At 39.9% G+C, this 1,104,384-nt stretch overlaps 3 protein-coding genes, 1 long non-coding RNA gene, 1 other non-coding gene and 2 pseudogenes across 7 annotated transcripts in view; 5 read left to right on the top strand and 2 right to left on the bottom strand.

Moving 5' to 3' along the window:
• Positions 1 to 54,770, top strand: part of Tafa4 (TAFA chemokine like family member 4) — a 210,925-nt gene extending 156,155 nt beyond the window's left edge. The window contains exons 4-6 of the mRNA XM_041641324.1: positions 19,544 to 19,699; positions 38,914 to 39,038; positions 53,425 to 54,770. Coding sequence (XP_041497258.1) covers positions 19,544 to 19,699; positions 38,914 to 39,038; positions 53,425 to 53,436 — 293 coding nt within the window. The 3' untranslated portion in view covers positions 53,437 to 54,770. The remainder of the gene's footprint in view (positions 1 to 19,543; positions 19,700 to 38,913; positions 39,039 to 53,424) is intronic.
• Positions 54,771 to 170,113: 115,343 nt separating this feature from the next.
• LOC121432343 lies at positions 170,114 to 171,638 on the top strand (annotated as a pseudogene).
• A 20,290-nt stretch (positions 171,639 to 191,928) lies between these two features.
• Positions 191,929 to 707,431, bottom strand: Tafa1 (TAFA chemokine like family member 1). The gene is made up of 5 exons (XM_041638018.1): positions 706,980 to 707,431; positions 704,943 to 705,063; positions 305,355 to 305,495; positions 201,742 to 201,866; positions 191,929 to 194,941 (listed from the first exon to the last, which is right to left on the bottom strand). Exons 2-5 carry the CDS (start codon positions 705,058 to 705,060, stop codon positions 194,924 to 194,926), a joined length of 402 nt encoding a protein of 133 aa, XP_041493952.1. The 5' UTR covers positions 705,061 to 705,063; positions 706,980 to 707,431; the 3' UTR covers positions 191,929 to 194,923.
• LOC121443863 lies at positions 263,468 to 263,569 on the top strand. Its single transcript, XR_005973716.1, has one exon. It is a non-coding gene; the product is annotated as a U6 spliceosomal RNA (small nuclear RNA).
• Positions 434,835 to 435,608, bottom strand: LOC121437884 (nucleophosmin-like). Of its 2 annotated transcripts, XM_041638010.1 has the most exons (2): positions 435,027 to 435,608; positions 434,835 to 434,945 (listed from the first exon to the last, which is right to left on the bottom strand). In XM_041638010.1, the coding sequence occupies exons 1-2, from the start codon at positions 435,606 to 435,608 to the stop codon at positions 434,835 to 434,837; spliced, it is 693 nt and encodes a 230-aa protein (XP_041493944.1). The 2 variants fall into 2 exon arrangements, with proteins under 2 accessions (XP_041493944.1, XP_041493937.1); XM_041638003.1 differs by having other exon boundaries at positions 434,835 to 435,608.
• Positions 703,599 to 854,354, top strand: LOC121437906. 2 transcript variants are annotated; one of them, XR_005973015.1, is made up of 8 exons: positions 703,599 to 704,442; positions 715,957 to 716,015; positions 720,330 to 720,455; positions 770,430 to 770,543; positions 833,151 to 833,256; positions 833,590 to 833,655; positions 852,176 to 852,265; positions 854,308 to 854,354. It is a non-coding gene; the product is annotated as an uncharacterized LOC121437906 (long non-coding RNA). The 2 variants fall into 2 exon arrangements; XR_005973016.1 differs by having other exon boundaries at positions 854,325 to 854,338.
• A 153,422-nt stretch (positions 854,355 to 1,007,776) lies between these two features.
• LOC121466627 lies at positions 1,007,777 to 1,008,403 on the top strand (annotated as a pseudogene).
• The last annotated feature ends 95,981 nt before the right edge of the window (positions 1,008,404 to 1,104,384 follow it).

The following is a 1,104,384-nucleotide window of genomic DNA, read 5'->3' as shown; positions in this document are numbered from 1 at the left end:
AAAACTCAGAAACTGGGGTTCAACCTGAAGATTCAAACAGCCAAACAGCTAACCACTGACTCTTACCTTTACCTTAGTCAGAAATGGTGATCCTGCCTCCAAGGAATCTCATAATGAGACTGTGTCTGACAGCTGTCTCCTCCCATCTTATATTCCTTTCTAGGGTTGGGATTAAAGGTGCGCACTACGGGGATTAAATACATGCACTGTCTGGTTTCTATAGCAACTAGTGTGGCTACTGGGATTAAAGGTGTATGCCATTGTGGCTACTGGGATTAATGTGTGTGTGTTACCATCACCTGGTCTGTAAGACTAATCAGTGGAGCAGTTTTACTCTCAGATCTTCAGGCAAGCTTTATTTATTAAAAACAGTTGCAATGCCACTACAAATATATATATATATATATATATATATATATATATATATATATATATATATATATTTGGTTTTTCGAGACAGGGTTTCTCTGTAGCTTTGGTGCCTGTCCCGGAACTAGCTCTTATAGACCAGGCTGGCCTCAAACTCCCAGAGATCCGCCTGCCTCTGCCTCCCCACTACAAATATTTATTGTAATGATTTTTGCCCTTTTGGTTAAACTAATTCCTACTTATTTTGTCACTATTTGGGATTTAATGATTTCTTTCTTATTAGTCTGTAACTTGTTCATATCATGCTGCTGTTTTTGTTTTGTCGATTTTATATTCTGAAAGTTTAATGAATTCATTTATCAGTTTAAGTATATTCTAGTGGATTCTTAAGATTTTTTTTTGTGTGGAGAATCATAACTTGTGCAAAAAAGGGCATTTTGATTTTGATTTTTTCTTTCTTGTATGTATACATTGCCTTTTTTTTTCTTGCCTTATTGTCCTGGCTAAACCTTCTATTATTAGATTCAGTAACAGCAGTGAGCCCATTTTTACAACCTATTCTTGTTTCAGATACTAGAGGAATCATTTTCAGCTTTTCCTACACAGTGTTATGTTGGTTATGGTTTTTTCAGATATAGCCTAAAATAGGCTAGAACATGATATTTACATCTTTAATTTGCTTAAATATTTTTTCTTATTGTGTAGTGGCTTTGATCAAATAATTTTCCTTCATCTTCTGAGACAGATGTTGATGTGATACATTTGTGAGGTCATATGTTGACCAATCCTTGTATTCCTGAAATAAAGTTCCACTTGATTATAGTGAATTATATTTTTGATATACCATTGTTGAATTTGATTGATAGCCATTTGTTGAGTATTTTTGTACATATATTCATCAGCAATAATAATTTATATTTTATAATTTTTATTGTGTTTTTATTTTTTGTGTGTTCAATTCTGACCGTAGAGGATGTAGTTGGAAGAATTCTTTCTTTTTAAATTCTTCAGAATAATTTGAAAAAAAAATTAGTGTAAGTTTCTCTTTTAAAATCTTGGTAGAACTCATCAGTGAATGATACCTACCTTTTCTTTGTTACAAGGTTTCCTTTTTTAAAATTACTAATTCTCTTTTGCCACTACTTATCAGTCTGTTTGGGTTTCTATATCTCCATGGTTTCGTTTTACCAAGGTATAGGTGTGTGTATGTGTGTTCAGATATGAGGGAATGTAAATTGAACACATGTGATCTATAGTGTAACTTGAGTCTGATGCTCTTTGGTTGACCTTTTAGGTTTTTTAAACTTACTTTTTGCTATGGAGGATATATACACTGGTGAGAGTCAGATATCCCAGTGACCAACTATTACTTTATTATCTCTGACCTCTGTCTTTAAGGCTAATTGTATTTGGTTTTTAAAAATTCATTGATGTTAGTTGACTATATATTTAAATTGCTTTACCTTGTTGAAATGATCCCTTTCCTGTGAGAAATGTACACAACACATTTTGGGATATTGTTGCTCATACTTCAGACATGCTTAGTCTTTCTCACTTATACTATTTTATCATTATTTTAAAACTGTTACCCAGGCTTTAAGACCTTCTAGAAACCCACAGCAATTGGTTTCTGCTTTTTCCTTAAATCTGTGACTCAATACAAATCTTGACATTTTGCTTTTGAGTGGTTTGGTGTCTTAGCCACTATTCTATTGCTGTGAAGAGAAACCAGGACTATGGCAACTCTTAGAAAAGAAATCATTTCATTGGGGGATTCGTTACAGTTTCAGAGATTTAGTTCATTGCTATTATGGAGGAGAGGATGTTGCGGGAGGTCCTCCCACTCCTCCAGCCTATAGCTGCTGAGATACCAGCCCATTGGGGCGTGGTTTCTCTCCCTTTAAAAAAGCGGCCACTTCCCTCTCCTCTCTCTCTTCACTTCCTGCTCCGCCGGTGACTAGACTCCCTTCCTGGTTGCGCAGAGGGCTGACAGTGATCTGTAAGTTTTTTCCCCTTTAAATAAATACCACCCTATTAATCATAATTCCAAACTGGTGTGGCATTGTTTATGACTCATGCCTTCAGTTGGCACCCAACGTTTGGTGTTAGGACCTCTCCTTACCCCGCTCGGCTGCTGGCTGCGAGTTCGGCTTGGTGCAAGCCTCCCTTCCTCAGCTGCCGCGGCTGGCAGGCGGCCTTGTGGCCTGTGTCTTGTGACTGGAGCCAGTAGCTTAATATAAATCATCATGCACTGGCTTTTATTGCTGCAGTTCTTTATATTTTCTCTATAGACACCTCAGATTGACTTCCAGTCCCCACGCACCCTATCGTCTGCCTCTCCACGTGTATTTAAACTCCACAGGCCTGTGTAGTCTCTGCCCGCGTGGTTTGCTCTTTTCTGAGTCATTTTTAAATCTCCCTTGCAAGCACAGCTCTTAAGTGGCACGAACCAGAGCACGTGGTTGCTGAAAGCTGCAACCCCTCAGGGTGACTCTGTCACATGGAGGCATAAGCGGCTTCCAGGTTGCTCTTCTCTACCCCCTGGATTCTGGGTTTCTGGTTCCGTCTCTGGAATTGATTTAATTACATTTACTTTGTTGAGCAACTTACATTTTCCAGTTTTTAACAAATACTAGGCGGACTCTGAAACAGGACCCTGTTTTTGTTGCGACTTGCCAACAGCGCCACCTGCTGTATAATAGGTAATATGGCAGTTTTCGTTTCCAACGCCAATTTTACTGTTCTGGTTACCAATACAATGGGTTATATCATGCAAGGCTTATATGACTACGGGGATAACTTAATTTACTGGTTACTAGGTTTCAGTATTCTTTTGCATATTCTATCATTTAGGAAGATCATGACACTGCTAAGAACCATACAATCTTTACTAGAAACTCATGCAGGTCAGGAGATTCAGGATTCAAAAGAGACAATAATAAAGACAATAATAAAAAGACTTGAAATGATTGAAGAAATGATTGGAGCTGGTGAACAGAGTAATAAGGCACAAGGACAGGATACAATGTCAACACCAGGTATTAGAACTGGCTTACCCAAGGTTTTAGCGGCATACCCTATACTTAATTCTGACAAAACATCAACTTCTAAAGGCTCAGAGGGAGTCAGAGAAGCTAGATGGATGCCAATAGCAATGAATGATCTAAAAGAAATTAAGCAAGCTATTGTTAATTTTGGCTTGAACTCTGCATATGTAAAGGAAATGATAAGGACTTGGGCTTCTAATGCTAGAGCTACTCCCCATGATTTCCATCAGTTAGTGTCTTCAGTTTTAGATAATGGACCTTCCTTGATGTTTCGAATTTATTTCAGAGAAGAATCCAAACATATGGAACAGCAAGGAAGAGCAAAAGGTGTCAAGGTTTCCCAAGATCAAATTCTTGGTGCAGGAGAATATGCTGATCCACAGGTCCAAGCTCTTTATGACGATGAAGTACTGTGCCTATGTCACCAAGCAGCTTTAAATGCTTGGAATAGGATACAAGATCCAGCAAAAAGGGTTGCATCAACTATCAGAATTAGGCAGGGACAGAGAGAACCCTTTATTGAGTTTTTGCAAAGATTAATTAAGGCTCTGGACATAGGGGTAACAGACCAAGAAGCTAGACGAATACTTCTTGAATCTCTAGCTTTTGAGAATGCAAACATAGAATGCAAAAAGATAATTGGGCCTTTAAAGTCTAGATCAGCACCTATGGATGAATGGATTCAGCATATGATGAATGTTGAGACGTTTAGCTATAACGATGAATGTTGGGTAGGAGAAGCGATTTCCACAGCAATGAGGAGACATCAAACTGCCAGGTGTTTTAATTGTGGTAAATTAGGACATCTGAAAAGGGATTGCAGGCACAGAATTTCTAGGAATAATATCTCCTCTGGGAATGACAAAAATAGGACACGTAGGCCTTCAGGTATATGTAGGAGATGCAGTAAAGGCCGACATTGGTCCAACGAATGCAGGTCAACAACAGACAAACAAGGCAACCCGATACCATCGGGAAACTCCTTGAGGGGCCTCTTGCAGGCCCCCAAGCCAACAGTGGCCCAGTCATTCCCAGTCACAGTGGAGGACGTGCCTCACCAAGAAAATTAAAAGCTCCAATTTCTGCTGTAAAAAGTAATACTGGTCTAAATGATGAATTATGTGTGGAGGATGAGTCAAAAAACCCTGTAGGACAGAGTAAACATATATATTGGCATACTTCTATTAACGATCAAAGACCAAACCCATGTCTACTCATCCCAGACTGGACACTGACAGACTAAATGACAGTTCTCATCAGCTCCAGTTCCATGATCCTGTGATTTTATTGGAGCTCCTTATTGTATTTGGGTTACTTCTAGAGTGGCTGACTCAAAGGCTGCCTGCATCCTTGAAAACTGTAGCCCAGGAAGGGAGACAACTCAAGTCCCTGGAGTCTCCTGAATAGATGTCAAACAGCATGACCACTTGGGGTGTACCCTCCCCAGGGGTCGCTTACTGCTTTTGTGACTTTGGGGATGGGGTTTGTAACTCTTGTTTTATTTATGTTTCTCCATGCAGGGGGGTGATGATTTAATTTGGAGGAAATGGCCATACAACAGAGGGTAACTGTGAGGGAATATGCGGGAATCTGGCCTCTAGAGGATATGAATTTGGGCTGTAGATTTCATCATATATGACACCTAGACTGGAGTTCACAGGAAGACCCCGTGAGATTCTTCTTCAAAGCAAAACTACTCTGCAGGTTCTAGGTTGTTCCATCAACTGGGCTACAAGACGGTGATGACTGGGAAAACTTCCCAAAACTCAGAGGCCAGGGTCTGTACTAACAGAGTGGGTTGGGATTTTCTCATGCTCACTTTCCTTTGGTGTTCAGCTGTGGATGTTAGGTAACAGTTTTGGGGGAACTTAAATTCCTTTCTTGAGCCCTCTCCCTGATACTCTGAGTCTTACAAAGATCTAGTCTCTCCATTGCTGATTGCCAGCATCTTCTATGGCTGTCTACCTCAAGATGAGCTATGAACCTGTTGTTGTATGTCTTTGTGGTAGATGAAGCAAGCACTCCACACTTCTACTCAACCATTTTGGATTTTAAAATGAACAAGGCGAATCCCATTATTTTATTCATCTCAAAATCTGCCCAAGTCCGTGGTGACTTCAGCTGGTTTATGGGTGTAGTAATAACACTACTTATGAGCATTCTGTTATTAAGCTCTGTCCTTCCTTCATGTCATGTACCACTGTCAGCCTTTTATCCATGTCACCATGGATTCTCACATCAACTCCCTGGCTTAGTATTTTTCAGACAAGAAAAGCAAGGTGAAAAAAATTGAAATCATTTGCTGAAAGCCTCACAGGAGCTAGGAGGTGGCCAAGCAGTGAAAACAGGAGCATGAGGGCATGGGAGTACTGGGGACTTTACCCTCATAGTGGGTTCTAGTTAATTCTGTTTGGTTAACACCCTCTGCCATACACATTTGTATTGGGAAGGCTTTTAGATTTCAATAAATCAAAAACAGATATCTTTATATCATGTTCTAGATTTATAACCCTTTGGCAGGCTACCATATTAGAAGTATGAGTTTACTGAGTATTTCCCTAACCATCTATCTATTCTTTTTTTCTGAGGTTGAAAGTGAGGGACAGAGTACATGTGTTTCCCAAATATAAGCCATTCTCTAATACAGTTCGGTATTGTAGTAATCTATATTGATATAAGGTCAGTGGCAGACAGTGGCTGAACTACCAACAGTTTAGGACAAAGATCTTAACTCAGAATCAGTATTTCCCAGTGTACTGCATAGCATCTAAAAAGCCAATTTGCCATGCATAGGAACAAGTGTGAAAGATTTCTCAGGAACCTTAGTGATCCCAAGAGATTTGATTTGCTCAATTGTGTGTCTAGCGTGATAACCTTTTAACAGGAAGAATTTTGTCTCTTTTCAGCCTGTAAAGTGATAATGGCTAAGTGACAGGTATCTGAGATTGCCTTAACAAAATGTCCTCAACTGCTTGGCACAAAGAATAGGAACTTACTTCATCGCGTTTCAGCAGAACTAGAGTCGTCTTGTCACTTTTATTGACAACTTTTGACCTTGGATCTTGGACTTGTAACAGTTTGATTTCTAGCGAGGGCTCTGTTCTCACTTGTTGGCAATCATCATTTTTTTTTTCTGAAAGCTCATATGACCTTAAGTTTCTGTGAACATAGTGTGAGTTCTTCAGTGGGTCATATGACAAGAACACAAGGATGCTGAGTTGGGACCTTACCCTTAGGGCCTCAACATTAACCACATTCATTTTACAAAGTCCTTTAAGCATGGCCACATCGGAGTTTTTGACACATAGATTTTAGGGTGACACAGTTCACTGTATGTGGGTAGTGTAGGGTACTTGTCAAATGCAGGAAGACTCAGTACAAAGTCCGCTTATGTGTATACAACCATCCCTGCCATGCATCCTAAAGTCTAGTGTTCCTTGATAGGCACTGAGCATCTAGTCATCTCGTTAGCTTTATTATCTTAAAAATAATCCACTTTTTTTGGTTTCTCTGTAGCTTTGGAGCCTGCCCTGGAACTCACTTTGGAAACCAGGTTGGCCTTGAACTCACAGAGATCCATCTGTCTCTGCCTTCCAAGTGCTGGGATTAAAGGTGTGTGCCACCACTACCTGGCTAGTAATCAGTCTTTTAAGTGATGGCATTCTGGGCAAAATATAGTAGAAACAATAGACTTCTGCTTAAGAAAAATGATGGGAGGAAAGCCTTTAAAATTAGGTAGTATTTTGAATTATGGAAGAAGAAAAAAATAACTTATTAAAAATAGTAAACTTTGAGAAATGCTTAGTTAACTTATAAAACTAAGGCAACAAACAGATATATGATAGAAAATACTTATTACAATTTTCTTGAAAGTAATGAAAAACATTTACTTGCCAATCTATGAGAGAACAGTAATAGTTATTCTTGCAGAGTGCTCCAGGCAAATGGCATCATTTTCTTTGAGAAAGGTTGGGAAGTAGAGTGTACTTTTTGAAGAGAGGATGGAGGTTCTCAGTGGAAATGGAACACAGGTGTCTAATTCATTAACTAAATTTTGCTGCATGTCTTCTCAGGGAGAGACATGTAATAAAACCAATATGCCTTTCCTTTTACATTAATTTTGTTATGATCATAGATGTCTGTAATGCTCAACATCCTTCATTTTCCCCAGGGCAGCCCCTTTCCACCTAAACAAATCTCTATCAACTATTTAGTTGATGTTCTTTCCAATTCTTGACTTATATCTTCCACACAATCCATAGTTCTGCACGATATTCAAATAATTCTTCAATATAACTTTCATTGCCTTTATACATTCCTCACCTTATGTAATCTTTGCATCATAGAATATCTTAGATAGTCAGTGTGGTACTGACAGTTTTATCTGGATAGTCTCTGTTGTTGGTTGGGTTTTTTTTCCTTGGTATACATATTTCTCTTTTAATGATCTTTAGTAAATACACAGCAAGAGTGACTCATCCCATATAGATTATTCTCCAGAAGGACAATATCTAGAAAATTGGGGAGGGGGAGCTGCCTATCTTCATATCACAGGTGTGCTTCTGCTTTGACGGCTTGTTCATTCTAGCTACTCGAGCATCTCTGTACGGGCCCCCTCCTTCTGCAGACACACAGCTGCCACTCCCAGTTGGTAGTATCTCTGTACACTATCAGATGAATTCCATCCTCCTTTCTTTTATTATACCATTTCTCAAATTGCCATGACTGCACACAGTTTTCCACTTCCTGCTTGCTCTCAAACCCATTCTAATCAAGACCTATCTCTGCTTTCTTGCCACTTCTCCCAAGGTCATCAATGACCTTTACCTGGTAATCTTTGTCTCTTTTGGATTCCCAAAAACTTTGACATGATTACCCTCTCATCCTTACAGCCCTGTTCTTAGGGCTTCCTTCCTGCACATCAAGCACTCGGTCTTGCTTCTTTTTCTAGGCAATGCTTCCATAGAGCCTCTTCACATAGAAATGATTCTTTTCTTTATTTACTAACTGTAATTTTCCCTTTGGAAATTATACCTCGTTTCATGTTTTCAACACCCCATAGGAGTACATGTTTGTCTTAATAACAGACCTTCCCTCGCCCCTGCGCCACACACAAATATCCAAAGTATATTTGATATTCCTCAATAGTGTGTATCTGTGTGAGTGTGCATGTGTGTGTGTATAAGCTCACATGTGCTTACACATGTATGTGATCTTAGGTGATTCTCAGCTCAAAATTTCAAGTGGTGGCCTATCCCTCTTAAAGAAAAATGAGCCACGAGGCCCCATGTAATCTTCCCATTCTGCCTTCATTACTGTCCACTTACTTCCCCTTCTCATGCAGCTTCTGTCACAAGGGAGAAGCTTTTCTCACTGCCTTGATTTCTCACATAACACTCTGGTGTTAACTTGTTATGCCCTTCCTAGTTTAAATTGGCTCTCTTCTGGTTTTTGTTTCTTTCATCATTAAAACATAAAAGGTCCACAGGAAGTTAACCTTTTTTTTGTGGTCTGCTTTGACACTGTATTTTCATGTGCTAGCACACAGGAAATTCTAAAATTATTTATTAGGTAAATATAGCTAAAAAGATAAATGACGGTGACTGAAGTATCTCATGATATTCATCAAATAGTTTAAGTTACTTATGTATCACTTACTACATAAGTAACTGCATATGATGAACGTGACTTGTGAGAGGCCCAGTTACTACTTCTGGAGCTAGCCTGTGTAGCTGAGCTTTTCCGATTCTGTAAGTCCTCCTCTGTTTCTTTTTGTATGTGAGATGTTATGCCTACCCCCACCATTTGTAAGGTATTTCCATTTGCTACTACCACATGAAGTCACTTCCTTCTTTATTTCTCTGCCCTGGAGGGCTAGCAGAGAATCTGGAGGGACTGGGGGAGATACTTGTCTCCCTAAGTATTGACCAGACAGACCCAGCTAATGACTACTGGAGTCTTTGCTTCTGTGCTGTGATCTTTCTTTCCTTTCTTGAATAAACACTTCACTTTAGGATGGGGTTAGGGTAAACAATTTAAGACTAAGGAAGCTACATTGGAATGCTGGCCATGGTTTTGCAGCGAGCCCTGGTGAAGCACTGCTTGCTTCTGCTTTCATGTCCTGAATCTTGTATTCACTGTCTCTCTCCTCTGTTCTGCTTCCATGGAGAGAAATGCCAGCGACCAGGACTGCATCAAATCGGTATCTTCTGAGGAAATGGCTGGGGCATGAGACTTCTCTTTGAGGGTATATTTTCTAGTGGTGTGCAGGAGGAAGAGGAGAAGGAAATATCCTGGGGAAACACTAGCATGAGGAAGCCTTTCCAGTCCATGGCCTCTCTCTGTCCTGACTTTCTAGAATGCTCCCCAAGAAGTTCTTCTGTTGTGCACATGGCTTTGTAGTCTAGCCATTTCACAACAGAAGAGCCTTTTTGGACTGGCACAAATGAATATTTTCCCTGTTTGAAATTTTTCTAAAAGGCTTATTAATAATAAAAAGTCCTGATATGTATTTAAGCTATTTATTCTTCAGATAAAGTTAATCCACCCTCCCTAGCAATCCTGAAACAATCAATTTTTATTGCAAGGATTACCAAAACCCCTTTAATAGTGCTGTACACATTAACTATTCTGGAAAGTGAGAGAAAAGGCTTCTTGCAGTTTACAGCCTTGTCAATATTTTAAGTCTTCCTGTTTGAAAAGAAAATATGCAACCCTTGAATGCACGTTCAGAGGTGTGGAAAAGAATGACTTAACAGTTTCAAGCATCCTCATTTCAATAAGATGTCTTACAGAGCATCAAGAGCCACCTATTCCATAAAAACAGAGAAGCTGACCAATGGAATCGAAAAGAAGACCCTGACATTAACCCACAAATCTATGAACACCTGATTTTCGATAAAGGAGCTAAAAGTATACAATGGAAAAAAGAGAGCATCTTCAACAAATTGTGCTGGCAAAACTGGATGTCAACCTGTAGAAGAATGAAAATAGATCCATATCTATCACCATGCACAAAAACTCAAGTCCAAATGGATTAAAGACCTCGATATCAGTCCGAACACACTGAACCTGATAGGAGAGAAAGTGGGAAGTACTCTACAACACATGAGCACAGGAGACTACTTCCTATGTATAAGCCCAGCAGCACAGACATTAAGGGCATCATTGAATAAATGGGAAATGGGACCTTCTGAGACTGAGAAGCTTCTGTAAAGCAAAGGACACTGTCACTAAGACAGAAAGGCAACCCACTGACTGGGAGAAGATCTTCACCAACCCCGCAACTGACAAAGGTCTGATCTCCAAAATATATAAAGAACTCAAGAAACTAGACCGTAAAAGGCTAATCAACCCAATTATAAAATGGGGCACTGAGCTGAACAGAGAATTCTCAACAGAAGAAGTTCAAATGGCCAAAAGACACTTAAGGTCATGCTCAACTTCCTTAGCGATCAGGGAAATGCAAATCAAGACAACTTTAAGATACCATCTTACACCTGTCAGAATGGCTAAAATCAAAAACACCAATGATAGCCTTTGCTGGAGAGGTTGTGGAGAAAGGGGTACACTCATCTATTGCTGGTGGGAAAGCAAACTTGTGCAACCACTCTGGAAAGCAGTGTGGCGGTTTCTCAGGAAATTCGGAATCAGCCTACCCCTGGATCCAGCAATACTACTCTTGGGAATATACCCAAGAGAGGCCCTATCATACAACAAAAGTATATGTTCAACTACATTCATAGCAGCATTGTTTGTAATAGCCAGAACCTGGAAATAACCTAGATGCCCTTCAATGGAAGAATGGATGAAGAAACTATGGAATATATACTTATTAGAGTACTACTCAGTAGTAAAAAACAAGGGCTTCTTGAATTTTGCATGTAAATGGATGGAAGTAGAAAACACTATCCTGAGTGAGGTAAGCCAGACCCAAAAAGAGGAACATGGGATGTACTCACTCATATTTGTTTTCTAGTCATAAACAAAGGACATTGAGCCTATAATTCGCGATCCTAGAGAAGCTAAATAAGGAGAACCCAAAGACAAACATATAGGCATCCTCCTGAATATTAACCTTCATCAGGCGATGAAAGGAGACAGAGACAGAGACCCACATTGGAGCACCGGACAGAAATCTCATGGTCCAAATCAGGAGCAGAAGGAGAGAGAGCACGAGCAAGGAACTCAGGACCGCGAGGGGTGCACCCACACACTGAGACAATGGGGATGTTCTATCGGGAATTCACCAAGGCCAGCTGGCCTGGGTCTGAAAAAGCCTGGGATAAAACCGGAATCGCTGAACATAGCGGACAATGAGGACTACTGAGAACTCAAGATCAATGGCAATGGGTTTTTGGTTTTTTTTTTTTTTGTTTGTTTGTTTTTGTTTTTGTTTGTTTTTCGAGACAGGGTTTTTGATCCCACTGCACGTACTGGCTTTGTGGGAGCCTAGGCAGTTTGGATGCTCACCTTACTAGACCTGGATGGAGATGGATGGTCCTTGGACTTCCCACAGGGCAGGGAACCCTGATTGCTCTTTGGGCTGATGAGGGAGGGAGACTTGATTGGGGGAGGGGGAGGGAAATGGGAGGAGGTGGCCGGGAAGAGAAATCTTTAATAAATAAACAAATAAACAAATAAAAAGAGCCACCTATTCTACAGTCAGGCAGATCACTGTATATAGTACATAGGTGTGGGTGAAATGAAAAGCACTAAAAATTCCTATATCTACCCATTCCTCTGCCCACGCAGACAAAGCATGAAGGGAAACTATCTAGCAATTGACATGGTTTTATGTGCAGGGTCAAGGGGGTGGGCTTTACTTTCTTTTTGTCCAGTGTCCCTCGAGAAAAATCCCCACTTCTGAATTAGTTTTCTCTTTCCCTAACGCATGCTCAAACTCTTCAGTCCCCTAAGAGAAATTTTATGGACAGCCTGTCACTCATTATTACATTATTAACACTGGCTGCAATTTTCAGGTGGGCTCCACCCATGAGAATATTCCCCTTTTATTGGAAGAGGAAACTTCACTGTGTGGGAAGTGAGTTTGCTTGATAGAGTCTTCCTAGTGGGGTTACATATCAGGCATTGGTCCTGTGCATTTTTAGAGGTAATTTACTACAAAAGACACTAGTTTGTATCAACCTTCATGCTTTTCTTCATCTTACAATACCATATATCACACATAGTTGTCTTACGTCCATGGCGATGAGTTTTCTGTGGTAGCTCGACTTCCCCAGGGGCTGTTTAGATACTTGGCTCAGGATTGTTCCAGGTGATGAGCATGTTCCTGGATGAGGTTAGCATTTGAGTTTGTAGTCTAACTAGTTTGTCTTTCCCGGTGTGTGCAGGCCTCAGCCCACCCACTAAAGTCCCAAATAGAATAAAATGGCAGATACTCTCCTAGGGGAAAAATAACCATTTCCTTACTGATTTACTTTTGAGCCTACAAGTCTTTTTCTGCCCTTGGTCTTGAACTGAAGAATTTCTCTGGCTGAGTATCAAGATGGTCAACTTCACACAGTTTTCCTTTGTGTATGTCCTTTCTGTAATGGTCTGTCCTGTCCCTTTAAGAGACAAGCCCTGCCCATTCCCTCCCCTGTTCGCTAAGGCAAGCAGATCTTCCATCTGCTTCAATCCTGCGAGTCTTTCAATTTTGTCTTTGTTTCTCGAAGAGGCAGCTTCTGCCTCTCTCACTTATCCCTCTTCTCCCCTTCCCCCATTTCCCTTTCCCTTCTATAACCCACTAAATAAATACCTAATTTCTTTGCATGGTGTGCCTAACAGGTCTCTGTCTCTCACCTGCCGTGTGGCTCCCCACCTGGGACCCGGCTGCTTTTGTGGCCCACTGTGGTCTCATGCCCTCTGCCCACTGCCACCACTCGGGGACCCGAGGCATTTTATTTTTATCATTACATTGGTGCTTGTGACTCGGCCAGGCTCTTCATGTTCCCTCCTACCTGCTGGTGGGCTGGCTGATGACACATGGAACCCTGGGCTCAAAAACCAGGTTTCTTTACAATACCTCTGAATTCTATCTGCCTGAACGTCAAACTCCATGCACACCAACAGCTTTGGTGGTGAGTTTTCCCCTTTCAGCCCCCGACCACAGCCTTCATGGCTATGGTTGAGCCCTTTGCTAACATTCATCTCTGGTTGCTTTCTGTAGTTAAAAACATGACTGGACAACCCTGGGTTGGTTCTCCTGCACTAGCACTGCACGAGCTGTGCAGTGCATTCAATTTGGGGCCCAGGGTCCCTCAGATTTTTCTTTCTTGTTTTTTCTTTTCTTTTCTTTTGGACCACTCATAAGTGGTCCCTGCCATGAGAGACCACTTGGAGCAGCCTCATGCCTCTCTGGCTTCCGAGTTGCCCAGACTAGAGCTGGTCAGGCTTTAACACCCCACCTATAGAGAGAGGACGCTCTTCTCTAGGCCCTGTGGTTTTTTTTTTTTTTGCAGGTTTTCACATTTTTAGCTATGGTATAAACCTTAAAGTATGCTCTGCTTGTGTCCCACCAGCTCTGCTTTTCCTCAAACTGTTCCTGCTTCTATTCCCGACAAGATTGGTCAGATCCATGAGGCAGCTGTTTTCAGTTCCAGCCTTTGCTCCCTGCTGCAGCTTGAGGCATGGTGGCTTGGCAACAGAGGGGATCATGACTCTAGGTCTCTCTTGTTATTATGTTTAAATCTCCCCCGGCTAAAAAAAAGTGGTTTCTCTATACAACATGTGACTGCTGCCACTTTGACTGAGGTCAGGTGACCTTACTACCATCTTAACTGAGGTCAGGTGACTTTATCACCATCTTAAGTGAAAGTCAGGTCAGGTGACCAAGTCCCGACATCTTTACAAAGGTATAACCTGCCTGGTCCCCTGGTTTACTTATGATTTTGTCTCTGATTTCCTCTTACTGACTTTGTTGCATGTGTGTTTTGTGCAGTGGCATACCTTTGGTAGGGCCCACCAAAGCATCTACTTCACCCAATTCCTGTTTACTGTGTGTGTGTGTACATACATGTAACTTAAATACAACTATGTTTACTGTTAAATGTTATAATTTTCTGTTCATTGTATCTCATTCCAGACTACAAAATAATAAGTCTCATATTTTAATTTGCTATGTACTTTTAAGTCTCTTACAAAACTATAGTATATTTAATCCAACTCTGATTTAAATCATATTAAGCTTCTCTCTACTATTGTCAGTTCTGCCATTAACCTTCTATTGCATGCAGCTTTTGAATTCTTTTTGTCTTTTTATGAGTGTAAATATCATCTGTTAATTTGAGAGCCAGTACAGTCAAGCTTGGACTTTCCAAGCAGATTTTATAACTTATCTATACCAAGTAAACAGTCCTCAACTGCTCAGAGATCTAGGGAATATGGCATTTAAATATTTGATTATTAAAAGACTTTTCATAACAAAAAGAGACTGGTTGGCTCCTAGCAGTAGCACTCTACTTCCTCTAAAGAAGACAGAAGACAGATGGGCACAGAACAACGTTCTTCCACAATTCATTTCAACTGCCAAGCACTGGCCACTGGGCAAAACTGCCTTTCATCTAAACTGAAGATTTCCAGGCAATGAACAGATTCATTGGAATCGACAGCCTAGCTGCTCAGGTCAAGGTAGGCTTCTCTTCCTACAGATTTCTTAGCCCACATGATCTTTTGGAGCCTGGAAGGCCCTGGGCTAAAGATCAAAAGAAAAACATGACCCTCAGCGACCATGGAGAATCTTGAGGAGTAGCTCTAGGTGCCAACCAAGTAAATTCTCTGTTGTTTTTTTAATCAATAACTCAAATAAAATTTTATCCTTCTCAAAGATTTCTTATGCAGTTTGACAGCTGAGAGGTTTTGCTGGTTTAAAAGGACAACCTCACCAATCAAATATTTGTAAAATACAAATACAAGTTATAAAGGTGTGAGGACAAGTGCACACTATCAAATATCTCTCTCATGCAGCCTTTCATAGTCTTAAAGATACTTTTCATTATGCAAAAATATCTGTCACAGTCATTCTGATATAAATATGCTACTGTTTATACAATGTATATTTCTAAAACTTATGTTTTCACAAACCCAAAGAATTCTCATGAGTTCCAGGGAGCTGAATTCAAGGATCCACTTTAAACAGGTCAGATATACTTTTCTCAATTCCTTGGTTCTAAAAATTTTCCCCCCTAAACTTAACTTTGTCCTCTATTTTGGCAATACTTAAACAGGTGTGAGAGACACCAGGCATTTTCATACCACAAACACCAGACAGGAGCATAGAGACCAGCTACTTTAGGATATGACCAGCACCCAGCTTTCTCAGGTTCTCCCCCAAGATAATGCCCACAAATAAGCAGGAAGCAGTCTTGAGAATCAACTGCCCCAATTCCTTTAACCTGTTGTGCCTAACCTCCCACGTTTTTATTATAAAAAAGAGATGAGAATATAATGGTCTGTCCTGTCCCTTTAAGAAACATCCCCCCCCACTCCCTCCCCCATCTGCTGAGGCAACCAGGTCTTCCTTCTGCTTCCAGACTGCAAGTCTTTCCTTTTCATTTCTCTATCCAGAAAACGCAGCCTCTTTCTCTCTCTCTTCTCCCCACTTCTCCCCTTCTCCCTCCTCTCTCTCTCTCTTTCTCTGCTTCTCTCCATTCTCCCCTTCCCTGCTTTCCCTTTCCCCTCCATAACCCACTAAATAAATACTCACTTTCTCCGCATGGTGGGCTTAATAGGTTTGTCTCTCTCTCTCTCACCTGCCACTTGGATTCCTGCCTGGGACCCAGCTGCCTTTGTGGCCCTCCATGTTCTCTTGCCTGCTGCCCACTGCCACCACACAGGGACTTGTGGCATGTTATTTTTACAATAAAACTTTCTTTCTTCTCCAGAGACCTTGCCCAATGTAGTGTGCTGACATGAGGAGGGCAAACAACTGTAATTAGTGATTTTGCGTGCAATGCATGTTGTGTGCAGTTCTCATGTTGACCCTTGCTCTGGAGTGTTTATCTTCTATACTGGGAGACCACAGAGGAATGGAACAGATTTTACCACAGATTAAGGTCTAGTCTCACCAGTACACACATTCCCAAAAACCATGTGTATCTAGAGCCATAAAAACACTGTCATTGAGAGTGAAAGTAAGTTTCAGCAGGATGCTGACATGTGCTGTGCGGATGGTTGTGGCAGAAGCACCATTTTCTCCCATCCTACACAGATTGATGAGATTCAAATGCAGTCGTGTATTTATGTGACCTTTAGGTGAAACAATTTTTGTATAGTTTGTTAAGAAGTAAAACTGGGCTAAAAATAATTCCTATCTCACAGCATTTTTATTAGCTCACACAGGATATTTGTAAAATGCTCCCAACAGTGCCTGCCATATTTAATCAAGTCTGAGATGTTATCACTTCTCTGACTTACCACAGTGTAGGTACTCCTAAGGATTTTAAGCAATATCAATGTTGTACTATTTTCTCTTAGGTTAGAAGACGAAAAAAATAAGTCTTTAAACCAAGGAAGTACAATGGATTGGTTCATATAAGTAAAGGCAATCTAGAGTCAGGCAAAATGATCATTCAGGGAGGCCTGAAACAATTCTAAGATTGAACAGAAGATAATCCACTTGTGTTTGTGCATAGTAATCCAAACAGCAACAGAGCACCAAGCCAACCATATTATTAGTGGAGGTCCAAATTACTTGTTAACTTTTCTAAGAAGTTATTAAGGCATATTTCTTCCATTTTCTAAATGAAGCATAGAGCTGCCTTCATTATGGCCTCTCTAGGATCATTTAATAATCTAGTAGGACTTTCTGCTTGTTGTGGCTGGAATGCTGATGCCCTTGTCCAGTGTATGTGTTGAATCCCTAACCTTGAGTGTGGTTGCATTTGGAGGTAGGGCTATAATATCTCCAATCTCATTTGCATTTTTATGTTACAGAGAAAATGGCTATCTTTAGTTCAGTGTGGTATACCGTAGTCACACAGATCAGCTCTGGTGTCTTCTTGGGAGGGGTCACTAGAACGGCTTTGCTTGCAAGCTCATGTATGAATCTTGGCAATGGAATTTAGGAGCTCATATCACAGTCATCCCCAAGTAAGGGATGTGACCACCAGGGATGGAAGTTTCCTGAACTTTGACCTGCCAGGCCATTGTTTCTGCTGCATATTCTTGGTGATGAAGACAAGCATGGTATCCATTCTACTCCAGTGTCTATGGACTGTGAAAGTCATGTTTGTTAACTGTTCGTAATGGAACAGTATAGGAGGGGGTAGTATGAACTTGTGACACGTGACTAGTACTTGATGATGTCTGTGTAAATGCAGTCCATGGATGTGTATATATGTACACCAACAGAGTCCAAATCACTCAATCGGAGTAGTGACTAAGCCTATGTATGAAGGACATAGTTTCTACATCTGACTATTTCCTAAAAGTCATCAAGGATAGAGGAATGAGGAGAGCTGGGAAAATATGGGATATGCCTAGAATGTTCTTGTGGGCCAGAAGCTTAGTAAATTGTTTAAAATAAGATCCATGGCTGGGTGGTGGTGGCGCACGCCTTTAATCCCAGCACTCGGGAGGCAGAGGCAGGTGGATCTCTGTGAGTTCGAGGCCAGCCTGGTCTACAATAGCTAGTCCCAGGACAGGAACCAAAGCCACAGAGAAACCCTGTCTCGAAAAAACAAAAAAAAAATAAGATCCATGTCAAAATAATACAGCAGTCGTGTGAAGGTTGTCCTCCTGTGTGGATCTGGACAACTTGAATACTAATAGAGAATCATTCTTATAACCATCAAATTAATGATTGATTCAGGTATAAATTATCAATGGGTTCTAAAATCAGAGGATTGGAGACTGGCAAATAAATGTATATAGTTTCACTGTTTCTCTTGTTAGAATTCATAAATTAATATATAAATAATAATATATAGAATAATGATATAGAAATGAGAGAAAATAGAATTTCACAACAAAGAAGCCTGACAGTTACCTGGTGATTAAAGCTAATATTGTAAGAATGGGATAATAGGGCATCATGTATCCCCTGGTATGAGGAGAACATGGAGCCGCTGTCAGGGTACTTGGCTAAAAGCGAATGACTTGAGACTAAGAAGAAGGCTTATTAAAAAAAAAATCAAAGAGGAAAAAATGTAAAGTGACTGCCATGTGTTCCTTAAGGATGCCAAGGTCAAGGAAGATTTGTCAGTTTGAGGAATAGATTCTGATTAAAGGAAGCGAATGGCATGTAACAGCTGGATGTGAGGTGTGCTACTTCAGCAGCGTCTGGGCAGGGGAGACGAGGACATTGTTGGGACAACCTGCATGTATAGAAATTGCACAACAGCACACCCCAGAAAATGTTCTGACTAATTGTATGAGGAGTCATTTTTAGAAGACATTCACTGATGTCCTGAAGCCTGTAACTGTGCATGTCTAGCAGGTGACACAGATCATGAATGATACATCAGGTGTGGTCCCAAGCACACTGGTAAATCTGGGTGACCGGTTATTTCCTATTGCTGTTCTAACAAGTTGTCATCAAGGCAGCCTCATCCCAGAAGAGGAGAAGTCTGGGTTTGGCTGATTGTCCCCTAGACTCTTGTGTCTGAGATGTCAACAGTCGTGATATCAACAGAGCTGCAGTCCGTTACGGATGCTGTGGCGATGAATCAACTTCAGCCTCATTCAGGCTATTTGAGGAATTCGTGTCTAATGAGACAGAAGTCTCAAGTTCATCCACACATGGCTTCCTCCATCTGCAAGCTCACAACAGTTGTTAAGCCCATGCATGCTTTCAGTCTTTCCACTTTTAAGGGCTGAAGGGATTATATTGTGTCTATCTGGATAATCCGGGATCTGCTTCTTTAAAATCAACCAATCAGCAGTCTTAATTACTTCAACAACATCTCTCAGGCCATATCATGAATGTAAAATAACCACAAGAGTTCTGAAGTATTCTGCATCTTTCTTATTAATTTTATGTTAATTTGAGATGTCATCAAATGGAAAGACTACCAAGATAATAGCATAGCCCGGGGGTGGGGGGACAGGTAGTCAAAGCATCTCTAAGTTCTGACTGATCTTGTCCCACTCTAAGAGCTGGTCTCTATTCTCTCATTCCTTCCCAGGCCACCATGTCATCAAGCAGGGTACCTGTGAGGTAGTCGCTGTGCACCGCTGCTGCAATAAGAACCGCATAGAGGAACGCTCTCAAACCGTCAAATGTTCCTGCTTCCCAGGCCAGGTGGCCGGCACAACTCGAGCGCAGCCTTCTTGTGTTGAAGGTGAGGGCCTTTCTGGTCAGTCTCTCTAGGACTTCAAAAGGACTGAAAATCCTTTTGAAATCCATGGTGCTTTGAGGGAAGCATCTGTCCAAAAGTTAACAGAAGTCTGAGCTTCAAGAATCTCTTGATGAATAAGGCAAGCCTTATTTTCTCTCTCTCTGTCTCTCTCTCTCTCTCTCTCTCTCTCTCTCTCTCTCTCTCTCTCTGTCTCTCTGTGTGTGTGTGTGTTTCATTATGGGATAGTTGGGTAGTAGTTTAAAGCTACTTTGCTCACCTATCTCCAAATGCCACTTAGACCAAGCACTTCTTTCTTCCGTCTCCCTTTGTATATATGTCCCCTACTGTTTTCATGGAACCGGTTCTGGGATTCTCTATAAATACCCAAATATCCATGGAGGCTCAAGAGCATCATTTAAAAGAGATGGATGGTGTTTACCAGCTGTGTGCATCCTCTTGTATACTTGCAGTCATCTAACCTATAATGTCTAAAACAATGTAAATGCTATGTGATTATTTTATATTTTATGGAGACAAAATTCTGTACGTTTTCAGTACACATATACTTCAAACAAAGTAATTTCTATCTGTGATCACTTAAGCCTGAAGATGTTTGATCAATGTACATGGAGAGGTGACTATACTTAGAACTGGTAGTGTGGCCTTTTACTTCCTGCTTAGTGGTGCACAGCAATGTCCACCTTGTTACTAATATCCTTTCATCACGTCTAGATTTTCATGTTTTAAAATTTATTTTTTAAAAATTTTATCTGTGTGAATGTTTTGCTGGCATGTGTGCATGTGCACCGTGTGCATGCAGTGGCAGTGGATGCCAGAAGAGCGTGTCAGAGCCACCACAATTGGAGCTTTATGTGGGTGATGGGAACTGAACCTGGGTCCTCTGCAAGATCAGCAAGTGCTTTTAACCATGGAGCCACCTTTGCAGGACCTACTATATTGTGTTAACACACATTTATAAAACATCACTGGAGCAATTTTCCTGATAAAAGTTTGGGATTATGCATTATTCATTAATAGTCTCCAAGTCCCCTAGCAGAGTATTATACCAATAGCTTGTGTGTGAGAAAGAATACATATAAAATAAATGACCAGGCCTGGGATTGATTCTGAGTCCCATGGCTCTTATAGCAGACACCTTGTTGGAAACACATTTCTGTCCTCACGAGAAGACAACTTGATCTGCAGTTGACTGGAGGCTTTTTGAATCTGGCATCACAAGCCCAGGAGTCTTTGAGATACCTGTTGGAAGATCAACTGCAAAGACACAAACAACCAGATTCTTAATGCTGCATCTTATTGCACAGTCAGTGATAATAACTGACTCCACGCTCCCAAACACAGAGCCACGCCCACATTTGTGCACTGGGTGGTTACAGTTTTACAATGAACCTCTCAACTACCTTTCAAGGGGAAAGTGCAAAGGGAAACTTTGCACTTCCTATCAGAAGCCTTGGGCTTGATTGTCTTGCTGTATTCAGACCTTCTAAGGATAACATGGAGCATACTCCATCTGTCTTAGTTAGGAGACACCATGACCATGGTGGCTCTTATAAAGGAAAACGTCAGTGGCATACTTCTTCCTACAAGACCATATCTAAGCCAACAAAGCCAAACCTCCCGCTAATGCCACTCCCTATTAGTTTATGGGGTCCAATAGCATTCAAACTACCATACCATCTATAACTTAACAGACACACTTTAATCTACATGTGAAAACCATAGACAGTATAATTTCTGCAGTGAAAATTGTGAATCTTCATGTAATATGACATATGTCAAGGTGAATAACCTTATGTTAAGGCAAGGAGCTTTCACTATCATCTACAGAAACCTTTGCCTCTTCAGAACTCTGTAGATTATTGACAAAAGGATTATAGGCCTGTAAAAGGGCTAAGGAGCTTTAACATTTAAAAAACAAAACAACCTGACCCTTCAGAGTAGACATTTAACACGGACACTCAGTCACTGCCCTTTGTGTGTCTGGGGAGTGTGCCACCAGTGGAACATTTATATCAACCCTCCTCAAACCCCAAGACTCAGTGACATCACAAAAGAGGGGATGGGAAGATTGTAAGAGTCGGAGGTCAGGGAGGACAGGAGCCAAAGAGTGTCTTCTGGATATGACAGGACCACTGCACTCAAACCCATAAGATCAAGTCAGTCGGCATTCTGGCATGGACTCAGGAGGGACTCAGGAACCCCCACCTCTACCTGAGAAGGAACATTTAACAGTTGATTGATGTGGAATGTCCCCCTGTGTGCTGTGAATGTGTTTTATTACCATTGGTTAATATGGAAGCTGCATTGGCCTATGGCAGGGCAGAATATAGCTAGGTAGGAAATCCAAGGAGAAATAGAGAGAGAAAGAAGGAGGAGTCAGGAGAGATGCCAGCAGTCACTGAAGGCATAAGATGACAGAGCATTTCTGGTAAGCCACAGGGCATGTGACAATATGCAGATTATTAGAAATGGGCTAATTTATACGTAGAGCTAGCTAGTAAAAAGCCCGAGACATTGGTTAAACAGTTTGTAATTAATTAATACTAAGCCTCTGAGTGGTTCTTGGTGAACTGGTGGATGGGAGAAAAACCTCCAGTTACATTTGATGGTTTCTGGGGGTGGGAGCATCAGTGTTTGTAAGAAGAGTGTCCCTGGTCTACCATGTTCCAGTGGATGACCTCAAAATGATGACTGTATGGGTAATACAATTAGAAACCAGTGAAGTTTAAAAAACAGCAACAAGAGTATAAACAGTTGGGAGAGGTAAGAAGGTTGGGCATGGACCCAGAATGAGTGAGGGCGAGGAGTATTGGTGAATAAAATCAATATGACATTTTCAAAGCATGAACAAAAAATATTAAAAATGATACTTAAACTCCCCAAGTTACTCTATCCTCAGGTAGGACCACAGGGATTATTAATTTTTTCCATCTACTATTCCAAGTCCTATGTTCTGTCTCTTCTGTCTCTCATATCAGCTCACTTTTCCCATCCCCACACCTGCTAACTCCTTACTCCAAAGGCCAACGTACATTTTGCTCTCATGAGTCCTCGCCTTCTGGTTTCCATCCCACATCTAGAATGATCTGTAAAAACAGACTGGACCTGTTACTCTTGCGCTAAAACACACGTAGGCAACCAGTCTGTAAGATGAGCTTCAGATTCTGTTCCACACTCAAGAACATTTCCAAGCTCTTACTGCATCTCCATTTCCACTCTCAATTCCTCTGCCTCGGCTACCCCAGAGCATATTACTTTCCACCACCTCTGCTCCAGGACATACATGTGGTTTACTGAATGCCTCTGTACTTTCAAATCTCCTGTATTGTTTTGTTTCTTTCCATACCATTTTTCTGCAAAACCCTGCTGTGTGGATACCCTGCTGTGTGTACTCCCTGCTGTGTGCACACCCTCCTGATAGTCTGCAAGCAGTCTTTTCACCTTCCAGCACAGGCTGGAAGGGGAATAGTTTTAGCCTGACAGAGAACTGACTCATCCTAACTAATCGTTGATGGTAACAGCTACCGTTTTCTCTGTGGGCTTGAAACCTCTTCTAAGGAAGTGATGAATCATAATGTAGACTATTTTTATATCCTGTCTAGCCTAGCATCTTCGGAGAAAAAGTTTTACATGTAGTATTTTGCAGTAGTCAGCACTTGTAGTGGAACTCGCAAACTACTGACATGATGATGATTTCTGTTGCCACCTTCATCTTAGTGAAGGAAATATTTAAACACCCCAAGTCTCCCCCACAAAGAAAAAATGTGAATACTCTAGATCTCTCCCCACCTGTAAAAATAATAAAAATACCCAAACCCCATCTTTGTCTTTCACCCTGGGAATAGCTATAATATTTAGTATATTTTTGGTGTATCTATACATTTTAGAGATAGGGTCTAGATTGCAATTATCAATGTATGTTTTGTATGGTTTCTTATGTCCACCCAATTTCTTCTATCAGTATTGGATCATAGGTATATGTATTGATCTGACTTGTTTTTTTTTTTAAATCAACCCCCACAGAATTCTATTGAAGGGATTGACTGTAACTAAGCTATTCCTCTATTGATGGGTATTTTGGCTTTGTCTATGGTAAATCCAACACATTCACGGACTAGCTATGACTGATCTTTCAAGCATTTAGGATCAGTAAGTGATGACTGACAATCATTTATTTGGTACTTGATAGCCCTCTATGCAGTTCTGTTGGGCAGGAATTTCTTTCTTTCTTTCTTTCTTTCTTTCTTTCTTTCTTTCTTTCTTTCTTTTTATTTTTTTTTAGTTGTTGCAAAAAATATTTTTGCCTCCTCCCCGTTTCCCATTTCCCTCCCCCTCCTCGCACACATCGCCCCTTCCCCCCACTCCCCTACCCCTATCCCCCTCTCCCCCACTCCATTCCCCCTCCCTCTCGGGAATGAAGAGCAGTCCAGATTCCCTGCCCTGCGGGAAGTCCAAGGTCCTCTCACTTTTATCTAGGACCAGGAAGGTGAGCATCCAAACAGGCTAGGCTCCCACAAAGCCAGTTCATGTATTAGGATCGAAACATGGTGCCATTGTACTTGGCTTCTCATCAGCCTTCATTGTCCGCCATGTTCAGAAAGTCCAGTTTCATCCCATGCTTATTCAGTCCCAGTCCCACTGGCCTTGGTGAGCTCCCAATAGATCAGTTCCACTGTCACAGTGGGTGGGTGTACCCCTCGTGGTCCTGACTTCCTTGCTCATGTTCTCCCTCCTTCTGCTCCTCATGTGGATCTTAAGAGCACAGTCTGGTGCTCCAGTGTGGGTCTCTGTCTCTATCTCGATCCATCACCAGATGAAGGTTCTAAGGTGATATGCAAGATATTCATCAGTATGGCTATAGGATAGGGTCATTTCAGGTTCCCTCTCCTCAGTTGCTCAAGATACTAGCTGGGGACATCTCCCTGGACACCTGCGAGCCCCTCTAGAGTCAAGTCTTTTGCCAACCCTTAGATGGCTCCCTTAATTAGGATATATATTTCTCTGCTCCCGTGTCCACCCTTCCATTATCCCAACCATCCCATTCCCCCAAGCTCCCCCCATTCTCCCCTTCTCACATTTCTCACCCCATTTCCCCTTAGCCCCATGCCACCTCACCCCAAGTTCCCAGGTTTTGCCCTGCAATCTTGTCTACTTCCCATAGCCAGGTGGATGACTATATGTTTTTCTTATTTAGCTTCTCTAGGATCACAAGTTATATGCTCAATGTCCTTTATTTATGGCTAGAAACCAATTATGAGTGAGTACATCCCATGTTCATCTTTTTGGGTCTGCAATACTTCACTCAGGAGAGTGTTTTCTATTTCCATCCATGTGCATGCAAAATTCGAGAAGTCATTGTTTTTTACCGCTGAGTAGTACTCTAATATGTATATATTCCACACTTTCTTCATCCATTCTTCCATTGAAGGACATCTAGGTTGTTTCCAGGTTCTGGCTATTACAAACAATGCTGCTATGAACATAATTGAACAAATGCTTTTGTCATATGTTAGGGCATCTCTTGGGTATATTCCCAAGAGTGGTATTACTGGATCTTGGGGTAGGTTGATCCTGAATTTCCTGGGAAGTACTCTACAACATATGGGCACAGGAGATCACTTCCTACACATATCCCCAGTAGCACAAACATTAAGGACAACATTGAATAAATGGGACCTCCTGAAACTGAGAAGTTTCTATAAAGCAAAGGACACTGTCACTAAGACAAAAAGGCAACCCACTGACTGGGAGAAGATCTTCACCAACCCTACAACAGACAAAGGTCTGATTTCCAAAATATATAAAGAACTCAAGAAACTAGACTTTAAAATGCTAATTAACCCAATTAAAAAATGGGGCACTGAACTGAACAGAGAATTCTCAACAGAAGAAATTCAAATGGCCAAAAGACACTTAAGGTCATGCTCATCCTCCTTGGTGATCAGGGAAATGCAAATTAAAACAACTTTGAGATACCATCTTACACCTGTCAGAATGGCTAAAATCAAAAACACCAATGATAGCCTTTGCTGGAGAGGTTGTGGAGTAAGGGGCACACTCATCCATTGCTGGTGGGAATGCAAACTTGTGCAACTACTTTGGTAATCAGTGTGGCGATTTCTCAGGACTTTCTTTTTTGATACAAATGTTAAAGAGAAACGGTGATCCGCATGTGACTAGTATGAATTGAAATGGGTATGTCTGGCATAAAGCTTCATATTGGATAGGACACCATTTTGTTTATGTAATATGTAACTTCCATATAACATTTATGGCTAGAGACTACCAAGCAGTATCCCAAAGAGAACTGTCTATGTCTTCTTGTTTCTTCCCTCATACCTAGCTTTCTTTGGTAAGCAGCCATGGTCAAGGAATGTTTATTGGCTTGAAGTCACTGAGGGAGCACAGACATTTTAAGCTTTAGTTAGGATGTACATCTGTTTCCTTTCTACCCTGCCATCTATTCCTTATCTGAATGTTTTCATTAGGGCTTTTTTAGCTTTACCTGCTTGATCTTTATCCCGTAATCATTATGCAGTATCATGTTAATTGGCGTGTGGTTAGACCCATTCTCTGCTGATACGTCCTTCTTATCTTATTTGTAAATAAGAATAGAGAGGATATAAAACATAAAATTCACTAGAATTTACATTTAAATTAAAACAAAGGCATGGAGATGTTGGAGCAGGGTACTAATTAATGTTGACATAGAAATTGGAATATCCTTTTGCATTATTGTTAATCCACACCACAGACACTTATCTGGCGCTTTCATTGCTTTTCTGTAAAAGCCTAGACTTCGTTAGTTAAATACAAAACTGATATTTTTATCCAATCACCCTGGTTTTAAAATTACAATTAGCTCTGGATTATTTAAATTCATCTTCAACACACATTGGGGATATTGAAGGAGGAAGGGGGCTCATTTTGAGCCGTGGTTCTTTGTGTCCTGAAGCAGACAGTTGTTCTGTGGGTAAGAGCTCTTAATTTAAAACCCTGTACTGGCATATACAAGGCCATTCTCTGATGGGAGCAATGCTCATACATTTATCAAAACGCAGCCCTATGGCGGTAATGCTGACTGGCTTTATAATAACACGAGATAAATACGTACTACAAGAAACCTTAATTTATTTTGTCAAAACGAATGCTTTGTAAATATCGGAATTAAAACAGATTAATAAGACAAAAGCCTTGGGATGAAAGATAGTTACTTTTAAAGGTATTTTAAAGTATTTTGATAAAATTTTTCTGCCTTTCTCATCTGTGAGGACTGGTTTAGTTATGGAAGAGTGTACTCTTTGGATCAACAGTTCCATGGCAATGGCGGCTGTATGATGAGACAGGATCTCTCTTTATGATGTGTTCTTGCTGGGTTTAGTGTTTTGGTTGGGTTTATTCTCCTTGCCATTGAGTTGCTGTCAAGGGCAGTCAGGACAATAGCAGTGAAGCTTACTTCACACGAGTATCTTGGGGGTTGGCAGGATCTACATCTTGAGTCTCTTGGATCATTTATCAACTTTTAATTGAGCTCCTTGATGTTGACCTATATATGTACCCTATATGCTGGGGATAGGGTAATAGTGAACTCTAATACCACTTCCAAGAAGCCCATAGTATACAAGGAAAGAGGGACAGATAAACTCTCATAAATGCAGAATTGTATGGCAAACAGAGAAGGCCACCTGAGGACCCCATGAGAAACAGTGGCTCTTAACTGCCTAGCAGGGAGTTGACAAAGGAGGAGAAGGGAAAGAGGAAGCACAAAGAGTCAGTGAGTGACTGGGCAAGCACGTTCCTCCAAAGACTGGAGGAACACCGAGCCCTGGACATTGGGGTGGGAGTTCACATTTCAGGAGAGTAGAGGAAGCAGATTGTGTGCCAGTAGAGAAACGGGAATTGCTGCGGACCAAGTTCCTACAGAGCTCCCTGGGACTGCTGAAAGGGAAGGTGTGGACCCCACATTCGATAGGCCTCTTCCTCAGCTCAGGCTACATGGAGAGCCCTGAATTTGTGTCTCTATGAGTGAGAACATACACATTTCAGAAGGGCTGCATTGTCCATGGTTGAGGCAGGTAGGGAGACATGGGATAGAGTTGCTGTGCCCTTTACTGTGGATTAGGATTTCTTCCACCAACCAAAAGTCTTCCTTTTTTTTTTTTTGAGTTTGCCTACAAAGTATTAAATATCTATGACTGAGAAACATGGATTTTGTGCCCCCTGCAGGGAATTAGGCAAACTGGGAAAGCGTTGATTGGTACCTGTTATGGTACTTGTTATGTAGAGGCTACAGAGATACAGCTGTAGCCAAACAGTTCACAGTGCATAGGGTAGGAGACTGTACAGGAAAGAATTACCAGGTCTCAAATGGCAAGGTTGAGAAACCCTGACTTTGAAGTTCCATTGTCTCACATATATTGGTGAGTCTGTGTTTGACAAGGAGGAATCACTCATATCACTAAAAACAAAAATACCAAGAATTACACAAACTGAAGGCAAACAAAATTCCAACATGGAGGAATGGAGGCAGGTATGATGCCTGAGCCTAGCTGAGGAGCCATTGGTATTTGGTGGCTGTTGAGAGAAAGTCAGTTTTCATTAATGATTTGACACCTGGTGTCTTTACCACACTCCAGGGCAGGTCTTGTGCCCAGAGTATTTTGACAACATAAACTGAACATGATAGGAGAGAGAGAGAGAGAGAGAGAGAGAGAGAGAGAGAGAGAGAGAGAAAGAATGATCTGGGCAGAGGTGGATGAACTTAATGTATCTGGTATAAAATTTTTAAAGAATACATAAAACATTATTTCAACGGCCAAACAAACATAATGGCCTTAACTCTGTAAATACAACTAAACTAAGTCAACAAATGAGAGACCAACTCTTGAGAAGGCTGTCCCTTCTTTGTGTCAAGCAAAATCTCTAGTTATTTGACACTTAGATCTAGAAAACGCCATAAAAAAACCAGGGGGTGCCACTATCATGATTTTTCCTTTCTGTTAAAACTGGAAGTCCTTTACAACTTAAAGATGAGGGCATTTATTATGTGTTTTCCTTAGCCAGGAAGGCATGAATGAGGCTTTTGAAGGAATTTTACTTTGAAAATAGAAAATAGACATAATGGGGCATTTTCTTGTTTAGAGTAGATTGTGATGTTCTCTAGCAGGAGTGGCAGGCATACCTCCCACAAGGCATTCTCCTGTGGAGAAATGGCCCAGGAAAGTGGGAAGATATCATTGACAGTTGTTTTAATAGAATCCAACTCCTGGTCTTTCTTCAGTTCAGAGCAAGGCTCCAACTGTTTGAGCGGCTTTTCTTTCTCCATGCTCCTTCTGAGGCCTGGCCCCAGTCAGTTCTCAACTTGTGTTTGTTTTGTTTTGTTTGTTTTTTGAGACAGGGTTTCTCTGTAGTTTTGGAGCCTGTCCTGGAACCAGCTCTGTAGACCAGACTGGCCTTGAACTCACAGAGATTCGCCTGCCTTTGCCTCTCTAGTGCTGGAATTAAAGATGTGCACCACCACCGCCCGGCCAGTTCTCATCTTTGCTGCAGGAATCATAGGCAATCCTCAGTGTGGATGGGCTTCCAAAACTGCCGCTTCCTTTTCTGCACTTGCCCCTTTCTCTTTCCTCTCTTCAGGAACATTTGCTGTTAGCCCTTTCATCGAGAATCTCCATAGAGATAATCTGTCACTACGACCCCTTACTGTGTGTTAGATATAAACAGGATTTTGTTTTTGCGAATGTGGCAATTTAAAACTTAAGAGTAGCTTGTTATTTTAACGAGCAACACTTTTTAAGCAAACAAAAAAAACTGGTATAAAAAATTTCTAAAACTTGATATTGTATTTTTTTATCTAAACCTTTAAAGCACATATTTTTAAAAATTAGAATAATGTAATAGATATATACATGCAGAATATTCAAATGCATCACTTTTATTAATTTTTTTCTATTAGAACAAACAAACAGCTCAGTTCAATGAGATGTCTCTGTGTAAGGAGATTTGTCCCACAAACCCAACAGTCAATTCAATCCCATATAAAGGGGAAAGGAGAGAACCAAGGCCACAGAGTTGGCCTCTGAAATCTACACACATGCCAAAACACACCCTCCATCATACACATAATAATAAATCAATATTTTAAAAGGTCAACTCTAATGGATCAAATAATTTATCGTAACACACAAATTTTAGAAACTACTGGAAGAAACACAGAGGCAACACTTGAGGACATTGGTTCAGGCCATGGTTTTCTGGATAATATTCTCAAAGCACAGGAAGTAGAGACAAAAACTAACAGTGGCAAAGGGAACTATCAACAGAGTAGAGACAGCATACAGAACATCAGGGAACCATTGCCAGCTGTATGTCTGATTGGGCCAATATACAGAAACTGTGAAGAACTGAAAAAGAAAGTCCTCAAGAAGCAGCAGCCTAATTAAAACATGTTAAATGGTTTGAATATACAGTACTCAGTGAAGAAAACAGATGACCAACAAATCATCCAGGGATTGAACTCAAGTTGCCTGTCTCATGTAGAAAGCACTTTTACCTGATGATATGTCATGCCAACTCAGTTCTTACTAATCTACCATACTATTTTACCACAACAGAAGAGTTTGAAGGCTTCTAGGCCCAAGTAATGAAAAAGGCAGGGAATATGAAGGACTTGGATTTGGTCACTGTAGTACACATTCACTGAACTACTCTCTATGTTGAAACATTTATCTTTCCCCACTTTTTTCTTTTTACTGAAAAGATTCTTTTTGCATATGATATATCCTGATTATAGTTTTCTCTTTTTCTACTCCTCCCTGTTCCTTCCCCTCTTCTCTGAACCCACTACTTTCCTGTCTCTCATTAGAAAAGAACAGGTTTCTAAGAGACAGCAACCAAAGATGACAAAATAAAATAAGATAAAGCAAAAACTATCATATCAAGGTTGGAATGACAATCCAACAGGAAGACAAGAGTTCTAAGAGCAGGCATAAGAGTCAGACGCCCACTTTTTCTAACAGCCAGGAGTCCCATAAAAATACTACACTAATAGCTAGAATACATATGTAGAGGCTTTGACATAGAACCATGAAAACTGTAGACCCATATTTCTACATGATATGACAGCCAGACTCTTAAGCTATAGTTTGTACCTGAAATAGTCACATAACCCTCCAGACAGGCTGTTGTTACCCTAACATAGGGTCAAGATGTTGTTTTGTTTCTTCTCTGTAATTTGGAGGATGCCTGAATAGAGATGCTAATTCAAGCCTACGTGACAGAGCTAGCATACAGACTAGGAAGATGCGACAGAACAGGCATAGGTAGATGTGGGTGTGACTAGAGACTCTCACCTGGTTACCTAGGAAACAGAATGCTAATGTATTTTTCCCTCAGCTTATATTATGGTATAAAGGCTGTTTGGAGAATAAACGAGATGAATTTTTCAGGATATGAACTTGGGATTTCATGAGGGATCACTGAGACCCTCCCGATAAAATCATGTGAGTTGTGTTTTTATTCCCATGCCTCCTTGCTAGTCCAGAGAGATAGTTTATGTTGGGGTTTGGAACCAGACACTGACATAAAACCTTTAAAATATATAAGGAGAGAATGGATGAAGAAAGTATGGAATGTATACACATTAGAGTATTACTCAGCAGTAAAAAACAAGGACTTCTTGGAGTTTGCGTACAAATGGATTGAAATAGAAAACACAATCCTGAGTGAGGTAAGCCAGACCCAAAAAGAGGAACATGGGATGTACTCACTCATATTTGGTTTCTAGCCATAAATAAAGGACATTGAGCTTATAATTCGCGATCCTAGAGAAGCTAAATAAGAAGGTGAATCCAAAGACAAACATATAGGCATCCTCCTGAATATTAACCTTCATCAGGCAATGAAAGGAGACAGAGACAGAGACCCACATTGGAGCACCGGACAGAAATCTCAAGGTCCAAATCAGGAGCAGAAGGAGAGGGAGCTCGAGCAAGGAACTCAGGACCGCGAGGGGTACACCCACACACTGAGACAATGGGGATGTTCTATCGGGAATTCACCAAGGCCAGCTGGCCTGGGTCTGAAAAAGCATGGGATAAAACTGGACTTGCTGAACATAGCGGACAATGAGGACTACTGAGAACTCAAGAACAATGGCAATGGGTTTTTGATCCTACTGCACGTACTGGCTTTGTGGGAGCCTAGGCAGTTTGGATGCTCACCTTACTAAACCTGGATGGAGGTGGGCGGTCCTTGGACTTCCCACAGGTCAGGGAACCCTGATTGCTCTTCTAGCTGATGAGGGAGAGGGACTTGATCGGGGGAGGGGGAGGGAAATGGGAGGCGGTGGTGGGGAGGAGGCAGAAATCCTTAATAAATAACTAAATTTAAAAAAAAATAAATAAAATATATAAGGAGATGCAAATGTCACCCTCTTTGCTTGACTATTGTATGCATGTATCAAGTCATCACCCGCCCCCAATGGCTACAATTAAAATTATAAACATATTAATGTACATTCTGGGAGACTGCTAGGTACAGACTTTGCCACACAGCTTCAAGTTTGGTACCCTCACCATTAATTTACTGACTTAGAAATAAACCTGGTTTTTATTTTTGGTTCCATCTACCCTTCGCTGCTTCTGACAGTGCCCCTGACAATCAAAAGAGAATAAGTGGGTAAAGGTGAAGAAGTTCCCTGCATCTGCAGGGTGAGATCATTATGATATTTGGAGCTAGAAAGTATTTTTTTTTTGAACTTCATGTCCATCCACCTAGTTCAGTAGCAGTCTCTCTGACATCATGAACTCATGTGGGAAGTTCTATAGTATTGTGTTATTTTTATTGGTTAATAAATAATGCTGTGTTGGCCAGTGGCTCAGCAAAATAGAGCAAGGCAAAAATTTTAAACAGAAAGAAAGGAAAAAAGGCAGAGTCAGGAAAAAAAACCATATAGCTACTGCAGGAGACAGATGGTGGATACCGGGACAGTGGATGAAACCTTGTCAGTAGACCACAACCACATGGCAATGCACAGTTTAATAAAAATGGGTTAATTTAAGTTGTGAACACTAGCTAAAAATACACTTACGCTATTGGCAGAACAGTATTGCAGTTAATATAGTTTTTGAGTGTTTATTTTGGGTTTGGGCAGTCGGGAAACAAACTAGTGGTCTCTACCTACAAATTGGCACCCAATGTGGTTAACTACATGCATGTAAAATCTATATATGCTATAGAGATTTTCATTGGTATGGATCTTGTTTCATTGATACAAATTTAAGATCTGTCTTGATTAAGGTATTTTGTTTGTACATCTCATTTAAAATGTAATGTATAATTTTAAAATATAGGTTAATAGATAGTCATCTATAATAGTCAAGTTTACAGTCATGTTAGTTAGGTTTTCTATATTTCAGAGGGATATATATTCTTCAAACCTTTCAAAGACTAACAAAATATAGCATTTAAAATGTTTAAGAACTTAGAACTTTTCATGACAATGAGACTCATCTGCCTCTGGCAGCACCAATCTACTTCAGGAGAATGATGGGCATTGAAGAGGTTCCTTATGGAGTTTGCTAGCCATTTGGGCAAAAAACTGCTCTTGTCTGGACTGCTTGATATTATGCTATATAAACTAGACACGCAGGATCCACAGAAAAATGACTGCTAAACTTGCCTAAAGGTAAGACAGTCTTCCAGGGTTCCTGCTTCATAAAAGAGTCTGCAAAACATTCTACAGGTCACACAAAAAAGGTGACTAACAAACTGCCAATATATGTGGAACTGTCTTTAAAATTTCTTGCTTCATGGAAAAGTCTGCCAGATACTATGGGCCTGTAGGCTAAAGATGGATGCTCCAACAATACAAAAGAGCTTCAGGAAAGTGTCCAGGCAGGGAGATATCTCTGTCAATTCTAAAGTTTTAAAAGTTACTTACAATGCACTTCCTGTTTACTTATGACACTGCATGAAACCTTGTTGGTAGGCCACAACCACATGGCAATACACAGATTGATAAAAAATGGGTTAATTTAAGTTGTAAAAGCTAGCTAAAAATACACTTAAACTATTGGCCAAACAGTATTGCAATTAATATACTTTCTGTGTGTTTATTTAGGGTCTGGACAGCTGGGAAACAAACGAGCAGTCTCCGCCTACAATAAACAACCTGTACGACAACATACTACTTTCTGTCTTGGCACACACTAATTTAAACATGGAATGATTAATCTAGATGACAAATCTATATGACTCAGGTGTAATTGCTATTAATTGGGGCCATCAGCTGGTAGCCCAGAAGCAGTGGCTACATAAGGAAAGGAGAAAATCTGACTCTTTTAGAAAGTTGTGAAATAATTCCATGTTCTCATCCCGTTGTATTGCCATAGCCCAACTGGACAGTGTTTTAATACATTGATGTTCTGTATATTGCTACTTTTTTTTTTTAAAAAAATAAGGTTTTATTTCTGGTGGACATCTCTTGCATCAAGGAAGAGGTATATATTTATTTAAAGGTCAGCATGTGGGCTCTGATGTTAGACTGTTGCCCCAGTCTTTCTTCTTCTGGACACTAGAGTTTTCAAGCTAGGAGGAAAAAACAAAACAAAACAGCAACCTCAGCTTTGGAGGAAAATTTAAACGAGATAATACAGGATAAGCAATTAGCAAGGAACCTGAAACTCAATGAGAAAAGTTACCGTTAACATTTATGGAGCCGGAACTTTATATTTTTATTTACTTGCCATTGATTGTCTTTCTTATAACACTGAGTCTGTCCTGTTTTCGCTATAAAATGTCATGTAATCTAGATGGACAGTTGACTGCCCCCTGTCATCTTGCATGCTTTTTTTTTTTCCTTTTTATACCTAACTGCTCTCCTTTGCTGTGCTAAGAAATGACGAGAGTGAAACATCCTTCTTCTGGACCTTTAAGAGGCATGCAGCCTTGCACTCTGGTGTGACACCAGCTGCGGTTTGGCATTTCTGGCCCTCTTTCTGTCGAGATACATTCCTTCTTTACCTAATTTGTCGATGGTTATTATCATTGAAGGGTGTGGAATTTTCAAAATGCTTTTATACATCTATCAAAGTGATATGATTTTTATCATTTATTCTCAGAATGTAGTGGATCACATTGATTAATACTTGATCCTCTTTGCACTTGAGAGGTAACTCTTACCTGGTCATGTTGAGTAATTTATTCAAAATCCTGCTAAATTTGGTTTTTTAGTGTTTTTGAGGGTTTTTTTGCATCCATTTTTATGAAATATGTTGGCCTGTAATTTTCTTTTCTTGTAGATGTCTGACCTGACATTGGTAAGAGGCTAATGCTGGCTTTACAAAATGTGTTTGTAATGTTGTTTCTGCTTCACTTCTTTTAAGAGGCTAAAAAACCATTGACATTGAATTCAGTAAAGTCGGCAGATGGAAAATTTTTAAAAGAATGAATTGTAAAAAAATGACTTGCATTTTCATAGAGTGATAAAGAATTTTGAAAAGATCCTGTTTATGATCATGTGATAAAAACAAAATGCTTAGAAAAAATAATTTAACCAGGGAGGCAAAAGATCCATGTGCTGAAAGCTCTCTGATGCTGCAGAAGGAAATCACACAACATAAAAATGAATATTGTTGTTAAGTGTCCCAAATGACCTGCAGATTCCTATCAAAAACTAAGTAGCATTTTCACAGATACGGAAAATAGCCCTAAAAGTTATGTGAAGTCACAAAGAGCACAAATAGATCAAGAGTTTGTCAGAAGAAGGGAAGGCTAGAGACATCATACATCCTAATTCACGTACTCAGAGCTACAGTAATCGCACGATAGCATAGGTGTGCTATAAAAGCAGACAAACAGAACAATGGAACAAGGTAGAAAGCCAGCGATAAACTTACATATGTGTGATCAAGGCTCTGGATATACTCACTATAGATTATGTCAAAAGTGGCTGGCTGCAAGTAAAAGATGGCTTTATTCCATACACAAGAATAACTCACAGTGTACCACAGACTACCATGACACCAGAAACTATGAAGCTGAGAAGTCAATGCAGGAAACCCTTGACACTAGCAATGGACTTTTAGGTATGGATACTAAAAACACAGGCAACAAAAGCAATTCAAACACGTGAACACCCGTCAAACCAAAATCCCTTAAAGGCAACAAAGAACAGAAGGAAAGGACAGCCCAGAGAATGTGAGAACTTGTTTCAGAACATATTTCTCTTTTTCTAAGATCTCCACCACCCCAGCCCCCATGGGTATGTGTGCACGTTAGCACAGGTGCCCCTGGAGGCTAGAAGCAGTCATCAATCTTCTGGAACTGGAGTTTCCTGTAGTTGCGAGCTGCCCTACGTGGGTGATGGGAACTGAGCAGCAGTCCTCTGAAAGAACAGTATGTGTGCTTTAACCGAGGAATCTCACCAGTCCCATGAATCACATTTCTGTAAAGGGGTTCACATCCAACCCATAAAGGGCTTGAAGAACTTGAAATCCCCAAACCAAAACCAGTGAGCGAAGGACCTGATATCTATTTTCTCAGAGAGAACAGAAATATCAAGCAGGCATCCAAGGGAGTGATTTACATCACTGTATTATCTTGCTCTTATTAGAATGACTGTTATCTAAACCACAGGGGGATATGAGGACACAGAGAAAGGGGAACACTCATGTATTGTTGACAGGAAAGTGAATTGGTACAGACAACCATGGAAAGCAATATAGAAGTTCCTCAGAAAATAAGATTACATATGCAGTAAACCTCCTGTTAGACATAATACACAGGACATAAAATTGGCCCTTCCTTTGTGTGTGGTGCCAGAGCTCCAACCCAGAGTGTTACACAGGTAAGCAGATGCTTTAAGCCACATTCTCATCCTCGAACTCACTACCTATAAGGCATATGTACCACCATTTTCACTGACGTAGCTGGGTGAGAACAACCCAGTAACTTCATTGCTGGGGAGAGAAGGAAAATGTGGGCTATGTTCACAGTAGACCAGTATTTGTTCACACAAAGAGATCCTGATATCTGTGAAAACATGCATGAACCAGGAGGGCTTTATGCTAAAGGAATAAGCTAGGAAACAAAGGGTTAAAGTTCCCATGGTCTCTTGTATATATAATTTTTTAGAAAGTAGAATTCCTGTTAGTACAGAGAAAAATTGTCATTTCCAGAGCTGGAGGGTTTGGTAGGATGGGAGATGAAACAGGTTGATCAAAGGGTGTGGATCTTCCGTTATAAGGTGCACAGGATTTGGGGATTAATGATCAATGATGAGTAACTATGGATGAGTTAATTTATTTGATTCTGGTAATCATCACACACTGGTGTAGGATGTGTTGCTTTCATTGGTTGAATAAAGAGATTGCCTTGGCCTTTTGATAGGGCAGAAACTTAGGTGGGCGAAGTAGACAGAACAGAATGCTGGGAAGAAGGGAAGTGTGGCAGATGCCATGAATCTCCAGCGTGAGACCGACATAGGTTAGAATCTCTCCTGGCAAGCCATGACCTTGTGGTGACATACAGATTATTAGAAATGGGTTGAATCAAGATGTGAGAGTTAGCCAATAAGAGGCTAGAGCTAATGGCCAGGCAGTAATTTAATTAATACAATTTCTGTGTGGTTATTTTAGGGCTTAAGCTAGCTGGACGGCGGAATGCAACAAAGGGCCCACACTTCTTACAACAACACACTGTTCACACATAGCAAACTGACATGTTTACCCTGTTTCCATTTATTAAAGTCTTTATTTAAAAACACAAAAGTAATCTATGGGTCCCACATCTCTGCAGCTCAGAAACTGTGGAAAACAATGATCATCCCAAGGGGGAGAATTGTAACATCTACTTGGAGGTGTTTTCTATGTAAATATTGCTGTTTCAACAAGAAAACAGGTCAGGCTTTCTTGACTCACCAATGCCTCAACTTCAGCTCAGTTCTGTAACAGCTAATTGGCTGAATTAACCTCTGCAATTCAGCCACCCTGTGAACCATCCTATAGAACAGAGATTTCCCTACTTCTGTTGGTGTTCAATTCCAGAATCTAGTATGCTACTTGTTATGGTTTTTGTCTCTTTAAGAGACAAGCCACACTCACTCCCGGCGACCCCTGCCCTCCTCCCACCATCTTAGATTCTCTCTGTCTCCTCTAGGTCCGCATGCATGTCTCTCTCTCAGGCCCTTCTTTGTGTCTCTCCTCCTCTTTTCTCTCTTCCCTTTCTCTCTCTCTTTCTCTTTTTTCTCACCTCTCCTTTAAGTAATAAATATTCAATTCTATTCTGTACGATGTGTCTGCCCATGTCCCTTCTTACTGTTGCCTACCCAGCCGCTTGCCTCTCTGGGACCAGCAACTGCTCTGGGGATCCGGCGTCTGTTTCTGCCTGGGACAAGCTGCTCTGAAGGACCGCCGGGGGATCTTGCAGCATTTTTAAAACTACTTATTTTCTGTTTTATTAACATAAAACACAGTATTATGGGCAAACTTCTGTGTGTGTGTGCAGATGGCAGGAGTTGGGGAATAGTGAGTTCACAGGTGAGATGAACATCCCGAAATAATCTCACATGGACTGTGAGGCAAGGCTGGGTCCTGACACTGTAGCTGATTTTCACTACATGACAAATTGTGACTCACCATTCATCTAGTTGCTGCAGTGGACTACAGGGATGGTATCCATGCAGGATGAAGTGTTTAAGTTTTAGTGTTCATAGCCTTGAATAACATTGAACAACACCTGCCTGCCACTGGAACCTGCAACCAAAGAGACTGTCTGTTACAGTATCTAGCCTTTCCTGGACCAAAGGACTGGCTCAAAGTTTCCCCTGAAGTTACTATATCCTTTTGCATCTTTGGCCAATTTTTTTATGCCTGCCTTTTTGGCAAAACCGAGGCTAAGAGAAATTATATGACAAATTTAAGGCCACAAAGCAAAGGAGAAAAGAACACATTGAGATTCAAATCAAGACAGGTGCCCACAAGGCATTGGCTCTTACCAATTCTATTACGTTTGGTAGCCAACTCCAAAACTGCATTTTCCAGAGTACATGGAGGTCCAACTGAACTCTTTAAACACACTTATGCAATGGTCCCAGAGCAGCGTTTGCGTGAGTGTGCTAACCTGTGTTCCGCTTTGCCACCCACACGTGGAGGAAGAAGGCATGTCACAAATACAATGCATCCTTTGTTTTCCAGCTTCCCTTGTGATTGAGAAGTGGTGGTGCCACATGAATCCCTGCTTGGAAGGAGAGGACTGCCGAGTCCTTCCGGACTCCTCGGGTTGGTCCTGTAGCAGTGGCAATAAAGTCAAAACCACTAAGGCAAGTACGAACAAAAGGTAACTGTAATTTATAGCTGTGGGAGCTGCTAACTCGGGGTTCCTGCTGTGCCTGGATCTTGCCAGCAAGAGAACAACATTGTTTTGTGTGGATAAACCTGCCAGGGCTGTGCTACACTGTGGCTTTTGCCTTTCAGGAAAGTCCATTTGCCAGTGTTGCTGCTGTGTGTTGGGGCAGTGATTTGGTGGGTGAACTCTTACTTTCAGCAGGGCCCCTAAATTCCCTTCTGCTCCTTCAGGGGCTCAATTTAAAGTAAAGGTTTCCGAGTTGACAGAGCGGTGTATCAAAGCGACATGGCAAGAATCCACGTCCAGATGATTTACTCAGATGGGAAAATATGCTGCCACTGAGATTGGAGACAGGCCAGGTGAGATTCTCACTCAAGTCTTCCACAGCTTCTCCCTAGTGGTTCCCCATTCTGAATTTCTTGCTCCTGAAGGAAAACACAAGTGCTTCAGTTCTTCAGCGAGAAAGCAAACTTCTTTGTCTTGTGCCCTCTCAATTACTTGGGTTTTAGAAATTTTTACTGCCAAATCCTTTCATGACTGCTTTCCTGTCTCCCACCTAATCCACCATCACGTCCAGTGACTAATGACTTCCTTCTGGCAGAAACTCCATTTATTGACTACAGCAAACAGTGTTTGTGAGATGTCAGCTCTCAACCAGGCCATCCTAAAACCTCTGAGCAGCTTCAGTCATCCCTTTGGTCCTTCAGAGACAATCATGCAAGACAGGTTCCCTTCTTTCTGCCCCAAACCTCCTGGCCTTCTGTTGGTCTCTGCCATGATGCCTTTGAGGTGGTCCTTCCTTCTCATATGATGTGATGTCTTCCCTTCCTTTCTAGTCAACTATTCTTCCGCTTCAGTGAATCTATCCTTGGTTGCATATGAGTTTGGTGACTGAGTGTCCACTAGGGTTACATTTTCCATGGATAGCTGTATTCCTTTGTTCCCTACATCACTTCCTATCTAGTGTGGGATCTGTGAAGTCAGGTCCTTGTCTGTGTTTGCCTATCTTGGTAGGCCCAGATCCAGCTGATGTCACCATAGCTGTTTCTTGAATACCAGTTAACGACAAGTCTTTCTGAGGTTACTGGAGTTAGACGGGTTGCAATGATGTCCATTTAAAGTTGTCTCCCATTAGAACATAACTTGTGCTTACTGGTAATGTGTGATTTCAGCAACATTTGTGTTGACAGGTGATGGAGGAAGGTCATTGGCTAATAAAGGCACTGCCCTGGCCCATTTTATTGGTTAGAGGATAGGTGGGAGGAGTAAACAGAACAGGACGCTGGGAGGAAGAGGAAGTGAGCTCAGTCTCGACAGCTCTCCTCTCTGGAGCAGACGCCTGGGAGAGACGCGATGCCCCGCTCACGGCATGAAGCTCCAACCCAGGATGGACTAGGCTAGAATCTTCCCGGTAAGACCGGTTCTCACAGATTATTAGAGATGGGTTGATCGGGATGTGAGAATTAGCCTGTAAGTGCTAGAGCTAAAGGGCCAAGCAGTGCTTAAAAGAATACAGTGTCTGTGTAATTATTTTGGGGCATAAGCTAGCTGGGCAGGCGGCTGGGGTGTGGGGGACGCAGCCCCGCCGCCGCCCCCACTACTTCAGTTGGCGCCCCATGTGATGGACTAAACCCACTTAAAAAACCTGAGAAGGCTTAAAAATAAGGGAGAGAGAGTTTAACACAGATTTTTGCTGTTTGTTGGTGGCGTGCTGTAGAGAGATTTCCTGATTCGGCAACAGTAGCAGAAAAAACGCTGTGTCATTTTAAAGCGCGACTTCCTGGGGCTATGCCGCCATTGCGATCTCTGTCTGGCTCCTGTGGGAGACAGAGCTTTTGAATAGAGCATAAATGGAGTAAAGTGCTAAGATTAGTTTGATGGCAACTAGACTCACTGTGTTCTCGGGTCTGCTCTGCTTGCTAGAGGCAAGCAAGCACCTCATCTAAGAGAGGCTTCCTGACTCAGCTTCAGCTGCAAAACCCTGCAGCTCATTAAGAGGTCCTGCCACGAAACACTTAAACGGTGTTGATGAAAAGCTGAACGCATGCTTTTCGGTTTTCAGCCGTAGCAGGAAAAAAGCTGCACCGTTTAAAAATGCCGGCTTTCTGGGCCATCCTGCCAGGGCAAACTCTGACTGTTTGAGGCAGGAGGGCCGACTACCGAGAGAGGACTTGAGTGTTGTCTGTTGTAGCTCACTTGCTGGCAGGGACCTTGAAATGCCGTACAGTTGTTGCAGTAAATATGGCTACAGCCAGTACCTCAGCCATGAGGCTGGAATGCTAAGGAATGGGCTGGATCCAGCCGGCAAAGCCACGCCTTTAATCCTACTGAGATTGCTTGGTAAATTAAAGGCTCTTGTGGTCAGAAAAAGAGAGATATACAGTAAAGAGAGATTCAAAGACAAAGAAAATTTTTAAATGGTTTACAGTGTGTTAAAAATATATGCAGACTAAAAGTTGAAGTTCTTAAAGTAAAAAATAAAAAAAGGAAGAGAGTTGTTGTGTGTGATAGCACACGCCTTTAATCCCAGTGCCTAGAAGGCAGAGACTAACAGATCTCTGTGAGTTCAAGGTGTAGTAGCAAACACCTTTAATCCTGAATGCCTGGGAGGCAGAGACAGGCGGATCTCTGAGAGTTCAAAGACAGCCTGGTCTACAGAGTTACTTCAGGTCAAAGATACAGAGAACCTGTCTCAAAAAGCAAAAAGTTAAAAGTAAAAATAAACGAAATAGAGGTTAAAACAAAGCTGTACAAAGATGGAAAATACACAGAGAATTTTGATACTGTATGCTATTATGCTCTCTTTGAATTGTTTGAATGCTGAGAAAGGAGCAACAGCTGCTAAAAGATATTTGTTTATAAATGCTGCTGAACTAATCCAACATAGATATTATGAATTTGGATCTAAGGATATGATACTTTGGAAAGGAGTTTCTTATTTTGTTTTCACAGAGGATGAGACACTGTTCATTTCTTATATTCCGATTTGGTATGATGGACCACGCCCTCCTGAAGGGTTGGTGTGAACGCCTTCAAAAAATTGCTTCGCTCAACTGCCAACTGAGATGAAACTAGCACACAGGTTATACCATGAAAGACCTAATTAACGACGCCCCCATTCAGCAGGAAGCAGTTTGGAGAGAAATAACTGCGCCCATATTCCCAAAAAATGTTTATAAATGTTCTTTTACATTTAAAGGGGGATATGATATAGATATGAATAATTTACATTAGTATAGATTTTGCTTTATTGATAGAGATTTAAGGTCGATTTTGTTATATGTATAAGTGTTTCTGATTTTGATTAAGGTATTGTGATTGTGTAGTTCATTTAAATATGTACTATATAATTAAGAAATATAGGTTGTTAATGGAGAATCATCGATAATAGTAAAGCTTGTAGTCATGTTAGTTAGATTTTCTAGATATATAGAGATATATTTTAGATAGACATTCTTCATGTCTTTCAAAGATTACAGAATAGGACATTTGATGTTTTAATAACTGAGGACTTTTCATGACAATGAGACACTCTGCTCCTGGCAGCACCAATCTACTTCAAGAGGAAGATGGGCATCGAAGAGGCACCTGATGGAGTTTGATAGCCATTTGGGCAAGAAACTGCTCTTGCCTGGACTATTGCATAAACTGGACACAGAGAACCCGCAGAGAGAGGACTACTGAACTTGCATAAGGTGAGATGATCTTTCGGGGTTCCTGATTCATTTTGAAAGAGTCTGCGAGACATTCTGCAGGACACAACAGATAGTGACTGAACTGACTTTGAATTTTCCTGCTTTATGGAAATGTCTGCTGGATACCATGGGCCTGAAGGCTGAAGATGGATGCCCCAACGGTACAAAAGAACTTTGGGTGACTGTCCAGGCAGCGAGATGTCTTTGTCATTTCTAGAGTTTGAAGTTTCTTAGTTCTTGTTTACTTAGGTAATATTATATCTTTCTGGAGTCTTTGATGGAGTTAAGAATAGTTAGTTATAGTTATAGTTTTCCTTAGTTATGATAAAGATTATTGTAACTTTTACTTGATAACTGTTTTGTTATATGTAATTTTGCTATGTTAAAGTTAAAGCCTTTTTTTGTTTAAACCGAAAAAGGGGAAATGATGGAGGAAGGTCATTGGCTAATAAAGGCACTGCCCTGGCCCATTTTATTGGTTAGAGGATAGGTGGGAGGAGTAAACAGAACAGGACGCTGGGAGGAAGAGGAAGTGAGCTCAGTCTCGACAGCTCTCCTCTCTGGAGCAGACGCCTGGGAGAGACGCGATGCCCCGCTCACGGCATGAAGCTCCAACCCAGGATGGACTAGGCTAGAATCTTCCCGGTAAGACCGGTTCTCACAGATTATTAGAGATGGGTTGATCGGGATGTGAGAATTAGCCTGTAAGTGCTAGAGCTAAAGGGCCAAGCAGTGCTTAAAAGAATACAGTGTCTGTGTAATTATTTTGGGGCATAAGCTAACCAAGCAGGCAGCCGGGGTGCTGGGGACGCAGCCCCGCTGCCCTTATTACTTCAGACAGGACCTGTGTAGATTCCACCAGTCACAGACTAAAACATTAGAAGGTAATCGCATCTCAACTAAACCAGTACAGTTTTCTTTTTTGTCATTATTCCCTAAATAATAGAGTATAAAAACCATTTCTGGCTGAAGAGATGTCTTGACAGTTAAGAGCACCTTCTGGTTTTGAAGAGGACTTGGGTCCAGTTCCCAGCACCTACATGGCAGCTCACAACCATTTGTAACTCCATTTCCAGGGGATCAAGTGCTTCTTCAGGCCTTTATAGACACTTCACCCATGTGATGCTTAGATATACATGTAGACAAGTAAAAAAAGCAATATATATATATATATATATATATATATATATATATATATTTACATTTGTGTTGTAGTTGTTATAAGCAATCTAGAAATTATTTAAAATATCAAAAAGTCTGTATACACTACACGTAAGTGGCATACCATTCTAGGTAGGTTTTCTGCATGTACAGATTTTGGTATCTCTGGGTGCTCTTTGAGGCAATCCTCCATAGACCTCAAGTCACAACTCTATTTTTACATCCATGTTAGAGGAAATCCATGGAGGTATTTGTTGAAGCAGCAAGGAGGTTAACTGTCCCACTGCCCAACTAATCCCTCTAGGCCATGCCCAGTAAACTCCCAGCCACCTCAGGCCATTGCACTTGCTAAGCAACTTCTGTTTCCTGCTCCCGACTCCTTTCAGCTGTTTCCATAAGTACTCTCTAAATAAAAAGTATTGAAGTCTCCTATGAGGTTAAAAAATAATCTTCTATCTATCAGTGATTAAAATAAACTTTCATTGCATTTCTTGTAGACTAAGAAATAACATTTTGGAAGATTAAATTTGTATTGATTTTTAGATATAAATGTAAAACAAGATTGAATGGAAGCCAAGTGAATTCTGGAAAAAGAATGTGTGTAAGTAGTTCACTTGGTAGAGTGACTCTCTCTCTTTATGTGCAGTTTGTGAGAGCATTAGCAGGAAGTAAACCTTTAGGGGCATTTTGCCTCTGTGTGTGGGGAATATGAGTTTGCTCTAGCTCAATTCTCAATGGTAGTGACATTTCATTTATCTCCTGGAAAGATGTAGAGACATAATACAGTTCCCAAAGCAACTGTAATACTTGGGCTGCCTTTTTCCCAGTGATATGCCATTTGAGAATAATCTGGAAGGTATAAAACTTTGTTTCCTTTATTAATCCAAGTCAGCATGCCTTGAACTTCTTAAAACACTTTATGTCTGTTATGGCTTGCATGCACACAGAAGTTCATTTGGGGAGCTCTGACTGCCTCCCATGCTGAACTTGGCATTCTAGAAACTGTAGCTCTTGCTTGCAATGGTACTGACCTTATATCTCTGGAGGGACAGCCATCCTGTGATGGCGAAGCAGTTGCCACCCTGGAAGGGGTATTAAGTAAACAACAGAACAGTTTCCATTTTCCTTGAAGAATCTGTGCACAGCAGCATGGGAACACACAGCTCAGAGTGTCAGGTCTTGAGTAGTAAGCCACTATGCTAGGATTCTATTTCTCATTTAAATGCAAATACAGAAAGAGTTAGCAGTTGGTTTGAGATACTAATGGGCTCTGTCTCAGAGATGAAAGTAAGAGAGGCAGACATGTCCTTGTTCTTACTTAGCCATCAGCCCCACATAGGAAAGACTGACATCCTCTTCATTCTCCTGAGGAACTACTTCCTGTGGGAAAAGAAGTCATGTTGTTCTCATGCCTCAAGGCTCCTTTTCCTCTCTTCAGAGTTTTTGATTTGCACTTCCCTCTTTCAAACTGTCAGTGCTAAAGTTTCTTCCAAGGACCCAGTGACTTTGTAGCATCAACAGTAAGGGTGTGTCAGGGCATTTGAATAATTTGTCAATAGATAAAGACAACTTTGATCTTGTGAAAGTCTGTGGTATTTAAGCTTCTTATTTTGAAACTGTAAATAAGGAAGAGCTTTACTGGGTGCTTTCTTCCCCTTTGGGGACACTGGACAATATGTGAGGATATGTTTGGGTTGCCCGATGCTGAGGTAGAGATGCTACAGGCATCTGTGAGTCAACACCATGGACAATGGTAGGCATTCTACAAAGGATGGTGTAGTCCCCACAGTCAATGGTGCTTAGGCCCAGGCACTGTTCTAGAGAATGATACATTTTCTCAGGAGCTTTTTGTAACCTCCCTACTCAATTCTTGAAATTCACTTTGTTATTTCTCTACCCCAAAAAACTTGATATTGAATTAAGGGACCTACACATTCTTGGCAACTTCAACTGAGTTACATCCCTAGCCTTACCTCTACTTTTAAAAATTTGAGATAAACTTTCATGTCTTGAATGTCCAATCTAGAAGGTGTGGATGTTATTCAATTTTTTTTTCAAATTTTCTATTAAGTGTCTAAAAGTTTCCAGGGTTTCATTGGAAATGCAAAGAGGAATGAGTCAAGAAGAAAAGTGTCTCATGGATATTTGTTTAAACCCCAAGAGACTTCAGTCTTTAGGATGATCATGTCTATGAAACTGACATTTGTAGGATCAGGAATAAAAATAAAATTTTAATCATCTGAAATATGCAGAAATTTATTAAATAACAGAAATGGCAGCGTTGGCTTCAGAAGCTTCCTTCATATTAGTGTTTCCCATGCTCTAGTCCTTGCCCAGTACCTTCCTCAAGTGACACCTTAGTTGTGGCCTTCCTCTGTCTCTTGGGTATCACCATGGGTCACCTCCATAATTATTTCATTGTTTCATGACTGTAGAATTATTCACCCAGAAGACATTACAATCCCAAGCATAAATGTGTTAAACTCTAGCATACCCCATTTCATAAAGAGCATACTACTACACCTCAAGATATAATTTAAGCACAATTCAATAATAGTTGGTGATTTCAATATCTCCTCTCCCCAGGAGATAGGTCATTTGGACAAAAATAAACAGAGATACGTTAGAATTAAGTAATTATACATCAAATAGACTTAGGAGATATCTATAGAATATTCCAACCAAACACCAAAGAATATACATTCTACTTAGCCACCCATAGAAGTTTCTCCAAAACAGACCACATACGAGGCATGAAACAAATTCCTACAAACACAAAAGAATTGACATAAGTAACTCCAAGTATGCTACCTAACTGTTGTTCAGTAAAACTTATAGTCATAAAATAATCTATAAAAACCATAATAACTAATAGGTATTAACACTTTACTGAATGATGAATGGGTCAAAAATCAAGACATACATAAAAAAAAATCTTAGAATGAAATATGACAAGACAATGCAACAAAACCTATAGGACACATTCACAATAGTCTCAAAAAGAAAATGTATAGCTCTAAGTATCTATATTTAAAAACCAGAAATTACATAAATTAACAACTTAAAGATGCAACTCAATAATTTGCAGAAACAAGAACAAACTGAAATCCAGAAGAGGGTAAGAAGTAGTAAAAATCAGAACAAGATACAAGACGTTTCTAAACAGAACTCCATTTGCTCAGAAATTGAGGGCAACAATTGACAAAGGGGGCCTCATAAAACTAAAATGCTTCTCCTGCAAAGGAAATAATTGAGAAGAGAGTGAGAAAAATTTTTTGATAGCTATACATATGATAAGAGGATTAAATATTCAGAATATACAAGGAATGTAAAAACCAGAGTCAATAAATGACTCCATTAACAATATGGGCTATGAGTCTGAACAAAGTTTTCAAAAGAAGAAATAAAAGTGGCTACTACCCGAGTATTCAAAATTTTCAGCAGTAAGAGAAATGCAAACTAAAACTGCACTCAGATTTTCTCTTCCCAATCAGGATGGCTAAGATCATGAAAACATTTGACAGCAAATATTGACAAGATTATGGGGTAAAAGGATCCCACATTCACTTTGGGCTTACAAAATGGTCTAGTCACTCTGGAAATTAGTGTGGAGATTGTTTAAAAAGTAGGAACTGAATCTACCATATGACCCAGCTATACCATTCTTTGATATATACTCAAAGGACTCAGTAACCTACTCTAAATATGTGCTCAGCCATGTTCATTCCTGCTCTAATCACAGTAGCTAGGAAACAGCATCAACATAAATGTCTTTCAGCTGATGAGTGGACAATGAAAATGTGGTATATATACATATTGAAATTCTATTCAGCTGGTAAAAAAATAAAAGCATGAAACTTGAAGGTAAATGGAGCTGGAAATTGTGCTGAGTAAAGTAACCCAGATCCAGATACATAAATGCTGTTATCATCCTTCTTATTTGTGGTCTCTAGCTCTGTTTCTTTAGGTTTGAGTAGCTAGCCCATAGTTTCTGAAGAAGCCAGGAAAATAGGGAGGGACCTATAGCAGGGCAGAACTTATGTAGGTAGGGAAGACAGAACCTAATGCTGGGAGAAAGGAAGCAGATTCATGGAGAAGCCATGTAGCCCCGCTGGAGACAGATGCCAGAACTTTAGCTGGTGGGTGTTAACATGAAGGCCTGCTGCTCGTTGGGGTCTCTGTCCTGCCCAGTTCCCACAGCCGGCAAGTCCCAAAGAAAATCACATAGAGGTCTCCATTAGTTATAAATTGATTGGCCCATTAGTTCAGGCTTTTTATTAGCTCTTATGACTTATATTAACCCATTATTCTTATTTATGTTAGTCACGTGGCTCAGTACCTTTTTTCAGTGGGGCAGGTCATATCTTGCTTCTTCTGTGGTCTGGGCAGGACTGCCTATACATCCTGGAAATTTCTGGTAGGCACAGATAGCCCAGATGTCTGAGCTCTACATCCAGACAGATTCAAGATGCTGCCTGAGATGATCAAGCCTCACAGGATACTCTAGTCAGGATTTGATCATAACTCTAAATTTTCTTTAGGTCTCCATAAGATTATCAGTGCCCCCAACAAGCTGGAAGTTGTCTGGAATACTACTCCCACATATGCCCCAAAATGGACTATGGCTATTTTCTTTTGTTTAAAAAAAAGAGGGAAAAGTGGTGCAGGAGAACAGTTCTATATTCTGTCAATTATATTTTAAATAAATGTTGATTGGCTGATAGCCAGACAGGAAGTATAGGTGGGAGAACCAGACAGGAAGTAGAGGTGGGACAATAAGAACAGGAGTACTCTAGGAAGAAGGAAGCTTCCTCCACAGTCCTGCTCAGATTACGGAAGAAGCAAGATATGACCTGCCCGGCTGAGAAAGGTACCAAGCCATGAGGTTAACATAGACTAGAATAATGGGCTAACTTAAGTTATAAGAGCTAATATGAAGCCTGAGCTAGTGAGCCAATCAGTTTATATCTAATGTAGATTTCTGTGTCATTCTTTGGGGGCTAAACAGCTGTAGAACTTGGTAGGACAGAAACCACAATAAGTAGGCCCTCATGTTACAGGTAGGCCATGACCTCATGCTGATACACAGATTAATGGAGATGGGTTAAATTAAGATATAAGAGTTACCCAATAAGAAGCTAGAGCTAATGGGCCACACAGTATTTTAATTAATACAGTTTCTGTATGATTATTTTGGGGCTGAGCAGCTGGGAGCCAACATGCAACCTCCTTTCAACAAGGGACCATGGTGGAAAAGTGAGAGATGGAGCTCCGGGGAGTGGAACAGTAGGAAACAGGTGCTATGGGTGGGGGTAGTGGGAAAATGGGGGGTGGGTCAGACTTCAACTGGAGAAGGGGAGGGAGGGCAATAGAGGAGGAGCAGAGAGGAGAGAGCACTAGGATGTTGGATAAGACCATATGGCAGCATATTATTTTAGTACTTAAAGTGTATATGTGAATTTTTTTTAAAAGATTTATTTATTAAGTATACAACATTCTGCCTCCGTGTATGCCCACACATCAGAAGAGGGTGCCAGATCTCATTACAGATGGCTGTGAGCCACCATGTGGTTGCTGGGAATTGAACTCAGGACCTCTGGAAGAGCAGTCAGTGCTCTTAACCACTGAGCCATCTCTCCAGCCCCCATATGTGAGTTTTAAATGGAGATTTGGGGTAGTGCTATCCCCGAAGAATCATGTACTATCTAACAAAAGCTAGTTCCAAAAATGGGAAGCTTCTCAATCGAGTCTTCCAAAATCACATTGGCTATTGGCAATTGCCATTACTCTTGGTTGCCTTCCAGAACTTGTTACTGTTACTGAAGGTACCACACACTCAGTCAGAGCACATGTAGTACTTGAGCTGGAATTGACCTGGATGCCTCTTTCCAGAGGGCTGGCTCTATAGTATCCAAAGGTGCCGGGGAGCAATCTGTAGTACTCTAACCCAGCTGGAAAGCCTACAAACCCCAACAATGATCAGCCTAGTAAAATATCTGGCATAGTGTGATCGTCACACATTTATCTCGGAATGACCAATAGCTGTCTAATTTGACTTCAGATCCACTCATTAGGAAGAAATCCATGCCTTGTACTACAAACCTAGCCAAGTGCCTATAGCTGGTAGTATAGACCTGAGAAGAGAATCTACTACTTGCATTTTTCTAAACTAATAGAATTTATAACTATATTCAAAATCTTATCTTGATACCCACAGATAAGTGTGGCTCTCACCCCTCATCAAATAAACTTTTTCTTTTTTTCAACAGATAGTGACCACTACAAAGATTCACAGTTGGTCAAAATGCAAGGGATAATGGGAAATGGGATGTGGGTTGCCCATCCCAAATTTTTACATCAGCAATGCAATCCCTATAACCTAATGTTCAGAGAAAATTGTGGAAGGTGGTAAAAACTAGAATATTTGAATGTCTCTTGCTACATAATGACCTCTAACATTCAAGGAATAATGCATCCATGAAATCTCAACAATGTGATTGCTTGAACAAGAATAACATAATGACAATTCCAGTTGACATGCCATTGTGGACAGGGGAATTCCATATGATCTGACTTCCAGAGGAACTCCAGAGATGGTCAATGGCTGCTGAGAGAGGAGATTTAGTTTCTTGTAGAGATAAGTGCTCACATATACTCTCCAATCCTGGACATATGTACTTGAGATCAATGGACTTGGGCTGTAGATGTGTGTGTGTGTGTGTGTGTGTGTGTGTGTGTGTGTGTGTGTGTTTATACACATTTATATACATGTAACAATACTAAAGAGACCATGAATTATGGGATTGGAAGGGGTTTTAAGGAGATAATGCAGACAGAGTGGTCATGTAGAAAGGTCTCAATTATAGAACAACAGCAAAAATAAAACCATTGTCCTAGGGCTGCAGAGATGGCTCAGCAGTTAAGAACACTTGTTGCTTGTGCAGAAGCTCTGGTTTGGTTCCCATCTCCCATACATAAAGGCTCATAAACGTCTATTAACTTCAGTTTCAGTGAATCTAGTGCCCTCTCCTGACCTCTGATCACACCAAGGAGTCACACAGTATATATACAAACACTAGGCATAAGCTAGAGTCATTTGGAAGAGGGAACCTCAACTGAGAAAATGTCCATAACAGATTTTTATGTAGGCAAGTCTGTAGTGCATTTACTTTATTAATGGTGATGGGCCTAGACCATTGGTGCCACCCCTGACCTGGTGGTCCTGGGTGCTGTAGGAAAACAGGTTGATGAAATCATGAGAAACAGGCCAGTAAGCAACATTCCAACAAGATTTCTGTTTCAGCTTCTCCCCTGCTTGAGTTCTTGTCCTGGCTTCCCTCAGTGACGGACTGTTACCTGGGAGTGTAAGATAAATGAAGCCCTTTCCTCTCCAAGTTGCTTTTGATCATGGTGTTTTATCACAGCAATAGAAACCATAAAGCACCTCCTAAGGGGCTAGCTACCTGAACTGAGGAGTTGTCTCTCTCGCCTTGAAGTCTGATATCCCTTTACCTCTATAGTGACGGCTTCAGATGTGTGGGTTTTGGGGGCTGATACATGGAAGTGAAGCCAGTATTAGCATGTTAGTAACTTCACATCCATTGAAATTTAAAATCAGTAATAAAAATTCTATATGTAGTAAGTATAATAGCGATTTAAGAAGAAAATAAATCAGAATATTCCTGATTTAATTGAGTCACCTCAAGTAAGAAACTTTAGAAGATTACTTTCTAGGTCAGGTTGATATTTGCCTGTGCATGCCTTTAGCTTGCAAAGAGAAGGCAGGGTACATATAGAAGTGTCAACAACTGTGACCCAAATCTAGTCCTTTGATTGTTTTTCTATTACACGCGCATTAAGAGTGGATTTTATTAGGCTGAGTGTAGTGGTGTCCCGTGGCTTTAATCCCATTACTTCTCAAGTGCTATGTGATAAGCATTGAGCAAGGCAGTTCACATATTTCCTTCAGGCACCTTTAACCTCACCTACAACCAGGTCTGAAGTTGGCACCCATTGGCTCCACCAACGACCTTGGGATTATCTTGATTTTCCTTATCACACTTTTATCCTTATCTTAAATTCTTGTGTTTTCCTTTTCACTGCTTGGTTCAAAGTGACCCCTGTAAGTTCGTAGTCTGGCCACGCTTTTCTTTACCTCATCAAAGAAAGGCTAGGGTGCTTGAATGACTTGTGCTGTCTTGTGTTTCCCTCTTTCTGGAAAGTTCTTCCTTCTAATGGGCCCCCACTTTCATCAAGTGCCGTCTGTGTTTCCCCTTTGCTGAAAATCCTTCACACTCCTGTCCCTGCACCTCTTTTCTCGAGTACCCCACTTTCTCTTTCCTTTTTGCACACTGCCCTTCACATGTGTTCCTGGGGTTGTCGGGCCTCTTCCCCAGATTCCTCCCCTTGATTCAGTCACTTGTGACCCAAATCCAGTCCTTTGCTTGCTTTTTATATTACTTTAATTATGGATTAAGAATGGGCTTCAGCAGCCTACGTGTAGTGGTGCATGACTTTAATCGCAGCACTCAATATGCAGAGGCAGGAGGATGGTAAGGCCAACCTGTCTTTATATAGGGAGTTTGAAGTCAGCCAGGGTTACATAGTGAAACCCTGTTTTTTTTTTTTGTGCATCAAAAAACTATTTTATAACAGGAGAATTGGGGATTACGTGAAATCCCCATTCAGTGTCCATCGATACTTTGTTGGAAATAATCAATGCCTGTGAGTTTACCTGTAGTCTCTGACTGTAGCTGTGAGTTACATTTGAATGTAGCCAATGTCCAGCACACAGAGTTCAAAGTATGACCCAGACTTAATTCTTTGCAGAGAAAGCTTTCCAGTTCCAGTTTAAGAATATAAGGTCTGTTAGGTCCAGGCATGATGACTGTGTTACCAAATAACTCAGCCTCTTCTGAAAATATTTGCACAGTATAAATGTATTAAAGTGTTATGCGACTTTCCCCCCGAACTGGTGTGTTGACTGTGTAACTTACAAACTTTCTGAAAGGTCTTAAATAATGAGTCCATGTGTTTAAAAATGAAGAACATAATAATGTTTCTTAATAGTTATATGTTTCCATTAAACCGATCATTACTGTCAAACAATTTTTTAAAGACAGGTTAACTGCATTTAAAAAGGTAACAGAGGTTAAATTTTGATTTTGACAAGCAGTGATTTTAATCAGCATTCATTTGAAAAGCTATTCAGTGCCATTAACAAAGCATGCTTAATTAACATGCAGGAATTCGTGGGCAGTGGGTGTACCTAATCTCATGGCATTTTATAACCTCGGAAAATAAAAAAGCAAGCCTTCTTCAATGCTTTCTTTGCATACTGAAAGTGAGAGCAGGGAAGCCGAGCTGGATGTAAAGCGTCTGTTGGGTTCAGGTCGGTTACAGACACAGGTTCCAACTGATAAACCAGTCTCTCTGGTTCTCTGGCAGCAAGGATTCTCTTTGGTGGTGTAAGGTCAAAGGCTCACCTAGTTTCATTTGTTTTAGGTGACGCGGTAGCAGACACAGTGTTTTGACCCTGAGGCGCATCAGGACACAGAGCTGTGCTGTGTGGATTGCCAGTCTAGTGAGAACTCACCTCTGATCTCAGATCTCCACAATTACAATTCATGCATCATGAAAAGTGGCATTTACCCGGCTGCCCCTGCTTCTCTGCTCTGCGATCTTATCACATGGAACCATATCTACAGACGGCCACTCAACTGACATGTTCCGATCCCAAAAGGAGTACAACACGAGAAATGCCGGAGGGGAACATCGGAGGTGATCGGAAGTGTCAGGGCCGAGCAGCACTGGGGAACCTGCCTCTTAGCTTTCTGACTTCCCCAAGGAACAGGAACTACAACTGGACCCCGTCTGCCCTTCTTTCAAATGTGTCCTTTAGCCATTATGGGGAAGGTGTAAAGAAAGTCTAAATGACAGAAGATTTGGCTAACGTATATGTGTTCTAGATTAAAGAACTCAAATTATCTCGTGCAGAAAATTTATTTTATGAACCTTGGAGAATGGAAGGACTCGTTGGGTTACTGTGTGAGCATTTGTATTTTTTACTTTTGATAATTTAACATGTTTACCCTTTTAGTTCCATTCTTAGTAGCAGAGACACAGCAGAAGCATCTTAACCTTGATGCACCATTGGCTGAGTTCGAAGGGAAACAAACTAATACCAGAGTTTTATAACCAAAGCTTTATCATGATATTCATAAAGGAACATAAACATGGGGTTTTTATGACTTGGGTATAATCAAATAGGAAAACCATTTAAAATATAGGACAATTTCTGTTTAGGGTAAGGGTGATTTCTTAGATCCACTATATGCCAATTCTATGGAAATATTTTTGTTATCTCCTAGGCGTCTTTAAAGGCTAAATATTTACATTACAGGTGATGCTAGCCTAACACGAGTCTTTCTATACCCATTTGCCAGCTTTCTTACTTCTTTAAATGTAAATAAAATCTCAGCCATCTTTCCTCTTGTTTCAATGATTTTGTAAATGCTATCATTCAGAAATGTAAGAAACAAAGAGAAATTGGCCCAAGTTTGGACAGCGATGTTATTTGTGTATGTGCTTCTGTAATGTGGGACTGATTGTATATATTATGAAATGTCAAAAAGATACTTGCTGTGCTGTCCCTGTCCTTTCATAATTACAAGGAGAAATCGATTTTATTATGTTGTCTATAGTACTATCAATTATTTGATTTTGTTTTTGCAGAAGAAATGGGTGCTACCTATTTATTGGTTAAATTTTGGTTTGAATTTGACTGTCTGGGTGCCTACCAGAATAGTAAATCTCATATGAATAAGTAAACTATCACTCTGTTGATGGCATATAAGATGTTGTGATTATTTGGTGCCTTAAGATTTTGTGTTCATGACAGAAGCTTACAAGTGTTCCTTTTCACATAAACATGAAATTGGGTTCCTTTAAATTTAACTTTGGGGATATGACTAATTTAGGTGACTACTTTATTTTGTCTCTAGTGTATACAGCTTAGAAAAGGAGCTTGGAAAATCCAGTGAATATCAGTAAGGCTAGGGCACATTCATGACGTCCTGTGTGTCCTCTCTTGGCTCTTCTATTGTTAAAGGGTTTTAAAAATGTAAGGAGATTTTTGCAGTGCATGAAGTACCATGTTAGTTTGTAACCCTCACATTTGATCTTGAATCAGAAAGCAGAACAGTTTACTTTGGGGAATTCTTTTAGGAACTAAACTATTTCCAGGGAGTAAATGTTCTATTAGGGGAAATGAAAAGACCAGAAAGTGCTATACTGTCCATTATTACTTCAATATGTGCTTTTTATGTAGTTCCAAAGTAAGCCCTGGGCTGGGGCTCTGAGGCTCATCCTATGTTATCATTCCCTCTCTGTAGGAAAGTAGGTAGGGGACATTTCTGTACTTTCAAAGAAGTGAAAATCAGGTTCCTAGGGAGTAGTGCAGCTTTCTATCAAGTACCCTTCAGGTAGATCTTAAGTGTTTTCTTTCTTTCTTTCTTTCTTCCTTCCTTCCTTCCTTCCTTCCTTCTTCCTTTCTTTTTTTTCTTTTTTAGAATCTTAAAGCACACTGCTGCCCATCTAGTGATATAGCTGTAGCCTCAGTCTAACACAACCAGCGACCAGGTGAATTTACAGCTTGCCCTCATGGGCAGATGCACTGTTTCACGAGAATAGACCAGCACTTGGAAAAGAAAGAACATTAAGTTCGAGAAACCTAACCTTTCTGTGATTGCCCTGATTTACTGTGACATTATTTTTATCCACATAGAAATGATTCCTGGGAGATCTTTACGAATATCTCCATTCCATTGAGGAGGATTTTGGAATTGGCAATATTGAACTTGCTCAAAGTCACACAGCTAGCTCGTATCAAAAGTGAGTGGTCGTGATAAAAATACAGCAAACTGTAGACTTAGTTTTCTTTGAGTTCTTTGAAATTATCACATGGTGTGGTGTTTCTCACGGCAACTGTCACAGGAATGGGCTAGCCTTAGCCTCTGGCTGTCATGTTTGTACCTGGGTTAGATATGCTTACAATCGATTTCTGCATGCTTTGCTACCGTTAATAAGCGCCAATAAGCTGACAGTGAGCAAACTGCTAAGATTTAACAAGTGGGACAAGTATGTATAACTGGTTTTCTACGTGAGTTGAAGTCACTGTTCCTTGTTATTTAAAGGAGAGTGTTAGTTTGGGAGAGTGTTACATACTGAACTATCATGTGGTTGGGCTTGGCCGATAAGCTGCCTATAAGATTACACAGCCTGCTGTGTCCGCTGTCTGGTCGCAAGGAGCTTTGGAGAGAAGCTTGCATATAGTGGTGGCATAAACGTTACATGTCCTCCCCCACCTGCTTTCAACATCCCACAACTTCATCATCACACAGTTCCGTTATCACACAGCTCTGTCATCACACAGCTTCAGCATCACATAGCTTCAGCATCACACGGCTCCATCATAACACAGCTCCGTCATCGCACAGCTTCGCCATCACATAGCTAGTGCTCCCCAGTTGCAGTTTTTGCTAATCCTCTTTCATTTATTTCCAGAAGAAACTGCTGCTATGCAAGACTGAGGCCCGAGCCCTGGAAATGGCAGTAGGAAAAAGCTTAGCACCCGTGACTAATTCCCACATGGCCTCTCCAGTACTGGGAGCTAATTCTGCATGTAAATGTGGGCTATGGGGGGCTTGTGAACAAGGACAAAGTCAATGCCATGTTCATGACTACTTCCAAGATGTAGCACCTCGCTGAAATTAGCAAAGCACTTTTCAGAGCTATAGGTCAAGGATTTGGACTCTTAGACACTAAGAGCCAGCAAGCTAAGTCTCGTCGGTCAAGTCTGACTGGCTTATTTGTGTAAATACAAAATTATCAGAACCAATCATATCAATCTTTTATATATTATCCCTGGCTACTGCTGCCCTACAAAATGAGAATTAACTGGCTGTGGCAAATATTTTATGACATGCAAGGCCTAAAATATTCACTCTCCGGCTCATTGCAGAAGGAGTTTTCCAATCCTTGTTTTATGTAATAGGAAGGCATGACCCTTCAAATCGAGTTCCCTGAAGCAGTGCAGGAGAATAGCAAAGGCTGTGGGCAAACAAGATGTCGTGAACAATGTTTCTACTCTTTATTCCTAAGGCTTTATACTTCCTAAGTTTCAATATTTTGAAACAGGAACTACTTTTCATCTACCTATCACCTCTCTGTCTTAGTGAATGATTGAGATGGGAAAGAAATATCTGGGGGGGGGGGAGGGTCCGAGGCCACGGTGGTGGTATCTGCAAGAGCTTCAACACAGTGTTGGGTGTAAGAAGCTCAGGTGCTTGAAAACCAGGCCGCCAAGATGCGACAGCTCCTACTTTTAGATAACATACTCTTAAAATAACTATTTTAGCCTGTGAGAGCAAGGCCCGGCTCTCATAGAAAAGCCCTGGATCCCTGATTTGTGCGGAGGTATTAGATATTACGTCTAAAGCCCTCATGTGTCAGGAAAGCAATCCACTATTCCTGCTAACAACCTAGTTGCCTCCCAAAGACCCCCCCCCATCTGACAACAAAATGGCAAACAAATCTCAAGATGCATTTCTACTTGATTTTTAGCCAAAAGTTTGAGGATCAATCAACATGGGTTAGAAGGGGACAAACCATATTTAAACCATAGCAACTTATAGTTATTTTTAAAAAATGGTACCATAACCCAACATGGTAGTTTAAAAAAAATTACCCTTACATTATTAACTTCCTACAAACACCAAACCAAACAGCCCTTCCTTTAAACTGAGGCCACCAATCTAAAGGCTCACAGCTCACAGAAGCCTGGGCATGGACTAGATGAGACACTTTAGCATTTTCTCCTTCTGCCAAAGACAGTCCAAACTTTGAGACAGTGAAGAAGGGCAAGCTAGAGCATTAGTTCTTAAACTGTGGTTTGCAACCCCTTGGTGGCTTGAAAGGCCTTTCCATAGAGGTCCCCTAAGACCATAGGAAAACACAGATACTTGTATTATTATTCATAATAGCAGAAAATTACAGTTATGAAGTAGCACTGAAAATAATTTTATAGTTGGGGGTCACCACAACCTGAAGAACTGTATTAAAGAGTTGCAGTACTGGGAAGGCTGAGAACCACTGAGTTAGAGAGACTGAGCTTAGATAGTAAAGCTTCCTGTGATCTTGGCTACCAATCCAGCAGGAAGGTAGGAGAGACACAAATTATCCTGACTTGAGTCTGGACTGGGGATGTGAGGAATAAAATAAGGACCCACTCCTTCTTTCAAATTCACCCTCTAAAACCTCCACTTGGGTCCTGCTTCCCTGGGAAAAGAAACAGTCATTTCAAGTTACCAAGTAATCTAGTAAACAGAAACTTTGAACAAAGAGCCCTGTAAATAATGGATGAGCACTTACTGAAGTGTGTTGGGCAGTCCTCACAGTATCGATTCCGGGCTGTGAACAAAACAGGCTCCTCAAGCTTGTCCTACAGTCTCTTCCTTCTGTGCTCTGGCCCATCAATATTCAAAGCCCACTCACGTGCTAGGAATAAACAAGGCCGTCTCTGCCTGGTGCGTAGGGGCCTTTGCGCTCTGCAGATCAGGCCTCTGACCCATCCTCTAATGATCACCCTTGATTCTCTTAATGAGGAGTTATCAAAATAGTTCAAGACACTAAATTATTGATTTAATAACTGTAATTAGTCACCAGCAAATGGAAGTGAGCAAATGAACTTCACTGGTCTGAAATCCTTTCAATCATACAGTTTGATTTTTAAAATCCGCCTTCTTCAAATTTTATGATATATATATGTATCCACACACACACCACACAGGCCACACCACACACTAATGACTGAAAAGAAAGTATTTAAAAAGATTGCCCATAGATGACAGCTACATAACTTCATCGTGGGGTCACTATCAGTGAGACCAAGACCTGTCCCCGATGCTTGAGCTGGCTATTTGGAACCTAGTCCCTGTGGTGGGATGCCTTGTTCAGCCTTGATGCAGTGGGGAGGTCTGTTTCAACTTAAAATGTCAAGCTTTGTTGATCCCCCTGGGAGACCTTACCCCATCTGAATGGAGACAGAGGAGGGGATGTGGGGTGGGTAGGTGAGTAGAAGGCAGGTATATGGAGGGAACAGGAAGAGAGGAGGAAGGGGAAACTGTGATTGGTATGTAAAATAAAGAAAAGAGATAATTTTAAAATAAAAAAACTGACCTACAGAGTTAGGTCAGTTGGTCAGCTAGGTTAGCTTTTCTTCTAAGCCTGAGGAACTGAGTTTGAATTCCCAGAACACATGTGAAAAGCAGCACTGTGCATATGCACATGTGTGTGCATACATATACACACGCATGTGCATGCATATGGACACCGAGATCACTTCTTGTTTCTCACACAATAAAGGGCAGTGCCCAGGTTGGCTTAGTGGGCCCAGGATTGAAACAAGAATCAGGACCATGATTTGCTGTATTAAATATTTATGAATGTCATGTGTCTGACAGAAGACAGAAACTCATCTTTATGTCACAGTAAAGTAAACTGGGACAAAGCCACCAAGTCACCAAGTCTCAGCTTGTGAAAAACTTACCGTCAACGATCAAAACTGTCAAAGTTAGGAAAGTCAGCATCTGATACTGGCATGTACTGTTTCTATCACTGTCTCTCCTGATTGAGTGCTGAAGCACAGACGAGGGGAACCAGCAGTGAGGGTGCTAAACTGCTGTGCCCAGATTTCCCAAGGGAAGTAAGTTTCCCCGTAGAAAGCCAGTTCAAGTGTGCAGGTGGCTTTGCTGAAGTCAGTGGTGGTGGCATCTTGGCCGTGGTCAGACAGACTGAAGAAGACAGGGATTGCATAGGTTTAGGGAGGGCATTCCTTCCTCCTTAGGTACAGACTCGTCAGAGAACCCCCTCCCCCATCTGTAACTCCATTCATCTTTCTGTGGCTCAGAGAGACAGTGACCATGATGGTTCCTCTGCTCATCTCTGATACAGCAGATGTATACAGGCAACCAGTGTAGAAGAGGACTGTTCAAACCCAGAGTGGGACTTAGAAGACAGAGATTTCCAAGGAAAAAGTATGTATAAAATTGCTATGACCACTTAAAACACACACACACACACACACACGTTCCATAAATTTCATATGGAGTGGGATAGGGATCTAGCTCATCCTGTAAAGTACCTAAAGGCATAAAGACTTGAGTTTGATCCCCAGGACCCACATTTAAAAAGCAGTATGCAATGGTGTGCACTTGTAATCCCAGTACTAGGGAGGTGGAAACAGACAGACAGATCCCTGGGTCTCACTGGTCAGTCAGTATAGCCTATTCAGTGAGCCTCAGCTAAAAATAGACACATCTGCCTCAAAGAAATTAAATGAAACCAAAAACAAACAAACAAAAACGTGGACAGGAGAGATGGATCAGTGGTAAAGTGCTGTCCTGATAAGCATAAGAATATGAGTTTGGACCTCAGCACCTACATGAAAACCAGGCCCTAGGACAGGTACTTATAACCACTGAGCTGGGGAGGTGTTTGGAGACAGTGGATCCTGAATCTCACTACCTAACCAGTCTAGCCTAATTGTGAGATCTAGGTTCAGTGATAGATCCTGCCTCAAAAAACAAGGCAGAGAAAATAACATCTGATGTCAGTCTCTGGCTTCTTCACACATATGCAGGGCCACGTGGACCACACACAGATATGTGCACACAGACATACAACCCAAAACTGGGTGGTTCCTAAACAGACAGCCAAGACTGTTTTCTGGACCACATATGCTCTTCATATATAGCAAACCGCACAGACCCAAATGAAGGCCAAGTAAGGAATAGTTTTGTACACCTATTAGCAAGCTATTAGAATCCACATCCATAAGGTTGTCTATAAAGCAGCAGCTGAGCCCTCCTCCCAGCCCTTTCTGAAACTTGGTGTTTGGAACTTGGCGGTCCTTCTTCCTAACAGGTACCCCAAAGCTTTCACATATGGCATTGGCCCAGGAAAGCTACTGCGCTCTCCCTTATCTCCATTCTAGTCTCCCTAAATGAGCCCTAGTCCAAAAGACACTGACAGCTTCATCCCCATTCTTAGTCCATCTCCACTCCTTTGGGACTCACCCCAGACCCACTTCCTACCATCACCACTGCAGGGGGTACACCGAGACAGGATAATTTGGCTCTCCCTTCCTCCTATTCTGCTTGTCACTTGTGTCATAGGCAAGCCCTAGGTTTTGCCTAGATAGATCTCATGTCCTATGGCCAGGTCCAGTCAATTCCCTGAACTAGAGTCCCTTGTTCTCCCTTCTAATCTCTAAACATAGCCCAATTCTCTCTCTCTCTCTCTCTCTCTCTCTCTCTCTCTCTCTCTCTCTCTCTCTCACACACACACACACACACACACACACATCCCTCTTAGCAGGTCCAATAAAATCAATCTTGGCTACATGATCTCTTCCCCCTACCCCCCAGGCTGTTCCCACACTACACCCCATATGTTCACTGAATATAATCAGCAACTTCTTCCTCCATCTAACCTTCAGGCCTATTTCTGGTGGCACGGACTGTATCCAGGTTTCATCTGGTAGTTCCTTCAACTTGACCCTCCTTGAACCCTTCCCCGATCTCCAGACCTAACCCTGGTTACATATCCCGTCAAAGGTCAAGTTTGATGAGTCTTTCTTCCTGATTCCTTAGCCATCCAGAATCACACACCACCTCTGGGTCTAGCCCACGTCACACATCTGTACAAGCATCCATTCTGGTGAATCCTTAGAACATGTGTGACTTCAAGGCCTTCCATATGGCTTGTACATTGGCCTAAAATCTTACATCAGATGCATAGCCCATAAAGTCCACTTGCTCAGGTCTCATTGTGAAAACAAAAACAATATGAAAGGCCAAGACAGTACATCTGCCCCAAAATCCACCAGTCCTGTAAAAATGTTCTCCAGTGAGATATACCCAGATGACCCATCGGACATGATACAATTATATTTTAATTAAATGAAAAAGGCAGTGAGTGAAATATAAACAGTGCAATAGAAAGTGGAAAATATATACTCATAATACATAGAAGTTGCATTAAAACCCCCAACACTCAAAGATTTGAGAAGTAGCTCAGATTAGTCTATAGTGTATCTATCTGTCTAATAGTAAAAAGAACGACAATGTTGAATAAGAATTGACAAGATGGCCGGCTGGTGGTGGCACACACCTTTAATCCCAGTACGTGGGATTCAGAGGCAGGTGGATCTCTGTGAGTTTGAGGCCAGCCTGCTCTACAAGAGCTAATTCTAGGACAGGCTCCAAAGCTACAGAGAAATCCTGTCTTGAAAAAACAAAAACCAAACGAACAAAAAGAATTGACAAGATATATGTAGGGTTAGATGGTATGTATTGTATAGTAAGAGTTTTAAGGTAGTAACTCTTACTATTTCAATTTGTAGGAATTTATTTATTTATTTATGAAAGAGACAGGGCTTACTGAACAGGAAAGTAACGCCCTGCAGCAGGGAGCAGGCTTGAGAAGAAGTTGCTTTATTTGTAGAAATTTATTTCAAGGCATTAAGGAGCCAGTTGCTTAGATAAGAAAGGGAACCACATAAGAGCAGAAGGAAATGTTCAGAAGAGCAAAAGTTAAAATAATCCTATATCATAGCCCTCAAAAGGGTAGTGGTACCATTCAAATTCTGGGTAAGTTTATTACACACACACACACACACACACACACACACACACCATCAAATAATAGCTAGAAAAATCCCACATAAATATCTTAGCAGAGAAACCTGATAGGTTGAGGAAAGGGAGCCTGGTTAAGCACTGTAGGAGTCTGGGAGTCTCTGGGATTTCTGGGACTGAGTGGTAGACCCATGTTGGCTCTTCTACCTGCATTAGAATGGGCTCTTGAGAAATTATCGACTGAGCCACATTGAAAAACCAGAGAAAACAGTAACCCGGAGACAAATGGCTTCTCTGGCTAAAAAAACATGAAAGTCACAATTCAACAGTATAGAAACCTTGAACGAGCATTGTATGTTCTTTTAAAATTAGTGAATTAGTTTGACTATGTGTGTGTGTGAGTACAGGTACATCTTGGGGGCCGCAGTGCATGTGTGGAGTGTTGCAGGGAGGGGGCCCGCTTGTTCATCCCAGCCACCTGGCTAGCTTAGCCCTGAAATAACCACACAGAAATTGTATTAATTAAATCACTGCTCGGCCCAGTAGTTTTAGTCTCTTATTCACTAACTTTTACATCTTGATTTAACCCATTTCTATTAATATTAATATCGCCACATGGCAGTGGTTTACTGAGAAAGATTTAGCATGTCTGTCTCTGGCGGCTCCATGGCATTTCTCTTACTCTGCCCTTCTACCAGCATTCAGTTCCATCTCCCTACCTACCTAAATTTTGCCCTATCAATAGGCCCAAATCAGTTTCTTTATTAACCAATAAAAGCAAAACAAAGACAAAATGACCTCCTATACCAGTGGAGCTCAGAGGAGAATTCTTGCTTGTCTGTTCTCACCTATCAACTTCTGGGCTCTGGGGACTGAACTCAGGTAGTCAGGCCTGCACAGAAGGCCCTCTACCCCCTGAGCCATCTCCCCAATCCTGTTTATTCTTGAGATAAACACCATGAAGAGACTACTCTAGTAGAGTTTGGGCTTGAAATACTCTCTCCTATATCCCTCTCCCCCAGTGTCTCCCCCAGTGCTCACAGTCCTTTGGTGGAGCTTGTAATTAGAATCATTTCTTCCGTATCCCTCTCCCTCAGTGCACAGGCTCTGTTCTAACCTCCCACTGTGCAGTCCTGCATGGCCTGGGATGAACTGATTTTTACCACAATCCAATAGCAATGAGGGAGTATGCCTCTCCTTTCCAGGAAGAACTGATTTCTATCCTCTGCCTTCAGTCAAGAGGGCCCTTTTGTTGTGTGGAGCTTGGGAGCAAAGTTGTGACATTATCTTCTTTTAAGGGAGACAAGAACACCTTCTCTTCTCTAGCTATGTCAGCACACAAAAGTCTGTCTTCTGCTTTGACCCTGTAGCACACAACACAGGATTCCCCAATGAGGTTGTGAGGGTGGACTCCTATCTTCTATTGTATAGACTACACAAGTGAAGAAGATAAGAATAGCCCATCATGCTTTATAAGCCAAACTAACATTTGAACTATGACCCTCATGGATAGGTCAGACATGTCTAAATGGGTTACTATTTGCCTACGCAGTTGATTTAAATAGAAATAAATCTTATAAAACAATCCATAGAATTTCTAGGATACAATCTAAACATCATTATCATCAGAAGATGATGACAATGAAGAGAAGGAGGAGAAAGAAGAAGAGGAAGAAGAAGAGGAGGAGAAGGAGGAGGAGGAGAAGGAAGAAACAACCCCAGTTCAAATGAGGAAATGGGATGGGCATAAGTCAGCATGGAGAGGACCAGGTGCTAAAGTTTATGGATAAGCATGTTAGAGAACAGTACTCTAATATGTAAGCATGTTAGAGAACAGTACCATAATGTGTAAGCATGTTAGAGAACAATATCCTAATGTATAAGCATGTATAAACATAAAAGTAGACTACCCTAGCAACAATCAGGAGGGTATAAAGAGGAATGGAATTAGATTCCAAAACTACTCAAAGTTTAGAACCTCCCTGGATAGGTGGAGTGGAGTGAAATGAGGAGGGAAAGGATGAGCGAGTTGAGTGGAACTGTAGAAACCACCCGTTTTGAGCGATGAACAGAAAATGGGCTGGAATAGAAAGAGCAGAGTCTCCAAAAGTGTGAGAAAATAGTGAACAACTCACATGCAGGTTCTTTGGGAGACAGAAGAGAATAGAGAATGCCCCACACATAAAACAAAACCTTCTTAACATGTGGCCGAAAACATGGCAAATTTAGCAAAATGACTCGTATTCACCCTTTCAGGAGGGCACATATAGCTAAGTTCTTGCTAATGTGGGAAAAACCACTCAAGGACAACACTCAGGGAACAGCGTGTGCACATTTAACTTTGCAAGAATATCTGCAATCATTTCTAGAGTTTCTGTGCTCTTCACATTACCACATGCCATTTTTGAGACACCTGGTTTGTCTGCACCCCCTCCAGAACCAATAATTGAGTTTTATTATTCACAGTAGATGTGTCCTACATTGTAGCCACAAACAATGAATTGATGAAAACTTAACCCAGGTTCCTAGGAGAAAATGGAAGTCTTGGTACACAGCCTCTGGTCACAACTCTTTCATCAACCAGTAAGTGTGTAACCTTGTTTTGTCCGTGTTTCTAGCCGAAGACGCCTCATTCAGTGTAATGTTATCTCATGACCAACAGCACTATGACTTGTGTCTGCTCAAAGTCTGTGCAACACACAAGTTTTACTCTAATTCCAGTGTTAATTAGTTAAATGAACTAATTCTATCTTGTCTCCCTCCTGACAGCATCCCAGTGCAGTCTGTAGGGTGGGATTTTCCACACCCCTGCTCCTACCTTCTGACTAAGGTGTGAGGCCCTCTCTCCACCCCTGGCTCTGTGAAGTGTGCCACAACCCTTTCAAGAACTGAAGTAATAAATTCTTCTCTCAATGTTCTGTCCTCCATATATCATCATTCAGTCCCTCCATGAGTGACAGTCTCTCTGATACTTGTGACACAGGAAAAGTTGTTTCTTTAGAGACACACTTATCAGAATATATATCTTCTTTTGGTATATCACTGAAAACACCCTAAATCTATCTGGCCATTCCAATCTCAGAGCAAGGAAGACGATCATAATCATTAGATATTATATCATATTTAACTATTGAAACTCTTTGAGATCATATTTAGGTCTGGTGAGTAGAGAATTCATGTATCAGAATATTGATTGGACAAGACTTCTGCAGCTGTGCAGAGTTTATCTGTTACCTTCTGCTGTGCGACAATGGTTTGTATCTGTCAATTGTATTTTAATAAAATGCTGATTGGCCAGTAGCTAGGCAGGAATCATAAGTGGGACAACTAGAACAGGAAGTAGAGGTGGGTCAAGGAAAACAGGAGAATTCTGGGAAGAAGGAAGTCCTAGTCTGCAGTCATGACCCAGCCACAGAAGAAGCAAGATGTGACTGCCTTGCCAAATAAGGTTCCAAGCCATGTGGCTAACATAGACAAGAATAACGGGCTAATATAAATTATAAGAGTTAATAAGAAGTCTGAACTACTATGCCAATCAGTTTATAACTAATGTAGACCTCTGTGTGATTTCTTTGGGACTTAACGACTGCAGGAACCAGGCAGGACAGAAAATCTCAGTCAACAACCTTCCTCTAATCTCCCAGGAAGCAGGCCTGATGCAGTCCTGACAATCTTTACCTTCACTATTCAGAACCCTGAGGAGGGAGGGAGGTTTAGCATTTACTGCTCAATCACTGTGTGCAGATGTAAGGGACTCTTACACCAGTATTTCTAGAAAAAGATTACAGAGTGATCTGGAAGACTTGCAGAGACTTCCAGAGCTGACATTCATCCTTTTCCTCATGTCCCTACCATTATTCTTTATAATCTGCAACTGGAGAGGAAATATTAGCTAATAGTATTACAAATTACTAGCCACTATCTTAGACTTCCAATTTCAAAAAATAAGAAATCTAGAGAAAATGAAAGCCTCATTCAAATGATGAGAAGGGAAACTGAGAGAAGATGATCATGTGACATTCTCATAAACTACTACAGTAGCAGTAGAGAGTTCAGAACTGGGAACGTGCATTCTTGGAGTAAAAAGATTTAAAAAGGAATTACTTAACTAAGAATTGGTAAGACATTAGCTGAATTTCAGCAATATGAGGTTATGTGAAGTGCAGTCAACAAGACTGCTAGGATGGGACAAAATACATCTTGAAACTTAGTGGAGCATCATCTCACTTGCCAAGCTGCTGATTCAGCAGAAAATAGGAGTATTAGATGCCCAGTTAGAGCCACTTGTCCTTCACGGCCCTAAGCAAGGGAAAGCAGGATTTGGGTAAAATTGTATTCCATGTGAAATTTTGCAGCTAGGTGGATGAAGATGAGCTGTTTTCTTTTTGTTGCCAAATAGGGCTTCCTTGACTGAGCTGAAGGTAAAGGGAGGATTAGAGAAAGGGATTCCTTAAACCTGGACCAATACTCCATGTAACTGTCTGGGGAACCAATGAGAACATCCAGGTCTCATTGAAAACTGGACCATCTTCACTGTGATTTCCATAGAAGACATGAAGTCTTAATTAGTTTCACAACATTTCTCTACCAAGAGGCATACTCCCTTTAAGTTTCTACCTTCAGCAGTCTCCTTGGAGTGTAAGCAGACTGTGCTTTTGTTTCCCAGCCATCTAGACCCAAAATAATCACAGAGGAACTATAACAATTACAGAACTGTTTGGCCAATCGGTTAGGTATATTCCTGGCTAACTCTTATATCTTAAATTAACCCATTTTTATTAATTTGTGTATTGCTACAGGGCTGTGGCCTACTGACAAGGTTCCACTATTCTGGCATCTTTCTCCTTTGACAGCCACATGGCATCTCTCTAACTCTACCTACTCTCTCTTGATATTTATTCTAGCCTGGCTATATTCTTCCCTTCTATAGGCCAAAGCAACACATATATAGAAGGACATCCCACATTATTGGAGAAAAGTGCTAAATATTGTGCTAGCTTGAACAATATCAAATTAATTTTTGTGTGCTTATTATATGTGTATACACATGTGTGTATAGGTGTTTGTGTGTATTGGAGCCAGAGATCAATGTCTGGCATCCTCCCCAAGTTACCTTCTGCACTAAATTTTAAGACAGAATTTCTCATTGAGCCTGGAGCTCATAGACTTGTTATGTTGGTTAGAAGGTCAGTTGGTCAGTGAGTCTTTGGGATACTCCATTCCCTGACCTAAAGAGCTGGGGCTATGCATGCATCCTGCTTGGCCTGGCCTTTTATAGTTGGTACTAGAAGTCTAAACTTAGGCCCTCAAGCTTGTGAGACTAGCAGTTTACTGACGGAGTTTTCTCCCTAGCCCTCTCAAATCAAATTCAAAGACTGTGTTTAAAATTAAATACAGATATGAAAAGGACAAATTTTAACACCAAGAATGTGGCATCCCAGTGTGGGGAACATATCGGGTGTTGATTTACTCAATCAAAGGAAAGCCTTTGTTGGGGAAAACGCCTAATGACATAATTAGGCATTTGATCCTATGCAGTGTTTGAGTCCCCTTTTCATCTTTCGATGAACATGTGAAAGCAATACCAGCCAGCCTCTTGCCTCATAGATTAAAAATAGCCAGGACCATGAAACAGGAAGAGCTGCATCCCCCTTTAATTTCCCTGTGATCCCTGGTACAGCTGTTCAGAGCAGCAGGGGGTGGGGGGGGGAGATGTGTCATAAATCAGAGGCACTAAGCAAGATCAAACACCATGCATCCAGAGCAGCAGTCTCAGCCTTCCTGATGCTGCCACTTTCTAATACAGTTCCTCATGTGTGGGACCCCAACCATAACATTAATTCATTGCTACTTCGTAACTGTAATTCGCTTCTGTTATGAATCTTAATGTAAATATCTGGTATTCAGGATATCTAAAATGCAACCCCCGAGTGGGTCGGGGCCCCGCAGGTTGACCTTAATGGAGGTTAAGTCTCTTCAACTTGTCTGCTTCAATTGTCTCTCAGTGTTTGTCCTCCAATCATATCTGAAACTCCTTTGCTCAGAGAGCCCCCAAATATTAAGGACATGCACCCATTATCTGCCGGGTCTCAGTACTGAAGAACGGGCAGATGTTTAAATAATAGCGAGACTTGTTTATCAAAAGGAATGTTTAGTATGTTTTAAATCCTTCCCTGAAGGAATAGATGGCTTTTGCTTGGATTTATTTTTATTTTTAAATTTTGAAATAACTATAGAAAGTTGAAAAGTATTGACAGATGCTTTGGGGCTCGGTCCCGGGTTGCTCAGTGGCTACATGTTATGTAAATATAGCACAGTATCAAAATCAGAAATTTATATTTATGAACATAGTTATGTGAATTATAGGGTTATTTTTTTAAGTCAAGTACTTAACAGTATGATTTCTTGTACTTTTTCAGATATCCTTAGACTTATTTTACCCGGCTCCCCTCACCTTCCTTAATGACCTTCCCTTTACCCTTTTCCCTGGCCATATCTTTTGTGCCCAGCGACTCCCTTCTCTATTGCTCCTTAATCTCCACATCCTGGCAATGGTCCCATTTTTACTTCCTGGTTTCTGTAGTTACTATAGGCTACATACTCACACCTGAAAATTTGAGACTAGGACCCTCCAATAAGAGAGAACGTGTGACATTTCTCTTCCTGGGTCTGGGTTACTTCAGTCAAGATGACATCTTCTAGTTCCATCCATTTACCTGGAAAGTTTATGATTTCATTTTTGCGTAGTTTAAGATATATAACTTTTCTGACACCACAAAGATCTGCCCACATTGAACTTTGAGTACTCATATGCTCCAGATTTGAATCTTGAACATGTCTGGCCATTTTATTTGCTAAACAGCTGCTTTTGTCTTATGTGGCTGATTCTGAGCCTTATATTTTGGTGAGGTCTCATTTACCCTCTGGCACATCATGTCTCATGTGATGTCTAATGTTGTCAAAGTCTTCTGTACTGAATATTTTACCACTCGTGCACATTTTATAGATTTACATTTAACATCCATCTGTATAACATATAGGGTATGCTGGGCTTTGGCCTAAGAATATTCAATAACTTTGGTGCCATCTGTTAAGACCTGGATGGAGTTGCTTTTGCATTACTGCCAAGCATCAGCTTGTCCAATTTGTATGCATCTGCCTGTCAATTCTGTGTTCTTTTTTATTTATTTATGTGTATGTAATAAATATGATATCATTATTCTTATATAGAAAATCCTGACATTGATAATGATTCCTTGTACTTCATTCTTGTTTTCTGAATTAAAGCTAGGTATTTTGGCAATTTTCTTTCAATATTTGAATAATTTTGTGTTATTTATAAAACTACTACTAGAATTTTTTTTTTTAGGAATTGTTTAAACTTATTTTGGTGGTTTGAATGAAAATTGCCCCCGTAGGCTCATAGGGGGCGATACTATTGGGAGATATGGCCTTGTTGGAGTAGGTATGGCCTTGTTGGAGGATATGTGTCACTAGAGGTAGGCTATGAGGTTTCTGAAGCTCAAGCCTGACTCAGTGGCTCAATCTCTCTTCCTGCTGTCTTTGGTTCCAGGTGTAGAGTCTCAGCTCTTTTCCAGAACAATGTCTGCCTGCATGCTACCATGCTCCCTGCTACAATGACAATAGACTAAACCTCTGAACTTCAAGCTAGCCCCAAGGAAATGGCTCTCTTTATTAGAGTTGCCATTGCCACAGAAACAGGATACTGACTAAGACACCTATCTTCATTTTGAACTCAGTATTTACCTTATTATTTGCTTTCTGTTAATGGAATGAATTGTTTTTAACATTTGACAATTGTAACAGCTTGGCACCTTTGGCAGAAAGTCTTCTTGGTCAAGACATATATTTCTATGTATTACTGAATTCGATGAATATGTGTTTATTAAGGATTTCTGAGTGTATATTTGTAAGGAATATTGTTTTATTGTTTTCCCTTTATTATATTTGATTTGATGCCATTAATTTTATAATTAGTGGGTATTGTAAATATTTTCTCCCATTTTGTAGCAGTCTCTGAACTTTGACAGGGTCCTTTGTGGTATCATGTTGATTTTCATAAGGGTCAATTATATCCTTTTTCTTTTCTTTTATGGCTTTAAGTGACATGTCTACACAGCCATGGCCCAGTTGAGGATCAGTAACATTGATACCCATATTTCCTTTCACCCTTATTTTGTGTCTTTGATTGTTGAATTGGTTCTTGTATATTGGATGAGATACATATAGTGTTTACTACAAACCTGGGGACTTCAATCAACAAAAATGTATTCCTTCACAGTTCTTGAGGTAATATGTCTGAAACCAGTTTAACAGGATTGTTTCTTCTGATGGTCTTCGGGCATAATGTAGTCTCTGCTTTCTTCAGTTCCTGGGGGCTGCTGACATTGCTTTTTTTGAGATTGCACCATTGCAATCTATACCTAAGTGGCCCCGGCCTCTGTCCTTCTGATTGTGTCCTGTATGTCCCCCTTACACCCAAGGTCTGCTTTAGGGCCAAAACAAAAGCTCCATACTCCGTAAGCACTCAGTTATTCATATCCACAAAGTCTTTTTGAATATGTTGTAAAATATTTAGGTGGAGAAAGCCTACCACAGAAGAGAGACCCCACTATCTGTATGTGTGGGTAAGCTGCCTTGGCAACATGGTATAAGAAAAGTCTATTCTTATTCCCTTTGAGCTGTCACGTACAATTGTCAAAAATCAGTTGGCTATAAATATGTAAGTCTATCTTTCTTCCCTTGGCTTTTAGTAATTTGAATCCTTTCATCTTAGTTGACCCGAGGGAGATTTCTCAATATTGATTTTTCCCAAGAGTCCAGTAAGCTGGTTTCTCATTGTTGATCTTTCAACTTTGTTGCTTTCCTGTATTTTCTACTTTTGTTTATTTCAGTTCTAATCGCTATTATCCCTCTTTCTATGCGTTGGTATGGGTTAGCCTTTTTTTTTTTTTTTTTTTTTTTTTTTGCTGTTGGCAGCATAAGGGCTGAGATGACTCATTTGTGATTTCTATCTAACACTTATTTACAGGTAGACACTCTCAAATTTCCCAGTAAGCCCTGCAGTGGTTGAAACCCTTGAGTTTTTGTAGCTGTGTGGGTGTGTGTGCTTTACCTCACTTACCTTAAAATATTTTTCTAATTTTCCTGTGATTTTTTCTTTGACTTTTTGGTTATTTCAGCATACATTATTCAAGGTTCACATCTCTGTGAATGCTCCTGTTGTCAACAATTTCTAATTTCTTTTTGTTATATTTAGGAAATCTACTGTCAAAGATTGCAGTTTTCTGAAATTTATTTTGTCTACCCACACATGGTCTTTTCTGGGTAACGGCCCCTGAAAACTTCAGAAGGATGTGTGTTTTACTTTTGTGAGATGGGGAGTTCTACTGATGCCTGCTAGGCTAGCTGGCTCACAGTGCTGTCCAGGACTCCCGTCATCTTATTTGTCTTATGTCTAGCTGTTCTATTGTTAGCAGTGGGGTACTGATACCTTTAATCAATAAGGTTGAATAACTCAGTTCTTTTGAGTTTATCAGTTTTAAATTGCATGTGCCTCCACATTTCACTGATGTGTATTCTCCCTGCTTAGAATGCTTCAATCTTAATTAATTCCATTGTCTTAAACAAATACAGCAACATTCCAAGTGTATTTTGTGCCCAGTTGGATTTGAAAAGGCAATTTAACAACTAATGTTCTATATAGGGTTTAGAAATAGAGTCTAGGTAAAGGGCCAGGAAATTAATATTTAGGCTCTGTGAACCATGTGGTCTCTGTCAAAATATTTAACTCCGTTACTGTTCTGAGTAAACAGACAGATAAGCTGTAAATGAACAGGGTGGAGTACAACCCAGTGAACCCTTATTTACAACAGCAGACAACAGGCAGGGCTGCATTTGCCAACCCCTGATCCACAGGAACGCTTTCCAGAAAGTTACTCATTCCCAGGATGGTTTTAATCAATATCACCCCTCGTGATTTTTCAGGACATTTCCTCTGTGTAATTTCAGCAAGTAATTTGACATTATGAAGTTTGCACATATTTAAAACTTCATCTACCAACTCAGGATGAATTTATTCCCAAGGGGGAAAAACTTTCCTTCTTTAATGTCTATTTCTGAAACAGATATGAAAAATATTCCCGCATTATCTTTACAGTCTCTGTGTCACTGGGAACTTGAATATTGACATTTGACATTTAATAAACTTAAGACAGCATAATTTTCTTATCCTAAACCCAAACGGACTTGATGCATGTATTCTAATGAGCCACATCTGTGTTCAGAGTACAACTTTGCAAGTCAACTATAAAAGAACATGCTAACATCTACTGTGCTTGTCTAGAATGCACGAGACTCTTGTGTTGGGAGGGTTGTGGCAAGTACTGAGTTGTCAAGGTGCCAAGTGTACTCCTGAGACTTCAGAGGTGCAGGGCAGGGGAATGGTGCCATACCAGTCTAGAAGTGTGACAACCAGAAGGTGGAGCTAATTGGTGACTGTTCGTTGGTATGCAGTCTGCAGCAGAGACTAAGTGGGTGAAGTAATAGAATGACAGCTTGTGGAGAGAGTTCTGTAATGGGGATGAGGTAGAGCTGCACTGATACCTTCATGCCCTGGGAGGAAACGAGACATGGATGTGAGGTATTTATCACAATGTTATTATCCCATGACACATTCCTTCCACGGGCCTCGAATCCTGCCACACATTTCCTCAGGGAGGAAGAAGTGGAGGGTGAGGTTATCTGAGTTTAACAGACTCAGAAATGATGGCCGGCCGTCACTTAGTGACAACCATGCTAAGCTTGTTTGCTTCGGCTCTGGCGCCTCTTTTGGGACGAAACCTGGACATCTTTCCAAGCTGTCTGCCTTCAACTACGTTATGGCAACAAGTATTTATTGAACTTTGGCTGTGTCTGGGGAGAAGGATAAGAAGATAAAGCAGTTACTGGTTGTGGCAAGCTTATCAATTACCAGGCGCTGTGCTGAGGGCTTGACAAATGTTAGTTCATTTGTTGCTCACAAGTGATGCTGGTGGCCAGGACTCAAATGATCCCCATTTTGATGATGAAGAAACTGAGGTCATGAAGGATTAAGGACCTGAACCCTCTTTTTTCTGATTCTAAGATTCTTTAAACAGTGTCTGCAGGCCCTCAGCTAGCACTGTTTTGTCTGTCTGGGAGCTACATTTTATACTAATTCATAGTGGTGTCATTCTGGTTTACTGACTAGTGTCTTGTGACTCCTAGGGGCCTAATTTAGGTTCAAGGCTGAATAGGTGAACGAATTTAATTGTCTTCGAATGATAAGTAGCTTGCCATGACTCACACCGATGACCTGCTTTTTTATGGACAATGGCAACTCACATCTTTCTCCTTCCTTCTCCTAAATATAGTTAACAATGCCATGAGAAAGTTTATGAGCCTAAATGCTATGTGAGCTGGAAGGGCCAAAAAAGTGTGATAGGCAGAATTCTAAATCCCCCTTCAACAATTCCTGTTTCCTGATGGAACTGCTTTGCATAATTCTCTACACACACACACACACACACACACACACACACACACACACACACTTGTTCAAACACATTATATGCATATATGAATATGTATCTATACACATATGATTTTCTAAAAGAAAGCTGGAGAGATAGGATTTATTGTGGATGCTGAGTGGGATCTGATTTCTTGATATTTTGGTTGTGATCCTTAGTATTTAACCTCTGAGCTATTGCTCCAGCCTGAATTACATATTGGATGTATATGGGAATATATGGCTCAGTATGTGTGTGTGTGTGTGTGTGTGTGTGTGTGTGTGTGCGTGCATGCACAGAGGTCAGAGAACTACTTGCAAAAGTTGGTGTGTTTCTTTCAAGGTATGGGTTCTAGGGATGGAACTCAAGATGACTTTCACCTCCAGAGACATCTTGCTGGCCCTTCCTGTTTATCTGGGTGGGGTTTGTCATTATGATGGTCTCTCAGTCTCATGGTTAGATCACACTGTTGGGAAAGTATGAAAGGATTCCTCAGGTGTAATCAATGACTCAGTTCCCAGTTTAGTTGTTTGAAAATTAACCAGAAGGAAGATATCCTAGAAGGGTCTGAACTAAGGTGAAAGGCTTCCCAATAGGGCTTGTCCATTTTGGAAAGACTTAATCCCTTGTTCTTGAAAGGCTGCCATGCGGTGAGATGCCACACAGCAAGGAACAGACACACTGAAGAGGACATCTAGTTTATACCTACTAAGAAAATGAAACTCAACCTTGCTTTCACAAGGATCTGGGACTAACAGCAACCACATGAACTCCAGGAAGACATTCAGCTCAGTCAATAGTTGCATTTAGCGGGGGAAAGATGCTGAGAGGACAAGCGCTTTACATTAAATTTGCATTTCTGACCCCTGGGAACTGTGAGCCTGGTGGTGGGTGTTATTTTACACCATTAAGGTTGTGATGAATTGTGTCCAGCTAACACAAAAGGACATATAGAGAGAGGATCTACTATTCTCTTGTGCTTTCCCAAACCCATCATCCAAGCAGCATTCAGAGTTCCCTTTCATTACCACACACAAGAAAGTGGCTCTCCTGCATAAGGCGCCCTGTGGCTTCCCCTTGACTGACATTGTCTCTCAGCAGACTTTCAGCACTGTAGAGAACATGGCTTCTGCTTTGCCTGCCCTTCCTCCCACATTCTCCCACCCCATGCCTGGGTCTCCCTTTGCTTTCCAGATGACACTGCCAAGCACATCACCAATATAGAACCTTCGCAGTGCTCCTCCTGAGTCTGCATGTTCTCTAGGCTGGATGATATTAGACTTGCCATTCAGGGCTGCATCTTCTGATTTAGAAGTCACCCTTAATTCCCCATTTCAGTTGGAATCTTTGATTTATAGATTTGCTCTGGTGTCTCAGAGATCTGTGGTTGTGCATTTGCATGTATTTCCAATGATTCCCTCCATCTTCCTTTCTCCCATTAGAATCTCAGCTCTTCCAGGTTAAAGGGTGTGTGCATCGCACTTACTGCTGAATATCCAGAATCTTTAGTGGAGCTGTTGTGGAGCTCATTCGTGCTGGTGACTGATAATTTTTGTTTCCTACTAGGACGTCAGGGATTGCTCTTAGTGTCTCCTGGCAGGATATGAGCATGTGGCTCATCTGGGTACTTGAAATTTGGCGGGACATAACAATTATTACTTCTGGGCAGAAACGTTTAGGAGTAGGTGTGTAAGTGTCCATGCCTCTCTCTCCCTGACATAACACCAGTAATGGCTCTATCCAATTCAGAATCAGGGGCCAAATTTTGGTTATGGAAATCTGAACTGATTTAGGTTAGCATTAAATAAAAATTAAGTGTCATTGTTACACCAGTAGCATTTTAAGTGCTTAGTTGCCTCCCGTGGCTAGGTACTGTTTTCTACTATCAAAAGTAGACTTTTTCTTTTATTACAATTAGACTTTTTGGGCAGAGTTGCTGGAAACTCTTTGTGAATGAGGAAACTATGAAACCCCCTTTTTTGCCACCTATAACATTAGCTTATCCTGACTGATCAATGAAGTCATTGAATAGCTTCTGAATAATTTCATGATTGAATTCCAAGAAGAGATTGGATAAAGAGGGGGCAAGGAGGATATACTAAGAAAGGGGAGCTACATAAGAAGCAACATGGATCTGGGAAGTTGACAAGAATGCCAAAGTTTATATGGGGAGCCTTTGATGTGGAAGAGACCTGTAAAAGTAAGGATTAAACCTTGGTAGAGAGGGTGAGTCAAGGGTAACTAGTAGACTCTATTCTCATTGGACTCCTGGAGTTTTTAAGCCATTATGGCTTGTAGAGGACATAGCTTGAATTCAGTTAAACACCTTTACATGCTAAATCTGTGATCCACATCATCTGTCAAATGGGCATAGGAAACCTACTTCAGAGGTTAGAGCCCAGATGGTCCTTAGTAACTAGGCTCCTGTCTTCATTGTCCCAAAAGCTACAATATACTCTTTGCTAAAACCAGAGTGAAGACAGTTGCCACTTCCAGTGCACTTCCCCAAGGGAATCATTGCAAGAGAAAATAGTCCCTTCACTCCGAGAGGGCCACAGTACCACACTGATGAGAAAAATACAAGAACAACTATTGCCTCTACTTCTCAGGTACACATAGTGGGAGATAACCTGGACCCAGACACAGAGTTCCAGGTATGTCCCCTTCAAAATGCATGGGTGACATGACCACTCCTTCATTTCCATCCTGTGTGGGGAAGTTAATGAAATTCAGGACTGAATGTTCATGGAACGAAGAGAGAGAAAAGATAAGAGCAGTATTTAATATCCAAAGAATCTGAATCTCAGAGTCTAAAGCAGACTCATGGAATAAACAATAAATACTTGAAACTCATGGAACTGTTGAGGTAGAAGGGGCTGTTACCAAACTGGAAAGAGTTGGAGAGGTTTTGCATTGGCTTCCTGAGGGTTCTTACTTAGGAAAAAGATTTTTTTCTAGTTAAATAGTATTGGATTCTTCAATGAGCCTGTTACCCTAGGACTATGGATGGAACATGGCCATCCCTTGATGATCTTCACAAGTGTTACAGGTTAAAAGATCCTTTAAGAATTCACTCTCGAATACTCTCCAGTTTCATCCTTTAAGCTCCAAGTTGATGAAACATAAGTAACCTTAAAACAAAGCATGGGGAGACAATGTGATATTCTTAAAGCATTTCTAGCTTTATAATTATTTCATGGATGAGAGAGTCATTTTCTGGTACTATCCAGAAATGTGAAAATTATTTGTTTCAGACAAGCAGACCTGGTTTTGTTATAGGTTTTGATTAAAATAAAAACTTACTACATTTCACTCCTCAAAATATGATAGCTTCACGGGCAATTGATGTCAGCTAGTTCCACTGCTGCATCTCTAATTCCAGAGCTTATGATAATATTTTTTTTGGAGTCAAACATGACACAATGCTAGAACTCCTGGAGCTGGCAAAGATGATAAAGCGTTTTAGCCACAGCAGGTGCTCTGCAAAATCTTTTATTAGAAGAGCTGCCATGCACATGCTCAGAGTGTGATGGATTGCACAGAAATTAAGAGTGACACACTGTGCATTTACAGCATGAAAATTTCTTCCACTAATTGAAGCAATGGGAATGATCTCCAAACAGAATCTGGCTGGAGCTGGACAGGAATGGCTGCTTTCCCCAGCACTCCAGAGCATGGATTTTTGACCCCTAGTTTTTACAAGAATGCTTGACCGAAACTATGAGTTGATGGTAAAACATTACTGACATGATTTAATCAAAAGTCTAACTCTTCTGTTATACCTCAACTTCCATTTCCAACATGATACATGGATATTTTCTTTTTCTACTTAATGTATAATGTGTAATGTAACTTCCAGCAACAGATTTCATAGTGAATGTCTTCCAAATATCACAGGTGTTCAAAGCATGGCACCAATGGTGATGGTTGTGGTGTGTGTATTATATTTGTTATTTATGCATGTTGTGTCTCTATGGTGTGTGTATTCATGTATGTTGTGTGTATGGTAGATATATGGTGTGCATGTGTGTATTGTGTGGTGTTTGTGTCTGGAAGTCTTTTTGTACACTGTAAAGATGCCTTATTTTCATTGGTTTAATAAAGAGCCAATGGCCAATAGTTAGGAAGGAAGAAGTTAGGTGAGATTTGCAGACCTAAAAAAAGAGTGTGTGGAGAGGCGCAGCAGCGGCGTGCTCCGCCAGACGCACAGAGGCGCAGCAGCGGTGGCTCCAGACGCACAGAGGCACAGCGGCGGCTGCGCGCCAGACGTGGCCCAGCGGCGGCGGCGGCGCAGCCGAGGCAGCATGGCGGCGGCGCCAGACGCAGCGCAGCAGCGGCCAGACCCAAGCAACTGGGACAGGCGTGCAATAAGGAGAGCAGATCGCCCTACTACAATTGAATCAAAGAGGTAGGCCTTTGGTTGGCCAGGTCACTGGCACAAGGGGAGCCTGGTCCTGTCCTGAAGATCCTTCGGAGGGGTGAGAGGGTTCTTGGCCTGCAGCAGGAACCACGAAAGAGAGTGAGGGCATTTTGTAAGCGGAGCCCTTGGCCAGCAGGGAAACCTGATCCGGTTTCTAAAGGATCCATTGGATAGGATCAATAGGAGGAGATGGGCAGGCGCCAAGGCAAGAACTCACCCAATAATCCGAAAAACAACATGAAAACATCAGAACCCAATGATCTTACAACAGAAGTATTTGAACAACCTAACACAGAAGAAGTGGAAAAAATCGACTTTATGAAGATAATAGAGTCCCTTAAACAACATGTAAAAAATGCCCTTATAGAAATGGATGAGAAGTATAACAAAAAGTTTGAAGAAATGAGTAAATACGTACATGATACCCTGGGAAACCAAGAAAAAACCATCAAACAGGTAATGGAAACAGTTCAAGAATTGAAAACTGAAATGAAGGCAAAGAAGAAAATACAAACTGAGGACCAGCTGGATATGGAAAATCTAGGCCAACGAGCAGAGTCTACAGAAACAAGCATAATCAATAGAATACAAGAGCTAGAAGAAAGACTCTCAGATGCTGAGGACACCATAGAGAAAATAAACGAACAGATCAAAGAAAACAGCAAAGCCAACAAATTCTCAACACAAAACATTCAGGAACTATGGGACACAATAAAAAAACCAAACCTAAGAATAATAGGAATAGAAGAAGGAGAAGAGTCACAGCTCAAAGGCTCAGAAAATATTTTCAACAAAATTATGGAAGAAAACTTTCCCAACTTAAAGAAAGATATTCATTTAAATATTCAAGAAGCATACAGAACACCAAACAGACTGGATCAAAGAAAAACATCTCCTCGCCATATAATAATCAAAACACAAAATATACAGGTTAAAGAAAGAATATTAAGAGCTGCAAAAGAAAAAGGGCAAGTAACTTATAAAGGTAAACCGATCAGACTTACACCTGACTTCTCGATGGAAACTATGAAAGCCAGAAGGTCCTGGATAGAGGTTCTGCAGAAGCTAAGAGACCATGGATGCAAACCCAAACTACTATACCCAGCCAAGCTATCGTTCACTATCAACGGAGAAAACAAGACATTCCAGGATAAGAACAAATTTAAACAATACGTAGCCACAAATCCAGCCCTACAGAAAGTAATAGAAGGAAAATCGCAACCCAAGGAATCCAACACTGCCAACACTGCCTACAATAACCCAGGCATCTAATGACCCTTCACGAGCACATCTCAAAGAAAGGAGACACACAATCTCTACTACCAAAAGCAATAAGAATAACCGGAGTAAACAACCACTGGTCATTAATATCACTTAATATTAATGGGCTCAATTCACCTATAAAAAGGCACAGGCTAAAAGATTGGATACGAAAACAGGATCCAACATTCTGCTGTTTGCAAGAAACACATCTCAACCACAAAGACAGGCACCTACTCAGAGTAAAGGGTTGGGAAAAGGTGTTTCAAGCAAATGGTCCTAAGAAAAAAGCAGGTGTGGCCATACTAATTTCTAACAAAACTGACTTCAAACTAAAATCAATCAGAAGAGACCGAGACGGTCACTTTATACTCATAACAGGAACAATTCATCAGGAGGACGTCTCAATCCTGAATATATACGCCCCCAATATAAAAGCACCTACTTATGTAAAAGAAATATTACTAGAACTCAAGGCAGACATCAAACCACACACACTAGTAGTAGGAGACTTCAACACACCTCTCTCTCCAAGGGACAGGTCAATCAGACAGAAACCTAATAGAGAATTAAGAGAATTATTGGAGGTAATGAAGCAAATGGACTTAACAGACACCTATAGAACATTCCACCCAAATAGGAAAGAATATACCTTCTTCTCTGCAGCTCATGGAACCTTCTCAAAAATTGACCACATACTCGGAAACAAAGGAAACCTCCACAGATACAAAAAAATATCAGTGTCCACCTGTGTCTTATCAGATCATCACGGATTAAAGTTAGAAGGCAACAACCACGCTGCCCCCAAAAAACCGACAAACTCATGGAAACTGAACAGTCAACTACTGAACCACACCTGGGTCAAGGAAGAAATCAAGAAAGAAATTAAAGTCTTCCTTGAATTTAATGAAAATAAAGGGACAACATACTCAAACCTATGGGACACAATGAAAGCAGTGCTAAGAGGAAAGTTCATAGCACTAAGTGCCCACTTAAAGAAAACGGAGAATGCATACATTGGGGACTTAAAAACACACCTGAAAGCTCTAGAAAAAAAAGAAGCAGACGCGCCCAGGAGAAGTAGAAGACTGGAAATAATAAAACTGAGGGCTGAAATCAACAAAATAGAAACACAGAAAACAGTCCAAAGAATCAATGAAACAAAAAGCTGGTTCTTGAAGAAAATCAACAAGATCAACAAACCCCTATCCAAACTAATTAAACGACAGAGAGAGAACACGCAAATAAATAAGATCAGAAATGAAAAGGGGGACATAACCACAGACACAGAGGAAATTCCGAGAATCATTAGATCTTACTACAAAAGCCTGTATGCCACAAAACTGGAAAATACAAAAGAAATGGACATTTTTTTTAAATAAGTATCATATACCAAAGCTAAACCAAGACCAGGTGAATGATCTAAATAGACCGGTTTCTCGCGAAGAATTAGAAATGGTTATCAAAAATCTCCCTTCGAAAAAAAGCCCAGGACCAGATGGTTTCAATGCAGAATTCTACCAGAACTTCCAAGAAGAATTAATACCTATACTCCTTAAGGTATTTCACAATATAGAATCAGAAGAGTCATTGCCAAATTCCTTTTATGAAGCTACAGTTACCCTGATACCAAAACCACAAAAAGACCCAACCAAGAAAGAGAATTACAGACCGATCTCACTCATGAACATCGACGCAAAAATCTTCAATAAAATACTGGCAAACCGAATCCAAGAACACATAAGAAAAATTATCCATTATGATCAAGTAGGCTTCATCCCAGAGATGCAGGGCTGGTTCAACATACGCAAATCTATCAATGTAATCCACCATATAAATAAACTGAAAGAAAAAAACCATATGATCATTTCACTAGATGCGGAAAAAGCATTCGACAAAATTCAACACCCCTTTATGATAAAGGTCTTGGAGAGAATAGGGATACAAGGGTCCTACCTAAATATAATAAAAGCTATTTACAGCAAGCCAACAGCTAACATTAAATTAAACGGAGAAAAACTCAAAGCCATCCCACTAAAATCAGGAACACGACAAGGATGTCCACTCTCGCCATACCTCTTCAATATAGTGCTTGAAATTCTAGCAATAGCAATAAGACAACATAAGGAGATCAAGGGGATTCGTATTGGAAAGGAAGAAGTTAAGCTTTCGTTATTTGCAGATGATATGATAGTGTACATAAGCGACCCCAAAAATTCTACCAAAGAACTCCTACAGCTGATAAACAGCTTTAGTAACGTGGCAGGATACAAGATCAACTCCAAAAAATCAGTTGCCTTCCTATACACCAAGGATAAGGAAGCAGAGAGGGAAATCAGAGAAGCATCACCTTTCACGATAGCCACAAATAGCATAAAATACCTTGGGGTAACCCTGACCAAGGAAGTGAAAGATCTACTTGACAAGAACAATAAGTCTTTGAAGAAAGAAATTGAAGAAGACACCAGAAAATGGAAAGACCTCCCTTGCTCTTGGATTGGGAGGACCAACATAGTAAAAATGGCAATTCTACCAAAAGCAATCTATAGATTCAATGCAATCCCCATCAAAATCCCATCAAAATTCTTCACAGATCTGGAGAAGACAATAATCAACTTTATATGGAAAAACAAAAAACCCAGGATAGCCAAAACAATCTTATACAATAAAGGTTTGTCTGGAGGCATTACCATCCCTGACTTCAAACTCTATTACAGAGCTACAGTATTGAAAACAGCTTGGTATTGGCATAAAAACAGAGAAGTCGACCAATGGAATCGAATAGAAGACCCTGACATTAACCCACAAACCTATGAACACCTGATCTTCGATAAAGGAGCTAAAAGTATACAATGGAAAAAAGAGAGCATCTTCAACAAATGGTGCTGGCAAAACTGGATGTCAATCTGTAGAAGAATGAAAATTGATCCATGTCTATCACCATGCACAAAACTCAAATCCAAATGGATTAAAGACCTCAATATCAGTCCGAACACACTGAACCTGATAGAAGAGAAAGTGGGAAGTACTCTACAGCACATGGGCACAGGAGACCACTTCCTATGTATAACCCCAGCAGCACAGACACTAAGGGCATCATTGAATAAATGGGACTTCCTGAGGCTGAGAAGCTTCTGTAAAGCAAAGGACACTGTCACTAAGACAAAAAGACAACCCACTGACTGGGAGAAGATCTTCACCAACCCTGCAACTGACAAAGGTTTGATCTCCAAAATATATAAAGAACTCAAGAAACTAGACCGTAAAAGGCTAATCAACCCAATTATAAAATGGGGCACTGATCTGAACAGAGAATTCTCAACAGAAGAACTTCAAATGGCCAAAAGACACTTAAGGTCATGCTCAACTTCCTTAGTGATCAGGGAAATGCAAATCAAGACAACTTTAAGATACCACCTTACACCTGTCAGAATGGCTAAAATAAAAAACACCAATGATAGCCTTTGCTGGAGAGGTTGTGGAGAAAGGGGTACACTCACCCATTGCTGGTGGGAATGCAAACTTGTGCAACCACTCTGGAAAGCAGTGTTTCGGTTTCTCAGGAAATTCGGGATCAACCTACCCCTGGATCCAGCAATACCACTCTTGGGAATATACCCAAGAGAGGCCCTATCATACAACAAAAGTATATGCTCAACTATGTTCATGGCAGCATTGTTTGTAATAGCCAGAACCTGGAAACAACCTAGATGCCCTTCAACGGAAGAATGGATGAAGAAAGTATGGAATATATACATATTAGAGTATTACTCAGCAGTAAAAAACAAGGACTTCTTGAATTTTGCATACAAATGGATGGAAATAGAAAACACTATCCTGAGTGAGGTAAGCCAGACCCAAAAAGAGGAACATGGGATGTACTCACTCATATTTGGTTTCTAGCCATAAATAAAGGACATTGAGCCTATAATTCATGTTCCTAGAGAAGCTAAATAAGGTGAATCCAAAGACAAACACATAGGCATCCTCAGGAATATTAACCTTCATCAGGCGATGAAAGGAGACAGAGACAGAGACCCACACGGGGGCACCGGACAGAAATCTCAAGGTCCAAATCAGGAGCAGAAGGAGACGGAGCACGAGCAAGGAACTCAGGACCACGAGGGGTGCACCCACACACTAAGACAATGGGGATGTTCTATTGGGATCTCACCAAGGCCAGCTGGCCTAGGTCTGAAAAAGCATGGGATAAATCCGGACTAGCTGAACATAGCGGACAATGAGGAATACTGAGAATTCAAGAACAATTGCAGTGGGTTTTTGATCCTACTGCACGTACTGGCTTTGTGGGAGCCTAGGCAGTTTGAATGCTCACCTTACGAGACCTGGATAGAGGTGGGCAGTCCTTGGGCTTCCCACAGGTCAGGGAACCCTGATTGCTCTTCGAGCAGATGAGGGGGGGGGACTTGATCGGGGGAGGGGGAGGGAAATGGGAAGCGGTTGTGGGGACGAGCTAGCCTGGTTATTACGCCACCTACAACCTTCATATGTAAATTCATATTTTTATTTATTAGCTAAAAATAAAAGGGAAAATTATCTTATAAATCAGGGTCTAAAATAACCAGACTCTAGGTTTTCATGGAGTACATTGGTTAATTAGAGGTGTGAGTAATCAAATATCATAGGAAACAAAAACACATGTAAGCCATATAGGGGATTATGTCACTTACCTAAATGAATTGAGATGCTCAGTGGCAAAACTAGTATATGATTCAGGCAGTCTGGCCCTGGGGCAGGCGTTTTCAATCATCACACTATAGTTTACAGCCTATCCAGGCTCCAACAGTATATGGAAATTAATAAGGCGAGAAGGAAGAAAAAGAACAAATGACAAAAAAGATGATGTTTATTGAGCTCTAGTCAGAGAAGCAAGGAAATAGAATCAGCCTAGGTGTCCGTCAATAGATGAATGGATAAAGCAAGTGAGGTACATATACACAAAGGAATTTTATTCAGTCATGAAGAAAAATGGAATTATGTAACTTTCAGAAAAGTAAATGAAACTTGAAATTATTATATTAATTGAAGCAACCAAGACCTAGTAACACAAACATCACATTCTCTCTTACACATGGATCTTAGCTTATAGTTTTTTCATATATAGAAATCAACATGGCAGTGAGTGAAAATAGATGGCCAGAAAAATTCACTTTCAATAGAACATCACCCTATAATTAAATTTCAGTAAATGTTAATGATGCCATATTTAAAACTTAAAAAGCCATGATAGATTGCATTAACATCTGGCTACTTCAGAGATTTAAAATTGCTGGTTATATTCTGCCAGGAATTGCTGCTCAGATTTTCTTCCAGAGGAATTTTCTCTTCTAATTAGTAAAGATACTGAAAATATGGTATCTGCTTGTGCACATTCCTCTATGCCTTACTGTCTCCATGGGCATTGTTTTTATTTGATCTCGATTCCTTTTAATGTTCATTAGTTCTCATTATGTACACTTAAATCTGCTAAAAGAAAGGAACATAATAATAGGAATATATAGCCCTGGTAGACCAGGCTGGCCTTGAATTCAAATGGCTGAAAGACACTTAAGGAAATGCTCAACATCCTTAGCTGTGAGGGAAATGCAAATCAAATTGACTCCAAGATATCATCTTACACCAGTCAGAATGGCTAAAATTCAAAACACCAATGATAGCTTATGTTGGAGAGGATGTTGAGTAAGGGCAACACTCTTCTGATGTGGAAGTCCCCTCTGTGTGCTGTGATTACCATTAATGAATAAAGTAACTGCTTTGGACCTATAGCAGGGCAGAACTTAGGTAGGCAGAGAAAAATAAGCTGAATGCTGGGAGGAAGAAAGGTGGAGTCAGAGAGAAGCCATGGAGCTGCTGGATATAGATGTGTTAAAACTTTGCTGGTAGACCATCACCTCTTGGTAATGCACAGACTAATAGAAATGGGTTAAATTAAGATGTAAGAGTTAGCAAATAAAAAGCTAGAGCCAATGGGCCAGGCAGTGATTTAATTAATACAGTTTCTGCGTGATTATTTTGGTTCTGGGTGACCAGGACAAACAAACTGCTCCTCCTCCTATACTCTTCCATTGCTGGTGGGAATGCAAACTTGTACAACCACTCTGGAAATAAGTATGGCGGTTTCTCAGAAAATTGGGAATCAACCTACCTCTGGACCCAACAATACCACTCTTGGGCATATACCCAAAGAATGCTCAATTATACTACAAGGACCTTTGTTCAGCTATGTTCATAGCAGCATTATTTGTAATAGCCAGATCCTGGAAACAACCTAGATGCCCCTCAACCAAAGAATGGATAAAGAAAATGTGATAATGTGATATATTTACACAATGGAGTACTACTCAGTGGTAAAAACCAATGATATCTTGAAATTTGCATGCAAATAGATGGAACTAGTTAAAAACCATCCTGAGCGAGGTAACCCATACCCAGAAAGATGAGCATGGTATATACTCACTCGTAAGTGAATACTAGCTGTAGAGAAAAGGATAAATGAGCCTAAAGACCATGATCCTAGTGAAGCTAAGTAAAAAGGTGAACCCTAAGAAAAATATATATAGATACACCTGGGAAGGGGAAATATATAAGATCTCCTGACAAAATTGGGATCATAGGGGTGGGGGGAAAGGGGAGGGTGGAAGGGGAGGAAGAGGAAAGAAGGGGAGGGTAGAAGAGAACTTGGGGGCACAGGATAGTCAAAATGGGGGAAGGACAGAGATGGAGAGCAAAGAAACAGATATTTTGATTGAGGGAGCCATGATGGGACTAGCAAGAAACCTGGCACTAGAGAAATTCCCAGGAATCCCCAAGGATGACCCCAGTTAAGACCCTAGGCTATAGTGGAGAGGGTATCTGAACTAGCCTTGCCCTGTGGTCCGATTGATGACTATCTTAAATGTCACCATAGAATTTTCATCCAGAAACTGATGGAAACAGAGGCAGTGACCCACAGTTGAACACTGGATTGAGCTCTGAAAGTCTGGAGGAGTGAGAATATGAGCAAAGAGGTCAAGACCATTATGGGAACACCTGCTGAAACAGTTTATGTGAGCTAATGGGAGCTCACCAACTCCGGTTGGACAGGAAAGGAATCAGCATAGGACCAAACTAGTACCTCTGAAAATGGGTGACAGTTGTATGACTGAAGCAGACTGGGGCATTACTGACAATGGCACCAAAATTTATCTCTATTGCTTGTATTGGCTTTTTGGAACCCATTGTCTTTGGATGCATACCTTGCTCAGCCTAGATATAGTAGCGAGAGCCTTGATCCTTCCACAAAGCAATGTGCCTTACCCTCTCTAAGGATGAGGATGGGGGTGGGGTGGGGGAGAAGGTAGAGGAGATAAGAGGAGGAGAGAGAGTGGGAACTGGGTTTGGTATGTAAAATGAAAAAAGATAGTTTGTTTTCTTTTGAAAAAAATAAATAGAAAAAAAAAAGGAATGTATAGCCATTGAACATTAAAGACCAATTTAGTGGAATCTAGTAGTTACAGCAGGGACAACCTTCTCTCACACAGGAAGTTTCTTCCTGCCAAGGCACATAATATTTGATTAAATGCAAAATGGCTATTAAATGGTAATCTTATTTACTAATTGGTTTATGAAAATGTTAGCTAGCATACCAAGCAACAGGATCCCTCCTCACACTTTCATGTCCCATTAGGCTCCACTCTTACTTGTTCTAAAACAGCAATGCTGGAGAACTCTGTGTGTCGTGAAGTTAGAGCATTTGAGCAGCAAGGGCGCTTGTGTTATAAAGTTTAGTGAAGAAAAAAAATGAACCCCAAACAGCACAGAGCAGAGCTGTTGAAAGGAATAGCTAAGGGAAATACTACAGGTAGCATTCATAAGTTTAATCTTAAACAAATTGTGAAGTTAATTTTAATAGTAATAACTAATCCTATCTCAACACATATCAAAGTTGAATTTTTAAATAAGTTATTTCAATTTTTCATAGTCAATCTTCCAAATATAAAGTACATATCCTTATAACACATCGTCCAAACATGCTATTTAAATCTCAAATGGTTCATAGCTATGTAGCTGGTGGCTACTGTCTTAGCAGTGTTGGTTTAGGATTCTATTATAGTTAAAAGTGGTTTACATTTATTTATTTATAATTATTATTTATACCTGGGTGCAAGTCACTTTCTTTTAAAATTACATTGATTTATTTGTATATATGTACTTTTGCATGTATGTCATAGCACATGTGTGGAAGTCAGAGGACAGCTGTGAGAGTCGGTTCTCTCCCTCCATTGCATGGTTTTGGGGTTCGAACTTCGGTCATTAGGTTTGTTTACTAGCACCTTTAACCTCTGTGCAATCTGACCAGGGACGACTCTCTTGTTACCACAGTCAGCTGGTGAGTCTTTCTACCTGTCTCCATTTATTCGTATGAGGAAGTGGTTGGTAGAGAATACACTATAACATGTGTTAGCTGTTACTATCTTCTAGTTGAGGGAATACAGGTACCTTTTCTTCGCTCTTAAAAAGAGTTCACTGGTTACTGATTTTATAATTACCAAAGTATTTAAACCGTCACACTTATGCTCTCTTAGGAAATGAAAACATTATGAAAATGAGTAAAACAGCCTGTGAAGTCAAGAGAGAAAAGAACACACTGTATCCCTAAGTGTTGTGGGTGAAAATAGCAGCCAAGATTCTGGGGAATTTGCAAAGGGAACCCGAAGACATACCTCCCAAGTCAGCAAGACTACTAGGGCTTCCCGTTTCTGATCATAGAAAATGAGCCTTCTCAGAGAAATGTCTCATGAAGAACAATAGAAACTGCTGGATAATTATCAAATAAATTAACAAAGAGAGATACTATACATAGTAGGAAATTACCAGGCCAAATGGGATCATGAACTCATAATACAAAGAAGTTAGCAGGCTATAGAAGATATAGGGAATATGGTGTAAAATACAAAAAACAAGCAGACCAGGAAACTATAGGGGGGTGTATCTTAGAATACAGAGAAACAAGCAGACTATGGAAGTTGTAATGGGCACAGCATAGAATACAGAGAATCAGACTAGGGAAACTGTGGGAAGGCAGTTTAGAATTCAGAGAACAAAGACAGTGGAAACTGTAGGAAATACAGTTTAGAATACAAAGAACTAAGCAGACTCTGGAAGCTATAGGGGGTGCAGCTTAGAGCACAGTGGACTAAAGAGACAATGAAAGCTTTGGGAAAGAAGCTTAGAATATAGGAAACTAAGTAGAAAATGGAAGTTATGCCCTGAGAACAAACACACACACACACACACACACACACACACACACACACACACACACACACACACACTTTTCCAAGTCCACAGTAAGGCTTGAGGGAAAAGTCAGAGTCTATGGAAACATTCATATTGATAACCTTATCACTGTTTTGGAACTGTTAAGTGCTACGCTATCAAAGGCGGTGTTGATTGTTAACTTGGCAGAATCTGGACAAAGCAGGGAGACAGGCTCTGGGCATGCCTTTGAGGAACTATCTTGAGGGCCTTCTCTGTGACTGTGTCTTTCCTTGATTGGATCCTGGACTGTGTAAGTGGAGGAAGGGCAGTGAGTGGCAGAAAGCATTGCTTGCTATTTCCTGGCTGTGGACATGATGTGATCAGCTGCCTCCAGCTTTTACCTCCTCAACTTCCTCACCATGATGGGCTGCACCTTGAAACAGGAGCCAGAATACATTCTTTTTATAATGCTTCCAGGAGACCTCATCACAGCGACAGGGAGAGAAACTAGGACAGGCTCCCAGGCTGCCCTTCTTCAGACACAGGATGTAATTACAGTGAAAGGAGACACTTGGCAGAGGAAAAAAACAGAGAAAATTACTGAAACCAGCTGAATTTTACAATCAAAACAATAAACTTAACCCTCTCATCAGGCTGAATGTGAAGACAGGCAGCCCAAGTTACTCACAGCAGGAATAAAGAGGAGACGTCACTCTAGAATGATGAAATAATCTTCAATAATTTTATTTCTGTAAGTTTAATAGCAGAATGGACAAAATTTTTACAGATATAAATTACCAAAGCTAACTGGAAAAGAAATTAAAATATTCTCTCTCTATTTCTCTGTACTAAAGAATTTTATAAAGATGTTTCAGGTCCACTTTGATCGTTCTGTGTTACCAACCATATAATGAAGAAATTAACAACTCTACCTAGACACCATCAGAAGACAAAGAAATGATGGATATTTCCCACCTTGTTTATCTCACCATTACTCAAATACTAAATCCTATAAATCAAAAGAAATTTTCATTTGAGTATCACTTAAGACAAAAGATTCTCAAATAAATGGGAAATATTATTAAACCAAATCCAGACATATATAAAATATTAATGTATAATAGCCAAGTGATATTTGTCTCAGGTTTCACAATTGGATTAACATTTAAAAATTAATGTAATTTTCTAGACAAATAGAATTAAAGAAAAGGACAAGTGGCTATCTAAATAAATGCAGAAGTATTTTTGAACTTAACCGAAGGCCCACTCATTACAGGAATTCAATGCTCATTCGTTACAAACCATTTGTAATGGACGAGAATTCTTTTAACTTGTGAAAGGGTATCATTAAAAAAATATCTAGCCTTTAATCAATTAGTTGAAGAACTAAGAGGAGAAATTTAAAAATGCCCAGTGATGAATTAAAATAAAAACAACTCACTATGATATGATGTTGCAAAAGCAGTATCAAAATGAATTGTGTAAGCATAAATGCATATTTTCTTGAAGAAGCTATCACACTAATAATTGCTAGCTGCACCCCTTAAGGGACTAGAACAAAAATTGAAAGCTAAATCTGAAGCTGATAGAAAAAGGGGAGTGAAAGGCAGAAGTTGGGATGAATGATGGAAGATAAAACCAGAGAGAAAAATCAAGAAAAAGAGCTGTTCTCAGAAAGGACTAGGAAGACTGAAAAAACTAGCCAGATTGCCCTACCCATCCCTGAGGTCCACACTCTAGCCCTGTCACAAAGTAGGACCCCTGACTGTCACCAACTTCTCTGACTTTGGTTTACCTAAGGACCATGGGTCTTGTGACTGGTCCCCGTCACAGAATTCTAGAGAGGAACACAGGTCTTCAAACATACCAGTTGCCTGCAGAGACCTGTGTCAAGTTCTTCCCCATGGATTTTGACATTTCATAACTTTGGATGGAAACTTAGGAGTTTGATGAAGTTCCGCTGTTTTCAATTCTTTTTTGTTTTGTTTTGTTTTTTTTTGTTTTTTTTGTTTTTTTTTTTGTTTTTTTGAGACAGGGTTTCTCTGTGGTTCTGGAGCCTGTCCTGGAACTAGCTCTTGTAGAACAGACTGGTCTCGAACTCACAAAGATCCGCCTGCCTCTGCCTCCCGAGTGCTGGGATTAAAGGCGTGCGCCACCACCGCCCGGCTTGTTTTCAATTCTTTATTTATTTTTACTTTGGTCAGTTGTGCTTTTAGTAGCATATCCTGGAAAACCCCCTATTCTACCCGGAATCCAATATCAGGGAACATTTTCCTTATGTTTCCCCCCTTAGGCATTTTATGGTGTTAGCACTTTCCACCGAAGAAACTATTCTGTACCCACTGAGTATTCTTCATGTGTTTATCACAGATGAGCTGACCACATAAATGTGGGTTCCTGTCTAGGCTCTTCCTCCGTCTTATTGATCTTCTTTCATACTAGTGGTACCCTATTACAAACAGTTACTACAGCTCTGTAACACAGTTGGAGATCAGGTAATACAGTGTCCCCTACTTATTTGATTTTATCAAAATTGCTTTAGGTTTTTGGGGTCTATTATAGCTTAGTTTCATGAAAAGTTTAGAATATTTCCCCCTGCTGCTGTGAAAAACATCAATGGAATCTGATAGAGACTGCATTGAATGTCTGGATTGATTGAACAGTATGGATATTTTGATAATACTAATTATCTTGTTCCATAAACATGAGACAGTTTTCAGTTATGTGTTATTTTCCATTTCATTAAATAACATTCATAATTCAGAGTGTATAGGTTTTTTTACCTCTTTGATTAAACTTATTCAAAACTATTTTATTCTTTTTGACTCATTATGTGTTTATTTTCTTAATTTCTTTTAAAGATAATTTGTGAATGTTGATTTTATGCCCTGTAACTTTATTGATTCATTCCTTAAACTGAGTATTGAAAGAAGAATTAACACCACACTTCTCCAAACAGTTGAAGAGGAGAGAACTTGTGTAACGTTAATTTTCCAGGAATGTAAATCCCTACAAAGAAACCAGAAGGCTCTATACAGGAAAAGAAAATTATAGGCCAATATCTATGGTGAGCACATTAATAGATGCAGAAGTTCTCAACGAAATAGAAGAGGATGAATTTAGCAGCACATTAAATGGCTCGTGCAAGGATAGTTCAGTATACACCATCAACCAATGTGATATGCAAGTTTGTGTCTCCATGTTCAATGGGGCAATATTAATATTAGTTAAAATGTGGAACGACCCAAATATCTATTGATTAAAAGAAAATATGTTATATTTAACTACACACACACACACACACACACACACACACACAGAATGGAACATTTTTCAGCTAAAAAGGAAAAATATTCTGTCAAGTCATAATATAGGTGAAACTGAAAGTCATTATAGTAAATGAAATAAATAAGAAAAATGAACACAAATAATGTTCTTGCCTATCTGCAGAACCCAAAAAGTCATAACTTCAGAAGCAGAAAGAAAAGCAGTGATAATCAGGACCTATCACTGGGAAAAGGAAAGACATGTGCCTTTAATTACTAAATGAGTAAGTCTCAGGTCTAATTAGGAGTATGTTTTCTATAGTATATGTGGAAAGCCACTCTTGGAAGACAAATGCATGATCACTAATGATGAAAAAATGGAAATTAAGCGGTGAGCATGTTGTCCTGTCAAATGTGCAAGAGTTAAGTGTGACAATCATGCTCAGAAGAGAGGCAGAAAATGTGCACTTTCACAAATGGGCAAGCTGGTAGTGTATAAATTGAAACACTATTCCCTGAGATCATGGTTGTGACAATACGAAGATTCTAGACAGAGCTGACCTAGTAATGTGTACACATTGTGCACTTGTTAAGGAACATGCCTTTACTAACACACATGCATATGGGTGCTTATGTGTGAGTGCACATGTACTTATACACACATACACACGCTGTAGCACTGTAACTGAAGTAGGGATATCAGAAAAACTTACAACAGTTTTGGTCATATTGGATTATGGAATAGTAATTGCTAATATTTGGAGCTGTCCTCTACTTATATTAATTTAAAGATATAAAAATAACAAATTAATTATGTAGATATAAACAGAAAAGTCTCCTTCCCGTGCTAACTGAGGAAATCTGGTAACCAAGTACTATGTCCCTAGTGAGTACAGCATTACAGTAACTTATAGGGACTGTGAGATGACTCAGTAGGTAAAGCACTTGCTGGGAAAGCCTGAGAACCCAAATTCAAATCCTCAGAACCCATCAAAGGCTGTGTGTAGTAGCACATGTCTATAATCTCAGTGCTCTATGGTGAGATTGGAGGTGGAGAATATCTTGGAGTTTGTGGGTCAACTAGCTTTGGGTATACGGTGACGAACAAAAGACCCTTTCATAGAAGATCAAAGGAGAGTACTAACATTTGAGGTTGTCTTTTTATTTCCATACTGTTACTGAGGCATGTACATGCATGCAGAGAACCCAACACACATACAGATTAAAAACTGAAACATAGAAATACAACTGAAGAAATGATGTGAACACCATACAGTCACTCACACTTGTACACAAAGCCTAGGAGACATTCTCCAAAAGAACAAAAACTTGAAGCTGAGGAAAGTATATGACACTAATGTCTCATTTTCTTGTCTTGGGTTTTCTGACAGTTCATCAGTGGGAAATGTAGCATTTACAGCAGTCATTTTGTATAATAATATTTGATATCAAGGATGTTTGTGGCCTGGTAAGAAACATACAGGGGAGTTATCGTTCCTGTTAGAGCAAATTGGCTAACTATGCCTACAAAATTATATACACAAAAGTAAAGGCAAAATATTCATTACAAGTAACAGGAAAAGGATAAATAATACACTCTAGGGATTTCTGAGACAACAGAATTTCTGGGGCAAACTGTGTAACAAAGGAAACAAGGAGGACCATTCTCTTCTCCTAAGTAAGTCCCAAAGAGAAGTTACTGAAGAGAGTTAAGCATCTCATAGTGGAGCTGCTTTCAAATTGAATGTTTTCCCCTTTAATTTTGCTTTCCCTCAATTATATAATTTCCCTCTTCTCTTCATCCTTCCAAACTCTCTCATACATGCCCTCTCCCCTGTTCTTTTTTAAATTTGTGGCCTCTCTTTTCATTAATGTTGTTGTAGATATGCATATGTATTGCACATATATTTATGTAATAGCACATAGATGCACACACATACATGCACATTCATCCATATTCATGTATACACACACAAATGCATCATTTATTTGCATATATCTACATGAAAGTAAAATCATCTAATTTATGGATTAAGAAGAATTAGCATGGAAATAAATAATAATTCCAAACAATTATTAATGTGATCATGTAGGAGGAGGGCCTGCTTGTTTGTCCTAGCTGCCTGGCAAGCTTAACCCTGAAATAACCACACAGAAACTGTATTATTAAATCACTGCTTGGCCCATTAGCTCCAGCTTCTTATTGGCTAACTCTTACATCTTAATTTAACCCATTTCTATTAATCTGTATGTCACCACGAGGTTGTGGCCTGCCAGTAAAGCTCCTGCATGTCTGACTCTGGTGGAGGCTCCATCGTGTTTCCTTCTGACTCCACCCTTCTTTCTCCCAGCATTCAGTTCCATCTTCCCCGCCTCCCTAAGTTCTGCCCTATCAACAGGCCAAGGCAGTTTCTTTATTCATTAATGGTAATTACAGTACACAGAGGAGACTCCTACATCATGATCATATAAGGATACTAAAATAATATCTGAAGAAAAGACTTATATTTTATGTGTATGCCTGTTTTGGCTTAGTGTGTTTGCTACCTGCAGAGGCCTGAAGGGAGCATCAGTTCCTCTGGAGCTGGCGTTAAAGGTGGCTCTGAGCTCCCACATAGATGCTAGGAATGGAACCCTGGTCATCTGCAACAGCAGTCACTGCTCCTCTTAAAGCCTGTGCCACTTCTCCAGCTCTGAATATATAATATTGGAAAATATTGGTGTGGTTTCCAGCCTAAGTAGGTAAGTCAGACTGGGTAAAGTGAAGGGGTGATGACTTGACTATGTACAAACACGGTTGAGTTTTCAAGGATGAAAAACCCTAAGAGATTATTTTTATACTAATATTAACCCTTAGAAGGCAGAGTAGAAAAGCATAGGGGCTCAGAGTAAGTATATGTTAGAAATCACTTTTTTGTCTTTTCTAGAAGTTTGATTTATAACAGTTTTAATCTAATCCAATGGCTAGGTATCTTCTCTTCTCACAGGTAATTATAGTAGGTTATATGTCATATAGTCAGTACCTTTTTTCCGTAGAAGATTTACTGATTCAGATAAATAATTAAGATTTTTTTTAGATAAAAAATAATCTATATGTAATTATGTTTTTTTTTTTCTCAGTGAAAAAGTTGACTGGAAAAAGAGAACTAGAATTTCGGGCTGTGGAATTTGGTTAGCCATTACTTCTCTATTATTGCTAGATCAACTCCTATCAAAGTTGTGTCTAACACCTGCACACTAGACTAGAAGAGAAATAGACCTTCAAAACATCCATAAAACTGTGATAAGCACTCAGGCCTTATGGATGAGGCTTGCTTTTTCAGACTCATGGGGCCAAAGAGCAGATGTTTATGATTAGGGGTAGAGTCAGGGATGGGTTTTTAGAAAAGCCTCATGGCTTCTACTGCTTTCCCAGGAGACGGCTCTCTTGGGAAAGACAGTTCTGTTCTCCACAGATGCAAACTCCTGGCAGTGTTCTCAAACAAAATGGAGAGCTGTTATGTGGAGTTTGTTTAGAAGGCAGTATCACCTAGAGACATGCCATTCACAGTGAGCTGCTGGTATCCAAAGTTCCAGGACCCGCTAGATGCTAAAATCCTAAAATCTCTTTTACAAAACAGCATGGAATTTGCATATAAAAAGACCTCTTATGGTTTTTGAGCAATCTCTAGATGACTTACAGTTCCTGTGAATGTTACTTGTGTAGTATGTAATTGTTATACTCTATTGTTGAGGGAACTATGACAATAAAATAAGTCCCTATAGTTGATACAAATGCACTTCCCCTACAGGTATTTTGTGTATGTACTTTTGTATGTGTGCATCTGCATGAGGATGTGGAGGTACATGTTTATATGTTATCTACATGAAGTGCAGAGTGTGACATTGGATGTTTTCTTCAATCACTCTACACTATAGTGTTTGACAGGGTCTCTCACTGACCTGGCAGCTCGCTGATATAGCTTGGCTGGCTTGACAGAAAATGCCCACGGCTCCTCCATTTCTCCCCACCTTTGTGCTCCCAATGCTGGGGTTACAGACATACCATGCCAGCTTTTCTGTGAGTGCTTGGGATTCAAGCACCACTCCCCTTGCTCACACAGCAGACACTTCACCCACTGAGCCATTTTGAAGTAGTAACCCACAAATACTTTTGATCTGTGGTTGAGCTGGTTAGTTTAGAAACTGTCAGTTTGGATGCGGGCCAGCTATATTTTAAAGCAAAGAGACCATTCCTTGATCCCATGGATGACAAATGACTCAGTTACATGAGAAAAGTCAGTCATTTGCAAGATGGCTAGATATGAAAAAATCCTGCATTATGAGACTCACATGTGGAGAAGGCTCTCCCCCAGCAGGAGTCAGAAGTTTGGCCTTAGTCCTGAGCTTCTCAGTACCTTGTCAAAGTTGCAGAACCTCCCGGGCTTCCTCGATTCCTGTCACTGTCTACTCTTTTAACACTCTAAAGAGCACCACTGAGTTCATACTAAAGAGTGGTGGTGAGGGGCATGCATATGTGGGTATTTGTATGCATGTGCATGTGTGCACATACATGTATTCATGGGTACTGGGGGATCTAAACAACTCACATCCTGATTTGACCAGAGCGAGGCTGTGTGATGAATGCTCACAGGCATTCATGAAATCTCTAAGTTCGTCACTGTGCATATCTGCAAAAGGGCAGTGGCCCAGAGGGTGTGTGTGTGTGATATGTGTTCATATGCTTCAGTGTGAGCATGTGTGTGCCACACCCCACATGTGGAGGTTATAAGGCCACAGGTGTTGGTTCTCACTTTCCACCTTGTTCGAGATAGTCTCTGCTGTTCACTGCTCCATGCACTGGGCTACTTAGCATGGAAGTTTCTGGTGATTTAACCGCTTTTTCTTCCTATTGTCACCTCGAAGCACAGGGATTACAGGTCCCTGAGTCACTTCCTCTGGCTTTCCCACGAGCTCTGGAGATTTAGGTCACCTGGCTACCAAGGAAAGCACTTGGCTCACTGAGCCATCTTTCTAGTCCTCATGTCACAGGCTGAATAAACAAATGTATGTTGCATATTTTATGTTCTGATACTTAGATGTCCAGCTATCTAGTCCTCTTTGCCATCTTTGCCAGAAGAAAAACATGTTAAAAAATAATGGTAGTAGTAAAAGCTTGCTTGTTTGCATGCCAAGCATTTCTGTACTCTTGACGATGTCCCATGCGGTAGATGCTCTTTCTTCCCATAGTACTGGTCATAAAAGTGAGTCCAGAAGACCTTAAAGTCTTTCTCTGGTTTAACACAGAAGCACAAAGTTCCTATTAGATTCTGTGCTTAACTCATCCCAGCACTCAGTTTTTAGTCGCTATCATTTAATGTCTTTCTACTTATCCACAAATGCAAGACATTTTGCATACATTACATATTTAAGCTAAAAAAACATCTCCAGGAAGACAAAGCTTTAATTTTCCTTTCCTCATCTTAATTGAGGTGACTGGTTTGGTGGCACATAAAGCTGGCTGCTCAGAGAGTTAGGACAATTATAAGCCTCCAAGGCACTGGTAAATGCTGAAGTTTGTCAAAAAGTGAAATATTATAAAGGAGGATGCTATTAATTTTTAAAATAATTGCTAGGTCCCCAAGCTGCCAGCACAATGCTACATATATATTCTGCCTAATTTGATGGGGATGAACTTCAAAAACAGATTAAGTCTTTTTAGTTTTTCACCTCAAACAAAGATAATTAGCTTGAAATATGGGGAAAGAGAATCAATCACAAATACTGTTATTTCAAAGACATTCCTATGATTCACTTAATTCTCATTCACCTGATGTCTCAATTCATAAAGAGCAATGTCCCATCTGTATTCAGGGTTTGCACATTTTGTGTAGAAATACTGTTCTTATGGTTTAGCTCCTACATGGCAATTTCTAAGGCTTCATGGGTTCTGAATTGACAGCTATTCAGGGATGGGTCAGTCTCGTGTGTATACGCAGCAAAGGGAAGAAATAACACCAGCACAAAGATGAAGGGTACTTTTTCTGTCTAAGATCGAGAAAAGGAGCCAGTTGAATTCCATGCTGCAGCTGAAGAGCAGGAACCCCTTGAGGTCTTTCCTTGTGTCTTGGATATGTTAGGAACTTAGGCTATATAAGAACTTGAGGCATCAACAAGACATGCCTATCTGACAGCTTCAGCCCACGGTTTACCCACCATTAGCAACATAAATAGTTGGGTAATGTATGTGTAAGTGAAATAAACAATGGTCACTGACATTCAAAATTCATAAAGAACTACCATTTTTAATTATCAATTATTCCTAAAAAACCACCTATCTTGGCCCACATCTAGAAGACACTGAACATGGGCCAGTGTATATCTGTCTTATGATTTTGTCCAATCTGTCACACATCATATCCTTCTTAATTTTTCACTCTAAGTTAACATTTATTTTGGTCATTAAAGAATTAGTCCTGCTGGGCAGTGGTGGCACATGCCTTTAACCCCAGTACTCGGGGTGTAGAGGCAGGTGGATCTCTGTGAGTTCGAGGCCAGCCTGGTCTACAAGAGCTAGTTCCAGGACAGAGTTCAAAGACAGAGAAATCCTGTCTCAAAAAAACCAAAACCAAACCAAAACAAAACAAAGAATTAGTCCTAACACCATTCAGATATTTCAGTTCACCTATGAACATCAGTCACAAGATGCTGAAAGGGGAAATATTCTTTTTTACATGTTCGATTAGATTCCTGAGACATCTACTGACATAGTGTTGGCACTGTGTACGGTGTTGGGTACGGTAGTGGACAGGAAAGGGAGAGAGATTGTATATGCTTTGGAGACTTACCCACCTTTTCCAAATCATAGACTTTCACTGCATGTCTTTTAATAAAACATTTCTAATCCTGGCCAAACTGCCGGAAAGAAATTTGTAATGAAAGGTTGCTTTTGTATCGCTTCCCACTTTTTTTTTTTAAACCTCATTACTATGACAAAAAGCATATTAGTGTCTGAACATTTCATCAGTTCTGAGAACTGTAGCTGTAGGCAGTTCATAAAATGGAAATTGGTGACTGGCTGGGCTCCTCATTTGCATGTGTACCACGCCCACAATTGTTTAATTTGCATTGCGATTGCCTACTTCCTACTCACATCTTCCTGAGGTCTACAGGCTGGGGTGAGGTAGCTTGGTTGTTGGTGAAGGGATCATCCTAGGGTCTTTGAGAGTTCATTGGGAGCTTCTTCTGCAATAGGTAAAATGAAACACTGAAAAATATTGAATTATTCTAAAATAATATGTTACATATCCTCTTCTAATGTTATTCATATTCCACCTTCAGGAATTATTTTAGGGCTGCACTGAATACATTATCTCCCTGTACTGAGCAGATGTAGGAATCATGCCTAATATCTTTTTGGATATTTGGTGTTGAAAATACATACTCAATGGTGAAACTGATCTGGGCACAATGTGGTGACAACTCAGAACAATACAGTTTTTTTCCCTTCTTCCTGCTCCATAGATCTCATGAAGTAAGGAGGGACCACAGGGATCTAGCATTGCAGTTTAACCTGTGGATAGCCTAAACAGCTAGTAAAACACTGGTGGCACATAGAAGATGTTTAATAAGTGGGGCACTGGTTGAAAAGACAAATCCTATTAGGCTCTTTCAGTCTTAGTGCTGTGAACATTGTGGGTCACGTGATTCTGTGGTATGAATGTGGCCAGGGCAAGGATAGTATGTAGAAATACTTCTTCCCTCCACCTAGTAGATGCCAGCACCACCTTTTTGCAATCAGAACACCCTCCAAAGTCACTAGACACAAACAAGTGGCACTTGTGGCCACAGCATTCACAGTTTGCAGGGCTGCCATGGATACCTGCATAAGAGAAGACTCCTAGGACAATGGCTGGCTCAGAGTCTACATAAAAAACATTTATGCCCAGCTCAAAGCACTGCCATTGCTGAAAACCGTATTGGAAGCTGAATTTTAAAGATGACCTTCAGATGAATTGGAGAAAGCTCACACTAGGGATTTCTCAGTAAAAGGACAGTTTGATGGTCTGTAGGCCTCGTGAGGTTAGGTAATTATTTTCTCCTTCAGAATGGTTATCTGAAGATGGTCATACAAATATTTGATTTTAAGTATCTTTAGTGAAAAATCAGGCCCTTAATTTTTTAAAAAAATGTTACATCTTATAATTTATCAGCATGATTCCTATTAAATCAGTGAGGAGTCAATGAATAAATCCATACACAAGACTTGGAAACATAACCTTGACTGTGATCCACTTGTTATATTCATGAGGATTATAATGACTGCCTGCACTCAGACACATTCCTCTTTCTTTTCCTTTAAAAATTTAAAGACATGCACGCTTTGCCAAAGGAGCTCACTTTGTCAAGAAAGCAAATAGAAAAATGAGATTACAAAGTTACTGTTGTGAATGTCACCTTTACTTTATCACGCAGTAGCAGCCATGCCTGCAGCATCCACCAGACAATGGACTTTGTCCAGAGGCAGTGGGCAGAGGGTGGGAGACTGAGAGCAGAGGGGAGAAAACCTTGTGTTTCCTCCAATCAGCTGAATGTACGAGAATGCCCTCAGAGAAGTCCATATGTACTACCTTAGACTGATGCCTGTATTGTGCCTTGACTTCAAAACACTTGAGAACTTTAGTAAAACAGATCAACACCATGAACACTCAACAGAAAACCCAACCCTGTATCTTGCCCTTACATTCTATCATGACAGATATGGCTCTACGGGACATAGCAACAGCAGCAGCAGCAGATGCTGCAATTATTTCTTACCACTAAACAAAGCTGGCTCCCCCTTCAAGCTCAGTCCCTGCATTACCCACAGCTCTACAGCAGTGAATGATGCAGTCTGCAGCCACCAATGCGTCCAAGCTGCCGTGGCAGCCGTGGTCACCACCACCACAATAAATCTACCATTACTGCTCTGTCATGTCCACCACAACCTCTGGAAAATGAAATGATTGTGTTCAAAATCTACATCATTTTCTAGACTTCACACCAGTATAAACTGGGCGTTATAAAGTCAAGCAAGTTTGATAAAGGTACTTACCAAATACAAATTTTGATTGACAGATTCAGTGTCGGTGGGATTCTGGGTCCCAGGTTCAGTAAAGTATGTTCACAGACTAACTACCATGAGTTCACCGGTGACTATGATCTTCATTTTTTCAGACTCCAGTCTTCCTCCTTATTGCATACCAAGAACAAGTGAAAAAAATGTATAGATAGGTCTCTCTATAACTGTTCAGGTAAACTTCAATACTACATTCTGTGAACATAAGCCAGCAAGACATTGTACTATCATCTAGAACTCCATGTTCAAATGGATCATCTCCTGGTTTCCACGGGATGATGGGTCAAAAAGCAATAATTGAGTTTGTCCTCTCCTGGCCAATAGGAGAATGCTGTGATTAAGAGTCCCAGTGTCAATACCAAAGTTGGTCATGAAGCATGGTATTTTAATTTGTACTTTGCCTCTTTTTTTTGTGAGGTTTAAAAAATGAGGATTATAAAAAGCCTAAGTTAGCCATGTTTTCAAAAACATTCTAACTCAAGATAAAAAGACGGAGGAAGGATTTGGCTACAGGAAGAGCAAGCTTGGGCTTGTGCGTGAGCAGCAGAAGTGTGGAGAACACCAGCCTGCAATAATAGTGTTGTTTATTACAGCAAAAGTTTGGATTCCACTTATATACCACAAGAGAGGACTGACTGAAAAAAGCTGAAGAGTTCTCTACAATGTACAGATGTTAAAATGATGTATGCAGCCCTAGGTTTGATAAAGGATGATTGTTTTATAGTTAATGGCATATATTTCTAAATTGCACACTGTGTTAAAAATATCAATATCTCAAACTCCCTGTACTCAAAGTACAAGGGAAATTATTTAAAATGCAGACAAAAGTATAAATCCAAGCTACCTCTTGGTAGTGGGATTAAACCAATTGTAATTTTATCTATCCAAAAGTTAAATAATAAGTAAAAAAAAATAAAGCTTAGATGGAGGGGCTGTTTCCAGTGTAGTGATGTAGGCTTTCTTCGAAGTTCTTTTCCAGAGCGTGTCAAATCTGCAAATCATCTGTCCAATTCATTTACATGCCCCCGGCCTCTTCCCAGAGCTCCCAGTCTCCTATCTCTTCAGCCACATTACATGTTAGCTTTGATTCAGAACAACTGGTGGTGTCTCATTAAAATCAAATCCTCCCAGAAGGAGATGGGCTTCGCTGGCAGGTGCAAAAGCCCCATGAGCCGTGAGAGCATCTTAGGTGAACATCATGGGAACAATTGCCAAGCCCCAGAGACAACTATTCTGCAGGAAACAATGCTTCTCTGGACATAGACATGATAAAGTCTGGGCTAAGAAAGGCACTTCTCTAAGGCACGTAAGTGAATACATGAAAGGAGGCTGCCGTACATGCTTTCTTTCTCCCTTCTTCAGCATATTTTGTATGATTTCCAAAATAAGGCTCTCCAACCTCCAGGATTGTCTCTCAGACTCAATTTGGTTTGCTGATCTATTTTCTCCATCGGTTCTCTCTTTGAGCCCAGTGCATTCTGGGCTCTTTTTTTTTTCTAGAGGCCTAGAGGCATCTGAATAGGATAAGTCAATGAATAAGCTTAATGGATCCTGTTGGACTTTCATTTCTGAAAGGGGAGTCAGGGGCTGCTGACTCTGGTATCTTCTGACAATTATAATTTTGGAAAAGCTCATTTCCACCTGATTATTTTTTGCTGAAGGAATATTTACCTTTGCATTATTCAGTGTATATTGACTGTGTGATTACGAGCATCCTCCATTGCAGATATAGGTTTCTCCAACCTGCTGTCTTTTTGCGAGAACTTCTCTTGGTGTGAACAGTAGCAGTTCTCCAAAGAGAATCAGTCGTACTCAAATATCTTCTTACGGACTCCCATGTCAATATCAGAAAAATTCTGGTAGTGTGAGAGTGAGAAGGAAAAGACCCAGTCCTAAGAGAGTCAAGCTCTGGCCTTGTATGGTCCAGTTCTTCACCCAAGCAACCACCATCTTCGTAAGTTCAGCTGTGCCTGCCTGCAAGAGACCATCACATTTGGCCTTGTTGACTGTGGGAATTTTCTCCTAAAGTATGTAGAGAGGGTCATAGGACCCTCCCCTGGGTATCCAACCACCTCCTTCCAGCCACTTGTGTGCAGTTCTGCTCTCATTGCATGTGGTCTTTGGGTCTCTAGAGTGGATAGAGCAGTAGGCTAGGGAAGACTAAGAGAACGTGGCTCCATCACCACAGCAATGCGAGAGTCATCATCAATGCTGTGTATCGTCCTCCTAAGGTGTCGCTTCGGGGTACCCCATGCTTTTGTTTATAATCCCTCACCCACTGCTCTGTATGTAAGCCTAATGAACTCACTGGCTTTCAGTGGGATTGTTTTTGTTGGAACCATTGAAGGAGCAGTGGAGTAGGTCCTGCCTTATGCTCCAACCCAGAGCAAAAAATCTTCTCAATAGATTGATATCAAATATAGGGCAAGCTGTGTGAAAAAAAAAATACCCCCACTCAGGTGTCTTGAAATGCTTCCTGCCCAAGCCTGTCCCTTGTCATTTTCTTAGGCTGCCCAACTCAATGGCTGAACATCTTTCTCCACCTAACCTTAAATATATCCCTCAAAACAGGATTAAAGGCCAGAGACACTGGCTTGCTGTCCTCCATCCTAACACAAACAGGGAGAAGGAAGAGCAGTCATCCTCTTCTTACCTGACATTGGTATCCAGCCACACAACTCAGCACTGTTTGCTCAGCGTGCTTGCCCTGATGCCTCTTGAAATCTCTATCCCATCCTAAGAACATTATCATCTTGGGGTCGTCAGCTTAGAGCACAACATTCTTAGTTGGCTCATTTCTGTTTTCTTCTCTGAAAGGATACATGCAGGAGTAAGAACTTCCATAAAGTTCCATCTCCTGGCTTACCATTCAGCTCTCCAGTCTAGATGTGCTGTCTCATTCTTGTTGCTGTAGGGGTTCTGTACTGGTGCCTTCCTAAAGATAATGCCCCTCTTCGAAGACAAAAGTTAACCCTGTCTCTGTCACTCTAAAGCACGACCCTACACCTATACCTTATTCCTCTACATCATCACACATCCTTTCCACACTAATCTGTTCTTGGATGTAGGAAAACATGACAGTCTGTCACTGTAAAACAATCTTCCTTGATGGCCTCTCTCCAATTAGAGCTCCATTTCTCCCTGCTCTCCTTTAGTGATTTCACCCGAAGATACTGAAGTCGAGGGCATTGATCTCCACATTCCCAAAACTTATTCAGGGAGATTTTCTTAATTTTTATCCATACCTTTTTACTGATGCTAGACTCTCATCAATGGCCCCAATGAATTTTGTTGCTAGCAAAAAGAACCGTCTAACAAGTTCCCCCCCCTTCTACCCTTCCCACCCAAGTAATAATCTAAATCCAGTAGCAGATACCAATTCTAACATGTTGCACCTCCGTTAAAAGCTCATTCATGGAGGCCATGCTTCCTATAGGCCATCCTTATATGGTATGGGAAGTCCAACTGTATATGTGTTGCTTTTATTGGTTAATGAATAAAGAAGCTGTTTTGATCAACGGCTTAGCAGAATAGAGCTAGGTTTGAAAAACTAAACTGAATGCTGAGAGAAAGAATGTGAAGTCAGTGAGAAGCCATGTAGTTCCGCCAGAGACAGACACTCATCTTTCTGGGTCTGGGTTATGTCGCTAAGTATAGTTTATAACTAGTTACATCCATTTGCATGCAAATTTCAAGATATCATTTTTTTTTACCGCTGAATAGTGCTCTATTGTGTAAATGTATCACATTTTCTTTATCCATTCTTCAGTTGAGGGGCATCTAGGTTTTTTAAAGAGGTTATTAAGGTTAAATGAGGTCATAAGGGCAGGGTTCTACTTGATTGGATTGACAGTCTTTTCTATGAAGATGATTGATTTTATTTTGATTTAAGTGTAATCTTGAAAGGAATAGATTTGCAAGGTATTGTTGTCCTGTCATTGGGGCTAATTATGGCTTAGTGGACAAGATAGAAAAAAAAATACTACTGTATGATGGTTTGAATGAGAAATGTCCCCCACAGGCTCACGTATTTGAATAATTCATCACTAGTTGGTGGTGCTGTTTTGGGGGGTTTGGTGGAGGAAGTAGGTTTAAAGCCTAATGCCACTTCCAGTTCACCCTTTCTGTTTTCTGCTTGTGGTTGAGGAGATAAGCTCTCAGATCCCTGGCCTAGACACCATGCCTCCTGCCTGTCTTCTCATCATGATGGACTCTTAGCCATCTAGAACCATAAGTTCAAGTAAACTCTTCCTTCTATATGTTGTTTCTGGTCATGGTATTTATTTGTAGTTATTAAGAAGTAATTAATACAGACCATAATGTTTGATGTGTGGGGTCAATTGACTCTGGTAGTGAGGAAACAGGTATTATATAGATTTCCTTATACATTCAATATAAAACCAAGAGTTATGGGGTCTTGGTGCAAGACAATTATAATTCAGGGCCACCAACAAAAATATCAGGGCTGGCTCCCCAAGTAGCTTTTATCTGAATGCCTACACACATTCTACTAATCCAATTTAAGCAATGTCATCAGTCAGAACAGATCCCTATCAGCTCTGGCATGCTTGTCATAACACACTATTTGAATAAAAGACATCTCTTCCCAAGAGAAATCCCTGAGAAGGAACTGTGCTATTTAATGGGGCTTAAAGATCACTTTAAGTTTTGGAGCCTGTTTGTCCAAACTTTACCTTGGCAAAAGGAACTATTGGCCAGGATCAATCTTACTGTAGACATGCTTTATCAAAGCAAGGAGCTATCAGCCCCACTACTGTAGTTAACTAATGTTGGTGACCCTGGAGTTTATCACGAAAATGAGGGAGCTCGTGTTTAAATATGGAATCATGAGGTTTTCTAGAAGCTACTGTCAGGGATTTGGAGTTATCTCCAAGTGACTACAACGTGTTTGACACTCATGGTGCCATTTCTCTGGCGGAGATGACAGGTCGATTTCTGCCCAATATTGGTCATCAGTTTCTCTTAGTATCTGGAAATGGGACAAGTAGGGATATGTATGTTTTCTCCTTGAACTTGTGGTGTGTATATTTCTTTTTATTAATTAAAAATTTAAGAATTTTTTATATAATATATTATGATCATGGTTTCCCCTCCCACATGTCCTCCCAAATCCTCCCCAGTTCTCCACCCATCCAACTCTTTGCCTTATTTCTCTTCCTCCTATCTTTCAAGAAACATATGCTGATGGTGTTTACAATCTTACATTTGTGTTGAGATAAGAGAGTCCAGTCTACTGGAAACTGAAGCCTATGGTTTCTGTAGAAGTCACAGAGAAAATTCAGAGAAAGAAGTACGATATTCTTAAACAACTTAGTGATTTCACATCTATCCTGTTTTAAGGAGAGAAATATCTCTAAATACCTCTTCACTCCCAAAAGAAGCAATTTATCAGGTGTGGTGTTGCAGGCCTGTTTTCTTGGCATTTGAGAGGTGGAGGCAGAAGGATCAAGAGTTCAAGACCTTGCTCAGCTACATAAAGGAATTTGAGGGCACTCTGGCTTACTTGAGATACTGTCTCAAAACAAAAAACAAAAAACAAAAAAAACAAAAACAGCAAATTGCAAACTTTTTCTTTCGGTTCCTACTGTTATTTTAATAGTGTCAAATCCACAATTTTCCCGGAGGTCTTTAAGCAGAGAGTTCTTGAGGTCTTTTTTTTTTCTCATTTTTAAATTCTTTATTTCAATTAGTCTTGGTTTTCCAGAGAGCAATCACTAGCTTAGAAAACAACGTTTTAAGGATTTATTTTATTTTTGAGTATGTGTATGTGCATATATACTCGTGCATGCCTGCACTCATATACGAATACCCTTGAGCTAGTGCAGGAGTCTGCAGAGGCCAGAGACATCAGATGAGAGCTGGAGGTGGTTGTGAGCCACAGTGTGGGTGCTGGAAACTAAACCTGGGTTCTCTGCAAGAGCAGTATGCCTTCTTACCTAATGAGCCATCTTTTCAACTCAGGAAACATTATTTAATGGAACTGTTGAAGAATTAACAAAAGACATACTCAAGTCAAGAGTACTAGGAACTGTCATAGTAAGAGTTATCCTATTAAATCCACAGAGGAAGATAGATGATCACAGAAATGTAGAAACCGATTGTAAGTATCCTCAGGATACTCTGCCTGTATCCTATAGCATTTTCCCCAAATGTTGCTGGCTACTAAGTCTCTGCATTCCTCTTCATGTCTTGAACTGGCACAGTATCCAAGTGTCTTATGGCCTTGGACACTTTCACAAGGGCTAAGTAATAAGAAAAAGTTTCCTTTTTCATGTCAGGAAAACTGTGAATTGAATGAAGGCTCTTGTTAGTGATTTAGTTTTTCTAAATGCCTTTTCGCTATGAGTCATGACAGTAGGTCAGCTGTAAATCATCCAGATGTTGCCTTTCATCCACAGCTTCCCTTGCCTTCTTCACTTGTTGCTTTTTCTTTTATTTCCTGATTTGAAAAGCTAAACAAACAAAACAAAAAAGCCTGAATCCAAAACAAAGCAAACCAACCAAGCAAACAAAAAAACCACCACCATCACCAAAAGCTTCTCAAACACTATTGTAGGAAAAGTCCTGGGGTTGGCCATATGAATGAAAACATGAATTGGGTAGGAGAGAGAGAAATAGCTCTGAATATTTTATGTTTGTGGTAAAATGAGGTTACCTTCTATGTGACACTGGAGAAAGAATTCTCTCTGTCTATTAGAAAGGTATGTCTTGGATGTGAGGCTTTCAGCAGATAGGCTGTTCTTTCAGGAGGGTAGGATACTCTGGTTGCCAGTGGCCGTGGTTTTTAAGCAAAGGCTATGGTCAGCTTCTTAGGTCTACACAATGATAGCATCTTGGTTGCCCATGCACATATCCAACCAGATGCTCTCCAGTGTTTCCAGTGGTCTTTGAATATCAGCCCCAGAATCTTTGGGCAGAAATTATTCATCGACACAAGTAATTTAGCCATAAGGTTATTTTCAGAAATCTTTATGACGAGTAAATTAATTAGAAGTCTTATTTTTTGCTGTTGTTGTTCTTGGGGGTAGGGGCTACTCAGTTTATTCTGTCTTAGACACGACATAAATCCCGAGAAACAGGACCAAGAGGTTCTACAAACACGCAAGCCCAGAGACTCAACCTCCTTTGTCTCTTTTCATTGTTTTTCCCCTCAGTGACTCAATTGTCCCATCTTTCTATCATGGTGGATCCTGAGAGGGCCAGGATTAGGCTGCACATAGAGTTCTTGCTCAATGTCAATTTCCTGGTTTGTAGACCTTATTACCATGCCTTCTGCTGATCTTTGGCTACTTCCTCCTAGCACAATTAGTTACATTAGTCTCCTTATGGGTGCTCCACTGTCATGACTTCTTCAAAACCCACTCCCCATTGGCCTCATCTCCAAATGTCACATACTGGGGACTAGATCGTCAAAAATATGAATTTGTGTGGAACCAACAAACTTTAATTCCAAAGCCTTTCCCTTCTTTTATAGCCTGGCTACTCCTGACCATTGATGATTTATTCTCTTTCCCTGTTTTCTAGTTCTGCCTTCTTATCTCTCTTTCCTAACCCACAGCAGGAATTATCTTTTGGAAAATTAATTGATAGCTGTCTCTCCCTCTAAGTTCAGGCCTCTCTAGGCAGTCATGTTAATACAGAGAATGGATAACTTGGCTTCTTGAGACTGGTTCTGCTTTCATTTCCAGAAACGTGCACATCTTGGAGCCAGTAAAAGCCCAGAGCCCCCACCCCTTATCCGAGCTTTATGAAGTTTCATCCTAATACATTCTTGGATTTTGAAGCGGTAGTAGTTATGAGTAGGATCCACAATTAACTTCCACAAATAAGGAAGAGGAGCACAAAGCCACCTGACTCAATTTGATATAAGGCTTTATTTGGCATCTACTGAGAGTAACAGGCTTAAGGTGTTAGCGGGCTAGGCCAAGCAGATTAATAACTTGCCTTGGGTTATCAGCCAAGCTTCATCCAGAAATAAATCCTGTCTGATCTCTTGGTACAAGCCAGAGATTATTCCATCTAGTCTAGAGGCAAGGATTTTTTTTTGCCTTGTAATTGAGCAGCAAAATGTCTCTGGCAAAAGCATATGTTGTGTGTTTTGTGGTTTGGATCATTTATGAATTAGGACCATGGGGAAAAGATGAGTTGCTTGCTGTCACCAGAAATTTCACATCTGAGGAGCAGATGATGAAGCTGGAGCAGTGGCCATAAGCCTGGGAGCAATTCTGCTGTCCCTTCTCTCCACAGGGGACATTTGGCACTGTCCACAGACAGTCTTTGTCAAAGTACCAAGAGCAGAGAGTGATGCCGGCACACAGTGGGAACAGGCTAGAGCGGCCTCTGAATGTTCTCCAATGCACAGGGCGACCCCAAAGCAGAGAATTACCTGGCCTGCAATGTTGATAGTGCTGATATTAAAAAGCCCTCAGGTAAATGCTAAGCAGCCAACGATGATTCCCAGGCTACCAATCACGTCAAGTTTTTTCTCAGGAGCTGTTTCAAGAGAACTTAGCTCTTAAGTTAATTTTCTGCTGCTACTGTAACAAATGGCCGTGACCTACTTGGCTGAAATGATACAGATTTCATTATCTTGTACCTTTGAAGGTCAGAAGTCTCCCTTCTCTGGGTGATGATAAAGAGTCTGTTGCTTGTCATTCTCAGCTCCTGCAAGCTTCTCATTGTCTCTGATTTGTGACTCTGACATCCTAAGATGAGACGTCCCATTGCTCATCTATGCCAGGTCACATGTTTCTCAGACTATACTATTTCTGTCTCTGTTCTATAAGAAGGCTTATGATGACATTCAGCACCCCGTGAGTAACCCAGGACAGGACCACCACCTTGAGATCCTCCTATTCCCACTTGCACTGTCTCCTTTGCCAACCAAAGGGCACACACTCACCCATGTGAAGGCTGGGGATGCCAGCGTCTTTAAAGGGTTACATTTTGGCTCTCATCCAACCCTTTTCTTCAGGAGGAAGAATTACAAACACATCCCCGTTCCCAGAAACACCCCATTCTCCAACCTTTCCGACACCACATGACTCTTGTGTACAAAGGGAAACAAAAAATGGTTTAAGAAAAAGCGAACGAGACAAGTACAAGAGCCTCATGAAAAGATGGTTCTGTGGGAGAAGTTCCTGGCCAAGTGCTAAAGCTAGTCTGCTAGACTTCCACAACTGTAACTGTCATGTTCAAGATTATAAAAAGACTGGAGGGTTGAGCCACTACTTGGGGCTTCTGCTGTTTCTTTTTCTTCATATAGACCAGTGCTAAATGGAGTCCTTTAAAAACATCATTCTCTCCTCCTCATGGTCAAATGTTTCAGGGTCCTTTCTACCAGTTTCTGCTAGTTTCAGGCCAGTCTCCAACTTGGTCTTACATTAATCCCAAAAATTCAGATTCTGAGCCTGACCCTTAAAATATATCAAAGTTTCCCCTGAACTTGCTTTTATGGTACTGTTTGGACAGCCCTGTGCTTTTCACAGTGACTCAAAGCAGAAAAGTGGACACAAGCATCTCTCTCCCCGCACAGGGCTCAAGGCGTTTGACTCTACCTAAAGAGATAGGGAACCAAACCAGGAGAACATTCAAGCCGGCTGAGCAAACACTTCTGGAGTGTACACCCTGTATCAGCTTGGGACAAAATGTGAAGCTATAAAGATTAAGTAAGCAAGCTCCTTTTGGCCTGAGGAGCGAGAAGAGAGTCGCCATGATCTTCTCTACTAGGCTGACTTCACACAAGTCTTCCTTAACAGCATTCCCTAAAGGCTTCAATTTTTCCTCACCTTTAAGAAGAAACATTACATTTATACCTCATATTGCGCAAAGCAAATAAAAGTCTTGTTTCCTATGGCTGCAACTTGGCATCCATCCTTTCCCATTTGATCTCGGGAGAAACAATGCGACAGAGGGAAAGAGCACCATCTCCCCAGTTTCTAGAGCATAGCGGGACCCCATTTCAAGCCTTTTCTAGACAATGGGGCTCTGCAATGCTCTTATTGCCTTCTGCATTCCATTTCCACTTTTGTTAAATGGTGCTCCTAATGCTCTGACTACAGGAGACACACCAGGAAGGGCTTTACCTGGTAGCAGGCGCATAACAGGTGGCAAGTGAGTGATGGCTAAAATAACTTCCCCTCTGTGTATTCCTGATTGCCAGACATGATACTTTCAGGCCGATGTACCTACTTTCTGTCAGAATGCAGGAACTTCTTATGCAGGCCAGTTACAGACAGGTGAAAACTCTCCAGTCAAGTTTGGAATGACTTTATCCATACCTGTGAAAGTACCTCATTTTTCATAACACCCAATTAACACCTGATGCCGCAAAACCATCCACCATTTATTTTTAATACAACAGCCTATCTTGTAGAAAGTCCTGGTTCTGACTCTCCAGCTTCTAAATTCTATTGCTTAATGAAGTTATTTTTCACGTTGGGAACACCTCATCTTCATGGTACATGCAGCCTGTTGGAAGCTTTTAAAACTCATTGTACTGTTCACCTCTGTCCTTTTTGGAATCCTTCCTCCAAGAGAACAAATTGCTATTAATGGTTTTGGTCAGCCTTGTGTATCTAGAGAATGTGAGCCTTGGCAGCTTCATTTCACAAAGCCGTCTTTCAAATTGGTAGACAGCCGAGAATTCAAAGTATGAAGTCATGAAGAACTCGGAGCATGAAGTCATTTGAGTCTTAGCTCTATACCTTTCCTGCTGTGTGGCTTTCGGCAGGATGCAGAAAGCATCCTTTCAGTTTTCTCAGCTGGCTCATCTGCAATGTGAGGATTCTGAGAATTCCCTCAGTAAGATTGTTATGAGATATATCATAATTCTTAGTACAGTGCCAAGAGTGTGTGCCATCATTAATGTTATCATCTTTATTGCATTTCTTTTTGTGAGTATATAGGCATCACATATGTGTGTGCATATTCACATGTTTATAGGCTCATGTGTGTTCTGTCTCCTTTGCCAGCTAAAGGGGACACCTTCACCCGCGTGAAGGATGCCAGCCTCTTTAAAGGGTTATATTTTGCATGTGTGTAGGGGCAAAAGGTTGATGTTGGGTGTCTTCTCCAATTGATTTCTATTTTACTACGAGTCAAGTGTATCCAACCAAGCTTACAGTTTCAGCTAATCTAGCTAGCCAGCTTGCTCTACCATTCCTATGCGTGTCTTCTGAGTGCTCGGATTAGACGTGGGCCATCATACCTTCTTGACTTTTCCTGTGGGAGCTGAGGATAGAAACCCAGTCCTTACACTTACATAGCAAGTCATTTATCCACAGTATTCATTGACTTAGGGTTGGGATAATTTTAGATAGTAAATATTAGATGATTAACATTGAGTCTAGCAAAAGGTAAGTTGTTAGTAAATGGTATGTATTATCACTCATTACTTTTAACAACCCTGTCTATGCTTCTATTTTCCTCATTTTATAGATGGACACATTGAAGCATTAAATGGTTAATACCTCCCTCAAAGGCAAATAGGCATTAATTGACAAAACCAGGACCTGAACCCATGCAAGTATTAAGCTGAGAGACATTTTTATCCCTTAGCTACAAAATTCTCTTCCATCTAGGTGTTACAGTCATGGCCATGATGAAAATCTAGTTCAGTTTTCCAAAGCAAGGCCATATGAACAAAAATAAAAAAAAAACACTACTGGCTTCATATGGCTACTTCCCCCACAGGACAATATTCCAACCAGAGTAAACAGGAAGGCGAGATCTTCCACAAGCTGACCTCTTCATGTGGAGCAGCCACAGTCGAAGGGGGATGACTGTGGGTGAGCCAGCTGTAGATTCTAGCAGACCTGTTCTTCAGTAAGAATGCCCAAGCCGACCCATTTTCCTGACAGCAATTTAAACAGCTTGAGGTCAGGAGGCTCTCTACCACCTTCAGAGGGAAGAAGGCCTTGCTGTGGGACAGACTTCTCATGGAAACCTGAAGCCCGAGCAAATCGTAGTGCTGCCTGAAGCCATAGTGAGGGGGTGGGTGGGGGGATGATGCTGAGAGCAGTCATGTGGTGGCCACAAGTCAATGGATCTGACCGAATGATTAGCTGCCTGAGCAGGATACTGTTTCCCTTGAAGATGACCCTCAGCTAGACGCAATCCTCCATGTGACAGCCATGAATATTATTATTATGATTTATTGATTTTTCCTTTATGTGTATGAGTGTAGGTATGCATGTGCATATACCATAAGTGTCTGGGACTCCTGTAGTTTAGAAGAAGGTATTGGATTCCCTGGAACTGGAGGTAAAGGGGATCCATTGTGAGCCATTATGTGGATGCTGAGAACTCAGCCTGGGCTCTCTGCAGGAGCAAGTGCTAGTACGTACTGAGCCATCATTCCAGCTCCCTGATGGTATTATTCTTATTAGTATCATGTTAAATATTTACCAGACATTTGCACTGAACTCTCATCCCACAATTTCACTGTATTACACACGAGGAAAGGGATGTATAAAAGCTCAACTTCCGTGCTCAGGTGTTTAAAGGTAGCTTCATTTTCCCCAGTGACTATTTTTGCTATTAAATTTGTGTCATGATATTAATGGGTGAGGTAAATTTGATGTTTTAATTAATGTATATATTAGTTAATCACTATTCTACCTTAAAATTCTGTGAAATTAGCTTTTCATGTTTTATAGGTCGGACATAGTAAAGTCAGAATTCAAACCCAAGGCTGCCTGTCTCTGTCAATTGTTAAAGCAATTGCTCAACCACACAAGCATCACCAGATCGGAAACCTGTGAACTACCTAAAAGAATTACAGAGAAGCGTTTTGGTTTCCTCATCTCTTTGTGGAGGAGGGTACATACAGTAGGCATCATTGGATCAAAGACAAATTCTGTTTCCACTTACCTAGCTCAATAGACTTCAGAAAAAAATGGTACCATAGAAACAATGAAAACAGTGATGTGACCACTCTTTATGTGAGTCTTGCTGCAGAGGCTATAATCCTACTGGTAACTGAGTGTGAAGGGAACTCCTTGCCTTGCCACTTCCAAGGCTCTGCCAACTTCTGGTGCAAGAAGAGAAAAGCTTCCCTTTGGCAGTGGGTAAAGGGAAGGACTGTGTCTCTTCTGTATTCACTGCATTGCTGGTCAGCTTCGCTGTGACTAGTATCAAGCGGCAATGTTGATTGTTTCCCCAGCTACAACATACGTAAGGTAGGCAGGGCAAAAAGCCTGCAATGGCTAATATTTTCTTGACAACATCTGGAATTACTTGGGAGACAAACCAATAAACTGAGTTAATCAGAATGGGGAGACCTACCCTAAATATGAAGGTCACTGTTCCCTAGGATGGATTCCTCTACTACATACAAAGGATAAAGAGTTGAGCAACAGCATTCATCAGTCTCTGCTTCCCGACTTTTAGTACAATGTGGCTGGATGCTTCACCTTCTTGATGCCATGGCTTATCAAACTGTATCCTTCAAACTACAGGCAGAAGCAAGCCCTTTCTCCCTTAAGTTGGTTTCGCCAGGTGTTTGTCACAACAATTGAACAATAACTAATACCAGGCCTTCACTCTGAAAGACCACAGGTCCAGGAAACCACCAGTTAAGACTCAATACCATGAATGCAGATGAAGTGAGAGCACACACGGTACTCTAAGTGTATGTGTGCCTGCACAGACACATTCTAGTGCTGAATAGCCAGCACCAGAGCATGAGCGCTTTTATGTTCCCTGACTTGTCCTGTCTCTTGGTGTCTTAGGCTAACCCTTGGTGGTGCTGAGAACTCTTGCTATATGCTCAATTCCCTAGCCTCTAGAACACTATTTGAGACCACTGAGAACATAAAATAAAATACCCTTTGGAAGGGTTGGTCATTTTTGTGAGACTGGGTTTGTGGTGAAGGAGTCCTTTTGGGGGCTCCTCTCTTATTCCTCTGAGAAGGTATTCATCAGTCTCATTTCACTGCTGCTGATTCTGACAAGGCTTAGGGAAATATTCTAAAGACCTTGGCATGATGATGGGGCCAACCATGTCAGGCAGGAAGGAAGCGATTCTTTGAGTACTATGTCTCTGTCATTCAACTGTATAGTGAAAGACATGACTTCGTTTTGGAGGCAAAGTGGTGAAACTACACCACGGTATTAGAAGATAATAGCAGTAATTGTCTCTAGGCTTTGGTTTCCAAATGTCAACCTATGCCAGCTACTATATAATGTGGTTTATTTTAGCTCTTTCAGTGCCCATCAAACACCGATACTATTATTCTCCATATATCCTGAACAGAGAAACTCAAGCAAAGCTACCAAGGTTACAAGCTAGAAATTAGCATACGTTGTTTTTAGGTTGTAGGTTATTAGTCCCCAAACTTTGTTAAGCAATAAATTCCCATGCACTGTTTTTAAATATAGGTGGCTACAACCTAGGACTCTGACTATATATGGGGTCTAAGCATATACATTTTAAGTTCCTAGTTGACAATGGTGGTGTTGGTTCAAAAGCTGTACTTTGAGAATTTTAACTGTCAACAAAAAGTCTTTGAAATTTATAGTCCAGTTAATAAAATTGGCTTGAAAAGAATATTTACTGAAAGATCCTGTAACATGGCATTTGAATGACATTCTTGACCCTTGTGGGATAATTTTCTTTCATTAACTAACCAATGACAATTCAAATGATGTATTATCTGAAGTTTGTATAGCTTTACTGCAGTTATTATAATGACATTACCTTTTTTCCTCATTTGCTCATTTTCAGGGTAATTTGCTACAAAGGCTTAAACTAAAATTTAAAAAATTAAAAATTAAAATTAAAGTAAAATTAAAAAGTACATACCCCTACAAAGAAATACTGCAATGCTGTTGCAAATAGAGATCTTCCAATCTTATTTCCACTTTATATTGGGTATGTGGTGACCAGGTAGATGGATAATGTCATAGCTGTCTTTGCAGCCAGGAGTGAGTCGTGTGGTTTCTTTTTTTCCCAAGATAGATTTTAGTTTGCTTCATTTGCAAGAAAATTGCATGCCTTAGCCTTCTTCATTTTTCTCTTTCCGTAAGCAAGCATACAGACCAGATCACAGGCCACCTTTACTCTTGCAGGTGATGACATTATGTTTGAGATAGAAAATAAACCAACAGGGACAGAGGTCCCCAGAAGGTAGTAAGGGGTAGACTTCAATTTGTGCTTCATGTCATTGAACTGTACTTGAGAGACAGACAGTTTTAATCCAGTAGGTATAGTTTAGAATTTTGTTTCTTCTTTGTTTTAAGCATCTTGGTCTTTTTAAGAGTCAATATCAAATCACATATGTGATTACCTAAAATTATCCAAGGTCTATAGATTTAGCTAAGTTGGAATAACAGTTGCAAGGCTATGGGTTGGGTCCTTTAGCCCTGTGCAAACAGCAACTGAGTCAAAACCACAACCACCCACATCTACTACCTCAGATTTAGAGGTTGAGGAACTGGGAGCAGTCCTCTTGAGCTTGGTGGTCAAGGTCTCTTGTGAACTTGTAGATAAGGTGTTACCTGAGAGCACAGTGGTTGGAAATCCTTTATTAATGCTGGAAGATGAACTGAACTACAAACCTTTATCTTCAATGACCAGAGAGCGCAGTTATTGCCTCTCCACAGGGCTACTTGAATCTCCCATCATCATACGCCAGGTGCTTTACCTTAGAGTCGTGTTAGTCTGACGAAGAGGAAGATGGAACCCACAATCCTTTTGTGACCTGGTATTGGAAATCACCCCCTGTTGAATTACAGTCAGCTCTATCTTCATGAAAAGGACAGCACAGGGGCACAAGAAGATCAACAGGATCACTGGAGGACATCATGGTATGAACCTCCATCAGAGTTAAACTTTTATCAAGGCCAGCATGGTACATACAGTTCGCTTCTAATGGTTCTGGTTTTAGGGAAATGCATACATATCTGTGCACAAATATGTGCACGCATGTTCTTTCTGAAAGGCCACCTAATAGAGGGGTGACCAGATGGCCTGCAAAATGTGAGTTCATGGGACTAGGGGTTTTAGGCCAAAAGGTACCTTCTATGTTCCATTTTGAAAACTTTAATGCATGTTGATTTTTACCTAGTAATTTAGTTGAAATGCTACTTGGCTAAAAGTTAAAAAAAAACATCCAAACTTAAATCAAACAAAACAACAAGAAGAAGCAGGAAACAATTGAAATTTAGTATAACACAAACTATTCCTTTAAAAAAAGTAAGTTAGTATTGTTAGAGTTTGCTATTACTTATTTCTCCCTTAGACTAAACACATATTATAAGTAAAACAGTATATATTTTAAAGGATTTTTTTTTTTTGGTTTTTTGAGACAGGGTTTCTCTGTGGTTTTGGAGCCTGTCCTGGAACTAACTCTTGTAGACCAGGCTGGTCTCGAACTCCCAGAGATCCGCCTGCCTCTGCCTCCCAAGTGCTGGGATTAAAGGCGTGCGCCACCACCGCCCGGCTTAAAGGATTTTTTGTTTTATGTATGTATGTCTGTGTATATACTATGTGCTTTCACTATCTACCGAGAGCTGAAGAGGGTTGGATCTCAGAACTGGAGTTATAGGTAGTTCTGAGTTATCATGTATGTGCCTGGAATCAAGGTCCTCAGCAGGAGTATTCAGTGCTCTTAACCCTTAGCCATCTGTGTTGCCTCTAAACAGTGTAATATAATAATATAACAAAGTATAAAATACACATATATGTATACATACCCTATGAATAATGTGTTTTAAAGCCATGGTTCATTTGAAGAGTTAGTATCTTTTTGATAATGCACAATATTTTAAAGTTGAATGAAAGGAAAACAGCAGTGTCATCAAGAGCCAATGTGTTCTCTACATACAAATAACCAAGACACACAATGAACTTCATGTCTAATTCTTATAAGAACAACTCCTTTTATGCCACTAAAGGCATTTAAAAGACTCTTAATCGAGACCTTTTTATTTTGGTCTTGAGACAAAGCAGACAGCGGTTATAGAACAGAGCAGTTTGCAGACAGTGAGCACACTCCACTTTCTGAACAGCTTCACTGAAACTTTAGACTGAGCTCTTTAAAAGGAAAAGTGATTTTTTTTTAGATAAACTAGCTAAGACAATTTTCTAGCAGAAATAATAACAGCTCATTATTTAGGACTCAAGGCTGAGTGTTGAATGGGAAATATCTAAATAACTAGGGGAAAATGAAAGCTAACACTTCCCTCCACATGACCCTTCCCAGGAGAACAGCATCAATGCCTCTCAAATGATCCGTGAGTGGAGTTTTTGAAACTTTACAACCCATGGTTTCCAGACTCACTGAGGACAACTCCAAACCAATCTATTCCCTTTCAACAAAGTTCATTGTATACATTCTTTGTTTTCCCAGCAATCAAACAACTTTGCAAGTCTCTAAAACTTATTTTATGTGCCTCAAATTATCATATCTCAGATACACATAGAAGATTTAAAAAGGCATCTGTCATCAGGCTAGATGTCACTACTAAACCAGATCATAGTGGGAGAAAGATGATTTGGGTAAAAGAACAAAAGAATGGTTAGAGGTATATGTTCCATAAATGCATAGATTGAAATGTGTTTTTTCTCAAATGGCTAAATCTGAATCTTTGGTGCCTGGAAATGTTATCTTATAGTGAAAATAGTTTTTCTCAGATGCCATATGGTTGAAATGAGATCACAGTGGGACAGGATGGGGCCTAAATTCAATAGCTGGTGTTTTTATAAAGATATGTGTGGAGATGAGAGGAGATGCAGGGAGGAAGACCATCTGAAGACAGAGGCAGGGACTGGATGATGCAACTGCAAGCAGAGAAGCACCAGATAGCCAGAAACTGCTAGAAGGTTAGGAGAGCCAAGGCAGGATCTTTTCCTTATACAGACTGGAAATCCTGATGACATTGTAATTTTAGAGTTTTCAGTTGCTAGAACCAAAATTCTGTTATCTTGGTACTCAATCTGTAACTTGTTGATGGTAGCCATTGCAAATGAATCCATCAACCAAGAATGGATTTTATCTATCTTCTATCTATCTATCTATCTATCTATCTATCTATCTATCTATCTTCTATCTATCTATCTATCTATCTATCTATCTATCTATCTATCTAATTTGGCAAGATCTTGTATAGCCTGGATCTTGTGTAGGTCAGGCTGGCATGTAGCTCAAGGGACCAAACCCAGTTACTTGTGCTTACAAACAAGCACTCTACCAACTGAGCCATATGCACTTTCCCAACACACACACACAGGCACAGACACACATACAAGCACTCAGAGATCCAACTGCCTCTGTCTCCAAAATGCTGGTATTAAAGGAGTATGCCACTAAACCCAGCCAGAGTAGATCCTATGCAGTGGCATTTTAAAGGGTTGTTATGAAACAGGAAACCAGAGGTTTTCACATCTTAATACATTTCCTAGAAGAAAGCGAAAGACTCTAATTTTAAATTGTTTTCTGAATGCATGAACTGGAGTGATGGCTCAGTTTAGGTAGTGCTTATTTTGCAAGCACGGGTACTTGGATTTGATTCCTTGAATCCACATGAAACCACTGGGTTGGGTAGTGTGCTCTGAGAAACCAAGCACTGGCGAGGTGGAGACAGGTGATTCCTTGGGGCCTTATGGCCAGCACGTCCCACTCCAGGTCAATGAGAACCTCCACTCAGAGAAGGTGGATGGCATTCCTGAAGATGACACTGGAAGTTGCCCTCTAGGGTATACACACACATGTACACACACATGTACACACACACACACACACACACACACACACACACTGTTTTTCTTGAGGGATTTTGACATATTAGCTGCTGCTGTTGTCTGAGCATTTAACATTCTTCCCAGAAGGTATGTGACAGAGAAACCCTGTTAATTCATTTGATCATTATATCAACTCTATGAAGTCGGGAATTTCTATACTACCCATTTTTATTTATTGTTCTTTTTCACATATATGGTTGTTATGTCTGCTTATATATCTATATACCATATGTGTGTGTAGTGTCTGAAATGAAGATGTAAGATTTTATGGGACTAGAATTTCAGACAGTTACGAATTGATATGTGGGTGCTGGGAATTGAACCTGGGTCTTTTGGAATTGCAGTCGGTGCTCTTAACTGCTGAGCCATGTCTCCAGCCACACTCTGTTCATTTTTGAAATGAAACAGAAACATAGAATCATTGAAAACTTGCATCTTAGTAAAGACCGAGAGCCAGAAACTTGTGTCCAGAACCTGGGCTATCCTTGGAACAAAAGGCCACTGGAGATCTGAAAGGACTCCAACAGCAACATCAGGGTGATTCCTTGTACAGAGAACTTATAAAATTAATATTCTTTGGAGAGCGACTCCTAACCTGTCACTGAACACTACTACTGACAGACTCCAGCACCTTCCATGTCACAGGAAAATTAACTGGCATCATTATCCACGGCCTCCAGTGCTGGCAGACACACTTAAAGAGCTAACCAAATTATGTTTATAATGAAACATTCCCTCTCAGAACCAACTTTCTATTTTCCTTCAGGACTTGGGATTAGAACAGAGAGGCGCACACTGGTTAGTAATAAATACAGCCTGACAGAAGTCCCAGAAAATCTTCCCCAGCAAATGGAAAACAGCTAAAATGAGCCGAGGGCACAGGACAGCTGACTCAGGTGGGAAGAAATGACTTGCCTGTGAGTCAAGCCTTGTTATAGAGGATGTGAGCTTGTTTTTACAAAAGTCAACAGCAAGAGAAGAGTCAGGGGAGCCTTGACATTGAACCGCGGGGGATTCACCCACGGAAAAGCAAAAGAAAATAAGTGGTGATCCTAAGTATTTCATGCTTTAAATGCCCAGAGGCTGAAGGATGGGTGACTGCAAGGGAGTTAGAGACTTTTGGTGGTAGAGGGCAAAGATCCACGTCTCTTTCTTACATGATGGCCTTGCTATTCCACTGAGAATGTCAGAGCAAACAGAAAACAGCCCCTTTGTATAAACACCAGCAATGCCTTCTCCTCCCTGGACCTGCCTCTATTTGTTTCCTGCTCTCTTGGTAGTGGAATAAAGGTTTCCTTTGGTCTTCTCACTACACCCTTGTGTGATCTTCCCACTTTCCCCTTTTGTGTCATTAACTTTAACCCTGTAGGATCACTTAGAGCCATGCCCAAAACCACATCCTCCTTTTAACTGATGCTCCTGAGATGCAATGCCCTTCCACTGGCCTTCCACTCTCCTTTCCCTTTAGAGAGAAGCTGGAGAATTCTTTTCTTTTTCTCCTCACTTCTTCCCCTCTCATCTGTCTTGAAAACATGCCCATCACATGATTATCCAGACAGCTCCACCAAATCATTCTTATCAAGCTGGCAACAACTCTGTCTTGCCAAATCTGATTGCTTCTCTGTCCTCATCTTGTTCAACCTCTCAACACATTGACACGACCAGTCACTCTTTAAAACTTTCAGTGCTGCCTGTCCAGGTCACTGACCTCATCTGGATTTTCTCCTGTTTTCCTGGTTGTTCCTTCAGTCTCCTTTCTGGGATTTCTTTATCCTGACCCTAACATTTGTTATTTGTATGTGTATTTGTCCCTCAAAAGACTTCATCTCAGCTGGGCCTGGTAGTGCAGGCCTGCAACTTAGGAGGCTGGCCACAGGCAGATCAGGGATTCAAGGCTAGCCTGGGATATTTTAGAGACCATTTCTCAAATTGGAAAATCAAAGAGACCTGGGAATATAACTCAATGATAAGGAGCTTTCCTAGGACGAGCAAGGTCCTGGGTTTAACCTCAGTACTAGAAAAGATCTCATTACATCTCTTAGCTGTAGGCACCCCTGTAAGGTCTGCCTCTCACATTGTACCTCCAGTCCTATCCTCACCCTTAGTATTATTTTTAGGCACTGGTCTTCCCTCAGCTGTCTAAACGTGAATTTGCACACCTCTTTTCTACAGCAGAACTATCATTTTTATTGCCTCTCTGCCCAATCCTGCCTATGCAAGTTGGGTTCTCTAAAAGTAGATGTTGAGACAGACTTTGGTGTGCAGAATATTCACAAAGTATCTGCATCCCTAGTGAGGAAAATGGATAGATGAGTGGGAGATGCTTCTTGCGATCCAGGCCCCTCAAAGTCTTGGTCACAGAGCTCATGAAATTTGTCCATGTGGAGTTCAAGTGAATGGGCCTTTATGATAAGTCCCATTTCATGGGTCAGTGTATATAGAATTTCTGAGGAAGAGGTGACTCCAGGGTGCGGCAGCAATCTGTAACCAAGTCCAACCTTGGCTACAAATCAAGCAGAATTGGTGGCATAGTGTGAAGCTGCCTCTCTGAGTCAGTTCCTCTGCCACCACTAAAACACATTGGGTCACCTACCAATTTTCTAGGGCTCAGCAGCACCTTTGCATGCCAGTGTAACCTGCAGTATGCTTTGAGAAGCTGGGTATTTTGCTAGTTTTGGTATCTTAGCTCAACCTCAAAGTATTCCTTATGTAACACTGGGATATTTTCTCCCACTCATTCTTCTTGGATTATGCTTGTGACCTTTATAAAGACACTGCCTACTCTATTTAGTTTCAAGCACATCTTTAAGACCTACTTATGACACCAAATCTTGGCCATCACGATAGTCATATTTCTGGAAATAAATATTCAGTGCTTGTATAAAGACAAGCAGAAAAAAACTGTTAGAAACCAGTATTGTACAGGGATCTCTATAAATACCTCTTTTCCATGTATACCCATAATTTGTGTTCATGCATGCATGCATATTTGTGTGTGTGTGTGTGTGTGTGTGTGTGTGTGTGTGTGTGTGTGTGTGCATGTATCCAGAGATTGTTGTTGAATATCTTCCTTGGTCAGTCTCCATCTCATATATTGATGCATGAGTGCTCATTAAACCCAGATCTTGCCAATAAGCTAATCTAGCTAGCTAGCTTGTTCCTGAGAATCCCTTGAATCTGCCTCCCACATGTCATACCTACCCAACATTTACAAGACTGCTGGGAAGTTCAATGCCTGTCTTCATGGTTGCACAGCAAGCTGCTTGCTCATGGGGCCATTTCCCCAGCTCCACCTAAAACTATCATCTCTAATTGACTTAGCATCTTTCAAGCTAGGTTTTCCCTAAATCGTGTGTTTTCCTACCAAAGTTAAGAAACTGAAAAAGTTTGAAAAGTGGTACACAAGATGACTCCATACTTTCTTAATGGTGAGTTTTAGAAAAACAAAATAAAACAAAACAGTATCTTGTATTCAGTCACATATCTTATTTAAGTCTATATAAAAACTAGACAGATAGAGCTGTCTCAATGGGTAAAGTAAATCTTGCTTTCTATACTGAAGTTAATTCCTCCTAGGCCCAAACAACAAAACCAATGCTCTTCAAAGCATTGCATCTGGAGAGAACTCTGCATTCCGAGGCTTTCCTGCATTTCATTTTCTCTATATGATTTCTTTTGAAAACCCAAGCCCCTCACCTCAAAGTGACAGACCTTTAATGCAAAGTGCCAGCTTTGTATTTCATTATACACAAGCTCAAGAATCCAATGTTAGGTCTTTATAACCTGCATTGAGAAACTCTGGTCTGTCCTCTCTCCTGGACTTTTTTCCCACTCATTGTGGATAAGCAGATTCTCTTCCCAAATCAAAAACCAATAGTGAAAGTACCCAAGGGGGCTCCTCCTGTCAGAACAGGTCCCTGTGGCCCACATGTGGCACATCTGGGTTCCACTGGAGTCTGTGTGTATTTCTGTCCCCTCACGCTGCTGAGCCCTCAGGGATGTACAAGTACAAATTTGACAGATGAAATGGTAGAGGAGGTATATCCTGATCAGGAAACTCAACAAGTGGAAAGCATTGAAGTGGCTCTTGAAAGCCTTATATCATGGTAGATAATATTGTCTTTTAGGCTTGAGTTTTGCTGTTTCCTCAATTACCATCATTTTGCTCTTAAGCATAAGTTTAAATTGTTAACTTAAAGAGTAGTCCCCTGAAGAGGGGCTGCCTACATGGTATGATATTTTCAGTTGGTATAGATGGGCCTGTGTTATATGAAGCACTACCCAGCTTGACCCAGGCACATACTACATATTCCTTTTCTCTATGATTTTTCTCCCATCTAATTTTTCTTCATAGCATTTTCTAGTCTTTTAATTTTTAAATCCCATTCCTTATTAGAATACAACAATAAAACAAAGAACACCAAATATTTATTGGCCATCTAGAATTGTAACATGAATGGGGCCTGCTTGTTGGATTTTTTGTCCCACCCAGTTCCCCACAGCCAGCAAGCCCCAAAGAAAATCACACAGAGATCTCCATAAGTTATAAAACTGATTGGCCCATTAGCTCAGGCTACATATTTGCTCTTGTAGCTTATATTAACCCATTGTTCTTATCTATGCTAGCCACATGGTTCGGTACCTTTCTCAGCAGGGCAGCTCACATCTTGCTTCTCAGAGTCTGCGCAGGACTTGGAGCAATCAACTTCCTCCTTCCCAGAATTTTCCTGTTCTCATTGCATCATTTCATGTTACATAGAATGGCATAATGTATATGTAGGTGTTTAACATGAATTATCACTGTGTTCTGTAAATTCAATTATCTAGTCTATTTTACAGATGAGAAAAGAGACGTTAAAGGAGCTAAGGGGTCTCAGGACATAGCCCAGTTGGTGGGGTGTTGAAATAAGAGTGGCGGGGCTGTGTCCCGCCACCCGGCTAGCTTTACCCGAAATAATTACACAGAAACTGTATTCTTTTAAACACTGCCTGGCCCATTAGTTCCAGCCTCTTATTGGCTAGCTCTTACATATTGATCTAACCCATTTCTAATAATCTGTGTAGCCCACGAGGTGGCTTACCAGGAAAGATCTTAACCTGCCTCTGTCTGGAGAATCATGGCAACTCACTGACTCAGCTTTTTTTCTCCCAGCATTCTGTTCTGTTTACTCCACCCACCTATGGGTTGGCCTATCAAATGGGCCTAGGCAGTTTCTTTATTAATTAACCAATGAAAGCAACAGATTAGAAAAAATATCACTCCCACATCAGTGGGGAATTTATTTATTATGTACAATACCCTATCTATGATTCTCAGAATTGAATAAAACTGGACATTGTAGTGAATTTGTAATTCTAGCACTTGGGAGGTAGAAAGTGGAGGATCATAAACCAAAGGTCATTCTTTGCTACAAAGAAAGTTCAAAGCCAACTTCAACTACATGAGACCATGTCTTAAAAAAGAAACAATGTATCAGGCTTTCTATTTGGTCACTGCCCAGTTCCCAAATCATGACACAGAGACTTCTTTTTTTTTTTTATTGCGAAAAGAAGAAAAAAAAACATAAACAAAAAACAAGTTTCCACCTCCTCCCAGCCTCCCATTTCCCTTCCCCTCCTCCCACCCTTCTCCCCCTCCTCCCACCCTTCTCCCCCTCCTCCCACCCTTCTCCCCCTCCCCCCACTCCTCTCCCCCTCCCTCTCCAGTCCACAGAGCAGTCCGGGTTCCCTGCCCTGTGTTAAGTCCTAGGTCCTCTCCCTCCATATCTAGGAAGGTGAACATCCAAACTGGCTAGGCTCCCACAAAGCCAGCACATTAAGTAGGATCAAAACCCCCTGCCATTGTCCTTGGTGTCTCATCAGCCCTCATTATTCGCCATGTTCAGAGAGTCCGGTTTTATCCCATGCTTTTTCGGTCACAGTCCAGCTGGCCTTGGTGAGCTCCCCGTAGATCAGCTCCTCTGTCTCAGTGGGTGGATGCACGCCTCGTGGTCCCGAATTCTTTGCTCATGTTCTCCCTCCTTCTGCTCCTCCTTGGGACCTTGGGAGCTCAGTCCAGTGCTCCTGTGTGGGTCTCTGTCTCGATCTCTATCCATCACCAGATGAAGATTCTATGATGATATGCAAGATATTCGTCAGTATTGCTCTAGGATAGGGTCATTTCAGGTTCCCAATCCTCAGCTGCCCAAGGAACTAACTGGGAACCTCATCTTGGGCACTAGGGAGCCCCTCTAGGGTCAAGTCGCTTGCCCACCCTAAAGTGGCTCCCTTAACTAAGAATTGTGGTTCCGTGCTCCCCTCTCCACCTTTCCTTTATCCCAATTCTCCCGTTTCCCAGGTCCCCCCTCCTTCCCTTCTACCTTTTCTCTCCCCATCTCCCCTTACCCCCATCCCACCCCCCCCCAAGATCCCATTTTCTCCCCGGAAATTTGGTCTACTTCCCTTAGCGAAGAGGACAGAGACTTCTTATTAGTTATGAATGCTTTACCTAGTTTAGGCTTGCTTCTGACTAGCTCTTTAACTTAAATTAACCTATTTCTCTTTAATCTACCTTTTGACTCAGTACTATTTACCTGCTGTTTACCTTCTTTCTTTCTATATATCTTACTTTCATTAGTTCTTGAGCTGTCTGTCTGATGGCTGCCTGGTTCTTGCCTTGAGTGTGTCCATCTTCTTTCTCTCTCATTCTCCTCTCCTTCCTCTTAGATTTCTCCTATTTCTTCTCTCTGCCTACCAGCCCCACCCATCCCTCTCCTGCTTAGCTATTGGCCATTCAACTTTTTAATTAGACCAATCAAGTGCCTTAGGCAGGCAAAGCAAAACAAATGCAACACAACTTTTCATAATTAAACAAATGCAGCATAAACAATTGTAACACATCTTTACATCATTAACAAAGCCAGAAGAAACAAATGTAACACATCTTTGTCCAGTTAAAATAGTATTCCACAACAAGGCATCTGAGAGATGACATGGACAAAGATTGTATTAATGCAGTAGATTAATAACTGTTTAGAATATAGAACCAATGCCTGGAGGCCTAGCAACTCATTTGTAAGCCTACAAAGCTGGGACAGACTAAAATCTGGATCCTCCTATTTACATCTAATGGGATAAAGCCTGATATTATAAATATGATACTGTTCTCAACATAACTAGTATTCTGGAATATCGGGGTCTCAGCAGTCTCATTGCCTTTGACTCAAAGTAAACTTATGTGAAATTGTAGTGACCACAATTTTTAGAAGAAAGTGTTGTGGGGGTGAAGTACTGGATTACCTCCCAGCTTCTTATCCTTCATTCTTGTCATGCTAAACAGGCTGAAGTTCACATAGAGTACTGACATTTGCTTAATTTATAACTGTGGGGCTATTTGGGCAAGACCCAGGAGTTAATCTTTTCTGTTCATCTTGTCTTTTTTTTTTTTTTTTTTTGGTTTTTCGAGACAGGGTTTCTCTGTGGTTTTGGAGCCTGTCCTGGAACTAGCTCTGTAGACCAGGCTGGTCTTGAACTCACAGAGATCCACCTGCCTCTGCCTCCCAAGTGCTGGGATTAAAGGTGTGCGCCACCACGGCCCGGCTGGCCATCTTGTCTTTTAAAGCTCTGTTCTAACCCCATTCTACATGCTTTTTTTTGGAAAGTGAGAACAATAGGGCCATCAACATGCAGTTTTGACACATTTTTATGTGACACTTTAATGATAAATATTCATTGGCACATAGAACGTTTTATGAATCAGACTTTGTATATCTTTTCACGCATCCATCATCCATCCATCCATCCATCCTTCCTTCCTTCCATCCAATCATAAATCATTTCTTATTTTTGTAATGAGTAGATGAAATGAGGTTCATACACCCAGTCAAATACCTGCTCATCTCACAGAACCAAAAGCAAACTTCCTGTATACCCTGACCCAACTATATTTTTTGTTAAAGCATTGTACTGAGCTTGACATGAAATTACAGGACTGCTTCTAAGGTTGACAGCCAAACACACAAATTAGTCAAATAATGGGAAGAGTGACTGCGTGCAGTGATGGCAAGAGAGAGGCAATTACATAGGGCATACTGCTGCTTTTGATGTGCAAAACTCTCCTAACACATTGCCTCACTGGAATTTCAATTCTTATTTTTTTATGGTATTAATGCATACTATTTTTTTCATGGGCAAAAACAAACGATTTTGTTGAGGAATAATTTGCCACCTCTTCTAGCAGAGTTTGACAGAACTGTTCAAAGCCAAGCGATTGATGAATTATTTATAAACTCTAGCACTAACATCTCATTGCACACCGATTGCTAAGGGTCTGTTTGGCTCTCCAATAGATCCTGCCTTTTTCTTTTTCTTCCCTGGGCATAGATCACTTGCCCATTTTAAATGGTAACAAGTTGAAATTTGTTGGAGAAAATGACATTTTATTTCAAAAATCGCCAATGGCTCAATAGATAGAGAAGAAAATTGCCCTTGCCCTAGTCACTGAAATTTCCAGGGACACAAAATCAGGAGGTGATGGAGTTGAATAAGCAAACATCTCAGAATAAAGCAAAGATGATTTGCGATCAACGAGAATGATATCCTATGTTTTATGTAAGAGTTCAGATTAAATGAAAGTGGGAATAAAATGCTAACCAGGCTCAGGGTTTATCATTTCATTCTCACACTGTCTTGTACACATTCATTGTTATTGTTGCTTCATCAGAACACCAAATAACACTGCCTACCAGCTCCCTTTTTAGTTACCTAAACTGCCCAGCTCAGGAGTCATCAATATGGGACTGTTGTAGCCCTCTTTGTTTCTGAACTTTGCTTGACCAAAGCATACTTCAGTCTTACTACTTATCTATTTTGTGGTTTCACAGATAATGTACTCCATCATCCCCATTTTACAAGAAAAGCAACAAAAATATAGAAGTAAATATCAGGTATGGAGATAGCCTGCAAATCTTATTTTAAATTAGTTTAAAATCATTATGTGTCAGAACTATTGGGACAGTGAGTGAGAAACATATTACTCCAGTTTATTAAATCACTACACAACCACTACATGCATACATACATATGTGTGTAATATACATAATAGATACAATGAAATGTACAAAAATATTATATGCATGATATAGCTATTTAATGTTATATATTATAGTTGTATATAACTATATAATTCATATTACATATAAGATTATATATGTACTAAAATGTACATGTTGATAGCAAAATTAGTGAATCTAGTTCAGGATATTAATATCACTAATGTTCAATAAAAACTGGATTATAATACAAGGGCCATATCTTACAAATCAGATTTAAAGAATAGCCAATGTGCATTAAAATATACTGTATGTTCTTCACTGCTCCCCAATCTCAAGAAACTTACCATAATTTAGGCCATCTACTTGGACTACAGAAATAACAACATCCTAACTCATGAATTCTTAATGTGGTCCCAGGTATAAAATTCAGGGGGAATGTTTGAACTTGTATGAAATTAGAAATTCTTCATTTTCACTAGAGTCTGAATAGGAAGTTGGACATTTCATTAAAAATTGGCTCTATTTTTATACTATAAGACTTTAAGCAGAATCAATGACATATTAACTAAAAACATTATAGAAAATTCCATGCATTCCAGCGGTTCACAATATGTTAAATATTGATATACATCATGCCTTTGGCATTTTGAAAGATTCAGAGTTAAGATCCTACTATTTGGTGGACTTATAAAGAGATTCATATTTTACTGAGTGGCAGACTTCATTTAATATTTCACTAACTGCATTTTGTGTGACTCTTCTTGTAATTAATCTAACTTTTGTTAGGCAATTGAAAGTTGTTTTTAGAAGTCAGATTCCATAGAACCACGAAGTTTTAATGTTATTGTTTTCATTTCACGGGTTTCAGGCAACCTCTCTTCTTCATGCAATGGCCTCATTGGTTCCTGTCACAGATTAAATGTACCATATATCTCCCCCATTCATTCCCTCAAGGACTTTCTAACACCAAGTGAAAGCTAAACCTCAATGCTTGAGCCATATAAAACACAACATAAAGCCAGCGTCTACCTTTCCTATCTTCACATCTGCAGACGTCTGCCTCAGAGATGACTGCACTTGGGACCTTGTACCAATTTCTTTGTGGATGATCTTCCCATAGACTGGAATAGGTTATCCCCAGAGATGCAGTGTCCTCTTGCTAAAGAGACTTTACCCATCGTACTTAAAATAGTTCCCACAATCACATCACTCTCATGTCCTCATAGACTGTTCTCTCTCTGTCTGAGCATTAGGGACTACTTATACCCAAAATACAAATAAGTAAACTGCATTTAGGGAAATTGAAAGATGAGCAATAGGTCAGTATGACACAAAACAAGGCACCAAAGGACCAATCAAAGGAGATCCAAGGTTACTTTCTATTTTGCCAAAGTCTCGGTAGGCCACATGGAATAGTAAAGTGATCTACATGACTTGACAAGAGGCCAGGTGATTCTGCATCATTTCTTAGCCAAGGGAATACTGGGATATATGCGAAAAACCAGTGTGTGGTCTCCTGTGGCTTGGGAGAATGACTTCTTAGCTTATTGAGCTGGGGATTGCTATATAAACTCTTGAAGGTCCATGTTTCTCAAGTGTAAAATGGAGATACTATCACTATCTAATCCTTAGGGAAGTATAAGAGTGGAATGAAATAAGGACAGCATTTAGCTTCAAGCCTCATCCATGGTAAGTGCTCAGTAATGCTTGGTTATTGTCACCTTTATTGTTTCCATTATAGAAATGAATCATCAATCAGCAGCGCTATAAAATTTCAACCAGAGTTTCTTTACCTGAAAACTCACAAGGGGCTTCAGGAGATTGTGGGCCCTTGAATGTAAATTCCTGTATATTGGAACTAGGAATAAATATGAAATTCTGAAATGAAAACGGGATGCACTCCTATCATACTCCTCTCCTTGCCACCAGAGAGGTGCAGAAAAATGTCAATATTTAGATGGGTTGTAGAATAGTGTGGAATGAGGAACAGGAAGCTGCTGGCTATAAAAGAAGGGGGACCCTCTACCTAACTCAGAGATGAAGGAAACATCCTTGTTATGGAAGGAAATATATTGGGGAATAGAAACCCACATATTAGTGGACTTTAGAGAAGAACATAGACATACACAAGAAATTAACTGCCAAGCGACAAGAAATTTCAAATCCCAGGAGAATAGAGGATCTCTCACACCAGACAGCGAGTGGTAGTGATGGATGTAAGTTAGTATAAAAGTCTGAGAAGCAACAGAGGTACTTAAATTTTAGTATGCATCTAAATTCTCTGTGAGGTGTGTTAAAATGTCCAGAGGTTCTGATTTAGTCTTTGAGCTGAGACCCATAAATCTGTCCTAGTAATAAACGTCCTAAGGAATTCTGATAGAGGTGGTCCAAGGCTTACTCTAAAAGAAATGGGACCAAGAGAAAAACATTGAAAACAGGCCTCTTAGTTTATTCCAGCCAAACTGACCAAGAGACAGAGCCTAAGTATTTAGACTCAAGTCTCTAGGAAGAATAGAGATGTGTTTACCCTGAATGCTTTCTTAGTCTAATGTGTTGGAGACCCATGTACTGATGGTAGCTGGCTGAGGCTTAGAGATTTTAACCATTTCCTTCTTGGGGACCTAGCTCATATCTACTGTGTTTTCTATCATTTATTCATTGTCTTTTTAATCCTAGGCCATCTTTTCCCCTGTTATAGAACCTCAGATAGGTTCTGAATTGTTCCTATGCTCATATATTTGGAAAAAAGACCTCCTATGCAAATGCTATTAAATAAGCAGAACAAAGCATGGTTAAATGTTATTGGTGGAAACTCCTTGACTCCATTCCCTCTGTCCTCTGGAGAACTAACTCATTTCCAGCCTCACTGATACCTGGGATGGCCCTCTATTGGCTTGGCATTTTGCAAATTCCATGCTTAGTTTGGAAAAGCGTTCCATGTTTCTATGCATCCTTGCATGTATGTGTATTAATTTAATTTTTGGTAGCTGCTGTAACAAATGGCCAAAACTGTGGTCATTTGAAAAGTAGACTTTTTTTATTGTTTTAGAAACCATAAACCTGAAATCCTGATGTCAGGAAGTTGGATACCTTCCAAACTCTTTTAAAAACAGTTCCTTTCTCTGTGTCTACCCTCTGTGGCCCCAGGGTTTCTTCACTTGTGTTTGTCCAACTACAACATCAGTCTTCATAGTCAAGTGACCTTGTACTGTGCCGTCGTTTCTGTTGATCACTAGATTTAGAGTTCAGTTGGATCACAAATGATAATCTCATTTTGAAGTTCTGCATTTAATTGCAATAACACAATACTGTAGTCTGGGAGGCTTAGATATTTATGTCTCACATTTCTAGAGAAGGCTGAAGATCTAAGTCCCCACTGAACAGTGTCTGCTAAAGTCCTGTTCTTGGTTTCTAGGTGGCCACCTTCTTGGTGCTCACCGGGATGGTAGAGGGAGAGAAAGCTCTAGTCTCTCCTTCTTCTCTGGACACTAATACCATCATTGGGGGCTGCAGTGATTTGAATGAGAAATCTTCACACAGACACAGGCCTTTGAACACTCAGACCCCAGGTGGTGGAATTGTTTGCGGATGTTTAGGAGGTGTGTCTTGCTGGAGGAAATATGTCTCTGGGGTGGGTTTTGAATATTCATTCAGCCACACTGTACTTCCAGTTTGGTCTTTGTGCTTTCTGCTTGTGCTTGAGATGTGGTCTCCAAGTTTCCTACTCTGGCTGCCTAGCCTCGCCAGCATGGTGGCCTCTTATTTCTCAGTAACTGTGTGCCCAAATACATTCTTCCTTCTATAAGTTGCTTTTGCTTGTGGCATTTTATCACAGCAACAAAAAGGTAACCAACACAGGGCCCCGAGCTCATCTTACTTGGTTACTCCCCAAAGGCTCCAGTTTTAAATACAACCGCTTTGAAAATTAGGTCTTCAACATATACATTTGACGAGGACACCAATATTCAATACACAGCAAGCCCCCTCTGAATTTCTACACTCAGAAATTCCAGGAGTTAGGAATGCACATGGAATTTTATCCCCCTAGCCAGATTCAACTCAGTATATACTATGAGCTTTTGGTTCCTATAGAAAGTACTTTACCCCATTCTTCAGTCTGTGCCTGCCTGTGCATGCTTAAACACAAGCCTCAGTCCCTATACTGACTGCGCACCAGTTGATCTTCCAAATTTTAACACAACTGTTGACTACCGAGTACTACTGGAACTAGGTTATAGCTTCTTGCAAAACAACAGCCTACTAATCCATTGAGATAAATAATACACACAGTTACTTTCCTGTTGTGGGATATTTCTACACTGTGTGAAGATATATTGTTGTGATTGGTTTAATAAAAAGCTGAACGGCTAATAACTAGACAGGAGGTATAGGTGAGACTTCTAGGCAGAGAAAGGAAATAGGAGGAAATAATCGAGACACAGAGGAGACACCAACAAGACAAGCAATGAGTTGGACATACAGAATAGAAGGAAGGTAAAAAGCCACATAGTAAAACATAGATGAATAGAAATGGGTTAATCTAAGTTATAAGGGTTGGTTAGGAACAAGCCTCAGCTATAAGCCAAGCTTTCATAATTAATAAGATGTCTCTGTGTTATTTTTGGGAGCTGGCTGGTGAGACAGAGGAAGAGCCATTAAACTCGCCTTCCAGCAAAAGGGAATATACAGACTATGCAGCAGATACAGCAGTGAGCGGCTGTGAGCGGCTGTGTACTGGAAGTTCTTAGGGAGGCTGGTTTCAGGTTCTAGCACCAGGTCATTTACCCCCAAATTGGCCCAAGACCATTCATCCTGCCTTAGTTCTGAACCCTGGTGACAGAACTGCTGGAGTGGAGATGGTTTTATGAGAGAGGAATAGATTTTTAACACTCTTTACCTGCTTGCTCATTACTAAAGCAATTCATAGTTGCGAATGATGATAAGACTCCTTCAGATAATTTGCATTTTCTTTACAGCGAAAAATTGACTGTTAGGAACCTGATAAAATACATCTTGCTGTGGAACATTTTTAGCTGCCTCTACATCAGCTCTGGATCAGCCGGGAGAAAGGGGCTATTAGTCAGATTAGTGAAGGTAATGGATGAGCCTGTGGAAGATGGGTGTTCCCACCAAGCAGAAGAAAGGCATTATATGGAGGAATTGTGGAGACACTCAGTGGTGGAATCAAATCACAGCTTCGCTCCCTCATAACCCATGGGCTCTGCTCATAGACTGAATTAAATCAGACTTTTATTCATTTCACAGAACCCTCTATAAATAACTCCTGCAGAATCTCTGAGTCGAAGAAGAGTCCAGAGAACTTTGTGAACCCCCAACACCTTGTGCCAAGCATGATGCTAAGTATATGGCCAACAAATATTGGCTACGTGAGCACATACATAGAAGCCATAGTACTTCTCTTAAAATTTAAGGCAGAGTGACTGCTCTTATTTTGCTCAGAGATTATGCTCAAAGTCCTTTGGATGCCGTTCAAAGCATTTTATGGTCTGACTGCCAGTTTCCACATTCACCTCACCTGCTCACGATTGCCGTACACTCTTATTCATCACCAGCTGCTCCATCTTCCTGATGTTGTTCTTGCCTCAGGACCACCATCCTTTCCAACTGCTCTGCCCATTCTCTGCTTCTAAATATCTGCATGGCTTACTCCCCTAATCATTTTACTCCTCTCTTAGGACTTCAATGAATGTCATACCTAAGTCTGCAATGTCAAGCCTCACCTACTCTTCCTGCTTCTCACTCATTGTTTTGCTTCATTTGCTCTAATAATGAATATATATGTGAAAGAATATATTATTTATATATACATTAATATATTATATATTAACTATATTACGTGTGTGTGTGTGTGTGTGTGTGTGTGTGACAGAAAATGGCCCCCATAGGCTTAGAGGGAATGGTACTATTAAGAAGTGTGACCATAATGGAATAGGTGTGGCATTGTTGGAGGAAGTGTGTCTCAATTCACTTCCTGCTGTTTGCTGAACCAGATGTAGAACTCCCAGCTCTTTCTCCAGTCCAGTGACTGTCTGCCATCTTGACAATGGACTAAACCTCTGAAACTGTAAACCAATCCCAATTAAATGCTTTCTTTTATAAGAGTTGCTGTGGTCATGGCATTTTCTACAGAAATAGAAACCCTAACTAAAACAGATATATTTATTGGCCTTTTATCCCAATAAGCTGTAAACTCCCCTGAAGTAGGACACTCATGGTTTTTGTTTATTGTTATACATTAAAATAGTGCCTAGATCAGAGTCCTTGCATAATAAGGATTCATGAAGAGGGGAAGAGTGGCAATTTGTGTCATCCAATTAGTGATTGCATGAATAAAAAGGTGAGTTGGCACTGAACGCAGTTGCTATAACTTAGGACCAGGATTTTGTACAAAACTCAACCTAGAAGTGATGTAAATATTGAACCAGTTGGGAGGTGTGCAGGGAAGAATTCTGGAATTTATTTGTGATTATCTAACCTTGACAGCTAGGAGGCTTTGTGCTTATATACAGGTTGAAGTAGCAAGTGCGCTTAGCTCAATATTACAGATCAGTCTACGACTTTGTACTGGTCAATAGGAAACAGCCAGATGCATGTTCTGATTTATTAAACATGTCCTCATAATTAAGATGAAATAGCTGCTGCAGGAGTATTTCCCTGCCTGCTGCCTGGGCCTCAGAGAAAGTTCAGTGAGAAATAAGCTCTTAAAGCTTGGATGAACTGCCGTGGGAAGGGCCATGTGGAGAGGAGTAGAAAAATATTTTAAAATTCTAAACTCCAGGATGAACTGTAGATGGTTATTTATAAATTTAGTAAGACAGATAAAATTCTCTGAAAACAACACTGTGCTATTCCTCTGGCTCTGTCAGCATGGGAAACACGGGGACACCTGTCCATGGTCAGGAAAGCGTCATGAAGGCCTGGAGAGATGAGTCAGCTCGGGAGAGTGCTCACTACTCCGGCAGGGGACCTGAGTTTAGTTTCCAGCACCCATGTGGTAGCTCACATCTTAGTGTGTCTGGTTACAGGGGTCTGGTGTTGTCTTCTGACTCTGGTCTATTACACACACATGGCTTACACAAAATCACACAGTGTCATACACATGCACATAAAAAAGCTTCATTAATGTAATGTCCTCCATAGAGGAAAACAAGGCTTAGGGAAAGAGACCCAGTCCACGTCACATCTCCTGAATATGTTCTGTTCTGGGGTCAGGGATGGGAGATGATGGGGGGGCGGATATTGCTAAATCCAGACATCCATTGAACAAGAGTTCTTGGATAATGCTATTGAAGAATATTGACACCTGGTAAATCCAATGCCAGGAACAGAGGGAACTCAGATACATTCTAAACCAAAGTAAGTTTTGAATGATACAAGTGAGAGTAAATAAAATGCATAAGGGAATGTGTGAAGAAGGAAACCCTCAATTTATCACATTTTTGGAGCATAGAATTTAGAGTTCCCTGCAACCAAGACACTTGAATGCAGTGACTATCAACAATAGATTGACAATTATATTAATTATGCATGCTATTTAGTGCAGTCCTCACCATAATCTTACTAAGCAGGCATCCTGATTTATCCACAAACATTCATCTGCACGACAGTGTTAAGTTAGGGCACGTTTTTAGATTATTAAGAAATCTTTTCAGAAAATCCAGGCAACTTTTCAAGTCAGAGCATTGGTGTGGACAGAAACATGATGTGAACCTGGTCTCTCTTCCTAAGCTATTCCTGGTCACACCAATGTTTCACAGGAGAACTGAATGGGATTACACCTTCAAGAAATAAAAAAAAAATTGTTTAGAAAATGGCCTACTTCAAAACTCTGTCACCAGGTATGGCTTTACAGGAAATGCAAGGTTTCAGTCATGCAATCCTGATTATGGATACCTTCAGTTTTCCCCCTCAGCTTCAACTGCGTATTTCAGTCTACTTGGTTTTCCTTACAAATATTCCAAGCTATACTCCTCATTCCAAGGTTTTTCAATGTGCGCTCATGCGAAATTCCTTAACTGCCACAGACAGACACTATGTAGTTTCCAAAACCTAGTGTTTCTGCTCTTTGTAACATCGTGCGTTTACTCAGGAATGTTAGAAACCCCAATTGACAAAAGGTCCGTTTCTGATCCCCTTCCCTCATCTCATCTCTTTGTCTCCCCTCCCCTCCCCTCCACACACTCCCCTTCCACTTTCATATCACATGTATCTTTCTGCTCCCCCTTCCTCAACACTTCTGCTTACTTATCCCTTTGTAGAACATCTGTGTATGCCTTTACAAATCTCCCTCCCTTGTTATTAAGTAGGTGCAAATAAAGCCTAGAGTGTGATTTGCAATGCTGGATTCATTAGTTTTGTAAATCCTCGTGCACATCAAGCCAGTCATTGATGGTCATGTTTCACACCAGCACACGATACAGAATTCAGAGAAAAGCTTTTTCTTGGAAGCCTAACTGACAGTTTTGTAAGATGGAGTGTTACAAAGTGGGATGGAGTAAAAATGGGGAGGCATGGCTACAGTTCCAGACACACCTTTCTAGGAAAGTCAGTTTCACCAGACTCCAATTTCCAATTCCCTCATCTCTAAAATATCAATGTATATATCTATGTTCTATTTATTATCTATCTATCATCTATCTATCTATCTATCTATCTATCTATCTATCTATCTATCTATCTAATCTGTCTATCTATCATCTATCTATTCATCATTTATTTATCTATCATCTATCTATCTATACTCTATTATCTATCCATCATCTATCTATCTATCTATCTATCTATCTATCTATCTTCTATCATTTGTCTATTTATCATCAATCAATCAATCTTTATATATATTTATATATATATATATCACCTATTTAATGTAAGTGTGCAATCTTGAGTGCATGCATGTGAATATGTGCAGCATGTGCATGCAGGAGCCCATGGGAATCAGAAGGACACAAGTCCCTGGAAGTGGAATTACAAGCACTGTGAGCTACCTTATGGGTGCTGGGAAGCAAATCTGGGTCCTCTGCTAGAGCAGAAAACACTCTTACTGATGCGCCATCTCTCTAGCTAGGGAGCTCATTTTTATACTCATGGAGCGTACGTGCCAACATACATGCCTGATCACTCCACTGGCACATTAAAGCAGGTGTTGGTGTTCTAAGTAACAAAACCCCATAGCTTTTTAAAGGGCAGTCTCATACATCTTGTTACAGAAACAACCAACCAGACAGCTGGATATGTCAGATGTCAAAGAATGTTGGAGCCTACCAAAACATCAGAATTCTTTTAAATGAGTTATTGCCTTGTTTATGAAGTTGCCCATGTGCTACAGTACCACGTGATTAAAATCCACAAAATATGTTGGTTTTTTTTAATATATATAAAATTTCAGCTGAGTTGAAAGAAAAAGCCAGTTCATGTTGAATGTGGGGATTGCTCCTTAGGGCTCCAGTTCAGCATTTAAGACCCTGTCTTATGAATTTTGACAGAAGACAGAATAACAATAATTAGAATATTGTGGATTCATACATATAGGTGAAAGAATTCCAGTGTGTATGGGGGAGGGTGTGTTTCATTCATAAGCAGCTTCTTCACTTTGGAAGGAAAATACACTGGGAAAGCTAAAGGTTTATGATCTGTGAGAAGTATTTAAATGGTACTATTTTCTTCTCGGCTTTGGAAGAGAGAGCTGTCCTAAGGATTGGGAAAGATTTCTCAAAGGTTTGAAATTAACAGATGTTACTCATCCTCTCAGGCTCATACACAGGTCTTCACCTCTCTCCCAATACCCCCTGCACTGCTCTGTGGGACTTACTCTCCCTTTTAAGCCTGCCTGCAAGAGGATTGCTGAGTCCCACACAGAATTATCACTCCTCTTTATCATTCTCTTTGTTGCTTTCCTAAGAAAAGGGAAATTTAATGTAATTGCTCAGATTCTAGGATACATTTGGGCTGATTTACTAATGGATTAGTTACTGCAAATTTAGGCTTTCCATTTGATCTTGAAATAGAGTATCACACCTAAAAAAACCAAGCTTTTGTGCATCTATTTGTGTGTGGTCATGTATTTGTGCATGCATGTGTGTGTGTGTTCATATATATGATTACAGGAACCTGCATGTTACAGCCCACATGTACGAGTCAGAAATCACAGCAGCCTTGATTCCTGGTGTTGGCTCTTGCTTTCCACCTTGTTTGAGAGAGGGTCTCTTGTCCACCGCTGCACTGGCCAGATTCCTGTCAGTCCCTCCCATTCTGCCCTAGGATTACAGGTGAGTGCAACCTTGTCTATCTTTACAAGCATTCTGAGACCCGAACTTAGTTCTTCACACGTGTGTCAACACTTAACACACTGATCTATCTCCCCAGCCCTACAGTGTCAAAACTTTTACGTTCAAATATTAAAATAGATTGATTGAACTGAAATGAAGTTTAAACCTGCAACATTTCTCTGATTATTCCTTTTTTTCTCTATACAAATGGACCCTGATTCACAGTAAGATAATAATACAGTGGTTTTTTTTGTTCCTTTCTAGATAGCAGGCTTTGATCCTCTTTCTTATCTATTCTTCCACCTCAGAGACCAAGTTACAGCTCCTTGTAAACAAGGCTATTAGGTATGAACAGGGGATTTGTTTTCCTGTCTGGGAATTTGTTTTTGGGCTGTCACTGTTGGGTGCTGACTAGTTTATTATATCTTTGCAATACCAAAAGATAGGTTTTCACTGTCATCCACCTTACCCCATCCTGCCACTGAAATGTGGGCAGAAAGTCTTAGTAGAAGCAGCTGGTGACTTGTTTTGGAATTCACAAAATCTTTGTGAAAGTCTTCCTCTCAGAGTCACCCTGGGATTTGGCCCTGCTTGGCCACAAGGAGAACCATGGGGGAAGATAACGTCGGATGGATTTTGATGACTTAATGGTCTCATGGTTGTGTTCTTTGTGGTACTGACTCTGGTAAGAGAGTGCCACTCCACCTCTCATCCTTCCCCCCATTTCTTCTTCTCTTGATGTAACTTTCAGCATAAGTGTGCATCCTGTCCCTGAAAGGGTTGTGACAGGATCTTGTTAAGGTGTCCATTGGACCAGGGGGGTTGTGGCTAGAGACTCTGCATTTCTAAGCATCTCTCAGGTGATGCAGAGCTGCTCTGGGAACCACACATGGGGTAGGCAGTGAGAACTTAACACACTGAAGTCCTCCCTGAGCACCAAGGCTTCATCAGCCTGGCTTGCTGGAGTACAAGGTCCTCCAGTAGAGCAAGGCAGCCTCTCCCTCCATAGTCTCCTCAGCTTCTATGCCTTGCAGGTGCCGCTACCTCCAGCTTTCTTTGTGGAGGGATGAGGACAAGCACAATAGTGGTTCATTGTGCAAATACCACACTAGTTTCCTTAGCTATGTTACTACCCTGCCTACCAAAACCTCATTTATATCTCTGCATTTAAAACTGCATTAGCAAAGCAAATGCTCTCTAGGGGATGTTGGCTTATGGCCAGAAGGCGGTCACTGTCACTATTAGTCTTCATTCTCTTTTGATTTATATTTAAGTGTCTTAGAAGATCTGGTCTCCATGGAAGTGACTATCAGTTAGGCTGCTGATATCTCCATGCAGGGGATAATGAGATTTTCTGAACTAATGATATCTGAATTAAAGTAATATTCACCAACATCAAAGGAAAGTAAACAAAGCCACAGGGGCACATTAGCCTGTTTAAGAAGTCAGAGAGGCAGGCAGGACAATAGAGGAGTATGCTCCTCTGGTCGTGGAATCTAGCCCTAGTCTGTCAGATGTATGTTCCATTCCCTGGCATCAGTTCATTTTCTGGGTTGTATTCCTGCATGAAATGTTTTGTGCATACATACTATTTAACATCTGTTTTGTGTTAGGAACCACAAAAGTTATTATGGGAATAACAAAGTTATTATGGGAATAACAAAGGTATTATGGGAATAACAAAGGTATTATGGGAATAACAGAGATGAATAAGAGAAGTGCCAGCTTTACAGATTTCTAATGCAGGCCAGAACTGACACATTAATTACTGGATTTTTAAAGAATTTACTGGAGGCCACTGATGTATGCATCCAATAATAGTTAGTAAGCCATGATCATAAGCCAGGAAAAGCTGTCAAAATAGTAGATATAGTGCCACCTTTCATGGAGCATATTAAGTATCCAATTGCACAAATAAATAATGCATGAACAATAAATATGTTTTGTGAATGGTAGATAGGCTACGAGGATGCAGGAAAAGGCTCTTGTTTGTGAACTACCCGAGAGAATCTTCTGCAAAAACTTTGAAGGATATAAAAAGGGTTACTGAGTGAAGAGACAAGAACACTTTAAGAACAGAGACTAGCATAGGCTGTGGTTCAGAGGTAAGAAAGAACTCGATGAGATATAGAACTCAAGTCAGACTTTCATGGCCAATGGGCTATGAGGGGTAAGGGAAGGAACACAGTGTTTGGATGAGTGGAGGGGCTCACACTGAAGCATGTCACAGGATGTCTGATGGAGTCTGCCTTTTCTTGTAAATACAGTGGTCCAGTTTGCATTTTGAGTAGTGACTGTCAGTGCAGCATTGACAGATGTTGACTGACAGGGTCAGAGGAAGCTGTCTGTGAGCTGCAACTATAATGATCATGAAGCACTTTCAACACAGGCTAAAACTAGGTTGGTGACTGGCTTGGTAAGAGTGTTTCACTCACTCACCTGGCCGTCATCTCTCGCTCACTGGGCAAGGCAGGTGTAAAAGAAAACAGACCCCAAATTTCTTCATTCCATCTTCATTTCTACCCCACACATCCAAAAATTGTGGTCCCACTCCACAGAAACCTTGTGGATATTTATTTATTTGCAAACAATGCTCTTAAATGCCGGTAGTGTTGGGTAGACTCAAGCCATTTGTCATTAGTATATGTGTGTGTGGGTGTCCTAAGATGATTCCTCCTGTGAGTGTTACTACTATTGACAATCAGCAATTCTTTTGTCTCCCTCCATATTATAAGCTTAACTTTCCAGAGAGGGTTCAGTTAGACAAAAAAATTTATTAGGATGTTCTTTAGTGGTGCAGGAGAATTGTCTGTATTCTGTCAATCATATTTTAAATAAATGCTGATTGGCCAGGCAGGAAGTATAGGTGGGTCAACCAGATAGGAAGTAGAGGTGGGGCAATGAGAACAGGAGTATTCTGGGAAGCAGGAAGCTCCCTCCACAGTTCTGCCCAGACCACTGAAGAAGCAACATGTGAGCTGCCCCTCTGAGAAAAGTACTGAGCCGTGTGGCTAACATAGATAAAAATAATGGGCTAACATAAGTTATAAGAACTAATAAGTAGCCTGAGCTAATGGGCCAATCAGTTTCATAACTTATGGAGATCTCTGTGTGATTTTCTTTGGGGCTTGCTGGCTGTGGGGAACTGGGTGGGACAAAAACACCAACAAGCTGGCCGTCATGTTACACTTTGGGGAAGCGTGCGGGATTCAGAGATGACCTAAAATACATGATAAATCTAGTTTTCCTTTTGGATAAGAATAGTATAATACCAGGCAATGGGAGAGTCAAGTACCCATCCCAATGACATTATTTATAAATTGTATTCTTTGGACAAATGCTTATTCTTCTATTTATAAAGTACAATTATTAAATAAGATGATCCCTTGAGTCCAACTCAAGTACAGATTTATCTTGTGGAAATGCACATGGGATCTGGAATCAGAAAAGTACATACTGCTTCTCATGCTGTGACTGCAGCAAAGTCATTCAAGGCCCTGAAGGTCCCTCATCTGAAGAGGAAGACAGAAAAATGATGGTTCATAGAATTCCAAACCCAGCACTAAACACAGTGCCTGGCATATAGTAGGAACCAAAAATCTACTGCTGATAAAAAAAATAGTTGTTTCCTCTGTGGATGATTAAGTGATATTAATCATTTGAAAGAAGTTTAGGGAAGCTGGAGAGATGGCTCAGTCTCTGGCAAGTCAGAGGACAGAAATTTAGATTAATAGCACCCACAGAAAGATGGGCATAGCCACAGCATGCCTGCAACCTCAGTGTTATGTTAAGTCGAGACAGGAGGATTACTGGAACTGACGATCAGCCTAGCTTCAGGTTCAGTGAAAGATCTTGCATCAAGGGAACAAGAGAGTAGGTGATAGAGCAGGACACCTGATAACCCCTGACTTCAGTGTACCTAGGAATCTTCACACATATATGACTCTACATCACATACACACATACAAAAAACGCTCTTACAAACACATTTTTAAAAGAAAGCCTATAGCTCAGTTTCAGTACTATTTCCCACACTCACCGGCAACCCAATTCATGTAAAAAGAGCCTCTTCTGTGCTATTACTTATTCAGCATTACTTGTGGACATGAGGGCAATCTCCAGATTCCTCAGCATACACGGAAATAGTAGAAAGTGAGGCTGTGAAAGAAATTGTGTGTGTGTGTGAGTGCCATCTAATAAGCTATCAAAATTTCCATCAGAAAGATAGAAACTCAGAGGGAGTCCAAAACAGCAACTTCTACACAACCAGTCAAATAATGAGCTACTTTTAAGAGCCGAGATTTATTTTTAACATGCCTACAAGATAAGGTGAACAGAGAGGAAAAATAAAAACAGGCATTGCCATGCACTTCCTAGTGTGGTAATGGAATTCTTCATCTCCAACAATGCACTTTCTAGATTCCTAAGCCACAGTTTCACCAAGACTCGCAGGCTTTGTGTGAGAACGCTCAGTGGTGTTAGGTATGAAAAGCTGCCTTGGCTGGAGAGCACCCATCTAAGGCTGAAATTTTCTTAATGTGATGGCTTGATTTCAACCTGCCAACATCATTTCAATGCCAGGGTGATTGTTCCCTCTCAACCCCAAGCCTCTGCCATTCTGTCATTCTCATTTTCTGATGGCTGCTTTCCCATTCTTCTGAGAGTTGCCAGGGGAACTAACTGTGGTTTAGCCTGCCTTTGAATTCAGGAAGACATCCCAGGCTTCCCATGAATGATTTCTCTCATTGAGGGTTATGTTGAGCTTCAGATAGGATTCACAGTTCTCAGAAAACAAAACAAAACAAAACAAAAATCCCTCTAGGTGTGTGAGATGAAGAAATAAGACTCTTTTTATTTCTGCCCCAGCTCATCTATCCATCTAAAGTCTGCCCAGTGGGAAGGCTGGACAAAGGTTAGGCTAAAGTAGCACTCTGGATACATTATTCACTATTTATAACTGTACTAGGAAACCTGTTGGCAATCCCATGGATAGGGCCAGAGAGAACACAAAGATGATTGGAAGAAGAAAAAAGTCATGGTAGACAAAGCCTTTTCCTCAGAGGTTGGTATTTTACTAATAAGAATACCAGCAAAGGTAGCAGTAACACCAGTAATAACAACAACAACACAAACCAAGTGGCACTGAACTGAGAGCCTACTATGTGCTGTGTAAGCAAGGTCAACTGGGTGCCTACTAAGTACTGGGCATGCAAGGTTCATTCACTGAAGGCGTAAGTCACAAACAATCCCACACCAGTTTGGAATTATGATTAATAGAATGGTTATTTATTTAAAGGGGAAAACTTACAGATCACCATCCCAGACAACAGCCAGGAAAGGAGCCTAGCTGCTGGAAGCAGAGCCAGAAGCCAGAGAGAGAAGAGAGGGAAGTGGCCACTTTTTTAAAGGGAGAGAGACCACACCCCAATGGGCTGGTATCTCAGTGGCTATTGGCTGAAGGAGCGGAAGGAGCTCCCACAACAATACACTATTTGAAAATTTACGTGAGTTTTTTTTTTTTAAATTAGGAGATAGAGGGAAACAGGACTGCTGTGATTTGTCCAAAGCCACTTAGCTAGAATAATAGAGAATTGTATTTGAATCTGTGTTCATCTTAGTCTGTAGTCTTTCCATTAATCATACTATTGGGTACCAGAAGGACCTTAAAACCTTTTTCACTGGCACTTGTACTTTTCTATCTCTCCTAATATCCAGGGCATGCTTTAAGGAAGATGGAGCTGGCTAAATGTTAACAAAGTGGTCCTTTTCTGCTAAGACAGTGAGGAAGCTTGATTTTTTATTCTTGTTTAAAGCCAAACTCAAATGAATTGTGATGTGTTGGTAAGAGGGAAGAGAAGCAGTAAAAAGGGGCTGGTATAACCTAATAGCAGGTACACAGACATGCACTACACATTTTCTAGAAGTGCGAAGCTCTGTGGGTATTTAAGATGAAGTAAATTTTAATACGATTGAGTGAGAGAGATGGGCCCTGTAAGGACTTCATGATAGAGGAGGATTTTATATGTGCATTGAAAAAATGCAGACCTATAGAGGACATGGTTGTGTCCTAAAATGTTTAATAATAGATTTAATTAGCTTCATTTCAGTCAGTAGGTTGCTGTCATAACAAGGAGACATCTTCATGGCTAACAAAATTGTTGGCTCCAGCAGTATGCTACAGTGGCGGCCACTGTACTCTTGTGGAAGAACCTTGAACTTTGAATAAAAAGACTGACTTCAAGTTTTATTACAGCACTGAGTGGGACTGAAATTAATTTAGTTACTTTTTCATTGCTTTCACAAAATATCTGATAGTAAGACCTTTAGGTAAGAAAGACTCATTTTGGCTCATGGTTCTAAATGTTCCTGTCACTTGGTCTCAAGTAGGATGTCATGGCAGGAGGCAGGAGGAAGTGGAAGCTCGTTGTATCACAACAGTTTGGGAGTAGAGAGAAAGGAAAGTGTCATGGACCAGGCAGGATCTGTAAATGAACACCCTCCAGTGATCTCCTTCTTCTAGAGAGGGTCCACCTCCTAAAGCCTCTCCCACCTTCCAAAGCAGTTCGGTGAATCGTGAATTGGTGATCAAGTGTTCAACATATGAGCCTTCTAGGAAAACTTCCTGTATGAGCCGTAAGTGACACAGAAATCCCCCAGCTGTGAAGCTGTATAACAAGTTATGTTGTCTTTCCCAGCCTGCAAAAGGGTCAAATGAGAGACTGTGCATGCAAGGTTATAAACTGAGGAATGATTATTTTCTTTAAAAGATTTTTTTTCCCATGGAGATCACTCTGACACTTGGGTTAGTGATTTCTACTGGAAATTTCCTTTAAATTCCAGTGGTTACTTGCCTTGCCTTTAGATGCTGGAGTTCCTAAAGCAAGAAATAAATAAAAATAAATTTGGATATTTAACTTTCTGCATATCAATGGGTAATAAAAACTGTCAAGTTCAGGTATGAGGCATGCAGTTGTACACAAACACACACCACAATCTGCCTTTACCAATCTTGTTTTGAAGGTAAAGGTTTGGACCCTTTAAAAGTATTAAAATCATAATCTCCATAATAAGTCAGTCTTTGAAATGGAGTAAGTAAAGTTTTATGGAAAATTTACTGCTTTGCCCGTCTGCCATGGAAGGTGAAATTGTCAAACCATGATGGCATCAAATTGAGGCCTGTTTTCAGACGTTCTATAAAGGCTTCCCGGGGACAGGCAATTTTGTTTATGCATTAGTTTATTTTTATTGTCCCACTTTATGCTTCAGGAGATAAAAAGAACTGAGATAGTATAGGACCCTCAAAGCATCTTTTGCCCATGGCTAGATTGTGAACTTGTTCTGGAGCACCAGAGGACTGTTGGGGGGAGGGGATAAAAAAGTGACTCCCCGTATTCATCAGAAAAACTGCTGAGTTTGGCAGTTGAAAGAGAAATTGCGAGATGAAGCAATGCATGTGGGCGTTTAGTGCACAAGCTGAAGATAGATGGATGTTTTCTTAACCTCCCCTGTAGACCCAGACTCCAGCCCAGCATCTCCTCAAACAGTCTGGATTTATTTGCTATGCTAAATAATGAATTTGAATACTTACATATCCACATATAGATTTCTTTGGTTTCATCTTTTAGAATTTCTCAAATTTTGATGGATGTACAATTACAGCATTGTGCATGTAAAGACATTGATCTGAATGATTTTTATATTAATTTATAGTCTTTAATTTCTCCTTACTATACTTATCATATCCTGTACAATATTTTCTTCCCAACGAAATAATAAATTTACTGATCATTGGGAATAACAGCATAGGTCATGGATATTTCCTGGCAAGTAGATGAACTGTTGATGGTTAATGCAGAAAATTGAGGAAGAAAATTGAGAGACTCAGAAAGAAATAAAGGAGCCCCTAGTCTGTGCTTCTTAATGTATTTATTAGTTCTTTTCTCAGTGAAGCTATGTAACAGATGGCTCCCAAATTCAGGTGATTAAAGCCGCAATGACTTCTAATAAACGTGGATCAGTAGCTTAGATTTTGTAAATTGAGGCTACTTGGGCAGATTTGATTCCACTTATGAGTCTGCAGGGCTTGACCTTACCTTGCTTTATGGTGCAAAAAGGGCATTTTGTTCCTGAACATTGTTTTTTCATGGAATAGAACAAATCCACACTTGAAGGCACAATTCTAGTTTATATTAGTATCATGTTTGCTAACTAATTATCCATTGGCAGTGCTGATCATGTTTCCAAAAAGCCAAGGGTTGTAAAATACATTCCAACAGGGTCATGGCAGAGGTCACTGCAGAAGGCTAAAAAATGAAGGTCAATAATTATACTATGACCGAGAGGAAGTACAGATATATCATGGAAAAAATTTTCTGAAGTATAAATGGGGAGGACTTTGGCAAGTAAGGTTCTCATTGCTTCCCCAAGAAAGTGACTTGATATTTTTCTTTTTATCTATTTTCTCTAGATAGCTTTACCTATTTTTTGCAAACTTTCCTTTTGTTGAATAAATATGAAATAAAAATATAACATCAAGTGTTTGCCATGCAAGCATGAGAACCTGAGTTCCATGCCCAGAACCCACACTGGAAACAACTGGCCATAGTGATATGTATTGTGATCCTTGAAGGTTATCCTGTTGGGGAGGTGGAGACACTGGAATCACCGGGGTCTCATGGCTAGCCAGCCTAGCCTACTTGGCTCACTTCAGGCCAATGGGGACTATCTCAAACAAACACAAGAAAAATGGACTGTGCCTAAGGAATGATACACAAGGCTGTCCTCAGGCTTCTACACATATTTTCATACATCTCTGTACCTGCAGGTACATGAACATAAACAACAAGCAATCATATGTACACATACACATATATACAGACACAGAGTTCACCATCTAAAAATTTAAACCTTTCTAACTTTTACAGTTTAACTTAGAAAGGAAACAGTGAGATCTTGAGTCAACTATCTTTGTTCCTACAGACAGAGCATTTCTCTCAATGGGGTCACAGAATAGTTGAGGAATTGATGTAGGAGTGTCTTTTATCTATCTGTCACTTTCATTGGTTAATTAATAAAGAAAACTGCTTGGCCTGATAGGTCAGAACATAGGTAGGCGGGGAAGACAGAACAGAATGCTGGGAAGAAGGCAATGAGGCAGACGCCATAGCTCTCCTCTTCAAGATGGAGACAGGTTAGAATCTTCCCAGTAAGCCATCACCTCATGGTGCTACACAGATTACTAAATATGGGTTAAAGCAAGATGTGAAAATTAGCCAATAAGAGGCTGAAACTAATGGGCCAGGCAGTGTTTAAATGAATACAGTTTCTGTGTAATTATTCTGGGGCTAAGCTAGCTGTGTGGGAGCCGAGGGGGAGTGGGAATGAAAAGCAGGCCCCTGTCTGCAGCTCCTTCTACAAGGAATAAAATTCTAAGGGCCTACAGGTAAAACAGCTGCTTTAAAAAAAATGCTTTCTTCTGGTATTGTTTGAAAAGCACCCAGGAAGCAATCCAGTAGACAAACCATGGGAGGGATTTGAAACACATCATCACAAAGTCCTCTCAAGATGCCTAAGGAAGGGAGAGAATACAGAACAATCTTTTAGGTGATACTGTGTGAGAAGGGAGCAGAGGTAGCCATCCAAACACAGGGAATCGTCTCAGTATGGCTGCTCGGTCTTCACAGTTCCCGTTTCTGACATGCACCATTACTTTACCTGTGGTTCTCATAGGCATCAAGGAATGTGGGCTGAACATGCTGTCAGAGATTTTACCAGGAGAGCAAAGCAGCATCTAGGCACACAGTTCCACAGGTTTGTTAGCCTCAAATTGGATTTTGCCACGCTCTGAGTGGTCATCAGATCTTTGAGTACATGGGACTGGATTTACGAGAAGTATCATTCTGAGAAATCTTTAATGAATGTCAGACACCTGTCTGGACACAGTGACCTGCCTGAGACATCAACAGTTCTATGGAAAACTCAAAGCCTGAGAAAGTTTTGATCAGATGTAGGGCTGAGAGTTTTATACAGGGAGAATATCATTGTCTGTGTGGTACTACCTCAGGAACAATTATTGTCACTGGAAATAAAAATCAAGGGTTCAGCGACTCTCCTTATTTTAGTAGCTCTCAATGGGAATGCCACAATATTATATACTAAGAATCACTTGCTTCTGCCTTCGGGTTTAAATCAATGTGGACAATGAGTTTTTGTTACAGTTTAGAGTACGTATTATTGTAATGCCTTGTAAAATAGAAGTCTGTGCTGAGTGGGACTTAGCTCTGTAGAGAAAACCAATAAAAACAGATTAACCACAGTTCCAAGTCACTTTAGAGAAGGAAGCCTGGGTTTCTTGGAGAGCTGAAGAAGTTTTCCTGGTGGATATTTTAGGGAGCTCAGTCAGAGAACTAAACTAGTCTTCTGAGAGGGGCTGTTTTGGGGTGAAAGATAATCAAAAGGTATAAAAGCATGAACCATCACTCTCTGTAATGTATTATACTACTATAAAGAGTGGTTCTAGAATCACATTGTTTATTACTACTGTCAATCTTACAACTGAATTAATACCAGGTCACAATTCCTAGTGTCTTAAAGCTTGAGAATTGCTGGCCTAGCACCATACCATCGCATCCTTCAAATGCTTTGGGGCCAGAAGCTCAGGGTTTTCTGAGTGAGTAGGGATCTGCCATTTATGTGCTCCTCACAGGTTCTTAGGGAAGGATTTTGGATTTGAGAAAGAGCTGAGAAATGGAAACCTTAAAAATTCTTCACATTAAAAACATAGGAGGCAGTAATGATACAAAGTCAAATGGGCTAAAAATAGTATGGACTAATCATCAAGTACCGAAAGAATCAGCATATGAAGAAGCAGAGCAGCAGTGGTTGTATAAGGTTAGTAGCATTAATGAATGAATGCTTGAATGAGTGAATGAATGAATGAAAGGAAATAATGTTTGCTCTATGTTACAGACTTGATATACTTCTTTGACTATTTAAATAGGCAGATATTATGAGCCCTTCCCAACCCTCAGCTTGAGTTTTAGAGTTAGGGATTGGCATCTCTAAAGTAAGATTGTAATTGACAGAGCTGGGACTTGAACTCAGATCCAGCAATCGTCAAGTAAAAGTCCCCTAGGCTATACTTTGGGCAGAAAGCTCGAACATTCAGGTAGAACAGATAAGGCAGTTATGGCCTTCACATAATAAAACTCAGTGATAGGTTCTCATCAGTCAGGTAAGAAAACGCAAACTATTGACCTGGGCCGAGGATGTAGCATAAAAACTCATCTCTGCCTGTTTACAGCTACTTACCTTTTGCCTAGGACTCTTTCTCTAAACTTGTTTCTTTGCCTCCAAGAGGCTTGTGTTGTCTGTCTGGTCAGAGATATTCTTTCATTCAACCTTTTCAGGTATCTTTATAAATCCTCTCTCTTCATGACATATTCATAAGGCATGTATAAGAAGATGTTCAATTTCCTAACACCATCGCCTTATTCACCTTCTGAAATTAAATGTTTGCCTTACTTGTTTATTGTCTCTTACCTCCAATCTTCTATGACTTCCAATGACCCTGCTAAAGTCCTCCTGTAACAACAGCAGACACATAGTAGGTACACAGAACTCAAACAGTATTGTCAGCTGAATGAAATATTCATTAATTGAATGAACAAATTTATCCTTTGAGGAAAAAAGGCAGTGTGTCATTGCAAAGACATTTCCTTCTTCTGAAAGACGGATGATATCTACAGCAGGGCAGGGAGGTGAAAAACAGTGTCGGAGTGAATATTGTCATTTCAAGAAAGCACAAGATTGATCAAGGAACATAAACCCTTAGCCTGTAAGAACGGGGCAGCAAAAAGATGAAGCTGAAACACAGAACTGAAAGGGTTGGAAATGTGTGGTCATATTCTCACTGGTCACGTTAAACTTCTTGACCTGAACATGGTACATGTAAAAATGAATTCTGGCTAAAGTTAACTGATGGCAGATTGGGCCATGGGGTCACAAGGCAGGCACATTCTTAATGTAAACAATCTTCCACGCCCAGAGCAGCATCCCAAATGTGAGTGTGACTTCAAGGTAATGCCTCAGTGGACATCAGCAATTTGGAGCAGACACAAAGTGGTCGGAGTCACCAGCTGAGCTGAAATCACTACGGAATTCAGAATATGTTGTCTGAGGTTCATTTTGTGAGTTCTCAGCTTCAACAAGTTTTAGGAGACTAATCAGTGCTCACTTCGCTCCCCACTCCAAGGTTAAAGTACCTCAGAGGGATGCTCTCTGGGCCTCAGATGCGGTTTGGAACTTAGTAGTTATTGTTTCAGGTTAGGAGTATAATCTAATGAAGTGTGCAGTAATGTCCTGAGGTGGGCACCTGAGCGCTGATCTGCTTGGCATATGGCAGTGGAGCTCAGCTGACCTTGTCATCTATATTGAATTTAACACTCCCAGTGAACGCATTTCAAGCAGCACACCCTCAAATGGATGCCATCTATTTTGATTTTCATTTTTCCTCCTAATAGTTTAATACAGCTGAGTAACTCCAGGGGCCTTGGTAAAATCAGCGGCCCTGTTCCCCACTGTCACTTAATGGAAGGTTCATACATAGCTTGGAATTGACCTTCATACAACACCTCACACTACCCCTACCCCACATCCTAATTCCAGAAGGAATCCACAAACTCAGCAGCAATTCTTCCCCCAGTGAAGGTCCCCACAGAGAGCCATGACAGATGTAGGGATTGTGTGAGGTGGAAACTGACAACATCTGTTTCTGTTCATACTTAGAGCTTAATTGACAAGAAATAGATGCTCTGAAGTAACAATGAGCAGTACCTTCTGGATTCTGTATTTTGCAGAGTATAGTAAGTGAAACACATATTAACAGTGACCCCCAACCCATTTGTTTAGAGGAGGTGGTGACTACCAGTGGGTAAGAAAAGACATTTCTGGACTGGAAGGATGCTGGGGAGATGCTGGAGGGATGCTGGATGGTTGCTGGAAGGATGTTGGAGGGATGCTGGGGGGATACTGGGGGGATGCTGGAGGGATGTTGGAGGGATGCTGGAGGAATGCTGGAGGGATGCTGGAGGAATGCTGGAGGGATCCTGGATGGATTCTGGAGGGATGCCTCACTGATTAAGAGCTTGTGTTGTTCTTCCAGAGAGCTGGGTTCAGTTCCCAGCACCACTATGGTGGCTCACAATTGTCTATAACTCCAGTTCCAAAGGAGCTCATATCCTCTGCTGACCTCCACAAGTACCAGATATATACACACGGTGCACCCATAAACATGTAGGTGAAACAATCATGCACAGAAAATAAAAAAATACATCAAATTTAATTTAGAGAAAGAGAAGTGATATTTCTTTCTTTTGTAAATTTCATTTTACATTCCAACCAGTTTTCTCCCCACCTCTCCTCCTGTCCACACTTGCCTCTCTGCAGCCCACTCCTCATCTATTCCTTCCAATGGGTAAGGGCTCCTATGGGGAATCAACAAAGTGTGGCACATTAAGGTGGGGCAGGACCGTACTTCCCTACTGCATCAAGGCTGAACATGACATTCCACCATAGGGAATGGGCTCCAACAAGCTAGCTCATGCCTCAAGGATAGATCCTTGTCCTACTGCTGGTGCCCCGCAGATAGTCCAAGCTTCACCACTCTCTCCCAAATATGGAGGGCCTAGTTCAGTCCCATGGAGGATATTTCTTTTGTAAAGATATTGACAGGAATTCTAGCCAAACTGTCCTTTTAGTGACCCATCCAGAGTGCAGGGTGAGAGCCTTTTCTTAAACTTCACTGCAGTGAATATTAGATAATTATCTACCTAAATGTCACCACAGAGGCAACAAGAGAGTTCAGGCTTTCGGACAGCTGCTGCACAGCATCTCTGTTGACAATGAGTGCACAGTAGAACTCCTGTATCTGTGGGCACATGTGCAATTTTAATTTCTGAAAATGTGTGTGTGCATATACATACATGTGCACATGAATGTTTGTGTATATATGTTTATAAAGATGTGTGGTGGATAGAGGACAACTTGGGGGGTGCCATCCCGATGAGTATGATCTATTTCTTTGAAACACAGTATCTCACTGACCTAAAGTTCATTTATTGACTAAGCTAGCAGGTCAGTAAACATCAGGGATCTTCCTTCCTCTGCCTCCTTAGCGCTGGGTTTATAACTGTGTGCTTTCACATCTGATTTTAAACAAACAAACAATAACAAATAAACAATCAAAAGTTCTGAGCTATCTCCCATTCGTGTGAGAGATACATTCTAAGATACTGAGTGGATGGTAAAATCCATATATAGAACCAAGTTCTATAATTATATAATGCTTTTTGTTATACATACACACCCGAGGATACCTTTTTAACTCTTTACATGAAGTCATCTCTTTGGCACACATGACTGACTAGTATTGCTGCTCTTCACATTGAGAATGTTATTAAGATACACAAAAGTCATCTAAGCATAAGAATTATGATACAGTAAGTCTTAAAACTAAGAGGGACTCCAGTGGCTATCAGGCATGTAGCATATACAATTTAAATGTGCTCGACAAAGGGGTGACTCACGTCCTAGGTGGTATGGAGCAGGAGGACATGGAATTTTGTCTTGGTCAGAGTGACACACAATTTAAAACTTAAGGATTATTTATTTCTGAAATTTTACACTGGTTATTTTTTTCACTGCTGTTGATTCTGGGTAACTGAAACCATGGACAGTGAAGCCATGCCTAAGAGAAGGACTATATATGGCATTACTCTAGAAAGCAGAATGGGTAACTTATAAGAAATATGTTATTTGAATTTAAAAATAGAATATATTTTAAATCTGATAAATTAATAATAAAAACTGAAAATAAATTTTCCTGATGTAGTCTACGTAATTTTACTTTCTCAGTGAAACAACTTCAAAAGAACACAAAAATTGGAGCAAAAATATTACTTTAATCATTTAAGTGGGAGTGATATGCCCCGAGCCCTAGGCTGGGGATTATGGCTAGCTCTCATAAATAAGCATTTTATAGATGAAAAGATTGAAGTTCAGGGAGTGTAAGTGACTTTTCCAAGGTCCTACACAATGTCAAAACCAAATTTTGAAACCAAGTTCATTCTGACTGTCAAGTCTCAGCTCTTTCCCTAAGTTCCACCTGCATTTAGACAGTGATGTCCAACTCTCTATCAATCTGTGAACTCTCTAAATGGGTATTCCACGGCCAGGGTAGGATCTGAAGAACTTCTAAGATGTGACCATTTAAACCAAGGGTTTTTGGAGGACTGTCTCATGGATCTTAAAGAGCCATGAGAATGCAACACATATCCGTTTCATATATTACTGTTTGTTAAAACCATTTATGGCTCAAAGAATTGAAGTGCCTTATAAAATGCTGTATAAATGAATGAACAGATAAACGCATGGTCCAAATATATAAGATTCTACATACCTTTCTAAGTAGGAAGAACTTGGGTGATCAGATCTGGGTAAGGCATGCAGAAGTCAACAAGAACAGGAGAAAGCAATCAGGAATGTCCCCAGCTCACAGCTTTCACCTTAGCTGTCTGAATTGCTTGGTGAATTCTGTCCAGGAATCTTTGCATACTTGGCTCCTATTTTGCCTTTAGATATTATTATCTTCAATGCCAACTCCTCAGAGATGTTGTCTTTGTACCCACCTAGGGTTGATCTCAATTCTAGTCACCACTCTTAATGCTGACTTTGATAGACCTTCCATCACCAGGCACGCCTTCAATACTCATTTGTGTGTGTTTCATTCTTGTACAGGGTTTGCTCCCCACATTTGGAACATCACTTAGCATCCTACTTATTTCCACTACTGTATCCCTATACCCAGGTATTCAGCGAACAATTATTTCATGAATGAATGAAGGAAACCAAGAAAAATTGGCTCATGACAGAATTCCAGAGGCCACAGTGCATAGAAAGGGCTCAAATCTAAGGAGCCAGAGAATAACTAGCACAGAACTGATGCCATGGAACCTTATGTATTTGTCTCTCTGTCGTACTCCATGGATTTTGACTTAGCCTAGTCACTAGCACTCTCCCCATAATGCCTGCTTGGGCTGCATAATACTCATTTTCGGTCTCTGATTGTTCTTGGGTAAGTGCACACACAGTTGTGAGATAACAAATCCTATTCCTCTTTTCCCTCAGTTCCAAGAGGGTAAGATGGACAATGTATCTTTGGTTGGTGGGAAACAGAATTTTGTCTTAGGATATACAGTGCTTCTTGCATCCACAAATGTCAAGAAGTATTTGTGCCAAGATCTATCCATCCAAGACCACCATCTTCTCTCTAGCTATTGTTACAAGGCTGGGTACCTTTGTTCTGTTTGGCTGTCCATCATCACCATCTTTGTGCTATAGAGGAAGGAACAGAGGGCTGGGAAGCAGAAGATTCCCACCCTCTGTCAGAGAGCTGGGAATTGACACTGGGACAGTTTGAATGCATGTTAGCCTGACCTCAGGACGCATACTTCTTTATCTTAGTATGTGGTGCATAGCTGCACAGGTGGCCAAAAATGACCTTTGTGTATCAGCACCGGTTACAATAAAGTCTGAGAATGGTCACCCGATTGTTTTAATCTGTGTCCTTCTAAAAATCCAACCGTATGGTGTTTTATGCTATTTTTTTTTTACTACACTTAAAGTCCTTAACAGCAAAGAGTTTTCTACCTGAACAACAAAGCCACTGTTCTGTAAAATGGAAGGTTTAAATGGTTTACACTCCAACTGTGAATAGTTAAAGGGCAGTTTGGAAGCCTTCTGCAGGTATGATCATCCTCAGATTAATCTCATGTCAGGGGCTGCCATCTCCTGGAATGAAGTCGCTCACATCATTTCTCCATTCATGTTCTTCACCCAGATGGATAACTGCATCTTCTACTTCTGCCGCCACACTGCCTACCTCACCGCGGGATTCAATAAAGAGTCTGGCCAAAGTAAATCAGACACAGGCAGGTCAGGCTGTCTCATATCCATGCAGGAAATGCCACTGCTGATCATGGGTTGGACGTTTCCTGAGAAAGGCTGCAGGTGCAGGGGAAAGTCGATCATTTTCTAGCAGGCATTGTCTCTTTTGCAAAAAAGAAAGTTCATCTGTCTAAATCCAGACGGCTTTTGCAGTAATTTTTCTGGAACCTTACTTGTTGGAAACAAGTAGAAAGATGTCAACAGCATATCACTCACTCAAAATGAATTGGTAATGATAAATGCCATAGATGGAACCATCATATCTGTCATTCATCAACTGATTATTAACCAATACCCCATCCTTCCCACCACCTCACTTAATAATCATACTGACAACTCCAAAGTAGGTCTTCATTGCTTCAATGTCTCTGAAATATTAAAGATTTTATCTGAGGACACAATTAGAAGGTAGGTGGCAGATTACCACTTGAACCCAAATATACTACAGAAGTAACTCCTAAATTATATACTTCTTTGGTAACATACACAGCACCATTGACATATGTTTTAAAAATTAGCTTTTCTGCTTTTTTATTTTTGATTAGTGTAAAATTATTTAATATATTTATATGATACAGTGTGATATTTCCATACACATGTGAGGCATGAGCTGATCAACAGTACCAGATTAGCACGTCAAATTCTTATAATTTCCATGTGTTTAATAGCTTCAAGCTCCTCTATTCTAGTTCTTCATGAAAGGTGTGGTGGGGTATTGTGAACTGAAGTCTACTCACTCTGCTATAAACACTAGTACCAATGAGCTATCTGTGTTTTGTTTCCCATTACTAAACCTGTTCAATCTGCCCTTGGCAACCTCTAGAAACCCTTTCTCTACCTTTAGCATATGATCCCACATGCACAGAGAAAAATCCTTCATTTTATCTTTCAGTATCTGGCTTATTTCAGTTCACACAGTGCCATGTATTTCCATCCATTTTGCAGCAAATGACATGGTTTCATTCTTTTTATGGCTGAGGATTTTGTCTTTGTGCTTTTGTGTGAGCACACTTGTGTGCACTCACACACACGCGTGCGCACACACACACACACACACACACACACACACACACCACATTTTTAAAAGGCACAATCTGTTCTTCAAGTAAGAAAGTACACCTCTCTAAGCCCAAGCTGCTTTTGTAGTTCTTATTTGGAGTCCTTGTTTATCATCCATCCATGGCCATGGGGATTGTCTTTATACCACGGTAACTGTCAGTAATGTTGTAATAATAGTGCAGGTGTCTTTTTGATTTACTGGTTTAATTTATTTTAGATATCTACCCAGAAGCAGGGTAGCTGGATTACATGGTAGGTCGAATTCTAGCTTTCTGATCAACGTCTATACTGCTCTCCTCAATAACTGTGTTTGTACCCATGGTCACGATGTCTCTCCATGGCCTGCTAGCATTTTTCATTTTTGCCTTTTTGATGATACCACTCTAACTTCAGAGCAATGACACCTCATTGTGCTACTGATTTGGATCCCTCCCCCAAGAATACTATCATGATTGTCCATTATTAAATTGGTTTTTTTTTGGTTGTTGTTGATGGTGGTGAGTTTGAGTTCTTTATGTACTGTGAGTATTGATCCTGTGTGAAATAACAAATTATAAATGTTGTCCTGAATTTCTTCAGGCTCTTCTGGATGTTTGAATGTCCCCTTTGCTGTTGAGCAACACCTTCTCAGCTGGTACATTTGTGGGTTTTATTTCTCCAGTGGTTTGGATTATTATTAAGACACACCATTACCTGGAATAACAACTTGAAGACTTTCCAGTTTCAAAGCTTGACTTTGATTTTCATTTCAACTTGGCTTACTGTGAAGAGAGAAATAGGAGTTTTAATCTTTTGCTAGTCCTTGAGCATGGGAGGTCTTTCCATGCCCTAGTGTCTTCAGGCATTCCTCAATGCAGTAAAGTTTTTATTGGCCCTTTACCTCCCTGGTCATTTACTCACCCCTAGGTCTTCCTTTTTTGAAGCTATTGTGAACGGAATTTGTTTCTTCGATTTATTTCTTGGCAGGTTCTTTATTGCTATATAGAAAAGCTACTAATTTTGTATATTGATTGTGTAGACTGCTGCTTTGCTCAAGCCGTTGATTATGTTTGAAAGGTTTCTAGTAGAGTCTTTAGGATCTTTTAATATAGGATTTTATCAGATTCCATTTATGTAAACATATATATATATTCTTTTATTTCTTTTATTATGTAATTTCTCTGTTACTTCAAGCACTGTATTGGGCAAAAGTGGAGAAAGTGAGGACCTTTGTCTTGTTTCAGATTTTATAGGAAAAGCTCTCAATTCCCCTCCATCTAGCAGAATGTTGGCTATAGGTTATGTCACATATAGCCTTTACTATATTAAAGAATGTTCCTTCTAGCCCAATTTTCACAAGGTGTTTTAACATGATGAGACTCTAAAATCTGTTGAAGGCCTTTAATGTATTAATTGACGTAATAATGTGATTTCTGTTCTTAAGTTGGTTTATCTGCTATATTACAGTAGGTGATCTGTATCAATCAACTTTTCATCCTGGATTAAAAGTAACTTGATCATTGTGTATGATAGTAATATTCCTGACTTTGGTTTGCTAGATTTTTTTTTTGAGACTTTCCTAGCATCTATACTCATCAGGAAAATTGACCTGTGGTTTTTTTGTGTTGTGTGCTCATTCCCTGTTAGGATAATTTTGGTTTGGAGACAAGTTAGATAGTGTTCCTTCTCTATTTTATAGAACAGTTTGAGAAACATTAGGGATTAGCTCTTTTTTAATGATACGGCATAATTCAACTGTAAATTTTATGGCCTTTCTATTTTGAAAATATTTTATTACTACTTCAGTTGTGTTAATTATTATGTATCTGATTAAGTTGTTTATATCTTCTTGATATCAATTTATTATGTTACATTTATTTATGCATTTACACATTTATCTTAGATTTTTTATTTTTTGGGAAAACCAGTTTAGTGCAAATGGCTATATTAGCTAAAGTGATCTAGAAATTCAACATAATACCTATAAAAATCCCAATGGTATTCTTCATAGAACTAGAAAAAAATTCTAACATTCATATGAAAACATAAAAGACCCCCTAATACCCAGTATGATCCTTTTAAGAAAGAGCAATTCTGGAAGTATTATAATCTCTAGCTTAAATTATATTACAGAGTCATAGTAAGAAAAACAGCATGGTACTGGCACAAAGGTAGACCAATGAGAACCATCTAGAAATTAGCCTACACTACTACAATCATTCAATTTTTGGGAAAGATGTCAAAAACATATAAGAGAGAAAAAGAAGTCTTTTAAAGAAATGGTGTTTAAAAAATATTTTCACTCCAGGCAGTGGTGGCTCATGCCTTCCACCACTCAGGGGGCAGAGGCAGATGGATCTCTGTGAGTTTGAGGCCAGCCTGGTCTACAAGAGCTAGTTTCAGGACAGGCTCCAAAGCTACAGATAAACCCTGTCTCGAACAAAACAAAAAACAAAAGAAAAATCACATGTAAGAGCATAAAACTACATCCATATCTTCTACCTTGCAAAAAAAAATTGACTCAAGAATTTAGCATAAGACCTGAAAATTTGAAATAGTTAACTTTAGAAGAAAATAGGTAAAACATTTCAGAATATAGGCAGAGGCAAAGATTGAAAACACTGCCATGTTCACAGGCATCAGCCATGTTACCTTTAACATTACTGTCTATTTTTTAATCTAAAGTTTCTGGGTGGAAATGTAAGACAGGTGGACGTTCAGCTCTTGGATAACAGACCATTTCTCATCCAAAGCATATCAACTAGTTAATAGATCAAAGATGTACTTTTATTTGTGGAAATAAATCATGTGTGTTTCTTGCTTGCCTTGGAAAAGAAGATACATTTGACCAAAAGTGCTTTTCTTTTCTTTCTTTCTTTCTTTCTTTCTTTCTTTCTTTCTTTCTTTCTTTCTTTCCTTTTAAAGCAGAGCACAAAAGACAGAAGGAACAGCAGGCAAAAATGTGAATTTAGCAATCCTTACTTTAAAAACAGAAATTTGTATACCTGATATATGAGTTATACAATTTATTTATACAGATCTGACAAAATACAAAGAATTAGAGACCCAGGGGGGGGGCAAAGAGAGTGGGAGGGTTTTAGAGAAATTTATTTAACTTGAGAAATGCAGTTGTAGCTTGGGCTTGCCGAGTGCGGCTTGAAGCAGCAGTCAGAGGGAAGTGCACTCTCTTGGACATATTATATATGTGAAGAGAAGAGAAAGTTGGGGTATGATAATATTAAAAATGTTTTTATTGCTTCTGCTGAATTTGCTTATGGAGTTAGGCCCAGGATGGATCTTCAACTTTGAAACAAGACTACACATCTGGCTGCTACATGTTGCTTCTTGGATTGCCTAGTGAGTATCTAAGAATCCATAAAAGTCCAAATTCCAACCCTTTCCTCCCCTTGAGTCAATTTGATCCTTTCTCACAACTAAGTCTTACAGTCATTTTACTGTAAATTTTCTCTCATACTCATAGCCATATAATATAAAATATTGTTAAAATGCCCAAGTAGAATCTGACCATTTCTAATCATCTTAATTAATAACCTTGTTATTCAAATCATCCTCCCTTCATGCATGTAACATTGCAATGGTTTCCAGATGTCTTCCCCGTTTCTGCCCTAGCTCATGAGCCAGAGTAAGATGTTTAACATATACATTAGGAAATATCTCAACATGGATCATAATTCGCCAGTTGTCTCCATTCCATGCAAAGTGAGATGCTTGCTATTATCTGTCAAAATAGACATGTGGAATTTTTTCAAACGGAAAAGCTTCAATACAGTAAAGAAAATGGTTTAGAGGGAAGACAGAGATTGTCAGGACTGGGAGAATATATTTACAAGTCAACATTTGATAAGGAATTACTATCCCAAAATATAATGAATACAAATAGTCCAACAGTAAGTAAACAAATAGCCTGTTTAAGAATTGATAAAAGACCTGAGTAGACACATCAAAAGAAGTAATACAAATGGCTAACGGGGATGCAAAAAACATGCTCTGCATCGCTCATCTACAGGCAAATGCAAATTCAAACTATAAAGGGCTCTCACTTCATACCTGGGAGAATGGCTATTATCGAAAAGATGGAAGAGAGTATTAGCAAGGATGTGATGGGAGTGCAGATTGGCTCGGTCACTTTGGAAAACACTATGCGGGTGCCTAAAAATTAAATCAGAACCACCCTTTGATCTAGCAGGTCTACCACTCAGCATTTATCCAAAGGAAATGAGATCAATATCTCAAAGATACAACATCCCCCACATTCATTGCAGCATTATTCACAATAGCCACAATGTGGACTCATTCTAAGTGTCTATCAGCATATTAACCAATAACGAAAATGTATTATGTACTTAATGGAATAGTATTCTGTCTTCCAAAGGCATGAATGCCTGCCATTAAAATGTTTTTGGTTTCAATTGATGCATAGTAATTATACATATTTATGAGGTACTGTGAAATTTCAATAAATACATATAACATGTAATGATCGGATTAGGGTAATCAGCGTGTCTATCACCCCAGACATCTGCCATTTCTTTGTGCTGGAAACATTTAAAATCCTCTCTACTAACCGGGAAATCCTCTCATTTGTGGCAGCATGGATAGACTCGAAGGGTATTATGGTAAATGAAATAAGCTAGACACAGTAAAGGAAATTCTGTATGTCATGCTTTGTGAACTCTACAAAAGTGTTAGGCATAGAAGCAGAATAAAATGTTGGGGACCAAAAGTATGGAGAATGGGGGAACTATGGGTGAGAGGTAAAGGATACAGACTTTAAGCTGGATAAAAAGAGCAAGTGTGTACCACAGTGAAAACAGTAAGTAACAACATCCTGGCGACTAGAAAATTGCTGACAGGGAAGATTATCATCATCATTTTTATTGTATATTTTATGTCACTGATGATGGGCTTTCACTACGACATCCAGATTGGATCTGAAGTCCTGAACTCAAGCAGTCTCTTTCTTCCAGCCTCCCAGTTGGTGGGATTGCAAGAGTATGTCAAGTTTGTGAGGAACGCTAGATACTTTGACCTCATGAAAAGACAATATTCTGTGCTTGCCCAAACTACCATGACTGGCACAGTAAAGGCTTATATTCTTGTGGATCCACTGTCACACATTGCTGGCCAAAGTGGCACTGTATGCCATGTGGGTGCCCCATAACCTAGTTAGGGTGACACACAATTATTTAATTGGCATATAAAAATTGTATATGTGTTTATGATATACAATGTAATGTTTTAGTATATTTGTGCAAGGCAAAACAGCTGAAGAGAGCTATTTATCATATTCACTGTCTCACATACTTACCTGCTCTTATGGTGAGAATATTTAGTGCCTACTCTCAAATGTGATGCATCCCTGTCATTCCACCAACTGGGAGGTTGAAGGCTGAAGGAAAGGGATTGCTTAAACTCAGGATTTCAAATCCAGCCTGCATGCCACAGTGACTCAGTCTACACACTCTTCAGAATATATATCCAAGATCATGTGACCCATGACTTGTCAGACATGACTCTGGGTGTGGTTGTAAGGGCAGTTTCTAATACTTCAATATAAACAGATATTTAAGCAGGTAGACTGACCAAACCAGATTGTCTTTAAATGTAGGTGAACTTTATTCATTGTCAAATCCCTGAGTAGACCACAAAGGCTTACCCATCAAAGGAAGAGCACATTCTTTCCATCTGACTGTCTTTGGGTTAGCCCATTAGCTTTTCCTACTTACCCCAGGGCCTGAATTAAAATTGCGAGCTTGGGGGGTGGGGGTGGGTTGGGGGTAAGGGGAGATGGCGAGAGAGAAGGGAGAAGGGGAGGATGGGGAGAGCTTGGGGGAATGGGATGGTTGGAATGGAGGAAGAGTGGATATGGGAGCAGGGAAGTATATATTTTAATTAAGGGAGACATTTTAGGGTTGGCAAGAGACTGGACTCTAGAAGGGTTACCAGGTGTCCAAGGAGATGACCCCAGCTTGTTCTTTGAGCAGCTGAGAAGATGCGCTTGAACTGGCCCTATCCTATAGCCACACTGATGAATATCTTGCATATCACCATAGAACCTTCATCTGGCGATGGATGGAGATGGAGACAGAGACCCACAGTGGAGCACTGGACTGAGCTTCCAAGGTCCAAATGAGGAACAGAAGGGGAAAGAACATGAGCAAAGAAGTCAGGATCGTGAGGGGTGTGTCCACTCCCTGTAACGGTGGGGCTGATCTATTGGGAACTCACCAAGGCCAGCTGGACTGGGACTGATGAAGCATGTGGTCAAACCAGACTCTCTGAACGTGGCTGACAATGAGTGATGATTGAGAAGCCAAGGACAATGGCACTGGTTTTTGATTCTACGCCATGTACTGGCTTTGTGGGAACCTAGTCTGTTTGGATGCTCACCTTCCTAGACCTGGATGGAGGGGGGAGGACCTTGGACTTCCCACAGGGCAGGGAACCCTAACTACTCTTTGGACTGGAGAGGGAGGGGAAGGGGAAAGTGGGGGAGGGGGAGGGAAGTAGGAGGAGTGGAGTAGGTGGAAATTTGTAATAATAATATTAATATTAATAAATAAAAAACTTCAGACTTCCTTGACCTTTGAATCTACCAACTTTTAGGCTTGACTAATGTTCCATCAGCTTTCCTGATTCTTAGATTGTGCTCCCTACACCATTTGGTCCTTAAATGGGCTCTCCTGTTCTCCAGGTTGTTGTATGTATGTTTATACTTAGCTTTGTTATGTCTCCATAGTCATATGGACAAATTCTTATCTCTTTCTCTCTCTCTCTCTCTCTCTATCTCTCTCTCTCTCTCTCTCTCTCTCTCTCACACACACACACACACACACACACACACACTCACAAATATTTGGATCTGTTTCTCTAGATAACTGTAAGTAAAGATGGATTGAGTCTGAAATATGTCTCACAGGCCCACATAAGTGTGCATTAACACATTGAGTTCAACATTACCAAACCAGAAACACAATAGAAATATATTCAGCTTCTCCCACAAGAACAGAGAGAGGCTGTTTGCTTGAGAAGTTCCAAACTTTTCTTCTAATCTCTTTTGATGTGTCTCTCAATCTCCTAAACACGTTGAATCATTGCTCCCTCCCACGACGCCTCAACTTTTGTCGAAATCACATTTGTTCCTCCTGTTCCTATTATCTTCTGAACCCTCTCTATTTGTCCAGACTACCTCAGCTCTTATCCTCTAACTCCGCTTAGCAAACAAGAGTGGAGAGAATAAACAAGACGGATAAGCCTCACACCGATGCTGTAGACAGAAACAAGCCTACCCGAGGAATAGACACTTAACACCATGCCATTGTTAGAGAGCTTTGGAGAGCAGGCTGGGAAATTTTCACTCTCTTTCATTGAAGTTCTTATTTATGGCTTTGCATGTTTTTGGATGAATGAAAGGATTGTGGGGATTTGTGACCATTCTCTGAGGCCCTCCATTACATTTTTATTTAACTCTGTGTGCAATGAGAATCAATGCATTTTATACACTTCTTTTATATATAAGTTGTTATTTCTAGAAGATGATGCAAGGCTGCCGACGCCCGTTTCTAACACAAAAGTCAGTGCCGTGTTTACGTGCAACCTGTGCAAATCCCTCCGTATATTTTACATCACTTAAAATACCTTATGCAATGTAAATGCTGCCTAAATAGTTGTCACACTTTTAAGGAAATAAAAAAAATTGTCCGTGTTTGATGAAGACATATATTTTAAGCATTGTCAGTTCATAGCTAACATGTTTGCATGTGCTTCAGACACAGTACAATTCAATACTCGGACTGACTCAAATAAGCTGCTGGTTTCTTTAGAACCCAAAGAGGATGACAAACTCAATTCCATATAGCAAATCCTGTGGGTGTTCCTGTCATTGCTTCTTCAGAAGGTCCTGGCATCAGTGTCTATCCCAGGCCACCCTTGGTGGCTGGAAGTTCTATTCTACTGGAGCAGCTGTCTACTGATGACTGGCAGGATGATTTCATACTCCCCCACTGGGTTGAATGCATCATTTCCCAGAGTACCCCAGCAGGGTGAAGCTCCATCCCTCTCTAGAGTACCTTGATGGTAACACACACTTTCCTGGGGGTTTTCCTCTCTCCTCTCTTTTCTACTTCTTAGGTAATCACTGACACTCAAACTTTGTCTGGGTCTTAGTGGAGATTCATTCTGATAGAAAATGTTGAAATCAAACAAATCAGACCAATTCTCCATCTTTACAAGACTCACTATAGTTCCGTCTCTCCATCCTCCCACCCCTTTCCTTCCCCTCCTCTCTGTTTTGCAGAATTTGGATAGTTTCCTGAAATACCCCACAAAAGGTCTCCCTGATATGAGAACACTTGCTGCTGATCCTTTGCTGAATTTGAAGCAGGAAAGAGTAGAGATGCCAGGAAAGCTTAGCCACTGGGGCCGCCCCTCCGCCTAAACTAAACACATATCTCACTCTCAACACTGTACTGAGACAGTTGGGCCACAGTGACACTGAGATGCACCACATAATAACACAAACAAAGTCATCTGTGCTTCCTTTAGCAAACTTTAGTAACTCTCCTTTTGTAGTCAAACACCTGCTGAAATATATCCTGAAAATAGGGGCAGTCAGCCAATTCATTCTGGACTGGTTTTAGTTGTATATGTAGTTAAGCAAACTGTGTCTTCTGAGTGGTTTTAGGCGGGTTCTCTGTGTAACATAGTAAAGCCTGTGCATTATTGGAGGCATGTGTATCGTTAAAGTCAGCTGTACCACGAGTAAGGACATGTGCAGAGGACAAAGACGTCATATCAAAGACTGTCATTCAAAACACAAAGTCTCCCTCACTCCACCTCTAGCAAGCCACTTCTGGATCCAGAAAAGATAGCTCTAGGCTGTAACCCGGGTCTCTTGTGTAAGTCATGCTAACAGCCTACTGTTTTCTTGCAGCGTACTTGGCCTGTATGTTCGCTTTGCTTCTGATTAAAATCCCTTGCTCTTCTGACTTTGGAATGTGCTTCTTCAATTCTGTCAACAAGAGGTCAAGAACCTGCAATAACTGGTACGGACAGCGACGACTGATAACGAATTCCTATATATGCGCTTTAAAAAACGATAGTTTATTCTGTGGTGGTAATGTGACCTATTTCTGTTTTTTGGTTAGGCATTTTTTAAGAAGAATGTTTACTATGCTGGCTAGGCTAGGAGCTGTCTTTAGGCAGGTGAAGCCATGATGAACTTGACTTTTCGTTTTTTTTATCTTTTATTTATTCATTGACTTTTATTATTTTATTGAAATTTTACATACCAATCCCACCCACCCTATCCAAACACTCCTCAGAGAGGTTAAGGCTTCCTATGGGGAGTCAGCAAAGTCTAGCACATTGCTTTGAGGCAGGACCAAGGCCCTCCTCACTTTATCTAGTCTGAGCAAAGTATCTTCCAAAGAAAACGGGCTTTCAAAACACAGTTCAAGCAGCAGGGATAAATCCTGGCTGCACTGCCAGTGACCCCACTGTCTCAGTCACACAACTGCCACCCACATTCAGAGGACCTGGATGGTTCCATGCTGGTTCCCCTGCTGTCAGTCCAGAGTCAGTGAGCTCCCATTAGATCAGGTGAATTCACTGGGTATCCCCATCATTATTTTGATCCCTTTGTTCTTATTATTGCTCCTTTCTCTCTTCAACTGGATCTCAGCCCAGTGCTTAGCTGTGGATCTCTGTATCTGCTTCCATCAGTTGCTGGATGAAGGTTCTGTGATGACAATTAATGTAGTCATCAAGCTGATTGCAGGGGAAAGCCAGTTCATACACCCTCTTCACTATTGCTTATGGTCTCAACTGGAGTCATCCTTTGGATTTCTGGGAATTTCCCTATTTCTAGGTTATCTTGCTAGCCCCATAATGGATCCCTCTATCAAGATACCTCTTTCCTAGCTCTCCCTCTCTGTCCTCCCCGCATCTTGAACATCCTATTTCCTCATGTCCTCCTTATGGCTCTCCTTTTCCCCTCATCCTCTCTTTCTCCCTCCCTTCTCCCCCCACCCCAATGCTCCCAGTTTTCTCAGGAGATCTTGTCTATTACCCATTCCCAGGGGCATCCATGTATGTTTCTGTTAGGGTTCTCCTTGTTACCTTGCTTCTCTGGGGACAGGGGATATAATTTGGTTATCCTTTGCTTTGCATCTAATATCCGCTTAAGAATGTGTATATACTATGTTCGTCTTTCTGAGTCTGAGTTACCTTAGTCAGGATGTTTTTTTCTAGTTCCATTCATTTGCATTCAAATTTCAAAATGTAATTTTTTTTACCACTGAATAATACTCCATTGTATAAATGTCTCACACTTTCTTTAGCGATTCTTCAGTTGAAGGGCATCTAATTTGTTTCAAGATTCTGGCTATTACAAATAATGCTGCTATAAACATAGTTAAGCAAATGTCCTAGTAGTATGATTGAACATCCTTTGGGTATATGCCCAAGAGTTGTACTGCTACATCTTGAAGTAGATGGATTCCCAGTTTTCTGAGAAACCACCATACTGATGTCCAAAGTGGCTATACACGTTTGCACACCCACTAGCAATGGAGGAATGTTCCCTTTACTCTGCAACCTATCCAGCACTAGCTATCACTGGTGTTTTTTATCTTAACCATCTGACAGGTGTAAGCAATACCACTCTTGGTAATATACCCAAAAGATGCTCAATCGTACTACAAAAGCATTGTTCAACTATCTTCATAGCAGCATTATTTGTAATAGTCAGAATCTGAAAAAAAAAACTAGATGCCCCTCAACTGAAGAATGGATAAAGAAAGTTTGGCACATTTACACATAAGAGTACTACTCAGTGGGGGAAATAAAAACCAATGACATCTTGAATTTTGCGTGAAAATGGATGGAATTAGAAAATACTATCCTGAGTGAGGTAACCCAGACACAAAAAAATGAATATGGTATATACTCACTTATAAGTGGATGAACACTAGCTATAAATGAGGGACATTGAGCCTATAGTTTATGATCTTAGAGAAGCTAAGTAATAAGGTGAACCCAAAGAAAAACATATATAAACCCACCTGGAAATTGAAAACAGACAAGATTGCCTGATAAATTGGGAGCATTGGGGCAGGGGCTAAAAGAAAGGGGAGAAGGGGAAGAAGAGGAAAGAAGGAAAGGCTTGAGGAGAACTTGAGGGAATGGGATAGTAGAGATGGAGGAAGGACAGAGATGAGAGCAAGGAAAGGGATATCTTGAATGAGGGAGCCATTATAGGGTTAGCAGAAACCTGGCTCCAGAGAAATTCCCAAGAATCCACAAAGATGACCCCAGGTAAGACGCTAAGCAATAGAAGAGAGGGGGGCTGATCTTGACTTGCCCTGTAATCAGACTGATGATTTCTTAAATATCATCATAGAATCTTCATCCAGCAACTGATGGAAACAGAGGTAGAGACTCACATCAGAGCACTAGATTAAGCTACAAAATCCAGTTGAAGAGTGGGAGGAACAAGAATATGAGCAAAGGGGTCAAGACTATGATGGGTTCACCCACTGAAACAGTTTACCTAAGCTAATAGGAGCTCATCAACTCTAGCCAGACTGGGAAGGAACAAGCATATGACCAAACTAATACCTCTGAATGTCGTTGACAGTTGCATGGCTGGGGCAGACTGTAGGGCCACTGGCCGTGGCACCAGGATTTATCCCTACTGCATGTACTGGCTCTTTGGGATTCTATTCTCTTTGGATGTATACCTTGCTCAGTCTAGATATAGAAGGGAGGGCCTTTGACCTTCCACAAAGCAAAATGCCTTACCCTCTCTGAGGATTAGATTGGGATGGGGTGGGAGGGGCATGTGGAGGGAATGGGAGGAGAGCGGGTGGGAAACTGGATTGTTTTTGTTTTTTTAAAAAAAGTCAAATAAATCAAAAAATAAATGGTATCTCAAGAGTCTGTTTAAATTGCATTTCCCTCATGACTAAGAATGTTGAGCCATTCCCTAAGTGTCTTTCAGTCATTTGAGATTCTTTTGTTGAGAATTTTCTGTTTAGATATGTACCTCATTTTTAAATTGGATTATTTGGTATTTTGATGTCTAGTTTCTTGGGTTCTTTATGTATTTTAGATATCAGTCCTCTGTCCAATGTGAAGTTGGTAAAGATTTTTTTTTATTAAGTAGGTTGCCATTTTATCTTATTGACTATGTCTGTTGCCTTGCAGAAGTTTCTCGGTTTCAGAAGGTCTCACTTATTTATTGTTTCTCTTAGTGTCTGTGCTATTGGTGTTATGTTTAGGAAGTGGTCTCTTGTGCCCATGTGTTCAAAACTACTTCCCACTTTCTCTTCTATGAGGTTAATTATGGCTGGATTTATGTTGAGGTCTTTGGTCCATTTGGACTTGAGTTTTGTGCATGGAGATAGATATGAATCTATTTGCATTCTTCTACATGTTGACATTCAGTTATGCCAACACCATTTGTTGAAAATGCTTTCTTTTGGCCTCATTGCGTTACTTACCTCGACTCTTAGCTGTCGGGAACGGTAACCGGGACCCGGTGTCCGCTCTGTCACCCTCGCCTTCTAACCCGTAGCTACCATGCGTGAGTGCATCTCCATCCACGTCGGCCAGGCTGGTGTCCAGATCGGCAATGCCTGCTGGGAACTCTACTGCCTGGAACATGGCATCCAGCCTGACGGCCAGATGCCAAGTGACAAGACCATTGGGGGGGGGGGGAGACGACTCCTTCAACACCTTCTTCAGTGAGACAGGCGCTGGCAAGCACGTGCCCCGGGCAGTGTTCGTAGACCTGGAGCCCACGGTTATTGATGAGGTTTGCACTGGTACCTACCGCCAGCTCTTCCACCCTGAGCAGCTCATCACAGGCAAGGAAGATGCTGCCAATAACTATGCCCGTGGCCACTACACCATTGGCAAGGAGATCATCGACCTCGTCTTGGACAGAATTCGCAAGCTGGCCGACTAGTGCACAGGTCTTCAGGGCTTCTTGGTCTTCCACAGCTTTGGCGAGGGAACTGGCTCTGGGTTCGCCTCCCTGCTGATGGAGAGGCTCTCTGTTGATTACGGAAAGAAGTCCAAGCTGGAGTTCTCCATCTACCCTGCCCCCCAGGTTTCCACTGCTGTGGTTGAGCCCTACAACTCCATCCTCACCACCCACACCACCCTGGAGCACTCTGATTGTGCCTTCATGGTGGACAATGAGGCCATCTATGACATCTGTCGTAGGAACCTCGACATTGAGCTCCCCACCTACACTAACCTTAACCGCCTCATTAGCCAGATTGTGTCCTCCATCACTGCTTCCCTCAGATTTGATGGAGCCCTGAATGTTGACCTGACAGAATTCCAGACCAACCTGGTGCCCTACCCTCTGGCCACATATGCCCCTGTCATCTCTGCTGAGAAAGCCTACCATGAGCAGCTTTCTGTAGCAGAGATCACCAATGCCTGCTTTGAGCCAGCCAACCAGATGGTGAAATGTGACCCTCGCCATGGTAAATACATGGCTTGCTGCCTGCTGTACCGTGGTGATGTGGTTCCCAAAGATGTCAATGCCGCCATCAAGACCAAGTGCAGCATCCAGTTTGTGGACTGGTGCCCCACTGGCTTCAAGGTTGGCATTAATTACCAGCCTCCCACTGTGGTACCTGGTGGAGACCTGGCCAAGGTCCAGAGAGCTGTGTGCATGCTGAGCAACACCACAGCCATCGCTGAGGCCTGGGCTCGCCTAGATCACAAGTTTGATCTGAGGTATGCCAAGCATGCCTTTGTGCACTGGTATTTGGGTGAGAGTATGGAGGAGGGGGTTTCTTTGAGGCCCGTGAAGACATGGCTGCCCTGGAGAAGGATTATGAGGAGGTTGGTGTGGATTCTGTTGAAGGAGAGGGTGAGGAAGAAGGAGAGGAATACTAATCTGTTCTTTCAGCCCCTGAATCATGTCCAACTCCCAGAACTTCAGCTTCAACGCCAGCTGACAGTCATTGATGCTTTCGTGTTACCATTGTTTTGTGATCATGTCTTTTCCATGTGTCCCTGTATGGTTTCCATGATGTCTCAAAGTAAAAGCTTTAAAGAAAAAAAAAAGAAAATGCTTTCTTTTTTCTATTGTATAATTTTAGTTTCTTTGTCAAAAATCTGGTGTTCATAGGTGTGTGGATTAATATGGTCTTTTTTCTATTCCATTGGTCTGTCTGTCTGTTTTTATACCAATACCAAACTGTTTTAATTGCTGTAGCTCCATAATAGAGCTTGATATCAGGGATGGTGATGCCTCCAGAAGTTCTTTTGTTGTACAGGATTGTTTTGGCTCTACTGGGTTTTTTGATTTTCTGCATTAAGTTGAGTATTGTTCTTTTGAATCTGTGAAGAATTGTGTTGGGATTTTGATGGTGATTGTATTGAATCTGTAGATTATTTTGGGAAGGACTGTCATTTTCACTATGTTGATCCTACCTATCCAAGATCATGGGAGATCTTTCATTTTCTGATATCTTTCTCAATTTCTTTCTTCAAAAACTTAAAATTCTTGTTGTATAAGACTTTCACTTCTTTGGATACAGTTACCTCAAGATATTTTATGTTATTTGTGGACTATTATAAATAGTGCTGTTTCTCTGCTTTCTTTCTCAGCCTCTTCATCACTTGTATATAGGAGGGCTATTGATTTTTTTTGAGATTATCTTTTATCTTGCCACATTACCGAAGGTGTTTATCAGCAATAGGAGTTCCCTTGTAAAATTTTTGGAATCACTTATGTATACTACCACATCATCTGCAAACAGTGAAAGTTTCCCTTCTTCCTTTCTAATTTGTACATACTTGATCTCCTTTGTTGTCTTATTGCTCTAGCTAGAACTTTGAGTACTATATTAAATAGATATTCAAAGAGTGGACAATTGTCTTGTTCCTCATTTTAGTGGAATCACTTTGAGTTTCTCTCCATTTAATTTGATGTTGGCTGTCAGTTTGTTGTATATTGCTTTTATTATATTAAGATCTGTTCCTTATATTTATGATCTCTCCAAGACCTTTAATCTATGAAGGGGTGTTGGATTTTGTCTAATGCTTTTTCAGGATCTAATGAGATGATTATATAGTTTTTTTCTTTCAGTTTATTTATATGGTGAATTTCATTGATAGATTTTTATATATTGCACCTTCCATGTATTTCTGAAATGAAGCCTACTTGATCATGATGGATGATTTTTTGATGTATCTTTGGATTCAGTTTGCCAGTATTTTATTGAGTACTTTTGCATTAATGTTCATGACAGAGATTACTTTGCAATTCTCTTTCTTGGTTGAATCTGTGAGGCTTGGGTATCAGGGTGACTGTAGCCTTGTAGAAAGAGTTCAGCAATATTCCTTCTGTTTCTGTTGTGTGGAACAATTTGAGGAGTATAGGTATTATTTCTTCTTTGAAGATCTGGAAGAATTCTGCACTGAAACCATTGGGTCCTGGGCTTCTTTTGGTAGGGAAATTTTTGATGACTGCCTTTATTTCCTCAGAGGTTCTATTTAAATTGATCATCTGGTCTTGACTTAATTTTGTTATGTTGTATCTATCCAAACAATGCCCATTTCTTTTAGATTTTCCAATTTTGTGGAGTGCAGATTTTTAAAGTATGACCTAGGGATTCTCTGAATTTCCTCAGTGTCTGTTGTTATGTCCCCTTTTTCATTTCTGTTTTTGTTAATCTGGATATTCTCTCTCTGCACTTTTATTAACTTGGATAAGGTTTTTTTTTTATCTTGTTGATTTTCTCAAAGAACCAACTATTTGTTTCATTGACTCTCCATATTTTTGTTTCTATATTATTGATTTCTCCCCTCAATTTGATTATTTTCTGTTGTCTACTCCTTCTGGGTGAGTTTACTTCCTTTTGTTCTAGAGCTTTCAGGTGTGCTGTTAAGTCATTAGTGTGCAATTTCTCCACTTTCTTTTTATAAGCTCTGAATGCTGTGAACTTTCCTCTTAGCCCTGCTTTCATAGTGTCCTGTAGGTTTGGGTATGTTGTTCACTCGTTTTCATTGAGTTCTAGAAAGTCTTTAATTTCTTTATTTCTTCCTTAACTCAGGGGCGATTAATTTGAACACTGTTCAATTTCTATGAGTTTATAGGCTTTCTGCAATTAGTGTTGCCATTAATTTTTAACTTTAAGTCATGGTGATCCGATAAGACACAGAGGGCTAATTTCCATTTTTTTTAAATATCTGTTGAGGTTTGCTGTTTTACAGAATATGTGGTCAATTTTAGAGAAGGTTCCATGAGATGCTGAGAACAAGGTATATTCCTTTGTGTTTGGGTGAAATGAAATAGTCTATAGATATTTGCTATGTCTAGTTGACTCATAGCCTCTGTTAGTTCTCTTATTTCTCTCTTAAGTTTCTGTCTGGCTAACCTGTCTATTGGTGAGAGAGGGGTATTGAAGTCTCCCACTATTAGTGAGTGGGGTTTGATGTGTGATTTAAGCTTTAGTAATGTTTCTTTTACAAATATGGGTGCCCTTGCATTTGGGGCATAGCTGTTCAGAATTGAGACTTCATCTTGATAGATTTTCCCTGTTGTGAATATGAAATGTCCTTCTCCATCCCTTTTGATTAACTTTAGTTTGAAGTCTATTTTGTTGGATATTAGCATAGCTACACTTGCTTGTTTCTTAGATACATTTGATTAGAAAATCTTTTCCCAACTCTGAGATAATGTCTGTCTTTGATGTTGAGGTGCACATCTTGTATGCAACAGCAGGATGGATCTTGCTTTTGTATCCATTCTGTTAACTGGTGTCTTTTTATAGGAGAATTGAGTCCATTGATAATAGGAGACATTAACGACTGTGATTGTTAATTCCTGCTATATTTGGTTGGATAAAGATGTGTAGTGACTCTGGAATCCTTTCTACTTTCTGACACAGGGATTAAGAGAAGTCTCTTGTGCTGTAAAACCACCACACAATTCTTCCTTTATTAGAACTCATGGAAGAGTCCTTACTCACCTTCCATCCCATAACACTAAGCATGAAATATATTCAAATCCAAGATAAGAGATCAAGATGCTTTGGAGTCCCAGGTTGAAAACTTGAGCCCAAATGAAAATGAAGAGAGATTTCAAAGATGAGGGTTGTTGGAGGCTGTTTGTTTGTTCCCAGCTGCCCAGACCTGAAGCAGTCACGCAGAAACCATATTATTTGCAATATTGTTTGGCCAATAGCTTATGCATATTCTTAGCTCACTCTTATATCTGATATTAACCCATTTCTATTATTTTGTATTTTACCACAAGGCTCGTGGTCTACCAGCAAGGTTCCAGCTGGCAACTTATGTTTTTCTCCTCAAGCAGTTCCATGGCTTCTCCCTGATTCTGCCTTCTTTCTTCCAGCATTCAGTTTAGTTTACATTCTGCCCTATCACAGGCCAAGGTAGTTTCTTTATTAATAATAACCAATAAAAGCAAAACATATACAGAAGGACTTCCCACACAATTTCCCCTCCTCTGTTTAAATGAAAAGGAAGGTTTTAACTTTAACATAGTAAAATTACATATAACAAAGTAGGTATAAAGCAAGTATCATAGTTACAACTTTTATATATTCTTTATCTTTTATCGTAACTAAGGAAAACCATAATTATAACTATCTATCCCACACCAGAGGGTGACCTCTTGTGTTTCCTGTGATTGAAATTGGTAGGAAACACTGAACATAGATAGGAGAGAGAAGTATGGAATTATAGATCGTGGGAGCTCGGGAGTGTTATCTTCTCTTGTCCAGAGACAGCAGGTCAGCTTTGTATATTGTTCTATAGCAGTTCAATAGGGAGAAACTTGGGGAATTAACATCATGACTGTATTGTCTCTTCATTTTACTCTCCCAGACCTGGTCTCTGTTGGCTGAGCACAAATGACAGTCAGGAACCAAGGAGATCTGCTGATGTACTACATATGCATCAATCTTAAGCCAGAGATAAGGAGTAGATGCAAAGAGGTACAAGTGACTTAACCATATCACTATGGTTAGAGGTGAATTTCTAGATTAAGATTTAGAAAGGGCTCCTGAGTCTGCAACTATAGTAAAACAGCAGGTGTATCATACATAAAACGTGGTCACAGCAGACAGAACCCTGTGCCATCATCCCTCCTCCACCCTGCCCAGTACCAATGCAGAGATTAAGACAGCAGGCATCTCCTCTTCCAAGCTCATGGATCATCTCAAACATGGAAGCACAAGTTTACCATTATTCAGGAGTTATAAAGAAAGCTAGAGTAACCTGAAAAATAGCAGCTGAAGAAAACCATGCTTGGTAAGTCATACAATCTGCTTGCCTTTAAGACAGAGTAGTCTAAGTGCTGCAGACATTTAATCTCCATTTACTTGCACACTCAAGCCTAGCATCTCACAGAATTTCTGAACAGAGTTTTATTATCTACTTTAGTCTAAACCATAGTCCTGTTTTTAAATATCGAAAACATTTGTAAACAGCTTAAGGATGTGTGTGTGTGTGTTTGTGTGTAGTTCTTAAATATCTACTTTGTATGTATGCACACTACTTTTCACTAGAAAGTTAAAATGTCAGTCTGAAAAAGTGATGCTATTACATAAAATATATATAATGTGGGAGTCCCTTCTGTGTGCTGTGATTACCATTAATGAATAAAGAAACTTCCTTGGCCTTCTAATAATGCAGAACTTAAGTAGGCAGAGAGGACTGGACTGAATGCTGGGAGAAAGAAAGGCAGAGTCAGGGGATGCCATGGATCCACTGCCAGAGATAGACATGCTGAAGCTTTGCTGGTAGCCACAACCTCACAGTGATATACATATTAATAGAAATGGGTTAAATTAAGATGTGAGATTTAGCCAATAAGAAACAAGAACTAAGGCCAAGTGGTTATTCAATTAATACAGTTCCTATGTGATTATTTTGGGGGTCTGGGTGGTCAGGAAATAAACAAGTGGCCAAGTGGCCTGCTCCAACATATATACATTATTTTGCAACTGGAAACTATAGAATGTGGGTATCCTAAGAAGGTTTGTTTCTCTTATAACCTACTCTTATGGTAGATACATATTTTCCTCAATTAATTTTTTCCTATTCTTCATATGATTTTGTGTGCGACTGTCCCTGTTCCCTGAGCTCAAGGATGAATCCAGTTCTGCTGAATATGAGCATCCCCCTAGCTGCAGCAGCTAGTTTTGGGCCAGCTGACTCACCAACATAGGCTGGTCAGCATGCTCATTGGGCACATGGGCTGCAGTTTTGAACAAGAAGCATGTTCAGATGTTTGGATCAGAGACTGTGAGAAGGCTTGATGTATGCATGACATTCTTAGTAATTATCTCCCAATTATACAATTATATGGCAGGAAAATGAAGACAAGAAAGATCAATGCATACCAGAAGCAGAACTCAGAGACCAAAAATAAGCATTCAAAATCGTCTGAGGCCCTGGACCTTGCTGTGCCTAGCATCTAAATGTCTTCTATGGTCACAGAAGATAAGCAAAACAGACCCAATATGCAAGTGTGTGTGTATAAGTTCTTGTGCTTGCTGTGGGAAAATGCTCTTGTACACTGTGAAGATTTGTCACTGGTATATTGATTTAATAAAACGCTGATTGGCCAGGCAGGAAGTATAGGCAGAGTGATGAGACAAGGAGAATTTTGGGAAGAGAAAAGGTGGGGAGTCAGTTGTAAGCAAGACACAGAGGAAGCAAGATTGGAATGCCTTACTGAGAAAAGATACCAAGCCACGTGGTTAAACATCGATAAGAATTATAGGTTAATATAAGTTGTAAGAGCTAGTTAGTAATAAGCCTGAGCAATATGCCTATCGAGACTGAAATGCTGTAGGACTAACTAGGTGGGGCAGAAACTTCTTTCTACAGGTACTCATGTATGTAACTACATGTATGGAGGAATGGAGGAGAGGGAATAAATTTGGATGTCATTCCTCCAGTGTTGTCCATCTTGCTTTTAAAACAGTTTCACTCACTGACATGGAGCTTGTCAAGTATATAGGATAGCTGTGATGGAGGAAGGTCACTGGCTAATTAATAAAGAAACTGCTTGGCCCTGATAGGTTAGAACCTAGGTGGGTGGAATAAACAGAACAGAATGCTGGGAGGAAGAGGAGGTGAGGTAAGACGCATCAGACAGACGCGATGCAGCCAGCCACCTGGTCAGACATGCTGAATCTTTCCCCGTAAGTGGCACCTCGTGGTGCTACACAGATTATTAGAGATGGGTTAAGGCAGGATGTGAGAATTAGCCATTAAGAGGCTAGAACTAATGGGCCAAGCAGTATTTAAGAGAATACAGTTTCTGTGTAATTATTTTGGGGCATAAGCTAGCCAGGAGGCTGGGAGCCGGGTGGCAGGAACGACAGTCCACAGCCCCTTTATTTATTAGCTGAATAGTCTTTGTTTTCAATATTGAATCCATGGGATGTATAAGTTTGCCTGATGGTAGAATGTGCCAAAAATATCTTTAGAATGTATAGAACATATGTTTAAAATGGTTAACATGAAAGCATGGTCAATAGGTAAGATATAACTCTCTCTCTCTCTCTCTCTCTCTCTGTGTGTGTGTGTGTGTGTGTGTGTGTGTGTATGATTTTTTTGAGGAGGTGTTATGCTAGATTGGGGAGGGAAAATGGCTTTACAAAGGCAATAAGCATATACAGAAAATACTTGGGAGTTAAAAAGAGAATTTGACAGCAGGTGATATTAATGTATTTGTGCATGTGTATGCACATAACAATAATCAAGGAAAAGATTTGAGAATTTCTTTTGATTTAAGAATGGAATGACATGGAGAGAGTAGAAAAAGGAAAGAGGGAAGTGATGTAATTATATTTTAATTAAATGTATAGAATAATAAAATAAATGTTGATATAAATGTACTAACATAGGACAATGTAAAAGATATACTACTAATGAAACAGACAAGTTATTAAAAGTAAGGTTAGCATTTTGTATATGTATTTGTACACACACACACACACACACACACACACACACCCCAAACACACAAACACCAAGCTCCAGCCTCTGTCCTGACTCAGGGTCCCCTTAGCACTGCTGAGTCCAGTGGCCCTGCAAAGCCTGTGTGAGTGGTTGCTCATTGAGTTTTGTCATTCAGATGTCTTAATTACTTAGCTCTTTCCCCAGGAGAATATAGACAATAAATTCATAGATAAAGATGTAGAAAACATAAATAAATTGGGAAAACCAAGAGAATAATAAACATTCAAAGAATATATATATATAAAATAATTGATTTTAAATAAATAAAAGGATGTGTAGCTTCATGTATTTATAGTCTTTCCCCATGTTTTTTATGAAGGTAAATAATAATTTTGATAGCTCCTGGGCTTTTAAGGATAGGCATAAGGCATATTCTGTGAGGCTTACAACTTAAGATGCAACCTCTATGTTTTTCATGATTATCTATTTTCCTAGTTTTAACGCTTAAAATTTCATCTAGAAATCCAACCCTTCGAATAAAAGCAATTTTTACCAAGTACACTGATCTTTTTTTTTTTTTTTTAAAAAAAAAGCAGATTTGGGTACAATATAAAATAGGAAAGCTTCAAGTAGAAATCAGTTATGTCCACATTTTGTTTCAAGCTTAGGTGAGCATACTGGGTAATGAATATTTATTCATATTAAGCATGCTTGTCAAGGTATGAACTGCTTCGTGGGCTCGGTATGTCAAGACTTTGTAGAATAAGCATTTGAAATGTTTCTTTTCTTTTTTCTTTTTGCAAAACCCATTATTTGATGGTTTCTTTACAAAGAAGCAAAACAAAGCCCACGTACATGTGTGTTTCTTTGTGTGGAAGACAAGAATGACTTCACCAAGTTTTGCAATACTTTTGTTTAGTAGCAGGAGAAGTTTATGGTGGCCTTCAACATTAGTGTCTAAACTGCTAAAAAATTGTTTAAAACACCTCCCTTGCCACAGGTTAGTACTATCTCATGTGGCGTCACAAAATAGCCTATTTATTATCATCAGTGTAAGTCTCATTAAAACAACAGGCCACCATCTGTACATTCCAATTGCTGCTATTCTAAATGTTTTGGGAGAAAGGAAAGCAAATCTATGTCTGAGAAATTCTTTAAAATCCCCTATTGAGAATTCATCTAAAGTGCAAGATTTTAGTTTTAAAAATATTGATGATTTCCCCCATGTTTACAGAAAATTTTACTCTCAGTTTCATTTTATGATTTGATTTTTTTCAAAGTGTTAGAAGCCCACATTTCTCCATTCTGGGCTACAGCAACCATTGTCACAAGTCTTTGACATGAACTGACATCAGCTTGGCATTGAACACTATTTGGAATGCATGTGGAAATGCAGTCTTAACTATCCATGAACAAACATCCTACTTGATATGCAAATGCCTCCATGTTTTCTTATCATCCTAAAAGGTGTGAATTAAATTATAAAAAATGAGAAACTTGCAGTTTGAAGTCAGGCTAAATATGATGAGTCTCCACGAGCACACGCAACCTCAGAAGTGGTGAAGCTTGTGCCTTGAAGCTTTCTTCTAACAATCCAAACCTTGTCCGTGTAAAGCAAGCATAGCCAAGCATTCCATCCTTGAAGCAGCTTATTGAATTAATAAGTCAAGACAATTAATGTGGTGCTCTGTCGCTTTGGGATAATAAAGGAAACATGACCATACAGAGCTATTTGCTATCTGAGGGTCAAGCAGAGGGGAATAAGGAACAAAATGTTCTACTTTCTCTGAGTCCTAAAAAGCTCAGTAAAGTTCCTACTGCTCCATGAGTTGAACCTTACCAGTGCTTCTCAACCTTTCTGATGCTGAGACCCTTTAATACAGCTCCTCATGTTGTGGTGACGACCAACTGTACAATTATTTTTGGTTCTTCTTTACAACTGCAATTCTGCTATTGTTATGAACTGTAATGTCAACATTTGATATGCAGGATATCTGATATGTGACCCCAATGAAGGGATTGTTAGATCCTCCAAGGAGTTGAGATCTATAGGTGAGAAACACTGCCTTAAGTCCTCTTGTTTCCTCTTTTTCTCTTCTTCCCACCTCCACTGCTTTCACACATCTTATATACCACAGGAGTTGAGCAGGCTAGCAATTTTTGTTTGTGTGGTGTGGGTATATATGTGTGTATGCATATGTGGGTGTGCATGCCTGTGTAAATGAGGCCAAGGTTGATGTTGGGTGTCTTTTCTATTGAGTTCTACTTTATTCGTTGAGACAGGGTCTCTCTCTGAACTTAAAGCCAAGCAAGACAAGCTGTGTGATCATCTGCAAGTATCCTCCTGGTTTGACTCCTCCTTCCCAGGCTTGAGGTCACAGCTATGTGTTGCTATATTCCACGTTTTACTTTATATGGGTGCTGGGGATCTGAACTTGCATTCTTCAGCTTTCATGGAACACCTCAGCAACTGAGCCAAATTCCTAGTGCCACTCCCAATCCCACATCTTACTTTGGACTGCCCACATTCCAAATGGTATAAGAATAAAATTTTATTGTTTAAGCTACCCAGGGAAGGTATCATGCCATGGCAGCTGGCTGAAGTTGCCTAATACAGGTTCCTTCACTGCTTCGTTCAGATTAATGGAAAGAGTTCTGTGGTAGACAAGGGCTGAGTATTTAATCAGGCAGTCTTTTGTCTAGACTCTCTCACCAGGCTTCCTTACAGTTAGTGGGGACAGAAGCCGAAGATCTGGTCAAAACAGCCCTTGATCAGCTAAGTCCCTTCAGGTCTCTGAACCGGTCTCTGGGATTACTGTATCTGCTTGATGTTGGGAAACAGAAGCTCAGTAGAAGAGTCCATGACCCACAAATGTGTGTGTGTGTGTGTGTGTGTGTGTGTGTGTGTGTGTGTGTGTGGTCTTTATAGACTGGTGTCGATGGAATTTTTGGTATATAGATGGAGTTCTAGTATCTTCAGTTTGGATATAAAAAGTGAGTATCTGTATTTTCAGAAAAGGTAAGTTAAGGAAGTTCATCTATCACGAAAGTGGGTAAAAAGACCACCATGATACTAGTACAACCTGTTATTGTGCTGTGTAGAGATATCAGTGATTTCATAAAATTGTACAGCTGTAGATGTTCCAAAAGTTTGGTGATATGCTACGCAAGCACTGTACTACTGGGCCACACTACCATCCTCTCTACATGTTTTTACACTCACAACTGCTGTAAATTGTGAACATTATTAAAACTGCTACTGGATTTTGTTAACATTTTGATAAAGGAGCAAGTTAGCTATTACATCTCAAATTTGTTTTCAGATATGTGACTAGATATTAGTGAGTTTTAATATAATTTAAAAACCCTATGTATTCTATTTTATGAATTTTAAGACTATTATCCTGAAAGGGGTGGCAGACTTCTGTAGACTCCCAAAGGAGTCCAAGGCAGAAAGAAGACCCCCTTGGCAATTATTCATCTCAGTTCTTGCAGTGTGAAGCAACCATAGGTAATGTGTAAATGAATACAGTGTGCTAGAGAAGTAATACTTGTGGACATTTCAATGCAAATTCTGTAGAATTTTTAACATATTAGCAGTATTTTCATTTTTTGTTTCAACTGTTAAAAAATGTAAAAGAAATTCTTCAATCACAGGCTACACACAAGCAAGCAGAGCGTCATGGTTCTAATATAGAGAAAGAGACAGTACATAGCCCACCATGACATCTACATAATGCAACATCAGTATTCTTTCAATCTTACTTGTTTTCCAGGTAAATAGAAGATACCTAAGGAGGTTCTCAATAAGCACTCAGTGGTAGTGTGTGCTTACTTGTGTGATGTCCTGAGTTCAGTTCTGGAGTGGAGAGAGAGAGAGAGAAAGGGGCGGGAAATAATAGTCTGAAGAGGGGCACTGTGGTACAGTTGCCTACTGTCCTCAAGAGCCTTTGAACCAGAAACCCTGACATCTCACCATAGTTTGCCAAGAAGTTCTTGTGACCCTGGCAGACTGGCTACCTTGATCTGGGTCATGAAGCCTCTTCCTGCAGAGTGAACAACAGCATCTGCCCTGTGAGTGTTCACCTCCTGTGCTGAGATGTTGGAAGAGCCTGAATGAGATGAAAGAGGAATGTTCCTCTTCAAGGACTCTGCTAAGCAGGAAGCCCCTGGAATTGCTATTGGAGTTCCTTTTAGAAGTCTCTGGCCAGACCTCAATAAGTTTCAGGTGGTTAAAAATGGGGAAAATCTAAGTATCATTAAGAAGATTAGGTACAAACGACTTAAAGGCATCAAACATATTTACTTCCATAAAGTCACAATAACATTGAAAATCCATTAGTCAATTTGGAGGTCTCAGGGGAAATATATCAATAGTTTGAAGGTTGATAAATCAAGATAATCAAGTGTGTAGCCTGTCTTCTTATAAAATTTACTTCTGTATAGTGTAAAGGATAGCCTAAAGATGCAATGAAAGACTGTCCCCAAGACAGGCTTATCTTCAGTTTTCTTTCTTTCTTTCTTCCTTTCTTCCTTTCTTCCTTTCTTTCCTTCCTCCTTTCTTCCATCCATTTATTTATTTATTTTGGTTCTAGAGACAGGGTTTCTCTGTACAGCGTTGGTGTCTGTCCTGGAACTAGCTTTTGTAGACCAGGCTGACCACAGAGCTCCACCTGCCTCTGCCTCCCAAGTGCTAGGACTAGAGGCATGAGCCATCACTGCCCGGCTTTAGAATTTTTTTTTTTGATCTTCAGTTTTCTTAATAGTTTGATCAATGTTTTTTTCTTTTATGTACAGTTTTGAGTAAGCATGAAACACAGAATGGTCAGTTTGAATACTAGAGTCCTCTTTTTAAAAGAGAGACCATTGACCATTAACTACTTGCTAAAATTAAAATAGTTCATAAAAGAAATTTTAATTTCCAGTTGTGGACTCTTTGGTGCTTCAGGTCTCATGAAATGACCAAAGGAAAAAAAAAAACTTAGAGACATGTTCCTCACCCCAGCAATGGAACGATGTACATGGTATCTAGAAAGAGGATGATTGTACTGACTAGTTTTATATCAATGGCTCACAAACTAGAGTCATCTGAAAAGCAGGAGCATCAGTTGAGGAGATACCCCCTCGAGATTAGCTTGTGTGCAACTCTGTGGGGCATTTTCTTCTTTGACGATCGATGTGGGAGGACACATTTCCCTCTGGGTGATGCCATCCCTGAGTTGGTAGTACCAGTTGCCATAAGAAAGCCGACTGAGCAAGTCATGGGGAGTACGCCAGTAAGCAGCACTCCTCCATGGGCTCTGCATCAACCAGTTCCTGCCTTTAGGTCCCTGCCCTGACTTCCCTGTATGATGGATCACAAGCCATAAAATGAAATACACCTACTCTTCCCAAGCTGCTTTTGGTCATGGTGTTTTATCATAGCAATATAAGCCCTAAGATAATGACATTCTTAAATAAATCATGTTCCTTTGGAACACTTTAAATAAAACCTTTCTCTCTTTGAGACAACGATCATTGCTTTAACTCCATCCTCCTTGTGGAAATGACCATAGGAGCTTTAGAGAGCAGTCATCTGGTCCTGTCAACAGTGGCCAGTCCTGGGACGTTTTTTTGTGAATGACTGGGTAATACTTCCCATATCTTTTAGATTACTCTAGGGGTATTTTTTTTTCCAAAAGGAAAATTAATGCAAATGAAGTGTTTGGAGGGTGTTAGTCTCTCTAAACAAGAGGAAAAAGAGGCAAACTTGGTGTTGTCTGTCTTGATTCAGGAAGCACTGACTGGAGTTCAGCCCTGAGCACTGAGCAGAGCCAATAAAGCCAAAGAAGGAAGTGCCTTTTGGCCTTTTCCCAGAAGACCTCAGCTTTTCAGGCAGACAGGAAGATAGGTAGGCAGGCAGGCAGACAGACAGAAAGACTCTGAGCACAGCCTCTCACTTCCAGTCCGAAGCCCCCTTTTCCCTTGAGGGCCTCTTAACTGCTGTTATAATAAAAAAACAAAACAAAACAAAAAAACCCAGAGAAACAGGAAAACCTCCAGTAGCAGCAACAACCCATTTTTATATAACACAAAAACTTTAAAAGTTTTATGTTTTGTGGAGAAAGAAAGAGATGGTTCAGATGTTAAGAGCACTGACTGCTCTCCCGGAGGTCCTGAGTCCAATTCCCAGCAACCACATGATGGCTCTCAACCATCTGTAATGAGATCTGGTGCCCTCTTCTGTCTGCAGCATACATGCAGATAGAACACTGTAAATATAATTAATAAATAAATATCACACACACACATACACACACACACACACACACACACACACACACACACACATATATATATACCAAATTTTAAGTTTTATATGTCTTTTCATGGTAGTATTCGTACTTCACTCCCCACTTTGAGACATGGGTACAACAATGAGAGCAGCTGAGAACTCAAAGTGCTGCATGTTCAGGCATAGATACCCAGGAGCAAACTCTAGAAAACTGCCAGTGCCTTCCTGGACCCCTGAAGAACAGTACATACTGCTGTCTTCCATGAGATGGACAGGTAAGGAAGTACAGACAAGACCAAAGTGCAGCATGGGAAAAGCTTGTGAAAAGGTCTCGGCACTTGGACTGCTGCTCAGTTTGGAAACTCTGGGAGTTGCTGCATGGTGCAAAGTATTGTTTAGATTCTGTCCTCTGATAATAGGGGGGCAGTTCTTCACACAGTGATGCCTGACCTTGAGGGATCTGTGGGTTGTCACAATGGTTGTGGGGTAGTATTATTAAAAGAAGAGGATGCTGCATGGCCTGAAATAGATGACCAATTCTGTACAATATAGAACTAATTGCTGTTCTAATGACAAGATCCTTAATAATGACATTGTATTGTGTGTGCTTGTTCCTGATGAATGTGTTTCCCAAGAAAAGAAAAACAGTGGGACAAAGAAGTAATTGATGGCTGCCTTTTTCTACTACTAAAATTGCAATTAGTATGCTAAGACTACCAGGTGAGGTAGAATTTGGAGGTTTTCACTTAGATGAGTTTCACTCAGTGCCCCGCAATTCATTTTTTGTTACTGCATTTTGTGGGAGTGATAAAAGTTCAGGCTCAGAGCCCTGCATGGCCTGGAACTCATTATTTGACTCAGGCTGGTTTTGAACTTGCAGCCATCTTTTTGCCTCAGCATTCTGAGTGTCTGGATTACAGACCTTCATCACCACACTATGCTGGCACTGCTTTTGAAAATCTGGTGTAGACTTGATGTTTTCTGTAATCTGGCGAAGGGTCATTTTATAGGGTTTAAGTATCTCTGGCTAAAATATTCACTGGCTAGCTTGTTTTGATACTTTTGAAAGAACTTATGTCTTTAATCATATTGTAATTTGGGCCAATTTGTCTTCTGTCAATTTGTGTTTGGTCTATTTCCTGCTAGCAAATGTTTGTTTCTTCATCTGTAGCTGATGAAATGCCTGCCTGAGTCTTTTTGCTCTTCTCTATATAAAGAGATGCGAATGTATTGAATTCCTGCAGGTAATCACCATTAGCAGCCCACTGCTCTCTATAATGGACTAACCAGAGGTGAAGAGGGCTTCCATCAGGCATGGTCTCCTCACATTGAAGAAACAGATGCCCCTGATCCCAGGAGAAAGAAACTGTCATTGTTGGCAAGTCACACTTTTAGGTCAGACAAGAGGTATTTGCATATCTGAACCAATCCACCCAGCTTTCTGCTGTCTGAGTTCTTCTTCAGTTTCTTGAGTTATAAAAACCTGATAATAGTGAGTGGGTCTAATTTTCTTGCTATTCCCCCAGCAACGAAGCCATCTCAGAGAAGGACCTGGTCTGAGAAGGACGAGACTACTTAGTCACAAGTCCTGACCCAGCCCCCCTAACAGTTCTTCTGAGTGAAGTTTCAATACCAGGCATGACAAGATGCTCATGACCACTGAAAGAAGCCTGCCAGTACTTCATTGTTACCGTGAATAAAGCATGTTTGACTGAAAATTTACATGTACTTTTCAGAACCGAATATAATTCCTTTTTTAAATTATAGAATTTTAAATGCTTGCACGTGACTCTCATTCCTAAGCCACTTATCCACTTTCTGAGAATCTAAACACATGCCCTTCCACTGTACACACTTGTCACAACCAATTTGGAGCATCTGTCTATTTGCTTGAGTCCCTTTAACCATGGAAGGTGGGCAATGGCTGCCTACACTGTCAATCATACACAAGGGCAGTCTTCATATAGAATCCAGCCTCTCCTATGTGCCTGATGATAAACACTGTGCAGAATGAAAACTCTTCTCCAGGATACTGTTGTCCATTAATTAGAAACATTAGAATATGGCCGCAGCCACGGCTGTGAGCCCACATGTTTGTTTGTCTCTATCATTCAGCCCTCTCCACGTAAACCAGTTGTCTAAAATCTTTCCTTATGCTGGATCATACAGTAAGTGTTCTAGGCTCTCAGAGCTGTCACAACTGTTCAGTTGCTGTTGTAATACAAAAGCTGATTTGTTAACAAGAGACTATGTCCAAATAAAACTTTATTTTTTTTTAAAAGGCAAGATCTAGTGTAAGAGCCATACAGAATTTTGAAATCCTGGATCTAGGGTTATGTCTCGCTAAGTCTAGAATTGGGTTCTTCATTTTCTTTTAATACTTTAGACTAGTTTCAAGCAAGACCAGTGAAAATAGTATCAGATGTGATTTTCTTTTAATGGAACCAAATTATAGATTGCTATCTCCCTAATTACTCACAATCCACTCTAGACTTTTGATCTCCAAGTCTCTGTATTTTAGGTTTTAGGACCTATGTCTTTTGACAACAATAGCTCTAGTAATTAATTTTAATTTTTGGCACCTCTCCCAGCCAGCTCAGAATTTTCCATACACTGGTGTGATAATATTTTGGTAAATTCTTTTCTTTGGCATAAAGAATAAAGAGTATAATTTCCCCCCTACAAGCAGTTATGCACAGGATACTCTCTCTCCCTGGCTGTGGAAGCGGGCTACATGTACCACGCCTCAACTCCACATTTCCAGCTTGGGTTCAGCTCTGGTGGAAATCTTTGCACACAGATAAGAACAGAGCACGCCTGACCCCTTCCCTCAGCACCGTACCCGGGTGGGGTGGTTGAGTGACAGAGGAGGACAGGTTTCAGTCTTACAACTCTCCTTCCCTATCCTATCCTGGGTGTATTTCTTTCTTTCCAATATTCCTTCCAGGTGTTTTTGCCTGAAGATAATTTTTATTGACACAAAAGACAGGAAGAGTAGTCACTTGAGAGAAACCTAAGTTCTCTGTTGCCCACACAAGACCAGATTCTGGCAGATGTTTGCCCTTTCTTTGTTTTTCTTGTTTTGAGCTGAGATACAGAATGCTTTTGGGGGTTTGCTCTTTGTATTTCTGAAAAGAATGCCACTGGGAGAAAAGAACCTCCTGATTGGATTCTTAGAGGTACTCTCTGTCACTCACACAGTCTTTCTTGATGACTCGAGGAAGAGTTTGTCCACGTCTTTAAAAATTCTAAACCAGCACTTAAGCTAACTCGCCGTAACCCCATTGTTAAACCCTGGCTGTTGCTGCCTAGGACACCAATCTGTGAACTAATCCCAGGGTTTTAGGTAACTCTGAGGTCAGGACCCAAATGAACTTACACAGATGCCATGTTTACTTTTTATTTTTCCCAAGGTAGGGTCTTGATATTTTCCCAGGCTGAAACTGAACTCAGGTCCTAATGCATGTAAAACAAGCAGTTTACAGCCAGAGTGTTCACTACAGTCCCACATAAACTTCTTTGTTACCTACATAGCCTTAGCAATTGATTGTGGTGACTGAGACCAGAATCAAAGGTTTCATCTCCTCCTCAAAAGGAGCAGTGATATTCACTGCTCTGGCCTCAGCTTCGGATGAGGTGAATCTTCCTGTACATAACTAAACACTGGTTACCTCTGTTCCATTTGTGTGCTCTTCAATCTCATCTCCATTTGGCTTTCTTTTTTTTTTTTTTTTTTTTTTTTTTTTTTTTTTAAATTTATTTATTTATTAAGGATTTCTGCCTCGTCCCCACAACCGCTTCCCATTTCCCTCCCCCTCCCCCGATCAATTCCCCCTCCCTCATCTGCTCGAAGAGCAATCAGGGTTCCCTGACCTGTGGGAAGCCCAAGGACTGCCCATTTGGCTTTCTTAAAACAACTTTTGGGGCTCTTCATACAAATATCTTGACACAAAGATTTTGGGGTAACGAGTTTGAATGATAAACTTGAGACATTGGTAAGCAAACAAAGAAATAGGTCAAGAATCAAAGGCAAACCAGTTAAGCTTGTTATGAGCAGACTAAGGGTCTGGTCACTTGTGATCTTGGGATTCAGGATGGATGGATAGACCTCTGTTGCTCAATGCGGTAGCAGCTGGTCAGGTCAACATGACACTCAATTTTAAGTCAATGACTATTCTAAGCTTAAGTATGTTACACTGTGGTTACCTCATTCAACAACTTGAGAGCCACGCGTGCCAACAATTTCCCAACTAGACAGCTCAAATGGAGGCCATCTTCAAATTTTAGGGTCTTTTCACAGAGCTTGAACACTGAATATGCTTCAGTTTCTCCCACTTGGAAGGGAGGAGGTTGGGGGTTTTATTCTCTAGTCTCATGTGTTAGTGATCAATGATTGCTAGTTTTGATTTTTCTGTATCAACAAGGATGTAAGGGGAGAGTATGAGTGCACGGCAATGATGCCTATTACAGGTATAAATCAGATTGGGTGACTTCCCTTTATAATGACTTCCTGCTACAATTCAGAAACAATGTCACATCTTAATTGTGTGTACGTGCTACATGATGTTACTTCAAACTCCTTTCCCAATGTCATATAGCTCCAGAGGTGCTTTCATTTTTGCAGACACATCCAGTTCTTCCTTGACTATGGCATTTGCACAGACCATGGCCCCTTGGAATCTGCATATATCCTCTTCATTATCCCTCCTTTCAACTCTCTCATTTCCTGCTATGCTTCTATTCTCAAACTAAACGCCACCCCCTTAAGACCTTCTGTGAGTATTCTACTGAAAGCTAGCATACTGTCCCATCATTTACTTTCTCGGTGCCTTTGGAACTTCTTGAGTTATGTGTGATTCTTGGTTATTAGATTGCTTTTTTTCATTTATAGAACATATAATGTCATTCTCAATATCTACTACTGTGGTCACTTAGTGTCAAAACCCAATAAGTGCTTGTTTCTTGACTGAATATGTGATTGAATGAATAAACATGATTTTTAACAGTAAGGTACATATAAAAAAACTTGAGGTCCTACTTCTGGAGTAATAATGAGTGTTATATAAATCTTCTTGGCCAGTTAGCCTGAATGAGTTGATACCTATATGTGGAGAAGGTGTCTGGTCATGGCTTTCACGGTTGTTGGCCATCCTCTTGCATACCAAATGGTTCGTGCCATCATTGAATTACATTCAAGTTTATTCTGGACACTTGCCATGCCTTTACCATCAAGTGCTTACTTGTATTATTGACATGGTTCAAGAGTAGCGTACACTGGCATTTTCCAGCAGCTGAAAAATACTGGTAGTGGTACTAGTGAATGGAAAATTCCAGACAATGGATCTATCCAGTCTTTGAACATCGTAGAAAGAGAGTGTGAAATAACACTGTGACTTTGTTTTCAGTGTTTATCTTGAGTGGGGAGCAGTGACACAGAGCTTCTAGGATGATGACATCATAGATTACCACTGGTATTACTCACTGGCAGTCATATTCATGAAAGGCTAATTACTCAAATCACTTTGTGTAAAATGTGTCTGCTTCTTTCTCCCTTAGTCCTCCTATAATCTTCCTACTTTGTGTAGTAATAGCCATCTTACACTGTGAAAGCAAATAGAAAGTGTACATGCTTTTCCAGGTTGTGGGTGAAAGCAAGGAAAGAAATATGTGTAAGTGACATGCATAGGACGGGAGAGTGGACTTCAGTGACATGTATAGGACAGGGGAGAGAGAGAGAGAGAGAGAGAGAGAGAGAGAGAGAGAGAGAGAACATGTGTAGGACAGGAAAGAGAGAGAGAGAGAGAGAGAGAGAGAGAGAGAGAGAGAGAGAGAGGACATGCTCACTGCCATGGAGTGTGTGTAGCAGCCAGAGGGCAACTTGTCAGAGTTTATTTTCTACCACATGGGTTCTGAACTTTGCTCATCAGGCCTGGAAGCTAACACCTTTGTTTTCTGAGAGGCTTATCAATGGCTCAATATATTTTTAAAATGAAGCAAACTCACTGAAATAAACATAATAAACAAATGGGAGCCAGCTATAAGCCAATAATGTAAGGATTCCATAACAGTCAATGATGGAAGCCCCAGACTAATAAATTTAAAATCACAGAATCTGTTATAGGTTATTTAGCGTGTGAGAGAGGGGAGGAAGAGAGAGGGAGAAAGAGGGAGAATGAGAGGGGGAGTCAGGGAAAGGGAGAGAGGGGGAAAGAGAGAGAGCCAGAGAGAGAGAGAAAGAGAGAGAGAGACAGAAACAGAGAGAGAGACAGATAGAGAGATTGATTCTTGGCCTCTTTAATTTACTTTGGAGTTTAAACTTTATTTCTTTACATCATTTTGACACAAAGCCTGTGAGTTATAGGAAATTAGCTTCCATCCTCCATGCCACTTGTCCCAAATCCTCTTGTTCCTAATTCTGCCTTTCATCATGTCTTCTTGTATTTATAAAATATGTGAAGATGGCTTCAGTCTTAACTTTTACTAAACACTAACCCTGCTGTTTAGAAGGTAATAACTCACTCAAAAAGACATGACACGTCCCTGTGTCACATAGACCCTAAAGGCTTTTGAAATGTAACTGCCAAGCTTAGTTAGTAGAGGAATTCCATGTATGTGAGGAATGGGTGATTCTCCTCCTATAAACAATATTTACACCCTTTATAACTTACTGTATCTGTGACAATAGCAAGGTGGCATAATATACCACACCATAAAATCATGACATTGCTTTGTGAAAGCTACATGATTTAATCAAAAAGAGATATTGGCTGTGTGTTGGTGAAACCATTTGTTACGTGGTGCTAGACAATGCTGAGTAGTCAACTTCCCAATGTGCTTGTGGAGCCAATGAATAGGTAAATCCAAGCACCCAAAGCGTCAACAAATGAACTGGGCTCACTTCAAAAATCTTTGAACAAGCTTCATTTTTTTCTTTTATTAAGAACAGAAGTCTGATTGAAACGTCGTGTGTGTGTGTGTGTGTGTGTGTGTGTGTATATATATATATATATATATACACACACACACATATATATATATATATACATAAATATACCAACTGTGTTACTGATTATTCATGGTATGCGGGGCACAAGCTTAAAATTGATATTAGTCATACACACTAATCCCTTTATTATCATATGCATGTGATAAAATTTTGTGCACCATAAATGTGCAGGCTCAGTAGGCAGATGGTAGCGACTGAATTCCCCAAATTTGAACAAGTTAAATTTAAACACAATTTGATGGTTCACACATTTGTGTAAGGGGCTTGGATGAATCTAAATTGCATTTGACATTTACAAATATTTGCTCTGTCTTATTGGATAGCTGCCTGATTCTGATGTGATTTATTTCTCTAGGTCTCTTCAAGGGATGTTGCTGCCTGAATTTATGGGTGTCAGTGAGCTAACAGATGTAACTCTCCAGGCTAGGTCTAACATTGGGTTGGGTTAGAGCTTCTGGTGCCTCACATACTGGTGTTTTTCTCTCTCTCTCTCTCTCTCTCTCTCTCTCTCTCTCTCTCTCTCTCTCTTGTGTGTGTTCCAGAATTGTCTTACAATGAGAGGTTTTGCATAATAGAGGAGTCTGCTTCTTTCTCATTGGTCTTTCATCTGGGATCAAAGTTAGTAGAAGACTCTAGGGGACACTAATATCATAGCTCAGTCCACCCTTCAGAGAACGTGACACAAAAACAACATTTGCTGCCATTTAAGTGAAGTTGGCTCATTTAGTTTTAGGAATGTTAGGGATTTTATGTAAAACTCGAGACTTCTGTGTTTCCTGAAAAACTGAAGATGTGACAATATGGTGACAGTAAATTCATCTAGACGTGAATTTTCATAGGCTCCCATTTCAATCCTATTTAGCAAAGTGATATCTCACACTGTCTTTAGGTGTGTTTGAGGCACTGTTAAATTCTCTGTCAAACATTTCTATTTTAACTTTAAGTTTTTTTCTTAACTATATAATTATTAGGGTTTATGGTTTTAATATAATTTATTTTTTTCTTTATGGTTTTTAATCTGAAAATGACAGATAAGAAGTAATCTCTCTCTAAAAGATATTGCTTGCCACTTGAATCTTCAATGTAAAACCCAGAAAGGACTGCTGGAATGAAGGTTTTTGTTGTTTTGGGGCAGGGGTCTCGCTCTGTATCCCAGGCAGACTTGGAACTCCTCATAGCCCTACCCTTTCCATTTCTTAAGTGCTGGGGTCTCAAGTAATGGGTAGCTATCACTTGCAAACACACCTGGGTACTGGAATGAATTTTATATTCCCTTTTTAGCAAGAATCCACACTGTTTGGAAGTCTCAATTTTACAGTCAAGATTTCTATTTCTTTCTCTAGATATTTTTTACAGGACTTCAAGATACAGAATCAAATTTTATGGTTAGAAGTTCACACATTCAATCAAACTTCAGGCTGTTTAGGTAGAGTTAAAGGGGCGTCTTGAGTTTTACTTAAGGCTTGATACTAGAGAGTCCAGAGTCAGGGGCCGCAGTGCTGTTGATTTAGGAAGAGTCTCCAACAACACAGAGGCCAGAGATTAAGTTTGGGAGAAAACAGAACACAACACTTGTACTTCTGGGATGACACGGTAACAGGAGTGTAAAGTTCCATTAAAACTTCCCCCAGGAAAAGCAGGTCTTAAGCAGGAAGATGTTTACTCTTAGCTCAGCAACTCCAAAAAGACAGGGGAAATGACTTTGTGGTGGGGGTGAGCCCCATGTAATTATCAGCGTGACCCACATGGAAGTGACCCAGTTGTCATTGGATTTATCGCTACAATCATGTTCATCAATTTCTAGGTTTCAAAATATTTTATTGTTGGCAATAGTAGCCTCCGTAGTTTCAAAGACCTTCTAGCTAACTACAAATATGAACAGGGTCTTCTTGTGATTTGGTCGAAGCAGAGTCTGTAAAACTAAATGGCAGACACAGAGGACAAGTGGGTTAAGAAAGAAGTTATTTACCACTTTAATAGGGCTGTCCAACATTTGGTCACATAGATCACTGGGAAACCTAATTGCTTTCATAGCCTTTCTATCTCACCGGAGGAGATGCGAATACTCTAGGAAAAAGCAAATCAAACATAGAAAGAGGTGCCTTGATAAGACGCGTCACTACAGCACGATGTGGTTAACAATGCCAGACTTTGGATTTAATCAGAGGACACTTCTGCAGTCTAGGACAGCTATACAAAGCCCTAAGACATTGTATTTACAGGACTTATTAATATAGGGATCTATATCCTGCCACCCTGCCAGAGTCTTAAAAGCATGGTGGAGCAGCTTCCTCAAGAATCCTCATTTGCCTATCTGTGGAAAAGCTAGTAGTTCTAAAAATATTTTCCTGGAAGAGGTTAGAACGGTTATTATATATCAATCCAATATAAAGTATGGTTATGTAAGTCAAGCTTGCATGCTAATATTGCACAGGTAGAAAGCAATAAAACAAGACGAAGAGCTTCCTTGGGTCACCAGGGAGAAGCAGAGGGAAGCTCTTGACTCAGAGTTGTCAGGATGACTCAGATTCCAGGAGTCCGTCTGCAGCTTGCTTTCCAGGGAGAGCGCCATGTTGGATTCTCACACGGGCATGTATCCTCCTCACCAAGAGAAAAAGAAATGGCAAACAAAACAAAACCGACCAAACATCCAAACCAAAAGGGATACACCAGCCACCTCTCACTGTGGTACTGTTCATTTCTTGAAGAGAATATATAATATTTCAAAATATTATATATACATATATTTCAAATGGTACAAAGTAATGGTAGTTCTAAGAAGACGATTGATCGTTCTTCGTGATCCTCCAAACTTCACTGAGAAAACTCGTTTGTTTTGATTTTTTTAAAAGTCTTTTTCCCTTGATGCTGCCAGAAAAATCCCGAGTCTTCTTATGGGGTACTCTGTTTCACAAAGCAAATGCACTCTGAGTAACCAGTCAAAGTGCAAATAAGAGAGATCCATTTGGCTTGCAAGTATGTAAGCTATTTTAAATCCTCGCAATGTATTTTCCACAGGTTGTTTTTCCTATTTGTATAATGAATGCTTCTGTTAGGTTCTTGGGTGAATCTGAAATAAAAGAAAGAAAGATATTTCAGTAATAAAAGTAAGAAATGAAGACAAAAGAAATGTGCACACGCAGAACATGAGGATGTCTTTAATTTCAGTGTGTTCATTCAGGTGGTTTCCATTGATACCTAAAATATGTGAACAGATGCTCCATATTTCCATAAATTCATTCAGCTCCTTTGTGTCAAAACCAAGAAAAAAGATTCTTTGAGAAATGACTACCCAGAGCTGGCTTCATGGTTATACAACCGCTATCCAATTCCATGGGTTCTGGACTAATAAGGGTCCCACAGGTGGTTTATTTCATTGCTACTGCTGTGTGGAATTCACCAATAAATTTTCAATCAGGACCTAGCATTTTCTTGTTGCATTGGGCCACGTAAATAACGTAATCAACCTCTGCTCCTATGATGAGCATTTGAACTCGTCACCCCATGGCCTTGTGTAGCTGTTCTGTTATAAGCCATTGAGGAGTGGCCGTTGCTAGTCATTTCCTAGATTAGTCCCTGCATGTGGAGGAACAGAAGAAGACATTTATAAGATGAGGAACTGTAGCAACCAATGGTGAGTGTTAACTGGGAATCAAGAACATGCTTATACATCTATACATGCCACTTAGCCCATCTCAGTATGGACCCAAAGATTCAAATGTTGAAGACATATGCATGCTCAAGGTACCAATGGCTGAGAACATGAACAAGGACTCTAACACGGAGAAGCCAGCTTAAGGAAATATTGTTATTGTTCTTTATCATCTCAATTTCTTGTGATATTCGGACCAAACCTATGGTCTTGTGCACACCAGGGTACCACAGAGGTACATTCCAAGCCCTCCTAATTCGTGATAGCTTTGGAAAATGATTTTCCTGAATCCAGGAGTACAAACGAATTCAAGTCTTTCAGAGTTAGGTAGAGCAATAGTAAAAATTTGCACTCAAACATTGCTTGGTCCCGCTACAGAATTGCATGGGAATTTTTCATAAATTTATTTTGAGTTCTCTCCTTACAGTGATGGAGATTTTTTAAAACCACTATTTCCTTTATTCCAATGGTGGACATAACTTTTGATTGACAGTGTCTTCTTGTCCACCACATAAAGAATATAAAGTAACATTAAAAATAAGATAAAGTAACATTCACCAAACTGAATTGAAACTGCCTTTCTTCCAAACTTTCTTTCTTTCCTCCATAACCCAACACAGAAGACTGGGAGACTCTGTCATGTTGCCATCAAATCCTGGGGACATTAACACATTAGAATTAGACACCAGAGGCTTACCTGTACTTCCTGACTAAACTAATGATTGTGTTGATCATTTCAGGTGGTGAAATGGCACTGTGTGAAGTAGTTTATCTTCCCTTTGCACATTTTTCTGACCCTTTCAGCCAACTCCATATTTAAAGCCCCTCTTTTCCCTCCCAATTGCTTTCTAATTTTGACAGCAATTTGATATTACTTCCTTGGAGGTTGGTATTCTCCTCTCCCTCCCTTTCTGTATTTCAACTGGAAATTGAACAGAAATCAGAAGTGTAATGTCACAGTCTCTCAAAACATTTTAGACCTGGTAGAATTTTAGTGAAGAAGCTAGAAGGTGTCAAAACTGATATTCCTCTCTTTCTTAAATATAAAAGAATTTTTGGGGTAGTTAGGATGGACTGTGAAATTGGAAGTCATCATCTGAGGGAGACCAAGAAACCATCAACAGAGGACCATGGATTGTGTTGGCCACTCACAAAAGCAGTGACTTTACAAGATGACTGTTATTCTCTGTCGTGTAATTTAAGGTTCAATATCTCCTTGCTTAAGTGGAAAAAAAAAACCCTTGAGTTTACAAGACACACTAATTATTGTTTTTCCCCACTAGTTTGAAGCAAATCCACAGATGATCGATTCTTCCCAAGGAAATCAATCTGTCTACGTTCTACAATCTTCATCCTTTTGTTTTTCTTTCCAATTGACTACAATTGTCTCTGAATTTCATCCCTTTATCTTAAGTATCTTCAAAGCACTTGACATTCCATTTTCAGGTGTGTATGTATGTACACACACACACACACACACACACACACACACACACACACGCTCCAAACAGCTCATTTCCTCTGTGGGAAATTCTGCTGCTCTAAATCAAGCCATTGTGCCTCCTATATAAGGTTTCTGTGACACTGAGCTTGAGTACAGCCTCACCGAAATTCCAACTCTTTATTTGATACGTTATTTTAAATAAAAGAAGTGCTAAGAAATATCTGGAAACACAAAAAAAAATTTAAGCAACATTTAGTTTAGTTTTGCTATTATATAACAATAAAACAATTTAATCAAGTAATTCAAGTAATGCTCAAGGTGAGGAAGGTTAATGTGTGGGCATGACACTTTGCTTCTCCCTAAAGGAGTGTGATGTCAATGTTATTCTACTGCACTGAATCTTTGAAAAATTCCCAAACATGACTATTTCATTCTTATATGGTGACTCCCAGGGGTCTTCTGTTTTTCTGAGGTTTATCTCTCCAAATCCCTTGGTAGAAAATGATTTGCCTTGTTCCATCTATCTTTTCTACCTCCTTAGTTTATGCTGTCTAAGACTCACTATTACCATGAGTCGTTTGCACTGTGGCTTGCTACCTTAGCCTGTTCATTCTGGTTTAGGCGATACATGTGATTTCTACTCTCCAGCCCTCCTTTAAAAATGAACACTGGAAATCTTTAAAGTATATCACACAGCGAAACATCTTGTCAGTATTACAGAGATTTTCTGAGTTCCCCCTCCCCTGAAAGGTTTTTGGTGGTTTTTGATTTCCCAGGGAAAAGAATCCAGTCCCTAGGAACTTTCTGGCAAAGTCCTTTACCATAGAATTTGTTTTATTTATTTATCTTTGGTTATGTGTGCATACATATTCTCTCTCTCTCTCTCTCTCTCTCTCTCTCTCTCTCTCTCTCTGTGTGTGTGTGTATACACATATACATGGAGCTCACCAGAGGTTCATGTCTTCATCTAGGCCCCTGCACTGTGTTTTCTGAGACAGGGTCATTCATTTAACCCAGAGCTTATAGATTTGGCAAGAATAACTGGCCAGCAGGATATAAACATGTGTTATCACAGCTTTTAATGTGGGGCATGGCAGTCTGGTTTTAGTTCTTTATACTTGCCCAGAAATTGTTTTAGCAATTGCACCATCTCCCTGGGCCTAGAGTTAGTATTTAAATTAACAGCTCGAAAGAAATGCTCACTTCCCTTAGAGTTGTTATGTATGGGATCATTAAGGGTTTATTCTTATAGTTTATTTTTTTTAATTTATTAAATTAAATTTTTTTTAATTTATTAAATTAAATTTTTTTAATTTATTAAATTAAAAAAATACCAATCAAAATTTCCACTCCCTCCCCTCCTCCCATTCCCTACACAATCCATCTCACCCCCATCCAATCCCAAGAGAGGGCAAGGCACCTTGTCCTGTGGATGGTCCAAGGCCCTCCCTACTACATCTAGGCTGAGCAAGGTATACATCCGAAGAGAATAGGATCCCAAAAGCCAGTACATGCAATAGAGATAAATCCCAGTGCCACTGCCAGTGGCCCCTCAGCCTGCCCCAACCATGCAACTGTTAACCACATTCAGAGGGACCATTATGGACCTATGCTTGTTCCTTCCCAGTCCAGCTGGAGTTGGTGAGCTCCCATTGGTTCAGGTAAACTGTTCCAGTGGATGAACCCTCCATGGTCTTGACCTCTTTGCTCATATTCTTATTCTTTTTATTCTTCAACTGGACCATGGAAGCTCAGTTCAGTGCTCCCTGAAGCTTGGTTCAGCCTCCTTACAGTTGTTTTGGAAAGGCAAGTTGCATTTTCAGGTTCCTGAGCTGCTTACAGGGACTAATGGTGAGGCCATCAACTGTGGTTCTTTCAAATTAGTGAACACATTGTTGCTATCTAGAGAAACACAATTTCTCTGTGTTCAGTTCTCAAATAGTATTTGAGAATTTATTGAGTGCTAAGAAGAATAGTCAACTAAAAAGCAAGGCTTTTTTTTCCCCATTAAATACTTCTTCTTGTGTAGAGAGATGTGTTCAATTAACCTCAAGAAAAGAACATTTAAAACCCGTACCTGGGGATGGAGAGATGGCTCAGAAGTTAAGAGTATTGGCTGCATTTACAGAGAATCCGAGTTCTGTCCCCAGCACTCACATTGTGGTCTACCACCATCTGTAACTCCAGTTTCAGGGGACCTAATAACCTCTTCTGGCCTCCGTGGGCACCAGGCACACACACGGTGCACAGAGATACATGCAGGCAAATTACTCATACACATACAAATAAATAAATCTAAATAAGTTTAAACTACAAAAAAAAAAAGAGAAAAGAAATGTTCGCTTGTCATTTTAACAGTTAGGAGTTTAGAATATCTTTTACCTTTTTCATTTATAAAATAGTGGGCAGTGTTCGTTTTAAACCAATCTTACATATAAGAAGAAAATGAGTAGGTTCTTTTATGTTTCTTACCTCTTAGATAACAATAAAAATTGAACTCGTAACGATTGAAGTCCCTCTGTGAATTAAACTACTTTAAAAATCAAATTGCTAGAGTCAGTATTTGAAATGGGTAGGCCTACATGTAATCTCATGGGAAAAATACACAGTAGTGTGTGAAAATTAGCATAGACCTTGTTTGGGGGATATCTTATCTAAGAGGTGGTGTTAGTCTGCTCTGAATGTGGGCTCCTGGATGAACGAATGTCTGAGTTCAATGGCTATGTTTACTGCTTAAACGAGTCTTTTTTCCCAATCTGGGAGTTCTTAGGAATCTAGCAGAGAAAAGGTGAGAGTAATGTCTGCTTCTCTCAGTGTTTATAAAGCACAGCCTTATTCAGTGTCCGCTTTGCCCACTCTGAAAGTAGCCTTGAGAATTCTTAGATGTGTGAGAACACATACACCCTTAACTCTCAAAGCAGTATCAGCCATGGTTTATTTCTCTAGTACCTTCATTTGCCTGGTTCAATCTCTGTGCACCAAGGGTGGAGCAAACAGCCACTACAACCTCAATTACAATGATCAGGTTCTGCACAAGCCTCCTTCAAAGTGGAAAGTGTTTGTAGGTGTATTACAACATGCTGGATGGTTAAAATAGAGGTACAATTTGGATGAATGTTGGACAGTGCACAAAAAAGTATCACGGACTATTTCTGGATATTTTCATTTTTTAGTTTGTTTCATTCTCATTTTTAGTATAAAGTCTATCTTCCAAAGAGTCTCTGAATTGGTATTCATGGAATTTTCTATACTTAAATACTGAAATAATTGAGTTGGGTTAATTTTTATTAATGAGTTTTGGATTCTTAGCCAGTGTGAGAGCAATGGAGTGCCTTCTATAAAGGACATTAGTCATCAGTTGAAGAAGGACTGAGCCTTGGCGTATGACACCTAAATGATTTGTTCTGACCAAATTTGATTGGACTCTAACTAAAATTCGGAGTAGCTTCAAGTGTTCTAGTTTGTCCAGGTATGTTTCAGAGAAAACATAACCAGAGCCAAAATTGGCCTCCTCCATCAGCTAATTAAAACAATTTCTTTGAGTATAAACAACCTGAGCCAGCCTCATTTCTTGATGCTTCCTTATGTAAGTGTTTAATTGAAATGTGAGGCAAAGACCTGTGCTGAATTATTCAGAGACACGAGAATTCATATTAATAAGCTGAGGTTGTTCAGAAATCCCTCTTGACCATAAGTCAAGGAATTATGGCCATTTGTTGGTCACTATAGTGGACTATAGTGATAATCCTTTGTTTTGTATGTGAGAATTGAATGTTTTATATAGCGTTATGTAACTTTATTACTGATTTCTGTACCACATAGCTGTAAAGATCACTTTTACTAATTGACAGTAGGATATTGAGAAGAAGGATCAAATGAAGGTTCATTGTGTTGTAGCTAAAATTAAAAAATTGAATAACCTTTTGTTAGAGTAAAGTTTATCATGTGGACTTCAAACTGGTAAAGATCACTTTTAAATGACAAGAAATGAAAGCACACGAACCCAGTTACAGGTACTCACACACACACATACAGGCACACACAAACTCTCCAGGGCTGATATGCTGACAGTTGGGAATACATAGCATAGGATCATACCAGCTGTTAAATTATTTTCATGCATTTGTACTGTGAATACATAATCTCTCTTAAGCATCCAGAACTCCACTCACCTTCCCCTCTTAGGTGTCTTACATTCCAGACACATTTCAGTCCTTACATGATTAATGGTTGGCCTAGCCACATCACCTCACCCTGGTATAGCAGTATAACACTGATTCTAAAGGATGAGGCAATGTTACCTACAGAGTTCAAACATTTTAGGAAGCTCCTGGTTTAACCAGAGAAACAAGGAATAATTACTGATTTTACAAATCTCTTTGTATTTCTCTAAAATGTCATTAAAATTCCTTTAAACATGATTGTACTTAAACACAGTCTTTTTTAGTATACCACCTGGATGAATGAAGCAAGCCATGTGCTTATCACTCTGAGCACTGTGGTTGGAAGATACATTCCCCAAGTAACCACCCTACTGATGACTCCTCCCTTGCTTTATTTGTGATTCTGTAACGTAAAGAACTACACCATGCAAAAAGGTCAGGTTGTAACTTTCAATTCATTGATGGAAACTGACACACCCAATCCAGAATATGTCCTGATAAAGGAAATCTCTCCTCTTGTCCTACTCAAAGCCCTTCAGACTGCTGCCAATGCAAGAGCAAAGCAAATGGTACAATCTGAGACATGAATGCAGTATTTGAAGTGGACTTACTCTTGTGGTCTTAATTTTGTTGCCTGTGGCACACATCCATCCAGAATTGTCAGGGAGTGTCTTACATTCTTCTCCTTCTAGGCAGGGCTCCATCTCACACCACCATTTCCCAATCACTATGGAGGCTGCGGGAAAACAGGAAACAACTGTATTTGGTACTTTGCCTTACAACCCTGCTCTGATGATGTATCCTTCTGCAGGTTTTTATATTCTCTGAAGCACAGTAGGTATACTTCCACCTTCTAAGACTGACTAGGAGAGACACATCAAGAAAACAGTTTAATATATTATAATGTCATCATCCTGTCCAAATTCACCTCATTTGGTTAAAAAAAAAAGTGGGGAATGAAACACTTTTGTGTCATTCTGTTGGTGACAAGGTCGTGCTATGTAGCTCTTTCTGGCCTGAAGCTTGCTATGTGGGAGACTTACTCTCAGAGTTCGAGGGATTTCGACTCACTACTTTTCGTAGATGAGGCACCTTGTGTTATTTCTTGTCAGTTAACGGGGCAAAGAGTTGAGTATTCTTCAGAATAACTAACGATTCTTTCCAGAAAGGCCAGTTTATCCACCCAGTATTAGGTTTATCCATTAGCCTGCGTCCTTTGAGAATTTCAAAGCCCTAGCAAAAGAAAAAAAAGCAGAACTGAAAGCGTAGAAGCAGAGCTGTAAAGTACAAATCAAGAGTAATGATAAAGACAAGCCCGTTCCTTTGCAGCCAAAGGTGCAGTTGGTATGGCCAGTGGTTTCCCTTTCATGTGTTTGAAAAGCTGTGGAAGAGCTATACAAGCCCAACCTCAGAAGAAACTGTCTTTTGGGGGTTATATCAAGGATGATCATATGAAGACACTGGCAATGAATACACATGTGTGTATATATATATATATATATATATATATATATATATATATATATATGAATACACACATATATAACATTTTTTGATAATGATACTTAATAAAACAATGAAAAACAAATATCTGTTATGCTATGGTTTTCACTGTGTTAGTTCCTCACAAATCCACCTGGGTTTGTTCCATTTGAAGAACTCAAAAGAAGGGCCTGGAGAGAGGGCTCAAGGGCTAAGAGCACTTCCTACTCTTGCAGAAAAACTGGGGTTCAGCTCCCAACATCCACACAGTGGCTCACACCCGGAATCTGTAACTCCAGCTCTAGGGGATGCAAGGTTCTCTTCTAGCTTCAAGGGCATCAGTCATGCGCATAGTGCACATACGTACAAACAGGTCAACACTCATATGCATGAAATAAAAATAAATAAATCCCCCAAATAATAGCAACAATAAACACACATGCTCAAAATGGCAACTGGCAGCCATTTTTTTTTGGTTTGGCTGGTTATTCAAATTCTATACTGGGCTTCCAGCTACTCAGCCATCTTGCCTCTCATCCCCAAAGGGAATCAGCTACCATGATTTTAAATCATAGTGGTAAAGGAGACAAGCAATACTTATGTCTCAGAAGATGAATATTAAAATTCAGGGAAGTAGGAACACATTAAAATTCTCCATGCTTCCTGTGTTAACTATAGGGATTAGATTTCTATCTTAAAAATATGTGGTATACACCCCCAAACAGCCACTTGAATTTCGACTTTCCTTCTTCCACACTTTTTAAATTAAAAGATTTATTTATTTATTTTTATTTAGTGTGTGTGGATATTTTGCTTGTATGCTTCTCTGTAACACCACATGCATGCAGTACACGAAGAGGGCCATAAGAGGGCATCAGATCCCCTGGAACTAGAGTTACAGATGGTTGTGAGTTGCCTGCGGGGTATAGGAAGCCAACCCAGTCCTCTGGAAGAGTAGCCAGTGCTCCTAACTGCTGAGTCATCTCTTCAACCCCATTTCACACTTCCTTTAGCTCATTTCCCTTAGATTTCAACATTGCTTCGGCATTGCATTGAGTCACTGGACAGGGTTATGTAGACAAAAATCATACCTGTTCCTTTATATCATGAATTTGAGAACATTTTTGGGGGCGATTTTGTCACATTCATGTGGAACAGACCAATGCAAATATGATGCCTCTATCAGGTTTGCTAAGAAGGTGTCAGAGGTCAAAGTTCACTAAGCCTTCTATCCATGTACAGGACAGCATGAGATGATGAGACAGACAAAATTCTTCCCATGGTTCAGCCTTACGACGCGACTGTCTAATTATTTTTCTTGCTAGTACCAGTACTCACTCTACAACAGGCATACAGAAGGGCGGGGTTTTTATGACATGTGTAAAAGGACTTATCCATGCTGATGAATAGGTGAGAGTATTAAATAAGACAGTCTAAATTTTCCGCAGCAAAGAAAACCAATGTCACATTGGGAGGGAACAAAAAATAAATGGTAAAACTTCAAGAACGTGAAAGAAAAGTAAGGATTTGCTGGTATTTATTGAAATCCTGTAACATATGGTTCCCTTCAGCTGGTGTGTAGCCAGAAACAGTTCATGCACACTTATCGCCAAAGCCAATGTTCTCTTGTAAAGCCTGTCCCATATTTCCATACCGTGGCCCTGAATTGAACAGATGCCATCTGATCTCCTCTCTGAGGGGAAAATGCTCTCCTAACAATTCTTTCATTGAGCATGTTGCCATATATTTTTCTTCTCACGGAGGCATAGTGATAACCAACACGTGACAATGGGTCAGCCTGTAGTATTTAAGCCTGCTTCTACAGCCCTGTGCTCCCTCCCTTCCCTCAGGCAGCTCTCTGCCCTCTTTGTGCTGCCCTATTTTTCTATAAGCTACTACCAAAGCCGTTTCCCTTTCTCTTGGGCACTAATGTCTCCTAGGTAAATGTATGGACAGACAGAAGAGAGTTCCCAAACTCAAGAAGTACCTTTAAGTCAAAGCTTTAAAGAGCCACAGACTGCTGTGGGAAAGGCTCCATGTAAATGGAAATATCCCCAGATACATTTATAATAGCAAAACATTTGGACCATGGCGTTCTTTACAGAGTGAAGTCGCTGATCTGCCTTTCCTCTGTGAGTCTGGTTCATCATCCAGCATGGCCTTGTTTGATGAACCACCCCATCCATCATACGGGCATCTTCAGAAATACTTCTTCTCATCCTAGGTCAAACCACAGTCCCTAATTCTGACTTTTTTCCATAAACTTGTATTTCTTTAATATCTTTTATATGATTGACAGAGACCATTTCAAACTACCCCCTTTCTTTGGTCAAATTGGAAGTTATTTTAAACCTTCAAACTTGGGAACAGTTAAACTCTGTTAAACTTCATAAAATGAGCTTTATCAGTGCAATTTAGCTGTTCTATGATATTTTTTTAAATGGAGATAAAATTAAAAGAAGAAAAACATGAATATAAAAATTCCTTTTTCCTGCTCAGCACATATTTTTGAAATAATATAAAAATTGATCCGTGCATTTAGTAGTATTCTCCAAACTTTGGTTAGTTTCCTGAAATGTATTCAAATTTCATTTCTTAATTGTCCCTTAATTTTACATATGGATGAAACACACTATTTGGTTCTTTTCTTTACTACATTTCTGTTCTCCCCATTCCTTCTCTTTAGACCCCTTTTTTGTCCAACATAGTCTACTTTTGTTCCTTGTACTAATATATATATTAAAAATATACATTTAAAATCTAGAGTCTACATCTGAATAATTCTTAATTGTCTCAAATTATAGTAGTTAGTAATACCTATAACTGTCATTTACTGAACATCAGTCATGTGTTTCTATATTGGAAATTCTATATTTTTTTTATCTTGAGGATCTTCATTATGTAGCCCAGGTTGGCCCACACTTAATGATATGTCTGCTTCCACCCCTGAGGATTAGCATTGCAGTGGTGTGTCACCCCACCCGCCCCCTGTACTAAGAACTGAAAATGTATTATATCCTCCTCCGAGGTGTTACTATGGAGCCCTAGTGGTTAGTTTTTCCAGGTTTACAGAGGTAAGAGGGCCTCCTGGCCATCTTAAACACAATCCTTGCAGAGCTCACATTTTTATAGCTTTGTGTTCAGAATTCGGAGAACTTAAAACAATTATTGATTGCTGAGTGAATGAATTCTCCCTGCCATATTACTGCTGAAAATAATTTCATGTCAAACAAACACATACAGAAAATAAAAACCATTCAGTGTCTGATGAAATTAGTTTCAGCACGCTTGCTGCTTCTCCGGTCTGAGATGCGCTCTGCTCGGTTCCATTAGTTACAACATTGTAACAGAAATCCCCACCAGGGAACAATTTTGGCAGTGAGGGATGCTGTGTGGCAGATCTGTAACTGTGACAAGGGCTTTTTCATCCCTTAGAAAAACCGAGTTAATTAAACACCATCTACAAAAACGACTTCCTCTTTTCCGTAGTGATTATGAAAGGGGGCCTTTAAGGTCCCTTTTAACCCCGGGGTTCAGGGATTTGCTCTGAGAATGTGTCACGTGAAGGAAATATCTGATCTTCAGCCCCTTTAAAAATGTTCATGTCTCCTGGAGAGATTCTTAAAAAATCACTAAAGCCCCTTTAATCATGAGTCCTGGATTTCTCCCGTATACCAGATCATATTGCTGCTGGGCTAAAAAGATACTGTAAGGAGAATCAACCCGCCTGTCAGTGAGACTCTAGATGGGCGGGCATCCTTGTTGGGTACCGCTTCTGTTTTTACTACTGCCGTTGATGAGGGGATGCAGTGAGATACTAATCGGCGCTAAGTTTAATAAATATAGCACAGAAGCGTCATATTGAACAAGAGTAGAAATCCGTCTTTTATCATCTCAGCAAACAGAGGTTGACTCCCAGGCCAGGAACTGTTTGTCGTCGCACTATTAGTATACCTAGAGTGATTAAGACCACGACAGAGGCCGGCCCTCCAGCTTCAGTCTAGATCTGGATTCTTGCCAGAGGCCCAGGCACTATTTGGCATGAATAAATGGGCACAGTTATCTTCTGCGAGCATTACCATACTGAAAGAACTGGCCTTGGGCGTGGGGTGAGAGGGTGGCGAGTGGAAATAGGAAAACTTTATTATACTCTGGAAGTTCTTCAGAGCAGGAAGCTAGGCTTCTGTTTACTACTTTTGTTGAATAGGGTAAGTCACTGAAGATTTTAGAACCTAAACTCCACGAGCAAAAGTGAGATATGAGTGAAGGGTGCTTGAAGAAGATGAATTGGGCAGTGGTGTGTAAGACACGGAAAGACCAAGGAGGAGCCGATGTGTCTGTGAGGCTCACTACACTCAAGACAGATCTTAAAGTTTTTTGCTGTTGCCATTGTTTGGTTTTTCAAACGTTTGTATAAAAGACATTTTTTTTTTAAATTTTTGAGATTATGATATAGTTACACTTCTACCTTCCTTTTCTCACCTTCAAACCCTCCTACATCCTGCTCCCCACTCTCTTCCAAACTCATGACTTATCTATGGAGAAACCCTGTCTTGAAAAAGAAAAGAAAAGAAAAGAAAAAATTCACTACTTTTTTTTTTGCTAGTTGTTATTGCCTGCATATGTATAGTCCTAAATATTTCCTGTCTAGTATGTATAATGTTATTTACATTAATATTAATTAATGTTTGTTTTCAGGGCAGACCATTTGGCACTGGACAACCAATTGGTGTGCCATTGCCTGGGGAGACCACCTCTCCTGCTCCCAGATTTCCTCAGTTGTCTGCAGTTCTTTGTGTTGGCTTGTGGTCTCCTGGGCTTTTCCCGTCTACTTTAGCATGTCCATTGGTACTGTCTTTGTTCAGCTCCTGTTTGCACATCCGTTTTGTGAGACTTTATGGGTGTTCCTTCTGGTGTTACCAGGAGCCAAGATCTCAAACCAATTCCTTGATTCTCTGATCCTTGCAAATCTTTCTGTACCCTGTTCTGCAATGTTCCCCAAACCTTAGGCATGGAAGAGTTTATAGATATATCCATTTTGACTGGGTTCTCCAACTCTGCATTCTGTTTGGTTGTGGTTTTCTGTGGTGGTCTCTGTCTGACAGAGCCTTCTTGTGTTTTTTAGGCTAGCCTTTAAGTTGCTGCCTCCCTACCTCAGCCTTTCAAGTATCCCTAAAGCAGACACTGCCATTATGCCTAATTAACAGAAAGGCTTGATTTGGGGTTCCTGCAGTAGAACACCTAAGAAGTGCAGAGCTGGTAGCAGCGTCAGAAGCACTGGAGGAAAGAATGTGGCCACTAAGTCCAACACCGAAGTTGTCCCTCTCACGGCAGTGGACAGTGGAATAATGTACCCACCTGTTAGTACTAAGTGCCAAACCTCAGAAACAGATAATTTGATGTATATGTTTTCAGGGCTAACCATTTGGTATTACACACACACACACACACACACAACATTATATGGATTGGGCAGGCTGCATTTACTTATGTAGGAACAATACAATGTGTGTGTGTTTGTGCATGTGTGTGTGTGTGTGTGAAAGCGAGACTATATTTTGTAAGAAAGGTGTTACATGGGAGGGCTTGGATGATGGAGAGAAATGAGAAAATGATGTAATTATATTATAATCTTTAAAAAAGCCCAGGAGAAATCTTACATTTCATTATTTGAGGGGTAGTAATATCTGACTGTAAGTTATCAACTTGCAAATGAATGGATATAATCTGAAACAGAAAGAGAAAACAGAAATGCCTGAAACAGTGGTTGTGAGGATTACATGGCGAAAAACATGTGAAGCACAAGGCAGACGATGGCATTTAGTAAACACTCCATACATTCTGGCTGTCATTTCCTCTGGTGTCATCATTTTTTTCTCAGAATAAAGTCACTCTAGGCAGAACAGCAGTTCGTCACAAGCTAGAGAGTACACCACTGTTCTTCAATGCTATGCCAAAGTCCCAGCTTGTTTTTATGGTTTATGAGAGTCTGAGCATAAATAAGTGGTTGAATATATGATCATGTTCATGTTCCTAGAAGATTATAAGCACATCAATCAAGACGGGTTTCCACCCTCATTTTTATCCAGCCTGTCATGCAATGGAAGAGACGGTGTCAGCTCCATAGGGGTGGGAGGGCTCTCCAGCCTCTTTTTTTTGCAGTTGTGGGAACACAGTTGCAGTAGTTTTTTTCCCAAGGGATGTAATAATTCTGTGTGTATCATTGTCTTTATCAAAGCAAATAGAAAATCAAAACATTGAATGCCCATTCCTGCAATTTATCCAGACACCCTCTTCTTATGATCAGACATTTAAGGAAGTGGTCTAGCCTGAGGCATTATGCATTGTCAAGCTCCATGGCACATGCTGAACGACATGCCCATGATTCTGGGTCTCAAGTTCCTGTCTTAACTCTACCACTCATTAGTGACATGAATGTCAAACATGGCTTGGCTCAAGACTCAGGTTCCTCACTTACAAAAACCACACTGGTTATTGTGAATTTCACATGACATAACAGATTTAGCGTAACTCATAATAAAGGTTGTGTTTGCCACATGGTAGTTATTCTTTATATGTGTGTTCATTATGTACTGTGCATGAATTTACCCATGAGCTAATGCTTGATTTTCAGTGGAAGTTTGTTTGAGTTCTAATACACATACATTACTAATATAGTATAACATTTAAACATTTTAACACATACGCTATATAACACATATATTAATATTACACATTCCATAACATCCATGGAATGAATAGGCATGGATAGGTTTGACTATCATTAATTCTTTCTACAATTGTTTTCTAGTACTTTCCAGACATTTCCAGAGGTAATTTTCTTTCATAAAGGTGTTGGTGAAGGGGGGGGGGGATGTAAAATAAGTAGGACAAAACCACAAAGATTGGTAGAATGTCTCTGGGTGCTATTGCTCCTTGAAAGCATTTGGAGAAAAGTATTATATCTATGCATTCAAAAGTTCTGTGTTGACTTTTATTCTATACATAAAACAAAGAGGCACAGTTCCCACCTTTCAGCCACTGCTAGGTTCTTACAGGAGAGACATGGATACTATCGAGAGCCAAACTGTGCTGCCTAAAGGCACAATATACCCTTCAGGGATATGAGAAGTGGGTCTAATTCAGATATGGAGGGTGGGAGTGGCAAGAGGATTTTCCACTGTTGAGATTATTAAGAAACTTTCATAGTAGAACACACAGGCATATTTTTTTTATAAGAGAGAGGAGCAGTTTTGCATCAGTGATAAGGTGGAAGGAAACCACCAAATCCTCTCTTGTCATCACTGGTTGTCCTGAGCTATCTTACCACCTGCTAGGGCACATATCCTGCTTTATAAAGAATGATCTATTCTGGTGACAGAAACTTCCAGCTTGTGCTACTCAAGGGAGAACCCCAAGCTCTTGTCACCAGTAAGCTTTTCCTTCTTCAGCTGTACACTGACACTTGAGCCCAGGCTCACTCTGCAATTTCGCTCAGGATATCTCTAACTGTGAGTCCAGTAAAGATTCTAACACTCTGTCCAGCTTTCTTTTAGAAGTTAGTTTAGCTAAATGTACTTTTACACCAGTGTAGGTTCAATTATTTGTGTATGTGTGTGTGTGTGTGTGTATGCACATGTGTTTACATGTGTATGAGCATACATGTGTGTGCTGTCCTGTGGAAGTCAGAGGTTGACATTGGGTGTCTTCCTTCATCTTTTTCCACTTCGTTTACCGAGGCAAGGTCCCTTTCTCTGAACTTGTGGCTCACTGATTTCATTAGCCGAGCAAGGCAGATGGCTCTGGGCATCACCCATTTCTGCCTCCAGAGTTCTAGGATTACAGCTGGGCTGAGGCATAAATGTTTCCAAAAGTTCTTCCATTGTCCACAAAAACGTACTTGGAATTCTTCTCCTTTGATTCTGTAGTCATTATTTAACCATTTTCTAGCATTCTGAACATAGAGATAAATGTCAATAGAGAGGAACATTGCCCATAATCGTGTGTGGTGGAGACATACTGTTCCATTTGACTGTTTTCTTACAACTTCAGAAATGTCTCCTTGGAGGACTACATTGGTATACAAGTATTTTTTTTCAATTTGAAAAGAATATTTTGCAAAAGTATTAGGCTCTCTAATATGGTTTTTGCTAGAATTGCTACAGATTTACTATAATCAAATAATGTCGGTTAAGTATGCTTTCTTCTTTTCATATGCAAAGTAATCACTTTTATGGTTATTGATATATTAAAATATCACTTTTGCTTTACTTCACTTTGCAACTGATCTGGAATACTAAATCATGCCCGGAAAATTCCTGGCATCACGTTCATTTGCAAAGCCAGCACTCACAGCGTTGGCAGTAATGGGAAAGTGGCACACTGATTGGAAGGTCTTTCATTTTAATCTCACTCCCACTAGAGAAGATGGATATAAATAAAATTTAAATAGAAAACACATTTCAGATGCCAGCAGTGAAAAAGACTTTGTCAGCCTAATGAAAAGGTATCAATTTTCTCCACTTTATTCAATAAATTGTAAGTCATTTTCTAAATGGATTAGATTAAAGGGAAGTTCAGACTCCCAGGGAGATGCTCCTGACACTGACAAGACTTTAGACAAGGGAGAAAGAACAGGGCACACAAACTTCTCAGGCCACTTCAGATCTATAAAAATTGATAGCAACGAGGGCAGCTGTGTCTCTAACCCTGAGCTCACCTACTGCCTGCGCAGCCAAATCCTGGAGAATTGAACAAGACACACAGTTTCTCTGATTTCATTACGATGTCATGGGTGGCTGAGTGAAATCCAGCTGAAGATGGAAGTTGAATCAGAGGAGGCTGGGCTCAGTGTCGTACTCGTCTTTCTCATAGACACTTGTAAATTCATTAATTGAGGTGTTTTTATAAAACAAGACAGCAATATGCTTTAACACTGCTCCGGTCCTGCTGTCTCTGGGGAGACCAATGCCTTTGGATTTGTGGTAATGGATTTAACTTCAAAATAAATAATTTGACTTTCTTGTGAGAATGAAATGCTTAACCTGGAATCATAGAGCAGTGACACCTAATTCAATTTGTCTGAAATATCAACATAATTCTTTTATTACTTATTTCTGCCATTTTCAATAAGTTCCCATCATCTCCTCAGAATCAAACATCTTCTGCCATCAATCCCTTACGAAGCAGAAAACAACAAATGATGATTTCATTTCCCCTACACAATTTGATTCAACTAGCACAAATATTTATTTTTAATAATCTGTTTTATTTGTTTAAAATGATCTTATGTGTATGGGTGTTTTACCTGCATGTATGTCTGTGCACTATGTGCTCAGTAGTGGGCAGAAGAAGGCTACAAGAATCCCTGGGACAGGAGTTAACAGATGGTTGTGAGTTGTCATGAAGGTGTTGGGACTGGAACTAGAGTCCTTTGGAAAAGCAGCCAGTGCTCAAGTATAAGTTAGTTAAGTTGAAAGGCAGGCATGATGTTTTATCAGAGTTCCACAATAAAGCCTAGAAATTAGAATGGCATTTCCAAATTTAAGGGCAAATACCCAGGGAGGCAGGAGAGCTGCAGGGCTTCTATTATTTTTGCCTTTTAAACTTAATTTACTAACAACAGTAATTTTGTAATGCTGATAGATTTCTGCCGTACTCTGAAAAATCACTATCTTCTTATGTCATATGACATAAATTTTCCATTTTTAGATGATGAAAATGTCCAAAATCTTCTCCGCCATCTGTGCTCACTTCTTCACAAAGTAACTTCAAGAAGTGGTCTGTTTCATCAGTGCTTCTAGTTGACTTTGATCATGTGACTTGCAGGGTCAATAACAAATATCACATGGGAAGAGGATTAAAAGTGATTGGGCTATCAAAGGGGCACATGAGCATAGAGTGGCTAGCCCAGGTTTGGCCCTCCTAGATGATCACAACCATCAGATGTGTAGCTGGAAAATGGAATATATTACAGCCTGAGATGGACTAGGTAGTCAGAAGATACACTTCTAAAATGAGCATGTTTAAGTAAACATAAAAAACCAAGTCAAGCAAAGAATAATAAGGAGAGTGTGGGGTTATATGCAAAAATATGAAGATGGTATAAAAGGGACAAAGTTGAAAAGAATTGCTATAGAAATGTCAAGAATCCCCTATGCAAATCTCAAAGAAGGGTCCTGACAAGCTATAATTTGATTTTCTTGGTGCATTTTGGAGGGATCAGGGCTTGTTTCAAGCTAAGGAAGAAGCCCGTGTAAATTTAAGTCTTTAAAAGGAAAATAAAACAAACCCCAAATATTTTTTATTGATTTTTATTGAGCTCTACCTTTTTCTCTGCTCCTCTCCCTGCTTTCCCCCTCCCCTTCAGCCCTCTCCCATGGTCTCCATGCTCCAAATTTACTCAGGAGATCTTGTCTTTTTCTATTTTCCATGTAGATTAGATCCATGTATGTCTCTCTTAGGGTCCTCATTGTTGTCTAGGTTCTTTGGGATTGTGATTTGTAGGCTGATTTTCTTTGCTTTCCTCAAAAATCTTAACAACCACAAATAGCATGAAACAGGGAGGGTGAACACATTGGGTCATGATCAGGAGTGTTATTTGGATAGGATATTTTCTTTCCATCCAGTGCTGACATTACAGTTACAGAATTTTGTCTCTGAAGGCACTGGTGCAGAAATTAATCAACTTCATCCTCTATTTAACATTTTACACATACTCTGGAAGCAATCCCAAGCATATTATTTGGGTTATTAACAACAACACCCCTACAAACAACACCCAAACCATAAACCAAAACAAAACACCGAAGGAAAACTAACTGACCTGAGAAGGAAAGGGACAAATGAGGTGACATGTATGTGTGTGTGATCAAAATACATTGCATAAATGTTTGAAAAATCTCACAATGAAACACCTTATGATGTGTAATTAACATATGTTGGTGAAAAACTTTAAAGACTGAAGCAGCTTATGACAGGGCATGTTGTAATGGCACCCCACTCACTGGCCGGTCCCTTTACTGGCACATGAGGCTGTTCTTGATTTGAAATCATGGTGGTTCTAAGAAATTACAAAACCAATTTGACTCAAAGGTCAAAAATTTGCAACTTGTGCACTAAACCCATCTGAAGAGTCCGCTGTTTTTAAAAAACAGTGGTTTTTAATAGCTGAATTTAATGGCCAATGTTGAGCTTGTACACTAAGTTTCAAATTTCATGTTCTGAATAAAATGAAGAAATCGAGCCACACACTGAAGTGGCAAGTTCATGATACCAAGTAGTGCTTGTTTATGCTGTCTACTTTGCTAGTTGTTGCTCCTTTGTTACAGCCTCAATCCTCACATTGTACACACACACACACACACACACACCACAAGTTATGCCGTAACACCCACATCCCGGTTTAAATGCTGTCTCTTAAACACTGTTCCAACTGACTAGAATGAAGAACACCTTTTCAGACTAGCAACTATGAATGGCATCGTGTTTCCCAGACCCTTGCCATTCGTCTGCTTTTCTTCACACATTTTCTCACTGCTTGCATGGATTTCTGGTCATTGACTTCCTCTCTCAAGTGAGATCCTTCTTTCTTTTCAGTGATGATGTAGGAAGGGACAAGAGTTGGAGGTGAGCAAGTGAGATGGAAGAATATTGGCAGACATCACAGGAGATCTATCCGTCTTCACTTACCACAGCTAGTGCTTTAGATTTCTAGAAAAATTTACTAATACCTATGAAAACTTTCAGACTTCTAGTTAGCAGACTTGAGAAGACAAATCCCAGAATCACATAATATCTGTCTGAACACAAAAGATTTAAAAAAAAAACAAATTTCTTGGGGCCGAGAACCTCTAGAGTCCCTTTCCCCATGTGAGACTGACTGATGGCAAGTTGGTTACTTGACTCATTCCACCACTGACTGTGCACAAGAGAGAAATAACTAATTGTCCCATGCTCCCTAACACTGTAAAAATTTTCTTGACCTGCCTTGACCAAACTTCAGTCTTCTTTTAGGTTGTGTTTTTCCTACGGCTTCGAAAGCTGAAGTGTTTCTTTCCCCATATATCTCTGCACTAGGCCGTACATCTCTGAAGGCCAGGGACTACATGTCTCCATCTGTGTGTTTAAGGCTCCGCACAGAGCAGATGACACACTGAAATTGTGGCCAGAACTGTAAATTGGCTACAGAAAAGCCATTTCCCAGCCCTTTCTCCCATTATAATTCCTACCCCAGAATCTTGACACAAAAATAATTTCCTTGTGACTGAAGCTGGGCAGTTCTGCTCTATAAAAGCAACTAAGGTCTTTTAGGGAGAGTGTTCTGGAAAAGTCCTCATTTCCTGTCAGCAAAAAGCATTTGCTCCTGGCCTGGTTTTCCGTCTTCTGACTCCTGGCTTTGTAGGTGTGTCTACTGAATGTAGAGATGATAGCTGTAACTACAGGCACCTTCAAGGTGAATTCATAAAATTGCCTAATACTGGCACTTAGCTTACTAAATGTCTGCTGCAGGCTGATACCTAAGAAATATCAGTTCCTATTGTTTAAGGTACTATTGTTCAAGCATCCTAGTACTTACTGCTGAACAGACTCCTATGGGACACCAATGTACTCCGGGAGCACTTATGGACTGACTGCAAAAAATGAATGGATCTAAGCATACAAAAAACAAAGCCAGAACACCGCCATCACCCCTCATTTAGCACTGAATATGCACAAAGAATATGATTGAGGACAGAATATTTTAATATTACAATTCAAACACTCAGCTGACTGACTGGCAACCCTGAGAGTGGCTCTCCGTCCTGATTATTCTGTGTGCCTCCACTTTGCATACATCATTGCAATGTCCTTCTCAACACAGCAGATGCAGAAGATGCAGGATGGGCACAGCTGTATGTAAATCAGGCATTTTCCTGGTTCGCTTGAGTGTCAGTGGTGACAGGTTTTCTTAATTACAATCTAGTATGCTTGCCATGGAGTAATTCTAATTGTTATGATCTAGAGAAGCTAAATTCAATTTTAGTAAGCAATTAAGATCTGTTTTCTATTCTCTACCATGATTCAGCAGAAAAGGGCACCATATAAAAACTGGTGCCAGGGAAGCACTTCCCGAGGCTGGCTGCGTGAAGAAACTGGGAGAAAGCATCAGCTATCAAAATATATAAAAAAAAATCTACATGGAAAATAGAAAAAGATAAGATCTCCTGAGTAAATTGGGAACATGAAGACTATGGGAGAGGGTTGAAGGGGAGGGAAGAGGCAAGTAGGGAAGCAGAGAAAAATGTAGAGCTCAATAAAACCAATAAAAAAATGAAAAAGGAAAAAATAGCAGCCAGAGAAGGGAAGAAAGTCTGGTAAAATTTCTCGGCTGTTTGTTTAAGGTTATTTTCCCTTCTACCCATGTCCGGCTGAAACATGCCCTACACAGTGCATGAGACTGAAGAGCTTTGGGAACTGACAGGATTTGCTGGGAAGAAAGGTGTGCACCAACTTCACTTTGCCCTTGTGCTCTGAGTTTTCAAGCTGGCTTCAGACCAAGCACTAAAAGCAAAAGCCATTTTCATGTCACGCTTTGAGATGACAACTTTTCTCCAGGAAAGAAATGCTTGGTGGAGAAACATGGCTTATGGTGAAATTCTGAGGAAGGCAAACGCTGTGATGGCCGTGAGCCCTTCTTTCAGGAATCACGAACCTCACTGCAGTACCCTTGCTGAATAGTGTCCCCCTTGATCCTCCAGAATAGAGACGTCCATGCCATAACTGAATGTTTGTGCTCCCCCACTTCCACCCTGGAAACCCTGATTTACAACGTGATGGTGAGGTGGAGCCTCTGAGAAGAGGACTTGAGAACCGGTCTCTCAAGGATGGAATCATTGCTCTTATAAAACAAACCCCAAAGAGCTTTCTCTGTTCTCTTTCACAAGAAGATAGTAATAAGTTGGCAGCTTATAACCTAGAAAAGGCTCTTTACCTGAGGTTGCCCATACTGGCATTCCAGTCTGTTCAGCACATTCAAATATGAGATATGGATTTCTGATGTGTGTCAGGTCTCCAGGTTATCATGCTTTACTAGAACCACCCTGACTAATGAAGGAAGTCCACAGCACAATAAAATTACTCATTTTTGAATGTATCCTTCTAGAGAAACTAGTTATGACAAGACTATGAGGTAGCGGTGAGCAATTATCTTAGTCCATTTGGATGCTAAAACAAAATACCACGATCTTATAGCTTGAAATGCAGAATTTATAGGTCAATTTTAGGAAAGAGAAGAGTGAGTCACCGGCATGTTCACGGTTTGATGCTGAGCCACTTCCGGTTCATAGATAGTGTCTTCTTGTCACATCTTCACAGGAAAGAAAGAGACAGAAGGTTCTGGAGGCCTCTGTTATGGGAATACTGTTTCACTGAGGATATGATTTCCATTAAAGCTCACATCTCCTAATATCATGCCAGTGATTAGAAGTCAATAGAAAGTCTTCAGATGGATACTCAGTGGTAACCTTCTAGGCTTCATATACTGTGTTTTAGATCAAGATGATGAACATCTGGTTTCATGTAGACACAATAGTACCTATTATTTGAGAGTAAAAGAATTTTTGATATCTAGAATGGACTTTAGTTTTATCACTGATGTTAACTACAGAATTAGTTGCTACATAAAACTCAAGAACATCACAGACAAATGAAAGTGAACCCGAAACCAGCTTTGTGGTCAGGTGACAGCTGCTATCTTTCTGCCGAGCAATAACTCCACATTCCCAACTCTAACGGAAATAGTTGGCCAACCCTTAGGGACACCTTGTCTCACCCTCTCAAATCAGGGTGACATAGCACTGGCCTAATTACATATTCCTCCCTGAGTATCTCCATGCTCCCTAAGGATGAGAATGGAGCAGTTAAGCTTCTATTCTTTTCTCATAATTATACCCTCACAGTAGATTCCCCTCCCTCCACTCTTCCTAGTCTGTGCCCCCACCTCCCTTCTATCCCAGTTCAACTCCTCTTCTGTTTCCCTTTAAAACAAAACAAAACAGTGAACATAGCCGAATGAGATATAATAAGACTGGGCACAAATCATCATACCATGGCTGGAGGTGGCAACCCAGGAGGAGGAAAAGGATCCCAAAAGCAGTCAAAAGAGTCAGAGACACTCCCTGACTCCCACTTTTGGAATTTCATAAGAAAGACCAACCTACACCACCATAAGGCATATGCAAAGGACGGACCTCCCTCAGACCCATACAGGGCCTGTGTTTGTCACTTGGGACTCTGTGACCCCCCATCAGCTGCTTAGTTGATTCTGTGACCTGTGTTTTTTGTGGTGTTCTCCATCCCTCTGGCTCCTACAATCTTTCCTCTCCCTCTTCTGTGGTTTCTCCTGGCTCCACCTAGCATTTTTCTGTGGGCCTCTACATCTGTTCCCATCAGTTGCTGGATGACACCCCCGTAATGACAACTGGGCTAGGCATTGATTGGCGAGTAACCAAAATATCATTAGAAATAATTTCTTTGACTCCCCCTCCCCCCAGTTGTGTTTAGTTCTATTCTGGATCTCTGGGCTGTCTTACCTCTGGTTCCTGGTCATCTAGGCAGTGCCAGGTATGGGCTCCCTCTTTTGGCATGGGAAACAAGTTGGACCAGTCATGAGTTGGTCACTCCCACTGACTCTGTGCCACCATTGTCCCATTGCTATCTTGCAGGCAGGGCAGATTATAGGTCGAAGGTTTTGTAACTGGGCTGATATTCTAGTCCCACAGGTAAGAGCACTAAGCATGTGGTGCAAGGGGGACACTCCTCCATTGTTGGTAGGAGTGTAAACTAACAGTCACTTTGGGAATTATTATGGTGGTTCCTCAGAAAATTGCAAATTAATCTACCTCAGAACCCACTTATACCACTTTTGGGCGTATATTCAAAGGACTCCCCATCACACCATAAGGACAGTTGATTAGCTATGTTTATTGCAGTTTTATTCATAATATCCAGGAACTGGAAACAACCTAGATGTCTAGCAACTTAAGAATGGGGATAAAGAAAATGTGGTATATTTACATGATGGAGTTTTGCTCAGCTGGTAAAAACAAGTACATCATAAAATTTGCAAGCAAATGGATGAAACTAGAAAAGATCATTCTGAGTGAAGTAAGCCAGACACAGAAAGACAAACATGGTATATAATCACTTTTAAGTGGGCACTAGCTATTAAATAAAGGACAATCCACAGACCTAGAGAGGCTAAATAACAAGGAAGTTCAAGGGGGAAAACTTGGATCTATCTCCATGGGAAGGGGAAAGAATAGATTTATATGGTGAACTGGTGGCTGGTAGGGCTGGGAACAGAAGGGACCAGGTAGGGTACTGGGGGAGGAGACTGGAGTTAGGGTTGGCTTTTTATGGGCGATGTAGAAACCGCTTGCAGTGGGAACTCCCTGGAGTATATGAGAGTGGCCCTAGCAAAGTCTAGTAATGGGGGACACGGAGCCAGAACTGCCCTCTTTTATTTCAGGACTGACAGCATTACTACTTATAAAACTCCATATCAAACCCTGGTGCAAAGCGAATGCTCACTGACCAAGTGCTATTGTTGCTATTGATTAAGTATCACCAGTAATCAGCAAATGTCATCAGGGGATCTCATCTAGACAGGTTTTCATGCAGTTCAGTGAAACACATTCCTGGGGCTACGTTAGGGCTGAGGATAAGCTGATTAATTTTAGTAAATGCCACTGAGAAGCTCTCAGCTTAATGCAAAATATAATTTAATTGCCATTAATGTGCTCAGTAAGAGAGTAAAATGAATAGTAGTTTGAAGTCACAATAGTTATGTAGCTCTTACTGTGAGCCAGGTATTGCGGTAACTAAACTGCATGGGTTCGAGGGGTCAAACGTCCCATTAATCCTGGGTTGCAGATATGACTACTGTTCAGAGAGGTGGAGATTGAGCAGAGGAAGAGGCCATGACTGGCCCGTGTTTACACAGTCGATAAGGGAGGGCTAGAACTGGGGACCAATCAACACACACTGTGTTCAAATATGATTACAGAGCAAAAAGGTAATGCCCCAGATAAGTACTGAAGGAGGAATTAATTACAGGCCAGGCACTGGTGTGTGTGTGTGTGTGTGTGTGTGTGTGTGTGTGTGTTCATTGTTCATGTATGGGTGCACATGTGTGTAGATGTCAGAGGTCAGATGTCATTCCTCTGAATGCCATCCAGCTTGTTTTATGAGACAGGATTTCTCATTGGCCTAGAGCCTACCAAGAAGACTTGGCTGGCTGGCAGGGAAGCTACAAGAACCTGCTTGTCTTCACCTCTCCCAGTGCTTAGATTACAAGCATATGCCACCATGCCAGGCTTCGGTATGTGAGTGCTATGGATTGAACTCTGGTACTCAGGTTGCCATGGCGAACATTTTACTAATCACTCCCTCCCCAGGCTGAGATGCATATTCTCATTGGAGGTAAAGTTTGTATATAACCCAGAGGTGTGATCAAGCATGTCACATTCCAGCCAGTATTGGTTGCTAGATATTTTTGAAGCAAGAGGAGGTATGTGTTTGTGAATGGGTGGCAATAGTAGGGATGAATCTATTTGGGTGTAAGTAGACTTGGATCACAACCTTCCTCATAAAGTAGACCACGCACTACACAATTGTTTTGGAAAAATCAAAAATGTGAAGAAGCTGATGGAAATGATCACTCTAAAAAGTTTGAACTAACAACATTTAGATTTTAATGTTATGTGTATGGGTGTTTGCCTTCATGTATGTATTGCGCTACATGTATGTCTCGTGGCTACAAAGTCAGAAAAGAACAGCAGATCCCCTGGAAATGGAATTACCTATGATTTTGAGCCACAATGTGGTACTGGGGACAGAACCCAAGTCATCTGTCAGAACCAAAGTGCTTTTGACCCCTGAGTCATCTTCCCAATGGTGACATGATCTCCTTTAGAGCCAGAACAGCTCTCTCTCTTCTCAGGCTATAGCTTTCCTTTGTTTGGTGAACTTTTCCTCCCTGGCCGCTGTTGTATGTTTGAAGAATACAACTTCATTCTAACTAGTGACATGAATGCATTGGTTAATTTAAGAAGAACATGCATGCAGTCTGCTCTTCTCAGTACTTCCTGCAGTCTAAATTTCCACCAGGAGCTGCCTGGAGGAGGCTTGCTCAGCATTGATTGTTTGCCTTGCTGCAGGTTGCTTGGCTGTGCTTTGCACAGATTTCCCTGCACTGATATCGAAAAGAGAACTAAAAGCTGTATGGATTTCTGGTTGATTAACAGGAAGCCCCACAAGGAAACTGTATAGGGGCTCAAGAGAAACAAAGATCTCCATTTGAGTTTTAAACATAGTAAGACTAGACATCTGTATGTATCAGTGGTAGATCATCTGCTTAGCATGAGAAAGACCATGGCTTTGACAACAGCACACACACACACACACACACACACACACACACACACACACACACAGAGAGAGAGAGAGAGAGAGAGAGAGAGAGAGAGAGAGAGAGAGAGAGATATCAGAATACAGTTTGTCACTTTTAGGAATTGTGACAAACTTTTCATATCATGTATCATTGTATCATAGTGTCATATAAACAAATAAAAACAAATATAACAAATAGTTACTTTCTCTAGGTAGATATGGTCATTTCCCTAAGGAGCAGTTTTTACTTTGTATCGAACACTGGAGGCAAATGCTTTGAGAGCTGTTACATATATGACAGTATTCACCCAGATTCTGTCTTCTTAAAAACATCAGAAATATTGAAGACAAAAGAGAGAGATGATAGAGAAAGAGAAGCAAATGTGTTGTAGGAGGCTCCTTGTTTGTTTCCCAGCCACCCAGACTCCTGAAATAACCACACAGAAGCTGTAATATTTAAATCACTGTTTGGCCAACCACTTAAGCATATTGCAAGTTAGCTCTTACATCTAGAATTAACTCATTTCCAGTATTTTATCTTTAACTGGCATGTTTCTGACATGTCTGTCTCCAGTGGAGGCTCCATGGCTTCTCTTTGCTCTGCCTTCTTTCTCCCAGCATTCAGTTTAGTTTTCCCCGCCTAGTTCTACTCTACCCTATCAAGCCAAGCCAGTTTTCTTTATTCATTAACCAATAAAAGCAACACATGGACAGAAGGACCTCCCACACCACAAATGTTTAGTTTACTCTATTCTTCCCTGTTATTTAGCACCACCTCAATTATTACCACAAACAATCTCATCTATTATCAGTCCATGACTCCTACACACTGAGCCCACAGAAATATTTCTGATCTCCTGTACTCTTTTTTATTGCCTTTTCCAGGAACAGGATAAAGAATTGTAGCTATCCTTAGATGGCACATAAAATTCCAGTTGCTTTTAATCCAAGATCACTGTTTTTTTTTTAGATCAAATTCAAGAGCTAGATATATTAATTGAAAATATATACAAAGGAAAGCTTAAAATATGAAAGAGTGCACTATCCCTATCTTAAATGTTCCATCTGGCATTCACATTTAAAGATGTAGAACCCCAGGATAACATTTCCTGAAGAACATTTCCCTTTCAGAACTGTCTCCATGATGAAAAGCCTCAGACCGAGAAGTCATGGGTCTAGTATTTGAAGGCAAATTTAAACACAGGATTTTGGTGGCAGCTTCCAGCCACTGAATATCCAGGAAAAAAATATTAAGCAATCAAGTTTTATCAGCAATGACTAATAAGGAAAAAAAAAAAACTAGCTGCAGCCTCTGATCCCATTATGAAGATGGGTTCAGAGGCTTCCAGTGCTGCAGAAAGACCACTGGCCCTGAATGCTTTGCTTCTGAGGGGAGGCAGCTTTCAAAGGTTGAGAAGGAAGTGTCACCTCAGATATGCATAAGAGCACTCTACTCTGTGAATGAAGACAGGTCTCTCTCTACTTTTACAGATCAAAGGAAAGCACAAACTCCATCTGGGAAGTAGAGCCCACTGATGCTTGCAGATAATATTTGGGTTCTCTACATTTAAAGCCCTTGGAAACTCCTTAGCTCACCACATTTTATGCTGCCCTCAAAGCGGGTGCTGTGCTTTAACATCAGCTCATGTCCACTGCCTCACACATCAGGAGAGAGACTGGGACAAGGGCCCCTGTGAAAACTCAGGGGCTTCATCCAGCCCTTTCTGCATCCCTAGACAGCAGTTACTATTATCCACAGTTTATAGAAAAGGAAAGGAAGACTAAGAGCACAAAAACCAGCCCAAGTTAGTGGATGGTAGAGCCTGAGGTTCAGCTCATCACTGTTTTATTTTGTGTTTTATAATGTCTACTAGAACCACAAGGCTGTGTGATGTAGGCAACTCCTTACTACAGAGCTGTTGCTTATATGTCCACATGCTCCAGTTTCTTTTCTTTCTTTCTCTTTCCCTGGGAACATGTCTGATTTTCCTTTAGGAAATATTGGTCATATACTTCAGGTAGAGCTGACCTTAGTCCTTGGAAACAGGAGTAGTCACAGACCCAGGCTTGTCATATTAGATAAATCTATCTCTTTGTAAGGTTAAAGACTGTTGTAGGAAAAAAAAAGTTAGCTTCAGGTACCGCTTGGAGGTAGAGCTTCACTCCCCAGTGACCACTTTTTCCAGATGAAAACATTTAGAAGGACCCTTCAGGATGTTCTAAACTACAGCATAAAAAGTCTCTCTAATCTTCTCTTTGGTAATCAAGCCTGTTTCTTCTGGAACAATCTTACTACCCTCCCCATACCATTCTAGAAAACACAGCACATGTGGATATCACATTGGAAAATCTTAGCTGAGATCTGCTTTCCAGTCCTTTTTAGGCCAATGTGCTTTATTCTATAGTGTTTCCAGACTGAGATTTCCAGAGAACAGGGAGCACCATTAAATGACCTCTGTCAATATGGTGTGGGGCAGAAAAAAATATTCCTCTGAACTTCATCCAAATTACTGACAAATAAAATCACGGGCTGAAATAAAATGCCAGTTTTGAGCCCCAAGTGTTAGGGGTGTTATGTAGCAATTAAAAATTGGGACAATCAATCTCTCTGGCCACAGTGGCTGATTTGGAGACAGGCTTGGAGCGTGAGCCAACCAATTACCTTCAATTCCAGGGTTATACTAACACTAATGAGGAGAGGATGCTTTCTGCTTATTGCCAAGGGTGACTTCACAAGATGATAGAAGACTGGGTTATTGTTGGTGTTTGGGGACAGATTGAGAAAGACATCAATAGAGAATAAACCACAGCAGAGATACCAAGGGATAGTGGTATCTGGAGATAGTCATTGCCTTCATTTTTAACATTATGTTTAAATCAGTTGAATTTTGATCTTTGCCACTGTAGTTTTTTCATCCAAGGAAAACTGTACCTCGGAGAAAAGGCAACACCTCAAGGACAAGGTTGTGGGCAATGAAATGAAAGCTCTCTACTTCTGCACATCTGTTACCATGAACTTGAAATATTAATAGTAACCAATGCTGTTTCACTGTTATATCATACAAAAAAAGACAAACTTGAGGATACTAAGAAAATACTTTGCCAAACTTATATGGAATGGTCTTAATTCAAAGGCCATTTTGTATTTTCTAAATGTACTTCTGGAAATGGAATAAAATTTAGTCACTAAATGTTTACATCCTTCCATACTTTATTTATCAATATTATTAATAGTTAGGGTGTTGAATGTTTCACAAGGTGGGAGATTGGAAGATAATTAATCCATAGAGATGTCACACTCTTGACTAGGATCAGTGCTTTTAAGAGGAGAACCCAGAGGCTGCATACCTCTGGAGAACCCAGTATGTCCTGCATACTCTGCCATTAGAGGGCGACAACAACGTTGATTCCAATGCAGACTCACATGAGGCTCAACTAGCTGGACACTTGATCGTTCATCTTTGGTCTCTATCATGGTGAATACATTTCTGTTATTTGTGGACGTCCCAGCTTATGTTATTTTCTTGGAGCATTCCACAAAGGTATAAATAACTTCTATATGTAAAAATGAAGGCACATTGTTTGATCAAAAGATATTTTGAAAAATAAGCAGAATAATTCAATGGTCATAATCACTAGTTTATGCATTCATTATTTCATCACTAATATACTGATTTTTATGTGTAAAACAAAAATTATATTTGTCTTACTTCCTTAATAGGTTTGTTTTGAGACGGGATCTTGCCCAGATTGACTTTGAACTCTTGGACTCAAGCGATCGATCCATCTTTGGGGTAGCTGAAGGTATAGGCATGCCACTATACTTGGATTTATTTTTTAATTAAATGAGTTAGAGTTTGGGTAGTCATATGGGAAAAGACAATTAAAGCTGTATCAGGGCTCACAACTGTGCAGTGTTGATTTGGCTGCACAAGTAGATAGTGGGTCTGTCTCAACAGAAAGAATGAAAGTAAATCTAAATAACATCAAAAACTGGTTGTTAGCCATTTGAACTTAGTTTTATACTAGTTAAGATTTGGTAAAAATAAAATTTAGTTCATCTATATAAGTCACATTGGAAAGACATAACCACCAGCCAGGGTCACCATGCTGAATAGTGCAGAACAGAACATTTTCACACTGCGGAAAATGGTGTTGCATTGGGTGAGCATTCTTGGCATTCCCTCTACTAGAAGCTATGATTCACGAACTGGTACACATCCATACCTACCCATGTGACCTCGCTCTACTGGCTTTACGGCGTTCTTTAATCTGACCCTCAAATTCTTGTCATTTCTACATTCACTGCTCTGGAGGCATGCAGGTGAAGGACAGATGGAATGGTTTGTCTTCACACATGAAGTTCAGGTTAGTAACATCTTCAAAAGATCAAGTATAATCAAGATAAGGAACTCTAATAAGAAAGAGCCATTTTAAAATATATTTACTTTTCTATCTCGCATTATAATTTACTACTTATAAGAACCTAGATAATTTTAAAACTCTTTTCAACCTATTTTTTTTTTCTAAAATGAAGGAGCAAGAACCATCTAATCAAATAATAATGTTAGGAATATTGTACCTAGAATGGACTAAAAATTTCTCACTTCCCTTCCACATCTTCAGGCCATTGCAGTCTTCAATCAACACAGACTTGAGATGGTTAGAGAAATAAATCTGTACTTCTGAGGATGGGTAGAGAAAAGCTGATAGCGGTATCACTGTTGTAATACCACTTTATCAAACCAATTGTATATAATTCTTTGTGCCGATAAGATTAAGAGTTAACGAATGTTTTGAGAGTAGAGTTTATCATGTCTTTAGGTGGGGTACCTCTGTTGACTTTTAAGAAATAATCAAGTTCCAAAATGATGAGTGAAACAGAATGAAGCTTGTAAATGATCCAACCATGGATGTGTACATCACATGAAAAGATTACACCAAGGGATGGTCGACTGCGGTCAGGTGGTCTTTAAAGACTTCGACTCAGGTACTTAACCTCTGTAAGCCTCAGTGTCGTTTTACATTAGTGATGGTTACAACACTCCTACCACCTTACTAAGGTGTATATGCAACAAGCTAATATAGAAAGATCTGAGGACACTACTTGTCATACATGAGTGCTGTATACATGATCCATGGTGCTGATGCTGGCCACCAGCACCACCCTCTTCACTAAGAACAATTCCTGCTGTATCTCAAGGGTCTAATTAGATGTTGCACATCACTCCTCATTCCCTACTGTAATTCTAAAATATATATTTGGTTTTAATTTGAATAAGTGATATTAAGAGTCGTAATAAAAATAGATAAGTCATTTCAGTAGATTAAATTGATCTAGGGTTACAAAGAGTACTAGGAAACACTGAAAGAGCATAAGCCTAGTGAATATCAATCTGTTTTTAATTAACATTTTAAAATTGAAAGCTGTGTGGGTTTATTTTTGTTCTCAGATCACTTTGAATATTTACTGATCTAGAGCAAAGAATTCCTTAGCATCATTTTAAGCAGGAAAACATCAGGTTACCTATCCATCTCATCTTTGATTACCTCTATTTACAATCATATTCGTGTTTTTATTGTTTGATAAAAGAAAAATGGTTACCTTTGCTACTGTATTTCTAGTTGAGGTCTAAAGGGAATAAGTTATTTCAACTTGTTTGCTTCTGGAAATACATGATTAGGAACCTATTGAAGCACTGCAGATAATTAAACTAATAGGGTTTATTACAACCACACATGCTAATGGTATTGTTTTTACACCTATTACTTCATATATAAAATTTATCATAGTGAGAAGTTGAGCCTTATTTCCATATTTATTGCCACTCTGATATTTGTACTATATGCCTTTTAAAAAAATAAAAGGAAACAGCAATGGATGTAGTTTTGAACAAGCAAAATGAGTGAAATGTGACCACAAAAGATCTAATGAGATTTTTCTCCTTCCAAGGCCAAGGAAAGAGCCAGTATAGCATGGAGAAACATTTGCTTCCAAGCCTTTTAGTATGCACTCTGGAAAATCAATGCAGCAAATACCTGACCTTTTTGTGTTTTTCTGAACAAGCAAGAAAAGACTTGGCAATCAAAAGGTATAAAACCATAGGATTGGAATGAACGCGTTCATATCAGAGGGAAAATTTCCAACTTACATTTACCTGAGAGCCAAAGAAGAATAATAACCTCCCATTCCCCTTTCGTAGAGCCCAGTAAATCTGTCACCTTCCTGCATTTTTATTTTTCTTGTCTTCACTTTTTCCTTTACTGTGTGAAATGATACAATGAGAAATGTGCTGAACTGGCCCTCAAAGCTCCACTGAGTAGTAGTGCTCTGACATTAACTACTGTGTCACCTCACTTGACATTTTCAAATTTCCAAGTCTCAGTTTCCTTATCCTAATGAAGTGTGCAGAATCTAAATTTTAGATGTGGTATAAAACTTAATAGCTATGGGTGGATGGCTGGGAACAGAGGTGACTTAGGTTGTTACCCTAAGACACACAACTGGGAAATGGACGTTGCAGTTAGTCACCAATGAGTAACAACCCTGTAAGCTATTCCCCTGGAGATAGGCACACAAAACAGAGCTTCCTGGAGTACAAGGTGGCATGTCTCAGCGCCAGTGATTTCCTCTATGAATTAGCCCTGGGAATGGGGTGATGGGTGAAGTGCTTTCTATTTTCTTCCCATGACTTGCTCAGTGTGTAGTGGGGAAGGTCAAGTCCACAGGCAATTACAGTTCAATATAATACATACTGAAGAGGAGAAAGATAACAGATACTAACCTAGCGCAGCAGAGGACCAGCCAAGAAGACAGATGAGGGAAGACTGAGGTTTATGGATATAGGAAAGTCCTCTGCTTCTTTGTAAACGCAACACCAGAGGGAAAATGGGGTGAGGAGACAGGGAATCAACAGAATAGCCTTGTAGGTCACCAGAATGACACTGGATTCTATCATGGGACAACTGGCACCTGAATAAGGTTACATATAATATTTATGAGGCCTTTCGGTGAGCCCAGAGATACCACACAATGTTATAACAGCTATTTTGAGCCTTCGTGCAGGATGCCCATTTGTACCCACTACCATTTTACCCCATCATTCCTGCCCTCTGCCTCCCAGGAAGCATCTACGTTCGGGAGCTCTTTCTGTAGCTTTCCTTTCTGCTGTAGTTTGAATGTAGAATTCCCCTACAGGCCCATGTGTTAAGCATTTTGTTCTTAATTTGATGTTATTAGAAGATGTTGGAATATTTAAGAGTTGGGGTCCAGTGGGAGTTTTTACATCCCAAAGGGTTATCCTCTACAAGAACTATGAGAAGTGGCTCTTCCCCTCTGTGTCCTCATCCTCCTCCCTTTCTTCTTACCAGATGCCCTGAGGTGCACTCAAGCCATTAGGCAATGCTTCATCACAGACCCAAAAGTGCTAAGCCCGATGACCACAGACTAGAACCTCTGAGACTGCGATCAGGGCAAAGCTTGCCTCTTTAAAAGCTCAGTAGCTGCTTTGTCAGAAAAAGAATTTTACCGACACAGTTGTTAATTTTCTACCATTCTCTGGAAAGAATCAAACTAATAAATTACCTTCCAATTACTAATTACTACTAATTACCCAGAGTAATGGCTGATGAGTAGATATGCTATTTTCTCAAGGATTGTGAGTTTTAAAAACAATTGGGATTTGATATTGGTGCTTTTATTTTTTTAAATCCACTTTCATTGTATCTTCTTACACTTGGCAAACCTCATTTTTAATTGATTTAAATCAAAATGACATTTTAAATCTTTTAAAAATTTATATAAAATTAGAAATGTATTACTTTTAACCCCTTGAAAATGCCCAAGTTGGTAGAAGGATGGAGTGAATACTTTCAGGTTATGAGTCTTCAGAGGACATATATTCACACAGGACCATGAGGGAAGGTTGTCTGGTATCCTTCAACATTAAGCCACTGTCTTCCTCTATCATCCTGAAAATGGGATAGATATGCAAACTGCTTCAATAGGCTAAGTGCTGATGTTACCTCATAGATTAATTTGGTGCATTTTCAAGAGACAATACAACAATGACTTTCCTTCAGACCCCTTTGGCAATTTATTTGAGATAAAAATACAGCTGAAGCACCTTGAACTGAGCCCAATATGTACCAGGTGATCAGTAAGTACCCTTCTTCCTTCTATAGAAAGAGTTTTTCTGAGGTACTTAGGTGCTGGATGCCTTGGTGACTTCCAGGTTAGACTTTGCCTTAGCATTTGCACCGTGATCCTGTCATTAGGTCTCTGTTCTTCCTCCTGCGCCAATTCCTTTCCCCTCATTTCTTGAGTTGGTCAGCCCTCTTGTCTCTCTCTCTTCAGTGTCTCCTCCATAAACTGTAGACCTAGAATTCGGGCAGTATTACTTCCTCACTTTGTTTCATTAACAAAGTTTCATTTTTTTTCCCTCACTCCCAAGGGTCACCTTAAACCACACAGTTTTCTCATATATTTACGCATTCCTAACTTGAGTGTAATTATCTGTACTGGTATTGTGTGCATCTGATTTCATTTCTCAATGCATAAGCTTTCCAAGGAGAGAGGTCTCTTCTGTTTCATTCATGGACAGACTTCACATACTGTGCATTGTTTTGGCACAGAAGAAAAAGCTCCTGAATATTTTTGGTTTTTAGACAAAGAAATAGCTAGTTCATTGTGATTTTGGGATAGTATACATGACATTTCTAAGAATCTACAATATGTTAATTTCATAACATCAACTATTCACCAACACAGAGTTTCTATGGAGACTAAATGAGATAATGTAGGAGCAAAAAACATGATATCCAGTTGTCTTGGTTAGTTATTTTGTTTGTTTTTCCAAATTGACACCAGCTAGATTCCTTTGAAAAGAGGAAACCAATTGAGAAAATTTTTCAACTACTAGTTTGGCTTATGGGGCCTTTTTTTGATTAGCGCCCTGCCCACTGTGGGTAGTCCATTTCCAGGTTAGGTGGTCCATTCACCAAAATGAACACCATTCCTGCCCAGAGAAAAAGTAATTCAAAATGTTTTACTGCTCTAAAAACATATGTTCTGGGGTATCCTGTGTTCACCACCTTTGTGAATGCTTCATGTGAAATAAATGAAGATTTTTTGGTCAATTCAAATAGAAATATATTTTCATGAACATTTTATATGGCAACTTTTCTGGTCATTATGAGGAATGAGTCACCTGAAAACCATTTTCTATTAAAGTATTAAAATGTGAACAATCTTATCAGTTCAAGATGGTTGTCTTGGATTAGAGGTCATCCTTGACTAATATCTGAACAGCAGCGACAGAGTATCACAATGTCCTGCTTATGTCCACAGAACTGACACTGGTAGTGGCTCTTAATTGTGAATTGGTGTAGCATCCGTACTGTGTGTATGAAAAACATACCACCCTCCGATGGAATCCTGATCATCTACATTCTTGTATAATCTCCTCTCCTTGGCAGGGCCTATAAGTTGTATGTTGTTATTGTTGTTGTTGCTTTTAAGAATATGGTAGAGATGTTACAGGCACTGCTCTCATAATTCTGTTCATTTTCAAGATTCAGTCTTGGCAGCCTAAAGAAAGTAATTCTCTTTCTTCTCTTAAGGAAGCAAGCTGCATGAGTTGCTGGTCTATGCTGGGCTTAGGTGGGAAGGTAGCGTCCAACACCTGAAAGCAGCATCCATCAGATATCAAATGACAGGGGGTTCTTATGCCAGGAAGTAAGTGCTGCTAACACCCTAAGGAGCTTTGAGATGGACTCCTGTAGTCAAGGCTCCCGATAAAGATCAGCCTGCTTAGCATTCTCCCAGTAGCTTAGAAACACATTAGGAAGTATCATAATGGCACAAAAACAGACCCGTTGATTGATAGATTCAAGTTAAAGGCCCAGACATAAATCCACATGCTTATGAATACCTGATTTTTGATAAAGAAGCCAGAAACACCCACTGGACAAAGACTGCATCTTCAATAAATCAAGTTGGATGGCTCCATGTAGAAGAATCCAAATAGATCCATACTTATCACCCTGCACAAAACTCAAAGACCTCAACAGAAATTAGATACATGGAACCTTATAGAAGAGAAAGTGGGGAATAGCCTTGAATTCACTGGCCCAGGAAAAGAACTTCTGAACAGAACACTGTTAGCATAAGCACTAAGTTATTAATTAATAAATGGGACCTTAAGAAACTGAGAACCTTCTGAATGGCAAAGGACATTGCCATTTGGATAAAGATGAAGACAACAGAACAAGAATAGATTTTTACCAACTACCATCAAATAGAGGTCCAATATTGAAATATATAAAGAACTCAAAAAACTGGATATCAAGAAAACAAATAGCCTAATTAAAATGAGGTACGATTTAAACAGAGAACTCAAAAGAGGAAACTCAAATGTCTGAGAAGCACTTAAATGTTCAGCATCCTTATGCACCAGGGAAATGCAAATCAAAACTATTTCAAGGCTGCATGTTACACATGTCAAAATGGCTAAGATCAATGAAACACATGCTGGTGGGGGTGTGGAATAAGGGAAACACTCATACATTGCTGGTAGGAATCCAAACTTGTACAATAACCATGGAAATCAGTGTGGCAGTTCCTCAGGAAGATGGGTATCAATCTACCCTATGATTCAGCTATACCTCTCTTGGTCATAAACTCCCAAAACACTTTATCTTACCAGTGAGATATTTGTTCAACCATGCTCAATGCTTTTCTTATACCCCAAAATTTGAAACAACCTAGCTATTCCACAAAAGAAGAATGGATAAGGAAAATATAGTACATTTACACAATGGAGTATTGCTCAGGCATTAAATCTGAAATAATGAAATTCACAGGTAAATGGGAGGAACTAGGAAAAATCATCTTGGAGGAGGTAACTCAAATTCAGGAAGACAAATATGGTATATATTCACTTATATGTGGATATTAACTTATGTTAATAACTTAATAGTAAAGAACTAGGGCATACAGATAGATCTCATTAGGAAAGGGGACTAGAATAGACAATTATGGACAGGCAGGGGGCTGGACCAGAAGGATCAAGTGGGAGTCGGATAGGAGAGGGAGACAAGCAATGAAATACAGGGAAAGGCAGCTAAAATTAAGGGTCATTATAGTGGTAGTATTGAAACCTAATACAGTAGAAGTGTCCTAAAATACATACATATATGAATACAATCTAAATGAAATAGTCAAATAATAGGGATGACAGAGTCTCAACTGGTCAACTCTTGTAACCAAATGAAATCTCTTATACTGAGATTGAGTTTTACATCTAATTGAGTTGCTGACCTAAAAGGTTACATGGGATTCCCCGAAGAATCCAAGCTGCTATCAACTATATATGGCTGTAACTGTATGTAACATGAGGGCTAGCTTGTTTGTTGGGGTTCCTGTCCTGCCCTTTACCCCACAACTGTTTTGCCCCAAAGAAAGTCACACATAGGTCTCCATAAATTATAAGCTGATTGGCCCATTAGCTCTAGCCTCTCACTGGCTAACTCTCACATCTTCATTAACCCATTTTTCTGATCTATGTTAGCCATGTGGCTCAGAACCTTTTTCAGTGGGGTAGATCACATCCTGTTGCTTTGGTGGTCTAGGTGGGAGTGGGGGAATCAACTCTCTCCTTCCCAGAATTCTCCTCTTCTCTTTGTATGGTTTCTACTTTCTGTCTGGTTTTCCTGCCTTTACTTCCCACCTGGCCAATCAGCGTTTATTTAAAACATGATTGACAGAATACAGACAATTCTTCCACACCAACTGTATACAGCTACAGCTGCCAACAATTATAGTTCTCCGACAAGTGATGGCAAGACCTCATTGCTGAAGACAACTCCTACACAACTCATTGAACATGGAGAAGTCAAGCTCGTGCCCACATAGAGCCCTCACCCCTAGTTCTAGTGTAGTGATTCTCAACCTGTGATGGTCAAAGGGCCCTTTTACAGGGGTCACTTAAAACTATCAAAAAACACAGATATTCCCATTACAATTCATAATAGTAGAAAAGTTAGAATTATGAAGCAGCAAAGAAAATAATTTCATAGTTGGGGGGTCACCATAACATTAGGAATTGGATTAAAATGTTGCAGCAGTAGGGAGGTTTAGAATCATTGTTCTAACATCTTTAGTACAGAGAAGAACTCTGCAGGCTACCAAAAGAGAAATGTAAATGCCAAGCTAGCCATAAAACCTTTATGTACAATAGTGTCCTGACTTCAAGATGCACTAGGGAAATGGTGGCACAAATCTTGTGGGACTAACCAACCAATAGACTTAAGAATCTCTCCATGAGATAGAAACCATTCCTGGCACTGCTTGGGTGACAATGAACCAGAGAACTAGATAGCCCAAGGATGTAGGGTAAAACCAAATACTGCCATTCTAGACAACAACAAAAACATAGCAACAAAATGACTCCTTCTGATTTTCTGCTATACTTATAGATCAATGCTTTGCTCAGCCATCGCCAGAGGAGTTTCTTCCTGAAGTAGATGGGAACAACTACAGAGATCCACAGCTTAGAACACTCAGCTCCTTTCAGAGCTCAGGCTACCCCTAAAGAAGAGGCAGAAAGAGTTAGAGCCAGAGGGGAAATAGAGAACACTGAGAAAATAAGGCTTTTTAAATCAATATGATCAAAGCTTATATGAACTCACAGAGACTGAGGCAGCATGTACAAGGCCAGAAAGGCTCTGCACCACATCGTCTGTGTATGTATTATGGTTTCTAGCTTATTGTTTTATGGGATTTCTGAATGTGCAAATGAGTGGCTTCCTGATTCTTCTACCTTCTCTTGGCCACTTTTCCTTCTTTTTGTTTTTCTTGTCCAACTTTGATGTGTCAGGTTTTGTTTTATATATTACATCATGTATGTATATTATATATTAAAATATGATATTTTATTATTATCAATTAAAAGCATGTTTGCTTTCTAATGAGAGACAGAAAGGATGTGGATCCAGATGGGAGAGGAGGTAGGGAAGAGGGAGTAGAGGGAGAGGGAAATCATAATTGGAATATATTTTGTGAGAAAAAAATCTCAATAAATGGGAAAAAGAAGAGGAGCAAGTTGAGGCATGCTTAAACTCTTGTGGGACACATTTTGAGTTGATAATATTGTTATCTTTGTTTATATTGTTATATTTGCATAACTTGTTATGAATATATGGAAAGTAACCTTAGGGGTCAGTGATGAGCCTAAAATGAAATCCTTGAACTTGAAGGATATGAATATAAAAATATGAAAAAATGGATAAGGATGAAAAATAGTGACTAGAAGACAGCTCAGATGGCAAAGTGTCTGACATATAAGCACAAGGACCTTAGCTGGAATCCACATAAAAAATACTAGTGTTGCAGTGCACATTTCTAATCCTAGTGTGGTAGGTAGAGGCATAAATTCCTGAGAATTGTTGGCCAGCAAGTACAGATGAATTAGTAAGTTCCAGGCCAATAAGAGACCATGTCTTAAGAAACAATATGGCTGACTTCTAAGGAACAATAGCCAAGGCTGACCTTTGGTCTCCACATACATGGGCACACAGGTGAACATACTCCCTGCAAAGGTACACATAGACACATGATAACATGAAAAGACTCTTATACACATGTGAAAAGTAATATAGCTCAAGGAAACATCATCATATATGACTGTCCTCTGGGGAGTAAATTTTTTGTTTTAATTATTTTTGCTAAATACTTCTAAGCACTCCGTCTCTCTAGTTTCCTCACTATGTACCTGGGCATCCTCCAAACACACACTGCCAAGTGAGGCCTGCAGTGCCTGGATTCTGCTTTGTCACATGCTTGGGAACTATCTGTGGATCTTCTGTGGCCTTGGGTGTCTGCTCAATGTAATTTAAAATTTCCCATCTTTTCCATACAGGAAGATACTCTATGCTCCTTTCATTTCACAGTCTAGTCTTTTCATAGACTTGATTTTTGAGGCCACTTCATCATCTCTCACAGGAGTCACCAGTATTCCTTGGTCAAAACTGAATCCACTTGAGTCATCATTATATACCTGTAAGGCAGAAACCACTATTGTTTGGGTTTCCTAGGCTCTGGTAGACTTTTTACTGGCCATTGATAATTCTTGGAGATTGAAATGGGAGAAAATTCAAGCACATGAAAAGTGGATGATACTTTTGTAGTGATAAGTACATGATTGAGAATCATAGTTTATATTTATTCCAGGGTTTCCTATTTCATTTCAAGAAACACGGTTAATGTGGGAACCCAATATGGGCTGTGATAGATACAAATTTCTGGTGGTTGTATTTTTGTTTGGGTTAGGTATTACCGAAGTTACGAGCTTCAGGTTCAGGGAGGAGAGTCAGACTAGAAAGAAAGGGAAAAGGAGAGGGTGGCAGAGGAAGACACCTCAGTATCAGTCTTTGAGCTCATAGGCATGCTCGCATGCACACACACACATACACACACACACACACACACACACACACACACTACATGTACTCATAAACCAACTCCATACATTCTATTTCATATTCTATGCTTCTAGAATCTGCATTATCATACGTGGTATTTCTACTGGAGAAATGAAAACATTCCATGAGAAATATTTTCATAAAAAGGTGTCCTTAAGACAAATACTCTTGGAGTGACATTTTTAAACTGTTGAGAGAAACTTACCTAACTAGAACTTGGCATCATAATCAACTCAAAGTAGACAACCCAGGGTCTTTTAGCATATTCACAGTGCATAGCCACCTCCACTAAGCTATTTCTAGGACATTTTCAGATCTCCAAAGGAAACTGTAAACAATAAGCATTTTTCCTCTTTTCATGATTCTGATAACCATTAACACATCTTCTGGGATCTTTCTCATTTGGGGCTAGTATGCATGATGCTTCTGCAGATATCTGAGTAAAGTGTAAGCTTGAATACATGTGTACAATTCCTTGGCATCTTGTAATGATTTTAAGGCTTGATTTTTATATTAGTTTTTAAATTACCATACAGAAGTTCCGCTGTGGCATTACCACAGTGCTCTGTTGTTTTTGATCCTTCTCTCTCTTCATCATTCTCCTGTCCTTCTCCTGCTGGTCTCACTGTCCCCCATCATCCCCTGTTACCTGCATGTGTCATGTAGTCTTTCATTTTCTTCTCGCATTCATGTAAGGTCTCATTTCCCCCTCTTATTGTTCCTTTCTTGTTCCTGACTCATAATCTTCAATATCACACATATATGAAATTAAAATTTAGGATCCACATGTGAGGGAAACACTTAGTACTGGTCCTTCTGAGTCTGGCTTATTTTGCTTAACATACTGTTTCCTAGTCCCACTCATTCTTTTGCAATTGGCACAATTTTAATTTTCTTTCTGGTTGATTGTGTATGTGTATTCCATTCCTTTTTTACATCTATTGATGAACATTTATGCTGGTTTTGTTTCTTATCTGTTATGAATACCACAGAAATAAACATAGATGTGCAAATATCTCTGTGCTAAGACTTAGGTAGATCATGACAAGGAAAGATGCCCTCACACCAGTTTCTGGCTTCATATGGCATGCATAGTCCTTTGGTCCTTGGGGTGCATGCTTAGGAACAATGCAGTGCATATTACTTGTTGAGGGAGCTTAAGTCTAATCCAGAATGACCAAGACCACATAGAGCATGTTGTGTTTCAGAGTATCAAGGAGAGCTGTCTGATTTGGCTGGGAGACAGAACACAGCAGGTGAGAAGACCTGGGAACTGGCAAGTGTAAGAGTGATATGGGAAGATGGGAAACAGCATCTGGGATGTAGGCCCAAGTTCTCATCACTGATCATCTGTGCAGTTCTCTGTTGTAGGGGGCCACATGTTTGTTTCCTGTCCTTCCAGACTACCAAAATAATCACACAGAAACTATATTATTTAAATCACTGCTTGACCCATTAGCTCTAGCTTCTTATTAGCTAACTCTTCCATTTTAATTTAACCCATCTCCATCAATGTGTTTTATTGCCACAAAATTGTGGCTTATTGGGTAAAGTTCTGTCTTTGGCAGGGGCTACATGACTTCTCTGTCTCTGCCTCCTTTCTTCCAGCATTCAGTTTAGTTTTCCCTGCCTACATAAGTTCTACCCTATCAGGCCATGGCAGTTTCTTTATTCATTAATGATATTCACAACATACAGAGGGGAATCCCACATCAGTGCTCATCACGGTGTCTACTCAGTGGTTGTTTTCCATCAGCTGTGTGCCCAGAGCACACTCATTACCCACCCAGTCACTCAGTGTTTCGTGACCCATGAATGTCTCCTGTATGGAATGGCAAAGATGTCAGTGTCCAACTCAAAACACTTGTTTACAGTATCCCAAGGTTTGCTGACTGACTTTGTTTCACTTTGTGTGTTCTGAAGCACAAGAAGAGATGAATTTTTCTATTGTAAAACAAAGAGTAATTATAATCTTTATGTGTAAAAAATTGAAATTAATATCAAGGTTGTCATAGGAAATGAATTTACTTAATGCATTTAAATTACTCAGAACATTGTTATTAATTCTAGCCAATCAGTATGTCACCATCATTACCCACTCAATGTGTAAAACCAAGGGTGATATTTTCAAATGTAACCTAACATGTTATTCATTTGCTTAAAGCTCTTCTCCCTCCATTTTTATAAATCAAGAAAGACTGTGTGTGCCTTGGCTCTGCTCCAAAATTCAGATTCTAACCACTCAAGTTATTTGAGACTATTGTTGGTTTAGCTCACTCTTTAAACTGCTCCTTTTCTCTCCTACAAACTGACAAAATTTTGCTATGACAAGGGATCAAGAGATTTCTCTTCCTCTGCCCATCTATACAGCAATTCTCTATGATGTGCCTACACAGCAATTTTCTCGGCTAGTTGGTCCTTCCGCTATGGAAATTTGCTTCAAACCACTCTTATAAAAGAACTTTGGTAAAGAAATTTCTCTATTATTAACTTTTATTTCTAATCTCTAATAATTATTTCTTCTCTTTTTTTTGCTGTAGTCCAAATGTAGCCTAATTACAATTTAAAGGTGTTTTATGTAATGACTATAGTTTTGGCTCTCTGGCCTTCAAGTTTCTTACAGGGATTCATTTATCCACTCATTCTTAAGATTTTCATATTTCACAATGCTTAGATATTTGTACTATATAATCATGAAATATTGTATAAATAAATACAGTAAATAGTATGGCTTTCACTTCCATTTCTGGGAAATAGAACAAAAGGCATATACTATAATGTTTTCATTTTACATACTGTTGTGATATGAGCGGCAGGCTGCGTCCCGCCATCTGGCTCCTGCTCCTGCATGGTTAGCTTTATATCCGAAATAATTATATAGAAATTGTATTTTTTAAACATTGCTTGGCCCATTAGTTTCAGCCTCTTATTGGCTAGTTCTTACATATTGATCTAACCCATTTCTAATAATCTGTGTAGCCCATGAGGTGATTTATCAGGGAAGATCTTAACCTGCATCTGTCTGGAGTGGGAGAATCATGGCAACTCCTTGACTCAGCTTCTTTCTCCCAAATTGTAACGGGCGTAATAAGCAGGCTAGCTTAATATGAAACAGCAAATTTTAATGAAGGGATAGCTTACAACATCAGGGATCCAGTGATGAGCAAGAAATATTAAAAAAGAGAGCGGCGAGGCTCACGTCGCCAGATTTATATGTAAACATTAGCCCGAGGCGAATATGCCCTTATTGGGCAGAGTTTCCCCCATAATATACTACTCTGTTAGGTGTTAATAATTCTCTTATTTTCATTGAAATTATTAATTTATTCTTTTGTATAGTTTAACCCTTCATCTTAGTCAGTGTTCTTTTGCTATGAAAAGGTACCAGGACCACAACCACTCTCATAAAGGAAAGCATATAACTGGGATTATCTTACAGTGTCAGAAGTTTAGTCTATTGTCATTATGTCTGAAAGCACGATGGATGCAGGCAGACATGAGGCTTGAGAAGTAGATGAGATTCCTATATCCAGATCTGCAGGTGGAAGGAAGAGAGAGAGAGCCTTTGGGCTTCTTCTGGGCCCTTGAACCTTCAAAGGCCACCCCTAGTGACATACTTCATCCAACAAGGTCCACACCTACTCCAGCAATGCCACGCATCCCATTCTTTTCAAGTGGTGCACTTCCTGGTCACCAAGCATTCAAATATATGAGCCTATGGGGGCCATTCTTCTTCAAACCACCATGCCATACTTATTCTGCAGAGGATGTACCATGGTAAATTCTTGTAAGCCCTGGTCATCATTTGAAATCACAGCATGCTTTTACCTTACTCATTTAAAACTAGTAATTCAATTTTCAGTATGTAAGACACAATGAAAACCTTAAGAAGGGTAAAAAGATCTGGATTCTGGGCTACACACTTGTAGAGTTTGGCTTTCCTGGATAAAGCTTCTCTTCCTTTGACAGGTGATGCAATCACCTGCTCCTCCTCCTTTCCACATGTGCTTCTGGGGTGTGTTCCTTTGTCTTTACCTATTACAAATCGTACCATTTCAACCATAATGAGTGCTTACAGAAGGCATTAGAAAATTACTTTCCTTTGCAACAAGATAGCAAATATTTTGTACCTGTAGGTGACATACTCTGCAACCACCCCTGAACTGTACTATCATGTCCTGCAAGCAGCAGAGATAACTAGGCATAGGCAAACTTCCCTGACTATGTTCCAATAAGACTGTTTAGTGTGGTAGGGGCCAGACTTGGTCTATGGGTTGTTGTTTACTGATCCCGAGCTTAGAGTTCTTCTCAAAGCATGGCTGGGTCTGCAGCAAATACAGACATTTGGAACATGTCACTTAAATCTCACAGGAATTTTACATCTGTAAAACCCAATAATAAAAACTTCAGACATATGCCATGTCAGTATTTTCATTTCCATTTCATGCTAATTCACTTTTTCTTTTACTGTGTTTGAAGAAAGGAGGGTTCCATGAAAAATCAGATGTTCTGTGATGATGATAAAAGATCGATCACAACATAGCACTGAACACTACTGATTCAGATCACCACATGGTTTAAGATCAGCTCAGGAAACCGAGTTGATCTGCCATCAATCTAAAGAAACATGCTATCTCCTGTTGTACTTAAACACGCACAAATTTGAGCTTGTTGATGTCTGAGGTCATCCCACAGAACCTGGGGAGAGAGTTGCAGTAGCGGACACTACAACCGACAGATGAGAACGGATCTGAGCACCGAGGACACAGTTTGAGACTATGTCTTAATAAATATGCGGTTCACAAGCTACCTCTCCCCTGTTATCACTTTCTTTGCCTATGAAATTTTCCCTCTCCTTTTACTGAGAATTTAGCTAACAATTCCCTCTCACCCCTTTCTGTCCCTTTTAACCAAATCAATCCTAAAAGCATCAATCTTCCTGCATTCTTCCTCCATGAGTTGCCTATTACTTACTACAAACACCGCTTCTCTTATTCATTCATGGGTTTCTGCTGCTATAAAATACATGAGTTTTATCAAACAATATTTCGATTTTGTTAGAATTTAAATTTATTTTTATTTCTGATTTATGGCTAAATTGTAGATATTTATGCTTCAATTTATAATATGATTATGATATTCAGGAATTTTTGTTTACAATGCCTATTGAAGTGAAAAAAATGGGAATGAAAGGATAAGAAACTCTGAATTAAAAACAAAAAAAACACAATGTTACAATACCCTTTATGTGAAGATATCTAATATGATTAAGTAATACAACTACCAGAATATATTAAGGGTGATTGGAATGTACCAATAAGAGTATACTTTACAACATTTTTCTATAAAATTTTTTCTTTTAAAAAGCTTTTATTTTCAGCTTTATACATAAAATATGATCATTTATACCCAGTTATCTAATTTCACTCCATGTTTCACCAACTTTCCCTATTATTAACTTCATATTTGTGTGTGTGTGTGTGTGTGTGTGTGTGTGTGTGTGTGTGAGAGAGAGAGAGAGAGAGAGAGAGAGAGAGAGAGAGAGCCCATTAAATCTGGTTAGTGGTTAGTGTTTCACACTGTGGAACCATCTATGGAAAAGATATTTGTTATTAATATCAGTTTTGCGCCCTACAAAATAGGATGAATTTCTTAGTATAAATACAATTCTGCATGTATCTCAAAAGAGGATTTCAATGCCCAGGCTGCTCTATCAGAGTCAGGAAAATGTATCTCTTTGATGAGGTTTACAGTTTCATTTCAGTAATGCAAGGCTGACCACTTGAGTCTCTAGCAGCATAAAGGGAAAAGATTATTACAAAGGTAGGAGAGAAGAAATTTACTTCTAGGCTCCAGCCAATACATTCCCCCAAATCCCTTTAGCTGAAGACAAGCTTTCAGGGCTTCATTTCCCAAGAAGTGTTAAAAAATAAATCTTGTCTTCAGAAAAGTCCCTGAAGATCATTTTGGTCAGTTACCTGGCAACTGACCCCCTATACAGAGGCACTACTTCAAATGCTTCCTTCTGCATGGTGGGCCATTAAAATATATTTTTTCCTTCACAGGGAAAAGAAAGCTGCCCAAAAACTTTTGGAAGAATTTTTATGTTCTAAAATAGACTTCTTCTAATCTGCCATTGGAATCAGGAGAAGTATTTTGTGTCCTCAAGCTGTCTTGCATTCCCATTGACATCTTGGGTTCTATAACTATCATATTCTGTCCTGACTAGACTTAGGAAAAGAAAACCTTTGCTGTTTTAGAGAGAGGCGGCTATCTGTGCACATCAACACAGCACCCTTTCCCACTGCTCACAATGATAGAAGGACTGTTGTTTTCACCTACAGCCCCATTTACCCCTGTGTTGTATAACCTGGTGCTGCTAGCATTACATAATCCATCTAATTGATTCATCTTTGCAGCCCCAACTCCTCACTCTTCTATGGAGATAGAAACATTACAAAGCCATAAGGATTATTAAGGAGTCTCACCACTCCTGTTGCCTCTCAACAATACTTGATATATAAACTATGCTTGTGAAATCCCACGAAATAAGCTCTCCCCTTATGCTACATTACAGATGAGGAAACAGGCCATAACAGCAACAAACTGTAAAGACCAGATCAAACTCTTATCTGGACTCTCTTAACTAACAGTGCTGTGTTGTGAACATCAAGCTGCTGTTGTTGAAAAGTATATTTACTACTATCAGGCATGAGATTTGCATCTCAGTAAGGATAACATCTAAACAGATTTGTTGAAAAATTCAAAAATATATGTTGTTGCACATAGGGGACAACTTTCCACTAGCAGTGACTCTTTTTTTTTATTGAAAAAATTTCTGCCTCCTCCCAGCCTCCCACTCCTCTCCCCTCCCCCCTCTCTTCTCCCCCTCCTCCCACTTCTTTCCCCCTCCCCACTCCTTTCCCCCTCCCCACTCTTTCCCCCCTCCCCCCACTCCTCTCCCCTTCCCCCTCCCCCACTCCCTCTTCCCACTCCTCTCCCCCTCCCTCTCCAGTCTGAAGAGCAGTCCGGATTTCCTGCCCTGTGGGAAGTCCAAGGTTCTCCCCACTCCATCCAGGTCCAGGAAGGTGAGCATCCAAACAGGCTAGGCTCCCACAAAGCCAGTTCATGCAATAGAATCAAAACCCAGTGCCATTGTCCTTGGCTTCTCATCAGCCCTCATTTTCTGCCATGTTTAGAGAGTCTGGTTTTATCCCACGCTTATTCAGTCCCAGTCCTGCTGGCCTTGGTGAGCCCCCAATAGATCAACCCCACTGTCACAGTGGGTGGGTGCACCCCTTGCGGTCCTGACTTCCTTGCTCATGTTCTCCCTCCTTCTGCTCCTCATTTGGACCTTGGGAGCTCAGTCCGGTGCTCCAGTGTGAGTCTCTGTCTCTATCTCCATCCAGATGAAGGTTCTATGGTGATATGCAAAATATTCATCAGTATGGCTATAGGATAGGGTCATTTCAGGTTCCCTCTCCTCAGTTGCCCAAGGAACTAGCTGGGACATCTCCCTGGACACCTGTGAGCCCCACTAGAGTCAAGTCTCTTATGTGTATTATGATTCTGAGCAGAACAATTCTTCTTTTAATACACATGCACACACACAACAAACCCCCCCACACAGAAAGAGAGAGAGAGAAAGAGAGAGAGAGAGAGAGAGAGAGAGAGAGAGAGAGAGAGAGAGAAGGAAGGAGAGAGCTTTTAAAAACCAAATAGGACAGATTAGATGGCTCAGCAGGTAAAAGTTGGCAAGAAACACACTATCAACTGTAGACACAGTGTTGTTGGTAATGGTTTAGATGGTGATGGTATTATGGTAATAAGATTTTTTTGTAGGTTTTATTTCTTATTTGTACCATAATCATGTGGTCTTCAAAGCTCCTAGATGAGGTGGTTAATGTAATAACTACTACCGGAGTGATACAGAAAGGAGGGATGAATAACTATTTACATGAATAATAAGTGAGGAGTGAGGATACATTTTAAACCAGTCTTAGAATTCTGAGCCTTCACTGTTAAGTACTAGCTGGGCAGCAAATCTTCTAGTTACCCACTGCTCAAAATATACTGGCCCCAAAAAACAACATGCTACCTCAGTTTTGTGTTTGACTTTGTTGAGCTGGAGGTTTTTGGATTCGTTTAATCTCTTATGAGCAAATAGACACTGGTCACTGGGGCTTTAGGCATCTGGGGAGGGACATCCAAGATAACTTACTTGCCAGGTTGGCAACTGATGCTGCTGTGGTTTGGGAGACCATTAGCACACTTATATATGACCCTTCCAGACAGTTTGGAATCCTCACAGCACTGAGACTGGAATTTGATGAGGAGCATCCCAGTAGGAAAATCCAACACCCTGGAGGCAGGGCAAGAGTACATGTTGATCCAGCCTTGGCAAGACTGAACGCGACTCCTCATATCTCTTTGCTTAGGGAAGAACTCAGCACTCAGGGCAGTCCAGGTCAAGGGTGATTATATCCAACAACTCAGTAGGGACAACAGCTGTGTACGAACACCAAGAGAAAGAGTGAAAATCATTATTTTAAAAACTATCTACAACATCCCATTTCCTCCCCTAATTTAGGCAAATTTGGAACTGGTTCTCTGGAATACAGAGGATGCTGGGTAAGGAAGCCTGCCTTGCTACTCTCCTTGAATGTCCCACAGGGCAATGGCTTCAGATATCTGTTTTGAACCACAGTTTCAGTGATAGTGGATTGAGCAGGCCCATTATTCATCTTTATTTGCTTGAGGGAATGAAGGTTAGCTGGCATTGTATTTCAAGAGGTGGGTAGGAAAATCCTGCAGAATAAACAGCAGCACTTCAAAGGATGCTTCTTAAACCTCTGCCCACAGAGATCGCTTCCCCTTCCAGCCTGTGAGGGAAGTTTGCTTGGCATTGCCTCACTTGCTTTGATGTAAATTCTTCCTCGGTTTCCTTTCTTTCTTGATCTGTGTGTGAGCCTGGGGAGCTCATGTCTTTCTGCACCCTCACAATCAAACCCAAGTTGCTTTAGATATCTGTCCTTGGGCTATGCCTGTAGCAACACCGACTTCGGGTGGGATTTCAAATGTGCCCCCTAATCCAAAATGAAGTGAGCTGAATACTCTGGAATAGCCATTAAGCAGGTAGGAAGTATCTCTTATAGATTTTACTCTAACTTAAAACAACTAAATGCATATTTATTTGTCAAGTTTTTAAACGCAAGGTGAGGGGGTTTCGGGGACTCAGGATTCCCTTATTGAGGTCTCACAAACTCAGTGATTCTTGCCTAAGACACATTTGTTGAGTATTACCTGCAATGACTAGTTTTGTTTTCTTTAAAATCAAAATGAACAAAATGAAAATTGGGGAAGATCGCAGATAGAAACCCCAGTAATGAGCATCTCCATGTCAGTCTCATAGACAGAATGGAGGATATCAGTCAGCACAGCAGTTGGTGGCAATGCTGAAGAGCTTCATAGCATTCTGGTTTTCACTCTGGCAAGCAACATCTTAGTGAAAACTACACTATCCAAAGTCCATAGGAAAAGCCAGATTTTAGCATAAAACTTTTGGTAATCTAATATGGAAGCTAGGTTTAACTTGAACAATAATTATTTTGAAAGCATATTTGTAGTAGGAGGCCACTTGATTGTAGCCACACAGAAACTGTATTAATTAAATCACTGCTTAGCCTATTAGCTCTAGTTTCTTATTGGCTAGCTCTTACGTCCTAAACTACCCCATATTCATTAGTCTGTGTATCGCCACGTGGCTGTGGCTTACAGGCAAGTTTCCATCTGGTGTCTGTCTCTGATGGGGCTACATGGCGTCTCCTGACTCTGTCTTCTTTCTCCCAGCATTCAGTTTAGTTTTTTTCATGTAGCTCTATTCCGCCCTATGCAGGCCCAACTCAGCTTCTTTATCAATTAACCAATAAAAGCAGCACATATACAGAAGGACCTCCCACACCACATAGTCTATGTGCCAGACACAACTCTAAGTGCTTTTTTATTTAACATGGGGTTATAGCAGGCTGTGAATATAAGAAAAGAAGATTTTGTCAGGGGAAAGACTTAATGATCATGTTAAGACTTGGGCTCGGGGTCATTTGGAATTCACTGACTGTGTGTGACCTTCTGTTTTCAAGATCACGACATAACCTAAGAGGAACCTGGGAAACTCAATTCTCTAGGACTTACCATAGATCCATGACTTGCAGGCTTTACCTTGTGTGCTTATTTAGCTGTGCAAATTGACACTCAGTGTCACATCTGCTTTCTTCTACAGTAGAGATAGGGGAGGGAATAGTAGGGAATCACTAGCAAACTAATACATTTGGTTTTACTATCTGTTTTCTAAGGGAGGGAACTGAGGCTTGATTTCTAAGTAATAAGCAAAAGTCTAGACATTAGTGCCAAGGGCAGTGTTAACTCTTAAGGCCAAACTGAGAAATTGCTATTTCCCACCACAGTGTTGAGGAAAATCAAACTTAGATTAACCACAAGAACACAAAGCAAATAAGATCAGAGTCTGAAACAGAATCCTAGCTCATCAGATTCCAAAGCAGAAGCTGCCAGGCAGCATATTACATTGTCTCATTGATGTTTGGGGTGGAGTCCATCCACATACTCCACAGGCTGCTCCATTCTTGGTGTATGAAGCACAGGAGAACTGTGCTCAGCTCAAGAAAACCATCCAGGCTTGTAGAAGCAATGTGTAAACTGCCTCAGATCAATAGAAACACGGGAGTCATTCAGCAAAAACCACCTTGGCTATGTATTAACCAGAGAAAGCATCTGATCTGTTGAGATGACTACTACTAATGAAGAAAAGCAGGGAAGCAAACATGTTGGTGTAGACATGGGGAAAGAAGAGTCCTTCAGTGCTTCTGGTGGGAAAACGCAGTGGCAGAGCTGCTGGGGAAAACAGAATGGAAGGCCCTCCAGACATTAAGAGCATTAAGAGCAGAACTATCATATGATGTAGCAATTCCATTCTGGGAATACATCCAGGAAAATTTAGAGCTAGCATTTGAAGAGGAATTTGTTCACACATGATTGTATGATCGATGCAAACCAAACCCCTTCACTAGATGAACAAATAAAATATAGAAGGAAAGAGGAAAGGAAAGGGGAAAGAGAGAGGTGGAATATGATTTAGTCCTTAAAATGGAAGAAAATCTGACACAAAGCATAACATAATATCTAATTCCTTTTCCTTTTAGATAATATTTGGTGGGTCTGGTATAAAGCCAAGGAATCCATGGATTCAGAAACTACACCAGCTTGGATTTGTGTCCACCGTGGTGTGGGAACACATAATGTATAGAGTTTAATCAGAACCTTAACTTATTTAAATGAGTCCACAGGGATTTTTCCAGGTAAAAATGTCTTCAGGGTAGTTTACCCCATGTCTTTCCTTTCAACAGGAGGAAAAGAAAATAAAAAACAACACAGAAAATGTTGTTCATCCTTGGTCTTTGTTTTCCCCCTGCAAACCAAATATGGGAACATCACAAAGAAACTACCTCTCAAACTCCAAAGTGACTTATGTTGAACCTCCAGGATTAAAAACTCATCCATAAGTAAAGTCAAGAATGAAAGGCTCCTGTAAACAACAGAGAACTTGAGCAAACACTTGTACTGATTCATTTATTGGCTTCTTTTTTCATTCACAGAGAGGAGAGATCAGAGGGATTTCCAGAGGAACTTGGGCAGTCGGACTGCCAGGGAGGGAGTTCACTCAGAAATTCCCTCTGTAGTCTAGTTGCTCTGGGTTCTCCCTTTACTCCTAAGGGGAAAAAAAGCCTCTGTGTGGGAACCTCCACAGAGAATTTTGGCAAAAAGCTTAATGGAATAACCAAACCAAACAAACAAACAGACAAAGAAAAGCCATTGGTTTAAACAGAAAGGGGGAGAAAGAACTGTCTTAAAATATTAAGGTTCCATTATAGGGAAAAGGGGAAGTATTGAGAAATTCTTGCCTTTTTATGGCACAATTCTATGAGCCTAATGGGTTAATCTCTATGCATAGTTACACAGACAGAAGAACAAACACCTCATCCTCTCATTTCTATTTTTTTGAACATATGTCACTTTTTCATGAGATATTTATGACACATGAGTGTAACATGGTCTATATACAGACTAAGCTAAGAAGTGTGCATGAACAGAAAGTACGTTCCCTAGTTCTTACCAGTAAAGATGGAGTGTGTTAATGTAGTTTGAGGGAGACCAGCGTTGCTGTCTTTAGGGAATTTTGGAGTCACCTCACCTGTTTGTCAATCACCCATTGCTGATTCCCCAGCGAGATTTGGATCTGGCAGGTTTGGAATGGAACACTCCAAATTGTATTTTTAATTATTTCCCCAAACCTGCACAGATCAGTACTATTCTGAAGGGTAGGAACCATTCAATTTTAACTTCAGGATCCTGTTCCACTCTGAAACAAAGAGTCCTCAGTAACTTTGGTGGTATATAGAGATGTTTACTGAATTAAAAATGTAAAAAGGAGAAGTTTTACAAATGTTTCAAGTTACCTAATTTAATAATAACATCGCAGATTAACATAAATAACTTATTTCAAAGGAAAATAACTATATTTTCTAAAAGAAATTAGCAACAATAATGACTTATTTTCTAATTTTTGATAGCTTTAATGCATATATTAATGTGAGAAAACAGGAGTTTCATATATGCTTCTTCATTTAATCTTTTGTGATATGTGGTTTTACTTAAAATATGTGAAGAGTGTCTCTTCTTGTGCAGATATATGATAAGACAGAGAAAGTACTATATTATAAGATGCTAACATGGCATTATTGCAGCTACCGCCAGATATAATGTCTTACACATGCAATCCCAGCACTAAGGAAGCTGAGGCAGGAGAGTTGCTATGAATCTCATACCAGATTGGGCTACCTAGTAAATCCAAGGTGAGCCTGGGCTATAGTAGAGTGAGATGTTATCTCAAAACCCAAACAAACAAATAGAACAGCAACCAAGGAAGAAATGATACCCATTGTACATCTTCAAAATACAAAGGAAAATAGTTTCCATGCTGTTACTGATCAGCCTTTGTTCTCTTTGTACTGTGAGAGAACTTATATCCAGGCAAGAATTTGTCATATTGGTAATTGTTCATTTGGAAATGTAGGTTCACTGAGTTAAGCAGATTTTGAAATGTTGGCACATTTCATCATATAATATCAAAACCAGAATCTTAATATGCCACTGCCAATCATGCCAGGAAAGTGTGCATGTATTGGGAACCTGTCAAGTTAAAGTTTTCCTAAATTGGAATTTTTCCCTTGAAAGCTTGAACTTTCTCATAGTCGTCAAATACTATGAATCATTGTCCTGAGAAACGACAATCTCATGTTTATGGGTGTGGGGAGGGTGTGCTGACAAATATTGAATCTGCATGACTATACCCATCAGTTTGAAAGGAATTAATAGTGGTATAAACAGGTTGGCTAATCAAGTTAGCAATGGGAACAAAGACAATATAAGTCTTTGAAGTTTTGTCACATGGAATACTTGTGTGTTCAAGTGTTTAGATTAGATGAAATTAACATGTTCACATAATTGCTAGTTCAATCTTGAGTGAATGTAATTACTTTAATTTACTGTAATCAGGTGCCAGTGAATGCTATAATAACTACTGGTGTGTTCTGGTTTCTAGAAACACTGATCTGACTGTTATGTGAACTCTTATCATCACTGACTTCAAATCAGGATTTTTGAAAATAATTTTGAACACTTGGACCCTTATGAGTGTCAGAGAATCACTAGTTAACAGTGAATATCTAATCCAGAGAAAACATAGAAAATGAAAACTCACAGGCCCTCACAAGACTGAAGATTTAATTGAATTTGCTACAAGCATTTATTAATCAGGAGTTTTCTTTAGAAATATGAATTCCACAATATGGTAGTTTCTCAAAAAATTGGAACTAGATCTTCCTCAAGACCCAGATAAACCACTCCTGGACATATATTCAAAGAATGCTCCATCCTACCTCAAGGGCACTTGCTCAACTATCGTCATGGTGGCCTTATAAAAGCCAGAAACTGGAAGCAACCTATATGTCCCTCAACCAAAGAATTAATAAAGAAAAAGTGGTACATTTACACAGCAGAGTATTATTCAGCTATTAAAAACAATGACATCATGAAATTTGCTGGCAGATGCTTGGAACTAGGAAAGATCATCCAGAGTGAGGTAACCTAGACCTGGATAATAAACTTGGTATATAGTCACTTATAAATGGATATTAGCCATAAAGAAAATGATAACCATGCTACAATCCACAGACCCAGAGAGGTTTAGTAGGAAGGAGAACCCAAAGGGGGACACATGACTTTCTGTGAAGGGGAAATAGAATAGGCATTGCCAATGAATGGGGATGGACACAGGAGAAATCAGGTATGGGGAGAATGTAGGGAGAGTACTGGGAGAGACAACTGGAGTCAGGGGACATCACTGGGATAAGATAGAAACCTAGTGTGATGGAAACTCACTGGAATCTATGAGAATGACTCCAGCTAAGACTCCTAGCAATGGGGGATACAGAGCCTGAACTGGCTATCTCCTTTATTCAGGCAAAACTTTCAGTAGTGGGATTGGGACACCAACCCAGTCATAAAACTTTCAATCTACAATTTGTCCTGTCTACAAGATGTGCTCTGTTAAAGGTGGAAAAGAAGTTGTGGGAGTGGCCAGCCATTGACTGGTCCAGCTTGAGACCCAGACCATGAGAGGAAGCCCACTCTTGACACTGCCTGGAGTGCCAGGACCAGAGGTAGTATAGCCCAGAGACCTAGGGAAGAACCAAACATGACTGACAAAAAAGTCAATGAAATGATTCCTAAAGGTATTCTGCTGTACTCATAGATTGGCGCCTAGCCCAGTGGTCATCACAAAGGCTTCACCCAGCAACCAGTGGTAAATAGATGCTGAAACCCACAGTCAAACATTAGGCAGAATTGAGGGAATCCTGAAAAAAGAGGAGGAAGGATTATAGGATCCAGGAGAGTCAAGGATACAAGAAAACCAAGGAATCAACTATCCTGGGCTCATAGGGGCTCACAGAGTCTGAACTGACACCCAGGGAGCCTGCATGGGACTGACCTAGGCCCTCTGCATACATGTTACAGGTGTATAGCTTCGTCTTCTTGTGGGGCTCCTAATAGTGGGAGCAGAGACTGTCTTTAATTCTGTCATCTGCTTTGGGACCCTTTCCTCTTACTGGATTGCCTCCTCCCACCTTACAAGGCAAAGAGGTGCCTAGTCTCACTGCAATTTGATATACCATGACTGGTTGATATCAATGGGAGACTTGTTCTTCTCTGGAAGAGGAGGCATATATGGGATGGAGGTCTGTGGGGGATCTAGAAGGAGAGGAGGGAGAGGAAACTATGGTTGACATATAAAAACAAAAATATATCAATAAATTTTTTAAAAAGTAAAAAAAAACCCTGAATTCCAGACATGTCTTAAGATGTTACAGGATGTGCAGACTCTTTCTTTCCCCTTCGCTGAAAATCCCAGCTTGTTTAGTTCATTTATCGCAGTTACTTCCTGCAGCACATGTGAGCTTGAATCCCCCAGTCTGTCCATTACAACAAAAGGTGGCAAGCATTTGCTTGCATTAAATGTACCAGATTAACATCCTCTTTTGTGTCTACTCACAGTGACTGGTGAAGTGCATCCTATCTCCTATAACTTCAGCTCTTTATCTTCCAGATGGAGACACAACTTTATTCTCTAGCACAGTGGTTGTATCAATGGTGCAATGGATAGGTTCTTGCCATACCACAGAGCATGGCCAATCTTCACTGTCAATTAACTGGATCTAGAATCACCACCCACACATCTGGGTGTCGTCAATCAGGGTGTTTCCGGAAAGGTTTAACTGAAGTGGGATGCTGGACTGAATAGAAAAGAAGTGACTTGAGCATCAGCATTAGTCACTCTCTGGTTACTGACTGAAGTCTCAGACTCCTGATAATACACCTAACCCACCATGATGGACTTTATCCTCAAACACTGTGCCAAAATAAACCCTTCCTTCTCAAATCCTGTTGTATTTCTCACAGCAGTGAGAAAAATACATGATATAAAGATGTGGTGTGATTCTGTCATGATCATCACCTTCACTGGGTATTTATAATACCCCGTAACTGATATGTTTTATCGACAAACACACATGGAACAATAGAGGCCCAAGAAATTTGTTCCAAATCAACAGAGGAACTTGGATTTCATCATAGAGAGGGCTGCAAATTTTTGTCCTTGGTGCCAAGAAGTGCATTCTAAACAGGTCCTGAAATATAGTTCTAAGCAGCCCTCACAGTTGGCATCGTTGCTGACAGTTTGAGGAGTGGCATATTTTCAGGGAGGAGAACCCTCCTAATGCTGCTGTGCTGTCTGATCATACAGATGTGTCTGTCTGAGGAAGCCCTCCCATAAAGATCAATCAAAAGAACATGGGAAACAGGCACAATACTCAGTATTTCAGTAAGATTGATACATAATTTATCACCTCAGCATTTTTTTTTTGGTAGAGAGAACTGTTCAACACTGACACAACTTGCAACATTTATAGGAATAAAAATACACTTCCACCTGTGGAAAAATTAAATACCACAAACATGGGTATTTTCTCCTTTAGTTGAATCCAGACAATTTAAATAGTAAAATTTATAGTTTAGATAAATGAAATATCTTGGGGCATTTTGACTCTAGTTAAAGACACCCAGACTTTGTCACAGAATTCTATTAGGTTTCTTCAAAACTTTTCCTAACAGCATAATCTTTGGGATTTAGTTGAAGGCAATTGACATTCGCTCTTATTTGCAATTAAACTGTGAGGGTTTTCAAACACTCAGGGACCCATCATAATATCTCCAACTTTTCATAATTTTGAGAATGACCTTCTTTGGGTTAATTGGATCCCAAAGGTCTCCTCATTTCTTATATTTTTAATTTGTTTCATTTTTGGTTTACTGTCAAAACTTTGTGGAAATGAAACATTGCAATAAACTCCTATCTAATTTAGAAGAGTGTTTAAAATAAGCAACCAACACATAAGTAATCTCAATGTGACTAATAAATTCTTGAAAAACTTTAATTCTGATATAAAAATACCAAGTGGTACAAAGGGAACTCCTTTTCCTAAATGGTCACACGCTATCCAGCTAATCAACTCAGTGCTCACCTTGTACAGACAACTGCTACAGACAACATCCTTCAAAGGGTTGCTTCAGACTTAGTGCATCCTTGCTCAGGTAGCTTTTCTAGGTGACATGTACTGGACGGGTAGAGCACATTAACTCTTACATCTACTTTACGAGTTCCATACAGCAGAGTGAGCTAGTAGTCCCATCCCAGAGAACAGGAAAATGGAAGCATAGAGAGATCAAGAAATTTTTTTCCAAATTATAAAGCTAACAAATGATGAGACTGAGATTTGAACCCATGTCTCACCGATCTCAAGGGCCAGGCTTTGCTGATATTCAAGGCATTGCACAGATCATGGACTGGTCAGATGGTTTGAACAACATGGGCTTGTTTCAGACTAGAAAGAGTGGCATTCTCTGTGAAGAACTAAAGATTGCACATCCTACGTGAAACGCATGTTACAGGCATATAAACCATAAACACCCTGTTTTTCAGTTTGCTTCTCTCATGCTGACAAAAATCAATCAATAACAATAGCATTCACACACACTTCTTTCATTAACAACTAGTTACCGAGGCTGCTAAAGTTTCTTTTAATAAGAACCTACCAAAGAAGGATAAGTCTACATTTTACCAAATTTAGGTGAAATGTAGGTAAAATATTTTTAAAAAGCACTGAGTTGAATGAAGTTGGAGATTCCTCGCTCAAGGCATATTTGCACTAGCATTTCATTACAATAATAACTGGTCTATAGCATTTCATCTCCCTAGAAATTATAGTTCAAGGTGCCAGTAACTGAGCTACTGCAGGAAAATGACTGGTAAGAAGGTCAGAATAATTGACAAATGTCGATAACCAACATCCAAATTCAATAGAATTGATATAGGTTTTTTTTTCTTTCAAATCAAGGATACACAAAGCTCTATAAAGTAATAACAAGTTACTTACATTTACTGGGTTACCTAGAGAAGAATTAAACAATTTTAAGACAAGTCTCATAAAATACACTAACTGGTTTTCACAATTGCCGAATGTGTTATGGTTTTGATTTGATATCTTCCCCTCAGACTAACATGCATGAAGCCTTCTTTCCCGAGCTGGCGGCACTGTTTTGAGAAGTGGTAAAATCTTTTAAACACGGGATACAGCCGGCAGACGTGGGTACATAGGTATAGAATTTAAAGACTCTAGGTGCCTCCAGTATAGTCTCAGCTCTTTGCTTCCTGATCTGCTGAGATGTAACATGTACTATAAATTACCACCACTGTGGACCAAACACTACTGCCATTCTTTGCTACCATGATAGACTACATACCCTTAAAAGTGTAGGCGGACACAACGCTTCTCATGAGTCACTTCTGTCTGTTATCTGTAGAAGTGATGTGACTGATAAAGATAACTGGTACCATAAGTGGCATCCTTGGGCTGTAAATCTGACCATGTAGTTCATACATTTATCACCAGTTCATGAGAAGAACGTGAAAGAGTTTGAAGCTACAAGAGTTATAGAGTTCTATAAATAGGGCTCATTCTGGTGAGAGTTTGAAAGACTATAATCTGGAAAGGAATGTTTATAGAAAGGAGTAGACACAAAGTTTCAGATGAGAGTAAGTTTTCTATTGGTAATTGGTATAAAGGCCACTTTTATTACAACTTGGCAAAGAATCTACCTGTGTTCTGCCTAGGTCCTGGTAATTTAAATGAGGCAAAGTTGAAAAAAAATGGACTATTTTGTTTGGTGGAGTAAATTTTAAGACCATATAATACCCTTCTGTGGCAGAGTTATTGCCACCGCAGATAAAACAAGACCAGAACACATCTCAAGGGAGCAGCAGAATGAACTGTCTTCCTGTGGTGCTGAGTTTACAGGAAGCAGAAGTAAATATTACAGTCACAGAGAATTGTGCTAAGGGCCTAGAGAAATCCTATGAAGCCTGAGAATATGAAACTCCTGGGGAGTCATCTGAGATGCTATTATGTGAGGCTGTGAAGGGTAAGATGTCATGGAGATCCCATGATGTTGGAGACAAGGCACGGTGTGGAGCTGTCACATTCAAAATTCCATGTGTTCTACAGGTGACAGAGTTCTAGGTTAGGGCTTTCCAAGCTGCTCAACTCTTGACACAGACACAGAGCAACAACACTTGGGTGCTTTACTATAATTGTTCGTTACCAACCTTTCATTCTTCCCTTTGGAATGGTAAGGGTTTCTTTGTGTCAGTCTTTTATTGAAAGTATGTAAGCTGTGTTTTGATTTTTACATGGACTTATAGTTAAGAAACTTACTTGAGTATCAGAACACACTGAACTTACCTATGCCAATACTTACGATAACTGGGCCAGTAAAAAGACATCTTTTAAAGTTGAACTCCTTGCCTATTGTATTATGAGATGACCACAAACCTATGGGGCCAGAGCGAGATGCTATGATTTGGATGTAAGACATCTCCAGCAAGCACATGCATTTGATTGCTTGTTCTCCTGACACTGTGTACTAATTTGGGAGGTTGTGGAATCTTGCAGGGCCTTAGCTGGCATATATAGGGCATTAGAGGTAATTAAGGAGTAAAGGCTAGCTTGCTGAGTGCCTCAGCTGTCTGCTTCTGGCTTATTCTCTCTGCTTCTTAATCCACAACTATGTAAGCTCCAGTCCTAGGCATCCCTTCCACACTACAATCGGCTGTATCTGCTTAAATCCTGAACCAAATGAATCGTTCTTTCTTTAAGTCACCTCTGCCAGGTACTCTACTGCAGTGATATAAAAGTAATGAAAACAGAATGGTTTAGTGGGGTGTCATCTGAGACATCACTCTTATCTAAATCATGACTTTATCAGTAGGCACAAGACAAATTGCTTCCCTTTCCTAATTCTCTACGAGAGCCAAGAGGATATAGGAAAAACAAGTAGATTCATTTAAACCAGTATTAGATAGGCAGTGGGGGTGGGGTAGAGTAATTTAAAACAAACAAATGGTTATTTTGAAAACTGCTGACTGGAATCAGTTGCACATTAGGCAAAGTCTGCTGGGGAGTTGATGGCTGCAGTTCTTTTCCCCCAGCTGGCTTAAGTGTGATAAGGTGTTGCAGCTGGCCACCAAAAGAGATGATGCAACTTGTGGCCTTACTTGCAGAAAGCATTAGGGACAGACAGTTGCTTGTGCTGGGTGGATTTGAGGCATAGGATACTGGGGACAGTCATAACTTGGACCTCTGATAGTGGCTTTGTGCCTGTGTAGATATGGCCACCTCCACTTTCTTGAAATTCCGGTAACCCCCCTTTGTATGCAAGAGCACATGTCACATGGAAAGCAATCGAGGCCAGGTTTAAAACAGCCCTGGTTATGATTCTTGCCTTGAAATTAAACCTCAGCAAGCAAATTGTTTCCTTTTTCCCTGAGAAGATTTTTAAATCCAATTTATTTGAGATTTCTATTTAAATTGAAAATACTGTAGCATCTCATGCAAAGTGAAATCAATCTCTTCAAAAACAGGAGGAGGGGAAGGAGGAAGGGAGGATGTGGGCCAAGCGTATGTAGATTAAAACTTGCTTCTTCAAAGCCTCTGCAATATGAGCATCCACTTCTGCCTGTAAGATTAATGGTGGATCCCTGGGACAGAACCACTCTGTTTAACTGCTTTTCTGGTTGCTTAATAAGCATCTCCAACTTAATATATTTAAGCCCAGGCTTCTTGGAATGCTTCTGCCAGCAACTTTCATGGGCTTTGACTATTCAGAAAAGAGTCAACACATTAGTCTCTGAAGCCAGTCTCCAATTCTCCTCCTTACTGCACTCTCCACACCCAATTAGCAGCTGCTTAGCTGCACAATAGGCCCTAATATTTGCTGAAGGAATCAGTGAAAACATTGTTAATATATTTTGGACCTCATGAAGCATTATGCAGATTTGGGTATATGGGGCTTATGAGTTACTTCCTGCTGTAGGGGAGAGCCTACATGTTTTAACAAAGACCAGGTGAGTTCTATGGCTTACAAAGCCAGAATATCTGCTTCATTGCAGAGAACATAAATATTTTAATATTTATATAGCATATTATTTTGTTTGTGTGGTGTGTATGATATATGTATGCATGTTTGAATGTATATAAATAGCATGTGTGCACACATATGTGCATATATACATATATATATATACATATACATATATCTATTAGGTGGTCTGAGATTGACATGTGGAGTTTTCTTCAGCCCCCTCAACCCTCATACATACCTGTTTAAAAAGCTATACAATTTTCTTCATAAACTGACCCCTGTCCAGTGTCTTTTAAGATGCTTTCTCCCTCTCTCCCATATATAGCAGCTATGAAACACTGTGGCATCTTGAGGACTGGATGCCACCTTTTTTCTATGGCACATAGTTTTCCACTTGCTGAGTTTGGAGCTGAGAATGCCTTTCTTCTTTGTTTTGGCAAAAAAAAAAAAAAACAAACCAACAGTTTGCTGTCAAGAGTCAGTAGAATTGAAAAACTGCCAATATTGGTGGACCTGTCTTTGAATTTCCTGCTTCATGGAAAAGTCTTTTGGATAGTAGGGGCCTATAGGCTGAAGATTGGATGCCCCAATGATACAGAAGAACTTTGGGTAACTGTTCAGGCAGTGAGATGTTTCTGTCAATTCTAGAGATTTGGAAGTTTTTTACAATGCACTTCCTGTTTACCTAGGTAATATTATATTCTTCTAGAGTCTTTGATGGAGTTGATGAATATATAGTTATAATTATAGTTTTCCTTAGTTATGATAAAAGATAAAGTAGATATAAATCTTGTAACTGTAATTCTTGCTTGATACCTATTTTGTTATATGTAATTTTTCTATGTTAAAGTTAAAATTTACCTTTTTATTTAGACAGAAAAGGGGTGGTGATGTGGGATTTACTTTTGTATACTGTGAATATGTTTTATTGCCATTGGTTAATAAAGAAGCTGCTTATGGCCTATGGTTTAACAGTGTAAAGCCAGGCTGAGAGAGATATAGAAACAATAGGCAGAGTCAAAGAGAAGCCATGTAGCCACCCATAGGAGACAGACTCCTTCACTCTGATTCTTGTGGTAAAATACAAAATAATGAAAATGGGTTAATTTAAGATATAAGAGTTAGCCAGAAATAGGCTTGAGCTATTCGCCAAACAGTATTGCAATTAATACTGATTTCTGTTTGATTATTTGGGTCTGAGCTTCCAGGTATGAACAAGCAGCAGCCTCCTGCTGATAGAGGTGTGTGTGTGTGTGTGTGTGTGTGTGTGTGTGTGATGCAGGTGTGTGTGTGATGCAGGTATGTGTGTGTGATGTAGATATGTGTGTGATGCAGGTGCATGTGTGTGATGCAGGTGCGTGTGTATATGATGCAGGTTTGTGTGTGTGCGCGTGCGTGTGATGCTGATGTGTGTATGTGTTTGATGAAGGTGTATGTGTGTGATGCAGGTGTGTGTGTATGTGTGTGTGTGTGTGAGTGAATAAATAACCATTGAGAGAGTTTTCTGTTTCACAGACCCAAAGCCTTACAGAGAATAATTTTCATTTGAAAAACTTCCCTTTTATGTTATAGAAGTTGCTCAATGTTATCTCAAACATTGCTAAAAAACTCTTCCTGATTTCTCCTTTAGGAGGGGCCACTGACTTGCTGGAAGTATGAAGAAACCAACTAGATGTGCACAGGTGTTCTGAGCCCATTATAAGCATCACTGAGAATTCTCCTCAACTCTTCTGTCAACTTGCCACACCATGTTCTGATTTGTTAAACAAAGAGAGTGGCAAAGTTGAGAATACCTAATGAGACAGAAAATGCAGCTGCCACCACCCAGGAGAGCGCAAGAGTCACAGCAATGGATCTGCTCGGACTTCCAAAGACCAACTTCAATGCTGGGCTCCAGCAGCCCTCTTTGTTCCCAAATCTCATTGGATGATTTTAAAACTCTGTCCCTTTTCTGGGAAAGGCTCAAGACTCAAGTATTCCATAAATAGGGAAATAATCCCTTAGTAGAACTATTTCTATGTGATTTATGTTTCCTGCTCCTAAATTTAAACTCAAAATAAAATGGTAACACTATCCATCCAGCAATGTGATCTTTTAAACAATGCCTAAACCTGATAATACTAAACACTAGGGCTAGGGAGATGGCTCAGTAGGTAAGGGCATTTGCTGTGCAAGCAGGAGAAATGAGTGTAAATTGTAAGCAAACTTGTAAAATCTTGGCCAGGCCATACTGTCTATAACTCCATTATTGGGGTGTGGAGATAGGAAAGTCTAGGGAGCTTGCTGGCCAGCCAGCCCAGCCAAAGCAGTAAGGTTCAGGTTCAGTGACTCTATCTCAAAAATAAAGTGGAACATTAAGAGGAAAACAGCCAATGTTTCCCTCTAGCCTCTATACACTTGTGCATCGAGTGCACATACTCCACCCCACATGCACACACACACACACACACACACACACACACACACAGAGAGAGAGAGAGAGAGAGAGAGAGAGAGAGAGAGAGAGAGAGAAATGCCACAAACACATACCAACTATTAGTAATGTACCAGTCTCTTTAGCCGAATCTTCTAAAACTAAACATATACCTACTCTTCAATCTAGGAATTTCACTCCTAGTTTTATAGCCAATCAAAATACACACTTATATTTGCCATAAGATGTGCATATAGATGTCTACAAAATGACACATAAGGTTCCAAACTTGTTCAAGAAAGGTCGGACAAAATTAAAAACGTGAACTATTGTGGTGTATTTAGCATGTGGAAAACTCTCCAAATTGTGTAGTGTAGTGGTGAGAAAAAGAAGAAATATTCCATAGAACAATATAGGACATCATTACAAGCTGTTTTAAAAATACACTGCAGAATTGTATTGTATGATTAATAATTTAAAAAGACATAAACTGACTCATGATAGCAGAAGTAAGCAGTAGACACCTGTGACTGTAAGGTAGAAAGGGTGTAAGTGAGCCAAGATGCAGGCACTCTTGTTTGTCATGGGATCCCTGTAATATGTGTGTGTCCATTCCAGAAGCTATTTAGTTTTGCATAATTATAAAGATAAAAAGAAAACAATTATTGTTATAAACTTGTACACTCCGCTTTAATATTAATGCTAGGAACATTAATAATTATAGCCAATATTGGTATGCCATTTGTATCTATCTACTTGTCAAAAAGTTTGACCTTGGTAACAAATCCTATGAATTTTTTTAAAAAATGGGTATTAGAAAATAATTCACTCAGGCTTATGTAGGTGAGACTCCAGATCTTGTTAAATGGTTTTTAGCAATAGATATTTGACCATGAAATCATCTTAATCCATAATTAAAACAGATACTAGTCCGTGAAATTGCTATTTTAATCCTCTATTTTCAGAAATGTAGGAAGTGATGTGGGTTTGTTGTTGTTTTGTTTTTGTTTGAGTCAAGACTCACAATCTTCCTACCCCAGCTTCCTAAGTGTTGGTATGTGTTATCACATCGGGCTGAGACACAACAATTAAGACATTCAAACACGAATTCTTTATAATTGAGTCGCAGGTTCCCAAGTCCCAATTTCTGAGACAAGTGGGCAAAGTTCCAGGCATGTTTCTGCATGCGTTGAACGGCTGCTGGTTTCTGAAGGCTGGCGCTCTCTCTGTCTGAACAGCTTAAGGTCAGGCCCCTGAAAATGAGACCCCAGCATCGAAAACAGGGTTTTGAAGGATGAGAACAGAAGCTTTTCACATCTGACCCTAGCAGGAGACTTTCACTCCCAATGTCTAGGGTGAGCACAGAGAACAAGAGTGATTCTGACAAGGATGTGGGACCTAAGGCAATCAGTTCAGCAGATCACATCTCATCTGAGAGAAATTCACCACACTTCTAAAAGTCAGTGGGAAAACAGCCATTCTAAGAGACAAAGCCAATAACGCGATAAGCGGGATTGTATCCCGAGAGACGCCGTTATCTTTTCCACTTTCCTTGTTTCTCTCTAATGCTACTTTACAAAAAAAAACAAAAACAAAAAAAAAACAAAAAACCTACATTAGAGACTATGTTGAAGTGATGATTTATTTAGTTCACTTTGTTATAGTCTCTTGTGGATTTGTTGGCATATCTGACCACTACCTAAGTCTGCTTTTCATGAAGAACAGACATGGGATGCGGTCACAAGGATAATTTTCAAACTCGTGAAACAAACATAAAGAACCAGTGATATTTTTCACAGGAATATCATCCACTCACATCAACCTTGTGGTTCTTCACCATCATACCTTTCAACATTTCCTCTTCTTTACCCAGGAGAACCTTATAACCACACTTCCCAGCATCTTATTCTGTGTGTTTCTGGCTTAGATACAGCATCCAAAATCAGAGGAAGATGGAAGAGACATAGCCACCGTTATTCTCTGGTGGTATTTTTCTGGCAGACAATTCAGAGCAGCAGCTGCTGGGGCACTAGAGAGTTCTTGAGTGGCTGAGATAATGGACAGTGGCTTGCTTTCACATCTGTGGTCTCTTCCCAATCAATCAGTCGGATCTTAAAAGCAGTGGGGACCATCCACTCGGATGTATTCACAATCACTTCAAGGTTTCTTGGGTGTGGACTACTAACCATTTCCTTATTCGGCCTGCCCTAACCCTCCTGTCAGACATACAACCATGACATTCATACATCCTACATCTATCTAATCAGGCTATCTAGAGTGGCTCCTATAGCTCTATTTAAAGCAAACTGATGTACTATTCATCCCTCTTCATCGGTTCAAAGCAATTTATTAGTCAAAACGGTACTTTACCAAAAGTTATTATCACTAATTGACTGGAAAATCCTATGTGATTTCCAGGTAGGCTGTTAACTGCTTAACACACATTTTATTCAGATAAATGCACACGGATGAGAAACAAGTAAGGGGCCAATATTTGTGCATTATGTATCCATGTTCCAACCAGAGTGACTGTTCCCTTGATTCCAGTACAACTCAACCAGTGGGATGTCAGTGTTAACACCACCATTTCATTCCAATCCCCCCAGCTCTTCTCATGCATGGATATTTAGTTCTAAAGAATTTCACCCTGTTTTGTGTCTTGTACCTAGCGCCGCCACCAAGATACCAATTCTGGCAGCCAGGACTCCAAGTATGCTTTTGAGTTTCAGTCTTTACAGTGTCTCTACATGTGGTAAGAGCCTCTCTGTTTCCCGGATTAAAAGGCTAAACTGCCACAAACAGTTTAAGTCATCAGTTCAAACAACTAAACAACTGAAGTTAGAAGATAACCAAACCAGAATTTGAACACAAATTATCTTATACCAAAGCCAGTGGCCTGGCCAGCAGCAGAGTAGAGCTGTCCCTGCCTCTGCTCCTGGGGACAGTCACTGTAACCTTTCCTGTCTTACTGGCTCTCTCTCTCACTTTTCAAAAAAAGAGACTAAAAGGGCCATTCTTCACTGTGAGCAATAAATGAGGCATAAATTATGCTTTTTCCATATTTTTCCTCTCCTGTGACTTTGCAAGGAACTAAGCACATTGACAAAGAGCCATTTGACACCTTGCAGACTTCATTTTTTACTACAAATGATGTAGCTATTGTTGAGTTGGCAGATTTTTTTAAGTCTCACAGGCAACAAACACGTCTCTCTTAGAAACCAGATTTGACGATAATAGAATAGTGCTGATCATGTGGGCCCTGGGTTGGATGCAGAGAACAAAGGAGGTTCCTTATAAATCTCAACAGCATTGCCACACCAGCTATGGATGTTAATAGGGGTGCGAAGGAGCACAAATACTGTAATTGAAATCCACGGATATTCTCAAAACTTCATTTTACTCAATTGTTTCAGTGCCCTTGTGGACAAGCCTTGATAAGAATGGATAACAAGCAGTCCCGTGACTGATATGTGTTTCCTTTGCTCTTTCTTGTCCCAACAGAACCCAGCCACTAAGAAGCTCAGCCTCCTACCACGTGGCCAGGAAGGCACTTGGCTTCTCTGACACAAACACAAATACTGCCCATTAATCTTTATGACATCCCCAAGTCAAACATATACCACACAGTCTCAGAGTCACAGTGTGGGACTGGAAGTAAAACGTGTTCTTTACATATCTTTTAACTGATACAGCATTGATGTGTCATTTACCTCTTAGTCTAGGGGCCAAGAATCATCCTTTCATTTTGTACCATTGTGGCATAAGCAACACATTTAGGCTGTGTTCCTTTCAGTTTGAATTAAAAGATCAAACTGATTATAAACCTGAAGGAAAAAGAAATCTTGAAACCTTCTGTGTTTGCCTATGGGTGTGTTTGTGTTGCTGTGTTAAACAGTGCTAATGAGACAGCTGTACGGACCTGAGGTTTACTTTCTTATAGTTGTAGAGTCCAACTTAGGTCCACAAGAGTCTTCTCTATGTGTCCTTTGAGGGGGAAGTATATCATGGTCTTGAGCCCAGGAAAATAAGAGAAGCAACAGAGTCAAACAGTTTTATCAGCATTAGCATGTTGAAGGAGGCACAACACAACCTAAACATGACTCACCAGGTCCTACCTTTCAGACACCTTGTACTGAGAATTAACTTGCAGCACATGAATTTGGGAAGGCTGATTATTTAGGGGTACTGATCCATAACACAGCACCTCATTTCAGCATGTTTTAAATATAATAATGTATCAAGACCTCAGAAACAGGAAGTGACTTGCAGCATTGGAGAAAAATCCAAGTGTTACTGCATAATTGCATCTTGCACATGGCCACAGCAAGGAGTCTGTGTTATTTTTCCTATTCAAAAGAAAGAGCTAGCTTTGGTAGTACAATATTAAAATTAGAATGATACATAGATTAGCAAGACCTCTATATAAGGATGACATCAACATCTGTGAAGTGTTTCACATTTTTAGCTGGGAATAGTAGGTCACTATTATAACCTTGGCATGTGGGAGTCTAGGCCTACTGTGAATAGGAGGCCAGTATGAACTACTCTGATGGAGGAAGGTCATTGGTTAAAAAATAAAGAAGCTGCCTGGCCGTCATAGGTTAAAACATAGGTGGGTGGAGTAAACAGAACAGAATGCTGGGAGGAAGAGGAAGTGAGCTCAGATGCTATGCTTCCCCTCTCCCGGGCAGACGCGATGAAGCAAGCCGCCAGGTCAGACATGCTGAATCTTTTCCAGTAAGACTGGTGCTACACAGATTACTAAAAATGGGTTAGGCAAAATATGAGAATTAGTCCGTAAGAGGCTAGAGCTAGTGGGCCAAGCAGTGTTTAAATGAATACAGTTTGTGTGCTGTTATTTTGGGGCACAAGCTAGCCAGGCGGCCAGGAGCCGGGCTGTGGGAAGAGGCCCGCAGCTCATACAACACTATTCAGTGAGTTTCAGACTTTGCCCAGAAGACACTATACAGGACCCTGTTTCAAAAATTAAGAAACATAGGAATTATCCCTTAAGTCTTTTAAAACATATGCACAAAACATACACACATGAACCACACATACACACAGAAACCACACTACACCACCAACACATCCCATGCAACACATAAACCACACATTTACATACACACACCACCACCACCATCATCACACACACATCTCATATATGAAACATCATATACACATATTGCATATCCCCCACATACACTATACGCATATATATATATCCCCACATTACACACATAAATGCTGTACACACATCACCACGACCTCCATGGAAGACAGAGACAAACAGATATACACACACTTCATCACAACCACAAATAGACAGAGACATAGACACAGACATATACAGGGAGAGACAGAGAGAGACAATACAATTCTACACAGTATATGGCTTCTAACTATGGAGAATAATCACTGATAAACATTCTGATTGACCAGACATTATTTCTGCTTTTGTGACGTTGATTCTAACTAGGTCTGACATTTTGTTTGTCTCTGCATTACCTAATCTTAGCAAAAATATTAATTTAGTTAACCTGATAACCATAAAAAATCTATTTATCTAATCGTAATCCTTGGGGGATGGCTCCAAGTGGAACCCAATATATTAAGGAATATTTAACTAAAACCTAAGGTTTCAAGAGGGTAGTTTTATCTCAGTATTTCTAAAGTGGGCATGGTGATATTCATATTTTAGGGATATCTACATATCTCTAAATATAATTATAAGGGATAATATATATTATATTCATGATTATAGGCTATGAAAACAGTCAGAATTGAATGTCTTAAATCAAAGGAGTTGATTTTGGTGAGAGTTCTTTCTCCTTTTCAATACATACTTTATGTGAATTCAAGCAAGAGTAGTGAACCATTGATCTGGACTGTCACCAACTACAGTGTCAAAGGAGAACCTGTGTATATGATCTCATTTAGTGAACATGCTCTGTTAAATCTTAAAAATTTCATCCACACTTTGTACAACTTCTAGAATTCCAGGAAATATAAAACTATACAATACATCTAGAAATACCTAGACTATTCGGCATCTTGTTCAAGTACAAAGTTTTACATATTCAATAAATGTTAATACTACTAAGCTATACCACAGAATGTGTCCCCGACAGACTGACAGCTCCTAGTCTTTAACATACTTGCTGGTAATCTTGCCTTCTCTTCTTCTTTCCCAGTGTACAATCTTCTCTCTTGTGGTAACTGCCCAGATCATAGCCAGATACACAGTTCTCTAGAAACAGACACTATTTTCTAGGTAAGCAGATTTATGAGATGAAAATAGGGCAAAGGAAAAGTCAGTGGAAATGACTGTCTTTAAGGGAAAAGTCATACCCTCTATTTTCTTTTTTTGGGGGGGAGGGTATTTTTCGAGACAGGGTTTCTCTGTAGCTTGTTGGTTCCTGTCCTGGAACTAGCTCTTGTAGACCAGGCTGGCCTCAAACTCACAGAGATCCTCCTGCCTCTGCCTCCCGAGTGCTGGGATTAAAGGCGTGTGCCACCACCACCCAGCTACCCTCTATTTTTTAGTGGTTGGAATACAAACCTTGTAGACAGAGGAAGTGCGGCCACCTTACCCAGGAGGGTTGTGGTCCAAGAAAAAACCCATCAGTCTGCTCTAGAAATTATCTGGATCTAGACTTCAATTTGAGATAGAAGTTTCTGGGTTACTTATACCACTACTAATTGGGATATTTTTTTCTTTTACTTTCCCCTGTGAAGAACTGAATAATGTTCTGAGAGTTTACACAGAGCCTTCAACTCCCAGTTGCTGAGAGACCATGATGTAACTCAGTGACAGTGTATAGCATGTATGAAGCCCTAGGTTCATTCTCAGCATTCTCAGAGTGATAAAGAAACAGTAATATATTGGTGTGTAAGCAATACTATATCAAGTTAGTCATGGCTGAGATTAGAGAAGCCAGACATGAGCAGATGTGGAAGGTCCACAGCTTTGAGACTCTGTCTTCCTAACCTGTGATCATCAGCAAGTTGAGTGTGGTTTCATGCAGAAAATGCCATGATGATATTCTTCACACTTTTCAGAGAATTATCTCCCCAGTTATCTCTGTGTAGATCAAGATTAAATAATCTCAATGAAGGCTAACTATCTCTTTGTTCTTTTTATAATCCTGGTCCACAAAGAATACCTCTAAGCCAATGAAAAGCCAGTGGGCTTGGAGTAGAGGGCATCATGACTGACCTCCTGGGTCGGTCCTCCTGGTAGCTTTCTGCTACCCAAACACAATCAAGATTCTAAAGTTCTACAGGTTTAGGAAGACAGGGATATGAAAGCATGTGGCTCTGCTATCATAAGAAATGCGATGGTACGGGATGGGGAGGAAGGATGCTCATTGTCCTATGTTACTATCCACAGTACTTTACCAGCGAGCCAATCTTATCATTTTTTTCACTTCAAATATTTATTTTATATTTAATTGAACATATGTGTGTGTGCAGCCACCTCCATGCTTATACTTGAAAAGGCCTGGAGAGGCTACCAGCATCAAATTCCCATAGAGTTAGAGCTATAGGCATTTCTCACCTGAAGCGTGCCCCCTGTGCCCATGTGGTTTAAAGGATATAGCTCTCCATCCAAATCTCCATCCCTTCATCTATTTTTATTCACCTTGTGGTAATTTCGCTATGTGAAATTATCTTAATTTGATATTTATATGCTTCTTACACTCATAGTTCTATTTTACTTCCATTAGCTTGCAAACTGATTACAAGCCTGGGATTTTTGTCTGTTTCCTTTATGAGCATATGACTTCATCAAGTATAACACCCAATATCAATCAGCAGGGCTTATTGCTATGTATCTACACATGTTTAATATCAATTGATAGTATAGTGAGCTACAATTCTCAGGAATTATAGATATGTTCAATCTTATTTGATATTGAGCTATAATTTTCATTAAAACCTTGGATACAAGGCACTGACTCAAATCAAAATTCAGCATGGAACATGAAATTGGTTCATAGGTGACAAAGACGGAGTAGAGGAGCAACAGAATTCAACAGTCAGGGAAAGCTAGAGACAGGTCCAGAAAGTCAAACTAATTTAAAAATAAACCTCCCATTTGTATGTCGCCCAAACGTGCTAATCAAAACTGTGTACAGTGAAGTCTTTTAACAGAAGCCTTCTAAGTAACTCTGCTGCACTGCAAGTTGTTGGTATCGAGCTCGAAACGAAACAGTGGTTTTTACATTATGCTCCAGGAAGTAGATGCTCTCAAAAGATCTCCTTCAACTTTTCTCTGGCAACTATTGATCATATCCATAGAAATTAAGAGGAGATGGCAATTAAGTGTAAAATTTAATGGTGCTCCGCTGCTGTTAATTTACTGGCTGGCTCGATCAATGTGTCACCCTGGATAGAAATCTATGTACCCCTGTGTGCTTGAAAATTCTATGCTGCCCTTTCAGCTAAATTTATAACAATAACATGCAAACAAAGACTAAGTGGGCACTGCAGAAAGAGGTGAGAGGATAAAAAGCAAGAAAAAAAAGTTTTGCAATTGTATTTACCATAGTATTTGTCACTTTTGGGATTCGCCAAGTGATCCATGAACTACATTCATCAGAAAAGTACATTTTTTTCCTCCCAAAGAGTGCTAAAAATATGTATTTGTCATGGGCATTCATTTTGCCTGACAAACAATGACAAGAGGTCCTACACATGTTATGATTTAGTCTGAAATGTGTCTTTTAACACACAACCCAGGTGGATTAGGAAGCCCAATGGCTTCCTCACTTTACTCTGTGCCAATGGATTTTCTTATGATAAGCCATAAGATAAAACTCCTGATAATAACATATAAGATGCTAAAATACCCCTTCCTGCAAAATCTATATAGGATGGATTATACATTGATTATACTTAATTTTATTTCCACTAAATCAAGTATAGACATACATTTAAAACTATTTAAAGATACAAAAATGTAAAGTAAGTTTAAGTGTTATTTCTCTATCATTTTTATATGTCTTCCTATTCAGAATTTCCCCAAGGTTTTCAGAAATGTAACTTACAATAGCAAGAATACATCCTGTCTTATCAAAGATTTACCATTTACTGTGAATGCACAGAAAATGTTTCTTGCTTTCATATTCTTTCTGAAGCCCTGATAATTGCTCTAGGAGCAATAGATTTTCTTCAAAGGTGATAATGCATTGTGAATGAATAGCTAAAAGCACCCCCAGAAAGCTGGGCATGAACTGAGAGGGGAACCAGAGGTAAGCATAGATAGACAGGGGCTGAAGCATGCCAAGACATAGGACAGCATAGACAGAAGGATCCATTCCAGAAGAAGAAAGGCTTTTTGTCTCCATCTTGAGACCAGATTATTATAACTGAAATCCGTTTTCATTCCCACTGACATTAGGAGGGTATGTTGTGCTCTGTATACCACTATAGTGTCCTCAAAACCCAAGGTGGTTGTCTACAGCAATTGCCATCAAAGCTTCAGTTGCTCTTCATATCTGCACTAAGATCACAGAGTGGATAATGGGAACAGCTAAAAAGCATTGTGTGGGGGATATATATATATATATATATATATATATATATATATATATATCTGTGTTATACTGAAAGACAAAATGTTGCATTTAATCTGGATAAAAGCAGACTCTGGCAGTGAGGAGACCCTACACTCAGTCCCAAGCGTGTTTATTTGCAGGGTCCTTCTAGCCTAGGCTGGTCCCCCAACCCTGTGTCAGAGAAAAAGGAAAACAGTGAAATGGCTGCATCCCTGAGAACAGCTAGAACACAAACTACTTCCAATAGAGGTTATTATTGTTTATCCCATGGTTTAAAATGTCTGAAAGAGGATCAGGAAATGGGAAGCTCATCTATAGAAAATTGCACAGGGAGATCCTTAACAGAGAGCTCAAGCTGATGCCTCACCCTTTCTGGTTGATTTTTTTCGAATGTTTGTAAATCGTCCATTTGGTGATGGTACCTTTGTTCGCTTTCCTATCCCAGCTACCCCAGTCATCTCTGGCACAGGCCATGAACTCCTGATTTGTTGATGTTTTGTTCTTTCTTTGCTGCTTCTCTGTGCTCGTCATTTGTTCATTTACTTTTGCTTACTATATAATTTACAAATGCACACATTCAAAAAATGCCTATCAGGGATTATTCTGTAGACGTTGTAGAACATAAGTGCAACATAAATGATTTGGTCTCTTTCAGAAGATTGGAGCTAAGTTATTTTTATCTATGGTTGTCCCTAAACTGGTGGAGGTGTCCATTTTTGTTTATATCTTTGGGCTACAGAGAACTATTTCATTCGAGATGTGTTTCTTTTAAAATGCACTTTAATTTGTTTAGATTATATGATTATCAGTACATCAAATAATTATAGCACAGTGATTATGCAGGAATGGATCCCAGACAAGGAGCAAGGACAGTTTGTGGATAACTGCTAGGAATACACATTATTATGCATTAGCCCAAGTATATGGAATCAGAGACCCTGGTAGGACCAGGATTGGGGTCTAGCGCATAGAGATAAGGGAGCAATGTTGTCACAGATAGACACAGTTCACCAGCAAATGCAAAATCCCAAGACTATATTACAATCACATCTACTAAGCTGCTTAATATGTACCGGTCAGTAACTACTTTGTTCCTTATTATGCTAAAGTCTGTCTTTTCCCTGGACATGAGTATTTTAAAAAATTCCTTTATTCATGGAGGAGCCCATCCCAGGGAGTGAATGCTGAGAAGAAAGATGAAAAGTGTTATCCTTGGAGATAGCTGCCATGATGGGATGGAAGAGCTAGGCTATCAGATGTTAAGGGTAGGAGGGGATATTCTAAGGATTTCTTCAAAGGCTGCCATATCAAGATTTGGTAACATATACTTTATCCAACTCTTCATTTCAAATATACAATATTCTGTCTGTGTGTATGCCTGAAGGTCAGAAGGGGGCACCAGACCTCATTACAGATGGTTGTGAGCCACCATGTGGTTGCTGGGAATTGAACTTAGGACCTATGGAAGAACAGGCAATGCTCTTAACCACTGACCCATCTCTCCAGCCCCATCCAACTCTTTTTTATACTTCACAAATGTATTCCTACCTAGATAGTTTTTTTTTGTTATGGAGAGAAGTGATTTTTAAAAAGTGCCTCAGTCTATTTCTTACAGAGACCACAAACTAGCAAACAAAAACAGAAAACTATTTTTATGCTCATTTTTTTATGCTTTTTGGGAGACAGGGTGTACAATAAAGCCAGCGTCTCAGAAAGGATGACAATTATATACTCTCAAGACTTCCCTTCTGATCTGCCCATGTAACAAAGCAGGTGTCAAATACTGTGCCAATCTGAACAAAGGAAAGAATACTGAAAACACAATCTAGTTCAAGGGTAATGAGTGCAACATCTTAATTAAGTTTTCCAGAACTGCAGGTCTCTGTGATGGTACATGGAGAGTTTGCCTCTATTTATGTATTGCTTTGATTTCACTGGGGATGATGTCGCTTCATGAGCATCTTAAAATGAGAATCTTCTATGGGCAAATGGAGAATTAGGGAAAAACAGAAATGAGATTCTCTGTATCGATCTTATCACTCATTTCAAAGATGAGATAATACTCCCTATCAACTGCAAACACATGCATTCAACTCCCATAAAACTAGTATTAGTCCCATTTGATTTTGTGCTTGAACCAGGATTTAGTTTTATTTATTCAATTCTCAGAACTTGTATTTTGCAAAAGCGAAAGATTCAAGTTTGAATCATTGCTTACTCCCCGTCCATTAAATGATCAAGTGAACAAAAATTACTTGCTTTCGGAATTAGTCCCTGCATGAAATTCTTTATTTCTTTTTCTCTAAGACACAGATGCTGAATTCAAAATCAAAGTTGAACCAAAATTTTCAACACTTTAAAAATAACTTCATCTTCTTAACCTGCCCACTACTTCTCTTAGAAAGGAAAGTTGCTTGTTAGCTGAAAGGTCAGGGTCTTTGTCCACGCAGTGTGTGCAATGGTCTTGATTTCTTTTTTGGAAAGATGTTCATTTTCCCAGTTCCTGCACTGGATCGCTGGAAATGGCCCTGAGCCTGAGCTTCATTTTGGAAGAGCATACGCCTACTCAGGGGAAGCTTATGTTTTATGATCATAAAAATTGGTGAAAGAATGTCCTGGATCTCTACCTAACAAGAAGTGTTGTCGTCATGTTGTCCATGATGCAACTGCCTCTCATAACAGCACCTTTGCTCATCACTGACTCCTGCTCTTCCACAAAGGTGATTCTCAAAATGTTGCTCTACCAACCTCCAAAAAACAAGTCAGTTTTGAGGGAATTTCCCAAGATATTACTATACATATTGAAGTAATGTTTAGGTTGCCCTTATTCTATAGGAGTAAGTTATATAGGAAAGGAAAGAAGTAAAAATATCTCTACTCAACTCATAATAGATTGTAGCTCAAGCTGTTCAACGTGGCCTTAAGATACCATTTTTCTTTTTGTGAAAAGCATCCAGAGATATTTTAACAGTTGTATCACTGTTATTTATTTGTTTTTTAGAGTTTACAGACCCATGTAGGATTCAGACCCTCTTAGAACCAGAATCCTGTGTCCTAACACTAGAAAAAAGCATTAAAGTATCAATGGAACAAATAGTTTGTTATTCTAGAAGGTTAACAAGATTGACAAATCCTTAACCAAATTAACCAAAAGAAGGAGACAGAAAAGAACTAAATTAATATAACGATAGATGAAAAGGTAACATTGCCACTGGTATCGATGAAATCCAGAAAATCACAATGATACACTAAAAATTTGTACTCCCTTAATTTGTAAAACCTAAAAGAAATAAATAAATTTCTAAATGCATCTGACCTATCAAAATTAAGTCAAGATGATAACAATAATTTTAAAAGATTATGATAAGCAATGAGATTATATTAACTAAGAAAATCTGGGTTTGCTTTAGAATTCAGTTTTGGATTTTGGTCCTGGTGTTGAACTGAGGATTACATGAATGCTGGAGAAGTTCCACACCACTGAACTACAACCCTCCAGTCCTGAGCTAATTGCTTTGGAGAGATGATTTAACACAACAGTGGGCCATTAAGTAGACCATGGGAAAACAAGCCATGTACTAGCTCATAACATATGTTCTAGTAGTACAACAAAGTCATGTCGTTAAATGCTTCATATCTTTCCTAATGCACAAGCAAAGGGAAAACTATTTAGAAGCATGATACCTGGGACGATGTCATTACAACTATTAAGATATTAACAAAAAATTGTAGGCACTTGTATCTGTCTGCTATGTGTATTCTAAAATAGTCACAAACATGTAGATGTGGAAGTAAAGCTGTGGTTACCATGGGCTGAGTGGCAAGAGTAGTCGAAGTACGCACAATTTCAGTACTATAAAGAATAAGTTCAAGAGATCTTAAAAATCATTAACCATTTGATTTTCCACCTCCCTGAAATCATTAAATTTGTGAGGCTAATTAGCTACATTTAACCATTCTACCACACAAACATCTTCTGAAACAGCATGCTGTAGATGATAAATGAAAGTAACTTTTGTCAATTAAAAGTAAATTAATACAAAGAGAACGGTTATGGATCCCTAGCTTTTATTTCAGCCTTCTGAGTCTGGAATCAGCATTAGGAATATAGCTTTTAGGTAAACAACCTGGAGGATGCCCTCCTCTCTCCCTCCCTCTCCCCATCACTCTTGTTTTTACACAGGGTCTCACCATGTAGTCGAGGTTAGTCTTGATCTCTTGAATTCTCAATTCTCCTTTCTTAGCTTCTTGGATAAGAGTTACTTAAAAATCCCTTGTAAACTCTACTGAAGCTATGCACAGGGATGATTCTGGGTACTTAAGAGGCAAAGAAAGAGTATGAAACATCAGTTGCTATGACCTGGCAAACACAAAAACAAAACACTGCCACTGACCACTGTTCAAGACCCCCAAGTTTTTCCAGAAGGTCAGAGGAAACTTCAATGTCTATTAAGCAGTAGCTGGGCTTCATCAATGGAATACAGTGCATCAACACAGCCACCAGCTTCTGAGTGCCTGACTCTAATATAAGGATATTTGAAATAGGTGATCTTGAGATCGAAGGAAGGAAGAAGGACATGAAGACTGCTGGGAACAACTGTTAGGATGGTGAATAGAGGAATTAAGATGCTTCGAATCAGGTTACAGCACAAACAAGTGCATATATGCGTAAAACAGATATTGTTTAAAGACAGAGAACACTTGAGAGACTCCTTACATGTAGCAGATCTGTTTCGCGCAAAGAGAGCAGATTAACCCAGAAGAGCTGTCCCTATTCTTGTTTAACTTGTCTGTTGACCAATGTCAAATGTTTTGAAGTCACCAACTCTTCTCTAACATCACAGCTGCCATCATGCTCTGAATTTACAGTAGGAGCCCCATTGGTAGAGTCTCTGTCAACTGCTCTAATTCCACGGGACTTGTGAAGAATTTATTTCTTATTTCAGTGCTTCTTCTTATACCTTTATTTACTAAGAAATACCCAAGAGTTAAGCTTCAGGGTACCAAGATGAGAGGTCATAGACAGCCACCAGTGCTTCTATCAATAAAGAGTAAGCGTAGGGAGGCCTGGGAAGAATGTTTTGACCACAACATAACCCCTGTGGTTAATTGTCAGTTGATTCATGATATTGGTGATTACACCTCAGGAATAATGAATGTAAACCCAGCAAATAGTTCCTTTAAAATTATCTAGCACAAATCTGGCATATTGCTGTTTGCCAAATTATTCCTATGCCAGATGCTTACACAAAGTCTGTTGCCCATTGCCAAATGGCCTCGCTGCACATTTTCTCATTAGGTAGGATTGACATTCTTCACAGATACTCGATAAAATAGAATTAATGACAAAGAGCATCATATTTACATTCTGTACCTACCTTGTCTGTTGCCACTTCATACCCGACTCACCTGCTGGTTCAGGCTCATCTGTCTTCTGTGGATTCGGAATGTACCAGAATTGCCAAGGGCAGAGTAACAGTTTGCATTTTGATCAGACACAAAGCAAAGCAGTGTGGCACCAAGAGGAGCTGCCTTTCTAATGTGTACCCTCCTTTGTCATGTCTGAAATATGATGCGTTTTCAGATTGCACATATTTCCACATCCTAATGTAGGGCCTGCCAATCCCCAGCACAAATTGCAAAAGGGTAAAGGACTCTGCAATGGCTCCTTTGTCAAGACAGAGTATTTGGGACACTACATCTGACCCACTCAAACCCCATCATTCTTCAAAGAACTCAAAAGCCTTGAGTCTGCTAGTGTTCAAGGTCAGCAAGTGCTCTTGTCTCTAGAGATTAATCCATTTCTCTCCCAGTCCTAGTGAAATAAAGCATTGCCATAGCAGCCAGGCAAAAAACGAACAACTGGATATGTGTGCTGTTTCAGATGAAAATATATCATCATTCAAACAGGGAGTATGTGAGTTCATGATTGACAGTTACGTTATTCAACATTTACAATTCCCTCTTCAGGGATATTCAGCATCGATTGAAACAGAATGCAGTGTTTAGGAACTACTCAGGGGTACTTTCAATAAAATGCTTCAAATAATGATTGTCTAAAGCTTGCTAGACACTTTGTAAATGTCAGAAACACATTAAATATGTTAAATGAGCATGTCCAGTATCCAGAAAACAACATGAGTGATTTACAATCAATTTCACACATGCCTGAGAATGCCTCCCTGGTGCAAGGCAAAAAGGTCCTCTTTGACCAGGGCATACCAACCCCATGTTTTGGTCTTGGTGCACTATTTAAATTCATTAGTTGGCTCAACATAAATGTGGGATACTTTCTTGGGGGTAAATGCATATGCTTTGGGGCCTACTAAGAGTTTCAAGTTGAATATGCCTTCTATGACTGAGTAAGGACCAGAGAAGATGTCACACTTCATTAAAAGTAGATGAAAGAAAAGGTAACAGCATACCTTAAGTTAAAGGATTCTGGCCATAACCCTCCATCCCTCAGGTCCTTCAGACTGTCTCCATATCCCAGCACTCAGGCAGTTGGGCCTTTCTTCTCTCTCATGGGTTCCTCTCGAGCATTCTTAGAGGGGTACCACCAGATTATTCATCACTTAGATGCCTTCACAATTACCACTACATGTGTCTAGGAAAATCTTGACAATAAAATTCCACCGAGTCTGAATTTTCACTATACAATATATTATCTCTAACCTTAGGCCACCAGAGATCCTATTTGATTTTGATTTGATCTTATTTTAGAAGTTTATTGTTTTATTCTATATGTTCAAGTATTTTTCTTGTTTGAATATGAGTACAATATATGCATTATAGTGTTTCTTGAGGAAAAAGAGAGTGTTGGATGCCTGAACTGAATTATTTGGTTTATATGTAATGTTCGGTTTATTTGGTTCATATGTAATGTTGTTGTTCATATGTATATATATATACATGTGTCTTTAGGGCTGACCACTTCAGGATGACTGAAAGACTGGTTCTCTTTCTCTCAGGAATCATTAATTGCATGTAACTCTTTATCTAATGTGAGTATTGTGTAGTTTCCCCTGATGCTATGGGCATGCCAACTGGTATTGTCACTCTTAAGGTCTTATTAAAGCAGCCAGATCATTGCAATTTCCTGAGTGTGGCATTCCTGTCATATATGGAAGATACAATCTCGTGGCAGGTGTTTTGGTCCTCTGTCTTTTATTCTTCAATGCTCCCTTAAGGAGTTGGGTTGTGAATGTCTCTACTGGGGCTGGACACCACATAGCCAGCTGTTCTTAGTTTGAGCAGCTCCAGTTTTCTGTAAGGGACCTTGTCTGTAAAGCTGCAAAGGAAGCTTCTTTGATTGGAGAGTGGAAGGTGAGTTACACCTTTCAAGTTTGATCTGGGCACAGGATGAACGACCCATCCAAAAGCTGGAGGTTGGATGTGGTGCAGGTGGACTGAATTTGGGCAAACTTCCAGTCTTGGCTGGCACACAGGATGTACAACTGATGCTAAGCTTGGGGGTTGGAGACTGACCAGACTAGTCTAGATCACCAGCACTGTTCTTCTAATGGCATAAAACTATATAAAAACATATAATGTTTGGGACTATAGTGACTGTCATGCAGGAAGTATGTGCTATCACTATTATTACCTGGCATTATCCTTAAAGATTCACCGAAATTCATTAATGTCAACAAAGGAGTTCAAATCCTCAAAAGATGGGCCTTGCACTAACTGTATTTGATACTTCTTAGAAATCTACTTACTTACTTTTTACACTATCCACACCTCTGGATTCATGTCATTCTTATTTTCTGTTTTGGTGTTTTTTTTTTTTGGTTCTCTTTCTTGGATAATTGTGCTGTTGTCCAGGCATCTGTCTATGAGCCTTAATAAACTTCATGCTCACTGAGTGGTGGATTCATTCCCAAGGCCTTACCCATCAACTGCCCAAGGCTGGTTATTTAATCCCAAACATTTAACCCAGACACATCTGCTGGTTTTCTGTTCAACACTGATAACCACAGTTATGCTGAGTTTACTTCCTACTTTACATCTCCCCAAAGGATAACTTCTTTCTTGCCATAAACATTCCTTTTCCTCTTTAATCCCCATGATAGCAGACCCCAGTAACAAACTAGAAAGCAGAGGAGTCCTCCTGCACCACTTTTCCTCAACACCAAAGAATCTTGAGTAGCTACAGGATCCTCAGCAGTAAGAAAGGAAATATGGTTTTCTAAAAACACATATAACTTTGGGAATTCATTTTCCCACCTTTGGTCTAGTTTTAAATACTATCAAATAGTTCTGTACTGTGTAAAAATGTGCTATAATTCTGATAACAAATGGCTATAACATAGCCCTACAGATGGGGCTTTGTGTTGCTAAGAAAAGTAGAGGAGTCCTGGTCTCCAGGACACTATGCATTGTATCAGACATTGTTACTAAGCTATAGACAATGGATCTGGGCTATGCAGATTTAATTATTAGATCCTCCAATTTTCATGGAGGGTGTGTGGTCTCCTGATTATTTAATTATGATAAGAAAATGAGTTGGAATTTAATGGGGTAGCCAAACATACATGTAAGCAAGATTTTTCCCCAGAAGTTCATGAATTTTCAATTCCCTTGTAAGACACAAATGATAAACATATAAAAGCTGTATTCAAAATCATGTGTCCCTCTCTCACAAAATAGTGTTCAATCACCTAAACATGAATGGTAAGACCTTCCAGATTCTATCCATTCCATCTCCCTTCTATTTCAAAAAACAATCAAATCAATCCAAAATAAACAAACAAAAAAGCCTAGTCTCCTAGTCTAGCCAAAAATGAAGTGAGTGGCATTTCCTATGTCATTTCCTATACACCTAAGTCCACAGCCTACTTCTATTATTTTAATGCTGTCCCTATAATTGGAGCATCAATATGCCTGCCTTTCATAATCTGCTGGTGACTTTATGGATCATCTCTTATAAGAAATCCCCCTTCTTGCTCTCTCTCCTGCTTCCTCTCCTCATTCCCCTCTCCGTCTCCCTCCCTCCACCTCTGTACTTTCATTAATGATGGAGGTGGATCGTTGTTTTCTCACAGTAGCCTTGGCTTCCTTGCAGGTAAAGGCTTATCTCATTATGTTTGCACCCTAGCACAGAAGCCATCCTAGTGTGGAAGCACAGAGAAGCTGAGACACAAAACATGTTTTAAGCATCTTGATTAAAGTGAAGTAGCAGGCAGCTCTTCATATTGACACGTGACTATTTCACCTAATCATCCCCAAGTCCTCTAAGGATGAAGAAGAGCTCGCAAATCCTTCCAACTAGATTACTTTTTTCTTCTTTACAAAAAACCTGCAAGAGAAGTTTATTTCTGTCTTACAGCAGACAATGGAAACTTAGTGGCTTCATTCGGGTGATGTAGTAATAAAGCTTGCTGAAACTTCCCTGCCTCCTTTCCTTTGGCAACAGGGAAGCCATTTTATGAATACCCTAGTTTTTAGCAGGCAAAATATGATGCAATTTTTAATTAACCACTAACTCAAATTATATAAGACTCACTACACCAGACTCAATAGTAGCTACCATTGGCACATGCAGAAAACACAGGCTTTCATAGAATCCCGTACTCAAGGTGGAGTCCCTGAAGTGTTGTTTATCTTCTTCATTATTTAAAAGCTACCATGGCTGTGAGACTCAGGGGTAGAGCTTGCTATTTACTCTATGCAGATGGCACATATCCACCACACTCACAACCAAACATCTGAAATACTTTGAAAACTGGATGTTAATAGGATATATTTTCTTAGCTGTCCCGTGCATTTCATCTTGGACCTTTAGGAAGCATGGTGCTGGGAAGGGATCTGGGGCTTTATATCACTTGGTTTGGGCTTCAGGACATAAAGCAGGTTAAGAAGACTGGGGACTTGATCTTTATTTCACTTCCTCACTAGGTGACCCATCTAGTAATAGAAATGCCTGCTTTGTGTTGTGGGATTCCCCTCTGTATGCTGTGAATATGTTTTTATTACCATTGGTTAATAAAGAACCTGATTTGGGTCTGCACAAGGCAGAATAGAGCTAGGCAGGGAAAACTAAACTGAATGCTGGGAGAAAGAAGGCAGAGTCAAAGAGAAGTTATGTAGCCTCTACCAGAGACAGATGTGTCGGAATCTTGCTGGTAAGCCACAGCCATGTGGTAATATACAGATCAATAGAAATGGGTTAATTTAAGATATAAGAGAAAGCTAGCAATATGCTCAAGTGTTTGGCAAAGAAGTGATTTAATTAATATAGTTTCTAAGTGATTATTTCAGGTCTGCGTAGCCAGGAATGAACAAGCAGCCTATGCCAACAACACCAAACCTGCACCATCTGTTCTCTCTGGAAGAAATGCCCACCACTTCCACATTCAGCTGAGTTTCCCTGTTTTGTCACTCCATTGTGCTTCTTGCTAATGTGACATGGTGCATTGCTTCTTAGTAATGTGACATGGTGCATTGGGCCAGCCATTTAACCCCAAGGCCTTTGCTCTATCCTTTGGCTTAAAGGACAGTTGTGGAATGGATCAATGCAATATACTTGCCGGCTCCAGATGGCAAGTTATGTTGTCAGGGCTCAATCTTGTGATTATTATCTACAGTGCTTTTCATCCTAAGAACATGGCTTTAGAATCCCCAACACAGAGCACTACAATAACCATTAATAAATGCCTAGAGTTGTCTTTATGATAGACATTATAGGATAGCCTTGGTATTATTCAGTTCATAAGAATGCTTTTCCATGACTTCAAGTCATACTACTCTGTGGAAACCTAGAAAATCATTAAAACTTCTCAATATCATCTATATTCATCCATCTATTGTCTATACCTCTGAGATGAACTTTTGTATCATTAATGGTCATACAAGAAATAGAAAGTTGGAAGCAACGGTTGTGGATAAGTGGAACAAGGGTGTTTGTTTGTTTGTTTTTTTTCAAAAGGCTCGCTGGCAGAAGGAGAGGGTCCAGAGAAGTAAATGCAATAGTATGTGAAACTAGTGAAATGTCTAGAAAATATAAGAGAGCAACTTGACACTTGGAAGAGGGAAGCAGTCAGCTTTTGGTTGTTACATCCCCCAAACTGTCAATCACCTGTTAGAATGGACCTGAGTAAGTCCTTTAATATTCTAAACATCAGAGTCTCCCACCATGGAACAAAATGTGACCACTAATCTCACAACAGTGCCACACTGAGCATTGGAGATGAGACAAATAAATGCCTGCAATTACCATGAGCATTAAACTGGTTGCTTTGCCTTTATTCACTTTTTAAGTATGTTGTACCATCCAGTGCCATACACATCATTTTATACCTCTTCTAGTGACAGCAAATGATTCAGTACTCTGAAGAGATTCATCAACCTTGCTGTCACAGAGACACAGAAATGCAGCAAACACATAATTAATGCCCCTGTGCTAAATCTGTTATAAAGCCAAGAAGCAACCAGAGTGATACAGACCTATCCCTGTGGACTGCTCCACTCCACTCCAGACAACCTCATTAAGGAACAATTGTATTCAGATTAGTGGGTTCCGTGTAACAGACACATGGCTCCACTTCTTGTACTTTGGTTTCAGATGAGCATGTGTGTCTAATTAACTGGACATGACAGTGGATCATCTGTCACACTGATGGAGGGAGCCCCTGCCACCTCAGAGGGGAACATTAACCACTGTTTCTTTCCTGGGAGGGATTAATTTGCCACAGAAGCTGTCTTTGTGATTCCCTTTTGGACATAAGTCTTCTATCTGTGTAGTAGAAATTGGGTACTGAAGTGTGTAATTCAATTCCCTTTCATTTTCTGTCTTTAGTGACAGGCATATATAAATGATTTGTCCTTTTAGCTCGATGTGCTGCTTATGGGCTTGTAGAGGATCCCAAATTCAAAGCAATAAAGGGACTATATATGAAGGTCAGAGGGAAGGAAGAAGGCAGGGTCTCTCTGTTCTCTTTACTCACATCTCTTTTCATGAACCAGAGATCCAGAAACCTTTTCGACATAATATTCTGCCTTCCAGACTTATGATCTTTATTATGACTATTTTGGTTTTTTGTGACTCAAAAAAAAAAGACATAAAGAATACACAAATAAATGAGTGTAGCCATATACCAATAAAACTTTATAAGAACAAGCAGAGGGCAATTGAGTGGGGAGGGTGTAGCTTCCCGATTCCTTTGTTAGGTGTATGGATCCAAAAGTGTGATCACAAGCATACTCATGGCATCTTTGAGGAATTACTTAGAAATGCAATTTTTTAGCCCCTGCTTTAAACCCAATTTAGACTTCTTGGAGATAATCTCTGATGTCTGTGTTTTAAACAGTTTTCTAGGAAATCCTAATGCATACAATGTTGAAGAACATTGGGTTGGGTCAAGATTCCATACCTATGATCCAAATAGAGAGCTTTCTTCTACCCAACATACAGAGAGAATTCATTTCAAAGGCTTTGTGGTTAGTGTTAGTTTCAATGATTATAAGGGCATCAGTTTTTATGTATTTGTTCAATATAAAATCACACACACATACACACACACACACACACACACACACACACACACACTCCATAGAGAATTCCCTAGAGAAAATTAGTTTGCTCTAGCTCCACTGTATGGACCACTTGTTTATTTTCTCACTGCCTAAGACAAACATCTCACAAAGCAGATAATGCCTCAGTGCTGGCTTCTGCAGGGTGCAAAGCCTCACAGTCATGCCTGTCTAGATCTCAGAATTCAGAATCAGAGATTTTTTTTCCTACAGCTGGATTGGTGCAGTTGACATTCTCAAAATGCAAAACTAAAAATGGCAGAAAAATAGAGAAGGCACTCTACATAATCTGTTAAGTAGATGTCACAGAAAGTCAGCTAGTTTTTTAGAAAAGCAAATAAGGCTCTCCAAGTATATGGTTTATAAAATATGAAACACCTCAGAGATGCAGTCATCAGCTCTGCAAGTCTTCGGTGTAGTCTCATTGTGTTATGACAAGAACTGAACACAAATATGAGCTACAGGCATCAAAATGATGTTTTACTCTTTTTTTGAATTATGGGACCGTTGTTGGTAAGTCAGATAAATATTTCACTCCAAGAAACCAAGCCTATAGAGTAAATAGTGTTATCAATATTTTACAGCAAAGAACATGTGATGTTCAGAATGGGTAAAATACTGCTTGACATTGCAGAGGTTGAAAATGGCAAAAGATGAGAGTCCCATCTCATCAAGCTAAAAGGAAGACCTAAGAGTCCCAGATTTTTATATGCATGTGCATATTCTTGCAAATATTCTTAGGAAGTTATAGCACAATGTTCAGCTCTTCCCTGCAGATGTGTACTCTCTTCTATGGGCTGGTGTTATGACAGAAAGCCCAGGCAAAGGCTTCATTTTCCAGGCATCCTTCGATTAATGAAGTCACTTGACTGCTCTCAGCCAATAATATTATGTAATTAATAACACATGTCATATGAGGATAGGGATGAGAAAAGTACTAAATGGCAGAATTAGTATCATATGGCCAGGAAATGAAAGTGCAGTCTCTGTTTACATGGAAGTATAACCCTATATCTGATACATTACAGAGTGTTCCCATCCTTAACATCTTAAGACAGGGAGCTGGGGTAGTCCAAACACTAGGCTTTTGGGCTTCCCTCTATGGGCGTACATGGAGACTATGTTCTATGTGGGAGAAAGGGGGATACAGATGTTTGGTGCTGGTAAGAAGTGCTGTAGAAAAGACAGCCAGTGCTGCCCAGAGCAGGATGTTCTCACTTCCTAAGGGAGAATGACACCACATACACACAAAAAAATCTGCTTAATTTTCAAGGCTTTTTTGTAGTGAGGTAGGACCCTTCATCAGTGAAATGTGGAGCAGTCCGGATGTGAAAATGTCCAACACAGCCTCAGAGGTTAGAGACTTGTTTTTTTTTTTTTTAACCAGGTAGTGATAGAAGATCTAAGTGGTCACTTGGAGCATGCCTCTAGTAAAAAAAAACACTTTGTTCCTGGCCTACTAGAGTCCTTCTGCTTTCTAAGTATGTTGAGGTGAACAGCTGATTTGTCACATGTTCCCATGACCATGAGCTTCTGCCTCACTTCAGGCACACAGTGTCGAAGCCAATGTGCTAGAGGCTTTGAACCATGAATCAAAATAACTTGTTCTAAAAACCTAACACACAGTGTGAATGAAGCAATGTGGTCAGTTTCTTAATCAGTTTGGTTAAGAGGCTGATGGGCCTGTCCTGCTGTGTTCCACATGACATGTTTGCCCTTGGTGGCCAAAGAGGACTGAGTGCATTAAGAACAAGAGGATTCTAAAAATAAAGCATCACACACAGAGGACAGTCACTGGCTACTCATATCCACCTAAATTTTCTGTGTGAATGAGGAGTGGCTTTCTGTTGAATGCCCATTTCTGCTTTTAGTAAAAATTGTCTGTGAGATATTTAATCTACTCCTTTCGCCAGATATTTAGATTTATTTCAGGCTAGTTGAATGTTGATACCCGTGCTGTACTATTTTGGACATGCAAACTCTAGAGTTAGATTTATTAACTATGAGAGGTAACGAGCCCTCAAAGAAGGGTATCGGCAAAGCATCATGTAAGACTTAGGAATTACACCAAAGGTCCCTCCCCATGTATCTCCCCTTGCCTCCCCTGTCTCTCTTTCTCTAGTCCCCCATTCTCTGTTCACTGTCTTTGCAACCTCTAGGCAATAGGCACTGTGTCAGCATCCTGGGAGGTGATGAGACTAATGCTACTCATGTAGGGTAACGCTTAATATATTTTTTGTCAGAATGAGAGGCTATGAAATCACCTAGGAGACCAACCTCTGCTATATTTCAGGTTGATTCCATATTCGGTTGATTAAGGGAAGAGCGATTGGACCCTGAATGATGATATAGCACAATTAATAAAAACCTAGAGACAGAAATTGGGGTTCAACTTGAAAGTCAGAAAAGCAAAAGAGTTGGCCACTGGCTCTTACCTCTATTTCAGTCCTTTATGCTATTTCTGCCTCCAGGAATCTCAGAATGAGACTGTGTGTGAGAGCTGTCTCCTTCCATCTTATATTCCTCTCTAGGGCTGGGATTAAAGGCACGCACCACTACCTCACAGTATGACAAATTAGTGTGGCTACTGGGATTAAAGGTGTGTGTCACCACCGCCTGGTCTGTAAGGCTGATCAGTGCAGCAGTTTTACTCTCTGAACTTCAGAGAAGCTCTATTTATTAAAATACAATTGAAATATCACTACAGGATGGTATTGACCCATGGGTATAATCTCAGACTGAATAAAAAGGAGACAGTGAACATGGCTCCAGCACTCATTTCTCCCTAAGCTTCCTTATTGTGGGTGCAATAGAACCAGCTACCTCCTGCTCCTGCTACCATGCCCCCCCACCACCACAGTGAGCTGCATCCCCATATCCTCATCATCTTTAAGTTGCTTTTTTTCACAGCACCTTAAATTTAACTGATACGCCCAGCACACTGTTTGCCTCACCCTGGAACTAGAGTTTGGTCTCCTACTCTTCTAGGAACAGCTATTCTCTCCCAATCAGTGGTCTGGGTTAATCTTGGAACAGTTTCTCTGTTGTGATAAATCTTGTCTTCCACTGTTGCCTCCTCTTGGCAGGTTTAGTGTGGAATCTGCATGGTGCAGGTTTACACAGGCTCCCACAGCCTCCTTTAGGTGGACTGGCTTCCCTTAGACTTCCACTAAAGCTCGTGAGTCCTGTCCCTTTGCATTTTGGTTTCTTATCTAGCTCGGATTTCTCTTTCCTGTGTGTGGGATACATCCTTGTAAGTGACTTCTAATCGGTTCGGAATATTAAAAGAGAAGTGGCAGAAAGAGGAACAATTTGAAGCACCAGGTGGGGCTTTCTAATGAAGGGGGCAGAGATTCTGACAGCAGGCCTGAAGCTGGCTCTGTCTGCCAAGAAGATGAAGGCATCGGAGAGACATTCTCGCCCCTGACCACCAAGGCGTAATAATACCCACTGCTTCTCCGCTCAGTTTTAAGGCTTTTGGAGGATTTCACTTCCAGTTTTCACATAGACATCTGTTGGTTCTGCATTTGGGTTAAATTCAAATCCGAACGCAAGTTTTGGAACGAAGTCTGAGCAGTCCACTCATTTATTCTGTTTTATATGATACACACCTGGCTTGTCCCACCTGCTTGGGGACTGTGTTATTAGATGATCATTAATGAACATTCGCTGGAGTTGAAGTATGAGCCTGGAGCTCCAGGAAGCCATTTGGCCCCAACACGCCTTGGTAAATGTTTTTCTCTATTACTCCCCCAGGAACCAGGCAAACTGATCTGCGTCTTTGGAATAAGACTTTTGATTTCCATCCCTTCTGATGCTGCTGTCACCTTCATCTAGGGTAAGGACAACAGATGCATTTGTGAAAAACAGTGCAGGGATTTGTAAACTATCTCATATGTTATAGAATCCTTACATTGATCACCCTGGGCAGGTACTATTATTTTTCCCAGTTTATATATAAGAAGACTAAGGTCAAAGCTGAATTGCTTTAATATTTCGACTAGATCCTGAATTTTTCTCATTGTAATGGAAGTATTATATATTTTGAGATGGGGTCTCAGTGTGCAGTTTTCACTGGCCTGGATTTCACTATGTAGTTCAGGCTTGTCTCAAACTTAGAGATTCACCTGCCTCTGTATCTCCACGCTGGGATTAAAGGAATGTGCCACCATACCAGGGGAACTATTCTTTTAATGTTTTATGAAAATTTATAGATGAAAACTTTAAAATTTAAGATAATCCTGCTTTTAGAAAGGGGTGGAGGTACAGCCCACTTTTCTATGCTTTGTAGTCCTACAACTCTAGTTATTAACTGTTCATATCTCAGTGTCACCAAAAAGTATTTAGGTGTACAGACCCCATCTCGCTCCAGTTAATACTTATCAGAGCGAGCTCTTTAAAAACCCAGTTCCATGAGTGAGGACTGTATGCCAATGCCAATGTGGGCAGTGATTAAAAACAAATGACACCTAGGGACAAGAGAGGGTGATTTTACGACCCTCCTTAGGTGATTCTAATGCAGAAGCTGGCAGAGAGTCAACGTTGTCTTCAGTTCTCATAGTGTTATGTGCTTTCTCTGCCTGGTTAGGACTTCTTCATCACAGACCTCAAGTGTCTCATTACTATAGTGACGCCTGACCAAAAGAGTTTTCACAGGAACTTTGAAATGTGTGTGTGTGTGTGTGTGTGTGTGTGTGTGTGTATCTGGATAGAGAAATCATTCTTTAGCATGTCTGTCTTGACCAGTATCCCACTGACTCGAGTAGGCGGAATGACAAGGGATTCTCAGAGATCCTCTTCTCTCTCACTCTCCAGCACGGAGAGTATAAACATATGCCACAAGGACAAAATGCTCTTTAGCATCTGCCTCGATTGCTCTTGGACAGGAGTACATTTGAATCGCCGCCACTCTACCTGCCAGGGTGTTAATGAGCTCACCTCTTTGTCAGAACTCCGAGCCCCTCTTTACAGACTCATCCCACAATCTTTTCTACCCAGGCACAATTCACTTCTTTCCGTTCATTGTTGTTTCATCATGCCCTCTCTTGTTGACTTTACATTTTTAAAGGCGCTATTCCCTCTGATTCAAACATTCTATGCTGTCTCCTCCATGTCTCAGTTTGGATATGGACTCATCTGCAACTTGCCTGCTCTCAGAGGATTCGGTTGACTCCTATAGCTGCACACATCATATGTCCGTAGATGTGCATCTGCTTTTGGCTCTATAACAGCCAAAGTGATGGTGTCTTTGGCCACTTTACCTCTGAGTCTCAGTGTCAAAGAGGATGGCTATCTGTGGAGTGAGGTTTCTGACAGGAACTTTTCTTGAGGCTTTCATGCAGCATTTTATGGTTTAGAGATGAAGTTGTGTTAGACACGTTTCTCCTGAGTCTCAGGGTCTACAAGTTGAAATCATTCAAAATGAGAAGTTTTAGAAAAATGGTCTTAACCCTGAAGTTTTCACTGAAATTCTAACAATCAGTCAGCAGGTTAGAAAAGCCATTTGTAGAGTTTCCCGGTAGGAATAGTCACCAGGCATATTAAACCATTCTTCCTATGACCCAAGACTTGCGTGAAGTCACACTATGTTTTTTGTCTCCACCTAGAACATCAGCAACATTGAGGGGCAGGAGGTATCTAGTAAGGCCTTTTTTTGCATTAAAATGGATTTTTAAAAATCCCTAGCATATCTGTGACTACAAAGATGGAATGAACCACATGAAGTTTTTCGGTGTGGTCTAGAAATGGTGAATTATGAGATCTGCTCAGGTTCTTTGACTGAATCTGATTCCATGTAGCCCTTACAACAGCTGAGAGACTATTCCAACCATCTTATGTTGCTTGGGATAATAGTAGATAGGAGAGGAAGTATTTATCAGTTAGGGTTTTTTTTTTTTCAAAAAACAGTTTCCCCTTTTAAAATTTATTTTATTTTTTTTTCAAACAATCCTTTTTTATTTTACATACCAATCCCAGTTCTTTCTCCCTCCCTTCCTCCTGCTCCCCCTCCCCAAACCCTATTCCCTATTCGTTTCTCAGAGAGGGTGAGGCCTCGCATGGGGAGTCAACAAAGTCTATCACATCACTTGAGGCAGGACCAAGGCCCTACTCCTTGTATCTAGGCTGAGCAAGGTACCGCTCCACGGGGAATGGGCTAGGGATAAATACTGGTTCCAAAGCCAGTGACCCTACAAACTGCCCCAGTCACACAACTGTCACCCACATTCAGAGGGCCTAGTTTGGTCCTATGCAGGTTCCCCAGCTGTCAGTACAGAGTCAGTGAGCTCCCACTAGCCCAGGTCAGCTATTTCTGTGGATTTCCCCATCATGGTCTTGACCCCTTAGCTCATATTGTTGCTCCTCCCTCTCTACTATTGGCCTCCAACTGCTCAACCAAGTGCTTAGCTGTGGATCTCTGCATCTGCTTCCATCAGTTATTAGATGCAGGTTCTATGATGAGAATCAAAGTAATCATCAATCTTCTTACAGGAGAAGGGTAATTAAGGCCCCCCTCCACTACTGCTTAGGGTCTTAACTGGGGTCCTCCTTTGTGGATTCCTGTGAATTTCCCTAGTGCCAGATTTCTCACTAACCCCATAGTGGCTCCCTCTATCGAGATATCTCTTTCCTTATTCTCCCTCTCTGTCCTTACCTTGAGTAAAGTGGGAGTGTGGCAGGGTTGGGGTGGGTGAAGAGTGGAAGAGGAGTGGGGAGGGGAGAAGGAAAGGGAGGGGGAGAAAATTATTTTCTAAATATTTGAGACATGGTCTCACTATGTGGGCCAGGTTGATCTTAGATTCTTGATCTGCTCACTCAGCCTCCCAAATACTGACAGGTGTGTTGTACCACACCTGCAAAAATCCTTTGAGTTTCCTTTTTTAAAATTGATGGCACTGGGTATGGTGTTCAGGGTCTTGCACATGCTAAATGTATAGGAGGAAAAATGCCTCCGTAAGACCAGGCTGTAGGCAAGCATTTTCTTAATTAGTGATTCATAGGTGGTGCCACCCTCGGGCTTGTAGTCCTGGGTTCTATAAGACAATGGGATGAGCAAACCTGTAAAAATCACCCCGGCATGGCATTTGCATAAGCTCCTGCCTCCAGGTTATTGCACTGTTAGGTTCCTGCCCTTACTGCTTTTGACGATGAACCATTACATGGAACTAACTGTGTGTGAAGAAACCCTTTCCTTCCCAAGTTCCTTTGGTCATGGTGTTTCATCACAGCAATAGAACCCCTGACTAAGATGATACTTTTATGGATTTATTAATGCAGCACAGTTTTATTCCCTGTTTACAGGTGATAAACCGTGGTTCAGGGGACTAGAATGCTGATGAGTATGAGGATAATAACTGGCAAACCTAGGGTGAAGATCTAGGCCCCTCTGTGCTCCAGGCTTCAAGATTCTCCAGGGTCAATGGAAGTCCCATTGTGTCTCTGTAGTAATAGGGGTGGCAGGGCTGCGTTCTCAGCACCCTGGCAGCCTGCTCGGCTAGCTTATGCCCCGAAATAATTACACGGACACTGTATTCTTTTAAACACTGCTTGGCCCTTTAGCCCCAGCCCTTACTGGCTAATTCTGTTATCCCGATCAACCCATCTCTAATAATCTGTGAGAACCGGTCTTACCGGGAAGATTCTAGCCTAGTCCATCCTGGGTCGGAGCTTCATGGCGTGTGTCTGCCCGGGAGCGGGGCATGGCATCTCTCTGAGGCGTCTGCTCCCGAGAGGAGAGCTGTGGAGTCTGAGCTCACTTCCTCTTCCTCCCAGCCTTCTGTTCTGTTTACTCCACCTACCTATGTTCTAACCAATAAAATGGGCCAAGGCAGTTCCTTTATTAGCCAATGACCTTCCTCCATCATGTCTCTGTGGGAATAGACACACCTGTCTGATCCTACGTGGGTGCTGCTTTTCAATTGCTGAGGTTGAAGCCTGGTTCTGAATATGATGGCTTTGTCATCTAGGGAAAGTCCCTCATCATTTTTTTTTTACTCAGTTTTAGCAACAGGAAGATGAGAGTAACAAGAATATGCAACCCAGGCTGGGGATATGCGTGTAAAGCACTTGCTTTGTAAATGTGAGGACCTACATTTGAATCTCCAGAACGCAGGCAAGGTTGAGTACAGTATACACATCTCTAATCCCAGTGTTTCCATGGGGAGATGGGGTGGGATGCAGAGACAGAGACAAGAGAATCCCCAGAAGCTCATATGCTTGGTATGAGCTGTACACAACAAACAATGCAAAGAGAGTCATTGTGTCAAGCAAGGCAGAGCAAGAGCATAGGCAATGGCTGTCTTCAGACCCCACACATATCATGGTGTGTATATGTGCTCACACACATGAATGCGTACACTTGAAAGCACACACAATGTATCATTCACATAGAGGCTGCATCTCATGCATTACTAAATATATTAAATGTTATAGTGTTAGAAATTTTGTCAGTGGGTATCTCACATATTCTTAGGTCAATAACTGTCTTCTCCTATAGTTCTTAAAATTTGCCTTTAAGTGATGCTAAAGATGGTGGGAAATGTCTGCAGGATACAATGCATTCCTTTATGTCATTTCTCAGACACATGATGCTTGATGATTTTCAATGGCAATGAGAGAAGAAATGGCTTTTCCACCATTCCCCCATTCATGTACACACTCTTCTGAATTACACCAACCACTTGAGATTGTAAGAGCTATGTTGTAGCATCTGGTGATAGTGTGTTAATGAGATTTGGGGGAGGGGTGTAGATACGTAGAATATGGTGTTGTCAATCCATATAGAAATGTCTATAACAGAAAGCCACAACTTGTCAAAACGCAGATAAGTGACTGTGGGGTGTCCATCCCCAGCTGATACATCTATGACACAACTCTTACAACTTAGGTCCAGGGAACCCTTAAGGAGAGAGGATGGAAAAGTCTTAAGAGTTGAAAGACCAGGATGTCTGCTGAGCAAATGTGTCTTCTATATAGGACAAGAAAGCTATATCCATAAATTATCAATCATATGGTTTTCTAAACAAGATCTTTATAGTGGCAATGCCGGTTACCATACCAATATGGATGGGTGAAATCTTACAAGAATCCAGACCTAAAGGAAAAGCAATAGGCAATTAATGACTGCAAAGAGAAAGAGAGAGAGAGACAGAGGCACAGGCAGATACAGAGAGACAGAGACAGAAAGAGAATAGTAGTCTCCTTTAGGGACAAGCTCCCAGTACTACATGGTCTGCCCTAAACACATAAACACCACCACATGGACTCAGAAGGCTGTATTTATGTATTTACATATATGCATACATACGATAATAAGTGAAGAAAAAGAAGTGATAGAGATATAAATGAGAGAAGGATGTGTTGGAAGTAGAAGAAGGGGCAGTAGAAGGGGAAGGAAGATAGGACATCAGGGAAGGCACTCAAAGTATTTTATATACATATGAAATGTCATAATGAAACCCATTAGTTTGCATAATTAATAAATAGCAATAAAATCAAAGCAAAAATGAATTGTCACTAATGAGGGAAACAAGAAAGGGGAAGATGAAGTGACATGGCATTGGAGTCCATTGCCATTTTGAAATGTGCCCCAAGGCTCCTTGTGCTGATACCTCTTTATGAAAAGAACTACCTGCAAGTTAATATGTGATTAAAATAGGAAGGTAGACTTGAAAAACAGTGACTGGAAATTGCATCCAGATGTTTGTTTTGCTTGACTTGGCATATTTGTGGCAGGGTGGCGAGTCAGAAGTGAAGAGTATATGACACGTGCGGGTGACAGCAATCATAGGGAGGATGACACGTGGGAAAGCTACGATGCCAAAACGATAATACAGCTTGCTTTGCTTTGGCATGATCTGAAACAGTATTGCTGAGGTTTTGAAGTCTGTTGTCAAACACTACATAGGAGTTTTTGTCTCAACAAAGAACGCTTTGTGCCACTCCTTAATCACAAAACCTCCTGGTGGGCTCACTATCCAGTTTCTCACTGCAGATTCCTCTTTTGTTGTCTTGATTAACACCTCTCAGACTTAGGAATCATATCAGGAAGTGATGACACCCAGCTTAGTTATGTCATCCTTTAATGTGTGGCCCCGTCTGTCTTTCCCACCTGTTCTTGCATACAATCTCACAGTTCATTGGCTTTTAGCCATAATAGCTTTCTCTCAAGGTCTTGATCAAAACCCATGGATTTTGCTCACGCTGTCTCTCTGTTTGGAATGCTCACTCTACCATCTACATCTGTAGGACACATCACAGACTTCTCACTACAGAGGTCTGCTGACTTCCCAGAAGTATTCCCTAGCTTAGATGTTATATCCTTATAACATCTTCCACAACTAAATGTGTAATCTGACAACTTGCACTTTTTGCTGCTAGAAAGATTCATCTACCCACCCACCCACCCACCCATCCATCTATCCATCCATTCAATAATTACTAGAGAGCATTGCCTGTATCCCAGGAATTATTCTAAATTTCAACACATAGTGATGAAACCAAGCCTGTTTCCATGTGGCAGGCGATCTAACAGGAGAGACAGACATTAGCCTAAGTGTGTTAAAGTCGAAGGATAGAAACTATACATTCAGAAAGGAAAGCAGTGGGTCCTTTAGGAGGATAGACATCAGAATTCTTGAGCTGATACATGGGGGCTGGAAAGGAAGAGTCAGATAAAAGTGAGAAAGGGTCACCAAAGACACATTTTACATGGAGGAATTAATAAAAGTCAAGGGAAGTGTTTGTGAAGTCCTGAAATCAAGGCACGGAGAAAACTTGAGGTGAACAATGATGGGTATGTGTTGGAAAAAAGGCATAAGGAAGAGTCTCACATGTTTCCATAGTGGTGTTCTCTGGGGAGATGAACATGAGAAGAGGGCAGGTACCCTCAAGATTCTTACCAGTATCTCAGAAGCCTAGTCCTGACTAGTCTTTCCAGGAGCTCTCCACTAGAGGGCCCACGTGAGTCTTCACTATATCCTGGAAGATGCTACCAGGTTCTTTTTCATCAGTAGTCCTTACTACATACAGAGCTTTGAAAGGATTATAAGAAACAATACATATAACACATGGGGTATGGCACAAACTGAGAAACTAGTAATTATTCTTTTTTACTTATAAACAAATGATATTACCAATTTTAATATTAAGTTATAGCAAATGGTCCATGTAATTGGTATCATTTCCAGCTGCTGTGGACAGCTGCCTCATTTGTAGAAAGAAAAGGGCATGGTAGTATCTAGAAAGACTCCAAATAAAAGATGACATCATTGGTAAGATGCAGTTGAACATAGCCTGGCTCTGATAGCTTTCTGGCTCTAGCTGCCTCATGGCCTGTTCGAGAACATTCTATGATTTTGAATTTTGTGATCCTAGTAAAATATCTCCAGTGTAATATTCCTTTTCCTATGAGCAACCGCTGAGGTGGTGGTTTGTGTTAGCTGCACCCTGGGGCATATTGATGAGAATATGCACCAGTGCAAAGAAAACTTCATGAATACCAAAGGAGAAAACGAGCAACAATTTCTAAATTAGTATATGCAAGTCATTCCAAATTTAAAGAAATGTGGCCTTCCTTTGAGAGAGTGGCTGGCTAATTACCCAGTCTTTTTCCTAACATAAATACTGGGAGCTGGCAGTTCACTGGAACGTTAGACTTAATGTGATAAGGAAAATATAAAATAATATCAGGCATTATCGAGACTGCTCTTCATCTTAGTTACTTTCTGTTGCTGATATTAAATCTCATAACAAAAGTAAAAAGTGATTATTGTGGAGATGGAGGGGAAAGGGAATAGCAAGGCAAGGTATAAGCTATGTGAAGGGGAACTGGGAACTCGGGGTTTCTTTATTAAGAAGGGAGATAAATATAGAAGGAAGGAAGACGGTAAAGTAACAGTAAGATATCTAAAAAGTGATAAGAATCATACATGCTTGTAAGTCAAAATATAAATATACACACACAGTTTAAATGAAAAATGTCCATCTGGGCTGACAATGCTTTCCCCAAGAGCCAGAGACCAAAGAACAATATCCCCAACACCAAGCATGAGAAGTCTTCTTTTGAGCTGTTGGTCAGAATTGTCTAAGAGAATTCCAAAATACTATAAACTATTGCAATTGCCTTTGGTTGTCCCCAGAGAAGGAAAGCAAGTCCTTATTGCTGGATACATCATGAATATCAGACACAGCTCAGAGGACCAGAGCTGGAGATGATCAGAAAACCACATCCTTGTGGACTAGCTCTCATTACACCAGAAGGTGCCATGCAAGCTTGCAAGGAAGGGAGACAACAAAAGTCCCAGCCATCATAATGACCATCATTGCACGACAGCCCTAAGGGTGTAACAGTCACATGTGTATCTTGGTTGTAACCAGAAGTTCTCTAATTGGACTTAGGAGCTACTCAGCAAGAGAAAATTATGCCTTGCAAACCACCAAAGGCTAATGAAGTCACGGATCTTAGAGGAGAACCTACAACTACCATTTGTTAAACCAGCACAACCGTAACTATATTATAAATACTCATCTTTATACCCACAGATAAAAGTAGTTCTTATTTATTATCAAGGAAACTTTTCTTTGCAACAGAGACCATTACATGAAATCACAACCTACGAAAATTGTAGAGTTGTGGAGCCCAGTGCCACCTGATACTTCTATAATAAAACTCCTGAATCTAAGGATCAAGATCATTCCAGAAGAGGAGGCAGAAATATTTAAAGAACCAGAGAACAGAAATTTTGCTCTGAAATTTTGTTTTCTAGAAATGTCTGAGCTACACCCATGAAGTTTCACCAACATAACAATGTAAACCAGAGAGCAGGAGAAACGGTCTTCCCTTCCCCCCCGGAAAAGCGTACCAATTGTCTGTCCAATATCAAAAGGTCAGACCTGAAAGTATATACATATGAGCAACATTATATGGACTGTTTAGCTTGAATTTATGTACTTAGGAATACACATATACATGCATCTATGAAAATTAAAGAAAAAGAAGCCACAAATTTCAAAGAGAGCAAGGGTAAGATACATCAAAGGGTTTGGAGGGAGAAAAGTGAAGGGTAGAATGATATTATATTAAAGTATCAAAAATTGAATATTTTTTAAAAGTAACTTAATGGGCTTATTTTGCCTCAGAGCTTCAGGTGGGGAATTCACAGCAGGAGGATTTTGAGGGATCTGACCACACAGTAACATGTGTCCACAGTCAAGAAGCAGGAAATAATGGATACCTGAGTTCAACTCTCTTTCTCCTGTCTATATAATCCAGGATCCCAATCTAGAGAGTGGTACTATTCACAGTGGGCAGGTCTTCCCACCTCAGTTAACCCAACCATGATAATCTGTCATAAGCATGCCCAAAGGTCCCTCTCTTAGGTGATTCTAGATCTCATCAGGTGGACAGTTTGAGATTAATCATCACACCCTCTGTTTTAGAAGTGAAATGGGGTGAATTGTGGATGATGAGAGTTCTGTGCCAGTGTTCTTTGTCAGGTGGATACCCCAAACCCATCCAGATGGTCCTGAGAAGTTGGTGCATGCAATTGCCTTTCTGAATCCTTTGCACATCTTGGAGCCCAGATCCCTCATCTCATTTTTAAGAGACCACATATGTGGAGGAGATTTTGATGCACTAATGGTTATGACTCTTGTTGGAGAACTAATGGGCACATGCTCTCTGTGATTGATAAAGAGTCCACTAAAAGACAAGGGACAGGGCACAGAACATGGACTAATGTATGTAAAGTTCTTGTGGCATGAGGTTATAGAGCTGGCCCTATAGGGGAGGATAATTAATTGGCCACTTCAGGCAAATAGTCATGGTTCTAGAAGACCACATTCCTCCTGCCAATGAGGCTTTCTTGCCTGTTCTGGCAAGGTCTATGGAAGACTAAAGTGGAGGAAAAAAATAAATCTTGCATTTCCCAATCTTATAGTTAAACAGATTTTGAATGTAGATATTTCCGGGTCTCTGCCATCTGGTTAGTATGGATTGTAATTCCTTGTTACTGTGGCTATGGAATTTCACAAGCCCCTGAGGTTACAACTTTGCTTACAGTTCAGGAGGGTACAGCCCATTATCGTGGGGATGTCATGGTGGCAGGAGAGTGAGGCAGCTAGAAAAGCCATCTATACTTTGGAAGCAGGGAGCATTGAATGTTACTTTGCCTTCTCTAATGTAGTCTTGGATCATAGCCTGTGAGATATTATCACCCACATGAAATGTGGGTTTTCCAAAACTGACTAGCCTAATGTAGAAACTCCCTCACAGATGGGCTTACAGGCTTGTTTCTTTGATGTCAAATTGACAGTCATGATTAGCCATCAGAGTAGGCAACTCATGCCCTGTTTGCATTAAGAGTAAGCCTTCAGAGATTTAATAAACTTCAGAAGATGGAGGAAAGTATTAATTTTTAAAAGTATTATTCGACTGTGTGAATTTATATGTGAGTGTCAGAAGGGGCCATCTGCATTGCTGTTCTCTTAGATGACATTATCAGAAGGTACTGCATAGAAATACACTACTATCCCCAGCAGTGTCCAGCACCACTGCAGAAAACAGGGCCATGGATCTTTCCAGGGGTCTGAAATAATTCACAAGGCTTTCTTGTTATTAATATGGTCAGAGCATTAATAAAACAAGACCTTGAGACCCTGTCTTCCTGAGCCTCAAGACCAGCTATAGAAATGAGGAGCTGGTTCCTTAAATTTAGAGCAGCATTTTCTCTCCCCTTTGAGAAAAGAAAAGAACTGATTAAAAGTGAACTCATATGAGAACAACACACCTGGGCTCTTTAGAGATAAATGAAAACCAATTGCTTTGGGAGAAACACAATCATTTATGAAAATGATATCATGTGTCATCAAATTTATAGCAGGTAGACGACTGACAGGGATTGGGGCTATACCAAGATCTCTTTCTCTGCCTCTGTCTCTGTCTTTCTCTCTCTCTCTCTCTCCCCCCTCTCTTTTACACACACACATATGCATGAATGCACGCACACCCCCACACTCACATACATATTCACCCATGCATACACACATTCACACACAAAAGCTTGCATGCACACCTTTTACTACATGACATGTATTTTATGACTGCTGTATTTCACAAACCTGTATTATGCATCAAATGTAAATAATTCCATACATAGTTTTCCCACTAAAATGACACCAAGTTCTCTGATTTTTTTAGCTGCTGTCTCGATCCATGGAGCTAATATGTGTGAAAATGCAAGGAATTAAATGCTCAAGGACTGTTGCTAAATAAAAGTAAGCACAAGCAGCTATAACACATCCAATTTCTATTATGTCCTCAAAACATCCAGTCTCATTACAACTCCTCATATTTATCATCCTCCCTTTGGTGAGCCACACAGAGAAGAGTGGCTAACTAATTGAGTTTGTAAGCCGTTTGTCATTGAGAATGATTTAAATGTAATTTTTCTCTCCTCCCTCCTTAAGACTGAATATTACCAAACTTTTCATCTCTGCCTACTTGATTGATGAAACTGCATCTCAGTGTTTAATTTACATTTCTCTAAGTGAGTAATGTCCAGTAATTTTTTTCAAGCTTGTCAGCCATTTCTCTTTCTCTTTCAGTGACTTATTTGAGGTATCCCCCTATGCTATGCTATAACATTACAGACATGAATCATTCTATTTAATATGATAACATTTGATTTATAAAGTTTTGTGTACGCACATCATAGGCCTGTGTGTGCGTAATTATTTTCTGTAAAGATGTAATGGTTACTTCTGGCAGCTACATTGTAAAATAATTGTAGGGAATGGAGGACAGAGAAAATTACTTTTATTTTTTACTTTCCCTTTGCTGCACCTATATACATAAGCTCCTTTTGAATAGTTCTCATTGACAAATAACTATACAATATATGGGATACAGTGTACATTTGTACTATAGGGTGTATACACATATTTCTGTATATATCGTGTTGTTTATTACTTTACACTAAAATGTATTATGAAATAACTTGCTTTTAGCTAATAAATAGTCAAAGAAAAGTGACTATATGAGTCACATGACTTTCATCTCATAGTCTTTATGAATCAGGTGTCAGTAATATTATTGTGCTAGAAACTGAAGTGGCTGTACAGAAGAATGGAGGCTGAGGAAAGATGAGGTGTCCTATCCAAACACAATTCCAAACTTATGGTACGCTGCTGGCCAAAGGAATGATGTGCACATGGTTCTTCTCTCTGTTGGTAACGACTCTGCAAACTGGAAGGAAAGGCTAGGAAGGTGATGGAGGATAGTACAATGGCTTCTGCTCTGAAAACCACTGCTCACCAGCTTCCTGCTCTTCTCATCATGAAAAGGAGCGAATGCAGAAACTGGCTTTCAGTTAAGAGGTGCTTCTTGTACGAATGCAGCCTCCAGTTCTTTTGTGGCTGGGCGGGTGCTGGTCTGTAGTTGGGAACTCAATGCTGTTTCAAAGAGAACTCGCATATAATTTAAAGCCCACATCTGCATCTGCAAGTGCCGCCATTTCACACATAAGGGCATCTGAGCTTCTCTTCTATTGGGAGGAGTTGGTTATGCCTATTAAGCCAGCTGGAATTGTCCTTTCAAGAGCAAGGCAGCTATTAGAGGGAGGTGGTGGAGAATGGCATCTCTGACACGTCACATCAGCTCCTCACATGGTGCTTCATTGAGTGGATGACAAGCAACAGTGCAGAACACAAAGAAATCTTTTCCCATCACTAACATATTTGAAAATAAAGCAAACAAATTTTTAGGTTATGTCTTGAAAAGTCTCTAGATTATTGGCAAACCGTACCTGAACTTCACAGGTCATGAGATATTGGAAAGATCCGTGCACTGTTTGCCTAGGGGGGTCTAAGGAAAAACTCTGAGACATAGACATAGGAAAAACAAAGAAAAACTATAGTATCTACAATGTTATGGCCTTGTGTCTATATCATGGAGCACATAAGGTCTATGTAAGTGCTTGTAACAGAACAAAAGCTTATAGTATAAAATATTTGACACTCATTGCAACTTTAACCAACTGCTCGTCTACAGAACTTCTTAGAACTTTTAATATGATAGTACAGTTTGGCAGGCTACCAATGGGACTATTTAGTGTTAAATTGTATATAATATTATTCTATGGAAAATATGCTGAATTTAAAATTTATCTCTATTCTCAGGCTTTCCCAGCATTATATTGTGTTTTGGGATTTATGTCAAGTACATCAAGAAAATTTTATCATGTCTTTTCCATCCAATCGATATCCATGAAACACTTGCAAAAATTCAGGTTCTGAATCTCATGTCATACAACTGTATGAGACTATATATTACAAATCTAACTCTGTCAAGTAAAATTGTTTGCGACAGGAACTTTATATGTAGCCCAGGTCAACCTCGAAATTATGATCTTCTTGCTTCAGTCTCCTGAGTGCTCAGGTTATGAATTACACTATCATGTCTGTTAAATTTTTCTTTAATTGTTCTAAAATGTTGTCCTTCTACCTACAGATAAGTGTAGTTCTCATCAAGGAAGCTTCTCTTTACAACAGACAGAGATCAATATAGAAAACCACAACCAGTCAAAATACAGAGTTGTGGAGCCCAGGCCCAAAGGATACAGCTGTAAAATACTCCCTCATCGAAGTGTAATGAAACATTCAGAAAGATTTTGGGGCCAGAGGTTCAGAGAGTTTGCTGTGAGATTGTGGATCCTAGTTATTCTCACGAATTTCTGCCAACATGACTGCCTAAACATGAGCTGAACAAAGTTGACATCAATAGACAAGGTAACGTGGTCAGAAAAAAGTCCATGAGGCCTCAACCCTACACAAATAATTATGGGTAAACTGAGGAAATCTGGGAGTAGGAAAGGTGGCCTTCCACAATGAAGAGAACACCAAATGGTTGTCCAGTATCAAATGGTCAGCCCTGGAAATATACAAAGTAACATTCTAAGGACCAAACAAATTATATTTTGAAAATATATATATATATATATATTTATATATATATATACATAAACATATATGCATGCAATAACAATTAGTGAAAAAATATGTCATAAAAGAGGGTGAGGAGGGATATATGGGAAGGTTTGAAGGGAGGAAAGTGAAAGAAGGGATGCTGTAATTATATTATAATCTCGAAAAACAAAACATAATCCTCTCCAAAAGAAACAATCCCAAAACAACAATAGCAATACTGAATAGACAGTTCTTCAAGACAATGAATCAATCTATTTCGTGGAAGATCTGTCTAGTGTTTGTGTTCAGTGTCTATGGAATACCCTTTCTAACTCACTACCTTTCCTTTCCTCCCTATGGCTCTCTCACTCTGTGGCCTTTCTCCTCATGTCTGCCAGTCTTCTGTGCTGTCAGAATCTTTGTGTCCCTTTCTTTCTATGTGTTCTTGTCTTGCAGCCTTATGACAAGCAAGGAGAAGATTGTGCTGATGTACAAGGACTTGTTTGTGTTACAAAAGTTACTAGGAAAGTAGTGACTCATTGTATTAGCAAAGGGTTTATGGAGATCTTGGGATGCTCATGGGTGAAAGATTAGAGATCTCTAAAAGAAGTTTGCTTCTGTGCTCCTCCCCATGCCTGGTGACAGAGGGTAAGACATAAGAATATAAGAGCCTCAAGTCAAAATCACCAGGAAGTGTAGTCATTGAAATAGTCATCCTCTTCTCTTACTGAGAAGAAAGACAGATGAAGTTACAAAGTCAAATGAGACTTTTACTAGTTTAGACTGAGGTTAATGTCTACAAGGCATTACAAAGCCCCTGTACTGTATGAACATCTCATTATGAAACAGGTCCTCCCTATAACACACACACACACACACACATACAGAGAGAGAGAGAGAGAGAGAGAGAGAGAGAGAGAGAGAGAGAGATAGGAAAAGGAAGAGAGAGTGGAACACACACAGAGAGAGAGACAGACAGAGACAGACAGAGACAGACAGACAGAGAGAGAGGGGGGGTAGGAAAAGGAAGAGAGAGTGGAACAGAGAGACAGAGAGAGAGACAGAGAGAGAGAGAGAGAGAGAGAGAGAGAGAGAGAGATGCATTGCCCTGTTAATACTCAATTATATAGAACTGAAAGCATGCTTTACAGAATCACTTCTACCTAGTTTATGGCATTGACTCCAGAAGGTACAATTCCTATGATATCTAATAGGAAGATACAGACATCGCTCGAAGTATATCATATTTCTGTAATGTCTTTTCCTATTTACCTATATATTTGAATCTTACAAGAAAGCCTTTGAAGCTCAAGTGTGGTAATACCAGATGTTGCTTTTAACTATATTTGATGCATGAGGTCTCCTGGAGCTCCACAGCCCAGGTTGACCTTCTGTCTCTGCCTCTTAGGGAAGAGAGTAAGGGGAATTCAAAAAATATTGCAAGTGTGGAAAGCAGAGAGTGAATAAATGAAGGTATATTTAATCATTGAGAATCCTATGTAGTTATTGACAATTATGTCTGGAAGAATATTCACAAACATGGGAAATATTTTTCATATATTAAGTTAAATGAGCCCTCTATCAATTAGTGTCACAGAATCTAAATCTAGTAAATATCTCCATCGAGCTTTTACATTTGGGTGTTTGGCTAGGACTATAAGGCAATCACCAAAGCCATGACCATTTCTGGAAATGATATCATGGATGTTTTCAATGTATGGGTATTATTTATCTATGGCTTTAAAAATCCCTACAATGAACTTGAACTCCTGAGAAGCAATCGATGCTATCCAGGATGATTGGTTGGAAAATATTCTCAGAACACATGGGGGTCAAGATGCCACCATGCTGAATTTACATGACAGTGATTTTTCTAACAATTATTCACACTTACTAGTAAGATAAGAAATAGAACCTATAATTTAGAGAACACTTGAGTGCCAATGTGGAAATCACATTACAATCAGTGTTTTATTATTCCTTACCTCAGCTCCAGGAGGCATTAATCCTTCGCATTCTCATTTTGGAGAGGACAACACACTGTGGTGAGAGAGACACACGTTGCCAGAGGCTGTTCTACTGGTAAAAGGTTTAGCTGTGATTCTGGTAGAATAATGTAGTCCAATATTCTAGCAACTCCATCAAAATGATTGCTCCGTACTTATTTTTTTCATATTGAGTGTTAGGTTTTCCAAACAAATTAATTGATGGCTACATGTACTTGTTCATACATGCCCATTGGTGCAGGAGAATTGTCTATATTCTGTCAATCATGTTTTAAATAAATGCTGATTGGCCAGGCAGGAAGTATAGACGGGGAAACCAGACAGGAAGTAGAGGTGATGAAATGAGAACAGGAGAATTCTGGGAAGCAGAAAGTTGATTCCTCCCACTCTTGCCCAGGCCACTGAAGCAGCAGGATGTAGGTTGCCAGCTGAAAAAGGTACTGAGCCACATGGTTAGCATAGATCAGAATAATGGGTTAATATAAGCTACAAGAGCTAATAAGTAGCCTGACCTAATGGGCCAATCAGCTTTATAACTTATAGAGATCTCTGTGTGATTTTCTTTGGGGTTAAACAGTTGTGGGGTACCAGGCGGGACAAAATACCCAACAACAAACAGGACCCTCCATGTTACAGCCCATAGATTTGAAATTGAAGTGTTATTTAAATGTGAATATTCATCATCATACTAAAGAACTTTTAAATTATTTTTTCTTGGAATACGGAGGTGGTGGTCTTTTTGTTTGAAACAATCACACTGACAATAGTTTCCAAAATTAAATAAACTTGTCGTGAGATGAAAATATTGCTGTCATATGGTTCATCATCCAACACAAAATTAGAGCCAAATGCAATTTCTCACTCTCTCAGCACAGCCAATACACTGTACTTTGTGTTTTTTATCCAAAATCTGAAGGCAAATCCATTCTAGATTGTTAGTGATGAAAATAAACTAGAAGCAGGATGAAGATTTATAGGTAACAACCTCAATGCTTTCTTTGGCCAAGAACTTAAGAGACCATTGTAGCTTTATGCAGTACAATGCCTCCTGCCTTCTTGGCAAGTACTTCCTCCTGTAATAGGCCAATATGGCTTTAGTAGGCTAGCTGTCTTCCTTCCCTCATTACCAATTCTTCATGGTGTTCATTGTGATACAAAACAGTCCAAATCACAATCTAAGTCAGTCAACCTCAGTACCAATGACACTGTTGTAAATCCTTTGGTCAGGGGAGGAGTCCAGTGTAATGTGGATGCTTAGCAGTATTCCTTGGTAGGGCCAGCAGTAGTAACACTCCCCTTCTTGATCGATATTACCAAGTGACTCCTGGGACACACTGCTACAGTACAGAACTGATAGTACTATATTCTAAAATTTGGGTAGTCACATCCTTCAAGACTAAATTGACTTTTCCATGGAATAGAAGGACAGATTGATGGCCATGTATGCTTGTTCCTCTGGCTGTCGTTGACCAGGCAAAAGTTGACCTCTTGACCCACGTTGGACCAATCACACACACACTGTTGTCTCACAAATCTTATTTACAGCATGGGATCTTGGTTAAATATGCTTTACTGAAGCTTTACTATTAAGCCAAGTAAGATCAGAGTGGTGCCTTTTACCATTTCTAATTCATATGAGAGTGTGAAGCAAATACTTGAAGAGAGAATCAGGCCCTAAAAAGGAGAATGAAGTAAGCAAAGATCAGAAATCAAAGGAAGAACAAAGACAGCAACTGCCAGTGGTTCCTGCAGAATTCTTGTACTTTCTAAAATAACTTATCTTTTCCTTGTCATAACTTGAGTGTGCTTCTCTCTCAACCACCGACTAGTCCAAAAAGAAAAATACAAAATGCAATCTTATCTAGGAAGTGTCCTCCTTACCCTGCATATCTAGAAAAAGAAGAGAGGACCTAAGCCAAGAGATAGAAGTTCTCAGTCCTGCTCTATGACCCTGCACTCATGGGTCATTTCTCTGAGTCTCAACTACCCTGGTGAAGAATCACGAAATCAAATCACACCTAAACCTTTAAATTTTATTAACTGTAGGGAAGCACAGTCTCCCTGCTTGGCCATAGTATATAAGATTATCTTAAGGTGTCAGCAAGATTTAGGATTAAAGTCTGCGATACTGGCATTAAGAGTCACAAAAGAAAAAAACTGTCAAAGCATGTATTAAGGGGATTATCCTGCTATCCTTAGTCTATTTCTTTATGCTTGCATTGGGAAAGAAACAGCCTCCTCTGATATCCAGTCTTTGCCATTGCCTCTTATGATTTCTGTATGTTTGTCTTTATGTTTTGGCAACCAGCTTTATACTAAAGAGGGTAGACTGATGTAACCTATAGGATAGCAACAAAATAATGACACACGAGCTCTAAGGTTTAACATAAAGGGCATTGGAACTTATGTTCTGCTTTCTTGCAGGCACTCTGGGGAGTACCTACCCTCATATTATAAAGAAACCAAGCTCCAATGGATAGGTTCACATGGCAGAGAACCATAGTACTTGCCAACAGCTATATGAACAAGCCATCCTAAAATCTCCCACTAGCACCAGTCAACATGATAGAACTCAATTGCGGCTCCATGAGCACTTTCAAGACAGAACCTCCCAGCTAAGTTTAAGTCTTAATCCACAGGCATGGTAAGATAACATTGGAAATTTAACTTAATCTATTTATTTGATACAGGGTTATATGTAATCCAGGTTGGTCTTGAAATTCCCATGTAACCAAGGATGACTCTGATTCCATTTCTACCTTCCAGCCATTGTGATCACAGGTATGCATAACTACACCAAGTTTATGCCATGTTGGGGTTTGAATTCAATGCCTTCTGCATGCTAAGCAAGCATTCTACCAACTGAATCACAACCCTAGTCCAGTGTTTGGTATTTTCAGCTGTTAAATTTGAGTGTGATTTATAACACACAGAATAGAAACCTCATATAACAACAGTAAGTGTTTTGTTAGGATTAGCTAAAACAGCAATGAGCAATGTGTACCAGATTTTAGCACATACTCAGACAATGGTGTTCACTCACTCATATATCCAAAGCAACTAGAGTGATACCTGGCAGATAATTTGTGATCACTAAATATCTTTTAAATGAACTTTAGGTACTGCAAACTTTCCTATTACTAACACTACCATAATCCCAAACAAAATTCTTTCCAAATAAGTTGAATCCATACAATTTTTTGTTCTAAAGTTTCCTTTACTTAGTTTTCCTTTTTATTTATTTATTAATTTATTAAAGATTTCTGCCTCCTCCCCGCCACCACCTCCCATTTCCTTCCCCCTCCCCCAATCAAGTCCCCCTCCCTCGTCAGCCCAAAGAGCAATCAGAGTTCCCTGCCCTGTGGGAAGTCCAAGGACCACCCAGCTCCATCCAGGTCTAGTAAGCTGAGCATCCAAACAGACTAGGCTCCCCCAAAGCCAGTACGTGCAGTAGGATCAAAAACCCATTGCCATTGTTCTTGAGTTCTCAGTAGTCCTCACTGTCTGCTATGTTCAGCGAGTCCAGTTTTATATTAAAATATGTGAAATCGCTCAAGCCAGATGTCTCTCTCTCCTTAACCCCCCTTGTGTGTGTGTGCTTCTATAACAGAACACCTGTGACTAGATAGCATACAAACATAATAAATTAATTTTCACAGCTCTAGAGACTTGGATGTTCATGATCAAGGCATGAGTGTTTCTGATGGACGTTTGTATTCTGATGTTGTCCTCTCATGATTCCTCACTACATAGTGGGAACTTCATGAGTGTTTCTGATGGATGTTCATGTTCTAATGGAGGCCTTTCATGATTCCTCACTACATAATGGGAACCAGAAAAGGAGGGGCACAAGAGGGGCTACACTCCCCTTTTTTAATAGCACTAACTTCACTCACGATGGTGCAGCCCTCATGACTCAGTCACCTTCCAGATGCCTCATTTCCTGAATCATCAAAATGGCAGTTTGCCTTCAACATGAGTTTTGAAGTAGACATTCAAACCTAACACAAAAGGAACAAAAGTTCCACATATATGCTGAGTTGTGACATTTAGCATCACAACAGTTTAGATATGCCTTGTCCATTGTCCAGAAACACAGTTTACACAAGAAAACACATCGTATGTTGTGTGCAGTGAATTAATGAGTGGATATCCAATAGAAAGGGTTAAAACCCATTACTTACCATCCACACAGGAAGGTCGGTTTCTTGTTGTCCCAGCCACTTTCCCAGGTAGACAGGAACACTTCACTGTTTGCGACCGCTCCTCTATACGGTTCTTGTTACAACACCTGTGGGCTGCAATCACTTCGCAGGTCCCTCCTTCTGTCAAGACAATAAAAAGATGGACATTGATTATTTCTAACTCCAGGGCTCCTGTGGTGTATTAAAATACACAGACAGGTTTGGAGAAAATGACAGGAATTATAGAGGGGCCCTGTGACATACAATTACTAAAGAGCTCTCTTCCATGGTCCATTACAGTCTCAGAGAACCTAGGCATTGAAGTGCTACACTCAAAACAGTGAAGAACACCAGCAAATAAGTAAATGGGCATCTCGAGATGTGATGATTCTGGGTTGGATGTAATAGAAAGCAGTGGAGCAGCAAATGCCTGGAGCTTACATGCCAAGTAAAAAGACCACCTGATTTAGATACTCTGTGCTGAGCACTCTTACCTGTGCTATCTGCATGTAAGGTTCTCTGAACACCGACTAATGAAGAGAAGCAAAAACCCAGTGATGCAGAACCTATAAGGCCATAAAGTGGCCAGGTCAGGTCTCTTTCCCACTGCCTACCCATGATAAGGGGGCTGAACTGAATAAAAATCTAGTCCAGAATCATTGTCAAAGCCAGATGGCATGCACAAATGAAAGGGAGAATTTCTAGAAGGAATGCTATGTGCTTTCTGTGGCATGGCTACATAGGATGCCATTTAAATAGGTAGGGCTCACGCAGGCATGAACCAATGTATATGTGTATCCTAATAAATCCCACTCTCTACTAGCTCCTGGGAAGATGAGCTCCTGGGTCAGGGTAGATGTTGGTGGCTTTTGATTTTGCTGTTGTTGTTAAGCAGCCCATAAACCAGCCATTTTCTCTATTAGCCTCTCAAATGCTGAGATTAAAGGACTGCATTGCCACAGTCAGCTTGGGTCAGTTTCTTCCATCTGGAAGCAATGAGTTTTTCAGAGTTATAAAAGATATTAAGAATTAACTTTCCTATCATCAAGTTTTGAATTCAGAGACAATGAATTTTCGTTTTACCAAAATGGGCTCTTAGAATTCTTGACCTTATAATTTTTTACCTTTGGCATTCAGTAAACAGATAGCAAGAATTTGTTGAACAAGTGCTCTATATGATACTGTTATAAGCTCTAAGGCAACTATCTACTATCCAGATACATAGAAGGTAACACAGGCAAGTGGAAAAAGGGGACAGAAAAAAACAGATAATTAAGACAGTTCTCTGAGAACTCAGCTATAACACAGTGTTTTATGTACAGTAGGAACAGGGCATGATGTGGTTCTCTCCCACCAGTCATTGGAAAGTTTAGAGAAAGTTTGTTGCTTGTAATCTCTAGGAGGAGCAAGATGCCACTTGCATCCTAGTTAAAAAAATGGATACCATGACACATCCGACAATGCTCCCTGACAAACTGCTGCAGCAGGGGAGGACCTTGTCCCCAAGTACTAATAACAACTGCTACAAAGCCTTCATCTGCTGTTAAAGAAACACACCAAAGTGACCTATATTAGATATGTAGTTCTATCTCCTGTAAGAGAAGAGAAGAGAAGAGCCCAAAGCTTAACCCACTGATTTTCATTAGAACTTCACTCTTTCCACTTAGTATTGGAGGGTCTTAATTTCCTCATCTGTAAAGTGAGAATCATAATCCCAACTCCTACAGCAGATATGCAGATGTAAAGTAGAGAACATGCCCACCTAAGGAGTTTATCAGTGAGCTTGATGCATAGCCCAGAGTCCCACAACAATACCTGCAACAACAGTTGCAGAGGGGATTTCTGCCTGCCATTCCTCTCCTTTTGTTTCTTGTTTGGTTTTGGCTATGATGAGGACCCAAACCAGGGCTTTGTGTATGCTAGGCATGCAGAGTTACATCTCAAGTCCAACTATCCTCTTTCCTGTCTCAGTGTATATGGTCCCTTCTATTGCCTCTTAGCTCCTATCCAGCTCCATCACTCAAGCACAGAGGCATAGTCTTGAAGTACTGTCTTAGTGCCTATGCATCCAACGCCACCTCCCTCCATCATGTACACATAAACTATAAAGAAAAAGAGGAGGGATATAGAACAGGGTACACACACATATGTATATGTATACATGTACATGCTTGTGTGTGTATATGTGTTTGTGTGTATGTGTGTGTGTTTGTGAGAGAGAGAGAGAGAGAGAGAGAATCCTCAAGAATTTTCTTTGTTAATGCCAAGATCAATTCTTTAGATAATGTCTCATGATCTCCACAATTATTCACTCTTAGTACTCCATGAATTTCTAATTTCCCAGAAGTCAATGTTGGTGGTTCCTCCCACTCAAGCTATAAACTAAGACAAGATCAAGGTTATTGTTTATTTGTTCTCAGTCCTATCAACACAGAGGAAGCCTAGAAATCTTTTTTTTAAAAATGACTGATTAAATAAATAAATTAGCTGACTTTACTCGCAATAGAGTATATCTCAGGGTCTGTAAACAGGTAGAGGGGGAGATCCATTTGTAAAGGGAGATTACAGAAAATTTCCAAGAGTCTGAGTTGAAAGGCAAGATTCCAATTGGCAGTTATGAGGAGCAGAACTCATCATAACATGTATAACATGATAATCTGAGGCATTGTAAATGTCAATTTATTATTATAGAGTAATTTTAGATTTCCACAATATTTATGAAGATGGTACTGAGAAGCCTCAAATCTATCTCACTCTGCTATTTCCTGCTTGTGTTATCTAATTATTGACATCTTCAATATGGTGCACTTGTACTTTATTGATCCCTGGCATTGTGATCCAGTCCTATGGCACCTGCTTGCTTAGCAGATTCTGACTTTGATGACTGGGAATTCTTCCACTGGCTTATGCATTGCTTTGACAGGTGGTGACCACTGTGGGTTTGTTTGACTTTTGTTTGGAGGACTCTCACTTTCTGATTCTTACTCTTGCTCAAGAATCACACTCTCTAACATATTTCCATTAACCAAAGTCTAAGCTCTCATAGACATTCTTAACTTTAACCTTTTCTACTCCAGGGTTCAACCAGGCAGATGAAACTGTATTCACTTTTCTTATCTTTCTAGGTGCCTCATGGCTGTGACATCTTCTCAAACATTCATGGCTTTTTAGTAACCTTGGCCTTTGGGGGTAGACTGGTCAGGCGTTTTGCAAAATGCCTTTAATGTCTTTAAGTTGGGCTTTACCTAATGCTTGTCTTATGATTAGAGTGAGATTATGTGTTTTTGGAGGAAGATTGGAAAGATAAATGCTGCTCTGGTCCCATCCTACCACAGGTATACACTATCAATCCATCTTTCCCTTATTAGATGTTAAATTTTGTCACCAGGCTGAGGTAGTAGCTGACTACTATCTTCATTGTTATTGTATTTTCCCTTCCTTTCTACTTTGTAGTATACTCCCTGGAAAGAAGTTGCTGTGAACAGTCTACATTTAGGAACCAAGGAGTTATATTCTGTGTCCTGAGATTATGATAATTCATAAAAGTATCTGGAATTCTTCTGCATGAGCTTGGTATCTTTCTCCTCATTTTCATTTACTTACATGTACCTATGTATACTCATGGATTTTATTTATGCGTGATCTGATTTTGCAGTATGAGGTCATTTAATTGCTTCAAATATTGCTGATTTGAATACTATGAGGTTTCTTTTGGCTTCTATGTCCCTTTGCCACAGTGACCATCGTTACCTTGATTTTTTTATCATTATTATGAATACTTCCGAACTTCTTGGCTCTTCAAGATGAAGATGTTAAATGAGCATATTATAGGTGTCCTGGCCTTATGCTATAATTATGTTTGGAGCCGTTTATCCAAAGCAATTATTGTGGCATTTCAAATAGATACTACAACCAAGAACTAAGGCTTCTAGGCCAGATGAGACAAGATTCAATTGGAGGGCACTTCCTTTTCCTTCTCTTAAGAGAATCCTGTCTCTTGCAGTGTGGCCAGAATAGCAATTTGGAAAGACAATGTCCAGTTGTGGGTGTTACTTCAGTACCACATCCTCGGCACCTGTGTATAGGAGGGATTGCAGAAAAGAAAGGTGGCCAAGCAAGAGAGACAAATAGCACTGTATAATACTGAGCAGGAAATAGAATGACTTGAACTTGGGACAATGGAAAGCATCTCCCTATCTCTGTGCTCACAGGCATGAAATTAGAGTTAATGCAACAGGGCCAATGATACATTACACTCTCATCTAATCACCAATGATCATGTTGCTTTAGCTAGCAGTTGTCACCTACAACTTCCTTCAATCAAACTTGTAATAGGTAGATTTATATTTCATGAAAATACTACTAATTTAAGTGACTACTTTGCTTTAATACCCAGCAGCTGCAATATTTTGGAGGAAAAACAGAAAAAGGGATGTAGATGCTCCCAGGAGGTACTTTGAATCTCATTTGATTTAGACTCAAGTCAGCAGCAATGATAGACATAAAAGATCTAGAGTGTAGCATGCTGGATCCCAACAACTTTACATGACATCACCCCCAATATATGAGGAAACAAGTCCCAGACACAATTGATAACTGGATTAGATGCACACAAATGGGACTTCAGACAACAATGCCATTAAAACAGTTAACTGAATCTGGAGAGTTGACAAAAGCCAAAGTAAAAAACTTGCCACCCAAGCCTGAGGACCTGGCTCAGATCACCAGGACCCACGTGAGACGGGAGGGTGGCAGGCTTCTGCAATGCCAACAATGTTCGGGCAAAGACAAGTAATCCTCGGAGCTCTCTGGCCAGTTTGTCTAACCAAATCAGTGATTCCCACAGCAGTTCAATATTCAGATCTATCCTGATCATGTAAGTTGAGTTTATTTGCTTGTGCTGACAAAATGAAAATATGTAACGTTTTATAGGAAAAGTCTCCCTTATTCTAAGTTATGATTTGTGGGGTCTATAGGTCATGTAAAGGAGTCCAGCTGACTTCACACAAGGAAAAGGGTCTGCTACCACAGTGCCTGAAAATTTAGTGCAACAAAGTGTTCTTTAACCATAGCACTCTGTTAAGGAAGAATGAAAGCAATCACATTTAGCCCATTACCAGTTATACAAAGCTAGTACTAAATGGCAAGCATCGAATGGATGGATGGATGGATGGATGGATGGATGGATGGATAAATGATGGCCAGGCACATAGATACAGAATGTAATTGAAAAAGGTGGATTTCTTCAGCAAATAACTAAAGTACAGTAAACATGCCAAATGTGGCTCCCCACCCAGATCTATATTTAATATTTCTTAGTGATAGATAGCAGCATCCCATGTTTAATTTGATCCATGTCAAATTTAACCAGAAATTGATGAAATTGTAGGAAAGTAAAACCCTGTTTTTGTAGCATAACTACAGAGATTACAAAGTCTATTGTCCACATCAGCTGACTGCTTGGAAAAGCAGAATGGATACACACACACACACACACACACACACACACACACACACACACACATCTGTCTGAATCAAAGAGAAGTTTTATCATGCCCCTTTCTGGAAACTGGAAATAAAGACCCCTTTATTTAATATTATTTGTATTTTAAGTACCACCTTGTGAACTGTCCCTTTAAATCTAAATGCCAAAGTTATTTAGAAATCACAACAATACTTGTCATGCAAATGCTTTTCAGCCTTTTCCGTGGCGCCATTGCCAATCCATTCCCAACTTTTGACTTTGTCCAAGTTGAAATGATTTCAAGGTGATCTATGGCCTGTCAGAGCAGTCATTTAAGAACTCAGACAATCAGACTTCCCTTTTCTGCATATGGATTATTTGGAAAATGACTTCTTCGGGATTCTGTAGAGCATTTGTATGCTCAGCCAATCACCCAGGTGGAATAACTGATTAACTAATGGCAGAGGATACAGTGCAAATAACAAACAGTTTGGCTGCTGTCTGTACTACTCAGATATTCAAATCATTGTTCATCTGACTATAGAAAACAAGTCTATGATAAAGTATCTATAAAAGTGCAAGCCTCTACCCTAAGTTTACCTTTATAAAGGGTTCTGTTATTTTCCAGTTAGGTCCTAATACATGAAGTGTCTGGTTAATGTAGGTCCTTCAGAAATAGCTAAGTATGTTCAGTAGACAGCAACCTCCTAGTTCTCTCCCTACCCAAATTTCAATAGACTCTCTTGCCTCTCACCCTGTTCACTTACCTTCACCCAGGTGCAAGGGGAAAATCCCTTGCAAGGAAACCCCATGGGCCATTGTTCCCTTTTCCATCCCTCTTGATCTCTTTGGTTTGTCAGAGCTCTGAGTGCATTATCAAATTTATTCTTAAAAGGAAAAGAAAATTTCTAATACCCTCAAAGGTGAAAAGAAGTCATCATTTTAAGATTATTTTTGGCAGCATCAACTCTCTGCCAAACCCAAATGCTCCAAGCAAGAGATCTCTCTTTCTCAGCTCCGTGCATCACTGTTTTGCTCTACACAAGAGAGAAGACCCAAGAGAGATGGATTGCTAAGGAAAATGTTTCTTTTCAAAGGACTCCGCACTGATGGCAATTGAGTGTCATGATGGAAAGGGAAAGCCTAAGAATGATTGGCAGACAGATGATTAAAAACAGAACTGAAGGTTGTCATTACAACCAGAATTTTCCCCTGGATTGGAAATCTACTAAAAGTAGCCTATACTAAGCAACTAATTCATTCTGGGCTACAAACTGGGAAAAACCAGTTGAAAATGGTCACTCGTAGGAAGTTTCTTATGTCTATTCCTTTTCATCTGTCCATGAAATGTATTTATCCATGTGTTGATGGTTTTACAAGCAAGAACCAGCATAATGGGACAATTTAAATTTCCACAAGAGCAGGCTTTTTGGGGAAAGAAAACAATATTCTAGGCCAGGAGATACAGAGAACCTCTTTTCTTTCCCAGAAAACAGAACAAAAATGAACACTTGGAATTTCTTCATTTGCTCTGTGTGTGTGAGAGAGAGAGGGGGGAGGGAGGAGGGAGGGAAGGAGAGAGAAACCATAATTCAAAGTCTTTGAGTGCTCTTCCTGAATCAATACACAAAAATTTTTCTAATATATGTTTATACCCTTCACATAATTCTCCCATAATAACATTCAGAATGCATGATTTTGATGTTAAAAAATAATGCTCACTTTTGCTATAAAGCTTTGGCAGACTTATTTTCTAAGTGATGGAATTGATTACATGTCTGTGATAGATGGAAAGGAGAAAGAAGCAGAGAAGGGAAGAACTAATGGAGAGTGAGTATAGCTAGATAGGAAACATTGGTATATGAGAAGAAAGGCTAACCATTAACTTTTATTGTCAAATATTTGATTGTATAAACTCCTTGACATGGACACAACTATGTTATGGTATTTAATCCATGCTTTCCCTTAACTCTCCCCAGGTCCCCAGGTCCCCACCCCTTCCCAAATAAATTAATATTTTGAACATTTTTAAAAAGTTGTCTTTACATTTCCACCAGCAATGGATGAGTGTACCCCTTTCTCCACAACCTCTCCAGCAAAGGCTATCATTGGTGTTTTTGATTTTAGCCATTCTGACAGGTGTAAGATGGTATCTTAAAGTTGTCTTGATTTGCATTTCCCTGATCGCTAAGGAAGTTGAGCATGACCTTAAGTGTCTTTTGGCTATTTGAACTTCTTCTATTGAGAATTCTCTGTTCAGCTCAGTGCCCCATTTTATAATTGGGTTGATTAGCCTTTTACGGTCTAGTTTCTTGAGTTCTTTATATATTTTGGAGATCAGACCGGACTGAAATCTCAAGGTCCAAAACAGGAGCAGAAGGAGAGAGAGCACGAGCAAGGAACTCAGGACCGCAAGGGGTGCACCCACACACTGAGACAATGGGGATGTTCTATCGGGAACTCACCAAGGCCACCTGGCCTGGGTCTGAAAAAGCATGGGATAAAACCGGACTCGCTGAACATAGCGGACAATGAGGACTATTGAGAACTCAAGAATAATGACAATGGGTTTTTGATCCTACTGCACGTACTGGCTTTGTGGGAGCCTAGGCAGTTTGGATGCTCACCTTACTAGACCTGGATAGAGGTGGGCGGTCCGTGGACTTCCCACAGGGCAGCGAACCCTGATTGCTCTTCAGGCTGATGAGGCAGGGGGAGTTGATTGGGGAAGGGGGAGGGAAATGGGAGGCAGTGGCGGGGAGGAGGCAGAAATCTTTAATAAATAAATAAATTAATTAATTAAAAAAATAAATAAAAAATAAAAAGTTGTCTTTATATTTTCTTTCTTCAGAAATAAAGAAGTGACTTTCCAGGACACCTAAAAAGTTGAAACTTTGAGTAGAGGTAAAATATATATAAGCTTTTTATTTTAGTTGAAATAACTTGGAAATAAAGTAGCAACTAATCACACACACACACACACACACACACACAAACATACACACACACACACACACACGAATGAAGCATGGATCTTTATCAATAGCCAAGCAAGGATAGGTATTTAAGGTCCATGTTGGAAAAATCTTGGTTTGCATCTCGAGGAGAGGGAACCTCAACTGTGGAATTGCCTCTGTGAGACTGGCCCATGGGTATGTCTGTGGGGCCTTTTCTTAACTGGTAATTGATGTAGAAATGTCCTGCCCACTGTGGGTGATTGTTCATTCCTGGATGGGGTTGAGCCTAGGCTGTAAAGGAAAGATAACTGAATGTGAGCTATGGAGTAAGCCAGTAAGTGACTTTTCTCCATGTTCTTGTTCTCTGCTTCAGTTTCTGCTCTCATTAGCTATTGTAAGTTCCTTACTTAGCATCCCTTGATGGTGGACTGTGACTTGTAGGATGAAATAAAACCATCCCTCTACAAGCTGCTTTGGTAACAATGTTTATCACAGCAACAGAAAGCCAACAAGGACAGAACCAAAGCAATATTTGGAGGAAATTAATAAAACCTAGGCGGAAGTATGTTAAGATTGACAAGATTAATTGGACACTTAGATTTTTCACTTTTTTTCAAGTAGTTCCTTTCTTGAAAAGCTGTAATATGTAAGATAAAGCAGAGTCTTTGAGACTCGTTTTTATAGGACTTCCTGATCAGGCTTTAAAAATAACTCTTTAGAAATCTATTGTAGCGGATGTCAGAAATGCATATTTAAGACTCTGTTAAAAATGCTTTATTGACCCAATGGGCTGGAAGGAAGCTCCAAGTGTCTCTCTCTGTCTGCGAATCATTGGCAGGAGAGACACTAATGGATCTTCAAGCATGGCCTGGTCAAGCAGGGCAAAATGGCTGCTTAATGTGTTTAAGTAGTTTAAGATTAAACAAGTTATCATCTTCTCTGTTCCAGGGATCTGGGCATTTACAAGACAAATTTTCAATAAAGAAGAAGAAACCTGGGAAGAATAGCCACATCTGATGCGGCATACAATGGGAAGGCCATACATAAAAGCTGGCTGCTAAGGTTCAAGTCCTGGGACAGGATGTTTCCTCTTATTTTTTCATCTCACACTTTGGTTTCTCAACTGAGAAGTGGATGATGGTGCCAGCGTTATAACGGTGCTTTGAGGACAAGGTACAGGGGTTAAGCAGTACAGACAGATGACTACCATGATGCTGGGTTCAAAGTAGGCACTAAAGGGAATCTGATGTTCTGATGCTGTGGAGATGGTCTTAGACTAGATGGGAATATTGATGGGAGTAATGGTCTCCCTGTGTTTTTCCTCTTTCTGCCAGCATGAGCCAGGTGTATCTTTTCCTCTTCACTTTCAGTGACTAGGTGGCTGTATTCAGTTCTCAAATGCCCCTGAAATAAAATACTGAAGGAACATTCAAAGCAACTCATATTATTCATTAGATTCTTCTTTTTAGGGAAGAAATGACTTATACGGTGGATACAGCAGAACACAACTGTATGTATCATGTTTATTAATGGCTGTATTCACATGAGAATAAATTTTACCTAACAATAATCTTAGAAGAGAAAAGAATCACTAATTCTGGACTATTCCTTATATAAGGTCAGATTTTTGTTCCTTAACAGTAAGGAAAGCTTTGTTTGACCCTGAAGATTGTGGTCCTTATAATGAGCTGGACATCAAAATGCCTTAGTTTTATCCTCAGGTCCATCGATGAATTTTTCTTTATTAAAATGAAGTAGAGAATATAACTTGTCTAACGATTCTTCATCCTCAAAATATGCTTGGTCTAGACTTACCCTCAATACTTAGTAAAGTGCTGTGGTGTTGGAAATTATTTATTGTCCATAACATAATTATTCAAGTAAAGTAAATATGAAATAAATAAAAATAAAAGCAAATACATGGGAATATTCTCTCTCAAAGATGCATTTTCATCCTGGATGACCATGAATGTCTCTGGAAACTGAACTACAGCATATGAGCTTTTTAAGCATCCCTGAGCTATAATCTCCAACAATAAGATGTGTTCTACTTCTGTTTTTAGGACTCAAGACAATAAAATGATGTTTCTGCCTACCATTCCATTATAAAGTAGGCCAGTTTTGGTCTAAGTCTCCTGCAGGCCTTCTTCAGCCACATCGTTGAACCAAGTTTAGCTAGGCAATGGGCAATCTGACTTTCTCCATTGGTAGCCTTCAAGGCTGAGTTTGATATGGGGATAATTTCTTGACAAGACACAGGATATCCTATTTCATACGAGGAACCCTTGTGGCTATGTTAATTTCCCTAGGATTATATGAAAAAGTGGCATTGAGGTTGAATATATTAATGCTGAAATGATATTTCAAATAATAAGCCTGTCTCGGGTTACTCAGCTCAGGGACTAAGGTTACAAAATAGTGCCCTCTGTGTCTCGGTTCCTCTGAAATAAAATGTTCTCTTTTTAAGGAATTTTGAGAGTATTAGACAGTTGATAGGGAATTAATAAATGTAGCAGCATATAATCTCTTCTTACCAATATAAAAATGCAATTTGTTTTTTAAAAATACTACTGGAAGAGGGGCATTTGTTCCAGTTGATGGCTGAAAGACAGATTGCTGGTTGGTGGGAATGGCTGCATTTATCTTTCAAGTGCTAGGAGGCTCCTGTCAGGGGCCACATACATTTGAACTGTTCATCTGTGGTAATGGGTCATCTCAGTGCCTCTTCATCATGCTCTTTCATTGCCTAAGTACCATGCCATTCATTTGGAGTCTGTGTTTCATTACGCATATTTAATGACATTTAATAATGAATAAAACTTGGAATAAAAGAGTATAGAAGTGCAACAATATATATGTACTTCAAAAAATCTCTTTAAGGGATTTCCTCCCATTATCTTCCACTGAGTGAATATGATGGATGCTGAAGGTAACACAGCACTGATGATATACAAGAGCCTTCGTGATAACATGAAAGAACCACTAATAAACAATGTGATGCTCACAGCCCATCACTGCTACACCACAGCTATTTTAAGATCTCTCCTGCAGTTAAATGACAACATACTCATAGCATAGTATTACTAAGTTGGCTTTGTGCAAAGCTGACAGGATAAAAACACGATGTCTGATAACTTAGGTAAGGTAGTTGAAAGACACAATCCTCTGGAATATACATTCTAACAATGATACTCATTGGCAGATCTTCTCACCACAAACTCTTCTTAAACTAAAAGCTCTTTCTTCAGCATGCCTGGAACTTGAAAACCACGTATAACACATTAGATTAAGCAAGTAACAAACAAACAAGAAATTAGTGTTTCGGTTAAATCTATTCTTTCTTTAATAAAAGGCTTTGCCAGGAAGCAGTCTCTTTGGCAGTGGTTCTCAACCCTCCTAATCCTTTGACCCTCTATTACAATTCTTCATGATGTAATCGCCCCAACCATAAAATCATTTTATTGCTACTTCATAACTGTAATTTTGATGCTGTTATGAAGTAAAATATAAACATCCATGTTTTCTGATGGTCATGGGTGACCCTACCTGGGAAAGATTATTCAACCTCCAAAGGGGTCATGACCCACAGTTTGAAAACTGCTGCTCTATTGTATCAAAGACTGTTGTGGGGTGTTTTTTTTTCTTTTGCTGTTGTTGTTTTTAATCTCAGATATCCATGTATAGGTCGAATGGTTAGAAACATAGTCGTTGAGATGAGAATTTAGACCTGGGAGCAATGCTAACATGATTTTGATACCTCTCCCATGCTTTATCAGATATATTTAGGTCAAGGAAACCATGATACCTTTCTTGCCAATTTTGCTAATCTGAGAAGTAGAGAACAGTCATCTTTAGTCCCTTATGAGTTGTAGTGAAGATGAATGAGTGAATACAAGTGGAACATTGGCACGGGAGGAGAATGGAAAGCAATTGTCTTCTGTGGTAGGTTGTGCTGACACTCACTGGTAGCTCTGTCTTCTCTCATTCCAAGGCTGGCCATGGAAGCTTGCTACAGCTAGACAACTGGTTGTTAGGAAAACTGATATGTCACAACCACTCTGAGAGCTAATTGACGGTGCAAAACCCTCCAGAGATCCCCCTTTTGCTATTGCAGTAGCTAGCAATATTTTAGACCAGAGGTCAGCAAACCTTCTCTATAAAGGTTCAGACTGTAAATATTCTCAGCCTTGTAGGCCTTTTAGTAAGGGCAACTGCCAAACAGTGTTGTTATATCACGTAAATAGCTTCAAGCAATATGGGAACAGGTGAGCATGGCTGTCTACCCACACCGGTGTTATTTATGGAAACAGAAACTTGAATTTCATGTGATTTTGATGTCTCATAAATCATTTCCTTTTGATTATTTTTCACAGGCATTGAAAAAGTAGAGATTTCTCCTAGCCTTTAGACCATACAAGTCTTAACGGTGAGCTGGATCTGGCTGTATGGAGCACAGTTTGCCTTTCTTATTTCAGTTAGTGGCCCCTCCAGAATGCTTGCCCCTGATGAACTGAAAACCCAAAATTACTGTTGAATCATGTCTTACAACCAACTAGTAAACTTTGTTACTTTTTTTTTTTCAGCCAATGACATATGGATAAGTTGTTGCTGACAATACAGCAAGGTCCATTCACTATATTATCTTTTAAGTTAACGAGACTAAACGGGGTACATTCAACCCTTTGTGTGCTTATATAACGTCCACTGATGATACATTGCATCACAGTGAGAATGATGGGTGGAGGCACCTCCAAAACTTTTGCCCACTGAGAGAGTCTTCCAAGTCTCTGCCTTCTGTGAGTCACTTCAAGGAGATAGATATTTCTGCTCAGCTCCGGCTGAGGGGCTGACCCTTGTCACCCTGGTATTTTATTGGCTTGGCTGAGAGGTAATAATAAAAGTCTATATTTATTTATAATATGAGACTGTGTTTCATGTCAACAGCCAGGGAGATCAAAACATCACAGACATTTAAGGGGAAAGGAGGCAAACAGAAACTGATTTGTGCTACACATGGTAGAAGTCATTAAGGAAGACTCAGGTAGAAAAACTTATTACTTCTCCCTTTGACAGTGATGACAATTTAATAGCATTTGACTCCACCAAGTTGCATATGGCATCCGGAGGCATTGAAAGAGACGGTTTATCAAGATGATAAACAAGGTTTCATTTCCTCCCTGGCTGCATGGATGTGATCAGAAGTCTAAGGCCACCTGAATTCACTTAGGCTGGCCACAGGCAGACACTAAGCTACCAGGGGACCACCTGTGCCTCCCTTTAATGGGCCTCCTCCAAGCAGGCCAGCAATCGCAGAGGCATGCTTGCGTGTGTGCATGCACACCAATGGCAGGGTAAACTGAAGGGCAGAGGGAAGGATGTTAATTGCTTTAGAAACCCCAATATGTAGGATATTCATGCAGTCCAGTTTCAAATGTCAGAGTGAGTTTTGCTTTGTGGATGGGGCAGCTATTGCAAAGCAGGGTGTTTAGGAGCTCATTTAGTGAAGATGGTAAAATGAGTTTGCATGAGGAAGGATAATCAGAGGCACTTTTAATGGACTGTTTCTTCATATGGATGCTATCATTTCCATATGCCACTGTCATTCTGCAGCAGACTCTGCTCTTGCTACAGCTATTGTCTTCTGTTCCTGGTAAGCCGGCAGCTTTTCTCCCTCATCCCCAGCTCATGAAGTAGGATAGGCACTGGTTTTAGTTCCAGTCCCATAAGCTTCTCTCCTGAGTGTGCTGATCCTGCCATCTCTAGATCTAACAGTTCTGGCAATTGGATTCAAATTGTTCACTGTGAGACCAAACCACAAAAGAATACAATTTACCTATCTCACTGATGGAGAGATATGCATGGAGCTTCCTCATTCCTTAGCACCATGGCAGAAAAGCCAGCAAATGAATGGGATCAATGCAAGGGAGGGTTGGAAGCATCCTCAGCACAGCTGTTAGTGCCCTTTGTTGCAGTTATGCCTCTAGTTGGAAGATGATCTTCTGACAGACAGTAATTCTTTTGCTATTTCCTCTTGACTTTGAATTTGCTATTTTTTGCCACTCATACTGCAAAGAACCGTGAAGTGAATGTGTGCTAAAACTATCAGGAAGATTAGATTTTATTTCTCTTTTCTTTGTAGGTGCGTGTCTAAGTTGAACATTTGTGTCAGCTTCCTTTTCCTCGGAGGATCCTTCCTTTCCCTCTCAGGTCATTGATACCTGTTCCTCTCATGCTGTACCCTCAGATCACTGTGACCAACACTCCTGCACATCCACAATCACATCTCTACAAGCATGTGTCAAATATCTTATCACCATTTCCTGTAAGAAATCAAAACCCCATAGGGGAGTGGTCACACATGTTTTCACTGATGGTGTTATCTCAAGTGGTCAGACTTTGGAAATTGTTTTTGCCCACATAACGCATTCCTCCGTGTCCATGGGGAATTGATTCTAGACTCCCACACAAAGGCACCAATATCTGGGGATGTTAAAATCATTCTACAAAAAATGTTGTAGCATTGATATAAAATTTACACACTTTTAACTTCTGTGTATTAGAGGAATAACTTACATTCTTTCCCTTTATAATACTTCATGGCAAGAATGTAATTTGTGACTTAATCTTAACTAACACAATATACAAAGAGTGATTTATGTAATTATCAAAATTTCAGCTGGAATGGTGGTTTATTTGGTAAAATACTTGCCACATAATCATGAGGACATGAGTTCAAATCTCCATAACCACATTTAATAAGAGTCAGCCTTGGGGATCTGTACCCGTAATCACGGTGCTATGGTGTGAAGACAGGGGCATCCTCAGGAGTTTGTTGAGCAACTACCTACTCTAGATGAGTCAGCAAGCTTCAGGTTCAGGGAGATACCCAGGTTTGAAAAATAAGGCAGAGGGTGATTGACAGAGACACCTGTCATTGACCCCTGTCATCTGCACACACATGCATAAAAGCAAAGATCAAAATTAGGTTGTATTACCTGTCAAAATTGATAAAACAACCCTTCTGATAATACATCATCGATATAGGTGGATGGATTCTCTATTGCTGGTGCTGAGTAAGTGGGCTGTGGCGCTCTAAAGAAATGTGCATATGGAAAGGATCTAAAGAGAATCTTTCAGATTTTTGAGTGCTCCCTGGCCTCTTCACCAAGGAAATTGGAAGCCTGTCCTTCATATGGAAGATCTCTAGACACCACCCTTGGGAGTAAGAAGTCTCCATTTCCACACTAAAGTATTTGATGACCACATGGCCTGATAAGACTAAGAAAAGAAAGTGTTTAAATCATGCCCAGAGTCCAATGCATGGGCACTATGAGGTAATAAATGTGTGTTATTTTAAGACCTCTATTTGCTTTGTAGGTACCTAATACTGGGTTTAAGTGAATCCGTGTGTTTAACAATTTGCCTCCTCCTCTTTCTTATACCTTAACCATGTATGTGTTCTTAGGTATGGATTAAGGAACTACAATGTAAAAATGGTTGCCAGGTTTGACATTTGAATTTAGTTACCAAGAACTTCGAGGAGTCATTAGTATTCATTAGATTTTACAGCTGTGATCATATGGATTTTGTTCTTGGGGAATCTGTTCAATGACAGAAGGATTTACAGTTTCTACGTTACTGGGTGTGGCCCTTTGTCCCATTATGGATGCTAGAATGACTGTCAAGAGCTGTGTTTCCATATTAGGAGTGGAATAAGCAATCTTGATCACATAGACTCCACAGGGATAGAGAGGGACGTACAAGTATCCTGAGGACCTTTGTATTGATTATTGGTTTTATGTTTTACAGCTGGCAAATGTCCAAAAACAATAGCCTCATACACCTTGAAGGGAAATGCTGATGAGCACCACTGTTTACATTTATAACCACTGCTCCTGTTTATCTGTGTCTTAATCATTTTTATAGTAATAGTATGGGCTCTTTCCTGTTAATCTTAAGTTTTCACTGTGCAGTAGACAGGAGTTCTGGAATAGTGCTGTGACTTAGACATTGCCAAACAGTCTTTCCCCAGTCACAAAGTGTGGCTAGAAAGTGGGATTATTTTGACCCAACTTGGCTAAATCAAACTCAAAATGAGGTCTGCATAGAAATGCTTGGTTAAAAGAAGATTTCTTTCTGTTGAAGTTGAAGACATGAGCTGACCTTTGGAGAGAATGTGAACTGATGCAGAGAAAAGTGAGAGATGAGAACAAGGAACTAGGATCTTGTGACCCCTTTCAGCTCTCAACACATTGCTTCTGGTTGCTCTCTGAAATTTTCAATTCAGTGGACCAATATAGTCCTCTTTTATTATTTAATCCTTTTGGAATTAAGTCACCAAGGACTTTTAGGGATTGGCAAGTAAAACCTCATAAAGCATTTAGTACAGTGTTTAAAATGCCCTTCAAACTGGGGTGTTTTGTTACCACTATTTTCTATAGAGCTGCTATAACAAAATGGTTGAAATTTTATCATGATAAAATGCATATGTGCCTGACAGAATTACTGATAGCCTCTAAATTTACTGAAAGGGATTGGGAGAGCAAGTCAGGTAGGTACTGATTTCCTGAGATTTTTAGAACAGGCAAAGCCATAAGAACACCCCACATCGATTATAGCAATTGATAACAACCAGTTGAACTGATCTTGGTTAGCTGGATGGTAGAGCCTTTGTTGTTATTATGAAATGGCAAATAGCAGAGTCAACAATGGTGGGAAAAGGATTTGGTAAAGAGAGCTGAACTCTGTAATTAGCCAAACAAGGGTTTGACTCCCAATTCTGTAGCTTGTAAATCATGTATGGATTTGTGCCTTAAACTCTGTGAGCTTCTTAAAACTTTAAGAATACCTTCTAAGATAACTGTGAGGAATCAACAGCATAGTGATTATGTACTGCTCTTCATAGCCTGGCCCAGATTGTAAACCTTCATCGTATTACTTTAGATATTTGAGTTACATTGACCATCATGGATAAAGGAGTGTCAGCTGTAAGGTGATGTAAATTAGACCTTAACATTTTAATGAACAAAATCTTAACTATTATTTAAGTAATGTAAGTGTTCTAAATGATATAAATGCATACACATAATTGAAATGTTAAGTTGTGAGAGTAAAGGACAACATTTTGCTATGTGATTTAAAAGAATGCAACTTTGAAATACTAAACATATCCCTACATATAAGTTATCAGTGTGTGACCCTGTAATGAATGGCCTGAGACTATGGGTACTCTTCCTTGGTGAGATGTAAGTCCGCTGGCAAATAGTTAAAGAATGGTAATCTGTGAGCAGAACATGTAGTGTTCAGTTCCCTGAAGAAACGTTCATGAAAGTTAATGGTGGTCATGAAATACCTCTGGGGAGAAGCTGGCCAAAAAAAAGTATATATGTTTCAACTTAAGGCTAAAGTTTTCTTCTTCACACTATATTTGGGTTAATGGGGTTAATGTGGGGACTGGAGCTATGGAGATATCTCAGATTGCTCATACTAAGCTTGTACTATACTCACTAATACACAAAAGACATGGAAAGGGATGCTAGATAGGATGGTGCTTGTGAAAATGCAGTCTTGATGATAACAGTGTCTGAGACAGAACTCCTTTCTGTCTCCTTCCTAGTTTTGCTTGATCCTTTCTCAGTAAATAAAAAGGTTTTCCCCTAAACAAAATAGAAAGTGACTCGTAAATGACCATGCTCAAGTCAAACCTGGGGAAAGCTGTCATTAAAGATGAGCTGGGAGGAAAGTATGAAAGGCAGTCTGGGGAGAATATTTAACAGATGTTAAAATCTAAGTTAAATGGTCCCCTGTTTATTGGAAGGACACTGAGTAGCTCATAAAAGATGTCAACAGGCAAAATGACAGGAGCAAGGCAGTGCTTTCACTTCTGTGGAAAGCCGTTAGCTTTCTTGTAGGCATGTGCCCAAGAATAATGAGGGCAACCAGGCAAGAAGCATATAAAAATGTTCACGGAAGCTTTGTTCATTATAGTCCCAAAGGAAGCTGCTAAATCAACTCTCCTACAATACCAGTCCCTAAAACAAGAAGGGGAGAAAGAATAGAGAACATTAGAACTCCCACCATATGTGGCCCTCACTTCAACAAGGTTTTTTTATCATAAAAAATTAGAAAAACACTTAAAATTCAGTAAAATAATTTAGAACTAATTTCTTTTTCATTGCAAAAAAAAACTCCAAAGAAGGCTATAATTAAGAGTCAATGAGGAAAGGTAGAAACATACACATCCAAAGCCAACTGTGGTATAAGCTAGATGTCAATTTTTAAACATTTTGAACCTCCTGATTACACTGTTAAGTTCTACTAAATATTTAAAGTATAAACACCACCATGATTCCTTGGCTTATTGAATAAAGAAATCCTTGCAAGCAAATTCTATAAGCCTAGCTTTACTCAAACACTGAAACCACACAGAAAAAAAGAAGACGGGAGAGACTGAAGCTCGGAGGACACAAAACTACCACCCAAAAAGAGTTACCATGTCGTCATCACCCTATGGTAAATTATGAGGAATTGAAATTAAGAAAGCAACGTTGCCTATAATAGCTAAAGGAACATTTTTTAAAATTAGGAATAAATGTAACCAAAAGTGTGAAAGATCTATAATGAAAATCATAAAGCATTGATTGAGTCAGTTGAAAATACACAATAAATAGACACCCTGTGTTGTTCATTGATTTGAAGAATCAGCATTGTTAAGAGGTCCATACTGACCAAAAGAATCTACAGATTTAATAAAATGCTGCTAAGAATACCAATGGCCTTCTTCACAGACTAGGAAGTAACAATACCATTCCAAAAATGAATATGGACACATAAATGTCTAAATACTCAAAGTCACCTTGAACAAAAAGAATGAAGCAGAAAGTGCTACATTTCCTGACTCAATATGTGCATTGAAGTTGTAGTGATGAAAATAGCATGGCTCTAGGTAAATCCATGCACACAGGTCAGGTAGGCAGAGAAAAGAGCCCAGAAGTAATTCCACATGCCTACAACTGATTTCCAAAAAGACACACTGGAGCAAAAGAAAAGTCTTATCAGTTAGCTGTGCTGGGAAAAATAAAAACTCAGGTGAAGAAGAATTAAACAAGATTGTTCTCTCTCACTGGCTATCAAATCAGTTCAAAAGGTATTAAAGCCTTAAATGTAGGACCTGAAATGATGAAACGACTATAATAAAAGAAGAGAATACTTCATTTAGAATGGGCACTGCTCTTCGTTTCTTTCTTTCTTTCTTTCTTTCTTTCTTTCTTTCTTTTTTTCTATCTTTCCTTCCTTCCTTGCTTCTCTTTCTTTTTCTTTGGGTTACATCCCTAAAGCAGAAGAAACCAAAGCAATCAGGGTCCAATGTCTGACTAAACATTCTTGCTTAACAAAGGAAACAATCGGTAGAATGAAGAGACAGCCTCCAGAAGGAAAGAAAATACTTGAAAATTATATATCAGGTAGGGGTTGATATATACAATATGGAAACAACAAAAAACATAGTAGCCCAACTGAAAGCAGGTAGTAGAAATATAAAGACAATTCTAAGAAAAGTTTACACTATGAATGTTATCCCAGATATATATGCAAAGGAAATGAAATCAGTAAGTCAAGGAGACCACTGTTCTTCCACGTTCACTGTTTGCAACAACTATGTGAAGGAAGCAACTGGAGAGTCAACTCAGTTACAAATGGAATTCACCGTAAATACACACACACACACACACACACACACATATCCATATATATTTTATATGAATACTACACAGACACCAGAGAATGAAGTCCTTTCATCTGAAACAAGATAACTGTAATTAGATATCTTTATGTTAAATGAAGTAAGCCAGGCATAGGAAGAGAATATCTATATAATATTGCCTATATGTAGAGTATAAAACGTGGCTTTCATCTCTCCTGTGTGAAAAAGAAAAAAACTAATCTAATAGATTAGAGTAGAAATGATGTTTACCAAAGACTGAGAGAATAAGGAGAGGGACATATGGATAAACTTTGATCAATGTATGCTAAGTTATAGTAAGAAAAAAATATTCTAATAAATTTGGTATTCTGTTAGCAGTAGAGCACCTGCAGAAAACTGTCATATACTGTCCCATTTTAAAGGGCTCCATATTTATCACAAAGAAGTGGTCTATGTGTAGTCTGAGGAGACAGATATGTTTAATCTGAGTTAAACATTATTATACAGTATAACATGAGGGGCTCCAACAGAGGCCCCAGGTTTAGCTCTCAGTGACTATATGGTGACTCACAACTAATTCTAGTTCCAGGGGATCCAGTGCTCTCTAGTGGTACTTATACAGACATCCAGGCGAAATGCTCATTCACATATAAGACAAAATTTAAATATTTTTAAATTAGAGATGCTTTTTTTTAATTGTCTTTTATTAAATAGGGGGAGGAGACTACAAGGGAGGGTCAGGAGTAGCAGGGGTTGGGAAAGACAGGGTGAAGGAGAACCACCGAAATACACTGAGGTTATTTAACACATATATGCAATTTTTTTTAAACTGGGAAAAAATAGCTAGCTATGGAAATAAAAACAATAGAGAAAAAGTGAAGGTGAATTACGCATATCATATATATGTAAGGAAATGCCATAATGAAACATTGGTTTGTAACATGATTATAAGTCAATAAAAATATCTTTTGGGTGGGGGCTGGAAAGATGTCTCAGTGGTAAAGAGCACTAGCTATCCAGAGGACACAGGTTCAATTCCCAGTATACAAATAACAGCTTATGATTCTCTGTGACTGCAATTCCAAGGGATCCAATGGCCTCTTCTGTCTCTGCAGGCATTGAGTTCATGTGCTACATAGACAAGCAAAACACCCATGTACAAAAAAAAATACTTTTTTCCAATAAATATTGTCAGGTAGCACAACAACCCACATTTCTAAAGACAATTCTATGTTTTCAAAGACTTTACTGATAGATGATACCAGAAAAACACGTCTGGGCAGTGACAGGATTTGCTCTGCTTTGTAAATTAACCCATCTCAGGTTCAGCATGGTGTGTACTTGACAGGGCTTTTCAAGCTTGTGGATTTCTTTTTATCACATATGACACTTTTCTTTCCTTTTAAATCAGTCCACTCTTGCTCAGACTAAAAATATTTTCATCATTTTATATCATCTTCAGTAACTAACTCATTTTTTTCTATTATGCATAAGTTGCCATTGAACACAAAGGTTTGTAAACAATTGGCAGGCATCAGTGAAAGAGTCATTCAAAGTTGCAACTCCTAATTCAGGGAATACGTACCCTATAATACTTATAAGAACACTCCAGTTATGTTGCTTGACTATTTGCTTTTAATTCAACTTACTTTTTACAAATACATGAAAATAGATCTTGAAGTTGTTAATGGAGTAGAATGCTGTTTTAATAGGTTAGTTTTGATTGTTACACTGTATAATATTTAAATCAGGATAAATACATCTGTCTCCTCACACCACACATGAACCAATCCTTTATGACAAAGACTTTTACAATCCTTTCTTGGAGCCTTCTGAAATGAGACAGTGTCTTACTGTCATCTGCATTCCCCTACTGTGGGATATCGTACCAGAAATTCTTATTATTTTTATACTATAACTTAGCATACATTGGTCAAACTTTTCCCATCCATCTTTCCTTCTTATTCTCTCCAGCTCCAATTTCTTTTACTTATTATTTAAAAAATAGTGTGTTGTTTTACCTATGATGAGAGATAGCTTCATATTTATGGTGAGAAAAAGTCATAACAAAAAAGTTCAGCTGAGTGGACTTTGTGATCATTAACGTCCATATCAGAAAATCTTTTCCAAAGCCATAAACAATGACCATAGCTGGTTTCCAATCTAGACATCCTGTAATATGGGGAAAAAAAACAACCCACCCTTGCAAAGAGACAAGGTGTTTGGTGAAACCACAACACTAAAAAGCCGTCACATGGAGCTCTCTCTTTCACCTTCACAGAGTTGTTGTGCCCTTCTTCTCCTGCATTCGAAAGAAATGAGGTGGCCAAAACCCCATTAAATAAAACAGAATGTCTTTATTAAGAGTGCCTTGGGCTAGTAGAGTCATCAGGTTTGGAATTTTGGAATATGGGCCTGATGGGGAATGAAGGGACTTGACAACACTGAAGATGCAGCTGGAGTGGTTTTAGTAAATGCTGGGGATTTTTTTTTGGAAATAACACATAAACAGGATGGTGGTGGTGAAACCAAAAAGCATTCTAGATAGTGGACAGGCTGAGCAGAGGAGACTAATAGAGATAAATGTTTAGCATGACATCCCAGAGAAAAAGCAGAGAGGGAGACAGAAAAGGGAAGTGATTTACAATTATGATTTACCGAAACAGAGAAGCATCATTTAATAGTGATTTCAGAACAAGGCCCCAGTGGGATGCTCTTACTAAAATTGCTTGTGTGGTTTCAGGTTTCATTAGTGAAAGTTTATCACCTGAAGCAAACCTAGCTGATGAGCACAACTATTTTTCTCTAAATCCATACTATCCTTTAAAAAACAAATATAAAGTTTAATTCTTCTGTTTCAGTATGATATGACTCCAAACTCCATAAAGAACCACTACTTTTCTGAATGTCTTGCCAGATAATTTTTTTATCTTAAATTTTTAAATATGAACTTCAGAGAAAAATTTAACATGCTTTTTTCTTAAAAAATAATATTATGTTGAAAAATTGAATGTAAATTACATAGGATGTTGACTTGGGGACCGGAGAGCTGTCATTTATTCATAAAGCAGCACAATTTCTTTTGAGGAAATGAGCCTAGATGATGTGGGAGGTCCTTCTATCTTGGTTAATGAATAAAGAAACTGCCTTGGCCTGTGGATAGGGAAGAACTTATGTAGTCGGAGAAACCTAAATGGCATGTGGGGAAAAAGAAAGCAGAGTTAGAGAGATGCCATGGATCCACCGAAGACAGACACTGAGAATTTTACCCAGTAAGCCACCGCCACATGGTGATATAGACATTAATAAAAATGGGCTAAATTAATATGAGTCAGCCAATGAGAACCTAGAATGTTTTAATTAATACAGTTTCTGTGTAGTTATTTCAAGGTTAAGCTAGCTGTGCAGCCTGGATGAACAAGTGGCCTGGCTCTCCATGCAACAGATTGGCATCCATGTGGCCAATTAAATCCACAAAGAACCTGAGACGGCTTGAAAAGGAATTCTAGACAAAAAAATAAATACAGAGTTTAACACAGCTCCTTGCTGTTTGCTAGCAGCTTGCCACAGCTCCTTTGAGAGAGATTTTCCTGATTCAGCCATAGCAGGAAAAAAGTCATGGCTGTTTTAAAATGCCGGCTTTCTGTGCTATGCTGCCAGTGCAACCTCTGGCTCTTTTGGAAGACAGAGCATTGGATGGGGTTTATGAGCAGACTGCTGCAGATGCTGCTTAATGGAGGCATGGACTGGCTATGTGCTTAGAGACGGGGCACTGTGCATGTCTCTCAGAGGCAGTGGACAGCTCTGCTATGCTGGACTGTACAGAGCAGAGTGGATAGACTGTACCATATATACCATAGTAATAGCGCATCTTAAGTGTTAGACTGTGTGGGACAAACAGGAAGTACCATATTTGACCTACTAATGTCACAGCTTAGATTCTTAAGTGCTTAACATTTTAAGAAGCACTTCTGGTCAGAAAATAATTACAGATATTGCAATAAAGGCAAATCTAGATGAGTCATAGTGCTGGATAAGTATACATAAGATTGAAAGAAAGAAGAAAAATAGTAAAGAGAGTTGAAAAAGAAGTAAATAATTTTTTTAAAAAGTCTTTAAAGAAACAGAGTACAGATAGTCATAGATTAAAAGGAGTAACGAAAAATAAACCATGTAACAATGGAAAATTCACAGAAGTCTGAATTATGTATACTACTGTGTGTTTTATATATTTTTTTGTGACTGTGAAAGAGCTATGTATAGAGAGACATTTCATTGTATGGACTGGTAAACTAAACCAGCATGTATATTGTAAAGGTATCTTGACTTCAAAATTTGGGGCTAAGGACATGTTGCCTGGGAAAAGAGGTTCTTCTTTTGTTTTCACAGAAGATGAGAATCTGTGAATTGCTTCCAGGCGAATATGGTTTCATGGACCAAGACCTCCTGAAAGGTTGCTGTGAACACCCTCAAAAAAATTACTTTGCCCAACTGCTGACTGAGATGAACCTAGCACACAGGATATACCATGAAAGACCTGATTAACAGTGCCCCCCAAACAACAGGAAGTAGTATGGACAGAACTACAACCATATTTCCAAATATTGTTTATAAATATTCTTTTACATTTAAAGGGGGATATGATATAAATATTAATAATTTGCATTGATATTGATCGTGGCTCATGGATGTAAATTTAAGGTCAGCCTTGCTATATGTATATTTCTGATTTTGATTAAAGTATTGTGTTTGTGTAGTTCATTTAAAACTATAACGTATAACTAAGAAATATAGGTTAATAGATAGTCATCTATTATAGGCATGCTTGTAGTCTTGTTAAGTTTTCTAGATATATAGAGATATAGTTCAGTTAGATAGATATTCTTCAAATCTTTTAGAGACCTTCAGAATATGGCATTTAAAATGTTTAAGAACTTAAGACTTTTCATGACAGTGAGACATATCTGCTTGGGGGAACACCAATTACTTCAAGAGAAAGATGGGCATTGAAGAGGCTCCTTAAGGAGTTTGCTAGCCACTTGAGCAAGAAACTGCTCTTGCCTGAACTTCTTCTTTTTTTTTGCTGTTGTGTCTCTTCATATTTATTTATTTATTAAAGATTTCTGTCTCTTCCCTGCCACCGCCTCCCATTTCTCTCCTCTCTCCCAATCAAGTCCCCCCCCCCTCATTAGCCCAAAGATTAATCAGGGTCCCTTCCCTGTGGGAAGTCCAAGGACCACTCACCTCCATCCAGGTCTAGTAAGATGAGCATCCAAACTGCCTAGGCTCCCACAAAGCCAGTACGTGCAGTAGGATCAAAAACCCATTGTCATTGTTCTTGAGTTCTCAGTAGTCTTCATTGTCCGCTATGTTCGAAAGGGGTACACTCATCCATTGCCGGTGGGAATGCAAACTTGTGCAACCACTTTGGAAAGCAGTGGGGCAGTTTCTCAGGAAATTTGGGATCAACCTACCCCTGGACCCAGCAATACCACTCTTGGGAATATACCCAAGAGATGCCCTATCATATAACAAAAGTATATGCTCAACTATGTTCATAGCAGCATTGTTTGTAATAGCCAGAACCTGGAAACAACCTAGATGCCCTTCAGTGGAAGAATGGATGAAGAAAGTATGGAATATATACATATTAGAGTACTACTCAGCAATAAAAAACAATGACTTCTTGAATTTTGCATACAAAAGGATGGAAATAGAAAACACTATCCTGAGTGAGGTAAGCCAGACCCAAAAAGAGGAACACAGGATGTACTCATTCATATTTGGTTTCTAGCCATAAATAAAGGACATTGAGCTTATAATTCGTGATCCTAGAGAAGCTAAATAAGAAGGTGAACCCAAAGAAAAACATATAGGCATCCTCCTGAACATTAACCTTCATCTGGCAATTAAAGGAGACAGAGACAGAGACCCACATTGGAGCACCAGACAGAAATGTCAAGGTCCAAATCAGGAACAGAAGGAGAGAGAGCACGAGCAAGGAACTCAGGACCGCGAGGGGTGCACCCACACACTGAGACAATGGGGATGTTCTTTCGGGAACTCACCAAGGCCAGCTGGCCTGGGTTTGATAAAGCATGGGATAAAACAAGACTTGCTGAACATAGCGGACAATGAGGACTACTGAGAACTCAAGAACAATGGCAATGGGTTTTTGATCCTATTGCCTGAACTTCTTAACTAGACATGCAGAATCCACATAAAAATGACTCCTGAAGTTGCCTTCAGTGAGACAATTCTTCAGGGTTCCTGATTCATGAAAGAGTCTGCTAGACATTCTACAGGATACAAATGAAAGTGACTGACAAAATTCCCATATAGGCAGAATTGTCTTTGAAATCTCCTACTTTATGGAAAAGTGACAGACATTGGAAATTCACTGTAATTCATAGCGGTAAGTCACTGCCATGTGATGATATATAAACTAATAGAAATTGGTTAAATTAATATAAGAGTTAGCCAATAAGACGCTAGAGCTAATGGGCCAAGCAGTGTTTTAATTAATACAGTTTCTGTGTGGTTATTTATAGGCTAAGGTAGTTGGGCGCCTGGGACATGCAAGTGGCCTGGCTCTCCTTGCAACACCTAGGTTAACTGAATTGGGAATAAATATTAATAATATCAGTGCTGAGGAAAGTAAAGTGGAAATTTCTTTGTCTTCCAGTTTTCATGTCCTCAGCACTCATCCTAGTGCCTGTCATGAAGTTATTTGTCAGTCAATGCTGAAGTTGAAACACATAGTAAGCCCTTTACAAGATGCTCCATTGAGACCAATTCCATGGTAAATTGGTACAAATTTCCATGCACAAAAGTTCCTTAGACTGGTACTAGTCAACATATAAAGCATAAAAATAGATAGAGACAGGTCAGTGGGTAAATGCCTGCTGTGCAAGACTGAAGACTTGAGTGCATGAACCCCCTTAATTCCACATAAACTAGGCACAAGACACTAATTTATAATTAGTGGTTCCATGGAAGAAGGGGAGGTATAAGGAGGAGAATTCCTGGACAATCCATGGGCCAGATAGCCTGGTGCATGGTATACACATGATGGAACAAGAGACCCCAAGTCAATCAAGGTAGAAGGAAGGAACCAACATGCAAGGTTGTCCTCTAACTTCCATGTGATGCCATAGCTCATGAACATGCATACAAGAACAAGAGAGAGAGAGAAAGAAAGAGAGAGATTGTCAAAAATAAATATAAAGTAGACTTATAAACCTGGAATTAATAAATAACTCTAAACGATACTTTTTATTACTGTATTCTAATTGCTCGCTCCACTTTCCAAGGGTTTCGTAGTGTTTTGAAACAGACCCCTCACAAATTCAGCTACCATTGACCATCTTGAGCAAAGCATTGAGAGCTTCCAGCAGTTTAGATTTGATTTTAATTTCCCCTGTCCTGGTAGTTTAAGTTTTCATTCTTAAGAAAATATCTACAATATCAGTTGCAAGAAAGAAAGACCAAGGCCCAGAGTATGCCTTGTGGTTTCTGGGTTTACAAAGAAAATCTTGAGCACACTAGCGAGTGGATGTAGGGCAAGCTCATGCATTTCCATATCAAACCAACAAACACACAGGAGAATGATCTGTCTTTGTAAACTAGAGAATCTTGCAAATTGATCTCATGGGAATGTTTTCCCAGGACCCAAATCTTATGCATACATTTCAATAATGAATCAAAAGGAAATGGAACCATCTCGAATAAAATTAGCCTTAGGCAGGCAAAGTTTTAGAATCAAACATTTTTAACAGACTCTGCACCTACTAGCTACAGAGAAGACATCCAAAAGGCTAGCAGGAAAGTAAGCCACAGTACAGGACTAATTCACAAACTCCAGAGCTGGCGCTCCATTGTTGGTGAGGGCAGAGTTTCCACCAGGATATATATGCTCATCCATATGGAAGTCGATAGCAAAGCATTTCTGTAGGCAGGCTAAGTTTCACCACAAATGCCACGCTAGACTGTGCACACAGCACCCTACAGGAGTCCTCAATGAAGGTGAAATGGAACTGGAGGTGGACTTGTTAGATATGTGTTCTTTGTACTATCTACACGAGAGGGTCACCACATCACCAAAAAAAAAAAAAGTTGGGGAAATGTGGTCAGGAATATAAATTTTGATTCTTAATAAAGAGCCTGGATAATTCTTAAACCTTTACTTCCTCATCGGCAAAACAACAGGACTGACAGAATCAGTACTTAGGTTGCAAGGACTCAGTTATGTGCATTGCTTTGCTTGCAGCAAAAACAACAACCTTTTCCCTGAAATTCCAGATAGCAAAAAAAAAAAAATGTGTGAGGCGGGCTTATGAACTGCCACAAGTGCACACTGTACTCTGGTGGATCACAAAAGCAGTCACGGAGAAGTAAATGATTGATGACTGTGTCTCTCCAACACGTAGAGCAAGAAGAGGTGCATGTTGCTCAGATTGTAATTCACAATGGTTATAGACTGTCTAATAATACTATTACATACTTGGTCCATTCCCCAGCATTATAAACACCGAGTAAAATGGCACACATTCTAACCTCAGCACTTTGGAAGTGGAACAGGAGGATCTAGAGTTCCAGGTCATTCTTGGCTCCACTGAGATTTTAAGGCCAGCCCGAACTAGAGAACCTGTCTCAAGTAGCGTACTGTCTCAAGTAGGGTAAGAATAAGAATGAGCAAAACCCAATAGTATATTGCAAATAAATCCAAGCATGACAAATATTTAAGATTGTTTGCCACATTTCACAAGCTGACTTATCTATATTAGTTTACCCTGTCTTGGGCTTGGGATGCAGCTCAAGTGATCAAGAACTTTCTCAGCACACACAAGGCCCCGAGTTCAGGTCCCACCACTGCATTAACAAGGACTGGTACTGAGCATCAGAATCCCTAGCACTCAGGAGTTGGAGGTAGGTTTTGCAGAGGTTCAAAGTTATCACCGGCTATTCAATGAAGTTCAAAGTCATGTTACACGAGACTGCACCTGAAAAAAAAAATTAAAACATATACACTAACTAAAATGTATCAGTGTCTGTCCCTTTCAAGGTAGAAATGGAATCAATTTCTGTTTTAACAAGGCGACACAGGGCCAGAAACTATAAGCAATTAATATAATGCCACATAGTTGTTGACCTGAAAAGTAAGGATGGAGTGCAACTCCTCAAGCTTTGCCCTCTGTGTCCCTCGTGCCTGCTCTTTCGGACTTTGATGTAGGAGGAACGTGATTTGCAGAGGTTACACTATCTGGTCAGCTTTACACTAATGCATAGTGTGAATCACTACTGAAGAGGTTCTTTCCAAACAACAAGCAAGATTCTCCGTGTCTGGAAACATTTGGGGGACAGTTCTCTCATCCCTCACAGTGGCCTCCATGCTTCCATTATCTTACTTAATTCTGATTCCCAGGAGAAGAGTTTCTATTACCATCCCCATTTGGCAGGTGAAAGACTTTGAGTCTCAGAGACATTAACTTTCTCACCTCGGGTCACATAGAAAATTGCAGAGCAAGGACAGAATCCCCAAATATTAGATTCCAGGGTCTAAATGTCAAGGCCTTTAAACTCTGCACCAAAATGTCGCTTTCAGCTCAGAAATACCATATAATTGATAGAGACTTGATTAGACCTCAAGGGCTCACATCCTGATTGTTTCTCAAGACCTTTGGAGATGGGTTGACATACCACACACTAGTGTCCACGTCAGAAGACAAACAAAAGATAGAGTTTGAAGCCAGTGAAAAGTCAGAGAGAAAAGATCATTCCCTTGATGTTGTCAATCCCTTTGCTGTTCTGCCTGAGCAGCCTGTGGGAAGCTTTGATGTGCAAGGGTCTGACTTGTCTCTGCACAGAACCAAGTCACAAGGACTGGGGTAAGAGATGAGCAGAAGTTTCCATAGGCTACATATTAAGATCAAGTGGGGCGAATAGATGGGTGTACATCCCCAAAATTGTAAAAATTAAAGGGTAGAGTCATGTCTTCAAACTTGGCTGCCCACTAGAGTCACTCACATATGTATTTATTTGTCACAGAACCTGACATGGAAGTACCTTCAAAGTATTAACTGGAAATGTTAAGAAGGATAAAGCAGATTTCATATCTGTATTAGTGCACTGAGTGGAACAGGGGAAAATGGTTCATGGTGCTCCTTGGAAATCACATGCAAGTAAATTTGCCATTGATTTTCCCCAGACCTGAGAGTTGGTTGGGTGTATCTGAATACAGAATGCATTGATCATGACATTTTAAGGTTAGCCATGACATCTGATTTTATTCCATTTGTTTTTGCTTGCATGGGGTAAAGATGCCAGTAAGTCTTGAACTGACTCCAAGTCTGTCTTGTGCAGGTAAGCCACAGCCCACAACTTGAATCAGTTGCATATGAATCAAGAAAGGCTTAGAAATTAGTTGCAAGGTTATGAAAAGCCCGTGTAGATAGAGACATAAATTCACATCACTTGCCAGAATGGGATACACAATAGAAGCCAGTCTTGGTGGGGACAAAGGGAAAGTTTGTTTCTGAATAGGAGAGCTGCTCAGCAAACAGAGTGAGAAGGAGGAATGAGGATTATTTGTGTTTGGAAGGATTAGACTCTAGGTGGAAACTCTGAAAAAACAAAATAAAGCAAAACAGTCCGGTGGTATCAGGTCAAAAGAGGATCTGCTTCTTTAAAGACAGGTCCTAGTAAGACGGAGCCAGATACATCCATTGGTATACATTCCATCTATACCATTATCTTGAAATGTGATTAGTCTTAGAAGGTTGGCATTGTCAAGAAAGAATGGTAGCTAAGGATGATGTTTTTACTCTCACACTGAGAGATAATTTTTGTGGGCAAGGAAATACGAGGTATTGAAAGTCATATGATCCACAAAGGATGCAGAGAGACAGTCACCCTGAGATCACCCAGATAACCAGATGAGGCTTGATTGGAGTTCCTGGCAGGGATGGGGCAATTTTTCTCAGAAGGAAGCTTGAATAACTTAATTAAAGGACAAAGAAGTAAGTTGGTTTCATTAAAGCAAAAGTAAAGACTTAACACAGTGTGCTGATTTTTAGAAAGATGGGGGAAGGGTAGATATAGAATTTAGCATGGTTAAAAGTCACTTTATTAGCCAGGCGATGGTGGCGCACGCCTTTAATCCCAGCACTCGGGAGGCAGAGGCAGGCGGATCTCTGTGAGTTCGAGACCAGCCTGGTCTACAGAGCTAGTTCCAGGACAGGCTCCAAAGCCACAGAGAAACCCTGTCTCGAAAAACCAAAAAAAAAAAAAGTCACTTTATTTACCAAAGACTATGCATGCCAGATTACCTAAAAAGCCAGCTTTCTGTGATAAATATTGATGCATTAAACTTTCACGGTCAGCAAACGTGTACCTCGAATTTTCTGTATTTGTTTCAAACAGTAGGAGAATTTTTTCTTTTTGTCATATGGGTTAGAGCAAGGAGGTGATGGCGTAAGTCACAAACAATCCCACAGCAGTTGGGAATTATGATTAATAAGGTGGTATTTATTTAAAGGGGAAAAAACTTACAGATCACTGTCCCAGACAACAGCCCTCTGCGCAATCAGGAAGGAGTCTAGTTGCCGGAAGCGGAGCAGAAAGTAGAGAGAGCAAGGAGGGAAGACTCAGCTTTTTTAAAGGGAGAGAGACCACGCCCCCAATGGGCTGGTATCTCAGTGGCTATTGGCTGGAGGAGCAGAAGGACCTCCTGCAACACCTCCCCCTGTTGTTTAAGTAAGAGAGTTATAAACAACCTATTATGAAATTATATACAATAAGTACAAATATCCTATTCTATAATAAATAGCTTGGCCAAGTCATGAGAGGAAAGTAATTACATTTATGTAGTCTTCAACCCCATCGAAGGTCTGAGAAGGGAAATAATGTTACCTGGGTAATTAGGAAGTTCAGTAAAAACAACTTCCAAAACATGCAACAAATCACAGAGACAACTAGCTACCTGGGCAATCACCCAAGATTACGTTTGCAGCGTTGAAGCAACCAACTTTGGCTAAGGCCTAACATAACTGACATACCATTTTCAAAGGCAAGAAACTTGTCAAAACTATCTTACCCTGTCTTGGCAGGATATGATAGTCCTGTTTTTTCCATTCATGGATATTCTGTATCTCTGTCAGTGGTGGAGGTATGGGCATTTCTTTGCCCAAAGACCAGTTCTGCCAAAAAGAAAGGCTCCAGGTGGAGTGTCTTTGGTGCTCAACATTCTCTCGGGAATAGAGCGGTGTTGCCAGGAGCAATTGTATCTCATTACCACAAAACTCTGAGTTAGATTAAAGGCCATTTTCTACAGCTCTTTGAAGAGGTTGAAGATTATCTATACTGAGTATAATCTCTATGTATCTAAAGAACCTGATTAGTCTAATTATACATGACAAACTTAGAATACTATTGATCTATATAATTCTCAATACCTATTTAACTTAAAGACTAAGACAATAAGCAACTGTGTAACAAATGAGGATAATGACCCCCAAATATAAACAATGTACAAATATACATTGCAATATGGTAAATATATATCAATACACAAACATTATATAAGTATCTTAATCAGAGGTAGAAATGTACACTGCAATATGGCAAATATATACAATATATATATATATATATATATATCAATACAATATATGTCAATACATAAAAAATGTTTTAAACAGAGGTAGAAACATGCATGCATACAATAGTCAATATAATTTCACTTTGTATCAATATATAAGAATCGATACCAATATATTTGTCTCAAAACAATAACTCACAAGTACCAACAAGTACCAATCTATTATCCCATCATTCCATTATCCCTCTTTTTTTTTCAAATGATCCCTGAGCTTATAAAATTCCTCCCCCAACCCTCAACCATATACTAATTATAATCAACCCTTAAATGATGTCCCTAAACCCAAGGGCAAACTGCCAGGTCAGACATGCTGACTCTTTCCCGATAAGACTGGTTCTACACAGTTTATTAGAGATGGGTTGATGGGGACATCAGAATTAGCCAGTAAGGTCTAGAGCTAATGGGCCAAGCAGTGTTTAAATGAATACAGTTTATGTGTTGTTATTTCAGGGCATAAGCTAGCTAGGCTGCCTGGAGCCGGGTGGCAGGAACTGCCAGCCCATAGTTCCTTCAACAGGGAGCAGCTGAGAATGGCTAAGGCTCTCAGGATCTGCTGTTCCTCGCTGTTCCTCTTCGTGGGGACAGTCCTTCATACTCCTCCATTCTTATGATTACCACACAAACATGTATGTCCACGAAATAGGATTCCGGCCTTCCAGCCTCAATGGTTTGCCCCGGACTAGTCAACGACACAAACCGGAAGGGCGTGTGGAATTCCTAGCTCTGATGAGCTCCTGAATGGAGGGTTATAATCTCAGGCATGGATGGCTATTTTGTCATGAGGACTGAAGTATAGAAAAGGTATTGATACCTCACCCAGTCTGTTTCTGAGTCTCCAATGCATTGCCGCCCCGAGGATCTAGGAGACACTGTATTTTCTCACAACAAATTTCCTCCTTAAACATTTTATTCTTTCTCGAGTGGGTTTCCACTCCCATCAAATAAGAGCCTGAACTAATACAGAAATAGGATTGAGCTATTTGCAGAACCCATTCAGTTTTACCCGTGAACAGGGGTCCTAACAAAATGAATGTTTGCTAGGCAGAGTGACCCAAGTATTCAGTTTGAATACTGATAAGCATTTTCCACACATTGCAGTTAGATTTAAAAAATCTGGTCCTAAATTAAGATTGGCATATCTGGGCTTCCAGATGGTGACTCGTATCTTGAAGTAAAATGAAATGACTTCTGTCTCTTATGGTAGTTTTGACATCACCATTTATTACAGAGCCAGGGTGTGCTGGTGACTGCTGTGTAAAACCCTCCAAAGCAGACCTTTATTAAGAGCTTCAGTGGGGGTTGCGGGGACAAAGCCAATTTGGGGACAGGAGACCATAGGAAGGGCAGGAGTTAAGAGCCAATGATCTGGGCATACATTTTCTGTTTCTTTGAATAGCATGAGTCACTGTGGGCATTCTTATTTGGATGACAATAAACAAGTAGAATAAAGAAAAGAATATGCTTTTAGAGTAGATTAGTCAGAGGTTCATGCCTCACTTCTTTCATGAAACCTTTACTCTGTTACCTTCCTCAACTTCCATTTCCTCATTTGTAGCATGAAAACCACAGCTTTTCTTTGCTATAAGACTTTAATAAGAACTGTAATAGAAGCTATGGGCAAGACAAATATTCTCTGGATTGCAGTTATTATTATTTGGTCAAATTAAGTTGTTGCATCAAATTCCTATATTAATATTTTGTTCGTTAATTCCACAAGTATTTTTCCTGTGCCTACTATGTGCAAGTTCCTGTTAATGAAGAGAAGCAGCATTGGTTCCCCCAACAGCTATAGTCTATCTAAAAATATCACTAGTACCAGGCATTAGAGACACCTTTCAAATTGTTGGTCAGTGGTAACCAAGAAATCCCTCCAATGGGCTATTGCTGCCATCTATGGTTTCCTACCAGGGGTTGAAGGTAAGTCCTTAATCCTGAAGGCTCCATGCACTTTGAACCTAGTGATCAGAGGATCAGAGCTGGGTCTGACCCAAAAGCCTCCTTTCTGAGAACCAGCTTTCATAGAACTATCAGATGCTTTACAAACTACCAAAGGAAGAAAGTAGCCAATAGTCCTACATAGTTGTGAAGCCTATAAGCCACAATGACAAGCCTTCCAAGATAGCTCTAAAGGCACAATAGTGGCAATCATATCTTGGCAGTAACCACCAACTGCTTAATTAGACTTTGAGCCTGATTAGCAGGAAGGAAAATCATGCCGGGTACTGGAAACCTAGTCAGCTACCCAGGATTGGAGGAATCTTAGGTAAGAGCCTACCACAACCAGGAAATCTGTATGAGATTGTGTCTTCTAGAAATGATAGGGAAGTTTCACCCAGGCTACCTAAACAAGACCTGACAAAAATGTAACACCAATAGGCAAGCTGATATGAAAGGAGGAAATTTCACAGTACCCCACCCATAGACAAAAATATGGAAGTAACTAAGGAGTGGTAAGAGTGGGAGAAATAGTCTCCTGGGAAGAATACCTAACTGATTATTCAATACCCAGTGTTCAGGCCTAAAGTCACATTTGTTCAAGTGATGCTAAATTGTGTGACAAGATTGTATTTATATATTCAGGCATGGTGTGTGTGTGTGTGTGTGTGTGTGTGTGTGTGTATGTGTACCAATAACAATTATGGAAGAGGAAGCCAGGAGTTTTTTAGGGAATTTCAGGGAGGTGTGGGAGGAATTGGAGGAAGAAAAAGGAGTGGAGAGAAAAGATATAATAATATTTTAATAAAAGGTTAATTGAGTTAGGCGGTGGTGGCACATGCCTTTATTTCCAGCACTTGGGAGGCAGAGGCAGGTGGATCTCTATGGGTTTTAGCCCAGCGTGGCCTACAAGAGCTAGTTCCAGGACAGGCTCCAAAGCTACAAAGAAAGTCTCAAAAAACCAAAAAAAAAAATGTTAATTAAAAAATGTACTATTTAAACTGGCAACAAATAATGTGAACTTTACATATTCAGGATCCTCCCCTGTGTAACTGAACCAAACAAATCCATTTCTGTCTCCAGCAGGAGGTTTGCCCAGGGAGGGGCTAGGAACCTTGTACCTTGGCATCATTTACAAGCCTAGACAGGTTTATAAATAAGTTTGGTCTTTTCCAAAAGATCCCTGGCTCAGCTTCTTGTTTTGTGTCTTTTCACTTCCTTTTTGTTTAATAATGATTCCTCAAGTGCCGAATCTAGTTCATTTCCCATTTGATTGCTTATGTTATTTCATTTTATTAGTTCACCCATTCTTGTATATTGGTCTTGGCAATTTGTTGCCACATGATATTTGTCTAGTTTGTTTTTTGCTGACCTTTGTCTGACAATCCTGTACTGAGGCATTATGTCAGGGGATATCTTTACCCTGTCATTTCATATCACCTGTAGGGTCCACGTGGAACTCTGTCACACGGTTAATAATTAGTGAAAGAGGCCTTTGGAGCACAGGCTCAGAGGAACACGAAGACTAGTAAGCGATCTTCCGAACCACGTGGCTCTCTCCGCTCAAGCGTGCTCCAGGCCAGAGTTTGAGTTTTTGAGATGTTATTCCCAGCATTGATCATCTTCCTCTAGACTCCAGATCAGTATCCACAATAGTCTTATTTTTTTCTTGCATGTACATTCCTCAGTTTCAATCTTTCTACCACCAGCAGGCCTGAGGCACACCACCGCACAGGGCAAGGTTACATTCTCAGAGAGTCTCCGGCGATTTGGCCAAGCCATAAACACAGTCAGCCATATAATGCTATCATTGTCACAGTGTGTGTGTGTGTGTGTGTGTGTGTGTGTGTGTTACACATTGGTGTGCATAATACAGACTGGGAGAGGCCTAAAGTTGATAATGGATGTCTCCCTCTTTTATTGTCTACCTCAGTTTTTGAGGCGCATTCTCTCACTGAAGCTGAGCTCAGCTGTTCCTAGACTGTCGAGCCAGCACAGCCCTGCTAGCAGCCTTTCTCTGCCTCTGGAAGCACAGACACATGTCACTGGCATGTTGCGCAGGTGCTGGGGATCACAACACACAGCCTCATGCTCCATAGCAGACCCTTAACTCACTGAACTGTCTATGTCATTCAGTCCTTGTCATACTTAGAAAACAAGTGCATGGCCCAGACCTTCTCTGATTATTGAGGACGTCTTAAGTAGCTTAGGTATTCCTTTGACAATTATGACAAAAGTGGGGAAACTGAGGAAGCGCTTTCCAGTAAATAGGGTCATGGCTTAGAACAGGGATCTCAAACTGTGCTTTAAGGTTTTCCATAGATGTAGGTCAGTCAAAATCTAATTTAATTGAAGAAATTAGTTTATTGCTTAGTTTCTTGAAAAATATCAGAAGTTTCTCAGCAAGAAGCCATCATGCATTCATAGAGATAGCTGCTGGAGACAGTCATTAGTGACAGCCTTACAATTAAGACCAGATTATGATTTCCCATTTATATTCTCTGCCAGTCCATTCTGCCTCCAATTTGGCCATCTTATCTATTTCTAATTTTCTGAATTCTGTGTGCATTTGAGGTTGCAACCCCCGGCTTAGGTGATCTCAAGCATGTTAATTTAATAAACTCTCCAGAAGTAGTACTTCAGATTGTCAATGGACAAACAGAAGTTCGATGAGATTATATTCATGTAACAATGGACCCATGATGATTGAGACATGGTTAATAGGAAGAGGGAAAAATAGTCAACATCTTCTCATAAATGAAGCTCCAATATTAAAAGAATTGTTTTCAGGTGTTTCTCTCTCTTTCCTAATTCTACATTATCTTGATAACTAAATTTACAATTAAAAGTATTTGGAAGTGGGAAAAGCAAAGTAATGTTCAGGAAAATTATATTCCAAATCCCTCCTTCAAACATAAAATCATACTACATGATTTCAGTTAATTAAGTTTATTTATTTTTCTCTTTTCACTGGACTAGTACAGGTGTCTTGACCTGATGGAAAGAGAAGGATGGGCATGGAACAATGGATCTGAGCATCAGTGCTCAATGCTACACCTTTTGTGTTGGCACTCTACAGAATAACATCTAGTAATGGTGAAATCAACACAATTAAACCCAAACACAAAAGACCAAAGAGATTTAACAAACAAAACATTTGTTCTCCCATTTTCTAGTAGCAATTTTGACTTTTTTTTTGCTATCCCACAATGACATTCACAATATCACCTTTTTTCTTCTTTCACGCTTAAAGTACAGGCCATACTGTCCTATTTGTAACTTATTTTCATTAAGTAGTCAACAGCCTTTGTGAGCACCAACACACACACACACACACACACACACACACACACACACACACACTTTATAATGACCGTAGAATCCTCAAGATGCTTTCTAGTTAGTGGGAAGCCTGAAATTCCAGCTATTTATTGACGCTTTATAATTTGGGGGTTCTCTTTCCTTAGAATACATTATTTATATGGTCCCCAAAGGCATAAGATATTTGAAGAGAAAGGGTTTTGTGGCCTAGTGATGAAGTTGCTGTACATATGGTGTCCATATTTTCTACAATTAGGAATTAGGAAATTACTATTCTCTATTTGGGATGTAGACCAGCACCCTATTTGTTTATCAAATTTCAGACAGAATGGTGGTTTTTCAAATAATACATATGTTAATCTAATATCAGTTGACTAAGTTTGTTTCATCTCATAAATTTATTTTGATTACAAGTAGACATGAGTCAGTGATTCAGACTATACAAGTTTTCTGTTACTTGGGGAAAAATTAACATCTGTAGCCTTTACACTGGGCATGTGTACAAAAATGAAAATTTCAAGCAATTAAATGGCAGAGTTGCATGTATATGTACATACAAAATGCCTTATTTTTCATTGTAATTAGCTTGTAGAGCATAGTTGGGGACTTCAAATAAATATATGGGATTGTCTCCATATAAATAAACTGTTTGCACTGGAGTTAATTTGCTTTGCCACCAGATACAGGCAGAAGCTAAGTGAGCCATTAATGTTGAGCATTAGTTTTGCAGACAATAGAAGCCCTCCACTCTAGCAGCTCTCCTTTGTTTTCCTGTCTCCATCCTAAAAGCTGTCTTCTTAGCATTTCCCATCCCATTTCTTAACCTTGTGCTATCGTTTTACCTCCAGGGAGTTGTAACAGAAGGAACATAGCAAGTAAATGCATGGTTCCTACCAGGGAGCTGTCTCCTATGCCTGGAGGTCGGGCTGACTTAGTGCACACCTGAGGTGTGGTGCTGTGCAGCAGACTCCAGCTGTAACACTTACCAGGTTAGGACTAGTTCCTCAGTGACCACAGTTCTAGCCACACCTCCTGGTTCACAGGTGATTTAGTGTTGACACTGAGGGCTAATTCATGTAGAGGAAGTGCTAAAGCCCATTGAACTTCAATGGACATTTAACTGTCACTAGGCCAGAGGACAGAATGATTCTCAATCTAAAATTTGCTTTTTTTTTGACTCATTTTTATGCTGCTGCTACAATATTATTAAAGCCTGAAGAGATTTTACACACCTATAGGCAACGGTACCTGTTAATTGAAGGGCTGCTAAATAGATGGAGGTGAGTCAAGAGCAGCCTGGGTCATTTGTGAGAACTTCCCATGGATGAACACGAGCACATGGCTGTCTGAGAGCTTTCTGTGCCACAAATACATTTACACCTTCAGGTGGGGCCAAAATGAAATATAAATAATACCGCTGTTTCAAAGCTGGTAATATCCAAACTGGTTTGTGGGTAGCAATCCCCTAAGTCCTCAGATGTACCTTGTGGACATAATTTATTATCCCTGTTCTGTAGATGGGCAAACATGAAGTAAACCTAAAAGAAGTGGGGAGTGGTCAGGGAGCTCCAACGCATTGGATGAGTCATGGACGAGGTCCAGGGTGTACTATGTGACTCAGGGGTCAGAATACAGTTATCTGAGAACATGTTCAGGCTCTAGAGGGGCAGCAGTGATTCGCGGCTTTTCCTTCCAATGTCTCCTCTCATAATTACACTGGATCCTGTCTAAAAGCACAAACTATCCATGTACACTTCATGTCTGTTAATTCACTTCACTTCCACAAATCCTGATAAGTACAAGCACTCTTTCTGATTTGTAGATTATTTAGGCTTTGAGACATTAAATAATTTGCCTAAAATCTAAAATTGGATTTGAACAGCAGAAGGCTATTTGTTATGTTGGGTTTCAAGATTCTGGGGGAGGTCAGTGGCCACTATAGGTGAACAAGTGTGCATGGTTGTCTTCTCCACAAGAACCAGGAAAGACCTTCCAAAATAATCATCCAGAAGCTATTTTTTATTATTATAGAATATTCTTTATTTATGCTTCTTCCATTTTCATTTTCTTAGGAAACACTTGCTCAATGTTGTGTGTAAGACAATAAGGCGTAAGGGTCAGGAATACATGTTCTAGACATAAAAATGTCCTTTTCTATGAAGATTATGACAATGTGCAGTCTTAGAAAAATCACACCTAAGGGGAGGGGTGTAAATCTGGAGAATGGAGAGATAGGGATGGGATCCTGGAGGATTGGAGGGAGGGGGAGCTGTGGTCTGGACATATTATATGAGAGTAGAATAAATAAAAATAAAATAATAAAATTAGCAAGTGTGTTGCAGCATAACTGTAACCGTATATTCACCCAAAGTGTCTGCACAGAATCTCATGAGAGCTTGCTCCCCACACACCTTGCAGACATTTGAGATATTGAAGGCAGAAAGACTATTTCCATCTTGCCTAGAAACCAGCTTAGAAGTTTGCACATTGAGAAGGTGTCCAAAAGGAACATGTTCAAGCACAAACTTCATGTCACTAAAGCCTATTCCAGTAGCACAGTTTTATTCTTCGACAGACAAATGTAAAAATCATTCCACTTACTAAACAACCAACCTAGTATTTTCCATTATTTGGAGACTATTTGGCAGATGAGTGACAGAATATTAATGCAGTGGTCATTGATTTTATAATATGACACTACTGTGACTTTAGCTATATGAATGCAGATAAATTCTATACCTTTCAAACATTCAGTGTCACTGGATGAAATTGAAATAAGGTACATGTATTTGTAACACAGCTGAATTAAAGTATGTGCATACTCAGACACCTGATACAATGTGATTAGTCCAACAGCTAGCACACAATGAGAGATGGTGACTCCCTCTTTTTGTCCCTATTTCTCAGGCCTTACCAGTCTGCTGCCTCTTGCTCCACACCTAGTAGAGGCAGCTGGTGTGTGCTAAGTCCGCACCTCCATAATCATTACTTCAGTACTTTAAGACTGTCATGAGAGCAGTCGGCGTAGGATAACAATTAATTTGCACTTACAGCAAGCCTCTATTTTGCCTTATTACTTCTCCAGTATATGCCCATACCCCACTTTAATCCATCATCATACAGAAGACTGGAAACATAACATTTACTTCTTATGAACATTAAACTTAGTGATTTAAAGGCCTCTCAGTAGCTCCTCTAATATTTGATGAATAATAACAGATACCAATAAATTTTAGCTTTTATTAGAGTATAATAAAACTTTTCTCATGGCTGCGGTATGTTGACGGTGGGATACTGTCTGGCACAATCATTTCTGTCTCTGCATAAAATGTGAGCATTTCCATATGAATCAGGGATTTCAGCATTGTTGTGTCTTCATGTGAGGCCAAGCTGTGAATTTAAATAGCAGCATATGTCATACTTATGTGTACAGACAGTATTTCAAGTGACTAACTGTGACAATATTAGTGATACCGATTTGAAATTTTCAACCTGCAGAGTATGTTTTTGTGACTACGGAAGAGAAGAGAAATCAATTCTGCTACATGCAGTAACCGTTGAGTAGTTACTATGGTGAATTCTGACCTTGCCTTCTGATTCCTTTGTCAGAGTACATTGGGAAACAAGTGGAACTGCCTTCCTGTGCCTTGAGAAAAATTGCATTGACCATGGTAACGGTGGCACTTTGAGTACCAGGTTATAAACCGTGGCACATATTGTAACCAAAACCTGGCAAACAGCCCCAGACAAAGGAGAAATGCCTGCATTGCTCCAGTCTCCCTCACTGGTTTCATAAAGGCTTTCTGATAAACAGAGTGACTACTGACAAAGCCAGGTGTTTCTTACTGGTATTGTCTGTAGATCACACGATGGCGTGGATCTCTATGAAGACTGTAGAATCAGCATTTTTCACCAAGTCACCAAGATGAATAGACAAAGACAAGAAAAAAGCCACTGAAATTGGCTATTTGCTCTCACTGTTGGAGAAGAAAAATAAGCCAGTGTCACAGCTGAAAACAATGAGGGTCATAAACTGATCCTAATTTGTATGATCTGGGGTCTAAAATCATACTCACCTAGAATGGAGAAACCAAGATTTTACAGAGGGGCAACTATCTATCATTTATTATTCAACATATTTGTCTCTTATCAAGGAGCCAACTGACAAGATTCCACAACAATACCCCACAGAAAGGAGGACGAGTTGCCACAGTCACCTCTACTTTGACCTTAACAATTTCATTCCAGCTATGACTTAGTGCTCTTTGAACCAGAGTTCGGTGGTGGTTATAAAGATTACCAGAAACATGGCTGCCTGAACCACCATGAATTCATGCCCTTTTATTTTATTTTATTTTTTTGTTTATTTATTTATTTATTTATTATTTAAAGATTTCTGTCTCTTCCCCGCCACTGCCTCCAATTTCCCTCCCCCTCCCCCAATCAAGTCCCCCTCCCTCCTCAGCCCAAAGAGCAATCAGGGTTCCCTGCCCTGTGGGAAGTCCAAGGACCACCCACCTCCATCCAGGTCTAGTAAGGTGAGCATCCAAACTGCCTAGGCTCCCACAAAGCCAATACGTGCAGTAGGATCAAAAGCCCATTGCCATTGTTCTTGAGTTCTCAGTAGTCCTCATTGTCCGCTATGTTCAGCGAGTCCGGTTTTATCACTATGAAACAACATGTAAATATATCCAATGTTATTTACTTATTTATATTTAGGTTCTGAGACAGTCTCACTATGTAGACCAAGCTAGCCACCAACTAGAACCCACTCTGCCTCAGCTCCAAAAGGCTGGATTTACTATCACACCTATTTTTTTAATTTGATATTTCAAGACAGGGTTTCTCTGTGTACCTTTGAAGTCTATTCTTGAACTAACTATGAAGATCAGGCCGGCCTCGAACTCACAGAGATCTGCTTGCTTCTGTCTCCCTGAGTGCTGGGATTAAGAGTGTGAACTACCACCACCCGGTCACACACCTACTCTTTTCACTCTATCATCTTTAAAAAAAACGTCTCTGATTTTCAAAATCACAAACCTAATATACAGAGGGATATCTCTTATTATCTCTGGGATTGCTGAACAAACATACATAGGCATCTACAAGGTCAAACACACTTCCACCTGAATACTGGATATGAGAACAGTTTGCCACTCCACTCTGGATGTCTGCACAAGAAAGAACAGAAAGAACTCAGAAAGGGCACAGCTGCTCACAGCTGTTTTCCCTGTGCTTTATCTTTTTAAAAGAACTTTTGTAACTGTTCCTCTGGCGGGAGTTTTCTATATGGCTGGCTTAGCAAAGAAGCCAGACAACACCTAGTATGAGCGTCTTCCCTGTACAAGACTGGAAGCTGTTAAAAATCAAACACTACTTATAACAGCCTTTCAAGGAATTAAATGACAAAATAAAACCAAAGGAACGATGCTGGTCCTCATTAGCCAACAACGTCTCCCTTGCCTAGACTACTTATTATTCTTCTGGGAACAAACAGCCCCTTCCATTTTGACCACAAGCATTCATCAATAACCAAAGTGATAATATAATGGGGCTGCTTTGCTACATCGACACAGACAGGTTTCCCTGAAGCAAGTTGCTAAGTAAGAAGCAGTTCTTACATAATCCTTTTTTGGAAGATTTACTTCCATTCAATTGTGTAAAGAGTTCCTGAATTCTTGTGTGTTCAGCACAGTTCTGGGAAGGATAGACGAAACAAATGTTGTAGACATAATTCTTGTCTACTGAGAGTGTGCAATGTCATTGGCAAGAGGAGACACGAGCATAGCATCTTTATCTCTCTGTGACAAAGTACACGATGTCATTGACCCTTGCAGATTTCCTCACATATCTTATAAACAAGGCAGCTCGGCTAAGAGCCCAGTTGTAAAGCTCTTTGTCCTAGACAGAATTGTATCCAGACCCCATCCATGCCTGCCCTGAATGTGTGCTGCTAAATCACACATTTAAATGGTAAAAGTGTTGCATGGTTTCTGCCATTTGTGAATTCTAGCTCTGCACTTTCAGATGTGAGTCTATAGCCTGAAGTAAGCACAGAAACCAGGAAGGTAAGGTGGACCATGGTGGCAGGGAGAAGGAGCTCTAGGGAAGGGGTAGGACACAGGTGCTAAGAGGGTGGAAATGGGAAAATGGGGCAAGATTCACCTAGTCAGGGGGAGCGAGAAGAGTAACATGGATGGAGACTGAAGAATGAGTGGTTGAAACAAAGAAACCATTAAGGATATTTGAACGAGCCATATGGAACATATTATGCTATGTTTACTTTAAAACACACATATAGTATATGTAAGTATATCTGTCCACATATACACAGTATAAGTAAATAATATATTTATGCCATATGGGGTGATATACAAAAAGCCATAGACTAACAAAAATACCAGTGTCAGGCATGGCAAACCTCCCTTTGAGTCATTGGTCGGAGTGTCTAAAACCTCCCAAACCAAAACAGACTATTGCCATTGCCCCTGGTTTCCTCAAAGATTTGAAGACACAACACACTTCAAACACAGGACTTAGCAGAATCAATCTGGGAATGACTGGGAAGCCCCTTCCTGAGGACTGTCTCTCATAGTATCTGAAGTTATGCACACTGCCAAGAGAAAAAAAACAGTCAATATTCCTCTCTATCTGTAAAGCCACAAACAACAACCATGTCCATCACAACAAGATAAACTCAATGGTACAATAATGTCACACTTATTTGGGAAGTAACCAATAGCTGTTTGTTTGAAGTTAAGATCTGATCAATAGGAAGAAATTCATACCTGGTACTACAAACCTAGATAACTAACCATGGCTGCAGAGGTTCTAGATTCTAGAGAAAAACTACCACTTGACATTTTCCTAAACCAATATAATTTAGAACTGTATTTTAAATACTTATCATTATAGCCTCATAGAAGAATAGGCCTCACCCCTCATCAAAGTAGCTTCTTTTGGCAAGAGACTATTACAGAGGACCATGATTGTTCAAAAGCAGGGAATTAGTGACCATGGTATACCCAGTCCCAAATGATACATCTACATGGCAACTCCTCCATCCAAGGCTCAGCGAAAAGTCATAGAAGAGGGGCAGAAATATTATGAGAACTGGAATACATACCAGGATGCTTGCTTCTAGATAGTATCTTTTAAACAGGATAGAGAAGCTGAAACCATCAAATCTCTACAATGTGGTTGCATAAATAAGACATACACATGACAATAGCAATTGATAAGCCAGTATGTGTGGGGAGATTTTACAAGGGCCAACTCGTAGATCAAGAACTAAAGGCAATTAATGTTTTCCAAGAGAGAAAGAATCAGTTTTCTTAAGTGATGAACGGCCTAAAAACTATCAAATCTAAAGTGGTCAGTCCTAATCAATAACTTGTGTGTGTGTGTGTGTGTGTGTGTGTGTGTGTATGTGTGTGCATGCACAATCATATATGTATAACAATAATAATTAAAGAAGAAGCAATATATTTGAGACAATGGGGGAATACACAACAAGAGTTGGAAGGAAAAAAAGCAATGAAGATTATTTAAATTTAATATTCATGTATGAAATTCTCAAATAATTAAAAACATAACTTACAGAAGAAAAATTGGGCTGAGAAGATGGCTCAGTCAATAAAGTGCTTGCCACAAAAGACCTCAGTTTGGTCTCCAGAGTAAACATTTAAAAGAAAGCCAGGCATAGTGATATATACTTATAAGCCTAGATAGCACTGGTGAGGCAGATGTAGTTAATCCTGGGAGCTTGTTGGCAAGCTAGCCAAATCTACAGGCCACTGAGAGAACCTCTGATGTCCACAAACGTGCGTGGGTACCCTTAACATATGTATGTACACACACACACACACACACACACATTATATATACATGTGTACAATTGCCCCAGTTTAGTGTTGTATGAACTGCTTAATGTTCATTGTGGGCAGTTCTCAATTCTGAAATGAATTGGCTCTTTGTCAGCTTTTCTGTAGAAGAGGCCAGTGGATCTACAATGTTTCACTTCCACTATGGAAAGAACCCAAGCACCGGTGCACCACACCTCCTGCGTGCCCCCAAAAGTGGTTGTGAGTTTAACTGGATGAACTTCAAGCAATTTTAATTCTACATGAGGGAATTGAAACTCAAAACCCCTCCTGGAGTGATGATGGGACCCGAAATGTAGGCATCTCTAGGCAAGTGTTTCTCCACTTCACAGATCAAGTTTTTTCTCTACTGTTTCTACTTCATACCTCCTGTCTCCATCTTTCCCAAGGATTTGATTTAAAATGGAGTTTTCCACCAGAATTTGCTGTGCCATTTAATAAAGTAGCTCCAGCCATTGTCATGTGTGGCTCTTGCTATTAGCATTTGAAATGTGAGTGGTATAACTGAAGAGCTAGCTGGACTTTAATTTTATTCCATTTCAAGTAAACTTAAGTGGCCTCATGTAGCTTGTGGATAAGAGTGTGGACAGAGGCCCCATGGCATTTCTCAGGCGCAATCATCTTACTCCACACTGCAAGGGATGGGCTGCTCATCCGGTGACAAAGGGCCCATTCCCTGCCTTCTGTCTTCAGTTAAGAGAAAACTCATCATGATGCTGAGCCAACATTTCTCCCTAACTTCTACTTCCTTGGTCTGAGTTTTCCCCTGAATCTACATAAATCATGTTTAATCAGTTTCACAAAACAGTCTGTATTAATACTCCTTGCCGCACACAAATGTTGGCAATTACAAAGCCCTCTAGGTTTTGGGTTTTAAGAGGCTGCAGTGCAGACTCAGAAGGCAGGGGTGATGATGGTATCAAGGTGATGAAGAAACTCATCATTGCATGCTAGCTAGCACTCTCTGTGTGTCAAGCCTTGCAACAGCTCCTCTCTACTCCCCATAATAGCTCTCCAGGTCCAGTGCTAGAAAACAGGAACCAAATAAAGTGTGCATGTATCAGCATACATGTTGAAAGAGATGAAGCCTGAGTTCTAAACTACAGAGTTGGAATTCAAAGTTCACATGTTTAATCATGCTGTAGTCTGGCTTCCCAAGACGACAATCAATGACACAGAAAAATAGCTCTGTGGTGACAAAGACCTTGGGTCTAAAACCTTTCACTAGGTAGCAGGAAGGCAGAGAGCATTATAGATCAGGGTTGCCAAGAGCCTCACCATTATCAAAGAATACTGGCTTGATAGGGAAAAGCCAGTTCTCAAATGTCCAGAAGTATCTAGAATTTGGGAAAATGTTCTTGGCACAGACTTCAAACTGAAATGTTTATGGCATCTGGGAAGCTCACAGAAGTGCGTGTGATGAGTTATTTATTGAAATGAATGCATATATACATGTTTGTGCATGTCAATGTGAGTATGCATGTTCCAAAGCGGATCTTAATGTTTACATAGAAAGCAATTTACCAAGTAAGCCATCTTTTCAGCCTTTAAAGGAGTCTTTACTTCTTTAATGTTTTCTTTTTCTATTTGTATTTTTGTCAGAATGCCTTTGAGCACAGTAATTATCCCATTGTCCTTGTCTGTGTCACAATAAGAGGTGGACAGTGAGGATAATGGCTGTAAATGTGTAACACTGTCCAGGAAGCAATAGAGAGTAGAGGAGACTGTGGAAAATGAAGGTCCAAAACCACCATTTATAAAGGGGTAATAGTGAGTCAGTAGAAAATGGAATTCTTGCCATGTGCTGCCCATGTTTCCAAGGGGCATATTAAATTAATGCATTTATGTGAAATGTTTTATTTTTGAAATATTGATAAATGATTAGACAAAACATGACCCTGCACTAAAGCATTATAGAATATATATTTAAGTCTTAGAATGAAAGAGAAAACTTTTGTTTCTCTTTTTAAAAAGGAATTCAAGACCAGCCTGGTCTACAAGAGCTAGTTCCAGGACAGGCTCCAAAACCACAGAGAAACCCTGTCTCGAAAAAACAAAACAAAAAAAAACAAACAAACAAACAACAAAAAAAACAAACAAATAAAAAGGAAGTTAAAGAAAAGCCGGCAGTGGTTAAAGCCTGAGGTCAGAGACTCTACACGTAGTCCACAGGCTGTGGGATGTATACTTTGTTCAGGTTCATGTACCATATCTAGTGATAGGAAAGTTCAACCCAAGAGATGAAAAATTCATTGTGCAAAGATATAAATCAGTTGTATGATTTGGTCTGAAGCCTGCATTTATTTCTGCTCAGGCCAGGGCTGATTAACCCTGGAATTGTAGGTAACGCAATTTTCTTTGTTTAGTCCACACTGGAGCAAAGCAAACCTTAGTGAGTTCACTGTGGCGATCATTACAGAGATGGAGCTGAGTGACCCTGCTGTTGATGAAGAGCATTTTGCTTCTTCCTTCCGACTGGCCTTCCTTCCCTGCTCCCTACCTCAGGCTTAGCTTTTCTCTTTGCTAGACGTTTCTGTGTATCAAGGTTTTCCTCCCATTGCTCCCTACTTTGTCCCAGCCCCTGTGACCTGGAGAGCCAGAGTAGACATCGAGTACTGACCATAAATACAAAAAGATGTACTTAGCCACAAGCAAACTCAGAAATACTGCTAAGCATCAACAGCTTTTCAAAACAAGAAAGAATCATTGCTGAAGTGTTCGTGTCACAGAAGTCACATGACCTTCTCACAGCTGAACACACAAGATAAGGCAAGGATCCTCTATAAAGGACTAGCAGACTTACCTGTCTTAATGAAAAAAAGAAAACAGTCAAGCAATCCATCTACATTGTGAAGGACCAAACAGAGACGAGCACTAGATAGGATATACAGATAGGATATATAGATAGGATAGTAGACATCTGAAGTCTACTATCTGGGCCAGCTGCATATGATGCATGGAAGACATAATGGAAAGTCAGAATCTACGGAGGAATGAAATAATGCCTGAAAAGGAGGGAGCTGTATCTGTGGCATGTTCTATCTCCCTTACAGGGCACAGTCTAAGGACAAAGAGCGAGTCACCCATTCTATGGAAATGTACAATTTTAGCAGTTCAAAGAAGCAGTTTTACCAGTTTGCTACCTTGCTCCCAGGACAGAAGGAAGATGCAGTGGAAATCTGCAAGGAGCTATGCGTATTCTGGAGGTTGTCCTAATAAGAGGCAGTAAGGGATGGGGAAGATGACTCGTTCAGCAACATCTTGCCTTGAATATCTTGATAGACCCATGTTCTATCCCCTGGACCCACATAAAAAGCTAGGCATGGTGTCAAGAGTTTGTGAACCTGGCACTAGGAAGGCAGAGTCAGGAAGACCCCTGATCTAGCCAGCCTAGACTATTTGGATAGCTCCTGGTCAGTGAGACCGTGTAGCATAATAAAATGTAAAGAAAGAGTGTGTGAACAACATCACCAGGGGTTGACCTCTGGCCTCCACATGCGCATGTGGGTACCAAGTACACACACATAAACACACATGTGGTCTGTTCCTTTGGTTTGTCTCTTCCTTAAACATTGACTGCACATCACTGGAGAAGCTATACAAGCTGGGATTCAGAGCCATCTCAAGTCTTTTCATTCTCTGAGTATCTCCTATGTATATAAGTTACACATGGTAGCTAACAGTGTCTATCTCTTTTATCAATCTGTCTTTTATAATTGAATTCATTTTGTTCTCAACCTGCAGTTACAGAAAAGGTTTTATAGTATATGGAATCAAATTGATGGAATGAGAATTATTTTGATGTGGTTTATTTGATCGCAATTATCATCTTGATTAGTGACTGGCCTAGAAACTTGAGGTCAGGGACTGAGATGCTGCTTTTCCAGCAGGCGTCCAGTGGTTCTTGTAATCAAGTTACTTTGGCTCTCCTTGCTTCTGAGTTGATGTTCTAATGTTGGGTGCTCCCTGGAACCATCAGCATAACTGGCTTCCACCTCTGTAGATTTTGACTTCATTATTTAGGAGCTTGAACCAACCCCCAGGAAATAAAAGTGCTGTTTGGAGAGTGTCGTGCATGGTTGGGGTGGGAAGCTCTGCCTTCCTTAAATGACCTTGAGCAGAGAGCAGCTTAGAAACAGCAGGTGCTTTCTCCACTCCACCCACCAACCAGAGCACAAGCAACAGCAGGGATATGCTCATAAAATGTAGAAGTCAGTATTCCAAACTACAAGTAGCCTTGATGGTTTTTAAGATGGAAAGATATTGTGGGGAGGAGGATAGAGTAAAGGCATGTACAACATGAAGGAGGAAGGATGGATTTGCCGAGTGGTGCCAGAGAAGGGGGTCCAACAAGAGGGAGACAGGCTGCCTGTGAAGTACAGTGGGGGAAGGAGGATGACTAAGAACAAAGAAAACTGACAAAAATGTATTAAAAAATACCACAATAAAACTCATTACTCCCTATGTTAATTTAATAACAATGAAAAAGAAGGAAGGAAGGAACGAAGGAAGGAAGGAAGGAAGGGAGGGAGGAAGGGAGGGAAGGAGGAAGGAAGAAGGAAGAAGGAAAAAGGAAGGCCAATTCATCCTCATTTCTGTTCTTAGGTTAGTATGGGGAGACCAGAGAGGTTGAGAGGGAAGTCTAAGGCCATAGAGTTCTTTAAGACACAGCATAGAGCTCCCTGGCACAGACAAGCAGACTCTTATCAGTGCTAATTGCATCTTGAATAGATGTCCTTAAATGTAATTGACTCTGTCCTGAAGATGCATCCTTGTTCTTTTCTGTTTTAAAGGAATTTAAAGTATGTCTCCTGAATGGGAAATAGAATACTGTGCTTGCTTTATACTGGCAGTTCTGTAAACTTCATAGTGAGTAGGAAACATAAACCCTTTTAAAATGCAAGACCGTAGAAGACTGACTCAGGAAATCTGTGTGTTGGACAAGATTAGAGTTGGTAATCCCCGTTCTAATCCAATCATAAGCAGGTGGCTTCCCTAATCACTCTCAAAATTTTAGGAATCTGACTGAGAAGCCCCTGTCCTGTCATTTGATCCCTGCCACTGGTGTAAGATACAGTCAGAAGATACAGTCAGTGTCTATGCATGTATTTATATGCATGTGTATATGCAAGTTTTTATTAGCATACAAAGCAATATGTTTTATTATGGGATTTTCATACATATATTTTATCTTTGTTCTCATTTATCCCCCTCCTGCACTGACCTCTCCATACTCCTTAAGTCAAAGTCATAGATACAGCCCTTTAGAGGGCAGGCAACATTGCTAATGACTCAAACAGACTGTTGGGAACTATGGACCTTGGCAAACTGTTCGGCTCATGCATGTCTAAAAGAGAACTGTTTTGCAGTGTGTCGGGGCTACTATTATGATGTTTACCAAAAGGTGCTAATCTTTACCTCTTCCTCTCTCATCCCTCATTGCCAGAATCAAAAGTGATGATCTCCATCAGGGTTCTACAGTCTGTGACATGAGGGCCTAATCCACCCAGTCACCTGACTCTTCTCAGTAAAGTTTTATTGAAACACTCAAACACTTGATTGGCGAATTTTCAATGACCTTTGTTTTCTTACATTGATACAGTCAAGTATCTGTGACAGGCTTATGGTCCTCTAAGCCTAAAATATTTATTATCTGGACCTTTACAGATAAAACTTGCTGGTCCTAGTCAAAGTAGTTTTTGCATGAAATTTTAAAATTTAAAATATTCAAAATTTCATAAGACCACATGTCCAAATGGCAAGGAACTTAACAGATGCTTCTTTTACTATATGTATGTATGGGATACAGCTCCATAGGGTAAAGCATCCAAAGAGCATTCATTTCAACAATACCTTTTCATAAGAGAAAATGCCCAGAAAAATGAGCATTTGAGTTATGCTATCTGGTTAGAACACGATCAGCAATTAAAAACATTGTGCTTGCAGGAGGAAAGGGGAATAGTAGACAAGGATACCTTTGGATTAAGATAGTAAACACAGATTTAAAATTTTCAAATAGAAAAGAAAACTTCAAAGAGATTCAGTCTAGATAAAAGAGCCTGTGGGAGGATCCACGTCAATTTTTATGATGCTCTTGAAAAAAAAAAAAACAGAAAAATCTCCCCAAAACATACAGAATAATTCAGGAAGGGTTTTCAGAAATAAAAAAATAATAGCAGGTCCGCACAGAAGATAGATACAGGAAGCAGATTGCCATCAGCCTTTTAATAAGATGTTGACATAAGAGGGCTGGTTTGTCTTAGAATCAAAGTCTTCAGAATGTTTACCCATCATGTTTTAAAGTCAGCGAAAGCCTTTCCAGTTGTTTTTGCCCCAGCCGTTAATTTTAGGAGCCCTTGATCTTTCTGCTGCAGCCTTTCAAGCACACTGTTTCTCATGAAGGAATGCGATCCCTGTGGCTGTGGAGGGATTGCAGTAATTCATTCTCACACTTCATGTTGAGTTTTAAAAATTGCTTTCAGAGGTGTCAGGGAACGGAGGAGAAAAGGAAGAAAACAAGGGTTATAAAGAAGCCAGTGTTGAAATATTTCAGAACTGCAGCAAGATGGAATTCTCTCAGAATTCATTGGCACTTCCAGGAAACTTACCCAAACCCAGGCACATAAGAGAAATTAGAAAAAGAGGTTTTATGTGATTCACCAATTATATTTCTTATTTTCATTTTTTTAAAAAAAGTGTGTGTGTGTGTGTGTGTGTGTGTGTGTAGACACACCTCTACATTATGTATGCATCTGCATGTTACATGCATAAAGGCCAGAGGTTAACTTTATACAGTATCCTTCCTCAGGATAACATTCATTTTTGTTTTTGTTTTTTGAGAGAGGGCTGCTTATGGGACTGGGACTCCCCATGAAGGTTAGAATGTCTGATCAGGGAGGACAAGAGATATCCTGCCTCTGCACTGGGGTTACAAGTGAGACGAAAAGCAGGCCTGGCCGCAGCTCCATCTACACAAGTGCATGTCACACCCATCGTGCCTGGCTTTTCTCTTAAACGAGGTTCTAGGATGTTAACTGGGCAAGGGACTTTACTGAATGAGCTATCTCTGCAACTCCTTCTTCTAAATTTCTAGCTTAGTTTCTAGGAATAATATGGAATATATCAAGGTACTGAAGAATACAAACCTACTTACAGCAGAATGCAATTCAATGGGTAGCAACTCCTCTTGTAACCTATGAAGCATCCATCATAGGCAGAATGATAAACACAAATAAGTAATAGTAGTCAGTTACCACGCACTTCCATTGTGCAAAGCTCCAAATAATCATGTTATACAAATTACCTTCTTTAGTTCTTACAAGGTTCTTAGATCTTACAAACTAGTGGTCGAAAGTTTGCCATATGGAATACAGCTAACAAGGGGATAAGGCCAGCACCAAGACTGTGCTCTTTAGAATATTTGCTTTTCAGTGACCTTGTGAAGAGTGGCTTCTTTACAGAGTAAAGTAAGTGCTCCTTAGAATTGCCTTCTTGCAATTACTTAGCAAATGGCAGAACCAGAAGAACTAGTGGCCAGTCTTCTGGATTTGATAGGCATTGGACAATATCTGCACACAGGGAATTGTTCATAAATACATTGAAATAGAGGAGGAGAGTCATCCAAGAGTTTGTTTCCTGGATAGGTTACTATGGATAAGTTGCGAAGATGGATAAAAGTAGAGAAGAGGGCTCTGATTTCCTGTTGATAGGACTATTCAGTGTGATTAAAAAGTATTCTGTTGTCTCCACTGCTAAAAATGTGTAAAGGCCGTAGGGATTAGAAGAAGAGAAGAGAGAAGGAGTAGAGAGCCTCATCTCATGGCCCAAATCAGTTCCCATGAGCCAAATAGATTGATACTGGACTTGTTGTTGTAAGTTTTATTAGAATAGGAAATATATGTCCCTTATATCTCATCTACAGTGTTCTGTATTGTCTAGAGAAGGTTTGTGATAGCTACTCTTTCAGTTTGGAATTAGTGAGTTTATAGAGTATAGAGCAAACAAAAGTAAAATAAAATACAGCAAGTGGCAGATGGATGGAAGCAGCAAACAGAGAGCAAGATGCCATCCAATTGGGGGTCTAAAATCTTTTAGCAGAAATTAACAGGGAAACCCCTTTGAGGCAATCAGCAAGAGTTTCCAGTCAGGTAAGACTTCTCAGCAAAATATTAAATAGCTGCATATCTCTGTTATAAAATCAGTGTTCACATTTAACAGAAACCACTGGGCAAGCTGAAGCAGGTAGCTTGAGTTCCTGTTGCACTTTGTCTACATGGCTGAGCTTTCCACCGTGGCACTTCCAGCTCCCCTTTCCCACTGTGGCCACTTTCATATCTTGTGATAAACTATTGTAATGTCCACTGAAAATGGTTACCTTCTAGCTGTTCTCAAGGATACAATGCTGTTACTCTTGGGCTCTTTTGCTCTTGTCTTCCTTCCCTGCTGCAAAGTTAAGGTGTTAGCTCAACTCTGGGAGTCTTTGGAGGATACTTTTAAGGTGGCATGTCTGGGTCTGAAACGCAGGGTAGAGGAATCCCACACTTCTCAGTGAGCTCAAAGGGAGCATGCTGATTTACCATTATAATGTATATTTCATATGGCTCTATACATGATGGTACAGTAACAGGGATTGCATAATTGTAAGAGGCCTGCAAAATCTAAAATCCTATTGTATCCATCACAATAGGAAGCAGCTTAGCTCTACTCTAGAGAAGCCCCACTGTGTCATAAGGGGAAATGTTTACGTGCTGGGTATCAGAGAACCAGTTCCAGCCAAGACCTACTGAGGAGAGTAAGATTTACTGAAAGTAATATTTTTTTTTAAAAAAATGCCTGAGCCCCATAGATCACTTATATCAGTGGTTCTAGCATGAGAGAGCAAGAGAAAGGACACTTTAAACCGAGAGTGGAATCATTTAAGGCATTGTTGTTAATTGGTACATCTAATAACTAGTAATTAGAAGGTAAAATCTCCCATCATGATTTCACAGTGAAGATCAAATGCTCTGTGAATGTGTAATGCCAAGGACATTCCAGAGAGAAGTAACTGGTGCACATTAGCAATGGTGACTAAAGAACTAGAGCTAAGTGCAGGAGGCAGGGGGTAAGAGCAAGTCCTTGCCACTCAGTAGAGAAAACATACCAGGTCCGACACCCCGCCTGAGGGGAGGGTAGAGGGGTTCTTTCACTGGAAAGTAGAAGAATTTGTCAAATGACATCATGCACACTGTAGCTTGTGGTACTCAATCCACTGTCCTTTAACAGTTTATCTTTATTCCAATGGCCAAACATTTCTTTTTCCATTCATTATATGGAGAAATGAAGAACACTGTGTGCAATTCATCACTTATGGCTATAGAGCAATTCTATTCAGAATATGCAAGCATATATATATGTATGTATATATACATATATATATATATGTATGTGTGTGCATATATAATGTCATACTGTATAAGCATATGAGGCTGTTTTGTTTTGTTTTAGCATTCAATGGACTTAATATAGACCAAAGTCTCAATGGCAATGGCCAAAGAATATAAAATAGAGAAATGTTAGCCATCGTTGCCAGCCAATGTTTCTGCTGTCTTCATAAGATAAAGGCCAAGTATCTTGGTGTAAGTCTCTAATCCTAAGACTTTAGAGGTAAGGGATGATAGGAAGATCTCAAGTTCAAGGTCAGCCTGAGTTGTGTTTTAAAAAGACTTGGGCTTCAGGGAATGAAAACACCGGGTAGTCAGCTTTCTCTCATGGGGCACACAAAGCTTGACTCTAGCTGAGTGGACTACATGTTGTTGTTATATTTCTCAGTAGCTTCACTTCAATTCAATCCCCATGTAGCTACTGAGGACACAGGCTACAAACAATAGCAGGTAAACATTCAGCCATCCCCTCTCAGTTCCCTAGGTCTGTGACTCAGCAAGCTGCTGACTCTCCTTGTCCCCAAGAGAGAGAATGGATATTTTAACATCATCAACCCATCTTTTGTTCCACCCTTTTGTCCCACCTTCCTTCAAATGCTATTATATAAATTTACAACAAGGTATATCTGATTTTCTAGAATCAAATTCCAATCCTACATCTTACAAGCACGCCATTTTTAGAGAGGATCTGAGTTCTACCCCTATCTCTGAGAGTATTTTCCAGGCAAGAACAAAAGCTTGGATGAGTTATTATCTCTCCACCCTCAGGAAATACGGGCCCAGGTTTCTTCTGCTTTGTTGTTTAGTTGAAATGACACTCTGCTGTTCTTATCAGCGGATTGCTGATTTCTCTCACTTTTTACCTACCTTCTTATGCCTTGAGTACTGTTAATCCCTTTTCTATTTTCCCCCAGTCAGAGGATTTTCCTGTGCAAAAGAGCAACTCTATTCTGTATTCACTGCATCATGTGAAATTGCATCCCATAGAAGAAAGGACAGCCACACTGAGAGCTACAGGCACACAGGAGCTTCAGAGCAGGGGCTGGTAGGTCTTTGATGAACTTTCCTCTTTGTCTGGACCAGAGACTTTATCTGTCCCAGACTGCTCACTCTGTTATGGTACACCATAACTTAGGCCTTAATAAAAATTCTATGGGAATTTCAACAGGGTACAAACAAGGAGTCTCCAGAGGCTGACAGCTGGTCTCCTCTGACACAGCAGTGTCTTCTCATCCCTGGACAGTGAGTGTCAGCAAAGGCTGACATTATACAGGTTACATATGCCATCAGTCTCCTTTAGCCAGCAGGAACTGAGCTTCCTTTTTCATTTTGAAGACTGTAAAGAAACCTGGATCCGCTTGTCAATCATGCAGTTGGTGACAGAGCACAAGTCATATGCTGCATGGCCTCTGAGTGCCACCTCCCTCATCTCACTTTGCGTGTCTTTGTTATAGAGAGAACAAAAGAACCAGCTTCCAAGATATTAATAAATCAAGTAAAAATGACACAAATAGTGGTCACAGTTCCTGGGAGCTAAAGATCTATGTTAGCTGCCTTTTCCATGTCTCTATGCTGTGAAACAAGGCTCAGACCCAGCTTAGGTCTGGGCTGGACCCCCAGTTCCTTGCTTCTCAGTTTGATCTGGTTATTTTAGTGGACTGAGAATATCAACTGATGCTAAGTAGTTAGTGTGAATTTACAGGCAGCCTTGTTGTCTGGAGTGCCTTGAGACTGCTATGGTACAAAAGCTACCATTGAGTAGGAAGGCCCATTTATGAGATAGACTTGGTTCTGTAATTAACTTCTGCAATATATGAGTACAACCAGGGGTCTCCAAACCTTCTAAAGTCAAGTGGTACCTTTGTGGCATTAGTAGATGCTCAGCAGCTGCATGAAGCTTTCCGTTTAGTAGTTAATACTTGGTTCAAACACTTCCACAGATATGTATGCCTTAATAATTTAGAAGTCACCCAAACCACCATATTATAAAAAAGTTATATCACACTTTGCACACATATTAACTATTATAAAAATAAAATAGTGCTGTTGTGTAACTTCTAAAATACCAGAGTCTGATAGCACCACAATACTGAAATGGTCCATTTGTAAATGTTATGTTACATTTACTTATGCATTCATGTATATACGGCACAGAGCAGATATGGAGGTCAGATGGTAGATGGTAAGAGTCAGTCTGACCTTCCATCATATTGGTCCCATGGATTGAACTCAGGTCATCAGATCTGGTGGCAAGTACCTTTGCCTGTTAGCCATCTCACCAGCCATGACTTTAAAGAAAAATACCATAATTGCTGAAAACTCTGTTCTATAAAGGTGTGAGATCATTAAAAATACATAGCAAAAAAAAACCCATAGTAAATAGTACACATGATAATACAGTTTTAAAATTACATAGTAGTTCACTGTTCAAAATTTATTTAGGGATAATGCATTGTCTCAGTTATTTTAAGGTCTGCTGGATGAACTCAGGTCCTCAAATTGCACAGCAGTACATAAACACAGAGTTTAAGAACCATGAATTGAAATCAAGCCATCTTCTTACCTCTGACTGGCAGGTCTAGGAGGCTAATATTGTGTTTAACACTTATGAGAGCCAAGAGCGGAATTGCCATGAACAGAGGTCAATCTCCTTCAACCTTTACTGTGCATAAGAATAACCCTTTAATGTGCACAGAATAAATAAATGGTTCCCTGCTCCAGAAATTATGATTCAGTAGAGTAATGAAATACTTCTAGAATCCATGTTTCTCATTTTACCAAGGGTTTTATATGTAGGTGGTCTGAAGGCTACAGTTGAAGAAAGACTGCTGGCAATATAGCATTTATTTTCTTGTGTTATATTAAAACACCAACAATTTAGGAAAGAAGAGTTAACCTGTAGCATTTTCTTCAGAATGGATAATAGCACCCTTGAAAGGACCCCAGTGGCTGGCTCAGTAATGTTCTCTGATTGGATCCCCTAAGTAATCGATCTATAGATTCTGACCTGCCTCATGCAGGCTTTCCAAAAGCTCCCTGTTAGAGCAACTAGCCTATAGGAAATTTGATCTTTTAGATAGAAAAAAAAAGCATTGAAAAAAAGAAAGATGCCTTGTGAGTGAAGAATCTATGATTAAATCCTAGAGGCTGCTCTGAATAAAGAGAAATTATGGTTATTAAATTCTTGGCAGATTACAGGGTAAAAGCACCTCACACGGAAAAGGCCAGATCAGGTCTTTGTGATGGGTAACTCACTAAGCTTGAGAGGAGCAGGCTGTACTTCTTGAAGGATATTTGCCTACAGCATAATACCAATAACGGAAATAATATCAGATCATATAAAGTTGAGGCTTTTATTCTCCACAGAGCTGAGAAATGATGAGAGAGGCACTCTGGGAATTTTCCCTGTAGATTAAATATTTGAATCATGACTGTCGGAGACAATCACATTCAGCTTGAAAATTACTTTGCTATCTCAAGCATGCTGAGAAGAAAAGAGACTTTCGGTATCACAATTAAGACATGAAAATTTTATTTTCTGTGGGATTTGTATAGTTAAGGAAAGAGAAAAATATTTGAATGGTACTTAATGTTTTAGCTAAATTTAACTAGCTCATTTTCTGGCACCCATACAGGATAAACAAGTTCACAGCCTTTGTGGGCTGATTAAGGATATTCTGTTGATGCTCTCATCCATCCTGAATAGGATCAGTCGATAAAACAGAACAAAAGCTAACTGCAGGAACATTTTTATTGTTAATGGAAGTGGCAAATTACACATTTTCTAGCACCTACTATTGTTTGCATTCAAACTGGTGTGGACTTTGTTTTCTGCTGAGACTTAAGAAGACCTTTAGGGGCAAGAGGTGGCATTTTTTCCCTATGGATTTATTCCTATATTTATTACTTTTCTATTACTGTGATAAAACACCATGACCAATAGCAACTTATAGAAGAAAGAGTTTATTTTGACTTTGGGTTCCAGAGGAAGAGTCCATAAGAGTGGACAACAACAGGAATAAGACTAGGATGCTGGCTGATCACGTGGAATTCACATATAGGAAGCAGAAATGGAGCAAGAAATGGGGCGAGGGTATAGACTCTCAAAGCTTGCCTTCAGTGAAGTTCTTCTTGTAATGAGGCTCCACCTCCTAAAGGCTCCATAACCTCCATGGAAGGATTAAGCCTACAGAAGTGTTTCTCATCCAATAGAAGGCAATTCCCTTATCTTTGCCAGGGCTAGTGGTGATTCTCTATGGAAGCTACCAGCTTGTTCAAAAGGGTTTGGAGATATTCCATAGATTCATAGGTCAGCTAGCTCAGCTGAACTTCAGGGAAGATAGTAACCATCTAATGAGAGATGGATGGATGGATGGATGGATAGATGGATGGATGGATGGTAGGTAGGTAGATAGATAGATAGATAGATAGATAGATAAATAGATATGCAGAATTTCCTTCTCAAAATATAAGTTCTTTCAAATATCAGTTCACAAAAACACCAGTTCTCAAGCTCCTTTGTATTCTAGTCCCTTTCATGTTGACCCTTCATTCCACACCTCCTCACCCACGCTCAAACTCCTGCCAAGCACAATCACTGGTATTTCTCGTTGCTCTTTCTGACCAATATCACTGCTTCCATGACTCCTCCTGGTCTAGAGAACCAGCTGACTGCTTCCTGACTTCTACCAACTAGTGTCTCCCATGGTATTTTATGTCACTTCTTCTAAGGCTTCTCTGACTCCATTGTCTGAATCAGAGACACCCTTATCTTGACTGAGATAAAACAACAACAACAATAACACTTTAGTGCATACTCCCCTCCACCTATAAAGAACCACTACTTTCAATGTCATTGACCCCCTCTACAGCTTTGCCATCATGTGACTAGGTAGTCACCCCTTTAGTTTTTAATTCAGCTTAATACCCCTTCAAAACATTTGAATTACTTTTAATATGGCTTTGGGGGAGCCTAGGCAGTTTGGATGCTCACCTTACTAGACCTGGATAGAAGTGGGCGGTCCTTGGGCTTCCCACAGGTCAGGGAACCCTGATTGCTCTTCGATCAGATGAGGGAGGGGGACTTGATCAGGGGAGGGGGAGGGAAATGGGAAGCGGTTGCGGGGAGGAGGCAGAAATCCTTAATAAATAATTAAATAAATAAAAATAAATAAATAAAATATAAATTAAAAAAAGAGCTTTCTTTATACACATATTTCTTGTTTCTCTTGTAGAATATTTCATATTTTTGGAAAGAGAAAGAGCCTCAAATTTGTCTTTCTTTCTCAAATTTGGTTAGCATTCCCTTCTACATTGGTATGATTCTTTTAAAATTGCAATTGGGAGCCGGGCGGTGGTGGCGCACGCCTTTAATCCCAGCACTGGGCAGGCAGAGGCAGGCGGATCTCTGTGAGTTCGAGGCCAGCCTGGTCTACAAGAGCTAGTTCCGGGACAGGCATCAAAGCTACAGAGAAACCTTGTCTCGAAAAACCAAAAAAAAAAAAAAAAAATTGCAATTGTGGTCTAAACTGAACTCCCTACCTCTAATAACTCAGGGCTCCCTTTACTTATAATTGCATTTTCTATGGTAAAATGCTAGCAAAATGATAGAACAGCTTTAGTAAGACACATAATAAAATCCTATATTATACTTTGAGGAAAATAAATTCTCATGGCATTTCTATTACACTAAAACAACAAAGTGTAGCTTTGGTATATAGTGCCAATCTGTAATTATTGAAGTGCTTTCTTATTTCTTAGTATGCACAGACATTTTAATCCTTCTTATCTCGCCCAACATGGTACTGTCCATGTGACTTGTGTTAGCCAACAGGATGTAGGTAAAATCTACATTGCATATGTCTCGTCGAAGCCTCAAGAGATACTTGTTTTTCATTTGTTTGCTTGTTTTTACCCGACATACTATTGGCCGGAAAAGGCTACATCCTAGACATCTCCTTTCTTTTAAAATTGAGCCCAAATACCTGTGATTTTTAACTTACAGAAAAAAACAAAACAAAGAACAAGACTGGACAGTCCTCTCTGGCCAGGGCCACATGTTGCTGCACACATGGCATGAAAACAGGGACGATCCCCATGTGTGAAATGGAGGAAGGGACACAGGAGATGATGCACTTTGTAATAGCTTGTCCACAGTGACTAATTCAGGACTTAGAGTAAGCTCATTTCCTTAAAACAGCACCATTTCATTCAGACATAGTCAATGACTCAAGAACCTTCCACTGCCCCCTCCCAGTTCCTAAATACTAAAAAGCTAGGTCTCAACACAAGTGTTAGCGCTAACAAACAATATTTAAACCATACCATGACAGTGACTGTAGATTTATACACAGCCTGGCTATAAGCCCAGATAAGCTTGTCTTGGATCGGGCAAACCAGAGACAAATCACCAAAGTCTATGAGTGAGTAACAGAGAGTTTGAAGTCACTGAAGTTTGCAGTAATTTGTTATACAACAGTTAAAATACCAATAAATGACTAATGCATTTCTCAAACATTGAGTAGGCCTAGAGCAAGTATGAAACATCATTTTTACAATAACTTAGAATAATCCTTTTTTAAAAAAATTAAAGGCAAGGCTTTGTATATCACAAATTGGCCTCTAACTTACTGTGTATCTAAAGATGTTATAAAACTTCTGATTCTCTTGCCTTCACCTTTCAAGCACTGGCATTACAGTCATTTACCAACCACCGTGCTCCATTTATGATGTGCTGGGAATCAAACCTCATATAGCTAGGCAAGCACTGTGCCAACTGATCTACATTGCCCACCCTCCTCGTCAATCCTGTATATGTTTTTAGAACCAGAAAGCAAAGTTTGAATTCTGACTTAATTATTTTAAATCCCTCTAGCCTTGGGTTCAATAAAAAAGGGTGGGGGCAATGATTCCTATTTTACAAGGTTTTGGTAGAGATAGCAAGGAAACATGGTGAACACACAATGCTATACGATCAGGGGCTTGACCTAGAATTTGGGACATAATAGATAAAAGATTACACAGATAAAAGATAAAACTAGACAATAAATAAAGAGGGTGATGTGGTGAGCATCAGTGTTCCTTTAGTTAGGGGGCATTTTGGCCACTTACTTTTCACAGAATTGCTAACACTAACTGAAACCTAGCGGAAAACAAAGATGGATCTTTTTGGTTGAGAGTCAGAAATCACTAAAAGGCAAAGCCACCTGCAAGGCCGCTTATTCAATATTGACAGTAGAGCACAGCCCAAGGCAATTGCTTTGGAATTAAACACAAGTTTGAAACGCAGACTTACTTTTTGAACATCAATAAACACTGACCATGTCAAAAAGGCTCTCTGAGATGTGATGGATGAAGTCCATTATTTAGGTAAAAATTAAGGCCTGGTCTCCTCCAAGTGCTGTTAACAACAGGCATCAAAGATCCATACCAGGTAGCCCTGAACTCACCAGGGAAAAGAGTTTTCAGCATAAGCTTGTACAGCAAAAACAAATACCCACATCATTAAATAAGCCCCAAGCCAGAAGAACTTTAAGCATTGCACTTGAACATGGGCTAATCTTATCTGACAGAAAGGCAGTAAGTGATTAGACACCTCCACCATGTGAGCTTCAGTGAATTAATGACACTGGCTATGGACTCTTGTCTCAGGTATGCCACGCTGATCTGTTGTTTCTTGTTTCCCTTTAAAATAGAATTGAGAAGACAGGCAATGTAATAGAAAGCAAAAGCTAGGGGGGTGTGAATTTTACATAGCAAAAAATCCCTCAGAAGTGATAACAACCTGCTCACCCGTGTGACTTTGGCACACAAGTTTGTAATTTCTTCCAAAATACAATATGGAAACACTTGGCAAGGAGGGGAGATGGAGCTTAGATGTTTAAGAGACACATACACACAGGCACAACATGAAACAGAAATAATAAATAGACAGGAGAACCTCCCCCCCATGTGTGTGTGTTATATGTATGGGTGTTTATGTGTGTCTGTGTGTGCATGCAGAGACCAGCAGTGAACTGCAAGGGATCTCTCCCATCACTTTTAACCTTCATTTTTGAGACAAGATTTCTGAGTGGGACATCCATCCAGTGAGCACCAGGGACCTCTCTGTCTCAGCCCTACTTGTGCTGTTATAGATGTGCAGGTACATACCATCATATCCAGTGTTCAATCTTTCTATTGTTTGAGAAGTTTCTACACATATTGAACAAGTTTTGATTAAATAATGTAAATTGTCAAGCATTACAAGACATATTATCAAATGGGCAACTTGCTAAAAATACCCATCCTGCCTAGCTTCCTAGTACTCAATCAGTATATAGTCATAGACTTCAATGAATGGCCAAAGATATGTTTTTATAAATATATTTGATATTTAAAAGAGTAGCAATGTTTATATCAATGTTTATATTTCTGGACTTTCTCTAAAATTTGAATAGATAGGATAATTCTGTGTCATGGGGTGGCAGGGAAGCAGGTAAGATTCCAAATGCATGAAAATGAGACTCCAAAGTCATAGCAAACAGTTTCAGAGGCTGCCCATCCCAATATCATTAGAATCATGATGGTCAATATTTAAGGAAGGGATGCAATAAAATGGGCCCTCGACTAGCTCTTTTAACTATGTTACCTTTAATTCTCAATACAAGCTGGATTTTTTTTTTTTAGCTTAAACCAATGATCAGTGAGAGTGTTTTACTGAAGTCCACACATCTGGCAAAAGGTGAGAATGGGCTTCAAGATCAGCATGGTCTGACTCCAAGTTTTCCCATCCACTTTCCCAACTCAGTATATTAATGAGAAACAGAAACACTGCCACATGCTGAAAGTGGTGGGCAAGGCTTCAGGAACTGCAAAGAAAATTTACAAATCAAAGCTTGGCAAAGCAACTAAGTAGTGTTTGCCATAAATAAATCTTCCATGTTGCCAGAAGTACCAAGGGGATTCCTTCCAAGGGAGGACATTTTTTGTTTCAGCAAATAATTCATGAACAAACTGAGATTCATTCTAGTGACTGATAACACTCATCATTTATCCATCAGGTTTATAATCAATGGAAATTATTAGAGAAAAGTTACTTAATAACCTTCCAAAGTAGATATGATAGTATATATCTTTGGCTAATGTTATATGTATAAAAATGTATGTCATACATTTTGTAGCATATTCTCTGATTTAAAAAGTGGTTACAACATGATCATAAATCATTGGAAATGCCTGGAAATCTCAGTCATTTGGACATTTAAGTCACTTCTAATTCATCTCTTTTAAACGTAAAAGAGTCACAAATGTCATCATAAGAATGGCATGTGGGAGAGGGGAGAAGGGGAAGGGAGAGGAGTAGAGTAAATATATAGCTCAATGAAAAACAATTGAAAAAAATAGACCAGCATACAATTGCAGACTTGGAAAATTTGATCTCTGTTTGGATAACTCAATTCTTGCCATTTCTTGGGATTCAAAATAGGCAAGTGATGCCATGGGATTGTTCTAAGTGGATGCTTAGATAACTGGACCCTCCCAGATCTGGAAAACAATTTACTTATACTATTATTTTTATTCTTTTTATACTCCAACTCTGAATTTAAATAAAAAAGTTGGTAATCAATTCAACAAATTTGCTCAATTCCCAAACTCTATCAGTCTGGAGGAACAACTAGCTTATTCTGTGAAGAGGGAGGAAAAACATTCCAAATTCCTTCCAGATCAAGGTTTGTGATTGCAACATTCATGCAAACATATTCCTTTTTGTGTAAATGAAGAACAGCAACATTCAGGATCCTCAGCTCTATCCATCCCTTGACAAGATACTAACATTTACTAGTGTATCAGGGTCAGTACACCATATCTGAAGTGCTGAAACCAGAATGTTTTTGCTTTTATTTATTTTTACGTCTTGGAATGCATTTTGAATTTTATAATATTTGCCTGTACATAATGAAACCTCTTGTGGGGATGAGAGCCAAGTCAAAGGCAAAAGATATTTCTGTTTCATCTCTGCTATATCCATGTAGTGCAAAGCTAATTTTATACAATATTTTAAATATCTTGTCCATGAAGTAGTTGGTGTGATAGTTTCCACATGGGACATAGAAGAGTTCAAAAGGCTTCTGATTTTGTAGCTTATAGGGCTTGGGCTTTTTGGACAGAAGAATGCTAATTTGGGCAAATGAGATAGAATTTCTAGATGCCATGGGATACCTTGAGGTTGGAGCATTTAATTGCTGGGATTTACTTTTCTAACTCTCTTTTTTTCTATCCTTTTATGATATAATCCCAAAGTGGTAGGTCCACCATTTACAGGGTTCGGTGAATGAGCATACAGGTGAGTATATCTTTGACCCACCTTAGATTGTAACAAAACAAAAACATAAAGAATGAGTAAAACTCGGGGCAATAGTATCAAAACACCTGTCTTTAGTGGGGATATTGGTATAAGTTTGAAATTTGTTAAAAATATAGGATCAGAGCTACTAAATCAGAGGATATTTTTTTTTTGAGACAGCGTTTCTCTGTGTAACAACTCTGGTTGTCCTGGAACTCACTTTGTAAATCAGGCTGGCCTCGAACTCACAGAGATCCACCTGCCTCTTGAGTGCAGGGATTAAAGGTATGTGTCACCATGCCCAGCTCTGAATCAGAGAATTTTCCAGAATGGAGAAAACTGGCATTTTTTTTCTAGAAAAGACAATGCATTTCTTTAAAGCAAGCTCACTATTCTACTCACATTGCTTAATACAGTTGAAAGAAATCTTGCTTATCTGTATACACACTATTGCTGAGTGGACTGAGAGTTTATTCTGATTTTATGTGAAGACTTAGTAAGTAGCTACATTTTCACAAGAAACTTTCCATTTGAGACTCTTCTCAGCTCATATTCAAAGGTTTTCTCACAAGTGCAGCAATCAAATAATTGAAATACACTATGTTTATTGAATCAATCTATTATATATAGTAGGGATGTTTCCTATATCTGTCTATCTGTGTGTGCATCCGTGTGTGCACCTATGAAGGCCAGAGATTGGTATTCAATATTGTTTCCAACCATTTCCACCCTATATTTTGACATGGGGTCTGTCTGTGTGTGCACTGGAGAGCACCTTTTCTCTGCATACTCTCCGGCATTCATGGTTCTGTTTCTTGCAAACTGTACTGAGTGTGAGGCCTGCCTCACTATGGCTTTGACGTTCTTCTCCTCAGGGTTGGGTGTTATTGATTCCATTCTATATACCCATCATTTGCCTGTGTCTTCCCTGGAAAAATCTCTTCTAAGATGTTTTGTCAACTTTTAAATCTTTTCTTCTGTCCTTATAGAGCTACATAAGTTCCTCATATCTAGAATACCAATTCTCAAACAATTTATTTTTTGCAAATATCTTCTCATAGTCTGTAGGTTGCCTTTTAATTTTATCAACTGTTCCCCTTTCTTGTAGTAGCATTCAAGTTTGATGTAGCTTTTACCTTATTATTTTGATTTTGTTGACTGGTCTTTCAGCAAGGCTCTTATCATAGATTTTTCATCTTGTGCCTTTTTCTAAAAGTTTACACTCCTAAGTATTATGCATACATCTTCATCCATCTTTTTTTAATTTCACTATATATACTTTACACAAATATTTCAACAATTTTTGACACATATATAATTCGTTTAACTAGATAACTAGAAAATTAGTTACAGCTACTCATGAGAAGGTATAAATAAAATTGTGTTGTATCTTTAACTTTACATTCTTTTATATATAAATTGTATAGTATAACTTAAAACATTACTCTTTATTTGGTGATGCATCTATGTCTGCTCCTTCAGTTACAGTATCTCTGAAGCCTCTAAACTGGGCCAAATGCTTTTCATGGTGACAGCAAATAGACAACTGGCTATTTAATAAGTGCTTTCTTTTTAATTTGATTAAATGCCATATAGTAATACAAATATTTAAAAAATGTTTAACATCTTCCATGATCACAGTTCACGAGCACTTTGCTCCAGCCTGCTCACGGACCATGGAGAAATAGATGCTGTTCTGCCCAGCAGCTGCAGGCGGTGCCACACTGCTTGACCTTGTGATTCTGAGTCTCCACCATCAGGTCTGTGGTCTAGAGGGTGGATAGGTGGTGCGTGATCACAATGCAGGTGTGGCTTCACCTAGTTGACCAGGAAGTCTGGACAACCTTTTCACTTTCTGTGTCCAGAAATAGGTTGCTTCCTCCAGAAGAAGCATATGAAACTGTCTGACAAGGGTGCATGCTACAGCGGTGCACGACTTCTGCCCACCCAGTGGCTAAGCTCCTTTGTCTCCTACTCTGCTGTTGTATTTACCATTCTGAGTTGAGTTCTATATGTGATGTAAGATGTGCCAATGTTAAACACTGCTTTGCACGTGGCCGTCTAGTTTTCTCAACACAATTTTTTGAAGAGTCTCTCTTTACTCTGTCTTGGTGCCTTTGCAGAATGTTAGCTGACTGTAAATGTCCAGGTTTACTTATAGGCATTCTACTGTGTTGGTCTATGTGCCATAGTTACATATGCCTATGAGCTTTGTCATATAATTTGAATGCTGGATGCTTCATTCTTATTGTTTAAGATTGCTTTAGCTACTCCAACTATATTGGTTCTGTATGAATCACATCAGTTTCCTAATAATCCCATAGAAGATGAGTATTCTTACCTCCAAGTTACCAAAATGATTGTGTTTCTCAGTCAAGTAACTTGTTCATATAATTTGGAATGAGCTAGGCCTAAGAGATCAGACTATTTTCATATCTGGGCACGAAACCTCTTTATAAACACATATCTCGGAGATGACCAAATGCAGCTGTAGGTTATCTGTATTTTTCACATTTTCCATGACACCTATACAAAACTCTTCCAAATTTTTAGCTTTAACCAATAGCTGGGATTGAGAGTGTGTGGATGGAGTTTGATGAAAGTCATAGTAACACTCAAACAAAATCATTGTTTAGGACAGTTTTTTGATTAAAGCAAAAAGGCTTTTTATCATAACAGATACTGTAACAGAAGTGCGAAAGCGAGTTCCCACCACGTCATTGGTCATCACCATCTCCCATGAGTCTTTCCTGGGCCAGAACTGGTTGCGAATGGTTATACTGGCACAGACGACCTGAGGAGTACAGAGAAAGGAAACCAAGGCACCACAAATTCAAGATGTACCTTTAAGTGTGACTACAATAGTCTGTGTTCTGCATCTCCATGGAGACTATAGAGAGGAAACCAGGGTCCCAGAAAGCATCATAGGGCTTAGTAACATCATGGAGTTAAGATTTTTCCATTTTGTTTAGCCTGGGCCCCATCTGCCTTACACTGAATTCTCATTTCTTTATATTCTGTCAATGCTCTTACTTCCTGTCTAATCCTCTTCTGGATTTCTGTATCACTGTTTTCTGCCACTAGGTTCTAATTTCTGACTCAATTTCATCGGTCTCTGCTCTTCAGAGGTACAACGCTACATACACATTCATTGTGTGTAAGCAATCTATTCTCTAAAATGGATGAATAAAATAGGAGCTGTACAGAAAACAGTGTTATCTGTGAGCTGATGTTCAGGCCAAGTGAATTCTAAAGTGAACTCAACAATAAAAATGAATAGATAACGCATGTATGCCTCACGTCTGCCTGCTGCTTTATGCAAGTTCCTGGAAAAGCCTGTAAACAATTTGCAATGCTCCGGCAAGGTTGAAACGTTTGTTACTGCCTTTCAGCAAATGGTTGAAATGCTCAGGCTGGTTTCCTGGCCCAGCAGATAGTTTACCCAGCAATTGCACCTCAAGGGGCTTCAAAACCGGGTAATCACTGCTTCCCCCAAACACAAATCTGAAACTAAATAGGATCATCAAGAGGAAGAGAGTGTCCTCCTGAAACCGGGGCAGCAATTGCTGTGCTCAATAAAAATAGCATCCTACCCAACATCAGAGGCAATTTTATGAAATTGGTAATTTCAGCACTCACACATCCCAAGCCCTGCACTGGGGAATGCATCTGAGAGAACAGCACAGAATCCCAGTTGATCCCCAAGCAGCTGATTCATGAAAACTCAGCATGGAGAAAACATAAAAGTCGAAGCTATCATTCCAGTTGAGAAAGAGGAGAAAAAAATGTGAGCCTCGGTCACATCAAATGGCGATGTCCTTTTAGACCGACAGATTCCCAGGTCAGAGTCAGCCACGGTGAACAATAAATTCATCTCTGAGACACGGTTCATTTCTGGAAAGGTAATATTCCTCCGATCCCAATTACTTTCTATACTTAGATGCCCATTTAAGAAAAAACCCTCCTCATATTATGACATGCTTTAGACACAATTCTCTAGGATTCAAATTTTCTTTAGTTTTTTGGGTATTTGAATCCACTTATTTTCCCCGGTAGTAGCTAAGCAGGGAGGAAGTATTTATATCTTGCATTAAACATGAGCCACAGAACAGACTTTGTGGAGAAGCCTCCTTCATTCTAACATAGTCCTATCATTCATCTCAGTTTGGAGATTTTCGTGCACTTTGGTTAACTATTCAAAATGACACTGAACCATGCCCAGGTGGTAATAAGACTCAACAAACAAACTTTGTTGGGAACTTACTTCATGCCCAGCATGTCAAGGGTTTTCATAAGCCTAATACGTTTGCACTTTAATGAAGCTGTACTGCTATCCTCATTTTACTGTCAAAAAAAATGAAATCTTAGTGATATTTGCTATTTTGGCCCATTTCATGTTCCTAATGAATTATAGAAATTAGCACTTGAACTACGATTGACCTAACATCAAAGTTAAAAATTAGTTTACCTGGTCTCTGCCTAGTTTTACATTAATTTTAATTCCAATCCTATATAAAATTATTTTTGTTTGAACACTGATAGTCCTAAGATTCCCAAATTAGTCTTCCTATTACCTGAATGAGGTAGTAGTTTGGCGATGAAATCCAGAGTCTAGAGTGTGTGCTTAGAGGTGTCCTTACCCAGCTCAGGACTCTGCCAGCTGCAGTAATAACTGGCTTGATAAGACATGTCCATCAGTGCAACAGTGATGTGAATATGTCAGGGTAAAACCTTCACTTTCTGATCTTATAGAACTCATACCAGGTACCTGGCCAAGAACCCATAGCCAAGTAGGTTATAAGGCTAGGAGAGGACCTACCATTATGTTGCTAAATGGACACAGCATCAAACTGTCCTTTAAATACTTGTCTTTATACCCATAGATCAGTGCAACGCTCAACAATCATCAGAGAAGCTCCTGTTTGTAGTGTATGATGCTCAATATAAAGATCTACAACTGGTCCAAGTTCAGAGAATAAGAGAGTGTAGAGTTCTCAGCCCCACATGGGGACATCTATATCAGAACCTTCTTTACAAAGCTCAGCGATTATTGTGGAAAATGGAGAATAAAAAAAATATAAGAACCATAAGTTGAAAGAATTGCTACTAAACTGTGTTTTCCAGACATGACAGGGCGGTTGTACTCGTGGATTCACAGTGGATATGGAATGCACTGTACCTGAAGAGGAAAATCAAGCCAGATGAAAACCCAGCGTGAGAGGCCTACACAATCCCAACCCTAGCAGAAGAGTTATTGTTAGCTGAGGCTGCTAGAGGAGAAGCAACAGCTTTCTTCAGAGAAGTAGTCTCACCAAAATTATCCTTGCCCCGGTGAATGGCCAATCCACAGAGGCAGCACTAATTGGAATCGGTTGTACAGTATATGAGATGGGGGGAGAGGTCATGGAGGAAGGCTTGAAGGAAGTGATTGGGGAGTCGATTTGGTAAATATGTGTACACACATATACATACATACATACATACATACAGTTATAAAAGAAATTTTAAAAAATTTAAAAAGGCAAGATGTCTAAACTCAGTTATAACATTTGGAGTTTTGTCTCATAATATCCCTTACCCTTTTTAAATTCATCTCAGAGAAGGTACTTTCTTTTACCAGAAATGAGAGGATTAAGCAAAAGAGCCCTTTGAGGTATACCTAACCTTGTGTCTATCCAATAATGAGGGCTCTTAAGTTCCAGTTTCATTTGCTTCTGACATGATCACTGTTTACTTCCTGGTGGCCAAATCTGTATGTCCACTCAAACATGAGATCCTGGTCTCACAAAGGCCACGGAAAGGCAGCACGCAGGACAGACTGACAGTCAGCCTTCTCATTCCCATGCCTTGGCCGCTGTAAGTGTTCAGGTAGTCTGAGGAAAATTCAAGGGCTATGTCACTAGTGCATCCATCCACCACTCCTGGTTCCTCTGAGTACTGTGTTGTATCATAATCTCCAATGACACAGAACCAATGCTGTTGCAAACAATCCTCATTTGGAAGAACTGCACACACTTGGGGGGCTCAGAGCTGTGATGCCAGGCATGCCCCAAATGCTGATTTTATTCAATGGCATCAGTGAAAAGAAGAATGATTACAGAAAAAATTTAAAGATAAATCCTAGAAGAATATTTGAAATGTGTAGTCAGGATGGTCTAAAAATTTCAGTTCCTTGTTTTGTACATGAAAATGAGAAAACAACACATACAAGAAAATGGCATTTGGGACTTGAGAGCTCAGTGAATTCCATTAAGTATTTTATTTATATTTTCCTGGAATTACTTTTTCTTGAATTCTCAGACACTCTAAGTCCAGTTCATACAGCCCTCTTATAAAGTTAACATCAAATGTTATGCATATCTCTTCCCTGCAAAAATTCTTCAGCATAGCAGCTCCTAATCTTAGAGAAGTTGGTAAGAACTGGGAATATGTGTCCAAGTTACTGCAAGGTAATGTGATTGGGAAAAAAAAATTCTTAATGATGTATCAAGTCATGGCCTTCTAAGTCACAAAAAGAATGTGAGAAGAGTTTTCGAGATTCCTGGAGCATTATGACAACTTGATTAGTACAATAACATCTTGAAATCCCCACTGGTTCCTCCCAGAGTCCACTGACACTGAAGCTCCAAGATTTACCCGGGACCTTGTAGTTCATGTAGTACTGCGCAGAGGTTAATGGGCTTGTCTCCACTACACAGACAGCACACACAATGAATAGTGAGAGGCCTCAGTACAATCACCTACAATAGGCTCTGTGGATGTCTGCATGCTCCTTTGCTGCCATGCGCGCTTTACAGTCTTCACAGCCCTTACCTAATTGCACCATTACAGCAAACTCAGAAAGTAGATGCTATTACCATCCTCAGTATATGAGCAAGAAGTTAATAACTAATACAAACATCAGCTGTGGGGGAAACAGCCCCAGCCAAACAGATCACACTGCTCAGAATCCACACTCCTATCTACAGCACTCCACAGGAAACATGCATGCTTCTAACTGTTGGAGGAAGGACGCTTGTTTGTTCCCAGCTGCTCAACAAATGATCACACAGAAATTGTATTAATTAAATCACTGCTTGGCCCATTAGCTTTAGTTTCTTATTTGCTAACTCTTACATCTTAGTTTAACCGATTTCTAGTAATCTGTGTATTGCCACGTGGCTGTGGTTTACCAGCTAAAATTCCAGCATCTCAGAGTTGCTACATGGCTTCTCTCTGACTCCACCTTCTTCCTCCCGGAATTCAGTTTACTTTTCCCGAGCCACCTAAGTTCTGTCCTATCAACAGGCCAAGGCAGTTACTTTATTCACCAATGGTATTCACAGCATATAGAGGGGAATCTTATATCATCTACCAACCTCCCTCCTAAAATCAATGACACTTGCATCTAGTGCCATTAAATGATTTCCCTAATGTCACACATCCAGTTCATAACATATATGGATTTCAGACCTCACCCTGATGTCTTCTATTGCAATGGTTCCCAACCTTTGTAAGTTGGTGAGAAGTTATACACACAAATACATTCCCTTTGTGTGTCAGCTTGGAGCAAGTGTATCCCTAACAGCTCAACATGATGTTCCAGTGGGAAACAATTTCATAGGAGGAAAAATCATATTATACAAGGCCACTCTGTGAGGAAGAGTGATAAAGAGACCACACATGCACAGACAATGGGAAGAACAAGGCCCAACCAAGGAAGAACCCAGGTCTTCCTTTTTTCTAGGTAATGAATGAATAGTATTACATTGCTAATTACTGCTTTGGATCCACTGCATTTCCTGTCTAGTTATAAAATTAAAAACTTTCTACCAAAAGAGGTCTATCTAGAGCAAGACCATGACCCTGCCTCCTTCCCCAAAGACCACATCAGTCCATGTCCCAGGACAAATTTCACCACATACCTGTCACCCTTCCTGTGACTCCCAGCCATCCCTAGGATTTGCTGGTCCCTTTGTTGCAAATCAGGAGATGGTTTTGTTTGTTGAGTGCCACTGTTTCACTATGCTCTTTCGTGCTTGGGTGGTTATGATGTAGAATCTTACATTATATATTGTATTGCATGAAGCCCTTTCTGTTAACTATGATTTGTGGCTGTATTTCTAAAATAGGGAACATTCATCAGCAAAACACAACAGGGAAATAATCTCAATAACTGCCAACAAACAGAAAGCAAGGCAAGACCTGTATAACTTTGGCTAAAGTCAACAATTTAGCTTTACGGGAAGAAAAAACTCTAAATTTTTATTATTTAATCTTGTTTATCCCTAAAAAACATAAATTTGTGGTCATGAGAGAGTTTCTTAAAATGGGGTTTGGGAAAGACTTGAAATGGTGGCTCACACCTATAATCCTAATCCCAGGTCTAGGAAGGCAGAAGTAAGAAGGGGTTTAGAATGAGGCTGGACATGGTGGCTCATGCCTTTAATTTCAGCAGTAAGGAGGCAGAATCCAGGGAAATATGTTGATTTTGAACATAGTCTGGGCTACAGAGTAAGGCACTATCTCAAAATTAAAACATAAATATTTATAAAACAAGAAAAACTCAACTGAGCAGTGGTGGTGCACACCTTAATCCTATCACTTGGGAGGCAGAGGCAGGAAGATCTCTGAGAGTTTGAGGCCAACTTGGTCTACAGAGCTAGTTCCAGGACAGCTTGGGCTATTACACAGAGAAACACTGTCTTGAAAACAAACAAACAAACAAAAAGGTTGAAAAACTGGTATTTACTGACAAAAAAAGCAAAACTGTAATTCCTGGAGCCTTAGAGTATTTTAGGGGTACCTGGAGCCTGGTACCCCTCTACTAATGTCTCTTCAGCTGTTGATCTGGTTAGCTCTGGCTGTCAACTTGACACAATCTAGAATTGTTTGGGAAAAATCAGCTTGGTCTGTGGCCATGTCTGTTGGAGACTGCCTTGATTGTTGATGGGTGTACAAGGACCCAGGCAATGGTGGGCAGCACCATTCCCTGGGGAGATGGTCCTAAACTACATGAGAAAGCAAACTGGGCATAAGCCTACATTTCGGGCAGCACGTAATATCCTTTATGGTTCCTGAAATATTTATTTGGGTGTGAAGTGAGCTCCTTTGTCAGAGGAAATACTGTGTGGAACGGTAAACAAGCCTGACTCCAAGTTGTTGCTTCTGTGATGGACTGTGACCTGGAACTGCAATCCAAATAAATCTTTTCTCCCTTAAAGATGTTTTTTTGTTTGGGTGTTTGCCACAACAACAGAAATAAAACCAGAAGAGCTTTGATCAGAAATGCTAAGATGAAAATTAGTCTGGATTACAGTATGGCTTCCCCTCCTCAATGCAGCACAGGGGCTCCTGTTAGCAGAGGGCTCCACTCTTTGATTTCATTTGCTTCACAGTAAATCCACAAGCTAGCGTGTGCTTTATGTCATGCTGCTTCTGAGGACCGCATTTTAAGTTAGGAATTCCAGCTAATCGCACAGGTTAGAGGAATCAACAAACGTTCCTGTCATTGAGGTCCTCTCACCAGCTGGTAGCTATTCTACTTCCATCCTTTTCAGTTTCGCACGATAGTGTGCGTTTCAGTTGTGAGATTCATAATTTTGATGGCTGAAATTACCTGGATACACAAACAAGGACAGTCAGCTCAATACATTTTAGCCAGAGAATTGTCATCCCCTGACCTGTAGTTAACCCAGAAGCCTTTGAATCCTTTCTTCCTGAGACCTAGTGTTATGTTTTGCTTGATTTGGTTTGGGTCTGACTCCCCTCAGCTTTTCTTTGCGTTTGTGTTGGCTCCTATTCCCGGGCTCCTCAATCTGCTCCCTACTTCTGGCCACTTTAGCCTATTTATTTCAGTGCGTTTTGCACAGCTGGGTAGGTCTGCAGGTGGCAGCTAATGTATTGTACAGGTGGCTGCATAAATCCTGGTTCATTTCATCTGGAGGAGATGCTGTTTCTCCTGGAATATGTTCAGCTCACTAGGATCTGGGCACATGGCCCTGGTCATGCATATGAAAGTGGATATTTAAAGCGAAATGACACTTGCCAAATCCCATGAAGATTTTACATGGGAGCTGTTTTTCCAAGCATCTTTTAAGATAAGCAATGGCACATCTTCTCAGAAACGGTGATTATGAACTGCAATTGATCCTGACTTTACTTTGGATTGGGAGGCTCGGCAGTGTCTTGGTACTTACAGCAGATTTTAAATTCTGGTTTGAATGATATCTATGAACTCTATGAACAGGGCTGGGAAACCCAAGTGGGAGTGTCAGCGAAATGGAGACAATAGCATTGATGTTTGAGTCTGTGAAAATGAAGAGCCAAAGTAATATGCAAAGTCCAGCTCTGGGAAAGATCAAGGGAATGATTGCAATCAGGCTAACCAATAGATTTCTCATAGACCTGAGACTTTCCCTTTAGGAGGGAGTTCATTCTCTGAATCAAGGAACTTGTCAAAGGGCAATGACTGGGAGGTCATAGTCACTAAGGGTGAACCTCCACAATGCTGGTCAAGGCACCGAGAACAACTGACTTGAGTGTTCAGCCTTGAACATACCAGTCTCCCCAAGGTTCAGGGAACTTCACATACAGATTCAGAGAAATATAAGGGTGGGGAAGAAGAATGTGACAGACAGTATTACAGGTATGACAGCTGTAGCACTTATGAACTCACAGCAGGTGATGCAGTTGCATGGCATTTGTCTGCCATTGAGCCCCAAAATATTTAGTCATAGACTAAAGAGGGGCTCATGGTGCCCAGTTGACCCCTCAGGGAGCTAATGGGAGTCAAGGGCTGCAGGTAGAGAAGTCATTGTCTTTAGTGATGTAGCCACTGATGCTTTTGTATGCACCACTGGATAGCCCCGCACCCATGCTCTTAGTTAAGTTCAGTAGGTCACAAAGTAAATGCAAAACCAAAATGAAAGGACATGAAAGTGGGGTGGGGGAGCTGGTGAGGGTGGATGGAGAATAAGAGACACTGCATGCAGAGGAGGATGTGTTATGCACACAGATGAAGTTGTCAAAGACTAAATTAATCATACTAAATACAAAATAATAGACATAAAGATACAATTTGATTTGTACATTATCATGAGTTTGTATTTATTTGCACATACCTATATGCATATTCATGTATGTGGAGACAGCATGGGTTCTTATGAAATGTCTTTTTCTATCACACTAGACTTTGTTTTTTGAGTCTGGGTCTCAAAATCTAAAACTCATTGGTCCAGCTTAACCATGACCATTGAGTTCTAGGGATAAACTTGTCTCTGCCTGCACACTGCTAAGACAGTAGTAGGTCCTGCCACAGTTGCCCTGAGTCTTTCCTACATAGGTGCTGGGGTCTAAACCCAGGCTTTAAAGCTTATGCAGTGGTACTTTACTGGTTGAGTCACCTCCTCAGTCCAAGCCTATGAACTTGCTGAGAGAAGTACAGGCCTAAGCATATGTGATAATTTTGAGAAAAACATCACATGAAGGCAAAAAAAATCTTGCTGTAACATTATTGTTATTAAATATTGAACTTTAGGTATATAGGTATGCTATATTATAATGCATTTTATATTTAAACAACTATCATGGAGTTTGAAGAGAAATGCCTATACTTATGGTAAGGTATCTATAAGACAAGGTCACAAACAAGTTGGACTTTAAATAGGTACCGTCAACTTATGGTCCTGGGAGAAAAAAAAAAAAACAAAACAAAACAAATAAAAAGCAAAAATGTAACTTCTTTTTCAGTTAGGCAGAGTTTTGTGTAACTTAATTGTGTCATTTTAAAATTCTGCATTTATAAAGTATTCTATGACTTCTGGAACAATCCTTGAGTACACAGCTTTGGAAGAACATTTGTCTTTGAAATAGACATAGCCGAAATGTCTGGAAACAGGTCATTATAAGGATAGTAAGCAGAGAAAGAAGAAATTATGCATAATTTAGGTTCTTTCAGTAAACCTTGGTGATGGCAGTTGACTATTTCCCTGAAGACAGAAGAAGATGGTCCTCCTGCAGTTTTCCAAGTCCCTAAATCCAGATGGAGACTGGAGAGGAATGACAAAGGTAACGAAACTTAGGAGTCTAGGTGAGAAGAGGTGATAAAACGGTAGAAGAGAGGGACCCGAGGAACTTGGTCAGAAGGAGACGACAAGAGAGGAACATGGCTACTGGTCAGACAAATGCTTTAATAGCATGTGGCTTATTAAAAAGTCCCAGCATTTTTTAATCCTGGGTTTATATGTTTATTATTGGCCTTTCTTATATAGTTAATGATTTTCAAGAAACCAGAGCAATTTAAAAAAGTCTTTGAATTAGGGAAATGGCTCAGTTAGTAACATGCTTCCTATTCAAATATTAGGACACTGGCTCCCCAGCAACCATGTAAGAATCCAGGCACAGTAGTGCACACCTGTAATCTCGGGGCTGAGAAGGCAATAGACAAGAGGAATTCGGATTGCCGGGGCTTGTTAGACCATCAGTCTATCAAACTGGTGATCTCCAGGTTCAATAAAAGATCTTATCTCAAAGAAGAAAGATAGATAATGAATAAGGGACAGACACAGTGCCTTGCTTCCATACATATGCACATATGTGCCCCCACACTCACACACTACACTCAAACATACAATTCTAAATAGTTGCTTCTTATGTATGTAAAACTTTTATTCATTTATTTATTAATATCTCTACTTTCATATATTTTTTCTCCACCATTAAGGGAAGTCACAATTAAAAATATCCCAGAAGGGATGTCAGTTGTAATAGCTACTTTATTGAGCACTTATGATGTGCAGGGATAATACACTGAATGATAAATGAACCTAAAAAGTAGATGCTGTGATTTTGTTATTATATATGTGATCCCTATTACAGGTGTGACCAAAAAGAACCTAAATAATAACAATCACATTGTAGAATGCCTACCCACATGAAACAAGCAATGTTCAAACTATTTCTCTGAACTAGATTATGGGTAAAGCATAAAGCTGCATATTATAAAATGTTTATTCTCTATTTGACAGAAAAGAAAACTCTAAGAATATAAGCTAACTAACTTGCCTACATAATACAGCTGGAAGAGGCATGTCAGAGATGTGGACCAACCCTGAGAACTGAAGTTTGTTTTCCCTCCACTGTGTAGGAAAAATAGTAACTTCCAGTCCACTCTGCACGTGATGATTCACAGGCCAGGCTTTCACCAGTTCTCTCTGCCACATTCTCTCTTCATCCACTTGAGATGAAGGTATCCATCAGAAGGTTCTAGTTCCTTCTGAAGACATGCATACTCTTGGGACACACACTCTCTCTGTTCCAGGTCCCACCCCGAAGTGAAGGTCAGGACCTATCTAGAATGAGAAGAATCTTTGAAGACATATCTTTCAGCAGAATACTAGGGAGAGGAAGGATCTGATGCTACCTACAGTGGAGACTGGAATGGATTGTAACAGGGAGGTGCAGGTCTGAGTGAGAAGGAAGAGTGGGGCCAGCTGGTCTTACTGAGTTTTAGAATCCAGCACATTCAAATGATTCAGATTTTCCTCTAGAAAGAGAAAAGGCTGAATTATTATTCTTCTACTTCAACTGAAGCATTTGTTTAACAGCTTGATACACACCACACATACACAAACATCCATACACACACCCCATTGCACATGAAGCAAAAATTTCACTCAGGTAAGAATCATCCTTTTAGAAGAAACCCAGTTTCGGTAATATTCTCATTACGAGCTGTATCAAAGCTAACAACCATTGTAGTCTTACTATGAAAATAACCAATTATTTTTATGATAATGAAGACTTTAAATAGCTCAGCGGGATAAATTAGATCCGAGTCTAGGCTTAGTCAGTTCTTTCCATCTTTGGAATACTAAACTGGAATGAAAGATTCAATCCCTCTAATACAGACACATCTCTTTTGAACTTGGAAGAAAGGAAAACACTTATTCTGTTTTGAGAATGATGAATCAATCCGAGAGTAGGGTTAAGAAAATGGGATTTTTACCGAAGGGACTAAGCAAGCTAGGAATGAATTTTAACTTTGCAAAGTCCTTAGTGGTAACAATCATCAACATCAACATTGAGGATTAATGAGACAGATCTAATAAGTGTGCATAGTAATTCACTTGGACAGGGTACGGATACAGAAACTAGGGCATTTTCCTAGACCTCACAGTATAGATATTTTTGGACAATTAATGTTTTTACTGGGAACCATGCAGTCCTGAGTAGTGCAGGATGTTCCCCTGACTTCTATCTACCAGGTGCTAGTAATCCCCCAAACTCCATCCCTCAGTGAAGACAACCCTGCTCCTAGACATTTCTGCAATAGCTCCTGTCTGAGAGTTACTATTTTAAAGGCTTACAGTTACCTTACTTGTGCATATTTGCTTGGGACCATTCACTATGATTGCTGAATTAGCTCTACTTTGCATTTTTTTTTTAATTATCTGCATTGAACTTCGGGCCACATACTTGTTGGGCAAGCACTGTACCACTCAGCTATATTCTAAGCCTTCCCTTTACTTTTTCAGAATTATTTGTTTTGATGACATCACACTTGTATACAGTGCACTGTGAACACTACTCACTCGCATTCCCTTCTCATTCCTGATGAACCTCCCCTTCCCAACAAGGCTCCCCACCGTCCTCGTGTACCCATTCCCAATGCCTTAATTGCAGCTTCTATGCAGGCGGTATGATGATTGCTATGGACAATCCAGAAGATGGGGCCCCACCACACTTCGCCCCATCCTTCAGCTCCCTCCTGTGATATTTCCTGGGACTCAGGGTCAGGGTGATGGAGGTGGTATGGTAGACATCCTGTTTGGGACTGAGCGCTCAGCAGCCACTCGTTTTTGGCCCTTTGAGCAGCCAGCCGCATGTCCCCTCTCTGAGACAGTTGCTGAGTCTAGGACTAAGGCTGAGATTTGCGCTACGGAGGTCATGAGTCGTGAACGTTCTGCTGATATGTTGCCAAACTGACATGGACTTATACTACCTGCTTAATATTTATGTGTATACCAAAGATCTCTGCATTTATTTATTTTTGAGATGGCATCTCCGTAGGTTGGCCAAGCTTGCTTTCAATTTGCAATCTTCCTGCCCCAGCTTCTGGAGTAGCAAGGATTACAGGCCAGAACCGGCAGTGCCACCAGGTCAGGCTCAACTTCCGCTTCTAAATCATAGCCAAGAAGATGATTTTATTAAAAGTAGAAGTTACATGCAAGGCTCAGTTTCTCTGTAGGATTAAACAGTTTTGCAGCTACCTCTTACGTGCCCTTAAAATGAAAAGTTGCTTCCATATTCTTAAAGACGGAATGCATCACTGCCTTTTGAAAGGGTTATGTTGAGACATAAGGGAAAAGGGGATGCAACAAAATGCTGTGCTCCGGGATGTCCAAATCATAGAAATAACTTTAGTAAGTTACCCTACAGCTGGAGATGGCTCAGAAATTGAGAGTGCTTGCTACTCTTTCAGAGGACCCATTTCAGTTACCAGGACCATTGTGAAGTGGTTACCAATTACCTGTAACTCTAGCTCCAAGTGGGTATTCTAATCTCTGTGGGTACCCCATACAGGTGACATTCATACGTGCGTGTGCGCGCACGCACACACACACACACACACACACACACACACACAAATAATAAAATAAATCTTGAAGAATAAATGGGCATTTGTTAGTGCTGTGGATTCTGTTTCTACCTATGAATTTATATTGGGCTACATTTCTTTATTAACAAGGATATTATACAATGCATTTTTTAAAAATCATCATTCAAAAAGGTTTAAATTCAATTACTTTTTAGGCAGTAAGCCTACTTAGAACAGATTACATTCAAATATTTTAAGCAATTATGAGGAAAGAACAAGGTTTCATATAAAGCATATTTCTCAGTTTAAAGAAGATACTCATCCCCTTGTATAATTTCTAATGATAACTAGAAACTAAAAGGAAAATAACACTCAAGGAGGAAGAAAAACACAATAAAAAATCAAAACAATATAGTGTTAAATGGAAAGGCCGAAGAGCTGGATCCTAGTCGGACACACGAGTAACAGTGTACACTAGGTGACCTATGAAGCACCACTCTGCCTCTTGAGGAATCAGTTCTTCCCTGAAAGTAAAGGCAGTCAACTTGATGACTCTGGACATCCCGTGAACATCAATGGCTTAGGATTCTACAAATAAATATCTACCAATGCACTATCTCTTTAAAATTTTTAGTTTTTTAGTTTCAACATATAACGACTCAAGGACAGTCAATTGCAGTCAGTGCTGGTGACATTCTATGAATAATTGGTCCTTCAGCCTGGGTTCTGGGATGGGAGGCAATGTAGAACAGAATTATTGCTGATGTATGGCCTATGTAAGAAGTAGCACTGGCTATAGACGGAGTGTGTGTGTGTGTATGTGTGTGTGTCTGTCTGTCTGTTTGTGTATGCATGTGTGCATGTATGTGTTTGTGCCCATTCATCCCCAAGCTGATGCCACAGGTCTTCTACCACTGCCCACCATAACTTTTGAGAGAGAGTCCTGTTCTTGAAGGCCATCATCTGGTCTATGCTGGCTGGTCAGTGAGATTCCAGGGACTTTTACTTCTGCCCCTCCTCCAGCACTGGGCTTACATAGCTAGGTCTAATGTAGTTAGTGTGGACTTGAACTTAGGTCTTCTTGCTTTCGTAACAAATGTTCTTACCCCTTGAGACCTCTCTCCAACTCCAGGAACTGTTCCTTAATGTAGGATGCTTAATCTAGTATAATTTTTACTAATTTATGATTGATAGCATCTCACTCATAGAGAGGAATAGCTATAGAATCTCTGGAAAATTAACATAGAATATGATCTATAAATGTAAAACTTCTACTTTACATAGAAAACAGCAATTTATCAAGTCTTTGGGGTTATGTTGCTTAATTTTAACCTCCCAATCAATCATGCCTTACAACCATCCCCTTTAACTTTCAATATAAAATTATTGACTTCTCAATTAATGTGTGTTTAATTTGACAATTTTTGTCTTATAAGGAACCAACTATGAATAATTTGCACATTTGAAATAACCCATTTCAATCTGCATTAGTATGGTTATGGAACAAAATAGTAATTACTCAGCTTGATTAGTGAGTATTTCATTACAAATGGGAAGGTCAGCAGCTTTTTATCAAACACACATTTTCTGCATCTGTATTGTGCACATATTACTGTCGCTCAAACTGATAAAAATATAGTCAGAGATAATAGATGCACATGGTGATGTTTCCCTCAATCAAAACACTTGAGAAGCATTCACTCTGTAACCATTTTGTCTTCCTTAGCTTTCCATATTAGAGACCTAGACCAAGAAGTCCCCAAACCACACTATTCAAGTGCTCATCTGCAGCTCCATTTCACTTACTCATCCAGCACATTCATCTGTCGAGACTTGCTATGTATGTATCAGACACAGAAGTAGACAGTGTATCGCCAGGGCTTAGGATGGCTCCAGGTATGTACAGAACAATCAATAAATACTTGTTAAAAATAAGACTCTAAGGAATGCATTCAAACCACCTCATAGAAGCCACAATGTTTTTAACATTACTTTTCATTGTCTGGAAGGAAGTGGAAAGGAAAAGTACAGCGAAAAAGCCCAGACCACACAGGTAAGGCTCCTAAGAGGCAGGACATTATGAAAAATCTAAACAACATTAAAAGCACATTCAATGTGAGATTTATAACTACAGCAACATGAAACAGTATTAGTTGGGAAATTATTCTGTTTCCTTTCCGTCTTCAGATAGATCCTGAGATGCTTTCGGGCAAGTGAATTTTCTAAGCCACTGTCATTTTATTGAACCATTCTGATCACTGCTCAGGGAAGAGCTTCCTGCTGGTGGGGTGAACCTTCTTATGCACCCTCCAGGGTATCATTGGGTTGTCAGCTTTACAACTCAGGCCATGGCATGCATATTTAAAATAACCCATTTCAACAAAGCATTAGGACAGTTATGCAATGAAATAGTCTTCACTCGACTTAGATTAGTGAATCCCTCATTTAATTATAACGGGAAAGGTTAGAAACTTTTTTATCATAGACACATTCTCTGGGAATTATCTGCCTTTGGAATATAATTAATCATCTTCTGTCATGCTTTCATTAAACACAGCGCTCTCCAGAGCCCTGGCTTTCTTCTCTCTTCATTCATATTCCTCTGGCCTTCCCCTTCCCTGTTCCCACAGACCTCAGGTGAATTTTGTTGATGGCTCAGAAATGACTGGATATTGTTAAACCCATTTGTCAACCTCCATTATCAACACACAAACAACAAAAATCTCTGCACGTGCTTAGCCTTTTCCATATATATCAGTCTCGGCATTAACGTGGATGGCATCTGTCAATGTTGACAAAAATTGAATTTCAAAACTACTGTAAATAATAAAGCAGTCATAGAGAGACAGTCTCTCTGGAGTAGGAGCTACTCGTAAACATGATTTGCATATTGTGCTTACAGCTGTTTCAACATGAGCTGTTTGCTGTGGTTCATTAAAGTGATTTGATGTGTCAGGTTCTAGGATGGTTGGAAGTTTGCACAGAGAACTATTTAAGGGAGTTTGTGAAATTTTTGAATTTTACAGCAGTACATATTGGGCAAAACAATAGTAAAGAACATTCAGGGGTGTGGCTGTAGCTCAGTGGTAGAGACCCTGCCTATAAAACATAAAAACATTGGTTCAATTCCTAGCGCATAAAAAAATCATTCTAATTAAATGGATTGAGCAAAGTATCTTTAGGAGAAATTAATAGCGATTGAAGTCATAAGAATGATCATTAATTAAATTCCAAGCCATTTTCTCTATCTCTGTACAGTTCCCAAGATATTCCAGGCACAACTCACTTGAAGTCGGAGAGCTCCTTGCCTTTCTCAAGTCAAGGGGAGAGGAGATGATGAACTTGCTCAGCGACAGTGCATTGTGGAATCAAACATGCAGTCACTGACCTGATTACCACTTCTGGGGAACGGATTTAATTCAATAATCTACAGCCTGCCTATCATCCTACCACCACTTCTAACCAGATATCATAAATCCTCATTGCTCATTGCAACTGGTAACGGGTACACAGGTTGGCATTCTATCTTCCAGGAAGAATTCAGCTAATCTGTCTTTTTTAAAGTTATAATTTATTTTTTAATAATTTCTGGGAAATAATATCCCATGGTTTGTTACTTATGGGAAACATTTTTCCTTTAAGGCCAATCCCTTTGATAATGTCTTATGATTTCTGTGACTTCTCTTTTCTTCGTTATGCTGGCGTGAACACTGTATAATCTGTGTTTGTATAACTGTCATAAAACACAAAAATAAGACTCAGGAGTCTGTCAAGGTTTAGCTGACTTCAAACTGTGGAATGAGAAATCCCCGTAAATATCCACAGTCTCCTCAGCACTGGTTTGTTAAGATGCAGGAGTAGGGTGAGCTTTGCTAGCCATAGGTCATAAATTTAAAAAGAAAATTTAAAATTTCCATCCAAATAGCACAGCTGTCTAGCACATGCATGGCCCTGCAATGCTGAAGTGAAAATATTTTGAATACAGAAGTCATTGTCAAATTCACAATGGAAGAATCACCATAGGTAAAAAGTATTCCAGTTATTGATTGCTAGGCAACAGAAATAGTGACTTAACGTGTGTGAGTATGAGAGTGTGTGTGTATATATATAGAAATACACATGTATGAATACTGAATAAGTATGTATAGAAATATACATGTATGAATACTGAATATGTATGTACAGAAATACACATGAATGAGTGCTGAAGAGTGACACTTTCTTTTTCGAAAACCAGCCTTATCGAGAGAAAACACTACCAAACATTTGTCCCTGGGTGTGTGATCAACAACAATTTGGGGGACACCGATGGCACGTGAATCCAAAGGGGGCTGAGGAAATGAGAGAAATGAGCAGGTATTGCTGTCATGGCTTTGTCGTAATTCCACTGCAAGGCAGCAGACATCAATTCTCTTTCCAAATAAGCATCCAGACAAAGCCTGGCTCTGAACACACAGGTGTGTCCCCCATGGACAGAAACAGGTGTTCCTGTTTAAAATTTATAAAGAAAAGTGCATTCGTGACTTACTCACGTGTCAAGTATTGCTCACTAATTGGGTCAGTTGTTCAATCATGAGGGTTGGTCTTCTCCTAACTACCTTTCACGGGCTGTCATTGGAAAAGCAATGATTAAACCCCAAAAGGAACAACATCCCTCAAGCCCAGAAAAACACATAAGGAGGGCAGGGGTCACTTTAGCTCCACGTGAGGCACCAGGCAGATGTGGTGGAATTGCTGTTTTGCTTAATACCTAAGGGAGAAGCTTCCTCTTACAGGTCTCAGTGTTTGGGCTCAAAAGTAAAGGAACATTTGTTATTTCTTGAGGCTAATATTAATAACCTAGTTTCCAAAAGAAAACATCTCATTGCCCCTAGTCCAACAGCTTTTATGGAAACTGACTTCAGCCCCACCGGGATCTGATAGGAGTGGCAAAGCCCAGATTAAGACTTCAGCCTCTTACAGAGAGCCATATAAGCAAATGCCTCAATACTGCCTAGCTATGGACAAGTACAGAAAGGACTGCGATGTGCTTTATACTCTTTTCATTAGAGTTGTATACACATATCCAGGTTCTGTACTGCAAACGAGTCTTCCAATTGAGGAGCAGCATATATATTAAAATATCTTCACTAGTTGGACTTTTTTTTTAACTCAAAACTTTTTATACTTCAGCATATATGATTTATATATTATTTGACAAAGCTTTATGAAAGATAGCATTAAGATGTTTTATTTTAAGCAGCTCATCATGGTAGAATAATTTTCCAGTGGGTAAATTAGGTAAAGGCTGGATCTCAGGAAGTTCTGTTGAACATGATGCTTTGAACTGGCCACATTTGTGCTGCAGGACATAGTAGTACACACATAAGATAACACACAGCAGGAGATTGTCAGCAAGGAGCTTCCAATGTCGACTATGCAGGGAAGATGAATGGTTCACTTTCATGTCTCCTTATTCAGTTTTAATTTGGTGTGATATTTTAAAAAATGAGAATGCCTTAAGCACATGATAAGCATCATAAGCTTTGCACACACACATACACTTAAATAAAGCAAAGTTTTAAAGGTATATAACTAAAATGTGCACCAAAGTCTTTTAGCATTAACATTGACTTCTCCATAAAACAAACATTGCTTATTTCAAACATGAATCCAATGATCACATCCTCTATAACCCAGAACTAAATTTTAAAATAAGAGTTGAAGAACTATAATAATCACAAATGACTTCAGCACTCAAAACTACAAATCTGAACTGAGCCAAGAAACACAATGGTACAATATAGAGGGAAGCAGTGCAACTTAGTAATGGCATTGCACACGTAATTTCTTCACATGTAGAATGGTTTCTGGTTTTTTTTATTTATTTATTTATTAAGGATTTCTGTCTCCTCCCCGCAACCGCTTCCCAATGGTTTCTGGTGAACTAGTCAAATACTCAGTAGTAATTCCCCTGTTTAAAAAAATTCCATGTTTGTTTGCTTTGGCTTTCTGACACTGTTTAGAACCAAATGGTCTCAATTCTATGATCCTCCTGTCTCAGACTGAGGTCATGGATGCTTATTGCTACACCTGGCTCAAACATTTTATTTAAAAATATTTAGAATATTTAACTTCAATACTGATCTCTAATAAAGACCTGGGATTCTCAGAACTAAAACAAAGACTTCCCCAAGTCTCCATGCAAGCTGCAAAGATAGTAAAGTAGGAGATTCAGCTCTGGGTACAGGAAAACTCTGAGAACAACATAGTTTGTTTTCCTCAGAGGAAGTCAACAATTTTATAATAATTGGCATGTAAAATGCCTTTGAATTTTTAATTTCTGTGACAAGAGTGTACAAACTCCTTGATTTCCAATGATGACTTTTTGTGATTTTATGCATGTTTCAGTAATTTTTATTGATAAATAAATAATACACTAACTTTGAAGACTTCCTGGAACAAGAGGTATCTTTTCCTAACTTGAGACATATAGGCAGGCCACAGCCTTGATTTCCAGGAAAACAAACTTCTTCCCGCTAACATGAAAGAGAATCTGTGATACCTGGAGTGGCTGGAACTCCCATCTCACCAGCCTATCACTGAGGGCATAAGTATAAAAATTAAGGGAAAACCTGAGTCATATTGTCATAATTTGAGGGCCAAATTGGACCTCCTTTAAAGTTGGAGCCTCTTGATGGGTTCCATTTTTGTGGGTTAATAAATTTCTTTGTACCTACCATTGCTAAAATATTCCTCTAGTCTCTCCTCAGTTGCTGCTTTCTTGTTCCTGTCTTGAGTTTCAGCCTTAGCTTCCCTCAGGATGATACTGTCATTAGAAAGTATAAGCCAAGTGAGCATTTTCCTCCCCAAGTTGTTTTTGATGATGGTATTTGTCATAGCAATGAATAGTGAACCAGAACAGGAAGAGGTAAATGTTTAATAATAAGTAACCTGTGTGTTCCCCAAGTGCAAGGGTCACAGGTGTGCACCATCACACATGACTTCATATATGCCACGTGAAGGAATGGGAGGTGTCAGAATAAAAGGAAGGGCTCTGAAGCAGGAATCACACTTTATGAGAAGAGACTGGCCTTCCAAAAGCCTTAGATTGTTAGAAAGGTATCCAATGACTACCCTATCTATTCTGATTAATGGGTTTGTTCACAAGATAGAAAATTCATCAGGAAAGGGGGAAAGATTATAGAGGAATAACTGTAGAAGAAGGCACACTTGCACTTCATCGTTATGGACAGATATAGGCATTTCTTTTAATAAAACTAACTAAACTAAAAATAGTGATTTAGTTTGACCCCTCCAGGGTGATACTATTTTAATTAAGGCTGAACAGAAGATAAAGTCAGATCCTGTATGTTACACACTGTGCAGGAGACAATTGTCCCAGGAACAAAGCCTTCCTGGTGCTTGTAACCCACATAATACAATTCTGTGTTCAGAATCACAGAGTTCTCAGGCAGGAGATGTTATATCATTATAAGTTTAAATGTATAATTATTTTGGAATATTTATGAAAGCTAAAATCTCCATGTTAGAAACCATATTAGAAGTGACAAGGGCAATTATGAGACCTTCTACCCTGACCGTCACTGTTTTTGTTATTGTTGTACATCTTTACATATTCTCAACTCTGGCCTAAGGTTCACTTTGTCACTCGGGTTCAGCCCTCACTATGAGAGGCCCAGTCATTAGAAACTATTCTCTCCTGAATGCCTAATGTCTCCAGATAAGATTGATAGGCTAAATCAAGACCAATGTGTCCACGGCTTTCAAATTTCTTACTTCTTCCCAACCCTTTAGCCTATGGAGTTAAGCAAATGTATAGCAGGCATAGAATAAAATTAGTTTTAGGGAAGGCAGATACAAACTTCTGGTACAAAAACAAAACAAAACCAGTTGAAGCTTGACAAGTCTTCACATCTCATACAGTTGAGAATATTAACAGACTAGCTCATGTGTAAACACATGCAGATACCACTGCCAACAGCAGCGCCTGAGAAGGCACCCAACCCCAGATTCCTAACACTGAATTGTCAGCATTAGAGTGTCTCTTGCTCGGTTCTGACAGGGGTGAAGGTGTTATGAAGAAACAGTTGTGACTCCCCTTTGGCTATCAGACAATTGAAGCAATGGACACTCCAAAACTGAAATTTCTGCAGAAAACTCATATTAGAAAAAGAAAAAAGAGTGAAGACTGGGAACATCCAGAGTGGGTACAAAATTTCTGGAAAGAAAATTTCAACTTCCCGGATGACTTCACAGGGGAGACTGAAGCCAAAATAATGATGGGTCAGTGATAGATGGGACTACAGCTTGACAAGGGCCAATGCTTAATCTTGACCCTCATGTCAAGATCCCACACAGACTCGTTGGATGGTTACTGGAGGTCTTGGTCTCCATTCACAAATATGGTCATGTTTTCTCCATTAATTTATCTTTTTAATTGGCTTTTTGATGATGGGTGGCTGAGCCTGAGTTGTTATGCTACCAATGCCCAGGATTTTATCCTAATAACACCACCAATATCCACATACTTGGATATTGTCCTACAAGATCATTTTGACTATCAATAAGACATGACACAAAATTTCAAATTGTCTATAATGTCTTTGATTTTGTATCCCACAATTATGCAAATATTTCTAATCTTACTTAATATAAATATTTCTAAACTTCTGAATAATGAGCTATAGATAAATACTTTAGAGGTTTCTCTCATTTTATCATAAAATGGTCTTAAGTTTGTAGGCTGAAAAGTTACAGTTTGCAATGCTGACTATGTTCTACTGGTGTGTGGGTGACAATGTGTTAACTTAGTAACTTAATTAATTATCTCAGTTCCACACTATTTAGCATTATGCAGAAATCAAAGTATAAAGATTTTAGACAGCTTCCCAGAGTTACACATGATAAAGGTCTTTGTTTGATCCAAAGACTACTTTTAAAAAAGTCACAACAGAAATATGTCTTGTACTCAAAAAAGAGAAAAGGGGTAATTTTTTTTTTACTATTTTAGTACTCAAAAAAGAGAAAAGGGGTATCTTTTTCTTTTTCCTGTCTTATCATAAGGAAATAGTAAATATTTTAATGGTTATGTATCTTCAACCTTATTGAATAATTTCATAATGTGTTAATGAACCAAAATATATGTTAGTTCATTAATGTGTGTAATTTTGCTTTTATGTATCAATTAGAAATCAATTAATAGCAATAACAAGTGTTCAGAAAAGGAAGGTAAATATTTGGAATAAAATGATTAAAATATGTTAATTATTTCTAAATTAGTCTTGGAGCAAACTAGAAATGAAATTGTTGCTGGGATACAGACACGGGAGAATTCACTCCACCCCACCCCACAGCTGCCTACTGCGTGTTCAGCATGAAGGATAGCAGTCCCACTCACTGCGTGGTTCTCAGCCCATGGGTCTCAACCTGCACAGCAGTGGGATATTGGATACCCCGCTTATCAGATATTTCCCACCTTAGACACAGGCATATGTTACAGTCACAGAGACTATGAGATGCTGTGTTTGAAACTTTCATATAGAAAGACTACAGAGACAATTTTTTTTGTCCATTGAGGTCTGGTTCAATCCAGAGGTTGGACTCCTCAATGAATTTACATGAAACAAAATTTAAACTAGAGCGTCAAAAAATACTTTTGACAGCATGCAACTTTAAACAATACACAGAAACACATACACACACTTGCTCAAATGCACAAAATGCACCCATGCACATTTGCACACACAAAACTGGTGGTGTGAGGGCTTTTTTAAAGTATTTATGCATGTGGAGAAATTAAATTCAGGCAAACTCTCTGGGGTGGGATGCAAGTCTTGAATGCTTTGAAGTTAATAGCACTCTGATAATTACTGTCATTTAATTAAGTTTTTGCAAGGTCAAACCCACAGAGAGACTTGTTATTTCCCTTTAGGCACTAGCCCACTAAAGGATAAGCCCACATATGTGGAGGAAATGCAAAGGCAAAAGATGAGCACATTAAGGAATCACTACAGAGTAAGTGCTGACCCCAATGTTCCCTCCCTGAATAACATGCGGGCACTGCTCAATGGACAGAGGCTTCCCTTCATCCACTGGGTCTTTCCTAGAATCTGCCGTTCCCTGGATCACATTTTCTGTGTAAGAATTGCATCAAACATCTAACTCATGCAATTCTCATTTCCCTGTTTTCTCTTCTCTTTTCCAGTCATTCAAGGGTATTAGTTATTGATTTAATTGTATTGTTTTTAAACTTTAAAACCCACGTGTTCCCATACAGGGCATTATCCCATTAGCCACAGCAGTCCTGCCTTGTTAAGAGCTCTGGTTAACCTGAAGAAACTGAGGCTCAGAGGCTACATGTAACATGTCCCTCTTGCACACTGAGGAGTAGACAGACGAGCATGTGGGCCAGTTTTTCTTTGGCTCTTTTGTTTGCTTCTTAATGGCTCTGCTGTGGCCTCTCTGTATTCATATTGTGTGTACACTTCCAATGACAGAATCTGCTAGGAGCCTATGACAAATTCCTCTCCCCTAACCACCAACTTCTACTTAATAATTATAATTATTCACTCTGGCTAGAAACTTATTAGAACCTCCCTATAATTCTCAGGTCTCTAAAGTGCCTACTATTTCTGGCCAGAAAATTATTATCTTTTTCACTTTTTACCCCTTTGATCTAAGATTTTATTATAGTTTGAATTCTCCACCACTAAAAGAGAATATGAAAGTCCTAAACCCTGTACATTATACTGTAAGTTATATTGATAAATTGCCATGTACTGTTTAATCTTATTGAAAGTGGAGTCTATTAGTGTGGTGGGCTCTCTTATTCCAGACTCCAGCATGTTTAAGTACCCTCCAAGAACTGACATCCAGAGATGAGTTGGGCTTTCTTTATCTGCAACATAGAGAAGGAAAAGCGACAAACCAGCTCCAAAGCGAAAACATGGTGTCCTTGAGAACAGCCAAGGGCAAATCATCTTCAGTTATGATTGCCGTTGTTTATCCCATATTATAAAAATGGCTGCAGCGGGAAAGGGAAGGCAAAAGCTTACCACAGACGGGCTGCTCTGCTCTTTTGGGAAATCTCCACCAGAATCTCCAGTGAGACTGTGCCAGTAGGGCTTTACTCTTCACCCCCGCTGCATATTTGAGAGTGCCAAGTTTGATTGTGCTACTTTTCTGCCTTTCCCCTTTTATTGCCGGACTCTTAATCAGGACTCCAGCTGGCTAGCTCAGTGGAGCTGGACATTTGTAAACTCGGGATTTGATAAACTGTTGTTTGGGTTCTCATTTGGGCTAGTCTAGTTGTGTCTGCTAGACTTTGTAAGCACCCAGTTTGATGATGCTTTTCTGTCTACTACTTCTGGATTGCCACTCACTGTTTATTTTAATTTTGCTTGCTCTCTGACAAACAAACGCATCCAAGCCAAAAACATGGCTGTAATAGATAATTCTCTGGATCGCATGCAATACCCTGGTACCTGTAATTGTGAGTTGTCTTGGAATAATGTGACTGCAGATATACCTGAGGTTACTAGAGTGGTCTCTAACCCACTAACACCCTTGTAAGAAGAAAAATAGCAGACAACACACAGGAGAATCTGGGCATGATGACACAGATAGAAATTGGCATGCTGGAGGTACAGAGAAGTTTCAGGGCAAGGAGGCTCAGAGGAACATAAATAGGTAGGAAAACCAAAGGCAGGCTCCCTAAAACAGCAGCTTCTTATTCCTTTGAGACTTTGCGAGGTAGAACATCAGGAACACATGTGCTGGGTATCTAAACAGGACCAGCTGGGAAAAGGGGAGGATGCAGGGACCCTCAAAAACAGCTGAATTAGAGCCCCTTTAGGGGAATTCCAACCTTAGGATTGCTAAGGCTGTTGCTCTCCTTTTCCCTGAAGCTTGGATTTCTGTCTTTCTGGGTCAGTTCTTTGTAGAAGGGAATGAGCTTGGCAAACCCCTAGACAACTTTCAGCACAACCATTCCACCAGTGACTTAGGGGCAAAAACTCGAAAAAGATAGAAAGGATTTCACATAGAGTCTTAGACGGGGCATGGGCCTGCCTGCACACATTAGTTCCTCTAGGTTTCCAGAATAAATTCTAAACTAAAACTACCCAGCTTGTGGTTCTTTGTGTTAGCAATCACCGTGGCCAAGTTTCCATTTGCATTGGACACGAAATGGAAGAATTTTGTCAGGTGCAGTTATGATAAGATCTGTAAAAGCAAATGAAAAACCCATGCAGTCCGGTACACTTTCCTTGGCCATCATTTCCTCTGGTACCTTCACTTTTTCCTTCTTAGATGAAACCATTCGTTATCATCTCGTGGGATTTCACTTCCTTATTTCTTCCCTCACAACTGAGACCTAACAATGTCTCTGCAGATTTTCTAAATATTCTTTGTATTTCATCCCAGTGGTTGTTTGGAAAGAATAATCTCAAACACTGTCACACAAAGCTTATCTTACTTCCGAGTTTCCACAGACGATTATCGCTCTGTGATTAGCACGAATCCTGGGGATGAGCTATTATCCTCCAACCTTATGTACATCCTTATGTCTTAGGGTCACATAGGCTTTGTTCTCAGGACCAAGTCACATTCTTCCTTTAGCTTAGTTAGAGAAAGGAAGTATATATTTAAAATACTAGCCATGCTGCCCAAAGATAAACTGATAGCCAGAAATGCCCTTTTTCCTCAGTTCAAATATAAGTATAATTTCAAAAGAATTCTCACTATGGTTACAAATATACTTGTTTGAACTTGGGCTTTTAGCAAACAAAACTCTACATCATTTGAAACTTGGATTGTTGATTCTAAATGCAACTTTCTCCTTCACATATGCTCATGGCAGAAATATATCATTTAAATCACACAGCTATTGAATATTTTCTATTTTAATATGCAACAGGATGAAAATATGGTTTGAATGTTTCCACATGCTTTTAGAAACCTTCATTTAGCCATATTTAAATATCCAATTTCAGATTTCTATCATTTTGAAATAGCTCTGCCTTATTCTTTGCGGGTAAAACTATTACCGTACACTTCAATTTTCCAGTAATGCAATGTCTACCTTTGTTAAGCAGACACTACATTGTGGATGCAGCTTAACACTTAAAATTCTAGTGAACATCTTTCAAGTGTGAAGAAAGGAAATAAAAACATTACATGGTTTGTTTGTTTAAAAAACTGCTTTGATAAAGTGAATGGCTGTAATTTCCTAATCATTTTTCAAACATACCTGAGGAACTTTAGTCCTTGTGCTATATTTTGAGTCTTCCTAAAGGATCTTCCTAACAGGAGGAACTGAGAAAAATCTTTGTTTCATCACTCTTTGGGGAACAACTATGTGGATTATGTTAGGGTTCTCACTCCATCTGTATGTCACAATTTGGAAATATTTTTGTTAAATCTATGACTTTTGCTTGGATCACCTGGCTCTAGAATCTTCGTACACTAAAACAACTGTATATTCTCAGCAAAGATGAAATGAATGCTACCATGATCTGAACATGTCTGTGAACTTCATGTACTGGGAACTTAACCATCAGCACAACTGTGCTAAGTACTGGGGACTCACCCGTCAGTGTTGCAATGTTTGATAATGGGAACATCAACATTATTAACTGTGCAAAGTTTGAGGTGATTGGACCATAAGTGCTCTGACCCTTCTAAAACATCATCCTCTTGAAAGTGTGCCATCATGACAATGGGAAACCACAGACAGGACAAGTTCAGCCCTCCTCCATTCTGTATCTCACGTGAGCTTCATTGTCCTTATGCCCTCCACCATGGGAGAAAGCCCAAGGGCTGACTTAGCACCCTGGACCCTTATCCTTGGATAGCATACTTTCCAGAACTAAACTAAATAAATTTGCTGTTTTAAATAGACTTATTCTATTTTTAATTTATGTGTCGATGTGCGTGTTTCTGTGGAGTGGTGCACGTGAGTGCAGGCAACTGTGAAGACCAGAAGAGGACTTCGGATCCACTGAAGCTGGAGTGACAGGTGGTTGTGAACTAACAGGTTCTAGGGTCGGAACTCAGGTCCTCTGCAAGATATCTGATCTTTTATCAGCTTCTCTAATATCCTGTTAGGGCAACACAAACGGGTCTGAGCCATAGAGTAGCCTGGAAATGTCTCTGTGTAGACCTATTTGTTAAGTAAAGGGGCTCTTATTCAGCATGTATTATTGGGTTCTTTCAACAATGCTGGGAGTGGAGATGGTCCGTGTTTATTGAGCCTTTACTCTGCACCACCTGGCTGCATACTTTCAAAAAATGAGGTCATCATAACTACCTGATGGTGAACATTACTAACACTTTTCTCATTTAATGAGAAAACTGAGGTACAGAGGGTTGTGTAGCCTTTCTGGGATTACTCATAGCCAGTAAAGAGTGGAGTTTTGATAAGACACAAGTGTTTTAAATCTTAAAATATTATTTTGAATCTAAATCATTAGCCTTACTTACAAAGGTAGAAGCTGGGGTTCTGAGATCATTGTTTTCCATACTGGTCCATATAGTTAGCAAATGTAAAAAATGGACTTGGAAATTCTAGCCTATCAGACACCTGGTTAGGCTCTGACCCCTGTGGACTCAACTATATCCTATGCCCAATTCATAGGATGTTCAGTGAGTGCCCCATCTTATGTGTCTGTGGATGTTACAGATGTCAGCACACAATAGCAAAATCCAGACAAGGATCTGCTCTTGGGAACTTGGGTACAGGGCTAAATGAACTGAGAAAGTTTTAGCGAGTAGGTAAAGAAGGAAAAAAAAAAGATGAGGGTGTAAAAGCTGAAAAGAAAAACAAGGACCAGGATGTGTAAATGATGTAACTGGCATCAGCTGTGAGCTCTATCTACTTTTTCTGAGCAGCTCCCTGTCACTCAGAAATGCAAAGCACGGAGAGGTCATGGTGGATCCTGACAGCAGAGCCTGGGGAATTCTTTGAGGGAGAAGCCATGTTAGATGTGTGCTGTGATTGATATGTAAGACCCAGTCGAGCCATTTCCAATGACTTTCTGGGGGAGATTTTCGTTCTCAAAAGCTTGTGGTATGGCTGCAAAGAAATACTTTCCTATCCCTAGAACTTTTGTTAATGAGTTAAGAGTTCATGTAGTCATCACTTTGGCCTAGTGAATTCCAGCTAGAAATATGTATCTCTTCCTTTAAAAAGTAGAGGCAAAGGAAACATTTGATCTGTGGCAAAGAGTCTCAAAGTCATGTTAACTACATAGCAAAAAAAGATGCTATATAATAAATTTTTAATACTTTCATTGAATACAAAAATAAAAAAAATGGGTTGCAGCAATATAAAAAAGAGCAAAAGGAAATGATGGCATAGCTGGCTGTATTTACAGTGTACCAGAGGTAGGGCCGGAAGTGAACTTGAGATACAAATCTGAATAAAATTACCATAAAAAGTCTGTCTCCAAAATACATACATTGACCGAATGCCATCATTCTGAAATATAATCTTCCTTTTAATGTGAGCCTAGACAGTAAAGTGATGTTCTTTGTAGCTTTTCCACAGAAGCACCAGCTGTCAGTCAATTCACAGACTTTTTACGGTTTTCAGTGTTGGCTAAATCTCCTATGTTAGTTTTCATCTCAGTTAGGACCCCTTTATCATAAGTAGTTAGATGATGTTCTTTTTTTTTATTAAAAACAAACTCAGGAATATTAACCTTCATCAGGCGATGAAAGGAGACAGAGACAGAGACCCACACGGGAGCACCGGACAGAAATCTCAAGGTCCAAATCAGGAGCAGAAGGAGACGGAGCACGAGCAAGGAACTCAGGACCACGAGGGGTGCACCCACACACTAAGACAATGGGGATGTTCTATTGGGATCTCACCAAGGCCAGCTGGCCTAGGTCTGAAAAAGCATGGGATAAATCCGGACTAGCTGAACATAGCGGACAATGAGGAATACTGAGAATTCAAGAACAATTGCAGTGGGTTTTTGATCCTACTGCACGTACTGGCTTTGTGGGAGCCTAGGCAGTTTGAATGCTCACCTTAGGAGACCTGGATAGAGGTGGGCAGTCCTTGGGCTTCCCAAAGGTCAGGGAACCCTGATTGCTCTTCGAGCAGATGAGGGGGGGGGGGACTTGATCGGGGGAGGGGGAGGGAAATGGGAAGCGGTTGTGGGGACGAGGCAGAAATCCTTAATAAATAAATAAATTTAAAAAAAAAAAACAAACTCAAGTCTTTCATAGAGATATATACTTACTGCTTTTAACTTTTCTTTTCCTTTGGTGGCCCAGGTAAGGTCACTTTGCTGCCCCCGCCCCTATCATCTGTCAGACTTAGCCACTTCTATTGTTCACATTTGGACCACTTCTCTTGAGCTTTGATGAGACTTGTTTTAGGAAACAGTATTTCACCTTTGGGTTTAGAAAGCCTCTCAGTGGATCCTAGGGAGACAGCTCAGCTGGTAAGGTACTCTCCTTGCAAGCCTGGGGACCTGAATGTCATCCTCAGAGTCCACGTGAAGGTACTCAGCATGCCTCTGAGAACTAGCCATGCCAGAACTGGAAAGGAGAACCCAATCCCTGGAGTTTACTAGCCAGCCATTCTGCTCTCCCATCCAAGTACTAACCAGGCCCAACCCTGCTTAGCTGCTGAGATCAGACAAGATCGGGCGCGTTCAGGGTGGTATGGCTGTAGAGAATCAGTGAACTTTAGGCCAATGAGAAAACCTGCCTTGCAGGAGGTAGATGGAGCCTGACAAACTACAGCCCAGTTGCCCTCTAGTCTCCTCACACAGGCCTCCGCACATACACCTGCATACATAAACACAGGAATTTGAAGCAAAAGCCAGGCAAAGTTTCCTTAGGCTTGTCTAAGAAGGAAGTAGCGTTCTGTGTGAGGACACCAAGTGGGTCTCTATTGTACATCAAGGAAAGATGCCATGGTATGAGTTTGATCAGTGCTACCTCTTATGTGAGGAGGATCTAAATAAAAGGGGATTAACTTGGCAGATATTTTTAAAGAGAAATTACTAGAAGAAAAGTTGATGGGAAATGGTGCAAGTGACTATTTACAGGGCAGAGAAGAGATTGAGAGGATCTGGAGGTGGGATTAAAAATCTGACAGAACACTGATATTTTGGCTTTCTTAGTCAAAAAGGATATACTAACTTAAAACAAGTTATAGATTTGGGGGTTTTTACATATGAAAAAATTCCACACACTTATACAACAAAAAGAAAACAAGATAAATGTAAAACTTTAAACTGGGTGTCATGCACACTCCTATAATCGCAGGACTCATTAGGTATCATTAGGTAGCAGCAGGAAGATCTGACATTCAAAGTTATCTTGACTACATAGAGAAGACTACATAAGCAAATCTGGGATTTAGGAGAACTTACCCCAACTCATATTAACCCCTCCCCACCAAAGATAAACAGGATGGAGAATCTAATCAGTAATCTAGTGGAAGATTCAAGGACAGATAGAGCAAGCTTCCTGAGACCCTCTCCTCACTGTCTCCTTCTTTGGATCCCCCCCTTTGGTTCATTTTCTTTTTCCTTCTATGTTTCTGTCACCCCTTCCATTCCATTCTCCCAGCTCTAAGACTTTCCAACACTGAACAATAGCCCTCTGATACTTTCCTTTCTATGCTCCACATTTCCTTGTTTTCCCACTCTCGTTTCTCAGCATATTGCACATGGATTCACTTCTACTTGTTAGTGGTTATTCATGATGCCCTAGTCCTGACTCTGCATGGCTGCTCATTTCCAGGAGTGTTAACTACCTACCCAGATGTGTTGAGTCCCTTGCTAGCTGAAATTTCTGCAGGAAGACCACAGTGGCTTCACCAGAACTGGCATCTATCTCTGGGCACTTCAGGTTGACAGAGGCATTGACTTGTTCTGTATTGGTCAGGTTCTCAAGGAGGGCTTAAGGAAGAACAGATCCCCTTTATGTCTGCCAAAGCAGATGAAAAATAACCAATGTGTTAGGGCAGGGGAAATGTTCTTCAAGTTCAAAGAAGTAACTCAGCCTGAGAGAAAACATCTTGTGCATCTCTTCTGAAGTGCCCAGAAAGTATAAATAATATGGACTGCCAAAGAATATGAAAATTATAATGAGCTCTTAACAGAAAAAAAAATAAAATAAAACTACTATAAGAAAATGCTAGACCTACAAAGATTATTGTAGGGACTTATTTGATTGACTCTCAGAACACAAAGAAATTTTAAGTCATTAGAAAGATATAATGTATGTATACAAAAGCATTATTGAGGTATAAGATCCCAGAAATGTCAAAACAACAAATACCACATAGACCATTGACCTCAAAAAAGGAAAACCACATAGTAAACATAGAAAAAAGCAGGCAGGCATGGCACTAGAACAGTAGCTGAGAGTTTATATCATACTTACAAGTTGGAGGCAAAAGAAACAAAACTGGGTGTGGTGTGGACCTTTGAAACCTCAAACCCATCCTTAGTAACAGTTCTCAACAAGACCACACCTTCAAACCCTTCTTAAAGAGTCCATTACCTAGGGACCAAGTGTTCAAATACATGTGCTTATAAGGACCATTCTCATCACCCCACTCTAGTAATTTTTTCTGAAACTATCCAGTATCACTGTCCTTCCCACCTCTATGGGGATTGTGTGATGCACAGGTCTGCCCAATAAGAGCAAACCCCCTGAGAGCAGCAGCCATAGCTTGTCCTATTTCTAAGCATAAAGTACAATGTTTGCTTGGGGGGAAGGATTCAGTATGAGACATATAAACACGGAAGCAGAGGAGGACAGTTCTGAGGTGAACCAGAAAGTACATCTGCTGCACGAGAATTCAGTTCCAGGGGCTCAACTCCCCTACAGAAAGATCTTCTGACTAGTTTCTCTTGGGGTCCTTACAACATCATTTGGCACCTTGCATTCTTTTCAGTGATGATCTGAATATGTCCTATCTTTCTGTGGCTGCTTAGCCTGAATATACTTGGATGGATTCTTTTTTCATCAAATTACAAGGATATGTTTGGGATTATGAGATCTAAATAGAAATTTCAAGGCATATGTGACAGAAATTTATTTAGGGGGGTTTTGGGAACAACTCAACTGAGAAGCCAATAATTCTCCAGAGAGGCTAAAACTGAAACTCAAAAAACCATTCACGTGGAGAGGCATACCACATGCTCTGAAAGGCTCTAGATAGGAAAAAGTTATGAGTCTCATATGTGAAGTTAAAGGAAGTTCGTAGAGCATGGGATCCAGATTTCTTTGGCTCACATTGGCTTCTCTGGGGCTGGGCTCTTTGTGTGCGGAGCAGGGTTTGTGTATGCTCATTTGTTCCTGCATGTGCGTAGGCCAAAGTTTGATGTCCAGCGCCTTTGCCAGTTGCTATTCTGGTTGGTGTTTGCCAACACAAACCTAGATGGATTTCGGAAGAGGAAATCTGAACTGAGAAAATGCCTCCATAAGAATGACTTGTAAGCACACCTGTGGGATAATACCTCGACTAATCATTCACGTGGGAGGGACTCACTCCCTGCAGGCAGTGCTAGTCCTGGGCAGATGGGTCTTGATGTTTTAAGAAAGCGGTCTGAGCAAGCCATGGGAGGCAAGTCCAAAAGCAGCGCCCCTCTGTGGCTTCTCTTTCAGTTCCTGCCTTTAGGTTCCTGCCATGACTTTCCTCAGCAATAGAGTATAACCTGAGCATTGAAGGACGAACTAAATCCTTTCTTTTCTAAGTTTTAATTGGTCATGGTGTTTTAGCAGAGCAATAGATACCTAACTAAGACAACTGCTCTCCACTTTATCTGTTGGGACTAGGTATCTCATTAAACCTGAGGCTAGCTCACCATCCCAAACATTTCTTCTGTCATCACCTCCCCAGTACTGGGGTCACTGGTACTCACTGCCAGGCCTAGTGCTTTCACAGAGATACTGGAGATGTGAACCCAGGTCCTCATGTTGTGGACAGCCAGCCCTTTACCAACCGAGCCATCTCCCCACTGACTTGGATTCCGTTAAGAGGCAGCTACATCGTTACTGGAGTGCCTGCAGCAATTCCCACGTGCAACAGCAATGGTGGAGCTGCAAAGAGAACTTAGTTAATTTCTTATTGAAGAGGACCATTCCTTTGCCATCTGCACAGGTTTTTATAGTGTATGTATGCCTGCTTAATTCAAAAGTGAAACACTACAGAATCCTCTGGAGTGAAAATCTGGGAGGCCCGTCCACTTTCCACCTATCTCTGTGGGAGCAAACAGGGCTGGCAATTTCATGTATATATTTTCCTTTTATATACACACACAAGTCCATATACGAATACCCTACTGTGACCAACTTGTCACTTCCACTTTTGTGAAAAACTGAACAGTCTATTTTTAATTTAAAAACACATCTTAGAACTTACAATCAAGATAAAAGCATGGATTTTTCTATTAGGAAGCAGGAGAAAGTGTTGCTTTAAAAAGCTACCAATCCACTGCATTTTAGCTATAGGATTTATTTTTTTTTTTTTATTTTTTTTTTTTGTTTAAGATTTATTTATTTATTATGTATACAACATTCTGCCTCTGCCCGCATACCAGAGGAGGGCGCCAGATGTCAGTACAGATGGTTGTGAGCCACCATGTGGTTGCTGGGAATTGAACTCAGGACCTCTGGAAGAGCAGCCAGTGCTCTTAACCTCTGAGCCATCTCTCCAGCCCTAGCTATAGGATTTATAATCAGCACCACAGGAAGGGAGATGAGACCGTTTCCTTCGTCTTCTATAAATGTTGTAAAATTGATTTTAAAAAAAAACTCTAAATAATGAACTCTTTCCACACTGTTGCATCTAAAATGCACTGTATTTGCCTTGCATTGTACAGGTCGCTGGTCCTTTAATTGGCATTATCCTCTCAACTCTCTGAGCAAATTTATGCAGAGAACTGGGGCCAGAACTGAGGCTCAGAGAGGGGAGGTGACTTGAGCAAGGATGCACACTGAGAAGCAGAACAGGCAGGATTCTGACCTAGAGCTGAGAAACAGATGGTTCAGGCACAAAGCTGAGCTGCATTCAGACCCTTTCCTGTACATTTGTGCCGCAACCACTAACGTCACGGTGCCTGTTGCGCCCATGAAACTTGGCTTGGCAACTAGGAAGCTGCTGCCATTTTGATTTTATCTAATTGAAATATAAATTTAAAGTAGACATTTTACAAATCTTTTTTTCTCCCATACAAGGTTTATTGTTCCATTCAAACTGCAACCGAGTTGCACTGTTAGAAATTTAGTGCCAGAACATAATACAAGCACACAGGATTTTGAAGAGTTTGCGTAATTCTGTGTGAACTCAAAATATCTCATTAATAAAACCTGCATTGTATGCTGAAATGACATTTTGGAAATATCATTTTCAATAAAATATTTGTTTATGTTTTTCTACTACTTTAAATGTAGTTACATGGAATTTGAGGATTATATGCAGAATGGAAATTTCCTTGTCTTGGGCAGGACAGGTCTGACATACTTTGTCCCATTGATTCTTGGACGTCTGGAAGAGTTGTGCCTGCAGGATATTGTGATTTGAAGTTTGTTACTCCGACTGCATAATTTGATGACTCAGAATATTCTAAAATCTTTTCTTAGATAGAGAACGTCCCAAATAAGCCCCAGGCCAGAGGTGATTTTCTCCACTGCCGAGAGTGTGTTTCTGGAACGTTAGAGCATATTTCACTCGAAATGAAGAAAATCCCTCCATCTCGATCGATTGCTTCGCAGAGATACTCTGTGCTCTGATCAAAGTCTGTTCTTTGTGTGTTTTGACAAGACTTGCCTTTCCCCATGACCTCGTTCATCGGGCAGCTTTAGGGAGCAGTCCCTAGGTGGCCCTCAAAATGAAATAAAAGACACCTTTCCCATCACAGTTCTCAAACGTTTTCCTCACCTCCCCAAACACGGGGGTTTCTCTCCACCAACTTCCATTCTCAGGGAAAGAACTAAGGGACCAAGTATGAAGGCTTCAGGGAGAACAAGGAGGCTCACGGTGATCAAGGGCTTGAACAAGGCACACTGCTAAAGTCTTGGTATCTGTAATACCACATTCAGTCCTAACTGAAGCTCAAGATGAAGATTCCACCATTAAACATGTGGACTGGCCAGTGTTAGTTTGTCTCATAAAAATTATGTAGAAAGGAGACTTGAAATCTCAAGGTCCAAATCAGGAGCAGAAGGAGAGAGAGCATGAGCAAGGAACTCAGGACCACGAGGGGTGCACCCACACACTGAGACAATGGGGATGTTCTATCGGGAACACACCAAGGCCAGCTGGCCTGGGTCTGAAAAAGCATGGGATAAAACCGAACTCATTGAACATAGAGGACAATGAGGACTACTGAGAACTCAAGAACAATGGCAATGGGTTTTTGATCCTACTACACGTACTGGCTCTGTGGGAGCCTAGGCAGTTTGGATGCTCACCTTACTAGACCTGGATGGAGGTGGGTGGTCTTTGGACTTCCCACAGGGCAGGGAACCTTGATTGCTCTTTGGGCTGATGAGGGGGGGGACTTGATTGGGGGAGAAGGAAGGAGATGGGAGGCGGTGGCGGGGAGGAGGCAGAAATCTTTAATAAATAAATAAATAAATAAATAAATAAATAAAAGACTTGAACCTTTGTTTGAACCAGAGTAAACATTTTTTTGTTTATATTTTCATCAGCTTTCAAGATGTTGGCAAGGCCGCAAAGAAGTTCTCAATCTGTGGCCTTGGATTAATGTCTGAAGCCAATGAAGCTCTTGGTGACACTGCCACATGTTTTCAGAACGTGCCACCTGTCCTTGGGTGAGGGTCTATAATTTTCATTATTCAATCAAACTAATCCATCACTTTGGTCTACAGAGTAGTGAAACTTCTGGTGAGTGTTTTCAGCCTTAGGTTGTGGTGGTGGTTAACACAAACCAGAAAAAAAAAAAAACACCACAAAACAAAATATATATAAACCCACTGGGTCCTCCTTCTATACTCACAATTTAAAGATGGCACAAGATTGCCAAGGTAGCTTTGGAGAATTTATGTCAAACAATGAAAAATAATCAGTGAACTACCTCTTAGTCTAACCTGCACATGAGAGCAGGAAGGTGACTACTATTTTTCCCCGACTCTTAGTAGCTCACTGGTGGTCAAAAAGAGAGTGAAAAGATTAAGAAAACATTTACATGAAACCTAACTCCTGTGCATAATAGACTCCCAAGAGCTCTGAACTGGTTCAGAGATTATGTATGTTGACAAGCAAAAGGTCAGGAGGGAAAGCCATAGAGAAATAGAGAGGAAATGGGGGCAAAATTTCTTTAAAGTTCTAATGAAGTTAAGACTGAGTACATAGAATTCTATGTGCGTAGGTGAACTAATATGATCTAAAAACACTCTTTTGAATATTTATAATATGCAACATTTTATATAACATATTTAGAATAAAAGACAACTGATGTCTATGTTGATTTGTGTTAGGAAAAAGACAATCATGAGAAATGAGTGAAAAAAAATAAAATTACATTTTCAGGAATACCGGTTTCCAGGTACACTTCTGAGAATGTTTTACTAAAATTCTGGGTCAGAACCTTACTATACTAACTACTCTTTTGTGAACTTGACACAAATTAGAGTCACCTGAGAGGAGAGAACCTCAATGAGAAAATGTTCCCATAAGATTGGCTTGTGATCAAGTCAGTGGGGGCATTTTCTTGATTAATGATTCAGGTGGGGAGGCTCAGCTCTCTGGATGTAGACCCAACCCTGGGCAGATTGTTCTTGATGGCATAAGAAAGCAGGCTGAACTGAATGTCAAATCTATTTAAGTGAATGGTGGTCTCTTCTAAAAGACAGTCTACGCACACTCAATCTCTCCCTTCTTCGTTTCTCTCAAGAATGTTTTTTACTACTTCCTATTTTACCTTATGGCGCTAGTCTCTTCTGCATTGGGTTACAATGAACTCATTCGTGAAATTTTCTTCCACGTCTTTATAGAGGAAGCATTACTGCCTAGTACCACATTACTCCAACACTGAATTGTAATGAAGTGACTGTCTTTTCTGTCATGGCAGCCAGTATTCTCTACATATATACGCACATACATATGTACATACACACATATTTATTGGGAAGAAAACACATAATATGATATATAGTTTTTAAGCAAATAAACATTATTTTCTCATAATACTTTATGCATTGTTGAAAATGTTCCAAACTCCTTTTGTGCAAAACAAACAGAATGTCTCCATCTAGAACTACTCGTGTGTGTATATCTTGCTGTTTTTACTTCCTTCTTTTTATAAGATGACTTATTTTCACAAGGTTATTTTAATAGGAGCACTGAAAGAGGCTCGATGTACATGCTTTGGGGAAGACAACTCCATGGCCACCATGGTAGTAAATTTTGGCCTTAGGCAGGCATCAACCATAAATTTTCTTGTCAAATAAGATAAGCAATTTTGTCCACCTTGTAGAGTTTCTATGGAATTTAAACAAGCCCATAGCTATAAATAACTTAGAAGCCATTAGCCATATAACGAGTACTCTATGGAGGAAATACAAACCATTCTGCCCCAAAGCACTTTCTAGGTCTTCTAATTAGTTATTCATAGTTATACTGCTATGGGCATAAGGCTAGACATCATCTTTTGGAATAGGAGCCTTGTCCTCAATATCTTTATTCTAGTGATGCATAAGAGGAAACTTCAGTGCTAGTTAGCGTTAGTTCAATCCAATAATCTCATAATGGAGCCTGTGTTGTCATCATTTCCACAACATTATTATCAATGAGGTAGATAAAGATGGATTTTCTTTAAAATTTTATGAGTCAGATCTAGTTGCCATCCTTTGATATAAATTATTTTTATTTGACATTTACTATGCTCATAAGACTTATTTCCTATACTCCACAGGTTAAAAAAACAAAGGGGCAAACAAAAATCAGAGTTTAGCAGAGTGGAATAAAACATGAAGAGTAGCTAACTATTAAACAGACTGTGGGTGAGAAAATAAGATTTGTTTCAGAGTAAAAGGAGTTAAATTTTAAAAAGCCATTTTCAGATATAACTATTTGTGGCTGATAACATGAGTAATTTCTTCTTTAAATTATTTCCCACATACAGATTAAAGGTTACAAATTAATACTTAAACACATCAGACAAAAGCCTTCTTTCCAAGGCACTAATATAGATATCAATTAAATCATAAATTAGATATACCTTTTGACTTCTGTGAAAATAAGAGAATTACTATACTATTAAAGAGTTTTAAATTACTGGGTAGTTAAGTAATTAGGAACCTGTCAAAGCTTGTTATGCTACCTTGTCTTGGTTACTGTTCAGAATCTTTCTTGCTGCTTCTGGACCAAGTGAGATGTAGTTAACATGCAACTTCAGTCAACAAACGTTCAAAGGGGTCAATTTGATTATGACTCTGCGACTTCTTAATTTTTAATTATTATGACACGGGGCAACTGCCCTTGAGAGGGGGCAGTTAAGAGGCAAGTTTTTCGCTCAAAAATTGTAGAAAAAAATAAGTTTGAATAAGAATACTTACTATTCATGTATTTTTAAAGGTTGAAGTATGACAATAGACTCCCCAAAGCACACAATGTATATGAACACACACACACACACGCACACCCTAATTTTACATGGTAGTGTTGAAGAACACTAAAGCCAATTCTATTGACCACTACTTGCAGTGCTGTGTGCTGTTACATGTTTTTCTGGAGGATACTTTCAAGGAAAAATATTATAGAAATGAAGGGGTTAAATAAAACTAAAGAGTTATTTTTCTGTGAACAGCATTTCTTAGAAAATAGTGTATAAAATAATTCAAAGAAACTACTATATAAAATATCCCAAATTGTGTATTTTGTTTTGCCATTAATAGTCGTGTTCAATGGACTATTCTCTGGGTTATGCTCACATTATGCAAAATGCCTTCAGCATCGAGTCAGGACACATGGGTGCCCTAGTTACATTACTAGTTGGCTTTTATTTCTCTCATGGGCAACCTGTCCACTCATTCCGGTACTTTTTCACTTCCACTTACATGGTTTGGGTTAAACGAATGAGATGACCAGTGGATTTCCTGTGAGAAATGTAAGCCTTCAAATTTAACGAGAGCCAAACTCAGGACCCCCATTTTCTTCACAAAACACTTTGCTTCTCTTCTGATCAGTCTGAGCTGATGGTTCCATCATTCATCCAGATGCTCACATCCAGAGCCAAGGACATACTGGTGATTTCTTTTCCCACCTCATCTTCCACATTCTGCTCACCTGAAACATTTGAAGGCTCAACTTCTGAAACTAGACTCCACTCTGCTTTTCTGCATTTTCACAGATGCTGCCCAGATTTTACCAGTAATCATTTCTTATCTGCACTACTGCATTGGAATAGTCTAGTGTTCTGTTTCTTTCCATCTTTGTTTGTTGCTTAGATCATTGTCAAACGGAAGTAGTTTGTGCCAACATTCTTCTAAGAACATTCTGGCACACTCCCCTGGTTCTCTCACTAATCTCAAACCCAGTTTCTGAAAACATAGAGATCTAACTATGAAAGGCATACAACAGGACATCGCAAGCAAGTGCAGAGATATTTAGGACTTGAATTAAGTAAATAATTTAAGAAAAAACAAATCAAACACTAAACAAAGAAGAAAGATTAATAAATTGAACTACATTAAAAAACTAAAACTCTCTCTACCCATTAAAAGATGCCAGTAACAAAGGGCACTTTGTTAATACTTACATAGGTTTACTAAGATACAGGAGCTAAGATTCAGATGATATATACATATATATTCCAGACCTATATACAAACAGCACAATCAATGTAATAAAATATGGACTAATAACGTGAGCTGTGTAAAAATCTTATTCCTTTGCTATGGCAATGGATAAACATTTTGTGATAATTCATTGAAGTAAAATTTATGATATGAGGTTTCTATTTTAATAAGCATGACAGAAGTTAACATAGCCAAATACTTCAACCCCTGAGAGAACTTCCTTGGAGACTAAAGAAATGTGAACAGGTTTCAATACTTAGGAATTGCTCCAAGGATCTTCACAGCCCTAGTCATTTTCTCCTACAGGGTGAAACTCGCAGAGTAGATTTGCATTAAAACTGTGTGATTATGCAGCGTCCTGTCTCACTTTTATCATGACACAATCATTGCTAAGTCAGTTCACCTGCTCACAGAGTGGTATTTAATATGGACAGACGCCTTGGTGTTTCCCTTTATGGGAGATGAATAAACAAAGGGTTAGGACATTAATGTTTTAAGTGCTATGCGTACGTTGGAAAAAAGGAATGGAAGCTATTCATTGGCAGCACAGGTGGGAAACCGCCTGGACGAGAAGTGGAGAAGAAAGTCAAGACTGCTGTAGCGTGGTGAGGTGGAGTACAAATGAAAGCATAGCTAGACTCTCTCAGTACACAGCCACTCCCACTTTGTGAGCGTCTTAGCTAGACTCTCTCAGTACACAGCCACTCCCACTTCGTGAGAGTCTTAGCTAGAATCTCTCAATACACAGCCACTCCCACTTCGTGAGAGTCTTAGCTAGAATCTCTCAATACACAGCCACTCCCACTTCGTGAGCGTCTTAGCTAAAATCTCTCAGTACACAGCCACTCCCACTTCGTGAGAGTCTTAGCTAGAATCTCTCCACTCACGACCACTCCTACTTAGTGTGAGAGTGGGCAGCAGCATCTGCCAGGGGCCAATTCTCCATGCAGCAAAGCCAATGAAATGGAAGTTTCCAGAGCAGATTTTAATTTCATTTGCTTCATTTGTATGCTCACTGGCTCCTTTGGATTCAACACACATGCAATTCAAGGAAAGCTGAACCTTAGTAGACCTGCTTAAAGTTAAATGTTTGGGGATGGACAGATGGCTCAAAGATTAACAGCACTTGTTACTCTTACAGAGATTCCGGGGACAGTTTCCAGAACCCACATGGCAGCCCTTATCCATCTGGATCTTTAGTTTCAGGAATCTGATGCCTTCTTTTCTAGAAACCTGACACACACCAGTGTACATACATACAAGTAGGCAAAAAACTCATACACATAAAATAAAAATAAATATATCTTCTATGTACAGAATGCCTATGGCAAGGCCAGGGCTTACATGTGGTCCTAAAATGTGCTGTGTTCTGAACCCAGGCATGATGAGCAGTGTATACATGAGAAGCAGTCTAAAAATAAAGAGCATTACACATGAGGAGCAGTGTACACATGAGGAGCAGTGTACGCATGGGGAGCAGTGTACACATGGGGAGCAGTGTACACATGTGGGGAGCAGTGTACGCATGGGGAGCAGTGTACGCATGGGGAGCAGTGTACGCATGAGGAGCAGTGTACGCATGGGGAGCAGTGTACGCATGGGGAGCAGTGTACGCATGGGGAGCAGTGTACGCATGAGGAGCAGTGTACGCATGAGGAGCAGTGTACGCATGAGGAGCAGTGTTCGCATGGGGAGCAGTGTACGCATGAGGAGCACTGTACGCATGAGGAGCAGTGTTCGCATGGGGAGCAGTGTACGCATGAAGAGCAGTGTACGCATGGGGAGCAGTGTACGCATGGGGAGCAGTGTACGCATGGGGAGCAGTGTACGCATGGGGAGCAGTGTAAGCATGGGGAGCGGTGTACACATGGGGAGCGGGGTATGCATGGGGAGCAGTGCATGCATGGGGAGCGGTGTATGCATGGGGAGCAGTGTAAGCATGAGGAGCGGTGTACACATGGGGAGCGGTGTACACATGAGGAGCAGTGTACGCATGGGGAGCAGTGTACGCATGAGGAGCAGTGTACGCATGAGGAGCAGTGTATGCATGAGGAGCAGTGTACACATGAGGAGCAGTGTATGCATGAGGAGTAGTGTACGCATGAGGAGCAGTGTATGCATGGGGACCAGTCTACGCATGGGGAGCAGTGTACACATGAGGAGCAGTGTATGCATGAGGAGCAGTGTGCGCATGAAAAGCAGTTTATATTAAGGATCAGCCAGTATAGGAAGTCTGATTTCTTGAGAAGCATATTTTGCAGTTTATGCGAATTCTAGTTTAGAAATACACGTGAACTCTCAGCATGCATGGAGAAATAAGATTTCCCAGGACCAGAGAGTAAACTAATGAAAAAGAAGACCAAAGGAGGTTTTGGAGCCTAAGTAATAAGACTTTACTCACAGTAACTGTGGGTATAAAAAGGTATTTAAAACATTATGAATGTTCCAATCATGTCATAGTTTTCAGGAAAAAAATTATAATGCTCCACAAAAACAACAAAATCCGTTACAACAAATCTCCTCCAGGTACATGAAGTGAGTTAGACGAGACATTCAACAATGCCCTTCACTCCAGCAAATGAACAGATGTAATTAGATTTCACAAACAGGCCTTGCTCCGGGGCATAGGAGAAAGGGGTGAGCAATTCTAATTGGAAGTTTATACAGTATTCAGTGCAGGATAGAAAGCATTCACGATTAAAATAATTTGCCCAAGTGTATTTTTAAAAAACTTAGCATGCATATAGTAGCATCAGGAGGCACTTTGAAACCACCAGGAGAAGAGGACTTTGGGATGGAAGATGTGCTAACAGCGCTCTTCCTGAGCATTCCTTAGGCCAGATCCACGTTTGATTATAGTTGAATGTGAAGTTAGACAGACAGGAAACAGTGCTTAATTCTCTGTACTCCATAGAGAAGAAGTAAAGAAATCTTGATTGGCCCTGACTATGATTTTCCGTTAGTGACTTCAGCCCCGACGGGATGCATCTGTTTACTCGTGAGCATGGTGGGGAGGAGCAGAGGTCAGGGCAGAGCAGCTGCCCAGGAAACCATAGCAAGCCAACGAGGCTTCCATAGTTAGCAGGTGATGAATGAAGGGCAAAGAGGAGCCTACGTCTTCTGTAATAGGGTGATAATAGGAGTCTCATTTGGGCTGCTGTATTCAGCTTCAGCTTGTGTCAGCTTTTCCATTACACAGGCAGCTTTTCAGCAGAGTGATAATTCAATTCAGGGGTAAGGAAAAAATAAGAGGAAAGTAAATTAACCGCAAGCTGAGATTTAGCAAAATAAGGGTATCTGTTTGGGTATGCAGAGCCCAAGAAAATGTGAACGCAGACCAGACCAGATCACATTTTATATATATGGCTTGGAATCAAATGTGATTTGCATATATATATATATATATATATATATATATATGCAGGGGTAGAAGTGATGTAAATACAGTACTCATATATGAAACTCTCAAATGAAACCTATCTTTCAGAAATGTCCAGACATTACTCAGAACACAAACTCTACAATCATATTTTCTGTTATCACTAGAACCTTCAGTAAATACACTGAGGCAAGAACATACTTCAAGAAGACACACAGCCTATTGGAAGTTGGCCTCTTAAAGAATTCTTTGGCTGAGGTGGGCATCAGTGCAGATTCAGCACCAAAAGCCAATGGCAAGCTTGTTAGCTATAGTTAGCCCAAAAGAACAGGCATATTCTCTAGTGGGGAATCTCAGGACTTGACTTTTGGTTCTTCACTTGGTGTGTCATTTTGCTTACATCACTGAGTTTGATCAAGATGAACAAAACTGTATAAATGTCTACCCTAAGAAACCAATGAATACTAGACAAGTCATACAACACAGCACACCGACAGCTCAGGGTTGATCACACTACGTAGTGGTGTGGGATAGGCCATGGGGAAGGATGAATGGCAAAAGGAGGTGGTGTTTCCTCAGTCCTATGACAGGACCTTTTCCATAAACATACTTTCAAGCTTCAAATACTCCAATGTGAATTTTATTGCTTTCCTGAGGGAAACCGAGGCTCAGAGGAACTGAGGATATTTCACTTCTGCACCCAGGTTGGGAGGCATGCAGAATAAAATAATGGCTCAAAGTTTTATCTTGATGGAGAATGTATCAAATTTAGGGATTATATGCATACACTGCTGTAATGAAGCCTTTGAATTTCCCAGTGAGTAGAACAGACCTGGTCTGATATAGGTAACCCTAGAGAATCATATATAAAAGTATAGGAAGGCTTGAAAACCAGCAAGTTAGACAAAAAGAACTAACAAAAAAAGCATGTGTGGATTCATAGATCCCCTTTTTGCATTTTAAGACATTCATCAATTCTTCTGTGGGAATCAATTATGACAAAGCAATCGTAAACACTCCTACTTATGTGCCAAGTTCATTCGTTTGCTTTAAACATTAATCCTCTATGACAATAAGGTACATTACATCTTTTTTTTTTGATTATAGTAAAGTCACAGTTCCAAGAGAAAATGCCATCTTCTAAATGAGCCAAAAGTAAAACATGCCTACGATATGATGATGCCTCTTCCCACTGTATCAAAAACCAACCTGATGTCCGAAATGACATATACCAAAAGCCCTCATGTTTACTAGAGCATGGCAATGAACCCAGATCATCTCATCACAAACTCAAATTTGATTACCCTTTCCATCAATGACTGAGTGAGGACAAACAATTGATCTGGAATGTGATAGACTCCAGATTGCCATATTTCAAAAAATTTGAGGAAACTTAAGCTCCTAAACATTCTTGTGCACTGGGCTTATCCCAGGGTCATAAGACAATAAAAGTAATAATTCTGTTCTTTCTAAGAAGATTCTTTAACACTGACCATAACTATCAGGTTTCTGCTGTGATGCACAGAATGACTTACTCTGTTCAGGGAAGAAGCAGTATCCCTGGGCTATGTTCAGGTTGGGAACTCCATAAGTCTGCCCATTAGAAAAACAAGGTGGGTAAAAAGGCACTTGTTGCAAGGAGAGGGCCTGCTTGTTTGTCCCAGACACTCAGCTAGCTTAGGTCCAAAATAACCACACAGAAATTGTATTAATTAAAGCACTGCTTGGCCCATTAGCTCTAACCTCTTACTGGTCAACTCCTACATATTAATTGAACTCATTTCTATTAATCTGTGTATCACCACTTGGCAGTGGCTTACTTGGGAAAATTCCCAGCATTTGTCTCTGGTAGATCCATGGCGTCTCTCTCTGCTCTCTTCCTCCCATCATTCTGTTTAATTTTCCCTACCTACCTAAGTTCTGTCCTATCAAGGGCCCAAAGTGGTTTATTAACCAATGAAAACAACACAAAGACAGAAGTACCTCCTATACCAGGCATTACTTGAGGAACCTTCACCATTAATTTAAAATAAAGCATCTACATATACATTATTATTCAACAGTCTTATGGATAATTTTTATAACATATCCATAACTTATCAGTACCCCAAGAGAAATTTTGTACACATAAAAATGCGGCAGCATTTTTCCTGATGGTACTGTCTCATATTGACTTTCAATGACTAAACAGGGACCATTTGACACTGACCTAAAAGAGGGCAGCTAAGAGTTAGAGTTCAGGTCAAATCCCAGCCATCAGACCTTGAATAGTTTAAACATGCTAACTAATGAGGATGACTGACAGTTGTGCCTACTTCATTAGGGCATCACAAAACTGAATAAAATGTGTAACATCATATTACAAGCACTTAGCATAAAGAGTACACTGCAATGAGTAAGAAAATGGAGAGCGGGCATTAGCAGGATGAAATGATTATATATGCAATCTACCAGGAAATTATATTAATAAGTAGTAACCATCAGCATTAAAGAGTAAGCCTACACATATAGGGGAGACACTATAACAATGGGCTCCAAGAAAAAGTGGGTAGAATCATAAGTCCTGGTTCTGCTGCACACTCTTGGGTAAGTCACTAATACATGCCTGATTCTGTTACCCCATATCTGAAATGGTCATAGTAGCTGGCTAGTTTATAAATAAAAGAGTTGGCAAGATCCCATGCAAACACGCACAATGTATGCACAACAATGTCTGATCCACAATAGGTGCTGGATACCTGCTCTCCTTGAGGACCATCAATTAGAAGTAGGAACAAAGCATGCTGACAGATGCCACTTTGGGGCTGGCAAGACTGACCAGCAGTTAAAAATTCTTGCTGCACAAACCAGATCACCAGAAGTCATGGAGGAAAGAACGAACTGACTTCAAAAGATGTTCTCTAGCCTCCACACATTTGCTGTGCTGTGTGCAACCTCACCAGTTCTCCTCCTACTATTGCTAGTACTGCTACTACTGCGAATACAAGTTAGAATAAAAATAGATAGCACTCATTTTTGGGGATCAAAAATATACTGCTAATAATTTATACTAAGGAAAATGAAAGAAGTAACTTGACAGAAGCACACATGCATCCAATCATGTGAATATCCCAAACAGTATAAAAAGCCACACAAGGAAGAAAACATGAAAATGTATTCACTCCAATGGAGCTATCACATCAAATAAAAGGTCCCCATGCTTTTGTTGAATTTAAAACTGTGGACAGAATTCAGCATGAACAATCTATCCGATCATTAAAGGATCTGAATATGAATTCTGAGTTGATTGCAGTTCACCAGTGCCACTATTGTGCTATAAATAGAATGAAATAGCACGATCCTGCTCCCCCTGGTTTTCCTTCAGAACAGTAGCACATACTTCATTAGAACGGTTAATATGGAGATTAACACCCAGAAAAATCAAAACATCTTAAATATGGGATCCTAGAGCTTGCTGTCGCAGCAGGTGCCGAGCATTCCTGATTTTGAAGGCACTGAAAATACAGCCTTCTGACAGTTTAATCTCAAGGGCAGCATGGTGTGGTGATATCTAGAGGACTCCAGTACTACAAAGGCACTTCTCTATGTGCAAGTGTCCTTTGCCACATATAAGGCTCACAAAGAATAGATATTCTATCTTTTACCTTCCCCAAGTCTTGGGTTACATTCACTGTTTTAATTTGCTTCTCTATTGTGATCACCGACTAAAAGCAACTTGGGGAAGGAAAGTGCTTCTCTGGCTTATACTTCTTCAACACAGTCTATCATCCAGGGAAGCTAGGGCAGAAACGTAGCAGAAGAGAGCAGGGGAAGAGCCAGGCTGGTCTGCTAGCTCTGTCTTGTTCAGCTACCTTTTTTTGTTGTTGGCAGTGAATTCCATTTAATCAGAGACAACTATGACAAGTTAATTCACTATAATACATATTGCATAGATGAATGACTGTTTTTAAAGACAAAGATTGTTTGTAGTAAATGCAGATTTTGATAATGGCTTTGTCGTGATTGTCTTTGGTTAAAGAAAATTCAGCTACCTTTGTCATACAGGTCAGGCCCACCTACCCAGGGATGACACTGTCCACAGTTAGCGAGCCACCCCACATCAATAAGCAATCAAGGAAATGCAACACAGACATGACAGACATGCCCACAGACAAGTCTGATGAAGGTAACTCTCCAGCTGAGATTCTCTTTTCTCAGGCATGTTTAAGTCTGCATCAAATTGACAAAGAGCATGACATCCATAAAACCTTAATTTAAATATTTACATCCCTATCCTCTAGGGCCATTGAAAGAATCAAAAAATTTGACAGGGAATTGAGTAGACCTATAAAAATTAATACTAATATTTTATAAGAAGTTGTGTTGATTTCTTATTGCACAGAATAAGAAATGTTTACACTCTCGTCATCTTGACCAATACCATATTTGTTAAAGAATGTGCAATTTTCTAAAACTTTCACGAAATAGAGAGTAAAATCATGAATATAAAAGAAGTTTGTGATATAAGAGTATGGACCTGAAATCTTCTGAAGGAATACAGTCTTATCCCCCTCAAAAAAAGAAACACTAATATCATTGTCACTTCATTTTTATTTCTTACATGACTTAAAGACTGAACACTTCCACCTTTTTAATATGTTCAAAATTCCTAAAACCCTATGATCCAGATTTCAGATATGTAACTTACATAATGTAGATTTTCTTTTGTATTAAAATATGCTTAAGCATCCCACTAACCAGAAAGTGAAGACTCAGTGCCCTGACAACTCCTCTATTACTAAAGGCATGGTTGCTTTGTAATGATGGAAGCCTGAAGCTATACTATTGCAGTGTATTGCCTGAGAAATCATTCTCTGTCATCTGAGAATTTTCCTAATTCACCGAGTCATATTCTTCTAGAAGGAGAATATTGAGATTGCATCACAGTGAACCACAGAAGATTTGGGTACCACTAATCCAGTAACTTACAAAGAATGATTGCCAGCCAGGGTTCTTAAAGGATCAATGGTATCGAAGGAATGAGTTGTGGGGAGCAGAATATTGACCACTGAAAAGAATGATGGACAATTGCAGCCCCATTCCAGCATCCGTGTTAAAGAGGCCTTTGTCATCAGGTGTCTCAGCACATGTCCCTCTGAAAGTCCTATTCTGTTTGACTACAGGCTTTCCACTTCACCTCCTTAACTCTGTCTTCTCAAGTGTTTCCTTCATAATCTTAATGGGAGCAAGTAGCATTATCCAGCAGATGGAAAAACATATCACTTACAATGTTAACATTATTAGAATTTTACATCCTGTATGGAAAACTACGTAGGAGAATTTCAGCAAATGTGCTCTGCCAAACTGCCACTGAACATTACTTAAAATGCAAATAGCTACAGTTGTATATCATTAAGGATACTAATAAAAATTCCTCTAAAGTCCGTGAATGAAAGGAGTTATGTCTCTCTAGATGGTGTTCAATTCCCTGTTGCCACATGTACCATGTAATGCAGGACGTGTTGTGTTAGACTTACAAGCTTAGCTGTTAACCAGGAGTAGAATCCATGCGCAAAGCCCATATTAGGACTTAATGTTGCTCAGAAAACCATCTCCTAGCTGTTCTATGATTTTATGAGATTTCTGCTCAAAATGGGAAATTTCCTATTTAGTAAATGTTTTTAATTGAAATTCTAGGTAGAAGAGTAGAGAGGAGAAATATACTAGTTTCTCCTTAGATTGCCTATAACAGACATAATGTATTCATTATTATGTCTACCTTATTATTTGGATTATCAGATCCAAGAAATAAGATCCACACCAGTTCATCTCTGTATAGTCTGAGGCAGCTACTGTAAAATGTCAACTGACTAACTATGTCTTGATAGGATGGATGAATTTGGAGTAGGAGGGGAAAGCAGGTGAACCCAAGCATGGATGAATACCTGTGCAACATCTTTTACAAATAAAGTCCTGGATATCTTTCTATATCCCATAACGTTAAAAAAAAAATCTCTGGACCTCTACCTAGTTTTCTTTTAGATAAATAAATGTCTGGACCTCTCCCAAGTTTTGTGATGAGGCACAATGTCTCTCATGTTAGGTTTAAATTTTATTTCAGTTTCTATACGGCTCTAGCCTATTCAGTGATACTTAGGAACCATTGCTGTGTCTCTGTTCAGACATGGCACATAGTCTCCATTTCTGCAAACTCTGATGAAGAAGAGCAGTTATTGAGGACCTGGGTATCCAAACCAGGCCATTAACAGGCAGTAGCAACTAGAGCTTGCTGGCAGCCATTGGATCTCAGCTCTCACAGCAGATCTACTGAGATCTGCCTCTAAACTTGATTCCTGGTCACAGTTAGAAAACATTCTTCACAAAAAGCTATGGAGAAACCTTGTCTCGAAAATCAAAAAAAAAAAAAAAAAGAAAGAAAACATTCTTCAAGAGCACTGACTAAAAAGGGTGCTGCGTGGACAGGCTGTATTGGGATTATCATCACTTAGAATCTTGTTAAAAATCAGAATCTTAGTTTCTGCTCTAGACCTGCTAAGCAAGGTTCTGATAGAGCAGGGCTCAGGATGTGTATTTTAGCAGGTTCTCCAGCTGATGCTCAGGCTTGCTAAGTTTGAGAGCCACTGATTGAAAGCCCTATGCTGGCAACAGTTGAAAGGGTACACCTGGGCTTAAACAGGAAGAGGTATTGATCAATTAATCTGGTCCATGCAGGTGCACAGTTGCACAGCTAGACTTATGCCACAATATTTAGTATCCCTTCTCTAGATAGAAAAATCTGACTCATGGCCATGTGCTTTAAGACCATATATATAGGACTTTTCAGGAAATCAAAATTGAAACTAGGATGAGAAATAAAAGTTGAACAACCACATAAAGGAAGGGGGAAGATGAAAGCAATCTAAGAAAAAAATTAAACCCTATGTAGATAAAATGAATGTCAGGTATATTATAAGCTTCAAGTTGGGTAGCAAGCAAAGGGAATAGGTTGGCATTCCTTATACTTTTGAGTACAATAATCATTCATTGTAGAGAAACAATTTAAGATGCCCAGTGGATGGTTGAAATTGCACACAGAAATTGCCAGAACTCCATGTACACCCTGATTTTTCAAAATATGCATAGATATGACAAGGTAAGGAAGTAGCCATTTTCATAAAGTCTTAATACAAATGTCTATGTTTCTTTCTTTGAAATGACCATATGGAGAGAATTGGAGCCTGTGCACTGACAGAGACAGAACTGTTCAGCAAATGGGATGTGTTCATAGCACAGTTATTCTTGAAAGTATTGACCTGGAAAGCTGTCAACAATGCACAGATCAAAGAAGAAACTGTCCATCATCCTTTCTTAGTGTGCAGAAAAAAATGCTTATGTGTGCATCCGTGTCTACACGGACCAGCATCTGGAAGACTAACAAACAGTGTTTACCTCAGAGAAAGAGGAAGGAAAATGCCTGCTCTGGGGAGGATGTCCATCACTTTTATGCGACTGTAGCTTTGTGCTAATGCACCTTGGGGTCAAGGTGACACAAACCTAGCCAATGAGTTTCCCAAGGGAAACTCTGAGTAAAGCTCACTTCTGTGCCTTCAGCTTTCTAATCGTTGCCTTCTCCCTGCTTCCGTATTGAAACCAGGCAAAAAAAAAAAAAAAAAAAAAAAAAACCTTAAGATGGGGAAGTTGTTGTAATGTCTGAACATAGGTCTTCGGACCATAAATGGCACAAGGGAAAGCTAGAAGCAGCCAGCCTGGGTTCTAGAAAAATTGTAGCCAAAGAGTATACACATGATATAACTAGCTCCTTTCCAATTGTTTGCAGTGTGCATTTAACAGGGTCTTCAACATTTAATTCATTGTTTTTTAGGTTTTCTTCTCAGAAGAGTTCTCATTTAAATTTCCAATTGTCAGGTGCATGTGGTACAAGTAGGTGCAGCATAGATATATACATGCATGTATGTAAGATGCATACATGCATAAAACACATATCTTTGAGAATATGCTTGTCTACAACATAAATGCACACATATAGCATAACAGATATTGCATATGTATATGATACGAATATGCTATATACACAGTATACATACATATAACATATACTATCACACACACATAAACACATATGTATATTATATATACTGTGTGTGTGTGTGTATGTTTGTGCTCAGTAGTATACACAGAAAAAGATTTCGTATGAAGAGGTACACCATATATCTTACATGTATCTCAGCCTTAGCCTTCTGCCTGGCACATAATTTAATGAAACACTAAATGAATCTATAAAAGAATAATGTACACAGTTATCTTTAGATTGTGGGGTTATGGATGATTTTAATTTCCTTTTGTATACTTGCCTCTACTCTCTGAATATTTAGCACCAGGAAAAAAACAATGAAGCCATTTTTTAAAGAAACTATTAAAACTGTAGAAGAAAGCTGTGTGCTACTGCGTGATGAAGTAGGGCTGTGCATGCCACAGATTTCAAAACACTGCAAATCACATGTCCTCCCCCCGCTCCATAAGCTACTTAAAAAATAGAATAAAACCCTGATAAAACTCAATATACAAGATGAGTATTAGTCCAATCCCCCATCAGAATGATAAAGGAGGCTTAGTCTACAATTATATTACATATTTATAAAGAAAAATTTGGAAAGCGGATTCTTTTACATTGATGGATGTGTGAACACAAACCATAAGAAATAATAAAAAAATGAAGCATCTTTGTTTGTTGTGGCTAAGAACGCACATATGATTTACAAGACTTCAATTCAGGGAATATATTTATCATGCCTCTTGGGAATGTGTGCGCAGAAATCAACTGAAAACCCTCTGGGTGGCGGGAACCACCTTCTGCATTGTTGACTTCTTAGACATTTAGAAAACAATTTGGCGTGAATACCTTCACCCCTTTGGCCTAGACTGGGCCACTTAGTAAAGTTTCAGGACATTTGGGGTTGTCACAAATGGAAGATGCTACAGTATCTTACAGGTCAGAGCAACGGGTACTACAAGACCTCCCCCAGCACATCTCACATGAGCTGTTTTTAAAACTATTGAGATGAAAGCACTCCTCCAAGTCTACTACCAGACCCTTGCTAATTGCTTGACCCGAATTTAACCTCTGCTTTACGTATTGACCTATTAAATTAGCAGTTGGATAATTGAATTTCAAACTAAGTTATTTTTTTTCCTAGTCTTGGAATTTTAGCAGAACTGTGGCTGTTTACTTTCGAGATGCCTTCAATCAATGGATTTCTAATTCACAGTCCAATGGCGATTCCAGCTATCACTGTTGGCTCTAGGTTTACAGAACTGAGGCCATGTTCCCTAGCCTCAAGTATTCATTGTCTAATGAAACAAACAAGCGAAGCCCCAGAAAGGAGTCCCACTTGGAAATGTCCACATTCTGTTAGCTGCTGTCTGCTTTCTGTTTACGAGACAAACAACCGTAGACTTTTGTTACTCCCAGGCCTCTGCAGTTTTGTCTTTTTTTTTTTTTTCATGAAAAATCTTGCTTCACATCTCTTCTTAGCTGGCTCTTTTGTGTCACTTAGGACTCTGCTCAAATGTCACCTCCTGAGAGAGGGCATAGGTGATCATTCTGGCTATTGTCTCCTTCCAACTCTCTACAGCCCATTGTTGTTTCTACCCTTTATCTTAAATTATCTTGCTTTTCTGTTTAGTGTTTGTCTGGAAAAAGTGACTTTTAATGACTTTGGGGCCAGGGGAAAATGCCCTCACCACAGAAGGCCCGAGACGGTGCCATGGCCAAGGACATAAAAGATACTCCAACGCTGTTTCTTTCTTTTTATTTCCAGCTGCACTAGTCTGATTTCTCTTCTCACGAAACACACTTGCTGTGAGTATCTGGACATGTCCGTCTCTCTATCCCCCACCACTCACCTCATCACTACTCAGTCTCTGCTGCGCAGCGCTTAGCTTACTCAGTCTCCACTGCCTCTCTTACCACATCACTCAGCCTTGCCTACTTCCTTCTCTCTCTCTCTCTCTCTCTCTCTGCATACACACACACAAACGCATACACACATATAATTCAAATCTCTCTCTCTTTCTGTCTCTCTCCCTCTCTCTGCATACACACACACAAACGCATACACACATATAATTCAAATCTCTCTCTCTTTCTATCTCTCTCCCTCTCTCTGCATACACACACACGAACGCATACACACATATAATTCAAATCTCTCTCTCATAGATATACATACATACACACATATATACATACACACACATCCTGTGTTCCAGTTCATGGTTTCACTTCATGCCAGGATTTCTTTCCCATAGGTAGAAAACACAAAGATAATGGAGAACATAATCCTTGAGCAGAACTAGATAAGATTTAAAAATGAAATCATGCTAAGCATTTACTCAAACTTTATCTTGCAGCTTTCTCTCAAGAACTCTTTGCTTTACTGGCCACCCATCCAATATGCTTCCGCAGATTGTGTGCACTCTACATTAATTTTACATCAGAAGTGATAGAAAAATCTTTTGCTGAAATAATCCTTTCTAGAGAGAACCACTAAACCAGCCGTCATGACATCATATGAAAGCAAAGGCCCATAACGATACTTCTGACTAAGGTTATGCACTGAGACATGAGTACACTTACCTATATACATAGAGAGTTATACACACATACATGTATGTACATGCACACAAATATGCATACATATACAAACTCACTCACATGCATACATGCATGCACCTTGCCTACACAGAGGTACTTTAGAATGAAACGTGATTGTTGAGGTGCACACCATTATTTTGACACTGTTTTGTTATGGTTTATGAGTACTGAAGTTGTTGGGGGTCTGAAGTCCTCTTGGTGGAAGATATCAATTCCCACAGTACTTTAGGTGGACTCAGTGTAGCCAACGTGGGTGATGCCTGTTCTTGACGATATTATCTGTGGAACAATTTTTGCAAACCACACTGTAAAGTGGGCATTGATTGCCTGCATCTTGCCTGCATCTGATTCTATATGCAGAAGTGAACTTTGGCTTTCCCTTGGATATATTGGCATCCCACACTACTTTATTCTTCTGTTAACTTACCATTTTCTCTAGGCACCAGAAAGAGAACTATCAGAGGAGGTGTGGAGAATTTTCTTCTTCTAATCTGTCATTTAGTCAAAGTTCTTTTGTAGATCTGTTAAATGTTTTGCCCTTCTCCATGAAAACATTCAACTTGAGCACATGTTACAGAAATTTAGATTCATAATATGGGATTCTTAAATTTATAATGTGACTTTGGAATCAGAAATTTATTTGTACATCAAATTCATGGGCTCTTTTGAAGCTACCCTGAGTTTGAAAGAGAGAAAATAATTCAAGACAACTTAAAGACTATCCCACCCCTATTGGTTGCTAAGATTCAAGGCCAGGCTAGAAAGCTCATCAGGGCAACTGGGGTTTATTGGGTAAACTACTTGTATCTAAGGAAAGGCTGATAATCAGAATGAAATGTAGGTATAGGAGGAACAGAGATATGTCCTATGTATTCATGTACGTAGGGACACTGAGTCCCAAGGACTTAATTAGATTTTGAATAAGTCGCATAGCCAGGGAGAAGGCTGACATTTTTCTCCCTTATATTATCCTGCTAGCATGGAGCTTTCTTCCCGTGCCATCTGTTCTCTGCACTTCTTTGCCTAACTCGTCTCTCTGCTTCCATTCTTACACTTTCCCCTGACCATCCCACCAAAGCCAGCGACTTCTCAAGCCATAGCTTATGCCATTCTAGCTCTACACAATAGTGCCACTGCGCAGAGAGAGTAAGGCTTTGACGACACTTTATAAAGCTGTGTGTGACGTAGTCCCTTCCTTTCCCCCAACACATGTCATATCCCCTACCTTGCCACACCCACTGTTTCCAGCCTCGCTTGGGACTCAGTTCCCCCAAACACATGCAGCTTTTACTTGCAGGCAGGTATTTTTGAATTTGTTCTCTTTCTGCATTCTTTCTGTTTGGGATACTTCCCTTTCTTTCTTTGCCTGGTTATCTGTTTTTCAGTCTAGATATTAACTTATTGCCACCTCTTAGAAGCCATTCTAGATGAAAAGGAGGCTTTTCGCCAGGGTAGCAAGCTGAGTCTCTTGTTTTATTTTTTCTAGTGCATGCAGTACAATTTACAATGCCTTACTTTTCCATTGTATACTTCTATGCCACTTCCTCAACTAAAATATTACCCTGGTGAGTATCACAGAAGTAGGGAAAGAGCATAACTCTGGTTCATTCCCTGTTGTAGAATAGAACTTAAATTCAAAACAAAAGCTACTATCTCAGTGCACGCCTGAAAGAATAAGGAAGACAGTATTAGATGTATTGCTTTAGCCAACTACAGAGTCCACTTTGGTTTAAAAATATACAGCTTCTTTTCACAATACAGGACAAATAAAGCCACTGAAAAATTTTACTCAGAACCCTAGACACCATTTGAGTCCTGCTTCCCATGAAGAGCCTAAGACCCAGGCAGAAGAAAGACAAGTGCCATAAAACTACCTTTCTCAATACCCAGCCTTTAAAGAAGATTGTGGTTCTCAAAAACAGAATAAACGCATGATGCTGTAAAAGTCACTTTGAATAGTAATATTCCAGTGAAGCTGAGACAGGAGGATCACTGGAAATGTGAAGCTACCCACACTATAGAGTGTGAGGTCATGTCTCAAAATAACAACAGCCAAGGTTTGCTTATGTTTCCATGCACTGAGCACGCATGCACTCCCATCGCCGTTTTCACTTGATTTCTGAAAAAGTCAAGGTCATCAGACATATTTTATGGATTGTAGCTCTTTTTGACTTCCTAACTTTATTTGCTTCAGGAACCTTATCTTAGCTACTGAAGAAATGAAGAAACTCAAGTTGCACGAGCTAAGTAGGTAAAGCCACCAAGAGTAGGGAGGGGGCAGAAGGTCCCTGAGGGCAAACAGGTGTTGAAGCTGCAGGGTGACCACTGCCCTGTCTGTCTAATGGAGCTGCAGTGGAGCACAGAAGCTAACACTGCTATTCATAGTTCTGTATTTTATTGCAAAAAGAGCCGTTTCACCACTGAGAATAGGCTCTTTTATGTAAAGTGATTTTTATCTTTGGCAGAAAGCAACTGCAATACAAAGTCATATTTCACTCGGTCCAGAGCTCAAATCTACACATACATCTCTATAAGTCAATAGGATTGGGGAAAGAGACTGTCCCCCTGAGCATCTATTTATAGCTACATAGTACAAATCATTGTGGGCTTCAAAATAACTTAACCACATTTCAATCATGTTAGTGACACCCTCCAGTGGGCATTGAGCCCTCATTTCTGAGATGAATAAGCTTATTGTATGTATTTAAATATTATAAGCATGTGTGAGACAGAACATGAGAGAAAGAAAAAAAGAGGGGAGAGATATTTAATATAGAAAGTAACAGACAAAATACAGGTGGCTGTTCTCCCAATTCCATCCACAATGCGTTCCCCAAACCTGTAACTGACACCACAAACATTCCTAATAACTTCTTGCAAAGTATAGGGCTTTCCATCACTCCCTCTGGTTTCCTAACAGAATATCTTGCCTTAAATTTCTGATTTGTTCTTAAAACTTCAAAATATTCCCCTTTCTTCCCAGACTTTCTTCTTTCTTGACCAGTAGTTCAGTGTCACGGGGGCAGTGATTCTAAGTGGTTGGTTCTCTGATGTGAAGTAGTTTGAGTTGCTGTGGCCAATGCCATGCCCCAGACCACATTGGTAGCTATTGATAGTTAGGGTGTGGGGGAAGGCAGAGCCATAAAACTGGATCCCAAGACTCCTGTGGCTACAGCCAAGCATCAGCAGCTGTGCATGTTGCTGGGCTTTATTGCCTCATAGAAAACAGATCTGCTACATCCTGGGGAAATCTTCTCATGCAGAAGAAATCTCATGGGGAGATGGGGGCCAGGAGACATAGGCATGAACAGGACTTAACACTCCAATGCTTCAGACGCTAACCTGTATCAACACATGTATATTCTTGCCAGGTAAAATTAAGATAACCTGACAATCCCACATCTAATTTTGTTTCGTAATTAGTTTGCTTGGATATCTAAATTTTTTTATAAGGACTCTTGATGACTGCAGATTGAAAAATCAATTTTCTTAAGCTTTCGGTAAAAACAATATAACCAGTTATCATTTCATCACTCATGTGCTAAATTGCTCAAACACTTATACATGCTAAATGGTCCCTTTGTGCTTTTTCTTTATGAATTTTAAGTTGAAATTTGACTTTTCTCTCCTACTGAATCCATATCCTCCCCCATAGCTTCCGGGGAGACTAGTTGCCATATAACCAGAAGGTGATGTCACTTTTGCTCTTATGCCCAGAGGATAAGCTCCATTGATTAAAATCCCAAGGCACAGGAAATGGAAGCCATGACTGTCCTAGGTCATGCTGTCACATGGAATCCCCATGATAAATCCTTTACAAACACAGTACCAAAATTCTAAATCTTTGCAGTGGCACGGGTACAATTTTTCACAAGCACACCCAGGCACTCGTGAACATGTTGAAAATTTCCTGATGTTCTTTGCTGCACTTGAAACAAATATTTTCTAAGCATTATGGAAGGATTGGAAATGTTTGTGTGTCTTCTCATTGAATCCAGGCATGCCAAATGGGATAAGAAGTACCAAAAGCATATTCAGGTGATATCTCTAGTCCCCTTTGTTCTGACCCATGCTAACTTTTGAACTAAGGCCCCTGCACAGCCACTTAAAAAGACTGTCACTTCCATCTTCATTTTCAGGAGGAGCTTAGAGAGGCTAAGTAATATACCTGAGAAAATGAAGGATGCATTTGGATGTGCCTGGATGTACTTCTCTGTAGCCTGACTTTCAGCAAGAGTGGGAGAAGAAACAAAATTCCTGAATCTATTTAGCCAAATATATCTCTGGGTTAACAGCTTCCAGAATGGTCTTTAATAATAATAAAATGGGTTAATTCCAAGTGCAGGAGAAATCTAAGTGTTGTTGTCTATAAACACTCAGTATCTTGCATCAGTCAACAGGATCATCTTCTCAGTCAGAACACACCATTTCAAAAGGATCCACAAGTTACTCACATGACCATTTAAGTTAGGGACACACGAGCCTGGACTAGAACTGTCAAAGTGTGACTCTGAGATAGACTCCCAGTATCAGTGGGAGTGTGTTAGAGAAGTGATAGAAAGAAAGGAAGGAAAGAGGAAAAAAGGGGACAAGAAAAGGCAATCGAAGGAAGACATAGATAAGAAGACATAAGGGAAATATTCATGTTAATTAGAAATTCTTACATGCAGGTATAACAGGGTGCTGGAATTAATGCAGGGATGCTGGGTTAGTCAGGGAAGACAGCTCAGTGTCAGCCACTTTGAAGGTTTGCATCTTTTATCCTGATTTTCAAACTGACTGGTTTCTTTTTCACAGCAGGAAAGAGCAGGCTAGGCTTGAGTTAAGTCCCATCAGCAGGACTCATGGAGCATGTGTAAGAAAAGGCAGTGGAAATGTCAGGCAGGCAAAGGGTGGATATTTTTAGGTTCCTGGAGAAAAACCAAAGGCCTGGGTTTGGACCTCTTCCCCTTCTGTCAGGGAGTCTGGCCTCTTTCGCTATTCATCCATCTTATCCTTTTCATTCCATTCACCTCTCATTCCCTTCTCGGCACTTTCTCCCAGTGGGGAGGGGGAATGGAGATGATAATACCTGTCAAAGAGAGGTCAGATATCACAGAAGAAAATATCTCAAGGACTTGACCTGCCCACCCCACTCGCCTTGCCTCCTCTTTACACATCCATGATGAGTTGAACCATGGGGCCAGCAAATTTTATTCTTTGGTTTGAATGTGCTAGCCCTCAAGAATGTCAAAGTTTGGATAACTTCCTAAACTATTTCTTTCATGTTCTTTTTCAACCTGAAATGTTATTCTTTTTCTTCCATTTCAGTTTTCTTATCCCCTCGTAAACGGTTCTCTTTTAGACTCTCATGATTCAGAACCAAACTTTGGTCATCATCTTGCTGTAAAGAGAATCTAGAAAGCCAAAAACTTTATTTTGGAAGCTGGTATCGTAAAAGAGAATGACTGTAATTCTGAAAACACATTTCACCTCTAACCAACCCTTACACGGGCAGAAACTTCCAACAGAAAGAATTTTCCTCTGTGTCACCAGTGTCAGGAGAAACAATTCTAAGAGTACACCGTGAAGAAGAGCGTCAGAACTCATAAATGTTTGCTGCCTCATATTTATAATTGTGTTTAGTGGCCCTGATACTGCCTTACAATTGTCCAGAAGAGATCTGTTATGGGCTTTCCATTGCGATGCAACTGGAATCATTCAAATGCATTCAGAGAAAAAGACAAGTTTGAGACATTACAATATGGGGAGTAATACAAAGCTAGTGTCTCCCCCGAATCCCTTCAACTCACAAAGGAAGTATTTCAAATAACCTGTGCAGACTGAACAAGATTTCAGGGGTTGACAGAGAAATCAGAACATCAGCAATTGCCTGTTCTTGAAGAAAGTTCCTTGGAAACTCTCTAACAAAAGCCCTCAAGTCAAGGTGTCAAGAGAAAGATCTTCTACCAATTGGGTGGAGTCATACTTAGGACCAGCCACAGGTGACCCAAACTGCACTTCAAATTTTGTCTTTAAGCCTGGTGGTGGTGGCGCACGCCTTTAATCCCAGCACTTGGGAGGCAGAGGCAGGCAGATGTTGAGACCAGCCTGGTCTACAAGAGCTAGTTCCAGGACGGGCTCCAAAAACCACAGAGAAACCCTGTCTCGAAAAAGCAAAGAAAAAAAAATTTTCTTCACATCTGGCTTTCTATATTATTTGTTGGAGTTCCTTGAACTTAAAACATCACTTTCCTTGCCTGAAATAACTGTGACGTACATACAACACATACATATACACCACAGCCCTTGATGGGACACTTTGCTTTAATAAAATTATTCGTAACAAGTGACTGGTACATGTTAATGGGTTTAGTAAGTCTTTTTGTGTTTTTATTTTGAACAAATTACTGACAAACAGTAAGAGCATATATTTATGGACTATAACTTGGCAGTGTGGCATTGTTTGCACTGTGAAATGACTAAGCAGGGTAATTAACTCTAAGTCTTAACTTTTGTGATCCACAAAAAAATGCCACAAATAAGTGGGGATAAACATGGCTTAGTGTGGGGAGAAAAGCAGCTTTCTCTTTTTAAAGCTTCCCTTGGGAAAAGGATCATTTGCATGCTGGAAGATCATCTCTGGAAAACGTGTTTTTATTGGCATCCACAGTACCCAGCGCCTTGGCAAAGGCTGCTGGAGAAGCTGCCATTGCCTGAGTCTAGCAGTGGATATGCCTCATTAAGGTCCAGCCAGGCAGGACACATAGCTTGAAATGATGGTAACAAGCCAATTAAAACCACATATGTATCCCCCCCCCCCAAGAACTGGGCAGCACCATCCAGTGAGGAGGACACAGAAGGCAGAAAGATCACTGGATGACATCAACCAGACTCCCTGTCTTCCTTGTCTCCCCCTCTCTAGGTACCCAAACACCCATAGGCACAGTTTTTCTCTGTCTCTCTGTCTCTCTCTCTCTCTCTCTCTCTCTCTCTCTCTCTCTGTCTCTCTCTCTCTCTCTTCTCCCTCTCCCCAACCCCCTTCTCCAAGAAATCCTAACTGCCTTTTTCTGGAACTACTTTTTTTTTCACATTAATCCTTATTTGGTTTATTCAAAAAATTTATTGAACAGCTAAGGATACCCAGGTATTAAAACATGGTAAGAGATGAGGCATATGCACAAGTATAGAAAGCAGTAAAGTTCTCTGCATCACAAGAGTGAAAGAAAAATGCTCTAGGAAAACAAGAGATTGCTTCCAGCGTGCAAGGGTGAATGGATGGCCAATCAGGAAAGGGGATTGAGATTAAATAGAAGACTTCAGTCTGGACTGTTGATGGTACTCAGTATGGACTATATTTGTTTCTGCTTTTCCTCTTTCCCCATCTTTGGGCTTAATTTACCAGTAGCACCCAGGAATGTTCAATGCACTTTTTCTATACTTGCTTGCATTTTTGCCTTAATGTCTTCTGCAGAACTAGGTCCTTTTTGTGCTTTAGGGGTTTTTTCCTGTTTTTTGAAGGACTCTTGACCCTTTGATCTTGGTGTTGATGGTTTTAAGTCTTTTCCATTTTGGTTTGATTTTTGTGCATTTTTGGCTGGGGTATCTCGTACAGATTTCTTCACTGGAACTTTTTCTTCAGCTTCCTCATCATCAAAATCATCGTCGTCATCATCTTCATCATCCTCATCATCTTCATCATCTTCATCATCATCCTCATCAAGTTTTACTTTTTTCTGTGGAACCTTATTGCCACCTCCAGGAGCAGATCGCTTTCCAGCCATACTCAACAGCTTTACATCCTCCTCATCTTCATCTTCTGACTCTGCATCTTCCTCTACAGCTACTAGATGCTGTCCACTAATGTGCACAGGCCCAGAACCACACTTCAATCTTAAGAACACAGGAGGTATTATTTCAAATCCCCCAAGAGAAACTGTTGGCTGTACAGACATTTTCAAAGTTGCCAGTGTTACTTTAATTGGACTGCCTTCATAGTTCATTGCTTCTGGCTCTATGATGTGTAATTTGTCTTTTGCCCCAGCACCTAAACTAACCATTCTTAGTGATAACTGGTTCTCGTTCTCATCATTATCCACCTTAAAGTGATAATCTTTGTCGGCTTTTAGTTCACAGCCGAAAAGGTAGTTCTGAGGCCTTGGAGGACTCATGTCCATGTCCATGGAGTCTTCCATGAGGTGAAGGCGCGTTCTTCGGTGGCAGAGAAGTTGGATGGAGGGTTCTGCCTGCTGCTCCTCAAAACAGGCACGCAGAACGGAATCATGCCAGGCTTTCTGGAACTTCTTAAGCTTGTGATTCATGTCAAAGGGTTTTCAGTCTTATGTTTAAAAAATGCAGACCTTCTAAACTGAAACAAGTGTTTGTAAAGGAAGAATAAAAATACACCATAATACAGACAGGCAATAGGGAGCAAATAAGTTTGTTTAAATTCTTTGGGGCAGAAACACTGTTCATAGAGTAAAGACATCTGCCACCAAGCCTCACGACCTGAGTTCAATCCTAGGGAACCACATGGCAGAAGAAGAGACGACATTCCACAAATTTTCCTCTGACTTCTGTGTGCACTAATAAATGGTGAAGAAGTAATATACTTTGAAAAATTCTGTAAACAATAAAAAATGAACTGAACATTAACATAAGGAGGAAGATTCTGGAGCTAGAAAGGAGGCTCAATGGTGAAGAGCACTTTTGCTCTTGCTAAGGACTTGGGTTTGGTTCCCAGCACTCACATGGCAGCCCACAACTGTCTGTGACTCCAATTCTGGGTGATCTGATACCCTCTTCTAGCCTCTACAAGTACCAGGTACACTTAGGGTTTACATATATACATGCAGGCAAAACACTCATATGCATAAAATCATCATAAGAAGTTAAAAATTAGAAGGAAGATTGTGGAAGGGAGCCAGAGGCTGGCTTAGTGTTGGTCTATCCATGTTCTACTTCTGCAGAAGAATGTAGTCACACTTTATATTATAAAATCTTCAACTTTACCACACCCATGTCTGTTTAATTAAAAAATGCTCTCTTTTAACATAATTCTTTTAAGCTAGATAGCAAGCTTCACCTTTTACCAACTTTTTTTTTACACTTTTTCTACAGTGAAGAAAAGTATCCATGACCATCTTGGCTGCAAATTAGGTTGCCCTGCATGAAAGAGATGACATTCCGCATCTCTCTCCACAGCCCCACACCAATCTCTTGTCTCCAGAGGGATCCAGATCATAGAGGCTTGTGTTGGCCCAGAAAAGAGATGACTTATGTGTTGAAGTGCAGCCATGAGGCACAGTCAGGAAGAATAAGGTCTTGCTACCGTGTCCTGGGAAAACATCCAAGGGCCTCCCACACAGAAACTCAGGACTCCCACACTCCACCAATCACAAATTTTCTTTTTCTCTTGTTTCCTTTTACTTTTCTTCTTCTTTTAAATGTCAGAACCAGAGATTAAATCTGAGGTCTTCTGTATGCTACAAAACTGTGCCACCACTAAGCGATATCCCAGCCCCTTTCTACCTACCTTTTCATTTTGAGTCATGGTTTCAATAATTTGCCCAGGCTAACCTTAAACTCAATCCATAGCCTAGGCTGCCCTTGAACTTGTAAATAGCTAATGGTTTTTTTTTTTTTTTCCGAGACAGGGTTTCTCTGTGGTTTTGGAACCCGTCCTGGAACTAGCTCTTGTAGACCAGGCTGGTCTCCAACTCACAGAGATCCGCCTGCCTCTACCTCCCGAGTGCTGGGATTAAAGGCGTGCGCCACCACCGCCCGGCGTAAATAGCTAATGTTACAGAACTATAAAGACCAAAATGCAGATACCAGAAGCTATAAAGTGGATTTTTTTGTCTAGTTCTAGTTTTGCTGTGGATTTTTTTTTGGTTTTGCTGGAGGCTAAGTCCATAAAATATATTCAATACTGAAAGTACAAAATTTATTGTGAAGCCCCATAGCTTTTGACCAGATGCCCCTTGTAACACTATAGAAGCTCATTGAACTGTATAGACTTTGGGTCTGATTAATTTGGGTATGTGAAATTTTTATTTATTTGAAAAATTTTTAGCAATAAAGTTTATAAACTAAAAATAAGTTAAAATATCAGCAGTGAAAATAGTCAGAAACCCTCCATCCAGATGTTGGATGAACTGGAGTCATGAAGTATTCCAGAGAAGTATACCAATGCCACTGAGGCCTGCCATATTATTCAGCAGCCCAGATGTAGCTGGCCAACCTTTACTGCAGTACTCAACAGTATACAGACCATGGGAGAGTGGAGGTTGTCTGTCCTTGCAGCCTGTTCTGTCAAGAGCGGTTCTTTATTTATTTATTTTTTGTTATTTTATTGTCAAATGTGATTTATTTTTTTTTATTTTTTGTTTATGTTTTTAGTTGTTGAAAAAAAATTCTGCCTCCTCCCTGTTTCCTATTTCCCTCCCCCTCCTCCCACACATCGCTCCCTCCCCCACTCCCCTCCCTCTCTCCCCTACCCCCACTCCATTCCCCCTCCTTCTCGAGAATGAAGAGCAGTCCAGATGCCCTGCCCTGCGGAAAGTCCAAGGTCCTCCCACTTCTATCCAGGTCCAGGAAGGTGAGCATCCAAACAGGCTAGGCTCCCACAAAGCCAGTTCATGTATTAGGATCGAAACCTAGTGCCATTGTCCTTGGCTTCCTGAGTGAGGTATCCCAGACCCAAAAAGATGAACAAGGGATGTACTCACTCATAATTGGTTTCTAGCCATAAATAAAGGACATTGAGCATATAATTTGTGATCCTAGAGAAGCTAAGTAAGAAGGTGAACCCAAAGAAAAACATATAGTCATCCGCCTGGATATGGAAAGTAGACAAGATTGCCCGGCAAAAACTGGGAACTTGGGGGTGAGGTGGCATTGGGCTAAGGGGAAATGGGGTGAGAAACGTGAGAAGGGGAGGATGGGGGGAGCTTGAGGTAATGGGATGGTTAGGATAAAGGAAGGATGGATACAGGAGCAGAGAAATATATATCCTAATTAAGGGAACCATCTTAGGGTTGGCAAGCGACTTGATTCTAGAGGGGCTCGCAGGAATCCAGGGAGATGTCCCCAGCTAGTACCTTGGGCAACTGAGGAGAGGGAACCTGAAATGACCCTATCCTATAGCCATACTAATGAATATCTTGCATATCACCTTAGAACCTTCATCTGGTGATGGATCAAGATAGAGACAGAGACCCAAATTGGAGCACCGGACTGAGCTCTTAAGATCCAAATGAGGAGCAGAAGGAGGGAGAATATGAGAAAGGAAGTCAGGACCACGAGGGGTGCACCCACCCACTGTGACAGTGGAACTGATCTATTGGGAGCTCACCAAGGCCAGCAGGACTGGGACTGAATAAGCATGGGACGAAACCGGACTTTCTGAGCAGGTTGTTTATAAGTAGCTTCAAGCCCCTGTCTTTCCCCTATGTGATTTATCCCCCAGGCCTGGAAATGAATCCAGACACTGAAAGCTACGAAACAAAACCAAGGTCCAGAAAACAGATCTACCCATGGGGGCAAATCAAAACATCCTTCCGAAGTTTGGAATACAAAAATAGTTCCCACTGAGAATTCCCACTTGAGTTTTTTTTTTTTGAAAGAAAGAAGGAAAGAAAAGAAAACACCCTGATCTTGGCAACATGCTGGACCAGTGTGCTAAATCGCTGTTAATTAACAAACGAGTTGCCCTTGATGATGGCAAGCCACATCCACATGAAAGACCTCTCAAATTAAGTTGATGTTGAAAGCAGCAGGGATTGGGGCCCTTTGGAATACAAAAATGCTGTGTGAGACTCTTAGGAAGAAATGATTAGGACAAAGAAAATGAAATCAACACATGTTAATAATGGCAGAGGGAAATCAAACAGAAAATTGAGCCCTGAGTGATGTGAACCTCAGAACAGAAATTTGATGAAGCTCTTTGAAAAGAACTCTTAAGTTAAATAGCACCATGAGGAGGTGAAAATAAAACTCTGACATTATGGAAATTACTCTGAGTTGAACACATATCTAGCTTTGCCAGTGAAGCAACATGTGAGTTTCTAAATTCAAAAATATATAAATCTATTCCAATCTTTTGCATATATTTTCATATAAGGATGCCAATTCTATAAAGAGATATGGAATCTTAGATAAAGTTTTAAATAAAATTTTAATATTATCAATATAATGTTACCATATCTCACTTATGCACTTGTTATTAAAAACTGTCCATGTTTCCCTAAAATACAGCTCTAAACTTGTCCAGTTTTGATCTTAATAGAACAATACATGAGTAGTTGATCATCATTAAGACCGGTTTTGAGCTGGGCGGTGGTGGCATACTCCTTTAATCCCAGAGGCAGAGGCAGGAGGATCTCTGTGAGTTCAAGGCCAGCCTGGTCTACAAGAGCTAATTCCAGGACGCGCTCCAAAGCCACAGAGAAGCCCTGTCTTGAAAAACAAACAAAACAAACAAAACAAAAAACAATAAAAACAGGTTTTGAGCCATTTAAGTAAACTTTCTTAAAAGTACCCCCCCCACACACACACACACCTCAGACAGTTGAAAGAATAGGACTTAAGTTCTCCACACTCTGTCCTTTCTGCAGTAAATTACTATCATAGGACTGGATCCCCACCAAATGCAATCATTACATGCATGGAAGAAAGTCTCCAGGCCTCAGCGAAGCCATGGAAAATGTCTTTTTTAAATCAATTTTTCATGTACTATGTAGAATTACAATCAAATTTTGCATGAGATAACTTTCACATATGATTGTTGAAAATATTACAAGGGGGAATATAAAGTTGAGAAAGATAAAATAATATATTGTGGGTCAAATCCTGCTGATGCTCCCTAATGTAATATCTGTGGATATTTAACAACAAAATGTGCCTTTGATGATTTTCAGGGCTCAAAATTCTGTATGGGGACATTAGCCTCCCTCATTGAAATCAAACTTCCATTTCCACACACAACACTCAAATAACTTTTTCTAAACAAATCTGTTTTTTCTATGCTCAAAAGCCACACTATGCTGAACATTATTAAGACATGTTGTTAGACTGGGTGTTTTTTTCCCCCCAGACACACAACCTGGTATCAAATCTACATTATAAATGTTTTCAGTGACCCTGCACAAGTTATGAAAATATCATAAGATTTGAAGGCTCAGAGTAGATGGAACTGGAGTGGGGAGGAAGGTGAAGATAGTAGGAAGAGGGAAGAGAGGGTGAACTGCAGATGAAATATAAAATGAATAACAAATTTAAAATAAAAAATATGTAATCAAACAAATCTCCAAATATGTTGGTCAAATTCTGAAATTTAGTTCTTAGAAAATAAGGGAGGAATTCTGCAAAACTGGAAATTACTGAACCAAAAGAATTAAATTCAAAAGAGAAAATGATACTGGAAAATGCAGTTAAATCCTTGAAGATATGATTTTACTTTGAGTATTTTATTAATCAGCTTTTGATCATCATAAAAAGTACCTACAATGGGCTAATTTATACTACAGTGCTAAGGTCTCCAGGCTTATAGTTTTGGAGGGTTAACATACTAATGACATAGAAAGTCAATCTAAAAGATCTGTTCACACACATTCATTTTTCTGATACATTCACAGAGCCTCCAGCACACAATATCCGTGTCCCAAGAATGTGTCCAAATGTATGAGGTCACCAGGAGATACTGAGAATTGACAACGCTGGCAACTGGTCTTTGTTGGGGAGAATCACTACAGAGTCCTGTGGGATTTAACTTGCATTTTCATGTGCATATCAGATGGAGATATTAATTATTCTCTGAACACTCAGGTTCACCATGGCAACCACTAAGTTGAATAGAATAGACATAATACAGCTTCATGTTTTGAAAAGAAGAAAGAAAGAACGCATCTTATTTGAGAAAGAATACTTTAAGCACACAGTGCAGGCTACTGTGTGTTTACCCTGGTGCTTATTGAATTAAGTATTCATTTGATAGATTATCCGCTGGTTCCTCAGCTACTGCCTGAGCACTAGCCATGCTCGAGGCGATCTCCTAGGAGTTAATGTACATAGGTGAGGCCAAAAAGAGAGACTACAGTCTCTGAGTCCATGGACTTAATTATCTTTTGAGCAATAGGTCATGCCAAGGAAATAATGATTATGCTATACTTGAAAACAGATGAGGGAAGCTAACTATTGGGGTGGCATAAAGAGGCTTCATGGACATGCTGCCTAGGAAGAGCAAACAGAGTGTGCCACATCTGGAACCACATGTGCAAATTCCCTGAGGCTGGAATGGGCCTCACATGTTCGAGGACCAGGGAGGAGGCCTGATAACACAGATCCCTACAAACAAATGGGGACGTGAGATGAAGCCAGAATGGGGATCAGGAGCCTGATGCTTTGATGCTATCTTCTTATCCCTTGAATGGTGCTAACCACAGGAGCGACAAGATGCGGGATAGAGTCATGAAATAGCACACCAACTGTGGTGTGAGCACATGAATGAAATGAAGACGTGGGAAACTGGCTACTGTGGTCATTGGAAAGGTTCTGGATAGAGATAGGGCAGCTGAAGAACAGAGTGGACACATTGCCATGGGAAATGTGGAGCCACAGCACTTCTTCCATTGCCTAAGCGAACCTCAGTCCTCTCACCACAGGCTCACATTTTCTCCTGACTTTCCAGTATCCCAGTGATGTGGCGCACAATGCCTTGGCCATGCACATTAGGTTTCGCACGTGATCAAACATTTTTAAACATTCCAATTACAATTTGCAGGCAAAATGCTCTCGGTGGCATCTTTATCTCTCAGGATGGTCAACTGAGAATCTTGTAAGAAAGAAAACTACAATTTACGGAAAAAAAAAATGGCACCTCACAGACACTGTTAAAAGCAGTCACAGATCAAAATACAACTTTGCACTGCAACGCCAGGAGCTAGGTATCATGACTGCCACGCTGTACAGATGACAATGGAGGCACAGGCAGGGTAGATAGCATAGTCAAGTCCTTAGTCTCACAGACTGTATGCCTGCTCTGAACAACCATGACAAAACCCAGAAATAAGGACGTTTTTATTTGTGAGACCCCTTGCAGCAAAAATGTACCATGTCCCTTGTGGCTGATAAGGGGAGTTTCTGAGCTGGCACTGTGGAGCTAGAAAATGTAGACATTGTTCAGTGATGGTCAGCAGGGCCCCTTATCAGGGTCATCAAAGACTAAGAGTGAAACATTGTTTTATCCTATTATAACCAGAAAGGACAGTAGCAATGCTTCAGTTTAAAGGCCTTATCTTAGATCCTACTATTGGGAGACAGTGTAATACAATTTTCTGTCTTTGACAAATAATTTATCCTACAGATATTAGAGGTAGGATTATGAGGCAGAACAATTATTAATAAAAGGACTCATTAAGAAATTTATTCACCAGTAAATTGATTCTTTGATCCATACTTTGGTTATTTACATATAAATGCTTATGAAAACAAGGTCTCTGGTGGTAACAGATTTTCCAGCTGTCAGCCACAGGAAGTGGCCAGTTGCCAACCATCCTCTTTCTCTTCGTAGACATGCTAGTCAATATCTTCCAAAAGGCTCAAATCCCAAGCAGTTCAGGGGCTTTTAAACAGATAAATCATCTCACAAACCAGACCAAAAGCTGAACAAATCAGAAAAATTGTAAAAGTCTAAAGGATTGTAACATGGGCTTCAATTTTCTTTCAGTGATTCCCTGGCCTGTGATCACAGACACTTCTAATTCCCAGATGGGCATGTGGACAGTAATTATCTCCAAGAAAAAGAAACAAAGGGGCGAGATATGAAGGTGACTGGGGATGTTACAAAGACCTGACACAAAGTCCTCATTTTTAAAAGTTTCTTGGCAAAATACTAGAATTGGTAGATTTATTTTTTTATAATCTAAACTTAGTGATTAATGTTGACAGAACGGGACCAATGAATGTAAAATACATAATGTTCTCCTTAAAATGGCAAGTAAACCATATTTATAAATATAAGTTTGTAAGCTAAATTTAATAAGAGAAAAAGAATTACATTAATGAAAGCTCACTGAGAACAAAAGAGTGCTCTTGATTCCATCTTTATCCATTCATATTTCTCAGACTGGATCCTTCCAATTTGATCCAACTGAGTGAGGCTGTATATGACTTGAAGATGAATGAAGACATTTCATCTGTTGTGCTAGCAACTGTTTGATTGATTTCTTCCCCTTTGGCACAGTGGCTACTCGTAGGAATGGTTTGTTTCCTGTTGTAAACCAGATATTGTTTGAGTGACAAGCAATTCATTACAAAATTCATTTCCTCCCCACCATTTTGAATGAGGCCAAATAGTTGGCATTTCCAGTGGCACTGTTTCAGCCATTGCATTGTGGAACCTGGCAATGTGTTCTTGGCTTGCTACTGCCTTGGTTAATTTGACATGTTAGAATCTATCAATCACAGTACTCCATTGTCCTTCGGAAAAGCAGGACTGTCCTAGATGATCCCTCACAGAATACTGAGGCTTATTTTTTGGCATGATGCCTTCTGTAGAGAACTACAGTGATTTGTAACATCCCTACCCCGCCCCCAGCTTTCCTTTGCTGAGGTAGTGATGTCCTTAGAAGATCTCACTGCTTCTTATTGGACCAGGTCCCAGCAGAGCTATTTAGAAAGTGGCTTCAGTGCTTATAGCTTCCCTCCCCACACTGAAAGACAGATAGAAAAGTATTTTGTTTCTGATGTACAAATTATTTTAAAAAAAAGACTTTTCGGGTTAAAAAAAGATATGAGATTTGACTGCATTTAAGGCAAATATAAGTTGGTATTAATGTAGATGAATATTGGAATGTTTTACTTTTTCTTATCCTTATTCAGTAGCTAAATATTAATGGAATTGATTTTCATTCTTTTTCAATTACTAGTTTCCATCCCATATATATTATAATTCTTGTATTTTGTCTTTTATCCATATTAGAGACCAATGTTTGTATGGACCATACAAATTTTATGTATTTTGATAAATTTTATAAGTACAAGGAAACTGATTCCCCAGTCATTTCTGTAGATTTTCCAAGTGAATCTGGAGTTCTGCAAAGTAGGAGGTAAGATAGAGTGCGAAGTCAAAACACATTTGTGACAAAGGAAAGACCTTGCAACTACAACTAACGTCTCATTGACCTTCAGTCATCAACAACCTATATGCCAATGATGAATAAGGTGTTTTGAGGTATGAACCCTGCTATTAAAGCTGGCTACCCATTTCCATCTTCTACTGATAGGAGAGAAATCCACCTTTTTAGCTTAGTGTTGTTGGCCAAGAAAAGCATAATATTTCAATTCTTCCATGGACTTCCATAAAATAAATACTGCCCAGCATAGCATGGTGCTGCCTCTAGGCCAGAAAGTTGAAGCTTGATCCAATCATTACCTACCTTCCTTCTCATTAGAGTGCTACTGTCTAGTGGAAGAGAAGAAGGCTCAGCACACTTAAACAGCAGTGTGTACAACAGAAGTTGTGCACAGCAGCAGAGCTACAGGAATGGAGAGGAGTGGAAATTGATGTCTAGAAGAATCACTGTGATGGACTCCCAGATGGATGGAATTTCAAGTAAGCCTAAAGAGGCAGGTGCCATTCAATTATCACAGAAGATGGGATGGGCTTTCGAGAAGGGCAAAGAAATGGGATTGTAAAGGCATATTCAGTTTTATGAGCAATGACAGTAAGTACACTCATTATTCAGTAGGTCTAAATGCATGTGCTGTGTCATTTGAAATAGGACTTCAAAAAGTAAATTGTATTGTGCTTTTTTTTTTACCAAACAGTACTTTTATTAATTATTTGGAAATGTTATACAATGCATCCTGATCACACCTGCTTCCTACTTCTTACAAGTCCACCGTCCCACCCTTCTGTTCCCTGTGCCCAAAAGGAAAACAACAAATACATCAAGCCCAATTTGTGCTGCCCAAATGCCCAGCTATTGCTTTAAAAGGTTTTGTGTGTGTTTGTCCAGTTAACCATTACACTCATAAAACCAGATAGTTGTTCTCATCACCTTCCTTTCACAGGCACTCACAGAGCTTTTAAACAACTGGTCAGCATCAGAGTGAGGGAGGGGTCAAGTCAGAGTCTGAACCTGCACAATGCTGTAAACAGTGGATTCTAAACCCGATTGGTCAATTCGATGAGAACCCATCTCAAAATCAAATGCAAAAAGAAGGCCATGTATATAGTTCAGTGGTAGAGTGCTTGCCTGGCCCTAAATTCAATTTGTAGCATCTCCCACCATCCACCTGCCTCTACAAAGAAAGAGGAGAACATGTGGCTGAGAATGTAGACTGTGGGTGTCAAACTAAGACATCAGGGAATACTGAATATGGATTGAAAAGGTGGTACTAGATTACCACACGTTCAGAAATCTTAGGAAAATACAGTATAGGAGGCTTTGACCTTGAATCATCATGACAATAGAGAAGAAGGGAATATTGAGAGAATTTCAGAAGGATAATTTATCTGGACCCGTGAATGTGGAGAGTTAGAACAGGAGGATAAGAATCCATTCAAGTGAGTTCAGTGCACACAGTCATAAGTTTAGAAGGCTAAGCTTATTTTTAAAGCCAGTGATGGGCCACACCTGGCGTTGCCTGCTCAGGGATGAGAGTTAGACTAAGACAGTAAATGGTTAAGGCTTTGGAGCTTCAAAGACCCTAGTGTGAATCCCAGCTGTGTGGCTTCTATATCTTTGACATCTGAGACTGAATTACATCCCTGTAGCTCCAGTGTCCCTGCAAGTAAATCATGCTACTTCTCTGTAGTCACTTGTGTGTCTTTCCTTTAGCCTCAGGAAGAAATGAGGTTTTAGCTGTTCTATAAGGTTTTGGTTTGGTTCCCTCTTCTGTTTCAGCATATTCCCCATAGAGAAGCCATGATCTAGTCCTGACAAACACGTTTTCCTCCGGACCTCTGCCCTGGACTGGGGCCATGCTGGAAACACTATCCCCTGAGCTATCTCCATCTATTCATTCAGCTCTCTCTTTAAACTCCACCTCATCCTTCCCTATGTCCTTTTCCTCCACTGAAACAGAGCCTTTGTTTCCTTCATAGCCGTATCCTGACCTAAACAAATGACTTCCTAAATGTTGGTAGAAAAGGGTACGTGGAATGAAAAATGACACAAGAATAGTAGAAACTCTAGCAGGGTATGTGAACGAGATGGGAAGTCATTCCTCATCCTTATCAAATAGTCTTATCTTAGCAGTTATGAAGGACATGCTATATTACAATGGGGTCAGGAATTGAAATGTCCTGTCTGAAACCGTGAACAGATTTCAGCCTTGACCCACAGGCACTCCCTGCATCCATCATCCAAATTCTTGGGAGGGACTTCGAATTCTATTCCAATGAGAAGCTGATTATTATTGGCATATTAGGAACTAATCATTTGTTGTGTTTGTTTTCTTGCTTAAACACCATCTACCAGCCGCCATTTATCATGGCTCTGCGGACACATTGGAGATTTGGGAATGGTGTGATATTAAACTAACAGCAATGAGAAGCTGAAAGAAAGCAACTGCCATTTCTATCATATGAATTGTAGTTATTTCAAAAATTACCATCACATTACCATAATAAGAGAAATGGGGTTCCTTTTATGATTTTTTATGTAATTATGGCCTTTATGAATAGTAATTGACTTGAAAATAGATCCTTGTCCTGCAGGGTCAGGCTCTGGGGAAGAAGGAAATTGCTAGGAAAATGATTAAGGGATCACTTAGGCTTGCCCAACTAGGCTAGAGAATTTCTTTCCTTTTGTGAATTTCTGTCCACATCCCCATTCAAGCGGTTTTTATTTCACCTTAGAGGCCGGTCATCTGTAAGAAAGAGTGGGTGAGAATTTCAAAGTCTGCAAGATAAGTTGTTACTGACTGTTTCAATGTTTCGGGCCTAGAGCCAGCCATCCTTTGGAAAAGAGACAGCATGGTGATTTATATTTAGGAGGCTTGAACACACAGTGTAGGGCTGCCTTCAGGAAATAATAGAGAGGGGGAGAGGAAGCCTGGACACAGAGCAGAGCTGCCCTCCAGATGTAATAGAGATGGGTGAGAGGAAGAGTTCAAGGGTCCACACCAGTGTGGAAAAAATATTACCCTTGGTTCTCGTTCCCCAAAATCATGATATTGAAAGCCTGGATAAATGCTCAGCCATTAAGAGTGCTTGCTGCTCTTGTAAAGGCCCATGTTTGATTCTCAGCCACCTATGTGGTGGCTCCCGGTCCTCTGTTATCCAATTCCTGGGACTACAGAAAAGTCTTCTGATTTTCCTGGGCACCAAACACATGCTTAATACAGATATATACTGCAGGGAAGACATCCGTACACAAAATAAAATAAAATAAAAACAGCAAAACCCAAAACAAACCATGTATCGAGCATTGGTGAATCATGCTTTTTCAGTCTCCAGTAAGCAAAGATGTATGTGTTGAGCTTGAAGATCACAGCTGGTTCTGGATATTCTCAAAACACCCAACTAGTCTCATTCAGGCTCCATATCTACTCAATGAAGAACCTTCTCTATCTCTGTCAACCATAATTCCTGTAGGCAAAAGGACATGCGGGGGATTTCCTGGGCATTCTTTTCTTTCATCTCCTTTTAGGCCATGTTTGTTCTTAGAGGTGCCTTTATTTCTCTTTTCAGTGCCCTCTGAGTCCAGAGCTTGGCAGGTCAGTTGTGGGAGACTCCCACATTGGCCTTGCCGCCTGTGCAACTATTCTCAGGTTGCTCTGGAATATTATTCCTCTCCCGTCCATGAGACTTTGGATGGAAGGGCTGAAGAGAAGATCTGAAACATCTCTCGGGGCTGATGTTCTAACCACAACCAATAACTGTGGTTAGAAGAAACATACAGGGAAGATTCTCCAAAGGAGATGGATGAACCAGGGAGCTGAAACCTGAAACTCTCTAGGCTAGTTTAACCAGATAGCAAAGCCATGGCTAGGAAGGACCAGGAAAGATCAGGTCCTGGTGACAAAATCTTTGTTCCTCTCCTGGGTCATTTCCTGGCCTGTTCTTGTCACTTCACCTGATGCTTAAGGCATTGGAGTTGGGTTGTTCTCGTCACTTCTTTGGTGATGAAGGCATTTGAGCTGACTTTCTGAAGCCAGGGAACTTTTCTGCCAATGTCATGACACATTTCGCATCACGGTGACCAAGAACATGACAGACATGATGTAATGGGAGGAAGGACTTATTTTTATCGTGGTGTCCGAGGGTTGAGTGCTTGGTTCCTTAGTCCAAGTGGTAGAGGTATCTCATAAGGCAAAGGAGCTCCTTAGGTGCTGTGTCCCGGGAATCAGAACACATGACAGGAGAGGAGCCAGGGATAAGATACTCCTTCTCCTCCAACTTAATCCCACCACCTAAGGTTCCAGAGCCTCTGAAAAGAGTGTAACCATCTGGGAAGCAATCACAGGAGCCTTCTCACAGATATTTTTTATCCGAACCTTAACACAGGATATTTGCCACAAGGGCTTGGTCTGTTTGTTATTTTACAAATTATTCCTTCTCCAAGTGATTTGTCTTATTCTTAATCTCATCTCAATAATTTTATTTTTCTTCTGGAAACAGTAACTCTAAGGCAGCCTGAAGCCTTCTCCCAAGTAATGATCTGAAATTACATTGTTTCATCAAGGGTCTCTACTTAGCAGTTCTTTCTGAGGTTCGGATTTGCCAAACTATGAATTTCTGACGTTTATAAAACAAGGAGCCACAGTTTTTGATTTTGCAGATAAATCATTGAAAACTAGTTATTAGAAATTAATATGAAAAATGTGTCAGGGAGCTGTGATTCTCATAGATGCTTTTCTTTTAAACAAGCAACTCTCTCTAATTTTAAAGTCTGTATCTTGAAGGAGATCTTAGAGTGCCCATACCCAATGCCTTTGTTAAAGCGCACAAGGTCATTCCTATCTCTGCCACTTAGGCTGCTACTGAATTAATACGCAAATTGTGTTTAGTATAAACTATAGCTTGGGCATTTATATCACCTTTCCAAAGTGATTCCAACAAAATGGAATTTCCAGAAACAGGATACTCAGGGTGATTCATGCTCAGTGAAAAAAACTAAATGCCTAGAGCCCAAGATGCCTTCCATAAGATCTTATGACCCAGTGGAGACGGTCTGTCCTTGGCACTCTGCCACAGTTCATGAACTGTGGCTGAAACCTCATGGGGTTGGGTCCTCTGTCCTAGGCAGTGCTGTGTTCGTGTCCTTGTTGAGTGCAAAATACTCATAAAAATGGATGGAAACTAGAAAACCTAAATGAGAATAAGGTGGGTAGTGGCAAGGAATGGTGGAATAAGCGTGTTCTTATATCCCTGTAGCACTCTGGGTCCCTAAGTGTATAGATGCTAAGTAGCCTGTCACCTCCAAGTCTCTTCGCATACCTTTGGCACCAGGGACTTGAGGTGGCTTCAGGCAAAAAGCACTGGGACTCTGACAAGCCACAGACTCTGACAAGCCTGCAGGAGCCACCGGAGCTAGAACTAAGACAGGTGTTAGCTCTGATGACATTTAGAGACAAGAAAAACAATAATATTGCACATGATAATTTTTTTCTTAAAGCAAGAGGAGAAAGAATTGGAAAATTCTAAGAAAAACAGAGATTTCTTCAAAGAATGTATACAAAAGAAAAGTCTAAGTTGTAACAGATAGAATATTTCAGGTAGATTTCAGGACAATAGAATTTCTTGTTTCTAATCATATTCCTGGACTAAGAGTCGGGAAATAAGAAAGGAGAGATTCAACTGTCCTCGACAGGTTTTCTTAAAGCAGAAATAATGGCTACATGTTGATTCATATTTACGGATGTTTTCTATCAACGAGGTATATTGTGAGTCATTTCTTGTAAAGTTTTTTTTCTTATTTTCAATCAACCCCAGGGGATAATCAGCTTCAAAGAGATGGCTCAGGAGATAAATGTACTTGCTGCTAAATTTGAGGACCTGATCTCAATTCCTATGACCCATAATGTAGACGTAGAGAACAGTTTTCTACCACTTTCCCTCTGAGCTTCGCACTAGGGTGGCACCCATGAGTGTGCAAGCACACGCAAATGGTGAGTGAAGAAAATAATGTAATAAAAGAAAAATGAAGGTGAGAAATTTAAGACGAATCACCCTGCAGCACTTAAAGTGGCAGAAGCGGACACACGATTTTCTGTAACTGGCAGAACTAGGTCTTGGCCTCAAGCAGCCGACTTGACATCAGATCTTTATCAGGCTTCTAAATCCTCAGATTAGCTTGTCTTACTTCATATGTGGGACAAATGAAGTCTTTTCCATTTTCATCATTTTCTATGCTGGTTATTACTTAAGTGGGTTGAGCAGCCAGTCTGAGCAGACACGAAGCTGTAGTGTTGGTGATGAGAACACACCTAGACTGAGGGCAGAGCTTCAGAAGTGGGAAAGACCGTTTCACTATTCCACTGTAGGTACAGCAGACCAGAGAGTTTTAGAATTACTTCTTCAAATGACAGAAATAAAGTTGAGACAAAAAGGAAACAGATGAACTAAGATCATCTAATATTCATTGAGTCTTAATCTCGCATGCTTCCTCACAAAGGTTGTGACCGTGGGAAATATTTGGCCACAATGTAGGTACTAGATGACCAGAGAGAGGGATCACTCCTTGGGGATGCATGGAAGATTCTGTGTTGCTTTTCCCGTTGCATTTCCAATATACCTGAGAGAAACAATTTATGGGATAAAAACCTTATTTTGGCACATGGTTCCAAATGTTTTCAGTCCAGTATGGTGGGAAGGCATGGCCATGGGTGTGTTTCAGGCCTGGTAGCTGGCGCTTGTGGCTACAGCAGGGAGCAGAGAACTGGGCCTAGAACCTGGGGTGGGGCAGCCTCTTAAGACCTGCCCTAGTCACCTATGTCCCTTTAAGGATTTGTAGCCTTAAAAACAGCATAATAAGTTGGGGCCAAGGGCTCAAGTCCTGAGCCTATATGGGATATTTTAGACTTGAATTGTAGCAAGTTCTAGGGCACACATAACAGACTTCACTGGACTGCAAGTTCTATACGGTGGTATAGAAATGGGATCAGAATAGCAGACAGAGGCGAGTACCAGATGTGGTGGATGATTCTGGGGATGAAACAGGGAACAACACGCTTAAGCTGCCTGTTCTTGGAGAGCTTTCATTACTGGAGACTGTTCTGTGTCACATTGACTTTACCTATGTAGCTAGTTCTGATGGGTCATTACTTAAAGGCTCAGCATCCTTTCTCTTTCCTCCAGAAAACCAGCCCATGCATTTTATAAAACAAGGAAACAATAAAGGCTAACCCTAAAGAGCAAAGCATTTATTTTCTCTATGATCTGTACTCTCTGGATCGGCAGGTTTCAGGTAGGAGGCTGTTCAAGGTCATTCGAGAGGTAATCAGGAAAGGAAGCAAGGCAATTCATCTTCTGATTCCTGCTCTGTCCGTAAGATTTTCTATTTGCAAAAGGTGGGCAAGTATCAGACGTTTGTGAAATAAACTATGGTAAAAATAAAAGGCGCCTAGCAGTCCTTCTTTAAGCACCAGATGGTACCAGGTGACCCTTTTGTGCACTTTGCTTTAGGATGCAGTAGCTAAGCAAGGCTCCATGAAATGAGAAGAGGCACTTTAGGAATATATGTAAATTGCAGGAGCAACATGTAAATCACAAAGAAATCATTACTACAGGTTAATGTTCAGGAAAATAACCCATCAGGATCTTTAAAAGGAATTAGAGGCTGGATAAATAAGGAGGTTCATCCCTAGCTCTGTGGCCTTTGTTAAAATCAGCAAGGCTCTTGAAGGCGTTTGATCAAATGGACACCCTGTAAGAAGGATCAATTGTGTTGCTGGGTGCTTCGGCTGGAAGTACTGGCATGGCAGAGAGTATTGTCAGCAACTAATGCTGGGAGAAGGCTGTCACTTAGTTTCCCAAACTGCTCAATGGATAATATGGCCAGCATTTGGCTGAATATCATCATCAGTTCCCCAAACCTCCTGAATCCTTGAGATGTAGAAATTCATTTTGTAAAGGCCTGCAGAAGATATCATCTATCCTGAAGATCTGTCAGTGGGAGTTTGAGAAAGGAAAGCCCCATTCTGCGCTTCCTTTACCAGGGAGATAAGTCCATATTAAGCACAGTGTGGCCTTTCAGGGCATGCACGCAATAAATCTGATCCTATATGTGTATCACATGAACTTTGTGATACTGGGAAACTCACTTGATCTTTTCAAATCGTAGTTTCACACTATTATGAGCAAGGCAGTAATCCTACCCACATGTTTTGTTTCCTGCAAAGTATGTGGGTAGTGATTCAGGTAGGGTACTTGGTAATACACTGGGTAAAGAATAAATAGATACTAAAATATCCCTAAGTACAATATTCAGATCACATATTTATAAAAGCACTATATATGTTTAAAAAATGCTATAATTCAATGGATGAGGAATAGTCTTGTTAATAATTATGTTGGAGCAATTGGACATCTTGAGGCAACAGAAACAACCCTAAACACAAACTACACATCCTTCTAAATAATTGACTAAAGGGATGGTCATATGGTTCAGGAGGTAAGAGTACTTTCTTTGCAAGTGTGAGGACCTAAGGGCAGATACACTGCACCTGCCTAAAAGGCTGAGCCTGGGTGTACCTATCTGTAACCCCTGCATTGAGAGTCAGAAACAAGCAGATACTGAGAGCTTCCTACTCAGCAACACTAGATGAAAAGGCAGGTTTCTCTTTCAGTGAGATACCTGTCTCAAGGAAGTAAGGCAGAAACCGATAGAGAAGACACAGCCATCATATACTCTGGCATAGTAAAGGGTACGTGTGCACACATGTACACATGCACACAAAGAGAAAGAGGCACCTTAAACACACCACACAGAGACTGAAGAGAAATGATGAACTTGGGTCTAAAATATAAAACATTAAAAATTTCAAGAGAAGAGAGGGGAAAAATCCCCATAACCCACTTCCAGTCAAAGAATATTTAGAGATAAAAGCAAAACTCACAAAAGAGCTGATAACTTTTCCTTTTCAATATTAGTATCTATTGCTCTGAAAAAAACAACCCTTATGAGTATAAAAAGCATTAACTAGAGATGGAATGAAAGCATTTTAAATAATATATGTGGCGATAGATTTAAATCTAGAATCAGATTGCTCAAAACTCAACATTCAAAAGAAGCTAGTTGTAAAATGGACAAAAGTTTTCCAGATATTTCTCTGGAAAAGATACATTAGTGGTTAATCAGCACATTAAGAAAATGCTCAACATCATTGGGAAAGTGAAAATTAAAACAGTAGTGGAATTCCACACCTATCAGGATGTTTGAGTTGGAAAACGTCACCACATCAAATGTTGGTGAGGATGCCAACAGCCTGGATGAGTCTCCCATTACAGTTGGAACTTTAACATGAGTCAGAGCTGGCACTCTCAACAGAAGTTTGGAAATTTCTCTAAAAACCTAAACTATACTTACAATATGACTCAGAAATTTTAATTTAAATATTTTCCTAAGCTTGTTCTTGGTATCATAATTCATAATAATCAAACACCAGCAGCTGCCCCAGTGTTCCTCATTGGGTCAGTGGCAACACTGATCATGATTGTATCTATGATAATTGACAGAAATGAAAGAGAATGTTCTATCTACAACTTGAATGAGCCCCACATAATTTTTGATTCCAGAAGAAAGGCTGTTTTAACAGGTTACATAGTGTATGAATCTATTTATATAATCTTTGTAGAATAATATAGTTATATAAAGAAAGATTCATAATTGTTGGAAGTTGCGTGGGCAGGGTACAGTTTTGAAGGAACAGCTCAGGTAACTTGTGGTTATGATATATTGTTTTTCTACTGTAGTGGGTGGATAGTTAAGCTGTGTGTTGAGTGTAAGCAAACATGCACATAAAACACTCATAAACCCTCAGATACATAAAACACTTACCACAAAATAAACTCAAGTGTAACTGGAACATGTGAATGTATTCTCAGAATTGCCACATCAGTTACTGGTAACCATACTGAAACAATATCCATGCTGTTAACTGGGGAGCTGCTTGCTGATCTGTGGAATTCTCTGTTTCTTGGATAATTCTTACTTAAAATAAGTTAAGCTGACTTTATTCCTTTAAGTAAGACCTCTCCAAACTCTTAGGTTTACACCGAGAATGAAATCTGTAGCTCACTTTCATTGTCAGACAGAATTCGGGGAATCTGACAAGAAAAGAGTCCCATAATCCATCCGGGCAAAGTTGATGTGTTTCTCCCCTCTGAGGGTAGGAAGATAAATATCAACTCAGAATGCTCCCAAGGAAATAGCAAATGGGAAAACTAGCTTATTTTATCACACTTCCTTCAATACGCATGCTTATACATCTCACAGTTACTCATCAGTCACCATATGCTAAGTGTTATAGACAACACAGATAGTGAGAAACACTGTGCTGTCTACATCAGAATTTCAGTTTATATGTGTGCTCTCAATTCTCACCAACAGCACTTAAGTAGGCAAAATATAAATGACAGTTTTTGGTTTCAAACTCAATTTGTGGTATTAGATAAATTACTTTAACTCCTAAAGTAGTTTTTAATATGGGAGTTTAACTAAATGTCATAATGATAATCATAATTAACTAACAAACAATTTCAAGGAGTAAAAAGTCATGAAACACAGTACTCCAAAGGTATTATGCTTAATTTAAAACCTCACTAGTTCAGACCAATTAAGAATGGTCGCTTTATATATAACTCCTAATGTTCACAAAAGAATTCGATCTAAACAATTCATGTAAATACATGTGTAACTATAAGCAGATTTAAGTTTTAAACTTTTGAAGTCATCAGTTAATACTTTATACATTTTCCAGTACATGCAAAAATGGAATAGTTCATTACCAGCTATGCAGAATCAGGGTCTAAACTATAACAAAGGAGCTCCTTAAACTATGGAATTTCATTACAAATTTCATTTACAAACTGCAGGCTGGATCCCAGTACCTGAGCTTGATAGTCAAAAAATTTTGTCTGGGCATATATTACTGCAGATTCAAGCAGGATGAGGAAGAGTTTAGTAAAGCCAAAGTTGTAGACGGAAGTTTCTGCCCACCTGGTCCAGCAGCCATTCAGTCACAAAGAAACACACAGAACCTTATATTAATTATAAACTGTTTAGCTCATTGGCTCAGGTTAATTATTGACTAGCTCTTACAACTTTAATTAACCCACAATTCTTGTCTATTTTTAGTCACATGGCTTGGTACTTTTTCTCAGCAAAGCATTCTCATCTTATTTCCTTTGCATCTGTCTTTCAGCTACATCTCTGCCTTTCCTCTTCCCAAAATTCTCTTAGTCTTGTATCTCTGCCTATACTTCCTGTCTGGCTACTGGACAATCAGTGTTTTATTAAAGTATTACGAGTGACAAATCTTTACAGTATACAAGAGCATTTTCCCATAGCATTTCTCCCTTTTCTCTTTTCAAAAAAAGAACTCCAAATCAAATCTCCTTTGTTTGGCTTATTTCCTGACCACTATCCATAACAACTTGTAATCAACACTCTAAGCAAAGATCAACATTCATAATCCATGTTTTGGGAATGTGGGCATAGTTTTCTAGGCTACTTTATGATGATTGAGGGTGTTGATATTCTTATGTGGGCCCAAGGAAAATTTAGGATTATAATCAAGTCCTAACTTGAGTATTCTGTGAGGCTGAATCATCTCAGCCAGCAGTCTTGAGGCTGTTCTGGATGTTAAACTCAGAGGAAACTTCAACAGAGGTACTGTGAAATGTTGAATCACCTGGGCCATCTGTTCCCATTGGAGATTTTTCATGGGGGAGTCTTCTCTGATTAAACTTGATCTTTCTTAACCCAGAATGAATCCACAGCCTCTCATTTTTCTGTAGAAACAAAAGCAAAACCTCTTCTCCAAAGTAACATACCTTTTGACTTAAATTTTAAAGTCAAGGCATTTTAAAATATATAGGTTGGATTAATCCAGCGGGATTTATAATCAAATGTCTTTTAGTAGCTGTTGTTCCTCCCTCAGCAGTCAAACAATTCAAAGACAACACAATATATACAAATTCTTTGTGTATTTTCCATCTTTACATGGCTCCTTTTACTCTATTTCTTTATTTTTATTTTTTAATTTTTTTGAGACAATGGTTCTCTGTGTATCTTTGGCTGTCCTGGACCTCACTTTGTAGACCAGGCTGGCCTAAAAATCACTGAGATCTGCCTGCCTCTACCTCCCAAGTGCTGGGATTAAAGGTGTATTCCACCACACTTGACTACTTTATTTTTTTTAAGACTTTCTCTATCCTTTTTCTTCTTCTTTTTTAATTATGAACTGTTGTAAACTGCTGCTGGGTAATGCTCTGTACACTGTAAAGATACTAAAAAGGATGGGAAATCTCACAAGGCTCCCCTACCCCTGCCCCACATGAAGAGCTACAGGCAATTAATGGTTGTTTAGAGAATTCTCCAGGGAAAAGACCCCTGACAGATTATCTGGTAATAGGAAGTCAGTCCTACACACACACACACACACACACACACACACACACACACACAAACATACACTGAGCACCACTAAATAAACTCATCAATTTGTATATATAAATATGTAACAATAATAAAATAAAAAAATAAAATAAAAAAGTCTTCCTTATACCTTAAGTTTCCTATTGGCTTTGGCTCCAAAATCAAATGGAATATAAAAGTTGGGTTTTGAAGGGCATAGAAAAATCATGTCTTTGCATCAAGCTTTAAATTGAGCTACTAGAGGTCCTGTCATACCCTTGCCTCTGTCTCTTCTTGGAAATTGCCTTAATAAAGAAGAAGAAAAAGTTGGGGCATTCAAGTGAAGAGTCATTCTATAGGAAGATATAACAATGGCCCACTCAGGGGCAAGTGAATGGATATATCTATGAAAAGCATACTTCACAAGAACTCAGGGTTTATGTTCTGTGCTTCATTCTCAAGTGAGATTCCTCTTCCCCTTCATTAATTTCAATGCTTGAAAAAAAGGAATTCTTTGAAAGTCATAAAAGATGGGATTTTCAGCATGGCTTCTCCCATCGTGCACTGAATCTCACGAATCTCAAGACAGATGTATGGGCACAGCAGTTTTAGTGCATCAACATCAGAAAGTGTTTTCTGGGAAAAGAGATCTCAGTCACCAAGTAACTGCATTGTTCTTTTCTTCTATTTAATATCTTCAATCAAAACAACTTCACTTGCTTTATACCCTTTCCAACAGGATAAAGTACAGACAACTTATGTAAAATTAATCTAATTAGAAATTTTATGATAAATAAGAGCATTATTTTACAACCCCATTTCTGTTTATCCTCACATAATTCACCTATTCATTATCAAGACAAAATCTCCTTCCCTTTTTTTCTTTGCTGTTTTTTTTGTTTGTTTGTTTGTTTTTGTTTTTGAGACAGAGTTTGTTTGTGTTGCCCTGGCTGTCCTGGAACTCACTCTGTAGACCAGCCTGGCCTCAGACTCACAGAGATCCATTTGCCTCTGCCTCCCAGTTGCTGGCATTAAAGGCCTACATCGCTACTACCCAGCTATGACAAAATTTTTATACACTACTTTAAACACAAAAATATATCTGTGAAGGTAAATCTTCCCCCTTTTTGAAGAAAAATATGAGCATACACACAATGAAGCCTTCTTTATGGCCTCACATCTTTGTCTGATGCCAGTAACTGGTCAGAATTAACCAACACTCTACCATTGTGGGTCGTTGGCTTTTCATTTCTGTACACCACAGCTTATTATGATAATGGGGGCACACTAGCTTCCTACGAGGCAGTGCCAATCAGGAAGGCAATGTGCATGAGGTGTTTTAAAAACCTGGCCTTTGTAAAGTATAAGGGTGCTTCAGTGGGCACTCACACCTCCCAATAACAGGAAGGAAACAGGCTTTTTCTCTTTCTATTCCCTGCCTGTTTTACCTATTTCTCAACAAGAGTGACATAACAATGAAGATCCAAAACTCTTTATGTCTAACCTACAGTGTTGTATGTTTATTAATGGCATCCTCAAATGTCATATAGACATGACACAAATATCAGTATGTAATTCCTTCCCATATAGTTGGGGTGAAAATAAGTAATAATAATAATAATAATAATAATAATAATAATAGTAATAGAAGTAGGGTTGTACTATGTTCTGACTGCTGCCATCTTCTGGTAGTCTCACCTCATTCTTGTTATGCTCCTGTGGGGTTGACTAAAGTAAAGAATTTGAGCTTTGCCATGTATTTAAAGGAAAAGATACTGCATTTGGATTGGTAGAACCCACAGCTGGCTGGCACTGAACTGACTAGTGTGAGGCTTGCTGTTTCTTAAATGTTCAGATGCCTGTGCAGGGCTAGTGGGTTTTAGGAAACAGCTTTGCCTATTCATTAGTCCTCCCCCAGAGCACACCATGGGTAGTGACAGGACTCTCTGAGTAAAGGAAATGAGTATTCCTGGATCACTGGCAAATCTCAGAGCTTCCCTTCATTTCTACAAGCATAATAGAGAGATCACTGATAGTTAGCCAGCCCACCAGGGGCTGGAATCACAACTCAATCCATGCCTGGACAATCTCTTCACCTGGTGTACCGAAGAGCTGCTGTGAGCACCCGATTTCCCAATGCACGAGAGCGCCTTTTGATGCCCAAGCACTGTTTATTTATAAGATGCTATTATATATTTAACAGGAAAGTCCATTTTCAATGAAACCATCTGTCTCCTTATCCACAAATGTGTCAATGAGGTTAGTACAGGACAGAGGGGCTGCAAATGGTTCTGACTAATTGTCTGAGGGCTTCAGTGAAGTTGGGGCTGCTTGCTCTAAAGGGCACAAAAGAAGCAGATGGGCTGCCTCCTTCCCCCTCACTAAACATGCTAATTCTTTTGGCACCTAAGCATTCAGGAGATGAGGAGTTGGACCAAGCACTTCTTCAATTTGTGTGCCTTTGGAGTTGTAGAAAAACCATGAACTTGGCTTGAAATGTTCCTGTGTCAGGATCTGGATACTAACTTTAAAGGGTTGTTTTACTTGAGGCTGGAGCAGTGTGATGGGGTGAGTGAATTCACCCAGATATCCACAGGCTTCTGCTAGGAAAGGAGCTAAGACTTGGAGAAGAGTATCCTCTTACTGAACATTAAAGGAGAAAAGCAATGGAATATGTTTTGTCATAAATTGGAGTTTGGCACAATTGGCAAGTGGAAACACAGATAGTTTATTTGTGAATGAATATCTCAGTTCAGATTTAAGACCTTTGATTTCCCAAAAATTATTGATAAATATTTTAATGGAAAATCAAGTCAGTTCTCTCATAGTGCTTTCTTCCAAATTAGTTTGTTAAAAATCAATTATTGATAGATGAAAAGTAGAGATACAGATGTTAGGTGTCTTATCAATTATTTAACTGGCATAGACATAAACTTTAATTTTGGCCCAACTAAGCATAGACACATACCCACTATAAGTCAAATGTTTCTGAAAATTTCTCTTCTGTTAAAATTTAAGCTTCATTGGGTAACAGTTAAATTGCCCCATCTGTTAAAAAGTCTTAGAAATTTAACTAAACAAGTGTACAAATACAAAGATAAGTAATTTAAAATCTTTACCCAGAAGAACACTATTGGTGATTACTTTCCATATTTAAAACTTAAACATTGATCTAAACTATACAGTCCAGAGTTCATCCATAACCTACAATTTTGTTAATCTTCTCTTATAAAGTTAAGCATACACAGATTGGGGCTCAGAACAGAAGGAAGCTAAAGGAGGGGGCTAATATTACACTTGCCTGACGTGTCTTTGTTTCTCTTAAGATGTTACAAAATATTTAATCATCAGTCATCAGTTTGGCAAAGGAAATGATAAACAAAAGCAAGAATACCCTTCCTGGGGGATTATTCACTCACTGCCAGCATTTGCCTAAACAGTTTCATCTCATTCCCTACCAAGTTGCCACCATCAAAAAGAGAAAATGTTCAAAAGTACCAGTTGAAGTGTGTGGGTGCACCCCTCGCAGGCCTGAGTTCCTTGTTCGTGCTCTCTCTCCTTTTGCTCCTGATTTGGACCTTGGGGTTTCAGTCCGGTGCTCCAATGTGGGACCTGGAAGGAGGTGGAAGGTCCTTGGACTCCCCACAGGGCAGGGAACCCTGACTGCTATTCGGGCTGATGAGAGAGGGGGAGTTGATTGGGGGAGGTGGAGGGAAATGGGAGGCGGTGACGGGGAGGAGACAGAAATCTTTAATAAATAAATAAATAAGAACCTGTTGAAGAAATGGGCCATATAATGTGTTCTGCAGTTCATTTCTGTACAGTCCACCTACTGAAAACCTGTTCACTGTCAGTGCCTTCTGTGGCTAGACCTGACATTTGATAAGACATTGTCAGCTTCTCCTCTTTAAAGAGAACTGTAAGTGCTCTTTATCCAAAGCAGGAATACTAGGTGGTCCATGAGATCCAGCAAAGCAGGTAGTGAAACCACAGGAAGTTGGTGTCTCCACATGTCATCCGAGGGCAATGGTTACTTTCCATTTGCTGCCTGATATTATTCTGATAATAATCTTGAATTATCAATCATCAATCTCCTGATGAATCTATTTCCTTTGACGTTTTCAGACTCAACTTTCTATTCAAACTACTGCTTAGTTTCTCATTTCTGGTTGGATTCTTTGTATATATTTTACTTTTAATAATAAGTATGGATTATGTTCATAATTATTTTGGGACCAGAGACAGTTTGCTAAGCCCTCTGCTCCATATTACCATACCATCTGATGCTGACTCATGTCTGGCTTGAACCAGACCCTCAGGAAGTATGTCCAGAGTGGTATCCAACCAGGGTCCTACATGGTTACAAGCAGGAACTGTTCTATTTTCAGTCAGACAGACCCTTGACAGACACTGCAACAACTGTTGCTGATCAGGTATCATGAACAAATCATAAATTGATTTCTGTACCAGTAAGGGTCTATACCTAATCAATTCAAAATACACGTAAGCAAAACTGGAATTCCCCTAAGCAGATGGAAAAGGGACTGTCCTACCATTCCTCTGGTTCAAAACCATTTTGGGTGGGCCCCAGCATGCTGATTTTCTTGTCTTGAGAATAAAGCTGCTTTCCACAATTGCATATTGGGTGTCATCTGGCCATTTGGAGTGCTCTAAGAACCCTAAATCATATATAGATACAGATAGATATTAAATATATATGCAGACATACATACATAAATACACACATATGTGTGTGTGTATGTCTGTGTGTATGTTAGGTAAAACAGAATTTAAAGGTACTTTTATCATTATATGATATTCTTGTCTTTGGGTATGTCATATTCTAGGATATGATGAGCTTTCCTGACGTGGGAGGGTCTTCTGTTTTGTGTTGATTTTATTGGTTAATAAAGAAATTGCCTTGGCCATTTGATAGGCCAACCCTTAGGTGGGTGCAATAGACAGAACAGAATGCTGGGAGGAAGAGGGAAGTGAGGCAATCACCATGCCTCTCCTCTCTGGGACAGACACCATGGAGCCAGCCACCAGGTCAGACATGCTGAATCTTTCCCGGTAAGCCACCACCTCATGGTGCTGCACACGTTAAGAGAAATGAGTTAACCAAAATGTGAGAATTAGCCAGTAAGAGGCTAGAGCTAATGGGCCAGGCAGTGTTTACAATTTGTGTGTTGTTATTTCGGGTATAAAGCTAGCCAGTGGTCAGGAGCCAGGCGGTGGGAAGCGGCCCACAGCTCCTTCTACACTTTCCCCATGAACACAGAAACACAGAACTCAGAGCTGCTTAGTTATCCTCCCAGGCACCCAACATATGGGACTGCATTTAGGTTGGAGGATAATCATGTACTTGAGCATCAACAGCCTGTGACATTCAAGCATTTGTTTCTCTCAAGTCTTTATTTCAAAATCAACACTCCCAAGGCAACCTTATTAGAAGGCAAGGCCTCTGAGGGGTGACTACATCATCATATATGACCCTTCACAAGTGACATTGGTGGCCATGCAGAGACACCTTGGAGTCCTGTGCCATGACAGAACACAGTGAAGATGGCATCCTCTGTGAGTATGAGCCAGAAGGCAGGTCTGCTCCAAACACGGAGTTCACTGTGAACTGTGGAAAGTGCATTTCTGGCCTTTATCAGCTCCCTGGGATGTTACAGACATATTTTCCACAGCAGCTTGTCTTGGACAGTTGTGGGCTAGCTTGTCTTGTGGGGTTCACAGGTATATTTGGGCATCACCTAATTGTGATGAGAACAATTAGTCTAAGAACTCTACAGAGTGGCATTTGCTCCAGCACACCTTTTCTGAGGTCCACACACTCTTCTCTGATCGTGATCTCAGGGGAAACTGCCGCTTTTCACTACAGAACACATCTGGGAAGTCCAGGGACACAGTTTCATGGACACTGTTTTCCAAAGCTGTGAAAGATCGGGATGGCATATGAGAATTTAGCTTCAGGCCCAATTGAATGTACTTCCTTTCAGATGTACATTTCCCTATGAAGAATATTACTTTAGTCTGAATATGGAAGACTATCTGAGAAATAGAGCAAAGGTGAAGAAGCCTTTAGCTCCATCCTATCATGTCTCCCATACTTCTGTCTCCTTGGTTCCATCAGTATCTCCCTGCACACCTGAGAAGGAAATCTGTCACTAAACACATTATAAAATAAGGAAGGAAAGTAAGCTGCAGTGATCGGAGTCCACCATTTCTCTCTATGTGAAAATGCCATTTCCTGGGCTGAGGCTAGCTCAGTTAGTAGTATGCTTGCCTAGCACTGAGTTTGATGCCCACCACTGCTTTCACCAGCTCTGGTTGTACATTCTGGTAATCCCAGTACTAAGAGGTGGGATTCTAGTACAGGAAGATTAGACATTTCTCAATTCCATTAAGAGATTAACATACAGATTCCTACTGAGTGTTTTGTGGATAGACCCTCATACACACACACACACACACACACACACACACACACACACATACACACACACATAGGAATCAAGTTATAACCATAGCACATTTTACTTCACTGAATGTAATATTAGAATTTTATCAGTGAATTAAAAATGAAAGTAATTGAATGGCTGAAGAATGCCTACCTATCTTACAAAGTGACCCTTTCTTTTTATCCACTCTTACTGTAAGTTTGGGAATATTTAATGTTTCCCAAACATCAAATCTGTGCAAAAAATATTAAACATATAAATGCAAAACTGTGTGTTTTGCTATTAATAATTATAATACTATGTCAACCAAGATTTCAGTTTTTAATTTTTTTTCTTTTAAACACTGCCTGGCCCATTAGTTCCAGCCTCTTAATGGCTAGCTTTTACATATTGAACTAACCCATTTCTAATAATCTGTGTAGCCCATGAGGTGGCTTACCAGGAAAGATCTTAACCTGCGTCTGTCTGGAGTGGGAGAATCATGGTGATTCCTTGACTTAGCTTCTTTCTCCCAGCATTCTGTTCTGTTTACTCCATAATTAGGTAGGTGGAGTAAACAGTTTTTAATTTTTTATATTAACTTATTTTTAATTGCATTTTGCATTCCATCCATAATTCTCCCCTCCCTTCCTGCTCTCCCTGCCTCTCCCCAGCCAACCCCCATCTACTCCTCCCAAAGGGTAAGATTTCTAGTTTTAAAATCCAAAACCAAATTCAGATGACATTAAACAAATAAGGGAATTCATAGTATCTCTTACTGAGGAAGTTCTAGAATGGTTCTAATTCCAAGGTTGTCTATGAAACACTCAACCCATATGAGAAAACTTCATGTTTCTCTTTCCTTTATCCAAGCTTGCTTTTCTCTGCTTCCCTCTGAAGAAATTTCCATGTGTGCCATGATTCTCAAGAGAGAAAGTTTGATAACGTCCTAGCCTTAAGTATAGTTAACACACAGATTTCCTCTACCAAAGTACTGAGGGTTCAGAATCGAATCCAACTGGCCTACTATGGGTCACAGAGAGCTTAGAATGGTCAGACATGATTGATTTACAGAGTATAAAGTAGGATTAGCCCAAAAGATCTTAATGACTTCACAGAGAAAAATCGAGAAGAGAAAGAACATTCTGTTAGGAATATCAGAAATAGGGAATGGGCAGACACAAATACAACTTCTCCATTCCCAGAAATTACTATTTATTTTAGCCAATTACAACCTATAATACTGTAGTCAATTCTAAAATTACCACACATTTCTTAAAATCATAGACAGGAGTTGGTGTTCAAAAGGTATATAACATGCACAAGATTTCAGAACTGGTTTGCATCGGGGCTGCTGTAAATATCGTCATCCTTCACTCTGCACTCAGGAAGTCTGGGAAATGTACCACACACGTGCTCCATATACTTGGAATGATTGCTGGATCACATGTAGTACACATTATTATGCACATCCATTGGAGACTACAATGTAAATTCTACCCAACTAGTTGTTACACTCTATTATTTAGAAAAGAATGACAAGAAAACATAGTCTGAACCCATTCACACTGATGTAATTTTTGGGATACATTTTATCCCTTGGCTAAACCATGAGTGCTGAACTTGTAACACCAGGACCCATCTGGACCTGTAGTTGCTACCAGTGTAACAAAAAAGGGCACTTTACAAAAGAAGTCCCATCTTATGAGATATCTTTCATAGTTAATCTGAGGTTTATGGTGGTTTGGACAATATGTAACAGAGACATCACTGACTGCAACACAATACGATATCTACATAACTACATAAATTGGACATCTCTTCAAAAATTATCAAGTTTGAGAGAGAAAAATAGTTCTGAGCAGCAAATATACTCCTTATTTTGAGGTAAGATGAAAATTCATATTGTGCTCTGAGAGTAAGCCCTGGGAATTCCAGAAAAGGGGCGTGTGTGTACATGTATGTTTGCATGCACATTCTATATAAGATTGAACAAGGATCAAGAATGGTTCAAATCTTTGTTGTAGATGGCCAAGTCCATTTGCTATATCCATTCATTCATTAATAAGATTTTACCACACATTCTTGTGGTCCTAGGGAAGCACAAGAAACTGAGTCTAAAGGAACTACAAGCTGCTTCACTTGAATGATCATATGCCCCATCACTTTGATTTAACTCTGTCATATTCAAGGACCAAATCATTAGAAGAAGGATAAGAATAGTTATTGAAAATGATATTTGCATTGTTTGTTAGTTTTATTATCTGAGAATAAAGCGTGCAAGAAAAATGTGGGCGAGCATGACTCCATCTTGGAATGCCAAGAGGAGCTTTGTGGGCTGGGTGAAAAGGGAACCAGAGCACTGTTACTTGTGAATGAATCAGAATCCACACTTTCTGGAACTAGTAGCATGGAACTGTGTCTGCACAGCATGTGGCAAGTGCTGGCGTTTTCTCGCTTTAATCATGCTCAGAAACAATAAGCCCTAAACGCCCTCTTCTGGGTTAGCACCTGCAAGTTGATTTCCAAGAGAAGACACTCTACACGAGAAGGTGGCTTTTCCAAGGCTCTTCCGCTTTCTACTCCCATGGATTTATCTTCAGGATATTTAATCCAAAGGAAACTGAAATTTGCTCTTGGAAAGCTGCCACAGATGTAACTTTCCTCTGAGAACGCCGTTGACTTCTCTCGTCACCCACAAAGTCAGTATCTAGCTGCTTTCTGTAGGAGGCCAATTCCAAATTCAGTTTCCAAACACCTGCCACTGCTCCTCTTTGATTTCCTTCTCAAATGCCATCGTGGGGAATCTGTTCAAGCAATCACCACCATGGTTGAAAACCCACAGAAATACAGCTGCTGCGTAATCTGTCTATATTCTCCAACCCAGTGGTGTTGGGAGGACCACAGTGCTCCCAAGAGCCCTCCCCAGCCCCAGTGTGAGCAAAGGCATGAGCAAAATGAGCTCCTAATTTGAATTCTACCCCTAGCACCTCTTCCCTTCCCTATTCACATATGCTTTTTCCCTCTTCCTTAATTCATTTGTTCTCATCAGTAAAATGGGAATGAACCAATTTTCCAAATAAAGAATTAGAGCAAGTGTAAGCATAGAGTAAGCTCATTACGGGGAGATTAATTGTCGGTGCTGTGTCCCCTTTTCCCCCATAGAAATGTAAGTTCTCTTAACTCTGGATGCTGCTTTCCATAAGTTTGTGATTTTGGAAATCTTGGTTTAGAGGTACTCTGTGAAGTTTTATTATGTTGGTTACAATGTATCGCTTTTTAAATCTACAGAGACAGAAAGTAGATGAGCTGCCTGGGGCTCCAGAGAAGGGGCACTGACTACAAATGAACACAAAGCGTCCAGGATGATGGCAGTGTGCTAAAACTGGGCTGCAGGGAAGGCTGCGCAGTTCTAGCCAAAACCTTTGCATTTTACCTTTGAAGTAAATACTTCTTACGGACTATAAATCATACTTAAATCAGCTGTTAGTAAAAAGAAATATGGATTAGATAGTAGGACTGACAGATATGTGATAAAGTATCTCTAATAAAACTATTAATTGTGCAAGCTGTTTAGGATAATTGTTGACTAATTAATGTTAAGTATTTAATATTCTAGCTCCTCCATTCACTGGCATAAATAGCTGGTCAATGTCAATAGTCACTTCTTGCAATTTCCTCCTCTCTTAGGCCTGGAAATCTTCATAGCAAAATCTCATAGAAAACAGATGTGTGGAAGACCGGAAGCTCTGAACTCGTAGAAAGGGTGGAGCCTTCTACTTAGTGGAAATCTGTAAATATGCACATAGTTAAATAGCAAAAAATGGAATCCAGTCCAAACTTTGGCTCTCTTTGATGAAAGCATGTCAAATGTGCTGAAAGAATTATAAATATATCTATTATATACCTATACATTGAAACCAAGTCTAAGTCCTGTTGAAATGGACATATAAATGGGAGAGTTTGAACATGACACACCTGGCATAGAGGCCTCATCATTTAGCTTCTGGTCTAAGGACACATGCTGGGAGCAGTTCACATGTCCACATAATAGTGTCCTTAGTCTGACACTTTTTTCCCTCCACGAGGAACAGAGAGATTAGTGTGCACACACTCTGAACTGACTGCATTATGACTCATTTGGCCATGGTAAATTCCAGACTCTATTCAAAACAGATAATCACTTTGGATCTTCTGGAAAGATGCAAAGTGGTGTCTTGGAATGCCACTGTGGTTACTGTAAGATAAACGGGCTGGTGTCAACCACTATCAATGAGGGTGGCTGACGAATAACATTTTAGACAAAACACCAGGGGCACATTCTTCCTCTTTTCATAAGGACCCCAATATTTTCAAGCAAGCATGTAAGGTCATAATGTATGTGTCTATTTCATGGAGGCAAAGCTGTTGTTCTCAAGAAACTGAGAAGGGCAGCTGGAAATGGCACTTACCTGCTAGACAGAAAACCTAAGAGGAAACGGTCACCAAAGATGCAGTTTAGGCAGCACTACATACTCCTGAGACTGTTTTGCCTACTTGGCTCCAAACTCTCAAGTTGTTGCCAAGATGGTTTGACTCTGAGAAGAATTAAGCTGGATCTTTTCAAAGGTCGAGTTAAATGCCATATTGGAGAGGGAAGGTAGTGGGTGGCCACAGGCACAGAGGAGAATATGCATAAAAATCATCTCTGTTAAAATAAACTCCAGAAACAATACTTCTTTAAGATCCCCCCATCACGTTCTCCCTCCTTCTGCTCCTCATTGGGACCTTGGGAGCTCAGTCCAGTGCTCCAGTGTGGGTCTCTGTCTCTATCTCCATCCATCACCAGATGAAGGTTCTATGGTGATATGCAAGATATTCATCAGTATTGCTATAGGATAGGGTCATTTCAGGTTCCCTATCCTCAGCTGTCCAAGGAACTAACTGGGGACCTCGGCTTGGGCATCTGGGACCACGAGGGGTGCACCCACCCACTGAGACAGTGGAGCTGATCTATTGGGAGCTCACCAAGGCCAGCTGGACTGTGACTGAAAAAGCATGGGATAAAACTGGACTCTCTGAGCATGGCGAACAATGAGGGCTGATGAGAAGCCAAGGACAATGGCACGGGGTTTTGATCCTACGCAATGTTCTGGCTTTGTGGGAGCCTAGCCAGTTTGGATGTTCACCTTCCTAGAAATGAACGAAGAGGGGAGGACCTAGGACTTACCACAGGGCAGGGAACCCTGACTGCTCTTTGGACTGGAGAGGGAGGGGGAGAGGAGTGGGGGGAGGGGGAGAAGTGTAGGAGGAGGGAGAGAAGGGTGGGAGGAGGGGGAGGGAAATGGGAGGCTGGGAGGAGGAGGAGATGGAAACTTTTTTTTTCTCCTTTCCTCAATAAAAAAATAAAATGGAAAAAAAAAGATCCCCCCATCACACTTCTTAGAGATTCTTTTGTCTTCTGCTTCCTCTCTCTTTTCTTCTTTGATCTTAAGTCTTTGATTAAGGGCTCAATATAGGCAGAAATGGAGAGGTGACAACAGATCAGATCATTTTAGTTAGGCTTTGAAGGATTCTCCAAAGTGGGTTTTGCTGAAAAAAAAAAATCTAAAACAAACAAACACAAAACCCCACAAAAACCAAACCAAACAAAGAAACAAAAATCCAACAGCAAAGGCATTGCCTCCAGGCAATGCACCTTGTTTATAGTGACAAGAAATGAGTCGGCTTTTGAGGCTCCATGGTACAGTGGAAAAGATGAGCGTTTGTGTGAATTAATGACTAAGCAATTAAGCAAGAGAGAATGTCATAATTAAAAGCATGGTTGCCATATGTCAACGTGATACAGAAAAGATGCAGTCATGGTGCGTTTTCTTTAGAAATACCTTTGAGTCTGAACCCAGTCCCCATAGCAGAGCTATGATCCTAGGTATGTGTACATTTTTCTACATGAATATTTGTAGAATAAAAGAAAGGAAAGAATAATGGGAAAAGAGGGGCGAAGAAAAGTATAGAAGAGGAGGAAGCAGAGGAAGTAGTGAAGGAGAGAGAAATCTTAAATTATCTAAAGGCCAGCAGGCTAGAGGGCTGGCTCAGTCACTAGGAGTGCTTGCTGCTCTTGCTGAGGATACTGGCTCAGTACCCAGCATTCACATTGGGCAGCTTAAAATCACCTCTAAGTCCACCACCTTCACAGAATCCAGTTTCTACTTCTGGCCTCCATATATACTTGTAGACATGGTGCACATAAATTTACACACATGCACACACACACACACACACACACACACACCTCACCGAAATGTATAAAAAATAAATCTCTAAGAAATGTTTGGAAATACCATTTGAAGTGCATCTGTGACTGCTTGACCCTGGACTTCTCAGTCCTTTGCTTTGTAAATGTATATCCTCGAACTGACAGAAATCCAAGCACTTCTTTGTGCACTGTAAACTCCCAAACTAGTTTGGAGTCCCTGAATTCTCAGACTTTCCTGGAAGCTTTCACCAGATATCACTGCCTTGCATAGGACTGGGTTTTCCTCTGGTGTGAACCATAATACATTATCAAAACCATGCTCTAGGGACCAGACTGGTTCTGTGACTCCAGTCAGATCATTCTAAACTTTTGGTTTTCAGATATCAAACAAAAGACAGTTATTGATATCCTATCAACAATTCTGGCAAATTGACCACTTTAAGCTACATAATACACCTAAAATATACCTTATAGCATGTTCTAAATAATAAGTTAAAATAATAAAGAAGTGAATAAGGCAGTGAGGAAGTACACATTCTTTTCTATTCAGACCATAAATTCATTGATTTAAGGTCCAAACAGTTGAAACACAATTTTAAAATTTGTTTGCCTCTTTATATTTGGTTTGTCATACAGCCCAGGCTATCTTGTAACTGACTATATAGCTGAGGATGACTTTGAACTTCTGACCTTTCTCACTGCAGTTTTGAAATGCTGGGGCTGCAGGTATGCATTACCCCACTTGGTTTATGAAGTTGCTGATAATTGAGCTCAGGGACTTCCTGCATCCTAGGCAAGCAGTCTTAACAACTGAGCAATACCCCCAATCCTAAAGATTTATTTTTATGACTTTTATGTATTCCATATTAGAACTTCACAAGAAGGTATCACAGGAAATGGAGGAAGTAGAGTGGAGTGGTAGGAGATCAGATAAACATCTTGAAGCGATCACTGCCACACGCATATAAAATCATGTCTCTAAGAAGCATTCATCTGGGCATGTAAAAAGATAGTTGTGCAAAGTCTGTGGTTATGAAAACATGGCAGTCACTCTTCCTCTGTGAATGGTCATGAAAGCCTATAAGACAACTGAAGCATGCACCTCCTTGAAACAAACAGCCCTTGTGCATGACACTGACTCACTTCATGCTTAGTTGTCTGATCAAGAAGTTCTAGAGGACAGGGGCGAGAGTGTATACTCAAGACTGAGAAGTTGTCACTACTTTCCAACAATGAGCCAGTCTCTGTTGGAACTTAGAAAATGGGATCTGGAGTCTACTGTACTGGTGATTGCATGCTGCGTTTTGATATACATACTCCACTTTAGGTAATCAGGACATTCATATATTACATCAGCTACATGCTGTCCACTTACCCATTGCCATATCTTCTCTCCCCACATTAATGATCTTCAGTAGTAATAAAGGAATAGCTAGGGACCAGGAAGCTTGTTCTATACTATAGTCTCTTATGCTCATGCTCTCTGCCCTGCATATAGGATTCCTAGTATAGGATTTGCTTAATATATAGATTTGCTCAGGAAGTCAATATTTCAACACACATGAGTTGAACAGACTTGACTAGAGGAGGAGATATGACCTATCCAAGGTCACCAGCTGGCCCTCCTTCTGTGGCTCCGCATTGTCACCGCAGGCAGGAACTATCAGGCTATCTATTTTCCTTGTCCCTCTCGATGGATTCCTTTGGTGTGGGTTTATTTTAAAGAGATGGGCCTGCATAATTCACAAAGACTATATACACACAAGATTCTGGTTAGACATTAAAGACTGTTGAAATTTCCCATTCATGCCTTTTCTCTTTGAGTATATATGAGTGTGTGTGTGTGTGTGTGTGTGTGTGTGTGTGTGTGTGTATTGTGCCTATATACTGAGGATTGAACCCAGGCCTCATACATATTAGAAGGACACTTTATACCACTCCTAATTCCTCATGTCTCCTCTTGAACAAGAGATTTCACCAGGTTTAAGTCAGGGAAATAAGCTATTATTCAATCAATTCGTAAACTCTCACTAACCAAAGATGTAGATAGTAAGATATGAAGGGTTATAATCAGAGGCCCGCTCATTGTTTCCCTTCCACCACCATCTTACTGTAACTCTGTAAGATCTCATATTAATATGAGTTCAATTGTCATATTAATATGAGTTCAATTGTCTTTTAAAAACTTATCTAGGATAATTAGTTCATTGGAAGTCTAGGCAAAGTGGTCCCCAGAGCCAACAATGAGAGTCAGTGAGCCTCAGTCAGGAGAGTTACTGGTTTCTTCGTTAAGACTCGTTTTTGATGAACTATATCATACCACTTATATTGAAAGCCACAAACAAGCATTTCCAGGAAGCAGACACCCAAATCTCCAAGTTGACATCCCTCTGAGTAACGGATTTACAGAATGCCAACCAGCACGCTACCAAATTAAAATCATCACCCCTTCAGCTAAGGTTGCAAAACGTTTACAAACAGTAGGGTTAAAATTTCATTTTCAGCCTCACAGTATGCTTAATTGTAATGGTTTGTACCTGAAGTATCTCTAAATCAGCCCTGGTAGGCATCACTGAGCAGGGCAGACAACCAGAGGGATGATACCTATGAAGGGCATCTAAATTCTTCCTTACAAGCAGTCAGGCGTCCATCTACTTTCATTAACAAAAGGTAATTCATACACGTATTCAGTTCTTTCTTTTTTCTTTTTTTTTCATGAGAAATGACGGCAAGACAGGATCAGTTCTTTCCAACATATACTAGTCTTCATGTTGACGTGAGCAATGAACCAGAGAACATTGGTGGGTATGTGAGACAGAAAATACCCAGTTGCAGCAGTTCCCCAACACCAGCCCGATGAATCAGTACTTAATTAATTGTAATCTCAGCTGCATTCAGAATAAAGGAAGCAGTGAATACGGGTTAGCAAATTCATATATTTGATTTTCAAAACTTCATGTAAGTGTAGCTATTGAATCTTGCACTCACTTAAAATGCAGAAGTAAAATAAAATATGGATATTCACAAGTTTGATTGGTCACAGATTTCTGCCTAAGACTGATGGGAACTTCATTTTCTCTGACCAGTCTATGTCAAGACACCGGATGAAACAAAACCACATTGGCAAGGCTTTGCCATTTGTCTCATGTCTCCCACTCCCCGCTATCAGTGGACAAAGCTTTTGGGGCAGGTTTTATGAAGCTTGGAGATTTCCAAAGAACTGTGCGGTATCCATCTGCTTGTCAGTAAAACTTTCTGAAGGTTTACGTACTTGTTGAAGCATGAAGCAATGATAGGAAATTTGCCTACTTGGCTTCTCAGAGTGCATGCATGCCTTTATCCACACATACATGCAGAACACACACACATCTGGAGGATAGCTAGGAATAGTGTTAGCTTTGCAGACTATTTCATGACTTCATTACTATGGTTGTAAATAGGAAATTTAAAAAAATAATGTTAGTATCTGGGACATACATAGCAATTGTTCATTTATTTAAAATTTTTTGAATGAGAGTTCCAACATGCTTATTGGCACAGATTTTCTTTCAAGTGTAAGTGGAGAGGCTTGATAAGCTAGCTTAACCTTAAGTAGCCTTGAAAGTACTTGAGTAATTATTTAATAAATCCTCAAGGAAATCATGCTGATAACTTTGGCAGGAAAGAGGACTACCCATTGAGAGCCCCTACCTGAGTCACCAAAGTTGGCTCTGAAACTTTTGGTTTCTTCCAAAAGACAAATCAAGCTTCAAAGAAAAAAAAAATGTCATAATGGAGAGTGTTCCATGGAATGTGACTTCTGTCTCCGTGTGTATTGTAGAATTACTTATCATGGCCATGGCAACGCATGAACCTAAAGGTCCATAAATCAGATGACTGAATAGTAAATAAAGACAATGTGGTATATGAGCACAATCGAGCTTTGTTCAGTCATGAAGAAGAATGAAATTAAGTCATTTGCAAGAAAATGAATTGAACAGAACTGGAGATCACTGAGCAAAGTGATATAAACCAGACTCAGAAAAGACAACCATGCTTTCCTTTTATGAGCAGAACCTACATTTGACACACACAAACTACATATAGATATATTTATAAATAGTCATGAAAATAGAATGGTGACCAAATGAAGAGAGGAATAGTTCTAAAGGAAAATAAAATGGGGACATGAGAAGTCAGTGGTCATGAATTGAGCAAGGACAGTCTAATAAAATATATGCATAAAATAATATACTGAAGCATCATTTTGTATGCTAATTAAAAGATTAAAAATATGAAAACAACAAGTTCTGCCCCTTAAAAGGAGAATGATGGATGTATGTTTTACACAGCTAGAATAAATGCCTCATGTGCCACACTGAAGGGAGAAAACCCTTCACATATAAACTCTGGAAAATTAATTAAGCCAAACAAATGATCCATAGATACTAAATACCTACTTGATGGGAGCACCAGCATGGCAAGTGTATAGAAAAGAGGTGACAGAAATGTAGAGAAAAGTGACCCTTCCCTCTACAGGGATTAGATGTCATCAAAGGGGCAGGTGAGGGGCCAGCTTGAATCACTTTGCTTTTACCTCCACAAATCAAGAAATATCAGAAGTGCAAGTGGGGAAAGGAATACTGAGGACAAGCATTGGCATTTGTCACTGGGAGGGATAGACCATGGGTATTGTTATGCAGTAATGAAAGGATGCCACTGGACCAAAGGAGAGCAGGGAGAGCTGAGGGCTCAAATTCTTGCACTTCCCATGACCCTATGAGGTCAAAAGGACTAGAAGCTGCTATGGAATTGGGGGATTCTACCAGAGTGGCTGAACAAGATAAGATGACCCTACCTTAAGGATACTAAGCATTCCAGACAAGTCAGCTCTCATAGTCATAGCACTCAATAGGCAGTTGCAGCTATAGTATTATGGAAGAACAATAAAGACTGAGTAAGAAGGGGCATCAGGAGCTACAGTCAACAGAAAGAGATCAAATTGAAATACCACTAGTTACCTGAGAGTAAGCTATGCACACAAGAGACAGATGAAGAAGGGAGACTACTCAGCAGACAGAAAAATCAGAGAACACCATGCCCCAAGGACCATAATTCACTTTATACAGAGATTTAATCAATCACATCCCTTCCCCTAGATACCTTGTATGCCACTTGAAAAGTGTCTTCAGCATGGGAGATAGAAAATAGGTTAGTTCTTTTTGTCTATTGATTCTGAACATTTTAGTTTAAAAGACTAAACTTGGGCTGGAGAGACAGTTCAGTGGTTAAGAGCATTGCCTGCTCTTCCAAAGCTCCTGAGTTCAATTCCCAGCAACTACATGGTGGCTCACAACCATCTATAATGAGGTCTGGTGCCCTCTTCTGGCCTTCAGACATACACACAGACAGAATATTATATACATAATAAATAAATAAATATTTAAAAATACAAAACAAAACAAAAAAAGACTAAACTCCACCTCAAGGGACTGAACCAACAGATGAGAACTATAAACTTGATTGAATCAACATCGGCAGCTATTTTTCCTCATTAATTAATAATGGTATTGGAAGAACTGTATTAATTACAGACAAAAAATTACATGTTCAAGTTGTAATGAGTACTAAACTTATTACCCTGTGTTGCGGGAGGTCCTCCCACTCCTCCAGCCTATAGCTGCTGAGATACCAGCCCACTGGGGCGTGGTCTCTCTTCCTTTAAAAAAGCTACCACTTCCCTCTCCTCTCTCTCTTCACTTCCTGCTCCTCCGACAACTAGATTCCCTTCCTGGTTGGGTAGAGGGCTGTTGCATGGGACAGTGATCTGTAAGTTTTTTCCCCTTTAAATAAATACCACCCTATTAATCATAATTCCAAACTGGTGTGGCATTGTTTGTGACTTACACCTTCAACTCTGACTTGCCCCCAGTCTCAGTACAAATGACCTGCATCTGTGAGATTTAGCTTAATTTAATTTAATCATGTTTTACCTGAGATCCACAGGACCCCAATTTGCTGCAGAACTGCCTTTATTTGACTCTGTGTGACAGGCAATATTTATATACCATTGTTACAAATGTATAAACTCTTTGAAAGTGTCTGTCCTTGTGATCATTAAAAAAAAAATGTATCTCACTGAGTTAATGACCTAACCAAATTTAGATGCTACGTTGCATTCTTTTCTAATTAAGAATGTTTTGTTTCAAAGATCTAATCCTTATTCTATTACAAATACAGTTCATACTGTGTCTTGCATAATTATGTGAGGGCAGATAATGCTTATAAACCAATTTATCATATTAAATCTTCAGAGGATGAAAATGTACAAGCCTGTTTTATGTACTGATAACTGTTTTAGCTATTAGTTCTTTGTTCAAAATGTGTAGAGGCCATTCCTTTTTTTTTTTTTGTAACAAGCAACTGTCATTAAACATGATCAGGGATCAGATAAAGCTGATAGCCTTCTGCAACAGGTGGGTTTTCAGCTGATCCCCAGGACACGAACTATGGTGTATACACTCTGTCTCTTCCTATTAATGTGGGCAAAAGCACTAAATATGACTGAAAATGTAAGAAACTAATAGTCTGAGTTTGACTAAATATAAGGACGGATTAATTTGCATAATTGTGACCAATCAAAAGAGGTACTCAAAACATAAACAACCAGGAACATGCTTACTGGAAGGAATGGAAACAGCAAACAGATACAGATGAAGAAGGAAGCCACTTGGGGGCCCCTAGCTGATTGTAGAGGCAGGAAGAACATGACTGACAGTTTTGTGAAGGTGCTTACTGTTCTGCAAAAATGTTACAGGCAAATTTGCAAAGCCTGTGTGGGGGGAAGTGGAGGTGGGTGGGCGTGCATTGCATCATCATTATTCCCTAGATTCCATGTTTCAAACTTGTGTTTTGATGTTCAATAATGTCCATATTAGCGAATCATATATACAGGTGAGTTGAACTCCTTAGTGTTTTATGTCACTATTTTAGTAGTACTTGTCAAATTAAAATGCTTTTAAAAATGTCTTTGGATTATTGAGAAACTTGTTCTGGAGGGGAATGGAAATACATTTCTCACTGCTGGGCTATGGTAGAGATTTATTTTTTTTAAAGATATAATAGCTGCAGCCATATTTCCCTAGTGATTAAAAGAAATCCCCTTAGTAATCCATACAAAATCCTGAAGGGCTAAAAAGCAATGAAGAGGATTTCTAATGGTAAGTTATAAATCCTTTTAGAGAACATCTTGGTTTAAAATAATTCCAACAAAAAAAAGAATGCACAGAAATTGAGTGGTACTATTTAGAAATCCAACAGCAATATCAAGGACACTCAAAAGGATTTCATTTTCAGAGTTGAGAGTGGAAACGAAGTTATGTTTGTGATGGTCCTGGGGAGGTGGCAAAGAACTGGAGCCATCACGGAAGCAGACTCAATATTTTCAGAGCTACGCAGAAAATTTGTGATCATGTTCAACTGTTCCCCAGTTTGTTGCACCTGCCAGAGAAGGTGAGGGTCTCAGCGTATAAGTCAATGCATTTCTCCAGTGCATAATGCAGAATTTGATCTGATGAGTTCATTTTATTTGAGTTTTGTTCTCTGTCATTTCATAGGAATTACATGTACAGTTTATACAGATGTCAATCAATAGGCCCTAAAATCACCTTGGAGACAAAGACATGGATATGCCTGTGTGGGATTACTCAGGTTTGGTTAATTAAAGTAGAAAGATCCACCATAAAAGTGGCCAGCATCATTTTATAGTCTGGGATCCTAAACTGTACAAAATAGAGAGAACTAGCTTAATGCATTGTCCTCTGCTTCCTGATGGCAGGGGCTCTGTGATCAGCAGCTTTGGACTTCTGCCCCATCTGTCTTGCCTTCCTTGCCATGATGATTTCTCCTCAAAGTGCAGACCAGAATAAACCTTTGTTTGACTCAAACCGCTTCTTATCAGGTATCTGGAGACAATGACCAGAGAAGTAACTAATGAAATGATTTTGTTCTATTTAGCTCTCTTAGAAGAGAGCTGTTACTATTATTAACTTTCATAGGCTGGAACTTAACATGACTTTCATAAGGCCTGACTGGAACAGTAAACAAGGACAAAATAATGATATGGGGTATAAAGATGAAAGACAGTCAGCCACTGGCTGGGTATCAAGCTGTAGGACAAACCCTGGATCAGAATGGGAGGTGCTGTTCATTGCCCAACTACACATAATGGTTCAGAAATGACTCTGGTCAAATTATCAAGAATAAAAAGCTTTCTTTATAAAAGCTACAATTCACTAACCTAAGTATTTTCAAGATTTTTTGCAGTTATTTTTTTAGGCATGGTCTCACTCTGTGCTACAGGTCAGTTTTAAACTTGACAGCTCCCTTGCCTTAGCTTCCTGAATATTGGAATGGTATGTTGGGTGTCATGGCATTTGCACTTAGAAATTATATTTTGTAGAGGATTTTAGTAGAGCTTCTACATTATTTGACTCTCCCAATAGGGTCACCACATCAGGACACACTGTAATGTTGTAACTTGAGTCTTTAGACAATTATATTTCAAAGCAAAAGTTCAAGGAGACAATCTAAAATCTGCTTCTATTTACATACACACAATGGACTTGGAGGGCACCTTCAATGAATGTCTACAGTTTTGATCTGAAAGGCTAACTTTTTAACATGAAATTGATGCTAGAAAATTGAGATGTCAAATCATGTGTGGTGTCTGTCAAATAACCCTTGAGGAAACATATAAAGATCTCAGATCTATTGGTCATTGAGACACAAAGACAAGGGATTAGGGGTACAATTCAGTGATAGCATGTTTGACTAGCATGAATGAGGCCCTGGGTTCAGTCCCCAGAATCAGAACAAGAGAAAACATTTACATTTCACGAAATCTGAAATCAAAGGGGCACCTTGGACACTGTCCTCAGAAAGAATACTCATGTATAGCCATAGTAGAGGACATTGTGAGCAATCCTGGCCCCATGTAGGATATGCACTGTCTTTTTATTTAAGTGTCCTGGGATGAAAAGAGAATAGGGATTAAATTTAGCACATTAGACAAAAACAAGGGATGCTTTAAAAGCTTAGTTAAGTGAACTTATTTTAGATATTTTATAAACAAGATACACCTATTAGCATACCAACTTCCAAGTGAAATTTATTTTAATAACAGTTTTAGATTGAAATAAAGAATGTGACGAAAGCAGTTCCTGTGGAGGCCACACCGTTTTCTGTTGTCAATATCTTGCCTCAGTACATACACTTGTAGTATATTGAATAATGATTCAATATTGGTGTTCTATTTACAAGTCATACTTTTTACCTTATGCTTTTCTTTCTGCCTTTAGATCCTATCCACTATAATCCATTACATTTGATCATCTACGTCTGAATGTATATGGTATTGGTAAATTGTGCTGTTTGAGCTCATGAGAAGCTGGCTGGGACAGTAGGGTTATTCTCTCACTTCAAACCCAAAACTGTTTGTCTCAGAGGGTTCTCCAAGGTCCTTTGTCTGGGGGTGGTATGGCTGCCACATCATCCCCCAACGATGTGACAGAAAGGGAAGATCCAGGCCAAGAGTGAAAGCATTGTGTCCTTGAGGACAGTTAGGAAGTAAAGCATTTCCAGTAGTTGTTGCTATGGTTTATCCAGTGATATAATGATAGCTTAGTGGGAAAGAGAAGCTGAATTGCAGCTACGGGAAGCTCAGTCATGGAGAAAAAGTTCACGATGGAACTCCAGCTACCTACCTCCACTTCCAGGCCAGGTTTTGCTCTGTGTTGTGAGTGCCTATCTGTTAGTTCTATCTGTTGCTCCTCCTTCCTTTAATTGGATGCTGTACCTTACAGGACACTCTCCTCTGCCCAGGACATTCTCTCTGGAGAACTCCAGCTGAATACTGTCAAGGGCTACCTCAGTTACTTACTGCTGCACTTTCTGAGCAACTGATTGGATGTTTGTCTTTGTATCTGCATGTCTGTTAGTCTCTATGTATCTCTCTCTCTCTCTCTCTCTCTCTCTCTCTCTCTCTCTCTCTCTCTTTCTCTCTCTCTCTCCCTCGCTTGCTGTCTTTCTCTCTTGCTTTTTTGGCTTGCTGTATACTTAAGCTCATTCATTTGAACCAAAAGTGTGGCTCTTGGAAATTATTCTCAGGATGGCACAGAATACCTTCTTGGTGTTTCTGACTATAATTTCTCAATAGTTTTCTTGTTTTGAAGAATTTGACAAATAATGTATAGAACTCTACTGAGTTTTTATTTGCCTAGTTTTTTAAAAAAGACTATTCTGAGATTTTAGGTGATTCAGAACAGAACTCTAGAGAGTCATTTAATCTCATTATTTCAAGGGCACAACTGTAGTTACACTGGAATGTATGTAAACCCTATTCACTTTCCTGAGGCAGTATTTCCAGTAGTCGTATATGCATAGGTGTGTGCTTGAAGGTTGGAGATAAATTTTGGATACCCTGTATGTGGTTCTCTACCTTATTTTTTGCAGACAAGGTCTCTCACAAAACCTGAAGTTGATCAGTTCAGTTGGGTATGGTGGCCAATGATCAGGATCATCTGTCTCTGCCCTCCAGAATTCTCATTACACAACAATCCTACTGCACTTGGCTTTTGTAAGGGTGCTTGGGATATAACATGCCTCCCTGAGCTCATGTGTCAGGCACTTCATTGGCGGAGCCATTCCCCCAGCCCTCCTTCATTCATCTTCTCATTTGTTATCTCGCTTTCTGTCTCCTGGGACACTGTTCTAGTGGCTCCTGGGTCCTTTGAACCCATCTCCATGGGATTTTTTGTTTTGTTTTGTTCTAAGTATCTCCTTTATTGTACCACGAGGTATTCCAGGCTCACTTTACATATTCCCTGGCCCTGTCTAAAAAGCAATCCTTTCTCCACATGTAGATAGTGTCCTTTATTGGAAAACAGCATTAAAACAAGGTCCAGGGTTTTTTTTTCTTTTTCTTTCTTTCTTTTATTTTTTTTTTAAAGTAACAGGGGTTTTCTGTTACTTTAAGAAAATATGCTGGGCAGTGGTGATGCACACCTTTAATCCCAGCACTTGGGAGGCAGAGGCAGTTGGATCTCTGTGAGTTCAAGGCCAGCCTGGTCTACAAGAGCTAGTTCCAGGACAGTCTCCAAAGCTACAAAGAAAACCCTGTCTTGAAACAAAGCAAAAACAAACAAACAAGAAAATATTTGTGTGTGTGTATTAGTACACATTTAATTTATATCCTATAGGATACAATTTTACTAATTCATCTACAGTACTTAAACATAACTTATTTATCCTTTAATTTTAGACTACACTGACTTCTGAGTTCAACGCAGCATTGTTCACTCTACTCCTGCCTTAGCTGATTTTCTGTTGCTGTGATAAACACCATGACCAAAAGCAACCTGGGGAGAAAAGATTCAGATAACTGTAATCTTTCATGAACAGAAGTGAGATCAGAAACTCAAGTAAGAGCCTAGAGGGACTAAAGAGGCCATGGAAGAGCAAATGAATGCCACTTACTGGCTTGCTTTCTTATACAGCTCAGGACTACCTGCCCAGCCATGGCACCACACACAGTAGGATGGACCTCCCCCATCAGTCATTAATCTAGAAAATGTCCTAAACACTTGCTTATAGACCAGTCTTATGAAGACATCTTCTCAGGTGAAGATCCCTATTTCTAGATGACTCTAGTTTGTGTTGCCAAGAAACACATTTCCCATCTATAGTCACTTCATATCTTAATCTCCTCTTTATTCCGGATCCATGGTGCTTGCTTCTTTTGAATATTTATTTATTTATTTACTTACTTACTTATTGGGGGGGGGCGGGGAAGAGTTTTCACATATTAAGGCCCACTTTTTGTGCTGAGAGGGCTCAGTGCATTTTGGAGAGATAGAAATCATCCTGTTACCACATTTACAATATGAAACATACTAGCACTTGGGTTGCCTTGACAGCAGCAAGTGATGAGCTTTAGAAACATATTCGCACATATCATTGTCCGCTCTGCTGTCCTGTTCCATCTTGGCAGACACTAATTGTTACACCATCTCTAAATTTGAGCATGTTCCTACATGTCTTCCCGTTGTAATTATTCAGAAGATAGCCTTTTGGGCTGTGATGTGGGAGGTTCTTCTGTTTTGTGTTGATTTCATTGGTTAATAAAGAAACTGCCTTGGCCATTTGACAGGCCAGCCCTTGGGTGGGTGGAATAGACAGAACAGAATGCTGGGAGGAAGAGGGAAGTGAGGCAATTGCCATGCCTCTCCTTTCTGGGACAGACGCTATGGAGCCAGCCACCAGGTCAGACATGCTGAATCTTTCCCGGCAAGCCACCCCCTTGTGGTGCTACACAGATTAATAAAAATGGGTTAGTCAAGATGTGAGAGTTAGCCAATAAGAGGCTGAAACTAATGGGCCAGGCAGTGTTTAAAAGAATACAGTTTGTGTGTTGTTATTTCGGGTGTAAAGCTAGCTGTGCAGGACCCGGGTGGGACGAAAAGCAGGCCTGCAGCTCCTTCTACAGGGCTTGTTTCTCTTAGTTAGTAACTTGCACTTAAATTCCCTCATGTCATTTCCCTTATGGCTGAGTAATATTCATTTTTATGGGTGTACCACAGTGCTTTTACACATTCACACATTGAAAAGAGCATCTCCGTTGCTTTGAGTCTGTGGCAATGAGAAATGAGGCCAATATAAACATACACCTGCAGACTTTTGTGTGGGTATAGATGTTCCAAAGTATTTAGGTAAATACCTAAAAATATGAATGAAGAATATGAGGGTAAGATTGTGTTTAGCTTTTAACAAACTGCTAAATTCATTTCCAGACTTGTTGCACTTTATTGATGGATGGATTAATTGGTTAATTGACTGACTGACACCCAAAGCATTCATTAGAGAGTTTGCTACAGGGTGCACAGTCCACTGCTTTCTGAACTTGTAAGCTTCCAGAGAACATTGCCAGGACTCTACTTTTACTGTTACTTAGTATTGACAGTTTCAAAATGTTAGCCATTTTATGGCCTGTGTCCTTTATCAGCTGTGTCCTAGGCCATGGCTTGTATTTTTATAGTCTTATAAATGTTTTTCATAGAGCAGAGAATGGGTGTTTCAATAAACTTTAATATCTTACTTGCTATTATTGTTCATGAACCATGCTTTTGTTGTTGTATCACCAAACACAGGGTCATCTAGAACTCCCTAAGATGTCGGTAAATGACACACTCCATTTTTTTGATGGTATTATTGGAATGTGAAGAGTGACTGGGTCAAGGTCCCTTAAGCTGAATTTCAACCTTGATAGTCTGACCTCCAGCCCTATAGGCTTACTCATGCTTATGCCTATTGAGAACTGTAGTGATGGCTCCCTGTGTCAATTTGTTACAGTTTAGAGTCACCCGAGCAGAAAACTTCAGCTAAGCAACTGTCTTGGGTGCCGTAAGTGAGATGAGAAGGGCCACCCTAAATGTGGTGGCATCTTCTTGTAGCAGGTCAGATAAACAATGGGGCAGAGGAAGATCATTCACCTTTTGAGCTATTTGCCTTCCTGCCACAGAGATAATTCACTATCTTGCTCTTGCTGCCGCTTCCTTCGCTGCCATCGGCACCAGCATTTTCAGACTTCCAGCTTGAACCGGGGCTCCTCTCCAGTAACCCTCTAGGGTTTTGATGGCAGATTGGGACTGCTGAGATCCCCAGTCTCAGGAACCAGCAGCTGTTGTATTCTTGGTCTCTGTGGTTTAAAACAGGTGCTGGTCGACTCTGACTGGTGAGAACTGTCTAAGTGTGATTCACTGTTCCTATGATGAAACACTGACCAAAGGCAACTTGGAGAGAAAGGGTTTATTTCATTTTATGTTTCCTAGGTCCCAGTTCATCACTGAAGAAGGTTAGGGCAGGGATCCAAAAGAGGAACTGAAGCAGAGGATATGGAACGCTACTTCCTGTTTTGTTCCACGGCTCATACTTAGCCTGTTTTCTTATACAAACCCGTAACACCTGTCTAGAAGTGGCCCAGCCCACAGAGGACTGGGATCACCTACATAAATAATCAATCAAGAAAATAACTTATCCTGCAGGCGTGTAGGCTAATATGATGAAGGCAATTCTTTGATTGAGGTTCTACCCAAACAGCTTGTGTTGGGTAGTCAAAAACCAGCCAACACGGGCACCAAGACTCAAGGACCAAGAAATTACCAGGTTCTCATTCTCAGATGTATGAAACAACTGTTGTCATTATGTCCATCACAAGCTGATTTAATAAATTCACACATACACTCACACACACACACACACACACATACACACACACACACACATTCTCTTTCACACACATATTTTATACATTATGGGTTCTCTTCTTCTCAAGGACTCTGACTAGTAGAAGTTTATTGTGTATATTGTTAGCAGGAGTATCTTGATATACTTCCTGTCATATTACAATTATTGATGTTAATAACATTATTATCAGGAGATATTATTATCACCTCCATTTTTGCCACAAGTAATAACCACACTAATGTGTAATAAAAGCCCCTGGTACACTGGAATGATAATGCTTCACTGAATTTGAGGCAGTATGATTCAGCCTTATATTGATATGATCACACAGTGCAGAAACCTAAGAATTCTTCAGTTCATTCATTAACAGGAAGATAAGCAATATCTAAGAAACACTGCAACTTTCTTTCCTAATAAGAAACTTGAACTTAGATTTCAAAACCATCTCCACGTGTCCCCTGGGGTGTTTCCTTCTCACCATAAGCAGAAAACCTGCAATCTGATAGTTAAGACAAAAACAATAAATTATTTTATGGATGTAGTAAATAACCAAAGGCAGTTTATATAAGATGAGGCATGACATCTGTACCACACCTATAAGGCATGCTGCTGATAGCATCTACCATTATTGAGCCTTCATTTTGTGATAGACATAGGCCCAAGCACTTAGCACCAATTCTTTCGATTAAATTCAGCTATCACTACTGGTTTATTATTTGGAAAGGAGGAAGCCAAGTGATGTGGGATTCCCCTCTGTATGCTGTGACTACCATTGATTAATAAAGGACTGCTTTGAGCCAATAGCAGGGCAGGGCAGAAAGAGGTAGGTGGGGAACACTAAAGTGACTGCTGGGAGAAAGAAGGACAGAGTCAGAGAGAAGTCATGTAGCTCTGCCAGAGACAAATGTCAGAACCTTACTGGTAAGCCACAAGACTCATAGTAAAATATAAAATAACGGAGATGGGTTAATTATAGATGTAAGAACTAGCTAGAAATACGCTTAAGTAATTGTCCAATCAGTGATTTAATACAGTTTCTGTGTGATTATGTCAGTTCTGGGCAAACAAGTGGCTTTTTACTATAGCCAAGGACCAGAGACATGAAGGCATTCATTCAACATTGTATGTAGCTTAAGAGTGAACTCTGAATCCAGGGCCTGGGCTCTCAAGCACTGTGTTTTTCCACCTAATGAAAACCATGTCGTCAGAAGACCACATTTCATTAGCATTTAATCCTGCCAAGTTTCTTGAGAAAGAAAAGACTTTATATTTCCTAGAGAACAGATGGGGAGTTTTGAAAGGTTATCCTAAAGGCTCTGTGTGTGTGTGTGCCATTTGGCTAAACGAGTGAAAATGTACCGCTGCCTCTATCAGCACAGCTCAAATCCTAATGGTTTAATAATTTTTAAGTATTCTTGGAAGGCTAGGAAGTTGACCACAGTCTATAATGTCTAGAAAGCAGAAGGACAGACCAAAGCATTTGGGTTATGTTGCCTGCCAATGTGTCGATGTACACCTAAGAAAAGACAAATCTTCAGTCGATCTATTCCTTCTAACAAGCTAACCCAAGAAGTGGTGCTCGTGTGCTTGCCTGAGGAGTAGGAGTCAATTAACAAACAGCTTGTTAATGCATTTTCTCTTGCAATATTGCAAACAATATTATCTGCTTAAAGTTAACTCTACTTTATGTAGTCTTTTTCACTATGTGTGTGTAATAACACCCAGGTAAAAAGACAGACAAAACTCAATAATATTTTATGAAAGTCAAGGTTGAATTGATTCAATATTGGAAGAATGTGCTAAAGGCTCTATTGGCTGTAATCAGAACTTTCTGTCTAGCTCAGAGAATAAGAAGGTTTCGGCTGGGTACACTCCCTGGTCTCAAACATTTGCTGTAAGCCTGATTCCTGAACTGGAAGAGGTAATGCAGAGAAATTTCACCTGTGACTTCTCCTGCCATACTGATCAAATTACTCTGAACATGTAAGTTGGGTATCTTCCTGGAAAGTGTAAGATTGATAGAGTCCACAGGTTTGTTGATATTTCCTCTAAGATTCAATAACTCTCACACACTCAATAGCCTCCTCCTTGACACTTTAGGGAGATTGGGGGTAGAAAAGTGAAAGCTAAGGAAAGCTATAACTTTGGGGAACAGTACTCAGAGTTATTTGTGGAATATTTGATTCTCCTAACTCTATAGGAGCAAGCTAAAGCAATGAACTTTCTGAGTTTCTTTTTAGATACAGGTTTAGAATTCTTCATACAGCTGGATCTCCAATACTGTGGTTGTAGGTATTGTTGCCACACCCAGATTATACAGTCATTGGGGAATCTTACCCAGAGGATTGTTTCATTATTGAGGTAACCACTTATTGCCCCCCCCCAAATGCCGATTTCCCTTGACACGAAGAGGAGTTTATAGACTGAAGGATGTGTGCTACACACTCTGCCTCTCTTGCAACAGATTTGTAACAATTGTCACCATTTACAAGTTAAGGCTGCTGACCTCAGAAGAGGATTGAGCAAGAGGAAAATCCTGCAAGTTTCTTCAAAAGTCATGTTTTCCTTTTGCTGGACTGATGCCCTGAAATCCCACCTGCCAGGTGAGTGGGTTATGTAGGACCAAGGAAAGAGAAGCACAAAGGTAAGCCGTGGACAATTCCCGAGCATCCAACCTTTTCCTTCAGCTGAACTCACCACTGTTATTGCCTGGCCACAGTTAGATACACTTTAGGAAAGTGGCTCGCATACACAGACAGTATTCAAAAAGGAAATCCCACACAAAGCACGATTTTGAAAAGGAAGGGGGTGCTGATTGATGTAAGCAATGGAGGAATGTGTACGCTGTGTGAGTAATTCATGATTTTAGTCATCGACTAGTGGAAGGAAAGATGAACAGCTCCTCATCACAAGAAAGCAAATGCTTTGAAACATAAATATATTTGGTATCTAAAAGAATTTTTAAAAGGCAACCAAAAGGTAAGAGGCAATGAGATATTCGTTTTCCCCCTAGAAATAAGATCACTCCGCTCAAAGCCTAAAGAATACTATATTCAGTTTCAAGTATGAATAACTCAATGTCTCCAACTGGATTTACAAAGGGCTCAGAGTATGGACTAGCCACTTTCTCTACTCCTAAATGTCTTCTTTGTCCCTCTCTCCAAGTCAAGTAAGTTTGCTTCAGTCGTATGAACCCTTCCTCTGTCCCTGAGTGGGCCAAGCTATTTTCCTCATGGTCTCTGCCCAAGCTCTTTCCTCCTTCTGACATGTTATCCCTTTTCACCCTGACCTTCCCATCTTAATCACATGCTTATTCTTAAATTTAGTGCCTTCACTTCGGTACAGCCCATGTTCCTGCCCCCTTCTGTGTAAACACAAGTACCCAGATATTTCCTACCTCAGTTCTTTTTTTTTTTCCTGGTGCTGTTCATTTCATTGTCAATTTAAAAGTTTGTAATTTTCCCTTCACAGACAGAAGCTTGATCATGGTTGGTGGTCTTTCCATGTCAGTCACTCCAGTATAGTGACCAGAAGATAATAGAACCTCAGTATTTTTTCCAGTATCTATATTCAGATGGATACAGATATAAAAATCATGATGGTAAAGATATTTATATTTATGTTCAAAATCTTCCCTTTTAAATTATCTTACAGAACAGAAAATTTTATACTCATAAATAACATGTAGATAGTAGAAAAGAACCAATGTAGTAAATTGGCCTCTGACCTCCACACCTATGCCATGAAATAGGCTTATTTCCTCATTCTGACCCACAAGAAACAAATATTTTAAAAGAGTAATAGGCAAAAAATAAACTTTATAAGCACTAATTCTATAATATTCCTATATCTGGACCATGACCAAGATGGTCCTTGCACAATTGCCTTTCATAAGAAATAGAGTTAGTCTGCTTTAAAACCTAATGAATCCTTGCAGAAATGGTAGTATATAATTTCCAGAGATAAGTCACAAAGGGCATGGCTCCCTAGAGTGCCCTGCTTGGGGAAAACTTTCAGTCAAGTTGAGGAAATTCTACCAGCCTCCGAGGCAATCCAGAATGGAAAAATAATCTTCTTTTACAATAATCAGCTGCAAGTGTTCATTATCTTAACATGGGAACCTTGGGCCTTTATCAAAACTGTGTGAGATGAGTCTTGTTCCTTAGCTAAATTTGGGGAGTAGCTTTATATAATAGCAGTATGGGAAATAATATACTGTCTCTCAGAGCTTTCAATGTAGGAACGATCACACATCACACAAAAGTACCCAGTTGCCTCAGTGGTAGCCATAGCTGTAGTTTAGCTATAACTCAGTGGGGCTGGGAAGGAATAAGTTGCAGTAGAACAAAAAGAATTCTTGAATATTTATACTGCTTGGCCCAGAGAAATTGTGACAGTGTGTGTCAGGCATCAGAACTGATTCCTTTCCTCTTGTTAGACCAAAGAGTAAATGGAATTGACAATGTGGAAATTTAAAATGGCTCAGTCTCTTTGAGTTTGGTAACCCTGAGGATACAATCACATGGGCACAAGTGATAGACACCAGGTAGGTACCTATCAAACGTCACTGGGCAAGCAGCTTAAAAAGCCCAAGATCAGAGGATGCCTACCAAGTGCGTATTCACACTGAGAACTATGGTGCGGTCACCTCGTCTCTGAGGATGGTTACCTAAAGTCTATGTGACCAACCATCCTTTTAGAGAAAAGCCCCTAAGAAACAGGCCTCATGACAGTTGGGTTTTCCTGAGTTGAGACATTTGTGATGAAGCCTTCTGAGTTAGATTTCATTTTCTTCAGCTTCTGATAACTGAATCACACATCTAAGGTAAAACAAATGGAAGGTGTTAAATAATAGAAAAATCTTCAAAAATAGGACTCGGTGGTAATAGAAGAGACAGTTCCAATTATTTTCTCTCTTTCTCTTTCTCTAAAGCACAAGCTCATTGCAAATCTAGGTCAGCAAGAAGGAAAGGGAAGAAAAATTTGTGATGGCGCTCGGTGCTTTCAAACCATCTTTAAGCATGCTTAAGAAAGAAAACAAAACTGACATTGATGAGATTAAAACAGGCTCCTCATTCCAGCTGCCGTGGGTTTCATATGCATTGATTTAGACTCTGAGCTGCTGAATTCCAATCTCGAGACAGTAAGTTATATGAAGACTGTGGTGGGGTTTTATCCTTGTTATGGTTGTATCTGTATTATAGTACAGGAAGAAATTAAATTCTCTAATGTAGGCAAACATGAGATTCTTTGGGATGTTGCAGCATTTGTGGATAGGGTAATTCAAAAAAAAATCAAGACATACAACTAAGAATTTAAATCAATGTCTAAATACATTGGGAGCCAGAAAACCATGGGCTGTGACTGCAATGAACAGACGTGTAATATAATAACACAAGTGGGAGAGAGCGAATAAGCTGGTTAAGGAGCAAGAAGGGATGATGATAATGCGATATGCCACCCTCTAAATTTAATTGTCTGTGAGAATCACAACATTCCTATGTTGTTTTCCATTTGTTGCGAAGCCACTGTCCATTTTTTTCTACATCAGTCATAGAAATTACTACTATATAACGTAACATTCTTCAGGGAGGACTAGGCATGTTCTAAGCTGTACTAGTCTTCTATTGCTGAATAACAAATTATCACAAATCTAATCACTTAAAATAACAAATTCATCTGGCTCCTTGAGTCAAAAGGGTCCTGTGTTCCAGCTGCATTTTCTGCCCAAGGTCTCCAAGGCTGAAATCAAAGTCTCAGATGACTATATGGTCAAATCTAACTAAGCAAAGCCCTAAGTCCACACTACCATTGCAAACAGAATGCATTTCTTCACATTTGTGTAGCCAAGATTCCCATTCTTGCCAAGCCTTAACTGGAAGCACCTCATAGGAACTGGAGATCAGCCTCAGGCCCTTCTGTGGGTCCTATCCATGAAATGGCATTTGGCCTATTGAGGCAAAAAGGAAGATTGGAATTCCACAGATTGGAATTTCTCAAGGTTTTTTGGACTCTGACCACTAGACCTATTTTATCCTGTTTTACACAGTGCACACATGATTCAGCTGCACCTGTGTACAACAAGAAGACCTCAACATTCATAGAATTCCAAAGAGAGAATTTTAGGAACATACAATCTGCAATCAATTTTGCACAGATCAGAAGCATGGGTGATAGATTTGTGCATATGACCAGAAATCATGGCTTGGTCCTTTTTTCTGTAGGGAAAGAAGCATCCTAGTAACATAGACTGTGAGCAAGTCAAATCAGTTATCAGGGCAATATTCCAGATGGAAGCTAAAATACTATTTGGATAAATTGACACAACATCCATCTAAATGGGAATGGGACCTTGGTGAATCTGAGTTTGAGGCAAGAACAAGCAAAGACCCACATTTGAGCTACTTCTTTGAGAAAAGAACTCCATGGTACAGTTTTGTCCCTGCTGTGAACTTAAACAATACTTCATGGCTGCTTCTTACTCCAGCGATGTGACTCGGAGGGTAAGCGTGCTTGCCTGATGAGCTGAGTTAAATCTCTGGAGCCCATGTGGAAGAAGGAGAACATGGATCTTTTGACTTCTATGTGCATGTCATGGTATGTGCATGGACTTTATGCTACTAAAGTAAAATACAGTCATGTGATTTATGCTAAAGATGCATCCATGAAGGAAGGAGCCAGGTTTTGAACTCAGTGTGACAGTATATACAAAGTAAACAGACTCCAGATGTTGTTTAAGGCCGAAGAAAACATTTTGCCTGACACCAATTAGCTTGTTGTAAGTACATACCGTCTGTGTTCTGAGCTCTAAAACTATGAGCACACTGACTCCAGAATTGCAGCATGCTGTTGAAAAAAAAATGACTGGATTTGTAGTGTTATGTGCATGGTGGGTAGTAGAAAAGATGGAATCCTAAGTCTCTGTATGCATCAGAGAGCAGTGATTGGCAAACTCTGTCTTACCAGTGAAAGTCAAATGGGTATTCCTTTTGCTTTAATTAATTACTCCCTCTCCTCTTATGCCCTACATCTAAATTTGCAAAGGCACAGGGCTTACTTTCAAGTGACTATAAAGCAAAACAGTTAAAATCTTCCTGTTTCTGCACGTATCTGAGTCTACTGTAGCTCAATGCCTCGGAATCTGAGTATCTCTAAACATCTAAATTACAGAACAGGAAGCTGGGAAAGGAAGCTTTGTATGCACAAGCCAAATAATCTTGACTAAACACTTCACTTTTGCTCTCTGTTTTCTTTTGCAAAATAGGAATAACAAGAGTTCCTAACTCCTACAGTTCTTCTGATCATCAAATGAGTTCTGGAAGCTGTCTGACCTACGGTCAAAGTTTAGCAAATACCATTCCAACTTCTACAGCTTGTATTAGGAGAATACAAATTTTACTGGCTTTTTTATTGCTATTTGTAAATCTTTGTTTATATTACAATCAGTTGGTAGATTTTAACTGTCCCCAGAGGCACAGATTCAATAAGTCTAGCATGGCGTCCTGAGAATTTATGTGGCATGCTTATTGTCACTGTGTACTGCAGAGCCTAGCACTTCATTAATGGAATAGAAAAGTACCAATCCGAGTAGTAATGTGACATTCTATTGTATGGCAACATGTGATGATATTTTTGTTTAACTGAAAAAATTCTCCTATGGCCTATGGAAACTTACCATTCAAAATTAATTATGGTATGTTAATATATTTTAATTAGGAAAATGCATGGAAAAATATAAGGCATCGAACCATTAATTACTGATTCAAAAGGAGAAAAACTTTAGACAATGGTGAACTGGTGGATTTTGATTGTGAAGAGGTAATGCCTTACTGGTCAATAGAGAGCAACACTTTACTTATTGATTTGTTTGTTTGTTTATTTGCTTGCTTATTTATTTATTATCAGTTGGAGATGAAAATTATCTATTTTCTAAATGCCACTCATCATGGATGTTGGCAAGCCTCTGGGTAGCCATTAGCAGGCAAATTGATATTAACCCTAACCTCAACCTTTAGGTTTATGCAACATTGATGGAGGAAGGTCATTGGTTAAATAAAAAGAAATTGCTTGGCCCTCATTGGTTAGAAGATAGGTGGGAGGAGTAAACAGAACAGAACGCTGGGAGGAAGAGGAAGTGAGCTCAGACTCCACAGCTCTTCTCTCGGGAGCAGACGCCTCAGAGAGAGAGACGCCATGCTCCCGACTCCTGGGCAGACACACGCAATGAAGCTCCGACCCAGGATGGACGTGGGCTAGAATCTTCCCGGTAAGCGCACCTAGCTGTGCTACATAGAATATTAGAAATGGGCTAGTCCAGGTGCGAGAGTTAGCCTAGAAGAGGCTAGATAGAAATGGGCCAAGCAGTGATTAAAAGAATACAGTGTTCATGTAATTATTTCGGGGCATAAGCTAGCCAGGCGGCTGGGGTGTTGGGAACTCAGCCCCGCCGCCCGTATTACTACACAACATACATATTCATTTTTAGATGCTATGATGTTAAATTATCCCTACCACCTCTCTAAATCACCTTATCAGCTTAGGCGGTCAGGTCATTTTTGTTCTTCAGCAGTGTGTGGCTTAGTGAGACTCACTGGAGCTCTCAGTGTCTGTGGACATGTTTGACTCAGGGCTGGCCAACTAATACCAATTTCTCAAGTACAAATTTTGGCTCAGGTACAGTCATAGGGTCCATGTTAGTCCAGAGACATAAATCCCGCATTTTGTGAAGTTCCTTGGGGAAAAGGTTCCCTTCGGGAGCTGGATGCTCCATTGTCCCCATGCACTCAAGTCTGGTCAGAGAAAAGGCATAGAAAACAATGGAGCTCAAAGGGGAAGGGTGTGACTCACCATGGAGCTGCACAGTGGGAATGCGCTCACTTGAAGCTACAATATTACTTGGTTTTAATTCTACTATGTCAATAAATATTCTTTTTGCTGCTGAAGCCTTTTTATACCTATTTTCAACCCATCTCTTAAAGATCCCTGAATGATGCAATTTGTAAATTAGTAGGTCTAAAAGAAAGAGTGCCTTACAGCCAACACATGTTTGAGAATATTTCCTAACATTTCACAAGAAATCAAATATACTAAGGAGACATATACTACCAATGAACTCAGTTTTTAGGCTGTCAGCAGGTTATTATCTATCTATCACTAGTTGTCATCCTAAATTTTCATTGTTGACAATATCATATTTAGTACATTGATATGGAAAGAAAATTGAATCCACCATTATATATATAAAATCTTTCTTGCTGTCATGGTTGTGCACTAGATTTAAACCCACATGAAATTTTTTACTGTTTACCAGCATTTGTTTTTCATGTAAAATATGAACTTTCAAAATAACTAATGCCTAAAATCATTCCATTATTTGTGAAGCACGTGGAATAATGACAGAATTTGACATTGTTTTTTGGGGGGTATATCACATGACTACATGTTTCTTTATTCTGCAAGTGAATCTCAATGCATCATGGCCATGAGGTATCTTCACCTATCACTTGAGCGCTCAACCAACAAGAGAAATTCTGAACTGTAATCCATAGCAACACATCTAACACATTTTCTTTATTAATATGATGAGAATCAATTCTGAGAATTTATTTTTAGTTTTACTTTTGTTTTTCCTTTGTCTGTTCTTAGATTCATGACAATGTGGTCTTATGTGACAGTTTCTAGTCATTTTTCACATTACTTATGATCTGCTCCTATGAAAAGTCACATTACCTGCAAATAAATAAATGTAGAAATTTGATGAAACAAAAATCATCCTGAGACAGTTCACATTCTCCCTAGATCTAAAAATCATGTGAAACTTACTTTTGTCCTGTTGCCATAGCAGGTAAGAAATCCTGATGGAATTCTACTTAGCTCTAAACATCTATGTTTCACATATGGAGAGAAAGAGAGAGACAGAGAGCACAGAATGCAGATGGACCCCTACCTAGCCCTGTCTTCCCTTTCCTCATCCTTACAGTTGTTTATCTCTTTGATCTGTGATCTTTGAGTACAAGGTCTACAGCATCGCAGCATACTCGGGCTGGACATAAGACCCTAAGATAGCCTGAAGCGAACACAGCCACAGCTTGCCTCCTTGCAATAATTTCCATTGCATTTATTGACTAAGAGTTTCAGTTCATAAAGCACAAACCCTGGTTATTGAACCAAGTCAAATCATTTTGCAGGAGAATGTGAGTTCTAAAAATCATCCATGTCTTCCAGACTAAGTCAAAGAAATCCCTCTTCACAGAATCCTTGCATTTCAGTGTTAAATTACAGTTCATTTTTTTGGGCTGGCCCGCATTATGGAATTCCAATACATTACACACAAGGTCAGTTTTATATTATGTGTGGAACTACAACTGGCCACTCAACTTTATAATTCTGTAATAAGATGTGATTTACTAAATGGGAATAGTTACGCTTGAAGTGAAAAGGGGAAAAAAGGAAGTGGGTTTATAGGGCACCCGGGAGGCCAAATGATACACTGAGAACAGATATTTACAGGATGAGACCATAGACCTCTGTTATTGAATAAATTAGTCATTAACTCACTAGATGACCTTCAGCAAATTAGCGTCACCTTGAGAACTTCAGTTCCCTCTAAGGAATTTGAGAAAGACCACTGATAAAAATCAATCAGAATCCTTTGTAGAAAGTTTGTTAGAGGGAAAGTGATGGACAACTGAAAGTCTATAGTTGTTATTTTTTTTTTTCGAGACAGGGTTTCTCTTTAGCTTTGGAGCCTGTCCTGGCACTAGCACTTGTAGACCAGGCTGGCCTCGAACTCACAGAGATCCACCTGCCTCTGCCTCCCGAGTGCTGGGATTAAAGGCATGCGCCACCACCTCCCGGCCTATAGTTGTTATTTTTTTAAAATCTTTATGGCACTTGGTACTCCTTTGGACTGCCATGGACTTCTAATTCTGGTTACACTTTCCTGACCCCAGCAAAGGCACATATCTCAAACTGACTTACAAGACTATCCCTTCTATCCCCTATTAGTCAATAACTGGGCATATCATCAAACAGGGTTAATCAGTGTCACCAATGAAAAGTCAAATTGACAAAGGAGATGGAGGAGCTAGCTAGTCTAACTGATGAGGAGTACTATGGACATGGTTGATAGCTGAAACTGTGTAATCCAGACAGAGTCAGATTCCCGCACTTTTGTAAGTTTCACAGCCAGGTTTTCACAGTAAATACCGGAGGAAATCCATAGGTGATTGTGGCACAGAGAAGAAAAAGAAGATTCAGAGAACACCCTGGAAGAGGGGGAAGAAAGTTTATAAGATCCAAAGAACCAGAATGTCTTTTCAAGATAGTATCTTCTAGGCATGACAGGAGAGTTCCATCTGTGAAATCTCAACAATACAGTTATCTAAATAAAACACACACAGTGACAAAGAAAGTCAACATGCCAGCTTGGGTGAAGAAAATATAAAAGGCTCCAGTCCTAGATAATGAGCCACAGATGATTGATAGCTGCTTTTTCCCAGGGACAATCCACCGGATAGGTTGTCCGGAAGCAAGTGATCAGCTCTAAACACATGTGCTTATATGTAACATTTAGTGGATTTGATAAATTGTGCTTGTGTGTGTACTTATGCATGCACGCATACTCACACAGCAATGATAATTAAAAAAGAAAAGTCAAATTTGACAGAGAGTTTCATAGAGTAGAGGGTTACTTGAGGGGTTGGAGGAAAGAGAGAGAGAAAGGAGGGGAAATGATATCAATAAAGAATTCAAGTATGAAATTCTCAGAAAGAAAATATTTTTTCAAGAAAGAGTAAAACTATAAAACAAACAAACAAAAACAAAAAGGAAAAGGAAAGGGCATATAACATAGACTGGAGAGCAGAGTAAACATCAAAAGCAAAAATGGCAGGGATGGTGGAATGATAAGGCAGCAAGCCAAAGACAATTGTGATTGATATGCTATAGGCTATAATGGATAAAGTAGACACCATGCAAGAAAAAAAATGGGCCATGTTATCAGAAAAAATGAAAAGTAAAAGAAAGAATCAAATAAATACTAAAGTGAAAAACACTTGCAAAATTGAAGAATTTTTTTAACAGGGTAAACACTAGTCGAGACATGAAGAAAGACTCCCTGAACCCAAGGTCATTTTGATCATAGAGACCAAAATGAGTCAGGGGACAGTAGGGAAGAAGAGGTAGGAAGACCAGAGAGACCTATGAGAATCAGTGGTTATCAGAGAAGATGGGGTGGAAAGACAAGAGGCAGCAGTCTGGAAATTGCTTGGCTATAATGACTTCTGGACATCATAGAGCTGTTCAACTTATGAACTGACAACAGCAGTGGATGGTGGCACAAGATCCTCACATGATTAATGTGACCAATATTCAAACACAGAGATGGAAATGGTGCATAAGGCCCCACACCTAGTAGAAGAGCTATGGCAATTGATAGTTTCTGGGGGAAAGAAGAGTCTTTTTTTTCACTGGTGTGTCCCTTGTTAGGTTACCTGTGTTTCAGTTAATGATTCCCTACCTAAATGTGTAGTAGGAGTCCACTTGCTTGCTCCCGACCGCTTAGCCCTGAAATTACCATACAGAAACTGTATTAATTAAACTACTGTTTGGCCTATTAGCTTATTATTGGCTAGCTATTACATTTTAATTTAACCCATTTCTATTGATCTGTATATTACCACATGGCTGTGGATTACTGGGTAAAGTTCCAATCTGGCATCTGTCTCAGGTAGAGCTACCTGGCATCTCCTAACTCTGCCTTCTTTCTCCCAGTATTTAGTTGAGTTTTCCTTGCCTACCTCTATTCTGCCCTGCCAGGCCCAAGATAGCTTCTTTATTAATAAATGCTATTCACAGGATACAGAGGGGGAATCCCACATCACCTCCCCTTTTCTGTTTAAATAAAAAGTAAGGTTTTAACTTTAACATAGTAAAATTACATATAACAAAACAGGTATCAAGCAAGAATTATAGTTACAAGATTTATACCTGTGTTATATTTTATCATAACTAAGGAAAACTATAACTATTCTTCAACTCCATCAAAAACTCCAGAAGGATATAATATTACCTTAGTTAACAGGAGATTCATTGTAAGCAACTTCAAAAACTCTAGAATCGACAGAGACATCTAGCTAACCTGAACAGTCACCCAAAGGTCTTCTGTATTGTTGGGGCATCCAATCTTCAGCTCACAGGCCCATAGTATCCAGAAGACTTTTCCATGAAGCAAGAAATTTCAGAGACAGTTCCGCCTATATTGGCAATTCATCAGTCATGTTCTTCTGTGTCCTGCAGAATGTCTCGCAGAATTTTTAATTAATAAGGAACCCTGAAGGAATGTCTCACCTTCTTTAGGCAGTTTCAGCAGTCACTTTTCTGTGGGTCCTACATGTGCAGTTCATATAGGATAACATCAAGCAGTCCAGGCAAGAGCAGTTTCTTGCCAAAATGGCTCACCAACTCCATAAGGAGCATCTTTTATCCTCTTGAATTAATTGGTTCTGTCAGGAGCAGATGTTTCTAATAGTCATAAAAAGTCTTAAGTTCTTAAAACACTTTAAACACCATTTTCTGAAGGTCTCTGAAAGATTTGAAATATCTATCTAACTGAAATATATCTCTATATATCTAAAAAACCTAACTAACATGTCTATAAGCTTAACTATTATTGATGAATATCTATTAACCTATGTTTCTTAATTATACATTACATTTTTAATGAGATGCAAAAACACAATACCTTAATCAAGAGCAGAAATATACATGTAACAAAATTGACCTTAAATTTGTATCAATAAACCAAGATCCATATCAATGCAAAGTATTCATACATATAGCATATTCCCTTTTAAATATAAACAAACATTTATAAACAGTAATCCTATATGAACAGGACTAATTGGACTCACTGAATTATTAAGATAAAGGAGTCAAGCTGGAAGAGGTCTTAGAGGAGTTGGATAAAATTGCCAGGATTAATAATTTAAAAATGAACACTTGAAGGTGCAAAGCAAGGCAGAAAAAAAGAAAAAGCTAAAAAAAAAGCACAGAATATTTATTAAGTTTGTGAAAACTATAGAAGGTGTATCATGAATAAAATGGTAGCACAGGAATCTAAAGAAAATACAGAAATACTTGAAGCAATAATGACTGTGAGTTTTCCGAAAGTAAAGGGTGGATATTAGATTCAAGAAGCATGGAAGTGCGATCAGGGAACTATATTACACAAAGGTGCACATTTCTCAATGCTCTATGGAATTCCTAGCATCAAAAAAATTCTAAAAGGATCCAGCAATTCACTCTTGGGAATATACCCAAGAGATGCCCAATCATACTAAAAAAGCATTTGTTCAGCCAGGTTTATAGCAGCACTATTTGTAATAGCCAGAACCTGGAAACAACCTAGGTGCCCCTCAATAGAAGAATGGATAAAGAAGGTGTGGCACATATATATTTTAGAGTTCTGCTCAGTGGTAAAAAACAAGGACATCTTGAACTTTGCATGCAAATGGATGGAAATAGAAAATACTTTACTGAGTGATATAACCCAGACCCAAAAAGAGGAATATGGTATGTACTCACTCATCAGCAGATTCTAGCCATAAACAAAGGACATTGAGGCTATAGTTTGTGATCCTAGAGAAGCTAAATAAGAAGGTGAACCCAAAGAAAAACATATAGTTATCCTCCTGGAATTTGGAAGCTGACAAGATCACCGGGCAAAAGTTGGAATCAGGGGGTGGGGGTGGATTGGGGGGAAGGGGAGATGGGGAGAGAGAAGGGAGACGGGGAGGATTGGGGAGAGCTTGGGAAAATGGGATAATTGAGATGGAGGAAGGGTGGATATAGGAACAGGGAAGAAGTTATCCTAACCAAGGGAGCCATTTTAGGGTTGGCTAGAGTCTGGGCTCTAGAAGGGTTCCCAGGTGTCCAAGGGGATATCCCCAACTAGTTCCATGGGCAGCAGAGGAGAGGGTGCCTGAACCGGTCTTATCCTATAGCCACACTGATGAATATCTTGCATATCACCACAGAACCTTCATCTGGCGATGGATGGAGATAGCGACAGAGACCCACATTGCAGCACTGGCCTGAGCTCCCAAGATCCAAATGAAGAGCAGAAGGAGGGAGAACATGAGCAAGGAAATCAGTACCGTGAGGTGTGCCCTGAGACGGTAGGGTTGATCTGATGGGAGCTCACCAAGGCCAGATGGACTGGGACTGATGGAGCATGTGATCAAACTGGACTCTCTGAATGTGGCTGACAATGAGGACTGACTGAGAAGGCAAGGATAATGGCACTGAGTATTGATTCTACTGCATGGACTGTCCTTGTGGGAGCCTAGTCTGTTTGGATGCTCACCTTCCTAGACCTGGATGGAGTGGGGAGGACCTTGGACTTCCCACAGGGCAGGAAACCCTGACTGCTCTTAGGACTGGAGAGGGAGGGGGAGGTAGAGAAGGGAGTGGGAGGGAAATGGGAGGATGAGAGGAGGTGGAAATTTTTAATAAATAATAAATAAATAAATAAATAAGAAAAAAAATCTTTAAAAAAGCAAAAAAAAAAAAACCCAAAAACTTCATCTATAAAAGAGGGAAAAGAATAATTATATTCATGCTCACCCCTCCCCCCCCAAAAAAAAACCAGAAAACAAGCAAGGAGAAAGTGTTCTGGAAAAATTACAATATAAGGTTTCTTTATCCTATAAAATTATCTTTTAAAAGCTCAGGAGAAAAACAGACTTTTTCTCAAAGTTAAGTTATGAAAATTTGCAACCCTCTTTAAACCTTTAGAAGATGGTCTTTAAGGAGAAGAAAGAGAACAAAGGTCAGAGACTCCATAAAGTGTGGAATGATAAAGGAGAATGGGTGAAAATAAAAGACTAAGTTTTACTCTTCCTAATTTATCTAATACACAGTCTTTAAAATAAGAGTATTTAATTATAGATACTTATGTATATGTTTGAAGTATGTAATGTTTAAGCATATTATATGTAAATGAAATGAATTACAAAATATAAAGGATAAAAGGGTGTTAGGATTACTTTATTATAAGGCAATTCAACTACTCAGGAAGCTAGGTAGTAAAACTTTGAGCTTGATAAGTTGTATATGTATATGAAAATTTCTACTTAAGAAGTTAATGCAATACAATTGTTAAGAAAAGAAATGAGAGTAAACAGAATTTTAAATGTGCAATTAAAAATAATTAAGAAAAGAAGGAAAGTTTGAGAAGTCATTGTTTTTTACCGCAGCATACTACTCTAATGTGTAAATATTCCATACTTTCTTCATCCATTCATCCATTGAAGGGCATCTAGGTTCTTTCCAGGTTCTGGCTGTTACAAATAATACTGCTATGGACATAGTTGAACAAATGCTCTTGTCATATGATAGGGCATCTCTTGGGTATATTCCCAGGAGTGGTATTGCTGGGTCCAGGGGTAGGTTGATCCCGAATTTCCTGAGAAACCAAAACACCGATTTCCAAAGTGGTTGCACAAGATTGCATTCCCACCAGCAATGGATGAGGGTACCCCTTCCTCCACAGCCTCTCCAGCAAAGGCTGTCATTGGAGTTTTTGATTTTAGCCATTCTGACAGGTGTAAGATGATATCTCAAAGTTGTTTTGATTTGCATTTACCTGATCGCTAAGGAGGTTGAACATGACCTTAAGTGTCTTTTGGCCATTTGAACTTCTTCTGCTGAGAATTCTCTGTTCAGTTCAGTGTCCCATTTTTTAATTGGGTTAATTAGCATTTTAAAGTTTAGTTTAGAAAACACTATCCTGACTGAGGGAACCCAGACCCAAAAAGATGAATATGGGATGTACTCACTCATAATTGGTTTCTAGCCATAAACAAGGGTCACGGATTCTACAATTGGTGATCCCAAAGAAGCTAAGTAAGAAGGTGAACCAAAGGAAAAACATATAGTTGTCCTCTTGGCTATGGGAAGTAGACAAAATTGCCGGGGAGAAAATTGAGATCTTGGGGGTCGGGTGGGATGGGGGTAAGGGGAGATGGGGAGAGAAAAGGGAGAAGGGAAGAATGGGGGGAACTTGGGGAAAAAGGAAGATTGGGATAACGGAAGGTTGGATAGGGGAGCAGGGAAGCACAATTCTTAGTTAAGGGAGCCACCTTAGGGTTGGCAAGAGACTTGACCCTAGAGTGGCTCCCAGGAGCCCATAGTGATGTCCCCAGTTAGTCCCTTGGGCAGCTGAGGATAGGGAACCTGAAATGACCCTATCCTATAGCAATACTTACGAATATCTTGCATATCATCATAGAACCTTCATCTGGTGATGGATGGAGATAGAGACAGAGACCCACACTGGAGCACTGGACTGAGCTCCCAAGGTCCCAATGAGGAGCAGAAGGAGGGAGGACATGAGCAAAGAAGTCGGGACCACGAGGGGTGCACCCACCCACTGAGACAGTGGAGCTGATCTATTGGGAACTCACCAAGGCCAGCTGGACTGTGACTGAAAAAGCATGGGATAAAACTGGACTCTCTGAGCATGGCGAACAATGAGGGCTGATGAGAAGCCAAGGACAATGGCACGGGGTTTTGAACCTATGTAATGTTCTGGCTTTGTGGGAGCCTAGCCAGTTTGGATGTTCACCTTCCTAGAAATGGACGGAGGGGGGAGGACCTAGGACTTACCACAGGGCAGGGAACCCTGACTGCTCTTTGGACTGGAGAGGGAGGGGGAGAGGAGTAGGGGGAGGGGGAGAAGGGTGGGAGGAGGGGGAGGGAAATGGGAGGCTGGAAGGAGGTGGAAACTTGTTTTTTTTTTTCTCCTTTTCTCAATAAAAAAAAAGTTAAAAAAAAAGAAAAGAAGGAAAGAACTACTTTGACTCATAGTTTGAGGGTTTAATATATAATAATGAGAAAAGCATAGTGGCTGGTCACATTGTGTATCTAGGTTAGAAAATGGAGATGGGTGAATTCTGGCACTCAGCCCTCTTTCTTCTTTTAAATCATTTGAGTACCTGATCCACATGGTAGTGCTACCCGCTTTGATGGTAATCTTCTTCCTTAGTTAGACCTCTCTGAAACATTGTCATTTCATGCACAGAAGTTTGTTTCATAGGTGAGTCTCAATTTAGTTACACATACAATGAAGATTAACCATCAAAAGCAGAAAAGCTACAGCTGACAACAATTAATTGTTTATTTGAAAACACCAAGTAGGAAAGGTTTTGAATGTTCTATCACAAAGAGATAATGACTACTTGAAATAATAATTATGCCAATTATCATGTTGTGATCTCTATAAATATCATACAGCATTACATAAATTTGTACAAGGATTGCATGTCAATCAAAAATCTAGCAAGACAAGGAGGGAGAAATAATAACACTCTAACACCAATGAAAAGCAAAGAGGCACAGCCATAGTGATTTGAGGCAGAGTATATCAAAGCAGAAAGTAACCAGAGATCGTGAGGGGCATTCTGCAATGATCAAAGAATAAAATATCCATCATCAAACATGTAATGAACTATAAAGAGGCAAGATAGTAAGATATCTTAGACAAAACCTAGATAGCTATAAATAAATATAAGTGAATCAGCTTATGGGTTGAGACTTCGACATTCCTTCACTGGGAAAATAAAGGGCCAGAAGAAAGAAAAATCAGCAAGCACAATGTTGGACTCAAAAGCATCATTGGCAAGCTGGATAATATTGATCCTTATAGACTATGTCATCAAAAGTAGACATAGATGTGTATTTTGTTCTCAAGCTTGCTTAGAATATGCACTAAGACATCATACTCAACAACAAAATAGACCTTAACAAGTTTAAAAGATTGACCAATCTTTTCTGAATAATACATACATCAAAGACATATAAAATATTTAAATTTCAACAAAGAAATGTCAAAAAGGCTGAAGTAAGTGAAATCGATAAATTGAAGTAGTCCTTTTCAAAGTTGGTAGAACAGAGCAGAGGCAGAGATGAAATGAAAATTGATACTGTTGAATGTGACTATTATAAAAAAGTATGGGGTTTGCCTTAGGAAATGAGAAAAAGAAAACCACCTTGAAGATGGGAAATAAAACAAAAGCAAACTTTGATAAAATAAAATTGAAAATAAAAATTCAATAGAGAAAAAACAATGAGGCTAATAAACGAGTGTTTAAAAAGCATCAATAAGCTTTCATCTATGCTGAGATGAGAGGAGGACAGAAGAAAGAAAGAGAGAAGATTGAAAGGGAGAAAGAGAGAGAGAGAAAATGAACATGATAATGCAGAAATTATTTCTCTAAGTGATACAAATATTGCTATAGAGCAGTCAGGGTACCCTGCTCTTCAGACTGGAGAAGGAGGGGAGAGAGGAGTGGGGGAGAGGGAGAGGGAAATGGGAGGCTGGAGGAGGCGGAAATTTTTTTATTCAATAAAAAATATATTAATTAATTTTAAAAAAAGAAAAAAACCTTGAAACCGAAAAAAAATATTGCTATAGAGGACTCATAAACTAAAAGAATAATCAAGGAGTACTAAGAATAGATCTATTCTTTTAATTTCATAATTTAGATGCAGTGAGTTAGTACCCAGAAAGATATAATTTGTCAAAAACCACACAGGAGTTCACAAACAATCTCAATAGGGCACTGTATGCTACAGAAATTAAAATAATAATTAATAAGATTCCAAATGAGAAAGCACTGGTCCAGATCTGTCCACTGGTGGAATCTACCATCCATTTTAGGAGCACAGTACTCCAATTCTGGCTTATCTTATGCCAGCTGTGTCATCCATATATCAAAATTAGACAAAGACATGGCAAGAAAAGAAACCTAGAAAACAAAGCCTCTCATAAACACTCATTAAACAACCCTCAACAAAAATCTAGGCAGGTTTAACCTTAGGAATATAAAAAAAATATGACAAAATGGAATTTGCCCACAGAATGAACACAAACATGACTCAGTATCTGAAAACTATGCAACCCATCATACCAACAGGCTGAAGACGAAAATATCACACAATCCACTTCATAGATGGGCAAGATACAATTACTACTAATGAATGGCATATGCTTTCAGTACAGGGAACAGCTTTAACTCAGTAAGAATGTTCATTAAAAAAAGAACCCTACAAGGAGCATTATCTTTCACTTTGCCAAACTAAAAAGTCTTCCCACTATAAAAAAAAATACAATACAAAAGACTAACTCTTTTCATTTAGTTTCCACATTGCACTTCAAATTCTAGAAAGTGGGAAAGACAATAAAACAAAATGCTACTGATGAGAAACTGTTTGCAGATAACAGGATTGTTTATGTAAAAAATTGGAGGAAATGACAATAACAAAAGACCTTCTAGAAACTGATAGTCAGTGGGGCAAAGTTATAAAACATAATAATAACATAAAATGTCAATCACATATACATCAGCAGAATTTTAACTTAAAAGTACAATGCAATTTACATGAGCATCATACAAAATTAAATGTTTACTCATAAATATAACTACATTTATACAATGCCTATGTGAAATTAACTATTAAAGTCTGGTGAATGAAATCAGAAAACTAAATAAAAAATTTCTATAAGAAGATTCAATTTTGTCAAGATGCAAGGTCCCATAGGGCATTTATATATTTAGTGAAGAGCCAGTTGAAATATCAGTAAATTATTCTCTACATGAAGCTTGCTGGGTGTGGTGGAACACATCTTTAATCTCAGCACTTAGAAGCCAGAGGCATCTACATAGTAAATTCCATGATAGAGCTACATGATGAGACCTTGTCTCAAAATAATAATGGTAACGATGATGATGGTGGTGGTGGTGGTGGTGATTATGAAACATTGTTTCTAGGCACAAAAAAAAGATCTCAATAGGCTAACAGAAAATTGAAGGAGGAAATTCAGAGTTAAAAGCCCAACACTACCTACTTCTAAGACATCATAAAGGCACAGCAATAAGAATGACATCATTTTGCTGACAAAATAGACAAACACATCAATGTAGTGAACAGAGAATCAAGAAAGAGGCTCACAAATCTAGTCAACTGGTATTTCATAATGGACAAAGCAGAGAAATTATAGTCCTTTCAATAAATGATCACCAAACAACTGGACACCACTTGGAAAACTTAAAAGAAAAAGGAAATGTCTAGACATATATCTTTCACCCATCCCAAAGATAAGTTCAATGTGGACCAGAGATTCAAATGCAAAATTCAAAACCACAGTCTCCTAGAAGATAACACAAGAAAAAGCTGAGGTTCGGCTCAGTTTAATAATGACATATTTCTTAATATCAAAGGCATAAACCATAAAAAAATAATGATGAGGGTAATCATCATTAAAATCAAAAAATTCGCTGAGCAAAAGGCACAAAGAAAAAAAGAAAAGGTAACCCTCACCAGGGAAGCTTTGTGAATGAATGGCAAGTAAATATGGAAAGATGTTTTATAGAACATTCTACCAGGAAAAATCAAACTGTAGCAATCCCGGTTATTGCTACACACCTGTCTCAATAGGCAAATCAAGAACAGGACATCTGCAAATGTTGGCAAGACCACGTAGAGACAGGAACTTGGAAGTTATGTCTCCTAGAAACGGACAAGAAAGCAATACCCATGCTAACTCAACAATATGCCTATCTAAAGAAGACATAAACAATGAGTACACCAATAAACATACTAAGGTAGAAGGGATAACTGTCACAGAGCACCATCCCAGACAGAACTACAAGCAACTAATGATTCCTGAGAGAGGGAGAATTATTCTTCTCCAGAGATGAGTTCCTTCGCTGGTTATCTAATTCTAAGTGATGAGTCTTGAAATCACAAACAATATATGGATTCAGTAGGTTGTGTTCATATATTTATACATAAAAGTACAAATAAATAAATAAATTCACACACCTGCATGTGTGTGTTAGTATGCGTCAATAATAATCAAAGAAAAGGAGAAAATGACCTGGGAAGGATTGGAGAGAGGGGACATGGGAAAGATTGGGGGTAGAAAAGGGAAGAGGAGAAATGAAGTAATTATATTTTAATTAAAAACAAAAACAAAACAAAAACAAAAAAGCAAGAACTCTCTTTGAGAGTAAAAATATAAAACCATACAGTTATTTTGGAAAACAGTTTGATTTCTTATAAAACTAAGAATATTTTTTACCGTAAGACTCAACAACAGTATGCTTTAGTGTTTACCCAAAGGAGTTGAAAATTGTGTCTATATAAATGCAATGCGGAGATGTTTATAGTAGCATCAATCATAATCACAAAGCTTTGGAAGCATTTGGGGTGCCCTTCAGGTAAATAAGAAAGTCATTCAGAAAAATCTGTACAATGGCATATTACTTAGTTGTAAAAAGAAGTTATACAAAGTCAAGGAAAGCATGGAGGAAATTTAAATGCCTTTAATATGAAAAAAACTTGATTTGTAAAGGCTTTGTGCTGCAAGACCCTAACTGTAGGACAAGGCAAGTGTTTGTAGACAAAGATTTTCAGTTTTTGGTGGCTAATAGACAAATATGTGTATCTGTTCAATACTGTTAGACAACTTTTACATATGGTTAAACTGTACTGGTTAAACAATTATTACATACGAGGTCCTGAGATGGCAATAGTGAACAGAACAGAAATGCCCAGTAGCTAGAACTTGCACGCTGGCAGAACCAGAATTGCATTATGTTTAATTACATATAATTCATTTTCAGAAGCACTCAACCCTCCTGCACTCAGTAATAATTAAATCCAGAATGAAAAATGATACCACATAATTCACAGATCTCAGATTTCCCAATGTTTCTTCCAACAGTGAATTTGGAACCAAGTTTATCATAAGAGCCTGAAGGTATAATATTTGCTAAGGTTTTTCTTTTTTAAATAAGGACTCCTTCTTGCTGTTTTGACAAAGATATATTCATGCCTTGTCTGATGGAACTTTTCTGCAGGAGATAATTTTGAGTTATATCTGCCAACTAGAATTCTTTTTAACACAACCACCTGCCAGCATTCAAAACAACACAAACGGAATTAGCATTTTCTTCCTCTTTATTATTAGAGGCTAAACTGATAGGGAGACAGAAGAGGCCACAGTCCTGGTGCACTGCTGCCTGGCAGGATGCTCACCATATTCTCATAAGGCAGAGAACTAGCCTATTCGAGCCACCTTAAATCCTGCCAGGCAAAATGAGATCATGCCAAAGATACAGGTGATCCAGTGAAGACATATAATTCAGACCAGGCCCAGGGAACTTCCCCTAAATCTCACCATTTTGTTAAGGAAAGCAGTCAAGCAAGCTCGGGGAATGCTTATTTTAGCAGAGCATAAACGTTCTGTTTATTGTTGAGAAATTTTTCATTCACTATGTTGGCAAATCCTTCTAAATAAACCAGAATGCTGACAATATGTAACAGAGTAAATCATTAAACTTGGCCTTTAGTCAGTAACTATATATGTTTTCAGTTCCAGCTGTAGTATAAAACACAGTTCGACATTGAATCTGTGATACATCTTTTCATATTGGTTATCCCATAATGTTCTCTTGTCCTGGAGTTCTTTATGTACATCCTACCAGTTGCAAAATGTTCGTCCTTTTCTGAAATGTATCCCATGTAGTTGAATCAGCTACAGAACCCTCTTCCAGACAGAGGTATGGGTCCATGGTTCTTGCTAACGAAATCATACAAGTCTTCTTGACCAAAATAATTGGTTCAGGTGTTGGTAAATGATTCAAAATTGACAGATTAAAATTGTTCTTATGACTTATTTAATGTAATTATAGGGAATGAAAGACTAGTGGTAGCCATCTTGTCTACCATGTTGAGCCATCTACATGAGCTGGGCAAGTACAGGAAGCACTGATCCAAATTACATATGAAACATCCCAGATTGGCAGAAATAGGAATGAGAAAGAGAAGCTTGTTAACTTTCTCCTATATGCACCTACAGAGACTTCTTTTATCTTTACACTAATTTCAACTATATTTTCTCAGTTAAGGGATGCTAAAGGCATACTGGATGACAGGAAAGTCAGAACAAATCTAGATCTTACATAAGTATCCAAGGAGAGTGACTGATTTGAAGATTGATTGACTGCTAGTCTCATTTCTCCACTCAGACATGCACCCCTGCACATGTAAGGAACTAAGGGACATAAAGCACATGAGGGAGTCCAATGATACAAAATCAACTCCAAAAAGTCAGTTGCCCTCCTATACACTAAGGATAAGGATGCAGAGAGGGAATTCAAAGAAGCATCACCTTTCACGATAGGCACAAATAGAATAAAATATCTTGGGGTAACTCTGACCAAGGAAGTGAAAGATCTATTTGGCAAGAACTTTAAGTCTCTGAAGAAAGAAATTGAAGAGGATACCAGAAAATGGAAGGATCTCCCTTGCTCTTGGATTGGGAGGATCAATATAGTAAAAACGACAATTCTCCCAAAAGCAATCTATAGATTCAATGCAATCCCCATAAAAATCCCATCAAAATTCCTCACAGACTTTGAGAGGACAATAATCAAATTTATATGGAAAAACAAGAAACTCAGGATAGCCAAAACAATCTTATACAATAAAGGAATGTCTGGAGGCATTACCATCCCTGACTTCAAACCCTATTACAGAGCTTCAGTATTGAAAACAGGTTGGTATTGGCATAAAAACAGAGAAGTCGATCAATGGAATCAAGTAGAAGACCCGGATTTTAACCCACAAACCTATGAACACTTGATTTTTTTTATAAAGGAGCGAAAAGTATACAATGGTAGAAAGAGAGCATCTTCAACAAATGGTGCTGGCAGAATTGGTTGTCAACCTGTAGAAGAATGAAAATTGATCCATATCTATCACCATGTACAAAACTCAAGTCCAAATGGATTAAAGACCTCAATATCAATCTGAACACACTGAACCTGATAGAAGAGAAAGTGGGAAGTACTCTACAACATATGGGCACAGGAGACCACTTCCTACATATAACCCTAGCAGCACAGACATTAAGGGCAGAATTGAATAAATGGGACCTCCTGAAACTGAGAAGCTTCTGTAAAGCAAAGGGCACTGTCACCAAGACAAAAAGGCAACCCACTGACTGGGAGATGATCTTCACCAACCCCGCAACAGACAAAGGTCTGATCTCCAAAATATATAAAGAACTCAAGAAACTAGATGTTAAAATGCTAATTAACCCAATTTAAAAATGGGGCACTGAACTGAACAGAGAATTCTCAACAGAAGAAGTTCAAATGGCCAAAAGACACTTAAGGTCATGCCCAACCTCCTTAGTGATCAGGGAAATGCAAATCAAAACAACTTTGAGATACCATCTTACACCTGTCAGAATGGCTAAAATCAAAAACACCAATGATAGCCTTTGCTGGAAAGGATGTGGAGTAAGGGGTACACTCATCCATTGCCAGTGGGAATGCAAACTTGTGCAACCACTTTGGAAAGCAGTGTGGCGGTTTCTCAGGAAATATGGGATCAACCTACCCCTGGATCCAGCAATACCACTCTTGGGAATATACCCAAGAGATGCCCTATCATACTACAAAAGTATTTGTTCAACTATGTTCATAGCAGCATTATTTGTAATAGCCAGAACCTGGAAACAACCTAGATGCCCTTCCACAGAAGAATGGATGAAGTGTGGAATATATACATATTAGAGTACTATGCTGCGGTAAAAAATAATGACTTCGTGAATTTTGCATGCAAATGGATGGAAGTAGAAAACATTATCCTGAGTGAGGTAACCCAGCCCCAAAAAGATGAACATGGGATGTACTCACTCATAATTGGTTTTTAGCCATAAATATAAGACATTGAGCCTATAATTCGCGATCCTAGAGAAGCTAAATAAGAAGGTGAACCCAAAGAAAAATATACAGTTATCCTCCTGGATATTGGAAGTAGACAAGATTGCTGGACAAAAATTGGGGAACTGGGGGGTGGGTGGGATGGGGGAAAGGGGTGATGGGGAGAGAAAAGTGAGAAGGGGAGGATAGGGAGAACTTGGGGGAATGGGATGGTTGGGATAATGGAAGGATGGATATGGGAGCAGGGAAGTATATATCTTAATTAAGGGAGCCATTTTAAGGTTGGCAAGAGCCTTGACTCTAGAGGAGCTCCCAGGGGTTCAGAGAGATGTACCCAACTAGGTCCTTGGGCAACTGAGGAGAGAGAGCCTGAAATGGCCCGATTCTATAGCCACACTAACGAATATCTTGCATATCACCATAAAACATTCATCTGACGATGGATGGAGATACAGAGATCCACATTGGAGCAATGAACTGAGCTCCCAAGGTCCAAATGAGGAACAGACAGAGGGAGAACATGAGCAAGGATGTCAAGACCATGAGGGGGGCACCCACCGACTGAGACAGTGGGGCTGATCTATTAGGAAATCACCAAGGCCAGCTGGACTGGGACTGAAAATGCATGAGATAAAACCGGACTCACTAAATATGGTGGACAATGAGGGCTGCTGAGAAGCCAAGGACAATGGCATTGAGTTTTGACCCTACTGCATGTACTTGCTTCGTGGGAGCCTAGCCTGTTTGGATGCTCACCTTCCTAGACCTGGATGGAGAGGGAGGACCTTGGACTGCCCACAGGGCAGGGAACCCTGACTGCTCTTTGGACTGGAGAGGGAGGGGGAGTGGTGTGGGACGTGGGGTATGGGGGAAGGGGGAGGGGAAAGGGAGGCGGGAAGGAGGAGAAATTTTTAATTAAAAAAATTTAATAAAAAAAGAAGTTAAGCAATGTGACTGGTAATTAGAAATGCCTATTTTTAATCTTTAAACAAATATACATACAAATCAGAGTAACGAAAATTAGCATAAATCTTGAGAGGACATTTCCAAGTGCTATGTGCTATTGAAGACTGTAGTCACAACCCTTCAGGCACACATTGATCTTCTTCTGATGGGAACATAAAGTGGAGGAAGTACATAGAATCCCAACACCTAGTAATCGAGGAGCATCTCTTTAAGCAAGACTGTAAAAAAATTAAATGGCTGTATGTAAAACCTGACAATTACAGAGAAATATATGAGAAAACAGCCACCATGATAATGGTAATGGTGGCACATCTTCACTGTGACATATGCTATCTGGACACTGTAGACTTTACATAGAAAATCCATGCCACTCCTGTGATATACCTATAGGTTTTGTTGTCATTATGTGAGGTTGGGGAAATCAGCTTCACAGGCGCAAGTGGTTCATTCCAAGATGCAGAGCCAAGACAGGAGTTTACTCTGTCTTCTGTAGTGCTATTCAAAAATAGCTTGAAGCAATAGAATTTTATTCTCTCACAAAGCAGAGACTCAAAGATTGAAACTACCACCCTTTCTTACCTGGATATTAATATGCCTTCTCCTATGGCTATACCTCTATGTACATGTACATTCTAACACACTCACACACACAGCTTGAACACATTTGGTTCAACTTTTAGTATACTACATCTTTCATAAGAATAGCGCAGCCTTCATTATTTAACTACTTCTCATCAGATTTTCTATTAGCATAATTACAAAGAATGTCTAGTTATGCTTATTTTATTCAGTTGTTCAAGGTAGATATAGAATTATAATCTTGCACATTGGGAAAATTTAAGTGGAGACAGCAATAGAGAGTCCTGTTTGGTGGACATGAGCCACCAGGGCACCCTGGATTATCAGGACACCATGCCTTCTCCCTAACACTGCTGCCCTTTGACCTGTGACTTGGTAGTAAATTCTCTTGTGGGAATAAGCATGTGTCCTCTGATATTTTGTTTGTGTTTTAACAAATAAAGCTTGCCTGAAGATCAAAGTGCACAGTTATGTCACTAGAAGCCAGAGAGTAGTGGGACAGATCTTTAATACCAGGATTTAGGAGACGGAGGCAGAGGGATCTCTGTTAGTCCAAGGCCATGCTGGGCTACATGAGATTGAATCTATCTAAAAGAGAAACAGAGATCACGCAGAGGTGACACCAGTACTTAGAATTCCATGCCTTTAACCCCAGAAATAGGGTGGTAGAGACAGGAGGGATATGGCTGGGCAGAGAGAAGAATATAAGTTTTTTTTATTGCTCTTCGAGTTGATGAGGGAGGGGGACTTGATGGGGGAGGGAAATGGGAGGTGGTGGCGGGGAGGAGGCAGAAATCCTTAAATAAATAAATAAATTAAAAAGAAAAACCAATAAATAAATAAACAAATAAATAAAATAAAAAAGAAAAAAAAAGAATATAAGTTTTGTGGAGACAGGTACAGTCTGAGATGCAGTCTGAGGGAACAGGCTGAGTACAGGATAACCCCTTTGGTCTGAACACTGATAGAGGTAAAAGGTTTCTTTAATGGCTGGTTGCTCTGCTTCTGTTTTACCCCTTAATATCTGACTCTGAGTTTTTATTAAGAACAATTAGAATTCCTGCTACAATCTTCCCCTACTGTCTTTGAACTGGGTACTTTAACTGACACAAACACGGACCTGACCCAAAGCCTGACATGAAGCCTAGCCTAACCAAGTTCAGTCATGATCATCTGAAGTATAATACTGTACAAGTCCATATGCATTTAAGACAATATGCAGCTGGAAAAACTTGGACCTCAGGACTTGTTCATTATGCAGCCTTAGAGCAACAGAGACTTGCTAGTCCAGCCATCCTGCAGGATACACTCAGAGGAGACTGTTTGCATTCTGAAACTCAGCTGTAGAGTTTAAACTAAAACTTAGGGTAAAAGACACTTTCTCTATGAATAAAAATATTTTTCTACTGACTCATTATAATTTCAGAGTCATCTTTGCCTGGAGGAAAATGTTTTTTTTTTTTTTAAAAAAAGGATATCAGCCATATTCTCAAGAAGGCAATAGAGTCACTGTACAAAACTCTACTGAAATCTCTACCCTTGACAATGCAAGCAACTTTCAAAGTGTTGGGAACAGGCAAAAGACACCTTGTCCTAAGTACTGACATTTTGACTTCAGACTCCATTTTATCACATAGGGTGAAACAAAGTTCAGGTTCCCAGGCCCTAAGGGAGCGGACCCGCCTTCTCTTTCAACTGTAGAAAGAGTCATTAAGCATCTTTAGTTCTCTAGAAACATCTTGGCTGGTCTGAACAACAAAGGAAACGAATCTGATTGGTTGGACTAAAAGGCTTGTGTTGTATGTCAGTTGACAATGATGGAACATTCAAGGAAGCCCCTAATCTCTAAATCCTGATTGGTGAAACTGTAACTGTAACTTGGCAACAAATGTTTGTAAATTTTGTGCTTAAATACTTGCTTCGACTGACATTCATTAGGGGTTGCAGCTCAGCTCTGAATCTGTTCTGAGCCCCTGATTGATCAGGCCTCTCTCTCCCCCTCTTCTTTTGTGCTGCCCTGCACTAAATCTTTCCCTGCAGTAACCTCTTGTATCTGCTGGGGTTGATTCCCAGCTTCAGACCATAACAAAAGTAATGATGCACAGAGAGAACAGAAGGCTGTTTAATGCAGAAGAGATGTGTTTGAACTTTTGTTTCTTTGTTTAAATTTCAAAGAGAAGTGATTTGGATGAGTTTTCTTGTTATAAATTTCATTTAACTTGGTTATTTTCTCAATATTTTATGGGAAAAACATGGAATCATGTGGACTTAAACTAGGTATTTCAAAGCCTTTTTAGAATAAGTTAATACTTAAATAAATAACATAAAAATATCTAAGATATCTGCCTTCTGACATCCCTCAGCTCCTAAACACCATGCTGCCTAACTGGAGTTTGTGGTTTTCTTTAGGTGAAAGAGACAGGTACTATGACTAATTCCTCATTCTGAAAATAGTTCAATGACTCTTAAACCTCATTATCGAAATGAGGCTTCTGAAGATCACAATAGAATCTAAGGATATAGAAAGCCCAGTGATAGAACAATGCTTAGCATGTGTGAGGTCATGGACACTGGGAAAAAATACAGTGTACCTTCTGAATTATCTAGCAAAACACTGTTTCAAAAAAACAAGATAAATAAATAAATAACAACACAATCTCCTTTCCTCCCATCCACGGTGTGCTTATGTCACAAAACGCCCTCTTCTCTTTACACCCTTTGCTGTTTCATCCTCCTGGGCTCCTTTTGCTGCATTTTTACTTTTTCCCTTCTTTTGAACTGCATGGAACACAGAGCTCCCTATCTGGAAGAATATCCTCGATCAAGCTTGAGGTCCCATGTGGCCCATCAAACCTTCTGCCCCTTCAAGTTGTCATCAGAGCCCCATATGCTGTCAAGCTTCTCAATCTCACTCTAATTCCACTCATTTCTTTGTGGTTTCCATGACAACAAGCATTCTATTACTCCCTCCCTTATATTCCTATAGTCTCATACATAATAAGTACTCAATGAAAAAAAAAATCACTGGACTGCAGTGAGCATACATCTCATAGATCAAAAGACAAGAAATACATATGAGCTGGAGCAAATGACACATATGGGCAGAACTTAAGGAAGGAAAGCAGGGGCCAGGGCAAAGGCAGAAAGATGGACCCAGAAGGAACCTCCTGAGTGACATTCCACAACCCGTCTGGCATTAAAGAATTGTTGCACCACCAACAAATCAAATAGGTCCTGAATTATGGTGGGATCAGTCAGACTTCCTAAACTACCCACAGTGGAAATTGAATTGCTTCGTGATTCACAAATATTTGTGGGAAACTTTACAAAAAAAAATGCCTAGTCATGTCATTTTCTTAATCCAAGTAATGGTCCCATTTGAAAGTCATCTCTTCTTTCCCTGGATTCTACTGCCTTTAATACCAAACAAGCAAACAACAAAACGACAGCATTAGGGTAGAGAAATGGTTAAAGTCTAGGTTACTAGTCTAGAACTTGCCCTATGCAATAAGCTTCCGTAGGACGATTCATTCTGTCACTTCTACACATAACCCTGCTATCCCCATTCCTATTGAGATACCTGAAGAATAAAAATGACTGAATGTGACTTCTAACTGAGCTTCATTTGCATACCACAGGCTCAGTTACAGGTTGCTATGAAGGTGCACAGTGGCATTCAAGGGGAGTCTTAGCTTTCTACTACTTAAACAAGCTCAGTAAGTGCTTCCATGACAACCATCCCTGAAAGGGGCTGTGAAACTGGATCAGTGATTTTCTGGAGATGTCCTAAGCCTGATCTTCATGGGGATGCCCAAGTGTGGACATTACAAGTCTATACACCTTATAGAAAAATGGATACTCATGTGTTTAAAATTGGGTTTTAAAGCCAAACAATAGAAAACAAATTAAGATAAACATATAATAGTCTCATTTTTAAACAGCATTCCCTTCTTCCTTCCTTCCTTTACAGGAATTCCTGTAGAGTTCTTCTGAATTCATCTCCAGGACAACTGAAGCAGAATCTCTGGATTCAACCAGCCCTGGCTGGTGGAATTTTAAGATTCCTGAAATATAAAAACTATATTACAAGGAATATGTAAAAGAACTGTGATCAGGGCATTTAATTCACATGCCAGTATGTCCTAATTTACTACACTTCTGTTGTGATAAAACACTGACCTAAACAATCTTAGGGAGGAAAGGGTGTATCTGGCTTACATGTCCCAGTCACAGTCCATCACTGATGGAAGAAGTCAGGGCAGGAACCCAAGCAGGAACTTAGCAGCAGGAACTGGAAGCAGAGATCATAGAATGCTACTTCCTGACCTGCTCTCTATGGCTTTCTTAATTTGCTTTCTTACACAATCCAGGACCACCTTCCCAGAGGTTGCACTACCCCTAGTGGGTTAGGTTCTATACATCAATCATTAACCAAGAAAATGTTCCACAGAGTTGCTTACAGGTTAATCAGTTGGAGGCATTATTCAGGTAAATAATGCCTCTTCCAAGATAACCCTAGCTTGGGTCAAGTTGAAAGAAAACGAGCCAGTACACAGCCTCATTGGAAGTCCATAGTATTTTGCTATGGAAAGTACCAGACACACATTTAATTAGGAATACCTGAAGTTTTTTTTTTCCCTGTTAGACCCAATTCAGTAAGAAAAACTAATGATCCATGTGGAGAATTACCTATTCTGCTTCCACAAACTACTCCCTTTATGCACACATGTGCTTCGCACAGAGGCTAAGGCTCTCCCTCTCAAACTCAATGCACAGAGGACCATGTAGGCATGTGGTAGAAATTTCTGTTCTCCCACTGAGGCAGGTCCAGGTATGCTAGGGTCTGGCTGTAATTCATTTTGCCCTTCTGAAAAACACGCAAGGCAAAAGGTGTGAAGAACACAGTTTGAGAAACTTAACAGGATAATGGCGCTGTGGTTTAGAAAAGGACACTGCCGCTTAAAGATGCTGCTTTCCTCTCCTGATCACTTGGATCTGAAAGACAGCAGGCCTCAAACAGCGTTCCCTCCTGATCTCCAGATTTCTCTTTCCTCTACCTATCTCTTGCTCAAGGCAGGTCATAGTAACAAAGAATTGCACTTCTCAAAGTAGGGCATACAAATTGTTACCCTTTGTCTTAGGGTTTCTGTTGTTGTGATGAAACACAGTGATCAACAAGCAAATTCTAGAGAGGGCGTTTATTAGGCTTACACTTCAGCATTGCTGGTCATCACTGAAGAAAGGCAGAACAGAAACTCAAACAGGGCAAGATCCACAGGCAGGAGCTGATGCAGAGGCCATGGGATAGAGCTGCTGACTGGCTTGCTTCCCATGGCTTGCTCAGCCAACCTTCTTATAGAGCCCAGGACCAACAGCCCAGGCAGGGCTATAAACTGGGCCCTCCCCCACTAATCACAGTTGAGAAAGTGCCTTACAGGTTAACTCATGGAGGCATTTCCTCTACTGAGGCTCCTTCCTCTCTGATGACTCTAGCTTGTGACAAGCTGACACACAAAACCAGCCAGTACAACTGACCCCGTGTCAACTTGACATACAAACACAGCACTATTAAGCTACAATGCTTCCTTTCTTATTCAACCCCCAAAATCTCACATTAAGAAGACAAATAACGTCAAAAGTTCCACAGTCTTTACAAATTCAAACACACTAAAATTTTAGCAACCATTTTTTTTAATCCAAAGTCTTTCAAAAATCAAAGTCTCTCAACTCTGCGATACAGTGAAATATGTCCTTACTTCAAGAGGGAAAAATCAGGGCACAGTCACATTTAAGGGAAAACAAAATTCCAGTTTTTTAGTGTCTGGGATCCATTCATGATCTTCTGGACTCCGTCAAAGGGCTTGGCTTACTTCTCTGACTCTGCCCCCTGAAGCATACACAGCTTACTTATCTTTTAGGCACCAGCTGGCTCCACTCTCCTATTGTTACTGTTCTTAGTGATCTTCTAATGATACTTACATCTCCCGAATACTGGAGTCCCATGCTGCAACTGGGCTGCATTTTCACTAATAGCCTGTTATAGGCACTCTTCACCGAGTGACTTCCCTGACTTCTCATAGTGCCTAGCTTCAGCTGCTCTCCATGAATCCTTCATGCCTTCAAAACCAGTACCACTTGGGTGACATTTACACATCACATTACCAAGTCTGGCTGCCAGTAACTAGGCACAAACTTGACCACCTTGTGAACACAGTTTCTCTGTGCTCTCATGAAATATATCCTAGAAGATTTCATCTCAGTGATACTGGTCTCTTCTGAATCACTGCCAATTTCTTAGCTCCAGCCAACCAGCATCAAATATCCTAGCAAAGCACAATTTTACTTCAGTAGTTCTGGTATCTTTTTAATCACAGTGGATTCTTCAGCTCCAGATAAACAGAACCATAGGATCTTAATTCAAAAATAAAAAAAAAAACCCAGCCAATAAGCCAGTACTCCCTTTTCTTGCTAAACCAGCCTCTTCCAGTCATTATTAAGTCTCTTATTCTAGAAGAGTTCTTGCTCGACACCTTGGAGGAAGAAGTGTACACAGAGAGGCCTGACTGTGGACACATAGGGTTCTCTTCATTTCCTCTTCTCATCCTACCAACACAGATATTACTCTTTTAGAACAGCCACCTTTCCACATAGCTGTCTGTGCCATGATATCCATGAAGTGTATGAATCAAAAGTCCAACCAAGCTCTGTGTCTTAGTGAATTTCCTGTGTCAAATAAAATGAATTAATTTACTGTATTCTTCCCTTGTTAACACGCATTTTTATAGGAATACATGTGGTGACCCTTATGGTGTGGAGGAAAGGCTTTCCACTAGGCCTCTACAGTGGAGTCTGAGAGGACATAGCTCTCATGTTAATGTTTTGCCTTCAGACAAAAAGATTATGAAAACTGAATTCAAGTTAGTGTGTAAAACCACCTTCTAGAAGGACTTGGGTCTTGCCTTCGAAGAGCTTCTTGCTACCATCTAGAATATACTCAGAAATGTGGTCAGTCCTAGAGAGGCCGCAAGGCTGTCCTGCAGAAGATGCAAGATCATCTGTGATCTATTTAATCATTTCTTTCACTACAGAGATGTAGACATAAAAGACTGACAACAAATCAGAAACAGAGGACAGAATGACAAAATGTTAGAATTCATTCATGTCTCTTTTCTGATGCCACTCAAGGTAGAAAGCAGGCTGATTCCACATAACTAGCAGCGATTCTTCTGACAGACTCTCCCTCATGTAGAGCAAGACAATTCAAGGCAACCACAGTAGCTTGATATAATAGCTTGGATGTTCACCAGCTTTCTTTGTTCTAATTCGTTCTCATCAAACAATCTGCTTCACTCTGACTGAGGCTTCAAAGTTCAGTCACACACTAGAGGAAATTCCTCCATGCCAATGACTAATAATGCCAATGGTGACACTAGGAATTAGAGCAGTGACAGCAGTGGTATTAACGGCAGCCCCTTGATGCCTGGTATCACACCACCCCTTATCCTGAATTGTCTCACTTTCAATTTAAAGCATCCTAGGAGGAAGAAAAGCATTAGTCTCAATGCAGAGCTAAAGAAGCAGAGGCAAGGGGAGATGAAAGAGTTTGAGTACAAGTCATGTCATAATCAAAGAGACAAGCTTTGATTCAGTTGATTATTACAGGGGACAAGGATTTACCTATTGCATTTTATTTTTACCTTGGTCACATATCCTTGATAGGGCTCTGGTTACTAACCTACAGGTGAACTATAAAAGAGCCAGTGCCAGATGAGAAGTTCCCAATGAGATTCTGCAATCCAGATAAGGCAGAGCTTTGGTGGGCAGTCATATTTGATATAGGCAATCGTGAGAGTCTATGTTCATGGATATATGCTCATGGGTACAGGTGTGTGCAAGTACATGCAAGGAGCCAGAATTGGGTGTTGTTCCTCAAGAATCATATAACATGAATTTTTGATTATTTCTTTTACATAGAATCTCTCCTTAGCCTGGATCTCACTAAAAAGGCTAGTTTGGTTTACCAGCCGTCTCCTAAATTCCATCTGTTTTTAATATAGGATAAGTGTATGCCACTATGCTCACCTTTTTATTTCATTTTGGATTTTTTTAAAGTGTATTCTGGAGAAGGAACTCATATCTTCATATGTGCAAGTCAAATAATCCATCAACTAAATAATCTAACAGAACAGACATCTAAAGCAGCATTTCAGGAACAGGAATCTATGGAAAAGTGGTAAGAAGAGCAGGAATGGGCTCAAGCATCATTAAAGCTAATATGAAGTAAAAGTTTAAACATGTTTCTCTCTTGGGCTACATGTTGTGTGCCAGGACCACTAGCATGTGGACAAGCATGCTGAAGGGTAAAGGCCAAGGACAGGATGAGAGCGGCTAATCATAATGCCTACTATAGCCTTTCTTTTCTTAAGTCAACATTTGTTGAGCATTTATGTATGTGGTCATTGGGAATATGATAGTGAACAACACATAATCTCCACTTTCCAAAAACTTCCATCCCCTAATCTTATATTCCAAAATTTTATTCTACTCACCAGAGATGACTTATATAAGTCAGTCCTGAATAACTCGGTCATTAGCATATATCCGACCTGAATCTCACTGTCTAGAGCTGATGGCCAAAATATAAATATAAAAAGCCAGTAATGGTCACAAACCCTCTCCAAGCCATGACACACACATCCACTAAGGAACAAAAAGGGCACCATGCTTGAACCTGCCGAGCCTCACATTCAATGATGGATGGCATCCCAAAGCCGCCATCTTTCCTCCACTGCAAAATTGCCTTCAGTGCAAGAGAAAGGAATTCTGACTTAAGAAAATGCAGTCACCTGCCTAAATCGGTTAGACCAAATTCTTAAGGGAAACACAAAACACTATTTACAAGAACCTGGGTTGCTTCAGGAAACACTATATATATATATATATATATATATATATATATATATATATATGAGTCTCAAGTAAACAATGAATCTAAGAAGTTAAATTGGGAAATATCACAAGGCCCCATTTCTAGATAAAGAGATATGAGCAATTAATGATTGTGGATAATGGAATTATCCATCTATCTCAAGGATGAACCCCCTACTTTTTATTCCAGTCCTAAGTGGTCAAGCCCAAATATAAATAAAACTCCAATTATAAGTAAATGGACTCATCTCATTGTATTTATAAATTTATTCATGTATATATGTAGATATAGTAATCAAATCATGTAACTAGTCTTTCTCTGCTCCACCTGCCAGCTCCCAAATAACCACATGGAGACTTCTTAGTAATTAATGAAAGCTCAGCTGATATCATAGGCTTGTTTCTAACTAGCTCTTCTAATTTAAATTAACCCACTTCTGTTCATTTACTTTCTGCCTTGTGGCTTCATTATCTTTCCTCTGTACTGCCCATGCTACTTTCCTGCTTCCTGTGTCTGGATCTTGACTTTGCCTGGTTTCTTCCCAGCATCCTCTGTGCCTGGAAATCCTTCCTGGCTATTGCTGTTCAACTCTTTAATAAACCAATCAAAGTGACATATATTTACACAGTGCAATCAAATATTTCAGGACAAAATCAGGACATTTTAAAAGAAAGCAAGTGAGCGATGGGAGGGGCTGAAAGAGGGAGGAATGATGTACCTACAGTATATACACATATGGTACACAAATGAAATGTAAAAAGTAAAATAAATTAAAGAATAAAATTGTGAGGTAATATCTTCCAGTGGCAGTACATATATTTATACCACAGATGCTTATGTGCACAGAGAGATAATAGTTAAAATGCTCCATAGAAAAGAATACAAGTTAAAAACTTTAAAACCTTAAGAATAGGTAAGAAGTGGAAAAACCCACTCAAAGAATTTTAAAGACAAATGAAAATTCAGTGTGAGAAGAGAATCAACCTTGTAAAACTTTCCCTACTGTTGTCTAAGAATGTTAGATAGTCTGGGATTTAGCCACTTAATTTAGCTTCCCCAATAAGATGTCAAACACACTAAGAAAACCAATAACATTAACGTTAATTTTTTCTGTTCAATGGAAGAGCAAAAGAAATGCACCCCCTTAAGAAAATAATTATACTCCAAAGGTATTTGTTCAACTATGTTCATAGCAGCATTATTTGTAATAGCCACACTTGGAAACAACCTAGATGCCCCTCAACCGAAGAATGGATAAAGAAAATGTGGCACATTTACACATTAGAGTACTACTCAGCAGTAAAAATAAATGACATCTTGAATTTTGCATGCAAATGGATGGAATTAGAAAACACTATCCTGAGTGAGGTAACACAGATCCAAAAAGATGAATATGGTATGGACTCACCCATAAGTGGATACTAACTATAAGCAAAGGACATTGAGCCTATAGATCACAATCCTAGAGAAGCTAAGTAATAAGGTGAACCCAAAGAAAAACAAATATAGATCCACCTGGAAATTGGAAACAGAGAAGATCACCTGACAAAATTGGGAGCATTGGTGTGGGGGAAGACAGAGGGTAGGTAGGAGGGGAAGAGGAGAGGAGAATGGGGAGGATTGAGGAGAACTTGAGGATAGTTGGGATGAGAGCAAGGAAAAAGATATCTTGACTGAGGGAGTCATTATAGGCTTAGCAAAAACAAGGCTCTAGAGAAATTTCCAGGAATCCGCAAGGCTGACTCTAGGCCTAAGCAATAGAGAGAGGGGTCTGATCTTGTTTTGCCCTGTAGTCAGACTGATGAATATCTTAAATGTCACCATAGAACCTTCATCAATCAACTGATGGAAACAGAGGCAGAGACCTGCATCGGAGCACTGGGCTGAGCTCCCAAAGTCCAACTGAAGGGTGGGAGGAATGAGAATATGAGCAAAGAAGTCAAGATTATGATGGGTTCATCCTCTGAAACAGTCTACCTGTGCTAATGGGAACTCATCAGCTCCAGGCATACTGGGAAGGAACAAGCATAGGACCAAACTAGTTGGTTTGTTTGACAGTTGCATGCCTGGGGCATACTGAGGGGCCACTGGCAGTGGTACCAGGATTTGTCTCTACTGCATATACTGGATTTTTGGGAACCTATCCTTTTTGGATGTATACTTTGCTCAGCCTAGATGTAGTAGGGAGGGCCTTGGACCTTCCACAAAGCAGTCTGCCTTACCCTCTCTGAGGATTGAATGGGGGTGTGGTGGGAGGGTGTGTGGAGGGAATGGGAGGAGGGGAGGGAGTGGGAACTTGGATTGGTATTTTTAAACATAAAGCAAAGAAAACCAGCCTACAAACCACAACCCTAGAGAACTTCAACAACAGTGAAGACACTAAGAGAGACTTACGTAGATCTAATCTACATGGGAAGTGGAAAAAGACAGATCTCCTGAGTAAATTGGGAGCATGGGGACCTTTGGGGAGGGCTGAAGGGGGAGGGGAGAGGCAGGGAGGGGAGCAGAGAAAAATGTAGAGCTCAATAAAAATCAATAAAAAATAAAAAATCTAATAAATAAAAAAATAAGGCAACCCACAAAATAGAACAGGCAACACAGATAACAAAGGACTTATGTTCAAAGTATGAAAGAACTTTTGTACTCTAGTAAGACACAGCACAGGCTAGTGAGATTACTCAGTGCGTAGAAGTTCTTTGCCCCTAGCCTGACCACCTTCATCTTACCCTCTGGCTGTGGTTGAAGGAGAGCAGCAACTCCTGCAAGCTGTCCTTTAACATTCACACGCTTGCCAGGGCATGCGTGTGTGTGCCCACATGCATTCTCATACCCATCCACAAGTAAACAGTAAATGTAATAAAAAAAAACTTAAAAAGAGACAGAGCAAGATCAGTAGAAAAAATAAGGAAGACTGAAACAGCAACCGCAAACCATGATATTCCAATAGCCTGTAATTACATAAATAATCACAGGAGTAAGCACTCAATTTTACTACTTAATGAAACACAAATCAAACCCACAATGTGGCCACAGTACTCATTACAGTGGTGAAAATTAAAAAGACAGACAGAACCAAGTACTTGGAAAAAGTTAAGTCAAGGATTGTTGTTCACTCTTCTTGGTCCAAGAACAAACCTAAACGGGTAGGAAAAATATGTGCTATTTTTTTTACTAAAGCAGCACAGTGCTTTGCACACGAGAAGCCCAAATCCTTCCCCAGATTAGCTTGTGGTGGATTTTCTTAATTAGTTATTGATGTAAGAGATTCCAGCCTCCTGTGGATAGTGTCATAACTGGGCTGGTCCTGGTTTACCTAAGAGAGCAAGCTGAACAAGCCATGGAAGTCTTCATGAGCAGTATTCCTCCATTGCCTCTGCAAAGGTTCCTACTTTGAGTTTCCCCCTGGCTTCTCTGAATCATTGACTACAAGCTAGAAAATGAAATAGACCATTTTACCCCGGGGTTGCTTTGGGTAATCTGGTTTAAATCATCCTAAGTATCTCATGTTAACTTGGACACACTCCCAAAATATGGACAGAAAGTTCAGGAGACTGTTACTGTCAAGAACCCCAAACGGAAAAACGGTACTACAGGGGTCCTCTAAACATGCCCCTGTAACCATGCCATGCAATGCTGAGCCATACCATCCCACACAACCATGTTCACAAATACTCTATTGAAATTGATGAAATCATATTATATAATATCATTGTGTAAAGCTAGAAAACAAACAAACAAACAAAAACAGAGAAAGCTAATGTGTAAAGCTAGAAGGCTAATGCAACCTTTGACTAGGGGTAAAAAGAACCAGAAAGCATGTGTCAAAGTCTTCTATATTGTAGCCTTGCGTTGTGTTGTCTGTTTGCAGCCCCTTCTGTTAATTCTTGAGTTTATGATAGACTTCTGTGTGTTTTGTCCCATTAACAGGCGTTCCAAAGGTACCTTGATAGTTTACTGATGAACAGAAAAATCATAGCAAGTTATGTGTGGAGTAAGCCAAAAGGCTGTGGTGGATTTCATTTATTTATTTTCTGTTCACACGGAATAAAAGCAGATAGAATGACTCCAGCTCAGGACTCAGGGCTCCAGTTCTCCACTGAAGTTTGGTGTGAAACACAGTAAAGGATGAAGCAGGGGGTGAGCATTTAGGGATAGCAAACTGGCGTGACTCATTGTTTTCACACGTTCACAAGTTTTTAAGAATCTGTTAATTATCCACAGAGGCAAGAAACACACGTGACTCCCAGAGCATCATCTGTGGGGTAGCCTCATGGTGTGCTTTGATATGCCAGTTGATAGTGCTGTGTGTATGTGTAGGGGGAGGGTTGTACAGGCTGTTATCAAAAGCCTGAGTTTTCCTAGGAGCTGAAAGCAATTTAAATATCTTGGTTACCTAGGAAAAGAGCCAAAGGAATGAATAAAAGGGAAGCAAGAAAGCAGCGGACATGGACCAGGCAGGTTAGGCGCCCTGGTGAGGAAGTGAAGGAGACACTTAGGGAGGCTCAAAGGATAAGCAATAATTACTTCCAGATCCAGGCAAGGATGAGATAGAGATTGTCCTCAGCAAAGGAAATAAATTTGACAAAAGGCCAACTCAGGAAAAGCTTAATATTTCTGTTAAAATGAAGAAAGGAGGAACCGAAGCCCCAGGACTTTGATGATTGGCATTGCTAAGGACTTCTGAGAAGTGTATAATAAATACAGGAAGATGACTCTGTGGGCCAAGCAGGGCCTATTTGCTTTCAGTATAGGGAATTAAATGCACCGGATATATGAGTTTCAAAACCGAAAGAATTATGGCAGAGGCCATTACGTGCATCACAAGCAAGCACAGCACATGTGACCACTTATCAACATGAGACATCGTCATTGAGCACCCACCGTGTACCTGTCCACATGCAAGAGATGACGGGATGCTATGCTGAAAAGGAGAGAAGTCTGCATCTCCATCTCAGGGTTCATCTTAGCAAGGATTTCAACAGTCCTTTATTGTTATTTCAGTGCAAGGAGCTGAGTTAAATTTCACAGCACAAATTACGGGGAGTTGTCAAGTAGTACATGAGGACAGGAAGACATGTTCAAGCTAAACCAGAAATTTCCAGGCAAGAATTAGGAGAGAATAGCATTGAAGTGTTTAAGATTCACCAACAGTGTTTAGTCACCCCCTACTATAAAATTTAAAATCTTTATGAGGTCTAATAATTATTCTTAAGTAGTAAGATTGTACACTAGGAGAAACTTAAGATAACATTAGATAGGAAATTCAGTGGGTGGGAGAAGGCGCCGGAGACTGCGAGTTAATGAGGTAATGATGAGAACGTCATTTTCCAGCTTCATTTCCAGGGAGAAAGGATCCTGTCAGAGATCTCCATACTAACATCTATTCACCACCCGATTTGAAAAGAGAAACTTTATGCCCAGCAGCTTCTGCTTAGAATAACTCTGAATTAGAACCTATTTGGTCTTGCTTTAGGTTCTTCTAAATGTCCTCTTCTATTTACATTAAATGTCAGATGCGGGTATTACATATATGTAGGCAGTCCTTTAAGATAAATGAATGCATGATGAAATAGGGAAATAATAGTACAAGGGATCCCCAAGGTAGCAAGCTATGAAAGTTCAATGACAATTTCAAGGACTGGAAAAGACAGGCTGGTTGTACCCCTAGTTTCTAGTCCTTCCCATTCCCTCCAGGGCTCCTAGACTCTGCCGTTCCCAGCCACTAAGACCTTCTGTGATTAGCAGCCTCTGAACTCACAGAAATAAATGATTTGCTTTATCAGAAAATGTCCTTGCCCTTCTCTCTCTTTCTCTGACCTCCCTTGCCTAGGGCCCAGTAACTTTTTTTAGCGAACATTCAAACTTCTTTGAGGAGACCCCTCTCGTATCTTCCTAGGAGACTCAAGTCCCTCAGAGACACACCCAGGGTGCTGGGTCAGAAGTATGCTTTCCCCAAAAGCCTGAGAGCTTCATCAGAAGAGGAAGACATTTAGATGGCCATTTTTTTTTTTTTTTGGATTTTTAGAGACAGGGTTTCTCCGTAGCTTTTTTGGTTCCTGTCTTGGAACTAGCTCTTGTAGACCAGGCTGGCCTTGAACTCAGAGATCTGCCTGCCTCTGCCTCCCGAGTGCTGGGATTAAAGGCGTGCACCACCGCCGCCCGGCTTAGATGGCCATTTTGAATGAAGATCCATGAATAGAACCTATGCCTGGTTGTGAATAAGAAATGCTCCTGGAAGGAGTTTCTGTCTGTAGAGACTGAGAAATTTGTGGAAACTTGAGTACTGTGGAGAGATTGGGATTTGGTAGGCTCTGTCTTGGGCTTGTTTTAGTCTTCTCAAACAGCCATCCATGCCCCACTCTGTTTCTGAACTAAAGCCTTGTAATAATAAATAAAAAAAAACTCTCAAAAGCTACTAATTTAGCAGAATATTTTCTTTCACCAACACAAGAGCTAAGTATGTCATCAGGAAGCATGCTGAACATGCTATAACAAAGCTTCCCCCACAAAAATGTATTTACCTCTCTGGTGCACCAACCAATATATTTTAAACTGACTCTTTGTTCTGCAAAACTATATTTTAAAGAAGTCCTGTAAAATACTTCCACATTGGAACGTTGAATTTGGGTTAACCTAAATCTGTGCTCCTGGAGTATGATCCTAAAGAATATAACAGCTAAAAAAAAAAAAAAAAAAAAAACTACCTCTTACTCTGTTTAAGACAAGAGCTGTGGTTTTTATGTGAGCACCATCTAGATCTATTTCCTGTCACATAATAGGACTAAAATTTATTCATTTGAAATAAATGAGATAAAAATGGCCTTTAACATGCAGAGATAACAGTTTAAACGAGAAAAAGGCGTTGATATACCTTATATTTATGGCATTCCTAAAATATGGGTTCTAGTAATTTTGATGCCTTTCCCCCTGCAAAGATCAACAAAGACGACAGTACTTGTTTTCAGATGAGAGTCATGTGATTTTTTTTCCTTATCCTATCAATCATCTGAATCATTACAAGGTGTTGACTGAATCATTTATTCCTTTATTCACAGGAAACTGAAGGGAGAACACAGCCCAGAGAACACACTGTCTGCCCAGTTCGTCTCTCAGGCACGGCAATGTGACACGTCACGCTGGCATCTCAGACAGAAGCAGTTTAATGTTACTGTTTGGATAGGCAGCTTGAGCTCGCTGCTTGGGTTACAGATTAGGGGTAATTACATTTGATTGTGATGAAGGGCAGTATCTTTTTTAGTGTATTAGCTGTGTGCTGCACAAGACCAAGGTCAGCTCATTATCCCATCCTTGTGGTTATCTCTGAAGCACATGGCATTATACTACACACTTGTGCATTTGTTCTCCTTGACACGTTAATGGCAGTTACTACTGTTTTGTATGCATGGGTTCCCATCCTAGAATCAGAATGAGAGCTGCAGAATGGCATCTCATGTAAATAGACTATGCTTACTTGCAAATATATTATTTTCATTTAGTGGGTTAGAAATTGCCAACCACAGAAATGAGGGGATAGACAGTCCCTAAATCCAAAAGAGATTCAGGGAAAGGAATCTGTTTCAAGCAGACTGTCCACCCGCCAGGGGAATGATCAAATAACCTTGTCTCTTGTGGCTGAGGGCAGCTAATAAATAAGAATAAAAGATAAACAGCATCCAATCATCTTCTAAATCCTAACAGTTCCAATGAGAAAGTCTTTATGATATGAAAATACTGTCCTCTCAAAGCTGGAACTTGACCAAGATATTAATATGCACCTCACTTTATCCCTCAGTGGAGACAATATATCTGAAACATAATAAGTGGCTGGAGTGTTCCAGTGCATGATAATGCATGGCTTCTAGTTCATTATTTCTTGATGTTATGACACTGCTGTCCAATCCTGGGGTGTAATGAGGAGCTCCAGAACTTATATTACCACTTAATGAAGTCCAATTAAGTATCATTAACCTTTGATCTACTCCTCACACTTGATGCACAATGAGTGGTCCCAGGAAAACTTGAAAAGGTGAACTTGGGCAAGAATTATTCAGTGAATCTCTTTTTGGACAGCTAAAACCCTTCCAAACCAACATTCTCACCTGAAGCAAGGAGGTAGGTGGTGTTATTGATCGACGCTAAGACTACACACATACCCCCTCAAGTCAAATGTATTGAATATTGCTATGTTTCGATGATGGAATAATTACTTGGGAGGATCGAGTCAGTTGATAATAAACCTGGCTTTGAAGATTTATTGTTTTATCTGTGAACCTCCTGGACCTAGACATAAATTATATTTCTTTCCATTTTCAATTCAGTCTAACCCATAGTTATTGCCATCAAATGCATAAAATATAAACAACATCCATAAAACATGACACTACTACTAAAATCCAAACTGAATTGGCTGAAATTGCAAGCAAATGCATACAGTACACAGCGCAGTATGCTTTATGTAAGAGTCTCAAGAGTACAAGGCTTATGTAAAGAAACGTGTTAGACATTCTTTGAAAACACACATTAAAATATGTATTATGTGTTTGTCAATAAGAATGTTAGGCAGCTGGGTGTAGGTCTGGGTAAAATGCTTCCGTAGCAAGTATAAGACTCTAGGTTCTATTCCCAGAACTGCACAAAAGCAAGGCAAAGTGAAATAAATATTCGCCTAATGTGGTGGTACAGTCTCATAACCCCAGCTCTCAGGAGGCTGAAGCATGAAGCCATCAAGCAAGAAACCAGTAGCCAAGTAAGAACCTCAGCGCTAAGTGCCCCAAATTCCCATTTCTGATATTTGAATATGTTAAGCTGTTAACACATTTTTGAAGCAAATACTATTATATTGTGTGTATCATTTAGGACCTACATGTCACAACCTCAGGAAGTAAGGACGCCCCACAGCACTCTAATGCATTCATCTTCACACACAGCACAATACCACGGAGGGTTTTTACAAAACTCACTGATTAGAGTCATGAATGGGACCCGTTTTCCCGCTGAGAATCAGATAGCCAATAGTGCTCCAAGGGTTACACAACTTATTAGTCAAGAATGGCTTTCATGCCTCACACAGTCGTTACCATGATTTTGTCCCATGATTCTTATTGTATCCTCCATTAGACTGTTCCCCAGTGTTTCAGATGAATATTGCAACCCCCCCCCCTCTTCTCTGAACTGATGCAAAAGAAAACTGTTTTTGATGTCTGCCTCACGTCTAGTCGGGCACCATGGGAGATGGTGGTGGCCTGTGGTGGCCAGGAACATTCTGAGTATCTGTGACTTATTTTTGATAGTTAGAACATTTCAAAGTGTATCTGAAGGGACTGAGAAATCGAGATAATCGGTGTGGGTTTGGGCTGCTTAGATGCTGGGACAGTGACTGAGGTAATCGGTGTGGGTTCGGGCTGCTTAGATGCTGGGACAGTGACTGAGGCCTGTGACATTAGGCAGGCCTCACAGCACACCCTCACTTGCACTTAGAGGGTAGAGGCCAGTATCTCAGTATGGGCTCAAGAGATGCTCAATACAGACACAAGGTTATGACTTCTGGCAATATGCATGCTGGATTACAGGAAACACTGTATAAGTCCAGTACGTGCTAAGAACAAGTGAATTAAGGTATATAATAAACATACAAAGCATTAATATAGTCTTTTATTATCATTATCAAAAATTTGTACTAACTGCATATGTTCTTCCTCTATGCAACAGACACCTCAGTAGGCTTGTTGGTACCTGCATCATCCCAAATGGGAAGCCATGTCTTATATGTTGCTGTGTTATCCTGGCTACAGTGTCACTAGATGATAGGAAACTTTTAGCTCCATTATAACCCCAAATGTTCTGTGCCACAGAACTGGACTTTGAATGGACAATTTTCATACAAACAACGTATTAGTAGGTCAGAGACTACAATTGTTGACTCACCCGCCATGAGTCACCTTTAATTCATGCCACAGTGGCTGAGGAATTCTGATAACAACCTTTATTAAAACTATAGACAAAGGGGGAGCAAAGGTCATAGCTTTCCTTAAGGAAATGTCTTTGTGTTCTTTTCTATGAACTGCCTTTTCTGAAGCAAGGCATATTATTTATCTGTTGTTATCTAATGGCTTGGGATAAAATTTTATAATGTAAAGCAATACACAGTTTCTCAAAGCCAGGGATCTAGGTACAATATACATAGGCCTTCTGCTTTCTAGGTAGTAGGGATGTAGCTAATGATTGAGTCAGAACTGAGGCTCTTCTCCATACTCTGTAGAGGGAAGGAAAGACAGGCTCATTCTTATGACTTTTGGCTTAGATCCTGTTCCTAGGCTGCTTGATGTGGAGCCTGGGTTCTTCATCAGTTCTTGCAGTGGGCCCTCACTTTCATGCCTCTTTTACTAGACAGTTTGCATCATGAAAGCAAGCAAGCAGAGAAGGCAGGAGGAAGCCTCCACATTTTATGATCCAAGTTCAGAAGTGAAATCCAATCACTTCTGCTTTATTCTGGTAGTTTCTGAAGAAATTCATTAGACTAAGCCATTCTACAGAAGGAAGAAGGCATAAGCACGGGGATGAGCAAAGGATACCTGAGAACCAGTTTAGAAGCTACCTTCTCCCTCATAGGCGGTATCAGTCTCCTGGTGACTGCACACTTGAGGTTACGGAGGGTGGGCAGTGTTAAAAAATGGCTGAATCATATCAGATTTCAAGAAAACTAGGCAGTGGCAGAGATCTTACCAAAGAAGGAAGACAGGCACATCCTCCACCAGAAGCATGGAGAACTCAGTTCTTGCTGATTTTTGCCAACCATGTGCATTTTCAAAAGGTACAAAACCCAGTTGCTGTGTTAAATCAGCAAATGTCTTGCTCAGACACAAGTTGTCCAAGCAAAACCTGACTGAAGGCGAGGAGGCCCTGTCCTCTTTCACTTGCTGTAAGTTTGCCAGTTCTTCCCTTTTGGGTGATAATTCACAGCCTAACCTCCATGAATCTATAACTAAACGTTTAAGTGTGAACCATCATCATGTGAGTGTGGCAATTTGGTGTGCACCAGATGAATCAAAATCTTCTGACATTTAACCATGCATAAAATTTCTTTACATTTACAGAAACACACAGGTAAAGGAACAGGTAAATCAACCACAGGTGAAGGGTATGGCCTAAAAGATTCCATGAGCGAGCATCTCTTCAAGATCCTAACTCAGTTTACAACATAATCTAAGAGAAGGCACGTGTCCTACGTATCATCAGCTTCTTTATTTGAAGATAATAACTGTAGCATCTGGAGAGTAAATCAAGAAGATGAAGACCAGATGATATCACTTTGAACAATTTACAGAGAATGCATTTCCTGTCTTCCTAAAGTATCGAGTTGGAAACAAGATGTCCTTGAAGAAAGCAACAGCCAATTGCTTGTTCTCACATTATTATTTAACAATCTAATAGCACAACCAGAGCAAACCAAAAACATATACTCTGTGTAGTTTTTACAATGAAAAAAGAAAACAAAAACACTGAGCTAGAGTAACATGATACTTACTAAAAATATTCTAGTAAAAGTTTGAATTCCATGTTCACTTTGTGATTCTGAGGCACTCAAATTAAGTTCTGAAAATTGTTTAGAAAGACTGAGATGTAACAAGTCTAAAGGTATTTTGTGTCTAGTGAGGAGGAAATGAGGAAAATATAGTGATCTTGTACCTGTCTTTAAATTTTAAACTTTTAAAAGCACCAAACATGGTATTTCATATAGGGGAAGTGAGCAGGGGAGATACAGCACCCTATTTCCCTGGATGTGAACAGGTTGCAACCTGGTGGGATTATGACTGATGATACCATATGTGTTTGCAAATTGTAGGACCAAAGTCTTAAATGGTTCTGCCATCAGAAGCAACTTTCACCAAGTGAGACCCTTGTTAGCACCACCTCATGCCCTCTTCTGTACACTGACGAGACCATCTAATATCTCCAAGCATCTCACAGACTGTTCTAGGCATGGTTGTTTGCTGAAAGCCCTTTTGATCAGAGTCACCATCGTCTTTTTTAAAAACAGCTTTTACTGACCAATTTGAGATACGGTTCTTGAAGAACATGACTCTGCCATGAGTTTTATCACAGCTGATCTGAAAAGAATGGAAGAAAGGAGCCTGCTGTGTTTGGTTCACTGTTTTAAAGCAGCCAGTCCACCATCTCCTAATCCTCTCCCCCATGTGCTTGAACAGAACATCATGGAGGCAGGAGAGTGATGGACAACCAACTCTCAAGTGCCTTCCCCTAATACTTTTCCCACCTCTTAAAGTTTCCACAACTTCCCCAAACAGCACGGACAGTGGGAAATTAAATATAGAATGCTTAAGGGGGAGTCTATGGGAAGTCCTTCTGTATTTAAACCCTAATGCCCCATTCCACCATCTCTACTGAGCTGCTCATCACAGCTCAAATGGAATGGAAGTTCTTTTTATGAATGAAAAGCTGCTGTTACTCCCCCTGCCCTTTCCCTCTCCAAGCTATTCTTATTATTTTATTCTCTTCAGCTTAAGTCCCTAAAATACTGATTGCTGTCACCCTGTGAGTCAGATGACTCCTGGTCACAAAAGTTAAAACCTGGATACTGAAACCCCATGATCTCACTTCCCCAATACCGAGGCATCACATATACCTACCCTGTTACCACAGGGGACTCCAAACAGGAGTGTCCTGATCTGAATGCCATTTTAAACTCCTGCCTACTTGGTTTCATTATAACGATACCAGACAAATGCAACTATGCCCCAATTATGGTGCCTGGGCTGCCGGAAGTCTCTTCCCTTCCCTTCCCTTCCCTTCCCTTCCCTTCCCTTCCCTTCCCTTCCCTTCTCTTCCCTTCCCATGCGGAGTTCTGGTGGCAGCATGAGTATCACACTCCCTCACAGCCATTCCTAGCAAAGACTCCATACCCAGAGCCATCAAGAAGAAGGCACCTTTAGAGTCTGAGTTTCCCTTGATCACTCATTCAGTTGTCATCAAAAGGAATGCCTTCTTGCTCTCGGAACCATTGGTTATTTTCTCAGGTTGTTGGGTGAGAAAGAACCTGAAGATCCTGACAGTCCTGACCTTCCCCGTGGCCCAGCAAATCATCCTTCCCTGAGATTCCTGAGCATCCCAAGCACTTCCACTGCAGGCTCCTGCTGGCCCTAGATCTTTGTCCTGAGTGGGTCTTCTTACACACCTTCTCCTGGAAGACATCCCTGGATGCTACATGTCATCAGCATTATACACACTTTCTCATGGAAAATATACTTGGATGTTACATAGCATCCGTGTTATACACAACTTCTCCTTGAAGGCTTCCCTGGATGTTGAGAATTAAGACTCATTTTGATCTCCTGGTTGTTAGTCTCTTTCTTAATCTGTACCTGTTTCCTTCTTATCACCTGTCCAAATTCATGAATGTTTTATTTGTCCAATCACTTTTCTGTCTCTTTCATTAGAGTTATATTTAAGAAAGAAGAATTCTGGCAATCCAGATCTGCATATTCTCCAGCATCACATCAGTGTGTCTGTCACAGTAGAAGCAACTGGATGAGAAAATGAGTGAATAAACAAATGATAGATGACAAATTAAAAAGCCATTCCAATTAGGCCAAATACAAGTTGACATAATAGCCACTGTGTCGTTAAGTGCTATGCTTCTCAGGGCTGTCAAATTTTATACTTTACCAGATTCCTTGTAGGCATCTATATATTATGAATGAGAAATGGAAGCTTAATGGTGTTAAGTCATTTGTCCAAAGCCAGACACATTAAAAGAAGTGGAAGAACGCTTGAATCCTATTTCATTTTGCTGGAGTTTCAGTTTGTAATTATTAAAGATGTCATTAACAGTCAATCCCTTACTGAAAAAAGCATGGCATTCTAATTATTTGGATAACTGACTAAGACCGCATTTAAACTTGTAGCAAATATGACAATGTATCTAACACAAATTGACTACAATGGGAGTGAACTCCTGTTACATTCCTGAGGACTATACTCAGGTGTCTCAAGATGGCAACGTCCGCGAAGGAGAAGGTGAGAGGAAGACAGTACTTTGGACACATGACATAGGGAAATCCTACTGGTATGGCCTAGAAGTCTCCTGTCTGCTCGATAACTTTCATAGGTCCAGAGGTGCTATTCAGGCTTCTGGGGAGAAAAGCCATCAATAGTTTTATGCAGTCTGGAATCTACCATCTTAAGAACAGCGACCAGGTAAGATGTGTCCACTGTGTAAGAATGGAGGTACTGTTATGGAGTCCAGCAACTGCTATCTGATTGGATTTGTGATCTGCTGCACAGGACAAAGAAAAACATGCCTGGTACGAAAAATGTTACAAAAAAAAAATAAATAAATAAAAACCAAAAAATGGGACCAAGGATATCACAGGCCCTAGAGAGGAACTGAATACTATTTCGTTTAACAAACTGACACAGCATCAGACTGTCTTATGTATATTTATAGACACACATTCCTTCTAGCCTTAGTCGTAGAAGCTTCTCTTTCCAGTGAACAGAGGTAAGTGTGGAGACTCAGGGCTGAGCAGAGGGTTGGAGAGTAAGTGGCGGATGAATGCTCAGCCATAGATAAGACATTTATACGATCACCTCAAAGATTCTGGGAATGTCTTGCGTAAAGAGGGTAGAAAGAACATAAGAATCAAAAGACAAAAAATCCTGGCCAAAACACAACCAGGAACTCACAGCAACTGCAGAGGCCTGGACTGGGTTGGCTGTAAGAGCCCACAGCAGTGAATCTGCTCCACTTTGACTAAAGGGTAGAGAGTTCATGTCTTTTCTTGCTCCTTCAAGGTTATAGGACAGGATGTTTTGACCTAAGGTGTGGCTACAGTACGTATTGCCTAGACAAAAAGATATTTTTTTCTTGGGTATGGTTACTTTATGTTTGGAGATGTGTGGAGGAAATTACTTTGTTTGTTCCTTTTTGTTTTGTTTTGTTTTTGACTTCCCCTATCTTTTGGATTTGAGTATATAAGAATTCTGAGTAGTATACTTAGGCAGATCACAGTATGCACTCTGGATGTCCTCCCAGTTCTATTTGTTGTCTCTTGTCTATTTCTTTCTTAATCCTTGCCCCTTCCCCCCCAGTACAGATGAACAAACCTCCCCGAAAGTCAGGCAACAGTCAGGACTGATTGAAGGATTGGATAAGGAAGCCCAGCCTTCACTGATAGACTATTTGCTATAGATATATTCAAATACTGGGGTAACTATTATCTTGAGTTGTAGACTCGTTGAGAATCCCCACCAAGTTCCAATAGATAGTTCCATCTTAATGTTCACACAGACTGCCCGGCTAAACTAAATGAGTCGTAAAACAAAACCAAACTGTTAGGAATTTTCCTAATGCGACCTCTCTGGCGATGCAAAAATCCCAATCAAGCCAAATGAGAATGAGCCAAATTAAAGGAGGTCCAGATTTAATGGGATTTCTGCGCTCTTGGGTGGCCCCGAGGGAAACTGGGAAGCCAGGAACGCAACTGCCACCACCAGGGAAAGAGAAGAGGCCACGTGGAAACTTTTAAATAGACTGGGAGAGGGGTCAAGGTTTTGGCAGGCTGTCTCGTCCCTCCTCAGGGGAGGGGCCAAGGTTTGGTGGGCACAAGGGTGGGGCTGCCTTGCCCTCCTTGGGAGAGGGGTCAAGGTTTGGCGTGCACAGGGGCGGGGCCTCCTAAGATGGGTGGGACTTACATAAACTTTCATGGATCTGGAAGAGAGACTGATACCTATGAGGGAAAACAGGTAGCAGTAGGAGGAAGACAAGAGTTTTAGGAGTGAAAAGAATGTATTTATGCATATATGAAATTTTCCGATAGCAAAATTAATATAAAGAAGTCAATTGTATACAGGCCAAGGATGTACAGAATTCTGAGGCCTTCAGCTGGGAAGCTTCCCCTGCAGTTACTATGAAACGTGGCTGGTAGTTTCCTTTGTTTCTTAATTTTTAACTTTTATTTGTTCTTTGGGACATTCATACATATAAACAATGTGTCTTGATTGTATCCACTCCATAATAGCTGCTCTTCTCCAACTTCCTGAAGTACCACTATCACACCCCTTCCAACTTCATTTCCTCTTCTAATTTTTGACTTTTCTATGTATTTATTTATTTCCACTGGGTCTTACTAGTGCTGCTGATGTGCACATACGTGCACAGGTTTGGGGGCATCATGGAGGTACTGGAAAGCTCTCAGTGAATCTACTGGTCCCTAAGCAGCCATCAACTGCACCTCAGGTAGGAGTGTGGTTACCAGTTTCCTAACGGAGCTGGATCTAAACCTTTCTGAGCATTTGCAGTGATTTACCAACTACATATCCCAGAGCAATCTGAGGGTGTTTGCCTCAGTACGTACTTGACAAGAATATATGGCCAACTACAGAGCATCTACTTGAATGAACTGACACAGTTCCCACCTAATTAGAGTAACCCCGACTTCATGTTACCTGCATTTCTGTGCATATTGTCCCCATTCAAGGAATATAGGCAGATACACTGGCTGAGTCACTGTAATATTTACAGTCTGGGTGAGGTCCACAAAGACACTGGTGAAAATGTCAGTTCTTCATGATCACCAAGCTCAGAAAAGATCCTGATTCAAATGCCACAAAGATTCAGATGAGCAGTACAGAAAATCATAAACAACCAAATCAATCCCCCCTCCCCAGATCTGGCAAACGATCTATTCCCAGGTTGAGCTTTTGTGCTGAGTTTCATCCCAGAGAACAACTTTACAGCTGAGTTATAAACCCTGAAATTGCTGATGCAGCCTTAATTATAGCTATGCTGGTGACATGGTCCTAATGAACTCTTCGCTCTGTTATGTGCCTGGGGATCCCAGAAGGAGCATTGTGGAAATGTGCAAACACATTGGTCAGGGTTCAGTAGGATATTTTTGGAATGGAGAAGTGGTGAATGCATATATGAAAGTAAATATGAATTATGTAGATTTTAATGAGTGTGATACCAAAGTGGTAATTACATTAGTCATCATCACAGAAAAGAATTAATGCCAACATGTCCAATTTTAAAAATATTTCAAGATCAAATGGGAGAGTAAATGTGGTGTAATTTGGGCTTCTATTTACACAACGTCCTTTTTTGCGTTGGACAACAACTTGATTTTCAAACCAAAATATCAACCAACCTTTCCCATTCAGTGCAATCTGGTGCTTTTGGAAATGCTATGTGTTTTGGAAGCACAGTCCAGTTCAAATTCTGAATCTGGGTCTGTGGAGTAGGATTGGGGCATCTCTGAATATCCCACCAATTGCTGGTCCACAACACGATTTGTTTGCAATGGAATTTCTGTGAGAGGTTGTAGTTACCACTGCACTGCTTTTATAATATTCAAATGCACTTTGAAAATCTGTGAGGTGAGAAATTTACATCCAAAGAGATACTGTCATTGCATACGATAAGGTTTTAAAAATTAAATCATCCTACACCTGTTTCTTGTCTACGTATCTGTAAGTGATTCAAGTGCTGCTTTAAAACTCGATGTTTCTGCAAGGCATGACCTTGAAAAGAAGAGGTTCAGAAGCACCACACAGAAAGACAGGCAAGCGTATTGCCATCTCTAATAGCAAAGTACAAAAGTTCTAGAACAGTCAAGCTGGTCAGGCTGAAGAGAGTAATGGTTTCCATCCTTGTCAGGGGGCAACTTCTTTCAAATTGAAACATCCCTGCCTGGAAGGAATGGGAGGGGGGGTTCTCTTGAGAATAAGGAAGCTGAGGCCACTTACAAGGCTGAAGAAGCACAGGACCTTACAGAGGTCACAGGGATTCCCAAGGTTTCAAAAGCAGTAAACCTATGGGAGCTGTCTGCAAACTGGGCAGGAAGCGCCGGGAATACAGCTTCCCAGAGTTGCCATTTATTTGAGGGTAAGTTTTTCAGTAATCAAGCTGCCTTTGAGTCACCCATGTTCCTGTAAGAACCAAAATAAACTGACCACTCCACCCAGCTCGACTCAGGTAGAGTAATTACTGCTTTGGTGCACTGTTGGTGTCCTACTTGGAGTGAAAAGACATTTGCTCACACCTCCTCAGTAAAAGTCACACAGAAATTGTTTTCATCTTGAACATGAACTCTCCAAGAAGGCAAGTCTTGCAGCCTGCAAGCTGTAATAATGCTTGAGTATTCCAAATAGTCACCATGCCTATAATATAACACTGTACCCACACTTAAAACCTAGCTAATGGTAAGGTATATAGAGCAAAGTAGACTGCTTTCCTTATTCCACTTTCTTTCATGAGCAGTGCAAGGTGATAAGGGCTTGGTTTGGCCCCAAAGCTTATATATTGGAAGGTGGGGTCTGGCGGGAGTGACTTAGGAGAAGAATGAGATCAAGCCTTCATGAACGGGTTATTCCATCAGACTGAGACTTTTCTCATAAAGGAATTTCCTCTCTTAGCAAAACAAACACACCAACATCACAAAATAAGCTACTAAACTTGGTGGCTTACTCAAATGTTATGGCTATGGTCTTATGCCCCAGGATTGAAAAGCATACCTCTAAAAAATATGAAGAGCCTCTTTAGGGCACCACAGAAAGGAATGTGCATCTTGACACATTTGTTCGATGAATTACACCCCTAACTTGTCAGAAAACATATATATTCTGGGATGTAAACTGCCACTGAAATATTGGTGAAGTGGCTTTGAAATGACTTGAATGATTCACAATTTTGACATTCTGTCACACGGGATGTGAGTGATGCGGCCACATGTCCTGCGGCTGAAGTTCTACCAGCAAGCACTGATGAGGGTTTAGATAGTTTAAATCTTAGGTACCGTGAGAAATGTGGCTCTGTGGGGAAGGAGAGAATGCAAAGGCTTCCAGGAAAATACTCAAGTGATGTAAGGGGGCTGGACTGACATAAAAACATCTTATATACATGTTTTAGAGAGATACAGCTAGAAGTCACTGCCACAGCCATTTCGCCTGGATAATTCAAAGCTGTCTTTTCAGGAAAACACAACATTGTATGAAATGCAAAAGAGAATTTTTGTTTTGTCCTGGGTGAGGTCTTCCCCCTCTTAGGCTTTTAAACCATGACACACACACCCAAACCTGACAAACACATCATATTCTACCCACAACTCCCAAAGGTGATTCTCTGGGGTGAGTATTTCCTTCCTGCCCTAGTTCAGGAGTCACATGTCACTCAAACATGGAAACTTGGGTTAGGTAATACACATATGCTTGCCATTTGAACTTGAGCTAGGAGTTCTAGCTAGCTTTCTCTATAGGCTAGGGGAAGATGCAATGGGTGTTACCAATGATATCAGCCATAGCACCTTTGTCGTGTCCCAGGGCAACTATCTTGTAGCTTTTCTCTGACGTCTGAATTCAGATTGCTACAAAAAAAACCCTCGGTGTCCACAGTTTCAATGTGTTTTACTTAAGATGTCTCTTTAAATAGATTTATTGAACAATAATTCAGACGCCATAAAACTGAAGGCTGGCAAGATGGTTTAACAGATTAAAGTACTTACTGCCAAGCCAGATGACCTGAATTTGATCCTTAGAATTTGCATGGTGGAAGAAGAATACTGACTTCTGCAAGATGTCCTTTGATCATCTTCCTATGCACACCATAATGAGCATGCGCACACAGACACGCACACACAAACTCACACACAGCACATTGACTAAGTAAATAGATAAAAAAATAAATAAATGTAACAAATACAATAAATTTTACCCTTTTAATTCAGAAGTTTTAGGATAGTGACTAGCTATTAGGCAATCTAATTTTCGATCCTTCTAGAAATGAAAACCTATCGCTGTGGATAACTGTCACTTCCTGCACTGCCCCCAACATTCTTTCTATTTTCATATTGTAGAAATTTTATATAAATACTGTAGCGGCTGCTGCTGTGATAAAATCATGACCAAAAACAACTTGGGGAGAAATGAATTTATTGTCTTAAAGGGAAGAGTCTCTCATCAAGAGAAAACAGAACAGGAACTCGAGGCAGGAACCTGGAGACAGGAACCAAAGCAGGTCTGTGGAGGAATGCTCCTCATGGGCTTCTTCTTCTTCTTCTTCTTCTTCTTCTTCTTCTTCTTCTTCACCATTCAGTTTTCTCTTGTACAACCCAAACCACCAGTAGGTCTAGGGAGTGGCACTGCTCCTAGTGGACTAGGCTTTTTTCCATCAATCATTTATCAAGAAAATACCCACAGGCCAATCTAACAGAGGAAATCCCTGTATTGAAGTTTTCTCTTCTCAAGAAACTATAATTTGTGTTGGGTTGAGAAAAGCTAACCAGGACAAATACAGTCGCATACCAACTAGCTGAGTTCCTGTGAGTTGCTTCCATTCCGTTTTCTTTTTTTTGTAATTGAACAATATTTCATTCTGTGTCTAATATATATTTTATTTATTCATTATTTCTAATTTCTTAGTGCTATGAATTATGTTGTTGTGAATATATATATAAACATCATGTAATAAAGTTTTAATAGATGATAAGTCTTTGGGGATATATCTGGAGTGAAACTGCCAAGTCTCATGATAACTCTGTTTCACATTTGGAAGAACTACAAATCTATGTCCAAAACCTGAACATTTTCTCATCCTTCATTACTTATATGGTATCTTCTTTGTGGAGATGTGTATTCAAATCCTCTCCCCAAGTTAGAAAATTTGGTGGCCTGTCTTGGCGCTGTTGATTTGCCAGGATTGTTATATATCCTAGATTTTAGATCTTTTTAGGAATGTGATTTAAAAAATATTATGATCTCTGTGAGTTCGAGACCAGCCTGGTCTACAAGAGCTAGTTCCAGGACAGGCTCCAAAACCACAGAGAAACCCTGTCTCGAAAAACCAAAAAAAAAAAAAAAAATTATATCCAGTGTGAAACTATATTTTCACTTTATTAATGAGGGCTCCTGAACCACAAAAGTTTTGAATATTGATTAAATAGTTGATCTTTTTTTCTTTCATCAACTTATCTTTTCATTTAAAAAATATTACTTAATACAAAGTTAGACATAGTTATGTCTATGTGTTCCTCTAATAGTTTGTTTAAACTTTAGGTTTTCTGTAGTAGTTAATCATTTGTGATAGATGAAGTTCTATATGGTTTGAGGCAGTGGTCCAGATTAATTGTTCTATAGAAAGCTATATATTATTGTATATATTTACATTATTTATTATTCGTTATACAATAGCCCAATTTGAAATCAAGAGTCAATGAAGAGGCTAGGAATTTGAAAGAAAGCAAGGAGGTATATTATGGAAGGATTTGAAAGTAAGAAATAGAGAGGAGAAATGAAGTTAATATATATAAGTTATTATCATATAATCTTAATGTGAAACTATTATCATATAATCTCAAAAAATGAAAGAAAAATATGTTTAAAGAAAATGCTGAATAGAACTTACTAGTGAAGTCTTGTCATCAAAGTTCTCTTGGGTAAGTTACTGACTACTTATTTAATGATTGCTGTGAGTAAATTCAAATTTCTATTCCACTGATGCCTTTTATATATTATCTGATACTTTTTGTATTTTCATAGGCATTTCTTATTTCATTATGTTATCCACCTTACTTGCATCTGGACCTTCATGTTTTTTTCTCCTTTTCAGTTCTGTGAGATGAGTAATGATAGCCCCATTCACTTCCTCATCTGATGGTGTCCCAGATGAGGGAAGTCTCTTCATTTAGGTTTTTACTATTTTTATTACTTAACCTAGATGATCTCATTTGACCTATCTTAAAGTCAATGTTTTTTTTTCTGTTGATTTTCCTCCTCTTCCCCCTCCAGGGCTTGTTGGCAACAGCTATTGATGCCTTCAAGTAAAATTTTCACTTCAGTTTCTTTGTACTATGCAACTTGAGAATAACCATTTAGATCTTTTATAATGCCATTATCATTATTGAATATTTGTATTTGGCAAGATATTGTTCTTCTTTATCATCCATTTATTCTTTGAGAGAGTGTCCTGTAGTTCTTCTTATCATTTCTATAATGACATATTTCAAGCCTTGGTACAGCAAGTCCAACATTCACCTGCTTAGGTGACAGTTTCTATCATTGGGCTTGCTTCCTGTTTCTGAGCTATGAGCTCCTCAACCCCCTTTTTTTCCATAACTACATATTTCAAATATGTAATCTAGAAATTCTGAAAATAAGCTCCCCTTCATGTCCGAGAAATATGCTAGAATATTTTAAGTGCCACTTGTGGACATTTCCTTGACATCCATGGTCAGTTCTTTTTTTTTTTGTTTGTTTGTCTCACTGTGCCACCGCTTTACAGAGCTGTAATGTTAAACAATGGAGGCTGATGCTTCCCCCCCCCCCCGCCAAATACCCCAGGGAAAGGACTGTTTGCACAGAGAAACCTGAGTCAGACTAAATGGACCAAGCTCCCAAAATAGGGCATTCCAAGGAAGTTACTAGACGAATACGACGGTGATGCAGCTTTGGGAAAGTTCCCCGATGGCTTTGATCCCTCCAGTGGCTGATACACTGCTGGTTTTTACCAACCCTGTATCTGTGAAGTTGCTGGTTTCCAAGGTGATTGGGAGCCTGAAGGAGGGTGATGAGACTATGGCAGGTAAAAATTAGATGAACTGTGCCATTCTTACTGATATCCACTTGTTTTTATGAATAAGCCCCAAGTATTGCAATAGGCCTTTATAGTTCACTGTTAGAGTTCTGTAAGATTTGAAAAATTTTTGCTTCAAATTTGTAGATTGAGGGTAGAGTCTAATCTTTACTCCACCATTCTAAAAGGTTTTTTCTGAAAGCCTTTCTTAAAACCTTCTATCTCTCCACTTTTTCTTTAACTAGCATAACCCATCACTAACAGGACATCAAGCTTTCTGACCACCCGCTAAAGGCAGCCAGCTTTCCATCTGTCAAATGTTTGTAGCAGATATGTCACTTTGCTGTGCCTCGTTATCATAATCTTCCCTCTAAAACCTTGTTAGAAACTAACATGTGTCAAAACTCTTCACATGATCAACACTGTTAGAGAGATTCATCTCTGTCATGGAGCTTGGCTGCATCTAATAACATGAGTCTTTTATTTGTCTTCCTCTTGCCTTTGATGATAAAATTCTATACAGGTTGAACATACTTTAATTATTTGAAGTACTTGGGACTGATATTCTGGAGTTTAGATATATTTTTGAATATGCACATATGTAAAAAATATATTTAGGATTGGGAGCCAAGTACCAATGTGAAATAATTCATATCCTAAATTATATATATATATATATATATATCTCCTAAATTTAATTTAATATGATAAATATGATATTATCAGTATGCCTTACTAATGCTCAAAAAGTTTCATATTTTGGAACATTTCAGGTTTTAAATTAGGAATCCAAGTTATATTTATTACTAATGACTAAATACCAAAACTCCCAAGAATTATTGGCTTCAAACAGTTTTTTATCATTCCTTCCTAAAATGTCTATACTACATGGATGGCTCAGGGTTAATGATCAAGCAGCTATTGCTGCTGCCTGGAAACTAGGCCACTTTCTTTGGGAGATTACAACCCATTCCCTCCTGTTGTTGTCAGGAGATGACTGGGTACGGAGGACAAGCTTCCTAGGCTATTCAATTAGAAGGCCAGTAGATGTTAATTTCATTTAGTGGCCCAGTTGCACCATCAAAGGATGTTTGAAAGTCATGATGACACAGCAGCTGGCATCTTCCAGAGTATGGAAACTCCAGCTTGGGAAGGTTGTCATCAACATGTTTGTCACCTTCTGGTCATCTGAGGCCAGACTTGATTCAGTCTGAGAAGGTCACCAATTAATGGTAACATAAATCATTCAGGAGTGTCTTAAAGAACATCTGCTATAGTATCTAACTTGCCCAAGCCTTTTTTGGAGGGCATAAATATTTATAGATGTGGCCACCTCTTAAACAAGTGCCAATCTCTATGCAGAGGAGTAAAAGCATGCACTCTAGTACAATACAACTCCACATAACTCATGTGTCAAAAATGAAAGAAAGATGATACACTTTGAAAATTCAGTAAAAATAGGAATTGCATCCATTTTTCAAAATAGGAATATAGACTAAGAAAGCTTCAGCTTTGACAGAGAAATCAGAAATCTGCTGTTCATTTTTTATGAGATAAGTATACTCTCTGCTCCTGTAAAAAGACACTATAATATCTACTCTTTAACCCTAATAAGGCCATTTTTTAATTTAAATAAAATATATCTATAGGAATTTTTAAGATCAAGAGCAATTTTAGACTCTTTGGTTGGCTAAATAATTTTCAGTCTCAAAGAAGGGCTCAGAGGACATCAAGATTCTCAGGAGTAATTTGTGGTACTGACCTACTGATGACAACAATAATCTGCTTCCAGAATCTGAAGAAAAGATAGCTTCTAAACTGCCCTTCTTTGATTAGACTACAGATTAACCAGATATTGCCTATAACCATAAAAGATGATGACTGTCTCTAGAAACATGAAGTTATATAGCTGTCAGTATTGAAAACCTACTTGCATTCTAATATGTGGCTTTTAAGATAGTTACTTGAGGAATCTGGGATTTCCGTGGCTGGTTTGCTGCACCAGTGTTGGCTGCTGAATTGGATACCCAGGCCAACATCCAAGAGAAGTATTTAATTTACTTTTCCTGTGAAGATACCATAACAAAGGCAACTGATATTTAAAAAAATGAGACTATCTAGGGCTCACAATTTCAGAGGGTTCAAATCCATGACTGTCATGGCTAAAAGCATGGCATCAGGCAGGCAGGCATGGCACTAGAGCAGTAGCTGAGACATTTCCAATATCTCACCATGAGGCAGAGAAAGATATACTGTAAATGCATGGGCTTTTGAAACCACAAAACCCACTCCCCACCCACAAGTGATATATCTCCCCCAGCAAGGCCACACCCCTAAACCTTTTCAACGAATTCCAAGTGTTAACCAAGTATTCAAATATGGGAGCCACTCCAGTTCTTACCACCACAAGGAGGAGCAGTGTTCCCATGATTTCCATTGAATCAAACACAGAAGGTCTTTGTTATTGTGTGTGTCTGAAGTGTATGAGAAAAAAATAAAGAAAAAAATCCAAATCTATGCTAATCATCCATTTCTTCTAAATTTTTAGTGAAAAACTGAATTACGAATAGAGGACAGTATTAGTATTCAAGTCAACATAACCTTTAGAAGTACCTCTGAATGTATGCATAGAGTTCTGTAGAAAATACTAAGATGATTTTCTTTTTTTATTTATTTCGTTTTTTGTTTTTACCTCCCAAAGGAAGTTTCCTCTATACTCCTTCTAGTCCCTCTTTTTTATCTCCCCTACCTCCCCATCCACTCCTCCTCCTCTATTTCTCTTCAGAAAAGGGAAGGCCTCACATGGATATCAACCAGCCATGGAATATCAAGTTGTATTGAGACTAGTCTCCTCCTCTTCTATTAAAGCTGTATGAGGCAACATAGGAGAAGGAAAAGGTACCAAAAGTAGATAAAAGAGCCAGAAATAGTCCTTGCTCCTACCATGCTACACAACTGTCAGATATATGCAGAGGGCCTAAGTCAATCCCATGAAGGCTCCCTGGTTGTTGGCTCAGTCTCTATGAGCCCTTATGTGAGCCTTGTTGACTCTGTGGGATGTCTTGTGGTGTCCTTGAAATCTCTGACTCCTACAATCCTTCTTCCTACTGCAAGGTTCCCAAAGCTTGGTCTAATATTTGGCTATAGGTCTCTGAAACTGTTTCCAATGAGATCATTTTCTATAGGACTGTTGGGTTTAAGAAAAAGGAAACTGTCTTGATACGGAGTGGGCATGGGAGCAGTTGGAGGAGGAAAGAGAGGGAAGTAAATGGCATAATAAAAAAAGTAAAGATGAGTTATTCTCATTTTTTAATCTGTATGTGTGTATTGTCTGTCTGTCTGTCTGTCTGTCTGTCTGTCTGTGATATACACATGCTATAGGCATGGAGGCCAGAGCATACCTGTCTTCTTTTTGGCTTGAGACAGGATCCCTTGCTTGACATAGCATATGCAAGGCTAGCAGACCTATGAGCTTCCTGTTCAGTTGTCTCTACCCTCTCATCTTTCTGTAAGAACATTAAGGTTTATAGAAACTTGCTTTGGCATCTGGGTCATGTGGGTGATGGATGACAAAACTCAGGTCCTCCCACTTGTGTGGCAAATCCATAGAGCCAAGACCTGGGGTGCCATGTCTTCTTGAGCTATTTAAGCTTTATCTTGGAATAAATTTAGACTTCTATTTTACTGAATATTTCTGACTATAATAGAGTTGTTTATTTGTGCATTGTGGTCCTTAAGCTCTGATATGCTACGAACTCATCAGAACTCTTGCTTTAAGATGCAGATTGAGGAGAGGACCCTTCCAGTTTGGGTGGCTGAGTGAAACTTCAAAATCTGCATCTTTAACTCTGCAGGGTCATTCCAAAGTTAGTCTTCTAGGAGAGTGCTGTGAGGAGCTGAGAACCATAGCCTGAGTCTTACATTTAGAGCGCCAAGGAACATTCAACACAGATTTAGCAAAACTGAGCCCATGTCTCAACTATGGTCCCAACCAGCCAAGTGGCCTAGAGAACTTTACTGGGGATCCAGTGAAGAATTGAGAAGATTCTTGAGGTGGATGACAAATTCCACAGTTTGGCATTGGGAGCTGAGTACCAGCAGGTATCTCTCTCTGCTTCCTGACTAAGATGGAAATGAAACCTCCAACTCCCACTGTTATGATTTCCCCACTGCAATAGGCTCCGCCCCTAAACCATAGGTCAAAATAAACCCTTCTTTTCTTCAGGTGCTCCTCTTGGTATTTGTAAGGTCAGTGGGAAAGCAGCTGACACAATAGGAAAGGAGACATCATTCTCATGGGTGTCACAAACTTCTGAGCTCCTCAGTCAGCATTCAAAACACTCTCAGGGCAATGGCAACGGCCACAGGTGGACAGCTCAGACCCTCGCCCTTCATCACTCAGAAGCTGTCCCCTACGTGTCTACTCTGAGGCTTTGTGGCCACTGTGCTTTCCCTGGATCTAACACATCCCTGTAAGGGGATTGCAGGTTCAGGAATGGGCAATTAAACCCTCAGCCTCTTTCTGAGAGTCTGACCATCGTTTGATTCTAGAACTTTTCTCTGATGATTCGATTGGCACCTCGATACAAAAATGTTCCTTTCCTGTCCTCAGGGGAAGGTTGCTCTGCCATTACAGGCTTCAGAATGGTGGCAGGCTTGGTTGGGCCTTTCACTGTGTTAATTTTTAATGTGGATCGTCAAATTCCTTTGGCTCCCTGCATCATTGTGAGCATTCTGTTGGCCTCTCGTCTGCTCTGTGAGGCACATCTTTTAGCTGTTTTAGGAAGAGGCTTTCTTCTGCTAGGATTCTCAGGGTGGCCTCTTGTTGTATCATCTCAATAAAAGAACACAAAGCTTATTTTCATTCACTGTGTGTTGTTACTGTAACTAGAGAAATATGTAAAGAGTTATAACATGACAAGTGGAAGACTGACTGAGAACAGATACAGTCCTCTGAAAGGAAACAAGACCACCAAAACTAGTGTGGGATAAAGAGTCCACAAAAAAAAAAAAAAAAAACCAAGAAATACACATGCGTTCAAGACCAGTAGTGTCAGAGGTAAGAGACAGCAGCCATGCCTGTAGTTCTAGAGGCAGGAAGGCCATTCTGAACTGTGTGAGAGCCTGGGAGTTTTGTTTGTTTGTTATTTGTTTTGTTGGTGTGTGTGTGTGTGTGTGTGTGTGTGTGTGTGTGTGCACGTGTACACACATGTGAGAGAAAGTGAGAAAGCATGTACATTTTTGCTGTTTTATTATCATTGTTTTTAAAGATCGAACAAGAACAAGAAAGAAGAAATCCTAGCTATTTTCATCTCAGTGAGCCAGCAAAGCCCTGTCCTTGGCAAGTAAGAGCTTTGCAATCATGTTCCACCCCTCCCTGTGGTCTCTGAGCTCTGACCACACTAACTTTTAGGAATGGGATGTGGGTTTGTCGTGACTGTACTTAGGATTCCCTCTTTTCGTTTGTCATTGCTACTTTCCTTCACACCATTTTCGATAGTGTGGAAAAAGTCAAGATGAGATTGGACTTTGACCTAGCCCATGTGGTAAGAATGAACAGTTCCCTCTTCTGTCCTTGGTGACCACTTTGCCATGAAAATAGTTCCTCATTTCCATTGCAGTTTTACTCAATTATTTAAATTCAAGTTTTAAATAACTGTTGAGTAGAAGTCATGATGTGCCAGGCTCTGTAGCTCACTCTGGAGACACAGTACTGGACAAAATAAGATTGCTTGTCTCCCATGTACCTTATTTTTATTGTCTAACTTCTCTGGGAGGCAGGAGGACAGGTCTTGTTTGTGTATTGCAATTCTGAATTCTACATCCTAGGAGAACTATGGCACCTGGAAGGAATTTAATAGTTGGGTATTTGTTGAATAAAGAAGCATTTAGAGGACATCTTCCTAGAAAATTGTGTTTTGTATAATAGACTTAAAACAGTTTGCAGGTAAAGATCATTTTATTTTCACCTCTTCCATCTACAGAGGAAAACACAGATGTGCATGAGGTGAGATTCTAAAATGAGAGTAGATAAAAACTTTGCGTGCACACAGCACTGAGGGCTACAGGGCTATCATCTTTCTTCCTAGTCTATTTAGTCTGGTGTACGTTGGCCGAAAGTTACTTATCTTGAACAATTGTGTGAAGAGTTCATGTATAAATAGCCACCATTGTCTATCTACAAAATGGAAGAAAGGGAACATGAGTATTACAGAGTAGCGGTATGTGCAGAGAAGCGTAAGAACAACTTAACTTTGGACATATTTTATGAAGTTTAGAAAATATGTGTATATGTATTATTATTATTGCTTTTATTAGATGGGATGTGAGTCCAAACATACCATAACACATGTGTGATGGCTAGAAGACAACTTTCAGGAGTTGGTTCTCTGCTTCCACCATGTGAGTCCCAAAGACTGAATCAGGTTTGGCAGCACCTTTATCCAAGTGAGCCATGTTGTCAGTCCATGATTTATGAAGATTTGAGGAAGAAACGCCATCTTTAAATGATCCACTTAAGAGGACCATCAAAGGGTTGTTACATCCACTATGTGTGTATGAGAAAACTGGAGAGGGCTCACTCAAGTTATCTTCTAGATATAAAAAAAAAAATAGAATTGAATGAAAATTAGATTACAGATAACCAATAAAGTAAGTTATCATATGGGAAACTGTGAGCTGATTGTAATAAATGGATATTAATCTCATTCCCAATTCCCTCAGTAGTCTTTACACACACACACACACACACACACACACACAGAGAGAGAGAGAGAGAGAGAGAGAGAGAGAGAGAGAGAAAATATTGTAGCCAAGGTAAAAAAACAAGGTGAACTCTAAAGCAGACAGAAATGAAAAAGAGAATATAATAAAAAAAGAAGAGCTTCTGCAGAAGCAAGAACTTGTTGAACTTCCTAAGACTGAAAGAATGCACCTATTCACACAATGTGTCTGGGACAATTTCTCTAGGGAAATAATTTAATAAATGTGGCTGTTGACACCTCTAAGCTGTAATGCCAGAAGTCAGGTGATAACAAATATTCCAATGTCTTAAGGACCTTTCAGAATTTTGCTTGAATACTTGTGGCCCTCACAACAGGTCACGCACACTGAACAGTGTACTTTGAGAACCTGTTTGACAAATCCTTCACTGAGAAGAAAGCCCTTTCTGTGTCAATTTTCTGCTCTGAGTGAAGGTTTATGGCCAAATTAAAATCCCTGAAAAAGAGAGAGAGTGAGGGAGACCGTGGTGGAGGTGCTGACTCAGCAGCAAGCTGCGGAGTGGCAATGAAACACTGTTTTAATGATGCTGGAGCTGTGATGCGTCATTCCTGAAATTAGCATATCTGTTAAAAATAAAATAAAAAAAAAAAGGACATCCAGCCAAGGCATTTTGCTAGTGGTCAGCAGAATGGCATTTTTACATTAAGAAAGAGGTTGGGAGATCCGATCTGGGAATTTGAAAAGAATCTCAGCATTTATAGAAGGGAGCTAAAATGCAGACGTCTAGATGAGAGTCATCCTTGTACCCCAGGTCATTTTTTAAAAAATATGTTTAAAGAGTTCAAGTAGACTTTGCCTGGGTCCACCATCAGCTCATACATACCCTGCTATTCCTTTAGGGGTAGTCCAGCTCGTTCACTGAACTTTGTCTCTTGATTAGTTCATCCACAAATCGACTTAGCACCACACTCTCCCAGGCACTTGGAATCCACTGGGAATCAATATTCACCTCCTATCTTTGAGAACAAAAAGAGCTTGCAAGGGGTCACAGTCACCATAGGTAGGCATTTTAGCCCAGAATAAGTATGAAATGACAGAGGTGAGCAGAGAAAATTACAAGGAAACAAAAAATTGGCTGCCTCATGAAGGAAGGGAATGCAAAGTTTCAGCCCATGTTTCAGAATTTACACTTTCTTAGAATGTTTAATTTATCCAAGTGCAATACTGACTTCTTCATGTGCTCAGTTTATTATAAATCTTAAAATTTGGAAGAACCAACTAATAACATGGAGAGATCATGTATTGGCCTAAGGTTATACATTAAGATCATAGTATGGTTTCTTTGGTAGACATGGTGGTTAACCCCAGACCAATATACCCCTCTGGAATCATTCAGTGACATTTCAAACTTCAGTAGTACTTAGTTAGAACCCAGCCAATACACTGGAATGGACTGATCAATACATATTGAAGAATAGCCCTTCAGAACATTATATGTAAAGAAAAATAAATCACGGTGCCCTTGACAGAAAAGCTACTTTTATTTAAGTTAATAAAGCTTTATTTGTTCTCTAGCTGTTAAGTTTATAGAAATTAAAAGTCTTGACTATTTGTCTTTTGCCAACATGAATTTAAAAGTAGCTTTAAAAAATCTCATTAACATTGTGCTCTTTTTTTTTTATCCCAAGCTGATTCAATACAAAACACATTACCTCCTGTCTGTGCCACCAAAGTGCACATAAATATTTCACAAACCAATTTATCTAAAAATTTTTGTCATTCTTCATTCTGAGTCTGGACACAGTGCACACTGTAAAGCACTTTCAGTTTTTCAGATAGCATCATCCGAGAGGCAACAGTATATTATATCCTTTTAGGCTTCCTGTCTGGACTCAAAATATTCCTCTTGGAGTATTATCAGAATTTCATTATGTCAGATTGAAATACACACATGTAATGATACTCCAATACTCCCAAAAAGACTTAAATGTTATAATTTAACAGAACACTGACAAAAGACTACATCTCTGAGCCTTAGGGGAAGAGTGAATAAATTTAGTTTTACTAATTCTGGTGGGAAAATTATAGTCCCCATGCAAAGAATGATCTAGAAAATTGAGGTACATATTCAGAGAAGAGCTAGGGAATCTTTGATATTGAATTCAAAAGTAGAAAACTGCAGCTAATAGCCCTCTCTTCTCTTCAGCTGTCTTACATGTAGAGATTTATACCTCTAGACCAAACGTACTTTTTATAAAGGAACAAATAACAACAAATTTCTACTTTATGAACTATCTAATATCCATTGTGTCTATACAAGTTTGATGGTGCATGGTTAGCAACTGAAAAATGAGGGTGGTTGTGCTCAAATAAAATTTTATAAAAACAAACCATGGGCAAGATTTGGTCTGCAATGCTGTAGTTTTTCTTATTTCTGTTGTAGAAAAAGAAACCATGTATCTTAAGATAGAAACCAAATGGTGTCAGCATACCCTGGCTAGTCTAAGGAGGAAAGATCAAGTCTTCATGCCAACAGTACTAAATATAAGCAAGCAAGGAGACATACAAAGAGTAAAATTTGAGCAAAAAGACTTGACTGTCATCTTCCACCCATCATCCATCCAGTCTACTCACTAGAATAATGACATAAACAAAAATTTGGAATGTTTAGGACATCTTAAAATAATAAACAAATGACATAGGTATTATAGCTATTTGGTCTTTGTAACTCAGATTGCTGAGTTCTACTACCACATTCTGGGTGCTATATTTTCCAACTCAGCAGGTTTGAAGTGAGATCCTCCAGTTCACATTGCTCACAGTTCTCAGGGTCTGCTCTTAGTGCTTGTCTGGAGTCCACTTATTCCTTAGAAGTGAACAGGAGGTCAGAAATGGAATTCTAGACCAGAACAGTAAGGGCTACAAAGAGATTTGAGTCTTTTATATATACAAGAATCTAAAATTGAAAGGTATGTCTTTGGTCAGCATGTCAAGCATTTTAAGCCTTTTGCAGGAAATTGTGTGACTCTATGATAAACACAAGCTTCCTTCTACAGCTTCCTAACAGACCCAGAGAAGTATATTTGAATTATCTTTGCTTCCAAGTACTACGTTAACATAATATCACACACACACACACACACACACACACACACACACACACACACGAGGGAGGGGGAGATATAGAGGAAGGGTTATAGGATATAAAGTCTCATTAGAATTTCTAACAAAAAGAAACAATGGCATGGATTGGAAACTTTTAGGATGTAGTTCTAAACAGATAGTGTCGTCCATACTCTGAACCATGAGCTTTTGCATTTGACCTACGAGATTTACCCAGCATGAATAAGTGACCAGAAATCCTATTTGGCAGCTTAGGCTTTGGGCTTAGACAAACTGGGCCAAATCCTTCTCTATAGCCCTGGGAAGGCAGTCACTACAGTCCAGTTCTGACTTCCCGAGTAGAAAATCTGTTCATATATATTAATGATCATGTAGGCAGAGAAACATGTAAAGTTCTCAGAGTCTTACCACTAAAGGCCAATAAATCAAGAAATTACTAGGTGCTCGCTACTACTCTAATTGTTCTGCAGCAACTTTTACCCTCATATCAACTCTGACATTTCCACAACTGTTACATCCATACATACCATAGATTTAAAAACAGAATGGTGGGCAAAGAGAACCTCCTATGTTCACTTGCCAAGCCAGAAAGAAATGTATCTAGAGCTATTTACACAGCAAATTATGACCCAGTGGCCAAATTCCATCCCAGAAAAAAAAATTGTCAATGAATCTTGACTGAGACACAGTTATATCCAATCACATAAAACCTATGCTTACATTCCTATTCCTTAGTTGGGCTGAGTAATAGCATCAAAGAATGAATGGCCCACAAAGTATTGTGTATCTTCTCTTCTGTTCTGAGAGGCCCTAGGAATGAGCTGGCATATTCTTTGGCAAGTTACTTCTCTCATCTCAGTCTGTCTCTTTACTATTTTGCCTGTCTATAAAGTAAGGTTCACCACTAACCCTAAAGGATCCCAGAAACTCTCCACATCTAGTGCTCATGCCTATGCTGTGTACATTGCCGTATTTTCTAGTGTTCTTGCTTTGGTAGATGTGTTGGTAAAACTGTGAAGGACTGTTGTTGTAGGCAGAACAAACTGGAAAAAAAACTCTGGGCTGATGGCAGTCATTCTCAACCTGTGAGCTGCGACCTCTTTGACAAACTCAATCTCCAAAAACAATTGCATTGTGATTCATAACAGTGGCAAAATTACACTTATGAGGTGGCAATAAAAGTAATTTTATGGTTGGAGGTCACCACAACATGAGGAGTTACATTAAAGTACCACCGCATTAAAAAGCTTGAGATCCACTGGTCTTGATGCTTCCTTCGAGATGAAGAAACTAAGGCACATGGCTTAAAATTCTATTGCTAGTTAGATGAGGAGGAGACTTTAATCACTTCTTGTGATGTCAAGAAGCTCCTCCCACATGGTCAGTACTGCTCTGTAGTCTTTACAGGTACATCACTCTCTGCTTGTCTACTAACCCTGTTTGTCTTCAACCAACACTGATCTGGGACCCGAGTCCATATCCTTACCACCTGTTCTCCCAGAAAAAATACACAATGTGTATGATGAGTCAGATTCTTAGTAACCATTATCAAGATCCCATACAAAGCTTTTGTGATCAATTTACACAATTTATTCCTCACAAGTTGAATTTGAACAAAGATAGCATGACGTTACACTCTATGTCCCGAATGGGCTCCCATAAGTTGCTAGGAAGTCAGACGCCTGGCTCATGCAATAAGGAGTGCAGATGCTTCTGAATTGGAGAGGTTACTGGGAAATCTCAGCAGTATACTGATGAACGCTATTGTAAAAGAGGGCCTAAAATCAGAAGCCCTTTCCCTATTAGCCCAGGACTGGCAAAAGAACAAAGGTCCAGCAACGCCATTCTACCAGAGGCCCAGTATTAGGGCTGATCTTGAGGGGCATATTTTCTAAAGGGCTTGAGTGAAGCTTCATTGCTGGTTTTAATTTCCGCTGATTCTAGCAGGAAGGTATTGATCTGTGGAACTGGTTAACCCTGTGGAGGAAGCGACAGATCAACAGGGAAGGAACTAGCAGGGGAGCCTCCCAGCTGTTCACTGAAAAGTAAGATATAGTTTTTCATCATCTAATCAAAGTTCTTAAATCCAAGAAGCCCTGTCGTCATTAATACAGGGACTGAAGGTGGTACCCTCCTTGTAGTGCAACGTGCGTAGGAAGACAGCCTGAAAGCAAAATGTGCAGCCACAGCTACCAGGAGATACACTGGAGGATGCCAGCCCTACTTAGAAATGACTCCAGAGACCACATGTGAGGGTTTATCATCTTGGGTAAATAAACAGGAAGCATAAGCCTGGGAGAAGAGACCACGGGATTTCTTCGTCATGTCTATTGATCAGAAGACAGTTCCAGAAAGACTGAAAAACATTTTAAAAATAAAGAAGCTGTATTTTTTTTTCTCCTGTCTGCCTATATGCTTTCCAAGCAAGGTTTTAGTCTTTATCCCACAGCAGTTGGGATAATTTGTTTTTAGTAAAGGAGAAATTGTTTACCAGATTTTATGGACAGAGCTGTGATCATGTTGCCTATGATAACTTCTGATACCTCCTGGCAATATTCTGCTTCTGACCTAGGATGATGGACCCACCCAAGTGTTCTGTCTACCAGTAAATGTGAACCTCAGCGCAGGTTTCTACAGGATGTTCTAGAGCAGAATTATAAGCACAAAGACCTTAAGCAAAACTAGAAGAAAAACAACAACTAAATGACACTAGCAATAATTCTCCCAGCTCCTTTCTGAACACTCTCTAAACATGTTTCCTGTCCCACATCGATTGCTTCTGAACTCTATCTGACTGAAAACACAGAGGGTAGGATAGGGTAGCCCAGAACCAAAGTTTGCAAAAAGAACCTGAGAACATTTTTATTCTTTTCTAAATTATGGTGGTTAATAGCCTTAGGACCAGGATGACTTCCAACTCAGCTCTTCATGTATTAGCTAAAAGTATATCCAAACTGTAGGGAACTGCATGACCTCCTCGGACCTCAGGCTTTCTTTTACACAATGTGAATATTAATATCAACATTTAGAAGTACATATATTAGAATATTCATTTAGCATTTTCCTGGCATGTAATATATACTTAATAAATGTGGATGCTTTTATTTTAGAAATGGAAGATAATAGTATTTATCATTTCAAAGTTCTGATCACTGTCAATCTTAACTGAATATTAACTCATTAAACCATTTTCTATTTTGAAATCAATAAGGTAAAACAGGTTTCTATGAATGGATACTTTATTGTACAGCCAGCATTGCACTAAGCCGTGTTGATACATTTCTTCTTAATAAGCACAATGGCCACTCATTTAACCATTTTTGTGTTCCAAGTGAAGAAATTGAGGCCTAGGTGAAGAAATTGAGGCCCAGAAAGTAATATAATTTGCAAAAATGTCACATTTAAGAAGAAAATCCACAGAGAAAGTAAAAACCCATCACCCAGACAAATAAGTGTCTATCTGATATCAAAGCTGACACATGGGACTGTTAACACAGTGACCATAGCCTCAGAGCACGTGCCTACTTCTGGGACTTCATCCTTTGTGCCCAGAAAGACTGTTTCCAGAGGTAGCACAGTAGTTAGAGTGGTCACAGGCACAGTGGTCATTGGTCACAGACCTCATCTGTCTCTGGGAAAATCTTGAGGTCTTGGATTTCATTCCCCAAGCCTGTTTTAGTATGGCAACTTTGGTACTGGGTTTACCTCATCTCATCTACGAGTTATTCCTGCAAGTGTTCTTAGTTTCTTCAAAATAACTCCGGAATTAGAAATGGTATCCGTGGGCCAAATGCAGCCTGCCTGATCCTGGGGTTTAGACCACCTGGTACTTGAAGGGGGAAAAAAGTAATAACCTCATTATTGCCACCACCTGCCTGGTGTCACTGTTGCGCTCCTGTCTCTTGCCAGGTGTGGTGCTGGCAGGCTTGGATCAATTAGTAATTGTAACTGAAGCTGAATGCAATTAATTACATAACTTTAAGCTGTTCAACTTTAATACCCTGAAATGACTGCACAAGACTGGTTTTTAACGAAGTGTTGCTACAAACAAAGGAACACAGTTATGAATAAGGCCTCTCCAAGGGTCTTCTTCAGCTTTGGACTCTGGTCAAGCCTCTGGCAGCTTCTTCAGATCTGACCCTCTCTGTTTGCCTATTGTTACAGAAATGACTTGTTAATTTTCAGCTTGTAACCAAAAGTACAAGCTATTCTCAGATTATAAAGGAGGACGGCGTCTCCTGGGTAGCACGCTGTGACAGGAGCTGCACAAGGCAGCCAGTCTGGCACCAGATCTGACCTGTGGGCCGGCAGTGGGCTGGCCTGGATTAGTCTGAGTTCTGGCTCAGATCTTAAAGAAGGCATCGTTGGTAACTGCCCTCCACTTCCATTTCCTCATCTAGAATAAAAGCATAAAGTCGGCACTGGGAAATTCGGGAGAGCACACTTTGTTCGGTGCAAACGCCGACTACTACAGTACCACATCTCCCTGCTAACGCTGGAACAGGTTAAGGGATGGGCACCAATTCTTAGGCTCCCCCATTGCTGTAGCCCTGCAGTAACCAGGCAGTGTAGTGTGATGCAGATATTCTTGAGTTTGGACTGGGAGTCTGTGCTCCTTCGGGTCTCATTATGAATCCCACCTAATGCAGAGTATGTCTGGGGAGAATTAGTATCACTTCTTCAAGTCTCAGATTAAAATGGGGAAAACATGACCTACCCCATGGTGTCAGCTTTATAAATTGTATTAAGGCTTGTAATTAGTATAATCAATACATGTCTGCTTTTATTTATTGTTCAGCAGTTCATTGTTAGAGTTTTATTTTTTCTTAATACTCCCTGTTCTATTTTTATGGCACAATTATCATCAAGCCTTTCTTGGTCTAAGAATTTTCTGGCACAGAAAGTAGAGATTAAATGTTCCATGTGCATTGGATCAATCATATAAGAAATGTGTGTGTGTGTGTGTGTGTGTGTGTGTGTGTGAGAGAGAGAGAGAGAGAGAGAGAGAGAGAGAGAGAGAGAGAGAGGTGTTTGCCCATGCCTATGGCTGAAATAAGGAAATTATGTGAAAATAAATTTTGGAGAGAGTGAAAAAAACTACAACCTCTATCCAGGCCCCCAGCACAAGTCTTCAGGTACCCAGAGAAGGAAAATCCACTGGGAAAGCCCAGAGCAGGAGGGGATAAGAGACAACTGTGAGCCCAAGGAAGCAGCATAAGTTTGGATAACATTGTACAAGGATCGGCAGCTACAGACATAATTTATACACAGACCTGATTTTCTAACTAAAATCTCAAGATTGTACACCAATCTGAAAGCCAAAGGAAGCCCCAGGAATGATTATAGAAAGAGTTGGCTGGATGTTCATAGAGCACATTTCTTCCTTTTTGGAAGCTCACAGGAATCCCATTTAACATCACAGCTTGCAGTAGGTTGTGGTCAATGAAGAGACTCATCACTGGTTGCAGCGCCAAGTAGAAATAACACCGAGTACTCAGCTGTGGATGGGCTGTCTTTCTCCATTTCCCCTTATGCAAGGTTCAGGGAACTTTGCTGAAGATGGGGCAGAAAGAACGTACGAGCCAGCATGTTGGGAGCAGAGGTGTGACTTCTGGACATAGCATGACTGTTGCAAGAATCACCTCACAGCAGCTGTAATTACCCACACCAGACCTTCATAAATAGGATCAGCCCAGTAAAAGTAATCAACCATGGATGGCAGAGGGGCCCTGGGGCCCTGCTCCTAGCTGATGGATTGATTATTGGCAGTTGGTAACTGCTGAGAAAGAGTCACTCTCCTTCAGTCTGTGGTCACCAGTCATCTGTTTATGCCCCAGTGGATGATCCTATATGCATTTGCATACTGGCAACACTAACTGAACTCAGGAATTATTACTAATAATAAAAAAGAAACATGGAGTTTGGAGAGAAGATGGAGAATACTATGAGAAACTGGTGGGAGAGATGAACGGGATCAAAATACATTGTATGTATTTAGAAAACTTTCAATGGATAAAATATTTAAAATAATGTAAACAAATGAAAAAGAATTATATGCCATGTATTAGATGAGTTAGCATTGATCATTCTTAGTAGTCAAGTGGCTGACATAAATTTTTATAACTTAAAGAGAAAAGCTAGAGAACAGAAACAAACAAATTCAAGGTAAACAATGAACAGAATGTGAGTTACACAAGTCTATGAATTTGTTTTTGAAAGGTGGATTTTCTATGCATCAACCCAAGCAATACTAATGTCAAATGCACATCTTCTCACCCAGGGTTCTCTCACTCAAGGAAAATGTCAACATTGGAGTGTCATCTCTTAACTGTGAGAGTACCATAGCATCATCAGAATGATGTGTGAATCTTAGCTGATGTATGGAGGTATCTCTGCAAATACAAATGATGCTAATACTTGGAGCCTAGAGGTATAAAATAAATAAAACATGAACAATGGAAAGAAAGAAGCCTTTGAGAGCTTGATTCCAAAGCTAGAGAGAAGCTTTTCAACTTACTGTGAGTCCTCATTTATCTACCTCCTCCAGCTTTCTCAACAAAACACCCTTCTCTCTGCTCCTTTGTCTTTCTTACCAGTTCCCAACCATGACCTTCCTGCTCTCCCACTGTAGCAGTTTCTAAATGGTCCTTGAAAGTGTCCTGTGACACGTCGTAAACTACTTTATTCATTTCAGTCATTTGAAGCATCTGGGAAATAAATGCCATCAGAACACTAATTGGGTCTGATGTGAATAGTTTGGTATTGATCTATGTAGAGACACAGCTGGCACAGACTAGATTACTTTAGATTGGGCACCATTTAAAATATTTACCGAGAAAATTTTGCTAAACTTAACCATCAATGGGGAAGGGACTGCTGAACTATGAGCAAAGAGAATGGCTCCTTTTATCTACTGATGGATCAGAAGGGCACCAACTGATTTATCTCCCCAACATCCAGACTCCTGATTTTTAAAGTTAAGACCCAGCCTTCCCTTGAAAACCAAGCTCTCTCTCTTTCTTTTTTTATTTTTGTTTTTATTTTTTATTGATTTTTATTGAGCTCTACATTTTTCTCTGCTCCCCTCCCCTCCCTCTTGCCCCTTCCTCTGCGTGGATAATGAGTGATTGATTCCATCCAGTCCTAAGGCTACAAACAGCATCCGAGACACTCCATCACTTAAACTTCTATTCTGCTAAACAAGGTATCAGAAATCCTCTTAGCCACAAACCCTAGGATGTTTGAAGCAACCTTGTTGAAATACTGGCTCGTGTGATTGGGAAGTGTAGTCTGGTAGAATACACTCCTGCCTTTAGTGGCGGCCTCCTCATTACCACTGTGGAAGCAGCTACTTAAGACTAAACATAAAAAGAAAAGTGAGTGAAATCATGAAGAGGAGAGAAAGGCACCTGATCTGGCTATATGTTCCATAAGCAAACAAATTGTCTTCTACACTTCAGCCAGTTTGAGCTGTTATCTCTGAAAACACTAAGTTAGGAGGTAGATGCTGACCTCCACAAAATGCTCTGCAGTTTGTACAACAGGTTTGGCTACACAAAGGGGGAAGTTAGCTGTGACAGGTGGAGTAAGAATGATTAGAATCATCATACACTAGGAAACTATGAGTGGCATCACAATCGGGGACTGGCTATGAGAGATAGCTATCCTGGGTTTAAACCACAGAGGTCCCATTTGCCAAGTGCTTCATGCCAATAGGTTACTTAGCTTCTTTAAATTCTAGAGCCTGAGTGTACACAATGAGAAAAGTCAGGAGCACTGGGCAATACTTAAGACTCCACGTGTTGAACAGGATGCTGGGCGTGGCACCCCAATGAAGACCTGTAATAGTTATCGTTGTTGACTAGGAATCCTACTTTTAAGGAAATGGTAAGATATAGACAGAGTTTGATAGAAAGAGCACAAAAGTCATTTAATGCTTTATGGGGAAAACAAGAAACAACCCAATTCAACTCTTTTGGTGGGAAAGAAAGAAGGAAATGGAAAGCTAATAAAGATACCCACTAATCTAGTCTTGTAAGTCGCGTTTCAAAGACACAACTTCACAACCTCTGTTGTCTTTCCCCTTGGACATGAGAATCAGCTAGCACCCTTCATCGCTGTAATGGCAGGACTTCCCAACATTCGTGTTCTAATGATTTGCCTTTGTTGACATAACAGTTGCAAAAAAAATCAAATTTACAATTTTCTCCCTTTCTAGCTACCCTGGACTTTGATAAAGCAGTGGTTTGCTGTAATGTCAGAGGGCAGCCTTAGCATGCGCTGAAGGGATGGCCATTGGGCTTCTTCTTTAGATGAGCCTTAGCATGCGCTGAAGGGATGGCCATTGGGCTTCTTCTTTAGATGAGCCTTAGCATGCGCTGAAGGGAGGGCCATTGGGCTTCTTCTTTAGATGAGCCTTAGCATGCGCTGAAGGGATGGCCATTGGGCTTCTTCTTTAGATGAGCCTTAGCATGCGCTGAAGGGATGGCCATTGGGCTTCTTCTTTAGATGAGCCTTAGCATGCGCTGAAGGGATGGCCATTGGGCTTCTTCTTTAGATGAGCCTTAGCATGCGCTGAAGGGATGGCCATTGGGCTTCTTCTTTAGATGAGCCTTAGCATGCGCTGAAGGGATGGCCATTGGGCTTCTTCTTTAGATGAGCCTTAGCATGCGCTGAAGGGATGGCCATTGGGCTTCTTCTTTAGATGAGCCTTAGCATGTGCTGAAGGGATAATCATCCGGCTTCTTCTTTAGATGAGCCCTATTTTTAACCAATCCCTCAGCCTCTGAGTGAGGTAATTAAACAGAGGAGCATCTGAAACACAGGGAGCGCAAACCAAAAGCCATGTTCATTTGGCGTTGTAGCGCGGGTAACTGCAGGTGTGAGGTAATGAATTACATGACTGGTAAAATGAAATTAAAGGCAGCTGTGTGTGTTTACAAAACTGCAGCCGAAAATTACAGGTATCTGTAGCATCCATAATTCACCCATAATTGACAATTTTCATATTACCGCATAAAGAACCAAGTCAGGTGGATGATTACAGCATTTGGCTCTTGGCGCTAGAGACCTTCCTTCATTGCAGGCACCTAGGCAGCGACTCAGATGAAATAAACACAGCTTTTCAGGGGAAGTCCACCAGGTAAAGGCGACTGCAGGGGACTCAGCCCACAGTTCCTCCCCACTGTTTCACCCTCCACAGCTTCAGCTTTTATGCCAATAGAGAAACTAGCATGCACCATGCTCTACAACACAATCTTCATCTCCTTTTGACACCCTGACTTAAATCCAGAATATTCAGGTACATTCCTTAGAGCCCCATACCTCAGTTCCATCTTTGATTAAACAGGATAATGACACTGACTAATCTTTGGGCTTGTTTTAGTTAAATAAATTAAGATTATTGACTTAAGTGATGGAGAGTACTTTGAGCAGTGGCTAGCACCAAGTGAAAACTTAGTGAATATTTATTAATAAGGGCAAGAATTAGTTTCCTTAACCATATAGCATGGGGAAAACATGGCTTCGTGCATATCGTTGGCAAGGGCACATAGTGAATGACACATCCTGAATGCTTAGCTGATGCAGGTACATGAACATTTCAGCTTACTCCTGCAGTGGCCGTACCTTAAATGACATGACTATAGTAAACCTAAATAAATAAATTAATATTGCTGTTTTTAAAAGAGCATTTTGTTTCCAAGTCCCACATCTTGAGTTTATTTTATTTGAAAGAATCTTTTACATTTGGGTACTTACGTTTGGAATTTTATTATGCATCATTTGAATCATTTAATACTGATAAAAATACTCCCTGCTATAAAGGGCTGCCCTATGCATAGGAGGGAGACTCCTGTGTTTTTCCTCTATGATGGGAGCTGGACTTCTCAGGGGCTTAGTAAGAACTGGGAGCTACTTAAGAAAGGTGATGGAATTGGGAGAAATACTGAACACCTCAGGGTCTGTGAGCATGTCAGAGCAGAGAAGGAACAGGATCCAGGCCTAAAGCAAAACGCTATTCCGAAACCTCTGAGCTACTCTCCAGAACTGACTTGTTCAAGTGCATGCCATTGCAGAGGTAAGACGCTGAGGGTTTGATAGGAGGGCCATGCAGACTGCAAATACAAAACCAAATGTCTGAGGCAAGCATATCTGAGCTTGGGCCCAATTTTATTGCCTATTAGTTAATAAGGGACCCAGCTGGCAGAATACACTCATTCGAAATTCTGCAAGAGATTAAACAAATGCGCTCCTGGGAAAGAGCCTGCTCCTCTGGCCCTCAGAGGCTCTACTTTTAACCAATATGGAGCAAATGTGAAGAACAATATGCTGCCATTTGGGGAACAGCCCTTAAATCTGTAAGAGAGACAAAGGATTTTTTTTTAAAAAGGATCTTTGGCTGTTCATTAGATAAACCAGCTAACCAAGTTTCCCTTGCCGCTTTCCACACAGAACCAATCACACCCAGACCCCGGACAAAGGCCAAATAAAGAAACAGTGTCTTGATTTATTATTTCTAATTTCTACACTGTATGAATGTGGTCAACAACTTCCTTAATTCCAGACACGTTTCTTTCAAAGCAGTAAGGTTGTCTCTCAACAACATCTTTAAATACTGCTCGACTAAGAGGTTTTTTTTTCCTTTTTTTTAATTAATTTATTTTTTATTAAAAATTTCCGCCTCCTCCCCGCCTCCCTTTTCCCTCCCCCTCCCCCCACTCCCCACGCCCCACTCCCCTCCCCCTCCCTCTCCAGTCCGAAGAGCATTCAGGGTACTCGACTAAGAGTTTTAAGGTGTTTATTTCACAGTGGCCACAGTAAATTTTCACAACAGGTGTAAACACTAGGCAAAGTAAGTATAGCCTTACATTTTTCACAAAGAACTGGGTGCTTCAATTACAAAGAACTGGCCATGTGGGCAGTTTAAGTTCCTCTGTTTCAAGTCTACTATCAGATGGCTGGAAAGAGCCAAGAATGGACACATTTGAGCAATAGCTATAAAAAGTTTGAAGTGCATCGTTGAAATTGCCACTGATGAGAGTCAAAGGTGACCACAGACGGTCATGAAATCGACAGCATTAGGTTCTGAGGGTGCTGTGTATTGTTTTATGTTTGGATCCACGAGCTATGGCTGATAGAGGAGACAGATTCCGAAATATGTTTTACTGCATAGCCATTCCCCAATCCACAGCAGCTCAATGTCAAGTTTTGCAGCCTTCTATGTTAGGAAAGTGACACCCATTGAGTAGACACTCTGCTCTGGATGGTGAATTTTAATCGTTTCCTAGCTTTACAATCTCTAGTGATGCTGAGCAGCTGTAGTGAACTATACAGTTCTCAGTTCCTCTATCATCGCGAGATGATCAAGTATCAACAATTGACTGTGCCAACAGTATTCTGGAAATGGATATTCAGCAAATCATGAGGGGCATTTAACACTTATAAAATGGGCTTTGTGTAATATGAGTTTGCCTGCTGAATGAAAGCTTTTCTGGCATGTTTAAGATAGGCTTGACCAAGCTCTTCTCTTTGGAAGGTCAGGTGTGTGGAAGGAATGCACTTTCCCACTAATGATGTGTTCAACTTCCTATAGGTTTATCAGGACCCAGCTCCAGTAAAGTCAAGAAGAGTCTTTACTTACAGTTGCTAAGCATGGGAGGTATGCCATGTCACATAGAGTTACCTGGGGAAGACACTGGGGAGGGAGGGTCACAATTGAGAAGGCAACAGCAGGATGTCAAAGGACAGCGAGTTCTAGGAGTTTTATTTGGTTTCCTTAGGAAGTTAGAGAAGGAGGAACAGTTTAAGATTGTCTGGTTTTGTTGTTTGTTTGTATTTTAAGTTTTCTATGCACTGTAGAGTTGTACTTGCTGATACTTGATCCTTGGTTGGTACAGGCAGAACAGATCACTGCTGCTTATATATCTGAGCCAGGTGGCACAGGTACATCTTTGTACTAAATAGTCTGAAGATTGAAAGTCTGTTCCTGGATGCATTTTTACTGTTTCTTAGAACTGTAGAGGAAGTAGGCGTGCCTCATCTAGGTTTTTTTTTAAAGATATCAAAACAATACAATATGTGTGTGTTTTAAAAAAATCTGCATGAGAAGCATTTAAAAGGTTTATGATGTTTTTCACTCTATTTCAACTTGTGTCCCAACATTCCTAAGTTGATTTCAGTTATTTAAGACTGTTTTAGCAAGACATGTATTATATAAATAGTCAGACCCCTTCAGAAAATCAGCATGTCCACATAATCAACAATATGCTACATCAGATTAATTATTTCAATTAGAGGATCTTCCCCAAATTCTGTAAGGGTTTTTTTCAGCTGCACACCTGAGTCAAGTGCTCTATGTCACTCATGTGGGACTGTGATCTAGTCTAAAGATATGTGGGAAACCCAAGGGAAAATCTACATTAAACCTTGTGAAACATGCATTTGTTCTTATTCTGTTTCAATTGCTTCAAGGTACAACATCTTTTTTGGTGCACTCATACATCAAGTGAGTACCAAGATGGGAGCTATGAGTTCTGTTTTTGCCAAACCTAATTTGTAGGAATGAGTGCTATGACCTACCCTTACCCCCATACTCTGCAAAATCTTTTCAAATTTTCATCACCCTGGCATCGCAGAAACCTTTCCAATGTGCCCTGAGTAGGTCCTTCTGTAGCACCTCTTCAACACTCCCTTAAAGAGCCATAAAATCCAGGAGTGTTATAGGCTGTGCACCTACACAAAGAGGCATCAATGTGGTTCACACATTGCATGGCTTCCCAGAGTTGTGTGAACCAAAGAAATATTTTCAAGATCTGTACCATTCTATGTGAAAAATAGAGCCTTATATGGGTTTTGTCCAAGATCTTTAACAAATAGCAGTTCATCAGTAATAGCTGACAAGGTAGGCAATTGATGGCACTTAACACCATTGTTGTATATTGTCACCATGCCAACTCTCTAACATGGTTTATTATCATCCTATTTTCCAATTAGGAAGTGGTGTTTTCTGTGGGTTTATGAAAGATTTTATACTTAAGCTCAAGGTCAAAGATCAGGGAAGAAAAATATCAGGAGCTGGGATTTGATATGAAATCTAATTACAGCGCTGTGGTTTTCACATAGAAAACTAGGTTAAAATTTTCTTGCTGGAAAAAGTTGGAAATTAATAAAAAAAAACTTGGGGAACAATATTTCAAGAGAGAAATGAATGTAAAATGTGAGATCAGAATGTGTTCTTAGTAAACACATTTTTGTTTTCCTGATTTGAAATAAAGAATACTGTCTAAACAGACAAGATGAAACAAACACATGTATCTTTACCAGGAAGTACACATTAGGTCTTTAGGAATAAAAGATGAGCCAAGCTTCTCTTGGCCAGCCCAGACTCACAGGCAGCAGAGAGCAAACGAGAAGGTTCATGGGAATGAGGTGATAAAACAACAATAACAAAATTTAGGAAATGCCTTCCAAGAATTTTTCACACCCCAGCAGACACTTGGTTCTAACAAATGGTCCATTCTGGAACCTAGGAGCACAGAAAGTTATTTTTCCACAGCCCTGAAATTTGATTTTTTTTCCTCTTTCAAAAAGAGTGCTTCTGCCAAGTTTTCTCAAAAACAAAAAGATCCTTAAAAAAAAATAGAGTCCTCCAGCTTCTGGTGACATAAAGGGCATGTGGAAGATAAGCTGCCTATCAGACACAATTTTTAGTTCTAGTGACAGTTAAAGGAACAGAGAGGAATTGGGTTCAGTTATAGGTTTAAAAGTGATATAGAATTCAAGGGTCATGCAGGATCTTGAGAGACCATTTACTCCATCCCTCTGTCTCCAAGAATGACTCATCTCTTCAATCGCTTTCTCTGGACCCTCAGAGGATAAACTTCATCCCATTTTAGAGAACCTAAGCAACAGATTTTACTGTGCACTAAGACCAGAAAAAAAATTCTCCAATTTCACTATAACCCCCTACCTTTAATCTTAGTTTAACTCAGTGCTTCACAGTCTGGAGAGAGTCCCCCTCATTACACCCACGTTGGAATCACATGACAAGGCATGTAGGCCCTTCTTTGTTAGAACTGAAAACAGAGGTTACTAGTGCCACTAAGTGGCTGATTCCAAGGATGGTAAAGTACCTGAGATAGATCTCACAAGGAGTTATCTGGCCTATAAGTTAATAGTTGAGGGTGATAAACCTTGCAATGATAGAGTCATGTTGCTGGCAGTGTTGGCAGGGGATAGACAATGTCATGATAGAGTCAGGTTGCTGGCAGTGTTGGCAGGGGATAGACAATGTGATGTTTGTGCTCTAAGTGCCTATCTACTATTCTGAGATTAAATTTCTTGTAATTCAGGAACACATGGCTTCATAACCCACTGTAGAAGCCTGTATTAGAAAGTTTAATTTATTTCCATTTTATGTGTATGAGTGTTTTGCCTGCATGGTTGTCTGTGCACAACATGTGTACAATACTCGAAGAAGTCAGAAAGGGTAACATAACATAACTGGAGTTACAGACTCTTGTCAATCACCATGTGGGTGCTGGAAAGTGAACCTGGGTCCTCTAAAAGAGCAGTCAGTACTCATAATTGCTGAGCCATCTCTCTAGCTCCTTGCAAACCTTATTAAAATAATGAGATAGATTAATAAACTAATCGTAGTTGCTGGTACATGCTTTCAGAACAGAAGCTACGTATTGCCAATCCCTAATCCTTTAGTCCCTAATATAGGGAATAACATATAATAAATGATTGATGTAGTTTTTGTACATCTCTGTATTAAAATTTAACCCGTCAGTTTTGTGAATTATTTTTTCACAGATTTCAAGCATGGGCATGAGACTGTGCTAGAATTGCTGCTCACCATGTATGCTCAATACTGTTGGAGTGCCCAAGGGAGAAAGATCAAAGAGATGCAGGGTCTTGCTGAGCATCTGTGGCTATAAGTGGGACTTAGCATCATAGATACAGATATATGAAGATCTGCAGATTTTTTTTTGTTTAGAATGTTTTTATTTACCACATTTGTCGCAATTGTGATTTGGAATAATTGGAGAATACTAAAGCATCAGAAGATACATGGAAGAGTCTTCAGAGTCTATTCAAATATGTAACTTAACACATATTTTAAATTATTTGTCAAATGAATAATGGTTCTACATGGCTCCAGGTAGATTCACACTTACCCAAGATAATTAGTTAGTTGTGTGCAACTTCAGAAAAACATTCACTATTTAAAGGCAACTTAGAAAGAACAGAGAATTTTTTTTTAAGGTATAACTTCCAAAGTGAATGTCAATATGAAATTCACAGGGCTGGATTCTCCAAACTGTGCATTTTGCTCTGCTTTCCAGACGGCAGCCCTGTCAAGTTACGCATTGGTCCATTCTATGGGAGAGAGCCACTTCTGGGAAGAGCGTCTGAAAGTGAATGTGAGCTAGGCGATTCATGACATGGGTATATTTAAAGTGTTCTTGGAAAGCTACCAACCACCACCATCATAGACACAACCCATTTCTGTCTTAACAGGAATGTCTTTAGCCCATCCTGTTAGAGTAGGAGGCTTTGCCAACTTCCTTTAGACTTTAATTGATAACACACAAATCTGTTGCCACAGATGGTTAGGTGGGCAGCATCTGAAGCTGAGGTCTGGAGAAAGGCTTCCCACCCCCAAGCAAATGCCAGAATGTTCAAGGCACGTCAGTGTACAGTGCACCATGGAAACAGAAGTAAGGAAGGAGCTATGAATACCAGGCTAGAGAATAGGAAGTCTGGATGCAAAATGTCCTTGGATGAGGAAGGTTTGAGGTTCCCAGTTTGTCTGCCTATCACATACAGGTGAAAAGGCATGGCATATTAATCCCAGTTTTCCTCACTGACAGACAGCATAAAACCTTGGGCAACTTACTTAACTTTATCAGGTTTGACTCCCAAAAACAGATAAATACTAAAACCATCTTTTTAAATGAAATAGCAAAACGCTCCATGAATTACAAGTGCTTCCAAGTGTATGAAGCAAAACTCTCACAGAGACTACTTCTGTTTCCTGTCTCTCCAGAATTTGACAATGATACCTGGTAATTATTCTTGTAGCAAGGAAACCTCAGGTTCTTCAGGGACTCTGGAGAGTCGCATGATGGCAAAAGGGAAAGTGACCCAGGTTGAAACCATCTGAAATGAAATAAAATTTACTAAACTGGTCCTTTTTGGTGGCACATAACTGAAAGTCAACTCCAATTACGTCAAGGATTAAAACGGAAGACATCCATACATCCTTATTAATCACAGATGAGACGCCCAATGAGCAGTCTCAATGAGGAGGAACATAGCTTCAAAATAAGTTATCGCAAGCTGGTCTTTTCAATTGGCTTGCCTTTGTGTGGGCTGCAGCATTCTTTGTCAAGGTTTCCTGGAGAAGCAGCTTCAAGTACAGCCAAACACACAGTCTTTGACTGTTAAGGCCAGCTGACCAAAAAGGCTTCCCCAAACCACTTGAAAACTCAGAATTCATTCACTTTTGATGAGAAGGCAAGGATTTAGCCAGAAACAAGCAAAATAGACGTCAGTCTCCTCCATTGTCTTGCTTGCCACTCAAGTTCTCTTTGTCAATAAAGAGCCTTGCAACGTCCTTCCTTCCTGTCACATGCTGTGGGTGGTGCCAAATGTGAATTGAGTGTGGACTGGAAATGAGAGGGGCGTGGCAACAGCTGGACTGGAAACATGGTGTCGGTGAGCTCATTAAAGGCATGTCCATGTCAGGACATACATGTCCCCTGCCTATCAAGTAGCCATTTGGCAGCCTGAGAAAGCAGAATCTCGTGAACCACTGCTGGACACTGACCTTTCTCTCCTTTTCAATATTCTCACTCTTTACAGTTAAAGCCCTCAGAGCTACTGGAAGGAAGGAGCAGGCTGGCTGCAATATTCTAACCATCAATCCATGGTTGGCTAAAGTCATGGGCAAATGGAATTTAAGCTAGGATACTTCTGCCATGTCTTTTTCCAGAACAGGGTTTGTGAACTTCTACCTAAGCCTGCTGAGGTCACTCTGAGGATGAGCATTAAGGAAAACAGGAGAGCATATGCATACTTCGGTAAGGGTGGATTTGAAGCAGAGCAATAAAAGGGACTACATGTCTAGGTTTTAGAGTATATTTAGTGGGGAAACCCCAGAAAAAAAATGTGCAACTGTCCTGAGATGATTTGCTGTCCTATAAAACAGAGATAGCGGTTACACTGAGTGTTGCTGACATTGTCTAAGTGCTATTTATCTATCTATTTATAGTGTGTGAGGAATATGTGTATGTGGAAGGAAGGGAACAACTTTATGGCATTATTTCCCTCCTTATACCTCTATGTGGAGTCCAGGAATGGAACCCAGGTTGCCAGGCTTGCTTGTGCAGCAAATGCCTTCACAGGCTAAGCCCTCTCGCTGACCTCCAAATTCTTTCCATACCTAAAGATAATCTCAAATCATCGAATGTCCTCAAAACAAGAAAGACTATCACTTGACAGGAAAATGCAGCAGTTTCATCTGGAAGTGATCTTTGAAAGGGAAAGTGCTGTTCAGAGTAATCTCTAATCATTTTCCCTCTGAGCGTGAGGCAGGCCATGTCAGGAAGGCATCTATCCTCAAGAAAAGCACATTAACCAATCAATGCCAAGGACTACCATCACCAGAATATCTCCCACCTACACTGAGTGTGCTTGACTGCTGTGTCCAGTTTTCATGAAGTTGCTTTAAGTCCTTTCTATTGCTATAGTTTGAGATGCAAGCCTGAACTTAAGCCACCTCAACCATAGGTACATCAACATGGGTTGGTCCTTGTATTGGTGCAGTATCTATTTAAATTTTACATGTGTCATTTACACAATCCTGACAACTTCTCCATGAGTGAAGAACTACTATCTAAACTTTTCAAGTAAAACGCTAAGTACCATCGAGGAACTTGACCCAATATTGTATCTAGGCAGTGAGCAGTAGAGCCAGCTCCCAGCGGAGTGCAATGTTCTCTATTTTGAAATATTGTCATAAGGTTCAGATCCAGCTCTGCACAGATCCAGATAAGTCACATGAGGCTTTCTGCTGATTGGAATGGATTCCTACAGCAGACTCCAGACTTAATGTAAGTATAAAACCCAGAGCTAGTATAATGGAGTGAGTTCACTTTTTCATGACCTCAGGGTACCCAAGTCATGGGGGGAAATGTTGAAGCCCAATAAATCTTTTTATTCTATAAAAGGATGCAATCTAAATGTCTTGGTTACAGTAAGCAAGTCATATATTTAGGGTTTTTTTTTTTCTTTAAAGAAGGAAATGAAAAAACAAATGGCCACAGACTGTCTTTATCATAACAGGACTCACTGTGCCCACAGTGAATCAATATTTCCTCATAATGTTACTTGTTTCCCACTGAATTCCTGGCAATGTCTACAGGGGAAAGCAGTACTTACAGCACATTATTACTTTGGTGTTTGGTGGGGAATTATTCATCCCCCATATATTATTGAAACTGTGTTCACTTTACAGAATCTATTCCCAGCTCTAACTTCCGTGGTGTGTATTTCTCATCTTACTGATCTCTAACTACATAATTAATTTCCAAGGCTAATTGACCCGGCATTTGGTATATCAACATTTGCATGAGTTAACGTAAACAAATACTGTCGTTAAAATGATGGCTCTCACAATGTATCAGAAATCCTGCTGGAATTCTTTAGCAGTTAAAAGGTGGTAACTGGAGTTCTCCCGGACAACTGGAAACACAGTGCCTGTTTCTGCATGGGCACACTTAAAGGCAGTCACTCATAAAACAGCAGCACTGTCGCGTATTGGTTCATGGAGATTGTCTCTCATCATGGATGCCGACTCTTGATAATGGTGCATGATGAGGGTGACAAACAATGTGACTGAGTCCACACCACGTACTGCAAGTTGTGCACTGGTTATTTTAACATGATTTGCTCAGGGTTAAGGAGTTCATAGCAGACAGGTAAGGAAACAGTGCCACAGTGTCCATCAGGGCATATGGGGTACATACATCTAGGGTTTCACTCCAACACTATTTGCTTCCAAAGTGTATTTTTATCAAGCTCTCTCTCTGTTCCTATACAAACACAAACCTTCACAATAGTCATTCCCTGTTTATTTTAACATGGAAGCTGCATGTCTACACAATGCTCCTGACAACTCTGACACTGTGCCCCTGCCATGTCCACATCTGTCCATGATGAGGGTCCTGATCCCTAGAGTAGAGGGGTAGGAATCGTGCACTTTTGACTCACAAGTGCTTCTGCCCACAAATAAAGAGGAAATCTCCACTTAATACAGCGAATGCTGCCTTTACACAGCTCAGCTTCAAGGAGGTTAGAAAGATGGAAAAGAGTACACGCTTCCTCTGCTGTGTAACTCCTTCTATGACCCTTATGTAGTAGGTGACCTCCTGAGTTGTTCTATACATTGGACATTTACAGATGGATTAATTAAACAATTTCAAGTTCTTTACCCTGATTTCTAGGAGGTGAATATTATGCTCATTGACTCTACATTCTGTTTACTCTACTAGCAAAGAATAGCATACATGGGCTCAGTCAGGAAATCACTTGCTTCCCAAAGGACTTAGGGTGATTCCCCAGAATTCACATAAAATGCCAGCTATGGTGGCACATGCATGCTAGTCCACTGATGGTGAAGTGGGAAGTAAAGACTGGTAGATCCCTGGAGCTTACTGGCCTCCTAGCCAAGCCTACTTGTTGAAGTTCCAGGTCAATGAGAGAATCTGCCTCAAACACTAAGTGGAAGGCACTGGAGGAGCAACGTCTGAGGTTGTCCTATGACTTCTGCATGTGTATGCTTATACATGTAACACATGCACCCACATGCACATGCACATCCACACACATGCTTAACATGCACACACAGATCAAACAAATAAAGTTAAGAATGTGTAGTCTCATCTGGAATAGTTGACAGTGTGGAAATACTTTTGAAAAAGATAACTACAGAGCACTAAGAAGCAGATTTGGGCATCTTTAGTCTATTAATGTACCTACCAGTGAAACTATTACTATTTCTTGCTAAAAATTACAACTTCTATTTTATCTCAATAGTTTTTATGGGAAGGTAACAAACATAAATGCCAGAGAGATATGAAGATGACCTTTCTGGACTTTTCCTTCCATGCCTGCCATGATTTAGTGTTTACATTCTCACTTCCTGCCCACAGCTGACCGACACAACTGTAGGTTCAAGGGGCTCCCCACCAGGGTCAGCAGCTTGTGCGATGGTCATCCTTCATCTTTCTCATTCTCTACTTCACTGAAGCCAAAGGCAAGATCTTGGAGGAGAAAAACTTCCAGACCCACTGGTTTACTTGTCTTTGGTTCATTTGCCTCATTATATGCTAGGGACCTAACAACTCTCTAGAACTTTCTATGTTTCGCAATATGCTCCAATCCTCTACCACAATTGTGACCTACAAGTACAGTACAATTTATTATACATTCCCTGGATTTAAAACCCAATTCTGTCTCTGGGTATAGCCTGATAGGATAAATTATTTTTGAGAAACTGAAATGTTACAGAAGGAGGAGAGGTGATGGTGTGGGGAGGAACAGAAATCAGATCAGGGCATTTATGTGAGGTAGTCTGAAGTGACTGGGTGCTGAGGGTTTCTTTGTTGGCTTTGCCTTGCTTTTTCTGTCTCCAGGAAGCTCTGTCCTTACTCCATGTGAGCAAAGGAATGGCTTTGCTACAGAGAACTCCTATTTCAGACCTTGAGAAATATTTCGGATAGCAACATATTCTGACCATGATGGAAAAATCATTCTGGGGTTCTCAGTCCTTCTTCTCTATTGAAAACTTCTATCTTTGAAAACACTGTATTGAAATCCTTTTCTGCCCATCAAGACCTCAGAACTTGGGTTTTGGTGAGCAGTCTTTAGTGAGCAGGTGGAGGGAAGCCTAAGTGTCCTCTGACATTTCAGCAAATCACTGGGCCAAAACCAAGTTACCAAGAACAGCGTAAACTATTTGATTCGAGTCATGTCTCAAAGGGATGCTCACTGATGGTGTCTACAAAGTGAATTTTAATCCTTTCTTTCCCACTCATACTCATCCAAGAAGGAATGTCAGAAACTGGGAAGAAAAGCAACACTTGACTCTTTCCTTGGTGTCTGCAACCCCTCCTTTTCTCTACCTAGGAACGCAAGTCTCCATTTTCTACTTTCTTCCCAATGTGTGTGTTTTATGAAGACAGAAGCACCCCATGAAGAGGTTGCCATGGAGAATCTGTTCGAGGTAAAGAACAGTCACTATGGAAAAGTGGCATGCAACATGTCAGCAGACATGCAGCAGCTACCCTGACGAGCTCCTAATTCCTCTTCCCTTCACTTAAATGCAACACGACTCTGCTAGACCAGAAAAGGCTCTGTCCTTTGGGCAGTGTGTCTTGCTGTGTACTAGAGCTGTGCCCGTAATATCTAGATTGAAGCTGAAGCACATTCCAAATGCTCCTATGTGGGAGCCACGTCTAAAAGAAACCTTTTGGCAATGCTTTGTTCTATGCTTTCTTTCTTCCTTTGTGGATTTTGGGTATGGTGGAGTTCCTCCACATGGGATGAGCTTGTGAAATTCTGACTCTTGCTCCCTCCAACCCTGAAGGAAATTAAGCGCATCGTTTCACATTCCCGAAAAGATCTATCAGTCAAAACCAGAATGTGCACACCTCTATCCTCCCCAAGTCTTATCTGCTTTCACTCCTGGCTGTGAGTTATTTAAGAATATGGATGTTAAATTTAGTCCAATTGCTAGACTGAAGCCAACCTACCTGGATTTGAATGAAGAAAAGTACAACTGCACAGAAGATACATACACACAGCTGCTACTGGATAAAAAAATGTGCCTTCATCATATTGGCAGCCACTTAAATGTAATAAGAATCTTAAAATTTCTTAATAGGTGTGTGTGTGTGTGTGTGTGTGTGAGAGAGAGAGAGAGAGAGAGAGAGAGAGAGAGAGAGAATACAGGTAAGTGTGTGGGCATGCTATGGTGCATATTTACACAAGTTTTAGGGATTTGAACTCAGGTCATCAGGCTTGCATCACCCGTACCCACTGAGCCATCTCACTGACCTCAAAGAGTCTTGACAGAACCAAAGGAATGGGAAACTGAAATTTTCTTCCCACCACAGCTGTTTAAATAATGATCTGGCAAGTCTAAATGCTATGATCCTTAAAGAACTATTTTCAACTTTGCACATGAAAAGAAAAAGTCTCCCTGACATTTATCAACCATCTATTATGTTCCCATGCACACAGCCAAGTCCTTTATACTTGTAATTCCACCCAGTCCTCAAAACAACACATGAGAGATGGTGCTGTGTGACCAGAAAACACGGGCCTAAAGTTGCTTAGCAACCTGCCAAAGTTCATTCTTCTGCATAAAAGCCACGCTAGCATCTGCTTCTTTTTCCACACTACCTGGACATCAGGAAATGCCAGCATTCAAGTACAGAACCTCAGACATGTCAGGCATGTGTCCCAGGGCATGTGTTTGGATGCTTCCAGGGAAGAAATCATGGCCTTTTTTGGCCTTCAGCAAGCTACACATGTATTGTGACAGATATTGTTCGGTGGCGTGGAGTCTGAATGAGAATGTCTCCCATAAATTCATATATTTGAATATGGGGTTTAGAGTTAGAGATACTGTTTGAGTAGGTTTAGTAGGGATGGCCTTGATAAAGAAAATATGTCACTGGGGACAGGCTTTCAAGTTACAAAACAACTTCAAATGCCAATCCCAATTTGATTTCCGTTTCTTTCTTGTAGTTCTCCAGGTCAGCTCTCAGCTACCATATCCAGCCACTACACCATCGTGGACCTTTGTCCCACTGAACTGTAACTCCAAATAAACTCTTTATTCTGTAAGCTGTCTTGGTTGTGGTGTTTTATCACAGCAATAGAAAAGCAACTAATAGAAACGACTACCTTAAATCTCTGTTTTTCTCCCCTCTTTGGTAGCAGATGGATGTGCCCAGTCAAATAATTATATTTGTAAGACATATGGAGAGATGTCTATAACCAGTGAGATGTAATAGAAAACTGATGGGTAAAGTTGTCAGCAAAGCTTTTCTCAAAGAATCTTGTTTGGTTGTAATTTGTCCCTTTAGCCATCTCAAAGCCCTGCTCCATGTCTTTACAATGTTATACAGGTGGCTGAAAGGTGAATCCATAATCATGAAGGAAGTCAGATGGTAAAAAGAGAACACGAAGAAGCCTCATGCACCTCTTCTACTTCAAACATCATTCGATATCAGAGAACAAGTATGGGCCAGGAAAGTGATGCAGGAAGTAAGGATGCTCCCAGCTTGAAAACCTGAGCTCCATCTCTTAAACCTACCTGGTGAAGGGGAGCACTAACTTCAATGTTATTCTCTGACCTCCACGTGTGCTGTGGGGTGTGCTTGTGCATGTGTGTGTACATATGTGTATGTACCCATTTGTATGTACATGTGTGGCTGACTTGCAATTTTATTTAAGCTACAATCAACTGAAATATCTGATCCACGAAGTCCATATTGGTTTCAACTAGAACTTAATGTTGTTAGGGTAAGGAAGCAAAGGAATCACGAATTCATGTTCTTGTCTTCCCCCAAAGAAAACTTTCTGGAGACGCAAAACTCTACCTGCTGCCACCTTTTAATGTTTCCTCAACGTGGCTAACTATCCCAGGCAAACAGCATGAACCCACAATTCCTTCTCCACTCAAACCCATCGCTGTTTTACAATCTCTGATTAGAGTCTTACTTCCAGGACATTCTTGTTTCAAAGTTAACTCAGTTCAAATACTCCAACTGTAAAGAAATGTACTTGGGACAGTTTCCAGCAGGCCGCTGACACTGACTGACAGGAAGAACCAAATGTTCCTCAACCTGGTACAAACAACAACCCAGCTCTCAATGTGTCATTCTAAATGACAGCAGCTAAATAGGGAGCCTTGTGGACTTTGAAATAATTACAGTTGACAAGGGAACTGTTAAAGACTTCCCTTGGTGTCCTGGGGTTTGATTCAAGACTACCATGGATATTAAAGCCTACCTAGGGTGTCAAGTTTTTTTAATAAAACCATGTAGTATTTTCATGTAGCCTACATGCAAATCCTGTTACCTTTATATTATCTCTAGTTGGTTGTCTAATATCATATAAATGTTATACAGATATGGCTATACTATATTGTTTATATAATAATGACAAGAAAACAAACTTGTATATGTTTAGTACAAAAGCACTTTTAAAATACATTCACTGCAAAGGAATCTTTTGATATGCCTCTTGGTGGAGGTTTAAGACCAGCTCTTATGATGTAGTCCAGGCTGCCATCAAACGTATAGCACAACTCCCTTAGCCTCACACATGTTGGTATTACAGTTGTGCACCATGCAAGATTTCAGGCAAAAGTGTTTCATGTTGTAGTTGGTTCATCCATCCATGATGAGGTAACTGCTACTTATACTTCAGGGATCATTTCAAAGCCTTCTCTCATAAGGAGCTGGAAGGCACCTGTGTCTCCTGAGGCAACTCTTGTCATTCTGTGCCCTTGTTCTCATATCAGAGTACCTATTCTGGGTGCTGTGATCTTCTGTTTTTCTTCCATCCTGCTGCCCATTTTACACGGCTACACTTCCCCCTTGTATACACCTTGCTTCTATAGCCATGCGATCTTTTCTAGAGCTACCACCCCCTCACACATTGGTAACCAACCTCTCTAGATTACCACACCTGATTAAGCATGTGGTACCTACGCTAAGACACCTAACACAGACAAAAATGATTGGACTTGTCACCCAAAAGTCAATTCTACAGGGCCAACCATTTCAGCCTCCTATTTAATCAATCCATAAATTAGTGCTCTCCTTTCCCATTCCATCACAGATTGACATCATTTCAACTGTATCCAAACCCTTCTCTGATGTCCAGCCCAGTTCTTTCATTTCCTAAGATGATAGCTACACTTCATGTGTTCAGAGGTATGTCCATGTGTTTGAAGTCCCTTTTCCTTGACTCTCTGATAAATTAATTATGTCTTGACTTAAAACTCTACTCTTTGTATGTGCATGTATGTGTGTGTTGGTGTTTGGGTACATGGGTGGGTAAATTCATGTGGTAGGGGAATAATTTCAGTGTCATTCCTTTGGTACCATCAACCTTTTCTTCTTAATCAGTGTCTCCCACTGGTCTAGAATTCTCAAAGTAGACCAGCTGATTGGCTAGCTAACAAGTTCCAGTTCACTAATCTCTGCCTCCTCATTGCTTGGCTTGCAAACACAGGTCACCTTGTCTGGATTTTATATATCAGTTCTATGAATCACACTCTGGGTGTGTGTGTTCTAGGAACAACACACAAACACACATCTCTCCAGCTCTCAGAACTTTCCTTTTATCATGTGACTAGTAGAAAGACTCATGGAGTTTTTCAGAGCAATTCTGTGTCCTCACCCTCCTTGATCCTCATTGGCTGGCATGGGACATAATTAACTGAAGCCAGCCTGATTGCTAGCATTGGAGAACACCTTCCCTGAAACTAAGCTGTTGGGATCAGAAGTCTGAAACTCACACAATCTAAAGAAATATTAGTAAAAAAAAAAAAAAGAAAAAAAAAGAAAAAGAAAAAAGAAAAAAAAAGAAATATTAGTGTTTATCATTTTTCAAATTGTATCTAGAGAACTTACGAGGTGCCATTGACTGGGTCAAATATTTCCATAGACTACCTCTATCAGATAAGGAGATTCTGTAGTTATTTGTATATTACAAGTGAAGAAACTGAGGCACATAAACCACTCATGAACTAAGTCTACTTCCAGGTTCAAGTTCAGACTCTAGGACACTAGAGTTTAACTAGAATATCACATTGCAATTAATACAAGACAAGAGTTTTGAAAACTACTAGTTGGATGCAGCTCAATCCCCTACAGCAAGGTTCACATGCCATCCAACAGCCCAGGAAGGAGCTAAGAAATAGACAATCATTGTACACTGAATAGCTCACAGCAACAGCTACAAAGTTCACTTGATCTACCTGGGAAGACACTAATAAAGGCAGCTGTGGGTCGAATAAGGGAAACAACATAACAGCAGGAGGCAAGCTGAAAATAAAAGCAAGGATGCAGGATGGGAGGCTTGAAGGTAATTAACCTGAACACCCTCTGGGGAGAACAGAAATCAACTAATTGGCCAGCATAAGCAGCTTTGACAGCCACACACCTTTGTACACGGAGAGAATCATGGAGGGATAATACTGTCCGTCACCCAGAGTGGACAGGACATAGATAAAGTATGAGAGAGTCACTTATATGCCAAAACAACAACAACAAAACCGAAAACCACCACTCAGTCTTGGTTTTAAAGACCACAAGCAACCTGCCATATCTGATGCTTGGCATCTTTCTGAAGGAACACAGTTCAGCGAGGCATTTTTATTTAAAATATTTTTCTTTAATTGAAAATAAATTCTTTTCAAATACGATATATACAGATATATGTATATATAGTGTGTATACACACACATACACGCACACGCACAAATTATAGTTTCCCCTCCCAGTTCCTCCCCATCTCTGTTTCACTCCCTTTCTCTCATTAAAAAAGGAAAAGCTTCTAAGAGATAACAACCAAACATGAACAAATCAACTCAAATGAGATGAGGCAGAAACTGTCATGTCAAAGCTGGGCACAGAAACCCAAAAGGAGGAAAGAGACCCAAGAGCAGGTGCAAGAGCCAGACCTACCAGTTCTCACACTCGGTAATCCCATAGAAATACTAAGCTAATAAACATAGTATATTCGCAGAGGACCTGGTATAGACCTATGCAGGCCCTATGTTTGCTGTTTAAGGCTCTTGTGAGCACGAATGTGTCATACTTAGCTGATTCAGAGGTCAATGTTCTCCTTAACTGGCCATTCTTTACATACTAACTTATTCCACAAAGTAGGTAAAACACATTATTAATAAAAAACATAGTCTGTTGCATGCATTTCTCAGTTACATGGAGGCAGCAATACACAGATAGAATAAGACTCTGCCACGTCATAGAGCTTGTCTTCTGTGTAAAGGAGATAGACAGTGCATATGTCAACCAAGAGAAACAAAATAACTGAAAGAATATGATGTAACAAACCACAAAACAGAAAAGAGCAATGAGGAAGACTTAGTAAGGAAAGAAGAGGGCTACTTCATAAGAAAGCGACATCTGTGCTTCATAGTAAAATGGTATGTGCTGAGATATTCAGGATGGCAAGGACCCATCTCTGCTACCTTCCAGCAAGGAGAGAAACTTTTAGACAAAGAAAACTTTGAGGGCAAAGGCCCTGAGGCAGAACCTAGTTTAATAAATTGGAGGGAGAAAAACACTTCTTGGCTCTAATACAGAGAAAGTGAGGTGAGAGGAGATCAGAGAACAGGAGAAAGGGTGGAAGAACTTCATAGCCTGTGATATGAACCTGGGTTTTATTTTAGAAGAAATAGATACTTTCAGAGAGTGACAGGAATGACGAACTCTGCTGTGCTGTGGAGACACTTACCTCCTGAAGGGAGAAGGGATCTTCAGTACAAGACAGGAAGAGGGAAGACTTGGAGGAAGTGGCTGCTGTGGGAGGTAGGTGGTTGGGAAGAGTGTGAGAGCAGCAGAAATGGAAATCACAAAGGCTTGGGATAGTATCTTGCAGAAAAACCTCTTGCTTGCCCTTTGGCACAGTGTCTAAAATTCTTAGAATTAAATAATTTAGAAGACAGTGGTTCTATCCTATACTAATTTATGAAAGGATTTCAGATAGCTGTTTTCCCAGCCTCTTCAAGGCAGAGGGTCAACTTCTTAATGTAACTGATGTTTGGTGGCTCTACAGGCCTGGGCACCCCTGTTTCTAGAAGAGTTGCTATGGCAAATTAGTTAATCAGTAATAAATAAAAATCTTTAAGCTGTCATGTTGGTATCTCACCAAATGAACCCCATGTTTTAGTACCTGACATGTTGGAACATCTACTAAATAGGCGGGACAAACAGAACAGGAGAATTCTGGGAAGAGGAAAGGCTCAGTCTGCAGTCATCATCCAGATACAGAGGATACAAGATGAGAATGCCTCTCTGGTAAAAAGTACCAAGCCACATGGCTAAGGGTGGTGGTGGCGCACGCCTTTAATCCCAGCACTGGGGAGGCAGAGGCAGGCGGGTCTCTGGGAGTTCGAGGCCAGCCTGGTCTACAGGAGCTAGTTCCAGGACAGGCACCAAAGCTACAGAGAAACCCTGTCTCGAAAAACCAAAAAAAAAAAAAAAGATTTGTTAGTTAATGTATGATGTAAGAGTTAATAAAAAGCCTGAGCTAATAGGCCAACCAGTTTATAATTAACATAAGCCTTTGTGTGATTCTTTGGGACTGAATGGCTGCGGGACCAGGTGGAACAGAAACCTCTGTCAACAAACTACTTCAAGAGGATAACGGGCATCAAAGAGGCTTTTTATGGAGTTTGTAGCCATTTGGGTAAGAACTGCTCTTCCCTGGACTGCTTGATGTTTTGCTGTATACACTGGGCATGCAGGACCCGCAAAAAAATGACTGTTGAAAATGCCTAAAGGTGAGACAGTCCTTCAAGATTCCTGCTTCATGAAAGAGTCTGCCAGACATTCTGCAGGATGAAGAAAAAAGTGACTGACAAACTGCCAATATAAGTGGAACTGTCTTTGAAATTTCCTGCTTCATGGAAAAGTCTGTCAGATACTATTGGGCCTGTAGGCTGAAGATGGGTACCTGCAACATCACAGAACTTTGGGTGACTGTCCAGGCAGCAAGATATCTTGGTCAATTCTAGAGTTTTGGATATTGCTTATAATGTTCTTCCTGTTAACTTATATAATATTATATCCTTCTGCAGTCTTTGAAAGAGTTGAAGAACAGATAGTTATAATTATAGTTTTCCTTAGTTATGATAAAAGATAAAGTAGATATAAATATTATAACTTGAATTATACCTGTTTTGTTATATATAATTTTACTATGTTAAAGTTAAAGCCCTTCTTTTTATTTAAACAGAAAAGGTAAATGGTGTGGCAAGTTCCTCTGTACATGTGTTGCTTTTATTGGTTAACAAATAAAGAAGTTGCCTTGGCCCCTGATAGGGCCTATCATAGAGTAGAGTAAAACTAATGAATGTTGGGAGAAAGAAGGCAGAGTTGTTGGAAGCCATGTAGCTGCCACTGAAGACAGATGCGCTGGAACCTCGCTGGTAAACCATAGTTGGGTAGCAATACACATATTAATAGAAATGGTTAATCAAAGATATAAGAGCTAGCTAGCAAAATGCTGGAGTGATTGGCCAAACAGTGATTTAAATAATATAGCTTCTGAGTGATTATTTCAGGGCTGGGCAGTCAGGAATGAACAAGAGGCCTCCTCCTACACCCAACTTCTTCAATGAAGAGGGTCATCTTTTTAATGTCACTGAGGCTTGGTGGCTCTGCAGGCCTGGGCACCCCCGTTTCTAGAAGAGTTGCTAAGAGAAATTAATTAAAAATTAATAAATAAAAACCTTTAAGCTGTCGTGTTGGTATTTCTCCAAATGAACCACATGTTACAGTACCTGATATGTTTGGATCATCTGCTAAATATTTAGACTTTCTTATTATTTTATGTACTATTGGTTGTGTATTCTTTGAAAATACACAAGGATCCCACAATGTTGAGATTCTTGGAGACTGATGAGATCTTGAAAATGAGAGCAAGACTAGTCCCCCACTTCCAGAGTTTCTTTTAGCACTATTTATTCATATGCATGCATTTAGGTTTAAGTGACAAAAAAGAAAGGTCACATATTTTCACTTACTATAGAATATCAGCTAATAATTTTTAGAAATGAGCTTTCCATATAAGCTGTTTGTTTGTTTTCTGGAAATACTCTTTTGTGCTAACTCATATTGCTGAGTAATTTGAGGAATATTGGCAAGAGATAAGGACTTGGCCACTGAGGCTGCATAAGCCCCTTGGTGTCTCTAAGTAGCAGGATATCTTCTCTGTAGAGTGTGAGACAGCCTGCATGGTTTGGATCCCAGGAGAGATATTAGGGCATGTCAGTGTAGGGAGTCTGCTCGGACAAGGTATAAAGCTGCATTGCAAATCTCACCTTTTTCTTGACTTACTTAAGTCTACAGGAAACCAGCTTTTGACCTTTAAAACACATCATCCTGTTCACAGTCCCCTTGTGAGTTGCTTGTCTACTTAATGAAATTGTTGCTCGGATAATAAAGTTGTGGTTTTCAAAACCCTGCCTCCCAGCCATTAACCCCAGGATCTGAGCACAATTTTCTGTTCATTACACTTAGAAGTCCCTTAGCAGTGGGGTATAGGGTCCTGCTTAAAACGGAATCCAAATGGTTATGAGCTTGATGGGTTTAAATTGGAAAATAAGACATTAGATTAGAATAAAGGCTATGTGAGATTCAGCTTGTGGCCTTTAGGATCAGCCTGTTTGACTTTGAGTCTGGGTTCCATGGCATATTATTTGTGAGACCTCTTGAGGCTTGTTCCTTTAGCTTTAACCTGAATAATAATTTTAACGAGAATGATACCTGCCATAAACTGGTGAGTGATTATGAAGATTAAGGGACAAATAGAGTTCCTAAGGCAAAATAATTAGCATCATTTCTATTACCACAGCAACCACAATATTCACCATCATTAATATCAGCATCATCATTGTCTGCACCTTCACCAGCACTGCCATTTTCAATACTACAACCATCACCATCTCCACCATCATCATCATCACGATGGTCACCATCATTATCACCATTTCTACAGTGCTATCGTCATGAACACTGCCATAATTATGATTACTACTATCATCACCAGCATGACCACAACACTATTATCATCATTACCACCGGCCTCTATCTCTTATCACTGCCACCCTCTTAACAACCAGCATCTTAACAACCAGCATCCCCATCATCCACATTCTCAGCATCTCCGTCATTGCAACACCACCATCATTACTATTAATACAACCAAAATGGCCACCTCCATGATCAATGCTACATTCATCATCTCCACTACCACTACTACCACCTTCAATGTCACTACCATCCACATCATCACCAACATTGCCATCAGCAGAAGCTTTGTCAACAACATCACCATCATTATCATCACCATAAACCCTACATCATCATCACCATGACCTTAGCAACAGCGCTAACAGCCATGTTCCACCCAAACCCATCAGCCCAAATCTCCAAGAGTCTTTAACATCTCTTTAGAATCCCAACATTTTCCCTCCATGGTGCATTTCAGTCAGGCTCTTATTTTGCAATGTGGTAACTAAGAGCAGTTTTAAACTAAGAACAGTTTTAAAGTCAGCTAGCAAGATAGTAGACAAAAGCCTCGGTAACTACAAACATATTTCCTCTTATCTAGATTCAAATGTCCTGACATTTGTCAGTATTTGATCTCCTACACTGTAAGGGGCTGTGGTATTTTACTATTAAACACTAAATATTGCCTATTTGGTAGCCACACACATCTATGAAGATCTTCTCCTTGGTTTCTACCTCCTCTTTACTCACCAAGTGGGTTATGCAGATGTGAATGGAATTCCAGAATTCTGGCAAGAACTTTAACTTGTGATCTGGTTGAGTTCACATGTGACTGATAAAGACCCTTGAGTCTGCCACTTGTACTGACTGACCTTGCAGCAGTGATCTGCTGGCCACACTGTCTCAGCAATACTATCAGCGGCCTCTGATCAGTATCTGAAATCGTGGAGGTAGGCCTGTTCTATAAACCCTAAAATCCAAAGCTCAAATCTTTCAACAATTGAAATTATGAACTTGTTGTATTGAAGAATTTGTGCCGTGTGTTGATTTGGAACATATGAGGCAGGAGCATGCACATGCTAAGGGAATGCTTCTCATTCTTCAATCAGGTAAGGATGCCCACGGTCTTATGTTAGCAAGTGTGGGGTATGGTCACTTGAACCAGCACACAGCAAGATGCCCTTCTGATGACAGCTTTTCTCCTGGTCCCCATCTCTCACCACGATGTATCCTTGGCCATGCATTTGCTTTCCAAGCTTTCTTACAAACTGTGCGTCAGGGAAGTCACCCATTTCTACTACCAAACCTCAGGCAGGCCTTTGATGAATATATGATAGCATGTAAAAACACACACACACATATGTATGTGAGTGTGTGTGTGTGTGTGTCTGTACATATCCTCAGAGACAAATTTTGGAAACAAAGAACTTATATATTTACCAGCTTCCTCTTCTTTGTGACCATAAGGAAAGCAGAAAACATGCCGTGACTAAAGATGGAGCTAACCAGTCATAACATAGAGCCCTCCGAGGAGGCTTTTGACAGCCTCTTGCCATGTCTCCAATGCAGTGCTTAGTAAATAAAACCAAACAACCCCCAGCTGACCTGTTCATTATCACGGTCCTAGAATCATGTTGATTCATTCATATACTGCCTCCATCATCCAAGCAGCAGCTGATGATGCCTACGGGCTGCCCGACATAGGAGCAGACATTGGGGGAGCAGTACTGACCAGGACAAATGGCATTTGTTATAGATGTACGCTGACACTGGTTTCTGCTTTAGGATTTCAGAAAAAATGCATGCTTTATTATGGGTCCCCACAAATCAGAGTCTAAGACAGGCCTTTGGAACAAAAAAGTTTATTTCAAAGGTGGTCAAAGGACATAGGAACTATGCAGCAAGGACAGTGATGTTATAACAGGTCAAACTCAATCAAATACTGTGTTCCGGGGCTTCTGGTAAAGACAGAAGGGTCTGTTGGGAATCCTCTGGGACAGCCAAGAAGTGCATAGTGCACTTTATAGACTTGTTCATCTGAAGGATGAGAAGCTGCTATTTTTGTGTACTGGCCTTCATCCTCACTGACTGGGGCTATTTGCAGGCTAATTTTGCGTTCATGAGGAGGCCTCATCAGGAGAACACACAGCACAGTCTATGTGCATCTGTGCTAGGGGGCTACTTGTGTAAGGTGCTGAAGAAGGCTGCTAGTTAGTTCCTGGCCACTTAGCCCTGAAATAATCACACAGAAACTATGTTATTTAAATCACTGCTTGGCCCATTAGCTCTAGCTTCTTATTGGCTAACACTTATATGTAAATTTAACCCATTTCTACTAATCTGTGTATCTCCACATGGCTGTGGCTTGCCGGCTAAAGTTCTGGCATCTGTCTCAAGTGGGGCAACAGGGCTTCTCCTGACTCTGCCCTTCTTTTTCCCAGCATTCAGTTTAGTTTTCCCTGCCCAGCTAAGTTCTTTCCTATCAACAGGCCAAGGCAGTTTCTTTATTCATTAACCAATAAAAGCAACACATAGACAGAGGGACCTCCCACACCAATGAGGTAAGGGAAATGTAAGCCTCCTAAAGTACTGTCTACCTGGATGGCTCAAAGGAGGATTGAGTTGAATGAACCATGCATGATACTAATGACATAAGAATAATCCATTTTTTTTACATTGTCTATGTAGCCCAGGCTGGCCTTGAGCTAACAGCCAACCTTCTTTGGTCACCCTTCCAAGTGTTAGGGTGACAAGTATGTGTCACCTCACTCTCTAGCAACTCTTTTACTAAAAATACAGTAAGAGTCTACTCCCAGAGTCTATAGAGAAGCCCTGTGAAGGGTTCCTGTCTATGAGCCTCACAAAACCAAACGCTTCTGAACTTTAGAGTCTCCACATATTTAAGCCAGATCCACATTTCTCTAGCTGCCTTCAACCCACAGCAATGATAGCACTTACAATAGCATAAGCGCAATAGCATAGCGCCACATCCCAAGCTGTGCCCCAGTACTTGATTTGGGGCATCTTCATCCTCACAGTGATGGAGCAGCCCAAGTGCCAGTAGGAGCAGCTCAGTTCTACAGGTGAGGAAATTACACCTGAAACAAGCACTGAGATTTTCAGAGAATGAAGTTGTTACTGAGCTCAGGGCTAGAATTCATATCCACAGTTAGATTACAGATTCTGCACTCACTGCATTCCACTTCTCTAAGCTTAAAGGAAGGAAGGGGCTGTGGTGAAGCTCAGTGGATAAGCATTTGCACTGCATGTGCAAAATTCTGTGCTTTGGCAGTACTGCAACACACACATGCACACACACATACCACAGAGAAAGAAGAAGACAATGGGAGTAGACAAAGATCAGGCCCCACCTTAAAGTGCACATACACACAAAATGTTGTGCACAGTCCCCAGAGACATCCATACCCCGTGGAGATCCTCTACATATTAGCCAGATCACAAGAAATATTATTCAAGGAAATGTCTTTGAAAATAAGAAATGACCAGAGGCTGCTCTCATTGCTAAGAGGAAGAATTTCTTTTTTAAATCGCTCATTCCATAGCCCCTGCTAATTATAAAACCCTTGTTACCACTGAGTGGCAAGGCTTGGAGCCAACACAATTAAAATTGTAATTAATTAAGCTGAAGGCATCATTAACTTATAAAAAACAAAATATTAACCCTAAAACTCTCCGCATAGGAAGGTTAGCAGAAGATTTATGTCAGTAAATACAGTAATATTTTCAACACTACATGGGCTACCATCCTTTGTAACTAACACTGGCAACCTGACAACGAAACATTGGCAGGATTAAGAGAGTTCAGAAAAAGTGTCAACTATAAGTTATAAAGATCAAACACATTTTTTAAAACATTACTGTCCTTTGTTTTAAGTGTAATTTAACTTTAAAAATATCTTTATTAATTCTTAGAGAATTCAATACATTATATTTTGAACATTCTTATCACCCTCTCTCATTTTCTCCCAGATCCAAGCCCTACTCTGTATTTACCCAAATTTATGCCTCCATTTAAAAACAAAGTAAAAAAGAACATAGATTCCCACTTGTGCTGCCTAATACTCAGGTGTGTGGCCATCCACTGTGGCTGTTTCAAGCATTGTTGTTTTCTGTTCTGCTACTTTCAGTGGGTAGCTCTTCTCAAAACCTTGAAATTTTGCTGTGTACGTATCATGTGTGTACATATATGATATCCCATATACATGTATATAAAGTGAAAATTCATGTGTATCTGCACATATTATATGCGTGCATATGCACATACACAAATGGCATAAAACATGTTATGGTAAAGTCAACTGAAGTCTTAAATGAATTTACTATTTGTTTCTAATTCTGTTTAGCAAATGAAAAACAGCTGGTTTTTCCTAGGTTTTACCTTTTATGAAAAACATGTGAACCATATCACTGTGAAAGATCCCCTCTGAAGCTTGTTTCCATACTGGTTTCACTACAACATGGTTCCAAATTCATGTTTATCTTCTTTCCCTATCCATGAGTAAGTGTTCCCATTAAGTGAGCCACTTATTAAATCACACAATATGTCTTGCCCTATTGAATCACTCAACCTATTAATTATCCTCAACTCATTTATAATTCTTTGCAAGCTTTGCTTCTCTTGATTTTGTTTATGTTTTATGACTGACATTATGCAGCAGGTAGTAGGCTTTAGGGTCAAATGTGTTCATAAGCACTATGAAATTTATATATTAAAGGATTGCTCCAACCAGTTTTGATGTCATTGTTAAGAGGGACAGAAAGCTGAGTTGTAAGCAGAGTTGCAAATCCTCAGTATCATTAGAAAAGCTAACTGATAAAGTAAGCCTTAAGATCACTATATAGAACAGTAGCATCAGAGACCTGGCTGGGGGAAGCAGCATGAAATTTGACTCAAATTATTTGGAATAAGATTTGAATGCCAGATCCATGTTTAATGGAAGACCATGGCTTTTTTCTTTGTAAACTGAAGACTGAAAGAAAGATGTGTGAGATAAACTGGGGAAAGAAACTGATGTATACATAGGAAGTTTTGCTCAGCCATGAAGAGGAATGAAATGTCATTTGAAGGAAAATGGATGGAAGCTAGGATCATTATGGTAAGCAAAATAAATCAGACTTAGATATACATCACATATTCTCTCATTCAGCATCTACAATAAATATAAACATATATATCATATTACAAATAGCTGTAGTACATGTAATACAAAAGTAGAAAAGAAATTATGTGGAGAAGAAAATAGACCAAAACAAAAAACATAAAAAGCAAAGTCAGAATTCCCATGTTCTCTCTTATATGTGAAACCCATAGGACACACACATTTCTGAAATGTTACATATGTAACATCTGTATATGACATGAAAACAAAAGGGAGACTGTTTAGGGGGAAGAAGGGGACCAACAGGAAGATGACTGTAAGCAATGAGAGTAAGGTATAAGATATACACACAGAGGTGCCACACTGAACACAGCTATTTTGTACCATTTCTAAAAATCCATTCTAAAAATAATGTAGTCATAGATATAAAAATGCTTCTTGTGTATACAGCAGTCTGCTAGACTTACACAGAAAAGTGAATGCTCTCTAAACCACCATCAGTGTTAATAATAAACACAATGGACCACAACACGAATGCAGACATTCCGCACAACCCACTGGCCTCCTGTGTTGCTGGGATGAGCCTACAAAATACATGACTCCTGTCTGGGAATTACACCCAAACTTTTGAAGATACTCCTTCTTTCGTTCATTGTCAGCTGTTCTCGGAAGTCACAGTGCAGACTGTATTTTGATTGATCTAAATGACAGAGGTCCGATACTGAACAGAACAGCAAGCTGAACATACTTATCTCAGGCTTTTTATTTTTGATACTGAATGCTGCCTTATTTTGGAAGAATGGCGAAACCTGTGATTATTGAATTAGGGCACCATGGAGAACTTAGTGTCCCAGCTGGTTCATTCACACTCCAGACACACACTGTTCTTTCTCAACTCTAGCCCGTACATTCAGTTCAAGAGTGTTCTTCAAAAGCCTTGTTAGTGAACTTCAGATTTCTTAGAACACCAAAAATAAGCTTGCATATGGGAAAGATCCACCAACACAGAATAATGAGTTCTGACAGAATTGTCAAAAACACAAGAAAGTCATCTTTGTTCCTTTGTGTCATTAATAATTATTGAAGCAGAAGACTCAGAGTTTACTCCTGGGAAGCTTCAACTCTGGTGAAGAATACATATATACATAGACATCAAAGATATGAAATAAAGAATACACTTATCCACACAGACAAAAATATGCATGTACAACATTTGAAAATTCTAATTAAAATGTGTCCTAGGAATAATTAGAAAGGCATGCTTTATCCAAAGCATTTTTCAGCTTCTATTAAAATTGGAGTAGAAAGGACCTAGAATCAAAGTCTTCCTTTATTAATCCTTCACTATCTATCTGCTGCCTCTTCATCCTCAATCTACTGGTCCCGATGCAGTTCACTGATCTACAAGGAAATGCTACTGTCACAGAGGAGAGACTGTTGACTCCAGGCAGGGTTTGAATTTGTCATTTAGCTCTTAGCTCAAGTTGTGTAAACATTCTTCAGCTGTCTTTAATTAACTTTCAGTTATATGTTGCATAAAAACTGGGACCAAAAGCTGAGGGCATAGCTCAGAGGGTGGAGCACTTGCCATACAAGTATGAGCACCTAAGCTCAGCTCCCCAGCACCCCTGCAAATGCTAGGAAGGTATTAGAAACCACTTAGAATCTGCTCATACAGCAGAGACAGGGGAAAACTGGTGCATACTGGGGGCAAATTGGCCAGCTTTGCTGAGGTAAGGAGCTTGGGTTCAAGTGAGAAACTTTGCCTTCATGTAGAAGGTAGAAAGCAATAGAAGACCTTTCATCAAACTCAGGCCTCCATGTGCATGTGTGTCTACATGTACCCCCACACACAAACATGTCCATCACACACACACTAAAAGAAATTAATCTTAAAAATAAAAAAATAACTAAAGGCTGCAACCAGGCAGTCACATCCATAAAATTGTATCAACATGAACAGCAACAGATAGCTTTTTTCATTCTTCAGGGATTATAAGGAAGAATTTTTAGCAAAAGGTGTGGAGAAAATCAGTCCTCAAGGACTCATATAAATGCATGTTTCTTTCATGAATTTTCATGAAACAGCAGGCACAAAATAAATATCTATTGCACAAATCATGAAGACGGCAGCAGTGTCTCTCCAAATGACCACTGTTCCCCAGGAATACCACCCTTGCTTCATAAGATGAGACCCTGTCATTGATGGCACCCTCTCAAGGAGACAGAGCGGTCTTGCAATGAAAAGCCACAAAGTTAGATGGCTGGACCACACCTCTGCTCGCACCCTCTGCTAAGGATTTCATAGTTTTCTTCAAAGAATTGATTGAAAACCACCAGCAGGCATTTGCATTTAGGTGTTCCATTTCCCCTTTTAACCTAGATCAGTGGTTCTCTAACTTGAGTATATCCAAAATAAACTGTATATAGTTATTAGAAACTGTGCATATATACAACTATATAGATGATCCCCCAAAAAAAGTTGAAAAGGAAAAATAAAGTTAGAGATCTTATACTTTCAAATTTCAATTTATTTCAGAGGCACAGTAATAAATGCACAAGGCAATAATAACATAAAGACCAACATCTATCTAGACCAGCGGTGTGGAAGAGAAAGCCCCAAAGTAACTTCTGGCCTACGTGGTGAAATGACAAAACACATATATAAGAGACTCCATCTTTCCAACAAATGCTTCTGGGGAAGCGGGATGGCCACATGTGGAGAAATGCTGCTGGACACTTTCCTTTCACTGTGAACAAAAATCATTCAAAATAGATCAGAGAACTAACCTAGATCAAGCTTTCAGTAAGAGCAGTTAAAAGGTGAGGCCTTTTAACACTGGCTTATCAGTTGTTTCTTGGACATGAAGCCGAAAGAACAGGCAATAGATGTAAATCCAGATAACCCAGACAACATGAAAATGTAAGTTTTGTGCATTTGTAGACATGATCAAAAGTAAAATAAGTAGCCTACAGAATAGAGGAAACATTTCAAAATGACATATTTATCAAGGTTTTTATACCCAGGTTACAGAACCAACCAAGAAGAATAAAAACATAAACTCAATTAAAATATGGGCCAACTTAAACAAATGCTTTTCTAAAGAACACACACATATACATGTATGTATATATGAGATCAAGAAAGGCATGAAAAGGTATTCAGTATCACTAATCTTTAGGGAAATGCAAATTGAAGCCACAATAAGATATCAACTTGCAACCATAAAGGAACTGCCATAATAAAGAAACTGAACAAAACTAAAGAAATTAGCAAAGTTATGAAGTAGCAACCCTATGTTTATGGGAATGCAAAATAATGTGGCTTACATAAAATAGTACAATAGTTTCTCAACAAGTTCAACAACAATAATAAAATTACTATTCAACTCATCAATCTCATGTCTGGATATTTACCCTAAATAAAGAAATCAGAATCACAGAAAAATGTGTGTATATCCAAGTTAGCAATAGGGTATTGACAATAGTGAATTTCAGTAGAAGCAACTGAAATGTACAATAGTAAGTAAATGAATAAATCAAATACAACATACACACACACACACACACACACACTCTCACACACACACACACACACAAGGAGCAGTTAGCTTTAAAAGCAACGGAAGGCCTTCCATGTTTTGATGAACCTTATAGATATTATGGAAAGTGAAGCAAGCCAGTCAGAAAAAAATGACAAGGACTGTATTATTCTACTTACATTCGATGGTAAGGATAGACGTGGTCAAGGAAAAGTCATTACATGCTGCCCATTGTTTGACTCCAGGTCTAGCACACAGTTTCTGAGAAGTTGCACATAACAAGGATTCCAGGCAGGCCAGGCAGACTCAGTTGCCAACTGCACAGCTCTGCCACTCAGTGAAGCATGTAAAAAGCTTTAGATAATATGTAAATTGTTAGGCAACATTGTATTTAGAAACAACTTTATTCAGAAAACCAGGCAAATGAGTGGATTTAGCTCAGACACCATGGAGACAGCCTTTGTTCTGCTGGTCAGAAGCCAGGGTCGCGGTTCAGAAGTCTTTCTTTTCAGAACCTTCGGCCCCAGTACAAGGGTGATGGAAAATCAGACAGAAGTAAAATGACTACCATATGCCATCTAATGAGTCGGTTTCAACTCTTCCAAACTGTCAGTTTCCAAACCTGACAAATCGATAGGCGTTCAGCAGGATCCGCTAAACATCCAGACTGGCCAAATGATCATGGTAAGCCCAGCTATGGTGGATAAATCTTTAACACAATTCCTGCAGCTAAAGCTCAGGGAACATCACAAAAGTAGAGGCAGAAAGATAGTCTGAACCCCAAGAAATCTGCTGTGAGAGCATGTCTCCCAGAAACAACAAGGAATCTTCACACAAACAATATGGCTGCCAAATGACAACTCCAATAGATATGATAACATGTGAAGGGAAAATCTCACAGGTCACTACCCCTAGACAAAAAAAAACTATTGACAAAGAGACTGGAGAGATGGCTCAGCAGGTATGTGTACTTGTTGCTCTTCCAGAGTAATTGTGTTTGATTCCCAGTACCCATGGGGCAGCTCAAAACCTTCAGTAACTCCTCTTCTGGATTCCACAGGCATTTGACATGCACATGTTACACAGACATACATGTACACAAACTACCCATTAATAATAATAAAAAAAACAACTTAAAGGCAACTAAGGAATGCTGAGAGTAGGATTAGTATTGATGAGTCTTCCTTGGGATGAGTGCCCTAATGGGTTATACAGTACCAAGCTTAAAATCATATATACATAAGTATATGGTCAGCCCTGAAAACATAAACACAATAGTAACACACACTTAATGGAATCAGAAGGTAAAATTAAGTATTTCTGTATGTGACAATAATATTTACAGAAAAAGATATCATGAATTTGAGAGGGGAGATATGGGATGGCTTGAATAGACAAAATTCTACAATTATATCGAACAGTAAAACAAAATCAGACTCTTTAGTCACAACTGGGATTTTGGTTCTGTCATTACTGTAGGGGTAATAGAACCCTAATTCTTTTTAAATAATTTTTATTTGTATATAGTAACTGTACTTATTTATGAGTTATAATGTAACCTTTCAATACACACATACCATAATTGGATCAGAGTAACTGATTCTGCTTGGAACTTCAGATATATCTCATTTCCATGTGCTAGAAGCCTTTAAAATCTTTTTAGCTAGCCATTCAGAAATGTTTGGTTATTTGCTGTCAATTATAGTGACCTACCATGCTGGAAAACAGTAGAAATCACTTCTCCATGCAAGTATGCCCTGTAACAATTCAGAACACTCTCTTCATCCTTCTCCCTCCTGTGTCCTAACTTTGGATAACCACTGCTCTATTCTCTAGTTCTTTATGAACAACGTTTTCGCTTCCACAAATAAGTATTTGTTCAAGACATCTCACTTAGAAAATATTTAGGAAAAATAATTTTTAAAAAGTTCTATAGATGAGAGCTCTTACCAAACAGTCTTTTTCTTCTAAATATAGTTGAGAATAATTTGTTAATTTCACTGGGAAAAGAATCATGGAAACAGTGATATTGTATCAATGATCTGCTCAGAAATAATTTCTTCCTTTACAAAGGCCAATTGCCTATGCATTACAAGTAGCATGACAGCTTGAGATACTAACAGTCTACTTATCTAAGAACACTAAATACATTTGTATAATGTACATATCTAAATTCCATGTTAATACTTAGGGATACTACAGAATGTTTCAGACTGATAGATTTTAATAGTGGCTGGTCTTAGACGTTGGTACTCAAGGGTGGTTCATTCCCAAAGTTTGCTTTTTCCAGGAATGTTTTACATTGATGGAAGACATTGCCTGCAAAGTATTGCAAGGCTTTCAACAACAACAAAAAAAATCACAAATGAGATATGGGCTGAAGATGACTCAGTCAGTAAAGTGCTTGCTAACTTTACTCAGTAAAGCAGGGGAACCTGAGTTCAATCCCTACCACCTACTTAAAAAGGCAGGTATGGTATTAAATTTGTAATCCCAGAATTTGGCACACAGAGACAATAGTAATACCCTTAGCTGACCAATCTAGCCAAATGGATGAGCCTCAGGTCCAAGTGAGAGACCCTGTCTCAAAACCCAAGTATGATCCACAATACCCCATGGGAAACAAAACCTGAGGTTTCCCTTTGGCCTACACACACACACACACACACACACACACACACACACACACACACAAGCATACATGTGCATGTACACACACATGTGCCCACACACATAAGCACGTACATGCACAAACCCAGGTACATGTACACATACCTTCTGATAAGTATCTTGATGGGTTTTCTTTTTAACACTGACAGTTTGTAAAATTGAGGGACAGAAACAAACCTTCAGCATGACAGAAAACTCCCTGAGAACAACGTACAAAGCAGACTTGTGAGTTTCTATCCAGACATATCAAAATCTCCACCTGGTCCATCAGATAGCATTGCCATGGTGTGTGTGTGTGTGTGTGTGTGTGTGTGTGTGTACACAATGGTCCATCATGTGTGGTAGCAGGTGTGGTGATTGTAACAGAAACTGATAGATCACATCTCAACCATGAGCACAAAGAAACAGAGAAGAGACTAGAAGTGGCACTGCTGTCAAAGCCAGTAACCAGCTTCCTCCAGTAACCAGCTTCCTCCAGTAACCAGCTACCTCCAGTAACCAGCTACCTCCAGTAACCAGCTACCTCCAGTAACCAGCTACCTCCAGTAACCGGCTTCCGCCAGTAACCAGCTTCCTCCAGTAACCAGCTTCCTCCAGTAACCAGCTTCCTCCAGTAACCAGCTACCTCCAGTAACCAGCTTCCTCCAGTAACCGGCTTCCGCCAGTAACCAGCTTCCTCCAGTAACCAGCTTCCTCCAGTAACCAGCTTCCTCCAGTAACCAGCTACCTCCAGTAACCAGCTTCCTCCAGTAACCAGCTTCCGCCAGTAACCAGCTTCCTCCAGTAACCAGCTTCCTCCAGTAACCAGCTACCTCCAGTAACCAGCTTCCTCCAGTAACCGGCTTCCGCCAGTAACCAGCTTCCTCCAGTAACCAGCTTCCTCCAGTAACCAGCTACCTCCAGTAACCAGCTTCCTCCAGTAACCGGCTTCCGCCAGTAACCAGTTTCCTCCAGTAACCAGCTTCCTCCAGTAACCAGCTTCCTCCAGTAACCAGCTTCCTCCAGTAACCAGCTTCCTCCAGTAACCAGCTTCCTCCAGTAACCAGCTTCCTCCAGCAAGTCGGTGCCTCCTAAGCTTTCCCAAACAGTGCCACTAACTGGGGACCACGTGCTCAAATACCTAACACTATGGGGGACATTTCTCAAACTGCCACACATTTAAAAGAGACTTTCATTTGATTTATTCGAAACACACAAGATTGTACATATTGCCATTGTTTATAAGAAGCTCTAAACTCAAATTGAGGCAAATCTCTCACAGTTAAGATATGGGGAAACAATGATGTGGCCATCATGGAATGCTATGTTGCAGGCTCAGGAGTATCTTCACTGGCCAAGTTTCAGAAACATCAAAACAGCAATCCACCATGTTCCTATCTACATGAATGGCCAGATGGTTTTAATTGTATGTTTGGAGATCAGAGGAAGGAAGGAATGAGGGGGAAAAGACAGGACAGGGATAATGGTGCATCTTGGAAGATGTCTTAGACTAAAGGCCTTTTCTGGAGGTGGAGTCCATAAAACCTGATGACAAATTGCCATCAGACTGTAGTAGAAGGAGACAGATTATGGCCACCTGTAGTCTAGGAGAGGAAGTTCTCAGAGAACCAACAGAGGAGCAGGCAGACTGTAGTAGTAGATAAATTACGGCCACCCCTAGTCTAGAGGAGGAGGTTCTCAGAGAACCAACAGTTAGAGGTCACTGTCATAAAAAAGAGGAGTTCAAGTTCCATTCCAGGTATTGCCTTCTTTGGGGGTAAGCTTGAGTGGAAAGACAACCAAACTTCACATGTATGGCATCTCAGTATGAGTTGACTGTGAAGACACCAAGCTCTTGATTCTGAACCCAGTAACTCACATGATCCTGCCTCTGCAAGGCCTTGGCCAGAGGATGGAATAGTATCTCCCTGCTCAGAGAGATATACAAAGCTTCTAAGACACCAGTCATTCTACAAACATTTCAAACTTAATGACTGTAACACAATCTGAGATAAGCAGGCACACAAGAAAACACACCACATTGCTGCTTCCTTGTACACACAGGCAGGCTCTTCTAGCAGACAATTGTCATGGCAATGAATAGGTAAGAAGTAAAGTAAAATGATATTCTCAATGTATCAAAAGAAACTTGTGGTCAAGAGTGAATTGTATTTCTAGAAAAAAGTCATTTTCAAAACTATAAGAAGAATAAAGGTGGAAGGGGAGAACAGCCTGCACAGAGTTCTCTCCTTCCACCTTCATGTGAGTTCTGAGGACCAAACAGTCACAATTGCACGCAAGCTCACTTACCAGCTAAGTCATCTCTCAGCCATGATTCTATCAATGTTATTACAGAACATTTTCTATAGACAGCTTCCTTTGTTCTGAGCCCTAAAAATCTTGGATAGTTCTCCAAGTATGGCAGTTTTTAACCTCTGCACCATCTGTCCAGGGCCCAATTATGGTGATTCTATTCCAGCCATGGGCCTAGACCATGACAAGGCAGGATCATATCACTTACAATAAATAAAGCTTGCCTAAAGATCAAAGAGTAAAACAGCCCCACTGGTCAGCTTACAGATCAGGCAGTGGTGACACACACCTTTAATCTCAGTAACCACACTAGTTTGCCATAGAAACCAGATGATAGAGCTACACACCTTTAATTCCAGCACTAGAGAGAAATATAAAACAGGAGGAGATAATTCTCAGGCAATCTCATTCTGAGATTCCTGGAGGCAGGATCACCATTTTGGGCTAAGGTAGATGTAAGAGGTAAAGTGGCTGGCTATTTTGTATTCTGGCCTTCAGGTTGAACCCCAATATCTCTGGGTTTTTATTCATCATGCTACAGATCTCCAAACATACAATTAAAACCAGCCAGCCATTCATGTTAATGAGATAATAGTAGGTTGTAGTTTGGCCGTCTCTGATACTTGTACAGTGAAGATACTCCTCAACCTACAATATAGCCATCTCCCAGCAAGTCACACCATGAACTGAAATTGCATTTAGTACATCTAACATCCAACATCAGAGCTTGTCACAGAGTCTACAACTGATAGGGAGTATCAGCTGTCTACTCACACTGCCATGGCATGACTGGGAGCTGTACCTCACTGTGTCACCCAGTGATGCAAGAGAGGTTTACACCAATCATTGTTAGCCTGAATTAAAACCAAAATACATAATGTGAATTGTTCCTCTCTGACTCTCACTTTTATATCGTCACTTTCTTCCTCTGGCCCATAGTTTCTCCTTGGAGACACTCTTTCCGTCTCAACACCGATTTCCTCAGAGTCTGTCTGGTTCATGGAGAGTTTTGGTAACTTGCCTAATGGCTGACTTGACTGAGTCACACAGCTCTTCTCAAACTATCCTTCCCAAGAGGTCATGGCTGGAGACTTCTGCAAAGTTCTCCCTCAGCAAGTCCCCTGAGCACCACTCTAAGTTTGTCACTGCAGACTGGGGATGTAGCTTAGTTGTAGAGTGCTTGCCAAGCATGTGTAGGGTCTTCAGTTTGCTCCTTAACACCACCCATCATACACACATGTGTATGTACTCCTATGTCCATATATATGTGTGTGTTTAAGTATGTTGCAAATATATATATGAATATATGTATATATACAAATATAATGCATTTAGAGTTCTTGCAATGCTAGTGTTATTTTTTTTAAATCAATGAAAATTTCTCCAATCAAAGATGATAATTCCATTTTATGATATGGAGAAACCTGCTTAAAAGTGTCACAATTGATTATCAGATGACAGTAATTTGAAGGAAGTGATAGCACATAAAACTGAAGCCCAGCCCTGGCACATAGAAGGGTCACTCAGTGTATTTGATAAAGCTGAGGTGACAAAGCTCTAGCCAGCACAATCATTAACCCAGTCACGGCTTTATGGAAATATTCTTTAGGAGGAAGAAGCTGGTTTTCTCTCCTTTTGCTCTTCAATCCAAGTCTCCATTTTGATGCCATTCGATTTTTTTCCGAAGAAACTATTTCCTTTTTATTTTCAACCAAAGCATGTGCGTCGAGCAATGTATCCAAGGACACAGCAATGGACGCCAGTTTCCTAACTGAGTACAGAAATCTGAAGGACAAGAAGGAAAATTAAATATTCATTTATTGGGAGCTGGCTATCTATCCTGTGTCCGAGAGCTTAATTGTGGGTAGTCTTTCAGAAGATCTGCAGGTGTATTTTATGAAGGAATGTAATGTCAAAGTACCATGGAGATGGCTGAATAAATCATTCAAGTGATGTGACAGATTACAGAGATGAATGTATAACATTAGGCAGCTTTAATTTGAAAGATTTCTCTCTATAGACACATGTATATTACTTCTATGGAGTAAAGTCAAGAGTAAAGACTATCACATTGCATTTCTAGGCCTTTGCTTTATCTTAATATTTTATTTTATGTATTTTTTTATAATAATAGATTCAGGTAAGAAATCAGAAATTTAAAAATTGTAACTGTTTAATTTTGGCCACTTCCCTTGGGTATGTTTTTATGTCTTCATCTAATCAACAACAGTGTTCTTGGTGTGTGAGAACTTACTAATTATGCTTGTACAGGTTTGTTCTGCCTGGATTGACTTGTTCTCCTTTAATGTCTGAAGCCCTTCCAGGAACCTGAATCCCTGAGTACTCACTCACCAATCAGCCAGGGTTATGGACATCTCAGCTTAAAAGTGGAAAGGAAGAGTTAGGAGCCAAAGACCAAAATACATCATGATACCTATCTCTTTACATATACACACAAACTTTAAGTAAAATGTCATTGCCACTACCTTATCTTTAACTTACAAACATCTGTTCTCTCAATTTTTCTTTGATTACATTAAGGTCTTAACCTTGGGATTTATTAGGAAAGTATTTATAGTACAACTTATTTCAAGTGGCTTCACACATTTAAATTCAACTCTCACAGCCCTTATCTGAACAAGTTTCTGCATTTTACCACATGAAATAAACACCTTAAAGGACAGAAACAATGCATTCTTGCACACCATTTGACACAGAAATACTATTAGGTTATACAATAATTATCTACCAAAAGTGCTTTGACTGTTGCTAATGCGGAATCTTTCAAACTTTTGGTCAAAGTCGGGGGAGGGGGGTGGTGCACACCTTTAATCCCAACACTCAGGGAGGCAGAGGCAGGTGGATCTCTATCAGTTCGAAGCCAGCCTGGTGTAAAGAGTGAGTTCCAGGACAGCCAGAGATACACAAAGAAACCCTGTCTTGAAAAAACCAAAAAATATTTGGCCAAAATTATTAGAACATTATATCATTTTTTTAAAAAAAAGAAAGAAATGAGACAGCCTGTCAGTCTCCGCATTTCCTCATCCAGGCATTGAAGCATAAGGTTTGGCATGAGTTCACGATTTATAAAGTCTTAATAAGTGTTTAGCAAAATTAGTACTTTAATGACTAGGGCAGAGCCATCCAAGAGCCTCTGCAAAATCAATAAAAACACAAGCAGCAAATTGAAATTGACAATAAATTATGTGTGAAAAGACTTTTGCCCTTTGAATTTGAATTTGAATTTGAATCTGCATGCTGCTAATTGGTGTTACATGAGAATATCAGAAAACATATGAAAGGCAGCCTCTCTGGATACTTCATGGAAGGGAGAAGCCTGAACCCTGTCTTGAGCCTCTAAAATATCTGTGAACCCTACTGGATGGCTTATGGCAATGGCAATCTTTCTTCTAGTTCATAAACATTCCTCATGATCCAAGAAAAAGAAATGTAGATGATAAGAGAAGATGAAGTTGATGCAGGTCCCTTCCCTAATTACTTACTTCTATTTCTTATTGCAGTTTTTATTTTTAAGACACTATTTTTAGTAAATCCCTCAGAATTTAGTTCAATGTGCTTTAAGCATATGGACCTCCCCCAACTCCGCCCAAGCCCACCCCTACCTCTCTACCTACCCAAGTTCATGCTCTTCGAATTCTATTTGTGTAAACTAATACTCTTGGGAATAGGCCATACCAAAGGTCACGTCCTTAAAATTTACTCTCTCTCTCCCAAAAGCTATCAAATGTTAATTGTTCCCCATGCTGGGATTTTCTGGCTTGAGCTTGGGAAGGTCTTGTGTATGCTTTTACCATCACTTTGGGTTCATATATGCAACTGTCTCTTGAGCAACACTGTTTCACTATTTGTACCTAACAACTTCGGTTCTTAAATTCTTTCTGCCCCCTATTTTAGAAAGCTCCCTGAACCTTGGAGGTAGACATGTGATGTAGATATCTCCTTTAGTCTTAAACCACAGAAAGACTATGTTTGTAGACATGCTTCATATGTCGGTGGACATATAAATATGTTGTTATTTCTTTGTTTTGCCTGGGCAATATTCTGCACTTTGCATGTGAAAACATGACGTTCATTCACTCACTCCTGCTGGATAGACCTTTTTTTCATATCTGGTTTATCAAAGTCTGAATAAAACTATTACAAACATGAATGCATGGACATATAAATAGATACAAATTTTAATGTCCCTAGTATTGTTGGGTCATGTGTAAGGCTGTAATGGTAAACATTTAACATTCCCTCCCCCTCCTCCTCGTCTAAGTTCCTAATTTCAGCATTTTCTAGTTACTATGATATAAAAAATACTTTCACCCTGTCCTACTTCAAGTTTACAAAAGTGGGCAGACTGGAATCAATTTATAAACACAAATATATACCCATTTTGTTAAGAAACTGCCAAATTGTTTGGCCAAGGGTCTTTGGCTTCTACATCCCCATCGCGAAGTTCACGAATTCTGTTTACTCAGCATTCTAGCTAGCATTCAGCACTGACCTCTTAATTTAGTCAGATTGTTAGGTATATAATGTTTTATCTTTATAGCTTTCATCTGAGTGTGCCTGTGATTGATGGTGTTGAATGCCCTCCTTATATTTATTTGCCTTTTTACTTCAAATGCCTTTTTATTACTGAAACGCCTTTTCTTTTAGTATTGCATATTGAGTTATGCTTCACATCAAGTATTTTGGTTAAAGGTATTTGCTTTGCCACTCATACCTTGTCTTCATTGTCACAACTGTCTGTTTACAAAGTATGGCTTTTATGCTGACAAAGTCTCATTTACCTTTAAAATGTATTATATCTATTTATGCTGACAGCTGAGGAGGCTGTGGGGAGCTGTCAGTGAAGGTCAGAGGATGGCTAACACAATTTCCTTCTAGCTGAAACATTTTAAGTGGAGGGAGGCTCCATAAGGCTACAGAGTTGGAAATTCTTTTTTTTAATTTATTTATTTATTAAAGATTTCTGTCTCTTCCCCGCCACTGCCTCCCATTTCCCTCCCACTCCCACAATCAAGTCCCCCTCCCTCTTCAACCCAAATTCTAAGCCCAAATCTTCCCCAGGAAGCAGAAAGGATACTCAGGAGACCCAAGAAGCAAACAATCTCCACTTATCTGGGAATGCTGAATTAGCTTCCTAGGACCTTCCCTGCGGTTATGGAAGCAGTAAACACCTGCTGCAGGGAGAGACTCTGCCCTGTTCAGTTGCCTGCCAGCCATGAAGAGAGCTCCAGGGTGGCAGCATGACTGACTTGTTACCCATGCTAGGGCAGGCCTTTCAATTATATAGCTGTCCTTTGAGCTGTCCCTCCTCCAGTATGTTACCCTCCACCCATGTGCCTATACATGCCCAATATACCCAAGATTCTCAGAGTTGGGCTTTGGCACAATTGCTATTTGGTTTGGCAATTTGCAAGGTTTTGTCCTTTTTATTCACCATGTAGATCCCAGAGACTGAACTTGGGTCGTCAGACATGGTGGTAAGCTGTTTTCCCAATGAGAACACTGCCTACCCTCATGGTCGTCAGGCATGTTGATAGCTGCCTTCCTACTGAGGAACACTGCCTGCCTCACTGTTGTTGCCATTGTTCTTATTGTTTGTGCTTTTTGTTCTAAAAAGTATACCTAACCAAAAAAAAACTATTTATTAAAATTTCTTCTAGCATTCAAATGTTCAATGAAATTGACACAGGTAGTGACCTAACATTTGATATGAAAGTAAAGAAAAGTAAAACTTTAATTTGATTACATGTCTATGCCCAACTGATTTATGGGCTAGGTTCTATTGCATAAGGCAAGGCACCAATTGAACATTTTCATCACTGTTTAATGTCCTTTCTGGACCCCTCCCACCCAAGTTTTATTGTTTCGGGTTTAACAAATTTAATCCAGGCATGCGATGTGAGGTATGGTGCAGGGTCAGCTCTCAGACATGGATTTAAGATGGTTCCTGCTATAGTTTTGAAATATTTCTGCATGGTGTAATTCTTTTGCGTTTGAAAGTGCAACTGAAATAAATTTCAGCATTTAAAATTACTTTCAAAGGGGTAGGCATGCCTGAGAATAGAAGACGAGATGCTAGCCATTGTAGCTGAATTGTGCCCACCAAGTTTCCCATGGTTAGTTTGGGTTGTCGACTTAACACAACCTACACACCCAGGAAGAGTGTCCCTAAGGATTTGTCTGGGTTGGGTTGGCCTGTGAAGTAACTGAGGTAGGAAGTCGCTGGCTGGCTCCTGGACAGCATGTGAGTGCTGGAGGTTAGTGGAACAAGCCAGCGTTCTGTGATTGCTTTCTCTGCCCCTGTCACCAGCTGTTGGGGTTCCTACTTTTACTTCTCTGAAATGACGGACTGTAAACTGGAATTATAAGCCCAATAAACCCTTTCCTCTGTAAAGTTGCCATTTGTTGGGATATTTCACCACAGCAACAGAAATGAAACTAGAACCATAGGAAGACGTGCTTTCTCACACAGACTTCGGTATTTATTTTCCTTCTCTTTATTTAGTGAATTTTCATAAACAGATTTTGTGCTTAAAGACCAACTGTAAAACTGAGATAACCTTTGAGACTTTTTCAAATCAAGCCAGGTTTCAATTAGATAAAATATTTCTTAACTGGCTAAACATGTTAAACAACTCCAATTATTTTGCAATGACAGTAGTTTGTCCATCTGGAAAGTCTCAAATATTCGATGACTCTAGGGAATTACAGGAATGGATATCCATAAACATTTAGCTTGAGAGAAATTATCTAGATCAGAAGTCATCAAGTCTTATGTGAATGTGCATCTGTAAACATTCTAGCTTGGAAGAAATCATTCAGAGCAGACGTGATCCAACTTTTCTTTATGAAGGATCAGAAAGTAATTCTAGGTTTGGCATGGATTGTATATCTCCCACTGCTACGCCACTCTGCTATCATGGCATAAATATGGCCATAAGCAACATGCGAGCCAGGGAGCATGGTCAGTGTCCAATAACACTGTATGTGTAAGGAAGCCTGAGGACGAGGTTCACTCCAGGTTGTAGTTTTCAGGACCCTGGTTTGGAGTGACAGCTCTTTAATCCGAGACTTCCTATGAGAAAATTCATTGCAATACAATTTGTGTAAAAATAAATGAAATTTAAGGATAATTCATCTCTTCTAAAGACCATTTTAAATATTCTAGGAATGTGATATTTTAACCATAATATGAATGTAATGAATTCTGTCAGAATACTTTATAATTTTTACATACTTTGTCTCATTTAAAACTTCTCTGTTTTGCATACATTTGAAAGGATAATGAAAATTTAATTGAACAATGTAAAAATTCATAAAGAACCATTCTTGGAATGGTTTGATATAGGGTTATTACTTCGGTGTTTAGCTAAGCAAATACAGTAGATACAATTCAATTTGGCAACCTCCCAAGGTCTTTAATGACCACAATAGGAGACTAGTATAAAGTGGCTACTGAGTCCACATGTGATGATTATAACAAGGGCAATAAAGATTAATTATTATGAAAAGGATGTCGAAAAATGAGTCTTCAAATCCCTGCTGCATCTTGGAGGTACACTTAGGATAAATCAATAAACTGAGATGACAAAAAAAACACACACGCGCGCACGTGCACACACACACACACACACACACACACACACACACACACACATATATATATTTGGGAATCTTAAACAACCTGGGTTCAAGTCCTCACCTTGCTTGCTGCTGTCTCTTGTTAGTTTTCAGTTATGGGAAAATCAGTCTCGGACTTTATCATCTGTGTGTTAGAGGTAATTCAGAGTAGCTACATCACTGTTCCATGGGCACTGCATGATACAACTCAGTGAAGGAGCTCAGAACAGAGGTGCACATAACAACGAAGCAGCGGATAGAGACTACTGGCAATTATAGCTTTTATTATGATTTGATGGTGATGATTATAGTGCTCAAGTTTACACTCTGCAGACCCAGAGAACTTCAAAGTGGTCCTAGACACTTCATAATTCACCACCAATGACTGGCTAATGGGGTGGATGCACAGAAAGATGGTAATTACTGTGAGTGTATAATATGGATGTATTAGCACTAATCTGATTAGAACTGTTCAGATTTTTAGCCCAAATTCAACATTTAAAATAGGGGAATTAATCAAAGAGACTAGAATTATCATGACATGTAGTTAATAAATATTTGTAGGGAAGGAACTCTTTATATTCACTTACCCCCCAACACACAGGCCAGCCCTTGGTATAGCTGTTTCCCCTACACTTCCTCCTAGCAGGTAGCAGCAATAACTCAGTCTGCCCAGTACTTGAAGGGCTGAAAGCAAGAGTGCTGGTGAACACACACACACACACACACACACACACACACACACACACACACTCCTTCTCTCCATCATCACCCATGACTCCAACCTATACTGTGGGGGACTGAGCACATAATTTTGAGACTGAGATACATAATAACAAGCTGATTAACTTTTCTAGGAGCATGGGTCTTCAACTCAGTCCCATCCGAAGTCCAAGCCAGTCAAGAAAGCCACACAGCTTCCTGTGTGTATTATTAGTTAACTGACATTAAAGTTCCTGGTTGGATCTCCTATTAATTAGGTTGATGTAACATCTCTGCTATATCCATAATGAATGCTGGGTCAGAGAGATACAGGATGTTGCAAAGTTGTGATATCATAGTTACCTGAAAGGTAGATAATGAATGGTATTAAATGAACAATCTTTAAAACCCTAAGCCCCAGCTACTTTTTCTGAGAAGCCCAGACCCATGCTCTTAGGTATGCCTTTCGATCTGAATGCCTATTTGCCTTAACTCTCAGGCTTATGCCTATATTAAAACACCCTTATTAAACCCAGTTCTGCTTCAAAAGGAAATCCTGAGCCCAGGGTGCTTAAAGAATGGGGAAGCCAGTTTAGAACTTGCAAATGTAGGAAAAGTATCCTAGTTACCTTCTGCTGCTGTGATACAACACTGACCAAAGACGATCTGGGGGAAGGAGGGGCCCGTGTGGCTTCTAAGCCCTAATCACAATTCATCTTTGAGATAAATCAGGGAAGAACTCAGTGAGGATCAGAGGCAAGAGCCACGGGGGGATGTTTCTTACTGGCCTTCTCTTCAGGGCTTTCTCGGTTTGCTTTCTTATGATCCAGATACACCTACCCAATAGTGGGATGGGTCCTTCCAATAATTACTCAAAAAATGTCCCCCAGACTTGCTTAAAGGCAAGTCTCATGCAGGCTTTGTCTCCATTTCAGTTCTCTTCCCAGGTGACTTGAGTTTTTGTCAAGTTGATAAAAGTTAACCAGAACAAGAGGTTTATAGTTCTCTCATCTTTAAGAATGGTATCAGCCTCACAGCCCAGGCCAGCCCCAGGCTTCTATGGAGAAAAAAAAGACAGCATCTTCATCGAATTTGAAGGCAGAGCCTGACTTCCAGAGTGAAATGCCAGATATACGGCTACCCCAGCACAACTATATCTTACTTCTTGTTTGCAAAGAGGCTGCAAAATCTCTATCACGACCTGGAAGAAAAACCAAGCAAGAATCTCCACCCAGAACCATTGAGATCTATATAAACTTGAGTTTCCTGAGAGGTATTTAGGGAGGAATGACCAAATAAGAAGTCATTCAAAGCAACTGTATATCTTCCCAGAATAGAGGAGAGCTGCCAGATTCCTTGGAGAGGGTGCTGTGGCATAAATCTATAAATTGCAATGATATGCCTGAAATCTCCAGGAGAAAATATCAATCATCTATGTTAAGGAAAAAAATAGAATAGCACTTTTCAGATGTTATCTCTCAGCCTCAGCCCACTCACAGGACCAAAGAGGTGCTGCTACCTATCTTTATTCATGCTCTCCTTCTTCTGCATCAAAGCTGAGAAGCTGTCCTACCGAAGAATAATCCGACTTGGCAACCCAGGCCTAAAAGATCGCAATTATCTCAACACAGGATCCTCCCCTCCTTCTTTCACATGGATAGACGTGTCTAGCTCCTTCATCTAGTATGGCAGGTAACTCGATGTACAGTGCTAGTTAGATGTGAAACAGAAGTATGAATTGCTTCCCAGCCTTGGTCTCTGCTTGTTGATATATGAGCTGCACCATTTCCTTGACCAGGTGCTTCTTAAGGAGAGAGGGTCTTATTCAGCTCTGTCTTCAGAGCAGAGAATCACAAACACAGTACACAAGAAAGGCTTCATATGGAATGTTTAGACTCATGGAATAAAGAATGGTGAACAACCAGAAGAACTGCTTAGGATTGCTCTAGTCTACATACACATGAAAGGTCTATTGATAAGCAGTATCAGACACTAAATTTGGAATCAATATTCAAAAGGTAGCACATCTTCCTAGTAGCCCCAAAGTGCCAGAATAAGTCAAGACCCCAAATCCATACACCCATAACCTTTAACATCCCTATCTAAGGTCTTTCTTACTTCCTACTCCTTGTATTCATTTGCATATCTGTCTTTCAACCAGCACCCTTCCTTAGCACACACTCCCACTTGTCAGGTATTCCTTGCTCATTTTATTTTATTTTTATGCTTTGACTTTTGTTGTGTTTGGAAACTAAAACTCTGGGGAGGTCCAGTGAGTTCTCCTAAGTCACAAGCTAAGATGAAACTCAGGAGACTAGAGAAGTCGGCTCTGTGTGAGAAGATGCCAGTCATTTTCAAGTCTGTGGACACATTTTACAGGACAGTCAGACATCAAAATGGCACCAGTTGAGTGTGCTTTTGTTTCTATTTTCTATTTGATGCATCCAATTATTGACTTCCATTACAGTGCAGTTAAGGCGCTGAGTTCACTTAGCTTTCATTTGAAAGCAATGGTGTAATTCTCTGCAGCGAGAAGCCAATCAATCTTCAGTATCAATGGCAATTACAGTATTGACTGCCCAGCATGGTCTAGCCCCTAACAAAGAGCATTCCATGGAGAATTTCCCATTCTGCATATGAGAAAACTAAGGCTTTATAGGACAGCATGCTGATGCATTCATATTCATTATGGGAAGAAGTGAAGTGGGCTTTAGACCCATATTTACCTGACAATGGAGGCCAATGTCAGGGCTACCAAACTTTGAAGATTCTCTCTTTTTTGTATTTGTATCCTTCCTCCAAGAACTATACTTTATTATGCATTTTCTTGTTCAATAAGCTTTTACTGAGCATATATTAAGTGCCAGGTCTTGGGTACAACATTGAGCAAGTCAAACCAAATGCCCTGTCTTGTCTTCTTGGTAGACTTGAAGGTGCATAGAGGAAGAGAACATGATTGCCTGTCTTTCTTTTATACTGCAGAATGACAGAGACCACTGAATACATAAGGACTCAAAGCTTGAATAACTGCTCTGAGACTACAGAACACTAGCCAGTGAATGTGTGTGAAAGATCTGATCCCATGGCTCATCTGCCATTTGGTGGAGAGAGCAAAGGAGGGATGCAGCCAGTGGAAAAGATGGCCCAGAGAACATGAGAGCAGAAAAGCTGGCCCTGCCCCTAACTGGCTATAGTGCTTGGGAGAACAGGCCCTGCACCTTGCCTGGACAGCACAGTAGATTTGACCCTTGTTGGCACCGGGCACAGGTGAGCCAGCACTGAAGGCGTGAGAGCAGGAGAGCTGATCCCATGCCCCCCATCTGCCATGTGGTGTCATGGATGAGGGAAATATGTCCCCCCAAGCATACACGTATGTTCCCCTTGCCTCCTGTGGCAGGCAGTAGAGCTGGCCTTGGAGTCATAAGAGCAAGAGAGAGCTGGTCCTGCCCATCACCGACTGCCACACTCAGGAGAATGGACCCTGTACCTCGCCTGGGAAAAACAGTAGAGAGCTGGCCCAGGTTGTGTCTATGGGTGAGCTGGGCCAGAGGCCATGAGAGCAGGAGAACTGGCCCTGCTCATTGGGCGAGCTGACCCTGGAAGGGCAGGAGAGTTTTCCCAGGTGGTGACAATGAGGTGGTGGCTGGCTGACAAACCCAGCTACCATCAAGGCCCAGAACCAGGGCTATGAGTTAGCTCATCCCAACATCCACCTCATCTATGAACTGCTGGGCCTTGTGAAGGGGCCAGATCTGTAGAACCAAAGCTGCAGCGTCTCCAAGACACATCAGGATATCCAAGAGGAGCCCCAGTGGGGGCCCCGTATCAATGGTGTAGCCGAAGCCAGAGGCCTTGAAACCAGACCAGTGACTCATAGCAATGAACACTTACAAGTAAAGATATATGGACTAAAGGGTTTACTGTGTGACTCACTAAGTCACACTACAGTTTCCATGCCAAGATTTTTGTAGTTGTTGTTTTGTTTCATGAGGGTTGCTAGTTTGTTTTGGTTTGGGGTTTTAAGTTTTCCTTTAAATTTTATTTTATTGGGAAGGGGTATTTCAAGGGCAGATGGCAGCTACAAAGGGACAGGGAGATGAATGGGATCGGGATGCACGATATGAAATCCACAAAGAATCAATAAAATGTTTATTTTGTTGTTGTTGTTTTAAGGATCATTTTATCCAAAGCAGATTTTTGGGCAAAAAAGGAATGTTGCGTAGTACTGTGCTGGCTGATCAACACAGAAGCAAACAGATAGAGAAGGTAAACAGACAGAGACAATCATTTATTTTGTTTACTCTAACTAACTGCTCTTCAACCCGACATAATTGCTCTGGCCCTAAGGCTGAAAGGTGTTCCTTTCAAATGAGGTTTATTATAGGAAAGAAACATCTGGAGTAAAAGCTGGTGTTAATGAAGCTGAGATTCTGTCTTTGTAATCACAAGAAACCCAACCCCAGGTTATAGTCCCTGTCGCTTGCTTACGAGGAGATCATTTCTCTCAGGATATACTCGTGGCGGATGCATGCATGGGAAATGCATCAACAGCGACAGATGACTCAATTCTTTTACTTTAATAAGAATGAGCCCTGAGCGTCTGTTATCAAATCCCCTAGCTTGCAGAAGAAGGCTGAAGGGAGAAAAGGAGCATTTACTCAAAGAAGTATTTCCAAAGATCCCCAGGTACCATTTACCTGCTGAGGATGCCTTGGGGTACACACCTGCTGGATGGTAATTAGATGTTTTCAAAAAACCTTCCCATCTATCTGGTTACTTTCTTCCATTACTTGTGAGAGGAATTTTGCCAAACTTTCCTTTCTAAGCCTTGTAAAAGTGATCTTGTGGTACGCACGGTGTGAAGATGAGGGTACACAAGTGCTCTCATGTGCATCTGTATGTGTTCATGTGTTTGTATGGTATGCCTCTTGTTCCTGTCAGCATCTTTCTGTTGGAATTTAAGTCACACTACAGTAGGAGTTTGTTTTGCCCAGAAGTTCAGGGCATTGGTTTTGTTGTTCTAAACTCCAGTTCTGATTCCAAACTGTCTGACCTAGGAGAAGTTTCCTAACTTCTTCCCTGAGAGCCTTAGTGTCTTTGGCTAGAAAAGTAGCTAAAGTTCTGACTTTATGGAATTGTAAGGAAAAAAATTAAAACAACAACAAGAAAAAAAATCAATGACACACAAACAAATAATGAACTCAATGTATCTGTAGTAAAGGAAATTGTCTGACGTCTGCTGCAAAACTCTGGCAGATTATTTAACTACTCTTAACCCACTTACTTTATGTACAAAATAAGGGTACTAACAGTATTTAACTTAGAGAATATTTTGCCAGGATTAAATTATTTAATGCATGGCAGGTATCAAACTGTATAAAACATCAGATGTTTTAGTAAGTGCTGTCCATTACAGCTACTTCTATGATGCCATCATCGCCATCCCAGATACTCTGGACAAATATTTCCTCAGCCCAGATCTTCAGAACTGAAAGCTCCTTAATATTTTATATCTAATTTCCCACAGGTTTGAGCTACACCAAGCAGAGATATCTCATTGCACAAATATCTCTGAATATTATTTTTTTTAAAACAAATGCCTTTTTTAAACAATGGAAATACCACTCAATGAAAAAATATCTATATATATATATATATATATATATATATATACTCTTATCTGAAGTATTATCAAAAGTAGGGAAGTGGGTCTTATGGGTCTGAGAATGTAGAGTGATGTGTGATTCCACTCAGTATGCTATGAATAAGTTTTTATTACCTTGGTTAATGAATAAAGCTGTTTTGGCCAACGGCTTAGCCGAGTAAATCCAGGCAGGAAATCTGAACAGAGATATAGAGAGAAAGTAGGCAGAGTCAGAGAGATGCCATGTAGCTAGCTGCTATAGGAGAAAGATGCCCCTGGAACATTTTCTGGTAAGCCACAGCCTCACAGCAATAAACAGATTAATAGAAATCAGTTAATTTAAGATGTAAAAATTAGCTAGAAATATGTCTGGGTCACTGGCCAAACAGTGTTGTAATTAGCATAGTTTTGTGTGATTATTAGGGTCTGAGTGGCTGGGAAACGATGAGCAGTCTCTGCCTACAATAGAGGCTTTGTAAGCAGCAGAGTCAGCCTGGGGAACGCTAGCCAATATGAATACAGCGATCATGTCCAAAAAGCTGTCAGCAGATTTGGAAGACATCCAATCACATGCCCATTGTGTGAAGACAGGATCAGAAGGACACACACCTGATGCCAAGCCACCAGAAAGCCTGAGAGAGGGTCAAAGACCATTTCTGTGATAGCCAGGTAGCTTTGTAGAGTCCTTCGTGTACTTCCACAGTTTTGCAAGGTGTTGCAACATTGCTAAAGTAATGTGCAATGAAGAATGAAGACCGAAACACCTTCACTTTCATTACCCTTTGAGTCTCTGACTCTTGATGCCCTACTAAAGGCTGAGACCTGGGAAGTGAAACTGAAAGGATATCAACATTCATTGACGTGCCTAGAAAATTCTAAAGGCAAACAAAACTCTATTTTACTCTTGAGAATGTTGCCATTGTGGTAGAGATGAAATAACTCATTTTTCTCTTTCCCATCATCCATGAACTGACAAATGTCTCTTCCATATTGCAAAATGACATTTCCTAAGCACCCTTCAATCAGTATGACAAGTCACTTTTTCACCTATGTGCAAGGTCTGAGTTTCTGGACTTGTTATTAAATGGGTAGAAACAAAATCTGTTCTTTTTATTCACTGAGCAATTAAAAGTCCCAACTGAATATTCTGGACACAATATATGCATCAGGATACAAAACAGATTAAGAAACCCATCCTTATGGATCTCATATTCTAATGGAAGAAATAAGACAGTGAATTATAACCTCAACAGATAAACAAATTATTTCAAATGTCAGGAAAAGATTCATTGGCTCACCTGAGATGAATTATTTAAACATCTATAACCCCACCAAAGTTGGAAATCATAAGTAGATAGAATTAGAGCTATGATAGATATAATGTTTTTAAAAATATTAAACTGATGTATTTTTCATTCATCTTCAAACACAATACCCTGAGGCTCCTCTATCCTACTGGGGTTTAGTGCAACAGAGAAAGAAAAGGCATCATCTGGAATAACATAAACCTTGCTCCATGAGGACTGTCAGGTTAGATTTATTTTGAGATCATAACAAGACAATAGTTCTGACAGGTAGGTATTGTCAAAAGAGGGGGAAAGTTCAAAGGCTCCCTTCCTATATGGAAAGTCCTGCAAAGATGTCCATATGCTATATGTCCTAGGTAGAGGAACCCTGAGAGAGAACACAACTGCACATTCATGGGTGATTTGGAAAATGATTTCAGGGAGGTCAGAAAGATAAGTTTTTATTTTTTGCCATCTTTTATCTACCACTGTGGACCAATCTTCCAAGTGGGGTAGTGAAATCACACAATGTAATCGTGAAGGTTGCCCTAAGTGTCATCCACTGTAACTGCAGGAGAACACTATCCCTGTGTATCCTTCATTCAAAGGTCAGGTAAAGAAGAATATAAATGGCTTCACGTCATGGTAAGATGGAAAGTGATGCTAATGGACTACCATTAGAAATATGCCTGACTACCATGTCAACTGAGATCTGAACAAACTATTTTATGACTCACTATAATATTGGAAACATCTAGAAGTTTCCTGAATTACCTTTTTTTTTTGAGGGGCGGAGGGGGGCAGGAAGAAAAATCAAATGGTAGGTGCTAGGCAATAAGGGCTTGGAATGGGGCTGCTAAGATAATTTTCAATTTATAGCCAAATTATAGATGGTGGATATTGGTTTAACATCATAATGGCAAGACAGAGCCATTATAAAACCAAGAAATAAGATAGAAAGGAAAACTTGGTAAGGAAAGGAACTGTAAGTAAATAAAGCAAACAATTGTGTAGATGATAGATGGATAGATAGATAGATAGATAGATAGATGATAGTCTCATCAGTTATGACCTAAAAGGCCTAATAAAAGGATACACAGAAACAGGGTTGGAAGGAAGGCTCTCAAAAGAAGCCAGCAAAAGCACCCTGAACAGTCCAGTTTTCTTACTTTCATCAACAATTTTTCTACACCTATCACCATCTTTGATTTTGAAGAATGGAAAACTTTTGAGGGGAAATAAACCTTTACAAAAGTGGATTTCTCTATCCACTGGACTGGACATTTACCTAATAGTGACTGAATCTGGAACACCGTATTTAATGAACAAGAAGATAAAATATCAACAAAATTATCTTTTCACAGCTGGCTTCATTCACCTAGACAATAAGGCTAAGTTGGGTGTAAATCTTAATCCCTGGTCTAAGCATCAGTTACTCAGCCCTTATGACTATAATACAGCCCTCTACATGCACACGGAGCCAGCTGTTTTAGCTTTGGAACATGTGGGAACGTTCGATGGCTATTCTGGGAGGCGTCTAGACATTAAGACCTTCTGTTTAGGACTTCTGAGAACTGTCTGTTGGAAGGAAGAAGTGTTCTTTTGCTTATGGATATGTCAATAAAATGTTTATGCAAAATGCTTAATATGTCCCATGAAAGATATGCCTGAGATAGAAGGATAAATTTACTGGTAGCCACAACTCAGTTTCTTCCTTTGTCCTGGCCCCTTTGTCACAAGAACTCTCTCTTTTGATCTAAACCTTTAATTTGAATAAGTTGAAATCGCTCCCCATGGTGGTGTCTTCTTACAGGTCCTTACCGAAATGGCTGCCCCTACTGCTCAGCACTTTTCTCAGTATCACTATAGGCTATCGCGAAGTTGGCATAATTCTATAAGTGGGTATCTTAGTTACTCTTGAATGAAAACACAGAACAATGAGGTGGTAGCTGATCAACAAAAAACAAGATGTGTTGCACTGAGAATAATTAATTATACAAAGGAAATGGTGGGTTCTATATTTTCATCTAAGTTTAGATGTGATCAAAGACTTGTTGTAGTCCATCACAGGCACAGATTGGCCGTGAATGAGGGTGGTGTTCGCTGAAAGCATTCATGCTTATTACGAGGGTATTCATTGAGGCTGGCTGGGAGCAGGCCACTTGCATACCCTGACCCTGCCTTTTGCACTCAAAACTTGCCCAAGAATTTTAAGTAGCTCCTCAAAGTTGATAAGCATATGAAGCTTAGTTTCAAAACTGGTGAGCTTCCAAATGGGGGGTGCAACAAGTGCTCTACCTATAATTCTAGGGTTCAGCTTTGTGTTTTATGGGACTCCTGACTGAGAGCAAGTGGGTTTCTGACACATGTGTCTGTTCTTAGGACTCGTTTCTTTTTATTTGGTTTATGTGTCCAACTTCAATATGATTGGTTTTGCTTTATCTTATTGTATTGTATTTTGTCATGTTTGGTTACTATCTCTTAGCAGCCTGTTCCTTTCTAATGAGAGAAGAAAGGAAGTAGATCTGGAGGGGGAGGGGAGGGGGAGCAAAACTTGGAGGAGTAGCAAGGAGAAACTATAATCAGGATATATTATGTGAGAAAAGAACCTATTTTTGAAAAAGGAAAAAGAGAAAAAAGACAGAGAGACAGACAAAGGGATAGAGAGAGAGAAAGGGAGAAGGGGGAGAGAGAAAAGGGGAGAGGGGGGAGAGAGAGGAAGAGAGAGAGGGAGAGAAAGAAAGGGAGAGGGGGAGAGAGGGAGAGAGGGGGACAGAGAGGAGGTACAGAGAGGGAGAGAGGAAGAGAGAGGGAGAAAGGGAGAAGGGGGCCAGAGAGAGGAAGAGAGAGAAACTAAGCTCTCTGAAGAAAGACACCACAGTACAGTGCCTGGATTCATCTTTTTATACCAGTGACTTCTCAGTGCTGAAAAAACAGGGCATTGCAACAACCAGAAATCTCAGAAGGTCTCAAATTGGAACCTAGAAACTGAAATCCTTAATCTTAAGGCTTGGAGCACTGGAGAAAGAGGTATGAAGAAAAAGCAAGCCAGTTATTCCAGGCTCCTAAAGGGCAAGACAAACAAATGTATAATAAGCATTTTACTTTGGGGCTTGTAAGATGGTTCTGTGGGTAAAGACCTTGGCTACCAAGCCTGACCATCTGAGTCTTATCCCACTAACTCTCAGAGGCTACCAAGCTCTTCTTTGACCTCCACATGCATGCTATGGCATGCATATGTATGTATTCATACACACACACAATAAATAAAAGAAAAAGAATTATTAAATACTACTTTATAAAACCATTCCAGATGTGCTCAGAGTTAGACAGGAGGATGGATTCCTTTACCAGAATTTATTTCAGATTACTTACCAACCAAGACACATAAAATGCCAAATCCTTAGCACTCTGTTATCCCTAGAAAGCAAAATGTCTGTAGAGTCTTGTGTGGCCACAAGGAAGGTTTAGGGAAGCCTTGACTTACACTGTTGTTATGTAGAGAAATAATTTCCTGACGCCTGTCCAGATGACAAAATAATATGAGAGAGAAAAAGATATGTTCTCCACTGAGAAAGAAGTCCAGGAATGGACCACAGTTTCTGACTTGCTTTCAAGCTATTTTGGTGTCTGGCTATTTGATATTTCACTCCCATTTGATTGTTTTGAAGACTGATATTTTCCCATGAGTCTGAGCACATAGATATGTAATGGGAGTAGGTAATGGATGGAAACCTTGAGAAGGATCCAGATTGAGGCTCTGAGACTCAAAATCTCACAGCCATTGATCTTTTCTTTTATTATTATTTTTGTTGCCCCAACATTCGCAATCTGGGTTTTCTCTAACCTAACTCTTGGCAATGAGAGCATCTCAGCTGGGGGTAGAGTAGTTGATTTTCCAATCCCCCCAAAAACGCATCCAGTCTCTGCATGGTAGATACATTGCCAGATGCTCCCGAAACTGTGGTGGGAGCAGATAGAATGTTTGTCCTCTGAATTTACAGTCCCAAAGGAAAACTAGCACTGAAGAAGGAATTCCTGTTGAGCTGAGTGTTACAAAGAGGTCCACTGAGCTCTATATACGGAGGACTATCCATATCTGCAGGATCATAGATGGAGGAGAAATACGTAGAGCACAAAACATAAATAGTATCAACTACGATGTCTTTGCATATCTTTAGAGTTAAGGATTCAAATCTTGCGTTTGTAATCCTAATTACACGAAATTGTTGTGTTTGTGTGTATGTCTGTGTGTGTGTTGGTGTGTGTGCAGATACATGCCTTGATGGGTGTGAGTATGGTATGTGTTCATACATGTAGAGGTCTAAGGGCAGCCTTAGATGTCTTTCGTCAGGAGCTATCCACTTGGTTTTTGAGACAATGTCTGTCATTGGTCTGCAATTGACCAGAAGGTCTCAGGGTTCACCCGTGTTTGCCTCTGTGCTAGTTTACTAGTGTGTGCCCACCATGCCTGGGTTTTTGTTTGTTTGTTTCATTGATTGATTGCTTGTTTATTTGCTTTTATTTGTTTAAGGTGAGTTCTTGGGGATGATTGCAAGGCAAGTATTTTACTGATGGAATAATCCTCTAATCCTGTGTAAAATCTTAATGTTAAAAATGAGGAGCTCACCAAAGCAAGCTGGAATGGGACTGATGGAGCATATGATCAAACTGGACTCTCTGAACGTGTCGGACAATGAGGGATGACTGAGAAGCCAAGGACAATGGCACTGGGTTTTGATCCTACTGCATGTACTGGCTATGTGGGAGCCTAGTCTGTTTGGATGCTCACCCTAGACCTGGATGGAGGCGGGGAGGACCTTGGTCTTCCCACAGGGCAAGGAACCCTGATTGCTCTTTGGACTGGAGAGGGAGAGGGAAGAGGATGGAGGAAGTGGGAGGGAAATGGGAGGAGGGGAGGAGATGGAAATTTTTAAGTAAAAATAAATAAATTTTAAAAAATGAGGCACTAGTAGCTGACTGGAATAGTCTATTGTGGTTTTTTTCAACAAGTTATCATAAATGATATAGAAATACTACTCTTGAACATTTTAAAAGTATGATTAAAAAGAGAAGAACTTAAGAAAATATACCCAGGATATCTCTCTACTGTTTCTTACATATATGTGCAAATCTACAAGAGAATGCTTTATTTAAGAGACTAAAAGGTAAGTTTGTAAATGCCTTTTGTTTGGAGTGTTGGATGAAGATGCCTCGGTGACCTGACAGGTTTTTCCAGCAACATGGGCTCTGGGTCATCAAGGTTTATGACTTCCATTAGCTGTTTTTCACACTTTAATGATTGAATGAGTGAGAGAATTTTTATTTATATTTATTTATGTATTTATGTATGCATGTATTTATTTATTTAGTTTGTTAGTTTTTTTTTTTGAAACAGAGTTTCTTTGTGTAGTGCTGACTATCCTGGCACTTGCTCTATAGACCAGACTGGCCTCGAACTCAGGGATCTGCCTGTCTCAGTCTCCTGAGTGCTTGGATTAAGGGCATGTGTTGCCACATCCAGCTCTTAGTGAATAGAAAATCTCAGGCTGCCAACCTCAAGTGCAAAGTCATGGTCATTATAATGAAATATTCACTGAGTGTTTAAGAGAGGCCCTTAGGAGGTCAGCCAGCCAATCTCATTTGCAGAGATCACACGCATAATAGTGCCTGTGAATCACGAACACGTTTTTAAAGTAGAAATTGTAATTCAGTGCAGGACTGTTTGTATTTCTCTCTTTAATATTTTATCCTTTATTCCTAACAAGACCTAGCTCAGACATCAAGGGACCATGTAAATACTGGTTGAATTATTAAACAGATTCTCTCTGAGCATCTCAAGGACTCTACAGGCTCTCCTAGTCAACATTTCTATCTAGCCAAAGAGGGTCAGGACCACATTTCAACCACAAAAACTAGAGTTGGCATAGGCAGCTTAGATAATGTGAATCCTGAGATTCATAGCTCAGATTTCACTGGAAGGTGTAATTAATAACCACTTATTACATTCACTTAAATATATTTTCTTTTCTTTTAGGTGCCCCCATTATACCAAAATAACAGAAAAACCAAATTGTAAGTCTGAGATTGGCCAAGTCTCTGGGAATGACTTTAACCGAGTTGATGTTCATAAATTTAGCATCTACATGCTTCTTAATTTGGCCTTTGTCACAATGAAAAAAAAATATCTGGTATTTATCAGTTAAATACTATTCATCAAGCAGTATTAAATTAAATACTATCATCAAGCATGATTTATAAAGTTTTCATTATTTATTTAACCCTTTCAAAACACATAGATGAGAAAACTGAGACATTTCAGGATTGATCACCTCCATATCATTTTGGCAATGTTAACATTTCCCAAATTTAAATCACAAGTTTTCATCTTTCTCTTGAACTCAAGGCAAATATGTCTAGCTTCATACTCAACCTCAGTCCTCAAATACAGCATACATAAAAGCAAAATGGTGACTATGCTCTCCAAACATCCCCATGACAACTTTCACACATCCCCGTAGAAATCTTAGTACCTTTCATATTAGGGAATGGCAACCACTGTCTGTCCAGTTACTCAAACCAGCAATGACAGAATCCTTCTGAACCTCCCTTTCACTCTTCCTCTGCATCCTAGCTGTATGTCCCTAAATAGAACTGTCCCTCTCAATAGAACCAAGACTATTCCCATCATTCAGGGCACTGCTATAATCACTCACTGTGTCAACTGAAAGGATCTTTAGATTTTGAGTATGATTTTAGACCTTCTACACTCTATTCAGATACAAATACAGAACAAACCTTTAGAACTTGATATATCAAGCAGACCCTTGGTTGAAGTCTGTGGCATTTATTTGGTTATGTCTCTTCCTCTCTTTGCACGAGTTAATATAATGAAGACATACTCAGAATGGAGTACCAAACAATTTTGATTTAAACTTCAAGTAGAAACAATGAAGAATACACTCATTCAAAAGTTGCATACAAATAAGGAACTATCTAGTAATATGCTTTCATTTTGCGGGACAGAAAAGAGAAGCCAAGGAATATTTGATGTTCTCCAAATGTCAAGCTGCTTATAAGCAGTGAACTCAGATTAGTGTTGAGAGTTCCCAGCTCCTGGCCAGTGCTTCAGATATGATTTCATAATTGCCACCTTCTTGGTAGTTATAGCAGGAACTGCTGTGCATCAAAACCACAGGTGATCAATAAAACCAAAATCTTTGGAAGGATAAAGCCTGTGTCTATGCCTGACATCACTAATTCACTGTGGCTGTGGGATTTCAGGTAATAAGATTGTTCTGTGGTTTTTTGGATACTCTAGTCCATGGACACTCTGAATCCAAATTTTTTCAAAATTTACATTACACTGGTATTTATAGAAAATCTTGTATAGCCCTGGAGAACACTAACCAGTAATATTAACTCTCAACTGATGATGAAAACCATCTCAACAAAACAAAACTTTACTCCTGATTAGATTTGAATGATTTTGCTTTATTATTTTTCACAAATCAGATAGAGTAAAAAGATGGATTACATATGGTATGTTAGGGTTTGAATGTAAAATGCCTGCCCCATGTTGGTAGTGTTATAAATGATAGGATGCATGGCTTATTTGGAGGAAATAAGTCAATAAAGACATGTCCTTGGGCACTGTTCTTTTGAAGTTTCTCTGCTTTTGGGATGCTGAGGTGAGTATCTTTGTTTTGCTACTTTCCTCTGCTATGACATTTCACTTCTCCATAGCCCAGGAACCATGGAACCAGCCAACCAAGTCCCCAAACCTCAGAAACTGTGATGGAAAATCAAACTCTTCCTTTAAATAATGTTCTTAGCAACAAAATGACTAACAAATGGCTATCCTCCTGATACCTGCACATATCATCAGTTTAAGACATTTTCTGAATTAATAAATCAACACATTATCATTCTTTCCAGAAAACAAGAGTCTCACTATGAAGCAAGGCTGTCCTTGAAATTCTGTTCTTCTGCCTTGACCTAGGAAGTGCTGACATTACAAGTATATACCACCATATCCAGCCTTACATACATGGACATGGACAGATAAACAGAAAGGAGGTAGGAAGGAAGGGAAGGAACAAAGAGAACAATAAGAAGTCTGGTAGATGTTTTCTTGCATGCTTTCTCTATATGACATCTACCAAGAATTGGTTTTTCATGTTTCTGTGTTTACAAAATTAATTATTTGGATGAATCCTTCAGAGTATTATTGTCAGTTGCAGGTTCTCTAAATGACATACAAAATTTGAGGGCATTTTTTTCTTTTACCACCATCATCAACAATAAAACCCGTCCAAGATGAATTAATTCACTTCTATTCTCTAGCATCATTAACTATTGTCTCCATCTATCTGGGCATGAGAGCTTTATGGAATTTGCAAATCAGATTCAATTCCCTTCTAAATGCAATTCCTGGACAGCAGTGGGTATCCAATGGTAACTAAGCAGGGTTATTTGAACAGCACATAAATATTTCATAGTGTGAGAAAAGCCACAAATGCCAAACTCTAAAATGTCTGCAAACATGCAGGATTTTCAGTTCCAAGAGTGTAATTGTTGTCTTGGGAGTTGCGAGGTGTCTTGTTGAAAACCCTTTTCATTTTGATAAAACGTTGATCCTGCAAGAATAATGTTCTAACATCCCACATTGACCTCCGTGGTCCTGATCAAGGGGGAGGATCCTTTTAGTAAATCATTTAAGAGGGTACTACCTAAAACCTTTTGTCATCTGTTAGCATCAAAGAATGCTCTCCACCAGGACACAGAGAGGAAGATGGGTTCATAATACAATAGGTCACTTCACTGCAAATTGTACAACTTCGAAATCATTGTGATTGACAAGCTGCCCTTATGCTTTAGACTGCACTAAAAGGAAGGAGAGACATCTCATCTTTCATCCTCCTCAGACTCATTACAGAACAAAGAGCTTTTAAGAAATAAACCAATTCAGGTATGAATTTTGAAAACAGAAGGGAAATTATAGTCAAAATGTTTTTATACAGTTGATTATGACTTAAAAAGAAGTGAAAATGAAAAATAAAAACATGAATGTTGCTCTAGCACACACCAAGCAAAGATAGCTCCAGCAACTGGGATAGATATGCAAGATGCCATCCCATACTGCTAAAATCAAGGGTCAACGAAAAGGGTAGGCAGATGACTCAGAAAACACCGATCTCTAAGCTTCCAGCATACCTTGATCTCTACACAGTTTCTGACATCCTGACACCCTGTCCAGAACAAAAACCATGGGCAATACCCACAAACAACCTGAAGAACATCTGGGAAGTATCTGGTTTCCTAGAATACTTTAAGAGAGAAGAGGAAAAGACTATGTGTGTTTCTCAGTCTGGATCACTAAACTGGTAAGTCCCCATTGGTAGACATGTTGGTAAAGGATTGACTATTTCAGTACCTATCTGAGAAGAAAGAAACAAAGTCTTGGGTAGGAAGGACAATGATGGGTTTTGTCAAATATCAGGTGTCAGTTTTCTCAAACACCTAAATTATTCCTCAATTTCTGCAAGAAACATCAAAAGCCATTGTTAGAATTTTCCAAATTGGGCACAGATGTTCTGACATGTCTGTGGATTTTTTTCTGCTGCTTTACTGTTTCCCTGTGGGCACAGACTTTGAGGAAACCCATCAGAAGAGTATGAAAACCCTAATCTGAGGTAGTTTATATTGAAAAGCCACTCAGCTACAGAGTATCCTTTTCTGAGTTTTCAAGTTCTTAGGTAGTTCCTTGGAATGCTAATTACAAGACCAAACATGAGAGAGTAGAATGAGTGGGTATACTCTAAGGAGCAGAATAAGACTTGAAAACAAATCAAAATCACTTCAAAGCTGTGCAGAAAAATGGCATCTTCATGTGTCCACTGGTCACAGTGATAATTGTATCCAAGGAGATACAGTAAAGAGACTATACCAAGACCATTCAATGGTAAGGTTTTTAGTGTGTGTGTGTGTGTGTGTGTGTGTGAGAGAGAGAGAGAGAGAGAGAGAGAGAGAGAGAGAGAGAGAGAGCAGTCCGGGGCATCTGGAAGATTCTAAAGCACAGAGAGAATGACCAGCAGACTGGACATAGCCAGGGCTCTCTGCAAGAAATGAGAATAACAGGTGATAGAGCCTAGAAAGAAGACAATGAAAATAGGGGGCAAGGAGGGCGAGTAGTGGGGGGTGGGGTGATGGTCTGGGAGAATGGTGTAGGAGCTTTAAAATGTATAGCAAGTACTTATGATACTGAGGAATCCTGGAAGCTGGTATGAGTTTTGATATGAAGCCACAGGTATTTGTCAATGGAAAGTCATATGTCCCTTCTGCCAGAGATAAGGGAAATGACTCCATTTGGCAGGAGGGAATTGGTTGCACAAGTTACTGAGGGATGCTGGCTCTTTTCAGATATCCTCCTATGGCCAGGTTGAACTTGTTTCTGGGTATTTAGCCTGTGTTTTAATTTGGGGAACTGGAATTTCCTTTGGAATTGACAATAATAACACTTGCAAGCTTAATGTGAGCAATTACTAAAGAGCTTTAGTACTACCATTTCCCTCATCTCTACTCTAAGGGTCACCCTCCATGCATTAATCATAATCATACGAATGAGGAAGAGTTGCATGCTAGGTGTCCTCTCCAAAGAGCCCCAAAGGGCTTCTTCATTAAGGCCTTTATAAACCCTGTTACAAAGCAAACAATTTACACTGTTCATCTTCTCATTTCTTCTTTGGGGGTTTTTGTTTGTTACAAGGTATCACAATGTAGCAAGGCTGGCTTGGAAATCACAATCCTTCCCAGCCCCTCCGTCTCCCGAAGATTACAGGCCTATAAGTCATGTTCCACTTCTTGATTTGTAAGCACAGAATGTATTCACTAGTTAATAATTTTGGAATTATAATCCCCTGTTCTATCAGGAAAAAAAAATACCAACACTCAGCTCTCAGAAGTCATAAAATGTGATTTTACACACGGCAGTTGAGCAATGCTAACCCATGCCTATTTCATCACTCTTGTATCATAATGCCAAGTGTTCAATTTGAGCTTACATGCCTCAACCATTCACTGAGTGCTAGGGAACACAAGGAAGATGCAAATGAATAAACAACAGAATTTTTCATGTGTGTGGGAGAGCATGTGGAGGCCAGAGGACAACTGACAGAACCCTCAGGAGCGCCCGCAACATCATTTGGAGGGGACTACCATTGGTCTGAAAGTCAAAAACTGGGCTACAGCGGATGGACAATGAGCTCAAGAGAACCACCAGTCTCTGCCTCCCCAGTGCTGAGATGATAAGTGCATATCACTATAATCAAAATGTATAAGTACATCCTGGGGATGGGACTCCTCATAAGATAAGTGCTTTACCAAGTGAGCCATCCTTTCCCCACTGCCCCCTGACATAACCACCAGCCCACAAGATACCATTTCTATGACCCAGTCCTGCATCGGAGAGAAGGCAAATACGTGCAGCAGTGACTCTGTCTAACACAGGGAACATATTTCCAGGCACTGAAATAAAGGCAGGAAGCTGTATAATGGGTGGGAGAGAGGGCAGCGAATTCTCACTATCTTAGGAGAAATAATTCTCAAAGGAGACAACATGAAGGGTGAGAGGCAGAACTTAAATTTTAAAGACACACTTGTGGGAAATTTAGAAAAGCCATCCAAGTATTAACAATATCAGCATCTGAATGGAGTAGAGAATATATATTAATGTATTAAAGTCATACATGAAGAGAAATTGCCATTTTTCTAAGCTATAAACAAAATTAATCTAAGACTAAGCATATATTAAATCCATAAAACAATACAACTATACACTGTAATATAATCATGAAAATATATAATTATTATGACATTGTAACATATATATATATATACATACATATGTATACAATAACACAGTAACTATAGGTCTACAATCCACTTATCCTTGCCTTTATGGAAACTTCCTTCCCATAGTTCATATTAAAGAGTGATTTTAGGTAACTATGAAGTGTATCCACTAAGTCACATGTCAGGTCACCTCCATGATTGACAGAGTCAGTCATCTGTCCAGGAACATGGGGACACTGGCATGAATAGCACTGCCGAAAGTGCAGGGGCTGGGGTATTGAGGCTCTTATTCTAAGAAATTAAACTGGGAAATATGAATTACAATCCTGTGGTGCTGGTTTCATTGGAGACTGTGGAGGAAAAAAAAGAGACTTTTGAGGCAGCAGACAGGAACACTACCAAGCAACACTGGTGGATGAGATGATCTATATAGAAGTAAACAAGTGGAGGCCATGGAAAAATCAGAAGCACATGCATACACACAGAAAAGAGAAGAGAGAATGAATCAAACACTCAGTTCTCTCTAGTCAGTAATTGAGCAGAAGCAATAAAAAGCTTACCAAAAACAAAAGCTAAGGCCAAAAAAAAAATTATAGCCTGAAACTGCAAAGACATTCAGTAAGTTCTGTTGAGGTCTCCAGTGATGTATCTGTTCATCTCCATTTCTCATAAACCCCAGGAGTGTCACAGTACCAGTTCAAATAGCTCAAGAAAGTCCATTTGCCTGTGGATCATAATCTCCACCAGCATATGCTAGTCTTCAGGCCTATGCTCCGTGACACCCAAAGAGGTGACTTAAACCAAGTTTAGAAGAAGAAAGAGCAAAGAAGTCCACTGTAATCATTCTGTAACTGCTCTCATGTAGTGATCATTTTGGAGCATTCTTGCCCAGTCTTTCAGATGTATAATTTTAGTTTAAATGACTTTCATATAAAAATCTACAGAAAACAGGCCATTAAAACCCAGGATGATTACGATAGAAACAATATGATTACCTCCGAAGCAAAGTGATTGCCACCTGAAACATATAACTACCTGGCCATGAATAGGGCAGGTTGAAGGGTGGGTGTAGCTGAGCTCCTCGGGTAATTTCCTTACCGCCCAGCACACTGCTTTGTCACCAGTCAGAGCTCTCATCTGATTACAGAGGCGGTGTCTCATTAGGAATGTGTGGGACATAGCCATGGCCTTCAGCTTCTTTCTTTCATTCATACTCGTTTATGCTGCTAAGCACTTTGCAACTACAAAGGGAGTTAAAAGCAAGGCTATGAACTTCATTAATATTAAATATTAATCCCTTGCAGATTAAGGGACAATTCGCTGCTAAATGTTAAATACATTCTTGTAGACTCCCTGAAGGGCAGGTAGGATACCCCCTTCTTCTATGTGGAAAAGTGGATAAGCCAAGAGGGGGAGTGACTTCCTCAATGTCAAACAACTGAAGAATGGAAAATGGCAATCGGGCTTTGACAGCTCAGAGACTCCAATTCTTTTGATTCAGGACTCCTACATTTTTCAGATGAACCTGAAGCAAGTTAAATGGTGTCTCTCTTAGAGAGCACTATATAAATACAGTTTTGTTCCTACCCTCAAGCTACTCACTATGTAATGAGACAAGCAAACCTAAAATAATTATTATACACATAAAACATTAAAAATCCTCACTGCCATCACCCACAACCTAGTGTGCTTGGCTGCCAGCTTCAGTTTTCTCTTTCAGTCTTCAACTACCAAAACTGCAAATAATAAACAACAGTTCATATACAGTCATAATATTAATGTTCCTATTCTGTTCTATTGAAATAATATTTTCAGAAATTAATATCTTATTTATATATACGCATGCATGTATGTATGTTTATATGTACCTACCTAGAGAATGATATTCTTAGGACCTAAGAGCATGTACAATTTGTTATTATTCTACGGAAATAGACTTTCTGTCATAGAGTTAAATGCACTCCTATAGCCAGCTTTTCAATATTCTTATCAAAGATTCCAAATTAATTTCTGAATTACCTTACGGGAAAGGATCATAGTGGAAGGAAGCACATTGGTAGTACTTGAAAGATTCTTATAATAAGAGAAAAACCAAAGTCACATAGACCCCAGACTCCAGTGAAAAACCAAAATGCAGCTAAGTTTGCGTCTGCCATCAACCGTGTGTCCATACATAAAGGGGAGCAGGAGTTGTGTGGTCCACACGAAGTTGTACCCAACTGTGACAGTCTTAAGGCAACTCTTTATAAAAGAAAGTCATAGATTCAAATGTGCAAAGTCTTTTATTGATCCTATGTCTATGTTCTGTGATGCAACTATTTTGTTAACTGTCAGCTTCCGGAATGTTTTTTTTTTTGTTTTTTTTTTGTTTTTTTTTTTTTTTTTGGTTTTTCGAGACAGGGTTTCTCTGTGGTTTTGGAGCCTGTCCTGGAACTAGCTCTTGTAGACCAGGCTGGTCTCGAACTCACAGAGATCCGCCTGCCTCTGCCTCCCAAGTGCTGGGATTAAAGGCGTGCGCCACCACCGCCCGGCCTTCCTGAATGTTTTAAGAGAAAACATTTCAGAGTGGGAAAATCTTGTTGCAATAATTGTAGTGGATTCTGAAATGGAACACTATATGGTGAAAATCATTCTGAGATAGCAAGCATGAGGTATACCGGGGATAGCCGCATGGGCTTGTGACTCTAGCTACTTGGAATTGTTAACAGGAGGATGTTAAGTTTGAGGTTTATCTGGGATATATAACAAGTTCAAGATTAGTCTCACGAACAACAAGAACAAGAACAAAAAGCTGTTTTAAGAGAGAGAGAGAGAGAGAGAGAGAGAGAGAGAGAGAGAGAGAATGTAGCTCAGTGGTAAAACATTTGTCCATCAAGCATTCCTAAAACTTTGGAGTCAATTCATAGGACCACCAAAGAGAAAATCAAACAATAAAAAGCCTAAGAAAGAGGCATTTGGGGATACAAGAAGCAATTTTCCTGATTCAAGATTGAAACGACTATCCGAAGGAAATGCACATGGCATCTGCAAAGGAAGCTAAGGTGTCGTGCGCCCGACTGATAGCTCAGCTTTACTGTAAAAGGAACTCTTTGCTCTTTCACTTCCTAGACTCTCAGTCTTCTGATATGTGGGGATAAACGCCTTCCACTGCAAAGTTGGGGTTACACACTTTCCCAAATGCTTTTTATGGGTGTCTTTTAATTTGATCATTTCCCTTTAATATAAACAGTTATATTTCTAATTTTTATGAATGAGGAATTGAAACTTCAATAATTTAACTATTTGTTCAAGGTCACACAGTAGGTAAAAGCTACCCTGAGATGCAGTTCCAGGAATCTGAACTTCAGGTTCAGAGTTTGGGGTTAAAATTCTTCACATCCTTGAATACATACAAAATGTCAGCCACAGCCACACAAAAAAATCACACCCCATCATTTTCACTTAAATCTAATGTTCTGTAAATACATAATGTGTTCCTGTCACAAAGCCAAGCCATGGCATAAGTAATCCTTGCAGAATCCCCCAAGTAGAAAAGGCTGCCCAAAGGAAGTCTTTCCCGTCATTTGTCTACTCATTTTCCAATTAACACGGAACAAGGACGGCCTGTTGGCTGATTTCCTTTGGAAGCCTGAAATTCAAACGCCTGTGGTTGAACAAAGATCCTCTCTACAGAAATCTTTCTAATGAGCTGGGGGAAGAGAGCATTGTTCCCTTTTAGAAAAATATCACTGGAGTTCATTATACTCTAACTCAAATTAATTAATGCTGAAAACAGCACAAACACATCAACACTGCTCTGCATGCCTTCTTCTTGTAGTCTTCCGTTCAGGCTACCAGACTCTTACTGTCTTTTGGGTCACATGCTCCACAATTCAGACAACAACCCATCACTCACTCTTAGGTTCACAATGTCCATGCATATATCTGAATGTACATATCTGTCTAGGAACATCCCATGACACCACAAATTTCACAAAAAACAAGCAATCCATAAAACATTGTATATTATCTGTGCCATTGTCATTGCTCAAGTTCCAAGGCCAGAAAGTTATTTCTGTGACTCCGTCTTACATCTAAGCATAAAATTGGGAGGCCTGCTCTTTTCTGAGTGGAAATGGAGAAGCAGTGGGTCTGAGGAAGAGGACAGGTGGGGAGATTAAGAGGAAGTGAGGGAAGGGAAGCTGCAGTTGGGATATAGTATATGAGAGAAGGAATAAATAAAATAACAAAATATGATGTATCAATTTCACTCACTTCTAGACATTCCTGGATATCCTTTTATCCATCAACTCTGGTTTGAATGTCACCTCAAAAGTGAATGTATTAGAAATTTAATCTTCAAAATTATATTACATCAAATGATATCTGGAAGTAGAGTGATCATTGACAGCTATTTAGCTGAAATCATAAGTATGAGGTGTTCCTGATGACATTAGTGGATGTATAATAAAAAGAGTTGAGATATGTGATATGAGTTAGCACGCTGGTATTGTGTCATCATGGGATGTCCTCTGCCATGCCACCATGCAGTAAGAAAACCTTTGCTACATGCGGGATAGAAGCCAAGGCCATGCTCTTGAAAGTCACCTAAACCACAGGCCAAATAATCTTTGACCCTTCAGAGATTACCCAGTCGAGTATTTTACAGCACAGTATGAAACCCTCTCCCGCTTCTATCTGTACATCCCCTGTCACCTGGAATCCTGTAGGACCGACCAACTTCTCACCCTGCCTGCAGTCTTACTTGTCCAAATCCATGTTCCACATTTTCAGCCTAACAATAGCCGAAACATCAGCCTCTTTTTCATCTTGAGAATATAGTCACATCACTCGAAAATTTATAATACAGAATTAAGAGCTATGGTGTGACCTCAGCCCAGTTCTCCAGCTTCCCATCCTGTGCTTTATGCTCAAGCAACATGAGGCATTTTCTCACATCTGTGCTATTGCTCATGATCATAGCTCTGCTTCAAAAGCCACCTGCTACTACCACATCTGGTCCTCTTTCTGGATGACTCTTCCTCATTCCTTAAGCCTCATTTCAAGGATTACAACCTCCTCTAACAGAATTTTAATGAGAATGAGTGTCAAATAGTGCTTACAATATTTAGGATAATGTTCCAAGCAAATTATGCTTTTAACTGACTGATTCCTTGCAACGGTTGCACCATTTTTGAGATAAAAATCTAAGGTACAGACAGACTAAGCTAACAACTTTGTCATTGCATTTGAACATAGCTTCCCAGGCTTTACAATTTTAAAGCATATTACACAAACCTACCTCTCACAAACCTTCCCTAATTTCTTCCCACCATTCCACCATTTCCCTTATCAAGATACAATTACTAGTTGACACAGATCTCTTAATTTCATCCCAGGAATAAATTATTATACCTGACAGTTCCCATTGTCCCAGTGTCACCTTCAATAGAGCATTCCAATATATATATTGAAAACATATATATGCATACACACATACATACATACACATATACATATATGAATATATATGCTACTCCCTTTCTCAGAAGTACTCCAACTCCAGAATTTGACATTGCACTCTATACATACTGAATGAAGGCTTCAAGGGAAGAACCCAGACCCTACAGTACTGACAATCTTTGTAAAAAAGTCTGTGAAAATGTGGTCCCTGGTTGGTGATGCTGTTTGAGAGGTGTGCCCTGGTTGGAAGCACATCCCTGGCAGAGGGGTGTGAAGATTCCAAACCTTGGGCCATTCTTAGTGCACTTTCAGTTTTGTGACTGTAGCTCAAGATATGAACCCTCAGCTTCCTGTTCCTGTGAATATGCCTTCACTCTGTTGCCATCAACTCTAGCCTTCTCTTTAAACTCCTTCTTCTATAAGCTGCCTTGCTCATGGTGTTTTGTCACAGCAACATAAAATTCATTAATACAGTTGGTAAAGCATAAGCTGGGGAAGCATGAAGGCATGGGTTCAGTCTCCAAGTATCGTGTAAAAAAGCTTAGCATTAGCATTTGCAATCCCAGTGCTAGAGAAGCAGAGACAGGAGGATCCCTGGAGCTCCCTGGCCAGACAATTTGATCTACCCAAATTGATGAGTTCCAGATCAGTCAGACAGCCTTTTTCAAAAAGCAAGTTTATGTGCCAAGGAATGATACTTGAAGTTGACCTGTGGTCTCTATATACATGTGCATACACATGCACATGTGTCCCTACACAAGAAAGCATAGTTGTACACATATATGCAGATGTATAAACACAAACATGCTATACTTATCATTCTTTTGTTCTCTGCATCATTTTAGATTCAAAAAGAAGAAAATAAATAATTACCTAACAATTTTTTTTCTTAATTCAAAAGAAAGGTAGGAAAGAGAGAGAGAAAGTGAAGTCTAGTTAAAGCCATAATGCATGAGTTCTTTTTGGCCAAAGTGTAATATTGGAGGAAATAAGTTTATGGTTTCCAGTTCCATGATCTTGGGGTTTGTTTCAGGTAAACCACAGGGTAAAGACACAAATATGTTATCTGAGCAATGCTATTCCTGAGAATGGTGGCGTCTACTTAAGTAACATGACCCCAAGCACAGGTATTAGGGTGATTAAAGATTTAAAAGCTTAGAGTCATCAGCATGGTTGTACTATGAAGTCTCAAGCCTCAGGACACCATGAAAATCCAGTGACTATAAACAAAATGGATCGATCTAAGCTGGATAGAAATGTCATTTCTGGAGCAGGTCCATAAGAAAGTCCTATATGAAAAGTTCTGCAAGAAAATCTATGCATTAAAGTCTTTCATGGAAGTCTCCTCCCTGCTCTCATGGTACCAGAAAGTGTCATACAATCTTTCAAAGGAAAGCAGCCACCAACAGTCCTACCCAGCTATGGTGCCTATGAACCACAACGATGACTAACATGACACAACCTTAAGGGTAAGGTAATGTTATATATACCTTGGCATTAACCAATGGCTCTGTAGCTGAGCTTAAGACACACACAACAAAAGGGAAATCACACTTGGTACTGGACATCTAGCCAACAAAGGTTAATGAAGCCATGGATCTTAGATGAAAACTTACAACTACCACTTACTCAGCCAGCATAATCTCTAAATTATATTCTAAATGTTTGTCCTTATATCCACAGATAAGTGTAGTCTCACCCCTCATCAAGGAAACTTCTCTTTGCCACAGATAAAGACCATCACATAAAACCACAACCAACCAAAATGCAGAATTGTGGAGGCCAATTCCAACTGATACATCTTTTCAGGGCAAAATGGCATGTTATATAATGTACAACAAAATCCTTCTTGTTGCATTTCTCATTATATGTGCACCACATAATGAAACTAGCTATTTAGTTTATCTGTCATCTAATAGCTGATGGGAAATGTTATGACTGAAGAAAGACAGGAGTGTTCATTATTTCCTTGTCTCCATCAGAGCCAAAAAGTCAACCATGGCTTGTTGTCCTTGGTTACTGATGACACTGCAACCAGTGAGGAATGATAAGAATAGTAAAGTCAAAGGAAGCCACGGGAATAGTGACGAGGCCCCCTAAGCACAACCACACCTATTTTCCCAGTTCTAGCTGAGCATTTCAGAGCTGTTTCATTAAAAGAATTATTCCTTCTAGTTGCCCTGTTTATATATCTGACTCTCTGTCATTCCTTCACATCAAGGACACAGTCTCATTCAGATTTGCACCATCAGATCTACTACCTAGCAGTCAACTAGTGAATACTTACTAAATGGAAAGGAAGGAAGGCAGGGAGCAAAGAAGAATGGAGAAAGGAAGGGATGCAGAGGAAAATGTAAGGAAGAAAAGAACGAAGGTGGTTAATTGGTAGAAACTGCATTTAGCAATTTACAAGTAAAATCAATCTAATTTCCAAATTTCAATTAGTAGCACAATACATTATTTGTGACATCTGTGACAGTACAGTCTATTTTGTCCACCTGATGGCAAACACTTTGGTTGTATATAACTTGAAGCTGATACAAATAAAGAGATGTGTAGATAGATGATTGACATATACATCTATATCGTAAATCTACATCTATATTTCTTTGGACATACATACAAATTCCTAGTGTTAAATGAAGCACTCACATGGTTCTCCATTACCAGTTTCTGCTCTCCACCATACTTATGGACTCTCTTGAACTTTCTATGAGAGAAGGGGGTTTGACTGTATTAGATTTGGGAAGCCATTGATACAAATCAAGCACTAGGCATGAAATCTTGCTGAATGATGTCAGAAGCATATGGAAACATATGGGGTTATTTATTTAGTTTATCTGTCTATAGGATGTAAGACTAGTTATTTAGCTTCTCTGTCTATAAAAGGTAAGATAGCTTGTTTCTCGGTGGCTCGCTAGATACCCTGAAAACATGCATTTGAAACTCAGAATTCATTACCTAGTCCAGTAAAGGTTCTTATTCTAGTTGAAAAAGTCTTCTCTCAGAGTTTAAAACTAGCAGATAAGATTTATGAGATCCGATGAAAATACGTTCTGCATTTTCTGCAGTCATGTTAGAGAAATCCCAAGTAAAACAAACAAAAGGCCCTATCACACAAAAGGGAAGTCCATCAGAACAGAAAAAAAAAATTGCAAAGGCAGACAAATTAATTAAATTGCGTCTATGGGGGTAGCCATTCTTTCTTCCAGGCCAAAGAAAGACTATCTTGAACTCTCCCAAGTAGCAATTTAGATAAGAGATGACAAACAATTAATTAATTGCATTTACAATGCACAGGAAGTCACCCACATAGTACAAAGCTAGGCCTACATGTGATGCTGTTTTTTTGAATGGGTTTTGGTTTCCTCGTGAAGCACAGCTTTGGGACCCACCTCAGGGTCCACCAGGGAAAGCCACAGTATCTGAAATGTACACATCACGATTTTATTTTCTCAAAAACACAGCTATTTCCCATAAATTGAATTAAAAGCCTTTAAATGAAGAAAATAGAGATTCCTAGAGTTTGCAAATGTGTCCAATATTGTTAAATTTACAACGTGAGGCAATTTTATTATTAAAATTATATAATAACAAAACCATAATCAGACACTTCTCAGGCAGAAAATGACAAAAACACACACACACAAAGTGTGAAATGTTTTCAGAGGCATTAAGAAGCCTTCGTGGGCAAGTTATGTTACAATAAAATATTAATGTGTGCTCATTTGTCATGTGCTAATTAGCAGAATAAGCTGTAGGAAGTCCGGATTACCATGCAAATGTTAATTAGGTCATAATTTATATCAAGCATTTCTAAGTTTAGGAGAACTGCATCTCATTTAGCAGCAGATGAACTTTAGAAATAATTTACATGCGCAGCTACTCCTTTTCTACTTTAATATGACAGTCGCTTCACTTTAATAAACACAAAACCTACATTCAAGGAATAGGAAATTCTGGACCGATTTGCTTAGTCAGAGGACATCGCTGGGAGATGGGAGTAGGTTCTTCTGTTGCCAGTCAGGCTGAAAGGAAATACTTCAGAAGATACTTTTCCTGTAAGAACTAATAGACTGGCTGTGGAGACCACTCAGTGAGTACGAGAACTTGTAGTGCAAATACGAGGACCTGAGTTCAAAGCCCCAGCATTCACATAAAAGCAGGGTGTGGTCCCATGTGCCTGTAACCCCATGACTGAGGGAAGGGGAAAGAGACAGAAGGATTTTGGGAGCTCACTGGTCACTCAGCCTATCTGAAAATGATGGAGGCTGGAGAGTTAGATCAGTAACCTCTTCTCACCTCCACTGGCACCAGGCACATACATGTAGTCAGAACACACATGTACAAATGCAAAACAAATAAATCTTTTTAAATTTAAAAAAAAAAAACATAAACTGGAGAGTGACTGAAGACACCCAGTGTCCTCCACTATCCTCCAAGTATGTCCCAAAAGCAACAAATGAATTGATAAACAGTGAATAAATACAGAGCTATGAGAACCCTCCCCAGACCCCGCCACCTCCCCTGTGCATCAGTCCTTTTCATTTGGCCACTGGTTCATTTACCCATTTGAAGAAAATACTCTCCCAGCTGTTTTTCTGTGTCCCAGCGTGGCCAGTTTTCATTTCTGTGGCTCTAAGTGCTGCAAACCCAACCACACAGAGCATCCTGCCAACTCTCTTCTACCCTGTGTCTGAATGTTGAAATTTATCTTCAAAAACTCTTCAATCTTTAAAGCTTAACGTCTGTTGTTTCAGAATGATGAATGATTCTACTTACTCTTAAATCCCCCCAGCCATACAAAACTGAGAGTTAGCCATCATACCCTGACTTGCTTGAAAATGGTTTGTTCCTTCTGCCTTGTGAGCAAACCAAGAGGCAAACAAGCCACCTCCCACACACACTGCTACAGCCTGCAGCCAGCCCACCATCCAGCCTTCCCTATCAGGATGGACTGTGTCCTTAAACTGTGACTCAAAGTCAGTCTTTCCTAGCTCAAAGTGCTTGTTTTTTGATATTCTACTCCAGTGATAAAAAGGAGTAGCTCACACAGACTTCCATTGTAAATTCAGAGAAGACACTATTCTTTTGGAGGTATCAGTTCCACATTTTTATCATTTTTATAAACTATAATATAAAAGAAACCTGCCCAAAAAAAAGAATCACATGTGGACATTAATTTTGAAGGTTTTTTTTTTGCAAGTTCATTTCTTCACATGCTCATAAAGAAATACCCCTGTCTTTGATGAAGAATAAATAGTATTCTTAATAAGTATAAGTAGTAGTCAGAGAAGGCAAACAGGCAAAATCAGTTGGGTGGTGGTGGTGCATGCCTTTAATCCCAGTACTTGGGAGGCAGAGGCAGGTAGATCTCTGTGAGTTTGAGGCTAGCCTGGTCTTCAAGAGTGAGTTCCAGGACAGGCTCCAAATCTACAGAAAAAAACAAAATAAAAGGGAAAAACCCCTCTGAGTCTATTCATCTTCCTCCTCCATCCTGAAGATCCTTCCTGGAGAAGACATGATGTTACTCTCTGAAATGAGAGGCCTCTCCTGGATGCTCTGAATATACCATCATCACCAGCTAGTTCTGTTCTTCACTTCCACATCTATTCTGCTTCAGAATCTACTCTCTCATGACACTGTATAATCCTTTGTGCTTCTATCCTGTGTAAAATACTTCTGTTATTCAGGCAGAAATCCCCCTTTTGCATGCGTCTGGTATTTCCAATACTTCAACTTCCATTGAGGTCCTTCCTACTGCCCAGATAATTTCTAATGAAGCACTAACATGATTCCTCCTTGGACTTCATGTTCCAACACTGATTCCTACTCCATCACAGCCAACCCAGGTCCCTCTCTCAAAACTTCTGCTTCCCGCCCTCCCTGGGGCATACCGACTGCATTAAGGGTAGAGTTCTTAGTAGAAGAAGAAGTCAATCACCACATTTTTTTTAAAAGAAAATTATACTCATGTCATTTTCACAATCAAAATACAAAACTAAGATTTTGATGTAAGACTCATTTAATAACCTTCTCAAAGTCCACTGCCTGTTACTAGTGTTTTCATCTTTTTATAGCTTGGATGGGACAGACTCTTACATGACCTAGCATGGAGCTTTCTGCTACATACAGCATGGGTACTACAGACAGACCTCTGTGGCCTGCTGTGGCACTTTCCACTGGGAAGATTTTTACAGTGCTACTGGTAGCTGCTGTCCACTCAGCTTAAGTCAAGTTCATGTCCAGGGAGTAACTCTGTTTAAATGAGTGTGAGGATAAACTGGACATACATGGTAGGGAGTCAGAGCAAGGAGAAGTTGAGAGATTGAAAAGGACCATGCACCTGGTACAAAGAGAAACCCATGCCAAGGCCACTGCATGATCAAGTCTGTGGTGGTTTGAATAAAAATGGACCCATGGACCCATATATTGGAATGTTTATCACCAGGGAGTGGAACTGTTGAAAGGATTGGAAGGATTAGGAGGTTTGGCCTTGTCGGAGCAAATGTATCACTGGGGGTGGATTTTGGAGTTTCAGAAGCCCATGCCACACCCAAAATCTCTTTTCTTGGGGATCAGGATGTAGCTCTCAGCTACTTCTCCAGCACCATGCTTGTCTGCCATCATGTTCTCACCCATGATGATAATGCTCTAAGCCTCTGAAACTGAAAGCAAACTCTCAATTACATGTTTTTCTTTATGAGAGTTGCTTTGGTCATGGTGTCTCTTCACACCGATAGTACAGAGACTAAGACAGTTCACCCGTCCACCTTACCATGATGGCTTGTGATGATGAGATTTAAAGAATCCCCCTTTCCATTATATAGTGCCTGTCCACTAAAAAGAGCAATCAAAAGCTCGCTAATTGAATTATCCATGAGTCCATTTAAAAGAGAAATATTGCTCAATAAAATTAAACAGCCTCTCTCCAGCCCACCTTTTCACTCTTTTATCTTTCCCCTAAGGCATATGTACCTGACATCCATTAGAAAGAGCCACAGCTCAACAGGAAACTAAGCCCACATCACAGCGGACACCAGGAATTCTACATTCATGGGACCCCAGAGTGATGCCATTCATGAGCAAATAAGCTTGCCATAAAATCTCAGTGCCGAGATTCCTAGCAAAGCATTTGCATATCAATTATGATCTAGAATAGATTACTCCCATGCCCTATATGTTTTTTTGCTTGAAATTATACCAGTCTATCTTTATTTCTTCAAGTTCAAATGTCATGGCCTTAAACACTATTAAAAGAAAATAAAATATCCTGGAGTCTCAAAATGAAGTTTCACTGGTCTCTGTACACTCAGGGTCTGCTTGTGTGTGATTTCTCCATTGGAAGCAGTTGATAGAAAAACTATAGCGATGAAGTTGTGATGGGTGAGGCTGCTATCCATGTGCTGTGCAACAGTAGAGTACAGTCACTGCCAGGAGACAGGCAGACACTGGCCACTTAGGGAGGTCATACCTCTGAAGGAAGAAAAGGATTCTAAAAGCGTATATATATATGTATACATATATATGTACACACATACATACAAACATACATACATACATACAAACATGAACACATACCCATGCCAGGCATTGTTGAAATATAGACTTCTGAGGGAGTTTAAGGATAATATTAAGACATCCAGACAAACATCTCTTCCTTTCCAGGTTGGCTACTGGAAGAATTGGAAGGCAATTGTCTTGTATAGTTCATGAATAAGATTTAAGCAGCAGATTTTCTATAATTGTACTCCATTCAAAGATCATGGGAATAAGTGTATTTGCCTGTGTTGTGTCTGTGTGTGTTTTATGTGTGTGTGTTATGTGTCTCTGTGTGTGTTATGTCTCTCTGTGTGTGGTATGTCTCTCTGTATATGTGTCTGTGTGTCTCTGTGTTATGTGTCTCTGTGTGTGTGGTGTCTATGTGTGTGTGTGTCTGTGTGTGTGTTGTCTATGTGTTGGTGCTGGGGACCAAAGCAAGGTCTTGAGGGTGCTAGGTGAGTGTTCTACCATTGAGCAGTATGTCCTACTTCACTCTCTTTTGCTTAGATAAATACCAAGACCTAAATAACCCTACATTGTGTCAGTTTAACAAAACATAACCAGCACACCATCTAATCCTAGTGACAGGGACAGGTTCACTTGTACCTAAGAAGTTCAACTTAGGTACCCAAATTTAAGCAATTACACTCTTTCATGGCACTTAAAATCAGAATGCCTACCAGTCTGTAAATTCAGCTAGTATACTTCACAAACGTCCTTATTTTATTCAGTCTTTAATGCATTTAGTTAGGCATGGCACTTGCCTCAATTGTAGAGTAGATAAAGATTATCCATGGGGCTTTTCATCTGAGTTTGGCTATTTATAACCAATTATGCACAAAAATATTCCATCACCCCAACATTGCTGAATGCTCGAGTCCTATATGTATAATATAACTGCATAATATATACATGTAGCCTTCAAACATGTTCCTATGTACTTTAATATGGAATCTCCTGATTGCATATAACATTAAGTATCATGTAAATAGTATATAGTAAATAGTATACTGTATTGCTTAGATAACAATAATAATAGAAGTCTGTATGTTTTCAGTGCACATGCACGTTTTGTTTTTTTAAACACATTCAGTCCTGAGCTGAATCTAAGGATGAGGAATAGTTTTAAATAGGGATGCAACTATAATGAGTGCCCCCATGCTGTCACAAAGGTCAGAACTCTTTAGTGGCACTATTCCAGAAGTCTCCCTTCTGGCTATCAAAACTCATATGTCCTTTGTTCATAATTATTAGAGATGTGTTCTTTACCTTCTTTGATAAGGAATTAAGGCCAGACTGCCTGAGTTCAAACCCCACCTCTGCCCCTTACTAACTCTGTAACTTTGGGGATAACATTTATCCTTTCTGCTCCAACAGCAGAAAGCTAGAGTACAGAGTATTGGTAATATCTGTGTAGGTGACAACACTTTGTGAGCTGTGAAGTGTTCATATGAATGAGGGTTGCAATCATCATGTTGCAGTAAGTCAATGTTTTAGCTTTTATTATATGCCAGGAACAAAATGCATTCTATCAATTATAAGTTATCTTGGTTGATGCTCATAGCAATCTAAGATAATGCTATATCATCATCATTTCTTGATGAAGAAACAAGGCTCAATGCTGTTAAGTAACTTTCTGAAGGTCCCAGAGTGAATATGTAGTAGATCTGTGAAGTGTTATTTCATTAACTACATTTTTGAACCTTTATCATAATTTATGCACAAATAGTTCTCAATGTTACCATAAATATGTATGATATATACCCTAATGAATATTTTTATTGATGACAATATTAGTTACTTTTCTGTTGCTGTGAGAAAACACTATGACCAAAGCAACTTAAAGAGTTTAGTTGAGCTTATGGTTGCAGAGGGTTTGAGTCCATTCAAGTGAAGCAAAGACATGGCAGCAGGAGCAGGAAGCTGGGGGCTCACATCTTGAACCAAAAGCACAAAACAGAGAGTACACTCCAAAATGGAGTAAGTCTTCAAACTCCTAAATGCCTCCCTCCAGTGACATGCTTCTTCCAGCAAAGCCTTAACTCCTAAGCTTCTTCAAAGGGTGTCACCAACTGGGAATCAAAAATTCAAATGTCTGAGACTACAGGAGACATTACTTACTTAATCCACCACAATCATCAAGAAACTACCATATTTGATGATGTAAAATATAAACATATTATTCTACAGTTCTGGAGATTAGGTGTAGAGAAAGTTTCTATCCCACATAGCTCTGCAGCTGTTCAGTCCCAAAGAAACATACAGTTTATAAACTGTTTGGCCTCTTAGCTCAGGCTTATTACTAACTAGCTCTTACAACTTAAATTAACCCATAGTCCTTGTCTATGTTTAGCCATGTGACTTGATACCTTTTTTCACTGAGGCATTCTCATCTTGCTTCCTCTGCATCTGATTTGTGACTGACTCTCTACCTTTCCTTTTTCCAGAATTCTCTTGGTTTGGTCACCCCACCTATACTTTCTGCCTGGTTACTGGCCAATTAGGAATTTTATTAAACTAGTATGAGTGACAAATCCTTACAGTGTGCAAGAGGTTTATCTCACAGCAATTAGGCATACAGAATGGATCTTCAGAAACAAGAATCATTATGCCATCAGGGTCACATTCCTTCTGAATATCGCAAGAGAGAATCTGCTCCTTGATCTCTCTGGCTTCTCCTGTATCTTTAAATTATCACAGAGTCAATGCTTCTATCATTGTATGTCCTGTCCTGATGCTGAATGACCCCTAACTCATTCAAAGGTAAGGCCATTGTAATTGCTCTGGTCTACCTAGTCCATTCACATACATCATGAGCCTTTCTTTCTCAAATGAAGAAAGTCCTCTTTGCAATTTGGTAAAATATAATAATCAAAGGATCTTCCCTGGGATTGCAGAAGGAACATCTTTGACTAGACAGAATGTATTATCTATCACACTTATCAAGTATAAAACTATATATAATTAAATAATTGTTTCTAATATAAAAACAAATTTCTTCCATCCTCCCATATTTGATGCACATATATTTATGTTTAAATGAGACTGTGAGCTTGATATTTTCTCATTAACTTAGTGAATTAAGCTGTCAGTCACAGGAGATAAGGAAGACACACAGTGTTACCTCTTTCTAATTCTGATGCAGGAAGCTGGTGTTAGTGTCTATTGGAGCTCTGCTTTATGGTAGGAACTAGTCCCATAAAACGGATAGTGAAACTGTGAACCATAGATAACATTTGAGCTCTCCCACAACAACCTGCAGAGGGCAGATTTCTAGCCTGGGTTCCTTTTGCAGGTTATAGAAGATCCACTGACTCTGACCTAAAACAGGCAGGTTTGTCCTCACTCAGGAAAGAGAACCGGCCAGGGGTAACAGGATTCAAAGACAAGTATTAGAGGAAAATGGTTTCAGGCAGATGAATTATAATTACCAGGTTCACACCTCTTTATTGTTAAGCATCTTACTATAAACTATGGACAATAAAAAAAATCTTTTTGTTGATGAAATCAGCTTAACATGGGCTACAAGTTGTCCTACCTATACTTACTGCCTGGCTACTGGCCAATCAGTGTTTTACTAAAATACAATTTACAGGGTACAAACCGTTGTCCCACAGCATTCATGGGTGATAAGTGCAGCTTAATGCCATCATGCCTCCTTCAATGACTCCTGCAAAATTTCAACTGGGGCTTCCTGGACCACATAATGCTTTTTATACTGGAACTCAAATCAAATCACCCTGGCCAAGGTCAGATGACTGAAAATACCTAGAATTTAATGCTTTCTCGGAAGAACTGTTAACCAGTGACTTGGGAATTTGCCAGTTCCCAATATTGTCATTAAGTAGTGGGAATTTAAGGAAGTTTGTATTTCACCCTAGTTCTCAGTTTCTCATGGGATTAAGCACTCGCTGCTCACTGTGATACATTAATGTCTTCCTGACCAGCTGTTTTACTTCCATTGTTTCAAACTAGTACATCCTTCTGTGTTTTCTAGGTAAATCAAGATGAATTTCACCTCAGCATATGCTCTTGGTATCAAGACATTTGGAATTAGTGGGGTCAAGGAAAGTGAACTAAGAAATTTCAAACCAAGACTGTACAAAGAAAAGCAGCACAAATTTATCTGAAACTGTGAAGTTTTCCTTCTCTCATTTGGTTTGATTTTAATCTTGTATTTTGTTTGCTTGTTTGGTTGGTTGGTTTTGGTTTTTGTGGGGAGATATAACACTTTCCCAACACTTTCCGTAAGAAAGTCTTGGGAAAACAAGAATGAACTAGACACTTCAATTGTAAACTAAAGTCTTAGTAAAGGTTATCCTTTTAAGAAGCATCAAATATGCACGCACGCACACACACACACACACACACACACACACACACACGTGTGTGTGTGTATGTGGATATGTGGCAGTCAAAAGACAGCTATGGGAGCATCTCTCTTTCTACCATGTATATCCCTAGTATTGATGGTATTGAACTCAAGGTTTGTCAGGCTAGGCAGCAAATGCCTTTCTTTACCTGCTGAGCCCTTACCAGCCCCAAGAAAGGCATCTTTATAACTGATCCTTGAAGGAGGTGAGGAGATGGTTCAGTGTATAGAATACTCACCTTGCAAGCCTGGGGAATAAAGTTCAGACCTCTAGAACTCTGGTGTGGGAGAATTGTCTGTATTCTGTCAATCATATTTTAAATAAACATCGATTGGCCAATAGCCAGGCAGGAAGTACAGGTGGGAAAACCAGACAGGTGGTACAATAAGAATAGGAGAATTCTGGGAAGTGGGAAGCTCCCTTGCCAGTTCTTCCCAGATCACCAAAGAAGCAAGATGTGAGCTACCCCACTGAGAAAGGTACCAAGCCATGTGGCTAACACAGATAAGAATAATGGGTTAATATAAGTTACAAGAGTTAATAAGTAACCTGAACTAATGGGCCAATCAGTTTTATAACTTATGGAGATCTCTGTGTGATTTTCTCTGGGACTAAATGGCTGGGGGACTGGGTGGGACAGAAACCCCAAGCAGCCTGGCCCTCATGTTACAGAACTCACTTAAAGCTGGGCAGGCATGGCAGCTGTCTGGCATATCAGCACTTGGAAGGCAGAGACAGGGGAACCCCAGAGCAAGTTGGCTAGCTGAACTAACCAGGATAGATGATTTCCAGGAAGTTCAGGGAGAGAGCCTGCCTAATTAAATAATGTAAAGAATAAGCTTCATAGATATAAGATGCCAACTTTGGATCTCCACAAATGAGTACTCTAAGACACATGCAAGTATGCACACAAACACATCACATATACATGGCAGGGAGTTGGGTATAATTAACCTTAGAAACCTGAAAATGGACAACTCAAACAAAATTGATCTTTTTGGTTAAACCATGTATATGCTATGTTATCAGAATTGCCAGGACTCTGCTGAGGTTATCAGAATTGCCAGGACTCAGCATGGGGCTTAACTGGAGGTAGATACAGTGGTTTGTGCAAGCTCTCTGGCTCCTGAGAAATACCATGGCAATGGGCTTTGAAAGGATTGTAGAATTTCAGAGTAATCCAAGTGTCATCCATGAGAAGAAAGAAGGAAACAACAGAATAAGGTGTTTTGAATACCAAGTCAGGACAAGAAAGGAGGCCAGCAGGTTTAAAGAACTATATGAAAGGTGATTCTCATTTTCTTCAGGTGAAAGATCAGACTGGAAACTGGTGGGAGGGAGGAGCTTGGGAGATGTGATGTGACAGAGACAAACATAGCTCCCTCTTCCTACTTAAAAACTGAACGGAAGTTTGACCCATGAGAAAGTGTGAAAGATGACCACATGGATAACCAAAGTCAAGTTTCAACATAGCTTCACGAAGAGAGTACCAGCTCTGTACCATGAAATACAAATTATTCAAAAATGGCTTTTCACAACTAGGTGGACAGAATTAGACCCTCCCATCTTCTGTCCTCCAACTCATGAGGAGCTTTCAACCAACAGTTTAAAGCTGGGAAACAAATAAACTTGTCCCACTTAGGTGGGCCGTCTCTGATGATGAACTTTACATGTTTCCCAGGCTTATCCATAGAGGTCCTAACCTTGCCACAAAGGATGATAGGTGGTTTGTCAGTGAGCCAACTGCCTTTCTCCACCCATCCTTCCAATTCTTGAGATTGTGTTTGCTTGATGTTTTGTTTTCTACCCAACGAAAGTTCTTGAACCCAAATCTTTGCCTGATGGCATGGTTGCAGGAAAGCTCAAACCAAGACATGGAGATGAAAATGTCAACACTAAGATCAATCAGTATCCTTTGTCTTCCCCAAAAGTGAAGCAGTAAAGAAACACATTCGTGTCAGATTAAGAATTTGATAATCTTAAGATTTTAAGACACAGTCTGGACTTTAGTGGCTACATTAAATATGTGTTGACTGAATGAATATAAGTGAATAATATAACTCTGTTTCCATACCTCACAGGGTGACAACCTTTGCCTGTAAAATAATGACTACTAAATAGTTTAAGTTTCACAGGGAACTCAGTGTCTGTTGTAACTATTTATCTCTGTTACTGTGTAAAAGCATCTGGGGACAATATGCAATGAATGTAGATGCATTTCAATAAAACTTTATTTGTAATCACATGCCAGGCCACAAGGCATAGCTTACTAATCCCTGGTATCATCAAGTTGGTTTCACTACCAAAGAAGTTAGAGGGAATGCAGAAGAGTTCAGGTGTCTCTGATGGATATTTTGATATATTTTTTTAAATTTTTAAAAGAGACTCTGCTCTATGTCTTGTCGTTTTTATTTATCTTTTGTGTCTTCTTCTTATTGGTCAAGCAGATTTGAATTGTTTAGCCAGTATCAATATTCAATACCACGAATAGTCTTTATTTCATTATTTCTCTATCAAAAGACATTTCTAAACACTTTTTCCATTGATTTATGCATATTCTGCTGTTATTTTTATCATAAAGTTATTTTTTTCTCAAATTTAGAACCAACTTCAAAGCTCTAAAACGGGAGTATGTTATCTTAGTAATTTTGAAGGCATTTTTTTCTCCTGTCATTAGAAACATACCATTGTTACCTAAAGTTTTTTTAAAGAATTAGAATAAATGATATTCAGTTTCTCTCACAAGAACTACATAGTTCTTTAAGTGATAAATTTTCTTATAAATTATTTCCTAAACAATTACATTTCCCTTTATTATTCTCATCCTAGAAATCTCCGGAATGGGTTATTGTTCTACTCTTGAACATACATACAACAGGGCAGTAGTTGGCGCACGCCTTTAATCCCAGCACTAGGGAGGCAGAAGCATTCGATCTCTGTGAGTTCGAGGACAGCCTGGTCTACAAGAGCTAGTTTCAGGGCAGGCTTCAAAGCAACACAGAGAAACCCTGTCTCGAAAAAGAAAAAAAACAAAGGAACACAATTACATTAACTATAGTGACAAAGGACCCTCTCATTGAAAGAAGGCAGAAAAAATAGGAGAATTATAATTGGGCAATACTCTAGGGAAATGACATTAAGTTAGTGATGCGTGGTCAGACATTTACCCCTCCTCCTCTAGTTACCATCAAAGCAATGAAAATGCAAGGACGTCTTTGGCTTCAGGATTTCTTTGGCTTCGCTTCTGCACTGAAGGTGCAGAAACCCTCATGCCAGTCCATGGATCACTCGTTCCCTAGAGGGAAGAGGCTACAAGTTGTGTGAACACGCTGTAAGCTTTTGGTTTATCCTGATGGAAATTGAGGGTGATATGCTGCAACAGATTACTTTAGATATGAAGACAATGAAGCTGAATTAATTATAAAATAGAGGAAACTCGGACCCCTTGTCAATTATTTGTACAGTACACAGAGGATAGTGGACTCAAACTTGTCGTTCTTCTACCTCAACATCATGAATGCAAGGAATAAAGGCGTTGCCTGCCACTACCACACACTCTGCTCCACTCCTCCCTCCCTTCATCCCTGTATCCCTCCCATCCTTGCCCCTTCCTTCCTAGTAACAGACTTTCTTTTGGGCCACTAACTAGCTCCCAAGTCATGACATGGAAACTTCTTATTACTTATAAAAGCCTTATTTTAGGATTGTCACATCTGCTTTTATAAATTAACATGTTTTTCTTTACCTATGCTTTTCCTCTGTGATTTTAAACTTTCTTTCCTTCCATACATCTTACTTTCACTGCTTCTCCTGTCTGTCTGCCGGTTGCCTGGCTTCTTGCCCTGGGTGTGCCACCCCCTCACCATTCTCCCTTCCTTTTTCTCTCCCTTTCTTCCTCTAGCCTAGATTTCCCATCCTACTTATTCTTTCTGCCTGCCAGCCCTGCTTTTCCCTCTTTTGCCTAGCTACTGGCTGTTCAGCTGTTGAAGAGAACAATCAGGTGTTTTCTGCAGGCAAGGTGAAACAAGTGCAACACATCTTTACATAATTAAACAAAAACAATATAAACAGATGCAACACATCCTTACAATGTTCAACAAAAGTAGCATAAACAAATGTAACACACCTATGCATAGTTAAAGTAATATTCCGTAGTATAAACAAATGTATCATGTCTTTGAATAGTTTAATATTCCACAACACTTCCTTATTACCTTTTACATACATTCTAGTTCAGGCTATCCTTAAATTTCTACATTTGGGTGATATTTTTAAAATGCAAACTTATTTTATAGTGTTTTTACTATTTAAGATGACTCTGCTTTGCTGGAAGCTTCGCTGATCATTAGAGTGAATCTACAGCGCACAAATTATGAAGAAATAAACTGTTACACAATAAATAGCAAAGGCAGATGCCACAGCTGGCTGGATAGGACAGTGACTCAGTAGCCCTCTCTAAAATGCAGTTTCACCATCTATGGTTTCAGTTATAAGCAGTTAAATGTGCTCTAGAGATACTGAATGGAAAATTCTAGAAATAAATAGCAGATGTGTTTCAAATAATTTTGTAAAGGTGCATTATGTTTTAGTACTGTTGTTGGTATCTGAAACCTAATTCAAAACTATTTTAAGAGCTATATATACAGAAAAAAAACCATGGCTTATATTTACCTATACACATGCATACATACACACATACATGTGTTCATAAACTTAGTTTGGTGATATCTATAGTTGCAGGCATTCATTGAGGGCCAGGACCTATTGCCTTAGTAAAAGCAGAAGATCACTAAATACATGGCCCTTAAAAGTGGACAGCAAAATTATGGAGGATAAGTACAAGAAGGTGAAGATGCCTAAAAGGCAGATGTGGTGTTTTCATTCGTATTAGAGAAAGAAATCGTAGATTTCCTTTGTTTTCCTCTTGAATATCCAGTTACTCGGGCATACAGACCAAGGTTCTGAATAAGGTCCGTTAAAATTTAAATAGCTCCGAGATTCTAGTCTGGAGCGCGCTGTGTGGTTGCCGTTCCCCAAGTGGTATCAGGCCCAGAAGTCCCTTCGCTCAGTGCGGGACACGGAGGAGGGCTATGAACATGTTTTCAAGCCGCCAGATTTGCTGACAACCAAATCTCTTCAAGCTCCTGATAAAGACAGCTCTCAGGACCCACGGAGAGCTGCGGGAACCCTGAGGGCCAGTCAACATATATGGCCAAAAAAAATGCCAAGAAGGAAGTTACAGGCAGGAGCTGGCATCAAGATGCTGAAGAGGAGGGAACATTCTCACTGGCCAGTCAGGATGTCCTGAGGAACAGAACCATAAAGAGAGCTAAGCGGAGACACACCAGACTCCAGCCAGATGGTGGAGGGACTTCCAAAGGGATTCAGGATTTGGCTGTGCCTTCAGGAGGAGGAGAATTTAGCAGTGGTCCTGGAGAGAAGCATCGGGAAGGACCAACAACCAGAAAGAACACGGTCAGGGCCGCAGCACAGCCCAAGGCAGCCCTGGGTTCTGTTACTGTAGATGGCCCCTCCTCTTTGGACCATGATCAGCTCTCAGGTCCCCAGCCTACTGGTCACAGTCAGCATCCTGCCTCCTTCGGCCTTAGTTTCGGTCAAGCCTATGCTGGGAGTGTCTACCATAGGCAGTTGACCGGCCTGAATTGCTCTGTCCGGGACTGGATAGTGAAGCACGTGGACGCGAACCCGTTCTGTGATCTGACGCCTGTGTTTAAACAGTACGAGAAATACTTAGTCGCCATCGAAAAGCAACTCCATAGCAGCTGCGGCTGTTTCTCTGAAAGAGAGCCCAACAGGGGCTGGGTTGGGACGCAGCCTCCTTCCCAAGATGTTGCTGCAGAACTACAGGCAGAGTCGGTCACCTCTGAAAAGATAGAGTTTATCGCAGAAAATAAAGCGGACCCATACCAAAGAGCAAGTGCCTCATGTAACTTTGGCAAGAACTCGGAAAGTCCAGTTTGGGGTTCCTTAAGCTCTAGTCCCATGAATGAGGTTTCATCATCCACCAGAAGCTCCAGCGTGACTGGTAAAGGTACCACCCAGAGGAAGCCAGTGTCCGCAAAAGACAGTCCAGAACAAAATTGCAGTGACGAGTGCAAAAGCAAGCGGGACGAGCCACCCATGATGGTCCTCATGGAAGGGAAGGAGGAGGGCGTTTTCTACTCCAAAAAATGCAGACTATTTTACAAGAAAGACAATGAATTTAAAGAAAAAGGTGTGGGCGTACTGCATTTGAAAACCACAGCCAATGAGAAGACACGGCTCCTAGTGCAGGATAGCAAGTTAGACAATATTCTCCTGAACATTCTGATTCCTCCCAATATGCCATGTACCCGAATGGGGAAGAATAATGTCCTCATTGTCTGTGTGCCCGATCCACCGCTTGATAAGAAGAATGGCACCACCGAGGTCACTGTGCTGATTCGGGTGAAGACAAGCAAGGATGCCGATGAGCTGCACAAAATCTTACTGCAGAGAAGGGGTGCGTAAACACACAGATTCCACTGGAGAGCCTACCAACTTCCTGCTTTTCCTTCTGGCCCCCAAAACGTAGTTTTTCATCTGTTTTTGCTTATGCCACCCTAAGAACTTTCATATAACAAAAATTTTGTGAGGAAAAACGAAGGTCAACAAAAATGCCAGTGTTCAGTTGAGTGTGGAGAAAGTGTGCTCCCTTTAAGAGCCTCCTAACATTGCAGAATACTTTTGAATAAAAAGGTTTTGGAAATTTCTTTTGATATTTATTTACTGAGTATATTAAGCACAGGTGACTTCTTAGGAAAAACAAGTAAGTATCCCATCTGTAAGGGGAGGGACATTTTAAACAGTTTAGAGTGAGACCCTCCTTGACTTGGTCTCCAAAAGAATGCCTACTTGTAGGGCCGCCCTCTTCCACACCACAGTGTGGATGCTGCATTCTCGGCCTAACCACAGTGGCTATCTATGCTAGTGCTGACAGTGCCAAAGGCTTTGTCCTAGATCAGGGACGGCTTCTGTAGGGTGCTGTATAACGTTTAGCAGCCTGCGGGACGGCTCCTGTAGGGTGCTGTATAATATTTACCAGCCTGCGGGACGGCTCCTGTATGGTGCTGTATAATATTTAGCAGCCCTTCCAGAGCAATGGTTCCCCACCTGCCTAATGCAGTCCTTTAATCCAGTTCCGCCCGTTGTGGTGACCCCCAGCCATAAAGTTATTTTCGTTATGATTTCAGAACTGCAGTTTTGCTACTGTTATCAATCATGATGCAAATATCTGTGTTTTCTGATGGTCTTAGATAACCCCTGTGAAAGGGCCATTTAACCAACCCCTAAAGGGGTTGTGACTCACAGGTTGAGGACCACTACTCTGATTCTGTTTCCGTTCCAATGGTATACATGTACTATGACTCTCTTTTACTGATCCACATCTACATCTAAGAGAAAATAAATTGTAGATGATGGTGGTGACATAAAAATCTCCTGTCCAAATCAAGGTGAATGGTTTCTGCCAACAAGAGTAAGTACCTCTGACAGACAGTGACATTCTTTGTAAGTCCAATTCTCATTCAAATCAACTGTTAAACATTATTATCCCACTAGAAGTGGAATCAAATCTTTGAGAGCCATTTATTATATCTGGGTGAGCCATGACTCATTGTTTCAAAATCAGCCATTGACAGTAGACCAGCTTCAAAAAGTGAACCAGATAGGAAAGCTGTATCGTTCAATATTGTGTCAGGAACACCATGGGAATGATAGATGAATAATTGATCAAGCAGATTGACAGGAAAGATGAATGGAGCTGACCAGACAAAATATGAAGCCAGGAGGTAAAGCTAACTAACTAGAGTGCAACTTTCAAATGTACTTTATAAGAGTGCATTGGTTGGGAGCCGTGCAAGACCTCCTGATGGAAACCCCATGTCTTGGTTGCAGTGTGCCTCTTCTCAGAGAATAGCCTTCTTTAATCGTCACAGGCTTCTGTGTGGGCTTCCAGCGGGTGGATAAGTTTCAAGAGAACATTAGAAGTCTCACCGTAACCAAGGAAACCCGCTGATGGTCAGGTGAAAGGTGGCTGTCAAAAGAGAGGTCGAAGGGGCCTATTCAGACCCACTTGGTTTTTTGACAGTTCCACAAATATATGTGGGTTTCTGTCACCTTTATGGCCCATTACCCTCTTACCCCACTCTGTCTTCTACTTAACCCTTTCTTCTTCCCCCTTGTGCTTTGATGTCCTGTGTTGGTGGTGGGGAGACAGCTAGTGGATGTCACTGAGTTCCATTATGGTTACTTAAATGAGCATGATTTGGGGGCTAATATTCTAGACTGTGGGCAACTTATAAATGACCATACCACTGAAGAAAATGATAACCCTCCCCCAGAACTCATTAACGGCCCACAGTCTCTAGATGAGGGGTGGGGCCTCTGAAGCCCCTCCCACCGCATGATGAAATGGTAATAGACCCAATCTGGTGTAGGTATAGTGCAGGTGGACACAGCTACAGTGAATACATGAGCACATTTGTTGTGCTTCATCTAGAAGACAGTGTTCCCCATCACTCATCCCCATCTTATGGCTCTTATCTTCTTTCTGCCCCCTCTTTTATGATGTCTCATGAACCTCAGAGCAGGCAATAAAGATGTCCTGTTTAGAGGTAATCACCCCATAGTCACTTAGTGTTCACATTCTGACCATTTGTGAGTCTGCCCTCTGCAAAACAACTCTTCTCTGAACAATGCCATGCTAGAGAGGACAGGAAGCATGAAGAGCCCGGAGAACTGTTCACTGCAATCATTTAGGGATGACACAACCATTGCAACATGAACTCAAAGAAGCTGAGCAATCAGCACTGAGGCAACAAAAGAAAATTAGTCACAAATGGGAGAGGAACTCGTGGGCTCCTACTCTCTCATACTAAGCTATTGGCTATGGCTAGATTCTGGGAAAGGGAAGTCAATGCCTTGAGTTGTATACCAACCAGTGAGTCCACCAAGTTCCAATAATGAATAGTTGCAAACCAATGGTCACACATATTATCCAGATTAAACTCAGTGTGGACATAAAGCAGATGTGAAGACAAGGGAAACAAACTTAAAGAGGAAAGAGGGTTGACATGAATGAGTGAGAGAGATAAAAAGGGTAGGGATGAGAGCAACTCAAATGTGTTGTAGACTTGTATGAAATTGTCAAAGAGCGAACTGAGAAGGCAGTTTGTCACTGTACAGTTAGCAAAGCATTAGTAGTAGATTCTCCCCTGGGACCTATGACCTCCCTAGCTACCAGCTAGACCCGTTTTTTGCTTTAAATTAAAAATTCTCTTGCACATTATCTGTCAAGCTGAAAGCTCTCCATATTTAGAAATAAGAGAAAGAGGTCATGGTGAGATTTTGATGGGAAAGAGCTATTAGTAATTGCTCCAGTGTGGTGAAATTTAGAAGAGAGAGCATTTGAATGGGGGTAATCACTTCAGAGCCATGCTGTCATAATATTGAGAGTTCAACAGCTATGCATAACAGTCTCACAGACTTTCCGCTGCCAGATACCTCTGTAATTTATGGAGAAAAGGCTTCTTTAAATCACAACAAAGATGAGAATTTGGGGGGCTGTCCTCTGTCAGCTCCCATTGTTCCAGATTGATGGAAAGATATGGAAAGCAAAGGACATTATTCGTATTGTCAAAACAATTCTTCAATGTTTAAATTTGATTTAGGAGAAAATAAATTACACAGTTTCACCAACCAGGCATCTGACAAGAGTTTTGTTCAGTGATAGTGCCATTCAAAAAAGAAAGAATGAAAAAAAATTACCCCCTCTGACTGCATGCACTTATCTTGACAAAATATTTCCATCCATCTTTTCAAAGCCTGTGAGCCAAAAAAATTATGATGATAATTTATAAATCATATGTGATATTATGACATACACTGTGTCGAATATTAGAAGTTAAGAGTTCAGTAGTGACATATCTAATTTAGGGGTTCACTCTGGCACTAATGCCAGTTTAACGCAAATAAATCCTGCAACAGAGGCCAGCATCCTCAGTTTCTACACATGGAACGCTAGTAGCTCCCTCTTCCGTGGTTAGAGTAATCTGGAAAGCCTCTTGAATGGTCAAAAGGCCTTTTCATTTGAGCTCTCTGGTTCTTCAAGGTTACTCAAATGTTTTAGTAAATATCTGCACTGAATCTGAATCTTAAGAAAAGTCTAGGAAATTATCCTGTAGTTTCCCCTCCAAAATAACTCTAATGGATTTTCAGTAAAAAGGAGAGAGGAGTGGAAATCTAAATAGGTGTAATATAAACATTTATTCAATTCTAAATATGGCAGATATTATGTCAATTTGAATGTAGAGATTAACCTATGCAACCATCCAAATGATCCTATGAAGTAGGTAATTTTATTACCCTCATGAGAAACATGATGGTGAGATAATAAACATTTTGTATAGGTTTCCACACAGAAATCCCTTTACTAAAGTTCAAACCCAGACAGGGTTGTACAGAGAACATTTTACTCCTCTCTCTACTGTCTCTTGAAACAAAAAAGCTCCCTTAGCAAATGTTATACAGATATATGGGAAGGTATGCTGTCTCCTGAACAAATTAACAGACAACCTTTGATAGCTGATGAATTGCCACTGAATCAGGGTCACATCCACTTACAGATACACTATCTACAGAAGTTTTCATGCTGTAAGGCAACATCAAATAGAAGCAACATATTATAAAGACTGTAAAGAAACAATTATTGCTCTTATCCTTTCTTTAGTGTGTGTATGTTGTATGTTTCTGCGTGAACATAGATGTGCTGGAGTGTTCATCCATGCATGTGCATGTAGAGGCTAGAGGTTGACCATGTGTGGTGTGGGATTTCTTTCTGTATGCTGTAAATACTATTGGTTAATAAAGAAGCTGGCTTGGCCTGATAGGGTAGAACAGAACTAGGCAGAGAAAACTAAACTGAATGCTGGGAGAAGGAAGGTGGAGTCAGGGAAGAAGCCATGGAGTCACTGCAGTAGAAAGACACACTGGAGCCTTGCTGGTAGGCCACAAGCCTCATGATAAAATATAAAATAATGGAAATGGGTTAAATTAAGATGTAAAGCTAGCCAATAAGAAGTTAGAGCTAATAGGCCAAGCAGTGATTTAATTAATACAGTTTCTGTGTGGCTATTTCGGGAGTCTTGGCTGCTGGGAAATGAACAAGCAACCTCCTACTACACATGTGTCTTTATATATCACTCTTCATCCTAGTATTAGAAACGGGGTCTCTCACTGAACTCAAAACTTGTTTCAGCTGTTCTAACTGAATAGCAACCCCGGGAACCCACATGTCTGTTTCCCAGATTTTGTAAATGTGCTAGGATTCAAATTCACATCTTTGTGTTTGCCAGGTAAATATGTCACCCATTGAACCATCTGTCTAGCTCCCAAATAATTTTTAATTGACCTATTCCAGAAGTCTGTCACTGATTTAGACCTTGTCCTAGAAGCTCCAAAGCTATTCCCTCCAGTGGCTACAGAAAGAGGCAGTACGTGAATTCAGGTCAGTTCCTTACACAGGTTCTCACTGGAGGACTCTCTAATGATGACAAGACAGCCACCATGGGCCATTCTGGAAAATATATTATTGAGGTTAATACCATAGTCCTCTAACACTCAACAAGGTAATATTGCATGGCACAACGAGGCTAAAGGGAGCCAGTCCAGTGCCCTCTGCATTTGTTGGTACACAGAGAGGCCTTTTCTCTTAATATCCTGGGAACAGTTTATGAAATGTAGAGTAAGCGAGATTCTCCAAAGGCCATACCACTGTTCATCCTCAGGGAGCACCCTGAGAAGAGTCAATGAGGAGAGCCTCTTTCTGATTCTTGACTGAGACAATCCCAGAATCTTAAACCTTGCCTCAGTTTCCGGTTTCTAGGATTAGCTGTTTTGAGAATGCAGCCTTTATTGGATCTCTCACTTTCCGGTACCTCTTCCTGATTTACAACACACATTTCTTATAACTGTCTCCTAAAAAAATTCTTGAATTTTTACTTGTAAGTCTGTTTCTGAAGAAAATAAAACTAAGGCATATCAGGTTTTCTGGCAAAAACACTGTGATGGCTATTCTTGGTTGTCAACTTGACTATATCCGGAATGAACTACAATCCAGAAATGGAGGACACACCTGTGATCCAGATCTTGAGGCAGGAAGACAACATGCCTTTGATCCAGATTTTGAGTTGGGATGACACACCTTTAATCTGGGACACACTTTCTGGTGGGAGCCTATATAAGGACAATGGGAGAAGGAAAGGATTTTTCATTCTTTGCCTTCTTGTCTTCACTTTGCTAACACATCCATCCTTCACTGACATTGGAGCCTCCTTCTTTGGGATACATAGGCCTGTTTGGATTCTGGAGACAGCATAATCCACACTTGGATGTGTTACTCTGGCTCATATACCAAGTCACTCACAAAGCTGCTAGCTTTACATGGGGCCTGGAACAGGAGAAGGCTCTTCAACAGGTCCAGGCTACTGTGCAGGACACTCTGCCACTTGGACCATATAATTCAGTAGATCCTATGGTACTTGAGGTGTGTCAATTGCAGATAGGGATGCTGTTGGAAGTCTTGGGTAGTCCCCTGTAGGTGAATCACAGAAGAGATCTTTGGGATATTTTAGAGTAAAGCTCTGCCATGACCTGCAGACTATTAATCTCCCTTTGAAAGACAGCTCTTGACCTGCTATTGGGCCTTAGTAGAAACTGACAATGGACCACCAAGTTACCATGCAATCTGAACCGCCTATCTGAACTGGGAGTTATTAGACCCACCAAGTCATAAAGTAGGACATGCACAGAAGCAATCTATTATCAAATGAAAGTGGTACATATGTGATTGGACTCAAGCAGGTCCTAAAGACACAAACAAATTACATGGAAGATGCCTAAATGCCTATGGTTCCTATTCCTATTACAATGCCTTCCACTGCCAAGCTTGCTTTCTATAACCTCATGAGATGTGCCCTAGGATTGATGAAGAGAAGACTAGGACCTGCTTTACTGATGGTTCTGCCAGTATGCAGGTACCACCCAAAAGGGCACAGCTGTAGCATTACAACCCCTTTCTGGTACAATCCTGAAAGATACTGTTGAAGGGAAAACTTCACAGTGGGCAGAACTTTGGGCAGTACACATGGTAACACAGTTTATTTCGAAGAAGACATGGCTAGGTGGACAATTGTTCACTGATTCGGATGTAGCTACTAGATTGACTGGATGAGCAGGTACTTGGAAAGAGCATGATTAGAAAATTGGTGAGAAAGACATCTGAGAAGAAGCATGTGGATAGATCTCTCCAAAGAAGCAAAGGATGTGAATATACTTGCATCTCATGTAAATGCTCATTAAAAGGTGACTTCAGTTGAGGGAAGAATTCAGTAATCAAATACATAGGATAACCCATTCTGTAGAGTCACCTTCATCCCCAACCATTTATATCATTGCCCAATAGGTCAATGAGCAAAGTGGCCATGGTGGCAAAGATGGAGGTTATGCACAGGCTCAACAACATGGACTTCCACTCATCAAAGCTGACCTGGCTACAGCTGCTGCTGAGTACGAGAGCTGCCAACAGGAGAGAGTAACACTAGCTCAGATATGGCACCATTTCTTAGGGTGACCAGCCAGCAACCTGGTGGCAGGTTGACTACATTGAAGCACTTCCTCCATGGAAAAGACAACACTTAGTCTTTATTGGAGTAGATACTTTATTCTGATTATGGATTTGCCTTTCTTACATGCAATGCTTCTATCAAAATCACTGTCTATGGGCTTACAGAACACCTTATTATCTGACATCATATTCCACACAATATTAATTCTGACTAAGGAACTCAATTCAGAGCAGCGAAGTGTGACTATGGGCCCACGGTCATGGAATCCACTGATCTTACATATTCCTCCTCACCCTGAAGCATCTGGCCTGATAAAATAGTGGAATGACCATTTGAAGACACAGGTATAGTGTCAATTAGGTGGCAGCAGCATGGAGGACTGGGGCAAGGTTCACCAGAGGCAATATATGCTTTGAATCAGCAGCTACCTTATGGTACTGTTTCTCCTATACACAGGATCCACTGGTTCAAGAATCAACAGATAGAAAAGAGAATTGTTCCACTCCCTCTCACCCTTAGTGACCCACTAGAAAGGATTTTGCTTCTTGTTCCCACAATCCTAAATTCTGTTGGCCTAGAAGTTTTGGTTCCAGATGGGGTAGTGTTCCTGTCAAGAGCTATGACAAACATTACATTGAACTGGAAGCTCAGACTTCCTCCTGATCATGTTGAACTTCTAAATCCTTACAACAACAGGCTAAGAAAGGAATAACAGTGTTAGGATGAGTGATTAAATCCAGATTACTGTTGTGATATTTAAATTTGAGTTACTAAAAAGAGGTCCTCCAAGAGACATTATCACACTTTCTAAACTTACGTTTTCAGTTGTACAGGAGATAGTTACATCATGTTAGGCATAATTATGACCTGGTTAAATATATAATTCATTTATGATTGCAAATGGGACAGTTATATTATGTTTACGGGTCACTATGAACTGGTTATTGTTTCATTTGGAAATTAATCATGTCATTAGAAGATATAGTTGTATGTCCAGTTGAAAAGGGGTGGATTGTGACAGTTATTCACTATTGTCAACCTAATTATATCGCGAATGAACTACAGTCCAGAAATGGAGGACACACATGTGATCCAGATTGTGAGATAGAAAGACAATGTACCTTTGATCTGGATCTTAAGGCTGAATGACACAACTTCCTTAATCCAGATCTTGAGGAAGGAAGATGCACCTATAATCTGGAACACGACTTCTGCTGGAAGCCAAATAAGGACAATGGAAGAAGGAAGCCTTCCTTCTTTGCCTCTTTGCCCTCACTTTGTTGTCACTTCCATTCCTTCACTGGAAATAAAGGTATTTCTTCTGGATTCCAGCATATATAGAAGACCAGGTGAGACACCCGACCTCCTGAAACTGAGCAGCTACTAGATTCTTGGACTTTCTATTCACAGATAGCCATTATTGAGTTAGTTGAGGTTGTAAGTCATTCCAATAAATACCCTTTAAATGTATGTGTGTATGTATGTGTGTGTGTGTATATACACACACACACACACACACACACACACACACACAGAGAGAGAGAGAGTGAGAGAGAGAGAGAGAGAGAGAGAGAGAGAGAGAGAGAGAGAGATTCATTCTGAAAGTTCTGAAACTCTAGAAAACCCTAACAAAAATAAACACCAAGATTTGAGAAAGTTATAGGAGGTGACCCAGAGTCCTCCAGCTGTGAACTGATGTTGCCAAGATTTGAACCATGAACATCTGGCTCCAAAGTCTATACTTTCCTCAGAACAACTCTGTTTAGGTATAGATGAGCGTCCCTGCTCAGCTTCCTCTGCTGAATAGGAACCCGAAAGAGTATCTGGACCACCTCTGAAAGCTTATTCAGGAAGGGAAGAAAATTATTTCAGAGGGAAAACCAAGCAGCAAGAATACTCTCCCCCTGTTCTCACACAAAAGTCAGGGCTTCTCTCATGATGATAGTTTCTGTGCCACTACCTGAGACACTGGAAGAGGGACCTATCCTCCCCTGCATCCTAGGAATGACAGCTATACCCTCCCCTTACCTCTGCTCCACTACCAGCCCCAGGTGAATTATTCCCCTGAGCCTCACACCATCAGTTACCTTTCCCCAGGCATCAAGACAAACATAAAATCTCCACTTGGATTCTATTACTGACACACAGAATTCATGTGTCCCCACTAACACAAATCATGTTTCTATTCTTCTTTAGTCTGGGGAAACAGTGAAACCATCACCCTTTTTCCTTTAAGGGATTAAAATAAGACACACGTGTGATTGATACACTATTGCCATTATTCTTCATCCACAGCCCATGATGAGAGACATTCAAATCATTTTGCCTGTCACACACTCTTCCTGCCTGGTGGCTGAACAAAACCTGGTCCTCAAGAGGAAACATCCTCTGTCAACAGACCCTGATGCCTTGAACCTGCCCCAGGCACTATTAGGCAAAAGTGAAGGGTTTATTAATCCTTTGTATTGAATAAAGAAAACTAAGAAGAAAGTAGGGAGCTGAGGCACAGCTATGATATACAATACAGACTATGGAATTGATGACTCTAGAGTTGTATAGTGGAAAGTCCACCCAGTAGAACACAGTATTCATTCAGCCCACCTCAAGATCTATGAATCCTATATGGACATATCTTGCCAAACACACTCTTATAATTATAGATATTATGTTAATTAATATAAATTATTTACTAAGCAAAGGATAGAATGTGTCTGACCAGCAGAAATTAATCATTCAATTAAAAAGAGTTGGGATTCATAAAGCAGAAATGCAGTGGGTCATTCTCATCTTGTTATTTCAAGGACTCCATGATGCTTGGGTTCTTGACTTCTATACAATCACATCTCTCTCTGTCTCTTGATGTGTAGGTGGCTGCTGGAACATGGGCACCATTCCCCAGGGACACCTGGCAAAATGGACCCACACACAGAATCCAAAAGACCAGAGAGCAATTGAACCCCCATCTCCCACTGTAGATCAATGGTCTTAGAGCTGAAGAAGCTTCTAAAGTCTCTAGATCTGTTACCTGTCACCACCCACCAACCTTAGTTCCATATTGGTAAACATTCCCAGTACATTCTCATTCCCCATTTAAATAACCTAGATGAGCATATGTCTGCTTTTCCACAAATGGCTTAACCAACATTTTCATCTGCTACCTAAGAGATACTTCCCATCTGGGCAATTACACGATACCCCAAGGAAAAAAGATCCATGACTTCATTCCAGAGAGGGCAGCACCTTTCTTAATTAAATGTAATTGCCGTCACTCTTACAAGTTAGAAAAACTAGTCTGTAGTAAGCAATGATCGATGGAGAGTTTTGTGACTGGTCAAAATATGGAGACAAATTGACTACTGAATGCTCAGTCCTAAGCAAGACATTTATATCATTCCCTCCACGAAAGCATTGCAGAAGAGGGGTGGAAGAATACATGAGGAGGAGCACCATGAAATGGAAGCCTCTGGATATGTCATGGCTGCTGTGTCCATGAATTCACAGCCAGCAGTAGCTACCAACCAAGACGGCATGAGAGTAAAGATAAGTGAGGAGAATAATCTCAACAACTAGAATTCATAGATTCTGTACAGGGGTAACTGAGAAAGCATAACCTTTATCCAAGTATTTATTGGGTATAGTGTTATATAATAGTTCTGACAACATATGGTGGAAGTAGTGTATATTTAATAGTCTTTTCTTTTAAAATAGCAATATGCGGTAAATCCCAATAGTAAAGTGTTTGTGTAACATGCACAATCTTTTTCCCAGCACTAGAAAAAAAAAATCATCATGCTGTATATAACATAAATATAACATGCTGTATATAAAACTTAATATTGCCAGGTTTAACTTTTATATATACTTGGTATCTCTGCCTATGTACCATCCACTCAGGGTCTGAAATCAGACTATCTCAATTCAAGTCTTAGATCTGCCACTTGTTGGCTGGCTAGAAAACTAAGCCATTTAACTAACCTCTCTGAACTTTTGTCTATTTATAAATTCAGTTGGTACATCTGCTACACATTGTGCTTTGTGGATTAAGTGGGATTATCCATGTGTCATACTTATCATGATGCTTGAACAGAGTAAGACTTCAATCAACACTTATTGTCACCAAAGAAGCAACACACTCAACATTGATCTTAGAAGTAAGACAATGAGACCCTAATAGACAATTTTACTGATTTATTTCTAGCGTTCTTGTTCATAGTCAGCCTATTGTTTTAAAAGCTTACTAAAAAGTGTATCATTACAAACTGGAGAATAAATAATGAATCTTTAAAAGTTGAAAATAAGTGTTTACTAGAACTAATGGAGCAACATTTTCCAGGTTCTGGTCAGCTAATTTTTTGGTTAATTATTTTTGATGAATTATTTTATACCAATACAAACAGCTTCTAAAATATAACTTTTCACATCAGGCAACAACAACAAATACTATCTACAACTACATAAAAATATTCCATATAGTACATAAACTAAATGAAGACATAAGTTTGCTTCAAATTGTGGAAGCCAGCGCAAAATTAACTGTATTGTACTCAACACCTCAATGGAAAATGGAGTATCCTCAATGGGAGTATGGCTTACATAAGCCATGAGGATAAGAGAAAATGAATTCCAGTTGATCTAAGGGGAGTGTAAACTTATTAGGACAAAGATGTTGCCAGCAGAAAAATGTAATTAAAATATGCCAGCAGGAAAATTCCCAAAACTCAGTGATTATGACAGTATCAGAAAGTTGCTACTCACATCACTAACAGTTCCTGGCAGCTTCCAATTCCAGCCTTTGTTAGGACATGCTAGGATGTTTTCTCAAGAAAAGAGATCTCCTTTGTTAATTTAAGTGCTTGATTTTCAAAATGAAGTAAAGCTCATGCTGGTGACTTTGTTTAGACAATGGATTATGCACATAAGGGATGTGGTACCAGCTCTGAGCCTAGGTTCTTTTTTTTTTTAAATTTTTTTTTATTGAGAAAAGGAGAAAAAAACATAAACAAAAAACAAGTTTCCACCTCCTCCCAGCCTCCCATTTCCCTCCCCCTCCTCCCACCCTTCTCCCCCTCCTCCCACCCTTCTCCCCCTCTCCCCACTCCTCTCCCACTCCCTCTCCAGTCCACAGAGCAGTCTGGGTTCTCTGCCCTGTGGTAATTCCTAGGTCCTCCCCCCTCTGTCCATATCTAGGAAGGTGAACATCCAAACTGGCTAGGCTCCCACAAAACCAGCACATTAAGTAGGATCAAAACCCCGTGCCATTGTCCTTGGCGTCTCATCAGCCCTCATTGTTCGCCATGTTCAGAGAGTCCGGTTTTGTCCCATGGTTTTTCGGTCACAGTCCAGCTGGCCTTAGTGAGCTCCCAGTAGATCAGCTCCACTGTCTCAGTGGGTGGGTGCACCCCTCGTGGTCCCGACTTCTTTGCTCATGTTCTCCCTCCTTCTGCTCCTCATTGGGACCTTGGGAGCTCAGTCTAGTGCTCCAGTGTGGGTCTCTGTCTCTATCTCCATCCATCACCAGATGAAGGTTCACACTGATGTTTCACTCGGTGCCCAGATCGAAACTCCGCGCTGCTTGGTTAGCTCGCGAACAAAGGGCCCACCTGAGCCTAGGTTCTTAAGATGTCTCATTTTTGCTTTGGCTCTCTACCTTGGAAATGGCAAGAGCTTTCTTCAAATGGCTTAGGTTCATCGGCCTGAACTAGGCATGTTGAACAGATCTGGCCTGGCTGGACCCAAAATTCAGAGCAGAACTGTTGAGGTCAGCCAATGCCTTCTTACATCACTAAGCCAGACAAGGCCATCAGAAGTGTCCCTTGCCTACCTGTAGAGGCTTCCCCAGAAAAGAATAAAAATGCTCTTTTCCCTGAGATTGTGTAGATATTTATTTCATGACAATATCTTATTGGTATATTCATGATCATTGACAGTAATAATTACTACCTGTGTCTATATGCCGAACCCAATCACAGGACTTTTACCATGACAGTTTCTTTTGTACAACTTTAGAAATGGAGAATTGAGGGCTCTAAAATCTTTTGCATTTTTCTAGTATCTAATAATAAATGGCTAGTCTGTGATTTGGAATTTGGTCCACTTTAACATTCCATTTTCTCTTCCTCTCTCTAATGATAAACAATATATCAGTGAAAGCCAGTGAAACTTTTCTACAGAGAGGATTTATATTTCTTGGAAAGTCAAACCCAGATACTTAGACACCAGTATAAGAACACAATCAACAACAACCAGGACAATGTGTTACCATCAAAGTCTGGCTTTCCTGCTACAGCAAGAACTGAATATTCCACACAAGTAAAGCAAAAGAAATGACGTTAAAACCAACTTTGTTAAGATGATGATGGTCTTAAAGAGGAAATGAATAAATCCCTTAAAGAAATTGAGGAAAAGGCAAACAAAAATTGGAGGAAATCAATAAATCCCTTAAAGAAAGCCAAAATAAAAAAAACAGACAAACAGTTGAAGGACATGAATAAAACTGTTCAAGCCCTGAAAATGGAAATAGAAGCAATAAAGAGATCACAAACAGAGGGAATTCTGGAAATGGAATAATCTACGTAAGTGAACAAGAGCTACAAATGGAAGCATCAGCAACAGAAAACAAGAGCTGGAAGATAAAAACTCACATGTTGAAGATACAAAAGAAGAACATATCCTTCAAAGAAAACATTAAATAAAAAATTCTGACAAAACATCCAAGAGATCTGGGATACTACAAAAATACCAAACCTAACAATAATAGAAAAAGGAGGAGGAGGGGGAGGAGGAGGAGGAGGAGGAGGAGGAGGAGGAGGAGGAGGAGGAGGAACAGGAAGAGAAGGAGGAAGAAGAGGAGGAGGAGAAGGAGGAGGAGGAGAAGGAGAAGGAGAAGGAGAAGAAGAAGAAGAAGAAGAAGAAGAAGAAGAAGAAGAAGCCCAGCACAAAGGTCTAGAATATATTTTTAACAAAATCATAGAAGAAAAATTTCCTAACCTAAAGTTGAACATGCCTAAAATTACACAAGAAGCTTGCAGAATATCAAATAGATTGGACCAGAAAGGGAAGTATCCTCACCACATAATAACCAAAATAAAGGCATAAAACAAAGAAAGAATATTAAAAGTTGCAAGGGAAAAGGCTAAGTAACATAAAAAGGCAGACTTATTAAAATTACACCTGACTTCCCAACAGAGACTTTAAAAGTCAGAATGGCCTGGACAGATATCCTGCAGACTCTAAGAGCACTCTGATGTCTGCTCAGAATAATATAGCCACCAAAATGTTCAATCACTATAGGTGGAGAAAGCAAGATATTCCATGATAAAGTCAAATAAATAATCTCACAAAACCAAAAGAAAGAAAGCACATACATGCACACAGACATCACCACAAACAAACTTATGGGAAACAATGAAAGCAGTTCTAAGCGGGAAGTAGTTCATAACACTAAGTGTCTACAAATTTTTTTAAAGAAATGAATATTTTTCTCAATAGGTAGCATTTACCAACTTAAATCAGGATCATATAAGCAATTTAAATAGATCTATAACCCTTAAAGAAATAGAAGCAGTTATTAAAATTCTCCCAATCAAAAAAGACCAGGATCAAAAAGTTTAATCGCAGAATTCTACCAGACTTCCAAAGAAGACCTAATGCCAGCACTTCTCAAATTATTCCACCAAATACAAAGAGGAACATTGTCAAATTTATTCTATAAAGTTACAGTCATCCTGATAGCCAAACTACACAAAGATTCAGCAAAAAAGAGAATTATAGACTAATCTTCTGCATATAGAGACAAAATTATCCAATAAAATACTTGCAAACTGAATTTAAAAACAAATCAAGACTATCATCCACCATGATCAAGTATGTTTCACCTTAGAGATGCAGAAATGGTACAACATATGAAAATCTGTCAATGTAATTCACTATATAAACAAAGTGAAAGAAAAAAATAACTACATGACCATCTTATTAGATGCTGAAAAAGCCTTTGACAAAATCCAATACCCCTTCATGATAAATATCTTAGAGAGAGCAGGGATAAAAGAGAAATATATACCAAACATAATAAAGACAATTTGCAACAAGCCAATAGCCAACATCAAATTAAATGGAGAGAAATTCAAAAACAATTTCAATAAAATCAGGTACAAGATAGGGCTATTCACCCTCTCTCCATATCTATTTTACATAACAATTGAAGTTCTAGTTGGAACAATAAGAGAGCTAATGAGATCAATCAGATAAAAATGGAAAGGAAGATGTCAAAATTTCACTATTTTCAGATGATATTATTATATACATAAGCAAGCACAAAAATTCTACCAGGGAACTCTTACAGCTGATAAGCACCTTCATCAAAATGGCTGGATATAACATTAACTCAAAAAAATCAGTAACTCTCCTATATATAATCAATAGATGGAGGAGAATGAAATTATAAACACAGTATTTCATGATAGTCACAACTGATATAAAATAGTTTGGTTTAACTCTAACCAAGCAAGTGAAAGACCTGCATGACAAGAACTTCAAGTCTGTGAAGAAAGAATTTGGAGAACATACCAGAAGATGGAAATATCTCCCATGCTCATGGATTGGTAGAATTAGCATAGTAAAAATTGTCAGCTTGCTGAAAGAATCTTCAGATTCAATGCATTAAAATCCCAACACAATTCTTTACAGACCTTGAAGGAACAATATTCTCAACTTGATATGGAAAAAAAAAACAGGATAGCTGAAACAATCCTGTACAATAAAAGAACTTCCAGAAATATCATCTTCCTTTATTTCAAGATCTTCTACAGAGCTATAGTCATAAAAATCACATGGGATTCGCACAAAAACAGACAGGTGAATCAACTAAATTGAATCATAGATCCAGATGTAAATCCATACACCTATGGACACTTGACAAAGAAGATGAAAGTATACAATGGAAAGAGGAAAACGGCTTCAATAAATGGTGCCAGTCTAACTGGACGTTGCCACGGAAAAGAATGCAAACAGATCCATATCTATTGCCTGAATAAAACTCAAGTCAAAGTTGATCAAAGACCTCAACGTAAAACAAGATACACTGAACCTAATAGAAGAGAAAGTGGGAACAAGGCTTGAATACATTGACATAAGAGACAACTTCTTGAACAGAATACTGATACCACAGGCACTAAGAACAAAATGAATAAATGGAACTTCAGAAAACTAAAAAGCTTCTGTAATGCAAAGAATTCTGTTAATAGGACAAAACAGTAGCCTATGGAATGGGAAAAGATTTTCAACAACTCCACATCCAACAGAGGGCTAATATTGAGAACATATAAAAAAAAAACTAGCCATCAACAAATCAAATAATCTAATTAAAATGGGGTACAGATCTAAACAGAGAATTCTCAACAGAGGAATCTACTGGGATACATTCAGAGAAATGTTCAACATCCTTAGCTATCATGGAACTGCAAATCAAAACTACTTTGAGACTCCACCTTACACACATATCAGATTGGCTAAGATCAAAAACACAAGTGACAGCTCAAGCTAGTGAGGATATGGAGTAAGGGGAACACTGCTTTATTGCTGGTGTGAGTACAAACTTCTACAACCACTGTGGAAATCAATATGGCAGTTCCTCAGAAAACTCAGAATTGATCCACCTCAAGACCCAGCTATGCCACTCTTGGGCATATGCCCAAAAAACACTCCATCCTATCACAAAACTTTTGCTCAACAGTTATGTTCATAATGTTTTATTCATAATAGCCAGAAACTGGAAACAGCCTATTAGATGGATAAAGAATATGCTTAGACAATTTTCACAATGAAGTATTACTCAGCTTCTTTAGAAGAAAACAACATCTATCACAGATGCAGACACCCACAGCCAATTTAGGCAGAGCTTGGGAGAAATCCTGCAGAAGAGCAGAAAGAGGGGGAGAAAGGATTGTAGGAGCCAGAGGAAAAACCACAAGAAAATCCACAGAATCAACTAACTTGGACTCATAGGGGCTCACAGAGACTAAATTGACAACCAGTAAGCCTGCATTGGACTGACCTACACTGTCTGCATATATGATACAGTTGTGTGGCTTATGTAGAATCAAACATGACTGTGAAAAAAGACAATGAAATGATTCCTAATGGTATTCTGTATACTCATGGACCAGTACCTAGGCCAACTGGTATCAGAGAGGTGACATTGAACAACTGATAGGAGAAGATGCAGGGACCCACAACCAAAGACTAGGCAGAGCCAGGGGAACCCCACAGAAAAGGAAGAGGACAGATTGTGGGAGCCAGAGGTGGTGTGGGAGGTCCTTTTGTCTATGTGTTGCTTTTATTGGATAATGAATAAAGAAACTGCCTTGGCCTGTTGATAGGGCAGAACTTAGGTAGGCGGGGAAAACTGGACTGAATGCTGGGAGAAGGAAATCAAAGAGAGGAAAGCCATGGAGCTGCCAGAAACAGACACTGGGAATTTTACCTCGTAAGCCACGACCTTGTAGTGATGCACAGATTACTAGAAATGGGTCATATTAATGTAAAAGTTAGCCAATAAGAAGCTAGAGCTAATGGGCGCAGCAATGATTTAATGAATACAATTTCTGTATGGTTATTTCAGGTGTAAGCTAGCCCGGTGGCCGGGGACCAACAAGCGGCCTGCTTCAACAAACAGCCCCTCCTTGCAACACAGAGGGATGGAGGATACCAAGAGAACAAAGTCCACAGAATCAACTCAGCAGGACTCTGTAAGCACAGAAACAGAAGGGACAAACAGAGTCCCTCTATGGGTCTGAGCTAGGTCTTATGCATATACATTATGGTTATGTAGCTTGATTTTCTTGTGGGAGTAGGAGGGTGTCTCTGACTCTTTTGTCTGTGCTTGGGACCCTTTTCCTCATACTGGGTTGCTTCGCTCAGCTGTGATATGAGAGTTTGTGCCTAATTTTATTCCTATTTATTATGCTGTGTTCAGTTGATATCCCTAACAAGCCTGCTCTTTTTTTTTAAGAAGGCGAATGGAGGAGGAGTAGATCTGGAGTAGAATGGAGGTGGGGAAGAAGGACTGGGAGGAGAGAAGGGAGGAGAAACTGAGAGAATAATATTTTTAAAAAGAAATATAAAAATGTAGTTGCAATGAGTAGGGAAAAGTACATGCTACTTTGAATGTATAAACTAGGCATAGTTAAATGAATAAAAAGACATGGTTAAATGAATGAAGAAGTAAAGTAATAGAAAGGAGTCCAGTCTGGGACTTAAAATAGCTTGGTGGTTAAAACACTTAATGCTCTTGCAGAAATCTTGGATTTAATTCCCAGCACTTACATGGTGGCTCGCAACTCCAGTTCTGGGTGAATCCAATGCCCCCTTCTGGTCTCAGCTGACAATGCATAGATGTGATGCACTATCATATACTTAGGCAAAAATACCTATATATATATATATATTATATATATTATTATATATATTATATATAATATATATAATATATTATATATAATTATATATTATATATATTATTATATATTATATATATAATAAATAAATAAATACTTTTTAAAAGGAAGAAAGGGAAATGGAGGGAGGGATTGGAAGGGAAAGAGAGATAAAGAGAGGGAGAGAGAAGAAAAAGTTAGAGACACATATTGAAGGGCATAATATATTTGTCAGAGTGGTACCAAACTTCTGGCTTTAAGGGCACAATTCTAAAATTAAGGGCCATGAATTTTCTTGTCTTTATATATTAATGAAAAGTGATACCTGAAATGGTGGGCATGGGAATTCTAGGGGAGAAAATGAGACGAGGGGTCTGAAAAAGTTCTGTTTACGTCCATTGGTAACAGCCTACTTCCAAATAAGTGCACTATTAACAACATAAGAAGATTTGAAACTGGCAAACAGCATCTGAGACAGGCTGAATCGTCTAGGGAAAACACTGAGGACAAAGAACTGCTTGGATTCTGCCAGCTGCCTCAGCCTCTTTCAGAATTCAGACGCAAAAGGAAAGCAAGTCTTCAGCCTCACATTTAGATACTGGAGAAACAGAACGCACAGAACACTCTGTGAATGATGAACCTACGTCTTTATTTTTTAGGCTATAATTAATTTCTTTTCTAAAGTAGAAAATGTTTATACTGTGTCTGGTGAATTTTTAATTATCTTTATTGGAATATTACATCCAAGTAAGTATATTCATATTTCCCCCAAAATAAGATGATTTTGATACCGAGTTTCTTGTTATATAGTGTTTTTTTAATTGAAAAAAAAAATTCCAAGCAAGGCACTCCTAGTATTTTCAGTTAATTCTCTTCTTTTTGTTTGCTTGTCTAGAGAGAGTTCCACTAAATTGTTCAGACATGTCTCTAATTTACGTAGCTCAGGCTGGCCTCGCACGCATGCTGAACTTCAGCCTCCTGAACGCTAGGATTAAAGGTTTGTGCTACCATATCTCATCCTATTAACTCTTTAAAATTATACCCCTCCCTTCCCAAATAGAAGAACCTAAAGAAACTCAGGTGACCTAGGATGGTATTTTATTATTTAAATAAAGTTTTATTAATTCTTTGAGAAGTTCATACTGTATATTTTGTACATATTCACCCCTACCCACTTTCTCAGCTCTCCCATCCCTCCTCACCCAACTTTGAGATTACTTTCCTTTTCTTCTCTCCTCACTGAGTAATGCTGCTGTTGTCTGCATAGTCTTAGGATCGGAAACAAAACTGAGAAATTGTGGAGAAGTCAGTTTTAATGGTACTATTTCTCTTCCCAGTGTCACTAATTGGGCTTCAAGTAAACAACACCAGAATCATAGCCAACATGGAAGTAAAAGACATATACAAACATATAAAGGTCAATGTCATGGGTAATAACAATCAAAATCCATAACAATGTCTGTTATGTGTAACACAGAGTTAACACTAGATAAATATAACGGATGATAGTCTCAGGTAATCTGTGATGTTGTATATTGCTTAGTTTCCCAGATTTGTAGTCAAGCCTGTGAATGAAGTGCCCGGCATGCTCAAGCCATTTTATCTAACTTAGAGAAGAAAAAAATGTCAGAGAACAGAGAGTAAGGATGGTCTAGAGCAGTGGTTCTCAACCTGGGGGTTGTAACCTAATGCCCGTTCTGCAGTGGTTACCTAAGACCACCAAAAAACACAGATATCTAATTTATGGTTCATAATAGTATCAAAATTATAGTTATGAAGTAACGACAATAATAATTTTATGGATGGGGTCACCACATCATGTGGAACTGTATGAAAGTGGCAACATTAGGAAGGTTGAGAACTACTGGTCTATGGCAAATACAGACCAACCATAGAAAAAGAAACGCTTTTTGCTGCTAATTTACCCAAATAAGTAAGGAATTTAATTTGGATTAATTTTCTTAATAAAAAGTTCTCAGAATTTGAAAACAATCTAACAACACTGACGGATCTCTGGCCAAAGCTCTTTGCCAGGCCTGTGGTCACCAGGATAGGCCTTTCAAACCATGCTCTGTGAAGGATCAAGACCTAGAGCAGCCAATAAGGATCCTGTATCCATAATTCATTATAATAACTAAGGTGAGTTTCTACAGAAATTTGAATCAAAGAGTTCCAGTGTAGTAAGAAGTTGAATATACACTACATGAAATGGGCACGCTATAAAAAGGAATTTGGGGAGAGGGCAATATTCATGTGTACATTCTCACTTTAAACCATGCATAAACTCTTGGGAGAATAAAATCTGAACAATGGTAAGACCATTCAGCTGATTCTTCTATTTTTATCAGATAACGGAACATAAAAGAAAGATACATTTTATATTAACAACCTCAACAGAGTGTATTAGAGGTATGGAAAACTGCAGAGGGCAAGAACAAGGGCTCCAAACTGTACTTCTAGTTTTGACCACCAGAATTCTTCTCAGTGAGGCAGCAAGCCTTTATCATTATCAGCCAAGTTACTTGCAAATATTTCCATGCCATTCTATAAGCTCATTTCATGAGATCACTAATTTTTACATTTGTATTAAAGCCTGATGTATTAATGGGTCATCGATACATTAATATCTTCTTCATGTACAGTAGTATCAAAAATACACTAGTATTGGAAAATAGTAGTGTAATTTTCAAAATAATGTTATTTTATCCCAGAGTTGTGTAATCTATAAAGCAGCAGAGGATGAGAACATCGGGACCTTTGTTGATGACAAGCATGCCATTAAGAAAAAATTCAAAATAAACAGTATTTTATTGTTTTGCTCAAATAATTTCTATCTTATAAAATTATTAAGAGAAGTAAAGTCACATAAATGTAAATTGTAAATGAGTACAGTAGTGGGGTGAATAATTAGTGCTCACCAATATCTCCTGGAAGGTCTTTTAAATAGGATGCTGTGTGTCATATCCAGAGACTGCGAGGGAACAGGGAAGGAGACCAAGTAGATGAACCTAAAACAGTTTCCTGAGCAACTCTGAAGCTGCTAGGAGGATGGCCACACTTCCTGAGCTACTGGACTATAGAAAATTGTAATGCATCAAAAGGAAATTTGGGGGGCTAAGGCAGATCGTTAACCCACTGTTATTGTTTAAAAATAAAATGTTTCCAGTGGCTCATCTTTTCAATTTTTTCCACGTGAGAGACTACTGTGAAGTGAATAGATCCCAAGGATGCTAAATGCATCAATGAACTAACCCTCTGGGAAGTGTCTAGCTGAATGGGCTCTTAGGTGGTCTGACCTATTTTGAGGAAGCCAGTATTTCTGGATAGACCTTTTGAAGACTATATCTGTTCTAGCACCATTCTGCTGCTGTATCAAATACCACCACAAAAAAAATCTACTTAATGGAGGGAAGGATTTATTTGGCTTATGCTTCCAGGTCCCAGTCCATCATGGAAAGGAAATCAAGACAAGACCTCAAGCAGGTACTTGAAGCAGAAACCATGAAGACATACTGCTTTCTCATTCACTCACAGACTTATAATTAGTTAGCTGTCTTATATAGTTCAAGACTGTGTCTAGGGATGGTATCACCCACGGTGGATTGGACCCTGTTACGTCAATTAGCAATTAATATAATCCTCCAGTGCCAATCTGAGCTAGGCAATTTCTCAGATGAAACTCCACTCAGATGGCTCTAGGATATGCCATTTAAATTACAAGTCAGGTAAAGCTAACTAGGATAGTATCTTACCCTTGGACTCTTCCTCTTTGCTTCCTGGGGGTCATGAGGTGAGCAGCTTTGCAAACCTACCATGATGCTCTACATAAAAGAAGCCTACAGTAACAGGGCTAAGAAACCGTGATGAAACCACAAGCCAAAATAAACACTTCTTAAAGTTGCTTTATTTTGTCACTACGATGAAACATGGTAGAAAGACGCACCATCAGAGCACCAGTAGAAATACCTCTGTGCACAAGACAGCACAGTCTTTGCATACATGCTCCTCGTGCCCTACCGTATTATCTCAGAAGTCTCTATCTCCATGTATTTGGCATGTGGAGTGGCTTGAGGAGTTCCTACGAACCTGAGCACATGAACATACTTAACCCTTCCATAGGGCAAGTCAGGAATGTGCAATTAATACCCATAAGAGCAGCTCTTAGCCAGTGACAAGCAAGAATAATTAGTTTATTCCTTAAATGAGACTCCTCTGAGGCAAGCTCTGCACAGACCTTAGAAGGCTTCAGTAGGCCTGAGCCCCTACAGTACACATCTGTAATGTGCTATTGATGCAAAATGTAATGACTGTCCTCTCTTTCCTCCCTCACTTCCCCAGACCCCCACTGGCATCTCCTATGATAACCAGCCTCTTCCCAATGAACTATCAAAGCTCAAATCTTTGTTTCAAAAAGCCTACATCAGGAGCACCCCAGCTGTTCTCTGAAATGTTGTTTCAAATAGTATCAAAACAATTGTCTATGCAGATATTAGTCAGATGAAATTCTGTGGTCTCACTGAGTCGGAAGAAACTGTAGGATAATAAAGGCAAGTAGTCTTGTATTAGTTATACTAAATGCTCACACACACACACACACACACACACACACACACACATACAGTAGCATGGATTTCCTTGGTGTATTTATTCTACATAATAATCTAGAAAGTAGATCTTCCCATGAAAGTAATTAAAGTCTAAAATTGCACCAACAGAAGGTTAAGGAAATGAATCATGAGATATTCTGAAAATAAAGAACTATGCCACTTCCAGGAACAAAATAGTGCTTATCAATCAACAAGTGTGCAAGTACAGACTGACAAATGGCAGAGACTGCACACAGAGCAAGGACAAGCCTGACACAATCCTGGTGACATGGAGCTTGAAGTCTAACTAGGGAAGGAAAATACTGAAACATAATCTGCTACAAAGCAGGAAATACACAAGTTAAAATTTTAGGGAATTTTCATCTAACATAAAAAGGTTCTGAATAAAAGATGTAAAGCATCTCATTTCATGGAAATGCATGGATGCTGTATTGTATGGATTGTAAAGAACATGGGAGGTTAAATATAGAATTTTACCAAGCAATGATGGTTAGATAATGAGATTTATTCAAAACATATGTTTTGATTGTTTTCCATTTACTCAAACACTTCCAAGGTACTATGCTGGTAGATTTTTGATTAATGCAATATTTTAAACCTATAAGCACTGAACCTTGTGTAGTGTTTTCATTTATTTATTTTTATTTTATGTCTCTAAGTATTTGCCCTACATTTATGAACCTCATGTATACGTGGTGCTTATGGAAGTCAGAGAATGTCAGAGAGTAGTGAGCCACCATGTGGGTCCTAGGAACTGAACCCAAGTCCTCTGCAAGAGCAGCAAGTCCTCTTAACCCCTGAGCCGTCTCTTTAGCCTCTCTGTTCCTTTTTTTAAAATTGGATTTTATAGATACCCTCTACTGTACTACTGTAAATAATATGTAGTTCAAAACTTGACCAATCAACTATGGATTCTGTATGTTAACAATGCAAACATAAAAGCATCATTCATTCACACAAGTGATATACGCCAAGTTCTCACTTGAGTTTGTGCAGTGTGCTGTGGGTGCAGTATGAAGAGAAATCATTGTCCTTAGCCTCAGAGCGCTTTCATCTATGTCCAGGGCAGAACCAAAGGAAGCTAAGTTGTATGACATTCATTTCACTTGTGATACAGATTTTATTATCTGGCTGCTGAAATTAAGGCTTCCCCAGTAAATTGGCTCATGATTCTATTGACACAAAACTTAGGTATTCAAAGGCTTAGATAATTTGCCTCGGTATTTCCAGTTGTCTCTGTGTCTGTCATTTACTGAAAGTGACTCATTAAAAAAAAGCAGAAGGAAGATGTTTTGGACTCTGGGAGCTATTGTTTTGTTGTGTGACAGTGATGGTTTGGACAAAACATGACAAAGACAAAATATGACATGTCAAAACAAAGGTGCATATGCTACCACTATCCCAGACATAACCTAGTACTGCTCAGAATTTCTAGTGCTCTTCCTTGGTCTGTTCATGGTATGATCAGCTGAGAATCGTGTGTAATACAATAATTTAGCAAACACTAGTCTTTCATGCAATGGTATGCAAAGGTGTTTCATGGTTTTCCATTGACGTTCTTTTCTTTCTTCTCTCTCAGAAAGGAAGAGACAAAGGCCACACAATTTTTTGGGGCTGCATTCCCACTTACATGTAAATGTCAGGCAGTGAGAATATTTTTTCTTGCTTCGTTGTCCTGTCTGGCCATAAGACGCTTAAAATGGATTTGCTTAAATTGAACTTCCAGAGCAGCAAAATCTTTCTTGCCAGAGTTCTCTTTACCTTGCCTCTGGAGTGATGCTTCTAAAATGCAAATCTTACTGTGTCTCATCCCTGCCAAAAATCATTTAAAAGAGCCCCTTCCACACACCAGAGGAAAAGATTAAAATATTTACAGGCTGAATATTTCCCCACTAAAATGGAAAATCATTTTACTGAGTCCCATGGATGAACTGTATTTCTTCTAAAATGGATTACCGCCTTTATTGAGTAGAAGAATGTCACTGGGAAAAATTGAAACTGCAGTTTAGACATAAAATGTTAATACCTAGACATTTTTTGAAAAGAAAAAGAAAAAAATTAGCTTTCAAATCTTCCATGTTGGAGTTGGGTGTTATGGGCTGGGGGACAGTCTTGGACGATTTGTAGCCTGGAGGCTCATCATCACCGCTTATAAAAAAGACCATCGGTTCCTTTAGTGTGACATGAAAATGTGGTCCTCACCACCCTGGTGTCATCTGCAGACTGTAAGCTCCGTTGTGCCCTCCAGAATACTGCAGTCCTCTTATTTCTCCAGATACAGGGCTGTTCATGTTCTCTGCTCTTCCCTGTTTGTTCCTGGCTTGTGCCCTTCTTTACCATTCATGGTGGGGATAAATACTTCACCTACTCTTGAAGACAACACAGTTGCTATCATGTCTCTCAGTTCTTCCTTGACCTGCCCAGAGATGAAGCCACTCACCATCTGCTCATGGGTCTGTGTCCTTGCTCGGATTACCACACTGCATCTAAACAGTGAGCCTATCTGATGCAAGAGAACGCAGACTTAAGAGAATCTGTCTGAGCTCGACTTTGCTGGCTTCCGACTCAGGACTTAGCTCTTGGCAGGTGTTATATGTGTGATCAATAAGCAAGTGATGGCACTAACACAAGAAATAAACAGAGAAGTGTTAGCGGAATACTCAAAATTGTTGATCTTGAATGGCCACAGACTAGGTTCTATATATTGAACAAGTGGTTTTATAATTTTCTTGAACTCATGAAAATTACTTTGACAAAGAGGAGAAATTGTCCTCAAAGTCAATATTTATTTGGGGATCAACAGAGTAATTATCATGCCATAATATTTTCTAGGGAGAAATTGACCAGGATTTGAAGCAGGGTAGATAAATGGGGACAGGAGTTGTGATACCTATGCTACTAGCCTGACCTTACAGGGACTTACCAAGTCTGTACCTAATCATCACCTGTAGCTAAACATGACATATTAAAAAATACCTGGGATCAGAGACACTTTCCCCAAAAGAAAATTTTACAAAAGGTTATAATAATAAGTGTCAGGCTCCCTGACATTAAGCAAGATATGAAATCAATAATAAACTTACAAATAATGTCATAAAATGTTTTATGTTACACTCACTGTTTTTTAAATTTACTTAATAACATCCACTGTTTTTGCTGAATTGCCTCGCAGAGTTTTGAAAAACTCAACTGTCATGTCACCATTAAGCACAGTGTAGGGCACTTCCACCCCCCTCAAATACGCTGGCACCACCCCACGTTTAGCTCCAGCACCAGCCCCAGGACATCACTGTAAGTTTTCCATCACTCTGATGTTGGCTTTTCAGAATGCCGCATATGTTAAACTCGGTAGAAGATGGTCTTGAGTCTGGTTTCTTTGACTTAGTGTGATGCCATGTCAGTGCATATGTCAATATTTTGTACTGTGTTGCTACTCCATTCTGCAGATACGCCATAGCTCACCGGTCTACTCACTTTTTAACGGTATATTTGGAGAGTTCTCGGTTCTTACTTGCTTTGGATAAAACCTCAATTAAATATTTTTGCATGATGTTATGTGAACACCAGTTACAGTTTTCTTAAGCCAGCATGAAGAAGGAAACCCAGTGAACCATATTGTAAGTGTCCGTTCGCTAAAGAAACTGATAAACTATTCTGGTTTCTATAAGGTTTTACTCCTATGCCATTGTTTCCAAACTCTTCAGCAGTTGGGATCACCTGTAATTTTTATTCCTGCTCTAGTCAGTGGCTCACTGAAACTGGAGATTTGGCATTAGAGGGTAAGATTTCAAAGATGTAAGAATTATAGTGCACCCTGGAATACGAGAGTTGCCAAGTGAGAACTTGTGTCAAAGTTAAAAGAGCCTGTGGGTACAATTCAGTGGTAGCGTGCTTGTCCAGCAAATGTGAGGCTCAAGACTTAATCTTCATGTCCTGAGAAAAATATGCATGACATCATAAAATACCTTAGTAAAACAAATTAGTTTCAATACAAGTGGAGGCCACTCAATTTGTTATAATACATTAAGTATTCATTATAAATAAAGACACAAGGAATTTATAGAGTTAGGTTTAAGATGACAGAAGTATGGTTACTAGCAAACAGAAGGTATTTATGAAGTAAGAAAGTGCCTCAAAACTGCGTGTAAGAAATAATAGTCGTGGGCTAAGAAAACCACAGATAGGACTATGTCACAAATGACAGGAAAAAGAGGGCTAGGTACAGTCCATAAATCAGAAAGAATTCTTGGCTTTCCTAAATCATCCAATGAGATATGTCAATGAATAAGGCAATGTTCACAACCTTCCTAATGCTGCAACCCTTTAATACAGTTACTCATGTTGTGATGAACCCAATAATAAAATAATTTTTGTTGCTACTTCATGACCATAAGTTTGCTACTGTTAGGTTTGTAATATAAATATCTATGTTGTCTGATGGTCTAAAGTGACCCCGACGAAAGGGTCATTCAAACCCCAAAGGAGTAGTGACCAACAGGCTGAGAAGCACTGGAATAGGGGCAAATGAATGACTGCTTTATCAGCAGACTTTTCTGTAAATGTTGGATGGATTCCTGAAAGGGAAAGTCTTCCAAGAGAACTGAAGAGCCTTTATAAGCAAGTCCCAAGACATCTCTAACCTAGGTGCCACCACAAGACAGAATATACAAACGAATGGAAAACAGCCTGTTCTGTCGTGTTTTGATTCCCTGTATTGTAATCATATCAGCCATTTCCCAGTTTGCATATTCACCTGAACATTCACACAAATATCCCTGCCCTCTCTCTTCCCCATTGTTTTGTGTAGACAGAAATGGGAGACTCTTAGGCTCAACATCCTGGCATAGAAAGTGTTAATACTTGCCAAGTGGGGACATGAAATATTGTTAGCAACTTCCCCATCTTCAACTCAAGAAAAGAGTAAGAACTAAGAACACAAAGCATTATTTTGTGAAGAAACTCTTTGAAATCTGTCTGTGTGTTTGGAGGGGGCAGGTGTGTGTGTGTGTGTGTGTGTGTGTGTGTGTGTGTGTGTGTGTGCACTACAGTGCACATGTATTGTACCACCTCAGGAGTTTGTAGTTCCCTCCTCATCTGACCCAGGGTCTCTTGTTCGCTGTTTCTACTGCATATACCAGGGTAGCTCTAGAGACTCTTTTGCCTCCACCTCCCACCTGAATGTAACAGCACTGAGACTATAGACATATGTTAGGACATCTGCTTTTCAAATCCGAGGGTTTGAGTTCAGGTCCTCACATTTGCAATGCAAAACCTTTACCCATTGAAACAACTCCCAGCCCAAGAACCTCTTACTACCTACTACAATATGCTAGACCAGAATGCAGTCCATTTAAGGTAACATCAGAGCACAGGGTGAGAAATTGAAGAGTCCAAACACAGACTTGACTCCTTTGCTTTCTAGACATCTGAATGATGTTTTCAGGAATGATGAACTACTTGCCATTTCTCTTTGATTAGAGGAAATAATATAGTAATGGAGTCTTATAGGCTTACATAACAGGTAAATGTATACTGGGAAGGATAAATGAATTTAGATAAGCAAGAAGATTAGTATGTGGATCATAAGTGCTATATATCAGCCACTACTACTTTCAAGTTTATTATCACAATTAAAATGATCTTTATCATCTGTCAAGGGAAGGAAGCATTCAAAAGGTCCCAAACTTAATTTCCTCCTAACTCCTATACTACCTTTTCTATATTATGTAATGGTTTACTTATTTAGCTCAATCTATAATCTGAGGCATGCACTTAGAAGGGCACTATGGATTAGCAAGTAGTCAATGTCACACCTATGAAAGACTACTATCTCACACATCAAAGGTGAGCTGTCTGGACACAATGAACACATGTGCTCCTGTGACTGAAGATATTGCCTTTCTTGTCATTAGTATGATCAAGTTCTCATTTATTTTACTGCTATATTGTCACCTGTCTTCTTCTAAACAAACTGATCTGAGAAGTGATCTCTTAACTGAAAGGTGATTTATGAAACTCAACATGGTATGTGTATATGCACAGGGACATTAAAAACTTTATTTTCAACGTTTATCAGCTGACAAAGATTTCTATAGTAAACATTTTTGAAAGAGAAAGCATTGCCCATTTCCACTTTCTACAGAAAACAAATGTTTCCTACTTTAGAAAATACTTTGTATGCTAATTTTTCCTTTTATCCATTCCTTAAGAAGGAAGCATCCAACATAAGTTTGATCCAGCATTTCGTAAGCTAATATTTGTCATATCATATTAGCTTATCTGCATTTAAAAATGCTGTGCTGTCAGGGGGCATTTAATTTGTGTATAATTTTTTTTAAAGAGCAATGTCTGACATAAAATTGCAAAGTAAATGTCAACATCAAATGTTAAACACTTGCATCAGACATAGTTTCCTTGCATTGTACATAGTTTTCAAATAGAGAAGAAGGAGAAGAAGAAGAAGAAGAAGAAGAAGAAGAAGAAGAAGAAGAGGAGGAGGAGGAGGAGGAGGAGGAGGAGAAAGAGGAAAATGGAAAGGAAGAGGAAGAAGAAAAGAGAAAGAAAGAAAGAAAGAAAGAAAGAAAGGAAGAAAGAAAGAAAAAAGAAAAGAAACACAGAAAAGTAAAACCCTCATGATCCAATACTTGGAAAAAGAAAGACATGGAAAGGAATGACCCTGAGGTAGAGTGTTCCAGATATGTCAGGAGTGGAAAGTCAATGTTCAGTCCCCAGCTGTGAGGACAGAGGAAAGGTGAATACTGGGACAGCAGACCAGACTGTCAGAAAGAGGAGTAAGTCTGAAAGTTCCCTCACAGGAAAACTGTGAGCCCAGGCTGTCACACAAGGAACTAGCAACTAGGTCAATGAGAAAATGCAGAAAATTACTAGAGGCGTTATCTATTTTCATCAAAAATTGAAGGCAATTTGGCCACTTTTTCATTATTGTGAAAGTGTTTCACAACCAAGCATTACCTTCCTAACCAACTGGTAAGTATATATATTTTTCATCTGCCATGTAGAAGTAAAGGTTTTCTCTTCTCACTTAATTTTGGTAGAAATATAAGGATGTTATATGGAGGGATCAAAAGGGAAACAAGGGAAGGGGAGGGGAAGGAAGGGAAGGAGAGTGGAGGAGAGGGGAGGGGAGGGGAAGGGGAGGGAGGGAAGGGAAGGGATGACAGATTGGAGGGACTGATAGAAGGAACAATGGTGAGTAGAAGAAATGGAAGGACAATACAAGCAATAATTAATTTGTGTACAGAGTTAGACCTCTGTAGCCTCGAAAACTGCACCTGCCAATCAACTAAGAATAGCTGAAAATATTTTAATGAAAAGGAAGAGGAAAAAGAAAAAGAAGAAACAATACAAAAATAATATAAAATATGCTCTAACAGCTATTATGTCAACATGTACTACACTCACTTCTGCTGGGCATTGAGGTTCCCAGAGTAGTTTAAAGTATGGTGGGGTGGGATGGGGGTAAGGGGAGATGGGGAGAGAAAAGGTAGAAGAGAAGGAGGGGGAACTTGGGGAAACAGGAGGATTGGGATAAAGGAAGGGTGGATAGGGGAGCACGGAACCACAATTCTTAGTTAAGGGAGCCACTTTAGGGTGGGCAAGAGACTTGACCCTAAAGGGGCTCCCAAGTGCCCAAGATGAGGTTCCCAGTTAGTTCCTTGGGCAGCTGAGGATAGGGAACCTGAAATGACCCTATCCTAGAGCAATACTGACGAATATCTTGCATATCATCATAAAACCTTCATCTGGTGATGGATGGAGATAGAGACAGAGACCCACACTGGAGCACTGGACTGAGTTCCCAAGGTCCCAATGAGGAGCAGAAGGGGGGGGGGGACATGAGCAAAGAAGTCGGGACCACGAGGGATGCACCCACCCACTGAGACAGTGGAGCTGATCTACTGGGAGCTCACCAAGGCCAGCTGGACTGTGACCGAAAAAGCATGGGATAAAACCGGACTCTCTGAACATGGCGAGCAATGAGGGCTGATGAGACGCCAAGGACAATGGCACGGGGTTTTGATCCTACTTAATGTGCTGGCTTTGTGGGAGCCTAGCCAGTTTGGATGTTCACCTTCCTAGATATGGACAGAGGGGGGAGGACCTAGGACTTACCACAGGGCAGGGAGCCCGGACTGCTCTGTGGACTGGAGAGGGAGGGGGAGAGGAGTGGGGAGAGGGGGAGAAGGGTGGGAGGAGGGGGAGAAGGGTGGGAGGAGGGGGAGGGAAATGGGAGGCTGGGAGGAGGTGGAAACTTGTTTTTAGTTTATGTTTTTTTTTCTCCTTTTCTCAATAAAAAAAAATTAAAAAAAGTATATGGGAACAGAAATGCTGCAATGTTCTATATAAGGGATTTGAACAGCCAAGGATTAGGGTGTCTGTGGGGATTCTGAAACTACTGTCCGTATGCTATCAAAGGAGAACCATAGGAATAATCTCACAAGTCACTCAGTACATAGGTCTAGAGGAAAATCTTCTCATCTTACAGAACAGGGTGGCATAAAAGTGAAACCTAAGAAGAGTGGGTTCTGTAGTAAACAAATGATTTCGGGTTCTTTCTACAGACATAGACAGGGAATTTGACAGGGAGAAAGCAGGATAGAGATGGAGTAGGGAGATAGCTCAGCAGGTGGGACAGGAGTGGTGTGGGAGTTGAAGGATTATGGATAGGCATAGACCAGTACTGAGAACACTACAATGAGGGAAAAGAGAATTTAGCAAAGTCATGCTTCTTTTTGCAACAGCAAAGGCCTGATATAACCTGGCACTCTTATCCTTTCTTTTCCAGATGTTAATGGGACCAGATGAGCTTTGGGTTCGGAACTAAACACTTTGAATTTACATGGGCATGGGAAAAAGCAGGAAAGAAAGGATTCGGAATGAAAAATATCAAAGCAAGCATTGGCTAATCCCCTGCCAGTTGACCGTGTTAGCATCCCTCCGTACACACTCCTTCCTTGTGTGTTAGTGCCTTCCCTTATCTAGAGGGCATATCTGTTTGGTTATTGGCTCATTGTACTGGTTAAAAGAAAAAGTATGGTGAGAGCTTCAGCTGATGATTCACACAGGCCAGAGAAGCCCAGCCTAAATGCATAAAGTTCAGAAAGACCTGAAGACAGGAGCGCAAGGCTTAAGACATTAAACATGAGGAAATCTCAGAGAAATACAAACACCAAGACTCAGATTCCAACATGGCCAATGGGCAAATAAGTGAATAAGCTCCACAGGCCTAAGAAGGAAAATATATAAGAAGATTCAAATAGGTATAATTTAGAGATTAAGTCTAAGAGAACCACGTGTCTCCGATTCCAGCTTGGGCTTATCACAATGGGATATGTCTCAAGTAGTATGTACATTAGAAATAAAAACAAAAGCCACAGGAGGTACAAGAGAAGATAGAAGACATCAGATCAAACCTTCTGAGTTATGCAGTATAGCTCAGTGTTACCAGGGATTCAGGAAGGGATGCTTACATAATGAGGCCCCACTTTTTTAAACAAAATTTTCTGACTTTCTTGTTTGATTTATTCCCCATCCTTTTCCATTACTGGCCACCATGCTCTAGCTTCTGGTTTTGTGACTAGTCTGCCGCCCAGGAACGACTCGACAAATGGAAATGACTTTTTTCATTTGCCTTCTAGACCCACTCCCTCTACGCTCTCCTCCACAAAGTATGCTTTCCCTGGCTCTTCTAGGTCAGCATCCTTAAAATTTCTTATTCCTCGCACCTTCATCCCTGACTTCTCCTTGCTTTACATCTCTTTTTCAATTCGAGTGTTGCCTACACTCCTGTGAGTACTCTAGGGTTAAAGTAAACTTTTATTCATCTTCTCTAGCACCTACCGGCACGGGCACAGCATCCCACAGAAACATCTGTGGAATGAGATCCACATGAGACGTAAAATTCGTCGCCAGGTATTCCACAAGGAAAGTACTTGTACATCAGTCTCACAATATGGATAATTCCAGGCCTTAGTCCATATTGAATATTTATCTTCTTCCAATAATGATTGTATTAAGGTATTCTCAGTGGAGACCTTCAAGTTTGTACTCTAAAAAAAAATACCCTTTTTGAGGAAAAAAAATCTGAAATTTTTAGATAGGATCTGAGTTGTTACAGGAAGCAATTTCAACACCTACATAATGCAATACAGTCAAAGGACCAGGAGATTTTAGGAACTTGACCATCTCAGAAGCCTTGGCATCATTTTTGCTGGTGTAATTATTTCTGGCAGTGAAGCTAAGCTCATGTGACTCACAGTAATGCATGAGCTTATTTGTGGTCTCTTTGAAGCCTCCAAAGAGGCAGCATTTGCTCTGTACCAAGGAGGGGACATTTCAGTCTGGAGTTGCTATTGGAAGCAGACACTCAGTGTCTTAAGAAAGCCCATGGGGGAAAATACCATATAAAAGATAGATGGGTTAAAACACCATTAAGTGTGGGCTGGCCTGAACTTGTGTTCTCTTTCTAGCTTATTTTACGGATTGGACATTACTGTTTGCCTTTGTTAATAACACTCTCCACCGCATTTTCAGTTATACCCACTCTCCTGACATTTTAGCTAGAGTCTCTTGTTTCTTCATCCTAAAACACATCAAGTTAACATGCTGAGACAATGTTAATTAGAAGAATAGAGAAGGGCATTTGGTGTCTACCTGGTAGAAAGTGGAAGAGTTCGTTCTTCTGGAGTTCAGATCACATGGCTACCAAAAGCTTGACCCAGGACCAGGGGACCAACAAGATGGCCTTTTAATCTTATTGGATTTATTTAATTTAAATTTTCAAGGTGGTGTTTGGTTTGCTTAGAGGAAAACTTTTAAATATAACCAGAACAACTTCAGTGTGTGATTAGGTCTTGTTCAGCTACAGATTTCATAAACTCTAAATACAGATAAAGAATTTATGGTGACTCCTAAGAGTCTGCATGACAACAACCTGCCAGTTTAGGACCAGATAGCAAAGCACTTCCTCAAAAAATAAAGCAAACAACCTATGAAGTAATTTTATATTGTTAATGAAGACCTGAATGATCATTTCAATGGACTGAATAATGCCCCCTAAGCAATATATCCACTTTCCCTGACATGCATAAAGAACCTATGACTATAAATTCATACAGTGAGTAATATTACCATTATCAAAGAGGGAGGAACAAAAGCAGTGATTGAAAGTCTTGAAAAAAATCTTGTCCTGGATTAGGTAGTCTTTAATCCAAAGATAAGTACCCTACAGGTAAGACCAAGAGGTTTGACAGCCAGCAGAGGGATAGGTGGTATGGATACAGAGATCTCAGTGATGTATTCACCACAGTGAGAGTACCAACAACCAGAGCAAGTTGGGAGAGACAAAGGAGGCATGTGTTCTTCCACTGGAAGATTGCAAGCCTACAGTGATGCTAGACGTAGCTTCTCTGTGACTGTGAGACAACACCCTTCTATTGCTTTAAGCAGTGAAGCTTATGGTAACTTGTCATCAACAGGCATGGGAAAAATTAAAACTAATATTTTGAATTGGTTGGACAAATGATACTATCTTAATAGCATATTTTTAACTATGAAAAATGTAGTTCTTAGAAAATTGTGTTATATGTGGCTCACATTGTATTTCCATCACACTTTCTCACCTCAGAATGAACTATTTGATATTATCTTTTAGGACATTTTTCCTGTAGTTCCCATCCCTAAGATTGTATGTGTAGCCGGGTGGTGGTGGTGCACGCCTTTAATCCTAGCACTTGGGAGGTAGAGGCAGAGGCAGGCAGATCTCTGTGAGTTTGAGGCCAGCCTGGTCTGCAAGAGCTAGTTCCAGGACAGGAAACCACCCCCCCACAAAAAAAGCTACAGAGAAACCCTGTCTCGAAAAATCAAAAAAAAAAAAAAAGATTGTATGTGGAAGAAGCAGCTTGAAACTACTCTCCTGCATGTGTGTTGTTTGAATATGTGTGTGCATATGTGAGTGTATGTCTGTGTGTCTGTGTGTCTGTGTGTCTGTGTGTGTACTCCTACATAGTTGTGTGGACGTACACTTGCATTGCAATGTACAGGACAAATGCCAACTTCACTCACCTTTCTCAATTGCTCTCCACCTTACACTTTGAACAAGGGACGCTCCAGGTGCTGCTAACCTCAGTAATTGGCTAGACTAGCTGGCCAGCAAGACCCAGGGATCTTCCTGTCTCTGCTCCCCCAGGGCTGAGTTACAGACATGCAGCATACCTGGATATGTCACGTGAGTGCTGGCGATCCAAACTCAGGTCCTCCTGCTCACGTGGCAATCGCATTTGCTCTCTTTCCACCCCAGACACAAAGTGAGAAAATTCTCACACGCTATCAGCACTTTTGGAGCATGGTAAATTCTTCATTCATACTCAGAAACAAATTTATTAATTAAAACTTACAGATTTCTTTATCCATTCAAAACCACTAAGCTGAGAATTCAGTGGTTGTAAGAGAATTAAAATTTTTGACAGTTTCTCATGAGAGGAAATGAAGGTTGAAACTTAATGAGATAGAAAGTAACAGGAACAAACTCAGAGTCCACACTTGGATCCAAATAGCCAGCTGCAAAAGCAGAGACGGGGGAGACATGATGTCTGTGTGGCATGTGAAAAAGGCCTGGGGGTCTTTGCTAATCCAGAACACAATAGGAGTTGGCAGGGTGATACAGTCGCCAGGGTAGCTGTATGGACATTTGTGCTGTTTAAAAAAAATTCGGAGAATAACAGAAAGAGTCCCGCACTAGTCCACAACTGCCGCATATCATATGACAGGCAACTAGCCTGGTCAAGAGAAGAGTCAAGAGGGATCCACTGACTTACCATCTCTGAATGACTCTTGTCAGGAAGACGTCTTGACTGTTCAACCTCCCATAAACTTAAGTCAACTTGGCTCATCTTCCTTAGCTCAAATTTTCTTACAATTCAAGTAAATGCAAAAGTGACTCTCCTCCACTGGAGAAAAAAAGACTTTCCTTTTGCCAGCAGGTATCAATTGCAAATTATACTCCAGGGCAGGCCCATGCCCAATAGTTGACTAACACAAATGAACTCCATGCTATGCTTTTGTTGTGGTTTGTTTTCGTTTTGTTTTGTGGGCTTTTGGCCTTGTTTTGGCATTTTTTTAAATTTTTTGTTTGTTTTTCTTTGCTTTTTTACAGTTTTGTGGCCTTGTTTTTCCTGAGTGAGTGTGTGTGTGTGTGTGTGTGTGTAAGAGAGAGAGAGAGAGAGAGAGAGAGAGAGAGAAGAGAGGAGAGGAGAGAGAGAATAAACATAAAGTTGGGTGGGTGGGTAGAAAGGTAGGGAAGATGATATGGGGAGTTGAAACTTGGGGAGGGAAATATATAGTTTGATCAAATACATGGTTTGAAAAAATTTAAATAAAAAGAGGGACAATCTACTTTAAGCTATCAAACACTAAACCAGTCTATCCAAAAAGGTGATGAACACCGCATATCTCAGAGAAAGATGCTCATGAAGTACCCTGAATGATAGTTGGGAACACTGTTTCCTTTCCTTAAGAATGGCATCCCAAGTTAATAGTGTATCACTTCCATACAGAAGACACACATGAGCCAGCATGCCACACACTGGGGTCAGAATACACAATGGTTAGGAACACACACTAGGGTGAGACCAGCATGCCACACATTGGTTAGGAGCACACCCTAGGGTCAGACCAGCATGCTACACACTGGTTAGGAGCATACACCAACAGCATGCCACACACTGGTTAGGAGCACACACTAGGGTGTGACTGGATTTTAGTCCCAGCCTTGTCACTTATTGTATGAAACTGGAAAATTATGTTTCTCACCTGAAAAATTAAGATAATTAAAGCCTCTATCTCTTTCGGTTATTATCAAGATTCAAGAGCAGGGATGGGTACTGGTATGTTCATGCACACTGCTTAACGTTCAAATCATGACAAAAGCTACATGGCAGGCAGACACTACAGTTCGAAGAAAATGATATTTATATCACCAAATGTCCCTCGTTAGCATATTTGTATGTTTGTAAATCATATGAATTTCTCTTTTGGATTTCTCTTAGAGTGTCAAGGGAAAATGGACCTTCTGTGTGTGGGGTTATGACTTGGCACCACATTGGCCATAAAGATCAGCCTAAGAACAAGTGGTCCACATCCTGCACCTTGTTAAACCAGCCCCTCCACACTCAAAAACGTTTGTTCATGGGATAACCCCTATACTCATCTGTGACCAGCATAGACACTTTAGTTTTGGGGGCAGAACCACCAAGGTAGAAAGGTATTCCCTTTTTGAGCAACAAGCTGGGAACAAGAGTTTGGGGCAAGGGCTATGGGAATAGTTTTATATGGATATATTTAATAAGAAACAGTGGAAAAGGTTGTCACATAATGAGACTCTAAAATTTTTTTGCTTCATTGATTCACTTGACAGGTATTTCAGGGACTTTTTCTTCACCTTGGGTTTATCAGATGGCAGCAAGAACAGAACCACAGCTCTTGTGCAACTCACGTGTTAGAGGAGACAGACAGACAGACATAAGTACAAGGGAGTTAAAGTCTAAAGTAGTACATGCTACTGCCACAGGGAAAAAAAATAGAAGGAAGGGAGAGATGCAGACCTCTGGGAGGATGGAGAAATGGAAAACCCATAAAGGGGTCTGCACAAGCACAGAGTCCATATGCAAAGCCAAACCAAAGAGGGTGAGTGTGCATCGCGTAGAAATGGAAGAGACTATGTTCCAGGCAGAGTAAAAGCCGGAGGCACAGGTGTGTGTCTGTCTTTTAAAGGAAAACAAGAAGGCCATTGTAGTAAGGAAGAGTCAGCAAAAGGGGAGATGGCTAAAGAGGTCAGTGATAACAGGGTTATGGGTTTGGGAGTATACCATGTAGGACCATTTTAAGGACTGTGACTCTTACCTTGGGAGAAATAGAAAACCCAAATAGGGTGTGGTCCCATTAATAAATTTAGATGGTGTCTAACTGTATAGTTCTGCTGCTGGAAAGAGAAGAAAGTGCGAGGCTGCAAAGGACTTCTGCGGCAATCCACTCTGGAGCACATAATAATCAGCTGTAGAGATGCAGAGAAGAGACTGGAGTCTAGATGTATCATTGGGAAAACAGCCCCACTGGCAGACTCAATGTGAAATTTGGGAGAAAGCCCAGAGCTGAGAGCCATGCTAAGGTGTTAGTGTAAGCAATGGGAAGGTTGGGGTTGCCATTCACTGTGACGAAGAAAGTTATGAATGAAGCAGGTCAGGGAGAGCTCAGCTTCCTGAGTGAAAGGGACTTCTCTAGGTAAGACAAAGGAAACTCCCCTAATCTCAGCAGCATACCCCAAAATAGCATGGCAGAGACCCCATCAGTGAGCCAACAATTACTTGGCAGGCAATGATCCAACAAAAGCTTAATCTAAGTGGTTGCTAGGATAATCACCACCTTGTTCCTCACTGAAATATAATTTTAAAATACCTTAACAGCATATGATACTGTGTGTGTGTGTGTCTGTCTGTCTGTCTGTTTGTGTCTGCGTGTCTGTGCGTGTATGTAGGAAATATTCTAGTCCAGAGAGGCCTTTAAAATTATGACAAAAATAATTATCTCTGTTGAATTCCACTCTTAGGAGATAGGTCAGATACAAAAGTCACGTTCACAGAACTAAATCTGCAAGCAAATGTCATCTTCATAAACCGTCCACAGGAAAATGGCGTTCGGTGATGACATTGGTGATACATAGAAGTGTCAGCAGACTGGACTAGCATTCCTGTTGTTAATTCTCTTCCTTTAGCTTCGCAGTGCTGAATTTCAGCTCCTTCTGATCTGCCCATGAGCACAGAATTCTTTTTTTTTTTTTTTTTTTTTTTGGTAATAAGGAAAAATTCTGTTAGTTAACAAAGAGTTCTCCTGAAGCCTGACTCTCCCCAAACAACTTTCCTTCCATGGAGGTCACCGTGCATTATGAGAACACTTAGTTACAGGAAGGAGGCGAGGAATAATATTGCCATACTCCTGGGGTTTGAAAATAAGTCATTTAGCACCTAAAATTGCCATGTTCTCTGCTATTGCTGTTTTCCTGGCTTCATTAATTTTTTTTCTCCCCAAGTCAGCATCCACTCTCACAAGCCCCTGTCTCCTGCTGTCATCAAAGCATTTGCATGCATTAATCCATGGCACATGCGTGCATTTGATCCATAGCTGATTACTCTGCCTGCCAACCAGGAAGGAGCACAGTTCTAGAAATGAAAATAAGGAGATTAAAAAATAAAAAAAGACATAGCCAGGAGAATAGAAAAAGACCTCCCTGTTAAGTATTCCCTATCCCAATTTTCTCTAAAACAAACAAGAGCATCCCAGATGGTGTAATAGGGATGCTTTGACCTTTGAGACCCATGGGGAAATTTTCCCTGAACTGGGTATCAGTCCCCAGATTATAGTCTCACCGATGAGAAGGAGGAGGGAGGGATGCAAAAAAGAATAAGCAATAAAAAGCATGGCACCTCCTTAATAGGGAAGAAATGCAACTGACTGAAGAACAGAAATACTCATGGCCTTTCAAAGGCTTTCCTCCCATTCTCGCCAAAGAGAAGGTGGACCATGACACTCAGTCACTTACCTGTCCAAGGGTCTCTGTGGCGTTTTTGGTTTAATATAGATTCACTAACTAGATTATCCCTTTTGCCTCCTTTAGTTCCTTAAGCCTCACTGAAGTATTAAGACAAACTAAGCCATTTAAGCAGGGATATATACAAATGGAAGAAACTGCTATTGAGTTGAGCCATACAACCAGGTCCAGCCAGAAAGTTGTGAACAAAATTGATTTGTCATCATCCCACGCAGCAGCCTCATTGTTGTCAAACCCTCTCCAGCTCTTCTCTGCCACTCAGGACCCAGACTAGAGGGAACCACTTAAAGTCAGCCTCAGCAGACAGTCACGTATCAGGGAAGTGACTTAAACTGGTGACCCTGGGAAGCCTAGATACTCTGATATCACCTTTCCCGGCCCCACATACATTTGTTTCCATCTTTAACGCTTCCCACCTCAACTAAAATTAAGCACACTGGCAGGGGCACAATTCCCACACTGTCATTGCAGCAAGCATGGCATCTGCTTCCAGATGGCCTGCCTCAAATTCTGCCTTTCTACTTACCAGTCTGCACTTTGGGCAAAGAAACGTATCTCCTTTTGTGAGCCTTATGCCCCTTATTTGTACAAAGAAGAGAGGAAATGCCTCACAGGGGTAAATATGCAGGCTAATAAAATGATTTGGCATGCTTAACGCTACACCAGCCACACAGCAAATGATGAGCAAAAGTTCGCATTTGGTATCCATGCAAATTTTAGGCTTAGCAAAGGGAGAGGAATGCTAAGTCATTCTTCTTGCCAAAGCCTGCTTCCCTCTGCCTCTGTGCCCTCAAAGCATTTGAATGCACTGGTCTACAGCAAGGCAGCACCCTTCCTCCAATCTGGTGATCTGATGTGCCCCTTTAATGTCCATCCTTCATCCTTACCAAAACACTGAAGAGAATGCTGCGATCGTCAGGTGATCGTCACCAGGAAGTATTTTATTGCCCTAGAACACCACCCACTCTACCTCTTCTTGTTGTATTTGAAGCAGGGAAGAACTTTGCCCAGACCTTAGTCATTTCTTCACATCAATTCAAGTCAATAAAGGAAGGAGAGGAGGTATGGTTGCTCCCCAGGGGCCATAGTAGGAAGGCAGGAAATTCTGCATTGATGCAACCCCGCTTACATACTTTAAATACCTAACACAAAATTCAGTGTTACAATTAATACGGGAAGCTTCCATTTCCAAAGTTTCTATCATGGTGACATCATTGAATTAGCATCTTTAATTGTTTGTCCTTGATGAACGGCCTGATAGCCAGCAGAAAGAACTTCCCACTAGGCCTTATTCACACAAACAACTACATCAATAAGCCTTTCTACTTACAACAATAATAAACTACCCTTACTTGTGTTCAACAATTTAATTAAATACAATTAACTCTGGTTTGTTTTGGCAACCTATTAATGTCACAATTGAAAATAAATAGACTCATGAAAAGATTATAATTAATAAATCCTTTACACTACTATAAAATTACTCAGATGCTCCGCTTGCCAGAAATACTTAACAGCATTCGCTAAGTATGTTAATGAGGACAGTAAAAGGGAGATAATAAAGCTCCAGGAAGAACTCAGGAAGGCTTGATAATGCTTTTGACCCCTTCAGTACAAATCTGATGACTGTTGGATACAGTTATTAAGAGACTCTGAGACATCAATTGCAAATTTATCATCATCTTAAAATATCTTTAATCCATGATTTTGCCTATTTGGGATAGTCTCTCATGATAGCTCAAATTCCCTAGGCTCTTCGAACATGAGAAACAGACCACTGATACTTCTTTTAATATTCATTCTCTCTGCCAAGGCTGAAAATTTTAGATATCATACAACTTTGGCATTTAGATATTTTGAAACAGGGTTTTATGTTCATGTTTGTTTTTTTACTCGTTTGACTCTTTTATCTTTTTTGGGCAGCCCATCACCCAAGTAAATCACACACAGAGACCTATTCTTACTTAAAACCACCCAGGTTTAGCTTGGCTTATTTCTAGTCAGCTTTTCTTAATTTAAGGTAACCAGGCTACCTTTTGTCTCTGGGCTTTTCCTTTTCTTCTGTGTATCTTACTTACACTCTTACTCCATGGCTGGCTATGTAGCTGGGTGACTGGCCCCTGAAGTCCTTCTCCTTCTCTCTTACTCCTTCTTCCTGCTCCCAGATTTTTCCCTTTATTTATTCTCTGACAGCCCCACCTATCCTTTCTCCCGCCTCACTGTTGATCATTCAGCTCTTTATTAGACCATCAGGTGTTTTGGACAGGCAAAGAATCACAGCTTCAGGGAGTTAAACAAATGCAGCATGAACAAAGGCAGCACATCTTTACACTGTTAAACAAATGTTCCAGAGCATAAACCAATGCAACACACCTTAAAATAATATTCTACAACAGCTTCACATAGCCTATGTTGTCCTCAAACTTACTATGTAGGCAAGGATAGCCTTGAATTTGTGGTTGTCTTGAGTCCATCTCCTAAAATTTAGGAAAACCGATATGCATTTGCCATGTCCCATTTATAATGGGATATTCAGGGGTTTGTATATATTAGACGAACACTTTATCAGTGGAACGATAACCATACCCAAAGAATTCTTGTGTGTAGTGTAAATACATGCTAATTTGTATATGTGCATGTGTGTGTTTGGGTACAATTTTATTGTGGACATGTATATGTGGAAGCCAGAGGTCACTGTCAAAAGTCTATTCTATTATTTCCACCTTATCTTTCAAGACAAGGTCTCTCCATGAACCAAATGCTCACCAACCGTCTGACCAGTGAGCTCTGCAAACCTACCTGTCTCTGCCCTCACAGTACGGAGAGAATAGATGCTCACAAAAGCATCCTGACTCTAGTCCACAGCATGCTTTTATGACAAGTGTTTTATCAATTGAGCCATCTCCCCAGGCTCATCTTGGGCAATTCTTAATATACAAAGGTAACATCTTATACTCAGACTAGAAAATAAAGAATCCATATGAGAGTATAACTTCATAACACAAATGGCAGTCTGGGATGAATCCCATGGACATTTAGATAGTGCTGTGTTTATCAGCATATTTATGAGTATCTTCCTTCAGTAGTTGGGCTGTGTGATAAATAGGCGATAGATTTTCCTAAGAACTGCTCAATCCAAAGAAAGGGGCTCAGAGATAGAGTACAGGCTTAGCATTGGCAAATCTTTGTTCTTAATCCCCAGTGCCTCTGAGATAATTAAAGTTAATAAAATGGCAAGCCACACAAGGAAGCATGGATATATGATATAAGATTTCATGTGACTAGTATCTGTTTTAGTGCAATTATAAAAGAGTTGGGCTATCTTCGGAGAGTAACGACAGTATTAACTTTCAGGGTACCTCTGAAGGATTATTAATTAGCTAAACTTCCCTCAGGTGGCATTGCACAGGCACTACTAAACTTGACTAGAGCACTTTCACGAGTAGTTACATATACAGCACTAGAAATATTGTCCTGTTCATATTGACTTAGAACTCATGGCTAACTACTGAGTATTGTAGAGAAGAGGTTAACCATTAAACTTCTCTTATTTTTTGTGCTGAGTACATGGATTTTATTCTCAGGAGTCTCAGATATGACTGGAATTAATTAAGGCCAAGTTACAAAATTTACATGTGCATCTTCATTACATTATAAAACATTAAGTGTGTTGATGCCAACATTAAGTATTCCACCTATCTCCCTTTTTTTCTGACATTCAAATAGTTATCTAATAGGATAACAGGGTATCTCATGCTGAGCTCCTATTTTAGAGAAGATAACAACACATAACTTCACTTTTTCCTACCCAAGTCTAAAAGCTAGGATTTTATAAATAAGGGTTTCCCATTTGGTGGATGAAACAGGAAGAATTAGTCTCACTTATCTGTACTTAGAGCCAATAAGTATGACAATAATTAATAATAAGAATAAGAATAAGAATAATAGAAGCGTGATATGAACTTCTGGTTTGTTTAGTATGCCATGGTGTTCTATTCTACCCACCTCCTTGCACCAAAAATTTTTAACTGGGTGAATTCAAGACACACAAAATAAAAGCAGCTAATTCCCAAAGATGCAAGATGACACTTCACTCATAGGTACTTAACTTATTCCGGGATCGATTCTAGGTACTGAATATGAATCAACATTTTTGATTATTTAAATCATTATTTTTAATTTATTTTTTAAAATTTTAGTTGATGTGTCTAGGCATTTTGCCTACCTGTATGTCTGTGTGCCACGTATGTGCATGTAGTATGTGCAAAGGCCAAAAGAGGGCATTAATCCCTGGGAATGGGAGTTAGAGATGGTTGTGAGTCTCCCTGTGGACTCTGGGAATAGAACCTAGGAAATAGTCTTGACTCTTGGTCCATCTCTCCAGCTCCCAAATAATTAATTTTAAGTGAATAATATGGCTCACATTGAAGGGGCAGGTGATAAACATAAAAGAACAGTCTAAACTAGAAAGAGCCAATGTGTTTCCTCTTTGTAGCTAAATAGGCAAGTCTATGAGGCAACATGTGGTATGTAGTAGCAGCTAGGTGTTGACTGTTCTGGAAGCAGTTGCTGAGGCTGTTTTTGTTGTTGTTCTGTTTTGTTTTTAATCATTGTTGTCCTATTTAGTTACTCAGTGATTCTCAAATAGAATCTAGGTTCAATGTAAAAACTTTCTCTGATTGATTAATGATGCCTGCAATGGTGTTTTCGTAGGAAGAAGGAGCTGGCTGGCTGTCAAGAGTGTACCATTGCTGGTCATGGGGAAACTTTTAGAACAGAGGGAGATATCTATTAGATAATGACAGGGATTGAGAAGGAAGATTTCTTGTCTGATTCTGCAACCAATTTCTACCTATCATGTTACTAGGCTGTGGGTCTTGCATGTTTTATTTGAAAGACATAAAATTCGATCATTTTGCAAAAAGACACTGCTGCAAATGATCAGATCACTTGCCAGAAAGGTCAGCCCACTTTACAATACTCTACATAATTTATAAAGTCTCAATATGATAAATGCCAACAAAAAAATGGTATCAGAAAAGTTAGACTGCAGTTTGAGAGAATTCTTTCCCAGTGTGAATGATTTACAACTTCGTTTCGAGTATTAGGAAAAAACCCTCCTTTTCAGGCCAGTTCTCCTCTGTTGCTGCTTCCCTGTGTGTGGTACAGAAGGGTCTCCAGAGTCTACCGGCAAACAATAGACATGGGAAAAGTATTCGCAGATGAGTTGCTGTTCATCCAGCAAAGAACAAACAGAATGCATGTGCCCCAATTTGTCTAGCAAAAATAAAGACAAATGCATTCCCTAGCCACAAAATATTGCCTGATAGAGACTAAGAAAAGTCCCCAACAAGCATGGTATTTAGCTAACATAAAACAATGGCTCTTGCACGGGAATTTGTTTCTAATTTCAGTTGGTTGAGATGACCTTGCTGGTATTCCTAGCGGTACATGGCTATAATCGAAGCATGATTTGACTAAGGGACCTTGCATAAACTAAGTTTTCTCCTCACATTTAGCATAATTTCCCACATTTTGCTATGTGGAACAATGAGGGCAACATTAACTGACACGTAGGATTGTGTTGCAGGTAAAATGGGATAAAGAAAGGATCATGTCACGTTGAACTTTATGTACAGTAAATGGAGTTGCCACTCAGACACTGGAAATAATCTTCAGTTTGTCATCCCAAGCCATGTCCCAAGCTATAGGAACTTGATCAAATCAATGAACTAATTATTTTAGATTCCTTCATAAACCAAAATTATGTTCTCTGTCACAGGGTTGTGAGGACTAATATTTAGGCTAAATCTCTCATTTATTCATTAGCAAGGACTCAGTTGACCTTGTGTGTAAACACAGTTTCCAGCATGACCAGCATTTTCTCTCTCCCAGAATGTTAAGTGGGCATTATTAAAAAATAAGTCATCTCTATTATAACAGGAAAAATACAATTCATTGCATCCAGGAAACAACCAATAAATATTTGAGAAATATTATGTATTAAATGTCCTCTATGTTAAAAATGAAATTGAGAGGGGATGTTTTTTAAGAGTATGATTAGAGTCTAGGTAAAATGAAAATAGATAAAAATTTTAGAGACAGAAAAGTTTAAAATGAAGTGGAGGTGAGGAATGGGGACAGAAGGGAGGGTTAACTAAAGTGGAGGGTTACGAAAAAGACACCATATAGAGATCTGCTGTACTGAAATCCCAACTAAAATATAACTGTAGGAGATAGTAGAATATATGCAACATGGAAGCATAGAGAAGGAATATTGAGTGCTGAAGATAAGTGATTATCAAAGCTCAGCCCTAAGTAAAACAACTATACTACTTTCCCTGCCCCAATTCAGGAAACAACAAGGACAAAAGCATAGAAAGTGATCACTTATTGATCTTGTAGGCCTGATAAAAGGTTTGAGGTTGGCAACCCACAAGCCATGAATTTACTCTGTCTTCTCAATAATTTTGGGAGCCGCTGTCAAAAATGCTGCCCTACAAATGTTCACCCAGTGACCTCAATTCCAGATACCTTTCCAGGATGTGACATTTTTGCATTCTTGGAAGAAGAAGAGATACAAGGACCAACCAAACCATTTCCATCTGGTATAACTGTATCTAGGAAGCTTCCGAACACTGCATTTCTCTGCCCTTTATCATTTTGTCTCATAAAAGAGGATTGATTGATTGAGTGAGTGAGTTTTCATTGTGTCAGCTACTATTTCTAATTTAAACTCCTATGAACACTAATCTCTAGTCACACAATTGTCTTGACAAAAGCGATCTTCAAACTTCTATAATCATAGCTCAGTGAAGAAGAGAAATATTCAATGCCCACCTATTTCAACTTTATAATGGAAAGAGTCCTAGGAGATAAATTCTTAGAAAGAAGCCTCTGTGAAACACTGTTTTCAGTTTCGTTGGTTGTTTGTTTTGCTTGTGTGTGTGTGTGTGTTGTGTCTTTTTTCTTTTTCTTTTCTATTATTTTTTGAGATAAGATGAACCTATGAATAGGTTCTTATAAATCAATGCTCTAGTTCTATGAACACAAAAGTACCATGAGAACACACTGTAGAGGTCCACAGTTAGTGTCTACATAGTCACTATATATGTAACACATGCACATAGAGTGATGAGATACACAAGATTCAGCAATTAGAATCTAAATTACCACACACACTCCTGTCTCTATGGCCTGATGTAATTTGGGCTGTCATCAGTCTTGCTAAGTAATTTAGGATGATCTAGAGCATCTAACCCTTTGCCTCTATCTCCCGAGTGCTGAGGTTACCGGTATATGCCACCACACCTGGTTTATGGGATACTGGGAAACAAACCCAGGGCTTCATCTAAGCCAGGCAAGCATTCTACCAGCCAAACCTCAGATCAACCATATCTCAACTAGAACTCAGGAGTGGCTTAATCGCTAGTCTTCTTCAGCAATTTAAAGTGCAGAAGAAGCAAATATGCATCATTCATACTGTAGGGTTAACCAAACAGCCCACAGCAAACTCATTGATAATGAGAAAACTGAACCAACAGCGATTTATAATTAAAAAGCAATACCACAGCAATTGAAAATCACTAACAACTGAAACAACTCTCACGATGCACTGATAACAAATTGTCTTTTCTCAAACAGGATGAATTAGCATTATCTGCACGCAGGAACTCAGTCTTGTTTCCTGAGAGCTGAAAGCCAGGTTTCCTAGGAGGACACCAAATTAGGAATGCCCAGGAACCTCAGCTATGTGTCGTTTCCAGAAGAATGATGACACAGGTGGCTTTCTAATAAGTTACCTTTATTCTTGCAAGAAATAAATGCACATGTTTAAAGAACAGCAGCGAAAAAGAATTAATATTAGCCTCCAAGACATATTTATAATATACTAGTGGGTTGCAAACTAGATACTGAGAACTTTAATAAAATATTAAATTAAGAATTTTATGTGGGCATCACAGTACTTCTAGATGCTTCGCTCCATTTTATTACATTTACCGATTACCATTTCTCCCAAGCCTTAATTTAAAAGAAAATTAATGGAATTTTTTTTGAGCTTAGATTCAAATGAGACCTCTGATTAGAACAATGGCCTCATTATATAAAAAAATCTCTCAGTTGACTGGATCCCCTGTAATAACAATTCCAGTACATGTAAAAAACACAGATTCGAGTGTTTGTTGGGCAAAACTCAGGACATGTCTCAAGTGTGCTCACAATTTTAAACCAAGACAAGACAGATGTGCCTGCAATGCCCCCTTAGTAACTGTTGACCTTGCCTCCCCTGCCTCACCTTGCTCTAATATGTTTGATAAATTCATTAAGAATCAAAGACCATTAAAACTGGAAATAATCTTGTCTGACAGTCTGCCGGAAGGATGCCACTCCTAGTCAAGATTTGTTGTGCCCACCTGATATTTACAAGATAAGGAAAGTACAAATAAACATTAAGATTGAGGATCACGTTCAAATGTCAGGTAATCTCACTCTAGGCTGGGCTCAGAGGCAGCTCAGAACAAGTTTATTCCTCAAGATGTATGTCTGTTCTTTAGTTATCTCAGCTGTTAGGTGCTTTGGAATCTAGGAGCTGGAATTCTGAAAAGTGTGTATCTGCAGAATTGAGAAACATGGTATTACCTCCGGATATGTATATTCAGATGGCTTTGATTTAGGACTGAGTGGCACAAAGCATCCTCAAAGAGAATGCCAGGATGCAGTAAAGGTAAACATTGGTGATGTCAGGAGAACAGTGACCATACAAGAGGGTCTTCTGTCCTTTAGGACCCAGAGTAAGACTTGGTTTGATGTCTTTCCTACATGAAGGAAGTCTTTAATCAACAGACATACCCCTTGGTATTTAATCCAGGTTTCTGAGAGGAAAACTTCATGATAACACCATTTCTGCTTTCATTCTGGAGTCTGATATTACATAATGTCAAGAAGGAGAAAGAAAGAGTGGGCTAAGAGAGTTCCCTGTATACTTTAAGGACATTATCTTTGGGGGATTCAATTAGTTTATGCAACTTGTTAACAAAATAATTCATCCTTTCTTTACCCCAAAGAAGGGGGAAATTGCCTGTCTGCTGTTCTCTTTGCTACAAAGCTGAGGTGATTTTTTTTTTCTCTCTCAAAATGAAAAAAATTGACACAGTGAAAGGCCTTTCTCTGCCTGTTAAGGGGAGTTTTTTCTTTGGTCCCCCAAGCTCATCCCTATGAGACTTTTTCAAATTGAAAAGGGAAAAAAGGAAGCCTAGTGTTGAAAATGAAAATCTCAGACATTTAATATGTGACTATATTTATTAGTATAATTCCTATAAGCACATTTTAAAGCAGTAGTTCTTCAGATTATTTTGCTTAGTAAAGTGGTTGTAAAATATCAAATAGTTAAATATCTATATAAAGGCATACATACCTATAAACATGTATATTATACTAATTATTTGTTATTTGTATTAATAGCCATTTGAATAGTATCCATATTCTAATCACACAAACAATGCAAATTCTTGTGCCTACACACCCAAACACACACACACACACACAAACACACACACACACACACACACAAATCATAACAACTAACAAAGATGTTGCAATTCTACAAAAATCTTCATCAATTTTTTTTGCTGAAAATTTTGCAAATTATAAGAGAGTAATTTATCTTCTGAGCATCTAATACATGTCAAGAACCTCAGTCATACTGAGATATAAGGGATGAATATAATTTTAAAATTCTCTTCTGAAAAAGCCGGGCGGTGGTGGCACACGCCTTTAATCCCAGCACTTGGGAGGCAGAGGCAGGCGGATCTCTGTGAGTTTGAGACCAGCCTGGTCTACAAGAGCTAGTTCCAGGATAGGCTCCAAAACCACAGAGAAACCCTGTCTCGAAAAACAAACAAAAAAAAAATTCTCTTCTCCCACATCTCTCAATGCATGTGATGTGAGCATACACTGTTGATGCAGGCCAAATAAGAAAAACAATGTTTGTAAAAAATAATTGTTTTTTATCTGCAACTGTTTCCAGAATTTTCATCACTTACACTCTTTATCTCCTAGAGGAAAATATATCACGTAGCAATTGTTTGCCCAACATTCAAATCCACTTTCCCAATAAAGATCTTTATGAAGTATAATTTGGGCAATACTAGTTTACATTTTCTATTATTAGAAGGCTTTAGGAAAGAGGCCTCATTCTAATTTCTTACCCATATTCTTTCATTTTTGTTTATTTAGAAATATCATTTATTTCTATTTTTGTTTTGTTTTGTTTTGTTTTTTCGAGACAGGATTTCTCTATAGTTTTCTGAGCCTGTCCTGGAACTAGCTCTTGTAGACCAGGTTGGCCTCAAACTCACAGAGTTCTGAATCAAATCCTTAAAACTCTATAGCTAAATTGACAACACTTTTGTTAAAAAAGCCATACATGCTCATCCAAAATGAATTAAGCATACAGGCAAAACAATAAACGAAAATTCTACGCCATGATTGGCACGCTTAAGCTTTTGGCAACTGTAGTTACCTGCACAAAGTCTACATAAAATCAGACCTATTAACATTATGAAAAAGATTGTGAGGGATACAGGAGGCCTTATCCCTTCCTGAAAATCTATAGTCAGTTACAGGCTTCTAGAGGAAAGAGAAACACTTTCTTCAGTGTTATAGTCACTGGTAAGTTGTCCATGCTCAGGTAAATACCACCCCCATTCCTGTAACCATCCTTATTAAACTCACTAGTTCACACATCCATAGAAAAAAAGTCCTAATAGGTCTTCAGAGAATGCTCGGTAGTTAAGAGAATGCATTGCTCTTGTAAGAGCAGCAGAGTTTGTTTCCCAGCACCCACAATGAGCAGCTCACAAACACCTATAACTCCAGCTCCAGGGCATTCAACACCTCTGGCCTCCTAAGACACTGACACTTACATGCACATACCCACCCATAGATACACAATACACACAACTGGAAAAACCTAAGTCTTAAAAAAAAAAAAAAGACATGAATGTAGAAGGGGAATCAATTGATAAGATAAAGATAAAGGAAAGTTCATGGTTAATAGATCAGAATAGGATGTTGGATATAAACAAAATCATTATATACAGACATGGAAATGTATAGCGAATGAAATCCACTAGTATTCATAATTAATATTAATATATACAATTAAAAAATTAAACTCTCTTAAATCATTTAATAATTTTCTTCAGATTTCACTAGTACTGCACGATGTTTATACTCTTTTGATATTTTGATATTTTTTGCATTTCTCTGAATTGTTTTAAAATAGCATTTTACTCCTTGTTTTCTTCATTCATCAATATCTTAGGGATTTTCCCACATGAGCACACCTAAACCTAACTCATCCTTTGTAATGGCCCACACTGAATCCCAGTGGGTAAATGTGTGCCATAATTTATTTTATCAATCCCATTTCGATGGAGTTGAAACTCTGTTGTCACCATGATAACCATTGCTGCAATAACTATATCTCAACATAAATCTTTTCACACATGTCCAGAATTTTTCATGGAGGTAAGCATCTAGAAGTGGAAGCATGTGTCAAATTCACACACTTCACATTTCAAGAGATACCACATTTTAAGAGATATAATGCTGTGGGAACGTGGTTCACCAGCTTTGGAGTACTCAAATTAAAACAGTCTGCCATGTTCCAAGCTGAAAGTTCAGATCATCATCCGCAATGAAGCTTAAGAAATTAATGATTAGTAACTAATGCTCGTTCATGCTACTCCTAAATACTTTAGTTTGCAGTGTCGTGTAACATCTATTATCCTTAACTATTAATTGCATAGTCTCATGCTCAAATCAGGGTATTTTCATCGTTCTACTCCAAGTTCAGGGCAGTGGCAAGAAATATGTACTTATATCTCTACTCCTCCCTGGTATTTGGGGGTTTTATTTGATGTCCATAGCCATGCTCTGCCTCTTAGAGGAGGTCAATATCATCCATCAGATGATCAATGCATTATCACTAGCACCAGCTTACACCAAATAACTGCCTGTCTGCTCCAATCCTAACGCCAATCCACTATACTTAGCAGCTTCGAGCTGGTAGGCATTCTTGAAAGGAAAATGTGCAGCCACAGTTGTACCCACGAGTTTTTACACTCTAAACCCACAACACAATCCTTTTTGGAAAAGCACCTTGGCATCTGAAACATATGCGCCAGGCAGTTTTCTAAAATGTAGTTTGGAATGGTAGAGTAAAAAAAAAAAATGTGTAAGGTTCGTACAAATTTTTAATGATTTACCCCAAATCTTCATGTTAAAATGGATGCTGATGTTCACTATATAATAAAGTCATAAATGAGTCATAAATGAACTCCTAAGATACACAGTCTGCTTAATACAGCCTTAAATCTTGTCAAGTATGAATTACATAGATGTTCTCTGCAGAGCAAGTTTTATATATCATTCCAACGTCAATGAAATCACGTTGACTGAAGAACAAATGATTCATTGTTTACTAATAACTTGTGTCTCATGTAATCCACAGACACATAATTTTATTTTACTAAAGAATCCCAGGGACCTTTTTTCTTTCTAAAGAATTTTGAGAAGACTCTTATTTTATTGTTTCAAAGACACACACACCCACACACACACACACACACTTCCACCCACATATTCCAAATAAAGGAAGCATTAAAATTGTCATCATAATTCATATATCTGCATCAGGGGTAAACATAATCTTAAACTGGAAGGCTACATTTGGCAAACCATTTTTCCTTTTTCTCCAGCATACACACTGTTGAGTGTGAAGAACTTAGGCTGTCTTAATTACTGGAAACCAAAGAGATGCTACATCTGAGTTTTCATTGTGGAGTCTGGGTTTTTGTTTTGTTTTTAAATTAACTGTCCTTCCAAAGGCTTCATATTATGAAGGGGTACAAATATTTTCCAAGTTGTCATAGTAACTTCATACATCATTCCCCAAATAAAAATTATTCCAATATTTCAATTACTGAAATTATGAATCTGTTAATCTACAGCACATTTTATTCACTTATGTAATTTTAAATTTCAGTTTCATTTGATTGACTGTTTTAATCTTCCTTAACTAGTGAGTAAGTGAAAATAAATGGTGCAATCTTCACACTATAAATATGAAAAATAGGAAGTACTTAGGGGCTGCGGGCAAATACATTAAAATCAGCCCGTTTTCTAGTTAACATATTCTCATTCTGTTTGTGCACAAACCCACTCCATTGAGGAGGCAGATCACAAGTGAATGGCCTTACAAAAACACTATCCCAATTTCACGTTATGACAGCAGAAATTGGCCCAAATCTCTAACCACTTCCCCTAACGGGCCTTGGCTGGCTGGTGCCATCCAGGTGAGGCACAACCTCAACAAGGGGAGCAGCTGTCAAATTCCGCTCATCTGTCAGTGTAGTGGATTATTTCTTGAGAGACTGAAATTGCCTGCTTGCAATCAGAACACCATCAATCTTGCTGTGGAGGGGATGGGGAAGCTGCCTGTGAGGGACTGGCCTGAGGGGGAGTGGATGCCATTCCTAAGCAGGTGAGGGTGACTGTAGAGCCCCCTCTCACATACATACATACATACACACATACATACATACACACATACATACATACATACACACACACGCCTAGTGAAAGGTTTGTCATTTTGCACATTCCCACATGCTTGACATGCACGCCAAGTACGCTGCTCTGCTCTGCCTTGTGAAGGAGGTGATTTTTCAAGCTTAGGCAAATGTAGCAAGGCTGGGGTCCGCTGCTGCCTCATTTTTTCTCATCATGTCACCCATTTTCACTGATTTGAGAGAATGAAATTATGCCATCCCTTTTTTGCTCATTTATCCAACCGTTTATTTATTTATTTGCGCATTGAGGGGCAGATTGTCACAGATAACTGGCCCTGGGTTTTCTGTTTGTTTGTTTTGTGTTCACACACATTTCATTAGTGTCCCTGAAGATTTAAGACCCACAAAGGAAAAATGCCACAACCCTTATCTGAGAGGGAGGAAAAAAAAGAAGCACATTTTTGCTCTTAAAATCAAAACAACAACAACAAAAAAAAACACATTAAAGAGTGTCTGAAATAATTTGGAAGATTGCTATGACCAAGATCTATTGCTTTAATCTCTGCAGCTATTGTAGCGATCCTAAGAAAGTTAAACAGGCACATTACACAGACCCATCGGACTTCCAAATCAACAGTATTTTAATCCCTCTGCATTTGGAAGAAGCATTTATAGTTCCTCCTTTTCTACAATAAGACTGGGATAGGGCTCAGAGAGTGAGCCCATGGGGCCGAGTTGCTAAGAACAAAGTTCCCGAAGATATTTAAGGTATATTTTCAACACGGATTGACTGATAGTGAGCAAGCTCCGTGGTATATGAGGAAGAACACCAGTAGTGAGTTGAATTTCAGTCAGAATCAAGTTTTAAAATATGGTATTTTAATAAGACCTACAATGATACACAGTTGATACACATAATAGTCCCAGTTTCCAGAAGCGAATAGACAAGCTCTACAAAAGAGTTCACTACCACTTATATGAGCTTCTTTTTGTTTAATGACTGCACACATAGCATAAAGTAAGAGAGGTGGCAATCACCGGCAGGTCCTATCCATGTATCACTTGGGTTAGAAAACAACAAAGGCAACAAACTTAGTCCTGACCAATGGATCTGTTAGCAGTGCAAACAGGAAAATTTGACTCACTCAACACCCTTGACTTGTAGGTGGGTCCCTTAAACAGAACGCGACTGTACTTGATATTTATAGGAAGTTCACAATATACCCAGCACTTGCCACTTCCTAGGAAGTCATTCCCTCCCATTCCCTCCCCCATCCCCTGATGGGGAAATTCGTTCAGATTTGGAAAGTCACTTATCCAAGTTCATATCAGGAAAGTTAAGTGACAGAGACTTGCCCCACCACTAGTCCCTGTCCACCACCACCGACCACCTGCTTCAGCCACCTCCAAGAACTGGATTACAGTTTAAAGGGGTGGGTGCACTGATCTGACCTTAAAGTTTTCATAGATTATAGCCAGTGCTCCTAAAGGTACCTGGTATAGACAATTTGCGTACTAGGGAACATTTCCCCCTCTTGTGGGAAAATCACATGGCCATAACCTCCATTGGCAACCATTCTTTGGGTGGCTTCAGACTATCACCCAGTACCTTCAAACTCCCACTTACGTTCTCTGGAAGAAAGGGGTAAACTATATCCACTTACACAGTGGTTAAATTAACAGTATGAATTAACCCTGAACACATTCTCTGGCACTTTCGGGATGGGTGGTTTTTTAATCTCATTGTTGAGCATTACAGAGAAACTGCATTTCCCAGCTTATTTATATGACTATGTAACAAGCAGAGGACTTTTCTTGCCAGAACAGATTGGCGATTAAGTGGTTGGAGGTAGCTCAGGGATCCCCAAATCCACGATTGTGCTTCCTCCATGTTGGCACTGAGGCTTCTGGCAGGAACCTGGCACTTCCTGTGCCAGGGTCTGTATACAGGACACCGTAAAAACAGGCAAGAAGCACCAGCGGCAGCAGCCAGCAGCGTGGTTTCCATGCCCACCCGCAGGGGCACCAGCGCCCCCTCGCTCCCTCGCTGACCTGGCTTATGGAAGGAAGGCGGCTGGGACCCTGGACAGCTGGCCTCCTCCGCCCCCAGCCCTCCTCTGCAGCTGAGGGCTGCAGCCCAGCAGGCGTGCGCTGGCATGCATCCTCCCGGCTCTATCTAGTCTGCCCTAGCCTGGAAGCTGAATCCCGGGAGACAGCAAAAGGCACCGGGAGAGAGACTGGAGAAGGCCAAAATAAGAGTGCAGGATCACAGTCAAGGCTGCTGCGGAGCCAGGAAAGACAGCGTTGCCGACTCCGGACTAGTACCTGCTGCACTGAGAAGCCTGTGAATGGCAGGAGGCCAGGAAAGTATACAAGCAGGTCCGGGAGGGAGGGCGGCTGAGCTCCAGAAATGAGGAGAGGGAACTTGGGACAGCAACTGGTCCCCACACGGTGAACTTGACCATTCCAAGGGGCTCCCAAGGACGGTGAAGGTAGGGGGTGTGGCCGAAAGGACACAAAGGCTAAACACAGCTACAGGGGTGGGGGGTAAGGGTGGTGGTGACGAGGACCGAAGGACACCTTTCTGAGAACCAATTAGGGACTGTAAAGACAATTGAACTGGGGGCGATTTTGTATGAGAAAGCTGGAGCAGCAAAGAAAGGAAAATCAGGATTGAAGAGCTAAGAGAGAGAAGAGTTAGAAGCCAAAGAAAGCAAACTGCACCCGGAACTAAAAGAAAAGAGAAATCAATAAAGGAAATTTTCAAAACACATGGCAGAGCGAACTTGTTCCTGAAACTACCAACAGAGGGAGGAAAAAAGGGGTGGGGGCGCCGAGCATACTGGAGGAACCAAAAGAGAAGGAATGAAAGGAGAGAAGACTGGATACAAATTAAACCAGACACGGCATAGTAAGTCACTGTTTCATTTTCTTTTTCATTGACAACTTCTAAAGTTAGTCTGGTCATTAACACATCCCTGGAGTCCTTTGCCCCAGACAGAAATGACAGCATCTATACAAGGTATAAATTCAACCCAAGAAATACATGCCTTCTCTCTAAATCCCCCAGTCTTCATAGTTACTCCACCCTTTGTAGAATATTTTGCTAACAAGGTGTGTGGAAGACGCTAGTGGGGGTGCGGGAGAGGGGGTCGACTCCTTTAAAGAAACCCACCTTTTCTGAAAAAATTAACAGAAATATCTCCAAGACATTTTTGGTGTACTCTCCATCCCCCAGAGCATCCAGCCTACAACATGTCTTAGAATTCGAAGGCAAACTGCCCACACTATAGCAATTTCTGTCACTTGTATTCCACCATCTGTTGAAGAGACCACGGTGAACCTGGAGGAGCCTGCTCTGGAGCAAGCTCCCTCCCAGACCCCCCCCCCACACACACACACACACACTACCTGGTCTGTGCAGGTGATGCTGCTGGAAGGTGTGCTGGAGGGATCCATGGCAGAGCAGCATGGCGCAAGCACTTATCCACAAATACAGGACCCAGGACATCGCAGAGACCATTGCCATTCTCTAGAGAGGACATGAGATGAGAACAGGTTACCCCTGACTTGCAGCCCCCAGTGGAGTATGTCCCACTCAGGAGGGAAGGGAGATATCAGACGTAATGTTCCTTGGCTCCTTGGCAGCCTAGAAGGAACATTCCAGCAGAGGTCATGCCAGAGATTGGATTGAAGACCCTTTCCAGAAACTCATAAATATGTTCCTTAACATCTGGAAAGCAAAAGGCCAATGATTGCCCAAAACGCAAAAATAAAGTTTTTGACTATCAATCAGGCAGATGAAAACATTGCATGCCCATGAAAACACCCAGTTTTACACAAAGAGCTGCAAACTACTTTCCCCAGACATTCGGAAGCTGCAGACTTGCTCATTCTAACTTCATTGCAAGTCTGACATAAGCCTGGAAGAAAAAGAGTGGGCTCTTTTTTTTCCCCTTTAATTCTACAGTCATGAATTTTTAATCGCAATGCTGTCCTCTAAACTAAGCAATCATTTCTCAGAGGCATGTTGTAATCTCCCGATAGAACTCAGCTTTCTGACTGGACTTGGAATCAGAAGGAGCCGTGTTTTCAGCCAGAATGAGTTTCGGATGCAAGGTCTATGCATCTATCCTACAGCAAGCCCATAATTTACAGTATTGTTTTGCCTCCTAAGATCCCACTGTGGCATTTGCTGGAGCACTGATGAATATGCATATACAGGTGGTGTGTGTATTTATGGGTGAGCATATACCTTTTCTCAGGCGCCGAAACTTTGAGAGTCTTATCTGCACCGATGAGCGTCTCAGGAGCTACAGAAGCTCAACGGCGCTACATATTGTCCAGTTTCCCAAACAACACCTTATGCTGCATCTCATATTGCCAAATTAATCAAACTTGAAGCATCTTCCTTAGTCAGCCTGTGATAGGAGGCATCTCCTATACAAGAATTCAGTTAGCAACATGCCTTTCTCTTAGAGAGCTCAAAGAGGGCTATGCAGGCAAGGCTGTGATTTCCTCTTTCAAATGACACCCTTCAAGAAATTCCACTATATGTTGAAACCCTGCTGTGACCTCCCAGGATGCCTTCCTAATCTGTGGAAATTGGTACTCTCTCTAAACCAATGATGTTCAGCAAAAATAAACATTAAATACATGTATGTGAATAATTCTTGGTAATTCACAGGTTTCAGAGAGGCAGAGTGTTTGAGAAGGGCTTTAAAGATAACAATAGATAAGCGTGAGGATTGTAATTAAGTGCGAAGTGGGGAAGCATTCTTTGCAACCCCATGGAGCCATCAATGCCCCAGGCAGTGACTCAGATGGACCTCTCACTTTCTAATTAGTTTCCAGTTTGGTGGCCCAGTGTTTACTTTTGTATACAGCATGCTTTGCTGGACTAGCAGGATAGCATAGATTCATTCTCATCAGCCCAGATAAATAGCATCCCTCCTTCTGTGCATCCCCAAATGAATGCATTTTTAGAGTCTTTCAGAATAGCCTGAAAATTATAGGAAGACAAAACAGACGTGACCCGGCATGCATTTGCTGTGTTGTCAGTCGCTGTTAAAATGTACTGGAAATTTAACTCAGGAAAAACCCAGCGATCATCAGAACTTAACAGTCCTTCGGAGCTCTGCCATCCCTTGCTCATTTTTAACCCACATAGACCTCAGCATGCAGGAAGATGCTCGGATTTGACAATCGCGGCACTTCCCTTTTCCTTTCTTTTCCCCCGGTTAACTTTCTTTAATTCTCAGCATTACTTCTCAGGCTCCTCAATATCTCTGTTCCTGCTAGCTCACTCACTCACTCTCCAAGAGAGCTCTGCTCCGCTCAGTGGCAGTAAGTGTTTTCCCCCAAATAATGCATCTAGCCTTACGTACTTCTCTGACTATGTTTTAAATCTGCTTTCTGAATCTTAAATCTTTGCAGAGGCTTTCTTACCTGGAAAATCCAGCCAAGAGCAGGGCACTCTCCTAGTGTTCATTGGAAAGAGCTAACACTTTTTAAAATCCATCTGTGCCACAATTCTGCGATATTCAAAGGCAGCACTTCCCAGCAGTTCTTTATCAAGAATTAAAGACAGAGAAAAAAAAAAAGGCTTTCCTCTTCCGATTTTCCACGGCTAAGAGGACGTTGAGTTCGTTCGCTGTATTGTCAGAGAAGGAGCCAGGGTTTGAGGGGTGGAAACCTTGTCATTTTCACCTTTAAATCTTCTCCTGGCGTCACCTCTGTCTGACGAGACCTTTGAAGTGATGGTGAGCTAATGTAGTTTCCTGATGAGAAGCAGTTTATAGCCACTGACAGACCATCCCCACTCGGGCACATTCAGGACAGAGTTAGGCAGCGAAATGTAAGAGCAGGGCTGCTGTCCCTCTGGTGAGGAGCGGGCGTCTGTTTCAATACACCCCTCCTCTCTAAAGTCTCACATGTCTTAAAGTGACATTACCCTCTATTATAGATGAGGTAAATTTTAATAACTGCCCTTAACTCTCCCACGACTCAAGCAGCACTTTAACACACTGTTACCTGATGGTCTGCGGTGGAGGTTTTTGTCTTAGACCATTCTCATGCCAGGAGACTGAGAAGGGAACGAAAAATGAAAAAGAAGGAAGCATCATGCAAAATATTGATAGTGTTAATGACTGTTAAGACTTGAAACAGTAAACGGAAAAGCGAGACATAAACCAGGTCTTACCTCTGAATGTTCTTTTTGCCAGCAAGTTAACCAAATACACTGCTAGGCTTATCCTGCTTCTATTTTTTTTTTTCTGTTAGTTGTTTTGTCAGCTAAATCTTGGAATATAATTTATCTGGAATATAACTGATGTTTGTGTTCCTAAGCCAAATAAAATCTTTGGAGTTATTTAACATGTTTAATAAGTAGAAATATATCATTGTTGGCACCAAAGGCTGAGTTATGATGAAGAAATATGCTCAGGGTTCTTTGTAAAGTATTTTTGCTTCCTTTCAATAGCGTGCTGAGATGGAAAGGGGAAACACGCAGAAGTTCACTAGCATTTCGAGTACTCTGGTGTGAACCCCAGCTTCCCTGGAAATATACTATGATTGTACTTAAACTTCAGAGGCGCATGGGAGATGACCTACTTTTCTTTTCTAGGCTGCGCCGGCAATAAGTGTCTGAAATACTCATTCAGTTGCTTTATGAGTCACTGACACCACACCTACTATGTGCCAAGTGCTTGTGATAAAGCAAAAGGCAAGACTAGTGTGATCCACAGTCAGAGGTCACCACCCCAAGTCCTCTACGTTATTTTCAGAGCAGAGATGGTTCTCACACTTTTCTTCTCTTGAAAACTTCAAAGTTTCTGAGAATGCCTTTGCCTTTTGTGAGCATTATAAAGAAGACTCGAGGCTGGGGTGCGTCTTTGAGAAAAATCTTCTTTCCTGGGCTCTCCAATGTGAAAGAGTGAGACCCTCTTGGGTTTCACCAGTCTTTCTCACTGGTCTCACAGTGATCACTATGCACATAAACACACACACACACACACACACACAGAGAGAGAGAGAGAGAGAGAGAGAGAGAGAGAGAGAGAGAGACACACACACACACACACACACACACACACAGAGAGAGAGAGAGAGAGAGAGAGAGAGAGAGAGAGAGAGAGAGACTCTCCACAAACCAAACTTCAAAATAACAATCAAATGTGTTAGGAATGATGAATTTACAGTTTGAGTTCATGTGTCTTATTTCTGAGGCTCATTACTGCTGTCTTAATTAATGGGTATCTATAGACATTTGTATTCATGCTGTGGAACCAAGACAGAAATAGAAACAGCCACAGAAGCAGGAGCCAAAGTTCATCAGGCCTTCCCCATGTGCTCGCACTACTCTGAACTCTGTCTTGTAAGGCATAATCTAAAGTGTTTTACTAACCCAGTAGGACAGGCATTGCCATTATCTCCAGCTCACAGATGAAGGACGTGGAGGGGAACTAAGAGAGCAGAAAGAACTCTTTCAAGGTAACAGAAGCATAGAGTGGTAGAGTGGATTCCCAACTCAAACACTCTACACAGGAGCCCATCTCTTATTCCAATAGAGGAATATGGGAAAAGGTAATTTTAAAATCTGCCTTATATTTATACGTGTTTGACAGTAAGGTAGTTTCAAAACTTATTAGTCATTAATTCTAGAGACGTGTATTATTCCACTTGTTTGAAACATTCAGGTGTTCAAGACAGTCTTTGCCCCATGATTTTGGGAGTTTCTGACAATGGTTTGCAAATGAATTTAAATTAAAAAGAAATTCCCATATGCTAATAAATGCTACCATTTAATTTTGAAATGTTATAACTTTATATTTTCCATTTCTAGTGGTGATTAAACAAAGGATCAATGTAGTTGCTAAACTATAATTCAGTGCACTTTAATACAGTTGAAGCATGAACTCATGGGTCATGCTTAAGGCACTGTAGACAAAGTGTGGGATATATAAAGAGGTAAACGGTTTGCTGTAACATTCTATACATATATATGATGAGTGAAATGGATGAGTGAAGTAAGAACAGCAGCACCGCTCCATTTTCTTCCCAACAGATACCTTAGAACCCATTACACTGCAGTCAGTTTTCTTTTCTTCCATAACATAAACATCAGCAAATACTGAGGATGCGCATCTGCACATGTGAGTCTGTGTTGTAGGTGGATGTAGTGCCTGTGTGTGCACAGAGGCCGGAGGATGTAAACTGTTTGGCCCTGTCACTCTCCACTTTATTCCCTGGAGAGGGCTTCTCATCGAACCTGGAGCTAGACTGGTGGCCAACAAGCCCTGGCAATCCCCTTCTAACTGCCCCTGTAAATCACTGGGGTTACAGGCATAAATGGCTTTTCATATAGGTGATGGGAATTTGAACACAAGTTCTCATCCTTGCTCAGTGAGAGTTTTTACTCATTAAGCTGCCTCCCCAGTGTTAACACTGAGGTTTATTTCAACTTAAACCAAAGGGACTCTCGTGCCTTTCAGGGGACCTGTGACTCCATGGTAGTGTGGAGAGCACATAACCTTTGGGTTTGTTAGGGTTTAAAGCTTTGGTCAATGATGACAGGTGTAAATATATTGGGATTGAAGTTTTAATGTTTGGAGAAATATCATTCGGATCTCTCTTTGCCTCTGGAACAGGGACAAGCTGTACTGTCAGCCTAGATCAGATCACCAAGGGACCACCCTTCCTCCCCCTCCACAACCCAGATGGCTACACACAGTGAATAGGAAGTAGTTGTCAAAGCAACTGAGACTTGTAACTTTATTATAGCTTTAAAATGGACAATCCTGATTGATAAAGACTTAAACCTGTATTAGTCATTTTCTAATTAAATTGTCTTGTTCCATGACCTATCCTAAACTATCCCCAAGGAGACAGCCGTGCACCTATTCAAACACCTGTCTTCAGGGAGACCACTGTGATAAGAATCTATTGGCTTTTTTTCATCAAAACACTGATAATCACAAAGCATGGAATATTGGGGTGAGAGGTTTTGGGGTATCCAAGTGAAGAATGATAGATAAGTTTGTTGGGGGAGGATGTTTGTTCGTTCCCAGCTGTTCATACCCAAAATAATCACTCAGAAACTATATTACTTGCAATACTGTTTGGCCAATAGCTTAATCATATTGCTATCTAGCTCTTATATCTTAAACTAACCCATCTTCATTAATTTGTATATTACCACAAGGTCATGGCCTACAGGCAAAGTTTCAACAAGCTTCAACAGAGGTGTCTATGTCCTGTGGCAGCTTTATGGATTTTTCCTGACTCTGCCTACTCTCTCTATAATATATAGTTTTTAGCCTGGCTTTACTCTGTCAAGCCATTGTCTAAAAGCAGATTTTTTTATTAACCAATGGAAATAAAACATATTCACAGCATACAGAGGTGAATCCCACATCATAAGTTGATCTCATATGTAGCTGATGATGATTGACCATTGTCATGCCAGGAAAATGTTTGAAAGAAAGGGGACTAAGAAGAACTATAGACTTATTATTTTTAACTCTCAGTTTCATTAATTCAAAATAGTCTAAGCATCATGGCATTCAAATTATGTTCTGGGTCAAATTCCTAAAGACAGACATTTCAAATACAGTAATTCATATACACACATACATATATGTACTTTTAAAGTTTCCTATACACTAGAATTCCTCCCATGGGAAAACCCACATATTCAGAAAGAAAGCCCTACAGAGATATTGGAGGTAAAAATAAAGCACCCAGAATACTTAAATAGCCCCAAACTTTCAGCAAACTGCCCTGCACAAGGAAAAGTGGATAAGCAGAGGGTAGAGGAGGAGAGGACTAGGCTGTAACATGATGGGAACCTGGGAGGAGGAAACATCCGTGGGAAAGAGCTGGAAGCTGAGGAACAGAAGGAACCAAGTGAAGAGAAGCCATCCAGTCCAGTTGTCTTGACAAGTTATTTTATCTGAGTATCTGCATGTATATACGACTGGTACCCACAAAGGCCACAAGAGGACATCAGATCGCAGGAACTAGAGTTACAGATAGTTATAAGCATCCAAGTGAACACTGGAAATCAAGTCCAGATCAGGTACTCTGCAAGAGCGGCCAATGCTCTTAACGGCTAAGTCATTCAGTTGTCTTGGAAAAAAAAAAAAAAAAACAAAAAAAAAACTACACCTAAAGTATAGTATAATGCATTTCTCCAGATGAAACTGTAGCTCTGAATGATGACAAATCTATATACAAATGTTCCATATAATAAGTGTGATTTAAAAACTAACCTGGGACCCCACACCCGATACTGGGTCGCCTTGCTCAGTCTTGACACATGGGAAGGTGCTTGGTCCTACTGAAACTGAATATGCCATGTTTTATTGATGCTCATGGGAGACCTGCCCTTTCCTAAACAAAAATGAAGAAGGAGTGGACTGTGGAGTGGGAACAGAAGGGGGCTGGGTAGGGGCTGGGAGGAGCGGATGGAGGGGAAACTGCGACCACGATGTAAAACAAATAAATAAATTTAAAAACAAAACAACAGAAAAAACTAACCTGGGAAATCCATCCAAGGAACTAAGTCCAATGTAGAGAGAATAGGCACCAGAACTTATTTACTCAAAGATAGAATTTCCCATTTATTTCCTTCCACACTTTTATTTCTGATCCCTGGAAATGAAAGATATCCTTATTTCAATTTAAGAATAAGTGAATTACTAATTCAGCTCATTTTAATTCACAAATGTACAGTAGGAAATATGAGGCATGTAAAATTTACATCTCCGTGTTTCTAAAGCGAAAAACAATGACAGGAACTTAAATTAATGACAGCCTGACTAAGAAGCCCACCAAATTTTAGTTCAGTGCAAAGTCAAGCAGCTTAGACGTGTGGTAGACATTTCTCCAGATCACAAAGTTTGGCTGTGAGTTCAAGGCTTTGCTTTTTTTCTTATTCCATTTCAATTTGTTAATGAAAATGATGACACAGACAAAAGGATTACCGAGAACCTTGGAATGCAAGCATTGCCAGTACCATTAAAGCCCATTTTTTCATCTTGTTCCCTTCTCTCTTTTTCTCCTTCTTTATTTATTCCTTCCTTTCTCTCTTTCTTTCTTCCTGTCTTTTTTTTTTTACTTTGAGAAAGAGCTGTTATTGGGACTACCCACCAGTTAGTCTATAATGCCCATTTAAAATGCGCCTAAAGGCCCACATATTTGAATGCTTGGTCTCCAGTAGATAGTCTTTCTAGCAAAAGTTGTAAGAACATTTAGGAGGCATACCCTTGATAGGGGGAGTTGGAGAGTGCCTTGAAGCTTTACATCCTGGCCCTATTTTCTGTTTACTCTCTGCTTCCTGAATATCAATGTAATGTAACCAGACAATTTCTGTCTCTGCTGCTAATTGTTTCCACAAGAGACTCTATCCATCAACAACTGTCAGTCAGAATAAACCCATTCTCCTTTGTGCTGCCTGAGTTGCGTTTTTTATCTTTTTTTTCTCTGTCTCTCTGTCTCTCTCTCTGTCTCTCTCTCTCTTTGAGAGGGGTAGAGTCTCACTACATAGCCTTGAACTCACTATGTAGACTAGGCTGGCCCTGAACTCACAGAGATCCACCAGCCTCTGCCTCTCTGTCTCCCAAGTTCTAGGATTAAAGTTATGTACCACCATACCTGATTCATTTTATCCCAGCAACAGGAAAAGCAGGAAAGACAGCAGCTTCTCTATTTTATACTGTGTTATATCAAAGAACACTGGATGAGAAAAGTATTATGAACAGAAATCAGGTAAAAACCAAGCTAGAATACATGATCTGATGATGCTGGTCAGATGCTCATGTGTCAGTGCATACATATAGTGGGAAAAGAAGGAAGGTGGATACTGGTCTGGGCCCCTTACACATCATCTCATTTAATACATAATTGCTAATAGATCAATTTTTTGTTAAAGACAGCTAAATTCAGAAAAACTGGATAATTAAATAAATAATGTCACATCTCTTTCTAGCAAGGTTGAAGAACTATGATTCAGATTCCTCTATGATTTCTACAACTCAGGTGCTAGGCAACCAAATTCTAGGCAAACAGCATTAGTAAGAAACAATAAACTTTAACTCATAATTATAACACCATAGGCCTATTCATGAAAGGAAAGGAAGCCAGATCTGAGAGAAGAATACGACATGCAAGACATACAGCCATTCAAAGACAGAGTTTTAATGCTAAGTAAATGCTTCAGTAACCACAATGAAGAAGGAAACAATTATTCTCTTACAATCTAGAACAGAATGAGATTTAAACATGCATGTGTGCTCGTGTGTGTGTGCATGCACACACACACACACACTCACAAAGCAAAAGTAAAATAAAACAAATGAAAATGACAATAAAAAATCTACTGCTGCTTAGGAAACAGTAAAGAATTTGAGTAATAGTGGTGAAGAAATGGTAAGGCAGTAAAGAACACTGGCTGCTCTTGCAGAAAACCCAGATTTGGTTCTCAGCAGCCATGCGATGGTTCACAACCATCTGTAACTCCAATTTCAGGGAATACAACTCCCTCTTCTTGGCCCTCAGGCACCAAGCCTGCACATGGTTCACACACTTATAGGCAGTCAAAAAAAATACACCTAAAATAATAAATTTTAAAAACTAGACAGCTGAGATTGGACACATTCAGGATGGACAGCTTATGCTGGAGAGGATGCAGAGTAAGGGGAACACTCCTCCATTGATGGTGGGAATGTGAACTTGGACAATCACTCTGGAAATCAATATGGTGGTTTCTCAGAAAATTGGGAATTAACCTACCTCAAGCAATACCACTCTTGGGCATATACCCTAAGGATGTTCAATCATACTACAGGCCATTTGTTCAACTATGTTCATAGCAGCATTATTTGTAATAGCCAGAACATAGAAACAACCTAGATGCCCCTCAACCAAAGAATGGATAAAGAAAATGTGGTACATTTACACAGTGGACCACTCGGTGGTAAGAAATAATGACATCTTGAAATTTACATGCAAATGGATGGAACTAGAAAAAACATCCTGAGTGAGGTAACCTAGACCCAGAAAGATGAGCATGGTGTGTACTCACTCATAAGTAGATACTAGCTCTAAAGCAAAGGATAATGAGCCCAGAGAAGCTAAGTAACAAAGAGAACTCTAAGAGAAACATATAGATTCCCCTAAGAAGGGAAAATAGAAAAGATCTCTGGAGAAAATTGGGAGCATGGAGGTAGAGGAGAATTAAGGGTAGAAGGAGAGGAGGAGGGGGGAAGGAGGGAGAGAGAACTTGAGGGAATGGGATAGCCAAGATAAAGGAACGGCAGAGGTGGAGAGCAAGGAAAGAGATATTTTGATTGAGGGAAACATATGGGGCTGTCAAGAAACCTGGCACTAGAGAAATTCCCAGAAATCCTCAAGGATGACCCCAGCTAAGACCCTAAGCAATAGTGCAGAAGGTGCCCAATCTTACCTTGCCCTGTAGTCAGATTAGTGACTATCTTAAATGTCATTATAGAACCTTCATTCCTCAGCTGTTGGAAGCAGAGACAGAGAGCCACAGCAGAGCACTGGGCTGAGCTCTCAAAATCCAGTGGAAGAGTGGAAGAAGTGAGAATATGAGCAAAGAAGTTTAGACCATGATGGGTACACGCACTAAAACAGCTTACCTGAACTAATGGAAGCTCACCGACTCTGGTTGGACAGAGAAGGAACCAGCATAGGTCCAAACTAGTCCCTCTGAATATGGTTGACAGTTGAAATGCTGAGGCAGACTGAGGGGCCACTGGCAATGGCACCAGGATTTATCCCTACTGCTTGTACTGACTTTTTGGAACCCATTCTCTTTGGATGGATACCTTTCTCAGCCTACATAAAGTAGGGAGGGCCTTGGTCATTCCTCAAAGCAATGTGCCTTACCCTTTCTGAAAAGTTGATGGGGGTAGGGTTGGGGGAAAGTGGAGGGAATGGGAAGAGAGGAGGGAGTGAGAACTGGGATTGGTATGTAAAATGAATAAAGAGTTTTTAAAAAAAGAATAAAAATAAAAAAGATACATATAAAAATTTAAAAAACAAACTAAACAGTCAGTAATATTGATAATATTAGTGAGGCTAAATTACTTGTTATAAAATAGTAATGATAGTCTGCTATTCAGATGTAAATACATCAGACAAAATTCTAGTAAGAAAATTTGTAAGAAAAATGTAAGAGAAAGAAGATGGAGGCAAGATTGCTCTGAGGCCTGATGAAAAAAAGGTAACCTTGATGTAGGAGTCTCATTTTTCAACTCCAGTAGCCTATCCTGGCAATTACTTTATCAAGTAGAACCGACCACTCACTGCTTATGGTCTCTGTCTTGTGGTCAGAAGAGAAAGAAAGAATGGGGTCATTTCCTTTGTTCTTCAACTCCTGATTTCTTTATTGTCTTTCTAGGACACAGATAAATCTGGCATCACAACAGCTGCCCATTCTTCTCGTTATGCAAAGTACTGGTAAGGCAGAGACTGGAGGGGGGCTGTCTTCATTACAAAGGTGTAAACATGAACTATAAAGCACATAAGGGTTGTAACAGTCATTACTTTGGTAAACCAAAAACAATCACATGGCATTTTGCTTTGTGAAAATCTCAGATGCAGGTCTGGTACCATGGCTCAGAAGAGAAAGTGCTGTGTGCCATGCAAGCCTGAGCATTTGAGCTAGAACCCCCACAGTTCACACAAATGCCAAGTGAACAAAGCAGATTCCTGTAATTCCAGAACTCAGAAGGTAGAGAAGGGGAATCCTTAGAACAAGCTAACTGGTCACACCATCTGAATGGCAAACTGCATTTTTTTTTGAGAAAGCCTGCCTCATTGTGTAAGGTGGAAAGTAATCAAGAAATAAACCCAACATTTGCCTCAAATCTTCATATGCACATGAGCCCATGTGTGCAAGAACCTGCACATGTAACTCCATACATGTGAACATGTAAATTTATGTTTATCATATGTAGACATGTACAAAAGAAGCATTAGTGTTACTTTAAAAATATCCCTCATATTCTCAGTTGATTTGAAACCAGACCCCTCTCAGGCCCACAAGGTTAAATCAATGATTCATTCTTTCATTGATTTCATTTCAATGAAATGACTCTGTCATATCCCTTTCAATGAATTTCTACATTCAGTTGCTTCTTTCTTCGAACTCTGCTACCCAGCTATGCCTCAGTCATCCACTGCTTCCTCCTTTCTTCAAACACCATCATCCAAGGTACATGTATCTTTATCCAACCCAAAGGAGTAACTTCCAACTGAGTCCACTTACCTGAGAGTGTACATCTTCCATCCATTTCTTCCTCGTTGTCTATGTAACTGGAATGTGTTTAATACCTATGGTGATCATGTTACTCTTGCTAGTTTGAAAAATTTCAAAGATTCCCACTGAATTTAAAATAATGTCAAATTTTATGGTCATGATTGACAAGGATCTGCCCGAGCTGGACCCTCTAGACTGCAACACTCACCTGTTAGAAACACAATGTGATGACAGCATCTGGAATCACCAAGGAGACTTGCATCTCAGAGCACCTTTGAGGGATTACCTAGATTAGGTTAAGTGAGGGTAGAGACACACTCTAGACATGAGCAGCACAGTTATGGACTGGGGTCCTGGTCGTCTTAAAAATGCGAACTCAAGCTCAGTGCCATCACTCAATGTTTTCTACTTCTATAGATGTGATGTGAGTAGCCGTCCCCAGCTCTTGCTGCTATGATGGGCTATACCCTTGAACTGTGAGCCAAAACAAGCTACTTTTTAAAATGCCTTTGTCAGTTATTTTGTCCCAACAACAAAAAAAGAGTGACTAATACACTTGTCTGCTCTTGCTGCTGCTGACACCTCTCCTTAGGAATTTGAATGAGACAGGGAAACCATTCTTCAGAAACCTTCCCTTCTGCTCAGACAAGATCAGGTGATTATTATATCATGTGTTCCTGCAATCTTTGGGGTGTCACCTCTACAGCCTTAACTACCATTTCTGAATTTATCGGTTTAATATCTGCTTTATCTCCTTACTGAGATGAACAGAACAAGCATTTGTTTTGCTGCTGCCTCCTCAGAATCTAATATACTGCCTAGGATGTAGTAAACACTGAAGTGTTTGAATGAATAAATGAATAATAATGAATAAATTAAGGACCAAATACTAGTTCACCATCTAGAACGCATTTACAGTAAACTATTTTTAATAGGACTATATTGATTTTGTCATTCTTTCCTCTCACCTCCGTTGGACTCTTTGGTGAGCAATGTATTCATTTATAAAGTAGTGACACAATCAGGGTGAGTGCTGTGCCCTTTGTTTGTCTTCTGTTTTGATGCTAAGTAAAGGAAATTGGCCCATACATTGCTTAGACCTGTGGTGGTTTGAATGAGAATGGTCTCTGTAGGCTCTTCTTTTTGAGTATTTGGTCTCTGATTGGTGGAATTGTCTAGTAAGGATTAAGAGGTATGGCCTTATTGTAGGAACTGTGTTACTGGGGGCAGGCTTTGAGGTTTCAAAAGGCACTTGCCATTCTTTTGGTCTCTCTGTCTCTGTCTGTCTATCTGTCTGTCTGTCTGTCTCTTTCTCTCTGTGCCTCCTACATGTGGATTAAAATGTAAGTTATCAACTGCTCCTGCAGCCATGTCTTTGTTCTACCATCATGAATTCTAATTCTCTGAAAATGTAAGCCCAATTAAGCATTTTCTTTTATAAGTTGCCTTGGTCATGAGTTTTGCCACAGCAATAGAAAAATAAGTGATACAAATCCCTGCACCTAAATTTAGATTATTTTTGCTGGAAGAAAATTGTTCTCAATTTGCAGCTTTTGATCTCAGAATTCAATATCCAAATATGGTCCAATGCCACATTGCACAGAAGGCCTCAAGAATGGAAAAATCTACATGTAAAACAAAGAATACTTTTAAAATATTAAAAGAAATTAAACCTAGAAAGGATTTCGACAGTCTCCTACTTTAGTGTCTCTCTTCTGGCAGAGATAAGAGAATATAAGAAAAAGAAGAGGAAATGCTCAGGGGAAGACAGAGGTTATCTGAAGCAACATGGTGGAATGAGAACACAGGTTTCCTGGGCTGAGGAAATTACTCAAACAGTAAAGTGCTTGTTATGTGTCTTAGTTATGATTCTATTGCTGTGAAGAGACACCATGACTATAGCAACTCTTAAAAGGAAAGCATTTGATTGGGATGGCTTGCATACAGTTTCAGAGGTTAAGTCCATTATCATCATGGCAGGAGCATGGTGGCATGCAGGCAGAAGTGGTGCTGGCTACATCTTCACCAGAAGGCAACAAGAACTGGTTTGAGCAAAGCCTGAGCAAGAGAGACTTCAAAGCCTATCCCCCACAATGACACACTTCCTCCAACAAGGCCACACCTACTTCAAAAAAGCCACAACTCTTAATAGTGCCACTCCCTTTGGGGGCCATTTTTTTACAACCACCACACTATAGAACTATGGTTACCAGAGTGCAATCTCTCAGAATCCACGAAAGCTGGAAATGGAGGCATGCACACGCACTCTCAGTGCTACAGGGGTAATATTAGAGAGACCCTTAGCAGACCAACCTAGTCTGCTTGGTAAGTTTCATGCAAATGAGAGACCTTGTTGAAAGAGAGAGAGAGACAGACAGGTGGATAACACTTCAAAAATGATATCTGAGGTTCTCCTGTGTCACACACACACACACACACACACACACACACACACACACACACACCACGTTTCCCACTCTAACATGCCTAACCTTCTTCTCTTTCTCTTTTTCCCCTACTCCCTGTCTCTCATCCTCTCTCCCTTCTTCACTGTGCCCTACACACAAGTACTCACACACTGCCATACAGGAGCATCACCTGCAACACTGGAAATGCTTTCCTTGTACACTGGCTAAGAAGGTAACACACTATCCAACTAGTTGTTAAGTATTTGAAGTGTGGCTAGGACAGCTATGGAAGCCAATTTTAAATTCTACTTAACTTTCACTGTATTTGAATCTAGAGAGTCACAGTCAGCTAGTGACTACTGTCTTAGAAAGCATAACTCTGGCACTCACCATCAAGGTCAAAGAAAACAAAACCTATGCCACTGGATAGCTGGCAGGAAGTTAGAAAAAGGATAGTAGCTGCTATGGTTTAAATGTCCTCACCAAAGTTCATCTTGAAATCAAGTTCCCACTTGGATGTTTTGAGTAGTGGACCACATGGAAGTTTCAAGAGATTCTACCCCCATGAGTGGGTTAATCCTTCCAAGGACCAATAGATGAATGAACTAGCTCATTATCTTGAAATTAGGCTGTTACAAAAGCTAGGTCTAACTCTTGTAAGTATCCCTTTCACGATATAATAGCCTCTGACAGGTCAGAGTTTTGCAGATTCACCACTCACAAGAAAACCTTCAGGCTGTCACCAGATATGGTGCCTTGACCTTGTACCAAACAGCCTCCAAAACCGCATGCTAATTAAACCTTTACTCTTTATAAATTACCCATTCTACTGTGTTCAGTTATAGGAGCAGCATGCAGACAAAGACATCAATCTTCCAAAGATGCTAATGACACAAAAGGAGGATGTAGGTTGTAAATGATAGTTGCCATTTTCATAAAAAAACCACTAAAATCATTTCAAACAAGAAAATAATAAAGATGTATAGTTTCTTAGTGTTTGGCAGCCCACAAGTGTGCTCAACTCCAGGCGAATTTGCTTCTGCAATTCCATTGTGCCATTGAAGACCTAACTGTCTCATTTCCAATTATCTCTCTGCCTTTCAGGATATCTGTTCCAAAGCAATCTCTTTATCATGGATGCATCAGAATTGCTAACAGGTGTCTGAGCTCTGTGCTTCCTCATCCATGACATGAGCTTTGAGCAAGACGAACCACAGCAGCTACTCTCAGGTAATTCAAGATCTCCTAGTTTGTTGCCAATTATTGATAGCACAGGCTGTGTTTTCCTTGACCTTGCTGGTGAATGGTAGAGCTGTGCTTTTCAATAGAGCAGCTAGTCAGCCAGATACTTAAATCTATACAGGTAATGGCAAGAAAAAGGGTTATGATGAGCTAAGTCACATAAACAAGGATTTCTCCTTTTTAACTTCTACAGAAAAGCACTTCATGCCTCCAGAGATTAGTTTGAATCAGTGTGCCTCCTGTACTGCTATCTGGACCAGGTGGAAAGATCACAGTGCTGGGTTTAGAACTGTGTAATGACCCATCCTTCACCCATAAGCTAAAGGAGGTATACTATACAGAGGGAGGTGGCACACAAGAAAACCTTAGAATAATAACAAAGCAAGGGGAACAAATATCAAAGAGATAATCCCTTTATGATCAAAGTCATAACGTTTTCTATACTTTCATATATTTATCATTTTCCTACTTATAAAAAATGCATACTCAAGTTTTTCTTTCTTTAGTATCTCTCTAGTTAGAATTAATTTTTTTAGTTTTATTGTGACACTTTCATACATATATATGACGAATCTCCCCCAACTGCTCTCCCCCATACAGCCTTTCCCCCACTTGCTGGTACCATTCCTGCCCCTAAATAGTTCTCCTTCTGTGTTCATGTCACACATATGCATCACTTTAGAAAGGTAGAAGACTCAAGATCTAAATTGAGAATTTGAAATCATCTCTGAGGCACCACAGCAAGGTTGGCAGCATTCTCATATAAATGTGCACATCCCTAAACCTTTTTAAAGCATATCTATAGGATTTCTTACTTTTCTAAATAATGAACTTTTAATATGAACTATATTGAGCCAGGTATAGTGACACATTCCTATAATCCCAGCACTTAGATACCAATGCAGGAAGATGCTATCAGTCAAGGGGTCGACCTCTACTATGAAGTGAGTACCAAGTGTGCCAGGGGTACACAGTGAGAGCCTTTCTTGATAAGACTAAAAACATTTCAAAGAAGTTTTGTAAGATTTTTTTTTCTTGGGATATCACATTTTCCAAATCAGTAATTCTTCCTTCAATGGTGTCTTAACCAATAAAAAATGACTTTTCTTTTCCTAAATAGTTCCTATCCAGCTCTTTTCCATCTTCCTCTCTGAGAGGCAGCTTTGCTTCTGCCTCTCTCCCCACTTCTCTCTTCCCCACTTCTCTGTCTCTTTCTCCTCTTCTCTCTCTCTCTCCCCCCTCTCTCTCTGTCCCCCCTTCACCCTTCCTCCTCCATAACCCCCTGAATAAACATTCAACCTCACCCTGAAAAAAATAATAATAATAATAATAAAAATAGTTCCTATCCATTGGTTATTTCTAACATGGTTGCCATTACTTTTGATGAGACAGAGCCAACAAGAAAAATGGTTCTCTATGGGATCCTATAAGATACTAGTTGTTAACTCCAGCAAAAGTTCCCTAGAATTTCCCTTCTAGGGAAGAAAACCTATTGACATTTCTTTTTTTCTCTATGTTCCTATCAAATTTATTTTAAAATATATTTTTTTCTGGATTTTCTTTCAACATCAGCTATTCTTTTAATCTGATTTCAATTTTAATTCTGGGAACTATGCAATTACAAGTAATAGGATATAATTTTTTAAAATGTGCATTTTAAAACCAAGTTCTCAGACCTGCTAGACAAACAGCTCTCTGCTGAACCTCACAACCAGCCCCTTTCTTGTGTCTTCTTCCTTTTAATTTTTTATTATTGACCTGGTCAATAAGACAGTATGAAAGAGGTAACCAAAGAACTCTGGAACCAGATTATACTGTTCTTAGTTCCGGCTGTGCGGATATACCACTCTGACCCCCATATGGAAGGAATCATTGAATCATTGCAAGGTGACTATCAGAGTGCCTGGCTTACTGTTAGTCTTGATAGTGTGTGTGTGTGTGTGTGTGTGTGTGTGTGTGTGTGCTTTTTAAAAGTACATTTTTCCTCAGACTTTTAGGGTGTTTTCTCACTTCTCTTAACTCTTACAAATTCAACCCGTTCAACCGTATCTGAAACATCCGCACACGCACACCCTCTTCCATTTTCAAACACTAGCCCCCTTCTACTTTAGTTTTCCCAACTCAAAGTCTCTAGACACAGTACTTATAGGTCATTTTCCACTGAGTTCCACTTAGTACCTGAAGTCTACACTAGACACTGCTCCTTAATATCCCTGAGAGTCAGTGCTACATCCATTTGCAGTAGTGACTACTACTCTGTGTCCTGAGCCTGCTGTCCATATCTGTACCATCAGGGAAAACGCAGTGCCTTTTAGCCCTTGAATGTTTTGCATTCTTCGTGATACAAAGTGTTTATACATTTTTCTACCTTTCTATCATGCTAGTCTTTACCCAATTTGGTTTCTAGCACCTTGGGTACAGACTTTCTCCAACCCCATCTTTCCTTGCGTGCAAACATGCATTACCTTTCCAACACGCACAGCATATAATGCCATCTGAGGTAGGATTTCTTTCTTGAGATAATTATCCTACTGTGTAGCACTGATTGATCTTATTCTTCCCATTCCTGCTTCCTGGATGCTGGGAGTATAGGATGTGCCACCAAACCTAGGTCTACTTAGTTATCTTAAAACCATAGATCATAAGACCTAGAATGAAATGACATTCATCCATCTTTTCAAAACAATATCATTTTACTTTGCCCTTCTATCTGCCTATTCATTACTCTTCATTTACCCTTCCGTCACACATTAATTTATCCAACTCCCCATTCATTCAGCAATGTGCAGAGACTGGAACTCAAGAACTTATATGAAAAGATGGTAGATCATCATGCTCATGATCATTGCCCAAAATGCTTTTCAAATTCAGGACTTTGATAAAATCTGAAAGCTCTTGTTCTGATCACAGTTGTTCATTTGCCATCTGCCAGTGTACCTGGTCAAAGGTGAATATTCAATCAATAGTTATAGAAAATATGAATAAATGAATGTGTGAATGAATGAACAAACTCAGTCACTTCTCATTTATTCATGTTTGAGATGTTTTATAAATTCCCAGGAAGATGCTAAGTGAGTGGTTGTCAGTGGGCTGAGTGGGAAAAAGCTGGCAAGAGTTTCAGATGACGTGTCTGTGTGAGCATGGGTGTTTGTGTGGGATGCTGAGACTCGGAGTGCCTACAAGTGCCTCTCCAACCACATCCCAGCACCAGAAGGAAGTGCTTTCTGCCTCCCTTCTCATTTTCTCTTTCCTATCCTATCTATCATCCCTTTCTTCTCACACACCATATTGATAGTGGGCCTTCCCCACTCTTGGTTTCCACCCTCACATTCATCGGTTTTCATACTGTAATAGAGAGTGTGTGGTATTTCTGACAGTGCCAGCTCAGATAGGAGACTCTAGCCGTAACTAGTTTAGACAAGCAGGGAAGAGTGTTGTAAAAGGAAGTCAAGGAACTCTTGGGCCCTGCTCAAGAGCAAGAAGTGGCCATACTCATATCTCCTAAGCGTGAGGTCCTCTGGCTTGGCAGTGAAATTCAGTAAGGGATAAAGTAGATAAGCCTCCCTGTCCCACGACCCCACCCTGAAATCTATCAAATTAGCATCTCTGGTTGGAGACTCTGGCAATAGTATTTTTCACAGCTCCCTAGTTAGTTCCAAGATGCAGCCAAGTTTGAAAACCACTGTACTAAAACAGAAACTTATTTTCGTAGATTTTATGTCACTATGGCAACACCAGAAATACCTGGAATTTCTTTTTAATTAGTTGACAACTAAAAAACACATTTGCTATGTTTAACAGATAGAATGTTAGCCCAAAGCAGGTATATTTATTGAAAGCTTACTATGTGCTTTGTGTGGTAATAGCTTTCATATGAAACCTCTACTTTGTTGTCATGTTTTTTTTTTCCTGGATCTTTTTTAAATGCATAGAGTAGGTAAAAAAAAATATGTCAATACAATTTCAAGGTTGCTTTCTTTAAATATATCTCTTGTCTTGATTTTCATTCATGCTAATACAATTACTCTGCTGAGATAACTATAGTTTTAGGAGTCTCTCCTATAACACATGGAAGACTCATTCCCTGGTCATAATCAGAGATGGGCACCGAAGCCAATTTAGACTGGACAAGGATATGGAAATACAGGATTTGTAAACATCTCTTGGGAAGATGTCTTTCTCTAAAACAACTTCAAGAAGTAATCTTCGCTTTGTAACTAACTAGAGCAGGGGATAAGAGGCATGTCACTAACTATGTCACTTGCAGCCATTTTAAAGGAGTGCTAACTTAGAATGAAACCAATACTAGCAAATCAAGGCAAACACATAATGGAAAATAAGTTCTTTTTGGGAAAACCAACCCCAAAGTCCCTTCAACCCTAGATGTTTCCTACTAGAGAGAGGATAAGGCACTTAGATTTGGGGTGCCAGTCCTCGTCTTCTCTTGTTATTTGATTGTGAACTACCTAGTCTGACTGGCCCATGACCTTCTGGGGATTCTCCTGCCTCTGCCTCCCATCTCACTGCAGGAGTGCTAAAATAACAGATCCACGGTGCCTCATCTGGTTTTATGAGGATTCTTAAAATTTAAACTCAGAAGTTTGTACTGGTGCAGCAGCATCTTTACCTACTCAGCCATCTCCTTAACCCCCAAACTCTCAGTTTTGGAAATTATTAAATTAGGATCCAAAGATCTGGAGTGGTTTATGCAAGATAACCTGTCTTTCCATCCTGGGTTCTGTAAAGCCGGGCATTGCTCTCCAGACTCTTCACGGCCATGCCATCGTTCATTCCACTCAAGCTCCAGGGCCATCGTCATTGAGAATATTTGCCTAAACTCTCTAAATGCGCTAAGTTATGTGATGGCCATAGTCTTTGAAATGCCTTCAGATTTCCCTGGAAGAAACTCTCTCTAGAAATAGATATTCTCAATCCTCTCTCAAAAGACATACCCCCAAACCTATGGATGCAATTTGGTTTTCAGATGTAGACACCATGAAATAATATGTAAAGCTGTTGAAAATATAGATCCCACAGCTCACCCCCAACCAAGAAAAACATTAAAAATTCTACCCAGCTCAGCTGCCTCAGTACGCTTTTACACTACACATGATGGTGCTGAATATATAAAATACTTGGATCTAAATTTAAAAAATGCTCCCCCTCCCCTTGATTAACCAGATTGTCCCCTCCCCTATATATAGGAACGCTATGTGCCTGAGCCCACTTGCCATCTGTCATCATATTTTCTAAACTTCTCTTCCACCCCCTCCTCTTACACAATTTTATCACATAAAAATATTAGATTTCAGGGATTTGTATAATTTCATGAAATTTTCTGAGCCAAGTGAAAATAGAAGAAGGACTGGGAGGTGAAATTGCCACAGCTTTTCAGTGTCCAACACCTGTCCACCACAGCCATGATACCCTTTGGCACAACTGGCGTGGCCAAGAATAGCAAGTCAGTTTTCCTCTATTGTCACATTTTATATTAGGAATTTGCAAATGTTTCCCACGTTACAAAGCAGAATTCAGATCATCTCCAGAGGTTTCTGACTCATAGAGCATTGTAATGCTTTGTTTATTACACGTGATGATATTTAGTGACTTTTCCCACATGGTTGGGAAAAGTTCATCAGTTAACTAGAGGTTGTCCATTTTCTGTGCCCTCTCATGGTTGGGAGATGAGATACCTAAATACATGGTCCTCTAAGGCCAAGGGCTTTGACTGAGACCTAGGAATCTACCCAGGAAGTTTCGTTTCTACTTTCACACGCAACCACAAGCAGTCCCAGCCAACTCTTGCTTCTGAACCACAGGAAGTCAATGTGGAGTGTCCATGGAGGTTGGCTCTGAAGTACAAAGCTCACAGTGAAGGGGGTAGTTCTCTTACTATGATCTCTCCTATCTTCCTATAAGGTTTTTTCAAAAGATATGTAATGAATACCCTGGAATGACTACTAAGCCTCCCAATCTCCCCTCTATGCCCAATGGGTTAGTTCTAAAGGCCTCATGGATCTCAATGCCTTAAATTATTCTATGATTAAAGGGGCAGTCACTTGACTTAAGCTTGTCCAATCAGGAAAATCATGCACTGTCACCAGATAATGGTCCAAATATGGGAAGATGACCAAAGAGGATCCTTAAGGAGAAAGCAATTGAATTTCTGGGCTATTAAAAGCTTTTTAAATTTTTCTACTTTTTTTTTCTATGAAAATGTCTCTCCATGACTGTGGAGAATATAAGCAGATCCACAGGTAAAGGAGAAAAACTAGATACAGGCAGCACAATTGTTACTAAACAGCCTACAGCTCCTTGCAGTGTTTCCAGCAAACCTATATTCCTATACACACACACACACACACACACACACACACACACACACGGGGATAGTTAGGTAGGCAGACAGACAGACTAGGGTTAAAAGGTAGAAATGGAAGACATAGGGTATTTTTTGAAAAGTTTTATTTGATGTGTATATATGTGCCAAAGCATGTGTACCAAATGAGGGCAGTGCCCACAGAGGCCAGAGGAAGCCATTAGGTCCCCTGGAAGAATTATGTGTGGTTGTGAGTTACCGGAGGAAGGTGCTGGGAACAAAAACTGAGCTCCCTGAACAGTAGCAATTGCTCTTAACCTGTTGGATGGAGGTTTGCTTGTTGGTTCCTGGCCGCCTGGCTAGCTTAGACCCGAAATAATCACACAGAAACTGTATTAATTAAATCACTGCTTGACCCATTAGCTCTAGCTTCTTAATGGCTAACTTTTATATTCATTTAATCCATTTCTATTAATGTGTATCGCCACGTGGCTGTGGCTTACTTGCTAAAGTTCGGGTACCCATCTCCTGCAGGGCTACGTTGTCTCTCTCTCTCCACCTTCCCTCAGTATTCAGTCCAATTTTCCCTGCCTACCTTAGTTCTGCCCTATTAACAGGACAAAGCAGTTTCTTTATTCATTAACCAATAAAAGCAACACATAGACATAAGGGCCTCCCACACCATTTCCCCTTTCTGTTTAAACAAAAAGGAAGGAAGGCTTTAACATAGTAAAATTACATACAATAACCTCTGAGCCATCTCTCCATTCCCACAGTTAGGGTTAAAGAAAGAGTTTTTAAACTAAGATTTACATTCAATTCTGTAAGCTATAACACATCAGACAACCTGTCTAAACAAAGGGCTGATGGGGCATTCTTAGAAGGGAAAAAGTTGGAAATATTTAGAAAATATCCTGAATACTCACCCAAAGGATTATTATTATCCTCGTATTTCCTATGAAGAAGAACAGAGAGAAAGGATAAGAGACTTTCTGAAGGCTTGACACTAAGAAGTCTAAATTGAGTCAAAGCAAGTATGACTCTAAATGCTGAACTCCTTTATATCCTCTCATGTCAATGCCCTTTCTAATCAGCTTTGCATAGTGTTGCTGAATGGTATTGTAGGATTGCATGACAGAGGACAAGTCAGGGATTTGCAATGTTTAGGTTTGCTGAGCTGCCCCTTTGGCTTTTTAAAAAATACATTTACATAACACCACAATACTTAAGAACAGTGCAGTGCAGGTAGTGGTCTTCAGCTAGATTTTGGTCCAGGGTATAGTATAGAATCTCCAATAAGATAATATAAGAAGAATAAAAGGATGGCAGGGAAGGAGGAAAAAATAAGATAGAAAGAGGTGGTAAAATGAGTGGTGGAAGAAGGGCTTAGGCAGAGACGCAGAGACCTTCCCTATTCTTGAGTACCTTAAGTATAATTCTTTCTTAAAAGGTTCAAGTTCAAATATTTATGAGACAAAATTACTATTCCTTTCAGAGTCTTGTCAAGTGTAAAAGAGGAGGACAAATCTGTTTGTGAAGGGAGTTTACAGTACACTTAAAAGTTTATTTTAAAAATAAATAGGACTTGATAGATAGGGTAATAAACAGTAGACCCTATCCACAACCTGCCGGCACCAGTGACAGGGAGCTTCTGCAGGCTGCCAGAGCCAAAAATAAGAATGAACACTTCTTCCCCGTCACAAAGTTCCAGGAATATCCACAAACACAGAGGGTATTTGGGATGTGGCATCTGTATGCCAAGTGGCTCTCTGTCACATCACAGTTTGTGTGGAGCACACCCACACAGGTAGTCACATCTGAGTCAGATGTTTCTGGCTCCTTTTACAGTGAGTCCCCACTTTTGTTTTAGGTAGAAATAATGATACCATTTACAAGTTAGGGAGGGACTTTTGGAAAAATGGAGAGCCAGAGGAAAATTAAACTTCGCAACACCTCAATAATCATGTGGCCAAAACAAGTCCTTGTATGTCCTCTATCCTAACACTTATTATCATAATATTCCATTTATTGAACACACACAGGTATTTCCATGTGACTACTGTATCCTAGACAGGATTGTAGAAACGGGGAGGCAGGCATGAGAAAGAAAAGCAATGTCTGCCTTCATGGAACTTAATATTTTGGAGGTAGAGAACGATGTGGAAACAGATACACAAAGTGACAACACACACAGGAATAGACAACAATCAAAATCATGATGTAATTGACCACTGGGGCACAGGATGAAACATTCTGAAGGGAGTGACCCACAGGCTCTTTGTGGGTGATGACCTTTGAGCCAAAAAAAAAAAAAACCTTAGCCATAAGCATTGTTTATGAAATGACAAAGTATAATAGATCCTCAGTCCTGTTTCAATTGATAAAAGATCTTGTATAGAGATAAAAATATCATGCTGCAGAGTTAGAAAGCTCCTTGGCTTGGGAATTCTCAGGTCTGAATCCCTTTTATCATTTAACAACTACACACCTTTCAGCTAGCTGTGTACATTTTATAAGCAGTATCTCTTTATCCTTGAGCTGTATGGGGATGGAGGAGCTTGCTCTAAAAGTGCTTGCTTTCCTATTCCCGCGCTCCTTTCTCTCATTCTTCAGAGTGCAAACATGCATACACAGTGACATACACAGACCATATGTGTTATGTCTTCTACTTTCCAACTCCTATCAGGAACACACACTGGGCAAACTAAATGTTCATTCAAGAAAATTTGAATATAAGTGAAATCTAACATGTTCATCTTTAGCCCTTTCTAAAAGTCACCCCATTAACTAATCTGGAAGGATTCCTGGGGACATGCCTGTGACTACATTGTCATATAGGATATCCCACATCTTCTTCTCAAACTACTGCTACTGCTAGTCTGTGGGATATTTTTTTTCTCCATCTTCTTACCTCAGTGTGCATCAATCCCAGTGCAGCTGATCAGAGCAGAAATGAACAATAACTCAAAGGAAGGTCAGCTGTCATCTTTCTCCTGCTGGACACTGACATTGTGGGATAACAGTTTGCTTCTAAGATGTGGATTTAGAAAACATTGGTTAGGTTGCTAGCAGGACCAAAAATGAAGAGCCCTTGAAAGATGCTACAGCATCACCAGGGAGCACCAGGGCAGAGTCTGTGGACTCAGTAACTGGTGACTCCCTGAAGAGTTTCCACATGGCTCCTTTCCCAGTGTCATCCCCTTTGAAGCCTTGGCAGCATGGTATTTCTTGCTCATGATTTTCAAGGGATTTCTCCTGTCCTATCCACAATTTTGTCTCTGCCTGGACTTCTATAACCAGAGTTTTTACAACCAAATTTTTTTCATTGAAAATAGAGGGTTCTTCTGGCCAATGATTTGGAACTACATGGAGATGTTCAGGGGAGCCAGATAAATGAAAGGTATCATGAATAAAAATGGAATAAAGGCTGCCTTTCAGGAGCCAGGCCAATGGATGTGATAAATGGATGGAAAGCTGTTACTTCAGGAGATACAAATGACATCTTGAACAAAAACTGGGTTGGCGGGGGAGAGAAGCTGAAACCAATCTGGGAGAACATTGGAGACTCAGAGGTGACAATGAGACCTGCAGTCTTGGTAGCCATCAGTTCAGAACTCTGTAGGATGTGAACAGCCCCAGATCTTTCAAATGTTTACCCTCCCTTGTCCCAGCCACTTCCTCGTGTTACACGCCCCCAACACTCAAAACTTCAGTGAAGAGTTTTGAAAGTTTCTTTCACCTGCCATGTAAGAAAAATGTTTTTTTATAGTCATTCTTTGAAGAACAGCCTCTATAGCACTTTCTGTTCTTATAAGAGACGACCACAGACCAAATAGAAATGAAAAATTATAAGGAGAAGTTGACGATTATGGAGGCAGGAGAGGCTAAACACACAGTGAAGGCGTAGGGCAAGGGCACTCACGCTGCATCGTGACGTGCTGGAAAGGGAAAAGGAAGTGGACACACGCACAAGAGGAGGCAAGAAAGGCAGACTTCATCTTGTTAAAACAAAAATAAAAGAAATCGTCTTGCTTTTGTGATTAAGCAACCCAATCTTCTGAGGGCAGCACCAATTCTCTCACTAGGGATTCTTGCTCACAACCCCAATTCCCAACCCCCTGCACAGGGATCAGGTTCCTAAAGCAAGGACTTGGAGGACATGACCAAAAACCCAGCCATGCTGCCTTTCCTCCCCTGTGAAATTCTTTTCAAATTTCTTTTAATTTTGTCATTTATGCTCAACTTGGGGATTATGGGTAGGCTGATAAAGCTTGTCATTTTTAAAAAGAACGTGGTAAGGAGTGATCAGCCAATAGTCACTTCCAACTGCCATCTGTGACAAGTCTGTAAAGCATTCCGTTTGCATAATACATGGGAAGTCTATTAAAATACAGCACACTGCTACAAGAAGGTGGAAAAAATCTAAGTCAAATTATGTTTCCTTGTAAAATCGTCCCTCTATTACTAGCAACAAAACTGAGTTTTTCTGTATTGCTTTAAATTGAAAAGGCCACTGTTGAAGGAATCCTTGAATAGATGCTATACCTAGTTTTGCCCAAGGCTAGACATGTTGCCCCTCCATAAGGAGCAGGGTACTGAGCAGTGGGCATTGAGCAGAGTGGTTGCCTGTTTAACTGATAATCTCTGCTCTCGGGTGAGCAAGGACAGAGCCTTGATTGGTTATAAAAGCAGGCAGTGTGTTCACGCACAATACAGACCTATACATATATATGACCCAAAAAGGCGAACTCTCATGTTGCTAGGATGGGAAAAAGTATAGTATAGCAAATACTTTCCCTGTAAGAACAGAGTCTTCTGTGTCAGAAGTAGGCCAGCAAACTGGTATCTTGACAGTGTGCTAGAGATTCTAGCAGAGGGGGACTGAAGGCATGCACTCTTCACTCATTCCCTACCTCAGGCTCTGAAGCATAATGTCATCTCTGCTCTAAAAATTGACACTTTTCTGTTTGTTAGACTCAGTTTTTCAACACGTGCAACTCTCCTCCCTGCTTCAAACCAGATTGCCTGCTACAGGTATGGCTTTTGAAAGGGTTTGAAGCTATGAGAATAGTTACCACTAATGATGAATACGTTGGTCCCCAACCTGCTCTCCAAATTTTCGAGATTCTTGCAGGGAAATCCAAAGGATGGAGGGATGGAAGACAGTTTTTTATCTTTATTATCTTCAACATTTTAATTAATCCGGTCGAATAAAGACATTGACATTATCAGCAGATGTCGTGAACTTGATGCCTGAAGCCTTTTTACTGGACTGCCAGCCCTGGAAATCACCTCAGAAGGTATTTTTTTTTAATAGTTTCCTTCATCTTTGTGTGGAGTGTTCAATCAGGACTGGAGACACTTATAAATGGCTTGCCTTTCCAAGCAGCCTGAGTGACAGTCACTCCTATATCATACTTCTTTCGAGACAGATGGTGAGAACACAGTTTGCTGTTCAGTTTCCATTCACTGCTGTCTTTTCTAAGCAGCATGGAGAAGCGAGCTGCAAAAGAGAACGGCCTTCAAAGCTACTCAGCCTAATTTTAACAACACGGTGGAGAAACTGCAGCTCGGCTGTGTGGTTCTCTCCCTGAGACGTTAGGAAGCCTGCATGCCTTAAGTTTGCCAGTCAAGGTTCATGCCTGATGAAATTGAGATAATGCCCTAAATTCCAAACACAGGAGACTCTGCAGTTTCCTGTGCTGCGCAGATTATGACCGTTAGGTTCGACTCAAATTACCGACAATGCATCGGTGTTGTGTTAAGAACTAAAGCACTTCCTCTTGAAGTCGTTTAACTAAGAGTGAGTCCAGATTTGAATTTTCTACTTCATTCTCCTGTGTCTTCCTTCTTCTGTCTGTTGCATGAATCTAAATCTCTACCTGCCTGAAGGTTGTCTTGTGAATCTATTTATCCCTGGGTCTGTGTCTTCTGTCTGTATGTGTCTGTCTGTTTCTGCCTGTGTGCTTGTATGTGTCTCTATAACTAGCTGTTGGGTCTGTGTGAGTGGTACGCTTGTCAGTGTGTGCTGATTGTGTGTGTCTGGGACTGTGTTTATGGTGTCTCATCCCTAACAAGGGGCTTTGCTCTGTCTTTTCTGAATAGTGCAGAATTCATCACATGAGGGAATAGGATACTTTACAGAAATCTTTAAAAGAATTTTACAAGGGATTAAGTCACTGCCTCCACCTGATCCCAAATGACCTAGATAATAAGCGCCATCATGATAAATCCACATCATTTGTCAACCAATATCCATATTTTGGATGCTTTCAACTGTCATTGTAAATTTTAGGAAGTCGCTTTCACCTGTATTTGCTGCTTTCAGCAGATTATGCAAATGTAACTCTGGGTGAGGGGTATGAAAAAGTGCAGAACTTAAGATTACAGCTATGTATTAGCTTAGATTGCAAAAGCTGATCACATGGAAAATTCAAGGCAGATAAGATTGGTTGTTACATTGTTCTCTTAAAGGTAGGTTAAGTCAAGAATTTGAATACATGGTATCATAACAGTCTTAAGTGACCTGGAGGTGACTTAGTAACTTTGGCTGTGGGGTCCAGCAGAAGCCCCAGTCTCTTAAAACGTAAGAGATGCTTCCGGAATATTGCCTTGCCATACATGCTCTTCCTGACAGCATCATTAGCTTCCCTGCATGTGGGCATTACCATTGGCAGAATCTGATTCATATTTGTTTTTGAGTTAATCCTTTTTATCTCATGACGCTACAAAAGCAAAATAAAGATGCCCCCATCTCTTGAATATGCGACATCTGTATGTATATTTTCCTTTAATATCCACACCGAGTGCTTCATGTAGGTTTCCCACTAGGCTTTGCTGAGATTCTTCATGTTAATCGTACAACACCAAAAGATAAATGTGGTCTTCCAGACGATACAGATCTCATACATTTCCAGACGTCACCTGGCTCATTTGCTGCACAGCACTAGTGCAAGGGTAAAGCTCTGCATTCTAACTCTTGTCACTAAATAGCTCATCACTGCACTCATTGCTCAAGGTGATGCTGAAAACACTAGCTTTAGTGACAAGACCCGAACACCTGCAGCCTCACCTTTCAAACCCATCCACTGTTCCATGTTGATGAATTCCCACTTAGCTGATAAACATCTGCATTATGGTGTGTGTGTGGTAATATGATATTAGGCTCTTTGGACTCTTTGGGGAGGCCCACCACCCAGCTCCAAAATGAATCACACACAGAGTGTGTAATATAAATATTTTTATTTATAAACATCCAGCATTAGCTTGACTTGTTTCTTGCCTGCTTTTCTTAACTTATATCATCCTGTCTACCCTTTAGCCTCTGTGTTTTTCCCATTCTCTTACTTCTTTAAAAGGTATTTGTATTCCATGGATTGCTGTGAAGCTGGGTGGCTGGCCTCTGATGTCCTCCTCCTTCTTGGGCTACTATTCCGAATCTTCTCTCCCAGTTTTCTTCTTCTATATAGTCTCTCTACCTCCAATCCCACCTATCCTTTCTCCTGCCTCACTACTGGACATTCAGAGCTTTATTAAACCATTAGGTGTTCGAGACAACCAAAGTATCACAACTTCAGAGTTAAACAAATTCAGCATAAACAAAAGCAACACACCTTAAAATAATATTCCCAACAGTTGTGCTTTAAAAGGAAACCATTTGGGGGAGCGCAAATGAAAGATAGTTCGAGTAAGGATTACCCTAAGAAAAATGTGGTTGTTTTAGTGACTCTGCACATTTCTATGCTCAATTTATTAAACTGCACCCTCTAGAAAGTTCAAAGACCCAGTCAAGTACCCTAATCTTGGAGTCCACAGTTCATTTTTAAGTCGAATATTGGATGGATGGATGGGTGGATGGATGGATGGATGGATGGATATGGTAGATGGAATTGAATCTATATATTGATAGGGTGGAATGGATGAATGTGTGGGATGGCCATATATGTGTATGGATGGAATAGATGAAGAAATTAACAGGGACATCATAATGTAGACACAAGAGTTCTTAATATAAGATCCTTTTCTTCTGTAGCATGCTTTAATCAACTATATTTCTGGCACTAGTCTATTCCTGATGCTGACTTCCAGCTTAGTTACTAAAATCATAAAATGTCCAGCTCTAAAAGCTTGGATCTCTCCCTGGTAGACAGCCTGATCCATCTGGAAGCTTGTCATTAGTTTCAGAATGAACTTTACTTTTCTTGCGTGGCATAGATCTATGGTCCTCTCTCCGTTGCTAGCCCAAAGAGCATCAAAAAGAGAGAAACAGATTTTTGTGCTTCAAACATAAGATAAGCATTCTGACATCTTAACCACAAAAGATGATTATGTTGTTCTATCATTTTCACTCACATAGCAAACATGACAGAGACCCTACTGTTTGTCAGGTATGTTCCCAAAGTTGTTGAGGAAAGGAAAATAGACAAGAATACTTGCTCTGATGCAGCTTTCATTCCAGAGGAAGTCAAACAGTAAACAAAATTGACATGCAAATTGTAGGGTGTGTGAGGAGACAGCTCAGAAGTGGATGACAGTGATCTGGGCAGGGTACAACCTGCAAGAGTGTGGGGTTCATACATTTCCCTCCAGGAAAGCAAGTTGAGTTCCTACCTCTCGGCACCTCAGTATGTGCACGTTTTCTGGTAATGGAATGGATAGTGAACCAATGTCCTAGATGTGATCATAGGAAATGAGAGTGGGCTCTTGGAGCAGTTACACTGTCGTCTTGAGAGACAACAGGAAGACCCAATAATGCTTAAACATCAGCCAGGAAGGGATTTTACGTCCTGAGGGGGTCATCAGAAATACAGGTTTCTGGGTTCAGGACCTCTTCTCCAGGCACTCTGATGCCAGCACAGTGTGCATGTATGTTTAACAAGTCGCCTGCTGATGCTAATAGTTGTGTCCCAGGGTCTGCCAAATTGGTTAATCTGTAGAGCTTCAACATGACCTGGATCTCTTTCTGTTCTAAGCTGATAAAAACCATTTAGAGAGTTGGAATAGAGAAGCAACAGATTCTGACTTCTGTTTTAGCAGTGCACTGGGCCTGTTGGGATTGGGAACAGACTGTGAGGAATGAAGGGTAGAAGGAGAAAGGCCCAGTTGTGAGCTAATTAAAATAAGAAGAGCACACTATGTAATAGCTGTGTAGAAAGCAGGTAGGAGCTGAGGTCTGCCTCATGGGGCCCAGGATTCTTTTTTTTTTTTTTTTTACTTTTTAATGTCAACAGTTTATTTTTAATTTTGGTAGAGAAAATATGCTTAAAATTTAATGTAAGCTACTAAAAACTTAAGAATATGAACAGATCTTAATAGGAATGGAGAGTTATGGGACAGGGTCTTTGTTCTTATATTTTTGGTCATGAGCCTAGCCTTTAACAGCTAAGACATCTCTCCAGCCCCAGGGTCTTCGTTCTTTAGAAAGCTGACAGACTGCTTATAATGTGAGACAGCCAATGTGTTAGGATCCAAGGTGCCCATTAAGGCTTTGTAAGCAACAACTTAACTTCACTGGGCTCTGAGTAACTTTTGGTAGATAGATGTTTTATGTTCAGAGTCAAATGCCGTTTCTGTCTGATTGACTTCATTCCCTTCTTTCCTTTTCCTTTCTTTCTTTCCTTCCTTCCTTCCTTCCTTCCTTCCTTCTTTCCTTCTTTCCTTCTCGTCCTTCTTTCCTCCTCTCTTTCAAAGGCCACAGCAACTTTAAGTATTTGTTTTATTTTTTGAGGTTATAATATAATTTCATAATTTGCCCCTTTCTCTTCCTCCCTCCAAATCCTCTCATATATCCCTCCTGCCACTCTTTCAAATCCATGGCCTCTTTTTCATTAACTGTTACTGTTGTTGTTGTTGGTGGTGGTGGTGGTGGTGATGGTGGTGTATGTGAGTGTGTGTGTTTCTAAATACATAAATTTAGAAACCTGTTCAGTCCATATAATATTACTTATATGTATATGTTTTCAGGGCTGACCCTTTAGCATTAGATAACCAATTGGTATGACCCTTCTCTCAATCTCAGCATTCTTTAGTTGATGCCTTGTGGACTTTCTCCCATAGGTAGTAGCACACCTATTGTTGTGATCTTGGCTCAGTTCATCTTTAGGCAGTCATGTGGGTGAGACTTTATGGGTATAACTTCTAAAATAGATGTGCATACATAGTTTGAACGAAATTTTCTGATCCAAGCTGACAATGCTCTTTCTAAGAGCCAAAGACCAACTAACAAAAATCTTTTAAGTTGTTGGTCAGGGTTGTACAAAAGATTCCACGCAACATTAACAGGCTATTGCCTTTGATTGCCCCCAGAGGTGGAAGGTAATTCCCTTTCGCTGAAGACACCATATGCTTCAGACACGGCCAAGAGGCCCCTTAGATGAACTGACCTAAAAGCCTCCATCCTAAGGATTAGCTTTCATGGTACCATCAGGTGCCTTGTAAAATTTAACAGGAGAAGAGCAACCACCAATACTACCCAGTATGACACTTATGAGCCACAATAAAACAATCACTGGCATCGAATGACAGGGCTAATGATGCAGTGGTTTCATACCTTAGGGACAACCAATAGTTCTCTAATTGAACTTAAGACCCACTCAATAAGAGGGGAAGCATGCCTGGTACTAGAAACCTAGCCGGTTACCCAGGGTTAGTGAAGTCATAGATCTTGAAGGAGAATCTGCCACTTTATTAAATCACCATAATCCTTAACTATGTTCTAAAGACTTACCTTCACATAGAGAGATAAGTGTAGTCTTCACTCTTCATCAAAGAATCTTCTCCTTACAACAAGAATAGACCATTCCAGAAAACCACAGCCAATCTAAAATCAGTGTTGCTGAGCCCGGTTCCAATGAACACGTCTTAAACAAAACTCCTTTACCTGAAGCTCTGGGATTATTGTGGAAGAGGAAATGGGAAGATTGTGAGAGCCAGAGAATCAGGGAGTTTGTTGTGAGATTGTGACCCAGGTTCATTTAGAGGGCTGAGAAGTACTTGGGTATAGTTCACAGAATACAAATCCTTAGGAGATTTGATTTACCTGGTGCCTTGAAAACTCGGCGTTCTCAGAGAACAGCACATATTAACCATGAGCTATATTGCCTCTGCGTGGCTCCAGCTTCCCCTCCACTCATCCATCCAGCAATCCAACTCAAGTCATGTCTTGAAATTCTGAAGGACTCCATGAGCCATTCCTTGGAGTTATTCCTTAAGTGGCTGGGGCAGGACAAAAGGATCCTTTTATTCTGCCCTGTCACCACTTCACAATGCTACAAACGTAAGGACTTTTGTTTCAATAGTTAATGACGGTGACAGCACACATGTTGTGCTCTACTCTTCGGCCCATTCATAAGGTGACATTGAAGAAGGCTTTGAAACAGAATATGCATTACCTTTTTATATAGCCCAGGTCTTACAATGAACTTTTTCCACACGTGCAGAATAAGATAAAGCCTACACGCTGAGTGACTGGAAAGTGCTGTTTAGACAAGACCAGTCCATTCCGTCTCTGAAGCCTGTGATTTCTAATTAACATGCTCTCATGTCACCCCTGTGTACTCTCATTTTCCTACTGATCTATCATTTTGACAGCATGCTCATCACAACCACCCAGACCACTTCAAAAGCATAATGATTTGGAGTTTTTGTCTGTTTGAAAGACACCGTGAGCTGCCTAATTTGGCTATTCCCAATACCTTGTTTTCCTTTCTATTTTCTCCTCTTTCTTTTCCATTTCCTTTTTGTCTTTCTTTTCTTTTTTACAAATAGTATGTTTAAAGAACTCAGATGCGGAAGGAAGATAGAGCCTATGACCTTTTCCTTCCATGGCAAAAGTGAAGAATCTTTAAATTTATATTCAAACCACTTAAGTGCTAGCACACTAAATCATTAGCTAGCTGAGTGTGAATGAAACTAGCTTCTCTGTTCCTGGGTTTCCCTATTAGTAAGTTAAGGATGTTTGGACCAAATCATAAAGGCTGCTGTGAGTACTAGAAACAGCTCTTATAGGTGTCCTGTTTTGGTTTTCCTTTCTAGTGGTGGTGGTGCTTGGTTTTGAGAAACATAAGTAATATGTTCTGTCACCAGAGTCGTCTTGCCTCCTGATGGTGAAAGGAGAACAGTGGTTTTTAATTTGTATCCTCCATGTTGTTAAAGCAGAGATCCCAATCCAAGCCTTAAAGGGGTTGCTCCTGGAAAAAACACAGACAAGAATCATAAACTCGCAGTGTAGGAAAGTACAGGGCAACTCCAAATTAAGAGGCAGGCTCTGTTACTGAGCAACCGTAAATGCACCATGAGAAGAGAAACGCAGGCTTGATATAGCACCCTGTCTTCAGAATCTCAAAAAGTTCATTTGGGAATAAGGTGCCTTGATCCTTAAGTAACAACTAATTCTAATTAAAACAAAAAACATTATCTTCCTTGTTTGGATCAAATCAACAGGTCAGTCTTTCAGATGACTCTAACCTATATGCTAGGAGTTTGCATGATGAAAGTTGTAGTGAATGGGATTTATACTTTGGGGATTATTTTCACGTGCTGGGTTTCATAAGAGGAGGATCAGCTTGCATGAATGCTTATTTTAATTTTCTCTCTGAAAAAATACCCACTAAACTCTCAAATGCCCCAACACAGAAAAAGTAAATCAGTCATAATATCCTAAGCTAAACAGAAAGGCAGATGATCCAGGATACTGTAAAAATGCTAATAAGAAAACATGAACAGTTTTCCAATGAAGCCTTATACAACTGCAGTTTGGCTCGCCTAGAACTGAATAGATAGCCCATTCTCTATTTACTATCAGTTTCACTGGATGATGGCTGGAAGTAAGTATAAATCACAAGAACAACATAGAAAGTCAAAAATAGAAAGCAGACAATACTATAAATGGATTATTTCTATTTCACAGAGGGATTAAAATAATTAAATTGTAATTTACAATATCCAAGTAGTTTTCTTTAATTGATATTTCAGTTGATATGTAGAAGCCTATAAAATTTTCAAGAAAAAGTACTTATGTATGGATATTTCTATATAGATAAAATTGGACCCCTATCAGTCTATATTGTCAGACACACACACACACACACACACACACACACACACACAAACATCTAGGTGAATTTTCATCAGTTTTGGGACATAAATAGGGTTGTCTGAGCAAATGTGTAGTGCTGTGCCCGGAATGGCTCCAGGGATTTGTCCCGACTCGGTTGTCAGGGAATGAAAAGGAGATAAAACACAGAAAAGCTGGTATCAGACCACAACAATCTGGGAGCTCTGCATGTTTATCATATAGAGGTGAACTGGGTAGCTGGGTTATTGTAGCCAGCTGAGTCAAGGAGATAGGGTTTATTATACAGCGGGAAGGAGAAGGCAGATTTCCCTAGTCCCCATAGGAGCAGTCTCTGTACGGGAGCATGAAAAGCTATAGTGGACATTTTCTGCACACACTATCAACATCTACACAGGGACCAGAGGAAGGTTTTATCACCCTCTGAGCCTCTCCTGGAGTGGGATGGGGGAATGTGTGGAAGTGGAGATTGCACTTTCATTCCCACCTGCCCAAACTCAGAATAATCACACAGAAGCTATATTAATTACAACACTGCTTGACTGATGGCTCAGATATAATTCTAGCTAGCTCATATATCTTTAATTAGCCCATTTCTACTCATCTGTGTATCACCACGAGGCTGTGGTTTACTGCTAAGATTCTGGCATCTTTCTCCTTCGGCAGCTGTATGGCATCTGCCTGACTTGGCCTTCTTTCTCCCTGCATTCAGTTTAGTATTTCCCACCTACCTATATTCTGCCCTACCATAGGCCAAAGTAGATACTTTATTAACCAATGGTAATACAGCATATTCACAGCATACAGAGGGGCATTCCAAATTAGGATGTGGGAACGGCATTGTTATTTTCCCAGGGGTATGAGGCCCTGGTCCTTGACATGGCCATGTCTATGTCAATAATACACATTCACTCAGGACTTCATTCATTCAGGGCTTCTTCCATTTGCCAGTGTAGTCTGTGCTTTGTATCTCAAGTTTGTCTTTCCATAAAAAATCTGTGGGAAACAATCTTGGGTAATTGATTTCAGAAATGATCCTGACAAGCAGGGAGGAAGGAGAACAGCTGGAGATGACTATTATCCACTGGAGGCTGGCTGAGAATCACAGAGGACGGCTTTGGCTATGCTGCCTCCAAAAGCCGAGCTTCACCTTAGAGTCTCATCTTCTGTGGATATTATCTTCCTTGGCTAAAAACTGATTGTGGCGTTGGGAGAAGTGAAGCACAAGAGCAGAAAGATGCTGAAGAAAGTGGTGGGGGTGGAGTCTAGAACCTTAAGCTGAGCATGCTCAGAAATGAGTCCCATGTCTTTTCTATGAGAATATATGTGTGAGCTCCAAGAGAAACTCTAAGCTTTCTCCATTCCAGAAGAGCATTGCTTATAGATGACCCCAGTGCTTTCCATACTTGTTGCTGGTACTAGATCTTTCTTCATTTTTCTAATTGTCTCCCTTGCTTTGTACCCACCCTACCAAATGCAATCCATTAGAATTTTATATTAACCACAATAACAGTTAAACTGATTAAGCTCCGATATTTTATTATACCAAAGAAACAAACACCAATTCTTCTTCAAGCACATGCCCAAGCTGGAAGTCACAAGTCAGGCACTTGCATCTCAGACATTGTTTTGTCATGTGCAGGTATTCCTGGAGACCATTTCTAAACTATTAACCATAGGTTTTATTTATTTATGATTTATGGACTTCCCACCCCATCCCGTTCAAACTATCATGTATTCCTTTAGCAAATAGAAAGCAATAAAACAGAAGCAAGTTGTTTGGTTGAAAGAAGAATATGAATTTTAGAAATAGAGATGTTACAAGCAAAAAAAAAAAAAGCTTTCCCAGCCGAAATACATATAGTTATCTCATTTAATGCCACCAGGCACAAACGTATTTAGATAGAACACAGTACTTTTTGCATGAAGGATACACACACATGTCTAAGTCTTTCATGGCACACCAGTGGCTTGCGATTCTCCTAGCCAGGAGAAGGCACACCAGCAATACATCAAGCACAAGTTTTCTGAAAATATAATCGAATTATCTGAGTGAACAGGACCAAGTTAGGAATATTTCCCGGGTATTGAGTACTGAAGAAACCCACCTGCTGTGTATTACAAGATCCACTCTTACAAAATAAAACAACAAAAAAGTGTTTATGAATGCACACCTGAAGGGAAACTCACACTAAAGGGAATTATTTTCTAAAAAAGAAATTGTTCCCATGCTGAGTGTCACCATTGTGAGGCTTTAACACAGAAGCAGGTGTTTGCAATTCAGGACCTTGGAACCACCACTTGAGTACAAGCCTCCTGCAGAAATCTTGCTAATGACTCCCCTATTCTCTGCTCTTAGATTCCAATAAAGGTTTTAAATAACAAAGGGGAGAGAATGAAAGAGCAGGTGGAGAATGGAAAAGTAAGGCTAGAAAATAACAGGTGAAGTTATATCATGTCACAGTGAGCATGTTCATTCTGATTTGTATAATTTTATTTACACATATCAAGTAGGTAAACGCCATGGGCATGGTCAAAGGACTCCCAGTAGGTAAAATAACTTGAAATCTTCTTAACGATGCCAACCAAACTGTTAATAATTGATACCTGGCAATTAAGACTTCTCCACCTACGTTGGTACCATTTTCTTCAGTGTAGTTGGAGTTTTAATTAAGGCTCAGCTAGGGAAACGTTTTGTTAAACTTTTCAGTTCTATTCTACTAGTTAGCTGCCTAATTCAGTTTCCTAAGATTTGGAATAATATGGAGAAACAGATATATACGCTGTTACAGGAAACCTGACTATGGAGTTTGAAAATGTAAAATGTAAAAGGGGATCAAGTGGGAAATAAAGATCAGACCCTAAAATATATAGAGACATAAATGGCAATGGACTTAGAGTCTGAAAATTGTTCTGTCCAGACCCTTAACAGACTACTCAAGATGCCAATATCTTTCTTCTTCCTCATTTCTTCTTGGATGATTCTAATTTTCAAAGCATATGGTTTTGTTAATAACTGGCCAAGGAATATTTGCAAATGAGTTTTTTCTTTTAATCAGAGCCCACAACAGTGTGTTCTTTGCTGCTCAATAATTAAAAAGAAGATGGTTACATGAATATTCATGGTGGGAGGATTATATGAAAAACATGAAGTTTCTCTATTTTTCATGATAGTCTAGTGAGGGGGAAGTGGGCATCTTGGGATTTCTGCTTGGACCTCGGAACCTTGTTGACAACTCTGAGAGTGTATGCCAAATTATGAATCAATGTATAAATGTTTATCTTTCTGGAGATGGGGGCCATAGCTGCCATCCAATTCTCCAAGTGGCCTGGTGCATCTCTCCATAATACATACAAAAATATGAAGAGAGGACTGGGAAAATGGTTCTTGGGGTAAAGCCCTTGCAGCACAAACATGAGGTTACAAGTTTGTGACCCAGCAACCACGTAAAAAAGGGGATTAGGATATAGGCTAGTAATCTCAGCTCCTAGGAAGCAGAGACATAAAGACCCTCAGGGCTAGCCAGTCAGCCAGCCTAGCCAAAACAATGAGCTCCAGGTCAGGGAGAAATCTCTCTGGAAAAGCAAGGTGAAGAGTGAGGAATTTCTAGCCTTCATATGTATATGAATCCATGTATTCACAGTAAAATAAGTAACAAAAATTTAAGAGAGAGAGAAGTATTAACAGAGATGGTTTTGCTCTTTTTTATTACTCTTTTTATTTTTCAAGTGTTAATGTACAATATATTTTGCTCATATTCCTTTCCTTCCCCCAGTGTCTTCTAAAATTTCTGAACATTCAACTCCTATACCCACCCAACTCCATATTCTTTTCCTCTTAAAAAATACACAAACAATAAAGAGAATGCCCGAGCACATGTATGCACACATGCATGCACACACTTACACACATACAAAACAACAACAATAACAAAGCCATGGAATCCATTTTGCATTTTTTCTCAATTATTTCTGAGCCTGGGCATGCTCTAAAGCTGAAAAGAGATCTACCACAAGACCCAGCTATCCCACTCTTAGGCATATCTACAAAGGACTCTATCTAGATCTGACTATAGAGATACAAGCTCTTCCATGTCTGTTGCTGTTCTATTCCCAATATCCAGAAATTGGAAACCAGCCAGGCGGTGGTGGCACACACCTTTAATCCCAGCACTTGGGAGGCAGAGGCAGGCAGATCTCTGTGAGTTCGAGACCAGCCTGGTCTACAAGAGCTAGTTCCAGGACAGGGTCCAAAACCACAGAGAAACCCTGTCTCGAAAAACCAAAAAAAAAAAAAAAATAAAGAAAGAAAGAAAGAAAGAAAGAAATTGGAAACCAGCCTAGATGTTCATCAACTGATAAATGGGTAATGAAACTGCAGCATGTATACAAAATGGAATATTATTCAGCAATTAAGAAAAACACAATTTTCACTCAAATAGTTGAACTAGAAACAATTATTCTGGGTGAGATAACTCAGTCCCAGAAAGACAAACACCACATGCTTTCTCTCATATTTGATATCCTCTTCTTAATCTTTCACTATGTAATATCATGCAGAATATCCACAGATCAGAAGCCAGTAAGGGCCCAAAGGAGGCATAGGGAGTTTTTCAAGAAAGAGGAAACAGAATATAGTGTTATAAAGGGTTATGTTCTTTAACAAGTGAGGTGATTGCTCTTCAGTGATGAAGAACTAATCTTCATGGAATGGTATTAGGTATTAATTTGTCACACACTGGCTCGCACAAGCTCATCTTGCTGATACCTCTTTACAATGGATGCTTACAAACACCTAGATGGCAGGTATGTTTAAGATGGGCTTCCTGACAAAATATTTGGATACTTTGCTGTTGCTTTGGTCAGTAGGCTTAGAGATAAAACTGTGCAGAAACTCTGCTACGCCATAAAATTGGCATGTCTGGAGTCTAATTTTATATTGGAATGTAATCACTTGTGTAAACGTTCAACCCCCTTAGTGTCTTTATAAGATGCTCCATATTCCCATGCATATGAAAATCATAAGAAAAATCTTCTCGTGAGGGAAGACAAAGCTCAAAGCAATTAGGTCACAATGATGACTTTTAAAAATGATCTTGCATTTCTTGGTAGTGCTTATATTTAACTACCCAACAGGATAGTATATACTGGTTTGTCGATGAGTCTTGTTTATTACCCTGACAGAAGGAAAGTAAATGCTGTTGGGACATAGACATTATCTAGCATGTCCAATATTGTATCATCAACACCTGGAACCCAGGCTAGCCTTCAAAGACCTGAGTCGTGACTTCCTCTGTGAACTTTATTATCAGTGTTCACACAGAAAAGATTGGGAACTTCAGAACCTCCCTAGTTACCCCTCTCCTGTGCTGCTTCAGATCCTTCTGGGGAGTTTCCCAAAGCACTCAAATAGAATTACATTTAAGTGTCGCACTCTCCACAGCTTATGCAGAAATCTATTCAATATCCATGAATGTTGCCTATTCAAATAAAATATAATTCTTGCACTTGTTTTAAGTGATTCTAAAAGGAGGAAATCATTGGCTTTACAAGACTTTTGTAATTGGAAATCTGGGTGCATTTTAGCAGAGGCTAATGGATATATATTTATTTTTTCTGTGGAGTTGCATTTCCAGAACACCAGGAAAGGAACTCTTATTAAACTTTTAAGCATATTCAAAACAAGCTTTCTTTTATGTTTCTAAAGGAAATTTACATACTGTTCCTCGTTTCATACCAACTTCGGTTTCATGGCCCTTAAATCATCATTTTACATCCTCAGCACTCAGCAAAGAACAAAATATGTGTCCCATAGAATTTGTGGTTTGTTTTAAGAATGCAAGAGGGTACAGTTGAGAGCTGCACAGCTCAGAACAAATTTAATCTAGACAAGACAGCACACTGTTAAGAGCAGTTCCACCCATGTCCCGTCTCACAAGAGACTGCAGGAAGAAATTTCTTTCTCTAACAGGAAAGTCATGGAACTCTTTAATTCTGCAACAGTCATACACCAGGCGACAGAAAAAAATCATTTCATCTCCTAGTGTTTTAGAGACCCCAGGCAAATGTAAACAGTAGATGCTGTTAGACATTAAGTATTCATTATGGGTACTAAACAGCTAAAATAAAATCTACTGATTTATATGAAATTCCATCTGATTCTAGTAGGAGATTTATTAAATTATTTACCAAACTTCAACAGGAAAAATTATCATTGATTGACTCTAAATGTACCGTTTATGAAGGCATATTTATTTCACAGCATGGTTTATATTAAGCAATAAAATATGTGGCAAAATAATTTCTCGTGTCTACCATTAATTCAGTTACGGTCCATTTTCATGTAAGGCTATGGTGCTTCTGTGAAAGTACTCATTGGTGATTAAGCATTTTAAAGATCTTCTGATTAGATTTATCTTCTTTTAGTAATGACTGTCTGAGTGCAAGCTTGGGTAATTATACAAAGAGAATGGTCCTCCTTCTACCAACATCACCAAAAACAAAGAAAACCCACATAACAGTATTGTATCTATTTCTATATGATATATCTTCAGATATTTCTGAATAATCAGATATTAGTCTCCTAACTGAGCTTATTCCTAGCAAATATTGATAGCAGATAAACACTACATATAGTTACATGTGTATCCAACCCTTAGCCACTCCCATCTGAAGTGTAAACATTGTAAACATTGTATCCCATTGTAAACATCTGGACTCTTAGTAAAATGGAAATACAGAAGTGGAGGAAAGTCAGCTACTGAGTAGCAGAAGTGAACAGAGACTAAGGGATGAATGCCACTGGCAATGACACACAGGGACCCCTTAGAAAACAGATGTGGTAGGCCAGCTAATAAGAGGGCTCAGACCTCAGAGGATCAGAGGCGCAAACTGACAATCTCAGACAGGTGTGTTTCTTGATGAATATATACAATCGCTGGTTATGATTATATGCAAAGCTGTACAAATGAAAAGAGAAAAAAATCTGGACAGAGCCTGTGAACACTAAAAATTAATAACAAAGGAGGGAAAAGTAGGATGGAGAGACCTGAACGCAAGAAAGATAGAGTTGCAGGAGACTTTTTTTCATATGTGTGAACATTTCATTTATTCTCTTAAGAAATATTTATAATGTATATTCAGTTACTATGTCTACTTCACTGGTTAGGCTTGTCATGAGGATGTAGCTCAGTGGTAGAAAATGCACACAACACATTCTGCCTCCTGTCTTTTTCAACAGCACAATGCACACTGTGCACTCACACACAAGGAATACTTGTAGAAATGTGTAGTTGGTTTTCTTTTTACTCTTTGGGGGCCCGCTACCCAGCTCCCAAATAAATACACAGAGACTTATTCTTACTTATGAATGCCCAGCCTTAGCTTGGCTTGGTTCTAGCCAGCTTTTCTAACTTAAATTATCCCATTTCTCTTTGACTACATTTTCCCCCTAGTCTTTTTACCTTGTTTATTCTATATATTTTTCTTTCTTTCTTACTTCATGACGGGTCCCTGATGTGCTTCATTTCTTCTAATTTTCCTCACTCCTTGCCTTCTTTCCTAGATTTCTCCTCCTATTCTCTCTGCATCTGTCTTTTCTCCTGGCTCACTATTGGCCATTCAGCTCTTCATTAGACCAATCAGTTGTTTTAGGCAGGCAAAGTAACACAGCTTTACAAAGTTAAACAAATGCAACATAAAAGAATGCAAAACATCTTTGCATCATTAAACAAATATTCCATAGCATGAACGAATGTAACACATATTTAACTAATATTCCACAAAAGAAATGGTAAGAGAACTCTGTACAGTAATTTCTATAAAATAGTCCTCATGGAGTTATATATAAATACTGTAAACTCATAGACTCTCAGAAGTCAAGGGAATCTCTAATGAAATACAAGGCCAGTGGCTCCTAAATATTTTGTTTTTGTTGTCACTGGCTACTTTCTAATTGAGGCTTAACTCTTTGGTTTAAGCTGGTAGTCTTTTTATGATGGGATAATAGATTTATAATTGTGAGTTACTGTCTTTAGACAAATATATTGGTATCGATTCTTGTATATTGATACAAAGTCAAATTATATTGACTATTGTATGCATGCATGTTTCTACCTGTTTAAAACATTTTTTCTGTATTGACATATATTTTATATATATATATATATATATATATATATATATATATATATAATATATTTACCATATTGCAGTGTACATTTCTACCTCTGATTAAGATACTTATATAATGTTTGTGTATTCATATATATATAACATATTACAATGTATATTTGTACAGTTTTTATATTTGGAGGTCATTATCCTCATCTGTTACACAGTTGTTTATTGTCTTAGTCTTTAAGATAGATAGATATTGAGAAATATATAGATTAATAGTCATCTAAGTTTGTCATTTATAATTAGACTAATCAGGTTCTTTAGATATATAGAGATTATACTCAGTATAGATAAATAATCTTCAACCTCTTCAAAGAGCTGTAGAAAATGGCCTTTAATCTAACTCAGTGTTTCATGATAGTGAGACGCCATGCTCCCCTCTCCCGGGCAGACGCGGTAGCTCTGCTCTTTGAGGCAGATGCAATCAAGCTCCGGCCCAGGATGGATGTAGGCTAGAATCTTCCCGGTAAGCACACCTCCATGCTACACACTTTATTAGAAATGGGCTAGTCCAGGTGCAAGAGTTAGCCGAGAAGAGGCTAGATACAATGGGCCAAGCAGTGTTTAAAAGAATACAGTGTCCGTGTAGTTATTTCGGGGCATAATCTAGCAGGCGGCCAGGGTGCTGGGGACGCAGCCCCGGCACTCCTATTACAACATTATTTTTTTTTAATTTTTTATTGAAAAAAAATTTCTGCCTCCTCCCAGCCTCCCATTTCCCTCCCCCTCCTCCAATCCTCTCTCCCTCCCCCCACTCCTCTCCCCCTCTCTCTTCAGTCCAAAGAGCAGGCAGGGTTCCCTGCCCTGTGAAAAGTCCAAGGTCCTCCCCACTCCATCCAGGTCTAAGAAGGTGAACATCCAAACTGGCAAGGCTCCCACAAAGCCAGAACATGAAGTAGGATCAAAACCCAGTGCTATTGTCCTTGGCTTTTCATCAGCCCTCATTGTCCGCCATGTTAAGAGAGTCTGGTTTTATCCCATGCTTATTCAGTCGCAGTCCAGCTGGCCTTGGTGAGCTCCCAGTAGATCAGCTCCACTGTCTCAGTGGGTGGGTGCACCCCTCGTGGTCCTGACTTCATTGCTTATGTTCTCCCTCCTTCTGCTCCTCATTGGGACCTTGGGAGCTCAGTCCAGTGCTCCAGTGTGGGTCTCTGTCTCTATCTCCATCCATCACCAGATGAAGGTTCTATGGTGATATGTAAGATATTCGTCAGTATGGCTATAGGATAGGGTCATTTCAGGTTCCCTATCCTCAGCGGCCCAAGGAACTAACTGGGGACATTGTCCTGGGCACCTGGGAGTCACTCTAGGTTCAAGTCTCTTGCCAACCCTAAGGTGGCTCCCTTAAATAAGATATGTGCTTCCCTGCTCCCCTATCCAACCTTCCTTTATCCCCAATCATCCCATTTCCCCAAGTTCCCCCATTCTCCTCTTCTCACTTTTCTCTCCCCATCTCCCCTTACCCCCACCCCACCCTACCCCCAAGATACCAATTTTTGCCCGGCAATCTTGTCTACTTCCCATATCCAGGAGGATAACTGTATGTTTTTCTTATTTATCTTCTTTAGGATCGTGAATTAAAAGCCCAATGTCATTTATTTATGGCTAGAAAACAATTACGAGTGAGTACATCCCATGTTCATCTTTTTGGGTCTGGGACACCTCACTCAGGATAGTGTTTTCTATTTCCATCCATTTGCATGCAAAATTCGAGAAGTCATTGTTTGTTTGTTTTTTTTTAATCACAGAATAGTACTCTAATGTGTATATATTCCACACTTTCTTCATCCATTCTTCCATTGAAGGGCATCTAGGTTGTTTCCATGTTCTGGCTATTACAAATAATGCTGCTATGAACATAGTTGAACAAATGGCATCTCTTGGGTATATTCCCAAAGTGGTATTGCTGGGTCCAGGGGTAGGTTGATCCCGAATTTCCTGAGAAACCACCACACTGCTTCCCAAAGTGGTTGCACAGTTTGCATTCCCACCAGCAATGGATGAGGGTACCCCTTCCTCCACAACCTCTCCTGCAAAGGCTATCATTGGTGTTTTTGACTTTAGCCATTCTGAAAGGTGTAAGATGATATCTCAAAGTTGTTTTGATTTGCATTTCCCTGATCACTAAGGAGGTTGAGCATGACCTTAAGTGTCTTTTGGCCATTTGAACTTCTTCTGTTGAGAATTCTCTGTTTAGTTCAGTGCCCCAGTTTTTAATTGGGTTAATTAGAATTTTAAAGTCTAGTTTCTTGAGTTCTCTATATATTTTGGAGATCAGACCTTTGTCTGTTGCAGGGTTGGTGAAGATCTTCTCCCAGTCAGTAAGTTGCCTTTTTGTCTTAATGACAGTGTCCTTTGGTTACAGAAGCTTCTCAGTTTCAGTTGGTCCCATTTATTCAATGTTGCCCTTAATGTCTGTGCTGCTGGGGTTATACATAGGAAGCGATCTCCTGTGCCCATATGTTGTAGGGTACTTCCCACTTTCTCTTCTATAACATTCAGTGTGCTCAGGTTGATATTGAGGTCTTTGATCCACTTTGACTTGAGTTTTGTACATGGTGATAGATATGGGTCTACTTTCATTCTTCAACAGGTTGACATACAGTTGTGCCAGCACCATTTGTTGAAGAAGCTTTCTTTCTTACATTGTATACTTTTAGCTCCTTTATCAAAAATGAGGTGTTCATAGGTTTGTGGGTTAAAAACCAGGTTTTCTATACGATTCCATTGGTGGACTTCTCTGTTTTTATGCCAGTACCACACTGTTTTCATTACTGTAGCTCTGTAATAGAGTTTGAAGTCGGGGATGGTAATGCCTCCAGAAGATCCTTTATTGTAATAAGATTGTTTTGGCTATCCTGGCTTTTTTGTTTTTCCATACAAAGTTGATAATTTTCCTCTCAAGTTCTGTGAAGAATTTTGATGGGACCTTGATGGGGATTACATTGAATCTATAAATTGCCTTTGGTAGAATTGCCATTTTTACTATATTGATCCTCCCAATCCAAGAGCAAGGGAGATCCTTCCATTTTCTGGTATCCTCTTCAATTTCTTTCTTCAATGCCTTAAAGTTCTTGTCAAATAGATCTTTCACTTCCTTGGATAGAGTTACCCCAAGATATTTTATGCTGTTTGTGGCTATCATGAAAGGTGATGCTTCTCTGATTTCCCTTTCTGCTTCCATTTCCTTTGTGTATAAGAGGACAACTGATTTTTTGGAGTTGATCTTGTATCCTGCCACATTACTAAAGGTGTTTGTCATCTGTAGGCATTCTTTGGTGAATTTTTGGGGTTGCTTATGTACACTATCATATCATCTGCGAATAACAAAATTTAACTTCTTCTTTTCCAATTCAAATACCCTTGATTCTCTTATGTTGTCTTATTGCTATTGCTAAAACTTCAAGCACTATATTGAAGAGGTATTGAGAGAGTGGGCATCCTGGTCGTGTTCCTTATTTTAGTGGGATGGCTATGAGTTTCTCTCCATTTAATTTGATGTTAGCTGTTGGCTTGCTGTAAATAGCTTTAATTATATTTAGGTATGACCCTTGTATCCCTAATCTCTCCAACATCAACATCATAAAAGGATGTTGAATTTTGTCAAATGCTTTTTCAGCATCTAATGAAATGACCATATATTTTTTTTCTTTCAGTTTATTTATTTACATTGATAGATTTTCGTATGTTGTACCAGCCCTGCATCTCTGGGATGAAGCCTACTTTATCATAATGAATAATTTTCTAATGTGTTCTTGGATTCGGTTTGCCAATATTCTGTTGAGAATTTTTGCATCGATATTCATTGAAGGCGTAAGTCACAAACAATGCCACACCAATTCAGGGTTATGATTATTAGGGTGGTATTTATTTAAAGGGGAAAAAACTTACAGATCACTGTCCCAGGCAACAGCCCTCTACGCAACCAGGAAAGGAGTCTAGTCGCCAGCAGAGCAGCAAGTGAAGAGAGAGAGGAGAGGGAAGTGGCCACTTTTTTAAAGGAAGAGAAACCACGCCCCAATGGGCTGGTACCTCAGCGGTGATAGGCTGGAGGAGTGGGAGGACCTCCCGCAACACCTCCCCCTTTTGTTTAAATAAGAGAGTTCTAAACCTACTATGAAATTATATACAATAAGTACAAATATCCTATTCTAACTAGCTTAGGTCTTGTATAATAAATAACTTGGCCAAGTCATGAGAGAAAGTAACTACATTTATATAGTCTTCAACCCCATCAAAGATCTGAGAAGGGAAATAATGTTACCTGGGTAATTAGGAAGTTTAGTAAAACAACTTCCAAAACATGCAACAAATCACAGAGACAACTGGCTATCTGGGCAATCACCCAAAATCACGTTAGCAGCGTTGAAGCAACCAACTTTGGCTAAGGCCTAACATAACTGACATACCATTTTCAAAGGCAAGCAACTTTTCAAAACTATCTTACCCTGTCTTGGCAGGATATGACAGTCCTGTTTTATCCATTGATGCACGCTCTGTATCTTTGTCAGTCATTGAGGTATGGGCATTTCTTTGCCCCAAGGCCAGTTCTGCCAAAAAGAAGGCTCCAGGTGGAGTGTCTTTGGTGCTCAACATTCTCTCGGGAATAGAGTGGTGTTGCCAGGAGCAATTGTGTCTCACTACCACAAAACTCTGAGTTAGATTAAAGGCCATTTTCTACAGCTCTTTGAAGAAGTTGAAGATTATCTATCTATACTGAGTATAATCTCTATATATCTAAAGAACCTGATTAGTCTATTATAAATGACAAACTTAGATGACTATTAGTCTATATAATTCTCAATATCTATCTAACTTAAAGACTAAGACAATAACGACTGTAAAACAAATGAGGACAATGACCTCCAAATATAAACAATGTACAAATATACATTGCAGTAGGTAAATATATATCAATACACAATCATTATATAAGTATCTTAATCAGAGGTAGAAATGTACACTGCAATATGGTAAATATATACTATATATATATATATCAATACAATATATGTCAATACATAAAAAATTTTTTAAACAGAGGTAGAAACATGCATGCGTACAATAGTCAATATAATTTAACTTTGTATCAATATACAAGAATCTATACCAATGTATTTGCCTAAAAACAATAACTCACAATTACAAATCTATTATCCCATCATCCCTCTTTTTTTTTTCAAAATGATCCCTGAGCGTATAAAATTCCTCCCCCAACCCTCAATCGTATACTAATTATAATCAACCCCTAAATGATGTCCCTAAACCCAAGGGCAAACTTTACTGGGAGAGGGGACGTCGTCCTCTAGAATTACTTCCAGCTGTCATGGGGGCGACGTTCTTTCTGGGGGATCCTGTGAAAGTGAAATGATGGTTAAATTTCAAGATCAATGTCTTTTAAAATTGCCAATAGTCTCTGAGTATTTTGTGCAGGTCTGGCCAAAATGTTGTATAAGATATGCACCATTTCAGCTAACCAAGTTGGAACTGTCTTGTGCAGCTGGTACCAAAAGCAGGTCTTGTAGTAGTGCTATCAGTATCATGACGTCATATCAACCAGGTGGAGTTGTTGTTATGGGGCCCCATCTTCCTCCTGGAAACTTCAAATATCACTTCAGGAAAAACTCATTGTTCATTATGAAAAACTTAAACATTAATCATATAGACATATATAGACATATATATATATATATTCAATGAAAGACATGATAGATATATTCAATGAAAAGTATGATAGATATGAAGAAAAGCAAAGATGTTTTCTAAACTCATATTTCTTTCTGTCCCATATCATGGCTCTTGACATGAGACAGAAACTCCAGAAACTCTGGGTTTTTCTCTTACTAACAGGATTGGAATTGGAGAGAGACTGAGCCAGAGTCCAACTTCAAAACCAGCTTTATAAATTTAGAAATATGGTTTAATATTACTTACACAACCCATTCAGTTGTCTTGATATTTCCTATTGGGCAGGTATTTTTCCATCTGTCAGTATCCAAACATCCAGGGCCCCTTGAATTTCTCAAAGATGAGTGTTTTCCTGTGGAGATAAGAACAGAACCCTGCCCCCATTCTATATGTTTTTTTTACCACCTGTATGAATATCATCGTTGTGGATGAGTTGTCATTTCTCCTTTCCAAGAGGTTTCTCCTCTTCAAATCGAAACTTTATTAATTTTGATGGTATCCACAATTTTTCTTCTCCTGTGGAAACAAGAGCAAAACCCCTTCCCCAACGTAGCACATCTCCTGGCTTCCACTGAGAGGTCAGCACATCTTTGAAATAAATCGGTTGATTTAGTTCAGCAGACTTTTCCATTATCCAATGTCTTTCTGCTGCTGTCGTTCCTTTCTCATTAGCGTTAAGAAAATTCAAGGTTAATAAAGCATTATGTAATCTATTCCTGGGGGTATTTTCAGTCCCTTTCTGTTTGTTCAGCATATCCTTTATAGTACGATTTGATCTTTCTATAACTGCCTGACCTGTAGGATTATTTGGTATACCTGTAATGTGTTTTATATTATAATAATCAAAAAAGCGTTTCATTTTCTTAGATACATATGCTGGACCATTATCTGTCTTTATTTGTGCAGGTATACCCATGATGGCCATAACTTCCAATAAATGTGTGATTACTGAATCAGCCTTTTCTGAGCTCAGGGCAGTAGCCCATTGAAAACCTGAATACGTGTCTATGGTGTGGTGTACATATTTTAATTTACCAAATTCCATAAAGTGGAACACATCCATCTGCCAGATTTCATTTCTCTTAGTACCCTTTGGGTTACTCCCTGCAGGCAACGGTGTTTGATTATAGAAAGAACAAGTAGGGCATCTCTTTATAATGTCCTTAGCTTGTTGCCAAGTAATGGAAAATTCTTTCTTTAGGCCTTTACTATTGACATGATGCTTTTTATAAAATTCCGAGACCTGCAACACACTTCCAATCAATAATTGATCAATCTCAGCATTGCCTTGGGCTAGAGGACCAGGCAGACCTGTATGGGACCGGATGTGTGTTATGTACATCGGACAAAGCCTGTTCCTGATTATGTCTTGTACCTGGATAAACAATGAAGTCAACTCTGTGTCAAATGGTATAAATTCAGCGGTTTCAATATGCAAGATAACTCTTTCTGCATATTGTGAATCTGTAACTATATTAAGAGGTTCTTTAAAATCCCTTAGCACCATAAGAATGGCATATAATTCTGCCTTCTGGACAGAATTATAAGGGCTTTGTTCCACCTTACTCAATTCATCTGACTTGTAACCTGCTTTCCCTGATTTATTTGCATCAGTATAGAACGTACGGGCTCCAGTTATTGGAGCATCACGTACAATTCTAGGAAGAATCCAAGAAGTTCTCACTTTTGGGATAGTTGCTATTAATTTCTCCCAAAAAGTTAGCACAAGCTCTTTGCCATGGTTCATTGTCTTCCCATAACTTTTTTATTTCTTCAGTAGTAAAAGGCACTATAATTTCTGCTGGGTCTATACCTGCTAGTTGAAAAAGTCTCAGCTTACCTTTTATAATTAATTCAGAGACTTTTTCCACATAAGTTTTTAATTTTTTACTTGGTTTATTAGGTATAAATATCCACTCTAAAATAATATCTTCCCTCTGCATTAGAATCCCTGTAGGAGAAATTCTGGAAGGCAATATGACTAGGATGCAGCTAAGATTTGGGTTCACCCAATCCACATGTGCCTCCTGTAATTTTTCCTCAATCATTGTCAGTTCCTTTTCTGCTTCAGCTGTCAGTTCTCTTGGACTATTCAAATCTTTATCAGCATCTAAGGTTTTGATTAAATGAAGTATTAGATCAGGTGTTATCCCAACAGCTGGTCGTAGACTGGAAATGTCTCCTAACAATCTTTGGAAGTCATTAAGAGTCTTTAACCGGTCTCTCCTAATTTGTGCCTTTTGCGTTTTAATTTTCTCTAACCCTATTCTGTAACCTAGGTAATTAATAGAATTTCCTCTTTGAATCTTTTCAGGGGCAATTTGTAATCCCCACCTAGGCAAGACTTTCTTTACTTCTTCAAACATCCTTTCTAAAGTATCTTTATTTGAATCAGATAACAAGATGTCATCCATGTAATGATAAATGATGGACTTGGGGAATTGTTTACGAATTATTTCCAATGGCTTACTTACAAAATATTGGCACAGTGTAGGACTATTGAGCATATCCTGTGGGAGGACAGTCCATTGATATAACAGTCCTCCTATTAGGCTGAGAATTATTATAAGTAGGCACTGTAAAGGCAGATTTTTCTCTATCCTTTTCTTGTAACGGTATAGTGAAAAAACAATCTTTCAAATCAATAACTATAAGAGGCCATCCTTTTGGTAACAGAGAAGGCAAAGGAATTCCAGATTGTAGTGGGCCCATAGGTTGAATTACTTTGTTGACAGCTCTTAGATCTGTCACCATTCTCCATTTACCAGATTTCTTTTTTACAACAAACACAGGAGAATTCCAAGGGCTGGTTGATTCTTCAATATGGTGAGCATCTAGTTGCTCTTGCACCAGCTGTTCCAATGCCTGTAGTTTATCTTCAGCTAGAGGCCATTGTTTGGTCCATATTGGCTTCTCAGTTAGCCATTTTAAAGGTAGGGCTGTTGGTACCTCTAAAGGTTTGGTATTTGCTGTATATTCTTGTACAGCCTGAATGGATGGTGACCTTTTTCCATAATACCTCATCATATCCTTCCCAGAATTATGAGTTCCTGGAAATACAGGAATGTTAATCTGGGTATTCCATTGCTGTAGCAGGTCACGGCCCCATAAATTTATGGCAATATTGGCTATATATGGCCTTAGTCTTCCTATTTCCCCTTCGGGCCCTATGCATTCAACCCATCTTGTGCTTTGTTTTACACGAGATAGGGTTCCAATTCCCAGGAACTGAACATCTACCTCTTGAAGAGGCCAATTCGGATGCCAAGATTCTGGGGTAATGATACTTACATCCACACCTGTGTCGAATAAGCCTTCAATAAAAGTGCCATTTATACAGACTCTTAGCTTTGGTCTTTGATCATTAATAGAAGTCTGCCAAAATATACGTTTACTCTGTCCTATTGGGTTTTTTGACTCATCCTCAACACCTATTTCATCATTTAGACCAGTATTACTTTTTACAGCAGAAATTGGAGTTTTTAATTTTCTTGGTGAGGCACGTTCTCCACTGTGACTGGGAATGACTGGGCCACTGTTGGCTTGGGGGCCTGCGAGAGGCCCCCCAAGGAGTTTCCCGATGATATCGGATTGCCCCGTCTGTCTGTTGTTGACCTACATTCGTTGGACCAATGCCTGCCTTTACAGCATCTCCTACATATACCTGAAGGCCTAGGTCTCCTATTTTTGTCATTCCCAGAAGAGATATTATTCCTAGAAATTCTTTGCCTGCAATCCCTTTGCAAATGTCCTAATTTACCACAATTAAAACACCTGGCAGTTTGATGTCTCCTCATTGCTTTGGATATCGCTTCTTCTACCCAAGATTCATCATTATAGCTAAATGTCTCAACATTCATCATATGCTGAATCCATTCATCCATAGGTGCTGATCTAGACTTTAAAGGCCTAATTATCTTTTTGCATTCTATGTTTGCATTCTCAAAAGCTAGAGATTCAAGAAGTATTCATCTAGTTTCTGGGTCTGTTACCCCTATGTCCAGAGCCTTAATTAATCTTTGCAAAAAGTCAATAAAGGGTTCTCTCTGTCCCTGCCTAATTCTGGTATATGATTCAACCCTTTTTGCTGGATCTTGTATCCTATTCCAAGCATTTAAAGCTGCTTGGTGACATAGACACAGTACTTCATCGTCATAAAGAGCTTGGACCTGTGGATCAGCATATTCTCCTGCACCAAGAATTTGATCTTGGGAAACCTCAATACCTTTTGCTCTTCCTTGCTGTTCCATATGTTTGGATTCTTCTCTGAAATAAATTCCAAACATCAAGGAAGGTCCATTATCTAAAACTGCAGACACTAACTGATGGAAATCATGGGGAGTAGCACTAGCATTAGAAGCCCAAGTCCTTATCATTTCCTTTACATATGCATTGTGCAAGCCAAAATTAACAACAGCTTGCTTAATTTCTTTCAGATCATTCATTGCTATTGGCATCCATCTAGCTTCTCTGACTCCCTTTGAGCCTTTAGAAGTTGATGCTTTTTCAGAATTAAGTATAGGTTCTGTCTCTAGAACCCTGGGTAAGCCAGTTCTAATAGCTGGTGGAGGCCTTGTATCCTGTCCTTGTGCCTCCTTACTCTGTTCACCAGCTGCAATAATTTCCCCAATCTTTTCAAATCTTTTTATCATTGTCTCTCTTAAATCCTGAATCTCCTGACCTGTATATATTTCCAGTGATTTCACTGAGGTATCAATTTTTTGGTCCCCATTCTGCACCTGTGATTCCAAAGCTTTAATTTTTTCCTTCAAAGATAACATGTCCTCCTTAAACTTTTCTTGTATATCATGTAGATTCCCATCTTGGAGGTACAATCTGTCTGTTACCTTATCAAAATTTTGTGATAAAGTCTGAAGGTCAAATTCAACAGCCTGAACCCTTTCAGGTAACTTTCTAATACCCTTGGATATGGAATCAATTTTGTCTGTCATAGTATCCACTTGTTCAGATAACCTCTGATTTTCAATAATTTTAATCCTGTCAATTAGTTGTTCATTATTATTTCATAAAGATTCTATCATTCTTAGGAGTGCCATATTCTTCTGTTCATTATTAGTACGTAAAGATTCAATCGTTCTTAGGAGTGCCATATTCTTCTGTTCATTATTAGTACGTAAAGATTCAATCGTTCTTAGGAGTGCCATATTCTTCCTTAAGATAGAATATGGAAAAGAAAACTGAGGCCTAGTAACAAGCAAATTAAGGTATCCCCATAATCATATAAACCTTGTATGATGTAATTCATTGTATTAGTAAATGTAAGTTTACTAGTCCATTGTATTAGTGAAAACAAAGCAGTAAAATTTGACTTAGAAACGAAAACTGCCATATTACCTATTATCCAGCAGGTGGCACTGTTGCAGATTCGCGGTGAAAACATGGTCCTGTTTCAGTGCCTTAGTAGATGTTAAAAACTGGAAAATGCAAGTTTCTCAACAAAGTAAATGTAATTAAATCAATTCCTGAGACGGAACCAGAAACCCAGAATCCAGGGGTAGAGAAAAGCAATCTGGAAGCCGCTTATGCCTCCACATGACAGAGTCACCCTGAGGGGTTGCAGCTTTCAGCAACCGCGTGCTCTGGTTCGTGCCACTTAAGAGCTGTACTTGCAAGGGAGATTTAAAAATGACTCAGAAAAGAGCAAACCACGCGGGCAGAGACTATGCGGGCCTGTGTAGTTTAAATCCACGTGGGGAGTCCAAGGCCGCCGCTGCAAGGCACAGGCGGCAGCTGAGGAAGGGAGGGCTCCCGCCAAGCCGAACTCGCTGCTGCGAGCGGGGAAAGGAGAGGTTCTGAAACCAAACGTTGGGTGCCAAAATGAAGGCGTAAGTCACAAACAATGCCACACCAATAAGGGGTTATGATTATTAGGGTGGTATTTATTTAAAGGGGAAAAAACTTACAGATCACTGTCCCAGGCAACAGCCCTCTACACAACCAGGAAAGGAGTCTAGTCGCCAGTGAAGCAGGAAGTGAAGAGAGAGAGGAGAGGGAAGTGGCCGCTTTTTTAAAGGGAGAGAAACCATGCCCCAATGGGCTGGTACCTCAGCGGTGATAGGATGGAGGAGTGGGAGGACCTCCCGCAAAAATTCATGAGTGAGATTGGCCTGTAATTCTCTTTCTTGGTTGAGTCTTTATGTGGTTTTGGTATTAGAGTGACTGTAGCTTCATAAAAGGAATTTGGCAATGACTGTTCTGTTTCTATATTGTGAAATACATTAAGGAGTATAGGTATTAGGTCTTCTTGGAAGTTCTGGTAGAATTCCGCATTGAAACCTCTGGTCCTGGGCTTTTTTTGGTAGGGAGGTTTTTGATAACAGCTTCTAATTCTTTGCAACTAACAGGTCTATTTAGATTGTTCACCTGGTCCTGGTTTAACTTTGGTATATGGTATTTATCTAAAAAAGTGTCCATTTCTTTTACATTTTCCAGTTTTGTGGCATAAAGGCTTTTGTAGTAAGATCTAATGATTCTCTGAATTTCCTCTGTGTCTGTGGTTATGTCCCCCTTTTCATTTCTGATCTTATTTATTTGCATATTCTCTCTGCCGTTTTATTAGTTTGGATAGGGGTTTATCAATCTTGTTGATTTTCTCCAAAACCCAGCTTTTTGTTTCATTGATTCTTTGGATTGTTTTCTGTGTTTCTATTTTGTTGATTTCAGCCTTCAGTTTGATTATTTCCAGTCTTCTACTCCAACTAGGTGAGTCTGATTCTTTTTTTTTCTAGAGCTTTCAGGTGGGCTGCTAAGTCTCCAATGTGTGCTTTCTCTGTTTTCTTTAAGTGGGCACTTAGTGCTATGAACTTTCCTCATAGGACTGCTTTGATAGTTTCCCATAAGTTTTAGTATGTTGTTTCTTTAATTTCATTGAATTCAAGGAAGACTTTAATGTCTTTCTTTATTTCTTCCTTGATCCAAGTGTGGTTCAGTAGTTGACTGTTCAGTTTCCATGAGTTTGTAGGCTTTCTGGGGTAGCATTGTTGTTGAATTCTAACTTTAATCCATGATGATCCGATAAGACACAGGTGGTTACTAATATTTTTTTGTAACTGTATAAGTTAGCTTTGTTACTGAATATGTGGTCAATTTTTGAGAAGGTTCCATGAGCTGCAGAGAAGGTATATTCTTTCCTATTTGGGTGGAATGTTCTATAGATGTCTGTTAAGTCCATTTGCTTCATTACCTCCATTAATTCTCTAATTTCTCTGTTAAGTTTCTGTCTGATTGACCTGTCCATTGGTGAGAGAGGAGTGTTGAAGTCTCCTACTATTAGTGTGTGCAGTCTGATGGCTGCCTTGAGGTTTAGTAATGTTTCTTTTACGTACATGGATTCTTTTATATTACGGGCATAGATATTCAGGATTGAGACTTCATCCTGATGAATTGTTCCTGTTATGAGTATAAAATGTCCCTCTCCATCTCTTCTGATTGATTTAAGTTTGAAGTCAACTTTGTTAGAAATTAGTATGGCCACACCTGTTTGTTTCTTGGGTCCATTTGCTTGATAAGCCTTTTCCCAGCCTTTTACTCTGAGTAGGTGCCTGTCTTTGTGGTTGAGGTGTGTTTCTTGTAAACAGCAGAATGTTGGATCCTGTTTTCGTATCCAATCTCTTAGTCTGTGCCTTTTTATAGGTGAGTTGAGTCCATTAACATTAAGTGATATTAATGACCAGTGGTTGTTAACTCCGGTCACTTTTTTAGTAGTAGAGTTTGTGTGTTTCCCTTCTTTGAGTTGTGCTGGTGAAGGGACTCTAGATGTCTGAGTTATTGTGGTCATTGTTGGACTCCTTGGTTAGTGATTTTCCTCCTATTACTTTCTGTAAGGCTGGATTTGTGGCTATGTATTGTTTAAATTTGTTTTATCCTGGAAAATTTTGTTTTCTCCATTTATAGTGAATGAAAGCTTGGCTGGGTATAGTAGTCTGGGCTTGCCTCCATGGTCTCTTAGTTTATGGAGAACCTCTATCCAGGACCTTCTGGCTTTCATGATTTCCATAGAGAAGTCAGGTGTAAGTCTGATAGGTTTAACTTTATAAGTAAGTTGGCCTTTTTCCTTTGCAGCTCTTAATATTCTTTCTTTATTCTGTATGCTTTGTGTTTTGATTATTATATGGCAAAGGGATGGGTTTTTTTTTATCCAGTTTATTCAGTGTTCTGTATGCTTCTTGAACCTTCATAGGTATATCTTTCTTTAGGTTGGGAAAGTTTTCTTCTATAATTTCATTAAATCTATTTTCTGGACCATTGAGCTGTACTTCTTCTCCTTCTTCTACTCCTATTATTCTTATGTTTGGTCTTTTTATTGTGTCCCAGATTTGCTGAATGTTTTGTGATGAGAGTTTGTTGGACTTGCTGTTTTCTTTTATCAGTGCGTTTGTTTTCTATAAGGTATCTTTAGAATCTGAGATTCTTTTTTCTATCTCTTGTACTCTGTTGGTTATGCTTGTTTCTGTAGTCTTTATTCATTTACCTAGATTTTCCATGTCCAGCCGGCCCTCTGTTTGTGTTTTCTTCTTTGCCTCCATTTTAGCTTTCCAATCTTGAACTGTTTCCATTATCTGTTTGATTGTTTTACCTTCGTTTCCTAGGGTATCATTCACTGATTTATTCAATTCTTGAAACTTTCTGTTATACTTCTCATCCATATCTATAAGGGCCTTTTTTACATGCTGTTTAAGGGTGTCAATCACTTTCATAAAGTCAATTTTTTCTACTTCATCCTGATTAAGGTGTTCATTGCCTCCTGTTGTGAGGTCGCTGGGTTCTGGTGGTTTCATGTTGTTTTTCAGATTGTTGGGTGAATTCTTGCATTGGCCCCTGCCTATCTCTTCCTCCGAATGCTCCCCTATGGATCTTCTTTTATAGAATCAGGTCTCCTTGCCTACTGATGTGCCTTTCCAGTGATGGCACACCCCAGTGATGGCTCTCCTGGTGCTCCAGTGATGGCTCTCCTGGTGCTCCAATGATGGCTCTCCTGGTGCTGAGATCAGATATCCATGCTGGTTGGGTAGCTCATAAACAAAGTGCCTACCTTGCTTGCTGCAGGCAGGCTATTGAAACAAAGGAACTTCCACCCACCCGGTTGCCCTCAGAATTCGGCCCCAGCGCCCAGATAGGCTGAGCTGGGTGATGTTATGTGCCTGAAGAGGGAAGGGAGGCAGAAGGGGGAGGTTTCTGGATGCAAGCTGGATGGGGTAGGAAGAGAGAGTCTGTATGCGGGGAGTAGAGGCCCTGCAGGAAGCCCAGGAAGTATAGAAAAGATGAGGAACGTCTGAGTTCCGTGTCCCAGGCTGCTGCTGCGGATCAGAAACTCACCCCAATGATGGCTATCCTGGTGCCAAGATCAGATCTCTGTTCTGGTTGGGTAGCTCGTAAACAAAGTGCCTACCTTGTTTGGTGCAGGCAGGCTATTGAAACAAAGGAACTCCTGCCCACCCGGTTGCCCCGACATTTTTGTGATGATGGTGATTTGCATCTGGGCTTTGATGAGTGAAGATGAAATGCGGAGAGTGTCAGGTCTGAGAGAATGGAAGATACTTTTCTTTTGGCCTTCAAAATAGAGCATGTGGCCATAAGTCATGGAATGTGGGAATCTTCTAGAAGCCAGCAAGGGCAGGGATCTCTGGCAACATTGCAGTTCTGCTTACAGCTTGGATTTTGTTTTGTTTTGTTTCCTTTTCGTTTCTCTTTTAACCTTGTGAGACTTCTGTTAGGGTCTGAGAGAAGGTGCCAGAGAAGACCAACAGCCATGTAGGCAATAACAAGAGTGCTTTATTAATTCCAATGTTGGGGTGATGTTTGGTGACCACCATAGATGGTTACAAATTCCTTTTAAGTGAAGTTAGGGGAATACCAGAGAAGAGAGATTAATCTGGGGCTGATTGGTAGAGGAAAGATTAGTAGATGGCTGTTTGGTTGGAGGTCCTAGAGGTTAGGGACCTTCCAGCAGCAGGGTAGCGAAAGCTGTCTTTAGTTATCAAGGGACTGAGGGGTGTCTGCTGAGCCAGCAAAGGAGCTTTGGGGGCCTGCTGAGCCAGCAAAGGAGATTTGGAGCTTACTTAGTGAGCAGAAGCCTGTGATTTTTCTGAGGACTGTCTGTTTAGCTCTGTTGGCAGAGGTTTCTGTCCTGCCTGGTTTTGCAACCATTAAGTCCCAATGAAACACACAGAGGTCTACATTAAGTAGAAATGTGATGGAGGAAGGTCATTGGTTAAATAAAAAGAAACTGCTTGGCCCTCATTGGTTAGAAGATAGGTGGGAGGAGTAAACAGAACAGAACGCTGGGAGGAAGAGGAAGTGAGCTGAGACTCCACAGCTCTCCTCTCAGGAGCAGACGCCTCAGAGAGACGCCATGCTCCCAGCTCCCAGGCAGATGCACGCGATGAAGCTCCGACCCAGGATGGACATAGGCTAGAATCTTCCCGGTAAGCACACCTAGGGGCGCTACACAGATGATTAGAAATGGGCTAAATTAATATGTGAGAATTAGCCTAGAAGAGGCTAGATAGAAATGGGCCAAGCAGTGATTAAATGAATACAGTTTGTGTGTTGTTATTTCGGGCATAAGCTAGCCAGGCAGCTGGGGTGTTGGGGACGCAGCCCCGCCGCTCATATTACTACAAATGGCGCCCGACGTGATGGACTAAATCCACTTAAAAAACCTGAGAAGGCTTAAAAATAAGGGAAAAGAGTTTAACACAGATTTTTGCTGTTTGTTGGTGGCGTGCTGTAGAGAGATTTCCTGATTCGGCAACAGCAGCAGAAAAAACGCTGTGTCATTTTAAAGCGCAGCTTCTTGGGGCTGTGCTGCCAGCGTGAACTCTGGCTTTAAAGCATTTGTGGCACTCTGCTTGCTAGAGGCAAGCAAGCACTCTCATCTATGAGAAGCTTCCTGACTCAGCTTTAGCTGCAAAACCCTGCAGCTCATTAAGAGGTCCTGCCACGAAACACTTAAATGGTGTTGACAAAAAGCTGAACGCATGCTTTTTGGTTTTCAGCCGTAGCAGGAAAAAAGCTGCGCCGTTTAAAAATGCTGGCTTTCTGGGCTGTCCTGCCAGGGCAAACTCTGACTCTTTTATGCAGGCAGTTCGTGCGGTTTGCAAGCACAGGCTGCTGAAGCTCGCTTGCTGGCAGGGACCTTGAAATACCATAGAGTTGTGGCAGTAAACATGGCTACAGCCAGTACCTCAGCCATGAGGCTGGAAAGCTAAGGAATGGGCTGGATCCAGCCGCCAAAGCCAAGCCTTTAATCCTACTGATATTGCTTGGTAAATTAAAGACTCATGTGGTCAGAAAAAGAGAGAGAGATACAGTAAAAAGAGAGATTCAAAGACAAAGAAAATTTTTAAATGATTTACAGCGTGTTAAAAATATATGCAGACTAAAAGTTGAAGTTCTTTAGCTCAGGCTTCTTATTCTTAACTAATTCTTATAACTTACATTAGCCCATAATTCTTGTCTATGTTAGCCATGTGGCTTGGTACCTTTTTCAGTGAGGCAGTCACATCTTGCTTGCTCTGTATCTGGCTTCCTCTGTATCTGGGTGATGACTGAAGACTGACTCTTTCTCTTCCCAGAATTTTTCTGTTCTCATTGCTCTGCCTCTACTTCCTGCCTGGCTACTGGACAATCAGCATTTATTTAAAATACAATTGACAGTGTACAGACCATTGTCCCACAGCATAGCTCTGTCCCATTTTAGTGAACTAAAACTAAGGCTTAGATTTCTTTCAGGCTAGTAGGAGAACCTGGCCCATGCCCACAACCCCACTTCTCTCAACTTCAGGTAGACAAATGTGAAGACCAAGTCTCGGAAGTGACTTGCCTCATAGTCATCTTCAATAACAAAAAGAAAAGAAAATCTCCATTCTTAACAGGAATAGCCTCGTGTGTGTGTGTGTGTGTGTGTGTGTGTGTGTGTGTGTGTGTGTGCTTATTTTCTAACTATTTTATCCAGTGAATTAGAGAAAATAATTTTGGTTATTTAGTTATTTAATCCCCAACTCCTTTAATGTAGGGCTGATAGGCTTGATTTTCAGGGTTTTTCTTTTTTCTTTTTTTTCTTCCATTTTTGGCTAGCTAAATAGAACAAATGCATGACATCCCAAAACAACCTTTTGCTATTTAAATCACTAAGCCAAGGCCTCATATTATTATTATAAGTAAATTACTGAGTACAAAAAATTAAAAGCTTGGCAGTAGAGTTAGTTCTTCTGCTTAATTAGTAGGCAGTGCAAGTAATTTAATTTTTTGTTCAATTCTAAAGATATTTTAATATATTTACCCTAGTGCTGTGCAATGAGATAAACTGAGATTGTTCTGATAATGTCATGATTCTGATGGGAGACTGTCACTGGACAGAAACAATACAAGCATGTTCCCAGTCTAGTCCCCATACCCCGTGTGCTCTAGTCAGTTAGATGACCTTTAAGGAACTTAAGATAGTCTGCACATCATTCGTTTCTCATCCTCTGTTTATTTTCACTTAATTTGAACATACCAAGGGAACTCTACGGGGTCTCTGTGCTGAGTCTCATAGCCATGAAATGTAGATGATCACAGGAGCCTTTAAACTCCCTTCATCTATGACTGACCAAATGGAGACAGAATTTCAGAATTTTGTAATCCACAATCTCATCATTTAGCTTTAAGAACAATGTAGCAGAAATCAGCTTTCACAGTCTAATTTGCCCACCAGCTCTTGGCCTACTGACATGTGCTTGTACAACTCATTCTCTCCAAGATTCTGCTTCCCCACTCCCATGCTTGGGAACAGATACGGTACTGTAGTTACTTGCTATGAGATTTAACTGAGATACTGTCTTCAGAGTTTGAGCTGGTGCTGGCTGGAGGTGATTGGTGGAGAAAATATAGAACTCATTTCCCATATCTGAAAAAGCTATTTGAATACAAGATATATGTTAGCATCTTTGTATGACATCGTTGTCATTTGGTAAGAAAGGGAGTTTGGCAAATCATAATCCACCATTTCCCATTTAGTTGTAAAACGCTGCAATTTGAGAAATAATACAAAGTTCCAAATGAGAAGGGATAGTTAGATAAAAAGATAGTGAAAGACAGGAATGTATTTAGCTGTGATTCCATAGTTATCTATGTTAATAATTATTCTAATGTTAACTAGAAAGGCCCATGAAGCTGTGGACCAAACATTAACACGCTGGTGTTTGTGGCATCTTCAGTCAACATCTGTGATCAAATAAAGGCCAGTATTTGTTGTTTACTCAATGGCAGAAACAGCTCTAAGAGTTTTCTGTGGAAGCTCTGATATACTCACGTACACACACACACACACACACACACACACACACACAGAGAGAGAGAGAGAGAGAGAGAGAGAGAGAGAGAGAGAGAGAAGAAGAAATCCAGACAGAACATTTCAAATGAAATTATCCAATGAATGTACAGATCTCACAATTTAAAACCATTTCTTCTCTAATGCTTTTCCCTCCACTTTTACACTGCTTTTATTTCTAGTTTTTAAGTTTTTCACTTTAAAAATGTTGTATGTGTGTTTTGCCTTTATGCATATCTGTGTACCATGTGTGTGCTTAGTGTCTGCAGAGGCTAGAAGAGAGCACTGGCTCCATCATGTCAGTGCTAGGAATCAAGCCCAGGTCTTCTGGAAGAGCAGATGGTGTCAAACCACCTCTCCAGCCCAATACCCTACTAGTATTCTGAGTGTCTGAATGTTTAATATATAGAACTCAGAACACAGTTGGAATTCTAATATAAAAGTCAGTTCAAATATTTAAGAAGTTCCAATTTTTTAAATTATTTAGCACAATAGGATATGGATTCAAGTGCCAAATGCCATATACAGGAAGTTAAACAGATGACCATATTGTGTGTGTGTGTGTGTGTGTGTGTGTGTAATTTATTTATTTTTATTTTGTAATCATTGGTGTCTTGCTTGTATGTATGTCTACATCAGGATGTCAGATCTTGGAGTTATAGACAATTGTGGGCTACCCTGAGAATGCTGGGAATTGAACTCAGGTCCTCTAAGAGTCAGAGCTCTTACCCAAAAAACTATCTCTCCAACCCCAGATGACAATATTATAATGAGGCTTAAATACTGGCTGAAAACTCAGTCTCCTAAATAGAACTGATTTTATTCTTTACCTCATTCTCCTTCCATTTAGGAGACTGAGTTTTCAGCCAGTATTTAAGCCTCATTATAATATTGTCATCTGGGGTTGGAGAGATAGTTTTTTGGGTAAGAGCTCTGACTCTTAGAGGACCTGAGTTCAATTCCCAGCATTCTCAGGAATGAGGAATACTGAGAATTCAAGAACAATCGCAGTGGGTTTTTGATCCTACTGCACGTACTGGCTTTGTGGGAGCCTAGGCAGTTTGGATGCTCACCTTACGAGACCTGGATAGAGGTGGGCAGTCCTTGGGCTTCCCACAGGTCAGGGAACCCTGATTGCTCTTCGAGCAGATGAGGGAGGGGGACTTGATCGGGGGAGGGGGAGGGAAATGGGAAGCGGTTGCGGGGACGAGGCAGAAAGCCTTAATAAATAAATAAATTTAAAAAATAAAAAAAAGAATAAAATCAGGAGCTAGGTTCAAGATAAATGAAGCTCTAGCTGCTGTATAAGATGATGGGAGAGATGGTTTAGGGGTTAAGAGTGCTGTCTGCAATTCCTCAGGTCCTGAGTTCAACTCCCAGCAACCACATGGTGTCCTCTTCTGGTGTGCAGGCATACATACAGAACACTGTATATGTGATAAATCTTAGAAAAATGAAGATGATGGGAAGTTCAATATATGCCCCACATAGTCTGTGTTCTAAAACTACAGAGAAAACTTCAAGTTGATAAAATTAGTTTTAATGATAAGCTAAATATTGTACTTAAAATATGTTATTCCAGCATATGATCAGTATTAGAATTATTGAGATATTTTACATATTTCTTTTTCCTCAAATTAACTTCTGTTGATGAAAAAGCTTCTGTTTACCGTGATTACAATTCTTATGTTTACCATATACCAAGGGTTGTATGAAAGCATGTCATGGCTAAAGTAATCCAACTACCTATGCATTAGCTCACATTCTGAAGAGATTTTTATGGTAAGAACGTTTTAAAAGTCTCCCATCTTAAGCAATTTTCAAAACTGGAAGTGTAGTTATTAACTGTAGTCATTATGTTTCAGCACGGACTGATTCGTGGCTCCTTTCACATGGAGAATCCCTTGCCTTTCAACCACTGTGTTACCTATCCCAACCCTGACCACACTGAGATCCCCCCACCCCAGCCACCCGCCAGGGGACCAACCTCACTATCCACTTCTGTCTGTTCAGTTCTCTGAAGCTCTACACGGAAGTGAGATCCCGAGATGGTATTTAGCTTAACACAATGTCCTCTGGGTGTATCTGCTGGGTTGCAAATAAAAGACCTGCCTTCATTTCAACTAATCTCAGTTCAGAACCTCAGACCTATATTGGATCAGGGTATTGGTCTTCAGTACTGAGAAGCCTGGATTTCTTACATGTTTTGGATGTCAGCCTCTTAGCAGATACATGCATTGTAAATATATCACCTAATTACATTTTTCATCCTTTGCCCCTGTTGACTCTTTCCTTTGCTGTCTAGAAGCTTTGTGGTACAATATCACTATCAGAAGATACTTACAGAACATCTCTGTTTAGAATGAGAATGTCTACATGTTGAGCATTAATATCATCATGTAACTATTGATTTCTGTGTTGGATGAAAAAGATCTAGACAGAACAAAACTTGGACAAAAATCCAAGAAAAATCAATAGGTCCATGAGGAAATTCACTGATAGACATCAGGGTCTTCTTCAAGAGCTCAGAACTAGCTAAATGGAGTATCTTCAGGGTACACAGAAGCTACTGTTTAATCTAGGTACTGGTTAGGATTTTACAACTATTTCAAATGCATGAGGTGAAAAGAATCCTAAGCCCAAGATGGAGGTTGAGAATCCAGTCTTTCTTTGTGTAAGACATGGTCAAGTCATGTACCCATTTCCTCAGCTCTAAGCTGTTGTATTTCCCAGCAGTGATTTGACAATGAAATTAAATAATTTTGTTTAAGTTACAAATAAAAAAATAAACAAAAGGAATAGTGACCATATTACTGAATTAATTTGGGTTTGATAATGTGGCATCCACATTGTCGTTTGTGATTTAGAATCTACGTTAAAATTCCTTCATAAAATAATTCTAAGAAATAGGACTTTATTTAAATTATTGAATTGTTAAAAACAAATCTCAAAGAGTGATATAATTGTTGGGTGTATCTAATTGTCTCACTCTATTGAGTCAACAAAATTTCATTTTTAGTTCTACCCAAATGGTCAAGAGCTAAAGGAGAGACATATGAAGAAGATGGATTTATGTTTCTTACTGCACAAATTAGAAGTGAATTCAGAGAAAGCTATTTTGACTATATTATAACAAATCATTGTGTCAACATTTTACATCAATAAGACAACTGTTATCCTTTCTCAGGAGGCAGGAAAATTTTAAGGGTGAATTAATAGGTTGCATTGATAATCACTTATTCTAGGCTGGTTCATCATAAATATGAAGTTATCATTCATAAAAGAATAAATAATTGTATAGAATGGAAAATGCTCGAAAGTATTCAATATTTTCCCACAGCTGTGCATGATGGCTAATGCTTATATTTCCAGCACTCAGGAGATGAAGGTAGGAAGATACCAAGTTGGAAACCAACCCAGACTCTAAAGCAAGAGTCTCAGGCCACCTGGAGCTATATAGCAAGACCTTTCCGGAAGACCATATCAGTGAGTAAACTAGATTATCCCTAATCTAGACTAACTTCTTTGGAATTATTTGAATAAGCATATATCAATAAGCATGTCTATTGGATACACTGTAACATTTCATATATGTACATAATATGTAATCATACCATATGTGGGCCATTGGGATACCTAATACCTTAGGCTCTTGCCTCTTCTTTGCATTGGAAACATTCAATGTTCTCTATCTGTTCTGTGTAATATTCAGTTAATTGTTTTCAAATGTTGGATTAACGTTTAACAAATTTTTCAGGAAGACAGGCATGGTGACACAAATCCATAATCCTAGCAAGAGGGAAACTGAGGCAGGAAGAGCAGGAGCTCAAAGCCAGCCTGGGTTACATACTGACACTCTGTCTCGAAGAGAGGGAGGGAAGGAGGAAAGGAGTAAGGGAGAATGGAGGGAGGAAAGGAGGAAGTAAAAAGGGAAGGAGGGAGGGAAAGGAAGAAAAGGGAAGAGGACAGAAGAGTAGAAAGGAGAAGTAATTTTTTAAATTTTGTGTCCAGCCAGGGCTGTGGCGGTAGGGAAGAAAAAGTTTTATGTTTCTTATTTAAGGTAAAGCAGAGTTTACACTTGATTTAAGACAGCCACAGTATATAATAAGATTCAATTTCAAAGAATAACAATCAGGCAACGACACATTTAAAACCAAAATATATCTTTCCTTCTTTGGATTGGTTTTCTTAGAAGAATTTCTTTCTGAGCTAAAATATTTTTGTAGAACCTCAATATATAAAACAAACTAAAGCCATATTGTATGAGCTTAAGATAAATCATGTCATATTTGTTTCTTCTGATACAAAAATAACAGTGTGAAGACAGCTTTGATCAGTTAAAATATTTTACTTAGCTATAGGAGGATCACTACCTGTGAGGGTCTCATATCCCTGCTTGCGCTTTGGTGTGCATATCACTATAAACATGAATATGAACTGTTCAGAATTCATGACAGTGAGCAATTTTGAACAGAAAATGACAATAGTGATTTAATAGTGCTAATGGTATGACACTGTACTTCTTTTTTTGTTATTTTCTCTATGAAATTTTCACCCATGCATACAATGTACCTTGATTATATCTATCCCTGCCCCTTTGCTCTATTCTTTGTGCTCTTTATACATCCTGGTCTGTGATATTTCAATTCTCTTTGATGTGTGAGATCCAGGAACTTGAAGTAGCTACACAATGAAACTTGATTCAAAGTTTAATCCATAGGAATATCAAGAATTTGTTCAGACTTTCTACTATAAAACTGAGAGTCACATGAACCAAAAGGTAACTACTGCTTTTTTAATGGGTCAAATCTTCACAAGAAGATACCTTACAATACAAAGACCAAGAAGAGGGAAAATTATTTCACCAAGTCTAAATTGCAAAAAAAGGAAAAGGTAGTAAATTTGGCATTGATGTTCATATATATACACATATACATACACGTGTCTCATTTCTTCATATATATACATATATACTGTGTGTATGTTTATCTTTATATACAGATATATAAAATTATAAAAATCATCCAACATATGAAACACAGTCTAATTATCTGATTAGGGAAGGATTAAAACTAAAACATAGGATAATAGTACTATTTAAATTTGAAGGAATATGATCTGAGTAGACCTACTTTAGGGTCACATATTATTTATTATGATGTATGACAATGATAGTCATTATTTTATATATCATTAAGATAGGCAAGCATATTATAATAGCTTGGATAATTAGTAACACAGACGCCTGACTTGTTACTATCAAAAATAATCTGAATGAAGGGGAAAACATCCTTCAACAATTTAAAATTAAAAAACAAAAGGAAAAAATGAAATAAACTTGTCACAAATTATTAAGTAATAGCAAGAAACACAACATATTAGAAGTTGTGTGTGAGTGTGTATGTGTGTGTGTGTGTGTGTGTGTGCGTGCATATGCATATGTATCTAGTGGTTATCTAGGATTGATGCGTTGGTGTTAAAAACTCAGTAGCTAATCTGCAGTCAATTTAGGCGTGTAGAATCTTCACTGCCAAGTTCAGCTATATAGTGAGATCTTGACAAAACCCCCAAGACTGGGAATCTTACTCAGTGGTAAAGCATTCATGTACAAGAACCTGGGTTCAACTTACAAGTGATAAAATGGACAAAATTTTAGGAGACACACCTGACTGAGAACTCAAAGAGATTTTCGTCAATTAAAGGATTAATAGTAAAGAATGTGGGTGAAACAATAACATTGGGTTAAATAGGCTTGAAGGCAAGAGAAACTTACGCAGAAAATCACATTTTAATACTAATCTTCAGCAGCCTTAATTACTAAGACAGTATCAAACTCTAAACTATGGTGTACCTGAAAGCTGCTTTGAGCAGCTGGAGGAATGGCTCAGTGGTTATGAGCACTGGATGCTCTTCCATAGCACAAGAGTTCAATTTCCAACACACACGGTGACTCACAACTTGTAACTCCAGTCACAAGAGATCTGGCACTTTTTTTTTCTGGCCTCTGTGGGCACCACCAGGTATATGTAAAGTGCACAGACACACATACATGGAGAACATATATACATATAAAAATAAAACACATAAAAGATTTTAAAGGTGTAACTACAAAACACATAAAGTAGAAAAAAATGACAATTACCATTTGGAAATAAGTTCACCATCACAGGTGACAATGATAGCTCATTTACACATGGAGAAAAAGGTGTAACTGGCTACTAAACATTTGAACAATGTCATTAACAATCTTAACTTGATATATCCAATCACAATATAGCATTCAAGATAGGACACAGCACACCTTCCCATTTCCATGAATTTGTCTCCTCTTCTACTCTCATAGATACCAGAAGTGGTGAAAAAATGATGGAGGTGCAATCAACTCTCATCACACACATCTGGCTAGCGCCTATTAGAACAAAAAGTACATGGTGCCCCAATTCCATGATAAATAGTCCAATTTCACATTCTAGGAAGCTAAAAGTGGCAGCTAAAACTATTCAAAACAGAACAGATCCCATGTAGGCGAAACAAACTCTTCTCAGTGATTGACCCACTCTTCTGCCCCTAGGAAAACCAAGCAAAGAGGGACAGCATCAACTCTTTGTGGACCCATTATGACCTTTCTGATTTTAGTTAGACAGACAAGTATGTCTGGATTTTAAGCAGATAATGCTGAAGTTAACCCCTCATTATCACCATGTTCAAAGTACTGAAATGGATCATGCATGTTAGGGGAAGGCAGTTGTGTTACAAATTCCACACCTAGCGAGGTGTTAACCTGACCCACAATGGCAGGCAAAGAGTGTGTTCAGACAGTTCTCACGCTTTCTCAAAATGTATGTTGCTTTTTATTAATGTCTAGATAGTTAAAGTACAGCTGAAAACAAAGCAAGGATGAAAATTACTAGATATTGAAGGGCAGCACACAGAGCACTGTTAAAGTAAGTCTTGTGACAGACACAGAAACTGAAATATTTCAACAATAGATATTGTCTATTAATGAATTTATTTTATCTATCACGGACATATCTCTGTTATAAAGTCAATTATCTCCAAAATATATATCAATAACCAATACAAAATGCAGTGCAAGTACAGTGTGGTCAAATATAATGCACAGCAATACATAGTTAACTTTCCCACTGAGATTTGCCATGGTTTTTATTAATTCAACAAATATTGTTAATATTCCTACCCAGGTCAGGTACAGAGTAGACACTAGAGACATGACCATCATGAAACAGATAAAATATTTTTTAAAAATGGTCATTATCCCTAGCAATGAAACAAATGAAAATTAAAACTACTTTGAGATTTCAAAGTCAGAACAGCTCTTTAACTTTTTATTATTTTTAGACAACGACCAACAAGTGCACGTGAGGAGGCATCAAAGGGTACCAGCCACTAGGGAAATCACTGTGAAGAATCCTCCAAAAACTAAAACTACATCTACCATACGACCCAGCTATACCACTCCCTGGTATTTCCCCAAAGGACCCGACATTACTACAAAGATATTTGCTCAGCCATGTTCCCTGATGCTCTCTTCACAATAGCTAAGACATGCAAACAATCTCGTTATCTCTGAATCAACAACTAGAAAATGAGACTGTGGGATGAGTTCATAATGAAGCCATGTTCAGCTGTAAAGAAGAATAGCGAGACTTTAAAATTTTATCTAAATGGATAGAACTAGAAACTACTATATTGATTGAAGTAATCCAGAAAGACAAGCCTGAACGTTCTTTCATATTTGTGCGTTCTAGATTTGAATCTTTGCATATGACTACAAATTCTAGGGTAACCAAAGAAATGTGGAGATACAAAAGGAGCTACTGGGGAGGGAAAGAGGAAAAAGGAGCTCTAGAGAGGGAGACAGCAGGGTACAGGTGCTGTGAAGGGGCGTGGGGAGGGAAACAGGAGGGCAATGTAACTAGGGAGAAGGAAGAGAGTTTAATAATGAGAGGGAGAGAGGAGAGATAAACTACACTGAGGATGTTTGGAAAGGCCAGAAGGAAACATTTTTGTAAGCAGTTTACTTTAAATATATACTTATAATAAACACACACACACACACACACACACACACACATATATATATATATATATGTTTCATATCTATTAAACTACATATGTGTATATCACAACAGTGGTTATTGAGGAGATCATGAGCTCCATGAGGGATGGAGTGGGAGAGGGGAGGAGCTGGAGGGAGGAGAAGGAGCAGTGGAAATGATGCAAATACAGTGTGCTCAGGCATGAAATTTCAAATAAATCTTTAAAAGACAAGATTTCTATTTTCCTGGCATTTATATTCTAATTCAGAACACAAGTAGCATCGAGTTACAATCATGAATGATGAATCAATCAGTTCCTCACAATGCCAAGTTCCGTAAGTAAATAAAGTAAGACTGTGCTACGTACAATCTCTCAGCCTTCATAACACTGACATTTGTGAGAGACTATTCTTTGGAGAGCATTTCCCAATGTTTAGAGTACATTTGGCCTTCTTCCTCTATGTGATATCCTATCCCTTATAGTGGTCATAAGCAAAATCATGTACAGAGACTGCCAAACCACAAGGCTGCTAGTTGAGAACCATTGTACAAAAGTGATGGGGCCACAGAATATGCTGTTTGAGTTGATGTCCTTTGATGCTCATAGAACTTCACCGAAAAGGAAAAACAATCTAATGAGACAATAATTTGGTGAGAGGTTTCCAGACAGAGAGAACCAAATGTGAAAGCAATAAGCAGTAATGACCTTGTATTGTCCAAGGGACAAAGGTTTGTGTGGCCAAAGCACACAGATGGGATGGATGAAACGAGGGGCAGAAAGATCTGAATTGCATAAGGGCAGTAGACCATGAGGGAAAGTTTTGATTTAAGCTTGATAAACACATAATAAAAAGTTTAGAAGAAGAGAGTTCTAGCTGTGCACTGAAAAACGCTTTGGGCCAGACCTTGAATATGCACAGGACTGAGCTTTTCCAGCCCGAGGAGACAGATAACAGTACTCCAGGTGTGGATAAGGGATCAGACATAGTATACCCCAGCTTGCACTGAGCAAAGACTACATAGAACAGGTTTTCTGAACTGTCAGAAACTTAAAGTCTATTGCAGAAGTTGGGAAAACAACTCAGAGTAGCCTGCAAGGACAGTGTATCCTAAGTGACACATGGGCAGCAGCTGGGAGCCATGGTGCCCACTGTGTGTGTATGGACGCTGGCTCAGCCCTAATCAAGTGTGTTTGAGAAGAAAGGGCTCAAAGCCAAGGGCAGGCCAGGTTACCCAACAGGAGCCATGCAGACAACCCAAAACCTGGCAATGATAGCACAAAGATGCCATTGGATTGACTTTGCAATGTTCTTGCTAGAGGTTTACAAAGTCAAGGTCTTTCTCTTCAACACAGATCAGATGGAAGGCAGACATTCACTGTTGTACCTCTGTGTGTATAAGGTGCTGTCCAGGGAACTTTCTGTGCTTAGTCTTCCAAAAACACAGGAAGCCTAGTTTTCCATTCAGTATGCCGTTTTCTAAAGATACTGCAACATGCAGCTGTTCTACTGTTAGGTGATAGAATACGAAACCTAAGCATTTCCAAGTTCTAAGCACCCAGGCCTAACAAGAAGCATGGCAAACTGCTCAGATAAGGCTGTTGAAAAAGATGAACTCAGAGGCAGACCTAGCTAGCTGCAACCATTTGAACAGCAACTAGAACCAGCTGTTTTTATAAACTTTGTAAATGAATGTAATTTAATCTTCACAAAGACCCAAGAAAGGTTTTACTAGCTGTCACATTTTATAAACAACAAATCTGAGATTTACAGACCTAAGAATCTTGTCCAAAGACACACAACAAGTAAGTCATAGGAGTGAAATTTGAATCCAGGCAGGCAAAGGCACGGTCCTTTAATCTGGAATGAACCAAGGTCTCTTCCAAGAAGGAATTTTATTAAGAACTCATATATTTTATTCTGCAAAAATAATGTGTATAACTTAAAATAATGCAGCATTATTTAAAGGAATTTTACCAACAAGAATAGCTGGTGATGTTTTAAGATATATTTAGATATTTCCTTGTAAATCTTCCTTCACTGTCTGCTAAAACAAAAATTTAAGGAGGAAACAGCCAATTCACTCATTTATTTGTTTCATTTCTTAATTTTCAAACAAGCAAGTGAAAAAAAGGAGTTGAGTTGTAAATTTGTGAATCTTTTCTTCACTAATGAGTTAAGTATTTCCAGAATAACAGGTTAAGATTCATCTAAACCTCATCTAAACTCCCACCTATAGCTCTTCTAACCCAGTGGTTCTCGACCTTCCTAATGCTGTGACCCTTTATTAGGGTTCCTCATGCTGTGGTGAACCCCAACCATAAAATTATCTTCTTTGCTAATTCATAACTGAAATTTTTCTACCTTTATGAATCATAATAAATATTTTGAAAGAAAGGGGTTTATCAATGGGGTTGTAAGCCACAGGTTGAGAATACTGTTCTAGTTAACTACAGTTTGAAAAATCAGAATAGAGCTGCACCATCAATGACAGCATTTTAGAACCCGTGTGTCTAAGTTCAAGTAGCTGACAAGAGGAATAACATAGGAGCTTTCAAAATGACATCACACTTCCTATAGCTTTAGGGTGATGTAAGAGATTGACCCAATCTCCTGATGAACCAATGTATCAAAAAATGTGCATTCTCTAACAAGAAAATTCTAGCTTTAAAAAGCAACTACACAGCCATGGAAGAGATTCAAGACTTGGAAACAGAGGTTTAATGTTAGAACCTTGGTCAAGCAACTATACTACAAACCATTTGAGATTAAGAGACCTTCCTTAGGCAGGAGGGAGCATTCCCTGGCCCTGGCCATGACGTAGGGTAGAGTGAAGACAAAAAAGACAATTCCTGGATGAACAGTTTATGGACTGTGCAATGTTCTGACAAGAGAAACATATACAGATATAGATTCTATATCACGGGCTAAATAACCAGGGATAGGATGCCTCCTTTGTGCCCTCAAGTTTCTTGGAGAGTAGCAGTGTGTGCTGGTGTAAAGATAAGACCAATGTATACACTGTATTTCTGCTTTCTGAATGTGTTCAGGATAGAGATAGAAAATTCTCCATATATGTAGCTTTCCCTGCTGTTGTGCTCCAGTGTCCAACTTCGATGTGATATTTTTTACGTTTGATTATCTCCAAAAAGCCTGTTCTTTTCTAAAAAGAAGCAGAAAGGGAGCGAACCTGGAGAGGAATTTGGGGAAGAAAATGGGAGTAGAGGAAGGGGAAACTATAATCAGGTTATATTTATTGTATGAGAAAAGAACCTATTTTCAACAAAAGAAAAAATGTAAAAAATAGATTACAGTATGTTGATAGAAATATATAATTTGATAAGCAATAAAGGAAAATAGACTAAATCTGGAAAAATAAAAAAAGAGAAGAGTTTCCTAATTGGAGCTGTCCATTGAATTTTTTTTTTGACATTATCTTTGACATATGAGGTTTAAGGTATTTTAATCAGACTTGGTGTAGGATGATTGATTAAATTTGAATTTATACATTTAATCATCTATATAAACATGGTTTAATGAAAAATAAATATTAAATGAAGATTTTTCTTTTACTAAAAAATGATTTTGTATGTGTTATATGAGGGAACATTTGTATCTGATACAAATGATGACTATGATAATAATGAACACTAATCTACCTCCAAAAGCTAGGCTGTTACTAATATCTTGTTAGCCTGCCTCTCTGTCTCTTTCTGAAAGTTAAAATTATTTTCAAGTTTGTCTTACTCTCTTGCTTGTAAAAGCATAGATCATACACAATTGTATCAAGAGTTCTCCTTGATTGAGCCCACAATTGTGTTGTCACACATACATAACTTAATTCAACTTTAAACTCGTGTATATCGTGTTGACTGAGGTCCTGCAGCCAGTCAGTCCCAAAGAAACACAGAGAAATCTACATTAATTATAAACTGATTGGCTTAGTAGCTCAGGCTTCTTATTAACTCTTATAACTTGTATTAGCCCATAATGCTTGTCTGTGTGTTGGCTGTGGGGCTTGGTACCTTTCATCAGTGAGGCATTCTCATCTTGCTTCCTCTGTGTCTGGGTAATGGCTGCAGACTGAATCTTTCCTCTTCCCAGAATTCTCCTGTTCTCATCATCCCACCTCTACTTCCTGCCTGGCTACTGGGCAATCAGCATTTTATTAAAATAATACAAGTGACAGGATACAAGACCATTGTCCCACAGCACCCCCCCCTTTTTTTCCAAACAAGAACTCTAAATCTAATTGCCTTTGTTTAGCTTTTTTCCCATGCACTATCCACAACAACTTGTAACCAACACTCTAAACAAAGAAAAACATCCATAATTCATTTTGGGGGAACGTTTTGGGCATAGTTCTTCAGGTTACTTCCTGCTGATTAGGGGTGCTGATAATCTTATGGGGACCTAAAAAAAATTTGAATTATATTCAAGTCCTGACTAGAGTATTCTGTGAGGCTTAATCATCTCAGCCAGCAGTCTTGAGGCTGTTCTTGGTATAGAACTCAGACATCTGGGCTATCTACTATTATTAGAGATTTCTCAGGAGGTCTTCCTTCATCAAACCTGAATTTTCTTAACCCATAATGAATCCACAGACTCTCATTTCCTGTGGAAACAAAAGCAAAACCTCTCCTTCAAAGTAACATCTTTTGACTTAAATTTTGAAGTCAAGACGTTTTCAAAATACATATGTTGGATTAATCCAGCAATATTTATAATCAAATGTCCATTAGCAGCTGTTGTTCTTTCCTCAGCCATCAAACAATTCAAAGACAATACAATAATATATAGTATCCAGACTCTCTGTGTATTTTCCATCTATACATGACTTTATTTTAAACTCTATTTCTTTTATTTTTTTATATGTTTGGTTTTTTTTAAGACTAGATTTCTCTATGTATCTTTGGCTGTCCTGGCATTCACTCTGTAGATCAGGCTATCCTTGAACTCACAGAGATCCACCTATCTCTGCCTCCCAAGTGCTGGGATTAGTGTGTGTCACCATACCCAACCTCTCTCTCTCTCTCTCTCTCTCTCTCTCTCTCTCTCTCTCTCTCTCTCTGTCTCTGTCTCTCTCTCCATATATATATATATATATATATATATATATATATGTTATCTTTTTGCTTTACTCTCCGTGTCTACATATATTTTTAAACACACTGTAAACTTTTTAGAGATTTTCTTCATCTTTGAATCTATCTATACTCTATATCTCTTTTCTGACCACATGAGTCCTTAATGCTAAGTGATATGGCTAGGATTAAAGCCGTGACTTTAACAGCTGGAGCCACCCCATTCCTTCGCCTCAAGGCAGAAGTACTAGCAGGAGCCATGTTTTTTGCCAGAACTCTATGGAGTTTCAAAGTCCCTGCCACCACCAAAGCATGCGATTGGCTATTCATCAAAACTATTTAAGTGTTTTGTGGCAGGGCCTCTTAAAAGAGCTGCAAGGTTTTTGCAACTAAAGGTGAGTCAGAAAATCTCTCTTAAATGAGATGAACTTGCCTTTAGCAAACAGAGCCCACCTGAGAAAATGCTGCTACCCAGAAACCATGCTAAACTCAGTTCTTTGGTCTCTAGAATTACTCTCAGGTTTTATATGGATATTGTTTTCCACTTTGACACCATTTGTTGACAGAGGTTTCTGTCCTGCCTGGTCCTGCAGCTGGTCAGTCCCAAAGAAACACACAGAAGTCTACATTAATTATAAACTGGTTGGTCTAATAGCTCAGGTTTCTTATTAACTCATAACTTATATTAGCCCAAAATTCTTGTCTGTGTCAGCCACATGGCTTGGTACCTTTATCAGTGAGGTGCTCTCATCTTGCTTCCTCTGTGTCTGGGTGATGACTGCAGACTGACCCTTTCCTTTTCCCAGAATTCTTCTGTTATTGTAACCCCACCTATACTTCCTGCCTGGCTACTGACCAATCAGTAATTTATTAAAATCATAAAAGTGACAGGATGAATGACCATTATCCCACAGCAATATCACGTATCTTTACCAATGAGTTATTAGATTGCAGCTAACGTTTCACTGTGATAAGCAATGATCCCATGAACAATTGTGATGCATGAGGGTTTCTGTTACAATCAGAGGTGTGACAATATTTCACATTATCAGACTCCTTAACATAGAGATAATAAAATATACTTTTATCATGACCTTAGTCTTCATTCCCTTTTCATTGCACATGCATAGAGTCTCTTCATAAGGCGATTGGCCATATGCGGTTTTTTCTTCTGTAAGCTGCTTATTTGTGATTCTTGCCAATTTTTCCATTGGGTTATTTATCTCTCTTACTGATTCACATCAGTTATGCAAATATTTATGCACCATATGTACATAAACCCTGTCCATTTTATGTATTATTAATATCCCCTCTTGTTTTGTAGTTTATCTTTCCATTATCTTTATAAGCAGTGGGGGATATTTTAAGCTTTTCTTCAATGATTATCCTACATTGGACAGTACCCCTTACCCTGCAGACATATCCATCTCAAAGCACGAAGTGTGCTCTCACTTGGAAATAGAACTTTTGAAAATATAATCAATTTTAGCTAAGATTATATTGGATTAAAATTAACTCCCAAAACAACCATTGTTACTCTTGCTTAAAAAACAATAAAGAAAAATTTAGAGAAAATGGAAAGCCACAGAGAAACCCTGTCTCGAAAAACCAAAAAAAAAAAAAAGAAAAAGAATAAAAAAGAAAATGGAAAGAATAATTCCAAATAGTAAAGGATGAGGACATTGAATGACACCCCTATAACTCAAAGAAGTTCAAGGAAGGCTAGCATACATAAACAGCTTATTTTACAGTTTTGAGGAAGATTGTAGGAATCACATCTTGATGGTTTTTCTATTTTCTTCTATTTGTATAAGAAATAATTTCTGTACTATGTATTAGAAAGTCTATCTTATCCCCCTAAAGTTGCAAAGCCTCGGCCACACAGCAAGGTACCAGCTAAGTTTGGGTTTCATACTGAGAGCTTGAGCCTGTTCAGTTTGCATATGATGCTAATCTAAGCTAATTATTAACTATTAGAATTCTCTTCTGGGTCTGGCTTACCTCACTCAGGATAGTGTTTTCTATTTCCATCCATTTGTATGCAAAATTCAAGAAGTCCTTGTTTTTTACTGCTGAGTAATACTCTAATATGTATATATTCCATACTTTCTTCATCCATTCTTCCGTTGAAGGGCATCTAGGTTGTTTCCAGGTTCTGGCTATTACAAACAATGCTGCCATGAACATAGTTGAGCATATACTTTTGTTGTATGATAGGGCCTCTCTTGGGTATATTCCCAAGAGTGGTATTGCTGGATCCAGGGGTAGGTTGATCCCGAATTTCCTGAGAAACCGAAACACTGCTTTCCAGAGTGGTTGCACAAGTTTGCATTCCCACCAGCAATGGGTGAGTGTACCCCTTTCTCCACAACCTCTCCAGCAAAGGCTATCATTGGTGTTTTTTATTTTCGCCATTCTGACAGGTGTAAGGTGGTATCTTAAAGTTGTCTTGATTTGCATTTCCCTGATCGCTAAGGAAGTTGAGCATGACCTTAAGTGTCTTTTGGCCATTTGAAGTTCTTCTGTTGAGAATTCTCTGTTCAGATCAGTGCCCCACTTTATAATTGGGTTGATTAGCCTTTTACGGTCTAGTTTCTTGAGTTCTTTATATATTTTGGAGATCAAACCTTTGTCAGTAGCAGGGTTGGTGAAGATCTTCTCCCAGTCAGTGGGTTGGCTCATATTTGGTTTCTAGCCATAAATAAAGGACATTGAGCTTATAATTCATGTTCCTAGAGAAGCTAAATAAGAAGGTGAATCCAAAGACAAACACATAGGCATCCTCAGGAATATTAACCTTCATCAGGCGATGAAAGGAGACAGAGACAGAGACCCACACGGGAGCACCGGACAGAAATCTCAAGGTCCAAATCAGGAGCAGAAGGAGACGGAGCACGAGCAAGGAACTCAGGACCACGAGGGGTGCACCCACACACTAAGACAATGGGGATGTTCTATTGGGATCTCACCAAGGCCAGCTGGCCTAGGTCTGAAAAAACATGGGATAAATCCGGACTAGCTGAACATAGCGGACAATGAGGAATACTGAGAATTCAAGAACAATTGCAGTGGGTTTTTGATCCTACTGCACGTACTGGCTTTGTGGGAGCCTAGGCAGTTTGGATGCTCACCTTACGAGACCTGGATAGAGGTGGGCAGTCCTTGGGCTTCCCACAGGTCAGGGAACCCTGATTGCTCTTCGAGCAGATGAGGGAGGGGGAATTGATCGGGGGAGGGGGAGGGAAATGGGAAGCGGTTGTGGGGACGAGGCAGAAATCCTTAATAAATAAATAAATTTAAAAAATAAAAAAAATAAAAAAAAAAAAGAATTCTCTTCTGGGAGTGCTTCTCCTCTCAGTTCCTTCTATTTGTTCTCTTCAAGAGTCTCTTGGTTATTGTTGGGCAATTGAACCTTTACTAAAGGTAAAAATTAGGTCATAAATTGCCTCTTAAATATCTTTTGAAGTTTAAATTTAAATTTCATTTAATCCATAGATCAACATAGGAGCAGTAACATTTTTATGATATTAAGCCTTTGTATGAAGAAAATGTTCTTGTTTTTAATTTTTGTCTGAAAAGTTCAACTGATCTTAACCTTGCTATGTACCTGAGAGTGGTCTTGAACCTCTGGCCCTCTTGTCTATAGATCTGATGTACTGGGTTTACAGGTATATACCACCACACACTGTCATATTATATTTTCTCATAAATTGCTGAATTACTATAATCTTTACCACGTAAATGATGTCACTATTAAATGCCTTCCTAAGTATTACAAATACTTTGTGACAATACTAGCTTTTCAAAATTATTTTCTAGGAAGTCTCTGTACATAAAGTCTGAGTTTGATTATTAGTGTTACATTCAACTGCCTCATGAAGCTCTGTTGTTTCTTTGACTTATTTATAAATACCATTTAGTTTTCTATTTGGAGCATTGCATGCCCTCCCCCTTAAAAAGCAAAGAGAAATCTGTTTTTTTTTTCTTTTCATATATTACTTTTTTTGCAGTCCTAGAGAATTAAAGCAAAATTGCTACAATAAACAATATATACTTGAACCTTGCATGCTAAGAAGACAGATCTTTCTTTTTTTAAAAAAAAAATTCTTCTCAACTTCTTGTTTTGAATAATATCAAGCCCTTGAAAGTTGAAATAACAATATATTTTAAAGTACTTAAATTTAAATTCCCCTTTTCCTTTTATTAGTATATACTACTTATGTAAAATAATGGGCTTCGATGTAATATTTTCTTACATGTGCATAATATAGTTTCAATTTTGCCCCTAAAATTACATTTTTGACTTATCTTTCCCTGGTCTCCTTCCCATGTCCACATAGTTCTTCTACCACTTTAATGTCTCTTTAAAATGCTATTTTATTTAGATTCTGGATGAGATAAAAACACTCTGTATTTGTCTTTCTGAGTTTGGCTTACTTCACTTAAGATGAGCATCCTGGGTCTGCCCATTTTTCTGGATATGATAGTATTCGTCACACTTCCCTTATCTTCTGTCTTTCTTTCCTGGGGAACTGACTGAAACCTCCAGCATTATCTTATACACTAATATCACCACAGCAGCCATTCCTGTCTTTTTGGAAAAAAAAAGTATTAATTCATTGAAAATTTCATTCATTCATAATCATAATCAGCTTACTCTTCTCCATAATTCTTGCTTAATGCATAATTTATCCCCTCATCCCTTCCAAACCTCATGTCTTTTTTTTTATAACTCACCCAGTCCAATTTGTGAGACCATGCACTAGACACAATCAACCTACCAGGAGAAACATCCTTAAAGAAAATAGATTCTCTCTCCTCCAGGAGTCCTAAACTGTCAACATCTCTCTGGTCAATGGTGGGGACTCATCATCCCCTCCTCACCTTGTCTTTCTCTTAGTTCAGTGGTTCTCAACCTTCCTGATGCTGTGGACTCGTTAATACAGCTCCTCATGTTGAGGTGACCCCCAACTTTAAAGTTATTTTGTTGCTACTTCATAACTGTAGTTTTGCTATTATTATGAATCATAATATAAATTTTTTTTGGAGATACAGGTTTGCTAAAGCGATGATCCACTGGTCTTAGTTACATTTCTATTGAAGACACCATGACCAAAATGACCTACAAAATAAAATGTTTATTGAAGTTCACTCTTCCAGAGGGTTAGAGTCCAGGATCATCATGGCGGGGAGCATGGTGCTCCAGGCACGCATGGTGCCGAAGCAGGAAGTGAGCTTACAACCCCATCCACAGATGTGAAGTAGAACGAGTATGATGTAGAGTGTAGAAACTTCAAAGCCCACCCCTAGAGACATACCTCTTCCAACAAGGCTACATCTCATAATCCTTCCCTTTCACCAACTAGAAACTACAAATTCAGAGCCTAAGCAAACCATTTTCATTCAAACAATCACCCACACTTTGTGTGGGTCTAGTGCAGGCAGGTACAACTATTGTGAATTCGCAAGTACAGCACTCCTGTTTTATCGGGATGACAATGGCCTGCACAACAATTGTGAATTCACAAATATAGCACTCCTGTTGTGTCCAATAGAAAACACCCTGCACAGCTATTGTGAACTCATGAGTATAGCACTCCTGTTGTGTCTGAAAGACATTTTACTCTAGGCCTTCCTGACATAAGATGTCCCATATGTGGCTAAACACTCCACAGATATTCTCTGCATTCTGATCACTTTCTGCATTAACCACACACCCCAGGAGTCTACATAGGACCTTCCAGAACTAAAAAATGAGGGAGGAAGTCATAGAAAGCAAGCCAGTAGGCAGTGTAAATTCAATTTCTTCCTCCAGGATCCTGCCTGTGGTCCTGTCCCACTTCCCTCAATAATGAATAGTGATGGGGAAGTTTAACTCAATCAAATACTTCCCTCTCTAAGCAATAAAATACTAAACAGCAACCCAGAACAATGACAATAGCCTATTCTATTGGGGGAGATCAAAAACAGGGAGAGAGGTATACCACACCAAGAACTAGGCTTTTTATTTGCCAACTTAAGGTTTCTGAGAGAATTATTATTCCATTTATAGGGTAATGTCAGTTATATTATATTCATATGAGATTTATAAAGTAGAGTTTTGTATGGATTTTTCTGAATGTTGTTTATCCTTCCTCTAGACCCTATTCTAACCTACACCTCCATCCCTTTTCCAACTTAAACTTCCCTTCCATTATTCTTTCTTTCCCCTTCATATAGTCAATGTTCTACTATCTCTCCACCCTCTGCAATCATTCTTTCTCCTCCCTATCCATGCTTTCTTTCTAATTTTCTGAATTCTATGTATACTTCAAACTGAACATACAAATCTAAAGATTTGACACTAGGATCCACCTGTAAGCTAGAACATTTTACATTTGTCTTCTTGGGTATGAGTAAACTTGCCCAGTGTATTCCACCAGCTAAATTCATTTTATTGGCAGAGTCCATGATTTCATTATTCTTTAATGCTCACTAACGTTCCATTGGGAAGTTGATTTTTCATTATCCATTCATTATCAGTTGATAGACATCTAGGTTTTTCACATGTCCTAGCCATTATCAGTGGGGCAACAACGAACATGGATGACTAAGTAGCTCTATAGTAAGATACAGAGTTCTGTGGGCATATGTCAAGGAGTGGTGTAGCTGAGTCAGATGATAAATCTATTTCTAGGTTTTTTTTTTAAAGCAGTTTGCACTCCTACCAACAATGAAGAAGTTTCCCCTTTCCCACATCCAACACAGCATTTATTGCCTTTTTTTAAAAACAAGTCTTGGCTATACTAACTGGAGTAAAATGAAATCTCAGTGTAGTTTTAATTTGTATTTCCTTGATTGCTATGGATTGTAAAACTTTAATGTATGTCTTAGTCAATTGCACTTTTTCATCAAAAATGCTCTGCTGAGTTTCACGGCCCACTTTAAAGTTGGGTTGTGATTGTTTTCTCAGTGCTCTATTGAGTTTCATTATCATTGTTCTTTGTATATTCTAGACAGTAATCCTCTCTCAGATGTACAGTAGTCAATGATTTTTTCCCAATCTGTAGCCTGAACATTCAGTTGATAGACAGTTTCCATTGCAGTAGAGTTTTGTTTTTAATTTCAGGAAATTCTCTGCTTATTGATTGTTGGTCCTATTTCCTGGGTTATGAGAGTGCTATTCTATAAGTCTTTAAATGAGTCTATACCCTGAAGTATATTCCATACTCTCTCATCTAGAAATTTCTAGAGCTATAAATACTATCATTAAAGTGGCAGGTTACAAAAATGAACATGCCCAAATCAGTGCCCTTTCAATATACTGAAGACATGCAGACTATGAAAGGAATCAGGCAAACAATCTCATTTACAACAGCCTTAGAAACAACATACCTTAGACTTAAAACATAAACCTCAACATAACCAAGGACCTGAAAACCCACACAGTGAAAACTTTAATAGATAAATGAAATAGACACTAGGAGATGGAGAAATCTCTCATGCTCATAATTAGTAGGATAAATGTTGTAAGAAGACTTCCAAAAGCAACACACAAATTCAGTGAAATCCCCATCAAAAGCTGCAATGCAATTCTTGACAGAGCTTTTTAAAAAAAAATCATAAATTTCATATAGAAGCCCAAAAGACTATATATAACCAAAACACTCCTGAACAATAAAATCTATTCTGGGGGCATCATCATTTCTAATTTCAAGATACACAGAGCTATTCAAGTGAAAACGCATGGTACTGGAACAAAAATAGACAAATTGGCTAACGGACTAGAATTGATAGTTCAGAAATAATCTGGGAATCCTTGTCTTATGCTTAGTTTCGAAAGAAATGCCTCTGCTAAAGAATAATAGTTTCTATATGTATTAATGTACTCTTTAATAGATTAACGAAATTTTCTTCTACTTATAATTTGATATATTTTTTAAAGATGTATTTGAAATATAGTGTTTATTTGATGATTTGAAACCATGCAGCTTTAAATATACTAATATCAAAAGTATAAAAATGAACTGAATTTCTAAGATAAAGCAAACAGTTTTGACGTGTTGCTTTTTATATTGATGTTTTGATTGATACCTTTACATTTATCAGTCAAATAGCTTCATTTGCATTTTGTCTCATAAATGAGAGACTTTCCTTTTGAATTCTGTGGATTTTCATGACATTGGAAATATTTTGCTTCACAAAATGCTGTAGAATTTGCTGACATAGCATTTGAGCCTCGTATTTTCTGGTGTGAAGAAACTTGCAAAATTATATATGGTTTAAATAATGCCTTTAATAAGATTGACTCCATAGAAGACATACAGTAAAACCCTTCTCAGAATTATGTAGGCTTGTCTTCTTAAGTCAACAGAGAACTTATAGAAAAAATTTAAATGTTCTTGTCAAAATGCCAAGACTTAGATAGATACTTTCAAAGAAACATCTCTAAGCAAAAGTTGATAAAATAGCCAATTACTAATAGCTAATTAGCTGAACATCCTTTTAAGAAATAAGAAAGTCATGCCAATTTCTACTGTGTGATGCTAGAGTTAGTGCTAATAATCTGTAATTTTGACTAATTTTTGAGATAAACTCTTGTTATGTGTTGAAATTGCTCTCAGATAGCCTAGCTTTCCACCCCAGCCTTCCCAGTGTCTGAATCACAGGTATCTACCAGCTCACATTTGTAAGTCAAAGTTTTTATTTGTTCACTCTTTAATATTGTTTTAGATAATATATACATGCTTAGAATAGCTATGCCTTCCTAAGGAGTTGAGACTTTTTGTTTAAGGAATTTTTTATCCTTAATTTTTTGTTATTTTTATAATGACTTTTTAATGCTATTTTTAGTTATTTTTACCTGTGAATACCCATATGCATGAACATGCAACTGTGTTTTGTAATGCAACTGCAACACTGAAGAACTTCATACTGAGTGTAAAAATAGACTTTTGCTTGTCAGGTATTTGATTATTTTGAACAACTTCCTCCTTCCTTGCTCATTTTTATCTCTTTAATTACTTCATATATTAATTTTCCATCCAGCATCTGTTATTCCTCTAATAGTTGCCTATTAAGTCCGAAACATTGTTTGCTGCCTTTTGGTATTTCTTACCTCTGGTGGTTTGTGTGTTCTTACTAGTTTATCTTAAATTGGCAAGTTTTGGGGTACTGGCTATGACAGTAGCATTCATCTTTATTGCTCTGATTTTTAGAGATAATGTGGCCACCCACCTGTGTTCCTACTTCGTTTCCCTCTTCCTCACCATGATGGAGCATGTCCCTTAGAACAATAAGCTGAAATCAACCCTTTCTCCCTTAAGTCACCGCTTGTCAGATATTTGGTTACAACAATGAGTGAAGTAATTAATATGAATTAATATGCTTGCCATATTTTTCACTGTGGAGGATTCATTTTTGCTGAGAGCCAGGAGGTCATGCTAGTCTGGGACAACCTCGAACTTTCAGCAAGCCGCAGGCTTGATCTACTGATTCCATGCTACACATTTCTAAATAGCTCTCATGGTCATGTGCTCATGAACTCAAGCAGCAAGAAGCAGAATGCAGATGTTGAACGCCAAGGCGTTCAGTGAATGATGCTCCCTTTAAATTCCTACTGAAGGTCTGCAACCCCGATATGGCTCTTTGAGGGGAACCAAGGTATTAGAAGGCACTTAGAGTGAAAGCAAGTCCTAAGAGTGACTTAGAAAGAGATGGCTCTTACAGACTGTTCTGTTACCCTCCTCTCCTCTGTTTTAGCATTATCAGAAAGACCAGCTACACATATAAAAAATTTTGACTGCTTGCTGGTTAAGAGACTAGTCCTTGAAATGAAATCTACCTAGCTAGTCCTTCATCTCAGATATATAACACTCCAGGATTATGAGATAAAAATTTTGCTATTTAAAACAATAAGTCTGTGATATTTTGTTGTATCTGCTCACACTGACTAGGATGTTTTGTTGCTATATTTACAGAAAAAAAAAAAACAAGAGAAAACAAACCTCACAGAACCTTCTGAAGCACAGATAAAGTTTGCTTTCTGCTGGATGTCATACAAGATCCTAACTCAGATCTTTTTTGTATTCTGGCAGATCATTATATCACTTTCAAAACTTGAAATTCTTGCAAGATAGTTTTCCATTTCAGTGCCATGAACTATTTTACAAGTGTTCTTTCTGCTGGAAATGTGCAGATGTCCTTCCTCCAGACATGGTCATCTTTCCCCGGCACCTGCTTTCTTTGCCCATGTTGATAAGCTCACCTTCACTGGGTTCCTTGAGCTTCACGTTCAGGTTCTCCCAAAGCCTGCAGCTGTCCACACTCCTGTAGACAGGATTTCCTTTCTAACATCATATATATTGTTTGACTTTCACCTCTAATGTTTTCCCATTTCATTTCCCTCCTTTACTGTTAGCTTTGTTGGCTGAGTGGTTCCATTGACTATGATTACCTAGAAAATGGATAATTTTATACATTCCTATAAAATGTCCACTCAGCTCTGTCAATGAGAGGCAAATGGAAACAGATTACCTGCACTGTTGCCTGCACATACTTTTAATACCGAGCACACAGAGACCAATTACTAAGAGGCTGTGAGAAAAGTGACATGATTTGTTACTATACAGTTCATGCTAAACCTGATGACAGCAGCTCTTCTGTGGTTACCAGACTATGGACCATGATGTTGTAGGACTGCCGTTATCAGCCAGTGTGTGATAACTGATAACCAGGAGGTTGGTCATGTGCAAAACAAAAACTACCCGCACTGTGATGTTTTAATCTTCAGCATGTAGATAGGTTAAAAGATGGAATTTCTGACCAAGGACCTGAGGCAGAAGGATTCTAAGCTTATGGCCATCTTGGACTCTTTAGGAGAAAGTTGTCCTGAGAAAAAAAGAGAGAAGATGAAATTTCTATAAATTTATAACTTTAAACCCCATCAGTTGTATTATAATATTTGGGGAAAAATCACTTATTCTAACCCTTTCAAATATCTATATCATCATTTGTAAAGCATAGCTACCAATAGCATTAAACCAAAATTATTGTTCCTTTCTGGTTATCATTAGTTGGATATTTATTATATAGTGATAAGGAAAACACATTAATAGGAGTAGGGTAATAGCCACATTATTAGTCAGAAGTACCAAGAAATGGAAACATCATGAATGTTCCTTAACTGGCAGATGCATAAAGCAAACATATATATGCATGTATATATTGTGTACGTGTATATTTATTATATAGTATATATATAATACTATTCAGTCATAGCAATAATGCAATTCTGTCATTTATGACAATATGGACTGAAGTAGAAGACATCATGCTTGGTTAAAAAAAAGGCATAGGAAAGCAAGTACACCCTTTATCTCATTCATATGGAAAATTTAAAATTGATCTTCTAGAAGTTGAGAATAGAGTGGCAGAGCTGATACTAGAGGTTGGGAAGGTTAGGTATAGATAAGGAAAGTTTTATGTTACATTATAAACATGACCTGAAGTTCTGATATGTCACTGCTGAATAAGATCATGACAAATCATCATACTGTATATTCAAAAGAGCTTGAAGAAAAGGTACAAAATATTTCTACCAGAAATACATCTGACTATAAAGACACTGATATACTTACTGGCTTGAAAATTCAGTAACATTCACAGGTATCAAAATACCACACAACAACCTATAAATATGTATAACTTTATGTACCAATTGAAAAACTAGAAAGAAAAAGAAAAAAATTACACTTACTGTTTCCTTTTACTGGGGGGATGTTTTCCCGTATCATTTGGTAAATAGTTTTTTTTTTTTAATTTCACTCAAAGGTGGCTTATATATTTAAATAATACTCTGCTCCCACTGGTTGCTATTCACCCATAAAATTGGAATACACTGTTCAGGAAAATTATAACCTGCATGTGAATATAATGTGACTTTTCAGGTGCCTTATCTTTAGTGAATAATTAAAATAATTAGTGATTAAATGGTGTATGTCTTAGTACTTCTTCAAACTTTCCCCTAAGTTAAACAGAAAAGAACCTACCCTTATAATCAAATCAAAATGAACAGTGTTATCCAAAAATGACTGCGGCTTTAATTGACACAAGCTTTGCATTGGAACACAATTCTTGTAGCTGCTGGGAGGCACTAGGTTTTAAAGCCATACGAATTTGGCACCACCCTAGAATGACACTCTACTCTAGAATGACCCCTCTTACTCTAGAATTTATTATGTATTTATAATTTAGTGGGAGAGATTGCAGGAATGTCATTATTGTTGGAAAACCACAGTTTCCAAGCCAGATGCTGATGGAAATATCAATTATCCAAAAATTATATTCTCTAAACTGACTACAATTTGAGAAAGAGTTTCTGCTTTGGGATCAGAAAGGAGTATTTGAATACACTCACTGATTCCCTGAGCCAAGTATTAAGCAAACAATGCCACAAGTATTTCTTTCACATAAAATTATGTCAGGGGATGACACGCAAGCCTGCTTTGAAATAAAATTTAACTTTAATTGAACCTTGATCATACTTGATAAAGGAAGCAAAGTCACTGGGTGCAATGGGAAATGATAAATAATTACCTGGAAGAAAAACTACTTTTAAATTAAGGAAAGCACATAGGTTAGGAATTTATAATGCAATAAAATGATAAGAGAAAAGGGCCAAAGAGCAAATGCAAACCAGCTGCCATCACTTAATTTAAGCTCTCACTTCACTCATGAAGTTGAATTTAGAATAACTTTGTTTAAAGCAGCATTTACCTATAATCACAAGGAGTTTGTTTTAATAATCATCTCACTGGGATTGTTAACCTGAAAGTCTGAGGTTACATATCCTTATCAAAGGAAATTTCAATTTTTACAATTACTTTTAAAAAGAGAAACAAGTTCACTAATGTTAAAAGGTGTATAAGACAAAGTAGAGGAATTTTACTTCTGAAGTGAGTTGGCAGCCATTTTTCAACTACAAATATATACAATCCACCCCCTTCCATCTCTATTTCTGGATAGAATAATGGCAAAGTACTCAGGAAAAGAAAGAGAACAAGCAATAGAGCCTATCACAGCAGAGAGAGGGGAAACAGAAACCTCTTTCCAAAAACAGGCCCAGTGGCCACAGCAGTTATACCCTCAGTTCAGGCTCACAACCCTCCGAAATGATGACTCCAGCTTCGGGTTTGACCAAGACAGTGTTCCCACCATGCTGTGTGACTTAGATGGACAACAGTCCTTATGTGACGTCTTGAGAGGGAATCAATTGTTTGAAACTAGTCAAGACTAGTCAAGAGGGCCTAAGAACTGGAGCAACAGTTATTTGGGGAGCTTGAATTTAACTGACCTGACCACACCTTCAGGGTGGGATCTGTCTTGAGAGGCCATTATGGAGAACGGGAAACAATGTCAGCAAACTGAAAAGAAACTTGATCCAGGCAGTAAATAAATTTGACTCTCATTGCTTTTTATTTTAAGAACCAAATTCTGACTCAGAAACACATTTAGATTCAAGTTCAGTTAATAACAGTGTATTCTCTGATGGCTTAAACGTGTCCACACTAAGACATATTTCTAAAGTGGGATATAAAATATTTATTTTGTACTCTTCAGGTGGGTTAGTTAAACATGAAGAGAGTGACGCTATCATGGCAGTACTACTACCATGGTATTTTGTAAGAGTGGGCTTTGTTTGTGTTTTTATATAATTTTGATGTTAAGTTTTTACTGAAATGTAATGCAAGGAGAATTAAATATACAAAAGTGGAGAGCTCAAGGTATTCTTACTGAGTCAAAACAGACCCAACACATTCATAGCAAACATCTTATTTGTAAGGTCCTTGCTTTCTAGACACAGGCTTTCAGGACCCAGACTAACTACTAACTGCATTCTGTGTGTGTCTGTGTGTGTATATATTTGTGTGTCTGTGAATGGTTTTCATATGCCTATGGTATCTATGCAGGTATGATTTGTGTTCATGTGTGTATGAATAGTATGTATGTATGATATATTTGACTATATGTGTGTATATGTGTGTATTTGTATTGACATAATCTACTTGTGGGGATAAGAATGCCTATATGATGTGTATACATGTATGTGTGTTTTACCATCATCTACTTGTGGGAGTCCGAATGTCTATATGGTATGTATGTACGTATTACCATGATCTACTTGTGGGGGTCAGAATGTCTATATGATGTGTGTACATGTGTGTATGTATTACCATGATCTACTTGTAGGAGTCAGAAAACAACTTTCAGGAATCCAACCTTGAAGTAATAAGGGTGGCGGCGGGGCTGCGTCCCCAACACCCCAGCTGCCTGCCCGGCTAGCTTATGCCCCGAAATAATTACACGGACACTGTATTCTTTTAAATACTGCGTGGCCCATACTCTTCTAGGCTAATTCTCACATATTAATTTAGCCCATTTCTAATCATCTGTGTGTTGCACCCCAAGATGCGCTTACCGGGGAGATTCTAGCCTATGTCCATCCTGGGTCGGAGCTTCATCCCTGGAGAGGGGCGTGGCATTCTCTCTGTGGCGTCTGCCCCCAAGAGGAGAGCTGTCGAGTCTCTGAGCTCATTTCCTCTTCCTCCCAGCATTCTGTTCTGTTTACTCCTCCCACCTATCCTCTAACCAATAAAATGGGCCAAGGCAGTTCCTTTATTAGCCAATGACCTTCCTCCATCATTTCCCCTTTTTTGGTTTAAAAAAAAAAGGCTTTAACTTTAACATAGCAAAATTACATATAACAAAACAGTTATCAAGTAAAAGTTACAATAATCTTTATCATAACTAAGGAAAACTATAACTATAACTAACTATTCTTAACTCCATCAAAGACTCCAGAAAGATACAATACTACCTAAGCAAACAAGAAAAAAAGCAACTTTTAAAACTCTAGAAATGACAGAGACATCTCGCTACCTGGACAGTCACCCAAAGTTCCTCTGTACCATTGGGGCATCCATCTTCAGCCTTCAGGCCCATGGTATCCAGCAGACATTTCCATAAAGCAGGAAAATTCAAAGTCAGTTCAGTCACTATCTGTTGTGTCCTGCAGAATGTCTCGCAGACTCTTTCATGTATCAGGAACCCCGAAAGAACATCTCACCTTAGGCAAGTTCAGTAGTCCTCTCTCTGTGGGTTCTCTGTGTCAGTTGATGCAATAGTCCAGGCAAGAGCAGTTTCTTGCCCAAATGGCTATCAAACTCCATAAGGTGCCTCTTCGATGCCCATCTTCCTCTTGAAGTACATTGGTGCTGCCAGGAGCAGAGTGTCTCATAGTCATGAAAAGTCCTAAGTTATTAAAACATTTAAAATGCCATATTCTATAATCTTTGAAAGATATGAAGAATGCCTATCAAAAATATATCTATGTACATCTAGAAAATCTTAACTAACATGACTACAAACTTGACTATTATGATTATCTATTAACAATCTATATTTCTTAATAATACAGTACATATTTAAATGAACTACACAATCACAATACCTTAATCAAAATCAGAAATACTTATATATATAACAAAATTGACCTTAAATCTCTATCCAAAAAGCAAAATCTATACTAATGTAAATTATTCATATCTATATCATATCCCCCTTTAAATGTAAAAGAATTTTATAAACATTTTATGGGAATATGGGCGCAATTATTTCTCTCCAAACTGCTTCCTGCTGAATGGGGGTGTTGTTAATTAGGTCTTTCATGGTATAACCTGTGTGCTAGTTTCATCTCAGTTGGCAGTTGAGCGAAGCCATTTTCTGAAGATGTTCACTGCAACCCTTCAGGAGGGCGTGGTCCATCATTCCAAATCGGAATAGAAGAATTGAACAGCATCTCATCCTCTGTGAAAACAAAATAAGAAACTCCTTTCCAAAGTATCATTTCCTTAGATCCAAATTCAAAATATCAATGTTGGATTAGTTCAGAAGCATTTATAAACAAAAATCTTTTAGTAGCTTTTGCTTTTTCCTCAGCATTCAAATAATTCAAAGAGAGCATAATAGCATACAGTATCAAAATTCTCTGTGTATTTTCCATCTTTGTGCAGCTTTGTTTTAACCTCTATTTTGTTTCTTTTTACTTTTAACCCTTTGCTTTTTGAGACAGGTTCTCTGTATCTTTGACCTTAAGTAACTCTGTAGTCCAGGCAGTCTTTGAACTCTCAGAGAGCCTCCTGTCTCTGCCTCCCAGGCATTCGGGATTAAAGGTGTACACTACTACACCTTGAACTCACAGAGATCTGTTTGTCTCTGCCTTCTAGGCACTGGGATTACAGGCGTGTGCTACCACATACAACAACTCTCTTCCTTTTTTTTTTGTTACCATAAGAACTTTAAATTTTAGTCTGCATATATTTTTAACACACTTCAAACCATTTAGAAATTTTCTTTGTCTTTGAATCTCTCTTTACTGTATATCTCTCTTTTTCTGACCACACAAGTCTTTAATTTACCAAGCAATATCAGTAGGATTAAAGACGTGGCTTTACCGGCTGGATCCAGCCCATTCCTTAGATTTCCAGCCTCATGGCTGAGGTACTGGCTGTAGCCAGCAAGCGAGCTTCAGCAGCCTGTGCTTGCAAACCGCACGAACCGCCTGTGTAAAAGAGTCAGAGTTTGCCCTGGCAGGACAGCCCAGAAAGCCGGCATTTTTAAACTGCGCAGCTTTTTTCCTGCTATGGCTGAAAACCGAAAAGCATGTGTTCAGCTTTTCGTCAACACCGTTTAAGTGTTTCGTGGCAGGACCTCTTAATGAGCTGCAGGCTTTGCAGCTAAAGCTGAGTCAGGAAGCCTCTCTTAGATGAGGCGCTTGCTTGCCTCTAGCAAGCAGAGTAGAACCGAGAAATTGCTGCTACCAAGAAACCAGGCACAATGCTTTCATTTTGTTCTAGAATTACTTCCCAAGCTGTCTCAGGCTTTATGTGGAAGCAGTTGTCCACGTGGGCGCCATATGAAGTAATAAGGGTGGCAGCGGGGCTGCGTCCCCAACACCCCAGCCGCCTGCCCGGCTAGCTTATGCCCCGAAATAATTACACGGACACTGTATTCTTTTAAACACTGCGTGGCCCATTCTCTTCTAGGCTAATTCTCACATATTAATTTAGCCCATTTCTAATCATCTGTGTGTAGCACCCCAAGATGCGCTTACCGGGGAGATTCTAGCCTATGTCCATCCTGGGTCAGAGCTTCATCCCGGGAGCGGGGCATGGCGTCTCTCTGCGGCATCTGCCCCCAAGAGGAGAGCTGTCGAGTCTCTGAGCTCACTTCCTCTTCCTCCCAGCGTTCTGTTTTGTTTACTCCTTCCACCTATCCTCTAACCAATAAAATGGGCCAAGGCAGTTCCTTTATTAGCCAATGACCTTCCTCCATCACAACCTCATCATTTCATCTTTCTTTTTTCATTAAAGAAAATGTGTGTATTGTGTACACACACACACACACTCACACACACACACACACACACACACACACACACACACACACACACTGAAGCCAGAAGGGTAGGTACTTCAGATCCTCTAGAGCTGGAATTACAGGCACTTGTAAGCCTTGACTTTTAACTCCTGAGCAGTCTCTCCAGCTCCTCACCTTGTTTCTGAGGCAGAGCCTCTCCTGTTGGTTCTGTACTGTATATACTAGCATATCAGGCACACAAGCTCCAGGTCACTCTCCTGTCTCTGGCTTCCAATCTTCGTAGAAGTGCCGCAATTACAGATGTGTGCTACTGCACCTGGCATTCTGTTTAGATTCTGGGAATCAAGCTCATGGTGTTAAGCTTGCAGGAAAAATATTTTTACCCATTGGGCCATCTGATCCACCCTTACTTAGATGTAAAGATTGCTTTGAACTATATTTTTTTCAGTATAGTGGGATGATTTTATGTTATATGTTTTCTTTATGTGTCTGACATCTTTTGTTCAGCATAAAGTTCAAAATGGGACTGTGTGTCATTGCAGTTGGTTTGATCTCTTTACCAGTAAATACCACTATTGGACCATTCTATTGGCATGAGCCTTTGGGTATCTTCCAGTGAGAGGTTATTACAAATACTTCTGCTATGAATAAACCAATATGTTTTTTTATACACAATTGTGTATAAATTCTTCTTCTTGAGTTTCTAAAGCTTTTCTTTCTCTTTTTGAAGTAGTCTATTCTTTCTTATACTGACTTTTTCATTTCAGGCCTAATGCTTTGGATGAGAAATGTACCACAGAGGTTTGTGTATTTGAACATTTGATTCCACATTGGTTTTTGTCAAGGTTATAGAACCTTTAGAGGGTAGGACCTTGATGGAGGAAGTGCATCATTGGTGGTGGGCTTTGACTATTTATATATAACATCACCCCATCTCTATCTATCTATCTATCTATCTATCTATCTATCTATCTTCTATCTATCTATCTATCTATCTATCATCTATCTATCATCTATCTATCTATCATCTATCTATCTATCTATCTATCTATCTATCTATCATATCAATCTATCTATCATCTATATCTATCTATCTATCATCGAACTATCATATCTATCTATCTATCTATCTATCTATCATCTATCTATCTATCTATCTATCATCTATCTATCTATTATCTATCTATCTATCTATCTATCATCTATCTGTCTATCATCTATCTATCATCTATCTATCATCTATCATCTATCTGTCTATCATCTATCTATCTGTCATCTATCTATCTATCTATCTATCTATCTATCTATCTATCATCATCTATCTATCATCTATCTGTCTATCTATCTGTCTATCATCTATCTATCTATCTATCATCTATCTATCTATCTGTCTATCATCTATCTATCATCTATCTATCTATCATCTATCTATCTATCTCATGCTCTAACTTGTTCTCTCTCTTTCCCTCTCCCTTTGTCTCACTTTCTTATGCTCTCTACCTTGCTCTCTCTTCTGCTAACTTGCTTTCTCTCCTTCCCTCACTCCCTCACTCTCATTCTCTTGTTCTCTCTCTTTCTCTCTCTCTCTCTCACTCTCTCTCTTTCCCTTTTTCCTATGTATGAATAAAAATGTGATCAACCAGCTTCCTGCCCAAACCTGCTGCCATGTTTTCCATATTACCATGCCTTCCCCACCATGACAGACACTAGCAACATAAATCCATGTCTCCTCTAAGTTGCCCTTGGTCATTTTATTTCATCACAGCAACAGAAACCAGTACACCAAGTCACCAAGTCACACAAAGACAGATTCTAGTCCACTATCTTAGTGGAAAATCTCCAGATGTGGGCCTTTAGAAGCCATGTGGACCTCCTTTTCTGTTTTCTTGTGTTGTAAGAATAACCCCAGCCTAACTTACAGAAGAAAACAAGCAGTATGGGTCAGTAGCCACTCATCTTAATCATGTCAGCTGAAGTCCCAAATGCTTGCCAGCCCAAGCCAGTCAATCCATGGACTGCCACTCCACTAGGGGCTCTCCTGACTGACCACAGACATATGAGGAAGAGTAACCAACACCAAGACCGCCTAGTTAAACCAAGAGTCCCGTGAGTGTTTATTACACTACAATATATTGAGAGTGTTTCTGTAACTGGAGGTTTCTCTGTCCCACCGTTTTATGACTGCTTTGAAATAATCACTCAGAAACATTATTAATTACAAAATGTTTGACCTATTTTTCAGGCTTATTATTAACTAGCTCTTACATTTAAATTAACCCATTTCTATTAATCTATGTATTGCCACATAGTTGTGGCCTTTACCGGTCTGCTGGCATCTTGTTTCTTTGTTGTAGATGGAGCAGTAGGTTGCGTCCCACCGCCCAACTGGCTTACACCCAGGCTGGTGGGCTGCTTGTCGTCCCAGCCACCTGGCTAACTTATGCCCGAAATAATCACACGGAGATCTATATTAATTAAATTGCTGCCTGGCCCATTAACTCCAACCCCTTATTGGCTAACTCTCGCATATTAGTTTAACCCATCTCCGTTAATGTGTATCACCACTTGACTGTGGCTTACCGACATGAGTCTAACCAGCCTTTGTCTTGGAGAGGAGAGCCATGGCGTCTGCCACACTGCCTTCTTCCTCCCAACATTCTGTTCTGTCTACTCCGCCTACCTGAGTTTGCCCTATCAACTAGGCCAAGGCAGTTTTCTTTATTTAATCAATGAAAGCAACACATCCTACACCTTTCTTGGGCATCTGGCTTGGGTTTCTCTCAGCTCCACCCTTCTTTCTCCCTGTATTCAGTTTGACTTTCCTACTTAACTATATTCTGCCTTGCTAAAGTCAAACAGCTTTTATTATCAAATGAGAGCAAAATATATTCACAGCTTGCAGACAGGTTATCCTACAGCAGTTTCTTTTAAAACTATACCATAATAATATCTACCTAATATAGAAAGTATGCTTTCTTATCAATTCTAAACTTTCTTTCCGCTTTAGAGCATTAACTGCAGTTTGAGAGTCATAAGCATTGCAGCGTTCCTATATTGTATAATATCGTTCAGACACTGTGAAATATTGCATTGATTAAATGTGTGTATATGTGTATAGATTGAGAGAGAGCACAAAAACCTATAGTTATCTGCATAAAAAATGCTTCTTACAAACACTAGGTTTTCCTATGTCTTTTATCACAGTGCTCTAAAATGAAAAACGTAGTTAAACCATCATTACCAGCCTGATCTAGTTATTTTCTCTGTCATATCACAAATAATTATTTAACTAACATCTGTGTAAATGATTTTGGCCAAAACAATGAAGTACCTTATTTCAAACTTAGTACATGATTAGACACTTAATTGGCAAATTATCTTAAAATATTAGCATAGTACTATTAATAGTTATACAGGGAGTTCACTTTAAGCTCCTTCTTCAATTTAATTATGTAATAATGAATGTATATTGACAAATTATCAAGTCCCTACAGCCTATTCTTAAAGCAGCATCATTGTTAGGACCTTACCCATTTCCTCTCAGGTATGTTATGTTGTGCCTTGTATGTACATACTACCTGTACAGAAAAACTGAGATTATGGGTAGAAATGTACCCTTATGCTATTTGTTTCCTTCTTTTCATGTTACAGCTGCAGTCATACATCAATATGTACATATTTTAAAATAGAATCTAACATGGAGTGTTTCCATGTCAGGACAAATAAAGGGTCATACTATTTAGTTATTGTGATGGCCTATCTTCCCATGTCTAAAAGATTTAAAAAGATTAAAAATTTAGACTTTCTATTCAAGTTTCAATGGATTCTTTTCATTGGAAAAATAGAGGCAGTGTTCTGATTTGATCTTTTTGTTGTGACAAACACATGGACTAAAATCACCTTAGGAAAAAGAAAGTTTATTTTAGCTTACAGGCTATAGACCATTGTCGAGCAAAGTCAGGACAGAAATACAAGTGGGAACGTGAGCAGAAACCATGGAGGAGCATTGCTTGTTGGCTCACCCGCAGTCCCATGGTTAGATATCTTCCTTATACAAGCCAGCAGTACTGACTGCCCACAGTAAGCTGGGCCTCTCTACATCAAGACAATGCCACCACAGACATGTAGACAGGCCAATCTGACTAAGCGATTTCTCAGTTGACACACTTCCTTTATCAGGTGACTCCAGGCTGTGCCAAGCTGACTATTAAGACTAACAAGAACACATAGTATGAATACTAGGGAGTCAGGGACATTAAAGACCACCCCACCTTTTTTATATAAAATCAACATTTGCTGAATCTATACTATGTTGTTAGTCTTTTAGTAAAAAATAATTTGAATAAAAAAATCAGCTCCAAGGGACTAGAGAGATGATTCAGTGGTTGAGAGCACTTGCTGGTCTCCCATAGGATCCAAGTTCAATTTTCTGCATCCATATTGGGTGGCTCACAACCTCACAACCACCTAAAGCTTCAATTCGAGGGGAGACTGCTCCAGGAGATCTGATGCCTTTGACCTCCATAGTTACCTGGCCCTGCACACATGTATACACACAGACACACACACACACACACACACACACACACACACACATGCATTTTAAAATAAATCGTTTTTTTTTTTAAAAGACAGCACTCAGGGCAGAAAGATTGAACTTCAATTTCAATCACAGTTTCTTGAAGGCTTAAATCTTTGTGTTTAAAAGTACTTAATTGTATTATTTCTTTACAAGAATACTTTGCATTAGGAATCATTTTACATCCTTAAAAAAAGTTAGATCCAAACAAAATGCTGAGAAAAACACTTGTGTCTCCAAATGTCAGAATATCTACTTTATAGATCCAAAGCCCAGATAATCTGCTCATTCAGGAACTGATGCTGCCAATAGAAGTTATTTGGTGTTCCAGAACCAGAAGTCAAGTGTACACAACTACGGACTCATAGTAACACTCACAGCCTTGTGATGGCACCGTGGTGCCTCCCCAAACCAGCTATAAAAGAAGAAGTATATCACAAATGCACGTAAATGACTTGCAGCCTTTAGTACCAAAAACAAAACACACAAACAAACAAAACAAAAGCAAAAGCAGTCAGAGGTGGGATTCCGAAATCCCTGAACCTGATTTCAGTTTATTATGTATTGAATAAATATGGCTTTAGACTGGTGGTTTTATACTTCAGATTCCTTCCTCCTCCTCCTCTTCCTTCTCATGACTTCAGCTAACTCTTCAAGATGCGGCATCTATACAATCGTAACAAGTTATTATAAGAAATTGAGTCTGCAGTTCTTTTTTAAATAATCAGATTAAATTCAGAGTACATTTCCTATCATAAGAATTTAAAAGTGCTTAAAATCTGGGACAGATTTTTTTCTGAGCTGTGACAGGAACTAACGTGGGAGGAAGAAAGAGAGGAGGCAGCGGAAGTGAAAGCAACGGAGGAAAAAGAGGTAGGGGAGGAAGAGGGGGTGGAAGAAGAATTGATGAAGGGCTGGAGGGAGGCAGTCAAGAAAACCTACTCAGAGAAGTCGTGTCCCATGAAGAAGCAATTCTATTAAGGAGTTAGGCTTGCTACGAAACCAATGCATTTTTCTCTGGACTGTAACTTGAAGATGACACTGTTTATCTCATATAAAGCAGCAACTTTTCTTAGAATACTAAGAAGTGGAATTCAGAGAATTATGTTCTGAGGACATAATGATCACTACAAAAATAAACAAAAAACTTTTGGTTTATTTCTCACTGGAAAAGAGCCCACAAAACTCAGGGCTTTTTCAAAAGAAAAATCTGATGTATCTGCTCCATCTAAGGAAGCAGGACCATGAGCATCCGGGGAGGTGGGAGTAGGAAACTGTTCTCGCTATTTTTTTCTCCTTTATTATATTTTCTCTTCCTGATAATTTTGGGAATAGCATCATGTCCCAAATTCCTTCAGCTACTGCCAAGGTGCTAAACTTCCTGTTCCTGTGTGGCAAGAATCTATCAACCCTTAATCTTTTCATTATTAATTCAATTCCTCAATATAGGTCACTTGAGTCTAAAGTACTCAGTTACAGATAAAATATAGCTCTCCACTAGAGGGACATATTTTTATCTCAACATTCAAAGAGTTGCCTTTCCCACATGTCAAGTGTTAATGGGGTGACACTTGTAACTCTTCAGGAGGATATCATAATTTAGAACTCTACTCTCCCTTTGGGAATTAGAACTTCCGTGAACATCAAATGAGAATTATGTGACTTAAAGGAGGCAAGATCAGACCCTTTAGTTGAATATAATGATGCAAATTGTGACTCCGACACACTATGGAAGTCTCTGAAACCAGACCACCACTTAATGGAAATGTCATTATAACACCCATAGCTGCCCCTACTGCCAACAAGTGCAAGATAGACTATATCATAAGCTCTCTGTCCCATCTGTATGCCTGTATGCTGGGAACCTCAGTGAACTTCCTTTTTCTTCTTGGATGTATACCACTTATTTCTTCTGTGGTGCTTTGTCACTCAACTATAATGTTCTTCATTCTAACCAATGACTTGTTCTGCTTTCAGTAATGGGATTCACTTTATTAGAGTGTCCTTGACTACAAGTGGTAAACATATTATCATTAAATTCATGGCCGCTTGCAGATGGGCTCCGAAAAGCATCTACCCCAGGTGAAGGGCCTGACTGTAAGATGCTGTACATATGGACTATTTCATCCATTTTACAAGACTGATAGATAGAGCTGTGTATCTACTGGGTGTCTAGCAAAGACCACAACACTTAAACAATGCTGATGCCAATTAATATAAATTACTGAGAATCCAATTCTTACCTGTGTGGCATATTGTAGATATTATTTACAAATGTTTAACTCTTAAAAATTGATGTCTTTCCTACTAACATGTTACATATTTTTTAAGATCCTATCGTCCATACGATCTGTGAGAAGAAAATAACACCAAACACAGTTCACAGTTGAGTTGCATAAAAGTTGCTTAAACACTTTGTAACAATGGCTCACCTGGGTGAAGAAACATTTCTGGGCTAGGTGATAGATCAGTCAGTGTTTGCCTTATAGGCATGACTCTCTCTCTCTCTCTTTTTTTTTTTTTTGAATTTCTAGAATTGAAATTATTTTTTTAAAAAAAGCTGGGCTAGAGGCACACACATATAATCCCAGTCCCAATTCCCAACAGGAAGAAACAGGAAGATTCCTTAGTCCAACAGCCCAGCCTACTCAAAGAGATCCAGGCCAGTCAGGGAGGAGATAAGGTGATGGGGGCCTGAGAGATGGCGCTGTAGTCAAATACTGCTTGCTTCTCAATTATGAGGAGTAAAGTTCAAATCCAGTCTATGGAACAAGTTAGGCATACCACCAATGCCTCTAACAATAGCTGCTAGGGATCCAGAGATCCGAGGCCTTCTTCAGTCCTAGGTGAATGTACCTGAGTGTGTACTGACAGACACATAGACATATAACACACCTGAGTGTGTACTCACAGACACAGAGACACATAGCACACCTGAGTGTGCACTTATAAACACATAGACACATAATAACCTGAGTGTGTACTCACAGATACATAGGCACATAACACACCTGAGTGTGCACTCATAGACACATAGACACATAATAACCTGAGTGTGCACTCACAGACACATAGACACATAATAACCTGAGTGTGTACCCACAGACACACAGACACATAGACACATAACATACTTGTGTGTGTGTACTCACAAACACATAGACACATAGCACACCTGTGTGTGTACTCACAGATACATAGGCACATAACACACCCAAGTGTGCACTCACAGACACATAACACACCTGAGTGTGTACTCATAAACATATAGACACACAATACACCTGAATGTGCACTCAAAGACACATAGACACATAATACACCTGAGTGTGCACTCACACCGACACATGGATGCATAATACACCTGAGTGTGTACTCACAGCCACATAGACACACACACGGGTGTGGGAATCCATATGTGGCTGTTACTGGGGGATTAAGTTAAATAGTGCACCAGATGGCAATCAAGGCACTGAAATGCACGAAGATCACCAATGAATATATTTTCTGCTTAGGATGAATACACTCTTATTTTACACATTCTTTCAGCAAAGTCATTTCATTCCCTGGAACATTGCAGACAATAACGAGAACAGCTGTTGGAGTATCTAATACCAGAGGGAGGGACCAAAAATGTAATCCATCATCTGATAAGAATATTCAAAGGGTGTAGCTTCCTTGATCAGTAACTTCACCTAGCCATGTCTTTACTCTCCACACGAAAGAAAAAAAAATGTAACCCTAGCTATCTTACATACAGCATCCCATTCTATTCAAAATGCTATTGCTGATGACAATGAAAGCCATTAGTTACTGTATAAAGGCTTCCATTCTGACTAAATTTGTTATTACTAAGGTTCTGTCCAAAGAAGAGGCAGCTATAATTAGCTAATCAATTCCTCCCCCCTCCCCAGCACTTGGTCTTCCCAATGTGAAAAGGGAAAGCTGGTTACCCTTGATGTTTAGCCATGAACTATCCAAACTTGATAGCATGGACTCCCACTGGGCCCTATTCTAGGCAAGATACTACTTAGCAAAGATTATGGAGTTGGAATGAATAATCTTATTATACATGTTAGTGGAACCCCTGATCCATTTGATTTCTTAATTCCTTCATCAATAATTAATGACAAGTACTAGAAATTCTTGACATATAGGTCTCTCAGACTCCTTCTTCCCCATTTAAACACAATTTCAAAGGGGAAAGAGGGTGATAATAATAAGTGCTAAAGGTCAAATGCTGTTCTGAACCACAGTAACTTGTTACTTCATTTGGGACTGGAAAGAGAACTCCGTGTTAAAAGCCCTTGATGCTCTGTCATGCTCCTCAGTTTGGATCCCAGCTCTCATGTCAGGCAGCGCACATTCTTGTAACTCCAGTTCCAAGAGATTTGGCATGTCTTCTGCAAGCACACACATGCTTACGCCCAGAAACACACATCCAAAAAGAAAGAAAAAAGAAACATTACCTTGTTTTGTCATTATAAGCACAAAATAGCTACACCTGTCAGCCTTATTTTAGAGAAACCAACTGAACAGAGTGACTTGTGCAGGACTTACCAGGCAGCAAGTGGAAGAACTGAATTCCTAGAGGAAATGGGATTCTCAGCATGCTCACAAATAGAACTGTTTTACTTTTATTTTAGGTATATGAATGCTTTGCCTACTTCCAAGTCTCTGTACCATGTATGCGCAATGCCTGCAGAGGCCAGAAGATGGAGTCTGATCCCTTGAGATTTAACTTACAGATTGTTGTGACCTGCCACATGGTGCTGAGAACCGAACCCAGGTCCCCTAAAAGAGAATCAAGTGCCCTTAACCAATGAACTATCTCTCTAGCCCAGAGATAGAACTTTTAAAGAGCCCATAAATGAAATGCCGTCTGCATCATGAGACCCAGGAACCCTAGATTCAGAACCACAGTGTGACTATGTTTATATAAATATATAAACCCTCCACAAGCTGCCAGACTCTGTTTTACCCTGAGTTCAGATGCAAAGGGATCCAACAGCTTGAATGTCAGAGATGCCTGATCATTGTATGTGCAGTAGCATGAGAATATTTTTTTTAATTTGGATTTCTCACAGTATGCAAAAACTGATCATCAGGGTAGCATCAAAATTAAAATTTTAAATAAATAAGAAAATAAAGTCAGTGACAACTAAAAGTAGTTTCTGTGCATAAGGAATAGTTGTTACCTAAAACTGGTGTTTCAAACAGAAAATTTTTGGTCACAAATGGCAGACACTCAATTCAGGCAGCATTATGGAAGAGGCATGCTTGTTCAAATGCATGCAAACCTCAGGGCCATCTTCCCCCAGGTGCTCTCAGATTTGACCTCCTTCCCTGGCATGAGCGCTTTCTTCTCGTTGATATTAACATAAACACACAAGACAGCAAGATCTTCAACATTTGCCTTTATTGGTAAGCCACCTCCTTGTTCCTCTTCCTTTATTGTTTAAGAATTTCACAGTGTGCCCTGTGGTGGCACACACCTTTAGTCCCAGCCCTTCAGAGGCAGAGACAGGCAGATCTCTGTGAGTTTGAGGCCAATCTGGTCTACAGAGCAAGTTCTAAGACAGGCAGGGCTACACAGAGAAACCCTGTCTTGAAAAAAAAAAAGAAATTTCATAATGCATGTAATATGTTTTACTTTCATTTACCTGCCATTTCCTTCTCTTCTGATTCCTCTGCTATTTTTCCACCTCTGCTATTCTCATCCACGTTTTTGTACTCTTTCTGTATCAACTCAGAGTCCACTTAATTCTGCTTACATGCGTATAGGTGTCAGTCCATCTACTGTAGCATGGGTAGCATCTCCAGAGTCATATCTCTAAAGAAAACTTATTCTCCCCTTCACAGCAGCCATCAGGTGCCAATAGCTCCTCATCTAGAGGATGAGATTTTGTCAGCCTTTCTCCCGACTATTTTGAGGTTTTGGCTGGCTTGATCTTGGGAGGGTCTTATGCACACAGTCACAGCCACAGTGTGTTCACATGTACAGCAGACCTGTCATGTCTGAAAACAGTGCTCTGGTGTAGTCATTCAATGCCTCTGGCTCTTAGAATCTTTCTGCTCCCTTTTCCAGAAGATTCCCGTGCTTTGGGAGGAGGGAATGTGATAAGGACTGACAACTCTACAGTCTCTTATCCCCTGTCTTTGACTGATTGTGGGTCTTTGTGTAATCACTGCTACAGAAAGGAGTTTCTCTAATGAGGGTTGAGAGATGCATTAATCTATGGGAAGAGAGTTATGTGCTTAGGTATCAGTTTAATACTAGAATAGCCTTAGTAAGATCTGTTCTAGGGTGTGGGGGCCCACAGATGTGAGTCCTATTCCACCTTGATGTAAGGTCAGAGAGTCTGAACTTATGTTTGCTCTTTCAAAGTTGTTGACAACAGGTGTGGCTATGTACAAGATATCTTGTCCTAGGGTGTGGTTATGGTTGCCTGGTATTTTGGACATTAAGATGGCCCATAGAGGTGGATCTGCTCCACTCTGACCAATGGTCAGGGAATGTAAACCTATTCCTTCTCCTGCATTTTAAAACAGGAGGTTTGACATTGGGAGGGGCTGCCTACAGGATGCTTGGTCTAGGGTGTATTCACTGCATATCCCACCCAAAACATCAGGATGCTTAACTCAGGAAATAGTGACTTGATGTCTCAAGTACTGAAGCAAGTAATTGTTCTGTTTGTTCTTTGTGTCATGTTAAAGCAGTCTTTTGCCTTCTTCTCCTTTTTGGTTTGGGGTGTATAAGCATATGGAAAATAAACATGGGCCGATTCGATATTGAGTATTCAGTGAGTTGCCCTCACGGTACTATCCTATGTCTCTGTATTTCTTTTGTATCTGTCTATTCAGCCTAACATTTCTAATCCATATGCCTCTACCCTGGAACATACAAAATTGTCAAGGCTGGATCCTGACATTAGGGGTTAAGACATACCCAGTCATATTCCTGGCTCAGTTAGCAGTGCCAGGCATGAGCTCTGCCTTGTGGCATCTTAGATTACTTTCTAACTTACTAGGCCAGCCTTAGGCTCAGTACCCCTTACTGACTTAGACACTTAAACCTCAAGCTCAAATATTGGAGGAGTCCAACATACATGCCCCTTTGTGAGATGAACTGCTTTAGTAGGATGTTGTGACTAGGGAAGGGGAGCTGGCCAAAGGAAGACAGGGTGTTCTATTTTCTGAGAGCAAGATCCATTTGTCAGATAGAAATGCCTGACTCCTAGCTCGGTGTCCATTTCTCCATAGAAAAGGCTCAGTTTCACACACACGCAGCAAGAACCACCTTCTATTGTGGACTAAGGGTCAACTCTGTGCTAAGCATCTCATGGATCTCATTTCATTTATTCCTCATAACAATGTCAAGAGAAATACTGTTGTTATTTCCAGAAATGAGATATATTTAGATACCATTTCACCTTGCCCAGCTATTTATACAGGAATTGCAATCATTGAAACCTAAAGAAAGACAGACCACAACAAAAGCCGTATGTTATCATGCTCAGCCAGACTGGGAACTTAACAGCAGAACACTGATAATGTGAGGTGTCAGTAAAGACATAGGAAACAAATGCCTGTTATTTTACCTAGACTTTCAAGCATTCAATGAGCATTGGAAAACAAATACCTATCACTATTAAATATGTTCAAAATGTTCCAATCAGTAATTTGGACAGACTAATTAACGCTATGAATCATAATACTAATAATTATAAAGATAAACAAGATAACACATATGCATAATTAATGGTGGCTTAAATGAGAAAAAATACTCTGAAAATAATGTCCATTGATAGAAAATGAGGCAAATGAACTATGGCACATCAATACAATAAAACTCCATTTTGTCACTTACATGTATAACGCCATAGTCTTGATGATACTCCCAATTAATAGTAAAAATTTAGGTGTGAATACATTAAGAAAAGATTCAAGTGATGTGGATTGAGCCATGCTACATTAAGCAACTGCCACTCTACAGCATATCAGACTTTCTAAAATTTTATACATATACACACCACAGACCGTGTGGAAGAAAAGGTGCTGGAAGAAAAATACCTTACAAGAAGCTAAGGCTTATTTGAAAACATTTCTTTTCTAAATCATTGTGTGTCATCCTGTGATGGTTGGTGATCCTGCCTCAGGTCTGTTCATCCTGCCTAACCCTGTTCATCCTGAACACATACTTGAGACGACTTCGCCTTCTTCAGCATCTTTTCTCCTAGAAGCATTTCTCAGGTTGCCTTATTTCCTCTGTGTCCCATGTATGGGAGGATGGGGGTGGGAGGAAGAGAAGAAGGTAAGGCCCTCACCAACCACAGGAGCCAAAGGAAAGCATCTACCTTGACTCCCTTTACAAGACCCTCCCTTGTGAGCCTGTTGACTGGAGGGCAGAGTCTAAGCTTTCTTTTTTTTTATTTTTTTTTAAATTTATTTATTTATTAAAGATTTCTGCCTCTTCCCCGCAACCGCCTCCCATTTCCCTCCCCCTCCCCCAATTAAGCCCCCACCCCCTCAGCCCAAAAAGCAATCAGGGTTCCCTGTCCTGTGGGAAGTCCAAGGAACCCCCAGTTCCATTCAGGTCTAGTAAGTTGAGCATCCAAACTGCCTAGGCTCCCACAAAGCCAGTGCGTGCAGTAGGATCAGAAACCCATTGCCATTGTTCTTGAGTTCTCAGTAGTCCTCATTGTCCGATATGTTCAGAGAGTCTGGTTTTATCCCAGGCATTTCCAGACCCAGGCCAGCTGGCCTTAATGGGTTCCTGATAGAACATCCCCATTGTCTCAGTGTGTGGGTGCACCCCTTGCGACCTGAGTTCCTTGCTCGTGCTCTCTCTCCTTCTGCTCCTGATTTGGACCTTGAGGTTTATGTCCAGTGCTCCAATGTGGGTCTCTGTCTTTGTCTCCTTTCATCGCCTGATGAAGGTTAATATTCAGGAGAATGCCTATATGTTTTTCTTTCGGTTCTCCTTATTTAGCTTCTCTAGGATCCCTACTTATAGGCTCAATGTCCTTGGTTTATGGCTAGAAACCAAATATGAGTGAGTACATCCCATGTTCCTCTTTTTGGGTCTGGCTTACCTCACTCAGGATGGTGTTTTCTATTTCCATCCATTTGTATGCAAAATTCAAGAAGTCCTTGTTTTTTACTGCTGAGTAGTACTCTAATATGTATATATTCCATACTTTCTTCATCCATTCTTCTATTGAAGGGCATCTAGGTTGTTTCCAGGTTCTGGCTATCACAAACAATGCTGCTATAAACATCGTAGAGCATATACTTTCGTTGTATGATAAGGCCTCTCTTGGGTATATTCCCAAGAGTGGTATTGCTGGGTCCTGAATTTCCTGAGAAACCGCCACACTGCTTCCCAAAGTGGTTGCACAAGTTTGCATTCCCACCAGCAATGGATGAGTGTACCCCTTTCTCCACAACCTCTCCAACAAAGGCTATCATTGGTGTTTTTTATTTTAGCCATTCTGACAGGTGTAAGATGGTATCTTAAAGTTGTCTTGATTTGCATTTCCCTGATCGCAAAGGAAGTTGAGCATGACCTTAAGTGTCTTTTGGCCATTTGAAGTTCTTCTGTTGAGAATTCTCTGTTCAGCTCAATGCCCCATTTTATAATTGGGTTGATTAGCCTTTTACGGTCTAGTTTCTTGAGATCTTTATATATTTTGGAGATCAGACCTTTGTCAGTTGCGGGGTTGGTAAAGATCTTCTCCCAGTCAGTGGGTTGCCTTTGTGTCTTAGCGACAGTGTCCTTTGCTTTACAGAAGCTTCTCAGTCTCAGGAGGTCCCATTTATTTAATGAGGTCCTTAATGTCTGTGCTGCTGGGGTTATACGTAGGAAGTGGTCTCCTGTGCCCATGTGTTGTAGAGTACTTCCCACTTTCTCTTCTATCAGGTTCAGTGTGTTCGGACTGATATTGAGGTCTTTAATCCATTTGGACTTGAGTTTTGTGCATGGTGATAGATATGGATCTATTTTCATTCTTCTACAGGTTGACATCCAGTTTTGCCAGCACAATTTGTTGAAGATGCTCTCTTTTTTCCTTTGTATACTTAAAAAACTTAGACCCCTCAGCGTGAGCCTCGTTCAAATCCTGGAAGAGATCATAACGACATCATAATCATAAAACAGGATCATTCACATCAACTGCTTTGGTTTGAGTCTGAAAAAGTCTCCCAAACACTCATGTGTTAAAGTCATGGCCTCGAGTGCACTATCAGAGATGAGGTCTGTGGAACATGATCAAATCAGAAGTGCTTTCACTTCATTGATGAACTAAGTGTCTTAATAATTTCTATTTTACTTAGATATTTAAAGGAAACTTTGGGGTATACCATCTAATTAGATGAAGTAAGTCATTGGGAATTTGGCTTTGAAAGCTATATGCTATCTCTAGTAATTTCCTCATTCTGTCTCTCTCTCTCAGTCTCCGTCTCTCTGCTTCTCTGTCTCTGTCTGTCTCTCTCCTTCCTGAAATGAGTAGTACAGCTTCTACCTCCTCATGCTCCTACCATCATGATTCTCTGCCTCAGTGTAACTATGAGGATGACACTACCTAACCATGAATTGAAACTATCATCCAGAATGCACAAACTTCCATCAAGTTATCTCCAGGACTTTGTCACTGCAACCAACAGCTTATACATGGAAATTTTACTTGAAAGAAATGGCTTAAAGGAAAAAGAATTGATCACGGCTCATAGTTTCAGAGAATATGTTCTGTCATTGTAAGAGGACATGACAATTGGATGAACTCAAGATACTGCAATGGGAGCAATGGCATGAGCTTCCCACAGCAGTAAGACCAGGAAACGGTTAAACTGAAGCTGGAAACAGATAAAATTTTTAAAGTATGCCCAAACCAGCCAACATTGGTCACCTAAGCCCCAAGCCACAAAGCCTTCACAATCTGCCTAAATACCATCAGCTAAGGGTGCTATTTCAATCAGGAGCCTGTGGGGCAGGATGGCTCCAAGCCAAAAGCTCCAAATTTCTGGTTCTAAAAATTCTGTAATTCTTTCATTTTACAAGCTGTTTCCAGTTTGAGTTTTGTGGCGTGCGTGATTCCAGTCCTTGTGTTTAGAATAATTTACCATTATTTCCTCTTTTGTGTCACTCTCAGACCGGAAATCGTTTTCTTCCCTCCAGTACACTGGTATCCTTTCTTCCTTTTTGTTTAGAAGCTCAGGGCATTTGTATTTTCATGAGTTCACAGACACGAACTAGGGAAAGGAAATATAACACTATTTTCTGAATAAGAAAGGAAGTTATACATCATCTTTAAAAACTAGTCTTAAGCAGTGAGGCAGGATATGAGTTTACATGACTTCTGTGATACATGTTAGGGTCAGGCTTCTTCTATTTGACAACATCCTGTCATCAAGATCACCATGCAAACACTGGTGACAGTAGAGGGACAGGCTTTCAGACTTCTGTGATTTGTACGGAGTAGCAGGGCCAGGAGGGTGCACACTTACTCCAATAGCATCTTAAGATCAAAGATTATCAGCATGGTTAGCTCAACCTTTGAACTCTACTTGAGGGCAAAAAGACACTTGTCACAGGCCACAGTGACCACCCATACCTCCATACTTGTCTTCCAGCCTTCATCACTCCTTCCCAAGATCCCTCTGCCTTTTTCCTTCAGCTATTACAAATAGCCCAATCTAATATTTGCTGTTCAATATTTTTACCATTTATACTTAGTGGGATTGCTGTATACCAAGACTTTGATCTGTCATTTTGCTCTGTGTTTTTTGTTTGTTCCATTCCCCTCTCATTGCCCTTTACCTATCATATCCTTCTTCTTAACATCTTAGAGAATGCCAGTGTACTCTCCATGAGCTTTTAATTATATTTCTTTGAATTTCCTTTTCAAGGGTTACTTATGTGGTAACAGCACGTGTAGTTAACTCAAACTCATGAGAGTTTGCTTGAATTTTGTATTGATTTTTCTAAACAAAACTGTCACAATTGTGAAGCAGTACATTTCTATTTTCAATATCATTTGTACAGTTTATATTATATCTGAATTCTATGATACCTTTTGTTGTAAATATTAAGAAGTATTTATATAATATGTAGGTTATATATACTTGTTTACATATACGAGTATTCATTCTTTCAAATGTTTCTCATTTCTGTCTGCAAGCCTATGTTACAATATTGTAAGGCTCCCCTGGAACATAAAGAAACTTCTCCAGCATTTCTTATACTAGTAATCTGCTAGCTATCAATCTTCCAGGTTATTATCGTTAAGTTTATTTAACTTTCTTTTTAAGATTATTTATTCATTAATACATTTATTGTGTGTGTGTTTATGTGTACCCCATGTGTGTCGATGATACTTATTCATTTATATATATATATTATGTGTGTGTTTATGTATACTACATGTGTGTGCACTATTCATTCATTTATTGTGAGCGTATTTATGTGTACCACCTGTGTGTGGGTGTCCTTGAGGTCATAAGAAAGTTTCAAATCTCCTAGAAATGGAGTTACAGGCAAGTTGTAAGCTAGTTCTGGAAATCTTCCAAAAGAGTAGTAAGAACTCCTAACTGCTCATCCATCTCACCAGCCCTATATTAATTTTGTCTGTAAAATAACTGCCCTAATTATGGCATATTTGGTTATCATGGTTTTGTTTTTTGTTTTTAATTTGGTTCCAGTTTTGTCTTTGATTTTTAATGCTTCTTTCTGTCTGTTGAATAGAGAAGACAAGCAACCTGGCAAGATTTCACATTCAACTTTCACTCCTCACAGTCTGTGTGGTTTTGTGGTTGTATGTGTGCGCATCTTCTTTAAAATTTTCAGTGTTTGAGTTTCAGAGTTATACCCCTTACAGCTCTTGATGAACTATGGTGACTAAGCACAATCTTTTTAAAACTGAAACGAAGTCTTCACCTTCCCAGAAGCACTTCTGAACTGCAGAGAACTCAGAGTCCTGCTTGACTTCCAGTTTCCAGTTCACTTTGCTCTAGGGCACCTACTCAATGCATAATGGAACATGTACTCAGGAAGGAATCTGTGGAGAGTTCAGAGTTTTGACTGCAGCATATCTATTGCCTCACATTCTCAAACTGTCTAAGAACTCCCACTTTTCCCTTCCGTGGATGATATCTGTTCTTTCAAACTGATCATGAAGGGTAGTAGCAATTTACAAAGTAAACTGTAAACACAATAGTCATTGACACAGGTTTGCCAGTCCGCTTTGGCACAACTCATCAGTTAAAAAATATTGAAATAAACTGGTCAGTGGTGGCACACACCTTTAATCCCAGCACTTGGAAGGCAGAGGCAGGTGGATCTCTGTGAGTTTAAAGCCAGACTGGTCGATGAAGCAAGCAAGTTCCAGGACAGCCAGGTTGTTACACAGAGAGACCAAGCCTTGAAAAAAAGCAAAAACAAAAGTTATTGAAATAAACATAAATTCCTATGGAGTCATAGAAGTAATAAACAGAGACGTGACATATATACTTTACCTAATTTGACAAATGGTGTCATTTGCGAAAAGACTATGCTATATAGCAACTAATAAAATTATCTAATTAGCATTTTGCCAATTCATATATGTGCATGTCCATCCGTGTTCATGTATGTATGTGGGAAAATTTTCTGCTATGCCTAGGCCCATTGTATCCACCACTGAAGTAAATCCAGAGACCTTTCACCATAAGGATGCCCTTAATTGTCCTTCTGTTAACACACTCATCCCCTTTTCTTCCATCATGTTCTAATCCCCATGTTCACCCATGTCTTCAACCCCTGGAAATCCATAGTTTCTATCTAAATCTGTAATTTTGTTATTCTATAATACTGCATAAGTAGATGTATATTATATATTAATTTTTAGTATTGAACTTTCTCAATATAATTCTTCAGGAATTTATCTGACTTGTAATATAAATAAGCATATATTTCATTCTTAATATTGAATTATATTTTATAAAGGAAGTATATCACATTTGTGTGATCATTCCCCCATTGATTCAAGCTGTTATACATTTGTATACTGTTTGAATTTTTGTTTGTTTTTTTATTTCTCTGAGATTAATACCCAAGAAAACAGCCATTAAGTCTTATGACAGCTAAATACTTAGCTTTTAGGTTTTTTTTTAAATATTTGTTTATTTATTTATTATGTATACAATATTCTGTCTGCATGTATGCCTGCAGGCCAGAAGAGGGCATCAGATCTCATTACAGATGGTTGTGGGCCACCATGTGGTTGCCGGGAATTGAACTCAGGACCTTTGGAAGAGCAGGCAGTGCTCTTTAGTTTTAAAAGGGAAGACCAGACTGTTTTCCCAGATGACTACACTGTTTCTCAGTGTCACCCGCGCTACATTTCTTCTGGGTCAGAAGCAATGTCTGCTGTTATTTCAACTTTTTTCTAAGTAATAACTGCTTCTGGCTTTAATCTGCACTTATTTCAAGAGCACATGCTCTAGAGAACACACAAAATACTCCCACAACAACTGCGACAAATAATCACTTAGAAGCTGGGTGAAAGGCATGGGGATGCATTCTACTGAACACACATGCAAGAGTCAATTTCGAGACATTAATCTTTTTAAATGGTTGTTTCAGAATTACATAACATCCTCAACACTCTCCCAACTTCTGTTCTATTTTTTTTAAAAATTTGTTTCTACTTCCAACTCATGTGCACACGTTGATCCCTGCGTGTGCATGTGCACATCTGTGCAGATGCCCCTGGAAGACAGAAGAATACACTGGCTCCCCTGGAGCTGGAGTATACTCCTGATTGTGAACTACCCAACATGTGTGTTGCTAACTGAACTCAGGTCCTTTGCAAGAACAACAAGCATTTTTAACTGCCGAGCCTTGTTGTAGATGGAGCAGTGGGCTGCTAACTGCTGCCTGGCTCCCTTATACCCAGACTGGTAGGCTGCTTGTCACCCCAGCCACCTAGCTAGCTTATGCCCAAAATAACCACACAGAAATCTGTATTAATTAAATCACTGCCTGGCCCTTTCGTTCTAGCCTCACATTGGCTAACTCTCACATCTTAATTAACCCAATCCTATTAATGTGTATTGCCACTTGACTGTGGCTTACCGACGTGAGTCTAACGGGTGTCCGTCTAGGAGAGGAGAGCCATGGCGTTTACCACACTGCCTTCTTCCTCCCGGCCTCCAGTTCTCTTTACCACGCCTATCTAAGTTTTGTCCTATCAAAAGGCCTAGGCGGTTTTTTTTTGACCAATGAAAACAACACACAGAAAGAAGACCCTCCTACATCAGAGCCTGCTATATAGCCCCATTCTATAGTTTTATTATGTATATGAAGACCTCGAAATTATATGAGAATATACTTATAGCATTAGAATAATGTAAAATGGAATGCCATAGCAAGATCTAATATTGCCCATTAAAAACATCAATTATATGTAAAGACTAGAAACAAATGTACCAAAAGATAGAATTATTACCTTTGATAACAGTAATGAGTAAATTGTATCTATTTTAGATTTCTTTGTACTGTGGTTGGTCAGAAACAAATCTTCTGAAATTACTGTTATTTTACTATTTCATTAGGTTACAATTTAATTACCATTTAAGTGTACTTTTCAAAGATACTAATGAGAAATACAACTCGAATGTTTTAGGAACAGTAATATCTATCTAGTCTCTCTATTCTACTTTGATAAGTGAATACATTTCCCCACCTCTCCAAAAATCTCAAGATAAGGATAGCTTGTAACTTTTTAAAATAAATTAATATGGGTGATTATTTTTATTATATTTAGCAGTACCACCAACAAATAATATGAATAAAAATAATGTGACCTATAAAAGTAACTAATTAATTATTCAAATAAATTAGAGCCATATTTTACAATAAAGATTTTATGTGTAGTCTTCCAAAATTTTAGAATTAATATTAATTAAGCAAGAAGGCATTACAATCCTAAACATATTTTTGAATAAATCCTGATACATACAGTTTAATAAAGAGCATGCTACTAGACTAAGACATGTATCAACCCCATTGAAATAACTCTATGTGTCCTATCTAACCACAGTACAATAAAGTTTTAAATCAATACCAAAAAAATCTCTGGAAATTACATTAAATCATAGATATTAAATAAAACTACTGAATGATGACTGAATCATAGAAGAAATCAAGAAAAAAAATTACATCATGGAAATGAAGAAAAATGAAAACATAACAAAACCTCCAGGACACATTAAAATTGAATGCTAAGAGAAAAATTTACAATGCTGAGTGGCTACATTAAGAAGAAGAAAAAACAAGAGAAAAAAACACCAGACAGAACACACATAAATTAACTAATGATGAAACTTAAGAGTTTGGAAAACAACAAAGAAAAAAAAAAAGATAAAATCCAGTAGTTGGGCAGAAATAAAAAAATCAGGGTAGAAATTAATGAGATAGAAAAAACATTATTACTAACCAACAAAAAACAATACAAAGAATCAAATCTAAGAGCTGGTTCTTTGAAACAATAAGCAAGATCAATAGATGCTTATCCAAATTAACCAAAAAACAGACAAAGAAGATCCAAAGAAAACAAAGTCAGATACTACCAGGAAGACATTACAAGACACCAAAGTAATTCTGAATATTATAAGAGAATACTTTTAAAACTCTATTAAGTTAGAAAATCTCAAAAAAACTGCCAAATTTTAGATTCATCAGAACCACCAAATTTAAATCAATGAGATAAGAAACTTAAAAGATTATAACAAATAAATTGAAACAGAAATAAAATGCATTCTGGCTAAATCAAAATCTCATGTACAAATGGATTCACTGAAGAATTCTACTTTCAAAAAAATTACTGAAACTAACAACTTTTAAATAATTAAAATAACAGAAACAGAAGGAGAACCTCCAAACTCCTCTACAAAGACACTATCACTCTAAAACTGATTTTTTTTTTTAGTTATTTTGCTACAATACTGAAAGGGCTTATGAATTGTAGAATTCCTTGGTAGAATTTTTGGGGTTGCTCATGTAAACTATCATATCATCAGCAAATAGAGAGGGTGACTTCTTCTTTTCTGATTTGTATCCCATTGATCTCCTTTTTTTCTTATTATTCTAGTTCTAGGACTTCAAGAACTATATTAAATAGATATGGAGAGAGTGAACAAACTTGTCTTGTTCCTGATTTTAATGGGATCACTGTGAGTTTCTCTCCATTTAGTCTGATGTTGGCTGTTGGTTTGTGATATATTGCCTTTATTATGTTTAGATATGTTCCTTGTATCCCTGCTCTTTCCAAGACCTTTATCATGAATGGATGCTGTATTTTGTTGAAATCTTTTTTGGCATATAATGAGATGATCAGGTAGTTTTATTTGTTATGTTGTTTATATAGTGGATTACGTTAACAGATTTTCATATGTTGAACTATCCCTCCATCTCTGGGATGAAGCCGACTTGATCATGCTGGGTGATGTTTCTGATGTGTTCTTGAATTCCATTTGACAGTATTTATTTAGTATTTTTGCATCAATGTTCATGAGTGAGACTAGTCTGTAATTCTCTTTCTTAGTAATGTTTTTATGTAGCTTGGATATCAGGGTAAATGTAGCCCCATAAGAAGAGTTTGGCAATGTTCCTTCTGTTTCTATTGTGTGGAACAATTTGAGGAGTACTGATACTAGTTCTTCTTTGAAAATTTTGTAGAATTCTGAGCTGAAACCATTTGGTCCGGGGCTTTTTGGTTGGGAGAATTTTGATGACTGTTTCTATTTTTTTTTTTAGCAGTTATAGGTCTGTTTAATTTGTTTATCTGGTCTTTAATTTTGGTAAGTGATATTTATCCAGAGAGTTGTCCATGTCCTTTAGGTTGTCCAATTTTATGCAGTACAGGTTTCTGAAATATGAGCTGGTGATTCTCTGGATTTCCTTTGTGTCTGTTGTTATGTTCCCCCTTTTCATTTCTGATTTTGTTAATTTGGTTCTTATCTCTCTCTGCCTTTTGGTTAGTTTGGATAAAGGTTTTTCCATTTTGTTGATTTTCTCAAAGAATCAACTCTTTGTCTCATTGAATCTTTGTATTCAATTTTTCTATTTCTTTGTTTCCATTTTGTTGATTTCAGCGTTCAAATCGATAATTTCCTGCCATCTAGTTCTCTTGGGTGAGTTTGCTTTTTTTGTTCTAAAGTTTTCAAATGTTCTATTAATTCACTAGTGTGGGATTTTTCCATTTTCTTTATGTATGCATTTAGTGCTATGAACTTTCCTCTTAACACTACTTTCATTGTGTCCCATAAATTTGCGTATGTTGTGTGGTCATTTTCATTGAATTTTAAGATGTCTTTTATTTCTCCATTTTTTTCTTCCTTGACCCATTAATGACTCAGGTGAGCATTGTTTAATTTTCATGTGTTTGTGGGCTTTCTGGAATTAGTGTTGCTGTTGAATTCTAGTTTTAAGCCATGGTGATCCAATAAAATACATGGAGTTATTCCAATTTTTTGTTACTGTTGAGGTTTTTTTTTTTTTGTTACTAAGTATGTGATCAGTTTTTGAGAAGGTTCCACAAGGTGCTGAGAAGAAGGTATATTCTTTTATGTTTGAATTGAATGTTCTAAAGATGTCTGCTAAGTACATTTGAGTCATAACATCTGTTAGTTCCCTTATTTCTCTGTTAATTTTTTGACTGACTGACCTGTCCAGTGGTGAGAGTGGAGTGTTGAAGTCTCTCATTATTAGTGTGTGGGGTTTAATATTTGATTTAAGCTTTAGAAGTGTTTCTTTTACATATGAAGGTACACTTGTATTTGGAGCATAGTATTGAGATTTCCTCTTGATGGGTTTTTCCTGAGACTAATAAGAAATGTTCTTCTTTGTCCCTTTTGATTGATTTTAGTTTAAAGTCTATTTTGTTAGATATTAGAATAGCTACACATCCTTGTTTCTAAGGTCCATTTGATTGGAAAATTTTTTCTTTGTCCTTTACTCTGTGGCGATGTCTGTCTTTGATGTTGAAATGTATTTCTTCTTTGCAGCAGAAGGATGGATTCTGTTTTTGTATCCAATCTGTTAGGTGCCTTTTTATAGGTGATTTGAATTCATTTATGTTAAGGGATATTAATGATCAATGATTGTTATCTCCTGTTAATTTAGTTTTCATTGTTGGTCATGTTAATTTGTGTGTTTTTCCCCTCTTAGGGATTTGCTGCTGTGATATCATCAATTGTCTGTGTTTTTGTTGATGAAGTCAACTTCCTTGGGTTGGACTTTTCCTTCTAGTCCTTTGAGTATGGCTGGGTTTGCGGCTAGGTATTGGTAAAACCTGGTTTTGTCATGGAATATCTTGTTTTGTCATTCTGTAGTGATTGAAAGTTTTACTGGGTATAGTAGTCTGGGCTCCATCCATAATCTCTTAATGTCTGCATAATGCTTGACCAGGACCTTCTGGCTTTCATTGTCTCCATTGAGAATTCAGGTGTAATTCTGATAGATCTGCTTTTATATGTTACTTGACCTTTTTCTTTTGCAGCTCTTAATATTCTTTTTTTATTCTGTATGTTTAGTGTTTTGATTTTCATGTGGTGAGGGGGCTTTTTTTATCTAGTCTATTTGGTGTTCTGTAAGCTTTTTGTATCTTCATAGGCATATCTTTCTTTACTTTGGGAAAGTTTTCTTCTATGATTTTGTTAAATATATTTTCTGTGCTTTTGCATTGTTTGTCTTTCTCTTCTATACCTATTATTCTTAGATTTAGTCTTTTCATGGTGTCCCATATTTCCTGGATATTTTATGTTAAGCTTTTGTTACATTTAATGTTTTCTTTGGCGTCTGTATCCTCTATTGTATTTTCAGTGCTTGAGAGTCTCTCTTCCATCTCTCATATTCTGCTGTTTATGATTGCATTTGTGGTTCCTGATTATTTTCTCATGATTTCTGTTTCTATAATTCCCTTGCCTTGTGTTTTCTTTATCGTCTCTATTTTAGTTTTCAAGTCTTGAGTAGTCTCATATGTTTGGTTGCTTTTTCTTGCTTTTCTTTAATGTTTTCTTGATGTCTTCCAATTTTTGTCCGACTTTTTCTCCATTTCTTTGAGGGAATTTCTTATTTCCTCTTTAAGGGCCTCAAACATTCTCCCAAAGTTACTTTTTAGGTCATTTTCTTCTGCTTCATCTATATTTGATTGTTCAAGTCTTGCTGTTTTAGGGATACTAGATTTTACTGATGTCATGTTGCTCTTTGTGGTAGTGGTATGTGTTCTTATCTTGTCTACCCGTCTTTCCCCCTAATTGGTGTAGTTGGTGCTGTCTGTGACTCTGGTGATCAATCTTCCAGGTGCTAGTGGATCCAAGGCTCAGATGGTTGCTCCTCATGATGCAGTCAGTCAGAGTTTCTGGAGATCACTCAGCGGTCATGAGGTTTACTCCACTCCCATGGAATTTGCTGTCTCAGGCCTGCTTTGGCCTAGATTGCCATCTCAGCTCTGTTTCTGTAAATGTCCCTGGTTTGGATCAACTCTTGCAGAGGTCACTAGCTTAGGGCTGGTCCTGCCAAGGTCTCTGGGTCCCATCTACTCCCTTAGAGGTCACAGACTCGGGTGCACCCAGACCCTCAGAGGTCCTAGCTCAGGACTACTCCCTCATATTCACTCCCAGACCCACAGAGGTTCTGGCTCAGGCCTAGTTCCTTGGAGGTCCCAGAATCATGACTGGACCCACAGGGGTCCTGGCTCAGGTCTACTCACTGGAAGGTCCCAGATTCATGCCCAGACCTGCAGAGGTCTCTGGTTCCTGCCTACACCCTCATAGGTCCCAGACTCATGGCTAGACCCACAGAGGTCTCTAACTCCGGCCTACTACCTCCGCAGTTGCTCCCCTCTACCTGTTCCTGTGGAGTTCGCTGTCCCAGGCCTCCTCCAGCCCAGGTTGCTGGCTCAATCCTGCTCCTGTGGAGTTAGCTGCTTCAGGCCCCACTCCATCCCACATTGCTGGCTTAGTCCTGATCCTGTAGAGTTCACTGCCTCAGTCCTGCTCTGGGTCTAGCTTGCTGGCTCAGTCCTGCTCTGTGGAGTTCCCTGCTGGAGGCCCACTCCAGCCTTGGTCGTTAGCTCAATCCTGCTCCTGTAGAGTTCTCCAAGTGTGTTTCTTGACCAAGTCTCTGAAGGCAACATATTAGAGCTAGTAACTAGAAGACCATGGATAAAAAGCTGTAGTCCCTAACTAGCAGACAACCAGAAGAAATTGATATCATACCTTGCTATGAATTAACTGAATATTGAACATTGCAAGCACCCATTCTGAAAGAAATGTGACTTGAACAAAATGAAAGAAAGAAAGAAAATGTAAAGAACTCCATATGTTAGTTTTTACAAATTCTAACACAAAGATAGAAACAAGATACACACACATACATACAAACACACAAACATGTAGTTGGAATTTTCTTTGGACCACCAACCAGCTCCCAAATGAAGACATGAAGACTTGTTATTAATGATGAATATTCGGCCTTAGATGAGTCTTGTTCCACAAGCTCTTTTAACTTAATTTAAACTGTTTCTATTTATCTACATTTTGCCTTGGGGCTTTTATCCTTTCTATATGTCATGGTTTTCTGCCTCCCCCATGTCTGATTGGCTGGCTGGCTGGCCCCTAATGTCTTCCTAGCATCTCCCTTTCTCCCCTTTCTCCCTCTGTTTCCCTCTGTTTCTGCTGAGTGTAGATTCCTCTTTCTACTTATTCTCTTTGCCTGAAAGTACTGCCTATACCTCCTGCTTATCTGCTGGACATTTAACCTTTTATTAGACCAATAAGGTACCTTAGGCAGGCAAGGCAAACAAATGCAACACACTGTTAAGTTAGTATTTTACAACATAAACAAATTCTACACATATTTACATAGGTAAACTAATATCCCACAACATACACACATAAACACACATACATACACACATCACCACACCTCTCAAAGTAACATGTGTCCTCCATAAAAATACAAATTTTTCAAAAAGTTCCCTATTAAATGTGGGAGGATTCTGCTGGTTAAGGTTGTCCATGATATCTGGACAGCATTCTGAGCTCAGAGCCAAATAGAGGACTCCCTTCTCCCAGAAGGGATTCCTGTTCTCTACCTGAGCTTTTTTTGGAAGCTGTCTCTGAGCATGGATACCTGACTTATCTTAAGTGTGTCCTTTGACAGTTCCCAACAAATGATTCCACCATGCTGCCCATGTGAAATTATGTATTGTGCTCCAGCTATATGGTAGGATTGTGCTTCCAATCACAAATTACATGATGTCTATATATTCCTATTCCCCTTATTCTGAAATAAAGTTGAGCTATAATACAGAAAGGTTAAGTCACTTATAGAGGTGGCCACTTTAGAATAATATCAGGTTATTTGGCAGGAATATTTAAAGCTAGAAGAGCCTGACAATGAGTACTCTGAGTACTGAAATATCAAACTGTCAATTTAGATTATTACATACAGAAAAACTATGAAAATTGAAGGGAAAATCAAAATTTTCCATGACAAAAACAAATGAACGGGATGGGTGCCTACAAAGATAGATCCACAAAAGACACTGGAAGATTTACTTCAATCTAAAGAGAATGACAAACATACCCAAAGGGACACAAAAAAACAGATAAACAATGCCAGGACAGGTAATCCTAAGAGATCTGAGAAAACTGCAAAATCAACAAAATGACAGGAATTAATTCACATCTTTAATAACTCTGGTTATTAATAGCCTTAAATCTCCAATAAAAATACAAACTAACAGATTATATTAGAAAACAGGTGTCTCCAAAAACCATACATCCCCACCAATGATAGAAACCATCTTAGGGTAATAGGATGAAACAAGGTATTTGAAGAAAATTGAACAAAGAAGGAAGAAAATGTAGATATTCTAACATCTGACAAAATATTCTATAAACCAAAACTAGTCAGACAGTATAAGAGAAACTTCTTACTCATTAAATGTAAAATTACGCAAACATAATTTAACAATTCTAAACATATAACCACCAAACACAGGGGCACCCAATTTCACCAAAGAAATGATATTGTAGGTAAAACCCTAGATTGGCCCCAACTCAGTGGTAATGGGTGACTTCAAAACACATTCTAATCAATAGACAGGACATCAAGAAAAAATAAATAAAGGGAGAAACTCTGTATTAAAAAGCAACATAAATCAAAGGGGCCTAATAGATGCTTTCAGAATATTCCATCAAACACTAATGATTACCAAGTCTTTTCAGTAGCCCATGGAACTTTCTTTAAAATCAACCACATATTAGAATACAAAGAAAGTCTCAAAAATATAAACAAAATGAAATAACATCCTGCATTCTCTCTGAGCCCAATAGGAAAAGATGAATATCAACAGCAATAAAAACTGTAGGAAATACATAGAGTTGTAGAAACTAAACAAAGCACTACTGAATGACAATTGTGCCATGAAAGAAATAGAGAAGGAAAATATAAATTGCTAAAATGAAATGGAAATATAACATACTAAAACCAAAGGAACAAAACAAAGGCAATGTTGAGAGGGAAGTTTGTACCAATGGCTGCCTACACTCAAAGAAATTGAGTGTAACTGGAGACTGCATCTCACTTCCCAGCCACCCAGACCTGGATAATCACACAGAAACTATAGTAATTACATACTTTTTAGCCAATGGTTCAGGCATATGTCTTGCTAGCTCTTAACACATTTCTACTAATCTGTGCATTGCCGTGAAGTTGTGACTTACCAGTAAGGTTCTGGCATTATTCTCCTTCAGCAGCTACATGGTGTCTGCCTGACTCTGCCTTCTTTCTTTTTCTCTGCATTCAATTTAGCTTTCCCACCTATCTATATTTTGTCCTGCCATAGGCCAAAGTAGCTTCTTTATTAATCAATGGTAATGACACATATTTATAGCATACAGAGGAGAATCCAACATCCAACTGAGAGATCACAGTTCAATAACTTAACTATTAACCTGAGTGCCTTGGAAAAATAAGAAAAAAAATACCTGAAGAAGACAGAAGAGATAACCAAATTTTAAACTAAAATTAATAATATACAAACAATAAAAAAGATTTTGTTATATTTCTATGTGCATATAAATCGTGCATACATGCATGTGTACAGCCATGTGAATGAGGACACATACATGCAGTGGTGAGAAGAAAACCTACAGTGTTGATCTTCACCTTCTACCTTGTTTGATTCAGGTCCATAGTATGTTTTCTGCTGTGGACACCCAACCCAAAAGCAGCTCATCTTCCCAGGGCCACAATGACATTACAGATCTGTATTAGAGTGCTGGGCTTTACATGGATTATGGGGATTTGAATACAGTCCCCATACTTTCACAGCAAGTTTCTTTACCTACTGAGACATAGCCCCAGAACTTGAGTTAAAATTTTTAAGTTTCATATACAATAAATAAAGACTAAGATATAGACTAAAAACCTGTGTGGACATTCAGTCCACATCTCGAAAGATAACCTGGGCCCTGGGCAATCTTTCCAATTTTCTGACTCATGCTCTTTGAGTCAATTAGTGTGGTCTCTGAATTTGGCTCAGCAACCTGACTGAAATAAATAAATCCATATTTAAAATTTTAATTTCAGTTCTTTTTTTTTATACAACCAACAAGAAAATCTGTCCTCCCTACTCCAAATCAGTAAATACAGCATATTAAATGCAGTCCCCTCTACTAGGTCATCATAAACAAACACATTATTTCACATACTTTGATCTGAAATTATGAAACTTCATAAACATCAATAGGTAATTGAGAGAAAAGTGAAAGTGATTTCCAACATTGTGGAGGCATTTCCATGGCCGGATGCGAAATTCTGAAATCTCCAGGTGGGAAGCACAGACCTTTTTGTCTTCACCATAAAGCCATTAACATTTAAAAAGTGGCAAGGCTGGTATTTCATGTAGTAAATAACTCCAGATCCATCCATCCACAAATCAGTGTCAGAGACTCGCACTCCAGTCTGACTTAGCCCTGTGTCTGGAAAGTGGCCGAATACTAGTTCATAGCTTTCTGTTCTGCTGCAATAAAGCTCCTGAGAAAAGTCCTCAGAGTGCAATATTAATAATTAGCATGCTGATGACTAGTGTGCCTTTAAGAGCTCATAAATTAGAAGTCCATGTCATGAATACTGCAAACACCCCACTAACACATATGCTCCTGAAAACACAGTGGGCCATAACGAGGGAGGTAAAAATGGGGTAGCTTTTATAATTTATACATTATTCATTTCCCATTGGTTTTCATAACAAACAACTCCTGACAGGAAATGAGCTGCCAAAGAAAAGTTACAGCAAAGGAATCTTGGGAATGGAACTAAATCAGCTAATAAGGGATAAAAAAATTTCTTTATTGGTGTTGAAGAGTCTGTTACTACCAGATAGAGGGGTTGGCGGGATGTGGGAGAGCAGGCTTTCACCCTTAGTCCACAGGGGATGAGAGTGGGGGATCTTGTTTCTGCTTCTGAAAGGCATTTTAAGTTATGCACTGGGAAGGGAAATTGGCAATGTGGTTAGACTATTACCTACCTCAGGACGTCTTTCAGAGATTCCTCTGCAGCCAATACCCTCAGCATATTTCATCTAGCAGAAGGCTAGCTTCTGCTTCAGGGGACTTGTTTTAATTTGCAAACATCCCATTGAGTACTGAGCTTGCACGAGGAGTTTATGCCTGAGGAGTCTCCCCTTCTTGGGACCATTTTCATTTTGGAAAATGCAACTGAACAGGTTCACATTATAGGTTGATGAAACAGCCCAGCTGACCGTTAGCAAGAGGGCTCCAGAGAGATGGTTTTTCTTTTGCCTTTTTCTTTTTTGTCAGTGACATTCCATTTAGAGAAATGCAATGCTTGGGTGTTCTGAGGGCTCTCGATCATTACAAACATTCAGCTTGCCTTCCCAGTGGTGATGCTCACAGTCCCAAAGTGAACATCCTGGAGTGAACGCTGCTGAGAGATTCCAGAAACTCATTCCAGTCCTCACCCCAGTTGCACTATGATCCTGTAGACAACTCGATGTCCACTCTGTTCATTATCATTGCTGGTAAAACACAAAGTCTGCTATTTTCGCAGTAGTGTTCCAAGTGTCCTAAGCTGTAGAGGGAAAGTGCTACAGAATTGATATACTAAAGCCCTGTCCCTCTGCGGGGTGGTCTCTGGAGATAGATCTTTGAGAATTACTTAGGTTGAGGTAAGGTCCTGCCAATGGTTCTCCATCACATGATGGGAGAAGAAAAGACAGATTCATTCTTCTCCCCCTTCTTCCTCTCTCCTCCCTCCTTCCTTATCTTCCTCATCCCCCATTCTGTGTTTCTCCTTTGCTTCCTTCCTTCCTCTGGTGCATGAGGCAAGTCATGTGAGGTTATAAGCAAGCAAGCCCTCACAAAAAAAGCTGACCTCCTGGGAACTTGGATTTGGCTTTCTAGCCTCTGGGACCATGAGAAACAAATACAAGCTGTCTAAGCCTTCCGGCTGGTGTCTCTATAGCAACACAAAGAAAGGTTCATAAACTTTGTATGATTTTAAATCTAGTATCCAAAAATCTAGAACTACTTAGAACACTTTTCTTCTTTTGTTTTCTTTCTTTCTTCTCTCTTTCTATAGTCCTAGGGATTGAACCCAGGGTCCTTCACATTCTAAGCAAGTGTGTTATCATCAACCTATATATCCAACCCTTTAATATTTTTTTAATCTAGTGGCAGGATTTACTAAGTTGCACTGACTGGTCTTAATCTTGCTCTGTAGACCAGTCAAACCTTGAACTTGCAATTCCGTGCCCTAGTTCCCAAATACCTTTGATTATATATCGGTGCCACCAGGCCTAGCTCCGCATGTAACTGTTAATCCTGACTGGCAGAACCCACTTATAAAAAGAAATGTGTTCAGCTTACCTAAGCTGTTCTCATGTTTCTAAAGAACAGCAACACCAAGTCAGAAGTTATATGGGAAAGCTGTGTCCAAGAACATCCACTGACTGGTTTCCTGGCTCTTATCCTTCCTTTCACTTGCGCGTCAGAGGTCTCCCTCTGCTCTTTCCGAATGGAATTCTTAGTGAACGTTGGAAGTCAGAGCCCTGGGCATCCAGCTCTGAGAGCTGGGGCTGCTGTGGTTCCCTGCGACAGTGAACCCAGAGAGATTCAGCACTCATCTGGCTTTTGTCGCCAGGAAAAAAAATACATAAACCTCATACAAAATCTTTAGACCCATAAGCACAGAGGCCTCCATAGAGGCTGCTGAAATAGAAAATAGGGGGAGCAACTGAGACTAATGTCAGAGATAAGATAGACTGGTCAGGTATACAGTGGCATTGAGATGAGATCTAGCAGCTTCTTTCTCCTCCCTCATTCATTACAACATTTAAAGAGCATATACAATGCAGAAGGGAAAGCTGAGTCTGTAAACTGCATACTGAATAAACATGAGAACCTCAAGTAGTGCCCAAAAAGAGCCAGGCATGATAGCATGCACTTGTTATCCTAGTGAAGGGGATACACAAACAGACAGATCCTTCGGGATCACTGACCAGACATTCTAGCCTACTTGGCCAATCCTGGGTACCACTGAAAAACACTGCCTCAAAAAAACGGTATGTACAAACATGCAAACATATACACATCAAGGAAATACATGATTCATGCTCACAGAAGACTCAGACCACAGTCAGCAAGAGCCCACATGGAATTCCAGAAAGACTACAACAGTTATCTTGACTTTTAGGGCTTTTGACCCTTTAAACTCCCTTGGCAAACATTATCAGCTCTGTCAAGCACCCCACCCCCCCCCACATTGCGGCTAAGAACAAGGCATGGCTGCTTAGAAGCAGGGGATGCCTAGGACGTCTTCTGCTACGATTCTATTTTTAAGAAGTGTTGCAGACATTGCTATGGAAAGCAACAGGTAACATTCTGTATGAAATATGCTCCACCAGCTGGCACCACCAGCCAGTCCCCTCCTGTGCAGCTGCTTTACTTCCAAGACTCTCCAGGGGCCGATGGGGCAAGTCACTTTCTGTGCTGTGCCTGTGGTCGCTCTTCCAACTCTTCTCCCGATTATGTTCTGACCCTCTCTGCCTTCTGCTTGGATGCACTTGTCCTAGCCTCCGGCTGACCAGAACAGCGTATGACTTAGAGATGTGTACCTATATCAGCATGTCTGCTTGCTACATCCAGCTTCCTGAATAAAGCAGCCTATGGTGCAATAAGGAACCTAATTTCTACCTTTGAGCAATGGTCAAGAAGTTGTGGGTGGCAACAAAGAAAATGGTACTTAAAGCATTGTTTTTCCTTTATGTGCCATAAACTGAAAGGGCTTTGATGAGTTTTGAAGGTTCAGTTTGTGATCCAGAATCTGCCATGCCAGTAACAGTATCTGCTACCCAGCTTCTGGTGCTGACAGACCTGGGCTGTTCTCAAACTTGTCAGAAAAGCTTCCCTTTGCAATGGACAACAGGCAGTGCTGAGATGCATCGTTGGTCAAAGTACTGAGAATAAGGGACTGAAGGGTCAATCGTAAACAGGGCATCAACATTAACCTCCATAGGCTTAGGTAACATGGAAGAGGAGAAGGCAGAAAGAATGTAAGAGCTGGAGGAATAAGAGGAGGGCTACAAAAGAATCTTTTCTGGATATGACATGGCTATTGTTATAAACTCAGAGTTGTTATGGTTACCTGCACATAACCTGCACAAGATCAAGACAGCCGTGATCTAGGCATAGGTGGCTCAAACTTTCACCCCTTTGGTAGCGGGTAACTGTTGGGGGAGGACAAATCATTCTTTTTTTGAGGTTATGGCCGCTGGTAGGTTTCCCATGTTTCTGTGGCTGCACATGTGAGCAGCATTGACAAGACTTAATAAGTTATACAAAAGCAGGTGGGGTTGACAAAGGTGGGAAGTGTTTTGTGAGAATATGTAAGGGTTTGGGGGAAATGGGATAGGTGTGATCATATTTCTTTGTATGCATATGGATTTCTTAAAAATAAAGTAAAAATTTAAAGCCATATCTGTGAAACCATCAGGAAAATGGATAGAACAGGAAATCATCATATTCAGTGATAGAGGCCACACACAGAAATACACACACTGCTTGTTTTTATCTCATATATGGATCCATATTTGTGTGTGTGTGTGTGTGTGTGTGTGTGTGTGTGTGTGTGTGTGTGTGTATGAGACTCACCTCTAGCTCTGATCTTGTGTCTTTGCTTCCTGATTGACCATTATGTGAGGGGCCCTGCTTTCACCACCATGTTAGATTTAACCTTCTGAAACTATGATCCGAAGTAGACATTTCTTCCCCTAAGTTTGCCTTTGTCAGCTATTTTATTATTGTCTCAAGAAAAGGAACTAATATAGAGATTATGGAGAGGGATGAGGCCAGTGGGAGCCTGTAGATTTTCTTCTACCTGGGAACACGAGAGATGAGAGATGCTTAGAAGCCAGAGGCTATGTGTTCTGTTGACTTGAAGATGTATTTGTCTCTTCATTTTAGGAAATTTTTTAGCATCCTGTAGCTGAACCTATCAAAATCTTTGGGTGTAAAGTTCATCTCCTAGGTCACTTTTTTTTATCCCAATTTGTACTTTTTCCTAGTCTTACCTACTCACTAGCGTTTAGCTTTTTGTTGTTGTTGTTCTTATTTGGATTCATGACGATTTTATATATAGTCATCTCTAGGTTAATATGAGGTAACTACAGATTACTTACTATACATTCAGGCTTTTTTTATATGTCATCATTTTAGGCCAAGATTTTGTTTCCTTGGGCCTTCAAACCACTCTGCTGTTTTGATAACTAATATAAGAAAAAAAAATGTTAGACTTGATGAGCACATTTATAAGACAAATTTGACAAACTTCATCCTCCATCTGCCACTGTCTGTCAATAGATTCTAGTTTTGAAAAGTTGGACAAGTCCCTCAGTTTCTGTGGTCCTTTTCAAGTCACAGGGACAGTCTCATTGCAGTAAAGTCTGATCTTAAATACATAATAGTCCAAACATTAAGTTTCTCTGTTCTCCCATTTCAGACCCACTTCAAACAGAGACATCAGCCATGTGTACAGGATGACTGCTTTCCCCTGACCCATTTTTATTGCCTGATTCTGGCTGGGTTTCCGAAGCCTGAAGTCTTTCACTCAGGAAAAGGCCTTGTTCTACTAGCTAAGCCCTCTAGAGAACGGCAGGACCACAATGCAGAATCCTTCATTGATAATCCCCAGCAGTTCCCACGTTCCTTTCTGTAGTGGCTTCTGGCCTGTACTCCCAGAACATTAGTGGGGACCCCTTCCAACAACCACTTTCAAGTTTCCTATTCCCAAAATTTCAGGTCTCCCAGTCCACCTAGAAGTCCTCTTTCATATAACCTCTTCCACACAACCTCCATGACACCAGACATATTTTCTCTCTTTTTTTTAACTCTATGAGCCAATCCAAGAGGGTACAGACCACCATCTCCACTCTTTCCTCTGTGTTGAATTCTTCTGTGTTTAGGGAGGTTGCATAACTCTCTCCTGCTCCACATGAGGAGGGCATGAAAGTGAGAGTATAGCCTACTGGCATCTTTCCTCACCATTCCTTCCAACCTCATTTTTACAGCAAACTCAGAGGTAGTTATTCATAAAACTCAGCAGGACCATCTAGGAGTGCACTTTGTGTTGGAGGTTTTGTTTACATTTGTGCAGCTGCATTTAGTCGATGACACTGAGCACCAGTTGAATTTCTAATACAATACTAATGCGTGTTGTAAGAAATAACTTCCAAAATGGCAATTCTAGCTTTCTGTTGATTTCATAACCATTCTCACAAGCACAATAGTAGCTTAAAACAGCACACATTTATTGTCTCACAGCTCTGTAGGGCAAGAGGATAACATGGGTCTCTGTGAATTAAAATCACATTTTCCTTCCCAAGGTTTGAATCATTTCTGGAAGTCAGCAGGGGTCTCCAATGTGAAGAGCACTCTCTTTTTGTTATTGGCCTCCTCTATCTCAAAGGGCAATCAGAACCTTCCTCTCGGGTATGTGAATATCAATGGATGTACTTCAAAATCATAATCCACCTTTGGGATTTTATTGCATTTTATAGTCTGTCTCCTAGACCCCAGGGCTTGGCCCCATTTCCTGAGCTTTCTCGAGTATATATGTTTATGCCATTGAGGCTTCTATGAGCTATCGCAAACTGACTTCCCTGGAAGATTTATTTAATTTTTTTGTTTATGTTTGTGTTATACCCAAATTTGCACGGTCTGTTTTAGTGTCTTCCTATCAAATAATCTAGGCTAGAATCTGCGGTTAACGTTCCGCAGAAGCCAAGGTTTCATGAATGTAATTCTGAGCCTTCGATTTCACAGGCAAGGAATGCATCTATGTGTCTGTGACGTATTGGATGCTAAGACTCAGAGATCAATAATATCTCAGTAAGTACAATACTTCATTTTGCCTCACTCGGGGAAGGATTCATTTTGTTTGGGAGAAGTCAATGCAAGAAGGATAACTAATAAAAATGCAGTGTTTCCTTACAGTGATTTAGGTTTCTGCTGAATTTGAAATTTTTATGCCAATACTCCATGGGTCACTGATTTAGACAAATTAAAGGCATAAATCATATGAGTGCTATAATTGCAGGAGTGGTTTGGTTTTCACTTTACATTTATAGAATCTATTTGTTTGGCTCTGTTTTATTGCCTAGGTTTACCTGTTTTCATTGTTATGCTGAGGCAGTTTTCTCCTTGGGATATCCATTTGTCTATGCCTTGCTTATGGAGTCCCTCTAGGTGTGTGCTAGGCTTCAGCAGCTTCTGAGATAGTATGAATCCTTTAAAGAAAAAAAAAGCCAGTTTCCAGCTGTCAAACTCATAGTATCATCGACCTATGAAAAGTCCTTAGGGAAAAGGTCAGTGGGTACCTAGCCAATATTCTTCTATGTCAAATTAATCCAAATTATTCTTTCATGAATGAGTAATTATAAATAATACTTTATTAATTTATTATGTTCTAGTTCAAGACATTATTAAATTTATTTTTCCTGTGATGTAGGGTTTTTCGTCTTCAACTTACAATTTAAAAAATTGTAAAATTTTACATTTTCAATGTAGGGACCATAGCAACAAGCTTCAGACACATGCAGAGACAGCGTTAAGGACTGCAGCCAGGTCTAACTTACTCGAATCTCATGACTGCCAACAACTCTGAAATTTTGACTTCTGCTCAACTTTCCCATTTGTTTCCTAAATAATTCAAACTGTGTTTATGTTGATTTTTTTGTCAGAATGAAAACACAAATCCTTGCATGAATTATCACAGAGAATTCAGAAAAGTTGGGGGTTGGCTCTTAATTCTGGGCCATCCATCTAATTTCAGTTTTGTAGTTGACTATGGCCCCTGTGGAGTCCTCCTTAAAACATAAAATGAAAAGAATCACCGGTAAAAGAGGCCTCTAAGAGCAATCTGGGAAGGCGTATTTTTGTGGGTTCAAATCTCACGGCCCTTCTATATCCCCCGTTAGTGCAGGAAGAATGAGATGCCAATAAGGAAGGTTTCCTCAACTAGATCAAATTCATTGCAGAATAAAAATGACAGACTTGAGGTCTAGGAAGATTTTCAACATAGTTCGTTCTTTCATTTGCCTGTTTGATGAGAGTGATTTAAATCTATATTTTTCTTCGCACTTTATCAGTGTTTGTATTTCTACTTAGGGTCTGCAAATGTGCGCACTAATACATGGTGGGGTGTGGTGATGAGGAGCACTCTTTGTCCCCAAACATGTGGCCCCTATTCTGGCTATGTCTTTTGCTAGTTGTTTGACCAAAAATCAATATGTTTAACTGTTCTGAGCTTTATACTCCTACCTATAAACAGGATATCATAGTGAAAACAACTTCACAAGGTTGAATACTTGTTGTCTTTAAAAAATAATGTGTACTTCATAAATGTATACAATTATGGGTATGGGACTTTTTCCTACATCTATGCATGTATACATGTGCATACACGCAAGAAGCACATATAATTTGTTTTTAAAGATAGGGCCTGGCTATTTCAGGCTGCCTTTGAACTCACTGCGTAGTTGAGGATGATTTGAATCCCCAATCCTCCTGCCTCTACTTCCTAAGTGTTAGGATTACAGGCATGTGCTACCATACCTAGTTTATGTAGTGCTGGGTATAACATATAGTACATACTTGAAAAATGTCAATTATTTTTATCTTGTATGTACATTTAGGTATGTAGCTCCATTTTTAATTTTTAAATATTTTATATGTATGAAAGTTATAGCTAAATGTATGTCTGTGTACCATATGCATGCCTGGTGCCTGCAGAGGCCAGAGGAGAGCATCAGTGTTAGACACTTGTAAACTTACATGTGGGTGTTGAGAATAGAACCTGGGTCCTCTAGAAGAGCAGCAAGTACTCTTAACTGCTGTGTTACCTATCCAGTCCCTGTATCTTCAGTTTTAAGAGGACACTTGATACTGAAGAGGAGGCCTTCAAAAATGACCCATATTTAGTCACATGCAGAAAATAAGAGATTTTGAAGTGTTGAGCCCAAATGGGGGGCCAACATCACACACCTTCCATATGGACTCAGAGAATCTTCCAGAAAGAGGATGTAGAAAGATTGCAATAACCAGGGGTGATAGATGACTTCAGGGAAATCGTGTTTACCGTACCCAACAGGGCAGTTGCACATTCGAGCTCACAGCAATTGGGGCAGCATGCACAAGACAGACACAAGTTACAAGCAGACAAAATCCCAGCCTGGAGGAGGTAGGAGGGTGCAAAGGCCACTTCTAGCTGAGAAGCTATTAGCATTGGATAACTGCTAGTACAGGGAGGGTCAATTTTCATTAATCATGCGGCCAAAGATAGGTTGACTGTATGCCAAGTTGTCTCCATACCCAAGAGTACTTAGCCAATACAAACTGAACTTTATGGTTTAAGGGAGTTGGAAGGGGCGAATGCAATCAAAATACATTGTATGAAATTCTCAAAGAAGCACTAAACACATTATTTGTAAAAATGGGTCTTGGTGACAAGAAAGAGGTGGGGGATTAGAATGAGTCACCATGTATACTCACCATTAAGTTTGTATGTCAATGAGTTCACAGTGATTTTTATGATTTAAAAAACAATCCTAATTTCTCATTAACTTGCCACAAAGTTTCATTTTTTGGTTACATTTTACATTTTTGTCTTACAACTACAAGCTGAACTGTGAGTCACTCTTATACACTTCCTGTGTAAGGTAGCAGCCCATGCTGGCACTTTATCGGCATAGCAGAGAAAAAGGAAAGTGCTGAGGAGTTGGCCAATGACACTGCTTGATACTAGAATTTTGTCTATGTGTCATTTCCTTTTGCAAGTGAGGAAGACACTCTCTGTGTTCTACCCAAATGTGGGCACACACACATTACAGGTACATGCCATGAACACAAAAGAACAACCAGAAAGGAAAGTGAGAGAAGATGGCATTGATACGGCTATGACTGGTGAACTAAACAGCCATACAAGTGTAGGGATGGGACTAGTATGCAAGGGGCTGAAGAGGGAAACAACAGTGCTTCTTTTTAGAACGCACTTGTGTAAGGAATGGGACTATGTCAGAAGTCACAGGAGAAGGAGACCAGGCTGCTCAAGAAAAGCAAAATGTCATGCTTCTCCAGAAGAGAGGAAACACAGATTCAGGGCCTTTGTTGCCTGCGTTTTGAATCTTCATTTTCCCACTTTTCTGTGAAAAACTAAACAAGTTATTTACCCTTTTGTTGAGCAATTACAAAAAGGGAACTTGCAGTGTGCCTACCTCAGAATTTTGTTAATCAAATACTTTTTGGAAAGCATTGAAAGCAGTCTAGTGTAAGACTGTCTCTATGCTTATTCCTAAGTATGGAGAACAAGAAACACAGTGGTGCAATGCCTCAGCCATCATGTCGGGAAAGCAAGGCTCATCACAATAATCCACAAACCTTTACACATTTACCATGGTGACGTCATGGAGAAGCAAAAGAGCAGTGGGAACGTCCCAGGTTTCCATTGACTCCCACATACATTGCTGACTCAGGGTCAGGTGGAAGCTGAAAGAGCCATCTCTCTGCCATGAGCCTGGAACACAATGTTCCTACCTCATTATCGACCATGGACCAGAGGGGAAAGGAGAAAATAGGAGAACAAGAAACAGCAGCGAAACAAAGTGGAGACAATTCTCCAGCCACAAGTGGGAAGGCAGATTCCATGACAACACCCAGACAGCAGCTCAGCTCATGCAGGCGATGAGGAGATCTCCAACGGAGGCACCTGGTGTCAATGAAGATGTCTCCGTGGGCTTGGTGGTCTCAGGTGGGCATGAGTCCTTAACTGAAACACACCTCTGAAAACTGAATCCCACTTATTAGATTGTTTCAGTTTAGGAAGAACAGCATCCTCATGAGGCCTACTAGGCACAGCCTGTTCATGACTGCCTGATCAAGTTAGGGGGTTACATATAGGGTTTGGTTTGGGACAGATTTCTTAGCATCCAGTCAGAAACACACACACACATGTGTATACATACAAGTGTATATGTATAGATCAATGTGTATGTATGCATATATATAGTGTGTATGTATATGTGTGTGTGTCTGTGTATATATAATACATACATACTATACACACATTCAGCAGCCTAAATGGCTCTCTATGACATTCCTCAGCTGCTGATAAGACAGTTTGGAGTAAGGGACCAGTATAAAATGTAAGGAACTGGGCTGGTGAGTTGGCTCAGTCAGTAAAGCACTTGCACAGCAGGCTTGATTACCTTTTTAAAAAGACATACAAGGGCTGCAGGAGTAGGCAAACTGTCAGCAAGGATGCGGAGACAAGCAGCTCCCTGGAACTCAAAGGCAGGTCAGCAGCCTAGCTGAATCAGTAAGCACCAGGTCCAATGAGAGAACCTGACTCCAAAAAAAAGATAGAAAGAAAGAAAGAAAGAAAGAAAGAAAGAAAGAAAGGAAGGAAGAAAGAAAGAAAGAAAATGACTAGAGAAGGGCTGGGAAAGACAAGTGACATTGATCTGTGACTTACACACATACACACACACACGTTGTAAGGAACCACATTAGGGTCTCAGAGCTAAATTGATCCACCCATCAGGGTCAAAAACCTCAAAGCCATATAAGCCTACTACTTTGCTGAGCCCACTAAGTTCAATCAGAGGGGGGGAAGGACTCATTTGAAGATGATGATGATGCAGGGAACTCTTTTGCTTTTCTATACTATACCCGAGGAAAGTGGTGATAGTAATCATACGCCATTGTCATTTGCTTAGGATCATAGAGAGCAATTTTGATCTTTTGCTGCTAACAGGAGAGAATAAAGCTCATCCGGACAGGTGACTTGAATCCCAGAGTCTTTTGGTGCAGATGTGGCTAGTTCCCTCGCCAGCATTTAGCTTTTCTATGTAACATAATGACAGGGAAAGAAAGCCCGAGTCAATGATACATCTGCTCATAAACTTCCATTTGTTAAATATGAAGCAAAATCCTGACAGCCATAAAACAGGGTGAACAGTTGTGTGTTTGTATTAAAATATCATCGAGATAAGCAATAACCAGCTATCCGAGCAAAGGAACATCTGCGATATTATCTCGCTATTTCTGGCTGAGTCATCTCATGCTGGGAGAAAACATAGGGAAATGGAGTTATCACTTGTAGTGCTCTTAATTGAGTTAAGGACGGGCTCTGCTGTGGATCTTCCCAGGGGCTGTCCCTACAGACACAACAGGTCTCTCTTAAAAATAAATTTTTTAGCTGATTGCTTCAGATCTGGCACTGTAGACAATTTTAAAGTAAAGAAATAAAATTCTGTCCTGATAATTCTTGGAATAAAAGAAAAGCATCCAGGGCCTTACAATTAGTAAATCTACCTCTGCTCTAGGTGCACATACAAATGTGCACCTGAACGTGGAGGCCAGAGGACAACCCCAGGTGCTGCTCACCATAAGTGCCATCTACAGGTTCTTATTATTTGTTCTAACATTTGGTTTTGGGTTTGAGAAAACATTCTCAGTGTGGAACTTGCCAAAAACTTAGGCAAGGAAGCCAGTAAGTCAGGGGCTTCTATTTTCTCTAGCTCCCCAGCACTGTGATTGTAAGCACATGCCAGGACACATGGGCTCTAGGTGTAAAAGTCAGGTCCTCATGCTATTTCATTTACTGAACTATCTCCCTGACACACACTAGCCTTCATGAAGGGATTTTTTTGTTTGACCTCTGGGAAGGGAGCGAACTCATCAGAAGTGTTTGAAAGTGCCACCTCCCAGGCTTTCACTAAGAGAAGGCTAAAACAAAACTCTCTCCTTAATAGGTCTTCTTTAAGATGCTTATAATTTATGAGCTAAATATTTTGGGTGGAGATAAAGTCAAAAAGACACTAGAGAAGTACTGAAATAATGGGATCAAGATCTTGTATTATTGAAAGCAGCTCCAGAATCAATTTGCTGTAACCTCTCATTACACAGGTGGTAAACGTGTACCTATAAACACCATGAATGTATGACCGGCAGGTAGAAGCCATCAGGTATAGTGAAGGGCCAACACACTTGGATTTGATATTGGATTTTTACATCTTGAGCAAAGCACTTAACCATCCTGAGCTGTGGGTTAAATTTCTCTTTAAAATGGAAGAGCATTGTACAGCCTTGTCCTGTAAGCTTCCAGCAGAAGTGAGACATGATATTTAAACAGCTTGTACACTGTGTTCTGCTCCTTAAAGATGCCCCACTGGTGGCTTTTATTACTTTGAGTAGAGCTGGAAACAGAGTGGATTCCAGATAGCCTGTGCATTACATTAGAAAGCAAATACATTCATTATGAAGAGAGTGAGAAAATCAGTGGATCCTATCTGTCAGTGTTCCCAGACAGGTCTGGCACATTCGCGAAAAGCATATCTATACACATGAGACAGTCAAGAATTGAACCACAGGCTTTAACCAGACCTGTGACAATCTGGGCAACGTAAGCACAAGGCAGTCTGAGCCTGGAGGCTGACTGAGGACAAAAACCTGATGCAGAGGGTCTTCCAGCTGAAGGCGCCATGTGGCAGACAAGTGCAGGCATTTTCATTCTAGCTCCCGACAAGGTAGTTCCTGCAACCTGGCACTTGATTTGGGTACAGCCATCTTTTGTATTCAGAAAGTCTGATTCATACATGTCTCCAGTCCCCTGTCTGAAACTACTGAAAACAAACAACCAATTCTCAGTGAAACTGGAAGTCATTCTTAGAGGCCAATTCGGAGTGAGTCGTGCAAACAGGATACAGTCTGAATTTCAAAGACAATGATCTCTGTGGGCATCCATTAGATGTGAAAATCCCATTGAAAACCTCCTTCAAACAGAAAAATATAAAATCAACAGCTGGTAATTCCGAAGAGAAATTTACTTTAGTACAAATCATAGTCATCAACCCAAATTTGTGTTATTTCATAACATAAGCTACAGCTTTATAGAATGCTTTTTATCTGTACTTTATTGATCACAGAGCACATCACAAACATAAAGCATTAAATAACTCATTAGAAATGCCGAGTGCTTAAAGGGATTACTTTACTTCCAGAGCACAGTTCCTACTTAAATATAAACGACCTGACACAAAGATGTAATAAATGTATACCTTTCTTCTAAATGTTCAGCCTCTTTACAAACAAATTGATCTTTATGACAGCTTCATAAAGTGAGAATATGGTGTGTGTTGCTTTCATGTTTATATTGTATAGTAAGGGAATATGGAAGTAATGCCCCCTCCAGGTGTGTGGCATAACTGCTCTTTGCTTTCCAACAATGTTGCCGTTGTGTTAGCCATGCTACTCTAAATCCTCCCCTGACTTTGCTGTTGGAAATACTCCCCTACAAATGCTCTCTGCAATGGGCAGCCAATATGGCACTGCTCTGTGTGAAATCTTAAGATACTGACATCAAGACCATTGATAATGTCAGAGAGATGCCTATCAGGCCTCCAAGTTCTAAGATCCACACACATCAGGGAACTACCTGTCTATGCATCCCGCAGGGATGTCTCAGAACCCAGTGACCCTATCCACACAGCAACTAAACTCACATCAAGAGCTGGCTAAAATGAATCATCTACACGAGGGAACCCAGGGTACCTTTAAAACACCACCGTAAGGCTTTGGGGTCACTAACAGATGCCCATCAAAGTTTGTAGTGAAAGGCAAGAATGTCTCCAGCAGGCATCTCTCTAATACTGATGCCTTGGCTTCTGTGACTTTTGATTTCTATTTTTATAAATGCATTATTTAACACCATTCAAGAACCTATTTGTCAACCTTAATTATGGCTTACATTAGAGTTTATATTGATTGGTTTTTGATTGGCTCTGAACTCTTTGTCCAGAGACAAAAAAAAGTAATTTCCATGAGAAATTACCATTACCAGAAGTTTCCTTCTGGGCTGCTTAAAATATACTGTTTAAAAATGCATGCTTTTAGGATGACTTGAGCAACAATCATTTTTAAATACATATAACCTCTTGTTGTTGAATTGTATGAACAAAAGAATGTAAGGTTTATATGCAATCTAAAATAATTTAAGATCTATAGCTGCCAGATTGCATTAATCTTTTACAAAGTCTAATTATTTTTCCTAATAACATAATTGCTTTATATTTCCTCAAAGTGCTAGGTTTTATATTTATGACAAACTTACAAAAAAATTAACCAGTATACCTCTGCTTTACATATACTGGGAGTTCTGGGAGTCTTAATTATAAAGTCTGAACCTTTCTGTAGTTGTAAGGAATCAAAAACTATATTGATTACTCTGATAGAGTAGCTGTTGGTCTTAACACCACAGTAAATGTTGTTTCCGTTTGCTGTGATTATTAGTTGTGTCTTAAAAATGAGAAGGCTGAAATACCGGTTAGGAAGTTTGCCTATGATACTTAAATATTTGACAACAGGACCAGGATTTAACCTTATATGTATCCAATACCAAGTCTATATTCCTAACAGAGGGCTTGAAGAGTATAGCAATTTTAATAAAATTTATAAAGGTGAATATGAAAGATCTGCATAATACAGAGGTAAGATAACAAAAAAGAAAACATGAAAAAGCTGTACAATGAAGTTTCTGAGGAGATTTAGGAAGAGCTGGTTCTGCCCTTCCACTATTGGGATCGCTTCCATATTGTGAAGCAATTGAACATAGCATAAAGGAAAATAATGGTGAGCAACATAATGTTCCCATCTAAGAATTTCTCTTGACTCCCTCAGTTCAAGCAACCATCGCCTCACCAGGGTACCACGGCCACTTTCCAAGTGGTCTCTCTGACTTTGGTCTGGCTTTCCCAGTCTGTCTGCCATGCTATGTTCACATTCTTCCAGAGTGAAAATGTCATTAAGTCTTCCTGAAACCCAGTTATCTCCCCATTACCTCAAAATAACAGACTCTGAAGGTGTAACACAACCCTTTAAAGTCAGCTCCACACATATCTGACTATTTCTCACTTTTGGTCTCTGAGGCCCCATATCCTCAGGGCTTCCCACACACCCACTGCACATGACAACAGACTACACACCATTCTTCCATCTCAGGACCAGGCCAGGAGCTTTCCTACAGTGTGATCTTCACACTCCCAGCCCTCTCTGCATGGAACTTTTAAACCCATCATTCTGAATTTCTGCTGATGCTAGCCTACCCTTCACTTGGACATCTCTGTCTACAACCCTAGTACCATCTCTACCTGAGAAACGCAGGCCCAGCTGTGTATCACTGCTATGACTTATTATGGCATTTGTCCCATTGTATTCTAATAAGTGTTTTGCTTTTCTAGAAACCTTCTTAGGGAAGAGTACCTCTGAGAGTGAATTCAAATCCTATCTTATTCACCAAAGAGTCTCTAACTACTATCTGCCAGCCATTGCTCAGCAAACACTATATTTCAAATAAAAGATGGATGGACAAATAAATGGTTTGCTGTGGGAATTTCTACAGATAATAGCCTTTAAGTTACCATCACCCTATGCCAATACTTTGTAAGTCAGCCATTGGAAATAATAAGGTTAAAAAAAATCCTAAATCTATAATTTACCGTTACTGTTATCACATTTTGCTATCTGCTTCAAACAGAGATAATTTAGAATGTTTGAAGAACTAAAGAAGTTCTGCCAAAATGGGGATTACAAATTGCTCCTGAAAAAATACAGAGAGGAGATTTTGTCAATTACCTATGCTATAAAGTAGGTATACAGAAAATTAGAACACAAAAGGCACAAATTAGGAGAGAATGATTGCAGACTCTTAATGACTTTCAAAGATTGTTGGGAGACATTTCCAGTCTATGACTGGCTGTTGGGATAACACCTGACCTAATAGTTCATTTAAACAAAACCTTAGATGGTAACAAAGACTTAAATAGTCCCAGAAAATTAATAGCTAAAGCAGAAAAGGAATTGATTGTTGTTGAAGAAAAAATACAGGAGGCACATGTGGATAGGGTGAATCCAAATTTTAATTGCATTTTAATCATATTGTCTTCCAGAATTTCTCCTACAAGAAGCTTAATGCAAAGGGAATATATTATCTTAGAATGGATACTTTTACTACATAAACCATAAAAAATTAAAAACTTATGTGGAAAAAGTCTCTGAATTGATTATAAAAGGATAATTGTGACTTTATCAACTAGCAGGTATAAATTCAGCAGAGATTATAGTGTTTTTTACTACTGATAAAATTAAAAAATTATGGGAAGAAAATGAACCATGGCAAAGATCTTGTGCTATATTTTAAGAGAGATTAATAGCAATTATCCCAAAAGTGATAGAATTAGCTTTATAAAAAGAACTACTTGGATCCTTCCCCACATTGTATGGGACATACCTATAACTGGAGCCCATACATTCTACACTGATGCAAATAAATCAGGAAAGGCAGGTTACAAATCAGAAGATTTAAGTAAGATGGAACAAAGCCCTTATAATTCTGTCCAAAAGGCAGAATTATATACTATTCTCATTGAAGTTTTAAAGAACCTCTTAATACAGTTACTGATTCACAATATGCAGAAAGAGTTGTCTTACATATTGAAGCTGTTGGATTTATAAAGTATGATACAAAATTGACTTCATTATTTATAAAGGTTCAAGATATAATCAGAAATAGGCTCTGACCCATATACATAATACCCATCTGATCCCATATGGGTCTGCCAGATCCTCTAGCACAAGGTAATGCAGAAATTAATCAATTATTGTTTGAAAATGTGTTGAAGGCCTCAGAATTTCATAAGAAACATCATGTCAATAGCAAAGTTTTTCCATTACAAAAGAAAGAATTTTCTATTACATGGCAACAAACTAAGGAGATTATAAAGTATGTCCTACTTGCTTTTTCTATAATCAAACACCACTACCCACAGGAAGTAACCCAAAGGGTACACAAAGGAATGAAATCTGGCAAATGGATGTGTTCTACTTTGCAGAATTTGGAAAATCAAAATAGGTACACCACACCATTGACACTTATTCAGGTTTCCATTGGGCAACTGTTTTGAGCTCAGAAACGACTGATTCAGTAATCACACATTTATTAGAAGTTATGGCCATCATGGGTATACCTGCACAAATAAAGACAGATAATGATCCAGCATATGTCTCTAAGAAAATGAAACAGGTTTTTTTTGCTTATTATAATATAAATCATATTACAGGTATACCACACAATCCTACAGGTTGGGCAGTTATAGAAAGATCAAATAGAAATATAAAGGATATGTTAAACCAACAGTAAGGGATGGAAAATACCTCCAGAAATAGATTACATAATCCTTTATTTACTTTGAATTTTCTTTTTTTTATGTTTTTATTTTATTTATTTTTTTTTGGTATTTAAAGCATTTAATTGCCCAAACATGCAAAACCCCACGAGTATAACAAAGTCTTTTTTAAGAATGTGCCTTGAGTTTTATTATGTAAATTCTTCATTTTTTCGTTTTTTTAATTTTTTAATTTATTTATTAAAGATTTCTGTCTCTTCCCCGCCACCTCCTCCCATTTCCCTCCCCCTTCCCCAATTAAGTCCCTCCCCCTCAGCCCGAAAAGCAATCAGGGTTCCCTGTCCTGTGGGAAGTCCAAGGAACCCCCACCTCCATCCAGGTCTAGTAAGTTGAGCATCCAAACTGCCTAGGCTCCCACAAAGCCAGTGCATGCAGTAGGATCAGAAACCCACTGTGATTGTTCTTGAGTTTTCAGTAGTCCTCATAATGCTAGTGGGAAAGAGACAACAGCAGCAGAGAGACATTAGATACTAGGAAAGTCTTCTGAATTAAATCAGCTGTCATATTTCAAGAATGTGTTGACCTCACAATGGAAGCCAGGAGATGTGTTACATTGGGGAAGGGGTCTTGCTCTTGTTTCAACAGGAGAAGAACAGTTATGGATATCATCAAAAGTAATAAAGATTCAGTTTGAAAAAGAGAAATCTCTTGAGAAAGAGAAATGACAGCTCATTCACAGAGGTGACAACCATGCAGGTGGTGAGGAAATCATATAGGGTTGGGGCAGGGTTCTGTTCTTGTCTTTACAGAAAAATATACATCTTCAAAAATTCAAGAGACTCTGGATATTTGGATGCTGAGAGAAGGAAAAATAACTATCCAATAAGGAACATCAAGAAAAAGAAATATAAGGACATGTGATCAAAACAAATACATTCACACACACACACACACACACACACACACACATATATACATCTGTGTGTGTGTGTGTGTGTGTGTGTGTGTGTGTGTGTGTGTGTGTGAATATATAGAGCTGACTTTGGAGTTGGACAATGGCTCTGTCCTTCTTTAAATCCAAGCATGTTGTTAAAATGAAAATTCAGAGTTTCTGTCTCATGTCAGGAGCCATGGTATGGGACAGAAAGAAAATAGGAATTTAGAAAAAAATTACTTTTCTTCATAAATATTTTTGTCTCTATTGTACCTTTTAATGGATATATGTCTGTATAAATAATGTTTAAGTTTTCCTCAATGAACAATGAATTTTCCTGTAGAAACCTTTGAAGGGAGAAGATGGGGCCCCACAACAACTCTACCTGGTTGATATGACATCATGATGCTAATAGTGCTACTATATTACCTGTCTTGGGTACCAGCTGCTCAAGATAGTTCCAATTTGGTTAGCTGAAATGGTGCACATTTTTACAACATTCTGGCTAGAACTCCAAATAGGAACCTCAGAAAAACCCTACCAAATACTCAGAGAGTATTTGCAATTTTACCAGACAATAATCTTGGAACTTAACCATCATTTTACTTTCACAAAATCCCATAGAAAGGACCTTGCCCTGTGACAGCTGGAAGTAATTCTAGAAGACGATGTTCCCTCTAACAACATCCTAGTGTTAGAGACATCATTTAGGGGTTGATTATAATTATTATAGGTTTGGGGGTTGGGGAAAATTATGTAAGCTCAGGGATCTCTTTGGGAAAAAAAGGATAATTGAATGGGATAATAGATTAGTGTGCGCTTACTCACATTAATAATAATAGTGAGTAATAAAGTGAATACTTGTAAGCTGTTATTTATAGGCAATTTATATTAGATTTAGATTCTTGCGTATTGATACAAACTTAAATTATATTGAATATGTTCCTATTTTCATCTATAATATTTGTATACCTAAGAGGTGATTTCGTCATATTGTATGAATGCATGCTTAAGATATTTTGTATATTGATACAATTTTAGGATTGCAATATACATATCTACCTCTGATCAAGATACTTACATATTGTTTACATTTTGATGTCATTGTCCTCATTTGTTGCACAGTTGTATAAAGATTGTTTAATATTCTAATATGAAGTCTTAGTCTTTAAGTTATATAGGTATTAAGAATAATAGGTCAATAGTCATCCCTGTTTGTCATACTTGTTAGACTAATCAGGTTCTTTAGATACATAGAGATTGTATTCTGTATAGATGGGTAATCTTCAACAATTTTTAAGAGCTGTAGAATATGACATTTAAATAACTTAGGGTTCTGTTGATGTGAGACATGTTTGCTCCTGGCAGCAGTGCTCTATTCCCAGGAGAATGTTGAGCACCAGAGACACTACACTTGGAGTTTGTTTTCTTCTTGGCAAAACTGGTCTTTGGGCAAGGAATTGCCCATATATCGACTGCTGATAAAATGCACTATGTCCAGACAGGACAAGCAGGAAACAAGAAAAAAAGACTGTTAAATCTTGCCAAGACAGGGTAAGATGGTTTTGAAAATTTCCCTGCCTCTGAAAATGGTCCGTCAGTTACTCTAGCTAGACCTTAGCCAAAGTTGGTTTCTCCAATGTTGCAAATGAGACTTTGGGTGATTGTCCAGGTAGCCAGTTGTCTCTGTCATTTGTTGCACATTTTGGAAGTAGCTTAATTGTACTTCCTGCTTACTCAAGTAATATTATTTCCCTTCTCGGATCTTTGATGGGGTTGAAGACTAGATAGTTGTAGTTCCTTTCCTCTCATGACTTGGCTAAGTTATTTATAATACAAGATTTAAACTCCTTAGGATTGGATAATTATTGAGACATTTATCACATGTTTCTTGCTTGATATTGTTTATGCTAGTTGTAATTCTTATTTTTTATACCTAATATTTGTTCTTATTGTATATAATTTTGTATTAGGCTTAAAACTCTCTTATTTAAACAAAGTGGGGCTGTAGGAAATCTTACATCCAATAGCCTTTATGTTACCCACCCACTTAGGCATGGCCTCTTATACTATATATGCCAATGTAAAGTGTTGGTCCAGCCTCTTTTCCAGTGGCTTCATTTGGTTCCTATTCCCTGTTTGTGCAGAAGACTGTGATCTGTGAATCTACCCCTAAATAAATAACCCTTTATCATACTCAATTCTGAGCTAGTGTGGGATTTCTTTTTAGCTTCCTTCTTCAATGGCTGGAAGAATATGACAAAACAGCTAAGAAAATATGAAAAAGGATAAATGTGAAGAATATAACAATAATGTAATCACCTTGAATACAATAAAAAAACTAATATACTTAATATCACAGTGTATCAAAGCATACTTTTACAGAGAAAAATAATCAATTGCTTTAAATTATCTGTACAGGGTATCCATAAAGTACAGAAATACAAATAATATCCCTTTTTACTAGTTGTTTCTTTGTTGGCATTATTTAATAAAAATAGAAGGGATATATTTGTCTGAGTTTCTAGAATTTGGGGCACCCACAGATACAAGCACTATGCAAGTGATTTCCACAATCCCTGGTTCATTCTCTACCTGGTCTGGGAAATCTTGTTGTTGTTGTTGTTGTTGTTTTTCCACATGGAAAAAGGAGAATGACAGGAACAGTCCAAGCAGGAACCTCTTTTCAATGTGGAGTTTGAAATCCTTTGGGATGTCCATCCTTTAGGGAAAGTATGCCCAACCTGCAGCCTGCAGGTAGTACATGACCCAAAATAAACATGAATGTGGCCTGATACCTTTGTAGATACCATCATGGCATTGCCAGAAGTCTGTACAGCCCTGCTCTAGGGGCTTCATGTGACACATTAATAGAGGCTTCCAGTCCACATATACCTGTATTTAGTGTTACATATACCTGTATTCAAAGTCCACAGAACTGCCTTTAGGCCTGTCTCTTGATTTAGGAAATGAAGTAAGCAGATATTTTTAGAAAATAGGGATAATTATTTTGATATTTGAAAGCTGGTTTCAATTGACTTTCCTTAATTTTTCCGTCGGTCTGACCTCTGAAGGTAGTAAGAACCAAAACTCAGAGCTGTCCCTCATCTTTGAGCCACAGACCCTCCCCCCCATTGTGAGGTCTGGTTCTGGCTTAGTGTTTCCAAGTTTTTCATTAAAAAATTAACTGCATTTTTTTATTTTATATACTTGGTGTGGGAACACATGTGTGCTCATATTTCACTGTGTACATGTGGAGGTCAGAGAACAGCTGGCAAAATCAGTTATCTCCTCCCAGGGCATCAGGCTTAGTGGCAGGCTTGTCTACCCAATGTGATATCTTGCAGGCCCAACAGTACCAACTGTTTCTATTGAGAACTTTGTTGCTCCCCAATTTATGCTTAATGCTGGACTCCAGTACCTTTCCTCTTGCACATCCAGCTACTTACTCTAAAACAGCAACTTCCTAATACCCAAACCTCACAAAGCTTTCCATAATCAGGCCTCATTTTCTCAACACCTTGCCCTGAAAATTGGTCCATTCCCTGAAGATAAGCACTATCCCAATCCTCCCATCCACTCTTATCCCCATATAAAGACCATCAGAAAATGTGACTTTTTCCCCATAAAGCTTCATTGTGCTGCTGCAAAATCATAATCAATGAAATTCCAAACTATTTCCAAGATAAAGGAATAATATGAAGAAAATCAAATGGATGACTTGAAATCAAGAGAAAAGGGAAGTGACCAATTGTAGATCAGGGGCAAAGAGGAAACAAGGTCCTAGATATTTTCCACAGCGAATTATAAAATATGACACAGGAAGAAAAGTGCCCTTGTGTGCAGCTACAAATGTTCCATATGCATACAAGCATCTAAAATGACAGTCACACCTCTGTTAACTGGTGGTCTCCTAGTGGGAGACCCTGTGATCCATATTAAGGTTACTGCTTTCATTGTGTGTTAGTGTTGTTGAAAGCAAATAGAGGGCCAGGGTGTGATTTGCTAGACTGCTTGCCTGGCAGGCACAAGGCCCAGGTTGCAGCCTGGGCACTGCAGTAATGGAAAAAGAAAAAGAAAAGCACCGTGGCAGCATGTAGGGGCCATACTCTCTTCTCAAGCCTTGCAGTTCAGGCCTGAAATTCTTCCCACTGACTCCAATTCCATATCCTGAGGGGCAGGATAATCACTATGAGACATTATGCTACATCTCAGTTTCTTTAAAAATAACCATTCTGGATCAAATATTAAATTCTAGGGCTTTTCATTAATGCTTTGAATATTTCAGAACTGTGGGTTATGCTTCACTGTATTGAAGGAAGATCACTCATAGCCTCTGCTGCAGTTAAAGCAAGGAATGGGCTTCTTTTCAAATTGCCTTTTTTATTTTTACCGTTGTGTTACAGCACAACCTTCTGTGTGTTGCATACAAATGATAGTTGGTAAAGAGATTGTGGGCTTGCATGCATAATAAATACAGTTCTATCTGAGTAGTTGGTGAGTATTTCATAACGCCCAAGTAGGAAATGGGAGCATTTACATATTTTGGGAGGCTTCACAATATATTCACTATGCATGCATGTACATATTTACATACCATTTTCAACACTCTTATTTATAAGCAAATAGCCAAACAGGCAATTATTTGTATGAGGGCCAATATGACACAGTCAATGGTCTGGAAAATATAGGGTAGTTAACGAACTCATTATTGTAAAATGGGAATGCCAAGAAGGTGTACCAGCTATTTGAAACATAAGCCACTGAAGAGAGCGCAATTCCCTTCAAACAAAATTTAGGAGCAATAACTAGATATAAGTCCTCTCATTTTTGTAATATTTAAAAGAGCATAGAAATATGAAACACATAAAAAGCCATTTTAGTAAAAAAAAAAATGTGACTCAATGATTTTTCTCTAAAAGGCCCGAAAATCAAAATCAACATATTCTTTGTGACTTACATTACAGTTCTGAGGACTGCTGTATTCTGTGGGCCATGGCTTCCTCTGCGGGAGTCACTTGATTCTTAAACAGAAATACTTACAAAGAGTGGCCAACTAGCCCAGTGAGCTTTTCAATTAAGGACGGAGACTCTGTGGAAGTATTCGAGATCTGCTCAGAAAGGTCAAAATTAGGAGCCAGGCATGCTCCAAGTTGGGTTGTTTGGGCAAGGGAAGATATCACAAGAGAGTAGAGGATGCTGCCTGCTCTCCATCACTGCCCATCCAGGTAAAACAATGAATGGAAATGACTGATCTACAATTTGCATCCTCTTTTCGGTCCATCAACAGAACATTATTAAAACCAGTCAGCCGGAGCCCATTAGAACAGCACTCACGTATGAAACAATACCCAGGTCTGCTTGGTCTCCATTTTTATGCACTGCTACAGGACTATAAATATTCATCGTAATGTAACTGAAAATTATTGAAGTGAGAAAAAAGAGAAACAGGGAAGCCATTTGCTTCAATTCATAAACAGCATCTGTTGGGAAGTTATTCATAGATTGCTTCAGGGCCTGCTGAGCAGCAAGCCCACGGAAAAGGATGCCATTGCAGGCAAATTGGCGCAAACTGCATGGAGGTGCTATTAGACATGATTCACTGACAGTCAGGGAGAGTGATCAGGCACTGGGTTGTTTTATGTGTTCCTTTATCACGGGGACACAGAGTTACCCTCTAGCCAAAGTCTCTTGCAGTTCAAATTAGACAAGCAACCTTCCGAGTGTATTACGCCTAACTAGTGTCTGGGGAACGTGAGAAGAAGCGGCTGCACTCCTGGACTTAGAAGGCGCTCGTTCATCTGCCCACACCTGAGGCGCTTGTCAGATGTGACCTGTGCAACCTGGCTGATTTGGATGTCCCTAGCAAGACCTTTTTCATCAAAAATTAAGCATGAAAGAGAAAACTTTTTAGAAGGATGAAGTCAGTGGTGTGCTAGACCAGAAAGGAGTGAGTGGGATGCTTGCCACTTATCACTAAGAAGACAAATTAGCAGGGACCCTTTCCAATCTGGCCTTTCAGCGAAGTCTTATATCATCAAAGACTGGATTTATGGTTTCCCAGTCAAAGCCTCAAATTCAGTTCACAGAAAACAAACACGAGAGCTTTCACATGCAAAGTGATCACGAATAAAACAGATAGGTGGGTTTAGCAACTGTTTACACTTGTACATTGATGCATGTGTTTGCTGTTTAAAGGTATCTTTGAGACTAAGAAATAAAATACTTCGTTTTTCAGATTTGGCATGTATTTTAGTGATGCGAATGTCATCCATTTCCAGCTAAACTCACAGATTCATCTTCATCTCACTAGAAGAGAGACATCCAGGTATGTATCTCCCAAGACGAGAGTTCTGCTCTTCTAAAAGAAAGAGCCTTATGCATATAGTAAACACACAAGCATGGACACACACATACACACACATAAATGTACACACACAGACACAGACACAATCAGACTAAGCCTTTAGATGTAATTACTACATTATAAGAAAAAAGGTGACAAAATATATACATTAAGACGATGAAAGTGCCGTTTCAGACTCGAAAGCTTGAAGTGAATTGGTTTCCATGACAAATAAGCTACAAAGGAATAAAATGGTCAGGAGAAGAAAGGAGGGGCCTACAGAATAAAGATGGCTTAAGGAATATGTTGAGTTAACTGAGGATTTAATGCAATTGGTGGAACACTCTCTGGAGCTGTGAGGCTTTGTATTTCATTCTTAGCCACCATCAAGTAAATGCGTTGTGCAGAGCCTGTTTAGATCTTTATTTGAATAAGCTGACTACTTGAAAGAGAAAAATAAAAGACACACACACATGCATACACACACACTAACATACACAGCTGAAAAATTCTTAATGCTGACTAGATATGTTTATGGTTTTAAGGAATTACAACTTTCTATATGATAATGTATTTTTAAACAGTCCTTAGAGTTTGAAATATAGACATCAAAATAGTGCCATAGAAGACAGAATATGACACAAGAATTTCTTGATTTGATAATTAACAATTATAGGTTATAAAGACATGAGGATTGGTCAATCAATCCTCCCCTCACCTCAGTCTTCCACAATAAACATTGTAATGCCATACTTTCCTGTGTGCCGTAATCCAATCACTCTTCATTTTCTTCTGACACAAGTTCTCTCCTTGGACCTTGAACTTGCTGATTCAGCTAAGCTGCCTAGTCAGCATGCCCCAAGGATGCTTGTCTTACATCATCGGTGCAGGGATTACAGACGTGCACCACCACACCCAGCTTTTTATGTGGATGCTTGGGATCAGAACTCAGGTCCCCATGCTTGAGTGGCAAGCATACTAGCTACTGAGCCATCTCCCCAGCCACTAAATTGCTCCATAGGTATCATTCATTTGTTTACTCTTGACATATATACTCTTGACCATACTGTATATATACAAAATAACCTCTCACTGACACAATGCTTTATTAAATACTAGGAATAAAGACATTAATTAACAAAGGAATTTAATTTTTCCATCCTATTAGGACATTTTAAAAAATAATGAGAGAAAGGTTTTATGTAGGGCCACCTGGCTAGAGTCAAACTCATGATCAAAGTCTTAAAAAAAAAGTTTGTCCTAACTTAATTTTTTTTGGCAAATTACTTGGTTATTGGCTGTGTAAACATAAAGCAAGTTTGTATAAACTCGGGGGTGAGAAGGGAAAGAAATCTCAAAGGGTCTCATATCCTTCCACATACACAATGTTACAAAGGCCACTGGGCTCATTAAAAACACCTATATGCAGGCATTACTAAATTAGATACAACAAATACAGCATGTGTTAGATTCTATCAGAAAATGAAAGCATTCCATATTTTATGAAGCATAGATGTTGGCTCCCTTAACTTGTAGTTGCCTAGATTGCCAAAGGGGTGTGTTTTGTTTGAAATACAGTGATTTGCCAATTACTGGCTGTTACTCCTGCTTTCTTCCTGCATTCCAACAGAAGCCATGCGACGCTTACTAGGTATTATTTTGGAGGCTAAAGGGCTGTAGTCCCACCAACATCTAAATTCCCTGCACTTACATTCTCTCAAACAAAATGAGTAAGACAAGTAATCCTTGTCTATCCTTGTGACTTGTGCCTGTTTTTCTAAGACTATTAATGCCATGTTGGATCCTGTGACTGAGGAAGTGACTGGGGGATAAGCTTGAGGGGCAAGATGTGATCTTCCAGTAAATGCTGAATAAAAAGACATATTCTGCTCTTGTGCAGTCTTGGTAGAAATTTGAGGAGAAATTAAGAGTTCCTAATTACTCACTAATTTTATTGGCTTTTTTTTTTTGTACATCCCTGTTATATTACTGACTGACTGCTACCTGCTGGATACCATGTCAAGCGCTTGGTTTGTGACAGTGAAAGACCTTGACCTCCAGGAACTTACAGGCAAGTGATTGGGAGCTTTAAAAAAAAGACATGGGCACGTTAAGGGGGCAAAGAGCTATATGGAACTGATACCAAATTTTTGGTAGAGACATGGGTGCCTCACCTGCCAACTTCTATATAAACAGAAATATCCTGAGAGGCTGGGAAATTTTTCTGATGAAGATATTGAACTGGGAGAAGATACTACAGACACTGAGAATACCATGTGTAATGAGGTTGGGAAAATTTCACTCTCAGAGAGTCTGATGCAATAAATAAAGTCCAGGAAAACAAAATCTTAACAAGGAGCCAAGGGATTTGAACATAAATGACTAAAGGCTTCAAGAAGGTCAATGACAGCATGGCCTTCCCAACCACCTGGCAATATGATTGGCCCACAGCTTCTACGAAGTACCTTCCTTGGCACCATTTATACGAATATCTTCAGTCACATTGATTATGTGTCTACTGTGTGTGATATAGGAGGCAGTTTAGAACCTGGACAAAAAAGGGAGAATACAGAGCTGTGGACCATATGCAACATATAACACAAGGTACATGGCATGAAGGAGGCCTGCCTGGGTGACAAGATGTTAATCTAAAACTTTAAGTGCAATCAGAACACACACGAGAGCAGTGCATGTATGCCCTATAACTTCCCTGAACTGGATCTAGGTTACGCAGCTTCTTGACCATGGCCTTCAGCAAATGACAGGACTTTTTGCTTCTGTTGCTTCATGCATAAAGATGCAAATGATAACAATTTAACTTGTGAAGACTGTGGTAGCCTCCATCAAATGAAACAAATGAGGCCTAGTGTACAGTAAGTAGTACAATGTTATTAAATAAAAACTAAGCTCCAAGTGTTCCAATTTTTCTCTTATGGGTAGGTCTCAATTTTAACGCAAACTCAACAAGTATTCTTGAACTCGGGACTCCAAAACTATTTGCATGGAACCACTGCTCTCAGCTTCGAGGGATTAAAGACACCACTTGACTCTAGCTGTCTATTTTGTAGCAGATGAACCATGGCGACAAGGACAGAATTTTCAGAAGTGAGGTTGAGCTCTGCCTCACTATTGTTGTGTTTTGCAAATATGGGCTTGATTTCTTTACAATCCAAAGACCACGTAGCTGGAAGGTTTTATCAATCCACTCACTAAATCAATCAATTAGTCAATAAAATAAGACATTTAGTACACGTGAGGAAACTGCTTCAAGACCTGAGGGTCAGCAGGTCTTCATGAATGAAATGAAAGGCCCGAGCCCTCATCCGGCTTCCAGAGATTAGGAAAGGTAGGAAAGACTGTTTCATTGGGGTTCGGGACAAGTTACTACAACTCAGGAAGCTTAAATCAATCAAAAAACTAATAACCCTTAGATTTCCTGAAGAGGTACAGAATCAGGAGTTCTACCATCCATTTTAGAAGGTCTCAGAATGCACTAGCTCTTTTAAGTTGCAGCGATCACTAACTCTGCTGGCTAGTCTGATGTCAGTTTGGCATAAGCTAACATCATTTGGGAAGAGAGAACCTCAACTGAGAAAATGCACTCACCAGATTGATCTGTGGATGTTTTCTTGATTAATGGTTAATGAGGGTGGTTGCCACCTACTGGGTCCTGGGTGCTATAAGAAAACAGTCTAAGGAAGCCAAGAGGCACAAGCCAGTGAGCAGCATTCCTCTGAGGCCACTGCTTCAGTTCCTGCCACGAGTTCCTTCTCTGACTTCCTTCCATTATTGACTGTGATGTGGAAGTGTAAGCAAAATAAACTCTTTCCTCCCCAAGCTGTTTTTGGTCATGGTGTCATAACAGCAATAAAACCTCCGAAACACACACAGTACTGGGCATTCTTAGTTTTATTGACACATGACTTCAGTCTCTACTTCTATCAGTGAATGTATGCTAAATTTCTTTCATCTTATACAGACGCCAGCTGCCAGTACAAGACTTAGAGCTACTCTTAATCTGTCAGGAATCCCTACTGGCTAGATTACATCTTAGATGGCTCTTTCCAAATATGCTCCCAATCCCAGGGATGCTGGGTTAGAACTTCACAATGTCATTGAAAGGGATACGGTTCAGTCTTTAACAACAGACAATCTGATCAGGGATAACTACTAGGAAACCCAAAGGATTATGACTTCTAGAAAACACCCAGTAAAATAAAGATAGCTCATATAGGGAAATATATTGCTTACATTTATAGATAAGGCCACTGATTAGCATGATTATCAGACTGGAGACTAAGCACTGCATAGTGGGAGTCTGATCAAATATCTTCTCACAGAAATAAGGGCATCGCCACACAGATGTGCCTCCCTGAGGACAGTATTAAAATGCCTAAGGGTTCTTTAACAATCATAGATGTTCAGAGAGACTAGGTAACAAGGAGGGTCCGTGGCGTAAAGGAACCCAGATCTCCCTGACAAGGGGAAATAGACTCCTAGCAATAGTGGATCCACAGCCTGAGCTGGCCATCTCTTGTGATTAGATTGGTGCCTAACTCAATTGTTATCAGAGAGGTGACATTCATTCAGCAACTGATTTCCAGATGCTGACTCACAGCCTACTTTAGGTGAAATTCAGGGAATCCTGCAGAAGAGGAAGAAAAAGGATTGTAGGAGCCAATGAGGTCAAGGATGCCACACACACATACACACACATACAAAAACCCCACAGAATCATCCAACCTGGGCTCATAGGGCTCACAGAGACTGAACCGATAACCAAGCAGCATGAATGGGACTGACTTTAGGCCTTTTACATATATTTTATAGTTGTGTAGATTTATCTCTTGTGGGACTCCTAACAGCAGGAACAGGGACTGTGTTTAACTCTTTTACTGGCTTTTGAGACCCTACTTCCCATACTGGGTCTCCTTGCCCAGCCTTAATATATAGGAAGGTGCTTCATCTTATTGCAATTTGATGTGCAATGTTTTGTTGATACTCATGGGAAACCTTCCCATTCCTAAAGAGAAATAAAGGAGTGGATTGTAGGGTTGTTGAAGGAGAGAGGGCCTGCTTTTGGTCCTGGCCGCCCAGCTAGCATACACCCGAAATAATCACACAGAAATTGTATTAATTAAATCACTGCCTGGCCCTTTATCTCTAGCCTCTTATTGGCTAACTCTCACATCTTGATTTAACCCATTCTATTAATCTGTATATTACCACGTGGCAGTGGCCTACTGGGAAAGATTCAGCATGTCTGTCTCTGGCAACTCCATGGCAGTTCTCTCACTCTGCTTTCTTTTTCCCAGAATTCAGTTCTGTCTTCTCCACCTACCTAAGTTCTGCCCTATCAAAAGGCCAAGGCAGCTTTTTTTTTTTATTCAACCAATGAAAGCAACACATAGATAGAAGGACCTCCTACACCATGGGGTGGGAACAGAGGGGTAGAGGAGAGGTTTGGAGGACAGGAGGGAGGGGAAACTGCAGCTGGGGTGTAAAATAATTAAAATTTTTAAAAAGAAACTGTAGGAGCTAGACAAACTTTCTTTTCAATAATTATGTGTGCATTTTAACACATATAAAAACTCTTTTCAACATCTTAAAACCAGGATTTCACAAACACTTATGATGGAGATTCCATTTCAAGTAATTAGGGTTAAAGTAAGGCAGTTAAAGACAGAGAAACCAGGACAAGAGTTAATCACCACAGTAATACTTGGAGAATCAAGGCTCAGAAATGCCACATGTCTGTGTGCACTTTGTTCTTTCTGTCGAACAAAGCAGTGTGCCTGGCTGTGGGTTTAACACGGATCCAATTTGCAAAAGGGGCTCTGGGTGATCTCCCAACCAGAACATGGAGCTTACACACATCAACATATCTGATGTCAACCTCCTGCTAAATAAACAGCAGCTTTCCTCAAATCCATCTTAAAGGACCCCAGCCAAACTTGAGAACTTACGCAAAGCTACAAACACCAAGGGTGAATGTTGACCTAGAATACACATACACATTAATGGGCTACAAGTCAAAGTTCAGACATGAGCCCACACATGTTGGCTTGATGCTTTTTAACTTTTTAACTTTTCAACCAGGTAAGTGCCATATTTAACAAGTAATATTAGGGCAATTGAAAAATCCTTAGAAAAAATGATAAGGCCAAAGAGGGAGTTCAGTGGGTGAAGAAACTTGTCATAGAAGCCTTTGCCCACTGAGCTACCTAGGTGACCCTATTTGCTGAAAAATTACTCTCATGGTTTCTTTTCATTTCATTAATAAATTTTCTTTCATTTTAAAACATATTTAAAATAGCTTACTTTTGTTGCAGCCAGTTTTCATCACCAAAGATGATACTTTCCCAGTAATTCTCTTTTTGTATACCTTTTTTTGTAAGTTTTGTTTTGTTTTGTTTTTTGGAAAACTAGACATTTTAAGGCTGTCAATGTGGTTCAATTGGTAGAGTGCTTGCTTGCCTTGGATGCAGGAACCACTGAGTTCAAGTCATAACACCACATAAACCAGGCAGTGTGGCTCATGCCTGTTTTCCTAGCATTAGGGAGGTGGAATCAGGAGGAACAGAAATCAACACATCATCCTTAGCCTTATAGCAAATTTTAGGCTAGACTGGGCCACGTAAAACTACATGTCTAAAAAAAAATGAAGAAAGCACTGGACTTGTTGATTACATCATGAAAATAATAGAATTTAAATTTCCCCTTCCTAAGATTTGTTGTTGCTGCTGATTTTTTTTTTCTTTCTTTGACAATAACTGTGCACTGTCTCCTTGACTGAATTTGGACTCAACCAGGCAACATGACTCTTAGTGTTTCTATGAGGGTGTGTTCTCATACTCACCCTGAGTATGTGGAGCCCTGCCCTCAATGTGAGCAGCACAATCCCAGCCCCAAGTGAATGAATGGGGGAAAATTCACTGATTGGGAGGAGAAGCAATGTTCATCCTTTTAAATCTGTGATTGGAGACCTGGCAAGCAACCTCAGTTTCCTGCCATCATGCCTTCCCCATGATGATCCCTTCAAACTCAGAGCCATAATTAAGCTGCCTTAAAATGTACTCATCCAGTATTTTATCACAATAGTGAGATAACTCATACAGTAAAACAAGTGTAGAGAAGTGGGGCTCTTGCCGTGTTAAGCCTGATGGTGTGGTTCATGGGATTTTGGGATTGATTTGTAGGAAAAATAAGAAAGAATGTGACATAGGCAAGAAAGCTCCAAAGTGCTATACACAAAGCCCTATGGTCAGTTCTGGTGGGAATTTGGGAAAGTGGAGCCCTGAGACAAAGTGGACACTGGAAGATCTACTCACAGGTTTCAGAGTAAAACAAGGACCATATGGGACCATTTGTGTTGCACTCTGGCAAAGATTCTTGCCGCTTTCTGCCTGTGACATAAAACTTTGTGTTAGGCTAAAAGTCAAGAACAATAAACTGAATTGCCTGGTACGTGGAATTTCAAGACAGCATGACATCCACACTGTGACATGGTTACCACTCAGTGCCCTCCGCCAGGTCAACAGTGAGGAACAGGAGAAATGCACGTTTTGGAAGTACAGTTTGGTGGTGAAAAGAGAATTAGTTTAAACTTTGTGGACAAGATGGGCATAGAATAAGGAGCTGCAATTGTTAATGAGATCAGCAGTATTAAAGAAGAGCCTTGAGCTATGCCGTGGGATGAAAGAAAGGGGCCCTGAGGCCGAAAAGATGCTATCCACGTGAGGATGACAATTTAATACAAGCTAATACAAATTTATCTGAAAAGAGCCCAAACTGAGAAAGCCATGAAGGAATTCTGAGGTTCAGCTGCCAAGCTTCCAGAAGCCACTATAGTTGTAAGTAAAAGGTGGGGAAAGTGTTATGGGACAATGGTCTTTTATCCTGTTATTTGTATTATTTCTAATAAAATACTGATTGGCCAGTGGTCAGGCAGGAAGTAGAGGCATGGCAACGAAAATTATGGGAAAAGGAAAAGTTTAGTCCACAGTCACCACGCAGACACAAAGAAAGCCAGACACAAAGCAAGCAAGATGTGACTGCCTCGCCGAGAAAGGTACCAAGCCACGTGGCTAACACAGACAAGAATTTGGGCTGATATAAGTTATAAGAATTAATTAATAAGAAGCCTGAGCTACTGGGCCAATCAGTTTATAATTAATGTAGATCTTGGTGTATTTATTTGGGACTGAACGACTGCAAAACTAGGCAGGGCAGAAGCCTCAATCAACAGGAAAGGATAGTAGAGTTTAGTCAAGCAGGAGAAATTGACAGTACCACCTACATTGGCAGACATGTAAAAATCCAAGAATTTCAGAATCATGGAAGTTTGTGTGAGGTTTACAAAAATCTATTTCAATCAAGTACAGTATGGCAGGGTCGTATTCCATGCAAGGAGGCCCTCAGAAATCAATAATTGACTGTGATAAATAAAGTGAAGCCTGAACTGCCATGAAGATGGCAGGGCCTTTAAAACTCCAGAACAATGGGATGTCTGTGATAGGCACAGAGTGGAGGTAACCCCAAAGAGACATCAAATGTTCTGGAAGTAGCAGAAAGGGAGGGTAGGCTATCTAGGGCTGCTGGAGCCCACATGATGTCATTACAAGCTCTATATACTTGTAGCTGAGGGTTTGTACCTGGTTTGCTCTAATCTTTCCTTTTTGTATCTGTATTACCATTTTGGAATAAGAACGTTTACTATGTGCCATTAAAAGTGTATCTTTTATTTTACAGAGAATGAGTTCAAAAACTGCCTTAAATCTGAGAAGAGACTTTGGACTTTGGATTTTTGGACAGTATCAGTTAAAACTGTTAGGATTCAGATATTATTCAGATAAGATAAATGTATTCTGCGCTATAAGGTGGCCATGAGTATTTAAGGACCAGGGATCAAATGCTGTAGTTCAAAGTTGTGTGTCTAGATCTCAAGTTGATAAGGATAGATTTGTGATGATTAACTGATATGGGATTCTCTTCTGTATGCTATGTTTTGTTGCCACTGGTTATAAAAGGGGTTACTTTTGGCCAATGGCTCAACAGAATATATCCAGGCTGGAAGAGTAGGCAGAGTTAAAAAGACACCATTTAGCCACCTCCAGAGGAGACAGATGCCAAAACCTTGCCGGTAGGTCATGAGCCTCGTGATAAAATACAAAATAATAGAAATTGATTAATTTAAGATATAAGAGCTAGTTAGAAATATGCTTAAGCTACTAGCCAAGCAGTATTGCAATTAATATAGTTTTGTGTGATTATTTTGGGTCTGGGAGGCCAGAAAATTTAGGCTCTGACTAAAATTAACCTTTATCATTTCCTTTGCTGAGTTTAGAGCCACCTATGAGACACACCTCTGGGCATTTCCAAAGAAGTTTTAACTGAGAAAAAAAAAGACCCACTCTAAATGTTGGCAGCAAAACCCCATGAACTGACTCCCAGACAGAATAAATGGAGAACAGGGAGCCAGCTGAACACCGTCATTCTCTGTTTTCTTTCTACAGACCCAATGTGACCAAGCGCCACATGCTCTCTAGACAGATAGACTGAATTCCCTCAACAATGAATTCTCTCAAGCCGTGAACCAGAGTAAGCCATCTTCCTTTCTTAACTTTCTTTTGTTGAGTATTTTATATTTTATTTTACAGTAGTATTTCCAGTCTTTTCTGAGCAGCTCCGTACATACATAGGGCACATCTTTGACTTCCAGTTAGTCTGCCTTTCCTTGCCTTCATAGAGCCTCAAAATTCGTCAAAGGTGAGTACTTTGGAAGTCTCAGTCATTTTCCAGAGAGTGCTAAGAGCCCTGAGAACACATACAACCCTTCACATGTGTATGGCCTAGACACTTAGTCATTCTTCTAATTTCCTTTGACATTTTTTGGCTGGCCTGTTATTTGTATCAACTGTTCTCTACTTTCATAGTTAAATATTGGCCTCTAAGTGGTTTTTGCTAGCATCCCCTAGAAAAAGAATTCCACTTGGTGATATATAAGTCAGACCAAATCAAGATACTTTTGCAAGCAGAGTATTGCTATGACTGCCAAACAGATTAGCTAAACAGTGTTGTAATTAATATGGGTTTTATGTGATTATTCAGGTCTGGGGAGTCAGGAATGGAAGTCTCTGTTTACATTTTTGCATGAAGTTCTTGAGAAATTAATTTTATTTTTGTTTTTTGAGACAGGGTTTCTCTGTAGCTTTGGAGCCTGTCCTGGAACTAGGTCTTGTACACCAGGCTGGCCTCAAACTCAGAGATGCACCTGTCTCTGCATCCCGAGTGCTGCGATTAAAGGAGTGTGCCACCACTGCCCAGCAAGAAATTAGTTTTTAAACAGTAAATTCTATAGGAAAGAGACTGAAGCAACTCTGGCTGCAGTCAGCATCTTGTGCATGGTTGGGCTTCCGCATTGTCTCCGTCTGTTGGTTTCAAGGGTTTCTACTAAGCTGTGGAAGGGAGACTGAAATAGCGTGAGTTAGGATGTATGGAAGCACGCTCCTCTAGCAAAGCTCCCTTGAGGGATAGTCACACTGTTTCAAGACTTTGCCGAGTTCCAACATTCTGGAGGACAGTTCCTGCAGTGTTTTTGCCCTCTTGGTCTCCACGTGTTTCTTTGGAGGTGGGTATCTTTACACCATCTCTCCTAGTGCTGGCCTTTCTGTCTGCCTGTCTCCCTACAGCTCTAGGTGAAGAAACATTGTACAGCCCCAGCTTGGACTCCTCCTCTTCCTCGCTATATTCCCCAGCATTACAGAAGATTGAAAAATCTCAGGGTTGGGGAAACATTTGGGGAGGTACTGTTCCAAAGATACAAAGTTGCTATTGTTGTTGTATTTGAATCTTAAAGTTTATTAACTGTAGATAACTGGCTGCTAATTCCCCTGGAATCTTAATCCTATGTTCTATCCCTCACTAGGTACCCTAACTTCAAATTTTCCACGGTGCTATCTTAGACTCTTTATTTTTACATAATAAAAACCAACTCTTTGTTTAAAAAAGAAAGCAGCAGCAGTCTTTAGATAGCAGAGTGCTGGAATGGAACAGCCCATCGTCTTCAGAGCAGAAGCAGCCTCCTTAGTTACTGCTACACCCTTCTCAGTCAGGTTTGACCTGTCTCTCCTTGCTCTCCCAGATTCAGAATTCTGCTCCGCCTTCGGAAGGAAAGCTACTTCCGCCTGCCAGGAAGAGCCAAGACTGCAGAAGCAGCAGCTGGCCTGAAGTGACTTTTATCCTATGGAGCAAGTCATATGCACAGGCAGATCATCGCATGTCTAGGTGATGATCTTAGATTGGTAATGCTTCTGGTTTTATTTGAAGTCCATTTGATTGCATTAGCATGGAATTTCTCTCAAGGCCTTAAAGAGCATATCCAGAAATGTCTCTGAGAAAATAATAATAATAAAATAACAGTTGCAATGATAATAATTCCAATTGATAACATTAAGATAAAACTCACACCACGGTGCTTTACTGCAATTAACTCACAAAATAAGGCACAATGCAGAGATGGTTATGGTCTTGAGGCCCAGTGGGCAGTCTGAAAAGGGAGCCTGTGTTTTAGCATAAGTATTACTCACTAAATAGAAATTTAATGTTCTTAAATTTGACCGGGTAGAGTCACTTCAGGGAATGTGTCTGCCAATTACTACCTCAATATTTGTGGATTGGAGCCCCTGAGTATTTGTTTATGTGTTTTCCAATCTGGTACCCAAATGAGCAGAATGATCTTGTTGGGCTTTTTTAAACTACCAGGTAAGGAAAAGTCCTTTCCTCCCTCCCAACTGGAAACAGTCCCAGCGTTTCCTGACAGCTCATGGAATCGAATCAGTTTCAAACAACCAGACACAAGGTCACTGGCACAAGTGGTGACGGTGCCACTGGACACATTTGTCTCCCTCCACATGTGGCCTGAAACATCTGGTTGAGACAGAAAGTCCCAGACATCTCGCTCATGGTTACAGACAGATTCTGTGCGATATGAGTCTGGGGAAGGAAGCCTGCACCCTGAAACCTCCTGACCGTGTATTTCTATTCAAGAAAGACAGGGAAGCAATGACCTTGCACTGATGTGAATTCCAAGGAGGGAACTAAATAAATGGCCTCTACTCTACACCCATACTATTAATCTATACAAACACTGGTCAATTAAATTAGATTACACTTGTAAAGTGCCTGGCACCAGGGCTGGACACAGTCAGGTTTCCTGTAAATCTTAGTGGCAATTAATAATAAATCATATTCTGAACAGCTTAGCAATTTTTTGGCATCATATTTAAAATTCTGACAGAAGAAATGACCTCAAGGCAAAGACACCAGATAAAATGTTCTTTGCAAATACCTTGGATTTCAGGCACTAATCCACATCTGAATGGTCAGGTGTTCCACTTCTAGACATGGATGGGCAGTCCATGGGTGGGCATTTGAGGAAGAGAGATGGGATCCAAGCATCATGGAAGTGACAGACTAAAGGCATACAATCAATGAAGGCAAAATGTGGCCTGTCTGCCTCTTGCTTCCTCCTTGGACTCTATGGACAGCCAATAAACTATAAAGGCTGGACTCTAAGCACCTATGGATAGAAGCAGTATCATGCTACCTACTCGCAGTTCATTTCCACTTTGAGATGCTTTTTAGGAAAATCGCTGTCTTTATAGATTCATACATCTGTTTACTATGTTCAGAACTCACACTACTTCCCTTGGCAGCGTTCTTGTTGTTGCCACCATTGTTGTTGTTCTTATTTCAGCAGCTTGCAGTTACACCCAACGTTATCATCATGGTGGGTCCAATGCGCTCAGCAAATATGTGAAAAGCTGAAAGCATCAGCCCCTGATGCGTTCTTCAGATAATTCAAAGATCCGTTGCCCTGACTGGTGTTTGAAGCTGCATTAAGTATACAAAGGCATAAAATAATGACAAGATAACATTAAAAAGGTAAAATTTAGTTATGTTATTTTAAAAAATAGTTTAAGAGGTATTCATAATTAAAAAAAAAAACCAACGTGGAATTGGAAATCAAATATACTGACTCTGCCAGTTACCCACCCTCTGACTTCCTCATGAGAGGTGGTTCCTTTGAGCCTTTGCTTGTAGGGTCTGTCTGACCAGAATACTATCTTCATTTCTCTCCTTTATCCAAATCATTCCTTCAAATGTCCAAGCTCCACATCCTACACAGGCCCATTCTCCACAGACAGTTAGTGTCAATTACTGCATTGTGTCCCTCCTGACAGTGAACAGATTGGGAGGGTGGGTGATCCCAGGTGATTCTGTCACAGCAAATATTTTTTCTGCCTGGATTTATGCCGGAACGTTCGAGAAGAGGGTTCCTCTTTCCCTTCAGCAGGCATTTCCTGTTGGCTGTGATGACATTCAAAAGACAAAGGTTGCATGGGATTAAGGCCAGCACTAGGCACAGGTTTAAGAGATGATGAAGGCACAGGCCTGTGAACATCTGGGTCCAATCAGGCCTGAAACCGTGAAGTGAGAGATTTGCCATTTACACGAAGCAATGCCTTCCCTTTCCAGTTATATGGAGTAGCACATTTTACTTGCTGCGGCAAGTCGGTAGTAACACACAGTATGGTCGAGGCTGGGAATTCAATAGTGACCTAGAAAAGTGCAGTTCCTGACTTCCGGAAGAGCCATTATTTGTTAGTGAGTGAGTCATCATCCAGCCACCAACAGTGGAGAAATACAGTGGGTGCAGGAGCCAGCAGGTGCACCTGGCCCAGCTTCGGACGGCTATGGGGGAGGACTTCCCAGAAAGGATGGCCCTGGATGAATTCCCTGTCAGCTCTGCTGCAGGGCTCAAACTAAAGATGTCATGCTTATAATCCAAGCTGGGGGCCCCGTCATGAGTGATCCTGTTGACGCCTGGCCAGAGAGGCCACCACTGAAACTCTGGAAATGTGACTTTTCCTTAAAATTTCCACTGGATGAGATGTCACCCTTTCATTCTATTTTAATGGCTGAATTTGCATTATTCATGATTATTGTCTCCAAAACATAGATTATCCCAGCTGTTCTGCTTCCATATATATAGCTTCCAGCCCCAACACCCACTCCCAATCAGAATTTTGGCCATAGCCCCAGTTGGATCTGAGAGAGAACACATAAACTTTAAATACTATAACAATCTGTGATGGAAAGGAGAAAATTCATCAACTGGCTGCCGCAGAACAGAACTGGGAAAGCAGAGCAACCCCCTCCAAGCGCCTGTATTCTCAATGCCATGTACGCTGACACAGCAATCCTCTGACAGGGTTAGTAAGCCCATCAAAGGCATAGACTCATAAAATCTTTCTGTGGCTCTTTTTTGAAGAAATAGTAAACTTAGCCAATATTTGAGTCATAGATTAAATTTTGGTCACTGATGAGGGATAATACACCTTCCCATGAGATAAATATTACCTCCCTATGAATTCATTTTAGACCACAAATTAGAAGAACCAAGGTTTTTTTATACTTCTCAATATACAGTTTTAGGATACGTTTTCCAATTCACAAATGGTGTTGTGAGGATTAACATGGTCCCAGGCTTCATGAGTCCCAGGATAGCTATGTATGAGGCCTAACATATCTGTAGAGGGTGTCATGCTTCAAGGTCAAAAGTCTGGGCATCCCTGTGAGACTCAGATACTCAAGATGGAACCCTGTCAGACTATACTTAAAAATGCCTGCATTGGCACCAGTGAGATGGGTCAACGGGTGAGAACGCTTGCTGCCTAGCTTCACAATCTGAGCTGGAACACTGGAACCCACTTGGGTAAAGGTGAGAACCACTTCCTGTAAATTTTACTCTCATCTCTATGTGTACACCATGGCACATGGACACCCACACACATAAAATAAAATAATTTAAAAAACAGCTTTTAAATTTTTGTGTAATAAACGACTTCAAAAAATACAAACTGGGGTAAAGTACAAAAATTTGTACACGTTTATAATTTTTTTTTGATTGAGGTAAGGTAAATTTGGAAGAATGTTCAAGAAGTAAGTCTGAAAGGGCAGACTGATCGGATTTGATCAGTGTCCAAGTGTCCAAGTGTCCAAGGCAGTTTCAATGACTGTTGCTTCCCTATATTTACACCCTAGTGAATCTTTTTCATAATATATAAAACAGGCAATAAAATCAAATACTGCCAAAATGATCTATTAAGGCTGTCATTTCTGATGTGTTTCCTCTTGGGAAAGTCACTCTGGAGAATGACAACGATCATCACATAGGGACACTGAAGTTCCTTTATGAAGAAGGTCCAGTGAGGAAGGAAATTTCTCACACATAGTTGCCAACCCTGTGTAGTTGTCAGAGGTGCAGACCCCACTGATGCCTTGACTGTGTTCTCATGAGTCTCCTAAACCCTAACTGCCCAGCTAAGCTGCTGGAGAACCACAGAAACTCATTGTTGGGGTCTAATTTTTTGTGCAAGAACAAGTAACTCACTAGTGAAATGACCCACTGGTTTCTGTAAAATGGTTATTTACTAAAACAAGGATACTGGTCTTAATATCTGTCAATGCTGATTATTAAGCATTGTTAAGACAAGAAGCCTATAGTATTCTTCTTGTTCTCTATTCACTTGCAGTTTAGAATCTGATTGCTGTGTTCAAGATGTCTGTGTCTCCAAGATCCGTAGTGGAACATTGGTCCTAGCTCACAAAATCCAGTCGAAGAGAGGGAGAAACAATAATATGAACAAAGGGGTTAAGACCATGATGGGAATACCCATTGAAACAGCTTACCTGAGCTAATGGAAGCTCACTAACACTAATCTGACAGCAAGGGAAACAGCATAGAACCAAACTAGGCCTTCTGAATATGGCAATTGCTGTATGGCTGGGGCAGTCTGTGGGGCTACTGGCAGGGAGACCAGGATTTACCCCTACTACATATACTGGCTTTTTGGAACCCATTCTCTTCAGAGGGATACCTTGCTCAGCCTAGGTATAATGAGGGCCTTAATCCTGCCTCAAAGCAATGTGCTATACTTTGTTGACTCCCCATGGGAAACCTTACACTCTATTAGAGTGGATGGGGGTTAGGGTGGGAGGGAAGGTGGAGAGAGCGGAGGAGGGAAGGGAATGGAACCTGGGATTGGTATGTAAAATGAGAAAAGATATTTTAATAAATAAATAAGCTTTATTAAAAAAATATGTCTGTGTCTCCATGCAGTGTATACTCCGTTCCAGGGTACATTGACTCAGTGGGCAGTTAGCCTCTATTCCATCTGCAGAGAGCTGCTCTGTCAAGATTCTCTCTTCTACTCATGTACCCTGCATGCCTATCTGCACCCTGATCTTCAAGGAGTCATGACCATAAACACCCTTCAGTCCAATCTTCCATCAGCACACCTGCTGTAAGGTCTTCAAACCAAATCATAAACATGGTGACAGCAGCTTACGACTCACTGGAATTCCTCCTGTCTCTCAAGCAAATGCATTCCAGCAGAGTCGAGTTCCTTCTGCTGACCACAAACTGCTGACCACAGTTGGCAAATGCTGACCACAGACACTGTGTCAGTCACATTCATCCCTGGTCACCTTTTCTGAGGTCTATGGAAAGTATTTCCTCTGATCTGAATTCTTCCTTGCACAGCATGAATTATCTAACACCAGATACTACAAGTCAAACACGCTAAGCCCCTGACATCCTTGCATTTTCCTCCTTTCTTGCTCCCATTTCTTTGTTATCAACTAACATTCTTCAGGTCCATGTGCCACGTATGAGTATCTGCGTGTCTGCGCCTGAGTAATTTGAATCTGGGCACTTTCTTACACAGCAATTTCCTTCCTCTGTCCATCAATCCCACATGCCCCATTTCACAAAAGTTGGCATTCCCCTTTCTATGCATGCCTCTCTTCTTCTATTTGTCGATACAGAGATTGTCCCATGGCTATTACTAGGAGGGAATCCACTGCCCCCCCCCCCTTGGCACATTTGATCTTAGACATAGCAAGTTAGTAAGTATTAAGCATTTGCCAAACATCTCCAGCTGTATCGGGAGCCGTATCAAAAATGTGCAAGATGGGATAGTAGTCAGTTTACCTTCTTAGGTCAGATGTTGGATCCATCTGCCTGGGACCCAACAAGCAAATACACTGATCTAACTGGGAGATGAAGGAAAAAAAACCAACAAACCTTAATGGGCAGAAAATTTTGTGAGCAGTAGATGCTTATAAAAAATAAACAGAGGTGAGATGCCTATGCCTTAGGACATTGGAAAAAGAAAAGAGAGGCATGGAAGAATGGGAGAGTCTGCCCAGTCTACCTCAAGCTCCCTACAAAAGATCCACTCTCCCAGTCAGTGTCTTACAGGAGGCATCAATTCTTCTTTTCCCCTTGCTTGAAAACCTTAAGACTGGACAATACTGTTGTTGTGTTTACTATATGACTGGATGGTAACAGAAATTCAGGAGAGTTAGACCTAAGGTCTCTTTATCTTTCTATTAAGAAAAAAAAAGCTGCAGTGGGTCAAAGTGTAGGCAGTAGGTTTTTCTCAGCAAGGAATTTTAGGGGGACAATAAGTAATCCACGGTGCACCTCAAGAAGCCTATCTGTATTGTTTGTTTCATACTGCACACATCGTGCAAGCCTCAAGTAGAAGAATTACCTCTCTAAATATCAGCCGAAGGAGGGACAAAAACCAGCACACAATGGCACTCGACTTTTAATTCCAACAACAGGTAAAACACCATTAAACTGTACTTCAAGTCTTTGAAGTACTAAAAAGTTCAGTCAGAAAATAGTGTACGGCCACGTATCCAATTTAATAGCTAATGCAGTTTCCTCTCTGTGTGGTTGAGAAGGCATTCAAAGTACAAAGGGTGCTACTGGAAGCTTTAAGGGTCCAAAATAAAGGAGCCAGCCTTTCAGAGCAAGATAAAAGGAATGTAGAAATCATTACCTCCTCTTCCCACTTCACATCCATTATCCAATCGTATCAGACATTCTTTCGAGGTTGGAGAGATGATTGGCTCACAGTGTAAGCTGTCTCCCAGTTTGCCTCCTCCTCCACAACCTATAAACTCTTGTCTCAATTCTAGCGCCTAATGGCCGTGACCCTCAGCCTTCTCATCTATAAATGTAGATAACAATAGTCTATCCCTCATAAAGATCTATGACGATGAAATGTAGTGATGTATTAATGGCCCCACATTAATAACCTAGTATGTCATGTTCATAGGGAAGTGATGAAGTCCCATTTGCAGTCCCAGCAGTGGGCTCCATTTGCCACTATGAAGAATATTGAAACGGCAGCACACTGAAAGAGACTGGTCACCAACCCGTCAATTCCATGGATGACACTCTGAGGTTGATGGCTCAGGGACCAAAGGAAGAAAAAACAAAACAAAACACCATCTACACACCTCTGAACAAAATCCCCAGTACTCCTTTGCCACAGAAATTCTAGAATTTAAAACTTTCCCTTATGTCAATAACATCCATATGCTGTATAGAACCTGACAGTACTGCAGGCAAATGGCCCATAGCCTATGCCTAGGATCTTGTCATTTATTTAAGCAGCTGTTTTCATTGTCATTGAAGACTTTGACTTTCCTTGCATTAGTGCTTCCTCCCAACTTTGACACTATATTGTATTATATTTTAAGAAGTTTGGTATGGTAGGGTCTAAGAAAATGAAACACATGACACACACAAATCCCCTTCACTTTTATTCGCCCCCATTCAGCATTATATTTAAAGAAGTAATTCTACTTCTGGATTGTAGGATGTGTGTAGTACAAACCAGTCAAGGCAGCCTCTCAAGGTGCATCATGGGTTATTTTCCTTAACTGTTCCCGATGACAACATACAGAAGTATTTTTATCATATCTGGAGTCAACCCACTGACATGCCATGCTCATTCAGTCTTGCAACCTCAGATATTAACCAGTGCAGGACAAGTAGTACTATGTTAACTGTTACCCTTGTATATGAAACCCTGTTGCTCAAACATCTGTCACATAAATTCTCAGGCCACAAAAAAACAAAAAATAAGCATACAGCAGGAGAAATGCTGGGGACTTATAAGTAATAATTTACTGGAGTGACAAAAACATGCAGTGCCTGGAAACAAGCTGGATCCAAGCATTGCCTTCTCAGAGAAAGTCTAACATATTTTTGTGCAAAATGATAGTTTAAATAGCTTGTTAAATTCATATTTCACAGTCAGGTTTACAAGTCTTTCTTGTACAAGCTGAAACTTGCAGAATTAATGGTTATGCTGTACATATGGCCAAACCTTTTGTGGTGTTCAGAACACCTATCCTTTCTCTTCCAGTATCTTGGTGTAAGAAGTTTTCATGTGAACAGTAAAAAGTATTACATAGGAATTTTTTTTCTGTTTTGGTTAAAAATCAAGATCATGTGTGCATAACTTCCATATAGAACATAAAGTACTTAACACATTCATTAGACATTGAGAAAAAAATTGTGAATGGGTTATACGCATGTACTGGTTGGACAAATATAATCACAAGGTTACATAGAAAATGTATCAAAGTTCTTTTTAAAACATAGAGAAAAGCAAATGCCTAGGCATTCACCTATAAATTATGTATTTCAGGGAAGATTCACTGTCAAGGTCTATCAGAGATCAAATTTCTAGAAATTTTCATGGACTGCTCAATGTTTTGTTGGCTTATTCCCCTAACAATCTGCAGAAAATAGAAGCTGATAAATTCTGCAATGCATGTTTTGTTGCTATTGTTGTTTTGTCTTTCTAGCAACCATCATTTAAGCTGGGTTTTTTTTTTCTGGAATCATTGTCCTAAGAATGTAGGATTCCAAGCCAAATCTTATCCACATTCTTTGGACTTGGTAGAAAATAGTGTGGAAAATAGTGTGCTTCCAGCTATGGCTAGAAATCAAAGTGTCCAACATGTATACTTCCTTCATGTATCAGGAAGCCATAAAAAGGATGGTGAATGGTGTGCATTGAATAGAACCTGGGGTTCTGTGGATTGCATTGGATAGAACCTGGGGTTCTGTGAATTACATTGGATAGAACCTGGGGTTCTGTGGATTACATTGGATAGAACCTGGGGTTCTGTGAATTACATTGGATAGAACCTGGGGTTCTGTGGATTTCATTGGATAGAGCCTAGGGTCCTAAATTCATGTTTCTGGGCTCTAGGCAATGGCAGAAATGCCTCTGCATGTCCTCTGTACACCAGAAGAAGATAATGTGCTTAGACCTTTATGCTCTTTTAATTCCAGAAGCTTTGATTCACATAAATAATTGGAGACTCAGTGTCCTAGTCAAGAAAACAAGGATTGAAATGGCCTTTGAGCATAAATCTCTACATCATGTCAGTATAGGGAATTAACCTACTTCTTTCTTCAAGAAACTGGGATATTAAGTCTAGGAATTTCTCTCGTGATGTAAATATAATGCATTCTTTGTGTCAACTCTGAAGGACTATAAGCAAAATTCACAAAGCAAGGTAGATTAAATATGGAAGGGAAATAGAGACTTTTAAAATGGAGAATAAGTGCTTTTTAAAAAAATACTTCAGGAGAGTCTGGAGAGATGGCTCAGTAGTTAAGAGCACTGACTGCTCTCCCAGAGGAACCAGATTTGATTTCCAGAACTTATATGTTGGCCCACAATCATCTGTAACCCCAGTTCCAGGGATACCAATGTCTTCTTCTGGCTTTCACAGGTACAAATCATATATGTAGTACACAGACATACATGCAGACAAAACACTCATACACTCAAAAGAAGAAAATAAAACTTCTTCTTTAGAAGTCTCTCTCCCTTTTTTATCATCCCCCTTCTCCATCCCTCTCCCCTTCCCTTCCATAATCCACTAAATAAATATTCAACCTCACTCTACATGATGTCCCTATTCGTCTTGGTCTCTCATCCACAATGCAGCTCCCTGCCTGGGACTGACTGCCTTTGTGGCCCATCATGGTATTGTGACCCACTACCCACTGCAGCCATTTCAGGAACAGAATCATTTAATTTTATTTAAACAATAACAGGTGGAACACATTTATAACCCCAATACTAAAGAGACAGAGACAAGAGGATCCTTGGAGGTGCCAGAAAATTGGTCTAGCTAGATCATGGAGTTTCAGGAGAGAGAGAAAGAGACCTCAGGCTTCCACATGTACATAAATACACATGCAGAGTGCACACAAAAACATGTGCATGCATACACATACACACACATACACACACACATACACAAGATACTATAAAATGTTAGAATTTGAGCATAGAGAAACTGAAGATATTAAGGATTATCTATCTGTGATGTGCATTCATGAGGTGGGTCATTTGCTAAGGCAATGGTAACAGGTGTCACAAGGAAGGCCACATGGATTTACTATTTCACTGGCCACTAACTACCCTACCATAGCCAAATGATATATGAATTGACAGTTCTGGAACACCCAAAGAACAGGATCTCACCCATAAAAATCCCATGGTAGTGAGACTAGTTTGTGGGAAAGAATTTATAGATCTCAACTAACTCTCCCAAATAATAACCATGATTGTCTCAGTTTCTCAGCGTGGCTAGGAACCACCCCAAATTGTAATGAAAACTCAACACTCATTAAATACAGATGGTTGAGAAGTCCCCTCTTTGCTTGGTGATGGTGGTAGGGATGTGTCCAGTAAGGTTAAACTGAATAAGGCAAATGCCTTATTCTGGATGGATAGATATACTACATATTTATCTATATCTTTGGTTTTGTCAGAAAATTTAGAAAAAAAATGAGAGAAATGACTTGTGTGAGTGTCAGAGATAAGTTTTGACAAGGATACCATTTACCAGGGTAGAGGCATGGGGATTAGAAAAGTACATAAAGAGAACAAAGACATAAGTAAAAATAATAAAACAGAAGCATAGGATAGTATCGGAAGAGAGTTCCAGTAAATCCTGAAATTACCCGTGTTTAATTTCCATATCCTTAAATACCCTGACCCCAAAAGGTAGGAGCAAGAAAAAAAACTGCATTAACATGATACAAAGAAATGAACTGACCAATTGAAGGATTGCAGGTTACATTCTTAGTTAAACATTCTGTTGCTAGAACAAGACAAGTAACGCTCACACCCTATACCAAAACATTCTGTAGGCAAATAACTCCCTGGATGAAATACATAGTTATCTTCCTAAGGGAGTAGGAACTTAAATTTGTTTGAGATAGAAACAGATCAACTTCTCTAAAATATAAAGTGTATATATTAATCACACCTGTTGACAATAACCTAGAAGGAGCAGAGCTCTCTGGTATAAATCAAGATGGGACCTTTGTTTGAGGTAGAAACAAACAATAACCTTGAAGAAACAGGTGTAAGTTTCAACTCTCTGATCTTAGGCCAGAATGGAGTGGACCTACTTCCAGGGACCAATTTAATATCCAAAAGACCAAGTAACCACACCCTAGGTCAGGGTGTGAAATCATAGTTGTTGTCAACAACTTTGAGCAAGCTGAAACTCTCTGACCTTCAGACAAGGTGGAAATACTCACATTTTGGGTCGTTACTAAGACTTGTGTAAACTGAAGGTGGAAGCTGCATCATTATCACACTAACAGTACCTCCCGTCTTGTCAGGGCATTGGGAAACAATGAATCAAGGCAGGGCCATGAGTGTGACAGGGCACAACTTACAACATAGCAAAAGACAGGTAAAGCCATCAAGAGCTGCCTAGAAATATAGGCACAATTATGATGTTATCATAAAATGTCTCTAAACTTAAAAAGTCTGACCTGGCAAGAAATTTGACTTTCTCTAATCCCAGTACCTCTTATTATAATTACAGATATGCATGTTCTGATGAGAGTTTAAAATTCCAAAGATGTATTTTCAGTAATTATCTAGAAATATGTACAAGTTAAATGTCCCTGGCCTTCATTCATCTACATTTAAGGGCTTTGCCTTAAAGAATCAATTCTGTTGAAAAAATTTAATCAGTATATTAATCAAGCCCCTTTTTATGGAAGTAAACCACAACATAATATGAAAGAGGAACTACACCCTAACCTAACTGAAATAACTAGAGTAGAAGAGTTGCCAGCAGATAAGGACTTAAGCATCAATAAAACATGGTTTTCCTTATCAGCATCTTTCCTTCTGGGTTGCATCTTGGGCAGGTCCTTTCCTCTTGGTGACAGAGGTTAAATCAAAAGTCCTTATATTGAGTATCTTTGTTTATTTCTGCTACAGTGACCTCTCTTGAGCTCACATGTTGTCACTAGGGGGATAGTCTGTGTTGATTTCCCTGGCCCGAGTCACTCAGTCATTCCCAGAGAGAAAAAAGCAGCCACCCATCCACATGACATCTTTATGAAATGGCAGAGAATGGGACACAACCCTCCAAAACGGGTAGAGGTGCCTCATCAGGAAGTAGTAAATATGTAGAAATAGTAGAAAAGCAACAGATGACAAGTCATACTGCTTGATGAGTGTCTGATTCACTTTTGTCAACTTGACATGAACAAGGTCATCTGGGAAGAAGATCCTCAACTGAGAAAATGCCTCCACCAGATGGACAGTTGTTAGTCTGTGGGGGACATTTTCTTGAGCAATGATTGATGTGGAAGGACTCATCCAATGCTGGGTGGCACTACCCTTGGACAGGTGATCCTCATGTGTATAAGATTACAGGCTTAGCAAACTGTAGAGAGCAAGCTAATGAGTGGCTTTCCATCATGGCCCCTACATCACTCCCACTTGAGTTCCTGCCTTTACCCTTTTCATGATGGGCTGTAAGCTGTAAGGTGAAATAAACCCATTCCTTCTCAGGTTGTTTTTGATCACATTATTTTATGACAGCAATGGAAACCCAAGACACTGCCACAAAGATACTATTAGAATGTGCCCTACCCCAACCCTAAGCATAGACTCCAGGTCCTTCAGGAGCTATCAGTACTGTTTCCAGAGCACAGGCAACAGTCCAACTCTTAAAGCATTTCTCCAAAAGCAAAAGATCAGAGGTCTGCAGACTCTTGTCTCTCATCTTTCTTTGTAGACATAAAAAAAATAACTAAATCAAGAATTTGCTGTTAAATTGTGGTTCCATTGCCTTCTCAATGAGCACCTTTATGCAATCAGACAAATCATTCCATCGATCTTTTACAGTTAAAAAAACCAAAAACTCAAATATTGAATTGACCTCTTTCAGTACAGGGATTTACAATTCTTAAAGCAGTGTCTCCTTCACCAGAATGCAAAGGTTTTTTCATCCCTTTTCTTTTCTGTTTTCTTCTGTCCCACTACTTTCATATCTGCTATGAGTTTCATATTTATGTATATTTTCAAATAAGATCTTGAATTCAATTCTACATTCCTTTCTCAGTCAAATAGAAATGATAGCAAATTCTACATTGTTTTTGTGCCCAAAAAAGACTAACATTTCAGGCACTATTCAAAGTTCTGGAATCATACACAGCCACCACCAAGTCAGTGAGTGAAGAGGATGGTTTTCAGTATTTCAATGTGTAATTTACATTCTGGTGTGGGATACGATCAAAGGTTTGTCTGTGTCTCTTTATCTGTGACTGTCCACCACAAACTGTGGTCATCAGAACATGCAGGAAACTTTTTAGACTACATTGTCTGATCAAGTCTTCCCAGTTCTCCAAGAAAGGTAGAGCAAGATCCACTGATCCCATTTTGTTGTGATAGGAGCGGCGGGCTGCTTCCCACCACCTGGCTAGCTTTACCCAAAATAATTACACGGAAACTGTATTCTTTTAAAGACTGCTTGGCCCATTAGCTTTAGCCTCTTATTGGCTAGCTCTTACATATTGATCTAACCCATTTCTAATAATCTGTGTAGCCCACAAGGTGGCTTACCAGGGAAGATCTTAACCTGCATCTGTCTGGATTGGGAGAATCATGGTGACTGCCTAACTCGGCTTCTTTCTCCCAGCATTCTTTCTGTTCTGTCTACTCCGCCTACCTAATTTTCTGTCCTATCAGGGCCAAGCAGTTTTCTTTATTAATTAACCGATGAAAGCAACAGATAAATACAAGACCCACCTCCATCACCATTTTCTAGATATCACAGAACAGAGACATCAAATACTACAGATAATTCATTCAGTCACTGAAGAAAGATCTACATAAAGCACATGGGTTCTATTTAGATCTTTAGAATATCATCAGCCAATATTATTGGCCTGGGCATACTCCTTATGAGTCCTGTGAGTGGCATCAACAAGTGAAGTAGCAGCCAACTGCACATGAAGTTAAACTGGTGTGCGGGATGGTGTGAAAATACATTCTGTAGTCTCCCATCAAGGTTCTGCTTCCAGTCCTCAACATCACCAGCCTCATGCTCTTCATCCATGCAGTGTGATAAGTTGGGGCAACTGTGCTCCATCCCAGGCATCCTCATCTATAGAGCAAGGAAAACTTCTGCAAGGAATCTCCTCTGCACAGGAGCCTTGAAAAAGGAAAAGGATAATCTCAAAAAAAAAGATGACATTTGCCCAAATGAAAAGTATCAGGGTACAGATACTGTAAGATGTGAGTTAAACAGTCAACGGAATACAAGCAGATACCTGTGATGAGTCGAAGTAGGAAATAGTGTGAAGAGCAGATAAGGACTGCTACAGATGATGAAAACAAGAGTGGGTGAAGCAATTGCAACCCAATAAACAAACAAATACCGTTAAGTTCAATTTGCAAAGTCCTACAAGCTTAAAATAGCAGTGAGATGGTGTATAATCTCACACTCCTCAAATAGGGAAGAAAACTTCTGGCCTCACTTGAGCTGCTTGCAATTGCTTTATTGGATAGTTTGGAAACAGATCAGTACATCTTAGAGAGGTTGAAAGTAAAATCTGGCCACTTCATTTCTGTATAACCCGTGTAGAAAACCTGGCACTTGTGTCTGAGAAGATGCTTCATTTTAATAAACAAACTGCACATCCAGCATTAGGAAAATAAAGACTAATCTAAACTTTAAATGAAAGAGCCATACCTATGCGATTTACCATGGATCATCGTGGATGGTTATCAAAAACTCATTGCTAAGAGGAATATATTACAAGTGAATATTTTCACACTTATCCAATATAAAAATTGCCATTTGCCTGCATACGTATAATACAAACATAATAAACACACCTGATGGAGGTGGGTCTTGTATCTTATCTGTTGCTTTCATTGGATAACTAATAAGGAAAACTGCTTGGCCTGATAGGGCAGAATTTAGGTAGGCGGAGTAGACAGAACAGAATGCTGGGAGAAAGAAGCCTAGTCAGGCAGTCGCCATGATTCTCCTCTCCGAGGCAGACGCAGCTTAAGTATCTCCCTGGTAAGCCGCCAGCTTGTGGTGCTACACAGATTATTAGAAATGGGTTAGATCAATATGTAAGAGCTAGCCAATAAGAGGCTAGAACTAATGGGCCAAGCAGTATTTAAAAGAATACAGTTTCCGTGTAATTATTTTGGGGCATAAGCTAGTCGTGCAGGTGGCTTGGTGCCAGGAATGTAGCCGGCCCCTCCGGCCCGGGTGATGGGATTCAGCCCACCCCACTCCATTAGTACAGAGTGGCATCCAATGTGATGGCCTAAATCCACTTAAAAACCCAAGAGGGCTTTAAAAAAAAGGGAGAGAGAGTTTAACACAGCGTTTGGCTGTTTGTGGGTGGCTTGCTGCAAAGAAATTTTCCTGACTCAGCAGCAGGAAAAAAACTGGCTGTTTTAAAATGCTGGCTTTCTGGGCTGTGCCGCCATTGTGATCTCTGTCTGACTCCTGCGGGAGACAGAGCTTTTGAATGGAGCATTTGGAGTAAAATGCTATGGCTTGCTTGATGGCACTGTGGACTGCTGTGTGCCTGGAACTGTGTGAGGCTCAGGGGCACCAAATGGCTCTGAGGCAGGAGCAGAGCGGCTCAACTCCGCCATGCTGAACTGTGCTGGTCTCAGGCAGGACTACCATAATTACTGTAATAACAGCGCAATTAAGGTTTAGACTGGGCAGTAAACAGGCCGTACCGTATTATCCATACATGGTGCAACTTAAGTTTTTAAGAAGTGCTTAACATTTTAAGAAATGCTCCTGGATAGTAAAAAAATTACAGATTCACAATAAAACAGATTCAGACAGACCACTAAATGGATCACAGTGTTGGATGAGTATAAATAGGCTTGAGAGAGAGAAAAAAAATATAGAGAATAAAGTTAATGGTTAAAAAAAAAGGTAAAGTTTAAAAAGACAGAATAAGGTAAAGTGATAGAGTAAAAATAAGCCATGTAAAAATGGAAAATTCACAGAGAGTCTGGATACTTTGCATTATTGTGTTTTCTTTAAAATTTTTGATTGTGAAGGAGCTAAGTACAGACAGACATTTCATTATATGGGCTGCCAAGCTAAACCAGAATGGATTTCATGAGGGTATTATGACTTCAGAATTTGGGTCTAAGGATATGATGCTTTGGAGAGAGTCTTCTTTTGTTTTCACAGAGGATGAGACTCTATGGATTGCTTCTATCCCAATATGGTATGATTGACCATGCCCTCATGAAAGGTTGCTGTGAACACCTTCAAAAACTTACTTCACTCAACTGCCGACTGAGATGACCCTGTCACACAGGTTACACTATGAAAGATCTGATTAACAGTGCCCCCATTCAGCAGGAAGCAGTTTGGAGAGAAAAAACTGCGCCCATGTTCCCAAATATTGTTTATAAATGTTCTTTTACATTTAAAGGGGGATATGATATAGATATGAATAATTTGCATTGGTATGGAATTTAAGGTCAATTTTGTTATATGTATATGTATTTCTGATCTTGATTAAGGTATTGTGATTGTGTAGTTCATTTAAAAATGTAATGTATAATTAGGAAATATAGGTTGTTAGTGGATAGTCATCGATAATAGTCAAGTTTGTAGATAATAGTCATGTTAGTTAGATTCTCTAGATGTGCATAGATATATTTTAGTTAGATAGTAATTCTTCATATCTTTCAAAGACTGCAGAATATGGCATTTAATGTTTTAATAACTTAGGGTTTTTCATGACAATGAGACATGTCTGCTCCTTGCAGCACCAATCTACTTCGAGAGGAAGATGGGCATTGAAGAGGCTTCTTATGGAGTTTGATAGCCATTTGGGTAAGAAACTGCTCTTGCCTGGACTGATACATAAACTGGACACAAAGAACCCGCAGAGAGAGGACTGCTGAACTTGCCAAAAGGTGAAATGGTCTTTTGGGGTTCCTGATTCATGAAAGAGTCTACGAGACATTCTGCAGGACACAGCAGAAAGTGACTGAACTGTCTTTGGAATTTCCTGCTTCACGGAAATGTCTGCTGGAAACTATGGGCCTGTAGGCTGAAGATGGATGCCCCAATGGTACAGAGGAACTTTGGGTGACTGTTCAGGCAGCAAGATGTCTCTGTCATTTCTTGAGTTTTGGACTTCTTGTTTGCTTAGGTAATATTATATCCTTCTGGATTCTTTGATGGAGTTGAAAAATGGTTAGTTATAGTTATACTTAGTTATGATAAAAGACAAAATAGATCTAAATATTATAACTGTAATTCTTGCTTTATAACTGTTTTGTTATATGTAATTTTACTATGTTATAGTTAAAGCCTTTCTTTTTTGTTTAAACAGAAAAAGAGAAAATGATGGAGGTGGGTCTTGTATCTTATCTGTTGCTTTCATTGGTTAACTAATAAAGAAAAATGCTTGTCCTGATAGGGCAGAATTTAGGTAGGCAGAGTAGACAGAACAGAATGCTGGGAGAAAGAATCCTAGTCAGGCAGTCGCCATGATTCTCCCACTACAGACAGACACAGGTTATGATCTTCCCTGGTAAGCCACATGGTGCTGCACAGATTATTAGAAATGGGTTAGATCAATATGTAAGAGATAGCCAATAAGAGGCTGGAACTAATGGGCCAGGCAATGTTTAAAAGAATACAGTTTCCATGTAATTATTTCGGGTAAAGCTAGCCGGGTGGCGGAACACAGCCCCACCGCTCCTAACACAACACACACCCAGATTAGGTGTCCATTCAATGAACTAAGAACTTCCTACTCAACTGTAAGTGTGAGGAAACATGGTGTCTCCAAGAGATGGTCTCAACCCTGCTATGTATTTTATCCTTTCCTTCCTTGGGTGATTTTGTTCAGTGAATCTTCCCAAATGGCTACCACACCCAACTGCTGCTCAAAGGTTTATTTACTACCATACTGTCCAGAAGCTCATTGGAAATGTGGAATTGAAGCCATATCTGAGGACTGCATATTCAAAGTCTACAGAATATATATGTTCACTTTAAAATGCAGTAATCACTGATGTGGAAATATAGCTACCTACAACAAGAACAAATTTTTATTTTCTTTTAGCGAACTTCTGCCTGAACTCAGGTCCTGAGTCAACCATTAATGCCTGTGACCCTTAACAAAGTAATTTGGATTGCCTAGGTCTTGATTTTCTTATTAATTAGTAATGAACATGGGTGTCTATCTCTCAGCTGGTCATAGGCATATGCTGTCCTCTGAGGAGTGCTTGGGACAGTCTCAAGACTGTTATTAATGTATTAATGAGACATTTGAAAGAAAGAAAATTTGCAAAGTAGAACATGGAAGAAAGGACCATCGGGGGCATCATTGTGGGTAGAGAGAGAATGTAGACAGGAAAACAGGTCTATGAGGGGCACTGGGCCGACGGGGTTGGAGGACCAGGAAAGACCTGCATAGCCACTCTGCTCTAGGATCCATTGCCCTTGACTGCTTCTTCATTCCTTAAAGACACAAATGTTAGTGGTAATAATTTGGGTATTTTGCATTTTTGCATTTTATGCTTTATTTTTCTGATATTGTGACATCTGCACCATGAAGGGTTTTTATACTTCTTTGCAGATAGATTTTTCTATCCACTCCTTTTCAGCTCCCAAAATAAAACAGAGGCAATGGGAAAGTGCTTTAACCTTTTTTGAGGGGGAGACTGTCTCTTTTCTGCATCCAGTGATGCTCTGTTCACAGCATCCTGCTCCCAGCATGGTTTAAAACACTTGTTATCTCACCTGGACCATCTCCAACTCTTACCTTGCTGCAACACACATAAGAAAGGCAGCAAGAAAGAGCACTGGAAATAGCAATCCCAGGGCTAGCTCGTGGCCAAAGGTCATTAATAACTGTTGTTTCACTATAAATACTGGTCCTTTATCACATCATTATAAATCCTGGACCTTTGCTATAAATACCACACCTTCATTACTTCAATATGTTAATTTCAATTCTTGTACTGTGTGTGGTTTCTCCCTCCTTCCCTCTATCCTCCTCCTGCCTCCTCTTCCTTCCTCCTCTTCTTCTCCCACCCCTCAGCCTCTCCTCTTCCCTCTTCTCTCTTCTCTCTCTCTCTCTCTCTCGCTCTCTCGCTCTCTCGCTCTCTCTCTCTCCCCCCTCCCCTTCCTAAACCTGAACCTTCTGACCAAGACACCTATTCACATGACCAATCTTCTACTAGAATACCCTATCACCACCCATACCACTTCATCAAATTGGTCTGCCTTGCCCACTCCAAGCATAGCAGCTTCAGTGAAACTTTGATAGCAAATGCCAGGCTCATTTTGACCATATTATGGGTCACAAAATCTTGGAGTTCAGTCTTGCATTTCTGTGGAAATATTACTTAAGTTTAGAAGCTTCACTTCAGCTGCCCATTGTGGCAGCTGACTCACGGAGCAAACAGTTTGTTCCCTCTGATATATTCCATGAAAGCTTCGCAGACAAGGCAACTTGGACATCAGCCCATGATCCCCATCTGCTCTCTGACGTTCCTTTTCCTGGCCTTCCCAACTTTTAGAGGGGTTCAATGTCACAAACAAAATGTTACTTATTATATCTAACCCAGGATTTAGAGTATTTGCCACTGGAAGATCTGTTATCCCAGAACACATTATTACAAGAATTCTCAATGCCTGAGAACGTAACTGTGTACTTCTTCTATTATTTAAGGATGACTTATCTATCCTACTGCAGTGTAATTGTCACGAGAGAAGGGACTGTGTGTGTTTTGCTGTCACCATCCTGTACAGAGTAGATGTCCCCCAAATATTTGTTGAAAGAATGATCAGATCAGAACGGGAGTGTGGAAGATTTTCTTTGGAGTGTCTTACTGAATAGCAGGGTGATAAAACTTAACCAAAGGCGATACGACAAATTCCAAGATGTTCAACATTCTCAGAGGCACTCACAGATAAAAGCCTCAGAGCCTTTGATCACCAGAAAATGTAGCTCTCCTACTAGTCAGATGCCATTAATCTTTAATGCATTCCTCACCCCATCCATCCTACACTTAAGTTTCCATATTATTCATTAATTCTGACATTGGCAGGCTGAATTCCTCTGAGGCCCAAGGCACTCCAGCTCTCTCTACATCCCAAAGGCATAATTTTAAAAGGCAGGCATAATTTTTGCCCACAAGATTCTCTGTAACAATATTACCAATTAGCCCCTTGTACTCCCCAAATAAATTGGCCACTAGTCATCACTTTAAGGGATTAATTGACCATGCAGATACTGAGGCAGAAAATTCAGACCCAGATTCAGTTAAGGCTGCCTTACAAGATCGTTCTTCGGAGCACACTCCTTTCTATTCTGATCTTATGGTATCTGGTATCACTCAAATGAAAGTAACAAAGTTCAATTAAGTTTTCTATCCTTAGCATCATGCTTAATTCATCTGTCCTTTGCCACCAGGGACCTGCTAGTCCATTTTGAGAGATTTGATACCAGATGCTGGGGGAGGAGGGAGATAGACTTAGATGAGTGTTAGAACTGGTTTTCTAACTCTTTACCTTGGAGAAATCAGTCACAGTGGAATACCCCATGATGGATATAGGGAGCAGGGCCTCTAAACTTCTGCAAGCTCTGTACAGAGTCAAAATGTTGAGTGCAGTAGGTATTTAACACTCAAGTGCATTGAAAAGCTAGGCAAGTAGGTAAAATAGCAAAAATGAAGTTGGGTTGCAGCAAGAAATAAACAGCATAAATCCAAGAATGAGAAGAGTCTGGTGTGTGTGTGTGTGTGTGTGTGTGTGTGTGTGTGTGTGTGTGTACATACTCATAAAGCTGTGTGTATATGTACATCCACTTCCATGTGTAAATATTCATGTGGAAGCCAGAGGTTGATGTCAGTATCCTCAATCACTTTCTACTTTATTTTTGAGACAGGTTTTCTGAAACAGGCTTCTCACTAAATCTGGGTTTAACAATTCCACTAGATTGAATGGCCAATGTGTTCTAGGGATCCATGATCTTCTATCTTATTACAGGTGTACCCCAACACCCAGATTTCATTGAAATAAATGTTGGGGATTCTGAAGATCCAAGCCTCATGCTTATATACCAGGCAGTTTACCAGCTAAGTCAGCTGCCTAGCCCAAGGAGACTTATAATAAAATAAATAAAACAATATTTGCAAAGAATATAAAGAACCCATAAATGTTCTAGCAAGGCCCTGACCTTCCTGCCAGCTGAGGAAAAGGTTGGGAAACAGAAAAGTCAATAGAACTGGGAAAGACAAAGGAACACCTTTGGCAAAGGGATGCCTTTCCAGGACCTGTGATCTCCAGGCCACTGAACAGGCACATTCTATGTAATCCCTGTAAGGAGAGAGCCAAAGATCTAAGATCCTCTAGGCTCCCTTCTTTCCAACCTCCCACTCACCTGATGTAGGATTCCCTTTTGTATGCTGTGAACACCATTGGTGAAAAAAGAAACTGCTTTGGACCTATAGCACGGTAAAACATAGGTGGGGAAAGCTAGGCTGAATGCTGGGAGAAAGAGGGCAGAGTCGGGGAGAAGCCATGGAGCTACTGCCAGAGACAGACATACTGAAACCTTGCTGGTAGGCCACAAACCTTGTGGTAAAATGTAAAATAATGGATATGGGTTAACTCTAGATGTAAGAGCTAGCTAGCTATATGCTTAAGTAATTGTCCCAGTGGTGATGCAATGGATACAGTTTCTGTGTGGTTATTTGGGAGTCTGGGCAGCTGAGAAACAAACAAGTGGCCTCCTACTACACTCACCCTACACCCTCACTGGCCAGTATGATACTAGAAGGCTAAGGAGTTCTTCAAAGCAGACCTAGTGTGTAGCCTTCTGAGAATAGATCCTGAAGGAAAACAAATCATAGAAGGAGCATCAATGCCATCAAGGAGCCAAGGTACCTAGGGAAGATGTCAAGAGATCCCAGAGAAGACCCCAGATTTACTGAATCAGAGACCTATCAGCAAAGACATTGGAGTTCAGGGAAAACTCTTTAAACTTAAACCCTTAGTTTGAACTATTCTTTGAAACATTAACCAGATAAGTCCCACGACCCAGTTTTGTCTTATATTTCTTATGTCAGGTTGTATAGGTTACCCTCCCCCAAAACTGAAGTATTTAGCCAGTCTGGCTTCCAATCCAGGGTATGGATCCATCCTGCGTACACCAGTATTGCTGTGCTGACTCATAAACAGCCGATGCTGTGATTTTTCAAATGGTCAATCTCTAGCCTAGGTACCCTGCACTTGCCTACTTAAACAATTTAAGGATTTGTATGTAGACACACACTAATATCTGACGAGCTCAGGTCTTCTGAACACCATGTTCAAGGGTTCATTGAAACAAACCTGTCAAGTATGCCTTACTTGACATTTTGTCTTCAGCTGCCTGGATGGTGGTATCGAGATAGGGTCTCACAATGATCCTATCAGGCTGGCCTAGAACTCCCACCGCTAGTGCTGGGATTAAAGGTGTTGAGCCCCCCCACACCTGGACATACCCTTCTTCTTAAGTAGTAAATCTCAACTATGAAAATGAATATTCCTGGTGATATTAACTACCTCAGCAACTACACTATTATGGAAGGATAGAGGGCTGACGGCTAGTCATCTCACTGGCTTGCTATAACAATATAGCAGTAAGAGACACATCCTTTCTCTATGTGAATTTTTATCATCAAAACCAAGGGACTGAGCCAAGCTTAGAGGATCAGGCCTGTGATCTCAGATACTGAGAAGGCTGAGATAGGAGAAGAATAGAAGCTTAAGGACTGTCTAGGCAATGTAGTCACTGGCATCTTTACTTGAAAGGAAAAACAAAAAATAAAAGGGACTGGGGAGCACTCAGCAGCATAGCATTTACTGTCATGTGTGAGGTCCTAGGTCCAATCCCTAGAAACAACAAAACCAGTAATTATCAGAACTAAATATTAGATATGCAAGAGGCCAGCATCCTTAGGCAGAACACTGGTTGCAAATGTCTTTTTAGTATGGTTCGCCTGACAGGTGGGTGGTCTAGAAAAAACACCAGGCCTCAAACATGCAAGGCATACATACCAGTATAATCCTCTGCCTTAGCAGAACCAGCCAAAGTATGTCGTTTCTCAAGCTATTTCTTTATTATTTGAAGATTGAAAAACTAAACAAACAGGAAACTAACATCAAAATTTTCTGGCCAAAGTACTTCTTATACTTATACCCATCTCAGGCTTTATTGGTGAGTTAGGGGCAATAAAGAGAGGAATTTTAAAACTGCAGGCAAATAGACAATGTCCTCAGATGTCTATCATATGAACAAACCCCCTGCCTTTTATGATGCTGTTGGGCTTCTCTAGCACGCAGCTGCAGCTCTGCACACATGTAATTCTAAGGTCCTAAAGGGGAGTATTTTTTTCTTTTTCTTTTTTATTGTTTTTATTGAGTTATATATTTTTTTCTCTGCTCCCCTCCCTTCCTCTTACCTCCTATTCTTTCCCATGATCCCCATGCTCTTGTCTTTTTCTACTTTCCATGTAGATTAGATACAGGGGGTATCCTTTAGCCCACTCTATTGAAGGGCAGACACAGCTTAACATACAGTTCTATTACTATATACTAGCCTTTCAAGACTGCCTATCAGTCAATCACGGCACATTTCTAAGAAGGCTCATAATGACGGAGCATTGGCTTTTTACTGGCGATAGTGATAGAACTTCAATATAGAGTAAGGTGTGTTTGTAAAACCCGCTGGGCTAACAGTCTAGAAAACCAATAGGCTATAAAGGGTTGCTCTCAGACATGCTTTAGAAATTCATAAGTAAAGCTATCCATTTCTTCTTCTGCAGAATTTTATGTCTGCATGAAGGTTTGGGTTGTACCCTAAATCTAGAATCAGCAACCCAATTAAAGTTTTTTTATTATTATTTTTGTTTCCCTGTTTTCTTTTATTAGATTTTTAAAAAATACCAATCCAAGTTCCCACTCCCTCTCCTCCTCCTATTCCTTCCACACACCCTCCCACCCCACCCCCATCCTATCCTCAGAGAGGGTAAGGCATATAGCTTTGTGGAAGGTCCAAGGCCCTCCCTACTATATTTAGGCTGAGCAAGGTATACATTTAAAAAGAACAGCTTCTTAAAAAGCTAGTGCATGCAGTAGAGATACATCTTGGTGCAATTGCCAGTGAACCCTCAGTCTGCCCCAGCCTTGCAACTGTCAACCACATTCAGAGGAAGGTTCTATGGTGATATTTAAGATATCCATCAGTCTGACTACAGGGCAAATCAAGATCGGCCCCCCTCTCCTCTATTGCTTAGGGTCTTAGCTGGAGTCAGCCTCATGGATTCCTGGGAATTTCTCTACAGCCAGGTTTCAGCTAACCCTATAATGTCTCTCTCAATATAGATATCTCTTTCCTTGCTCTCTTCTCTGTCTTTCCCAGACTTGACTATCCCATTCCCTCAAGTTCTCCTCAACCCTCCCTTTTCTTCCCTTTTACCCTCCCTTCTCCCCCCCCCCCATGCTCCCAACTTTGACAGGTGATCTTGTCTGTTTCCAAGTTCAAGGTATATCTATATATGTTTTTCTTTGGGTTCACCTTATTACTTAGCTTCTCTAGGATAATGAACTATAGGCTCAATGTCCTTGGTTTAAAGCTAATATCCACCTATGAGTGAGTTCATACCATATTCGTCATTTGAGTCTGGGATATCTCAGTCAGGATAGTGTTTTCTAATTCCACCCATTTGCATGCAAAATTAAAAACGTCATTGTTTTTTTACCGCTGAGTAGTACTCTAATGTATAAATGTGTCACATTTTCTTTATGCATTCTTCATTTGAGGGACATCTAGGTTATTTCCAGGTTCTGGCTAGTACAAATAGTGCTGCAGAATTGTGTTGGAATTTTGATAGGGATTGCATTGAATCTAAAGATTCCTTTTGGTAGAATTGCCATTTTTATTATGCTGATCCTACCTATCCACGAGTATGGGAGATTGGTTCTGGTATTTTTTTTTCAATTTCTCTCTTCAAAGACTTAAAGTTCTTGTGAAATAGGCCTTTTACTTCTTTGGTTAGTGTTACCCCAAGCTACTTTGTGTTATTTGTGGCTATTGTGAAGGGTGACGTTTCTCTGATTTCTTTCTCAACTTCTTATCATGTGTGTATAGGAGGACTACTAATTTTTTTAATCTTGTATCCTGCCACATCACTGAAGGTATTTACCAACTGTAGAAGTTCTCTGGTAGAGTTTTTGGGGTCACATATATATGACTATCATATCATCTGCAAATAGGGAAAGTTTGATTTCTTCATTTCCAATTTGAATTCCCTATATCTCCTTTTCTTGTCTTATTGCTATTGGCAAAACTTCAAGAACTATGTTAAAGAGATATGGAGAGAGTGGACAGCCTTGTCTTGTTCCTGGTTTTAGTGGAATCATTTAAAGTTTCTCTCTATTGAATTTGATATTGGATGTCAGCTTGCTGTATATTGCTTTTATTATATTTAGATATGTTCCTTCTATTCCTGATCTCTTGAGGACCTTAATCATGAAGAGGTTTTGGATATTTTCAAATGCTTTTTAGCATCTAATGAAATGATCTTATGTTTTTTTTCAGTTTATTTATATGATGGATTACATTGATAGATTTTCATATGTTGAACCAGCCCTACATCTCTGGGATAAAGCTGACATGATCAAGATGGATGATTTTTTTAATGTGTTCTTGGATTTGGTTTGCCAGTATTTTATTGAGTATTTTTGCATCCATGTTCATGGGTGATATTGGTCTATAATTCTCTTTCTTGGTTGAGTCTTGGTGTAGTTTTGTTATCAGGGTAACTGTAGCCTCACAAAAAGAGTTTGGCAATGTTTCTTCTGTTTCTATTATGTGGAAAACTTTGAGGAGTATAAGTATTAGCTCTTCTTGGAAATTCTGTTAGAATTCTGCACTAAAATCATCCAGCTCTGGAATTTGCTTGTTTGGGAGGATTTTGATGACAGCTTCTATTTCCTTGGAGTTTATAGGTCGATTTAAATTGCTCACCTGGTCTTGATTTAGTTGTGACATATGGTATCTATCAAAAAATTTGTCCATTTCTTTTACATTTTCCAATTTTGTGGAATACAGGCTTTTGTAGTATAACCTAGTGATGCTTTCATTTTCCTCAGAGTCTGTTGTTATGTTCCCCTTTCAATTTCTGATTTTGTTAATTTGGATGTTCTATCTCTGCCTTTTGATTAGTTTAAATAAGGGTTTGTCTGTCTTGTTGATTTTCTCAGAGAACCAGCTCTTTGTTTAATTGATTCTTTGTATTGTTTTCTTTGTTACTATTTTGGTAATTTCAGCCCTAAATTTGATTATTTCCTGTTTTATACTCCTCCTGGGTGATTCTACTTCTTTTTGTTCTAGAGCTTTCATGTGTGTTGTTAAGTCGAATGTGAGCTCCATTTTCTATATATGGGCACTTAGTGCTATGAACTTTCCTCTTAGCACTGCTTTCATGGTCACATAGGTTTGAATATGTTGTGCCTTCATTTTCACTGAATTCATGGAAGTCTTTAATTTTTTTCTTTATTTCTTCTTTGACTCAGGGGTGGTTCAGTAGTTCACTGTTTAATTCCCAAGAGTTTGTAGGCTTTCTGAGAGCACTATTGTTGTTAAATTCTAACTTTAATCCATGGTGATCTGATAAGATACAGGGAGTTACTCCAAGTTTTTTGTATCTGTAGAGGTTTGCTTTGTTACCAAATATGTGATCAATTTTAAAGAAGGTTCCATGAGATGCCGAGAAGAAGGTATATTCTTTTGTGTTTGGGTAGAATGTTCTATAGAGATCTGTTAAATCCATTTGATTCATGACATGTTAGTTCTCTTATTTCTCTGTTTCTGTCTGTTTGATCTGTCCACTAGCGAGAGTGAAGTGTTAAATTCTCCTACTATTACAATGTGGGGTTTGGTGTGCTGAAGATATGATAGAGGAAATACACCAGATAGACTGTAAGCTTCTTGTAAATTCACAGGGATATTCTTCTTTAGGTTGGGAAGGTTTTCTTCTATGATTTTGTTGAATATATTTTCTGTGCCTTTGAGCTGGAGTTCCTATTCTTCTACACCTATGATTCTTAGGTTCGGTCTTTTCATGGTGTCCCAGATTGCCTGGATGCTTTGTGTTAAGAATTTGTTAGATTTAATGTTTTCTTTGACCAATGAAAGTATTTCCACTATAGTATTTTCAGCACCTGAGATTCTTTCTTCTGTCTCTTGTATTCTGTTGGTTATACTTGTCTCTGTAGTTCCTGTTTGTTTGCCCAGGTTTTCCATATCCAGAATTCCCTCGGTTTGTGTTTTCTTTATTATCTCTATTTCAGTCTTCAGGTCTTGAACTTTTTGCTTCACCTATTTGATTGTTTTTCCTTGGTTTTCTTGGGCTTCTTTGAGGGATTTATTAATTTCTTCCAGTTTTTTGTTTGTCTTTTACTCCATTTCTTTAAGGGAGTTTTTCATTTCCTCTTTAAATGTCTCCATCATTTTCATAAAGTTACATTTAAAGTCATTTTCTTCTACTTCTTCTGGGTTAGAATGATCAAGTCTTCCTGTTGTGTGGCCACTGGGTTCTGGTGTTAACATATTGCTTTTTAGGTTGTTGGAGGAATTCTTGCATTGGCTCCTACTCATCTTTTCCTTCAAATGAGGCCAGCAGTGTCTTTGTATCTTGGTCCAATCCTTGCAGTGGCTGTCTGAGAGTTTGGGAGTTTTTCTTGATCTGCTCTGTACCATCAATGTCTGACTCAGAAAGCCTCTGAGGTCTCTAAAAGCCTGCTTTCTTGGTCTTCTCTCCTAGTTTGCTGTCTTGGTGCTTTCTCTTGGTCTCCTCAGTACTGTAGCAAGCTCTCAGCTCTTAGGCAGAGTATAGCTAGTAGCTTGGTGGGTCCAGTGAAAGGGGCTGGGTTTTAGGGGAGCCTATCCACAGGAAACTCCATGCTGGCTGCCTAGGAAAGCCAAGGGAGTTGGGGGATGTTCCTGGGATTTGTCCCACTGTGGAGGTCCTAGATAGTGGGGTGTCCTGCTGCATGACTGCTCACTCACCTCTTAAGTCCCCTCAGTATTGGATCAAGTTGTGTTTCAGAGTGCCACTGAGGCTGCAGGAGGATAGGCAGGTTTTGGGATGGAGTGGGGCTAGTAATTTGTAAGAGTCACTGAATGGGTTTGGGTTTGGGGGAGCCTGCCCACAAGACACTCCATGTTGGCTGGCTAGAAAAGCCAAAGGAGTTGGGGGAGGAGTTCTGATGATACCAATTCATGCTCAAGTTTGAAGCATGGGTCCAGGCTAGACAATATGATTAGATTGTCTGATTAGAAGCACCTGGGACATCATTCTTCCCTCACAGCTTCTGGCCAGTCAAGTGGCTAATCTCTCTGGAAGCCCCTTCCATGGCATTTCTGTTCATTGACTTTCAGATGATGTTGTAGACTGAATTCTATCCCATCAGAATTCACACACAGAAGTAGTACATCAAAATATACCTGTATTTGGTGTGGATATTTTGTTAGGATAATTTAATTAAAATGAGTCTCTTAGTGTATACCCTAACTCTGTTGCCTGGTAGAGATATTATTAGGACTACACAGAAGCCCACAATGGGTACACCAAGCAGAGGGTTAGCTCAAAGGCAAAGCAGGTGCAGAAGCAGTAGAGGGAAGCCACACAAATCAAGGAGAAAGACCACTGGAGAAAGATCACCCTACCAATACCTTGATGGGACTCCTAGCCTCCAGGACTATAAAGAAACACATTCTTTTACCCCAAGGTCCCAGTCTAAGTCAATACAGCATTGTGACGAAACATTGGTGGTGGCAACAAACATCCAAGCATGGAGACTGACTCTTCTAGATGGAGGAACTCTCCCTTTCACCACTTACCATCCTGGTGTGAACTTTAGAATGGGTCATCAAGACAAGTGTGGAATGCTAACCCATAATTCCAGCCCTCATAAAACTAAGGCAGATGGATCATATATTTAAAGCCAGACATAAGGCTTTTCTCAAAACAAAGAGAAGGAAGACACAGAAGAGGAAGGAGGATGGAGTTGGTGTCTCAGATTCATGATCATAGAATGAAAATATGCCTTCTCAATAATTCCTCAGGTTACTGGGCTGCAGAGACAATCAAGCCCTAGAAGCATGGCCCCACACCACAGTCCAGGGTTGTCATATTCAGAAAATAGGGACATATTCATCCATCCATGCATAAGAAGATATGCTAACATTAAGGCATTGTTTATCTGACTTTCAAATTCACCTTGGGGTCCTGTGCTTATCTTACAGCCCTACAAGAGCAGGCTCCTTGGGGATGGGGAGCTCAGCCATAATGACATCAAAACAAGATTGTCAAAGAGCCTAGTTTACTAAAAGGTTCCTTTAGGACTGATGTGTTTCTTCTCTCCAAGTTAAATAATGTAATAACACTCAAAAGGACTGACATTTCCATTAGCTGAAAGAAAAATAAATCTCCATGATCTTGTCCAATCTGCAGGCACCAGAGTTCTCTTTAGAAATATTTCTATCAGTCATCATTGTTAAAGCCCATGGTGTATTTTTTCGAAGGAATCCTGAAGTCTAGAGCACCAAAACACCCAAAAGAGCCTCAGAAATATCATGTGGCTCCTTTCTGTCATGCTGACTTATCTCTGAGTTAAAGTGGCAGCTCATTTATTTTAGGAATATATATATATATATATATATATTATATGTATGTGTATATATATATATATGTGGATATATATATATGTATATATCCACATACTAGAGAGATGGCCCATTGGAAAATATGTTTGCCACCAGGCCCAATTCTATCTGAAGCTATGTGGTAGAAGGAAAATTGCACACACGCACACACATACACACATCAACACTGAATACTGCATGCAATTAATGTGTAAACTTTTAAATAAAAAGTTTGCTTGATACTATAAATAATCTTACAAATCTGAGTTTACTCCATCTTCCTGTAATAGTACACAAAGGCAACTAATATTTATGAAATAGTTCCCAAACATCCAGTGATTCGCTTCAAAAATTTATTTGCTTAAGACATCATTTTCAATTTCCAATAGGGCTGATTTTCAGCAATATTTAGTTTATGCCTAGCACAGTTAAAGCACTGTACTGTATCTCTTCATTCTATCATCACCTACTCTAATGTATATATTTACACTGCTTTACAGATGAGATATGTTGTTGCCTTGAGCCTCACACAGCTGATTAACACGGGTTGGATTGAACTTGACCAATGCAGCACCAAATCTTTGTGCTAATCACTAATTCGGCTGACTAAAGAGGCTACTCACAATCAGAGCATTTAAGCCATTTCCCTACATCCAAGATAGCATTTGAAGTCAATTTGGTACTTTAAACACAGTAATTTATGTAAGACAGTCAGAAGCCTGAAGTGGCCAAGAGGCCAGACTATGGTCTTAGCCACGGGCAAGCAATGACATCAGTATTGGGATTCTACATAGAAGAGATGCAGTTCAAAGACTTCCCACTATCAGTATGGCAGATGGCTAGATGGCAGACAACAAATCAAGGGCCTCACCTTTCCCGTTTTTTTCTAATTGATCAGTTGAACCTGTAGCTGGTGAAAACAAGAGAGAAAAATCCAAGCATCATCAGAATAAAGCCTTAAGGAGCAGCATTTGCAGACACTGGAGTATATTAAAAGATATTTATTCCTTCACTGAACAAGCCTGGGTGGAGTCTCCCTATCGGCCAAGCATTCAACTGCTCTCTGGATTGTCAACCTGCATTTCACAGAATAGCTCACACAGTGCTTTGCACACATCTCTTGCACACAGCCCTTGCACATTACCAAAGAGTAGTAATAACCTTTTGGCCAACAAATTTTTAAATTTTAATGAAGAAGAATTTGAAATCTACAAATCAATGAGAAGTACTTTTCAATTAAGAACTCCATTATCGCTTTCAATGTTTTTGTATTGTCTCAGCTACTCAACTTTAAGGGATTTATTTGCCTTCTCGGAGCCTCAGTTTTCTCATCTGTAAAATGTGGACAGAAAACTATTCAGTGCGTGGGAGAGCTGTGAGTATTGAATGTGTCAGTGTGGGTGGGGGCAAGAGGGCTCTGGCACATCCTAACTGCCACCAAGTGTTACCTGAGCGTCCCAAGTAGGCTCATTTCAAACACAGCCCCTGGGTCTCCTAAGTGGGACTCACATAGGCATCTGCTAAAGAAAGTTCACTCCTGGGTCTCGTCTACAGATTAAGAATCTCTAGTTCTGTTGCTCCCAAGGCCTAGTGATTCTCATGCCCGTGGGAGTGTGAGAAGGCTTGGCATCAAGGCAGGAAATCCTGATGTAGTAGTCTTTGCTCATCAGTCACTTGCACAAGACAAGCAGAAAGGATTCTGTCACTTTACATCACAGAATGCCAATGGTAATAAACTTTAAGTGATTTTCCGAGGTGATATGTTACCCTAGCAGCAGACAGCCAGGCATTCCACACATAGGCCTGACTCTAAAAACATGCTTTTGGTCACCCCACAAAAGGCACAAAAATCTTCCCAGAAAACCCACCAGCACCAGAAGATCGACTAGAATAAAGTCTTCAATGCAATGTCTTTGTGATGCCAGACTCCAGAATTGAGCAATTAACAGCAGTTTCTTACCCTGAGGAAACTTTTTTATTAAACAATGGACCTGGGAATCCATGCTTATGCTTGAGAACTCCCATGTGGCCTCTTAAACTAACCACGATACCTTCCTTCCAAGGAAAGCCTAGCTTTGGAATAAAATACTGTAGGCTAAGAGTGTCCACAGATGGTTAAATATCATCCACCAGGACCTTGTGGCTTAAGAGTTTGTATGCAGGGGCTCTCTTTATCACACAGGACATTGCAGGCAATTGAAATACAGACTGTGCATTAGGAGATGACAAAGAATTAGACATAATTCATTGTGTCTGATGAAGACGTGGTAGTTAGGTGGGAATATATCTTCTTTCATCGAAGTTCAACAGTAATAGAGGGAAATGTTGTGATTGGCATACTTTATTTTCAAATACTCAAAAAAAAAGCATAGATCCAGGAAAGATGGAAAATGGTAGCAGACTAAAAATCAGCTTGTTAACTGCACACTGGTGTCATTAGACAATACTTGCTTGTATCTTGTTGGATTTAATTTTTTAAGAATTAAATAGGACATTTAGGGGTTGAGTAAATCCATTTCTAAAAGCTTGTCAATTTTTTTCTGAAAAAAATGGGCCAAAGAATAAAACTCTATTAAGTGTTTACATTGGGTACTGAAGGATTGGATGTAATTGGTAAACTGTTTTCAAGTTAAATACCCAGCAATTAGAAGTAACCAACAAGTTACTTAGTGTGTGCAGTGGAAGTTTATACATCTCTAAAACATGGTGATGTTGATGTTTGCATTTGTCATATGAAAAGATGTCCAAGACCAGTTTATGTTGTGAAAACAGCAAAAGCCACAGGCATGATGTGACTCTGTGTGTGCACACTCCATACTGATTCTGTAATCTTAGGTGCACCAAGAGCTTCCTGGCCCCTGTGCTACACGGAAAAATTGACTCGTTATTGTCACCGTTGTCCAAGTGACGAAGTGAAGGGAGTGAAGGCACAGAAAAGTTCATTGTTCACAGTCTTATAGCAGAAATAAACAGACAAGATTCATACCCACAACTCTGAGATCTTGTATCTCAAAACCCTTCCTTGCTCAGTACAGTGGCCTACCCCAGGAGGATGGAGTAACATCTAACAGAACACACATTAATGCTAGTTGTCTATAGAATGAGAGGTCATTGTTTTGTTTTGTTTTGTTTTTATGCTTTCCATAGTTTGTCTTTATTTCCATAGCATGCATTATCTGGAATCTTTTCTATAGGTTTAGGAACATATCTTTTACAAAATGGGTGGGGGTGAGTGGTCACAGTCAGGATTTTCCTGGTTGTGTTGTGCTGTATGTTCCCTCTGATCGAAGCCTGGGACATTGTATCTAGGAGACTGTTCTGTGTTTACTTATGCTGGGCTTAAACTTAGAACCCAGACTGTCTAATTTTGTCATGTCTTCTTAACTTTATCCTCCCTTGAAATATTATCAACTACTTTACTGTAGAAAATACTTGCCGTAGGTGGCCATAACATCCCATCCCATCTCACAGGCTCTTTGTTATATGTGACTTAGCCACTCCTTTAAAGAGGTGGCATCCTTCCCTTGAACCTGGTGAATTACTGCCTCCATTAATGGAGTATGACATAAATGATTCTATATGTCATCTCAGACTATACCTCAAAGATGACACAGCTTCCAGTGGAATCTTTCTCTTTGAGGATGCTTGCCTTTGAAACTCAGCTACACAACTGTGAGGAAGCATGGGCCATGTGGAAAAGCCAAAGGTAAATGTTCCAACCTACAGGACCACTGAGGTCATTGGCCAATAGCCAGCATCAGGCACACTGTGCACAATGAGACATGTTCTTAGATGACTCTAGCTCAAGAGTTATCTGGCTACAGTTCTCTAGGCGATCTGATCAAGAACCAGGAGAGATAATAAACTATGCTTATTCTGTAGTACTAAGAGTGAGGCCTTTGCCACACTGTATTTTATAGACTCGGACATCATTCTCATATTATCCTTACAATCCCACACTTGTAATAGTAAGATCCTTTTTACGGTGGAAAGAATGGTGTATGGGCAATTTAGGAGTCTGATATTGTAAAAATAAGATCAGCTTCTAAATCCCATCTCTGTGTCTCTGTGACATGATCTTAGTGGACATCAGGGACCTTATCAGACTGCGACACATGCTGTCTGGTAGTTTAATGTGATCTTCATTACTGACTACATGCTTGAAAGTATCCTAGACACTTGTACTTCATCTTTCATACTCAACTCTCTGCAAATTCTAGAAGCTCAAAACACACACACACACACACAACTTTAGACTACATGAAGACACACATCCAGCTTTTCTGCTTTTCTGACTTCAAAGATTGCTAGGCGATATTTCCAATTTATGACCCACTATTGAGATAGGTCCTGACAACATGATTAATTTAAATAAAATCTTAGATGATGAAAAGGACTTAAATAATCTGAAGGAATTATCAGCTGAAGCTGAGATAGAATTGGCTTTGATTGAAGAGAAATTACAGGAGGCACATGTGGATCATGGGGATCTGAATCTTAACCACATTCTAGTCATACTACCTTTTGAACATTCCCCTATAGGAATTTTAATGCAGAGGGAAGATGTTATTTTGTAATGGATCTCTTTACCACATAAACAAAGTAAAAAAATTAAAAACTTAAGTGGTAAAGGTCTTTGAGTTAATTCTAAAAGGAAAAGTGTGATTTTGTTAATTTGCAGGAATAAACACAGCAGATTATAATACATTTTAATAATGATAAAACTGACAAATTATGGAAAGAAAGTGAATCCTGACAAAAGCTTATAGTAATTTTTGGGAGAGATTAGCAACAACTATCCCAAAAGCAAGTGAGTTCAACTTACAAAGAGAACTAATTGGATCCTTCCTCACATTGTATGGGGCACACCAATAACTGGAACCCCTACATTCTATACTAATGCAAATAAATAATAAAAGGCAGGTTACAAATCAGAAAATTTAAGTAAAGTGTACCAAAGCCCTTATGATTCTATCCAAAGTCAGAATTATATACTATCCTCATGGTACTAAGGAAGTTTAAAGAACTTCTCAACATAGTTACAAATTTGCAATATAAAGAGTTGTTTTTCATGTTGAAACCACTGAATTTATACAGATTATACAGAATTGACTTCATTATTCATTTAGTTACAAAATATAATCAGGAATAGGCATCCTCCCATCTATATAACAAACATCTGATCCCATACAGGTCTGCCATGTCCTCTAACAGAAGGCAATGCAAAAATTGATCAATTATTGATTGGAAATGTTCTGAAAGTCTTGGAATTTTATTGTAAAAAATCATGTCTATAACAAAGGTTTATATATATATATATATATATATATATATATATATATATATATATATATAGAGAGAGAGAGAGAGAGAGAGAGAGAGAGAGATTTAAACTTTTTGTTGTGATAGTAATGGTCATAAGAGTACTAATTCTAGGAAAAGGTTTCTTCTGCCTTCCTGTACATGATTTAAGGTTTGAGTCTTTATCTATTTTCTGTAATGAATCATGAGCATGTCAACAGTGACATTTGAAGTATCCATAAGGAGGATGGGGCCCACAATGATGTTTCCTTCAGGACTATGAAAACAGCCCTAAGCAGAAAAACACTATCTAAAGATAAGTTTTGGATTACAAATTGCTCAGAACAATTTCAAGGTAGCTAGCTGAGATGATCCAGTCTAACAGACTACTCTAGCCAGGACTTGAGACAAGCCCTGCACTTTCCCATTATGCAGAGACTGAACAACAAATGATAAAACTACCTCTCCCATGACTTGACAATTAACCAAAACTTTTTCTTTGTGGGATCCTCTAAAGATATGGTTGCCCCCAGAAAGCAGAAAGTAAATTTAAGAATATAACACCCACAATTCCAAGAGGTGGGGTGGGTCTTTTTTAATCATTCAGTGGGTTATGGGTATTTGTCAATGGTTAGGGGGATTGGTTACAAGTTGTTATTGATAATGGTCAGTAAAAAAAATCTAAACAAAGGAAATTAGATTCAAGTTTCTTGTTTTGAAAAGAAAAAATGGGATATAGATACGATAGGATAAAAGGGTAGATTACTGAATCTACTCTAAAAAGAGAAAAGGAAGGATATGATGAGATAAAAAAGGAAGATTATTAAATTTACTTTTAGAAGGCAACTAACTACTGGTTTTAAATGTTTTACAATGGATTGGATTTTTGTATATTGTATACAAATGTTGTATATTGATACAAATTTTGTATATTGATACAAATTTGAGATTAATTTTGTTAGAACATACTATACATTTCTATTCTTGTTCAAGGTATTGTGCATATATACAGCCCATTTAACAATGTAGTACAAATTTCTAGTCCTTGAAAAGTTATTATTACCAACTGTTTAGGATAATAAAGAAATGTAGGTTAGTGATTAGTCACCCATTATAACTGAACTTGTAGTCACAATAGGTATGTTTTCAAGGTCAAACAGAGATATATTTTAAACAGACAGGTCATCTTCAAACATTTCAGAGATCTACAGAAGATGGCATTTAAGATGTTTTAATAAGATAGGTTCTTTTTTGTATGACAATGAGATGTGTCTGCTCCTGGCAGCACCATTCTATTTCAGAGAAGATAATGAGCATTGAAACTCCACCTGGAGTTTGCTTTCTTTGTGACAAAAGCAAGTCACTGGGCAAAAAAGTGCTCTTGCCTCAACTGCTGTCAGTACACCATCCTAATGGGACAAGTAAGGCATAAAAGAATGTGGCTGACAAACCTTGCCCAGACAAAGCAGGAGAGTCCTTCAGAAACACTACTTCACTGAAAAGTCTGTCAGATATTCTAGGCCTGTAGGCTGAAGATAGCAGACCCAACATTGCAGAGGTTCTTTGGGTGACTATCCATGCAGCCAGACATTTCTGTAATTTCTCACATTTTTTTAAGTAACTTGCTCACACTTCCTGCTTATTCAGTTAATATAATTTCCTTCTTGGGTCTCTGAGGGAGTTGAAGACTAGATAATTATAATTATAGTTTTCATTGTTTACTAGACTCATAAAAAATTCACTAAAGAAATATATAGTATATAAGGATGAGAGATATCAAAAGACAGTTTTGGATGGTAATGCAAGTTATGATAGAAAGTAAATTAGGTACAAGACATTGAATTCACCAAGACAGAATAGATACGGAATATTTTTTATGAATTTTTCAAATGTAAATGGACTAGACATTGTTTATATATTTATTGCCTGTATGTATTTTATATAGTTATTATACTTATTGTATATATTCTTTTTCATTTTAATTATTTTCGGGGACCTTGAGTACCAGTCTTAATATCCCCTCTGGCCTCAAAATAGAATGTCTATGCAAGAGAGGCTCTATGGTTAAAAAATTATCTAAAGTACACTACCTCTGAATATGTTATTTTTCATGTGAGGGAAAAAGTGAAGTGAAAGGGCACAAAGAAGAAGAATAAGGGGAAGAATAAGGAGAAGAAAGAATAAGAGGAGTAGTAAGGGGAAGAAGTAGAAGAAGTAGCTAAAATGAGGAGGAGGAAGAAGAGGAGAAGGAGAAGGAGGAGGAGGAGGAGGAAGAGGAGGAGGAGGAGGAGGAAGAGGAAGAAGAAGAAGAAGAAGAAGAAGAAGAAGAAGAAGAAGAAGAAGAAGAAGTTGTTTTAATCTCCATGAGGTTTCTAGTTTTTACAGACATAGTTGGAGAATTCCATAGGCAAGGACAATGATAATATAAATATCAAAATCACAAAAGAGGCAGGTCAAACTTGACACAGCAGTACTCTGGAACAGGTGACCATACCTGGGAAAGAGTTAGCATTCAAGGGAAAATACCTGACATTCCAAACCATTAGATAAAGTTACTAAACCTCCCTGAAACCTGGATTCACCCATTTTTTTCACCCATTCTCTTTTGTGATAACTAGTTTTGGGGATGTCCAGATTTTTTTTTGTTAGCAGTAGAGGGCCATGCTTCCTCCCTGCTAAGTGCCTGTCTTCTGTAGAAATGTCTATGTGGTCTGTTAGCAAGTAATTTTGTGGGGTTGACTCTATTTAAATTTGACTGTTAAAACAAAGAGTGAATGCTATTGCTCTAAGGCCTCATGGTTTGGGGGAATGGAGCAAGGTTATTCTGTTGCTCGTGCAGAAGTTACACTGTTGAGGTGTTTTGGAAATTAATCCTATTTTGAAGAAAAGAATTATGGTTTCACAAGGTTTTTACAGATATGGCAATGATGTTTCCAAAAGACAAGTGTTCCCACAGCCCTGCAAAACGGGGTGCCCCATAAACTACACTTGTAGGTCTGCCTTTATAAATCTGTCAGTGGTAACATTTATTGTTGGAGTCTTGTGGGCTCCAACAAATTATAGCCTTCCTTTTTTATTTTAGACAAAAAAAAAGAAAGATAGTGCTATTTCATTTTATTTTAATAAATAAAACTTGCCTAAAGATCAGAAGGTAAATTAAGCCACTAGAGGCCAGGTAGTGGTGTCTCACACCTTTAATCCCAGCACTATAGAGGAATATAAAGTGGAATGAGACAGGAAATCATTCTCTTTCAGTCTGAGGATTTCTTAGAGGCAAGAGCTCTCTAGTGGCTTGGCTGCTTTGCTTTTCTGATCTTCAGGTTCAACCCCAATATCTGTCTCTGTGTTTTTATTAATTGTGCTACATCAACCAATTTAGGGACATCCCACATCAATCTACAGGCCAGAGCTGTGCACAGAACCCATAGATCAGAACGATGTGTCTACTAGCTCAGGAACACCAAGGCATGTCAATTGCCATTAGAGAAAGGAGAGAAACAACACAGAGTCTTCAAAAAGAATAAATCCCTCCAGCACCTTGATTTTGGATTTCCAGCCTCCACAACTGTGAGAGATTAAATTTCTATTACAAGCTATTAACTTGGGTATGGCAGCCCAGTGAAACGAAGCCATCCGTAACACCCTCATGGCTCCCTAAATGCCAAAGTGCTTTCCAACTTGGCTCAACAATCTGGATTTGACCTTGTTGTTTCAACGGGCCTCATTATAATTGCACAGTCCTTTCCTCAGGACAGGCATGCTAGCACAGCCTCTCCTTTATCCTGCAGACAATGCTGCCCACTTTCCTCACACCCCCAGCCTGAACTCAGGTCTTGATGTTCTCCCGTCTCAACTGACAGTGGCTGTAAATTCCCAGTGATGCTATTTCATCCTGGAATGTGCACCTGGTGGCCAATTCCCATCTCTAGAAATCAGTATTTGGGGGCTGTGCATCTCCCCATGTCTGTGATCGAATCACTGCTGATAATCTCAGCACACCTCAAAAGCTCAGGATCCACTGCCCAAGCCGCAATGACCCACTGCAGGAAGTACTGTCTGTTCCTGAAACTTTCCTGATGTCTACTGTGATATTTAATTTATGCTGTAAGAAATAAAAGAACACTTCTTCCCGCTGAAGGCATTTGCACCTGCTAAACTCTCACTCTGTTGTTCTCTACCAGAGACAAAGCAGGAAAGGAGTTTCTGTCCTAATCTCCAAATGTTTAACAACACACTCCTGCAAGGAGGTCAGAAAGAGGTCACACAACTGTTCCCAACCCTCCAGACAAACTCTGTGTGCAGACTCAGACCGGTAGATGGAATTCACATTCCCTTTGTCCGTAGTCTGCAGACATGAATAGAGGAATGGAAGATTTATTCATCAGATCACTTATAAGATGCATTGCTGGGGTTGGGAAGATGGTTCAGTGGGTAGAGCACAAGTGCAAGGACCTGAGCTAAGAACCCCAGAACCCACATAAAGCAGGCACAGTAAGCAGTTCAAGTCTGTAATCACAATGTTCTTATGTTTAAAGTGGGGGGGACAGGGAAATCAAACCCAGCTATGAACAGCAAAAGGCCGAAACAAGGTGAAGGGTAGAGATTGATATCAAAAGTTCTCCTCTCCCCTCCACGCACACCATGGCTCACATGTGTGCAAGTTCATGCACAGGTACATGTGCCCCTGCCCCACACACAAATAAATCCATTGCTTGCCCTTCAAAAATCTCATAGGAATATTATTTATATAGTTATCAGTGAACATGGAAAGGGGAACTGGCAATCTAAAAGCTAAATTTTGAACCAACCTTGTCTATAGCCTGCCTATCAAGGCCCTGGGCCTTCCAGGCATCCTTCAAACCAAGAAAGATGACCTGGTGACAGCCAGCTCCTTCTCACAATTCATTGCTCATTTGCTGTTAACTTTGGCTCAAAGAAAGAACACTTGCCAACATGCACTAGGTGCTGGGTCCATTCTAGCAATAAAAAGAAAAGAAAAAGTACTCTTTCAGAAAGAAGAAAAAGAAAAAAGAGGAGGAGGAGGAGGAAGGAAGGGAGGGAGAGAGGGAAAGAGGGAGGGAGGGAAAAAGGAAGGAAGGAAAGAAGGAAGGAAGGAAGGAAGGAAGGAAGGAAAGAAGGAAGGAAGGAGAAAACTCTCAAATACTCATAAAAAAATTCATCTGTTTGAAGAGGTGATGGATAGGAAACATAGTTCACAGTCCAAGTTGAAGATTTCTTGGTACAAAAAGAAATTTCACTCCATCAAGCCAATACATATTTAGTATCTCTATGAAACAAGAATGATGTGGTCAAGAGAGGACTGCTCCCTTGCAGACAAACTTTCCAGGCAGGAATTTTCCCATCCATGGTCACTGTGATTTCTCCCCTCCTTGCTATGGCCCTGGTACATATTGTGTGTGCTCAGAAAACACATGCTGAATGTTATATCCCCAGTTAATGAGCAACAGAGAGGCCACAGAAAATGTCATAAAATACCCAAATAGCTGGACCTTTTAGGGGAACTGACTCCCAAAATTTCATTTTTCAATACTAGGGATTAAGCCCAGCGCCTCCTGGATACAAGGCATGAGTTCTGCTCTTAAACTACAGGAGCCATGACTTTAGAATAACAATGACTAATGCTGTTGGTGAAGGGAGAGTGGTCAAGAGCTAAGCAGTTAGCCAGGCGGTGGTCGGTGGTTGTGCACTCGGGAGGCAGAGACGGGCGGACCTCTGTGAGTTCTAGGCCAAAATGGTCTAAAACAGCTAGTTCCAGGACAGGCTCCAAAGCTACAGAGAAATAGTCTCGAAAAACAAACAAACAAACAAACAAAAAAAGACTCTAAGCACTCGAGATTCATTTCCTAATTTAAGGTCATTATTATCCTTATTCTGTGAGAGGAGGAAAGGCGGTGGTGGTGGGGTTAACCTAAGGTCACACTACTAGTGAATGGCCAAATCAGGATTCATCCCCAGGATCCAGAGTGGCAGTGTAGAATGAACTCTTGTTAACTGGGGACAGGAAACATTTTGAAATCTCAGTTCGGCTCAGAAAAAAAATTTTCTCATCCTAACATTATAACATCCCCCCTCCCCCCATGCTAAGAAGGAAATCTGGTCGATGTCTTTAAAGAAGATTTTTTTGAATTGAGGAAAAAAACTTCTTTTTAAATGGCAACAGCATATTTAATCAGCAAAAGAAACAAAAAAGACTTCTATTCCCCACCCCCAAAAAATCAACCTATTTAAAATATTAATATGGTGTTTATCTACTGCCTTTCTTCCAGGAACTGAAAGAGTTTAATATAGCCCATTAATATACTATTTTGGTGAGAGAAGAAAGCAAGCGTCATTATCTATATTTTAACATGAAGGAACAGAAGGGCAGAACCAGTTAGAGTGTGGGAAACAGAGTAAATATGAGTTCCAAGCCCAATACGAACAGGCAATATTGAGGCCAGCTTTCTCTGGAGGGTTTGCTGAATGTGGATGGCTTCCCAGAAGCACTCCCTCCAGCCAGTGATGCGTACAGACACTTAAAGAAGCCTGTGACATGTCAGTGGGGCCTGCTGTGGATAGCAGTTTTTGCTGAAATAAGAATATTAGTTAAAGGTATTCTCAAGGGGACAATGCAGCACAGTGGCCAGGACAGAGGGAGCAAAGTTAACTGAGACCTTCAGAGTTTTTGATCCTGCCACCCAAAGGCGTGGCCAAGTCTGCTTTTGTCCTAAGGCCCGGGTGATATGGCGACAGCTGGTCGGTCCCTGGACCATACATTAAAAGTCACTCATCTCACGGAGCTCAAGAACGAGGACAGCCCTACAAAGGGCAGCGCAGGCACAGAAGTCTCCACAACCGGGCCTGAACCCCAGCACTGTCCCTTCCAGCTATGTGACTGTCAACAACCTGCGTAATTGGTTGCTTCGTACTTCAGCAGCTTCTTTAGAAAAAAATGGAGTCACAGGCAGAATTTCGCACATGGAATGGGTTCATTCGTTGTTAGCAACCCTCTTATTTTATAGTCAAGCTACACTTAGCAACCTTCTTGAATGCTACAAAAACCCTCACTCACAAGTATCTTTAATTAGGAAATATTCCTTCCAAGAGGTAGGGCAGTCCCTGGGGAAATTAATACCAGGCAGAAATCTTAATTATGGGAATCATCCTGAAACTCATAGGGCCGGGGACTTTGATCAACGGGGAAGATTGCTTCAGGACATGAACTTACTAGACTTGCCTGAAAAGTCCTCTTAGCAAGGGTAGGGACTCTAACTTTGATACATTTCCAGAGAGTTAAATAACAAATTATCAAATTTTAATGATGCTGGCAAGAACAGCTGCAACCAATGGAGGTATGTTCAAGAATACTTAGTCAGAATTTTAATGAAAAAGATTTTCTCCCTCCCTAGGTCTCACCCTGAAGCTAGGATACTGGGTATGGGATGGAAGATCACAGGATGATAAAAGCTGTATCCACCTTTCCGAAGTTCCTGGACAGAATTTCTTACTGGAAAATGTGGAGTTTAGTGTTACAGCTGCTGAGAGCTGGAGGTGGTAGTGCACATACGTAATCTTAGTGCTTGGGGCAGTAAAGAAAAATGTTTCAGAAGTTGAAGGACATCTTCGGCTACATAACAAGTTTGTGAGCCAGCCTGAACTACATGAGACCCTGTCACTGAAGAACACAAAAAGAAACATGGACATACTTTTAAACTGTCTTCACCGTTTGTCCCGTGAAAGGCACAGTCGTTTTAGCATCATTTACGTTCAAAACGGCCATGGCTATGTTTTCCCTGGCACTTTATACAGGCTAGCAGACCATGCTATGAACTTAAAAAGGATTGGTCTAACAGAGTCTGTTTAGCATCTCATGTGCTTGCCCTACCCCAGCCTCCTTCCCAGACTACACTGAAGAGCTCAGTATTTCATTGCAATAGCCAGGAAATAAAGAACCTCATCGTCCCTAAGTTATAATACATTGAATTAATCTATAGACAGACTTTATGGAGCCCTAATAAATGACACACTCAGCTGGGAAGATGGTTCTGGTGGGGGCGGGGGTAAAAATCTGAGCATGGTGGTATATGGCTATAATCAAAGCAAGGATTTCTCAGAGCTTCTTTGTCAGCCAGTCTCATTCAGTGGATGAACTCCAAGCTCAGTGAGAGGCCCTGTGGAAAGAAAGAAAGAACTAAAGAAAGGAGGGAGGGAGGCAGGGAGGGAGGGAGGGAGAGAGGGAGGGAGGGAGGAAAAGAGGAAGGAAGGAAGAAAGAAAGAAACAAAGGAAAAAAGGAAGGAAGGGAGGGAGAGAGGAAGGAAGAAAAGAAGGAAGGAAGGAAGGAAGGGAGGGAGGGAGGGAGGGAGGGAGGGAGGGGAGAGTGATTGAGGAAAACACCAGTGTCAGCCTCTAGCTTCTGCAACATGCAAACACATTATACATGCAGACACACACACACACACATACACACACACACACACACACACACACCAGACTACATAAAAAATAAAATAATACATTTAGTTGTGTCCTGCACCTATTGAATTCGAGCCTACCTGTCATTAGAACTTGGTTTCCCTAATCATATGCCCATTTTGTGCCTAAAATTTACAAAATAGGAGCAGCCTCTGAATTCGGAGGAAACAGCTAGTATGCAAGGTCTGATAATGCAGTACATGGAGCTAAGTATAGTCCAGTCATGCAGATAAGCACATGCAAAAAAGCACTGAGACCCTAGCCAGGAATGACAGCTGAGCTCCCAAAGCCAGCAAAACTCTACAGCTCTGTGGCTGAGACTGTCTTGGAAATGGACCCCAGCCTCAGTCAAGCTGCCCCGCTGATGCTATTTGGAAACAAAAGCTACATAGTTGGCTATTTGAGCTCACTAAATATGGTCTTGCTTCATTCCACTAAGCAGTAACAAGTAGTTCAAAAGCCTACTGGGAGATTCACACAGTAACTTTATTTAGCCTATGTCTGTTACCCAAAAAATCATAATTCATCTTGGTGCAGCTCACTCAACCCAGGATTTTTTTTTTCCGAGACAGGGTTTCTCTGTGACCAGGTTGGCCTCAAACTCTTGGAAATCCACCTGCCTCTACCTCCCAAGTGCTGGGATTAAAGGCATGTGCCACCACCATCTGGCCCAACCCAGTATTCTGTCTGTCTTGGCCCTTCATACAATACATTGATAACAAATTAGCAAATATATATAATTTGATGCTAACAAAACCAGTTTCACTCTACTATCCTGCTGTTTGAATTTGATTTTTATGTCAAAGATAAAGACGAGGAGAAATTTTTTGAATCTTGTTTTGGCCTTTCAATAATCTAAATCTGACACTTTAAATATACATGACAACATTTAGTCAATTAAGACATTACCTTTGTACAATTCTATGTTCACTTTTGTCATAAGAGCATTTTAAAAATGTAATGTCTCTTTTGAAAGTAATGTCTTAATTGACTGAACATTGTCACGTTTATTTAAAATTGCTTGCATCTTCTTGCTTGGGGCCCATGTATTGACTACAAACTACATAGTGAAGCAGCCCACCCCATCCATCCACCTTTTCTTCATTTGCCTTCAAAGATCTATGCATTTCCTTTAAAAAATACGTTTACTTCTATTGGTGTACATGTGTCTGTGTGCACGCATATCAGTGCAGGTGCCCGTGTAGGTCAGAAAGGTAGAACGCCCCTGGAGCTTGAGTTGCGCACGTGTGAATCACCGAACATGCATACTGCAAACTGAACACAGGCAAACACAGTACATGCTGTTTTGATAATGGGGGATGGGTGTAGCAACACAAAGTCTCTAATTTTAACCCATCATCTTCATGCCATTCCCTTTTCTACCAGTTTTTGCAAAATGAGTAAAAGCTGCAAAGTCCAAGAGAACAGATGAGCACACATTACTGAGAATTATTTCTAAGGTCTAACATTGTTCCCTTCTAAGCCCCAAGTTAAGACCCACATAAGCAGGGTAACAGCCAGAGACTCCTTCCGAAAGGGTCTCCATTCTCTGCAGTTCCACTTCTGCAGGTTTCGCCTCTCTGAATTACCCTGCCTGCTCGTAGCTGTATCCACTGTTCACTAACGGAGGGGGCTAGACTATGTACTGGGCTTGTATATTTACCTTTGCAGCAGAAGAGTTTTCTGAAACTTCTGCAAACAGGTACTTTCACCTCATGAAAGGTTTCCTGGGAATTGAATACAGAGAAAGAGACACCTACGTGGGAAATGAAAATACTATTTTTATAGCACATTCATCTTCTGTTGTCTACAGGGAGAGGGAGATAAACACACTGGGAAGAGATCAGTATTTGGACTGCCTTGAACTTCATCCTTGCCTTCCTTGCCAAGTTATTCATGTTGGAAGTTCAGTTTCCTGGTCCACACAAAGAGATAGGAGCCAACTCCTTCACAAACGAATCCAGATATGAAGTTCGGGAAAGCACGTTTTGGGGACTCTATAAAGGGCTGCCATCCTAATATTAATGTCATTACTAGAAACCTGTGAATTATGTCTACAGAAAGAGGAAGGCTACCATGGCCACCTGTTCAGCACTTGTTGAAGTACTTTTTATCTTTCCCACAATGTTAATTTCTCCTTCCAACCCACCCAGTATGGAGGGATTCTGAAGATTGAATGAGGTAGCACCAAGGTCTTATGACATCAGCACACGGCCAGAAAACCCAAGCTAACTCCAACCCTGACAGCCTCAGCCAGGGTCTCCTGACTCTAAGAGGGAATTGCACTAATTCGTTCTCCTCAATAGAGCTTCACGCTTGGAGCAGCCGTTGTTGACGCTCTGTCCATCCCAAAGAGACCTGCCACTGTGATGGCTGGTTCACAGGAAACTGGCCATCTCCCACTGTCCTGCTCTTTGGCTTTGCTGTGTGAAAACTCTGACTCCATAGAAACAGAACTAAGCAATGCAATGCAGGGGGTAGGGCAGGGGCTGAATCGAAGATGGATGAAAATAGCTCACTTCCTCACGGTGATGCTTCTCATATACATTCTAGATTACCCAGCTAGTTCTCAGAAGATTAGACCCACTTCTCTATAGTGGTAATCTATTCATTCATGATCTCTAAGGGATCTAGACCCATCTCCCCTATTTTCTGTGTTGTTTGGTTGTTTGTTTTCACTTGGACTTTCTGGCTCTCTTTCCAGATAAATAACCCTGTAACCTTGTCTCAAGGTTTCCTCCTTTGGAGATTCCAAGTAAGACACCAAACAGAGTAGGGTGCACCCAACTTGCCAAGACTATCATTAGCCCTTGCCGGGAATCTAAAACTGTCCTTGCCAGCATAAGTGAGTATCTGGCATTTGCAGCTTCTCCAGCGAGAGCAATCACATCAGCTATGTCTTTGTAGTGTCTCTATTCTCTATATTCCCTGAGCAGCAGAAACCTTCTACTAAAATATTGAAAAATGTCTACAATTCCGTATTTCTATTATTAACAAGCCTACCTATGTATTCTAGTGGATGCAGATACCTTATAAAACTATAAAGCATTATCTCTACTGTACTGTCCTCAGCATCTATTAGAGTTGAATGTCCTTCAGCTTCCCTGTCTTCGTGATTACTGAATCCTTTTCTATCTGATCTTAGATTCAACTGCAGACCCATTTCATGCTGACCCAAATCTGAAAAAGCAAATGAGATACTGCCTTTGGCTCTCCACCCATCCGTAATCTAGTTGAGAAGACAATTGCGTGCATAAACAGCTCTGATTTAAAGCTAGCACTGGAAAACAAGCACAGAAGGTAATATACTGGGGGAAAGGGAGTTTTATTTTCAAAGAGAGGACCAGGAAAAGCTTGGGCATTAAGCCATTTATAGACTTGTTGCCATCTCACAGAGCTAGGCAACACGGCCAGTATAAGCATAAATACTAATGTGAAGGCATGCAAAAAATGCTCTTAGCCCTGCAAACAATCTGTAGCTACAAGAGTGTTTATGTGAGTGAAACAGTTTGTTGTGTACTGCAGAGTTCCTCCAGGGAACTGTGCCAAGTGGTTACCAGAGTGTGTTACTGATTAGTGAGTAGACAGCGGCAGCTCAAGTAGAGAAGATAGGCCACATGGAAGCAATGGTAACAATATGCAGGGAGAGCAGGCTGAACCAGTGGAACAGTACTCAGGTTCACATCCATGTATTTTCTCCAGGTTTGGAGTGAAGTAGTTTCTTGGTCCTCAAAAGCAAGGCTAGTCCATCTTGTACTGAGCTACATCTCATTTTTAGTTGTCAGAGTTCACAAGCAAGACAGCATGTTCTGATTTCCCAAAGTGCTCCAACAACCCTTACCTAGGCATTCCCAGTTCTACCCCACCATTATGTAACCCATTAGTGGTCAAGTCGTAAGGATTATGTTCCCTAAATCCCTAGCTCTCTTCTAAGTTTTATCACTTAATTTTATGCCAGTAAATTCCATTTGAATTTTTGTCATTTCGACTTGTCTCCTGCCTTCTATTTGTTTTCTTTACAATATAGGCTTTGTTCTGCTGCTGTTATCCTCCTGAATCCCAGTATCAAGTAATCTAATGTGTGGCTAAGAGAAGGGATAGTGGCATAGACAGGCTTGAGTTTAAGTCTTGGCTCTAGAGATTAAAATTCAAAGATGTATTTCCAGAATTGGCAAATGGCTCCCTTTGCCTCAGTACATAATATATTGTCACACAGTCACACCCGCTCATTTACATATTACCTATGATTGCTTCTCTCCAGAGAATAGAAAATTAAGTAGCTTTAACACAGACTGAATAAAACACACAGCCTAAAAATACTTGCTACAGAAAACCTTTGCCCTGGTATGAGAGAAGTATCAGAGATTAATAAAAACTTAAGAAAGAAGCCGGGCGGTGGTGGCGCACGCCTTTAATCCCAGCACTCGGGAGGCAGAGGCAGGCGGATCTCTGTGAGTTCGAGACCAGCCTGGTCTACAAGAGCTAGTGCCAGGACAGGCTCCAAAGCCACAGAGAAACCCTGTCTCAAAAAAAAAAAAAAAAAAAAAAAAAAAAAAAAAAAAAAAAAAAAAAAAAACTTAAGAAAGAAAACCCAATGTATATGCATAATATAAATGCTTAGTGAAAATCAGACATTGTTGTAATAGGAGCGGCAGGGCTGCGTCCCCAGCACCCCGGCTGCCTGGCTAGCTCATACCCCAAAATAATTACACGGACACTGTATTCTTTTAAACACTGCTTTGGCTCATTAGCTCTAGCCCTTACTGGCTAATTCTGATATCCCAATCAACCCATTTCTAATAAACTGTAGCACCAGTCTTACCAGGAAAGATTCAGCATGTCTGACCTGGCGGCTTGCTTCATCGCGTGCATCTGCCCGGGAGAGGGGAGGATGGCCTCTGCTCCAGAGAGCAGAGCTGTCGAGTCTGAGCTCACTTCCTCTTCCTCCCAGCATTCTGTTCTGTTTACTCCTCCCACCTATGTTTTAACCTATGAGGCCAAGCAGTTTCTTTATTACTTAACCAATGACCTTCCTCCATCAAGACATTTAATTACCATTATTATTTCAAAATTTCTATTCATTGACCCCCCATGAAGTCAGAACTCTGCATTCCTGAGTTCTCTGCAAAAACAGATGCTCAAGGCGCACTGGACATTCCTGCTCCTGGATCACTCCTTCCCACAAAGCACATTATCTAGAGGCTTGAGATGCGGCATTGTGTCTTTCTCTGCTCCCTTCTCCTGAAGCCTTGTAAGGTGTAGACTTGCTTCAGTGTCCAATTCTCAGTACCACAGGCTCCGAAGAAGAGTACAAATGGGTCTTTCCTCCTAAATTCCGAATCCTAATCAAATGGAAGGCATAAATGCAACCTGAAACCAAGATTAAAGATTTTAAAAACTTCATAATTAAAACAAATGTCAAATTATGGGCTTTTCAGGCCAAAAGCAAACCATAAAAATCCAGCTGTCTTATTTCTTATAAATTAGGTTGGTCACTTTTTTTTTCAATGAGTATTATCAACTAGTAACTAAAACTCATTTTCTCTTCTTTTTAACCATTTCTTTTCATATTTCATGGCTAGAGTTACAGACTCTGTTCCAGCCAATTCATTGTTCTGATATTCACTAAGCATCCTAAAGTGGGATTATTGTCCAAAGTTCTAGGGACACAATAAAGAATGAGCAACAATTGACATGCAAAGTGAAGATAAATATTCATGCAACTAAATGTTCAAATGAAAACTAAATTCCAACATTAGTATTCAAACTTAATATAAAAGGCTTCCTCTGCCACACAGTCCCACTGTGATTTATCCTTTTGTGATAAATCCAAAAGATAGGGTCAAATGACCAAGTAATAGAACCTCAAAAACAATAATCCAAATCAAACTTTATCTTTTATTACTGTGTTTTTTTTTAAAGTTGCCACGCAAAGTAATGGTTTTCATTGTGGTTTAATAGCCAGATGTTATTATATGTTGTTCTTATTCTACCTCCTCCTCAACAGCCTTCTGTTTTCCCCAGATGTTACTATATGTTGTTCTTACTCTCCCGTCTCTTCTACACAGCCCTCTATCATCCCACAGATGTTGTTATATGTTTCTCTTACTCTCTCATCTCCTCCACAGCCCTCTATCGTCTCCCCCTTCCCCTCTCGTACTTCCTTTCTTCTAAGTCCTTCCTCCTTCTGCTTTCAAGTCTCATAGAATTTCATCCCCTTCTCATTCCCCTAACACCATCATGATTTTTCAAATGTCATAACCTACACACATTGTACATGCATATATAGCGTAAATCTAGATGCCATATAAAAATGTGAGAATGCATGCAGTACTTTTTTTCTGAAACTGGCTCATTTCACTAATAATCTTTAGTTCCATACATTTCCCTGCAAATATAACGTTCTCATTTTTTTTGGCAGTGAAATATTTTAAGAACCAAGTTAAAGGCATAGTGATACAGAGCTTATAAAGGAGATGGGTGATCTCTTGCCCACCATTTTTCTGGTTTTTATCAATCTATATTATTGTTGTTGTTGTTATTACTACTGTTATTCTCTTACATAGCACATCCCATTTTAATAGCTAAAAAATAATTCTGTTGGGTTTTCTTTATCCAGTCATCTGTTTATGGACAAATAGGCTACAATCACATGCGGTATTGTGAATACTATAAACAGGAATTTGCAAATATTTGTATGATACATTGAATTAGGGTCTCTCAGTGATGAACAGGTAATGTGGTACCTATGATAATTTAATTTTAAATTTTGAGAAACCTCCACCCTGAATTCCACAGATATCGCACCAATTAATGTTCTAACCAATAGTGTGTAGCAGTTGGTCCTTCCTCATATCTTTGCCGTGCTCTTTCATGACAGTTATTTTGACTGAGGTAAAAAACAATGTCAAAGCAGCTTTAGTTTGTATTTCCTAGAAGACTAAGAATGTTGAACACATTTTCAAAGTGTATGGGTGATTTGTATTTTTCATTTGAAAACTATCTTCCAGTTCATTACCCATTTATTGACGATTTGACTTTTTGGTGTTTTGACTTTTCAGTTCTTTATGTATTTAGATACTAATCCCCCTTCTAATGTAAAGTTGGAAGATTGTTTTTCCCATTCCGCAAGATGCTTCTTTACTTAATTTTCCCAGTTCTTTTCTGTGCTATTGAAGTTCTATCAAGAAGGTCCTTTGCCCAAACCTGTTTTGTAGTGTTTCTTCTGTGTTTTCCCCTAGTAGTTTGAAATTTTGTGGGTTTGCATTAAGGTCTTTGATCCACATTGAAATGATTTATATATATACATATATATGCGTGATATATATATATATATATATATATATATATATATATATATAATTTCATTCTTCTTCCTAGATTGCTTTGACTATTTGGGATCTATTATGCTTCCATATGCATTTAACATTACATTTTCTAGTTCGGAAAATATAAACAGAATTTTGATATTGTATTAAATATATGGATTATGGATTATGTTCACTAATATAATTATTTTTACAATATTAATTCCACCAATCCATGAGCATGAGAGGGCTTTCAGTCTTCTAGAATCTTCTTCAATTTTTTTCTTCAGTGTCTTAAAGTTTTTACTGTAGGCATGCAGGGTATATATTTAAGATGTTTCTGACTTATAGTTACCAACTTTCCTCCTAGGATAAGCATGACTGTATACCAGAGGTTCTCATAGCCTGTGTTTTCATGGTCATTTGATTCTAGCAATTTTTTTACTTTCATTCCTGGTTTATTTAATGACCCACTGATAATTCAAGGGTATATTATCAGTCCCTGAATATTTGTGTAGTTTCTCCAGGTTTGTTTTTGTTTGTTTTGCTATTATTGCCTGGCTCTATTCTGCTATTATCTGAGAAGATCCAAGAAATTATTTTAATTCATTCTCATTTATTGTGGCTCTCTTTGTTGCTTAGAATGCAATTAGTATTAGACAATGCTCCATGGGCTGTATGTTTTAGATCTGTTAGGTGAAATGTTCTACAGATATCTATTAAATCCTATTGTTATAAGGAATAGTTTGAAGTTGCTTTGTTGGTTTTAGTTGGATACCATATCTAAAGATGAGAGTTGGATATGAAATCATGCATCATTATTGTAGCAAGACCTACTCCACCTTCTATGTTTATCAGTATTCTCTTCATGAAACTAAGCCCTCAAAGCATGGTACATGTATATTTTATTATTTGTATGTGAGTGTGTATGTGGGTGAGTTGTTCCCTGCATTAATATGTGATGACTTTCTTTATCTCCTCTGATGACTTTGGTTTGAATTCTACTTGATCAGATATCAGAAAGCCCATGCCAGCTTGCTTTAGAATTCCATTCAATTGATAAATTGGATTCCATTCTCTGACTCTCAGTCTATGGGTTTCTTTGCCAATGTGGTATGTTTCTTTTGTTGTTGTTTATATATTTCTTTGTTTATAGGATATTTATTAGAGACAACAGATAGATTTTTTTTAAATCCTATTAGCATCTTTTTGGTCATTTACATGTAAGGTTATTATTGGGAGATGTTAGTTTAATTCCTATCATTTTTTTTTTGATTTTTTTTTGAGACAGGGTTTCTCCACAGCTTTTGGTTCCTGTCCTGGAACTAGCTCTAGTAGACCAGGCTGGCCTCGAACTCACAGAGATCCACCTGCTTCTGCCTCCCGAGTGCTGGGATTAAAGGCGTGTGCCACCACCACCCAGCTAATTCCTATCATTTTATTAGTTGTTTTTCTGGTTGGCTGGATTTGTTGTTGTTTTTCATTCTTATCACTTAACATTAGAGTTTGGTGATTCACTGTGCTGAACAAGAGGTGATTCCTTCCTCTCATCACTGCTTCCCCTCAAGGAATTTATTCCACTGTGTGCTCGTGGTTGAGAATGACTTGTTTTCCTCCTTTGTAAGTGGCATCCTCTATACATATTGTACATAAGCTCTGCAGTGCTGGCTTGATGGTCCTTGACTGTCTTACTTCATCCTTATCTGTAAAAGTCCTTATCTTGCCGTCAATTTAAAAGACAATCATGCTTGGCAGTTGTTTGTTTTCAAGACAATATATTATTCTATGCTTTTAGTGCTATTAATATGAAATCTGATGTTAATCTCTTTCTGCCTTTGGAAGTGTTTTCTCCTTATATCTTCCAATACCTTGGTCTGTCATGGAGAGATTCTTCCCTGATCATTACCATTTAGGGTTCCAAAGGTCTTTTCTGTTTGGATATCTATTTCTTTTTCTATAGTTTGGATATTATCTGCTGTCATTTTAATGAATAAATTCCATATGCCATCAGTTTTATGTCAACATTTTCTTCTTCCCATACATTCTTAGGTTTGGTCTCTTGATTGCATACCAGAGTTCTTGGTTAGTGAGGTCATGCTCAATTATGTTTTTCTTTATTACTATTTGACTGTAGTCATTATCTTTGTCTTCCACCTCTGACTGTCTTCTTTCTTCTTGGTCAAATGTACATATGATGCTGCCCACTGTTTTTTATTTGATTAATTGATGGTTTATTTTTTATTTTTTGTCTGTTTGTTTTGTTTTGTTGGTTTTTCAAGACATGGTTTCTTTGTGTAGCTTTGGAGCCTGTCCTGGAACTGACTCTGTAAGTCAGGTTAGTCTCAAACTCACAGAGATCTGCCTGCCTCTGCCTTCTGGGTGCTGAGATTAAAGGCATACACCACCACTACCCAGCTTGTTGAACTTTTTATTTCACACACTGTAGCATTTATTTTTAAGACCTCCAATCCCTTTACTGAATTTTTCTTCCATGTTGTTGACCTTTTCATTTATAATGTTGATCTTCTCTCCATTTTGATGACCATTTCCTCTTGTTGCTAAAATTTGTCTCCAGGTCCCAGACAACTTCATCTGCCTGCTTGTATCATTGTTGAGGTCACTGATCACTTTTGCTAGTAAACTTTTGAAGACTTTAGTCAATAGATTCCCAACTTCAGTATCTTTGAATTCACTGCTTAAGGAGTTATGATCGCTGGGCGGTGGTGGCACAAGCCTTTAATTCCAGCACTCGGGAGGCAGAGGTAGGTTGTTTTCTGTGAGTTCAAGGCCAGCCTGGTCTACAAGAGCTAGTTCCAGGACAGCCTTTAAAGCTACAGAGAAACCCTGTCTCAAAAAACCAAAAAGAAAAAAAGAAAGAAAAGGAGTTATGATCTTTGAATGACTGGCACTGTGTTGCCTTTTTGTGTGTCTTTTGTTTCCCATGTTTGCAATTTACATAAATTTTGTTTGGACATCTTCTCTGCTTTTATTTGCAAATCTCCTCTACTCTTGAGTGCTTAATTATCAGTGTCCCTCACGGAGGAGAAAACAAATTTCTGTAATGGCATCAACGTTAAACCATACAAAAAATAAAGAAATACACTTGACATCAATCAACTCAGGCCCACTAATCATCATCAACGATTGTAAAGTGGTAAATAGTAAAACTAATTCAGAATGTGCTAACAATTTTTTTAAAGCTAGTGTGAATATAAAAATGGAAAATGAATGATATGAAAGAATGGGCAGGGATAGGGAAGAAAGAGAGGGAAAGTAAGAATGAGTAAGCGAAAGGAAAAACAAGACAAGAACTAGAAAAGAATATTATATAGGAAAATAAATAGAGGAATATTATAGAGAAAAGACCAAGAATAGAAAAAGAGAGAAAGAGAAAGAAAGAATTTTTCCCCAAATGAGATAAATTTAAACTAAAATAAACATAAGAGGATAATTCTTTTTTTTTAATTAAATTTAAAAATACTAGAGTCAGAATACTAGCAAAATATACTAGGGAGGAAAGCAGCACAAGGAGTTAAAAAAGAAGGGGAAACGATGGATCGGCAGTGAAGAACACCAACCAAAGTGGGCGTGCTTTTAACTCACAACAGAGTGAAAGATCCTGGCAGCTGTGTTGGCAAAGGCAGGCAGAGTCACTGGAGTGGAAGCAAAGAATAATTGGTGGTACTTCTCTGTGAGGCTTCAAAATAAATTCAACAAGGTACACCAGGGTGGGGTCAGTTGACTTGGGGAATGTGTCCTCTTTTCCAGGGCTACTGCCGACCCTGAGCCTGAACTGGACAATTGCCTGACTCTTGCCAGAGAGGCATTCACTTCAGTTGCTTTTTTCTTTGCGTACAGGGATATCTGCTCACTATACCAGGGGTATCTGCTTACTTCCATTCCCAGTGGCTGAATGAAGCCGATTCTCACCCTTCCAACAATCCCCCAGATTGTGCTCTAACAGTGGTAACTAATACTCTGTCTGTGCCTCCCACATACACTGGGAGTGTGGAAATCAGTCACATCACCAAGATCTGTCCGGGTAGAAAACCTGTTCTTCATTGAAAAATGCCTAAACACTGAGCTCCCAGCAGGATCCAGCAGACAAGGGGCCTCCAGGGTTTGATCTACCCAATGGCCTCTGCCTCAGGTGCTCTCATATTCCAGTGTTACTCTCCATTTGTGCAAGCCTCCCTGTCATGAGACACACCTCCCTGCCCTGTCCTCCAGCTCCCAAAACTGTTTTACCTTCCTTGTGCTGTGACAGGTTAAATCCAGGCTTTCTGACTTGGCTCATTTCCTGTTCCTGGCTGAAGGGTAGAATCTGGGAGATACCAGTCACTAGATTTTCTTGTTACTTTCAAGCAATGACTGAATTCACCTAGTGGCAAGGGTTCATTATAATTATTTGCCAAAAATCTACTATAAGTCTATAGATATTTTAGAAATAATTTCTTGGAGATGGGAAATACCAAAATAATTTTAACATTTTAAAACTATAATTTCTGTTTAGAATACCCCACATTGCTAAAATGCAATATTGACTTCCTTAAAAATATTAGTAAAGAATATGTAAGTCCAAAATATCTGCATGAAACAGGCATATAGACAAATTAGAGAATCCATTAATAAACTCAAGCATAGATATAAATTATAGAACCCATTAAACTCAAGCATAAATATTCAACTAAGCTTCAGCCAGAGAAGTAAGAAGACACATTATGGAAAGGCTAAGCTTTTCAATAATTAGAGGAGGCAGACAAGGACACTCACATATTAAAAAATGAAAGTTAACTCTTAGCTAATACACACAATCAACTCAAAATGAATTAAAGATTTAAATGTGAGGCTAACACTGTAAGACTCCTAGGAGGAAATGCAGATCTTGGCAATGATTTTTTAATGAGATGCCAAAATACAGACAACAAGAGAAAAAACAAACAAATGGAATCACATCAATCCAAAACCAAAAATCTCCCAAAGGCCAACAATAAATCTAGAAGGTAGTCTAGAAATGGGGTAAACATCAGCAAGCTACTCACCAGCTATGATGCTAAATATCCAAAATAGTGAAGAACCTCAGGCCGCACAACAAAAGAGGAAGGGATAACCCAATCCATTAAGAAATGGCAAAGGACCTGGATATATTTTCCCAAAGCAATGGCATACAAGTGACCAATAGTTATATGAAAAAATGTTCAGCATCATTATTCATGAGAGGAATGCAAATCAACACCACAGTGAGTTGTCACTGTGTACCTATTAGGATGACTACAACCAAAATTGCAGAAAGGGACTGAGGGTGGCACACAGGGGTCAAGTGCCTCCTACTATACTCAAGGCCCCGAGTTTGTACTCAGAACCACAGAAAAATAAGGAGTAATTAAAAAGTGTCATTGTGGGTACAAAGCAAAGAAAACTTTTGTATGCTGTTGAACACAAATGTAAACTTATTTAACCATTAAAGAATGTCCAATGAATTTCCTCAGATCATCAAAATAAATTGCCATATGATCAAGTGTCATGCTTCCAGGTATATGTATTATGAATATGTGTGTGTGTGTTTGTATGGATATATTCATACATACACACACATATACACATGCATACATACATATGCACATAAGGCACACCCAAGGAAAAATAATAAACAACTCACAAAGAAATCTGCATTCTCATGTTCAATGTCAAATCATCCCCAATAGTCAAGATAGTGAAATAACCTAACCATTTGTAGATAGATAAATGCAGAGAATGAGTGTACAAACAATGGAATATTAGCCAGCTTTGAAGAAGTCTGTGACTATGTAGCAAAACTGATGACCATGGTGTCAAAGGAACTGCACAACTATTTTTCCTTATTACTATATCTAACCTGATATTGTGTGAGAAAAGATTTCAGAAAAAATAAAACAGACAAAAGCAGTGGTGACAAGGGCTGGGGAATGGCGTGAAATGTTCAGGTGCATATTAGAGGATACACAGTCTCATTTATAAAAGATCAGTGAGTCTAGAGCACACGGGCACACACGTATAAGAAGACAGTTACCAAAACCTTGGTGCGTGCACACAGTTACCAAAACCTCGGTGAATGCTGGAAGTGTGTAGGGAGTGTGCACATGCAGTGTAACTGTAAGATGAGCGAGCTGTTCACTGACTTGACAATAGTAATCATTGTATGTCAAAACATCATGCTGAACGGGATAGGTATGCACGATGGCACACACCTATAATCTCAGCATTCGGGAGACTGAGGCAGGAGGATTGTCATGAGTTTGAGGTCAGCTTGGAGTGAGCTCCTGTCTTAAGACAAACAAGAAAACAAATAACCCCCCCTCAAAAAAAATCTTGCTATATACCTTACATATATCCAATAAAATAATACAAAGTATGGACTGTTTTGTAAAAGAGAAATATGAAGATAAGTGGAGAGCCCTCCCTAATCAACCTTTTCCCTGGATGCTCTGAATAAGTGGCGAGTCCTCCCTGGTCAACTTCTTTCCTGGATGCTCTGAATTCCTCTAAGCCTATTGGTTTCTTTTCTTAAAGGAAAAAAAAGAATAAAGAATTTGAGTATTGAAAAAATGTCAAAATTCTGGGGAAAATCTTTTGCATAGACGTCTTTTGGGAAAAATAAATCAAACAAACAAATACTTTTCTTTGAGAAGCAACCAGACATCTTTGTTTTCATGAGTGAGGTTTTGTCAAGAACACATTCGGAATCAATAAGCTACAAAGTTCTTGCATTTGTCACAGTAAGTAGCTTAGCAATCAGGATGCCTTGGGTCCTACCCAATCAGAGGCAGGCAGGCTACCTCTAGCATTTCCACACAAAGCGACACCTTAACACCAGCCGATGACAGTATTCCAATCACCCCAGTTAAAGTTAGAAGCAGTCACTGGGGTATAAATGAGAAAGGCAAGATGGAAGAACCTCCAAAGGTGTTAACCCCATGGAAACGAAGGTTCAATGTTAAGGATACTTTGTCCGTCCATGAAGAAAACGGAGTTGACCATTGGTAGTCCTCTCAGGGGTATTCATTTAGGACTGTAAGTGTTGGAGCACAGCAAGGAGCACAGTGCAGAAGCACCACCTTACCTACCCACAGCAAACCCTTAGACCTGCAGTGAATGAGGTAAGTCGCAGGCACAGCATCCTACCTCATTCTACGTAAACACACTGCTGTGCCTGACAGTATTTATTTACCCCCCCCCCCCCCCCCCGTTTATCTTAAAGCTAATTTGTGTGAGGTCTTTGTAAACAGTCACTTGTTTCCTCTTACAGTTTGCCTGAGGTGAATGTAAAACCTTTACTAAATGGCCATCACATTAAATGAAGTCATTCCATAATAAAATTACCATGACTAGTGAAATGCTGAACAGCTTTATAATATAGAACATTCAGATAAATGAAGTAGTATTATATCTGTGCAGTAATGGGAGAGGGGACAGCTTGGCAGGACACAGTCAGAGGGGCCACAGTCCCAACAATAAGAACTTCTTGCATTTCAGACAACACTCTCCTCCCCCATACCAATTGTTCTGCTCTAAATTTAATTCTACGGGATTTTTTTTTTTTACTGTAACAATCTCACAATGTAGGGCATAGTGTCTTTAAATACAGTCCTAAAGAGAAGCCCTAATAAATCACTGTTTTGGACAATAGCCATGTCTCTAGTATAAACTAGAATAGAAGATAAATGGCTCTGTAGAGGGCATTCACCTAAATAGGTTTTTCCTTGGTGACAATGACAATCTCCTCCCTGGGTCATGGGGTGTAATGGAACCTCTGAGGTAGTTGAGAAGTCAAGATCTCAGTGAAGTGACTTGGAGTCCTTTGACTATACACCCTTGCCTACAATAATCTTGACCAAGTGTCAAAGACATCAAGAGAAAAAGAATAAACAATTGATTTTAAGAGCTACTTTCCTTTCAGGGTAAAGCAAACACTGGTGATGGAAACAAATTAATTCAAACTGGGGAAGGAAACAGCCAGCCAATAAAAGGCAAAAACAAGGGCACGGAGTTTGACTGAAGAGGGACAGAGGAAGCACAGTGAAGTCAGTAAAGTCAGGGGAGAATGATTCCTGGGGGAGTAGAAAGGGAAAGTGGGAGTTGGAATCTATAAAAAGCCTGAGTTCTACCAGGGTTCATGAATGATAACTACAGGGAAGTGACTTCATCTAAGGCTAATTCTTCATTTGTAATCTGGGTGTGCACAATTGCATCTAGTGGGAGTTTATACTAAGCACATTCAAATATAAATGATCAAGATGTGGGGGAAGGGTTGATGAAAAAAGACAACATTTTGCCTTACTAAACTTTGTTCTATGCAAACCCTCAAAACAAGTCATTTATCTTACCATGTATGAGTCAAAGTAATAGCAACAACCCCCAGTGTTCATTAGGAGCATACTGGAATATTCAAGGAAGAGAATTCCAGAGAGTATTTTTGACTATAATTTTTTCTCCTCATGTTCTGTACAATCCCACCTCTAAGTAAAATGCAACAGAAAGCATTAATACCCAAGTGACTAGCCCAGTGGGTTCATATAAGAAAATAATAAGATTGAAATATAAACTGGCACTGTGCAAAATAACAGTGCCATTGAAAGCGCCGTGTGAAAGAAATGTGTATAATCACCACATACGAGCAATTGCTCTTCTATAGAACTCTGGGGCATAACACAATGACTGTGGGTCTCTTCTTTAGTCACTCAGCAAAAGGAATTAGCCAGGCAGTGATGGTAAATACCTTTAATCCTAGCACTTGGAGACAGAAGCAGGCAGATCTCAGAGTTCAAGGTCAGCTTGGTCTACAGAGTGAGTTCAAGGACAGCCAGGCCTAACAAAGAAACCTAGTCTCAAAAAAAACAAAACAACAACAGCAAAAGAATTAGCCATAACTGCTATTTATTCCGTCAACTAGATGGCAGCAGCGTCCGAGCTCTCTGAGGTTCTTCAACAGAGATGTCCTCAAAGTTGGTGCTACCATTGTTAAGCTTAAATTCGCACTCCCTACTTAGTATTTGTAAGCTATTTTATAATTTAATGACGGCACAATGTATCAGATCCTCTTTAAATAATAGATGATTGTCTGAGGAAGGTGCCTCTTTCTTCAGACAGACCTAAAGTCAAGTTTGCATTCGTTGGTGTGTGTATCGCATATTGGACAGGTTGTTTTCCTTTTCTGACTAAAGTCCCTCAACTATCAACTAAGTATCTCACCTCTAAGGCTTGAGAGGTTGAAAATGGATCTCTTTGGTTCCCACCTGGACCCTTGGACTAAAACTCCATTCAGCTGAATGGCCTTTCTGTATGCTCAGGATAAAAACAAGGGACTGGTTTCTAATCCACTTCCCTTTTACCTTCTTCCAACAATCCAAATGTCTCCTGGCCACCAATCAGCAAACCAGCTTATTCTCATCCTCTCAAATTCAGCTTGTGACTGGGGAGATGACTGAGAGAACAAGAGAGCTTTCTGTGTAAGAACAAGAATCTGTATTTGGATCCCTAGTACCCATAAAAACCTGGGCATAGGCAGAATCATGTGCACCTATTATCCTGTCACCAGAGAAAAAGGTTATAGCAAGAGGGTGGCTGGGACTTTCTGGCTGGATAGCCTAGCTGAAACAAAGCAGGAAGCTTCAGTAAGGGCCTCTGTCTCAAGGGAAATGATAAGCTAGGACACCCAATATCTTCTTCTGGCCTCAAGTGTATCACACACACACACACACACACACACACACACACATACACACACACAAGAACCATCCCCAAGACTCTCTTCAGGGTTCAGATTGAATGCTACAACCAGTGAAAGAGACATTTTACTTAAGATACCTGAGGGCAAACCAACAAATTCTCTGAGTTTTTCTGAACCAGTCTCTTTATTGTTCTTCTGCCTCTATTTTAATTCTCCTGTCCTCTTTCTAATTCCTCCTAGCTTTTTCTTCTAGCTTCTTCCCTCTAGCCTAAAAATTCTTCACCTTATAGGCGTCTTGAAGTGATTTTAAAAAAAAAAATCACAAAAGCATATTCCCAGGGTAAGCAATAGGGAGCTGAGTCATTACCATGAAAACACAAGGATTCATTCAAGATTATAGGAGTTAGACCATGACCAGACTAGGGGAAGGGACTGGGTGGGCATAGTGCCTAGTGACAAACTTTGAAACACAGAAACATAGGTATATTGTCAGCAGACTGGCAAGCGAAGAATTGGCATGATTTTCTTAGGGTGCTTTGTGTAGCAACCTGGTAGACATCTGTGACTTTGACCTTGTGCACAGATATAAAGTTTTACACTTATGATCCATTTACAAAAAGCATTTATCTATTTTGAACTTGCTTTGAGGTGAAAGTGAGCTAGTTATAGACAGTTAATCTGAGCAAAAAGGAACAAAGCAGGCTTTTAAGTGTCTACAGTTCTTGTGGGGTAAATAGATCTAGTTAAGAAACATATCCTAGTATATTTTCTATATATCAAAATTATAAGGCTAAATGAAAATTCATCTTCCTAACCATCTACAGATATATGTGCCCATAAGAGGAGATGTAATGATGAGATTACATATGATATCACATGAGATTACACATTACAATGCAGGCACTGGGGAGACACCAAGCTGCCTTAACAAAAGTAAGCAACAGTTTTCAGAATCAGTGGTCCTGTAGGCCTTGCCTGGACAGGACTTACCTCCATCAGAGTCACTTCTCTGGTGTGATGACATCTGAATTAACAATTACCATATGCTGTATATTTCCATAGCCTCCAACACACATACACATGCACTCACACACACATATATACACACACCAAAAAAGCTTAAAATTAAAAAAAATAAAATTTAACTACTACTTTCCTCAGAAAAGACTTCCCTGGCCACCTGTCACAGAAAGTGTCCTGCTGGTTTATCATCCCAATGATCTCAATACTTTTTAAATGTGTCCTCTGCATGGAATTAGCATAATTATTTTATGGCTTTACTACTTCCTAGAAAGTAACTTTCATGAGACTTGGGAACACCATCATTAGTTTCTATCCAGGGTGTGGCACATGGTCCTTCAATAAATATCAAGTGAATAGTGGAAGAGAGATGATGGGAAGCAGTCAACTTACACATGCAGAAAGGTAGGATTTTCATGGGCAGTTCTGACTACACAGTCTGATCCCTTCAGATTGAGGTCCCACATTCTAAGCAAAAGAGAACTCCACTGTAACCGTAGCTAAGAGTTATTTACATCACATGACATTACTGTGTACTGTTGATTGCATTGAAACGTGTCAAAGTCACTTTTAAAAATATAGCAACATGAAAATGTTGTATTACTTATTATTGCCAGAGTTTGGTTGCTGGTATCTGCTCTTGTACCAGTTCTGATACATAAAAGCCGCTGTATGAGTTTGATAGTTTTGGAATCAAGAAACAAAAGCTCAGCACGAGATAATTAGGGAACTCCTGCTCAACACCTCAAGCTTACAATGGTTTGCAGGACTACGAAGATGTGGCATGAGGATTGGCCTTTTTTTAATGATTCTTCTTTTTCTCCTTTCCTTTACTGGCTTCATCCTTGAGCACACAGAAAAGGGCTGCCTTGGTTCTGTTATGACAATGACTTCAGTCAAGAAAGACCATCTTTCCCACAACCTTTTCTTTTCCAAAGCCCCTGGCCAACACCTCCTCCCATCTTCTTTAACTGTACTTCAACAATTATTTGTCTAGGGACCATTGGTTGTCATGGTCCTAGGTTGTTCCACCAATTACTGTCAAGGAGAAAGAAAATAAATCATATTCATCCTGGATATGAGGGTAGGCTTATTTTCCCTGAAGCATTTGTTTCTGTCACTGAGAAATGTGGATGTCTAAAAGCAAATCAGACAGGAAAGAGTGAATATTTTCTTGGTAGAAACAAATGGGATCCACTACATTTGTGAAAATTGATGTATTAAGCAGAATGCTTAGACAAAACCCAAGACATGAACAAATGCTTAGTAACTTAACTGCCTTTTGTTGGGACCAAAACTACTAACTAATCTGCCTTTCCATTCTAGACATTTATGAAAGAATCTATTAAACCAAGAGCAAATATCGTCTTATGTAAACTTTTTTGTAGGTTCTTTTACTTGACTTAAGCATAATACATTTTCCAGTTAGGTTTTGGTCAGTCAATATGTTTAAGTATTTATACTAAGAAGTACCCAATTTAAAAATACTGCACCATACATCAAGTCTCAGATATAGCTTCCCCTAGGAGCTTAGAAGCCAATGCCTGACATATGAGCCACGTCAATGCACAGTGACAGCATTCAATACCAACGCTAATACTTAAATGTGATATAAGTATGTATGTCTATATAATCCATTTAAATATAAACAGAAATACTGAGAGAGTGCTTCAGTCTAGCAGTGTTTAAAAGCCTGGTCCCTGGAGCCTTGCAGAATGCAGTTTGAAGTCATCCTATGGGGTAAGCAGAGAGCACTTGACAATTTATCAATCTTCCTCTGCTGTTCATGTCCTCACCTGAAAAGAATACACCTAATCTCAGTGGGCTACTGTTAGGATTGAATTAACTGAGATGGCACAAATAATTGCTGCCACTTTGTCCACCATGTGCAATGAAGGAAAATTTACCCATATTCAGGAAGGGCATAATACGTGTTTGTTGCTTTCTTATCTTTATGAGAAAAATGCATATCAGAAACAACAAAAGAGAGAAAAGTCTTAGCTTGGCTCACAGTTTGGGAGCAATTTTAACCTGTGTTGCAGGGAAGACATGGCCGGCCGTGTGGTGTACGGTGGCAGGAATGACACTCTGGCAGCAGTACACAATGCAGTCGCTCAACATGGAGCAGACAGGAAGAAGAAAGAGTTAGACAGGAGCCAGGGATGGGTACCATCTTCAAAAGCCCACTACTAGTGAAATCCTTCCACTTCCTAAGAACTTCACAGCTGCTAAGGACCTACCTCATATCCAAAAGATGAGCCTTCTGTCCATCACCATGGTAAAATACCATAACCAAAGCAACTGGGGAAGAAAAAACTAATTTCAGCTATATGTCAACATCGTAAGTCAAGGCAGGTACCTGGGGGTAGAAACTGATGCAGAAGCCATGAAGACATTGCCTACTGATGCTCCTCGTGGCTCGTCCTCCATGTTCTCTTATAGCAGCCACCATACAAGACCACTTACCCAGAGTTGGCAGCACCCACAGTGGGCTAAGCCCTCCCATATTGATCACTTATCAAGAAAATGCTCAGCAGACTTGTTTATTGGCCAGTCTTACGGAAACATTTTCTCATCTCTCTTCCCAAACGATTGCCAAATTAACATAAAGGAACCAACACACATCCCAAACCCTTAGTGGATGGCTGAAATTTTGGACAGTAATGGTGTATGTTCTGGTATAATAACAAGTCATACTAGACACTCAATGAACAACCAGAAGTGAGCAAGGGACAGAGTCTGGATGCAAAAAGTCCATATCTATGTGGCATTACCTCACCAAATGCTGCTATTGAATCATGGAAGTAGCTATTTTCTCCCTTCTTCCCATCTCAATCTACTTAACACATGCTTTCTTCTTGAGAAACTGGGGTTGTGGAATTCACGTGCTACAAATCCTTACATAGAAGGACATCCACACATTCTAGGAAACAAGAGACCTGCTAATACTTGCCGCTGATACAGGGAGGATGGGGAGATGGCTTCTTAGTTAAGAGTGTAGTAGTAAGAGCGGCGGGCTACGTTCCTGGCGCCCAGCCGCCCGCACGGCTAGCTTTATGCAAAACAATTACAAGGAAACTATATTCTTTTAAACGCTGACTGGCCCACTAGTTCCAGCCTCTTATTGGCTAGCTCTTACATCTTGATCTAACCCATTTCTAATATTCTGTGTAGCCCACAAGGTGGCTTACCAGGGAAGATCTTAACCTGCGTCTGTCTGGAGTGGGAGAATCATGGCGACTCCTTGACTCGGCTTCTTTCTCCCAGCATTCTGTTCTGTTTACTCCGCCTACCTAATTTTCTGTCCTATTAAAGGCCAAGCAGTTTTCTTTATTACTTAACTGATGAAAGCAACAGATATGACACAGGACCCACCTCCATCATAAGAGCACTTACTATGCCACAATGGAAACTGAGTTCAGATCCCAACGGCCACATAATAAGCCACGTGAAGTCTCATATGACCTCTAACTCCAGTGCCAGAGGAAAAGAAAAAGGAGGATGACTGGGGGAGTGCATGATGCAACCCAGATGAAAAACATGAGCTCCAGGTTCTGGCTTTCACGTAATCACAGTGTATGCATCCACAGAAACACAGATGCACATGCATATAACATATGCTTGCTCTCTCTCTCTCACACACACACACACATACACACACCATCACCACCACTACCACAAAAGGAAGGAAGGAAGGAAGGAAGGAAGGAAGGAAGGAAGGAAAAGAAATTGAGAGGATAGAAAAAAGAAAGCAAAGAAGGACACCACAGTACCTGGCAAATTGAAGTACTCCAAAGATGACCTTTGAATACAGAAAACAAAGTAAAAATAAGTGAGTAAACAAGTTAGTAGAAAAAAATGGACTTGTGAACACCAGGAACCAATCCACCACTCCCTAAGAATGAGCCCAGCAGACTGGGAAGCATGCAGGATTCTGAAATCTCGGCCTCCTCTTCCCAGTCTCAGTGACCTTTAAGAATTTGCTTAGTCCACTTGCACCTCCCGTCCTCACCAAACAGCTGCTACCTCACACACTTGCAAAGACAACTCTGATTGGGGCTTCCATTCTTCCCACCCCACATTTGAGAATCAGAAAGTCACCCTTCTGCCTCTGCTCAGAAGCGATGATGTACTTTTTTCCAGTCCCGGAACTACACACTTACGATGAAGTGCTTTGCTGAACTCCTTCCGGCCTCATACTAAGAGCTGAGTCAGGGGTGATGGTTGAAATCAGTTGTCAACTTGACATTATCTAAAATCACCTAAGAGCAGACCTCTGGGCATGGTTGTGAGAAAGTTGCTATACTGAGTTAATTGACGGGGAAGAACAACCTAAAGGGCCCGTGTCCTGAACTGAATAAAAAGGAGGAAGTGAGCTGAGCCCCAGCATTCATCTCTCTCTGCTTCCTGACTGCAGATGTCATGTGACATTTGCCTCCTGTTCCCATTGTCAAATCATCCCTGCCTAGATGGGCTGTATCCTCAAAATGGGAGCTGAAATCAACCTCCCGCTGTATAGCAACATAAAAAGTAAATAACACACAGGAGGAAATGGCCAGTGTTTCCCTCGTGTCTGAGACTCAGAATGGACCTGAATAAGGGCACTCACATCCAATCGGCTATGGCGAATTTTTAAAACATGGGGCTTCTTATTCCTAACGTGTTTAGAATTTCAAGACAAGGAAAACAGAGCATTCAACTGAATAAGAGCACTCTCTGGCCACATACGCAGGATGTCCACCCTGAAACACATCCAGCTGATCTGCTGATATGCCTAGCTGCCCATGTACTTCCTTCTCACTCACCTTTAACTGGGGTGGATAGTCACATATAGCACGCACTATACATCACATGCCGTGGAGGATACGGACTCTCTTGTTCTAAGTTTACTTCCCAGAGTCATTTCTCCTCTATTTTTGCCCCAAATGCTGGGCATAAAATGTTCCACTTTCCTGTAATCTTCGCATTTCCTTGCTATGCATTCTGGAATCCACCTACCTGGATTCAAATTTGGATTCACCCCCACTGATCCCATATAGAAACAAGCATGGTGCCTCTCTCTACCTACTTCTAGTTTCTTAACTAGAAATTGAAAATAATGAGAACAGCAACCATACAGGCCTATGGATTATCTGAGCTAATAATGGTAAATAGCATGGAACACGGTGATTTTTATCCCTGAGGTACATTTAGGGGAGCTGTCTAAAATTTACAGTCCCTGGCTCCTCCTTAACCAACTGAATCGGAGTCTTAAGGAGTAAGGCCAGGATACTGAGTAATTTCTAAAAGTTTTTCTTGACGTCTATACCACACCTCTCAATGCTCAGAGAACACGGCCAAATAAGGGGCAGAAATAATATCCAAGCCGGAGGGCAGGGAGGCCTGCTGTGACTTTCTGCCTTCTGGGCACGGCAAGGCCATTACACTCAAGAATCACAGTTGTTATGGTTACTTACATGAGACCCGAAGTCGACTGAGCCCACCACTATTTCATCATGGATACGGGAGGGACTCATGAGAACCCCCTGCAAGCTGAAGAGCTGTTGGCAGTTGCGGGCTGCTGGGGAAAGGGGAGTCATTTTTCTTCAGTAGTCCAGCCGCAAGTTAGTTACCCACACACCGATAAATAACCTCACACCCAAGCTCATGCAGCGCCTTGCAAGAAACTCAGTGGCTCAAGCGGGGAAGGGGGAGGAGACACAGAAGGGAATCAAAAGGGATTAGAAAGAAATAGGATGAAGAAGGCAACTAAGCAAATTTAATTTAAAATAAATTCTATACATGTCTGAAATTGCAAATGATAGATTTTTTTAAAAAATGTTTTTAATTTTCCTGCCAGATGTCAAAGCAGCTCAGTGGGGAAAGACATTTACTGCCAACCCTAATAACCCGAGTTTAATCCCCAGAACTCACATGGTGGGAAGAGAGCACCAATACCTACAAGTCGTTCTCTGACCTCCACCTGTGTACCGTAGCAAGTATCCGCACACACATACACTAGGTAAATAAATGTAATTTTAAAACGTAAGTTTACCCTAGAGATGTAAATGAGCAGGATGAGGGGTTGGGGACCAATTGTCTTACCTATGGCCACTGCTCTCCACGTGTTGGCTAGTGATAGTCACACAATTGAGCTGCCCAGAGAAATAAGATAGATTACATTGCAGTTCTTCTTTGTAATCACTTTGCATCTGGATTCTTTCTCCCACTCCCACTTACTTTGATCCAGCATGTACCTGCAACCAATATAAATCAGAGCCAAAGATGTCTTGGGGTGCTCCCACTGAGACAAAGGTACCTTTGAATCCTGGTCTTCCTATTAACCCAGAGATGAGAGAGGAAATGTCGACTTCTCCAAAGGGGTCCTTCCTTTGATATCATTGTGGGGTGTCTTATAAAAGTTCTTCATGCTGCAGGATTGAGGGCCAGAAGGATTCAGTCAAGTCACCAGCAGAAACGCCTAAATAATGCAAAGCAAAGAGAGGTGAAGAGTAGGAAAGTTAATTTTGTGAGCCGGCATGTATCTCATCAGTGTGGATAATCAGCTTTGTGCAAATGTCCTTTTGTCATATTTATGATGATAACACATCCATTATGAATACTGGAGCTCATTTGCAACGTGACCTGGCAAATATTGAACGTTCCGGGCTACATTTACTTCCAAGGTAACTGAAATCATTTGTGTTTCTTAGTAACCAGATAGGGTTTGGATCTCAGAAATCTTAAAATAGTAGGGCCTTTCTGACTTGTGTTTCAGAAACCCCAGTCTAGATGGAGTTTGAGGAAGAAACCCATGGTGATTTGAGTCTGTTGGGGTCAAGGTCAAGAGGAAAAGGCTGAGAGTCTAAGACACATTGCTAAGGGAGTGACTTGAAAGAGCTGCTTACAAAATGGCTTCCTGCCTTAAATCAACTGACCATCTCCTCCAGCTAAACAGGATGTAGAGTTATTCACCAAGCTTATCAGGGCTCAGATACACAAATCTACCCTCTTGAGAACCTTGGAGGTCTAAATCTTAACATCTGACTATTGAACACTTGCTACTCTGCTTAGGTTGAGAGCCTAAAACAAGGTGGATTCAGTTCAGAAGCTGTTTGTATTCTAATCAGCTTACCAAGTCCCAAATACTAGTGCAGGCTGTGGCAAGCCCTACAGAGAAACATGGGTGTTGAGGGCAGAAGACACCTTGTCGTCAGGACAGTACAGCCATTGAGTTTTCCAATCACTGTGAGTCACTGCGATAGTTTCACAGGTCAGTACAGACAGCTTTCCAAAATGAACTAAAAGAGGCAGGTCTAGACCAGCTATAAGTGTTTCTCTCTCCTAGATGAATATTAGCACACGGTTCTGTTTTGTTGCCCTTATGTATGGTTCTATCTATGTATAAGTATGTGTTGAATCAAGATATGAAGAGGAATGATTTGGCTATAGCTCAGTATCCTCTCTCCAAAAACGAAATTCAGGCTTCTGAAAACAGAGGTCCTTCAGGCAGCGTGTAAAAAGCATTGACTCAGGGCACATACCACATACAGCCCACCACCGGGGAGGGGCCAACGGGAGGGTGTTGTTATTGCTTGTGTGTGTGTGTGTGTCATAAAATGATCTTGAAAAAAATAAGTTGTTAACCAGCAGTACGAAAATCAGAAGGCAACACATTTTTAAAATACAGACTTTGAGTGTCTCTTCAAAATGATGAATCTGGCTTGCTATAAACTGGGATAACTTGGGGAAACCTTACTCCATTCAAGGAAACAACTTGACAGGTAGATGCGGTGAATTGAGATCTACGTCAATCTCTGTCCATGGGTCCTTCTTGCAATGATTTGATCCTACTTTTGACCCTTTAGCTAACCTATATTTCCGGTCTTATTTTCACTCACTATCTGTTTTAGTCAGACATGTGCTAAGTCAGTCAAGAAGATTTCCATCCCAGTGCCCTGGATGTAGTATTCACTCCCCTCCACACCTTCTGACAGCTGAAACCTGTTCAGAGCTGGATTTCTATCTGTGATCATGGGAAAGCTTTTTTGCATCTCCATCCTCTCCTGCCCCCCACCCCATAGACCTGAATTCTAATCTGGTTTACTTCTCCCACAACCCTGGTACACTCACAGTTCCCTCAAGCACGCAATCTTTATTTATCATTATCTGTCTGCCTGCGTGTTCATGAGCTCCCTAAATGAACAAATTGCATTCCATTTATTTCTGTTTTACCATCCCATTGTCCAAACCAGTAAATTGCATAAAACAAATAATCAATAACTCTTTGATGAATTAGATTACAATAGACTTCAATATAAGCTTATTCATTATAGCACTGCTGAAAAAAGCAAAATACTGAAAACAATCCAATTGCCCATCAGTTGAATTTGAATAAATCATTACAGTGCCGTATTATGTACAGAAACAACACAGAGACTGTTGTAAGTTTCTTAGATCTATACTGCTGATGTACAAAGATAATATATATAATATTATATATATATATATATATCTGATCAAGATAGCAATTCTCAAAACCAAAAGGAGATTATTCATGTCTGTAATAGAGGTTTATAACATAAAAAGAACAGAAAAGATGTAAATTTATTTGAGAAAATTATTTATTGAAGGCCTACTATGATCCAGGAATTACTCTCAGATCTACATGTAAAATTTAACTAAGCAATGTGTCTATAGATGTACAGTCAGCATTCTAGTTGAGAGATAAAGGAAAAGTTACATATTAGTATAAATCATAGTAAGTACCAAAAAGAGAGATAAGACAAGAAATTGAACTAAAACTTGGTATGACTAGCGGGGCATGGTGGCACACAGCTTTGATCCCAGTACTAGAAATGCAGAGACAGGCAGATCTGTATGAGTGGAGGCCAGCTTCATCTACAGAAGGAACTGCAGGTCGGCCAGGGCTGTACAGTAAGACTCTGTGTCAAAATGAAAGCAATAGGACAGTCGTGAAGAATATTTCTATATTAAATAAGGAGATGAGCTGGTAAGGAAGCACCTTTATCACTGATGAGAGATTGACAGTGCGCACATACACATACCTCTGCCCCAGAATCCTTAAGGAAGTGAGAAAATAAGCCACAGAGCTGTGGGAACAAGCATTGAGAGCAGCAGAATCAGAGGATCAACAGCCTTCATATTATTATTTAATTCACTTCAATAGAGACAGATATTTACTCTTTATTTATTTATTTTTTTTTGGTAGATGGCATGCATGTATTACAATGGTTAAGAGCCATCATGAGATTGCTGGAAATTGAACTCAGGACCTCTGCAAAAGCAACCCATACTGTTAACCACTAAGTCCTCTCTCCAGTCTCCCCTCCCCCAGACAGCTACTCTTAATGAGGCAATAGGGCTGGGGACTTTTAAGAAAATAGAAGTCTGATACTGTCCATGGTAATTCTGAGAAGTCTATGGGGCCTCTATATGAGAAACAAGTCAGTGCAATGTTTGATTTAGAGTTCAGGAGTGGAGGCCAGGTTGAATTTAGATTTGCGGTCACACATAAATGGTATTCAAATCAATCTGAGGGCCGGCAGAGGAGGCAAGTGAGTGTGAGGATTAGTTGTGCAAGGCTGAAGGCCTGAGTTCAAAATCGCAGCACTCATGTTAAAAAAAGATAGGCCAGTATAGTCACATGAACTTACATGTATTTGTAATCCCATTGCTGGGGATTTTCTTGGCTGCTTTCTACTTCTGCTTCTGTAATAAACACCATGACTGAAAACAACTTGGGGAGAGAAGGGATTATTTCAGTTTACAGTCATAGTCTATTATGAAGAGAAGTGAAGACAGGAACCTGGAGGCAGGAGCTGAAGCAGAGACCATGAAGAGCACTGAATACCTGCTTGCTCCTTGTGACTTGCTCAGCCTCCTTTCTTTACAGTCCTAAACTACTTGTCCAGGGCAGGAACAACCTATAGTGAGCTAGACCCTTCCACATTAATCATTAATCAAGAAAATGCACTCCAAAGACTTGCCTATTAGTCAATCTTATAAAGGCAATTCTTCAGTAGAGATACTCTCATTCCAGACAGGTTTAATCCTGTATCAAGTTGACAAAAACCTAGCAGCAGAGCAACGGGAGACCCTGGCCATGCTGGCTACCAGCCCAGCTCTAGCTTCAATAAGAGATCCTTTTTTAAATAAATAAGGCAGAGAGTAGCAGAACAGGACACTGAACATCCTCCTCTATATCCCTTTGGTGCACATGGGTGCAATTACCCATATACATGCGCATATACCACACTTGCATGTGCGTATACCACACACACGTAATATACTGCAACACACACATGTGCATATATCATAGACACACACATACCACATTCACACTACAAATAAGTAAATAGATAAATAAAAAACATATCATTTTCTAGTTTAACAACTACTTGAAAATAAATGTGGCAAACCAAGAGGTCTGAGAATTAATTTTGGTGACATTGCTCTGTGTGGGTCTAGATGCTGAAGAGGTGAACGAAGGCTACACCAGGCCCTGAGTAGGAGGGCAAGGAGGAGGCCACAAAAGAAGCCTAGTAAGAATGTAAGCCAGTCTCCAAGAGGTAGGAGATAAACTCCATAAAACTGTTAAGAGGTTGAATAAAGAGATAACTGGGCACTAGCCATTGAATTTTGCGACATGAAGGTCACTGGTGACCTGAATAAAAGCAATCTTGGAAGAACGATAGGGACAAAAGTCAGAGTCAACGAGGATCTCCAGAGAAAGAGAAGGCTGGACTGACAGGGAGGCCATATGACCCCTTCAAAGTCTTTTCAAAATTAAAAACTATCAGACAAATTGAGAGGCATTCTAGAAATCACCGAGCCTGTTGTCCACAAAAATGTCAATGTCAGGGAAGCTGAAGAAAAGCTGAGGGAATGTTCCAGGTTAAAAGAGGCCAGGGAGATGTGACAACTGAATTTCATACGGGATTGGACACTGACTTGGGATTTCAAGAAAGCATTTATGAAGAAAAGTATTGAAACAATTGACAAGATTTCACTACAGTCAACATTCTGAAACAAAAGGATTGTGTCGATGCTCAATTTCTCCAGTGCAGTCGCTGAATAGTGGCTGGGTAACACAGCACTTTTTTCTTTTTAACCTAAAAGCACTTCACAGTAAAGAACAACGGTAGCAAGTGATTTAGAAAAAAAGTAAATATGGATAAATATGCATCCCTTGGCATATATACATAGTGATGTATGAAATTAAAGCAAACAGATACATGGAGATTCTAATAGAATCACATGGGATGTGGGTGAGAGATGTATGCAAGTTCTAGGTATTGTTCTTATGACTTTAACTACATTTAAAATGATTTTGTAGCAAAGCACTTTTTGAAAATATGAATAGCATTTATTTCTGAGTAATGAGATAATGTATTTTCCCTATATCTTAATGTCTAATTCCTTCTTCATCAAAATAAACATGGTAGAGCATGGATCGATTGGTAAAGCACCTAACCACACAAGCATGAGGACCTGAATTCAAATCAATGTTTTTTTTAAAAAAAAGTCAGACATAGCAGCATTTACCTGTTTTCCCAGTGCTAGGGAAGAGAGGCAGGAGGATGCCTGGGGCTGGCTGGCTAGCTGGTCTAGCCAAATCAGTGAGTTCCAGGGTCAGTGAAAGAGCATATCTCAGAAAAGAAGATGAATAGTCATTGAGCAAGACATCCAGCACAGACCTCTGACCTTCAAATGCATGCACACACACATGAATGTGAACCCCTCCATACACTCACATTTGAACATGCAAACAAGCAAGCAAGCAGAGATCAACTGAGTAAAACATAAATTTTAACAATGAAAAAATTTATCCATTAATTTTATCAAGCATCCAAAAGAGAAAGTTTCAATAGTTTGTGTAAATACTAAATTATAAAAGCAATAAGTAATTCATAGGCTAGAATGTAGCTTTAAGACTTTTTAATTAATTATCACATCAAATCATCCAATAAATGTTTAATGCCCAAATTTCCTTAATTCTTTTGTCATAACTTCTTGGGAACTAACTGTTATCTTTGATTTCTGACCTTCTCTTTTGGGAACTTGTGAATGAAGTGGCTGTGAGTGAGTTCAGAAAGCAGGTGGTCAGCTTCTCATCCTGAGGTCAACCTAGCTGTATACCCCTCACTAGTAGAATAAGTCCACCATTAATAATAGAGAATTTTTGGAAGAATCAATGGCATCTCAATAGAAACTTGTTGGTTAATTGAAGAGCATGAAAGAAGAATTTATAATAAGACAATTTGACTTCACAAGATGTAGCAAGGGTAGAATCATCTCTGTCAGATCCAGAAGATAAAATCCAAAAGCCACAGGATTAGGGGGATGAGTGGAAGTTTTTGAGATATGAATTTACCTTGCAAGAAGGAGCAACTTTATAGCCAAATAAGAAAAATGAGTGGTGAGGGTGTCCCAGAAAATTGAATGTTGATAGTTCTGCTGTGATGAATTGTAATTCATTTGAAATCTACCATTTTAATTCAGCCTTTGAAGACACATTTACAGATATTTTTAGAATGAATTTAAGCATTTGTTTTAATGATGCGATAATGTATTATTAACATGCTTTTCAGTTTCTAGGAACACAGTGGACTGTTCAGTCTAGCTGACACTCTTGATAAAACTGAGTCATTACAAATATCTGTTTGCATAAGTTAACAGGAGGGTCGATGTAGGGTTAAGACAGCCCCTTTAGGGGGCGGGGTTTGCCTCGGGCGAATGCCTACCAATAAATGGGTGCGCAGGGAGGCAGCTCGGCCCTTTTTTCCTCCCTACCTCCTGTACTACACTGGAACTCTGATTCTGTAAGTTTATCATTAAAGTGGTAAAAATTCTTTGATATCTGCATTGCATTTATATTGCGCGGATACAGGCCGATGGTCTAATAGTCCATCCTAACCATCCTGGAAGCTGATTTTTTGGGAGACATTAATAACAACTATCCAAAAAGCAAGCGGCTCAACTTCATAAAGAGAACCTCTTGGATTCTTCCTCGAATAGTCCGTGATGCTCCAATAACTGGAGCCCGTACATTCTATACTGATGCCAATAAATCAGGGAAAGCAGGTTACAAATCAGAAGACTTGGGTAAGGTGGAACAAAGTCCTTATGATTCTGTCTAGAAGGCAGAATTATATGCCATTCTTATGGTACTAAGAGATTTTAAAGAACCTATTAATATAGTTACTGATTCACAATATGCAGAAAGAGTTATTTTACATATTAACTCTGCTGAATTTATACCTGATGATACAGAACTAACCTCATTGTTTATCCAGGTTCAAGATTTGATCAGAACAGGCTTTGCCCTATGTACATAACACACATCGGATCCCATACGGGTCTGCCAGGTCCTCTAGCACAAGGTAATGCAGAAATAGATCAATTATTGATTGGTAGTGTGCTACAAGCCTCTGAATTTCATAAAAAACATCATGTTAATAGCAAAGGTTTGAAGAAAGAGTTTTCTATTACATGGCAACAAGCTAAGGAGATTGTGAAGAAATGCCCTACCTGCTCTTTCTATAACCAAACGCCACTGCCAGCAGAGGCTCATCCAAAGGGCACCCATAGAAATGAAATCTGGCAGATGGATGTGTTCCACTTTGCAGAATTTGGCAAATTAAAGTATGTTCATCACACCATCGACACTTATTCAGGCTTTCAGTGGGCAACTGCTTTAAGTTCAGAAAAAGCTGTTTCAGTAATCACTCATTTGTTAGAAGTCATGGCTATCATGGGTATACCTACACAAATAAAGACAGATAATGGTCCTGCTAATGTCTCTAGGAAAATGAAACGGTTTTTTGATTATTACAATATCAAGCATGTTACAGGTATACCATACAATCCTACAGGTCAAGCAGTCATAGAAAGATCTAATCGAACTATAAAGGATATGTTGAACAAACAGAAAGGGGTGGAAAACACCCCCAGAAATAGGTTACATAATGCTTTGCTAACCTTGAATTTTCTCAACGCTAATGAGAAGGGAACGACGGCTGCAGAAAGACATTGGATAATGGAAAAGTCTGCTGAACTAAATCAACCAGTTTATTTCAAGGATGTGCTGACCTCACAATGGAAGCCAGGAGATGTGCTGCGTTGGGGAAGGGGTTTTGCTCTTATCTCCACAGGTGAGGAAAAATTATGGATACCGTCAAAATTAATAAAGGTTCGGTTTGAGGAAGAGAAGTCACTTGGAAAAGATAGATAACAATTCATTCACAAGGATGACCGGCATTCAGATGGTAAGGATTACTGATAGAATGGGGGCAGGGTTCTTTTCTTATCTCCACAGGAAAATATTCATCTCCAAAGAATTTAAGGGACCCTGAATATTTAATTACTGATGGATGGAAAATAGTTACGACCCACTAAACATCAACAATAAAATTCTATACATATTGTAAGTATTGATTTTTTTATATATATTTATATGTTTTATTAAACACTTCTTTATAAATGTGTAGAGCTGGTTTTGGAGTTGGACTATGGCTCAGTCCCTCTTCAATTCCAAGCCTGTTAATAAGGGATATTTCAGAGTTTCTGTCTCAGGTCAGGAGCCATGACATGGGACAGAATAAGAATATTTTGATACTTAATAAGCTTTCTTTGCTTTTCCTCATATCTTTGTCTTTCTTTATATGTCGGTATATGTCCTTATTGTTAATGTTTAAATTTCCCATAACAAGCAACATATTTTCCTACAGTAATCTTTGAAGTTTCCAGGATGAAGATGGGGCCCCACAACATCAACTCAATCTGGTTTTTATGACGTCATGAATTTTTTTTTTAAGCACTAATTTTAGACCTGTTTTTTGGTACCAACTGCAAGAGACAATTTCATATGATGCACATTTTTGACAACGCTCTGGCCGGACCTTCTCAAAACACTCAGAGACTAGTTATAATTTTCTTAAGTCAAAGGTTAATTTGGGAATTTTACCATCATTTGCTTTCACAGGGGGCCCTAAGAAGAACGTCACCCCCATGTCAGCTAGAAGCAATCTAAGAGGACGACGTCCCCTCTCCCAACAGAGTTTGCCCACAGGGTTAGGGACATCTTTTAGTGGTTGGTTTAGGGTTGAGGAGATGGGGAGATATTGTATGGAATTAGGGGTATATTCAAAAAAAAAAAGAGGGGGATTAACTGGTTTGATGGGATGATTGGTATTTGTGACTTACTGTTTTTAGAAAATTATATTGGTACTGTTTTTTGTATATTGATATATTGAATATTGAATATGAGTGTTCCTACCTCTACTTTTGTATAAGAGTATGCTTATATTGTATGGATACATCTATCATATCACAATGTACATTTCTACCTCTGGTACTACTTATGTAATAACATTGTTTACATTTGATAAGTAATGACATTGTTTACAGGTGAAGATCATTGTCTTCATATATTGCACAGTTGTTTATTCTCTTAGTTTCAAATTAGATAGGTATTGAGAATTATATGTTTGTCATATTTATTTTTAGGATAATCAGATCTTTTAAATACAAAGAGATTCTTCTTAGTACAGATAGTATAATCTTCAGCCTCCTTGAAGAGCTGTAGAAAATGGCCTTTAATCTAACCTAGAATTCTGTGCCAACGAGACACAATTACTCCTGGCAACACCACTCTACTCCCGAGAGAACGTTGAGCACCAAAGACACTCCACTGGGAGCTTGTCTTCTTGGCAGAACTGGCCTTTGGGTTAAGAAAAGCCCATACCTCAACTACTGACTAAAATATGAAACAGGATTGTCTTATCTTGCCAAGACAGGGTAGGATAATTCTAAGAAAGTTCCTTGCATTTGATAATGGTATGTCAGTTATGTTAGGCCTTAGCCAAAGTTGGTTGACTCAACATTGCAAACGAGATTTTGGGTGATTGCTCAGATGGTCAGTTGTCTCTGTCATTTGTTGCACATTTTGGATATCTCTCATTTGTTAAGTAATATTTACTCCCTTCTCAGATCTTTGATGGAGTTGAAGATTATTTAATTGTAGTTACTCTCTAGCAAAACTTTTGTTCTCAATATTGTTTGTTATATTTATCATTTGTTATTATTGTTTATAGTTATATTTGGTTTAGTTCTGCCTTATTTAGACAAAAAGGGGAGATGTAGGGTTAAGACAGCCCCTTTAGGGGGCGGGGTTTGCCTCGGGCGAATGCCTACCAATAAATGGGTGCGCAGGGAGGCAGCTCGGCCCTTTTTTCCTCCCTACCTCCTGTACTACGCTGGAACTCTGGTTCTGTAAGTTTATCATTAAAGTGGTAAAAATTCTTTGATATCTGCATTGCATTTATATTGTGGGGATACAGGCCGATGGTCTAATAGTCCATCCTAACCATCCTGGAAGCTGAGGAAAGAGAATCACAAAATTCAAGTCAATCTGACTTCAGCTCAAGATCCAGCCAGTATGGAGGACTTAGTAAGATACTAACTCAAAATAATATAAAATAAAAATTTCAAAGGTTTGTGGATATAACTCAGTGGTAGAATACTTACCAAATTTGTGCAAAGCCCTAATGTCAATCCCTAGTAACACACACACACACACGAGAGAGAGAGAGAGAGAGAGAGAGAGAGAGAGAGAGAAAGAAATCCTCTGAGTCCAGAAGTTCAGGGGAAACAAAAGCCTAGAAATGCAAACATGCTTCAAACATATTTTGACTTGAAGGGCATCTTTTGAGGCCAGACAATCCTAGCTGTCACTTTTCACGCCTCATCAGGAGTGAAGACAGGAGAAAATTGTTTCAAAGTGACAAGTTTAATAGGAGATTCTACACATACCCAGGGATAAAAAATAAACCAATTACATATTCAGAAAGCAAACTAGGAATAAAACTGCAGCTCTTCAGAGTAAATAACTAAATTACGTTCTATATTTATTGTTGTGAGAAAAAAGGGAAGAATAGCTATAAATTAAAAGACAATCAAAATTTCAAAACAAATAACTATCTAATAAACAAATGATATGTACAATTGATTTGATCAAAACACATTCTATGCATGTATGAAATTCTCAAGCAATTAAAAATTTTTGAAAGCATGTTTGTGATAGCCTATGCAGCACCATTAAATGATCAAATTAGAGTCAAATGAATGTGCCCATTGTTCATAGATAAGATTCAACATTGTTAGTATATCAGCACTTCCTTAGACCTGTAAATTATATATTTCTAACTTAGTTATTGGAGAGAAATACTCAAGTGGGCCAATAGGATGGCTCAGTGGGTAAAGATGCTTCCTGCCTGACGGTGCAAGCAGATGTTTGACTTCTGGTACCCATATAAAAGTAGAAAGAGAGACTCCACAAAATCCTTCTCTGACCTCCACACATACACCATACAGAGAAATAACAGTAATAATAACAAACGATATTTTTAAAAAGAAATTTAAGGGAGAAAAATAAAAAGACACCATTTTCTTGCACACTTGATCTAAACATTTATCCCTATCAGGTTCTTCTTTGGAATTTGGCAAGAAGATCATGAGCTATATAAAATTCAGGACAAAGATGAGATAACCCAAACAGCCTGAGACAGGAAGCACACTGAAAAACACTTACTTGTCAAGGAGTATTGGTCAGTTACTTTTCTCATCTCTGTGGCCAAAACTCTGACAAAAAGCAAAGTCAAGGCAGAAGGATTTCCTGTGCTTATTGTCCCGTTATGATGGGGAAGGCCTGGTGATGGCAATGGCTCATGGTGGTGGCAATTGGAGCTTGTGTGCTTTGTTACAACACAGGGACACTCAGGAAGCAAAAAGACTGGATGGAAAGCAAGTGAGCTAGAATTTTCAAAGCTCCTTCCCCAGCATCCTACTTCTTTTAGCTTTGCCTGGCCTCCTTTTTCAAGCTAGGCCCCGCCTCCAGATGCTTCTTCAACCTCCCACAACAGCGCCACCATCTGGGGAAACACATGTGTAAACATGAGTCTGTGGGCGAGATTTCACATTCCAACCATGACACCTGGAATCAAGAGTTGACTCTGAACAGTAGAGAGGAGAAATCAAGCTGAATGGCAACCCCAAAACACCAATGAAATGTCACTCTCAAAGCCTGGACACTATAGCCAACAACAACAACAAAAGAACAGAACACAGGTGACCCAAAGAGCCAGACACCATCCTTACTTACCCTCTATCAAAACACTGTGAGTAAATCCACTAGTCTCAAGCCATGTATAATGTCAAAAGTCTAAAGGAGAGCCTGGATAATGGCCCTTTAAAGGGAATCCATATATGGCATACCCATAGCCACAGATACTACAATGGGAGTTCACATGACTCCAAGAGAGGATTCACAGATTCACAGAATGCCAGCTAGAGAGTCTGGACTCTCCCTGCACTCATCAGTAACAAGGCACCTTCGTATCTTCCAGCTGAAGTGGTATCAGAAGAGGCCTAACAAAGTCTCGGGAAGTCCATTGCCACCCAGCGTCAAATGAGGCCACTGTGTCTCTGGACATCATTCAGGGCTTTGGATCTCCATTTTTCTTCATATACAAGGAGAGGAAAAATCTCAACTCTGAAGGCTAAAGACATAGCTTAAGTAGTAAAGTGTATTCTTAGCATACTTAATAACTCAGCAGGCCCTGATCTTAGTCACTGGCACTGAGAGAAGAAAACAATGGCTTTTACTTGGTGAAATGAATGCCGTTTGTCCATGCATCACCAACACAGTGAAAACAGTTCTGCTCCAGGAGTGCAAGGCAGTCCCTACACATGGAACGTGCTGGCTGGCTCTGGGTGTAACTCAGCCATGCTTCTATCCATTAGCAGAAATAGCAGCACATTTCCTGCAGATTCATTTGCACTTTCTCTCGGAAAATATCTCAGGCTTTTGTATATGCATATTCATAAAATTAAAATAACTTAATCTGCTGGTACCCTGGGTCTGGAAGCAGAGGGGTTGGAGGAAGGGAGAACACCCTCAAAGGTCCAAGAAGAAAAATCAGGATTCTCCAGGAAGCTCAAAAGTAAAGAGACTGCAGAGTCCACGTCCTAGGGAAAAGCAGGGCTATACAGATGTTCATTTTGCAGATGTGCCCAGAAAAGAAAACGGCTTTTCTCCTCAGGATCCTGAAGTCCAAACTTGAAAACGGGTGATGGAAAGGTGTGTGTCTGCTGGTGCCAAGCTGAAAGTGTGTTTGGATGCAAACAGACTGGAACTTCAGCCAGGGAAGTAGCAACCACACAGGGATGGGCAGGATCGCCTGATCTTTGCTAACAGAGGTTCCCTTCAGAATGCTCACACCTGGTAGGGCGGCAATAGCACAGAGAAAATGAGTGGGAATCACTGGGCTGTGCTTTGTTCTGCCAGCGCCATTCAAGACCCTTTTCCTGTCTTTTAGATGTGTTTGTGTTTGATTGATGGAGAGGATGTCATCATTTTATTCCCCAGCTCCATCCCTGCCAAGCTCTGAGGCAGCAGTGACTGTATTCTTCTTCCAAGGCCACAGCTGTTCTTGGGCAGCAATGGCTGCTCCCTGCTGTTGCTAGCCACGGGGTACGTCACCATCATTTGCTGGTTTCTCTTATCGCTGCCATGCCTATGTAATGCTCCCCAAATAGAACTCAGCTCGCTAATCCCATCTGAGTTTTGGTCTATTTCCTGCCAGGCCCCTGACTGAGATGGTGCATTTGGCTGGGTTGGCAAATGAGTTTCAGAAGGAGGGGGAAAGAGAAGAGCAATGGTTGGAGAGGAACCTCAAAGACGTCATGCTGCTTCAATCCTTGGCTGTCCTCTAGGAAAGCAGCTAAGGGCTCAGCCATCTGGAGAGGTTGTGGTGCTCTGGAAATGAAGACAATGACATTGGGTGTCATTGCAAGCTTGGAGAAGGGAGGCGAGAGGAAGGTGTTATAAAAGAACATAAACTTTGAAGGTCACAGAGACCTGGGCAGGACCTCTGTGGTCCAGAGAGAGTGGTTCAAGTCTCTGAGTCTGTTTGTTTGTTTCCATCTTCTCAGAAAATGATATCCACATATTAGAGACTTTTTAAGGATGGTTAACGTAACAAATGTATGCATCTAGGACAGGATACTGCCCATCGCAGGGTCTAGATTAATGTGCACTCCCTTTTCTGATCTCTGCTCTCACTCAACAGAGTACATCAAAAGCCTGGAGAAGCAGACACTTCTCAAGTGGGGAGATATGATAAGAAGTGTTGGCATCTGTGACTAGTGCTACGTATTCAAACTCTACTCAAGAGTTAGCCAACTTCCTGCAAATTTCCTAACGTCTCTGAGCCCCAGTGTCCTATGAGTGAGAACCAGACCAGCATTTTCTAAGATGTCAGTCACTATCTAGAGCTGAGAAGGACACGGAGGCATAATGAGGAGAAGATGAACCCACCAACTTAAAAGAAAAAGCAGCCATAGAAACAATGGTACCAACTCGCTTGTTGAAATAATTTGCTGGCAGGACAAAAAAAAAAATTGCACGTTCTTGCAACTGAGTTCTACTGGGCCTGAGTTTTAGTTTCGTGGTATTTGAAAACTTTCAAACTCAGAAATATCATATGGAAATTCAGGTGGCACCTTACTTCTCTTTCAGATTAGGCCATAGTCCCCCATCTACTATATACCTTCCTCCAGGGTAACAGGGACCACCCATACAGACCCCTCAAGTTTTTCCACTGGCCCACTCTTCAGCTGGCCCACTTCACTCATGTGCATGACCAGCACTTGGGAATCCCTGAGTATTTGACAGCTACTAAAAATCTAGGACTTCATAGCCTCTCATTTTCAAGAAAACAGAAAAACATGAAACAAGAGAATGCTAGTCTACCACATCTGTAATTGATGCACATGGCAATTCAATGACACCATTTGGCCAGCATTAATTTGTTTGTGCCATCTCTGGCATTGTCAAACACTGCAGTCAGGAAAGCAGTCACGTTCTTTTGAGAACTAGTAGAAAAGGTGGGAAAACCCAGAGTTAGCCCTGGTCTTTATTCTTGCCTTGGTAACCCCTGGATGACACAGGAGCCCACGGATGACACGGAAGCTTTCACTTTGCACAGCTATTCCATTAAGCCAGGGGCAAAGCAGTAGTAGAATTAGGATATCATTTTAGCACTTGGTGAATTAGGGATCCTGATAAACACCAATGATCTTTATCATCACAGAACCAGGAAGATCAGGAATTCAGGGTTCCTGAACAAGCACATGACACCTCTACACAGAATTATTGCTAAAAGCAAAGCAAACTGAACCTAACCAAGTCCATCATTCTAACAATGCCCCAGCCCTTCGGAGGCATGAAACAGCACCTGTTGTGTCCTGTGATGAGGATGCAAACAACAAAGCCCAGACCTGAGAAAGGCCAGCAATGCAACAAACAAACATTAAAGCAACATGTTTCTCTAACCCAGCTAAGCAGGAAGCTGAGGTAAGATGGCTGCAAGGTCACACCCAGCCTGAACAACTTGAGAACATTTTGCCTCCAAATAAAATTTTAGGAATAATATAGTTTGGTGTGGAGCACTCGGCTGGTGTAAATGAGGCGCTCGGTTCAGTTTCCAGTACTTCAGTAACAAAGCTTACTCTTAGGGTGGATTCAAATAACAACAAAATCAAACCAAAATTACAGAAAATTCCATCTACCACTTGTCTTAATATACACCCAATGTCTGGTTCTACTCACGCCTACACTGGAACCATCCATTGAACATGACTAACACCAACACTAACACATCATTATCAATCCAAGGACGTAGTTTATGCTGCGTACCACTGTGTGCTACACATCCTGTGGGTTTTGAGATGTATGAAGATGCGTATCCATCACTAAAGTAAGAGCGTTCCTCTGCCCTCAAAAGCTTCGTTCTTTCTTCCTTCTCACCTAACCTCTTGTAACTACTGTGCTTTGAACCCTCCACAGTTTCATTTTTTCCAGAAAGTCATATAGTTAGAATCATATAGCACATAGCCCTTTCACATTGGCTTCTTTTACTTAGTAACACACTTCGGTTTTCTCCATGATATTACCTAGCTTGGTAGCACATTTCTTTTGTGTTTCAATAAAACATAATATTTATTAATTTAAAATATCATATGGCATCTACTGTACATGAGAGTTCCCTAAATTTGTCAAGTTTTCTCAAATTTATTCTTCTCTCTCATACAGTGCATCCAAACAAACCTCAGTCTCCCCTCCCACTATTGCTTGCAGTCCCTCCCCCACCTCCCTTTTATCCCCAGATCCACTGCTCCTCTATTTTCCTTCATAAAAAGAGCAGGTCTCGGGGCTGGAGAGATGGCTCAGTGGTTAAGAGCATTGCCTGCTCTTCCAAAGGTCCTGAGTTCAGTTCCCGGCAACCACATGGTGGCTCACAACCATCTGTAATGAGGTCTGGTGCCCTCTTCTGGCCTGCAGACATATACACAGACAGAATATTGTATACATAACAAATAAATAAATAAAATGAAAATTAAAAAAAAAAGAGCATGTCTCCCACGGACGTCAACCAAATATGGCCTATCAAGATGCGATAAGACTAGACACAAGCCCTTATGTCAAGGCTGGAAGAAGAAACCTAGCAAGAGGAAGAGGGTCCCAAGAGCAGGCAAAGAGTCTCACTTATCCAGTAGAAGGATTATTGGTTGATTCCCAGTTTTAACAGTATGAATAAAGCTACTGAAACTTATCCAGTAGAAGGATTATTGGTTGATTCCCAGTTTTAACAGTATGAATAAAGCTACTGAAAACATTTATGTGATGATAATGTATGGATGTTAGTTTTTTTAAATTCATTTTAATAAATACTAAAAACTTTTTATAGTTTGTGTTCATTTATTCTGGACTCAATTTGTTCTTTTTCCCAGTTTTCAAGGTGAAAGCCTAAATTATGGCTTTTTGATTGCTCTGCTTTTCTGTTATGTACCGACAATGGTATAAAATGGTATGAAAACTTCTTTAGTGTATCTTACACTCTCTGATGGTTGTATTTTCATTTAGTTCAAAAATGTTAAACTTCTTTTAAACTTTTGCTTTGATCACACGTTATCAAGCGGATCTTCAAGAATCTTTGAGGCCTCGCCTGTTCTTAGTCTGTCATTGATTTCTAGTTCACCTCCATTGTTAAACTTGACACCACTCTGTGATTTCCATTCTTTTCAATGTGTTGGATTTACATGTGTTTTATGGACCAGGATATAGTCTATCTTAGGGAATGGTCCATGTGATATGCTATTATTGGATAGAATTCTCTAGACATGTCAGTTATCCTGGTGACTCATGGAGCCGTTGAGTTCTTCAATATCCTCACTGACTTTCTGCTTCCTGAACTTCTCCCTTTCCAACAGCAGACTCATCCACCTCTCTTTGTTCTACTTGTCTCTGTTTCATGCGCTCTCCACACAGTGTTCAACTCTGTGGTTAGCCATATATATGTTAAAGTCTGTTACATATTCTTATAGTACTCACAACCCTCATTTATACACACATATGTATATAATATTGTATATTATATGTAATACATATTCTTTCTTTACTCTGAAGTCTTTGTGTAAAATTAGCATAACCACTCCCACTTCCTACCTTTTTTTAAATTACTTTTTCATGGTACAGTCTCTACTTCCCTTTACTTTGAATTTATCACTAAAATGTATTCATTAAAGCCTATTTATAGTTGAGTCTTTGACTCACTCTGATCCAGTAAACTGAAACTATTGTATTGATATTCAATACGATTATTGAAATACATGTATTAATAGATAGATGATATTTAAGTTGAAGAGAAATATACAGGTAGTTAGAAAATGGCTAGACAGATAGATGGTGTACAGATATACAGATACATAAATAGATGGTAAGTAATATATAATGGATACGTGCATGATAGAAAAATGATGGATAGAGAGAAAGTGATAAACAGATGATGCATAGATCATACTTGTTACTTCTTTTTCAAACTTTTACTGTTGTTCTTTACTTCAATTCTTGTTGTCCAATGTTTTCAGCCCCTTGTGGTTTTAACTATACATATGTATGATAGCTTTTTCTCTTAGCTTTTAGTATATCACTTATCTATCTTTAAAAACTGGTTATCATTGAATTTCCGAGTATCCACCTACAACCAATCAAGTTTACATTCAAGCGACATACTACTGCTTCACAGATAGCACTGATGTCTCATGCTAACAAAATATCCCTAATGCTTCCTTCTCATCCCCTATGTCATTGCTGTCTTTACATAGGACAGCATGGCTAAGGGAGAGAAATAGTGTTCGCCTTACTCCACATGGAGAGCTAAGAGTATTGTATTTGGTTCCTTCTCCCAGCTGGGAGCTAAAAGCCCAGTGAGTTAGGTTTGGGTAAAACAGTTTCTCAGAGAGTTACTCAGTGTGTGTCAGTATAACGCATTTTCTGCCCTTGCTGGAAGCACAGGGGAATTTTTTTTTCCCCTCTGACCTTTACTGTGAGGACCTGGTAGAGCTCTTGAAGGTAAATGGCAAAGGCATAGGCCTTGCCTAAAAATGGAGCTTTCTGGAGCTTGACCCAAGGCAAATGCTCTAGCAACTTGTCAACTGCTATTAGGTTTCCCGCCCCAGGCCTGATTCTGCAGTGCTTTCTATTTGTATGTTTCTGTCCCGACACATCATGAGTTTCTGGGCCTACCTGTTGATTCTGCAGCTCTGGGTGCAGCAGTCTTCCTGTGACTTTTGTTGTCTGACTAGTCTAAGAAGAACTGATTTTCACTGTCTCCAGGCCTTGATTAGAAGGAGCAGTAACTCCTAAGCTCCTTAAATGTCAGACTTGAGTATCCCTCTCCCATCTTGAGGTGCTATTGACAGTTGATATCTGCTGGGAATGGAGAACCATACTTCTTTGTAAGTCACTGGAAGGTTGCCTATGCTCAAGGGGATGCCCCCAACTCATGCACATATGGACAGCATTAATTGTAACTTAGTGGACTCTTTAAAAAAGAATACAAAGTTGGGAGGGGATGTACGTGGGAATCCAACAGAAGTTGGAGAAGGAAAGTCAGGCATAGCGATTGTCATATTTCATTGTAAACTTGTATAAAATTCTCAAAGAATAATTTTAATGTAGGGTTCTAGCAATGTTTTGGTGCATATAAAAATGGATCTCTACCTTTGTCAGTTGCGGGGTTGGTGAAGATCTTCTCCCAGTCAGTGGGTTGCCTTTGTGTCTTAGCAACAGTGTCCTTTGCTTTACAGAAGCTTCTCAGTCTCAGGAGGTCCCATTTATTCAATGAGGTCCTTAATGTCTGTGCTACTGGGGTTATACGTAGGAAGTGGTCTCCCTGTGCCCATGTGTTGTAGAGTACTTCCCACTTTCTCTTCTATCAGGTTCAGTGTGTTCGGACTGATATTGAGGTCTTTAATCCATTTGGACTTGAGTTTTGTGCATGGTGATAGATATAGGTCTATTTTCATTCTTCTACAGGTTGACATCCAGTTTTGCCAGCACAATTTGTTGAAGATGCTCTCTTTTTTCCATTGTATACTTTTAGCTCCTTTATCGAAAATCAGGTGTTCATAGGTTTGTGGGTTAATGTCAGGTTCTTCTATTTGATTCCATTGGTCGACTTCTCTGTTTTTATGCCAATACCAAGCTGTTTTCAATACTGTAGCTCTGTAGTAGAGTTTGAAGTCAGGGATGGTAATGCCTCCAGATGATCCTTTGTTGTATATGATTGTTTTGGCTATCCTGGGTTTTTTGTTTTTCCATATAAAGTTGATTATTGTCTTCTCCAGATCTGAGAAGAATTTTGATGGGATTTTGATGGGGATTGCATTGAATCCATAGATTGCTTTTGGTAAAATTGCCATTTTTACTATGTTGATCCTCCCAATCCAGGAGCAAAGGAGATCCTTCAATTTTCTAGTGTCCTCTTCAATTTCTTTCTTCAAAGACTTAAAGTTCTTGTCAAATAGATCTTTCACATCCTTGGTCAGAGTTACCCCAAGATATTTTATGCTATTTGTGGCTATCGTGAAAGGTGATGCTTCTCTAACTAACCTCTCTGTTTCCTTATCCTTAGTGTATAGGAAGGCCACTGATATTTTTGGAGTTGATCTTGTATCCTGCCACAATACTACAGGTGTTTATCAGCTGTAGGAGTTCAAAGGTCTGATCTTCAAAATATATAAAGATCTCAAGAAACTAGACCATAAAAGGCTAATCAACCCAATTATAAAATGGGGCACGGAGCTGAACAGAGAATTCTCAACAGAAGAAGTCCAAATGGTCAAAAGACACTTAAGGTCATGCTCAACTTCCTTAGCGATCAGGGAAATGCAAATCAAGACAACTTTAAGATACCATCTTACACCTGTCAGAATGGCTAAAATAAAAAACACCAATGATAGCCTTTGTTGGAGAGGTTGTGGAGAAAGGGGTACACTCATCCATTGCTGGTGGGAATGCAAACTTGTGCAACCACTTTGGAAAGCAGTGTGGCGGTTTATCAGGAAATTCGGGATCAACTTACCCTTGGACCCAGCAATACCACTCTTGGGAATATACCCAAGAGAGGCCTTATCATACAACAAAAATATATGCTCTACTATGTTCATAGCTGCATTGTTTGTAATAGCCAGAACCTGGAAACAACCTAGATGCCCTTCAATAGAAGAATGGATAAAGAAAGTATGGAATATATACATGTTAGAGTACTACTCAGCAGTAAAAAACAAGGGCTTCTTGAATTTTGCATGCAAATGGATGGAAATAGAAAACACTATCCTGAGTGAGGTAAGCCAGACCCAAAAAGAGGAGCATGAGATGTACTCACTCATATTTGGTTTCTAGCCATAAACAAAGGACATTGAGCCTATAGTTAGTGATGCTAGAGAAGCTAAGTAAGGAGAACCCAAAGAAAAACATATAGGCATCCTCCTGAATATTAACCTTCAGCAGGCAATGAAAGGAGACAGAGACCCACATTGGAGCACCGGACAGAAATCTCAAGGTCCAAATCAGGAGCAGAAGGAGAGAGAGCACGAGCAAGGAACTCAGGACCGCAAGGGGTGCACCCACACACTGAGACAATGGGGATGTTCTATTGGGAACTCACCAAGGCCAGCTGGCCTGGGTCTGAAAAAGCCTGGGATAAAACCGGACTCGCTGAACATAGAGGTCAATGAGGACTACTGAGAACTCAAGAACAATGGCAATGGGTTTCTGATCCTACTGCACGTACTGGCTTTGTAGAAGCCTAGGCAATTTGGATGCTCACCTTACTAGAACTGGATGAAGGTGGGGGTTCCTTGGACTTTCCACAGGGCAGGGAACCCTGATTGCTCTTCGGGCTGAGGAGGGAGGGGGACTTGATTGGGGGAGGGGGAGGGAAATGGGAGGCGGTGGCGGGGAAGAGACAGAAATCTTTAATAAATAAATAAACTTAAAAAAATGGATCTCTACTAACTAAAATAAAGTCAATTTGTTTGTGTTCATCTCTATAGCAATTTATATTTTTTTCATGCTTTGGGCACTGTCTTAGCTTAAATAATAATCAGAACCATGGATAGAGGTGTCTAGACACCAGGTCCCCTCAAACTTTGTAATTCATTTATCTTCTTTTCATAGTACAACATGTAGAAGATAGTTAAATGGCAAAATTGAAAATTCTTAGGTCTGCAGTATAGCCAGCTGTACCTGCGTCTTTAAATCTCCCATCCAAAGTTTTAGGGGAAATGACACCTGCTTTACTACAAAGATTCAGCTGTTTCAGAGGCTTCCACAGCTGTCCTGGTTTTCCATCGAGGGAGGGAAATATGAATCCATGTACATGTCTTGGAAACATTCCTGGACTGTAGCTGGAAGAACATGCTACTGCTTTGGATTCACTTTGTAATTCATCTAAGAAGAAAATCGCATGGACTCACCATGGAGGATGGCAGCTCTCTTCTGAATGAAGCCATGTAAAAACATCACTGTACATATAAAGTGTGACAACATACTTCAGCCATACAGTAGAGTCTTGGGTTTTCTTTTACCTTAAAGATTGAGTTTTCTTTCACTGGATTGGGGCTTTAGAGATCGGGGGTGGGGAGAGGGTAATAAAACAGAGAAGGATGAAAGTTGGGGCTCATTAAAATTTATAAAAGTTGAAAAATAACCATTCTGTGTTTCTTTGTTCAGTGCAATACAACAAAAAACATCAGCTTATTGTAATAAGAAAATAAATAAACCAATGCATTAGTCCATTAGTACCACAATCATTAAAATATAAGCATTCAGTTCTGAGAACACATCAAATACACAAAATCCATTTAAGGAAATGCTTTTGAAAATTGAATGACTATTGAACACTAGAACTTTACAAAGCACAACAGAGAAAAGTTCTAGAGATACACCAAGCTCCTAAATCAGCCCTAAAGTAAGAAATGCCAATATTTAACATTTAAGGCTATTTTTTATCCAAAAAAATGCAATGAGTGCTGCAGTGTCATTTTTATTCCAGTACAAACAATATAACTCTCTAAAGACATGGCAACATAAAACAAAAATGCTTTTATTGTCGGCAGAAAGGAGGTGCCAAGCCTGATAAACACAACATGGAAACTCCTTTGGGTTTTGGCATCGCTTCACACTTATTTTCAAGTTACTAATAGGATCTGCCCATTTGACTAGCCATCATTCAAAGTTGCCATTTAGTCTGAAATGGCAAAAAAAAAAAAAAAAAAAAAAAAAGTAAAGTGGTCTTGAATGTCTAATTGTCTCTTTGTCCTTGCTGAGCTGCTAACGACTGAGAGTATTATCTTTACTTTGTGTTTTTGGAGTGAGTCATTGCCCAATCATGAACACTAAGCAGAGATGTTTCATTTAACAGTCTTAGAGAGAAATACGAAAAACTATCCTAGCAACCTAATGGCTGTGTGCACGCACCCATGTACGCACCTGTGTTTGCATGTGTGTTGGCGAGCGAGCGTGTGTGTGTGTGTGTGTGTGTGTGTGTGTGTGTGTGTGTGTCATACTCTTCCTGTGACGCACTCATGCACCAGATGAAGCCAGCTGCAAAGAGGATGACTTACAGGCTAATTACAGGGTGGAAGGACAAAGTAGGAATGTACTTTGGCTTCTTCAACTAGGGAGGTTTTTAAACTGGTGGTAGCTGGGGACCTACCTATAAATAATTAATGACAAAACATTCTGTGGCTTTCCAGGCAGCAATTTTCTTTGAAAGTCCTGTGATCATCTTGGAACAGCACATAACAGCCACATTAAGGATCTCTGGGTGGCTGACCATGAATATTGAAACATAAATAAGCAGAAAAGACCTGACAGGGTACCTGGAGGTTAAAACATAACTCTTTACTATGTTGGCTTTGGTAAAACATGGCAAGGGTTTTTTTCTCATTATAAATAGTTCCAAGGAAAGATTAGGCATCTAGGCATCTCTAAGCTTATTTAGCACCAAACTTATTGCTGAATTGTTTCATCCATTAAGGCATTCATTTGTTTGTTGTCAATCCATTATTTGACCAAATTGTTTTGGTTTCATTTTAACTCTCAGACAGCAGTGCACGTGATGCACAGGGGGGGCTCGGGGGTAAATAAGAAAATTACATCTCCTTTCCCATGAAATCAGAATCAATGGTGATTTAAGTAATGAAATAGAAATACAGCAATTCACAAATAAGAGTAGAAAGAAGGGGTGGGATCAGAGGAGCTCACTTGGATAGAAAGGCAGGCCAAGGAATCCACGGCAAGAGCAGTGACATTCAACAGCTTCGGCATCACCTGAGATGGCAAGGGAAACATGAACTCCGAGTCCCACTCCTGACTGACTAGATGAGAAACTAGAGGTAGGTCCAGCTGTCTGGTGTCAGTTCGCATTGTCCTAAGAGCAGGTTACTGTTGGAATGTGGACACAGTGAAGTCCTTGGAATGAGAACGCCAAGTGGGTCTGATTCACCTTGAAGTCCACTGCCTCTCCACAATCAGCCCTCTTTTGAACACAGACTTTCTGATACTTACCCTTAGTGGTCCATTTTTTTGCTCCTCTTTTAGGCAAAATTCAAAGAGAGTCAAACAAGCCACTCAAGTTTGCTTGTATCCCACCATATTACAATTCTCCGTACCAAAGTCACCAGTGACCTCACCTAGTCAGTCCATGGGAACTTCAAACTTCACCTTCACAGAGTGTGATACAGTGTTTTCTTATAGCACCTCCCTTCCTTGCCTGTCACCCTCCTAAGTAGCTGCCCTTTATCTGCTTTACCTGTGAGCATTAGCTGCTCCAGAACTCAGGTCTAGGACCCCTCATCTGCTCTAAAAGCAACCACAGCTCTGGGACTTCATTTACTTCTATTGATGAAATACCATTCAGTCCCTAACATACATCTCTACCCTTTAATTTTCCCCAAACTAAGAAATTTCCTTTTTTTTAATTTTGTGTATGATTTGTATTTTTTTCAATCTTTTTTTTTTATTTTTCCATTCAATAATATACACTCCCTCCCCTCCTCCCATTCCCCTCCTGCTCCCCCACTCACCTTCCTCCCTCCCCCTCCCTTCCCCTCCCTCCTTAAGAGAGGGCAGGGAACAGTGCCTAGTGGGAAGTCCAAGGCCCTCCCCCATCCCTACATCCAGGCCTAGGAAGCTTTGTATCCAAATAGACTAGGGTCCCAAAAAGCTGGTACATGCAGTAGAAACAAGTTCCAGAATTTTCCCTTTTCTAAGTGGCTGTTTAACCTGCATCTTAAGATCATCTGCATCACAATAAGCAATTGATTCTCTCTCTGCAGCCTGCTTCTCCCTCTGAGCGAATGACAGTGCCAGCTTTGAGCCTCTTTGTCCTCCCTGCAATCTTGGAATTATACATTATCCTGCCTCCTTTTCACCCCCAAACATATAATCCATCCTGTTGAGTCTGATGAGCCTTCCTGTGATCGCTACAACCCAAGCAACTCTTCAGCATCACCTCCACTCTGGTCCAGCCTGTCTCACTTGGGTGGTCACTGTGTCTTCTGCATTGCTGTTGTTCTTTGAAAATTTTATGCAAAATATTTAAATCATAACTCCTCTACTTTTGCCCAAATCTAGCACCCTTTCCTATCCACCCATGTGTGTGTCCAGTTTTAATTTGGGAAAAAGAAATTTCAAGATCAAATTGTGCTGCCCAAATATTCAGGCCTTCCTTCAGAGCATGGTTGACTTATCAGAAGATTCACTCGTAGAGAAAACTGATCCCTGCTTTTCCAACAGCTAATAATTGCCAATGGTTCCACAACTGGGGATGAGAGTGTGTGCCTATCAGAAGGTGGACTATGTGGGAACGAGGTCCCTTTGTTCGAGGGTAGCGGTATCCCTCAGTTTGGAGGTGTCTCATTGTGTCACTATGCACACACTGAGCTCAGGGAGGAGTACAGTGGCTGTCCTGGATTGTGTGGAATTCTTAAAGTGTTTCTGGTATCTCTACCCAGTAGAAGTCAGACGCATCCTCTACAAAAGTAATACAAACTACCTCCAGGTATTGATTGACTCATGTTCCCTGGGAATCAAGACACTCCTTGGCCCACCGCTGCACTGGAGTCTCGGCCCCTATCTAGAACTGTGAGCATAATAGGATTAGTCTTCCTGTGATACCCTAACCAGTTTCCAGACTCACATAGGCCTGGCAGGTAAGGGTCATGTTTTCAAAACTCTAAAAATGCAATGCACAGTATTTTACTTAATGTGACATCATTTCATTTCTAAAAACTACTAAAAATCTATCTACCTATAATAAAAGATCTGGACATATCTGTACCAACCTGTTTGCAATTATCACACTGAGATTGCAGGCTGGAGAAGTAATAGAAGTGGTGACCTTATAATAACTTGTTTCTGTCATGGTTTGACTTATTAGACAGCAAAATACAGTTTTCCAAATATGTTTGTTAATAGCAATGAACAATGCAGACATATTAGGGTGCACAGCTTATGTAGGCCTTAAGCTGGATGTAGCCAAGGAAAGCAAAAAGAAACATGTATTGTCCCCATATCTTTTAACAAAGTCACCCACCTTTTTGCAACAAAGATCAAGAGGTTAGCAAGTGGGCTAGAGGTTTAGCTCAGTAGTCCAGGGCTTATATAGCACAGGTAAGGCTCTGGTTCCATCCTCACAACCACAGAAAAAGTGTGTAGTGGCTAGATGTTCTGGGAAAGTACATGTGAGTTCTTGGACTTTAAAGCATTGAAGAAGCTAATTTTGAGTGCATCTCTGTCACCAATCATATCGTGTGTGCATGCATGCATGCACTCATGCCTGTGTGCATACATGTGTGTGTATGTGTTCATGTGTGTGCATGTGCATTCGGGTGTATGTTTGTTGCCTTTTGTATGTGCATCAGGCACTTGACCAACTGAGTCACCTCCCCAGACCTCCAGTCACAGCAACTCTGAAAGACTAGAAACACCCAGTGCGTTGTTTCTCTAACCCCCTGGGTGACAGTGACCTGGAATCTACCCCACAGATACAGGATCTGAACACGGAAGTCAGGAAGGGGTGGGAAAGAGATTTGTTTTTCAGAAATTCATCAGAAAGATGCTTTATTTATTAGATTTCATTTTATTTATACTATCTTCTACACAATATACACTCATTAATTAATTACCTCATTTTGGATTGAATCAAATGAAAAGCAAATGACTTTTTCCTTGAAGCTGGAGTGCAATGCAATGTAGAGGGGAAAGGCGTGAGTATTTAAGCTTGTTGTGTCTCTTCATAAACCTGTGTGGATTGGGCAAAAGCAGAGTTTAATTCAAATTTAAAAAGCAGCACAGCAGCCTTCAGAAATAAGATTGTCTTTTATCATGAAAAATGGCCCACATTCTTCTGGACTTCAGAACAGAAGCCTAGCATCTGGTGAATGATTAGTCAACTCTGTTCATCAGAGAAGTTTTTGAGAGAAAATAGTTATTAAAATATCAGCAGACAGGAGCTGAAGAGATGGCTCAAGAGTTAAGAGCACTGGCTGCTCTTTCAGAGGACCAGAGTATGATTCTCAGCACCCATGAGTCAGCTTGCAGCCATCTATAACTTCAGTGCCAGAGCATCTGACACCCTCTGCTGGCCTCCAGTGCATGTACATGGTGCACAGATACACACAAAGGAAAATTAACCCAGTCACACGAAAGGAAAAAGAAATAAATATTTTTTTAAGTTCACAGAGTCATTCATCCTTCTTCTTATTTTATTTAGGAGCCTTTAGATGTCTTCCTAAGAGGATATCTGCCTACAGCAACATCTTCACCCCAGCCAGGTGAACCTAGGATCATGACAACATCTTCAAGCTACCCAGAAGAGCCTGGGGCACTCACAACACCATCTCCTTGGCAGCCCAATGGAGGGGGTCCATAACATTCACAAACTTTTAAAAACATCCTGATATTCAAACTTCCAATCACTTGAAACTTGAAGCATGTTCAAACCCAAGGGGATGGGTCATAAATGACAGCATGCCCAGGAAATAAGGGTATCTCTAAACAAACTATAAAAGGAAGAGGGCTAAGACAACTGGAAGATGCTACTGCACAACCAACAGGAAAAAATAGGCTTAAAGTGGTAAATAAATACTAATTGTTCTTATGAGAAGGCTGTTTAGTTTGTAAGTAAAAGATGAAATTTTTGGAAAACGGCATACTAAGGACTTCCTTTCAAATTATAAATTTTTATCTAAAGAGCAAATTGTCTTAAAGTCTCCATTTTATTACTCAGCACTGTTTTCACTTTATGGAATATTTTGCATTATATTTTAATTAAAGTTATAATTACAGAACTAAATATAATTAGCTTCTTTCTCCAAAAGAAATTGGAAGTGAACTTACTTTATTAAATTTTCAATTTGTTTCCTGTAGTGTTACATAGTTTATTCTAATTAATTGAAAGAGAGCTCATAAATATTTTATCAACATGAGAATGTGATTAAAAGCTCAAGAATTTCCCCCCTATTTATGAATTTTCTACCCCTTAATCTGTGACTCGCGCACGGATAAATGCTCATGAAACTAAAGTCTGTCATTGTTTGGTTCCCTCTTGACCTGTTGAACGCACTGAGGGCTCCTCAATTCCTGCATTCTCTTTTCTTTAGACTTTGCATTTTGAAGTCCTCCAAAAGGAAGACAGGGGGTTGTCATGCTTTATTCATCTTTCCTGAGTTGATACAAAGATGGACACCACAGTATTTCTGTCTGTTTTATGATCCCTTCCAACCTGAAAATAAGGGTGTCCTTATGAACAGGGTTCACCTTTGTTTTGTTGGCCAGCCATTCATAGTCCTGGAAACAGCACCCAGCACAAGCAACAATCTCAAGAATATTTCTGGAATTTATAAATGGACCCAAAATTTTCAGAACTTATTCCCAAACAGACTAATTCTGACTGATATTTAGCTTGTATATTCCTTTAAGGAATTCTGTGTCCAATAAGAAAGTATCCTCAGATGCTTGGCAGAATGCTGTTCAGAAACCAAACCAAGTTTCTAATGCTATCCATGCTATTTGGGTGGGAATTGTTTTTCTTCTGCTATCTCATGAGACCACTCTACAGCATACATGCTAGGAAACTCTACTGTGTGTGTCTTAATGACTCCATGGTAAAGGAACAACATTAAACACTTGAGAGTGGTTGGTGAGACCATCATCATCAACAAAGGGGCATAGGCCCTATCCTGACCAACTCACTCTTCATGATTAACTGCTCTTTAATTCCATTCCTTTCTAGATCCACTGTAGGCAGCCATGTCACTGTGTATATATATATATATATGTATATACACATATGTTGGGCTACAGAAGAAGTTGGCTCAATTCAATATTGGAAGGAATCTCTGAGTATTCCTTTCTGCATATAGTTTTGACTTTCTGAAATCCTTAATCCTCTACATACTAAAAATAAATGTTGAAATAGAATGGACTGAAAACAGAATTAAATGGACTGCATGAATTGAGTTGTATTTCAAATAAAGGCCATGATCACCTCATGATGGACACAGAGAGGGAAGAAGAGACGGAGAAAATGAACAAACAAAAGAGAAAGGAGGTTGGATGAGGGATGGAGCGGACAGAGGATACATGTTTAGTTTGGAGCAGAGGGGAACAAGGAAGGCTGCGGTGCTTGGAATTTGAGTGGTCCCCACTGGCTCGCAGGTCTTTGCTTACTAGAACTGTTTTAGGGAGGATTAGGAAGTGTGACTTGTGGAGAGAGTGTGTCACTGGATGTGGCCTTTAAAGTTGCAAAAATCCCATGCTAGACCCCATCTTTCTCTCTCTGCCTTCAAGTTGAAAATCAAACGTGAACCCTCAACTACTGCTCTGGCACCACACCTGCCTGCCGCGGCCACTCTCCCTACCCTGAGGAGCATTGGCTAAACCTCTGAAACTGGAAACCAGCTCACAGTTCAATGCTTTCTTTTATAAATTGCCTTGGTTATGGTGTTTGGTCACAACAATAGAACAGTAGCTCAGACAAGGGTACACATTCAATCAACAAATTGTCAACTATTTTTAATCAACTTGTTTTCTATGGAGAAAAAGAAAAAAAAAACAATAGAATCACTTGGAGTGTGTTATAGAATCAAGAATATGAGCCAGGCATGATAGTGAATGCTGGAATCCCAGTATGCAAGTGACCAGGGAACAAAGATCCTGACTCTAAGCCATACAGTTGTGAGAAGGAGAGGAACGAGAAAGATGAAGGAAAGGGGGGAGAGGGAAAAGTGAAGAAACATGGCATTGGGTTTCTCCATGATGAAGGATATACTCACAAATATGGAACAGAGAAAGTCAAGAGGGAGCTGTGTAGGAAAAGAATGGAAATAGGGAGAAGTAGTGCGAATTAGTGATTTCACATTCGTGCATGCATTTGCATGTCTGTGTGCACGTTTGATCATTTATGTACATATGTAAGTATATGTGATTCTGTGAATACATACATATATATATATATATATAACAACTCAATGAACTAACAGTAAAATCACTTTGTGCCTACAGCCTACTGTGCAATACCGTTCCCAGTAACTGAACCAAGGCACTTAGAGAACTGGACCCTAGAACATCTCTTTATTCTATAAGTGTAAATGATCAAAGAAATTACCAGAATATTCTCAAGGATGCAGAAGCCAGCTTAAAGTACACCATCAATCAAAACTGTGGGGAAATTTTGGCAACAAAATGCATACTACGGTATTCTAAGATGAAACATTCTGTGAATAAAAAAATGAATTTATTGTTTCATACACAGGGCAGTCAGTCAGATAGACAGGGTTCTTGCTTGTAGAAAAAAGCCAAGTGTTGGTAGAGTACTGGGTTAAGAAGTCAGCAATTGGCATCCTTTGGGATTTGACTCACCATTGGTTATTGGAATGACTGCTTTAATGCACTGACAGTGGGCTATGTGGAAGGACCAACGTGTGAGAGGCACTCAGTACCCTGACCTTAGAGAAGTGAATGCCCCAACCACACAAAGTGCCTTCATGATTTTCCCTGTGCAGCTCCCGAGGTCTCCCAGTCCAATGCTGAGGCCCTCGCTGGACTCCTGTGAGTTTCTCTTCATCCTCGCTCACCCCTGCTCTCTTTCCTTTCATTCTTCCCTCCCTTGCTCACCCCTCTGTTTTTTGAAGCCTTTTTGTCTTCTGTACAAAGATCAAAAAATTAACTATCTGATGAAGAGAGATGGCTCTGGCTTCCTTTTCTCCGGGCTGTTTCTTCATATTCTTCCAGAATTTTGTACCCCTTCTTCAACCCTGATTTCACATGACATTAGCCCTTTACAGCAGGGCTATGCTTTCAGAAACATTTTTCCCACACAATCTGAGACCATCTACATCATGCTGTGAACAATATGCATATAACCACACGACTTTCACTACCAAGGAGACTGGAGAGAGGAGGCACCAGTGAGCCCACGGTAGAAGGAATAGGAGCTAGAACCTCAAACATGAGCTTCATTCAATTCTATTCCTCACCCAGCCGACAGCACACTGCACCGTGAAATCAGAGAAACATGATCCACACCTTTTCAAAGCTTGTGGCAAGCATTTAAATACCATCACAGGGGACTGGAGAGTTGGCTAAGAGATAAAGAGCATACACTACTTTTTAGAGGACCCAAGGGCGGTCCTCAGCACCCTCATCAGGGCCCACAACAGCTTGTCACTTCCAGCTCCAGGGAATCTTTTTTTTTTTTTTCGAGATAGGGTTTCTCCATAGCTTTTTGGTTCCTGGCCTGGAACTAGCTCTTGTAGACCAGGCTGGCCTCGAACTCACAGAGATCCACCTGCCTCTGCCTCCCGAGTGCTGGGATTAAAGGTGTGCTCCACCACCACCTGGCTCAGCTCCAGGGAATCTTATGCCCTCTTGTGGCCACCATGGGTACTGCACTCACACATACAAACCCATGCACAAACATTCACAAGTATACATGATTAAAATTAAAAATAATATATTTTGAGGGGCTGGAGAGATGGATTAGCAGTTAAGAGCACTTGACACTCTTACAGAGGACCCATATTTGATTCTCAGCACCCATAAGGTGTTCAACAACCATCAGTAACTTCTGTTACAGGGAATCTGATTCTTTCTGCGGATCTCCATGGGCACCAGATACACATATGCTTCACATACATCCATGGAGGTAAAGCATTCATGTGTAACTATGACTATGAATAAAATAAAATTTAAAAATTAAAATTATTTACTAAATGTTTTATTTAATGTTAATACATGCACACAATGTGTTTGACAGTTCATCCACCCCCTATTCTCTTCCCTCCAATTCCTGACCCACGTTATTCTCTCCAGATATCACATACTTACTCTGTTCTAAATTTAACATCCACTGAGTCCCTTTAGTGCTGCCTGTGTGTGCACACGGGGCTCAGACCAGCTACTGTAAATAACCATACAAGCCTTGCCTTCAGCTTCCGGTCTGCTCCAACCTTGCTCTCAGCTGCAACTATGCACAGCCTGGGAGTCTTTTGCGCTTGTCCATATTGACTTTGCTTCCATATGAAATATTTACATATGTTTATCACTTCGTCACCATTTAGCACAGCATCTGTTTGCCAAAAATGAGTCAGGCACCATCCACAGCAATTTGTGGGATCACATGGGATCTCAGAGAAAAGAGCGAGCTGGCTTTCTGGGAGGTTCTCTGAGGAATGAGTTACTTTAGATGGAGGTACCTCACATCTCATCCCACCCACGTCCTCAAATATTTGCTGCATGCCATATTCCCTTGATATTAAACACCACCTGTGGGATGTGGACGGGAGCTTGGAGTGCCCAGGTGGCTGTGAACAGGAAGTCTAGAGAGGTGAAGCGGTGCACAGCTAAGACAATGAGGGACCACATCTCTTGACTTGTGGCCTGTGGTCTTTCCATTAACTTTGCTGAGACACTTCACTGATGGAATCCCAGAACCTGATTTTATAGTTAAAATAACAGCTACAGTTTAGCAAATTTGGGGTTTGTTTTTTATTTTGTTTTGTTTGCTTTTTGTTGTTGTTGTTTTTGTTGAGATAGAGTATCACTTTGTAGATCAGGCTGGCCTCAAACTCAAAGAGTCATCTGCCTCTGCTTCCTGAATGCTGAGAACAAAAGAGTGTGCCACAAAGTCCCCCTCATTTAGTGAGTCAATACATACTAGTTTATACATATAACATCAAGCATTTTTTTCCTGCTACTTCTAAATACTAACTAAAGTCTCAAAACGTCTCTCAGAAGAGACTTAGGTTAGCGTTATTCCCCAAACCGAGCAGCTCACCTGGTCCTTCAACTCACAGCCCCAACACTCAGTCCTCCCCTAAGAATAGGAGACCAGAACTGAGAGGGCCTATGTCAGGATGATTCTTGGCCTACTGGCTATCACACAAGGCAAGAGCATTTCTGAGAACAGACCAGATGATGGTAATAAGATGGAGTCATGGTTTCTGTGAGGTAGCAGACCTGCATGCAGGTCAATAACAAACTTGTTTTCCCTGCCCCACCTGGCACAGACCTCGATGGCAAGGTTCCTCAAAGAGCACTACATCAAAAAAAAATTTTTTTTGATTTTTCAAGACAAGGTTTTTCTGTGTAACAGTCCTGGCTGTCCACTTTGTTGACCAGGCTGGCCTCGAACTCACAGAAATCTGCCGTCCTCTGCCTCCTGAGTGCTGGGATTAAAGGCATGTGTCACCACCACCTGGCTTTATCAATTTCTTAACTTGGGCGTTACATGTGAGATAAGAATGTGATAATCACTTTCTTTCTGTAAAACGGGGGAGTGACTGGAGCCAGCTTCAATGGCAGGGAGAGGACAGAGCCTTGGGGAAAACTGTCAAACCTCAGCTCGACAAATTTCCCATGCACCAAGGAGCTTTCTTGCTCATCTCAACCGTTTCTGCTCATAACCCATGAGCAGAGCAGCAAAAGCCGTCAGAAGTCACCACTTTGGTGTAGGCCACAGAAGCAGCAGCTGGGCTTCCTCCTGGCCTTCCAGCAACAATAGAAGTGCATTGTTGAATAACTGCCCTTATGTTCAGTCAAGTTCCCTGAAAACAGATGGGGACGAGGATTCAGGAACACAAGACATAGAAATGGAGAAGTTTCAAAGTCTGTTGGGGTGGAGAAGAAAACAGAACAAAGACTAGGAAAGCGGAGCTAGGGAGATGACTCAGAGGGTAAAAGTGCTTGTCATGCAAGAACAAAGATGGGGGACACACCAGAGGACGTATGGTCTGTTCTTAGAACGTATGTAAAAGCAGGAGAGTTAGCATGTGGGATGAGAAGCAGAGACAGGCTGTTCCACAGAAGCTCACAGCCATCTAGACTGATGTACACAGCACCAACCAACAGGAGAGCCTGCCTCAAACAAAGTCAAAGGAGAGGACCAACATTGGAGAATGTCGTCCAAGCTCCACATGCCAAGCATGAGTACCAGTGACACCTCCACTCACACATGAACAGTATTCTCACATGTGTGTAAGTATGCACTCATGCATGCTTTTATATATATTTTATGCACACTTTTTTAATTGAAATTTTTAAAAACTAAAGAACCATGCTAGGGCACTGTCACAATGAAGTCTAGTTTTGTCCTGAAACCTGGGTAGAAAATGATTTGGTGGCTCTCAGCTTTGCTAGAGCTGTGACCCTTTAATACTGTTCCTCACGTGTGGTGACCTCAACCCTAAAATTATCTCACTGCTACTCCATAACTGCGATTTTGATACTTTTGTGACTCATAATGTAAATACATGTGTTTCCAATAATCTTAGGTGAGCCCCATGAAAGGGTCACTCAATCCCAAAGGGGTCACAACACACATGTGGAGAGCTTCTGTTCTAGAGCATAAACGAGCCAGTGAATTGTCCTCTATTGCAGGGAACTAGACTTTTGAATCCTCTGTCTGTCATTCACAAGTTACTAATGGCTAACATGGGAAGGTAGGCTTTCCCACAGAGTCAGGAGGCAGCTGAGAGCCCTGAAATGCTCAGTGTAGCTTGAAACATTTACCCAGAACCATTTAAGGAAAATCTGTTTGGGAAACCAACAGAGTGCCACACCTGTCTTCTGAAGGTAATTCTAAAAGGTGCATTCTCAGGGTTCATCAGTGACAGCAAGCTTTATGACCTGCTCATAACATTTTCTCTCTCTCTCTCTCTCTCTCTCTCTCTCTCTCTCTCTCTGATGTGGGAGTGTCATCTATCTGTTGCTTTCATTGGTTAATTAATAAAGAAACTGCTTGGCCTTTGATAGGCCAGCCCTTAGGTGGGTGGAGTAGACAGAACAGAATTCTGAGAGAAAGAAAGCTGAGTCAGCCAGTTGCCATAGCTCTCCTCTTCAAGATGGACGCAGGTTAAGATCCTTCCCAGTAAGACATCACCTTGTGGTGCTACACAGATTATTAGAAATGTGTTAATTGAGATGTGAGAGTTAGCCAGTAAGAGGCTAGAGCTAATGAGCCAAGCATTGTTTAAAAGAATACAGTTTGTGTGTAATTATTTCAGGTGTAAAGCTAACCATGCGGGCGGCCGGGCGCTGGGAACACTGCCCGCCGCTCCTACTACATCTCTCTCTCTCTTTCTTTTTTCTTCTCTTCTTTCTTTATCTCTTCCTATGATGCTTAACCTTATTGCCAAATCAATTGCATCTGAAATCCACTAAAAAAACAAAAAAAGCATCTTTACGTGGATCTGTGAAGGTCTTTCCAGGAAGGACAACCTAAGGGAAGGAAGTCCCTCTCCCAGGATGCACTGAACTTTCAGGTTGGTAGTCCACATGGAAAGAGCTCTAAGAAGAAATGAATGCTACCTGTGGGCCTCTGAGTCTTCTTACTGAAATGTGAATGTCCACTGCTGCCATGTTTTGGTAATGTCAGAACCCAGATACTTCAGACTTCCGATGTGGATTGGAGACCAGTAGCACTCCAGAACCTTCTAGGTGTCCAGCACCACGTTTTTTGTTGAGACATCCCTCTGCAGGAATTCTTAGGGCCCCTAGTGTGGAGTCATTGTTGGACTAAAGAACCCCTGCTGTGTAAGCCAATCTAACAAATTCTCTCCTTGTGATATGCTCTCTCATTAGTTTGCTTCCTCTAGAGAACCCTAATACAGGTCCCTATTTCTTCATTCATACTACTTGAAACTCTTCCCAAGTAGATAGGCTGCACCCATGCTCTTCTTTTGGTTTATCTTTATTAGAGAAACTCAAACTGAGGTCATTATGATAGAAATATTATTATCACTGAAAGTTATATAAATATAGATTGGTTGCTTTTGTGTCTTTGTTACCAAAATTCCTGACCTGACAATTCAATGGATGGAAAGGCACAGCCAAGCAGAGGAATTTTATTTTATGGCAGGCCAGAAAGCAGAGCAAAAAGATTGCCGTCTCCTTTTTCTCCTACTTTATTTCATCTGGGCTCCCAGCACTTGGGTGGTACTGCTTTTGAGGGAGAATAGGTCTTCCTCCTTCAGTACGTCATCTCTGAAAACACTCACTCTTACACCCAGAGATATGACCCACCAAGCTCCTAGGTGGTTCCCCAATACACTGGAGTTGAAATGTATGAAGATTCACCATTACATCTATCTGTACCCACAGGCTCCAATGGAGCAGCTTTAAGAAACAAACAATGGTAGATGATTTGGAGGGAGAATAATGATTGACTCTCTTTCCTGCTTCTATCCACGAAATCTAAGTCAGTTTATACATTGACACCCCTTCATTGTCTAATGCCCACAGCTCTATTTTTAAAGGAGGTGCAATTGTCTTCATTCTATATGAATTCAGAGAGGGTCAGAGAAGGTACATGTGCTGTCAAAACCTCCCTGCTGAGGTTTGAGCTCACAAACTAATTTTAGAACCGAGAAATGTTCTTACCCACCCAGCCATCCAGCCCCACTTGAAATCTCAGAAGCACCCCACCAAAAAGACAGTTGCTGATTTCTGAACTTGAAGGTGAGGTACCTAAGATAACTCAAGAATTGGTGGGTCACTTCTGTGAAAATAGGTACCTCCCTTTTCTCCTATCACCAGCAAGATGAAAAGGGCAGATAGCATGCTCTGTTGTTAAGCTGACAAAATTATTGATATTTTCCAAATTATTACCAGAAAGACCTGGCACTCACATGTTTTATTTAAGACAGTTTCTGCATTGTTTGGACATTAGATTATTTATGTCAAAAACGGTATATTGGGTGAACATTTATTCACCCAGTAACATTTATTAGTTACAACCCAGCAGTTTTAAGACCAGAATAAAAAATTGCAAGAGGGAGGGGAAACGGCAAAGTATCATTTTTCTGGCACTCTCCCTGACAAGCAGAGATTGTGTTCGAGTTATAAACTAAATTCCTAACGTTAGCTTGGTAGGCTTGCTGCAGCTCCCTATGTGACCAGCTGCAAGGAATACCTACTCAATCAGCCAGGGAAACAGGACAATGTCAGGAGGCTGGGCTGTGTGGTAAGTAGTTATACAAACATGGGTACCAAGAAGTCTTTTGAGTAATTGGACATAACACTAATCATCTGCAATCTTAGACTACTTCCCTTCCTTAATTCTGCAGACAGTAAGCAGAACTACTAAGGGTTGGAAAAACATTGAATATGGCCACGTTACATGTGTCTGGTCACAGTATATTCTGTCCATTACAAATGTCTCTCTGTGTGATGAGAATTGAGTGAAGGATATTTATATAAACATGAATGTGGTTCGCTTTGCGCAGTCCTGGCCTATGCTGTTCCATTCAACAGCATAGAATATGTTCCTGAAGGCTAATAGAAAAGTATCCACGAGGAGGTCCACCACATGCAGATTCACTGGCCAGTACACATCCATCATGTCTAAGCTGCTGATACTGTTATCTGCAAAAGGCCACTTACAGCTTTCCCCAGATGGTGCCCGAGACAGCAAAGGACTCAAGGGGACAGCAGATATGGATGAGAGAGAATGTCTGTCAAACTACAAGACTGTAAACTTACATTTCTATAAATCTGGGATGACAAGCCTAAGTCCCAGGAAGGGAAGTGCCACTTGAATTACACACAGTCCCCTCCAAAGGACTGGCATAAGTCAGTTGACTAGCCTTAACCAGCCCATGTTTCCTTTATGCCATTTAGATTCATCACAGAACTTTTATATTAATTCTCTCCCATTTTATTCTCCTTACCACGTGAACAGAAATTGTTTCAGTTATTTAACACTTCTTTGTTGAATGTTTTCTCCTTTGAATGGATATCTCCATAGAGCACTATCAAGATCTAAGTGACAGTCACAATAGATTTCTTACCCAATCAAATCATTTCCCCATCACAAAAATAGATCATGAGAGTCAAAATATTTTTTCGATCACTATGTGTAATCAGTATCTTGCCAACACAACTGTTTTATGTAAATTATAAAGTAGATGCTGGGGATGGAATGATGGCTCAGAGGTTAAGAGGATTTGCTGCTTTTCTGAACACTCAAATTCAGTTCCCAAAACCCTTATTAGGACTCACAGCTACCTGTAACTCTGGATCTCTATAGGACACAACACCCTCTTCTGGCTTCCATGGGCATTGTCTCCATGTACATATGCACAAACACACCCACACAAATAATTGCAAAATAAAATATTTCAATATAAATTTCAACTGACATCATGGTGGCTTGTATTAGTTTCTTTTCTATAGCTAGGCAAAACACCATGACCAAAACAACTTATAAAAGAAAGTATTCAATGGAAGAATGGATGAAGAAAGTATGGAATATATACATATTAGAGTACTACTCAGCAGTAAGAAACAAGGACTTCTTGAATTTTGCATACAAATGGATGGAAATAGAAAACACTATCCTGAGTGAGGTAAGCCAGACCCAAAAAGAGGAACATGGGATGTACTCACTCATATTTGGTTTCAAGCCATAAACCAAGGACATTAAGCCTATAATTAGTGATCCTAGAGAAGCTAAATAAGGAGAACCCAAAGAAAAACATATAGGCATCCTCCTGAATATTAACCTTCAGCAAGCGATGAAAGGAGACAGAGACAGAAACCCACATTGGAGCACAGGACTGAAATCTCAAGGTCCAAATCAGGAGCAGAAGGAGAGAGAGCACAAGCAAGGAACTCAGGACCGCGAGGGGTGCGCCCACACACTGAGACAATGGGGATGTTCTACTGGGAACTCACCAAGACCAGCTGGCCTGGGTCTGGAAAAGCCTGGGATAAAACCGGACTCTGAACATAGCGGACAATGAGGACTACTGAGAACTCAAGAACAATGGCAATGGGTTTCTGATCCTACTGCATGCACTGACTTTGTGGGAGCCTAGGCAGTTTGGATGCTCAACTTACTAGACCTGGATGGAGGTGGGGGTTCCTTGGACTTTCCACAGGGCAGGGAACCCTGGTTGCTTTTCGGGCTGAGGGGGGAGGGACTTAATTGGGGGAGGGGGAGGGAATTGGGAGGCGGTGGCGGGGAAGAGACAGAAATCTTTAATAAATAAATAAATTTAAAAAAAATAAAAAAAAAGAATGCAAAAAAAATAAAATAAAGTATTCAATTGGGCTTATGGTTTCAGAGGACTAAAGTCCATCATAGCAAACATTGTGGCAGCAAACAGCAGGCATGTTGGCACTAGGGCAGCAGCTGAAGAGTTCACATCCCAATCCCTGAGCAAACAGGGACAGGCATGAGTCTTTTGAAATCCCAAAGCCCACCCCCCAATGATACACATCTTCCAACAAAACCACACATCTTAATCCTTCCCAGTTTCACCAACTGGCAACCGACTATTTGAACATGAGAGCCTATGGGGACTGTGATTTCTCAAACCACCACTATAACAGAACACGTATTGTTAATTAAGATTCCTGTTGCACCAGTGGGTTTGTCTTGCCAAGCCAGTCATTATTATAGCATACAGGGTTCACAGTCGGGTAAGATTAATTAATGTTCTCTTTAGGTGCATAGCACCTTCCATAACTGGTAAAGCTATTCAGTAGGAATGAAACTTCCAGGCCCATAAATCTTACTTTTATCTTGTCATATGTGTGTGATATCTTTAACAAGGGGGCCTTATCATACAATTCTAGAGATAACCAAGAGCAATGCCAATATCTCACAATGTTTGGGGATCTATGGAACCCCCATTGACCAACAATTCCAAAGAGGTAACCTGTTTTCTATGATGGGCTTTTTATTTGCCAGCCTCTGATGTCTAGTCAGATTATTGTTCCTATAATAGGGCAGCTCCCTTTTAAATATGTGTATGAATATATTGTGCATATATGTATAGATATCATCTGTGTAGATATTGTATGCATGTTTCTACAATGGTATGTTTCTATATGACGTTTCTAAAAAAATGTTGTTGTCTCTCTTCATATTCCTTCCTTTACTCTGCTTTCACACCCACACCTCAATTTAACCCTTCCTGTCCCATTATCCCCTTTAGCTCTTTATGCCACTGTATTCTATTTCCCCTCCCTTGAACCCCACTACAACCATGGGCCTTTAGTATTTTATTCACAAAAATGGGCATTCCAAAGGAAAGACACACATCTGACAATTCAAAACCAACAACCACAAATTAGGAAAAAACAAAAAGAGTATATGAAGGTGGGGGGGAAGGTGAAGAAATATAGGAAGAGTTGGAGGGAAGGAAATGGGAAGGTGGAATTGGCCAAAGCATAGGGTATTAATGTCTACAATTCTCAATAAACTCTTATAATAAATAACAGTTGTTGAGAGAATTTTTTAAAAATGAAGACAACCCATAGGGATGGGGAAATGGAGATGGCTGTGCAGTTAGGAGCACTTCCTGCTCTTGCAGATGGCCCAGGTTCAGTTCCCAGCACTCACACTGTGGCTCACATCTGCTTGTAAGTCCAACTCCAGGGATTCTTGTGCCACTTTTGATTCTCTTTTCTGACTTCTTGAGGTTGTGGAAACCCATGGTACACATACGTACATTTGGCAAAATATTTTTACACATAAAATAATAAATATTTCAAAAACTGTCCAGCTGTCATTTCTTAGAGGAAGCCATCTTTTCTTCAGAACCTTTGAAAATCTACTGGAATGTATTTTGTTATTCTTGCACAGGTTTATCTCACATTACTTTTGTTTGTTTTCTACTGTGTTCTCCACTACAATATCAGATGCTGTCCATCTATCTGCCCTGGGTATCCATCAGAGTCACTGACACAGAGACTGAAAACACCACTAATCTGAACTAAATAGGAAGGTCCATTGACAAACCCCAAAGTCATCCTTTTAACCAGATACTCCCAAGAGCTCTTCTAGGAGATAATGAAGAAGTTTTTTTTTTTGGGGGGGGGGTTGAGACAGGGTTTTTCCGTAGCTTTTTTTGGTTCCTGTTCTGGAACTAGCTCTTGTAGACCAGGCTGGCCTCGAACTCACAGAGATCTGCCTGCCTCTGCCTCCCGAGTGCTGGGATTAAAGGCGTGCGCCACCACCACCTGGCTATTGAAGAAGTTAAGAAGAAAAAATACTCAGAATGTGAATCACAAGGAAAGGAAATGATCTTTCACTCACTCACCATCAATCAACATAAATATTAAGGGTCCATGATGAAACCAATAGGAAAGAAAAGGAGTGGGAAGCTCCTACTTGGTAGACTAGGGTGTCAGGTAGCACTAGTCACATGTGAATGAGTTTTAATAACCAGTCATGAGGAAACTTCAGAAATAAGTAGAAATTGGGATGGACAGTACAAGAGAGGCCCTAGTTAGCATGAATATGCCACGCCAGTGGACAGGACCCTTGCTGGTGCTCTTCTTCTATATTCCATTAGCTAGTATCTTCTAAAGGTTTTGTTTCAGGTGGAAGACTCTTAAGAGTTAAAGTCACTTTTTTATTGTTTTAGTGAGCTATACATTTTTTCTCCACTTGCCTCCCTTCCTCTCCCTTCCCCTTCAGCCCTCTCCCATGGTCCCCATACTCACAATTTACTCAGGAGATCTTATCTTTTTCTACTTCCCGTGTACATTAGATCTATGTATGTGTCTCTTAGGGTCTTCTTTGCTGTCCAGGTTCTCTGGGATTGTGAATTGCAGGCTGGTTTTCTTTGCTTTATGTCTAAAAGCTACTTATGAGTGAGTCCATATGATATTTGTCTTTCTGGGTCTGGGTTACATCACTCAATATGATGTTTTCTAGAATCATCCATTTGCCTGCAATTTAAAGATATCATTATTTTTTTTTCTGCTGTGTGATACTTCATTGTGTAAATGTACCACATTTTCCTTATCCATTCTTGTGTCAAGGTGCAATTAGGTTGTTTCTAGGTTCTGGCTATGACAAAAAATGCTGCTATAAATATAGTTGAGCACATGTCCTTGTGGTACAATTGAGTATCCTTTGGATATATACCCAAAAGTGGTATTGCTTGATCTTAAGGTAGATTGTTTCCTAATTTTCTAAGAAATCACCACACTGACATCCAAAACGGTTGTGTCAGCTTGCATTCCTACCAGCAATGCAGTAGTATTCCCTTTACCCCACATCCTTTCCAGTATAAGTTGTCATCAGTGTTTTTGATCTTGGCCATCCTTACAGGTGTAAGAGAATCTCAGAGCTGTTTTGATTTGCATTTCTCTAATGACTAAGGATGTTGAGCATTTCTTCAAGTGTCTTCCAGCCATTTTAAATTTCTCTGTTAAGAGTTCTCTGTTTAGTTCTGTATCCCATTTTTATTGGATTATTTGTTCTTTTAATAATCAATTTCTTGAGTTCTTTGTATATTTTGGAGATCAGCCCTCTGTCTGATGTGGAGTTGGTAAACATGTTTTCTTATTCTGTAGGCTGCCATTTTATCTTGATGACCATGTCCTTTGTTTTACAGAAGCTTCTCAGTTTCAGGAGGTCCCATTTATTAATTACTTCTCTCAGTGTCTGTGCTACTGGGGTTATATTTAGGAAGTGGTCTCCTATGCCAATGTTTTCAAGTGTACTTTCCATTTTCTTTTCTGTGAGGTTCAATGTAGTTGGCTTTATGTTGAGGTCTTTGATCCATTTGGACTTGAGTTTTGTGCATGGCAATAGATATGGATCTATTTTCATTCTTCTACATGTTGATATCCAGTTATGCCAGCATTATCTGTTATACATGCTTTCTTTTTTTATTTTATATTTTTTTGCTTTTTTGTCAAAAATCAGGTGTTCATAAATGTGTGGATTGATATCTTGGTTTTCGATTCTGTTCCATTTGTCCTCCTGTCTGTTTTTTATGTCAATACAAGGCTGTTTTTAGTACTGTAGCTCTGTAGCAGAGTTTGAAGTCAGGGATTGTGATGCCTCCAGAAGTTCCTTTATTGTACAGGATTGTTTTGGCTACCCTGGTTTGTTTGTTTTTTTCTTTTCCATGTGAAGTTGAGTATTGTTCTTTTGAGATCTGTAAAGAATTTTGCTGGGATTTTTCTGGGCTTTGCATTGAATCTGTAGATTGCTTTTGGTAAGATTGCCATTTTTACTATGTTAATTCTATCCAAGAGCATGGGAGATCTTTCCATTTTCTGGTGTCTTCTTCAATTTCTTTCTTCAAAGATTTAAAATTCGTTAAAGTCATTTTAATACTGTTGTTATAATAAGATGTTAAAACAATGTGTTCATCCTACCATTCCCCGGACACATTTATATTTTTCAAAATATGTTTTAAATGAAAGAAAGCTTATCAATATAATCTTTTACATCATTTATTTACAGATACACTTTTGCTGAAACTGGACTTATAAGTGTATAAGTGTTCACACTGATATATACACATGAAGAGGCTAAGAGGCAAAAAGACAACATAATAATGTAGTAGATCTAGAGAGATCATTCCTTTTATTCCAGGTGTGCTGTGGGATAATGCTTTTGTACAGTGTAAAAGTTTATCACTTGTACTGGTTTAATAAAATCTGATTGGCCAGTAGCCATGTAAACAGTATGCACAGGGCAACCAGACTAGAAGAATTCTGGGAAGAGGAAAGGCAAAGATGCAGTCATCAGCCTGATGCAAAGGAAGCAAGATTAGAATGCCTTACTTAAAAAAGATACCAAGCCATATGAATAAACATAGATAAGAATTGTGGGTTAATTTAAGTTGTAATAACTAATTAATAATAAGCCTGAGCTAAGAGGCCAAACAGTTTACAATTAATATAAGCCTCTGTGTGTTTCTTTGGCACCGAATGGCCATAGGAGCAGGCAGGACAGAAACCTCCAACAACACACATGTACCATCATAGATAATCGTACCACCTCATCTGTCTGTACGGCTATGTTTACAGTCATAATAACTCCATATTATCTTAGGTCATTGTTTGGAATCATGATTTTCTATGTAAAGCTCTTAGCAGAAAACATGGCACATGAATGAAAGCCATGGTGTTACCAGTTTTTAGGGTTAGCATGAGCAATGGCAGCTGTAACAAGCCAAACCAGCACTCAGTAGTCAAATTCAATAGACAAGTTAGAATTAAAAGCAGAGAAAGATTTATTCAATGTGGTTCCCTTGGGAAAAGGAACAAAGAGTCCAGAGACAGTCCCCAAGCCCATCTTCTGGGGTCTTGACATGAGGTTTAGATTTAAATAGAGGGCAAGAGGTCTGCATAACTGAACAGTCCTGGGTTAATCTGTGGTCATGCCAATCATGAATCCACTGCTCTTGTGACAGTGATCTAACAAACTGTCAAAACTTGGTACAGTCTCTTCCTGGAGACAAGCTTCTTCTCTGGGTGATACCAGAATTCAGTCTTTTGTTCTTTCAGTGTGAAAATCCAATTCGCTGGGGTCCATTGTCTTGGGAGTCTATTGACCAAAGGGAAAGATGTGTCTCTTGAGAATATCTTTATTCCTGCAAGATAACAATGATGACATGATAAAAATGTAATTATGATTATTGTATTGTATCCATACCCTAAGTCAGTATCCTCATGCTAACCACTGGTAGGCTGACATGAATTGTGGTAAGACAACATTGATGGAGGAAGGTCATTGGCTAATAAATAAACGGCCTTGGCCCATTTTATTGGTTAGAACATAGGTGGGTGGAGTAAACAGAACAGAATGCTGGGAGGAAAAGGAAGTGAGCTCAGACTCGATAGCTCTACTCTCTGGGACAGACGTGATGAAGCTCCGACCCAAGATGGACATAGGCTAGAATCTTCCCGGTAAGCGCACTTTGGGGTGCTACACACATTATTAGAAATGGGCTGGTCCAGGTGCGAGAGTGAGCCGAGAAGAGGCTAGATATAATGGGCCAAGCAATGTTTAAAAGAATATAATTTGTGTGTTGTTATTTCGGGTAAAGCTAGCCAGTGGCTGGGAGCTGGGTGGCAGGAACACAGCCCGCAGCTCCTTCAACACAGCATTAAGAATAGGTGAAGACTAGAAAATATTAACCTCAGTGGGGTAATCAAGACCCCTAAAGACAAACACCTCATGCGCTCTCTTGTGTGTGGATCCTAGCCCCGAATCTTTAAATCTGAGTACATAACCTGAAATAACCACAGAAGCTAGGAAAAGAAAAAGACCATGAGGGAGAGAATGGAGAATTGGAACTCCATTGGGGGGGAGGGGGTGTCTGTGAGCTGTGAAGGTGGAAATGCAAAGAACGAGGTGGGGAGTGGATTGTAGCTGGTGGTGGAGTGGGAAGAGAGGGTGATACCAAGAAAGAGGAGAGAGGAGAGCTAACTCACACTAAAGATGTTTGGGAAACCATAGGGAAATAAACCATTTTATAAGCTTACTTAAATATATATTTTTTATATTCCTATATTAATACACAAAAAGAGTTAGAAGGGAGAATGGGGTGGAAATAATGTAAATACAGTACTAATGAAATTATTAAAAATATTAAATTCAGAAAAAAGATTCACTAAACTAAGACAAACACACTGGTTCACACTTCCGATCTAGCACTTGGGAATTGCAAGAAGTGGTGCTGGGTCAGTTGGGCTACATAGCAAGCTCCTGACTCCAAACACAGAAAACAAAACAAAACAAACAGGAATGGACAAAGATACAAATTAGGAGTCTCTAAGAGCATCAATAGTGTGGAAATCGATGATGTATTTTGAGTTCGTTTCTACAGAGTATTCTAGTAAGTGCATATAGTTGACTAAGGTTCCTCATTTACAAAAGAGAAATGAATTTTTTTCTCTCATAAACTTCTTTTAAAAGTTACGTAGATGTAATTTTTCTCACAGCTCCTAGAGCAGAGCAGACACTCTAGAGTGGCAGCTGTGACTGTACCTGTTATAATTAGTCATAGATGCTTATTGGTTCCAGGATAAGAACCAAATTAATCTTTAATTCCAAAGCGCCCTGTGACAGAAAACAGAGAAGTGATTGATACCTTTGCTCCCAGCATCCTCCTCAACCCTGGCCCCTCACTGCCTCCAGTCTACCCCGGTAGTTCTAAGACATCAAAGAAGGTGTGGGAAAGCAGTGACCTCAAGGAGAGCGTGGGCCAGCTCGGGCTGGAGCTTGCAGCAGGCAGCTGCTTAAGGACATGAGAATTCAAGCATAAAGTGGGCTGCTCAGTTCACAGTGAATTAGATCTTTGATTCTTTATATTTCTTCCTTAATCCCCGTAGCTTTGATTTTAAGTAGCGCTGGTTCGCATGTAATTCTAACAAAGGCTTCTCTGAAAATCCAGAATAACTCTACTCAGTCATTATGCAGCCTTCTTTTGTGACCTTATTATATAGCAAGGTTTTGTTAAACAGATTTTTCTCTCTTGCAAATTAGTACAGCACATACTTTATTTTTGTGTGTCTCAGCAAGGTTTCTAAAATCCTTCCCACATCACAGTTCATTTAGACCAATTAGAATTCCATGAACAGAAGATAGACTACGTTATTTAAAAAAAAAAAAAAAGCAGGCTGGGAATATGAAGCGGTACCGGTGCTCTGGGAAGGAGTTTGGCAGTTTCTTCAGAAAACTAAACAGGCAACCCAGCAATTACACTCCTGGAGAAATGAAAATTTATGTTCCCCCAAATTCTTATGCACAAACTTTCACAGCAAGCTTATTTGCAAAAGCTGGAAACTAAAATCAGCGCAGGTGTTCTTCCCCAGGGGAACAAGATAAGGATGTGGCACATCCGTGCCACAGAGTCGATGCCACTGGATGAATCTTGGAAGGAAAGGAAACTATTGACACTTCTGGGGATTATACTGACAAAACCAGTCCCTAAGGAGCTATATAGTGTCGATTCCATCTCTGTAACATGCTTGAAATGACAAAAATGGAGGGCACGTTAGTAGATGTCAGGGGTCAAAAACTAGGCAGGTTGATGAAACAATCATTTGTTTTTAATACACAAAGGTCCCACAAACAAGGATAAACAAAAATCTGTTTACATTTACTGGGTTATATGACTGTCAATATACGACTCATGCTAATTATTTTGTACATGGGGATTTTCTGTATCATTCCTCATAGCTGCATCTTGATCTACAATATCACACAGAAAACAATGTTCAACTTAAAAATAAACTAAATGTAGACAATAAGAAAAGAGATGAACACTGAGTTTTAAAAGATGACAGGTGAACTAAAGTGCTTTATGTCAGACTAAGAATTGCAGCATCTTAGCTGGGCAGTGGTAGCACGCACTTTTAATCCCAGAACTTGGGAGGCAGAGGCAGGAGGATCCCTGTGAGTTCTAGGTCAGCCTGGTCTACAAGAGCTAGTGCAGCATCTCCGTGTGGAAAGGTACGTGTACTTATTGCATTGCCCTTATAGCTGTGTAAATTATACCTAAAGGGATAAGGCCCTCAGCATCTTCATTTGCTCTGCTATTTACATCTGTGCTCCATCCATCAATAGATTCCAGAATACAGAACTTTTTAATCCTCTCCACTACCACCACAGGCTCTCAACTGGATTGTTCTAGCAACCTTGTAAATAGTTTCTAAGTCTGTCTGCTTCTCTATAGTCCATCTCAGCACAGCAACTAGGCAATGCTTGAAAATCTGTCCGATACTGAAACTGGCATTATGCCTCAGTGAGTAAAAACACTTGTTACACGAAGCTGGTGACTTGACTTCGCTCCCTTGAAATCAGGGTGAAAGGCGTGACCAACTCTGGAAAGTTGTGCTCTGACTTCAAGCACATGTGCACCATGGCATGCACATGCCCCGCACACGTGCACACACATACACACACATGCAGGCGTGCACACATACAACAATAAGTAAACTTTTAAAATAAATTAATAAAGCAACCACTACTTAGAGTGGAGGCTAGTTAAAACCATACCACATGAGACTCTTCTTTCCAAACCCACCCACAGCCTTGTACACTAATGATTACCATTTTGATAGGAAAGCCCTCCTTGGCACTTTCTGAGTTCCACACGATCTGACTCCCATTTTATTCTTCTATTCTCCTTTCCTCCCCTTTACTCTGCAGCTCTTTACTTTTGCTCAGATACCTGTCTCGGGCCCTTTGCACTATTCCATCTACCTTGAACAGCTTTCCATAAGACACCACACTCCCCCACCCCAGCACAGGTGTGCAGCTGAAGGCTACCCTTCCACAGGTGTGTGTACTGCTCCCTGCCCCTATTTCTCTCCTGAGGAACTCAACAGCACTCTTCTTGTTCATCTTATATTTTGGTCTTACGCTGTCCAGGTTTTGTTTCTAGCACCAACACTATTGCCTAGCACACAGAACACACTCTGTTCGTTGAAAACAAACCTACATTAATGCAGATGAAGCAAGGAGATAATGCAGTGTCACACAATGGGAAACACTCCGTTTTGATGGTGATCCCCTCCCTTCAAATCTAAGCCACTGACTTCCCATGCTCTGCCTGTTTTTACTATTCATAGTTCCCGCACCAGATTATAAATGCCTACACATCACCTCCTGCTGCACTGATTTCTTCAAATGGCGCCTCAGATGACTTCTACGTGAGATTAGGAGCTCAAGAGCTAAAGCCCAAAGCTGGCTCCTTCCAATTCTCTAGCATTACCTGAAAATAACTATGGAACAAAGCACGTCCATCCTAGGCTGCCACGGGCTCTTCTCCCTTTGACATTTTGAGAATACATTTTCATCTTCTGGTGAATGTGTCTTCTCTTTCAGGTGGAGTTAGAACAGCATTCTGCCACTCCCAGTTTTCCACGGAAATAACAGAAATAGTCTTTCACCTTTACCTTACTGACATCTTCCAAGGTCGAATCGCACCACCACAAAGATGGAAATCCTAAACAAAAGCCAATTCTTGGGAAAACCCATCATGAAGCAATATTCTGAAGCCCATGGGAGCAAGGGTAAGCTTGTATTAAATCTTGCCTGCTGTCTTGCCTTGCATAATCATTGGAGCAGCCATTTTTCTGCTAGACTTTAGAAATGCAGATTCGAATAACTCATTTTAAAGAAAATCAGAAAGTTATCTTCTTTTTCCTCTGACTACTTCTACCCTAAAATGTAACTCTGAGTTTAAAGTCCTTGAATGTTGTTTTATGTAGAGATCTTGGAGACAATTTTGTATACGGCATATTTGGTTTGTATAGCATTGAGTGGGGAAAAAAAGGGATGAGGGCAGTGAGGAAAACCAGGGCAACTGAGTTCACAAAGGAGACTCTACTCTTTAAAAAAAAAAAAAGATGTAGGCAGGAAGAGGCAAGTCACATTCTGAACATGGTGATAAAATACATTCAGTGATGGAGGAAAGAATCCTGAAATCCATAGACTTCATCTTCCTCCTGTAGCATAGAGAAACTTCTTCCCCAATTGGTAGGATACATTGCCACAGAGTAAGGCCAGGGTCACTCTGCAGCAGCGTTATACCAATGGTGATTCTAATATCCATGGTGGTGCTCAAAGGTCATAGAAATCACCATTCCTATTCATATCATCATCCTTTGGAAGCACTGTTTATACTACTCAGATGGAGGCTCGATCCCACCCTGTGGAAGCCATGACTCCACCGCCCAGCTTATTTTTGAACTTGCTGTCTCCTTATTTGCTTTGTCAGAGGAAAGCTAAACTTAAGATTTACATTTCTTACAAAATGTTGACGGTAAAACACAGAGCTGTTAAGTATCAGTACACTGTGATGGCAGTTCTGCCGAACTTTACACCTCTCGACTAGCAATTCCCCAATTCCTCTGCTCCCTCTTTCAGCCAGCTGCCGTTCTCCACCCTGCTTCCAAGTGTTTGACCATTGCATGTGCTTCATACTCTTTGAATCACATAGCACAATTCCTCCTGATACTGGCTGGGATAGTGCCAGTTGGTTCATCCATAGTGTCATATAGGCGAACGATAGGAGTTTTCTCCCTTTCTTTGGCCCTAGGTGACCAAGTTTTCCATTTTGTAAAAGAATTTCTAAGCTGCAGATTGTCTGGAAATTGCTAAGACCAGATAGTACACAGAGTCTTCTCTAAAAGACCAGGAAGTAATGGACATTTAATGAGTATTTCTTTCTAAATTGCATTTTTAAGTTAGCATTACATAATGACTCTCATTATGGCATTTCCATATCTGGGTGTCATACTTTGTTCTTATTTATCCCTTCTCCCCACCTCTTAGTGCACCTTTTCCCTCTGCGGAAGAGCCCCCTTCAATGTTCATGTCACATGATTTCATCACTCTTTTTTTCTACCTCCCTTAGGATTCCTTTCTCCCTTCTTGTAGTCCCCTTTCTACTTTCAAAAGATTTCATTTTTTAAGATAAAGGAGATCTCATTCTGTGTATTCTTGCCATTCCAGTCCTCCCTCGGCCAATGGGCAAGCAGGCTGCTTCTGAGATGATTGTTGTCAGTACTACTGCAAGGAATATGAAAGTTCCAGTGTTTCCCTGACACTCTGATTCCATCTGCTTTACAGACATGTGCACCAGTGGGATTGCTGGGTCATATGTCACTTCTGCTTTTAATGTTTTAGGAACATCTATGCTGTTTTCCAGGAGAGCTTCATCATTTCATATGCCCACCAAGAGATATCCAAAGCAACAGATGTACAAGTTGCAACAGAATAATGCAAGAAACATGAAAAAGCAAAACAATATGACTTGTACAAAAAAAAAAATCAAGATCTGTACTCATCGATACTGGAATAGGCCAAATTCCAGGTGAAGATTCTAAACGTTTTCTGTAAAAATGACAGGTGACCTGAAAAGGGATGTAAGCAAGATATAAGTCCAATCCAGAGTCTGGAGAAGAAAGCTATCAGCACAGAGGACAAAGGACAAAATTAGCAGTGAGTGTAGAAAGTAACCAGCAACGCTGAAGAAAAATCGGCACAGTAACTGAAATTCTAAAAAACATAATAGTAATAAGAAAATAATGAGTCAAATAAAAACAGTAAAAAGCATAATTAATAGACTCAACAAATCAGAAGGGATAAGAGGCATGGTAGATAAAGCTGATGAAATACTACATTCAAATATCAGTAAGAAATAAGAAAAAGAAGGAACATGACCACAAAGCCCAATAACTACAGGGTATACTCAAGAGACTGAACATCAGAATCCAAAAGATGGGAGAAATTCAAGAAAGCACTAAAGACATAGAGAGTCTGTTCACTGGAGTTATAGCAGAAAATCCCCCAAATCCAGAGGGAAAAACAGACATTTCAAACACTTAACAAGGCATTTAAATCTCAAGCAGGCACGACTAAATAAGAACCGCTCCCTGATACACTATAATCAGGATGTCAGGGACACAAAACAAGGTAAAGAGCTGTAAAGAAAAAGTACGAATTGACTTACAAAGGCAGAAGCATAAGAATGACATCACATCTCTCATCAGCAACCCTTAAACCATGGATTCCTGAAAGTAAGTAACTGCCAATCCAGAGTATTATACCCAGCAAAGCTGACTTTTACAATTGATGATTAAGAACATTTCAAGATGAGCACAAACTGAGACCATTCATGACTACCAAGTCAGCAATACATAAAATATTTAAAGGAATATATACACAGAGAAGGAACCATATATCAAACAGTGGGCCCAGGAATGGTAACAGGAGAGCTAAAATTACATATAGAAGATACAACATTACAAACCACCAAAGCCCTGAAATTAACAGAAGAGAAAGAAAAAAAAATAATGTAAAGGCACTAGAATGCAACATACAAAATGTTAGGAATTAGTAAGTAAATCTCCACAATTAATACATGTGCAAATAAACTCAGTTAACCAATAAACAACATAGACTGGTTGAATCCATTAAAGAACAACATCCTGTTATCTTTAAGAAATATACCCCACTGGTAAAGACATCTATAGACTAGAAAACAATATGCCAAAAGTGAGCAAAAACCAAAACCAAGTGGCCATAGCTTTTGGTATTTGACACAGGAGACTACAGACCAATATTAGTCCGAAGAGAAACATTAATAACTGGAACAATGCATCAAGAAGATATGACAATTTTGTGTATGCTTGAGCCAAACATTAGGATTTCTAATTTCAAAATACAAATATTAAATAGGCATAAACAAATGGGTATTAATACAATGACAGTAGATAAATTTAATGTTCCATTCTTATCTCTAGATAGATCAAGCTAAAAATCAACAACTATACAATAAGTCAAATAGACTTATCAGTTATCTAAAGCACATCTCATCCAAAGAAATAAAACACATACTTTTCTCAAAAGCCCATGGAACTGCATCGAAAGTAGATCATATTCTACAAATCAAATCATCATAAACACAAAAGAAGCAAGATATCTTATATCCTAGGATATAAAACCACAGCAATCAATGACAATAAATGAAGCCATAATTTAAAAGCCTCCCAATGATGAAAAGTCCAGAACCAGATAAATTCACTGCAAAGTTATACCAAATCTTTAAAGAAGAGCTAATGCTGATGATCCTAAAACTGTTCCATACAATAAAAGAAGGAACATTATGAAACTTATTCTACAAAACCAGCATTACCCTAATAGAGAACCTGGATAAGGACACAACAAAGAATACAATAGATCAGTTTTCCCTGATCGGCATAAATGTAAAAATTCTCAAATGAAAGTCAACAACATATTAAGTTAAATACATTATGATCAAGTTGTTTTCATTTCATCAGTGGAATTTTGATTCAACATACATAAAATATTATGTACTACTGGGCATACAAATAGACTTAAGGAAATAATCACATGATCAATTCAAGCCATGCAGAAAATGCTTTTGACAAAGTTCAACATTCTAAAAGAACATCATCACACTGTAAAAACTAGAAATTATTCCCAGTAATAAAAGGATTATACTGCAACATAATAGAAATTATATCTGACAAAGCCATAACCAATATCATACTAAATGATAAATAGCTCAGAATTTTCTCTGAAATTTGTAATGAGGCAAGCATGCCCACTTTCTCCACTCTTCCACTCTTAATAAGAGAAATTATTTTAAGGAATGCAAGTAAGAAAGGAAGGCGTGAAGGTATCCCTGTGAGCAGATGGCATCATCTCTAAGACTTGAAGACTCCACTAGCAAATACTTATACCTGGCAAATACTTTCAAGTAGTGATGTAAGATGTCCTTCTATATATGTGTTGCTTTTATTGGTTAATGAATAAAGCTGTTTTTGACAATGGCTTAACAGAGTAAATCCAGGTGGAAAATCTGAACAGAGATAAAGAGATAGAGAGAGAAAGAGATAGAGATAGATAGATAGAGAGAGAGAGAGAGAGAGAGAGAGAGAGAGAGAGCAGAGTTCAGGAGATTCCATGTAGCTCGCGAAGGAGAAAGATATCAGAATAGTACCATAAGCCACAGCCTCGTGGCAATAAATAGATTAGTAGAAATGAGTTAATTTAGGATGAAAGAGCTAGCTAAGAATAGGTATGAGTCATTGGCCAAATAGTGTTGTAATTAATATAGACTGCATGATTATTTGGGTCTGAGCAGCTGGGAAACAAAAGCACAGTCTCTGTTTACAAAGTAGCATGCAAAACCCAGAGCTTTTCTATATGCCAATAATAAACTCACCTAGAAAGAAGTTAGAGGGCAGGGATTCCATTCCTAATAGATTCAACACTAAAAAAGAAAAAAAAATACCCAGGAATAAACCTATCCAAGAAGGCAGAAGACCTTAAGAACAACAGTTATATTTTTTAATAATTGAAAAAAGGGGAAACTCACACTAACAGCGTGAGAGGTCCGAAATCCGAAATGGTCTGGCGAGCACAGCATAGAGAGCGCACGCATCTATCTACCCTGTTTTTCTACCTGGGCTCCACATGGCCACACCCTAGCCAGATGTGATTGGCTGAGCTTCCCCATCAAGTAAGGAACTTTTGGATACCATCTTGAAATTACCGCCCGAAATATAAGTCTACTAAATGTATAAAAAATTTTCTTGCCAAGTATACAACAGATAGTATATTAATATCAAAGATATAAGAACTGCAAAATTAAACATCAAAAATATTCAGACAGTGAGTGAGCTAATTAACTAAATAAAATTGTCAAAAGAAATACAAGTAGCTAATAAATGCCTTAAGAGGCATGAAAACATTCTCATCCATTAGAGAAATCCAAATTAAGTCTACTGCAGCTTGATGTGCCCTGTCTGGTTGCTATCCATGAGAGGCCTGTCCTATTCTGAAGAGAAAGTTAGATGTAGTAGATGGGGGAGGGGGGACATAGAGGAGGTAAGAAGAGGGATTTGGAAGAGAGGAGGGAGGGGAAACTGTGATCAGGATGTAAAAACAAATCATAAAAAGGAAACAAATACTACAAAAAGTACCCAAAGAGATAGGAAACAAATGACAACAAATGCTTAGAAAGAGAACAATTATATTCACTGCACAGTGCGACTTTGGAAATAAGTATGGAGTTTCTTTTTTAAAAAAAAATACTGAGACTAGAACTACATATGATTACATATGTCTCTTAGGCATATACCGCAAAGGCTCTTACATTAACACACTACAAAAGTACCTGAACATCCATGGCTACTGCTATACTGCTCACAAAAGCCGAGGAAGAGGTTTCATTGAACAAGGTCTTCCACAGGCTCAGATATTTGAACACTTGGTGCCCCATAGGTACTGCTCTTTGGGGAGGTTATAGAAGGTGCAACCTTGCTGGAGGAAATATGTCTCTGGGGGAAGGCTTTGAGAGTTTATAGCTTTGCCCAACTTTTCTCTCTTTCTCCTCTCCTCTCCTGCATTTGAGATTGCAGATGTGATCTTTCAGCTTCATGCTCCTACGTCAATCACCTCCTTCTGCACTCTCTCTCACTGATACTCCTGCCTGAACCAATAGCAAGGTTTGAGACTGCTGTCTGCTAGGAGCAGCAGTGTTTTACTGTACTGTACATACAAATGTTTTCTGCTCTTATGGATGCATAGTGGTTTTACTATGGGAACAAAGTCTTAGTATTTTCTTACTGCCATTCCTCATCATGTGTCAAACTATAGTATCTTTGAGTTCTATTGTGTTAGAATGCTTGATTATTTGCATAATTTTTAATTAATTATTTGGGAATGTTATATCATATACCCCAATTCCACTCATCTCTCAGTACCCTCATATCTGCCACTCATCCTTGCAGCACCCCTAGAGAAAAGAAAATTAAAAAAATTTAAATCAAGCAAAGTAAACCAAACAAAAAACCCTTCACTCCTTTGTCTTTCTTCCTTTGCAATGCCTCTTCATTGGTCTTAGTGGCACTGGGAACTGCAGTGTGTCACACAGTATACCCTTTTGTTCAATCAGCCTTACTTGCAAGTGTTCATGGCAAGGAGTCATTGGTCTGGTGCAAGGCCTCTGGTTTCTGGTACACTATCATCACTAAGCCCTCACCGAAACTCTTTTCTGATATCCTGCAGCTATCCTGAGTCATAGAGATGCAGTGGGTATCATTCCACAGGACCAGGCTATGCTCCAGCAGGTCATAGATGGGGTAGATGTTAGGGTGGGCCAACACAAGGCCCTGAATAATAAGGGCCTGTGTGGCAGCTGAACTGGTCAGTCTGGGTCACTGGGGCCTCCTCCCTCAGGTGAGGGGTGGAGCCAGCTCTTCTATGCTATAGCATCAGTTCTCCCACAGCTGTTGTGAAGAGTGGGTTCATATCTCCCAAGTGCAGGGCTCAGGGCAACTCTCCCAAGAGAGTCAAGGCCAGCTCTTTTGCTGCAGTATCTAGCAAAGGGCAGGTCCAGCTTTCCTGGGGTCAACAAAGGGCAGGGAGGGCTTAGCATGGTCTTCTGATTTCAACATGCATGGTTTCTATAGCCCCTGTGGTAACACGGGCCACAGACGTCATTTCAGACCCCAGCTGCAGCAGGATCATGGACCCAGAAATGGCCCACGGCAGCAGCTTGAGCCTGGCTGTCACCCTTGTCCAGGTGGCAGCACTCAGATCAGTATGGCTCTGGTGGTGGCATGGCCCTCAGGCACCAATGGGTTGCAGCCTAGACCCTGGGCTCCCATGTGGCCTTCAGTGGCAACCCAAGCCTCAGACTTCAACAGACCCTGACTACAGTAGGACCATGAACCATGATATAGTCCTTGGTAGCAGCTGGGCCTGGATGTCACCATTACCCCAGGTGGCAGCACAGCCACTCAGATCGGCATAGTCCCTATGGCAACATGGCCCCTGGACAACAGCATGGCTCCAGATGGCAGCTCAGACCTCGGACAATTGCATGGCCTTTGATGGTAACAGGAATCACAAATGTCAACTGAGACCCTGGCTGCTGTAGGGTCCCAGACCCAGACATGGTCCTCAGCAGAAGCTCAGTCCAGGACAACACCAAGGCTCTGGTGGCAACACAAGGCCACTCAGATCTGTAATCCCCCTGCTGCAGCATGTCCCATAGACTCCAACAAGGCTACTGCTTGCATCCAGACCAGAGGCTTCCTGTGGCCTTTGGTGGCAATGCGGGCCGTGAATGGTCACACAGACCCCAGCTACAATAGGACCATGGATCCAGTCATGGCCTCTGGCAGAAGTCCTGGCCAGGGGATCATACTGGCCCCAGGTGGTCCCAGGTGTCATAGTAGGCCACTCATATCAATATGGCACAGTTGTAGCATGGCTTTTGGATACCAACACAGCCTCAGGTGTTGGTCCCAGGCTAGATCCCAGGTGTCCCCACAGCCTTTGGTGATAACAGCAGTCAAGGACATCCATACCCTGACTACAGTAGGGCCACGGACCCAGACATAGATAAGCCACAGCTCTGTTGCAGATGTCACCTTGACACTGGGTGACAGCAGAGACCACTCAGATCAGTATGGTCTCTGCAGTGGCATGGCCCTCCGGCACCTACATATCCACAGGTGGCAGCCCAGACACTGGGCATCCTTGTAGCCTTTGGTGGCAACATGGGCCATAGATATCAACACAGACCCTAGCTGCACGGGGACCACACACCCAGACATGGCCCTCGGCACCAACTTGGCAGGTATCACCATGGCCCAGGGTAATAAGTAGGCCACTCCCGTGAGCCTACTTCTCACCTCCTTCATTCCTTCTGTTATGCCTCTTTCCACAGCACATTAACCAGCCCCTTTTCTGTCTCTCCCATTTCTCTGCCACACATGTGCTCATCATAATGGCACCCACCCATCTGGTGCCGCAAGATGACAGGCAAGCCCAGGAATGTCTTCAGCCAGCTCAGGCCTTGAGGACCAAGGATGGCCTGTGGGTGGATAGCACCCACCTGAGCAAAATGGCATCAGGCGAGCCCCATGGATCAGAATGCTTGATACTAAAAATTACTTGTGGGGTATGTGTGAAACACAAAATGGTGATCAGAATACACTGAATCAATTTCAATTAAAAAAATAAAACAAAATAAAAATTCCTGTTTGAATAGCTGACCTGACTGTGTCCATCAAATAGTGTTAAGTAAAATTTTGACTTGGGATTAGGGAAATTTTTCCAGCTATTTTAAAAATGGCTTAAACATGTTTTTGTCATCTTATGTAAAGTTACATTCTCAGAACTGATGAGTCTAAAACCATAATTCTGCTCAACTCTGGAAAGTTTTGAGAATGCTTGAGGTCCTGCAACATTTAATATTAAACGAAGACTCAAATCTTTACATAAAAATAAATACATCCCTCTAATTAGTATTCAAATTTTCTCCCATATTTAATAGATGACAAAATTGCATGTATATGAAACAGTCATTTTAAAATAAATGCCTTTGATCTACTGCCAGTAAAAGGAAAAACTGTCACAATGAAACCCATTATTTTATACAATTAGTATATAATAACCACTGTTCTCTCTTAGAAAAGGACAAAACCCTTAAGAATAAAATTTATTAAAGAACTGAAAGACTTGGGCATTGTCTCAAAATCACAAAGCAGTGATAAGAGAAATCAAAGACATGAATAATTAGAGCTGTATGTGTAAAGAAGACACTATTAAAATATCCACACTAGTAAAATTTACCCACATAGCCAATATACATAATTCCTATCAAAATTCCGATGATACTTTTTATGAAAATAGTAAAAATAAGACTGAGCTTCATTTGGACTGAGTTTTGTAGTTGACAAGGCCTAGAACCTGGCCATAGCAGGTTTCAGAGTAAGAATATTAACAGAATGCCACAGATCATATCTAGATATTTAAATCCCATACAGCACACCATTGCTAAATAATATTCTCTTTTCCACATTGACAAAAAAAATGAGATTTTCATTGAGAATCTTCTCAGTGCTGAGAGTTCTGAAGCAGAAAATGGTAGGCAGGGAGTCCTCCTTAGTTGCCAGTCGTGGTTGGCAGAGGTTCCTTCTCCCACACAGCTCTAAGCTCAACACTGTAAAGGTATGGGGCATCCAGGTTCCAGCAGCACTGTCTGAAAGTAGCCTCTCCTTTGCTGCTATCCATGTGGCAGGCCTTTCCTACCAGCAACAAGGTCTGTCTTAGGAAGGAAACACTCAGAAAGGGAACCCAGACAGACTCTGTGACTGGGACCAAGGCCAACAAGGCAAGAAAATCTTGTGTTTGAGAAAAAGGTCACAAACCACAGGGAGATCCATGCCTCTAGCCTCATGGACTCTATTCCCAGAAGGGCCAGAGACAGGCTAACCAAAGGACTGGGCCCAGTGCCCCTCTGGTCACAACCTGGAGTATGATATTATATAATTGTATGTATATTTATAAAATCGTGCATTATATTATATGAACATATGTATGTACATTTATATTTATGTCTATGTACATGTGTGTTTTCCAAGAAATAACTTGGCCATAGCAGGTTTCAGAGTAAGAATATTAACAGAATGCTTCTACAACATACTGAAAACGGCATACTTAGAATATTAACAGAATGCTCTTCTACAACATACTGAAAACGGCATACTTAGAAAAACATGTGAGAAGGATATCTCAAATCCATTCAGCTTCATAACCAATACTTTTTTTGTTAAAATGGGATCTTTAGCCCAGGCTAGCCTGGAATTACTTATGATGCTGAGGAATGCCTTGAACTTCTGATCTTCCTGCCCTTACTTTCCAACTACCAGAATTACAAGTGCCCGTCATTGACAGTACTGGGGACTGAACCCAGAACGCACATGTGCTAGCAGGCACTTTACCAGCCAAGCTGCATCCACTAACTTTCCAGATTCAATTTTCAATAAACAAAACCAGAAACAGTAGCTTGGAGGGCGACTTGAAGAACAGCTCATGGTGACTGCCTTAGAGAAAACAGAAATATACAAGAATAAACATGTCTTCCTTCGGGCACTAGAACAATGGAAATACAAAGATGTGCTGAACCAGCAGGGCTATTGCCTAAGTAGACGTGCGAGGAAGTACAACCTCGTACCAGAAAGGTGGTCGGCGAGAGGGAGATCTCCCAAGGTGAAGCCGGACGCTGATCGCTTTCATTTCTTTAAAACAACATTGCAACTGTCCTACACTCAAAGCAAACGAACTGCAGTTTCCTTCTTCCTAAAGATTATTACTCTCCTCCCATCATGCCACCTCAGCTAAGAAAACCTCCAAATGACCCGCAACTACAACTTGATTTTCAGAAGACATCATTTCCTGTTTACTACGAGCCAGGAGACCAGGGCATTATAGAAACACATGCACTGCATAACGGAAGATACCCTATAGTTCCTTTGTTGCTGAGATTGCAGGTGGAGAGTCTCGCTGCACTAGCTGCGTGCTACCTGTGGCAGCTTGTGGAGCATTTGTTCTTGCCCACTTCCCCCGCTGTGACAAGCGGAAGGTGGTCTGAGAGGGTGTCACAGGTGTGCTCTCATGTCCTTCTAGCATCATCTCATGACTATCTGGTCACTTGCATGTTACAGGAGCTTCTGGAGTGAAAACTTGGTGTTGAATTCATCTTTGTCCGTAGGCCACTGGAACTTCTCCAAGACATGGTCTGATAGGTATTTAATAAACACTAATGGAAACTAACTCTAGGCTCTGGAAGCCAGGATTCTCTGTTTCAAGTCAGTAGTGAGTGATGAAAATTAAATGGCAACCTTTGTTTTTCTTTGTCTCAACTATAGCTGCCCCAGGAGGCTGATGAGATGACAGCAAAACAGACAATAATAAAGTAGTAAAAACTATTAGAGCACTTTTAGATAATCAGGCATGAAACTAAGTGCACCAAGTACATTAGCTCACTCAGAGGCTATCCCAAGAGCAAACGGCTGTCACCCTATGCTACAAGAAGCAGATGATCAGAGGAGTTAAATTGTCCCAACAACAGCACATGGCGTGTAAGCCACAATGCTCAATGGTTTATCCTCGGAATCTCAGTCCCCTCATCCAGAAAATCATGTCAAATATTTTCCCTGAAGCCCTCAAAGAACCGTTATGAGATTGGACAGAGCTACAGAAAAGCCTAAGAAAATATTACTGTCTGACATTTGCAAAGAGCGTTAGAGGTCTTTAGAGCGCTTCCGTGTGCACCAAGCATTTAACAAGCCCTAAGGGCTCCGTGCAAAAGGAAAGTGTCGTTAATCTCCCCCACGTTTCTCATCCCTCACATGTCTTCCGTAATACAACATAATAAGCGCAACAACAGCTAATGATAAAATAAGCTGAGCTTGACACTAAGAGCTGACTGTCCTAGTATATACTAAGAAGGAACGGTAACTGCTCTTCCTAAAAACACGTTAAAGGGAAGAAAGTGCATGGGAATTAAATAATGTACATTGTACATTATTGATTCTTAGTAAATTAGCGGGCCAGAATTTAAATACATGTTACCATTTTACCAAATAACAAAGCTTTTCATACCACAATTAATCCAAGATAGCTTATGATTACAGCAGTGTTTAGAATTCAATGTATTTGTAATCATCACTGACTTTGATAACCTATAGGTATGGAAGGTCAGGAAAGGTATTTAAACTTTGAATAAATTATATCTCTAAAACATCACACACATGCGCGCACGTACAGAGAGAGAGAGAGAGAGAGAGCGCTCACAGGATTCTCTAGAAAAATCTGGACAAGTCAATCATTTACATTCAGAAAATTCTTTTTTGGTGTGTTTTTTTTATTTTATTATTTTTTTAATTAATTTATTTATTTATTAAAGATTTCTGCCTCCTCCCCGCCACCACCTCCCATTCCCCCCCCTCCCCCAATCAAGTCCCCCTCCCTCATCAGCCCAAAGAGCAATCAGGGTTCCCTGCCCTGTGGGAAGTCCAAGGACCTCCCACCTCCATCCAGGTCTAGTAATGTGAGCATCCAAACTGCCTAGGCTCCCACAAAGCCAATACATGCAGTAGGATCAAAAACCCATTGCCATTGTTCTTGAGTTCTCAGTAGTCCTCATTGACCTCTATGTTCAGCGAGTCCAGTTTTATCCCATGCTTTTTCAGAAAATTCTTAATTTTTTCCAACTCTGATAACACTGTAAAACTGTAAATATACACATGAAATATTTATAAATAAAACGACACTATGAGGTGTACTGAGTAGTGCAGTTTTTCTCGAAGAAACTCTAAAATTTATAGAACAACAACCTTTAAATTATCCCTCACAACGGTACCCACCCTAAATTCATATTTTATGCATCAGGCCTTCTAATGACAGTACGCTTCTATTGATAGATTTTATTCTTAAAGAGATTTGTGTTTTCAAGTGTATTTTTCACTCTTCTTTAAAAATTATCTTATGATCATTAATATATTAAAATGCTTGTTTTAAGTGAATGCTCCTATTCCTCAGAAATCATGTTTGTGATCTACTTTAGCTTTGGTGAAGCAAACTTATTTTTTCTCCTCTTATAATAAAAATATTTCGTCTAAAAATAAGTTTGACAGAATATTGAGCAGATGGGGAGTTTGGAGGAAACCTCTATTTAATCTCTGTAACTGTTATTTCTATTATTCAAAAGGCTATATTAGCATGATGAATCATAATTAATAAAACAACGCTGACATCTCACTCCCAACTAAATCCTATACTTCCTGCAGATGTCCTTAGCTGATGTCTAATGTCTTTCCTTTGCTCTAGGTCACAGTGTCACATTTACTTGCCCTGTGTCCCTAAACTCCTCTTACCCCAGGAGAGTTTCTCTGACTGTCTCAATGGCTTTGCCAGTTCAGAAAAAGTCAAGTTCTCATAAGACTCTCATGATCTGCATTCGCCTGATGTTCTTTCTGTGAACATACTTGAGCCTGTAAACCTGGGGAGGAAGAGACCCAACAGACAAACCATCATTCCATTTACATAGCAAATACAAATACATGTCACATGATTTCTAACTGTTCATATTGGTTGGCCTTGATAGCCTGGCTGGAGGAGAGTTTAATCACTCTACAGTGAATCCCTTTCTAACGGCTTTTGGGGATTTTATGGAATGAAGTAACTGCCCAGTCCACTGCCACGAGAGGGAAAGCTGAGGTCCTCACCCTCTAGGATGTAAGAGCTGCATCATTTATTTGAAATTCTTCTGTGTGTGGGATTTAATGTTTTTCCTTCATTGTTTAATCTATGCAACCAGTGTTTAAATCAATAGCAACTGTAAACATTTATTTTTATTTTAGGTATAACCCAGTGTTTTAACTTATTTTCTTCCTCGAGGTGTTCCAGCTTTGCTGGTTGGTAGCCTTTGGAGATGGTCCCTGTGTTTCTTTGACACACTGTTGTTAGTGTGACTTTCTTTGTCACACACTCATGACTTTTCTGACTCTTACAAACTTCACTGAGATCAACTAACATGTTTTCTATCCCCTGTTTGACATCAGCTGTCTCTGCAAAGAGCACTTGTTCCCTTGCTAAACAGTGCTAGGAACGAACATCTGTGAGCTAAGCTTGCTTCCTGTTACTGGAGTATTTCTGCTGTTAGGCCTGAGAAACTGCCAGAGCAATGACATGTATTTAAGTATATGCCAGCATTAGATAGATATTAAAATTATAGATTAATAAATGATAGATATAAAAATAAAGATTATAGATAGGAGATAGATGATAGATAGATAGATAGATAGATAGATAGATAGATAGATAGATAGATAGATAGATAGTGATAGATAGATAGATAGATAGATAGATAGATGATAGATAGATAGAAGATAGATAGATAGATGATAGATAGATAGAAGATAGATAGATAGATAGATAGATAGATAGATAGATAGATAGATAGATAGACAGACACAGACAGTACACATTCAGGACTGTATAACTACCTACATTCCTAGCAAGAAAAACGAGTTCTAATTGATATCTTCAACTTTAATCCATTACTGTATGGATTAACCCAACCATTTGCTTTAGTTTATAAATTCTAAGTCAACTATAAGAAATAAAATAGTGTCATTCACCATCCATGGGCTTAATTGCAGCACTTTTGTGGGGTTTTTTCTTCTAATTTTACAGCTAATGTGCATTCCTAAAATTACTTTAACACCTTTTCCTGCCTCTGCCTTACTGAGGTTATGTCGTACGTTATAATCTGCACTCCTCTTGGGACTCCAGGCCTCCTATATTGTTTGAATCTCCATATACTATGCCCTTTTTCAATATTATGAATTGTGCATGTGCACATGCTTGAGAAGGCTTACTAGCCAGTGAGGCCCACAGAGGTCCCAGGACTTGTTTTGAGGTTTGAGTCACAGTTGCTTGGCTGTTGTAAGGGGAAGGTAACTGCAAAGTGTCTGCATTGTGTTCTGTATGTCAGGCTCAAATGGACTATCCATACATTGACACTTTAGAGAATTCTAAATCTTTAGAGAATTCACTCTTCTTTTCTGTTCATCATCACCTGTGGAATTCATGTCACCCATGAAGGCTTCAGGCTCACAGAGGATGAACCCGAGCTTCTAATTCTCCAACCTACTCTCCTGCATGCTAGATGACAATGATGCACCACTAACACCCTGTTTTATGGAGTTCTGGGAACTGAACCGAGAGCTTTGTGCATGTTTTTCAAGCCTGTCCCATCATCCTTTTTTTGTTTCTGTTTTTTTGGGACAGGCTTTCTTTGTGTAGCCCTAATTGTCCTGGATCTCATTCTGAAACTCACAAAGATTCACCTTCTTCTGCTTCCCAAGTTCTGGGATTAAGTCATGCACCACCACCACCCAGTTCATGCCCTCGTTAATCATCTTGAAATTATTTTAATGAATTTTATATGATTCACAAAGTTCTTAATCTTCAGGACAGCGTAGTGAGCCTCCCATGATAGGTCCTTCTAGCTTTGCTATTCTAAAGTTTGGTCATTCACAGCATGTCTATAAAAAAAATTATCACACATGAAAATTCCAAAGTTCAAGAAGCAGCTAACTCCCCTCAGTCATACAAATAGCTAACCCCAGAGAACAGACTCTGCTTTTCGGACTTACTGTTTTACCTCTATGAGCTTTCCAAGGTCACTAACTCTCCAGAATATGCTCTATCACATAACAAGACGGCATAATCATACAATACAATGTTTTTCAATACTTGTTTTAGGAAAAGGTATAAATCTACACCATCTAGTACCATGCATATTTATTTGGTTTCTTCCTTGTAGGTCCTAGACTCTACCTACTTATAATTCACACACAAAAAGTATTTTAAGGATATAAAACATGCTTTTGCTGGACCAAAACTGAGTTAGAATTAGCAATATGAAAATCACACTATTAGACCAACCAGGGTGTTACACACATTGCATCCTAGTAGGCAGAGGCAGGCAGATATCTGTTGTGGGATAATCTTTTTGTACACTGTGAAGGTGTGTCTTTGCCAAGGAGCCTTCTGATTGGTTGAATAAAGGTCTGAGTGGCTAAGAGCTAGGCAGGAGAAGTTAGGTGGAACTTCTAGACAAAAAGAGGAACTTGGGATGAATCCCGGGAAGCCAAAGAGATGCCAGCAGGGCATAGAGGGAGTTGGGCATACAGAATGAAGGAGGGGTAAAAAGTCATATGGCAGAATGTAGATTAATCGAAACATGTTAATTTTATTTATAAGAGCTAGTTGGGAATAATCCTAAACTAAAGGCCAAGCTTTCATAATAATAAGTCTCCATGCTATTATTTGGGGGCTAGTTGCTGACAAGATAATCTGAACACAGATCTCTGTAAATTTGAGGTTACCCTGGCCTGCATAGTGAGCTCCAGACCTAGAGGTATTATAGCATGTGACACTGTCTCAAAAGCAAAAACAAAATAAATTTTAAATACCCCAGAGTGTCTTTTTTAATCCAAGCACTCAGTAGGCAAAGGCAGACCAATCTCTGTGAATGGTTATATGGTTAGTTCTAGGACATCCAGGGCTACAGAGAGACCCTGTCTCAAAGAAATCACATTTCTTTTCTGGTGAATGTTCTTCATTTCCCTTGAGTTCTCAAGGATTCCGGTTTCATTTCATGTGCTTTGAAATGACAAGTTCTTAAAATTTAACCTATATGCTTAGTTATTATTTTACTCACTTGCCAAAGAAAAACTGTTGAAATAGCAAGAGCCTGGGAATGTCTGCAATTTGTAAGAGATTTTTTTAAAGGTACATTAAAGAATGTGATTTAAGCTAATGGTGCGTCTTTAAAAACCAGAGTGTTTGCTTGGGGCCTCTGGTTTGTATTTTACCCCATTTTCCTACTGACAGTATGATGGAGGAAGGTCATTGGTTAAGTAATAAAGAAACCGCTTGGCCTCATAGGTTAAAACATAGGTGGGAGGAGTAAACAGAACAGAATGCTGGGAGGAAAAGGAAGTGAGGTAAGATGCCTCAGACAGAGACGCCATGCTCCCCTCTCCCGGGCAGACGCGATCAATGAAGCTCCGACCCAGGATGGACGTAGGCTAGAATCTTCCCGGTAAGCGCACCTTGGGGTGCTACACACAGATGATTAGAAATGGGCTAAATTAATATGTGAGAATTAGCCTAGAAGAGGCTAGATAGAAATGGGCCAAGCAGTGTTTAAATGAATACAGTTTGTGTGTTGTTATTTCGGGCATAAGCTAGCAGGCGGCCAGGCTGCTGGGGATGCAGCCCCGCCGCTCCTATTTCAACAACAGTAAAAATGTTCATGGGAAGGCACCTTAGCGTCTGACTTCTAAGGAACTGTATTCCAGAATCAATGTTTTTTTTCACTCCTATCCCATCACAGGCAGTCTCTCTTTGTAATCAATTCTTCTTTGAGGATAATTGTTTAAAAGCCATGACTTCATTTTTCAGGTTAAATTCATGTCAGTACCATTCTGAGAATTAAAAGAAAAAAATGTAAAAACAGAAAGGAAAAACCAGTCTTAGAGTTCTATGTTCAATTTCCTAAAAGCTGTCCAGCATGCTGGAGTATTGCTAAAGGCAAATCTTCCGCATGACAGATGCATAATAATACACCCAGGCTGAAGGGCTTGCTTAGAAAGGCATCCTGTAGCTACTTTAACAAGAGGACTGGCTGTCATTTATAATGCATGCAAGTAGATTGAAGCTTTCTGCTGCCATCCAAGAAAGATGGTTTGCAAAGCTACAGAGCACAATAATCCAATATTCCTTCTGGAGAGTTCCATATATCTCAGACAGATTTTACACTGGAGATCATTTCCATGCCAATGTCCCCAAGAACATAATGTGGTATTTTCAGAAAACACAGATTTATGCTGTGGGTTATTTCTGCAGGCATGGAGGATGCCACTAGATCATCAAGTTGAAGGTGGATTTCTATGCTGTGTTCACCAACAGTGTAGCAGCTGCTTCAGAGGAATGGATATCTTCATGCTTCAGGAACTGCTCTTATGCAGGGCTGAATATATCTCACAGTTAGCATGTCTTACAGTTGAATGATCAGAGTGTAATCTTGATAGAAGTCAGAATGACCTTGAGAATAATTAAATCATTTATTCTGCAGCATAGGACATATAAATAAGATCAACTTCTGTCCAAGTATGTGTTGTAGGTCAAAAGAAGCAGACTTCTGAAAGTGAGCTAATAGCTTGACAAAATGAGGACACCGGAAGGCATGGCCCACCATTAAAAGGCAATCGACTTATTTTGGCCCCCACAGTGCACTGGAAGATCAAGTAGTCAAAAGATATGAATCAGGCTAACAATACAGCTAAGCAATTGAAGGCATTTACCACCAACCCTGGTGGCCAGAGTTTGATCTTTGGAAGCCCCACAACAGAAGGAGAGGACCGACATTAGCACCTTTCCATTCTTAGCAGACTTATCTATACAATACAGCCCATAATCAGAATCCAAGTGTATGAAATTCTCTATCCATGGTAATCGTGTGATAGCAAACACCACTTCAGTATTTCTCTCTGACTTCTACCAAATGGCATCAGATTTCTGCTCTGCCCTAGGGTACTAAACTACACGCACGCATGGTATACAACTTTTAAGGGGTTGTCAGTTGCTGGATGGAACATATACCCATTTTTAGCTGTAGAGACCCATGACATGGTGCTATGGTGTTTCAGTGTGTGTATAAAAAGAACATCTGTTGAATAATTAAAGATATCAATAAATAACTGGGGTGTGGTTCAGTTGGTAGAATGGTCACCCACTATGCACAAGACCTGGGTTTGAGCCCCAGGGTCATATGAAACAGGCATGATGGTGTAGGTCTGTAACCTCGGTGCTCAGAAAGAAGAGGCAGGAAGACTGTCCAAAGTTGAAAGCCAGCATGGTACACACAGGAAGTTTCAGACGCACAGGGTATACAGCAAGGCCTTGCATCAAACAAAACAACAATAAAAATAAACCAAAAATGCTAATAAGCAAACAAATGCCCCCAAACAAAGAATGGATAAGAAAATGTGGTACATTTATACAATGGAGTATTACTCAGCTGTAAAAAAAAAAAAATGACATCTTGAAATTTGCAGGCAAATGGATGAAACTAGAAAACATTCATTCTGACTGAGTAACCCAAACCCAGAAAGACAAACATGGCATGTACTCACTTATAAGTATCTATTAGGCATATAATATAGGATAACCAAACTACAATTTACAGTCCCGGAGAGGCTAGATAACAAGGAAGGCCCAAAAAGGGATTCATGGATTTCCCTGGGAAGGGGAAAGAGAAGAGATCTCTTGGGTAAATGGGGTCAGGGGAATGGGGGGATGGGAACTTGAGGGAGGTGGGTTGGTGGCAAGACAGGGGGGGAAGTATAATGTAAGAGACATCTTGATGAGGGGCCCATTTCAGGGTTAGGGAGAACCTGGTGCCAGGGAAACCCCCAGGAATCTATAAGGATGACCCCAGCACAGACTCCTAGTAATAGTGGAAAGGGTACCTAAACTGGCTATCTACTGTAATCAGATTGGTGACCATCATAATTGTCATCAGAGATCCTTTATTCAGTAACTGATGGAAGTAGATGCAGAGATTCACAGCCAAGAACTTAGCCAAACTCTTGGAGTCCTGCTAAAGAAAGGGAGGAGAGATTGTATGAGCCAAGGGGTCAAAGTCATAATGGAGGAACTCATAGAAACAGCTTTCCTGAGCTCATTGGAGCACACGGACTATGGACACTGACCTAGGCCCTCTGCATGTGTGACAGTTGTATAGCTTGGTCTGCTTGTAAGGCTCCTAGCAGTGAGATCAGCACCTGTCCCTGGCGCTTAGCTGACTTTTGAGAACCTGTTTCCCATGCTGGATTGCCTTGCCCAGCCTTGGTAAAGGGGGAGGATCTCAGTCCTGCTTCAACTTGATGTGCCTTGTTTTGTTCAAGCCCATGGGAGGCCTGCCCCTTTCTGAATGGAGATGGAGCAGTGGTGGATGGGGAAGGGGGTAGATGGAAGATGGGATGAGTGAAAGGGAAGGAAGGAGGGGGGAGAAACTGGTTAGTATGTAAAATAAATTAAAAAAATGTTAATCAAATAAAAAAAGAAATAGAATCATTAAAGAAAAAAACAGTCAAATTGCTTGTTAAGCTCTGAAGGCCTAAAGACATTTCAGTGAATTCTTGAAGACATTGTAAATTATAAATTCCTTGAGGTCCAACCCTTTCATTCCAAAAGGCAGACCAGAATTCTGTTGGAATATGAACACTGAAATTCTCAATTGAGATTCATAATTGAGAGCTTTGACTGTAAATGCCATAAAAGTAGCTTACACCCCTGTGTGTATATTGGGGCAGGGCAACATATATGTGAATGTGTTCATGTGCTGACATAGGTGAGCCTAATAGTCTCAGTTTATACGGCAAACGTTCACTTTGTTTAAAATTCATTAAGTTAAAGTTATCCACCAGTGGTTTAACATTAAAAAAAATAATAAAACAAATACCTGCCAAATCTCTTTGGATTCCTCTTAATTGGGACAGTTCTCAGCCAAAATTTTAATGACCATACTTGTCTTGAATCATATTGCCCAGGTACTTTGTATAAAGCCTTTTTACTGTGTTTTGTTTAACGTAATTTTTATAGTGAGACTGGATTTCTGGAGCTTTTTTATATTTTTTACTTAAATATAATTATATCATTCCTCATCTTCCCTTTCAACCCTCCAATGTCCCCTACCTCCAACCCATTCTATGCCCCCACTCTCAACTGAGAGCCTAATTTTGTGATTATGAGAGGGGGGGAATATAGATAAATATATAAATCTAACCTGTTACATCCACTTTTGATATATATATATATATATATATATATATATATATATATATCTCCATGACTGGCCACTTCAAATTTTGGGTTTTTTGAAAGAAAAATTCCAGACATAAAGGGTGATTCTCATGGGTAATGAGATGGCTCAGTGAGTATAATTTTATGTCAACTTGACACAAGTTAGAGTTATTTGGAAAGAGAAAATACCAATCGAGAAAATGCCACCATAAAACTAGCTTGTGGAAAAGCCTATAGTGCATCTTCTTGATGGATGATTAATGTGGGAGGACCCAGCCATGGTGGTCAATGCTGCCCCTCGCCAGATAGTCCTGAAGTATAGAAGCAGCAGGCTGAGCAAGTCACAGGAACAAGCCACTAAGCAGCGCTCATCTGTAACAGTTCCTGCCTCAAGGTTCCTCTCGAGTTCCTGCCTTGACTTCCCTCAGTGACAGACTGTGATGTAAAAGCATAAGCAAAATAAACCCTTTCCTCTCCAAGCTGCTCATGGTCATAAGGTTTTAACACAAAAATAGACACCCTAACTAAGATAGCAGTGAAAGCAACTTGGCACCAAGCTCAATGACATGAATTAGATCCCTGAAATCAAGACAGCAGAAGGAAAGAACTTACTCCTGAAGTTAGCCACTGATATGCACAGGTGCATCATGGCACATACATTGATGTGCATACACACATAAAGAAATAAACAAAAAACAAATAAATAAATTTATATACTTAAAAATAATGCAAGCAATTCCTACTGTATTTTATTAGTAATCCATGACTGATTTTTTCATGATAGCTTTCATCATTGACTAAATTGTTCTCTGTCATCTTTCTCTACAGTAAAATCATTTTTTTCCACTTCCTATAATTTTGAAAAGAAGTCTTATACTCATCTCATACCCAACAAGCAGGCAATATTGTTATCTCAGAGCTTGGAAGATGACTCAGGAGCTAAGAGCACTGAGAATTAGAGTTTAGATTCTAACATGCACACAACAAGCATCCTCAAGCTCGTGGACCCAGCCCCAGGGACAGAGAAGAGAGAATGAGTGGGGATTACTGGCTTCCAGTCTATCGAAGGAGAAGTGATGCCCAGACTCAAAGACCCACAGGCTCAAAGGGATGAATGAGGGATGATAGAGTAGGAGTTTTGAAACCTTCTTCTGTTCTACATGAATGGAAAGACACAAAGGTATATATGTGTACACACCCACACATACACACACATATTATGCTCATCACTTTGATGGAAAAGTAACCATATAAAATACTTGAAATCTTTCTACCTATGATATTTGTCTGTTTTTACCAATCTATTCATTTAATAAAGTATTTTTCAGTGTAGTTTTGTGGATATTTATTTTCTACTTTGGATCAAATCCAATGTCACACTTTCAGGGAGAGCCTGTTAAATTTTGACACCTTTCATTTAATAACCTTGTTCTTTTGATATGTCTTATCATTGTGGGAATATTTTTCTATTTTTGCTTGGTGGTAGTAGTGAATACTCTGTACCTTTTTGCATTGTAAGGCCCTTTGAGTTCACCTAACTTCAAAGAAGCCCCTATTCCTTCAAAAAGTCTCATGCCTTGCTTGGATAAATTGGAGACTAGCATTAGAAACAAAGTTTGTGGCAATGGAGTCTTTGGGGATATTTCTGTTGTTATGTTTGCTCATAAGATGTTGAAGCTTCCTCTGGTGATCACCGGGTATAAATCATTAACAAATTCATTGAAAAATGAGAATAAGTATGCATATATCTCATACAATTGTATGTGTCGGAGGGAGTCCTGGCACAGCATGGAGACTGAATGCAAAGTAAACACTACCTTTAAAGGAGACTATTGCATCACACTTGAGGAGACCAGAAAATTCAGACCCATTTCCACCTTGTCTGATGGTCAGAGAGTTTGGAAACTAATAGGCATAACTGCACCTCCTCAGGAGGTAGTTGGCTGGCTCATTTGAAATTAAGACAGATCAATGCCATCCTGACAGGTGGTCAGGATATGTAAATGTGCTTCTGCTCCTTCTTTGTTACTATGAGGTCACCTAGGGAAGGGTGGTCTTCAGCCTAGTGACTCAGAGCACCTTAGCTACCTAAAAGACAGAATGCTAATGATTTGATGTCTCAGAACTGACTGTGTGAGTTATCCTTTTGTATCATATTAATAAAGTCTTTTGTTACCTTCCCTCCCCCAAGTTTATGTTGGGTATAAAAGCTGTGGAAAAATAGACACGGACAAATTCCAGGATTTCAGTCACTGGAAAGCTTTCCTAATACTTTCTCTTTTCTGTTTTATTATTTTTATGTGTCCTTGTATGTAGGAGGATGGGTCGCTTGACCGCTTGTTTGTTTCTCAGCCACCCAGACCCCCAAAATAATCACACAGGAACTGTATTAATTAAATCACTGCTTGGCCCATTAGCTCTCGCTTCTTATTGGCTAACTTTTACATCTTAATTTAACCCATCTCTATTAATCTGTGTATCGCCACATGGCAGTGCCTTACTGGCTAAAGTTTCAGCACATCTATCTCCAGCGGCAGATTCATGGCATCCCCTGACTCTGCCCTTTTTTCTCCCAGCATTCAGTCCAGTCCTCCCCACCTACCTAAATTCAACAGGCCAAAGAAGTTTCTTTATTCATTAATGGTAATCACAGCACAGAGAAAGGATTCTCATATCACTCATATTCTTTACTTAAATTTCTTCAATTCCCATGCCCCTACCCTGGTAAGAAGTATTTTTGTCAAGGCTGGTCCTCTGTTATCTGAAGTCTATCATAGTTCTCTAATGTTTTGGTTTATGTTTTGACATGCTTTCATTACCATAAAAGTAAACAAAAATGTGAGAGACTAAATCTAGAACTTACTCTCATTGTTAAAAAGAGTTTAGGCAAATCACCTACAACCACTTAATACATAATACAATTTGCTCCATCTAACCCCCAGGCATAGTCTGTATGTTTAACTGACATATGCTGAAGCTTTTACAAATATATAAACATTAGGAGCTGACCATAGGGCTCAGTGAATAAATCACTTGGCACCAAGCCTGATGTTACGAATGTAATCCTCAGAACCCTTCTAATGGACAGGAGTTCATAAAGCTGTCCTCTGACTTCCACACACGTTCTATGGCATGAATGTGCCCACACACATACATACATACAAGCACACATACACAAACAAACAAATAATACTAAATAGTGATCAAAGTAGCAATCACTCTCTAATATGTCATTGTTTTTAGCTTCATTTCTCTAATTTTCCACCACAAAACATTAATAACTATACTATCCTGAACTTATGCCTTAACTAAAACTTTGAGTAATAAAAGGTTTTTAAAAACTAATATCCAAGTTTAAATATGACAATTGCTTCAAAACTTTATTATACTGGACCTTCTTGGCCAACTATGATAGATGCTTGAATTTCAGTCAACTTCCTAATTTGCCTGCAGGGAGCACTTGGAGTGGGTGATGTTTTCTGATCCATGCTCTTAAGAAACTTGAGGGGCTGGAGAGATGGGTGTTTGTAAAGTGTTTGCCTTGCAAACACTGACCTGTGTGTTATGCCTAGAACCCATGTGAGAAGGCTGGGAGGCATGGCACATGCTTAGATCCCAGTACTGGAGAGGCAGACAGAGGGAGCTCTGGTGCTCATGTGCCAGGAAGCCTAACCCACTTGGTGAGCTCCAACTCAGTGAGAGACTCTGTTTAAAATATAAGTAGGAGAGAGAGAGAGAGAGAGAGAGAGAGAGAGAGAGAGAGAGAGAATTGACAATGCCTGACAATGTCCAATGATTTCCTATGATTTCCATACACATGGCAAGCACACATGCACACAGACTCACATATACACATGTATCTGCATGCTTGGAAACACATGTGCACAAGAAGCACAGACAGAACTAAGCCTACTGAGTTACCTTGTCATTGCAAAGGCAGGCACTTAGGTATCTGGGCAAATGACAACAGACAAGCGCTGCACATCTTAAAACCCTTTTATCAGATTATTGATGCAAAGCTGTCAGCTACTGTCCTTAAGAGGAAGAATTCACAGCTCTCTAGACACAATCAGATGCCATTGTTGGCAAGTTCGCAATCTGATCATCCTGTGCCCTTTATATCAAGGCATTTTAGGGCCTACAAAACACAGACAAAATCAAAAAGCACCCATTTGAGAGCGTTGATTTCCACAGCATGAGTCAGTCTTCCAAGACATTTTAATAGACAGATGAGATTGCTGATTGGCCTGTTTGCTTTAGAGTACGGATAAAGACAGTGGGTGGCCATCTCTAAGTCCCCTGAGCCTCACATCCTCCAGGTATCAGGTATCTACTTTGTAAAACTTACTCCAATTACTCTTCTGCACCTCACCCCCTTTTGCTGCAGTACTACAGACTGAAGCCAGGCCTATACTTTCCAGTTAACAGTATGACTTAGTGACAACACACTGAGAAAAATTAGATTAGCTTCTCACTCTTAAAGTGTCGAGTAACTATTTTCGAGAAATACCTGCATGTACGTTTACATAGAATGGTACCATTCATATCAGGCAAGTTATATAATCAGTCTAGGTGTTGATTAACGGATGTATGAATAAAGAAAATGTGGCGTGTATAAACAAATTTTATTCAGTAATAAAGAGGAATAAAAATTATGTCATTTTCAGGAAAACTAATGGAACTCAAGATTATTATATGAAGTGAAATAATACAGGCTCAGTAAGACAAATATGCTTTCTGTCATACACTGGATATACATTTTTTAGAAGGTAAAAAGGAAGGTAGAAATCAAACTATTTTAGAAGATGAAGAGAACAAATCTGAGAGGAGAAAGAAGCATGAATATGGGGGTAGTGTTCAAAGTACATGATATATGTGCACAAAAATGTCATACAGATGTCTACGTTTGCATAATTAATATGTGCTAACAAAAGAAAAAGTAGTCCCTCTTCTCTTATTGATTTACCTTTATGGAAAACAAATTCAAATTATTTATTATGCACCAGTTGATGCTTTAATTATTGGCATCAAATTTATTGCAATTCAGAAAAGTTCACAGTAAAATATTCTCCTGGGAGAACGCAGGCACGTCTCTCCACCTCTGGTTTCACACATTCCTCCTTTGGCCCCAGTGAGTCACTTCTGTCATAATCAGGATCTCTATTGCTGAAGAAAGACACCATGACTACAGCTGCTCCTACAAAGAAAACATTTCATTGCAGTGGCTCACTTCCAGTTGGAGAAGATCAGTCCGTTATCATCAGAGTGGAACATAGCAGTGTGCAGGCGGACATGGTGCTGGAGAGGCAGCTGCTATGTGTCAGCGTGCAGGCCACACAAGGCAGACTGGGACTCACACTGAGCAAAGCTTGGACAAAACAGACCTCAAAGCCTGCTCCCACAGAGACGTGCTTCCTCCAACAAGACCACATCTATTTCAACAAGGCTCCTAATAGTGCCACTCCCTTTGGGGCCATTTCCTTTCAAACCACCACTTTCCACTCCCGGGCCCCAAAAGCCTTGTAGCAATATCATAGTGTAAAAATGCATTTAGGCCAACTTTAAAAGTGTCCATAGTGTATCACCACTTCAATAACGTTTAAAAGTCTCAAGTTCAAATTTCTTCTGAGGTTCATGTAATCTCTTAAGTGTAATCCCCTATAAAATAAAAATAAAAACAGATCTCATACTTCCAACCTATAGTGGCACAGAATACACATTATCATTCCAAAATGTAGGGAAGGGAGCATGGCAAGAAATATTGGACCAAAGACCAAAAACCGGCTGGGAAAACTCCAAATTCTGCATCTCCAGGTCTGATATCAATATGTTCTTCAGCTCTCCAACTCTCTTGAGCTTTATTGACTGCAACACACTTTCTCTTGGGCTGCTTCTACTCTCTGTTAGCATCTCTCCTCTTCAGGTACCCCAAAACTCTGGCATCTCTAACATCTTGGGGTCTCCAAAGCAATCCAGGCTTCAACTTCACAGCTTGACAAAACAGCCTAATAGGCTTCCATTCAGGGACACCCCTGACACGTGCTTGGCCTCAGAAGATTTCCTTAGTCATCGAGACAAATTTCATAGTCCCTTTCTTGTATCCTTAACTCCAGGACCATGTGGCCAAAGCTACCAAGTTCTGCTGCTTGCTGGGACTGGAACATGGCTCTCTTGTTCAATTATATCTTCAACTTTCTGCCCTGGGCTCTTATGGTAGCAATAGCCTCATCTACAGAAGGCCTGTAGCATGAGTTCTAATAGGTCTTAATAATAAAAGTCTGGAGTCAAATATTGGGGGAAAATATCAGAGAGATGAAGGAGAAAAACCCAGTCACCATAGCTACTCAACTCCTCAGCCGAAAAGAGACTTGAGTTCCAGTCTCCTCCCACTTTATCACTTCGTCTCTCCGCCCAACCATACACTTCCTGTCTGTACAGATCTCCGGACCTCTGGTTAGCTAGTAGCTAGCTCTGTCCTCTAATCTTCAGGCAAGCTTTATTTGTACAAACAAGTTATCACCACACAAGCCTCTATTTGGAAGACCATTTAAACACTGGATGGGTTTTTAACTCAGACACACACAGAGTACACTTGAATAGCCAAAACTGACAAGAAGGTAGATATGAAAATACATTAATGTATATTTGGAACCCCAGGTCAGAGTGGGACTTGAGTGGGTGGAGTGAAACAGGAAGGTCAGGATCATGGGCAATATAGAGAGACCCCATCTCAAAAACAAAAATAATAAGAGATAGGAACAGCAGATGGAAGGAATTAACATTTATTTTCTAAACTTACTTGGTTTTTGTTTAGTTTTCTGAGCTATTTTGTTCCTATAGAGCCATTTGCCTCTAAAAATTAATGATGCCAAAAAAGGGCACTTACATATAGTTTGTGTCTAATTAGTCTAGGGGTTTGTCTGTTACATATTGTTCAAAACAGCTGTCATTAATTGACTTGAGTGTGAAAGGTATTTTTAAAAAGTTGGAAAAGTCCTATTACATATGTGCTTAAATACTGGAGTATTTGTAAATATTCTCTTCTTCACTGGAATTTTTAATAGCTGGAAGTTTCTCAAGAAAACTAGAAGTAGATCTACCATATGACTCAGCTATCCCATTCCTGGGCATATGCCCAAAAGACTTTATGCCTAATTACAGGGACACCTGATCATCTATGTTTTTGTTGTTGTTGTTGCTGTTGTTAAAAATTTGTTATGCAGTGCCGAGCGATGGGCATCTCTCGAGACAAGGGGCACAAGCGCCACAAGACCGGGAGTAAGAGAAAGCCCTACCACAAGAAGTGGAAGTATAAGTTGGGACGGCCTGCGGCTAACACCAAGATTGGCCCTCATCACATCCACACATTCCGTGTGCGAGGAGGCAATAAGAAGTACCGTGCCCTAAGATTGGATGTAGGGACCTTTTCCGGGGGTTCTGAGTGTTGTACTCGCAAAACAAGGATCATTAATTTCGTCTACAAGGCATCCAATAACGAGCTGGTCGCGCCAAGACTCTGGTCAAGAACTGTATCGTGCTCATTGACAGCACCCCATACCGACAGTGGTACGAGTCCCACTATGCACTGTCCCTGGGCCGCAAAAAGGGGGCCAAGCTGACTCCTGAGGAGGAAGAAATATTAAACAAAAAAACAATCAAAGAAAATTCAGAAGAAATACGATGAAAGGAAAAAGAACTCCAAGATCAGCAGTCTTCTGGAGGAGCGGTTCCAGCAGGGCAAGCTTCTGGCCTGTATCGCCTCAAGACCAGGCCAGTGTGGCAGAGCAGATGGCTATGTGCCAGAAGGCAAGGAGCTGGCGTTCTATCTGAGGAAGATCAAAGCCCAGAAAGGCAAATAAACCATCCGTCATAGCTCATGTAATAAAGGTGCTTATTATTCTGTAAAAAAAAAAAAAATTGTTATGTATACAGTGTGTTCTGCCTGCATTTATCCATGTAGGCCAGAAGAGGGCACCAGATCTTATTATGGATGGTTATCAGCCACCATATAGTTGCTGGGAATTGAACTCAGGACCTCTGGAGGACCAGCCTGTGCTCTTAACTGCTGAGTCATCTCTCCAGCCCCCTGACCATCCATGTTGATTTCAGGCATAAGAAGGAAATGGAAGTAGTCAAGATGTCCATCAGTTAATGGATAATGGAGATGAAGTATTTATACCCAATGGACCAGTACTGAAAAATTAAATTACTAAATTTTCAAGTAAATAGATGGAATAAGAAAAATTACTTTAAATAAGGTAACCTAGGTCCAGAAAGACAAGCACCACATGTTCTCTCTCCTATGTGAATCCCAGCATCAATTCTCTAGCTCATTTTAATACAGAGTACCTGTGGAAGCCAATCATGGGCAGAGACAGGAGGAGTATCTTCAGGGAGAAGAGGTAGAAGATCATAGATAAAAGGAAAGTAAAGAGGGAAATAGTATAAGTGAAAGGATTTAAATGGGGATAGAGGTGGAGGTGTTGGAGAGATGAATGTGTGAGATTCTTGGAGTATTAACCAAAATAAATAGAATATAAGGAAACTGCATGGATATTAAGGTATCCTCACTTGTGCAATGATGGCTTGATTCTTCTGGGGTTCCATTTGCTCTCTTACTGGTTTGAGACCTACTCCATTAAGTCTGTGGAATTTAAGTGACAATGAGCTTAGCTAATAACTGAGGTCCATGTAGGTACTAAGTCTCCATAGAGAACTTATTACTAATGAGTAACATAGCAGCCAACTGCCTTTCAAATGCCTATGCTTATTAATATAGAAAAACTTAGTAGCTTCCAAAAAGCCTTTACTTATAATAAACGGTGGTAAACTCAGACTGATAAATGACTTCCCAAGATGTAGATAACTGGCAATGGTTGTGGCTCAAATCCTAAACAAGATATTTAAATCCCTCGAGGAAGCATCACTGAAGAGATGTAGGAAGTGTTTAAGAGCAAGAAGATTGGGTGAAGGGTTTCAAAATGCTACTCTATAGACACGATGCAACAATTGCTAAAATTAACTCACAAAAACTGTAGTTTCCTGCAATGGGACCACACAAGACCAGCCATTAGCGCCAATCAGTCAAGGAAGGGGGAGGTGCTCATGGGACTCTACCCTTTACCTGTGAACTATTTACTGTTGATAGATTCTGAAAGACAGAAAATCGACTTTGGTTGAAAACACACTGACTAGCTTATCGGGCTCCAGGAGATAGTTTCAAATCCACTGCCTCATAGAGAACTCTGAATCATCTCACTGGGTCAGAAAATAAAAGGAATGGACATGACTGGGAGAGAAGAGTTGTGGAAAGGAAGGAGGAAGGGATGGACAGAAGTGTCTGGGAGAAGGGAGTTGAGAGTAAATACTATGCACTGAAAAATTGTCTGAGAACAAAGTAATTACTTTTTCTAACTCCCTGTCATTATCTAATCTTGTAGCCATTGAGTGCATATGATATCAAAAGGGTCAAGTGCAATAATAATCCTGAGATGGATGTGGTCTTACTACTGATGCACACTTATTTTAGAAATGCTGTTTTAACTGGTTTACCAATTAGTATTCCTTCCCAGTCTAATAGATACCATTTTGAAAAATTGATAATGAAATCCTCTAACCAGTGTAGACATCTAGGGTGAATAATGTCAAGGGTAAGTGGCGACAGAGAGACTCAAACGTTCATATTGACATGTTTTGTCTACAAGTGAGGATAGACTTCAGGAAAGTGAAAAAGACATTTCACCCCAGAGGATTAAGGAATTGTGCTTTACAACTTGCTGATAATAGAATAAAGTGGGGATAGATTTTAAGTTTAAGAGGAGATTAAGCAATGCCCTGGAGAGTCTGAGAGCCTGTTTTCTACAGCTATGACAGATGACACCCAAGCTCCTCTGCATGGACTTTTTTGCAAGACTGTTACAAACCAATCTAAGAATGATCAGAGAACCTGATGGACACATGAGTATGAGGGGCAAAGCATTGTGTCTAGTCTGCTTTAAAAGACATATAAGTAGAAACAACTCAAGAAAACAAAACATAAAGAGAATTTGGCCTTGTAGCCCTTTGAAAATTAAATATTCCTCTTCTCTAAGTCCCTCAATGAGCAGAGAAGAGGATATGAGCCAGCCAAATCCTTGTCTGACAACCTTGTACAGAATAACAATGGTTGCTTTGGAGAACTCTTACCCATTTTTGTATCAAGACACTATTTAGGATTTCCTCAATGTGGAACAGCAAGGAGGCAATGACCTTGGTATCCAAATTGAGTATTTTAGCCAGGCAACACTCTTTAAAAGCTACAAATTTTAAGTAATACAAACCTAAGCTCACGTTCATGTTAAAAATGTATTGGCAAGCCTATATTTCACCATTAAATTGATACACATCTAAAACAAATAAAGAACTATTTAAAATAAATAAGAAAAAGAGAGCTGACCAGTAGGAAAATAAGCTTGAATGCTTCACAAAAGAGAATATTAAAATGGTCAGTCAACATGATTTAAGGTTGAGCCATATGAGTCAGCTGGGAGATGTAAATTCGAACCACAATACAGTATTACATCATTTCTATTTAAATAATAAAGATGAAGAAAATGGACAATATTTAATACTGATAAAAAAGTAAAATAGAAGTTATTTTTATTTTTTCAGTCCTAAAGTTTGACCTATGACCCTAAACATGCTAGCCAGTGATCTACCAATGAACTATTCATATCACCCCTGAAACTGTTATACAGTGTTGAAGGAATTTCCCATCGCAATAGCTCTTTGATGATAACTAATCCAATAACTCTACATGTTCCTTGTTATATAGGGATTTCATTCTCAAGCACATACCAAACAGAACTGTGTAGACTAAGCTCATCAAAAGGCATACTCAGAAATATTTATAACATCTCTAATCATAACAGACAAAACCAAGTGGAAATGGGATAGTTAAATTATGTTAATAGTCATCCAACTGAAAATTATATAATAGCATCAATAAAGAACCTAACTCCATGTGACAATAAGGTAAAATAATGCAAGCAGGATGAAATATGAAAGAATCAAATACCAATAACTACAGATAGAAAGGATTTAGACATAGTACAAAAGGACAAAAAACTAATATAGGATCATGGAAGTCATCTTTGCATTGTTGTGACAAAATTTCTGGCATAATCAGGTTAATTAATAGAAGGTAAGAGCTATTTTGGTCCACAGTTTCAGGAGCTTCAAGCCCATGGTGAGTTAACTCTGCACTTTGAGCCTGTGGCAGCACAGTGCATTGTAGTGGAAGCAGCTGATAGAAAGGGGCTATTCATCTTGGTAGCCAGGATGAAAAGAGACAAAGTAGCCAGCGTCTCAATAACTCCTTCATGCTTAAGCCACCTATGATTTAACTTCATTCCAATGAATTTGCATCCTAAAGATTCAACCATATTCTAGATACCAATCCTTTGAGATGTGGGTCTTTTAAAAACAGTTAAAATGTTGAATGCTGTCAAAAATCTAAGGTAGTATTTACCTCTAGGGAAAAGTGAAATGGAGGTGAGAAAAGGGGATTTGAGAGAACTGTAAATATCAGTTTCTTGGTCTGATTACGGGTTCTGCAGCTGTGTTTAGTTTGTTAGAATCTGTAAACCAGCACTTACAATCTCTGGATATATAAAAGGCTATACAAGAGGCTCTTATAATTGCAATTAGACCTTAGGAGCAGCTTTGCAGTGATATCTGAGTGATGCCACCAGTGTTCATGCACTCCATCTTGCTCTCCTAATCTGCCCTTTCTTTTCCTTTGTTGGTTTTCTTGGACAAGCTTTAGAATATCTGGTAGTTTAAGGCTTACATGCTGTTCATTTAGGGACTAGGTGACCAAAAGAGTTTCTCCATTCTTTCTTCCTGTAAAGACCAAGGAATTGAATTTTGAAGAACTAACCTAGTGCACATACCTACTCGTGGGAGAAACAGTACTCGCAAGAGATCAAAATATAATGACTGTTTCACTGTGACTGCCTGTGCAAAATACACGACCAAGCCAGTCAGCATTCTAACATAGATGGAGATAAGGCCTCACCCTTATTTCCAATGAGGTACTATTGGCAGCTAATGGCTGCTAGGGAAGGGAAAATCAGTATTCTTCAGGGTTGTGAACCCAAATAGGTTGATTGTATGTCAGTGGATGGCTTCATACCCATACCCATTCGGGTTGCTCTAATTTTGGACTCAGTGAGTTAGAAAAGAAAAGAAAAAAGAGGACTGTCCAAGAGACTCTACAAAACATTACAAGCTATTATTATTACCCTTGCTTGCCCCACAATAGAGGAATCTAAGTCCCTATTGCTAAAGACATGATGCAGTTCAGACATGGGACCCAGAATTCTCTGATCTGGAGCTGCTCTGAAAGCATCCTCCTAAAGACAAGTTCTCATGGTCCCAAGAGGTGCCATTCAAGCTTCCAAGGGAGGAAGCAACCCATAGCCCTACTCAGCTATAATGCCTATGGAGTGCAACCATAACCAGCATGGCATGATAACCCTAAGGCTGCAGTAGTGGCACACACATCTTGGTGGTAACCAACAGCCACATTTGTATCTAATAATCACTATGTATCTAATAAAGGAGGAAATTTACCACTTGTATAGTCCTTCAATTAAAAAAAATAATTGCTTTCAGGTCTCACTAAGTAGCCCTGACTGACCTGGATCTTGTAATATTACCAGGCTGACCTCAAACTCACAGAGATCCACCTGCCTCTACTTCCCTGGTGCTAGGATTAAAAGTGTGCATGGCCAGACTCCTTTTTATAAAATCTATATTGACCTATGATCTATTCAGGAAAATCATACAGTATCATTTCTGCTATAATCCATTCATTAGAAATAAGAGGTTGCTGGATGAGGTGGTCCATGTCTACAGTTCCAGCATAAGAGATGCTGAAACAGGCTGGACCCATAAGTGTGAAGCAAGCATGGACAATGCAATATATTTGAGATCAACTTGGTCTACATGCCCAGACCGAATAAGAAGGATGGGAATGACTAAAAAGAGTAGAACATTGAGAACAACTTACACTCAGAGTATTCATGTTGTTTTCTCTACCAGTATAGAGACATCATAACCAAATATGTATGCTCAGAAGAAAGGGACAAAAGTTCAAGAATGCTGAGCTGCTGGCCGAGTGAGAGAAACCTCTGGAAGGTGAGATAGCTTACTTTTAATCCTCTTGCCTGGTTGACAAGTCCAATGTTTTTCCAAATTAATTATCACAAGGTCCACACCAGGGTGGTAAAGGCAAGACGTGTTCTGTTCCAAAATGATACCAGTTGCTCCTGTGCCCCTATGCCAAAGCCATTCTAACAACACTTACAATGTTCTAATTGAACGGCCTCGGTGCAGAAGAATTGCTCTTTACTAAAGTAAAATAGAGGGGAAATTACAAAAATAGCATAGTAGGAAAAAATGCAACATGTTCTCTGGCTTTTGAAATGTCAGAGTTCTGGGCACCAATTTATCTGTCCTACATTATAGGGCTACAAACAGTCAGCAACCCTTATTTGGTCATTTTTCACAATACAAATACGTTCCTAAGTGCTATTTTCATTCCATTACAGTTGCACAGATCTCTATTTTTCTTGGTGTGTATGTGTGTTTGTTTGGAGGAAGGGGAGGTTCCCTGAGTGATACTTTTGCCTCTGGCAGTGTTTGGCAACAAAAGAAAACGTATTGTGCTAATCAGATTGGACCACTTGCTTAGTGAGAAGAATGCAATGTGGGTTTTAACAAAATACAAAGCATTCCACATCCACACAGAAAATTAAGTAGTCACTGGATCTTTTCCTGCAGGAATATGTAACTGGCATCCACTCTTCAGCTTCAGGGTAGAAAAGGAGGCTGAAGGCCATTGCTGAAGTCATGCAGAGATTTCTTTTGACCCTTGGACGCCCAGAGAGGCAGTATAAAATGTGAGTTAGGAAAGGAGGCAGGCGGCCCTAATGCAGAAGACCAGAGTCCTTTTGACTGGCCATACTTCTCACACCAGCAGGTGTGTACCCTCTTAGGCTAGAAGTGCCGCTCAGCAGAGACTGTGAAAGGCATACCAGATGTTGACAGGAATATTTTAACCACCCCTATTTCATCTGTATTTCAAGCATGGTATGGAGAGATTCTTTTAAGTTTCTCTGTTCAACTCTGATCTCTAAGAAGAGTATCAGGCCATGCACAAACCATTATAACACAGGGTACCACACAAAGAGGCCCTGCCACAAAGTAAGTGCTGAGCAAATATGGACTGGGAGTTGACATTTATTTAGGGCTTTGTACAGAGCAGGCGGGTGGCAAGTGCTTCATGCATTCACCCTTTCCAGTCACTCTGTAACTCTGGTCGCTCTGTAATTCTACCTATTTAAGAGGCAAAGAAATTAGGGCTTCACCACGAAAAACATCTTGAAGCTTTGATCTGAAAATTTTATTGTGAATTAAGAAAATCTAATTCCACAGCCTTTGTTCTTAATTGCTATCTATTGTAGTCAATGAAAGGAGGGTTTGGGGAAGAGGGAGGGACAGAAGAGAGAAAGATAAATGAATATACAAAAAGAAGATAGGATGACAAAATCTTTGTTAATATCGGGAAGGGTAAGCAGATTTAATCAGCTCTCAGACAATGACAAACTGAAGAGGTGATATCCAGCTTAAGTTCTGGAAAACTGTATATTTCTAGGTAGGAAAGCTAGAGATGGACTCCCAGGACTAGCAGAGATGCATGATCAAAGATACATAATACCCGAGCTCACATGAATGCAGCAGTGGTCAGTAGTCCTAAAGGACCAGGCACAGGACACATGGGGCAGCAGCTGGGAAGGATGTTGGGTAGGACTGAGCATTCAGAGGTTGGAATTTTTTGTGAGTAAGTTTGGTGGCGTTCCTTCCATAGACATTACAAGGTTGCAAACTCTTTCTCAAATGATCAGGAACATTTATTAAGATCTTTGCTTGTATCGGCCATGAAACCTTCTCAAGGTCGATGCTCTGATGATCCCTTTATTGCATAGGTGATAGTGATGAGGTCTGAAAGTGAAAATCACTTGAGCCGATCAAGTCACCTAGAATGGTTCCCATGAGAATTCAGACAAGGCGGCCCTCAATAACTAAAGTTTATTAGTAAACAGTCATTGTGTATTCTACAAACAACTGATCCGTTAATAGTATATCTCCATCATTAAAGTTAAAATGAGAAAAGGGTATACAACTTAATATTTAATTTGCTACCAAAATGCCTGTGGATGTCTGTCTAAATCCTATGCACCTGTACATATATAAATTAGATTGCTGGAATCACACCAAAGCATTAATAGCTGTTATGAATGAATAGTAAGACATTGTGTATATTTATTTTCTCCCAATGTTAACCATTATTTAGTTACTGAATGTCTCTAGTGAGAAAATATTAGACAATAGTGAATGTTACAAAATATCCCCCTTTAACATTCACTGACTGAGAGCCTATCATAAGCTAGGTCATATAACGATAAACTCCAAATACAATGAAGCCACCTTCTTATACACTCACACACACACACACACACACACACACACACACACTACACGTGCATATTCACACATAGACATAACTAAAGCTGGAAAAAAAAACCACACTAAGCCAAGCATACATACTTGATACAAACCTAACACTTATAGCCAAAAGCAAATGATCTAATTAATTTTCTTTTTCATATTCTAATCATCCATTTAAGTCTAGGAACATATCCAAAGAATTTTCTAATTCTCCTTTGAAGGTGGCTCAGTGGACAACACCATTCTAAGCCAGGTGCAACAGTGTATAGCTGTAGTCTAAGTACTCAGGAGGATCACAAGTTCAAGGCCAACCTGAACTACATACATAGTGAGAACCTTTCTTACAAACTATACCAAGACTTCAGCCCATGACATTGCTTTTTCCTCATGAACTCATAGCCTCTGTGGCCACCTGCACGCAAGGGAGCCAGTGAAATTTTCAACATGGACATGACAGAGTTTTATGAGATCCCACTTTTAGATGAGGAGTTATTGTTAGTTAATGGTTGCTAGAGGAGAGAGAATCACTTCTTCCCCCAGAGGCAAAGTCACTGGTAAGTTGTCCATGCTCCAGTAAGTGAGCCCCCCCATACACGTTCACATAAGCAATGCTAATCAAATTCAGTCAGTCATTTTAGAAAAGGCAAGCAAGTAGCAAGGCAAACGGTTGGGAAACAGCCAGGTCCCCAAGGGATGGGAAGAGGATGAGCAAGGGTAATGGGGGTGAATATGATCAATGCATTGTGCATGTGTACGAAGTTGTCAATGACTAATATATATAAAAGCTATTGTTTCCTCTTTTTAGAGTTGTGCTTCCTTCCTTTAGCAGTTTCTAGAACACGAGCTGGTGATGTCCAACCTTGAGTACGACAGTAGGGATGGTTCCCCCAGGAACTGTAGCTTCCCACTGGGAGACTTATTTCAGAAACACAGGCTTTACTTAGACAATGTATAAGAGGTTTTCTACTTCAGAAATAAAAGAATTTGCCCTCCCTGCACACTTGGGGATATTTTAAACCGTGTCTATTTTTTTCTGAGCTACCACAGATTTATAAAAACAATTATTTGGGCCACAGGAAGATTTCCTGACATCCCCCATTGTTAAGAGGAAAGCATCTGAAGTAGACTCACCAGATAACAAGGAGACAATGGCACCAAGTTGTCACTCGGTTTTCACCAGTGTCTATGTACGGGGAGAGAAGGAATGGGCCATTAAGGGCATTTTCTCCCTTCTGTGTCATGTTTAATTAAGTGTCTCTGGAAGTGATGGACTTCATACAGGTAACGGGGAGCCTCTCTGTGTCTGCCCCCTGTTGCTCATTCTCCTGGCTGTATTTCAGGAATTGGGCTTCATGTTCTGTCATCTTGAATATTTTAATACTTTGCTGATCTTGAATTTGTTTAGACATAGAAGGCCTGCAGTAAAATAAAATTTTATAGCCAACAAACTCTTTATACCTAAAGTATATTGCACATTTTCTGTTTTGTTTAACAACGAATGGGTCTCTGAAATGCAGTCTTTTCAACTTGCACTTGGCTCATTTTCATTTGATTTTTGCTTTTTCTTATTGGGCGCTGATTGCATTGTTATACTAGAAAGGATAGTCTATGAAGATAACATTTTATAACTATTTTCTCTATAGCAATGATTCTTAAAAAATAATTAGCACCACTTTCCATTAATCTCTGATTTATAAAGATGGGCTGGAGGCACCAGAATTTTTAATTTTAGGCAAATTTTTGTATAAGACACGAAATTCATAATGTAAATAGATAGCCACCTTTTTAACATAATGATAGAAATCAAGCAAACAAGACAATTCCAGGCTTTTCCTTAAGATAAACTATCTGGGAATGGTGGGGGATGGCAGAGACACAGGCATGCTGAGACCAGTCCCAGATCTCCACTGCCATCCAGATGACATGGGACATGGCTGCTTTACCAGTAAAGACCAAATAAGCAAAAATGGATTCAATTTGGTGTCCGAAGCTTTTCCAGTTAATATTTTCTACACAGGTAATAACAGATAAAAGGCAAAGCTCCGCCACTTTGAAAGAAATACTGGAAGATTCTATCATTCACATCCTCCTGTAGTATCTATTAAACTGCTGTTCATTAAGACCCCAGAAGCTTGAGCCGTCTTCACTGCTGGCAGATCCTCACAGAGGAGATGTTAGGGTACTCTTAAGAACAAAGGTTAACTAACTACTGTACAAAAATAAACCACTCATCTCCTTGGGCTCTTGACCTATTTTCTTGCCTGAATGGCCGGGAAAGAAATCCAAAGGGCTATAACCCTCTTCATGCTTAGAGAATCTATAAATATACGGGTTGGATGGAAGTTTCTCGACTCTTGTCATCTCCAAGGATGAGATCACTGAGTCTTAGAATGGGAGCAGTGTTTGAAGGGTCACCCTATCTGGGTTCCAACTTTGGAACTACAGGACTCACAGGCCACAAATGTCATGTACAAAATCATTTCACAGGCCCTGTTCAGATTGGGAATGTATCAGAAATAGAAGAGTCGCTTCTTCGATTTTTAAATGACCGTTCTCCCCATACCCTGGTAGTCAGGAAGTCCACTTCATTGTCTACCATTTTCAACCTCAATTTTATGTGGTCTGCCATCTACTGAGGTGAGAATAATGCCTTGTAAGCCCTTTTAACAGCCCTGCTTACCCTTGATCGGATGTTAAGGTGCCCTTCAATTACCATTACTGGGAGGCTTGTATCCTTTGTGATGAACATAATTGAAAACTGCTCCAGGGTGTTCTTAAAGTAATGTGAGATTTTTCCATTTTTATGCCTGGCTTGGGTGATGTTAACATCCAAGTGGCACCGGGATGTGAATACTGGGGAGCTATCAAAAGACAACCTCCATCCTTAACACTCCCTTGATGGATGTGGCAGTCGTATTTGTTTTGCTAACCAGTGAATAACCAAAATTCAGCATTCAAGACCACCATAAAAATCCATCTAACTATGCCAGTAGTGAGTCTGAGGTTGGAAAGGAATATCCATTAAAACACAGCCATGTGTAATTTACAAGAAATCAGTAATAAAATGTTTGCTCTTGACATTATCTGCAAATGGTCTGTGTATTACCAGAATAAATCTGTATTACTTGGAATCTGTGGATAAACATTCATAGGCAAAGTTCACCTCGAGGTTATCTGCTGCCTGCTCTGAAGCAGGAAGCACAATTTAGGAGAGATAGATGGTAGTTGGCCTATCCAAGTCTGGAGTCCACGGCACAGAAATGAGTTTTATTCCCAAGAGGGTATCTGTCATATCCAAATGGGAATGAATACCTTTAGAGGTTAGTGCCCAGTGCAGAACACAGTTTGAGTCCTTGGTGAGAAACGAAAAGAGCCTGAATGACCCAAAACCTGGATTCACCTTCCACTCACAGAGATGCTTCTGTCTCTGTGAAAGGCAAATTCAATAGCAATGAGGCCACCAGTGATGCCACAGTCCCAGAATCTAAAATCCCATGTGTATCTTGACCTTGAGATGTGAAGGAGGATGAATATTTTATGGATAAGGAGACATACATGATGAAAAGGGGGAGACACTGAAATGACACGTCATGGATGTTCCGGAGGGTCATAGAATTTTCCTCAGTGGTGTAGCCACCACTAAGTTGTCCATGCTCTGAAATATAACCCTTCATACATTCCTGATGATTAAAATTCATCGGTTCACAAAAAGGAGAGGAGGAAGAGAAGGAACAGGAAATTAAAAAAAAACAGACAGGATTGGTACATTTTAAACTTTGTTAGAAAATTATACTGATCAAAAATGTTTGAATTTTTAGGGTAAGAAATCTGTACCTCCTGGGCTTGCTTCGTTTATAGCCCTTACTCTAATTTCTACATGTCTTTTGTACAGTATGCCCCAGAGGGAATTGTTTTTTTCTCCACTCACACTCCATTTATTTCTCTAGGAAGTACTCACATTTCCAGCTGTCCCACTAAGGAATGCCCCCACCCCATCCTCATGTGTTCAGACTGACCTCCTCTCTGGGCAACTCCTCAATTCCTTGTCTCTGTCCTTACAGGAAGCAGTTAGGCCACCTTGTGAAACAGAGGAACTTTAGCCACAAAGCCTTTGGAATACAACCTGGTCCTATTCTGGAGGCTGTTAATCTGATGCAGGGAAGGTAGGGAGCTAGAGGGGCCTCCCTTCCCCCAATTGTGATTCAGAGAATATTCAGCCCATTATGATGTCATTGTAGATTCTTTAATCTGTCACACAGTAACCATTGAATAGCATTTGTGGAGGGAATTTTTTTTTTGACAGCTCACATTATTTTAGAAATGAATGAAAAGTCACTGGTCCACAAGCACACATTCAGTAAGGGGCTTACACTCTTTCATTTGTTCATCCAGTTGACAAATGTTCAGTAGGTGCTGTAATGGTCTGTTCTATCTATCCCTTTAAGAGACAAGCTCTCCCCACTGCCCCCCACCCCGTCTGCTGTAGCAGTCAGATCGTCCTTCCTGCTTGCAGCCCAGAGCCTTTTCCTTTTCTATCTCCCTCTCAAAGAGGCAGCTTCTGTCTCTCCCCACTTCTCCCCTTCCCCCTTCTGTTTTTTCTCTCTCTCTGCTCTTTTCCCCTTCTCCTCCTCCCTTCTATAACCCACTAAATATCCAACCTCACTCTGCATGGCGTGCCTATCCATGTCTCTTGCCTACTCTGTAGCTTCCTCCCCCAGGACCAGTCACCTTCAGAGACCTGTGGCATGGTCTTGTAGCATGCCCATCTGTCTGTCTCTCCTCTTGGGCCCCTCATGGCCCACACTAGCCACTTGGGGAACTGCACTGTCCCTACCAGGGACTGACTGCTCTTGGGACCACTGCCCACTGCCACCACTTGGGGACCTGCATCATTTTTACTTAATCCATTACAGGTGCCCCCTAGGTTTTAAAAATGAATTAAAGGCATTTTCTTCTAGCTCAGTATTTAGGCGTATCCGGATACCAGAGAAGACATACTCCTTAAACATACAATGGCTAAGGGGTGACTTGGAATAAAGATGGAAGTCACCGCTTCCTGCCACTCAATGTCTAGCCGGTAGCTCCAGTCTTTGGAGATCCCCCCTGGCTACAGAGCAGCTCTGTCTGATCACTGGGCAGCTATTAGCTCCTATGAGTCCATTCTCTGAACAGAACAGCCCAGAATCCCTAACAGCAGTTGGGGACATCACTGAAGTGTAGTTCACACTTCTGACTCCCTGTGGGGACTCTAGTTGGAACTTTTACCTGGAATGGAGGTACTGCCACTGCACAAGTGCCTCCTGTGTCCAGTGTGCCTCTCCTGGTTGCTCCTGGCATCCCTAGGAGCACTTCTTTAAGTCACTGACAAGCAAATACACTCTGTAAGAACCCAACACCAGACAGCTTCAAAGAGTCCAGTCACGTGGGCTGGAACAGAAGGCACCAGGTGGGGGAATGATGAGATGGAGTCTGGGCCTGCTCTTCTTTGTATCTATCTCTGAGCGGTGCTACTGGGCTGTCATGGGTGGCTGCTGTGTAGTCACACTGAGACCTGCACTCGCAAGGACACTGTACTTCATTGAATCGTCCCTTGTTACCCCCTTTGTTTTTCATACTTAATTTTCAACGGCTCCATGCCTTCATTTCTATGAGTACCCAAAAGGCAACATTCTCCCCTGGAATTATTCAGGCTACAGACTCGGGGTCAGGATATAAATTAGGATTGGGTTCTGGTACATACACCAGAGGTCCATGGGCTGGCGTGTTGGCAACCAACTCTAATGCTCAGAGCTAGGGCTTCCTGACATAAGGCTTTGTTGGAAAGAAACAGATCACACTTTGAAGGGTATATTGGATCCCTAGCCCTTCCGTGTCTCTCTGCCTCCTGTTTACTCTGAGGTGAGCCACTACACTCCACCCTCCATGTTTTATGTCGTGACGCTCTGCCTCACCATAGGCCCAGAAACAAACTTCTTTCCAAATGACCATGGGAAGAAACTTTGTGTTGATTTTGAAATCAACACAACAGGGACTGTGGAGATGGCCCACCTGGTAAAGTGCTTGCAGCAGAAGCACACAGATTTGAGTTCAGACCCCTGGACCCCACAGTTGAAAGTCAGTTGGGGTTGTTTACTTGTGTGACCCCAGCTGGTGTTAGTGGGAGGGGAGAGAGGCAAAACCCTGGACTGTCACCTTAGCCAATCAATAAACCCCAAATTCAGGGAGAGACCCCCAGTCTCAAAAGATAGTGTGAAGACACATAATATCAGCCCCCAGCCTCCACACACATGAACACACATCCACACATACACATACCCACAGAAAGATAAACTACACGTACAAACAAAAAATACAAAATGAAATAAATCAATACATCTTTAAGAGCTTATCATGTATTTTGCCGTAACAAAATACTAACTAAAACAGTATCCTTTCCCCTCAGCCTCTGACTTGACTCTACTTGGTGCCCTAAGACTGCACGTAGGTCACCAGTTATGATGAGGCATCATGCTGTTCCCATACACTTTGGTGTCTGATAAGATGTCAAAGAGAATCGTTAAGCGCAAGTCTTAGGATTTCTCTTACACAATGCTCTCTTGCTGTGAACAGATACCACAGACAAGATTGTTATTTTTAGAAAAATATTACTTTAGATCATGATTATGGAAGTCCAAGAGCATAGGGATGGCATCTGCCAGGCATGGTGAGGGCTTCCCATCTGGAACTGAACGTTTCAGGGAGCACTCCACGAGAGCAAGCCAGCTACTGCTTTCGCACTGAGTCCAACAGTCATCCGTCTGTCAGTAGTACATGGTCATCACCCCTTCACAGTCCCACCTGGTCTCTCCTAAAGCTGAATTATGTTTCTACATGAGTTTTGGAGGATACAGTAGCTACATTTAATTCCGTGGCAAGAAGAGATCACAGGCCACTTAGCCTGAAGTTCTCAGTACAGCAACAGAAGCAAGATAGATCTTGCTTCAACAAGGTAGAGGGTGAAAACCAGCTCTCCAAAAGTCATCTTCTGATCGTACACACAAGGGCACACACATACACACACACACACACACACACGCTTAAACGATTACATTTCCAACTGGAGCTCCCAAATTTATTTAGCCCATAACTCCGCTACAGCACAATATATTCATGAAGGGGTTCATGTTACTTTAATGATGGTGATTAAACAAAGTAGAAGAAATAATAACAAATACTTTTTTTAGAAGTGTCTTGAAAACTCATGCTCTGAAGAGGCAATTCCACCAAATAAAGCACAGAAAAATTGAAATCTTTTGGAAACATAAGACAGAAGTTAGGGAGAATTGTGAACCTTTGGAACCAAAACCCCTGAGAAGGGACAGTTGAAGTTGCGGTATGCAAGGGCAACACAGGTGTCCACACAATTAGCTCTCTCTTTCCTCATTCTGCACTAGTGTTAGTCATGATTGTTGACACACCTTTCTGAATGTCTTAAAATTTCTTCTGGGATATCTCCTTAGTTTTTCTTTGAGGTAAAAGACTAATTTCATAAAATTTAATGAAACTAATTTCAATTTAAATACAACTAAATTCACATCAGAGGTCAGATTTGAAGTGAGAAATTTAGTCCTGATGTAATGTTTCAGCGGCCCTTTTCATTGATTGGTCAGAGCTGAGCATTCGGCTTTAGCAGCTCCAGGCAGAAGCAATACACAAGGCTAGAATTACTGGGGAATGCTGTTCATCCCCAAGAGTTTCTATTCTTGTGAGATACAAGTGCTTCTTACAAAAAGCCTAGGAATACAGTCAAACTCCTAATTTCAGCCATGAAATGCCCAGTTCCTTCTGTGCTGGCACCATTCTCTTAAATGAGGAGCAAGATTGCTTTCCTCTGTGTTTGGGGCTTTGTTATTGCTTTCTGTCACTGTCAAACTCAAGAGTCCATTTATTTTACAACAAATATCAATTAATGATGCTTCGCTATAGCCAGCTCCATTAGAATACCAAGGATTCACCCAGGCACTCCTTAGATTCTGTACCGGGTGGGCTGTTTTCCAGAATTTTCAAAGGACTTGGATTTGAGGACCCTCCTTTGTGTTGATTTCTGTTCGTTTGGATTTTCTTTGTTGTTTTTTTCTTTACTGTATTCTGTTTTAAACAAATTTCACTTTTGTATGGCTTCTTTTTCTTGATTTGGATCCATCTAGTCCTACCACTGTTAGAGATATTTTTCTTTTCCAAAGAGATTATAACAATATAAAAAGAAATAAGAAAGAAATAAAGGATAATTATTAAAGAAAAAAGAAAAGAGGAAATTATAGATGCATTTAAAAAGTCTTAAAGGTAATGGATGTATATTACTATGCCTACATATTGACCCAGCCTCTCTTAAAAACCAGAGCTACACTGGGGCTCAGTGGTTGAGAGCACTGACTGCTTTCTCAGACGACCCAGGTTCAATGTCTAGTGTCCATATGGCAGCCCACACATCTGTAACTCCAGTTCCAGGGGTTTTGATACTCTCTTCTGGCCGCCACAGGCAGCAGGTACACAAGTGCCACACATTCATACATTCCTACCTCTAAAATTTTAAATAAATAAGTAATAATACTATAGCTTTGGGGGAAAAATTCTCTGTTGGAAGACCGGATTCTGTCTGTCTTTCTATTGTTAATACAAATATCTTACCAAAACCTCATGAATGACTCCAAGTCTTTGCTCTCATGTTTGTATAAGAAGTGACTGCAACTCTCGGATTTCTGAAACAACCAACCTGAAAGGGGAAGGAATGACAGATCTAAAGGCATGTGTACAAAAATAGGATCTCCTGGGATGAGAACTGTGACACACAAGTCACAGTGTGAGGTCTAGATCCTCCCATACTGAAAAAGATCTGGGGTTAGAGAGAGAAGTAGAGCAGGATGTGGTGGCATGGTCCTGTAATCTCAGTGGGAGGTAGGCACAGGAGGTCAGGCTAGGCTGCATGAGACCCTGTCTGGAAAGAGAGGTGTAGGGAGGAGAAAGGGAGGAGGGAGTGATTGAGTCACATAATTTCCTGTGGGATTCCTGGTGTTACTACCAGTCCCAGACAGGTACCAATACACCAGACAATCACATACTCAGGAATTGTTCATTGGCTGAGGCAATGATATTCAATTTCAGGAGTAAATTCTTTGTTTTAATAATTGGTGTGATTCCTATAGAAAAAATTCAGATAAAGAAACATTTGATTTTCTCTAATGAGGCAAAAGGAGGAACATTTCATAAGCAGAAGGTTTTGTTCCTTCTGAAGATGAACATAATACTGGTTAGGATGAACAAGCATTTCCAGCCTACTGGAGTAATTAGTTGGCACTTGATAATAACAAGTACAGATTTTATAGTGCCGGTTTCTGCTCTTTCTCCAGTTAATGTCTACAGAAGGATTTAATTCCCAGAGAAATGAGTTTCTAGCAGTATGTTAGCATGGTGCTTAACATAGAAAACCATGCGAAAGGCAGAGACTTAACTGCAGCAGCAGAAAGACAGCCCTGGCTTGCGCATAGCACATTTGCTCATGTGTCCCTCAAGGCAGCTAAGAATGTCAATCCCCTGCCACAGGCTTCTTGCTCCCAGGTCTGTGGAGCTTTCTTCACCCAGGTGATGTATATGAAAAGAAAAGCTGTGTGGATTTTGTATCTAATACAGAAAAGCCAAAAATCCATGTGGAAATAAATTAAAAATCATTACAATTACAGGCTCTTCCATTTTCAGGAAAATGAAATCGAGTTTGTTTATTTTTTTTTTTTCCAAACTGGCCTGTTAAGTACTATAACAGACTCTGCCAGGCTGACCTTTGACATTACAGCATGACACTGAATCACACAAATATATATATGCATGTGTGTGCAAGCGCGCGCACACACACACAAACACACACACACATACACACATAAACACAAACACATCAAAAAATTTCATAATGTTTTAGGTAAGTGTTGTCTGAGTTTCGGTCCTGCCTGGTTTCTATCCTCCCACCAGGTCCCACAGCCATTCAGCCCCAAGGAAATCACACAGAGGTCTTTATTAATGATAAACTGATTGGCCCATTAGCTCAGGTTTCTTATTAACTCTTATAACTTATATTAACCCATTATTCTAGTATATGCTAGGCACATGGCTCAATAACTTTTTCAGCAGGGCAGGTCACATCAGTGTCTGGACAGGAGTGGGGAGGAATGGGCTTCCTCCTTCCCAGAATTCTCCTGTTCTCATTGACCTGCCTCTACTTCTTGACTGGTTGTCCCACCTATACTTCCTGCCTGGCTACTTGCCAATCAGCATTTATTTAAAACGTAATTGACAGAATACAGAATTATCCCACACCAGGTAAGTTTACAAATTTGTGTTTGGCCACATTCATAGCTATCCTGAGCCACAGACTAGACACACCTCTAGACACTATACCCGGAACAAACCTAAGGATACTCTAAAAGGGGAAAACAACATATAACTTAGGGGATTTGAGATTCCAGAAACCACACTGGGATGTTTGGTTTGTGGTTGTCAGGATTTATCTTCTCTGTGTAGACTTTTTGGGGTCAATGATGCAAAAATACTAATGGGTGTCAATGAAACTCTCCCCCAAATTTTGCTCTTGCCAATGGGCAACAAAATAGGAGCCAAGTACAACATAAACCTTGTAGAAAAGATGTATTCTACTTCAACCACAGAGCACAGATAACGTCATGGCCCCTTCCTGGTCATCCACAGAGCACAGATAACGCCATGGCCCCTTCCTGGTCATCCACAGAACACAGATAATGCCATGGCCCCTTTCTGGTCATCCACAGAGCACAGATAACGCCATGACCCCTTCCTGGTCCTCCACAGAGCACAGATAACGCCATGGCCCCTTCCTGGTCATCCACAGAGCACAGATAACGCCATGGCCCCTCCCTGGTCCTCCACAATGCACCTGGCTCACCTTCGCAATGCTGTAACAAAGCTGACACTGCTGGTAACAGAAGGCACAGGGTACCTGGGACTTTGAGCCATACAGAATGGTAATAGGTGCCCCTCCCCCAGTATGAGACTAAGGGAGAATGGAAACATATCCAGTAACACAGAGGGAGACTGGCTTGATTAAGGGTTAATCAAAATTCAGACTTTTCTCCAAACTTAAAGGTTTAGCCTTCTATCACAAATCATCATGCTAAGATCTGGTGATATTTCAATTTGAACGTTCTAAAAAAACTAAGAATGTCAGCACTATATTTGACATAGGTGTCAGCAGTATCTGACAAAAAAAGAACCCATGACAAAATGCCTCAATTATTTCCCCTCTCTCTGTGTCTCTCTTTTTCCCCTTCTCCTCCTCCTCCTCTTCTCTCCTTTCCTCTCTCTCTCTCTCTCTCTCTCTCTCTCTCTCTCTCCCCAGGGTTTCTTCTCTTTAGTCTGGAACTCACTATGTAGAGCAGAGATCTGTCTGCCTATACTGACTGACTTCTGGGACTAAATATGTGTATCACAATACCTGTCAACTAAGAATATTCTTAAAATAAAACAAAAAAATCTCTTCAATCAAGAACATTTTTCCAAAGAAGTAGAAGAGTAGGGTCAGCAAGGTGGTTCAAAAGGTAAAGGCTCTTGCCAACAAACCTACCACAGGAGTTCCAACCCAGGTCCACACGGTGGATCTCATCTCACTTACACACCATGAAACCAGTGTGTGTGTGTGTGTGTGTGTGTGTGTGTGTGTGTGTGTGTGTGTATGAGAGAGAGAGAGAGAGAGAGAGAGAGAGAGAGAGGAGAGAGCCTTTTCCTTGCTTTGAAAAGACAAATAGTAATGATTCTAACATAACTTTACAAGCTTACCAAAACTATTAAATTCTGTTCTATACAGGGAATTTTTATGGTATGTGAATTTTATCTCAAATTTTACCACAAGGACACAAGAGTCAGCATGTTAGCCAGTGCTCTCATCAGACACAGAATGCTTGATGTAAGCAATTTACAAGAGTAAAGGTTTATGTAGGCACTGATTCAGGAGTCCAGTCCATCATCCTTGGCCCTGGATTCTTGGCCCATGCTAAGGCAAAAGAACATGATGGTAACAAGGGCATATGGCTGCTCACTTTCCAACAGACAGGAAATAGAAAGAGAGCTACAGGAAGGGACAAGGACAAGACATAGTCCACAAGAGCTTACCCCATTGACCTACTTCCACCAACTATACCCCATATACAGCTGTTTTGGGAGGTCCCTCTGTCTATGTGTTGCATTTATTGGTTAATGAATAAAGAAATGCTTTGAGCCTATGACAGGGAAGAACAGAGCTAGGCAGGGAAAGGTAGGCTGTATGCTAGGAGGAAGAAGGGCAGAGTCAAAGAGATACCATGGAGCCACCGCCAGAGACAGACATGCTGAAACTTTGCTGGTAGGCCACAACCTCGTGGCAATATACAGATTAATAGAAATTGGTTAAATTAAGATGTAAGAGTTAGCCAATAAGAAGCTAGAGCTAATGAGGCCAAGCAGTGATTTAATTAGTATAGTTTCTGTGTGATTATTTAGGTTCTGGGCGGCCGGGACGAACAAGCAGTTTCTCACAACATACAGTGTTTACTGCCTCACAATAGCATACTACAAATCCATCCTTAAACAAGTCATTGATGAACTGAGAATCCTCAGGATCCAATAATATCACCACATCCCAACAGCTGACAACCAAGCCCAAGTGCATAAGCTTGTAGGGGACTCTAGAGATTCAGAACATCATCATGAAATAACACAAACCAACACAAGAAAATTGGCAGGCAGAGAGGTGTGGGGGACAATTCAATCTGACAAATTCTAGCCACCCTGAGCTGCCAAATGCGGATAGCAAACACCGACAGAAATGGAAAGGGGAAAACATAAACCCATAACCATTACTGAAGATATCTACAGCCCTTCCAAAAAGTGGTGGAGCTAGTTAGGAAATTAACCAGCATGTGGAAGAGCATGAAAACATGCTCAAGAAATACTTCTCCACCTCAGTATGCTAGATAACAAGCCTTCAGAACATGAACTTCGGTGGGAAAGAAGCAGCATCCGGACTATAGCAGATCCATCAACCTGTGAAGCTGTGGGGGATTTTGACTTAGGAGGACCCTCGACTCTTTCCTGAAGCCAGCTTCACAGCAGATGAGGCAACTACCCACTCTAGTCACAGGTTCATTGGAGGGTAAGGAATTTGGAAAACAGAAAAGAAAACAAAGACTTGCATTAATGAGATGACTCTGGAAACCTCTCAACCAGAACTCGTTTATTGACTGAGCTCTTTAAATCAACAGAGGATATAGAGCAGGAAACAGAGCACGCGAAAGGCAAGTCTGCACAGCTCCTAAGGGGAGACACGGGTCATTTCATCTGGGAGGACATGGTCGTTGTGACACATGGGCTAGTGCACCAGCCAGAAACACTGCAGCACATGGCTCTCTGTGCATATCCCAGTGGGTCCTCCTCACCAAGCTTCCCCTGGCCACCAGCTATTCATCAGGACCTTAGCTTAGCATCATCTATGAACAGTGTGGGTAAGGAAAAAACCTGGGGATTTGGAGGTAAATTATGCCAGACAAGATACTGATTGTGACTGGTGTTGCTATCTTTTTAAAATTCATTTTTTTATTTATTTATTTGTTTATTTTTTTAAACTATCTTTTCTCATTTTACATACTAATTCCAGTTCCTACTCCCTTCCCTCCTCCCCCTCCCTTCATCTCCCCCCAATCCCATCACCCCTTATCCACTCATTGGAGAGGGTAAGGCTTTCAACCGAGTCTAGCACATTGCTTTGAGGCATGACCAAGGCCCTCCCTACTATATCTTGGCTGAGCAAGGTATCCCTTCAAAAAGACTGGCTCCAAAAAGCCAGTACAAGCAGTAGGGATAAATCTTGTTTTACTGCCCCAGTCATACAACTGTTGCCCACATTCAGAGGGCCTAATTGGATCCTATGTTGTCCCCTTACTGTCAGGCCAGAGTAGGCGGGCTCCTATTATTAGCTCAGATAAGCTGTTCCAGTGGGTGACACCAGTCATAATGGCTAAGATCAAAATCACCAATGATAACTTATGCTGGAGAGGATGTAGAGTAAGGGGAACACTCCTCCATTGCTGATGGGAATGCAAACTTGTACAACCACTCTGAAATCAACATGGCAGTTTCTCAGAAAATCGGGAATCAACCCACCTCAAGACCCAGCAATACCACTCTTGGGCATATACCCAAAGGATGCTCAATCATACTACAAGGACATTTGTTCAACTATGTTCATAGCAGTATTATTTATAATCGCCAGAACCTGTAAACAACCTCGATGCCTCTCAACAGAAAAATGGATAAAGAAAATGGTGGTTCACACTGAGACAATGGGGATGTTCTATCGGGAACTCACCAAGGTCAGCTGGCCTGGGTCTGAAAAAGCATGGGATAAAACAAGACTCGCTGAACATAGCAGTCAATGAGGACTACTGAGAACTCAACAATGGCAATGGGTTTTTGATCCTACTGCACATACTGGCTTTGTGGGAGCCTAGGCAGTTTGGATGCTAACATTACTAGACCTGAATGGAGGTGGGTGGTCCTTGGACTTCCCACAGGGCAGGGAACCGTGATTGTTCTTTGGGCTAAGGAGGGAGGGGGACTTGATCGGGGGAGGGGGAGGGAAATGGGAGGCTGTGGCGGGGAGGAGGCAGAAATCTTTAATAAATAAATAAATAAAAAGAAAGAAAGAAAGAAAGAAAGAAAGAGCCCGGTTTAAAAAGAAAAAAGAAAAAGAAAATGCGTGGTTCATTTACACAATGGAGTATTACTTGGCATTAATAAATAATGATATCTTGAAATTTGCAAGCAAATGAATGGATCTAGAGAAACCATCCTGAGTGAGTTAACCCAGACCCAGAAAGATGGGTTACATACCAGAAAGAAATATGGTATATACTCACTCATGAGTGAATACTAGCTGTAAAGCAAAGGATAACCAGCCAATAGTCCACAACCCCAGAGAAACTAAGTAACAAGGAGAACCCTTAGAGAAACATACTGGATCCCTCCTGGGAAAGGGAAATAGACTAGATCTCCTGAGAAAATTGGGAGGGGGGGGCGGAAACGGAGGCAGAAGGGTAGGAGGCTCGGTGGAAGGGTGAAGGGGAGCAGGGAGGAGAACTTAAGGAAACAGGATGGTCAAGATGGGTGAAGAACAGCAAGGAAAGAGATACCTTTTTATTGATTTCTATTGACTCTACATTTTTCTCTGTTCCCTTCCCTGCCTCTCCCCTCCCTTTAATCCTCTTCCGAGGTCCCCATGTTCCCAATTTACTCAGGAGATCTTGTCTTTTTCTACTTCCCATGTAGATTAGATCTATGTATGTCTCTCTTTGGGGCCCTCATGTTGTCTAGATTCTCTGGGATTGTGATTTGTGTTTTCTTGACTTTATGTTTAAAAACCACTTAAGAGTGAGTACATGTGATAATTGTCTTTCTGGGTCTGGATTACCTCATTCAAAATGATCTTTTCTAGCTCCATCCATTTGCATGCAAAATTCAAGATGTCTTTTTTTCTGCTGTATAGTACTCCATTGTATAAATTTTCCTTATCCATTCTTCAGTCAAGGAGCATTTAGGTTGTTTCCAGGTTCTGGCTATGACAGACAATTCTGCTATGAACATAGTTGAGCACATGTCCTTGTGGCACGATTGAGCATCCTGTGGATATATACCCAAAAGTGGTATTACTGGGTCTTGAGGAAGGTCATTTCCCACTTTTCTGAGAAATTGACACACTGACATCCACAGGGGCTGCACCAGCTTGCATTCCCACCAGCAATGTAGGAGTGCTCCCTTTTTCCTACAACCTGTCAGTGTAAGTTGTCATCAGTGTTTTTGACCTTGACCATTCTGGAAAGAGATATCTTAATTGAGAGAGTCCTTATGGGGCTAGCAAGAAACCTGGTTCTGCTATCTTTAAGTGCTATCTTGAAGCATCCTTTGATTAGCTTGGAGCCACCTACTTAGAAGCTGCCTATCAATGCACCAAACTGACACCCAATATACTGCCCCAACATTTTGGTAAATAATTCTTCAAGAATATTTCACTATATAAACAGCACTAGGGGCAAACGAGAATAACTATCAGGCTTGTCCATGAAGGATGAAAGCACAGACTAAAATCAAGGACTCAACAACAGCAACATTTTTCTCATTAAAAAAGATGCTTCACAAACTGAATAGCCCTTGACAGTGACCACCAGTATGTAGTCTCTTGTCACAAAGTCCAGCCAGATACAATCAGTGTCTTTCCTGGTAAGACTTACCTTCAGATCACCCACCCTCATTCTCAAAAACTAGAAAGAGTTCACCAAATCCTACTTTCTAATGAGGACCCACATTTGGTCAAGGTGTGTTCTCCTCTATTGGAATAGATGTAATAGATGTAACTAGCTAACATAGTTGTTTATACTTGGTCAAGGTGTATCCTCTTTTGCAGTAGATGGAACAAATGAACTTAGCTATTACAACTTAGAGTCCACTCTGAGGATTTCCAAGGAGGTCAGTAGTTAAGAATATTAATGTCATCATGGTTATTTCAGTTTTCCACTGCCAGTCCGATCTTGACTCACTGCCAATATAAAATAGCAAATTATCTTACTCAAAGCCTCCTGGAAATAAAAACAAAATAGCATGAAATGAAACCAACCTACTTGAGAAACTGTTATATTAAACCACATCCAGTTAAAATATACACTTTCTTAAAAAGTACATACTTAACTCGATTCACCAGTAGTCAAAGGTCCAAACTAGTGTCTGGTTTTCTGTTTGGTTTTGGTTTGGGGTTTTCTTTCCTGTTTGTTTGTGCCCCCCCCCCCCCCCCGCTCCAAGCAGATTGGATGGAAACTCTTGTCTGCTTCTCGATTGCTAGGGTTACAGGAGACACTACTATATCAATCAATGTTGTGTTATTTCTTTTTGGTTATGAGACCCTCATTGTCCTTCCTTACCATTGCTGCACCGGAAGGTTCTCCAGTTTGTAATTCCTCTTCTTCCTATAGTGACAAAAGTGTCTCTGAATCCATGATTTTAAAGATAACATCTGTTCTTTTCTCAAAGTACTACACTGGCATGTCAAGGTTTAGAAGCTGTCCCTGGTGTGCCTAGAACCATTTTATAGAGAGAACACCAAGCAAGTATCTAAGTCAAAGACCACAGTGATTCCAGTAACTTACTCTATGTTGCTAAATTATAATAAAAGGCCAGCGGGCTAGGCTTCCCTGTTCTCATTGTTAGCTTATGAAAATGACTGGTATTGCAAGGTATAATGGCATTAAGATACAGGCCGAGCATTTGGGAATCTTGGTCAGGGAAACTGAGTTCTGGGTCATGGTGGGTATATTCTGTAAGGAAAGAAGGGAGGGGGGAAGATGGCAGGGAGGGAGGGAAGCAGAGAGGGAAGAAGGGAGGGAGGGAAGAGAATGGAAGAAAAGGAGAGAGGGAAGAGGGAGGAAGGAAAGGAGGGTGGAAGGAAGAGAAGGGAAGGAAGAGGAAGGGAGGGAGCAAAGAAGATGAAACTATTGGTGCTTGTGTTACTTATATCAAAATTTTAGTTGAAGCTTTGGCCATGGTTGTGGTTTCCCACGGAGCAGAAACCATGTTTCTTTCAGATGGAAGCCACTGTATTTCCGAACACTGCCTTATCACCCCCCAGGTTTTCTCCTAACCTTATCTCTATCCTCAAGCCAAGTTGCAGCGTTCAGCGGTAATGATGGAGAAAATATCTCTAATAATAAGAAAACTATACTTACATGCACTGTTTGGCTTCTAATGATGATTAATACCACTAGTCTGAGGTTCAGCTCGATATACGAATTCTAAACTTTGGCTTTTACTTAAACAGACACGTGGCCCCCCACTATAAAACTGTTCCCATGCAGCTATCATGGTGGGCCATGGTGGGGAGGGGACGGAGAAGCCTTTACTTGTAGATGACTGAACATCACTTATTAAATAAATAAATAATTTTAAATCTTAAAATGTTTGTAGGCAAATGGGAACACGGCTAGTTATCGCAGTGACAACTCTTAATTAAACAAGATCTCACTGTTAGGACCGTGTTTGACTTTCCTAACACCATTTCCTCATCTTTTGGTTAAAAATCACGTCCTATGGCTCTGAATACAAACCCACTCAAGACCTTGGGATCCAGCCAAAGCCTTTTAACAAAAATCACTCTCTGCTATTCTCACATCTTAGGGCGTTTTAAACCTTGCAATCTGATGAGTAATTAGTATCACCGCCAACCCATTAATCACACATATGGCTGCCTTAATAAGTCACTTTTTTGTGGATATAGCTTAAAGATTATAATTGAAGTGAAATTGTGTCTGCTTTATCAGCCTATTGGTCTTCCTGATGAATTAATTCAGTCCCGTGTTTTCACATGTTTGGAATTGGTTTCACAAAATAAATAATTCCATTTTTTTCTAATTGTCTGTGTTCCGTGTAACATCGAATCAGTGTGGTCAAGCATGGCTGTGTGAGATCCAGCGAAAATCTGAGATTGGTGTATAACAAAGTGAAGTATTTCAAACACATTCATCTTGATTTTCACATAAAAAACAACCACTTGTTAATTTTCAAATATGCCACTAGATAGTGTGTGACATAGACATTAACTGTCTGTTGGTATATAACTCTTTCCTCTATAGAAACTCCTGCCTGCCAACATTCAGGAGTCCTGGCTTCCCACTAAGAACCTTGACAGGTAAGAAGAAGAGAGGCAAGCCCCAGCCTTGTTTCTTTCCATAGCAGGAGGCTGAAGCATGAACGTTCTCCTTTGTTTTCTTCTCTGTGAGTTTGTAGTTTTCTAAAATCATGTACACATCCATGGCTTCTGGGTTGAGTTCATATCTTGATTATTGTAGATAGAACTGTGGTGAACATTGGACTGCAGACATGTCTTCTGCAAAGATGGAGAGAGCAATAGAAAGGGGAGTTAACAGATCTCAGAGCAGTTCTTTTATGTGCTATTGCTGCAGTTTTGAGACAATCTTTAGACATAGCCCTGGCTGGGACTGAACTCACTCTACAGCCAGGGCTGGTGACCTCACAGCGACCCCCACCTCAGGTGTTATGGGACAACAGGCATAAACCTATATCTTTTTTCCTTAAGCAAACTCCATACTGTTTTCCAAAATTCCTATCCTAATTTATGATGTTTAATTCGTTGTTTTTAAAATTCAAAGTAGCAAATCTTAAGAAAAAAGATTAAAAATTAAACAATGTGTGAAACATACAAGAGCATCCTCCCTGACACCAACCTTTTTTTCACTTCCACTTCACAGAGCTCATCCCCACGCACAGGCAAAGCCTTTGAGTGTTTTAGAATACAGTTTTGAATTTGTATGTGTCTGTCTACACGTGTTTTGCTTGCTGCAAAGGGTTGAGGAATATATGCATACGATCCCAGTACTCAGGAGGATGAAACCGGAGAATCCCACAAGTTCAAAGCCAATCTGGGCTGTGTAGAGATAAAATGTCTCCAAAGGGTGGAGGTGAGGAAAAATCTTAATACCTATTTCTAGGCAGCTAGTAAATAATATTTCCAAATAATAAATTTCTCCACAAGACTCAAATTGGGAAATCCTTATACAAAAACATGGCACACTTTTGGAGTGACACCGAATGAACAAAGTGTGATGAAGAACCCATGTGAGGCAGGCATCTACTTCCACTTTTAAAATGCAAGAATCTCCAAGAAGATTTTTTTTAACGAAAATATGTTTTTTGAAAACTTAATAGGAAATGGCTCATCCCAGAAGACTTCCCCCACATATTTTATATCTAAATTTCCTTACATAAAAAAAATTAAAAGGGTTAGAGATGGCCCAGGAGGTAAAGGCACTTGCCACCCAGCCTGACAACCTACACACAGTAGGAGAGGACAGACTCTGTGTCCTATGACCTCCACATGCACACTGGAATACATGTATCACATAGATACACAAACAGACAGATAAATAAATGCAATTAAAGATTTTAAATATGACAAAGTGCTTCAAAAATAAGAATTATTTTAATTTTAAAAGCACTAAGGCATACTGTACCTTTTCCTTTCAGTGAGTTCCTACTAAGCAGATGGTTCTGTTCATTGCTTCTTAATCACATAACAGTTTGTCTTATAGCTTTTTCCTTCCAGTAAATAGGAAGCCAGTGGGTTCTTTTCCAAGAGTGAATAGTATCCCAACATAATTAAACTAAACTTAAAACTAAAAACCCTCTGGTAATGAACTAAGTCCCTAAATTTAGGGCACTAGAGTCGTATCCCTCAGATAATGGACTAGTAGACAACAAATGCCAAATAATGGAAATGGTATAGGAGGTCCTTCTGTATTTGTGTTGCTTTCATTGGTTATTAAAGAAACTGCCTTGACCTAGTTGATAGTGTGGAAAACAGGTAGGTGGGAAAGACAGAACAGAATTCTGGGAGGAAGAAAGCAGAGACAGGCAGATGCCATGGTTCTCCTGCCCGAGATGGATGCTGGTTAGACTCATGCCGGTAAGCCACAGTCAAGTGGCGATACAGATTAATAGAAATGGGTTAAATCAAGATGTGAGAGTCAGCCAATAAGAGGCTAGAGATAATGGGCCAGGCAGTAATTTAACTAATACAATTACTATGTGATTATTTCGGGTGTAAGTTAGCAGGGTGGCCAGGACCAAAAGCAGGCCCTCTCACACAACATGGAAAAGTTTAACCTTAGTAGTCATCAAATACATGACAGGCAGAACAGCGAGAAAAACACATTGCTGCCAAAGTGTGAGTGGTGACCTAAGTACTCATTACTGCTGATGTGTAAACAGGCACAGAGTAGCTTAGCAATCTGGTTGGAAACATGAACTGACACACACTTTTTTTTCCATGAACATTCTGCCTGTGAATTGTCCTTTATTAAGCAACTGAGTAAATTTTCTGACATGAAAGTACAGTTTTCACTGTGGTGTTTTATGAAAGTAAAACATTGAAGGCGATTGAAATATCTAGCAATATCCACTAGAGAAAGGTGATTGGTTAGTTACTTGATAACATGCATGTGTGTAATAAAGCACTAGGAACCATTCAAAACAAGGTGTTGTTCACTGGAATTATTTAAAGAAGAGGCTGGAGAGAAGGCTAGGTGGTTCAGAGGGTCTACTGATTTCACAAAGAAATACAGTTATATTCCCAGCACTCAAATTAGGCAGCTCATAGCCACCTCTATCACCAGATCTCAGGGATCCAGCACCCTCTTCTGGCCCCTGAAAGTCCCTGTAGGTATTACATGTACATACCTACACACAGGCACACACACATACACATAATTTAAAATAAAATAAATTTCCTAAAATAATTATTTAAAGAAAGGATCAGGTTAAAATAAAAGGCAATGGTGTAAATCATGCTCTCACTTGGAAACAGTCCCTTGCTATACAAGCTGTCACTGGGATTTCAAGTGGCAATGTCAACAAGAAGCTCTATGTTATTCAGACTGTACCTGCATTTGATTTCAGATCAAAAAGCAGTAGTTTGAAGAGCGAAGGGAGTTGTCAGGAAATAGATACGACTATATTCATCTCCCAACTTCAAATAGAAAAAAATCAAAATCTAATTAAACATTGGATGTTACATCTGAACACTTGAGATAAAAGTTTAGAAGATTAAGTGGTTTTTCTTCCTTATTCCCTCTGTGTTCCAGAAAATTTTCTAAATCAAATTTTGGTGTTTTGTTTCATTTTAACAAAAGAACCGATTTGAGTTGTGACTCTTGCTTTGATATGTTTTCAGAAAATAAAAATCTAAATCAAGATCAGCATGAAGTATCTGACCATCAACAAACCCTTACTAATGTAACAGAAAGGCGTCAGAGGACAAGGGGCACCCTCTTGCCCAGGATAAGCTTTGCAGGAACTGGGGAGATGGCTTAGTCAGCAAAGTGGTTGCCACCCAAGCAGGAGGACCTGAGTTCAAATCCCTAGCATCCATGTAAAAGCCAGGCAGAGCAGTAACATCTGTTAGTCTAGTATCTGGGAAGGTAAGGACAATAGAACCCTGAGAACCCACTTCCACCCAGTCAAATCAAAATCTAGTGAGCTCCACACTCAGGGAGAGACTTTGTCAAGAAAACTAAGGGGGAAAGGGAATTAGGAAGATACCAAAGGATGGCCTGTAACACACCACACACACACACACAGAAACACACACACACACTTTACAAGCATTTAAACAAAAAAGAAACATACTAAGAAAGTGTTTTCTAACTGCCCTAAACCATCTCACACAGCAATAAACAAAATTCATTGTATTCTTTATTTACTATATTAAAACAATAAATTCATGTGGGGGGGAATCTGTAATAAAATAGGAAGTAAGATTATTTTTCTCATAACGACTATGTTTTTTAATCAGGTCACTGTGAATTCGATAAAAGCAATCTATTCTTGCTATGTCTGCCTTGTGCAGATCAATTCTTCAATTGCAAAGGCAATAAACAAAACAGATTTAAATGTCTGAATTAAAATCAATATAATTTACTCTGGAATCTTACTCCGTTTCCTTGAAATGGTATGCCTAAAGTCCTTAGAGAAGCCCTGCACATCCAGTGATATGCGTGGAAACAGTGTCTCCTAAGTGCAGCAGAGAAAGTACCTGTGTGTGCGGCAGGGCAGGGTACATAAACTGTGTGGCATTTACTGAGTGTCTGTAATATGTTAAGAAGTTGCAGAAATACGAATAGTTAATGTGACTAGATAAGATATTAAATTTGTATCCTCAAAATCTGACACACCTAGAAGTCTGTTGGATTCTTTGAAGGGGAGAAAACAACAAAAACAACAACTATCATTTGAGATCCGGCAGCAGATCAGCACAATAACAACACAAACCTGTCCATTGGGCCCATCTTCTACTGTCATGATTTTCATCATGAGGCCAAATTGATACGGTGCGTGTGAGTGCATACGTGCTTTCGTGCATGTGTACATACATGCGTGCATGCATGTGTATGTGTGTGTGCCAAAAGACAACTTCAGGTTTCGTTCCTTCAGTTGAAACTTGTTCTTTTGATACTAGGTCCTGTCCTGGAACTCAGCAACTCAGTCTTAGAGCTATATAGTTTAAAAATGAATTTGGAAAACGCTTTAAAATCAGGGGCAACTAGGGACGTAGCTCAAAGTTTGCCTAATATGCTTGACGACATGGGTTTGCTCCACACTATTGAGCAAACCAGATACGATAGTGCCCACTTATCCGTCACTTGAGCTGTTTTGGCAGGAGATTCTTAGGTCCAGGGCCAGCCTAAGCTAAATGAGACCTTGCCTCAAAAACGGAAAGAAATCAGAGTCAGAGAGGAAACTGTCTGGGAAAAAAGGGACCATCATGAACGGGGAAGAGAAGTGCTAATGAGGAAGGAGAAAAACTGAATCCAAGCCGGCGATGCACACGCCGGAGTGTAACAGAGAAATCCCCCATTCCACCACAAATAACAAAGAAGTTATACTCAAAAAAAAAAAAAAAAAAAGCCAGGCGGTGGTGGTGCACGCCTTTAAGTTTTTTCCCAGAGGAAAAAACTCTGCCATGAAAAACAAAAAAACAAAAAAAATAGATAGATAAATAAATAAATAAATAAATACATAAATAGATAGATAGATAGATAAATGAATTAATGAATTAATTAATTAATAGACATGAAAGTCAGATCTGGATCAGAGCAAACTGTGAAGGAATCTGCAGCCTGGACCCACATCTGATGGGTGGGTTCACCGCTGAGAAAAACAGCCTTCAAAGTAGCTAATATTATCCCCTGGGGATCTCTGATAATAGAGGACCAGAACTTGAACTTGGGTTCTTAGTTTGGGAAATTAGAAAGCAGATACTGTAGGGTCAGTCGGTTCCTTTAGAGAAGTTGTCCCTGTTCTGAAGAAACAAAGCTTAGCCTCTTTCCTCAGGCTGGGCAGCTGAACCCTGGTTGATTTTACAGCTCCTGGGGCGTTAAAACTAACTCTTAAACTTCTCATATTGAAAGTAATTGTAAATTGAATTTACTAAAACACTGCCTTAAAGAGGCGCGGCTTGAGTGTTGTTGACACAAATCAAATGATAAAGCAGAATTGAAAGAGCCACAGAGACAAGTGTCTTCCAGCACTTTTATCGATCTGCTGGATGCAGCTTCTGCAGGCCCCCCGCTTGGCCCAGTGAGAGAAATTACACATTTACAGCTCATTGATTATTCTCGGGGAGCCAGACTGGAAGGCCGGGCTTCAGGTGTGTTGGTCATTCCTAAGTCAGTGCTTGGATTCATACAAAAGATAAGCGACCTTGTGGGAGGGGCCTAGAGAATGCCCTCCACTGGGGTTCCCAGCTGCAGCTGGCCAGTCTTCATGAGGGAAAGGGGAAGAAAGCAACAACAACAACAAAAATGTTTGAATGAGCTCTCAGAGATGCCGATGGCATGTGTGTACTAAGGCACTGGCTACAGAGTTGTGATGCCTACTCGGCATCTTAAGCGGTACGAGATTTGTCTCACTCTTCTGGAGGCTGCAACCCCAAGGAGGAGGTACAGAATGGATACCATCTGAGGGATCCAAGTAAAATCCCCCCACCAGTGCTTCACTTATTTCTTTGCTTGGGGAAACATCACCCTGGCGTCCTCCTTCATATCCAAATTTCTGTCTTCCAATGCGTAGGGTTCCTTTTGTTTTAATAAATCATACAAGATTGCACAGTCCTCAGGCAGGAGAGTTGGCACAAATTTAAGGCCAGTTGATGATACGAGGGAAATCAAGGTCCTCTCCTGGGGTTCTTAGTACCAGTAACAGAAAAACATTTAAATGGACTCAAATGGAAGCTCAAGGACAATTTTATTAGCATTTAATAGACGACACCCCCCCCCCCGCCCCGCCCCGAACAGGCCATCTGTATTACTGAGCAGCTGCCTGAGGGGAACAAAGAGAAGAGAGGAAAGCCATCCATTTAAGCTGGCAAGAGGTCAGACACATGGCAACCAAGCACCCAAGGCAGGGAGGAGAACTTTAGGAAAAAGGAAACCTTAATGGTGGGAAAGCTCCAAGTGTTAGGGAAAAGATGCTTAGAAAAGAAGTAGAAAAGAGAAAAGGGGAAATTACACTTCTCTGAACCATTTAGATTCACAACACTGCACATCTGGGGCCCAAGGAGCTACTGTGCTGGCATGGGAGTTCAGAGAAATAGAGTACCTTGGTAAAGGAAAGGTCAGCTCTTTCTCTTTAGCATGACTCAAAGGCAGCCTGCCTCCTAGAGGTGGCCTCTGGACCAGGTTACTGATTCTGCCCTGACTGGGCAGAGAGTCTATGCTCTGGACCAGGAGGTTTTCTTAATAGGACTTTATGGATACTTGGTCTACCTAGTAGAACCCCAGAGGGGGTATGGGGAGGAAATGCACTGTAATGATCTAATTTGTGTGGAGAAGGGAAGTGTGTGCATGTGGAGGCAAAATGACAACTTTATCTCTCATTCCTCAGGTGTTATCCTTTTTTTTTTTAAGATAATTTTTCTCTTTGGCCTGGAACTTGCCAAGTAAGCTAGATTTGCTGGACAGTGAGCACCAAAGGCCTCCCTGTCTCTGCTTCACCAAAACTGAAATCACAAGCACAAGCCATCACACTTGCCTTTTTCTTTCTTTTCTTTTCTTTTCTTTTCTTTCTTTCTTTCTTTTTTAAAATTTAAACATGGGTTCTGGAAGAATAACAAGGCAGGCACTTGGCCATCTGAACTGCTACCCTAGCCCTCCAAGGACCTAATTCTTAACTGTGTCATCAAGGACTCCATTCTCACTCAGGTAACATTCTGAGACACTGTGGGATATGACTTGAAGGCCTGAGTGTAGAGAGAAAACAGTTCAACCCAAACAGTGGCCTACCTGGAGTGTGGGGAGTAGTTTAGTCGACTCTCAGCCTAGGACTTCGTATTGCGTATCTTGGAGGGTTTTCAAAGGTGCCTTTGCCTGTGTTGCACCTCAGCAGGTTTTAATTTAATTGGTTTGCAGTTTGGAACCAAAAGTGGGTGTTTTTAAGTAGTAGCAAAGGTGATTCTAAAAGTCAAGCCAGGATTGAGACTCATGAAACAGTTCATTCACCAAAAAGTTTAACAACTGGGCCACTACCATTCAGAGGTAACTCTAAAATACATACCAGCTATTTTAAGGACCATGGGGACATGGGCTGGATCCACATTGATCACTATTGCTAGGAGGACTAAACACGGTGTCTGGCCTGAACAGGTTGTTCCATAAATATTGATGAATCAATGAAAGAATGCATGCATGAATAATTCAAGCCAACATGTATTCTCTGAATGCAGGCTGTGCTTAGCATTGCTTTGGGCATTATAGAAGTGATTTTAGGAACCGAATAAGCGAGTGGATGAATGAATGAACTCATACCCAGAATTCCCTTCCTGTCTGCTAACACTAACTAGTAAATGTTACATGTTCAGTGTAACGTTTTTGTCCCATGACTTTTTGTTAGTTTTTATCTTTGTTTTTGATTTTTGAAACAAAGTCTTACTGCATAGACTTAGCTGACCCAGAACTCTCTTTAAAAAAAAAACTTTATTATTCATGTTTGTGTGTGTGTGTGTGTGTGTGTGTGTGTGTGTGTAGGGAAGGGACTTACACGCATGCCACCATGTCTGTGTAAAGGTCAAAGAACAACTTGTGTGCGGTCAGTTCTCTCTCTCTGCCTTCACGTTGGTTCCTGCATGGAACTCAGGTCACCATCATCGGCCTGTGCAGCCAGCCCTTATCCTGGCTGAGCCATCTTGTCATGAGTGTTGATGCTCTGCCTCTTCATCAGTTCCCAGTCTCTGAATCTTTGAACTCCTCAGACTCCGCTGCAGCCTCTTTTACCCTTTTATAGCCACTCTGTAACCCACATATACACAAATATGCATACATAATTGCTGTGTGATGTGTCGTGTGTGGTTTGAGAGTAAAGTAATTAAGCTATCAGAATAAAAGAGCTTGTGTCGAGCAATGGCCTCCCATCAAGGGCAGTCGGGACACTTGGCAAATTGCCACCAACCAAACCAACAAAGCTTGTGAGTTTAATTATCATGCAAGAAATTCTTACATTGTGCAGACACACGAACACGTCTGTCTGTGTGCCTGGCATAGCATGTCCATGACTTACAGAAATCTAACCACCTGAAGTGTGAGTCTTCTCCAGGCTGGGGGGACCTACAGAAAGGCTTTGGCAGTTATGCTTAACACCAACAGAACAAATCGTCTGATAGTTAGGTCTAAGATAGTGGGAATGAGACTGTTAACCATTCTGTCTTAGAAGTATGTGGGATGCCACCAGACTCTCAGCTGAGATTCCAATCAGTGTGCTCCCCATGTGATCTTCTGAGTAGGAGTACTAAAATATATTGAAGCTAGAAGGCTATTTGGGGGTTGAGACTTTCCCATAATGCATCTGCTCTTGAATCTACCATGTCAGAGGACTTTCTGCCTGCTAGGAATGAGGACTTTTTAAAGAGACTCTTGTATCCCTCCCTTTGACTATCAGACTACGGAGATATTACACCCTCTAAAATTGGAATTTCTCTAAGACCTCAAGCTTGGTAGAAAATCCTGAAGCCTGAGGTCAGCCAGGAGAGGGGCCACTGGTCTCCCAGAAAGGCCACCTCGCTGGAAAGCTCAGACAATAGTGGATTGGCAATGACTTGGGCCACACCTTTACCAGGACCACTTAGCAACTCATAACTCTGGCATTCTGCTTAAACCTGAACTTCATGTAGGACCCCAAAGCTGGACTTGGATCTTCCTGCCTGTCTCTCCAATGCAGCCTCATTAAATAAATCTCCCTTTCATGTGTCACTATTAATCCATCGCTTGGCTTGTTAGGGGCAGGTGACTATGCCTGTTATGGCTGTCAGAAGAGTCTCAGATCTTAATAAGCCAGGTAGCAATGGGTCTTTCCAGTGGTGCAGTCACCCTGAGAGCCACCCACACCTTATAAGTAACCCTTTTAAACTCATTGATTCACCAGGCTGGACTTGGACAGAACTTTTCCTTTGTCTATTGATGCCTCTGCCCTACCTCCCATATAGATATTTCTTTACATTTCCCCAGGAAAACACAAAAATGGTCGAAATAGACCCCTGTCCTTCATGAAGTACTCAGTTTCACTTGGGGAAGACAAACGAATAATCATGGATTACTATCAACAGTAAGGAATAGATGAGAAGGATCCAAGGCCCTAGAGGAAGGGTGACACCAGACACTCGGGATTGTCAACTGTGTTCTACTTTCTCTATAGTCGAAAAGAAATTAAGAAATAGAAATTCATAAAGGAAAATGGATTGATTTACTGGATGACTAAATCAGGGAACCAAAAATTGGTTCATTGCACCTCTGGATAGTCTCCACCTTTTCTGGAGCAGTGTGATGACCACATAGAAAAGAGGAAAACAATGCCAGGAAGCTACAGTGTGCTGATGTCACTGAGATGAGCTGTTGGGGTATGAAACATCTCACTAAGGTCCTCCCCATACCAAGGATTGCAGAGGGAGTTCGAATTCTTTGGAGTCCACTGTTTCAGGAGTCTCACAGCAGAGAACTCGTGTGTCTCTCTGTAGAATGCATCTTCTCCTTCAGCACAGTTACAGGAGTGTGAGAGCCAGGTCCTGGAAGAGAAGCACAGAGCAAGCACAAGGAGAGAGCGTGACCAAAAAAGCGTCATCATAGCTATGTGATCAAGAAGTCCTAGGCAGCCAGAAGGAAGAGAGTGGAAGGGGCCAGCCAGAAACTGCCTGGAAGACACAGCAGGCCCGGACAGCTTTAACTGTGAGCTAGAGCCATGCTACTTTATAAAACTTGCCATTTTGGTTAAACTCACATGGCAACTTTTAAAACTTACCTATTTTCTTCTGAGAACTGAAGGAACTTGTTCTTCTAGACTCTTGCCTTCTCTGCCCTAGTACCTCCTAGGAACAATAGCCAATAGTCTTGAACTAGAGATGCCCCCTCTTCACTCCTATTCCTGGATAAAGCCTATGCCACAATTGATTGGCTCATCCCAGTATCTGTTTTTCTTTCCCACTGGCGTCAGATTTTTAAAAATACAGATTTTTTTTAAAAATATATTGATTCATTTCAGGGTAGGAAAAGAGTTGGGCAACCAAGGTAATATTATGCAGACAAGCCCTGGGGAAAGAGCCACTGACTGTTTACTATGGAGAACAGGACACTTCCAGGATTACGGGCTTCTCTTTTCTACCACATTAATTTCATGGATCTTTGTATAAATTACCTAGCTTATTAGACAGAAGGTCTTTCAAGGTTCTCTTGCGCAGTCTTTCAATGACATTTTGGGTAATGATGGGCCAGATATGCAATGGTAATCTCATATGACTACCATGGAACTGGAATTTCCTATTGCCTTTGTCTCTGTAGCCTTGTAACATCGTGGCAGAATGTGTCATTCTTGTATTCGGGGTGATGATGGTGTAAACAACTGTACTGCACTAACAGTTTTATAAAGTACAGCAATGTAATTATGCACACTGCATAATGCTGGGTAATGGTGAAAAATGGCTACGTTAGTGGTTTATGTGTTTCCTATACTATTCATTTTATAATTGTACTCTACCTATAAAAAAAGAGCCTTATTGTAAAATAGTCTTTTGTGCTATGTTAGCAATGCCTCACATTTCCTATGTTTACTGCTTTTTTGATTATGTAGCAGAGTAGCAGAGTTAAGATGAAGGGCATCAAGATTAACAGGTGCCTTGAATTCCAGCACTCTGGAGGCAGAGACAGGAAGATCTATGTGAGCTCAAGGCCAGTCTGGTCTATGGAGAAGGTCTCTTTCCAGAACAAAGAACCCCTAGGCGAAGTGGGCAGGGAGGGATGTGGGTATTAACATATGAAAGAAACCAGTGACCGAGGACAAGGACTGGACACTCCCCACCACCAAGGGTTTCCTGGAAGAGAATGAGTGTGCAGCATAAAACCCTTCATCTACAACTGCAGAAGAAAGTGGGGCAGAGCCATGAAAATGACACAGAAAGGATCTTAACTGTCATGACCTACGGTTAGGCTCTCTCGCCCTCTTTACCCCTCAGAAGAGCTTTCGTAATACACTGTTTCTGTTTCTCCACTGTTTCTCCAGCTATCCAAGGGTCCCTGGTTCAGTTCTATGTTGCAGGGTACAAAAACTTGGAAACCCCAACAGGTACCCTGGGGATTCAAATCTACATCTATAACAACAGTGACATTTTCTCTTGAGCTTGATCCTATCTAATGTTATTTTGTTCATGGTAACCCAAAGAGCAATGGGCCAGTGTGTGTGTGTGTGTGTGTGTGTGTGTGTGTGTGTGTGTGCATGTGTGTAGCATTCTGGTTTGCACTCCATGATATTCTAATGATAAAACTGTCAAGTGATGCTAAGTGAAATATGATTGTGCTTCATTTAAAATGTGCTCAATAAAAAGACACTGAGACAGCAACCAAAATTGGTGAAGCATTTTAGCCTCAATTTTTTTATTTCTTTTATTTTGGAGATTATAATAGAATTATAGAGTTTCCCTTTTTCCTTTCCTCCCTTCAAACGCTCACATATACCTCTCCTTGCTTCTTTCCACTTCATAGTCTCTTTTTTCATTAATCATTATCTGATGTATATATGTATATATAAATACAGACGTATTCCTAAATGTAAGATTATACTTATATATAACATATATGTCTACATATCTATACATATGAGTATGTGTGTGTGCCTGTATATATATTTTTAAATTCTTACTTGTTACAGTTTATTACTTGTATGTATGTTTCCAGTACTGATCATTTCATATTGGAACACTCTCTGGTATGATTTTAAATCCAAAGTATAATTTTCCAGGCAGATACTTTTATAAATAAAAAAAGAAGATTATGCAGTTTCACAAACTAGCATTGACATTGTCACTCCTAGGACTTCTGCATGGCTTTCCTCTAAAACAGCAAATACTTTTCAACAAAGCTAGCATGTAACCTTGAATCTTGGTTTATGACCATTTTCTTTTTTGAGTGCCTTGAGGCTCTAAAGTTCCGACTCAGCTGAAATAACATTGAATCTAATTTGGAGAATCCAGTGAAGTTTAACCATAAATTACTGTGTTATATTCAAAGGCCAGGGGTCCTTAAATTATCACATCAGCAGCATTTGCCTCTAATGGCATTAGGTTTCTTGATAAGATGTTCTAACATCTAATTTGTCAGACTACTGTTTCAAAGATAATTCCTTGGAATGAATGAAATATCTGACATGGGACCTGAAAGGAATTGCAGTACTTGAAATAAATTACTAATGAATATGTGACCAAATGAGATGCGTGCTCAGACAGCATGACTGACAAGTGTCCCTGCAACTGTATGCATCTGAAAACCCCGTACACGGGTTTCGTTTTGTTTATTTCATAATATTGATGGGCTGTTTGAAAATGCTTTTATCATATTTTATAAACTGCTTAAAGGTGAATTGTATAGGACCTAAGACATGTCCACATCTCCGTACTCAGCCTATGTCCAGCATGACCAGTACATAGCAAACATTCAAAAACTATTGATTAAAAATATGGATACCACTAATGACTTTCTCCTAGATATAAAAACCTATGCAAAATGTTTTGTGTGAGCCAAATATGGTGCTATTCAACTTTGCAATAATTTTGTCTTTTTAACATTGAGTAAAGATGGCTCTTATCTAAAAATAATCATTTCTGAACTGAAATCCTGCCCCAACCACTTCATATCTTAGTCCCCCCAAAAGCCCCATTATAAGCTTCAGAAAGACATGAATGATATTTTTTTTAAGATCACATCTGTATCCAAAGAGTATAAAACATGGTAATAACTAAAATTATATAAAATGGTTTAATTGCTTACTATCAGCCAGAGACAGAGGCTGCCAGATCTCTGACTTTGAGGCCAGCCACACCTACAGATCCAGTTTCAGGACAGCCAAGCTTAAGCAGTGAAGGAAACCATCAGAAACAGAAAGTTGGTGAAGATGTGATTGAAAGAGGATGTAACTGAATGAGCACGTTCCAGCTCCAGTAAGCAGCAGAACTTGGCAGCATTGGCTATAAGGTTTTAGAGTTAAGGATAAAAGAAAGGGATTATGGAATCTGTCTCTGTGACTAAAGAAAGCCACTAAGGCCAGGCATGTGTCAGGGGTGGCCCTAAATGGAGTTAAGAGATAGCATGAAACCGGAAGAGACTTTAAATTTTGGATTTTTAAACATTATTGAGACTGTGAGAGACTAGAGGGCTTTCGAAGTTTTACGAAATGCATTTTACATTGTTTCATTGTTACACGTCTTTGAAAGCCAGGGAGTAGAATGTGGTAGTTTGAATGTAATTGGGGTCCATAAACTCAAAGTGAGTGGCACCATTAGGACGTATGGCCTTGTTGGAGGAAGTGTGTCACTGTGGAGGTGGGCTTTGAGGTCTTCTATTTGCTCCAACATGGCCAGTGTCTCAGATCATTTCCTATTCCTGTGCATCAAATGTAAGAACTCTCGGCTCCTTCTCTACCACCATGTCTGCCTGCATGCCACCATGTCACACCATGATGATAATGAACTAAACCTCTGAAAATCTAAGCCACTCCATTAAGTGCTTTCCTTTATAAGAGTTGCTGTAGTCATGGTGTCTCTTCACAGCAGTAGAAACCTTAATTAAGACAGGCCTCATAAACAATTTTCACTTTTCAACAATTAATAGCTTCTTTCTGTAACTAACCCCTCACTCAAGTATCCCTAGTTAAGCTCATTAGTTTACCAAAATAAATATATACCTGAATAAAAATACATCTTATAATTAAGAATAGTAGGAAAGGGGACCACAGAAGAAGAGAGGGGAAGGAAAGATAAAGAATGGTCTAGAAGGGAATGGAAAGAGAATGGAAGGAAGAAAAGTCAAAGGTGTGAAGAAAGGGTAGGAAAAAAGGAAGAAAGATGAGAAGAGCTTCAAAAATAAATAAATCAAAAGGAAAGAAAACAAAGCAAGCATGGGAACATGACAAGGATATTAACAATGAGGATTGTATGAAAAGCCATAGTGAAATCACCATGTGATACATACATAAAACAACATGAGCTGATACCATGAGACCGTAATGGTAAATGTACCAGGAAGCCTTGGGGTTTAGATGTCAAACACCCGCAAATAAGGCATTACAAAGAGAGGAGCATTAGTAAGAATTACTGGACTGGTTATTTGCTGAAATTATAAGTGAATTAACCATCAGCCACTCAGCTATCACACCCTCTTATGAGTACAGATGTTAAATTTGCTCTGATGTAAGAGTGCCTCTGCAGCCTTCTTGGGACAGAGTGACAGCGTGGAGGACCTGCCAAGAGTCTCCTGGCACCAATAGATCTAAGTGATCTGACACCACAAATAGTCAGGACAGGTAGTTACTCAGCCAAGTTTACCAGACATCCTTTACCTTTGGACTGTCTTACAAGAGCCCCTGTCTTTCCTGTCTACCATTCATAACTGAAAGCAAGAACCAGGTTTCTAAGACTCACTTAGAGAGAACGCATGTATCTACAGATAAAAAACACATTTCACAAAAAATCCCTTGTCAGTCACATCCCAGCTACTTACAGGGAGAAAATGGGCCATGAGAAAGCCAGATTGCAAAAAGAGGCAGCACCAGGACACAAGCATAAAGCTGAGTACCCAAGAATCAAAGAAAAGTCCTAGTGAGATCCTGGAATTGTGGCCAGATATGCCACGGTAGCTCAAGTAGAAGGCCATAGAAGAAGACATCCAATGTAAACTTCTGGCCTCCACAGGCACACACATTCATATGACACACACAATAAAAAAAAAATAAAATAAGTAAAATACAGAGAAGGTGACAAAAAAGTTGACAAAGGACAGATGAGCAAAGTATTAGCCCATGGACCCCATGGACACATGGGAGTACGTTCTGCAGAGGACCTGCCAAAGACCCAGAATGCGATGTCAGTTCTTTATTGAGTGACCCAATGGGGAGACTTCGCCCACTGTTTTCCATAGGACATAATGAGAACTGACCCTATGAGATAGTTACTCTTTTACATAAAGGGTAGCAAGAGTATCCTTCGGAATGAAAGAGAAGGATTAAAAAAATTCCCCCAGGGAAAGCACAAGGGGCAGGATAAACCCGGAGCAGAAACAGAGAGATGTGTGGTGCAATTGGCAGAAAGGGCATTCTATCGTTAAGTTCCTCCTACAGTTGATTTCAATAATCATACGAGTCAAGCGTTGTAGCCGGGCAGTGGTGGCACACACATTTAATCCCACCAGCACTTGGGTGGCAGAGGCATGTGGATCTCTGTGAGTTTAAGGCCAGTCTGGCCTACACAGTGAGTTCTAGAACAGCCTACAGATTACACAGAGAAACTCTGTTTCTGGGGAAAAAAAAAGCATAGTTAGTGTATGACCTAATTCCAGCATTTAAACTTCAGAGGCAAGAGGATCATGAGTCTGAGGCCTGGGCTACATAATGAGACTGGATCAAAACACAAAGAGCTAAGGCTACAGCTTAACGGTAGGGCTTAACATGCACAAATCTCTTCACAGCAAGAATAAAAATTAAGGATTAAAATTCTGATGAATAAATGAATGAATATCTATGGGGGAAGAAGTTAATGGAATATCTGTCTTGGCATCAGCTTTCGTCACACAATTTACCCACTATGTAGTAACATGGAGAGGTGGAGCGGGGGATCTACACTCAGAACTCTCCCAAATGCACTAACAGACTCGAAACTGACTATTACTGTTTCAATATTCCCCAAAGCCAGTATGCACCACTCCCCTTAATACTCTTCATTGGATGTTTCTTTTACACACACACACACATACACTCATATTTTCATATATGTATGAATGATATGCATGCAAGTTCAGTGTTCAGCTACCGAGCCATGTGCCCACCCTTTACTGCAAGTCAAATTATGGCTCTATTTTCCAAAGCCTCTCGCCCATCTTTAGGTCTTCGTTGTCTGCAGCTTCAACACCTGCCCCTCCAAAAGACTTCCCACTGCTCTATTAGGTTGTCCAAATGCACTTCTGCCCATTCTCTTTGCTTTTAGAGTGATCTGAGCTCTGACCAATAGTTCCCTAACGGCCATGCCTAACTTTCTGAACATTTCTTCTTACATATATTAAATTCTGCTGACTTCCCCCTTGGGCTATCCCCTGGGAAGAAGTTCAAAAAGATTGTGTAATGTTGCCAGGTTCTTTCATAGTAGAAAATGCTTCCAGTCATGTGTCTCTCTCCTGTATCTACTTTCTCTCTGCTACTGACCCTTTAGAACATCTATTATGAACTGTCAACAAGCAGTTGTATAAAGACCGATATGTCATAAAAAGAATAAGGCCAAAAAAGAGCTTGTCAAGTAAAGGGCAGGATGTATGGAGCCATAGTCAGAGGAAGTGCTTGGCGAGAGATAAATAACAATATAGGGAAAGTCTTTTATATTGTTTTTTAAATTTATTTAGTTTTTGAAGCAGGATCTTACTGGGCGGGCCTGGCTAGCCTGAAGCCTACTACGTAAGTCATGCTGGCTTTGAATTCATAGTGATCTTCCTGTTGCTGCCTCCTAAGCATTGTGATAACAAGCAGGCACAACAGGCATGGCCACTGTGCCAGCAAGGAATGGTTTTATTGGCATTCTATGTAACATATAGCACATGCTAACAACACTAAGGTTTTATCCCCTTACACTCTGGAGGAGTGCTTCTGTGACCATAGTCATTACAGGACTGTCTATCAAGGTGTTCCACCTTCTGACATTGTGACATGGTATTGCCATCTACAAACATGTTGGGTCACATACACAGCTATTCTGAGATGCATGCCACATGTCAGAAAACCATGAATTCTGACCAACTGGGAATGCTGCTGTATTTAATTCTGTCACTTCCAAAACTCAACAGAGCTCAGATTTCCTACCTATGAGTAACGTACTTGTTTAGTTGAATGGCTTGAAGAACCACACAGCGTGAGGAATACTACTACACCCCATGAAGTGGTCATACTTTCATCCTCAGAACCTTGAGGAAGGAGCAAGAGCAGTTGAAGTCAAAACTTTGAGGAGGGTAGAAGATTAACTGCAGGAAACTCTATAGGTCAGAACTCAACCCTGCTCCTTTAGCAAATAAATCAGGAGAGGGGAAAACAGAATGAAACAAAAACCTATAGTTTCAATGAGAACTGAAAGATGTTAATTGGCTGTAATTTATGGACTTCACTTGAACCCTGAAGCAAGCAAACTGTAAACCAATCAATTAATTAACTAATTAATTAATGATAATTATACAGAGATATACTCACTGGGAAATTGGAAACTTGACTGCTGAACAGATTGAATACTAATGAATTGTTGGAGATTAAGGTTGGGTGTGATAATGGAAGCAGGTTTTTAAAAAATGTCTTTTGTCTCTTAGAGATACATGTAAAAATACTTATGGAGAAAAAAATCAATGTATGGATCCATGTCAGTGCTACAGTGTGCCTCCCAGGGACATCGTGTATCTTTTAGGACTTAAGTACCCATTCCTCCAGCCTCTGAGAGCTCTGGCTACTGACAGATCACAGCTCAGGATCACTCTAGAAACTGTCCTCTAGCCAATTCTATTTCTCTCCCTTCCTTCCAGACATTAAACTCAAGAGCACTTGCCAATAAACTCCCTGCCTGCTAATTTCTGTCAGTGAGTCTGCTTACCTGGGAAGCACTGAGTAACAATTTAGTAATAACAAGAATAATGGTGCCAAATTCATGGTGTGTGTTTGGGGCCATCTCACAAGATACCCATAGGTGTTTTCTTTTTCTTTTCTTTTTGTTGTGCTGGGGATCAAACTCAGAACCTCCCACATACTAGCCCAGCACTTAATTCCTGAACTATATTCTCAGTCCCCAGGTAGATTTTCTTGAGTTTCAAGATATTTTTTTACAGCAACAGACACAAGTAAAGACAGCCTTCAAGCCAAGCGTCTCACCCACCAGGTTGGCAGGGAAACGGGTGTATGCAGAGAGTATGTTGAGTGTAGAGTAACAACAGGCTACATGCAGTGATAAAGGCTGGGTGTGCTAAATGAAGACTTACATGTGCCTTTGTAGAGATGCAATGTGTTTAGATGGACGTGGTCCTCAATGGTGTCCCATAAAATAGTAAAGGCCTACCTTAGGATGCATATATTGTTTCTATGTGCATAACGTGGAGTCAGGCTCTGCAGTGAGGTCTAAGGAAATGCTTGGTGCCTCACTACTTTCCCAATGACAATGAACATGAGCCTGGAGTATCAGCGTCTTCCAGAGACTGGCAAAGGACCAGAATGTAAATGCTCTAGACTTTGTGGGTCCCCTTGATCCATCACAACTGTGCAGCTCTAGCCTGTGTGGCACATGTGTAAACAATATGCAAATGGGTATAACCGTGCTCCCATGAACTATGTCTTGTGGAAACAATCAGGGAGCCCATGAGCTATAACTTCTTCACCCCATCATGTACCATTTACTATTCCATGTGATACCATGGGGTCCTGTATGATTTGTTAGTATATTTCATCTTGTTTGAAATTTCAGTACTTCTTCACTTCAGAGTATTTCTTCAGAAAATACTCTGAGCCATGAGCTCAATGTCTAACCTCATCCCAATGAGTGAATACATCCTATTAATTACTGCAGTGGTAGCTATTGTATCAACACAGCCGCAAGAAACCCCGTATTACCCACTACTGCTTTAGAAATTGGAAACTAACATTTAGGTTGAGAAATTTCCAGATTTTGTATAAAAATTCTAATTTTTGGAGCCAGGACTCAAACTCTAGCTGAGTTGGCCCAGATCTTTAGCTATTTCTAGGTATTGGATAGCCACTCTGCGCTTATTCTCTACCTGGAAATTGAGCATTGCGGGCAAAACTGCATTCATCATTAATTGGTTATTTCTCTTCTGGACTTTCTTCTGTTACTAATCTCAGTTTCAGAGCAATTAATTTTCTCAAGTGCCACAGCAACCACACTTACATTTCAGATGAGCTACCACACAAAACCCTAAGCATAACTAGCTACCTAACCGTAGACTGGGAAACATTTATCAACAGCTCATTTGCCAGTGTTATCTTTCACAAGGTAGTTTTACAGTCAACTGAGTACAGTTCTCAAGGTAACTATTAGCTATCAGGTCTGTCTATCACCAAACATGATTGTCTTTAAATTCAGAATTCTAATTCTATAACAGCAGAGCACATGTTTTCCAACACTTTTTTTTTGACACAGGACCTCATTCTATTGTCCATATGCCAGCCTTGAACTTGTCATGTAGTTCAGGTCAGCTTAACATTTGCTGAGATCTTCCTGCCTCAACATCCAACATGCTAGAGTTACAGGCATGCACCATCCCACTTAGTTCTCATGTTTTACATTCTTGCACAGACAGTTCTGTGTATTTTCTTTCCATGGGTCCAAATGCACAAGTCTGCTGTTGATACATACATTGAGCCAAATGCCGAACTCTGTAGAATTAATAACAATCTTAAAAACAAGTGAAAGATGCATGATAAACAATAAAGGAGTCTGTATCCATGGCCGTGAAATCCTAACTAAAGTCAAAGACGATAAACATTTTCAAGTTCATCTGTCATAGTCAGCAGAGAGAAAGGGGAAAATGAAAGTTGATACAATGAGGCTTGTTAAAACTGAGAGTGTAGCAGATCTGCACGGATGGGAACACCAGTGAACGAGCACATGTATGTTCGCAGGTCAGAGGACGAGCCACTGAAAATAGATTATAAAACATCAGAGCCTGGCACAGAGTTTAACTCAGCCTCAATGGGGAAAAAGGCCCATCATCATCCCATTACCTAGTAAGATGTGGCTCTGCTATTGCAATCCTTCAAAACACAAGAGGAGTCCAGCCAGTGGAAGGCAACATGGCTTTGGATGAACACGTTTTATCAGGGCAGCCAGTTGCTGCTGTGAATGAATCCTTTACCATTCATCGAGGTTAATATGCTGAGGACTTTATTTATGGGGCTACATCTGTTCAATGTAAAGAAGTGTAGAGTCTTTTCTTTATTCCTTCTTCTTTTCTGCCCCTTTTCCTTTTGCAGTACAGTTGCTGATGAAAATAATTCATTTAAAAGAATGATGAGAGCAATCCATGGTTTGCTTTCTTCGTTTTCTTCAGTGAAATAAAGGCAAATTCTGCAAGACATGGATTGCCATTCATAGTTTACCAAGGGGGTTATTCACAGAAATTAAGGAATAAGCTCAAGGTCGGTATCTAATTAAATGACCATGCCCAAAGACTGTCCTTTTCTGCAGGTAATGCTGTACCTGATGCCCGATTACACATTAAGAGGAAGCTCAGGCACTGACTCCTGAGGATGTAATGCTGTGGACTGTGGAGATGGCTTTCTTACTAGGTAAAGAGCTTTGCTGCATAATCTTGAGGACCCAATTCCACCACTCGTGTAAATGTTAGACATGACTATACAGGTCTGAAACCCCAATGGCAGTGAGCCAGAGACAGGCAGACCCTGGATGATCTGCTGGCAAACCACACTATCCAAGACATGTAAGCTCCGTAACAGACTCTGTCCCAAAAAATAAATAGAAAAAGACACCCAGGCGCCAAAACCACAGAGAAACCGTGTCTCAAAAAACCAAAAAAAAAAAAAAATGAAATGAAAAAGACACCCAGAATCAACCTCTGGCCTCCAACATGTGCACACACAGGCATATGCACACACATGCACATGAGCATGCATGCACAGGTCATACATGCACATGCGCAAGCATGTGCACGCACACACACGCCTACAGAAACTGGAATTTAAGAAACTAATAATAATACAATTTAAAACTAAAAGAAAAAGGGAAAAGCGTGTTGACTTCAAAGGGACATAAATGGCAGTCAACAGCCATATGCTCATCCTGACTGACAACCCCTATGACTCAAGTGTCAACATTTCCCCAAAACAGCAAGGAAAAAAGTTGCAAGTGATTTTAAATGTTTATGTGTCTTAATGCGATTCGATCCATCTGAAAGCTCCCGTCATTTTGGATCGTCTCCATTTTGGAAGAGTTAGGAAAACAGTTGGCAGCGCTTTGTGCATTTTATTTTAATTGAGGGGAGGGCATTTGAGATCTGCGATTAAAAAAGAGGTCTGGTTTGACTGTGACGCGCTAATGTCATTCACAGTTTGAACTCATTTGGAGGCAAACATCAACAGCCACACTAGTCACACTTGCCAGGGACCGGGTGGGTTGAGCAGTACAGGGCTGGGTATGGGAAAGAGCGTGTTGATAGAACAAGAGCACCACAGGTCAGCCATCAGAACAGCAGACCACAGTTCCATGAGCCACTGGTTGACTTTTCTTTTTAAAGAATAGACTTTTATCACAGTAGTTTTGAAAGGATTAATAATAATAAGCTATATACCCTTGTACCTGTTGATGAGTTAAATATTTAAATTTTGCACACTGAATAATGACGTTAAGGTATGCAATCTGGGGCCCTTGGTGGCATGAAATAAGGAAAACAATTCATCTCTGAGGGAATCCTCTCGTTGCTTTTTGTTTTTACTTTCTTTTTGTCACAAAAGGAAAAACTCAGAAATCTCACTGCTTAGCTCTGAGATCCTGGGAAAATTGTAAATGGCTGTGTTTACCCGAGGATTCATTCTGTACCTGTAAGCCTAATATTTACCCATCGAGTACTGTTCAAGAACACTTATGTCCTTGTGAGGCTTACTACAACATCCTCTCTCTGAAAATCCACTAGCCGTGGGAGTGGAGGAGATGGTGATAAAACATGATATTCTTCCATGATTCTCAACCACAAAAAGTAGAATATAGTTGAGTGTTATTTCCCATGAGATGAACTCCAGTTATACCTCAATGTTTTGAATTTCTCATTCAATCAATAAACAAATCTGGAGGGAATGACAGCATGAAACACCAAACTGCATTTTACTTCTTGGGAGGAAGCTGCTTTTCTCCATTTGCAGCCCTTCTGCCATGAAGATTAGGCCAAGAAGCTGGAGCCAACTGCTCCAGAGGAGGAAGAAATGATGCAAAACCAGATCTTCTCGAAAGGGAAACTGGGCAGCCCTGCTGCCAAAGGAGACCCTAGGGAACAGAAGAAGAGGGGGGCAAGGATATGTCCCCGCCCCAGTCATGTTGTCCCAGACATCTCCAGTTTACATGATCTTGAGATGTGAAGGTGCAAAGTAAATGAAGCTGAATGCACAGACAGTGCTCAGGGTTCAGGACGTTCACTACAAAGATCAGAAGAATGTAGGAATCCCTCCAGAGGATGTCCTAGGATGAAGGGCCAAAGCAAAGGAAGGCTGAAAATCTACAACAGCAGAGCCCAACAGGAATACAAGGTAAGACATTTGTGCAACTAAAATTGCTTCAGTTAGGACTGGGAGAAGACTCAGTCATAAAGTGCTTGCCGTGCAAGACTTAAGACCTGAGTTTGATACCCAGGACCCACATTTTTAAAAAGTCAGATATGGCAGCACACACCTGTAATCCCAGCACATGGGAGACAGAGAAAGAGGCCACCTGGGGCTTGCAGACCAGCCCAGCTAGCTGAATTGAGTGAGCTCCCAGTTCAGAGAGAGATTCTGCCTCAAAATATAAGATGGAAAACTTTGAGGTAGACACTGACCTCTCTCTCTCTCTCTCTCTCTCTCTCTCTCTCTCTCTCTCTCTCTCTGTGTGTGTGTGTGTGTGTGTGTGCGCGCGCGCGCACGCACGTGCACGCACACACACTTCAATTTGCAAAATAAAAAGAAGCACTCGGGAGGCAGAGGCAGGTGGATCTCTGTGAGTTCGAGGCCAGCCTGGTCTACAAGAGCTAGTTCCAGGACAGGAACCAAAAGCTACAGAGAAACCCTGTCTCGAAAAATCAAAAAAAAAAAAAAAAAAAAAAAAAAAAAGCTGGTTGCAGTGGTTAGTTCCTGAGATCCAAAAATTTAGGAGGCAGAGGCAAGAGAATTTCCAAGTTAAGGCCAGTCTGGCTACTTAATAAAACTCTACAATCCTTCCCCCCCCCCAAAAAAAAAAGCAGGTAAAATTAACTTTATAAATACTGTATTGAACCTAATGGAATGCAAACATTAGTAAATAATACAAAGTGTTGGTCAGATATCTTAACTTTATATTTATATTTATTGGGTCTCCTTAATTTTTATATTTATATTTGTTGGGTTTCCTTTACAATATCTCAGTTCAGTCAAGTCACTAGATCCAGGGATTTTTCTTTGTTTTTCTCTTTGTTTTTTTGGGGGGAGGGTGGGAATGAAGTAGAGCCTTAGGTAACCCAGGCGGTCCTTGAATTTACTATATAGCCAAGGATGACCTTGAATTTCTGATCCTCCTGCCACCTCCTCCTGAGTGCTAAGATTGCTAGTGTTCACCACCACTCTGTTTCTGCCCCATTTCAGATGCTCAGTAGCCATATGTATTTAATACCACACGTCTAGAAAGTACTGGAATGTTTTAAACTGGTGAAACCAAATAAACTTGAATAGCCAAGTTGATTATCTTTCTCTTATGAACAAAGGTTAAGGCAAAACCTGAAGAAACAGGGATTTAAAAAAAAATAGTACATGCCTATAACCCTAGCACTCCAGAGGCTGACTGTGAGTTCAGTCAGCTTTGCCACATAGCAAAAATATGTACAATTTTAAAAAACTAAGCCAAAAATAAAATAAAGCCATGGGATGTTATTTTACTTAGAGGACTCTCCTAAATTGTCACAGAAAATGCCAGTTAGCCATTCACACATGTACCAAGGGTCTTCCTTGTCATAGGCTTTGTAATGGGCCCTTCAAATCCAAAGGTAATTAAGATTTGAGCTGCTCATGATGCTGAGGAAACAAAAATAGAAACAAAGTGAAGAGACTGCAAGCTCTCGTGTGTGTGATTCCAGGTAAGGGACCGGGAAATGGTAGCAAAATGTGCTATCTTATGAAAGAGGAGTTGACTAGGACAAAACTCCGTTTTTAAAAATTGTGAAGAAGCCACTTGACGGAATTTCCAATTCTCCCACGGTCAGCACTTCTTGAAGTCAAAATATATTCTCAAAGTTACAGCTTCTTAAAACTCGCACGTTGCTTAGCAGCTATGCCATTCTCGGAGTCTGGCAGAGGAGCCCTTCATAAGAGGCCAATGGAAACCCCACTGTGTGCTTACCTGCTTGATGCTACATGGCTCTTCACTCTCCTGCAGATGTACAACTCCCAGCCTTGCCAAATACTTTGAATTATGTGATAATTATCTTGTGAGCCCGCCACCCATTTCTGACAGGCACTAATTTCTCTAGACCTTCCTCCCCCCCCCCCCCCCCCTTAACTTCAGGCTCCACGAAAGCTAGAACTATCTTCGTCAGCGCCTAATCTAGGGTTCAGTATACACCAGTTCACTGCGTGGGTGAGTCACTGAGCAAGTGCCAACAAGCGGGTGCCCACCGACTGGAGAGGGCCACCTGGGAAAGCCTGGGAACATGGTGCCTACAGCACTAACTGTTTTTCACGTGGGAGAGTAGAACAACTGTACTGAGATGTGAACATCAGAAAACATTCTCTTCTGCAGCACGCAGCCAATGACAAGGACTGTAGGTGGGGACAAGAGATGAGGGGATGGTAAGCTAGGGTCAGATGGCAGAAAGTACCACAAGGGTTTCATGAAGTATTTGCAGAATCTGACCATCCTATACACCTGCTGGTAGCACTACTGTGTGACAAAATCCCCTCCATGCTAAGGCAGACTCCTTCGTCATCTTGACTTGGATTTTCAGAGCTTTCCGCAGGCAATCAGCTATCAGTCGTGCGAATGAGGGTGAATGTCTGCACACACTCCTTTAGAGCCTCCAGTACCTGCTGTTGAGCTTCCTCCATCTCTCTCAACACTTTTTTCTCCCAACCAAAGTGACTGAGTGAGCAATATAATCAGTGAATAAAATAAGAATGTGCTGGCTTACATTTTCGAACCACAAAATAATAGAACGAGATTTCTTTTTAATGAGGTCTGGCAATGTTTTGTGCACCGTTCTCATCCAGCATCCTTCAAGGGCTCCCTACCTGCTGAAATAGCATCAAGCGTACCTTCCGACTGGTGATAGCAGCGTATGACACCGAGGAATGCATCACTGAATGTCTCACTATTAAGAAGTAGATTGCTCCTTCCTAATGTGGTGCTTTATAAATTCTATGTTCATACAGCAGGAGCAAGCCTAGAGAGTGGCCATAAACAAAATATAAATTAATTAATAAGAAGAGGGAGGATAGTTTATGAAGCTTATAAAAGCTTATTCCAGCATTTGAGTAATTGGAAATTTGATTATGGCCAAAACAATTTAAGTTCATTTGAAAACAGAGGAGGCTTTGATAATGAAACGAATGTTAGTGTCAGAAAAGCAGGGGTTTCCACACCAGCTGCTTTTCTTCTTAGGGAGTGACTTAACTGCCTGATTCCTCTGGACTGCATCTGGAAAACACAATGCAGACGGCAGCCCGAACTCTGAGAATTGTGCGATCATTAGTTGGCATGTGAAAAAAGGGTCTCACATATGGGGCAAGCTCAACAAATGGCAGCCATTGTTTTATCATTCGTTCCTAAAATAGTTATCAGCTATCTGTTACATGATTTATTCTAGAAACTGAGTAATTTAACAAATACTTCCCATCAGAGCCTCTTACAGCTCAGTCTTTGAATACATGAGGAAGACATAATTCTTTGTTGTTGGGGGCTGTGATAGCTAATCTTGGTTGTCAGCTTGGCACACTTGGGAAGAGGGAACATGCTTTGATGAATTGCCTTAATCAGATTAGCAAGTGGGCTTGTCTATGAAGGATTTTCTTGATCGCTGAGTGATGTTGAAGGGCCAAGTCCACTGCGGACAGTACCGTCACTAGGCAAATAGGCTCAGGCTATGTAAGAAAGGTAACGAATGTGAGCCCAGGAGAAAGCCAGTAAGCAGCGTACCTCCATGATCTGTGCTTGAATCTCCTGCCTCTGAGTTCCTGCTGGCTCCCAGATGATGGGCTGTAATCTGAAATACACCGTTACTTTCCAAGCTGCTTTTATTTATACTGTTTATCATAGCTACCGAAAAATAAGCTTGAACAGGAACTGCCTTTTAAATCGTATGGTATTTAACTACATATACGGCCTCTGCCCACAATATGTCATAACACATCCCAGTGGTAACCAATATCTTGAGATATTGCTTAAATGTTTCTAAGAGGCCTATTGTCTCTGGTTGAGAACCTCTGGCAGAGGCTGACAGCAGAGGTACACCAGTCCTCAATAAGTTGTAAACAGGTATCTCTAACTCACATCCCTTAGTCTGGTTATACAGCCTTGAATTGCCAACCTCATTTGCATCTTACCTCCTCTGTGTTCCAACCACTTTTATTATTTTCTTTAAAAATTATTACATTTTATTCTCCTCTCTCTCTCTCTCTCTCTCTCTGTCTCTGTCTCTGTCTCTCTCTCTCTCTCTCTCTCTCTCTCTCTGAGGCCATAAGGCTTGGTGGGAGGTGCCTTTATCCACCGAGCATCTTGCTGGCCTCAGTAGCTCCTAGCTAATTCAGATGTGTTCCCTGTCTCTGACCAGAACAGTACTACAACTTGGACTTCCTCAGAATTTCTACTCTATCTCTACAGCTACTAATTATATGCCTGGGAAAGCAGGTTAATCTCCCCAAGCCAACCTCTAGTTGCTTTTGGGCAGTGAATTGTATTTTCCTGTTGTTGCTGTTTTGTTGTACTGGGCTTGTTTTTCTCTTTCTTTCTCCCTTTCTGTCTTTTAGGGTTTTTGAGATAGTGTCTACTACATAACATAGCTCAGGCTAGCCTGGATCTCAACATTTCCTAAGTAACAGCCATGAACCACTATGCCTGGCTAGTATGCTAGTCAGATTTTTCATATCTATGACAAAATTCCTGATGTAAGCAAGTTTGAAGAATAAAAATTTATTGTGTATCATGGTTTTCATGTTTCCAGTCCCCAATTCTTTGATCCATTGCTTCTGGGCCAGAAGGCAGAACAACATGGTGGTAGGAGTGTGTGGAACGGCTCATGACAGGGAACAGGAAGCAAAGAGAGAGAATAGGAGTGGAGCCGTTACACTTTTAGAATGGTTGGCCCTAGTGACCCATATCCTCCTGTCAGGGTCACCTCCTTAAAGTTCCCCCTCTTTCTAAATACCACCAACATGTGAGCTCTGTCAGACATTCCCAGTCAAACTGTATCTGTAATTTTGCTGGCATTTACAGAGTGGCCATTTCACCTGATTTTGAGAACCATTGGCCTAGCCTAATGGTAGAGGCACCTCGGTCTTCACAAACAGATTGGCAAAAACTGGCCCCTCTGACTCCACATCCTCTGGTTTGGTGGATACAGCGCTTCCCTGCTGTGATGTCATCCATGTCTCACCACCTCCAATCCTAGAAGCTTTCGTTCTAACTCAGGCACCTGCTCCTCTCACCAGAGTGGGGAACACTGCCTCTCACCAGAGTGGGGAACACTGCCTCTCACCAGAGTGGGGAACACTGCCTCTCACCAGAGTGGGGAACACTGCCTCTCACCAGAGTGGGGAACAACTTGCAACTTAACATGTTAGGCCTGAAAGTCTTGGGGAGCCCAGGTGAACAAGGGTGGGTGGTCACCCTTAGAAAGTAAGCCTGATTGATTTTCAGAAGCCTCTTCTATGGAACTACAAAAAGTAGATTCTCAGACATGAATCTTGGAACTCAATGAGAGATAACAGAAGACCTGGATACAAGGTCATACACATAAAACCTGAGTTTTGGCAAAGACACCCAAAACACACACACAAAAAGAGGCGTTTTCAACAAATGATGCTGGGAAAACTAGATGTTTACATGTAGAAGAATGAAAACAGTATTTCTTTCACTCTGCATTAAATACATTCAAAAGGATCACGCGTCCCAGCAAAAGGCCTGAAGATGCTAGAGGCCTGAAGATGCTTAAAATACTTTTAAGTTCTAGGTACAGGGAACAGTGTTCTAAATAGGACATAAGTCCACAAAAGAAATTGTCCATCAAATGAAGAACATCCTGCATAAGGGGAGAAAGTCTTCGACAGCTACACACACATATCCAACTGATGAGAATCAGTATCTATCATACACAAAGAACTCAAGACACTAAACATCAAGAAAAAACGATTTCTAAAAAATTAGCTGTGTGAAAAGGAGGGGTGGATGGGGGCGGGATGGAGGAAGAACCTGGGAGGAGAGGAGGGAGGGGAATCTTTGGTTGCAATGTAGAAACAAAAACAAAAGCAAACAAAAACCAAGAAAATGGACTGTATACCCAAACTAAAAATTCTCAAAAGAAGAAGTCCAAATGACTGATAAAACAGTTTTCAACATCATTATAAAACATGAAAATGCAAATTAAAACTACGTTGGGAAATTTTATATTCCTCCCATAACAATAACTGCCATCAAGAAACAAGTAACCCTGGAAGAGACCGCTGCAGCGACAGGCAGCCTAACCAACTCCACTGTCATATGGACCCAGACCCCTTACTTTGAGTAGGTCAACCCTCTACACCTGTTCCATTTACAAGCTGTGGACTGAGAGGAAAAGCCGGTGCTGCGGAACCAGATGGAGAGCATGTCACCGCCAACAAAGATGAAAACTTGAAGCACAGTTGTAATGGATGAAGTTTCCGTGATCGTCTAGTATGTAAGGAGCTTCAGAGATCAGTGGCCTCGAACCAAAATATACTGAGTGATGCCCTGCAGTTTCCAAAGCATCAAACAAAATTCACCCTGGAGGCATGGGAAGGATGGAGGAACTGAATGGTGAGTAACCTGTGGAAAGAGGCTGACCGGTGTCGAGGGCTGCAGCCTGAACTACCACTGGATATGCACGGCCTGTACTGCCCCCTAGGGCCATGTCGATGTCTTTTGCCCAGGCTGCTGCCCATGGGGGTCATGTCTGGATCCATGGTCCTACTGCGGTGCCCATAGCCTGTGTGGCCCATGTTACCACTGAAGGTCAAGTGGATGCTTGGGCATGTTTGGATCTGTGGTCCTGCTACAGCTGGACCCAAAGCTCTCTGCGCTGCCCCCTGAAGCCACGTTGAGTTTCATGGGCCATGATGTAGGGTAGAGGCATTCAGAGGTGAGTAACCTGTGTAGCCACCTGAGACTATATTGAACGTCTTACTTTCCGTGGTCCATGCTGCCACACTGAACCATGGTCCTGTTGCAGCCTGCTGAGGCTGAGATGATATCTGGCACCCTTGTTATTGCCAAAAGCCATGTGGATATCCATTGTCTGTGCTACCATGGTGATGTGCATGGACCAGGCTGCCTCCAGGGGACCATGCTGAGGTCTGTGGCTCCTGCTGACAGTGGAGGCCGGGTGGATAGCTGGGGTGTGTGCTGCTGCCAGATACCATGTGGAAGTCCATGCACGGTGTTGCCTCTGAGTGGAAAAGACAAGGAAACTACTGCAGACCCATACTAAAGAGAGCGAGAGACAGAAAAGGCTTCTGTGTCAACCCTAAACCCTACCTCCACCTCCACCCTCCAAAAACTAACAACCTAGATGGGAAACCACTGGAGATAACTCTTCAGAATCGTGATGGGGATGTTGCTGTGTAGTTCTTTACAACAGATGGCTGCTGATGGGGATAAGGTGGGAAAGGACTCATTTTTCTTTAGGGAGCTGGCCACTGGGAGTTTAACCATGCTCCAGCAACTATATGGGCAACACAAATTGGATATGTTTCTTTAATTTTAATCGGGGTTGGGGGGCAGGCCACAAAGGTGGAAACGGACAAGGGAAGAGTGGAAAATAAGGATGATTGGGGTACATTATGTGAAATTCCAAAACAATCAAGAAAAAGAAAGGAAAAAAAGAAGGAAGGAAGGGAGGGAGGGAGGGACAGAGGGAAGGAGAGAGGGAGAGAGGGAGGGAAGGAGGGAGGGAGGGAGGGAAGGAGGGAGGGAGGGAGGGGAGATAGAAAAACAGAAAGAAAGAAAATGATAATAAATCCTGATATGAATGTGGGGAAAGGGGACCCCGGTATCTGCTATTGGTAGAAGTGCAAACTAATGCAGCCATTGCTTCAATCAGTTTCTCAACTGTTAAAACTATCGCATGAGTCACCCGATCGCCCCTGGCCATATACATGAAAGAATTCCTATCCTACTCTAGAGACACACACCCATGCGTGTTCACCGCTGCTGTTTCCCATAGCTAAGACATGGGATCAGCCTAGATGGCCATCAACTGACACATAGATAATAAGATTATGGCAACTATCACACAGTTGGATTTTATTCTCACACAGATGGATTTTATTCAGCAGCAAAGAAAATAATGAAATTTGCAAGAATGATGGAATTATAAAATATTATACTGAGATAACCCAGGCCCAGAAAGCAAATGGCATGTCTTCTCTCCCTTGTGGATCATCCAACTTTGAAGTTTTAGATTCATGTTTGACTTGAGGTAGCTGTGGAGATCAAGAAGTTAGAAAGGGTCTATGAGACAAAAAAGAGGAAAAGGACTTAACGGGGTAGAGTATGGTATAACACATATGATATAAAAGAGGGTGGGTGCAATACTGAGAATCAAAAGTTTAAGCAGTGATATGAGACAGGATGGAGTAGGGGTGGATTAGCTAAAATTAAAGATATATAACGAAGCCTTATAGAAACCTACCACTTTGTAAGCTAAGCAAAAGGTATACTTTTCCTAAAATGAATTTTTGTTAGATTTGATTTTTTTTAAGAACCAGAACCCAGATTAATATGACTGAGTTCCCAAAGACAGAGTGTGGGACCCTGGAATAATAGGTGAGTACTCAAACAGTTCTTTATGTGGTGACATTTACCCTGGGAAGGATCATTACAGTATTGTTACAGACCAAGTGAGTCCCCCTCTAAGACAGATCAATTCTAGTCAAACTGTCAATACCTCATAGTCAATGAATGCCACTTTACAAAACTGTGCACAGGGGTGGGGATGTATGTTGTAGGAGCTGCGGGTTGCACTCCTGCAGCCCCAGCTCCTGGTCGCCTGGCTAGCTTATGCCCCGAAATAACAACACACAAATTGTATTCTTTTAAACACTGCTTGGCCCATTATATCTAGCCTCTTCTCGGCTGACTCTCGCACCTGGACTAGCCCATTTCTAATAATGTGTGTGGCACCCCAAGGTGTGCTTACCGGGAAGATACTAGCCTACGTCCATCCTGGGTTGGAACTTCATCATGTCTGCCCCAGAGAGGCGAGGAAATGGCGTCTTACTTCACGTCCTCTTCCTCCCAGCATTCTGTTCTGTTTACTCCACCCACCTATGTTCTAACCTATTAGACCAAGCAGTTTCTTTATTAATTAACCAATGGCCTTCCTCCATCATTTCCCCTTTTTCTGTTTAAACGAAAAAAGGAAGGCTTTAACTTTAAATAGTAAAATTCCATATAACAAAGCAGTTATCAAGCAAGAATTACATTTACAAAATTACATCTATTTTATCTTTATCATAACAAAGGAAAACAACTATAACTATCTATCTATTCTTCAACTGCATCAAAGACTCCAGAAGGATATAATATTACCTAAGTAAACAAGTAAGAATCTTCCAAAACTCTAGAAGTGACAGAGACGTCTCGCTGCCTGGACAGTCACCCAAAGTTTTTTTTGTACCTCTGGAGCATCCATCTTTGGCTTTCAGGCCCATCTTCTTCTTGAAGTAGATTGGTGTTTCCAGGAGCAGACATGTCTCATTGTCATGAAAAACCCTAAGTTATTAAAACATTAAATAGCATATTCTGTAGTCTTTGAAAGATATGAAGAATGCCCGTCTAACTGAAATAGATCTCTATATATCTAGAAAATCTAACTAACATGACTATAAACTTGACTATTATAAATGATTATCCATTAACAACCTATATACATTACATTTTTAAATGAATTACACAATCACAATACCTTAATCAAGATCAGAAACACATATACATATAACAAAATTGACCTTAAATTTAAATCACTAAAGCAAAATCCATATCATATCCTATATCATATCCCCCTTTAAATGTAAAAGAACATTTATAAACAATTTTTGGGAATATGGACACAGTTATTTCTCTCCAAACTGCTTCCTGCTGTATGGGGGCGCTGTTAATCAGATATTTCAGGGCATAACCTGTGTGCTAGGTTCATCTCAGTCATCAATTCAGTGAAGTAATTTTTTGAGGGTGTTCACAGCAACCTTTCAGGAGGGCATGGTCCATCATACCATATTGGGACAGAAGCAATCCACAGGATTTCATCCTCTGTGAAAACAAAAGAAGAATTTCTTTTCCAAAGTATCATATACTTAGATCCAAATTCTGAAGTCAAGGTATTTTCAAAATACCTATGTTGGATTAGTGCAGCAGCATTTGTAAACAAATATCTTTTAGCAGCTGTTGCTCCTTCCTCAGCATTCAAACAATTCAAAGAGAGCACAATAGCATACAGTATCAAGATTCTCTGTGTATTTTCCATCTTTGTGTGGCTTTATTTTAACCTCTATTTCATTTATTTTTATTTTTATTTTATTTTTTGAGACAGGTTCTCTGTATATCTTTGACCTGGAATAACTCTGTAGACTAGGCTGTCCTTGAACTCTCAGAGATCCACCTGTCTCTGCCTCCCAGGCATTGGGATTAAAGGCATGTGCTACCACACCTTGAGGTCACAGAGGTCAATCTCCCTCTGCCTCCCAAGTGTTCGGATTAAAGGTATGTACTACCACACCCAACTACTCTCTTTCTTCCTTTTTTTGTTTTTTTTTTTACTTTAAGAACTTTAACTTTTATCCTGCATATATTTTTAACACACTGTAAATCATTTAGAGGTTTTCTTTGTTTTTGAATCTCTCTTTACTGTATCTCTCTCTCTTTTTCTGAGCACATGAGCCTTTAAATTACTGAGCAATATGGGTAGGATTAAAGCCGTGGCTTTGCCGGCTAGATCCAGTCCATCCCTTAGCTTTCAGCCTAATGGCAGAGGTACCAGCTGTAGCCATGTTTATTGCCACAACTCTATGGTGTTTCAAGGTCCCTGCCAGCAAGCAAACTGCAGCATTCTGCTCACAGACCACATTCAGTCAGACTACCTGCTTAAGTCTGAGTCAGAGTTTGCCCTGGCAGGATGGCCCAGAAAACCAGCTTTTTAAAACAGCACAACTTTTTTCTTGCTATGGCTGAAAACAAACAATCATTCAGTCGGCTTTTATCAACACCATTTAAGTGTTTCATGGCAGGACCTCTTAAGAGCTGCAGGGTTTTGCATCTAAGCTGAGTCAAAAGGCCTCTCTTAGATGAGAGCGCTTGCTTGCCTCTAGCAAGCAGAGTAGACCCGAAAGAGTGCTGCTTCCAAGAAACCATGCACAACGCTGTCATTTTGTTCTAGAATTACTTCCCAAGCTGTTTCAGGCTTTATGTGGATACAGTTGTCCACACGTTGGGCGCCATTCTGTTGTGATGAGCAGCAGTGGGCTGCATTCCCACCCAGCTCCGCACGACTGGCTTTATCCAAAATAATTACACGGAAACTGTATTCTTTTAAACACTGCCTGGCCCATTAGTTCCAGCCTCTTATTGGCTAGCTCTTACATATCGATCTAACACATTTCTAATATTCTGTGTAACACCACGAGCTGACTTACCAGGGAAGATCTTAACCGGCGTCTGTCTGGAGTGGGAGAATCATGGCTACTCACTGACTCGGCTTCTTTCTCCCAGCATTCTGTTCTGTCTACTCTGCTTACCTAATTTTCTGTCCTATCAGGCCAAGCAGTTTTCTTTATTAGTTAACCAATGAAAGCAACAGATAAGATACAAGACCCACCTCCATCAGATGTATCTCATTGGGTACAATATCAGTCTACTAGGCACAAGGCCCTGGATTTGATCAGCAGAACTGCACAGACCAGATGTGCTATTACACCCACATAATCTCAGCAGCACTTAGGAGGTGGAGGCTGGAGAATCAGAAGTTCAAGGTCATCCTCATCTACAGAATTGAGTCCAGTTCAGGCTACTTGAGTCTCTGCCCCAAAGAATGAAACGCAAAACAACAACAACAACAACAATAATAATAAAAACTGTGAAGGAAACCAAAATGCCACAAATTACAGAAGCTCAAAAGTCCAATGAACAACATCTTGAGAAGACTTGCTTGGGCCACTCCTTTCATAAAAGCTGCACTTATGAAGCTCTGTAGGAAGAATAAAGGAAGGCAGAACATCCATATTGCCACCACGTGTCTGACTCGCTATCAGGATGAACAAGTGGCAGTGCCATCCTTGAGAAAAATGTTCCAGTTTAGCCAAGAAAGACCATCCGTTAAGTCATGTTCAACTTGGCATATCTTTGAGATACCTGGAAAGGTGATGTCAAAAGAAAGCCATTAAATATGTGGGTCTTACATGGCTAGACATGGACAGCTGTGATCTGTCTGCTTAAAAAGCAGGACTGAACCTGTGATCAACAAGGTTATCCAGAAGAGAGTGGGAAGGAGAGAGAGCCTGGGATTCTTGAGGGAGGTCTTTGGTTAAAGGCTGGTTGAGAGCAGATGCCTGACATGACAGGAGCCTTTTGTAAATGTGTATGAAGATAAAGTTTGAGGTGCTCCTTGAGCAATAATTAGGCTCTGATGGCAGAAATCAGTAGGAAGGACGTTGAAAGGAGGAAAGATAATGAGAGAAATCACTTTGGACAAAGCGAGCAAGGCAGATGAAGACAAAGCAAGACTCCAGGGACCAAGAGGAAGCTAAGGCTGAGAAGCCTGTCACACGATGAAGCTGAGAGGCCCGTCGCACGATGAACAGTCTAGACTGTCACTGTGAAGACCTGCTGCTTCCAAAGATGAGGTAGCAGGGCTCTGGAACAAGTGACTAGTTATCATCTATCAGGACTTTGCTTTCTTATCTTTTCATGTGTGACTTACAAAGTATTTTGAAATATGATGTATGTTGCCTTTAACTACAGAGATGAAATTATGTTATCTTTTCTGTTTTCCCTAAATATTGATACATATTCTCTCAGAACCTGTCTTCTTTGTCCATGATGGACAGTGGTTAGAAACTCAAGTTGTTTTTAAAGATCATTCAGGGAATGTGAATAGGCCAGGTGGATGGGGTACAAGAGAAGCAGGCAATGTCAGTATGTGTGACATGATTCTCTTTTAAATAGTTCAAATTTAACTTGAAAGATAAAGTGCAGGCCCAGTGGGAACCTCACAGAACTCATTTGTATAGTAGTCAAAACAAGGTCCCCCTGATTATAATCTTCGGGCTACATTTTGAAGGACTGGGGGGAAAGGTTGTTGAAAATTGAAAGATTTGTCATTTCCAGGCATGCCAGATGTGTTCTGGGAACACAGTTCCCCCTCCTCACCTGCAAGGTCAAGGAAGCCTTCTCCACTGCAGAGGAGGAAGAGGAGAGGGCCAAAGGGAGGCCTTAGCAGTGGTTAGGATCGCCCAGTATGGCTGCCTGCTTGGTCCCAAGACCTCAGCACATTGGCTGTATGGGATGGAACAGAAGCAATAGAAACAACAGACATCTCCTGGTCCAGACTAGGATGCTCACAATGTGGATGGAATTCTAAAACATGAGTTTCCATGAGAGCTGCAGTCATTCCCCCCACCCCCCGCCCAAAAATGAGGGCCAGTCGAGAATTAGACTGTTCTTCTCTTTTCATACTTTTGATGAACACATTAATAAAATTGTATTTCTGAAAAAAGAAGACAGGAAATTGATCCTTTATTAGAAGTATGATTGACAGTGCCAGTCACAGGTGAAAAGGTTGATCTTAGCACCTCTCCTGAAGGCAGGCCAATTGGCAAGAGAAGGATAATTGGACAATTATTCTTTATGGAAAGAATGAGGAACAGGGAGTGACACTAGGCCATAATCAAATTTTAGGGGGTGGCAGCCCCCCCCTAGTATTGATCACAGTCTTAAGCACAAGTAAAATAATCAATGTATAGAATTAGGAAATCATATTTGACTTTTTGAATTTTCATCCAGAATTTTCATTCAGAACGTTTAGAAAATTGTCATATTAGAAATGTACTTTTTCAAAGGGAGAAACTTGGTCCTACCTCAACTTAACAACCATGAGAGACCTGCGCCTTTCTGGACAGAAAAAGAGGGCTGGATGGGAGTGCAGAGGGGAGGCAGAGGGAGGGAATGGGAGGAGAGGCAGGAAAGGAAACTGCTGTCAGGATGTAAAATAAATAAAAATCTTTAGTTAATTAAAAAAATGTACTTTTCATTAGCTGACCTATATTGGAGACCCTCTCCATCTTTTAAAAAATACTTTATTTGTTTAATAACACTTGAGTATAATTAATGCTGCCTGTATGTTCATGAGTGTAGAATTATCTACTTGAGCATAGGCAACCCATTAGTGGCCACGCCCTCCCCCAAAATGACTGCCCATCCTCCAGTAAACTTCAACTGCCCTAATTCTTTAGCTATGTGTGGGATATTGTGAGGACCTCTCCATTCTTGCTGGGCGGCAAGTAATCAGAGCTGTTGTGCATTCATGTGGGCAAAAGCCATATCATGTCTAGAAGAATAATCTTTATCCATATCTTCCCCATCCTCCAGCTCTGGCATTCTTTCTTCCCCTTCTTTAACAATGTTCTCTGCCTTGAGGGGGATGAATGGGATGGAGGGTATGGAAAGAATGGAGGGGATGAAGGAAATGGAGGGGATGGAGGGGATAAAGGGGATGGAGGGGATGAAGGGGATAGATGGGATGGAGAGGATGGAGGGGATAAAGGGGATGGAGAGGTTGGAGGGGATAAAGGGGATGGAGAGGATGGAGGGGATGGAAGGGATGGAGGGGATGGAGAGGATGAAAGGGATGGAGGAGATGGAGAGGATGGAGGGGATAAAGGGGATGGAGGGGATGAAGGGGATGGATGGGATGGAGAGGATGGAGGGGATAAAGGGGATGGAGAGGATGGAGGGGATGAAGGGGATGGAGGAGATGAAGGAGATGGAGAGGATGGAGGGGATGGGGTTGTGGAGGGAATGGAGGAGATGGAGGGGATGGAGGGGATGGAGAGGATAAAGGGGATGGAGAGGATGGAGGGGATGGAAGGGATGGAGAGGATGGAGGAGATGGAGAGGATGGAGAGGATGAAGGGGATGGAGAGGATGGAGGGGATAGAGGGGATGGAGGGGATGGAGGGGATGGATGGGATGGAGAGGATGGAGGGGATGGGGGTGTGGAGGGAATGGAGGAGATGGAGGGGATGGAGGGGATGGAGGGGATAAAGGGGATGGAGGGGATTAAGGGGATGGAGGGGATGGAGGGGACGAAGAGGGTGGAGGGGATGGAGGGGACGAAGAGGATGGAGGGGATGGAGGGGATGGAGAGGATGGAGGGGATAGAGGGGATGGAGGGGATGGAGAGGATGGAGGGTGTGGAGGGAATGGAGGAGATGGAGAGGATGGAGGGGATGGAGGGGACAAAGAGGATGGAGGGGATGGAGAGGATGGAGGGTGTGGAGGGAATGGAGGAGATGGAGAGGATGGAGGGGATGGAGGGGACAAAGAGGATGGAGGGGATGAAGGGGATGGAGGGGATGGAGGGGACGAAGAGGATGGAGGGGATGGAGGGGATGGAGGGGAATGGAGAGGATGGAGCGGATGGAGGGGATGGAGAGGATGGAAGGGATGGAAGGTGTGGAAGGAATGGAGGAGATAAAGGGGATGGAGGGGTTAGATGGAATGGAGGAGATGGAGGGAATGGAGGGAATGGGAGGATGGAGGGGACAGAGAGGATGGAAGGAATGGGGTGTGGAGGGGATAGAGGGAAGGGTGTTAATAAAGATGTCCACTGAACACACAAATCACTCTCAGTGCTTCGGCCAGTTTTAAGTGTCTTTATTAACCACTGCCCACTACAGAAATAAGGTTTTCTGACCAAGGCTGAGGGCAACACAAATGCATGGGTATAAATATAAACATTTAGAAGGCAATTTTACATATTCATATGTATGCATGCAGAAACATGTACACACAGATTGACTATAAGAAATAGTCTGGTGGCTGAGGATATTGTGTTGGTAGTGTTTGCCTTGCATGCATGTGGCCCTGAGTTTGATTCTAAGCACCACACAAAGCAGGCATGGTCATTCATGACTGTAATTCTAACCTTTGGGTGATAGAGAGGAAGTATTAGAAATTCAAAGTCACCCTTAGTCACACGGGGAATATGAGGCACATCTGAGATGGATGAGGATCTATTTTAATAATAAAAGAAAATAAGAGAAAAGTAAAGGGAAGGGAAGGGAGGAAGGGGAGGGGAGAGGGAAGGGAAGGGAAGGGAAGGGAAGGGAAGGGAAGGGAAGGAAAGGGAGGGAAGGGAAGGGAAGGGAAGGGAAGGGAAGGGAAGGGAAGGGAAGGGAAGGGAAGGGAAGGGAAGGGAAGGGAAGGGAAGGAGGCAAACTGTCTCCTGTGGAGACTGAAACATCCTCAATAAGCAAGTTGAAGACTTGAGAAAGCCAATGGTAGCCCAGACCCAAGTCCAAAAAAAAATTCCAGATTTCCTGCATCAAAACCAGTCAGAAAGAAGGAGAAAATATAAATCTCTTCTTCCCTCCAGGCCTTATGCTTTTTGTGAAACAGTGTATTTATATAGTCCAAGCTGGTCTAGAAACTTCACTGCAACCCTCCCACATCAGCCTCTTAGAGTCTACTATTACAACTACACACTAGCATCCAGATGTCAGCTAAGTGAGGCATAGCTGGATGCTGGGCTCTGGGTCTCACAGTGGTGGAACTTGGGTGCTGACTAATCTCTCTTCTCTGGCCCTCAGGGTCCTCTTCCAAGCTTGCACATTTGCTGACTGAATTTAGTTCCTCAAGGAGAATGAATTGAGGTTCTTTAATGCAGTTAACTGGCTTGAGAGCCATCACTTTTCCTCCCCTGTAATCACTACCAAGTCTGTCTTTTTCTATTACTTCCCAAGAAGCTAGAAGATTTTGCATCTTAAAAGCTTCTTGAAATTCCAAATGCTGTGATATAATATCAATTCTGATTTTGTTCTAATACTAATGAATATGGTGCACATTTGTGTAGACTTCGTAAGTTGCTAGTTATTTGGCTTAATTATGACAAATTCTGGACAAAACCCTCCAGGATTGACATTATGTCCATTTCACAGATTCCATCCTTCTTCCCTCAAGGGGAAGAAAAACTTAAGATAGTGTTAAAAGCGACTAGAGAGATGGCTCAGTGGTTAAGAGCACTTGTTACTCTAGTTGAGGACCTGAGTTTAGTTCCCAGCACCCATAATGGCAGCTCACAATCATCTGTAACTCAGTTCAGGGGGATCAACCCTCTCTTCTGACCTCCCTGGACACCAGATACTCACATGTGCATGTGCACATATGTACAGGCAAAGCAGTCACACATCAGAAATAAAATAAGTAAAAATTAAAATGTGTTTTTAAAAGGACAACGTTGTAGTTTCCTTTATGATGCTGTGAAAAAACAGTCAGAGCAAAATTGCAGCTTAGGGAACAAAAGCACTTCTTTGGTTTACACTTCAAGATCACTGTTCATCAATGAGGGAAGCTGGAGCAGGAACTTAAAGGTGGAAACTATGGAAGAAGACCACCTACTGTCTCCCTGTTCCATGCTTAAGAAACTTCCTTCCATGGCCTAGTACTACCTGCCTAGAGACCAGAGTGTCCACAGCACTCTGGGCCCTCCCACATTAACTAACTACTAAAACAATCCCTCACAAACATGTCCAGAGACCAACCTAATAAATATGGATATTCAATTGAAACATGCTTCCAGATGATTCTATGCTGTGTCAATTTGACAATTAACGTTAACTAAATCAGACAGGGTCTCACTGTGCAGCACAGGCTAGCTCCAAACTCGCAGCAATCTTACTGTGTCTGCTTCCTCTGCCTCCCAAGTGCTAAGAATGACCAGTGTATATCACCATCGTTAGTGATCTTTTTGGACTGTGTGCCAGGTTCTTGGGCATCTTGTCCAAAGAACTAAAGAAGAACTTACAAAAAGCAGCATGATGAAGGATTTTACTCAGAATCAAAATGAAAATAACCAGGGGATATACCAGGAGTCAGTTGCAGATTCTGAGCACCTGGTTACTGTTTGCGACTTTCTTGTATGTGTCCAAGAGGAAGGATAGTTGGTTGCTAGAGGGCAAGGCATGGGTGGTTTCCTGTTTGATTGACAAGCATGGGTTTCTAGGCATTTCTTCACTGCATGTGCTCTTTCTTGAATCATGCATTGGTATCAGATGCCAAATAGGGACTCACTCAGAGCACACAGATTTTATTACTGCAGACACACCCAAAACCAGTTCAAACTGGATCAGTCCATTGCCCCCTAACACTCTGATACATTTTAAGATATATTACTAAGGGTTGCTAGGTAGCTCTAGGTCAGAATGTGTGGAGAGAGAGGTGTGTGTGTTTGGAGCTTGATGCAGGTGCCAGGCTGCTAAGCATTTTGTTGGGAAAGGGCCGTGTGTATAGCTCAAGGCACATGCAGTCCCAGGTTACTAAATCTCCCCTGTGCTTACGTGCCTTACCACCATGCAAGTTAAGGCGAGGACATTTTATAGGAAAACTGCACTAGACTTTGGGTCCTGCAGCATTTGAGTTAACATGTACTGACATCAAGAAATCCTCTAATAAAGAAACTAGATTGCTTTTGTTCTATGTAGTGTTAGCCAGATCAGTTTAGTATCCCTGATATGCCTTGTGTTCTATCTTTAAGTTACTGTTTTGTACCACTGTGTTTTGGGTATCTGGGAGTGGAAAAGCTTGTAAAGTTAGACAGTTCAGAGTTTGAATCTGCACCTTCCCCCAACCTAGTGGCTTCAGCTTTTATAGGGCTTTGGGAAAAAAAACAAAACAATGTGTGGAATATTCTTATCTGCTTTTCAGTGTTGGGTCAAACTGCAGTCAAAGCCACACTTTAGACTATGACTGATACAGGTTAAAAATCCAACAAAAGATCTAAAAACACACATTAGCTCTTTGCTGTCCCTTTTTTATGTGAAATTTTACAAACAACTACAAAAATGGTACACTAATTACCATAGAGCACATAGGCATCACGTGACTTTTCCCGGCGAGATATAAACAAATGCCTGCTCACCCCAGATGGGGCACTTTCAAGAGACCAAAGAAATGTTTTCCCCCAAGTCTAACAGAGTGATCCTGGGACATTATTGGGGTGTTTACAGGAGCGTGGGTGATTCAGAGGCAGCTGCATCAATGAAAAGACCATCTTAGCATCAGGGACTGCTCAGAAAAGCTGCATCCCGGGACCTACATGCCCAACTTGTAGGAGGCACCACCAAGATTCCCCATTCCCTTGGCACAGGGTCTTGTGAATATTGTTTGTTTTTTTTCTGAACTCCCTGAGCCCTGTGAGCAGCTCTCTTCCCTCCACCAGAAAGGTCTCTCTTTGAGGAAAGAGCTACATGCTATGCTTTCTAAACATCACCCTTTCACCATCATAACATCTTAGACTGAAAACATTTCCATTATAATTTACAGGAAAGAATGTTCATTTCTGCTTCCCACAATACCTAATTCATGTTTAGTGCATCTTTCATCCATGATATCAGAGCCCAATAAATCTAGACGTGAGCTTTGGCATATACATAGACCAAGCTTTCCCAAGCCCTTCTTAATCACCAACATAAAAACCTGGACAATTGAAAGGCACTAACCTGGTCACTGTTGATTGAGATGTCACCACTAATTTGTATTGCTGTTGCTTCGAGGGAAGTACAATGAAAAATCTGAGAACACATAGTGTAAAATACAAAGTACTTACCACTTTGGATCAAGACCTATGCCTTGAAAAAAAAAGTGAAATAGGAATGCCTGAAAAAGCATAAAAAAAATCAAATCTTGTGGATACCATTTAAATGCAGCAATGATTTTTTTGACCACTAGGGAAGCATTGACCCTTTCCAAGCCCCAGTTTACTCCTCAACAAAATGGGTACAGTGTTAATAACTATGTAAGTTAAAGCTATAGTATGATCTCATCTTTGTTTTACTTTTAAATTCTCAACTAATAACTTGATGCTGAAATTTGAGACGCTCTGAAAACTTTAGATTGAGACTCACACTGGGCATGTTTTCTAAAAAGAGAAGAGAAGCAGCATGATTGTATTATTTAATGTCATCAAGTATTAACAGAGAGGAGAAAAGTGCAGAGAATACATTACTCATGCACAAAATCCTCTCTGCATGGATGCATTGCGATGTATCCCAAGAGGCATCTGCAGGTCTTCAGGGACACAAAACAATTTATTGAAACTTCTGTGCACATAGAAATCCGTTCTGGAGCAATGCGTTAAGCGAGTTCAGATTGTCTACCCACGCTGCACGCTGATGGAGTCCCACAGATCACTTTTATTATACAAATGGTCCTTTAGTGATTAAGACTCCTCTCTGACATATGGATGGGGAAGGAATAAAAGCCAGGGAATAAGAAATGTAACCCACTCTGCTAGACAGATTGCATATATTCAATAACAAAGAAAATGGGGTGTGTGTTATCATATTAGAAAATACATTGGGAACTGCTTGAATATCCTTCCTCAATAATGAGAGATACAGGCGAGAATGTTTGCCCCTAGTAATTTCATCAGCATACCATCAATGAGGTTGTAGTAAATGGTAGATATTACTCTTGTTCAAGCACAAATAGGATCTTATTTCGCTATTATTTCCACAATCACAGTTAGGAAAAATAATTTCAATTCCAAATTGTGTGTCAGAGATTCATAGGGGTAACTGTCAATTTAAAAAAAAGCCCAGGCAGTTTGCTAGTTTGGGATGGTAGCTAAAATACACCCATATGTCTCCTAGATATTGTTAAAGAGCTAAAAAAAAAAAGAATATGGGTGGCCTGGGGGATAACTGAGTTGGTAGAATACTCTCCTGGAATATACAAAGCCCTGAGTTTGATCCCTAGCACCTCACAAACCGAGTGTGATAGTTCAGGTCAGTAATTTCAGTATCCCACAGGGAAGGGAAGCAAGAGGACCAGAAACCTAAGGTCATCTTTGGCTACATAGCAAGTTTATGTTCTGTCTGGGGTATATGAAACCACCTTTAAATAGTACTACCTAATGAACTTAGGTTACTTTTGCATACCAATGGACCTAAGGGGGTTATGTAAGAACTTTAAGAATGTATAAAACATAAGTCTGATGTACATTCAGATTATTGCCAACCCGAACTTGGATTGTGTCTTGCCTTTTTTTTTTTTTTTTTTTTTTTTGAGACAGGGTTTCTCTGTAGCTTTTTTGGTACCTGTCCCGGAACTAACTCTTGTAGACCAGGCTGGCCTCGAACTCCCAGAGATCCGCCTGCCACTGCCTCCTGAGTGCTGGGATTAAAGGCGTGCGCCACCACCGCCCGGCTGTGTCTTGCCTTTTTAAAGACTTCAGTTTCTTCTTGAATAAAATGGAAACAAACATACCTACTTCTACATGTATTATGAGACTCTAGTAAGTTAATGTATATAAATTATTAAATTCGATATGGTATACTCAAACAACAGTGATTGCTGGGTGCTACTAGTCAAATTAGTATATTTGATGGGATCTGCCTGTAAGAAGCCTATGAGACAAGGCTTTTGGTGCAATGTGGTTATTGGGAAAGGATTCCAGGAAACACTCCAGACGGAGAAGGGAGACAGAAAAAGTAGATGGCCATGAAGGGTCAATCACGGATCTATCGACTAGTATACATAACAGCACAGGGTTCGGACCCCATGGGGAACGCTAAGAAACTACACAGAACAGCTTCAGAATCATCCTCCTAGGACTTGGGGATGTAGTTCTAGGTATGAGCCCCAGCCTTACTGTAGTGACATTGTAACTGGGTATGGTGGTGCACACCTATAATTCCAGCACTCAGGAAGTAACTTTGGGAGAATTAAAATTCAAAGTCATACTTAGCTCCAGAGTGAATATGAAGACAGCCTGGGTGGGCTGAGATAATGTATTGGGGTGGGAGTTATTCCACCCAAGGGCCAAATGAGCTGGAGTATAATCCCCCACTTTCTGCTACTGATTCTGGGAGCACAGACTTTCTAAGAATTACATCCTGTCGTGTATGCTGACCAAGCTGGATCCCACAGGCAGGCATTCTTAGGTAGACAGAATCCAAGAGATGCCAGCAATGTGACTGACAGGCAGGAACTCCTAGGAGAAATAGGCAGAATCTAACAGTATCCACACAAGCCAGCCTGGGTGGAGCAGGACCCTGGACCCTGGCTCCTGACTCCTCAGGCCTCACTGCTCCATGTTTTCGTAACATAGATAAAACCTTTCAGGCCATTTACTTAGGGATCTTTCCATGTGACTTTGTACCAACAAGATTCTGCTTGAGTGACTTTAGATCTTGAAGTTTGGAATTCAGATTTGATACAAAATTGGCTTACGTAGGTGAGACAACTTTCTTTAAGTATAAATTGAACTCAGTTTAGAAAGTTAAGATTCCAAAGTATGGCCACGCGGTGGTGGCGCATGCCTTTAATCCCAGCACTCGGGAGGCAGAGGCAGGCGGATCTCTGTGAGTTCGAGACCAGCCTGGTCTACAAGAGCTAGTTCCAGGACAGGCTCCAAAACTACAGAGAAACCCTGTCTCGAAAAACCAAAAAAAAAATAAAAAATAAAAAAAAAAGATTCCAAAGTATGTGCAATGGAGCTTCCTGAGAAGTTAGAAAGTTCCTGAAATTCCTAATGCTTTGATCTAATGCTAATTCTGATTTTGTTCTGTTACAAATGAACATGGCACACATTTGAGTTAATTTCCTAAGCTGTTGGTTGTTTGGCTCAATAATGAAATGGACAAGTGATTGTAAGTGGAGACTGCTTGTTCATTTCTTGGCTGCTCAGACCCAAATAATCACACAGAAATTGTAGTAATTACAACACTGTTCAGCCCACGGCTTAGGTGTTTTCCTGGCTAGCTCTTACATCTTAGATTTACCTATTTCTAGTAATCTATGTATCACCACGAGGCTGTGACCTACTGGTGAGGTTTTAGCATCTTTCTCCTTCAGCAGCCACATGGCATCTTCTGACTCCGCCTTCTTTCCTTCTTCATCTCTGCTTGGATTTTCTGCCTTGCTCTATTCTGCCCTGCCATAGGCCAAAGCAACTTCTTTATTAACCAATGGTAATAAAACATATTCAGAGATACAGAGGGGAATCCCACATCAAGTGATTTACTACAGTGGGGGTAAAATTGACTAAAAGCCAGAAATTTACCAGGAAATAGCTATCAAATTGCTTTGTCTCAATTACTTTAAAGAGGAAAGTGAGAAGTCAGTAGACAATTTTCCAGTTGTGGCATGAATAAAGTACCAAGACTGAAAAAAAGGCTTTTAACTTTAAAAAAATATATGGGAAATGTTTTTTCTAAATATGTAAACTATACTCATTAGAGTAGACATCCATCAATTATTAAGGGCCCAATTTGTGGTAAGATTTACTCTAAGAAAGGTCATGATATTAGAAAATAGCGTAACTGTGTTAAGGAGAAAATCTGCTGCCTAAGCCTACAGGTTGAACAGCCTCCCAAATCAGTTGCCTGCTGGGAAGCAAGTGTCCAGATACAACCTTCTAAGGTGCCTTCTACACTTCTACACTTAAACGATGCTCTTCCACCTCTCACCCCACAAGCTCGTGGCCATCTCATTAGATGAAATACATTTAGCCCAAATTCCGAACTTCTTATGATCTTAACAGTTTCAGCACTGTTGAAAACAAGTAGCCAAGTCCAGGCTCAAGGCAATTTCTCAGCTGTGAGCTCTGCACTTGGGGTGGCAAGGGCAATAGTCACCGGGATAGAAGATAATGCTCCATCCCTAAGAGGAACAATGTGAACACAGTAAGTCAAGATGGAACCAAAGCAAGACTGAAACCCAGCGGGGCAAACACACAACCCCTTAGCTTGATGCCTGACATCTAGGGCTTGGGATGTCATCATCACAGTGGGCTTGGGTAACTCCATCTTTCTCTGTTTGTTGTCGGCAGCCGCCTTGGCCTCTCTCCTTGGTTTAGCTCCACTCACTGTCTCTTTCCTGTGTATCTGGCATCTCCGAGTCCCTGAAGTCCCCACTGAGACTGGGGCTTCACTTTCACACTTTCATGCCCAGCCCACTCATGAGCTCCATAAAAGCAATTTAGCTCTGACACGGGTTGTCTTGCCTTGGATGCCTTCTAGAACCCTGCCACAAGCCTCCCTTTCCTCTTGTATCCTGCATGACTGCAAACCATCTGCATGTGGACAATACCAGGTCTTTCTGTCAACTGGAATGGAAGCCTGGGCCTCCTGGATCACAGCTGCCGTGGTCTCTGCGAACTCACGCCTGGCTTCCTTAGGCATTACTTTCTAGACCAGAACCCTGAAGGCAATATCTTTCTAATGAATTTATATTGTTATGTGTGGAAGCATTCAGTGGGTGAGTTCTTGCTTTCAGGACACCTTTCCTATTCTCCTATGAGTTTATGGGAACATCTTACATTTATAAAAATAAACAACAAACAAACAACAACAAAAAAAGCTTAGCTGCTGAATAATAGAAAGGAATTGACTGTTAGTTTACAAACCAGCATAGAGTAACCTCAGAGTTACCTCAATTATTTCAGGCAGAAAAAGAATACACATAATTATACAAAATTCCAAAAAATGAAAAATAACCTACAGGAACGGAGATGTGTATGTGAGGACTTACTTGAAGACATAGGGAATTCTTGGGGTGCTGGATATGTACTTTATCTTGGGGGCAATGGCTTCATGAACGTATTGTATATGAGAACTTAACAGATTGTATGTAACTGTGTGCCATTTGTAGTTTGGTAATCATACCTCAGTAAAGCTTTTAGCCAAACTAGCGTCCCTAGCAAATTCTCAGCAAGCGCAAGCTTCCCTCTTTATGTGCATGTTTTTTGTGCTTTTTTTGACTTAATGTGCTTGAGATCAAATATGACAAGGCCAAGTCAGTTGGAGCGACATATTATTGGCATCATTTTGTCTGTTCATTGTCTTTCTTCTCCACATAACAGGATCTTCCCTCTGTAAGAAAACCCTTTCTCCCTGGAACAAAAACATGGCTCTTGTTGAAACTGGCAGTCATAGAGATCCAGCATCAAGCCCACTCGGAGACGAGCACTGCAGAGTGCTCCTTCAGCACGCCCCTTCTACCAGTATAGAATACCTAGCTCCGTACAACCTTTTACTGGTCCTGTGACCCTCTCCAGAAAATTGTCCTTGCTAGGGTTACTAGAGCTGCCTGGTCTATGGAAAGTCAGCTCAAAGGTGCCTAAGAGATTAGATCCCTTCATGAAAGCCATAGCCAAGGACTGTGCTAAAGTGCAAAGCCCAGTTCCCAGGCTGAGTGACTGATCAGGCTCCTAGCTCCCTGGGGGGGGGGGGGGGGTCGTACAAAGGTTCACACTTAATCTGTGCTTGCTTTTGGATCTCATGAGGTGTGGTTTAGAAAGGTGTTCTGCAGGGGCTTACACAATAAAGGGTTGGATTCCAGTTTGTGGCATGGTAGGAAAGGGCTGAATTCTTTAGAAGAGCCAACCAGTGAGGAAGATTTAGGGCACATGGTCATAGGGGATCATGGAGCCCTAGTCTCTCCTGCTTTTTCTTTCACTTCCCAGCCTGAGGTCAGCAGGCTTCCTCTGCCACACACTCCTATCATGTATTCTTTCACAGGCCCTGACACAATCCTGCCAATGAGCCATTGACTATATAATCTTTGGTGCTGCGGGCTAAAATAAACCTTTCTTCTTAAATGGGTTAGCTCAGGTATTTTGTAATAGTGATGGAAAGCTGACTAACACATCTTTCTTATCCTGTTATCTCACCATTTTCCCCTAGGATAATTTTCTCAGAAAACTGCTTGTACTTCAGGTTGAAGCACAAGCAGCACCAATCACGGGTGACTGTATAAAAAAAGGCAAAAGTGGAAAACGTAGCTCATGAAGGCCGAGGACTGGAAAACAGTCGGCAGCTGCCACGTGAGTGGTGGAGATTTCGTCCAGGAGTTGAAATCCTGGCTGACCTCATGAGGCTGTCACAGGTATTTTTCAAACCTGAGTTAGGACTATCCTCCTTCTGTGACCGATAGGAGGTGAAGATGTGGGAACAATGTTCCAAGTCCCCATGTCTCTTATGCTGTGAGAAGACTAATTTGAGAGAATATTAAAAGGGAAGGTTTGGAGCAGAGCCCACATGATTTGTGGATCTTTGATGTTAGGACTCTCTATTTTGAGGATATGCTAGTCAACAAACTCCCTATTGGTCGATTAGTAATTTGGCTTCAGGTTCTGTCACAAAACAGAACGGACACTGAATAACACATGTAGACTCCAGAGGAACTGTGCCTTTCTGTCCTTGCCTCATGAGTTAGCCATGTAGGCAGTTTAGACTGGATCAAACTGCTCTTCCCATGGGGACAACACTCAATTTCCAAATTTTGCCTTTCTGACTCAGAGGCCAGCTTTCACGTTAGTTCTTTTTATTTGGAAATCGAAATATAACGTGTATGTTGATTTATAATCAAATATATAAAAATAAATTCCCACATAGCTATGTAGTTGGTAGCCATTTAAATTGGTTTTCCACTGATTAGCAAATTCTGCCCTTGAACAGAATGTCTGTCCATAACCACACAGAAGGAAACGGTGAGCTAATCTTAGGTTGCTTCCCTTAAAAGCAATGATTTTCCCTCAGACAAGGTACAATCATATAAAAACTCATTTTAGCAAAGGGGAAAAAAGCAATCTTAATGGCAGATAGTATAAAAATGACTTCCTGGGGAAGTTGTGCTTACAAGTGTCTGAACCCTTACTAAATCAAATGGATAGCAGGACCATTAACTGCTTGGAAACGTTTCAAATTGATATTTGCCTTTTCATGTGGAATGCTGGGATAGTGCTTCCTTGGCTTGGCTAAAATCAAACTAATGACATGAAAATTACTATTTTAATTCATTTAATGATTGCTTGATAATTTAAAGCTCTTTGCTTCCCTTTGGTATAATTTTTATTAGCCCACAAAAAGATGAGATAGATTAAAAACACAACATGTAAAAATAGCTTATATGCAATAAAATCTAGGGTTTTAAGATGGAATTTTGACAGAGAGTAAAGTTATGTTCAGTAATATTAAACTTCAAAATAGTAGGAGTTGGGACAGCAGGATGGCTCTGTTGGTAAAGGCACTTGCCACTAACCCTGATGATCTCCTGTGTTTGACCCTTGGGCCCCAAGTTGTAGAAGGAGAGAACTAATTCCCATACAGTATCCTCTGACCTCAATAAGCAACACAGCACATCTGTGCCTATATGCATGCACTCATAAGTACATTAAAAAAATAAATAAGTAAATAAATAAATGTAAAGAAATTTAAAGTGACATGTTATGGCATGAATGACATCCTGCGGTCATACACACACACACACACACACACGCATGGACGCACACATACACAAATTTAAACTGGTAGTGAAAATAGTGTTAAAGGGCTTCTACTCTAATAAAAATATTTGTCAGTGATCCTCAATCAAAGAGTCATTATTCTCTTCTCCTCACCCATATAAAATAGTGGGCAGTGTCTGGAAACAGACAATGACCTGGAAAGGAAGGGACATTTGCTGGTGTGTATATAGACAGGCAGAAGCCAGTCATACTGGTAAGCACCAGGAATATATAGGATGACAAATAATTACCAAGACACAAATGTCAACAGTGCTAAGGCAAAAAAAAAATTGGTCACGTACAATGCTGCTATCAAATGCTCCCACTTCTCCAGCACTCTGTGGCTGTAGCATGCAGGAGATAAGAGGACCAGCTCTGGACTGGAAGTCGATCTTCACATATAGGTATGAGGTATCATACTGACTTTCTATATAGTTTTCTTCTGATCTTGTAGCAGAACAATGGCACTCATCTTGGAGTCTCTTTTGAGAAAAGAAGGTGCTGTATATTTCTAGGGAAAGTGCTTCAAAACGCCTGCACACAATGCAGACCTAACCAACACAATCCAGTGGTGGTCACATTCTCTGCTACATGTAGAATCCTTGTGATGGCTATAAAAATGATGCAATATACTTTTAGGGCTATTTTGATTTATTTTGGATTGTCTGAATTAAATAATTTTGACAACAGGGTTATTTTGATATAGGTTTTATATAGGTTATATTTGATATAGGCTTAAAGATATTAGACATTCTTGAGCTGCGTTTGTAGATTAGTTTAGAGAACTCACCTACCATAAAGTATAAAGCCTTAGGTTTGAACCTGCATAAACTTTGTGTGGTGTATAGTGACACTTGCTTGTAATCCCAGCACTTGAGAAGTGGAAACATGAGGATCAGAAGTTCAAGGCCATCCTTGGTTACACTGTGAGTTCAAGGCTAACCTGAACTACAAATATATATATATATATATATATATATATATATATATATATATATATATTATGCTAAAAATTACTATACAACTGTTACCACAGACATTCTTTCTTCATTTTTAAGCTCCAGCGTTTTGCTGCCTTCTCAAATTCCTGTTTACCCCTCATTCCTGATTTACCTCCATCCTAGTCTAATGTGGGTGGGGTGTGTGTGTGTGTGTGTGTGTGTGTGTATGCATGTGTGAGTATGTGTATGTACTAGAATGTACAAGCACATGTGCGGAGATGAGAACACAGCCCCTTCAGGCACCTTCCATTTTTTTATTTGGAATATGGTCTCTCCCTGGACTGAAGTTTCACCAGGTAGGATAGGCTAAACTGGCCAATGAACATCAAGGATATACAAGGCTCAGCTTCCCCTTTCCCCGTCACAGGGGTTATGAGTACATGCTACCATGCTCAGCATTTTACATGGGATTGGGGGGATAAAATTGGGCCCCCATGCTTGCCAGACAAGCACTTTGCCAACTGAGCTGTCTCCAAGATCCCCCATCCTAGTTTTGAACTTCAGTTAGCACTTACCTTCTCCCATCCCGCTCTGCAGGGAAAGTTTTAAGTGTCTGATGTGACCAGACAGGCTGAACTGGAAGGGCTGGAGAGCAGATTTTGTCAATGACCTTGCCTTTGTCTGGTCTGCCTTTAATAAAATGGTTTTTCTTTGACACTGTTTCCCTTTTCTTTCTCATTTCCTTTAGATGGAACATGTCTTATTGCCGCAGTCCCCAGGACTCCTTCTTAGGCTGTGTTCTGGTTTTCTTTCTGTTGTTGTGACAGACACCCTGATGAAAAGCCACTTAGAGGAAGACAGGGGTTTATTCGGTTTCTAGTTCCAGGTTACAATCCATCCTTGCAAGGCAATCCCAGAGGCTCAAGTTTCAAACAACTACTCTCACCACGTCCACAATCAAGAGCAGAAACAAATGCACCTGTGCTACCTGCTTACTCTCTTAGCATTCAGCTATGCTTCTCTAGCCTTAGAGAGTCCAGAGACCCCTGCCCAGGAAACGGTGTCACCCACAGTGGGCTGGGTCACAACAAAGACAACTTTCCACCACATAGGCACTGCCTAACCTGGGCTAGTAAATACCTCAGTTGAGACTCAGGTGATTCTGGCCTGCGTCAGGCTGACAGCAGAAGCTAAGCATCCCGGCCTGCTTACTTCACTCAGATCATTTTTCTTGCCTTCTTGGAAAGGCAGAGTGTGTAGACCCTGGAAGAGAACTAAGCAGATGTGAGGCCATGAGGGGGACTTAGTATAGCATTGCCAAGTGGCTCCAAAAGGCGGGACCACAGGTGTGCAACAGCTTGCAGAGGTGGGATTTACATGGCCTGTCCTGAGAACAAGGGGTACCAAGTCCAGAGGATGCAAATCATCCATGAGACAAAGCTGGACTGAGAGGGCTGCAAGGGGGCACTTAAACAGCAGCGCAATAGGTAGAAGCAAAGGGGAAAGAACTCACTGTAACTTACAGTAATGGTCAGCGCAGAGCTCTTTAAAGTGGGATTTGGAGATGACAAGATAAAAAGGGTCTTCTGAGTCCTTAAAAATCGTTTGCAGGGAATGGAGAGATGGCTTAGCAGTTAAGAGTGCTTGCTGCTCTTGCAGAGGACCAGAGTTCAGTTTTGGAACCTATGTCAGGTGCCTTCTTAGCACTTTTAACTCCAGTTCCAGGGGGATCTAGTGCCCTCCTCTGGCCTCCATAAGTATTCCACATGGACGCATATATACACACACACAACTTTTTAAAAAAATAATAAAATCTTACATTTGTTTATTTCTGGTTTTGAAATAGAATCTCATGTAAGCCAGATTGGCCTGAAACTCACTATGTAGCTGAGAGTGATCTTGAACTTCTGATCTTCTTCTCTTTACTCCTGAGTGCTGGGGCTATAGGTACAAACTACTACACTTGGTTTATGTAGTAGTGGATCAAGTCTCAGCTTCATGCATGCTAAGCATGCACTCTGCCAGCTAAGCCATACCAAAAGCTTCCGAGTTGATGTTTTTTGTATCAATGTGTTCTTATTGTAGAATTTTTCAAGAGAATGTAAAAGCCTTTAACTTATAGTTATTAATACACTGGCTGCTTATCCAGAAGACCAGGTTTCAATTCCTAACACTCACATAGCAACTAATCACTGTCTACAACTCCAGTTTCAGGAGATTTGACACCCTCACACAGACATACATGCAGGCAAAACATCAATGCACATAAGATAAAAATAAGTCATTAAAAATAATGCACATACTTTTATTTTGTTTTAACCCATTTGCTTATTTGTTTGTTTTTGAGCTGGGGCTCGTGTAGCTCAGGCTGACCTAAAACTTGCTGTGTAGCCTGGAACTCCTAAACCTCCAGTTTCTAGACTTCAAGAGCTAGGATTACCAGTGTGCTCACTGCACCTAATGTCACAGTCAAATTCAGTTGTCAATTTGACAAAACTTAGAGTCACCCGAGAAGAGGAAATCATAGCTAGAATTGCCCATGTCTGAATGGCTTGTGGCCATGTCTGTGAGGCATTGTCTTAATTGATAAATGATGCATGAGGGCCCAGCGCATTGTGGGTGGTACCATTCCTAGGTAATTGGGCCTAAGCTGTATAAGAAAGAAAACTGAGCAACCGAGAGTGTAGTTCATTTCCCAGCAGCCCAGACCCAAAATAATCACACAGAAACTTTATTAATTAAAACACTGCTTGGCCTATTAGCTCAGGCTTCTTATTAACTAACTCTTACATCTTAAATGAACCCATTCCTATTATTTTGTATTTTACCATGAGGCTCGTAGTTTAGTGGTAAGGTTCTGGGGCCTCTGTCTCCTTCAGCAGCTACATGGAATCTCTCTGACTCTGCCTTCTTTTTTTCCTCTATCTCTGCTTGGAATTCCTGTCTTTCTCTATTCTGCTCTGCCATAGGCCAATGCTGCTTTATTCATTAACCAATAAAAGCAACACATATACATAAGGACTTTCCACACCACAAGAGAGTGGGCCAGAAAACAGTGTTCTTCCATGGTTTCTGTTATGGTTCATGTTTGAGTTCCTGCCCTGGCTTCACTGAATGAACTATGACCTGGCAATGTTACTTTTGGTCATGGTGTTTATGACAGTAACAGAAAGCAAACTGGGATGCTTGACTTCATACAGACACTTTAAAACCAAATTTAGAGTCATCTGTGAAATCCTTGGCTTCTCTTTAAAGTTTGATAATCATCCGTATTTCCCTAAATTGTTAGGTGTATAAGTTACTGTATTTGATAAAAGTGCAAAAGAAAACAGTATCTGTTTTCATTGAAGCATTGCTTTTTACATGGGAAAGAAACAGCTAAAACACCAGCTAAATGTGATCGTGCATGCCTACGGCCCTGTACTTGGGAAGAGAAAACAAGAAAACTGCAGGTCTGATGCCAGCTTGGTCTAAGCACTGAAACCCTGTTTCAAGCAGCAAACAAACAAATTTCAAACTAAATAAAGTCTCACTAAACATGAAAAAATATTCCTGACTTCATAAATATCCATTGAGCTTGTACTACAAACGCCAAACACTGCTCTCTATGCAGTGGGAATCTAGTAACAGACAAAGCAGACAACAATATTTACGCTCACTGAGTGTACTCTGGTGAATTTATATTCTGGTGCAGATGCTACAAGTTTTTTATTATATGGTTGTTGTCACAGTGACTCATCCCTACCTGGTAAACAGCCATAGACAACACAGGAACAAACAGTCATGACAGAGTTCCAGTAAAACTTTATTTACAAAGACTACACTGATACAGATACATACACACACACACACACACACACACACACACACACACACGTTTATGTATATACACTAGATTTCCACCGATAGAAGCAGTGTTTGGCATGCATATTTATGAAGTCAAGGGTAATTTTTAATATATAACTATGGACTTAAACATGGGCTGTAGTGTATTTTGGTTGTGGGATACATGCTTAGCATACATGAAGTCTAGGTTCAGTTCATCACGTACAAGATAGGTAAGTAGGATGGAAAGTAGATAAATGAATATATGGTAGATTGATAGTTTCTTTCCTTCTTTCTTTTCTTTTCTTTCTTTTTTTTTTTTTTTTTTTTGGTTTTTTGAGACAGTGTTTCTCTGTGTAACATCCCTGACTGTCCTGGAACAAGCTCTTGTAGATCAGGCTGGTCTTGAACTCACAGAGTTCTGCCTGCCTCAGCCTCCTGAGTGCTGGGATTAAAGACATGTCCCACCACCACTTGGCTTAGAGTTTCTTGAACTATTAACAGTGACAAATCACTTTCAGAGAGCTAAAAATATTACCATTGTGTAGATAACCTTTAAAGGTAATTTTTTATGTGCTTTGGTGCCACCCAAAGTTCTAATGTATTTTTTTTATTAGTTATTCACTAGCTATACCATGCTACAATTAATGCCTTTGAATAAATATATATTTTGGCGTGTGTGTGTGTACATGTATAAGCAGGTATATTTGCCTATGCAGGTGCATATGGAAGTCAGAGGTGGATATCAGGTGTTCTCTATTATCCTCTCCTTCATTGGTTGAGACACAGCTTCTCACTAAAACTGGAACTTGCCATTTCAGCTAGACTAACTAGCTAGCAAGTCTCCAGATCTGCCTGTAACCATCCTGTCCTGCACTGGAGCTCAGATGTAAGCTGCGGCACCTGACTTTTATGTGGGTGCAGAGGATCTGAACCTATGCTTGCACAGCAGACCCTTTATTTTGAGTTATCCCCCAGCTTCTGAATGAATTGAATTTACTTTTTTTAAAAATATTTTTTTAAAAAAATTTTATCAATAAAATTATTGAACTGGAGGATCTTAAATTTTCCAGGGCACGCACGCACACACACACACACACACACACACACACACACACACACACACACACACCTCAAAGTGACTTCTATCAGCACATAACAAGTTTATGCTTCCACCAAGAAATAGAAGAGTTCATTCTGCCGCCCTCCCTACTGTACCCACATTTAATTTTGTTATTTTCTTGGCTTGTTTTTATGCTCATTTAATAATTGGAGATTGGAGATTATTGTATACTATATACTCTTGTATCAGTGAGAGGAATCCTTCCACCATGCAGATTCTGGGGTTCAAACTCAGGTCGTCAGGTTTTACAGAATGTGCCCTTACCCACTGGGCCATTTTGACAGCCCTAAAACTTTACTTTAAAATGTGTCAAATTGCACATGCCTTTAAACTTGGGAGGCAGAGGCAAGCAGATCTCTGTGAGTTCCAGGCCAGCCTGATCTAGAGAGGGAGTTCCAGGACAGCCAGCGTTATTATACAGAGAAACCCTGCATCAAAAAAACAAAACAAAACAAAACAAAAATGTGTCAAATTTTATTTTTTATTCATGATATTATTTGAGTTAATGTTTTCTAAATAGTGTTTCCTGGCTCTGTAGACCACACTGAACTCTAACTTACCTCAGCCTCAAGTGCTCAGATTATAGGCACATGCCACTTGGCCAGTCTACAGTTTTCTTTACAGGAAATATTTTGCTTTATTTTGCATTTCACACATATAATCAGTGGATATAACCATTCTTTTTCTTCTTGTGACTATTTTCACTGTCTTTCTGTAAATTACTTATCCATGTTCTTTATTTCTTATTTTTTTAACCTAGTAATACAGTGACAGAATTTAATGATTCTAAGGATTTTTTGTAATTCTTTTTACAAGTCAGGTGCCATAAACATTCAAATAATCTCTCTTAAGAAGCATGTTTACAACATCAAAAGAATTAAGATGAAATATAAATTTCCCTTATGATTTTTGTGCACATTAACCAAATGACATAAATCACCGATAAAAGTTCAAGATTAACAATACAATGAAAAAACATTCAGATTCTTAATAAAAATCTTTCTTCAACATTTTTTTAAACTTATCATTATCCTAAATAATCCATGCATCTTGGGATACAATACCAAAAGGGTACAAACAGTACAAAGCAGATACAAAGCAATGTAAGAATTTCTGGAGTGTTCTGCAGGGATAAATGGCACAAAAGGAAAACAAGCTTCAGGTAAACCTGAAGTAACTCTGATCTCACTGTTGTTGATCCACTATGTCAAGCCAGACACTGTACAAGAAGTCACACTGCCTCCCCTCTTCACATCTCTCGTCTGGGTTTTAGGGTACCACATTGACTCCCCTCTTCACATCTCTCGTCTGGGTCTTAGGGTACCACATTGACTCCCCTCTTCAATGTCTCTCATCTGGGTTATAGGGTACCATATTGACTCCCCTCTTCCACATTTCTCATCTGGATTTTAGGGTACCATATTGACTCCCCTCTTCACATCTCTCGTCTGGGTCTTAGGGTACCACATTGACTCCCCTCTTCCATGTCTCTCATCTGGGTTATAGGGTACCATATTGACTCCCCTCTTCCATGTTTCTTATCTGGGTCTTAGGGTACCATATTTCACACAGTAGCACAACAATTTTAAAGCCCAAATGTTTTAAAAATGTGTAAGCAAAAGAACTGCTCAGATCTTCAAAACCATTATTACATTTACAAAAATATTTCTCTTAAACTTGGGATTGTTCCAAAACACTGATTTACAAATATAAAAGATTTGTGAAGGACCCAAAGCATATGCATATATGAATTTGTGCATTAACATACCATTAACATACAATATAAGTCACAAAAATTAAAATGTAACTATTAATATTAACATAAGTACTTTCATAAACAAATGAAAGTCTTTATTTCTGATGATGGCGTTACTAATTATTGTAATACTCTAATTAACTATAGTTATGCCATCTTGTGAAAGTATTCCTAATAATTGTTTAGGTGCTAAATCTATCTTGGCTCAAAATGGCCTCTGGACCAGGGTTATCTGGGATTTCTGTCCTACCTGGTTCCTGTAGTCGTTAAGTCCCAAAGAAATCACACAGAGGTCTACATTAATTATAAACTGATTGGCCCCTTAACTCAGGCTTCTTATTAACTCTTATAACTTTTATTAACCCATTATTCTTATCAATGTTAGCCACATGGCTCGGTACCTTTTTCAGTGAGGCAGTCACATCTTCCTTCTTCTGTGTCTGGGCAGAACTGCAGAAAGAACTTCCTTCTTCCCAAAATTCTCCTGTTCTCTTTGACCCACCTCTACTTCCTGTCTGGTTGTCCCACTTATACTTTCTGCCTGGCTACTGACCAATCAGTGTTTATTTAAAATATAATTGACAGAATACAATTGTCCCAGACCAGCCCTAAATTTCTAGGTAATGTGACCTGAGCTAAAAGTTAACTGTCTGACCATTTAACTGTTATCTCTTCACTTATGTAAATAATGCTTACTTTCTGTATATGCCAAAATTGCCCATTTTGCCATTAAAAACTCAAACCAATGGGAGGTCAGAGCTGCTTCTTGATATTCTGTTGTGTACAGTCCTGCCCACAGTTAATAAATACTCTATTCAAACAACCTAGATGCCTCTCAACTGAAGATGGATTTTAAAAATGTGGTACATTTACACAATAGAGTATTACTCAGCTGTTAAAAACAATGACATCAGGAAATTTGAAGACAAATGGATAGAACTAGAAACAATCACCCTGAGTGAGGTAACCCAGATGGAGAAGAACAAACATGATATGTACTCACTCATAAGTGGATATTAGCTGTAAAGATAACCATGCTATAATCCACAGACTTGGGCCCACAGGTGGGCCCAAGGTGAAGGAGGGGGACACATGGATTTCCCTGGGAAGGGGAAATAGAAGAGACCTCCTGCATGAACTGGGGGCAGGTAGGCATGAGAACTTGAGGGATCCTGTTGAGAGTGGGTCAAGGGGGAAGAGTACTGAAAGAGAGGACTGGAAAGGGGGTGCTTTTTAGGGTCAGGTAGAAACCTGATGCAAGGGAAACTCCCAGGAATCCACAAGGATGACCACAGCTAAGACTCCTAGCAATAGGGGATATGTAGCCTGAACTGGCCATCTCCTGTGATCAGACTGCTACCTTCCCCAATTGTCATCATAGAGCCTTCATCCAGTAACTGATGGAAACAGATACAGAGACCAACAGCCAAACATTAGGCTCCGTGTCTGCCTGTACACCACCATGTTCTACTGGAGAAGGAGCTGAGCGTTCTACATCTTGATCCACAGGCAATAGGAAGTGAACTGTCCCACACTGGGCATTGCTTGAGTACATATGAAACCTCAAAACTGGCCATCAGAGTGACACACTTCCTTCAAAAAGACCACATTTTGTAACAGTGCCACACCCTATAGGCCAAGTATTCAAACACATGAGTCTATGGGGACCACACCCATTCAAACCACTACAGGTAAAAAGCATCATGAATATTGTTGTTATTAGAGATTGATGTCTTTTGTATGCTTTGATAAGAGTCAGTCTTTGGGTGTCTCTGGCTAGAATAAGTGGAGTTAAAGTTTAATTGTAAAACTAGAGGGGCTGGAGAGATGGCTCAGTGGTTAAGAGTATTGCCTGCTCTTCCAAAGGTCCTGAGTTCAATTCCCGGCAACCACATGGTGGCTCACAACCATCTGTAATGAGGTCTGGTGCCCTCTTCTGGCCTGCAGACATACACACAGAATTGTATACATAACAAATAAATAAATATTAAAAAAAAAAGAAAAAAAAACCTAGACATTTTTTTTATTGAAATTATACTGACTTGGGCAGCATTTTGTAGTCAATTCCACCCCACCATCTTCCTTTCCTCTAGTTCCCTCTAGTTTTTCCTCTTCTAGATTTATTGTGGGGGAGCATCACTATTCTGGAAACTTATCCTAATCTTGATCTGGTATGATTCAAACCTTTTTAGGATAAAACTTTTGAAAAAGAAAATCACATAGATTTTGTAGCTTGATGACAACTTCTGCAAGCAGGTTATTGGTGGTGGCAGCTATACTTTCCTTAGCCTGTGGCCACCCAGTTTCTGATGGGCTCTGATCTCACTGTGCTGCCACAGCAGCATCCAGTGTTTCCCCAGTGTTCCAGACCACGGTTGCAGAGATCAGCTGAAGAAGCCAGGATACTGCCTTGCCTTCTGTGGGGGAGCAAGTACATCTTTAGAAGCTGGTCCACCTCTTGGACTTGGCTGTCAGTGGACTTCTGTAACAATCACATTTGCTTTGCTGGTACACCAACAAAGCCCAGTGTCAGAGAAGGGGTCATCTACTCATTTCTGCTATAATTCTAGTCCTCTTTTTAAACATATAGTTTCTCTTAGATTCCCTTGTGTTACTGCTTCTAATCTTTTTATATCTATCAAATAAAAAGCAACTAAATAAGCACTTTCTGTAATATCTGAGTCTCATTATGTCTCCACTGAGAATGTCCTGGGTCAGCTATTTTATGGCTTCGTGGTGGGTCCCAGACTGCGGAGATGGTCAGAGCGTCCATGCTGTGTTAGAAATGACACAGAAAGCATCGCATTCAGTAATTAAGGAAAACAGGCAGAAGCAGAGTTAGGGCTACAATTCTAAAAGCTTTTCCTGTTTTGTGTTTGGGCATTTTGTTTTGGCATTTTTGTTTGCTTGTTTTAAGCACCATGTAACAGACTTAAGCAACTCTCATTTTCCCCCAGGAAGAAAGACTAATTTGAGCAGACTTGATTGGCTTAGATGAGAAACAATTTATTTCAGACAGAGCCCATATCCCTTCTATTCACTCTGTTACTTGTCTGGGAGGACAGTTCCAGCCTGGGGTAACTGCAGTGCTTGGCCCCTTGGCTTTATCTAGGCACAAGGGTATAACTGCCCCCCACACACAAGAGGCAGGCTTCTAGTACATGCAAGAGCAACTCTTCCACTGCTGAGCCCCTCAATGGAGCAATTATGAAGCATATTCTGGTACTGAACACAATAAACCCTATTAGCCTACAATGGCTCACCAATGCCACCTTCATAAGCTTTCTGCCATTCTTAGGTGGGTTTCCATTCCCTTACCAGCGACTGGGGAATGGCTTCCTGAGCTCTTAGTATTCCAAGCCTTGTCTTACGCACCACAGAAACCTGATAAAGAAAACAGTGTAGTAGTGTAGAATTGTGTGTCCAAGTTGGACAGCCTCAGGCCTCCACTGACTGACAAGGTAGTAGTCACTAGCCAAAAGTGGCTGTTCAAAGTCTAGAGCAAGCCAGGCCTAATGGGCAGGGCTATAATCTCAGTTACTTGGGAGAACAGGAAGATCTTAAACTCAAGGCCTACTTGGGCAATTTAGTAAGATTCCCATTTCAAAATAAGAGTCAAAGGATGACTAGGGATAGAGGTCAGTGTCAGGAGTAGAGCATTTGCCTAGCAAGCTTGAGGACTTAGGTACAATCTCCAGCTCCAGCACAGGGCCTTAGCGTGACATGAAATGTAAGTGAAAACTAGACATTCATTTGTCCAGTTGCTCTAGCTACATTTCAAGTGCTTAGTGCCTACATGTGGCTATTAATTTCAATGGGAGGGGAAAAAAAACGATTGGCCCATGAACAAATATCAAACTTGAAATTTAGCTTGACTCTCTGTACACTAGAGCATTAGGAAGACATGTATGTTGAGTAATGTAAAGAGGTGGACAGAGACAGAGATGTAACAGTGAAGAAAGCAGACCCCTTTGTTACTGTTGCTAAAATCCTAAAGGCCGAAGCATACAGAAAGCAAAGATAGCCAGTGTCACAAATGATGACCTAACTCCAGCCTTGCCCTCAAGGTTCCCTCTCCCTGAAGGGGTTGATTGAAACACAAAGGACAAGAGACCCTTAGCCCTGCAAAGAGCAGGGCAAGGACAGAGTAGACATTTCTTTTCAAGCCTTGCTGCACATACCTTCCTCTTGTGAAACATAACTGGAGTTTAGAGAGCCTGGGTTAAGTTAGGGAGGATAGCAGGATATGATAAGTAAGAAAAGAGAGAGAGAGAGGAGAACCAGGTGCCTGCTGCCATTTTCTTCTATACACATGGATGTCCCATCTCTATGACCCACCACATACAACAACAACAATAAAAAAAAGGTAGGGAAAAGTTGCCTTCTAAAATGCCTATTCCCCAGGCCTCAAACAAACCCGCAAAATCAGAAGCTTCGAGGAGTGGTCCAAAGTGATGATGAGACACCGCTCTGTGTAAGAGCCACTGCTGAGGCTCTCTCTCCTCCTAGGAGATACACATGATTCCCTTGTGGCTTCTGTGGCCCTGTTATCCACTAGTGTTACAGTAATTCATGGAGAGGACAGCAGGACACAACAGAAGGCAGCGAGGCCTGAGATCTCCAGGACAGTAGACATCCAGCAGCCTGCTGGAGGACTTGGTCTCATGTAGGGGAGATTCAGAGATGGGCCTGCTAACAGCCAGCCCTCAAAAACTACGCCACTCTGTCAGGCACCAGCTAAGCACACACACCTGAACGCGGACAGCCGAGCCCAGCATATATTGCTGACCATCTAAGTTATAAGCTACAATGTTCGGGGGTGGCTGATGATCCCAAGATATATAGCTAGTGCATCCGTTATTGGCGGGATGCCCAGATTTAATGACCTGTTGATTGCAAGATGACTCATAAGAGTGGCCATTCTATAAGCGCTGATTTCATTTTCCTCTAATGTTGCATTTGCTGTTACATGCTGAGTAGCAATTCATGTCCATCGCTGCTGTTTAAACTCACCTGGCACCCATGGTACCCCACACCACAGGAGAAATGGGTTTCTACAGCCTAACTATTAGGCCAAAGACCACATTGAAAACATGAACATTAGCCTTTAATCTGAAATCCAAAGGCTTCAGTCAAACCCGAAGAGATGGGCTCTTACCGCCAAGGTTTCATCTTTCTTCTCTGGAAGGGAGGTTGGCCTCTGCCAAGAGCAGATGGGAAACAGGAATCTGCCTTAGCACAAGTCCTACATGGAGCTCCCCGGTGTCTTTCAGGGTACTCTCTCTCTCTCCATCTCCTTGTATCTGAGAACTATAGGTTTTCATGGTGTTGTCCTGTGACTAGAATAAAAAGAGGCATTCAGGTTTTACCTGCCTGAGTTCAGGGAGGCATAAGACCCGAGTTCAGGGCAGTTACAGCTCTTAAATATAGAAAGATTCTGCTCCAAACTGAGATAAATAGGAAGATTAAAGTAGAGTGTGAGTGAGTTTGGAAGATATAGTCTCCAAGTACATGTACATTATTAATAAATTTTATATTGACTATAAAATAGGATCATCCTTGAGTTATAGTTGCTCATTACGATAACCAATTCCCCTGTTTCTCTTAGTTTTTTAGTATGTCAAGACTGAAAAATTTGTTAAAAATCATGGCTAATTCCCAACACCCTGGATTCAACCCCAGCACCAAAACTTTCCAGTTGTGTGGTGTAAAGAGAGGCCGCCTCAGTGGTCCATCTGCTACCTTGGCTCTCAGAATAGTGAAAGCCTCCACAGCATCTCCCAGCTGACAGGCAGCATCTGAAATGCTTCTTTAATTCTTACACCTGCAACTTAAAAAGTCAGCTTTTACCAACACTGAAGGTGCTGAGTCCAGAGGGCTCCAACTACACTGGACATGAACGTGGGTCTTATTTCTGAAGGGAACTCCTTTCCCACAATCGACCAGGTGCCACTTTCTTCTTTCTGTCCCCTGTCCCTGCCCAGTCCTTTGTGGAATCATTCCGCACCAAATTCCACCGTCTTTGTCAGTGATCTCCACACTCCCTGACATGACACCACACCCAATTCTACCTCATTCCCCACTTCCAGATTTTTGTTGCCCTTGTCCTCAGCTGTAGCTCCTGAGAGTAAATGACACTCGCTGCTTTTTTCCTTACTCTGTAATTCCTGTCCCTCGAGTTCTCTCCAGAACATAAGGATTTCTCTTGAGCTCGCAGCAGTTTTGAAAGAGGGGGCACTTTTAGTGTTAGATCCCTTCTATGCACATTCTTATTTAAATAAACTGGTGGAAAAACGCGATCAAAATTGCTTTCTTTTTTCTCCTTCTGTCAAAGCCAGAGGTCAAATTTAGAGTCCCATTCATCCTGTCAATAATCTACACTGAGCAATACCCTCTACCACTCCTAAAGGAATCATTTTAATAGACCGTTTACGAGGCAGAATTATCTTCCCCACAGAGGAAGCCCTTTTGTGTACCATTGGCAAATGACACCAGCGAAACCTTGGTTAAAGTGGATGTCACAAATTGCATCAGTGACATTGCCTGTCTGTGAATTTAAGAAATCTGTTACCCATTAAAATAGAAATAACCAAAGGAAACTCACGAATGCCCTTCCTTTCATCATTGCAACAGTAATCTTCATCCCTGACATGCAGCAGCATGGACTCAAATATGTAATTCATGAAAATTAGCGCTGTTTCTTTAAAAATTGTACTCAGCTCTGCTGGTTATAATGAGTTTGTATTTGTCAAATGGCTTTTATACTTAAATAAAAAGGTAATGATAAGCAACCACTGCAACTGCTGGGTGCAGCAACCCTTTGCAATGCTGCATGACATGTGTCTTTAGCAAAGTGGGGGCCCCGGAGTAATCAGCGTGGATATGAAAATGAACACATTATTTCACTGTTAGCACAGGCGGCTGAGATGAAAGGGAAGGCTATGGCCTACTGTTGTTTTTATTTCCCTTAAAAGAATAAGGAAGTGTAGGCAGACTGTTCTAACTGCAAAGTGGGCCTTTGGGATCTAATACTTCGGAGGTGTGCAGAGTTTATGAGACGTACCCCAGTGTGAACTCCCTGTTCTAGGAAGCTGTCTGCAAAGCACTGACGGGGAAACTAAGGCTCATGGATGTATAAACTAAAGAAGCAGACACACAGAGAACTTCAAAGCCTGATAAACATCGACCTCTGGGATCTCAAGCACATGGCAGAGTTTCGTCAGCCTAAAAGTCCCTTTCACAAAGAATGGACCCACCCGCAGTTATGGAGGCTTTGAGTCACAGTGAAGCTGTTAATGGCTTGCCTGATGCATATGTCTATGCTTTAGTCTGATCCCACCCAAAAGATGTCCTTTTTGGTTCTCCTTTTTGTAGTTCTTATCCTGGTAGAGAACCATGAAGGCTCATACACAACACCCTTTAGATCAGCTGTAGAATTGTATTGTAGTTTCAGCTTCCATTGTTTGGTCAAATTTTCCTATCACCCAGTTCATTTTGAGGTGTGGGAGAGGTCAGGGCTATTGGATTGCAAGGTTATGAGAAGAGGCTTACCCGTATGAATGACCATGCCTCTTCCTCTTTTCCTTCCTTCCTTCCTTCCTTCCTTCCTTCCTCCCTCCCTCCCACCCTCTTTCTTTCTTTCTTTCTTTCTTTCTTTCTTTCTTTCTTTCTCCCCCCCACCTCTCTTTCTTTTCAGATTAGATTTGGTGCTCAAGGAAATGTCATACCAAACGGGAGTCCAGATCTACTCCCTCAAGGAAGCATGCATATGTTAAATGAACTGAACGGGGAGTGGGGACATGTGTTGAAAGCAGTTTGAATATGACAAAACAGAAGTACAGGGCATTGCTAACAGAGACAGTAGGAGGGACCTTCAGAGTGTAGTTAACCAGGAGTCCTGAGAAGGACAAATTCCACTACTTAAAACTGACCCACAGTCTCTAGCACCAAGCCCAGCGATGGAGCCGTAAAACACTATTTGGCCCAGTCTCCCCTTCAGAGGCTGTGCTGTCTGGCACTTGTGACTTGATCTTTGGGCTTTGTGACCACTGCAACAGGCTCCAGACTCTAAACCCTGTATTCTTGTCCTAAGAGACTGACAGGAACCCCGTGGCCCATGGAAGATTGATCTCAAAATCATGGTAGAGGGACATTGGGACACTGTGGGTGTCAGCTGGGTTTCATGGTGTCTTGGCACTTCCCCTAAAGTAGCAGATTGAGTCTGAGGTGAGGATTGATCTCTAAGGGATCACACAGGTTGTGGGATAGCCATTCTGACAGACCTAGAAGAAGGGAGAAGAAGGAAGGAAAAAAGAAGGAAGGAAGAGAGGTGAGCCAGCCATGTAGGAAATCCTGGGGAAGAAGCAGTGATGTTCAGGGGATCTGGTGGCTTCGGCTGGTACCGCTGCTGTCTGACAGCTTGGCCTGCAGTTGGAGGATGGATATCAAGATGTCGGGCAACATGTTTCTATGGCATTTTGGAGGGGTATAACTTCATTTACCCCTGGGATGTAGGGGACTGGTCAGAGTACCTTGTGTTTCTTGCTGCTGAGGTGCCTGCCATCCGCCTGGGTAAACTGGTACACAGGCACTGTAGTGTAGTAGGCTTTACTTCCCCTGGCTTGCTCAGGCTGCTTTCTTAAACAACCCAGGGCCACCAGCCCAGGGATGGTACCACCCACCACGGACTGTATCCTCCCTGATCGATCACTAAATGAGAAAATGCTTTATAGCTGGATCTCATGGAGACATTTCCTCATCTGAGGCTCCTTCCTCTCTGATGACTCTAGCTTGTGTCAAGTTGACATAAAACCAGCCAGTACACACTTTCTTCCTCAAGTTGTCTTTGGCTATGTTTTCTTTTTTTTTTTATATCATAGCAAAAGAAAAAAACTAATATACACACACACACCGACCTCAGCTGTATCCCCTGTCCCTTTTCTCCCCAGCTTCCTAGCCTAGCAATGACACATTAAATTGGCTGTTGGTAATTCTGGCAGCATGTTCAAAATTCTCACAAAGCTTAAGCATTCATTTTGTAAATTAACAGGGATACTTTTGTTGTTTTGCTTTTGGAGACAAAGTCTCTTGTATCCCAGGTTAGCCTTGAGCTTTCTACTAACAGTGAATGACCTTGAATTTCTGATTCTTCTGCCTTCAGCTCCAAGGCTCTGGGATTAAAGGTATGTGCCACCGTGGTTGGTTTTATGCAGTCCTGAGCATCAAGTCCACAATTTCCGTGTATGCTGTACAAGCACTCTACCCACTGAGACACATCCTGATACCCCATTAAAAAGCATCTTGGATTCATTCTCACTGAGATAATGGACCAATAAGGGTAATGGCAGCAATCAGAAGCAAGGGAACCCCTATTCTATAGGGTTACATGCCCAAGAAAAACAACAGTGTTGTAAATCCTGGTGGGACTGGTAGTCAGCTCTGAAAATACTGAGGTTTCATGGTGAACTTAGCATAATCAGTGCATGAAACAGAAATTCAGGAGGTTCTGTTTTACCTAGATTTCAGTTACCCATCGATCTTTGCTCTCTTTACATCCTGGTTTTTCCTTCAGCTGAGGACTTTTTGATGGTCTCCCCGCTCCTCTTGTTTTTAGGCTTTTTCTCAGAGTCTGTGTGTATTTAATCTCTTGACCAAGTACAATTCCCTCATGCATGGCCAAATTAGTCAGTCAGGTTCATCATGACTGGATGTCTACTTTACATACCCAGGGCCACCAAATTGGTCTGTTTCCAGAACATAAAAGGACCTCTGACCAAGAGCTATTGGGCAATTGCTTTTTGAGTTCTCTCCCAGCCCCTGGTACTTGTTTCTTTACTTTGTTTGCTTGCCCCTTTTCTGCAGTCTTTGCTCATTTCTGTGTAATCATGTGATCACGAACTCTGCCCTGACTCAGTAAACTGGCAACCGTTAATGGCGAATGAGAAGGTTTTTCAAATCCACTCAGGTCAAGAGGATGGTGTGAGGGACAGTGGTGATACTTCAGCTTTGGGGAGTCTGGTCCCCAGCTGTGTGACCCTGGGAGAATTAAGAGGTATGGAGAACTATATAAATGCCATGAGGTGAGGAATTCTCTGCTGCCCAGCACAGTTGGACTATAGGAGGACCTCCTTATCAGGGTTCCCATGAAAATTAAACAACAGCCACAAGCAGCTATGTGTATGATTGTATATGTAAGCCTGGCTTCTGTGTTAGATAGTTTAGCTTGGAGAACATAGAGGATGGACTCTCCCCTTTATGCTCAGTTTTGGACCCTTTCCTTTAACACACTAATTTTGAAGAAAGGGACCATCACATTGCTCTTCCTTAATATTTCAAATACCATAGGGAAAGCGGAGAGATGCAGGGTTTTGCTGCATCCCATTAAGGAAAAACTATTTCTTCCTAGCAATACACACACACACACACACACACACACACACACACACACACACATATATATATATATATATATATATATATATATATAATCTGAGTTGTACTTCTGGCCTAGGGTAGAGAAATGGCTACTGAAACTGTCCAAAACTTCCTTAAGAGTTTGTTCAGTAGGGTTTGCCAATCACATGGGCAGCAGACTACCCCCACCCCTGCCCCAGGAAGGCTGATACATGCTGAAGAAGTGACAAAGAGATGGGAAGAATAATTATCCCTTAATGAGATCGTTATAATGAGGTGCATCCCATAAACTTCTCCCCTCAGACAGCTGCTGCTGTGTCTCCTTGCTCTCTTTGGAATACTGACCCAAATTCTTATCCCTCTCGGCCTGACATTCCTGGTGTTCTCATTCTTTGAAGACCTCCATCAGCACATGCAGATGCTCACAGCTATACCAACTCATTCTGCTCTGAGGTTTTTACTCAAAAGATGTGACTTACCCCATTTTTGTTTGTTTTGCAAATAATGGCCCCAATCCATTAATTATATTGATACAAATAGTTAAGTCATGGGGAGAGGTGAAGAGTGGAGTTAATAAAATTCCATAGATTCAGACAAGATCGATGCATTCATGGTGGTGTGGCTATCACGGATTCAAACAGTAACAATCAACAGACACTTGAACTTGGGGAAAGGAAATGGCTCAGTGGGTAAGACTGCTTGCTGTGCAAGCATGGGTATTGAAGTCAGATCCCCAGGACCCATGTAAAAAGCCAGCTGTAGCCATTCCACTGAAGTCCGGTGCCAGTGCCTGCAAAGACAAGATCATTAGGGCTTGCTGGCTGCTATACTAGTTCAGAGATATTTTTGTCTCTAGAGAATGAGGTGGCTAAGAGCAAGGCACAGGTGGCTTCCTGGCCTCTGTACACACATGAGATATATACAATACATAAACACACACACACACACACACACAGAGAGAGAGAGAGAGAGAGAGAGAGAGAGAGAGAGAGAGAATAAACGAAGACAGAATAAATGAGGAGGAATGGGTTATCAAGGACAGTTACAGGCCAATATGTAACTCCTGGGTGAAGCTGCATAAAGACAGTTGGGGCCCTTTGGAGTAATGTTCTTGCAGTTTCTCTGTCAATGTGAAATTATACCAAATATGAGTTTAAAGGAAGGGGACAGAAGACACTATTGTGAGTGCAGAGTTGCTACAATGTCCCCGATCTCTCTGTCTCATGATCACATATGCAAGAATGAGAAAGGTTTGGAAAACCCAACTAAAAATATTCCCAGGTAGTACTGGGGGTTGAAGCATGAATTTGAGTCTCATATGTACTTCTCAATCACCTGCTTCTGCCAAGATTTTTAGTCCATTGTGTACCTCAGTTTCCTCTTCTGCAAAATAAGTATAGAAAGTTCACCTATTTAGATGGCACACAGAGGCTGTTACTGTGATGTTTAGTTTATGTAAGTGCATAGTAGCCAGTCTAAACAAACACTTCCCTCATAATTGAGTAGGAAAGCTGGCGATAGCTTTTCATTAATTTAAGGTTAACCTGCAGGAACGCACAAGTCTCTAAGA

Source organism: Microtus oregoni, unplaced genomic scaffold, assembly GCF_018167655.1.
Source record: "Microtus oregoni isolate MIOR12 unplaced genomic scaffold, Mior012 000002F_ref0000024, whole genome shotgun sequence".
Classification (NCBI taxonomy): domain Eukaryota; kingdom Metazoa; phylum Chordata; class Mammalia; order Rodentia; family Cricetidae; genus Microtus; species Microtus oregoni.
Note: the sequence above shows the minus strand (reverse complement) of the source record. Positions and strands in the feature narration are given on the sequence as shown.

Bases quoted from the DNA above. Each gene is read 5' to 3' on its own strand.
- LOC121437884 (XM_041638003.1), bottom strand. From the start codon at position 435,608: ATGGAAGACTCCATGGACATGGACATGAGTCCTCCAAGGCCTCAGAAC.
- Tafa1 (XM_041638018.1), bottom strand. From the start codon at position 705,060: ATGGCAATGGTCTCTGCGATGTCCTGGGTCCTGTATTTGTGGATAAGT. The intron at 305,496-704,942 runs GTAGTGTGTGTG...TTGTCTTGACAG, and splicing joins GCATCACCTGCACAGACCAG to AAGGAGGGACCTGCGAAGTG. The intron at 201,867-305,354 runs GTAAGTAATGGG...GTTTTCCCGCAG, and splicing joins CCGACCTTCCTGTGTGGATG to CCTCCATAGTGATTGGGAAA.